At 41.3% G+C, this 1,071,301-nt stretch overlaps 1 protein-coding gene across 2 annotated transcripts; it reads left to right on the top strand.

Moving 5' to 3' along the window:
• Positions 1-96,339: 96,339 nt before the first annotated feature.
• Positions 96,340-820,440, top strand: CNTNAP5 (contactin associated protein family member 5). 2 transcript variants are annotated; one of them, XM_087819922.1, is made up of 24 exons: positions 96,340-96,449; positions 257,345-257,449; positions 277,625-277,818; positions 405,624-405,771; positions 427,077-427,280; positions 443,313-443,497; positions 453,397-453,540; positions 475,964-476,228; positions 494,745-494,894; positions 497,674-497,845; positions 532,433-532,539; positions 561,760-561,879; positions 588,551-588,751; positions 666,992-667,148; positions 683,802-683,929; positions 684,068-684,238; positions 688,144-688,362; positions 695,737-695,976; positions 709,843-710,064; positions 761,754-761,884; positions 768,984-769,071; positions 809,087-809,305; positions 810,856-810,927; positions 813,354-820,440. In XM_087819922.1, exons 1-24 carry the CDS (start codon positions 96,368-96,370, stop codon positions 813,548-813,550), a joined length of 3,921 nt encoding a protein of 1,306 aa, XP_087676048.1. In that variant the 5' UTR covers positions 96,340-96,367; the 3' UTR covers positions 813,551-820,440. The 2 variants fall into 2 exon arrangements, with proteins under 2 accessions (XP_087676048.1, XP_087676049.1); XM_087819923.1 differs by lacking the exons at positions 96,340-96,449; positions 257,345-257,449; positions 277,625-277,818; positions 405,624-405,771 and adding an exon at positions 414,358-414,490.
• The last annotated feature ends 250,861 nt before the right edge of the window (positions 820,441-1,071,301 follow it).

Here is a 1,071,301-nt window from a genome sequence, read left to right as displayed (position 1 = left end):
AAAATCTACAAGTGCTGTGAGGTCTCTAGGGCAGTTCCAGAAGTTCTGTATAAGCTGGAGGTGGTTAGCACTAGATTTCTCAGAGTAAACAATGCTGGGAACTTTGTTAGCAGTTAAGGGAGATCATTTTAAAGGAAAGTTAAGTTGAACTTGTCTTTAGATGGCAAAGTAGGAGTAGACCTGGCTGGAGTTGGGGGGTGGGGCTGGGGAAAGTCCTGGGGAAAGTTGCTTACTCAACATTGTCTAGGGGAAAGGGCACAAATGCAAAAGCTTTGGCACAGAAATGAAGTAATTTAATAAGTTGGCTACATTTAATTGAGTTGCATTTAATAAACATTTCTCACATTCCAGTCATGTGGGTGGCAATACTAGACACTGGAACTGTGAGGACGATAAACGATGGTAACAGGAGTTAAATGACATTTTTGTTTATCAGATGAGGCAGTAACTTAAAAGTAGTTAAAATTCAATAATAATAACAATGTACAATAGCAGAAATTTTTAGGAGAAAGTGAGTGCTATTAACTAAATTGACTATGAGCATTACTTCTGATATATAAAATAGAATGGTAAGATGTCTATTTTTTTTCTATTTTCTAAATGAAAATAAAGGTAAGGTTTTATTTTTTATTTTTACCATTTTTACTCTCTTAACCCTGCTTACTTTTCCTGCCACTTCCACAATTCCTCTGACCCCTCTACTGCAGCTGTTCTAAACAATAGTCTGCACTTGTGGCAAACACTTTGCTCCTGATTCCCTTATACCTACTGCAGCCAGGTTTTTGGCCCAACCTCTCTACAAAAGCTGCTTTTTCTCTCTCTTTCATCTGAACCTTCAATTGCTCCAGCAACATTTCTTGAAAAGGCCATCTTTTGTCCACTGAATTGCTTTTGTGCCTCTGTGAAATCCAATTGAGCATACTTACCTCATTGAGCATATTTGTCTTCATTGACTCACGTGTTTGTGGTTTTCCCTCTAACAGTACTATACTGTCTTATCAGACTAAATAAACATTACGTCTTCAATAAGGGTAGAGTGATTTTCCCGCTTTCGACTTTTTATTCCAAGGCTGTTTTAGTTATTCTGGTGCATTTTTCATATAAACTATAGAGTAAAATTGTGTTTGTTCCCAATAAAAACATCTTACTGAGATTTTAGTAGTTCTAATTAAATTTATAATGTTGGTGAGAACTGGTATCTTTATTATGTTGAGTCTTTCAACTCATGAATGTGAGATATCTCCATTTACTAGGTCATCTTTTATTTATTTCATTAGTAATTTCAAATAACTAGCTTACATATTCTATAAATATTTAAGTATATATCAAGCTATCCCTTTTCCTTTGTAATTATTGTAAATGGTGTTTTTAATTTTGATTTTCTTGTGTTTATTTTTTACACATTAAATATATACAATTTTTATTTGTCAATTATACCTCAATAAAGTGGGGATTAAGGGAAAGAAAAAGGTTATTTGTTAATTTAATAAATATCTATTAAATTGGGATATGCCATGCTTCAATCCAACATAGTGGTAAATAAGAAACAGTCTTTGGCTTCATGGAGCTTATAGTCTAGTGGAATATACTTGTCATCCATTAAAAAAATCAAAACCTAGGCTGCCGCATGATGGGTGGGGACTCTGGGCTCTATGCATTAGTATTCTCAGTGAACAGAAAGAAGGTGGAACACACAAAACTGAGTGGTAGAAAGGGCAGTGAGCACCAAGTATTCTCCGTGGCCACAGAACAACCTGGTCTATGTGCTTGTGTTTTATTGTCCCAGGGCTGGTTGTTGGGGTTAATGCTAAAGATACTAAGGGCTGTAAAACACCCAACTCTCACCCCTTTCTTCAATTTTGTGCCCAGTAAACACTGTCCTTCTCATAACTCAGCTTCCCAGATATGGCAGAGACAATTACCTTCCTAATACTTTTCTTTTCTCTATTTTTTTTAAGGTTTTTTGGAAAAGTCTTTTTTTTATTTCTTTTTTACTTTTTTTTTTTTAAATATATTGTTGAAAGTATTAGAGATGTTCTGTTTTTCCCCACATTGATCTCTTCCACCCCCCACCCACCCCACCCCCAGGCCTCCACCACACTATTGTCTGTGTCCATGGGCTATGCATTTATGCATATAAGTGCTTTGATTAATCTCTCCCCACCCACTCCCCCACCCCTGCCTTCCCACTGAGGTTTGTCAGTCTCTTCCATGCTTCTCTGTCTCTGGATCCACTTTGTTCTTCAGTCTATTTTGTTTATTAAATTCCACATAAGAGTGAGATCATGTGATACTTGTCTTTTTCTGACTGGCTTATTTCACTTAGCATAAAACTCTCCACTTTAATCCATTCTGTCTCAAAGGGTAAGCAATCTTTCTTTATTACAGCTGCATAGTATTCCATGATGTAAACATACCAAAACTTTTTTATCCACTCATCTATTTTTTTAAATTTATATTTATTTTTTAAAGTGTTACAGATTTCCCCCTTTCCCCCCACTGGCCCCCTCCACCCCACTTCAGCCCCCCAAGCCTCCCAAGCCTTTACCACACTATTGTCTGCGTCCATGTGTTATGCATATAAGTTCTTTGGATTTTTGCTGATACATCTCCTAGGGCAAGGGAAACAAAGGAGAAAATAATCAAATAGGACTACACCAAAATAAAAAGCTCTGCACAGCAAAAGAAACCATCAACACAATGAAAAATCATCCCATGGAATGGGAGAACATGTTTTCCAATGATACAGCTGATAAGGGGTTAATTTCCAAAATATATAAAGAACTACAACTTAACAAAAGGAAGACAAACAAACCAATTAAAAAATGGACAAAGGACCAAAGTAGACATTTCTCCAAAGAGGACATACAGATGGCGAGGAGATATATGGAAAAATGCTCAAAGTCACTAACCATCAGAGATGCAAATTAAAATGCAATGAGGTGTCACCTCACACCTGTCAGAATGGCTCCATCAACAAATCAACAAACGACACGTGCTGGCGAGGGTGTGGGGAAAGGGGAACCTGGTGCACTGCTGGTGGGAATGCAGACTGGTGCAGCCACTGTGGACAGCAGTATGGAGTTTCCTCAAAAAATTAAAAATGAAACTGCCATTTGACCCAGTGATCCCACTTCTAGGAATATATTGTAAGAATCCCTCGCATTATTTACAATAGCTAAGATCTGAAACAGCCCAAGTACTCATCAGTATTCCCATGTTTATTTTTGGTATATAGTAAAGCAACTGATTTTTGGGTGCTGATCTTGGATCCTGTGACACAGCCAACCTCACTTATTCATTCTAGGATTTTTTTGTTTCTTTTTTCTTATAGATTACCTTGGGTTTTCCATGTACACATTAATGACATCTCTTCATTTCCAATCTACATGCTTTAATTTATCTTTTATTACCTGAATGCAATGGCTAGAATTCCAGTACTATGTTGAATAAGAATGCTGAGGCAGGCATCCTCACCTTGACCCCATCCTAGAGGGAAAGCATTCAGTCTTTTGCCATTAGGTAGGGTGCTATACTTAGGACTTAGGACTTAGATATATTGGCCTACCTGGTGTGTTAGACCAATTAATATTCTCTTGCAGTCTCAGATGGCAGTTTAATTTATTTTTAAATGCATTTTTCTTTGCATATCAGTTCTCTTATTTCTTTTTCTGTTTGTTTTTGCTGTTTCCAGTCTTCTATGAAGTCATGTAAATGATTTCTTTATTTCTGATGTTTCATTTTTTTTAATTCTAGAATTTCCATTGTTCCTATTTTTAGTTTCCTTTGTGTTGCTGAAATTCCTCATCTGATCATGTATGCCACCTTTTATTCTTTTCCACTTAGTTCTTTTATATATTTATCACAGTTACTTTAAAATCCTTGATCGGGTTGCTGCATAGCACTGAGTGGTGGTCTTGGATGCTTTGGGAGTATTCTACCCAGTTCAGTTGCTTACCCCTGGGTCTGTGCCGTGCTGCTGCTCGCAGCAAATAGCCATGAGCAAGAAAATGCTGACGGTTTTAGACTCACTCTGAGGTAAGTTTCCCTGGGAACTCTCATTCCTTCACGTGATCACTAAGTTTGATCTGAAGTTAGGCTGTCTCCTTCATTCACTTTGTGATTGCTTCCCCTGGCTCTGGACCCAGTGATAAGAGCACCCATGGGTCTCTAGATTCCTGGGAACAGCCTGTTTCTTTCAGAAATTTAAATCATTTATGTTTCTTTGTTTTCTGAATAGGTATATTTTTGTTATTATAATATCAGTGGGCTAGTCTTTTGCAATTTCTTACAATTTAATTTAAAGAAGAAAAGTACAGTATAATCATTTTAAATAAACAGCTTCTCACATTATTTTTATCAGTGTCTTCTAGCTTATGGTCTCCAAGTCAAAGTCGAAATCTCTAGTACAGGCTGCCAGGCCCAGAAGACCTGGACTTCGACTACCGACCTTATCTCACCTGTCCCTGGTCTTCTCTCGACACATCCCTTGTGCTCCATTGGCCTTGCCATGTCTCTCACAAGCTGTACCCATGTCCATGCTCACTCTTCTTCTTTCTTCCTTCAGAGGTGCTCCTCTCCAAGACCAGCATGCACCACCCTTATCTCCTTCAAATCATAAAGGCGCAAAACCCAGAAACAAAGAGAACACAACAGCAATCAAAAAAAGGAAAAGAAAATAGAAGCAAACAACTTCTCGCAGTGACTTTTCCTGGCCATGCTATTTAAAATTGTACCACCGCTCTTTAAGATATATTTGCTCTTCTCCTTCCCTGCTTTCAATTTCTCCACAGCATTTATCGCCTTCATGCAGAAGGTGACGAGGTGTGTGTGAGGGGTGTATGTGTGTGTGTGTGTGTGTGTGTGTGTGTGTGTGATTTATTTATTTATCTAATCCTCACCTGAGGATATTTTTTCCATTGCTTTTCAGAGAGAGTGGAAAGGAGAGAGAGAGAGAGAGAGACATCGATGTGAGAGAGACACATCTATTGGTTGCCTCCCCCACACACCCCAGCCGGGGATCTAGCCTGCAACCAAGGCACAAGCCCATGGCTGGAATAGAACCCATGACCCATTAGTCCATGGGCCAATGCTCTAACCACTAAGCAAAACTGGCCAGGTCATATATGTTTAATTTAAACATTTATTATCTTCTCCCCAATTGAAGAATGTAAGCTTCATACAATCAGGGACTTTCACCTGTTTTCTCTGCTGTTGATTCTGCAGCACTTCAAATAATGCTTGCACATATTAAGGGAAATTCTAGGAGTACTAAGGAGATGAATGAGACAAAGTATGAAGTATATTATTTCCTCTTAAGAAAATGTGTTATGAGAATGTCTGTGCAACCTCACTTAAATAATACTTAATGGAGCCAAGTAACTAAGCCTCATATGGTCAAAGGAAGACATACAATTGATTTATGGAAGGAACTTAAACAAACCTTTTCAAAAATTGAATGAGTAGAAAAATAGAAAAACAAACAAAACAATTAGTAATTTTTCTCAAACTTCAAAACATTAAACCTGCAAGACAGCGTCAACAAATCAACAAACAACTTGTGCTGGCGAGGGTGTGGAGAAAGGGGAGCCTTGGTGCACTGCTGGTGGGAATGCAGACTGGGGCAGCCACTGTGGAAAACAGTATGGAGGTTCCTCAAAAAATTAAAAATGGAGCTGCCTTATGACTCAGTGATCCCACTTCTAGGAATGTATCCTAAGAATCCTGAAACGCTAATCAGAAAGAATATATGCACCCCTATGTTCATAGCAGCACAGTTTATAGTAGCTAAGCTCTGGAAACAGCCCAAGTGCCCCTCAGTAGATGAGTGGATACAAAAGCTGTGGGACATTCACACCATGGATACTATGCAGCTGTAAAGAAGAAGGATCTCATACCCTTTGAGGCAGCATGGAGGGACCTGGAGAGTGTTACGCTAAGTGAAATAAGCCAGTCAGTGAAAGACAAGTGTCACATGATCTCACTCATATGTGGAATAGAATGAACAAAAACCACCGATGAACAAAATAGATCCAGAGACACAGAAGCATGGATCAGACTGAGGGATCTCAGAGGGAAGGTGGGGGTGGGGGAGTGGGTGGGGAGAGATTAACCAAAGAACCTAAATGCATATGTGCGTAACCCAGGGACACAGACAATAGTGTAGTGAAGGCCTGGGGTGGGGCATGGGTATGGGGTAGAAGAGGTCCATGGGGGAAAAAGTAGATATCTGTAATACTTTCAACAATAAAGATAAATTAAAAACCCTGTAAGACAGGATGGACTGTTTAGATTCATCAGAATACATTTCTGCCCCATGTTTTGCTGCCTTTAATTTGATTGGCTCTGCCTCAGTGGCCTTGCCACCTAGCCTCTCATGTGAGAGATGGAAGCTGGGTCTGATTTTGGAGCCCATGAGAATGCAGGGTGGAGGAGTTCTGAGAGATGGGCTTCGATCTCAGTAAGTCCTGGTTTATCACCCAAGTTCCGTATGCTACTATCTGTGGAACTTTCTCAAGCCTCAGTTTCCGTATGTGAAAGTGAGATTATTGACCTCATATGACTACTGTGAGGATTAGATATAGCAGGTGTAAAGAACTGTGCACATAATAGTGACTCAGCTGATGGCAGCAATTGCTGAATTAATGTGCTTAGAAGTAGCTTCAGAACAGCCTATGCAGGCTAACCATGCAAAAACACTGGCTGCAAGTCTTCCCCAACTTTTGAAAGACCTCTGAGCCTCAGGGGCATGGTATAGGAACTTTATAGGATACAAGATACTTCAGGTATATTTGTTACAACAATGAAAATATGAAATAACAATTTGGACATGTTTATAAATACAATGATTTTAAATAAATTAATTAGAGGTAGATAATACATATTTATATAGAGAAAACTATATATTTTACATAAAATCATGTGTGTATTAACTAATTTTTGCTGAATTTTTCCAGGCTCTTCTATGTATCCAAACAAATAGGAGACATCAAAATAGCTCAGTTCTGTGTAATGCAAAGAGAAGGGCACAACTGAGGAGACTGAAAAGCTGAGAAGAGGGAAAGGAAGCTGTGCTAAGTTGGTGTGTAGGAAGTCATGTCCATATGAGAAGAGGAAACAGAGTTGGAAAGTAAAAAATCATGCATCTTTGCGTTTATGGTACTGATTTTCATCTTTGGACAAGTCACTTTACCTGTGAGTGCCTCAGGTGTTTTACCTGTAAAGTGGGTTCTAACATGTTTCTGATTCTACACTTAGTCCAGCTTATCCTAAAGCACTTATTCCCTACATATATACCCCAGTTCCTTCCAAAGACATTTAGACAACTTACCAAAAATGTGGATAAATAAGATACAATAAATTTTAAAAATTAAAGAAAAATCAAGATAAAGTATTAAAATAAAACCACAGCTAAACATAGAAGTGCATCCATGCAGCATCCACTTGCACATTCCTAAAGATGGTCTATTAGTTTAGTTCAGAGTTTCTTAGATGCTAATGCCAAAATAGAGCAACTAGAGGTTACTAGCTTTATATTGTGAAAACACATGCCTCCCTAGTGCTTAGCAGCCAAAAGGCATTGTGTGTGTGTGCGTGTTGATGTGTTGAATAAACCTGGCGTGAGCTTCCTGGGGGCTGCACACATTGTCCTGGGAACAGCTGGAATGGGGAGCGTGATCCCACATCATACCTATGTGAATAGGTCTCCAGCCTCTGTTTATTTACAATCATCATAGACATATGTGGCAGCTTTGATGCCATATGCACAACTAAGGCACTAGAAAAAGACTTCAAAATGGCTATTTCTAATAACACGGATAAAATAAGTCATCTCTTCTGAATCACTGTGATGTTTCAGAGTATCATGTCATCGGTTCAAGCAGCCTAACTCCAAGGATATTAACTTGTGTCTGTTGCTCTAAAAAATGCAGACAGCAACACCTCTACTAGCAAAATGTTTCTGATTTGGAGGAAAAGGAATGATTTGATTTTAAGCATCCTTCAGTGACTTTCCTACATTAGCATGCTCTTTATTACACAGGCTCAGCAGAAATTGTGCTTCCCCCACTCCCTGTTTTAGCAGGGCAGCTGCAGGAAAAGAATCTCCCACCTGCTGGCCTTGAAACTCTGATCTTGGCTGTCTCAGGATGCTCATCTGTAGGAGTCAGTGGTGTTTGCTGGATGATTACTGCTCCAGGCACCAACCACGTATAAAATCAGAATTGGAAAAAACATGGTAATTATCTAATGATAATGTACATAAACCTGTAAAATAGCCTTCAAATATTATGTATTGTTGTTATTGCCCATAGACGAGATTTGTGTTCTAACTACAAATGGAATACAGGGGATACTAGGACTGAGTATAAGTAAAAGTTATGGTGATTACTAATGCATTCTCTGGGCAGACTATAATTGCAACACGACTTCCTCTATGAATAAAAAATATATTTTTAAAAAGTTCTCCCTTCCTTTGAGCAGATGGAGCTTTATACCAGGGCATGCGGCTTGGGTAGGCAGCATGTGCCAGATATCAGCCCCTAGCCACCCCTTTGGCTGGGCAGCTTTGGACAGGTCCCAAAACACTGCAGAGCATGTGCAATCCTGAGTTAGTGCCACTAAATGAATGCCAGAGTAGTGAAAGATTAATTAGAAAATTACAAAGCAATATTATCCTTAAGATATTCAAAGAAGTAAAGCTCACTTTAGGCAAATTTGTTAGAAAGGCTTGAGGAAAGACAAAGGAAGAACAATTGCATTTTAAAGACAGGTAGGGTTTGCTTGGTAGAAAAAGTCATTAAGCTACTTTCAGTTGGCTGGCGGAAACAGAGTGAACGAAAGTATGAAGATGGTAGAGGGTAATTTGTGGGAACAGCTGGTAAAAGCATTTGGTTGAAACTGTCGATTTGAGAGTGAGAATTAGGATATAAGAGTATAAAGGCAGCTTGGCGTCAGATGCCAGAGGACTTCGGATATTAGAATAAATAATTTGTTTTGGAAATTAACCCCTCATCTGAGCTGTTTGTAAATATCCTCTCCCATTTGGTTGATAGACTTTTTGTTTTCTTGGCAGTTTCTTTTGCTGTGCAGAAGCTTTCAGTGTAATATAGTTGCATTCACTTACTTGTCCCTTACTTCCTTTGCTTTTGGGGTGAAATTCATAAAATGTTCTCTAAAACCAAGGTCCATAAATTTAGAGCCTATGTTTTCTTGAAATACTGCTATTTGCGACTGCATGGATGGACCTTGAGAATGTTATGCTCAGCAAAAGAAGTCAGGCAGAAAAACCTAAGAACCATATGATTTCACTCATATGTGGGATATAAACTGAAATTCATAGACACAGACGGCAGTGTGCTGGTTATCAGAGGGAAGGGAGGAGGGGTAACAAAGGGTAAAGGGAGCCAAATATATGGTGACAGAAGACAATTTGATAGTGAGTGGTGGCACACAATGCAATATACAGGTCATATGTCATAGAAATGTACGCTTGAAACCTATATGATCTTATTAACCAGTGTCACCCCAATATATTTAATAAAAAAATAGATAGGGTGGCAGAATAGATTTTTAAAAAATAAAGAAATTAAACTCTGTCTTTAGGCAAGAGAAAATCATTGAAGCATTGAAAGCTCACTATTAATTTTATGCCATTATCTTACATTTTATAGAGGAGAACCCTGAGTCACAAAGAGATTAAATGCTTTTGTTCATGGCCCCATCTACTTGTGACAGAAACAGTCTAGTAAAAAAAATCTGTGTTTTTATTCATTCTATTATATTTCACCTTCATATTAAATAAATTATGGTAAGTCTAACCAGCAGTATATTTAGAAAATAAATATTCTGTGGTCAAATAGGGTTTATACACTATATATAATGTGTATCAAAGAAAGGTAATCTATTAATGTAATGCATATTAATAGATTAGAGGAAAAATGTAATTGTATCAGTACATGGAGATAAGCCACTTGATAGAACTCACAGCTGATGTTATACTTAATGGTGAAAGGCTGGCAGTTTTCCCCTTAAAGTGAAAAATAAAACTAGGATGGCCGTTCTCACCACTCCTGCTAATATTTTACTGAAGGTTCTAGCCAAGGCAATCATGTGACAAAAACACACACAAAAAAGATATTGACATTAGAAAGGAAGAAATAAAACCATCTATATTTTCATGTAACATGATCTTATATGTAGAAAATCCTCAGAAGCATTTAGGAATCTATAAGAAAATTTAGAGCTAAAAGTTTAGTGAGATTGCAGAGTACAAGATCAATATGCATAAGTCAGTTATAATTCTACATTAACAATAAACAATCAGGGAATAAAATTTTTAAAAATTTCATTTACAATAGCAACAAAAGGAATATATTAATTAGTGATAAACTTAAAAGGAGTACAAAGCTTGTACAACAAAAACTACAAGACATCCTTTAAAAATTTAAAGAAATACTAAATTAATGTCAATATTTATGATTCATGAATTGGAAGACTTAATATTGATAAAATGGCAATCTTAGCTAAATTATTCTACTGATATAACTCAATTTCTATCAAAATAAGATGAACTTTTTTTAAAGAAATTGATTATCTAGCCCTAAAATTTATATGAAAATGCAAGAAACCCAGAATAGCCAAAATAATAATAAAAAGGGGGAAAAAAAATTAAGAGACTCACACTTCTTTACTTAATTCAATACTTACCATGAAGCTACAAAAATCAATTCTGTGTATAATTGGAATAAGAATAGACAATAGATTAATGAAAAAGAAATGAATGTTCATAAATAAAACCATGCATTTATGGGACACTGATTTTTCACTAAGGTGTCTTGAAAATTCAATCTAAGAAAAAATACTCTTTTAAATAAGTTATGCTGGGACAACTGGTACTCTCATACAAAAGAATGAAGTCGGACTTCTACCTCACAAGATATACAAAAATTAATGACAAAAGTGTCAAAACCCTGTAAGAGCTAAAATTATCAAACTTTTAAAATAAAGTATATGTGTAAATATTTGTGACCTTAAATTGCTAATTGTATCTTAGATATAACTCTTAAAGCCTAAGCATACAAAGAAAGTACAGGTAAATTAGATTTCATCAATATTAAAAACTTTTAAACATCAAAGGAAAATATCAAGAAAATGAAAACCAACTCATAGAAAGAGTGAAATATTTGCAATTTTTGTATCTGATGAATGTAGAATCCATACTATATTAAGAATTCTTACAACTCAACAACAAAGAGATAACCCAATTAAAAAATGGGCAAAGGACCTGAATAGACATTTCTCCAAAGAAGATACACAAACACATACAAACATGCTAATCACATGTCATTAGGTAAATGTTAATTAAAACCACAAGATACCACTTCATAAACATCAAGATAGCTATAATCAATGAGTCATATCATAATAATTGTAGACAAATATATGGAGAAATTGGAACTCTATTTGTTAAAATGTAAAATGATGCAACTCCTATATAAAACAATCTGACAATTCCTCAAAAACTTAAAAATAAAGTTATACAACCCAACAGTTTCACTCCTCAGTGTATACCAAAGAGAGCTGAAAATGTTCACACACAAATGTGTATATAAATGTTCATAGCAGAATTATTCATAATAGCCCCAAAATGGAAACAACCCAAATGATCATCAACTAAGAAATAGGCAAACCAATTGTGGTGTCTATACAATGGAACACTATTCAGCTTTTAAAAAATAAAATATTTATAGGTGGTATAATATATATCAATTTTTAAACATACTAAGTGAAAGAAGCCCAGATACAAAAGGCTACATATGGTATAACTTTATTTATATGAATTGTCCAGAAAAGGCAGATCTAAGATACTAAAATCAGACTAGTGGTTGGCATGGCTGGGGGAGAGAAGAATGTGGAATAGTTGCTAGTGGATGTGGAGTTTCTTTTTTGGGGTGATGTAAACATTTTGAGCATTAGTGTTGATAGTCACACAACATTGTAAAATACTAAAAATCATATACTTTAAAGAGGGTGAATATTACAGTATGAAAATTATATATCAATAAAAAAGGTGCCAAATCTAAATGTGAAGTGCAATCTTAGACTGGCTCCTGGAAAAGAAATAAAGACTGCTGAAAAGACATTATGGAGCCTTGGCCAGAGTGCCTCAGTTGGTTAGGCATCGCCCACGCATGGAAAGGTCACCGGTTTGATTTCCTGTCAAGGCACATACCCAGGTTGTGGGCCTGATCCCAGGTAGGGGATGTGCAGGAGGTAGCTAATTGATGGTTCGCTCTGACATCTTTGTTTCTCTCACTCTCCCTTCTTCTCTCTAACAATCAATTAAAAAAAAATCTTTTTTAAAAAGATGATATTGAGACAATTAGCAAAACTTGAATAAAATCTGTGCTTTAGGCAGCAGAAAATTATCAATATTAAATTTCCTTTTTGGGGATAATTTGGGAAGTTGCACTGAAACACCAGTGGGAAAGGGTTTCCGTGATTGCTGCTTGCTCTCTAATAATTCAGAAAGATAGAAAAATAAGTCAAATGTAGCAAAATGTCAGCAATTGCTGATTCTGGGTGAAGGGCATAAAGATATCCTTAGTATTTTCCTTGTCATCCTTATGTAAGTTTGAAATAAAAATGCTTGTTTCAAAATAAAAACACTTGCCATGAAGTCAAAAAAACAAGTGAACAAAGAAAACCCAATCTATCTAGCAGCACGTGGATATGGTCCTTTCTAAAAAATGGAGAAGTTTCCGGGCTGGGCATGGCTCAGTGGTTGAGCCTCGACCTAGGATCCAGGAGATCATGGTTCAATTCCAGGTCAGGGCACATGCCGGGGTTGTGGGCTCCATCCCCAGTAGGGGGCATGCAGGAGGCAGCCGATCAATGATGACTCTTCCATCATTGATGTTTCTATCTCTCTCTATCCCCGTTAAATTCAATGATTCTTCAAGGTTCCTTATCTCTCAACCTGCTAGTAAGGGTAAATGTATAAAATGCAAAAGTAACCACTGAAAAATAAAATTTCTACTATGCTGTAGGAAAAAATCAGCAACACATGGGCATTTATCTGTTGGATTTAAAAAATTATTTTACTATCCATATTTGCTTGTATGTACTTACATTAATATAGTTTATAAAACAAGCATGTGCCTAGTACAATTTGTTGAAAAGGATCTCCTATAGGGAAATTATTTTGCCTTTTTTACAAATAATTTTCACATATCTCTGTAGCTCTGTTTCTGGATTACTTATTTTTTGGAGGGTTACCTATTTTGTTTCATTGATCCATGTGTTTATTGTGCTTCCAACATAATAACCCCTTGATTACTGTAGATATTTATCAGGCCTTAACACTGGGTAGAATGATTCTCCCTACTGGAACAGTTAGACATCCATAAGCAAAATTTACAAAAGAACCTCAAACCAACTTCACACATTAACTGAAAATGGATCTCAAATTTAAATGTAAAACACAAAATGATGGTACTTCCAAAAAAACTAGAAAAATATTTCAGAATCCATAGTCTAGGCAAAGTCTTCTAAACTTAACATCAAAAGCATGATTTATAAAAGTAAATATTGATCAATTTACTTCATCAAAATTAAATACAATTGCTCTGTGAAAGATGTGCTTGAGAGGCAGAGGAAGTGAGAGAAACTACAGAATGAAATAAAATATTTGAAACTTACATATCTGACAAAGGATTTGTGTCCAAAATATATAAAGAATTTTCAAAACACTTCCTGTCAAGATGACAGCATAGGTAAAGATGGTACTCAGATCCTCCCACAACCTCAAGTAAACTACAGAGCAACCATTATTCTGAACGCCCGAAATCTAGCTGAACAGAAGTCCTATAAATGACAATGTAAAATAGAAGCCACATCAAGATTGGTAGGAAGGGTGGAGATGCTGAATGGGCTGGCGCCCCAATCATGCATGGAAGTTGAAATTTGGAGTGATCCCCTGGCCTGTGTGGCCCAGGTGGTTGGAGCATCGTCTTGTACACCAGTAGGCGGCAGGTTCAGTTCCCAGTCAGGCACATTCCTGGGCCATGGGTTCAATCCTAAGTCAGGGTGCATGGGGACAGCTGATCAATGTTTCTCTTTCTGAGGAGTACGGGGTTTGGCCCCACACCAGGCCCTCCAGTCCAGGGTTCCAGTGCCAGTAAGTTAAGTGCTCATAACTCTGGATATAAAAACCAGTTGGGGTTGCAGCTGAGTGAGACAGAGAGCAGCTGGGGACCCAGGCATTCCTCTTAAAGGGCCCCCACACGGGCCTACTTGGACTCACTCGTTCTGAGCTCCAGCGCTGAGGCAACAGCTCAAAAGGCACAAGGGAAAATGGGGAGAAACTGAAATGGACACGGGCCGGAGGGGCAGCTTCCTCTCAAACAGAATAACTGGCAGAGGTCATTGTTCCCTAGCCGAGCCATTCCCCTGCAGGGCTGGCAGAAGGGTGTCATACGTTAGTCCCCAACAGCCTGCTGACACTGTTCGCCCTGTCCTGGTGACTCCCTGAGACCCTGCCCCACCCAACTTGCAGGTCTAACCAAGGTGTCTCCAGTGGCTTTTCCATGCAAACGGTCTCTTAGGTCATGCTTCAGACTTTCCAGAACTCTTTCAAACAAGCAGCATCTGGCCCCTGAATACCCCATACCTCTTGATAAGTGGCCCCAGGCCTGGCACTAGTGGCAGCCAGCATTGGTTCCCATCTTGGCACCTCCCAGACACCTACAAGACCAGCAGAGTAGCAGCCACCTACAGATCACTTTATAGTTTGTGCCATGTCCCTGGCAGGGTATATGCAGTGGCTGACCTGGCACCTCATCGGAGCCCCAAAGCCAGTGCAGTCTGTGAACAGCTGCAGATCACCCAAATTATGACCCAACCACCTCCGACAAGGGCCATACTCAAGGGGCAAACTTGGTGAAAACCAAAGCTCCAATAAAGCAAGTGCTGCTCCCTGCGGTTGGCCACCACACATCAGCTCCACTGCTATAGTCACAGTCCTCACTACCAATCGGCATGGGTGTCAATCCGTCCGAGTGACATGCCAAAGCAATCAAGGCTGTCTACAAGGGACTCACTTCAGATCAAAAGCACACAGACTAAAAGTAAAGGATGAAAAAAGATATTTCATCAAAATGGAAACAAGCAAAAAAGCTGAGATAGCAATATTTATACCAGATAAAATAGACTTTAACAAAGGTTATAACAAGTGACAAAGTGGAACTCATTAACTCCACTTCTGAGTATTTACTGGAAAAAACACAAAACACCAAATTGAAAAGACATATTCACCCATATGTATATTGCTGCGTTATTTACAATAGTCAAGATATGGAAGCAAACTAAGTGCCCATCAATAGATGAGTGGATACAGAAGTGGTGCCTGTGTACAAGGGAATATGATTCAGCCATAAATAAGAAAAAAATATTGCCACCTGCAACAGCATGGATGGACCTAGAGGATATTATACTAAGTGAAATAACTCAGAGCCCTAGCTAGGTAGCTCAGTTGGTTGGAGCGTCATCCTGATATGCCAAGATTGTGGGTTCAATGTCCAGTCAGGGCACATACAATAGTAAACCAGCAACTACATGGATGAGTGGAATGGCAAGTAGACGTTTCTTTCTCTCTCTTTCTGTTTCTCCCTTCCTCTTTCTCTCCCTAAATTCAATTTAAAAATTAAATAAAAATAGACAGAGAAAGAAAAATGCCAGATGATTTCCCTTATATGTGGAATCTAAAAAAATAAATAAATAAATGAACAAGTGGAACAGAAACAGACTCATAGACACAGAGAACATATTGATGGTTACCAGATGGGAGAGGGGTTGGGGGGCTGGGTTAAAAAAGTGAAGGGATATAGAAGTACAGATTGGTAGTGACAGAAAAGTCATGGGGGTATAAAGTACAGGATAGGGAATATAGTTGATAATATTGTAAGAACTCTGTATGATATCAGATGGGTACTAGGTTTAACAGGGTGATCACTTCGCAAGTTATATAAATGCTAATCATGAAGTTTTACACCTGAAACTAATGTAATATTTTACATTAACTGCAATTTAAAAAGACAAAATAAAAATAAAACAAAAAATAATAAAAAAGAATTTTCAAAACTAAACAACATGGAAACAAACAATTCACTTAGAAAACTGGCAAAAAGCATGAATGGACATTTTAGCAAAGAAGATATACAAATATAAAATAAGCACAAGAAAAATATTCAACAACACTATAATCAGAAAAATGTAAATTCAAATAGCAATGAATTTCAGTACACACAACACAGAGGCTGAAATTAAAAATAATTATGGCAACACCAAATGCTGGTGAAGATGAAGAAAAACTCATCATTCACACATTGTTGGGGGGATTATGCAATGGTAAGCAGTTTGATAGTTTCTTATAAACATATAACTAGCATATAACCAAGTAACTGCACATGAGTATTTATCTCCAAGATATGAAAACTTATGTTCCATGAAAACCTGTGCTCAATTATGCATAGCAGATTTACGCATAACTGCCAAAAACTGAAAACAATACAGATGTTCTTTAATGGGTGATTAGTTAAATATCCTGGAATCAACCATCCCACAGAATACTACTCGGTAACAAACTATTGATGCACCCAACCATATAATTATTCTGAAAAAAAAACACACAAAACAAAACAAAACAAAAAACCACAGCACTAATCTCAAAAGATTACATAGTGTATGATTCATTTTCATGACATTCTTGAAATGACAGAATAAATGTAATAAAGAACAGGTTATAGTTACTAGCATTGAGGGGCCAGAGGAGAGATGCGGGAGGACAATGAGTGCAGTGCTAAAAAGCAACAGGGGAAGGCTCTGTGGTGACAGATCCACTCTGTGTCTTGACTGCATCAATGTCAGTATCCCTGTGTGATATTTTACTATAGTTTTGCAGCATGTTACCACTGGAGAAAACTGGGTGTGTTAGTTTGCTAGAACTTCCCTAACAAAATACCATGGTTGGTCTGACATTTATTTCCTCACGGTTCTGGAGGCTAGAAGTCCAAGTTCAAGGTATCTGCAGGTTTGGGTTGACCTGAGGCCTCTCCGCTTGGCTTGCAGATGGCCGCCTCTGTGTCTGCATTCTAGTGTCCTCTTCTTATAAGGACTTCAGTCAGATTGGATCAGGGCCCACTGTAATTACTTTATTTTCCCTGAATTACCTGTTTAGAGGTCCTGTCTCTAAATATAGACACATCTGAGCTACTGAGTTTTAGGACTTAGTTAAATATTTAGGGTCACAATTCAGTCATTACAAAGAAATCATTTTCTGCATTATTTATTATAAATGTATGTGAATCTATAATTATCTCAAAATAAATAGTTTAATTTTTAAAATAATATGAATCATAAATATCCCTCATTATATTAAGAAAATTGCTGACACCCAAAGTGTTGCAGTTATTTTGAAGTTGCAGGTGCTGTAAGGTAGCAACAAGCTACAATTCATTATTTCATTAAATTGAGCTTTTAATCAGTCTCTAATGAGTATCTTTTGTGTCAAGATATGTAGCTTTTTTAAATATACAGATGAGTAAGATCTAAGTTACTGTCATGGTTAATTTTATGTGTTAACTTGTCTGGACTACGTTGTGCCCAGGTATCTGGTTAAACATTATTTGGAATTGGAGGCTGTTTTTAGATGATTAACATTTAAATCACTAGAACAGTAAAGCAAGCTGCCCTCCCTGAACTGGGTGGTCTGCATCGAGTCAGTTGAAGGCTTGAATAAAAGAAAAAGGGCAACCTCTCTTGAGTGAGGGAGAATCCTTCCTCACTGCCTCCCAGCTGCCGGCTCCTGCCTTTGGACTCCGAGTAAAACATGGGCTGCTCCTGGGCATGGCCAGCCTGCACCTTCAGCCTGGAGCTGCGCCATCAGCTCTCCTGGGCCCCTACTGCTGAGCCACCTGCAGATGTTGGAACTTACCAGTCAGCCTACACAATCCTGATTGAATTCCTTATAATAAATATAATATAATAATAATAATGCATCATAAATATATACTTTATATCCTATTGATTCTGTTTCTCTGAAGAACTCTGACTAATATAGCAGCTACAAGATTCTCTTCAAACCTGAGAGCCATTTCCGCAGCCCCAGTGCTCGGGGTTTGCCCTTCTTGGTTAAGCACATCTGGGTAGCTGAGTGCTGTATGTCTCACACAGGATTTGGCTGCCAGAGGAACAGTGCTGCTGTTGAATGCCCTGGGCAGCCCAGGTGTGCCTTGCTCTTGGCCCTGATGTTATTTGGGCAAGGGTGCAGGACTGCCCTGCTGTAGGGCAATATCCTTACTATTTCCTTAGTGTCCACCTTCCTGGCTAGAATGAACATGACTGGAAACAGGTGATTCCAAGCTAACTTCTCTGCAGTTAGAGCGTGGTGTGAATGAAGCTCCCTGAGAGAATGAATATAGTGAGTATGTTTATGCTTTATTACCTATATCTAGAATAGCACATTTGGAAGCCATCAGATAGGTGATAGACAAGTGGATGGATAGATATATAGACTTTTGGAATGAATGAACAAACCTTCTCACATTGTATATGCAAATTTATATCTGAGATGCATTCATGTATGTTATTGAGTCTTGTCTGCTTGTCTAAAAGTAAATGAGTCACACACAGGCTGTGGGTAGCAGGTAAGTACTTTCTGCCACAGATTTTGTTGTCCATAGTGGGTTCTAAAAGGACTGGTTCTATGAACCAGGAGATTGTGGTTCGATTCCTGGTCAGGGCACATGCCCTGGTTGTGGGCTCGATCCCCAGTGGGAGGCATGCAGGAGACAGTTGACCAATAACTCTCTCATCATTGATATTTCTATTTCTATATCTCCACCTCCGCTTCTCCCTTCTTCTCTCTGAAATAAAAAAAAAGATATATTTAAAAAAAAAAAAAAAGACCGGCAATTGTACCCACATGCAAAGCCTTTCTTCTTTACCCATGGATATATGCTGACTATAAAAACAGGGCAATTGTTGACCTCAAATAATCTCAGTTTTATGTGCAGGACTTCCTGGACACTTCTTAGATATTATTCTCTCTTAATTAAAGTTTGTTCAAGTTAAGTTTTCTAGAGACGGGGCAGACACCGATGATGGCACAACACTGTGAAATCAAGCACTCTGGAGAGTCACAGATGCTGCACTTAAACAGCATCCTTAATCTTTCATGGTGGGCTCACAGCTTCATTTCCAGATGAGACTCGTTAATCGTGGGGCACACCTTACAGATCCATATAACATACTTAAAGAAGGGACACTGACCTGGTTGCCCGAGAGTTGTGATTGCTCTCTTTCCTATGAGTACTAAAAGCAGCGTAGTAAGATGTTTGACTGGACCAAGGGAACCTGTCTTTTTAATATACACTTAACAAGTCAAGTCAACAATCTCATTTAGGGATCTCTCAAGACAGAAATATAGACAAGCAATGATTCTTGATCTTTTCCCCTAGCAGTCAAAATTTCCATCACTCAAGGATTTCTTGAAACACAATGAGTAAATATCAATATTACTGTTGTTAGGATGTCACTGTATTATTCATAATTGTTTCCTGTGTTCAGGGGCTGGGCTAAGCATGAAATCTATGAGCTGTTCTGACAGGAACACAAAATGAGAGTGGAATGTGGACTGCCATTGATTTTGAAAGTGTGACTGTCCAGGGCTGAGTCCATGAACACTGGAGGGGTAGATTAGGGTTCAGGTGACAGGAGCTGCTGCAGCAGTAAGTGTGGGAATTATAGTAACAACTGTAACTGTGCGCAGGAGTTCCTATTGTATGCATTTTCCTAATGCCTACTTTTTATTCTATATGAGCTTTCACTTCATTTTAAAGATTTTGGCTCTGAAATGCATGCTTCTTGTTCACTGGGCCTCTCTGCACAGAATGTGCCTCCCTTCAAGTTGCTCATTTCCCCCTCCTTGGCACCTTTCCTCAAGCTCACCCTATGCTCTATTCAATAAAAAAAGCATTGTGCTGGTTGTACACCCTTGTCTTTCGACTTCAGGACTGCACTTTTATACTCTGTTGTGTGGTGCTGAAGCTGAAACTAAAAATCACATTTCCACTTTGTCAGTGGCTCTGTTTGGCTCTGTCAGTAGGGGAAGAGGAGGCGCTGACAGGCTGGAGTGGGGGAACCAGTTAGTCCTTCTAGCCCCCTTCGGTTTTGGTGAGGATCCATCAGCTTCAAGTCTTCGCTGTGTTGGCTGTAATTCACACCAGGAACAGTAATTTAATTTACTTTTCAGTTTTTCCAAAGTTTGCGGGACTGGTTTCATTGTGTTCCCTCAAAGAATCCCCTCCTCAGGGGTGACATTTCCATGGTAACATTCAGATACACCAACCCCAGGCTAACCCAGGGCCCCTGGACTAAAGGCTTCTGCATTCAGATAATCTCAGCTTTACCCACATGCTTCAGCCAGCCTTCTAGGTGGCAACTAGCTCAGTGATGCTTTAGTGCTCTCTCATCACATTTTAATTCTTTATGCTTGTTAATAATTCTTTATATCCACCTTTTTTCTTCTGCTAAAATATCCAACATGATTTGTCTCCTGCTTAAACTTTACTTGATGGAAGAACAGGTAATAGGAATAGGTCCAGCAAAAAGACCCACAGAAAACAAGATTCAGATATTGGTTTAATGAAGAGTTAGGAAAACTTTTTCTGTAAAGAGCCAGATAGTAAATATTTTTAGCCCCATGGACCATAAAATTGGTCACAAGTACTCAATTATGTTGGTACTGCATGAAAGAAGTAATATACAACATGTGGACATGTGGTTGTGGGCAGGCTTGGCCAATAGGCCATCATTAGCAATCACTGGTTAATGGACAGAGATCCAGGGTGGATTCTGAGATAGGAATCCCAGGACTGGTTGGCTGCAAAAGAGCTCTCTGTCTAAGCAGAAGTTTCATACCTGCCCCTTACCTCAGGCTCTTTATCTCAAAAAGCAGGCTTCCAGGATCAAATATCTCAGTGCTTTTCTCAGCCTCTATACTTCTATGCAACTAAGAATTGTTCATTTAACTTAATTACATATCCAAGAGCAAAATTTGGCATATAAGACAGCTGTAGCAGTGGACCTGCAGACTGACAGCTTGGGGAGCTCCACTGACCTATTCTCTAGAGAAACTGCAGGAAGTAAAAAAAAACAACCACCATTTAAGATCTCTGGATATGGTCCTGAGTATACACAGCAAACAAAGAATATGTTTAGACAAGCAAGTCTACTTCAGTAAGAACAGTCAAAATCTTTAATATTTGAGCCAAGAAATATGGGAAACTCACAAGTATGTGAAAATTGAAGATAAAAAACTAAAACATAACAAAACAAAAAAACACAATCCTATATAACCAATGATGAAACCAAAATGGAAATAAGAAAATACTTTGAGATTAAAGATGGCAGTGGACTGAGTAGAAGCTACACTGACACTTGCCAAGGACAAAAATGGAATTACAACTAAAATATAGATAAACCATCCTGAGTAATCAGCTGCAACTGAAGATGAGATGGAGAGCTCCCTCATAACCAAGGAGGAAAAGTGGAGACCACACAGGGACTGGTAGGAAGCACTGGATGTGCTCCCACAGGCATCAGTTGAAGTTCCAGGGGGAATATCTCAGCTGTGGGGGTTCCCACTGAGGACTCTGGGACCTAAACCCCAGCCTGGGCTTTCCACCCAAGAGCGCCGGAACTGAGAAACATGCCCACATAATATCTGATTGTGAAAAGAAGCTGGGTTTCTGTCTGCCAGGAAGAAATAACTGATTATGCAGGCACCCTTGTAAGGAGCCAACACACGAAGTTTCCTGTGCAGCCACTCATCTTGGGATCCAGCAGAGGGAGGCCAGAGTGGACTGGAGCTGTGTGGAGTGAATCTAGGGTTGTGAGCTCCAGAGATAGAGTTCAGAGGTCACCCCTCTGGATTCCTGTGCCAAGATATTCCCCCAAACTGCAGAAGACATCTTTCTCAGGCAGACATCTATCTTTCAAGCAGCTTTTGCCTGAATGGAAGCAAGTACCACACCCTGCTGGAAAACCTCTCACCCTACCCAGTGGAGTTTATATAACCTGAAGCTCATTAAGAGACTGATAACAATCAGCTGCCCCACTCTGTGGAGTTTCTACAGCCTGAGGCTGATTAAGAAAATCAGATTAATCAGTCTGCAGGCAGAGGCAGACCTCAGAGTACTTTGAGCCTTTGCCTCATCTGCTTCTGGACCCAGGCCTTGGAAGAGCAGACTTTGGTGTGCATCTTGGTCCTGTCTAAATGCACCCAGCCCCACAGAGGGTACCTCAAGTTGAGGGTGTTGATAGCTCCAAACAGGGTACTCAAGGCCAGTCACAAATAGCATCTGACACTGGCCTGCACCAGAGACCATCTAAAAAGACTGAGAATCCTAGCAGGTCCACCTAATACATAGAAACAAACCGAAACAGGCACCCAAAATGGGGAGACAAAAATATAAGCCCCAAATGAAAAAACAAGAGAATTCTCTAAAAAAAAAAAAAAAGCTAAATGAAATAGAGATAAGCAATCTATCAAATATAGAGTTCAGAATACTGATAGTAAGGATGCTCAACAGTATGGAAAAAGATATGGAAAGTATGAAAAATGACCAGTCAGAAATGAAGAATGACATAGCAGAAATAAATAATACATTGGAAGGAAGAAACAGCAGATTAGAGGAAGCTGAGGATAAGATCAGCGAATTAGAAGACAGGGTAGATAAAAGCACTCAATCAGAGACCCAAAAGGAAAAAAAAAACAATTAAATAATAGGAGAACAGTCTAAAGGATCTGTGGGACAACATGAAACATAACAATATTCGCATCATAGGAGTGCCAGAAGAGATCTAAAGTAAGGAAGGGTTAGAGAACCTGTTTTAAAGAAATAATGACAGAAAATTTCCCTAGCCTGGTGAAGGAAAAAGTCACACAAGTTCAGGAGGCACACAGATGCCCAAGCAAGAAGAATCCAAAGAGGCCCACATCCAGACACATCATAACTAAAATGCCAAAAATTCAAGACAAAGAGAGAATCTTAAAGGCAGCAAGAGAAAAGCAATCTGTTACCTACAAAGGAGCTCCCTTAAGACTGTCAGCTGACTTCTCATCAGAAACTCTACAGGCCAGAAGGGAATGGCATGAAGTATTCAAGGTAATGCAAAACAAGGATCTGAAACCAAGCCTGCTCTATCCGGCAAGACTATCATTCAAAATAGATGGTGAAATAAAGAGCTTCCCAGGCAAAAAAAGACTAAATTAGTTTATCTCCACCAAACCAGCATTCAGGAAATGTTAAAGGGACTTCTGTAATTAGAAATAGAAATAGAAACATTGCAAGAAATGTTAAAGGGACTGATGTAATAATAATAAGAAATAGAGAGAGAGCCATAGGCATAAAGAATTAAAATGACACTAAATAAGAACCTATCAATAATAACCTTAAGGACTTTAAGGGAGAGATCAACACCAATACAGTCATAGTAATGGGCTTTAACACCCCACCCCACTAATTTCACTGGATAGATATTCCAGACAAAAATTCAACACAGACACAGTGACTAAATTGCACACAAGGTCAGATGAATTTAATTGATATTTACAGAACATTTCACCCTAACGCTGCATAATATACATTCTTCTCAAGTGCACATGGATCATTCTCAAAGATAGATCACATGTTAGGACACAAAACAAGTCTATACAAGTTCAAGAACTTTGAAATTATGTCAAGCATCTTCTCAGATCACAATTGCATGAAATTAGAAATCAACTACAGTAAAAACACTAAAAAACATTCAAACACTTGGAGGCTAAATAGAATGTTATTAAATAATGAATGGGTTACCAAAGAGATCAAGAAAGAAATAAAAAACTTCATGGAAATAAATGAAAATGAACACACTATTCAAGATCTATGGACACAGCAAAAGCAGTCCTGAGAGGGAAGTTCATAGCACTATAGGCCTACCTCAAAAAGCAAGAACCATTTTTAGTGAACTATCTAACTCTACAAGTTAAAGAATTAGAAAGCTCCTGGAAAGCCATCTGGACCAGGGCTTTTGTTTGCTGGGTGTTTTTTTATCGCTGCTTCGATTTCATTGGTTGTTATTGGCCTATGTAGGTTTTCTGATTCTACCTGATTCAATTTTACATGATCTCACTCACATGTGGAATATAATAAACAAAATAGACTGAGGAACAAAATATATCCAGAGACACAGAAGCATGGAACAGACTGAGGGATCTCAGTGGAAAGGCAGGGGTGGGGGTGGTGGGTGGGGAGAGATTAATCAAAGAACTTATATGCATATGTGCATAACCCATGGACACAGACAATAGTGTGGTAAAGGCCTGGAGTGGGGGCAGATTTGGGGCATATGTGGGGGGGGATCAATGGGGAATAAAAGGAAGGTATTTGTAATACTTTCAACAATAAAGATAAATTTTAAGAAAAAGAAAATACTTTGAGATGAATGAAATTGAAGATAAAACATCTTAAAACCTGTAAGATGAATATAAATCATTGCATAGAGAACAATTTATAGCTGCAACTCTCTGTGGTATAAAGAAAAAATATTTCAAATTGATAACCTAACATTCCAGCTTTAAACACTGGAAAATAGAAGAAAAGACTTACCTAAAACAAGGAGGAGAAACAATAAAAATTAGAACAAAAAATAATGAAACGGAGCCCAGCCGGGCATGGCTCAGCGGTTCAGCGTCCACCTAGGATCCAGGACATCGGAGTTTGATTCCCGGTCAGGGCACATGCCCGGGTTGTGCGCTTGATCAATGACTCTCTCATCATTTATATTTCCATCTCTCTCCCTCCCTCTCCTTTCCTCTCTCTGAAATCAATAAAGATATATTTAAAAAAATAATAATAATGAAATGGAGAATAGACAAACAAAGAAATAACAAACAAAAACTGGTTCTTTAAAAAGATAAAAACAGCTAAAAAATTTTTAGCTATATTGACTTAGAAAAAAGTAGAGAAAACTCAAGTAAGTAGAAACAGAAATGAAAGTTGGTGCCTTAGTAATGATCTTAGAGAAATATAAAGAATTCTAATGGAACACTCTATACAAGTGTATGCCTACAATTCAGATAATTTAAATGAAATGACAAAGTCCTAGAAATACATAAGCTACTGAAACTGAGTTAGATAAAATTAGAAAATCTGAATAGAACAATTTAAAAAGTGGTTGATAAGTAATAAACATATAAAGAAGACTTAATACCAATTTCTCACAATCTTTTCAAAAAATAGAAGAGCAGCAAACACTTTTTATCATTCTATTAGTCTAGTAGTATCTTGACCCTAAAACCAGATAAAGTTATTACAAGAAAACAATAGACCGCTATTGCTTATAAGTTTGGATGCAAAATTCTCAACAAAATATTGGCAAGCCAAATCTACTAGCATATAAAAAGAATTATACCCCACAACTAAGTAGAAATGCAAGATTGCTTGAACATCTAAAATCAATTATTATAATAAACCATGTGAATAGAATAGAAAACAGAAGACATGATTATTTCAGTAGATACAGAAAAGCCATTTGACAAAATCTAATACCTTTTTATCAATTTAAAACATCTCAAAAACTAAAAGGAAATTGCCATAACATAGTAAAGGGTATATAGAAAAGAAATTCACAGTAAAAACTATACTTAATTTTGCAAGACTGGCTTTCGCCCATGAATTTAGAAACAAGACAAGAATGTTTGCTTTCACCATTTATATACTGCTTTTTTAGTCAAGTAAATTAGACAACAAAAGGATAAAAAGACACCCAGATTGGCTAAAAGAAGTAATATTATCTCTATCTGCAGATGATAGAATCTTATGTGCAGGAAATCCTAAGGCAGTCAGTAAAATACTGTGAGAACTAACAAATGAGTTTAGTAAGGTTACAGGAGGCAGAATCAATACACAAATATCAACTGTATGAGCAATCTGAAAGAAAAATTTTAAAAATATTTTATTTACAATACTATTAAAGATAATAAAACAATTAAAAATGAATTTTACAAGAAAAATGCACAACTAATACCTTATAAAAATTATAAAACTTTGAAGATATTTTTAAATATCTGAATAAAAGAAACAAATATGCCATGTTCATGGATCAGAAGACTTTAAGCTGTTTAAGATGGTAATGTTTTTCAACTGCCTTCTTTGTAGAAATTGGAAAGCTGATTCTAAAATTAATATAGCTTGGCTGGGCATGGCTCAGCGGTTGAGCGTCGGCCTAGGATCCAGGCAATCGGGGTTCGATTCCCAGTCAGGGCACATGCCCGGGTTTTGGGCGCAATCCCCAGTTGGAGACGTGCAGGAGGCAGCTGATCAGTGACTTTCTCATCATGGATGTTTCCGTCTCTCTCTCTCCCTCTCCTTTCCTCTCTCTGAAATCAATAAAGATATATTTAAATAAATAAATAAATAAATAAATAAATAAATAAATAAATAAATAAATAAAATAAGATTAATATAGAGCCTGGCTGGGTGTGGTTCAGCAGTTGAGCATTGACCTAAGATCCAGGCGATCGGGGTTTGATTCCTGGTCAGGGCACATGCCCGGGTTGTGGGTCTGATCCCCAGTCAGGAGCGTGCAGGAGGCAGCTGATCAATTACTCTCTCATCATTGATGTTTCTATCTCTCTCTCTCCCTCTCCTTTCCTCTCTCTGCAATCAATAAAGGTTTATTTTTAAAAAATTAATTAATTAAATTAAATTAATATAGAATTAAAAGGGACATAGAATAGCCAAAACTATATTGAAAAGAAAAGAATCACGTTTTTATGACTCACACATCTAATTTTAAAACTTATTATAACACCACAGTAATCAGAAAAGTATGAGACTGCCATAATAATAGACATACAGAGAAACTGAATAGAATTGAGAACCCAATTCTAATTCTTATATCTATGATCAACCTATTTTGACTAGTGGTCCAAGATCTTTCAATGGGAATAGAATAGTTATTACAACAATATGATACTGAGACAACTGGATAACCACATGCAAAATAATAAAATTGGACCATTACTTCACAGCATATTAAAAAATAAGTTAGATGGATCAAAGGCCAAAATGTAAGAGCTAAAGTTAGAAAACTCCTAAAAGAAAACATAGAAGTTACTCATCATGACCTTGGATTGAGCAATGGGTTCTTACATATAACTCCCAAAGCAAGAGCAACAGGAGGAAAAATAAATAAATGGAACTTCATTGAAATTAAAAACTTTTGTGTTTCAAAGAACACTGTCAAGAAAGTGAAAAGAAAATTGCGGAAAGGAAAAATAATTACAAATCATACAGCCAATAAGAGACTTTTATCTGAATACGTGAAGAGCTCATACAGCCTCACATTAAAAAAGACAGTACAGTTTTTGAAAAATAGGCAAAAGACCTAAATAGATATTTCTCCAAAAATAACTCACAAATGGCCAGAAAGCATATGAAAAGATGTTCAGTATTATTCGTCATCAAGGAAGAGCAAATAAAAACCGCAATAAAACAACACTCACTAGGAGGACCAGAATTAAAAAGGCAGATAGTAACAAGAGTTGGTGAGTTATTAATTTGTAGTATGCAAGGATGGAAAAAACCCTTGGCATAAGGTGGCTGTATGAATTAGAGGGTTGAGCACCAAGTCAAAACCCTTGCTTGGTGCTGGGGAAACTGAAATAATGCACCTACTTTTGCAAGTAGTTGGCAGTTCTCAAATAATAAAACATAGAGTTACCATACGACTCAAAAATTTTACTTCTGGAGAACTCTTTTCCCAAAAGAAATGAAATATGCCTACATGGAAACTTCTACAGAAATTATTATAGCAGCATTATGAATAATACCCCAAAGTTGGAAACAACCCAAATGTCTGCTAACTATGGTTTAGCATAGTTAGCTAATGAATTTTTAAAAATGTGGTGTATTCACATTAAGGAATATTATTCGATCATAAAAAGGAATGAGGTACTGATATACATTGATGAACCTTGAAAACATTATGCTGAGAGAAACCAGTCATGAAAAACCACATGATATACAATTCCATTTGTATGAAATGCCTGGAATAGACAACTCTATAGATAAAGTACATTAATGGGTATTTAGGGCTAGGCTGGGATGAGGTAAGGGTGTTGATAGCTAAAGTGTATCAGATTCCTTTTTGAGGTGATGAAAAAGTTTAAAAATTGACTGTGGATTGCATACCTGAGGGCATTCTAAAAATCAATCCATCAATAAATAAATGTGTTGATCATTTTTTTACTAAAATTATTTTTGTAATGAAAAGACATGTGTTTTGTCTTAAATGTGTCCAAACTAAGAATATAGCCTATGGGTGAACTGGACATGAGTTGTGTGTCTTTTTTCCCCCTACCAAATAAATTAGTATAAATGAGAATTTGAAAAAGTAATATATTGAGTAAATTCTAAAATTTTAGATGTTATTTATGACTATGAATCCAAACTCTCAATCTATTTTCTTATCTCTAATGTAGGGAGGGTGATTAACATTATCACTTCTAAGATCTGGCCTTCCAGGTCTTATGACTTTATGTAATAGGGTTCTGTATAGTGGTATTCAATGGTAAAGTGTGCCAACTCTGGAGTTAGACACATTTTGAGTGGAGTTCGGGATCAACTATTTACTACCTGAGGGGACCTGAGAAGGTAACTAACTTTTATGGATCTCAGTAGCTTAATTTGTAATATGCTAGCATGGAAAGAACCCTTGGTATAAGGTGGTTGTATGAATTAAAGAGAGAACCAATGTACAGCACTTAGCAGGACCCCTGGCACATGTAAAGCATTCATTAAACATCAACTGTCGTTACCATTCCTTGGGAAATGTCAAAAGGGTCTTCTACTCAGTGCATAAAATATTCACACAACTACTATAGACCGTGAGAGGTGGCGCCATAAGAGAGTACTTTGCCTGATCACTCTTATTTTGGTTTTAAATACTAATTTAAATATAAAATATATTTGTTTCTCTTTAAATAAGTTGCTTAATGTAAAAATGCACACAAGTATGTAAATACAAATTTAAAAAACAGAATCCCACAGCATGAAGATTATCACTATTAACATTTTGTTATATAACTCCTTTCAACCTCTTTTGTGTGTGTATATTTTATAGCTTCATTTTGTTGTTTTGTTTTAATTTAATACAATTTTTTTTTCAGATCAGTTTTAAGTTCAGAACAAAATTGAAAGAAAATCAAAGAGATTTCTCATGTATTTTTTGTTCTCACACATGCATAGCCTTCCCCATTATCAACATCACTCATCACGGTGGCACATCTGTTACAGCGATGAACCGGCATTGACACATCATCGTCATCCAAGGCCCACAGTTCACATCATGGCCCACTGCTAATGTATAATGCATAATGGCATGTAAGCATACATAGCACCACTAATAGTCGTTACAATATGATTGCCTATATTTCCTATGCTGCACTTTACAGCCTCATGACTATTTTGTAACTACCAATCTGCTTCTCAATCCCTTCACCTTTTCCAACCATTCTCCCCCCTTCATTCTGGGAGGCTTGTTTTCTGTATGTATGCATATCTAATGATATGTATCCATCACTTTATCATATCGAGTACTTATTTTCTCTGCTCCAAATATATGCTCTGTTCTCTGCCCAGTCATCGCTCCCCATCCCACTCCAATCCCCAGCGACCACTCACCCTTTTACTGTCTCCATTGGTTTACCTTTTACAGAATCTCATACAGTTGGAATTCATATAGCATGTAGCCTTTTTTTTTTTTTTTTTAATATATCTTTATTGATTTCAGAGAGAGGAAAGGAGAGGGAGAGAGATAGAAACATCAATGATGAGAGAGTCATTGGAGATCGAGCCCTCAACCCGGGCATGTGCCCTGACCGGGAATTGAACCTCGGTCTCCTGGATCCTAGGTTGACACTCAACCTCTGAGCCACACCAGGCCGGGCGCATGTAGCCTTTTCAAGTTAACTTTTTTCACTTAGAAATATTTTTAAAGGTCTTTTCATGTCATTTCATGACTTATTAGCTTATTTCTTCTTAGCACTGAGTAATATCCCATTGTTTGGATGAACCACAGTTTATTTATCCATTCAACTACAGAAGGACATTTTGGTCTCCTCCGAGTTATGGCGAATATTAATAAAGCTGCTATAAACATCCATTTACAGGTTTTTGTGTGTATATAAATGTTCAAGTCCAGTGGGTAAATACCAAGGACTGGGATTGCTTTGTTTTGTAAGACACCACCAAGCTTTTTCCAAAGTGGCTGTACCATTTCACATTCCCCAAGCAATGAATGAGAGTCCTTGCCATTCCACATTCTTGCCAATATTTGCTCTTGCCCGTGTTCTGAATTCCAACCATTCTAAATAAATATGTAATATCATTTCACTGTTGGTGGTGGTGGTGGTGATGGTGGTGGTATTATTTCCTACAGTTCACATTCAATATTATTTTGCATTATTTTTAGGTGTACAGCATAGTGGTTAGACGATGGTATGCTTTACAAAGTGTTCCCCCTGATATTTCCAGTACCCACCTGGAACCATACATAGTTATTATTGATTGCATTTCCTATGCTGTACTTATATCCCCATGACTACTTTGTAACAACAAATCTATACTTCTGAAGCCCTTCACTTTGTTTACTGAGTCTTCCAAACCTCCTCCCCAGCTGGCAACCATCACTATGCTCTCTGTATCTATGAATCTGTTTATTTTTTGTTTGCTTATTTATATTGTTCTTTAGATTCCACATATAAGTGAAATCATATGATATTTGTTATTGTTGTTTTAACTTGCATTTTAAGGATGACACGATGTTGATGTTTTATAGTATACATGTATATGAAAAACTTGGTAGGAAAATATTTTATATATCCTCTATTCTATATTCTACATAACATACTTTTTTTTTTCCTGCTATGCTTTTCGCTTAATTTCCCAGAAATTTTGCAAACAAATTTTTTTGTTTTGTTTGTCAGAACAGCTTGTGATTACAATGGCTGGGAGACTGTAAAGCACTGTGATTGATTAAGGATGCTGATTTTATAATCAGGCAAACCTGATGTCCAATCCTGGCTCTGAAACTTTCTATGAATGAAGAGTTGTTCCTGGTGCCTCTTTGAAGTTATGTCTTCTCAGAGTAAACTGTGGATAGTACATAATTTTAAATTTGTAATATTTGTAGGAAATTTAAAAGCAATAGTGGATTTAAGCATTTAGCACAATTCAAGATTCATAGGATTTTTCCAATAAATAGCAGTCATTATAGTTATTTCCACAATTTTAATGACTAAACCAAGCCTCATGCGTCTATTGCCTCCTCTCCTTCCAGGACCTTTGCATTTTTTAATTAACAACATGATGGGTACCTTTGCCCATGAGGACTTTTTACAATTAAGACTTTTTATTTTAAGGACACAAAATTTTTCCAAAATTTGAATTCACAATGTGTATGAGTTAGGCTGTCATTTTACTTTTGAGGTGGCCCAAAACAGATAAGTAGGTGTTTGTACTCTCAGTGTCACACAGAACTGACAAGGTGAGGTCCAGTACCTGGGCCTCTTGGCTTCCATTTCTTAGCTTATTTCAACATGCTCCCTCTGTATGCCCCTTGCAGGAGGGAAGATGTTTCTCACACCTTTCTGTATGACTCATAGCAACCAAAGTAATTCAATTTGGAGAACATTTATTCACACACACACCCAAATATCTCACACACATCAGTGAGTGATAAATGTAAACACTTGTCAACTCTATTCAGAGTAAAACACCTTAACTGCTGACATTCTAGTGGAAATGTATTACTCCTAATGGTCAGCCACCATTCCTATCTTGGTCAGTAGGATATGTTTTGTTTTGTTTTCTTATAGGGTCAAAAATAGCAGAGAACAATGGTTTATATTAAGTCAGCGAGGAAAGGAGGATTTGTGGTGAAAGAGGTGAGAGAAGAGAAAAAGAACTAAGTCTAAGAATCCAACCCATTCATTGAGTTTTTATATTTCCAAACAACTGTTCAACTTAGTAAAAGAATATGTCAGTTAATCAAGATTTACAACTAAAATAAATTATTGTTGTTTGCTTAGCTGTCAGATTACTGAGATATAAAAAAAATAAAAAAGTCCTCAAAGAAGCCAATACATCCCGAGGGCCAGAAAGATAGTCAAGACACAACCTAGAGGGAGACAGGCCAGCATCAGACATTGCCCAACAATTCTCAATGATGAAGATTCCTGCAAAGGCCACAGGGTGACTAGGTGGTTATTTTCTTCTGGAACAGAAGCCAACTCGGATGATCAAAGTAAAATTCAATGACTACAGAGGAAAGGTACTTGAGCGGGAAACCCCAGTATTTACTAATGTCCATTCATCTCAAGCTTAATTTTTTCTACCAATATATAATTTTTCTACTTACTGCTGTTCAATTGAATTTAATAATTAATTTAGTTTAAAGTGTAATTCTTATCAGAATTGTGGATCTCACAGCTTTAGTCTGTACTGGTCATGCAGTGGGATAGAGAGGTCATGGACTATGATATCTGACAAAACTATTTGGCTTCACACTGAATAAACATAAGTTTTGTCAAACTCTACAAGAAAAACACAATTTCCCTGCTCACAAGAAGGCAGCAAAAGCTAAGTAAAATTTAATATATACACATTCTTGATATACTGTACAAAAAGTGCCAAGAAAACACCTTCGGGGAAATAAAAAAAATATTTTTCAAAATCCTAAAAGAAATTGATTTTTCACTGAAGAAAAATTGATTTCATTTAAATCTACAATAATCACAACAACAACAATAATAATATAATGAACAGATGTTTGAATACATCTTAGAAACTAGGAATTGCTTTACATGAATTACCTGTACTAACACAATGTTCACAATAACCCAAAAACCCTACGAGGCAGGTGTTATGCTCATCTTCACTTTTCAGATGAGAAAGTCTTAATACATATATAGATTAACATCACGCAGTGCTTGGTGGCAGACTCAGGATTATGACTCAGGTAGTCAGCCTTTAGAGTGCATCCTCTGCCCACCTTGCCGTATGTGTAAGTCAGGACAGATAAAGTCATGCTCCAATAACCATTAGTCTCTAAATCTCAGTAAATTAAAGCAAAAGATATTACTCCCCACTCATTCATGTCTATGTCTACACATAAGGTGTCTAATCCACAATTGCCTCACACAAGGCCTCCACCATCTTGAGCTGACTGCCATGAAAGTGAGAAAAAAATGAAATAACTATACTAATGGCAAAAGAAGTAACAAATATTGAGTCAATTTACATTTCACTGGCCGAATCATGTCATATGGTCTTGCTCCACTTACTGGCAGTGGCAAATGCAAATTACCAATGCGGTTACCATGAGAATGACTAGAATACTGGTGAAGAGCCTGGCTGAATTCAAGGCTAGCCATCTAAAAACACACATACACAAACATACTTGCAGTCACATGTATGTATGTACTCAAACCCATTGAAAAGCAGGGTATATATTATGTCAACATATAAAAGCAGACTAAACATTTCAGTCCACTATATTTTTCTTTCTTTTTTTGTAACAAATGTATCTTTATTAAAGATTAATTTGTGTTAATTACTCTGAGGACTATATGATAAACTAATGATGCACAATGTCTATATTTTAAAAATATGAATTTGGACATGCAGCATGTCAAATACTTACAGTCTGAAGTGGAGTGACTCTAACATCAAACTCTGATATTTTAATTAATCTGTGACCTGGTAGGTACATCTTACTAAGATGTATTATAAATTAACTTTTTTTTTACTTGCCATCAAAATAGCAGAGTAAATAAACGCAATACTCACTCTTTCCCAAAATCACATCGAAATTACAGCTAAATTATAGAGCAATCATAACTGAAAAGCACTTGAAGACCAGCTGAACAGAAGTTTTATAACTAAAGCTATAAAGAAGAAGCAATGTGGAGATTTGTAGAAGGGGTAGTGATGTAAAATGAGCAGGTCCCACACCTATGGGTAGAAATTAAGAATCAGGAGGGATATCTCAACTGTGGAGGTAACTCCCTGACGAGCAAAAAATCACAGCCCCACACTCAGCTTCCCTGCCTGGAACACCAGTGTCAAAAAGAAGAATCCCCATAACATTTGGGTGTGAACCCAAGTGGGGGCTTGTATACGAGAGAGAGGAAGGGTGGCTGTAGTCCCTGGTGTTCTTCTTCAGGCTCTGTGCATGGACTAGCTCACTCACAGACTCACTTGCTCTGGCCTTCAGTATGGGGGAGACAACTCAAAGTACCAGGAACATATCGGGGAACATGAATTGACTGGCTTCAGGGTGAGAGCTGAAGGCGTAGGGGTCAGGGCAGTTCTATTTGGGGTAGAAGTGCAAGTGCTATTTTGTGTTTGATCCCGCCTTCCACTCAGGTGGCAGGTGAAGGCAGGTGCCAAATCTGAGCTTTCCATTAACCTGTCTAACGCCTTTCACACTGCCACTGTGATTCCCTGAGACTCTGCTCCACCCAACTTATGTGCCTAGATTGAGCTGCTTTCAACAGTTTTCCCACACAACTGGCTTGTCTCATTTTGCACTGCCTACTTTACTAAAAATCTCTCAAAGGTCCACAAACCTCAAACAAGCAGTAGCTGACCTTGGCATGCCGTGAACCCCTCTTAAACAGCCCCAAGCCAGCCCTAACAGCTATCAGTCTCAACTTGAATTGTAACTCTTATCAGGTGGTCTCAACGTGGCATAAACTGCAGCCATGCTGGCCTGGAATGCAAATTCAACTAAGCTGACACAAACCCAGCACAAGAGGGAGCATAACTTAACTCACATTGTGGTGCCCAGAAAAGGATTGCAAACCAACTACTGGAGGCAGCCAGCCTAGCTTAGTAGCACAGATTCTCTCAAGTGTCTCCAAGCTCAGTCAAGTGACAACCAACCACATATTTCTTTGTAGCTCCCACAAGGTAACACAAAGCTGGGCACAAATGGTGGTTAATCATGGTCTGCACCAAGATCCTCCAGAACCAACATACTCAGTAACCAGTTTCAGACTACACCAGAGCACCACACAACAAGCTCCCAAAATGACACACCAGAAGAGGGGATTTAGCAGATAACACCCACTTTGTGGGGTCAACTCTTGCACAACAACTTGTCTGTTGAATTCACAGCTAGTCCTCACAGCCAGTCATGCTGAGGGTCAATCCTATGCACTGATTTGCCAACAACAATCATGGCTTAACCACTATAGGAGCATATGCTCAACCCACACAAAGGAACCCCTGGAACACTTGGTTCACGTAGATAGGTACACTATATCTCTGGGCCTTATAAGACAACTGAATACATAATGCAATTCTGCCAGGGCTGGAAGACAGCAGTTCTACTTAATACACAGAAACAAATACAAGGAGTCAACCAAAATGAGGAGATAAAGAAACATGTCCCAAGGAAAAGAGCAGGACAAAACTCCAAGGAAAAAACACAACCAAATAAAATGAGACAAGTAATCTACCAGATACAGAGTTCAAAACACTGGTTACAAGGATTCTCAATAAACTTAAGGGAAGAATAGATAAACTCAGTGAGAGCTTACACAAAAAAAATAGGTACCCTAAAAATGAACTAATGGGAAATGAAGGATACAGTAACTAAAATGAATACTACATTAGAGGGACTCAAAGGCAGATTAGATGGAGCAGAGGACTGCACAAGCAATCTGGGAGACACAGTTACAGAAAACACCTATTTAAAAAAGAAAAAAATAATATTAAATAGATAATAAAGTTTAAGGGACGTCTAAGACAACATTAAGTATAACAACATTCATATCATGGGGGGGGGGGAAGAGAGAGATCAAGACATTGAGAATTAACTTAAAAAAATAATGGCTGAAAGCTTCCCAAACTTGAAGGGAACAAATCAAATAGTCCAGAAAAGTCAGAGAATTCCAAGTAAGATGAACCCAAAGACGGCCAAGGCATATCATAATTAAAAGGCCAAAGAATAAAGATAAAGAAAAAATCTTAAAAGTAGCAAGGGAAAAGTAGTTAGTTATGTACAGGGCTGTTCACATAACACTGTCAGTCAAATTTTCAATAGAATCTTTGCAAGCAGAAAGGAGTGATATGAAATATTCAAAGTGATAAAAAAGCAAGACCTACAACTAAGACTAGTCTACCCAGCAAGGCTATTATTTAGAATCAAAAAATAAATAAAGACAAGAGAAAGCTAAAAAAGTTCATCACCAGTAAACCAATATTAAGAGAAATGTTAAAGTGACTTCTTTAAGTAGAAAAGATCAAAAACGTAAGAAAATATAGAAAAAATATATATGACAAAGGCAAACACTTAGTAAAAATAATGGATCAACCAATTCTAAAGCTATTACAAATGTTAAAAGGCAAAAATAGGAAGATTGTGTGTAATTTTAACAACAAAGTAAGGGATGCACACAAACTAACACACACAAAAATAAAAACATAATGACAAAAGTACACACATGGAAGAGGTGAGTGAAAACAGTAGTGATTTTAGAATTTGGTTAAACTTAAGTCACAATAAACTTAAAATAGACTACTTTAGACATATATTGGGGTACATGAAACAGATGGTAATAACAAACAAAAAAATTACAGGATATAAAAATTAAAAAGAGAAACACATTCAAATTTGATACCATAGGATCTCATCAACATACAAAAGGAGATAACTAAGATAAGAAAGAAAAAGAAAATAACTAGGAAAATAAAAAACCTTAACCACATATCTATTAATATGTAATTTAAATGTAAATGGCTTAAATTCTCCCATCAAAAGACATACAATTGATGAATGGATAAATAAACATGTCCCATGCATGTGCTGCTTACAAGAGACTCACATCAGATCAAAAGACAGAAACAGAATTAAAGCAAATAGATGGAAAAAGATATTTCATGTGAATGGAAATTTAAAAAATCACTTGGGGTAGTAATAAATATATATGACAAAATAGACTTTAAACAAGAACTGTAACAAGAAACAACAAAGGGCATTTTATAATGATAAAGGAATCAAACAAGAGTATGTAACAATTATAAAATCTACACACCCAGTGTAGGAACACTAAAAATTTAAAGCAAATGTTGACAGACATACAGGGAGAATTTAACAGTAATAAAGTAATAGTAGGAGAATTTAAGAACCCATTGACATCAATGGATAGATCATCGAGACAGAAAATCAATACAAAAATAGTGGTCTAAATAACACATTAGATTAGATGCACTTAATTGATATGTATAGATCATTTTACCTGAAAGCAGCAGAATATACATTCTTTTCAATGGCACATAAGACATTTTCCAGGAGAGACCACATGTTAGGCCAAAAAACAACTTAATAAATTTAAGAAGATTGAAATCATATCAAGCATCTTCTCAAACCATAATGGTATAAAACAATAAACTAACTATAGGAATAAATTGAAAACTGGAAAACACACAGATGTGTGGAGACTAAAGAATATGATACTAAACAGTGAATGGGTTAACAATGAGATTAAGGTAAAAGTCAAAAGATACCTAGAGACAAATAAAATAAAAACACAAAGACCCCAAATCTATGAGACACAGCCAAAGCAATTCTATAAGGAAAATTTATAGCAATATAACAGTACAGACATGCCTTATTAAAAATAAATATAAATAAATAAATAAATAAATAAATAAATAAATAAATAAATAAATAAAATAACCTTCACCTAAAGGAACCAGTAAAAGAAGAACTAACAAAACCTAAAGTGAGAAAAAATAAGGAAAAAATAGATATCAGTGCAGAAATAAACATAATAGTCCAAATTAGCAATAGAATAGATCGATAAAACAAAAAGTTGGTAATTTGAAAATAAAAAATAAAATTGATATACTTTTAGCCAGACTCATCAAGGAAGAAAGAGAGAGGGCCCAAATAAATAGAATTAGAAAACAAAGAGAAAATTGGCTATGGACACTACAAAAGTACAAAGACTTAGAAATACTATGAATAATTAAGGTGAACAACCTAAAAGAAATAAAAAAATCCTAGAAATACAACATCTTCCAAGACAAATCAGAAAGAAGAGGAAAATCTGAACAAATAACTACTGATGAAATTAAATCAGTAATAATAAAAAACCACAACAATAAATAAAAACCTTGGCTGGATGGTTTCACAAGGAAATTTTACCAAACTTTCAAAGAAAAAATAATACCTGTTTTTCTCAAACTACTCAAAAAAATTGAAGAGGAAGGAAAACTCCCAAAATTAATTTATAATGCCAGCATTCCACTGATATCAAAACCAGACAAAAACACTACAATAAAGCAGAAAATTATAGGCCCGTATCTCTCACAATGATAGATGCAATAATCCTCAACAAAATCTTAGCAAACTGAATTCAGCAATATGTTAAAAAGATCATAGACTGTGACCAAGGCTGGTTCAATATCCACCAAACAATTAATATAATATACCACTGAAACAAAATGAAGGCTAAAAATCATATGGTCAGCTGAACTGGCGTGGCTCAGAGGTTGAGCATCAACCTATGATTCAGGAGATCTTGGTTCAATTCCTGGTCAGAGTACATGCCCGGGTTGCAGACTCCATCTCCAGTAGGGGTAGTGCAGTAGGCAGCCAATCAATGACTCATCATTGATGTTTTTATTTCTCTCTCTTCCTCTCCCTTCCTCTCTCTGAAATCAATACAAAAACATTTTTTTTAAATCATATGGTCATATCAATAGATGCACAAACAGCATTTGAAAAAGTCAACATTAATTTATAATAAAAATTATCAGCAAACTGGGGATAGAGTGAACATGCCTCAACATGATAAAGGCCATTTATGTCAAACCCACAGATAACATCATATTCAACAGTAAAAAGCTCAAAGTTTTTTCTTTAGGCTGACGGATAAGGGGAGATTGTCCACTTTCACCATTTTTATTCAACATAGTACTGGAAGTTCTTGCAGCTTGTACAAATCTTTTCTTCTGAGTTGGTTCTTTTGTAGATAGCATATACATATAACTATAGTTTGCATGACAGGGTTGGGTTGAGCCTCACAGTCCGCCAGCCTGAGAGTCAAGCCCATTCATGAACTGGACAATAGTAATCAAGACACCATTACAAAAGAAGGGCTCACATAAAGCACACATGGGACATTTTTAGAGCACTCAGCTCAGGATATCAAGGAGACTGCACTACTGGGTCCCATAAGACACCTACTACAGAAGCAAATGCAAGAATGGAGGCAAAATGGGGAAACAAAGAAAAAGGCCCCAAATGAGAGAACAGGAGAATTCTCCAGAGAAACAGCTAAAGGAATAGAGGCAACAATTTATCAGAAACAGACTTCAAAGCAATGATTATAAGGATACTGAACAGCGTGAAAAAGGACATAGAAACTAAGAACAGTAACCAGTAAGAAATGAAGAATAATAGATCTGAAATAAGGAATACATTGGAAGGAACAAACAGTAGGTTGGATGAAGCAGCAGATTCAATAATCAAATTAGAAGATAAGGCATAAACATCACTCAATCAGAGGCAAAAAGAAAAAGAAAAAGAAAAAGTAAAAAGCATGAGGATCATTTAAGGGAACTTTGGGACAACATGAAATGTAACAACATCTGCATCATAAGGTTAACCAAAAGAAGAAGAAAGTGATCAAGAGATAGAGAACCTGTTTGAAGAAATAATAACAGGAAATGTCCCTAATCTGGTGAAGAAAAAAGTCACACATATTCAGGAATCACAGACAGCCCCAAGCACGAATCCAAGGGCACCCACACTAAGACACATCACAATTAAAATGGCCAAAGGTAAAGGCAAAGAGAGAATATTAATGGCAGCAAGAGACACAATTAATTACCTTCAAAGGAACGCCCATAGATGTCAGCTGATTTATCACCAGAAACACTATAGCTAGAAGGGAATGGAATGAAGTATTCAAAAAACCAAGGCCACTCTCTCTAGCAAGGCTATCATTTAGAATTGAAGGTGAAACAAAACAGTTAACATATTTATTACCACCAAAGCAACATTGCAAAACATGTTAAAGAAGCTGCTGTAAGAAGAAGAAGAAATATATAGAGAGAGGAACATAGACATAAAGAATAAAACTGGCAATAAATAAGTACCTATCATAATAACCTTAAATGTAAATGGATTAAGTGATTCAAATAAAAGGTATAGGATAGATAAATGTATAAAAAATCATGACACATGTATATGCTATCTACAAGAAAACCAACAAAGAACAAAATATTTGCACAGGCTGAAAATGAAGGGGTGGAAAATAAATGTTCCATGCAAATGGAAACAGACAAACAAAAAAAGCTGTGGTAGCAATACTTATATATGACAAAATAGACTTCCAAAAAAAGGCCACAAAGGAGACAAAGAAGGACACTACAAAATTCTAAAGAGATCAAACCAACACGAAGATTTAATCCTACTAAACATATATGCAGGTAATATAGGAGCACCCAAAAATATATGTATTAAAAGAACTATTGGTAGACATTAATGGAGAGATTGACAGTAAAACAGTCATAGTAAGAGAATTTAACTGGTTAGATCTTCCAGACAAAAACATCAACAAGGAAATAGTGACCTTAAATGACACATTCAATCACATGAATTTAATTGATATTTACAGAACATTTCATTCCGAAGCTGTAGAATATACATTCTTCTCAAGTGCACATAGAACATCCTCAATGATAGACCACATGTTAGTACACAAAATAAATCCTAATAAATTCAGGAAGATTAAAATCATATCAAGCATCTTCTTGGATCACAATGGAATGAAGTTAGAAATCAACTTCAAAAAAAAAATCAGTAGACACGTGGATAAAAAAGCTGTGGTACATTTACATAGTGGAATATTATACAGCTGTAAAAAATGATACCTTACCCTTTGAACTGCATGGATAGACATAGAGATCATTGTGCTAAGTGAAATAAACCAGTCAGAGAAAGACAAATATCACATGATCTCACTTATATGTGGAATTTAACGAATAAAATAAAATGATGAACAAAATAGGCCCAAAGGCATGGATGCATAAAACAGATGATAAATCTCAGGGAGGAGGGGGAGGGATGGGAAAATAAGTTATGCAAATAACTTATATGCATATATACATAGCCTGAGGGCATAGACGATAGTGTGTTGAAGGCCTGGGATGGGACAGTGGCTGGGTGGAGGAGGGGAAGTGGAGTGAAAATAGAGGACATCTGTAATAATGTCAACAATAAAAATAAACTTAAAAAAACAGCAAAAACATTCAAAAATGTGGAGGCTAAATAGCATGTAACTAGACAATGAATGGGTTACAAATAAGATCAACAAAAAAATGTAAAAATTACCTGGAAACAAATGAAAATGAAAAGTCAACAACCCAAAATCCATGGGACATAGCTAAGTAGTTCTGTGAGAGAAGTTCATATCATTATAGGCCTACCTCAAGAAGCAAGGAAAATCTCAAATAAACAATCTAATCCTACATCCAAAAGAACTAGAAAAAGATTAACAAGAAAAGCCCAGTGTAAGTAGAAGGAAGAAAATAATAAATATCAGAATAGAAATAAAAATGTAAAGAGTAAAACAAAGAACAATAACAAAAAAGAAACAATACAAATGATCCATGCAACCAAGAGCTGATTCTTCAAAAAGATAAACAATATTAATTAAACTTTAGCCAGACTCATCAAGGAACAGAGAGACAGCACACAAACAAATAAAATCAGAAATGAAAGAAGAGTACTAACAACTAACTCTACAGAAATATAAAGAATTTTAAGAAAAAAATATCAACAACTATATGCCAAAAAATTGGACAATCTGGGAAAAATGGACAAATTCTTAGAAATATACAATCTTCCAAAACTGAATCAGGAAGAATCAGAAAACATGAAAAGATCAATAACAACTAATGAAATTGAGGTGAAATAAATAAATAATAAATAAATAAACAAACAAACCAAAACAAAAACACAAAACTTCTAACAAACAAAAGTCCTAGATTGGATGGCTTCACAGGCAAATTTTACTAAACATTAGAAGAACTAACATCTATTCAAAAAACTATTCAAAACTTCAAAAAAATCAAGAGTGGGGAAGACCTTCAAGCTCTTTTTAAACGGTCAGCATTGTCCTAATTCCAAAATCAGATAAAATCACTACAAAGAAATAAAATTATAGGTCAATATACTGATGAATATAGATGCTAAAATCCTCAACAAAATACTAGAAAATTGAATCCAGCAATACATTGAAAGGATTATACACCACAACCAAGTGGAATTTATTCTGAGGATGCAAGGCTGGCACAATATTCACAAATCAATAAATGTGATATATCACATTAACAAAATGAAGGACAAAAATCCCATGATCATATCAATAGATGCAGGGACATCATTCGATAATATACAGCAACCATCTATGATAAATCTCTCAGCAAAGTGGTAATAGAAGAATCATAACTCAATATAACAAAGGCCATGTAAGAAAAACCTACAGACAATATTATACCTAATGGGCAAAATCTAAAAGCATTTCCATTAAGATCATGAACAAGACAGGAATTTCAACTCTCATCACTTTTATTCAACATGGTACTGGAAGTCCTAGCAGTAGCGATCAGACAAGAAGAAAAAAGAAGGCATCATAATTGGAAAGAAATAAGTAAAACTGTCATTATTCATAGATGACATGATACTGAACATAGGAGACACTAAAGACTCCACCAAAAAACTACTAGATTTAATAAATGAATTTGTCAAAGTTGCAGGATACAAAATTAATATCCAGAAATTGGTCGCACTTTTATACAACAAGAATAAACTCAAAATGGATAAAATACTTAAATGTAACACATGAAACCATCAAAATCCTAGAAGAAAACATAGGCAGTAAAATCCCAGGCATCTCTCATAGCAATATGTTTGCTGACACATCTTCTAGGGCAAGGAAAACAAAGAAAATAAACAAATGGGACTACATCAAAATAAAGCTTCTGCATAGCAAAAGAAACCATCAACAAAATGAAGAGGGGGCCCGCTGTATGGGAGAACATATTTGACAATGACACAGCTGATAAAGAGTTAACTTCCAAAAAATTTAAAGAACTCATACAACTTAACACCAGAAAGACAAAAAATCCAATTAAAACTGGGCAAAGGACCTGAATAGACACTTCTCCAAAGAGGACATACCAATGCCCAATAGACACATGAAAGAATGCTCAATGTCACTAATCATCAGAGATGCAAATTAAAACCACAATGAGGTATCACCTCACACCTGTCAGAATGGCTCCATCAATAAATCAACAAACAAATGTTGGCGAGAATGTGGAGAAAAGGGGAGCCCTAGTACACTGCTGGTGGGAATGCAGACTGGTGCAGCACTTTGGAAAACACTATGGAGTTTCCTGAAATATTAAAAATGGAACTGCTGTTTGACCCAGGGATCCCACTTCTGGAAATATATCTTAAAATCCCTAAACAACAATCAGAAAGAATACGTGCACCCCCATGTTCATGGCAGAGTTACTTAAAATAGCCAATATTTGGAAACAGCTCAAGTGCCCATCAGTAAATGAGTGGATAAAAAGAATGGTAGAATTACACAATGGAATACTACCCGACTTTAAAAAAGAAGGAACTCTTACCCTTTGTGACAACATGAATGGGCCTGGAGATTATTATGCTAATAAAAATAAGCCAGTCAGGGAAAGACAAATACCACATGATCTCACTTGTATGTGGAATCTAATAAACAGAATAAAGTGATGATAAAATAAGACCAGAGGTATAGATAAATACATGGGACAGAGTCACAGATATCAGAGGGGACAGATGTTGGGGAGATTGGAAGAGATTGTATGCATATATACATAGACCATGGACAGAGAAAACAATGTCGTGAAGGCCAGGGGTTAGGGGCATATGTAATAATGTCGACAATAAAAAAAATGGGCTACATCAATCTAAAGAGTTTTCACACAGTGAAAGAATCCATGAACAAAATAAAAAGACAATGTACTAAATGGGAGAAGATATTTACCTGTGATACATCTGATAAGAGGTTAATATCCAAAATATATAGAAACTCATAAAACTTAACACCAAAAACAAAGACCAAATATTTTATTAAAAATTGTCATATGACTGGAATAGACGTTTCTACAAAGAGGAGATACAGATGGTAAAGAGACACATGGAAAGATGTTCATCGTGAGAAATAATCAGGGGAATGAAATTACAACCACAATGAGAGATACCACCTCACACCTGACAGAATGGTTATTATCAATAAATCAACAAACAAGTGTTGGTGAGAATCTGGAGCAAAGGGATCCCTCATGCACTGTTGGTGGGATTTGCAAATTGGTAGAGCCACTTTGGAAAAAAGTTTGGAGGTTTCTCAGAAAAATAAAAGTAGATCTACCATATGACCCAGTAAATCCAGTTGTGGATGTTTTTCTGAAGAAATATTGAACACCAATTCAGAAAGATACTTGCAGTCCTGTGTTTATTGCAGCATTATTTACAGTAGCTGATATGTGGGAGCAACCTATCGGTCACATAGATTTTAAATAGTTAAATGGTGATTGGAGATAAAACAAATGAAGTTTAGGGCACTGTTTCAAAAACAAAATTGAGAAACTCAGAAACAAAAAGGAATATATCATATTGCTTAGAAATACAATAGCACTTTAGTCTGGGTAACAGAGACAGTGGCAGCTTAAGCTACTGGATGGCCATGGGGAAGAAAGAGAGTCAAGACATACAGTCATGAGCCCCTGTAAGATGGGGATATATTCTGAGAAATGGGTCATTGGCAATTTTGTCCTTGTGAAAACATTATAGAATGCACTTACACAAACCTAGGTGGTACAGGCGGCTCCACAACTAGGCTACGTGGTAAAGCCCATCGCTCCTAGGCTATCACATGTACAGCATGTTACTACACAGAAGAACACAAGATTAAATCAAGGACAAGAGAAGTCATGCCAGCAAGAGGCACTGTAAACACAATTGTATGAGGCCACTGCCTGTGTTACACAGCATACTGTTTCACAGCAAACATTTTTTATAAGTAGAAAGAGTCCACTCTAAAATAAGGATGAAAAGTTCAGCATAGTATAGTAAATACAAAAATCTGTAACATAGTCATTTATTATAGAAATCAAGTATTATGCACTGTACGTAACTGTATGTGTTATACTTTTATACACCTGGCAACACAGGTTTGTTTACACCAGCATCACAACAAACTCGAGTAATGAATGTGTTGCGCTATGACATCATTATGGCGATAGCATCACTAGGTGATAGGAATTGTTCAGCCCCATTATAATCTATGAGACTGCTGTCATATATGGGGTCATATGTATTGTTTGGCATTGACTGAAACATTAAATTGTGGTGCACAACTACTTTAGAGGAAAAATGAGAAGAACTCAGCCTTCTGTGTAATTCAACAACAACACTTAACCACATTCTCTGTCTCTCTCTGCCAAAGACTCTGACTTCTTTGTATGCAGGAATAATATTTCACTAATCTGTGATTCCTTGGAGCCAACCATCATATCTGATAAATTCTCAATACGTATTTGATAACTATCTGTTAATTAGGTAGTAAAGATGCAGCTATCTCTGGGTGGATAAGCTACCTGTTCTGTGTTGTCTTACCTAGTAAGGCTAAAAGCCAGAAAGTACTATGCTGAAAAAGATAACACCACCCCAATAAATCCTCTAGAGCAAGACTAAGTATGGGACCAGGACCACTGTGTGGAGCATGTGTAGATTCTAACTAAAGGCTATGTTGCTTCTGTGGAGCTTAGATAATCCAATCCATTGCTGCTAAAATAGCAGGAGAGCTAGTATAGTGTAGCGATTAAAAGAGTGTACTTGAGTCCTGGCTAGTGTGGCTCGGTTGATTGTAGCATTGTGTGATGCACCAAAAGCTGGCAGGTTTGATCCCAAGTCAGTGCATGTGCAGGAGGCAGCTGTCAGTGTTTCTCTCTCACATCAGTGTGGTTTTCTTGTTTGTTTTCTTTTTCTCTCTCTCCCCTCCTTTCTCTAAATTCAATAAAATCAATCAATCAATAAAAAATAATGTACTTTAGTGTCAGGTTTAAATCCTACCCCTGACCCTTCCCAGCTATGTGACTTTGTGCAAATTACTTAACACCTCTGCTTTACCACCTGTAAAATGGGTAGTAATAGTAATACATACTGTAGTAGGCAGATTAATGGTCCCCCAAATATGTCCACATTCTAACCCCTGGCACCTGTAAATATGTTATTTTCCATGGCCTGGGGGAATTAAGGTTGCTAATCAGCTGACCTAAAAATAGGGAGATTGTCCGGATTATGTGGGTGTGCCCTAAGCAATCCTCAGAGTCCTTAAATTTAGGAAACACTGGTAAAAGGGTGATTCTCCATTCATGTAGCATTAAAAAATGGCTCTACTGACTGCTGGCTTTGAAGGTGAGAGAAGGCCATAAGACAAGGCATGTGGGCATGTGGGTTACTCTAGACTCTGGCAAAGGCAAATAAGTGGATTCTCACTTAGAACCACCAGAAGAAAGCTGACCTCCCAACACCATCATTTTTAACCTAGGGAGACCCATTTTGTCCTTCTGACCTCCAGAACTGTAAAATAATAAATGTGTGTTGGTTTAAAAACATAGTTTAATTCTTAAAACATATGTTGAGTTCTGTTATTTTTTTATTCAATTGCATAACTTGTTGTAAATATTAAGTTGATTTTACAATCATTAACAGGTTGTGACCTAAAGTTTGGGAAACACTGGATTAAAGAGGTTAAATTAATTAACCAAAATATAAGAGCTACTCAGTGTTTGCCTGGCCGGGCGTGGTTTAGCCGTTGAGCATCGACCTAGGATCCAGGCGATCAGGTTTCGATTCCCGGTCAGGGCACATGCCCGGACTGCAGGCTCCATCCCCAGTTGGGGGCGTGCAGGAGGCAGCCTATCAATGACTCATCATTGATGTTTCTATCTCTCTCTCCCTCTCCTTTCCTCTCTCTGAAATCAATAAAGATATATTTAAAAAAAAAAAAAAAAAAAAAAGAGCTACTCAGTGTTAGAGACAGAATTCCAGTCCCAGATTTCCCAATTGAAAGCTTAGACAAAGTGCTGCTATAGACATGAAATTTTGTTTCTCCAGGGGATGAACAACATATTTATGAATTTGCAGGAGTTTTCATTGGAAACAGCTCACAGAGAAACACAGAAGGAGCTTCCACCTTTCACCCAGAACTGCTCATGTGTGCTTGTGAAGGTTGCCTGTTACCTTAGGTAGCCCTCAGTCAAAGCGTGCTCCTGAATGGTTACTTTGGAAGGCCAGGCGAGGTGGGGGCTGTGCAGAGGACATGGGTCACTGGGGTCCAGGAGTACCCAGTGGACTCCAACTAGTTCCACCAGATGTGTGGGCACCATGTACAGTGTGGGGAGGCAAGCTGATGGCTCCAGCATCTCTAGGCTTTCTGATGGTGGGTCTTGTACCCCCCACACACAGCACAACGATCCTCATACAGTACCCAGTCAGGGAGGCCCAGGGAGTCTCCCACATTGGCCAAGATGTCACACGGTGAGGTTCTTACACCCAGCACCAAAAACTGAATGGATAGGGCCTAGCACACCCAAAGCTAGAAAGAGGAATGAACAAGGCCCAAGTGTACTGAAAGCTAGCAACATAATTGGATTGGAAAAAATGCCCTCCGGACACTATCCCTATAAGAACTGAAGGCTTGAGTAGGGCCTGGGGGTGGCCTTTGAGATGGGAGACCACCCTTCTCCCAGGTCAGGCACCTGAATAAAACCTCTTTCTTTTTGCACCAGCACCTGTCTCAGGAGTTTGGCTTTAATCGCAGCAGGCAGCAGAGCCTGTGTTTTTTGTTACAGCTAGATTGTCCTTGAATGGGGAATGCAGATCCATTAGGCAGTTAACTTTGAAGATGTTTTGCACAACTGCTGTTTTAAGTGTTTTTATAAAACTCAACACTGTCATTAGAGCTGTGAACTCTGCACAGTGGTGATATTGTAGCTCATTAGGTCTGTGCGAATTTTAATAAAAAGGAGAAAAGTTACATGATATACTTAATGCAGCAAGTTTAATGCTATAATAAGTACATAGCATAGATTTTTTTTTTCTTTTTCTCTATTAGAACTGTATCAATCTTGGATCAAGTACACACACATTCATACACACACACACACACACACACACACACACAAGAAACTACCTCACAGTCACTGAAATATAAACATATTTTATCCCAAATGTCCAAAGCCAAGTGGGAAATGTAACAAAAATTCAACAATAGTAGGAAGGAACAAGGCATAGTAGATTAGGGACAAAATGGATTGGAGGAAAATAGGAAATAGAAATAACTCTTGTGCTTTGTCCATTCTCCTAAGCAGAGAGCTGCAGCCAGGCCTGCTCCCACACTGGCAGGAAGCACTCACCTGTGGAGGTGAACAAAGAGAGGACTCCAGCTTTGCTCATATGTCTCCCACTGCCCCATCACTGGAGTATGAGGGGCCGCCTAGAGTGACTTCCTCACTTGGGTGAGACATTGTCTGACCTGGAAATGAGATGGTGCTCAAGTCCCACTGGGTGGTCCCCCTTGAACAGTGTACTCAAGGCAGCCTGAGCATCACTTGGCAAGAATGAGGTAACAGAAGGCATAGTAGGAGGAAATTAAAAAATACATACATATTTCATAATTTTTCAAACATTAAGAATAGGTTCTTCTATTTTTTTACTGTCTTCATGATCAAACAAGAGAGATTCAAGGGGTCATCTCATATAAGTCCTAAAATGGGGTTTAAACTTATTCTACATCATCCCAAACCAACAATCAAACTATATGTGGTGAAGGACCCCCCACTGCTAAATTTTTTCAATTATTGTGTAATGGTGCATATGTAAAATATAAAACAACCTGCATGATGTATTAATTTCAACTTCTACAAAATTTCCAAACCTTTTATTTACTTTGTCTACTTATCCCATTTTGGACTGGCAATAAAAACTGTTAGCAATGTTCTATCCTGTTTTAGTACCTCCAGCATAACTATGCTGATCATTCAATTGTATATCACTGTTACTGCATTTTCTGCACTCAGAGAGAGTGGAAACAGAGCTGGGGGATGGAAAAACAAAGATGATCCAACCCCATGTGTGAAGGGACTCTCAGTCCAGCCAGAAACATGAAGGTTTGATGACAATTTCCAGAAGGGAGTGTCCAGAGAATGTGAATGAGTACTCGGAAAACTATAAGCAGTGTGGTGTACGGGAACTTAGAGCTCTCTCCCTCCCACCCTCATGAGCTGGTCTTTCCATCTGATGAAAGGCCATGCTAGTTTCTCCTTAATTTCTTCTCATTGGTTCTGGTTATACCTGTGAGGCTCAATATCTATTAGGGACTTTATCATCACTAATGAGAGCGAGAGAGAGAGAGTAAGGTGAGAGGGGGAAAAAGAAAAGAAGGAAGGAAGGAAGGAAGGAAGGAAGGAAGGAAGGAAGGAAGGAAGGAAGGAAGGAAGGAAGGAAGGAAGGAAGGGAGGGAGGGAGGGAGGGAGGGAGGGAGGGAGGGAGGGAGGGAGGGAGGGGAGGGAGGGGGAAGGGAGGGGAGGGGAAGGAGGGAAGGAGGAAGGGATCTCAAATTAAATTAGCTCTAAAAAAAAGTAAAGAGAATTATTTCAAATCTCACAGAAAAGGCCCCATTTTCTGTTCCCAGAATCTCCAGCCCATTTCTCATTGGTTTCCTTGGCACCTTCCCCTAATCCTGTCCTGATGCCAGAGTGCTGTGGAATATGCACATTGTCAGAGCCTCTCACATTCTACTCCTAGAGCTGTTTGCTGTTTCTCCACCTAAAATTACATGACTGATGATTAGGAAAGAGTGAATTCTCTGAACAAAGATTAGGAAACACTCTGGAAAGAAGGAGAATGCACATGGAGGAGAAAGGTCAGGGCCAAAGAGGTCCTGGCTGGCAGCACAGCTTGCTCCATTCCTCTTACACAGCAGGGCTGGAAACATCGGGTGCAGTCTCTGAGTGCTCCTTAAAGTTAAACAAGCCACTTTCTTTCAATGTGCCCCACATTTCTGGTTCACTCAATATATTGGTCTTCATATTTAGGAACAGAAATATACCAAAATATCCCATTTGAAAAATGAGATATGAAAACTTTTCAGTGACTTGCCAGTGGCTCTTAGAAACAAATTTAAAAAGCTTTAATGTGACCCAAAAGACCCCACATAACCAGCCTCTGCCCCCACATCCAGAGGCTCCTCTGCCCCTCCGCTCAGGGTATTCCCACCAAGCTAACTCCCTCTCCCACCGGGTGTCTAAGGAAAACCCCTAGCACCCTGGGTCATTGCTGTGTTTTTCTCTGCTGAGAGCATTCCTTGCCCCACCACCTGCCTAGTCCGCCTCTGATCACCCACCTGCCGTCGAGGTCTCAGATCCAGTGTCTGAGTTAGGGGGAGGCCTCCCTCTTCAGTGCAGGCTGTCCTTCAAGCACACTGAACACAGAGCTCTTTTTGCCTCCCTCCTTCCTAAGGCACAGAGGAAAACTGTGATTCTACAGGAGTCGTGATGTCTGACTTCCCCACTAGAATGAAAGCTCTATGAGGATAGGGAACTTGTCTGTTTAGTCTCTCTAGGCTTAGTAAAGCAATTCACATATTAGGCATTTAATAAATATTTGCAAATGAGCACATGAAGCCTTCAGCTTCTATTAATATTAGGTAAAACAGCTGCAAATCTGCCTAACTCCACAGAGCAGACGCTAGGCCAGATTTGCTTAATCTGTTTTACTCTTTTTAATTTTTAATCAATTATCATGGAAGAGAGTGACCCTTGGTTCTGCCAAACACAGCTGAGTGTAAATATGTGGAGGTACAATTTTGAAACGTTCTCTTACCTGCAGGAAATCTAATTTTCCTGAGAAAAGCAGACGGCTATGTTTGGGGAGACACCCCGATGCACTGTTTGTGGAGGAGGGGAGAAGGCTGGAGTGTGGATGAGGCAGGAAGCAGACAGCACATGCTGAGAGCCCTGCTCCCAAAGCCAGCAGCCTTGGTTTGGGCCCCTCTAGGGAGAAGCCAGAGAGCGGGAGGCTGAGCGAGAAGGCCCTGCGTGGTGGTGAGAACAACAGGGACTGGAAGCTGGGCAGTCGGCCGGGAGAGGCCAGCGGGGACAGCCGGTGGAGGCTGGCCCGGGGACATCTGAACCAGGGGATGTTTCCCCTTCAATTGCAGGGTGCTGTGCAGCTGTGAGGTGCCCTCGGCTCCCTCCTCCACTCCAGACAACCTCAGCTCTAACTCACAGACGCTTTGTGATTTTGTTTTATCTTTCCTGAAGTATGGAAAGCGGCGGTGGCCTGCCTGGTGTGAGGGGGCGCAGGGCAGAAACCGAACTTAGGGGCAAACAAGCTCTGAAGATATTTAATTAGCAGAAAGCAGGAAACCGGAGGCTCATGAGGCCATAATATGATATCAACTAGAATTCCAAACAGTCTGGAGGAGAATTTGGACTTCCTCAGGCTCAGAACCAGTCCACCTGATTTTATTTAGATCCCAAAGCACTGGGTCGCCCCAAAGGACCTCTGCCCGAAATGGAGGAGGTGATGACCGAGTTGTGCATGTTTGCGTTTACCTGTCCTGCTTGCCCGACTGGGCAGCAACCTGGGACCCTCCACGCGGGGTTCTCGTGGCCTGGAGACTATGCACTTTGACGCACACGTGAAATGCTGATGGCAGCAAAACCCTGTTGAAAATAAAAGCGCCCAGTTCAGCATCCTCTGTTGCCATGCTGATTATTGGTGACTATTTTGGACATACACATGGCATTTTTATCTCTGTCTTCTCTGCTCATAATTTATTAGCTAAAGTAAGCCTTAAAATAGAGTGTCTTTGTATAAATGAGACCCAAATTATGTTACTTCTTAAGAACCGCCAGCTGGTATTTACGGTGCACTTCCTGCTCCCCGGCGCTGGGCTGGTCCCTTCCCACCCACAGGATCGAAGTCTCAGGGCAGAGCTGCTTCTCGGGCGCTGAGTGCCCGGCTCAGGGCGGCACAGCCAGAGGGCAGACAAATCTCACACTCAAGCGTGTCTGTCCAAACTCTATTTAGTATTTACTAACTACGTCTCAAGAAAATGTAAAAGTGAATTTGAAAAATAATGAAAACTTAAAAGCACAACTTGAATCACTCACCTTGGAGAGAAAGGAGCCCACTGACCTTCACCAGCGAGGCGGATCGGGCCGGGCCGGGTGGCTTCTCCAGATGCCCAAGGGGCTGGGCTTGCTCAGCAACATAATTCAAAGCTAAACAGTGAGAAAGGAGAGCAACCTGGAAATCATTTCTTTTTAGCAGTAGGGAAGTTAGGAAATATACCCATTTTAACTTATTTTTACTCATCTCTACCTTCCATCCTCTTGGCCAACTTGACAAAAGTTTGTATTTGGCTGTTTGCATCCTTGAAAGTAGTATGTTGCTTTGTAGTAGCATGGGCTTGAGACAGCATATTTCAGTAGTGATCGGAGGGAGGAGGGAGGAGGGAGGGAGGGAAGGAGGGAGGGAAGGAGGGAGGGAGAGAGGGAGGGAGAGAGGGAGGAGGGAGAGAGGGAGAGAGGGAGGAGGGAGGGAGGGACGAGGGAGGGAGGGAGGAAGGAGGGAGGAAGGAGGGAGGGAGGGAGGGAGGGAGGGAGGGAGGGAGGGAGGGAGGGAGGGAGGGAAGGAGGAGGGAGGGAGGGAAGGAGGGAGGAAGGAGGGAGGGAGGGAGGGAGGGAGGGAGGGAGGGAGGGAGGGAGGGAAGGAGGGAGGGAGGGAAGGAGGGAGGGAGGAGGGAGGGAGGGAGGGAGGAGAGAGGGAGGGAGGGAGGGAAGGAGGGAGGAGGGAAGAAAGGAGAATGCAAGGGGTAGAAAAGTAATATCACAGGCAACAAGTTCTTCTGATTTTAGAGGAATTAGCAGAGAATGTGTTATGCTGCTACCTTCTACCTATAAAATGTACAGATCCCTGAAAATGTAATCAGAACATCAATGTCTGAAACCTTTCATTTACTTTACCAGTGTAAATGCTGAGCACATCTGCTTGCACACGTGTTCATATGCACATGCAATGCATGCATATGGGTTAAACTAACAGTATGTGACACCATCACGATGTTCTAAAATACTTCTTTATAGAATTGTATGGTTAGCACAGCTATTCTGAAGCTCTCACAAAGAACAGCAATAGATCTTTCCGACCCACAGGTTTAGCGTTCACGCTCACATCCTTACCTTCCAGAACTGGCGGTGCCAGGAGGACGGCTGCGGCCCCCCTGCGGGCAGCAGGACTGCTGTGGCGTCCGGCGGCCGCCTTCCTCAGCCTGAAGAGCCTCAGGGCAAGAAGTGCTTCCCTGAGGTTCTTCCTAAAATTTCACCCCCGGATTTTGGCCCCAGAGAAACAAAGGAAGTCTGTCAGTCTGTCTTTTTTTTTTTTTTTTTAAATAAGGTTCCTTGTGCATTTTCTTCTTTGGTTTAAAGTAACAGCATCTCTGTTTCTTCTCCCTTGTCTCAGTAGGAACCTTAAACATTTTCAATATTCTACATGGATCAGAATCTCAGTTACTATAAAATTATTTTTAAGTCCCTGAGATGAGAGACACCAAAGGAAGAGCCTGAGTCTGAAATGGAGACCAAGGGTGAGGGAAACGAGGAAAATCTCCAGGTTTTCCTTGTAGCCAGTTAACAACACAGTCCCAACCTGTAATTTAGCTCAACTCATCATCTACACTCTGTCTTATTGCAAAGTCCTTTGTTGCCTGAATGTATAAATAAGACATGCTTCTTAAAGAAGGATTTGAACATGTTGATAAGAAACAATGAAAAAAGTATTTCATTAATAAAGAAAGGATGTATTGATGTTTCGGGGTATAGCTCTTGTGTTCTCTCTCTACATGGTTATGTTTGTTTGACAAAGCTGGATCGCATGCACTGTTTTCAAACCCTTTGGAAAGATCCTTTCGCCTCCGAGGCCCTACTGCAGGGCATGCTGCTGACCCTGTGCGGGCGCCTTGCCGGGCCTCCGGGGTCCACGCGGGACAGTGTGCAGGCTGAGCTGGGGAAGCCACGTGCAGGCCTTGGTGAGTGGATTGCGACCCTCTTTCCCCCGATTACAATGCTTTTATAATCTTTTCACACGTGATCTCTCTCCTCTCCCGCCTCTCTCTCTCTATTTTTCTCTCCTTTTTACATTTAAATTTCAAATAGTTCACTCACTAAAGTCTTTTTTTTTTTTTTTTTTTTGTGGATTGTTGTGTTAATTTGATTTAAAAATTTGTTCTTTTAAGGAACTTTGAAAGCACTTAAAACTTATAAATGTTCAAGTGAAAAGTTGTTTAAGAACCCCAGGCTGTTTCAGTTGGGTTATATCTGCCTCAAATTCAGTCTTTGGAAAATGCATTGGATTCTTCTACACCTTTTCCTAGCTGTGGAAAAACAAATCATGCAGTCAAATTCTCATAATTTTTAGGATGGTTTATTTTCACTTTAGCAAGCTTTTCCCCAAAGATCAATCTTTCTGAGGTGAAGGGAGCAGTGTCTAACTGAAAAGAGAGATAATACACAAAATAAATCAGTACATTATATAGCACATTAGGAGATAAAAGTGCTAAGGAGAGAGGTAACAAAACTATCAGGAGAATACAGATTAGTCTTCCAGCAGAGAGGTAGTTTGCAAACATAAAGAGTGGTCAGAGAAAGTGATTTTGAGAAAGTAATGTTTGAGCAGAGACTTGAATATTGAGAAAGCCAGTTTTGTGAATACTGGGGAAGAATATTCTAGGTAGAAGAAAACATGTGGAAAGACCTTGGTGCATTAGCAAGCTTGGCCCGCCCTCCCTGGAGCCTGCAGGGAGCTGAGTGTGGCTCAGGAGGCGCGAGCCAGCGGGAGGGAACAGCAGAGGCCTTCAGGGTATTTCGGGACACCGGACACTGCAGAACCTTGGAGGTCAGGGTAAGGCAATTGGTTCTGCTCTTCATGACAGAGGGACTCTTTCAGCATTTTGACAGAAGAGAGACACTATCTAATTCCTCTTTTCAAAGGCTCTGCCTCTGTGTTAAAAAGCAGCGAGGACGGAAAAGCTGGTTTCAATCAAGAAGCTTCGTAACAGTTCAGGGGAGAGCTGATAGAGCCCAAATAAGAGGGTAGCAACAGCCGGTGCAAAGGGGTGCAGTCTGGACGACCTCTGAAGAGAGAGTCAGCAGGGCATCTGATGGATTGTCCTTGGAGATGAAGGAAAGGGTATGTGGACTGGGCAGCGTGGACGGGCCCGGACTGGGCCTCCTGAGCTCAGCTCCTCTCTCCTTGTGCGTGTGGGAGCCTTACCTTCTGTTAACTGAGGAGCCAAGGTTTAAGATCTAACACAAAGCAAGTCATCACAGAACATCAAAAACAGAGTGGAGCATAGAAATTGTGTGTGCCCCTTTATTTTACAGGTGTGAAAAGTAAAGCCCACAGAGGAGAACACAGTTCCTCTGAGTCCTTTATGCTCCTTTCCCTCCGTTTGTGTAAAGTAAACCTGCAGTAAGCAGAACATGGCACAGCAACATCCACGGATCATGCCCCAGCTCGGCGATGTCAGCCGCGCTCCTGCTCAGGTCACCGCCCGGATCAAGAATATCCCAGCACCTCAGGAGGCCCCTCTCCTGCCTCCCAGCGGCTGTATGTCCTCCACAGTGATAACCACTCCCTCGAGTCTTAAACCGTAGGTTTTGCCTGCTTTGGAACTTAAAAATAATCATATGGCACACCTCTTTATTCAACATTATTTTCATGAGGTCCATGTGCTGCAAAGTGTGATTGTAATTTATTTTCATTGTAATGAGCTGCTCGTAAATATAAAGTAAACTGACCCAGCTTGCTGTCCTCAGACTTTTGAGCTGTTTTTTTCTCTCTTGCCTGTTATGATCAGTATTGCTATGAATATTTTAGTATATGTTTGGTGAACTGTTTATTTCTTACCTGAAGTTATACAACATTATAAATTAAAGCTTCACCTCTCTTCAGATAGCCCAGTGGCTTCACAAATATACTATTATTGGATGATTTGGCTTCATCCAATGTGATTCCCCAGAAAATTTGTTATCAGTTACACTTCACAAAAACAAAAATTTGTATGCCTCTCAAAGATGTGATTTCTGTCAACTCACTTGTTCCTACAGATTCTCTAGGAGGTGGCAGGACGCTGTTCTTGCAAAAGGATACTTGAAGCAAGAGAGCATTAAGGAGGGGGTGAGTCCCACAGGGTGTGATTATTCGTCCAAGCCTGGCCACACACGGCATGGGAGAGTGAGTGCTACTATCCAAACGAAGACGTTGGTTAGAAATACCAGGAATAATAATAATAATAATATAATAATAATAATAATAATACAAGTTCTAAATTATTAAGGTAGGTGGAACAGTAATGCAGTAAATAGAATGGAATCTGGACCTGAACTGCTTGGTTAGACTCTCAGTCTGCCACTTTCCAGCTATACAAACTTGTTTGCCTCAAAGTTATCATCTGTCGGATATGAAAAATAATACTACTGACTTCAGAAGGTGCTGATTTAATGAGGTGACTTGTAAAGGACCAGGAGCTCTGTTTAAAATACAGTAAGCATTGCACATATATTGAGTTACTATTTTAATCATTTTTTAGCATGTAGCTACATTATTTCTAGTTTTTTATAACCTCTCAAAATATCTATAACTATTTCTAAACATATATAAAGTATCCTTTTATGTTTTTATATTTAATTTTCTAGTCTTATGTGCTTAATATGGTTTCTTTCTAAAAATAATGTATTTTCTATGATACATCATTAATTTTTTTTCTAACTGTTTCAATGAATCAAGGACAAATCTAGGTGGACTTTTCTTATAGCCTATTTTACAGATTTAGTTTTGGAGACCCATATAAGTTAATAACTTACTCAAGGCTTTGCAGTTTATTAAGTAACCAAATTGATATCTGGTATTCTGCACACCCAGTGGTCTTTTGCTATTTCTTGCTGCCCCCTGTGGCTTAATGGAAAAATTGAGTCTTCAGTGGGTTTAACTGTAAAGAGCTAGTTTTAACACCTGTGTTAACTGGATACTGCTGTTGTAAGTCTCCATTTTTGGGCTGCAGGAAGGACAAGCTTGCCTACATTGTCAGACCAAATTTTGGTTTCTCATTTTGATTATTTTGAAAGGCCGTAAAGTAGAGAAAAAACCAAAAACAAAGCAATCCATAAAATAGCATGACTATTTCTGTTATTTCTTTGCAGCACTTTTAAGCTCTATTGAAGCTCATTTCTGTTGTAATTTTAAAATAATTAATAGTAAATAAGAAGGTTCAAGTGAGAGGCTATTGTGTTTTCCATTAGCTGCAACTAAAAACCCAACAGATGCACCGAGAAGCTGAGGACTCTGAGAAGGAACTGGTAGAAGGGGCGCGGTACAAAATATGATATTTGTGCCACAACTAAACTGACAGTGAGATTCCCCATCCTTTCTTTTTTAAAATTCTTTTTTTTCCTAGACCAGATCCAGTGATAGCACACTACTTAAAAATATGCAGCAAATGTGGACAGAAAGCGCTTGAAAAGAATCTCTGTTTCTGGTACAAGTAGTGGGAAAGGGAACATTCACGGGGCAGATGTGATCAGATAAAGCCCACTAGTTTTTTAATTGTCATTGCTGTTCTCCCTAGCCTGCCACCCCGCAATCTCAAGTAGCACAGATGCAATGCCAAGTGAGAAAACACCTAAAATTCCAGGGGAGGGTCATCTGTGGTCTCAAAAGCTTGAGCAATCCCCACTGATTTTCTTTTTCTTCTCCTGATTTCTTATCTCTTGTCCCCAGAGACAGACGACACACATAGTCACAAAAAGTTCCCTACAAAACAAGAAGAGGAAGTCCTGGTTTTGTTGTCTGAGGATTTTCAGAATGAAAGCTTCAGGGAGATCATAGAGGGGAAAGATCTCAAGAAATTATCCCATAACGTTGTGTGTGAACTTCTGAGCTCGCCCCGAATCTGTGCATGTTCAACCTACAGACCGAATACGTTAGGAACAGAGCCCATGACCACTACCAGGTCCCAGGTGGCCGCTGAGTGCTGCCGAGGAAAGGGGCTGAGCTGAGCTGCAGGGGCTGTGGAAACCGGCCTGACCGGGGAGCCCGCAGGCTGCAGGCCCTGGCTCCTGACCACGACGCCTGCTGGGAGGCAGAGTGCAATGTTTCTAATAGGACTTTGACACTCATTACGTCCTATCCAAATGCATAAATATAGGCCTTAACTTCTGACACGTGAAGGAGCAGGGAATCGTGGCATCTTGCAAAAAACGCCGACTGATGTTAACTCTGAGGTGACAGAGATGCTGAAATTATCAAATAAACATTTTAAAGTAGCTCATGATCCAAGAAGGTTGAAGACTTTTGAAACAAATGAAAAGATAGAAAAGCACATAAGAAAAGATAAAAGATATAAAAATATATAAAATATATTTTAAATATATTTTTAAAATATAAAATATAAATATAAAAAAGAACAAAACAGAAAATTTACAAATCAAAACATAACTTTTTTAAAATTACTGGATGGGTTAAATAAAAATTGAAGATAATAGGGAAAATAATTAATAAATTTGAAGCTGCATCAATAAAAATGATATAATCTGAAAAATTAAGGAATAAAATAACAACAGAAAAACAAGGACTTGTAAAAACATAACAGAGCCTCAAAGACCTGTGAGATCAAACCACAGATCTAAAATTTATGTTATCAGAGTCCAGGAGGGAGAGGAGAAAACATGGCACAGAAAAATTACATATATATATATAAAATAAAGAAACAATAGCTGAAAAAGTTGGCAACATTTATAAATTAAAAGATACAAAATTTCAGTGAACCCAAGCAGGATAAGTTCAAAGATGCCCATGCTCAAATGCATTATAATGAAACAGCTGAAAACTTAAGAAAAAAAGATTAGAAATATATTGAAAGGAATGAAAGAAAAACAAGTAATTACTTATAGGGGAACAGTAATTCAAATGGTGAAATTCTAAGAAAACACAAAACAACCAAGGAGGGCAGGAAAGAGTGAAGCACCATTGATTGTGAAAGTGATGAAAGGGAAGAATTGTGAACTCAGAATCTCCATCCATCAAAAATCCTTAAGGAATAAAAGTATAATGAAGAAATTCTTAGAGGATAAAAACTGATAACATTTGCCAGCAGCTCTAAGAACTTGCTCAAGGAAGCTATTCAGAGAGGAGGGCACTTGCACCACGTGGCACTCTGAACCTGCCGCCTGAAAGAAGAACAACAGAAATTTAAACAAGTGGTTATGTATAGTAAACTATGGCAAACTAGAGCTCTCCTCTTACGTGTTTAAAAATACGTGTGGCCCAGCAGGCGTGGCTCAGCTGTTGAGCATCGACCTAGGATCCAGGAGCTCAGGGTTCGATTCCTGATCAGGGTGCATGCCTGGTTCGTGGGCTCGATCCCCAGCAGGGGGCGTGCAGGAGGCAGCCGATCAATGACTCTCATCATTGATGTTTCTCTCTCTCCCTCTCTCTGAGATCAATAAAAATATATTTAAAAAATATGTGTGTGGCAGTAAAAGCAAAAATTCTAAGGTTGCCTGGTGAAGATTTAATATGTAGACATCATATAAATGACAAGTACAACATACAGGGATGGTACAAACTGCCTGCGATGGGAAGGCTTGCACATTCCACTGGAAGTGATAAAACTGTAGGTAAAACTGTGGGACTCCACAGCAAATAGAAAGAGAATCGATTTATTTTTTTTTTGTACATACATTTAAAAGTTTGTAATGAAAAGGTTAACGAACACAAAAGGTTAAAAACACTAAGTTGTTGCATATAAAGAGGCATAAATATGCCCCTTACTGATGAATTTATTTTCAGCTGACAGTCGTATTATATTGTGTGGCGTTCTGAGTCTCTTTGGAGCAGAGTATAAAGATGTCAAGCCAGTGGGCATTGCCAAGAGAGCGGCTCCTCTGGTGCGGGGATCTGTGTTAGCCAGTGGCAGTAAGAGGGCCTGAGGCCTGATGTAAATTGAAAATGGCAAAGCTAATCATAAATTGAATACACTCATGAAAGCTCCATAATTCTCACTGCAGACATTCTCAGTTTGTAAAATAATAAGAATGAAGGTTCTAGAGAAGACAGACTGTGCTGCTCCTAGCTTATGATCCTGCCCATAAAATCTGCTGAGCCTTTGCTTCTTTATTTTAAAAGGGGTCTGATAGGAACAACTGGGCTGGAGGAGTCTGTACAGTGCCTGGGACACGGTAACAACTCAGCACAGGTTAGCGGCTATGGGAGTCCGTTCAACATGTCCACGCTCTAGTCTCCAGCACCTATGAATATGTTAGCAGGAGGGGCTTCGCAGATGTGATGAAGTTAAGGACCTTGAGGTTGACATGAATTATCTGGACGTGCCCAATGCAATGACAAGGGTCCCTCCATCGGAGTGAGAGGGAGCGGTGAGAGCCGGTCAGAGCCTGTCTGAAGATGCTTTCATTGGCGCTGAGGATGACGGAAGAAGCCATAGCGAAGAACTGCAGCTGGTCCTGGAAGCTGGAAAAGGCAAGGGAATAGAATTTCCCCTGGAACCCAGAAGGAGCCAACTCTCCTGAAACCTTAACTCAGCCTGGTGGGACCCATTGCAGCAGCCTGAGTGTCTGAGCTGTAAAATAACACGCTGGTGGTGTTTTAGGCCACTGTAGTGGTAATTTGTTGCAGTATCAATAGAAAGCTTGCAATTATTTTAAGCAAATAATTTCTTTCTGGTTTTATTCAATTTATAAAACTGCTATTCTACCACTTTTGAAACGTTTTTCAAATTCTGTACTATTTTTCTTATAGAAAGTGGGTGTTTAGAGACCACCCATGAGTGGTTTCTGTAAAGTGGATAGAACTCAGACCTAGAAGCTGGGCACAGCTGGACTGGAACCCAGACTCCAGCATTCAGCAGCCCTGCGACCTGGACATGCTGTTCCCTGACTTCTTGTGCTTGTTCCCCCATAACGGATACAGAGACTCAACGGTTGCTGCCTGCAGGGTTGCTGTAAAAAGTGAGCTATTGTCACAAATCATGTAGCACAGAAAATGACTCTGGTAGTGGCCATCAAATGAGAATTATTGAGATCTGTGTTTACCCAATATCCCCACTCTACAAAGGAGAAAACTGAGGCACAGAGAAGGCAGGAGGCTTGGCCGAGTCACATCGCCGATTCCGAGGATGCGCAGGACTGAACACACATCTTCCTGCTCTAAGGCAACTGCAAGATCATCATGGAGTTGCTGTTTGTGAGTATCTTGACTTTCCTTTTTCTCTAGGAAACTTTGAGGAGTAAGCAGAGGCTTACACGCGAAGACTGTGGGTTCTGCATGTCTCCTTGTAGAAATTACTGCTCTGGGCTCACAGTGAAAAGCCACATTTCCCTTTTCCAATCTCCTTTATCACGTGATGAAGCATTCTTTTCAAAGGAGCCTTTTTCAAATTCCAGTTAAAATCAGCTTCGAGTAAAGCTGCCTCCTTTATCCTTGCAAAAATAAAGACCTCCGGTTTTCTCCCCTCCAGCCATCTTCCTCAGAAGTAAAAGCAGTCAGAGGTGGAAGGACAGCACAGCGATCCCCGATCCCCGGCCGGCTCTGCCCCCCTGGCCCTTGCTCCCTGAAGCAGCCGGGAGCAGGGCGCAGCCGGGCGGGGACGGCTCGCGGCTGCTCGCCACCTGGTGGGCACTTTCACTCACAGGGAAGTGTTTGCAAATCTAGTTTAAAAGCATCTTCGGTTGTGTTTTCTGCAGTGAGTAGACCCACTGACAGGAGGACGCTTATTAGCCTGACTGAAAGAAAAACGACCTGTGTTATTTAGCAATCAGTTGTCTAGCAGTTACTAACCATGTGTTAGGTGTTCTCAGGGAGACCTTAAGCACCCCCAGTGGGGCCTGCAGCTCTCACGGCTTTAGTGGAAACGCACATTGATTACTTTCTTCGCAAACTGTTTCATATCCTCCTTCAGTGTTGCCGTGAACTTTAGGGTCTATATATGTCAATTTTCTTGTTTCTGTTTAAATTAAATTCATCAGGGTGACACTGGTGAATAGGATCAGATAGATTTCAAACGTACATTTCTAGGAGACATGACCTGTATTGGCCCACCGCCCGGAGTCGAGTCTCCTCCTGTCACCGTGTATTTGGCCCCCTTTACCTTCAGCTGCCCCCCGCCTTCCCTCTGGTGACCGCCACACTGTTGTCTGTGTCTGAGTCTCGGTTTCATATCCCACGTAGGAGTGGGATCAAATGGTTCTTAGCTTTCCCTGTCTGGCTTATTTCACTTAGTGTGATTTTCTCAAGGTCCATCCCTGTGGTCACAAATGGCAGCGCTGCATCTTCCTTACGGCTGAGCGGTGTCCACTGCGCACATGCCCCACATCCTCTGTCCAGCTCTCTGCTGAAGGACACTTCGGCTGTTTCCATGTTTTAGCCACGTGAATAATGCTGCAGTGAACACGGGTGCATTTATCTTTGTGATACGTGTTTTTGAGGTTTTTTGGGTCGATACCCAGGAGAGGGATGGCTGGGTCATATGGCAGCTCTATTCTTAATTTTTTGAGGAGCTGCCGGACTGCTTTCCACAGCGGCTGAACCGGTCTACATTTCCACCAGCAGCGAGTGACCGTTCCCTTCTCTCCACAGCCTCTCAACACTTGTTATTACTTGTTTTGTTGATAACAGTCATTTTTACAGGTGTGAGGTGGCATCTCCTTGAAGTTTTGATTTGCATTTCCCTAGTAGCTAGTGAAGCTGAGCATCTTTTCATATATCTGTTGGCTGTTTGTATATCTTCTTGAGAGAAGTGTCTGTTCAGGTCCCCTGCCCAGTTTTTAATTAGGTTGTTTGGTGTTGAGTTGTATGAGTTCTTTATAATTTTGGAAATTATCCCTTGTTGAATCTGTTGGTTGCAAATGTCATCTTCCATTAGGTTGGCTGCCTTTTTGTTTTCTTGTCAGTTTCCTTCCTGTGCAGAAGTGATTAGTTTGATACAGTCCCATTCATTTATTTTTGCCTTTGCCTCCCTTGCCTTTGGGGTGGAATTTATAAAATCTTCTTTAAGACCAAGGTTCATGAGTTTAGTACCTGTATTTTCTTCTGTGTAATTTATTGTTTCAAATCTTATATTTAGGTCTTTGATCCATTCCAAATTAATTTTTATACACGGGGACAAATTGTAATCTAGTTTTATTCTTTTGCATGTGACTTTCTAATTTTCCCAGAACGATTTATTGAAGAGGCTTTCTTTTCTCCATTGTGCTTTTGGCTCCTTTGTAAAAAATTATTTGCCCGTATACATGTCAGTTTAATTCTGGGCTCTCAATTCTATTCCATTGATCTGTGTGTCTGTTTTTCTGCCAATCTCATGCTGTTTTGATTGTCGTTGCTCCATAGTGTAATTTGAAGTCAGGTAGTGTGATACCTCCAGCTTCATTCTCTTATCTCAGGATTGCTTTGGCTGTCTGGGATCATTTGTGGTTCTACACAAATCTGATGAATTTTGTACTATTTCTTTAAAAAATGTCATTAGTATTTTGATGGGGATGCATTAATTCTGTATGTTGCTTTGGGTAATATGGCCATTTTAACTATTTTGATTCTTCCAATCCAAGAACACAGGATATTTTTTCATTTTGTTATGTCTTTTAAAATCTTTTAAAATAATGCTTTGTAGATTTTAGTATATAGGTCCTTCACATCCTTTGTTAAGTTTATTTGTAGGTATTTTATTCATTTTGCTGCAAATGTGAAATGAATTGTGTGTTTTTTATTTCTTTCTCTGAAGTTTCATTGTTAGTATATAGGAATGCAGTGGATTTTTATACATTGATTTTTGTATCCTACAACTATACTCTATTTGTTTATTGTTTCCAACAGTTTTTGTGTGGAATCTTTAGGGTTTTCTCTATTTAGAATCATGTCATGTGCAGAATGTGACCCTTTTACTTCTTCATTCCATTTGGATCTCTTTTATTACTTTCTAAAGAAGTCTTCTTAAAGAGACACGACCAAGCCTCTTTGGCCTGGCTCCTCTTTACACCTGCATCCCCATCTTTGATCATTTCGTAATATTCCACTACACTCATCCTTCGCTAGTCAGACTATACAAATGTAATTACCTGCCATGGACTGAATGTCTGTGTACTCCTCAAGTTCATGTGTTGAAATCTAATTCCTAATGTAATGGTATTTGGAAACAGGGACTCTGGGAGGTGATTAGATTATGAGAGGTGAGCCCTCATTGTGGGATTAATGACCTTACAAAGGAGATACCTGAGAGAGCTCGCGTCCTCGCCTCTGCTCTCCACCAGGTGAGGATGCAGCCAGGTGTCCACCTGCAAACCCAAAAGAACTCTCAGCAGGAACTGCGTCAGCACCCGGGTCTTGGACTTCACAAGCTCCTGGACTATGAGAAATAAATTTCTGCTATTTAAGCCACCTGTTCTATTGTATCCTGTCACAGCAGCCCACATGGACTAAAATAACATCTGTATGTGCCACACTCTCAGCTCCCTTTCCTGTGCACCTGTAATTTTCACTTCATGGAATGACCTTTCTCCTAGTTTTTTAATGTCGTATTTTAGTTAACGCAATATATCCTTCAACATATAATTAATATGTTTAATGATATTAAATGTTTAATGATATATTTTGCATTTGCTTTTAAGACTACATTTTAGCCCTGGCTGGTGTGCTCACTTGTTTGGGTGTCGTCCCACACGCGGAAGGGTTGCCTCTGGACTCCTGAGTTGCGGGCTGGATCCCCAGTAGGGGGCCTGCGGGCAGCAGCCGATCAAAGTTTCTCTATCACATCCATGTTTCTATCTCCCTCTCCCTTCCCCTCTCTAAAAATCAATAAAAAATCTTTAAAAAAGACTAGGTTTTCAAGATTTAATAATGTTTGACACTCACAGGACATTTCAATTCAATTAAAAATTTAGTCCAGAGTCCTCTGGCCCATATTTTAAATGCTTAATAGCTACATATGAGTAGAGGCCACCACACTGGACATTGCAACTCTACAGGGTCCTGGGCAGATCACCTTGACATAGTCATGACTGAAAAACAAAAATGGTGGGATTGTCATAAAGAAACTGGCAATACTGGCTGCAGTATCAAAAGAATGATTAAGTATTGACTGGGCACCTTGAGAAAGTGAGAGTTGAAATGCTATCTTTTTCCTCTTTAAATTCCTTGCTTTCATGTCTGGCTGTTTTCCATGAATTTTTCCACTTAGCTCCAACCTTGCATTTTTTGGGGAAGGAGAGCAGCCCCCGGCCTTCCAGCCCTCATGCCTCCACGACCCCCTGTGTTAACACTCGATTCACTGACCTGAGCTGAGATGGCAGATTGCTCGGCAGCCTCTCACATTAGATGGGCTCCTTGAGGGTGCAAACTAGATGTTCCTTCTCCCCCATGCCATGGTCACTCATGGCACAGACAAGTGACAATTACTGTTTGCTCAGGAAATGGACATCAGTCTTTTTTCATAAGCCTTAATTAATCATTCACCTGAATGTGACCTGAGGAAAATCACAGGGTCGAATACACCTGCCTTGTCGCCACAGAAAAGCTGTCTGACTCCATTTATCACATATATTGAGAATAAACTTTTGGACCTTTATTCTATAATATGTCTTTAGAGCATTTTGCTACATCTCATTAGAATTCCAACCTCTTTGGGGTGGGAGTCTTTTCAGGACACTATTAGATATTGCTAAATGTGCTTATTGACCGTGACAGCTCCTGAAGGTAAGGTCTTTTGGGAGCAAAGCAACATGGGAAAGAGGGATTCAAATATCATGGAGCAAACAGGACATGCAAAAGATGGGAAAATGGTAAAAACAGGCATTTCTAATTTCACATCTTTGCCGATCAATAAATCTACATTCTGCTCAAAGACCTAAAGTGGGTATGTCATTAAAGTTCAGAGATTGATTCAGTCAGATCTGCATTTGAATCCAACTTCTTTTATTTCTCAGCTCCGTGACTGGGCAGGTTCTCATGCTTCTTCAGCTGCGTCTTTCATAACGGAGAAGGGGGCACACAATGTGTGTCTTGCGGGGGCACTTAGGGGTATGATACACGCCTGTTGAACACCTTATGTGATATTGGAGTCACAGCAGGAGCTCAATAATGTCACCACATAAATCCTTTTGCCCTGTTCTGGAGAACATCCATGATCTGTGAGCAATCTGATATGTTGCCCGACTACTTGCCTGCAATAGGCACCACCATCTGTTTGCTGTGTGGGCTCCATGCCCTTGGCCTCTGTCATTTCCATGTGCCTTTTCTGTGTCGGAGTGTTGAGCAGATTTCTCCCAACTTCAGAAGTAAACAGGTTCATGGGTGAGTTTTAGGGAAAGCATGTCGGTTGGGGTGTTCATTGTGTTTGGGGGTGAATAAAGAGGAACATTTCCTTATTACTTGGATTTTGTGAACTATTTACTTTGCCAGCTAAAATGTCTGCCTAGAAGGTTTAATATAGTCTATGTTTATTGGTGTCTTTTGTGTACTAGCCTTAGAGCTGCTTTGTTCATCATCTGTATCATTACAGAGGGCATTTAAAAGTTAAAAACTATACTTTGTTTTTCTACAGTACTTTTCAATCTTACCTGATATGAGCTCTGAATGCACTTAAACAGCATGCACAGCCTCAGCACAGGATACCTTTATTGCCCCAAAGAGGGAGGCTGCATTCCACGGACTCACATCAGCTCAGGAAGAAAACCTCTCAGAGGTCAAATCACAACTGCCGGGCGTGAGGCTCAATCACAGAGACCCTGCAGGGCCTGCCTGGTTTAGGAGAAATCTGCTGATGCAGTTGGGTTTGGCTGAGCTTGAGCTCAGAGCTCATAATATCCTGTTCCACCTCAAAATCAAATACAAGTCAATCAAAAATTATTTTGGGCTGTACTGGGGAGGAATGATGGAGATGCAGTTAAGCCTAATAATGTGTCTGCCAAGCTTCCTCCGTTTCCACAGCACAATTAAAAACGGCAGCTCCAGGCATAACATCTATCTGGCCCCATCTGGGGTATTTACCTCCTCAGGGTTGTCTACTACAGTCATCATCCTAAGAGGGCAGCTGTCAGTAATGCAGGCTCAGTCTTTTCCATCATCAGTCATACTAATTAAATCAATAGTCCACTAGCAAAACTTGTTTCCTAAATTCTATAGGATTTGGCAATCATGGCCCCTGGGGAAAATACATTTTTAGATTTACTAAAAGAACATTCTAGTTTCTGAGTCAATCTTTTGATGAGTTTAAAAATACTGTAAAAAGAGACAAATAAAACAGCTGAGGAAACTGTCAATTAGAGCTCCATAACCTCTCTCTCTCCCAAAATGTACTGAGTTCATCCACAAATATTTAAAAATCTATTTCCCAAACTTGTACACATAATGTATGTATACGCACACATACACAAGCACATACTTACACATTCCCATAGAAATGTATGTGAACTCCTATATGCGGTACATGATGACAACATTGGATTCACCTTTAGAACTCAAGCTGAGTCCCGGGGGTGGGCTGGGTATTTCTATTCTAGTGCTTCCCTAGTGCCTTCTATCAAAAGCAAGACAATGTAGCTAAATTATTATTATTTTAGTGTAAATCTGTAAAGACTTACTTTTTGAGAACATAATTGTATTTTATTTAGCTGAAGTCTCCTTCAGCAAATCACACAGGGATTAGTATATAGGCAGTGCTCAAGAAATATAAGTAAAAGCGTAAATATAAAATACATTCAAATTAGAGTAAACATTAGAGACTAATTGCTCACACAGTTTTGAGGACACGGTAATCAGTGGGTTATGATGTTGGGAAGGTCATAAGAAGGTGAAAATAGGTTACTAGTAAGTGTTTGCACGGAATTTATATTTATCCATTTTAATTTTAAATGGCATTTTGAGTTTCATTTTTAATCCTAATTCACCCATTCACTCAAACATATAGTATATTAAGTTGCTTTTTTGAATCACATGGTATAGTAAATCCCAGGTTGTCACGATAGACCTTGAGGACAGTAGTGTGTTCTCAAGGAACGTGCACTCTAACGGCTTCACCTCTGAGACAATGACAGATTGCTTTAAACAATTCCTATTTTGAAAACTGAAGAAGGAAAAATATCTTTAGTTGTAGGTGATAACACTAAAGCTCAGGCCATTTAAGTAACACACCCTACGTTGTCTACAAGGGGTTGGTGTAGTTTTCAAACCCAAGATGTCCCACCTAGAAGCTCTTCACTTTTTCTCTGCCCCATAGAGCCTTCAATAGACAAGAGCTTGCAGGTAGGTGCAGGGCCTGGTCTGTGTGATGGTGAGGAACAGGCCCTTTCTAAAATAAGGTGCTTAACAGCCGCACAGACTTGGTTTCAGGTGTGATACATGAGGGAGCCACTTACTGACTGCTCTGTGCAGCTCCTTCTCTGAGCAGCATTTAGGCACCAAGGAGTGAAGGTTGGTTCTCTAGACCTTTTCCGCCGCTCTAGCTCCAGGAGCTGACCACATCACCTTGCCTCACCCCAGCCCCAAATTAGTTTTCAATAAAAAGTATTTTGGCTACCAGCCATTTTTAGAACCATGGAAGCTGACTTTAGATCCAGCCTGAGCATGATTCCAAAAACAACACCATAAAGAGAATCTGTGGCCTGGAGAGCTTGGGCCGGATGGACAGAGGCTATCTGAGAGCAGCATCCAGTTCATTAGCTATTAATAACAAGGAGCCTGCCTTCCTGGGCCTGCTCCAGCCTGCTAATAGGTGCTCCCTGGGGGTGGCCTCCTCCCTCCTCGGCTGAGCGGAGCCACTGCTGAGGCCGCTATGGACTGGAATTATTGTTTCTAAGAGCAGGACCTTGCAGAGTTCTAACCTCTGAATGACTTCTGGGTTCACATGGAAGAATTCTGGCTTCCTGGCCCTCTAGCCCCCAGACCCCTCATGCATTGGGGGCATTTGGCATGTCATCTTCCTCTTCTGTTTCCATGTAAACACCCCCTTTAATAAAGGCACAGGCAATTGATTTAGTCAAAGGTTAACACCAGAGCAATCTAATCTTGCTCCCTACCCTTCTCATTTGGTTCAGCAGATATGAGAAATCACAGCGGAGGGAGGAGGGGAAATCACAAGCCAGCTTTATAACAGGATAAATCAGAGAGCAGCTGGGCAGGGCTTGGAGTAGGGACTAGAAACCTGCCTTTTCAACTGAGGTGTTTGGGTTTTTAGGTTAGCAAGATTCTCATCACTAGGTTTTTTGGGCAAGACACTTCCTTTTTCAAGGGCTCAGTGTTCTGATCTATTAAATGACTAGGGTTTTTAAAACTTGCCTAATTATGAGAATAACAGGAGATACTCATCAAAATACAGATTTCCAGTACCCAGCTCAGATCAATCAAATGTGAATGTTCAGAGAAGAAGAGGGCTCCTCGGTGTTGCTGGTGGCTGGAAGAGCTCAGGCACGTTGGGTCAACCGGCCCTGGGCTCTGGTCCAGCTCTGACATTTGGTCCATGTCTGATGTGATCCTAAGGCACCATTACATTTGGATTATAGATAAAAACAAAATCAAGGCTCAGGATTTTTTTCAAAACTTCTTTGAAAGTGGTAAAATAAAAGTCAGAATGTGAGAAAGTCATGATAAGCCACAGAAAAATTCAAAAGGCAAATAAACTTATTTTGTATCTTCCCAAACTCCCCTTTAGAGGTTCCTGCTCTCTTGCTCTCCCTCCTTTCTCCAGCTCTTTGGTCCAATGCTGAGCTCTGACTTATACAGACTGCACATCATGTCCACCTAAAGCCCTAGCACCCCATCCTGTCATCAACTCTGTCTCCTTAGACAGTATCTGAGAACAAATTAACATTAATGTGTTAATAACTAGTTTGGGCATAAATGTATTTCCTCAGGAAAGTATTTGCATTTTAACTAGAGCTATCACCTACATTTAAAGAATGGTTCTCTGTTGGCGTTTTGAATAGCATGCACTGTCTAGTGAGGAGATTGTGGGGCCAGTGGGTTGCTTCTCATACACTAAATCACATCAGACCGTCATAGAAGAAAGTGTATTAGTGGGGCTTTACTTTTTAACACTAGGCTAAAAATCTTTCTTTTTCATAGACATGAAAAAGAATTTTGCAAATTTAATCAAAAACCCACTTAGCCTTTTCTGATGTTACCAACCAGGTTATTATCTTCCCCCATTAGGAGCCTCCCTGCCTCTCAGCTCCTGCCGACACTGACGCCTGGTTCTCCAATGCAAATGTAAGGATCAACTAGAAGCGTATGAAATATGTGCACCTTTGAAAGGTTTAGAAAGGAATTATGATGGTGTCAAAACCACACATTACTGCATTTGAAAATAATGTAGTCTACTTTTTTCTGTGAAGCTAAATGGACACATTTGATTTTCTAAATGTTTGCAGCATTAATACCAAACACTTGAAGATGTTTCTATGTGCAGATCAGACAACAATTGGAGGATGATGTTATAGGAAAAGACATAATTTAAAGAAAAATATCTTCACTAATATTCATCTTACCGAGTTCACATAGCCCTGAATAGGTAGGCCAAATACAGATTTTTGGTTTTATAGAGAAACACACAGTGGCTCCGTGCCGAGGTTCCCCACACAGACTTCTTGGGCAGCAGTGGGGGCCCTACCCTCTTTAAACTGAGTTCTCAGGCAAGTGAATGAATTCCCTATACTTTAGATCTCTTATCTAGAAAGTGAGTATTAAAATACTATGCACACAGTAGAGTTTCTGTGAAGAATACATGAGGTAATGCACCCACGAAGCTTAACATGGTGCACTAGCACCCAGTTACCACCTAATGTTAATCATAAGCATTATTGTTACCCAATTGTCTTCTTACCCAGAGGGATAAGTTGCTGAGGGCAATCTTTGCAAATCCAGCTCTTAATTACAGTCTGTCACTTTGGTCCAACTCATGACCAACTTCCTTACAACATGCTGAATTAAAAGGAAGTCCCAAGGATCCACTTCTCCTTGAGAATTATACCTGGCAGTGTTGTCCCAAGGCACCTGCTCCAGGCTTCCTCCCTGTCAGCCACTTTCCAGGCTGGCGGGACCCTTTCTGACCTTTCCTTAGCAGTGCCTCCTGCAGGTGGGAGGACAAGCTCTAGGAGAAGAGCAAGAAAACACTCTCTCCTTGCTCACTACAGGATCCACCAATAAAAACAATGGACAGACATAGTCATTGAAAATTCAATTGTAACTTGTTCTACATGTGTCCATTTTAATATACTCACTAATGATTTCAATGTCAGTGAAACAGGTGACCCTTGATGAATTCAATAAATATTTATTGAGAGCCAACATTGTGGTGTGGCAAGTGCCATTCTAGGGACAAAAGATATAGTGATGAAAAAGACAAATAAGTTTTCACTCACATGACAATATAATAAAGATCATGATAGATGACAGATAGATAGATGATAGATAGATATAGATAGGTATAACAAATGACTCAATATAATTATCATATGTGTCATAAAAGAAAAGTAAAGAAGGTCTAATATACTCAAAGATTGGGGGAAAATAATATATGATAATTGGACAGGTGAAAAACAGATTGCAGTTAAATGAATAAATAAGGGGAAAAGGTGTTCTATTCCAAAGAGAAGAATACACAAGAAGGTCATGTAAAGGAGGGCATAGCAAGGAAAAGCATGGTGCATAAAAGGAATTGCAGACGGAGCAAAAAAGTAGCGGAGAAAGAAGCAAGGCCAACTCATTCATGGCCTGAGATGCAGTATTAAAGACTTAAATTTTTATGACAGCCGTAGAAAATCATTGGAATATTGTTACTAGAAAAATTAAGAGTTTAGGATTATTTTGAAGAGGTCACTCTGGTTGCAATATAGATAAACAGAACTTGTAAAAACATATGGTGGGTATAAGAAGAGATGAAAAATATTTGATAGGGGAGGTAGCAGAAATTCTAGATTGAAAAATTTAGTAAAAAGGTATTGTTTCCTACAGTGGGCAACACCAGAGTAAGATCGCCGGGGCATGCTGAGTCTGAAGGCTCTCTAGGGCACCTAAGTGGAGATACTTGGGAGAAAGCTGGATGTGTGCATGTGGAGGTCAGGAGAGTGACCTTGCTTAGCACATAATGTCCAGCTTTGAAGCTGTGGGAGTACAAGGATTACCAAGGTAAAGAGTATATAGCAAAAAATAAAACAACCTAAACTGAACCTTGAGTAACTCCTAACTTTAAAGACTCAATATAATAAAATAAACTTTATAATGGAGCTTTCAGTGAAACAGGTGTTCAGCTAAAAGTAAAATGCTTTTCAAAGTGAGAGGCAGCAAGCAGTTATTTGAAATCAGAGAATAGTTATTCAGGAAGCACTGATTCAGGCAGAAACCAAACTAAAGTTCTGATTAGGAGACAAGGGCAATGGGTATTTATCGGAGAGGGAAGAGGAACAGTTACATGGATAAAAGGGAGGCATTTCTACTGATGCAGATGAGGGACCATAGTGACACTAATTCTATCCAATGTTTTTAATTTTCCGTCAATAGTCACGGTCTTGTAAAAATAATATCGGCTCTCTTGTTATCCTTGCAAACAGGTCTTTAAGATGGAATGTGGCTTTAGGCCCAGTCCACAGGTTATTCTGTGACATGCAAAGCAGTTCCTCTGGCAAGGCAGCTCTGACTCCATTTTAAAGTGGTTTTGTTTATATGATTTTTTACACAGGAGACAGTGAATGATTCACAGCAGCCAAGACGGAAGAGTGTGTCAAACAGGAGAATGGTAGAGTGTGGAGTGCTCCCAGGAGGCCAAGTGTGCTGAGGAGCAGCAGGACCAATGGTTCTACCATCATGGGGTCACTGGTCATCACACCTGGAGTCCTTCTGATGACTTGACATAGTTGGTTTGTGACTGGGAAGGAAAGAAACCGAGAGAGTAAATTTGGATAATGTTTTATGTTTGCCATGAAAGAAAGGAGAAAGCTTATAAAAGTTTGACAGAGACTTGAGGTTGAGGCAATTCAAGTATAAGACTGTAAAGCAGTGACCATATTTAAAAACTGAAGGATAAGATCTTTATACTAGATCTTATCCTTCAGTTTTTAAATAAGTTAAAATTTAAAATTTAACTTATTTAAATTTATTAAACTTTTAAATTTAAATAAGTTTAAAAATAAGTTAATCTATATCTCAATTCCTGAGAAAGTAAAATGAGCCAGAGAAGAAATGAAAATATGGGTTTTAAATTGGGAAGAAACATCCTAAATTGTTTTCTGGTTATTAGGAAATGATAATATATGAACACATGAAAGTTCTAGTAAATGTTTAAATCATTCCTTCCAGGTTTTCCACTCCTGGTTCCAGTGCTGGAGTTTAAGTAAGTGTGACTCACATGACTAGTCTTCCTTTTTCAGTGGCCTTTCGACCAGGACAGCCTAAGTTTAGAACCAATGTAAAGACAAGTGCATGTCACCTTGAAATCCAGTTTGACCTTGATGCCCTGGCTGGACATATTCTGAATTGTTTCACTTAATTGGAAAAAAAAAAAAAAAAGATTGAGTGTGTTCTCTTTTAGAAAATAGCAGCAAGGGAAAGCATTTCTGAAAATAACACTGTCTATTTTTTTCCACTGTGCAACCCATTCCATGCCTGCAGCCAGCAGGTAGAGGCCAGCAACGGTTCTAGGCCACGGTGTGCCCTGGCTGGCGTGGGGCGCTGTGGACACCCAGGCAGACCACCGGCCACGCACCCAGACCTAGGCCTGGCACGCTCTGTTTCTCAACCCTCATCCAGGTAATCTCTGTAATAATCAGAATACGGTAGGGTTATGTTACAAAAATAATCCGAAAAGTTTATTTCTTGCTTTTCTCCCATGCCTATTTCAGTTTTAAGGGGAAAAGGAGTTCAGACGACTGAATGATCCACTATCCCCTAAACATCAAAGCCCACAGCCTCCAGTCTATGGAGCAGGAGAGAGAGGAAGCTGGAAAGTTGAATGTCAGCTTTTGTGCCTCAGTCCAGAGGGAAGCCTGTTATTTCCTCCCACAGTCGCGGTGGTCAGAACAAGTCACTGGGCCCTGCCTGGCTATAGGGGGCCTGGGGGCTGGGGTGTAATTCATGTGAGTCTGGGAGACACCACTGTTTGGCCACAACCCACTCTTCTGGTCACAGAGCATTTCTTCATTCTTACCCCCCAACACACACACACATAACACATTCAACTCTTCAACAAGTGAAACAACCCGTCATCTCACTCATCCAGGACATTAAGCTCAAAGCCTGGGATCTCTGGGTGATGTTCTATGGTTTCATTCCATGGTTCCAAACAAAACTTGTCTTAGACTAGAGGTCTGTTAACCAAACAGAAAAATCATCTACGTGATCTGTACTGCACTGATAACACGGAATAGAGACAAAGTGACCACAATAAGGCCCTGATCCCATTCAGAAAGGGATGGATCCCCAGAAACAGGAATCCGCATCGGGTGAACATTGTCCAAGCCCCCTGCTCTGGGCCAGAGAACACTTTTTGGCTAAACTTAGTTCTGGTCCCAAGAGCTGGAGGCCTTCATTCTGCCGTCTGCAGTGCTCGCTTTCCCTTTGTCCTTCTGGGGTGTATCTTGCTAGTGTTGAGACTCCCCTTTCTCTTGGGAGCTATACAACTCTCGGAGAAAATGGAAAGGCCTAAGAGCTCTTTTGATTCTCAAATAATTTATAATTTAGCTTAAGCTTCCAATTTCTTAACAATTCAATTTTCTAAAATAAATTTAGTAGGTTTCTTGTTTATTTAATAACAATTTAAAGTCAATGTTTATACTCAGGTTCTCATCCTCAATTCCCCTTTTCATTTCAAAGGGCTGCTTGAGGCTTAAGATGGTTCATTGAAACTTAATAGCTGCAGTGACACCCACCTGTGTCAGTTCATTTGGTGGAAAGATTTCACTAGAAGCAGGTCCTTAACCTTCCTGTTGCCCTGTGGCTTCCTTTTTACTTGAGAAGTTTTAGCAATAGGTGTGAATACCACACCTCTCTGATATTTGTCAAGAAGCTGAGTTTAAATTGATCTCTGTCTCTCAAAGATCGCTCAATATTATTTCCTAGACTTTAGGATCTCGAAGATATCTGCTCTCTCAATATCACAAGGCTGGGTCTCTGCAATCACTCTGTTCTATTTATTTCTGCTTGACACCTGACCAGTTTGTTCCTCAGTTGGAAGCTTTCCGGTGATGACTTCCCAAGTGCGCTCTGCAAATACTAGTCCCCCCTGGTATTTATTAGCTCATATACGGACCATTGTAAATGCCTCCTCACCTCTCTCCCAGCAAGTTGCCTCTGCTCTTGTAATGCAGCTTCCGTTTTCCACCAGATTAAGATGATGAAAGCACAATTCTGATCCAATTATCTTCCTGTATAGCCAGGGGAGCATTTATGTGTTGAGTACCTATTCTGTGCCAGATGTGGCTTCATGGGTTATCTTATGTAATCCTTACAGCAACGTGGTAGATAATTGGCCCACTCATTCACCCATGTCTCAGGCACAGGGAGGTGGAGCGACTTTTCCACCTTAAAGAGCGTTACTGGCACAGCTAGTTGGGGACATGACTGCCTCGATTCCAAACCACTAACTCTCATTTCCTCCCGTTCTCGCCTATGAAGGAGTTAAAAGAATGGGTGCAAACTATAACCTCTAAGCTATTAAGCCAGCGTGAGTCCGGGGGATGGTTTAGATTTTGCACATTGCAGATAAGGTTTGTCTGAATTAAAATGTCTGAGTCCCAGGTACCTTGGTGTCCTTAAAAAGTCACTGCAATTTAGCACATCTCCTTGATATATTTAGAATGTCAGTTGTAGACTTTTTTGATAGGTTTCTTTCACTTTCTACTTTATAGAAATCTGGCAAGGGCTAGTGTGGGTGAAATGAGGGAAGCCTCCTTCAAGTGTAAAGTGACAAGGACACTTCAAACTGCAACCTGGTGACCACATTGTCAAAATACTTAATTTAAGGAACTGATAGAAATAGCACTTGGATTTTTTTAAATGCAGCAATTTTGTCTCACTCCTTTTCTCATTTCTTTATTCATACTGTGGTACTTTTAGATTTTCTTTTTAACAGAAAATGCTGCTGTTTGGAATTTTCAGTTCACATGCTCTCTTTTCCAGTTCTTCCACACTCCCAGAAAAACATTGCTTAAAGCTGCCATTGTATGTCTTGGAACTGAATGTACTCCATCTTTTCTTCTGAATATTAATCTTGTCATGGCTATTTTTGTTAAAAAGACATAGCCCAAAATAAAAGTAAAAAATAATGTTTGTCCACAGTGTGTTAAATATAGTAGCCCCATGCAATGTTTATAAATGGCCCAAGAAAGTGATATGAATTAGTTTTCTCAGTGATCATGCTATCCCATCACTCAGCCTTTATTTTTTGCAACTAGTGACAAGCAATCACTTCAGATTTTTTTTAAAAATATTTTTCAGTTATAAAACAATACATAATTTTAAATAATGTAAAAGTTTAATAAACTAGAATAACACCATCACAAAAAGACAAATAGTTTAAGATTTTATGCTCATACATTTTACAGACTGTTCACATATACTGTGTATATAACATCTCTTGATTTTTCTTAGAAAACAGAGGCATGCCTGATATCTCTGAAAGTATTGGTAATGACTACCATATTCTAATCCATCACACCTCCATTAGTTAATCCATCTACTACATTTACTTCATCTGCCTTTCAAATTTTTGGAGAGTAGGGGTGCTGGAGTAAATATAAGGTTGCCATGGATAGCCTTTTAGCGTTATTTCCTTAGAATTGATCCTCCAAATTGAGATTGCTGGATCAAAGTTTAGTGATGTTTTCAAGCCTCTGAATACATATTGTGAGATTGTTTTCCAAAATGGTCATACAATTTTAGTGTTTTTACAGTGACTGGTAGTCCTCTTACTCTAGCCAATGCTGAGACTGACTAGAGAAAATACCATCTTTTTTTGATAACTAGTTTATGTTAAGCATCTGTTGTGTATTTAGCACTACAGTAACTGCTGAGGTTTTTGAAAGTCCTTGAAGTCACAATATTTCATTTAGGAAGCTTTGCAAACAGGTGCATTGCTAGACAGTTTACAAGTGGAGCATTTGAGGCCAATGACAGTCCAATAATTTGTCTCCAGCCATTCAGTGGAAGAGCTGCGATTGTAGGTCATATCCTGCACCCCTCAGGTGGTCCCTCTCCCTCTTTTCCATCTGGTCTCATCTGGGTGACCAGCGTGGGTGCATTCATGCAGATAGAGTCACCCTCCACCCACACAGCACAAAGACAGGCCCATGGCCTCAGGGTAGCCACTTTTTTTTTTCTTTTTTCTGTTGAACACATCCCCTCTGATGGATCCCACTAAATCCTTTTAAAATTGGTTTGGACCCATACTGATATAAAATTCTGCTAAGAGCTGAGATAGACGTTTAACTTATCGGGACAATTCTTTTATTTCACAGGAGGAGGAATCCGAGGAAAGGAGATGGGACAGATTCATGATGGCCCAGTGAGGTGAAGTGTTCATCACTGGCAGTAAATGTAGGGTCCGTGGAGGAGGTGTAGTACAGACCCATGCCTGCGCCCCGCACACGGCAGGGGGCCAGTCGCATCTTCTGTTTTCCTCCCTCCCATTCTGTCTTCCTCAGCCACACATTGTTACGAGATTCTTCATTGGAAACATGCAGTGAAATCTCACATCTATCTCTCGCTTCTCACAAGGTTATCTGATTGTAGGTTGACTTTATATCGTTAACCAGCAGTAATTAGAATGCTAACAGATAGATTAATTTAGTCATCATCAGTGGCGTGCTTTCTTCCCTCCGTAATGTCCATTGCTTTGTTGTGAAATTATCTTTTTAGATCATTAATGGACATGCAAAACTAAAGAAAAATTACTAACAGGAAAATTCCACAGTGTTTTTATTCTAGCGCATCTGTCTACATGTCTGCTTATTCCATTATGTTATTAGTTTATATATATTTAGAATTGCATATTCTTATTAAATTTTGACTTCATATTGTATGTTAATTTTCCCTTAGTATATAATGCAATTTTTGGGTCTACATTTTCTCCATAATTATGATCTGAAAAGTTGTTTAAGTTTTCATTTTATGTATGCATAACACTTATTTACTTAACATCATATCAAATAGAAAGACTATTTATATATTTTTACTCTTCGTAAGAAAGCTGGAATAAATGTTCTTATGCATTTTCATGTTTTATCTTGAGAAAACCTTTTCTATGATGAGTTCTATACTTAGAAGGACTTACCTGTGGCCGTTCCAGGAGAGTTCCATCTCAGGATGAGAAAGTATGGGCCTTTTGGCAATTCTCAATGTATACATTCTAATTCCCTTCCTAGTGTATGATGCTATTTCCATCGATTCTTACAAACATGTCTAAAGTTGTGCAACCATGGCTAACCCATTTTATTATAGATTTTAAAGTTGTAACCTTTCTAGCATAATAAGGAAAGTTGATTGGGATATGTACTAGTGGAATACACACCTCTGTGCTGGGATTTAGTTTGGGAAAAATAGGACAACATATGATTCCTCAGCATGTATAATAATTACAAGTGATTAAATAATTGAAAGTTCAGACATTTTTAAATTGCTTTTTCTATTTCTGTAAAAAATGTCATTGGAATTCTGATGAGGATTAATTTAAATCTATGGATTATTAGTATGGACATTTTAATAATATTAAGTCTGCTAATTCATAAAAATGAAATAACATTATATGTTTTAATTATTTTTATCAGTCTTTTGTCAATTTCAGTAGATAAGTATTTCACATATTTAGTTAAGTTTATATCTAATTATTTTATTCTTTTTTGGTGCTGTTGTAAATGGGATTGTTTTCCTAATTTTTTTTCAAATAATTATTAGTGTGTAGAAAGGCAATTGATTTTTGTATATTGATTTTTGTATTTTGTAACATTACTGAGTTTGTGCATGAATTCTAATAGCTGTGTGTGTGTATGTGAGTGTGTGTGTATGTGTGCGTGTGTGTGTGGAGTCTTCAGGGTTTTCTATATAAGACCTTTTATCTGCAAACAGGGACAATGCTACTTCTTCCTTTTTAATTTGGATGCTTCTCTTTGCTTGTCTTGTTTAATTGCTCTGGCTGGGGTTTCCAGTACTAAGTTAAACAGAAGTGGTGAGGGCGAGCTCCAGATCTGAGAAAAAGCTTTCAGTTTTTCATGGTCGAGTATGATATGTGAGGGACAGGGATGTGTCCCTTCATTTCTTAGTTCTTCCGGCTAGCCTAAGACTTAAATTGATATGAGACAGATTAACGGTAGGAAATGACCAAATTTAATTACAAATGTACATACTGAGGTTTCATAAGAATATGGGGCCCAAGGACAAATCCAGAGTTAAGGTTTATTTGCCATTTTGAGCCAAGGAGAAAGGGGAGAAAGGTAGTTGTCTAGGACTTCAAAGGGGAGAAAGGCAATTCACATAGAGATGGAAAAGCAAATGTTTCGTACACCAATATTTTCTGGTTCATCTTTAACAATGGGACACAGAGAGAATTTTGATCAAGTGAGCCTTGATCTCTGTCTGTCACATAATTCATAGCAAACTAAAGTTTTCTATGATGATGGCTTCTTGGAGCAGGTCCTTTATCTAAATTTTTTTGCACAGTTATGAGGAAGGTGAAAGGTTCTTTCTGAATCTTTTGTTTCTTAAAAATAACCAGCTTAAAATAATCAATAGACCACAAAAGGACATATTTTTAAAGGGGAAAACTCTGCTCCCCCTCAGATGTTAGCTGTGGGCTTTCACATGTGGCCTTTTGTATGTTGAGGAAATCCCTTCAATTCTCAGTTTGTTGAGAATGTTATCATAGAAGGATGTTTAATTTTGCCACATATTTTCTTTAATCTATTTAGGTGATTATATAAGTTTAACCTTTATTTTATTAATGTAATGTATCACACAAATTGTTTTTTGTATATTGAATCATTTTCATCCCAGCGATAAACACTACTTGGTCATGGTGTATGATCCTTTTAATGTGCTTTTAAATTTAGTTTGCTAATGTTTTGTTGAAGAGGTTTTTTGGTTTTTTGTTTTTAAATCTATATTTATTAGGGATATTGACCTATAGTTTTCTTGTAATGTCTTTGTTTGGCTTCAGTATCAGTGTAACACTGGCCCCACAAAATGAGTTTAGAAGTGTTTGGTGCTCTTAAAATTCCTGAAAGAATTTGAGAAGAATTGGTGTTAATCATTTGAATATTTGGTAGAATTCACCATTAAAGCCATCTAGTCCTGGATTTTTCTTTATAGAGAGATTGTTGATTACAGATTCAGTCTCCTTACTAATTATAGGTTTGTATAAACTCTTTGTGGCTATATGATTTGATTTTCTTAGGTTGTATATTTCTAGAAATTTATTAATTCCTTTCAGGTTATCCAGTTGGTATATATTTTTATGACAATCTCTTATGATTTTTTTTAACTTTTGTGGCATTAGATTTAATGCCTTCTCTCTTGTTTCTGACTGTGTTTGAGTAGTCACTCTTATTTTTCTCAGTTTAACTAAAGGTTTGTCAAGTTTCTTTTCAAAAATCCAACTCTTACTTTTCCTGATTTTTTCTATTGTGTACTATTTTTAGTTCTTCTATAATTTTTATTATTTCCTTCCTTCTAAAATTCTAAAATTCAGATGGAACCCAAAGAACCCTGAATTGCTAAATTAACTTGATAAAGAACAAAACTGAATGCATCACTCCTCCTGGTTTCAAAATATATTATAAAACGATAGTAATTAAGACAGTAAGATCCTGGCATAATGGCAGACATGTAGTCCAATGGTACAGAGCTGAGGGCCCAGAAACGAATCTATGCATACATGATCAGCACGTCTTCTAGAGGGTTCCAAGAGTACACAAGGGGGAAAAGATAGTCTCTTCAACAAATACTGTTGAGAAAACTGGATATCCCCAGGCAAAGAACTATATTGAACCCTTATTTCACACTGTACACAAAAAATCAACTCAAAATAAATTAAAGACATAAATGTTATACTCATAGGGGGAAAAATCACTCTAAAACTTCTGACAGAAAACATACGGGAATAGCTTCATGACGTTGCCTTGGAAATGATTTTATGAATATGACAGAAAAACGCAGTCAAAAAAAGCAAAAATAGGCAAGTGGAGTTTAATCAAATTGAGAACTTTTGCATAGCTAAGGAAATAATCGAAGAAGTTTTAAGGCTACCTATAGAATGGACGAAAATATTTGTAAGCTGTACATCTGATAAGGCTTGGGGTGGAGAGTGGGTGCAAGGCGGAAGGGGTCAATAGAGAAAAAAGGGGAGATCTGTAATATTTTCAACAATAAAGATTTTAAAAATGAGTAGTTCCTCTAAGTATTCAAGATGTTCCTAGATTCCAAATACAGATGTTTGTTATCATTTAAAAAAAAAGAGTCCATTTCCAAAATATATAAAGATCTCTTACAACTTAATTACAAAACAAATCTAATAACTCAATTTAAAAAGTAGGCTAAAGACTTGAATAGACAGTTCTCTAAAGAAAACAAAGAAATGAACAACAGATATATAAAAAGATGTTCAATGTCATCAATCATCAGAAAAATTCAGATCAAAACCACAATGATATCACCTCATATTAGTTAGGATACCTATTATTTAAAAATAATAATTGCTGGTAAGGATAAAGAGAAATTGGAAGCATTATACAATGTTAGTTGAAATGTAAAGTGGTGCAGCCGTTTGTGAAAACAGTGTAGAGATTTCTCCAGAAACTAAACATAGAACTACCATGTGATCTAACAATCAAACTTCTGGGTTTTTATGTAAAGGAATGTAAATCAGAATTATAAAACAATGTTAACACACCTGTGTTCATTGTGGTACTATTCACAATAGTCAAGATGTGGAAATAACCTAAAAGTGCATCAGTAGATATATGGACAAAGAAAATGACATATATACAGGCAATAAAATATTATTCTTTAGACTTAAAAAATGGAAAATTTGTAGTGTGTGACAAATGCATAATCTTTGAAGACATCATCCTAAGTAAAATAAATTCATCACAGAAAGACACAACTTTATAACCCCACTCTCATGAAGTACCTAGAATAGTAAAACTCATACATCCAAACAGTGGAATGGTGGGCACCAGGAGCTTGGAGGAGGGAGGATGGAGAGCTGTTAACCAGCAAGCATAGGTTTTAGTTATATGAGGTCAATAAGTTCTAGATCTGCTGTACAACATTGTGCCTACTGTTAACAATACTGTGTTGTACACTTAAAAGTTTAAGATGGTAAATCTCATGTTCAGCGTTCCTACCACACAAATACAAAATAAAATTCAATACATTTAAAATCATTGTCATATCGTATAGCTCTACACCATGATAGTAATATCTATAGCCTTTTCTAAGCCTAAACATGAAAATGGCCTTACTTCAGATGATTAATATTTTGCTTTCTGTACTCAAATCTCCTTTCTTACTAACCTAAAATACAGACAACATTGACCCACTCACTCCATCTTCTCACTGTCTGTATGCATCCCGGGCACACGGCAACCACTGTAGACTGCTGGAAAGGTCCACTTTTTACTCAGCACATGGTACACAGACTCATGGCTTTGAGCCTTTGCCTCCTCGAGAATCCCCTCCTTTATGTCCATAACAGATGAACTCTACCTCATCGATTCCAGGTTCAAAATTCTTAGTCCTGCTGAGTTCCAGATAGGCAGGCTCAATTTATTTCTGTTCTAGCTTCTCTTAATTAAGTTATCATTTATTATATATTTAGTGGATTTGTTGTCCACCTCGCCATCTGCATGTGGGAACATTTTAAGGACAAGGGACATGTGTTTTTTTGTTGTTTGTTTTTTGTCATGGTAAGACAGCTAGTGCAACTGTCATGGGACCTGGTACCTGGTAGGTCTTCAAACGTTTGCTGAATATATAAATTCCACATTGTTTGACTTCTCTAATCCACATACTAAATTCTAAAGCAAAAGTTTTAGAACTACATCAGTAATAAAGTCCCCAAGCTTTTGATTCTACATCAAGAGCATCAAATATGTCTATGGAAATTGCTCCCAAAGATAATATGCATGATGCTTTTATCAACATCCCCACCATTCAGGGCTGTGCAGAATTAACCCACACGGGGGAAAAGTGCAATTGCATGCCCTGTCTGCAGCTCCTGATAATCAGAGCCAAATAACCTGCAACCCTAAATCAGTCCAAGCAGGGAAATGTGATCTTTCATGAATTAAACCACATGTACCAAAGTCTTTAATTTTCTTCTCAGTTACAATACATTATTAAGTGACATTACCATCTTCCCCCGTTTCCCTCAAAGCACATCTGGTCTGGGCTTGCTTTGTTTTATGTTTGATAGCAGAACAAACGTCATTATGGAGTTATGCAAATCATTCAAAAATGGTAAGCTGAAATAATTAAAATCGCCCCTATGAAAAGCCTGATCAAGATTAAATTGGATATATACTTTATTCATACACACTCTTCCCCCAAATCTAATTGAATTCCATCCAATCCTGTAAATCTAAGATTGCACACTGGCAATTCATACACTCACGCTGAATCTAGTTCTCATTTTCATCCAATAAAACACTGCTAGAACACCAAGATCTGGATTTTGAAATCCATTAATCTGGTTTTCTGACAAATAAGAAAAAAATTGAAAATGCCATTTTATATAGAATGTCAGTAATATAGCAAGGACATTTCTAAAGAAACATCTGAAGTTTCTCCATTCTCAGTGCTGTTATAGGCAAATGTTTCCCAGAGTTATACACGAGGGATGGCTCCTTCTTAAACCAGGAAATAACACTGAACCAAAGGAGAACTGTGCACTGGGGTGGGGTCACAGTGGGTAAATTCTGAGCAATGAGATTTCCTGGAGAAGTATTTGTCTAGTAAAGTTTGCACCTAACTTTTGAATTTCATCATCCAAAAATCTGATCTTCCTCAATCTCTAATCATTCTGACAGAGCTTACTGAGCTACAACTTTTTGTTTTTACTCCAAAGACCTCTTTAAATAAATTACTTTTCATCTCTTTTTTCCTGTTATAAATTTTTTAGTCAGGCTTTATTACGGCTATTTCTTTTGGCTGTGTGGGAAACAAACTCTGAAACTTGCTATTAATTCTTCATGAAAATAAGTTATTGTCCACCAGAAACAAATTGCCAGACAAATGTCAAACACTTAAAAAAATTGCATTGCCACTTTCTAAACGTCTTGTTTTTCCAAGAGAATGTAATTATATTTGATAATGACAATAACTGTGATCTTGTTACATCTGTGGAGCTTTGCTATATGAAAAGCATTAAATAGTACCAACCAGGAGATGCTGGAAGTAAAACTATTATGCTTAATGACACTAAAATATGAATAACAGTGACCATTTAATGAGCACTCAAGCACCAAGCACTGCATTTCACTTACTTCATCTCTGATCCGCACACATCCTTACTATTGAAGATATCCTGCTTCACAGAGAAAAATAATTTAAATAATTTTCCCTCTGTATCATATGCCTAAATTGAGATGAAAACTTAATATATGCCCAATACTCAGAACACCAAACCTCGAATCCATCGGCTGCCATTTCTTAGGGTAAAGTGTTAGAGATACGTGAAATGAAAGCACGTTGAGTGGAGGAGCCACTTATTATCTCATTGTAGCTCCTAATGCATCTGTAAGCAATGACCTGCCTCACATCAGGACAAAGAACTATAAACTGTGAAACAATTAGTCGCTCCCCTCCTTAATCAGTAAGTTTAAAATCCCTACAATAACTTTTACTTTCTCCCCAAATAAATATTAAGCCTTTAACAAATTTTGTAGTCTGACACTCAGGTAAATCCCCTTTCCATTTGGAGGCCACCAGTGATTCTAGTTGTCTTCCTTCTGGCTATTCTGCTTCCAACCCCAAGTTTCTTAAGTTACCATCTCCTTTTCGCCTCTGTCTGCTCATAAGTTACTTTCCCAGGAACTTTTCCTGGCCTCAGGATAACGTCAGATCCTTTTTCCAGGTGTGAGTTCTCACTGCCTTGGAGCTGGCCTCTCTAGCATGTAATGCAGTTGTAATCAGTTGTTGGACACGGACTATATACACTAAATTGTGAATACTTATAAACATAAACTTTCACAGCAGTTCTCCTTGTCTGCTTGTGGGCTTCCTGGACCACTCCTTGTGCTGATCCAGGTGTTGAGTGAGTCAAAGAAATAGAGGACCTGTAGAAAACTATAGCCACAGAAACAGAAAGGAGAGAGGGGGGAGGGGAAGTGTGTGGGTGTGTGGGAAGGAGGGGGAGGGGAAGAAAGGGAGAGACAATTAAGCAAATAATTTGTAATTAGTTTTTAAGAATGCTGAAAGTAAAATCTGTATGAGAGTTCTCTATATTATCTTGACTTTTTTTTCTTGCAAGTTTGAAAGTATGCAAGATACATACTAAAATGTAAGTATGCATGGAAACATGGAGTTAATACTTCATGACGAGTTTATTGAAAGGTCATGAAAGTTGTTCAATAATCTCCAAAGATCACAGGAATGAGAACATTTCAATGACATATTATACTTGTAGTGAATGTGAAATGGGAAATAAAGTGAAGATTCTAACCCAACTCATTCAGCAGAAATGGTTTTAATCCTTTCTGATTAACACCCACAATTCTACATATTCAGTTTACATTTTCCAAGATTTGAGAGATCATTTTGTTAAATAACTTATTGCATGGTCTCTGATAAACAAAGGCTCTTGAAAAGCAATTCTGAGTGGATGAATGAAACACCTCGGGTCTTGTGTAGTACGCAGTATGTACCTTGTATTCTGCTCTAGTGTTGCACTTAGATTATATCAGGGCTCAGTAAAGAGCTATCTAGTAAGTAATCTTGGCTCAGTCATATAGTTTCTATAAAAACTTCTCAACTTCTCAATTATAATGAAAGGGCAGCCATAGATAACAGCAAACAAATTAGTATGGCTTTAAAAAAAACTTTATTAATAGACACTAAAATTTAAATTTCATGTTATTTGCATGTGTCACAAAATGCTCTTTGATTGATTCTACCCAATCATTTAAAAATGCAAAAAAACATTTGTAGTCTGTGGGCTGTTTAAAAGCAAGCATCAGGCCAGGCTGGACATATGGGACAAGGTTTCTGAACCACTATATTTGTACAGTGTCCCAAAAAATGTATACACACTTTAACAGCTGGTAGCTCAATGTTGAAAATAAATATATTTTAATAAACGCTGCCTTTATAATCATTCAAAGTGTATGTATACATTCTTTGGGACACCCTATATATTTGCTTTTTATTTCTTTTTCTTTCCTGATCATTGTGGCTAGAACTTTTAGTGCTATGTTGAATAAGAGTGGTGAAAGCAGACATCCCTGTCTTGTTCCTGATCTCAAGGGAAACACATTTACAAAACAAGGACAGGCTCACAGATAGAGAGGGGGCAGACAGCTCTGGTATGTGTGGGGTGGTTGTGGCTGAGGGTGGAGGGATTGAGCAAAAAGGGGAAGAAAGAGAGAACTCATGGACATGGACAACGTGTGGTGCTTGCAGAGGCCAGGAGGGTGGGACAAGGTGAGAGAGGGCATAGAGGGATAACTGGTGATGGGAAAATAAAGTGAAATAAACTATAATAATAAGAGAAATAAGAGTTGTTGCCCACTGAGTGTGATGTTGGCTGTAGGTTTGTCATATACGGCCTTTATTTTGTTGAGGTATGATCCCTTTATTCCCACTTTGCTGAGAGTTTTTACCATAAACAAAATAGAAACAGAGCCACGGACACATGGTACAGTCTGACAGATGTCAGAGGGGTGGTGAGGAAGCGGGGGCAGGATGAAAGCAAGTGAAGAGAATATCCAAAGAATATGCATAACCCACGGACACATACAACAGTGTGCTTAGGGTGGAAGGAGGGGAGGGCAGTGTCTGCGTGGAGGAGGCAGGGGGCCAGGGGATGGGGACATCTGTAGTAATATCAACAATAAAAATACAAATAAAGGAAGAAATGTTTGCCCTCAAGTGGGCAGGGTAGGGCAGGGTAAATGAGTGTAGAGATATAGATGGTATAGATGATAGATGATAGATAGATGATAGGTAGATGATAGATAGATAGATGATAGATGATAGATAGATATAGATGATGATAGATGATAGATGATAGATAGATGATAGATAGATAGATAGATAGATAGATAGATAGATGATAGATAGATAGATAGATAGATAGATAGATAGATAGATAGATAGATAGATGATAGATAGATGATAGATAGATAGATAGATAGATAGATAGATAGATAGATAGATAGATAGATAGATAGATGGATGATAGGTAGATGATAGATTAGATAGATGATAGATGATGATAGATGATAGACAGATGATGATAGATGATAGACAGATGATAGATAGATGATGATAGATAGATAGATAGATGATAGATGATAGATAGATAGATAGATAGATAGATAGATAGATAGATAGATGATAGATAGATGATAGATAGATAGATGATAGATAGATAGATAGATATAGATAGATAGATAGATAGATAGATAGATAGATAGATGATAGATAGATAGACAGATAGATAGATGATAGATAGATGATAGATATAGATGATAGATAGATGATAGATGATAGATAGATGATAGATAGATAGATGATAGATAGATAGATAGATGATAGATAGATAGATGATAGATGATAGATAGATAGATAGATAGATGATAGATAGATAGATAGATAGATAGATAGATAGATAGATAGATAGATAGATAGATGATAGATAGAGATAGATGATAGATAGATAGATAGATAGATAGATAGATAGATAGATAGATAGATAGATAGATAGATAGACAGATAGATAGATGATAGATAGATGATAGATATAGATGATAGATAGATGATAGATGATAGATAGATGATAGATAGATAGATAGATGATAGATGATAGATGATAGATAGATAGATAGATAGATAGATAGATAGATAGATAGATAGATAGATAGATAGATAGATATAGATAGATAGACAGATAGATAGATGATAGATAGATGATAGATATAGATGATAGATAGATGATAGATGATAGATAGATGATAGATAGATAGATGATAGATTGATAGATAGATAGATAGATAGATAGATAGATAGATAGATAGATAGATAGATGATAGATAGATAGATAGATGATAGATGATAGATAGATAGATAGATGATAGATAGATAGATAGATAGATAGATAGATAGATAGATAGATAGATAGATGATAGATAGATAGATAGATAGATAGATGATAGATAGATAGATAGATAGATAGATAGATAGATAGATAGATAGATGATAGATAGATAGAGGATCTATTGGATATATGTTACTTCTGAGCATTTACGACGCTGAGTAATAGCACGATTAACCAAGATGATGCAATCAGAACCTGTGCACTTCTCCCTTAACAGCTTTGTGCTTTGGACAATGTTACTTAAATTTCATGAGTCTCAGTATTCTTATCTGCCCAATGTAGCTAATAATATATCCTCTAGAATTGTGCCATGAGTTCTAAAAGAAAAAACAAGGTCAAAATTCCTATCGTAGTTTGGTAGTTAATAAACATTGTTCTACTTTCTTCTAGAGAACTTAACTAGTAGTGGCTTAAACAGTACACACACTCATTGTTCTGGAGCAGAAGTAACCCTATTGCAACTAAGACCCACACAATGTCTCTCTTTGCTTTTTGCCCTCTCATTATCCAGGCCATCTCCTCATGTTTCCAAGTTGGCTACTATAAATACAAACCTCCTGCACTCACGAGATATTGTCCATGCTCTGGGGACAACTGCAGGGACAATAGATTTTTATTCACACTCTTCTCCCTGTTCCAAGAGAAGAAAATTTCCTTTCCCCTTGTTGGTCAGAACTGGGCCACACGGCACATACCAGAGAGTCACTCTCTAAGGGGGAAGTAATTTCTCAGGTAGGCTGGTCAAACCCTGATTCCTTCTCCAGCCTGTCTGCAACCAAGGTAGAGGTTGGAAATGGCTGTTGATTAAAAAAGCAGTAATGGCTGTCACTTTGATGGACTTGAAAAACTCAGCATTTGGCTGTTTCTCATGTATAAGCATTTATTATTTATGTTTATATGACCGCCCCATTAGAAATTGTGGGGCACGTAAGAATCACAAAGACAGGACAGAGCATCTCATCTATGGCACTTATTTAACCAAAAGTAAATGATACCTGTGGAGGGACGTCAGTGTTGCTCAATAAATTAATGCTGGCTTATGGAATTATCGTGGTGCCTTTGACTAATAAATTATGCATATTTCCCATAGAATGGGTAATTTTTTTAGGTACATGCATATATTTTTACTCTAAGGATGAATTGACGAATGAAATGCATGAAAAATCCAGTGGTTTGGGGCTGAATAAATTATCTTTCTTGAGTTAAGACATAATCTTTATAACTCGTGACTGTATAAGAAAAATATTTTTACATGTGTTACTCTATTCACTACGCAAAAGTACCTAAGCCAGGAATTATCACAACTGACAATTTACAGGTGTAGAAAGAGAATCTCAAAGAGACCAATTTATATACTCAAGGTCTCATACCTCCTCAGCTGCAAAGCCAAGGCTAATACTCAGGGTTCTGATTCTAAGCTCAGAACTCTTTTCATTAAAGCACTGCAGACAGGTTTCTCCTGAAACATGATATATATCACAAATGTCTTCTCAGTGACTGTAGGCAGGACTTCCTTCAGAGAGCCAGAAATAAGTGAAGAAGAGAGGTTTTTTTTATACATATGTTTCTGAATGTGGCATGGCTGGGTTTGTACAAATGCAGCTATATATACTTTAGAGGGTGACATCCTCCCCCAAAATAAATCTAAGAATTTGAAAAATACACAGCTAGGAGGAGTTATCAAGATATTATCCTAAACTGCATTCCTATTGATTATTCATTAATTTAACATCCTGATTTCTAAGGTAAATAAGGAGTCTCTGAATCTGCTGCTGGAAACAGAATAGACTGGTAAAAAATCTGGTAAAAAGCCTGGAAGGTTGACAAAACCATTTTATATCTAACATCATTCATTCATCATGAAATTCTTGAAAGCCTACTATGCGTGCTAAAGACTCAAAGTTGAATGCTAAGTGATAACTACTCAGAGTTAGACAAATATGTGAACAGCACCATGACCATAATCAATAAAGACCTCAAGAAGGAAGTCTTAACTAAATTTGGACTTGAATGCTGAATGCTAATTAGCCAGTTAGAAAGGAGAGATCCCTAGAAGAAAGAGTAGTGCTCTCACACCGCAAGGCAGGCTACCGACTAAGGAACATGCATTCCAAGCGAAGGCATTTAAAACGTTGTTCTATTTGCAAGAGACAGGTGATGGACATACGTAGTTTTGATGCCCAGGATGAGTGCTGTGGGGACAAGGCTGTGCTTAAGGTAGACCAGGAGAAAGAAGTACTGCTGAGAGGCTCAAATGAATTCTTCTCAACATTTGGCTGAGGCCCATTTGCCTTAATAGAAAAGCCCACTCTTCTGCAAAGCAGACTTTGCCTTCATCACCCTTAGACTTGACTTTCCTATAAAGGCAAGTGACCTGGCTTAGCCTGACTTGAATAACAGGTGACTGAAATCTCTTTACCCCCACAGAGACAAAGAAGCGCTTCATTATGCCAGTTCCAAGTTTTCCTCCCCAGAGAAAACAATCTGCCAACTTATAAGCTCCGATAGCCCTTATTATCTGAACCAAGTGTCACTTAATCACATACCAACTGTTGCCTTAACTTTTTAATGTATTTACATGATGTTTTCCCAAATCATTTTTGGTTCCATAACAGCAGAAAACTTTTTCCCACTTCTTATACCTGTAGGTTTTGTATATTACTGGCTACACATACTATAAAAAGGAAAAATAAGACAAGAACAAAATTAAAACATTAGAAAAAGAAAGAATAAAAGAAAAATAATTAAATTAACTTTCGCTACATCATTTTTTAAAACTTTATTTTGAAGATATGGGTGGCACCAGAAGTCATTGTTCAATCCTTACAACGTATTATATGTAAGGTTGAAAAAATCCAAAACTTCTGCTACTGGAAACAGAATAGACTCTGCGTTGTAGACTCTGCTCCCATGCAGAGCGTGCACTCACATGTCACAGTGACTTCCAACTACCTGCTTTCTAAACATAAAGGAAGCAGAATGGGGAGTTTCCATTTTCAAGTGCTGTATGGCTGAGGCCATTTCTTCTGGATGATGTTTAACATGTCAGTCTGCTTGCTCTTAGGATCCCATCTATAAATTGGGATTCTATATGTTTTACAGAAATGCTGTATGTCTTACAGGAGGATCACAAAATCAATGAGACAAACCAGCTGCTGAATATTTGAAGGCTAAGATTCCAGCTCATGAGTGGTTCTTTCCCTTCTCCTCTTTCAGGGAGAAAGAAACGGGAGCTCTCAAGGGAAAATAGAAGGGAATGAAAGTTTCCCATTCCCTATTAGGCCATCAACCTGCTCGATCGAAGCAGGGCTTTAAGCCTCTTCAAAACAAGGTGCTTGGAAGTATGACTTTCTCTCCTACAGCTATCATCATGAGGGGAAAGGGGAGATTATTCTGCTTCTACTCCACTTTTCAAAAGGAATGTTTATCAGACTAAAAGGCTTAGAAAAGAATGTCAATAGGTAAATATCAATCTGGCTGAAAACCCTTTTAAAAGCATTAATATTCCACAGCTACTAAAATCTTGCTGGCAGAAGATGGAATTGTTTAGTGTTGTGTGAGAGGAGCGGCTGCCGGCCCCTCGCCACACGGAGTGGCCGTATCCTCACTGAAATGCTAGCAGATCTCAGACGAATGTCTGCTGTTCAAGGCTCAGGGCTGCTCTGAGAACAGGTGTGCTTGAGAGACAGGGAAAAGCTACAACTGTAAACAGAACTTCAGTTTCGGTGCAAGGTGTGTGCTATTCACTAGGTCTGCATACGGACTTCAGTAAGGCAGAGTTCCAACGTCTGCTAATCACCCGAAGGTCACCACAGTTTGGGAGCTCATGTAACAAATGTCCCTGTCTGCCTTTTAATATATAATCCAAGCACATTTATTGTCAGAGATTCATTTTAAGTCATTCTGTCAGAAAATAAAGACACCACCTTCCATAACTTTTGAAATAGTTCATTTAAACGATTTTGAGAGGCGTGGAAAGTGGGGTGATATAGTGGAACACTAGCCTCAGTAACTAAAGGCTGGTGTTTTCTGGGTACCATGTTCCCATTTGTCATCAGAGAGGGCCTGGAGCGTGGGCTGGTGTGTGAAGCAAGGGCCGAGGGGCTGTGAACGGCCACCACCGTCTTCCAGAGGAACTGTCAATACCTGCTAGCGCTGAAGGTAAGCGTTTCCTGGTATCAAAGTGTTTACTCCCAAGTACATACTTGAGGAAAACCAAGAGATAGTACAAGATCATATAGTGTATATTGAGAAAAAAAGACAGCAGAATTAATCTGTAGGTTAATAAAGAGAAGAATTAATGAATATGTTGTGGTGTACAAGTAAAATGAAATATAATACAGCAGTTAAAATGAAAGAATTCAGACCACATGTGTCCAAATGCAAACGTTCCAGAAACAGAATGTAGATAAAATTGCAAGGTGAAAAAGAAACAGTGGGATCCACTTACATATTGGTCAAAGGCGATCGAAGCCGTGCTGTACGTTGCTGAGGAATGAAGATGCGCGTGGTAAATGCACAAACACATGATCTATAGGGATAAGAAACAAACCCACAAGTGTTTACTTCTAGGCGTGATGGGAGGTGGATGGGCGCAGGCAAGGATGCAAAAGGGACTTAAATTACATGTGAAGTATGTTATTTCTTTCAAAATGTCTAAGGGTTAAAAACATACAAAGCTAGATAAGGGTTCATAGTTTCTCTTCTAGTCTCTCTAGTATGATAAAACTGGCCGTACAGTGATTTTAAACCTGGGGTCCTCCAAGGCCAGGCTAGGGCTGCAGCGCCTGGGGGCCTTCAGGAGAGAAGCCCCAGCCTCCTGCTCCTGCTCCCTGGGCTCCTGCTCCCCAGGCCGGGCTCAGCCCCGGGCTCCTGCTCCCCAGGCCGGGCTCAGCCCCGGGCTCCTGCTCCCCAGGCCGGGCTCCTGCTCCCCGGGCTCCTGCTCCCCAGGCTCCTGCTCCCCAGGCCCGGGCTCAGCCCCGGGCTCCTGCTCCCCAGGCCGGGCTCCTGCTCCCCGGGCTCCTGCTCCCCAGGCCGGGCTCCTGCTCCCCGGGCTCCTGCTCCCCAGGCTCCTGCTCCCCAGGCCCGGGCTCAGCCCCGGGCTCCTGCTCCCCAGGCCGGGCTCCTGCTCCCCGGGCTCCTGCTCCCCAGGCCGGGCTCAGCCCCGGGCTCCTGCTCTCCGGGCTCCTGCTCCCCAGGCCCGGGCTCAGCCCCGGGCTCCTGCTCCCCGGGCTCCTGCTCCCCGGGCTCCTGCTCCCCAGGCTCCTGCTCCCTAGGCTCCTGCTCCCCAGGCCGGGCTCAGCCCCGGGCTCCTGCTCCCCAGGCTCCTGCTCCCCAGGCCGGGCTCAGCCCCAGGCTCCTGCTCCCCAGGCTCCTGCTCCCCAGGCCGGGCTCAGCCCCGGGCTCCTGCTCCCCAGGCTCCTGCTCCCCAGGCCGGGCTCAGCCCCAGGCTCCTGCTCCCCAGGCTCCTGCTCCCCAGGCCGGGCTCAGCCCTGGGCTCCTGCTCCCCAGGCTCCTGCTCCCCAGGCCGGGCTCAGCCCCGGGCTCCTGCTCCCCAGGCTCCTGCTCCCCAGGCCGGGCTCAGCCCCGGGCTCCTGCTCCCCAGGCTCCTGCTCCCCAGGCCAGGCTCAGCCCCAGGCTCCTGCTCCCCAGGCTCCTGCTCCCCAGGCCGGGCTCCTGCTCCCCAGGCTCCTGCTCCCCAGGCCAGGCTCAGCCCCAGGCTCCTGCTCCCCAGGCTCCTGCTCCCCAGGCCAGGCTCAGCCCCAGGCTCCTGCTCTCCGGGCTCCTGCTCCCCAGGCCGGGCTCCTGCTCCCCAGGCCGGGCTCAGCCCCAGGCTCCTGCTCCCCAGGCCGGGCTCCTGCTCCCCAGGCCGGGCTCCTGCTCCCCGGGCTCCTGCTCCCCAGGCCGGGCTCAGCCCCAGGTCCCTCCTCCCCAGCCCGGGCAGCAGGGCCGGAGAAGCCGCCTGGGCTTTGAGGTTCGCGGTTCCGGCCCCGGGGCGGGCAGGGCCTTCCCCCCGCAGCCAGAGCGGGGGCGAGGGGAGCCCCGCGCCCGAGCACCGCGGAACCGGCGGCTCGCTCTCCGGCCGGGGCTCGGAGGGAAGAGGGTCTGCACTCCACCGGCTGGAGGCCCTCAGGGTTCTTCCTCCCGAGCGCGCGGCCGCTAGGGTCCCGCGGGCGCCGGCCCCGCTCCGGCCAAAGCCGCGGGCGGACTCGGGTCCTGGCGCGGAGGCCCCTCAGCGCGCCCGGCAGCGGGACCCGGGTCCGAGGCCGTCGGGGGAGCCCCTGCGGCTGCGGGCGCGCCGGGGCACGTGCCCCCCTCCAGGCTGCCCCCGGGACTGCGGCCCCTCACTTTGCTCGCGTCTGCGGGCGCCCGACGGCTTCCGGGGCAGTCAGGGGGCTCACGGCGAAGCAGGAGCGCGGCCGGGGAAAGCCGCGCGCCAGCGGCGGGCTCGGGCCGGGGGAGCCCAAGCTGCCCGCTCCCTCTCTTAACTCAAACCCCTCGGGCGGAGCCCTCGGACCGGAGCCCCACGAGCAGTGCGCGCCCCAGCCCCTCCCCCTCCGCACACCCCGCTCCGCCCGTCTCGCGGGCACGGCCGCCCGGCCCCCGCACCTGCGCTCACGCACCGCGCGGGGCAGCACCGGCCCCAGGGGCCGCGGGGCCGGGGGGCGGGGCGGGGCGAGGGGCGCGGGGCGGGGCGCACGTGCGGGTACAGCCGCCAGTCCTGCTCTCAGCGCCCTCGCCCCGCAGCCTCCACACTGGGGAGCACGCAGGGGAATCGTGTCGCCTTATCCGCCCCCCCCCCAAAACAACAGCAGCAGAAACAAGAGCCTCTCCTTAGTTCTTTGCAGACCTTTCCACGGGATGTTACTCTCGCTGATGCGTTTCTTCCCGCTCCTCTTAGTGTCCCTTCAGCAGCGCCTTCCAAAGCCTGGCTTAAATTTCAGTGCCTTTACCCAGCCCCAAATTTGGGGGGCAGGGAGGGAAGAGACACAGGGTCCCCTTCCCCTTCCCCGCCCCGGGTCCCCCTTCCCCGTCCCGGGTCCCCCTCCACCTTCCCCGCCCCGGACCCCTTCCCCGCCCCCGCCCCGGGTCCCCCTTCCCCGCCCCGGGTCCCCCTTCCCCGCCCCGGGTCCCCCTTCCCCGCCCCGGGTCCCCCTTCCCCGTCCCGGGTCCCCCTCCACCTTCCCCGCCCCGCCCCCAGCGCTCCGCAGCGCGGGGGCAGCGCGGGGGCAGCAGCGGGGCCGGCGGGCGCGCCCAGCCGCGGCGGGCGCGAAACGCGGGGCGCGGGGCGGGGCGGGAGCGGGGAGCGGGGCGCGGGGCGGGCCGGGCGCGGGGCGGGCCGGGCGCGGGGCGGGGGCGGGGGCGGGCCGCGCGGCGGCGCCTATAAGGAGCGGTCCGGGCCGTGCCGACTGCGGCTCGCTCTCCCCGCGCGGCCCCCGCGGCTGCAGCCGGCTGGCGCGGCGTCTCCAGGCTGCGGGCGCGCAGGACGCGGCGGGGCGGCGGCACCGCGGGCGGCCCGGCCCTGAAGCCCGGCTCAGCTCGCGAGGCCGGCGCGGCGGCGGAGCGCGGGGCGCGGGATGGAGTGAGGCCCGCGCCGCTCCGAGGGCTGGGGGAGGGCGCGCGGCGCGGAGGAGGCGCGGCGAGGAGCGCGGCGGGCCGGGACCGGGACCGGGACCCGGCTGGGAGCGCGCGCTCGGGGCGATGGATCCGGCGCGGCCGCTGATCGGCGTCGTCACTTTGCTGCTGTCCGGCGTGTGGCACCCGGGATCCGCGGCGACCAACTGTAAGTGTGAGCCGGGCGGCGGCGGGACGGGAGCGCCGGGTCTGGGAAGGCGAGCGTTCCGTGGTGCCTGGTCCGAGCAGAAGAAAGGGGAACGCTCGCCGGGGCGGTTCCCCCGCTCTCGCCATCCCGAAAGTTAGCGGAGCTCGCACGACCCGGCCCCGCCGGGTTTCCTGCGCCCCCTCCCCATTGCAAAGTTCAGGGCGGAGGGAGGGTCCGCCCGGCGCCCCCGCGCCCCGCGCCCCCGCGCGGTCCCGGCCGGGCTGCCCCGGAGGGCCTGGGCCAGGCTGCCGCGCCGCCGGGCGAGCCGGGGACGCAGGGGCCCGGCCGCCGCACCGGGACCGCGGCCGTCCCCAGGGCAGCCGCCCGGGCTCGCGGTGCGCCCGGCGCCGCGCCAGACGCGGGCCTCGGCTCTGCGCTGGCGGGAGCTCCAGCTGGGCGGCCGTGCAGCCGATGGGCGCCGGTTTAACGGGGCTGGGAGTTTTGGCCCAAGAGTCGTGGCCCGGTGTAGTCGAGCCACAGATCGATGGCTGTCTCTGTTACAGGAGGACAGCGTTGATGCCCCCCCCAATCTTTGTGCCCAAGAACACGTAACGAGTGTGCACTAAATGTACACACTGTTCTCCAAGCTGTAACCTCTGCAAGTGCGGAGCATTTAATTTAATAGGCAGGAAGGCAGGACACCTGGGGATCCGCCACCTGCACTGTGTATTTAAAGAACTCAGTTTGTCAAACTTGAATAAATCTCCAGAACCATCAGAGGTTTAAGCTCAATTGCTCAGCTGCCTCTCTAGGCAGAGAAGGGGAAGTTTTCCAGCTCTGGAAACTCCTAAATGAGAAAGAATGCAATTAAGCCATCTGTGTTTTCCCAAAGATGGTTTACCAAGGTTCCTCAGTTTTCTGGGCTTGCTCCTCTGTCTGCTAACCCCTCTGGAGGCTCAGGAATGTTTAATCATATTGGTACATTTTAATACTATTGCTTGTAAATCTGAACCATCTCTGCAAGTAAGACAGCTCGCTGCTCTGAGTCCCTCTTCAGTCCCAGCTCCTCAGGTCTGAGAAGGCCTCCAGTAAGATGCTCAGCCCAGACATACCTCAAGGGAGAGAATTAGACAATTGTTATTCCCCCAAAAACCACCCAAAGCAGAGAGTGTTTCTGTCTGTGATTCAGAATTGTAGATTCAGAATCTGTAGTTAGTGCAGATGGCTTCTGAAGGTTTTATTAAAGTTTGAATTCTAAAGCAGTGCTGAAGAGGTCAGCCTCTCTGGAAGGGAGGTCCTAAGGGCCTTGGATTAGAAATTATTTCAGGGAACAGGTAGGGACAGGTTATAATCTAATTTTCTTTCCCTCCTGCCCCACCTCCTCCTGCTTCCCTTCTGTCGTCTTCGTCTGTTAAGCAAAATTGTTCCCAAGGCGCTTTAGAAATACATCCGAGCCCTTTAGCAAGAGGTGAGGCCGGTGCGGAGTGGTGCGGGCACCTGCCGGAACGCTAGAGGTCAGTGTTGTCCTGATGATGCGAAGGTGTGGCGGGGAAGCCGCCTTCCCGGGGCAGTTACCTATCTGAAAGGGAAAATTCTGAAGACACACAAGATGGAGTGGGGAGTGCCGGCGAAGTAGACAGAACATACTCTATAGGAATATGATTCGGGCTTTCTTATGTAGTACATTTTCTTAGGAGCAAAGAAAACTATAAAATGTTGAGTGGCATTTTCTGTAAATTAATTGAATTATGGTTAAAATGTTATACTAAGGCTTATAAAACCTCTATGGTATGGGTTTAAGGCTCATGCTGATCATTACTAATGCAGCAATAAAGATGACTCTGAAATTTAAAATAAAACTGTGATAACAAGCTTTAATATTTCATCACTGACAGTTTAATTTCCTTATTTCCAATCACCATTTCAATGGAATGCACTCTGCTTGCTAAATATTTTGGAGCCAGTGTCCTTAAAGAGTATTGATAAATGCTTTTATTATGCTGAACAAAATGTATTAATTAAGTGAACGGTAGGCTAGCTGCAGAAAATTACTTCTGAACTCAGTAGGTCTTGGTAGTCTCCAGAACCTGAAATGCAGAACCTCCAAGGAAAAATAAAAAAGGAACATTCTACAGTTCTCCAGACATTGATTGTCCACACTCTTCGTCCATTAAACACAGGGCTTTGATCTTCCATCAATTCCAATCCATTAATATTCATATGCTTATTTTGAGGAACAGTCCATTTGTGGAAGTTTGTAAATTATTTGAAGAAACTATTTTTTTCAAGTTTATTCTTTCCATATTTTGAAATAATATTTCATGTTATTTGTGAGAGTAGCTTTGAAAATGGGTAGTTATCCAAGATGCTCCGTGGTATCTGTGTGCCTGTGAACTTTGTTCAAGTAAAACCAACTTTTGCTTTCATTCTTCTAATAATAATTTGTTGTTGCTAGTGTTGTGTGTGTGTGTGTGTGTTTAATTTTCTCATAATCTTATCAAATTTGGACATTTATCTGCAGGGGGAAAATGAATGCTTACCCACTTATAGATTTTATACATTTCTAATTAAACAAAATTAAAATAAAGTCAGGTTGGAAGGCCAGCTACAGTATAGATATTATGAATTTGTGCAGAGAGTGTAATTACCAACCAGTAATAAAAACTCTGCAAATTTCCCCATTCCAGATTTTCAGGATATTAAATAGCTACAACACATTCTTTGGATTTACCCTGAGGGAATTAGTTAATTTCAAATGTAGATATGATAGGCCAGTGTTAAATGAAAAACCCTTTTATATATAACATCAACTCCTTTGACACAAGAAGAAATGATGCAACTTGATATTTAATTGAAGTGAAACCAGGATTTTGAAATGCCATGGAGTTCTAGCCCCAATTATGCTTCAGCTAAGATGCCAGATGCTCCTCAGGTTAAGCCGGTGGTCACAGGCTTGGCTATAAAATAGCAACTGAGATGTATATCTACTCCCCTCAGAACAGCTGCTTAATATTTCACTGAGGAAATTCTTCAAATATTAGATATGTTGAAAGAACATTATGATGGAAGAACTTGTATTCAGAAGATAAGAGGAATGCATAGGACACTAATAGGGTCACTATTCACTTTATTTTTAAACCATAATCAGATATTATGTGACTATAAAGAGCCTTAATTTTCACCAGTAAGTTACTTCAGATGATCTCCAAGCATCTTATCTGTTTGTTGTTATATATGAGGTTCACACAGATAATAGCCTTGAGAGGGAAAAGCTCTTCGTTCTAGCCCTTCATCGCAGAACTTCATCTAAAATATACGAGGATGCCAGTCACATTCATAGATATCTTCAAATAAAGGGATGCACTACAGCTTCAGTCATCTGAACCTTATGCACAAGCCTAGTTGAGAGGTAATATTATGAACAGACAAAGGTTAGGCTGATTTCTTTTGAGAGGAAAGTATTTGCGGTATATTTCTGTGGCATTTATAGTCAGCAGACGTGAAGGAAGTATGTAATGCTCATTTGGAAGAGTCCTAAAGATGTCCCCATGGTTGAATGGGCTTGGTTTTGACAATCCATTTGAATCCGCTTTCCTTTCTCTTCACATAGCCCCCATCTCCAAACCAGATTCCTGCTTCCACTATTGGAAAACGTAAAGAAAAATCTAGACTAGCAGTTTTCACACAAAGGCACAGAATTATGAGAAAATTTATTTCCATAGGAATAGGCCTCTCCCTCTCTTATTCTCAATCTGATGAATGAATGTTCTCTAAATTGCAATTTTTCATTTTCCCCCATTCCCCTTACCCTTTTTTCTTTATTGGGATCCAGTTTTCCTTTGTTACAAAACAAAGTTATGTGATATATTCTTTGAAATGTTTCTAAAAACCTTTAGTAGGTGATCAAAGCCCTTTAGTTTATATGTCAGAAATCTGCTGAAATATGGCTTTTATACATGAACTAATTATCCTTGTCATATAAGAAAGTAGGGGGAGGGTCTAGTTACCTGAAAGACCAAAATAGTCATTCACTCAGTAGGACTTTATATTGAAGCTTCTGTGTATTCATTTGGAGCCAACAATGACATTTTTAATTCATAAGAGAAGCTGTCTTCATTCATCAGAGCTCTGACACTGTCTGGCTGGTGTCCTTGTAAAGGTTATGGACTTATCCTAATGTTCTCGGTGTATTAAATAAAGGAGTTAGATCAAATTATTATTAAGGACCTATCTCATCATAATGTATTTTTGTCTTTAACTACTGATGTTGCCTACTGATCATTTCATTTGGATACTTCTGGGGTGATTGTACTCAAAATTGTTAAGCAGTTTTATTTATAAGAACAACATAATAGGCTTTTAATTTCTAATTAACTGCTATGCACTTTGTTTCCCTCACTTCAGTATGCTAAGTCCACAAAATTTGGCCAGGTAACCCTACTAAGTAGACTTTATTAAATTCACCTTACCAATGAGTACGTTTAAGGTTAATAGAAGTTAATAAATTTCCCAGGATCATAAAGCTAATTGATGAAAAAGATCAGGATCTGGAACTATATCTACCTATCTCCAAAGACCACATTCTTTGCAATATATGAAATTAATTCCTGTGAACTTAGGGCCTGTGTGAGCATCTGTGGAAAGTTGCTTTGGAACTCCTATGGTTAGTCTCTGTAGCTCTGTCCTCAGAAAAAGATATGAGGTCACAGTTTCCACCAGAGCCAACTCTTAAGTTATAACTTAAAGCAACAACCAAACATTTACATTATATCTGATACAAGAGGCCAGACATTACCATGGTCAAAAATAAGATGCTTCACATCTGACATGCACCAGAAGCTTTACTTTTCTTATGAGTTTCCATAAAAACTTGATAAGGAAAGGACATACACTTGATGAAGACTTGTGACCACACACACACACACACACACACACACCAATACCTGAAAGGCACTGCTATTGATGTCATATCAGTTTATAGATGTCAGACCAAATATAGCACTGCCAAGAACTGAACTTCATCTTGACCGCTCCCCATCCTCTAACTTCTAATTTTATGGAACTTCTCACTCCACAAACAAACCATGCTGTCTCACATTGCCTCCTCCTATCATTTATTTGCTATTTTGTCTGCTTAGTTTAGAAGGCCCTTTCTCATTTTTATCTTCTCTCACTTCCTCCCAATACCACATGCACGCACACACACACATGCACACACACACACACATTTTCACCAGGCTGGGTCAAGTGCCCTTATATATTACTATTATATTTTTATAATCTTTGTCTCCTGATTAAATGGCAAGTTTCCTGATTATCATATTTTATTTGAATGTCTATATTCAATAACTAAAACATTGTACAAATGAATGGATGAGATAATAAATGAATGGTTTCCAACTAAGAATTTTTATTTCACAATTAAAATACTTATATGGTTCTGTAGCTAGAACTTTGAAATTTATTTGTTTTACATTTCTTTTTTAAAATAACAAGTATTGCTTATTGCTTTGGAGATGCCAAGAAGTAATTAGCATGTGGGGCTGTTAGTGAAAGAGCAGACTCTCAGATCACTGTACTGGACGTGTGAGCTGGGGAAGGCCCTGCACTCACGCAGGCCTGAGGTTTCCATGATTTCATTCAGACATGATTCTACTTATGTGTCAAGTGGCCTTTGGTTCCTAAATGAGAAACCCTCTGTGTCCATCTGAGCTCAGTGCAAAGCTTGAGCTAATTTTATTAACTTGCTTTTGCAATTTTAATGAGTGTTTCCCACATAGTCTATAGATTTACAAATATATAAGAACTCTTCATAGTGCAGGGTTCAGTATAAAAAAGAAAAATGTGGGCTCTATTTAATTGGGTTTTAGCAGTAAATCACTGTAAGGATTTTTTTTATTGCAAACCTACAACAGTACCCTAATAACATTATTCTGAGTCTCCAATGTCGTCTCATCAAATTGTGGTGGGGGGAGACTAAAGTGTTAATGGTCAGTGTGATATTCATTTGAAAAATTTATTGAAGAAATGAGTCCCAACTAAAGGTTTTCTTTCCAAAACTCAAGGTTATTGTTTTTTAAAATCACTCTGGAGAAATAAAGATGACTAAGAAGCCCATGACCTCAAGGAACCCTGAACATGGGCAGCCAGAGAAATACATTTTTAAACGTGTCAAAGTGATAAATGCTGTAACAAAGGTAAACACAAGATGTAACGTCAGGCACAAGGGAATTTCGGAGTGCTGGGGCATCCAGGCAAGCTCTCAGGGGAATGAAAGTAACTCAGACAAAGTCAGACTTCCCTGGCTGAGAAATGCAGAGAGACTCTTCCAGGCTTTCTGAGTGAAAGCCTGGGAGTGGGGTGTGTTGAAGTGGCTCTGAGGGTAGAAAAGAAACTATGGGCAAGCGTGGGGCTCCTACATTTTCACTGGTAAGCTGTGGAGAGCCAGTGAAAGATTTGTACATGCAATTAGATATACATATTTAGATCTGTTTGTAAAACAATTATTGTGAAGAATAGACTAGAGTGAACCGAGGCTAATAGTGAGGAAAGCAGTGAAGAGATCAGTGCAGGGACTCAGATGATGATTCATAAGGGCCTGAAGAAGAAGCGGCAGAATCCACAAGGTTACACAGAATCAGAAGGAAAACAATGGCCAAGTAAATTCCAAACAGGGAAATCTCTGAGCTCGCGCCCCCGCAGAAGGCACAGGGTGTGGTTGAATGCCTTCTACAGCTGCTCCCGTGGTTTTTGACAATGAGAGCTCTGGGTGCTGGAAGGGGTGCTCTGTTCTCTGAATGAACCTCTTCCTGGGAGTACCCGGTGGCCAGATTCTCCGCGGTGTGTTTCCTGTGTGCGTGACACCGTATAGCGTATGCTCTCTGCGCCCGTCATCCCGACGCATCTTCTACTCGGTACATTATGCCGGCTTTGTCAGCAGAGTGAGAACTAGTCGTTAAAGATCATGTAATTAAACCTCCGCATCCCCCCCCCCCCCTGGGGTGAGCGGGATCATTACCACCCCGGGTTGCTCCAGGGAAACAGGAGCAAGGGGCACTGGATGTGCCACATTGATTTGCTATCATTGGTGGTTGATTTGCTGGCATGAATTCTGTGTCTCTACTTTTCTAATTTCTTTTGTGCATATTCTTGGGGGTTGATTAATGCCATCTGTTCACTGGATCAGCTAGATTGAGTTTTAAAGGAAATGTTGAAGATAGAAAGGAAGTGAAGGGAACGCCACGACACCACTCATGATGTGTATTATTTTTAACTAGCCACCTTCGGAAGCAGAGACGTTCCTCTGAAGACAGTCTAAAGAAAGTTGCCTAACAGACGGATGATTGTAGGTGTTAGTCTAGGTTGCTGTTTACTTAATGTACGTGTTCCCTCCCCCTTTCCCGCTCCTCTCTGCCACGTGGCCATGCCTTTGGGGGTTACAGCTGGCTTTTCTCTGAGCTCCTGATTGTGATAAAGTGTGAGAGGAGGGGAGAAGTCTGTGGATCCAGGGCTGTCTCTTGAAACTCTGTGGGCATAATCACCAACCGTGAAACCTCCCAACAAAGCCTGATCTGAGGGCAGCCCTGGCAGGGCTCTGCCACCCTGGCACTGGGAGAGCCCACCTGAAAACAACACCCCCACTCATCTGTCCCCAGACAACTCTCTCTAACTCCATTAGCCTCCTGAAGCTGCAAATATGGGGGGAAGCCATTCAATTCATAGAGATAAGCATTACCACACAGACCCCACTGGAGGGGAACACATAAGAAGGTAAATTGATACTGAACTACACCTGACTCAGAGAAACACCTTTTGCCAAACGAAAGTTTATTGGGTATCTGAAGAGGGGAGAGAATGTTCTGAGTTGGGGGCAAAGAATTGAATGTTCAGGGTGGCAGGAGGAGTGTGTCAGCTTCTGGCTTTGCCAGGCTCAGCCTCCCAGTTCCTTACGAGGCTGAGAGAGCAGCAGGTGGGCAAGGGGAGGTGGTAAAGGATGGTGAGCAGGGCACACGTCACACAGCTCAGGTGTATCTGCTTCCCATCTGGGAATATTTCCTGTGTATACTATCACGGACCTTGGAGAGTCGGTGTAAGTATAATACGGGTCACTCTGTATAAAATGCACAGGATGTGGGCATTCAATGATCACTGTAATAATAATTATAATTACTGATGAACCTCAACAGGGGTTCTCTCAAGATCAGTTATAATGCTAATTAGGGCAAAGACAACTACATTTCCATTTCCACAAAGATAGAAAGGCCCACCATCTTTCCTCCCGGAAATCAGAGCCGAGTGACTGCCACAGCAAACAGAAGCTTGTTCTCATTGCGCTCCTATGTCAGAGGGACGCTGGCAGAATCTGTCTCCACCTGATCAAGGTAGACGATCATTTGGATTTCTCACGTGATTCCTCAGCTTTGTCGTGATATGATCACAGCTTCTGGGCCTTGGCCAGTGGACTTGCTGGTTGAAAAACTCACACAGGGAGCCTCATAAGAGAGTGGGGAATAGAGCTTCATCTATAAAAATAAGCAGCACTCACCTTCTGAACACTGAGCAGGTCCTTGCAGAAGATGTGGGGAAGTGTCTTTGAACAGACTTTGAGAGCTTTAGAGGCCCCAAACAGGAGAGTGGGTGACGTGTTCCCAGTACCCTAGGCCTTCCATGTGTAGGAAACTTGGGCAGATGGAGGTAAAATCTGAAGGTTGGGACACCTGTGTTTCCTCTGCGTGTACTGCTGAATCATGCTTTGTGTGAATAAATACTAGGAGTGTTAATGTAGGGCTAAATCGGGCTGGTGCAATGACTGAGGAATTGTACATACTCAGACCACCTTTACGTGCTCATTCATTCATTCATTCATTCACTCACTCAGACATGTCTATGTGATGCAGACACTTCCCTGTCTACCCACAAAAGCCTTTGTTCATTGCAGATCAGTTGACGAGGGAGGATTAGGATTGCTGACCACAGAGCTCCAGGAACAAAAGACAGTGCTACCCCTTCAAAGCAAAGCTGTGGCACTGTGGCCTCTGCACTGTATTCTTACTAGTCCGTGAAGCGCCTGCCCCCTCCCCTAACTTCACCTGCCCTCCTCTGCCGAGGGCCTTCTCCCCAGCTCCCTCCCTCCCCCCTTGTTTCCTCCTTCCCCACCCCAAGGTGTCCTTCCTTCTTCCCCATCTCTATCTCGACTTTCTACCTTCCTTCCCTCACTCTGTTTCAGTTAACATTTACCGGATGACTTGTTTTTATGTTTTAGAGTCAAAACTAATGCTTTTCAAACTTTGCCAGAAGAAAAGAGGGCATGGGAACCAGGGACTCGGAGCTCAGCTTCAGTGGCCACTGACGCATTAATTTCCTGAACTTGATCTTAAACGCTGAGGCAAGCTTGAATTCTCCTCCGTAATATACTCATGTTTATGTTAAGATAAAAATATACTTTCCCAAAATGTCCATTAAAAGTTGATGAGCAGAGTTGATTCACTGAACCTGCGGCAGACGACCCCTGGGCCCAGCGGCACAAGCCTGGGCTTCTGGGTCCTTCTCATGGTTCATGCCTCCCCCAAGCGAGGAGACGACGGGCCCCGGCTGTCCTCTCACGTGGGAGGAGTGGGTAGCTCCCATTCCATTCCCGGTGGCCGGGTGTGAGCTGCAGATTCTGATCAACCAGTAAGGGGAGATGAGGAGCTCTCCTCCGTGCACAGGAGGAAGGAAGCCCACAGGCCTGCGTGGGGAACAGCAGTGGAGCTCTTGGGAGGCGCTGTGCACAGGAGTTCGCACAGACCCTCTTCAGTCTGCCCTGCACCCACTGCGGTCCCCTAGCCCTGTGCTGTCACATCACAAGGTTCACCTCTGAGTGGACGAGCTCTGCCAGGCGACAGGATCTGGGTCGAACAGGGCAGATTCTTTCAGATTGGAAGCAAGCTGAGCTCACCGGGATATTAAAGGAGATTAATGCCTCTCATGGTACAACAATCAGGAACGTTTTGACACAATCAAAAGGAGTGAAGCCTGCGGATTGTAATTTTGGGACAGGGGAGATTAGACATTAGGTTAAGAAATGTGTCTCTTCCCTGGCAGGGTTTCCAAGCCCACACCGGTGGTGGGTGGTACCTGATGTGGTTCACTTTGTTCCTCTGCTTAGCTGCTGGGCAATGGCTCTTGCCTCACTCTGATGGCTTCAGTTAACATTTACTACATGACTTGTTTTTATGCTTTTTTGGTAGAAGCTAAGGCTCTTCAAATTTTTCCATTGAAGTGCCACTCACCAGCAGAAAAGTGCATTAAGATCCCAGGGGATTTGATATTTAAAGTATTCTGGAGCGAGAATGTGCTGGCTTGGATGGTGAGGTGATTAACCAACATCGAGTAGGTCGAAGGTCACACTGGGACTATAATACAGGTCCTCTGACTCCAAAATCCATACTTTTTTAACTCGGACTGTTGTTTCCTTAAACCTGAATCTAAGGCTGAGCTATTGGTAAACTCGGGGCTGTTCTCAGCTCTTCAGAGCCAGTCTTCTCTGATCCCTGGTGAGAAGACCTTTGTCTAGACCACAGACTCCTCCAGTGTGGGGGCCATTTCATTCTAGCCTTGCAGGCGTCCTTCACCCCCATCCTGTCCCCATGGCAGACAGTTTCTGCAGGTCTAACCATTTGCAAAAGTCGATGGTGTTACTCATTAAAGCTTTGCAATCAACTCTTTATGGCCAAGCTCTGTGCCTATGGCTAGTGGCCTTGGATTCCACACTCAGCACCCACCTTTAACATGCCTGTTCCTGTCCCACGCTCCCCACAGACCTTCCTCACTAAATGTATTTTCATCACTACGTCATACCCAATAGTCCAAGAATTTGTTAGATGGATGTTCTGATTTTTTAAGTGATGATAATGAGAAAAACCCTATTAGTGATATTTAGATCACAGTTCAAATAAGTCAAGGAATAAGTGGCATTTGGTTCTGTTCTCTGTCTTCGGCTGCAGAGTTCATCCAGCCCTAGCCCATAACCCCCTTTCACCCATGGGAATGGGTGGGGAGGGGTTAACAAGTCCATACCCAATACCATTTCTCTTCATCACACTCTGCTGCTTGGTTGAAGCGGACCAGCCTGGGTGTGGACTCCATTCACCGTGGCTGCAGGGACATTCTTGGCTTTATTCTCAGCTCTCCTGCGCTTGTCCCTTTGACCTGCACTGATGCTTGGCCTTGTAAGGTCTGCCTTTGTGCCTGTGCCCCCCTTTTCAGCTATCCTCTTGTCTTAGTTTCACAGAGGCTGAGGAATTTGTCCACCCAGTATCCTCACAGTCTTCACTCTCCCTCTATCAACAGCTGCCCTGGGAAAGGACATAGGGAGTCCTAACGTGGCTCACACTGCCGCAATTAGTACACGCTGGGTTCCTGCTCTCCAGAAGAATTAGCTCCAAGGAATAAGGCCTTAGTATTTAAACTTATTTTAGGAGCAGAACTTTTTGATTTCCAAGATGAAATCATGCACAGAATTTCAGCATGTGAATTACTAAGATTTCTGCTTCTGGGCAGAGGTGGCGAGGAGCTGCAGAATCCCAGCACTTGCCTCCTCTCCTATCTGGTTTTCACAGAAGGACCGTGAGGACGTCTGCCTTGTCCTCAGTGCAAGAATCTCTAAGTACATTGTCTCATTCACAAACGATAGGGCACATGGAGTTTCCAGTAAGGTGGACTGGCATCCTCAATGATCACCAGCACTTGGCTACTGGGCTTCCCACTTAACTCTCTGCATCAGTCTGTTGAGATTGTTAATATATATATTTTAATTTATCTTTATTGTTGAAAGTATTACAGATGTCCCCTTTTCTCCCCCATTGAGCTCCTCCATCTGGCATCTGCCCCCCCAGGCCTTCACCACACTATTGTCTGTGTCCATGGGTTATTCACATATGCATATAAGTTCTTTGATCAATCTCTCCCCCCCCTCCCCCAACTTCCCTCCAGTGCCTTCCCTCTGAGATCCCTCTGCCTGTTCTATGCTTCTCTGTCTCTGGATCCACTTTGTTCCTCAGTTTATTTTGTGTATTAGATTCCACATGTGACCGAGACCATGTAAAACTGAATCAGGAAGAATCAGAAAACCTGACTAGACCAATAACAACTGATAAAATCAAAGCAGCAATAAAAAAAAACTCCCAGCAAACAAAAGCCCTGATCCAGATGGCTTCACAGGGGAGCTTTCTAATTCTTTAAGTTGTAGGGTTAGAAAGTTTACTAAAAATGTTTCTTGCTTTTTGAGGTAGGCCTGCAGTGCTATGAGCTTCCCTCTCAGGACTGCTTTTGCTGGGCCCCTTAGATTTTGGGTTGCTGTGTGTTCATTTCATTTGTTTCCAGGAAGTTTTTGATTTCTTTCTTGATAATATTTTAAATGTTACCTCTGCTTGCCTAGCTGGGCATGGCTCAGTGGTTGCACGTCAACCAGGAACCAAGCGGTCAGTGTTCCACTCCCAGTCAGGGTGCATGCCTGGGTTTCAGGGTCCATCCCCAGCAGGGGTGTGCAGGGGGCAGCTGATCGATGTTTCTCTCCCACTGATGTTTCCATCTCGCTCTCCTTTTCCTTTCCTCTCTCTCTAAAAAGCAATAAACACATATTTTAAAATACATATTACTTCTGCCAAGGTGCCTGTTTTTAACCCTTTGGAAATCTGTTTTTTCTTGTTGCTATTTTATACAAATTTCAGGACAAAAGACTCTTATGGGCATTTTGCTGATTTGAAAAGATTGTAGCTAGTCAAAGGAATGACTCCTCATTTTGACCTCCTTAGTTAATTAATAGTCAATAACTAAACTTATCTTTAAAGAAAAGTTATCTTGTGAAGACCTTTAATTATCTACTCCCATCTCAGATATCCCCTTGGGACCTCCTCAAAAGAAGGGATTTCATGTTATACATCCAGTAAATGGCAAACTAATCACTTGATAAACTGAATTAAAGCTAGACAGGTTAAGGTAAACCCAAGTGGAGACAGCAAGCCTGGATTCGGGGCAGTCCAGGGGCAACCTCTGAATATGGGCACATATGTCAATGCTCCCTCAAAAAACTCATGCCTCTAACTCCCTACTTTTGTGAGAGAAATGGAACTTGGCCTCCATCACTAAGGCCCTCTCAGAGACCCATAATGATAATTAATGGACTAGAAGTGGGAAGATTACAAATTAAATAAAATTGCTGCATGTCTGAATTCAATCTCGATTTCAGATTTTAGAACATGTTAATTACAATCACATGCTTGAGTGTGTTCTTAGAGAACCATCCATTAATAACCCCATTGCATGTAGATCTACACAGCACTCACATGCGAAAACAAACCTCAAGTGAATGCCAGCTGTCCTCACTCTGCATAACTAACAAATTTAATATAATAAATAATGTAAGACAGTGTGTGTATATATATAGTATATGTGTGTACTACACACACACACACACACACACACACACGCACATAACATACATAAATACACTTGAGCTACTTTAGCTTTCTTTCATGGTTAACATACCAGGTAGAATTTCACATAGGCATACATTCCACATGAACTGGTTATTTTGGTAAATGTCAAAATTTATTATTCCTCAAGGTCAGTATTGACTTGGGTGTCACCTTTGTGATTATTTACCTCTCTAGATAATAGATTGAAGTGGGCATCTGGATGAGAATGAATATTTATTTATTGGATGAGTCTTTCCACGAAGATAGATAAATGCTGTTGGGAGGTGGACGGCATGTTCCATGCAGCTGCTCAGTTTTAGGTGGCCTTCAGCAGGCAGCCTTTGCATTTAGGTTTACTCTGGGTTTTTTTTACAAAATTTTTTCCCACGTGGTTTTCTTATCTAGTGGACCTAATGCAAAACTTCAAATATGTTCAGCTTGACATTTTAGTAACATAATCAGGAGATAATGATACTTGAGCATTTGGATAATAAGGCTACATGAGATTAATGAGCACCTTCTTTGGAATTTATTTACGCCCAGATAGTGTTACTTGAGAAACACAAAGCTCCCCCCCACAAAGATCTAATTAAAGAGGAACACAGGAAGAGACATAACATTACAAAGTGGTTCCTTAGGTTCTGACGTATCAAGTTGATATTTTGAAATAACCTTGTTATGCATTTTGGAGATTTGTGTGTGCCCATGTGTGTATTTGTAATGGTGCATCCTTCTTATTAACAAAAGTTAGTACCACATGTTAGGCACCTTTCAACACATCAAACCAAGTTGAAATTCTTTCCAAAATTGTGAGTCTGCAATAGAAATAGTTCATGTTCTTGTCATGTCTCTTTTACTAATTTTGCGTACTTATTAGCCATATGTGTGTGTGTGTGTGTGTGTGTGTGTGTGTGTATGTATATATACTCATATTTTGGCTTAGAAAGAACTGGCAAAGCATTCCAATAAAAGCATGATTATGCCAGGTTCTGTGTGATGTTCATGATGTTCTGTGCACATGGAATGTACGTGTGCTTTGCTCTGTGAATGTTCACAAACATTGCATTCTTGGCTGTGTCCTTTATAAACGAGATGGAATTGTTTAGCTTTCATATTGACAAATCTTTTCTGGTCGTCAGTGGCCTGATAAAGACCTGCACTTAAGAAGGAATGTCACAATTACGCACAGGCTGTGACTTAGTAGTCAAGGGAATAAACCACTAGGAAAATTCATTAGTAAAGTTAGTCCAAGAAACATCTGAGCAAGTGAAACAAAATCAATTCAAGGGAAGACTGTAGAACTCTATTGACATTCCCACCCTTGTTCATACATTGTTTGGGGTAAAGATCGCTATCTTTTCTGTGTAAATATTATTTTTGTTGGAAAATTCAATTTGACTTATTGGATTTCTATAGCTAAGTGTTTTGTAACTTCATTGAGGAAATAATATAATTTTGTATATGATGAAATAAAAATTCCTCACTTGGCCAATAAAAGTCTCATGTTACACACAGTCCAACTCTCATCGCAGACTAGAAACTAAAGCCAAGAGAGCACCTCAGCGTGTGTGTGTGTGTGTGTGTGTGTGTGTGTGCATGTGCACGTGTCTGCTAGGAGAGTTTGATTCTTAGAAGAAGCCAAAGACACTGGAGAGTTCTCTGTCCATGACTTACATGTGTATGCACACATATGCACCCACCATCGATTACTTAATGTTTCTCTCATAACAGAAGTTAATCCTGCTAATATTAGGTCAATAATTATCAGTTAGAAGCAATTTTTCCCCAGGGGGCATTATACAATATCTGGAGACACTTTCAGTTGTCACAAGTGGGAGCTTGTACTGGCATGTAGTGGGTAGAGGCCAGGGATGTTAGTCAGCATCCAGCAATGCACAGGATTGTGACCCACAACCGGTAATTTTCTACCCTGAAATGCCAAGGTAGACAAAGCCTGAGAAACTCTGCTTAGATCTGTCATTCATGGATATTCACATGTTAATTGAAAAAAACACACAACAATATCCCATCCAAAAAATCATTTCTCATCAAGTCCAGTCCTATATGAAGACTCTTAAACTACAAGAAGAAATAAGTCCCGGTCCTGATTGACCACTTACTGGCTGTGTGACTTTGTGCCTGTTATTACACATTTTCCCCAAATAAGGATGCTACCTGCCCTGAGTAGCTGCTCCCGTGACTAACACATGAGATAAAGTGTCTTTGAGAAGCTGTGCACACATACTCCTTTTAATTTGTATTATTTAGAGAAGCAATGACCTGGGTGTAATGCCCCCCAGTCTGTCACAAACAAGGACAGCAGGGGTGATGCGGACGCAGTGTGAGCAGGCTCAGCGGGACACGTCCTGCACTGGGAACTGCAAAGTCAACTTCAGACCACTTTCCAGTTTTTCTAGTTACCTTTTGGTTTAGCTTTCTGTCTCATCTTGGAAACCATCTGTTCCGCCACCTTTGGCAGAGTTCCGTGCAAGAGCTGAAGTTCATTTTATGGTACAGTGTTTTCTAACTATTTGTCACTCATTTTCTTTCTATAGGCTCCCTTGGCACACCTATGTATTTGAGAATTTCTGGGATGAAACTAAAGGTACCAACAGTGCCTATGCAATTGCTTCCAAGTGACATAGGAACACTGCCCAGGAAAGGCCATAAATCAATTAATTCAGATGACATTTTCTACCTTATTTAGCAGCTCAAAGATCAGTCAGATAAGGATGCTAGCTTCTATCTCTTATCTGCTCTAATCCAATCTTCAATTTTAAAAATCAATTAAAGGAGACACGCAGTCTTTGATTTGCTTTCCCAATGGAAATGTGATGGTTGGCCTTGGCCTCTACTCTTTTGAAAAGGCAGGTTACAAATTCAGAGGCTGAAGCACTGGGACATGCAGGCCTTCAGAGTTAGAGTAGGCGAGCCATGACCTGCATAAACCTATGTGGATGTCCACATTCCCGAAAGCATTCCAGAAAGGTGGCTGCTTCATCTTACTTTTTCTTACAAGCACACACAGAAAATGACTTCATTGGATAGCTCATGTTCCTGCCCCACAAAAACTCTAACTCCAGGGTATCCTTCCTTCCAGTGTACCCAATCCACCTCCAGGTAGCACCAAAACACTTCTCTGAGCTCTGTTCGCTGGAACTTCTCAAACCACAGCTTCTCCATTTTTATCATATTTTTTCTATAAATACCTAAGGACAGTGGCCCCATTTCTCTTGGTCTTCTTATGTCTTCTTTTACTTTTTTAGAAATATATTTTTTGATTTTTAGAGGGAGATGGAGAGAGAGAAACATTGACGTGAGAGAGAAACATCGATTGGCGCTTCCTACACACCCACTACTGGGGATCAAGCCCAAAACCAGGGCATGTGCTGTGCCTAGGGATCAAACCCATGACAGTGTTGTGCGTGAGACAATGCTTGACCAACTGAACCACACCGGCAAGAGCTGTCTTTTTTTTCTGTATCTTTCCTGAGACATGACTCTTCCTCTTTGTACTTCCCATTGTCAGGTTCTCTTATTTTGTACATATTATTTTGTGTCAGTGTTCTTTTCAAAATATAGTGTCCCGAATAGAATACACTCGTTCCTTCAGTTTAGCTCTGACTGACTGGGTGTCACAGTGTGATGGCCATTGGAGACCAGGACTGCAGAGAAGATTCAATTATGTTTTGCAACAACATAGGCCTTCAGGTCTAAAGTGAACAAAGCTAGAAAGCAATAAGAGCTTATTATCCACAGGCCACTGTTGCCTCTCTTTTCTCCCCCCTATTTCTTTCTCTTAATTAGTCCTCAAATGATATAAATGGCTCTCCTCACTTTGCTTAAGAATATCTTAATATTATCTTGAAGGATTCTCCTAAATTGTGTGAATTGTAAACTCTCACTTTAGCTCTATCTGTACAGATCTCTTCCAGGATCCATTCCAGCTTCCAAGTCTATCTGTACAGATCTTTTCCAGGATCCATTCCAGCCTCCAAGTCTTCAGGCTTAATTAATTTTGCCATCCGGTAAACTCCGAAAACCTATACAATATACTTTACATCTTTAAGCTCTTAATTATGTACTGCCTTTATGGGTCTCCATTTTTCTTTTCATTAGTAATTTGTCCAATTACACTTCAGTGTGTGGAATTACATTTTATACAATCTCCCTTTGTAGTAATAGTAGCTACCATTATTGACTGCCTACTGTGTGCCAGACATTGTCATTAGTATCCATTACTACTTATCTATTAGCCCCGCAACCTTGTACACTTAATATTGCTTAAGAAACTTCAGTTTAGAGAGGCTAAATAATTTACCCAAATATACACACTTATTGTGCAGTTTATGCACTTGACCTGAGATCCAGCCCTGGTCTCTGATTCTAAAGCTTTATATTTTTTCCACTGAGGAAAATATTTGAGAGCCTGGCTAGCAGCTGAGCTTCTAATATCATTCTGCTGATCGGAGGAAATCAAATTCATTTCACAAATATTTTTCGAGTTCCTGTTTCAAACCAGGAACTAATTTTAACTTTTCATGAAGAAATACATTCACCTTCTCAATACAAGCCATGGCTACTTTCATAGTGGAAGACAGAGTCCCACCAGCCTGAGGTTCCAGGTGACAGAGCTTATATTGGCTCCTAGCTAGGAGACCCCATCTGCATTTTTACCATTGCCCACATCTTTTGAAAAGCCCTGTGGTTGCTCTTATATCTTCAGCAGTCAGGATGTAGGTGCTATGAAATAATTGTATCACTCAGGGTGGCATTATCTCTGAACCCAAGCTTTGCAAATGTAGCTTTAGCACCACCAACCACAGAAAGAAGCACTGATAATGAGGAAACACACACAGAGACATACATACGTGTGCACACAGACACACACACCACACACACACACACATCAAAAGAAGAGCCCATCTTTCTGGAGCACCAGTATCCTTCAAAACCTAAGAGATGCACCTCACTTTAATATTAAAGAACACACACAACTAATTTCTATATATTAGTTTTGTATCCTGCTACTTTATTGAATTCACTTATTAATTGTATTAATTTGGTCGATTCTTTAAGGTTTTCTATATATAGTTTCGTGCCACCTGCCAATACTGACAGTTTTAATTTTTATTTCCAATTTGGATAAGTTTTATTTTTTTCTTGTTTGATTGCTGTGGCTAGAATTTCCAATACTATATTGAAAAATAGTGGTGAGGACATCTCCCTCGTGTTGCTGATCTTAGAGGAAAGGCTTTTACATTTTTTTCCATTGAGTATATAAAATTAGCTGTGGGCTTCTAGTATATAAACTTTATTATGTTGAGGTATGTTCCTTCTATACCCACTTTGCAGAGTTTTTATCATGGATGTGGAATTTTGACAAATGCTTTTTCTGCATCTATTGAGATGATCATATGATTTTTATCTTTGGTTTTGCTGATGTGATGAGTCACATTACGGTAACTGTTTTGTGGATGTTGATGGACCTTGCAGTCCCTGAATAAATCCCACTTGATGGTGGTGTGTACTCTTTTTAATGTTTTGTTGAATTTGTTTTCCTAGTATTTTGTTGATAATTTTTGCCTCTATGTTCACCTGGGACATTGAACCATAATTCTCTCTGCCTCTCTCTCTCTCTGTTATTTTTTTATTGTCTTTGTCTGGTTTTGATGTTCAGGATATTCTGGCCTCATACAATGAGTTTGGAAGAGCCCCTTCCTCTTAAATTTTTTGGAATAATTTGAGAAGAATAGGTGTTAACTCTTCTTTAAATGTTTGGCAGAATTTCCCTGTGAAGTCATCTGGTTCTAGGTTTTTCTGTGTAGGCAGTTTTTTTGATTATGGCTTCAGTTTTGCTGCTAGTAATCAGCCTGTTTGTAATCTCTGTTTCTTCTTGGTTTATTTTGGAAGATTTTATGTTTATAGAAATTTATGCATTTTTTCTTGATTGGCCTATTAGTGTTCATAGTATTCTTTAATGACCTTTTGTACGTCTGTGCTGTGGGTTGTAATCTCCTCTCTTTCATTTCGGATTTTCTTTATTTGGGTTCTCTCTTTTATTTTCTTGATGAGTCTTGCTAAAGGTTTGTTAATTTTATTTATCCTTTTAAATAATCAACTCTTGTCTGGCAAGGCTTGGCTCAGTGGTTGAGTGTTGATCTAGGATCCAGGTGATCGGGGTTCGATTTCCGGTCAGGGCACATGCCCGGGCTGTGGGCCCAATCCCCAGTGGGGGACGTGCAGGAGGCAGCCAATCAATGACTCTCTCATCATTGATGTTTCTGTCTCTCTCTCCCTCTCCCTTCCTCTCTCTGAAATCAATAAAGATATATTTTAAAAAATAAAGAAAGAAAGAATTAACTCTTAGTATCATCTTTTCTACTGTTTTACTAGAAAATACAGATATGTTCCAGGGTAGAATATAAAATCTTATAAAATTTTCAAATAAAATATGACATTTCAAGCATTTCTCTGGCTTTAAGGTTAGTGGGTTTACTCGTCTCTGATTTAGAGCCTTCTCAGTACAAATCTTTGTGAAATGTACCCCTGAGTCAATCTCTATGGGCTTATTAGTTTTTCAGCTTGGCTTCCATTGAAAATGTCTTTCTCTAATTTTTTTTTAAATACTCTCCAGAGGATTTTAGTGATTTTTTTAGAGAGAGAGAGAAAGGGAGAGAGAGAAAAACATTGATCACCTGCCTCCCATACGCACCACAATCAGGGGTAGAACTCACAACCTAGGTGTGTGCCCTGACTGGGAATCAAACCCACAACCTTTTGTTGTACAGGATGATGCAACCAACCAAGACACCCAGCGAGGTCTGATTTTTTTTTTTTAAGATAGAGTTACTAGATTGTATATATAGAATATTATAGTTGTGTGTATCTTATCTCTCAGTACCTCTGATACAAAGCTCTATGTAGGCAGTGACAGTAATAATATTCACTTTCTGTTTATTCTAATACCGACTGTAGACGTATCTCCACTGCCAGCTTTCTGTGCTGGGAAAGTGGAATGCAATGATATTGACGGAAGGGCCATTCCCCACCTCAGCCCCATCTGCCCCAGCCTTCTCACAGTCTTGCAAGGACTCTATTAGGACTCTTGAGGATTGCATTTTGTGTTCAAGAATTGTTGTGAAATCCCTTAAACTGCATAAGTCACTGTGTGTGTGTGCATCTGTGCATTGTTCTTGAAATAAAGGTCCTATGTTTTACGTGGTTTGCAAAACGTGACCATGACCCAGAAAAAAATGAAGAGGAAAAATCTTTGAGAGCCTCATTACCCTGCACAGCCTCGGGAGGTGAGCGGAGGACCTTGCTCTAAATGCTGAGACAGTGCCTCTCACCTCCATGTGCATGAAGCTTGTTCTCCCCAGCTCCTGACTGCGTGGATGTGAGCGCAGGGAGACTGGGGGGCGTAAGAAAGAGCCCTCAAAGAAGAGAAATTGTCTAGAATGTAAAAGACAAGGACAGGAGAGGGAAATTGAAGATTTCACAATTTCCCAATGCCAAATGTGCACATCACAAACAAGCTGGAATTAACATGGATTAACATCTTTATTACAAAAAACAGAGATTCAAAATGAATATTCAGAGCCCGCCCCATTGTCCTTTGCGCTGCCTCCCCTGGCGTCCCTTCGTCCCTTCTCCACAGAGAGAAGGAGGGATGGCAGCAGCTTAATCTCTAGCATTTGCAAGTCTCTGAACAGCCACCTGAAAACAGGAGCCCCCAACTGAGAAACCATTGAACTTGAACATTTTTATTGCATCAGAATTAAGATGGCTGACAGATCCATTTTTTCCTTCAAATGTCAGGTGCCCACAGCAGTAAACAAATCCCACTTCTACTAGGTCAGGTTACAGGATGACGCACATTTCACAGAAGGAGACTTTCTGGAGAGGGAGGCGAAAAAACTTCGCCAGAGACAAAGGCTGAGCTGGAGGGCACCGGGGTCCCCCGCGTAATGCTGGGCCAGGTGAAGACGAAGCTTGGAAGTGAGCTGAGGTGGAGCTGGAGAGGGGAACTTGTCCTGGGCACACATTTTTTATTAGGTTAATACTGACATGGCCTCTAAAACCTCCAATGTAATACTTTTCTTTTATACCAAAACCTCAAAAATCCCTGAGACTGAGCTTGAGAGGGCAGCATGCTCAAATCCCCTTTGCTCAGTGTCCACCGTGGTCTAAGAAGTGGCCGCCTGCCACGTGGCAGGAGTAAGTACAAGAAAATAACAAGAAAGGCCTGACATTTATGGAACACACTGCAGAGAGGGACGGTCCTGCTGTTACTCTCACTGGCACATAGAATCCTCCTAATAGCCCCGCGTGGTCATTGTATGTTGAACCCTCGCTTACAGACAAGGAAACAGAGGGAGGGTGTCGCTTGCCTAAGGTAACAGAGCTGTCAACTCAGGCCATCTGGCCTCAGGCCACTCAGTCTTCAGGTCAGAGGTTGACATGTGATCCTCATTTGACAAAGGAGAAACTGCTGGGTCAGGTGAAGACATTTGCGTAAGGCTGGTCACGGCTGCACACAGAGCTTGGCTTTTCCCCAGGCCTGTCCGACTGTGCCTGCCTTTTCCAGGGCAGCGTCTCTCCGCGTAATCTGCGTCCTGCACATCATTATATTGGAATTTGGCTCTGTAAGGGATACAGGCCCTTAACTCTAGTGCCTGCATCGAATTAGTTAGAAGGGTGAAGCTCAGCTGGCCTTCATGAAGCCTTTCACTCCAGAACACTGCTCGCCTGATGCCACTGCCCTGGACACACTGCCGTCCAGCTTCTCCTGGGTGCCTGGTACATTCAAGGCCACCCCATGACTTGGTTATTACAGGGATGAGCCATAGGCTTCTACTCAGAATGTGAAGTTTGCCACAAGCCGGCTTCTCTCCCTTTTCAGTCATAGCTTCCCATGCACTCAGTATGCATTTACCAAGTGCCTGTTCTGTGCAGTTTGTATGCAATGGTGGTAAAGAGCCCGTCTTTGCCTCATGACACTGCATGTACCTGTCTAGGTTCTTGGCTGAAACACCCCTGTAGTAACAGATAGATTAACAAGAGAAAAACCATCAGAACTTTAATAACATGTATATCTCTTATATACATGAGGGACCCAGTAAAAATGAACTTCTCCTGCAAATGACCCAAGCCTTCCTTCAGCTAAAGACAAGAGAGAAATGTCCAGGGGGGTGACCAATTATGGGAGGTGAGCAGGACAAGCACAGTAAAGAGGTAAATTAGTTGTGCAAATTTAAGTCTTAGCCTTCTCCATTGATAAGAGTTTTTAGAGATTGTCTTCTACTTGGGGAGAGAGAGAGACACTAGCACAAGCAGAAATATTCCTGATAAGTGTAAATGCTTCTTATAAGAGGGTAGCTACTTGGTTTTCAGGGCTTCTCCTGTGTCTGCTCTTTCTCAAAAACAACCAACTGAGGATAACCCTGTACCAAAGAGGCATATTTTAGGGTGGTGTGTTGTGCCCTCCTTTACACTGGGAAGCCAGGCTCAGAGCCCCCTCCCCACCAGCACTGTGTCCGGTGCCACCACTGTTTTCATACTATTCCCTGGTCCTGCTGTTCACATGCTCGCATGGAAACAAGTCCCCTTAGCTGATCTGTCACAGCCCTTCCCAAGCCTATGCAGTTTTCCTGGGTTACAGGTGCTTTCTTCGTTCTATATTATCAGTCTCCCTATCATTACGATTTCTACTCCTCTCCAGTAGATTGTTTCTTTAAGTGAGAGTCACTTCCTCTTACCTATCTCTGTAGTAGCAGCAACTGTTCCATTAAACACACAGTTGTGTGGTGAGTCATGCTTCAGAGTCACCCAGAGCTGGGTCCAATCCTAGCTCTGCCCCAGAAACACAACCTGCGGGCCTCTGACCAGCTTTCCCTCTCAGGAAATTGAGAATTATTTCCCCCCGTGATTTTGAGCACATTTCTGCCAGGCACAATACTCACATGTGGTTTAGTGGATGCCATTCCTTTTTCTCTGCACCCAGTAGGCGCTCAGTAAAAGTTTCATTGGCCCATCCTGAGGTATTAACTGAGAATTAAAGTTATGGTACTCGGACACACTGGCGGGGAAATGAGCAGCTCATGCACCTGGCTCCTTTCCGATTTCAGGGTGCAGCTCTACACTGTGATAGAGAATACTTTCGACTGAATTTCAATTTCTCTAAAATATCAAGCTCACAAACTGTCTGCAGCTTTGGTTACACTTGGCATACTCTGCTCAGGGCACTGAAATAGAATTTATAGTAGAAACCAGCTCGGAAAACAAGCACTCTTCAAAGTGTGTTGTTTTGAATGAAATAGGCGCTGGGAGAACATCAATGATACTTAATCGTCCTTGGGTGGAGAGTTCTCCAGGCTGCAGCAGGCGAAATGTCCATGGTTAGCCCTGAAAGAGTCTTGCACATGATCCTCCAGTGGGCCCAGCGTTACAGGTGGCCGAAGTGGGACAGGAACTGACATGATGACGAGGGACACTATGTTTCTGGTGATATTACATCCTATGGATACATTGTCATTTGAGGCCTTATCAATTATAAAACCTCATTTTCTTCTCACCTCTTCTCTCTTCTGAAAACACACACTCAGAATTCTTACAGATAAACATGAAGTGTCCTGTTAGACACAAAGAGGTGGTCTGAGGTTTGTTTCTGGGTGAAGATCTGGTGCAAAGCCCTCCCGAGTAGGAGCCCTGGCCTGCTTATGAGAGGCCTGCACTTGCTCCTCTAGAGGGCGTGGTGCTTATTGCCTTATACTCTGAGGCAGAGCAAGTGTTAATGGGGGGAGGTACCAATTATTTAGACTATCGAAAATCAACGCTGCCTCTAGTGTTGCACGATGGTGTATGGACGTTTGAAATGGTTTATGATATGGACCCCAATCTTAAGGCACTTTCTATCTCTTGAAGAAGCTCAGCCTAATTTTAGCAATAAATTATATGGTTTGTAACAGGAGAGCAGGGGCATTAAAAAGGGTATTGATTTGAAGCTTACATAGATTTGAGTTTGAATTCCCACCCACATAATCTGAATAAATGGTCCTAGTTCCTGTGGTTTTGTTTTTTTAATTTGTAGAATGGCTGTAATAGAGTCCATGTCACAGAGCCTTGGTAAGGATCAAGTGAGACAGTGAGATGTCCAGTTTACCTGCCTGACACGTGGTCCCCACTCAGGAGTATTACTACCATATGCTTTCTTTTCTTCCTTAGGATATTCTTTTCAATGCAAAGCAGAATAAGACTTCCCCAACTGTTTGTGAGGAAGAGCCAGCCCCTCCCACACTCCTCTCTGGCCCCAACTGTCACAGGCTAACACTTTTGTAAAACACAACAAAACAAGCTACTGGAAAAGTAGAAGTAACGAAGTTGTGGGAAACGCAGGCAGCACTTGACTGTTATGTTCCACATAGTGAAACATGCAGCTAGCCTGCTTTAGGCTTCTCCAGGCCTAGGCTGACGTCCGTGCCTCCTCCTCCTGGATGGTGACAATGGTCCGGGGGCCTGAGCTGCTCTGCACCTCACACTGAGGAGCTACCTGAAAGACGGTGCTAAGGTCCTTAAATGTAATCTGATTAAGAGTAGAAATTACTGAGTTAATCTGTTGGAGCCTTTACTTCATTGCCAATATGCACAGAAAGACCAGCCTTCATTTGCAAGTGATAATTAAAACTGACCCAGGGAAGTAATCCTGGGTACAGGGACATCAAGGCCAGGAGGAGGGAAAGGCTCAGAGGAAAGTAATCGACACACCGCAGGAGATGGCAGTGTTCGAGGCAGCCAGGCATTCCTCTCGACAAGGGTCTCAGTGTCTCCCGCACAGAGGCAGGGGAAATTAGTGCATGCATTTTGCAGTGCAGAACTTTTACTCATATATAGATTTCCTTTCTAGTTTCCAACCAGTAGTAATTAATAATCATTTTGCTTCCTTGTGAGTGTGGAAATCATGGGCCCTGTAGTGTGAGCGTCCACTTTCTACCTCTTTCACTGCAGCTTACACTTTAACTCACATAAATATACGTGAAATCTCTATAAAATGACAGCTGTCTGTGTCACTGCCCTCCATGCTGCTAGGAGACCTCCTTGTCCTGGCTCTGCCCACCTCTGGACTCGGCGCTCCTCCCCAGCCTGCAGTGAGCTTTGCATGTGATGTTCTGGTTGTTCTGAACTGCTCACACTTAGCTTTCCATTCCTTTGCACCTTCCTGTGCTCATGCATGTTCCTCTGCTTAGCCCAGCACCAGCCCCTCCTTGCCCGGCTGACTTCTAATTATCCTTCAAGATTTACTTTCCATGTCCTCCAGAAAGTCTCCCCGACTGCCACCCCTGTCCAGGCTTGATTGTCCCTGCTCTATGTGCCATACCTTCCTCTGCAAACCTCGACTATGGAACCAGCCACATTAATCTGAAACCATCTGTTTTTCCTCATTTCTTATTCATCAGCAAATGCCCAAGAAATGTCTGAGGACTGGCTGTAACTGAGGTAGCTGTCATGGCCCTGATGAGAGGCACTCAAGAGTAGTCCTACATACTGATAAGCCAGAAAACACAATTTATTGCACAAATTGGGCTGAGACAAAGCGGAACCAAAGATTGTCAGATTCACCCACTAGTTAAACAAGAAAGACTCGATCAAGGCAATCTGCAGCTCCACCCCTGGGTACTCTGGTTCTTTGATATAAACTAAATACATGTACATACATTTCAAGTCTAGTCAATTGTTCATCATCAGCTACCAGGGCAAGTCTCCATATCTGGGTAGCACAGACCCGAAGAAATATGAGGCCTGGTTTAGAGTGATGGGTAGAGCACTGGATTTTGATTGAAATTTTGGCTTTGCTTCTTACACGCTCAACAGGCTTTTGAACTTTCTGAGTGTTTGTTTCCTGGACTGAAAGAGCGTGGTAATAACCTGTATCATAAGATTAGTTTGCGGGTTAAGTGACATGATTTACATAAACACCTGGTACAGTGTCAGGCATAATAAATGGTGGCTATTATGATTTGAGGCAACTATTTTTATTCTATTTAAAAGCTTGCTTTATGGAACTCTGCTGTGTAATTTCTCATAGCCTAATGTTGCATCACCAGGAAATAAATTTGGGGGGGGAATAAGCTGAAGGCACATCACAGCATGCCTTTACTCATCTCAAAGCATTCTTAAAGAATTATAATAAACACCTGATCTAAAGAGTTGTTTCTTAGCCTTTCCCGTATGACAAGATGTTGGAAAATTTGAGTTTTTCCAAACTGTGGAGCCCATACTAAAGAGCTAGGATAAAAAATCATGAAGGCAGGGGGAGATGTCAAAATGATTTACTGGATGAAAATACTTCATGTTGGCATTAAAGAGCGGAGTAGATTATACAGTGTGGTAACAGATACAGATATAGATCCTTAGCTAGCCTAATGGACCAGTAAAGAAGCAGAACAGAGGGCCAAAGAAATGCCTCCATTGAAGCGTAAAAATAGACTCTGCCCTTTGCCATCTCTTGAGAAATACGTGCTCTTGGCTTTTTGTCCAGATGTTTCCTTTTTAATCTGGGTGAGGGAGGATATGGGAATTTGGGCAGTGGGAAAAGGCTTTTGGTTTTCTCAGGAATGTGATGGAGAAAGATATTAAGCATTAAAAATGTTAAAGAACATATTATAGTTAATGCATTAGGACCCTTGGGCTCCTGCCCCTGACAAAGGTGAACCTAGATCATGCTTAAAAAGGAGCAAGGAGCAAGGTTACCTGTCCACTTAGAGCAGCTGGCAACACCATCACCCACCTTCAGTAGCTTGGCTGAAGTTGTTTAAGACAAGACTAATGAAAAAATAAGAGGTCAGAAAGCATGAGGAAGGAGGGATGTAAGATTGAAGTTTAAGTTCCTTGGGGTCTTATTGCAGCTCTAAAATCATATTTACTGCAGCAGACTATGGCCACCAGCACCAGGGTAGCTACTCTTCTCATAGCTCCCCAGGCTCTGGAAAACATATAACACACAGCACTCAAGCACTTTCCTTTTGTTCCTTAGCAAAACTGCCTTCTTTCATCTGCCCTTTCTGAAAAATAGCACTTGACTTTTCCATTTTCCTCCTTACAACAGCTCCAGAACTTATCCCTTGGCTTCCAAACCTCATTTTTGCCATTAGGACAAAGAGAAGAGCCCTTCTTGTTGTACACAGCAGGGCTCTCATTAGAAAGTGCTTGCTGATATATTCCCACTAATTATGTACCTACCAGAGGTCATGGACTGGAACCAAATAGGTAGGAGTATGAAGTCCGAACCCTGTGCTTCCTACCTTGTGTGACCTTGACCAGAGTGGGCATGAGCTGAACTGATGTGAAGGTTAGACATATTGTATGTGAAGTCTCTCTAACACACAGAAAGAGCAAACCAATTTTTGTTTCCCTCTCTTGACATAGTGAGATAGCTGAATATGAGCACCTGTAAGTCTAAAATAGATGCTTCCTGAAGACAATGGTGCTTTTCTGCCTTGAAAACCTTTGACAAAGGATGAAGTTCAACTTTTCATATCTTTCCTGACACAGACTCATCTAACTCACTTTCTAACAGCCCCCAATAACAGCCGCCTTCAAGCCCTCATCTCCTTCAACACTCCCATGTTAATTTACAGCCTTCAGATAGCTCTTTTCTGCATTTCTGGCTGCTCATTCCTCTTGCAATATCCTTTCTCCCACCTCTCCATAGTCCATGCCCTGTCCAACTTTCACAGGTCACCTCAGCCCTCACATTATTCATGACTTGTCCCAGAAGGTTCTGATGCAGCCATTCCTAACCCGTGGTGGCGATCATTCTGGTGGAACACAGAAGTTGTGTAAGGTGGACACCAGGCTTTTCCACAATTCCTTAGTTACCTGATCATCACAATCAAGAGCCTGCCAAGTCTGTGTCCCCACACTGAGCTGCCAGGCCAAGTTTCCACATGTTCTTGGTCACCCACTACTCCATGTCCTCTAAGGGGTTATTCCCATTTTGACTTCATTTTATTTAAGACCCTATCTTTTACTATCAGACACCATTATTTTTAGCTAATATCTCCTAAGTCATCAAGAACTTAGAAAAATGGAAGCCGTCTATTTGGCAAGAAATGACGAAACTCTTTATCTCCCCACCTAACAGCATGCTTATTTTTATGCCTGAGTCATTTTCCTTAAACATTCCCATACCCACGGCCATGGCTGTAGATTTGGCTTCCCTGAGACTGTAAAGATAAAACTCCTATGCCTGTCTCACCTGGGCATCTAAGCTCACCTTCTTCCTCTCTGCTGAATCTTTCCCCTTTGAATTAAAACATGTCTTCCCCCTCTCAACTTAGCATAGCTTCATCTCCTGTTACTTTTGCTTTGTTTTCAGAGACAAAGTTTTAGAAATAATCATTGACATGAAATGTGTCTAATGTATCACCTGTCATTCACCATCTACTGACCAGATGTGAGTTCCCTGAAATTCCTCTCACTCACATTTCCAGGAGGCAGCAGGTGACGGGGGAAAAGGCCCAGGCTCCAAGCTGGGCAGATGTGGGCCGAAACTGAGCTTCTCCTGTCACGTCCCATCTAAACTTGAGCAATTTGACAAATTTCTTTTTAGTCTCATCATCTCCTTCTGTAAAATTAGAGTAACTTTTCCTGCCATGTAGTTGGGGTGTGAACACAAAATGACCACATACGTCAAGCGGGATATACAGGATGGTGGGTACATTGAGCCTTTACTAATCTGACATCCCAACAAGAATTCCTCATGATAGACAATCCCCCTCTCTCTCTTGGAATCTGCTTTACTTTTCCTTCAGTTGTAGCCCTCTCTCCTAGCCTTCTTCCTGTCTGTTTCTGGTTATTCCTCCTCATTTATTTATTTTTTTACAAATTTTTATCTTCTACCAAATGCTGTGTTCTCCAAAATTCTACATTTGTCTTTGCTTCCTTTGATATCACTAATAGCTTGAAAATTACTAAATCCTCATGTCCAATGCTGATTTCCTGAGCTCTATTACATGAACTGACTTCATAATCTGGAAGGATCACAGGCAAAAGAATGCCCATTCTGAGCTCATCTCTTTCCCCAGTCAAGCCCCTGCATTTCCTCACTGTACAGCAGCAGTTTTCAGAAGTCACCCTTGATTCTTTCCTCTACCTTGTCTCCCCTGTATCTGATAAATTAACAAGTGCAGCCTCAATTCATGCGTGCTGCAATTTTTACCTGGATCATAGCAAATAACTATTGAGTCACTCTGCCTCCATTTCTTGAGCTTCCAGTTCATTCTACAGATGAACACATGTGGCCAACTCTCCCAGTCAAAACACTTTGGCAGTTATTGCAGAACAGCGTCTTTTAGAATTGTGACCCTAGAGGTACCAGAAATACCAGAAGCATCAGAATAGGCTAGAGAGACTGTTCAGCGTGCCGATTCCTAGAGTAACTCAGACTTCAATCAAAATTTCATGCCTGGGTGATGCTTATGCACAATAAAGTTTGGCTTTTGACTGTCATTGTCAGCATTCTGCCACATGATTTACATGTCCATCACATGGTTTAATCCTTCCTACCACAATGATTGCATAATGCCAGATTCCTGCACTCCTGGTTCACCTACCATGTTGTCCATTCTTCTAAGACTAGCTCACATCACTCATCTCTCCTTTTAGTAGGGTTTTCCAAACGTCAGTCGTTTGTGCTTCCATACATCCAAGAGCACACAGGGAAGTTGCGCACTCTTTCTCCCTGTACTGTCTGAAAGTTAAAGGTATTGTACATCTCACTGCTTTAATTGTTCATTTATTTATCAGTCTTCCTCACCAACCTAGAAGCTTCCCAGTACTTATATATGGCGCATGGCATGTATTAAGTGCTAAAAAATATTTGTTAATTGAAAAATTATCTCTCTTTAAATCCTTATGTCTGCCAGTTGTCTATTACCAGTCCAGTGGGCTAAATCTATGACTTTCTAAAATTCAAGTATTAACCTTGTGTGGAAGGACTCATATTCCTGTCCAATCCTGTTACTTCAGGATAAATGCTTTTGCAAGCTGCCCCCTGCAGATCAAATCTGCCAGGAATACTTACTTGCCCTTGTGTCTGTCTTCCTGCTATTCTGTTAGGTAAATTATTGTCCCACCTACGCTAGTGATATAATTCCTTATCTTGCAGAGTTTTCTTTAAAGTTATTGAAGTAAAATCAGGATCAATGATGTTGCCAAAATGTTACTGAAGTTTTAGCTACTAATGTATTTATTGTTCATTTTTAGAAGTAATAGAAATAAAGTGCATTTTCAACAGCACTAGTGCATTTTTTACTTATTGCATTTATTCTTTACTCTTACCTTAAGCAGTACAGTTTTCCTTAGCAGTGTTATTAAAACGAATGGACCCGTTAGATTTATTTGCTTGTATCTAAAGCCTTAACTATGAAATGGACTCATTGTCTGTTGAACTGCCATCTATACATCACATAACTGTAAGCAAATAGTAAAATAACAGATCATAACAAATTTCTTCAGAAAACTGTGCTTTGGCCCCTACTCCCTAAAGGGAAACTGTGGGCTCTACTGGAACAGACACAGCTTTTCCAGTCCCACCTGCAGGGTTGGCTCCTGGCTCTGGAAGCCATTAGCTATGGGGCCATGCACAAGGAGTCATCCCTGACCCCAGGGCTTCCTTCTGTAAACCGGAGATAGGGGATGGGGGCAGAGGTAAGAATAACCCAGAGTGCCTAGTGAGATACCTGGCACATAGTAGGCACTCAGTAAATCCATTTCCTGTCATTTTATGTTTTCTGTTGTGGTAGGAAGCAGATTTGATTTTCATAGAGCCATTAAGGAGAAAGTGAGAAGCCAATGTTTTCACTGCTCCAGCCTTTGGTTTTTGTCAGCTTTGACTACCTTCTGTCTGATGTTTCAGTAAATTATCTGATGTAAGTTTGACTGTAGTCTTTCCATGAGACTCCAAGTTCCTCCAGGACAAGAGCCTATGAATGTCAACATAGAGTGAGTGCTCAGTAAATAAAATATCTGATGGATACACTACTAAAAAGCAGGAATACCATTATGTGAGAGAAGCAATATACTTGAAATAATTCTCCTTTCTGCAAACATGGATTCCTTACAATGAAACATTAAATCTAATAGTCTATGTTTGTAAGACTTTTTCTGTGGTTGGCTAATGTCCACATGTTTACATCTCCACACATAAGAGAAGCATAAAGAGACTTTTATTTCACTGTGTATAAGGTGGTCCCTGTACCTTCCCTGATCTGAGCACACAGTGGAATTCAAGGCTGAGAGATGCCTGTATCCACTTGTACCAGAAACCCAGCAGGATGAAGACATCTGTCATGATTAATCAGGCTGAGCAGCTCTCAAGAAGAAAAGCATGAGTGAGTTTGTTTTGCTGTAAAGGCCTGATCACATTAACGTGTGAGAAGGAGGTGACAGTTTACCAGGGAAAATCAGATTGGGGGACCTGTGACACTATTCAGATGCGCACGGAAGACTCCTGTAATCCACAGGAGAGCCCATACCTACCTCTGAGAAACAGTTCAGAAAAGTGCAGCCTTAGGTAGCCAAAAGCATCAACTGCAGGTAGGCCATTTATGGGACACCTGTGTGCACCTCTGCTTTAAGGGCCCACACAGGTATGGCAGTGCCTGTGGTGTGCAGGACAAGAACATGGAATTGGGCATTAGGCAGGCTTTAGTGTGGATCTTGGCTCTGCCACTCCCTGGCTGTGTGAGCTTCTGCATGCCATGTAATTTTGGTATCTACACCTGTAAGACAGAAACTAGAAGACGTTCTCACAGAGTTATCGTAAGGATTAAATAAGACCAAGTTCTTTCACATGTAGTTGTTAAAAAAAAAAGTCCTCACCCTACCCCATCTATTTCTAGGTAACTAGGTAATATGATTTAATAAACATTTAAAAGCCCTTTATAAAATTCTCTCTCCCATAGTCTTGCAAAGTGCCAGAAATTTTCCTCATAGTCATTTTGTTCCTGTGGTTAAAGCAAGGAAATTCCTTGTTAAAATGCAGTACTCCCTTCAGGAGAGAGATGGCATACCATTGTGAACATTAAATTCAGGTGAACATTTTGGAGGCACCTACTATGTGTCAGGCACTGAGTCTCTGTAGATAGATACACAGATACCTGATTTGGGATCCTCAAAAGCTTCACTAAGAGAAAAGAAAGCCTGGAAATAGAAGTAGGGACACATTAGTAGCTTAGGGGATTCTCAGGGTGCTGCCTCCCAAACCCAGACCCCAAATCCAGAGAGATTCCCCACCCAGGGCAGTGGTGGTAATGAGCCTGTCTCTGTCCCGTCAGAACCCTTGCTGGTGTGTATGTCCTGTGCAGCTCCATGTGAATCCAGATTGTGATTTCATGGAGAATATAAAACATTTCCCCTTCCTCCTTGAATTCCAGTGCCTCAGAGAGGGTCCAACACAGAACATATTTTCAGTATTTGTTAAATTATGTCAAAATGAAACTGTAGAGAAGATCCAAGCAGAAATACCAGGTCCTTTATTTACTCCAGAAAGTAAAAGTGGCTTAGGGCCGTATTCTTGAGACTGCAGCCACAAGTCCTCATGGAAACTCATGGATTGTGTTTTTTTACCCTTGTGTAGTCTGTTTTTATTTTTTCTGATATTTTTGTCATAGATGTGTTCCAATTTCATTGTTTTAAGGTTGAAATTTTTCTTTTTTGAACTGAAAGTCTTTTATATCCACCTCCCTCCTCCTCAGTCAACTCTCCTGCCAGACTTCCTTCAGCCGCCCTGCTGTCCTGTCTGCCTTGCTCTCATGTTCCCTCACAACAGTCCCCTGACAAAGGTAACCGTATTACTCCCATTTGGCAGATTAAAAAAAAGAGACAAAGTGAGGTTATGTAATTGATCCAGTTTCACACCTGACTTCGGACCAGTGCAGGCTGTCCCTTGACTGCAACTGGATGGATGAGTGTCCCCGTGAATAAGTGAGGAGATGGAAGAAGTACATGACCGCATAGAAGGCATTTTGTTTGCTAAGTGGCCTGTCCCCAAAGTACTAGCCCTGCCTTCCTGGAATGAGCGTGATCGAGACCAACCCTGAGCATTTCCAAGCATATCTGTATTATAGGTAAAACAGGCATTTCTTTTTTTTTTTAATGATTTCTTCTTGTATAATTTTTTTTTTAAGTATATCTTTATTGATTTCAGAGAGAGGAAAGGAAAGGGAGAGAGACAGAAACATCAATGATGAGAGAGTCATTGATCGAGCCCGCAACCCAGGCATGTGCCCTGACCGGGAATCGAACCCCAATCGCCTGAATCCTAGGTCCACACTCAACCACTGAGCCCCGCCCCGCCGGGCAAAACAGGCATTTCTTACAGAAGAAAAGTCCATACCTGAAATTTAAAAAATTCACAATATAAAATGGGACTTTCCAATCAAACTCTCTCAAATGACTGGGGAGCTATGATTTCTCACCTGAAGACTTTGGCATCATTCAAACTAAGTTAGCCACCTAGTTGAATTTTTCAGGGTGTTTGTGGATTGGGAATCCAATGCCAGAAAAATCACACAGATGGCAGTGACTCAACAGTGGATAGGCTCAGCTGACATCAGTTCAAGCCTTGTCTGAGGGGCCCCACGAGTGGCCTGTTTTGCTTTTTTCACCAGGATCTGGGTACATTTCCTTTTCAGTTTTCTTTGGACATTATGTGCTGTCTCCACTGAAAACGCATGTTCTTAAGGGCCAGGGAAGCCTGAAGTGGAGTAGTGTCCACTGTGCTTCATCCTAAAATCCGTACTCACTGCGCCCTATTGAATAAAGCTTCACTATTTGTTTTATTATTGTATTTCTCTTCCAAAGATGAAAAACTGTTCTAAAGCAGAGGAATTTAACTATTGTCTTTAATCCATCATCTTATGTACATTTTGCCTGTACAAATCAATTAAAATTTGATTTTGTATTTGTGCAAATGGTCAATAATCCTTTTAGCTTATATTTGATCTCTCTCTTCTGATATTCATCATTTTATTCTTTCTGATAGAAGCTACTCTGACCCTAAATCTATGAACAAAGGAAAATAAGGAAGACCTGGGTTTTAGAAAGGCTTGTAAATCCCATATCTGTGAGGCATCTCTCTGGTCGCTTTATGCAAAAAGACCCTGGAGGAGGGTGTTCTGGGTATTGTCCTCTTTTTCCATTTGGAACCAGCATTCACATTTCTATCCCCACATGGACAGAATGGTCTCTGGGAGGAGTATATCATATCTATTCATTTGTGATTCATCTCGTTAATTACTAGAAAGTGCTCTAATCTTAGTGATAAGAGATGCAGATTATTATTGAATTTCTTGCTATGTGTTTGTTTCTTTTTCTGGTTTCTATGATTTTCTCTTGATGGTTGTCTTATAGTAGCAAAAATATCAAGAAGAACTTGGGACAAGTAATATCTTTCTTTAAAAAAATCCCTAAAGGACCTGAAATATGATATAGACAAATTGTGAGCTCAGAAGTACTAGTTTATAAACTGGTAGAAACCCACAACACAGAGCAAAGTTCATTTAACACTGAATTTGAACTTAAAAGATCAAGTTATATTTTTAAGCTCTGTCACATCCAGTCATGTCATCTTAGGATAATTAACATGCACCTCCAAGTATAACTTTCCCTTTTATAAAGTGGAATATTGATTTTGATAATTTCCTAGATTCCTTACAACTTTAATATTTTATGATTCTAAATTCTACACTTTCAATTTAAGTGATTCCAAAGGTATCTCCTGAAATCTTTATTCTTAGCAAAACCAGCCATAAAATAAGAAGGTCTGGTCCTTGATTTTACTAAGTTAAAAGAATTTTAAAGTACAAGAAACATTAAATGATAGTTATAAAAGCACTTAGTCTGACATATAGAATTCAGCACACACTCAACATACTCTTTCTGAGTCTTTCTATTTGCCATGCAGTACAATAAGTGCCTGAAATACAAGGGGGGGGAGGAAGCAAACTCTTTTCCTAGAGTCTAGTAAGGCTAATAGTTATTTATTCAATTAATTGCTAATTCCAATTTAAGCTATTTAAATATGTGATATTCAAATCATTATAAGACAAGGTTGTCTCTGTTGTGTGATGGGACATCTTCTCTTCAAGAAGATGAACTGATAATTGTAAAAATAACAATTTATGCTTATATTTCATTGGCTGAAACTTAGTCTTATGCTCACTTATAGCTAGAAGGAAGTATGGGGAATGCAGACTTTAGCCATGTGCCCAGATGAAACTTAGTGGAAACCTATTAGACGTCTAGGGAGTAAAGTATCTGGCTCTTACACAAATGGTCTTAGCTTGGAGTTCCCATGGTGATTAAAGCAGCCGGTAAACCTGGCAGCTCTTGCAGGATTCACTGGCTAAGTACCCTAGGAAGCAGAGGTGGGAGATGGGCAGAGAAGTGGGTCTGAAGACAGCAATCCAGTTAAGGAGCTGCAAAAATCTTCTAGCCAAGGGATGAAGGCTTTTGTTATTATGAAAACCATTTGAATGAGTATACCTGTGTCCATTTGGGCCAATGAGATGCGCACCAAAATATGCTTCATTTTCTGGGAAAGAGAAGCCAGGCCTTTTTTTCCATTTCTTTTTTTTTTCTGGAAATCATAAGAAAACATGTTGCTCTCACCGCTACAGAAAAAAACTATTTGTTGAAAAACTACAAAATGAGACTTAGAATGAAGCAGATGTTTATAGGAAGAAGAGAGCTATGGAAAGCAAAAACACACCTGCCGATATAATGGAGCAGCTAAGTCAGTGAACCCTAAGACTGTTATCCCTGTGGACTTCTGGGTAACTAAGATAAAGTCATTCCACAATAAGTACATCTGACTTGGGGTTTCTGCTACTTAGGTCAGAAACAATATAACGTATACTGTGAATGAGCCCCAAATCAGTATTAAAGTCCAGGAATTAAGAGCACTATTTGATGGTGTGTATAGTGGTGGGGTTACTGTGATTGTTTTTCAGGCACAGTAGAAACTATTTAAAATACAGGCCTTCCTTTGCTCACTCAACATACTTAGTCAGTCACAAATCTTGTCAATCCTATGACCTTCATATGCCCTACATGCTTTGTTTCACTTCTGATGACATCACTCCGTCCATGTTGACATCTTGTGCAGCGGGACCGCTGCTGCCCCGCATCCATGCACTACCAGCCCTCTATTTTATTCAGTGCCATACAAATCTGATATTATCATTTCCTGGCTTAAAAAAAAAAACCCACAAAAAACATTTTCAACAGTAGCTCATTGATCTTTGATAAAGTCAAAACTCCTTAAAAAGCTTATAAAGATGTCAATATTCATGATTCTGTCTACTCTTCCCACATCATTACTCACTAATCATCTACGCTCTCACGGCCAGACCTGGCCTCAACCATTCTGAACCTCTTTGAAATCCTACAAATGCATCCATATGCTTGTACTTCAATTGCCCCCCTACGTGTTTTTCACATTGATGGGAGGGTTGTTCCCTCCTTTATGACAGTCTCATTTCTATCACACTTCAGGTTTGGGCTTCAATGCTCTTCCTTGTGAAAGTTCTCTTCTGACTAAACACTCCAACAATCCTCTGTACTCACTTTTTCTCCTTCTAGGATGACCGTTTGTTCATGTCTCTTCCTTCTTGCAGGTTCTACTCTGTCCTATTCACTGTTGTAATCCATAGTGTCCACCTAGAGTGGGAACTCCTTACTAATTGGAGAGAGGGGTCAGATGAGCACAAGGGTAATGGGGCAGACAGTTCATAGCAGGACAGACACACTGGTGATTAGTAAAAGTGGTTACAATTATGGAAAAAGAACAGCAATGAACTACTCAGTGCTCTATCCTAAGATCAAGCTAATGACTGTCATTCAAAAGCATACACATACCACACTGATGAGGTCCCTGACTCAGACCCCGGCCATTTCATTCCCCCCGGCCAGTTCCATTCCAAGTTGTCCAGCCTGTTTTCTATGTGCTGCACAGGTGACTATTCAGCCTAATGATGTGCATACAGAGAACAGGCGATGTGCCGGCAGCCACAGGTGAGCCAGTGTCAGTGCAGACATCAGTGCGTCACAGAGCAGGGTCAGAGCTCAGCTGGACTGACTTCAAGCCCCCTCATTTGGTCTTGTTTCTCAATCCCCCGAGTGTCTGTTTCCACATCTTGAAAGTGGAACTAATATTAATCCTGTAAAGAACTGTACAAATGTAGCCTTTGTATGCATAACAGCAACTATATGCTTGGGAAAATGAAACTTGTCATTATAATAACACAAAGGATCCAAGTTTAGGACACAAGAGGGGTGGCAGCCGTGACCAGCAGACCCAGGAATTCGAGTGCTGAGCAGCAGCCCCTTCCTCTCGTTGTTGTGTGCTCAGCGTAAGTGGCCAAGCTGTAATTCACAAACTAGATGATTCATAATCAAAGCAGAAGAAATCCAATTTAGTTCACAGTGTTGATACTAATGTTAGTCTCCATCTGGAGATTTATCAGCTTCACGTCCGTCTGCTTTATAAAGCTAAAAGAGGACTATGTGTTCACAGTCTGATTTCAGTTTCAAATTGAGAAATACTTTCCGAAGCTATTAACAGTAAGTGGGTATGCTCTCGAGGTAGAATATCAAAGCAGCCTACAGTCAGAGGAATGTCTCCTTGCAGCTGCCTCAGTGCTGAGATGCAAAAATCTCCGCTCAGCTACCCGGGGAATTGTCCTGACAGCATTTGTGAAACAGAATTGGGGACACAGGAAGGGGAGGGCCAGTGAGCGCAGGCTGGGTGGGGAGAGGGTGCTTGGCAGGGGTGCGGCATTCTTTTTTTCTATACCTTGTAGAGGGTTATGGACAGTGGACCCTCACAATAATCCTCTGGGATGCTTCAGTTTAATCCAAATGATTTCACTTTAGCCTTGAGCAGAGAATAAGCCCAGGTTACATTTTGAAATTATTACATTTCCTGAAATCTAAGATAGACTCTATTTCATTATAATATTTGGAGATTAGGTTATGCATATTTAAGTAGTGATGAGTATTTTTCTCTCTGAAAGTCTTATTAAATTAGTGACCTATGGCATCTGAGCATTGGATAAGCATGGCATATTTGCTCCTAGGTGTCTCAGACCCATGTCATTAGAAGATGTAATTCTATTATTGAGCTTGGAACCTGCGATGAAGAGGCATGTCACCTAGTCAGTGTTCTCAGGTCCCTCAGCTGCATTATGACATTGTCCTGATAGTGCTTCTAACTGGCACTGAACCCAGACAGTTCTTAATACTAAATACTTGTATTGTTTCCTCATTATTAAAAATCAGGACATTGGAAAACACAAATCAAAAAGAAGGTAAAGATAATCATGATAAACCCACCAGCCGTAGAAAACTAGGGGTCGTGCTTTGGACCATATGCTTCAGAACATTTTTAATGCACTGTCAAAATGATTTAATGGTGCTGTCTTTTCAATATATCAATACATGTGCACATATTTCTCTGCCAATACATTTGTTTACAACCTCATTTTAAATGGCCAAATAGTATTCCGCTATGCAGGTGTTACTATTTTTAACCGTTTCAGAATTTGAGTGATTACACTATAATGTAAGGTACACATCTGTTCACCTGTTTGTTTAGACTACAAGAGTCTATAAAACAGGAGCTCTGTTTTGTTTAAATCTGTATGGCAGATGCCTTTCACTTGGTAGGTACTCATTAAATATGTTTGTGGATTTGAATTAACTCTATAAACAAAAAAGCACTTGGAATAATATGCAAAGCCTAGGAAGATCCTATATTAGTTTCCTGTGGCTGCTGAAACAAATTACAACCAACTTGATTTCTTACAACAAAAGAAATGTATGCTTTCACAGTTTGGGAGTCCAGAAGTCTGAAATAACTATAACTGGGCCCAAAATGAGATGTCGACAGGTCAAGCTCCTGTTGGAGGCTCGGGGGGGGGGGGGGGGGGGGGGGCATCTTCCCTTTGCCTCCTCCAGCTTCAGGTGGCTGCCGTCCTTCCTCACCTGCTGACTCATCCCTCCAGTCTCTGCCTCCGAGGTCACATCGCCTCCCCCTCTTCAGGTGTATAATCTCCCTCTGCCTAGCTCCTAAAGGGATAAATGTGGTTGCATTTATCGGCCATACAGATAATCCAGGATAATCTCTCCCTCTCAATGTCATTAATTAATCACATCAGTAAAGACAGTGAGTTTATTTTTGTCATATAAAAAAAATTATGAGCTCTTGAAATGAGGACATTGGATATCTTTCCTCTCTTGAGGAGGGGATGTGCTTTGGCGCACCAATAATAGTGCATAAATTCAGCCACAGCTTTTCATCTTAGTGCTTTTCAGAAATACTAAGGGCGAGAAGAGTGTGCAGGAGGATTAGATGATCTTGTTCAAAATATCCTTTTCTTGAAAGATTTGGTGTTTGGTGAAACGAGGGCCATTATTTTCTATTGATGTAAAAGGCCCAGTGAGTCACTATTATTCAGTAGCATTATTTGAAACAAAAACCTTACTTTTACTTTTATTTCTAAATAAACTTGGTGGGTATAGCCAAATAGTCTTATGTTATGTAAATGGAGAAAGTAAGAGAAATAAGTAACAAAACCAAACAAAAAGAATCGAGGGAGAGCAAGGAGAAGAGAGCTGAGGCAAAGCCTGCTACACAGAGAGTACAGTGCAGACAGGGTGGGGCCAACAGAAACCTCTAATTTGGTCATTTCTTTCAGCCTGGGATCCCTGGGTCTTTCGTTTAATTAAATTTGCTGTGACATTGGTTAATAAAATCATGCAGGGTTTCTGGTGCACACTTTTATAATACATAGTCTGTACCCTGCTTTGTTTGTCTACCATCTCAAGTCAAGTCTCTTTCTGTTACCATATATTTGACCCCCTTTACCGTTTACTCCTCCCTTCCACCCCACTTCCCTCTGATAACCATCATGCTGTTATTTGTGTCTGAGTGTTTGTCAATTTGTCTTGTTTGTTCATTGGTTGCTTTCAGTTTTATATCCCATAGATGACAGAAATCATATAGTTCTTGACTTTTTCTGTCTGACTTATTTCACTTAGCATAATATTCTCAACATCCATCCATGTTGTTGCAAATGGCAGCATTCCATCATTCCTAATGGCTGAGTAGTATCCATTGTGTATATGTGCCACATCTTCTTTATCCAGTCATCTAGCCAAGAACACTTCAATTGTTTCCATGTCTTCGCCACCATGGATAATGCTGCAATGAACATAAGGGTGCATATATCGTTTCCAATAAATTTTGGGGGTAGACAGTCAGAATAGGGATTGCTGGGTCATACGGTCTCTATTCTTAATTTTTTGAGGAAACTCCATACTGTTTTCCATAGTGACTGTACCAGTCTGCATTCCCACCAGCAATGAATGAGGGTTCCTTTTCCTCCACAACCCCTCCAGCACTTATTATTACGATTGATATTCTGAGTAGAGAGTGAAGTGAGGGGCAGATGGGTAAAGCAGGAGCTATTAATTTCATCTTATGTCTCCTGTCTTCAACAGTTACCTTAGCATCAGATCTGTCAATAATAATAATTGCTCCCGGCAAGGTGTGGCTCAGGGGTTGGGCGTCAATCCATGAACCAAAAGGTCACTGGTTCAATTCATGGTCAGGGCACGTGCCTGGGTTGCCGGCTCTCTAACCACTGAGCAACCAGCTAGGGCTGTCCTGTGACTTTCAAAAAAACTACTTTCAAACATTATAAACCTTATTATGGTTGGTTTTAAATGTATAGGAATAAGAAAATAGTAAAACCAGTATTTATTTAGTGCATACTAATTTGAAATATTAGAAACAGTGAGAACTAAAAATTTCTTTGCAGAAACCCTCACCGAGAACCTTTGAGCAGTGCCAGGCTTCTTCTCACTGCACTGCTCTCTCCGTTCAGACCAGCTCCTAACATTTTTTCTTTTGCAGTCTCCCTGTCACGAAGTATCTCTGAGGGTGTCTTGAGTGTGGAGTTTTTGTCATTGTCACTTCCTCGGAGACATCTTCATCGTATTCGTCACAACCGCTTTCCTCACTTACACTGACAGGTTTGCCTACACTGAGTCACTCTGGCGTCACATCTGGCCTCCTGCAGGGCAGCCGTGTCAGCGTCTCCAAGACCCGCTGGTGGTTCTCTGCCTCCATTCGCGTTCGGTTTCAGCCTTATCTGCAGCGTTATCACTTTGCACTTCTTCATGGCACACTCATTGCTGCTGTTCAGTTCCCTTTCTCAGTCATCTCCGTCTGGAAAATGCCGCATTCGTATCCCTGGGAACAAGGAGGCAACAGGACTGCGCACTTTGCTCTTTGTGAGTGGGCTGAGCGCCAGATGCAAAGCGGCCTATCGCAGCAGACCCCGAGGGAAGCGATGCAGCTGGCCACTGACCATGACGGTCATCATTATGTATAGCCTTGCTCGTGGACTAAAGAGCTAGCAGCCAACTTTGTATTTTGTGCAATTACTCACAGTAAATGCTCCCTGACAACTAATATTTGAACCATGACATTGAAGAACTTTGTTATTTAACGACACTGGTGAGTAAAGGGGTGCATGTCAGAAGTGTGCCGAGTGAGGACTGCCTGCACCATGAGGTAGGGACTATTATTTCTCCCCATTTTATAGAAAAGAAAATTGAGGCTAAGTAAGATTAAATTATTTGCTCAAGATATTCGTTGGTGAACCCAGAATTAAAACTCAGGCAGCCTCACTACGTATAACAACAGAGCTTCATAGTCTTTGGCCTCCGCCTGGGTCTTATATCTACAACCCCATCAACAGTGAGTAAACGCTCACTGCTGTTCTCAGGCAGCTCTGCTCCTTGGGGAAGACGCCTGATTCTACCGCAGCTCTAGTTCAGACGGGATCCTTTCCTCTGCAAACAGCAGAGCCCCCAGCTTCTCCATATCCGTGACTACGGGGGAGACTTTGGAGGAATTAACTGTAGAGCATGTATGGCAGTGCTCACATGTGATGTTTGCTGTGCTCACAGTGTCCTCTACCCCTGATTATGTCCACTTGGTGAGAACTCCCAGCTTGCCCTTTCTTTTCCTGTGTCAGTGTGACATATTGGACCCTCTCCCAACTTGCCTTTCCTCTTCTTTGGTTTTCCCACAAACACCTTTTTGGTGCATTTTAAATTTTCCCTCACCCATTTCTCCCAGCATAAAAAAACTATACGCAATTCTCTTTTCTTCCCAGGTAGTTCCTTAGCATTTCTTTCATTTTCAGGAGAATGTACAAACTCTCATTCTCTAACTGAGATGAAATAAGCCCAAGTATTTGGGGTTGAAGGTATTGAATTGGAGGGCATGATTGTTGGGAAGACCGAAGGGGGTGACGTTCTCTTCTGTCCACTTAGCAAGCATCTACTATTTGTATAAGGCCAAAGGGACCACTGTAGTCTTTGCTTTCATTGTCATTGTCCAGAAAGAATAATAAGTTTAAACATTAGGGCTTAGAAAGAAATGATTAATTGTCCCAAAATGGTGGTGCTAAAGTTGGAGCCACTATAATCCTATAAAGAAACCGTTCTAGGTATGGACCCGTAACCTGCCTGTGGAGAACAGCCCTATCACCCACCTGTCATGTTTGTAACTTAGGGAGAGAATGGACATTTCAGAACCTCAACGACCTTGTCTATAAAGTAAAGAAGCTCAAGCTCTCATTATTAGTATCAGGAAGGATTTAAAGACAGATCCATTCAAATCAAGCTTGTTTTTGGTACTTGCAAGAGAGGGGACTGTGGCGTGTATAGTTATATGCAGTTTTATTCATTCATTTATGCTTTTATAGGATCCCTTGATATCTTTGTTCTAATCATTATAGTTAGTGAGGCCATGCACCAGTTTATTAAAGGCATCTTGGGTAGCATGCTTCCAGATGAGTCTCAATACAATACCTCAGTGTGACAGGTGTCGTCAGAGAATTGAAATCAAAATTGTAAATTTTGTTTGGGAACAGATCAGTGGCATAGATTGTCCTTCCAAGATTAACTGTATGATAAATCCAAATTCACACTTCAGCTTTAGTTTCCGCACATTTGTGCTGTCAGACATTATTAGGAGGTTTTGCTTGAAAATTCCCCATGTACTGTGACCAAATGACAGTGTCTGATGAACTGAGCACATGGGCAAGGGCATGTTGACATCATCTCAGCTCCTAACAACCTTCATTATAGGAAACCTGATCTTTTGTCACACAGGGTCAGACTTCAGGGCCCTTCTCTTATCATCAGCTTTGTACCTGTTCCTAGTGCTCTCTCAGGATCATTGTGCCTTTGGTTTGAACTGGTCTTCACTCTTTGTCTTTGATTAAACAGATGGATACATGAGATTAAGTCTCTGATACCAACTTTAGAGAAAGTAGGTAGAATCAGGAAAATTCTTTTTGGCGTGTAATACAGCCTGACTTGAGTTAACTTTGGGGAGTTAGGGGGTTGGCCACTGGTGTAAAAAGATTTGAGATGTGAGCCATTCCTTCAGGCTGCTTTGCTGTAAGCACCACAGCACACAGTGAGGGCATTTGGACATGGTTCCCCGATGCTGCACAGTACCTTCCTCAGGACTGCATAGTAACACTGAAGGGACAACGGCAATAGAGTCTAATGTATTAGAAGCTGAATTAACTCAAGCAATGTATGTTGGCTTCAAAATAAAATAACAGCATGTATAGACAAACGATAAAGGAAATGTCAAACAAAATTTAGAAGTCTACTTTTGAAAGGGCCACTACTCTTTAAATTGTAGTATATAGGCATTGAATCTTTTTTTCTTGTGATTATATGTACATGTATTCCTATAGATAATGAGTTCACAAATAGGACCATGGTTGAGATATTGAAATGCATCCTGCTGTTTTTATTCAACAACATGTTCTGGCCATCTTTCTACATCTCTAAACATGTTTTTATGGGTCTGCAACAATTCATTTTATATAGTCATGACAATTTCCTTTGTACACATTCTTAAGTATACCCTTTAGGTAAACTCTTAGAAAAAGAATCCTCAGTTAAATTCTATAAAAACACTCTAAACTGCAGATAGCTATGAAGTGGCCTGGGTTCAAATTTCTGTCTCCCTGCTTACTAGCAATATGATGTTAGTTCTTAATTTCAAATTACTTTTCGGCCCAAACATAATGGTTTTCCCTCCCAAGGATTATTTTTAATACTGTGGTAGAGTCTTCAGCTAGAAACAATTTAGAGTTTTTGATCCTTTGTCATGAACTAGGTATTCCACTAGAGATAGAACCTACTTCTGCCATTTAATCTCAGGACCACAATTTAATCAGCTTAACTTCTTGTAATTTGTGTTACTTTGATGGTAGAGACTGAGACAAGGACTTGGGTGGAGGTAGGTTCCTGGTGAGGTGATTCCAGGTAGAATAAGTAAGAGGGTGGGACAGTAATAGAGAAAAATGGAAGTCACTAAAAAGGGCACTGGTCTGGTAACCTCTGTAGGCAATGGAGACTCAATTCTGTGGGATTTCCCAAAAGAGAACAGTTTCCAATTTGTCTGCCCCAAGGACAGGAAGTTGGGGGTTTAATCACTGGTTGATGATTTCTTCTTGGGCATCAGTTCCTCTGAATGTGTGTAGTTGGATTTAGGAGATGCAAAAGCTCTGGAAAAGACACAGGGCTGGACCTAGAAATGAGACTTCATCATTATGAGTCTGAGCTTAGCTAAAACGGTGCACTAAAGTTGCAGATGAAATCATAACTAGGACAAGGGTATGTGATTTTCAACAGCAAAAACATTTGCTACATATTTCCAGCATAATAGGCACAAAATCTGATCCCAGAGAGATTAATTTTTATTACTGCCTGCAAACACTAGGACAGCAGTGGCAGATCCAGGCTTCACACTCTAGTTTTTTGGCCCCAACACACATAGTCTTTGCATCACACCAACTGCCTCCAAAAAGCAGAAGCCCTTAATGTTTGTGTGGAGGACCCAGGCTCCCTGGTCTCTTTCATGGCTGCTTGGGCGGAACATGAGGCTTACCTTGTGCACCACTCATCACCCTCCAAATGTCCTGTAACCTCAGGACTTGGACATAGAGTCTGCATCTGTTTTCTTCTGCAATCCCCAATTCCCCAAGTTACAAAGATAGTGCACATGTACATTGTATCTCAAACAGTGGGTTGCATATATTGATAGGTTGTGGAATTAATTTAGTAGGTCTTGACTAGAATTTTAAAAATAAAATGATGAGAAAAATATCAAAAGTACATGGCTCGTATCATTTAAAAAACTTTGTTTTCATGATGCGTGTGTGTGTGTGTGTGTGTGTGTGCGCGCACGCAGTGTGTGTGAGGTTGATGAATATCTATGAAGAAGTTATGATATAATTGGTCCTGGATAAGAATCTTGAAAGTCACTTACTTGTAGATGTTCAATCCTGTTCAGAAGGCATGGGACAAAATCCCAGCTCCCCCACTCATTGGCTGGATGTGCTTTCGTCTTCCTATCAATAAATGTTCCTAACCTCAAGGGCTGTGAAGAAGAGTGAGTGGATGGTGACATATGGGACGCTGAGAACAAGGTATGACATTAAGATCCCTATGTGAGTGTTGCTTGTTATTATTGCAAATGTGTAATCAGTCAACGAAGCATAGAGTTTATGGGTAATCTTTGTTCAAGATGAAACAACAAGGTTGAAAATCACCAACATGTTCAAGTATTTGGAAAGGTGCATTATTAGGATTGAATTAAAATAAAATTTTCCTTCAATTTCCCTGCAAAATGCTCCTCACTACCTTGCTCTAGATACACATTGTTGCTCTACATACACATATATATTTTAAAAATTAAACCATGAATTACTTAGGATAATTAATGTAAATCTTTTACATTGGTAAGCTAATCTCCATTCAAAAATATGCATTTTGTCCAGTATCCTGGAGAATAAATCATCTGTATATCATGGTCCATGCCATATATAGTCTTGCAGTCTAAACAAATGACTCTCAAAATACCATACATAAAAGCAGAATTATACTTTCTAAGTCAGGAAAACACAGTACCCTGCACTTCCCAACCCTGGCAGTGACCTGGAAACACTGGATGAGTGTGCTGTGTTCTATTTCCTACCCAGGGCAGTCATTTCTGAGTGTAGTGCACACCAAATTCATCTGGGAGATATTGAAGGTAGTTTTCCAGTCACATTGGACCAATTTTCTGAGAAATTCTGCTGCCCCCAGAGCCATTCTGAGGAAAGTGTTCCTGGGAGGTGACAGTGGATCTAAAGAAAAACAATTTTGAGAGTAAGCGATCTAGAATTGCTGACTGCTCTTTCATGGTTTGAAATCATGTCATGATAATTATTTTTGTAAATATGCAACAATTATACAGTAAGTTGATTTTCACCATTCTTCCAAAACCAACCTCAGAAAATCACAAACACTAAGACTCTAACATGTCAGGAAGAATCTAAGAGATAACTTTTTTCAGAATGTTGGCCGTGATAAGAACCCATTTCCCAGCATCTTTAATGTATTTTGTTATATCTGAGACTTCCAGTGATAAATAGGCTCTGCCTCTGGTGAAAACCCTCAGCTGCATCCATAATCAGCGTTCCGAATCATTGTAGTCGTGAACCACCTCTACTGCTACTTATAGTTTTGCTTTTTAAATCACCTTTTAAATATTAGATGTATTTTTAATAGACAATGTGCATATTCTGAGTGAAAATTTTGTATATGTTAGTTTTATTTTGTTAGTGTACATTTCAATGAGAACATAACAACATGAAATATGTTAGTTCTTACACCACTGAAAATCATCCATATGGACCACCCTTTAGGAAATGTTCCTTATGAGTGTGAGCAATAACATCCCACTTATGGCACCTAACAGCCCTCAAATTCATGTACCTGCTAACATTTCTCCTCTCCAGGCTAAGCTTCCATAACTTTTAACTACCCTCATCTGAAATGATTTCCTGATTGCTCTCCATCCTAGATACCTTTATTTAGATGCTCTCTGGTTTGTCAAAGTAGCTTTTAAAATGTGGAATTTTCTTTAAGGTGTATTGACTTGTCTCTAGAAAATGTTAGTGACAAAAATTCCACTATACCTTTCTCTCCTGAATCACAGACATAAGGGCCTTTCTTCCAGAAAGTGTAAATTAATCAACTATAGGATGAAGGATTTCTTATGGTGCATTTTAAGTTCCCTTTTTGTTTCTTTGATTAGGGACTGGGTAGTGAGAGTTTGCCTCTGTACAAGAACATGCACAAAATATCACACATGATTTTTCCCAAGGGGGATTAGTGTAAGGCAAATGTGCCACCCAAAACTTTTTACTTTGAGTTATTTATAGATTCAAATGCAGTTGTAAAAGATAATTAGAAGGAGGCCTAAATTTCTTTTACCAAGTTCCCCCAATGGTTAACATCTTGTAAAATGATACTATAATATCAAAACCAGGAAAATGACATTAATACAGTCAAAATACAGAACATTTCTGTTGCCACCAGGATCCGCATATCTCCCTGTTAGAGTCAGTTATTTGTATGAACATAAATTTTCATTACCTGAGATAAATACCCAGAAGAATAATTACTGGCATATATGGAAGTGACATTTTTACTTTTTAAAAATCCTGCCAAATTGTATTCCAGGTGACTCTACCATGTTAGATTCCTTCTAGCAATGTGTGAGTGACCCCGTTTCTCCACACCCTGGACAGCCTTTGGTGTTGTCTCCATTTTTTAATTTTAGGTACTCTGATAGCTTCCGAATCATATCTCACTGTGGTTTAATCTGCATTTCTCTACTTCCTAATGGTGTTGACCATCTTTCATGTGCTTATTTGCCATATGAATATCTTGTTAGTGAAATTTATCTTTGTCTTTTGCCCAAGTGTTATTGAATTGTTTACCTACTGTTGAGTTTTCCAAGTTCATTATATATTTTATATACTACTCCTTTGTCTAATATGTAGTTTGAACATATTTTCTTCTACTCAGTAACTTGGAACTCAATGCCACAAATAGGGAACTTTTAGCACAGAAATCATTTTTCTAAATTACGCTTTTGATGTCAAGCCTAAGAACACTTGCTTTTAGATACCAATGGTTTGTTGCTATTTTTTCTAAAAATGTACAGTTTTATGTTTACATTTAATTTTATTTATGATTCATTTTAAACTCCTTTTTGTATAAGATAGAATTTTGTTAATGTGTTTTAGATGCTCTCTATTAAGTTGAAAAATGTCCACTCTTTATTTTCTGAGAGTTTTTATCATGAATGAGTGTTGAATTTTATCAAATACTTTTACTGCATTAATTACCATTAGCATATGATTTTTCTTGTTTAGTCTGCTACTATGGTAGTTTCCCTTGAGTCCCTTGATTGACTTTAAAACATTTAACCAGGTTAGGATCCCTGCTGGGGTGAGGGGGTGGAGGGAAGAAACTCACTGGTAATAGTATATAATTGGTTATATATATTGCTGAACTCTACTTGCAAATATTTTCTTAAAGATTTCTGCACCTGTATTCATGAGGAAATATTCCTATATACATACTGTATATAGGGAGTTCTATACATATGTAGGTGTATAATGCAGATACATTGAAGAGTTTTCCTTCCCCTCTGTTTTCCAGAGGAGATTATTTAGAATTGATGCTAATTCCATGGTAGAATTCTCCTATAAACTCATCTGGGTTTATAGATTTCTTCTTTAGGGGAGTTACACAAATTCTTAATTTAAGCTTCTTAAGAGTTATAGGGCTATACAAATGATATATTTCATGTTGGTTGAATTGTGGTAGTTTTTTAAGAAATTGACTGTTTCATAAAATTTCCAAGTTTATGATAGAGTTTTCTGTAGGCCTCTTATATTTTTGATGTTTGCAGTGATTCCACAGGCTTTACTCCTGATACAGGTTGTTCTCTCTTTTGTCAGTTATGCTAGTTTTCTCAATTTTATTGATCCTTTCAAAGAAACAGCATTTTGCTTCATTGACTTGCCATTCTTTTTTCAGTTTTATTGATTTCTGCTCTTTATTTTTCTTATTCCGCTTTCTTTGCTCCTCTTGTTCTAAGTTCTTGTGTTTGGAGCTTATATTATTGATTTAACTCTTATCTTATGCATGTAGTTAGTCCTATGAACTTCCCTCAGCACTCACTACTTTGGTATAAGTTTTTATATGTTGTATTTCAATTTTCATTCAATCAGAAGTATTTTTCATTAAACTGCCTCTTTGACTGAGTGGCTTACTGTTGTTTAGTTTCCAAGTGTTTTAGGATTTCTCTGGTTTTTTTGTGTTTTTGTTTTGTTGCTACTGGCAACCAATTTTATTCCATTGTGGTCAGAGTACTCACACTATTTGATTTCAAATTTTAAAAGTATTTTGAGGTCTATTTTATAGCTCATATATAGTCTATATAGTCTGTATTGGTGGAACTTTAAATTGGTGTCTATTTGGCTTCTGTTCGTTGATGGAGCTGAGTTCTTCTGTAACATTGCTGATATGAGGTTCTGTCTAGTTGTTTTATCAGTTACTTAGGAAAACTGTTAAAATTCCCAACTATAATTTTGAATTTGTCTATTTTCCCTTTTGATTCTAGTAGTATTTGCTTCACATATTTTGCAGTTCTGTAGTTTGGTGCGAAAACATTTATGATGCTATGTCTTCTTGGTGTATTAAACCTTTTATCATTACATACTGCCCCTTTCTAGTTGTGATTTTCTTTGTTCTGAAGTGTGTACTTTATCTGATATTAATATAGTCACTTCTGTTTTCCTTTGATTAATGTTTCATGGTATATCTTGTTACCTCTTCTTACTTTCAGGCTGCCTATACTGTTATAGTTATGAGAAGATATTTATAAACAGCATAAATTTGGCTCTGGTTTATAACCCACCCTGCTAATATGTTTATTTAATTGGTGTATTTAGATTATTTATGTTTGATATATTAGAGATCAACATTTAATATTTTGTTTTTTATTTATTAGCTCTGTTTTTGCTTCTCTGCTTTATTTTTCTTGTCTTCCTGTGAATTACTTAAAAAAATTTTAAATTCCATTTTGATTTATGTGGGGTGCTTGTGAGTATTTCTATATATAGCTGTTTAGTGGTCGGCTTAGGTATTACATTATATATAAGTTATTTATCAGAGTCTGCTGGTGTCATCATTTTATCAGTGTAAGTGAAGGATAGAAAGCTTAATTCCTTTTAAGTTCCTTCCCCCTCACCCCTTTATAGCATCTCTGTCTAAAATATTTCCTCTGCGTACATTTGGAACCACATTAGGTGTGTGATGATTGTTGCCTCAACTGTCAACCATAGCTTAGAAAACCGAAGGTGAGGAGAAAAGCTGACGTGATCAGCCCATGCGTGTGCTGTGCCCTCTTTTCTTTCCTGATGTTCCAAGGTCACTTTTTGTTCACGTTCTTTGTTTAAATGAGGTGCTCTCCCCATTCTTTTAGGGCAGGTCTGGTGATGACACATTTTCTTAGGTTTGTTTTTTAATTTTATTTCCTCTTCGTTCTGTTTCCTCTCATCCCTGAAGGGTGTTTTTGCTGAGATTGTGGCTGACAGTCCTTTTCTTGAGCAGGTGAAGCTGTATGCACGTGTTTTCCAGCCTCCGTGGTTTTGAAGAGAAAGCCGCTCTCATTCGAGTTGTTTTCTGGTTTATGGATAGGGCGCTATTTTTCTTGGGCTGCTTCTAAGAATTTTTCCTTGCCTTTAGTTTGAAAAAGTTTAACTATGATACGTCTTGATATGGGTTTCTTTGCTTTTATTCTGCCTGAGGTTTACCCACCTTCTTCAATCCTATAGGCATACATCGTGTTAACTTCGGGGGGTTTTCATCCATCACTCCCCCGGGTTCTCCCTCAGCTCCACCCACTCTCTCCTCTTCAGGAAAACTGGCGACACAAACTTTGAATGTTTCCTTTTTATGGACTAAGCCGCTGAAGCTCTGATCTTTTCTCTTTTTTTAAAGTTTATTTTTGTCTGTTTTCCAGATTGGGTCATTTTTACTGTTCTATCTTCCAATATTCTTATTCTTTTCTGAGTCTCTCCCTTTTTGCTATTGAACTTATTCACTTAAGCTATTACCTCAGTTATTGTATTTCTTAGTTTTAATATTTTCATTTGTTTTTATGTCTTCTATTTATTGCTGATACTGTTCTTTTGTCGAGGTTTCTAATGTTCCATTTGTCTTGTGTGCTCATAATTGATCGCTGAGATATTTTTCAGCACTGCTTTAAATCCTTGTCAGATATATACCTCATCTTGGTGCTGGCAACTATGGGTTGGTTTCTCATTGAGTTCAAGAGCTTGTTGGTATGATGATTGATTTCCAATTCGAACTTAGATGTTTTCATATTTTGTTATGAGAATCTGGATCTTAATTAAATTTTTTGTTTTACTAGCTCTTTTGGACACTGTTCTGACAGCCAGAGGGGAGAGCACCACCCATGAGTGCCGTGCATGCAGCCATCAGGTACCTCACTGCCCATTGGCGCCTACTATGGGGCACCTCCTGGTGGCAGGGCAGGGTGTAGCAGCCTGGCTCCCACTGGGGTCTGCATTGGAGCTGTGGGTGGGTCTGTTTACTGCCAGTGGAAGCAAGTGCTTGTTCCTGCTTGGTTCCTTGAAACCCCCCAGCACCTCAACTGCAGCCTCAGGAGGGGCGAGTGTAGGCTCCTCAATTCAGCCTTTACTCAGGAGAGATGGGGTCACAGATGGGGTCACTGGTGTTTGCCTGAAGCAAAACAGTTACTGGCTGTAAGCTTTCTGACTTACCAGGTTGCTCTCTTTCCGCTCCTTTGCCGAGGAAACAGCTTGTGTCTGGATGTTATTTTGTCTTCTGCCCTTGGTGTTTGCAGGTTGCCAGCTTCATCAACTCCGTGCTTGAGATGTGAGGTAGAAAGAAACCCAAGGGCACTCGCTTCTATGGCACTTCCCAAGACCCACGTTTTCTAACCAGCCTGCCTTTTTCGCTCCAAATTTCAGAGTCCTTTTATGCTTGTTTTTACAGTAATGTCTGTAATTTTCAGTTGTTCATAGTGGGAGGAATAGGAAGAAGTCTATCTACACTCTCTTTTCAGAAGGTGAAGACTCCAGTCCTTTTTCTTTTAAGTTCAAGAGGACAGCACAAAGATTGTCTTGGATTACTATGCACCAGACACACAGCCTGCACCATCTCCTTCACCATTTCCCTCCTCTCCCCAACTTTGCATATGAAGTAGTTAGGTTTCAGAAAGCTTAAGAAACTTGCCCAAGGTGGCAAAGATGAAAGACGAAATTGAAGGAATTTTGGTTCCTCGTGGGGTTAACTTCCCAGCCCATGCTGCACCTGCTCTGCCGCGGCCCCCTTCAGTCTTCTCTAATATGTTCAGAGTAGGGAAAGCTTTGCAAAGAAATTTAACAAAAATCCTTCTCAAGTATTATAACAACGGTGTGAAATCAGTTACAGTAGTAATTCCTTTAAAAATTACGGAATTTAAGAATAAAGAAACCTAAGAGTTCATTTTACTTACCCCAAAGCGTAAATGTTTGGGTTGAAAATATGTTTCCTAACCCAGCTCTCCTCGCCCCCCACAGCACCTTCTGCTACAATGAAGTGGCCGCCAATTAACCGGCTTATCGCTGAGCTGAATGCATCTTACTGGAGAGCAGCTCCTTGTGAATGTTCACAAGGGCACTGGGTGGCTGGAATACCCCGTCACCTCCACTCTCCCAGTGGTCCCGGCCCTCCTTCAGCGGTGCCCCTTGGGCTGCAAGGCATTCCCAGGCCTGACTGCACAGGTGTCCTCAGCACAGTCACCTCACCTCGTGCCACTGTGGCTTTTCTGCAGCCTGTCTTTCCTCCTGACAGTGGGGTCAGTGAGAAACAGAGCTCAGTGTTTTCATTTTTACAATTCTAGCGCTGTCTTGGTGATTACATGTTAGCACCTCAGGAAACAATGTCGAGTGGATAAATGGAAAAGGAAAAGAAAGTATAATCACCCCCCAAATGCATCTTATCTTTGTGAGAAGGGATGTCCTATTTGAACAGGTCTTTATTTAACAAAAACCATACTATCTACATTGAAAGAGAATCAGGGATGGTTATAAAATTATACAAACTATCAGTCCCATCATCCTCTAAATCATATCAGACCTTAAGAAAAAACCTTTTGAGGAGAATGTTTGTTTTCCTCCAATAAAAATATGAGCAAGGAAACTTACAAAGACCTGCCTGAGGGTAAACTTTCCCATGGGATCGTATTGATTACTTTAGCTGGGGATGAAGGCAAAGCCATCGATTTTCCCCCATTCTCTATGAGATTGTAACTAATCAATATCAAATATTTATTGATTAGTCCTTATATGTTCAACAATAACCTAATGGCTAAAGTAACTAAAGAAGAAGCATAATGCATGCTCTTATCTTTTATGTTATTCACAGTGTCATTGAAATGCATGGTGTCTATAGAAGAAATAATGAGTGAACTATTCAAGACAATGGAAGCAGAGCCCTGGTTCATGTCAGAATTTTATATAAACATGGTGGTAGCTTTAAAAGGAAGGGAAATATGCACTAATTGTCTACTATGTGTCACCTATTACACAAGATACAATTATACAGAAAAATCTTTCAAAATATATTAATCTTATTTTCTACAAGTGGGAAATGTGAGGCTGTGGGAGGCTGAATGCTTGCTTAGTGCTGCCTATTAACTTAAGAGGAGGACTCTCAAGTTCAAACAAAGTCTCTGCTCTGTGATGCATCAGGTCTATGGAGCTGCATAACCAGTGATGATTTACTAATGGCATGTGCTTTGGGAATGAGGGAGAGAAGTATAAGAATGGGAGGGAAGGGAAGTGTGCGTGGAGGAGGCGTGGAGATTAAAGATGTGTGGGGCTTGGGTGCCTGGAGAAGGGCAGACATGGGGATGGCCAGATGAGAAAAGATTCCTCCAAACTGAAGAGCAGACCAGTCAGATAGAGACACTTCTGGGAAGTAAAGTAGTGAATAGAGGAAAGTAAATTGCACTCCATGGGAGGAATTGAAATGACATCAGAAGCTTTTGACCAGAGGAGTGTAATCGGAGCATGAGTCAGAGACTGGCCTTGTAGCGGGACTGAACTGATCAGAATAAAGACTTAGTTTCAGTGAGGATGAGCAACTAGGGACTCAGCAGTTTTCCCAGGCCTGGATTTGATACGACAGAGGTAGTGAGAAAAGAGAGACTGAGGCCAGAAGGAACTGCTCCCCAGTTCTGGGGGTGGACTGCATGTGAGGGAAGGAGAGGAATGCCTTGTGCAGCCCAAATCTTCATGTTGTTAGAGCATGGGAGGCAACCGGGAGAGAAGGGGCTGAAACTGTGACTCATGACGTCTGCTTGCATACTCAGAAATGTGACCTTACTACTCTGAAACTCAGGTCTTTTTAAATAAGTTTTTCATTTTTATGTTGGAAATGTAAGACCCTCTCCACAGAGTTGCTAGGAAAATTAAATGAAATAAAATTTGTAAAGCACCTGGCCTGTAACAGGCTCCAGAGACCACTGTGAGGTTATACCCGTGGATGAATGGCAATGCCTTCTTGGGAGAAGAAAGCCCAAGAAGTAGGAAGAAGGTGTGTTTGACTTGGAAGCTCTCTCATGTGTTGTGCTGGGACCCCACACGTATTTGGAGGAAGATACTTGACCTGGACCCTAAAGAAGATGAGGAGTCCCCAGGTCACGAGGTCAGGTAACAACCTCTGTGCACTAAGATTCTGAGGTGAAAACAGCTCAGAGCTGTCTGTGGCTACTCCAGTTGGCTTCTGTTGAGAACTCAAAGTAGACCAAGTACAGGGCCTGCAATTCCTGGGGAACGTGGAGCCTTCTGCTTTGCATAGGGCATGTCCTTGGCTTGTGTGCCATCTTTGGGACAGTCTGCGTCAGTGCCCTTTTGAATTTAGATGGATAACATTCTCTACATCACTTCTGATGCCCCTTTATATTTTTATCATAATATGCCTTCTGAAAAATGCCTCTTTTCAATTCCACAATCTTTTCCCGTGCTTTGCAATTGTACTGCAACAATGTTAAGTTATATTATACCTATTATGTAGGGATACAAACGAAGATACAGGATGGTAAAGGAATCCATTTGGGTCAGCAGCCCCAAATTAGGGCCTATTACAGTAAAGCTAGAGTTATGGAGCTATGGGGAAAGAGAAGGCTTGAAGAGATTCTGACCATCAACTGCTCTCTGTGTTGGCCAACCTTGGAAAGGGCCAGATAATACACATTTTAGGCTTTGTAGCCTGCATTTCCATCTCTGCTGCCTGCCTGTCTCTCCCTCTTCCTTTTTTATTATTTAATAATTCTTTAAAAAGTTAAAAATCATCCCTGCTGGCATGGCTTAGTGGTTGAGCATTGACCCATGAACCAAGAGGTCATGTTTCGATTCTCGGTCAGGGCACATGTCCAGGTTGTGGGCTTGATGCCCAATAAGGGACGTGCAGGAGGCAGCCAATCAATAACTTTCTCATCATTGATGTTTCTCTCTCTCTCTCCCCCTCTCCCTTCCTCTCTCTGAAATCAATAAAGATGTATTTTTTAAAAAGTTAAAAATCATTTTTATCTTAAAGCTGTACAAACAGATCACAAGCAAAATTTGTCCCAAAAGCCATAGTTTACTAATTTCAAATTAGTTCAGTCCTTTCATTTTATAGATGAGGTTCAGTGAGATCCCAGGTGTCACCCTGCTAGAAGCCTCAGATCTCCTCACTTGCATTTTCCTTCTCACTGTAGTTTAGTATCTTTAATAGTTTCCAGTTGTGGAGATGGAAGCAGTTACTTACCTATTTAAGTCCAAGTAGAGCCATTTGAAGGGCCATGGAGATTGGGGCATCAGGCCTTGCCTCTCCCCATCTATGTCTCTCCTCATCACTTACTTTTTAACATAATTACTTATTACTTGGTCCACAGAGTGCTTGAGGTCATGTACAAATGTACAAAATTCCACAGTGATTCAATAAATAAGGCAGTTTCATGAGGCACATATGAAATAGGGAAATAATAATGCCAAGAAAAACATAGCAGTAAATAGTAAAGCTTGCCTTGGACTTCCAAGTTCCCAATGCAGAGAGAGATTCTTAGTCACAAATCCAGTGACCCAAGCTGGATATGATAGCAAGAATAAGGGGGGGTCATTCAGATTCTGGGAGCCCTAGATTTTTGTCTCCATGATGTGGGAGTGGGAATCCTCACACTTTGACAAACATTTTAAGAGTAATGGTTTTTCAGTGCTCTTACCAGTTATCAATATCGGACATAACTCCTAAGTCTGACAACTGTGAGGAAGAGAACTCCCTGCCCTCTGACCTCTGGCCTCACTGTGGCTCTCAGGTTTCAGAGAATGAAGGCAGCTCTGGGGCAGGTGGCAGCAGCAGGAGCACATGCCTACCCTTAGGGCAGTGTGACCCATGTCTGCCCCACTACCCCACTGGCCTGAAGGCTTGAGGAGCCAGACCTGGCCAATCCAGCTTCAAAGGAGAATATAAATCATGGGCCAGGCAAAGGCCTTCAACACTGAAACAACTCTTTCAGCACCAGGGGCGTCACTAACACTCACCCTTTTCATTAAAATACCAAAGACTCTGCACACAGTAGGTACACAAAGCTATAAGACTTCCTGTCCTCTCTGCTGTAATGTCTGCCCTTTTCCAATGCACCCAAGGGTTTCCAAATTTTCAGGACAAAATGTACTGAAGTTTCCACTTCTGGCTGGTTGGTGGTTCATCATTTTGCTGCCTGATAAAACGGTGGCTAGTCTTCAAGTTGACAGGGCCCAAGATGCACAACATCTAATCCTTCCTGATCTGGGCTCCACCCTCACATACACAGTCTCCCCCTCTGTCCCTGGCCTGGTCCTTCCTTAGGAAGGATTAATTTGCCCGTTGCTTCTTTGTTTTGCTTTCTCAAGCAAGGCCCATGCATGCACTTGTTGGTCCCTGTCCTAGCACATGACATCATTCCTGTAGAGCCTGCTTGCCATCTCTGCCCCCACTTTCTAGAAACCACCTTCTCATTCCACCTGCTCCTTCTCAGACCATAGTCCTGATCCTGTTTCCACCCTCTGGATATCTTTCTGTGTAAATAGGCTGGGGTGGTGATGCAGTCACCCCACATTAGGAGCTCTGGTAATAAAGTCAAACCAGACAGCAACTGGCAGTTGTCTTCTAATCGTAGAGCACACTGTCCACCAAAGTCTTCCCAAGCTTAGACATTTAATTACCCACCTACCAAATACTGAAGCAGTGGGAATGTGACTTTTACCTGCCATTTCAACAGCCTGCACTCACTCCTTAGCTAGTTAGCATTCCTCTATGGCCACTGAATACTTAGTCTTCTAACCGTCTTTCATTATATTTCAGGGATATGCATAGTATCCCTTTATTTCCACAGACATTTCCACATGTCTTCCCAAAGTAATATTTAAGAAGTGGGCATAGGATTATGAAAGGATGGGTTTCAGCAGAAATCTATCTCTTGAAATGGCTAGATTTTACAAGATCTTCATGTCATTCATGTTTTTGTTTCATAATTATTGTGATCTAAGAGGCTGAATTTTTTTTTTTTTTTTTTTGGCCAAACCATGGCCTGTGGATCTAGGCAAACTTTTGTTGGAATCTTAACCTAGTATATTCTTACTATTCTTACTATGTGGTTTGTCAAGTATGCTGGCTTTTCTTCTCCTTCCTGTCTTACCTGGGAAATGAGCATGGCTATCTGAGGACCGGCGGTCAGGAATAGTGAATACATTTGAAGCTTCTAGCTGAGGTTAGCATGTGATCAGTGTTCAATAAATGATACCTATTGTCATAACTCACTGTAGATTTCTGACTTGCATTTTGAAGGAGTGAAAATATTTAAGCTGATTTAGCATCATATAAATGCTGGCTGATTCTCTGTAAATGCCTGACTATGAATGATTACTGAGATACTAGGTGTTTCAGGTTAGTATAGGAGATGGAGGAATCTTTTCCTTTTTAGAGGAACGTGCAACCCATAGTCACATTAAAATTTAAAGGATGTTTGACATTGTAAAGGTAAAGCACAACAAAGCAGCAGTTGATATTTCATCTTGCAAATCTCTAGTTTGCGCTTGTTTTCACACTCTCTTTAATCTCCATACTCTGGTACAAGATAGGGAAAATAGCTCATGGAACACAGGCTGCAATAATGATAGCATTGCATTTGCATGCTAGCTTGATGCGGGTGAAAATAAAAATACTTATTTCAACTCAGTATTATCTTGCATGATTTGTGTTACTGATATCACAGCCTCCACGATCAAGAGCAAGCTTGGAAACTTGCAGATAGGACTAAATTATGGGAACGACAAATAATGAGGTGCAATGCATTCTGATGGAGGAGAAATTTGCTCATTTGTGAACTTCAGACTAATAGAGAGCTAATGGATAGTAAATACAGTTGGGTGTAGATAAATGTTGAGTAATGAGTTTTGTAACACAGACTAAAAGAAGGAATGCCTAATGAACTGGAAATGCTTCAGCACCATGAATCAGAGAAGGTTGGTGAGTTATTAGAGGAAATGATATAACTGTGAAGACTCGAAGTATTTCTCCTTTGCAGAGAGAGGCAGATGGGGCCACCAGAAGGAACTCTGGGTAATCAACATCTCATCAACAGAAAGAGCAGGAACTTCGGGGTTAAGCCTACATGAGTTTAATGTCTGATCTGTCATTTTCCAAAGTCATTTGATTGGACAATTCTATTCACTTAGGTGAGCCCTATTCTTTTCATATGAAAATAGGAACAGTAATGTATGGCAGGGTTGTGAATATGGTGTTGTCAGTTGCAGTGATCCCTCAGCTGAACTGACACTGCTCACATTGGAGGCAAGATTTATTTCAACAATGTTGTTGCAGATGGCCTCAAAGCTTTGTTTTGTTTCGTTTTTCTAAATCAAAAAATTACAAAGCATTTCTAATATATGGAGGCAAAGAATGTTGAGAAGGGATGATTTCTCCCTAAATTGTCAAAGACACTATAGGAACTGGTGGAGACCCCAAGATTGCATGGCTCCTGTGCCTAGAACACAGGAGGTGCACAGTGAGGGGCCAATTTGGGGGTAAGGTGTGGGCACAAGATCTTATGGTAACTCCCTCAGGACCAGCAATGCCCACCCATAAGGTGATGGCTTCACCAGCGTTCAGTGTGAGGCTGTGGAATATTACAGGATAAATTAGTCAATCAAAGGCTGCCGTGTGGATACTGCCCTCCTCTTTCTACAAAATCCCAGATTTAAAATGCTGCAGCAAAATTGTCAATTTACCTTTCTGGCTTTTTCCTTGGAGTTTTAGCTCCTTACCAGTATAAGAGCAGACCTTAATGTCTAGTTTCCACAGGAAAGTGCCTGAGGATTTGCTTCTGAGGGAGTCAAGAATGAGTCTGTTCTGCTGCTTCCATTGAGGACTATGCCATCCATTGAGGACAATGTCAGATTTCTGGGATTAGTTCTTTTAACTCGTCATTGTTTTCTACTTTTTTATTTCTTTTGTTTTCTTCCTTCTTTACATTTAGTTTTTTCAGTCAAAATGTATTGAGTATACAATGTGTTGCAATCATTGAGGTAAACTTTTCAGTCTTTTTATTTAGTCTTTAAAACATCCTTATGAGACAAACACCATCATTCCCATTCTCTGGATAAAGAAACTGAGACTCAGGAAACCAGTAACTGCCCAAGGTTGCACAGTTGACAGATATTGGAATGGAGATTCAAAGTGAAATTTACCTTTCCTGTTTTCATTAATATATTCATGCTTGAACTATTTGTATGCATTTGTTTCTATTCTGTTATATAATTCGCAAAGAAATTCAGTGTCCTGTAAGTCAACTTTCACTAATTATCTTCAGTTTCCATTTGTGTTTAGATGAATAACTTACCCAATTGCCCTAAATTCTGTCCCATTGTATATCTACCCATCAAAACTCATTCAAGTAGACCAAATGGGGCCCTGCTAAAAGAATTAAAGGGAAATCCTTTTGGACAAGAGTTACACATGGTTTCACACTCTCTAATGCAAAAAATTCCAATGCCCTTTCTTGCTGATTTAATCAATCTCACCGCTTGCAAGTTAAGACTCCTTCCTTCAGGGATCTAGACACCTTTTTCTAAGCATATTTCTCTTAGGCTTCTTGCACAGCCCTCACATGTCTGTCTCCCTAATTATCCTATATACTCTTCAAGGGTAGACAAGCCCTATTCATACAAATGAAATCTAGTGAAACAGTTTGAGCAAATTGTTTTTCTCTCTGTGCCCCAAATAAGTCAAATCTTTTCACTTGTCTCCACTATTTCTCTGGCTGGACTATTGTTACAGTTCTCTGCCATCCAAACATAGCCCATTTCTAATAATAACTAGGATTTGGGTGTTCTTTTAGAGCCCATGAAGCTTGTTCATGTATATTACCTCATCAACTTTTTTCAGTTTCTCTATGAGGAAAATATTAAGCCTTCTTTTCAGATGAGACATGTAGAGGTTGGGTGACCTGCCCAGAAGATGTCAATGAAGGCTGTTGTTGCTGGTAGTCTAACAACGCATCCCGACTCTAAGTCCACTTTTAAAAATTCTATCATGCTGCTTCACCCAGGCTTTATCTCCACCATGATACCTGTGCTTTTTAATCAACCCTCCTCTCAACTTTTATACACTTTGATGGCAAAGAGAGGTGAATTCTACAGTCCTCCATTGTTGTCATATCAGCAACCAAATAAACACACAAAGTAAAACAGTACTCAGGTTAAGCAAACACAGATTACAAATGCTATTCCTAGTATCCCATCTCCTCCTGCCCTCACCTGTTAATCAACTTTACAGACTTTAATCACCATTACAGGCTTCCTGGCACCACCAGAGCCTGTGTTGTCTGACTGTGCCAGTGGCACTTCATACTGTGTTAGAGTGATCTTGTCTTTCATCATTGTTTTCCCTGAAAAATGGTGGAGACAACCTCTGAAGCACATATACAGAGATGGGGCAGTGGGAGGAACCCACACAAGTTAAAGCATTAACAGAAGTTAAATTTACTGACTACTACATGCTACAGATGGTTCTAATGACGTTATGTGTATTGAGTCATTTAACTTTCAAAAGAATCCTAGGAGGTGATGTACTATTCTTATCCCCATTTTACAGATGAAGTAACTGATACACAAATAAAAAAATTTGTTCTGAGACAAAGCTAGTAGGTGCTCAATTTGAGATATATATCAAGACAATTCTACCCAGAGTCTGTGCTACATGCCACTATCTACATGTCACTAACAACAGCTTTTATTGACATCTGAGCAGGTCATCCAACCTCTACATGTCTCATCTGAAAAGAAGGCTTAATATTTTTCTCATAGAAAAATTGAAAAAAAGTTGATGAGGTAATATACATGAACAAGCTTCATGGGCTCTAAAAGAACACCCAAATCCTAGTTATTATTAGAAATGGGCCATGTTTGGATGGCAGAGAGCTGTAACAATAGTCCAGTCAGAGAAATAGTCTAGTTTAAGACAAGTTAGAGTTGGAAAAAAATGGCTTGAAGAATGGTCTGGAGCCTGAGACAAATCGACTTTATTCTTCTGGGAAAAGTGAACTGAGGGTAGAAGGTGTCAGAAGTTCTACTACAGCCATATTACACATACGAAATAATCATGCTTCTGTCAGCAACATCAGTTATCAGTCTCAGGACACTCTCCACCAGTTGTTACCGTCTCCCTTTTATTGACTAATTTGCATATGTTTCAATATGTCTCCCTATTATCTATTAAGTAGCCTCAACTACTTTGCCCAGAAGTTAAGAACCTCCACAATTTAGTTTTGCTTTCTCTTCTAATTCATCTCCCATTACATCCCTCCTCACACTGTAAGTTCTGATAATAACAGGGCTCTATAGCTCCCCCTACACCCTCGAGTTTGAGGGCTTTGCTCATGTTCTTCTGTCTAGTGTCTTTCATGTTCTCTGTAGTGAAGCAATTCTTTCAGCCTCAATTCATCTATTTCCAAATCCAGGAAGTCTCCTCTCAGCACACAACTTTGATGATATACCTGTCCTCTGGCCTCCAGAGCACCAAGTACTTACATATATCTGGATATTTACTTAATATAATGACTGACAACCTTCGTTTGTATATCTATAATTCACCACAAGATCCTTGAAGTAAACATTGTCTTGCTCACTTTTGTGTCCTAACATCTAACACATGCTAAGAGTCAAAAGAGGATTGGATTATTTATCAGACTCTGGTTTGACACTTTGAATCCAGCTCTGATGTCCCCTTAATCTCATGAGTTTGACCATTACTAAGCCTACTTTATAGATGAAGAAACTTAACCTCAGAGAAATAAAGTAACATATTCAAAATTGCATATAATAAGCAATAAGTATAATGAGTGATTGATTTAGGAGAGATTCAAATCTAGCAATGTTCAGAGTTTGGCACTGGTTCCCTGGTCTGTACACTGTAACACATTGACTTTCTCCCAAGAAGTGAAATGACAAGAATCATGAGACTCACTGGAGCTAGAAAACAGAATGAGAAGGCGTTTTTGAAACACCCTAACATTCTTTTCTTATCCCCCATAGTTTAGCAAGAAAGGGGCAGGACCCATAGAACTTGGCCAACCCTAGATCACAGGGGTTAGAAAGGTAAGAGATTCTTGGGATAAGTCCAATAACAGTGTAGCTCATAATAAAAGTAGTTGTAGCTAACGTTTTTGATCACTTACTATGAGACATCAATGATTTGAACTGTTTTACATTTTTACATTATGTTTTCTTATAAAACAGGTATTATCCTTATTTATTAAATGAAAAAAATAAGAGAAGTTAAGTAATTTATTCTAATTTACACTAAGTGGAAAAAAAAAAAAAAAAGACTCCATAACTCAAACTCAGGTTGTCTGATCTCAGGTTATACACCTGAAACAAGAATATCACACGGCCTCAATAGGGTTGGTCTCCAGTGATGTGCGGACTCCGAGTATGTCAGAACTGTACGGGAGCAATAGAATCCCAGGCAGGTGGACAAGGGATGGTACAACAACACAAGGAAGGATGGATGGGAGGGGACTTAACAATCTGCCCTGGGAATCCCAAACAATTATCACAACCTCCTTTTAACACAGGACTTGGCCCATGTGTAGGAGCTAAATTGCAAATCTAGATACGGGGTCTCCAATTATAGAATAGATTCTACTTAAGCCTGTTTTCCCTGTGTCTCACAGATTTGTGGTTGTGTTCTAATTTTAATTTGTTTTAAGGTATCTTTTGATTTCTTCCTTGATCTCATAGTTAACCCATTCATTATTTAGTAGCATATTATTTAGCTTCCATGTCTTTGTATGATTTTCAGGCTTTTTTCTTGTGATTGATTTCCAGTTTCATATCACTATGGTTGGAGAAGATCCTTGATATGATTTTCAATCTTCCTAATTTTATTGAAACTTGTTTTGTGTTCTAACATGTGGCCCATCTTAGAAAATGCTGCATGTGCACTTGAAAATAGTGTATATTATGCTGCTTTGGGGTGAAATGCTCAAAAGATATAAATTAAATCCACCTGATCTAATGTATCATTTAAGGCTATTGTTTCCTTGTTGATTTTCTTTCTGGAAGATCTATCCATTGATGTCAACAGGGTGTTGACATCAAAGGCCCCTACTATGACTATATTCCTGTCAATCTCTCACATTAGGTCCATCAAGATTCGCTTTATAAATTTAGGTGCTCCTAAGTTGGGTGCATAAGTTTGTAAAGGTTATATTCTCTTGTTGGACTGATCATTTTATCATTAGGTAGTGTCCTTCTTTGTTTCTTACCATATCTTTTGTTTTATTTTTTTTATTTTTAAAATATTTTTAATTGATTGTAGAGAGGGATGTAAGAAGAGGGAGAGAAAAGCATGGATTAGAGAGAGAAACATCAATCGGTTGCCTTCTGTACATGCCCCAACTGGGAATTGAACTCACAACCCAGATATATTACCTGACTGGGAATCAAACCAGCAGCCTTTCACAGAACAAGATGATGCCCAACCAATTAAGCCACTCCTTTGGGACTCTACCCTTTGTTTTAAAGTCTGTTTTGTCAGATATAAATATTGCTACCCCAGCTTTTTTTCCCTTCCCATTTGCATTAAATATATGTTTTCATCCCTTTTCTTTTAGTCTGTGTGTATCTTTTGTTCTGAGGTGAGTTTCTCTAGATATCATATATCTGAGTCTTATTTTCTTATAAATTCAGTTACTACATGACTTTTGATTGAAACATTTAAGCCAATTACATTTAAGTGAATATTGATAACTATATAATTATTGCCATTTTAATCTTTTAGCTATGTTCCTCTGTTTGTTTGTTTTTTCTTTCTATCATCTTTTTCTTAAAGAAGGCACTTTAACTTCTCTTGTACTACTGGTTTTTGGTGACAAACTTCTTTTGGTTTTTCTTGCCTGGAAAGTTCTTCATTTCTCTGACAAGTTAAAATGATGGCCTTGCTGGGTAAAGTAGTCTTGGTTGTAGGTCCTTGATTTTCATCATGCCGGTCCCTTCTGGCCAGAAATATTTCCATTGAGAAATCAGCTGTCAGCCTTATGAGGGCTCCCTTGTAGGTAACTGTCTTTCTCTTGCTGCTTTTATGATTATCTCTTTGACTTTAACCTTTAACATTGTAATTGTGAAAAGTCTTGATATGGGCCTTTTTGGGTTCATCTTGTTTGGGTCTCTTGCACTTCCTGAACTTGTGTGACATTTTCCTTCACCAGCTTAAGGAAGTTTTTGGTTGCTATTTCTTGAAATAAGTTCTTGACCCATTGTTCTCTCTTCTCTTCCTAGCATGCCTATAATGCAGATGTCATTATACTTAATGTGGTCGCAAAGGCCCATTAAACTATTCTCATTTTTTAAAATTCTTTTTTCTTTTTGTTTCTCTGATTGGCTATTTTTTAATATTTTGTCTTCTAAATTGTTAATTTAATCCTCTGCTTCCAACCTACTGTTTGTTCCTTCAAGTGTATTCTTTATTTTAGATATTGTATTTTTCACTTCTGACTGGTTCTTTTTATGATTTCTATGTCTTTTTTCATGCAGTTGTAGTTCTCTCTAAGTTTCTTGTAGTTCACACTAAATCCCTTTAGAACACTTATAACCCTCTTTTTTTTTACTCTATATCTCATAAATTGCTTGCCTCTGTTTCATTTAGCTATTTTTCTGTGGGTTTCTCCTATTCTTTCATTTTGGGCATTTTTCTTTATCTCCCCATTTTGTCTGCCTATTTGTGATTGTTTTTGTGTATTAGGTAGATCTGCTATTACTCCCAGTCTTGGTAGGGTGGCCTTATGTAACAGATGCCTTGTGGAACCCAATAGCAATCTCCTTGATCACCTGGGATAGGTGTTTTAGAAATATCTATTGTGTGGGTTATGTGGGTCCTCTGGTTGTAATCGAGACTTGCTTGTTATTGGCCTACTTGTGAATGAGGTCAACCCTCAGGCTTGCTGACTGTGAGAATCGACCTCTATCACAGTGTATGAGCTGCTGTGCACATGCTGAGCACATGAAGGGTAATTAGTATTGCAAGGTCTGGCATCTGTTAAGATCTCCCTTTGTATATGTTGCTTGTGGAACTAACTGGATCTTGCAGTCTTAAGGGGGAAATTCATAGTATTACAGGCCTATCTCAAGAAACAAGATAAATCTCAAATAATCAAACTTTACTCTTAGAGGAACTTGAAAAAGAACAACTATCAAAACCCAAAGGGAAGAGATGAAAGTAAATAATAAAAATCAGAGCAGAAATTAACAAAATAGACTCTGAAAAAAAAATACAAAAGATGAGTGAAACCAAGAGCTGGTTCTTTGAAAGGATAAACAAGACTGGCAAAACTTTAACCCAGGGTGGAAAACCATTTTTCTGTGGGCCATTTGGATATTTATAACATCATTCACAGGCTATACAAAACTATCAACTTAAAATCAGCCTGCTATATTTGGTCAAACATTTAATTAACTCACCCCTAATGTGATGGATGGAACTGCTCCTCTTTGGTGAGGCCTGGGCAGGGACAGACCAAATAATTTTGCAGGCTGTATATAGCCTGCAGGCCAGATGTTTCTCTACCCTTGCTTTAACCATACTCATCAAGATAAAAAGAAAGAAGGTCCAAGTAAATAAATTCAGAAATAAAACAGAAGTAACAGCTAACACCAAAGAAATATAGAGGATTGTAAGAAAATATCATGAGCAATTATGTGCCAAAAATTGGACAATATAGAAGAAATGGATAAATCTCCAGAATCATAAAATCTAAAACTAAATCAGGAAGAATCAGACAATCTGAATAGACCGATTACAACTAGTGAAACTGAAGCAGTAATAAAAAACTCCTAACAAAGAAAAGTCATGGGCGGATGGTTTCAGAAGGGAATTTTACCAAACATTCAAAGAAGAACTAACACCTATCCTCCTCAAACTATTCCAAAAAATTCAAGAGGAGGAAAGGCATTTAACCTCATTTTATGAGGTCAAAGTTATCCTAAGTTCAAAACCAGATAAAGACACTACAAAGAAAGAAAAATATAGGTCAATATCCTGATAAACATAGATGCTAAATTCCTCAACAGAATATTAGCACACTGGATCCAGCAATACATTTAAATGGTTAAACGCCATGATCAAGTGGGATTTATTCCAGGGAGCAACATTGGTACAATATCTACAAATCAATAAGTCTGACACTCTGCATAAACAACATGAAGGATATAAAAACCATAATAATATCGATAGATGCAGAAATAGTATTTGATAAAATCCAGCACCCTTTTATAATAAAAAAAAAACTCTCAGAAAAGTTGGAATAGAGGGAATATACCTCAATATAAAATAAATGATAAAGCCAATGTCATACTCAATGGGCAAAATTACAGCATTTCCATTAAGATCAAGAACAAGACAGAGCCCGGCCGGGCATGGCTCAGTGGTTGAGCATCGACCCAGGATTCAGGCGATTGGGGTTCGATTCCTGGTCAGGGCACATGCCCGGTTGCAGGCTTGATCAATGACTCTGCCATCATTGATGTTTCTATCTCTGGCTCCCTCTCCTTTCCTCTCTCTGAAATCAATAAAGATATATTAAAAAAAAAAAATAAATAACAAGACAGGGATGTTAGCACTCACGCTCTTATTCAAACATAGTATTAGAAGTCCTAGCCACAGCAATCAGATAAGAAAAAATAAATCAAAGGCATCCAAATTGGAAAGGAAGAAGTAAAACTGTCATTACTTGCAGATGACATGATACTGTATAGAGAGAGCCCTAAAGACTTCACCAAAAAAATACTAGAACTGATAAATGAATTAAGTATAGTATCAGGATAAAAATAAATATATCAGTTCCAATTTTATACACCAATAATGAACTATCAAAAAGGGAAATTAATACCTGGCCAGCATGGCTCAGTGGTTAAGCATCGACCTATGAACCAGGAGGTCACAGTTTGATTCCCAGTCAAGGCACATGACCAGGGTTAGGGCTTTATCCCTGTGGGGAGCTTGCACAAAGCAGCTGATCAATGACTCTCTCTCACCAATGATGTTTCTATCTTTTTCTTTCTCCTTTTCTCTCTCTGAAATCAATGAACATATTTTTAAAAGGGAAATTAACAAAACAATCCCATTTAAAATTATAGAAAAAAACTAAAATATCTAGAAATGAATTTAACCAAGGATATAAAAAATCTGTACTTGGAAAATTATAAGACACCGAAGAAAGAAACTGAAGGAGATACAAACAAATAGAAGCATGTTCCATGTTCAGAAGAATTAGCATCATTAAAATGTCCACACTACCCAAAGCAATCTATAGATTCAATGCGACACCAATGGTGTATTTTACAGTAGAACAAATATTTCAGAAATTTATACGGAACCGTAAAAGACCTCAAGTAGCCATAGTAATCTTGAGAAAGAAGAACAAAGTTGGGGGTATCATGTTACTTGATATCAAACTATACTACAAGGCCATAGTAATAAAAACAGCATGGTACTGGCATAAAAACAGACATAGAGATCAATGGAACAGAATAGAGAGTCAAGAAATAAACCCACATCTTTATGGTCAATTAATATTTCAAAAGGAGGTAAGCACATACAATGGGGTAAAGTTAGTTTATTCAGTAAATGGTGTTATGATAGATGGACACCTAAGAGCAAAAAAATAAAATAAACTAGACCACCAACTTACACCAGTCACAAGAATAAACTCAAATAGATGAAATATTTAAATGTTAGACCCAAAGTCATTAAAACTCTAGAAGAAAACATCACAGACATGTCATGTAGCATTTTTTAAAATACATCTCCTTGAAAAGGATAACAAAAAATAAATAAACAAATGGGACTACATCAAAACAAAAAGGTTTTGCACAGCAAGGGAACCATCAACAAATTGAAAAAGGAACCACTGAAAGGGAGAACATATTTGCCAATGATACATGTGATAAAGAGTTAATATTCAAAGTTTATTAAGAACTTATACAATTCAACACCAGAAAAACAAACAATCCAATTAAAAAATAGGCAAAGTACCTGAATCAAAACTTCTCCACGGAGGACATATGGATGGCCAAAAAATATATGAAAATATGCTCAACATCACTAATCATCAAATAAATGCAAATTAAAACCATGAGATATCACCTCACACCTGTCAGAATGGCTACAACCATCAAATCAACAAACAAGTGTTGGCGAGGGTGTGGAGAAAGGGGAACCGTCCTGCACTTTTGATGGTAATGCAAATTATATAGCCACTGTGGAAAGCAGTATGGAATTACCTAAAACAATTAAAAGTGGAACTGCCTTATGATTCAGCAACTTCACTTCTGTGAATTTATCCAAAGAAATCTGAAACTCTAATTTGAAAGAATATATACACTTCTGTGTTCATTGCAGTGTTATTTACAATAGCCCCATAGCCAAGATTTGGGAGCAGCCCAAGTGCCCATAAGTAGACTAGTGGATAAAAAAGGTATAGTACATTTACACAATGAATACTATTTGGGTATAAAAAAGAAGTAAATCTTACCTTTTGTGGCTACATGGATAGACTTGGAGAGTATTATGCTTAGTGAAATAAGCCAGTCAGAGCAAAATAAATACCATCATTTCACTCATATGAGGAATCTAATGAATAAAATAAACAAAATAGAAATAGGCTCATAGATACAGAGGACAGACTGACAGCTGTCAGAGGGGAGGGAATTGGATGAAAAAAAACTTCATAGATACAAACAACAGTATGCTGATTACCAGAGGGAAAGGGGTATGGGGGAAGATAGAAGGGGGTAAAGGAAGGATAAATGGTGATGGAAGGAGACATGACTTGGGGTGGTGAACACACAATACTATATACAGGTGATGTATTATGGAACTGTATGCCTAAAACCTATATAATTCTATTAACCAATGTTGCCCTAATAGATTCAATTTAAAAAACAAATAGGTCTTAGAATTTAGTTTGAAAGCTTATTTAATCCACTGGCTCACCAAGTGCAGTGCTAATAAATCTCTGGGCCAGAATGTATGAAGGATGTACAATGGAGCCAGTATCCTCCTGACGTTTGGACTAACAGAAACAAGTCAGTGTATCAACACAGACCACTTATTTCTGGTCTTTTTCCAAATCCAATGGGGCAGATTTTGTTAGACATATCCTCTTTTTAAAATGGATTAGTAGTTCTCTCTCAAACCAACCATAGATTACTTATTCTTACCTATCTCAGATGCTGATGGGGTCCCTCACAACATTTCACTATTGGGCCACTGCCAGCTCTGAAAACACTTGCTTATGACTTTTCTAAGACCCACAGTAGATGCTAAAGACAACCATGATCTCCCATAGATTGAACTAAATCCTGAGGCTTCCATCCCCTTCACCTTCACCTTCACCTGAACCAGAATTAAATATAAAAGAATCAAAATGCATCGTGACCTTTGAGTATTTTTGTACAAATATTAAAAGCAATGCCACAGGCACAGAAACTAATCCAAGTCCCTTGGGCCACTTAAAAGAAAGTAAATCTCTACACAAAACAAATGAAGAAACTGTGAGGTAAAATTGCTAAATAATAAAGTAAATCATCCCTAGGGAATAATATATCCTGGACTCTGGTTGACTATGCATATTTGAAGAGCACAGGGCAAGAAGTGGGGTGATCAGTCTTCTGTCCATTTGTTGGCTTTGTGATCGCACCTCAGGCAGACCACTTAATCTCTTTGGGGTTCGGTTACTCCTGCTACAGAGAAATGATAACCCCAGTAGAAGTCACAGGGGTGGATATGAAAGCAGTTGGAGAGCTGGCCATTCTGTCTTTCTCTCTGCTCTCATTACAATAATTCAATGAGAACCAAGCTCCTCTCTCCACTTCCAAGAAAGGAGCCTTCTTGTGAAAGCTGATCTCTCCATCTGTGCTCTGGAAACTGCCTCCCAGTCCCCCTGGGAAATGTAGCCTGCAAAAATCACTTAACTTCTCTAAGCTCCAGACTAATTATCTATGAATTTGGATTAAAAGTATTACCTACTTTCTAAGACTGCTGTAATGATAAATGAGATAAATCAAGTAAAACACTTAAGACAGTGCCGGGTACATTCAAAGTACACAATAAATGTCAGCCCTTATTGGTTTTGACTTTCATTTCCCTACATATAAGACATTTCCAAGTGTCTATCATCTTAAATATGTATGTATAATGTAAACATAGCACATTGTATATAATCTAGCCATTCTATATAATATTATTAAAATATATTTAATATGTGAGTTTTTTTAGATTCCACGTATAAGTGAGACCATGAGTGTTTGTGTTTCTCTGTCTGACTTATTTTACTTAGTACAACTTGTGGCAATCAATTCACAATGTATGTATGCCAAGTCATTATGTTGTTCACTGTAAGTTTATACAGCCCTATATGTCAATTATGTCTCAATAAAACTGAATAAAACTATAGTTAATCATAACAATAAATATAAAGTGTATATATCTTAACCACCGTCACCTGCAGGGGGCAGATGAGAACAGGAAGGAAGCCAGCAATGGGGAGGAAGTGGCGCTCCTCTGAGCTTTGACCTTTGGAACTATGCCAATATTTTATGCATTCTACCTCATTTCTCACATTCCCTGTCCATCCAAACTTTTGGACCAAGTGGCTAACATTTACAATCTTCATTTTTTTTTTCTTTTCTTTTTTTTTTTAAAGAAAAAATAAAAATATAATGAATCCCATGTAACTGCCACTCGGCTTCATCAATCATCCACTCATGTTTCATCTATGACAGTAACATTATGTCTTCCACATTATTTTGAAGCAAATTACTGGCACACTATAACTTGTTCATAGATGTCAGTATGTGCCATTGAGAGGATTTTTGACTATATTTTGAATTTCCACTCGGTCCTTAACAAGGGAACATTACCCATGTGAGAGAGAGAGTTTTGGTAGACAGGTTGGCGGTTCTTCCTTATTTCTCTGAGAAGTACTACATGGCCTACCTTGCTCACAAGTGTGACTTAACCATTACATCTCAATAACTCCCACTTTATTAAATGTTTTTTTGTTTGTTTACTTGTTTGGTTTGGCCAGATTAGGCAATGATGAACACATTATCTAATTCACTGGACATTTTTAAGTCCTATTTGTACTTGATTTTCTGAGGCCTTTTCATACTTTACAGTGAGACAGATTTAAACTAACATTAACCTCTGAGATAATTACCTAACCTTGTTAACTTTTTAAACTCTTTAAAATAAAATAAAAAAGTTATATTGTAAGGCATGTAACATAATTCTTGGCATAAATGGTTATAATATGAATGAGTGTTATTAATATTACTTAATTTCTCATTTGGTTCTATGATACTTAACTCTCTTTGTTTACTTTCTACCCATCATAATTTTAAGTCACTTTTGGCAGCCACAGGTTTGTTAAGGTGGATGTCTTCAGGTACTTGGGCCTGGGCCTCCTTTCTGGCGCTCTTTATAATTGTCATGGGGGAGCACAGGTGTGGTCATTGTTTCAACTTTCATGTCCTTGGGGATGGCCCCGTCCTCCTTCTTACACTTCCTGCAGATATTTCCATTTGGGTCATCTCACAAGCTCCCAAATTGCACATGCTTGAACTGAATGAAATTTGTCACCTTCAGTCCCAAGCTTTTCCTCTATGAATTATCTCAGCTGTCCCAGTAGCTGTGGCAAATGACACTGATGAGACACACATGGAGCACTGTTTTCTGTTAGTTAGCAGTAGAGCCAGCCGCACTGGGAATGGGGGTGAGAACAATTATCACCATGGCTTTCGTGCTAACAGGTCTCTCAGAGGCAAGCAGGGGAGGTATTTCTACTCTGTATTTAATCCCTCATATGGAATCGCTCAAGGTCAGTTGTCACTGTACTTGTCCAACGCCTCCCATAGATTCCAGGTTTAGCCCCCAGTAACCTCAGTGTCCAGCACCTTGCCTGGCTCCCAGTTGTAAATTAATGCCCAAATTAGATTTTATGTATATCGTTGTCTGAAGTTGAGACCACTTATCGGGACACAATGGCAAAATCCTGTTTTCATTTCTTTTATAGCTGCAGAAAGCACTTGCCAATGCCTGGGTTAATTACACTTTCAAGTTAAAAGTAAACAGTACAGGGATATATGTATTTCATTTGTTTTTAAAAAAGAATAACTGTAATTTACTATCATTATCATCAACCTGAGATGAAAAAGAAGTGTGCATATATTCATTTGCTCCTTTATTCTATCAAAAATTTATTAAATTGCCTAGGTTCAACTCATTAAATTGCACACATTAGATATATACAGGTCGTTGTGTATCAATTACACCTCAATACAGCTATTTTAAAAATAAATAAGTAAAAGAAAAACTGAGAGGGAGAAAACTCCACTTTGTACTTGGAAAATCCATTAATTGCTGTGAAAAATGTTACTGAAATTTTCTCCTGTCCCAGAGAGATTTTAAAACTGGACAGAGAAATTAGGTTGGCCTATAAATGTCTGAAAAGTGCCCTCAGTTGTGTGAGAGGAGTTTTCGAGGAGTAGGTGAGCTATCGGATGTAGAAATGTGGGGCGCTCGCCTGGTAGGAGGGGTGGCGGCGGGCGGGACCGGGGGAGGTCCGGCTGTGAGACTACGGGCGTGGGCCACGGAAAGGGCGGGTAGAGTCGCCACGCAGCGTGTGTGTTTGCTAAGAAGTGGGTGTCCCGTGTAGTTAGAGTGCAGCACCCGCGTGGAATGTGGTCAGCCCGAGGCCAGGCGCAGAGGTTGCCCGGCTGCACCTGGCCTGAAGGACTGCAGAAGGTGCATGAGATACCGGCATCCTGTTTGGGCAGAAGGGGGACTGATGTGATGGAGGAACCTTGGGCACCTGTTCGTATGTGTATAAATGTACAAAATCAATGGTGGCGTGTAGCTTTAGGAGAGGTATCTGTATGCATGTGCGCGTAGGTAGCCCCGTCCGTGGCAATGCGCAGCAGAATCCTGTGCTTCTGCCCTGCCCCTCCCACCCCATCCCACCGCAGGCAGCGCGCACTCCCCGCGTGGGTTCTGATGGTTGATAAAGGTAAGAGAGGCTTTAGGAGTTATATTAGTACCTCTGGTACTAATTCTAGTCTGTTGCTTTCTCAGTTAAAAAAGAGCTTAGCTGCTGGTCATATTGATAGCTTTGCTTTGTGGGGGTAAGGTTTCTGCTGTCCGTATGTTAATTATTTTGGAAAACTTAATACAATCGCATTTGCAGGGTTAGAAGTGTGCATAAAGATATGCAGGTAATGTGTTCGGACACACCTCTCCCCTAGAAAACCAGGTGCTCTCCCCTGGAACAAGCATTTTTAACCTACTGTGTGTCATCAGGCATTCTGCTGGTATACAGGCATATACAGACACGTCTCCCTTTCAACACACAGATACTGGCAAACAAACGAACTGCTCTGTATCTTGCTTTTTTTTCAATTAACATATCTCATGATCCCTTCAGATCAGTGCCTAAAGAACTTGCTAGTTCTTTAAGATGTATATAATTACTAAATGTGGGTGTGCCAGAATTTCTTTAACCCATTTCCAGTATTGGACATTTAGGTTGTAGCTAACCAACCAGTGCCATTAAAAACAATGCTGCTGTAAATAACTTCGTGCACTAGACAGTCTGCATGTTTGTGTACATATGTAAGAAATTTCTAGAAAAGGGATGACTGAGTCAAAACCTATGAACACTTGTTATTTTTAGAGATAGTGAGAAAATGTCCACTACAGAATTTCTTCCCATATACGGTCCAATCAGCAATTGTAAGAGTGGCTTCTTCCAAACATTCTCATGAAAATTGTTTTATTACTTTTTCTGATCTATTCAAATTTAATTAATTATAAATGGTATCTTGTTTTATTTAATTAGCATTTTCTGTCAGCTTTGCTTCATCTGGATTCTGTAAATTTTAACATTTTTTATGTTCGTTGTCATTTTCTGGACAGTTTGTATTTTTAAGTATTTATCCTTTACTCATTAGCCCAGGAGTTGTTTTATCATGAAATTGGTGGCTTTGCTCTTGTTGTCCTTATTTAATTTCCCAGTGACAGAGTCCGCTGATGTTCTGGCTTTTATACTGATTCTGGTTTTGCTGCGTGTGGGTCCGATGACCTTGTCTGAGTATTTCTGTGTGAGAACGTAGCCGTACTTTCCTGGGGGGCATTCGTTTAGAGTGTTCTGTGGATCTTCGGGAAAGTATTCGCTCCAGTTATCAGGCTACAGAGTTTAAAATGGATCGATTTCACTTACTTTTAAAATTATATTCCTTAGGGTATCTATACACTTTTTTTCGCTCCGCTTTGTTTTTCGTGAGATGTTCCTATGTATTTTTTCACCCTGCTCTTCTTTTTTTTATACATCTGACTGTGATAGGAATTACGGCCACAGCAACCTGGGAGGCGCCAGGGAAGCGAAGGTCTGGAGGTAGGAGTGGGCCTGCCAGGCCAGACGGTGCCCTCACGAATCAGCCCCCTGAACACCAGTGGGTTGGCCATCACATTCCTGAGAAGCCAGCAAGTTTAGCCGCTAAATTGGGGCTGTGAAATGGGAGCTCGTGGAAAAGGGAAGCAGGCGTCCCAGTGTCATGGGCGCCTCTGTGGGTCCATAGCCAGCCTCTGGTGTGGGCTTAGGACCTCTCAGTGTGCGCAGGGCCTATGGGGGGAAGCCCTGAGTCTGGATTGGGGGACAGCCAGGGCAGCTGGAGCCCAGAACACCTGTCTGTCTTTTAGTCTGACCATGAAGACCTACCAAGGGAGTGCAGGCTGTCTCCTAAATCTGACTCTAGTGATCCTCTGTCGCTGAAGGCCATGCAGGAAAGAGAAATCTGGAAAATATATTTCCTGCTTAACAAAGTTCACTCAACACAACCCAGCTCGCCTTTGCTCACGATCGGTTTCCACTCTGAATTATTTCTTATAGACGAGTGTGTCTCATATAAAATACAGAGCTGGGGTTTGCTTCATCCAGTCTTGGAATGTTTTCTTTTTTTAACAAATGAGTTTAGCTATATAGATTTTATTCCATGGTAAAATATTTTTTCCTTAGCTCTTCAAATATTTTCTGTTAATTTTGTCTCTTGTGGCTGCATAAACCTATTCTCCAAATAGTCTATATTTTCTTGGCGTTTTTGAATAATTTAGAAAGCTAAGATTTTTATAATAGTGGTTAACTTGAGCTATACTTTGTATACTATCCCTAATTCTCTTTCATTAAAGAAAGACTTCTGATTGTAACCCCTGATTATGAACGATAATTAAACAAGTCTTTCCTCTAACTTGCACTTGCCTGTCACCACCTGTCCTTTGTGATTACTCCTGTGAGTAATGTCAGTGTTCAATCGCCATCTGTGAAAGATGAGAGGCTCAGAAGATGCCTTCCTCCTGTCTTCTAACCCCTTTCCTCTCCCAGCCTTTCTCTCATGCACCATCTCTGCATTGTTAGCATGTAACACAGTTTGTGTTGCTGATATTGTTGCTCCTGACGCATTTATGTCATTCCACACCAGGGCACCTCAGGCAGGCGGCACAGTGGATGCAAGTGCCTTGCCCACTCTGAGTACAGACACCACACAGGTGCTGGGACAGGGCTGTCACCCCTAGGAGTCGCCCCTTCTCTGTGTGAGGGGTGCAGGCCTATGGGGAGAGGACACTGACTTCCCCCTGGAGCCTAGGCCTGGTGTGTAGGGCCTGGCTGTAGGGCCACTGGCGGGCCCCTCGGTTCTCTTGCTGAGTCATAGGGAGGGGTGTGCACCCCTGGGAGTCTACACTCAGTTGGAAAGTATCCCCTTGCCTGTCAAAGTGTAACATAAAATAAAAAACATGGGAGCAGGTCAAAGACACCAGAGAAAAGGAAAAGAGAGATATATGCATTTTAGCAATTTCAATGACACTTTGTTTTTAAAGAAGGGACCCAGATTTTATTTGTCACTGCCTTCCTGAAATCATGTTCTCAGTCCTACAGATAACTTAGGTACAAGATGACCTTAGTTAATGGCTCTTTTAGTGTAAATTGCATGAAATTATGATAAGTGCTCAAAGGATTATTGCAGGTTATGCTCAGTAAACCGAAAGTGTGGAGAGCACAGGAATCACCTTCCCTTGTCTTTTACTTGCTCACTGGGTCCAGCGTTTGCAGCATTTCATTCCAGGTTTTGGTTGTTTGCTGTCAGCTCAGTGGAAGTGTCTGTGTCCCTGTGGGTGCCATCTTCCCATGAAAGCCGCACCATGCACAGACTGGCCCCCTCATACTGAGCCCAAGGCTTCCTGTGTAGGAGTGGGGAATATGCAGAGGTAGGACATGCACCACTTACAGGTTCCACTTTTAAAGCCATATGTACATACAGGCATGGATTTGACACTATGGCTGGCCCTGGGAGGAGAGGAGGTTAGGACAATAAATAACTTAATCGTCTCTCCAGAACTCAGAATGGAATTGGCAGCCAAGCACATATGCACATTAAAGAGAAACAAATGATAATAATGGTCATCGCGATGCTGTAAAATGCAACACAGAGCCCTAGGGAAAGAGAGGACTCTTTATTGAACCTGCCATGGGCGAGGCACGCAGCTAGCATTTTACTCCTGTGATCTCCTTTCCTCTTTTCACCCCTCCTGAGGGATGACGGCTTTTGGTACCTTAGTTTTACAGGCAATGAAACTGAGTCTCAGGTAGCTGAGGTTGCTCCTCAGGGCCCCACAGCGGGTTGGCATTCAAAGGCAAATCTACGTGCCCCCAGAGCATTCTGCTTTGAGAGAGTACCTCCCAAGGACAGCCATCTCTGTTTATTCAGTACATTTACCATTCAAAAACCTTTCACATCTCTTACCTTATTTGATCTTTACAAAGGCCCTTGAAAGAGAACTCACCACCAGAAAGGGGAGCCGAGGACACAGAGAGGGTGAGGAGCCCAAATTCATTATCCATTCGCAAGTGTGGCTTCTCTGATCTCCCGTGATCTCTGTCTGGTAAATGAATGGACTGAAAAATGACTGTATAATCAAAGTGCAATTTGTTCTGGGTGGTACTGTATGAATAATTTATGCAGCATAAATACTGCTAGATGAAGCACTTAACTAAACCCTTGATCAGATGCCTGCTATTATCTGGCTGGCGGACAGTCAAAAGTATGAAATGAAATTTGGGCAAATTCCATACACACTTATTTGGGAAAGGCCCCTGAGGCCAAAGGGGGGACACAGGAAAGAGGGGGAACTATGGAGAGTGTGGAGAGAGTTTGGATTTCCGAGACTTTGGGAAGTCCGTATGAAAACAGGCTCAAGCACAGCTCCCTGGCAGAGCGAACCCCGCGCAGGGACTGAGTGCAGACGGCCTGGGGTCTCCTTCCCGGCCGTGACTGGGGCGGGGTGTTTCATGCAGGTTCAGCCTGCAGTGACCCAATCCCACATGGTGAGGGGTGTCTGTCACGTGCACTGATGAACGTGGGTCTGCCACAGTGTGCGTTTGCCACTGCATGGGACGTGAGGCTGCCGGTGTCCCCCAGCAGGTGAGACCACAGTGCCTTGCCCTGTGCTGCAAGTGGAGTGGGAAGCGGAAAGCTGCCCTCGGGCACAGACTGCAGGATGACTGGGGCCAAAGCCGAAGGGCAGCCATGGCGGAGACGCTGAGCACACAGGGCTGAGGCCCTAAGCAGACGACACATGGGGTTTCATAGTGTTCTATAACTCCATGTTTTCTCTCCCGCCTTCTTCGCACTGATCGCAGAGGGTGGCTCCCCTCCAAACCACAGCGCCCACTTCTGACCTCAGTTTCTCCAAACCCCAAACCCTGAGCCTCCAGACTGTGACCCTTCAGGGTCTTCCTCGCTCCACAGTTCAACACAGCCGCTGTGCAGGTCCCTCCACCTCTGTCCTGCCCCAGGGACAGCACTGCTGAGTTTATCCCTCTCTTCCCTGGCAGCACCGCCTGCGGAGTCTGCTGGGACCCTGCGATGCTCTGGATGTAATGGGGATAGTCGGTGTGCCTTCTGAGGAAAATGCAAACTTCCTGAAGGCTAACAGAATATTTATCTTCCTTTCAGGCCATTGTGCATTAACCTGGCTTGTGGGGCTGTCCCACTAAGGAAACAAAGCACACCCGTCACTGGCTGGCTTGTGAACCCTCGCAGGGTGGCCTTCCAGCTGTTCATGTGGGTTGGTCACTGCTTCACATCATGGTCTTCCGTCTCAGAGACATTTCTTTCCCACTCACGCCCTGGCAGCCTGCCTCGGATTTCCTTGAGTTGACCATTTGAACGTGGATGTCCAGCTTGGACCCAGCGCTCTATCCCCAACATAGAACATTATTTCCCCTTTGACCAGAAACCGCAAAACGTTATGTAAGAGGTGCTCTGGCCAGCTGCCTCTCAGGGCTGAGCCGGCAGAGCCCCGAGGCTGTTCACCTGCCACTTCTCCAGCACAGGCGCCGTCCTCCTCCGGCATCGGCTGAGCTCATGCGTAGAGGCTTTGTTTCTCTTTTTAATTTTTGATTAAAAATGTGCTCTTAAAGATAAGTTTACACAAGAAAACTTCTTCTCTTAATGATGTATTACAAAGTGGCTCCCCATGTAGGCACCATTTGTGTAAAACTAAACAAATAAATAAACATTACCAGCACCCAGAAGCCCCTGGCTGGGCCCCAGTAACCACCTCTCCCTCCCACTAAAGATAACTACCTCCCCTGCTGCAGTAACCATGTGCCCGCTTTCTTTATAGTTTACCTCTGCAGCAAGCATCCCTAACCGCCATATATTTTAACTGTACAAATAGAATTATTTTCTTGTGTTCCGTTTCTCTTGCTTAGTATTATGTTCCTTTGAGAATTTTTCAAGTTATTATTTGTAACTATAGTTATTAATTTCCATCAGTCATTTTGAAAATACAAAATAAACAATAATATTTCATACTCATCTGACAAAATGTTTAAAATTACAAAACATTGACAATATCAAGAGCAATAATATCAAGTGTTAGCAAAGAGCTGATATCCCTGTGGTAGGAATGTAAAGACATACAGACACTTTGGAAACCGGTTTTCTACTACTGAATACATTTTAAGCACCATATCCTGTGACTTTACAATTCCATTCTTGGATGTACATCCCCCTGAAATGCATGCCTAAGTTATACCAAGAGTCACATACAACAATTATCCACAGTACCTAAAAACTTGTCACTCTAATTAAGTATCAGCAATCAAAGGATAAATTATTATATTCATGCAATGAATTATAATATGTGAAAAATCTTTGAGCTTTAAGCTTTTTATGCACTTTTTTGTACACTCGTTCCATTTCTGGCTCAAAATAAAAAGGTTAAAAATAACCTTTATTTAAACAATTTAAATAGAATGAGTACTCTGTACCTCCATGCTGGGTAAATAAAATAATAGATTGGTTAAAATAGCTTGCCCATTTTCTGTGGGGTTATGTAATGCATTATTTGTAGGGATTCATTTTTGTATTCTGGATTGGGGCCCTTGGTTTATCACACATTGCAAGTACCTCCTTCCAGGCCATTGTTAATTTGTTCACCCTCTTACGGTCACACAGAAGTTCTTAATTTAAATTACTTAATTGTTTAATGTGTTTCTTTATATCATTGTGCATCTTGTTTAAGAAATAGTAAGATAGTTTACCAAGTGAAATGTTATTATTTTACCTTTCACATTTTTATTTATAACTCCTTTTGGAATTTAGTTTTATGGATGGTATGAAGGTCACATTTTATTTATTTTTTTTCAACTGTCGCGACATTATTGAAAAGATCGCCATGTTCCCACTGCTTCACAGTGTCACCTTTGCTATAAATCAAGGGTCTGTATATATGGATCTGTGTCTAGGCATTCCAGGCTTTCCCACTGGCCTATTTGGCCTTGAGTCAATATCACATGGCCCTAATTACCGTAGTTACAGTCGCTTCTGATAGATGAGAGAACAAATCCTCCCACCCTATTCAGTAGCACCAGTAGCTTTTTTTGTCTTTTGTTTTAATTTTCCACATACATTTTAAAGCCAACTTGTCAAGTTCCAGAACCGAATATGTCTGGATATCGGTCAGGATTGTGTGGAATCAATGGATCAGGGCTGCGTGACATCTTTACAGCCTTAAGTCATGAGTTCATGAACCTTCTCTCTCTCTCTTAATTTATTAGTCCTATTGTATATTTTTCTCAATACTATTTTAAAATTTTCCGCAGAGAAGACTGTATTTTTTTGTTATATTTTATTCTTAAGTATCTTATATTTTTGAAGCTATGATGAATTCTGTCTAACTTTCAAATATAATCTTATAATTGTTTGTTGCCAGTACACGAAAGGAAATTTAAGTTAGAAAGCTGACCTTGAATTCACCAGCCATGCTAGACTCATTATTTTAATAATTTATCTATGGATTATTTCATATTTTCTATGTATAGAATTATATCATTCATGATTAATGACAGTTATTTATTTTCTTTTCTAGTCCTAATATTTAAATCATTCTTTGGCCTGACAGTGGATAGGTCCTTCAGTACACCATTGTGGATGTAAGGATAATATACAATCCACCCTTCCCTGATCTCTAAATAATATCTTTCAAAATTTTATCAATAAATATTGTATCTGTTTAGACATGTTTGTAGATGCCTTTTATTAGATAAAGAATTTCATTTAATATATGTGATATTTTCTTTCTTCCTCTTTATATATAGATGTGTGTGTGTGTAATTGTCAATTGTTTTTACTGCATCTAAGACAATATTATTTTTATTTTGTTAATAGAATTAATTTCAATGATTAATTGTAAATGTTAAATCAATCTTGTATCTTAAAATAAGCCTAAATTATTCATAAAAATATACATTTAAATAATGGAATAGAAATATATTTTGATAATGGTTTATGATTATCATGGTATTATTATGTCATGATATGTAAAATCAAAGATTCTGTATATCTTCTTTATATATGATAGATTCAGTTTATTAGTATATATGATACAATCCTTTTATATCTATATTTTATTTAATTCATTATTAATATATTTTAACTTTTTAGTGAAGCATGAAAAACATAAAGAAAATGCAAAAATCATAGCCATACAGCTCAGTGAATAGTCCCAGAATGGACACTCTCAGGTAACTAATTTGGCCAGTAATGTGCTTTGGGTTTTCTAGGTCTGTGGACATAGAACAGTGTCCTAGACCACGCACCTAGTAAGAGTTATATAATTTTCAGAAATCACCACACCTAGGAATCTGAGACTTAAAGCCAGCAGGTTAGGAGTAACTGGCATAAGGATGATTTATATCCTAACTAAGAGCTAGAAACAAAGTGGAGTGAGGCACTGCAGCGTCACTGTGATCCCGAGGTAGGAACAGAGGAGGGGTCCTGAGGTGAAACTGGCCTGGCCTCCCTGTGACCCTGATACTACTGACTGGCTGCTGCCCTGGACACCCTACCTATCTCCTCTATAGCTCAGCTTCCTCGTGTGTAAAAGGAATCATTACCTTCTGTAGAAAAGTCTGCAGAGAAGAGAACGTGCTAGTTTGTAAAACACAATGCATGGCATTCAGTAGATGCTCAATAAATGTTTGTTTTTTTCGTTATATCTGCCTTCAATTAATACAAACCCATAACAATAAAGAAAAAAACATTCAGTGATTTAAAGGTCCAGGGTTTTGTTTGTTTGTTTGTTTGTTTTTAGGTGTAAAGAAAGATCTAACAAGAAGAAAACCATGGCAGCAATTACTCCTGAGGGATAGCCCCAGTCAGACATTACCCCAGGGTATGGGTGCCCCTCTGCACCCGGCACGGGGATGAAGTGGGTGTCCCTCTGCACTCGCCACAGGGATGAAGGGGGTGCCAGGTGTTCAGACTAGAAAAGCTGGGACAGGAGGCTCTGCTGTGCGGGCTGAATCCCCCACCTCAGTCCCCACAGCAGGAGTGGAGGACCTGATACCCTCCCGGGGAATGGAGCAGGATCCTGGGTGGTCATTTTCCGCCAAATTATAGGCACAGAGGAATCAAAGAGACAGGAAGGGTGACAGGGACCCTGTCAGCAGCTGGACACTGGCTTATTTGTTTCCATGCAGTCCGTCCCTGAGCTGAGCTCTGTAGTTTCTGGTCACCTTGGTGGTTCACACTGGCTCACTGTCCTGCAGGAGCCCCAAATACGAATTATCCTGTGATTGGGCTCTTCCTAGATGAACCATCCCTTTCTTACACAAATTTAAACATAACCCAGAGCTCCTAGACAGTCTGTCTTAAAATACAAAAACAAACAAACAAAACCCCATTATTTTATCTTAAAATCATTATTTTTCAGTCCTGAGATAAGATGAAAAATGGATTGTATTCCTGCATCAAATAATTTAAAACCTCTCTCTTTCATAAAATAACTTGAATGTCAGCTATAATTGAAAAATAAAAATAAATTAATATTTTTTTTAAAAAAAAGAAAGGAAAGCCCAGCCGGGTGTGGCTCAGCGGTTGAGCATCAACCTAGGATCCAGGAGACCGAGGTTCGATTCCCGGTCAGGGCACATGCCCGGGTTGAGGGCTCGATCTCCAATGACTCTCTCATCATTGGAGATCTCCCTCTCTCCCTCTTCCCTGTCTCTGAAATCAATAAAGATATATATTAAAAAAAAAAAAGAAAGAAACGTTTCTCTCCATGTGTGTATAAAATGTGTGAATATGGTATGTATATGCATGTGCACATATTATATATGCACACATAACCATTTAAAAGCCAAATGTATATTCCTCAGTGTTTGAGAGCTGAAGAGCCGTAACAGCCGCAATACCTGGCCAAGATGGTCATTTCTGTAAGCTTCATGTCTTGCATTCAACTTTGAGAAGATGGCAAGTCATTCTCAGACCTGCTCCTTCTAGAGGACACTTCTGTCCCTGGGCTGATGGCAGGTGTAATGAGAGGGTCTAACATCACTAGCCTCATTTCCCAGCAAGGAGGTGACAGGACCGTAAGCCAGTCCTCTTGCTGAACCACCATGACCCAGTCAGCTCGCACAAATTCTGCGCCTTAGAGAGCACATGGCAAGAGCACTGTGAAGGCATAAGTGCAGGGGAAGGTCAAGGGGAAACGGCTCTGAGGGCAGGCCGTGGGTCCTCACCCAAGCCCCCTGCCTCGTGACCTGGGCAGGCCTGGCACGTGATACACAGGTGAGGTAAGGGAGAGGAGGGCAATGCCGTGTGTTAAGTGTCACTAAGGATGGGTGTCTGCACCAACTCATTCTCTCTTCACAATAGTTCACCAGCTGAAATTACATCTCCATCGTAGAGAAGGAAGCTGAGGTTCAGAGGCCGGGTAGTTTGTCCAGGATTATGTAGGTAGTAGTGGGGTTAAAAAGTTCGGCACAGGTGAAACTGGCCTCAGACACTCTATTGTGCACACACTGCTTCTTAGGAACTGGACGGGTGAAAAGTGCCAGAAGCACTTCCAGCTCACCTGCGGACACTGCAGTCACACGGGTGTTCTTTCTGTGTGTGGACAGGCCAACCTGTTTATGGCCTTTGCACCTGCTGTCCCTCTGCTCAGGTCTCTGTGAGGCTGGCCTCCTGCTCCCCTGTGACCCAGCCAGTCTCTCCTGACCACCGAGTGAAGCAGGGTCTCAGTCGTGCCCACGATATCCCCTGTGCATTGTTTTCCTGGCACATGCTACCTGATGTTTTTAAGGACTCATTATTGTCTCTGCTTTCCCATTAAAGTGAACATTCCCTGTGAGCAGTGTTTTCTCTCCTGGCCGCTGTTGTACGCCTGATCCTTAGAACAACCCGTGGCACACAATAAACACCCAGTATACACTGTATATTTTAATGGCGTGGAATGAATAAATGCTGTTACCAACAGTAGACACAAAACACTTCATTTTAAGAATTCTTAGGAATTATGAGACTGAATGACTGATAGGACAAAAGGTTACCAGTCAGATTCTGTGTGGGTGGTGCCATGGTATACGCAAAAATAATCCAAGATAGACCATAAAATAGCATATTATTTAATAGGATCAGATCACAAAGTGTTTGGGCAAAAGTGCAGTGGATGAAAAGGGAGTGAAGAAACCACTACTGGGGGTTTTATCCGACATTAATTTATTAACCAATATCCCTAAGTACGTTAGTGTTAGACACTCTAAGACAGTGTCTTTCACACTTGGAAATGCCTGAGGGGCTTATGATACTCATAGTCGGGCTCGCCCCACCGTTTCTGATTTCACTGTCCTGAGGAGTGAGCTGGGTGTTGAGATGTTGGAGGCCCCCAGGTCACTCTGCTATGCAGACTTCGGCTGAGAACCTCTGCTCTGGGGGTGCCCAGCCTTTCGGGTGTCAGAGTCTGCTGAAAGCGACAGATACGCAATTACTGGAGAGAGCAACAAGCTACCCATGGTAATAATGGTGACTGGGGTGCTGTGGGCCCTCAGAGCAGGTGCCACTCAGCCAGGCTGATCCTCACCTCCCAGGGCCTAAGCAGAACCACATGGAACAGAGAGGCCACGAGGGAGAGAGGATATTTGGGGGGAGACACAAGAAGCATCAACCGGGAAGGAACAAGGTAAACTAGGAAAACTGACTTGGCCCCTTGGAGCCAAAGGAAGTAGCCGGTGAGGGAAAGAAAAGCTAGGTTGGCACAGGTACCTCTGAAGGACACAGTACAGCCACTATATTTTCAAGATCATACAATGTGAGTGGGTTTAGATAAGAGCCATTAGTCTTAGGGATAGAGTTATATAGAGTCTAGGAATTATCTGATCTAAGGAGATGATTTGATAGGTGAGGGAACTAAGGTGCAGAAGTGTTGCTGAACTTGGCCCAAACCAGCAGCCACACTGTGCGCGGGAGAGCCTGGTTGTCATACAGGCCGGGTGCTGCCACAAGCTTCAACCCCTGCAGCGCCCTCAGGAGAAAGGACATGCATGAGACAGAATGAGCCTGTGTGTCTGAAAGAGTGAGAATACAGATTGGCATCAAGGAAAAGTGGATACCAGCTGGACGGAGACAAGTGTGCTGGTTGTCTTGCTGTAGGACCCCAGAGAAGTCCTGGGCATGTCATCACCCACACTCCAGTCTTGGTTCCCAAGAGGCTCTGTGGGAATCTGCTCACTGTGTCTCTGCTGTGGGGCTGGAGGGTAGATTTGGGAGCGAGACAGATGGGAGAACTAATCATAGTGTCACAGTTGGTTTGGGTTGCCCAGGCTTCCGGTGTGTTCCCAGCCTTGGCCCCTTCCAGTTTATTGGCGGCACTTCTTTATCTTGAAAGGATGGAAGCTTTTGGTATTAGTGCCACACGTTTGCACACTCTCACACACACATGCACAGAGTCGTGCACACACCGATGACCTTTGCTTGGGTAAGCATGGTTAAAACCATCACAAGCCGCCGGCGATAGTCTTAGCTTAGCCTGCACTAGGCGCAGCCTGACTGAAGCCCATCTCATTAATGCAAACCTGGGTGAAAAGACCCAACCCTTCCCATCCATCTGGCCTTCTAGCGCATGTGTTTACATTTCTCTTCCCTGATTTCCAAACTTACTTTCATCTCTAAATATATCTGAGGCTTTCTCCTTCCTTAGTATTTTGCTCTCATTGAAGTCAACACGGTCGCCACTCAGGTCTGGCTCCCAGGATTTTATCATCACTGAGGAGAGACGTGAACCTGAAAACACATGCCTTTGTGGTCAAGTGCTGAGTCAGGCTTTAAAGAGCTACAGTTGGAAAGCTTTTGAAGCATTTTGAATCTGAGAATCACCATAAGAAATGAGCTAAGAAACGCTTTGCCCCATCCCCTGCGGTCCCGAATTATCCAGTGCACCCAGAGTTTCCAGCCCACATCCAGCCCCGCAGCGCTTATCACTGCCACCCACGCTGACCTTCCCCTTCCAGGAGCATCAGCTGAGCTTTATAGTGTGTACCAAACAACTGAGCACTTAGCTCTAATTAAACGAGGTTACGTAGAATCACTTCTGTAGAAGTGCCTGCTGTGAACTGTGTGAAGCAGATGCGTGGTACTATTACCCCCATTAATTAGATTAATTGGCTTTGTGTTTCATTTTTCCACCTCAGCTCTTTGGTAAGCTTTCTACTGGAGGTTCCATGTCAGCTGATACATGATGGGAAGAGAGGAGATGCTAAATAGCTGTGGATTTATTGAAGGTGAAATCACTTGGTGGTATGATTCGTGGCTCCTTATACACAGTGGTCTCATTTCTTCCTTGAAAAGTCTCACTCATCCCTGCAGAGGGACAGAGGGACAGTGCCAGAACTCTACCATGCTATATTTAGACAGCCAGAGATGAAATTACTACAACGTGATTGATAACCTGAAGTCCAGGGAAATGATATTGCTAATTAAATCCTGAAACATTAGGCAGGATGTCAAGCACAGATATATTTAACATTGTAATAACTCTTGCTTATTTTACAAAAGTGTTTGCATGTTGAATGATTCTGGTAAAATTGTTTCTATTTGTCAGACCAGGTGTAAAGTGCTCATTTCCATGGTTTCTGCAGACATAGCCTGCGACCTCAGATAAATCCAGGCCCAGAGAGCAATTTCTCTCTCACCTCACATTCCCCCTTCTCTTCAGTCTTTCACTCAGTCTTGAAGTAAGCAAATTCCAAACTTTTCAACATTTGGAAACTAAAGTGTGTGGTGAAGTAGCAGGAAAAATAGAAGTAACAAAGCTATAATTGCTGCATACCTATTTTGTGCCAGGTTTATCCACGGTTTACTAACCTTAACAGCCCCATTTCACAGATGAAAGCAAAACAGAGATTTGAAAAGACAAACAGAAAGACCCCTCCCTCCCTCAGTGGGGATGGCCAGGCTGAGGAAGGCGCGTTAGGCTGTGAACAGAAAGCTCTCCGCTGCCAATGTCACTGCTCCTCCAACGAGGCCAACTGCACATCCTCTGGGTTTCCCCTACCCCGGGCTCTCCACATATATTAAAACCTTAAGTTCAATGATAAGGAAGGCTAAGAAAAAATTATCTCACTCTAAGGAGCAGATGGAGGTGAAATTCTTCTCCAGAGATGGTCAGTTTGAAGGGATGCATCTTTAAAGCCAATGAAGAGTGAAAGCAAGCCCATGAGCCTTGGGTCAAGCGGATCTTTTGTCCCATTGGCAGGTCAGACCGAAAACTGCATGACTGTTGACACCTCTGATCCAGGGGACCCTGGTTCTATTTGTGGTCAGGGCACAAGCCCAGGTTTCGGGCTCATTCTCCAGTCTGAAATATATATATATATATATATAAAAAAAATAGAGATAATTTAAGATACCTACCAGAGGACAAGGGAGGGCGAGAGGAGGACTTCCCAACATTTCCAAAATTGTGTTCATGTGTTTGCTTCGTCTCTGTTTTAAGACAGCCTCAAATATTGCATGTTATGCAGATTTGGACAAGGGTAGCAGGCACAGGCTGCTCCAGTGCAAGGCATTACATTAAGCATGGTAAAGCTGCAGAGTAAGAAGAAAGTCCTGGAAGCATGTTAAATAGGGTAAGGAAGCCTTAATTGAAGCTCGAGAATGATTGCTTTAAAATCTCTTTATCTAGGTTCCTTATTTTCTTATCTGATCGTGGAAGGAAAGATACCCCCAGCTGACCTATCTTACATTCTAACAGGCTTTCTGTCACCGTCGCCAATGAATAAACTGATACTGTCCCTAATCCTGAGGGTCCGGCACAATCACAGTAAATTACATGCACAGAGGCAGAGAAAAGTCTCTGGTATTAAATCCCTAGGACCTCATCTGCATTCCACACAGATTGTCAGCTTGCCCAATTCAAGGCTGCAATCTATTGTTGTAATTAGGCTTTGGGAACCTTTTCCTGATTTCTCTTTTTCTGAGATGAGGATTTGCTATTAAAAGTATAAATTGCGAATACATTTCAGGGTGTGTATCTTTCATTTTCTCTTAATCTCCAAGAAATTGCCTTTGTTTTTAGTGCTGAATCTGGGTGGCTTTAAAGTGCTAACTCTGGAAGGAGTGACCAGGAGAGGGAAAAATAAGGCTCTTCCATCCTTGAGCATCAGGGTCCTTCCCAAGCTTGAAACTGCGTCTTCAAATCCTTGTCCCACCCGACTCAGCCTCAGCTCCCTCACCCCAGCTACCTGTCCCTCTTTCCTTCCTGGCTGAACCTTTCTGTGAACTGTCTGTCCTTCGGGCTGTCCACGGAGTGAACCTATCATTTTGAGAGTGAAATGAATGTAATTAATCACCATGCCTGGGAAAACATGCATTCATTGAGCCTCCTCTGGCCAGCGGGGACACCTGGTCACCTCTCCTGTGCAAACCTACCCTCCAGCACTCCCCACTCTCCTCCAGCACTGCTTGTGAGCCACAGAATCTTTCTGACATTGAATCCTTTTATTTTGATATTATTTTCTTTTCACATACTTTGAATATATGCTTCATCTCACCAACGGGGTTTCTAAGCTCAACACTGAGACTTTCTTTATGGTTAGAGTAAACACTCAAGCAGTGAATTAAAACAGAATATGCATTAATTAACACGGTTTGGTTAGTTTTCTCCTTTTTATAAACTGAAAAGAAGAAAGATGATATTGTTATAGTAGTAGCAATCCCATAGACATTAGCAACAGCAGCCTCTTCAAGGTTTGATTTCTTTAAAAAGAGCTGTAAAGTAGGGTATCGGAGTAAACCTATTATCCATCAATGAGAGTGGCTGTGTTTCTGTGGCTGGAGCGCTGGCCTAAGAACATTACCTGACTTGTGTTATACTCCTGACCCTCCTGGAATAGCTGTGTGATCCTAGATGCGTTATTTCCAGGTAACGGGTCCCTCTTTTTGACCTGAATATTGGGTTAGCAAAGCAAATTGTTCTAACTCACAGTCATACTCTGATGATACACTGGAAGCCTCCACTCCATTCAGATAACGCTCTGCATGGGGGATGCTGTGTTGTTCACCGCATGGAAGTGTCTGGAATGCCCTAGACAGGAGAAGTAGGTTCTCTAGACAATCTAGTGTCCTAAGTGCACCAATTCCACTGGCAGACAAAGGCATGGAGGTGAAGAAGCATTAATTAAGTTGACCACATTGGTAACTATAGACCTGGGATTGGATCTCTGGTTTATCTGACCCTGTAATCAGGAGTTGGATTGTGTCATTGCCTCAGCAAATCCAAACGTTTCCTGTGGGTAAATGATTGGGATATGAGACAGGCTGGGGACTGATCTAGGATTCATTCTGTTTTGGTGGCTCCTTGCAGATTCAGTTCACATCTGTTTTGGTGGTGAAGCTGCAAGACACTGATTTTATTTCTCCATTAACCAAAGGGGGTGGTGTTGTTTTGTTTTGCTTTTTTTTTTTTCTTTTTGCATGAGCTAAATAAAAGCATAGGATATAAAGTCCCAAGGTTATATGTTTACATGCTCCTTTCCAATACGTAAGTTGTAGAAAGAAATAGACTCCTTTCCTTACAAACCCCCACCCCATTTAGATGGTGCTTCCTTTAGCCTGCCATCTTGGCACTGCACCTCATGCATAAGCATGACCTGGCTGTGTGCAGAGAATGGATGGAAACCAAGGACCCTGCAGTTCCAGGTAAGCCCATCAAAGAGCCATGAGCTGAGGTATATTAATAAATATATGCTAAGTCCATTGAATGTGTTCCATTCATTGAGAGAAAAGAGGCGTCCTGTTCTTCCTGGCAGGACAAAGGGGACCACATGAGCGTGCTGCACACACAGTGCCATAGGGTGACAGGAAGCCAATCTTAGGATCAGCCCTGAGCTGAAAGATGTCTGCACACTGAAAGGGCATTCAGACACCTCCCATGCTTGTCCTCAGGAGAAGCTGCCCCAGAGCTTGGGACTCGAAGAACACAAAAACAGGAAGGTGAAGCTAGAAAGACGCAGATCAGCAGCAGTTCTTCCCAGGGTCGGCCAAGAAAAACTATCAGTGACCAACCATCAAGACCTGAAGAGAGAGGCAGGCGTGCTAACCTGAAAGAGAAGGCAGACTGACCCTCAAATGTGCCGTTCAGCAGTTATTTTGTTTCTTGATGGAAGGAACTGGGGATATGAGCAGAGCAGAGCGTTGCTTTTCCTTTGCAGTTTGCTAACTCTGCAAACCCACGACATTGCAGGCAGAGCTCACTAGAGTGAAGGGGCATGGTCATTCTCACATTTCCTCTGATGGCTTCAGGAAAGCAGAGTTTATGGCTTGTATTGCTATAGTTAGATATTTGAGTATAATGAACTATGTTCAACTCTTAGAGTTAACATTTTCCTGCACAGATAACCATATATTTCCCATGAAATATGGTATAATGGTGACTTGAATTTATCTGACCATATTATATAATATACTTACAAGTGGGTCATCTGACTTTGCCATTACAGCAATTCTGTGAGGCAAATAGAATCAACTTTATTTTATAAAATCAACCTCATTTTATAGATCAGGAATTTGGTTAATTAGTATTGCTCCTGGTACTATCCAAATATCCAAGCTCTATAAGCACCACGTAACTGTGATAAAGTAGTAACAATGCTAATATAAAAATAGTACCAATATCCAATACCTAATGAGCACTCACTATGTGTTGGGCACTCAGTGAACAATTATTTCAATTATTAACCTGTAGAGTAGATATATAAGTATTGTCCTATGAACGCCTGGGTTTGTTGAAGAGTTAGATATAGTATGCATGGTAGAGGGCTTCAACATGTTAAATACTATTCAACAGTAACCGTTCATTTATCATCTTAGCAACTGTATAAATAACTTTATCTCTCCAGCTCACTGAACCACATACATCTGGCACTCCTGTCTGTTCTACTTTTCTCAGGCACCCTACCAATATTTCTCTCTTTAATTTCTTAATTACAATAACAGCAAAATAATAAGAACAATAATAATAGTTCATTCTTTCCACTGTAGAAGGCTCTCTGGCTCGCAAAGCAGTTTATATATTTGATCTACAAATACCCTGTGAAGAGGACCAATCAGATATCATAATTCCCAGTTTCCAGAAGAGTAGATAAGAATCAGACCCACAGGTTTTTAACTAATCCCAAGAGCAAAGTGCAACTCACACCCACAGTTGTATCATTTCCTCCATAGGAACCTCATGTGTGTCCCTCTCCCTTCCAAGCCCTCCTGCCTAGAAGAGTCCCAAGGCCTTTCTCAAACTCCTTACAGTAAGAGTGTCTGCAGTGCTACTTGCTTCCCTGGTGATCTGAGCTCCTGTGCAGTCAGAGGAGGTTCTCCTACAAGGACTATCTCTGGTTCCATTCTCTGTGGAGGACCTGGTCACTCTCATGGGGGTGGAGGGATCGTGCAGCTCTCTCTGTAGGAAATACTCTTCTGCTTATCTCGCTGGAGTATTAAGAGGTTCAACTCCAGTGTCTCTTCTCTTGTGAAATGTCCACCAGCACCCCATCCTCAAGCATTGCTCTCTGTGTCTCTCCTGCACCCGGCAATCACAATCCCTGAAGCGGGGGCAGTGCTTTCCTTCCCCACAGAGTCACAGTTCTGTCCCACAAGCAGTCTGTGGGATCCATGAGAGCCAGAACCACACCTGGGGGACATTTGGGTGTCCACGTTCCATCACAGTAGGTGGAAAAGCTTCAGTTAATGTTTGAGTAGATACATAGATGATGATAGATAGATGATGATGATAGATAGATGATAGATAATGATACATAGATAGATAATAGATCGATGATAGATGATAGGTAGATGATAGGTAGGTGATAGATGATGATAGATGATAGATAGATGATAGATTAGGTAGATGATAGATGATAGATGATGATAGATGATAGATGATAGATAGATGATAGATAGATAGATGATAGATGATAGATAGATAGATAGATGATAGATGATAGATAGATGATAGATAGATAGATAGATAGATGATAGACAGATAGATAGATGATGATAGATAGATAGATAGATAGATAGATAGATAGATAGATAGATAGATAGATAGATAGATAGATAGATGATAGATAGATGATAGATAGATGATAGATAGATGATAGATAGATAGATAGATAGATAGATAGATAGATAGATGATAGATAGATAGATGATAGATAGATAGATAGATAGATAGATAGATAGATAGATAGATGATAGATAGATGATTGATAGATAGATAGATAGATAGATAGATAGATAGATGATAGATAGATAGATAGATAGATAGATAGATAGATAGATAGATAGATGATAGATAGAAAGATAATAGATGGATAGAAGGATGGATGGATGGATGGATGGATGGATGGATGGATGGATGGATGGATGGATGGAAAGATGATAGGTCCCATTGCCTCTGTGAAAAGCAGCTTGTCCATCACTGCTATAAAACAACTGTGCTCTAATGGAAGCTGACATGGCCAAAGCAGTTGCCTCTTTTTCGAGGTTCCTTAATTGATGTTCTTTCCTGCAACATTACCAGTGTAATGTGCTATTTCTTTGTACATGTCTCCCGAACACATTTTCAAATGCACGTGGAGCCTCGATCTTGTTCCATTCACTTGAAAAGGCCAGTGTTGAGGTCTTGAAAAGTCTCACCTCCACGAACCAGTGCGTCTCTTTGGGGTTCGTTCTATGGGGTCATTAGTTACCTAATGTCATTCTCATTTTCTTCCTGGAATGAAAGGGAAAGTTCTGAGAGGACAATGGCTGTCTCCATTAGCAGAAGAAGGAGTGAGACAACTCGAAAACTCCCAGAACGATTAGCCATGGAAAATTAATGAACTCAGATTTCAGACAGAATTTATGGGCTCTAATAATAAAAATTAGTTTGGGAACAATATCACACTGGGTTCTTTTATATGCCAGTCTCATCTTCAGAAAGCTTGCTGTTAGTAAAATGCTCCCAGCAAGGGGTCTAGCACAAAGCTATTTCTATCTCATAAAATCCATATTGTCCACTTCTAGTCAATAAAATACACTTTCTAATAAAACTTAATTGTGTATGGTCCTGGGGCCTGGAAATCATGTGGATAATTGAAATAAAAGGCACAGACATACAAATAATTGGCTACAGTCAGTAGTCCTAATGATCACCCCACCTGGCTTTTTGGGAATTTCTACATTTATCAACACTCTTTCCCAGGCTCATCAGCCGCTATTCCGGATACTGCTCCTCACCCAACCTCAGCCCAGAACTCCGTGCTCCCAGGAGAAACACTAAGATCGAAAGGTCACTGAGCTAATATTCAGAGCAGCTCGGCTTCACATTGCAAATGCTTCTTCCTGGCTGTGTGACATGGGATTTTATGCCAGTGTTTCCATTTCCTCATTCCTATAGTTGAAATAAAAGTATCTAGTACAGAGATTGTTGGGAGAGTTAGTCAAAGGAACAGGGTATCCCCACATGACTAGCAGGGCTTCATGCGAACTCCTATCCCTTAAGGAGCACGGGGCCCTCCACAGAAAGGCGAGGCAAGCAAGAAGAGCCTAAAAACTCAAAAACTATAAAACCATTCTCTGCATAAGCTAACGAATGGGCAAGGTTTTACCTTTATGAAGCCTGGTAATTGCAACATTTATGAGCATCCCTATGTGCGAAAGCATAAGATGCTTCCCCAGGCAGCTCTAGTTGAGAGCCACATGCGTATCCAAAACGCAACATGAGCTGTGGAGACTGACAGCTCCACTCCCCAACAAGGCTCGCCATGGGAAGTGGACGAGCCCTGGGGGGCCTGATGGCTTTCTGGGCCTCCTACCTCTGCAAGGAGGGTGTAAGCTTGATTGCCTCACTTCCTCTGTGTTTCTATTGCACTCGTCGGCACGGGTTAGTAAGGATGACTGTGAAGAGAGGCAAGGAAAGAATAGGCAGCTAACTCAAAGGGTCATAAGGAGAACTTGCCTTTACCACCGGAGTGTTGCTTCCCTCTGAAGCTGCAAACACCTTTCCCCTTGTGGCGACTCAGAGCTCACCTCGCCGTCTAGCTATGTCCATGCCTATTCCTTCGTCTACACCTGCTATACGCCAACATTTGCATCGCCGCCTCTGCCTACACCCACATCCACATCACCACTTTTCCACCAAAACTTAGGAGTGGAGACCTAGATTTTCGTTTGTTTATTTGTTTTATTGTTTTATTTCTAGAGTGTTTATACAGCCCCTAATTCTTGTCTGTGTCCTGTAATTCATGCTGCTCTTTGCCATAAGCTAAACAAGCACAGCCTCCTTCATGAATGATGTCTTATCAATGGCCTTGCTCTCCATTCATCAAGCTGTGCCCTGAACTCCTGCATAATGTATTGTTGTGATGATAATAAGCCCTAAATCTAGAGGAACTGTCTAACATTAAAGGAGGAACATTAAAATCATGCCGTCTAGATTGTCAAGGGCATGTGGTCTTTATATTTAAAGATTATGCTGCCAAATTTTCAATTAAATAGGGTTCCATTTTTTTCCCCTAAGAGTATATAATCTTGTTTTATAATCATCTGAGGCTCTCACGATAGGGGCTGTGACTGTTTTGCCATATGTAGCCCTATAGCTGCAGCTGAATCAGAGAAGCCTGAAAAATGGCCCCAAGCCTTCATGTTTTGAGCTTTCCCATTGCTACAGCCATAGGGTGACTAGAATAAGAGCAGAAACTAACAATAGGGGGAAAAAAGTGGGACAACTAATGTTAACCATAAGACGTGTGTGTGACATGTAAACTCAAGTTTACACTGGAACTAGCTGCTGGCTGGGAGTGGTGAACATCTTCGATGCACATTGTTCAGATTACTTGTCACATTCTCTAGGAAATGACTCCATCAGAGAAGCTCCGGTCATTGTAAACAACATGCTCTTCTTTGAGCATGCTCTATGATTTTTTTTTTGCCCTTTTATAGGCTATTTAGTCCTTTAGGGACATCCTGTCCCAACTTTGTTAGGGAATTAGACATAACACTCTCTAGGAGGGGTGACCCCTTTTACAGGCTGGATGAAATGTCCCTTCCTGGGTTATCCTATCTCTCACTTTCTACTTTAGCATAATTCATATTTTGTTGTGTTCTGTCCACACATGTTCTGTCCATCAGCTTCTCCAAGACACACATTCTTCAAGGGCTAGATGGCCTTTCCATCTCCAGGTCCCACTGCTTACACCAGGCTCTGATTCAGCATTGGTGGTCTGTGTGTATTTTATGAATGTGTCAATGAATAAATAAATATATGAATAAATAAAGCTGCATATGACCCTTATGATGTCTTTTTAATTTAATTGTTAAAGTTTCTCTTCATATTAATTTTAATCATATTGCATGCGTATATAAATTAAAAAGAGAGAGAAGGCTCAATTTCAGTTGGTTCCACCCAGGGTTTGGTGTAGAGATAATTCCAATGAATTCTTCTGACCTTGAATGGTAATCTAACAAACTCTGAAACCATTCACGAATTATAGAGATTCAATAGCATAGAACTCAATTACCTGAGAGAAGTCCAGTTCTAGAGAAAGTTTTCATTCATTAGTGCTCATACATTGAGCACACACAAGACAGTGCTCTTTGGGTGCTTTAAGAGAATAAAGGATAGGATCAAAACCAGCCTCTAACTTTAAGGAGCTTGCATTCCAGTGAGGAGTGTGTGGCAGGTATTTCTCTAAATCCTGTTGCCAGGTACGCAAGCAGTGTCAGAAATGCAGCAATGGGATGACATTGTGTTGCCATTGATGAGACAGTGGCCAGACTGGAACATATGGAGAAGTCGGTGGTGGTTCTGAGAGACAGCAATGGCAGGACCATGGTAGCCAGGGGATTCTGAGCCTTGAGACTAACATCTTGCTGAAGTAAACAGCATGCGGAGAAGGGTACTGGGTTATAAGCCAGAAAGCAGGCCAAGAGGATACCCTGCCAACACTGTCTCTACCCTGTTTGATCCATAGTTGAGAGCAATTAAATTTTGCTGGATTTCATAAAAAAGTTCAGCAGTCATCACAGATTTTCTCAATGAAAAAGAACTGAAAAATATCACATCAAAGAGGAAAGTTAGAGGAAAGTTACAGATGAGCAGGCTGAAGGGAAATAGTTGGTGGAATAGAGGTCAAAGCCCAGAGTCTGCGATCATTTGGATACAACCCAGGTACTGAGAGACACCGAGTGTCTCTGAGCTCCCCTTTCCTTTGCCTCCCCAGGGGTCCTCCCCTATAAAGCAACAAGCAACAAGAGGGGAGGGACATGCATATGCCAACACCTACTGCTTCCTAAACGCATTTGTGTCATGATTTTATACAGAGCAGTTATCGATATCTTGTTTTCATTCAGAGAATGCAAAAGAATTCAGCACCACTGTCCTAGGGGATCTTACATGGAGCAGTATTGAAAATAGTTTGATAGGAAGTCTAACTCACAAATGTCAGAGACTGTGACTTTTAGGAATAAGTATGCTGACTTTTCATGAAGACCCTCAGCCTCTGCTCTCTCACTCAGGTTTCTCTAAGTTGAACATTTCCCCCCTCAGCTGCCACCCAGGAGGCTGCTCCTGCCCTGGCACTGTCCGAGCAGCGGGGAAGCGGTGCTCTCCTCCCAAACCAAATGCAAGGATTAGGCCCCAGGGTTCAAAGAAAAATTGCTTAATTTTATTATTGACAAAGGAATAAGTGGCTCTATCTCTTTCTACTTAATCTCCTTATATGGCATACAAGAACCAATGGCTTGAATCTCTCTTCAGTGCCCCTCACACGCACGCCACACACGCACAGAGTTCCAATTGCTGGAAAAAACCTCAGAATGCTTTCTGATCACTTTCCTGCCTTTGAACAAAGAATTATTCCCATTTGAAAGACACTAAAGATAATGAAAGTGAAAGAAACCTGCCTAAAGTAGGTCCCGCCCATGAAAAGCAGCGGGCAGTTGGCACTGCGAAGCTGCCTCTCTTGGGCAGCCATTTGCCAACTACCTTCACCTCCGCGGGGGGTGGGGGAGACAGAGCCTAAGTGCTGACGCCCAGAGATGGTGCACCTGGCACAGGAGGGAGACTCCTGTGTGCTTGGGTGCGGGGTTCTCCCGAGAATAGCAAAGGGGACCCTGCTTTGTAATCACCTGTTCCCTCTGCTTTCTCATTAGCAGGCGCTGCTGCTGAACACAGATGTCTAGTTTTGAGAACTTGTGCCCAATAATGTTATTAATTATAGGGAGGATTTGATGTCTGAAAGTACATGTAGTGGGATTTTGAGCTTTGCATTTCACGGGAAGGATTGAAGTTTGATGCATTTTGATAGCGACTATAAACAGTACACAGCTGACAAACACGCCTCTTGCCAGTGTGTTCAGCTGACAGCATCTTGCCGCTGTACAGCAACGTTTCCTTTTGAAAGGACTCTCGTGAGCAGTACTTAGTTTTATATTCAGAGCAACTCATGTAAAGCAGACAGGGCAGAGGCCACCATGACTATTAACGAAGAAAAGAGGCTGGAGGTGCAGAGAGAACAGATAGGCCTTTGAAGCCAGGAAGCTGGTGCCAGCTCTCTTGACACCTGCACAGGTGTGCTTCCCACTGGAAACTGCACTTCCGATTGGCTCCTAGTTGCTAAATGTCTAGATGCCAACGTGCCAAAATCACTCGTACCGCTAATCTGTGTTCCAACACGCATGCACACCCTCCTCTCCTGGTGTTCCCAGGAGAGCAGGACGGGAATGTTGGAATATTTTCAAGTCAAATTTGATTTCCCTCAATACTAAGGATCTTAATTCCCCCCTTTCACCTAGGAGTTTCCCTTCTAAAAATTTACTAAATAAAGCAAAGAGAAATGTACACAAACTTTGATGTTCATCTCAGAACGATGAAAACACATGTTTGAAAATGGACTTCAGCATTAGTAGAATACTTAAGTAATTTATGTTATGTCCATCTGCTGGAATCTTATGAAGTTGTTAAACGTCATACTTACAAAGAATATTTCACAAGATACTCTTGTGACTTAACCTTAAATAAATTAAGAATAAATAAGAATAAAGTATATATCAAATTACTATTAGTCGGTATCTTATATTATAGACTTAAAATTTTTATTTCTCCTCTTTTGTTTTAGTTGTAAAATTTTATTACACTCATTTCAGTAATAAAAACATTTTAACTTTTTTTGTAAAAACAATGAGCTAAAGGAATGTATTCTTTCATTCTGTGTGGTTCATTGAGCTCCTCTTACGTCTGCTCTTTCCTGTGGCTGGACTGCAGCAGGCCCTGCCTGTGGGACTCCAAGTTAGGGGCTGGGGAGTTGGGGGCGTGCGCGACAGACAACAGCGAAAACACACACCAAATGAATAATGTAGCATTTCATTTTTTAACAAACACTTTATAATGCCCCCTGCCTGTGGCAGGTGCCACTTACATAATGAGAAAGTGACCTAGGAAGGAGAGAAAGCATTGTAGAGGATCCAGAGCCTGCAGGGCCAGGGAGAGCTGCAGTTTTCAATGCGGTGGTCAGAGAAGGGCTCGTCATCAAGAAGGTAGCATTTGAACAAATTCATGAAGAAAATGAGAGCTATAGCCAAAACACAACCCATTTTTTGAAATCTTGTGACCAGGTTCGTTTTCAGAATTTTCCAAAATTTAGGAACGTAATTCAATGCATGTACTGTATGTTAACTAACACTCCAGTAAGGTCTGAGACAGTGCCTTAATCAAACACTTTCATATTTCCGCAGGGAAACATGAGTAATCCCAAAAATGTAACAAAGTGTATGTCGGCTTGTATTAGTTCAGGTTAGCTTTCTTCATCAAATGAGCTATGGGAAACGCTGCTTAACTCCAGATCTTTTTGGATCTCTGAACTGCAGATGAAGGTTGTAGAACTGTGATAGACCAAGTTTTAGTGAGGCTCACAATCTGAAATAACCTTCGAGAGGACCCATTGTACTCCAGATGTCTTCCTGACAGCCCTGCAGCCCCCCCGGGGCGGGGGCATGCGCGAGAGTTCAGATGTTTGCAGAGGAGTGAGCTCCTTGCTGCTGTGCTGGGGGCTCCCTATCACCAGAGGACCACTGGCTTAGGCTTTGCACTGCAGGGGATCCCTGCTCTGCAAGGGAGCTTGGGTAGCCCACCCCTAAGTGTTCTCTCACTCTAAGAGAAGGAGCCCATACAGCCATAACTATACTGATAATCTCCCAGTGGAGTTGAGAGTTGCTGAGTAGAACCAGCCCTTTACATTTGTGAACATGGTATTGGTACCTCTGAGCGATTTGACAACTATGAGCTGAAGGGATGTTTGAGTCAAGGAGGACACCTTGCTGCATGCTCCCCAACAGGGCTACTCAGGCCTTGCCCACCCCAGGTCTCCCAGGTGACCTTTCCCTGGGGTCAAGGGTTATAAGCTACTCTACTAAATTATTTTTTTTAAACCAAATTACATTGGTAAACATACTTTCTAAAATTTCCAGGCTGTTGCATGATTTTAAATATTCTCATTTGGTTTGGTTTTATATATCCTTAAAGCTAATTTGGAAAATATTTTACCTTGGAGATGTCAGATTGCAATGGGGCAGGGGCTTGTGCTGTTTTTGTTCCCTGCTATACCCTAAGATCCTTAAACAACTATATAAAGTGATATTTATACATGATTATATGTGCATGCATATGTATATATGTATAAATACACAGAGCAAGCACATATACATGGAATGAATTAATATTATCAACAGTTTTCCTTGAACATAGTGAATTCCTACAAAATCGAGGGCAAATGTGCCTCTTTAGTTTTTGTACCCAGGTTAGTCGCACATGTTCCACGTTTCTTTGGCTCTTTCAAGGCTGTGAGTGTTTTAAATTCGTTTTTACTTCCCATCAGGCCATGCAGACCCTCCAGTCAGTCTGCTCATGTCTCCCACTCCACCCTCACCATTCTTCCAGTCATTACATCATTTGAGTTCTTATAGAAACCACTTAATTTTGATAAATGAGAGAGGAGAGGATGTGGCTTCTTCAGACGTTAGATTGTCAGGCTTGTCATGGCCAAGAAAAATTAGATACAGGAAGGGGAGGAAATAGGAGTTTGCTACCATGTGACCCAGGGCCCTGGCTATCACAGAGGAAATGAGCTGAAAAAGCTCAGCTCCACTCCAATGGCAGTGAAAATAGACGTTAATATCACACAGAGGCCAGCTTTACCGTGGCATTATCTGGATTCAGAACTCCCTTTAAGATGTGTAAGTAGGGCTAACAGCATGATTTTCTGCATTACCAATCCTAGGCTAAGCATTTTTATCAAGCAGAAGGAAAAAAGAAAGAAACAAACAAAAAGCCTAACCCCTCTTTAAGGGCCGTCACCAGTTGGGACAGCAGACCTGGAATGAGCAGAGAGGATCCCAGAGAGAAAAGAGTGCTGCCAGGCCCCCGGCACTTCCTCTCCCTGACTCTGACCACCAAGATACCACTCCAGAGCTGAACGGGGACAGCAACACTGGACGACTCACATCTGCCAGGTTAAGGGTGTGTCTTTTGTTGCCCAGTCACCCCACTGGCATCTGTGAGCAGTGCAGGGGCAAATTCTTCTTTAATTCTCACCCAAGGGTTTTTCCCATTGATTATACAGAGTGAGGAAGGGAGAGGGAGGAAGAAACATCGCTCAACATTGATCCATTGATCGGCTGCCTCCGGTATGTGCCCCGACCTGGGGTCAAGCCCACACCCTGACTGGAAATCGAACCCAAGACCCTTTGGTGCAAGGAACAACACACCACTCACTGAACCACACTGGCCGGTGAGGAAGAGCAACTTGACCTTCCCAGGCCCATCCTGCCAGCAACAAGAGGGCCCTGGCATTTGACGTTGGGCAGATGTTTCTCCTGTTCTGTAATCTGTCCCAACAGTTGAAATCTGAGCTCCCAAAACCTGTGATAGCTCTGTATCAACACAAAACTCTTGGGATCAGTGGAATAAAGAAGAAATCCTTAATTCTGTCTACATTTTGAAAAGTATTATGGAAAGTAAAGCACTTAACCCTCAATCAAAATATATATATTTTTCTACAAAAGCCTATAAAAACTTATTCCTCATTAAAGAAACCTAGAAAGTTTATGTTTGCTGTTTTATCAAAATATTTACATTTTTTGGCATCTACTACAGTTAGGCCAGTGTGTTAGGAAAGGAAGATTTGAAATGCAGGGACACGTAGTTCTCAATGTGCCCAAGATGTGAGTATTTCAGCTTCGGTATCTTAATTCTATACACTCATTTACTCACACAACGGAAGTTATAGCTACAAGTCAGGGTCTCTGCTAGTAATTTACCAATTAGCTATAGGTATACACAACTGGAGCAAATAATCTAGAGATATTAGATAATGAATTTTTGGTAGTTATTACTCAGAACCCCTTTTCCACCTTCTGAAAAGCTCTCTGTCCTTCTCTTGACATGAAAGTGTATGCAGGCATTTAATGCCTATTTAACACCTACTGCGTGCCTAGGGGCATGTATAAGAACTGGAGATGCACACATAAGGGCAGCACATGGGGACTATACGTAGAGGACCAACATGCCTGGGATGTGATGTCCACGCCAAGGCTGCTGAGTGGGGCAGAGAAAGGACGTTTCTAGGAAGTAGGGAGAGCACATGTCAAGACACCGTGGGAGAGAGACCCTGCCATTGAAAGACTCTAGGGTAATGGATCATTGAATACATTGGGAAGCAGCCCATGATATAGGGAGAACTGGTCTGGGTCTCACAGTGGAGGCCTGTGGTGGGTGTCGGAAATCTGGGCTATAACCTAAGGGCAATGCCAGGGCATGGAAGGTTTCTAAACAGAGTGACAGAAACATACTCCCTCTCCCGTGGTGACTTCCCTTCTCTGACCATCCTCCTGAGCCTTCTTTCAGGGCTTGATCAGTGCTGCTGATCTTGTCCAGAGTTGGAACAGTAATGAACCAGGTTTAAAAATTAGTTCTGTCAATTACTAGTTCTGTTATTTTAGACATTGCAGCGCTAAGATACTCTTCCTTAATCGGACCTCCTAATGAGCTCCTAAATAAGTCTATGTTTTACTACTTTAAAGATGTTCTCCTCTGTTGTCTTGTGAATTTCAATTAAATATCTTAACTAGCTGGCCTTATTCCCTAAGTGGATTGCCAAGATGGATTCATTAAAAAAATAAATATGTATTTATAGAACTCTGTGTCTGAGCGATAACACACGATTTAGCCCCATGAAGTTGTCTCATGTGCCCCCATCTCCTCATCCTGAATAATCCCTCTGTTTCTTTCTGCCTGTGTGGGAAAACACCTCAGACCCGGGAGTCAGTAACAGCTTCTGTTAGTTTAGCTGGGCGTGCACTGCATGTGTACGTGGGTCCTCAGCTGTATAGCAACGTATTGATCATCTGTGAGCACCAGACACCATTAAGAAAACTATGTCTTCAAAGGTGGTGAGATGATAAGTGGAACAAGGGAAATACATTATTGGGCATCCACTAAAACACAATGGCAAGTGCTTTCCCTTTGGTGACTCATTAAATTAACTTGACTGAAACTCTTGAAGTAGATCGTGGCCAATGAATTGTATGGATAGGGAGGTGGAGCCTGAGAGAGGCAGGAGACCTGCTGTGTGTGCTCTAGCTCACCCATCCCAAGGCACACTAGGGGAGCTATGAAATGCCGGTCCGCTGGTCCCATCCTTGCTCCTGCTGTGCATGTTCCCCAGCAAAGTGACAACAATAAAAGTGAGCAACGATTTAGCTATTATTCACTGAATACATACTGTGCGCTCGGCATTGTGCTAAGCACACTATATCCGTTATTTCATTGATCTCTTCCATAAATGTGTATGGTAAGATTTACTATTATCCAGATTTGGTAGATGAAAGACCTGAGCCTCTGGAAGCTGAAGCAAATAGCCCAGGGCTGAGAGGTAAAAAGGAGCGGAGCTGGAATCACAGCTCTGCCTTTTGCCAATGCCTTTGTTATTAGCCCTTCCGCTATGTACAATATTATAGCCATTATATACATCTTACGAAATTGGAGTTGATATGTCATTATGATTTGAGGTTGGGTAATGAGGATTGCAGATTTGCTGGAGAGAGAGCAACAGATAGCAGATGTGGGACTAGTGGCTGGAGAGAGTCCAGAAAGGTGGGGAGAGAAATGGAGGGCATTCCAAATAAGGTGACATCACGAGCAAGTCAGCATTTTGGAGAGGGACATGACAGGTCTGAGGACCATGAAAGGAACAGACAAGCCAGAATCTAAACTTCAATTTTGAAGAAAATAGCTGATAATCTTTTTCTATTATAACATACACCCCTCTGCTTGGTAATCATATTTCTCTTCTAGTTTCCTATTAAAAGAGAGTTGTAACTCAGAGACTGGCAAATGAAAACCATCCTCATTCATTAACTCTGGTTGCTATGGGAACAGTTGGTGAGGTTCCATACAGCATCCTGGATCCAAGGTCATCTAGACCATCCCTGGGGTTAGTGTCGCTTACAATAGTCCAGGAGGAATTAGCGAACCTAAAACAGCCCTGAGACTAAGGCTGACGTCAAGGTCAGGATAACTGAGGGTAGATTTATAAAACTGTAACCCTTCATAGCATAATGATGTGATTTAAATAATTCATATCACCCATTGATTTTCTGAAGAAAGGAGAAAAGAGAATGACTTTGATAAAAAAAATAGACAAAAACAGCAAACTAGAAAAATATATAGAGATAAAATGTGGCGAGGTCATGTCCAATAAATGCTGCTCGATGGATATTTAAAATTACCATCGCTATCATTTCAAGAGGACAGAGAACGCTGGTGCAGAGATGAACTTCTGGCAGCACCATGCTGGACGCAGACCCTGGTTTGGCTGCCTGAGAACTGAGTGCAATGAGGATGGGGCAGATGCCTGACTTCGTAACCTTTGATCTCATCATGTTTGGAATATGGTCTTCTTACTTACAAATTTTGCTCACTTGTTGAATACCTCAATCCTTGCCTTGCTTTCCTTGCTATAGAGGCAGCCCCCCAAGCCTGGATGTGCCTCGTTATTTTTTATCTGCTTAGTTTAGATTTCCCCAGGCCAGACCATGGTGCAAGTATTCAGCTGCCAGGAGTTTCAGAGGTAAAGAGAACAACAGTAGGGGGCCAGGAAGTGAGACAAGGAATAGAAAGAGGGTATTCCAAAGTGGGCGTCATCATCTAATGGAGGAGAGGAGAGGTGTGGTTGGAGCTAATTCCACTGGAGAACCTCTGAGGGTCAGTGTAGAATGCACAGCTCATATTTACGCCCCCGGGGTGAGTGAGTTTTCATCAACCCTGGGTTGAAGGGTGCTTTCAAGGAGCAATAACTCTCCCGCACTTCTGTGCTGCCATGTGATGGGAAAAGAGGCCTCCTGTGGGAATAAACAGTCTTCAGATGAAGAAAAACAGGTGCTTCAGTGTGAAGCCTGGTGTGTTGAAGTGTTAGGGACGAGGGGATGGGGTGAGCTCAGCTAGCATCTGCTCTAGCCTCCCCAGCTCAGAGTACTGGCCTCCAGTGTTTGCTCCATAATTATCTTTACAGCGAATGGCAGGAGAAACGCATCCTCCAGCCCGGTGCTGCTTTATCTTGCTGCACATTCAGCCCATACAGGGAGCTTTTAAATAACCTGATGTCCAGGCTCCAGTGCGGAGCAATTAATTCAGGATCTCTGGGGTGGGGCCCGAGTATCCGGATTTTAATAGCCAGGGCTGAGAACCACTGTTCTTGTTCAACTAATGAGTACATTCTTTCTACAAAATCCCTGACAGATGGCCACACAAGCCTCTTTTTGAAACAGTTCATGGGGAGGGACTTTGCTATTCTCAGAAGCAAACCGTTTCCTTTTTTGACAACACTAATTGTTCCAATTCTTTTTTTTTTGTCCTTATATTGAGCCAGAACTTGCTTCTGTACCTTTGATCAGTCATCCTAGCTCTGCACTTTAGAACAATGGAAAATGAGTCTACTGCGTTTTCTACATGGCTACCCTTTAGATATTCAAAGGCGGTGATAGTGCCCCAGCCTGACCTTCACTGTTACACTCTAAACACTCTTAGCTCTTTAAACTGCTATTCAACCTCCTCTAGCCATCTTTGAGTTTGCCAATAACATTTTTATCCTGTGGAACTGTCTACTGGACCCATGATCTACATCTGCACATGAAAACAGAAAGAGAACCATGTGTCAAAGTGTGTGTGTGTGTGTGTGTGTGTGTGTGTGTGTGTGTGTGTGTGTGAAAGTCTGTTAGTGACTGGCCCACATAAAGATATTTGCTTTATTAGCTCATTAGGAAAAGTTGAATTTTTGTTCTTTCTTTTCCGTCTCCCAGAATTCGCCTTTTCTTATCATGTTTTTTTGTTTGTTTTTTGTTTGTTTGTTTTTTGTCTCTTGGTGAACTTGGTTGAGTCCCTCAATTCTTGCATTACTTGTCAAGGCAATGCAGATATATATTTTAACAGGCATAATGTAGAAGGAAAGAGGGGAGGGTTCCACTGAGGTTTGCCACCTGCCTTTTTAACAAGTACTGAGCCCCAGGATTCATGCAGCCAAAAACAAAACAGTAAACTTCCTCTGAGGAGGAGGTACTAAACTGCTGTGGTTCTCCAGGGAAACCAATTCTTCACCCAGTGACTAGGTCTTTGGAGCTGGGCCCTTTCTGGAAAGTGCAACAGGACAAGCCTTTTCCACACCAGAGACAGCGAGCATGCCCTGCCCCCACGCACTCACAAAGCAGGACTCCGGAGGGCCCTGGAAAGTGCTTCTGAAAGAAGGTTTGAGGAGAAGGTAGGTTTATGCCAGTTAATGTAATATGATCTCAGAAACTCTGACAAATAAAATTGGCAGATGCTTGTAACCAGCAATCTTGATCTGGAAATAGAATAAGACTTTGAGACTCTTATGGTCACTTCTGAAGAACCATAAGGAGACTGTCAGGTATTCTGACATGGCCCAGGGTAGGGTGGTAGAGGAGCAGTAATGATGGCTTGAGGAAAAGAGAGAGACTTGATTCAGAGATTCACCACTGATCATCTTAACGACCTTCCGAAAGTGGTCTTTGCTCCCCGAGCCTTGTTTCGTGAATCTGTGAAGTGAAGGAGAAGCGTGACCATCATGCCCATGCCAACCGCAGCCCAGTATCCGCTGCGGGCATGACCTGGACTAACATCTGTGCCAGGAAGAGTGTGGACCCAGTGATGTGAGCATTTTGCCTAACAGCAAGAGTTAGAAGAGTTAGAAGGTCTTGGTCATCCCTAGCCCCTGCAGGAGCCCAGTAATGTGATCCCTTCCCATCTCTGTGCCTCAGCTACCTCTTTTGTAAAATGAAATAATAAGAATACCTACCTTCTGGGTTATTGAGAACTGAATGATCAGATACACATGCAAAGCTCCTGGAGCAGAACCTGGCACATTGTAAGCCTGCAAAGGAGTTGGGTTGTATTTAAGAATCCACCCATAAGGGTTCCCATTAGTTCCAGAGCCTTTGAGCCTCAGTTTTTTGGTGTAAGACAGAGGGGGAACTCTAGAGTCTTGTTTTTGGTGATTCTGTATTTACTGCAGCGTTGAGGAGTTGCACTGGGTCTGGCTGCCTGTCTCCCTCGCAGCTGCCTCCTCGTAGCCTGGGCATTAGCTTTCCAGCACCTGGCCCTTAAACTGCATTCAGTAAATGTGAACGGATGAGTGAAGTACTGCATGTAAATCCACTCGCACCTCTCCCTGTGCCTTGAGGTTTGCCCCTTTACTGCTCTGTGAAGAGGCAGCTAAGTCAGGCTCTTCGAGTCAGAAAAGCATGAGGCAAGTTCCAACGCCTGTGTCCTGGCTTCCTACCTTGTTTTCCTCTCAGTGATTCTATCTTTATGGTCTCTTTACGGAACTTTCCCTCCTCACCTCCTTTTTATCGTGTTATACTGCATGTAAAATTCTAATCTATTGCAATTCCTTTTTGAAGAAAGAAAGGGGTAAATACCAAAAGGTAGAAGTAAAATACTGGTTTCAAGTAAGTTATGTAACTTCTCTGAGCTCATTACCCATTTGCTAAATGAGATTTATAGGAGGCGATGTTACTAATCCCTCCAAAAATCCCTGTTGTCCATTCTTCCTGCCTAAACTCTAGTATGGTTTAAGCACTCACCTCTTCCACCCAGCTGTGTGCCAATGAGGAGACAAACCTCCTGCTATCCCCCAGCCCTGAAGTCTCAGACAGTCAGGGACGGCTGATATCTCCGCCAAGACTCTCTCTGGCAGGCCTATGTGACACAGGTTTAGTAGAGCAAAGGACTGCTTTGCTCTGAAAGAAGGTTCTTGGGGAGAAACAGCTAATTTTTCTTTCATTAGATGTCAGAACTGTGTTAGTTTTGACAATCTTGAAAATAAGGATGACATGCTAAAGGTGGGTAAAAGAAAATACAGAAAGAACATGGTTCTGGTTAACATTGTTGGGCCACCGAATTAAACAATCTTGGAGCCACTGTCCCTTTTCTTGTTAATAAGGTGATGGATCTCCCTGTTGATTAAATCCAGTTAGCCTGGCTCGCTCTGTTGCTGACTACCCAAGGCTCCCGCTTAGAGCTTTACTCCTGCCAGTGAGCTGCTGAGGACCCGGTGAGATAATGTTTACACATGTGTGCCAGGCATGCTGACACGTTCAAAAGTGTTGGTGTCTTTGTGACAGCCCCCCGCCCCCCCACTCTGAAAGGACACTTCACCTATCTCTGGCTTACCTCATAGTTACGTGTCTGCTTAAAATCTAGGTTGCTGGATTTAGCCATCCGATAGCTAAATGTAATTCATCTTACCACGGAAGCCCACCGGGGTGGGCACCTGACTGCTTTTTTCTGTTGTTCGGGTCAACCTGAGTAGCCCCTCACAGGTGTAGAGCAGCTGTACTTGAGGTGTGTGCTGGTGGCCAGTAACTGCCTGCATGTTGGTGAATGAACCAGTGAACTGCCTTCAGTGCTCAAGAATCCTACAGTTCACTCCCAAGTCTCCTTAAATTGGTGCTCTCCATGAGCGTCGCGACCTGGGGAGCAAGGGTACGGGTGTGACTTTAAGAGACACTCACGCTTCACGGGGCCCAGCACTTTGCTCTTCAGTCATGTCCCCTACCAGAAACAACTCTTTAACGCTGAAGTTGCATTTGTGACAATGTGTGTCTCTTAGGCTGTAAAACTCAAGGGTAAAAATGTCAAATAGTGTTGGTCTGTTGGTTTTTACACTCAGATAAGAAATGATTTAGGTGGCGACTCTCTTCATGAGTTGGAATTTTGTAACTATTCTTAATCAGGGCCCACAAACGTCCTCCAGAGTGCACAGTGAGAATGCATCACAGGCCAGATGGCCTCTGTCACAGCTCTCCGCTGGCTGTTGTGGCAGGAAATACATAGACGATATGTAGATGAACAGAAAGTGACTGCATTGCAATAGAATTCTATTTACAAACGCATGTGGCGGGCCAGAGTTGGCCTGTGGTCACAGTTTGCTGAGCCCTCTAATTAATCACTGAAAAGCTCAGTTTGAACACTCCGTCTCAGTTTTGTCACTAACACACTGTAAGGCCATCTCGAAGTCATTTAACCTCTCGGCCCCGTTTTGCTCATCTGGACAATGAAAGCCCTGGGCGAGGTGATCGTCACATTCTTCTACAGCAAATATATGACTTTCTGCGATTCCAGTGTCCCAGCAAAGAGGCAGAGAAGAGCTAAGCAGGAAGGAAAAGAAGTTCTGGTCTTTGGAAAGCAAACACTCACCTCTGAGCTCACTATCAAATAACAGAGAGCGTGTCCACCTCTATAAAAGAATTGAGGTTTCTAGGGAAACTACAAGAACAAAAGCAGATCATCCAGGTTTTAAAGAACTCAGGGGATGTTTATCTTGAGGGATGGATACAACTGAAGGAGGAAGACAAGCGAGAAAGATATTGCACAGTGAGCTCCACAAACACTGTGCGATATTCTTACGCCCCACAGATGTTTATTCTTAAAAATAGCCTATGCAGTTGATATTTGAATTCTTATCTGAGGAAGCTGAGATTATGAGCAGTTAAGAAATTGTCTCAAGATCAAACACCAAGTAAATAGCAGAGCTTTAAACCCACATCTACTAACTCCCACAGCCACTCTGTTTCAACCACCTTGGACCCTCCTAAGCTAATGAAGACGACGCACTTCCCGCCATGGGAATGAATACACAGAGCTACAGCTGGAAGAAGCTTGTCAATATTACAGTGACCAAATTAACAGTCTAGATCCCTCTTGTGCCCCAACAGTAAACCTCGAAGGAAGACACCACATATTTCAGTCCTTTCCCCAGGTGTTTGCTATCTTTGCTATTTTTTTGTTGTTGTTGTTAGGTTGAGGCAATTGACCATGGTACATGAGCAACAAACTATAAACACTGACCATGCAGGTGTAGAGAATTGTGGCATAATCAATTTAAACTTACAACAGAGTTAATTTGACACACACCTAATGATATACATAATTGAATTTTGAAGCATAATAATTAGGTATAAATGGTAAGCTATTGACATAAATGGCTGAAATTAGCATTGCCTTTGCATGGGCAGGCCATGTGTTAAATTTACATTTCTCACTTTGCTAGTTCCTTGGGATTTATAAATTATCAAATTGTTGACAGGTTTTTTTAACTGGGGAATGCAAGGCTTTGGAAATTTGGGACCAAAAGGCTATATTTATTTATGTTGTTTGTTATATTATTTCTTTATACTATACCTTACCGGTTTCACAAAGGCCTTGGAATTATCTGCAATAACGATATACAATGCAATAGGAAAATACACATGCAGCGGGGAAATATGTAATCAATGAGGAATTGATGTTCAGACCATAAAAGAAGCTAGAAGTTTTCTGTCTCTTGGAGCAATGGTGAGCTGATAATCACTTTCCTGAACTGAGTGCATAGTACATCAATTTATTTCTAATTATCTAACAGCCCTGCAAAGTACACAGTCTAATTCCCATTTCATACATAGGTCAGAGAGACACACCTCTGTTTACTAAGTTCACTGAGCTAGTAAATGAACAGAGCTGAGATGAAAACTCAGTCTGCATGACTTCAAATCATAGTCTACCATGCTGGCTAAGAGAGGACTTGAGGTGACATAGGTGAGGGTGGTGACGGGCTGGGAATTAGAAAAATAAAGTCTACATCTGGGCATCTAGAATAGTGAGGCAGACAGAGAGGACAGAAGTTGGCAGCCTTCCCTGGCCCAGGCAAACATACACACTAATGGGGACCACAGAAGAACCCTCTGGAGACCACTAGCACTTCGCAAGCACTCAGTATTTCTTTAATGATTTACTAACAAGAGATGTCAATAAATTCACAAAGATGTTAGTCATGTGGGTGTCAGTACACTGGTATTGTAGTATGTTCATTTTACTTTGAGCATTTTCCTTACTTAAAAGGGACTTCTATGCTGAAAAGAACAAAAATATCTTGAAAGGTGTGCTCATTTTGCATGTACAGGGAAATACAAAAACAAATGGTAATTGCCCTAGCTCAAAAGAGCTAATAATGTACTGACCTATGACCACCCTTAAATTAAAATATAAGAAAAATTAAATTAATAGTATAATTAAATTTGGGAAATTTTGTGAAAATTTATCTTTAGATTCAACAGATGATTGTGATTGGAAATTATCTCATGATAAGGAACATATCCTTAATTATGTCTTATGATTTCAAGAATAGTGAAAAGTAAAGTGAACAAAGGGAAATGATAAAAGTGTAGCAGATGTACACAGCAAGTATGGACAGTGTGGCCACGAAGCTCTCTCTGGCCAGGCTGGATTCCTGTGCCATTCATCTCAATAGCCTTGGGCAGGTTTTTTACTTTCTCTGCACATATTCCATTTTGCAAAAATCCCACAAGGTAAAGGTTAAATCACACAGTGCACTTAAGTTCATGGCACCAAGCTTGGTACATAATAAGTGCTCAATAAAAGTTAAATATTTTTATTATAATAGTGAATGAAGTGAGCACATGTTTACATGGGTAGTAAGAGGCGAGACATGGCAACATGTGCTTTAAAAAGGAATTTTGTAGTTTAAATTTAGTTACTCTTGATTCCCCTCCGTACATAGGATGATTTTTGAATAACATCAAAAAGGCTTAACCCTACATTAGGCGTAGTTAGTCCACACGGCGTATTTAATGTGTGCCGGGCATTGCTCCAAGTACCTTATTGACAGTATTTCATTGAATCTTTAAAATCAAATTAGGAAGTAGGCCTTCTTATCGTATGCATTTGAGAGACAGTAAATCTAGACACAGAGATGTAAAGTGCGTGCCAGGCGCTGCCCAGGTGGCGGTGCGGGTGGGCTGGCACACACGCAGGCCAGGTGGCCTGTTGAATGCCGGAGAGCTTCGCTCCAGTGTCCCACCTGGGCAGGTGAACCCCTCATGGCTGATTTGGGAATGTTGGCCCTGTTACCAAAGAGGAAACAGGATTCCCTGTCTGTGTTACCACCCTACCCTCATCCGTAGCTTGAAATAAAGAGGGAAAAGTAAAAATCAAAATAAGAGTAAGACAAATTTTACTAGAATTTCATTTAATTTTTTTAAAAGAATAACACTAATAGTTCTCATTTTGGAAACTAAGGAATTATGTAGTTACTGTAAGGCTATGTGACTGAGTAACTATAATAATCATAACATTAAATATATCGCAGAATATATTTCAGAGCCTGTTTCCTATGCATCTCCTCACATTCCTAAATATCACTAACCAAGGAGAAATCCTAAATATAGGCAGAGCATTTAACACCAAAGTTCCTCTAAAATAAATATTAGCTTTCAAAGTTTAAATAAAAGGGATACCTCGAGTTGCTAAGTAATAATGTGTCTCTAAAATATTATTTAACTGGTAATTCTCCACTACTCCTATGACCATTATAAATTTAGAATTATTGGATTTTAAATCTGGAAGCAGACCATGGAGTTTACTTGGTCTCATCCATCCTTTCATTTCAGAAATGGGGAAAATGAAGCCTAGAAATGAGAGCAGGAGGGACTGATGGCAGAGCTGACGTACCCTGACCTCACGTTTGCTATTCTGACCACACCATACTCACACCCCCAGGGTGCAGGGGAAAGAAGAAGCTTCTTCCAGACGTAGGAAGCAGGGCTATGGAAGTAGTTGCTTAGTTTATATCGTTATTGTCTTAAGAAGCCCTTAGAAAGAAACCGTCTTATCTCTTTACCCAAACAGAGTTTTCATTTACTGCAAAGGCCTAGAAGGGATCCCACGCCTGGGGGTCAGACACGGTTCCGAATCTGATCACCATGAAGACCCTTCGGCACTGAAATGCTGGCTGTCAGGGACCATCATGCTACATGAAGTTAAACACACTCTGTTCACCTTTCTCACTTACGGTCACTAAAAGCAACGCTGACTTTGCTTGAAGCTCCCATTTAGAAGGCTGTACGCTTCCCCCTTACATCTGCGCTGCAGCAAGCCGTGACCGCCTGGGACAGCCTTCAAGGCTGCTAGCCTCCCGGCCTCATCCCAGTAGCTCCTCTGTCTGGCATCTTATTTTCCACCTTAAGAAACGGAGAAAAGGAAGTAACATTTGCTTTTCTCCCACAAAGAACAAGTCATTTAACTTGGAGCTACTGTCTCTGCCTGCATTTTTAAAGAATTAAAATCCCTCCTAACATTCACAGCTTAATCATGTGTTTCACTGCTCCAAGGTTTATCACTCTTCTTTCTTCACTTACTTGGCTGGAGCGTAACCAGACATTCCCTTTCTTACATTTGTATTTAGCCGTAGTGCTTGTTTTCAGCGGATTTCAAAATACAACTGTTCTCCTATGTTGGCTGTGAAAACATTAAAATGCATGCCAAATAAGAGAGAACGTACCTGCATCCACGAAGTCACTCAGCCTTTCGTGCAGAGATGCATTCAGCGCAGACTGGTCCAGGCCTTGTCCTAAGCAGTGGGCCTGCCCCGTGGACCTGGCATCGCAGGAGGGATATATCCAGGCCTTCGCGGTGACACTAGTATGACATAACTTCAGGCCCTTTGGGCCATAGAAAGAGATAAACCGCAGCTAGTGCAGGAGCTCTATTTCAGAGCATGTTTTTAAATAACGTCTGTTTGAGGAAATAATACTTGAACAAATACCTGAATAAGTAAGGGAGGGGGAGAATTCTCAGTGAAGGGGCCGTCCCTGGGACCAAGACACCACTGGTTTCCTGGGAGAACAAGGGCGCTAAGGGGGCTGTGTTAGCGTTAGTGTAAGTAGTTAGGTAGTTAATAAAGGAAGGGAGGAAGGGGAACCAGACATTACGCATATGAGCTTGGAAGCTGAGTGAGACGTTAACCCTAATCTAGAGAGCGGAACAGGACAGCAAGCTCGCTCCACCGGGAAGCACAGCATCCACAGACAGCCCCGAGACCGCTGCGGCCTCTGCCCTGGGACGTAATCCTGGGCAATCCCTGAGCAGTTCCGGAGTGGGCAGGCGGGGCCTCCAGGGAACTGCCAGCTGGTACTGATTATGAGGGGTAGGGGACAGTAAGAGGGACAATTCCTTTGCTAGGTCCAGTGCAGTAGAGCCCAGAGGAGGCAGCAGAACTGTGGGACATGCGCAGTAGGCGCCGAGATGGCAGGTAAAGGGGGGAGCCTGGCCTGGGCAAAGGGTCAAGCAGGATGAGGGCTGGAACCTGGGGAGGTCTAGGAAAGACGTCGGTTAGAGGAAGGACACTGCAGAAGCTGGGGGGGAGGGGTGAAATAGATTGGGTAATGTGAAAGAGCTCATTGTCCCTGAAAACCAAGAAAATATATGGAAGATTATCAGCAACCTGGGAGAAGCTGCCACTAGAGCCTGCCCACCCTCTCCATCGCCGAGGGTGTGTTATTTCCCTTCACCCAAACAATCTTACCACTGCCTTTAAACTTCTCCCAGCACTTGCCTTTGAAATCCTTTCTCAGGACACAGCAAAGGAAGCCATTTTCACAGGCAACTCACAGGCCAGGGTTTGAATCTCAGTTTAAGAATCAGAGCGTATGATTTTGTGCACTAGGTGAGCCCTGCGCATTCCTTCCCCACCTCTGAAAAATGTGTAGGGTAACATCCATCACACAGGGCTGTTTTGGGAATTAACGCCAAGTGGAAGCGCCTCGCTCAGATACAGTGGCTGTAACTTAGGAGCTGCATGGTTTTGAACTACTTCCCTAATCAGCCTTTGCCATAGTTTCTTCTATAGATGGAAACACCTGAACTGTTTGTGACGATAGAATAAGAAAACAACTTATAGCTTTTACCAGAATGTCTGGTATACGGTTCACGTTACAAAGACATGAGACGATGTCATATTTATCATCTTCAGCACCTTCCTTCCACCTCCCTGCTGCAGGCATGGAAACAAGTGTTCACACTAAAGACCCAGTTTAGGAAGGCTTGAGGCGCACGGCCCAGGGGTGTCTGCAGCCCCATTTCTCGCCTTTGCATCACTAAAGCCTGCAGTGGTGGCACATGAGAAGGTCAGAGGCATTAGACAGAACCTGTGATGACCTTGTCTGCCTGTCACTAGCTACCTGCCCAGGGACAAGCGCCTTTCACTCTCAGCACCATCACACTCTGGCTGGTATCTTCCTTTATTCCACACACATTCAGAGGCCTATTCTGTCTCAGGGCACCAGGCACCAAAAAAATATACAAAAGTTAAGGATATATAACATTTACTTTGGAAATATAGACAGTCAGACGAGAAGTCCCAAACGGATAGCCCATGGGCCATTCTTGGGTGGTCCATGTGTAAAAAATAATTAACTAACTAAATAAATAGATAAATAATGTTTCAACTTAATACCAGAATTTTTTTATATTAACAGTCCTAGATTATTAACTGTTGTCTGTAAAAGTATGAATATTTTACCACAATTAGACGGAGCAGCACAGCAGCTGGCTCATGTACCTTCATTTCGACATAAGCCCTCTGCTCCCGGCAACTCGCTTTCACCCCCAAGCCGCTCATCCATCCATATCACCTGCGGTGTGGGCAGAGATTATGTGCGAAGCCTTGGTTGACTGCAAGAAGGAATGTGGTTTAGACGTGGAGACTCTCCAAATATCCAGGCCACAGAACGCATTGTTCTGGATAAAACATGAATGCTAATAACCTAAACAAAACTCTCAAAACAGCCAACTGTTTAAGCTGCGATTTGCCTACTTTGCTTCATCATTTATCGCTCATATGGCTTCACATCTGTGAGTCTGTAAACAGGACATGGACTGAATTACACAGACTGTTGTTTTGTTTAAAACTGATGTGCCATAATCCTGATTAAAACATCCTGTTTGGAAATTTATCAAGATATTTATATGCAGTTCTCATTTGAGCCAGTAGGAGCCTGATCACAGTTACTAACCTAAAGCTTAGAACTAGTTACGCTTGCTTACCGCAGGATTTACGTACGGGGAGCCCAGTGCGAAGACGGGCGCTGCGGCCCTGCACACTTGGTCCGCTCTCCAACAAGCTGGTAGGCTCGAACCGGCGAGGATCGCAGCCTTACCTGCTTGACCACAGCCAGCTGCGGTCAGTCTCCTCTTTTACCTTCATCTCTTTTCCACTTGACGTGGTGGCAGGATGCTCCTTCCACTCCCTTTTCCTCTTGTGTTTATGAAGGTAAAATAGCTTCACTTTTCTCCTTTTCTATTGCCTTTTGCCCCACAACCTTCCCTAAATTCTCCAATTCAACGTTCCATTTTGTAAGCTGAGCCTCATATATCTTTCTCTTTCAAAATAAAACATTTCTGCTAAAACTCAGGAATACCCGCTCAGTTTTTTCTCCCCCTGAAATCTTCACTTTCAAGTGAAGTTCTACAGTTTCTAGAAGCCATGCTTTTTTTTTTTTTAATGTTGCGTTTGCTCTTCAAAAAAACATTAAAGAGGCAGTCCTTGTTTAACGTATTTCCAAACGTGACTGCAGAGTCAAGATCATAAGAGATTGAAACTTTCTCTCACACTCCAGAGTCCACTTTTACTTGAAAATTTTAACTTGACTCACCATTTAAAGTTAGCAAGTTAAAAAAATATATTTTTTAAAAGGTTCTCACTTTTTTCAACATTTTACAAACTCCTGGTGGGTGGGGAATGGATGGAGGAAAAAGATAAACAAAACAAACACTTCTCTTTTAAAGCATGAGTCCAGGGAAGCAGGTTTTATGTAGAGAAACAGATTTGGTTCCCATGTAGTCTCAGACGCTGAGAACAGTCCCAGGTCACTGAGAACAGATGGCCTCTGTCCATCTCCTGGTGCAGGTTGCACAGGGCCGTCTAGACAGGGACCAAGGACAGCTGAGCGCTTCCCTGCAGGGCCCGGTCATCCGCAGTGCAGGACCAGCCCTGGATGATTTCAAGAGTCAGGAAAGGTCATGCACAGGGAACTGCCTTTCCCTCTTTTGGGCTAATAAGTGACCCCTGAAATTTGCTGGAAAAGAAAAGAAAAATCCCTAGTGGTGTAAAACCAAGCAGGGAGTGCAAACTTCTGAATGGCAAGAAAAATGAAAGGGAGGGAACAAGGGAGATGGGAGGAGATGTCCGATGTTGAGCAGAAGAGACGAGGGAGACCCAGGAAGGGGAGGGCATTAGAAACAGCTAATGCTCCTCAGCCTTCCTGGGGGCTGACCTGGGGAGGTTGGGGCCAGGCTGAGACAGAGCAGAACTTACTGGCCTCCAGGGCTGATGAGAGGGTGAACAAGTCCTGCCCCATGGTGCACATTTCTACGTGAGCTAAGACATGATCCCTGGTTTTCTTTGCCTCTCCCTGCAGAAGAGCCTCACTGTGAATTATTAATCACATCAGGGCCCAGAAAGCAGGGCTCTCGATTTAAGGGCACAGTGTGGTGTAGATGAGACCGATCATTTTCTAAAAGTCTATCAGGAGAGTGTCAGGGAAGAAAGTGCGCACAGACCTGGGGCTCTGGGGAGCAGAGGGGAAGCTCTAGACGCAAGGCTGAAACAGTTCCAACTTCCAGGATTTTCTTAGTGTAGCTTCTGTTTGTTTTGTAGCAGTTGTGACGGACATTAGCCTATTCTTCCTGCCCATACATGGCTCTGTTTATTGGGCAGAAAGTCACTTTTCTATTCAATTTTCAAATAAGGGTTGAAAGAGGTCTTGGAGCAATTCTGCCCCGAGGTGGTTGGATGGAAAGGGTAAGTGAGGAAAGGTTCTCTTGATTTTAAATATATCTACAAGAATGTCATGTCAGGTCAGGCTTGGTCTGAACAGAGGAGAGCAAGAAAGGAAGAAGCAGCTGGATCTGCTCAGCATCATCTGCGTTGGGGGGACAGTGACAGGGAGCCCGGCTGCCGCCAGTCCTCCATCTGGAAAGATGGGGTATAAAACGCACAAACGCAGAGCTGTCCTCACGTCCGCGGGCCGCCTGTCTCTCACCAAACCCAAGCTCCAGGCCCCTGTCTGTTTGGCGATACAAGCTCTCCTGCTTTGAAGTTGCTGCAAACTTAAATAGCTCCCTCCGCGGGACCATCCACACCCAGATGACACACCAACGGCCCCGGCTCCTCGGGCGGGGCCGGCGCCCACTGTGGGCCCAGGCGCACTTGTCTGTTCTCGGCCTGCCTCCCAGCCCCTTTCCTCCTGGCTCTCCCTGCTGTTTGCTTTGCCTTCATGTTTCCTTTCCTAGCAGACTGTAAGCCCCTCGAGGGCACAGGCTGGCCGTGCTGTGTTGATCCTTTCCTGCGAAACCCCTATTCCCTGCGTGCAGGTGATGGGCAGAGTGAGGGAACAGGAGGAGCTGCCGGCCGCCCTCACCGCCGCCGAGGGTCCCGGCTGGGCCGGTGGGCTGAGGCCGGCGCGGGGCGACGGAGAGGAAGGCAGGGCGATGCCCGCAGCAGCCACTGGCCCCAGCACGGCCATGTCCGAAGAGAAGCATCGGTTCATGTACAAGGGGAAGTTAATTGTGGGGATGATGGAAAAACACAATAAAGAAAGGGCACTTTGAAAATAAAATAAAAATTTAAAAAAAGGGCACTTTGAAAGAAAGGTTCAACGTGGACAAATTGTCTGTAAAAATCCTTGAATTAGGGATAGAAATTGTAAAGAGTTGACATTTGTTGTAAATTTTCACAGAATGCTGCACAAAATATAGTAATTAGTTTTTAGGAAAATAGTAACTGGCGATGAAATGGTACAGTCCCAGAAAAATGAAATTTCTAAGAGCTAAGGACCCTGCCCATTAGAATGACAGTGTTCCAATAATTTAAATGCAATGCTCAGTTATTAATTCCTGATTTTTTTAAGGTGCACAGGAAAATGGCCATGTATTCAGAGCCCTTACTCACGCGTAGGCTCAGGGTGAGCCACGGGAAGCCAGCTGTCTCCAGTGTCAGGGTAAGGTGGACAGGGGTCCGTCACCCGCCCCGTGACATCAGTCTGTCTTGCTCTTTTCCTCACGTGGGGAAAGATGGTGGACAGACTCCTGGTCAGACACATGTAAAACCTGACCATAGCCACGGCCAAGCTAGCACACTGTCCCCTGCAGGGAGCTGGGTGTGAATCCCCCCTGGGAAGGGAGACGGGGCAGGGAGACAGAGAGGCAGGACAGCCCAAGGACGGGGACCCTCCAGGGGCCGCAGGGTCTGGGGTCAGCAATGGAGAGAGTACGGGAAGGCAGGCAGCACATGGGGACTTTTATGAAGAAATCCACTTTAAGTCTTTATATGTCTTAATTTTTTTCGCCTGAAAGGGCACTGGGCGGACTTTTGTTTCAGTCACTGACATAACCTTTACTTTGCTCTCCGAGAGTTACCTTGGGAGCCCTGTGCAGATCTGACTCGTTCATTGGGCATGATTTAGTACCTGAGTTAGCTTTTCAGAAGTCTTGCCAATATTAGCATTGTGTGCAGACGCTTCTCAAATGAATGGCGCCCTGGGACACGAGTGGAGATGGTGCTATTAAATCACACAGCAGTGTCCTCTGCCACTCTCTGGAAGGAGGGCAGCGGAGCCAGAGCGGTGGCTTCCGGGTGCCACCCTGTGGGTAAAATACCAAGTCTGTTCCAGTCATGTCTGGAGGAGCCTTCCAGCAGGCTGCTGGGTGAGAGTGGAGCAGAGTCACAGCCAGGGTGCCTTCCCGGGGCCAGACTGAGCTATGTCAGCCTCTCCCCTCACTTGGCAAAGGGTAACCGCAGGCCCAAGTAGACAAAGGATCGGTAGGAAGAGCAGGTAAAAGGGCAAGAAGAGCCCACTGGGACGGATCCTCGTGGACAAGCATGCAGGCAGGCAGAGTGGAAAGACCGTGCTCACAGACCCCACGGCCTGTCCCTTCCCTTTAGTGACCTTGAGTCAGTCACCTTGACTTCACTGAGCGTTGGTCTCGTAGCTCTTAAATAAGAAACGCAGCAGGCTCTTGTGGCCGTGTTCTGATCCATTAGCCATTTGAGAAACCCCTGCTTCCTTTCCACCTCCTCCACCCCACCATGTGGGCTGATTTTTCCATTTCTAAGTTGCTGAGAACTGTAGTAACGGCCCATATGTCTGTCACTCAGATAGAAGGAAGGTTATTGCTTTTTCAAAACAGGATAGAGTTACAGCAGGGATATGAAATGTCGGCTTCCACCGAGTCATTTCAGAACCCTATGGGCTCTTCTGCCCTCCGCAAATGCTCTCCTCTTTAGCTCACTGGCCTGAAGCTACCTCTTCTTCTCAGCAAGGTCAGATGAAGACATTGAAGTTTAATTTACGTTATTTATTGAACACACAAATCATGGTGCCCAATATGCCAGCTGCAAAACACCCTTTATAGTTTTTGATCACTGGGAAAGTAGCACAAGACCATCACAAACCTTCAGCACCCAGCTAATCTGAGATTTCTCCAGACATGACATAGTGAATGACTTGTGATGACAGCTCGTGGCTGTGCACCTGGAGTCGCTGGGAGCAAGAATGATGGCGTAGGCAGTTGACCTTAGTCGGGGCTCAGCAAAGATCTGGGGATGGCAGTGCTGGCCGGAGACGCCCTTGAAGGCCCTATTATGCGTACAGTTTCTGCGTTTAGCTCAGACTCTTGACCTTCTCCTATTCCTGGTGCTGGGAATTCACTGTTTCCCTGGAGTCGAGGCCCATCTACCAGAGTGAAAGCAAGGTGTCCTCACCGCACTGGGTATTCGGTGAACTAAACAGCACGCTTTTCTGATACACGTGGTACAGGCTGGATCAAGACTTTCAGAGGAACAGCTCAGAAAGGCTTTCTGTCAGCCAATCTTGGTGGCGGTTCATGTCCTTTACCAGAAAGAGTGACATGGTGACCCTCCTCCTGGCACAGCTGTAGTTCATGTTGGCCAACTTTCCAGCCCAGCACTATGCTCGTCTGCTACTGTATGCTCAGCGCTGGCCACAGAACCCACCATGAGCAACACCAAGACGGTGAAGAGTTCTATCTACTTTTCTCTATCAGAATTTAATTAACTATAGTTTACTGTTTTTAAGGCCTCAAAGTTTCTATATCTCAAGTGCTTATAATAAAAAAAAATTATGTAGAGAAAGGCTTGATTTTTCTCTCCCAAAATAGCAGCGAAAGTGACAGGAATTCTTCAGAAGAGTGATAAATATATGCACATTAAGATAATAATTAATTATTAATTTTAGAGAGGTCATTGCTAAATAACTACTAAAATGTTTATATATTTTAATTAAAATGTCTATAAATTAAATAAATATGAAATATGAAACAGCTGTCACTGAATCACTGAGTAATGACTTTTAACATTTTGAAATCGTGGCCTTTTATTTTGCCATTTTTAAATGCTCTCTCCATATATATATATAATTACTATATAATATACATACAGTATATATAATATATGTGCAGTAATTATTTTATATATAATTAGTTAAGTATATAGTAATTTAGTTCCTATTTGTATAATGCATATACATGTACATGTTTATATGCTAACAATTACTATATATATGTACATATGTGTGTGTGTGTATATGAATATATATATATATAATAATGTCTGGAGGAGCCTTCCAGCAGGCTGCTGGGTGAAAGTGAAGACAGAGCAGAGAAGAGAAAGGCTTGATTTTTTAAAAATATATAATAATTTATATATATAGTAATTGTTAGCATATAAATATATACATGTATATGCATTACACAAATGGGAACTAAATATACACATGTGTACTTTGTGTGTGTATTGAAAGTTGCTTATTTAAAACTTAGTATCCTGTGAGTAGGTAAAAAACCTGTGGTATATTTACAACATGGAGTACTATGCAGGTATAAAAAAAAGGACCTCATACCCTTTGGGACAGCATGGATGGAATTGGAGAGTATTATGCTAAGTGAAATAAACCAGTCAGAGAAAGACAAGTGTCACATGGTCTCACTCATATGTGGAATATAATGAACAAAATAAACTGATGAATAAAATAGACCCAGAAACATAGAAGCATGGAACAGACTGAGGGATCTCATAGAGAAGACTAGAGTGGGGAAGTGGGAGGGGAGAAAGTAATCAAAGAACTTACATGCAAAAATGCATAAGCCTTGGATACAAACAATGGTATGGGGAAGGCCTGGGGGTAGATTGGATTTGGGGCAAAGGGGATCAATGGGGGGAAAAATGAGACATAAAGATAAATTAAAAATAATAAAAAATAAATTTAGTATTCTGAATTTTTTATACTTCTTATATTGTGATCATATTCATGTCATTAAATGATTTTTAAGATAAGATTTTAAGTTATTTTTATTAATTTTATATTAAAATATAGTTGACATAATATTGTATTAGTTTTAGGGTAGAACACAGCGATCTGACATCTATATACCTTATCAGGTGATCACCAATGTAAGCTTAGTAACCATTTCTCACCATAGAAAATTACTGCAATATTAGTGAGTATATTCCCTGTACTATATACATTACATCTCCGTAACTTATTTATTTTATAAATGGAAGTTTGTGATTTGAAAATATTTTAAATTAATATTGAAAACTCACACACTAACGTGACAGTCCTTGGGGCTAAAACCACAGTGTGCGTTGGTGGGTTTGCTGCGTCCTCCCTGCTTCGTTCCCGGACCTCTCTCCTCTTTCGTCCTCCTGAAGTGCCCAGGCCTCGGTCAGAGAGAGTGGCTGTGCCTGCCAGCAGGCAGCCCCGTGGGCTGCAGGTTCCCCAAGCACAGCAATGGATCAGCCAACACGGGGCGAGACCCTCGTTCACGCCTCTCGCCTGGGAGGCATGGATTCATTTGTTTGGCTGAATAAGGGAAAGGAAACACCACTTACTGAGCTTAATGATGAAATAAGTCAAAGTAGAAAGCTCAGAGCTCTGAAAATGCCTTCCTCCTCGGGGTTTTGCGGCTCCTCGGCCAGGCGGCACTCACGTTTAAGGAGACACAGGCAATCCGTTTTCCTCTGGAAGGCCTGCCGAGCTCTCTGTCCGGAGGGAGAGGGTGACGAGGACCCAGAGGCTGCGGAGTCGGGGCTCTGGACCCAGGCCTGCCTCTTCACCTGAAACGGGCGCACCTCTGAATTATCTCTTCCTTTGCTACGTGCAATTTTTCTTTTATGTACGAGAGTGGAAAACTCACATTTATTTTGATGTTTGTGAGGAATAGTTACATGAAGGTCTGCACAGCGCCGGACATGCCCGCGCGTGGACTCCTGTGCGCGCCCAGGCGCGCCCGTGGACACACACTGCCCGCAGGAGCTCCCAGCAAGGCCGCGGCTCGGTGAGCGCTGGAACGCCCCTCCAGGGATTGGACTAAAGTCCCTGCTACATTCTCTCAGCCTTTTGATTTTAATGATTTACCTTTCCCTTCTCAGCATCCACTCCTGTCACACCTGGGTTATTGGAGATGCTGAGCAACTAACTTTACTTAAGTTTTTTTTCTGAGCAAACCCAGTATATGTGTAAAAATCAACACTTTCAAACACCCCGGGCATTGCTTTGGCTGTAAAATAAATTCCTTATTATTTCTTAGTATCTAATTTTTTATTTACCCTTTATATACGAGTACTGCTCTGCACTCGACTTTATCCATGTTCTCGATAGTATCATTCAATTTCTGAAACTAAAACCTGGACTGACACTCTAATTATAGCCTGACTAACCTGACAAAAAATGGGTATTGCTTAGCATTTCCCATCTACTGAGATATCCTGTAGTTATTCTAACGTCTTATTTAATGTTACTGTTCTCTTATGCCCTTGTATAGTGCTATTTAGCTTGTGTTCCACTAAGGCCACCACTCCACTTTGTCTCAGTCCCTTAGGGGCACCACTCATTCTGCCCTTTAAGCTTAAAATGTTGTTGTGGCTACGATGGTGGTGGTGGTGGTGGTTTGCTTGTGTGTGGTTTTGTTTTTTTAACTCATGAGATTAGGGCAGGCTTTTAGGGTTCCCACAGTTTTTTTAGACTTTTGGTAGTTCGCCCATTATTATAGGGTTGATATAACTTGTAAATAGATATCAGAAGCGGTAGTTTGAATAAGAACTCTGTATGAAATAGATCTCTGAATTTTAGGGTTCTTTCAAGAAATACTTGTCAAAACTCGTTCCTCATTCGCCCACCCCCGCTCCCTCCCACCCCCACCTGCCCCGGCCTTGCACAGACATGCACTTCTGCTCACTCTACCTTTAATCAGATACGGGTCCTGGATACTCCACAAGGTCAGCTTTACTTAGGGCAATGTGTGCACATTTTTTTTATCCTTTTAAAAAATCACAAAAAATGACAGTATTTTGTAAGGTGATCACGTTATTATCAGGAGCTGCAGTCTACGAGACCAGGAGTGATCAACATTCGAGCTACAGATGCTCCCTTCAGTTATAGGAAATATAAGTCTGAAAGTTACATGGAAAGAAAGGGAGAGTTTTATTCCAATCCAGTCAAAGACAAATGTCCTTAAAACTTCCAACTGCGAAAATCCAAACTCGTGGATTTAGCACAATTGATAGGCCTCCAATGCACATGGGCTGGTTCTGACTTTCAGATTTCAGCGGTTGGCGCTGTGCCTGCCTGAGGCTGCTGCTCACCTGCTCGTGTCCGCTCCCGGAGGACAGGGCTATTTTAGAATACACATTTATTTCCCTCAAAACAGGGACGGTGTCAGAAAGTAAACATCTGGTGCTTTTCCCCCATCAGTGTAATTTGGGTGATTCTGCAGCAAATGAAAGAGAAGAATGTATGTGACCTGAGAAACATTGGGACTGTGAATATGGATGGAAATGTTTGGTTTCTGGTGTCTCACCCAACAATTAATTTCGGGAAAGAGAATTCTGATAATTTAAAAACAACTGAGTGAGAATGAACAGTGGTCTTTGACAGGACTTCGAAGAGCCTGCAGACTGAGACAATTCCCATCACAGAAAATCAATTTCCTGTAACTGGTGTAGAAGCAAAGATTTTAGGCCAACATCAGAGGTGGTTCTCAAGTGTCTGTTTTCCGCTCGTTTTCTGGAAGACCTCAATGGGGATTTGAAATAGATATTTTGTACCATTATTTACTTTATCTTCTTTTCATCAGCTTGGTGACATTATGCTTAATATTTTATGTATATTTTCAGACCCAGTTTTCTTCCACAATTAGAAAAATAAATATTGGGTGTGCCCTGTTTGCAATGGAACCTTGATGCCAGTGAGAGCTGAAGAAAAGATGAGCATTCAGTAATAAGTCCAGTTACTGCCCTCCAGTCCTCTCCTTGGCAGGATCCTGAAGCCTGACACTGTGCAAGCTGACAATAAAATGGGAGGCTTAGAAATTTTTATATAATTTTCTTGTAAATTTAAAATGAGTTTTATTATGATTCATTGTAACAAATTCCAACAATTAATAATAATGATTTAAGAATTACCATACTTATTAAACAAAAACTATCAGGGTGGAAAGTTTTTCTGAAAGAAAAGGGGTGGAGGCTGGGTTAAGGGAGTAAAGGGGAGTAGTGGGGGACAACTGTACTGTCAACAATAAATAAAAATAAAAATAGATTAAAAGTTTTATTGAGCCAAATGCCAGAAAAAAAACCAAACACACACACACACAAAAAACAACCCCAACCAGGAGTGTTTCTGTGTGCGGCTGCCTGGCGCGGCCTGGGAGCCCGCCCCACACCAGGGTGGGCGCCCTCTTCCCGCGCGGCCCAGGGCGGCAGGCTCCTGCCCTGGTCCCTCCCTGCCTGGCCCACTGTAACTTACTCTAGGAAGCCTGGGATATGTTTCCTGTTATATGCTTGGTAATTTGTTACATGAAGACTCATAGTTAGGAAATGTTTCCATTTCTTCACCTCTGGATTTCAGGAAATGCGCACCATGCCCCTGCTGCTCCAGCGCTGCTGCGGGACGCCCTCTGCAGCGCCCCCTCCTGCTGTCCTCGGAGCCGGCCTGGTTCCCTTGTGGCCCCTCTGCATCCACACGGGGCCTGGGGAAGACGGTCACGGGAAGGACAGGCAGGGCCCAGAGGACGGCCACGCTCATCCGGCAGGTCTCCTTACGTAGACGGAGACAGCCCGGAAAACAAAAGCAGGTCACCTTTTAAACATAAAGCAACTTTGCCCTGGCCGGTGGCTCAGTGGTTAGAGCTTTGCCCAGGGAAGGCTGTCTCCCTCCCTCTCCCTGAAAAGCAGTGGAAAAAATATCCTTGAGTGAGGATTAAACAAAATAACAAACATAAATAATGTAATTTTATGTTTAATTTTATTTACATATTAATTTCATATCCATATTACATTTTATATATAATATTATTTCTTCTATAAAACCCTTAGGTGTTTCTTTGAGTAGCTATAGCAATTAGTACACTACCTCGCTTTGGGGGTTTATTGAGTAATTATAGAATGAATAAAAGTAAAGTGTATAAGAATTTATGTGATACTGTATGATTGTTTCTAGGTCAAAATTATATTATGTAGGGCCCGGCTGGTGTGGCTCAGCAGTTGAGCATCGACCTAGGATCCAGGAGATCATGGTCCGATTCGGGGGCAGGGCGCAGGCCCGGGTTGCGGGTTCGATCTCCAGTGTGGAGCGTGCAGGAGGCAGGCGATCAATGACTCTCTCCATTGATGTTTCTCTCTATTTCCCTCTCTCTTCCTCTCTCTGAAATCAATATATATTTAAAATATATATATATGTTGTATAGGAATGCCTTCCTTTTACATAATCAAGCTTTGGAATATAGAATTCAATTTAGTATGTTAGGCATCATGAAGAGATGCTAAGTGTGTGTGTCAGCTATATGCCTATCGCCAGGTTTACCTTTTCCTTCCTTCATTCTTTTGCTTTGTTTCTAGCTAATACCTATCTCCTAATGTATTTTGATTCCAGAAGTAATGCAGCTCTTTGATCGAGAAAGCAGGTCAGGGAGGGAAAGGCGCCCAGAGGAAGGAGGAGGGCCTTAGTTCCAGTCCCCGCTCTGATCTTCACATTCTGCAGCTCTGGACGTTGCTCCCTCCTGTGTGAACTAGTGAAAGCCACATATCTCTTGCCTGTTTCACAAGTTTGTGTTAAAGATAAAATAAGATTAGTAATGGATTCTAAGATATAGAAAATGTTGTATATTCATAAAATGATATTAGTTATACACTGGTAGTATTAGTTATTAACTGACTATGTGTTAACTGATAGTGTTAGTTAATAGTGGTAAACCTATGCTTAGTAAATAGCATGCGATTCTCTCTTCTACCCTTTCCATTTTGATTTAATCAGTAGCTATTCTTTGCTTTATGGTGTTTAGAGATTCAAAATTGGCTATGGGACAGAAAGGTATATCATGATTATAAAATAGGTTGACAAGAAAGTCACTCAAAGATATGTTTAGTTTTAACTTGACTTACATAGATAAAATTATCTATATTTTTACAGAGCATAGATTTAAGGGTAAGCCTTTATAAATAAGATTTCTTCCCCAAAGAATTAGACTTGGGAGGACACTTTTAGTCATCGCATTAATCTAATTCTTCTACTGTTATACAAAAATAGCTATGGTTTGGTCCCTATCTGCCAATGTAGTGTTTATTTATGGGGTTGTTGTTTATCCCCACTGGAAATCACCCTCCTGTTCTCTTCAAATGAAATACAGAAAGGCAGGGATCCTAACCACAGCTCTGTGCTCCTCCTTAAATGTAACGGTAGGTGAAGTTACGGACAGCATCTCATCACGTTCTTGGAAAGTTTAAAACTTTTTTTCAGTTACAGTTGACGTACAATATTATATTAGTTTCCAATATAAAACATAGTGATTAGACATTTATATACCTTACAAGGTGGTCATCCCGATAATTCTAGTACCCATTTGACACTGTACACGGTTATTACAATATTCCTGACTGTATCCCTCTGCTGCACTTTACATCCCCGTGACTATTTTTATAACTGAAAATTTGTACCTCTTAGTCTCTTCACCTTTTTTACCCATCCTCTTATTCCCCTCCCATCTGGTGACTATCAGTTTTTTCTCTGTATCTATGAGATTCTTTCTGTTATGTTAGTTCATTTATTTTGTAGTTTTAGATTCCATCTAAGTGAAATCATATGGTATTTTTCTTTCTCTGTCTGACTTATTTCACTTGGCGTCATACCCTTCAAGTCCATGCACGTTGTTGTAAATGACAAGATTTCATTCTTTTGTGGCTGAGTAATACCCCATCGTTTATATGCACCACCTCTTCTTTACCCATTTCCCTACTGGTGGTCACTTGGGCTGCTCCCATACCTTGGCTATTGTAAATAATGCTGCAATGAACACAGAAATGCATATATCTTTTTGAATTAGTGTTTTTGACTTCTTTTAATAAATACCCAGAAGTCGAATCACTGGGCTATATAGTTCTATTTTTAATTTTTTGAGGAATCTCCATACTGTTTTCCACAGTGGCTGCATCAGTCTGCATTCCCACCAGCAGTGCAAGAGGGTTCCCTTTTCCCCACACCCTCACCAGCACTTGTCATTTGTTGATTTATTTATTTATTTTTAAATTTATCTTTACTGTTGAAAGCATTACAGATGTTCGTTCCCCTTTTTCCCCATGGACCCTTTCTACCTGCACCCACTCCCCGCCCCAGGCCGTCACCACACTATGCCTGTGTCCATGGCTTGTGCACATATGCATATAAGTTCTTTGGTTAATCTCTCCCCACCCACCACCCCCACCCCGCCTTCCCTCTGAGATCCCTCAGTCTGCTCCATGCTTCTATGCCTCAGAATCTATTTTGCTCATCAGTTTATTAAGTTCTTTAGATTCCACATATGAGTGAGATCATGTGATGTTTGTCTTTCTCTGCCTGGCTCATTTCACTTAGCATCATACTCTCCAGGTCCGTCCACGCTGACCCAAAGGGTACGAGACCCTTCTTCTTTACAGCTGTGGTACTGATGATAGCTATTCTGACAGTGTGAGGCGATGCCTCATTGTCGTTTAATGTGCATTTTCCTGTTGATTGGTGATGCTGAGCAGCTTTTCATGTCAGTTGGACATCTGTATGTCCACTTTGCTTAAATGTTTCTTCAGGTTCTCTGCCCATTTTTGCATTTCATTTTATTCTCAAAGCATTTCTAAAGGGGGTTGATTGCCAGTTTTCCTTGATGATGAGAGACTGTGGCTCAGGAAGGTGAGATAACTTACTGACACTCACACAGATGTCAGGAAAGTCACGTTTCACCCCAGATTTCCTTGACTGCAGAACCCAGGGGTCTCTGCTTCTATTATCTCTAGAAAAAGTGAAGCTTGTATCAATCAGGTAAAGAACATTGACTTTGGCACCACAAATTCTGGAAATTACTGCATCGCTGACAGATCCAGGAATTAATACTTGGGTCTCATCACTCCTGTTCCTTAGGCATGCGTTTTTACTCACGTAGATGTCACTGACTCAAAAGCTCTCTAATGTTTTCACAAGTACCGGAGCCTGGCAGGCGGCGTCCCCGCCGTGCTCTTGCCCAGAGCCGGTTTTTGCTTCCAGGGCATTTCCCTTGTCCCGGTGCGCCCTGCCTGTGCCTGCAGCGCCTACCAGGGCCCGGCTGTGCGCCGCTCCCGGGGCTCCCCCGCCTCGCCGCAGGCCAGCGGCTCAGCGCACTTCACCCTCCCGCCTGCCACCCGCCGCTCTGCTTCCGTCCTGGAAACATCTGCACCTTGGATACAGAATCTTTGTTGTTGGTTCTCATTAGCAGGAAAGATGTAGCAAATAAACCCCTCAGTGCTGAAGAACTCCCTTCCGCATTTGGCTCCTCACGTTGTGATGGGTACACGTCCTTCCATATTTGGCTTAGACGTCACTTCCACCGTAAAGCCCACAGGTTACCTCCGTATGGTTTAGATTCTTCTTTGCTGTGATCACCTAGCCCTGAATACCTACCACTGCATGTGCTGCTGGCATCTCAGAAACACCCATTCATGAAAAAATAAGTCAAAATTTTAGTGGGTGAATAAAATATATGTTTATAAATCAGAGATTGCTTTAAAATTCTTTATTTCTCTGATCCAATTTATAATGTCAGATCTTAAAAGATACATTATCTGCTAATTATTTTATGCTAACCTTGAAAACCATCTCTAAATTATTTTCAATAAATAGTAAAAATTTCTATCTTCTTTTGAAATACGTTCAAGTCTTATGAACAATTGAAAGTGAAATACACATTCAATGTGCTGTGATCCAGTGGAATCAATTGATATTGAATTTATGTAACTGTGCTCTGCTGGGTTGAATGGCTTCCCCTCAGAAGCTATCATCTATTGCATTAATCAATCTAATCAAATAGTAAATCATAGTCATTCCTTTCTCTCTTGGCAAATGTATAACACACAGTTAATGTACTTTATTGCAACTCCATTATGGTCTTTTTCTAATTTTTTTTAATGGAAGGCTATAATTAGGTTGACTTAATTTATTCATACATTCATTCAAACCCATTTTTTTAGTATAATTTACAGAGAACTTCTCAAAGTCTGTGTGGAAAGAGATAAAAGATAACATCGTGCTTCAGATGTTCTCTTTCAAGGTGGGAAGGTAGAAATGTAGATAATTATAACAGATCACATTATTAGGTCTAATACATACAGATATCTAGGATTTTATGACAAAGAGCAGAAGGGAGAACCACTCAGATCTGGAACTCAGATGATTCCAGACAAGGTATGCATTTGCTAATGGAAAAAGAGATGCCAGGAGGGTAGCTGGGGAGGAGGCTGAGGGACCTCTGAGGGAGGGAGCAGCAGGAGCGACGGGGAAGAGACAGAGTGACAGAGATGGTTATGGGCTGAAATACGCTGGCTGATGATAGGAATGTTGGATTTGCATATCTCTGAAGAGATACAGCTGGAAATACAGGCAGGAACTACTTCTGTAAGGACGGCATGTTATGCCCTCCCGGGTTTTATTTTCTTGGGTTGAGTTAACCAGAGGAGCAGTGTGATCAGATTAACACTGGGAAAGCACTTTGGTATAGAGTTGTCAGGCAAAATACAGCTACATTTCAGATAAGTGATGAATATGTTTTTACTATGAGCTCATCCCAGTGCCCTGTGAGATGTACAATAACACGAAGTTACTCATTGCAGACTTAAAATTCAACTTCACCTGCATTGGTGTGCTAAATCTGTGCTAAGTCTTAGCACCTGCATTGGTGTGCTAAATCTGTGCTAAGTCTTAGCACCTGCATTGGTGTGCTAAGTCTGTGCTAAATCTTAGCACCTGCATTGGTGTGCTAAGTCTGAGCACCTCACTCTGCTGGCAGTGTGGAGAAGGAATGGGCAGTGGAAAGAGCAGGCAGAGAGGGCAATTTGGGGGACAAGTCATTAAAATCTGGATTCAGCCTTTGAGCCTCAGGGGCAGTGGGGTACACTGTGCTGGATTTCAGAATGCAGACTGCCTGGTTCTGGGTGCTGAGTCAGAGAGGCCCAGCCTGTCTTTAGACCTTTAAGTTTCATTCAAAAGTCAGGGGGTGTTTTGGACCAAGAAGATGATTTTGCTGTGCAGTGTTACATATGCTAAATTGGGGAGAGTGTGGTGCATAATTATGTGTGCCCCGAGGCAGTGGGGCGCCTCAGAGGCTGTAGTGATAAACCCTAGGGATACAAAGACCCAATTAGCTATCTTGGCCCCAGGGAGGCCTTCCCAGACTTGTGCCATATTGTATATATTATGCTTTGAACTTTGTAAACTCCTCTCCCACTCATTATCTCACATTCTCACCCAGTGGTCCCCTGCCAGTCATTATTAACCCACATTGACAGACAAGGAAATCTTATCTGCAGGTATGGAAGTACTTCACTTTAGCTCCCCTGTTAAACCACTTTTTGCTCTTCAAATCTCAGTTGAAACCTTACATTTCCCACCAAAATGTTTACTGCTCACAATTTACTTCCTTGACACTTGTGATGCTAGTATTATTCAATCCAGCACAAGCCTGCTCTCTGGGACCTTATTTGATTTCATCTCATGCAAATTGGTAGAGGGGTAAGCTGCCAACAGGTGATGGCAAGTTTTTGCATCTTTCTGGAAACTTCCACAGCATCTTAGTGAGTGTTGACATGTAAAAGGCTCTTAATAAGAGTTTTATTATCAAACTGTAAGCAGCAGAGTCAGAAGTAAATGTAAGTTTCTTGGTATGAAGACCTGTCCTGCTCCTTCGGGTTATCCCCAGACCCCCTTTTTATTCTCTCTTGTTTAGCCAAGCAGAGGTCTGTTGGGGAGCAGGACACACAAAGAAACTATAGGCCTATGCACTGCTCAGAAGGTGCCTCGTTCACCCTGTGCTTAGTGCAGGCCTGGACCTAAGCTACACTGGAGAGACAGTGTCTGCATAAACTGTGCTGGGCCACAGTTTAACAGTGTGGCAGAGGGAGGGCTCAGTGCCTGCTCCTCACTTTCCCTCCTGAGAAGCCTCGATCCACTTCCTGGCTGCTGTCCCCCGACGCTGGGGGTGAAAGGGGGGTCCTCGGTGCTGCCTGGGCCCAGAAGTGCTGGGCTGGGGGAGTATGAGCAGGGTCCCTTCTGCGTGCCCCTAAGTAATGGCAGCTGCTTTATATTTATGAATATATTAAAATATTCATCTTACTTACTTGTTAGCACAAGAGCATATGTTCCTTTAAATACATGCAAAGTACACGTCTATATATTTTATAGGACAGTCATTGTCATTCTGAAGTGTAAAATCAGAGCCCCTGAAGGACTGGTGCAAACACAACTTTCTGGGGCTCAAGGCTTCTGACTCAGCTAGTCAGGGTGGGGTCTGGAATGTGCAGTTTTAGCCTGTTCCCCTCGATGCTGACAGCACTAATACTGACCACACTCTGAGATCTGGGAACCCAGGATGTATTGCCTCATATTTGCCTGTGTACGCACCATGCGCATATTGGTTTATATTTGCATCTGTTCTATAGTGTGTATTATTTTTGGAGACATATTATGCACATGCTGATCTGTATATTTAATACACACATATACATGTATACAAATAATGTCCATATTTATGAAAGCTGTTTATATGTGCCTGTAAGTATATATAAGTGCATATGAAAAGTTATAAACCTAAATATATATTGTATGATCACACACATGCACACATATGCATGTTTTTGTATAGAAATGTAGTTATAAGTAAGTTTATAGGTGATGCTTATGCTATATATGTACATGTGTATATTATTAATGTGTTCCTTCCATTTACAAAAAAACCTCTTATTAAGTGACACCTTGAACTCCATCATTATGTTACTGCTTGATGCTGAGCAGTGTTGAGTTTCTAGCCTGCATGCCCACGTCTCAGACTTCTTCGGTGGGATGATCTGCCCACCTTCTCTGGAGTCTCTTCCATACTCGCCACATTTCACACATGGAAGGGCCCAGTTAAATAAGTGGCATGTTCTTTTGGAAATACAAGAGCTTCCTACAAAGTCAAATCTCAGTCATTCCATGTCTTTGTCTTTTTCACAATAGATATTTTGATCTTTCTGTCATTAAACTGGCAAAATTAATGAGAATGCAGCACAAACTCAATGTGCTGTGTGCTCTGAGTCATAGCTCCTCCCCTGCTGAGAGTATGTGTTTTCATTAAAGGCAAACATTGTCTTTGGAGGAGAGGAAATGAGAACCATGAGATTAAAGTTTGACACCTACAAGAGCAGAGGTATCAAAAAAAATTAAAGGACCAGAGCTACCAGATTTCATGGGACACTCAATATAGCAACAACTTCTCTCCTTCTTCTAACTGTCCTCCCCTTCTGAAGTCCTTCGCACACAGTGAGTCATCTGGAGTAACAAAGAGGCAGAAGAACATGTTGGTCTCGTATTGCTAGCTACTGTGTTTCCCGGGTGTGATCATGGTTTCTGTATATCTCTTGGCAACACACTACAATGAACCTTATCCTTAATACATAGCTATAGTGATGATATAAGGTCTTTCAGTAGCATGCTCTAGGGTTCTTAGTAAAAGGGAAGGGCCAGAAGACACATAAAGATAGATCTGCTTCCAAAGTTTAGATGCAGACATTGAGATCACTGTTTCCCTAAAACGGCCAGCAAAAGACAGTCAGATAGTAGCTGTATGAAAATCCTTTGGGATTTGTCTGAGTACACATGTCCGGTTGGAGATGTGAGGAACCCTGGGGAAACTGCCCATTTTGAAGCAGTGAAATAGATGTGTTATATTAGGGATGAGAGGCGAGGTGTATGTGGTGTTCTGTCAACATCAGAATTTACCAAGTACAGGGCACTGAATTGCCCAGCCAGAAATATTCTTGGTTTAAAACCTGAGTTTTGCGTATTTTTATATCCATAGCTTTTATCAAGGTGTTCAGCCTGTGGCAGTTCACAACAAACATTCATTGAATTAATTGCCTGATTCAAGCTGTTCCTGCTAAAAGTTAGTCTCCCCTCCCAGCTGTCTGTTTGCAATTCTTTAGCAAGAATTAAGATTTTCTTTCATACAATGAGATAAGGTTAAACGGTAATAATGCAGACAGAGAGGAAACATTGACTCGGTACCTGCAGGTAGACATAATCAATGGCTGGCCACCTTCTGAGATTACAGCTCATTAGAAAGCTGAAAAAGGTCACAGAATATCTGATAGGGGCTGCAGATAAACACAGAGATGAGAGACCTCACTAGTTTCCTGATGTCTGATCTTTTGAGCCCACTTGCAGCAGAGGAAGGTGAGGGGTGAGGGGAACTTTGGAGTCGGGAGACTTGATGCACAGAAGCTTTCCCGGCAGCTTCTCTCCCCAGGGACGTTGCTCTTAGACTTTTCGCTTGAGCAGAAAAGATATTGTTAACCCAGTGTAGAAAACAGGAGATCCTGATGGTAAAAAGTCAGAAATGGTAAAGAGGTTTATGAGTTAGCTTAATCAGTGTTTTAATGATTTGGGGGAAGGTTGGAAATCAAATCCTCTTAACAAAATGCAGAGAGAGAATATTTCCACAGTATCCAGAAGTGAAGAGCACTACCTGTCATGCTTTGGACGTTCTCCTGTCATAGAGTGAGATTAATCAGGGCTTCATGGCCTGGGGGATTTTACACCTGGATGTCTCAAGTCTGGTCCAGGCTATTGAACTCAGAACCACACAGAATGGGATTTTAGTATTTGAAGACTAAGGCTTTCCCGAGCTCTTCCATGTTTCCTTCCATCAAACAGTTAAACAGAAATTAAGCAAAATATTTAGGAAAGGTGTATTCTAATCATGTGCATCCTCTAACTAATTAGAAATTGTCACTTTAAATTTTATTTCTCGTTTTTCATACAGAAAATATTTGTTGAGCAGCTGCTCCAGGTTCTCTTTTAGGTGCTGCAGGTAACAGTAAATAACACAGAAATCTCTAACTTCATGGAACTTATATACCAGTGGAGGTAAACAAGCAAAATAAATTGTGAAAGCATGTAACATGCTGAACATTTTACATTGGTGGACACCTTCATAAAGTCTTCTCCTAAGCCTATGAGTCAGGGTGAGTCCAGGAGCCACTGCTGACCCTGTGAGGAGTGGAGGACATGCAACTGGAGGGGTCCTCACACATCCGCTCCCCAACTTCTTAGTCCCTTGACCCCGCACAGGTTTCTGCACCACTCTTAGCCTCAATGACTTCAGCTCTAGTGTGTGGTCTTCATAGTTCCCTTGAAAGTTTTGAGTTTATTGGAGATCACAGATGTGAAAGAGCATGGAGGTGACCAGTGAGGAGGAGAGCCTGGGGAGTCCTCACACTCTAACATACTTTTATCAACAAAACTTAGATTAATCGAGGAAAAGGATCCCTTTTTCTAAAGAGGTGTTTTTGTTTTGTTTTGTCTTGTTTGTATTTAATACACTGAAAAGAGCTCTACATTTAAGAATTGGCAGGACATTTGTCATTTGGTTGCTGATAAACTCCAAAACACCTTGTAGGTCACGGTGGCTCTTCTAAGTGTATGAGATGAGCTCACTAGAGGACACAGCAGACCCTCAGCAAATGCTGTGGAAGTTATGCCACAGAGCCGAGCTGGCACCACTCCGTGCCAGGCTTTCCAACTGTCTCCATTGTAGGCTGTGAATGTCTTTTAACTTCACTGAATTGTTTTTTGCACCTGAAAAATTAGGGGGAAAATCATCTTGGCTTACTATTTGTGGGGCCTTACAGTTGAGGCCTTGCTCCAAAGAAAAAAGAAAACAAAAAGCCTTCATGCTTGAATTAAAAATTACAATATTCATATGTTTTGCTAAACACTTTTCTTAAGGACCCTTAAGGGTGAAATTTCTCTCTCTTTGTTCCATAATGTGTATGTTATTTAAAGAATTTATTGCTTTGGTGGTCTAAGCAGGGATGTGATATAAGCCACTATTAAGTTAGCCATTGGTAGCAATGATCTTTATGAGCAAACTTCAAGGGTAGCTGTAGAAGTCATCTAACAATAACAGTTTTATCAGTTAAACACAATGGTGGGTGGTAACCAACAAGAAAACGTCTCTTAAGGAAGAGAGGATGAGTGTAGCTTGAAATAATGCACTTTCCCCATGTGTGAGCTGAAAACTCCACTGACAGATTTTACCACACTGGCCCCATGGAGCACTTATTGAATCAATTACCTTAATCTTAAAATCAGAAATACACAGCCTTGCAAATAACCGCTTCCTAGTATATCAATTAATAAAAAATGTATGTAGCATGGATGGACCTAGAGGGTATTACGCTAAGTATAAAGTCAAAGAAAGAAAAATACCATATGCTTTCATTTATATGTAAAATCTTAAAAATGAACAAATGAACAAACAAAATAAAATCAAACTCATAAAAACAGAGATTAAAATGAGGGTTGCCGTAGGGTAGAGGGTGGGACATGGGGGTGAGAAGGTGAAGGGAATTATAGTTAATAGTATGGTGATAAGTTTGCATGGTTACAGATGATGACTAGAATTAGTAGGGCAATAATACTGTAAGTTAAACAAATGTTGAATCACTATTCTTTACAATAGAAACTAACATAGCTAATGTAATAATGTAAACCAACTATGTTTAAATTTTTTAAAAATGTATGTAGCAAGAGATAAAAAGCTCAATCAAGGTACTTGGCAATGGCAATTTTTTACACGATATCCACTTCTCTGAATCTGCCTCTACCTCATTAAAACAAGAATAAGGGTGAGATAACAGATGTCCCCTCCACTAATAATATCATATGATATCTAGTAATACAGTTGGTAATAGCATTGTATATCAATATTAAATATCTAAATAAAATGATACATAATTTACATATATATGTAAACTCAGTATCTGCAAGACTTTAAGCATTTTCTCCAACTTCCCTCATTTATAAAAATGATTGATTGTGAGTAATTTTTCTTGGCATCAATTTTTCAGCCTTTCTGATGCTCTGGGAGGACACCACTCAAGGTGCTTATTTTTTATCTTGCAAAGGTAGATTGATGGCTTTTCAGCTATTGAATACTAATGATACAAGCCTGACTTTTCAACATATTTTATGGGAGTCCAAAAGGTTAAATACATACTTATACTTTTTGTTTTTGTTGGTGTCTTTGAAGAAACAGTGTTCAAGAGAAAACAGTAAAATGCACCTGAGGCCTCTGGGTTTTCTGACTAAAAGCCTAGGGAAGACTCTATGGGACCACTCCATTTCACCCCTTTCCTCAGGTCAACACTATGTGTGAGGCAGATCTATATGATCCACACATGTATAACCAGATCTGTCTCACACTTATGTTATATACACACACAGTTTCATAACTAGCTACATACCTTCTTGGTACGTGGGGAAGACCTCAGAGGATGTGTTTTGATGAACTGCCTTTGCTGTGCATTTCAGGGTGAGCTCCCCCTCTGGGTTTTTGAACTTTTGTGTTTCCATATATGCTACTTCCATTTAAGAAATTTTACTTGCTTGTTTGGCATCTAGTCCTTGAACTTTTAAAAAATCATCTAATTTGTGATCAGTTACAGGTCCCATGGCTTAGCATCGATCAATATATTAACAAGGAGTAGAATGTTTTCATCTGGTATCAGCAATCCCAAACCAAGACCGTCTCTACCTTTTTCCTTTACCTTCACCCCATCATCTCAGCCCAAAACACACACACAGGACCCTGGCTTTGGTCTACCCCACTATGGCCTATACCCTTGTAATGCCCAGGAAGCCTAGTTCATGTCATTATTCTTCCATTGGGGATAATTGAGTTCACACTAAATTTACCTTTATGTTTAGTCTTTTTTTCAATTTTAAAACAAAAGACCACAGATTCATAACCCAAATATTGTTTCACCAACAGAAATATAGTAGAGAGGAAGATACTAGGGCTGGTACCATGAGGCTTGTTATAAGCAAAGCAAGGAATACAACTCAGGTCTTTTTTTAATGCATACTAATAACTTATTCTATATTCCAGTCCCTTTTCCCTAAAAGAGGTGAATCCTCCAAAGAAAAGTTTTATCACTGTACTATTTATGAAAGCCACATTTATTGGCAAATTTTGATGTTTACTGAAATAGATGTCTTGGGGAAAATATGGCATAAGCTAGTGATCGGCAAGTGTAATTATTACCATGAGTGATAATTGTATTCAGCTTGAAGAGCACATGCTCTTTCTTTGGTAAGAAGCACCCTGATGTTATTAAATCTAGAAGTTAGTCATTATTGAGAAACTGGAGTTTCTGGACTTATTGAAATCTGAATAATTTCAGGTATATTCTTAATGTTAACCACAACTCTGAAAAGTAGGTGTTTTCCTATTAGTTTTTCAAGTGGTAATGGTAATGAACATAGATTGCATGGTTAATTTAAAAGGGATTAATCAAATTTATGAAGGTAAAAAAAATCAGTATTCTTTTTCTTTTATTTCATAAAAAAATGGCATCTCTGATATTTTTCTTGAAGCAAAATAAAGAAAATAGTATCTTTTAGTACTTATAAATCAATAGCATTAGCTCATATCTTTTATTCAGAATAAAATGTTTTGATGTAATCAGATGCATAATATAAGGTCATGTTTACCGTTAAATCGATATATTTTTATAGAGTCAGAATGAGACACAAAACTTGTCCTAGTTCTTAACCTCCTAATTCCTGGAATATTCACAAAGAATAATCGGGAGTCTCCACAAATACAATTATCCAAGTCACATTGCATGTTTGAACCACCGTTGTTAAATGTAAAGACTTTACTTTTAGGCATTAAGGTGTGCATTTCTCTTACTTTACTACATTGGGCCAGGAAGAACTTTGGATTACAGATAAAAATTAATTACTATGAAATTAGCAGGATAAATGTGTCATTCTATGTTCAGACAGTAAAACCTCCCAACTGGAGTAAAACCCTCACATTTATATCAAGAATAAAAAAACAAAAGAAAAGAAAACTTGTGCCAGCATTGCATAGCTTCTTGGGTGCCGAGATACGTGAGGAAATATTGTTTGAACATATTCTGTGTGGCATTACCAGGAAGAGAGGAGGCTGAGGCGCTTTCCATTTTCCAAGCTCAGAACACATAAGATGATGGAACTACGTGCTCTGAAGGGAACTGAAAGGTGAACTAGATGAAAGGCATAAGGATGCAGGCTCAAGCTTCATACGTCCACTCAACAAAGAGGCCCTGGTGCTCAGGGTGCAGGGAATCTGTTCTGGAGGACCAGATGGAGATGGGGGTGCTGCTCCAATTAACTTATAGTCAAAACGAAGTGATAGACAAACGCATTCCCAAATACGACCTTGTAGTAGGTCAGGTATGCAGGCAAGCCTAGACTAGAAGAGGACCACAGAGAAAGCACAGGTGTGCGGCCCGGCCTGCCGCGGAGGGTTTGCACCTTTCCTTGGTGGGGGTTAGGTGAAGAGAAGGGGAGAGACCCCAAGCTTGGGGAGCTCGGCTTTGCCAGCTTCCTCTGGGTCGCGGGTCTCCAATGAACTTGCACTGGTGCCCCCTCCTCGCTTTTCCCTGCTTTCCTCAAGGTAGTGATCATAATGAGAAGTCTCTGAAAAACAGTACTTATTGGGATACCTAGAAGATAGATATTCAGGGGCAGGGGGCTGCAGGGGCTTTTAGGAAGATAGAACAGCATTCCAAGGCCGGTGCAAAAGAAAGAACTGGCCCATTCTGATCCTGTAAAGTTTGATGTGACTGGTGAAAAGGGGGGAAGACAAAGATCAGGCCACAGAGGTAAGCAGGGCCACAGTTAATATGCTAATAATTTGAATATTATTTTTTTAAGCTATGAGGAGCCACTGATGAAGTTTAACATGAGTTGCATGAAAAAACACAAGAATAAGCTGCTTTGTCACAGAGATGACAAAACCCCTTTCCTTTGATGATTTAAGGAGCTGCAGTCTGAGTGGCTTCAGTTTTGGACCTTCCTGGGATTGGGTAGGCTAACTATGACGCAGAATCTGGGATCTTCTTTCATCACCATACAAAGGCATTGAGTGGGCCACTTTCTGGGGGCCCTACAGATCCCCTCTCCACCCTTCCCCTGCTCTGGACTTGGGAACTGGGACTTCAGTAGCTGATTCACTTTCTCTCTGCGCTGCTGGGGTCTGCCCATGGTAGGCGTGAGGTGCACACACAGGGCGGGGGAGCATGAAATCAGAATGTTTGCTCCGTGCCCAGCCGGACGTGGCTCAGCGGTTGAGCATCGACCTAGGATCCAGAAGATCATGGTTCAATTCCCAGTCAGGGCACATGCCCGGGTTGTGGGCTCCATCCCCAGTGGGGGGCATGCAGGAGGCAGCTGACCAATGACTCTCTCATCATTGATGTTTCTCTCTCTCTCCCTCTCCCTTGCTCTCTGAAATCAATAAAGGTATATTAAAAAAAAGAAAAAAAGGAAAGGATTCTTGCTCCTCATGCCATCCTGCCCCTCTCCTTCACCTCCAGCTGCCCTTTGCAGCCCTGGCTCCTCACCTGTCCCTGTGCACTGTGGATGGCCAGGGACTCCGCTGTCCTGTGTGGGTTTCCCTTTACCCACACTCACCTCGAGGACACTGCCTCTTCCACATTCTCCCAGGTGCCTGAGAGTGCCTCCTGCCTCCTGCTGGACCCCAGCCGAGTGCTGACGTCTGATAGTCAGGTCAGGCATCTATATGGTCAAAAGCAAACTCCACAACACTCTACCTGGAAGCGTCTGGTCTGCATCATCTCAGCTGTGGTAACTCCGCCCTGCCAGTTGTCAAGCTGAGATTCTCCCACCCCGCTCCCCCTGACTATCCTCTTTCCTCGTGAGGCACACACTCTGTTAGGAAGTCACATTGGCTCCTCCTTCAAAATGCATCCAGACACCCACCTCTTCTCTCCAGCCCGCTGGCTGCCGCGCAGGGCCAAGCCGTCACCACACCTTTGCAGGTTAGTGCAGGATTTCCTTCTATGTTCCCCTTGCTGCTATACTTCCTTATAGCCTGTGCCCAATATAGCAGTTGTACAACTGCATTAAATATAAAATAGATTATGTTACCCCTTAAAACTGCCAACCATCATCTCCTCCTATTTTCTCAAAGTAAAGTCCCAGGCCCTCGTGACCTGTCCCAGCTTCACAGGCCACTTCCCTCTCCCTCACTCTAGGTCAGCCCCATCGGCCCCAAGCTGCTGGCCCTCGGCCCACCACTTCCTGTGCCTGCATATCTGTCCCTTAGGTGTCCTCTGGGCCGCCACCCTCAACTCCTGGGAGATGTTATGGTCCCAAGGAGCCTTACCCTGACCAACCTGCTTAGTGTTGCACCTCATCTCTTGCTTCCCCCAACACGCTCCTCCTCCTGGTCTTGCCGTAGTTTGCTTTGTTTTGTGGTATTTATCATTTCTGAGCATGCACGGCGCATGTGTTTCCTAAGGCTGCCATAACAAATTATCCAAAACTGGGTGGCTTAAAGCAACAGAAATGTATTGTCTCACAGTTCTGGAGGTTAAATATTTGAAACTAAGGTTTAAGCAGTCCTTGCTTTCTCTGAGGTCTCCAGGGGAGAATGCTTCTTGCCTTGTCCTAGCTTCAGACAGCTGCAGGCCTTCCTTGGCTCAGGGGAGCATAACTCAGTCTGTGCCTCAGTCTTCACATGATGTCTTGTCTCTGTGTCAGCACATGGCATTTTTATGTGTATCTGTGTCAGTGTCCAAATTTCCCTCTGTTTAGAAGGACCCGGGTCATATTGGATTGAGATCCACCCTTTCCAATGACCTCATCTTAACCTAATTAAATAAAATCTGCAAAGACCCAGATTTCCAAACAAGTCTACATGCTCAGGTACTGCAGGTTAGGACTTAAACATTTTTGTTGCAGGGACACAATTCCACCCATAACTCATGGTAACTTTACATTATGCATAATGTCCCTGTGTGTGGTCTTTCTCCACTGGGGTTGGGATTGTCCAGGGCAGGGATCTGTGCCTCTTCCAATCACAGATGCTCATATGAGCCTGGGCTATGCGGGTACACAAGAGAGATTTGTGGAGTGAAGGAAATGTCTCAAGAACAGGTTGTTTTAAGTATGAATGTAAATGGAATTTTATTTGACATGAAAAAAGAAATGTCTCTGAAGTTTTAGTTTGGCAACCTTAGTTTTGAAAAGCAAACACTGTGTTAAGATTTAGAAAAACACCAAGCTACTCCCCTTTCCCTTGGAAAACAACGCCTCACTGGACATGTGGGATCCCCATTTTACACTGATGATTTTTTTTTTCCTGTTCAACTGCCCATTCATCAAAGTTGAGACACTTATTTTTAAACCAACCCTTGTTAAACCCTCTGGATCTCAGACCTGAGCTTTGGCTGTTCAGCGGATGGTTGATATGTACCTTGGGAGAGAAGGGAGGGTGTGGAAGGAGGAGATGAAGGGGAAGGACAGTTTGGGCGGCCACACCTCAGCCCCGGCAATCAGGAGAAGAGAGGCCAGCAGGAGACAGGGAGGGGGTGGCCCTCATGCTGTCTCCAGTTCCAGGGCTTGTCCTCAGCTCTCATCTCTCTGGCCATAGCCTGTGCCCATTCAGTGCTGATGGCCCCGCCTCTTACTCACCCCAAGCCTGCAAGGAAGTCCAGATCCCTTTATGACTTCCAGGACACAGCTGCTGTAGCATCTCTTCATTCAAATGGCCTCCTGGCCGCTCTAGTTTTGTTCTCTGTGCTATAGAGCCTTGCCAACACTTGGCACGTGCTCACTCTTCACACTGTCCCCGATGGTGCAGCCAGCTCCAGAGGCGCACAAGCAGGAGCAGCCAGCTGTCAGAGATGTAATGAAGCCCAAGCTGCACATATTACAGGTATGAGCAAGTCCCTCACACACTGCTGTGTCTAGTCAGTTCTGTGGTTGCGAACATGCAATCTTTTGAAAAGTATGCATCCACTGGCCTCTGTGTGCTTCATTCAGAAGCTGTTGAGTGATCTCAAGTATGTAAAGGTAGTTTACATCCAAGTATTAAGCTAGTAAAGTAGCTATATTATCTGAAAATACAAGCATATCTCTGAAAAGATTTACTTAGAATCATTTTTGGTATAACTTTATCACAATAATATAAAAAAATGATATAGATTATATAAATATATAACATATATTATATACATAATATAATACAAGTAATGCAATTATATATGATTATATATAACATATAATATAATCATACTATAAAAATAATATACCTCCATTAATTCAGCATCCATTCTCCTAAAAGGATTTCTTTTCACATCGGACACAGCATAGCAGAAGTTATCTGAAGTGTCCCAATTCAGTAAGAGATTGTTGCTATAATATCTAAAGATCTTACACCAAAAATACTGACTAAAGGGACAACTGCCTCAATGGAAATAGGCCAAATATAAATCATTTCCACTCTCAGAAGAAATAATTCAGGAACATAAAAGTATCTGGAGAGAAGCTGAATGTGTTTAAAAGTTAGTCATGCCCGTGTGATCATGAACTGTGGCCTATCGACAGTCCTGTGGGAAGCACACACTGAGTGAGGCCCAGAGGTGGGCTGGAGGAGTGGGGACAGTGCTGGCTGGTGACTCTGAGGGGGAGCTGCTGACTGCACATGGGAACACTCACTCTGCTGTGACCTTCACTCTTGTCTTGTGCCTGTGTCCTGGAGGGAGTCTCGCAGGAGTCCCTGGAGCGATGCTCCTAAAAATTCTCACTTTAGTGTTTCCAAGTTAGGAACTTGGGAGAGACTCGCGCTCCTCCCTGGGAGAACAGATGTACAAAACCTGGCCAGTGAGTGCCTCAGGGCAGCGGTTTGCAGACCTGTTTGTAAGGGCTTGAGAGGAAGCAAGGCTGGCTTTGTGAGCCAGAGGGCCCTCTCTCCACTGCCCTGCTCTCCCTTTGCAGCAGGAAGCTGTCCCATGGGCATGGCCCCGATGGATGGCTGTGCCTGCAAACCAATAAAATGCCAGTTATAAACACAGGCATTTGTCTGGGTTTGGCCTGAGATAGTTTGTCCATTCTATATAATAAAATTCCATGACAAGGAACTTTAAAAAATATACACACATAGTGTGCACCTAGCAGGACTACACAGAAAAACCACCTAGCAGGACTACAAAGAAAAGTGTGCATATTATCACATATGAATATTGCTGTAAGGAAAGGAGAAGAGAGTGAGGTTTTACAAAAGCGAATACAAGGTGGGAGAGGGGAGAAGAAATTGACGAATATGGAACTAGAAATAAGGAACATCATTAGCTCAAGACTCTGTACTTAAGTCCAATTTCTTTTTTCTAAACAAGGGCACACGAGCTACGGTCTTGAATAAGAGACCTCAGTGTGCTCACGACTTCTCAGGAGTGAGGTACAGTGCAGCCAACCGCCGGCTGCGAGTTAGCAGGGAATGCGGGCCTCTGGTTGGCGGATCCACACTTGTGGCAGGGAGTCAAGGAATTCGTGCTAAGTGATTTCTGCTGCCCTTCTTTTGAAAAATAAATGACACTAGATAAAAATAGCAGCATTTTTTTCTTCTTGATCAGGAAATAATGATTTTAAAAAGGCCCAAAGGGAGAAGACAGTTGTCAAGCAACACAGCTTACATTGTACAAGATTTTAGCTCTGATAAAAAGAAATGGAGCTCTGTCTTACAAGAAAAAGTGTTGGAAGAAAAAGCATGTTGCACTTATTAAAAGCAAGGGACTGGAGTGGGTTTGGGATTCATGTCTTGGATGTCCCACATGGTAGGCAAATTACTTAAACTTTGCCAGCCTAAAGTTCTTCATCGTACAATAAAGATATCTTGATAGGTTATTTTGAGGGTGAGAAGCTTAATTTAAAAAAAATAGGATGGGTACACAGTAGAACTCTTTTTTAAAAAAATTACTTTATTTTATTTTTCCATGACCATTTAAGTATTATTAATAGTTTGTATGAGGAGCAGTTCCTCATTCATATCGTTCTCCATATTTCCACTCAAAGATGATGTACTCACTAACCCATACTTATGGGCGGAGACGCCTGTTGCCACAGGATTATAGCATATTTTATGGAAGTACTAACAAGGTGTTGTCTTGAACCCCAAAGCACCTAGGTTAGCATTACTGTTCCTACAATAAAATACTCACAAAATGCTCTGCTCAAGTGGCTCAGTGGTGGAGCATCAACCTAGGATCCAGGAGATCAAGGTTTGATTCCTGGTCAAGGCACATGGCCTGATTGCCAGCTCGATCCCCAATGCGGAGCATTCAAGAGGCAGCCAATCAATGATTCTCTCATCATTGATGTTTCAACTCTCTCTCTCCCTCTCCTTTCCTCTCTCTGAAGTCAATAAAGACTTAAAAAAATACTCACAAAATATATTATAGAGATTAATTAAAAGAAATTATAATGTTAATAAATTAAGTAATTAATTAAAAAATTTGTAAAATGCCAAAGAAGCACACCATGATGGTTGAGGGTCACACAAGGTTATCCATAATGCCTTGGTCTCAAAAGTCATATAAAATCTGCAGACTTTCATCTGCTTTTGCCCTTCCCCTGCCCCATGCCTTGGGGACAATGTTGACTTTTCTTAAAGATTCAGCTTCAACCCTTTTCCCAACATCACTCGGCCATGGGACAAGCAGTGTTCACACACCTCAGAGATGGTAAGCGGTCTGGATAAATGGCATGTACACAGTGTCTCTTGTTCCTAAATCAGTTCCAAATAATTCATATGTTTTCATTCACACACTATATATTTTCTTTTCCCTTCTAAAATAATTTTTATTAAATTGAGAGTGTATAAAATAACATTTATCAATTATGTGGAAGACATGAATAATAAAAATGAATCTATATGCTCTCCACCTCAATTTAGGAAAAATAACATTGTCAGCATGTGAGAATCTGCCTGTGGGCCCCTCTCCAATCCTACTCAACCCCAGTCCAACGAGGAGGAAGACTTACATCTCCAGTTTCACAGGAGAAAAAAAGTCCCCATTTCAGGAAGGTGAAACCAATGCGTTGCAACCTTAGGATCATAGGCAGGGAAGTGGACCTCACCCTAAGCCAGAGATCTTCCTTGAACCTCCCGTGCGTCACATGGCGCTGTAGATCTTGGAGATAGGCTCCTGTGTGCATTCGGGATAATTCCAAATTCCAGTAATAAAATCCCCAAAAAGGGTTTGGATGGAGTTTCCTTTGGAATTTCAATGGTGGACATTTAGCCCTTGCTTGGTAACTTAAAGTTTGATTTGGCTAAACCTTGATATATATTGTAATAGTGATCGGCAGAGTGTAGGTAGAAATCACTTGTATTTTTTCTAAATTTTCCAAGATTATAAGATGGGTCAAGAGACTGAGAGCAAATTAATAAAATGGACTGAAGTGAACTAGGTCACTTCTGCAGAATGGTGATAAGGTAGAAAAGCTAGTAGGCATTGGACAGATCTAGTGCCACACCCAGCTCCATGACCTTGGCCCGATTCCTTAAAAGCCCCTTATAAAACCAGGGTTATAATACTTGACTCATAATTAGTATTAGGGAGAGCCTATGAGTTAATTTATGTAAGTCATTCATCCCAGTGGTCCTTCCTCAAAGTTCAGTAGATGCTGTGCTATTGTAATGATAGCAGTTATAGCAAATGAAAGGGAATACACTGGCCTACACTGCAATACACTGTGTTATAGGAAGGGAAGCTCTGTCCATAGAATGGCCTCACTGATTACCTCCCTTGTCATTGCCTGTCATCACTTTTTTCTCTGCCCTGGGGCTGGGACAGCTTTGTCAGTCTCCAGCTGTGTGCTCCCTCTAAGGCTATTTAAGGCCCCAGAGGTCTGTGTTGGGCCAGTAGGGGCAGTTACATGAAATAGTAAATGGAGAGAAAGCTAGAAGAGAAAGGCCCAGTGTTGCAAGGATTTGCTGATGCAAGTGTGGCTCACTGACTACAGAACAGGAGACTTGGGAGCTGGACCCTGAATAAGACTCTGCACTCGATCAAGACGCCCCTGTGATTCACCCTCTCCATAAGGTTAAGAGGAACTATTCCAGGGCGTACCCCAGGATATCAAAAGCGGGTACCTGGCCATCCTCAGCGGCAGAAGACACAAGGGTCTAGAATGGGGTGAAGTAGAGCAGGGAAATGATCAGAGGAGGAATTCCACCAGGTTCACCTCTTGTAAGGCACACACACAGCAGGAAAAAAATACTACCTTGGCAAATATCAATAGATATCAAACATGAGCGAATGACTACATATTTTCAACTTCTCAGTACTCATGTAGGCTCAGTCTAAGTCTCCCTGACAAATGTAATATTTAGTATCTGATAGCATGCATTCCCATTTTCCTAGTACACTTAGGAATGCCTTCCTCACACATTATCTGAAGAGCTAGACTCTGTGACCCGCTCACCAAAATTCTGTTTGAAGCTCTCAAACCAATGCTATGCATTAAAGGATTTATTTCTTCATTCTGTCTTCTCTTCCAAGGCTTGACTCCTAACCACTGGAGGTGGAACTAAAGCTGACAGCGAATTGAAAATCCTCTGCCTTCTTGCCCGGAGGAAATGCTTGGCAGGAGATTTCCAGGCTGTGCTGCCATCAAAGCTAAACTTAACCTTGTTCAGGAAAAGAACCCTTTGCTTTCAAACCAACTCCTTGTCAGGCCCGTTCAACTTGCAAAGTACAATGTTAGGGGGGAATGAAGAAAAATAGCAATGAATGCATTTCAGTTGGAGGTTATGGAGACTTGAAATGATGACTTCTCCTGTTTTACAATGACATTAAATTTAAATATCTTGGTTCACGCGCAGTTACCACTCCCTTCATCTCCATTAATCTTTGCTCACAGTTTTGAAATATACCACTTCTGTCTTCAGCAATGAAATGAAATTTCCCCGAGGTAATAATTGCTTTCCAGTATGTCTTTCCTCATGTTATTTGATTGTTAAAGATTTCCTCCAAAATGGGAGATATTTAGCGAACACAGTACAATGTATTTCCCTGCTATGTTTAATCTGTTCTTGCATAATTTGAAGGGTTGGGTATGGGAAAAATAGGAATTGAACCCATCTGACCATGACGGATTTGCAAACTCTGAATACAACTCAAGCTTTATTGATGCTTTTAAATTATGGCACCAAATACCTGGACATGTCCATATAACATTTATAGCATTTTATGTCTTCATAGCCACAGCTAGCGTTTGCTTAAGAATCACAGTTAAATTCAGGATGAGCAAAAAGAGCATTTTACAGTGAAAGTAGAACATGCTGAAGCATTTTGCCTGGAACAGACTTTTATTTTTAGCCTGTCCCCAAAAAATCATTATCTGGAGGCCTGAAATGTCTCAAAAAATCATTACATTTGAGTGCTGCTAGGTCATTTTATAGAGTCCCGTGGGAACACACTTGCTGTCAGACAGGGAAGCTCTCTGGACACACAAACAATGGGTGGTGTGGACAGTCTGCCAGAGGCCAGCCCTCCCTTGTGCTTCAGAGAGACATCCTCTCGTGTACAGAGCTATAACAAACGGCAACCACAGCTTCACCCAGTAAATTATACCCAGGATTTTTTTTTATGAGTTATATAAAAGGTAGCATTTCCATACCTGAAATTCGATGATGTGAAGATCTCAGAATAGTTAATAATATTTATAAATATTATTTTATAAATAATTATAAAATAATCAATAATATTTATCTGCATGCAATAAGCTTAGGTCTTTTTTCTAGTGACATTTTTGGATAAATTTACATGAGTAATAGCATACAAAAGAATGCCAGAAACAAAGGGTAGGATTTGGGATTTGGCCCTGCACTCTCCCTGATCCACTCCCTTCAGTGAGAACAGTCTTTTTAGAAGAGACTAAATGCATAAGGCAGAACCATCCATCATCCATTAAAGGGAACCAGCTGGTTATGGGGACCACCCAGGCCAGTTTATGGGCCACCCCTGCCTAGTTCCCCTTCCAAAACACAGAAAGACAGGCCCAGAGAGGCCTCATGAAATATTAAGGGGGTTGATCATTAAGGGATCATTAAAAATTAAGGGAGCTGAATTCGTTTCACTTGACAAGGTTAGGATTCAAATTTATGCACTCTCTAAACATCATTTCCTTACTCAAAAATCTTTACAGAGGCCTGTTGGATAATCGCAATGCTGTAGTTACCATTAACTGAGCCCATTCTGTGTGCCAAGCACCATTCTCTCTGCTGGTGGTTCATAACAATCTTCATTTGTCACTGTCCCCTGTAGAGAACAGGCACCATCAGCCCCATTTTCCAGGATGGAAACTGCAGCACAGAGAAGGGAATGGATTTGCCCAAATTTGCCAAGTCAGCCAACAGAACAACCGAATGTCCAAACAGTGACGGCGCCGCCGCTGTGGCCTTCCCATTCCACCTGCGCGGTCACCGTCCTTGGCCTTACAGCCAGGCTGCCCTCATGCTCCCAGGCTTGCCCTCAGCCCCCTCAGAGCCGCGTTTCTTTACCCGCAGAGGGGGGGCGCCTGAGGCTGGAACAGTCCTGGAGGGCAGGTGCCTTTGCCTCTCAGGCCGCGCTCGGGGACATCGATCACTGTGTCCTTGTCATCTCAGACACCATGGCTGCCCTACCTGCCTGAGAGGCTTTTTCTAAAGATCAGTAAAGAAGGTATTTAGATAAAACACATGTGTAAAAACAGTGATTATCTCATCAAAGCTGTCTCCAAATGCTCCGTCTTGATTTCACTCCCTTCTGTGACTAGGGGCGAACGGGCCTCCTTGCAGCGGCCGACATCTCGGAGTCGGGAAGCCGCCCGACCCTCCCAGGGGTCTAACGCCAGCTGAGGCCTGTCCCCCGTCTTCCTAGAGTTCTACTCAGACCATTATTGAGCGGCTGCTCTGTGATCGCCGCTGTGAGGGGCAGTAACAATCCGAAGTGCGATGTGGTCCCCAGCTCTGGGAGAGCTAGAGGTCCAGGGTGCGCCACAGCACCCAGGCCAGACCCTCCCCGGGCGGGCCTCCTGGGAGGGGGAGCAGAAAAGCCCCCTGGGGAGGCCCGGCGGCCTCGGCAGCCCTGCACGGCGCCCAAGAGTCGGCGGGTGGGCAGGAGGACCCGAGGCGGGGGCACTCGCATGCGGGCAAAGGCGATGGCACAGAGGGGATGCAGCAGGCCCGGAAGGCCGCGACTAATGGGCTGGTCTGAGCACAGACGGGGAAATGAGGAGCGTCAGCAGGGAAGAAATAACCGAAAAACAACCACGGAGGAGTATGCAGAAGTGAGGAACTAGAATTTCCTTCGGAGGCACGAGGGGCTCCCTACTCCGGGCCCTGTGACGTTGCTTTATTCCTGAATATAGCGCCTGTGGCCGTGCTATGTATGAACACCCACCGCTCTCTGGGCAGGTGCGGCTGGGTCCCTTCGCAGCTGCATGGGCTTGCCGTCTTCCACGCGCCCGTGCACAGAGCTCAGTCCCGTGACAACACTCACAGTACCTAAAAGGGGCGCCAGGAGGTAGCTATAACTCAGAAATCACTGTCATGTGGGGCCTTCATCACCTCTGTTTTGCTTGACTTTAATTTTTCAATTTAGAAAAATGATGTGAAGCTTCTCCAGGCTCTAGCATAACATAATAGAGAGTCTTTCAAACCAGACAGCTGAGGGTGTTCTCCGTTCTTACCTCCCTTTCCATTCACCCGGCAATGATGATTCTTATATAACTAGATCTCCTCACCTTCTCTCCATCCCAAATGCCATCCTTTGGTCCCAGCCTTTTTGTTTTTTTCTTTTACTCTTTCTAAAGGCCTTGATTGGGTAGACCTTCCACTAACTTTCACCCTCACTACCCAACCTCCACCTTCCCACAGACGTTTACCACACACACGCCTGCCCCTTTCTCCACAATGAAATCAGACAAAGCCCTAAAATACAAATTGGTGTGACTTTCTCACCCAGAGCAGCGTTTCTCAACATTTTAAGGTTAAAATCTAAAAACACAACCATGGCAGGCCCTATTTTAATATGTCAGTATTCTTTAAGTAAATCAAATATAAGTCTAGACAAAGCTCCAAGCAGCCTCACCCCTTGCCATGTGCGTCTGTCCCCCTTCAGACAGCCCGTCCGTCTGTGCAGCAGACCAGCCTGATGCCTGGAACACTGTGCTCCAGAACTGTTTACTGAATACAAGAAAAACTGTGATAAAACGGAGAAAGTGTGCTGTGCTTGGTCTTGGAGCTTGTTATGCGCAAGCAGAACAGCTCTGGGTACAGAATTATCCTATGAACGCTGAAGAGCTGATAAAGAAGCTGTTTACACCATGTGGAGGGCAAAGTCTAAAAGGCACAGCAGAAGACACCAGAAATGTCACTTTCCAAAGGCATCAGCTAGAACTAGAGGTGATGAGCTTGAATCTGAGAAGAAAGAATGACAGAAAACAGGAAAATTAACATATGTCCAGTTATGTGCCAATCATCAGGTTAAATGTTTTAAATGTATTGTCTTTTTATTCTCATAACCAGCCTATAATTAGTTATTATCCCTATTACACATAGAGAAGGCTGAGATTAAATAACTTTCAAAAGACATATGATTAGTAAGCTGCAGATTCACGATCTGAATTCACACTGGGCTCAAACCCAAAGTGTGGGCTCTTTCCAAATATACTATAGCCTTCATCTGGTCCAGAAACACACACACACAGCCAGATTAGAATACTGAAAGACTACTGTTTCTGTCTTTGGGTTGGCTTTAGTTTTTCATCTATAAATACCAATAAAGGCTGGTATTTGTTCAAATTATCAGCATATGTTTGTCTCATCCCTCATAAATGGTTGGTGTTCACCTCAATGGGCTGTGCTATCAGCCAGTCCCCAATTCATAGTTATCTTTTTAATTAGGCTTTTTTTTTTTTCTAAATTCCAATGAGCAGATTGATGACACCCAGAGATTGTAGTGTTTCCTTTGGGAACTTTACACCTAGACCTATGAAAGAGGAAGTGGGTTTATGGATACATGTGGACTGACTGAGCTGCACTTTAAGAGCATAGCTTTTTGAGTGATCAGGGTTTTCTGTGTAATTTAGCTCCACTCAATGCAGGGCCATGGTTAGCTGTTGGAAGTTCAGCTCCAGTGTGTTAAAAAGAATAAATAGATACCTGCTGAGGAAGACAAGGCTCTGGAAAAGATTCTCAACTCAGATGAGCGCTGAGATGACAGAAGCTATTTTTACAATTATTCACTTGTCTCCTTTCCTACATTTCAATATTCCATTCATAATTATTTAAGCAATATGCTTTTTTAAAATTTATCTTTATTGCTGAAAGTATTACAGATACCCCCTTTTTCCCCCCTTTGATCCCTTCCACCCGGCATCAGCCCCCAGCCCCAGGCCTTCACCACAATGTCTGTGTCCATGGGCTATGCATATATGCATATAAGGTCTTTGGTTAATCTCTCCCCTTCCCTTCCCTTTCCTCTGAGATTCTTCAGTCTGTTTCATGCTTCTATGTTTCTGGATCTATTTTGTTTGATAGTGACAGTTTATTTTATTCAGTAGATTCCACATATGAGTGAGATCATGTGACACTTGTCTTTCTCTGACTGGTTTATTTCACTTAGCATAATACTCTCCAGGAATTTCTTAAAGTAAAAGAGTCATCTCTACTTTTAACTTTCAAAAACTTTATCTTATTTCATATTTTCCAAATCTTAACATTCTGTACATCCATTTCTTCCATTTATTTAGCTTTGCTCAAAAAGCAAGTAAATCCTAAAACTGACTTAACATTGTGCTTTTTAATTATGTTGATGGATGGGGATGGGAAGAGGGACACCAGGGTGCATAAAAAAAATGTTAAATTTAGCGAAAATTTTTAAATAGGTAAAATTTTATTTTTTCAAACATTTAATTTTTTCTTATCAGTTTCTTCTAACACCATCCAAAGTAACTTAGCCACCACTCTCACCTGCTCATATTCCAGAAATTTCAAATTATTTTTATTTATTGACTCTTACCTTTTCTACCATGAAAAATTTCTTGTCTTCTAGCTAATCCAGTTAAGCTATGAAGGCATGTTCATAATCCTAAAGGTTTAGTAGCTTTAGCATATTTGTGTTCAGACACTGTCTGAGTGGTGTTTTTTCTGGGGGTGAGCATGCTCCTAGCCTCTGATTGAAGTTGATTCTAACAACAGGCCCCTCATTTCTGACCTCTGCTTGTTGGACCTCACTCTGACTGACAAGCCTGTTATCCTATCAATGACACCCTGGCCTTAAGCTCTGCTTGGATGTGTTGTATGCTAATAAGTCACATTGTTCTTTTAGCTTCATGATGGCACCTCTGGAAGTCTAATGTAGGGCTGACGTCCCTAGTAAGTTTTTGGGAAAGAAACATCTGAAAAGCAGGGGGTTAGAAAGGACGGTCTAATGAGAGTAAAGCTCAGTGGTAAACTGAAGGCATATGATATTCGAAAAGCCTGAACTAAGATCAGGTAGTGAGGGTGAAAAAAAAGTAAGTGTAAATCTGAGAGACGGTTCTAAACAACACTCCAAGGTAGGACTTATATCTTTTACCCTTTAATTTGAAAAAAATATTTATTGAACATACACATAGTCCTAGATACTAACTACAAGAGTAAAAAAATCCTTAATCAACATGATGATTTATATTCCCCAGATAATTAGCACATTGTATACTTCACTTAAAAGAAGTTTAAGAAACATTCATTAAATTAGATTGTCATTGATGAATTAGATTTAAATAGAAAAATAAATAAATATTTCTAGCCTGAGAATTTTAAAAAAAGTATCACCAGAGGCAGGATGGGGAGACAGGCTGTGGGATGGGGTGGTTAATCTGAGAGAAAAGTAATTTAGGAGTGTGTTTGGAGCCATTGAGTCTGGGCTTTTTGTGTCACATCCATGGTCAGGTGTTCTTGAAAATCGAAGAAAGAAAGAACTAAACTCACAATGGTAGTCAAACAGGAGACTGACCCTGCCATCATTCCAGGGATTTGAAGCAGATTTTCAGACAGAGGATGTACAAATAGTTACAGGGACTTTGGTTAAAAGCCCTGTGTAGACCCTGACTGGAGTGGAAAGTGGAAAAGGAACTTTTATTTTCCTGCTCCATATAATACAGGTGATGGGCTCCCCCTGCCCTGCTGCAGTGACCGCTGAGAGCTAGACAGGGCTCTGCACCACTACTGGACTTATCCGGTCCAATTATGATGCCACTAGAAGCACAGGTCATTTCTGCCACATCAAATCTTTCCTAAAATCTCACATAAGATTGTTTAAAAGGCCTGGAAATATTCCCACAGCCCTAATCCTTAGGCAGAACCAACTCAGCTTTTGGGCGCTGCACCCCCTCTGTCCATCCCCTGTCAGTGGGTGGAGGGCATTGGGGGGCGGGGTGTCCATCTCCACTATGTTTGAGAAATTTGCCACAATTGCTTCCATTATCTTTAAAACCTGATAGAAGTCCTGACACCTAGAATGTGCTCAGTTAAAGACTGTTGGCTGAATAAATGAACAATAACCCCTGGCATGTCCAACTGAGGAATCTGAAACACAGATGAAGGGAGAAGGAGCTGGGACCCCTGCACCCCAAGTCACAGGGTTTTTATTCACAACTGTTCATAAACATAAAGTGCTTTTAAAAATATCTGGGTTAACTTTACCCCAAAGTCGACACTAGGCTTCTAGAGCTCAGAGGTTGCATCTGTGACTTTAATTCCACTTAATAAAAGCCTAGTGTGCCGCCTGAATTTGGAGATGACCTCGGGATTGAGAAGATTTAACCTTCTTTTCATGTCTCATTGAGAGAGCCGTATTTCTTACTCTGCTCAAGAGAATGTAATTTATCTTTTAGGATTTCATGGTGGAAAACGGGGACAGGGTCATATTCAAGAGTCATATTAAAGCATTTGTTTTTGTAGTTTGCTAAGTGAAATTATAAGTAACACGAGGACAAAAAATAAGTGAAGCTAAAAGCATGAGTTGTCACTTCTAACACTGTTGCAGGCACTACACAAAATGCATGTTTTATGTCCTTTGTGAAAAGTGGACCATTACACTTGCAATGCTAAGAGTAACTTTATTTCTCCTATAAATACAAGTCAGTCTTTTAGGCTCTAAATCCCCATATACAGATAATCTATTGTGGCAATGAAGTCCATGTTTGCAATTTAACTTCAGGACCATGTGTAGATCTACTAGTATTTTAATAATAATTAAAAAAATAGATGTTGGCAACAAAAATGTTACTTTAAGTATAATCATTTTAAAGAGTCAATGATAATTTTTAAGAAGCTGTGTAAATATCCTATTTACTCAGAATTTTTTTTGTGCTTTAATTTTTAATTAATGTGATAGAAGGCCTTAGTATTTAACTGTACATTAGAGTAGAACAAATTATTCCTAGTTATTTAGATTGAAAATATCAAATATCATGCTTGATTTGAATATCCATATAAATATTAGGAAGAAAACAATAAGTTACTTTTCTTTTTCTCTTTTTACTTTTTTTTTCTTTTTTTTTTTTAAAAAAAACATATCTTTATTGATTTCAGAGAGAGGAAAGGAGAGGGAGAGAGGAAGATAGAAACATCAATGATGAGAGAGTCATTGATGAAGCCCGCAACCTGGGCATGTGCCCTGACCAGGAATTGAACCCCGATCTCCTGGATCCTAAGTCGATGCTCAACCACTGAGCCACGCCCAGCTGGGCTACTTTTTTTCCTTTCTTCCTTCCTTTAGTTATTTGTTTTTGTTTGTTTGGTCAGTTGGGTTTTTGGTGGGTAAGAGAGAGTTAAAAGAAGAGATCAGCAAAGCAAGAAAAATAGAGAAGAATTTCAAATTCTTTTGAAAACTATACACTGTTTTGTTATCCCCAAAATAAGACTTTATCTTTCTTTTGCAGAAAAAAATAGTCAAACCGTTAAAACAAACCTTGTGAAGAAGGCATAACTAATGGCTACCAAGCTTATGCACAGGCGGCAGGCAGCTCTGAGCCAGTGGTCACCACCTGGAGGGAGGAAACCAGAATTTTGGTCCATGCTAGTCCACTAATCAACTGGATAATCCTGGGCAGTCCTTCTATCTCTCTAAACTCTGAGATTCTCATTCGCAATGTGAAGGGCTTGAATTCCACAATTTCAGAGGTTCCTTCTCGTAATTTTTTAAAATTATTATTCATTAATGGACAGCTGACATATTAGTTTCAGGTATACAACATTGTAATTTGACATTTGTATCCATTACTCTGTGCTCATCACATTAAGTCTAGTACCATCTGCTGGTATCCTCTTAGTCTATGAACCTAAGGCTAAGGCATTTTCAAATAGGACTGGGCTTGTCCAAAAGCTACAGAATGGGAGTAGATGAGGTGCTCCCATCACACCCAAAGGCCTGGATCTTTATCTGCCTGGGGGCAGGTGGGGCAGGAGGTGGCCTTTGTTATCAAGGAAACCAGCAAAGATGGCAGGAAAGTTGTGAATTGGGTTAGCATTCTTTAAATAGCCTTGTAACTTCATCTGCTTTTGCAACAAATCTTTTAGAAAAAAGGTCCATGAATGGGCTTTTTAAAAGCATAGTTTGAAAATATTCTCCTATGCTAATGCATTATGTATTTGTGAAGTGTGGTTCATTTTTGGAAAATGATCCTTGGGAAAATCGTTATGGTCTGTCTCAGGTTATGCGTTGAATTGGAAACCGAAGTTTTAGTCCCTAGGTATTTTTTTCCTGAACTTCAATCATCTCTCTCCCTACCCAAATTTCCTCACCCTTTCCCTCCCCTCACATAAATACAGATAAACATCCAGGCACACTTTTAGAGGAGCTGACTGATGAACTTAGCTTTGTGCAGACACACTGTCAGAGGCTGAGGTGGGAGTGGAGACTAAAATGTGATGACAACCTGGAATTGATTATTTAAAGCCTGCAGGTGGAGCAGATGGGGCTTTGATTCCCTGCTTCCCAGCCATGTGTTTGGTGCGATGTTGGCCCAGGCTCCCCAGGGCTGCCAATCACGGAGGGGGAAGTGGTAGCTTTTGATTGCAGCAGATTTACAGACGGTTCATACGCTGCCTCCTGTTCTCATTCTGTGCTTTTTTCTTAAAGGGGGGTGGGGGGTGGGTCCTATCTGTTCTCTTTCCACTGTAAAATGATTCTACGGCCGCGTGCGGGAGAGACGACTCCCTGCGAGAATGGAGATAGTGCTTGGTGCATTTGAGTGTTACCTGGAGTCACCAAGACAACGGAATAATCAGCCTAGAAGGGGCATCTTCTACTTCGGGCCCTCCTGAGGCTTTCCACTACCCACACTGTCCCATCATGAATTAAGAACAAAGTGAAAACGACAAACAAATCATCGTTCTCATTTAAGCTAGCCCATCTCTTTTCTGCTTTAAGAATAAGATGTCTAAAAATAATGGGCGCTTTGGGATTTAGAATGGTGATATGGACACTTTATTAATTCCCAATGACTATGGGTAATTTAATTAGAGGGCTGGCCTATTCTCAGTTTAGGTGACATCAAGTGTGTGTAAGTGACGTGGAGTTGACAGAGGGAACTGCCTGTTGGCTGGAACCAGGAGACCTTTCTCCTGATCTGAAATTTCCCCACTCTTATCCATTTTAGGAATAAGAGAGCGAATTATCAGACCTGGTCTCCGACAGCCACTGCTCCGATGCACGGGGCCCATGAGGAAAGGTGTCCTGAGGGACCTGCTCTGGATCCTTCCCTTAGCACAGGTTGTTTCAAAGGATTTACTGGCTTCCAAAGGGGAAATATTGATGCCACAAACTTAGATCTGGGTAAGGGTGTTTCAGAGGAAGAAATGGGCAGTGGGCAGTGGCAGCTGGTGTTGGAAACTCCCCCTGTGCCAGCGCCTTGTGAACGAGGGGGCTGCCCAGGGCTCGAGGAGGCAGAAGAGAGCTGGTTGTCTGGATAGTGAGGTGCCTGTTTCACCGGCTTGGGCTTGGATGTGACTTTGTTGAAACTCTCCTAAACTTTCTCATCAGTTTATTTACTTCTCTACATCTCTATATTTCTCAATAGTCTAGGAACTTCTTGAGTTATGACACTTCATTTTACTCAGATCTATTCTCAATCCCTAACCAAGTTCAAACATAAAGTAAGCTCTTATAAGTGCTTGTTGGACTGAATTACATTGAAATGATTGGATCACTTCTAGTTCTACTTAGGGGAAAATAGGGTAAGGATCATAATACTAAAAAATGTTAACAGTGACACATAAGAGATGCTAAGAACGTAATGAAAAAGCTAGAGCAGTTTTATACATGTTATATGCTTAAAGAAACATAGAAATGCTATAATAAATATGATATTTTACCTTCAAAAGGTCTTGAGTTTGCTTGTGGGAGTATTGTGAAGGGTTGTCAGTTATGGGCAGGTGGTGGGAGCAGTGCTATTTGAAGTCAGAGGGTAACTGTGGCTACACATGGGAATGGGACACTTCATGGTGTCTGTCATGTGTGCTGGTGTGCGCGTGTGCATGGAGCTTTCCTGGGGCTCAGTTCCAATTCTCTGCATTCACGTACTGTTTTCTGATGGCAAAACAGGTGTACGCAAATACAAGATTTGCATTATGTTTAAGTTGTTTCCCAATGTATAAATAGTGTAAAAGATTTGCTTCTCCAAACAAGTGCCTTGGGGGTGGGGGGCTTCCCTCAGCTGCCTTTAGGCCCAGAGAGAAGTGCCCGGCTTCCCTCTCTGTTCAGGAATGGCCCTGTCTGCTGAGGCCCTTGTTGTGGTTTCCCCCTCTCTCCTTGGTGAGGATCTGGCTCTGTCTTGTGTTTGTCAAAGACCTCAAAATATTTTTCAAATATTTGTGTTGGGGAAAAACTCCAAATATGCTTTGCCAGTTGATTTTTTAAACACATTTAACAAACAGACAAATTAATCCTTATGTTTCTCACTAATTTTCCTGCAATTAGATGAAATACCACTCCCTCAGAATTTTCTGGACAATCAGCCTCATAATGCTATGTGCCTTTTATTTAAAAATGCCAAATCAATTCTTTATGAGAGCCTTTAATGCCATGAAATTTACCTTTAAACTGAATAACACATTTCGAATTTGTTTTGGCTAAAGTATGTCTAGATTTCAGGAAGGAAGTTTTGCACTGTTATGTGAGTGCTTTTCTTCCTTCACTCACCATATCATTCTTTCAGTAAGACTTTATGAAAAGCCTATGTGTACCAGATACTTTGCTAAGGCTCCACAAAGAGCAAGCCACTTGTTGGAAGATATGCACAAGTGGATAAAAAACTACTTAACTTTAGATGACCAGTATGCTATGTAGAGCAGCATTCTCTACATGAGTGGGTGGTCAGGGCATAAGAGTCAATCTGGCAGAACACAGCTGTGTTGTCAAGAACACACCTTCCCATTGTGGCTGCATCAAAGACACTGTAGAAAGCATACTTACCAAAATTAGAGGAGGCTGGAAGGGTGCTTACTGAAATGGATATCACATTAAAGATTGTATAGGACCAGGACCATTCTCTATTACTTTGTGCAACAGAAATAAATTATTAAAACTAGAAACTCAATTTTCAAAGACTTTCACACAACTGGGAGTGAGATATTCTTAATTATTCTGTCCCTCTAGATACAATTATTACAAGGGGCTTTAGGGCCTGAATATCGAGAGTAGCTCGACAATGTTTCTTCCTTTAATATTCTTCCTTCTTATGGAATAAGCTCAATAGCTGCAACTTGAGGCTTTGCTCAAGCAGTGATTCAAGGAATGGGTGGAGAGTTTGGCTTTTCAGTGAGGCAAATCTGGGTGAGCATTCTGGCCACGCTGTTTTCTAGCCTTGTGATCTTGGACAAAATAACATCTCTGAACTTCAGTTTCCCTGCCTGTTAAGGAAATCCATGAATGTTCCTCAAGGTTGTTGTGAGGAGAAGGTGAAATAGCACATGGAAACAAGGAGTGTTGGCCTTGTTCAGAGCAGGTGTTAGTAAGTGATGAGCAATGCCATCTCGCTAATAGCAGTTGCTCTTTCTCTCCTGTTGTTTCAGACAACTGTGATGACCCACTAGCTTCCCTGCTTTCTCCAATGGCATTTTCCAGTTCCTCAGACCTCACTGGAACGCACAGCCCAGCTCAGCTCAACCGGAGAGTTGGTGAGTAGGGTGACTGATTTTCTAAAGCACAGTGCTCAGCAAGCATGCCCTGGGTACATGGAGGAAAGCACACCTCCATGCAGAGATCCTGGACAAGAGCAGTGCTCAGCGGGAGAGGGGCCACAGTGGGATGAAGCACGTCTCCCAGCACAAAATGGATATTCCAGTTATGCTGATTCTTGTTCCCCCAACCCACATATTCCTCCTTGATTATCATGAGAGGCCTTTGAGAAAGTATTAAAAAACCTTGCTTTATTTTTAATGTTTCCATGTGTGTTACACAAATAGCTACCAAAATATATTATTATTACTATAGCATGCTTATAATAAATATGAATGAAATCAACCAAGACTTTCTTATGATTAGTTTAATTTTTACAATAAAAATAATGTTGTTTTTTAAAAAATGTTAAATGCTATTGAGTAAAAGTAAGAATATATATATACACACACACACATATATATGTACACACACACACACACACACACACACACACACACACATATATATATATATATATATATATATATATATATATATATATATATAAAATCCTACCAGCTAGAGATACCCACAGTTAAATGCTGAGTGTGTACCTACAATGTGTGACAAAAATAAGAGCAGACACCCCTTAACTAGTCTCTTATGTGAAATTTCTTTTAAAAATATGATGTTAGATGTAAAACACACATATTTTAAATCAGATTTTGATATTGGCTTTTACTTTTACATATATATATAATTATATAGTTGATTTTTTAAATTTTTAATTTTTTAATATTTCACATTTGTATATTTAAGGAATGTTATAAACTCATTGCTGTGTTGAGAAATAATTTTGTATGCAATTTCAGTAGGTGCACTGATCTATTAGAAGTTATACTAATTACTCTTAGCTATATTTTGACATGATAAATGAGGCTGATCACATTAGTAAGTTTTCCAATGTTGAACTATCTTTGCATTCTGGTATAATTTCTAATTGGTTATTCCATTATTGACATTGCTTTTGTAGAGTGTAGAATGATTTAAACTGCTAACATTTTAATTGATAACTTAGAATCTTTATCAATTGTGATATTGATTTGCATTTTTTAATTTTTATATTTGTTGTTTGTTTCATACCATGTTTCATAGGTTTTTTATTTAATGGGATCAATAATTTAGAAGTTAGCAAGTTTATGGCTTTGTTGAGGCAGGAATTTAAGAATATTATTTTAAAGAAAAAAGACTGGCCAATTATAGACCCAGCAGAAAAGTATTAATAATGATCTTTTCCTAACACTGTCTTTTGCTGAATACTCTGTACAAAACCCTTATAAGGTGTTTTATCTGTGTTAAGGCACACAGTCTTCACAAAGACACAATAAGTAAACATTATTACTTTTTACCTTCAGGCAGAGTTCTTGATCTCAGAGAAATTTCATAACTTGCCTAAAATCAGAGTTAAGAGAGGGAAATGCTTGGATTCAAATCTTAGTTATCTGCATAAGAGGTTTTGCTCCTTACAACCACATCAGCAAACTAATTCACTAACTCAGGTAAAAATAAATAAAATAAAAAATGAAGAGGCCTGGAAACTATCAGCCAGGGTTCCAGTGCTGGCTGCATGCCCCTTCCTGCTCCCCACTTCAGGTCTCAATCTGTAAAGTGGACCAATGGGTCCTGCCTTGCAGTATTATGTATAGAATGAGACCAGACTTGCGTTTAGAAAAAGTTCCATCTCTGCAGGGTCAAGAATTTCTCTGGAACAGGGAATTCCACTTGTCATTTCAGGAAAAACCACTGGTTGGCAGATTTTTTAAAAACGTTTTATTTATTGATTGATTTGAGAGAGAGAGGGAGAGGGAAAGTGAGAGAAAGAGAGAGAGATATGTCATTCCACTTATTTATGCATTCATTGGTTGATTCTTGTATGTACACTGACCAGGGATTGAACCCATAACCTTGGTGTACTTTAACCAACTGAGCACCCCTGCCAGGGCTCATGTTGGTAGATTTTGATGCCATCTCCAACAGGGCATCTAGAGCCAGAATTTGTCTCATCCCACCCAAATGTGTAGTGTTAGAACATTATCACCGCCTTGTAGTTCCTCAGCAGGTTCTGGGGAATCTGCGAGCCTGATCATAGCCCAGCTCCTCCCATAATAAACAAATATTAACAGGCACAAGTGTCTCTGATCCAGTTTATTACAATTGTCCTGATGACAGGAGAGTCTGGGGGCCTGAGCCCAAGGTCGTCACAGTGTATGCAGAGCTTCTCTTTCTTCTCCCAACCAGAGTCTAAACTAGGAAGGCCCTGCAGGAGACACGGTCATAGAGTTTGGATGCATTGGCCTACAGCTCATGTCTTAGCATAGCTCCCAGGAATGACAGCCTCCCCTCCATTCACCAGGCCCAGGCATGGCTCTCAGTAAGAAATAAGCACAGACGCTAGGAGATATCAGATAACAATTTCTCATCCAAGCCTCGTGCGTTTGAGTCACTCAGACAGCTTCACCAGTGGCAGTGCCTGAGCCCATCTCCCAGCTATTCTGAATTAATTGTCTGGAATGGGACCCAAACACAGATACAGGTAAAGTAAATAAATACAAGCTTTCCAGATGATTTCAAAATGCAACAAGGCTTGCAAACCACTAGATCGAATGCATTTATGAATAACAAATCCTTCTATAAATATTTATTGAGCACTTGTTATGTGTCAGACACTGTGCTAGAACAGGACCCATAGTTGAGAAAAACAGGAGCAAATCCTATGCACCAATGGTGTTTTTTGCAGAACTAAAACAAATAATCCAAAAATTTATGTGGAACCACAAAAGGCACAGAATAGCCACAGCAGTCTTGAGAAAGAAGAACAAAGTTGGAGGAACCACCCTAACTGTAAAACAGTATACTACAAGGCTAAAATAATCAAAACAGCAAGTTTCTAGCCCAAAATCAGTCACAGAAATCAGTGGAATAGAATAGAGAGCCCAGATATAAACCCATGCCTATATGGTCAATTAATACTGGGGTGGCAAACGTAGTTTTACAGTTGTTAGTATGCAAAACACAGTTTATTCTTGTATTATTATTTATTAATTATTGTATTATTTATTTGTATTACAACTGTAAACTTACTTTTGCCCAGCCCTGTATATGACAAAGGAGGGAACAACATACAATGGGTAAAGATAATCTATTCAATAAATGGTGTTGAGAAAATTGGACAGTATGTGCAAAAAAATAAAGCTAGAACACCTTCTTACAACATATACAAGAATAAACTCAGAATGGATTAAAGACTTAAATGTAAGACTCAAAATCCTAAAACTCTTAAAAGAAAACATAGGCAGTAAAATCTCTCATATTTCTCTCTTAACAGTATTTTTTTCTAATATATATTGTCTGGCAAGGGAAACAAAAGGAAAAAATAAACAAATGGGATTACATCAAATTAAAAAGTTTTACACAGCAAAAGGAAACATCAATAAAACAAAAAGACAACCTACTAAATGGAAGAAAATATTGGCCAATAATATATTCGATAAGGGGTTAATATCCAAACTTTATCAAGAACTCATGCAACTCAATACCAAAAAGAAAAAATAAAATTAAAAAATGGGCAGAGGACAGAGAACCTGAATAGACACTTACCCAAAGAGTACATACAGCTGGCCCAAAAATGTATGAAAATATTACTAATCATCAGGGAAATGTAAATTAAAACCACAATCAGATATAATGGAGGGTCCTCCAAAATTAAAAATTAAAAGGCCTATGGCCCAGAAATTTCACCTCTGGGTATATATTCGGAGAAATATGTACTAATTTGGAAGGACATATGTACCCTTATGTTTATTGCAGTGTTATTTACAATAGCCAAGATCTGGAAGAAACTCAAGTGCCATCAATAGACAAGTGGTTAAAAAAGCAGTTGTGCATGTATACAATGAAATATTACTTAGCCATAAAAAAGAATGGAATCTTACCATTTACAACAGCATGAATGAAGCTAGAGGGTATTACGCTAAGTGAAATAAGTCAGGGGAAAAAGACCAATACCATATGATTTCACTTATATGTGGAATCTAAAGATAAACAAACAAACAAACCAGCATAATAGAAACAGACTCATAGATACAGTCTGTTAGAGTAGATTGAAGTTTACCAGAGGGGAGGGAGCTTGGGGGGCTGGGTGAAAGAGGAGAAGGGATTAGGAAGTACAGATTAGTAGTTACAAAATGACCACAGGAATGTAAGGTAAAGCATAAGAAATATAGTCGATGAAATTGTAATAACAATGTATGGTGCCCGGGGGGTACTTCAAATATCAGGGGAACACTTTGCAAAGTATGTGATTGCCTGACCACTATGCTGTACACCTGAAACTAATACAGAATAATACTGATGTAAACTGAAATTAAAAAATAAGGTGAAAAAATCATTTACATGTATAATGTAAATTACTATGCAATTAATAACTAACTTAGTAGTAGTAATAGTGACCTTAGTATTTTGTTATATACATAAATATAAATGATGTGCATGTGTATATATACATACAGTAGGTTATATAGAGTAAGTTAAATATATATATATATGTGGTTAGATATATACAGAGTCAGAATTCTATATAGAAAAAGGTGCATATATACAGGGTTGAAAATTCATATACATCCATATGTAATAGAATGTGTATATGCATAAATATATGTATATATGTATATATGAATGCATATAATAATATATATACTTATGCACACATAATACATATATAGAATATATGCATATATAGTATATATTATAATAAAATAATTATGTAAATGTTATTAAGAACAGATTGATTCTAGGGGTTTTCTAAATATAAAAATCAGAAATTTAGGAAAAAATGAAAACTTTTTATTCATTTTTCTCCTAAAAACAGACATGTTCTGTCTCCTCTGAAATGGCTGAGAGGTAATAGTAGTCCCATCTAATGAATATTCCTGTTCTACATGACTTCCTTGAAAACTTCCTCTTTATTTTAAAGACAAAAGACATGAAACATACCTCAAAGTGCAAACTATTACACATAGTTTGAAATCTAGGATACTCTCAGACATATGGGGAGATTTAAAAGAACATCATGCTTTTGATTTGAATTCCCCATATAGTTTTTTAAACAAAATTCACAGTAGGTGCTAAAGAAACCCTACTCTGTGCTGTCACGGCCAGGTTTAGCTTTTCCCTGAATGGTTGGATGGTGTGCCCAGCTGCTTATACTTCTGTTATCAGCTTTTGCCTAGCAGCATACAACAAATAATGCACTGCTGACCCCAAGAAAAAATATATTTATGGAGGGACCTAGAGAGTATTATGCTAAGTGGAATAAGCCAGTCAGAGAAAGACAATTATCACACGATCTCACTCATATGTGGAATATAATGAACAAAATAAACCAATGAACAAAATAGATCCAGAGACATAGAAGCACAGAACAGACTAATGAATCTCAGAAGGAAGGTGGGGGTGGGTCAGTGATTGGGAAGAGATCAACCAAAGAACTTATATGAGTATATCCATAACTCATGGACACAGACAATAGTGGGGGGAAGGCCTGGAGGGAAGGGGTGAGAGGGCAGGTACAAGGTAGAAGGGGTCAATGGGGAAAAAAAGAGGACATGTGTAATACTGTCAACAATAACGATAAATTAACAAAACAAAAAAAAACACAAAAAAGAAAGGCTCCTGATGTCCAACTGGGCTCCAGTTTGCAAACGGGGCCTAAGAGCCACTGATAACCAGGGGCCGCTCACACAAGCTGTGCTTCAGGGAGAAGCCTGCCCTGAAGCGCCCGCCTGCACAGCGTCCCTGCTGCCTGAGTCCGCCCTTCCAAAAGAGCTCCTGGAATCCTGTTTCAACCAACAGAAGTGAGGCTTTCCCCATACAATTGAAGTTGTACAGCTATATCCCCATTAGCATCTTCATTGACCAATCAGGGTGGCCCCACTCTGATGAATCAGGACAGTGCTTTTGGGACCAAAGTAGAAGAATTTGGAGTCCTTATTTGCATGAGGAGAAACCAATAGGGGACTGGGGCTGGGGCTTCTCCCTCTGCAAGTCAGCTCCCTCTAGTTCCAGAAGTTCACTTTCCCTTTGCAGTGAAGACTATATTTCCCAGCTGGAGTTGAAACATCAAAGATGTCTTGATGGAGTGAACAGGAGCAGAGCTCTCTAAAGGAAGAGGGGTGTCACTGAAGAATGCCTGGAGGCCACCTCCCAGCCCTGCTCGCCTGTAGCCTTCCATAGCCGTGCTGAGTCAAAATTGAGCTGTAACACTCTTGAGCTGTCTCACAATTGTGCTGTGCAGCCATGCTTATCACAATTGAGCTGTGTGCACTGAATAAAGTTTCCTTCCTCACAACACCCCAGGTTGGAGATCTCTGTTGGTATTGCATTGGCACAATGACTATTGGTTGATATTACTTAGCACTATGATAAGCCCACTCTGTTCTAGGACCTTAAGATATATCATCTCCATCCTCACAACTACCCCCATGCAGATGTCATTGCTACCTGTGTCATAGGTAAAAAATGCCATTGCACAGAGAGGAAAATGACAAATATTAGAATAATAATTCTAGGTAGACATAAAGCTAGTTAATGTCTTACAAGATAATGAAATCTGGGGATTATGTCTTTTCTATTGCACAAACATAAGTTAACATGTAACTTCACAGTATTGACCAGTGAGAAGCACAACCAGATGACAAATACGTTCTTGTAGAGACTTAATAATCATTGAGTGAACTTGTTACAAGTTGCCCAGGATAACATTGAAAGTTCACACAGTACCCTCTTTTCATTTCCAAGTTTTAGATAGTTTTCTCTTAATAATCCATTCATACATTCACCTGGTTTATGAATGCCTTCTCTCTGTCACCCAGCCTCTGCACACTTGTCAAGGAACATCCAGGTATCCCACCCAGGATGAATTGTAAAACCCTTGGCTTCCATAACACCAAGTCCCCTTGATTGAGCTGAGTGTGCTCAGCTCATCACTGCTGAGCTATTTCACAAAGATGAACTTCCCTGCAGGTCCTCTGACACCACTTATAGTTAAAGTCTCTGAATCCCCTGGGAATCATAAGCAGGTTTCCCTCACCATCTGAAAGCAGAGTGGTCCTATGAAACCTTTCACAAGCCACAATGGTGTAAAGCAAAGAAGCAATTACCATTAATGGTGTAAAGCAAAATTCCTCTTGGAATTTATTTCCATTGTCAAGTACTCATGTAGCTCTTTTGTAAAATCAAAGTGGTATAATGCAAACTTTCAAAAAGCTAGGGGTACCTACAGGCCTTTGACACACTGTGAACGCGGGTGATTAAGGACGGCTTCACTGTCAGTGTGTGCTCACAGCTCAAGCACACACATCCTCTGACCTCTTCCCAGGAAGAAGTGTGCACAGCTGTTGAGTATGTCCTGTCAAAAGCAGGGATCAATCAGAAGTCGAAAAGAATATAGGAAGGGTGTGCTGATGGGCACCCTCAGAGCCTGAGTGGAGCAAGTCTAATAAGCTCTGTCAGGGACAAACTCATCTTTCTGAGAGAGAAAGCACTCATGGCAGCAGCCTCTGAGCTTAGGCACTGCTGTGGGCACAGGTCTGGGCAACCCACCCACGGAGGGTGTTGGATGGGAAGCCCCCGTAACAGCCTCTGCATGGCCGTCTCATCTAAGGAAGGGATTTGCCAAGTGGAATTTCTGTTCTCCCACCTCCACACACCTCTCAGCCCCCATCTCAACCACTCACAAAGAAATGAAAAGCAACAAAGAAAACTAATTACCTTTGGGAAAAAACTACAAAATAAATGAAACTGGATGTCAGATCGCCATTCACTTAGCTTGCCAAGTCCATCTATATAGCTGCGGCTTAGCAGGGATCTGACTTTGTCAAATGTGATTTGTTTTGTGGCAAGAAAGCTTTTGATCTGGGCATTAAAGTCAGCTGGGCTGCAAGAAGCACTTTCTGTCAGCAGGAAGCCGCGGGGCTGTGGGTTAGACCTGCTCAAAGTGAGGGGAAGGTTTTAAGTTACTTTATATGATTAAAAGCAAATAGGAAGAGTCATCTCTGGCCCCGGGAGAGGAGAGGTTTGTACTTTTTCCCCCATCTCCCTCAAATATAGTTTTGCAAACAGTTATATTTACCTTTTGTTCCTTGAAATGCTGATTATTCTTCTACACTCAATATATTTTGGAGGTGCCTGCTTGTGTAAGGTGAGAATTCGGTTGCCATGGAGAATTTGATTTTTTATGTCAAGGCATTTTGAGCTTTCTGGGCTCATGGGCTAGTGAGGAGGCTTAAAGCTCCCACCTCCCTCGAGTACAGCGTCCACACCTTTTCCTCCCTTGGCAGGGAGGTGACACGTAGCCAAGGACACAGGAAGGTCTGCCCTTGCTCCCCAGTCTGGCATATTCAGTCCCTGTGTGAAGAGTGTAGATTGAGACAGGGCGGGAATCAGGGTTCTCACAATTAGCATGATACCAGTTGTCTAGGGACTTGTTCCAGATACCTGGGTGACAGTCCTGAGGATCCAATTTCACAGGCAGCACTCCAACACCCACTTGCAAAAAATAGAGCAAGTCTCCCATCTGGATTGATTGAGCCAGACATGATATGGATAGAATCTAATCTGTTTAAAAGGCAGGGAGGTGCACAGAAAGCTGTCACTGGATTCCCTCCTCTCCCCTTGAAAGGCCCTTTCCTGTTTTTCAGCACCTTTTCATGCACACTCTCCCTGGCTCCCGGAAGCATGGACCCTGAGTGGGAACATGGGTGTCACCTGGGAGCTTGTTAGGTATGTAGAACTTGACCTTCATCCAAATCTGCTGGATCAGAACCTGAGTTTCAGCAGCTCCTGCATTTGCAAACTCAAATTTGAAATGCACAGTTCTAGAGCATCCCTGAATCTTCTGCCCCTTCGTTCTTACCCATATATCTCTTTTACTCTGGAATCTTGGGGGATGGAAGTGTTAACCTAAATATAAAAGGTCTTTCAAATTGAGAGGCAACAAGCATTGATTTGAGATGAAAAATAGCTATCAGTGAAGCACTGATTGAGGCAGAAACCCAAAGAGAGTTCCCTTAGGAGACTAAGGCAAAGGTTTTTCTGGGAAAGGGGGAACCACTGCATCAGTAGAAGGGAGGCCTTTCTGTTGGTGCAGAAAAGTGAAAATTGTGATGCCAATTCTAAATGTTTTTAATTTTCAGTCCACTAGTCATAATTGCTTTCTTACTGTGGGGAAAGTGAAAACACTTAGGCTTTCTTGCCACCTTCTCTTGGCGAAGGCCCCAGTTATATAAACATGATATAGCACAGTCGTAAAAGACGTCATGCTAGTTAACTAATGTCTGACCCATCCTTGGCTGAGAGCCACTATTGTTGTGGCCCCTATAAAACTGCCCTGGGACTTTCAGAGGTGTGGTTTTGTCCTCGGGGTGTGGTTTGCCTCCCATGTATGCCCAGCTGGCCGCCATCAGGAAGAAGGGTGTGGATTTGTCTATCCTGTACATTCGGTTGGCTGCAACCGAATAAAGAAATGTCTCACCTTCCTTTGGCTCCACAATCTTTTGTGGGACTGTCTGGTTCTAGTGTGAACCTCCCAGGCTTTGATTGTCAGCATTACACTTATTATCTTTGCAAACAGCTCTTTGGGGCACAATGTTACTTTACGTGCAGTTTAAAGGTATTTTGCCATTTCAACATTCCAAAGGTTTGAGACCTAATACGTGCAAGGCAGTTCCTCTGGGATGGCAGCTCTGGCTCCATTTTAAAGTGGCTTCATTTTTATAACTGCTACAGAAGGAAAGCAAAGATGGATAAGTTATTATGAAGAAGGATCGGTGCTAGAAACTAGAAAGTTAAGCCCGATTTTTATCATTATGTTAATACTAAAATAGTTGGTGCTATTCACATTTTTAAAGATGAGAAAAAAGATTCAGGGAGGTTAAGTCACTGCCCTAAAGATACACAACTAATTATCGGTAGGATTCGGATCTGAATTTAATTCTGTCTACTCCATATGAACAAATATCTTTATTCGTGTTGACCTGAGTATAAATGCTGTTGGCATCATCGCCACCCTTTCAGGTAATAGTCACCCCTCTCAGGCAATAGCCACCCCTTTCATTTCAAGCATTGCCAGTGTTTTAACAGCAAAGGCTGGACTTTCAGGCATCAAAGGAGAAAGAAAGATGTGCCTTCCATGCCTCTTCAGTGCTCCTAAAGTCACATTGTGGCCTAATATGCTTATGGGCAAAATTGTTCTTGACCTAGATATTTAAACAATGCCCTGGGCCTCTCTCTTACTAAGACAGCTATAGAGCATTGGGAGATGTACATGAGATATGTGTGAGAGAGATGCAGAATAGAATCTGTGATTGGACATGGGCCTTGAGATCCTGTCTCAAATGCGGTTAAATCCAATGTGATGACCTTTTCTGTTCAGACAGAGTGATTGCAAAGCAAAATGATATTAGGATCATAGGAATACTTTTGCTCACTAAAAATATAATGCTTCAAAATTCTAAATACCCACATTTGGCCAACAAAAGTTATAGATAAGGCTTTGTAAGCCAATCCTTACATTTTTTCCTGATAGCCAGTCACTTCCTTTGACAGGCCAAGCTGACAATTTTTTCTATGTGGTGCTCTTCAGAATGCTTGCTCAGTGAATCACCATTGACATCGCTAATATTTTGCAGAGACAAGATCTTATTTGGAGATTGAGAGGTGTCCATATTTCTATTCCTTGAACAGTGTGGTGGTTATAAGGTCATTCACCTTGTAATAATTAATTATTTGTTGGTGAGAATTTTTTGCCTATGTTTTATTTCACATTTAAAAAAAGAATTAGAAATAAACTTTTTAATGAGGACAAGCTGCAGAGCTGTGCATTGGGTTCAACAATGCCATCCTCAGTGTCATCTTCATTCTGGAGCTAGCATGGCCGCCCAGGATCTCTGCCAAATGCAATGTCCTGGGAAAGGAAGAGCTCTTGGCATTGGCCTCTTGAGGCTTCTTTTCAAGCCACCAATTGTGATTCCTCAGAACAACTGTAAGATGAACATCACCCAGGAATGTGTTAGAAAACGCAGATTGTCTGGGCTTACCTTAGACTACCTGAATCAGAAAGTCTAGTCAAATAACCCAGAAACCCCTGTTTGTCCAGGCTCCCCAAATAATTCTGATGCAGTACAGTGGGAAAACCCATGCTTAGAGCAATGGCACTTTCCTAGGACTCAGGGGTCAGGATCCGGGACCCAGACCACCCAGTTCCTCCACTCCCACATCAGCAGCAGTCCCCTCAGGTCCACTGAGCCATCACTTGGTCATGTGTCCACCCCTGGATGCCATCACCATCAAGGGGAGGAGGGGTTACTGCTGACCGGATATGGGGAGGAGGGTAACCAACCAGGCCGCTTCCTCTCTTCCTCAAGCTGTGCCTCCTGCCTTTTGTCTGGTCTCATTACACATCTTCCAGTCCAAAGAGTAACTTCTTGATGGAGGTTTGAACAGATACCAGGGTTTTCCTCATGGATAAAAATACATGGTGAAGCTTTTGGGGGTAAAACAATTAAATACGCTTCTCTTTAACCAGTTTGTGCCCATAGTCAAAAACCATATGAGCTGTCATATATTATCTTATGTGATCCTTGATAAAGTAGACTCTAACTATATAATTTTTTTAGAAGTAGAGAAATGACTGTAACAAGGTCACAGAGTAGAAAGTAAATCCCAGATGTAGACCAGGCTCCAGCTTTCCCACAGCATTGCCCCAGGAAAGCAGGACAGATGCAGGTGCTCAGCTGTGCTCACAAGAGGAAAGCTCTAAGTGGCAATACCACAGTGTGAGACTTGCAGTTTTATATGACTTCCAATTCACTTCTACACTTTCCCTTCAGAGATCTTGGGAGAGTCTTTTTTATTTTCCTATATGACTAAAAATAGGAAGAGTGTCTTATCTTGCTGCTGAATCTCTTACACAGCTTTACTCGTGGATGGAATTCAATAATTATATATCCATTAAATCAGGAATAAATTACCCACTAAAATCCCCTGAGCCTGAGCAGCGGATGGGTAGAGTTAGACAGGATTGATTTGAGGAGTTAAAACAGAGTTATGCTTCCCCACTCTGAGAGGAGTTCTGGAGCAAGGTTAGGCATAGAAAGTCCTACAGGGCTGGGAATGTTCCCTGGCTGTGCTGTCTGACAGGCTCACCTCCAGCTACACATGGCTATTGAAATATGGCTACAGCTTCTAAGTTTATAAAAATGCCTTGGTGTTTTTATGCAAGGGGCATAAATTTGAGATGTCATCGTTGGGACTGAAGTCTCCATTTTTTTACACCCGCATGCACTCCTCATCACCTCCCTTGCTTCTTGTGTAACTTCTTCACTGTGTCAGGCGCAGCTGGATATTCTTTCTGATCCATGAGAACCTTAGCAACCCCACTCTCCACCAAGAAGATTCTTGTTGTAGGCCATCCCAACAGAACTATCGGAGCAATGAGCACCAGAACCCTTCAGCTCTCTTCTATAGACACAGAGACGCAGGGGTGTGTGGCCAAATCTGTGCACTGTCACAGGGCTCTTGGTGTCTATATCCCTGACTTCATTTTAGCACAAGGCCATCTTAGAGGCTAAGTCCAGATGGGACCTCTGTTCAAAATATCTGTGGGATTGTGATCTCTGGAGACAGGCTGTGAGGGAAGGATGTGGGGAAAGCTACCAAGAAATGTGGTCTCAGCTAAAGTCTACCTTCCTTCAGATTCCAGAAGAAAATTCTGGACCACAAGTTGCACCATAAATATTAGTCAGGCCTTGAGATGACTGGCTGAGGTAGGGACATCGAGAGTGGTAGCTTCCCAAGCAGGAAGGCTTCTGTTTGTCCCAGAGCAAACCCCTGGAGGAAGGGTGACGAGTTCTGTCAGCACCCACAGCTGGGGAATAAAGCCGCCCTCTAAAGAGGATCTGAGTGGAGCCTGAAGACATCTCCAACAGGACTACTTCCAACCCCAATAGCTCTCTCTTCCCTCACCTGCCCAAGGGTTTTCTCTCTGTGCTGCAAACACTGCCCTGCCCTCCAGCAATCTTTAATCCCTGCCTAAGAGAGTTGTACAAAATCCTTAGCTGCCTGCTGCTCTGGTATAACCCTAAAGTGCATCCTACACTGTAGGATTATACTCACCGGTGGGAATGGCTGGCTAGGGGATGCGCCTTGGATGGACTCTCTTTTATCCCAGTCTCATCTCCATGGCCTTCACCTCACTCCCTGGTGTCAATTCCCAAATTAACTACTTACACTCAAATTCGTGTCTCCTCGCTGACTTCTGGGAATCCCAACTCAGTCTCACCCAGAGAGCCCCTCCCCTTTCTTGTTCGGGAGTCAGCCTGTTAGAAACCTGGGTCTGACTCAGATCCACACCTTTCCCTTCCTTAAAGAAATTTCCCCTTTGAGCTCCTTGGTTCTTTCCTGCCACCTGGCCTCCTGCAGGGCCACTCCATGTTTTCCAATGGGTTTTTGCCTTTTCTGAAACTCACTGGCATTTGGTCACATTCCCATTCTCCTTTTCCGCAGGGGCTGGTTAGTCCCTAAGTGTGCAGATAAAAGGGAGGGAGCCCCGATCAGGACCAGTATGCCATTCCCAGGTCCAATTGCACCTGCCCCGCAGCAGAAGGATGGTGCCCAGTGTGCCAGCCATCAGCCTTCCAGACTCAGGAGTTTTCGCCCGGCCACAGGGACTCTCACAAATGAACCAGTGTTCTGAGGAAGTGCAGGAAGCCCTCCTGAGCACTCCAAGCAGGCTTGTGCTGTTATCACTCTTTCCCGTCCTCTACAATGTTAAATATTTATGGGGAGCCTCTCATTAACATCACTAGGTAGTTTGTGCCTGAAACATTTCAAACCTTTGCTCACAGAGGCACTGGCTGTTTAATAATTAAAGATGCAGCTTGTAATTCAACTCAGCATCCCAGTCACTTGTGAGAGTGTCTTGTCACATTTAGGGCCTGTGTAAAACGGGAAGGCACAGGACTGGGAAACCTATTCCCTACAGTGTTCATTTCAGGGTTTTCAAAAGTGGCCAGGCTGTGTGCTTTGGACAGGTCAGGTATGAAAATGTTATCTGAGACTCTTAGCTTCTGCTGGTCTTGTACCAAATGGACTCTGGTTTTGAAAGATAGTTGTAAAATATTGCCTAGCGGAGACCTGCTAATTCATCTTGTGCCCATTTCCAGTGTGTGACATTAGTCAATTCTCATCTCCCTTCCTGAGTTAGAAGAGGAAATAAGTGTAGAAAGGGAATTTCTGCATTTTTGACCAGTTATTTTGTTTCATGCTTAGAGGCTCCCCTAGCATGTGAAGTTGGGAATGAGCACTGTGGTGTAGAGGGCGGAACAGAGAACTGAGCATCAGAAACCTGGGTCTCATGTTCTTTAAACTTTTCTTAGAATTCTCCATGTGAGCCATTTTCTGTTTGCTTAAGACACTGGTTCCTGATTAAAACTTCAGGCAGAGACAAGAGATTAGAACTGGGCTGGAAACTAGTCTCTCACCATATAACCTGGATGGGCTAGTTGGTTCCTTGTGGCTGCTAGATTCTCTGGTGAATAAAAATTAAAAATACTATTGCTGATTGCTATGAGAATCAAGGGAGACAGTACAAAGTCTGCAGTGTGCATTGTGATTCTCGTGAGAATTGTAAGAAGAGAGCAGAGGAGGGGCAGCAAGAAAGTGCCTGTCCTTGCTGCCCAGAGGTGTGCAGATGAATGGTTAGGAGCTTGGGTTCCTGGCTCCTGGTTTTCTGTGTTTGAATCCCCCCTACTCCACCACTTACTAGTTGTGTGATCTTAGAAAACCTGCCCAATCACTCTGGCCTCAGTTTCCTCACCTGTGAAATGGGATAATAATACCCATCAGACAGAGCTACTGGGATGCTGCCCAGGAGCTAAGGCAGTGCCGAGCACTGAGCAAAGACTGTTAGCTGATGGGGGACAGGAGTGGACTCTCCCAGGGCGTGTGGAAGGGAGGTGGTGAGAAGGAGCCAAGGGCTAACTGGGAGTGAAAAGAACTGCCTAAGCAGGAGGAAAGATGGGTATTTCTGAATTCATGAATTTTCAGGTGTCCTTGGCAATTATAATTCTGACATTAATTAACCATCCATGTTGAGTTTGGGGGTTAGGAATCAAACTGGAGCAGAGTGTCCATCTTTAGATCCAGAAGAAATTTCATATTGTTATTTTTGCTTGTTTTTAATAATCAAAACTAGTATTTTGTATTGAATTAATTTGGATCTTTAAATATATAAATAATGAAGCTCTTATCAGTCAAATACTGGAACTGAAACCTCAGAAGCCATCTCATCCTGTATTTCCCAATTTCCCAAGCCACTTGGCATGTCTTGTGCACCTTTCTAAAAATACAGGTTCCCAAATTAGGCTCCTGAACCATATATCAAGGGTTAGGTCAAGGAGTTTGCTCGTGTGCCCTTCGCGAGCTCTCCAGGTGTTTCTGATGTTGAGCACATTTGAGAATCTCTCATCTCATCTACTGGCTGGGGTATAGCTGGGTCTGGAACCAGGTCTCATTTTCAGTTCATCCCCCTCCATCTTTTCCCCTGAAGTCCAATCATGTAGTTCCAGAGTATGAGGCTTGGGGCGAGCTAGCAATGTCCTAGATAGGACCTCCACATCATTCAGCATCCCACGCTTGAGAACTAAGGAAAAGCTCTGATGCTGCTGACATCTAAGGTGAGGTTATTTTTTCTTTCAAAATTAAAATGATTCTTGAAATTTCCACTAAATTCCTCTAAGTTTAAGCCATGGGATTTATGGAAATTGCAGTTAATAATCACTGATACCACAGCCACAATTACCATCAGCACTGTCTTAGTTAGCACCTGTAACTTGCCAGACACAGGTATCTGTGTCCTGCACCTCCAATTTAGACAATGGTTCAGACAGAAAGCGAGCATGGGTACAGGGTGTCTTTAGAGGAACTGCAAATAGTATCTTCAGGCTACTCTCATCACTTGGGAACACGTTTTTTGTTCTGTAGAAAGAACAAAATGTTTGCCATAGCAACCACGGCTACCCTGGGTACCCAGCCCATTGCCTAGGTGCAGGGAGCTCCTTCGAGGCAGGGAGGGTCCCTGGCAGTTGTCACCGAGAGCTTTCCTCCTCTCAATAGCTAGGGCTGAGGCTCCTGGGCTGGGATCATCCTTGATGTGCTAATGAGTACTAACAGCAACACTTCCATCTGCTTAATTTCAGGGGATTAATAAATTAAGGTTTTTACTGCGGGCAAAAGGGAGATGTCATTTTTTTTTTCTCTAGACAAATTTGAAGAACTCTTTGTTTTAGCATTAATTCCCCCTCTGTTTGTTTGCCTTTGGTCAGTCTTTTGTGATTTTATACTTTCAAGGTAATGGGGTGAATTCCTTGTCATTTTTTTTGTTTCATACTCAACATAATTCTTATCATATGTGCATATGAGGAGAATAATGAGAATAAATCAGGGAAAAACTCTAAACCATGACGTGGATTCCTGGGGGTAAAAGAGAAATAGTTAAAGTTTGAGGAGTCTTACAAAAAGTCACAGTCGTGTATCATACCACCAGCTGTCAAGTTGCTATACACATTCTGTGCAATAAACCATATAAATATGACTAATGAGATCTCAGTTTATGAAAGAAGGACCAGCTGATCATAGAGAATAGTTCAGTGCGAAACGCATAGAAGTCACTTAGAAGGAGCACCCTTCCGCTCAGAACTCACCACTCAGGTTTCTCTCTAGCAAGCTTTAATACTGTTGCTATCGTGGAGTTCATACAACTTGGGTTTTTTTCTCTTAAGAAGAAAGAGGCCTCTTGGAATGGAAAGATGAAGTGGAAATAAAGAGGAGGTGCAGGGTGATTTTACATTTCTTGCAAATGTAAAATCTTCTTTTTGAACATTCCTGCCAGTTTTGAGGACTTGGGGTGTGAAGGTGATACCCTGCTCACCTAGGTGAAGACGGAGCTCAGTGATAAATACGCATGTGCACATGGGGGTGAGGAGAGCTCAGTGATAAGCATGTATGTGCACATGGGGGTGAGGAGAGCTCAGTGATAAGCATGTATGTGCACATGGGGGTGAGGAGAGCTCAGTGATAAGCATGTATGTGCACACAGAGGTGAGGAGAGCTCAGTGATAAGCATGTATGTGCACACGGAGGTGAGGAGAGCTCAGTGATAAGCATGTATGTGCACACAGAGGTGAGGAGAGCTCAGTGATAAGCATGTATGTGCACACGGAGGTGAGGAGAGCTCAGTGATAAGCATGTATGTGCACACAGAGGTGAGGAGAGCTCAGTGATAAGCATGTATGTGCACACGGAGGTGAGGAGAGCTCAGTGATAAGCATGTATGTGCACATGGAGGTGAGGAGAGCTCAGTGATAAGCATGTATGTGCACATGGAGGTGAGGAGAGCTCAGTGATAAGCATGTATGTGCACACAGAGGTGAGGAGAGCTCAGTGATAAGCATGTATGTGCACACAGAGGTGAGGAGAGCTCAGTGATAAGCATGTATGTGCACACGGAGGTGAGGAGAGCTCAGTGATAAGCATGTATGTGCACACAGAGGTGAGGAGAGCTCAGTGATAAGCATGTATGTGCACACGGAGGTGAGGAGAGCTCAGTGATAAGCATGTATGTGCACACAGAGGTGAGGAGAGCTCAGTGATAAGCATGTATGTGCACACGGAGGTGAGGAGAGCTCAGTGATAAGCATGTATGTGCACACAGAGGTGAGGAGAGCTCAGTGATAAGCATGTATGTGCACACGGAGGTGAGGAGAGCTCAGTGATAAGCATGTATGTGCACATGGAGGTGAGGAGAGCTCAGTGATAAGCATGTATGTGCACATGGAGGTGAGGAGAGCTCAGTGATAAGCATGTATGTGCACACAGAGGTGAGGAGAGCTCAGTGATAAGCATGTATGTGCACACAGAGGTGAGGACAGAGCTCACTGATAAACTTGTACCTGTGGATCTCGTTCCTCAAAAGCCTCCTCCCATCGCCTCTCCGCCTTATTCATTTCCTAGGTTTTCAGAACTTTTTTCCTCCTGTCGCACATGGCCTTGAATAGCTCTGCTTGAAGCCTGAGCACCAGGTGTTCTAAGCGCCCTGGACCTCAGGTTCCTCAGCTACACTGCGGGAAGTGGCTGCTGCGTCACGGGGCGTTGTGTGTGCTAAGGTAGCTACCCTGCAGTGTCTCAGGCCCCAGTGTGCAGCGGCCTAAACACAAGGGCCACCGAGGGCTCATCCATATGACGGGTGTTACAGGTGAGGGCAGGTGTTCGGGTAGACAGGTTTTCCTCCGGCGCCGGGGCAGGGGCTCAGGGTGTTTCCTGCTGTGGCTCTTCCACAGCTCGGACCCTGTTGCAGGCTGTTCATCAGCAGTGGGTGGGAGAGGGGATAGGAAAGAGGCCCAAAGGCCAGCACAGAGCACACCTTTCTTCCACTCACATTTTTTCTTTTCTTTTTAATCCTCTCGAGGATATGTTTTTGTTGATTTTAGAGAGAAAGGAAGGGAAAGAAAGAAAAAATAATCATTGATGTGAGAGAGAAACATTGGTTGCTTCCCAGGCGCACCCTGACCAGGAATTGAGCCTGCAGACTTTTGGTGCCTGGGATGGCACTCAACCAGCTGAGCCGCCCGGCCAGGGCTCCCCTCACATTTTTCAGAGAGGACTTGTCTGTGTGGCCATGTCTCTAGTAGCGGGAGAGCTGAAACCTGCGATTACCCAGGCACGCTCAGTGTTACTGCTGCAGAGGGGGAGAGCACAGCTTAGCAAGCACCGGCTCCATCTGCCCCTGCACTCGTGTCCTGCAGGACATTTAAAACTACAGGCCACAGCAGGTGCTGCGCACAGTCTTTGTTTCTTTCCTGCATCTGAATCTTCTCAGGGAAGTGGAAAACATTTCATCAAACCAAAGCTTCAGAGCAGGAGCTGTTTACTGAGAGAACCCCGCCGTGCACTAGCAGGATGGGCCTGGGCCAGGGCAGGCCTGCCGCGTGCTGTCCATCCCTCTGTCCACATGTCCACTCCCACATGACCAGAGGCTCTCTCTGCAGTGGGGGCTGGGCTCAGGCTTCTCAGTTACCAAGGAGAAGTCCAATCGATTTGTCCAAAGATAGCAAGAAAGTAGACTCTGGAATCACTAAAATTATTTTCAGTGACATAGGTTGAAACAAAATTCCCTCTAAATAAAAATTCAATTACCTCCCAGACCCAATGCCTTGAGCAAGGTGCTGGAAGTTGGGGGCCAAGGCTTTGGTTCCATGTTGGGATGACCCTGTACGTCCAGCACACTGGCAGGTCCAGGAGAGTGGCGCCCTCCTGCTCCTCTGAGGTGTGCACGGCTGGCCCCTTGGCCCTGGCTGATCTCTCCAGCGCTTCCTCACCCCGCCTCCCTGCCTGGACAGTAGCCCCACCTGTTTCGGCTGCAGCTCCACACACTGTCTTTAGGCTTCCTGATCACCTGCCCCTTCGGTCTGTCTCTGGTCCTACTGCACCTGCGCTTACCTCTTGTGACACTTCCTTACACATTCCTTTGCACACTTTTCTTTGCACATGTCCTTCCTCAGCACCCAGCGTGTCCCTGGTGCTCAGTGAACATCTGCTGGATGAACGAGCAGGAACCTCTCAAAGGCAGAGCCAGTGATTTTTCCTCTCTGTATCCACAGCAAAACGCTGATGCCCAACAAGAAGTGTTTGGAGAGAGAGAAGCAGGGAAAGGGGAAGGAGGGATGAAGGACAAAGAAAACAAGGGGGAGGGAAGGAGATATTAGTGAGGCAGGGGATGTAAAACATGTTAACAGTGAAGGCTGTAAACAAATTCCACTAAGCATGCAGAAGATGGAAGCTGTGATGATGGGACAGAGAGAGGGAGTCCTGGAGGAAGCAGCGTTTGGGGTGGATCTTAAACCAGGAAAGCAAACTCGGTGGAGGGGAGGCCGGCGGTTGGACCAGGAACTTATCGGGGGCTTAGGCGCAGAGCCAGGGCAGAGCGGGGCACAGAGCCCCTGGCTGAGCCCGCGTCCGTCCTCTGGGCATCACCTGGTGGCCGTGTGCGATGTTACCACCCCTGTCTGATCCCCCTCTAGGAGCCGGCGGTTGGTCCCCGGAAGACTCCAACGCTCAGCAGTGGCTGCAGATGGACCTGGGGGGCAGAGTGGAGATTACGGCCGTGGCCACGCAGGGGAGATACGGGAGCTCCGACTGGGTGACCAGCTACAGCCTCATGTTCAGCGACACAGGACACAACTGGAAACAGTACCAGCAAGAAGACAGCATCTGGGTAGGATGTCTTTCCTCTTCAGATAAGTGAAACTGAGATGTGACGATGGCAACTAGTATCTTTTCTGCTGCTTTCTGCTCCCGGGCTGCGGGTAGCTTACCAGCTGTTGAGTGCTCATTGGGACATGATTAGACTACGTCTAAGCCCATCTGCAGCGTGGCTCTGGTTCCTGGACCATTGAGATGTCTCCTGCAAGTTCAGGGTTTTCCTGCTGTTCTGGGAACAGGGTAATCCACTGACAGTCTCACTTCTTTCATCTATAAAAACAGAAATACACCACCAGAGTCAGTTGTGAGTGAGAATGTGAGCCCGTTAGCTCAGTGATGCAGCTGGACCAGCGCTGCCCAGTTTGTGACTCTTGGCATGAGACCCTGCAGTCTCATCTCACGTTGGAGCCACTGTGCCCAATGGCGTTTATCTAAGGCTAGAAAACAATGGAAAGGGTTAAAAATGCAAAACAAATATAAAATTTAAAATCATTCTGTCTTTATAAATAATCTTCAGCTTGGAATTAAAGAACAGGCCCAAACAGGGGCCCCGCACTGTAAGTCCCCAACCTTGAGGCGAGGAGGGGTGCGGAGGCCTCAGACACCCACACACTGAGCAAAACACTGCTTTAGTTTAGAGCATCCCCAAGTGTGAGTTTTTCCCTAAATATACATGAATTGTGAAGATTTGGCGATTGATGGTATTATCTTCCCTTTCTTAACCCCCTAGTTCCTTCCCCGCTCATCCCTGCCAAGCGCGATTCCTAACTGCTGCGGCTTTCCACGTGGGTTTTCTTGTGCCATCCCCACTTTCATGGGGAAAACCTGCTCTTTATTCTTTGTTATTTCTTGGTTGCCCACCCATCACTATTTCTAACTGAAAATAATGGTAAGTTGAGGACTAGGATTAGTCATGGCAGACTGAATTTGAGAGTATTATCACCATCTTTATTCAGTTACTAGTAACATTAGGTTTTAATACTCATGGAGAGCATGGATTTCTTCATTAAAAAAATAAACTTTTGGAAACTATTCTACTGTTTTCTCAATTTTGAAGCCCCCATACATTTTTACAGCTTTTGTTTTGTTTTGGGTTTGAAATAAAAATTAAACACACCATCCATTTTAAGGAACAATTTTACGGATTTATGTTGACTTTAGAGGGACAAGTAGATATGGGACTGTTTATTTCCTTTGGAGTTTTCAGTCAGAACGAACTGTTTTTCAGATTCAGTTGCATTTTTGAGATAGTTTGCCTTAATTTTTTAAAAACCCATGAGCTTCGTATTCTTTAGAACCAGTAGTCTGCTTTCATAGCGTCCTCTGAATGGGGGTGCGGCTCAGGCTCCTGAACTGCTGGCTTGAGGCCGGTTCACTTCTTTGCCCTGTGGGTCTACCTGCATTTCCAAGTGGCTCCAAGCACTTTAGAGACAGGGGCCTGTCCTACGGGCCCTGGCAGCCACCATGCTTATCTTTGCTGGACACAAAGCAAGGGCGAATTTTGGGATGGTTATTTAAAGTGCTGCAGAATTACTAGGGCTTCTAGAACTGAGGGGAGGAGGCTATTTCCATCCCTACCTCCCCTCAAAATGACCTCAGCCTCCACATTTCTGGGGAAACAGCATATGCTGGGTGGGCAGAGAGGAAGGGACAGGGACCAGGCGTGCAGCAAGGAGGTGATTCCAGTGCTGGCTTCCCCAGACACTTAGGGGCCTGCAGAGCCCTGGGGAGGCAGCAGCTTCAGGGTCAGCTGGTAGGCGCAAGCAGTGGGGGGAGAAAAGACTTGGGGAGGGATCATCACAATTCCAGTTGAAAGAGCCGAATACAGTGACATTGGGCATGAACACCATGATAAGTTACGCTCAGAATCAAATTTGGAAAAATGTGCATCTACTCATACCAATATTGAGGAAACTAGCAGCTACTGAACACCAACTGCACATCACATTTGTAAGCGCGCGCGCACACACAGTTGCCTTGCATTCTATAAACTCTGGAGTTTCTATGTTAACATCTCCATGAACCAGAGGCTTGACACTCACCTCGGCCTACCCAGGCTCACATAACTAGAAACCGGTGGTGCCAGAGCACAAACTAGGATTTAGTCCTAAATATACTTGATCGTAAAACTGTACTTTCTATTTCTCCTTCACTACACCTGACTTTTTTATTTTATTTTACTGAATCACTTTACTTTTCTCATCTTAAACGTACACTTTGTCAGAACCCCTCTGTAAGAAGAATATTAAACCCCAGCGCATGGCAGAGCAGTGACACTCGCCACATGCCTTTGTTCCTCTACGATGTAAATAGTGCTCAAACCCTCAGAAGTGGTTCAGGCATCAGGAAGGCCCCGCAGAGATTCAGGCTACCTAATCATGTGCTTCATAGACACGTGTAAAATCAGAACTGTGGTTAATAATCATTGTTATTTCTACCAGATTGTTGTTGGATAAATTTTCTTGAGGGTTTTTCTCTTTTAATTTTCTTTCAAATTTAAAATTAGAAGTAAGAATGACTTTGTCAGAGTTAAGCCTGATAAAAAAGATGCGAACAATAGTCAAATGACAGGTTTTTTTATAAATCTCTCTAAGCTGTTCTGTTTAACTTTTCAGAAAAATGTCAATATCTAAAAATATCAATGTCAAATATTGACTGACTTAAGGATGGTGTATCAAAGACGGAGAGAATCTTCCGAAGGAGACTCTCACGTGGCCTTTTAAAGATCCCCCATTGTTAGATGATATGGAGTTTGGGATGCTTTCTAAAATTGATTTACCAACCAAGCCACTGCAGTGCACGCTGTGGATGGGATATCAATTTACCAGGACTTGAGAGATGTATTTTATTTTACAAAGTTCACTTCGGAACAAGAATTCTGAACATATATCTGTTCAATGTACAGTAGCAAATATTCATGCCCTAGAAATCCAATTTGTAGTGTTTCTGCTCTGGCCGGCACTGAAAGCGATGTTCGTGAGTGAGGCCACCAAGCAGCGGCTTAGCGATGCGTCGTGATTTATGGACAAGCCGCAGCCCTCACTTTGCTAAATGCTCAGGCGTGAAGGTGTCTCAGTGACAAACTTAGCAACAATTTTAGAATCTTAGCAGATCTAAAATATCTTCCTCGTTGATTTTGTAGATAGTACAAATATTAAGACTCTAACTCTGAGCAGCACCGTTAGCTGATGTTTCATAAAATGGATGAATTTATTTGGAACAAAGGAACCTCTAATTCTCTAATTAAATCCACCCAGACCAGGGTCCTCTGTCATTTTGAAAGATATGCCAGGAGAAACACTTACTATCTCTTGTATTCATGAATTATCTTATGTCTTGAGTCCTTGTGAGAGTCTGCAAAGCCTTCATTGATCCATCTTTTTTTTATATACAACTTCTACGTATTCTAAAATTGCATTTTTCTCTATGTGTATTGGCACTCTCCTCTATTTTCTAGTATTTATCACTCTGGATTTTCAAAGACATGTGCTTGTGTTTTAATATATAGTGCCCTTTTTTAAAATCATCTTACCCACATTGCTCATGGTCATGCACAAGTCATTCAGGATCCTTTCCCCCTTCTCCTATTAGACTAAATATCTCCTTTTCAATCAATAGTAAGATTTCAGTGATAATTTTAGTTGTATTTCTCTTGAGCAATCTCCCCTCCCCAATCTTTCTGGGAAAATCAATAATGCCAAGTATTCTAGGTATGGACACAAAAGCCTTATATAAGGATACAAGTAAGTTATTTGTTTTGTGTCCAATGTCCTCCTTGGTGGCAAGTTTTACATCCATTTTGGCTACAATAGCATAGTCAGTGAACTCCCAAGAATTTAATAATTTATGACTGGGCAAGAAACAACTACAAGGATTTTCAACCCACAAGATAAACTCTACCAGATATTAAAGTGTATTTCACTCATCTCAAAGGTAATTTCTAACGTCACAGACCCGGAGTCCCATCACCTTTTGCCTTGTTTCTTGGATGTGTAAGATGAATGCATCTCAATTCTCTTAACCTCTTATAACAAGAACTTCACCACAGAACCCCATTGTGCAAAAACCAAGGAGGAGCCTTCCCTAAGTCCCCAACATCATGTCACAAGTGATGAACAGATCGAATCACATTCCCAAATGATTTTAGTTTTTAGGACTTTATTGAGCACATTGGATAAATATTTGCCTTTCTTGAGCACTTTTATACATATGTAAAAGCATTCAAACCAACTTTTTGATATCTAATTCCAAGTGTTTCTGACTTGGAGACTTTAATGTCACCTAAAAACCTTAATGATTTTCATAGTCCTCCTTCTGCATTTTATTTATAAAGATAAGAGAATGTAATAATTAGAAGCCATCTGTAAGGATCCTGGATTTTTCAATTTCTCTTTTCAGAAATAATTTACCTTTTTAAATGCCATCTTCGTATAATCAATGGTAAAGCCATATCCATCTTTGTGGGATACTTGTTTGACTTGTCCTTTGAAAAAGTTTTCTAATGAACCCCTCTCCACTACTGGTTTCAGACAAGTATATGCTGTTGGTAAATACTTCAATATTGAGCACGAAGAATTAGTGGCCTGATTTACCTATATGTTCACTCATTTCTTCCATGTTCCCATTTATTTAAGCATTCACAATCAGCCTCTGTAATGGTACCATATATTATTCCTGATGCCATAACATAAGAAGGCTCACTCATGAGGGATGCCAGGACCACAGTGATATGGACTTTTGTGAGGGGGAAAAAATCTTAAAGAGTTGAAGTCATTGATTAAAACAAGGAATTTTACAAGGCTGGCATCTATGAATGAAATCAGAACAGTTTAGAGTATAGTATCCAATGGGTCATAGAGAATCCAGTTCATTTCTCTGGTGTCTATATCCCTGGATGCTCAATTCAGTGTGTCAGTTACTCATAAACTGGGCATTCATTATGAGTAGGCACTTTGTAAAATTAACAAATATATCATTTAATATCTTCTAAATAATTCTAATGACTCATTTCTATTGTATGGAAGAAGACATCGAGGCTTAAAAAGGCCCAGGAACTTAGCCCATGTCACGCAAGTAGTGCTGTGGGTCCATAAAGTCTGAGCACCTACACAAACAGATAATGCCTTAGCCCTGGGTGACAGGATGGGAGTTCACACCCAGTATTCTCAGAGTGCTGTGCAACCTGGGCTGGGATTCAGGACACTCTGTGCTACAGCAGGGAAATAACCAGATCAGCCAAAACAAAGTGGAAATTCAAGTTCCACCTGCATGGTACACCTCCTGGGAAAAAGCAAAACAAAACTGGGTGGGCATGAAGACTCCCAGAATGCATCCCAAACACAGTGTATTCTTTTCTGCTAGTGATTCTACTGTTAGTGGTGTGCTCATAACTGTTTCAGAAGAAAGGTTGGGATTAGCTCTTTGACCTAAATCTTCATGTGATTATTACGTAAAACAGATCATCAGGGCTGATGTTGGGAGAGACTGATGTTCATGAAGCTTAATCTCTCTCCCTCCACTGGTTACACATTGAACCCCAGCGTTTGCTCCTTCGACATGGACATGAAAATGTCTCCCTCCTCCTGCACAGGATGGCCTTTCATATCTTCCAACAACTGTGGGCTTTGATCCCATTTAGTCACTGGCACAATCCCTCATCCTCACTGAGCCCAGTACCTTCACACACTCAACTACCTTCACAAGGTTGACGCACGCACCCTCACTAGTCCACCACTCCCCTCTAAATATACTGTATATAATTATTTTATATTTATTAATATTTAGTTTACAGTTTTCTCTTATAAAAATTATGCTTCCTCTTCCCAAACACATCAGTCCTTCACTATAGTCTTCTTCAGCTGGTATAACAGGAAGGTCTAGGTTTCCTGAGCTCTGGAGTCTTTTCTAATGTGAAGGGCTTGTGTGTTACCCAGCACTGTTCTCATGGGGTCAATTGAAAGAATGGATTACACATTTAGTCATGAGTTCTCCAATTTCATCCCCAAATGACTTCCAATCTCTCTGGGAGATGCCCTGATCTTCATGATTTATACACATTTATTCTGCCAATTTGGCTTAGAACATCCTGAGTATTGATCGCTGTTTGATATAATTTGTTCAGCTTACCAATTTTAGAAAACAATTGATTACCATAAACATATATCTTTTAAACTCTCATTATGTGACAAACACTGTGCTGTATGTTGGGCAGAAAAAGGGGCACATGATGTGATTGATCCCTTCTGAGATGTGCAGGACCATTAAGGAGACAAAGGATGACCCTGCAGGACAGCAGGCGCGGGTGAGCAGCACTGACAGCAAGGCAGATGCATGGGGCTGTGGAGAAGGTGGGCTGGGGTTGAATGCCCAGGAAGGACTTCGATGGGTCAGAAGACAGTGATTGTGTTTGTTACCTTGGCTTCCCAACAACTGCAAAGCGCTGAGTGCCTAACAAAATCTCCACAAATACAGGAAGGATAGAAGAGAAAATGATGGAAGGGGGAAGTGTTTACAGCAGGAGAAATGCCATAAGCAAGATCTTCAAGCAAGATGTGTCAGATACATATTGAGACACACTGAATTAATCAATTAGGTACAAGATTTCCCTTGTCACTTATGGAAGGTAAATGTGGAGAGGGGGCTGGTCAGAGATGTAGGTGCTAGCACCCCCTGTCTTCTTTACTTACAGACCAAAGAAAGTAATTCATTATTGCTAATTGGTTTTATGCTGATGCTTTTGTGTTAAATAACAAAGATCACTTACTAGAAAATGCTATAAAATACAGTGTTCAAAATTTTGTTGATAGTTTCTCCTTTGCTCTTCCACAGGTACATACATATGAGCTTTTAATATAGATATTCATTTCATACTTGGTCATTATTAGAAACTCAGATAAGAACAGAGCATGCTTAGAATCTTGCCCCTGATTCAATGAAGACCAGCAAGGCCAAAGCAAGTTTTCACCATGCACCAGACCCACGGAAATGAGGCATGATGGGAAATGCAGGGGCTGTGATTGGGGTCAGAATCCGCTGCACCACCGGTTGCTTGCATGGCATTGAAAATGTCACTAAACCTCACTGTGCAGATCATTCTCCCGTCCTGGCAGACACACACCTACAATCTTCTAGGCCCTCTGCATGCTCTCCTCCACACTTCCCTGCTCCACTCCTTGGGGTATGGGCTGCCCTGAATGACAGAGTGAGAAATGCATAGGGGGGGAAAAAACCCTTCATGGTGGATCCAGCTCAGAACAGAGAAGAAAAGGCCCTCAAAACCTAATATACCCTCCGAATCGTCCCCATCATTCTATCCTAAGCACTTACTGACCTTAGAGTCTCTTATCGCTGGATGGGGCTCTGCAGAAAAGGGAAACATTGTGGATGCCACGGCTGGTCCTCAAGCCATAATCTGCAGGCTTCCCCTGGCCCTCTTATTTCACCCCGAGTCCTTGGAAGCTCCTCTCTGATGCCCACTTGCTTTCCTTTCTCAGACCTAGAATGTGCTGAGGTGTCTCAGAGAACTTCCAACAGGGGTCTAGCCTCTGAGGAGTTCATACTGCCACTCGCTTATATATGTGTCATTTAAGCATCTCACATGAGCAGGGAATCAATGTGGAGTTGTAGTATTAATATTCATACGGGCACCTTCTAGGGGAGAGCAGAGGCTGACAGTCTCCTACAAACCAGGTGCATTTGTAATGGGATAGGATCTAAAAGCTGATATCAAAGCTGAGGATCAGCTTAAAATTAATTCTCCCAAATTCACTGCTATTAAATTAATCTGATCGTTAAGGTACTTAGTGGTTCACAGGAAACTTGACTTAAAATCATATTATTAATATGTATAAACCAGTTAGATTTTGGAGATACTTACCTTAGATTAGGAGTAATTGTAAGTAATATCTGAAATTTAACATGTAACAAAGCATTAGATGTTTTATGTAACTATATTGAATTGATATTTGCTAGGTACAATGACTGAGAGGAAGAAATCTTATTAACCCCCTATTTGTTTAGTCTTTAATATATACATTTATTAATATTTAGTTTATTAATATATATTTATCTATGACTTTGATAAATGACTAAAACTCTAGAAGGCTCAGTTATCTCCTCTGGAAAGTGGGTACAGTGAGTGTACTCACCTCAAGTGATCTGTAGAGGGGAGACTCTCAAAATTGTATGTTCATCCAATGTCTGACAAGGCTCCATAAGACATGGATTGCTGTGTCCCCCTGCAGAGCTTCTGATCCAGTAGGTCTGGGGAGAGCTGAGAATATGTACTTATAACAAAACCCTGGGAAATGCTGGTGCTACTTGTTGGGAGCTCACTTTGAGAACCACTGTGTAAACTAGAAATGGGTTAATGCATGTAAGCTTTACACAGTGCTTAATAAATAAGGGTTCTCATCACTCTCGTCACTACTAAAGGTAGGTGCATGTGATATACCTATTGAAGACACCCAGAGGACACTCACCCTTACTGGTTTTTCTTTGGGCTTTGTATACAAAATGGAAAGGAAACTTAATAAGTCAGCATTTTGTGTGTGTGTGCGTCTGCGTGTGTCTCTGTGTGTAATAAAATAAATGCCCAGTGGAGAAGGTAAGATCTCCCTGTGGTTACAGGCAAAGCTAATTACCCAGCCAGGCTCATTACAGACAATTAGCTGAGAGTCCTGATAGCCGACAGAAGAGCTAGTGAGAGAGTCTGGGGAGCCACTGACACCTAAAGAAAAGGATTCTTGGCCAAAGTCTGAAGCTCTAGTGTCTACTTGGCTCTAGCCAGACAGAAAAATCACAGGTCTGGCAGGAACCTCAAGGAGGGAAGAGTCCCTCAAGTGTTTAAAATCAAAGTGTGAAGGAAGCAGGCTTCATTAAGTTTATCGTCACAATGATAGCAGTTGATAATATGGAGAAAAACATAACTTGGTAGCAGCATCTTTCTATTCCTATTGGGTATGAGTTCCAGTTGCATAAGGAGAGAGCCCAGCAAAATAAGAGCAGAGCAAGAGCTCACCATGGGCTCACACCTGCTACGACGGCCAGTGTTCAGGGCGAGCACCCTTCCCCTGCTGCAGGGGCCCTGTCCACTGTGACTCAGGGAGAAGCTGAGGGATCTCACTGCACTGTCTCAGCTCTAGCTTTGACAACATTCTCTAACTCAGTGACTCAAGAATTATTTGGAAATTGCTTCACAAGTCCATAGAAAAGGGAATAGTGTTATTTTTTGTTTGTTTTGTTCACTTCAGTGTGTCAGTATGGAAAGTAAAGTAAAGGAGTCATAAATACTGGACTGGAATTATTTTGGCTTGAACTTCATGGGTGTTTTGTTGTATAGGAAGAAAGATGTGCTGCAAAAGAATCTCTACCAGCCCAGCCGGGAGTGGCTCAGTGGTTGAGCATCGGCCCATGAACCTGGAGATAGAGGTTCGATCCCCTGTCGGGGCACATGCCCCAGTAGGAGGAGAGCAGGAGGCAGCCAATCAATGACTATCTCACCATCGATGTTTCTATCTCTCTCTCCCTCTCCCTTCCTCTTTGAAGCTCAATAAAAACATATTTGAAGAAAGAATCTCTACCAGAGAATCCTGGGCCCCTAAGATCCTGTCTTACCTAATTATAATTTAGGATATCTGGCATACGTTAGGCACAGTCCGCATGCAATAAATCCAGGCAACTTCAAGAGTAGAAATCCACATCCCTGGTCAGAAGTAAGATGAATGCGTGGAAAGGTACACAGTGAGTGGATATGCACAAATGGGCAGCTGACGAGAGCATGAAGGTCCTGACTTGTCAGTAGGATACTTATCGATTTCCCCCCAGTGGCTTTTTTGATCCTGCACTGGGTAATCTACAGATTTGATCAATCTGACCCCGTTTATGACACACTGTAATGACTGAGGGCCAGGGTCTATAATGGACCTGGAAAGAAGGTAGGGGGGACTGCTGAGGACCGAGTGGATACCCGCGAGCCCGCTAGCGCGGTGTCCTGAGCAGCTCAGCTGCGCGGTGGTGGCTGTGAGCCGAAGGAGCCGGCGGGTGCGAGGCGGGCGGCGCTGTGCAGGAGAGGTGTGTGCACAGCCCGTGTGTGCACAGCCCGCGGCCGCAGCGGCGGCCTCCTGCTTGGCCGTCTGTGCCGGGCCTCCCCCGGCCCCGCGCATATTTCTGCGAGGTGTGTTTCAGGCATCGTGTTACTGTTAACGCTGCAAGCATGTGAGAATGCAAGCGTGTATGTGTGCGAGAGGCAGCACCAAGCCCGGCTTGGGGGGGGCAGCCTGAGCCACTGCAGTTCACACGCACTGAGGGGGGCCCTGTGCTTGCCGCGGAGTCCTGCTCGCGGCCTCACCCTCAGTCCCATCCCGAGCTGGCCGCTGCTACACCTCGCACCCAGAGGTGCCTCGGCGGCCACCCCTGCCCGTGTGCCATCTGCAGATGCACGGCAGGCGGTTCCCGGGTGATGCCCACCGCCCTGCCCAGCTGCGCCTGGACCCTCTCTCCGACACAGCTCGGGGAGGCACCTGCTCAAGGCGCCCCGAGTCCTGCTTCTCCATCTTTGGTGGCATTTGGTGAAACTGCTGCTTTTAGGATGCAATACTATCATTTAAGCTCAATAAATTAAATTAATTTAATATAAATTAAATTAATACAGGGGTGGGCAAAAATAGGTTCACAGTTGTATGGAATATAATATAATAATTAATACATAAGAATACAAAATTAAACCGTTTTGCATACTCACGACTGAAAGCCTACTTTTATCAATCCTTGTGTATATGTACACACAATATCTTTAATATTAATATTAAAAATACATATGTAGATAGTTATAGATTTAAATATGAATCTAGATTTATAGATTTAAATACATGTGTGTATATCTTTAAATAAATTTAAATATATATATGGTATATGTATGTGTCTTACATACATGCATATACCTTACATTTTAGCATGTGTCATCTTTATTTCCTTTTAATTATGAAATTTTACCTTTCTTATAGCTATTAGGGGATTTAGAAGATTTTTGCTCTGAATATTTTATAATAAATTTTTGATATTGAAATTACACATAACAATAGTAACACATAAATCAGACCAAGTTATTGTAAGGTTTGGTTACTAATTGCCAAAGTCTTATTGAAAGGCAGAAAGCAAGGGGAGAAAACATAAGACTTTAATGATATCACAATCAAGCTGGACTCCAACCTTTTACAATAGAGGTTGCCTTTGAGTGAGAGGCACCGTTTGACGGGATTGCAGACTTTTCTTTTGCCTGAGTTCACCTTTCAAGCATGTTAGAAGCAATGGTATTTGAAACACATATTGAGTGTCCACCATGAGCAGCATTCGTGCTGAATGCCTTATAAACCCAGCAAAGGCGAGATTATCCCGCTCGAAAACAAGACAACGGGCTTGCGGAGAGAACTGTAAGCGCTGCTCCCTGGGCATAGCAGGGCTGGGACGTAAAGGGGCGCCTGAGCCAAAGCCGCCCTTCCCCGGCACAGGCCCCCGCGGCCGCAGCACACCCTGCTGCCAGGCAGGTGTGCCAGCTGCCTCACTCCCAGGCGTACTCTAGGTCACAATGTTTTGACACCGTCATTATTTCTTGCTTTCTGTAAGCAGGATGACTCCGGGTGAAGGGACACGCTGAGGATGTTTTAAGTGTTGCTCCATTGTTCAATGACTTGTGTGAATTTCTTACATAAACGAGAAAAATAAGCCAAAGAAAATAATTAATGCATTTTGAAAATAATTGGGCACCACTGGCAGAGTTCTGCATACTGAACACTAATAAAGAGAGTAGAGTCAGAATTAATTGTTTTCCAGTTTAACTTACTTTTGCTTACCCAACAATAAATACAAGGCTGCCAGTAACCCAATATGTACTCCATGGATTTAGATAAGAAGATGGACAAGGAGGATTTGGGGTTCAGACTGCATCAGGATTATATTGCTTCACTTGAGTCTCTTTAATTTAAGAGTATTTAATAAACTCTCTTTTATGAATGAATTTGGAGCATGAATGTTGGATTTTGGCAAACCTTAGTTTGAATTCGGATGACTTCCTAACAGTCCTCCCAAGAGGCCCTTTCCCTCTCTGAGCCTTGGAGTTCATGCCTGTAAAGGTTTGTAACACGCACCTCAGACTGCTGCAAGGGTTCACGGGGAACTCAGTCTAGGTAGGCGCCCCCTGATGTCCCTGGCATATTAGAGGTCCTCAAATCAGCATCTTGAATTCTTATTTGAAGCAAGTTTGAATGTTACCAAGACTCTGTGAAAATTCCAAAGCACAGCTTTCTTCTCTTAAATGCAAGATGGTGAAAAGGGGCCATCGTAATACTTTCAACAATAAAGATGAATTAATAAATAAGTAACAGCCCTGTTACTGCTCCCTAGTACATTTTCAGGGCCAGGAGCAATTTTAAATTCCAGAGGCCATGACATACTCGGTGCCTGCTGGTGAGAGAGAGAGGGGCCCCTGGGGCTTCTGAGCAGGTGAGCATTTCTCCTATTGGGATGCTGCTGCTCAAGGTGCTCCCACGATAGATGAAATACCTGCCATTCTTGTGGGTATATCATAGTTACTAAGTAACAGGACAGAAAGGGAAGTGGGACTGGAAACAGTCAGCCACCTGGGGGGCCAGGCATTTACCAGGGAGCAGATTTGTAGCCACTGATGTTCTGTTTAAATTAGTTCTGAGAAAATCATGTGAGTTTCACTTATAATAAAAGCCAATGCCTTGGTTGAAGATAGATCCTGATGTCAGAAATCTTGCTGCAGGCCAGGAACTTCAGGACCCACTCACCCTGCAGTGCTAGGCAATAACAGCACTGCTGTGCATTTCTGAATGGTTGACTGGCCAGCAAAACAAGCCAGCCAAAATTCTGACTTCTTACTTACTTCTAAAAACATAGCTTGTTTTTCAGTTTGTTTTACTATTGACACAAATTCCTTAACCTCCTTACACTCAATAAAGACATTGTTTAACAAAGATTTTTGTGTGAGCAAACATGGTGTTATTAAAGTCTTAAGTAGCAGCTGGCCCTGGACAGAAATGTGGAAATAAGACCTAAAGCAGGGGCCAGGGGGACATCAGGGCAATGGCGACTCTGCCTGCAGACGGAGACAAGGATAAGTGCTCAGGAAAGGTCGGCGAGGTGTTTACAGAGCCACGTTCAGAATCACGCTTACGTGGTGAGACTTAAAGTACCTTTTGAGAGAGAGAACAAATAGAATTAATGCACGGTTTAGAATTAAACCATCTGTGTCCCAGTCCTGACTCTGCCTGTAAGTATTGTGTGTGTCTTCAGGACCACCAGCCCTCCCTGAGCCTCTAAGGATGTGTCTTATTCAAATGCATTACTCTGTCCAGGCGCATAGTAGGTATTCATTAAATGCTGGCTGTGAAGAAGTGAATGTTTTATCATTTTCAACAAACACTAGCTGAGGGTATATTGTAAAGAGTCACAAGATTGAGCTTTGGGAAACAATACCTATAACATCTTTTACCTGCCCAGAAAGTAACAGAAATGCCATCTGTTTGTCTGAAACATAGGACTTGTGCTGGGAACACAGAGGATAAGTCTGGACAAGCGTATTGGCTGATGTATCTTCTGCGTTTGTGTAGGCAAATTTCTTGTTTACACATGTTTTTCCAGTGTAATTTTTAATTGAGTCACTTTCACTCTCAAAAATTGTCTCGGGTGATAAATTATACGGTCAGTGTACTTCTAGGGCCCATTAATTCAGAGTATGCAAATTCTAATTAGCTCAGCAGAAACAAAGACAGAAGAGATGTAGCATCTTTTGAGCCAGTGTGACTGGACGATGGGTAATGACGTTAATTGATGTTGGACGATCCTTGCCCTGTGTTCATCCAGAAGATGGCCAACAATATTTTTAAGAGTTTAAATTGAAGCATGAAGAAAGGGCTGCTAATGGGGACCACTCTAGTTGTAAGCCTCTGGTGGATTTGACAAGTTGAAGGTCTTACGTCAGAGCAAGCAATAACGCAGTAAGTTTGAAAAAGCCAGTTCCTAAGGAGTTCCTACAGGAGGCTCGTGAAGACGAACAAGAAGGGGCTCACCTTCCTCAATTTTTATTAAAGAGAAATCCATTTATTTGGGAAAAGGAGCCCCATAGAATTTGGGTGAGAAAATAAGAGAAGGGTGTACTTGGCCTCAAAGCTTCAGAAGAGCCCAGGGTCCCCTCTACTAAACTGAAGTGTGTGGAGGGGCTGCGAGATTAACCACGTTCTTTCCGTCACTTTCTGCTGGTGCGGAAGGCGACCTGCTGTGGAAGGGCGACTGCTGATGCTCAGCCCAGTTCATGGCCCCCTGGACGCTCAGAATGTTGCCTTTTTTGGAAAAAAGGTCTTTGAGAATGTAGTAGTTAAGGATTTTGAGGTGAGATGATCTTGAAATTAAGGAGAACTCCAAACCCAATGACGGGTGCCCTCATAGAAAGAGGAGAGGACACTGAGAAACATGGGAAAGGTCCTGTAAAGTTGGAGGGAGACGCTGGAGTGAGTCGCTACAAGACAAGAAACACCAGCGATGCCAGGAGCTACCAGAAACCAGGCAGAGGTGAGGGAGGAAGCTTCTCGAGAGTTTGAGGAGGAGCATCATCCTACAGACACTTTGATTTTGAACTTCTTATCTTTAGAATGATGACGAAATAACTTTGGTTTGGTTTGGTTTGGTTTAAGCCACTCAGTTTGTGATAATCTGGATGGCAGCCCTAGGAAAATTCACTTATGACTTTGTGGAATGTGCTGATTCCACACGTGTAGCTCTGAGCTCCTCTCTCAGGGGTGGGCATGTTGACTACAGCCCTTGTGTGACACCTTTTAAATTCCTCCTCAGCACCCAGCTCAATGCTACCACTGGCTCAATACAGCCCAAACTCGCTGTGCATCTCAATGCTTTCCCATCCTGGAGCCTTTACTCATAGTAATACCTGGATTTCTCCTTCTGCCCCCCACGTCTCCTCAACACACACATCTCCATTCCAGAAATTCTCTCTCATCTTTAAGATCAGGTTCAATCTAACCCCAGGCCCACAGTGACACTTCTGACTCAACCCTTGGAGAAGTGATTTCCTGCACACCCGCGCTCCCTGCACACCTTGTTGGGCCATCTCTTGGGACTTGTAACAGTTCTTCCTATACTTTGTTATAATCCCTCCAAATGTTGCTCCCTGTAAGTTTGTCTTGCCCAAGAAACCAAATGGGGTGATTTAGGAAGATGGAGCCCATTCTGATTTGTATCCCCATCTGTCTACTTTGCTTTGCACAAAGTAAATGTTCAGTAGCAATGTGCAACCATTGCCCCGGCTTTCTCTTTCCACAGTGATAAAACTAAAATGTTCTCCAAAATTTCTTTTTCATTATTATAAATGAGACTTGAAAGCCATGCCATTGATACATTTGCTAGGGGTTATTTTTTGCCCATAATTCATTAAAGCTGTCCTCATATAGAACACATATTTATAGGAACAGCGAAACCTTAACCCCAAGCCAAAAATGACCCACGCAAATGGGCTGCGTGAGGAAAACAGGCAGAGCCCTGCAGGGCAGGTCATGGCCCTGCTTGTTCGGAGGCCTGGGATGTGGGCAGTGAGTGAGCTGACGAGGAGAAGGCAGCAGAGCTGCCAAGGGAGAGAAAAAGAAACAACAGTCCATTAATTTGTTCCGAGGAAAGTTTTCAAGGATCGGCCATGTAATGATGCTCCTAGAATGTTTTTTGTAAATGCTCAAAGATGATATGATGGGCATTCCAAAACAATGACACCGCTGCGGGAAAGGGCTCATTATACCTAATTTTGAAGATTGCGAATCTGTTGCACAGATGGGTTACAGGGTGGCATTTAGTCAAAAGGGCAGGGCACGTGAAAAATGACATTACAGTGCCCCAGTGGATGCCTCCGATTCACCACACCTCCTCTCACCCTTCATTATCTGAAGAGCATGAAACAATACTGTATGTTTATAATACGAGTCTAATTCCAGCTGTGTGCTGTGCTTCAGAAGAAACTGAGGGATAGAAGAGGCTGTGGCTGTGCTATTACAGTGCTTCAGTTAAAGGGAGTCCATTGGACAAAAGCACTAACATGGCAAAGAGAAGGTTATGGCGCTTGCCTTAGAAGACTGGTATCTCTTGGTAATAATGCAAATATCCATCAGTGGTCAGTTGACATTCAACAATGTGAGATGATTTGAAATACGTATAGTGATATTTAGTAATACTCAAAGCAGGCGTAGCTTATTTTTTTCCATAAAACAAAACATTTTGATGAGACAATATATTCTCAGATCCAAAATTCATAAGGAACATCTAAAACTTAACACCTGCCCTGGCTGGTGTGGCTCAGTTGCTTGGGTGTTGTCCATACACAGAAAGGTCCCTGGTTCGATTCCAGGTCAGGGCACATGCCTGAGTTTTGGGCTCAGTCCCTGGTAGAGGGCAGGCAGGAGGCAGCCTATCCATGTTCCACTCTCACATCAATGTTTCTCTCTCCTTCTCCTTTCCTTTCTCTCTAAAAATCAATTAAAAAAAAAATCTTAAAAAAAATTAAAACACACACAAAACAAATAATCCAATTAAGAAATGGGAAAATGGCCTGAATAGACACTTCTCCAAAGAGGACATACAGATGGCCAAGAGACATATGAAAAGATCACTAAGCAACACCACTAATCATCAGGGAGATGCAAATTAAAACCACAATGAGGCATCACCTCACATTTGCCAGAATGGCTCCATTAACAAGCCAACAAACATCAAGTGTAGGTGAGGTTGTGGAGAAAAGTGCACTGTTGGTGGGAATGCAGATTGGTGCAGCCACTGTGTAAAACAGTGTGAGGTCCCTCAAGGAATTGAAAAAATGGAGCTGCTTTATGACCCAGCAATTCCACCTCTGGGAATATATCCAATGAAACCCAAATCACTAATTAGAAAGAACACGTGCACCCTATGTTCATTGTAACATTATTTACAATAGCCAAGTGCCCATCAGTAGATGAGTGGATAAAAAAAGCTGTGGTACGTTTACACAATGGAGTACTACTCAGCCATGAAAATGAAGGAACTCTCCCCTTTTGCCACAGCGTGGAGAACCTGGAGAGTATTATTCTAAGTGAAACAAACCAGTCAGAGAAAGATGGGCACCCTGTGACTTCACTTATATGTGGAATCTAATGAACAAAATAAACTAACAAACAGGATAAAACAGACTCACAGATGCAGGGAACAGAGTGACAGCTGTCAGAGGAGAAACTGGTGGGAGGCTGGGTGAAAAAGGTCAAGGGATTAAACAAAAGGAAAAAATAACAACATCTCATGGACATAGACAAGAGTATGGTGATTACCAGAGAGAAGAGAGACAGGGGGAGACAGAACAGGATGGAGGGAAGATTAATGGTAATTGAGGGAGCTTCGACTTGGGGTGGTGGACACACAATACAATAATACACAGATGATGTATTTTAGAATTGTATACCTGAAGTCTATATAATTTTATTGACCAATGTCGCCCCAATAAATTCAATAAAACATACATAAAATAAATAAAAGTAAATGTTCATTCATGCATGAATAGAGAAAGAGCTATAAATTTAATTTAAATAAATTAAAACACCATGCAATGTAAAATCCATAGCATTCCTCACCTGCAAATCTGATTCCAGGTAATTATAATACACATCACACACACATAGAAGTGGAGTACACTTTTCACACCTTAATTAATTTTGACAAATTACTAAATTTACTGAAGAATCATCCCTTTCACAATGTTTCTCAGAGATCTGTGCAGGGAGAGTGCGCCTCCCGGGAGATGACCCACCTGCCTGCTGCCTGCAGTGTTTGCCTTGTAACCAGGCCACCCTATACTTGGAACTGCAAGCGAGATACTATTTCTATGCTGACATTTTCTTCCCTCTTGGCTGCCAGATGCAGAGACTGTTCAGGTACCAGTCCTCATGATCTTGAATAAGAAAAATTGCTATATATGTAGTTGGAGAGGTACAGGTTCAACCCACCAGGATTTTTTAGCTGAAAAGGTCAAGGGAGAAAGGAAAGATTAGATAAGCACAAGTCTCAGCTTTATTGTGATTATTGTAGCAGCTTATTAGTTATTTACAATCCACCCATTCTAAGCAGGAGTAAAGTGGCTTGTGATGAGGTGAACCATAGGAAAATATCAAAGAAATCACTGAGGGAATCATGGAAAAGAAGACGTAATGGTACAAAGAGAACATAAAGACAGCATAAGGCTAGTGCCACACATTAGGCCAAGTACACAGCAGGATTCTACAGCAAGCACTGTCTTTGCTCACATTGCTATTGCGTATGAAATACAAATGTCACTCTAAAATTAAAGATATTAAGATAGAAATAACAGCAATTTATCCCCCATTCCCCTTTTACTTCTGTGAAACCAACACGACACTTTACAGTCCCTGAAAGAGACCAGGACTTTTTGATGGAAGATAGCATAATACTTACCCAAAAGCCTTCCGGGAAGCAGCAACACCCGGGAGGCTTCATCCATCAGTGAGTGGCCTAGAGTGCCATGCTGGGGGTGGGTCAGGAGATGGAGGGGCCTGGGGACAGCAGCAGGCCATGTGAGACAATGCTCTCCTTCCAGAAATTCCACTTGGATAGAGCCCTTGTTTTAAAATATATAGAACAGTAACCACCTGCTCCAGGATCCCTAGGTAAATTCCAAGGACGATTTCCTCTCCCTCCTCCTGCCAAAAAATTAATTGGCTTCATGACCAGACTGTCTTGCTTATCCTGGCTAATTTTTCAAACATCATATGTGATTTAGAGGCTCATTCTTCTTCACTGACACTCTTGTTTAATAAAGTTCCCAAAGTCCAACCAAAGGATACATGGGGATGCCAGGGAGAAGCTGGGTCGTAAATCCACAAGGCCTGGTTTTGACTCTTAAGCCAGCTCCATCATCACCAACTTTCCTGAGCCTGTAACCAATTACCTCACTTCTTGCCTACCCAATTTCCTTTTCCACAGAATGCAAACAGCATCATCTCCCATGTCCGAGTATTCGAGAATTAGTGGGAATTAATATAAAGCATCCTAAAGGTGATGAAATATGGTTGGCATTATTAGCCCCGTTTCTTTTATGCTAACCCATTTTACCAAGGTCTGCTCCCACCCAGGCACAGAAGGGAAAGGAAACCCTTTAACCTCTAGATGTCAGAGTAAAAGCAGTCAGCCTGCCCTTGGGAAGACCAAGATACTCAAACCACGAGCACTGATAAGGGACTTTGGAGTTGAGTAACAAAGTGAGTTCATTTCAGCCATGAAAATATTTGAAATTATTTTTGTAGGTAATTGCCTAAATTGGGCTCTTCCTATAAAACAATACAGAAATGATCCTCTGTCTGATTATCTTTGAGTAAACTAAGTATTGCTCAATTCTACACACACAAACACACACAGACACACACCAATCACCATGGCCAGTAATCAATATGGGGATTAGATCCCACTGCACCAACACTAGGACTACTGATTCCTCCTGTGTCAACAGGAATGAGGCGAGCCGGAGGGCTAGCTCCCCTCTTCAAAGTTCCTTGAGGAAACCATAGAATCAGATGTCTATGAGAGGCAGGTTCAACAGCAAGGACCAAAGGCCAGGAGCAAGTCTGAACTTAGGTTGTCGAATGGAGATATCAGATTCATGGAAGGTGGAGAGAAGCCAAAGCAGATCTGGTCCAAGGTGGGGTCCCAAATGATCCTCTCTACTCTCTGGTGGCTTTGTGGACTTACTCAAAGACCAGAGACAGTTCACACAATTAGGGAGCCAAAAGCTGCCCCAGACATTCTTGCTATTTTGTTTTCATGCTTCCCTGGAATCTCTTTACAATACGTGTGTGTGTGCGTGCCCATGCATAGGTAAGTGTCCTTGAATGTTTGAGTTTATGTCTGTGTGTCTGGATATATTTTTCAGAAGATGACAATTTTTTTTCATGAAAGAGTCCACTTTGTGTGAAGGCCACATGCAGTGTTAGTAACACAGACCTCTGAAGAGATCCCAGCATCACAGTTGACACCCATAAACCGTGTTGCTAGAGGATCTAGGGAGCCGCCTGCTCAAGGTGCTTAGGTTGGTAACATTCATTGTTTGGGGAATGCAGGTTTTCGGACAAGGACCATGAAAAGCACTCCCAGCCTCTCTGGTAGGTGTGCTGTTTGTTATGCAGATGTCTGCCCCCACCTTGGCACAGAATGAAGCTCCCACTTTGCGTGCTCTGTCCACGGGGATCCATAAGTGAGAACTGTCACTCCCACACTGCTCATCAATGCGGGCCTGCCTCAGCCCTTAGGGTCAGCTTCACTTTCTGCATCCAATAAGGTCCAACTGGAAGTCGAGCACCTCTGCACACTCCTGCAGGCTAATCACAGCTGGTTGGCTACAGTATCGGGGTCATCGTCTCCTCTTGTTCGTGAGGTACTAATAGTCACTTGAATATCCATCACTTCTGTGTTAATCAATCACTGCCTTTCATACCAGCTGCTCTTAAACTCTAAGAAATTTGTACCTAAAAAGGAGGCCTTGAGCCTGTGCCTCCTGAAGGCATCAGAGCATGAGGGTGTGAGGGCAATATGCCTGAGAGAGATTACAGCAAGTTAGAGAAGGGAGGAGGCCCTCTGGCAAGGTTTTCATGCAACCAGTAAACTAATTCATGAGCAAAGGATCGAGACATGAAATTGGGCTGGTGCAGTGTGTGTGCAGTCAGCTTATCCAGGTGACAGAGGGCTGGTCTGGGAGCCCGGGACCTATCTTCTGCTCCAGCAGCACGGCTGGACTACACAAAATTAATGGGCCTTCACATTTCCATTTGCAGCCTGAGAATGGTCAAATGAATGGAGTCAGTCAGTCAGGATTCAGGTCAGTGCAAAGTCAAGCATCCACAGATGATCCACAGGAAGCCACCAGAAGACAAATCACAAATTGAAGAGGCTGGAAGAATCTATCATGGTCCTGTCTGAATACTCACAGCCACAGGAAGACGAATCACAAAGTCTCAAACGTGCCTGGTGCCCACAGCTCTCCCTGCCCCCACTGCATTACCCTTGCCTGCTGAGTGAGGCTCGGGGCCTCCAACTCTGATCAGCTGGGCGACTTTGAGCAAGTTGCTTAATCTCCCCCAGCCATAGTCTCCTCATCTATAAAAAGAAATGAAAAAAGTTGCTGAGTCCATAAGATTGATGTGATTATTAAGTCCTATCTCCTGAGCCTTGCATGTGCTAACGGCTCAGCCAATGGCTATCTATAGGACTTTTATCTACAGAATTGGATGAAAGTTTGAAGTACCTTATGCTTCGATAGCCCAGCATCACCACACCTGCTAATCAGTTGGAATTTTCTTGTCTACATGACTAGAAATGACCATTTAAAAAAACTGAATTGACATGTTATTGAGCTGGATGAAATCAACCCCTCAACAATATGGACACAATATCGGTTTCTTTGCAGACTTTGGAAACTGATTTGACTCTGTTTGTTTCTGGGAGAGCGTTACATTTCACCTTCCAAAAAAAGCTGGGCAGCCCTAGGAATGATTTATGAACAGGTCTCTGATGCATAAAATCTCATTTTCTTCAGTGCATTTGTCAAAAGCTTTTCTGATGTGTGTCTTGCATAGGACTTGGTGAGTGTAAACCCCTCGGCCTCCCATGCAAGATGCGTATTTTTGCCGAAACTTTTTCTTGACAGGTCTTGGGAGGATCAGGTTTAACTGATGTGCTGAGGTTCTTCCTTTAACTCCTGCACTGTGAGTTTTACATCCTGTTTTGCTTCCCTGCGTATTAATGCTCCCATCTTCCTGTACGGAGAAAGAGAGGTCATAAAACTCAGCCCTTCCATCAATTAGGCTTTGACTGGCAAGTCACACTCTGCCTTTTGCGAGCTAACCCAGGACGGTGAGCAGACAGCACCTTCTCAGCCTTTCCAAAACGCCCCCATAGAACAGAAATCAAGTGCGCTTTTGGCTGGTTTGAGCATAATGTGGACTCATTGAGTGGAAAGACAGATGAGGGATTTTTTAACATTCTGTGAAGGCTTTAAAATTATTTACTATCCTCATTATCATTAGGAAGTAGGCATTGTTGTGTCTATCTCTCCAGTTTTTCATGGAGAAACTCGATCTTAAGATCCATCATTCTTACGCATCACCTGCTCCTGCACTGAAGGCGCACGCTCAAGGGAAGAGGGATGGCTGACCGGTGTCCGGTGTCCAGGGGCCTTCACAAAACATAGTTGAAAAGTTGTGAACATGTTTTCTATCAGGATGTGAAAGCTGAGTTCTCAACAAAGGGGATGCTGCTTAGAAGACGATTTGGGAAGAAATGGCTGATGAATTTATGTAGCGTGAACATTTAAAGTAAAAATTCAAATCCTCACCTTTGGGGTCATGGTGATTAATTTTCATTCCAAATGTAACTCTTTTTATAGGCGAGAAATCCAGTAACTATTCCCCTGTGACCAAGAACCCTGCGAGCCGCTGGCAGAATTAATAAAGCTGTCAGGGCTTCTTTGGAATGGTGCACATCTCTCTGTACGTCACTTAACTGTGAGGTGTAAATATGCATATGCACATCAAGAGGCTAAATATATTAGTCTTCTGGGCTTCAGTGCCTGTTTCTGTTCTCGTTTATCAATTTTTATTAAATTAGGGGAGAGTGTTTTGATACAAAAATAAATAAAAGTTATGTAATTTTCCAGGAGAGTGACTTGCATTTTTTATTCTCCCTGACAAGGGACAATATGTATGTATATTCCTAATATATGGCTTTGGATAATGTAACATGTTCTGTATATAAGATTATGTTCACAGCCTGGGAGAATTTGGGGAAATGTTCCTGGCAGGCAAACCAGTTTTAAGAAGAAAAAGTAGAAAATCCGGAAGCAAAGGGAAACAATGCATCTCCGTCCCCGTGCCTTTGCTATATGCAGCTTCTCACTGGCAGCCCAAGGGAGGCGTCTCTCCGAAGATCCCGGGACAGGGTAGAGGGACATGTGGTCTGCAGGAGACAGCTTCTGCTTATGTCAAGATCAAGTTTAATTCTTCAAAGTAGTGCTGTCATACAAACAAATCGCACTGAGAAGGGGAATGGCCTATGTTTACTGGGTGAACATGGGCCCAGGGCCCAGCTGGAGGCCCTGCCCTAGTTGAGCCCTGTCTTCGAGTGGGTAGAGATTGGCCGGCACAGGAATGTCAGGGCTCTGTGGCCACCAGTACTCTTTCTGCTTTGAAACAGTCAAGAAGGAGGACTGCCGCTTAAAAAGAGTAACAAGGAATTCATAAATGGTTTTAATCGAACCAAGTATTGAAGATTTAGTTTAGTTTTTTGTTTTGTTTTCTTCTCCCCTTAGTTTAAGGTAAAAGATTTAAAAAAATTTATTTACTGACTGGTTAGTATATGTTCTATGTTGTTACAAATAATATAAAATTAAGGTCAAGCAAAGGAGAGGTATCATTGTCCCATTTTATAAATGAAAGAATTGTGGTTCGTAAAGATTAATAAATTTACTTCAACTCATAAGTGAGACAATATTCTCCCTAGCAATGGTGGGGCTTGGGGCAAATTATAAATTGATATCATATTGTACTGCATGCCTGCAGATGTAAAAGCCATAAATCACATCAACTATTAAGTAAATTGTGTTCTCTCCTCCTTTGTTAACAAATATACACTCATAATGAAGTGGAAGTATAGGTTCTCATAGGAATGTACAATGCCCACTGTGCTCTGCTTTCCAACGCTGACCTCCTGGCACCTTGCAAGGAGCAGAGCTCACCTTTCCACACTGCCCATCAGCTGATGTTCGGCCATGCTTTGACCCCAAGGTCGCCCACAATAATCCTATGGTCTGGCCCATCTTCTCTGAGAAAGATGAACCTGGGAGAGATCTGCACAGGCCAAGGAAGTGAGCTCAGGGCCACTTGGTCATGGAATTCTGAGGTCTGAGTGTCTGACAGAATCATGGTCCAACCTGGAATGGCTGGGGAGGGAGAGCACAGGTTTCATGAGGGCTCATCTTCTGCCAGGCCTCACAAAGGCCTCATCTGCAAGGAGAAAGTCAAGAAAAAAAGGGCCATGAAGGGGCTCCTCCCACCCTGGTGGAAAGAAAATGCTACACCCTGGATGTAGTGACCAAAATGAATGGATTCAAACCGACACCATGTGACTCAATAGTTGGTGTTTTATCTATCTACCCTACCTTTGTACTTCCTGGTGCTTTAAAATAAATAGAAATGAATGAATGAATGAGCAAACTAACTAACAAATATATAAAATGTGAATCAACTAACTTACCATTTCAGGAATCCTTACATGAACAAAATAAAAGGTTTAAAATGTCGGCCTCAGTGCAGAACCTCTTTTGAGGCTCTGGACCCACATCAGGACCTTCATGATGCTGAGCTAGGTGTCCTTCTTTGGTCTTCTTCAATAGGGCCTTAGGAGCACCCAGGACCTCTTCTTTTCGGGTTGAGCCTCTGATGAGATATTTGCAGCCCTGCAGATTCCCCAGCTGTTTTTCTACTGAGTCATAGCACCTCTGGGCTTCTGAGTGTCTGTTGTAGCTGGGAAGGAGAGGCTCTATGCATTAAAAAGGTAGTTTTCAAGTTGAGAAATTTATCTTATCTTTGTTTTTGGCTTTACTTGTGTGCCTGTGAATTAAACTCCCCATTTGAGACTTTGCTATAGAGAACTAATACCAAAAATTAAGCAGGGAATGAGCTTACTTCTAAGATATTTTTAGTTTTCCCAATTTTTGATCTGGACTTTCAGTTTTCTTTTCCTTAGTTTAGCTAAGATGGATTGCTTTGGATTATGGTGTAGAAACTTTCCCTAACAATAGACTTTACTTTTAAATATATCATGGAAATGGATGGAAATGGTCTTTAACAGAAACTAGCTGTAGAGTATACACAGCAGATGTTTGTATAAGACGTGCTTTCAGAAAGAATCTGAAGCCTGAAAACTTTCCAAAAACCATGCTCTGCAACTTACCTCTTGAGAGGAAGACAAAAAGAGAAAGAGAGACATGGTAAATCATGAAATTTTTTGAGTGAAATAATATAGATGTAGCTCTATCATTACACAGAAGAAAAGCAGAAGGGGTGGGTGAATTAAATTTTAATACAATGTCTTTGCTACTTCCTATTTGTGTTGATGATTAAATTGCATTGGTTAGAGAACCAATTTTTTTGTTTGTTTGTTTTTTTAAATATACGTTCATTGATTTCAGAGAGAGGAAAGGAGAGGGAGAGAGAGAGAGATAGAAGCATCAATGATGAGATAGTCGTTGCTCTAGCCCACAACCCGGGCATGTGCCCTGACCAGTAATCGAACCCCGATCGCCTGGATCCTAGGTCGATGCTCAACCGCTGAGCCACGCCCGGCCGGGCTAGAGAACCAATTTTGTAAAGAGCCTATTTTCAACTCTGTAATATTGGATAATAGTATCTACCTTGCAAGAATGTTGAAATGACTAAATGGCAAAGCATATGCAAAATACTCTTCAAGAAGCAAGTGTTCAATAAATCATATTCATGCACTATTATTTTATTAATATTATTTTTAGAAATACAAATTTGGAACATGAAAAGAAAGATTCTTTTTTTTTTTTTGCTTTTATCAAATGACTTTTATTTATTTATTTATTTATTTATTTTTATTTTTAATTTATCTTTATTGTTGAGAGTATTACAGGTGTCCCATTATTCCCCCCAACTGACCCCTTCCACTTCACTCCCACCCCCTCCCCAGGTTTTCATCCCATTATTAACTGTGTCCATGGGTTGTGCATATATGCATATAACTTCTTTGGTTAATCTCTTACCACCCTCCACCCCCTTTCTTTCTTTCCTCTGAAATATGATCATCTGTTGCATGTGTCAATGTCTCTGGATCTATTTAGTTCATCAGATTCTTTTGTTCATTAGCTTCTTCCTAAAGAAGACCCTTCAACTTTTCCTGTAGTGCTGGTCTGGTGGTTATGAACTCCTTTAGCTTCTTCTTATCTGTGAACCTTTTTATCTGACCTTCAATTCTAAATGATAGCTTTGCTGGGTAGAGCAATCTTGGTTGTAGTTCCATGTTTTTCATCACTCCCTTCTGGCCTGCAAGGTTTCTGTTGAGAAATCAGCTGACAGTCATATGGGTGCTCCCTTATAGGTAACTAGCTACTTTTCTATTGCTGCTTTTACGATTCTCTCTTTGTCTTTAACCTTCGGCATTTTAATTATGATGTGTCTTGCTGTGGGCCTCTTTAGGTTCCTCTTGTTTGGGACCCTCTGTGCTTCCTGGACTTGTAAGTCTATTTCTTTCCCCAGGTAGAGGAAGTTTTCTGTAATTATTTTTTCAAATACGTTTTCAATTTCTTAGTCTCTTTCTTCCCCTTCTGGCATCCCAAAAATACGAATGTTGGGCCTCTTGAACTTGTCCCAGAGGCTCCTTATAGTATCTTCATATTTCTGGATTCTTTTTTCTTTTTGCTCTTCTGGTTGGGTGTTTTTTCTTTCCTCGTGTTCCAAATTGCTGATTTGATTCTCAGTGTCCTCTACTCTACTGTTGATCTCCTGTAAATTATTCTTCATTTCAGTTGGTGTAGACTTCATTTCAAATTGGTCCTTTATTATGTCATCAATTTTCTCAATTATTTCCCTAACAGTCTGCTTAAACATCCTTATAAACAAAATTCTGAACTCTGTATCTGTTAGCTTGCTTGGATCTATTTCATTTAGTTCCTCTTCTAGAGATTTCTTCTGTTTTTTCCTTTGTGACATGTTTCTTTGCCTCCACATTTCGGCTGCTTCCAGGTGTTTGTTTCTATGTATGAGGTAGAGCTGCTATGTCTCCTGCAATTTGTAGAGTGGCTGTGTAGTAGGTGTCCTGTAGGGTCCAGTGGCTCAGCCTCCCCAGTCACCTGAGCTGGGCCTTCTAGGTGCTTCCCTGTGTGGGCTGTGTGCACTGTCCTGTTGTAGCTGAGCCTTGGTTGTTGTTGGCCTCACTGGGAGGAACTGACCCCCAGGCCAATCAGCTGTAAGGAGCAGCTGCAACTACAGCCAGAGAGCTGCTGTGCTGGGGACACCCCTATGGAGCAGGATTTACTTCAGTGGAGCTTTGGTGTTCACCAAGTGTGCCCCTTGACTGTCCCTCTTGGATGTGGTAGGGTTGTAATCCAGCGTGGTGGAGTCTGACCACCAGGTGCACTGTCTCTGGGGCCTCCCGGGAGGTATGAAGTCAGCCTGGATCAGTGCCTTGCCCAGGGCCACCCAGCATGAGCTACAGCAAACCGTAGTTCGCTGCTACTTGTGCTGGGCTTGGCGGTGTCCAGGAGAGGCCAAGCTATGAGCCAATGCAGCTGTTGCTAGTGCCAGGCCTGCGGCCAAGACGTATGGGGCATGCTGCTTGTTTGAGAGATTTTAGGAAAGTCCTAAGCATGAGGCTCCAGAGGCCCCTTTCACAGAAGCCCCTGGAAACGGCCTGGATGAACTGCAGGTGGGGAGGGGCGGGGCCTCCGGGAATCACGGGGCGGGGCCAAAGGCGTGAGTCAGGTGCCGGCCACTCAAACATGGCGCCCGCCTGCCGGCTGTGCGGGGAGGACTCGCCACAGGAGCCATGGCCTCCGCCTACCCTTCCGCCTGGGAGGAAGCCGCCCTCTGCCTCTCGCCCGGATTTCAAGCAGGTTAGTTCCTCCCCGAGTGTCCCAGGTCCTTTCAGGCTGCCGCCCGGCCCTGGGCTCACAGGGGCATCTGAGTGAGTCCGTGCTGGGCCCTTTAGAGGAGCTGCTGGGGCTCCCGCAGCCTCCGCGACCCTCAGGGACAGTCCCTGCTGGTTTCACAGCCTGGAGTTGCGGGGACGTCTCTTCCCGGCCCTAGAGCCCTGGGCTGGGGGCCTGCTGTGGGGCTCGGACCCCTCCCCCCTCTGGGAAACCCCCACCGAGATTCCCTCCCAGGTTTCAACCAGGGCACCGGGGGTGGGCCCGGGGCCTCGTCTCTGGGATTCAGCCCCATCCCCCCGCGTCTCCGCCCCTCCTCCCAGTCTCGGTGTTGCTTCAGCTCCCTGGCTGTGGGGCTTCTGTGCAGCCAGGTCTCAGGAGGCTCTGAGGGACGGTGGTTCTGGGTTTTAGTTGTGATTTTGATGTGGTTGCTGGAGGCGGCGGGGGCATCTGCTACCTACGCCGCCATCTTGTTTCTCCGACAAAAAAGATTCTTATTTTTAGTTTGTAGAAGTAAGGAATTCAACACATGAATTTCCCAAGGGCTGTCTCTAAGCATATGGTGAGTAAGTGGATGATTCTGTGGGTCATCTCCTCACATACCTCAGTTCTTGATCTTCTTCATCAAAGGAGGGGGTACAACATAGAGGCGGTGGGGACAGCCTTACTCCTGATACTTGTAGCTCTATGGCCTTAAGAAGGTCATTAAATTGTTCAGCTAAGACGTTTGTGGTTATTAAATATGATGCAGGTGGCAACATACCAAGTATAACGCCTCCCACATATTGAGTGTTCTATGAGCATTTGTTTTCTGTTCCCAGCGCCTCATCTCTAACATTAAAATGCTACCACTTTCTGCTTTTCTCATGCTGCTTTTAAAGCAGTTAGTTACCTACAAGGCAGCTACCTTAAGACTGTCAGCTGATCTCTCAACAGAAACTTTGCAGGTCAGAAGGGAGTGGCAAGAAATATTCAGTGATGAAAAGCAAGGACCCTCAACCAAGATTACTCTGCCCAGCAAAGCTATCATTTAGAATCAAAGGACAGGTAAAGAGTTTCCCAGGCAAGGAAAAGCTGAAAAAGCTCATCACCACCAAGCCAGTACTACATGAAATGTTGAAGGGTCTTCTTTAAGAAGAAAGAGAAAAAAATATATTAAAAATATAAAAATATGAACAATAAAATGGCAATAATACATATCTATCACAGCTTAACCTAAAAAAATAAAACAAAATAAATGAACAAACAGAACAGAAAGTGACTCATAGATACAGAGAATGTTTTGGCAGTTGCCAGATGGGAGTGGGGTTGGGGAATGGGTATAAAAAGGTGAAGGGATTAAGAAGTACAAGTTGGCAGTTACAGAACAGTCAAATAGTTAAAGCACAGCATAGGAGATATAATCTACAGTCTGTGGTCTCTCCAGAGAGCCCCGCAGAGAGATGAGTAGGTGCCACTGGTAAACCTGAATTTACAATGAAAGCCTGTGCCTTCGTAGTTCACTTCTTACCCTCACATTAGCTCTGAAACATACATTAATTATAGCAATAATATGTGTGTAAACACTGAAGCTTAAGACGTGTCAGAAGAACTGGTGTATGTGCACAGACCCACGTGACTCCAAAGTGTATGCACAGAGCTTCCCAAAATAAATGAAAAGCAAGCTGCATGTGTAATTTTTCACTTTCCAGTAGCCTCATTAAAAAATCAAAAGACTAGCGCCTTGACCAGGTAGCTCAGTTGTTTAGAGTGTTGTCCAGATACGCCAAGTTTGCGGGTTCCATCCCTGACCAGGGCACATACAAGGATCAACCAATGAATTCATAAATAAGTAGAACAACAAATCGATGTTTTTCTCTCTCTCTTTCTTGACATTATTTTAATAATATATTTTATTTAATCCAATATACCCAAAATATTATTTAAATATATAGAAAGTAAAATTATTAATCAGCTATTTTGCTTTTTTTGTACTAAATCTCTAAAATAGAATGTTAACTACTTTTTTGAGGTATGATTGACATACAAAATTTGTACATATTTAATGTGTACAAATTGATGAGTTTGCAAATAAGTGTATATTCATAAAGCTATCACCACAATCTCTGACATAAACATGTCCATCACCTCTAAAACTTTTCTCCTACCTTGTTTATTTATTATTATTTTGGAAGGGATAAGAACACACTATAAGATCTATTCTCTTAACAAATTTTAATGTTACAATACAGCAGCATTAACTAAAGACACTGTGCTGTACCTTAGATTTCTCAGGCTTATTCATCTTGCATAAGTGAAACTTTTTCTGGCAACCACTATTTTTCTCTCTGCTTCTATAATTATACTGTTTTAGCTGCCTCATATAAGTAGTGTTATGTAGTATTTGTTGTTCTGTGTCACTCAGAATATTGTCCTCCAAGTGAGTTTATGTTGTCACAAATGACAAAATTTTCTTCTTTTCTAAGGCTTGGTGATATTGCACTGTGTGTATACACCACACTTTCTTTGTACAGTTGTCTGGCAGTAGCCATTTAGGTTGCTTCCTTGTCTTGGTTATTGTAAATAATGCTGAAATAAACTTGGGAGTGCTATTATCTCTTCAAGATCCTGGTTTCAATTCTTTTGGATATATATCCAGAAATGGGAATACTGGGTTAAATGGTAGTTCTATTTTTAATATTTTGAGGAGCCTCCATACGGTTTTACATAGTCGCTACACCAATTTACATTCCAACCAACACTGTACAAAAGTTCCAATTTCTTCACATCCTCACCAACAATATATTTTGTTTTTGTTTTGTTTTTAATGTGTTTGTAATTGACGAGAGAGAGAGAGAGAGAGAGAGAGAGAGAAAGAAAGAAACATTATCGGTCAGCTGCCTCCTGCACAACCCCCACTGGGGATTAAGCCCACAACCTGGGCATGTGCCCTGACCGAGAATTGAACCAGTGACCTTTTGGTGCATGGGACAATACTCAGTCAACTGAGCCATAGTGGCTAGGGCTATATTTTGTGGTTTTGGTAATAGCCATCCTAACCAGTGGGAGGTGGTATCTCGTTTGCATTTCTCCAGTAATTAGTGATGTTCAGCACCTTTTCATACTCCTGTTGGCAGTTTGTCGTGTTTAGGAAAATGTTTCTTTGGGTCTTTTGCCCATTTTTAATGGGTTATAGAAATTCTCTGAATATTTTGGATATTAATCCTTTATTAGATATATAGTTTGAAAATATTTTCTCCTACTCTATATAGATTGCCTTTCATTTTTATTGTTTCCTTTGTTGTGCAGAAGCTTTTTAGTTTGATGAAGTCCCACTTTTCTGTTCCTTCTCTTTTGTTGCCTGTGCTCTGATGTCGTATCTGAGAAACTATTGCCAAGACCAATATCAAGAAGCTTCTCTTCTTCGGTTTTTCTAAGAGGCTTATGGTTTTAAGTCTTACATTTAAACCTTTAATCCATTTGCGTAAAAGTGATTGATGTACCCAATGTAATCCTTATCAAAATTCCAATTACATTTTTTATAGAAATAGAAAAGTCCTTATTTTCACATGAAACCATAACAGACCCTGATTAGACAAAGCAGGTTTTAGAGAGAACAAAACTAGAGTCAACACAATTCCTGATTTCAAAATATATTATAAAGTTTCAGTAGTCAAAATAGTATGGTAATAGAACAGATGGAACAGAATAGTTATACCAGAAATAATTCCACACATATAGTCAACTAATCTTGAACAAAGGTGCCAAGAATACACAATGGGGAAAAGATAGTATCTTCAAAAAATGGTGTTGGAAAAACTTGATATTCACATGATAAAAATTGAAATTGGACTCTTACATCGTATTCAAAGAAGGATATCTTAATTTAACTAGTAATATGTCGTTGCTCACTAGCCACATATGGAACAGCCAGACAGATCTTTTCACTATATTGTGCTACCTCTCGAGCCATGGCTCCTCTTTTAGCACATTCTGCGTATACTTTAATTTTGTGATGCTTGTGTAAGATTGAAGGGAACAAAAGTGAAAGAAAAAATCATCCTTTACACATCTTTTGTGTATTTTGCCCAATATTGAGTTTCAAAAATCATTGTCAAAATATGCATTCTTCTACCATTATCTTACATGCTTTTGTCCACTCAGTTAAAGTGACATACCTGCTTATGAACCACAGATCCCAGATTGCTCACCTTTGACCTGAGCTCCCACTTTCAAATACAGGATACACAGATCTCAAACATGGGCCCAGATCCTGCCTCATTTTTTTTATGGCTTCACCACCTCCTGGTTGTTGATGTCTTGTATTGACATAGTTTTGTCTATTCCAATGTCTAACCCATTGTTTTATGTAAATCCTACCTCACTTTGCAATTCATAATCCCTCCATCTGTGATTACCTTGATTCCTGACCCTTGGCTCCCCTATCTTCTTAACATGATTTTTCTAACACGGCATCAGACAACTTGCGTGACCCATGGGTCTCCTCTTTCGTCTTGCCCATCAGTGCTAGTATTCTCAGCAAGGATTACTTTCTCACTGAGCTTCGGACCGCCTCACCCTGAATTACCTGATGTCATGAGATGCCTTTCCCAGTGGACCACCGGGCACTCCAGTCCTGCATTTGATGTCAGGCTTTCTGCTCACTGGAATCCTTATGTGACTCTTAGTTGTCTTGCCAACCTTTGCTACCAATGGAACTGTCTGGTGTCTGCCAATGGAACAATTTTTATTTTTATTCCTTAATTTTAAGTTCTGTGAGGTTTCTCAGAAATAAGCCTCACATTCTCGTTCAGAAAACTTCACAATGAACATTCCTCACTCCTGGGAGATATTTTAAGAGACACAAAACAAAAGGCATGTAGAACAACTTCTTAAACAAGAGTTTCCCCGTGGATTTAGATTTGCCATGTGCGATAGAATGCAGTTCTGAAGTTAATGAGTACAGGAAACTAGAAAATAAAACGGAAGAAAAACTAATACTGCACACCTCAGAGCAAGCTGGGCATGCTTCGGAAATAAAATGAATTAAAGTAAAAGACCTTAACAGGCAAGGTTTTATTTCTGATTTTACTTTAAAGGAAGGTTTGACTGATCCAATTAAATTCTAATTAAGAAAAAAAATGGATCAACTTATCTCCCAGTTGTCATTTATGAAAATATACCCCTTAATTTATTTAAACTTTATCTACACCTAGTGAACGGCAAAGTATGGATCCATCAAAATCTGTATGTGAGCAGATAGTGAGTCCAATACAAGGGAGAGCATTCAGGCCCAAATTTCCAGCATTCCAAGTTTGGTCTTACTGAAAACTTCTTTGTCATTCAGGTAATTCAGTGACTTTAACAAAGCCCAAAGCTGATGTTAGTAAACATATGACATGCTCTTTCCCCCTCAAATTCATCCATGAGAACTTTAGTACTTTTCTTCTCTAGGCTGATCATGAAAAAAAATCTTAATTTGGAGTTATTTTGGGGTGTTACACATTTAAAGATTAACGCAGACAAAGGCTGTGCACCAGGTTAAAGACCAGGACAGTAAGCAGTAAGCACATTCAAACTGAGTCAGATGAAAAACACGAAAAATATTACAGATGTCCAGTCTAAATATTTTGGCAGTATTGGGAATAAATGATATGTGACTCCCATGATAAGAACAAGAAGCCCCAAAGAAAGCGGGGTACTGGAACATCATTCAGCTGACCACCTCCTACAGGCGATGGTGCTGGCCTAAGATGGGGAAATTAACTTAGTGGCCTTGAAGGGCATCTTTGACCTTGAGATTCAATCATAAAATATCCTTCTTCCACGGCCACGTGTGAAATATGTGTTCCTTTATGAATCACAGCAAGAGCAGGCTCCTTTTAACCATGTCAGGAAAGGGGACACTTGTTAATTAGGAGTGGATACTTTGACCTGGGACTTGTTTTTCCGTAAATAATCAACAATAGACATTGCCACACAAGGCAGGGCTGGCCTCAGCTCATTAGATGGAGGGTGGGAACCCAGGCCCTCTTTGGCCCTGGGCAACGACATTTTATTGATCATACTTGTCCTCAACCATCTGTAACCAAGAAGAGAAACCATAGAAGTCTGATAAACTACAAGCTCTGCCATTACACTTCCCATGTTTTCAAAACGAATGCCATATACAGGAGCTATCCTGAAACCTAAACAATCTATGTATACTTATATCTGTCTCCAGGAAACCCCATTAGGCATTTTCATCTCTGTGATTGGGTGAAACCACTCCTCATTAATCTTCAGCTCCAAAAGATTTACTATATCCTACTATTAAAATAAATAAATTGCATTAAAATGAATATTGAGCCAATCAGCAGTTTTTTAAATTATTATTATTAGTAGCAGTATCATCAACAACTCCCTTAGCATATCAGTTAGGATAGGTTTGTGTGCTAGCAAGAACAGTTTTAATTAGGAACTGAGGGAGTGGACAGGGAAAGATAGAGTGAAAGTATGTGTGTGTATTTGCTTTTTGCAATCAGAAATCCCGTGACAGGCACTTATGGGCTGCTGGAGCCAATGTGAAGTAACTGTCAGTGCAGGAGTAGAATTTGAATCCAGTTTTTCTGAGGTCAGGGCCCATGCATTTGCAATCATCACCATGTTAACATAGAGAAGGAGGCAGTGCCAGCCTCCGGAACAGGTCCTCTTATCACTGACTGCGTCAGCTTCCTGCCCGGTGTCCCCCTGTTTGACTGCGATGTGCTCGCTGTGTTAGGCTGTCAGAGCCAGTTCATCCTCCAGTGGATACTGGGGCCTCTTCACTGCGTGTGATTAATGCTAAGACAGCTGAAGGGAGTGTCAGGGCTCAAATGACATCTTTCACAAAAACAGATGTAACCAGTCCTTAAGTTAGAAATTAGATGGGAAAACAGGACCATGGGACTTGCTCAAGATACACAAGTTCATCAGGCCTAATGGAGCTAATGTCATATTCAAGAGGAGACTGAAAATAACAAGATTATAATAAGGTATAAGCAGATTCTACTTGTTTAATGAATTTCCACCAAGGGAATCACAAATTACTATCAAAAGAAGAAAATACTTGAAAAGTAATAAAAATGTAATGCATTTGCTTCTACAGACAAGTAATCCAGACTTTAGAAAACATTTACCTTTCCCTAATTATTCATTATAGTCAACTTTGTATGGAAATAAGCAAATCTTAATACACCAGATAGCCAATCAAGTGTTCGCTTACCCATCCACAGTCAAAACAGAGCCCAAGCAAGTCCTGACTTCAACATTTTCTGCAAATTAGAAGGCACTTTTAACAAACAGGCTTCAGGAAGGCGGTACTACACCTCTCCTGGGTGATCAGAAATTTAAGAAGATGAAGGTGGTTTCAAGAGACCCAGGCATGCCACTCCAGGATGAGTTCTGACTAAAGAACCGTGACTCTGACAAAGAGCACAGACTGCAGGAGGGCTACATCCCCGTACAGAATTGCAGGTGGTCTCCATCCCTTGATCGTACCGAAGCTTTAAGTGAATCTTTCTTCTCTCCATCTTTCAATCCTCTTATTCTTTCCCCTGTTTTCCAGTTTTAATCATATCCTAAGTTCTGTGTGAGGAAGCATATACTTTCTTATGTAATGCTTCTACCATAATTTACCATGGGCCTTGTTTATGCCTCAGGTCATAATGTGTTTATAGTTTGTTTCTATTTATTCTCTCACTGTGTATTTAATTTTTCCTGAACACTTGCTAAGTGTCAGTGGTTTGGGGTCATTTACTCTGTAGAACTAAAAGACAAAACTTTCAAAATCACCCCTGTTTTCTGCCCCAAAGAACTGATAGAGCTCAATCTTCTGTTGACTATAAGCCAGTGTTGCCTGGACAGTCCTGACTTATGCTTATGGTCTGACATAACTATTTATAGTGAGGTTTTTCATCTTCAAGTGTTCTAGCTTGAGGGATACATTATACGCTCATCCTAGTTAGAACCAAAGGAACTGTGTGTCTAAAATTGGTGACCATGTCAGCCTGCCTTCCCTGTATAGTCTACAATAGATCAGAAACCTCGGATCATGTGAATTGACAAGGTAGTGCCCTTGGTGCATAAGAAATTAAGCTCCAGAGCCTCTCAGAAAACAGAGTCGCCCCCTAGAGTGCTCTGTGCAGCATTAGCTTATACAGTAAAAGCAATGCTAGCTAACTAACATTTGATGACTATATACTCCTACTCATACTATGCTGTGCTGAGGGCCCTCAAGAACCATCTCGCCCTCAGCAACAACCCTTTGGAAGGGCATGTTTTTATCCATTTTCTTGTTGAGGACACAGAGGTTCTGATAAGTGAAGTGAGATGCCCAGGGGACTTCACTGTAACCTCACTGACACTGAACTTGGGTGATGTATATGGATTTAATTCATCTTGGATGATGTATTAAAACAGTTCTACTCACAAATTCCAGACTCTGTTCTTGCTTGGCTGTTGACACAGTGGTACAATGAGCTGGACAGAGAGATGAGATAGGAGTCCCACCATTGCACTCAATGAGTTTGTGTGATTGCCCACCTTCTGGTGAAATCTGTTAGATTCAGGAACTCATCCTGTCATTCTCCCCTACCCCCCCCATGTTAATCTCCTTACTGCCACCCTACCATATATATATATAAACATTTTTTAACAAAAAACAATGTGCATTTAACCTTTGACCCATGGCTTTCAGCCTTCTAGCATTATCTTTCATTAGATACTTATATGGCTTAAACATCTATTTGCTTAAAGAAAATTCAGTATTTCCCACCTTTCCTTAAACTCCCACTCTCTTTTTAAAGCTTCTTTTTTTCGATCTGTGCTTATTGACATGCAACATAATGTAAGTTTAAGGTATAAAATGGTTTAATTGATAACAGTTACGTATTATAAAATAATTACTACCATAGCTTTAGCTGGAACCTTCATCATATCACATAATTATCATTTCTTGTTTGTGGTGAGAACATTTAAAATCTATTCTCTTGATGACATTCAAGTCGCACCTCTTTTAAATGTCCAGCCACCTTCTCTGTGGTCACTGCTTACTACGAGTTCCCTACAACACCACTTGAACAGGCTTCTTATGATATGCAGTGGACTTTTGTTGAAACTCTGGTAACAATGAAGAGTGATCATAACACCAAAGAAGACAATGAGACATTGGAGACTGACTGTCACTTCCCCTGCACTCATCCACTATTCCCCAGCTCTGGAGCATGAACTGGCCTCTCCTTTCATAGACCCCAATTCCCCCCTCAAACACCACATCTTCAAATCAAGCCCCTTTTCTTATTCTATCTTTTTACGTAGCCCCAGGCCCCAGAAAAATAAAAATAGATTTTGATTTTACCTACAATTCTTTAAAAATTTTAAAAATAACAAACAAACAAAAGTCCCTCTACCTGAGAACAACCACTTCATCCTAAGAAGGAGGTGTCCTTTTCCTGTGACTACTGCACTCTGCCATGTAGTACCTTTGTCTAGACCTCCCCACACCAAGATATTTATTGGGCTGTTTCCATAAACAGAGGAGCAAGCCCTCTCTCTTCTCCACCTCCCTAGAACAAAAACATGTGGACATCAGCTTTTAAACTAGCAATTGTCTTCTAGTGATAGAAATAAAATTTATTTAATCACTAAAAACACATTATGAAGCACTTACAATGCTGCAAGGGTGTGAGGAAGATCACAGGCTATCCAGCAGCATCACATTGATCCTCAAGGACCTTGCAGGTCAGGCAAGAGAACGAATCCATGAAGAACAGATGAGAAAGACAAGGAAGGTGGAAACGCCAGGTGGGCCTCCCAACCCCCTCCCCTACCCAGTTACACAAAACTGGTTTGAAGATGAAAAGGAAAGAAAGCATCTTTGGAAATAAATATTCTCTTTAAACTTTAGTAAATTCATTAAAATTAATTCAATGCTTATTTATTTTCCAAACCTGTCCTTTGAGTGAGCGATGGCACCCAGGGACTTGAAGAGTCCTTTAGAATGACATTTGGTGAAATATGCTATTGAGCACTGTGGAAGTAGACAACATAGGCTAATAAAAACACTCTACCATAGAAAGTTCAAGCTGAATAATTTCTTCTCAAGACGAGATATTGCTTTGTTTTTGCACATGGAGGAATTCACAAGACTACCATCTCTATAAGGCTCATGAAGGTCAACCCCAAGGAAAAGCCAGATAATTGAGGAAACTTGGCAAGTGTGGCTTCTCCTGGGACCAATTAGACAAGAATAAGCCAAACAAGTTTTTGCTTTCTTTCCTCAGTGGCTGTTTTGCAGACCCACTGCAGGAGTGCTGCTGACGGGTTCAAAAGCTGGGTGGGACATTTTAAGCAAGAAAGTAAAATGCATCTTGTACGACTTTACTTCCCCATGCTCAAACCAAACAGCTGGCTTTTTAGTAACTCACCCAGGCACTTTCCTCACCCTAGAGTGTAGTCCCTCCCAGGAACCCAGATGGCATTTGTCTGTAGGCAGGTTGTACTTTCTGTCTCATTCACAACTCTGTCCTGACCTGTCATCTTTTCCCAGAATGAATTAGCCCTTTACCATGTTTGAGATGCAAGGATTCAAGGCAGTGTGGCTCTTAGGCTTTCAACAGAGAGATGTCGTAAAGTCTAAATCCATCACTGAAGTAGAGGTTCTAAGCAGTGGTCAAGGGCAAAACATATCAGTGGCAAAACAGAGGGCTTTGAAATTAGAAACTAGCTCAGTAATTTGAGTCTAATGATTAGCTACAAAGAGCCTCAGTATACTTACTTCTAAAATGAGAATAATAATAAGTTCTGAGGCTTAGAACTGAAGGGTATTAAAAGTCAGATGCTCAATAGGCTTTGGCCTGTGGTTTAAATAACTGATGTAGCAACCTGGAGCAGCTCTCCCAGCATGTGCCACTGGAACTGTCTGTGGTGCCAGTGTGTGCCCTGGACCTGAGTCAGCCTCAGAGACAGCCCTTGTCAACAGTTCAGATCTCTCCTGCACTTACATGCATCAGGTTCCTCTCCTCAGTGTTTCACAGCTGAGATTTTCCATTTATTTCTGTATAGAGTTGAAATATATCTCCTATTGGCTGTAAAGACCTTCAGGACAAGTACTCTTTTGTTGTTGTTGTAGTTTGCATTTTGCATTGGCAGGAGCACCCCCAGGGCACACAAAGATGCCCAGCTCAAGATTAGTACACATTGAATATTGACTGAATTTTAAATCCTTGCAAAAATATTTCCCACTTTCACAGGTGAGAAAGCTGAAGACCTGAAAGAACAATTTTTCTAAATTAACATGAGTAGCACACAGATCGCCAGAGATTCAAACCTAAAAGTGACTCTCTGGAGTCCATACAGCTTCTACTAAGATAGACAATATCTCATTACTATCTTTTATGTTTTATTTTATTTTTTTAAATATATACTTATTGATTTCAAAGGGAGGAAGGGAGAGGGAGAGAGAGGGATAGAAACGTCAATGAGAGAGTCATTGATCAGCTGCAGCCCACAACCCAGGCATGTGCCCTAACCGGGATTCAAACCTCGATCTGAATCTTAGGTCGACGCTCCACCGCTGAGCCATGCGCAGCTGGGCTATGTTTTATTTTACAGATGAATAAAAAGAAGCTTAGGGGATGGTAAATAACTCACCCAGGCAGGTGCCTGAAGAGCTAGGGCTCAAACCCAGGCCTCCTCATTAGCTGTCTAGAGCTCCTTCCCTCTCACCTGTCTTCTTTTCACCTTGAAAAACATTCTCAGGATGGGCCTAGAGCCTTACCTGTCCTCCCTGCTGGCTGCCTGGGATGTGCTTGCCCAGGCAGGAGCAATGATTGTTGCCCACAGGGACCTGAAGGAGTCAGTCACCCCCGAGTCCTGGGTTGGCATTGCTTGGGAGATCGGCTTTAGTTACTACCTGCATGTTTGTTCTAGTTTTCACTGGAGAGCATTTTCTCTGAATATTTCTGACAAGCAGCCAGGCCTTTTTATTATATGGAATTGTGTCTCTGTTCTAGGAGTGCAGGAGTGTAATGCTGTTGAGAGATTAAGTAAAAGCGGTGGAGATTGAGCAGCTCAGGAGCACGGGGTGAGCCATCTGCCCTAGGATCAGCTGAGGCACCAGGTGAGTCCAGGTCAGGAGAGATCCTGGCAGGCAGGCCTCTGGAGCCCAGCCCTGGACTCTGTGAGTCGTGCTCTTATAAGCCAGCAGGCCTGCAGGCTTCTCTCCTTTACACCGGATGTAACTTTTCAGCCTGCCGGGTGAAATAAACTCAGGAGACAACAGGACACCTACTCTGTCTTGGCAATGTTATTTTTTGCTAAGAACCTTTGCTTAGTCTGCTGAGACTAAAAGAGTCCTTTTCCTGTAGGCTAGCCCAGTATCTGCCCTTAACCTCTGTGCAAGCCTGGGGTGCACCAGAGTAGCTGAACCAGTGGAAATACCCAACTATGTTCTGGCCAATTGATAAAATGTCCAAGCTGTCCAAACGTCTTTGTGGCCACCTGGCTCGCACCCAGGAGCATCAGTCATGTCTGATCTAGCATTTAGAAGGTGCAGCTGGGGCTGCCATGACCCTTTCTGAAACTGGTTCTCATACTATGGTTCCAGAACCCCGGTGGGCAAAGACTTATTAACTGTCCTCAGTTCCTCTCTGCTTCTGAAGTTGCTTCGACTTCCCTGCTTTCTCTGTTAGGCTATGAACTTCCTGAAGGTAGACTGTGCTTCATGTGCTCTTTTAGCCCTAACCCTTAGCACAGAGTTGGGAACATCCTGTGGTCCCAAGAAATTGGAAGACACAGAGCAGCTTCTTTGTACAGTTTGCTGTCTGCGCACAGGTCAGCGGCTGAAGTGTGAGCACGCATTCAGTGCTGAGGACTGTCTTTCCCCAGGACCAGGACTCTGTTCAGTGTGTGAGGTCACAGGCAGTTTCTCTTCATTTCCCATTGCTACCTGGGTTCTTCTCTCACACCAGAGTCCTGCAGTTCCACAAGCGTCCCCAGATCATAGTCTTGTGAGCGGTGGCCACCTGGGCAGCCTCCCCTAGCCTGACACTCCTCGTGACACCTGGGCACAGGATGTCTCTCTTGCAGGTCCTCTTATGTAAATGAACGATTCAGTATATAATATATATTAAGCAGTAGGAGACTAGATCACATAGAGATTTAAGACCTGGGGGGAGGACACCGGGGGGACACTGGGTAGAGGGGACCAATGTGGGGGAAGGGTGGCATCTGTAATTCTTTCAACAGTAAAAAAGTTGCTGGCCAACCTCTGAAAGCTGCTTTCTCTCTCACCCACGGTTTTGGACATTTGTGTTCTCCACGTACTCATGGATAGAGCACTGCTGGTTAAAACGGAAATGCTCAAATCTTCCAGCTCTTGGCTATTGTAAATAACGCTGCAAGAACATGGGGGTGCATGTATTCTTTCAAATCAGTGTTTCAGGTTTCTTCAGATAAATTCCCAGAAGTTGAATTGCTGGGTCATAAGTTAGTTCCGTTGTTATTTTTTCTACCAGAGGGCAGGCTGACAGCTGTGTGTGTGTGTGTGTGTGTGTGTGTTGTGGGGGTTTTAGGGGCTGCGGTGGGGGTGGAGGGCAAAAAGAAGAGAGAAAAAAACTCATGGACACCTACAACAGTGTGGTGATTGCCTGCCGGGGGAGGGCGGGCGGAAGGAGGTGAGGGAGGCCATAGGGGAGGTAAGTGGTGATGGAGGGAGACTTGGCTTAGGGTGGTGAACACACAATACAGTGTACAGATGTTGTGCTGTGGAATCGTATACCTGAAACCTGTATAATTTTTTAAGTAGTGTCACCCCAATAAATTCAATAAAAAAGGAAGAAAAATGGAAATGTTCACATTTCCCCTAGAACATCATTAAATGCAGGGAGTTTGGTCATCAAGGTGCCTTTCATCTGGAATAATATGGTTAGAAATCATATATTTATTTAGTCAATACTCAGTATTTATTGACCTCCCACCATGTGGCAGATGCTTTAAATACATTGCTTTTGCTTTTGTTCACAACACTCAAAACTGAGTATTCTCGTATTAACTACGGGAAACCCAAAAGCCAGAGAAGTGGAATAATTGGTGGCGTTGGGGCTCACTTGGGTCCACCTGGTTCCGGCTCCGGCTCTGGCTCCGGCTCCGAAGCCTTCCCCCCGGTGGTGCCATGTCTGTCCCTCCCCGCAGACTCTGGCTCTCAGGAAGGGCCTGCCCATCCACCGGCAAACAGACAACTTGGAAGCAGGCTCGCCATCCTCACAGTTACAGTTTGGAGCAGTGGTTAAAAATTCCAAAATTACTTGGAGAGCTGCAAAGATTACAGACATCTAGGTCCCTCTTGCAGAAATCCTGCTGTCATTGGTCTGGAGAGGGCAGTTCAGATGTGCACAGTTAGAAATGCGCCTGCAGAGCAGCATCCCGCATTCAGTGTGAGCGTGAATCCCTGGGGATTTGTGAGAAGACCCATGCTCTGTAGAACGGGGGTTGGGGCTGAGGTCCTACTTTGCCCCAAAGCCTGTTGTTGCTGGTCCCCAGACAAACATGTTGCCAGCCAGGCCCCGAAACTCACGCCTTCTCCTCCCCGAGACCAGTCTCCTGTCCTGCAGCTGCTGTGCTCCTGGGGGAGGTTTCCAGCCCGGGCTCCGCGCTCTGCCCTCAGCTGCTCTCCCCCTGCAGGCTCAGCAAGTCCTGTGAAAGTTCCGGCTTTGACGAAAATATCCTGTTAATGAGTAGAATAAAGGGTAGTGTGCAATGAAGTCCGGTCATAAGCTCAGTGCCTGAGTTGAATGCACACAGGGATCACTTAGCTTGTGTCCCCTCCCAGCTGGTCTCCAGGTAACCATGGCGCAGGTGTGCCCGCTGGCCCTGAGGGTGCTGCTCCTCTCATTCACAGGTACTCACCAGAAAAGCCGCCCGTGTCTGCTTCCCACTCACAAGGAGGTGAACAGCATCGTTTTGATAGGAGATAAACTTTCAACAGTGTCAGCATGCTGTAGGCCCCGTGCTCCACACCTTAAAAGCTTCACAGTTCTATGAGGTCGACCATCCGCATTTGCAGAGGAGGAGCCTGGGCTCCGCTTTAAGCCCAGGACAGCACACAGCTGTCACCAGCCCGCGGTACAGGAACTTGGGCCTGTGTGCTACCTGCTAAGAGCAGAAATTAAGAATAGTAGATGATTTGCAGCCTTTTAGGGCTGGAAACTTAAAAATACATATTTCTAAGCCCTCTCTTACTTCTTGATTCTCTGTATTGCTCCCTCAATAGTCTCCTTCTGTAAAAACAGTGAATTGCTGTGTTTTTATAGAAGCGTGAATCAGACTGTCCCTCTATTAAAAACAAAACACTGGATCAACTATGGAATATTGGGAGTATGTTAGCTACACCCAAAATGAGCAGCACATGTGTCTACAGATTTAACCACCACAACAAGGGCCTGGGTCTTCAGATGTACCATCTTAGACCCCACGGATTGTCATCTGTTTACAAGTAGCTTAGGAAATTCTCCATTCACCTTTAGGTTTGGATATGATGTAGGGGTTTCCATATGGCTAGTGGTGTTGGCTTTATTTCCATAGTTAAGGAAATACTAATTTGGATATAAATGTTTTATTTTTTAAGCAAAAAAATCAAGAGAAAGCTACATCTATTTTGGTTTAGTGTTCAGAAATATAAAATTTTGAAATATAGTGTGAATTTGAACACTAAAAAATTGGGGGAACTTTTGATTTCAGTAAGGTCGTTATTTCATTTTTTAAAGTATATCTTTATTGATTTCAGAGAGAGGAAGGGAGAGGAAAAGAGAGTTGAAACATCAATGATGAGAGAGTCATCATTGATGGGCTGCCTCCTGCATGACCCTGACTTGGGATCAAGCCCAGAACTGATTTCAGTAAGGTTTAAAGACTGCATAATTAAGCCAAACTGCTAAAAAAATTAAGTATCATCCAACATGGCTCCTGGGAGATGCTCCCCATTCGCTTGCTTTCCCTGTTCGGGTTATCAACATACACTCACTCTAAGTCACGTCAGTCAACCAGTCAACGCATGTTTATCAGCAGCTCTGGACACTGGACCTCTCTTCAGCCCTGGGAACTGAAGCACTGAGACTAAGGCCTGCCCACATTGAGGTTTCATCAGTCATCTAAATGGAAATGTTTTCTTTTCCTTATTTTCTTCCTTTTATTGATCTTAGAGAGGGAGGAATGGGGGAGGCATCTATGTGAGAGAGATATATCCATTGGTTGCCTCTCTCCTGGACGTCCAGCTGGGGATCAAACCCACAACCTAGGCACGTGCCCTGTCTGGCCTTGAGCCTGAGACCTCTTGGTGCATGAGTCAACACTACAACCACCTGAGGCACACAGGTCAGGTGTCTTTTCCTTATTTTTGAACTAAATATTTGTTTGCTATTCTGACAGTATTTTATCTTGCTCTAATGGAAGACCTCTAAATTCTGATAAATACTTTGCTTTGAAGTTAGTGTTCTTCAAGGTGCTTCATGTGATGGTAAAAAGAACTCTCGGATTCCTGCCATTTTAACTAAAACACCTCCCAAATCTCCCTGTCCAAACTGATTCTCCAACTCTTCCTCCTGCCTTATTTCCCGATTGGCATTTTATACTCTGTAAAATTATTTATTTATGCCTTCACACATCCTGCCCACCTTTCCTGCATTAGATACAAGCTCTATGGCCAGAGAGGTTTTTGTTAAGTTTGACAGTATGTCATAAAAACCAAGAACTGGACCTAGGAAACAGGAGGCACTCAACAAATATCCCTTGGAGGAATGAGTGAGTGAATGAATGAATTTTAGCATGGATTGGGTAGAAGGGAAATCTGTGCTGGATGGGAGGTTAAACAGAGATAGCATTTTAGGCTTCTCTACCTAACCACAGGTTTAAGGTTTACAATTCAGCTTCCTGGTCCCCATTAATAATCATAATTAGTTACTGTTAATAATGTATTGAGCCTGCAGTGTACGATCAGTGTGATTTTGTGGCATGCGATCCAAGGGCACTGCACTTCTGTGGAAACAGCACTCGGTGTCGGCACATGTCTATGGTGTTGTGCTGCTTCATTCTCCAAAAATCTCTCGTACAAAACATTTTTTCCTTTTGCACCTTCTGGAGACCATTTCACTAATTATAGACACCTTTGATTTTTGCCAGGGATTCAAAGTTAACATTCCCTAAATTGCTTTAATAAAGATTGTTTTTAATGAAGTCAGCGACCAGAGGATTGCTAACAACAAACTAGAGGAAAGAACGTATGGTGTTTCCACCTATCTTAGTTGGTATAAAATGGGTTTTACAGGACTTACATTTATGGCCATTTAAAGAAGTATGTTTAAAGATTTTAAAAAAGGTATGAGTTTGTGTATACAACCTTGTCATCAGTCCCCATAATATCACAACAGTATAACACTTGAAGCATAAGAAAATTGGTTTAGTTTTACAAACAAAATAAAATAAAATCTATGCATTTTTTTTCAGCCATTACCAAATGTCACACCTGCAATTCAGTCAACAGAAATTCTCTGACTGCTGTTGGCTGTGGTGGTGCTGGGGGAGGTGTGTTCTCACAGCAAGGTCGTCTAGGTCACGAGGTGGGCCCGCCCTCTGGCTCCACTGTTACCTGCTCCAGCTTCTGGTGAGCCCCTGGGCCTCTTGAAGCCTCTGTTCCCTATTCTTAAAATACAGATGATTATATCCATACGTCAGAGCTGTTTTGGATAGAAAATCAAATAAGCTTTGTAGAGAAACTGGTGCAATATCAGTAACAGAGTAAGTTCTGGCAGGATAGTAGATGCAACTATCTAAAGATACAGATACAAACTATTTTGAATGTTGCTTCTTATGTTTACATTTTATTTTTGTTGATTGATATGATAATAATTACATTAATTTATGTTTGTATGTATACATATGTTCATTATTGAAAAATTAGGAGAAAAAATGGAACTAGGATCCCTAATTCTATCACTACTCCCTACTACCATTTTAAATTACTGATAACATTTTGGTGATTTTCTTTTTCATTTTTATTAATTCTGTGAGCATTTTCATAAACGTCATACATATTTATACAAGGTTTATGATACCTTTATCATTCAGTAGTAACCTATGTACTTAATTTTGCTATTACCAATACTGGACATTTTAATTAAATTTTCATTATGAAGTAATTGTGCACATTTTTAAAATTTAAAGATTATAGAAAATAAGATTAAAAATTACACTCACTTGTAACTCCACTGGCCAGAGATAGCCACTGCTAACATTTTAAAATATTTCTTCTGGTGTTTTTTATATGCAGATATCTAAGATTTGATCCACGGTAGCAGTCATTGTAGGACCTACCAGTATTTCTTTAAAAGGAAAAAAAGATGCTACCAAATATACATTGAACACAATGCTTTCTTATCACTTCGAAGTTTTACTTTGTATGTTTTGAAATGACCCTCTTAAATTACACAGGGAAAGGTTTGAATCATGGTATTAGTATTATTATGCATACATAAAAAGAAAAAATAATATAGAAGACAAACACAACTGTAAAGATATTTCCAAAACTCTTCCACATTTGGAGCTTCTGTCCTGAACCACCTTTGACAGGCCCATGACTGTCCACCACCATGTCCATCCCTGTGGTCTTCCACCTGGGACTGTATTTTCAACACTGAATCGCAGTATAATGTTAACACAATCTTAAAGAGCAGTTACACTCAACCCTTGTAGGACTAACCATGTATATAGCTAGTATAGTAACAAAGATCTGCCTTAGCTCTGCCCAAGTCCACACAGTTTTCATGTGGCCACAGTCTCCTGACGGCTAACCATGAGCCATTCTAGGGACTGGCTGATCTCAGGCACATACAGCTTAGAACTTGTGAAAAAGAAACATTTCACATATTTTTTACATGAGCTTTATTTAGTTTTATCTATTCTTAAATTTCCATTTAATATTAAACTGGGAACACTTCCAGTATCTTCAAGACTCTAAAATATCACTTATTTCAAAGTATTCAACAAATAAAGAGCCAAAATTCCTTAGCTTTGGAGGCTTTCAGAAAATTACCATTATTGAGAACAAAACTTGCAAACAGAAATATATTGAAGACGCTATAATTGCATGTTGCAATATCTTGACATCTGGGAAAAACGTTTTGATGGAGCGTCTATTTTTAATTAGATAAATTCATATTCTATATCAGAAAGAAATGAAATTGAGAAAGCTGTGACTCCATCTAACTCTAAATCTGATAAAACGTACAAGAGAATCATAGAAGCAATTTATTTGACAAGTTTTGTTGTGTGAAAATATCTATCAGGGAAAAATGCTGTGAAAGAAGACAAAATTGCATATATAAAATATTTGGGCTGGATATATAAACATGTCTGTACCAAAAAAAATAGGATTGAGAATGTCCTCCATTTAGCAAGTTTGCTCTGAATGTACCAGAGATCTAAGTGAATTTTCACAATTACAGATAGTGCGGTGTATTGAAGTCAGCAATTTTCTATATAAAAACTATAATTATGGGGGGAAAAAACTATAAGCAATTTTATTTTAAAAAATAATATAATGTTACCATATTGACAAAATAAATTTTCAATTTCAAAATAAATTTAGCCAGTGCCTTAGCACAAACAGATTGTACTAAGGCACTGGCTAAAGTGCATGAGTAAGTGGAAAAATTATTTTGCTTAATACTTTTAATATTCAGATTTTCCATATAGTTTTTAACAAATTATTTAAATGTACTGTGAAATGGTTATATTTATTTTTGGAAATAATTATATTAGCAAAAATAGTTTTTTTAATTTTAAAAAGATCATTATTATATATTATATTTTATATACTATATTATATATAATTATACATTAACTTGTTACCGAGTACATAAACATTTTAATAATTCATTTTAGTAAATATATACAATATATTACATATGAATAAATAATATATATTAAAATAGACTTCATAAATACTAAATAATAATATTTAAAGTATTTTTTGAAAAATTTTACATGAGAAAACAATCTCTCATGTGATGTGCAACAAGATGTTTCAGCCTGAACACTCTACATTTTGGATGTTGTGTTTTGCCCTATGTGCTGATTATTACACATATTGAATGGATAGCTCTCTGTTTGCAATCCTGATCCTTTTGTTAGGATAGATTCCAAGTAGTAAATTTTTGTGTCTTGTAATAGAAACATTTTAAAATTAAATTGCATCAAAGTCTTTTGAAAGATTTTATATGTTCTTTGACTATCAGGAAAAAAAAATATTTTTTTAAATATACCTTTATTGATTTCAGAGAGAGGAAGGGAGGGGGAGAGAGAGTTGAAACATCAATGATGAGAGAGTGACTGACCAGCTGGTCACTTTTCTTCATGTGTATTATTATTTTAGAAATGAGTTAATTTTCCTTCTGAGTGTCCTTATGTCAGCGGATTTTACCATTTTGTCTGTGATTTTCCTGCAGCCACTTTCCAGGAAGTAAGCATCTTTTCTGAGGAAATTGCAAGAAAGGAGTAATTAAAGGAATCTTGTAGGTGATTAAAAAGTAACAACAATGTGTGGGTAATCCTCTCCTAAGTAGTAGATCATGTTTGTATATTCAAAATAGAAAGTCTTGGAGAGCAATTATACACATTTCTATCACACCTTTTCCTTCTGTTAGTATTTCGGGCTATTCTCTTTCTGTCTCTGCCCTGTGTGTGTTTTATATACGTTGGTTCCTATCATAGGGCCACTGCTCGCTTGGCTATAATGTTAGGGGCAGAGAGCGGTCTGGTCACAGAGCAGAGGGCAGAGCAGGCAAGGGGGGAAGGAGCACCGTCCTGGGGGCAACGGAGAGGGTCAGCAGGGCCGCCGGCTGACCACCGAGGAGGCAGCAGTGGCCGGGAAGCTGGCCTGCCTCAGAACAAAAGGCCCGGTCGGCAGAGTTGTCCCGAGGACGGAGGGTTTAAGCAACCTGCTGCCAGGAATGGCCCATGGCTCATCTCCCCCCATACGCAGCCCGCTGCGAGGGCTCGGGAGCACTTCTGGCTGAGGGCACAGCGCTTTCAGGACTCAGGCCTCCAGCTGCCTCTGCAGAGGTACTCGGGGCCAAAGGCTTGACCGGTCCTGGAAAAGCTGGGTGATGTGCTCACCCATGGGATGGAGTTACAGGAACTCCAGAATCCAGGCACCTTATTCAGAAGGGACTTCTGTTTTGGACACAAAGCTTCCTTCCCTTAGCTTTGTACGCAGTGCGATGGTGAAAAGTGAAAACTGCGGCATCATTTTAAACAGCGGGAGCTCCCCGAGGCTGCGCTGTCTAGGGGCACCTGTTTCCTCGCCGCCTTGGGGCGCAGTGATTGCGTGACCAGCCGCTCACTGCGAGCTCCCCAGGACGTGGTCTGTGATTGCCGCACCCACTAACCTTTGCTTTGGCGATGTGCTCTGTGATACTTGCAGTTAATAGTCTCTGAGTCTTTATTTTCTTTTCAGAGCAGTGTGTAATCTCCAAAAACTGGCCAGGGGTGCTCGCTAAATAAAGTGCAGTATCGATCACCCTCTTAGACTATTATGCCATTTGCAGTTTGTGAACTAACAGTGCCTTGATCCTGTTTCCTTAACATCACATTTGAGTCTTGTCTCTGTCTCCCCCTGCACTTGCGAAGGGGAATCGTGCATGAAGGGTTCATGCATAGGGTCCTCCTGTTGGCTCTCCTACAGTTAATTTTTGTTCATCTTATTTTGAGAAATGTCCTTTCATTTATTGCATGTATTGTCTTATTAGATTATACTGCTCGGCGTGGCTCACTCCCTCTCATTCCGCCAGACACTTTCTGCACAGCGAGCACACTCAGGACACCACTCCCATCCCCTCCACTGTGGGCTCCTGCAGGCTCGGTCCGCTCTGCCCTGCCCTGGCTCCGGCGTCATGGGCCCTGTGAGCATCCTCTGATGCGTCTGGGGACTGGTCTGCGGGTTACCGTAAACACTCCCCCACTTCAGATCACTTGTGTGAGCATGCCGCCCAGCTGAGGAAAACCTCACTGAAGCAGACTACTTGTTTTAAGGAAGATGGCGATAAGAAAGGCAGTCCCTCTACCTCTCTGCCTTTGAGTGCCTGCTCTCTCGCTCTGTGCATTAGGCTCCTCGCCTCGCCAGAGCAGCTCTGAGCCTGAGGACGCTGAGTGCGTGAGGGATATTAGATCAGGAGGCGGTTGACTCTGACTCACTGTGTGGTTCCCTTTTTGCCTTCTGTGGAATGTGCCTGGTCTGCTGATCTCTGGCCTCAGAGCCTTGGCCTGGTAGTTGAACCCTTTGCTGCTTTCTTTTTCTTGCATTCTGACTACATGTATTTGATCTTTGATTATATAATGGTGGTGCCCTCCTCAGTGAATCTCTTTCTGTACTTGACTACAGCTCACCATGGACTGTTTTCTCCCTGCTTTCCCTGTGTTGCCGAAACACCCTCAGTCCCTCTCAGGAACACTTAGGAGGTCCACGGGGTCATGTAGCTTAAGGCATGTCCTTTGCCAGGTGCGGGGAAGAGGGAGGCGGAAACCTGACATCACTTCCTGGAGCAACTAAAATGAGCAAGTACCATGCGGACACACAGCCGGAAGACATGAAACACGTATGTACACCTGTGCATTCCGTCACGGCACACTTTCTAAGCAGTGATTTTTAAAAGTAGCTGGTTCCCCCTTACGAGCCCGCGTGCAGATGTTTGCGGCAGCTGCTCACCCCCACACAGCCACGGGGATGCCTGACCCTCCTCCGAGGCTAAAGGCAGCTGTTGATGTGCTAACAACAATCAAGACAGGTGTTCAATTTGGAAACAACAATTGCCAAAAATGCGATTTCTGCCTGTTTCTATAAAACACCAGCACATTAAAGTGGGTTATGGCTTTCAGCTATTTACTAACTGAATACACAGATTGTCTGACAGAACTGCAGGGCATCGTGATTGGGTCCATTATTTGGACACTGTGAGGCCTAACCTGACTCACCTCCCTCGTCATGGTGTTTATCATCTTCGTAGTCAGCCTCTTTGTGCTGGGAGCTCTGCTGCCTGCTGGGAACAATGGTAAACAAGAGGACTAAGGCATAGTTTTACAAGTTGCATGTTCCAGCAACAGGGGGAATTACAGAAATAATTAAGCAAATGATTAGAAACACAAGTAATTTTAACTGTGTTAAGAGGAAATACTTTGTGCAGTGAGAATTTATAATTTGAGCATTTAACTTCAGCTAAAGGACCAACGCAGGCCTCCCTGAAGTAGTGACATGGAAGAAAAATCTGACATATAGGAGGGAAAACAGAAGGGTAGACCCACAGGGGGAGCAGGCTGTGGGAAAGCCCTGAACCAGGGCAGCTCATGAAAGATGCAGCCATGAGAGGAGCCTCCTAGGTCCAGGCCAGGCCCTTCAGGCTCCAGATGGCAGTGACATGAAATCATCACTCAGACCAGGCAGCTGTCAAAGGATCTTATATGCGGAGTGGTATGATCTGATCCCCCTTTAAAAATAACATTCTGGCTACAGTATGGAGAATAAATTGGGGGGAGGCAAAAGCAGTCAGGAAAGAATCAGGGACGGAACTGTTGTCAGTCAAGAAGTGAGAGTGGCACCTCCCAGCCCAGGCCTCTAGGTGAGACTTCCGGAGACTTCCTAATGTGCTCTCTGTATTTCCCAAAGTAGTCACGATCCCAGATGTTTCTTTAGAGATGACCTCAGTCATGTATTCACTCACTGAACTCTTTCATAGTGCACTGGCCCTGTGTGAGGAACGGGGGTTCAGGGAAGGAATTGTGGCCCAGGCCCAGGAGCACTCTGGAAGAGCAAGGCATGTGAGGCCGTCACAGGAGGAGGCGGGAGGACCACAGTTATGCTGGAAAAGGTGCTGCCCAGGCCCTGATCCAGAGCAGTCAGGCTGTAGTTGCAGGGACCTGGAGGAACAACATCTAGCCAGATGTCTCTGATGGGTACTGACATTTTTGTTATTAGTTTGAGACTTAGGAGAATTGGAGATAAAACTCCCAAACACTATTTTTTAAAATTAAATCATCATTGGGGTATTAAGAAGAAAAGCTATTATGTTTTTATCTGTGCTCCTTATTGCTCACCATATGAATTTCCTACACATGCTCTCCCCAAATCCTGTTTTGTCCGGGCCTCATTTTTTCTATACAAATTCACTTCCCACTCCTCTTCAGCCATCCTTTCTTGCATTTAGCATTGTCTCCTAAATACCTATCAGTCAGAGATCATAAGATTGCATTTGACAGATTCTCCATTCATTTTGCTTAAGAAAAGAAAATGATTGGTTTATCTAGCTCATAATTCAGGATTGCACCAGTTCCATGTATCTCTGGATAAAAAAACAAACTATGTTCTGGTCTTGGCTGGTGTGTCTCAGTTGATAAGAATGTCCATCTCCCCGTGCACCGCAGGGCCTGGGTTTAATTCCCAGTCAGGGCACAGGCGGGGTTCCAGCTTTGATCCCCTGCCCCAGTCGGAGTGCATGTGGCAGGCAACTGATGGATGTTTCTCTTTCACATCGATGTTTCTCTCTCTCTCATTTTCTCTGTGTCCCTTCCTCTCTCTTTAAAAATCAATGAAAATGTCCTTGGTAAGGATTAAAAGTAATAATAATAATAAACGTATATCCTGGATACTTGGTCTCTCTCACTCTCTCTATTGCTCCCTCCCTCTCTTCCTCTTTCTCCCTTTCCCTGTCTCTGTCTCTGTATCTGTCTGTATCTCTCTCTCTCCCCACCAGTTTTTATAAGTCTCTCCCACCCACCTCTGCCAATCAATTTCTCTAGCTCCCACTTCTGGTTCACTACCAGGAGACCTTTCCACATGGAAGCAAGTTAGCCACAAGCAGTCCCAGGATCACAGTATGTCAAATGCAGGAGAAGGTAGTCTTCTCTATCTAGTGGTTTGGCTGAAGTCCAAAACCAAGCCCCACCTGGCTCCATCCTGGTGAAGGTATTAATAGTGGACACCAGGAATATGACTTATGATGGATCTATGAGCATCCCTGAAGGGGGAGAACTGTGAGTGGCATCTGTTCCAGGCAGATCGAGTGGCAGCCAATGGATCTGCTGCTTCTCCAGGACAGTGCCGAGTGTCAAAACCGGAACAGGGACTGAGAGAGGACAGTGTCAGGAGCACTTCTCCCAGGGCCCACCTCCTGTTTCTGCGAACTTGGTTTCTCTTCTAAACCTTTCATTCCAACACAGGTGGGAATGAAGAATTGCCCACAAAACCACCTGCATCTGTTGCATCCAGAACACGTTTGTTGGGCATTGATTCCACCTTTGATTTTATCCTGGAAGAGAAATTTGAAGATTCAAGAACATTAAGCTTTGCCCCAGCCTTATTTTCCTACCGGTTGTGTTTTGAGTGCATTATGGGGTGTTCCGATCATCTGTGGGCCTTTGGGATTATTCTCGGAAGAATAGCTCCATGCACCAGAAATTAGGGACTCAGAGGTAGGAGGTCAAGGACTTGCTTTCTTGGGCTGAAACGACAAAGACTGAAGATGATGAGATGTTTTCTAAGGTACACTGTATGCTCCACGGGAATCTCTGGAGATCTGGAGAAAAGAAGGATGCTTCAGCAGGCAGATCTCACGGTTTCTCCAGGTGCACTGCCTGCCCTCCCCTCTGTCCTCAGAGCTTTAGCACAGTCTCATCTAACACCTTGCTAGAGGTTGGTTAGAGATGCAGAATCCACCCGCCATCCCAGGCCCACTGAATCAGAACCTGCAACGTATACAAGCCTGTCAGGTGATTTGCGACCTCTTTTTGGTTAGATGAATCTCACTCTGAAAGTTTCAGTCTCAAGCACCGTTCACTTTATGGGGAAAGATTCAAGACTCTACATTTGACCATAATGTTAATGGGGCATAAGTTGTTACCAAACTCTCCCACAAGCACAGAGAATTTTAAGGGAGAAATCTTGGAACTCTCCATATATCTTTTCCTTACATAAAAACTCTCCCTTGATTGCAATATTGGAAGACATTTTTTTAAGATTAGAAAATCATATTTCCTCATATACAGATGAATGCTAGTTGTGACCTCCAAAGCCAGTCTTAGCTGCTTCTCCACAGTTCTCGCTCTGCTCCCCAACCCTTTCCTCCGCCTCCAGCCTGGTTCCTAGCATCACTATTTACCTGCTGCTCAGCTAGTGACTGAACCATTTGGTTTCCATTTCCTTTGGCACAGGTAACCAATCCCAATGTTGCTAACTAATATCAAACCAGATGTGCTAAGAATTTTATTGACTATTTTGTGTAACAACTTGAATTACAAAAAGACTCAAACCAAATTCATGGAAAATTAATGCACAGAAGATTAAAGCCAGAAACTATTTAAACAGGCTTAAAAGGTTAGCAAAGAGGAATAACAGGATCAGATTGTTTGAGTGATAACATAAGAATTTAAGCTGAATCGGGGAGAGAAAACCTGCCTCTTGACCTAAAGATTTATCTCCTAAATGAAGTATCAGCTGTTTTACTGTTTTCGAATTTTAAAAATGAACTAATATATAAATGTAAAAGCACTGCATTGGCAAATTTCCCACATATGGTCCTAAAAAATCATTTTGTAGATTTATAGAATTTGGAAACAGATACTGTAAATGGGGAAAGAGCATGTGTCTGTGGACAAGACTGAGCTGGCTTCCAGTCCCCAGGGCAATGTACTGGGTCGAGTTCCTTAAACTCTGAGTTGGGTTCCATATCTATAAAATGAAAAAGACCTGTTGTACAGATTAAGTGACATTATTTATTAAGCCCAATGTATACTACAGATATTCAGTAATATTAGGACAGAAAGTTGAAAGGTAAATAATGGCAGGAATGAGACTCTATGATGCTAGGGAAACTTTGTCAAGCTAATCACATTTAAAAAATCACCTTTATTTCCATATTGAGCCTCACAGACAGTCTTTGGAGTAAGGAAGATGAAAATTTTTCTAATTTAATAGACAGATGGACATAAGAAGCAATGAAGTCATGTGACTGACAAGACTCCCAGCCAGTCTGTGGCAGAGCCAGGGCCACACTCCAGCTGCCAGATAGTGACAGTCTGGGGCCTTTAACCAGAGCTGTGCTTCCCCTAGGCACCAACTACTCTTCATGTGGTGTCTGTCCACTGAGGTTGTGCCCCCATGGTCCCTGCTCCCTGCCAACCAAGCTTCCCACCAAGATAGTTAAGAGGTGGGAGAGAAAAAGAGCTCTGTACACAATCAACAGAATGCTGGCTCCGCAAAGTAGATGTACCCCAGGTACCTGGGACAGTGTTTCCCACATAGTAGGTACTGGCCATATCTGGTAGGTTAAACATTAAGTACCTGTTTTTATATTACAACAGGTAATTGTAATATTGGGAGGCCACATAGCCTGCTCTAGGCAATTTTCTCTTGTAAGGGATTGGAATCTGTTACTTTTCATGAGGCTAAGTGGGGATGGATGAGTAATTCTATTAGTTTATAAAGAAGAATCCTTTGGGGTACTTGTCAAAACTGTAGATTTATGTTCCCACCATCACTCAGAGTCACCTGAGCAAGGTGGTTTCAGGACTGTGTTGGTATTTTGTATGCGACCTACACCCTGGGACACCTGAGTTAGATTCTAGAGGAAGGGGTTGGGGGGGGCATGTGTGCACTTGTAACTGTTGGGTGGGAAAGAAGGGAGAAGGAAGGTACCAAATAAGAAAGGAAACATACAAATGTATGGACCATCCTACTTTGTGGATTGGTAAATTCTTTCTCTTCTATTAATAATCACATTTTTCTTTACATTTCTACATTAGGAGAAGTCAAGGTTGGTTAGGCTCATAATTTACCATTATAGTTTAATTCCCTTTCTTCCTCCACCGTCCCCTGTGCTGTATCCAACCCTTCCCAAGAGCCCTTGTGTTGGGGGAAAGCCCCAAAAGTCTAAATTCAGGATTGATTCTGAACAGCCTACACATGGCCTTACTTAAATTCATAATGGCTTTAATAGGTGAAACTTATATCCACAGGCAAAGCAGCTGCTCCCAGTGGTGGTGGCTGGGAAGAATCCACACCCTCCCTGGACAGGATCCCTTTTTATAGGGCGTTAATAGTGAAACTATATAGTGTGTAGTCCTGTAGACCACCAGAAAGAACAATGCATTTCTAGGTTAACAGATAACCTCAGGCAGTTATCACACACTACACATTCTTTATTTTTACTATTTATTTATATTTAAATATATCTTTATTGATTTCAGAGAGAGGAAAGGAGAGGAAGAGAGAGACAGACAGAAACATCAATGATGAAAGAGTCATTGGGGATCGAGCCCATAGCCCGGGCACGTGCCCTGACCGGGAATCGAACCTCGATCGCCTGGATCCTAGGTCAATGCTCAATCTCTGAGCCATGCTGGCCAGGCCACACTACACATTCTTTAACCTCCTTCCTGGGCCTGATGATGAACTTTGGGGGGCATTCTGGTTTCCTGGGTACTCAGCCAAACCTCAGGCTACAGAGTGTTAAATAGTCACAGAAGATTAGAGAGTCCAACGTTTCCCAGATGCCTTTACTGCTGGAGACATACTGCATCTAAAGTGAGTTCCCCTACACCTTGGAAAGAGTGAGAAAACAGGGCTCATCAATTTCCATACTGTCTCTTTCAAACAGCCTTTATTTTTTTTTACTTTTCATTTTTAGATCTGTTCAAACGTTTCTATTAGAGAGTTGTCAAAGGCCCCACGGGATTTATGAAAACTTTCATTAAGAAACGTAGGCAACGATTTCAAGGGTAGTGTCAAGTGTCATAGGAGGAGCTGCTCTTCAAAAGTCTGGATGAGGGGCACAGTTTCAAGCAGGGAACCAGATCCACGTGGGAGCTTGAGGCTGGCAGGAGCGTGGGGCCTGAGAGCAGCTTCAGTTACAGCTCACTCGCCAGTGGCCTTATGCAGGTGCAGAAGTAGCCTGAAGACAAATCAATCTCCATGACAGTTTCTTCACTATTTATTAAATGGTTTTTGATTAAGCTGCGACAGTGTCTATAAATAAAACTCATATATGTCTTTTGTAGTTAAAAATGCATCCAACAACCATTGAGCCCTTCATGCTGATACTGTTTGAGAATTTCAAGTCCTGTTATTTTATGTCTCCTTAAAGCCTCTTCAGAAGAGCTTCCCTTTCTTACTGTATCTAATAAACTGTCATTTTTCTTTATTCCTTCTGTTAATCAACTGGCTGCTCTTACAAAGTACCCCAGACTGGGTGGCTTAAACCAGGGCATTTATCTCTCACAATTCTGGAGGCTGGGAAGACCCGTGCCAAGGTGCCAGCCAGTCAGTTCCAGTGAAGGCCCACTTGCTGGCCTACGGGTGCCATTTTCCATTTAATGCCTGCCCACATGCCTTTCTTCTGTGCATGTGGGTGGAGAGAGCTCTCTCTCCTCCTCCTCTTATAAATCTATCAGTCCTGTCAGATTAAGGCCCACCCTATGAACTCTTCTAACCTCAGTTACCTCCTAAAAGCTCTATCTCTAAATAGAGTCACATTGGGGTTTATATGACTTTAAGGTATGTATTTTTTGGGGGGTCACAATTCATCAACCATAGTCCTTATGTTCTCCAAGTTCTAATGCCCCCATAGGAAGAAGGCAACCATGTATGCAAGCCTCCTGATAGCCGAATGTGTATTCATTCAATAAAACTGTGTTAATAACCTACTAATCTAGGTTGGGCCCTATATTAAGATCTGGGATTACCAGACACTTAAGTAATATGGGGGAATTGGTTATTACTGACATGATCATAGAAATAGGTTCATCATACTGTGGGGTATGAAAGAGGGAGCCCTTACTTCAGGCTATAAATGAAAATTACATGATTCTTGAAATATTAGTAGAAAGAGATGTTGAGAGAAAATGGAAGACAAGAAACAGCTTGGTGCAGGGAAGGCAATGGAACCACAGGAGACGATTAGAATAGCTAGGAGCTGAGTTGGGCATGGCCACTCAGTGAGGCCTAAAGGCAGCATTTCAGACTGGAACTGGTTTATAGTAGACTTTGTGTGTCTTGTTGAAGAGTGACTTCTTTGTCCTTGAAGGCATTAAGTATATTTTAACAATGGAGTACAGTGCTTAAAATAAGAATTGGGTTGGAAATGTGTGGGGCAAGGGCAAGAGTGGGTTTGGCAATTGAGTAAGAATTTAGAATTGCTAGTGATGAGCCCTTTCACCAGAAAACTATTGAATGACTAGTACCCAATTCTCTGAATGGGTTGGAAATTACAGTGTATTCAGTTGTAGAACACTCCTCATTGTTTCTCAATTAACCCAGTGCCATCACAGATATTTCAGAGTTACTCTAGCTTGCATGTAAAATTCATACCAAAAATAGTCTGTGAAATAAGTTATCTCAATGATTATATGATTAATCATCTGTCAGGAATAGTTGGGAAAAAATATGTAAGTTACTTTTAAAAATCTGATCATTAACTATATTTATAACAGAAAATGCAAAAGGCCTACATTCTCCCTTATTATGATAGGAATTTGTTCAAGATGTGGTCACTAGTTTTAATATCACTGAAATTCACTGACATAGTCAACCCCTAGTCCTGACACTGGTCTGGTACCTCGGGTCAGAACCCCACCAGAGAAAGATATTAGCAGCATCCCAAAGAAAATAAAGCTACAGGGACTCTATTTCTATTCATAGAATTGCCTAGAAACCCCAAATTTAGTTTCTGCTCCCAAGCCTCTTTCTTTCTCTACCGTAATACACATATTTTGTCTTATGACTTAAAGACAAAGAAACAAATGAAAATTCTGGCTCTGTCCTCAAACCCCTTCAGCCCTTGGAACTTGTCAAGCAATTGGGTGTGTGCTGTTTTCTGGATAATCCCACTCCTGTCCATGTGGCAAGGTATGCTACGGAGATGCCAGGCAATCTGGCACTATAGGAATAACGTGGCATTCACCAGACGAGGGGGTGGGCAGAGGGGGTGGGCGGTGGTGATTTGGGCCTGAGAGCAGATACCAAAAATATTAAATCCAGATCACTCCTGTTCTCCATTCATTGGCAACAGTTTGCCTAAGATGCCAAATTTGTCCTTGCAGATGAACTTGGTGGCTTCCTTCATTTTACCATCTTCAGTGATAGAGCTAAATCACAGACTTCAGTTGCTTTTCTTAATAACAAAAAAATAATGTACTATATGATATTCTTGGTCTTTCAAAGTATCCTTTGATTTGTTAGCCAAATGGATCTTTTCAGAAATACTATAGATTATTAATTTGTAAAGAAAACTAAGATTATTAATATTTTTCGAGTAGTGAATTCACAAATAATGTGATAATGATGCCCTGTTTTCTCCAGTTTTCAGATGCTTATGCCTGGTGCTGGCAACTTGCAATCTCTGACTACTTTATCTGAATTACTTAAATTACAGAATGTCTGTCTGCATTCCATTACTGATTTTCCAGTTTTACAACCTGTAGTTTTCCAGTCTTCAGGAGCTAAGGAAACATAACTCAAATTAGAAAGCGCCTTGCCAAAGCCTGTAAGAAAAGCCATTTCTCCCTGATCTGCAGTGCCGTGTTTGAATATCCATAGTGGGACCTAAGAGACCCATATTTTGTCTTTGGAAGCAGGTACAACACAGAGTAGATTCATGATCTTAGCTAAGGGGACACAATGAGGCACCAACTGACTGAATTACTTTCATGTGGATAATGGACTTAGGGGCCTCCAATTGGTCATATCCAGCTTCCCCCAATCTGAGCTCAGAATTCCTATTTTCACTTTATAAATTAATAATAACCGTAGGTTTGTTTTTCCATTTATAAAAGTAATACATGCTCATTTTATAAATACTATATATTAAGAAGAAGAAATATCTCTTGTAATCTCACCATTATTTTGGTGTTTTAAAGACCAACCATATATGTATTTAAACACCAGCCAGCCAGCCAGCCAGCCAGCGGGCCATGCACTTGTGTGTACCCTTCTTTGTTTAAGGTCGTGTTTGAGACAATCTACTTTATATTATTAAAAATCTATAAAATTATTATTAAAATAAACATTAAAAGCATGGCTTTTCATGTTTGACAATTTTCACCTTGACAAAAAAATAAAAGAAAATGTATTGGAATGTGCCTGTGGTATAGGTTTGTATGTCACATGGTAAATCCAGCGGTGCATACTATAGGCAAACGCATCTTTCTGTTTGATTGGCTGGTTTCGTGTGCTACTTTGCCTGTGCTATCCTTCCTCCAATTGGAGGACAGTTAATTATGGGGGTATATTTTTGAGGTTGAAAGGGAGCCAAGACCATCTGCCCTGCGGTTTTCAAATCTCAAGGGTTCCAAGAAGGTGCCACAGAGGTTGCCTTGGGCAGTAGGGCTCCCTGTTGTATTGCTAGAGCTGCCTCACTTCCCTGTTTTTGAAATAGTGTTGTTTCTCAAGAGGATTTATTTAATTTGTGTGTGTGTAAAGGTTTATACTGCCTTGAAAGCTGCTGGTCTTGTCCAATTTCTTACTCCAGGGGGTGGTCCCTCCTCCAACAGGCGTACTGGGGACTGTTCAGATGGTATTTATCTCCCAGTGAATATCAGCTAAGTGTGCAAGTACACACCCCTCTTTCCCAGGTAAGGGCCTGAATGACTTCAAAACAACAACCCCCTCATGCCAGCGATTGCTATTTTAGAAATCCAGGTGAAAGTCCCTGTGGATCAAGTGCACAAACAGCATGAGAAGAATGCTGCTGGGAGCTTCTGAGAAAGAAGGCTTCTTTTTCTTGAGAAAAGTACAAAACAAACAGAAAAGGTGGGTCCTCTTGCCACCCATTGATGGAGGCCTGCGGCACCTTCCATAGCCCCACCGTCAGCCTGAGGATGGGCCAGGTGGAGGAGGGCAGAGCTAAGAGAAGCAGAGATGTGGAAATACGCCTCCAGGTGAATCTCTTCTGTCTGCCGCCCTTCCCTACCTCTCTCTCCACTCCTTTTTGTTTTAGGGCCATAGAGTTAGGCTGGGAGGGACTTCAGTGATGTAAAATGCTATCCTCACCATGCCTGCAGGCCAGACATTCTGGGACAAGCTTAGCAGCACATTGGGTACTGGAGAAAAACCAAGCCTGGGCTGGAGTCGAAGGTCTTCAATATCATTTCAAGTAAGATCAGCTAGTTTTTCTTCCTGGGAAAGTTGCCTGCCTCTCTTATGTCTCAATGATCACAATAGTAAGTCGATGGTCACCATCTATATAGCACTTAGGTAGAGAACCGCTGGAAGGGTCTCTTAGAGCCTGCAATGACTGTGATGTGAGTGGGAGAGAGCGTCCTCGTGTCTGTGAGAGTGGAAGTGTGCCAATGACAGTCAACACTTAGGAAGACTCTGCCAAGTTCCAGGCTCTAAAGTGAAATATTTCACATTCATGGTCACTAAAAACGTATGAGGTAGGTGTAGGTCCTCATTTTATATGACCATTTACATTAAATAGCTTCAATTAAGACTTCACATCCTTTCAGGACAGACTTTACCTTCAACTTAAATAAGTTCAGGTCTGAGGTTGCAGCCAAATGAGTTAATAATTTTCTTTTAATCCTCACCAGAGGGTATTATTTTTATTGATTTTAAAGAGAGAGGAAGGGAGAAAGAGAAACATCAATGTGAGAGAGAAATGTCGATTGGTTGCCTCCTATACATGCCTCCACTGGGGATGGACCCCCAAACCTAGGTATGTGCCCCGACTGGGAATCAAGCCAGCTGGCCACTAGCCAGCACATGAGTCAATAATTTTAATACTAATGATAGTCATGATAATAATTTTCAAATATTTTTGGAAATCAATTATAGATTGTGGTGAACTTATTTCATTTTATAGATAAAAACTAAGCCATTCAAAGGTTAAGCAAATGTCATCACATCTCACAGCTTTTAAGTGAAGAAGCTGATTGAATTCAGGTTATCCTCAGAGGGAGCCCAGCTCTGAACCTCTCTGCTAACCATTGTTTACACTCTGCCCAGACAGGCTCCCTCCCCAGCCTCAGTTAATACAGTGATCCAGGTTATCTTCTTAAGAGGATTTTTAGAACATCAAAACTATGTTAAACAAATCTTTCGAACAGAAGAATCAGCAATTTTTTTAAGTTTTTGCTTCCATAATTTCTGTACATATTCCTGGTCTTAAGAGCAATCAGACACTTATTATCAAAGTCTAAGAGAGAGTGTAAGCACAGATACAAGCACAGTTCAATCAACTATAACGATTTATTATTGAAATCATTAGTTTAAAACAAACAGCCTGTATTAAATTCACACATATACATACATATGTTTATATTTATAGGGTGTGACTGAGTGCTACCTACTGTACACCAGCACCTGCGCCAGAGACGGGGAACTGGCAGGAGGGCAGGAGATAAGCACCGGCAGCACTCACACATTTTTGAAATTGCAATAGATGTGGTGAGTTCTGGAGTGTAGCCTGTGCAAGGCTTCATGGCTGAAATGAAAACACGAGCTTCCCGTGAGTGCTTCCTGGAGACGCAGCTTTGCAGAGGACTGGGAGACAGAGCTGAGGCTGCTCTGGAGAAGGAAAGCGGGGGGCAGGGGCCGCAGTCAGCGGGAGCAGCAGACACACGTCCCACCCGGTTTTGCTGGGCCACCAGCTGCAGGATGGGGCTGTTGACAGGGAGAAGCAAGCAGGGCCAAGTCCTAAAGGCCTTCTTTGTCTTGAAGAAAAGCTGATATGCCTATGTTAAAGATAATATCTAATTATTAAATGTTAAGCTAGAAATCACTGTTATAATATTCCTTCAGTTCAAACAGGATGTTCGTTTAGACCAGCGAGCCCTGTGCTAGAAGCATGGCCATGCAGTCGGAGACTCCTGGAGGTGTGGGTGGAGGTCTCAGCTCCAGGCTCAGTGCACAGGCTGATCAGGAGACAAGGAGAGAACCATGTGACTTTGTTTATTATTTTTTCTTTTTTTCTTTATTTTTGTTGAAAGTATTACAGATGTCCCCTTTTATATTCCACAGTCAGTCTTGATCATTTTTAAAGAACGTCTACACTTCTATTAAATTTAATCATTGTGATTGTTAATAAACCACAGGAAGAGTTTGGAAAACAGCACTTTCAGCTTTATTTTCATGGTTCAGATCATGTCTGAGAATAGATAAAGGATGTTTATAAAATCCTGGGCCAGAGTATTTCTGTCATATTTCAGCTTATTCCAATGTTGATAGCTGGCCATGCAAACATCTGTTCCGTCAGCCAGAAGCCCACGCAGCCAGGCACACCCTTCACCCTCTGTCTTCACCCAACTCCCCATGAATCTTTCTAACCATCTCCTCCACCTGGGTGGTCCTGACCACTCACACCTGAATATCCCAGACAGTTTTGGGGCTGTTTTTTTACTACATGTCTGTCTCCCCTCCTGTATTCTGTATGACCTGCCTTTGGAGAGCAGAAACGGCATCACATTCATCTTTTTATCCTTGAACGTGGCCCATGGTGCACTCCCAACCTTCTACACGATTGGCCAGCACTGGTTGAGTGAGCAACAAGACATCTATCAGTGCTTTCCTGTCCCATAAGTCTATTCCTTAGTCTTTGTAGGTGGTTTTTCATATTCATTTACATGCTCGTTAATACTTAAGGCCAAAGCCCGTGCAATTCTTGCTCTTGGGTTTTCTGGGCATTGATAGGTAAATAGAGAAAAAGTGTACAAACAACTGATTTCAACATGATGCTAAGGAAATGAGGTCTCCTATTTTCCCTGTGCAGTGTCTGAACTTTTTCTGCCAGGATTCTGGCTCCTGGTTTCTTAAAGAGAAGGTGAACTCTAAACAGGAACAGGCCCAGACAGGTTCACTATCTCATACTTCAGTTTTGACTTGCACATACCAGATTCTCATATTCACCTTGGTAAAGTTGTGTTTGTTTTCGTGTGTGTGTGTGTGTGTGTGCATGCTCACGCCCGAGTATGTGTTGGCCTAGACTCCTATACATATATTATTTTGTTTTTCACTCTCCTTATGCCCCTCTCATGTTCTCCTCCTCCTTCCTTCTTTGTTCTCCAGGTCAGCATTTCTCACCCTGGGCACAATTGGCTTTTTGAGCCAGATCAGTCCTTGTCTTGGGGGATGGACTGTGCATTGTGCCATGTTTAGCAGCAGCACCCTGGGCCTCTACTCACTAGATGCTGGTGGCGCCCTCACCAAGCTCTGACACCAAAACTGTCCCCAGATATTAGCAAGTGCCCCCTAGGAAGGTGGAGAATAAAACACCTACACCAGGCAAGCAGTGGCTGGAATCTGATGGACATGCTTTCATAACCAATTGCATAATTTATAACATATATTAAAAGGCAATCATAGAATATTTAGTTATCCCTTGTTTATTAATCCAGATCCTATTATACCCCCACTCTGCTTCCTCCAAGCCAATAGATAAGGCCCCACCTTGCTCTTTTCCCATATCCACACACCCTCCACACTGCAGGTGGGTTAACCTCTTCTCAGCTATCGTGTTCTTTTGAACAATCTCTCTGCTTCTGTTTGGGTCCAAATGTACAGCACTGCAATGAGTACCTTTGCAGTTTGATCTATGCATGCTGCCACTTTTATTCCTTGGTCTGCCTCTCTGGAGTGAGCTTTCCACACTGCAGAGTATGTATATGTTTACTGGAAATGGATGTCAATAGATTTATTTCCTAAAAGACTAAAACAATACACATTTTCTTCAATAATGGATGAGAGGACACACCCTTCTTCCTGCCTACACCCCAATCAGCACTAGCTGCCAAGGCTCCACTATTTTCCAATCCAATAAGGCTGAAGTGCATCCCATTGTCACCATAATTACATTTCCATCGCTAGCAGTGATGTTGAAGAGCTGGTTTAACGGAGCATCTAACTGGAATAGCCTCTCATCAGACACTTACAGGTCAAGTGGTTACTCCTTCCCACCTTTAACTTCTGGAGCAGCTTCCCTGGACATGTCAGTGCAGATACAGGCTCACCTCACCTCATGAGCATCAATATGACTTCCTGGACCTTAAGGTTTCATTTACCTCTTTCATCAAATAAGCTTTTCCTCCATCAGAAAAATACATAAGGGTTTGGCTATCTTTTAAATTGATTTTTAGAGAGAGGGAAAGAGAAAGGAAGAGAGAGAGAGAGAAATATCAATGTGAGAGCACAGCGTTGATCGGCTGCCTCCTGCACACTCCCTACCCCAGGGGGAGCCCACAATGCTGGCGTGTGCACTGGCCAGGAATCCAACCAGCAACCCTTTGGTGCACGAGACAACATACAGCCAACTGAGCCACACCCATCAGGGCTATTTTTAAATTTTATTTTAACTTTTGTTAATTTTTAAAGAGATGGGAATAGATATATTTTTCAGCATTATTCAGGGAGAAAAAAGATTTTATTCATAATTGAATTGTTCTTTAGTGTTCTCACACTTTATATTTGTATTATTTGCATGTTGAGTGTGTATTTTCCCCTCAAACAGAAAATCAGAGACCTTCACAATGGCGGGCTCTGCATTTCTGCCCCCCACGTTCGGTGTTCCCAGTGTTGAGGGATGCACCCCTGGGAAACGGGATCAGCTGTGGAAGGGTGGCTGCTGGTTTTAGCTTATGGGGAAACGGAGAGTTCTGTGGGGGGAAGCCATACATCAGGTCCAGGTGAGCAGCCATTCTGGGGCTCCTGCAGCGCCGTTTAAAGCAGTTACCTCAGTGCAGCCCTGCAGGGGACTGGCTGGAGGAGAGAGGTTACAACGTCGGGAAGGAGGCGGCCGGAAGTATGTGTTGGGGCTCAAAGTAAGGGAAAGAAGTAGCACTTTTTTACCTTGTACTTTTATCATCGAGCAAAAGGGGGAAAACATTGATTCCACTTTGAATTTTTGAAAATATTTATTCTATTACAAGAGAACATACATTCATTAGAATGAATTTGAAAAGATAACTTTTAATAGACATCTAGCAGTGGTGGTCTAGAAATTATGTTTTTCAACCAAGTATGATTGAAAGTTATTGGAAATACCTCCCAGATTCTGGTCATGGGGTGATTCCAGTCTCAATAGTATGAATTTTGGCATATTCTGGACATTTTAAAACATAAGAAAAAACAAAAAAACAAACCAGAAAGTTGGGACAGATTATATTAGAGCCTCATAAATTGGGAGCAATAAATTTAAATCTAAAATTTCTATATTGCTGTTATAAGCTATTTTCATATTTATTCACTTTAAAAAACAAATCTCTAAAGATAATAATTCTTAGCTAATATGATGACAAACTCAGAACTTACCAGGGCCACGTCCATACTCTACAGGTTGATTGTCTTCATTTCTGGTTCTCTCAGGAGTCAAGTGAGTAATTTCACTAGTTAGATTTAACCCGTTATAACTTGAGAGCTTACCATCTGTAGTTAGCAGGTTAACCCAAGAAATGTGACTGACAAGACCTGAAGGTGAGATAAAGGGGTAAATGGGCAGAGATTTTGACAGCCTGCATTAAGACAAAGTTAATCATAATCATGATCAAGCCAACCAGGGAAATAAGTGTGTGTGTAAAATGGTTACTTAATAGAGCTAGTTAGATCCTGTTTGGGGAGTCTCAGCTGAAAAACGAATTGATAGATAACATTTTATTAACTGCTTCGTGATGACCTCTCTGTGCAGTGGGAATGCTCCATGTAGTAGCTGTTCACAGAGCAGGTCCCCAGATAATAAAAGCCCCACTTCCTTGATCACACAGCTTTGTGTGCTGGACCTTCAGTCTGCTAGCACCCTGGTTCTGCTCCTCTAAACTTCCAGGCACCCAAAAGTACTCTTTTATTAACATAAATTGGGTCTAATGTGTGACTAGTACTGCATAGGGGGAGACTTCGCTTCTTCTGTGGAGGAGACCATGATTTTATGAGTAAATATCTCATAAGTTGGTGTCAATGTGGAAGTCAATGCACAAGGCACAGAGGAGAGAGTTAACAGATATGCCTAGATGGGCCATAGACTCCTTCCCAGGAAAGGCACATGATCTGGGCACAAGTTCTCATAGAAGTCAAGAATTTACAAAACAGACATCTCAGGTCCATACTTCTTAACAACTTTAGCTGCTGGGCTTGATCCTAAGGCTTTAGAGAAGCCCCCAAACAGAATTCCATAGATTCAAGTCAGCAGCTAGCCTTATAAACAACTGTGAATAATTCTTGGTACAAGTATGAGAACCCTAAGTGTCAGTACCCTTCAGCAGCACCTCTTGCATCAACTAAACTATCCAAGGGAATCAGGAGGAGCAAGGGAGCCGGAGGCAGGGGTACCATCTGTGTGTGGATGTCACTCAATGCCCATAGCACCCTTACATCACAAGCAAAGGTCACACTAAGGTAGGCAGTCACCTTGGAGCCAGGAACTTCTGCGCCCTCCACCTCTGGCACTCGTTGACATAATTAAAGACACTGATGAAGTCTCTCCTGCCTAGGCCTCCATTTCTCCATCTTTAAGATGAGAAAGTGAGGTGAGGCTTTTCCAAGCCTCCTCCCTACTGAATCTTTATATTTTAACTATTCACATATTAAAATAAGGATAACTAGGAATCTGGCTGCCTTATCTCCAATTTATTTAGAGGAATAGGAAAAAAATGACTATAAACCTCCACTATAAACCTGCACTGAGAGGGCGAGGACCCTGCCTGACCCTGTTGTGTCCACACCCTCTAGAAGTGGGGGCAGTTCAGGGCTATGTACCCGGAGACAGAGCATGACTGCACGGCCAGAGGGTAAAGGGTTAAGCACAGCTCTACAGGCTCCAACCCTGAAAACACAAAATGAGCACAGGAAGGATAAATGCAGGTAACAAGTAATAAATAGGATTGAATGTTTGCAGAGTGCAGCAGAGTGCAGTGCAGTCATGGGGAGGGCCACGAGAACCTTAGGTTTAGGAACAAGATGGGGCAGTGTCTAGAACAAGGTTTCTTTGCAGGAGGCTCATCTCAAAGAATTCATTCCCAGGGAGCCTGTTCACGGGTTTAAAATTCCCGGTAATCTATGTGTAAAGCATGCACAAACTGCACTTCTGTCCTAAAAGCATGCTTTAATTGTGAAGTTTTCCAAATGATTTTTAAAGCACTAAATTTGCCTTTCAGCCCAGAACTAGTGCGGGGTGTGTGTGTGTGCGTGTGTGTGTGTGTGCGCGCACACCCAAGCGCATATATGTGATGGGCATCGGCAGCCGCCGCCCGGAATCGATTAGCCTGTGACCCAGCGCATGTTATTTCATATTATGTCTCTGCCTCGCTTTCCTCATCCGTAAGACATAAAAACACCTCTTGCATACGGTTGTTGTGAGAATTAAACGAAAATCTCATGCTTAAATAAATAAGTGCATAAAAATTAGAGCAGACCTAAGTTTACGCTCGAAGCTGAAAGCTGCGTGGAGGCCGCTTTGCGGTTACACAGACGGGGGGTTACCGGGAGAGCGGTGGCACTGGCTTCAGCCATGCTGACTTCAGGTCCCACATGACACGAGACATATTTTGAAAGATAAGTATTGCTCTCATTTTTTATATCGTACCTAAGGTGAGCGAGGTCTAAGAATTACTCTTTTTGGAGTAGAAATTCCACAGAGAAATGACAGTTTCTAAATTGCAGACTTTATGCTGTTCCTCTGTGTTCTGCCTCATTCCCTGGCTCCCAGCAAGGCTGGCCCCTGGGGCGAGGCGCTCACCTGGCTCGCAGCACACACTCCGCTTCTGTGCCCTGCCTCCAGGTCAGCGTCCTGGGAGCTCCTCTATCCTTGGGCCTGTTCTAGAGCTTCGTCCACAGCGTCCCCTTTCTTCCCGAAATTAGCGCCCTCCCTCTCGTCATGCTCCAGGAGGCTGATGAGAAATCCCTTATAGTTTATCACTCCCTTTATTGCATTTATTTTTTAAAGTATAGTTGGCATACAATATTTTATTACTTTTAGGTATAAAACATTATTAGATATTTATATATGTTAGAATCTGATTGCCACACTAAGCCTAGTAACCATCTGTCACTGTGCTAAGTTATCCCACTATTATTAACTATAGCCCCTTCACTTTTTTCACACATCCCTCCACCCTCTCCCTTCTGGCAACCATCTGTCTGTTCTTTGTTTCTGTGAGTCATTTTTAGTTTTTTTTTGTTTTGATGGTTTTTGGTTTGTTTTTTTAATTTCCACATGTAAGTGAAACTGTGTGGTATTTTTATTTTTCTGACTGACTTATTTTACTTAACATCACCCTCTAGATCCACCCATGTTGTCTCAAATGGCAGTATTTCATTTTTTTATTGCTGAGTAATTATCCATATTTTAAAAATCCGTTCATCTATCCATGCACACCTAGGTTGCTTCCGTATCTACACTATAGTAAATAATGCAGCAATGAGCATAAGGGTGCTTATATCTTTTTAAATTAGTGCTTTTGTTTTCTTTGGATAAATACCCAGAAGTGGAATTGCTGGGTTGTATGACAGTTGTAATTTTAGTTTTTTGTGTAATCTACATACTGTTTTCCATAGTGGCTGCACCATTCTGAAGCCTAGAACAGTGCACGAGAGCTCCCTTTTCTCCACATCCTTGCCAGCACTTGTTATTTGCTGTTTTTATAATATCTATTCTGACTGGTGTGAGGTGGTATCTAATTGTGGTTTTGATTTGCATTTCCCTGATGATCAGTGATGTTGAACATTTTTTCACATGTCTGTTTGCAATCTTTATGTCTTTTTTGGAGAAGTGTCTTTATGTCCTCTCATCTTTTATGATCAGATTATTTATTTTTTGCTATTGAATTACATGAGTTCATTATATATATTGGATATCAACCCTTATAGCATATATATCCTTTGCAAATGTCTTCACTCATTCAGAAGGTTGTCTTCTGTTTTGTCGGTGGTTTCTTTGCTGTAGAGAAGCTTGTTAGTTTGCTAAAGTTTCATTTGTTTACTTTTGCTTTTGTTTCCCTTGCTCTATGAGACATAGCTAAACAGATATTATTCAGACGGATGTCAAATAGTGTATTACCTATGTGTTCCTCTAAGAGTTGTATAGTTCCAGATCTTACATTTAAGTCTTTAACCCATTTTGAGCTGGGTTTTTTGGATATGGTGTAGAGTTGTCCCATTTCAATTTTTGCATGTATCTGTCCAGTTTCCCCAACACCGCTTATTGAAAAACCTGTTGGTTCTTCATTGTATATTCTTGCCTCCTTCGTCATCAATGAATTGACCGTATCAACAAGGGTGTATTTCTGGGCTCTCTGTTCTGTACCATGGATCTATATGTCCGTTTTTGTGCCTGCACCATATTTTCTATTGTTAAAGCTTTGTAGTATAATTTGAAACCAGAGAGCATTATACATCCAACTTTGTTATTTTTCCTCAAGATTGCTTTGGCTATTTATAGCTTTTTGTGGTTTCATATGAATTTTAGAATTATTTGTTCCAATTCTGAGAAGAATGCTGTTGGTATTTTAATAGTATTTGAATTGAATCTGTAGATTTTGGGGGTAATATGGACATTTTAATGATGTTAATCTTTCTAGTCCATGAGTACTGTATATTCTTTCATTTATTTAAGTTGTCTTCAATTTCTTTCTTTAATATCTTAGCGTTTTCAGAGTATAGTTCTTTCAACTCCATGGTTAAATTTATTCCTAGGTATTTCATTGTTTTAGATAAAATTTTAAATGTGATTGTTTTCTTCATTTCCCTTCTGATCATTGTTTTTAGTGTATAGAAATGAGACATGTCTACATATTAATTTTTTATATTACAGAATCATTTATTATTCTACTAATTTTGGGTGCATTATTTAGAGTGTTCTATATATAATACTATGTGATCTGCAAATAGTGACAACTTTATGTCTTCCTTTCTAAATTATTTTGCATGTTTTCAGATTATTAACTGATTTTTAAAACTTCTTTTCTTTTTTAAAATTAAAAAGAGGAAATATTAATTCACGTGTGCCAGCATCATTTGTTGCAAAAACTATTCTTTCTCAATCGAATTGATATCTTTGTCAAAATCAGTGTTTTCATTACAATGCACTTAATTTTATTCCATTTTTCCACGTTTTTATCTTCATTCCTGGTCCATGTTCATTTATATGCGATAGCTTTGGAATAGTTTTAAAATGAAGAAGTTTGGATTCTTGGAACTTATGTTAATTTTTCAGTATTGTTTTGCCTATTTTGGATTCTGGGTCTCTTGAATTTTCATATGAATTTTAAAACCAGCTTATAAATTTCTTCAGACAGAAAATGTTGAAACTTGATAGGGATTTTTTAATTTAATCTTTTGATCAATTGAGAGTTTTGCCATCGTAATAGTATTGTCTTCCAAACCATGAACACATTATGTCTTTCTATTTATTTAAATCTTTAATCTTTTCAACAATGTTTTCTCATTGTCATTGTACAAGTTGTACAGTTTTGTTCTTGCATATTTTTTCTAATTATTTACATTCTTCATGACTACCTAGTTTTGTTTACTTTGTTTTCAGAAATTTCATTGCGTTTTTAAACTTCTTTTTTTAATTTAAATTAAAAATAATTTTAGTTACATTCAATATTATTTTGTATTAGTTTCACATTACACATGATATGGTTAGACAATCATATACTTTACAAAGTTTTAATTACTAAGTATAAAACTAAAATTGAATTTTTGTAAAATGATCTTGGCTACTGCAGCCTTGCTGAACTCAGTTTCTCTCCCCAATGTGTGTGTGTGTTCTTCATGGTTTTCTACATATGCATTCATGTCATCTGCAAATAAAGATAGTCTTCTTCTTACTTTCCAGCCTGGAAACATTTTATTTCATTTTCTTGCCTAATTGCTCTGACTTCAACCAATACATCATTACATAGAATTGATGAACGTGACATCCTTGCTTCCTTCCTAAATGTAAGAGGAAAGTTTTCCATCTTTCACTGTTAAATATAATGTTAGTTATGTGGTTTTTAAAAATGTTTTTAAAATCCTCACTCTTAGATATATTTATTGATTTTGAGAGAGAGAAAGGGAGAAAGGAATAAAAATAGGTAGACATCAATATGAGAGAGAAATATCGATCAGTTGACTCCTATAAGCAGCCCAACCAGGGATTGAACCCACAACTAGGTATGTGCCCTGACCTAGAAGGGACCCTACAGCCTTTCTGGTGCACAGGAGGATGCTCCAACCAACTTAGCCACTTGAACAGTGCTATTTACGTGTTGTTGTTTTTTGTAGATACCCCTTATCAATTTGAGGAAATTTGAAACAAAATTAAAGAGACTTTCTAATAATAAATTCTTATTTTTCTAATGATAAAAAATGCATAAATATTATATTAAATTTAGAAACTACCTAAACAAAACCATTACTAATAACCAATGTAGTATATACCAAGAGGAAAATATTAGATGTTAAGGTTTATTCTCTAGTTTTCACTTTTGTAGTTAATGTTGTGATTAATATATTTGTGTAAATAAATATATTTACACAAATTGTGTAAATCTATAAATGGTAATCAAACAGCATAGACATTATGTGTGTATCTCAAGCTCTCTCTTATCTATCATCTATTTTTATCCACCTATCATTTTTGTCTGTATCTATCTGCATATATATTTTTTCTCCATATATCTGCATGTAATATTAACAAAACAAAATTTGCCTAAGTAAATTTGAAAATCTAATTGGCTTTATTAAATGACTCATGAATCTGGCAGCATGCTATGTAATAGAGAGGAGTTCCCAGGGCTACAGAAAGGGGCAGCATTAAGGCAGACAAGGACTTCGTAAACAACAGAGACAAAAAATTATTTCAGGCACGTTAACTTCCTTTTGGGGGACAAAGGGTCTATTAGGAGGGTTATCCCATCTTTCTTTGTTGATGAAAAGCCCACGTGGCAGATGAGCTCATTAGTGGTGACCAGAATCTCCCAGATTGACCAGTGAAGACTCTATTCCTGGGAGAAGCCGTGGCTACAATCAAGCCAGCACTACATTGTTGTTTGGTGTTGTAGGCTTAGCCCCAGCGGCTCAATTTTGGGCCTGCTGCAGCTTTTTAACAGTAAATACATAAACAAAATCATGAATTTTTGTTTCAGTCTACTCCTTCCAAGAGTATGTATTTTTATTCTTTGGTATCTTGCCAAATTTTAGTATTATTTTGTTATTTTAAAAATATTTACAAATTTATTAAATATTTATTGCATAAAATTGTTACTTTGATTAGACATTTCTTTTTTTTTTTAATATATCTTTATTGATTTCAGAGAGAGGAAAGGAGATGGAGAGAGAGAGATAGAAACATCAATGATGAGAGTCATTGATTGGCTGCAGCCCGCAACCAGGGCTTGTGTGCTGACAGGGAATCGAACCCTGATCGCCTGGATCCCAGGTCGACGCTCAACCTCTGAGCCACGCCTGGCTGGGCTGATTAAAAATTACTTTGCACTACATATTTTTCCATTTGTGTGAGAAGTTTGATTTTCTTCCCTTGTGAATGTCCTTCACAAGTCTACATACTATATTGTTGGCACATTCTCTTAAATTGTCTGAGCACTTATGTAGTAAAAGCATTAATCTTTTGTCTATCTCACCTATATGAAGACTGAGGCTTTTTAACGCATTAGAAATTATACTTCTAATTAAGTACTGTTTCCTTCAAAATAGTCCTAATGGTAAATTACACTTATTTCAGTGATGGTTCCACTTATTATAACACCATGAAATATCTGTACTATGAAATGGTTTCAAGATATAAACCATAAAATTAACCCTACCTTCTTTCATCATTGTGAACCCAACTCAGTGTAACTAGCTTGATTACTCACTTATTCCCTAAACTTGAATTTTGAAATGACTTCTGGCTATTCCCAAACTAAAATCCACCTTGAGAGGATGGTATCAAAATCCATCTTGTTTTGGATGGTATCCAAAGGGTGAGATATTAATTCTAAAATAAATGTGTTGGAAAGTAAAAGAATTATAAACATTTTAGGCAAAATTAAGATTGTCACAAAACGTAATCGCCCTCCAAATATGACTACTTTGAATGCTAAGATATCTATTATAGTTTCTGATTCATTTAAATAGGTACGTACAAGTATGTAGAGTAATTTATTGGAATACAAATGGCTTATTGCTTTTTCACATTGTCTTTTTCTTTATGACGAATTCTCGCACCTCCACACTTATAAAATGCTATTTTTTTATATTTCTTCAACAAATTTACAGGAAGTTATTGACCTTTTTTACAAATCGTGGAATAATAACTTTACTATCTAGACTTTGTGAGGAGATATCGCTTTAGTAACTTTAAAAGAAAATGAGGTGTGATTTTTTTTGTTAGCTTAATTTACCTACCATTTCTAAACCATATTAACATCACATTATTTAGTATATATTATGTGTAATATTCTATGATTCCTAACCAGATACAGATAATTAAGAGTAAAATTCTTGGGCTCCAAAGCACACATAAGGGAGTCTTTGTGCATTCTAAGAGATAGATGGAACTGATTTCCTCATGGCCTTCCCTTTCAAGGCCTTTTTGGTACCGTACCTGATATTTAAAAATACAGATAACCCAGGCTTTTGTGTGTCTTCCTAAAGATGCTACTGCCTTCAACATCATTAGAAATGTTTTCCTTTAAAGTTTCCATTTTTCCAAAGTATTCGACTTACACTGGCTGACACTCTTCTCTGATGTCCCCAGACATCACCTTATCTGTACAGGACAGATGGTGTCTTTGATAGTTACATTCATCTGGAGACAAGAACAGGTTTCAAACATCAAACCAAGAAACTCCTTCCTTTTGGGGAAGTACTAGCAGAAATGTTACAGAGAAGATGCTTCCGAAGCACTGCAGGGTCTCTGAGAGCGTCCTGGTTTCGGGATGAGCCCTTTCAGAGAAATTTCTTTCTTTCACCCCAATGCTAAGGTTAAAGTCAAGACAGACAAGGTACGGGGGCAGCTCTTTCCGTCCTGTGACTCTACAGTCAGCCTCTCCTGGCTGTCCCCATTTGTCTACTTTCTCTGGTGAGCAGGCCAGCCCACCTGGCAGGCACTCTGGCTGGTGTGGTAGAGCTCTCATGGCCTAACCTCGAACTTGGGCCATAGACAGGGATAGCCAACGGGCGGTGCAAAGAGTGCGTTCAAGTGGGCATATTAAGGCAGTTCGTCTGAGTAGGTTTTCAAAGCAAAATGTTGAGGGTCAACAGACAGAAGGAGATAAGAGAATGAAGAAACTGAGGCAGAGAGAGTAAGAAGAGCAGGTCAGTCATAGAATAGGAGAAAGAAGTGTTTCCCTACATTTATCAAATAACCTGGCCAGGTTAAAGGATCTGAAGCAAATTGTATAACAATTCGTGGTGCCAAAGAGCATTTTACTTTGAAATTAATGGAGACTGACAGACATTCATCCACAAAATGTCTATTACATCATTTATAATTTAAGTTAGATGCTTACAATACTGAAATGGAAACAATAAATACACTGCTCTAAGAGCTGATATTTGCATGAAAGATTAATCAGGCACATTTAAGTGACTGCAATGACAGACGATGAAGAAGCACAGGAAGGCACTGAGCATAGACTTGGGAGGGGGAGGACTCTTAGAGGGGCAGCGACTGTGCTAGAGCAGCAGGGCGCTCTGAAGAAGGCCTCTCCAGAAGGCCAGTGCACGTTCGCCTTTTGATGGATACAAACAGGAAAACCATACAAACGTATCTGCTACAATGGTCTTACCTCATTTCACCAAATCCGTCTGAAATAAACATTGTTAAGATGATTCACTTTCCGATGACACTTGAAGTGGTACTGGTCACCATCTCAAGGAGAGAACTGAGAAGGAAGACAAGGGGAGTTAATATTGTGCTTACAGTGTGTCCAGGATTGCCTTACTCATAGGGTGACTCAATCACAAGACCCTTCTCTACATAAACGTGCACGTTTTACACATGAGACATTGAGCCTTACCTCAGTTAAGAGCTTAACCGGGGAGCATATAGAAGGCGCAGGATGGAGCTCTCAGTGCTTCCAGGGTCTGAGAAGCTGAGAAATGCTCTGTCTGGCAGAAAAACTCTGGTCCTCCAGCCACTGGCTGGGGCATCGGTTTTACACATTAAGGAGGCCACTTGATTCCTCTGGTTTATGCGGCCGCCTTGTAAAGCAGTGATATCAAGCCAAAGGTGCGTGAATGTGGGGGTGTGCAGAATGTTATTTTTTAACATCTGTAATAAAAACTGTGACTTAATAACCACATTTCTGGGTAAAAGTGTATGCTCTAGGGCTGAATATAGATAAAATTGCTCTGCCTATGAGACAAGAAAAAATAATTTGGTGTTCCTTCAGAGTGTAAATAGAGCAAGTAGTATAATTGAAAATAGGAAATCAATGAATAGATCCCTCCTTCCAATTCCACAAATCTTTGATAAAGTTATTAAAGTCATAAAATTCTTGAGTAAAGATGTTTTGATTTGTGTGTGTGTGTGTTTTAAATGTCCTGACCAGGAATCCAACTGGTGACCTCTTGGTTCCTAGGTTCACACTCAACCACTGAGCCACACCAGCAGGTTGTTTTGTTTTTAACAGCAGGGAATTATAACGTGGCCTGACCTTAGGCCTGGACCAAGGGCAGAGTTGAAGCAGGATGTGCAGGCATGTGACTTAAACAGGGGGATTAGCATGAGGAAGGCCCACAGAGCTGGGTTCAGACCACACTGAGGTGCGTCTCTTTGGAAAGGAGAGACCCAGCTGATATTTTGCAAAAAGCCACAAAAAATTCATTAGGAAACAGAAGAAGCACATTTTTAGTAGAGGGTAATTAATGAGATTGTGGTGCTTGGCCTCCCTACGAGGGGTTCAGGGTGTTGATGTGAATTGAAGTCTTTGATTCTTTTTCTACTTCTCACAAAACAGCAACAGAGAGGAAACAATGCAGCCACAGTGATACCATAGGAAGAGAGTGTAACACTGAGCCAATGCTCTGAACCTGGGATATTTCTGCAGATTAGGGGTCCAGTGCAGATGGATAATGAAGTGCAACCACAAGCAGCTACCTATCTGCCTAAGAAGCATGTTCTAGAGTGAGAGATGCAAAGTGTGTTTCAAATAGAAATGTAGCTGTGTCGTTGCAGGCCTGCTTTGGGTCAGTACAGGGGTGCACCATCTTCCCCTCCATCTCCCTGCACATGATGCTCAAATTATTATATGAATTTTCTATTCTTACAACACTGCAGGACAGAAGTAGTAATAGCTGTGCAAGCATGAGAGGAGACAAAAATTCTAATGGAAAAAGTAGATCAAGGCATGGTAATTTATGAGAATCAAAACTATTATCTATGGCTGCCGACAGAATACTCATAGTAGCTCTTTCTGAGGACTACGGTTTTTCTTGGGCTTCATCCCATCTCAGTGTATCACAGTCATAGGGAGCAAGGACAGGATGGGACACATTTCAGTTAAAGAGAGATGCATTTGATAAAATGGTTGTAGACTGCAGAAGATTGTCTAAGAAATGCAAATGGCATTATGCCTTCCATCAGGCAGATGGAAATCATTTACTATTTGAATAAGAATATTTTATAAAAACTCAACAGGAATCAAGAGGGCAGAATCACAATGAAGCAAGAGCATGTGTATATAAGGAAAATATAGGGATGAAGCAGAACAAAGAGACAGCACTGTGCATGGAAATAAAAATGGATTAAATTAAACAATTAAAGGAAATAACAATTTTTAGGTAGAGTTTATTTTCTTTTTTCCTGGAGGTAGTAAAGAATATAAATAATCCTGTACATATTAAAAATAAAGGTGAGAAAAAAAACTCCAATGGATCTGGAAACAGAGTGGCTTTGGTTCCTTTGTAATGTTTACCACAACTGCAAAGACAACCATGAAACACGTTAAAGCAAAATGTCTGAGGCCTCCTACTGTCTTGAGGGAAAGCCTCGATTTGTTGTGGGCTAAGTAGTGTTTCAGGGAACGAAAGGCAGAGGAGCATATTTTTAGGAGCCAAGGATCTGGGCTGCATTATTTGAAGGCTGGTCTTCCAACATGGGGAAGTAGTTGGGACTGAGCAGAGTTTACACCCAACACCTTTGGGCTGGTGGGCACAGAGACTCAGGAACCTTAAAGTGAGTGTTAATAAGCAAATTGTTAGCCTTGATCATTTAGCTATTTTAGTTGGTTCACAGTTTTATCTTAAGGAAAAGTATTTTCCAAAGCAAAGAATAAATCATTTTTGTTTATTGTCAATATTATTGAATACAAAGACAGGACATTTAGTTGGTTTTAGTTCTCAAAAATTTGATATTTATTTCTGGCTAGATATTCCCTTCTTCTCTTTTTTAAAAAACTGACCAGCCCAGTTGGCATGGCCCAGCGGTTGAGCTAGGATCCAGGAGACCAAGGTTTGATTCCTGGTCAGGCCACATGCTGAGGTTGTGGGCTGGATCCCCATTGGGGATGTGTAGGAGGGAGCTGATCAATAATTCTCTCATCATTGATGTTTCTATCTCTCGTTCCCTCTCCCTTCTTCTCTCTGAAATCAATAAAAATATATATTAAAAAAATGTGACCAGATTTCTCCTTACATGAATGTTTGGTCATTAATTTTTCATGAATGTGGTTCCCTTTCTTTTTTATTGAAGTATAAGTGTCAAACAATATCCTATTAGTTTCAGGTGTATATCATCATGGTTCAGTATTTACATGCATTATAAAATAGTCACCACATGCCCGGCTGGGTGTGGCTCAGTGGTTGAGCATCCATCTAGGATCCAGGCAATCGGGGTTCGAGTCCCAGTCAGGGCACATGCCCAGGTTGCGGGCTCGATCCCCAGTTAGGGGCGTGCAGGAGGCAGCGGATCAATGACTCTCTCATCGTTGATGTTTCTCTCTCTCTCTCTCCCCCTCTCCTTTCCTCTCTCTGAAATCAATAAAGATATATTTAAAATAAATAAATAAATAAAAATAAATAAAATAGTCACCACAATAAGCCTAGTTATTATGTGTGACCATACACAGTTATTATAATGTTATTGGCTATATTTCCTCTTCCGTACATCGTAGCTTCATGACTTACTTTACAACTGGGCCTTTGTACCTCTTATTCCCTTTTACCTATTTCTCCAACTCCAACCCCATCACCCTCCTGGTAACTACCAGTTTGTATCCTATACATACAAATCTGTTTCTATTTTGTTTTATTTGTTTTTGTTTTTGTTTTTTAGATTTCACGTATAATTGAAATCACAGAGTATTAATATTTCTCTATCTGACTTAATTCACTTAGCATAATACCCTTTAGGTCCATGCATATTGTCACAACTGGCAAGATTTCATTTTTATGGATAAGCAATATTCTATTGTGTATATATATATTTATATATACATATGTTGTAATATTCCAATATGTAATAATATTATATATGATATCCATTCAACTATTATCCCTTCAACTCTTGATGGACACTTGCTTCCATATCTTGCTTCTGTATCTTAGCTATTCGAAATAGTGCTGGAATAAACATAGAGGCACATATATCTTTTCCAATTACTATTTTATTTTATTTGGATAGATACCCAGAAGTGGAGTTGCTGGATTATGTGGTAAGTCTATTTTTAAGTTTTTGAAGAGACTCCATACATTTTTCCATAGTGGCTACACTAATTTACATTCCTATATTCCCACCAACAGTGTACAAGAGTCCCTTTCTCCACACCCTCACCAACACTTGCTGTGTGTGTGTGTGTGTGTGTGTGTGTGTGTGTGTTGTCGTTTTGAAGATAGCCATTATGAAATGTGTGAGGTGATATCAATTGGGGCTCTTATTTGCATTTATTTGATGATTGGAGACTGGAGAGGTTGAACATCTTTTCCTGTACCTATTGGCTATCTGTGTGTCTTCTTCATAAAATGTGTATTCAATTCCTCTGCCCATTTTTTTAAAATTGATTTGTCTGTTGTTTTTTTGATAGTAAGTTGTATAAGTTCTTTATAAATTGTAGATATTAACGCCTTATCAAATGTATAACTTTCAAATAAATTCTCCCTATTTATTAGATTTTATTTTCATTGTGCTAATGATTTTCTTTGCTGTGAAAAAGCTTTTTAGTTTTTTGTTTGTTTTTTGCTTTCATTGCCCTTGCCAGAGGAGACTGGTCCAAGAAAAAGTTGTTGACTGATGTCAAAGAGCTTACTATGTTTTCTTCTAGGATTTATGGTTTCAAGTCTTACATTTAGGTTTTCAATACATTTTTAATTTATTTTTGGATATGTTTTAAAATAGTGGTACGGTCATTTTTCTTGCATGTAGCTCTGCAGGTTTTCTAAACACAATTTTTTAAAAATACTCTCTTTTTCCCATTGTATATTCTATAATTCTAGTCTCTTTTGTTTTAGATTAATTAACTACATATTCATGGGTTAATTGCTAGGCTCTCCGTTCTACTCCACTGATATGTGTCTGTTTTTGTGCCAGTACCATACTGCTTACTAGAGCTTTGTAGTATAGTTTGAAATCAGGGAGTGTGATGCCTCCAGCTTTGTTCTTCTTTCTTATGATGACTTTGGCTATTTGGGGCCCTTTGTGATTTTATACAAAATTTAGGATTCTTTGTTCTATTTCTCTGAAAACTGCCATTGGCGTTTTGACAGGGATCACAATCTGTATATTGCTTTGTGTAGTATGGATGTATTAACAATATCAATGCTTCTGTTTCATGAGCATGGTACATCTTTCCATTTATTTCTGTTGTCTTCAATTACTTTCATCATCGTCTTATGATTTCAGGGTTAAAGATTTTTCAGCTCCTTGGCTATATTTACTCCTAGGTATTTTTTTTGTTTTTGTAATGCAATTGGAAATAAGATTTTTTAAAATTTCTCTTTCAGATAGCTTATTACTTGTTTATAGAAATGCTGCCAATTTCTTTATACTAATTTTGTATCCTGCTACTTTATTGAATGCGCTCATTCTAATAGTTTTTTGTTTGTTTGTTTGTTTTATGGAGTCTCTAGGATTTCCTATTTATAATATCATGTCATCTGCAAATAGTGATAGTTTAACCTCATTCTTTCTAATTTGGATGGCTTTTATTTATTTTTCTTACCTAATTTCTGTGCCTATGACTTCCAATTCTATATTGAAAAATGTGGTGAGAACAGGCATCCTTGTCTTATTCCTGATCGTAGTGAAAAAGTTTTCAGCTAGTCACTGGTGAGTATGATGTTAGCTGTGGGCTTGTCACATATGACCCTTTTTATGTTGAGGTATATTCCCTCAGCTCCACTTTGTTGAAAGTTTCTATCATAAAGGAATTTTGAATTTTGTCATATGCTCTTTCTCCATCTATTGAGAGGATCATGTTATTTTATCCTTTGTTTTGTTAATGTGATGTGTTATGTTGATTGATTTGTGAATATTGAAACATCCTTTTATTGCTGGAAGTAATGCTGCTTGTTGATGGTGTATCATCATTTTAACTTACTGCTGGATTCAGTTTGCTAATATTTTGTTGAATATTTTTGCATCTATGTTCATCACTATAATTGTTTGTGGTGTCTTTGGATGACTCTGGTATCAGGATAATTCTAGCTTTGTAAAATGAGTTTGGAAGCATTCCTTCTTCATTTTGTGGAAAAAAAATGAGAAGAATGGGTATTAACTATTTTTTAAATGTTTGGTAGAATTTACCTCTGAGGCTGCCTGGTTTTGGACCTTTGTTTTTTGGTAGTTTTCTAATTACTGATTCCATTTAATTAATGCAGGTAATTGTGTCAGGAGTGGGGTTGCCTGCAATTCCATGTGTCTGTCTGTCCTAACAGTTTCTGTGTGGATCCTCTGTCATTTGTTGGGTCGAAGCTGTTCAATTGGCCCTCGGTATTTCAAGAGAAGCTGCCGTCTGTGTAGATGCAGATTTGGCATGTCCAAGGACAGAAGTGAGTTCAGGGCCTTTGCTACACTGCCATCCTGGACTTCCCTGTATTCCTTCATGTTTATAACCACAGTAAGATCTATCATAAATTTAAGAAGCACCCTTCCATTGTGTTTCAGAGATAACTATTTTCCCATGCAAGAATTATTTTTTTTTCTTTTGAAACAGTTCTCCTTAAAGTAGGTTCATATTATTTGTTCTCCATACCTTTAGTCTTTCTTCTCATTACTTTTCTATTTTCTACACAACTTACATTTTCTACAAGTGAATAATACTCTCAAAAGTAAAAAATAGATATTTAAATGCGTGTATTAAAAAGGATTAGATAATAAATGCTCCAAAGTCTTTTTGAAGTATTTTTCTCTGATAAAAATGTTCCAAGTAGGTGAATTTTTAAAATAAATTTTTATTTTCCCTATCACTTCTTGAAATAGGTATAATTTTTGGCATAGGTGATAACCTCATTTTAATTTTATTAAATAAGACAAGACATATGGAAAGTCTCAGGCTCTCCTTCCCTACCTTTAGCCTTCCCATGTGTCCAGGGAGAGTGTGGGGAAGTACTGGTGGAAGGGAGCAGAACTGGTTACTGTGACTACAAACAGCCCTGCAGCAGCCACTCACTGAACCCGGATCCATTTCATTGAGCCCTGTATCAGTCTCACTGAACCAGCTCTTCCTCACCTCCCTGTCTGCTGCATGGGCCATCATTTGTAGGAAACTTAGAAGAGCAGAGTGCCTTTTCTGTAGTCAGTTTCACAGGTGACTGCAGAGTTTCTATCTCAGTCACCCTCTTGGGAAGTGACATACTCTTGCTTTCACTTTCAAGAGTGAGTCCAATGTCATGGAAGACAAAATGCTTACATAAGATTTTGGGTTTTACAGCCATTTTTATTTTTCCAATTTAAGAAATCTAAACATACAAGTGAAACTTTGACACTTTAATTAACATTTCCTGGATGCGATAAAAAACCATGGACATTGAAGAGGAAGGAGTGTGTTTCCATGATTGGAAAGACTATTTTGTGAGCTTTTGTTAGCATTTGTCACATCCAGTGTCAACCAGGCCAAGTGTAATGTTAGAATCGCACATCTGCACATGAACTGGAAGTGACTACCTCTGTAACTCTGTGGGTGTTTAGAGCGGGTGATGGACAATCCCTGTGGATGAAACAAAACTTCCCTCTTGCTGAGCCGTGGCAGCATGGATAAGTATATTACGATCAAATGAAAGCGTTAAACTGGACCATTATCTTCAGTAAAATGATAATAAAAACATGATAAAATCAGCAAGTTCTTTAGAAGATGTAAAAACTAAACATAATGGGTTGCTCCCATTAATACATGTTCATGCTCAATGATTTTAGCATTTCTCTTTAGAAATATGCTTTGAGAGAGATTGATCCATAAAATCCCAACCTGAAATATCATGAATAAGAAATAGCTAAGCACTGCTGGGAGCCGTTACGTGATGTCTCGACTCAATACTGTTGGTTTTTCACATCTTAGCTCACCATTTGGTGTCTCATCATAAACGTGACCATGTGGCTTATGTTTATATAACGCACCATCATTCCAAAATCTAGGCTGCCATTCGTATTCTTTAACCATTGTTTACTTAGTGACTTGGGGCTTATCTTTCAGCTTCTCTACCATGGGTGACTGCATTCGTTTAGAGGACGGAAACTGTTGTTGGCTGGGCTTGAGGGAATGAACATGATAGCACTGTGGCTGGTGTCTCAGCCTGTACTTTGTTGTCAAGTGTGATAGCTTTCAGCCATCTAAGTCTAGCCCTCTATTTGACCTTATTGCAAATGCATTCTGTACCTTCTCAGCCTAGCTCTCTTCGCTGTCTACACCCCAATTCTTAGCAATAGATTTTATGTCAAGTGAACACATACTGCCCTGTCAATAATTGACTACACTTGACTTTTCTGTACATATTCAGTCACTTCAAAAACAGCTGTGAGCCTACCTACTGTATGTCAGTCAGTTTTGTCTAGGAACTCAAGATACACCAGAAAATAATAATAAAAAAAGTGTCTTAGATATGGTGGAGAAGACAGAAAATAAACAAGTAATAAACAAATAAGTTTTACTCCTTATGATTTTGGTAAGTAATATAAAGGCACTATGATTGTTCCTAATATCTCATGTTAATTGCCTGTGCTGGCTAGTAATCAAGACATCTGTTACCATAATTCTACTTTTGAGTACTTCTTTCTTCAGTGGCTTCCTGGACACATCATCATTTGGGATTTCTTCTGATATGTGGTGCAGCCTTGTCAGATTGTCCATAGGATTACTTTCTTTTTTTTAACTTGATATCATTTATTCTCATGTTTCCAAATGTTTATCTCCAAGTACTTCTCCATCCTGAACCCTAGACCTAGATCCACCTGTCTACTCAATAGTTCCTTTGCACCAATTGAACATGCCCAAAATAAAATTACTTTCTCCTCAAACTTGCCCAGCCCTCAGTCTTTGAAATCTTAGTGGATGACAACTCAGTCCTTCCAATAGCCCCCAAACCTTAATATATCACTGCAACATTTCTTCCTCTCACACCTCATAACAATCCTGCAAATATATGTATATACAGAATCCCAAGACTTTTCAGTCCCTCATCACTGCTCCTTGCTCCAAACTACTATCACCCTGCCCCTGAGACTATTCCTACTTCTGCCCCTTATCTTGATGGAATCTATTCTCAACACTGAAGTCAGAGGCATTCTTTTAAAGCTTAAATCAGTTTATTCCTCTCCTGTACTCAATCCCACCTGGTGGCTCCCTATTGAACTCAGAAAAGGTACTTAGAGCACCCTACAAAGTCATGTGACACACTCTACTCCCTGCACCTCTGATCTCACTGTTCTTTACTCACCCAGCTGCACTGGCTGCTTTGCTCTTCTTGAACACGCCAGGACCTTGGTCTAGCTGCGTCCTAATTTTAGGTCTCTCCTCCAGTATCTACATGGTTCACTCTCTACTCCTTTAGGTCTTTGTTGAGATATCACCTTTTCAAGAAACGCTTGTATGATGAGCTTCTTTAATGCTACAAACTGCCGCACAACTTTCCCCTCTGCACTCCAGCTGTTCTGACCCAACTCACCTTTTCCTGGTGTCCGTAGCTCCCATGCCTTTCTGTCATACACAGCATTTACTTGCTGCCTCTCCTGCCAGAGTAAAGCTCCATGAGGGCATGAATGTGTTTTCCATTTAGTTCATTGATACTCCAAGTGCCATGAAGAATGTCTAGCAGGGTGGGTGTTCAGAACCTTCAGTGAATAAAAAGGGAATGAAAGAGTGCATGTAGTGATTCTTTATTTCTAAAGGAGGAAAGACATGCCATGATGGCAGTTTGTTTCCAGAGCTGGGATCCTTTACTTTAAAAAAATTATTGAATTTTAGGATTAACATAGTTAACAAAATTATATAAGTTTCAGGTGTACAATTCTACAACACATCATCTGTATACCCTATTGTGTGTTCACCCCCTAAGTCAAGTCTCCTTCCATCACCATTTACCCCTCTACCCTCTTCTCCCCCCCACCCCCTTCCCTCTGGAAATCACCACACTGTAGTCTGTGTCCCTGGGGGTTTTATTTGTCCCTTTTTTTAAAAAAATATATATATCTTTATTGATTTCAGAGAGAGGAAATGAGAGGGAGAGAGAGAGATAGAAACATCAATTATGAGAAAGTCATTGATCGAGCCGGCAACCCGGGCATGTGCCCTGACCAGGAATCGAACCCCGATCGCCTGGATCCTAGGTCAACGCTCAACCGCTGAGCCACGCCCGGCCAGGCCCTGGGGGTTTTATTTGATTGTTTGTTTACTTGTTTTTGCTTAATCCCTTTACCTTTTTCACCCAGCCCCTCACCCCCCTCCTGTATAAATACCTGTCAGTCTGTTTTCTGTATCTATAAGTCTGCTTCTATTTTGTTTGTTTGTTAGAATTTTTTATAATCTTCTGGATTCAGAATGTGACTGCACTAGGAAGAATACCAGAAAAAATTAATGTAGTACATGAGGAAAGAAAGAAAATTAATAGAAGGTAATACAGTAGAACTTTAATTCTAAGAGTTGCAAGACACAGCTGTTGTCTTCCTGAACTATTTCTCATTGACCTTCCTTCTCACATTTTACATAGCGTGTGTTAGGCACACTGTGTTTGCCGAACTAAGCAAATTCCAGAAGAGCAATGAATTACCAACTATCTATTGGCCACAAAGTTGATGTGGCTGTAATTAGTGGTTCTTGAATAGATTATTTTTTTCAAAAAAATTTTAGAAATACTAATAGATTATTCATAAAACAGGAGGGTTGTTAATGAGGAGTCTGGGAAAACTAATTTGGGAAATCTTTGCCTACTTTGCTACTACTCTGAGATGCACAATTCACATGAATATGTAAAAGTTTAGAAATCTATTTCTTTTCCACAATAAAGCACCTAATTTAGCAAAATTGGGCTGAGTAATTTCCAGATACCCCCCAGAACATTGGTGCTGCAGAGGGCACAGTGTAGGAAGCACTGGAATGGGTGGTCCTGAAGGTCCCTTACACTAGTAACATGGAAGGGAAGCAGAAGAAAGGTGGGCTTTCCGGCCGAAGACCGGAATTTGAGCTCTGACTTTGTCACTTCTTAGTGCAGTTTCCTTGAGTAAGCCCTACCTTGAGGGGCTCACCTTATTCATCTATAGCATGAGGCTGACGGTAAACTGCTTCACCACTGGCCGTATGTGCCAACCAATAGTCCTTCTCTTCCTCTTAGTCCTTAAGCAGTTATTTCCTTAAACAGTTAGTTAAATATATCAGATTTAAAAATTTATCAAGTACAATCACACTCAATTCTGATATACATTGAAATTCCTTGGCCAAGACTCACCCTTCCGTAAGGAAAGAAATGTGGGTGAGTGTCCTTTATACCAGCATCTGTGTCTTTGGGAAAAGAAAATCAACCCTGGGCTGAAGCTGTGGCTCTGGAGGACCTTTCTCTAAAGTGAAGTAGCAGCCAGCCTGAGATTTGCCCAATCCTGCTTCTCAGGGTGTCATTCTAAAGACAAGCAGCAGCAATCATTCATTACCAGCCGTGTTTCCTCTAGGACACAAGGATATACTCCAATCACAACAATAGAAGGGGTGCATTTATAATTATTGATGAAATATTTTAGTTAGGGTAATTGATTTAAAGCCATTCATTTTGTGGACACTCCGGGACACTCTCTAATCCTCTGTGTTTACAAACTTGGTAAGGTAGATAGCATCGCCCCACTTTCTAAATGCAGACATGGAGGCTCAAAGAGGACTCATGAACTAGTCTCAGGTCACACTGCTGGTAGGTGACTGAGCCGGGGTTTGATGCTGTCTCATTCTGCTTCCAAAATTCATACTCTTTAAATCCTTAATTATAGTCAATGGCACATATGACATGAACCTCCTTAAAATTTATTAGCTCCCACCATGACCAATGTGAGACCCAGAGCAAAACTGAAGAGCAGCTGGGATAAAACAAAATACGATATTGAAACCTCTGTGTCTGCAGAGAACAGATTCCTCATGATATCATTAAATTAAAAACATATATTGTATGCTCGAGGTGTCTCTTGCATCGCCAAGAGGCTGCATGCATCTCTCACTGTATCAATCAATAATAAGGGAATAGGATGCCTCTGGTGTTGGATTCTCACTATGATTTATTCTGAAACTATCACAATGCTGGCAGAAGGGATGGGTGTAATATGCGGTATGGTAATTGCTGTACCTGGTGCATATATACAACAGAGAAATACAGAGAAGTTTTTCTGGGATTTCAGGAAACAAGGCACAGTCACTACTGAAGAGCCATGATGAGGTGCTCATTATATTTCTTCTTTGCCAGACAGAACGTGTCCATCTTGAGGCGTGGGATATTTTACTTGACATTTTGGCTTTCGTTAATCCCTTTGCTCTCAGTACCTACTCAGTACACTGCACTATAGGTTTTTAAGAAATACTTGATGATGAATGGGCCAATTCTTGTGATCAGCAAGTGAATGCACATAGTGGGAACCGGGGCCCCAAAGTAGACCAGAGCACTGGACGCTGGCATGTTGTCTGTGAACCAGGCTCTGGGACGGAGATTAGCGGCGGGAGGATTACTGGGAGGTGCTGAAAGTCAGCAACAATTGAAAGGAAGAGAAGGTAGCGTCGCTAAGCAAGGGGGGAGGCTGGGGCTATGATGCAATCAGAACCGAAACCTCAGCCAGTGTCACACGAAGCCCGGAGTTGGAGAGTTCATCAGAGTTGTCCAAATAGTGCAGAGAGCCTAAGCCTCGTTCCAGACTCCCCCCCCCCCCCCCAAAGCAGCCTTAGGGCACAGGTCCCAGGGGAAGACATTACCTTGGACAGGAAAGTTCTCTTCAACCAGGAGAATGTCCAGAAAGGGACTCGGTTGAAGACTGTCAGGGACCACTGTCCCCATCAGCTGAGCCGGTGAGAGGCTGGGTCTTGAGGGTTGGTCTGAGACTCAAACTGGCTCCCATCACAGATGTTCCTCTAAACTAAGTCAATGGCATGTCAAGGTTCACACCTGGTGCACATTCAGAGGAAAGGACACAGTGATTAGAAGTTCAGAAGGGCCATTCAGGATAACTGTCAACTTCAGTGTCGGGCTCTGGCTTCAGGAATGGAGGAACCTGAATTTGACTGGTGAAAGCGAGAGGAGTAAGAGAGGCCTGTATGCAGAGGACTGGAGGCCCGGCTTCTGACTCCAGTGGCCCCACGGAGCCATGCTGTGCACACTGATCACCCTGATCACTCACATCTCACATCTGAAAGCTATACGTTTGCATATTGATTTCCAAGCGCTTGGGTGTTAGTTGTATTCATGGTAAAGGAAAGGATTAGGCTCTCTGATGAGATGGGAAATGATAAAAATTCACAAAACCTTCTAAAATGCTAATTCACTATTATGGCCTTTTAATGACCTTCATTCAAAGAACAGTTACTTAGGGAAAGAAATGAATTCCTGATAGGGGCCGAGCAGACAGCTTCTGGAGCACCCCTGTTGGGCTCTGTGGATTGGAGGTGTTTCCTTCCCGACCAGTTTGTTCCGTGCCTGGTGCAGGCACAGGGCCCTGCTCCGCACCGCATGCTTTCAGACGTGCGCTATCATTCTGCTTTATGGAGCAAGAGTCCATGTTTTCATATAAAAATGTTGTAAACACTGGCTAGGCTCCCTGGATAACCCATATATTAGCCTTTTAAGTTTATGTTGAAACAATTGTGATAATAAATAGCAAGTTTGACTAATACAATGCTGTGAATTAATATAAAAGAAATACAGAAAATATAGCCTTAAAAATTAGCTTGTAAAACTTGATCATAATAAGAAGCATGCAAAATAACAAAACAAACAAACAAACAAAACACACATGCTGCTTTAGCTGGTCTGGCAGACATGCAGACGAAAGAGGTTATAGGGCACAGTGCTTATGAGGATCCGAGGAAACGAGAAAAGCCACATTCTCAGGTGTGCAGGTCAGAGTGACGCAGCCTATAAAGAAACCATGTTTACATTATCGAGGTTAACAAATGTGCATACTGTGACTCAGCAATTTAATGTCTAGATATTTATCTCAGAAGCATACTTCACATGGGCGAACTAATGAAACAAATTAGTTTAGAGTCCTGTCTGTAATAAAAAATAAAAGGATTGGAAACAACCCCATCAGTAGAAGAGTGAGCTATGATTAAATATACACAGAAATGAAAAAGAGAGAGTAAGCACCTTGCATGTATTTACTGACATAGAGAAATATCCAAACTATGTTATTCAGTGGAAAAAGCAAGATATAAAACAGTGGATATACCCATTCATGTGAAAAAGGAAAATAACCCTTCTCTTCATACTCCTGCACTGCTGTTAGGATGGGATATCTCTGGAAAGATACAGAGAAAGCCTGCCATGGTCAGTTCTAGAGAGAGCAGCTGAAGGGCTGGGAAGACAGGGCTGGGAGGGAAATCTTTCCTCAATGACCATTCAATTTGTCATATAAAATTACTGTCTGTTTAAAATAAATAAAAATTTCTGAATCACCTGAAAGCTGGCAGTTTGAAGAAAAGCTGATTTAGGTAGAGGAGGGAAAGAGAGAGAGAAGAAATAAACTTGTGAGAAACTGTGAGGTGACTCCCTGGGTGGCCCCTGTGGTCTCACCAGCGCTCAGGCTTTGGCAGAGCACCGAGGAATGTGAGGAGGGGAGGTGATTCATGGGGAAAGGGAACAGAAAGCTGTATCCACCATCCAACCATTTCAGTAGAGTCAGGGATGCGTAGTCACCATCTCGTTAAAGGACTTTGTATATTTGCACAGAAAAAAATCTTGGAGGCCCCTGACACTAAGAGAAAGATAACTTCTGTGGGAATCAGGAAACTCTATATCTAAATGCACACAGTCAATTATATTACATTGATTATATCATTTAATCTCATGATTCTTTTTTTTTTTCTTTTTTTTTAATATATCGTTATTGATTTCAGAGAGAAAGGGAGAGGGAGAGGGAGAGATAGAAATATCAATGATGAGAGAGTCATTGATCGGCTGCAGCCCGCAACCCGGGCATGTGCCCTGACAGGGAATCGAACCCTGATCGCCTGGATCCTAGGTCGACGCTCAACCGCTGAGCCCTGCCCGGCCGGGCTAATCTCATGATTCTTAACCCTTCCTATGGACTAGATGTAAATGGGGAGCTTTTTAAAATATATACTATGTCAGGGTCCTCACCTCTGACCAATAAGAACAGAATCTCTAAAGGAGGAACATAAGCAGTGATGTGTTTACCTGCTTCAGGTGATTCTTAATGGAGGCAGAGTTAAAAACCTTTATTTATTGATTTATTTTTTACTTTTTTGCTTCAGTTTTAGAACTTGTCAAATTTTGATTTATAAGTATCAAATGGCATTAAAAATGGTTAATGACACGTTTTTACCCTATAGTGTTCTAAGAATAAAGATAAGCTTTTAAAGAGCTTCTTGCAGTTTTTAGCACACAGGAAAATATTCAACAAATGGTGTGCATATACATATCATATATGTGTTTTAAAAATCTCAGTGACAAGTGTAAGAAGGTCCTAATTACAGCCATCATGATTGTGCTACCTGCACATCAAATTTAAAAAGGCAGCTCCACAGGCATGTATATATGCATCTAAGTTCTTGATTACTGCCCCCTCCCCACTCCCCACGCCCTTCCCTCTGAAATGTGTCCATCTGCTCCATGGTTCTGTATCTCTGTGTTAATCTTGTTCATTGGTTTATACACCTGACTTACAGACACAGACGGCAGTGGAGATAAGACCTGGGGGCCTGGGGTGGATGCCGGGTGGAGGGGATCAACAGGGGAAAAAGAGGGACATTTGTAATGCTTTCAACAATAATAAAAAATAAAGTAAATAAATAAAAATAAAACAAAGCAGTTTGGAAAAATAAATATATTTTTAAAAATAAAATAAAAATTAAAAAGGCAGTTCTCTTGGCTTAGTAGAAAGTGCATCAGATGAAAATAGAGCCATCTCAGCTCCGTTTCACTAGTACCTGCTGTGGGTCATGGGCACGGCTTAGTTCACCTTCGGTTTCTCTCATAAAAAGTGCCCATAACAATACTTACCTTGCAAGGTTATTGGGGGAAAAATAGAGACAATACCGTCACTCCTAGATTTTTAAATAATTGGTACAATAATTAAAGCAACTCAATATGTAATGGGTATTTAATAATCCTAGAAAGGTCAAAATAAAAAACAACAAACAAAAAAAACCTAAGGAAAAAATATATGTGAATAATTGAGGAAAAATGGATTCAAACCATTTTCAAGTGAGAAAATACTCCAACTCCATAAAGAAAAAGAAACTGCACACTAAAGCTACATATGTGAAAGGCATGTTTTTAGAGGCCAAATGTAGACCCTGCATAGACTTTGTGCTCTGTGGAAACCTGGGGACAAGCATAGACCCTCTGCTGTAGACTTTGTGTTTTGTGGAGAACTGGGGCAGCTCAGCATTAACAAGAGAGGAGGTTGTAATGGCTGAAGGAAAAGTAAATGAGCCGTGGTGGGTAGTGTGAAGCCCTGAGAATGGGCAGTCATACAGCTTGGATATTCAGGTCATGTGCACTGGAGGCTTGCTTCTCGGGTCTCTAACAGATGGTGACTGCCAGGCTCTTCTGGGTCACAGGGATGGCATAAAGGAAGGGGGAAGGTACCTGGACAGAAACTCTTGAGATCTAAATGTCCTTAAAAGAAAACTGAACTCGGAGATTTGGGACATTTCCATTCCCTACTTCCCATTCCAACTCAAGGAAGAGAAAATTAGGGAAATACAGTTGAATAAGGAATACAAATTGCTGGTTATGGACTTGACATTTGACAACACGATTTTAATTTTCTAATCACGGTTAGCATGGCCATATCACTGGCCCTTGGCTGTGAATTGCGTGTACCTCACCTGGTATGGGGAAAATTTATCTGCTCTGATTTCTGGAATCTTATAAGAAGTGTATTAATCTACCAAAGTATGTGATGGAGGTTAAAATGTAAAATTAAAATAACTACTGCATGCAATAGAGAAGCTTTTCCCACAGTGTCCTCTTGTAGCATCATCGCCATACCTTCAAGGACCCGATAGATACGCAACTGGAAAGTTCCAGGATTGAGTTTGGGAAATGCTGGTTTAAATATGTTAAATAGGACTTTTATTTTTAATAACAAGGCTCCTCATAGACTTTAGAATTATACATTATGACTCCCCTCTGACAGATATGATACACGGATTTCATAAAATTGTGGGACTCATGGGACCCAAATAACTTTTTTCAGAAATATTCCAGTAATTGGTAGGAATAAAGTTGAGTAATAGCAAATGTAGGGGAAGATATGAAGGACATAGGGGATGATTTATCTGATCTTAACTTATTGTATATAAATGCTCCAACTATGAGTAATGAGGAAATAGATGGCATGAGTCTATAGCAACTCCAATTTCAGGGATGGATTTAAAAGTAAAGACACTGTGACACTCGGGAAGGGGGGCGAATTTTCAAATAAGACTGCAAAGGAAGACTTGCATTTTACTGTTAGAGGAATATTATTTTTTCCTACTGAAGAGACCTAGGACACAAGTTTCCTGGGAACATCTCACAATGCAGTAAACCAATCTCAGGATGAAGCTGGAGGTGTGCGCAGTAGCAGCAGGGGCGGTTCTACAGAACTTAAGTTCCTGATGATATCACACAAGTAGTCAACCCCTAAGCTTTCCCTACTTCTGGGCTTGCTAATGGATGAAATATTGAATTCTCTTTTATTTAAACCAATTTGAATCATGGTTTGTGCTATTGCAGATAAAACTGTGCTAACTGGCACATCCATAAATAATTAATAATATGACATCAATTGACAAAGAGTGGAAGAGTAACTATGTCCAAAATAATCATATTTTTTAAATAAGAAAGATGAAATATAATATGTATGTGAGCAAAATATGCTACTGCCTAGAATTTCTTAAACCTGTGGCTGAAATACATTTGAGAAATTTTGCAAACATGCCAAAGACAAAGGCAACAGAAATTATATCCTTGAGGGAATATACTACTACTAGAATTAAGGACAAGGATGTGGTAAGCAAAAGGCCGGTAACAGAAGAGTCACAGTGAAAGGTATCATTGTGTGAGAGGAGCATCACTGTCCTTGACATTAACTTGGAGTCTCTGCCTAAAGAGGAACATTGGATAGATTTTTAATTTGCCTCACTGACAACATTAACTCTTAGAGGGCATAAAAAAATAAAGAGAACTATTACTTCTTATCCACAAGGATATGTTGCTTTATAAATTAGAAACAACAGAAGACCCAGGAAGACACTGAATCTCTTGCATGTAAAGGATACTAAGACATTCATTCAGTGGTAAACACAATCATTCTCAGAAGGGGAATTGTAAAAGAAATGTGTCATGAAAATTGGGAGAAAGTCCAACATGAAATTGTGATAAAAAATGTTTAGCAATGACCATGACAAATAAATTGACAAGAAATAACTAAAATATTTGAAATGATTGCATGAGGAGTTCCCTGGTAAATTTAGATTTTAGCTAAATGCCTACAAATTATGTAAAGACATGTCATTAATCATAAGTACAAAAGCACTGTAGGATTATAAAGCCCAGAACAATTGAAGCTTTCAAAAAAGTGCAAAGAAAAACTTTTAATTATATTAAATACATTTTCAGTTATATTAGAAGCAATGCGATTTTATTTCTAAGGATCTCTCTTAAATGGTAATTATAAATGTGGACAAAGATTTATGTACAAAAATTTTTAACTCAGTGTTACTTACAATGATACCATATTGAAAGCACTCTAAAGACCTAAAAATAAAGATTTAGTTAATAATGATGGACACATAAAATTATCAACTAATCTATTTATTCTATCTCTGAAATTATAATTATGAATAATTTTGAGGCAAATCAAAAATTTATCAAATGTTCCTCTTTAGGCTGAAATTCCAACAGAAATTACTCTCATGACACTGTTTTAGATAAAAATAGAAGGATACAGTGATATATGTGTACTATAACCACCCTTTTGTGTGTATGTGTATGCATGTGTATATGTGTACATGGTCAGTACAACGTATATCACTGATGGTGACATTATGAAAATTTTTGTTGTACAGTGACTTTATATTAAAGGGATGTGATATTATTTTTAAATAAAGGTAAATTCTTAAACTTTAAGTTTAAAGTTAGATATTTTTAGAAATAACTATATTAAGGAAAATAATGTTATATAAGAAGGAAGAATATGTTTTGATAACCAAACAGAAAGTGAAAGTTTTGGAATTTATATCAAATATCATTTTCTTCAGATTGGAAATAAGTGAACCAACATGGTCAGTAGGAAATGGAACTCCCAGTAGTGAAGGGACCATAGCAGAGAATCTAGTGGCTCTAAATGAGTTCATGTTGCCTAGATCCTGTTCCTCCAACTTGTTATATGTTTGGGCACTAAGTGCATTTACAGAAAGACTCAATATTATTTCTTTCAGGAATTATGAAGAGCAGATGTGCTGGATTACTGAGTCCCAATTTTCAGGAAAGTAAAAATAATAGAGACCATAAAATATGTGCTAATGAATGAAATATTTATCTTAGGAAAAATTATAGAATGACTGAGTTAATAAATAATGTGTGAGTGCCAGCAAATGCAATGTTTGTCATTACAAACTTGTTAGAGGTCATCAAGAATAAGTCAGACCTACTCCAAAGGAATGAACGCATCTAGCTGCAACATCTTGGTTTCTAAACACCATCCCTCAATAAGCATACCCAAGGATACTTAGAAAAGTGAATAATGCCAGAGCTGGGTCACTGAGAATACAAGATGGGCATAAGGCAACATCATACAAAAAGGTTAGAAAGTATTGGAGAATGGGTGGGGGCTGGTTTTGAGGACACAGAAGGAAACCTAAAAGACCTCCCAAAGCTGGGAGAATTTGAAAAAGACAAATCATGACCTTATTAAACAATAACCCATAGATTAAACTGTCATCTTGATATAAATAAATAATACATAAATAAGAAGTGAGAAAAGGGACACATTTTCCTTACAAAGAATTCTAATTAACTAAAGTAGAATGAGTAAGAAAAATATAATATCACCATGAGAATGTAATAATAATAAGCAAATAAGAATTATCCATGGATGCTCAAATTAATGGGGGAAGGTATAAAGAGAGACAAGACATCTGCATAGTCTCAAAATATCTCTCCAAAGATATTTACTAATTACAAAGAGAAAATACTAAATTTATAATAAAGAAGTATACAGACTCCACTATAACTGAATGATCAAGATTAACATCACCAGTAATAGAGCATATCTATGTGACCTCCCCATAATCTGATGCACTGGCAAGGGCAGGCACAATGTCACTTCTGTGGCATTCTTGCCAAAAATACATAACCTTAATACCATAATTAAAAACCACCCATGAGACCAAATTGAGGGGCATTCTACAAAATAACTGACCAATAAATACTCTGCAAGTCTGAGGGTAATGAAACACAAGAAAAGGCAGAGCTACTGTCACAGATTAAAAGACACTACAGAGATATGACCACTAAATGTCATGTGGGATCCTGGAAAAGGACAGTAGTATAAGAAATGAAAAAAATGGAAGTAAATACTGCAGGAAAGGTAATAGGATTACCCTAACATAACTTCCTGGCTTTGGTAATTGTACTGTGCTGTGATTATGCCAAGTTGTTCACAGTAGGTGAATTTGGCCGAGTAGTATACAGGTACTCTGAGTTATTTTTGCAATCCTTTGTAATTCTAAAGTTATTTCAAAATAAGAAGTTTAGGAAAAAAGATCAATCCAGATTAACATGTTCTTATATGTCCACATATATGAAATAAAAAATATATATATTAAATAATAATACTGATGAATTAAAACTTTTGGCCACAAAGTGCTGCAAATGCTTTGGTTAGAGCATCATCCTGAAAAATGTCCTCAAGAATGAATCACAAGGTCATTTTAGAATTTGGTCTGCTCCTCTTTTGTACTCAGGTTGGGATGAGTAACAAACTTGTAAGATTTTCCTAAGATATGAAACTGGAAAGAAGAAAGAATATAATAGATAGGAAGAAGATGGAGGTTGAATGGGCAGGCCTTTCTTGTACCTCTTCCCAGGGCCAGACGGAAATAAAACTAAGATGGGAAACATTCACCTGGGGTTACCAATGAGGTCCAGTTGAGGAGGAGACTGATATCAAGGAAGGACAGAAAACACTTAGAGACTGCACCTGCACAACAGCTCAAACAAGGTGGTTGGAGATGAGCTTCACCATCAACCAGTCTGGGAGGAGATTTCACCCATGACTAGCACAATGACATTCAAGACCAAATTACACTAGGAGAACCCAAATAACTTACACAAGGGATGTTGCTAGAGTATTCAGCTCAGGAGATCAAAGAGAATACACCACTGGGTCCCACAAGAACTACATAAGGCCACTCCACAAACACTGGGAGGCATAGGAGTTTGATCAATGAATAGAAGCAAATACAAAGGGACAGCAAAAATGGGAACACAAAGAACCCCCAAATGAAAGAAAAAGAGAAAACCCCAGAAAGAGAGCTAAAAAATGGAGACAAGCAATTTATCAGATATAGGGGTCAAAGTAATGGTTATAGAGATGCTCAAGGAACTTAGTGAAAATTTCAAGGAATTCAGTGGGAAATATAATAGCATGAAACAAGAAATGGAAACCATAAATAAGAATAAGTTGTTAATGAAGAATAACATATCTGACATCAAGAATATGCTGGAAGGAATAAAAAATAGATTAAATGAGGCATAAGATTGAAGCAGTGACTTCAAAGACAAGGTAGAAGAAACAGCCAATTAGAGCAGCAAAAAGAAAAAAAGAATTAAAAAGGAGGAGGATTGTTTAAGAGAACTTTGGGACAACATGTAAAACAACATCGTCTTCATCATAGGGGTGCCAGAAGGAGAAGAGAGTGAGCAAGGAATAGAGAATCTGCTGAAAGCAATGATGACAGAAAACTTCCCTAACCTGGTGAAGGAAAAATCACACAAGTTCAGGAAGTACATAGAATTCCAATTAAGATGAAACCAAAGAGTCTCACTCCAAGGCAAATCATAATCAAAATGACAAACATTAAAGGCAAAGAAAGAAACTTAAAGGCAACAAGAGAGAGACAGAAAGTTACATACAAGGGAGTACCCATTAGAATGTCAGCTGATTTCTGAACAGAAACACTTCAGGCCAGAAGGGAGTGGCATGAAGTATCCAAAGTAATGAAAAGCAAGGACCTGAACCCAAGACGACTCTATCCAGCAAGGCTATCATTTTAAAATGAAGGGGAAATAAAGAGGTTGCCAGACCCAAAAAAAGGCTAAAGGAGTTTATTACCACCAAAAACATGGCAGGAACTGCTACAGGGAGTGATTTTAGAAGAAGAAATCAAGAGAAAGAAGAACATAGATATAAAGGGAAAAAATGGCAGTAAATAAGTACCAATCAATAATAACCTTTGATGTAAATGGATTAAATGCTCCAAATAAATTCCAGGAGAAACCGTAGGCAGCAAATCTCAGGCAACTCTAGTAGAAATATTTGCCGATACATCTCCTAGGGCAAGGGAAACAAAGAAGAAAATAAACAAATGGAACTACATCAAAATAAAGAGCTTCTGCACAGCAAAAGAAACCATCATCAAAATGAAAAGGGATCCCACTGTATGGGATAATATATTTGCCAAGGACACATCTGATAAAGGGGTAATATCTAAAATATATAAGGAACTTATACACCTCAACACCAGGAAGACCAACAATCCAATTAAAAAATGGTCAAAGGGCCTAAATAAACACTTCTCCAAGGAGAACATACAGATGGCCAAAAGTATATGAAAAAATGCTCAGTCACTAATCATTAGAGAGATACAAATTAAAATGACAAGGTACCACCTCACACCTGTCAAAAAGTTTACCAGCAATAAATCGACAAACAACATGTGCTGGCGAGGGTGTGGAGAAAGAGGAGCCCTAGTACACTGCTGGTGGGAATATAGACTGGTGCAGCCACCTGGAAAACAGTATGGAGTTTCCTTAAAAAATTAAAAACAGAACTGCCATTTGACCCAGCAATCCCACTTCCAGGACAATATCTTAAGAATCCCAAAACACCAATAAGACAATATATGTATCCCTATGTTCATAGCTTTACTTACAATAGTAAAGATCTGGAAATAGTACCAATGGTCCATCAGTATATGAGTGGACAAAAAACCTGTGGTACATTTACACCACAGATACTGTGCAGCTGTAAAAATGAAAGATCTCTCTTAGACAGCATAGAGAGACCTAGAGAGTATTATGTTAAGCCAAATAAGCTAGTCAGAGAAAAATAAATATCACATGATCTCACTCATATGTGGAATCCAATGAACAAAATAAACCGATTAACAAATAAGATCCAGAGACACAGAAGCATGGAACAGACTGATGAATCTCGGGGGGGAAGGCAGGGTGAGTGGGTGGATGGGAAGAGATTAACCAAAGAACTTTTATGCATATGTGTATAACTCGTGGACACAGACAATAGTGTGGTGAAGGCTTGTGGCATGGATGGGTGTGGGTTAGAAGGGGGTCAACGGAAAAAAAGGGAACATCTGTAATACTTTCAACAATAAAGATAATTAAAAAAAAGACATAGAGTGGCTGAATGGATAAGAAAACATGACCCATATATATGCTGTCTACAAGAGACCCATCTTGGAACAAAAGATACACACAGACTGAAAGTGAAGGGATGGAAAAGTATATTCCATGCAAATGGAAATGAAAAACAAAAACAAAAAAACTGGAGTAGCATTATACATATATGATGAAATAGACTTCAAATAAAGACCATAACAAGAGACAAAAAAGGCCACTACATAATACTAAAGGGATCATTCCAACAAGAGGAAATAGCCCTGGTAAAAAATATATATATTCACCCAATACAGGAACACCTAAATATATAACAAAATTCTTGGAAGACTTTAAGGGAGACATCAATAGTAATACAGTCATAGTAGGGGACTTTAAGACCCACACACATCAATGGATAGATCTTCTAGACAAAAAAATCACCAAGGAAATAGTGGCATTAAATGACACACTCGATCAGATGGATTTAATTGATATTTACTGAACATTTCATCCCAAAGGGGTAGAATACACTTTTTTTGCAAGTATAAATGGATCATTCTCAAAGATAAACCACATATTAGGATACAAAATAAATCCTAATAGAGGGAACATACCTCAATGTAATAAAGGCCGTATATGACAAAACTACAGCCAACATCATGCTCAACGGGCAAAAAATAAAGCAGTTCCCTTAAGATCAGGAACAGACAGAATGTCCGCTTTCACCACACTTATGCAGCATAGTACTGGAAGTCCAGGCCACAGTGATCAGACAAGAAGAAGAAATAAAAGGCATTCAGATTGGAAAAGAGGAAGTGACACTGTCATTATTCGCAGATAAGATGATACTGTACATAGAAAAAGCTAAATACTTCACCAAAATCTGCTAGATTTAATAAATAAATTTGGAAAAGTAGCAGGATATAAAATTAATAACCAAAATCAATGGCATACTTATACAACAATGATGCACCCTCAGAAAGAAAAACTAAAAAACAATCCAATTTACCATTGCAACAACAACAGAAAGATACCTGGGAATAAACTTAATGAAGAATGTAAAAGATCTGTACTCAGGAAACTACAGGGCATTAAAAAAAGGAAATAGAAGGAGACACAAAAATGTGGAAGAGTATACCATGTTCGTGGATTGGAAGAATTAACATCATTAAAATGTCCATGCTACCCAGAGCATTCTACAGATTCAATGAAATCCCTATTGAAATACTGAAGACATATTTCACAGATCTACATCAAATATTTCAAAAATTTATATGGAACCAAAACAGACCCTGAATAGCCACAGAAATTTTGAGAAAGAAGAACAAAGTTGGAGGGATTACAATATTGGCTATGAAACTATATATGCCACACAGCCATTGTAATAAAAACAGCTTGGTACTGGCACAAGAACAGGCATATAGATCAATGGAACAGAACAGAGGCCCCAGAAATTGACCCATGCTAATATAGCCATTTAATATTTGACAAAGATGGTAAGAACTTACAATAGTGGTAAAGACAGTCTCTTCAATAAATGGTGTTGAGCAGGTACATGCAAAAAAATTAAACTAGACCATCAATTTATACCATAATAAACCTTCAACTTACACAAGTATGAACTCAAAATGGGTAAAAGACTTAAATGCAAGTCATGAGACCATAAAGATCCTAGAAGAAAACATAGGCAGTAAAAGTCTCAGACATATCACTTAGCAGTATTTTCACTGATACATGTCCTAGGTTAAGGGAAACAAGGGAAAAAATTTAAAAATAGGACAACATCAAACTAGAAGGCTTCTGCACAGCAAAAGAAATCAACCTCAAAATGTAAAGGGAACCTAGTGGGGGGAGAATATATTCACCAATGATACATCTCATAAGGGTTTAATTGCCAAAATATACCAAGAATTCATGTATCTCAACACCAGGAAGACAAACAATCCAATTAAAAAATGGGCAAAGGACCTGAATGGACACTTCTCCAAAGAGAACATACATATGGCCAAAAGGCATATGAAAAAATGCTCAAAGTCACTAATCATCAGAGATGCAAATTAAAATGACAATGAGGTACCACCTCACACCTGTCAGAATGGCTCCATCAACAAATCAATAAACCAGTGCTGGCGAGGGTGTGGGAAACAGGGAACCCTAGTGCACCACTGGTAATGGCAGTGCCACCTTGGAAAACAGTAAGAAGATTCCTGGAAAAATTAAAAAATTAGTTTGCCATTTGACCCAGCAATCCTACTTCCTAAGAATTCCAAAACACCAATCAGAAAGAATATATGCACCCCTATTTTCATAACAGCTTTATTTACAATACCTAAGATTTGGAAACAGCCCAAGTGCCCATCAGTAGATGAGTGGATAAAAGGCTGTGGGACATTCACACCATGGAATACTATGCAGCTGTAAAAAAGAAGGCCCCCTTACCCTTTGGGACAGCATGGATGGACCTAGAGAGTATTATGCTAAGCAAAATAGGGCCAGAGGTGCTCGTGCATGGAACAGAGTAACAGACCTCAGTGAGGGGGGGTGGTAGGAGATTAACCGAAGAACATATATGCACTTATGCATGACCCCTCGACACAAACAGTAGCATGGGGAAGACGGGGCTGGGCAGAGGTTGGGTGGAGGAGGGACAAAAGGGAGAACATGGGAGACATCTGTAATACTGTCAACAGATGACAGTAAAAAAATTAGAAAGTAAAAAATAAAGAATGCAGTAGGTAATAAAATCTAGGTCCCAATATTAAATGGAAGAATTGGGCTGACAAATTATCTTAAGAGGAATAAATAGAAAATACTGCCCTTAATTTCGAAATAGCCATTCATACCAGTATACAAATGGAAGCATGGTGTCCACCCTGAACTCAGGTGAGGTCTAATGTGTGGGTGACAGCTGCCATGCATTTTACAAAATTGAGCATTTTGATCAAAAGTATATAATCTAGAATATAAAGGGATTTTTATGTTTGTTTTTACAAATAGTATCCTTAAATGCAGGGGTAGGAATGTTACTGGGAAACCCCGGTGGGGCTTGGGGCTGCCTGTCACTGCGTCCAATTCAACAGAGGCAGGGTGGAATTATATAAGGCGTTTATTGAGAAGGCCGGACAACCAAGAAGACGGGAGGCATACGAGCATCCAAAACCTGTCTTAAGGAGTGGCCTGAGGGATAAGGTTACATAGGGAAATGGGGTAAACTGAGGCTGGGAACGGAATGCAGCTGTTGTGTAGCCCTGGAGGTCCACAGGCATCAGCTATCGTTCTTGGTCATCTGGCGATGTCTGGATAAGGTGATATCTTGACCCCTGGTTGGGTCGGCCTGACCATGCTGTTCACAGATACATTGTCTGTTGCTGCGTCACCTCCTTAATTGCTTTGTTTGGTGTCAAGGGGAGTATACGGGGGTAAAGGCCTAGGAAAAAGAAACTTAAGGAAAAAGAAGCTTAAACTCCTGTTCACATGAGTATAGGTGTTCTATAATTTATAAGTGATATAATTATATTTCAGTTTAATTCAGGTGCTAAATCTTTGGTCATTATAAGTGCCCCTTTCAGGAATAATAATAAAATTTAGTGGGAAGTAAAAGCTGGTTCAGAATCAGGAAAAGCCTTGCAGTGGTTATTTATGAAGCCTTGGGTCCCAGGTCAATGGAGGTGTTCAGGAAGAGAGGGATGGTCAGTTTGGAGCTGAAGGGGCCATGATTCTCTATACTAGAATAAATGACTTTCATAATCCTGAAGAGTTTGTCTAAACTAAAATGCTACGATACTGAAAGGTGGTATGTTCAATTCCTGTTAAGAGTACATACCTAGGTTGTGGGTTCGATCTCAGGTCATGGGATGTGCATTTGTGGGAGGCAACCAATCAGTGTGTCTGGTTCACATCAATTTTTCTCTCTCTCTTTCCTCTCTCTCTCCCTTCTTCTTTCTAAATATCAATAAAAAATAAAAAAATTAAAATGTAAAATGCCAGGATGCTCTAACAGTAGAGTATGAACATGGTTTTGTGTTTGTGTTGTATTTGTCTGTGTTTGTGTGTGTAATAAGAAGTTGAATGTGCAATCAATATTATTATAAAGTTTCGCATTTCATAGATGCATAAATGAGCACACCAGTCCATGTTAATACGCACTTTCTCCTATTTTTAAGAAGATCTTTACTTTGATGTGAGCTCCCACAGGGGGTCCAGATGACCAACCCTTTTTCTTTCCTTTTAAGCTTAATAAAGTAATAGAAATAAGAGAATTATTCTATGAATCAGGCTCCATACCTCCAGAGAAGTGCTAGGGAAGGCATTATTGATCTATTTCCTTCAACTCATTTCCTGTATTTAAATGGAACTATTGATACCTGTCAACAGGTTTCTCCTGAGATGTGGGGGATGTTAGGCTGTGTCTTGTATTTGAATCAAAATAAGATTAAGATTTTATAGCATTGAAGTAGGAAATGTGAGGAAGTAAAATAAAGAAGTTTAGGAAAATCTTTCCCAATTACTGTCAGAGGCAGTAATTACCAGGTTTCAAAGAGAGTGTGGCAGAAAAAACTGGAGCTCACCAAGCAGGTAACTAAGGAGGGGGTTATTTACATCACGAACCCATTCTTCCACTATAGGTATAATAGAAGGATTTAATCCCCAAAAATGGTCTGTCTCTTTCCATGTATTTAAAGGTTTAGCATATGAGTCACTCTACTTGAGAGAGAATGAGGTAAGTGTAGAGTCTGAAGAATTGCAAAACGATCATATCAGGAGCTGCCAATAATTTCTGCAAACAAAATTTGGAATAATGCATCTTATGAATAACAATGTAAGTCATGGCTGGAAAAAAAGAAATTTATTTTGGAAAACTTTATGGTAACCAGAGAATGTAGTACCTACAGATTAAACTTAAAAAAAAAAAATCATGGAAGCTTCTGAGCTAAATATGTGGATAATGCTGGAAGAAAAGCTTTATTATTCACCTTACATGGAAATCCTAAATACCATCTTGATTCAAGTGAGGCTCTTGGCTGGGTCACTAGACAGGCAGCCTTTGGAGCCACAATTCTTATTACTCCTGGCAATTCTAGGAGCCAGTGCGAATTCCTGGGAATGCTGGTTTATGGTTTCTTGTTGCTTTGTACCCATCTGAACATCATCACATTCAATATGCTCGCAGAATTTTGTAAATGGACCCCAATGCTTACTCAAAATCTTTATCAGATGACCTGAGAGGACTGGAATGGTCCAGGTAAGCATATTTACTCTGTTAATTAAGGGCTTCATGAAGACAACAAAAGACCGAGAAGGGCTGAACTCATTCTATGAAACGAACCATAGGTGATATATTTATATAAAACGCATATAATGTAATTATATGTAACATTATATATTACATATATATATAATTGAGGTGGCCATTTTTAGTATTTTTGCCTGTGTTTTTCTAGATATTTCTCTAAATATACAAGCATAAGTGTATACATATAAATGTAAAATAATACACATTTTAAAAGGATTTCCTATCATCACATGCGTATTTACCTGATTTTTTTCAATAGCTCTTAATATTCCATTATATGATCTTACCACTATTTCGTTTTTGGACAATCAGGTTGACGTAAATCAAGTTTTCATGTTTCAGAACCTTGCAGACACATTTCTTGTAAATTTGTCTTGTCAGATTGTGTGAGAACAGCCACCTGGCCACTTCCTAGGGTGAAACTGCTAAGGTCCAGGGCATGTGAATTTACATATCTATTCTCGTTGGATGCTGTTTTTTTGACCTCACTTATTGTTCTGCAGGCATTTGTTAGTCTCTGTTTATGTTTTTATAGAAGGAAACAATGTTCTATCTCAGAATGCCAGCATGCAAGCTCACTTTGCACACTAATTATCTTGCATAGGAGACACACTTCCTCCAATGTCCTATGAAAAAATGTCCCCAGGAGGTCTGGCAGCACATAGGTGCTGACTTCCCTGAGAACTCTGCCCTCAAGACTGCCTGAGTCCAGTCCTGGGGCTCTGCTCCTGTAGGTAGAAAAGGTGTGCTCCTGAATGAAGTGGATCCTGAAATAGACCCATGGATGGCTGAACCATGATGGATTAGCATAAAGACTCTCAGGGACAGCAGATGGTCAAGGGCGTTAGAGTTTAAACACATTGTTCCTGAGACCTTGCTTCTGGAAAGCCCTTCCCTTAATTCTATGCTGAAATCCAAATTGGAATTAGCACCTGGGGTGACATAGTTGTTTGTCTTGTTTTGTTTCATTGTTTTTGTTAAGATAGGAATACAGTTCATTTGTTCACTATATCCAGAGCTCTTTTTCTATTTGTTGAATTATTATTAGAATTAATGCAGATTTTGTATACATTTTAATATTTAAAGATGTCATTCCAGATATTAATAGCTGTAGTTCACTGAGACTAACAGATACCATTGTAACAATCTTTTTATTATTTAACAGAATAGGAGTAAAGGGACAACTAGATAATAGAGGCATGCCATTTATGCAGCTTTGCTAATTTAACACTCTCCACTGATCACTGGAGGAAGGGACTGGACAAAGGTAGTTTAGGCACATGCCCACTAAGGTCTGAGTGATGTGGGAAGGTGCCTACCTGCCTGTCAGTCACACCTGGGAACAAATTAGTGGCCAGGATGGGCTTGGCCACGGCAAGCACCCAAAGCCTGAATATCTAAACTCCTAAACAAGGAGCACGCTCTCTTGCCTGTTTGCCTGCATGCCGGCTCTCCTACGACTCCTGTTGTGGAAGGATGCACTCCTCTGCTCACGGCCATGTGGGACCCACGCAATGGACTAAGGGACTGTAATCAGCCTCAGTGCTGAACTAGACTCAGGTGCCACATGGAAGAGACGCTCTGGACACTTGCTTTGCTTTGGGTTCTACTGGAGCCCCAGCTGCACCTCTCTCAGGCCTGGTTTGAGGGGCCCAAGGCTTTGGGGCCTGAGGAACCAACCAGGCAAGTGAAGCCCCTTCCACATCCCATCCCCCCCGTGCAGGCTCCTGAAAGCGCTCTTTTCAGGGTCACCCCATGAGCCCTACTCCCACTTGTATCTGAGGAATCTGTCCCATTAGTTCCTCCAGGAACATAACCATGGAGAAAGAACTGCATTTTACACACAGAGTCCATCTCTTTTCATCTTAAGAACAATGTTGTAAGTTAATATGTATGCGGGAAACGTATTTATACATTTTACGTTGACTGGTAGTAGAGCGAGTGATAAAAACTACCCGCAAACAATGTGTTAAGAAAACTGAGTATTGAGGAAGTCAGGACAATTGCCAGAGGTGGTGACTGGCTGCTCGAGGAGACACACCCAGCTGCTGCTTCACCTTACTGACCAATCTGTGTGGAATTTGCCGTTGGGGGTAAAGGGGAGTCAATATTCCCACACTAGGGTGAGGGGGAGACAGATCATCACTGCAAGTCTTTGAAATCTCAGGACCCAACACTTAGGTCTGTCTCTATCTTCACAAAGGCCTTTCCTTACAGGACCTGCCGAACGCAGCATGCCTTTTGACAGTTAATTACATATTTTGTATTGCTCATACAGTTTCTTCCATAGGATTATATTATCCCTTTCCAAATTTGCAATAAAACTGTATTTAATAAATCTTTTTTTCTGCTCTCTGAAGCTATTTTTAAGATGACAGCCAGTCAGTGACAGGCAAGTTCTTTGGGAATCTACCCAGTGCAGGGAACTGATGTCCACTCTGGTGACAGAGCGAGAGTCAGACAGAATCCATGCCTTCGTGAAGTTCATATTCTGCTGGGAAGGAAAGAGAAAACAAGGACACTAAGAATAAATAAATAATTCTAGGTAATTATATGTTCCATACAGAAATGCAAAGTACCGATCAATGTGACACAAAATGACTTAGAAAATGGAAGGCGCACATTTCACTGGGGAGGGGATGCTGGGATTTCTGAAAAGGTGGAACTTGAGCTGATACTTAACTGTTCAAAACCGGCAGCCTTGGGGTACGGGCAGATCTCGGGGAACTGAGTTCAACCCGGAGGCAACAGGTAGTGCAGAGAAGCTGACGTGGGAGCCAGTGGGGTTTGTTTTCATAGATGTGGCTGGCTGGCTGGAGGAAGGGAGCACCTCAGGGAAAATGGTAGAGAGGAAGGCAGGCATCCATCAAGCAGGCACTTGTCGAACTTGGTAAAAGTTTGCAGTCTTCATTCAAATTGGAACAGGCTAACAACGTCGTGTTTTACATGAAGGAGTGATTTGTTTTACCTGTTAAAACAATTACACAGAGTTTGGGAAAACAGACAGCAGGCAGAAAGAGTGACAAAAGTGAGACCCAGCAGGAAGCCATTGCTTAGTTCAAGAAAACGATGCCTATGGATGGGCAGAATGTCGCAGCAAGGAGTTAGAAAGTGACGGGACTTGGATGCAGCCCACAGGGGCGGCTGATGGGTTACCTCTGGTGTGTGAGGCAAAGATGGGAGTAGCATGCCTCCTAAGACCGGACAGCTGGGGGATCTTCACAGGGTGTTGCCTTCACTGAGACGTGCACATGGTGAGCAAGGGGGCAGTGTGAGGGGATGGGTGGGACGGAGGCTTTGCTCAGCTCTACAAAGTCTGAGCTGCCTGTAGCCACACCAGGAGATGTGGCGCAAAACCTGCGAGTCGATTAGGCATACAAATGTGGGGGTCCCTGAGCCTGTCAGTGGTAGTCACAGCCCTGGGAGTGAGTGAGATCATCTAGGAAACATCTTCCTCGGGGTGATGAAGATAATGGGACACAGGATGAAGGGCCTTCAACAATTATAAGAGGAATGGCAGGGCCAGGGTGCAAAACTGAGCAAGAGAGATGGGAGAGAGGTTGACGTGAGGAAGAGGGGGCATCGAGGGTGCAATGAAGGAAAGCAGAAAAACAGACACGAAGAGGTGGCAACAGAGGACATGGGACCTAGGTCAACTCTCTTATTTGCTTGCTTTTTGTCTATTATTTGTTTTGTAAATGAGGGTTATTAAGGCATATTTGCATGTCCAGGTGAATGACCCAAGAGTACGAGAAAACTGATGTTAAAAGGGGTAACTTCAGAGGGAAGGCTGGGCAGGAGAATTAAGAAATCCATAAAAGCCCTTAGGTTGGCCCTGTGTGCTAGGGTGGACACTTGGCTCGGCTGACTGCACTGCAGGGGAGGTAGTGTATTGTGTGGGTTCCGGCAGGGCAGTGGTTTGGGGATGGGGAGATGAGCTTGTTCTAGTCTATTTCTGTTGTGGTCCAAAAACATGAGGGAGTTATCTCTGTGGGAGTGAGAAGGGACGATTGGAGATTTGAAAGAAGCTAGAAGATTGCCTGCAATCAAATTCTTGGACAGTAAAGAGTGAATTTACCTAGCGAAGCATACCTGAGTGGTTTTAGAGGTCTGCATTATAGAAGTAAGTCTACATTTATTTCCTTCCCGAGCTTCATGAGCTTGTAAAAATTTCTTAAATCCTTGAACCCAGTTTCTCCAACGATACAATTAAAGTAATAATTACGGAGGATTTGCATAACAGCCATGAGATATATCAGGCTTCCTAGAAAACAAAGCCTGAGATCAAAGCTATTTGGAGAAATGCAATTTCAGGAAAGTGGGGGTGAAGGAAAAAGGGAGAGAGAAGAGGTAAGAGAGAATACTCTTATACAAGAGGGAGATTCCAAGCCACCAGATCTCAAGTTTTCATAGTAGCCTTAAGAAGCTCCTGCACTTTGTAGCAGTGTGTGCCAGGGATGGAGAGTCGTAATTTCCTCTGTTGGCTGCATCAGTCATTGAGCAGTTAGCGCTCTCCATGTGTTAACTCTTCCCCTCATTTCCAGTTGCCTATTGGCGAGGACAGACTCTGTTCCAAGAAACATGCCTCTGATGCAGAAGGAAGAGATGTCTGGGTTGCTCTGAGCCACTGGGCTGTCAGGTGGTGGCTGGGCGGGCTGGGGCTGGGAGAGCAGCTGCTTTAGGTGGTCTTGCTCCAGGGTGGCAGCAGCCGTGCCCAGCAACCAGGACCATTAGAGCATGCAAAGCCCTGCCGGCCACCCCAGCATAGGGAGTGCTCGGCGCTGCTGCAGGGACCTCGGAATGGGGTGCAACACCCCGTAAGTGGGTAATGTCCTTCCCATGGTTAACAAAAACCTGGGCTCTTAGGAAGTGTGGGGAGCCAGCCTCACTCAGGCCTCAGCACCCTGGGAGGCAGCCCCTGAGCCTGGAGCCTGCGTTCTAGGCCAGATGCCAGGAGCACCTGCTCCCGGAGCCTGTGCATGCTCCCTCTCCTTGTCCTCCATAATCGTGTATTCGTTTGTGCGTCTAGTAGGTTAATGTGTGTTCAAGGCCTGACTTCATGCTCCATCCACAGGGCTCAGTTTTGTTCTCACTGTTTTCCCGTTGCCTTCCCAAGGCCAGGACACACAGGGGCAGTCGCTCATACGCAAGGCAAAGCTGCTGAGCTGTGCCGACTGCGCCTGAGAGACTGGTGGACCCGTGTTTCTCCCACATCTTCCTTTCCCAGAAACCTTGATTCAGTAGAGCTAAACTCGATGTGGGCAAATTAAAAATAAAAAAATTAAAAAGTTGGGGAAAAGATTTTCCTGTGCAGTAAATGTTTAGTATAGACAAGAAGTACAAACAGGAAGTTTGAAAATATCATAAAATACTTTGATTAAAAATATACATCACTACAATTTGGGGGAAAAGAGTGTCTCCTAGAAATAGTAATATGACTCACTGTTTTCCTTTCCAAATCCCACTCAAAAATGAAATTCTGGAAGTCCGTTTTTCTTTTTAATTGTTGAGTATTTACCAGTAATAAGATCATAACTGCCTTTTAAACACATTTGACACTATTCGCATAGTCTCTGGTATAGTTAATTAGCCCATAGGGTATATTCTTGCCTTTTAAAATATGTTTTTACATTTAAGTTTATCACACCAGGGCTGGTTTGTTTTTGACAGGCAAAAGGCGCACATATAACAAATGAATTAATTATCTCCAGAATGAAGATCCTGGGAACAGTTGCACTGGGACAACAAAGAAGGAATTCCTGAGTTTCACATAGAGGAGAGAGACAAACAGACAGAAGGAAGGGTCAGGGTAACTTTGACAAAGAATCTAAACAGCAGCAACAACAAGGAAGACTGGCAGGTCACAGGTGTAAAGGTCAGCCCCAGATTCTCTTCCAGAGAAACAATTCCAAGGATGAGTGTCCCCAGAGCATGGCTAAACAGCAAAGGGGAGGTGAATTCGGTTCCATCTCACTATTAACAAACCATGTGCTAGTCCTTGCCCGTGGCCCCAGGTAACCCGCCCCTGACCAAGGGCACTCCTAGGCCCTTCTCTGCTTTCCCCTTTTCACCATTTACTTATTTATTTTGGTGGGTTTAGCTCCTCCTTTGGACCCTCTAGTTCACCTCTCCCCTGAGTACTTCCCAGCTTGGCTGATAACCTCAGGGAGTGACTTCTGACTTCCAAACTGGGATTACTTCTATTCCCACAATGGAGAAAAGTTTACCCCCAGTGCAGGCGTCTGTACGGAAAAGCCAGCTGGCACCCTGGTTTCTGCTTCCTTCCCGGCCGCACCCACTGGCCGGGTCGGCTTAGGAGAAGGGAGACAAAGCAACCGGGGTGAGCACCTAAAAGATGCAGAAGCGGGGCAGAGCTGGGAGCTAGCCGAGCACCTAACACGCCTGGAAAAGACTCATCTTTCTAGCAGCTAAGGAAAAATGGCAGCATGTTGGGTTTCCTGCTCTCCCCCAAACCAGTAGAAAATACGCAGTGCCCGGCCAGGCATGGCTCAGCGGTTGAGCGTCGACCTGGGATCCAGGTGATCGGGGTTCGATTCCCGGTCAGGGCACATGCCCAGGTTGGGTGCTCGATCCCCAGTCAGGGCGTGCAGGAAGCAGCTGATCAATGACTCTCTTGATGTTTCTATCTCTCCCTCTCCTTTCCTCTCTCTGAAATCAATATAGATATATTTAAAAGAAAAAAAAATACACAGTGACAGTTTTGTGGTAAATTAACTATATTCCTTATGATTAAACTCACGAAGGAATTATTTGGTCAGACCCATAAACAAGACACTGAATGTTTTTATGGGCAGTTTATTAAACAGTAGTTGTCCATGAGGTGAAGGAACAGGGGGCCAGAGCGCAGCTCAGCAACACTTCTGTGTAAGATCAGGAAACACATCCTCTCCCTGAGGGCAGAGGGCTGGGGCTGGGACAGCTTGGTAAAGGCATCTCCAAATGGGTGTGAACAAGTGTCGTTGCCAGACGTCAGCTCACAGAGCCGCAGGCTCTCACGTCGTTCTGCGCTGTCCAGTAGAAATGTGAAGTTCTGATGCTGAACCACATGAGTTTAAACCCTGATTCTGCAAATCGCCGGAGACTCGCCATGACCAAGGCCTCTGAATTCTGTGGGTCTGTGTCTATCTAGAGATGCGTATTAGAAAATCTGTCTCACAGAGATTGTTTAGGGAATCAACTAAAATAAATTTCTAGAGTGTGAAAAATATTACATAAAATGCACAATATTTGTTAAGAAGAATGTATACGTGGTTAAAAACTTTAGACAGTTAAAATACTTTAAATTATAAGATATCAATATACTTAGATATGTCAATGAGAACAGAAAATATAGAAAATTTAAATTGAAAGTAGACATAGTTTGATCAGAAAAGTGGATGGAATTGGTAAAGTCCCTTTGGCGAGCTCAGCTGTTACCTGTTCACACTGCTTTGTACCTGGGGTACCCCCGGGGAAAGCAGCCTCCTTCCCCCGCGGCCAGAAGGAAATTGCACTTGCACCGGAAGATGGATATTTGCAATGCACCCCTTGCTTTTCTTTGTGATCTCTTGAGTCTTCTGTCTTAGCTCTCCTGTGGAAAACCCGAACAGGACTTCCTTCTCACCACAGGAGGCGGTGAGGCGAGGCACCAGGAGCAGCGGGCACAGCGGGGAAGGGCAAGGACAGGGAATGAGGCCTGGCTCCCAGTGAGAGTGGGGAGGGGGCAGGAGCCTGGGCGAAGGGCGCAGAGCAAAGCGACTTCTCTCCTCTCTGCTTTGCGCCCAGGAAATATCTCTGTTGCACAAAGATATTTATCAAGGAAACCTTTTAAAGGGCCAATTAGCACTTACTATACACCAATATTACTTACTGTGAAGAAATTTTAGCAGGAATGAAGAAATATAAAAGCTGTGGAGGAAAAGGTCAGATAACCTAAATGGGATAAAATGGCATAATCTCAGTGATTACCTTCCATGGTGGAAAGAAATGGCTTTGATTGCCTTGAAAAGGAAAACAGTTGAGAGAATGCTAATCCTTTCAACCAGTTGTCTTTACAAGTCTGGAGGAATGAGTGAATTAGGTGAAACCTCTGATGGCGCAGTGAGTCCACAAAACCAGGCTTTGTAATGAAGACAGAGCTTTGGTGCATTTTGACAGCCACGCTGGAAATTAAGACTAAATTGCATCATAAAGCAGCAGAGCCTTGTTTTTCAGGTTTGTTTCCTAAATATAATATTTGAATAACACTGATTTTTATTTATAGTTTGTTGTTCTTGCCAAAAGAAAAAAATAGAAGGACGGAAAGAAAGGAGGGAGAGAGGAAACAAACTAAATTCTGCCTTGATCTTTTTGTTTTTTCAGTTGGCTTTGGGGTCAACTGAGGAATTATGAAGAAGCACTGCTGGTTTAACACTTTTTGGAACTCTTTTTAAACATGCTTAGGCATGTACAGACCATTGAGGCTAATCTAGACTGACCGCAGGACATGCCAGAAAGTTGGGCAGCTTTTTAGTTTGCTTCGTAACCAATTCCCAAATATTAGCTTATTTATTTTTGTTAGGCTTTTAATTTTTATTTATTTTTATTTTTTTAAATATATCTTTATTGATTTTAGAGAGAGGAAAGGAGAGGGAGAGAGAGAAAGAGAAACATCAATGATGAGAGAGTCATTGAGCCCACAACCCGGGCATGTGCCCTGACCGGGAATCAAACCCTGATCGCCTGGATCCCAGGTCGACGCTCAAACACTGAGCCACGCCTGGCCGGGCTATTTTTTTTATCTAATCAATTAACCTACGTATAGGAATAGAGACCTTGAGTGAGCATAGTTTTTGTTTCATTTGCATCTGTGCCTATGTACTGTTGTATTATTTACTATAAGGTGTAGGACCTGTGTCAGGTGTCACAGTTACTTCCAAATGACGTTGGCCCAGCCTTTGTTTCCCTGGCTGTGCCGGCCTTCCCGTATTTCTGAGACAGGAAGGAATGCTGCATGTCCTTCCAATCCACCTTGGCTGTTACTCTGCAGCTTAGCCAGGATGCACGGCCTTTATTACTGAAATCAAGGTTGATTTCTCCAGGCTCTCCAGGTAAAGACACAATTTCCTCTAGTGATTTCCTAAAGGCCAGGTAAAACTAAATTGTAGGGTTTGAAGATAAGAGGAAAGCTTGGGAATATAAGTAAAAAACAAAAGAAATTACAACAGAAAATCTTCAACTTTATGGTGATATACTAAAGACGCAAGACCCATGTGTGGCCTGGCACCTCCTGGCAGGGACCCCCTGGGCGCCTCTCTCCTTCACCAGCACATCACTCAGATGCAGAGACTCACGACTGCTCCTTTAGGACACCTTTGCTGAGGCCTCCTGTACTTCAAAGCCAGGGATGCAGACGTCCCCCAACTGACTCCAGGGTCCTGTGAGAGGGGCAGGGTGCACTTTCCCTCAGCCCAGGCTCCAGGTTGCCCTGGGCACAGTCTCTGTGCAGGACAACTACTCATGCTATCTTCTCAGGTTCTCAGCACAGCGGGCTTCTGGATCCACATGGGTAAGACCAAGGGGCCCACTGAAGCAGAGCCTTGACTTTTCACAAAGCAGACATGCAGTTTCTCTCTCTGTGAATAAATAATGCAGTCATCATTGAAGTAGCAGTCTGTCCAGCCTTCTAGCCACCATGGTTTGAAAAGTTTAGATTAAGCCAGAGAACCCTCTTGTGAGGACTCAGCCATATTTTAAACATTTCTAATACTTAGCTGCTGCAGCCATCATGTGCTCTCTCTAACCATTAATAAAAAGAGATAAAGAGCATGCAAATAGTGGAGACAGAAAGGATGCCTCACTGTGCCTGCAGAGAGTGATTTAGACCCCATAGATAACTTGAGCCCATCCTGACCCCATTCTGACAGGTGACCTGCACACAAGGAGAAGGGAAAGATGACCAGTGAGCCTGCAATAAGCATGCACTGCATGCAGGCTCGCCAAGTATTTTACACATACTATCGCCTCCCACCCTCATCACAGCCCCTGAGATCCCCACTTCACAGAGGAGGGGACAAGGCACAGAGAGGAAGAGTAATTCACCAGGCCCCACGGTAATGGAGACAGGATCACAGCCCATGTTGTAGAATCTCACCCTCCCTTTGACTGCACTGCCTCCAGGGATTCATGCATCCCCCGCACTCCACAGGAGTCTCTGCAGGCTCAAATTAGGCTCAGTACTCCATTAAAGTGCGATCTCATGTCATGGCAGTCCTTTATTTAAAATACTTCTTATTAAGTCAACAAAATATCTATTAAAATACATTGTGTCTTACTCTATGGTAAATGCTGGGGTGAAAAAATCTTACAAAAATTAAATGTATTTAAGAAATACAGAATCTTATAGAAGAAAGCAAACATATTCATTGATAAAACAAAGGAATGATCACAGAGGAAAGAGGGAGAGCTGGCTCTGAGCTGTAACAGTCAGGTTTTAAGCATGTGTTTAATGCGTAATCCTAGAGAAGTGTGGGGGTTATCAGATATATATATCTGCAGATCAGGTGTGCGTACAGAACAGGAAAATATAAATGAGAAAGTATTCAGTGTCAAAATAGGGTTAGAAATAATGCACAATGGCCATTCAGTGAAGAGGTAGAGTATGGCTCCTGTTAAGAGACAACACTGAGCAGAGAATGGACATTTGAACAGAGACACAGGCCTGGGTTCAAATTCCAGCCCCACTGGGGGTAGCTTGCTAGATTCTAGGTCTCAGTTTCCTCACTTCTGAAAAGCCCAGATACAACATATGATGTGACAAGGACTGAAGTGAGAACATGTACCTGGACTATAATCTCCTTCCAATAAATATTTGTTCCCTTCCTTCCTTTGCATGGGAATTATAATTTGTTTAATGAAACAGTCAACATTTAACACAAGTTTAAATAATTATGAATTATTTAAACTTATGAAGTTTGAATAATTATAGTTTAAGGAAACATGGGGAACTAACGATAGTATTAATTAACACTTATGCAGGTCATATATTAAGCCCGAACTTTGCATTTCATGCAGGAGCCAGTCCAAACATATCCAAGCAATGTGTCTAAATGCATGTAAGACATGCAGTGTGAGCCCTCACACACATACACACACACACACCCCCCTCTGAACAATCCCCTCAGGAATGACCTCTTATCTGCATTTTAAAGTTGGGAAAATTTTTGAACAGGAATGTTCAATATTGCACCCGTTCTCACATTTTGTAGGTGGTAGAGCATGGTTTGCGCCTCAGCGCATGTACCAGAGTCCATCCTCTTAGCTCCTCATGGAGATGCTGTAAAGTAGCACAAAGGTGTGGAAAAAACATTGCATGTGTCTGTGGCCAGTGACAGTGAATCACCTAGTCCTTGTAGTCTGCAGTCCATGCAGGGATTGTGAGAAATAAGACTCATAAAACGGAATGGGACCAGCTTAGCAGGCCTTGAATGTCAAGCTAAGGATCTCAGAACGCCTGTTTGACTCAGTTCAAATGCTGTCAATACTGAAGTCGGGCCAAGTGTGGAATTATCAAGCTGGAGAGTGTGAACGTCATTACTTAAATCTGGGAATGAAGCACAGTATGAACAGAGCCTGCGTGTCCCTGCACGAGTGAGGTACAAGCGCGTTTATCCAGCCTTGATCCCCGGGGCCCGAGGCGGAGCACGCAGGGCTTCCTGCTTTTATGCACAGAGCGGCGGGAAGGATGATGAACTCCAGCACTGGGAGACACTGCTGCAAACTGCTGGACAAGAGCTAATTAACTTGCAGTTCTAGGGGATTTTATTGGATAAAAGAAGCTTTAATATAAAATTGTTTTCATATGAATTATTATCTCAATTTAATAGATAAAGAAGCCAAGATTCTGGAAGATAATATAAATGGCCTCTGCTACACGTAAAATAATGATGGGAGGTGATTTTCAAGGGTACCCCCTCCAAAGCCCAACAACTGCACACTGAACCATGCAGCCAAGGCCCCAGCACCACTTCGCAATGGGGGAGGGGAAACAAGTGAAATGAAGAATGAAAGTGCCATGTGTTTGCCACTTTCTCTGTGCTGCAACCTCGGCCAGGTGCTAGAGACACAGAATTATTCAGGGCAGAGCCTCAAGGTGACTGCTGTCTAGAGGAGACCACATAAATTCTAGCCTTTCATGTGTTGCTATGACAGACTGGACAATAGGGACAAACAAGGAGAGTGTCACCAGCTTAAACAAAGGTTGGGAAGAGCCCACTGGAGAAGATGCTTAAAGAAGGGTTTGCTTGCTTGCTTGAGGGAAAGTTTACCTTTGTTTTTAACCTTTTTTAGACAAAAAATATGTTTTTATGCATTTCAGAGAAAGGGAGTGAGAGGGAGAGGCGGAAACATCAGTGATGAGAGTTATTGATCAGCTGCCTCCTGCACGCCCCCTGCCGGGGATCGAGCCCACAGCTTGGGCATGTGCCCTGACCAGGAATCGAACTGTGACCTCCAGGTCCATGGGTCAAAGCTCAACCACTGAGCCACGCCCACCAGGCTAGTCATTTGACATGGTAGAAAGAAGTCATGGTGAGGAGAGAAGAAACAGGAGATGGTTTGGAAAACAGAGTTTTATAAATTATACTAAGAAATTTGTCCTTAATCTTAAAGGTAATGAATGAACTCTCTTGTCAGATTAATTAGATGGGAGTAACACTGAGAGAGAAAGATTATCCAGAGGCTATTGTGTTTATTCGGGGAAGAGGTGATGAAGGTGGTGGTGGGGATGGAGGGAGGTAAACCGTACACCAGACACTTACCTCTGTTTTCATTCACTCCTGGGCCAGACCTCAGAGCTTGCAGCAAATATCCAGATATTTTATCTTGGTTTATTAGCCAAATTTGCATTATAAATTATTTATTTTAGTATGTAAAATTCTTCATTCCTTCTTTTCCTCTCCCCTCCCTCCCTCCCTCCCTCCCTCACTCACTCCCTCCCTCCCTCCCTCCCTCCCTCCCTCCCTCCCTCCCTCCCTCCCTCCTTCCTCCCTTTGTGCTTCAAATGTTCCCTTTCAAAAATTAAATGCATATTTTCCCTAGGAAGGGCCATTGCTCCAGTTCTTAACAATTTAAAAGAAAAAAGTTGAAAGTCAGACAAGAGCAGAAATGGAACAAAGGAGCAAGGGAGAAGAGAGGGAGATCAGGATAACCTGAGCCTACTCTATAGTTTTGCCAAAGGCTCACCCTGAGCTTACGTCAGAGTGAGAGTTTGAGATTCAAATCTCAGGAAATGAAAATTTTAAAAAGGACACGTTGTTTTTCGTGTTTCTGTCTCCAGTAAGACTCTATTATTTCTCAGGGCAGTTAAATTATCTTCAGAGAAATCAGTTACTTCCATGACAGTGAACTGAGGCTTGTGTGCAGGTGTAGACATTGATATTTGGAAATGAGCTCAGAAAGCTCTGTCTAGGAAATAATGATAAAAGAATTCTAGAACCTTTTACTCATCCCTTGGCCCTCACTGAATGAGCACCAGGCTTATCCTACTCTCTGCCCAATTAAATGTGAGAGCCACAGTCTGCAGTAGCTTCTGGGGTCAACCCCTGGGTCCTCACAGGCACCGGCTGCCACTGAGGAAGGAGCGTGGGCCACATCTGCTGCCCGCGGCTCCTGATACCTCTCCCGCAGGCAGTTCCTGGCAGCCTGGATGGCCTAGGGCTTCCCCATTATCCACTTTGAAACTTGGCCACGGTTTGCCTGTGAAGGGCTCTAGTTTAGAATTAAGACATTAAAGTCAGCTGGCTGTAGAAGGAATTCTAATACCTAATATTGTTTCAGTCTTCTAATATCTAATATTGTTTCAATCCCCTCTTCAGTGAGCCGTATTTCATTGAGAAGATGTCTTAAAACTCCTATCTTTGGTTTGTCCACCAAAAGCTGTGAGCATGAAGTCCTCTCATTATGACTTTGTGTTCATGTTTCTATGGAGCATGATTTCTCTAAGATACTCCAAGAAAAAAATTACAAAGTTCCTTAATGAACACCAATTAGGAGAACAGATGCTGCATATCTTACCTTCACTCATTCCAAAATCTGTGTGGAGGCCCCCTCGCTTGCCATTCTAGGGGAAGACCTTTCTCTCATGGAGCACGCACTGCTGTGGAGAGAGACAAGCATGCAAAGTGTGATGAGTTTAGAAAGAAAAATACAGCAAGATAGGAGGGAGAGTTGTGCTGGGCAGGGGCGAAGGAGTTGGCAAGATCACCGACTAAAGCCATCACATTGTACATATAGGGGCTGCCAAGCCTGGTGGTCTTTCCATCTTGGATCTTGCTTTCTTCCCCTTTGCCCCATGGCTTCACCCTGGACACAGAAGTCAGACTCTCTGGCTCCAGGCACAGCCTCTGATGCCACATCTGTCCTAACTCTAGGTCCTTGAATGCAGGGCAGGCCTCCTGTCAACGCCCAGGCTGAGTCCCCACTCCGAGGAGGAAGTTCAGAGAGCGCCCACTCCTTTTCAGAAAGAGGAGACAGCAGGGGGATTGTGTTTTTTCTGCTGCAGTGATGTGTGAAAGTCTGATTTTGCTAAGTGGGTATTTCAGCTTTTCCAGTCGTGGACCATATGGTCCAGCTGCCATATGTGCTGGTGTTACAGCTCTCAGAGCAGAGTTGGAAACAAATATATGACACTGTTGTCAACACTTGCTTCATTACCCTTCATGCTTACAACAGAAATCTCACAAACTCAGAGCCTCGAACAAACACAGCGATGGCATTGGCAAAGCTGGGTGTCCTGTGCCTGAGCTTGCTCATAGAGGAATGTGTCTTCACATGTAGTGTCCTGGTGAATTAGCAGAGCCTGGCTCACCCAGCCACGCTTCCGCTTAGCTGTGGGGTGATACACATGGCTTCCACATTATTAGCTGGTCATATCTTATTTTCTGGTAAAAATTGACCCAGACATTTTAATTGTCATAGGGAAGCTGATGGCCTGATTGTACATACAAGGTTTCCACTGTTCTGGGGAGAGTACTGAGCAACTTTATCCAGAAACTTCTTTAATACAAAGATGCTTATTTGAGAAGAGGCTGATGGTGATTTGAGAAGCCTTCAACTTCTACTTTAAAATAGCTTTACCGATGTCATTTCTTAGTGCTTAAAATTCCCGACATTTAGTAAACCCTACTTATGCTTGAATTATTGATGGATCAGTTTTAATTCACAAAGGAACACGCTGGTTCTTCTGAGAATGATGAGGAAAAGCGAGAGTTAATCAGCTTGGATGAGGGAATTGGAGGTAGAGGCCCGGATGCTCATGGACAAGGGCCGCCGCACCTGTGAGAAGCCAGGATGCCTGCCTGAGGCCCGGTGCTGGCCGTGGGCAGCACTGCAGCCTCGGATGGAGGGCAGTACCTGCAGTCTTTTGTCAGCTGCCCAGTAGCCTCTGCCATGAAGCTGACTCTACCCCTCCGCCGGGAATGAGCAGGAACACCTGAGCTGTGTAAGGAACAGGTTTTGGTAGCGTGTTGGGAGACTTTGTATCTCATGAGATTTGTACCACAAATAATTTGATATGGACAAGTGAATAATAAAGAGGCCGATATCGTGATTTCAGGTAGGATTCCATTTTCTGAAACAGCCACATAGAAACCACATTTCAGGAGGATGACTGACAGCTAAGGTCAGGACAGCGAGACAAGAATCAAAAGGACAAGTTGGGCACAAGGACGCGTGTATAATAAAGGTTTAGTAGGGGCTGGGATGCGAAGGAAGAAGCGTTATACCCACTGAGGGGCCCCTCTGCTGGCAGAGACGGGCAAGTCAGCGAGTGCTTCTGCAGTGATATTGTCCTGCGAATGGACGAGTCAGAGCACACAGCTCTTCAGGGAAGGGGCAGGACATCCGCGCGATTCCTGCGAGCACAGCTCCACCTGACTGCTGGCTCCACCTGTGACCAACATCCAGAGGGAAGGAGAGGTTTTCCCTAGTGCTGCCTGAATCCTCCAGCTTTCCTCCACTCTGAAGGTCATACCAGGCAAAGCAGGCAAGGCAGGGGGTGGCCTGGATCACTTACGCTCTTTGCACACTATCGGGATCAAGCCAGAGAGGTGGGACCATTGATGCACAGCTATCCAGTTCTGGGTGGTCTTCTAAGCTGAGCTTAGCTGGGGAATCACAGGTACATATGCATACACTGCACTGATAGTAAGGTAGTAGGCACTGCATGAAAAGCTTAGAGAAAAAGGTACTCAGTAGATTAATCCTGCCTTTAACACCTTCAAATCTATCACTTTACAGTTTCTGCCCACCACCATCAGTGGCCAGTGCCAACACCTGCCTCTCCGGTTTCCTCTTCCACCAGCAACTGTCTGGAACCCATCTCCGCACACACCCCTGTGCAAGCCCTTCGGAACCCTGAAGCCAAGTGGGTTTATCAATTTTAGTTTTAACTCTATAGTGTCATGTTAATCACCCTCCACCTTATTAAATATGTCTTATTAAATAAGACAAGTGCACTTCTAATTAGCTCTGGGCTGCTGGTCCATTTTTAGCTCTAGTTTGCACTCTTATTTGGGCAGACCCCTTCAATGTCTTTCAGAAAATTTAAGTATGATTGACAACTAAATGCCTTGCATGGGCCTTGAGGATATTAATGTCACTGCTTCAGAATATTGCTACATAAAGGTATTTTTACACGAAAATAGGCAGTGGGCTCTCCCTCGCCTGTATTGGTGGGAATGTCTATGTACAATCTCTTTTGCATATAACATTTAATATAAGATTTACAATTGCCCTCGAGAATTTATTTTCACCATTTTCCTGATGAGAAAACCAAGATTCAGAAAAATTATGTTCCTTTGCTTATTCACTCAATCAGTAGGCAACTCTTGAATGACAGTGCGAGCAGCTTTAAGATGCTATTTGTAACTCATTGGTTTTCAAACCACCTCACAGATGGGGCTGGCGTCACTGGGTGCCATCTCAGCATACCTTGAGAAGGACCAGGCTTCAGGCACCGGGCTAGATGCTCCGGTCTGCAATACATGCAAGCCTTATCCCCAAGGGAACTGCAATGCCTGGGGGATGACTGAGCAAATCGGCAGGCGGTCAGGGCTGGCACTGGTGCTCATCTTCTTTCCATCACGCTCAACTCCTTTGCTTCCAACAGCTCCTCAGGCAGCATGGTTTGTGCGCAGAACACCAGACTTGAAATAGGAGTCTCCCCGAGAACTGCTAATATTTCCTGTTTGGTTACTGAGGCAAAAGTTGATTGTTGCACCTGTTGTTTCTTATTCAAACTACAATTAGGCAAATTGATAATATCTTCCCCGTGGCACCTGGATCCCTGCAACTTCACTGCCAGTCAAAGTCATCAGTGTGGGTTGTCTCCATATGGTATATTGACTGAATCCAATGAGTTGTTCTGGTGACAGCTCACCAGTCCGCTCTCCAGTGATAAGTGCCAGCAGTGCTCCTGTCGTAGCCTCACAATTTCTGCCCTATTACCTGCTTAATAACGTGGGAGGAAAAATATTGGCAACTTCATTACGACTGCAGGTTCTTCCATTCATAAACCTCCATGTTGTTTAATACCAAGGACTGAGTGACCAAGAGGAAGGAGCTGAGTGTTGATTCGGGGACCCTCCTTTCGTTCACTGTGTGTCCCCTGCAGGCTTAGGATGGGGACGCTCCCCGAGAAGCCCCGCCCACCACTCCTTCACTTTCACAGGCACATGGAACTCTGATCTGCAAGATTCGTAAACTAAACAGGAAGAACTGGGGAAAGAAAGACTGGCTCCTGCACCTTATTCCTGCATAGCGATGAAATCAATGAACAGCTTTGTCAAGAGCCATATCCATGACCTTTAAAAATAATAACAACATTGACCTCATGACAACAGTGCAAATTCAATATAACAGGGCTTGAGGTAGCGTGAGGGGAAAAACCAGAGTCCTGAGAACTAGTGTATGTGATATGGTTCAGAATTAACCTCTGAGATTCCCAGAGTCTCTTGGTGAGTGGAGAACACTGAGTTCACTGACCACACAGTTGTGGGGTGTATTGCGAATTCAGAAAGGTTCAACGCGGGTGTGCGGTGGGAGGGGGGTGCTCCCTTAGTGAGAAGTGAGCTGGAACCTTCCTGACGACAAGTGGAGTGCAGTGAACTAAAATGGGCCAGGGCCCACCGAGCGTCTGGTATGGACGAGACCCTCAAAAATGGTAGCTAGTATTGTGCCTCAAAAATCACTGGGGTGGTTTCAGAAACCTGGCATATGGGGGAGATAATGGGAATAAAATAAGAAGGCCACTAGACTTTAATCAGAATCTCTATAATCCAGTACCAATTTGATAACTTATTGATTTATGACTTATAACCTAATTTAAGCTCTCCAAAACTAAGTTCTTTTATCTCTAAAATAAAGATAATACAGATTTTTCCATCTTACAAGGATATTATGCTCGAATAAATTGGTGAACATTCTTTGCAGTCATTGTCTGCCTCCCATCATCAAAAAATTACTGATCTGATTTCTACATGAGTTTGTTGTTCCCTTTCTGAACACATGTGCAGAATCACACCACGTGTGCTCATTTTGGCCAGCTTCTTTTGCACAGCATAATGTTTTGTTGCAGTAGTTTGTTATTATTTATCGTTGAGTATTGACTAGTATTCCAATCTGCTAATATTCTATTCTGAGTTCCATTTACACTTTTTCAATCATCTTGATGTGTAAGCTTAGATTTTTAATTTTTACCTTTCTTCCCATGTAAAACACAAACAAACAAACAAACAAGAAAAACATTTGAAGGAATACATTTTCTACTAAGGACTGCTTTGGGTGTGTTCTATGCATTTTGGTACAGTGCTTTTATCACCATTTAATTCAAGCTTTTTTTTTTTTTTTTTAATGTATCTCGATCTCTTAGATCTTAGGTTGATGCCCAACAGCTGAGCCATGCCGGCTGGGCAAGCTATTTTTTAATTTCCATTGTGATTTCTTCTTCGACCTATGGGTTATTTAGAAGAGTGTTGGTTAACATCCAAATATCTGAGGCTATTCTAAGTAATATATTATTATCAGTTCCTGATGTAATTTAATTGTGGTTAGAAAACAAGCTGTATGGTTTGTCTAAGACTACATCATGTAGAACGTGCTCTCTTAGTGATGCTCTCTGGGGAAAATGTGAAATCTGCGGTTGTGCATGGACATTCATTAGGCTAATTTCACTGATAGTGTTGTTTGAATCTTCTATACCCTTGATGATTTCTTCCACTTACTCAGTCAATTATTGGAAAATGTTTAAACACAACAAAAATTGAAGATTTTCTCCTTTTGTTTCTATCATTTTTTGCTCCCTGTGCTTTGAATCTCTGATGTACCTCCATACACATTTAGGGTTTTTTATGGCTTCATGATAAATTTACCCTTTATAATTTTGAAATGTTTCTTGTCTCCTGTAATATAGCCTACTTTGCCTAATATTAATAGAGGAATTAATAGTGGTTTATTATGCCTACTATTTTCATGCAATATATTTTCCCATCCTTTTACTTTCAACCCGTCAATTTCTTTATCATTAAAATATGAGTATTGCATTAAAAAGCCCATAGGTGGGCCTTTTAAAAAGTCTAGACTTACAATTTCTGTCATTTAACTAGAGTTTTACTTAATTTCTTAATGAGATTATCAATTGGGTAAGCTCAAGTATGCTATTATAAAATTTCTTTTTATTTTTTTCTAATTTTTCCTTTTCTTCTCATTTTCCTGTCTTATTTTGTATTAAAGCAAGACTGCTGTTGCTTTTTGTTTTATTTTTTAACATTCTATCCTTTCTTTTTTATTGCTTTTGTGGCTATATCTTTTATTTTATTTTTATGCATCCTGAAAGTATTGTAGTTTACCTCAAAATGACATCATATCATTTTATATATAATGCTAGACCCTTCAATAGTATAATTCTATTTATCCTATATTCCATCCTTCATGGTTTCTTTGACATGTGTTTACTTCTACATATATTGTAAACACCACAATACATTATTTTTATTTTTATTTCAACTGTGTATTGACTTCTAAAATGTTAAAGAAAAGAAAAGAAAACTAGTCTTTCATATTAACCCACATATTTACTACTTTGAGTGTTTTTTACTCCTTTCTGTACAATGAAAGTTCTATCTGGCATCAATTTCTTAAGATTGTAGAGCTTATTTAACAATTCTTAGTGGTGGTCTGTAGGTAATAAACTATCTCACCTTTTTTTTATTAAAAAAAAACTGTTATAGCCTGGCTGTCATAGCTCAGCAGTTGAGCATTGACCTAGGAGCCAGAAGATCACCATTCGATTCCCGGTCAGGGCACTTGCCCGGGTTGTAGGCTCAATTCCCAGTGGGGGGTGTGCAGGAGTTGGCCGATCAATAACTCTCATCATTATGTTTCTAGCTTTCTCTCCCTCTCCCTTCCTCTCTCTGGCATCAATAAAGATATATTTTTAAAAAACAGAGCAAAACAAAAGAAAAAAACCCGTTTTATATATTTTTTTTAGATTTTAAAGTTATTTTTGCTGGATATAGAATATTTTGGCAGTTTCCTACTTTTTAAAAAATATGTTTTTATTGATTTTAGAAAGAGAGGAAGGGAGAGGAAGAGAGAGATAGAAGCATCAATGATGAGAGAGTCATTGATTGGCTGTCTCCTGCTTGCCCCCCACTGGGGATGGAGCCCCCAACTTGGGCATGTGCCCTGACCGGGAATCGAACCTGTGACCTTATTGTTCATGGGTTGATGCTCTACCACTGAGCAACACGACCTGGGTGATTGTTTCTCAACTGTCATTCTTATTGTTGTTAAATCATCGCCAGCCATTCAGCTGGTTTGGGTGACAGTCCAAGCCAGTGAACTTCAATTCCAAGCAAGTGGAATTCAAGCTTCAGGAGAGTAAGGAGACCTTTCCTTATTTTTCAGCTCCACATACAACTTCCTTTGCTGCTATGTGGTGATTGTCTTTGATCTTGCCAGAAGAACTTGGTGAGAGTTTAGTTGTAGCTTCCTCTAGACTCTATCTGCCACTGCCTTTAATGTTTCTGAGCTGATAGTAGGCTGCTAGCTCCAGGAGGGCTTTGAATCCATACACTGCACACTTTGAGATCTCAAAACTGTGAGACCTTGGGTCTGCTTGCACATGAAACTGCGGAGCTATGAGATTGCACATGATAAGACCCTGGGAAAGTGGGACTTTGGGACTGCAAGAATCTGTGATTACAAGACTGAAAGACAGTGAGATTCAGAGGATTAAGTTGCTTGCCCAATGTTACATAATCATGCCAGGATGTTGCTCACTTTGATGGGAATTCAGGATCCCCTCATTGGAGCACACAATAAACGAGCTAAGGATCCTATAATGGACTCCATACTAACAAAATAAGCCTTTTGTCTGCAAATATGCAACCAGGATTTCAATATCAGTGTAAGATGTACTCAGTCTATGAATTACATAGAACCCAGAGAGAGCACCCTGTCGCCTTCAGTGTAAGATCCTGTTGAAAGTTCAGTTGGATAAAAGATGCTTCAGGCCCTGGGACTTGATGTGCCTGAGGATGAGCTGTAGCACACATGATTAAGAGGGAGTCCAAAGGAATGAAAGGCTGCCCAATTAGACCATAGGAAAACATGACATGCCTTCACTCTGTCCAAAACATGTCCTGCTGGTGTGGCTCAGTGGTTGAGCATCGACCTATAATCCAGGAGATGGAGGTTTGATCCCTGGCCAGGACAGATGCCTGGGTTGCTGGCTCCATCCCCAGTGTGTGTGTGTGTGGGGGGGGGGGGGCTATGCAGGAGGCAGCCCATCAATGACTCTCTCTCATCATTGATGTTTCTATCTCTCTCTCCCTCTCCCTCTCCCTTACTGTCTCTGAAAACAATAAAGACATATTTTTTAAATGCAAAGCCACAGAATCATCACACCCCCCCTCAAAAAAATGCATATTAAAGTATCAGCTCAAGTGAATTTTAAAAAGAACTATACTTCACCAGAAAGAGTCAGTCCTAAATGAGCAAGGGATTGAGGAAATGTTATACCTGTGCCAGTTGCTAAAGTTGGGAGAAGACATATGGAAGGACCAGCCTGCCAGATAAAGATATTCTTTTTTGGATAAAGAGAAATTGAGCAAAACTGAGAAATCTGTGGAATGTTGTGTTTGAATCTTAAGAAATTTCTCTCCACCAGCTTATTCTCTTACACAGGGTTTTGTTGCAGATATAGCTGAAAAGTAGGAAGTGGCTTCTTCATAAGCCATTTTGTGATTTTAATGGTGATTAAATCAATAGTTCAATGTGACAGTTATTAGCCAGTGTGTGTTTTCTGTGCACCAGAATGTCAGATTATTCAAGGTATTTTAGATCCAAGAGTGTGTTAAGGATACACCAAGGTTGAGTTTTGTGTCTTTGAAAATGAATTTCATTAAATAGATAAATCATTTAGTTGGTGTTCACTTTGGCCATTTGAGAAAACAATGGATCTTTCACTTATTGGCTGACATTGAAGGACATTAGCCAGCAGGCTTTATCTATGAATACTTGAGTCAGAAAAGAAGGCAGAGGGTGACTCATAAGGAAGCAAACAAATCAGTGTGCTAGCTGATATGTACAATGGGATTGATGAAAATGTTCTGTGGATACATAGTGGTGCTTGATGGTTGAACAACAATGTGAATATCCTTCATGTCACTGAAGTATAGACTTTAAAATGGTTAAAATGGTAAATTTTACATTATATGTATTTTACTCCAATGGGAAAAGAAAAATTTTGACTCTAGAAATTATTTATCCAAATGAACGCCAGGAGGCATAATTTTAGCTCCCATGTTACCTGTTCCTTTGCTTAAATTTCACAAGGAAATGGGAAAATGAATTACATAAAAATTGGATCTTCCTTTTACCTGTCTTGTAACAATCAACAATGGAATCTTGAAGAGTATGAGGCTTAGAAAATCCACAGGCTTTGGAACAGGAAAAACTTGGAACCGAGTCTCAGACCAACTACTAACCAGCTGGATAACTGGAAGAATTTTTCTTCCCCTTTTTATTTCTTTCTAGGCTTCAGTGTTTTGTTTATATTTGCAAAATGGTAATAATGGAAAGTGCTTAGCATAGTGGCTGACTCAATTAGTAACAATTACTGCAAACAAGCCTTTCCTTCTAGCAGGGGCTGTCAGCTATCTCCCATAGCACAGGGATGGTGAGAATTAGGAAGAGCAGAACTTCATTACATTATTACTTCTAAAGCTCTTAGGTGTCGCATCTTATGACTTGCTAGGTTTGACTTATTGATGAAACTGAGGGGGCAGATTAAAGAGTAATGTACAGTGTTTCCAAAAAATATAACATATAATGCAGAGTTCATTTGAAATATCTGAGGAATGAGAATTTTCCCTGAAAAGCTCTGTAGAGTAACGTGTGGTTTTCCTTGCATTCTGGCATGCGAAGGAGATGCCATGAGCGACAGGCCTCACTGGGCTCCTCTTGTCTCTGCAGACCTTTGCGGGAAACACGAATGCCGATGGCGTGATGCACCACCGGCTGCTGCACCCAGTGAGAGCCCGCTTTGTGCGCTTCGTGCCCCTGGAGTGGAACCCAAGTGGGAAGATTGGCATGCGCGTGGAGGTCTACGGGTGCTCCTATAGTAAGTACCGGGGGGCACTAGCCACACAGTACCGTGTTTTTTTTAATGGGCTTTAATAACTTAAAAACATTTGGAAATGTGAAATTCAACCCAGGGAAGAGAGAAAAAAATCTATTTAGGAATGAAAGCGCTCGGTTGGAAGTAACAGATAATAATAGCTTAAAAATAAAGTTCAACATTAAGAGCTTTTGACGTTTGAGTTGCCATTTGTCCTTGCAATAAAATAATAATGTGAGCTCAGCGCTTTCCGAGCAGGGGGTGAATACTCTAAAGCTCTCCCCTCTCTCAGAGGCAGGAGGGGCGACAACACGTCTCCTGCCCCGTGTTCTAGACAAGGAGAGGGGACATTTTAGCCCAGTGTAGCCCACGGACGGCTCTCTCCTGGGCTGATGCCAACTCTTCTTTCCTCTGGGAGTCGTTTGTACTGAACTTAAAAGCAGAGCCTATCTTGTGTGAAGAGAAGGTTGTAAACATGGGGAGAACTGGCAACCGCTCTAAAATAAGGTCAAAATTATACAACAAAGGTTTTCATCCCTATAATTCTCCCCCTTCAGGTTTTATATTTAAATATAAAATTGCATAAAAATAGTTTTTCTGCCTTAGCAGTGACATTTCCTGCTTATATGCTATGGTCCCTAATAAATAAACTCTTTTGATCACTACCACTTTAGTATAAATTAGTTGAATAGATTCCTGGTTTGAGTTACAGTAGGGCCTAATTAATGGGTTACACGCTTGCACTCTCTTCCACTGTATGATCAACTAAAAGTCTGAAGAATCATCTGGAGAGCTTCTTAAAAATGCGTTTCCTTAGCCCTGTCTTGTTCATACTGGACCATGACTTCTGGAGAGAGGGATTCAGAAAACTGAGTGTTAACAAGCTCCCCAGGGAAGCTAGAGACATAGAGTGTTTACTAAAAATAAAGTCCTGCACAGAGGAGATTTACTTGCAAAATGACTTTATCTTGACCAAGGCCTTTCAGGAAGGATGCGCTTTACAACAGATGTGTTGACAAACCCTTATGCCAAGGAGAGGCTGCCTTCCACTCCATCCTCACAGCACAAAACCCAGGACATCTGCAAGGCATATGCTTTCTATCCCAGCATCCTAGGACATCCAATTCTCTTATTACCTCTTTTCTTTGTTTTGAAAATTAATCAATTAATTTTTTATTTAATTATATTTAACATACAATATTATATTGGTTATATTAGTTTCAGGAGTATAATATAGAGATTTGATATTTTTACACCTTAAGATGTGATCACCACACTAATTCTAATACTCATCTGTCACTATGTAAACTTACCACAGTATTATTGTCCACATTCCCCATCATCTCTTTCACCCACTGCCCTATCCTCGGTAACCATACCTTGGATCCTTGTTTCTGAGTCTGATTTTGCCTTGTTTTATTTGTTTATATCCCCATGGATAAGTGAAATCTCATGGTATTCGTCTTTCTCTGTCTGACATATTTCTCTTAGCATAATACCCTCTAGGTCCACCCATGTTGTCACAAATGGCTAGATTTTATTCTTTTTTTATTGCTATGTAATATTCCATTGTAATTGTAAAGCCTGAAAACATAAAACTTCTAGAAGAGCACATAGGTAGTAAACTATTTGACATCAATCTGAGTAATATCTTTTTGGATATGTTCCCTTGAGCAAAGAAAACAAAAGCAAAAATAAACAAATGAGACTCCATCAAACTAAATTGCTCTGCGTAGCTAAAGGAACCAGCAACAAAACAAAGGACAACCTACTGGATGGGAGAACACACTTCCAAATTACATATCAGATAAGGGTTTGATATCCAAAATATACAAGGACTGCATACAATTCAGTAGCAAGAAATAAACCGAATAAAAAATGGGCAGAAGACATGAAAAGACATTTTTCCAAAGATGACAAACACATGGACAACAGACATATGAAAAGATACTCAACATCAGAAATCAGTAGGTTAATGAAAACCAGAACCGCAATGAGATATCAACTCACACCTGTGAGAATGGCTTTCATCAGTAAATCTACAAACAACACGTGTTGGTGAGGGTGTGGAGAAAGGGGACCCCTTAAGCACTGTTGGTGGGATTTAAATTGGTGCAGCCACCATGGAAAACAGTATGGAGAGTCCTCAAAAACCTAAAAAAATTAGATCTACCATAAGCCCAGCAACTCTACTTCTGAGTAAAGAAAATGAAAACACTAATTCAAAAAGATGTATGCACCCCTGTGTTCACTGCAGCATTATTTATAATAGCCAAGATATGGAAGCAACCTAGGTGTGCATTGATGGATGAGTGCTAAAGATGTGGTACATGTGCTGTTACATCTTCTCTTGATGGCAGTTGATATTACTAAAAGGTTGATTTTTAAGTACAACATGAAGCTTTCATGTTGAACTAAAAGGGTTATTTATGTTATTACTTCAGCCATCTATTTTGGTTTAATAATCACATTACTCATTAACATGTCCTCATATTTTTGTTTTCTCTCAGTCCAGTCAGCTGTCCTTGTTTTTGATGGAATTGTTCTTGCTGCAAGAAATACTCATAGCATCACTTTAAATAAAAGACTGCAGGGTTGAACGAGGCCTTTGAGGAGCACATTTAACTTCTTCTGGGGATGGTTCCTTTGAGAATCTGTCGGCAGCAAGGGATTCTCTCTTGATGATAGTGCCTACAGTGACATGCAAATTGTCCTACAGTATTAAGAGGCTCATCAATCTGCTAAGTGCTTCTGACTTTGAAGTAGCTCAGTCTTATGTGGACTCCTCTTCTTCTAAGGGGATAAACTACCCCCAGGACAATAGCCCTAGGGACAGGAAGTCAGCCCCTTCAGGGGCTGTTGGCACAGAACGTTCCCCCTGGGATGACTGACCCTTAAGCGGGCGCTTGGTAGTGTTTGGTCACTGGTCCTGTGCTTTGGTGCTTTTTCCGTTCAGATAAAAATAAAATGTCTCACAGTTTCTACTCAAACTCACACACCAGCATGTCCTCTGAGTCCAGAACTCCCCTTCAACACCACCTTATCCCCCCTTTTACTGGGTAATTCCAATAAACGTAACATTTTTCTGTCTGGGCTATCAAACAAAACAAGAACAGCAAAAGCCCTGTGGCCCTATTTGGCAGCTCACTCTTGCCCCGTCTCCACGGAATAGCTTCTCCCCAAACCTTGTCTTTGTGACCATCGCACCTGCTCACCTCTCTTCACACTGCATCTGATTTCAGTTGGTCTTTAGACACATGGTGGTCCATTTAATGTGTCAACTTGGCAAAGCAACAGTCCCCCAGTATTCAACCAAACACAAATCTAGGCGTGATTAATGTCTGCAATCATTTGACCTTAAGGAAAGGAGATTAGGCTCCATTTTCTGGGTGGGGCTGTCAGTCTGTGGGAAGGTTTTAAGGTCCGAGCTGAGGTTTCCTGAGGATGAAGAAATCCTCCCTATGGCCTGCAGTGGCTGCTCCTGCCCGAGAGCCCGGCCTGCCCAGGCATAGGGACCTGGTTCTGTTTCTCCCGACTAAAGCAGGATGCTCAGCAGAAACTACTTCAGTCAAGACCTCCAGAGGCCTCCACGTAGCCAACCCAGTGTCACCTCACTGTTCTCACTTTACCCAGCCCTCAGTTGTACTTGGTTCAATTAGCTATCTCTAATTTTCAACCCACTTCCCCTTGTCTCTCACTTGTGACTGCTACCCCCTCACAGGGCTCAGTCTTGGGTTTCCACTCTCCATCTGCCACACCCCCATCCAGCTGAACTCACAGCGTTTCAAACATCAACGTGCTGATTGCCTCCACCTCTGGCTCCTGGCCTCACCTCTGGCATTACGCATGCCTTGCACTTCATATGTCCACCTGGAAGTCTCAATATCTAAAGGAACAAAAACAGAGCCCTTGGTTACCCTTTTCTCAGACTCTGCTCACTCACATCTGCCCCACCTCAGCAACTGGGTCCACAGTAAATCCACCTCTAGGCAAAAACACAGGAGGGAGCCTGGATTCCCCTTTCCCCATAACTTCTACTCCTGTGCAGTTTATCTACAGTTCATAGAGGCTCTATCAGTTCTTTCCTCCAAATCATATCCTAAATCCATGCACGTCTCCTGCCTTCCTGAGCAGCAGCCTCTGCCAGCACCACCTGGAGTATTTAAATAGAATCCTACCTGAGCTCCTGCTCCAGGACACAATCTCCCCAAACCCATTTTTCCTGCAATAGCCAAAGTGATCTTTATAAATAAGAAATAAAATCACACCATCCCCCTACCTACTTCACTTAAAAGTGAAGTCCTTGCCAGCAAGTAAAATTCTTTACTGAGTGTCCCATGCCCACCTCTTTAATTTCCTTCTACTTCTCTCCATCCATACTACCTTCTTGCTATGTCTTCATCATGCCAGGCTTTTTCTACCTCAGGGCCTTTGCACTTTCTGTTCCTCAGGTATAGAACAATGCTTCCCAGAATTCATATGTTTAGCTCTTTTGGTCTATGTGATTCCCAATTATAATGTCACATCTTCAGAGAAGTGCTATTTTATTGTCCCTCTAAGTGACCTGCCCTACTTTCTGAGCACCCAGCATTAACCCATAGCTATATGCTGTGTTTTTGTTTTCTTCCTGGGGCCACCCACAAACCAGAATAGTGTTTGCTTTGGCTCACTTGCTTATTGTTTGCCCCCTCAAGTCCTTCTGCCAGAATGAAATGGACCTGCCCTGAGAGCAAGCACCTCGATTATTAAGTGCCAGGGCCTAATAGGCACAGATAGGAATTCAGTATTTGTGAAGTGGCTGGGAACACACATCAGTTCAGTCTGGCTGACCCAGCATGGACAGCCCAGTTAATCAGCAATTACTTGCTTCTAATACAACCATTCTAAAGAACTATGTTTTCCCTATGTACGTATAAATATTTTTCTAAAAATTACATTTGAGTATATTGCTAAAGACTGGTAGAAATCTTATAGTTGTATAATTTCTTAAGTCTTAAACTTTTCCCATTTTGGAAATTGCTGCATAATGATTCACTCGCTCGCTCACTCACTCACTTGGCAACTTTCATTCAACACTTACGACGTGCCAACCGGGATATAAAGCTTTAGAGATATAAATAATAATAAAAAATTATACTTTTATAAGTCCGATATTTTTCCTTTAAAGCATTATTATGATTGCATTTTATTAGTAATTGTGTGACTGTTTTGTTGACAACTATCTGCCCCAACTCAACTCTAAGCCTAGACAAGAGGGGTCCTGTCAGGTAGCCCCGTGCTCTGCCTGTCAGAGTTGAGTACACAGCATCTTTTCAGTAGGTGCTGTGGAATGATTGACATTGCGGATAACCAAAGACGCGATAACAGGCATGTAAATAAAAGCCTGCAATAGGGATTGTATGTGCCTGATAGAAATCTGCAAAGGAGGCAGGGGGGGATGTAAGCAAGTGCCACTGCTGGAGTCCGAGGAGGGGACATCGTCCCCTTGCTTTCCCCCGAATCTCAGGAGTCCAGTAGTCAGGTCCTGCAGAGAGGGGCCCAGGAAGCAGGAGGGGCCCGCAGGAGGGAAGCGGGGGAGCTGCAGGGTTGGTGATGCTTAGTGCACAGGAGACCGGCGATGAGAAAATGTGAAATGAGGTTAGGTCTTTCTGCGCCTGCATTTCCCACGAGGCCTGGTCTGCACCTTCTTTCCTGTAGCTTAAAATAGAACTCATCTGGCCTGCAGGAGCCCAGCCTTTAGTGAGAGTCCTTCCCCTGAGCCCCAGCCCCTTGCAGATGCCTACCCTTTCAGTTTAAACAGCATTCTCCGCATTGGGAACTGAGGAGTTTCCTGTCTTTCAGTTGCGTGTCAACACTAAGATTCTGCCCCAGAGGAAGGCTTGTGCTTTGTTTCGCTTTGTCTGCCCTTCCCTCCCCAAGCCCGGCTAACAGCTCCCTGCCCGCGGATGTCCTTTAAGCACAGCCTCTGGACGCTGTGCCTTCTCCTTCCTGTGGGCCCCCAGGCCTGTCCCGCCCGTTCTGCACCCAGCCCTGCAGGAGCTGCTCCCATGGGCCCTGCTGCCAGCACTAGGGGCCCTGAGCACCAGCTTGTCCCCTTCAAGGCTCCTCACAGCCCCGGGCAGAGTGGCACTTGTTCCCAGCCCCTTCCGTCTGCAGCGCCCCCTTGGTCACCTTCCTCCAAGTACACAGACTGCGAGTCTCTCCTGACGCCACGTGGTCGTAACTGCTGCTGCTTTTTTTCCAAAATATCCTTATACCCCTTCATCAGGACGCCCCCTGCTTGCCATTCACGGCCCAGATCAAATAACACCTACTTGTAAAGCCTTTCTGACTCCCAGACCTTGTCACTTGGCCCCTTTTAGGCTGTGAGCTTCAATTCTGCTTCTTGTCTTGTTAAATTGAAGTTGGCTGGCGTGCCTGCCTGCTCCCTGCCTCCTCTGTGAGGCTGGAGCTCTCCTTCCTGTTTGCTCCCCAGGACCTCCTTCAGTGTCTGAAAACTGCAGTGAGTTGCACCAAGATTTAATGTGTATTTAATTTTTTACTCAGAGGCCTTACTCATTTTTGGAACTTTTTATTGTATTTTTCAAATGTAAGTACTGTTTCTAATGGGGGCCTTCTTTCTCTTGTATGTACATATACATTTTATAGATAATCAAAATTATGAGCTTATTAGAACCTTCCTTATACGTGGGTTTCTCTAATACTTCACACTTTTTCTCATTGAATAATTGAAAGCATACATGATTATAATTCCAAAATGAAGGCTTTTAGAGCCTTATGAACCTATTCTGGTATATTCCTTATTTAAACTTCTAAAAGTAAAGCATGTCCCATTTCCCCTAAGTATTTATGTTTTTAAATCATTTCTCTTGGAAGGCCTTCATTTTCTTTTATAAAGGCCAGGGAGACTGTCCCACTTACTGAGGTTGCCGCTGCCTTGTGCTGCCAGGGTCAGCTTTTCGCCCTGGTCACAGTGAAACGGGGAGCAAGAGATGCCTTTGTGCGTGTTCAGACATAAGCAGTGAACGAACAGTCTGCTCTTAAAAAGACGCGTCTCCAGCGAACACTCTTGACTTATCTGAGCCTGTCTCCCCACCTCCTAATGAGAGCGGTAATTACTTCAAAAACCATATCATTTTTGGTTATGATGTATAAAGCGTAGAGCAGGGTCTAGCAAGTAGCTTGTGCTTAGTAAGTGAGCCTAGTGCTACTGTAAGTGAACGTCCGCAGAGGGGACCCCGGCATCGCACCGCATGTTGCTTTGGGGCAGCATTGACCGTACCTCCCGCCGGGCAAGGGCCCTCGCGCAGAGGCACATCCGTGGCTGTGGCTGTTCTGACTTCCACTGTTACAGGCGCAGGGATCTCATTTCACTGCCCCCTCCAGGTTCCCTCTCTAGGCCCGAGAGTAGAATCAAATGTGGTCTCCTAATGCGTTCTACAAGGTCTTCTCCTATTATGATTACCATTGCTACATAATTACACAGAGTGAATAATTCCATGCTAAACCAAGAAAATTATTTTAACCTTCTGAAAGATAATTATTCTGAACGAGCTATATTCTCTTCTGGCTTTTTGTCAAGTTCATCTTGGCTAAGAGACATCTTGCATGCACAGATATCTGGCAGCCAAGCTCGCTGCATTATGTACTCATAAGAATTATTGAATATCTATTTCAGCACCATTTTCTCCCAGTGTCACCTCTGTTGTCTAGTGGGGTATCTGGTTTTTAAGTTTTCTCCCTCTGATCAATTCATCAGTCTTTGGCCGAACATGTTCAGGCTGATGAACCAAGTAAATGCAGGACATGGCCATGCTATATCACCAAGTTGGTGACGTAAAGATACACACTTAAAGATGACAGTATAGAATTGTGTAAAATAATTGATCTCTTGTAAAGAAGACAAAAGAAAAGCAGATGAGGAAGTCAGGAGACTCATCATGAGTTATAATTGGTGACAACTCTTTTCTTGGAGACAGAGCCAGTATCTTTCCTCTTAGTGGCAACTTCCCCATCATTAAATGTGCAATCACCATTAGAAGTGCCACACCACCATCATGAGTATCTCTTCCCCTACTCTCATTTGTATGCACAGTCTGGTACAACATACTCCAAAACTCTTAACAGTCTTCCAAGATAAGGATCACTACTTGTATGTACTATAGAAGAGGAAACTGACATTTATAAGGGTGAAGTGACTTTTAAATAAATTAAGTAATTTCACCCTGAGGCAAATATTTCTTCTGAGCTCTGAAAATATTTTTTCATTTGCCTCATTGATATGGCAATCTGGTTGTGTCATAAATAGCTCCAATTTGACATATCTTTCCGGAACTCTTAGTCAGCTTGTACCTTCCAGCCACACTCAGTATCTTCTTGTGATATTTATTTATTTATTTATTTATTTATTTATTTATTTATTTATTTATTTATTTATTTATAACATTTATTCCATAGAGATCAGAGTTTTATAATTGTTCTTAATCTGTATGTAGTAGATAGAATACTTCCTAGGTCTTTTTTTCCTTTTTATTTAAATTATTGGGGTGACATTAACAAAATTATATAGGTTTCAGGTGCACAGTTCTACAACACATCATCTGTATGCTGTGCTGTGTGTTCACCACCAGAAGTCAAGCCTCAGCTCATCCCCATTTATCCCCCTATACCTTCTTCCGCCTCCCCCCTGTCCGTGGCAATCACCACACTGCTGGGGCTGTAGGTGAGTTTTTTCCCTTTTTTTTTTCTTTGATCAATCCCTCCACCCCCCAACCCACCCCTAACATCTGTCAGTCTGTTCTCCGTATCTATGAGTTTGTCTCTATTTTGCTTGTGAGTTCATTTTGTTCCTTAGATTCCACATATGAGTGAAGTCATATGGCACTTGTCTTTCTCTGACTGGCTTACTTCACTCAGTATAAATACTGCCAGTTGTCCAAACTTAACATGAGAATCTCTCTTGAAAATTTTTCTCTCCCTTATTTCACACGGTAGATCAATGACCAAGTACTACCACCATTACTTCCATGAAGCATCAAAAATATACGTCTATTTTTTTTTATCTTCCGTCACCAACCTAATTCAGTTACCTCTTCTATCGCCTGAATGTTTTAGCTCAGCAACCACTTTCACTCTTTCCTTTAGTCCATTATCTCTGCTGCAGTCAACAGGATCATCGTTAAATGCAGAGCTGAGCCACTTCCTGCTGAAAACCTTTCCATGGCTCTGCCTGCCCTTAAGAGCAAAACTAAAGCCCGTGTGTGAAGAACAGGCCCGGTGGGATATATAGAGAGAGGGGCAGAGGGAGAGAGGTGAGATAGATAATAAATAGATATATTGATAGATAGATAGATACGCATCTAATAGTGATTTATATGTTTATTTAATCTTGAACTGTCTCACCTTCCAGTTTATGAGCTCCATAAGGTCAAAGACCACATCAACCTAGATGTCCAGTTTTCAGCTCAGAGAAAGGCCAATTTCTATCAACAGCAATTAAATTCATTGAATGAACAAATCTCCCCAAATGGCACACCTGGTAGGTTTCTGAGGCAGGATTTGAACCCAGTTCTGTGTTGTTCCCATACTCTTGGGCTTTCCACTATGCATCTGAAAGTACACATGGGGAAATTGTATTACAGGGAAGACATTATACTCAACCTTCTAATGCCCATATTATTGTTTTATTCACAAGATCAAAGTGAGCAAACTACCTTTCCTGAGCATATGTAGCTGGTATGCCCAGGGACAAAATCTAGTTATTGACTAGGCCAGAAGCTGCTGGGCTAACCCACTTCTCCTTCATTATCTCTCATCTGTGCTCTCCAGCCTAACTCCGCATGAGATCACCTGATATATATCTTTAATACCTACTCTGGCCATACTCCAACTAAATCATAATCACTGTGTAAGGGCCCTGGCATAAGTGTTTTTTGTTGTTGTTCCTAGGTGATTGCTATATGAATTTAAAGCTATTTTCTCACCTGGCCAGTATGGCTCAGTGGTTGTCAACCCATGAACTAGGTCACGATTTGATTCCTGGTCAGGGTGCATGCCGGGGTTACAGGCTAGATCCCCAGTAGGGGGCATGCAGGAGGCAGCCAATCAATGAGTCCCTCTTATCATTGATGTTTCTATCTCTCTCCCTCTCCCTTCCTCTCTCTGAAATCAATAAAAACATTAAAAAAAAACAAAGCTATTCTCTCAAAGTGCTCTTCTAACTCTGAGAGTACATTCTAAGTCTAAATTGTTACTTTCATGTCTCTGATTGCTAATCTTAAGAATTTTCAGTGAAACATAAAAACACTTTTAAAGGCAGTATACAGTATACTAAACGCATGGGATGTACAATCAAACCAGAGATGCAAACCTATTTTATCATCTAATAGTTGTGTAATCTTTGACAATCTTGTGTCCACTGTAGACACAGGGTTCTTTGTTTGCTTTTTCTATGAAAGAACAGGTAATAATAATGCTCATTTTGTACATGCAAATTGCTTGAAATAGGTCTTAGCATGTGATGATAAACATTCAAAAAGTATTAGCTACCAGACTGAGGAATCTCAGAGGGAAGGCAGGGGTGGGGAGAGATTGACAGAAGAAGTTAAAGGCTGGTATGCATAACCCAGGGAAACAGGCAATAGTGTGGTGAAGGCCTTAGGGGGGTGCAGGGTGGAGGGATCAATGGGGAGAAAAGGGGGTCATTTGTAATACTTTCAACAATAAAGATAAATTAAAACATAAAAAATAAGTGAGAGAAAAGCATTAGCTATGATTACCACTACCTTCAGCGGATATTTAGGGGGTCACCCCAGAAAGCTCTCCTTGCCACCCCAGCTTCAGCCGCCCTCTTTGTGGTTGTCTGGTCCTCCCCGGCCACTACGACGCACGGCGGAGGCCGCAAGGAGTCGCCTTCCTCTTTGTCTCGCTAAGCTCCAGGTGGCCGCAGCACAGAGAACCTCGGAAGGCCACGTCTGCAAACACTGGAGAGGAGGGTCGGAGGGCAGCCATCAGACCTGGGGCTGGGACACCCCAACGTAGCTTTGAATTGTATTCAGGACATCAGAGCATTTTATAACCAGAAAAGGAACCAAGGTCATTCACGGTCATTACTTCATTTTATTGATGAAGAAATAGAGGCCCAGAAATCTGTTTAAATTGAGTTAGTGGAAGAATGGAGCCTGTCTACTCTTCTTTCTCTTAGCTCATATAGAAATATCTAAAAAACTGTTCCAGTGGGAGACACATATACAAATAGATGTGCAGTAAAACACATTAAGTGAAAACCATGTTTTGGTTAGTTGAGGACCTAGAAATTTTTCCACAGTCAGCATCACTCAGCAGCCCCTTCCCGCTAGGATCGGGAGACGCAGCAACAACTGAAAGAAGCCCTGCTCCCTAGGACTCAGAGATTGCGAGTGGGGAGGGAAGCAGACAATTCCTGCCCTGGAGGTGAGGAAACCCGGCTGCGTGAGGCTAGCGAGGAGGGGAATCCACGGCTCACACTTTCCCGATGGGTTAGTGTGTGTGATTTTTCTGACCGTATGTCTTGATTGCCATGACCCACAGGCAAAATAGTGGTGATTTTCATGGAAACCTTAAAGGGAAAATGACAAGTGCAGCAGAGGTTTTCCACACAAGGGCAAGGCCTTGCCTCCTGCCGTTTGTTTTACAATCACTCTGTTGAAATGGTCACTGAGTAACTTACTGTTGTTCCTCCCTCTGGCCTCTAGCACTAGGTTCTGTAGATTGTTCTCAAGTAGAGTCATTAACAAAGAATGTTCAATTTTCCTCAAACATATCCCCCCCCCCAAATATAGTAACTAGTCATGGGGGGGGGGGTTGCAGTTCTCTTCTCGAGTTTTGACACAGCTATTTAAATGTCTCCTGTGTGCAAACGCCCTGCCAGGGACCAAGTGTGTGCTGTGGCTGAGGGCCACTGAGGGCCGCCTGAGGCGGGCAGTTCGCCTCTGCGTTCTGCTTTCCCAGGGGCTGCTGCTCAGTGCCAGCCTTTGCCTTGACCATCCTTTCCGTGAACTGCCGAGTAGATCTGTGAAACCCCATCTCCTTCATGAGAGCTTCTGTTAGCCTGTCTGCGCCTCGGAAGGGGTGACCAGCCATGTCTCACACTGCTCTTTTCTCTTGGGGTGACCATATGCCCCAGTTTGCTTCCTGTGGACCTAGCCCATGCTATTGTCCCAGTTTAATTGTCCAGAGCTCCCTGCTCAATCTCACAAGTCCCTCTTTGGGTAGTAAACTGTGGGGACTGTAATTACGCCTTCCTTTATTATATTCTACTGCACTAAAGCGGTTCACCTTCTGTGTTACTGTTACTGTGTCTGAGCCCCTGAATGGAATGACCTGTGTCTTGGTCATCTTTGCATCTCACAGCTCAGCACAGTGACTGAAAAGCGTACAGAATATGCCCAATATCTGCCAGTGAACTTGGGAATAAATACATGAAAGAATTTCAACTGCTTTGGAAGTTCCCTAAGATGAATGGACTATTTTGGCCTAATCTTTGTAATTACTGAACAGTCCAGTTGAGTTACAAAATTTGAAGTGTGCTCCGGTGTCTATAAGGCTATGGCATCTGCAGGCAGGCCTCACTATAGGAGCTCAAACGACTGCTGAAGCTAGGCCTGGAACTCAGAGTTCTGATCTTTTAATACTAGGACTGTTCATCTGTGTTCTCTCCCTGACACCTACCCTGTTTTTGCCTGTTGTCATACATAGAAATGTGAGAAATTCTGTAAGAAAAGCTATTCTTAGGAGTTCTCACAGTTAGACTTAAAAACTTACATAGTTTTCATAGTTTATCTGAGGTTATAAGCTTCTGGTGAGGTCTGGAAATCTCTCAGAGCTGGTGGAGGATCTGTGCATATCTGAACTGACTGTGGGAACGCATGTGGTTCATGGATCGCTAGCCAAAGACCTGGAGTAATCAGTGCAAATGCGGTCTGAGTATCATCGTTTTTCTAATGTAGTGTTATGAGAGCAGCTTCCACTGTAGTTGTATTAAAACCATGTTACTCTGAATAGCTGAAGGTGTGAGGGGGATGGCCGTCTCAGTGTGCATCACCAGCTCCTCCTGGCAAGGCTGAGCCTCGGCGTTTGCCCCCCTGAGAAAGCGGATCCGTGTCACTGGCCCTCACGGAGCCCTTCCCAGCTCACCTGGGATTCAAGCTTGGAATCTTTTATTTAGTGGAGCCTTTTTTTCACAGGTTTGTTGACAAGCTACTAACATCCATCAAATGTGTCAGAATATGCCTCCAGAACTCTGTCTTTCTCAGAAAACAAGCTATGACAGCTAGGTCAGCAATTATGGGCTCAGTGGGAGTCAGCCAGCCAGCACCGCTGGAGTTTCTTAGTGCTCAGGATGCAGGGGAGTGCGCTCCATTTACCCTGACCTGAAAGGGGAGGCTTGGGAGTTGCAGGACTCCCTTCTAAAGACGTCTTCCGTCCACAGCTAGCCCATCTCTCATGTTTTAGAAAGTCTGCCAATGTATGACCACTTTAACAAGCCACAAATTGAATTGAATTGAGTTTACAATAATCCATTTATAAAGGGGGAGAACTTGTCCGCTCCAGGCTGTAAATCCCTAAGACCCGGTCTGGGTGGCACAGTTATGAGTAAGGAGGGATGATGTCAGGAAGAGGAAAACAACGAAATACCAACAGAGCCATGTAAGGCTTCACCCCCTTGTCAGGAGACAGAGAAAGAAACTGGAACCAGCTAATTCCACTGAGAAGGGACCGGATGAGTAGCCAGGAGTGGAATGTGGGACAATCAAACAGTAACAGATAAACTTTCCACAAACCAGAGAGTTCTTTCTACAAACCAAACCTGACCATATGCTTTCCCTACTTCACATTGATAATTATTTCTCTAATGACCTCAAGGTCACCCTGAAACCCACATTATTTTATTTTTAAAGGACCCTACATCATAAAACCCCTCACTCTGTCCCCAACCCCTAGACTCCCTCTGCCCGGGGATCCTATGCTGCAGGATTATCTAGAGGGCACAAGCACACAGACGACTGGGACCCAAGTCCGGTTTTTCTGTCCTATAGGTCTGCCATGAGGCCCAAATCCTGTCCTTCTAGGCTCCCTGGAGATGCCGAGTGTGCCAGGCCAGAGAGCGCACCGCTAGGGCCTCCGCTGTGGCAGGTCTGATCCTTCTGGGTTGAGATGGACCCTGAGCTGTGTCCTGCGTGCGGGGAACAGGTGGCTTCTTCCCTCTGCTGGCCGGGTGCATAATTGTGAGGGGTCCTTGTCTCCACCTCAGCCCTGTGGGGCAGGGAACTGCACTGAGTTAATTAGGGTCGACCTGTGCTGAGCATGGACTCTGCCATATTAAGGGGCTTCAATAAAGGTTCAGATGCAAAAGCGTGTGAGTGAAGTGAGACCACAGAATCACCCAGGATGGAGGTTCCAGCTCAGCGGATGGTGAGGGTGTGGAGGGCATTGCCTGTCTACCCACAGAGAGCCCCTCAGGCATGTGTGGGGTTTCCATGCCCCTTCCAGGAGGAGTCACTTTTCTAAGTGAACTTGCTCTCTGAAGAGCAGAAAGCACAGGGTAATTCATACCAGCTTTTAAGAAAAAGAAAACTTCCTGTTCAACTTATCTTCCTTTAAAATTGCCATCTCCGTTCCTACACAAAGGCACACACACACTCACACATGCACACTCACACACACATAAACACAGAGGCGCACACACAGGCACATTCATGCATACACACACAGACACACACACACGAGCATATACAGGTGCACACACACACACATACACACTCACACAGACACACAGGCACACACACACAAACACACAGGCACATTCACACATACACACACAGACACACAGACACACACACTAGCATATACAGGTGCACATACACACACATACACACTCACACAGACACACAGGCACACACACACAAACACACAGACACATTCACACATACACATACAGGCACACACACACTAGCATATACAGACACACACACGTGCACACTAACACACAGGCATACTCACACACACACTCACAGACTCACACATGCACACTTACCCACACAAGCACACACATACTAACATATGCACACTCACACACACACGTACACTCTCACACACTCACACACACGTGCACACACTCACACATGCACACTCACGCATGCTCACACATGCACTCACACACACACACGCACACTCTCACACACTTACACATCCACACGCTTACACACACACATGCACACTCTCCAGCACATGCTCAGTCTCACTGTATGAAGCCAGGGACAGTCTCACAGTACTTAAGATATAATTCTTACCAATCCTCATTTCTTTAATGACAGAACAGGTATCGCTTAATGTCAAACAACTCATTGCTGTGTGTATGTCTTTGGGCAAGAACATAATCTTCCTGTGCTTTGGTTTCCCCATTTCATATATGGGGCAAACATGGACATTGCAAGGCTGTTAAGAATTAAATTAGGCAAATATGCTAATCAGTTCTTTTTGTCATAGAAAACCTATTACTAAATTCAGAGTAAGAAATCTCTGAGTTGCTTAGAGAAGCTTTGTAAGGGGGATAAAAAAGAAATATTTAATTTTCTGTTATTTTCTTTGTGCCCTCAGAACTATTCTGAGGCGATCACACACCACCCTGTCTGACGATAGGAGCCTTCCAGCAGCATTTCCTTCCTTCCTTCTTCCTTCCTTCCTTCCTTCCTTCCTTCCTTCCTTCCTTCCTTCCTTCCTTCCTTCCTTCCTCCCTCCCTCCCTCCCTCCCTCCCTCCCTCCCTCCCTTCCCCCCTCCCTCCCTCCCTCCCTCCCTTCCCCCTCCCTCCCTCCCTTCCTTCCTTCCTCCTTCCCTTCCTTCCTTCCTTCCTTCCTTCCTTCCTCCCTCCCTCCCTCCCTCCCTCCCTTCCCCCTCCCTCCCTCCCTCCCTCCCTCCCTTCCCCCTCCCTCCCTCCCTCCCTCCCTTCCCCCTCCCTCCCTCCCTCCCTCCCTCCCTCCCTCCCTTCCTTCCTCCCTCCCTCCCTCCCTCCCTCCCTCCCTCCCTCCCTCCCTCCCTTCCTTCCTCCCTCCCTTCCTTCCTCCCTCCCTCCCTCCCTCCCTCCCTTCCTTCCTTCCTTCCTTCCTTCCTTCCTTCCTTCCTTCCTCCCTCCCTCCCTCCCTCCCTCCCTCCCTCCCTCCCTTCCCCCTCCCTCCCTTCCTCCCTCCCTTCCTCCCTCCCTTCCTTCCTTCCTCCCTTCCTTCCTTCCTTCCTTCCTCCCTCCCTCCCTCCCTCCCTCCCTCCCTTCCTCCCTCCCTTCCTCCCTCCCTTCCTTCCTTCCTCCCTTCCTTCCTTCCTTCCTTCCTTCCTCCCTCCCTCCCTCCCTCCCTCCCTCCCTCCCTCCCTCCCTCCCTCCCTTCCCCCTCCCTCCCTTCCTCCCTCCCTTCCTTCCTTCCTTCCTTCCTTCCTCCCTCCCTCCCTTCCCCCTCCCTCCCTTCCTTCCTTCCTCCCTCCCTCCCTCTCCCCTCCTCCCTCCCTCCCTCCCTCCCTCCCTCCCTCCCTCCCTCCCTCCCTCCCTTTCTTCCTTCCTTCCTTCCTTCCTTCCTTCCTTCCTTCCTTCCTTCCTTCCTTCCTTCCTTCCTTCCTTCCTTCCTTCCTCTCTTCCTTCTTTCTCTCTCTCTCTCTTTCTTTCTCTCTCTTCTTTCTTTCTTTCTCTCTCTCTCTCTTTCTTCTTTCTTTCTTCTTCTTTTTTGTGTTGTTAAAGAGAATCCTCTTCCAAGATGCTTGTTACTTGTCAATGGAGACGCTGATGTCCATAACAAAATCATTCCCCAAATTAGGTACCAAACCAGAGGATCAGGGCCAACTGTTATAATAATATCTAATGTGAAAAACCAGCATAAAGTAGAATTGTTTTTCTTAAGAGCAACACTATACACATATGGTCCTTTATTATTATCATTTTAAACCTGTTTTATCCAAGTAAAGCTGGGAATGCTGACTACTTCACATGCTCCAGTGCCTGGGGGATATTAAGTGTTCAGTTGGGGAAAACTTTAATTCTTCTTAAAAAGTTATTTTTTTTACTCTCTATTTTTCCATTTGTGAAACAACTTGTGTGTGGCTCAATTATGAATTAATTAATATTGCACAGGTCCAGGGTGTTTGCTGAGTTCTCTTAGATTGGCAGCATGTCTCTCATTAGCCGTCCGTGGTGTCAGGAGGGCAGCCTCCACTCTCCCAGGCTGATTCTGTGATTCTGTGCTCTCCGGGGCCTCTCGCCTCTACCCTCCACACTCCTGCACGTGTGAGCAATGCAGGTGTCACCCCCCAAGGGGCTGTGCCCAGGGAAGGGAAGGGAGCCCTCCTAGTGTGAGTGGGGGCCACGTGCTTGCAGAGTAGGGACAGAGTGCACACTCACAGAGTGCACACTCACCCACAGGCACACACACACTCACACGTGCACCCTCACACACACACTCACATGCACTTGCACACTCCTGCTTGGAGGGGAGTCAGGGCTGGGGAGACAGTAGCAGAGGAGGTGGGAAAGGAGTACAGAGCCAGATCCTGGTGGATTTCGGAGATCTGATTTAATTTCAATGCAAGGGGCGTTTAGTGAAGGGCTTCAGCTAAGGCGATGTGTAATGTTGCTTAGGTTTTATGAGAAGGAGAGACTGAATCAGAGGAAGGTGAGGGAAAGTGAATCAGGAAGGGGGGAAGAGGTTGCTTTAAGAATATGGAAGGTGACAAGGGCTTGAGCACAGTGTGATGCGAAGGGTCCTGAGCCCCAGACTCAAACAGGATTTCTCCGCCCTGTTCTTCTCATTGTCCCTGTTGCCTGAGTCAAGCCTCTGTCGCTGCAGCAATTCCTTTGGATTAATGACGAAACGAAGGAGTGGGATGCTATTCGGTGTCTACTCATTTCCAGGTGTGAGTTTTAGGTAATTCTCACTGTGACTTTTCAAGTTAGGTTTCTCTTAGCTCTATTTTACAGATAAGAACACTTAGGCTCAGAGAAGCAAGACAGGTGCCTCGAGGTTACCTGCCAGTCGGTAGCAAAACCAGAATTGAAGCCCAAGTCTGTTAGACATCGACAATATTTTCTTTTGTCCCCATTATATCGATTGGCTAAGTTTTCTTAAGATCTCATAGCAACTCAGAGATGTGTTTTCTTACAGATAACCTATGTCATCTAAACTTATGCCATCAACTTTGTCACTAGATTAGCTAGAGAGCGAGGAGATGGAATTGGATCATAAATTGTGATGAATTGGAGGAGAGGGGAATCATGCATCGGGGCGGAGGGCTCAGGAGTCGGGGCACAGCAGACCGAGGCGCATGGCACACGTGTGCCTTTTAAGCAGCAACAATTTCGACCCCTATCCTTGGAAGCCCTCGCCCCCTCCCATGCGGTGCGTGAACTCGTGTTTCCCGCCGCACGAGGTGCACCTCTGTTTCATCACCTGCCACGTTGGCATCACTGCCGCACTTGCACACATCGTGTGCACTCACTCCCACTGCAGCCCCTAAGGGCCTGTTCCGGACCCAGAGTCTGAAGCGGCGGAATTGGGGAGCCATGAGAAGCGAGCCTGCGGACACTCCCCACACACCGTGTGCAGATGAGGAGTTTCGACTAGAGCTGAGAAGCTAACGCGTGGCGGAACGGGAAACTCAAGGCCAACTCCGCATCCCCTGGGCAGTAAATCGGAAAAGAAATAGAGTCGTAGAGGAGGTAGAGCCTGAACTAGAATGCACTGGACAGGAACTCAGTCGCCCTAGTCACAGCAATTGCTATTCATGCTCCTACTACTATTGATTTAACACAAATAATGTGCCAGACAGGATGGCGTCAATTTATACGTATTATCACTTTATATGCATTTGCACATTAATTCTCACAGCAGCCTTCTATGAAGGACATAAATTACCCCACTTTATAAAATCAAGTCTTAGGTAGAGTTTCCCAAGGCGACCGGCCTGCCAAGCCATGGCCACTGTCCTTTAGGAGGCCCGGCCTCTGCGCACGCCCGGCCTCCTGACTGAGGACAGCTTGCCGCCCATAGTCTCATGTGCCTTCCGGAGAGTCTGGTTCAGCGGACAGACGTAGGGCACCGATGGGGTGGGAGGAGGGTCTGGAAGTAACGGGGTGCTTGTGAAATCTTTCTCTATCTAGACCAGTTATTTTTAAGGTCTTGTCAGCCATCAGCAAACTTTTGGTTAAAACCAATTTACTTGTAAGGCATAAATTATAAACTTGTGTTTTAAAACTAATTACAATAAAATATGATTTCATTTTTATTTTCATTTCAGAACTTCAATTTTACAAACAATATTTCTAGGTCATTGGTCAAAAAAATCTTAATGTATCATTGTGTATGCTCAAGCTGTGAATTTTAATTTTGGTGCATAATGAAAAATTGAGTTTTTTTAGTACTTTATTTCAAATAAGACTAAACCCACCCCCTCTGAGCAGACATTTGTCACCATCTCACCCACATAAGACATTATATAATGAATCTGTTTCAAGTTATAATTAGCTTTATTTTTCTATTATAAAAGTAATAAAAGTTCATTATGAAGTTTTTATAATTAAAAAATAATGTGAAAATAACTTATAACAACACATCCCAAATAGAGTCCCTAATAACTTATTTTTAAAGACTTATTTCCAAAGCAGTTTTAGATTCACACCAAAATTTACAGTTTTTTTATACGCCACTGACCCCAAACATGCACAGCCTCACCTGTTATCAGCAACCCAAGGAAAACGGTGCATTATTACAACCGGTGAACCTAACTGATACATCATAGTCAATCACAACCTATCGTTTGCTTTCCTGCTCATACATGGTACTGTGCATTCTGTGGGTTTGGAGAAATGTAATGACATATATAGACCATTAGGTTATCATGCAGGGTATTTTCACTGTCCAAAATATCAACTATGCTTTGCCTTTTCATACTTCCTCTCCAAACCGTGGCCACCAGGATCTTTTTGCTGTCCCCATAATTTTGCCTTTCTCAGAATGTCATTTAGTTGGAATCATACAGCAGGTAGTCTTTTCAGACTGGCTCCTTTCACTTTGTTATAAACATTTAATTTTCCTCCATGTCTTCTTATAGCCTGGTAGTTCATTTCTTTTTAGGGGTAAGTAATATTCCATTGTCTGAACATACCACGGTTTAATTATCTACTCACCTACTGAAGGACTTCTTGGTTGCTTCCAAATTTTGGAAATTATGAATAAAGCTGCTTTAAACATTTGCTTGCAGGTTTTTGTATAGACATAGTTTTTACTCCTTTCAATAAATACTGAGGAGTGTGATTGTTGGATAGTGTGATAAGAGTATATTTTGCTCTGTAAGAAACTGCCAACCTGCTGCTCCACATTCTCACTAAGTTTTGGTGTTGTCAGTGTTCCAGATATAGGCCGTTTTAGAAGGTGCGCAGTGCTATCTCATTGTTGATTTAATTTGCTTCTCCCTGATGACATACGATGTGGAGCATCATTTCATATACTTATTTGCCATCTGTATATATTCCTTAATGAGGTAAAAATCCCTATTAACTTTCTGGCATACAAATTTTAGATATGTTTATACACATCCACTACTGAAGTGTGTCTAAATTATAATTACTTGATCTCCTTTTGTTTTAACAATAGTAAATAAACATTCTTGTATATAAAGACTAGCATGATAACTATCACCAGCACAAGATAAAGGCAGGGATGGTAAGGACGCAATATATTTCCCTGTTTTCAAATAGCAAGTCTTCCTTACTGCATATTCTGTTCTACGGAACCCAGAGAAAAATCTCAGAATCCTTCTCAGCACAGGGTTCTTAGAATACAGTACTTTTCAGTCAGAATTGAATACTACACTATGTTTTCACCTCCAACCTTGAGCCTGAGAGGAGGGGATCAAGCAGCTCCTACTATCAAGCTAAATAACAAGGAAGACAAATCATGAGATACTGTTACGACCTGGCATCTGACACAGGATGTCCTGCCATAGGCACTTGTCCTATTCTCAGCCTGTTCCCTCAACAAAACTGATATATTACTAATGAGAGGTTTTGCTTCTAGACTGATGATCAGTTCATTTAACTCAGTGTGTGGTGGTTGCTTGTACCTGAATTATTCCCCCGAGTCTAATTAGGATGGGTCTAGCAGATATACTTCCCCTCAGAACAACAGGTCCTTCCAGGTGTCCAAAACATGCCCCTGAAATGGACAACTGAGCTGGGAAGCAGGACTGGCAGTTGGGGGACATGCACTGATTTTCCTCTCCTCTATTTTGTGCCCAGAATCCGATGTTGCTGACTTCGACGGCAGAAGCTCCCTTCTGTACAGGTTCAATCAGAAGCTGCTGAGCACCCTCAAAGATGTGATCTCGCTGAAGTTCAAGAGCATCCAAGGAGATGGGGTTCTGTTCCATGGAGAGGGTCAGCGTGGAGACTACATCACCCTGGAGCTCCAGAAAGGGAGGCTGGCCCTGCACCTCAACCTGGGTAAGGTCAGGCTGTGGGCAGCTCCCTTTTGTAGCAGATCACACTTCCCTGTCCTCCTAGTGTATTGGCTGGAAGTCCTTAGAGCACAGGCCAAGTGATGTATTTCTCTTATCCATGTTGGAGAAAAAAAATACACATTTTGAAATGGTGAAGCCATATATAGTATTATTTAAAATGAGACTATATTGGTAGGTAAGAAGAGATACAAGCTAATTGCTGGGGTTTAGTTTGCTGGTTATTTATTTAATTATTATCTATCTACCTTTTAATCTGTTAATGTCTTTTTAAAGTAATTGAGCAAGTTTAAAATCACACACTGACCCATGCGCACAGTATAATGAGGCATGCACACAGTCCATTCCATTCAGTATGTTTATGAAAGTTAAGCTCCAGGAGTGAAAAAAAATAGAGAGGAACATTTTAATTCTTTATTGCTTTTTAGAGGGGAGAAGGGTGTCCTGTGTATGAGGAAAGTCTAAGTTGCTGGCCATTCCTGTGTCTTGCTGAGGGACACACAGCTTTATTTGGGTGTCTCGGCTGTGCCAGGGTGAGCTGTAGGCTTGCCAAATGCCAGCTGCTTTCGTACAGCACACCCCACCTTCTGCACGTTTAGGAGGAGGGCTTCTCACCAGGGGTGGGCTTCTGTCACGGCCTGCCTCACCTCCGGCAGATCTACATTCCACTGCAGCCAACCTCCTGTCCCAGAGGAAGAGGCTCACCCTCCTGTATATGGTCAAAGGCACTTTGAAAGGAAGGGTGTGCCAATTGCAGAAGGCAGGGAGCAGAGTTCCAGAAGATGCAAAGGCAAGTCAAAAAGAAATCAGATGAAGAGCCAGGTGGAAGAAAAAGGAAGTGACCATTTTGTAGGAGAACGACTCCCTGCCTCCCATGAGATAATTGTTTGTATTAAGGAAAGGGGTGGGCATTATACCTGTGAAAGGGGATTATCAGCAAGTATGCACTCTCAGATAGTAAAGGAGGAAGTCATAGCAGAATTTAGTATGTAAGTTCAAGTTGCACGGAAGACGAAAAAAATCACAGATAAATACATTTTAGCAATTAGCAGGAGAGACATGGGAACAAAGATTAGTTCGGACTCACCCAAAAGCCAAACAGTGTAGGTCTTTATCATGAAGGATTTCTGAGTATCTTCTTAGCCTTATGAATATTGGCAGGGGTACCAAGGAGAACATCAACAATCCTCAATGTAACTCATAAAATTGCCACCTAATGCATTAGATTAACTATACACCAAAGACATTTCTACAAGCAGAGTCTTAGAAGAATGTAGCAAGAGGATTTGGTGGTAACGTAATTGCTTGTAGTTCAGCAATTTATCGATGAATTACCTGAAGGGCCGACATACTAATATTCAGCAGAAATGCATTGGTTCATTAACTGGCCCTCAATTTCCAGGGAAGAAGTATGAGCAAATGAAGTGGAGCCCCCCTCCCCCAAGTACACGTGGCTTAGAGAGCACTGTGGGCTGTGGGTGAAGTTACTATCACTTGCCAATATAGCAGGTATCTTCTACTGGGAATATTAAGTCTACCAATTACTGCTATTCAGATTCCCAGTTCCTATAAGCCATTCATTCTCTACAGCTTTGTTTTCTCAGCGTAGCATGATGGAAAGGAATAGGTGTGGTCATGCAGCAGATTTCATTGTAACTGCAGACGTGTTGGCTATATATTATGGGGAAAGTTGCATAACCTACTAGTCTTTTTTACTTATTTTTAATCTGGGCTAATAATAACTATCTTGCAGAGCATGGACATAAAAACCCAAAAATACTATAGATGAATAATTTATGTCAGCAAGTAAACATAGGGCAGTGTCAAGAACAGAAGTTCCTAATATTCATCTATTCAATAAATATTTGAATGCCCCACGCCCTGTGCTACACCAGTTTTCCTGAAAAGAAATGGGTATATTAAGGCAAATAGGACCTGCTCCTTGTGGTGATCCATAGGAGACAAAGGAAGTCTTTTTTCCCTCCAGATTCCATCTTCCCTACATCTCTAGCCATGGTGGTGACAATGTAAAACCTCATTTAGTAAATGATTCAGTAGTAAGAACAAATTCTGTATGTATTTTTCATAGTTTGGGAATGCCTTCATCTTTTTATCTGCCCATGGATTCCCCCATTTCCATCAGCCTCCATGGCTGAGTGTTTCCTGTACTTATGAGGTTAGGCAGTCACCTAGGATAGTGGTTTAGTAGCTCCTTCTCTAGAGAGACAGGGCCGTATGTCAGTACTTTACCTCTTCACGTCTCAGTTTTAGCCAGTAGATCCCTGAGAGCATTAACTTAGAGGAAATTGCTTTGAATTGTCCTTAATAAAAATTCTGTAATGCAGGTTCCAGGAAGGCAATATAACACTTTGTTTATTGCCGCAGCTCCAGAACCTAGAGGGCACCTACCTGAGATAGGTACATGAGGCAAATGGAGTCCATTGGAAAAAGGGGTTTTCATTTCAAACATCAGGACCTGACACAAATACACACTGTTCCCACTGGACTTGCTCACCGCCAAGTCTATGCTCCTAACTTCCTCCGGAGCTATTCTCTCCCTACAACTCTCCCTGATGTTGCAGAACATCCACAGTGTGCTGGAATCCTAACCAATCCTCAGAGCAGTCCTCATAGTAAGTAAACATTAGCCTCAGTTCACTCATGTGGAATATTGCGCTCAAAGAGGATAAATAACTAGTTTATTTTGCACAGTTAGTTATTAGGTTAAACTACTATTAATATCGAGTTATATCTAACCAGGTTTTCTTTACTATTATTTTAAGATTATAAAATATGCCAATGGTACATCTGATAAGGAGTTAATATCCAAAATTTTTACAACTCAACACCAAAAAACTCAAAAAAATCCAATTAAAAAATGGGCAGAAGATCTGAATAGACACACTTCTCCAAAGAGGACATACAGATGTCCAAGAGACATAAAAAGATGCTCAACATCAATAATCATCAGAGAGATGCAAATTAAAACTATAATGAGATATCATTTCGCACCTTCCAGAATGGCTGCCATCAATAAATCAACAAACAACACCTGGAGAAAACACCCTTGTGCACTGTTGGTGGGAATGCAGACTGACGCAATCACTATGGGAAAGAGTATGAAGGGTCCTCAAAAAATGCTGCCTTATGACCCAGCATTTCCATGTCTGTGTATATTTCCAAGGAAACCCAAAACATTGCTTTAAAAAATATATGCACCCCTATGTTCATTGCAGCATAATTTACAGCAGCCAAGAAACAGAAGCAACCCAAGAGCTCATTAATAGACAAGTGGATAAAAAAGCCTTGGTACATAAAAGAGAATGAAGTCTTACCATTGGTGACAGCATGAATGGACCTAGAAGGTATTATACTTACTGAAATAAGTTGGTCAGAAAAGGACAAATACCATGTGATTTCACGTATGTGTGGAACCTAAAGAACACAATAAGTTAACCAACAAAATTGGAACAGACTCATAGAGACAGAGACCAGACTGAACTTTGCAAGAGATGGTGTTTGGGAGACTAGGTAAGAAAGTTTAAGGAATTAAGGAATAGAAATTGGTAGTTACAAAATAGTACAGCATAGGGAACATGGTCAATAATATTGTAATAACTACTTATGATGCCAGGTGGGTACTGGAAATATTGGAGGGAACACTTTGTAATGTATATGATTAAAAAAAGATTATAAAATACGTGTCAGTTTTAGAAAAACTAAAGAAGAAAAATCAATTATAACAAAGTGAAGAAAAAAATCACTTGAAATCCTATCACCCAGTCATGTCACCTATTAAAACTTGGGTATAGATTCAAGTGTGTTTCTTAGTTATTTACATGATTTTAAAAAACATATTAGGTAATATTTATGTTCCTTTCAAAGTGGGAATAATTCATAGCATCCATAATCATATTTATGTATTTATTTTTTGAGAACTGAAGAGAGGGGGGCGTAGGGGAGAGGGTAGGAAAGAGAAGGAGGGAGGAAGGAAGAATCCAGGTGGACCGGCTGCAGAATCACACTGGGCCAACGGGGAGGGTGGTTTTCCCTCCAGCTCATGTGGACGCTCCAGCAGAGTTTCCTTTAGTGACAAGTCTCCAGAGTGAGTTCCTTATCTAGCCTCTGTCTTTATAATTTAGACATTGGATACGGTGGAGGGTTTGGTACCATTACAGGATGCTGAGGGTGGTCCTTGAGGACAGATAGGCTGTGGTTCTCTCCTTGTGACTCCTTTGCCCACCATCTGACTCATGTTACCTACTTACCACTACCATGACTGACTTGGATGGGTCAGTTCTGTGGTAAAATTGAGCTAGGTGGACCCCCTCTGATTACTTTCTAGGGAAGAAAAGTGATTTTTCTATAGCTATGAATAAGCAGGAGATTTCTTCTCTCAGTCCGTAAGGAGATTATAGAGATTCCTCTCCTCAGTTTGTGTGCATCACTCAGGTCACCTGTGGCAATGCACCCTCCTTACATTCATGGCAGCACAAACGCTCACGTACAGGAGGGGATCAAAGAGCAGCAGCATTACCTGACCGGGAACTGCTGTAAGAACTGAGCAAAACATCAATAGAACATGCGGGTCACTCATCCTTACTAGAGCTCGGTGCCTTTGAGCTGAAGCAGAGGTCTGCGGATCTGCAGGAGGTACAGGGGAAGCAAAGTGAGAATCCTGGAATAGCAGAAACAAGCACATGCAATCAGGGTGTCTGGGGCCAACCATGGGATTTACAGGTGAAAGCCCCTGAATGCATGACAACCCATTAAGATATCTTGAGGTATCAGTGAAGGCTCTGAACATTCTCCAAAGAGTCAAATGGACATTTACTTTACCTCTTTTAAAATTCAGGCATTTTAATATGCCAACCGCGTGTACTTATACAATAAGTATATTAAGTACTCTGGAATAATTTTTAAAAGGTGCTGGTTTTTGCCCAGCCAGGCATGGCCCACTGGTTGAACATCAACCTAGGATCCAGGAGATCCATGTTTGATTTCTGGTCAGGGTACATGCTCAGGTTGCAGGCTTGATCCTCAGTCTGAGTGTGCTGGAGGCAGCTCATCAATGATGACTCTCTCATCATTGATGCTTCAACTGTCTCTTTCTCTCTTCCTTCCTCTCTCTGAAATCAATAAAGATATATTAAAAAAAAAAAAAAATGTTTTTTTTGAGAACCAGCACTTAGGCACAACACTAGACATTTAAAATACATATTTAATTTATATCATGTGGGCATTGTACAAACTATATGTAACCCCATTTTACAGATGAAGGAACTGATGGTCAGTGTTGCCCAGTCAGTTTTTCAAAGTCATATATTTGCATAACTGTAGACCTGGAGTTAGAGGCATCTTTAATCCTACACCAATATGCTGACATTAATGATTAAAATTCGTACACCTTCATAAAACAATTGCATATTAAATATCAGCAAGCCTATATGCATGTGTTAAAATGTGAGAATGGAGAGAGATGGGTGGGAGAGAGGAATCCAGAAAGGCTTTATGAATTAACTTTGAGTTATCTGGAGATTTTATTATTAAAAAAGAGGAAGACAGGCATTTTAGCCAAAGTGTCACTGCATTTTTCATAAATTTTCTCATTCGTGTAATAAGAACTTGTTGAAAAAATACATTAAGTCAGGCACACAGCTAGGCACAAGGGTTTCAAATTTAGATTTAGCAGTCCCAGTTTTCAAGGAGCTCCCAGCCTGATGGAACGACTATTTCTATTTACTCTAACTCTGTAATATTAATTAAAAATATGTAATTATGTATCATCAAAACCATAGCCTTTTCAAAGATAATAAAGTCACAGAAAATAGATACAAATGAGGGACAAAATCTGAGTAATAAACCTTAAATCTGGAGAGTGTTTTATTGAAACAAGAAAGCTCCTGGGATTCTTAGATGGTGGCAGATTGAGTGGAGGCTCCACTGGCATTCTCCCAGGAACAAACTGGAATTACAACTAAAATACGGAAAAAACACCTTAAAACACCAACTGAAGACAGGCTGGAGATCACCCTCACAACCAAGGACCTAAAGTGGAGACTTCACAGTGGCTGGTAGGATGTGCCAAGGTGCAATAGGGCCGGCCAGGCTCCCACAGGCAGCAGCTGAAGGTCCAGAGGGAGATCTCAGCCATGGAGGTTCCCATTGGGAGCTCTGGGGCCTAAACCCCAAGCTGGGCTTCCCAGCCCAGGGCTGAGAAAAGTGCCCACATAAGACCCAGCTGTGAAAAGCATCAGGGTTTCTGTCTGCCAGGGAGAAATGCCTGCAAATTCAGGCACCTCTTAAAGGACCAATGCACAAAACTTTATGTGCAGCCACTCACCTTGGGCTCTGGCGGAGGGAGGGCAGAGTGGACTAGAGTTGTATGAGGAGAATCTAGGGATGCTAGCTCAGGGGATAGAGCTCAGAGGGCAACCATCTGGATTCATGTGCTGAGTCATTCCCTCATACTGCAGAGGACATCTTTCTCAGGCAGACCTTTGCCAGCCAGGCAGCTGTTGTCTGGGGGGAAATAATTGCCCCATCTTTTGGAAAACCTCTCGCCCCACCCTGTGGTGTTTACGCCTTGCTGTGGTATACAACCTGAGGCTCATTAAGAGACTAAGAATAGCCCAGCAGGGTATGGCTCAGAGGTTGAGCATCCACCTAGGATCTAGGAGATCGAGGTTCAATTCCTGGTAGGGGCACATACCCGGGTTTTGGGCTCAGTCCCAAGTCAGGGGTGTGAGGAAGGCAGCCGATCAATGACTCTCTCATCAATGATGTTTCTATCTCTCTCTCTCCCTTTCCCTTCCTCTCTCTGGGGTCAATGGAGATATATTTAAAGAGAGAGAGAGAGAGAGGGAGAGGGAGAGAGAGACTAAGAGTAACAATCAGCCTAGAGGCAGAGGCAGACTTCTGGGTGTTTTGATTCTTTGCATGATCTGTTTCTGGACCCCGGGGGTTGAAAAAGTAGACATTGGTGCACATCTTGGTCCTTTCCAAATGCACTCAGCCCCAGCAAAGGGAGCCAAATGCTTTAGATTGCTGATAACTACCAAGAGGGTACCCAAGTCCAGTCACAAACAGGATCTGAGATTAGCCTGCACCAGAGACCCTCCAAAAAACTCTGGGAATCCTAAAAGATCTACCTTATACATAGAAACAAACCCAAACAGGCAGTCAAAATGAAGAGACACACGCAAAAAAAACACAACAACAATAAGCTGCAAGTGAACGAACAAGAGAATTCAGAAGAACAGCTAAATGAAATGGAGATAAGAAATCTATAAGATATAGATTTCAGAATATTGATCATAAGGACACTCAACAGCATGAGAAAAGAAATGGAAACTATGAAGGAAATTAAGAATGATATAGTAGAAATAATAATAATAATAAAAAAAACATTGGGAGGAATAAATAGCAGATTAGGGGAAACTGAAGATTGGATCAGCGAATTAGAAGACAAGGTAGAAAAAATAACTCAATCAGAGAACCAAAAAGAATAAACTATTAAAAAAACAGGAGGACAGTCTAAGGGAGCTGTGGGACAACATGAAATGTAACAATATTCATATCATCGGAATACCAATAGGAGAAGAAAGTGACCAAGGGATAGAGAACCTGTTTGTGGAAATAATGGCAGAAAACGTCCCTAACCTGCTGAAGGAAAAAGTCACACAAGTTCAGGAGGCACAGAGAGTCCTAAGCAAGAACCCAAAGAGGCCCATGCACAGACACATCATAAACAAAATGCCAAAAATTCAAGCCAATCTTTTTTTTAAAAAATATATCTTTATTGATTTCAGTGAGAGGAATGGAAAAGGAGAGAGAGATAGAAACATCAATGATGAGAAAGTCATTGATCAGCTCCCTCCTGCATGTCCCCCACTGGGAATCGAGCCTGCAACCTGGACATGTGCCCTGACAGGGAATCAAACCTCAGTCTCCTGGATTCTAGGTCAGTGCTCAACCACTTTGCCATTCCTGGCTGGGCAAGACAGAGAGAATCTTAAATGCAGCAAGAGAAAAGCAATCTGTTACCTACAAAGGAGCTCCCATAAGGCTGTCAGATGATTTCTCATCAGAAACTCTACAGACCAGAATGGCATGAAGTATTCAAGGAAATCAAAAGCAAGGATCTGAAACCAAGACTACTCTTTCCAACAAGGCTATCATTCAAAATGGTGCAATAAAAGAGCTTCACAGTCAAAAAAAAAAAAAAAAAAAAAAAGGCTAAAGGAATTTGTCACCACCAAACCAGCACTGAAAGAAATTTATAGGGACTGCTATAATTAGAAGTAGAATGTTTGGTAAAGCTCCCTTGCGAATCTGTCAGGACCAGGGCTTTTGTTTGCTGGGGGTTTTCTTCATTACTGCTTTGATTTCATCAGTTGTTGTCCTTTTCAAGTTTTTTTTATTCTTCCTGATTCAGTTTTACACGGTCTCACTCATATGTGAAATCTAATGAACAAAATAATATGATGAACAAAATAGATCCAGAGACATAGAAGCACAGGCTGAGGGATCTCAGATGGAAGGTGGGGGTGGGGGAGAGGGTGGGGAGAGATTAATCAACGTATATGTTTGTATGCTTAACCTATGGACACAGACATTAGTGTGGTGAAGGCCTGGGGGTGGGGAAAACACGTGGGGTGGAGGGGATCAATGGTGGAAGAAGGGTACATCTGTAATACTTTCAACAATAAAGATAAATTTAAAATAAAATAAGGTTCCTAACAACTCAAGATATGTTTTTCATTGCTGTAGTGAAACATGAGGATTTGCTCTAATTTGAGAGCTAAGCTCTCTGTAATCATATGACCTCCTGTTAGTGTCCTTTTCTTCAGGTCTCCCTTGAGTACTTCAGAGAGTATTCATTAGCTCTGCATATATTAAAACGGAATTTTTATGATACTGAATATTCTACAGAGGTGAAATTTGTCTTTTCATTCTACATCATCTCTTTCCCCCTTAGTGCTGCCCCCATTTGTTTTCCACCAAGCTCTCCCATTTGATCCATGATATTATTTCCCAAGGTCCTCTATTCCTCTACATAGCTTATGTATGAGTGGTGGATTCAGATGGTCAGAACTTAAGAAACAAGGCAAAAGAGTATCATATTTTTTTCCAGTGGGGGTGGTGTGAGACTTTTAGCTTTGGGGTCAGATAGAGCTGACTTGTAACCCTGATTCTTTGCCTCCTTGCATAAATCATGTGGCTTCTTTGAGACAGAGCTGCTTGCAGGGTTGTCTTCAGAAGCAGTCAAAATAACATACATAAAGTCTTTACCTAATGTGAAAAGTTCAATAAATACCAGTAAATACCAGTATTTATAATCTGAAAAATTAAAGGTGGGACGGTGAGTTCTAAAGACCCAAGAGAGGCAGGCATCAGGTACATCCACATGAATGGCTATTTCAACAGGGAATTGAGCCTCTCTAAGAGTGAGTTTTTGCTGAAATAGAATTTTAAACAAGAGAGCTTCCAACCCTTTTGCTCAGAGTATGTGAAATTCACAGATTATGAAAGTTACAGTGGCATGCATTTTTTAACAAAGATAAGATTTTTTAAAATTATCTTGTTAGCCTAAAAGTTAGCCACTACACATTTTTATTGTTTTTTTTACCTCCACAACTGTGCAGGAAATTTTTATCTTGCCTTAATCAATTGCAAACTAGTGAAAGCTAGTATTTGGACCTCAGTTGTCACTAAAATAAAACTTGCAATATATAGTCCAGGACAAAGAGTTTTATAATCTTTTGAAAATTGTTTTATTGTTCTCTCTGTAATGACATTTCTAGGCAAGTTGAGGTGTTCCCTGGGATGAGCACCGTTTTTTGTTCTCATAACACCTGTCATGGGTATACAATCCAAAGCCCTACTTGATGGACTGCAAAAATTCCATTTCTGTAATTGCTTAAACAAACCAACTTTCCCTCAGTTTGTTTTAACACATGGCTTCTGAGTATCAGCATAGAATAGGTAAAATGAAGAGCTGAGTCAAATTTATTCATATCTGTCTTTTATTAGTTAACTTAAAAGTAAGTTGATTTGAAAGAATATATGCACCCTTATGTTCATTGCAGAATTATTTACAATAGCCAAGCTATGGAAGCAACTGAAGTGCTTATCAACAGACAAGTGGATAAAAAAGCTGTGGTACATGTACACAATGAAATATCACTCAGTCATAAAATAAGAACGAAATCTTAACATTTGTGAATTAAGAAGTACAAATCAGCAGATACAAAATAGTCATGGGGGTGTAAATTACAGCATAGGGAATATAGTCATTCATATTGTAATAACTGTGTATCATGCCAGGTGGGTTCTAGAAATCCTAGGGGAAACACTTTGTAAAGTATGATTGTCTAACAACTATGCTGTACACTTGAAACTAATACAAACTAATATTCCATGTAAATTATAATTGAAACAATTAAAAAAACTATTGAAAAAGCAAAAAAAGTAACAATGAAAGAGAGATTCAATAATTTACACATCACTCATATTGAGTTCAATGAGTCAGCTATCCAGGAAAAAGATTATGGTTTTAAAAAGTTTCTTTTTCTCATTATAAAAAAATCATTACACTCACTCTAAAATATAGACCAAAAAATAGAAAATTAAAACCTCTGTGAATATTTTAGTAAATGCTTTCTTGAGTTTTATATTCTTATCTATTTTTTCTATAATTGTAATTTAGTCTATGTTTATATTTTCAATTTATTTTTATATATTTTAAATCAATAAGATGTAAATTATTGGATATCCCCTTTAGTCAATGTTATTTTTTATCTTAAGATAATATAAGTACTTCTTAAATATTATTCAGATTTAGATGCCTTCATAATATGCCATCTGGTGATTCTAAGTTTATACAAAATTCTTTTTCTCTCTTTCCAAATTATGGAATCTTATCTCCAATTTTTAAATTATTGGACATTAAAAAATATTTCATTATATTTTAGATTGCTTACTTAGGGTAGATTTCCAAAATGTAATTTAGGTAAAAAGTTATGAAAACTTTTTACATTCTTCAATATTTATTGACATAGGTGTTTTTGTCTGTGTGTGTTTGTCTGTTTTTTTAAGTTTGGTGGATTTCATTTTGCTTTATCTGTGGGCAATGAAAAAGAATTGACTAAGTAAATAAGTAAACAAAGAGCAATATTAATTCAGTTTTGAGGAAAGGTCAACAAATTGCTTTAAATATTTATGAAAATGTCATGAGGTATTTTACATGAAAAGGAAAATGTGTTGACTAAGATTTTTGCTTTCACTAAGTGCAGTAAAGAGAAGTATCTGAATTTTACTTAAGATGGTGTACACTTTTAATCCTTCGAAGGCTTAAGTTTATGAGTGAAATTATTGGATGAAATGATAATAACAAACTTTGTGGCCCGGCCGGGAGTGGCTCAGCGGTTGAGCATCAACCTAGGATCCAGGCGATCCGGGTTCGATTCCCGGTCAGGGCACATGCCCGGGTTGCGGGCTCGATCAATGACTTTCTCACCATTGATGTTTCTACCTCTCTCTCTCCCTCTCCTGTCCTCTCTCTGAAATCAATAAAGATATATTTTAAAAATAAAAACTAAAAAAAAATAACAAACTTTGTGGACCAAGGTTAGAACACAGGGTAGGAGGCAACCCCTGCCTCCTGCTGCTCGGGTGACCTGACCCACACGACGGTGGTGATGTGGTGGCATCAGCTGAAGGGGATCGGGGCTGTAGCAACCAACTTGGAATTTTACTAGTCGAAGTTGGGACTTGAAGATCCCAATCGACATGCTAAGAGAACTGTGATCTAGTCATTGTGACAAATCAATTCATTCACTTTAGTTGTATTTCTCAAGACATTTAAAAGCTATACACCTGATGTACTTAAAAAAGATCATTCAGTTATATTTTAAAATTAGGACTTGGGATAAGTAGGTAGCCATTGACTAATATAAAATAAAGGTATAACTGTATCTCATATCATATGCCAGAATAAATTCCACACAGAAAATGGGAGAGCTCTTTAATAATCTCAGAATAGGGAAGACCTTTAAAACTATAACACGAATCCAACAAGAAAAAGAAAACACAAAAATATCTCAGTGGTAAAAAGAAACAAAAACCAGAAAAAGAAAATCAAAAGTCAATAAATAATAGCAAAAAAAAAAAAAAAAATAGTACGAAAATTAATATATTATAGACAACAAACTAAATATAAATTGATAAAAAATGGTAGAAAAATAGGCAAGAGGTGTGAGGAGATAGTTCCCAAAAAGATAAATAGAAATAAAAATATTTTAAATCTTATTTATATTAAGAGAAGTGTATACTAAAACTACTCAGAAATATAGTGCTTTTACATCTCAGACAGGCAAATTCCAAAAGCATGAACGTATTTGGTTGACAAGCCTTTGCAGAAGAGGCAGTCTCATAAATTGCTGGTAGAAGCTTAAATAAGCATAACTTTTATAGAGGATGATTTGGCAGTGCTTACTTATCAAAATTGCAGCCATGAAAACCTCTGACCACCAATTTCTCATCTAAAAATGCATACTACAGAAATTCTTGCACACATAAAAATGACCTCTACATATAAAGTGTTTTAGAGTTTTATGTGTCAGGTATAGACAGGAAGCCCAAAGATATATCAGTAGGAAGCTGGTTAAAAATATGTCATATAAATTATTTGGTTAATCTCTCCCCCCCACCCCCCCACCCACTCACCCCCATTTCCCCTCTGAGATGCCTCAGTCTGCTCCATGCTTCTGAGTCACTGAATCTATTTTGTTCATCGGTTTATTATATTCTTTAGATTCCACATGTAAGTGAGAGGATGTGATACTTTACTTGTCTTTCTCTGACTGGCTTATTTCACACAATAAAGATAAATTAAAAAAAATAAAAACAAAAACAAAATACAACAAAGTACTTTGTAGGAAAAAGAATGCCATATATAATTTAATGGAATGCTATAGAGCTATAAAAATGAGAAAGTTTTGTTTTGTTTTTTACTTTTTGATATTTTAAATTATGCTGATATAAGAAACTACCAGGAGATATTAAATGAAAATGAAAAGGTACAGAAAAATGAACATTGCATTTCATCATTAGGGTAAAATTTAATGAGAGGAATAAAGAATACATATCTTTGCTTGCTTACATTTGCTTAAAATTTTCTTGATGGAGAAACATGACATTAGTAACCTTAATTACCTACAGGGGACATGGGCCGTACACAGGTGGAGGCAGGGATGAGAGGAAGATTCATTACTGTATCTAAAAAGACAAATAAGAAATAGTATCATTCTTACCTATTCATAATTAAATTTGTCTTTTGAAGCAGGAGTTATAGTGTAAAATATATTAAAATCCTTTCTATTAACCATTATTATTGGCTCTATTAAAGAACTCAGTACATCACTAAACCCCACCCAACGGCACATAGAACAGATAGCTGGATTAAAATTGTGTGATTCCTGTGCCCTTTTCTTGCTTGTTGTGATTTACAGTGGCTTCGAATCTTTGTTTTGGACTTATTACTAAGAAATCATGTTAAATGTCCTTTTCCTTTTTAAGAAAAAGCAATGAGGTACATATCAAATTCAAATTGAAAACTCTAATATTAACTTTATTAACCAGAACCAACAATTTATATAAGGCATACTCTTTCCCTCAACCAATTATTAGCTCCTTTTTCCTAAAATTTGTCTTCTTTTTGTTGCAAATATTTTTATTCTTTTTTATTGAGGTTTAATGGACATTCAATAAAATGCTAACATTTAAATTATACTGTTATGTGTTAACCTATATGCATACCCAGGAAATTGTCACACTAGTCAATATGCCTCTCCTTCCAGCACCTCACATATCCCCACTTAGTAATTTCAGCATTTTTGGAAGATTCCATAAGATTTCCTACAGTTCTGCTTCCTCCTTTCTCGTCTGGACAGCTCTTCTTCTTTGTCTGATTGCACCGGCTAGAACTTGCTGTACAGGTCGAGTAGACGTGGCAAGAGCAGTCATCTCTGACTTGCCCCTGGTCTTAGCAAGGAAACATTCATTTTTTTCACCATTAAGTGTGATGAAAGCTGTAGGTTTTTGTAGATGATCTTTATCAGGTTCAGCAAGTTTTTATTTTGTTTTGTTTTTTAATTAGGAGTTTGCTGATACACAATATCAGGAATCAATATTGAATTTCTGTTCAATGTTTTTTCTTGCTCTGTTGAGACAATTGTGTTTTATTGTTGCTCTTGACCAATCATTAGCTCTTGGATAAGTTTTACTTTTAAATAAAAGGGGTATGTGAGTATGTGTGCATGTGTGTGTGCGTGTGTGTTTGGGGGGGTTGTTTTTTGTTCTTATTTCTTAACTGCTGCAACTTTTCATTTACCTTCTCAGAAACCCTAGAACTCACCCAAGTCTTTCCATTATTACCCCATCTCCAATACCCAAGTGACATGGAGGCTACCCCGTCCTCCCTGTGCCCTGTGTGCCTAAGCCCCTTTGTCCTCGAGTACATGTAGGCCAATATTACTGCCAGTTTCCCTCTAATCAAATTTCATAGAGCAGCCAAGGTAACCTTTGCTAAATGTTAATCAGAGTTAGTAACCTATGATTAGTAATTCACCTAAGGCTCCCATTCCTCCAAGGTACAATAGGAGCTGTAAACTCCCACACACTAGGACAGTAGTCCTGAGTGATAAAACCAGACCTGTGTGATCATGACACTGGGCCATACGGGATCCCTTTGCCATGTTCCCAAAGCCTCCTCCAGCCCTGGCACCTGCTTCTCCTGACTGTGTAACCGTGTTCCTTGTCTGGTCTAACAAATCTCAGACCTGTCACTGCTCCATGAGGAGGCCTTCACAGCTCCCTACCCTGCATTGCCTTGGCTCCCTGCACTGACTTCTGTGCACCACAGGCACACTTTCTGTGGGTTTACTTATTGAAAGTCTCTGTAGTAGACCTTCCCAGAGGGCAGTGTGCCTTTTAATTCTGTGTCCCCTTCATTCCCTTCATGGGTTTATTTCAATACCACCTTACAGAAGGAAGGAAGAAGAAAGGGAGGAAGGGAGGAAGGGAGGGAGGGAGGGAGGAAGGCAGGAAGGCAGGAAGGCAGGAGGGAAGGAAGTCAGGAAGGAAGTTAGGAAGTTAGTTAGGAAGTTAGTAAGAAGGAAGGAAGGAAGGAAGGAAGGAAGGAAGGAAGGAAGGAAGGAAGGAAGGAAGGAAGGAAGGAAGGAAGGAAGAGAGGGAGGGAGGGAGGGAGGGAGGGAGGGAGGGAGGGAGGGAGGGAGGGAGGGAGGGAGGGAGGGAGGGAGGAAAATATGACAAATTTCTATGGCATGGCAAGGTGGAAAGGGCCAAATGGACCTGGACTGGATCCCTGGATGCACCTCTGGGGCATGCAAGCTTAACCTCACTGAGCCTCAGATTCCTCTTTTGTGAAATGCAGATAATAATTTTGCCTTAGAGGATTAAAAATGGAGGTTATAAAATTTCTACTTAAGTGCTGTTCATAGAGCAGGCAATTGAAAATAACAGCTAAATGATTAGTTCCTTTCCTATGGCTTTGCCTGCAGACTTACCTAGCTCACTGTGAGCTTATCCAGGTCACTCTCCTCTGAAGCACAAGACAAGGTTCACTTTCTCTAGTCAACAGCCATTCAAACAGAGAGAATGAGCATTATTTCTACATACCATGACCTCTATTTTCAGTATCATTCATGTAACCATTAGGATGAAGTTCCTTTATTATTGAATTGTTCAGGTCCTGAAAATATGTCATTTCGTGCCTAGGAAGGGGCAGGGTGTCTATCAATTGACCTAGAATTTGTTCCTGGAATTTGTGGGCAAAGTTTGTAATTCCTTCACAAGCCCAGCCGAGTTCTGGGCCTGCAGAGAGAGAACCATCTTTGCCTTTACAATAGAGAAAGCAGCCTTGCTTGTGGGCACTCTTGTGCTAAAGGCTGCCCTCAGGCACAGGTGCCATCCTGTCTTCCTCTCCCCTTCACAGATGACAGCAAAGCCCGGCCCAGCGGCGGCCCCCCGTCAGCCTCCCTGGGCAGCCTCCTGGACGACAGGCACTGGCACTCAGTCCTCATCGAGAGGGTGGGCAAGCTCGTGAACTTCACTGTGGATAAGTACACGCAGCACTTCCGGTCCAAGGGAGAGGCCGATGCCTTGGACATCGACTATGAGGTGAGTTGATATTCCCTACAGACCCCAGGTGCCTTGCTCAGGATCAGTATGAAAATCAGTAAACAGAAGAGCAAGAGAGAAAAATCATACCCTGGGGCTTATCTCCCCTTCCGCTGAAGCCCAGGCAGCCTACAGTGGAGAAGTCCTGGAGAGAGCATGGAGAAAAGGCCCTGGAAATAATGGCGGTAACCCACAGGCATCAGCTAATTGTGTGAAATTTCAAATCAGCAAGTCTCATTTGTACTTCTTTTTTCTTTTTTTTCCCCTGCTTGTAGCACCGTTTAACACTATTTAGTCTCTTGGTTAATTCAGTCACTCTTTTCAAAAATTAAATTCAATTAGCTGTGGTTACATATCAATTATACCTCAATAAAATAGAAATTATAAATACTCAAAGCAATCTAAAATATGCACTGTTGGCACTTGTCTTTACCATTCCTAAGCAAACTTTTGAGTAATACCCATGAACAGTTCTTTCTTTCTTATAGAAGAGGCACAATGCATCAATGCTACAAAACAAAGAAGGTTGTGCAAAGTTCTGCAAAATGGAAGCCAAAAATTAACCATCTTTGCCGTAGTTCAACTCAAAAAATATGTGTCGTGCCTCTACTGTATACCAGGCTCTGCTCTAGGCAATAAAATTAGAGATTACTGAGGCAGAGTTCAGTTGGAGAAGCTTACAGTCTAACAACCAGCAGACCTGGAATAGCTGGTGCAGAGCAAGGAGGTGAAAGCTATGGTGGAGAGCATTATTGCTCACTGTGGTTGGTGATTCCTGGGGAGAGGGCACTTAGCTCAAATTAAAAAGATGGCCACGGGCTTCCAGCAGGAGACACTGCTAAATCTCAAATGAAGTGTAGGTTTGGCACGATGAAGAAGGTTAGAAAGGTAGGTCAGGCCAGAGACCCCACTGCAGAGCACAGGGCATAGCTGTCACAGTCCATTCTTTATAGGGTTTTAAACAGTTGTGTTGGTGCCAGCTGCTACTGACTCATATGGGCGAACTGGAATTTCAGGAATTTTGTAAGCTGGCTGGTAAGCACAGCCATTATTAAAAATTAAGTTATATAAACTTAGAATTAAATGGAGTATTTTAAAAGGTAATACATTCATTGTTTCTTATTTTACTATATTACATCTATTTGTATCTTTCTACCACTCCATCTATCTATATGTACTCAAGGCTGTAACTGTGTGGTGGGAATGCATTCTATTGGGCTGTTACAGTACATTTCTTCCCAATCCCATGTTCAGTAACATTCCTATGACAGCTTGAAATCCACCATGGTGGAGATATTTTCACCAGGGATATTGGAAAATATTATAAATCACGTTTTGATTTGTTTTATTGATTGTCTAAACCACTAATGGACTAACTACAACCTGTAGGCCAAGTGTGACTTAAAGCCTGTCATCCTCCAACCTGTATGTTAAGAAAAAATTGTAAAGGGCTGTCAAATAAATTAAGAAATAAAAAAAGAATATGTGAAATAGACTGTATATGATTACAGATAAAAAAAGTTCAGTGAAAATTCAACAAAAGTATTCTATAATAAGTAATTGGTTATATGAAATTTACAATAAAAATTATTGTATATTATTTTTTTGTAAATTATGATTATACATTGTTTATAGCAGTAAAATAATCATATGTCTATTTACATGCACATAAGCACACACACATACATGTCTATGTGTTGGGGGAAGAACAGTGAATAGCCAGATATTAAATATCATTATCAACACACCACTTGAGGCAGGGGATAGAGTGAGATAAAACAAGAGTGAGGAAATAACCCAGATGATGAGTTATGTGAGCCATGTTAAGGAACTTAAACTATGGGGAGTGAGTGAATGCAGAAACTAAACCCAAGTTCAGTTTCCTGACACAACAAAAGTCCAACTCATGAATGAGACAGGTGCTGGTGAGAATGAAAGTGGTTTATTCAAGTGCCAGCAACTTGACAGCATGGGGAATCCTATCCTAAAGCCCATCCTAACAGCTCTGGTCAAGCCAGATAATTAATAGGGTAAAAGGGAAATGGGAGTTGGGTTGTGGGGAGCAGCAGGGGATTTTTCTGCAGACATGCAGCTTGACTTGGCTGGTCATCCTGTTCCTGATACTAATCTTGCTCTGCTATGGTTGGCTGGCGAGTCTGCACACCTGGTCGTTACTGAAAACAGGAACACTGTGCCCTGCCAAGAGACTTGAGCAAAGCTGTGTGATTTCACAAGTATATAAATTTCTACTTTATTGTTAGTTAACTTTTGCTAAGATTTCAAGGTTAGCTAGCTCTATGGTAGCATGAGGAGCCACAAAAGGATTTTTTTGCAGGATGGTGACATGACCAGTTTTATGTTTTAGAACAGTAATTCTGAATGTATGTTTCAGGAGCCAGCCCAATTAGCATCCCATGGAAATTAGTTAAAAATGAAAATACTTAGGCTCCACTTAAACTTACTGAATCAGAAACTCTAACAGAGGGGCTCAGAATCTGTTTTTAAAATCCTCCACGTGACTCTGATGCACCCTAACATTTGAGAACCGCTATTTTAGAGCAGTTACTCTGAAGCAGTTTTTCTGTAACTTAAACTTCTGGGTAGGTGGAAGGAGGGGGTTGCCGGACAGATGGTTGAAAACCCTGTTATGAGACAACTTCAATAATTAGTGGGATACAGAATAGAAGAGTAGGGGTGGAGATGAATAATTAAAAAAATAAAATCTGATGTATTTTTTTATTCAATCACTATCATGAGCTAAAAAAAGGTTTTCTCTTTTGATACTAATCTTAATTTAGAATATTGTGGATAAGATGTGACATTAATTAACTTCAAAAGAGAATTTGTCATTCTGACTCAGAATTCAAGATACTCAGTACATTTTTTTTAGTTGCTTATAACTAGAAGTCTATGGATATCAATCATTCTTATTTTTCAACTTTTTTCAGTGATTGAAAAAAAAGAATATGCACAATATTGAAATTATCTTAAAGCAAAAAGACATCTTTGATGAACCTGAGTACAATAAAAAACATAAAATTATTTCTAAGTCTCACTATTTCCCCATATACCTTACCCCTAATGGCATAAGATGATTGTAAAGTTCAGCTTGTTGCCTTCTTTCACATCTATTTTAAGATTATGCCTATCTGTCTGTGGTCTCCCATGCAGAGAATCTGTGAAATCACAGCAGAATGGCATTAAAGAGAATGTCAGCATTTAGGGAAAGAAATCCAATGAAGTCACTCAACTTATGAAATTGGAAGAGATTTGTTTTAGGAAATGCCTAAACTTCTTGGTACTTCATAAAACAGGGTTTCCTAGTAAAAAACATATCTCGCACTGTTCCTATGAAACAATTTCTGCTTCAAAAAATGAAAGCCCCTTCCAGAGTGTGCAGCCAGCTTACTCCAATAGTCCTGGAAGGAGACAGATCGACTGGAATGGCAACGTTGGGATGCAGGAGACTTGTATCAGGAGATATCAGGAAAACTCTGTAAAACTGGAGCTCTCCAGTTTGTGAAGTTCCACCACAAAGGCCATTGAAGAGGAAGAGCACAGGGCACAGAAGGCTGTGCTCTAATCACTTTACCATTAACTAGTTGTATAAATCTGGAAAATGAAAACTCTTAGCTTCTGTTACTCAGAAGGAATATTAGCACTCTTATTGGAAGGTATAGAACTGGCTAATATTTAAGTCTAAAGTCTATTTTTTAACAGTATTGCTCATTAATCAGAATCTTAGTGATTTATTTGATTTTTGCTATGGTCTCATATGTGCACATCTGAGCCCTGGACTCCATCAGCTGTAAGGCACACAAACAAGGGCTCAAAGAGTCTTTTGTCAAAAAAAAAAAAAAAAAAGAAAAGCAGAAACAATGTATCCCTTTGCTTCTCACTGGAATGTCATCCAGGTGAATCACTCAGCCACGCGGCTTTCTCCAGTGCTTCAGGAAGACTCCAGCAATTTGCTTCACTTCCAGCCTGGAGCAGAGGGCTTCAGAAAAGAGAGATTTTAGGGTTGTAGAGACTCAATTTCTCTGAGGTCCTCATAATCCCTAAGGTCTTTTCTTGTCAAGATTACTGTGATCCTATTTTGCATATCTGTCCTACAAGAAACAAAACTATTGAAAAATATTTTTTAAATATATGATTTATCTGTTCTATACTAAAAAGGCATTTTACAAAATAAAAAATAACATATTTTAATAAGACTTATTAGTAAAAAAAACCCCTAGATTAAATCAAACCATCTAAATATTTAAAAATTACATATGTGTGTATATATAATCTTCAAAAATGTTTTAAAGAAAATGTGAGATTTTTTTTTTGTTTTTCGTTTTTCACTGAAAATATTTTATTGGCCTTTTGGATAGAAATGAGAATTTATTTGCCAGGAAGGATGATCCCGTTATACTTCTGCTGGAACCAGATTTTGGCCTCCTCTTTGCTGATTCTGTATTTGTCCCTAATGCAGCCTGTCTTGCATTTCTTGTCTGCAATGCTGAAACCTGGCCTACCCAGCACCACATAGAAGTCCAGGCCATAGATACCAAGGCTTGGGTCATATTTGATCCCCAGATTAATGTGTTCCTAGATCCCAAAACCAAAGTTTCCAGTATCTGAGAAGTTATTTTTTTGTAATTCATACTCTTGAACCTTTAGACCTCTCTCCAAGATTTCTTCTGCCTTGGCCCCACAGACTATGCAGTGGACGGCAATTTTTTCATTTCTCCTGATGCCAAAGGATCTGACAGTGTATCTGGCTTTGGAGAACACATCTGTATCTCATCATGGCACAGGATCAAGGTGAAAAGGAGAGCCCCATGAGGGAACTCCACACCCACAAGCTCTGCCTCAACATCTCTGTGGGGGAAAGTGGAGACAAACTGACCGGGGAAGCCAAGGTCCTGGAGATAGAGTTTTTATAATTGAATATCATGGGAAGTCCTTCTAAGTATGATGTAAATTTCAAAAACCTGGAAATACTGTATATGAATAATTTTGTCCAAATAAAAATGCAAAAAATATATATTCACCTGACCTTTCACAAAAAAATGCATATATAATGATATCACCTCCAAAATAACTTGAAAACATACTTCAAATTTTAATTAATAAATAAAAACTTCTATAAATTATTTTTAAAAAGGTAATTGAACGGGTAAATAGGTAAAGGATATGAATATATTAAAAATACAAATTATTCTCAAATATATGAAAAGATGCTCAACCTCACTCAAAAAGAGAAGTACAAATTAATGGTACAATAATACTTTTAATTTGGATTACAAAGACCAAAAGCTTTAGAACTTTGACCTGGAAATGAAGAAACAGAAGTATTTCATACATTGTTTGTGGGACTGTAATTAATACAATATCAAACAGAGGGCGATAGCTTTTAAAATTTGAAATATGCTCATTTCAACTCAACAATTCTGTTTCTAGGAATTTATCCTACAAGTATATGCAAGTGAATGCAATGGGCAATATTTTATGAATAATAGAAAATTAGAAATTCCCCAAAAGTCCACCAAAAGGGGGTTAATAAAAACTTATGGTAAGTCCATAGGGAAACAGGCCCTCCAGGGTGCCAAGTGAGCTCTGCTACCCACAGCAGCTGTGCAGCCGAGGCCCTGCCCGACAGTTGGGCTGGGTCTGGCAGGACACCTGGAGGTTGTCCTGGAACACAGGGAGAGGAGGCTGCAAGGAGCGGCCCCCAGTTCACCCCGGCAGGGCCCTGTTCCCGCCCCATGTGGGGCTGTCGTTGCAGTTTCTCATCGCCTCCTAGGTACCAATGAGGCCTTTCACCCTGTCCTCGGAGCCTGGAGGTGCACCACATAGAGCCGCTCACCTGTCTAGGCTCAGATGCCCAGAAGCCAAGGCTGCCGGAACTAGCGCTGTAGTCATATGATCTGTTTTGTTTTAGTTCTGTCTTGGTGTGTGGGGCAGGGCCATGGGCAGCTGCAATGCTTGGCCCCTCTTCCTTTGCTGTCTGTGTGAATCCAATCGACCTGAGCTGAAAAGCAGTTCCTTCTCCTTTACCCTCACCAGCCCATCAGACAGGCCTTGGACCTGGGCTCGCCTGTGCCCTGCGTGTGCTTGAAAACCCACGAGGAAGTATTACGCACCCGTGAAAAGCATGAGGCAATCCTACATGTTCTGATATGAACCATCTCCAATAGAAATTATTCAATGCAAAGAAACGTCAGGGTGCAGTGCATTGTAAACACCACCTGTGCTTCAAACACAGAAAAGGCTGTCTAGACTTGAGAGCACAGGGGCAGAAAAAAATATCTGGGGGGTGTAAAGAGATGGGGAAGGCGGATAGTGAGAGTGGGACCCACAGAGAAGTAAGCTAGACATTTGCATTTTATTGCTTTTTAACTTTTTGAATTTTGTATGACATGCAAAATAAAAGCATTTCAAGAAGAAACCAAGTCAAATAGAATATATGACTTAAAAGTTATTTCTTCTAACTTCCTAAAATTGCATCGTCTGATTTTTATTTAGTCTTTTCCAAAAGCACATCACTTTATGTTATTAATTCCTTATTTTTGATCATCTCCCTCATCATCTTTGCCCCAGATATAGGATTTAAGATAATAATAAGGGTGGAGATGTCCTTTTTTACTTTCACTTATTTCTATAAGATTGTGTCTAGTACAGAATAGACAATAAATATTTGTTAAGTAAATGAAGAAAGCTGCTTTTTGTGAATTATGAAAGGTAACAACTCATGCGTTGCTTCCCATAAGAAGCTCCTAACAGGTCTCAGGTGCTCAGAGGTCGCCCCTGGCTGCCACTCTTGCTTTAGTTGATGCCGCCTCTCCGAGAGCTCAGACACGACTGAAGGACTGACCAGACACAATGCAACCCTTTATTTGGTGTTTGAAACAACTACCGATCACTAGAGAAACTGTTTTCCAAATCATGTGGTAGTATAGTTATTGACCCTTTTTTTCTTTGGAAAATATGTTGCAAAGCTAAGTAAAAGACCTACACAGAAGACAATAAATAGAAGAAAATAAAGTAAGGAATAAAATGAGCAGATTCAAAGTGGGAGTAATGAGAAAAAAATAAGAGAAAAAGTGTTCTTATTTTGAGTGGCACTTTATGATTTTGTTTAATCCCTTACACAGTCATGTGAGGGACTTTATTATGCTCTATATCACATGCATAAAACCAAGACCAGAGAGACTGATGAATCCCCATCCCTGTTCCCCAACAGCCAGAGTAACAACCACAGGTCCCTGTAGCCATTGGACCGGAGGTCTTTCTAGTCACCAGGCTTTTCTCTGAAGGAGAGTTAATCCTGTAAGATATCACTGACCCGCAGCCGGGCCCCTCCTCCGGCCCCCGCTGGCCAGTCCCCCGCAGGCTCGGCTCTGAGACAGGGCGCCCTGAAGGCAGCTCCGCTGGGGGAACAGGGGCCTGCTGGGGGCCAGGGGGTGAGAGCCCCAAACCCTGGGCCCCACCCCAGGCACGTCAGGGTTAATTATATATTTCACAGGTTTTTTTAAAATAATGTTTTCATTACAAAAGGAATTTGTAGCAATCCACTAATGTAATTCACCGCGCCAGCAGACTGAACGTGGACTACCCGCTGCTCTGGCGCACGGACTTCTGGAAAGGCAACGGATAAGACTAAGCATTTAATTCTAATTTCAAACTGACAATAGCTTAGCAAATAAATGATTTATGTGTAAATGGTGGTAGGAGACCTATTTAATGTGATGTGCAGTTAGAGTCAGTATTATATGTTCTTGGAAACTATATAAAAATAAACTCCATTTTGAAAGTTATATACATTGATTTTTATTTAATATTGCTTAAAAATTTTAACTAGATTTTAGAAAGTTTTGACGAAGTCAAGGAAATAAACAAAAATGTATAAAAGTTGAGAATACAAAGTAAAATGTTTTAAATATGTCATATGATAATCTCAAAAATTCAACGGAATTAGCTAAAAGTATTTAATATAAAAGTAGATAAACCAATAAAATTGGAAATTCATAAAATTATATGATAAAATGTTTAATGAATTAAAAAATTCACAATGAAAATTTTCTAAAGAATAAAATTCACAAGAATTAATTTAATGATAAATATGTGAAGTAGGGAAAGAAAATGTTAACTGTAGGTACAGGGCCTTACCAAAATATTTTGAAAATAGAAAACACACTGGGTTCTTGGAGAGGAATATGAAACATATTTAAAATACCCATTAATCTCCAAGTAAGTGTGTTGATGAATATAATAAATTTTCAATCAAAATTTCAACAGTCTATTTAAATAAAACTATCCTGAAATGAGACTTTAAAATAAAATGAGTAAGTATATCAAATAATTATCTTAACAGAGTAAAGCAATTTTAATTAAAAATGAGCAGGAGATAAATAACCCTTATTATATATTTCATGTATAAAGAAACAATCTTTTAAAAAATAATGTGGAGCTTATGGGGAAAATAGACGTCTAGCAGTAGCCTTTGGTATATCAGTTAGCTATTCAGCTAAAGAGAGGCAACCTGATTGGAAAATGCACCCTCCCGAAACACACCCAAGCATTAGGTAGTTTAAATACATGATGAAGTCACATGTCAAATCAATGAGGAAAAATGGGTTTCTCATCAAATGGTGCAAAGAGAAATGTAATTATAGAAATTAACGTGATTTTTTTGCATAACAGGAAGCATATTCATAAGAGGTCAGGTTTGGTTTTTTTTGTTGTTTTTTTAATGGATTTTATTTATAACTGTATAAAGCACTTTTAAAAAAAAATAGATAAAATTTAGTAAGAACATTATAAAGATGTCCCCGTTAGCTCACAGGTTTTTTAAAAATAATATTTTCATTACAAAAGGAATTTGTAGCAATTTTTGCTGGAAAGGAAAGTGGCAAAGAACACTAGTGTCCCATATCCTTTCCAGAGAAAATTACTATTAAGTTTCTGTGTTTCCTCCAATTCGTATTGTAAGAACAGTTTCTTATTGTTGACCTCATACCTTACATCTGTGACTCTTGCATTTTTAAATAAACATTAGTCTCACTTCCCATTTTAGCACATGTTTAATACTATTGGCAACTAAGTGGGATTCCATTATATTGATTCTTATTGACTTTCTTTAAAAAGCTGCATGGGTGCCCGGCCAGGCATGGCTCAGCGGTTGAGCATCTACCTGGGATCCAGGAGAACATGGTTCGGTTCCTGGTCAGGGCAGGTCCCGGGTTGTGGGCTTGATCCCAGGTGGGGGCCTGCAGGAGGCAGCCAGTCAATGATTCTCTCATCATTGATGTTTCTATCTCTCTCTCCCTCTCCTTTCCTCTTTCTGAAATCAATAAAGATATGTTTGAGAGGGGAGAAAAAGAAGAAGGAAAAAAAAAACTTTGTATGGGCTATTTGAGATGTCCTGATTTTCATCTTTACAGAACATAATTTGTGAACAGTTGTGCACATAAGGTTTTTGGTATAAATGCAGGCTTAACACTAGGTCTCTCTCTAGCTGAATGGAGGACTATTTGGTTGGTCCCTTGGCTTCAGTTTGGCCACATTCTCTGAGAAGTTTGCATCAGAGAGAAATATAAAATTGTTGATTTTCTTTCATTTTTTCCCTCCTTCCCTAAATTGCTGTTTTATTTAGTATTAAAAAAGGTAGAGAAAGGAAGTAAATTGTTTTGTAAAGTGAGCTCTTTAAAAGCAATCAATTATAGTTATTTTTATGTGGACTGATCAGTATCCTTTAAAATGTAATCAAGTGGCAGCTGTAATTACCTAAGCCACTTGGCTCAAGCAGACAGCTAAATCTACTGAAACTCACTTTCCTTTCCTGTTCCTTCAGAGCTTGTAAGTAAGGTGTTCTCTTTTGTTTTCTTTTGTGTTTTTTTCTCCTCATAAAGCTTAGTTTTGGAGGAATTCCAGTTCCAGGCAAACCTGGGACCTTTTTAAGGAAAAACTTCCAGGGATGCATGGAAAACCTCTACTACAACGGAATCAACATAATTGACCTGGCTAAGAGGCGAAAGCACCAGATTTACACCGTGGTAAGTCGGCATCCTTTCAGCTTGCTGGTTTCTAACCCTTTACACCCTCGGCACCTCTCCATCATAGGCTTATAGTTCCCTTTCGGGGGTCCCACCCGCCTCCCATGGAGACCAGGGAGGGTGCAGGGACTGGGTCAGTGTGAATTGTGTTATTGGGAGAAACAAATGCATTAGAGGCGCCTGGAGAATTTCCTGTTCCTGGCTGAGGGCTGGGTGGCAGCTGTGGGTAAGCTTCACACTCCACACGGGGCTAACATGATTCTCTTTATTACCTCTGGGAAATGAAACAATAGAAGGAGAGATTCTATTAAATTCTTATTGTTGATACTTAAAATAGGGCATTTTGAATGAGAGGTTAAACTTTTGGTGTTTTTGAGATTCCCATTCAGCATTCATCATGCTGGCAAGTGAAACAATTTTTAATTACTGAATATTTGTCTTCTCCAATAGATGTGAGTTTCACAAGGGCCAAGGCTGTTGTTTTCTTTGTCACTAGCGCATTCACAATGCCCAGCAGGGTGTCTTGCACATGATCTGTGCTCACTAATGCCATTTCCAGTTCTAACTGTGGATTTGTCTATCTCTCCTTCCAGGTCCGTCGGTTTTTGGGTCATATATTTTAGAGCTCTGTGGTGTGGTACATGCACAGTAAAGATTGTGTCTTCCTATGGAATGGCCATTTTATCAGTACATAATGTTATTTTCTGTCTATGAAAGCTTTCTTTCCTTATTATCACTGGACTGTAGCAAAAGTCCTGTATCTCTGCAAAGTCACCTCCAGTACCATCCCCACAGGGAGTGGGTGGGTTCCTCATTACTGCCAAGTTGGGTAGAAGTCCAGGCTCCAGGCTCCACGGGATGTGTGGTCGCCACTGAAACTACAGGGAGAGGCTTCCCACGTTCTGGCAAAGATTAAAATCCAGGCTCCCTACTTAGTCTTCTCTGGCACCTGGCTGGGAGCTTTGGGCACCTTGTCACAACATGGCTGGACAGCAGCGGGCCACAGCTGTTGCCATGGAGCTTGGCTGGCTTAGAGCAGTTACTGTGTGGAGGTGTTCTGATTTACTGTGCTTCCTTTACTGGTCCTTTGATTACACAGAACAGATTTCTCATGCGCATTTTTTTCTGCACCAATTGGTCTCTCTTGGTGCTAGCTTCTTCAGCAGCAAGTTTAGACTATATAAGGCCAAATGAAAATCTAGGGAACTCACCACTGCTGTTCTTTGGGTCTCAAAATCCTTATACATGCTGTTCTTTTTCTCTCCACCATTCTGATTCTTATTAGGTTTATTTTACACATAATCTTTAGGGCTTTTAAGTTGTACTTTGTGGTAGAAATAAAGAAAATCACACTATTTCATCTTCCCAGAAGCAGAATTCCCTAAAACAGACATGCATTTAAAACCCATGACAAGACTGGGCCATCCTATCATGGACAGGAAAACCCTGATTCTCTTTGCAATCTGGCCACTGGCAGTCTGATCAAACTAAGATTTAAATGACCTGTATGTTTATTTTGTCTATTGATAAGTATAAACTATAATGGATATTTTCTATTTGGGGGTTTCATAATTTAGCACATTTTTAAAGTGGCCCAGTGGATTCCAGGGTGTGAGGCAGGGTTGCTCAAGGGAACTCACACTTGGGTTAAAGTTCGTCAGCATTTTAGAAGGTTTGTGCTAAATGTCTGACTGTTAGTTCTGAAGAGTAGCAATGATGCTGAGAGGGTTTAGTTGCCTGACTGTGGCTCTAGGGGATACACTGACTGGCTCATCCCTTGACTCATGACAACTCTCCCACCACATGTGCTTAGGTGCCCATCTCCTGATCAAGCTAAGAGCTAGCTTGGTAATGACACTTCTCTTCAGTCTAAGTCAGGAAACTGGGCCACGCAGAGCAGGCCCATCCATTCCCCAGTGTTATTCCTAGGAGATATTTCATAATGTACCAGTTTCATGGACTTTCACCTGCCGATGCAGTGGATCACTCACGGCTAGGAGTGCAGCTTAGATTAACGTCATGACCATCAGCGCCCTGGAGAGGCCAGGCAGTGCTGCTGGCCACTGTGCTAGGAGGTGGCAAAGCAATTGGGAAAACAAGGCGCTGAGCAAACATCGCTCACTTTCACTGCTTTCACTGGGCTCCTCCTCAAAAGCATGAGAGCCTGAGCCTCAGATTTAAATCAGATCCTACGGCAACGTTCAGGACAGAAATCTCATGCATATCATGCGTTAGGAAATATTTTAATGATGAGATATAGTAGATAAGTCGCTGAGTGTGCAATGCAGAAAAGGGGAAATAAGGGAAGACAAGGGAAAACATAAATTTCTAAATATTGGCAGACTCATCATCTCCTTTTCTGAGAGAACCATTAATTAAAAATGTAATAAATGTTTTGTTGAGTTTAAACTACTGTAGCACTTGCCGAGTTTCCTGAAACTTTGCCAGCACGCTTTATTCCTCAGGGCCTAATTGGCCGCATTGTTAACATGAAGCACGAAGAACCCATTTAGCACTAATGTACTTGGAAAAAAATCCCAAGAAAATTGTTTCACTTTATAGGTAGACAACCTTTTGTTTTAACCTTGACAATTTAAAGGGAAAAAAAACATTATTTTTCTTACAAATTGCTTTCATCACCTTGCTTAAGTGAGAATTCATATCACACACACACACACACACACACACACACACACACACACACACACACATATATACCCAGTCTTTTTTCCCCCTTTAGAATTCCATGGAGGAAGGAACGGTTTTCACTCTTAATTACAATTACAAAGTCTTTTATTCCCCTAGTCTGGCATAAAGCTTCCCCAAGACATAGTATCAGCCACCAAGACAGCTTCGCTGCCAGTCACGAAGTCGCTCTTTGCTAAGTGAGGGCCTTTAAAAGGGTGCTGCCAGGGCCCTTTTCCAGTGCTCACAGACTCTCTCCCAGTTACCGAGTCCTGGGGTTTCAGAGTTTAACGGAGGACTCGAGAGCCAACAGATCAGGCTGTGAGTGTATGGTAATGCCCATAAATTACAAAATATGATTTGAGGCTCAAGGGAGCATGGCCTGGGCTTGGTCCAGCACCAGCTTCTCCAGCAGGCTGCACTCAGCAGCATCCCCACAGCAATTTGTCATTCCTTTCTTGTGGGACCTGCCCACTCCCTGGAGACTGAACAGCTGCTCTATGGGGATAATTGGATTTAGTCTTTATAGCTTTATTTGACTATAAGATGATCCTCCGCATCCGGAAATGCAGTAAAACTAACAGCTTAAAATAGACATAAAAATACCCCACTGTTCTTCCTGAAATCTTTCATCCTATGCTAATACACCACAATATAATAAACACTCAGGAAGTGAATGGCCCATTGAAGTGTGTGTACAGTACCTGTAATGTGTATTATTATATAAATAGGAAATAGATTGCCCTGCTAGTTTCCTGAAAATGATTAATTTCATACCTTCCACTTCATACTAAGTGATCCTTTCTCTGAGCTCTCCTTTCTGATTGTTGCTCACCTGTCCTAGAGGCAAAGAGAGTAATATGATTGTCTAGGAGTTGCTGGGGTCTCACCAATTTATTTTACTGTAAAATGATTTTTTTATTTAAAAGAAGAGCATAATAAAAGTACTCATGTTAATGTATTTTGTCTTCAATAAAAGGGAAGAAAAAATAAAATAGTTAATAGCAGGACTATGGCTACAAATTGGCTTTGGAGCTAACTGATCCTGTCAATTCACTTCTGTGCCTTTGTCTCCAAATAGTGGAAATCAGGAACCTGGATGGGCCATGGCCAATACTGAGCATTTACAGATACCCACATCATTATGGCCAAAATTGCTAAATAGTTGCAAAATGAGTTTCCACTCAGTTAGGGGGAAGCCGCATAGTCTCCTCAACCCACTGCTCCCGGCGGCACCGGTGCAGCAGGATGGTGGGTGAACAGCTTAGGTTCCTAGTCCCCAATCCAGGCTCTCTCAGTGATGGAGCCTCTGGCACGTTACCAAACTTCAGTGCCCTCATATGTAACCTGGGAACATCTTAATATCCACTTCAAAGTGTTATTGTGAGGATTACATATCTTAAGTTATATAAAATAAAATTAAATACGTAAGCGGAGACAGTTATAATATCAAACTCAAAGTGCTATTGTCAAGAGTAACTGTGTATTTTGCACAATACAAGGTCCACAGTAAGCACTCAGAAAGTTGGAGCTATTATTAAGTAAAATTTATACTCGTCATTTGACTTAAGTTGCCATGCAAACTAGTATTTATTTGTCATCTTAGATAGATAATTAATGGATCACATACAGTGTTTGCATTCTATGATCCTAACAATAATAAAAGTAGATCAAAGAGAGCTCCTGCTCTACCTCCTGAGTGTGAAGATGAGTTTACTCCAAAACTGTATGAATTATGAAGTGGGCTTTGGATAAAGATATTACAGACTTATCCATCTCATTCATTTGAGGAAATTAATGGCCAGTTCTAGACTAGATTTGGTTAAGTGATGTACCCCTTTAAAACAAAGCCTTTAGAAAAGCTGTGGGCGGGTATAACAGGCATTCTGAGAAACAGTGTGTGCGGGAAGGGGCGAAGTTTATCATCTTCTGTCTACATCTGGCTGTCATTCACCTCACTGGAGCATGGTTGTTTATTTCTTGTAGCTTTGAAGCCAAGAAAATGCACCCAGAGATAAGTATAAGTCTACAAATGACATCAGACACACATTCATATCTGAATTCACACACACGCACACACACACGCACGCACACACAGTGGCCTGGCAATCTTTGTCTTATCTTCCTGTGACCCAGAAGCTCATGAACGTTGCTCAGAGAAAACTCCCTGGTGTCTAGTGAAGCCTGTAATCTCTTCTGCTTGTCCCTGGGATCATGTTTCATCCCGCTAGTGGCTCTGTGATAGATTACACTTTGCTTGATGGGAGACATCATCTGAAAAAGCACTGACACATCAGGTCTTTTCCTAACACTCCCACTGCCTTCCACTGCCATTGGCCAGCCTGACATTCACATCACCTGCTTCTGGATCTTATGCTCCTCACACCTGGAAATATTACTTCCAAGTTATTAGCATCCAGAGAAGTGACTTCCTTCCTTTCTTTGAGGAAATTGAAATCGTTTCAAGGTCATATGAGAAATAATGTGACTGAAAATTTAAAAAATAAAATAACTGATTTAAATGGTCATCCTCTGTGAAAATTCTCCTACCTTAAATCAGTGCTATGACTTTCTTTTTGAAGGTGACCAGTTTCATTAGCTCATATAAGGAAATCATTACTTGAAGTTATTAGAAACCTAGTTTAGAATGTTGAATATATATATATATATATATATATATATATATATATATTTTTTTTTTTTCCTTGATTAAAAATTTGGACTATACAGAATGCCCAACCAGCCAGAGAGGAAAACACTGTTCTCGTGTATATGTATTTTATTTTCATATTTTAAATATTTATTTTATATAGCATGGACATATTTTATTGACAACTTTATATCTTGCTTTTCATGTTTATTTTACTTAAATATTATATGTCTTCAATTTTTTTACTAAAATTATTTAATATCTTTATAAGCATCAAAACATCATTTAAATGTTAAAGAAATTCATTATAGTTTATTTAAGATTCTACCATGTTAAAATTTAGGTTGTTTGAATTTTTACTGCCAAAAATAATAGTGAGATTACAAATGTAATGCAAATATAAATTTGTGACTCAATCCATATTGTTGAAAGTCTTTACCAATTTCCATATCCACTCACAGTGTACAGAGGAGCAAGACTCTCCTGCCAGTTTCACCTCATGCTTTCTGGCTCCTTGAATATTCAAATCATTTTTAAAAGTATGGGGCTAAATGAAAGTTGAAATCAACTCAGTTTCTTTTATGCAAAACTTTCAGCTAATGAGCTGAGCATGTTCTTTTTATGTGTTTGTCCCCCCCCACCCTCCAATAGTAATAGCAATGATAGTCCCTTCATTTGGAGACACCTTGTTTCAGAGAATGGTCTTAAAGACAATGTCAGTGTTAATGCCACAGGGCATGAGAGGGATGACAGATGGACCTGCGTTTGTATTAGTTCTTCTGACCCTGAAACATCTGTGAGAAGCAGACAGGAGCAGGCATTATCATCTACGCTTTACACTAATGGTACTAATGCTCAGGAGTAGGCAAAGTCAGCAATACAGAGTCAACTACTGTGTCATTCACAGCCTTCTCCCTCGTCTTCTGGAAAGCACTATCAGCTGTTATTCATTTTTACTATCCATCTCTTCTTCCCAGGGCCCTAAATGACTTTCATGTCAAAGTGAAGAAAAAATATAGGGCTGGACAGATCATGAATAGTGCCTCTTACCTGGGATTTGAAGACCAATGAGGTGTTGCAGAAATTGGCCCTACGTAGTTTATTAATTGTCAAATAATTTTCTCTTGGGTGTCTCTGCAATGTAAGAGATTAGGGGCAAAATCCTTGCCTTTGGCAAGAGAAAGAAAGGTGGCAGGGGAGGGTGGAGTGTCTGGAGAGAGCCAAATCCCCTTGTACCTAGATGGCTGTGACCTTGGCAGGAGCTCCTAACTGGTCCCATAGCCCTCAGTATGTCCAGCCCCCAGCACCTGGCTGCCAGGCTCTTCCTTCTAGGTTTAAGGAGATGGATGGGAGTCTTGCATAGGGATTAAGGGCTTCCTCAGAAACTCAGCCATCTGTCACCAATGGCTCTTGTATTTCTATAAGGTGAATAGAAACTTTTGTGCTTGGGTTTTGAATCCATCATCCGTTCTTCCAATATATAAAAGTTTATTTTCCACAGTTTCTCATCAGTGCTGCTTCTTTTCCAGCCAGACAGAGACTTGTCACTCTTCCTGGAACTCACTAAATGCAAATCCTCCTCGAGGCCTCTTATCCTGTGCTCCTCCCATACTAGTTAGGATGCCTTTCTCCATCTTTTTCCATGATGCAGCCCCAAACTAGCCATCCCTCTTGAGGATGACAAGTACGGTTAGCACCCTATACTCAAAATACTTATCTGATTCTCAGAGGTAGAGTAGGGCTCTGGAGCCCCCGAGCTGTGTCAACCATGGAACCTTGAGTTTTGCCCTGTGGGGAGGCTCAGGGGGTAACTGCAAGCCAGGCAGGCAAACCTAGGTTTCAGCGAGCTACATAGGGGCTTTGGGACAGTGGCTATATAGCAAACAATTGGGAAGTTTCAAAATTATAAAAATGGAACCAAGGTTAGGGTGTACTAGTGTGAACCTTCCACTTTCTACCTTTAGTGTGTCAACTCCATTGGGTTGTCTGTGCTAAGAAGAGGCATGGGGCCAAGTGCAGGATGGATAAATGTAAGCACTACGATCCAGGAGCAGAACCCACCATAGGCTTGGGAAAGTAGAGGTGTCCAGGGGCTACATTGCTGGCCGTGCCTAATGCCTCTCAGATGTGCCTTCTCCTCAGAACCTCCCTCAAGCTCTCAGATCCGTTATGCGTTCCTTGCTGTGTACCTCACACACAGTATGATGCAACTTAGTGCTTGATTCTTTACCGTCATCATCATCATCATCATCATCATTGAAATATAGCTTTTGAGTGCCTACTGTGGTCACAGCTAATTATCCTTGCCTCTAATGAGTGGGGAATGTTACACCTCTCTCTGCTCCAGCATCCACACGCCATTTCAAAATTCAGAGTTCAACGCTGATGCTCTTACCTTGGCCATCTCCTTGCACTTGCTTTCTGCTCCCCTGCCCATCAAACATTTGATGGCCACCCCTCTTCTCATCTCACTCGCCTCTATGGTTAGGCATTCACTTTTTGCTTGCTTCACCACCTTAATTACTCTCAACAAATAACTCTGTTTTTCCATTTGGTGTTCCAACTTTCTGCTTCCTTGCTCTGACTACACCTCATGTCCTCCAGCCCATAAGGCTAACAGTGCTTCCAAATATCACACACCAACCAATGCTCACTGTTGCCAAAATTCAAAGACAGCTTACAAGAGATTATAAGGAGAAATCACAGGGCTAGTAGTCAAGAAAGACCTAATGAAAGTGTAGGAACTTGACATGAACATTGAAAAGTGACATCTTTTAGATGCCTTCAAGGTGATAGGAGTACAGTCCAAGTAGGGGAATGGTCTATGCAAAAGCCCAAGTTGGGGACCTAAGTATTTCCGGGAAACAGTATGTTTTATTCTAGTCTAGTTGTTTGCAAGTGTTTTTCCTATCATTCTTAGTATTTTGTAGGCTTCGCAAAATAAACAGTTTTCTTTGTCACTCAGAGTTGAATATGTGACAGGAGCTTTATAGATAAAGGCACTACATGTTGAGAAAAAGTATGACCTTCGAAGCCAGTAAGATTAAATCTCAGAACTACTGCATAATAACTATAGAATCTGGATATTATAGTCACTCCTGAGATATTATAGGCATTGAATCATTAATAGTTAATAATAGTGTCACAGTTATATTTATTGCCCCACTTTGCTCATTTCTTATTGTATGTTCCCCACAAAGAGATAGTTCTATGATTGTGTCCATCCTGTTCTGTAAATAGCCTCTACAAGTACTATGCTAAAGACTTGAGATCAGTGATTATTAATATGTTAAGGGACACCTACCCCTATAAGAATATAATGAAAACTATGAGCTCATTGTATTTTGAATAGCACTTCGGGAGCACAGAGATGCCCTGAAGCCTATCCATGCACAACAGTCAAGAGCTCCAAGTTAAATTTTAAATTAAGAGAATGGTAGATAATATTAAAGCTTTTCTCCAGTTCTACAAATCCCTAATCATCTTATATAAGTGTTCCTTGTTCAATCACCAGGGATCTGAATAAGTAGGGACTTCACCCTGGATCAGTCCCATGTGGGATTGCTGGGATAGCTTCTCAGAAATTCTCATCTTCTTTCACAAGATTAGAAGATATCTCTATCTGCCAAGGTCCAGGTTATTTGAAAAGGAAAATTTTAATATAAAAATTGTTAGCTAGTAGAAGATGGTTAACTACTAAAATGTTGTTTAAGAGGGAAATAGCAATTACAAAAAGTTAGATACTTCCTCTAGGCTACGAGGGAGTGGATAGTGAAGAAACAAGGGGCTAAGAGAGCTCTCCCTGCCCACCTCCCAGGCTGAGATTCGGGGGAGCCATGAGGTTGCCAGGGGAATCATGCAGCCCGCAGAGAGCAGAGATCCTTGCCAGCAAGCGTGGGTCTGAGCTGCCTGTGGAAGCTCACAAATGGGGAGTGCGGGCTGAGTCCACAGCTGGAGCTCAACTGTGCAGAGCCACTGGGCTCCCACTGACAAACAATCATGGAGGAAAAGAACCGGGAGGGAAGTGTCTTCCAAAGGCTATTCCCCGGGGTGCCCCTCTAGTGCCTTCTACTTTCAGAGCCTAACTTTTGGCAAGGGAACAAAAGATAAATGTTTAAGGGGTCCAACTCCCGTAGCAACAGCAGGACGGAGAGAGTGGCATTGGAGCTGAGACTTGGAAATGGGTAATTGGGACATTAGTTTTTTCCTTTTAAAAATACAGATTAAAAATTAGATGCCCTGGACATCTACAAAAGAGGTTGGGAAGACAACAGGAGGCACACGCATGTTCATGACTTACTGTCGCCTGCCATAGCCTTGGACAATAATGGCATGTCTCACAAGTGTGTGGACACAGAATCTCACACACAGGTCCGGGCTCATGTGAGGGGTAAAATATCAATTATTTAGCTTGGTCATTACATATATGCTTAATAGTGACACTACATTCACTTTCTTTTATGGATCCATGTAATTTGTTACATGAGAAAGAATTTCTCATCCTCAAAAAGATTAGGGCCTCTGTAGGTAGACATGCATTAGAAGTACCCACACAGTTTACCACGCTACATAAATTGTGCCAAATGTACATATGCCACAGTTCCCACAAAGCTTCTCAGATTGTACCAAAAGATTTTCTCATTCCACTTACTCTACTTACTCTCCCTCCTTTGAAATTGTTTTAATTTCCGGCTATATCTTTTTCATTTTCTCTAGTACCTTAGTTTAGCTCATCACTCCCTGCCTGTCATTCCTCAGGGTTGCCCACTCTTTCCCACGGTGACGGGAAGACCTGAAATTCCCCTACCTTCAGGCAAGAAAGTAAGCCCTTTGAAAGGCATTCATATCAGCCCTCATTGAATCAATGCAATCAATGTCTCATCTATTTAAAAGTAATGATAATTTAAAAATGCAAATGAAAAGATTGACTATGCCTTTGAGAAAGTAGCTGTGAGATCAGAGCGAGGCCGACAGGCCACATTCAGTCTCTGTTACATTTGGTGTGTCTGGTACACACCCCATGTTTGAACCGGTCTGGGGTGATGGAACACCTTAACCCCCAGATCTGCTGCAGGTCTGTGCCGCGTGGGGAAAGCCTGTAAGCACAGAGGCTGCGGGGCCCGTCCCAGACTGTGGGTCGTTCAGTGCCCACTTCCCCAGGTGAAGGGGCACAGACATCCCAGCAGACGCCCTCAGCTTCCGAGGCTGGCTTTGGTGTGTGTTCTCGCCCCACATGCGTGGACAAATAGAATCTTCATGCTGGAAACATATTAAACCCCTCTCCACATGCTGTTGGTAAACTGGGAAGCCTGTGGGTTATCAGACTTAATTCAGTGTGTGACCACGGAAAGAAGCAAGGCCAGCTAAGGAACATCTCTGCATGGTTTTGCCCATAAGATTAAGCACTGATGACCAGGGGTTGGTGACCTATGCTGTGAGTCAGGGTCCAGTGGCCATGACACAGGGTCCCTGCAGCCCTCACACCCTCCGCAGGCAGCAGGGGTCCCGGGTTCATAGAGTCCTGAGGTGACCAGGGCACACACTGTTCCCAGAAAGCACAGGAGTCCCAGCCCTCTCACCAGTGTAACAAAATAACAACCTAGAAGCCAATAAGTATTTTGAAAATAATACATAATTCCCATTTCCGTTAAAAATTGATGGTTACAGGTTACAGGGAATTTGGAAAATACAGAAAAGTAGGGGGAAAAATGACATGCATTCTCACAATATTATAAAAATGTATATTTTCTAGTCTTTACTTTTTTAAAGGAATAGTCTTCAAATTTTGTGTGGCCAACTTTTCTCTTCTTATCTGGACACCAGTCAGATGGTTTGGAAGGCCCACTCCAATGACCGAATTCTGTCTTACCTCTTCAATGTCCCATCTCCACAAACGGCCTGGGTCCTAGATCCCAGGGGCTCCACAGAACCCAGGGAAATGCAGTTCAGCCCACAATACTCGCTAAGGTCTGGTTGTCTGGAGGCCACTTCGCTTGCTTGTATCAGCTCTTCATTGCACATATGCAAACATAATTTTCCTCCAGCTTTTCTAAGATTTTTGGATGGGCTGACTACCAAACTGAGAGAAAAATGTCCAACATTAATTAGGGACGTACACTCGAGGGAGCCAGGAGAAGATGAGACCCGGAGCACACGGCAGGAGGCGCATATGCTCCTCCGACTAAGAGGGAGGGCAGGGCTCTGGGGCTTCGCGGGAAAGCAGGCGTCTCCGGGTGGATGGGAAAGAGCACCCCTGTGCTGAACAATCTCGCTGGCCGCCCAGGGACCATGGGACACAGACGGGGTCCGGCACACAGGCTGTGCAGGTTCCTCCCTGCCTGCCGCCCTTGATTCACCCTGCTGAGGGGGGTGCGCTGAGAGGGGGTGCTGAGGGGGTGCTGAGGGGGTGCTGAGGGGGGTGCTGAGGGGGGTGCTGAGGGGGGGTGCTGAGGGAGATGTGCTGAGGAGGGGTGGTGAGGGGGATGCTCTAAGGTTTCCTTCCTGAAGCAGGTTTTTCTATCTGAATTTCTTTAGGCAGATAAAGGGGGGAAGGTCAAAGGTTCTTTCTGAGTCTATTGCTAATTAATAACCAGCTTAAAATTAATATCCAAAAAGGCATATTTTGAGGTACCGAAGCTCTACTCCCCTTGAGACTCGCCTTTAAACTTTCAATAAGAAGTTTCAGGATCTAGAAGCTCAGTTGGTAGGTTGCTCCATATTTCATTGACCTAATCACTCAGTCCTGAGAATAAGGTTTTTCTGTTTCACCTTGTGTCTCATTTCAGGAGGGAATGAGGAGAATGGGCTCCCAAATTAGGCCTGTATTATGTAAGTAAGCAATCAGGTGTTTTATAAGAGGCGTTTCTATGGAAACGAGATGAAAACAAAGGCTAATGTTTAGAGCAGGTTATAAACAGTCTTTGAGCCTGAGTGGCTGACAGGTCAGAAGATTTCTAGCAGCCGGGCTCTCAGCTTCTGCGGTGCGAGGGCCGGCAGTGACAACACCCGGGATTTCCCTGCTTTGCCACTTCAGCGACTCTCCTAATGTCATCGGGGGGTCAGGCAAGCTTTTTGTTTGTTTTTTTACATTCCAAAAGACGTGAAGCATCTAAACATGAGCATTTCCGTTTCTCTGAGGTTCATATGAAGTCAACTGGGTGCGGTTTGCAGGCTTCAGGAAAAAGGGCCGTTTTATTCTCAGTGACTAAGTCAGAGGATGGGAGAAAATTGAAAATGTTGGATCAGAAATTTGCAACCAAGTATTTGAGAAAACTCGAAGAATACAGCATCCAGTCCAGGTTAAAGCTAAATAACAAAAACCTCAAATAAGTTAATAAGACTAGAATTTAATATCCATAAGAGTGTGTGTAATAGTTTTTACTGAAACACACATTTTCTCTCTAAAATCACCCTCATGTTTCTAACCACAGATAGCCCAATTAAACTGATTTATTTGCAAGTAAGTGTAGTTTCAATAAATTTGCCCTTTTTTTTGCATAAATACAAAACAACAATCGATCATATAAGCTCTTTTAAACCTGCTTTGCTGGAATTTTTCATAAGAAATCTTCAGGTTGAACTTGAAACAGACTTTTGAGTCCAAGAGTCCAAAACAAATACAAAGTCCCTCAGACTATGCCTGCAGGACCTTCAGATTTGGGTCCACTTTCCTCCTCTCAAGTTCCCCCAAATATTCTGCTGTTTGTGCACCTGCCAGAAATTGTCCTTCTTTTTTCACCTGGTAAGCCTGCTCTGGTTTTCCAAGGGTTTCACTGGCTCTCACCATCAGTCCTGTTTCTCCAGGCTGTCTGATCACATCTGAGTCCACGAAGGTCTCTCAAACATGACAGCTGAGCAAAAGCCTTGCTAATATCACCAGTCTCCAGTTGTGTCATGTTGCAAAGTGACTAGATTATTATTAAACTTATGCAAATGACCAGATTGCTATGAAAATAATACTCACTGAGTTTTTAAATTCTGGAGGGATGAAGTAGGGAGAAAATGATAAATGTTTTAATTCTGCTTACAAAGGTATAATTTACCCAACTGCTCTAGGTCATGTGTAATTTAAGACAAACAAGTTTCCCTATATCAGGAAAATAAAGTATTAAAAAAAAGTCAACAATATTTTAAACAGAAAGTCATAAAATTATAATCATCTTCATTAATTCAGTCTCATGTAATTAATTATTGTTTATCTTCATCTTTTGTTACTAGTTTTATGAATCCAGTTTTTCTTAGAGTGTGGCAAATCGTCCCCTTTAAAGGTATGATCTGAAAGTTCATCAGAAACCTGTATTTTAGAGTAAGTCAGAATTCTCTCAATGGCTTTCTAAAGATGAAACATATTTGTAAAAACAGTAAAGTGAAACAAGAACTGTCTATAAATGACAAAAAAATAAAAGAAAAAACACACACCTTAAAATGACATGGTTAAAGTTCTAAAAACAATGCAATTGAAAAATAAATTTGCTTTTCTTTATAACACACAACATTTTGAGATAGCTATAATTCCAACTGAAAATATTGTATCAGGACATATCAGAATTTTAGAAATTTCAAACAATTTTTTACCCATATAATACACCTTAGAGGTTTTTCATCATTTATTTTACAATGCTCCCCATGCAACTTAATGTACCAAAAACTAAATTTTGTGAGGTATTCCAGGTCAAGGAAAGACTCTATTTAAACCTTGAATTTTGAGAAGTTTGTCAAACACATGAAAAGGTTTTGACATTTGACTAACAAGATCACAGATCATTATGAAACAATACTTAATTATCCACTTAACTAAAGTGACAATAAAAGATTTAAAGACAAATACAAAAGATTACATAATTGTTAGAAAACTTTAGTTCTTACTATAGAGGGGATTCAGTTTTCCTAAGTGGTCAAGGACCTGATTAACACAACAAAAAGCTCAGACAATTATTTTGGTAAAACACAGAATCTTGGCTTCCCAGGCAGAAAACATTATATAATCTTATTAGGGATAAACCAGTCAGCAGTGGGAAACTGCCTTTTTAATAGAGAAAGAAAACCAAACTAATTTTTCCTGACCTTACTTTTGGTATTTAAATTCACTTAATTAAGTTCATTCCAATTTCATTCATCTCATCACACATGGAATTTTCTTTCTCAAGATTCCATTTCATAAACGTCTTACAACTTTCATTGTAATTCTCTCAAAAAATGCATCTCCATAATTTATACCTTCTTTTACCCAAAACCATGCATTAATTTCCTTTCATCTTAATTAGAATTCTTTTTATTTTTATTTTTAAAATATATCTTTATTGATCTCAGAGAGAGGAAAAGAGAGGGAGAGAGAGAGAGAAATACCAATGATGAGAGAGTCATTGATCGAGCCCACAACCCAGGCATGTGCCCCGACTGGGAATCGAACCCAGATTGCCTGGATCCTAGGTTGATACTCAACCGCTGAGCCACGCCCGGCAGGGCTTAATTAGAATTCTTAACCATTAGAAACTTTAATTTCTAATAAAAAACTAAAAGTAAGAAGCTAGCTTTCTTTAGATTGGCAAATTTATAAATATATTTTGTAACCTCTAGAAATATAGGTTCTTTTCTTTTATTTATTTATTTTTTGTTAATCCTGAACTGAGGATATTGTGTCATGAAAGTTACAAATAAAAACTTGGAAAACTATTTCTCTAACCTTCTTCCTTGTAGATAAATAAGAAATAGAAAAAAAATTAATTATGTGAATCAAAATCAACATATTCCACCACCCAGAGAGAGCTAGTATTTTGCACATTAGTCTGTTCTATGCCTACCTACTTCTACAGGTCTACTTTATCTGATTTATATGTGCACATTTGTATTATGTTTCCTTTATTTGGTACTATATTATGAACAATTTTATGTTTACCATAAACATTGCTATTAGTGACAAGAAAAGAGTATGTCATGTGGATATACCATAATTTACCTATTCCTTTAATTTTAGACCCAGGTTTGTATTATTATAAATAATGCTGCTTATTGTATAAGTCTTAGTCCAATGTCAAATTATTTCCTGAAAATAGATTTCTAGAAGTGAAAGCAAAGTACCAAAAAGGACTATTAATATTTTTTAAACTTCTTGATTCATATTTTTAAATAGCTTTGCACAATATTTAGTGCAAGCAAAGAGTGTTTAGAATAGAGTTAGAGCTTTACTCTGTGCCTTGAAACTAACTAAGAGCTTATAGGTTCAGTCATGGGTCTGCTTTTCATGACTTTCCACTTCCCACCCCCAAGGATATCCTCTGGATTTTGCTTCTGGGTAAAAGGCACTGCTCTTTGCAAACTCCAGGAACTCAGGTGGCAGCGGTCATCTCTGAGGCAAAGGGAGTAAGCGCAAAACAAGGTCAGAAACTGGGGGGCACACAGGCAGGAGCGGGGGAACTGGGAGCTGTAGGCCAGGGACAGGCAAGGGCAGGGGAGGGTCTCTGAGGCCAAGGGCAGTATGTGGCTCTCATGGGACCTCTGTTTACTGAGGGGTGTAAGCAGCCCCTCATGGGAGGCCAGAGGAGAGAGCCACGTGGGGAACCACCCGCCAACCTACCTCACTCTTTGGCCGTCAGTTGGGTGCTTCCTCCAATTTAAAGATGCTTCTCTCCTGCGTGTCCCTCAAATGAAAAGCCAAGAAAAATTATCTCTATCCTTGAGGTCTCCTTTGGCAGAAACAAAATGCCGCATTGTGTAGATTAATGCCAAGCACCTAGTCTACTTTAAATTAAAAAAATGCCTTTTTTTGGTCTTCTCACACTTTAATCCAAACCTATCCCCAACCCCACTCCTTTCTACTTATCGCCCCAAGTGCAGATCAGAAAGGCTTTCATGCACTCCTGTTGCACCTGCTCCAGCAACACAGACGGCTCTGATGCACGTAACTACGGCTGTGATGATGGCCCATGTCCCCATCCCGACGCAGCACAAGCTCCAGGGGGACGAGGGCTGAGCCTGCCTTTCTCCTGGGCTGCGTCCTTCCCAGCAGGACCAAGCCCGGCCCCTATGAACTACTTAATCCATATCTGCTGAGTAAATCAACTCAAGAATGCAGGAGTCTATCTCCACACATAAAACATAAAAAAAAAAAAGTTTTAAATTGCTCTCCTGCTTTTCCAGAGCTTGTGAATTGGGAAGATAGCTTTAGCTCACAGGGCACCCTTCCCCTTCCATATGCTGAGAGCATGCTAGTCAGTCCTGGTTGTTTTCAGACAAATCAAATTAGAAATGGTTGTACTCATTTGGAAAATCAAGAATGGCTTTGAAATCTTTCCCCGCAAATTAGATTGAATCAAGATCATTTTCCCCAGCTCAGAGATGCTTGATTGTCTTTGTTTGGTGCCTCATAATTGAAACCCAGCTCTGCACTGCTAACTTTCTTTTTTTCCCTGTTCACCAGGGTGTTGTCATGTCTGGAAGATGATTAAAAACAAAACAAACACCCTCGATGAAAATACTTTGTAAATAACAGCTTAGCACAGTGATATTACCCTTGGAAATATCATATTTAGAAAACTCTAAAACCAGTCAAGGCAAGCAGAACTTCAAGCTGGGTCCTATGCATTCCCTCCAGGCCTTAAAATTTGTTTTCTGTTCTGCCGTATTGGACATGTCACCTCCACTCAGGACCAAAGGAAGGGATGCACCAGACTTGGCTGTGTAGCCTTCTAGGTAGACACCCATCCTTCACTTACCCGTCCCACCTACGCAGTCCCTTGCTCTCGCTGCTGCCTTGAACCCCAGACTTCATTCAAACTAATTCTACCCTGGGTCAAAGCCTATTCCCAAACTATTCTTAGAGTTAAACAAACTCAAAAAGAGTCTGAATACTTTGCTACAAATCAATGATAAAGATTTATTCAAGGGTCTTAGGGTTTGCAAACTGAAAACACTATCAGGCAATACCCCGAGTGTTCCAAAGAGGAAAGAAACGATGAGGGTTCTTAGAATAATAACTGTTTTCTTGAGTGGAGTCAGGCCAGCACGCTCAGCCTCCGGGTTGGTCTGCGATGGTGATCCTCCAGAGGACCTGCGGTCTGGATAATGGATGTCAGGTCGTCTTGATAATTCATGACAGGTGGACAGTAAACATTCTTTGTTTAGTCCTTCAGGAGGTAATTAGGGTGTTATCTGGAGATTTCACATATATTTAGGCATTAAATCAGGACTGAAAATGTCCAACCCTTGACCTCCCAGGCTAGTTAAAATAAGACTAGAATTGTCTCCTCAGCCTCAACCTATTTGATTTTTGTAATTTAGCATCTTACTACTGTGAATTCATTTTAATTCGTCACTCTTTCCTCACTACCTATGACCTCAAGTCCTTTTTCCACAGAGTGGCCCACTCTTTAAACCTCTCCCCTTTTACCTCTTTTTCTATGGGGCATATCTGGCAGTGAGACTCCTATGCCCGGGTGCTAAAGCCCCTGGGTCCCAGACCTGTCCGATGGATTTCTGGTCTAGGTACCCTTCCATCTGATGCCAAACCCTCCCACACACACATCAGAGGCACGAGGAGGGTTTTTGTCCTGATGGGCATACAGGGGAACAACGACCAGCAAGTGCAGCAAACACTTTATGTGATTGTAGTGAGGTTGTGGCTGCCAGAGCCCCGGGACTGATGCAGCTCCTGGGGAGCCAGGCCCATGTCTGAGGCTGCAGCATCCCAATCACGTCAGGTCCCCTGCAGCATCCCAATCATGTCAGGTCCCCTGCACATCCTGGGACCTCTGACCTTGCATTCTCCTCACATGCCTTTTGTCTACAGCTTCTCTATTTTCAAGTTATCGATTTAAAGCAGAGCTGAGAATAGCTTTCTGGTGTCTTCCACAAAATAACTAAGTGGCCTTTATTACTATAACAGGCAGTAGGTGGGTTTGGGTAGTGAAACGAATCCAAAGGAATGCACTTGCCAAATCGAGATAACTAGAGAAAGATGGTAGCTATCATCACTGCCCAAAGTTTGATTGAAAAAAGTGCCCACAAGTGAAACATCTATAAGCATGTCTTCATCGAAGGGCCCATTAGCCATAGCCTATGGCCTGTGCAGCCAACACGAGATCAGCAAGTAAGTAGAAATCTTAAAAGGGAGTGGACCCCTAGCAGAGAGATAAGGCAACACCTAGGTGAGAAATTCTGTCACAGTTAGCTTTTGCTGCTAAGGGCTAAAGTTTTTCATGCACATTCATGACCTCAACTGAAATAAGCAAGCACATGCGTTCAGTCAGAGAACACAGTACAGCCATCTGTGAGTGCCTTTCTCCTCACTTCTGCAGGTCCCTGTTCTAGTTGAGTCAACCATGGTATTTTCTTCCACGCTGAGGCCTGGCTAGCAACCCCATGGCCCATGAACAAGTGGTAATGGGCTCCATGTTTAGGAATGTTTGAAAAACACTGTTTAACACAATTCAGCCTGTCCCATCTCTCTTGCACTCACATCCAGACCATGAAGGCAGTTCCCATATTGTGTCCTGTGTCCTCAGGCAGAGCAGCATCTTCTGAAGCGGGCCCCTGGGTACCACAGAGAAGCTGCTCTGACAGTTAATCTGATTGGCTCTGGGGTCACATGCAAAGACTTAATAGATTCGAGTTCTCTCTGTTAGGTGCTCCTTGCCCATCTAACTGTGATATCTCCCTTTTGAGCCCCTCCATCATGGAGGAGGCTTTTTTTGGGGGGAGGTATTGAATGTCAGTCAGCATTTGACTTTGGATTTGGTGGAAGCCTGTCAAGGATGTGTTTGGAAGGAGGGCGCCACTCAGAACCTGAGTCTCTCTCACTGCTTTCTTCGCATTTCCCTGGCACAGCCCTTGGGCCAGCTCCCAGCTCAGCGGGTTGCCCATCATTTCTCTCACTGCTTCATCTCCAAGAGAGCCGTAGCCCCTGCAGCTCCTGGCCATGTTAGCGTTGACCTAGCATCCGCGTTGTAAAGTATTTTAGGACCCTTTTTCTGAAAAGGGGAGAGGAGAATGCATAGGCAATGGGTTGGTTGTTAGATCCTATTTTTACAAATTCAGCTTTGTTTTTAAAACTATGCAATAGTATCATCTTCTCTGCTTCCTACTTTTACATCTTTATTTATAGAAACTCTCGCTCTGTTCCCTGAAGCTAGAAAGAATGGGTAGGGGAAAGGCCTGGGTTTCCTTCCTTATGCCCCGAAATATTGTAAAGCGAGGGCTTTTTAAATGTAAATACTTGGTTACAATTCTCCTGAGAGCAACAGAAATGATTCAGAGATGCCTCTTCCTGCCCAAAGTGAACAAAGGTGGTAAGGATAAGAGTGTTCAGCGTCAGGTACCCAAAGAAAGAGGCAACCGGTGCGAACCCTAGAGCCTTAGAATCCAGTTCAACAGCCTCAGGTTGCAAAAGAGGAGGCTAAGCCTGCAGAAGTGACCCCAGGAGAGCTGAGCTGGGATCACTCACGTCCCGGGAGAGCTGGGCCAGACGGGGCATGGAAGGCATGTCCCACCCACCCCCTCTCCTCCCGCTTGCCCTGGGCTCAGCGCTGGGGGGACACGGCAGGGGCGCACTCTAGAAACAGAGCTCAGGACATCTTGGGCATGAGGGCGGGGACAACAGGTGCAATATAAAGGGGGCGTGGGGAAAGGCGTGGGGGAAGTGGCCTGCAGTGGGCCCAGGACACCATCTAAAGGCAGCACACACCCCGATGCTTTTTCAAGTTTCCTGCTCCCCGGGCAGCAGAGCGCGGGGCACTGCACAGCCTCCCCTTCACCTGTGAGGCCCCCTGAGACATGTATTTGGAGCCCTTGACGCCAGAATCTAGCCAGGGACATTTGAGTGTCCCTCAAGAATGTCTGTGTCCCCAGGCCTGTTTCACAAGTGCTTGGGGCCCAGTAGACGCTCAGTGGAGTGGCGGGAGTCAGAAAGGGAGCTCCAAGGCCGCCTGTCAGGTGGGAGTGAGCGGATCAAATAGGGGAAATCTCAACTCCTCTGGACCCCAAATGTCCTGAGGCCCCCCTTCCATGGCTGCCGATCCAGAGGCCACTGGGACAATAGCTAGGGTTGAGCTAAACACTGGATTTTACATCAGTAGGATGTGGGGTCCCGAGTGAGTCTCCCTGGGATGCGGCACCTGGCCCTTGGGTTACGTCAAACCGAAATCAGGTGAAACCAAGGAACTTGCCTTCTCTCAGCCCCTTTTGCTCATTCTTTAAACAAGTGACAAGTGGGGTGTAACTATGCAGAGCGCCCGGGGTCTGCAAGGAGGTGCCCAGCCTCCTGCTGGACAGTATAAATGCTGGGCGTTTTTTTGATAAATAGCAGGAGCTTTACCCTTTGACACATTAATTACCTTCTGGGATCTAACCTCCAGGGAAGAAAACATCTAGGCGATGAGTGCAAATGATAAATGCAAGAGTATGCTCATGGCCTCCCTTGATGAGTGAACCACAGGAGGCTGCTCTTGGTGGAAGTTTGTTTGGAGACGGCTGAGTGTTTTCACAAATACAAGACAATCATACACAAGCTTGGGACCTAGGCAGGTTTTGCAGACTATGACGTGTTTGGGGCTGAGGAGTTAACCTGCTCTAGAGCGCAGAGCTGCACTATGTAGCCCACTCTGCTACCAGGCACCTTAGCGGGGAGTTGAATTCAGGCCGCCCGTCCAGCCAGATGCTCTCCTTTCATAATTCCTGACTCTTTTTTTGCATAAGTGGCCCTGGCTGTGTGGTGAACATCAGGAAAAGGCAACCGTCAGGCCGTGGAGAGATTTACGTGGAACTTGATGTGACCATGGCTGTTTAGATGAGAACATTGTGTCACGCTCACCTGAATAAGTTTGCTGCATTGTGATAGAGATTTGTTTGGTGTCTAAAACTGATGAATGACAGGGTGGGAAACAGCCTGCGGTCGGCTACGGGGTTTGAGAAACAGTTCCAAATGGTTTTCATAATGTAACACCCATTCACAATTCGCAAGGCACCCCTGCCTTCCCCTCATGCGGGTGAACTGACTCGGCCGCGTGACTCGGGTGGGCACAGGCACCGCCCTTACCCCCCGAAACTCCCTCGCACCCCAGGCAAGCGTGGCCCTGTCCTCGCTGTGCAGAGCATGGTGCTCTTCCTCTCCTTCCTGTTCTTGGTGGGGCCCACTTAATACCCCACCCTCCGCTCCCAGGGTTTCTGAGAAGATAGTAATGCATTAAAAAGCTGGCCTGCCCGGCCGGGCGTGGCTCAGCGGTTGAGCGTCGACCTGGGATCCAGGAGATCGGGGTTCGATTCCTGGTCAGGGCACATGCCCTGGTTGCGGGCTCGATCAATGACTCTCTCATCATTGATGTTTCTGACTCTCTCTCTCCCTCTCCTTTCCTCTCTCTGAAATCAAGAAAGATACATTTAAAAAAAAAAAAAAAAAACAGCCGGCCAAAATCCCCTGCTGCTTCTAAGTTGGAGTGATAACATCAGCGAGCACACCACCTCATGGTCCCGGGCCCTCCCTGCCCCGCTCAGTGATCAGTGATCAGAAACGTCAGCTTCCCTGTAATCAGGCCCCAGGAATGCCATCTTGCTAGTTTCTCCAGAGCGTCACACCCTCCTGCAGGCCGAAGAGGTTAGCTGGGCACCCTCCGCCCTCCTGCCCCACTCCGCCCGGGGAGCATGCTCCTGCAGTTATTTCCTCCAACACTCCCCTGGGAGCCGCTGCCTCCCTCCTTCAGCACATTCCACACTGCAACAGAGGTTCCTCCCGTATCTCTTTAAAAGGCATCCCTGTGCTTGGCTCATCGGTGATTTACAACACAGATTTATTCCGTGAATGGATGTAACTATGTTTACATCTGGTTCTTTAAAAAATATCGATGCCCCCGCCACCCCCACCCCGACTGCTCCAGGTCTCCGAGGGCCTCTGCAGGCAGTGTGGTGATCCCTGGCACAGGAGCCGAAAACAACCTGGTGGGTGTCTATGAGCAAAGCTGACGCACTTTCTCCTTTAAAATCTTGCAGCTGAATGTGGGATGATCCTGAAATTAAGGTCAGCTCCAGGTGGTTGTTTATATCAGCTGCCAGGCTGCAGAATAAAAAATGGCTTTTACATGTTTGATTTTTATTGTTTTCCAGGGCAATGTCACTTTTTCCTGCTCCGAACCACAAATTGTTCCCATCACATTTGTCAACTCCAGCAGCAGCTACCTGCTGCTGCCCGGCACCCCCAGAATCGATGGGCTCTCGGTGGGCTTCCAGTTTCGAACGTGGAACGCGGACGGTCTGCTGCTGGCCACAGAGCTGTCTGAGGGCTCCGGGACCCTGCAGCTGAGCCTGGAGGGCGGGGCCCTGAGGCTGCTCATTCAGAGAACGGCGGAACGGGCGGCCGAAATCCTCACAGGTACATCTGCTCGCAACCTCGCGCTCGCTTTCTAACTCACCCAAACCAACAAATGCTTTGAGGTTCTGTTTATGCAGAATCCGCTCCCAGGGATGGGGATGACCCAGTGTTCACAATTAACTCGCAGCGGAGGGGGCAGCAGCTTTAGCTACGCGGGCTTTGGCGAGTCCCTCGGTGTCCTGATCCTCAGCACTCTCATCTGAGAAGCAGAAATAAGATTTCCTAAATTTTTTTCAGTTTAATACCATTGAGCATATTGGAGACCATTTGCAGAGCACTTTGCTCCATCTCCCTCCACAGACATGGCCCTTGTCCTGTGGAATCTCCACCACGCTCGTCCAGGGAAGGTAGTCCTCCCATTTTATAGGTGAGGAAAGGACGGGTCTCGGAGGCTAGACATCTTCCAAGCTCACTCCGCAGGGAGCGAGGGTGCCAGTTTCATCCTGACTTTGTCCGACTTCACAGTCCATAGCTCCCTTGTGAGCCACACTGCTGTCGACACTTATAGCCACCAAATTCCAGTTCAAGCAAAATTTGTGTTTTATTTTTTTTATTTAATTTTTTAAAAATATGTCTTTATTGATTTCAGAGAGAGGAAAGGGAGGGAGAGAGAGAGATAGAAATATCAATGATGGGAGAGTCATTGATCGGCTGCCTCCTGCACGCTCCCGGCTAGGGATTGAGCCCGCAGGCTGGGCATGTGCCCTGACTGGCAATGAACCCCGGATCACCTGGATCCTAGGTCGATGCTCAACCACTGAGCCACACCTGGCCGGGCAAAATTTGTGAGTTTTAAAAATATTCTAAACATACATTTTTAAGTTATTAAGTAAGTTCTGCTACATATGGCATCTGGCAATGACAAGGTTTTTAAAATTGTCCGCAAGTAGTTGAGGCTTAAGAGCACTCACTTGCATAGCAACACAGTATGACTCTAATGTACAGCAATATGGAGCAGATCTAAGACAAGTCCCATTTTACGTGACTCTGACTCTGCTGTTTCTTCAACAGAACAGTGACCCCCCATGTGTCATCTCGCTGATGCCTCTGTCCCCCCAGCAGCAGTGTGCTGACTTAGCTGACATGTGCTCACTGAGGTCAGACCACCTGCCAGGCTCTGAGCAGGGCTTAGACTTGCTGCTGGGCCAACATTCCTTCCATCAGCCTCCTGGGTACACAGTGTGAGTCAGACCCCCTCCTCTGTGTACCCTGGGCCAGCATCCATCCCGGATTACACCACATGGCATTTTAATTCTATTTAAATGTTTTCCTTTCCACACTGTACTTTGAGTTTTGTTATCCAAATTAATTAGACAAATTTAAGTTAAATTGTAAAGGACATCACTTAATATTTGAGGTTAGGTCAGAGTATGGGACAACCTCAAGGGCCAATAAGTGTACAAAAAGGTCCCTCAGCCCCCTGGGAATAGAAATGCCTGGGTCTGGGCATCAGACAAGTAGGTTCAAAAGGCACCTCTTCTCACTACTCTTAGGCCCTGGATAAGCTTCTTAACGTTGTCTTATACACAGGTGAGTGTGTTAGTTATCTAAGCTGCAGGACAAATTACAGCAAAGTTTAGTGGTTGTGAATATCTGTGGTGCCTCAGTGTCTAGGATTCAAGCCTCCAGGGAACCTTGAGGTGTGAGACTGGCTGAAATCAAGTTGCTGGCAGGGGCTGCAGTTGTCTCAAGGTTCAGCTGGGGGTGGGTCTGCTTCCAAGCTCGCTCAGGAGCTGCTGGCAGGCCTCAGAAGATCCGCTGGCATGCTCATCCTGGTGGCCCCTGCAGAAGGCTGCCTGGTGATCACAGCCCCTCCCCCAGAGGGAGGTCCCCAGGCAGAGAGAAGCGGCAGGGGAGACAAAGCCAAGGTCGTCCTGTGACCAGCCCTGGGAGTGGCCTCCGTTCATTAAGAACAAGTCAGTAAGTCTAGTCCTTCCCAGAGCCGAGAGAATCATGCAGGGCGCGGACAGCAGAAGCCATGGACCCTCTGAGAGCCCACCTGGAATATAAGATAAAGCCAATTCTTACATCGCAGGACTGTGATAGCAACTGAGTAGCATAGTGTGTCTAGACTCCCTAGCACCTTTAGGAAGCTAGTTAGCATTTTTTCTTTCTTTCCCTACTGACTCAAGACCTACAGCTAGAAAGGGCCTCACCCCACAGAGTCACAAAAGCCAGGTGAATTCATGCAGTCACAGGACTTTTATAAAATTTTTAAGATTTCCTGTAATGGAGGTGAGTTAATAACTTAGAAACATACTATTTTTCACGTGCAGAGATAAACGTTAAACCTCAATTCTCCTTATTTGAGGAAGAAAAATGTAAGCTGGCAATTTCTGTCTAATTGGCGAGGTGTTTGAGTACAGAGACTTGTTGGCCTCAGGTCAAAAATGCAGTTTTAATACAGTGGCGGCTCTGGGGCGCTTGGCTCTGAAGCGTCCAGGCATGGCCTGTGTACCAAGCACGTGCCAGCCATTAACCTTGTTGGTGGGTGAGGGTGGCTGGGCAGGGCTGCCAGCGACATGCTGCAGGAGGGGAATCATCAGCGCTGCAGAGCCTCTCAAAAAACCAGTGAGAGGAGCTTTTACAGTGCGCTGACCGAGTTCCTGAAGTTTGTCTCAGGAGTCTCCTGCTTGTGTCTTTTTCCCGTTTTGGCAAAGGTGAACTTCTTTAATTTTTCTTTGAAATGGATTACGGTTTTGTGTCTGCTGGCATTTTTCTACACGGGGGGTAAAAGACAGAGAAAAACAACCAAAGGAAACCAGCTTTCCTCTCCCTTACAGTGTTGAGAACACTTGTTTCCCAGGCTCCTAAGATAATCTTGGCTCATGAAAACTGGAAAGTAAAGACGATTGTCCAAATACTTTTTTAGAGGCAATGGGGCTACCTTGACACATGGTACATCACTGAAAACAGAAAATAGCACCACACTGTATTCACTGTATTAATTGGACAGGGAATCGAGCTATTTCAAGACTGTTTTTCAAAATAGCTCGGGTGTTCCTGACACCTAGGTGAAAACGAGAAGGTGATGCCTGGCTCGTGCACTCCTGCCCCGGAGCTCTGTGCCCTGTGCTCGGCTTTGCGGGTATTTTGGGCTTTCTGCACTGGAGACCAAGGAGAGGAATGCACGCTAAATGCATCCTCACAATAGAAGGGAACTGAATGTAGCTGTTCTGGGAGAGGATGTTCCAAAAAGCAAAGAACAACAGCGCAGTTGTATTTTTCTTTGTTTTTTATTTTTGTCACCTCCTTTCTTCAGAGCCTTATACATGTGCACATGAGGACAAGGCAAGGACACCATGTCATCAGGGTGACGTGGGAGTAGAACCAACTATGCTGTGGGGCTCTTAGGGCCAGACCGTGAGCCAGAACTTGCCATGGAATGAAAAAATACAGCCCTAACACTCATGAAGGAGGGAGTGGCTTGCCAACATGCACAGCAGCAAACTGGGAATCAGAATTAAGCTAAAATGGCCAAGACGGTGTTCAACCTCAGGCCCCTCCTTTGGATTCCCACCTTCACGGTCTTAACGACGCATCTTGCTGCGGCCCACGTTCATGTTTTCATATTGCCAGTTGCTTAAATAATTCAAATGCAGAGCAATCCGGCTTTAGATGAGAGATTTACAGACAAATGTTCAATAGGCTATTAATGAAAATAGGCTATTTTTGGTGAAAAACTGAGTTTTCCCAAAACAGCTCTGTTACTTGGTGATCCCCTCATTGTCGGATTCCTGCGTGAATCGGGGCCGGCCCCGGCGGAGAGCTCGTGGTCTGAGAGGCTGCGGTCGCCTTTAGCTCAGGCTGCTGTGCACTGCTGTGAAGCAAGTCGTACATATCTGCTTATCAGCACACACTTTGCACACACACACACACACACCATTTATTTAGTGCATGGGACATACTTTCTAAAGACCTTTTTAAAGGCTCAGTGTTGATTCCATGGTAAGAGTGTCACGTAAGCACTAAGGGAACTAAGTGACGTGAGGAACTGGGGAGAGCCTACCTGCTTCCAAAGCTTTGGCCGCTGTGGCGCGGCCTTTCCCACTCTGTGGCCCCTGTGCCCTAACCCCGCGTGGAAGGCGGGGCCCCACAGGAGCAGGGAGAAAGCCTGCAAGGACTCCGAGCCTGGCGAGCCTTGGCATCCCCTTCAGGCCTCAGAACAGGCAAGCCTTCAGTTAATGAGCCAACACCTGGTCTCCGGACTGCATGCATTTCTAATCTCAGTCCTCCAGTGCGTCTCCCCAGGTACTGTGTGCCTTGGGGCTCTACCTCTCAAGTCCGCACCTGTTCATTGAACAACAGGTACCATGTCCTATTTCTTAATAAAGGAAATGGCTGCTGTTTTAAAGACTCTTTAAAAGATGCTTAGAATGGAGTCTGGTATTTTCCAAACCAACCTGAATTACTAAAAAAAGAGAAATTCTCTAAAGGTAAAGGAGACCACCTGCTTGGTTTCTTTAGAGAATCAGGACAAAGTGTTTTTAATTTTGTGTAAAACACTGTGAGCTAAAGAAAAAGCTGGCACTACTATAATTATTTTGCAAGTGATCTACATTTAAAGTTATTTTTACTTTTCTGATGGGAAAATGCTAGGGAATGAGACTAGGATGAAAGAGGTTTCAGTACTTTAAACCTGAAGTCTGCTTTTTCTACTGCAGCACTTCTCATAATGCAAACTTCCCACTGAGGGCAAGTCTGGGCCTGGAGCTTGCACTCCAGCAGCTGGCGGAGGCAGGGTGCAGAGCGGCTGAGGAGCTGTGCTCGGCACAGACACAGAATCCAAGTTCTGTTCTGTTCGACCTCATCACAAAAGGAGTGGGTCTGGAATGGCTGAAGCTCCCTTAGACGTCCACATAAGTTCTTAAAGAGAAATCTTGGGTCACCTTGTTTGTTATCTTCAAGGAAATCATTAACCCTAGAGTCTTCTTTTGAAAACCATGTAAGTGATCTAGATTAGGGTATTCATGGCCAAGCCCCTTGCCAAAGGCCATATTTTTCCACTTCCTAAATTGTGACCCATACAGAGTTAGGTGGCAAAGATTCAGATCTGACTTTTTTGTGTAACCTTCTTTAAATCACACTAAAATTGCCTCTCTCTCCCCGCCTCGTGTGTGTGTGTGTGTGTGTGTGTGTGTGTGTGTGTGTTGGTAAGGGGTTATCAGAATATGTAAGGCACTCAAGCTATATTAGCAGAAGTACTAGAGCTATTTTGTGTGGAGAGAAAACAAGACAGAGACATGATAAGGGTCCTTAAACATGGTACAAGCTTCCTCACAGATGAGGGTTTTTATGTGTCTATGTCACTGCAGGGCATGGAACAAGCACAATAAGACCAAACAGCAGAGAAACCGCTTTTGGTTTTTATTAGAGAGAATTCCATTCAGAGCTCCCCAGCCTCAGACATGCTGCTCTGCTATCACTGGGGCGTCAGTCCCAGGGCGGAGTTTTCAGCACTTAGGAATGAGTCTTGGAACAACTTAGTACGCCCAGGAGATGGAAGAGGCGGTCTCCACACGGAGACCTCCCACCAGGCAGCTGATTATACCACGGCGAGAGCCAATCGCCAGGCACAGAACAGAATTCCTGGGCAAAAGGGAACACGACTGGCAAAGATCCAGAAACCCACCAGGTGCCATGGAAATTTTTTCAGTTGAAGCAAATGGCTTATTGAAGAGGCCATCTCAGCTCAGCCCATTTAATTCTAGGAGGAATGAGCAATCCTACCCATCATGTGTCTTCAACCTCATTATAATCTCTCAGTATCACTGTAGTTCCCTGAGTGGTGAGCGTTAGAGAGCAGGCTCTCCGAAGATGACAATTAAGCAGTCCATTCGAATCCATTGTTGATTCCCCATGCTTAGTAGACTGCTATGTCCAACTCGCTCTTTCTCTAGCTGGAGAGGTGAGGAAATTCTAACAACATTGCTTGATCAGCAGCCATAAAGGATATTTATGTGATGATCATTGTGTTTCAATTAAATAAGTCATTCTACAGCTATTGTCAACACTATCCCACTTATCATTTAGAATTTATCTCAATTGGTATTCTCTCAAGAAGCCTTCCCATAGCAGGTGAGATACCCTGTTGTCCAGTCTTCTAAATATTTTTCTTTGTAGCATTGAAACGAAGTATGTGTATATAGTTATGTATTAGTTTGCTAAGACCGGCATGACAAAATACTACAGATTAGGTGACTTAGAGATCTGTTTTCTCAGTTTTTGAGCATAGAATTCCAAGATCAAGGTGTCAGTAGGGTTGATTTCTTTTGAGGGCCTCTCTCTTAGCTTACCATCTTCCCTTGGTTCCTAATGTCCCCTTCTTGTAAGGACACTGAGCATATTGGATATGGGCCCACTCATATGACCTCATTTAACCTTAATTGCCTCTTAAAGGTCCTGTCTCCAAATACAGGTACATTCTCTGCCTAGGTATTAATACGTCAGCATATGAGTTTAGAGGGAGCACAATTTGGCCCATAACAACGAATATTAATCGCATGTCTATCCATCTCCTCTCACCACTAGGTTGTACAGATCTGTGGGAAAAGGGACACTGCCTGCCTTGCTGACCGCTCTGCCCAGGGCCTCATGCAGATCCTCACTTATAGCAGGCCTTCAATAGCTGTTTACCACATGAGTTAGCAACTGTCTGAAGGAATTAACTAGTAGAATTGACCTCCAAAACATTTCTAAAAGATAGCATTTTAACGGTGAAAAAAGAATTAATGGTGATTTTTAACAAACATTCCTATTCCAACAATTATATGATGCAGAATGTGTCAAACCCAGGAATGTGCTCTATCCCAGGGAGGTATTCATTAGAGGCAGGCCAGCGGAGCTCGCGGAGCTGGGGAGGGCTGGGACGGCTGCGTGGTGAAGGACAGAAGTGCTCACACTGATTAATACTAGTGGCTAGATGGTTTTAGTCTAAAACCCTGCAGTTAACAGAGCTGCTCCCCAAATATTGCCCTTTTCATATAAGCCTTTTGTGTCTAGTCAGCACCTGCACATCAAGTAAACAACGATGACTTCCTGAACTTCATCTCTGTCTCAGTTATGTTCTCACCCATGTCTCTGTGCTTTAGCTAAGACGATGTTGATGAGAAAATCCCATTAGTGAGGCTAAAAACTAGGTAGCCATGAGGCTGTGACTGTCACCACAAACTGTCCAGCCCAGCAGAGTCTGACTTTCAGAAGACCCAATATACGAGGCATTCCACGTTATGGGAAGCTGAGAAATGCCATTGCCTGGGCTCCAAGATATCAAGCAAGGACGGGGCAGGTTTGCCAAAGTAGTGGTACCCTGGGCATCTTTAGCTTTTTCAGGTCTGAGTCATGACCAAAAATCATTTTATTTAACTTACTCTTTGTTCTTCACTCACTGAATAGAACAACAGAGGTATCTAGGTTTTTATTATTAAGTCAGAATAATCCAGTAGTCAAATCTGCTATTGCCTCCTTTGGACTTTCACAGTTTCTACTTTAGGAATTCTTTCCTATGGTTCATCTGCCTCCATTTGATTCAGGAGGCCATGGAAGTTCTCCTCAGTGCTGGCGCTACACTCAAACCTGGGGATGGAGGTGTTGCCCCCCAGGAGCTCACACAGACTGCTTGGAGGGAGACAGGGGGCCTTGGTAATGCAATAGGGCTGTGCTCAGGATACTGGGGGAGCTCAGAGGGGAGGCACCAAGATGGGTGAGAAAGGGAAGTCTTCTCAGGGGTGAGAAAAACATCCTGGTTTTCAAAAATGAGTGTAATTTGGCCAACCAGAGAACAGACAGGTGCTCCCCAATTAGAGGAGAGAAATGGGAGGAGTTCTGGAAGGGTAAGACTCCACAGATGGCTAAGGATGCCTGGCTCGCAGACAGGAAGGCGAGCAGGCAAAAGACGCAGCAGAATTTTGGTCAAGGACACTGAATTTGGGCTGTGTCCTGAAGGTTATAGAGAACTACCTGTCTCTGGGGTTGAGCAACGTTTCTGTCATGTAGATGTTTGAGCTGAGTGTTCACATCACCATCACTACCAACACAGACCTGTCTCATTTCCTGCCTGACCCTAGTGGACAGTAACCTCAGCTGTTTTGCTTTCATATGCTGAGCATAGGTTTTGAGGGTCCAGGTAACCTTGAGGTGTGAGCCTGGCTTTTACAGCTAGGAAAGGTTTACCTGTGATTTATGGTCCATACCCCAGAGAGGGCTCTGCTGCTGACACCTGGCCCTGGAATTCCGCTGGGGTGATGCTCTGATCAATCAGTGAGCATGTGGAGAGGCAGAACGTGTCCTGTGGATGCTCTGGCGGGACACAAAACGTGCCTCAGACTATGACCCCAGGAACCTGCAATGGTACTGGGGAGATAAGACTTACAGGGATGAACTGTTAATTAATAGTCCAGGGCAGTAAATAATAGGAACTAAGTGTATATATCAAACAACAGATATTACAAGAATTTTGAAGGAGGAATCTGGGCTGGTCAAGGAAAATCCGCTTCATTCATTTTAGGTTTGTTAAGTTATTCATTCCACATTTCAGCACTTTCTACATGCCCTTTACTGTGCTAGGTGACCATGACGAAGTCCAGAAATATATACTCCTGTTTCTATAGTTTAAGAAAGGAAGCATTAGGACCAAGGCTGGGCATTGGAGGACAGGGAGAGGAGTTCAGACAGTGGAAGAACTGGGAGGGCCACATAAAGGGGAGAGAGGCTGGGAGTGGAAGCAGCAATTAGTTAAGTGCATTGAACTGGAGAATATTGAATACAGAAGCCTCACCAAGTAGAGAATTCGTGTAGGAATATCGGGAAATAAGATTGAGAGTACAGGCGGAGACTTGATTACAGAAGGCTAGATTGTCACGATAAGCAGTGTGAGTTTCCTTCCCCAGGCTCCATGACCCACTGGAGGGATATTGGCTGTGAAGTCGACAATAGCTGCTCTTTAGATAGTTCAATCTAACAAGGTCCCTGAAGCAGAAAGAGGTCAGAGGCTGGAAAGAGGAGCCCATCACAATAATTCATAGCTACACCAATAAAGGGTAGAATAAAAGTTGGAGAGGGAATTCAAGAAATGGTGTGAATTCAATCTCATGTATGTAGGAAAGGGTATATATATATATATATATATATATATATATATATATATATATATATATATATATTAATTGATGGACAAATGGTTTCCAAGAGAAACAGGACTCAGGATCTATATTATAGCATAATGGTACTAATAACTGATATGTTCTTTTATGATATAATTGACATTTTAAGACTGCCTTATTCAATTATTTATATAACCTCCACTTAGCTCTCTCAAAAATTGAAACTACCTTTGAACTATGAAATAAAGGTAGTCATGACAGGATATGGGGAAAAACAGCTGCGCTGGGTTTTCTGTGGAAGATAAAACCTAGAAACTTTCAAGTGAAGCTAGGCAGTCCTGTCTCTATTTTACAGATGAGAAAGCAGGTATAGAGAGGTTAAGAAATTTGTCTAAATTGCTAGCAATTATAAGTGGCAGGGCCTTGAGTCAGAGGCAACAGGTGAATAAAGGCGTCAAAGAAAGGTGTCCCAGGGTATGTCCAGGGTTGGACGGAGAGTCAGGCCTAGGCCGCAGCTTTGCGTGCCCACGTGTCCTGTGACAACTGATGCTGAGACGTCCTGGGACAGCCACTCACTTCTCCAGGTTTTGTCTTCCAGCCAAAAAGAGAGACACTGAACTAAGATGAAGGTTAAAATGAAAAAACCTGTTAGGAATGTGACTGAAAAAGAGAGAAGAAGAGAGAAAGAGAACAAGTGCCAACGCTCTGTAACCCCAGATTTATTCTTTTAATCCGCTGGTCCCAAACCAAGGGGAGTTCTCCACTCCTACCCATCCCAGCCTCCCATTGCCCACCCCCCAGGGAACTTTTGGTAATGTCTGGTGGCATTTTTGGTGCTGGGGACGGGGACCCATTATTAGCACATAGTGAGTCAAGGATTCCGCTAAACAATCTATGCCTCTTGGGATGCCCCACCACCCACAAATAGTCATCCGGCCCAAAGCATCCAGCGCCAGTGTTAAGAAACTCTGCTCTCAGGGAGAACCTTACTCCCAGAAGAGAGTTTAGGGCTTTAGAATATTACTTAACCACTCTGAGTCTCAGTTTCATCAAATGAGAAATGTAAATTGTTGTAAAGACCTCATCACAAAAAGAATTAAAAGGACAAATGTTCAATAGTATTATTTATCTAGCAAAATGAAATCAAAATAATAATTAGCTAGGATTCCAACATCAGTCCCAAGCAGGCATTCTGAGAAACAAATTTGAATAATGCCTAAATTTTTATTAGAATCTGGAAGGTCCACAAAAGGACAGGAACAGAGTTTGAAGGCAGCATTGCCAAAAGAAAGTTGCCTTATGAGACTGTAAACTGGGGCAACCACTTTGGAGACCCCTGGCAGTCCCTTGAAAGATTAAGGATGGAGTAAACATCTGACTCCGCAATTCCTCTCCCAGGTGCACCCTTAAGAGAGCTGGAAAGGTAGGGCCGCGCAGAGGTGTGTACATAAAGGCTCATAGCAGCATTGTTCATAGTGCCTCCAAAGGGGAAACAGCTGGTGTCCATCAACCGGCCGGTGCACAGTGGAACCTGGTATATCCATGCACTGGGACATCACTCAGCCGTAAGAGTGTTCTCGCGCTCTACAACATGGATGGGCTTTGAAAATGTTATGCAAAGCAAAGGAAGCCAGTCACAAAAGGAAACTAAGTGAAATGTCCAAAATAGGCAGATCCATGGAGACAAAGTGGATTATTGATTAACTAAGGCTGGAGGTGGAGGAAGGATAGCTGCATGTTACAGCATTTCTCTTGGGGGTTATGAAATGTTTAAAAATTAGTTGTTGTGATGGTTTCCTAACTCTGACTACATTAAAAATCATTACATTGCACATCTAAAATAATGGATTGTGTGGTGTGTGAATTTTATCTCCATAAAGCGGTTCCAAAAATAAGAAGGGAGGGAGGGAGGAAGAGAGAGAGAGAAAGAAAAAATGAATTCAAGGACAGAAGACAGAACTCTGCAGAGATATTTGCACATCAAAGTGATTCCCAGGGCGGCAGGGCTGACTTTGGAAGTGTGCAGAGAAGGAGCTCAGCCTGGGGGCCTGATATCTCCCCTCTAAATTTTGACTCAGCTTCCAAGTAGACATATGACCCTGGGCAGCTTCTCGGACTTTCTGCTTTAGCTTCTCCAACATGAGGACAATAAATTTGGTCTCCAGGACTACTGGGAGAATTAGGAATTATGTATTTAAAGTGCTTGGCACATTGTAGGTATTTAGTACTGATCCTGTGTACTATTAGCTCTTTTTTACCATTGGACTGTGTTTCTAAAGGTCATTTGCAAGTGCAGTTGCAACAATGAAACTGTCTTTTTTTTGGTCTTGGTTTTTCCCTGAGTAGGTGCAGAGCAGCCCACTCATCTAGGCTGGAAGCACCTTTTATACAAATTGCCTGGGATGAATCCTGGGCCTGGGAGCTTCTGCTTTATACAGTGAGAGCAAGAAGTGGAAAATAATGAAAACTTATTTCTTACTCTTATCTCAGCTTAAACAGTTAGCTAGTTTAAAAATAATAATTATAAAAGTTGTACATTTTCTTTTTAGAAACTTTGAAAATTCCAGTAATCTGTATAAGGAAAAACAATAATCTGTGATTCTCTCATTCAATATCATTCCAGAATTTCTCTTTGTAGTAATTTTAACAAAATGAGATTTATACTACCTATGTTAATTAGCCAGGATATCACTAGCATTCTTGGACAATGATTTTTAATGACTACATTATATTCCATAGTATAATATTTGATTTAAGTAATGTGTTATTATTATTGAAAGTATTGGTAGCTGTGAAATTTTGCTATTATAAATAATGGTGTCATCAACTGTCTTCACCATAAATCTTGGCTGTGGCTCTGTTACTATTTTAGGATTAATTCTTCAGAATAAAATTCATGGGAAATGATGAATGACATTTTTTGGGACTTTGACACTTATTGGTATATTCCTTCCAGAAATAATGTACAAACTTACGCTACCACCAGCAAAGTAACAAGTTGCCCGCTTTCCTATTTGTCCACTAACTGGGAGTATAACTGGTTTTTATTATTTGCCTATCTGGGAGACGGCAAGGAATATTTACCATCACTTTAAACCTTAGAAGTTTTATGTTTGTCACCATCCAGCAGTCTTTCCAGAACCCAAGTCCTACCTTTGAAGCCCCAACTCCTAAGTCATGTAAGTGCTTAGCTCCACAACTACCCATCTCTTCTACCCCTGGAGGCTTTGCCCCTCTTCTCCTCAAAAACTTCTATTTTTTCAGAGCTATTCATTTCAGAGAGGTTTGGGGAGAAAAGCTATCTGATAGAATTGATTTTCCCTAATTTGTGAACAATAAATAGCACTTAAACCTGTACCTTCAAAAGAGTGTTCTCACAAGCTAAACCCTGAGAACCTCCAGGGGTGCTATTTGGGGGCATTAACAGAACAAAGTGGACAGGAGTGCCAGGGAAAGGTGGGGTTTCAGAGGAAATACGCAGCGTGTTCCCTGTCAGCTCCTCTAAGCTAGTTTTGTTTTTTTCTAACTTCTTCTCTTCCTCTCCTGAAACCTCTAATACAGTAGTTCTCAACCGTGGCGGCACAATTGAATCTCTGGGGATCTTTGAAATGTGTTGAGGCCCGAGGCCACCCCAGCAGCCTGCATCAATTAGCCTGCCATGGGACCAGGGGCCTCTCTTTTCAGAAGCTGCCCATGTGATCCCTTTGTGTGGTCAGCATCAAGAACTGTTCTAATAATTCTCCTCTAAAGAGCTAAGATTTCCCACAGACTCCCCCTGCAGGGACTATGCACCATGTAGCACAGAGCAAGAGATCGTATCAGATGGAAAAGCACACCAAAAAGATAAAAAAAAGAAAAGAAAAAAAAGCAGCAAAGCAAGCCCTCATTAAATGAGGATTTTAAAGATAAATCTGGAGGGCGAGGGAATTCTGATCAAGATGGGGGGGGAGTAGGTAAATGCAGTACTTGAATCCTCCCCCAGCCATATCAAAACTACAACTAAGCTACAGAACAACCATCATTCAGAACCACCTGGAATCTAGCTGAACAGAAGTCCTATAACTAAGGATATAAAGAAAAAGCCACCTTGAGACTGGTAGGAGGGGTGGAATCTAGGAACAGGCTGGGCCCATACCCAGCTGTGGTGGTTAAAAATGAGGGATATCTCGGATGCAGGGGGTTAACCCCTCAAGTAGTGAGGGGTCCCAGCCCCACACCAGGCCTCCCAGCCCAGGGTTCCAGAGCCAGGAAGGGAAGTCCCCACAACTTCTGGCTGTAAAACCAGCAGGGATTGTGGCTGAGTGAGACAGAGGCTTCTGGGGTCCCAGGCAGTTCCTCTCAAAGGGCCTGAGCACTGACTTACTAGGACTCACTCCATCTGAGCTCCAGCTCAGGGGAAGCACCTTGAAAGACACCAGAGACATACAAGGAAGAACTGAATTTACTGCATCAGGTTGAGAGCTGGCAGGACAGCTTTCTCCTAGACAGAGTGCTGGCCAATTTTTTCTGAGCCTTCCCCTGACAGAGCCTGCAGGCACCGTATCTGAGTCTCCATAAACCTGGCTAGCATTGTGCCACCTACCCTGGTGACTTCCTAGGCCTCAACCCACCCGACATAAGGGCTCACCCAAGCTATTTCCAGTGGCTTTACCATATGAATAGGCTTGAGCATTTTCCAAAAATCTTTCAAACAAGCAGCATCTAGCCTCGGTGTGTATCTTGCCTCTTGCTAAGTGGCCCCAGGGCTGGCAGTAGTGGTAGCTGGTCCTGGTTTGCAACTTGGATTCTCCTGGGAACCTCCAAACCCAGCACAAATAGTAGCCATCTGCAAATTGCTCTTTAGCTCATTCTGGGTGGCCTCAGGCAGAACACAGACAGTGGCTGACCTTGGACTGTACCTCCCTGGAGGCCCCAGAGCCAGTGTACATGGTGGATAGCTTCAGACCACATGGAAACACCACCCAACAACCTCAACAGTGACACACTCAATGGGCACTGTAGCTCCACTGAAGTAAGTCCTGCTCAGTGGGGTGATATTCCGCAATGCTCAATGCCAGTCCTTGCAGCCATTCAGCCTGGGGGTAAATCCCTCTCACTGATGTGCCAACATCAGTCAAGGCTCAACTACAAGACAGTATACACAACCCACTGTGTGGGGGAGGCACCTGGAGCACTCAGCTGGGGTGATCAGGGAGGCTGCGGTGCCAGGCCCTGCAGAACATCTACTACATAAGGCCACTGCAGGAGGCGTAGCAGCTCTACTTAATACATAGAAACAAACACAGTGTGGCTTCCAAAATGAGGAGACAAAGAAAAATGTCCCAAATTAAAAAAAAAAAAAAAAAAAACAGAACAAAATTCTACAAAGAGAACTAAACGGAATGGAGACAAGCGATTTACTGGATGCAGAGTTCAAAACACTAGCATTAAGGATGCTCAGTGAGCTTAGGGGACAGAGGGACGGATTTAGTGAGAACGTTAACAAAGACATAGGTAATGAGAAAAGGAACTAGAACACATAAAAAAGAACCAGTCAAAAATGAATAATACATTAACTGAAATGAAAAATACATTACAGGTATCAACAGTGGAGTAGGTGAAGCACAGGATCAAACCAGATATTTAGAAGATAAGGAAGCAGAAAACTGCCAGTTAGAACAGCAACAAAGAAAAGAATCCAGAAAAATGAAGATCATTAAGGAGCTTCTGGAACCTTCAAGTGTGCCAACATTCATATCAAGAGGGTGCCAGAAAAAGAGAGGGAGCATAGAATTGAAAACCTATTTGAACAATAATGACAAAAACTTCCCTAACCTGGTGAAGGAACTGGACATGCAAGCCCAGGAAGCACAGAGAGTCCCAAAAAAGGTGAACCCAAATAGGCCCACACCAAGACACATGCCAGAGATTACAGATAAAGAGAGGATTTTACAAGCAGCAAGAGAAAAGCAATTAGTTACCTACCAGGGAGCTCCCATAAGACTGTAGCTGATTTTTCAACAGAAACATTTTGGGCCAGAAGGCACTGACAAGAAATATTCAGAGTGATGAAAAACAGGGACCTAGAACCAGCAAAGCTGTCATTTAGAATTGAAAGACATATAAAGAACTTTCCAGGCAAGAACAGGCTAAAGGAGTTCATCACCACCAAACCAGTATTACATGAAATGTTCAAGGATCTTCTTTAAGAAGAGGAAGATAAAATGAAAACAAGGATAATAAAATGATAAATACACATCTATCAACAATTTAATCTATACAAATGAAATAAATGAACAAGCTGAGCAGACACAGACTCATAGATACAGAGAACGCTTTGATAGTTGTCAGATAAGAGGGGGGCTGGGGGGACCTGTGAGAAAGTGACAGGATTAGGAAGTACAAATTGCTAGTTTTAGAATAGTCTCAGGGATGTAAAGGGCAGCATAGGGACTATAATCAAAAATGTTGTAATAACAATGTATGGTGTCAGATAGATATTAGTTTTATAGAGATGATCACTTGGTAAGTTATATAACTGTCTAATCACTGGGTTGTATACCCAAAACTAATATAATATTGTATGTCATCTGTAACTGAAAAATTAAAAAAAATATATTTAAAGTAAACAAATAAGAAAAAAAACAGAACTGGATAGTGATGTGGGAAGGGAAAGAGCCAGAATCGGAAGGCAAGGTATTGCTCTGGCCCTGCCCGCTCACTGAGCAGACTCTGCCCTTCGGCCTGGTCCATCTGTAAGGTAATTAGAGAACGCATCTGTAATTAGACGGACACTTCCTGTGGCCTCTGTGTGTACTTTCTTCCCTGCTGAACCTGATGCCAGCAGGGTGCTGGGCCCTTGGGGCCTATTTACACCCTATTTGTTGAACTCCTTCCTGACCTCCAGCCCAAACAGTCTATAGACTGTCTGAAAATGCAGCCTCATGTGTTATGCAGATGTATTTAAAGTACTATGCAAATGAAGTTAAAAAGTGAAGACCTGCAGCTGGCTATGTCCGCCATACCCCTGACGGAATTCAAATGTTCAACCCCAGGAAACACCTGACAGAGCCTCTACCTCATTAGTGGAATCCCTGTGGTTAGTGTCCAAACCCTGGCCTTGGGAGACGGTAGAGTGGCCAGGATGAGTAGCCTCTGGGTTCTCCCCTTTACCCCACAGGTGTTCAGGGCTTCAGGAAAGACTGCCAGGGAGCTGGCTGCAAACTCAGGAGGGGCCCTCCATCTGGGCTGTTCTGAGCAGATGGGGTGCACTGCCCATTGCCATGGAGCCGGGCCTGCAGCCTTGTGCTGTGCTCTCCCTGGGCTACTTCCGCAGAGATCGGAGGGCTCGGGCACAAGTGAGTTGGTAGGTGCTCTGAGGAGCCCTGCAGACCTCTGCTCTCATTTTGAATGCATCATCCCCAGCTGGTTTCTCAGGGATGCTCCAGGAGGCTCTACCAAGTCTCATCTCTTCTACCTCCAGGAATTGCTCCTAATCCACCCCTTCCTGTCCATGTGCACTGTTGCTGCTCTGGCTGAGACCTCATCATTCTGCCCCTGTGGCTCTGTAAGCAACAGGTCCCGCCAGTCCTGCCCCCAGCCTTACCTCCTCTCAGCTCTTATCGTCTGCAGCCAGAGTTTTTGAATGTGCACCTTCAGCCAGGTCACTCCCATGTTAAAGACCCCTCATGGACTCCCACTACCTAAAGCAGTGATTGTCATTCCTGGCTGCCCATTAGAATCACCTGGCGGGTAGGGGGAGCTTTTTGAAAATGCAAATACCTAGGCTCCATCCTCAGAGATTCTGATAGAATTGTCCTGGGTAAAGCACCTTCCAGAATCACGCGTCAAAGGACTTTGTTGAGACCGGGTCCTTAGCCCGACGTGCGAGGCCCTGGGTGAGTGGATCCTCCCACCTGCCTTCTGACTGTTCTGCCCTGCTCCTCACTCCAAGCCTCCAAGTCTTCGTACAGGCTCTCTCTCCTGGAACTCTAGCTTATTTTTCAAAGCTTTCCTAAACTCTTACCCCCTCTTTCACGATGCCTCCGAGGATCCTCACATGGGGTTGGTTAGGTCTCCCTTCTCTCTTCTCTGCCCCACATTAACTGTGCCCCCAGAATTGCAAGTGTTGCTGTTTGTCAGCTTCCCTGTCTATGCTCCTTGCCGGACAGACTCAAAGGAGAGGGCTGTTATCCACCTTGCATGTGTCTCCTCACTTAACTGTGGCCTACCGCAGGATGGAGACCATGTGATGTCAATGTCCACACTCGCCAGTACAGGGACCGTCCTGTAGTTGCTGTTTTGTCCATTTGGCTTAACAAACACTGTATTCTTAGGATGTTATAAACACTGTTCTGCATGCTGCTCTGTGAACTGGTATAATTCTCACAACAGCCTGTAAGTGTAACCATTGTCCTCATTGTATAGGAGAGGAAACTGAGACAGAGTGAAGGAAGGCAACTTAGCACATAGCAGGGCAGAATATGTCTGAGTGTAGAAATGTGTGATTCTCTGCTCTTGTCATAGACAGACCTTTGCTACTGGCCTGCTTATGGGACTGTTTTCTTCAGCAGGCCCTTTGCACCTCAGAGCCTTCACAGAGGACAAACTTTCAGAGGAAATAATTGACACCCTCATGACCAGTTTCCAACACAGTCTCCTCAGTCAGGTTGGCCAGCCATGCAGTGGGCACCAAATATATCTGGGCTGAGAGATCACGGAACAAATGAACTTTTAATAAACACACCTATGCCACCAACTGCCTGAGGCACTGGCTGGCCGATCACATCTGGTCCCCTTATCATTGACACAGAGCAGAGTATGACTTTGCAGGTGATAAAACCAAAGCTCAGGGAAGGCAGGTGACTTAGCCAGTGTCACATCAGAAGTCAGGGGAGATGGGAGCTCGCTTGTCTGCCCCTCTCTCCAACAGGTCATGGCCTCTGCCTGGCACACCATCGAACTCTAGCTTTCCTCTTCTACTTCTGCCTAGAAAAATACTTTATTTTTACTGAAATAGATATAAGCTACTAGTAGAAAAACATAAGAAAACAAAAATTGTCTATAATCTGACCACCCAAAAATAAAACCACCAGGAACATTCTGAGAGTCTTTTCTTTTCAGCATTTTGCTCTGTGTTTATATCTCAAGGGATCAATTAATGTGCTAGTGCCTTTGGTTGTTGTCTACATACAAATCTGTGTTTCCCCTTTTGTTGGTAAAGCAAGCAGCTGAAGTTCAGCCACCTAAAATAATAGAATTAAGTGGTAAAAGGAGAAAGAAAAATCACTCGTGAAGCAGCTGAGGGTTTGGCGTGAGCCAAATGCTGAGTGGGGACCCCTCTGGGGAGGCACCGGTAGCACAGCGGGAGGAGCGGGAGCCCCGCCTTCCAGCTCCTGGTCCTTCATCAGCGCCACTCTTCCTGCTTCTCTTGCAGGCAGCGGCCTGAATGATGGCCTGTGGCACTCAGTCAGCATCAATGCCAGACGGAGCCGCATCAGTCTCACCCTGGATAACGATGCAGCCTCCCCCGCTCAGGACGACACCTGGATACAGATTTATTCTGGAAAAAGCTACTACTTTGGAGGTAAATTACTCAGCCTTGAGGTTGAACATAAAGGAGGGAGGGAGAATGCAGTGAGCAATTATTTTACTATGATAATTCTTTCTTTGTCAATTAGAACATTATTCCAACACATACACACAGCCACCTCCTCCCCAAACACACACAGTGGCACCAGCACCCACCCCCAAACCCAAAATGATGGGAAGCAAACTCTCTCACAGCTGTGCAGATATAATTTATCTAGGTCAATGCTGAGGAAAAAAGAACTCTAGCTATAAGAGCTGCTGTTACATAACACATCCAAAGGAGATTTTTATAGCCGTGCAAGCTCTGTGATCACTTTCAAAAGGGGAAACTCAGCTGAAAGCTTGGAGAAAGTACCAAGGCTCAGCAGTGCCTGAAAGAGGAAATATTCAGGTGGGAAGGAGTAGCCTGCATGTTCACCCACCTAGGCCACTCCTCCCGCACTTGGCTATGTCAGTCCCCACATCCCTGGTGGCCATGCCCACGGGTGGGGCAACTAAAAACGGGGAAGACCTGAAGGCCCATGAATGTGCAGTTCCCCATGGAGCAGCCTGAAACCCACCCTCTCCAATGCTGCTGAATCCTGGGAGCGTTTCCTATGACGAAAACACAGGGCAAACTGGTAGAGACAGAAAACATATAATTAGGCACCTACTGCATTTTCATAGATGCATATATATATATATATTTTCTTTAGTTTTTTTCAAAGAATTTTCTTCATTAAGAAAAATAATACTTAATTTCCTGGTCATGTGTTTATATTTTAGAAACAGTCTCTAAAGAGTAATTAATATGTGTCTGACCACGAGCAAGACACTTATGGCCCCTGAACTCCAGTATCTGGGCCATGGGGAGATAAAGCAGAATTGTGGGACAGTTCCTCGTGTCCAGGTTTATATGCATAGCACAGGGCTCCCTGACTGGCAAGGAAAGGACAGACTGGCTTCAACCCTGGTAAATACAGGCATTGACTGAGGCTGACCTGTAGCCTCCAATCCTTTCTCCATTGGGAAACTGAAGAGAAATTGTGTGTAAAACCATAAAGTGCAGTCTCTAATAGCATTTACAAATCATTTCTTTCGGACCAGTGGCGTGTGGGTTAGCTTTCACATACAAGAGGAACGTTGCACAGAGACAGTAGGCGCATTGGGGTGGGAGGGAAGCAGCGTGCAGGCATCGGCCATCAGTGGTTTGAGCTGAGGGCCTCAGGAAGTGCTCTGTCCTACACTCTACCTCTCCTCCGCGTGTGCATGCAGCACATCCCTTAAGAGAACACTTACGTTCTCTGCAGATGCCTTAGTTCATTTAATTCATGCAAGAACTTTGCCCCATTTCACAGAAGGTAAGAGTGGTGTTTGCTGAAATGAAATAATTTGTGTGAGCAGTAGAACCAGGATTCACCCCCAGGCCTGTGTTCTCCACAGCCCACCAGTGACAGCAAAGGGATGCCAACCCATGTAGCACCAAAGCTGTGGAAGCAGGGTCTTGGGGCCCCAAACATATATCCCAGAGACTAGTAATTTTGCATCACATGCTTGCTTCTAAAAGAAGTGCAAAGCAACCTTGTATTTATTTCTATGGAAAGTAATGAGCAATGATTATGCTATGTGAGCACCTGAATGCCTCAAAGTAAAAAGGCCCCTCCCCCATTGAAGACAAGCCCTTTGAGGTGGCTCTTAAGGGCACTGGGCTCAGAATTCTGGAGAAGATGTATCTGTGATTTGAGCAGCACTTAAAGAAATGCCCCACACGTAGACTGTAAGCTTAAGGAAGGTGAAAAATGAGTTTGAGTAATAATAGTCAACTTACATAAATTCTCTCTACAGCTTCAATTAGAAGTCGTAACATTTCTCTTCATTTTATGGTGTGTGTGCTTGTGAGCTGTTAGCCAGCTGCCAGCTGCAGCCCAGCAGTGACTGTCTATTAGAGATGGCTGAAATAATTCCCCGTTATTTATGGGTTATTGCCCTGTTTTCAAGCTTGCATTTCCATATGGTAGGAACCTATTAAAACAATTAGGATGGAGTTTATAAAGAGCTCAAGCACTGAAATACCTATTTGCTTTCTACCTGTCTTACTGAGGAGTACATATGCCCATGTTGCAGCTGTGCTAAAGCTGGATGATGCATTGTTTTTGAAAGGACACCCTTTTAAAGAGGTATGGTGTTAACCTTTCGCACCTGCTATTACAGCCTGACAACTGGGTGTTTAAACCCTTAGCATCTGCAGTGTCTGGATTTGGTTTGCACAGCACTTCAAAACTCCAGTTACTTTTCTACATGTACCTTTCTCAGGAACTAAGCCTGTTGATGCTGACAATTAGCCAGATAATTACTCTGCCACCATCCTTACCCAACACATAATTTCCTTTGAAAGCTAATTCAGGACTGAATTGTGCATTTAGAAGTGTGTTTCAGAACAGAATGGACATCCCCAAGTAGTGACGATGTGTTGTGTTGTTGGGATGCGTGATGTGTACCAGGCAGAGGAATGCCAAGCAGCTCACCAGGAGAAAGCGTGAGGAACACAGCACACACTGTGGCACCAGTGTTCCCTTCAACACAGTTGGTTTTGTTCTGTCCACTGACTGTGGGTGCTCTCTTTTGAACCAATTCTGTCCCCTCTCTGAAAATGCCAGGATTTACAACTAAACTGTGTGCACTGCTGTGAATGAGAAAGCATCACAATAATTAGACCTCAAGGTCTTGTGTCAATAGGTCGCCTAAGCAATGACTGATCATTTCAGCGCTCTTCTGCATTTCTTTCTGTCCCACAGGGTGCCCTGACCATCTCACCGCTCCCCGGCGCTTAAATCCTATTAAGGCTTTCCAAGGCTGCATGAGGCTCATCTTTATTGATAACCAGCCCAAGGACCTCATTTCAGTTCAGCAAGGTTCCCTGGGGAATTTTAGTGATTTACACATTGATCTGTGTAGCATCAAAGACAGGTAATTATTGTCTCCTCCCCCATCCTCCCACCCTCTCTTCCCATTCTCACTGTTCTAAATATGTGTTTCTTTAAGCAAAATTCTAATCCACTGACATTAGCTACATTAGACATAATTGAGTTGCCTAATGGAAAATATTTCTGAAAGGATTTCAGACCCAGAGAAAAATGGTTTAAATTAGTTGAGTCTCTCTTCATGTTGACTTGCAGTAAATGGGATATGCAAATTAAATCAAACTACAAATTTGTGAAAGGATTAAAGTTTTGTGCATAAACACCATTTGATTACTTTGAAGTTAAGAGTAAAGGGGAAAGGAGGGAGGAATCACTTTCCCCTAAACCGTTTCATTCTTCAGTGCAGTGGGTGTCCTCCCTGGCGCAATGAGCCGCAGGCCTTCTGGGAGCCCTGGAGCAGAGGTCTGGGCGGGGTCCTGCTGTACACAGGCGCCCCTGCCTGCCTGGCCTACCCCTGAGCCATTTCTTCTTTGGCCCAGAAGAGACCAGACCCTGGACAGGGAGAATCAGTTCATTCACTCTGCAACCCTTAAATCTGGGAAAAGCTCAGTTTCTTTGTTTTTCCTGGATCTGGATCTGTCTCCTCTTATATGGGAAGTTTCTAGATTCAGAGACACACTGCAGAAAGCTAAAAACAATGGTTCTGAATTTTCAGCAAGTTTTTCATGTCCTCCATGTTTCTTCTCTAGTGCTTGCCTCCTCCATATCGCCCACTCTCCTCACCTGGTTAAAATACCATCTATTAAATGGTTGAATGACAAGGGTTAGGTGCCAGCCTGTGTTGGTGAAATAGAGTCTTTACTCAGTTTTCATCAGGGAATAAATTAGCCATTACAGTAAAGCGCAGTAATGACCAAGAAGTGCACCCTTACTTGAAGGACACCTGGCAGCAGCAGCTTAGCCTGGCCCGGGGAGCACTGTGTCAGGGAGGTTTTCAGGAAGCGGTGCTGAGCTGAATCCTACAGGACAGAGAGGCCTGCAAAGGGGGAGTGTGTAGGATGAGTTGACAGGATGCAGCATGTGAAATGGCATAGAAATAGGAAGGGTCATGCTTGCAGGCAGTTCATCAGTTCAAAGACACTTATCTTTCATTTTAAAATCTGTAATATTTGGGTATATTTTAGAGTCGATGGTAATGGCTTAATTGGCAACATTTACTCATCTTATTGGCATATACCATCGTGGAATGTCTTACAAGTAATGGTGTCTTAGATAAAACAAATACAGCTCCATGAGGATGGAATGGCACTGTTGTGGAGCACATGGTAAGACTGTGCTTAGAGATATGGGTCAGTATTAACATGAAGGAATTTTGAGTGCCTGTGGGATTTGTCTTCATGTTCTAGACAAAAATCAGAAAGGAAGGCAGTCAGATCTGCCTATTGAAAGAATACTCAGGAAAGAGTAAGGAAGCTGGATTGAAGGAGAGCCATCCCAGAGCTTGAGGTAACTGCCCCCGTCCAGGGGAGCAATAAGAGTCATAGGTCCCTCTAGTGAGCAGCCCAGAATCAGCTGTGCAGACCACAGTCTCCTCTGATGCTCAGATTTTGCGGATCTTTATGAGCATGTTTCTCTGTTAAAACCACAACACACAAGATGGTCATCAAATCGCACAGACTTCCTGGCTCTTCTACTTATCTTTTTTCTATTTGACCAGCTGGACATCCGGGTAATAAAATGTGTGCCTCACTAGAATTTCCTAGTTTAGAGCCCTGAGAATAAAAGATAATACAGAGTGGTTTCTGCCCCTCTAGTCGTTATTGATGATGAGGGTGAAGCATCCGACTCCATCAGCCAGGGCAGCCTTTGCAAAGCGTAGATCAATAGAGGAAACATTTTTCAACAGGGCTCTCCTACCACACTTTCATTTCCAATCAAGGAAGCCCTCGCTTCCACTGACATGAAAGTCATCGCCATCCACCCTGCATCATTACTTTTGTGTAATTGTAGTCTGTGTAATTGTATTACATACAATTGTGTTTTGGTTAATTGTATAATAGTAAGGGATTGTGCTGAGTTTTGTGGGTAAATGGTATGTTTTTCTTCATTTACCAGACAGGGTCTCTAACAGAAGAAAAAGCCATGGTTAAAAGGCTGTGCTTAATTAATTATCTCGAACTTACATTGAACATTTGTTGGAAAAGGGCAGAGGTTACAAAAGCAGGTGGCTTCTGAGTGTTGTGTTTTACTTTCAATGTGTTAATTAATGTAAACCTGCCTTAAGGGCAAGTTCAGCCTTAGACTTCAAGGAGCTTGCCACTTGAGGAAGGGGTCAGGTGTGGTGGGAGAGAGGGGGTGGAGAAGAGCCTACTGTGTTTTTTCTCACCTGTGTTCCTATCTGAAAAGTTCGTGGAGGGGCAGCCTTTGATCTGACTTAAGCATCTATTCCCTCCCACACCAGTCTCCTCTCTGCCCCTTACTCATGGGTATGTATGGAGACCCAGGCCTCCTTCCTGGCCTCACAGTGGCTGTCCTGCCCCAGGGCTCCCTCTGCTCCCTCAGAGTAATCTGGCCCAGCTGTGCAGAGGAATCCAGACCTGCCAACCCTTCCATGCTGCCCTCTTACCCAGGTAAAGGCTCCAGGTGCTAGTCACTGTGGGAAACCAGGTAGCATTCAGAGAGGAGGCACACAGGTTTTGAAACCTTAAGTGCGTTGTCTGGTGGGGGTCCTTTAAGCATGTTTCCTTTGAGATGGTGCAATCTTGCCTAGTTCCACTATCCAGCCTGTGCAAGTTCACAAACCATCCTTGGGACAATGCTTTGAGTAAAAGCTGGGAGGGTCTCTTCCCAGGGACCAAGGACTTAAACTAACAATTTGCATCTTAAAGATTGGCAAATTCCAAATCTTCCAGCCTCAGGAAGAAGGGGCTTGGCATAACTGACCTGGCCACAGTTCCTGTAGCCAGGAAAGTGCTTGCTTTAGGAAAACTGCAAAACTGCCAGGTGTCTGACAGTCCAAGGACAGGTTGAAGAAAGGGGACAGGGTGCCCCTGGAGGAACTGCGATTGGGGCTAGAGTGGAGCACTCCCAACATGCACTTGTACTAGTTTTTCTAAACCTCTGGGATGCAATGAGAGCCACTCTCCCTCCTCTGCAACCAGGATCTCCAGTCTCATGTTCTTCACAGCCCAAGCCCCTGTCCTCCAGGAGCTACTCATCTCTTGCTCCCCCTTGGACTTGAGATTGACAAGACATAATAGTCTAAACCATAAAACGGCCAAGTCACCCTTGATACATGCTTTATTCCTCCACACTCTTTACCACACCCTCAGTTATTCAGCCTTACAGATAGGCACTGAATGAATGAGTGCGGCAGTTCTAATGTTTGCCCTGGAGTAGGATAAAGTGTGATGAGAGGTCTAAAAGCCATGGCAATACAGGGCATTAATATTCCCAGGTTTTAAAGGGAGTAAACTAAGACCTGGAGACATATGTGGACGTTTTCATTGTCAAGACTGAAGTTGAAGTTCAGAGCCAAACAATGCCAGTGACTTCTCTCTTGTATCATCTACTCAAAAGGCACCAACTTGGCAATTTAGTCATTGTGTGTCTGTGGTTCTAAATGTGTAAGCTCATGTGTGCCCAACCCAGAAAGGTTTTTAGGGGTATGCAATATATTCAGTTCATTGTAAACCTGAGGTGCCTCTAATGAGATTCCATTTTTAAGAAAGAACATTCAAAGTGATGTGTGATGTCAGGCAGGGTCTGAAAAAAGTAAGGGTGGCTCAGTCCCAGTGGCTCAGGTCAAGAGTACCTTTTGCTAGGACTTTACTTGCCAGGTGCGACCAGTCAACTCCAGGAGCCGTGTCCAGTCCTGCAGGGTTCAAAGTCCAGGGCAGAAGCACCAAATCACCAAATGCTGTCTAAGAATTTGAGGAGGAGACAGGATCCCAGCTGTGAAGGCATAAAGAGATGCTGATGAGCTGGCTGTCTGACATGAGAGGAAGTGGAAGTCACAGCTGAGGAACCCCAGGGTGGCTGGCAACAAATTTGAGAGGTCATAAGCCTGTTGAATTCTCAGTCCACTACTCATCAGCTTGAGATATGACACTTATTCTTTAACCATTTAAGCTATGTTTTCTTTTACAAAACCAAGATCATAAAGCTTACATTTGCACTGAGCATGAGCATGTAAGAATCAGGGGCTAGGTGGCATGTCTAATAAGCAGACACACAGTGAATGTTGCCATGTCAATTCCCATGAGCAAATGTTTGCAAGATCTACTTTCCATGGGGAGAGGCGAAGCCCGGGTCTCCCTCTGAAGGTTCTCCGACACCCATCCTGGCCAAAATATCCCCAGTAGTTTCTGGGGTGGATTCCTATAGATATACCTCACATGTGCTCTCCAATCTGTCTGCTGTGACTCCCTTGGACTTTGATTTCCACTTGGCCAGAGGAGCTGCACCTCTGGAAGACCAATCACCACCCATCAGGAAAGTGCCCATCAGTTTGGTGCCCAGGCTGGCTGTGATCATTAGATTCTCCTAAAACTCTGGTGCCCAGTATAGATAGGGTGAAGCCAGCATGTGATATGCTAGGGCACACAATTTAAGGTGGTCCCTCTGTCCAGATTCATGCATGTGCAGACTGAATTTATATGAATGAACCTGGGAGTGGATGCCTCCTTAAATGTTGTAGGTGAATTCCAACATATCTGCATGAGAATCACTAGAAAGGCTTGTTAAAATTCCAGTTCCTTGGTACCACCCCTAGAGTTCCTGATATTACTGTGGGGTCCAAGAAAGTCTGCATTTATATCAAGGTTTCAGGATGCTGCTGGTGCTGTTGTGCTGGTCTTGGGACTAGATTTTAAGAACCACTGCCCCAAAGCTTCTAATTCTGGAGGTCCTGGGATTACATGGATTCTCTACAAAAGGGGTACAGGTATAGGGGGATGGTTTTGCCTCCAGCTGAGCCCCCAAGCAGTTCTCTTCCTGATCAGGGTCTCACAGGTCTCTGAGAAGTCCCAGCAGCTCTGTCTCAATGCCCCTTTCCCAAGACATGTTGAGTTCAGTCTAAGGGACACTGGGGAGTCAACTGAATTCCACCTCTCTCCTGAATTCATCTCCCTGGTCTTTGTCACTGATATCCTCCCTTGCTGCCCACAACAAAGCAAGTTTTCATGAATATAAATAACAAAGATCCTCAGAGGTGCCTGAGTAAAGGGATATTTTGGTTGGAAGGGAATGTGGTCTTAGAATAGCTGCAGCTGCCAGCAAACGTGAGTCATCTTTTTTTTTTTTAATTTATCTTTATTGTTGAGTATTACAGGTATCCCATCCCCCCCCCCACCATTGACCCTCTCCCAAGGCCTTCAGCCCATTATTGTCTGTGTCCATGGGTTATGCTTATATGCATATAACTTCTTTGGTTAATCTCTTCCCTCTTGCCACCCCCTATCCCTCTTTCCTCTGAGATACTACAGTCTGTTGCCTGCCTCAATACCTCTGGGTCTATTTTGTTTGTCAGATTATTTTGTTTATTAGCTTCTCCTTAAAGAAGGCCCTTCAACATTTCATGTAGTACTGGTTTGGTGGTGATGAACTCCTTTAGCTTTTCCTTTTCTTTTCTTTCCTTTTCTTTTCTTTTTTTTTTTTTTATAAGTACATCTATTGATTTCAGAGAGAGAAAGGGAGAGGTAGAGAGAGAGACAGAAACGTCAATGATGAGAGAATCATTGATAGGCTTCCTCCTGCATACCCCCACTGGGAATTAAGCCCCAAACCTGGGCATGTGCCCTGATGGGAATCCAACCTCAACCTCCTGGATCCTAGGCCAACGCTCAACTGCTGAGCTTTCGTTTCTGATTGGTACTTTATTATGTCATCTATTTTCTCAATTATTTTTGTCATACTCTTACTAATATCCTTGAGCATCCTTATAACCATTATTCTGAACTCTGTATCTGTTAGCTTGCTTTGCTCCATTTCATGTAGTTCCTTTTCTAGAGATTTCTTCTGTTCTTTCCTTTGTGACATATTTCTTTGCCTCCACATTTCGGCTGCTTCCAGGTGTTTGTTTCTATGTATTAGGTAGAGCTGCTATGTCTCCTGGAATTTGTAGAGTGGCTTTGTGTAGTAGGTTTCCTGTAGGGCCCAGTTGCTCAGCCTCCCCAGTCACCTGAGCTGGGCCTTCTAGGTGCTTCCCTGTGTGGGCTGTGTGCACTGTCCTGTTGTAGCTGAGCCTTGGTTGCTGTTGGCATCATTGGGAGGAATTGACCTCCCGCTCAATCAGCTGTGAGGAGCAGCTGCAACTACAGCCAGAGAGTTGCTGTGCTGGAGACACTCCTATGGGGCAGGACTTACTTCAGTGGGGTTTTGGTGTTCACCAAGTGCGCCCCTTGAGTGTGTCACTCGTGGATGTGGTAGGGTTGTAATCCAGCGTGGTCGAGTCTGAGCACCAAGTGCACTGTCTTTGGGCCCTCCAGGGAGGTATAAAGTCAGCCTGGATCAGTGCCTTGCCCAGGGCCACCCAGCATGAGCTACACAGCAAACCGTAGCTGGCTGCTACTTGTGCTGGGCTTGGAGGTGCCCAGGAGAGGCCAAGCTATGAGCCAATGCAGCTGCCGCTAATGCCAGGCCTGGGCCACTTACCAAGCTGTATGGGACCTGCTGCTGCTTGTTTGAGAGATTTTAGGAAAGTCCTAAGCATGGGGCTCGAGAGGCCACTTGCACAGAAAAGCCCCTGGAAATGGCCTGGATGAGCTGCAGGTGGGGAGGGGCGGGGCCTCCGGGAATCACGGGGCGGGGCCAAAGGTGCGAGTCAGCTGCTGGTGCTGGCGATTCAAACATGGCGCCTGCCTGCCGGCTGTGCAGGGAGGACTCGCCAAAGGAGCCACGGCCTCCGCCAGCCCTTCTGCCTGGGAGGAAGCCGCCCTCCGCCTCTCACCCGGATCTCAGGCAGGTTAGTTCCTCCCCGAGTGTCCTGGGTCCTTTCAGGCTGCTGCCCGGCTGCTGGGCTCAGAGGGCGCGTCCGAGTGAGTCCGCGCCGGGCCCTTTAGAGGAGCTGCTGGGCCTCCCGCAGCCTCCGCGACCCTCAGGGACAGTCCCCGCTGGTTTCACAGCTGAAGGTGTGGGGACGTCTCTTCCCGGCCTGGAGCCCTGGGCTGGGGCCTGCTGTGGGGCTCGGACCCCTCGCGATGCTCCCTCAGCTCCCTGGCTGTGGGGCTTCTGTGCAGCCAGATCTCAGGGGGCTCTGAGTGACAGTGGTTCTGTGTTTTGACGTGGTTGCGGGAGGCGGCGGGGACTGTAGTTGCCTGCGCCGCCATCTTGTTGTCCACCTGTAACTAGTCCTTTTGTTATTTTGAGGGCACTTGACTTGCCGGCCCCACTGGAAGTCCAGCCTGAGCTTTCCTTCTAGACAGGCCCAGACTCTGTGTGGAGGGCGGTGCCGTCATAATTCCAGTGGCTCTACTTGCAGTAGTGCTCCAAACCTTCATAAAGACCCAGAGAGGCCCACTCCCTCTGGTTTTCTGGCACCAGCAATGGGTTGCTGTGACCACCTGTCTCATTTATTTGTCCTTCATCAGAGGAGTGACACTGGGAAGGTCTTGGGAGGTCACCAGGTCTGGTTTTGCCTGGAAGGAAAGGGAAGCCGGGCAGTGTCCAAGGCCAGGCGGGGAGCAGGGGCCCTGCTCAAGGACTTTAGCCGCTGCATTCTGCGCCGGACTTTTTGCTCTAATCCTTTCTAAAATTAAACAATTCACTTGTCCCAGTTGAGTGAATGACGTGAACTCCTGCATTAGATTCTCTGCAGCCAATAAGTTATGGTATGTAGCATTTCACTCCATAATCACTCCCGTTTCCTGCAACACTCATTCCCTTGAGAAAAGCACTGGCTCATCTCTCTGGTCAAGATTCTGACCTTCTTGGTTTGGACTCAGGGTGCTGTGAACACTGAGGGAGAAAACATTCTACAGTAGGACCTCACATAAGCAGACTCATGCTAAAATCTCACCCTGTGTGTGGGAGTTCGTTAAAAACAGTACTTTATATAAAGAGATTACATTTCAGGGCAGTGCATATGTTTTAGTTATTCCCTGAAATTGAAAACCATTACATTGGGTGCCAGCAAAGTTATTGTAGGGGCGATGCCCACACAATCTGAGCTTCCAGCTCTAGAGTGAGAAACGCTGCAATGTGGTGTTCTCTGAACTCATGGGACAGTGCCAGAATCAAAACTGAAGCGCTTCTGCTGTTATATTTATTATTTTTAGTCTACTTCATGCAGGAAAGGAAAGGTTATATTTTATATAACAGTTACTGAGCAAACAATCTCTCAATATTATTTTATTTAATTCTCTCCATAGTCCTGCAAGATCCTCAACATGGTTCTCAGAGCCTGGCTCTCAGCCCATCAGCCCAGCATCACCTGGCAACTTGTTAGAAATGATGGTCTCAGGCCCATTCTGTACCTCCGGGGTCTGAACTTGCAGACAGAGCCATCTGAGTTTTAACAAGTTCCCGGGTGGTTCTGAAGGACACTCAACTTGAAAGCCATGCTTTGCTCCATTATTATTACTTTGCAGATAAGACCAGTGATGTTCATGGAAGCTCAGGAAGCTCCTAAGGGTGCATAGTTAGTATTTGGTGGTGTCAGATATGTCCAGAATTTGCAGATTCTTCTATTCACATAAATGAGGATGACCTCTTGACTAAAGGCCAGAGAGAGGGGAGAGGTGGCTTTGGTAGCCAAACAGGTAGGGTGTGTCACTGAGGAAGTGAATTGAAGAGGAACTGGAAGGCTGGACTGAGTTAGGGAGGTCAAGCAGGGTCTTCCAGGTGGGTAGATCATGGGGCTGGAACTGAGAAAGCGGGGTACTGTACATCTGTGGCCTGAGCAGAAAAGCCTACATTCCCAGCAGAGGGTAAAAGAAAACTTAAAGCTGAGGCTGCAGTGAATTTGGCATCACACAGCATTTTAAAATCTGAAGAACACACCATATTGATAGCCAACCCTTAACTACTGCTTACTGTGTACCATACCATTGTGTGTGTGTATGTGTGTGTGAGATATATGCTCACAGCAACTGTGTGAAGTAGGGAATGCTATTAACTCCATTTTGCAGAATGAGATGATTAAAGCACAGAGGCCCTAAGTAACCTGCCCAAGGTCACACAGTGAGTATGTAGCTGAGCTTGGGCACAGCCGTAGAGTCTGGTTGAAGATATTATGCCTGTCTTTGCACTGTGCTATCTCTAACTTTGACGTTCCGAGACATCCTACATGGTTCAGCAGGATTGAAGCAGAAAACGATGTGCCTTCATCTTGTGTTCAAATCATAAAGCAGGTTTTATTAACAGGGAAGAGAAGGGATATGGGCTATAGTCCGTGGAATGGCACAGATGCCAGAAGGGTTGTCATCCATGCAGCTCATTGTCACAACCTTGTGACAAGTCCACTGAGAGAGACTCAGAGAGACCTAAAGGCTCCTCCAAGAGATTCACCTTTATTATTTCTTTGGGCTGATTAGGGAACAGAGGAGTCTGGGAATTAGCTTGGAAGGACTATCTTGATGAGGGAGATTCTGAGTGGAATTCGTAAGGACCTTCCATCTGGAATTGCCCAGAAAAAGTTCTGATTTATTTGTCTGCCCCCCACCACCTGCTTCCTACCTCTTCAAATGTCAGTAGGGATAGGATCTTTGGAGGAGGTTGCAACCTGGATTTGGTCTAAGTAAGTGACCTTAAATAAGTGTGTAGGTATTCTGTCACCAGCCTCACTCCTCACCGCTGTGAAACAGTACTTCTCTGCCTGTGCATAAGGAAGGATACCAAGATACCTTTGACTCATGGAAAACACAGGGCATCCACGAAGCCAAGGGTGGCACCTCACTCTGCCCTGTGAGAAGACAGCAGGGCTCTTCCCCAGCAACTGGTAACCTCAAGTACTGATGCTGAACGCAGAGCCAGAACAGTGAGCTGGGTGAACAATTGCAAGCCCTTCAGATGATGAGGGATTGATTCCAAGAGCCATAGTTTTGACGCTGAGCTAAGATGTGCATGCTCAGATGGAGTAAGAAAATGTGTGCCCAATCAGTACTGCTTGGACATCTCCCCTGAGAAACACTAGCTATGAAGTTAGGATGGTGTTTATGACATGGAAGCTAAGGAAATCTTTTGATCTGGATTGAAACATGAGAAAGGTTCTTTTAGATCCTCAAGGCACTTCTCTGAACTTCCAGACACATACCTTGACTCATGTTTTACTCTGTAGATAACATTTATAAATTAATAATCAGAAGAAAGAGGTTCTTCTTTGCTGTTCCCTTCACACAGTCAATATCTCAATGAAGCTTCATCCAACATCCTGATAGAGTCCTTCCAGCTGTTCCTCACATTCTCCAAACGTCTTCCCTCCCACGTGGCCAATGTCACAGCTGGTTCCTCCTCATCTGCACTGGTGGCCACTGATTGGGCTGATGAGGAAAGCATCTGTGGCCTTTGCACATTGTTTTTGCTCTAGTGCAAATAAATTCATTATGGCCCATGGGTAAGCACCACTTATAGACACAGCTGGCAGAGAAAAAGTGCTGAATATGTTTTGAGTTGGGGAAAAAAGTAAGACTGACCTGTGATAAAACGTCCTCACCTATTTTGGCAGTGAAACCTAAATTTTAAATGAGCTCTTTGTTATTTTTACCCCGAGTCAAGGTATGTGTCTGGAAGTTCACAGAACAGGAATGTGGCCTCCTGGGTTTTCCTGTGACTGGACTTCTGAATGCTCAGTTAGACCCCACTGCTCCCTTCATGAGGTGTGTGGTCTGCAAAATAGTATACCATTCACTTCAACTCTCAGATACCCAAAGGGAATATTGGCTTCCCTGTTGGCAGATGCGGAAACAGACTATAACATGAGTTTAATAATTTACCTCAAAACAGAATCAAACTCGGGATTTTGAGATGGTAAAGCCCCTTCTGGTTATATTTCAGCACAACTTTGGACACAAGTAGTCACTGGACCCATCATATCTCAGCTCCCCCAGTTGTCAAACAGGTACACAGTGCACATGTCATTGCAGAGTGTATTGAACAAGCATAAAGCTCTGTCATTGCTCCTTCTCTTGGGTTGTGGCAGGACTGAAAGAGTGGGAAGGCAAGAGTTCTGAAAGTGAGAAGCATGGGGGACAGAAATGGGGCTCTATGGGCCTCAGCTGGCCACACTGGAGAAAACCAGACATAGGCAGGAAAGGGTGATGCTTTCTGAGTAATTTACTCACGTGCATCACCTATTTTACTTTCTGGACAAGTGATTAATGTTTCACTTGGCTTAGGTTACAGACTTAAAAATTTCCCTCCAGGTGTAGCTTCATCTTAAAAAGATCACTTCAACATGACTTTCCAGGTCGACTGTAGGGCCTTTCTCTCCTAAAACCAAGATATACCTGGGACCAAGCAGGGGATGTCTCAACACCTGGAAAGGGCCAAGAGAGACAGACAGAGGCCACTGTAACATGCCAAACTTATGGTCTATGAATAATGCATCCAAAATACTACTAACTCTGTGATGACTGACTGATGTTAGCATCACCTTGCTACTGCTTCACCCATGCTGGAAAACATTTAATATTATTTTATTTTTCAACGGCAGTTTGTGTTCAGTATTATATTACTTTCAGGTCTATACCCCAGTGAGTAGACATCTATATAACTTACAAAGGATCACTCTGATAAATCTATACCTACCTGTCACCATACAGTTATATAATATAACTGATTATATTCCCTATGCGGCACTTTATATCCCCTTAACTATTCTGAAACTGCCAATTTGTGCTTCTTAATACCTTCACCTTGTTCTCCCATCTCCCCTAACCTCCCTCCCCTCTGGCAACCATCACAATGTTCCCTATACCTATGAGTCTGCTTCTGTTTTGTTTATTTTGTTCTTTCGATTCCACATGTAAGTGAAATCATATGGCATGTGTCTTTCTCTGTCTGGCTTATTCAATAAAAAAACACAGGGTGGTTGCCCTGCCAGGTGACCCAGTTGGTTGGAGCATCATCCTGTACACAGGAAGGTCACAGGTTCTATTCCAGGTCAGGGAACATATCTTGGCTGTGGGTTTTGATCTCTGATTCAGGCACGTATGGGAGGCAACCGATCAATTTTTCTCTCTCACATCGATGTTCTCTCTCTCTCTCCCTTCCTCTCTCTTTAAAAAAAATCAATAAAAACATATGCTCAGATGAGAATTAAAAAACACAGGGTGCATGAATGGGTGCAAAAACAAGACCATTGCATATGTTGCCTAAGAGACTCACTTCAAGTTGAAAGACACACAGACTGAAAATAAAGAGATGGAAAAAGATATTTCATAAAAATTGAAACAAAAAAAGCTGAGATAGCAATATGTATACCAGACAAAATAGATTTTAAAACAAAGGCTATAACAGGAGACAAAGAGGGATCCAACAATTCCACTTCTGGGTATTTATCTGATGAAACCCAAAACACTAATTAAAAAAGACATACTCACCCCTGTGTTCATTGTAGTATTATTTACAACAGTCAAGATATGGGCCCTGCCGGGCGTGGCTCAGTGGTTGAGCATCGACCTGGGATCCAGGCGATCAGGGTTCGATTCCCGGTCAGGGCACATGCCCAAGTTGCGGGCTAGACAATCAATGACTCTCTCATCATTGATGTTTCTACCTCTCTTTCTCCCTCTCCTTTCCCCTCTCTGAGAGCAATAAAGATATATTAAAAAAAAAAAAAACGATATGGGAGCAACACAAGTACCTTCGATCGATGGGTGGGTAAGGAAAAGCATTATTTTCACTGTAATAATTATGTAGGGGGCTACCCCTGCTTTAAATATGAAACTATTGCCAGATGTGATTCTTAAACAACTAGAGGTTTATATATTAAACCAAGTAAATTTGAGAATTACAGAAGCTCAGACCCTGAAATGAGACTTTTATGCCTCCATGTCAGTGTGTTTGGACACAGGTGTTTAGATACACGCACAACACCCGTGACATCCAGGTCCTGGTGCGCTTCTGTTCCTCTTGCTGACACAGCCTGTGCTGCTTATCTTCACGTGACTCAGCGGCCCCTTCGGCAGCTCTCAGCTGTGTACCCTTGTCGTGGGTCCCAGGAGAGAGCGACACAGAAGAGCTGCTGGTTTTCCCGTGCTCTGTGCTCTCATCTTTCTGCTGTTCTTGGATCTGGAGGCTGTTTTACACTATTATGGGCCTTCCATTCCCTTATTCACTTCTTCACTCATTCATTCATTCATTCATTCATTCATTCATTCATTCATTCATTCATTCGTCTGCTTCTTGTATTTGGAACTTCTGCACTAGGTGCTGGGTAGGAGCTGAGGATATAGTTGAGCGCTGAACACAGTAGACTATCTCTGACTTCAGAGCTCCATGGAGAGACACAGATTTTGACCAAATAATGATGAAAATAAGCATATATGTTCCCAAATACCGGCATGAGGAAAATGAAGAGTGCCAGGAGAAAACCTGAGAGGAAGGCTGGTTTATATGGAGTTGCAGCAGCGTGCCAAGCAAGGGAGACATGGCCTCATTCTCCACAAATGGGAGGGTCCTGTGGCCACTGCCCATCTTGATCAGGGAATTTCTCAGGAGTCTTCACTCTCCAGGGCCTCCTGCACACCTCTGGCTGGGGATGCTGATCTCAGCCTCCTATCTGTATGTCCTCTGCTTATTTCATTGCTGTGGGGTTCAGGGGAGAAGACAGAAAAATCCTGCTTTCTTCAGTGGTAAGAGGCTTTCTAACTGGGGTTTTAGCCAAAAAACAAATTTCCTACATTTTCCCAAAATACTGTGCTAGGAATTCTGCCTTGCTTTAATAACACCCCCTTACTGAGCCCCCCCCCCCCCATGACCCTGGCTCCAGTGGAAAAGGGTTTTCTGCTGGTCATGAATTCTAATATTATGCAGGCTGCACTTACATACACCTAGCCAAATAGGAAAAAGGCCCTGTCTTTCCACCCAAAGTAAACACCGGTGTAAAGGGGGATGGGAGTTCAGCTGGCAGCGCTGTAAGTCGGGAGAATCAGAGGGAGGAGCACTGGCCATGTCAAAGGTCACCCTCGGCACTGCCCTCGCTCTTGTTAAGCAGCTGCCCCCTGGAGCTTCCTTGAGAAGACAGCTCGTGGGGAATGAGAACACGTCGGTGGGGACTCGAGCAGCAGTGACGAAAATGATGTAAATTACTGTTGTTTCCAGTGACAGGAAATAATTTTGCAACATGCTGGATACAAAGGAGTGTAGGAAAGCCAGCCTTGATCGCCAGCAGGCACAGCCTCACAGCCCTAAAAGCCGGGGTCCTCTGGCGGATTCTCTTCAAACCCACACGCTCCACCGTCCCACAGGGGCCCGTAGGAAGAGGCCCCAGCAATGAGCTCCTGGCTGCGTTACAGCGTTCATTTGCAGCCACTGTGCTCCACATCATAGTGAGTTCATAACATAATGTTCTTGATAGAATCATCCTAAATGTAAAGCGCTTTTTGATAGGGAAATAAAATATTCTCTTAGTGACGATTTCCCTCATACCTCTCTCTCACTTCCCTAAGTATATATTTTATTGCAACTCTAGCTACGGTGAGATTCAGATTCTGGACATGCATTTCACATGCCCTCCCGAACATGATGGAGACTGAGGCATCAATGTGAGGACCTCATCCCCCAGCCTGCCTTTTGGGGTCTCCTACGCCCTTGCCTCTTCCTTCCTATCCACCTTCATTACCTACCTTTGCCTCCTACTGTACTAATTCATTGTTCTGTCCCTGCATTTGCTGAGCACCTGCTATGTCCCAAATACACACACACACATGTATATGTACACACATATGTGTGTACATATATGTGGCTATGTATACACACGTGTGTAGGTATGTATACACATACATGCCTATGTATACGCGTATACGTGTGTGTATACACACACATATATGTATATTCCCTGTCTTCAATAAGCTCAAGAGCGGGTGAGCCAGACCATTAGCCAGACATTGAGCAGAAAGAAGTTCATGGCACTAGGGGCATGAGCTACACCTGAACTGCATGTTGGGTGGCAAACAGAAATGGGCATAGGGGTGGGAAGTCACTCCCCACATGGCCCAGGGCCACGCCATAGCTGCCAGCTTCATTGCAGACTTCAGGCACTCGCTGCTACCTCACTGAGTTCCCTTTCCAGTTCTTTTTTGCTCAAATTCTGCCCATCTTTCAAAGGCTGGTTCAAATTTTACCTACTCTGTGAAGCCTCCTGACTGCCCCTGATGTTCACAATTATCTTCCTTAGTTAAATGTCTCTGGCACTTTCCTTCTCTGTTTCATTTTGCTCCAAATCACAACTGTTACCTGCTTTGTATCTGTATTTCACCTTCCTAGAGAAAGTCCTTGATGCACTCATTTGAGAGCAAGTGTTTTGCAATTATTTGTTAAATAATTTGAACCTTCGCAGCATTTGATCTTAGTAGCTGGGGATGAACTACATGTGAAGCTTATTAAACTCAATATACTTCTAGGAGTTGAATACAGTGCTGCCTCAAGACATGGAACGAACTTAATATCTTTAACACTTCTGCACATTCCAAACTCTGTTGACTGCTGTCCAAGATTCAGGAATTAAAGCCCTTCATCTCCTTCTCATCTTGAAAACCTCCCCATGTGGTTCACACCACAGGGCTCTCTATTTGAATGGCAAGAGTGCCCAAGACAAGCAGCTGGTGCCAGCTGTCGTCACTCACAGGGTGCTAAGTGCTCCTTTTGCAAGCGCTCGCCAGCAAGAGTATTTTCGTTTAGCAAGGCCATCATAAAATTAGACATGCGAACCATAGCAATGTATTTGAGCAATGAAGCCTATAAATATTGCAGTGGAAGGAAACATGCCAACACATTATTCTTGTTATAATATTGTGCTTTAAGAAATGATGGGATAGCTCTGCAGAAGGTGAGTCTGAAGAGAAGGCCACTTTAGAGAAGCTTACAGATCTCTTTGGTGACTGTCAGAGGGTATCACCAGTCTCCTGGTAATAGATCTGGATGTGCCCCCTGTGGACTCAGTGAGCTCTAAGCAGCCCTGGAGACTAAGCTGGGAAAACTCATGACATTGTGATTCTTTACCTATTAGAAGTGGAACAAAAAATGTTATTGACGGGTGGCAATGTGTCCGTTGTTTATCAGAAAGTGAAGTCATTGAATAGGAATAAACTTTCCCCATGAGCCCTAAGAGTGGGAAGAGCAGGATTGGAATCACATACCATCCATACTCTGTCACTGCCTTTATATTTCTTTTTCAAAGTGCCTGGCAGAAACTTACACAGCATTTGGCCATGTCACATTCTCTCGTGTCTTCTACCTTAGTGAACACAGAGAGCTAACTTCAACTTTTCCCAATTACCATCTAAATCATTTTGTAAAAAAAAAAAAAGGGATACAGAAGATGACTGTTTTTGTCTGCTAGGTTTTCTCTCATTGTTTCTACATTTAGTAGAATTCAGCCACGACCCAGGGGCCATCCTGGGCTTTATCTGTACTAATTCAGATCTATGGAGAGCAATATTAAAATGTTTAAAATGACCTGCCTCCATTTACAAACGAGGGAACTGAGGTGTGTGGGTGTTAAATGAGTGTTCCAATAGTATATAGTTAGCAAGTATTTTTATGAAGAGTTAATGGGATCTCAAACAACTTGGAAATAAAAGAAATAATGTTGCTCTCTGAAAGTTAAACTCAACATCTAGTAAATCTCAATGGACTACAGTGAAGACGCACCTTGTGTCTAGGCCAGGTGGGATGGTGTCAGATTAAAGCCAGCACTCCAAAGGAATGTGTCCAAAAAAAAGTAGGTTGTAAGAAAAATAATAAATAATGAAATCAAATAGCTAAGGCTAATTGTAGCTGAAGAACTGAATTAAGAACTCTTTAACCTCAGGCACTTAAACAATAAAGTCCATTTCTCCAGTGCAACGTCGCAGGGGAGAGATGGAAATGGCATCACATACACCCCCTGCATTTCTTACTCTCCATGGCAGAGGGAGGGCCACTGTTGGCCCCAATAGTTCTCGCTCTGTTTCACTGAGTCAAACCCTAATTGGGCCAGGCCAGCCCTGTCCAATAGAGCACTGTGTGATGATGGAAATGACTCCTTTTATGCTGTCCAGTACCTAGTCACTAGCAGCTATTGAGAATTTGAAATGAGAATCTTATGACCGCGAATGTGAAATTTTAATTTAATATTAATACATTTAGACTTAGATAGCCATGTGACACTCTTGACTACCCTACTAGTTAATTCAGGGCTAGACACTGTGCATGGGCCCGCCCTTGTGGAGCTGGTGGTTCCCTCCCAAACAGCATGGGCTGCATCTGGGGTGATTCTGAAGATTGGGCTGGGTCTCATAACCGTGACCTGGTGACTGAATACAGTGCCACCCCAGCAGCCGGAGCTGAGCATGGCCATGGTCTACCTTTTATAGTGCACCTTCCGCAAAGACATTTACATTGGAAGAGAAAGGCTTATCACTGTTTGTCTTAATTTCTCCAAGGATCCTGGCAGACAAGTGGTTCAACTGGTATTAGCTCAAAATGTCAGAGGCTTCATATTACTTAACAAGATAACTTTATTAATTCCAAGTATTCCTTTGCTATATCTGTTGACCACTCCAAAATGACCTTCTTCATATGGGCATATTTTGAGCAAATGCGTACTTATAATCTAATTATAGAGCATCAATAAGGTTTTGGTTTCTAAATTCTTAAGAAACTGATCTTTAGGGGTTTTTTTTTTATACCAAATATCATAGTACATGCTAAAGTTATTGGCAGGCCTCTAAAAATTGCTACCCAATCCAAGGAGCTTGGAGTAAAAAGGTCCCCTGTTGGGCCAACAAACCCTGTGAGAGTTCACTCACCAGTGTACATTTGGATCAGTCAGTCAGGAAGTAGTGGTGTTAGATCTGAACTCCTGGAAGCATCCGGTTCTGATCTCAAGTTTAACTGGCAGCCTTCCAATATTTTGCAACCTCATGCAGCTTGCCTGAAGGGAGAAGACATTTATGTCAATCTCGTGGAAACGTTGAGCCCTTTGTAAGTCATAGCCCTCAATGTAAGTTTATGAATTGGAATCCAGTAACCCTAGCCTCTTGTGAGGTTTGCCTGTGTGAGCCACAGTCCTGGTAACTAGTGGTCCTAGGAATTTGTCAACACTGGATTTCAGTGCTCACCATGTCAAGGGCCCAACCCTTAGATGCGGTGATTTCAAGGTAAAGGCCACTGAATGGATCTCTGTAGCAGAGAGTTGACTTCATCAGAGTGTGCAGAGGCACAGATGGTCTCAGATAGACACACACCAGACTGCAGATATTAACCCACAACAATTTCAATGCTATCAGTGGGTTAAAAGTAATCTTAAGATTTGGCCCAGTGCTGGCTCCATTGGTTGGAGCATCTTCCTGTACACCAAAAGGTTGCAGGTTCGATTCCTGGTCCAGGTGTGTACAGGAGGCAACCAATTGATGTTTCTCTCTCACATTGATGTTTCTCTCTCTTTTCCTTCTCTCTCCCCCTCTCCCTTCCTCTCTCTAAAATCAATTTTAAAAAAAGGGTTGACCCCAACCTTATTAGATAGTAGTTTCTGATTTTGGAAGTCATGAAAATGACTTAGAAAGGTCCTTTAGAATGCACATTTCTAGACCCTACAAGTCGTCAGAGTCTGATTGAGTCTGATGTGGAGATTTTGAATTTGCATATTATCAAACACCAGCAAATCTGTGGATCAGTCTTTCACAAATATTGTGTCAGCAGATTTAAACAAAGAAATTTCCAATTGAGCTCATTATGATATAGCCTCATACAGATTTTCTCTACACAGTGGGGGAGGAGACTCCTAGTTCTGCCTGATGTTAGTGGTATTTTGTGTAAAATGATTCCTTTGTTCATGTAAGTAACATTAAAGGGGTTTCTATACTGCAGGATTATTCTCGTGTGGGTGTGCAGGTATGTGCAGATGTACCCATAACCTGATGACCTGTGCAAGAGGGGAATTAATTAGAAGGTCACAATTTCATAAATATATGTAACCATGAACCCTTTCTTTCTACAAACTACTCATCCATATGACATACTTTTAGAAATGCTACCCTGGAGTGTAAGAAATCAGAGTAATCACCAGGAGCTGATCGGTAGTTGAGACAAAGTGGTTTCGAAAGCTGGCGTGGGAAAGAACTGGGGGTCATAAGTAACGTTAGCTTTTGCTCTCCTCCTTCTCACAAAACAAACATTTACCCAGCAAGGTCATTCTTGTGCCTTTTTTCCTTATAGCTCTAGTGCCCAAGATTCCTGATTTTGATTTGCATACACCCAGATTTACAGTTGCCTTTTAAAGCTCTGTGATCTTACAGGAGCTGTTTAGCCTGTGGTTCTTACTTTTGTTAATTGCTCTCTTACGGGCTCTTTTAATGATGAGCTGAAATAATCATTGTAACGGCCTGACACAAAGTCCAGCACATTAAGTGTAGCATTCAATACATGGTAGATAGGTCAACATTACTTCACATTTATAAATATTTTGGGGAAATTCAAGAAGAAGAAAAAAAAAAGCACCACAATGGATGGTTCACTTTCTAAACCTGAGAGATGGCAGATGGGCTGTGACTTCTGGACTCACTGTGATGCCTGCAGTGCTGGTTCAGACAGTGTTCCAGGGGACCCCATGAAGTTTGGCTTCCAGGAGAAAATCTGTGGAGAATCACTAGCCGTGCCTGCCATAGATGTAGAGGAAGAAGAGCAGGATGAGTAGCAACTTTTTTCTTAGCCACATAGGAAAATTAAAGTGAAAAATGAAAGGCCCTTGGTCCCCTAAGAGTGATCATCAATGTGCCATTCGATTCCAGTTAATAAAAACCCAATGATGAGCAGTTCAGGGCTCAACTTTGTGGTGTGGATTAACTGTGAGAAGAGACAGACTAGTGTTGGCCTGGACCAAGCATTCAGTTCTGGGCTAGAACTTAAGCTGTCCCTGAATGCCAGGGAGGTTTTCATGCAGAGATGAGACAGTGAGGGCAGGTGTGCATGTTCGTGTGTGACAGTGGGACATGGAGAGTCCTTCAGGAGCCAGCTGTGATCTTGTCTCCCTAAGATCTTGCCTGCTGTCATTATCTGGGCTTGCTCTTCCCCCTCCCCTTTCCCACCTCCTGGTTCTGTGAAACTTTTTCACTTATATGTGACTCCTTTCTGTGGCCAGGAGGACTGCTCCATCAGGAAGGGCCAAGCTGGCTCTTCCAGGGAGACCCACACTGAGGTTAGAGAGGAAGTTGATTTTCTAATAGGGGAAGCCTAAGATTCCAGAATTTAGAAATTGGCAGCCACAATCCTTGCACAGGGAGGAAGAGGGGTGCAGACAGAGTGCATGAAGTCAGTGCCCAAAGAAAGCAGAGGCCTGGCCCGGGGGGAGCAGCTCCTGTCATATGCAAGTGCCCAGGCTCTGCTCCTCCAGGGCCCCTTCTCCCTGCTGGTTAGAGCTCTTAGCTCTTACTTGCATTCTGTGAGCCTATGGCTCCTCCTTGACCCAAGATGACTTACATTTTGAGCATTTCAAAGTTTTCATTAATATAAATCTTTTTAGACTTCATTTTACATACATTTAAGTTTAATAATGAAAAACCTAAACAAGTAGAAAGAGAAATATGATTAGTAAGGCAAAATTTTGTATTTTTCTTCCCCTTGGATGGTATGGTGTTCTCCATACCATCCATATGCCAGGGTCTGAGCACATTAGCTCAAATCAGATTCATACCCATCCCTAGGATAGATGCAAAGTTAGGGCCAGGGGAGGTGCTGGCTGGCTGACCTGGTGTTACCAGTAACACAGGTGCCCATCAGTGGTTCTGTCACGAGGCTGTGTGAGGCCACTGGGTTTGTTCCAGTCTCTGCCACCACACCTCTAGGGCCCCAGGTGCAGATCTTAACTGAAACAGAGGGATAGCTGCAGAGTTTCATCCGGGAAGCTGGGTGGGCTGCTCAGGTGGACAGGACACTGATGGAACTCAAATGAATAAAAATGAAGTGTGACATTTCTTAGCAGCTCCTGAGGTTAGCAACACAGAGAGCAAATACCAGATCTGCCTCCATGGCTGAGCAGCAGGCTGAGGCTACCACTTGCAGATCGAACCTCTCTCATCCCAAAGAGGGAAAAACATATCTATTATGAAATAGAAAAAAACACATTCTGTGTCTGTGTCAGAAACCACCTGCAAGATACATGAAAATAATAAAAGTGTACACTTATTCACGTTTTACAAGACTTTATGCAATTCTCCAAATTGTTTGGAGGTTGTCTTGATTTTATTAAAAAGAAAACTGAAGTAGAAGTCAAAAGGCTTACTTCACTTCAGATGTCATGCAAGTGGAAAGTGACAAACCTGGGATTTGAAGTCGGTCTCCCTAACCTGAAGCCTAGGTTGCTTGCATGCACCCTGTCACCTCTGTGAAGAAACCCACACTATACCTCAATTGGGACACAGGAGATGGTGCCAGCCTAGCCTCACTCTGACATCGCAGAGTCTCTGTGCTCAGAAAGGAGAGCCTCGGGTTCAGCCCCTGTCTCCCTGGTTCTCAAACACCAGCTTAAGTTTAATTGTATAGCATGACCTTGAAAGTGAAAAATGAAATACCCTTTCACACATGCCCAAATGGACCAGCATCTGGGAAACACAGACCCTGCTGGGGTCATGTTCTTTCACGCTTTTATGGGACCTGGTGGCCCCGGAAGTGCCAACAGCTGCCAGGGCCAGACACTAGTCTCCATGGAAAATAAACCTTGGAAGGAACCTGGGTAATAAAACCTGGAAGGAGTTTGGTAAACCCAATCGTAACTTGCCCTTGGATTGCGTTATATAATGGGTATTTGGGGGGGGGGGGGGTTGTAGTGAAATATTTTTATCCCACTAAGTAAAATCATAGGACTATGATAAAAGCAGTATTTGAAAATCAAATTTAGTACTTCTAAACTTGATCTGCGGGAGCAATGACCGGCACTGACCCAAGGGTCACAGGCTGCAGACCTGCTTTAGCCTCAGCATCAATTTCATGGGACTGTCCTTTTTGCTAAAGACTTAGAGAACCCTTGTTCACAGAGATATGTAGCTGCCAACTCATAAAGCTTTGAATACTTTATCTTGCAATAGCACGTATTTTAATAAGATTTATCCAGAAACATTAAAAAGTAAGTGTAACTTTTTAATTTCAAATTTGAGAACTGTGTTTATTCCTTATGAGTAAGAAAGCCAGATGAACGATAGCTAGCGCTGCCACCTTCTATAACATGATGTGATTTAGGCGTCCTGTTTACCCATTTACCTGTTCTTGCCGCGTTCTCCCGCAGTCGCAAGGACACAGGGCAAGCAGACGCTCCTGAGCGTGGCTGGGTTAAGGAGCTTTACGTGGGCTTAGGTGTAGCAGTGCCCTCCCCAATGCTACTTCACCTGCAGGCGCCTGAGCTGACCTGATGACACCTGGCTGATGAAGCATGACATCCTTCCCCATCGATACCATTAGTACATTCTTGTGTCCATAGAATTGTCCTTATTTATAGTGGGATGTGAATGATGCCCTAAAATTTAAGAATAAGACCACTCTGATAACCTGGAGAGCTCCACTGTCCGCATTTCCTAATTAGTCATTGCATTTCGAGGCACATAAAAGCTTTTACCTACCTGATATAACGTAGAGAAACCAGGCCAGGTTTTCTCTCTAAAAGCCAGAGCCCATCAGTACATGGCACTGTGTTTTCACACCTATGAAGCTCTTCTAGGCCCCTGAGACAAATGGACTGATTGGGGAAATCTGATTCTATTTTATTTAGTCACAATGATAGAGAGGTCTCTTCCCCCGTGATTTAAAAAATAAAGTATTTTATTATTTGGAAAAAGACAGTAGTACCTTTGCTTCTTAAATCACCAGGTAGCAATGATTTGCTCTTGGATCCATGACCTCACGCTGCTTCTCATGTTTACAGCATTGGGATGGGTATCACTGAGAAATTCTTCTTGATTCAAAACATTCTCTGCTTTGAAGAGACGGCCTTTGAAGAGCAGTGGGCATCTGATGGTCATAAGCTTTAGGTTTGTAGAAGAGTAGAGAGAGGAGCTTTCCATTTTCCTGTTCATTGGCCTCCAAGCTAGTGCAGGCAGGGTGGCACCCTGTGGTGCCCGGGTCTGTCCTGGACCCCAGCAGTCCTACGGAAATCAAGGAAGGGCCCTGAAAACTCACTGGACCATCTTTACTTTTTCCATTACCTGGGCATCTTCTCAGTAACAACTGACAATTCACTCCCAGCTATGGGCTAGACCCTGGAAAGTTTAGGAGCTGGCTTCTAACACTTTTATTCACTTAATTCCTTAGTGTCTGTGTGTGCTGTAATTACAACAAATTTCAATTATAGTGAAAGTCCAACTGTGGGGTAAATGGGATTATGGTAATTGTTAGAATGGAGAGGCAGGGAAAGAGGTTCCAAAGCTTTGAGAAAACCTATCTGATCAAGACAGGATCAGTGCAGTCAGCTGCTAATTAAAGCAAACAGACAAAGGAAGGCAACCTGGCTGACTTTTAATGTAGGAGCTTCACCAACAGGCTTACACTACTCAGCTGGCATTTTGAAGACTGTTGAAATGTTTTGTTCTTTTGTCTCTAAGGGAAGAATAGAGAAACGGAAACTGACCTTCAACTCTATAAAAATGGGATGTAGACTCTTAAAAAAGGAAATAACTTTTTATAGAACAGGTATAATTGAAATTTGGAGCATAAATACATTCAGACTCACTTGTAGATAACCATTTACCTGGACATTTGGAAATTTCAAAGGCCTATCAATAGATGTCCTATTTATTCCAATCTGTTACAGGAACTGGAGAAGAGGGAAATATTTCTATAAATGTTCATATAAATACACTGAGTATTTTTTTAGGCTGATTTATGTTTTAACCTTTGACTTCCTCTAGGTGAGTTCAAGTTGGGGGCTTGGGGTATACATGTGTCTAAACCATGCATACGTCCATATAGCCACCAAAAAGACAGACAGAACAAAACATTTCAGGCACACACAGTTAACCACTGTGCTTTTTTCTTAGACAAAAGATACTTTTCTTTTAATTTTTACATGTGACTTTTAAAATGTCCATGTCTGGATAGAGAGTCATAATGAAAGGTGATCGTTAGGCCTGTACCATTAGGTGGGCTTAGTTCCAAATAGGAAGCGCTACCCACTGGGTTTTGTTTGCAGAGTTTAATAAGGGAGTTGGATGGTGGTCAGTTAGACCTGGGTTGAATGTCCGCTCTTCTCTGGCTGGTGACTGGGGAGCTAACTGAGCCTCAATAGCTTTATGCATCAAACAAGGCTCATTCTCTGAGGCCTCATCTCTTGTCCAGCTGGTCCAGGCCCTCACTGAGAAAGTTTGGGACATCATGACTGTCTCTTGTTAGAGACCGTTTCCTAAGTGTACTGAGTTCCTTTTTGCTGTTTAATAGCAAAATAAAATATGAATATAAGCCCATGTACATATTAAAGTTTCATTGTAAAAACCGTGACTGACCTGGAAATATATAGCGACTGAAATGATTCCCACAGTTACCTCCTATTACTAGATTATCGATTTGCTCTGCACCTTCACAGACCTTATTCTGTAGAACAACAAGGACACTGAGAGTGGACACTACCCACGTTACTCTGCGATGTGCTTTAGCCTTCACAGTGCACTGCACATGGAGAGCTTTCCCATACTCATGTGCATATTCGCTTCAGTGGCCTCTCAGCATTCTGTAGTATGCATGTACCATCCTTTATTAACCATTTCCAAAGGGATAAACGTTTTTCTTTTTTAAATCTGTTAATAATGATAATAATTTTATATGTACCTTTGTATGTAAAAAGGTATTTCTGGGGCATTATTTTAAAAAATAGAATTTCTAGGTCAAAGCGGATACATGATTTTAAGTTTTGCAAATGCCATCCACTGTGTCAGTGACAACAGCCTTCGCTCATAGCACGAGCAGACAAAAACATAACAGGGAAACAATGGAAAAGACCATTGGGACAGTGTGTAAAACAAGGGAAAACCATCAGAAAACATCAAAATAAAGACACAACAACTATCCAATAATTTAAAAAAAATAATGCAAATAAAATGAGATGATACTTTTCCTTAATACTTGCAAATTAAGAAAAAAAAATAAAGTTCAAGGTTGGCTAAATTGGAATAAACAGTTACCTAAATACTTTTTAGGAAAGTTTAGGGTATTTTAGAGAATTTGGATAATAGATTAAACCTAAAAATCTGTTATTTTCACCAAAAAGTACCCACTGAGGTGACAATGAGACCCACAGAAGCAGGAAGTGGTGGCAACATTCCCTGCTTTAGGCTCTGTAGACGGAAGGCACCCCCAGGGTGAAGCTGGGGCTTGTGCAGAGCTCGGCTGGAGGGCAGGGTGCTCCCCCAGAAAGGGCTGGGGAAGTGGGACCTCAGAGGGGAATCAGGAGCCAAACAGGTGCTGATGGAAATGGGGTGCCCACAAAGGATGGTTTTTGTATTCAGGTAAAATGGTTTACAAGGTTTATTTTTAGTTTCAAAGAGTGATATTAAATTTTTTAAAATTACAAATTAAAAAAAATAATAAAATAAAATTACAAATTAAAAATACTGCTTTGTAACAAGATTTCTTTCTTATTTTTACCTTAATTCAGTTTATACTATTCCATTTGTAAGTCTAGCAAGTATTGGCAATCAGGTCTAAGGGACTTTGAATAATGCCTAATCCCATTTATGAATGTAATTATTTAAATGCCTTCAAATGTTTTAAACTATGTTTATATGTTTTATTTACTTTTGAGGTAGTTTAATTCACTGTATTAAAAAAAAGAATGCCACAAATATTTATAAATTTTATATATTCAGAAAATGAACATTTAACTTTGGTGAACTTACTTTATCTGAGACATTCTATTAGAGAGAATTTTTTGAAATTGATATTTGCAAGGCTTTTACTCAGATAGGTCAAATTCCCTTAAAAATTACAAATACCAAAGAACTATTGAATTTTTTTTTTCAAAGTTTTGTTACAGTCTTGCTACAAGGAAAAAGATCTATCTCAGGCCAATTCAAAGATCTATTTTGGGCATGTGTGCTTTTTAAAGTACGGCTGATAGACAATACCATGTTTGTTTCAGATGTACAAGATAAAGATTCAACGTCCATGTACCTAATGATCAGATCACCTCCGTAAGTCTAGGAAGCATCTGTCACTGCAGAAAGTCATTATGATGTTACTGACTATATTCCTTGTGCTGTACATTAAAACCCCAGGACTTATTTATTTTATAAGTGAGAGTCTGCACCGGCTACTCCCCTTCACTTTTTTCACCATCTTCCTACCCTCCACTGTTCTACAACCAAAAATTTGTTCTCTTTACCTATGAGTTCGTTTCTGTTTTGTTTGTTTTTTCAGATTCCACATATAAGTGAAATCATACATTATTTCTCTTTCTCTGTCTGACTTATTTCACTTAGCATAATACCCTCTAGGTCCAACCATACTGGCGCAAATGGTAAGATTCCGTTATTTTTTACTGCTGAGTAACATGTCATTTTTCAAGAAAAATTAGAGATTCCATGTTAGAATAAAGAATAAATAAATTAAAAAGTCACTTAATGATTTTTAGACTCCTTGACTTGAGGCAAGACTGTTTAATGCCCCAAATAAGGTTCCTTTTAAGGTTGACAATCATCTGACGTTGATCTTAATTCTATTAAAATCCATTATAAATATCTTTAAGCATTTTTTCAAAGTCAAGAAAGCTAGTTGATTCCCAGAAAGGTACAAGTTATGATCTACAGATGCTCCGGCTTAGGTCAGCTTTGGGCCAGTTTTCTTTTTCAGTACCATATTCCTTCACTCAGAAATGTTAAGACGAAAATTTTGATTATCTTAACTTTATTTATTTATTTATTTATTTATTTATTTATTTATTTATTTATTTATTTATTTTAAAAAATATATCTTCTTTGACTTCCGGGAGAGGAAGGGAGAGGGAGAGAGAGAGATAGAAACATCAGTGATGAGAGAGTCATTGATCAGCTGCCTCCTACACGCCCCCGACTGGGGACTGAGCCCGCAACCTGGGCATGTGCCCTGACCAGGAATTCAACCAAGATCTACTGGATCCTAGGTAGATGCTCAACCGCTGAGCCATGCCCAGCCGGGCTATCTTAACTTTTTAATACTGAATTCAGAAATTTCTGGGATTAAAAATATCATGCTTAGAAGCCATATTCTATGCTAAATGATGAAGACACAGGCAGGGTCCTTGGTGATGCTCCTGGAGTACCTTGGCCACTATGTGCAGGTGCTCAGTCAAGGGCTCCATTACATCCGTGCTTCAAAATCCAATGATAGATCCTGAATGCATTTTCCATTTTGCTTAATAGTCCTTGAAGGGCTTCAGGATTTTTCTATATTTATAGGATTACACATTACTTAAGTTTATTTTAAATAAGATGCCATCAATCTTTAAATAGGTAAAATGGCTTCATCTTACTTGCAATAATAACTTATAAGGACCTTCTACCAAAAGGAAGAAGAGTCTAGAAGCAAATTACATTAACTCAGGCTTAGGAAATGTAGAAAATATCTCTATTATCTGAAAAAGTGAAATTAAAATAAAAGCAGAGTGGAGGCGGGACTATCTTCTTAGCTACTTATTTTAAGCCTTTCACAAATTAGTAGTGAAGAGAGACTGAAAATGCTTTCCTCACCCTTCATCACTTTAGAGAATTTATAGAATGATTTATATATTATGCTACTTACTTATTCCCAATTAACTGATTTATCAATGTCATTAGGACTTCTTTTCCCACAAAAATGTTTTTAAGAACTAAACTGGGACCTCCAAGTTTGCTAAGGAATTTCTGAAGTCCATGGGCAGCTATGTGAAGCCCCCTTCCCCCATCCTTTGAGGAAGCAATGCCCTAAGATGCACAATTAGGTTCACTTTTAAGGAGCAGGTGGAGCACAGTCTTGAGGACGCAGACTCAGGGGCCGGTAGCAGGCTCACTTCTGGCTCTGTGGCTTCAACTTGGACAAGGAGTTTACACTCATTTTGTAATGATCTTCATATATACAATAAAGGAAATATATTTTTAAAGGAACATCTCAGATGTGATTGTGAGGGCATGTCAAAGTATATTTCAAGCTTGTGGCTATGGGACAGTATTTTAGAAAGCCAAAACTAGATTGCCTCATGGTGGTGATATTTCGTTAGAACCTAGCCAGGAAATGAATGTTTAGTTAAATATTATTAGGGTAATCACAAAGGTCAACACACATTTGTTTTATCTGTTAAAAGTAAGAGGAATCAATGTCACCTAGATAGGTAATTTAAATTTCTCAAACATACCTTTTATCTCATTAAAACCTATCCAAAATTAAACACAGACTTATCAGAGATGCTAGATAGTTCCTTAAAGAGCTCTAAGTTGCAGCATTAAAAAGTGTTCAGCTTCTGATCAATTTGGAGACAGTTACTTTAGGAAATAAAGTTAGTGCCCAGTTATACAGCCCTGACAGCCACAGGAATCTCAAAAGGAGCTGTGTTATTTCCTCGCATCCTTAAAGGACGCTACAGAGGATCCCAGTGATGGTGTTCACCTGCTCCACCACCTCACCTGGCTTTCTCTCCCCTCTCTAAACTGATCCTCACTTGCTGCACAGAAGTTCTTTTTGTTTGTCTCACTACTACTTCACCAAAAATGTGAGGCCCTTTCGTCTATTCCCTCCCCACCGAGTTCTTATTGTGCTGGTCAGTGGCAGGCAGGTCATTGTAAGCTAGTGAAGGCCAGATAGACTGTGGTTACCTGGAGAGCCTTGGCTGAGAGAAAGCAGCTCCGGTGGCTGTTGCACCCCAGAAACATTTCCATTCATTCATCGATCCATTCATTCATTCATTCAACAGTCATTACTGGGTGCCTACCTTTCTAGCACTTTGGTATCCTGGGAACCAAGCAGACAACCACCAGTGCCTTTATGGAGCTTACATTCTTTTGTGAAGAGACAGGTAACAAAGAAGCCATGAACTTGATTTTTAATCAGTACACCTGTGTGAGCAGATAGTGAGTGCTAGGATGAGAAAGGGAGCCTGGGAAAGGGGACCGGAGGTGCAGAGTGGGGAGAGTTGCCACCTAAAGTTGCATGCTGTGGAAGGCCTCCTTGAGAAGGTGCCATTGGGCAGAGACAAGGTGAGTAGTGGGTCATGTGGGCAAGAGCCTTCTGGGCTGAGGGAACTTGAGTGCAAAGACCCTGGCAAGGAGCATGCCTGCTGTTCTTTAGGGACAGCGAGGAGGCCAACGTGGCTGGAGCAGATGAAGAGAAAGAAGAAGAATAGGGCGGATTCAGAGAATTAAAGGGGGTGCAGGTCAGCAGGCACTGGTAGGTCATTTGAGGATGTTGCCTTTCCCCTGAATAAAGAAGGAAGCCACTGGAGGTTTACTATGATTTGCCTTAAGTGTTACAGGATCTCCCTTGCTCTCATTGGGAACTCACTGAAGGGAGTTAGCGTGAAGGCTGGAAGACCAGTTTGCTGATAATTACAGTTGTTCAGGCAAAAAGTGCTGGTGACTCAAACCCAATGGTATCAGTAGAGCTGATAAGAATAGTCAAATGCAGGAGAGATTCTGAAGGCAGAGCCGGAGGGATGTGCTCCTGCCCCAGATGTGGGCTGTGAGGGAATGAAGGACCTTCAAGTTACAGGGTCAAGACAGTGGTAAGCATAAAGTCGCTGTCATCTGATGGGGAAGGAAGGAGATGGGTGGAAAATGTGGGTCAGGAGGTGAGGTAGGAGGTGAAATTTAGGTTTGGACATGCAAATTGTGAAATATTCGTTAGACGCCTAAGTGGAGTTGGAAGCAAGCAGCTGAGTCTATGAGTTTGTAATTCAGGAGAGAAGACCAAACTCAAAGTATAAACTCTGCATATAAAGTCATGGGAATTGCTGTGATTGATTGTTGCTCTGTAATCTGATTTTTGCTTAAAAGCCAAAAGTTCCTATTTCTTATATGAAACTTTCTACATTATAAGAGAATTGACAGACTGCGTTTTCCAGAAGTGTCTTGGATCCCACTGCTTTCCCAATGCCTTTCCCAGGACCTGCCCGCTCCAGCTGGAAACTCGTGCTATGTCTCAGTTCCAGCTAACTGAGCAAAATAATCACTCTGCTCTTCCCCCAGGGAAACTGCAGAAGCCTTTCGGTTCCCCCCGATGCGATGGAGAGAACTGTGCTTGCCCTGGTGCCTGAAACTGGACTCGGGTTTAAATTCTTAGAAGAGTTGGCCCCTAGTCTTTCGACAGCTTGTAAACCATTTTCCATCTTTGAAGAGCGTCTCTGCTGTCATCCCTGCTGTGCTTCAGCCTTTAAGGGAAACTTTTGTCTCTTCATATTTCCTTGTGAATTACCCAGCACATCACAACCCAGCAGTGACGGCAGAACCATGTACCAGTGCAGGCTGGATGGCAGGCAGGGATGATGGCAGGGACCCTGTGAACACTCTTCTTGCCACTCCCCCTCTCACCTGGGCTGTCCACGGCCTCAGCTAGCCATGGTCCTTCTCTTTTGGAACAACGCTGATTTGCGGGAGGGGTATCAATTCTTACGTAAAATGTATATATAAGTTTTGTCTCCATCGTATTGTTTTTTCTCCTTCCATCCCCAACTTTTGTCTGCCTTTGCGTCAGCTCTTTCCTTCACCTCCCTCGGTCCCACATGCTGCTGCTATATGGAGGCTGGCAGCTCCCAGTGCCTGTGCCTCCCCCTTCCCGCCCCGGGCTTCCCGGACGCACTTTACAGCTCCTGCGCTCCTAAGGAGGGTGAAGGGAGCTTTCTTTGTTAGACGTTGCACACCAAGAGATGGCACATCCACTCAGACCCAGTTATGTAGGAAATAATTTTAGGACTTTAGAGGACAGGGGCTCAGATTGATTATCTCCAAGCAGTTTGAGTTAAGCACCCTGCGTGCGAGACTGTGACTGCCCCCCTCAGTGCAGGCTTCTCACGTTGGTGGCTCTGCACTGCTCTCTTTCTGGGTTCCTGTCTTAAGTGCTCAGTTTATACCAAGTAGAGAGAAAAAGAAAACACCAGCTAAAATGAACTGCGTAAGGAATATGGAAATTATACCCATAAACCTGCCCTTTTCAATAAGCAAATTTGGGTTGTGCGTTTTTTATGCTGAGTGGCTAGCTCACAGATGAGCTCTTCTAATGACAGTGTGTACTGAGCCAGAGTGAACCCAGCCCGAGGCAGCCCTGGAAGCATCCGTTCAGTTTTTTGTCACTTTAGGAATATTAGGTTTTCTCATAAACAAGTATTCATTTTCCCTACTGGAATACAATGTTGGTTCTTTTGAGTGACTATAAAGATATGAATTTCTAGCCTACATTTTCATTGATAAACTGAGTTTATTAACACTTCAACGTAAAGGTCTGTGGGAGGCTTATTAAGGATGTACTCAAAGTGCCCAAATATTTCCATACTTCCCCGAGTCCTCCCCGTGCACACCCAAGGGATTTGGCAATCGTGAGTTTTAAAATCCTCTAGAGCATGGGTTATACGGAAAATTTGTTTTTATTTCTTTCTGGGTTTATAGAATGCTGATTTATAAAATGTTAAGACTCTGCTAGGTGAAAGTAGCAGAATTCCAACTTGAGCTGGCCTGGGAAGATCTTGGGGTATCTCTCAGAATAGAATATAGAGTAAATAACCAGCCATCAGAATGTTCAGGGTGCAACCAAATCTTGGTAACAGCAGCAACCAACCACACAAATACTGTCAGACCTCTCTCCATCGCTTGTTCCTCCTGCAGGCTACACCCGGGTGCACTCTCTCTCCCTCCCTCTCTCTATCCCTATCTCTGCCTCTGTCCCTATCATTTCTACCTCTATCTCTATCTCTATCTCTGTCTCTATCTCTACCTCTACCTCTCTCTCTGTCTCTATCTCTATCTCTATCTCTATCTCTATCTCTATCTCTATCTCTATCTCTATCTCTATCTCTATCTCTATCTCTCTCTCTCTCTCTCTCTCTCTCTCTGTCTCTGTCTCTGTCTCTGTCTCTATCTCTATCTCTATCTCTATCTCTATCTCTATCTCTATCTCTATCTATCTCTATCTCTATCTCTATCTCTATCTCTATCTCTATCTCTATCTCTATCTCTATCTCTATCTCTATCTCTATCTCTATCTCTATCTCTGTCTCTATCATCCCTGTCTCTAATCTCTATCATCTCTATCTATCTCTATTTCTCTCTCTTTCACTGAAGATAAGTTTTCTTCCCATGGTTGAAACTTTGCCACTGAGAACTTCTGAGTTTTCTATTTTACAGCATCAGTTACCAAAAAGAGACTCATCTGAACTTTCTTGGTGACAAAAAGCAAAAGAATTATAAGATAGGAACCTATGGATCTGGCTTTGCTCAGCTTCCCATTTTTAAATCTCTGTGCATGTGTGTGTGTGTGTGTGTGTGTGTGTGTGTGTGTGTGTGTGTTTGGGGTGGAGGAGTGAGAGGGATGGGGTGGGACAGGGTTTAGAGAGGGCATATGAAATCTTGACAGCTTTAGAGGAGAAACTATAGAGAAAAAAACTTCAAGAGAAGCAATATGTAGGAGGTGGGGGACATAAAAGGGCAAAGGCGTGGGGCAGGTGGTCATTCTTGGAGAGCTGCCAGGCGCCCCATCAGGGTGCACACAGAGGCAGTGGCCCTTGCTGGATTTTGTAGAGGACACTGATGCTTCACGTTTATGTAACTTCCCACAGCACAAGGTTAGTGGGGGTGGGGACTGCAGTTCATCTGAGTGACAAGCTTGATTTCCTTTCCACCAAGACCAGGAGCTGGAGTAAAACACACAAAGGGTAGCATTCGGAGTAGGAAAGACACCACTTTTTTGGTTTATTTATTTATTGGTTGGATTTGTGAACATGTTCTGTAGCAAAATTACTAGGTCTTATTTTTATTCTTGTTCTTTAAGCCGTAGTTGGGTACCAAGGACTTACCAATAAGCCCTTCCCAAACATAAGCCCTGTCAGCACAATTGAATGTTTGCTGTGCTGAGCAGAAAATTTCTAATAATATGGCTGAACATATGCAGGACTATTAGTTTCTGGGCTTTGAAACAGTCATTGCTGGAGGGTTTCCTACCTATATAGGACATTTAAGGTAATCACACTCTCAGTGGCTGCACAATAAATGCTTTTACTCTATTATACCACTTCTGTTACTTCACTGCTCACACCCTCTCCTTTTAAATTCATGGGATTTTTTTTCCCCTGTAAAGATGGTTTTTAAGATTTCAGTGTTTACCATTGCTTTTACTCTTAATTTGATTCATTGCAAATATTGAGCACTTGCCAGCTTACCTCTTAGTAGTAGCACAGTGTTCAGTATTGAGATATTAATCCATGTATGTAAAAGGCAAAGAGAATTACCCACAGGCCCCCTGTAGCAAACGTCTGAGCTGGGATTCAAACTCAGTATGTGTGACCCTAAAGTCCATGATCTCTGTCTAAAAAAAAGGAAAATTGCCTTCACTCCCATTAGCCCAAGAGACACATTTGTTTCCCTATCATTTTGGTAATGCAAAGTGTTTATTTTTTATTATTTTTATTTTGTTGCGGCCATGCTCTATAGCTTGAATTTCCACCGAATCCAGTCCCAGGCCATTATAACCCCATTTGCTAACATCCTCTGTACTAGCTTTATGATAGCATGTTAATTTTATGTACTGCAACTTCCCTAAGGAATTTTCTAATTTTGAACACTTATCTTGATTCATCATGACATAAATGTGAATAATGATAATTAGCATGCGTGATTCCCACATTTTAAATATATCCTAAAGATAGAGCTCTTTAAGTGTGATTGCTGGGTCAAATTATGTGAACGTTTCAGAGAGTTTTTAACGTGTATGGTGAAAATATTTTTTAGAAGAGTTACAGTGTTTTCAGTATAACTAGTAAAAGCATTGTATTAAAGGTGATTTTTTTTTTTTTGCATGTTAAATGAGCAGGTACGTCTTTTCAAATTTAATGTTGCCCTTTAAAAATAGTTTAAAATAGATTTGTAGCCAATCCCAAATGGAGAAATATGGGGACAATGACCACAATTATCTGTACCTTTCCCCTTTTCTTTAAAAATGCAAAACCTTTCCAACATGTAAAATTACAAACTGTGCACATTTTGTTCTGTGGAAAATGAAGAGCCTTACAGATTCTGAGTACTGTGTAGTAACGTCAAGTCAATGAGGTTTTGCCCCTGTGTTGAAATCCTTAACTTAGTTGCCTAAATCAGCTTGATACCTTCATTGCCCAATAATTCGACCCATCTCTTGTGGTAAACCATAGTATCATTTTGACAGATTGAAGACTATTTTAGGTAGAGGAGTATAGCAGGCCAGCTAACCCTATCAATTCATGCAGTTAGATATGACGTCTTTGTTTTTCTCTCTATTTTAACTATCATCTGAATTTGATTTATTTTGATTGCTTTGCTTTATTTCCTATTAGGTGTTTGCCAAACTACTGTGAACATGGAGGAAGCTGTTCTCAGTCCTGGACTACCTTCTATTGTAACTGCAGTGACACCGGTTACATTGGCCCCACCTGCCATCACTGTGAGTAATTCATGGTTTATCCACAGTAGAATGGGAAAACATCCAGGAATACCATTATTACCTTCAGGATGTTGTCAGCATGGGGCAGGCACTTTTTACTCTTTCAGTCAACATGTGTTTCTTGAGATAATACAAATGCCGAACATTGTGGTGGTCATGGAGGGCACCTGGATGTAAGCCATATTCTCATGGAGTATATGGTCTACCAGGAAGATGGACTGGAAATGGGAAATGTTGAGGTAGAGGCGAGGCAAGGTGCTACAGGTGCACAGAGGGGAGGTATTAAGTCAACTGTGTTGTCTTTGTGGGCTTAGTTATACTGTGATAAGCAACCCAGCATCTCAGTGGCCTAAGTAGCCAGCAGTTGTGCCATGCTCACCACACATAGACAGAGGGCCCTCTTTCACATTGTCTTCATTCTGGGGTGTTGACAGAGGCTCCATCATCTGAAAGTTTGCCATGGCATGAAGAAGGAAACACAGGGAAACATGTGCCAGTTTTAAAAATCTACCTCTAAGAGGCAAACATTATTTCCACTCACATTCACATGGGCACACCTAAATTCAAGAGGGAAGGAGAGCTACCTTTTCATGAGATCTGACAGCAGAACCAACATATTGGTGATAACATATGACCACATGTCAGTGTTTGGGCAGCTTTAAATAGAAAGAGTGAGCTGAACTTGCAGTGGGACTATGTTAGGGAAAAAAGCAAAGAAGAAACTGACTATGCAAGTAGTTTTGTTGCTGAAGGACGGGGTAGGTGGAATTTCTCCATCACTACTGGGAGTGAGGTTCTTGCGATATCTTGAGAAAAGGACTTTTCTAAGACTCACACTGAGAATGAGTGGTTTTTTTTTGCGTGGAATTATATTTCTCAGTTTCCAAAGTCCCATTGTCTTTTAACGGGTCCTAGAAAATATGTAGCTGGGGGCTCATTAGATCTGAAATCACTGCTGGTGTCCAAAGTTTCTGTTCCATGGTGGAGTTGAGTCTGATGTAGCATCGGGCTATATTCAGTCCATCAGTACATTGTGTGGGTTGCACACGGTCATGAGTCATGTGGGCAGTGCAGCAGAGCATGACCCCTGCAACAGGAGTCCCAAGAGAGCAAGAGAGCTAAGAGCACAAGAGCAAAGAGAGAGAACTTTCTTTGTTCAGGAGTTATGTATCTCAGATTTTCTGCCCTTGCAGTGGCCACACCTATTTTGGCCACCGATCTGCTCCCAGGTGTGACTGATAGAAAAGCATCTTTCCACATCACCCAGACCTTACTAGGCATGAATCTATTGTCCAGTCCCTTCCCCCAGTGATCTGCAGGGAACAGACTTGGAGAATGTTATCTGCGGCTTCCTGGCAAAGCTGTATAAATGGCATGCCTGTATTATCTAGTCTCTCCCTTTCATTCCAGTTAAATAATAACCATGTTAGTGTAATGATATCAGTTTCACATGGCTGGAGAGTGCTGACAGTGAGGAGAAGCCTAGGACAGGAAGCAGGGAATGAGACAGGCTAGTACACACTAAGAATAAGGGGTGAAGGTGAAATGTCAGTGCATAGAATGAGCCTTGATTTCTATAGTTTTATAGTCTTCTTGGGGTCATCAAACAAAAATGCATGATGACATAGAGAAGGCTTGTCATTTAGAGAATTGTATGCCAAACTATGTGAAATAAACTCTAAGTGCAGTTGAGAAATACATAATCAGAAGGTGCTGGCATTAGTTGTGGGGAATTTTATGGAAAATGTGAAATTTAAAAATGATATAAAAGTTAGAGGAATGGGAAAAGGACCCTATAGAAAGATGTAAGAGCCATTCAAAGGCCGGAGCTGTCCAGAGGACTACAGCGAGACAATCCCTGAGGCAGCTCTCGCCAGTTTTCCATAAGTCTCTTCTCCTGCTGGAATGGCCCTCAGGAGTGCAGAGGGGGATAGTAGATGAGAGCTAGGCTGAAGTAAGACTCTGATGTAGAATGAGCGCTATCAAAGTTCTCATCCCTGAAGACCCCTCAGCCATTCTGTGCCTTCTTCTGTGCCTGGTAATGTGGCATTAGCCAATGATGCCCACAGAGAAGTTTAATCACATCTGAGAACAAATAGCCCAATGGCCACCATGGGATGGTTTTATTATTGCTGTTAGTTGTCTGGGGAAACAGTAAATACCGTCTTGCTCTATAATAAAATATCTTATTTAAAATTTTTATTAGAAATGTGGAACAGTGTAAAGAACAGTAGACTGAGATTGGATTTAAACTTTGCCTAGTTTTTGTACTTGAACAAGTACATGATTTCATTTCTCCAGAGCTACATTTCTTCACAGATCCTATGAAAAAAAAAACTGAAAAAAATTTTATGCTAAAATTACATATTTTATTTAAGGTTCCCAATAAATACTAATCTATAAGTGTTGAGTCTGTTTTAAGAAATTTTATTTCTAAATAGCCAAAAATAACATATACAAAAAAACATTGTAGAGCCTACAGGGTTTGGCAAAAGTAGATTTACAGTCATGAGTATGTGAAGCACAATTTATTCTTGTATTATTATTTAGTAATTATTGTACTACTTCCCATAGGAACAACTGTAAACCTACTTTTGCACCACCCTGTGTATGGGATGATCCAGATTGTAATGCCAATGCTCTTGTAAGAAGCACAGAGGCAACCAGAATGGCCTTTAATTTAATAGTGAGACAAGCCCAGTCGGGCGTGGCTCAGTGGTTGAGTGTCAACCTAGGATACAGGTGATTGGGGTTTGATTCCCGGTGAGGGCACATGCCCGGGTTTCAGGCAGCAGCCAATCAATGACTCCCTCATCATTGATGTTTCTATCTCTCTCTCTCCCTCTCCTTTCCTCTCTCTGAAATAAATAAAGATTTTTTGGGGGGAAAAAAAAGTAATAATAGACAAGAGAACCCTGAAGATCATTTAATTGGAAACTACCTAATTTTTGGCCAAATCTCATGCCATCATTTCTATGAGCTTTAGAGCTTATTCTATTCACTTTTTCTAAAGCAATTTAACAATATTTTAAGGAGTTAATCTCTATGAATTTGTTTCTTTTTTAATATTCTCCATCCATCAGGTTAAAAATAGAATATTTTTAGCTTTAAGAAAACAAAATTGATGGAACACTGTCAAGCTGATGAGCTGAACAGTCAACAGACCAAGCTTATCAGTAACATGCTTTCTCACCGCCTCTAATTCCCCTTCCTGTGAAACTGCTCAGTGCTCACAATGTGAGCAGCAGCAACAATAACCCCCCGTCTCCTTCTGGAGACCCAGCCAGGACAAAGCAGGAACACTGGTGTGATTAAGAGGTTTGACAAGCACACTTTGGATACCTGTGCAATTTAGGAATCTGTCTTTCCTCTAACTCCCTGCCCCACCCCCCACCCCCAATTGGGTAAGGATTATTGTTTTGAGTCACTTGGTAAGCCAAGTGAATGAGACTGTGCTTTCATGCTTTTAGCAAGCACATGTCCCACATGTGGGACATCAGAGATGCAAGCGGTCAAAATGAAGAAGGCAACTCACGGGACACCCTCCTATGAAAACAAGTCAAGCAAGTTCAAGATTCTGCTCTTGCGGAAATGGCAGTGTCCTTGGTTTGTTGGGGCATATTTTCTTTGATCAATCATTTACAATCAGAACAGTAAGTGTAAGGTCTTCAGAATTTTTAAATTGATAATTTATTGAGTGTTCTCTTAGTCTTTTGTCCTTTCAAGCTCTTCAGGGTTAGTTTTATTGTTTCATTATTGGTTCTTTCCAGTGAATGTGAACCAATAAGGCTGACTTACAACAGATAGAATAAACTTATTTAGCCCTGTGCATCTGGGTGAGCTGAAGAAGTGTCCCATGGACTCTCTGAGAAGTTACAAAACCAGTTATGAGTATTTAGACACAGCAGGCTATTGTTGAAAGTAGATATATCATCAGTCCATTTCAATTTTCTTTCCCCCTTACCTGATGACACATAAAAAACTTGGGTATGCAAGTTAGGTTACTTTTCAAATACACCTTGTTCAAAACCACCTATTTTATGGAAAAGATGGTGAATGTGTGGGCAATTCTTATTCAGTCTGTGGCAGCTTCCCCATTTGAGGAGAAAACATGAGATTACTGCTTACCCCATGAGCTTCCTTTGAACACTATTATATTATGACTGCCCATTGCTTTTGGCTAGAAATTTTTTTGTCTAAGTTGTATCCTGTCCTCCAGAATAGTAGCCAAAGGTAAAACAACATTAGCAGCTCAAGTCAAGCCCTGGCCACCTAAGGAACATTCAAGGCCTTTAGACCACAAGACACAGTTACCACGGGTTTTAGTTTTATACAGTGTGCAAGTTTAGAAGTTGTGTATTTAAAGCCAAACTTCTAAGTACTCGGGGTATGTTTTGGTCCTGGTATATCGTGTCTACCTTATTAGAAATCCAAGTTAAGATTGAAAGGTGTTTTTATTATGGGAGCTTACTGTACAGATCAATCTATAACATCCTGGTAAACTGAGATGGGTGTCATTACCATCTTTATTTTATGGATGAGCACATTGAGGCCCAGAAAGAATATATAACTTCCTCCAGATCACAGGGCTAGTAAGTGCTGGAGCTGGTACTCTGATGGAGTGAATCAGGAGGCAGATGTCAGATGCTTAGGCCCTATATCTGATTTCCTTCCTCAAACAAATAAGACATTTGTAAACCACTGTGTATGAACTTAGTGACGGGGCGTTCATGACATTCTTCATATTGTTATAGACACACTATGATATTGTGATGCCCTAAATGAGCATGCAGTTCTAGAAGACAGTTATGAGAAAGATTTGTGTCCTAGGATAATCATCACATTATCATTAAAGTAAGTAGATGCATTAGGGTTTGAAGAACAGCTAACAGGACAGACATAAGGACTAGGAAAGCCTACTGAGAACAGAGAGACTGGCCAGAGCCAAGACCTGATGGTAGGAATATATATGCTATGTTTTGGCACAATGCAGATGTTTGCCTGGCTCAAGAGAGGAGCGATGGATAGATTTATTCATTCCTGAAGCCCAAATGGGATCCCTATAAATCATTTTTCCCTAAGGGAAATCTGAGTACACTTTCCATTCTGACCAGAGCTTTTCACATTATACAACTGCCTATAAATACCACCTTAATGATTAAGTCATGAATAGTCCGTTAAATCACACTTTTGTTTTTATTTAACCATTTTAACATTTTCCTTTTTTGAGAGGAGGGACTCTGTGTTTTTCCCAAGTATATGTTATTATAACCAACCTTTTCAGTGAGCATCTTCGTGTTATTATTTTTAACCCCACATGTCCTATTGTTTTCTTGAACTAGCCTTGGAAATGGCATCACTGAGTCAAAGATTATGAATAGTTTTAAGGATCCTGATTCATATTGCCAACTTGCTTTCTTAAAACCTTGCTACAATTTATACTCTGATCAATATTTTCTGACATCTTGCCTTACCTTCTCTGTTCGACATGTACTTTTACTAAAACATTTGCATATCAAAGTGGAAATTATAATTGACCGTCATGGTGAGTTCCAGGTGAAGCAGGGTTTTGATTTTCAGAAGACGTGTACAATAGGAAGAAGATTGTTTCCACAGAATTTTATTTTATCAAACTATAAGTACCTTCTGAAAGCATATGTGGCATCAGTAACTATGTACTTGATTATTACTTTCACAGTGAGTGCAATACATGATACAAGTACTTATTTATTACCCATATGTCTCCTATTGAGTGGGACGTCCCTTGATCTTCTCACTAGCTCTGTGTGGTGACATTCACATGTGCCCTCTTCAGGGCCTCATCACCATTCCTCAGCTTTGCTAATCCCTTCCACAGTGCCGCCTCTCTGACATCCTGATAATGCCTTTCAGCTCACTTTTCAGCTTGGCAAGAGGATGTCAACTTTCTTTCTCTCCTAAGCCTGATATAGTGCTTCTCCCATTGGGCGGTCAATATCCAGGTATTGATTGGAAGCATATCAAGTCATCTGGCTATCACACCCTACAGCAGTCATCACAGAGGGATCACACTTTTGCTATTTCAATAGTAGGTAAATGGACCTCTAACTGCATGGCATTTTAGGGTTGGAACAAAAGGTTGAAGGGGGGGGAATTTCACTAATAAGTGGGTTTATTTGAAAGCATCACTCATATCCCTTAGCTTGGGTCAACTCATATTCTAAAATTATTCTATGGGTTTCCTGTTAAGATGTAAATAGATGTATCTTCATTCTTAACTCTGAATGTCATCAGCAGATGTTCCCAGCTGCAAGTAGACACCTAAAAAGAACAGAAAAGTCAGTAATGAATTGTTGAGGCCATACCCTGGTTCATTTTATGACACTAACTGCAGATTTTTGTGTCACCATTATTTTTATTCATGTTAACCCTTTATTGTGACTATAAACTCTTTTAGGGAAGGGCCTATGTCTTATTTATATTTTTACTAACTGTTTCCAAAGGTTGATGACATAGAGGCCATGTCACATATTTGGTGAGACAGATAATTAAACGGAAAGAAGTATTTTGGTGTGTTAGACGGGGACTACATATGGACAGGGTGACGTTGGAATCGTCCCTGTGCCTCCAGCCCCTGTCTAATCCCTGGCACAGAGTAGAAACGGGCTGTTTGCTATGCACACACATAGGTAAATGAGATATATGTACACAGTTATGTCAGGTTAATGGGGTAAGTGCACTGTCAATTTCTGGGGAAGGTGAGGAAGTTTCTAGAATAATTGACCTTTGAACAGAGACATGAAAGATGAGAAAGAAAAAGAGCAAGGAGAGGGGAGAGTGAGCAGCAGGCACAAAGGCAGACGGGCGTGAGGGTCCTGCAGCAAAGACGTAGCTTTGAGATGCCCAGCAGAGCTGGAGGAGACCTGACGGGGAAATGGAGGGAGGCGCAGAGGCAGAGAAGGAGGCCAGACTAGACATAAGCTGAGAGGCGCTTGCTTCTTGGCTGGGCATCTAGAAGCAGCCGCAGTTTGTTCATTTAATTTTAATGCTGGAATTGACTTGCTGATATTTATTTTGTTGTTTGCTTTTTTGTTTATCGGTTTCCTTTTAGGGCTATAACTGTGATGTTATTGTTGAGCATGCACTAAGTTGGAAGGTGTGGATGCAAGAGAGAGATACTGGATGCTATTTGCAATTGTGTGGGTAGCAAATAATGAGAATCAGAGCAAGTTAGAAAGATGGGCTATGACTTGAAAGACATATCTAAAATTGGATTAACTCTTGAAGACAAATCAAGCACAGCAGAGAGAAGGATGCCTGTTAGGTTTTAGCTTGGAAAAGTTCCTGACTGAAGGATGTGGTGACTAAGTTCTGAGCTCCGTCTGGGCCTGGTGGTCAAATGTCAAATCTAGGCCAACAATTTACAAGACTTATAACCTAGGGAGGGTTATATGAGCTCTATGTACTTTACTTTCCTCATTTGTGATATAGGCTAATAATAGCATTGACCTAGCAGGAGTATCATGAGCATTTAATAAAATAATCCCTGTAAAGTATTTAGCTGGTGCCTGTCAAGTGCTGTAGTCAGTTCAGTTTGGGGCATGGAGTTTGCATGGAGAGACAGAGGTGCCCACTGTGCAGAAGCAGCTGGAAAGCCCCAGCACAGGTCCAGGTGAAGGTCAGAGTCCCTGGGTATATGGTTGCTGAAGCCTTTTGAGTCGATGAAGTCAATGAGACATGGTAGGCCAAGGCTGGAACCTGCAATGCCACATTTTAAGGGGTTCAAGAAGATACAACTGAGACCCAGCTAACAAGGAATGGCAAGGGAGGCAATTAGAACCAAAACAAAGCTGAAACCTAAAAGCAGAAGGAAGAGTTTCAGGAACAGATTATTAACAGAAATGTCCAAATGGCATCCCCAAATGACACATAAAGACGAGTCCATCAGTGTGGTTGGTAATTGTTGAATGACTAGACAGGTATTTAAAAAAGAAACTGGAGGAAAAACCAATAAGGGAAAGAAAGAGACCATTTTCTTATACAGGTGACCCATGACTGTGGCAGTATTGGGATGTATTGGAAGTTTCTGCTCCAAGAGAATTTGCTAACTGGTGATTATCATAGCTGTTGTCAGGGTGAAGTGATTCAAAACTATTACCTGCCTTGATATGAGTGAACTCCCCTTCAGGAGAAAAGACCAATTCCCATTAGTAAACAAGCAATGCAAGGCAGTGTGTGTTTGCATGCATGCTACTGGCTGCAAGGTGGTGGTTACTCATTGAGGGGAGAAGTCAGGGCAGGCCAAGCTGAGTGTGAAAGATCCTCAAAGGACTGATCAGGACTGAACACAGGGCACAGAAGTCTCAGGAGAAAATCAGTAAAGGAGTTAGGTAAGAATGAGCACAGAGTGTTTGAGTTTCACTCAAGGTGCTTGCCTGAGAAGGGAATGAACATTCTTTGAGCTCCTTTCAGTGCGATTCACTGTACTCAGGGGTTTAGATAAATCATCTCAGTTTCTGAGACTCCCTTACATTCTTTGCTGTCATCTTATTTCACTATGGCAATTCTTCAAACACCGGGTCTTCACATACACAAATCTCTTGACCAGAAAGAATCCTTATCACTTTCATGGCCTGAGTCACTCTGTCAACTGGGAGGAGCCTGACCCAGGCCTTTGCTCAACATGGCTTGCCCCTGCTCCTGCAGCATCCGCTCACAGAGGACTCATATGCCACAGTAGAGTTGAATGTTTGGTTCTTGGTTTCCTTTCAGAACTGCAAAATTTTTGTGCATTCCTTTCTGTATATCTGGCATCTACAAACACATAGTAGATCAATAAACACTCCTTTATAGCCAAAATGCTTAAAACCACAGAGCTGTGGAAGGGGGATTTGAACTCAGTTCTAGATGGCTAGAAAGCTTCCTCATCACATTACCACATCTCTAAGTGGAAGAACAAATACTTTAAAATATATTATGGAGCTTGGTGGGATTTAAAAACAAAACTGATGCAAAAGCTTATTATCAGAGAGAGGAAAGAATGAAAGGTATATTCTCACCTCTGATTGGTTTTCTTCCTTTTGAACATATCTCAACCATTTAAGAGTTTCACACAGTTGTTTCCTACATGTTAATTTGTTGTATTTGTTCTTTCCTTCCTTCTTCTCAAACCCCTTTTCCCTCTTTAATTGAAACTACGGTAAAGCTAACTTCAAATGCATTGCATTGACAGAGTGCAAGAAACATAATCACAAGCTCTGGCTTTATTCCAAGTCCTTAGATGCAACAAAAAAATCCCCAAATATGAGAGAATATCATTAACTGGAGATGATTTAATTGTTGATGTTGCCTTCCTTTAGAGAATCATTGATATTTACTTTGAACACCGAGCAGAAACAATGAGCATTTATTTCTACTTTCAATCAACAGAAGACTAATTACCACAGAAATACAAAGCTCCAGTGTGTCTCTGAGTTAGAAGTAATCTAGGCTGGATACATACATATTAAACTCAATACATGAACACACGTCTTCCATCTGTGCCTCAGCTGTGGATTCAGAATGATCTATGTTATATTTATAGCTTTCTGGTCTTAGACAAATAACTTTTTTCAGCCTCGGTTACTTGATCTCTAAAATAATAACTCATTGAAATAGTTACTGTGTGGATTGGAGGAACGAAATGGAAAATATCTAGCATAATATTTGGGATTTGGCATTTCTATGTTAAATGGTATCTCTTATATATTTAAAATTATGTTTTTGAAAGTTTAGGGACATTTTTCATGTAAGAGATGTTTGATAATTTATCTTCCTATACTACCAAATCATTTAGATCTAGGAACACTTTTTATACTGTAGATTATAGAATTAATATTAGGAATTGCCATCAGAGGAAGAGCTGAGAGGAACTATGTCACGGGAAGAGGGCCAGACAGGGCTCAGGAGTTCTGGGTCAGATCTGGCTCTGCCACAGTGACCTCAGCAAGGCACGTGGTTCCTGTAACTCATGTTCTTCAGGGGACAATGCAGGTTAGACATAGACTATACGTGGTCCCTAAGGAAGATGACTTTGATATGCTCTGGAGGAATGAATCAGAATGAGCATGTTGGTTCACTGGGGTGTGTTATAATCACACTGCATGGTTCCCCCTTTTCCTCTGTGCTGTTTTCTAATGTTCTAGCTCAGAATAATATTTACATCTACCACTTAGCCCAAGTCTTGTCTAAGGCTTAGAAAACAAGCAGTGCTCTTTCTCACTATTACCTCAAATAACCTTTAAAAGTAAACATTTTAGAACATCAGAGGAGCTTTGTAAGGATCACCAATGTGTACAGCTCTTGCATCTTGCCCTTGCAACATTGGGTTAAGTTAAATCACTGTGGTTTTCATTTGGAATAATCAAGTCAAAGCGTAATAAGCAACAGAGAAAGAAGGTGATTTCTCAGTATAACTTATCAGTTTTGTTTAAATAATAGAATGAGATTTTGTCTAAATTTTCATAAAATGAAGGGAATTCTCAGTACGCTCAGTTTGAAGTTTGCCAAAAATACTTTGATTATGTAATTGAGAGACAGAATTCATAAATTGTTTCTTCATTCATTAAAATTCTATAACACAATAACACTCTGACCTATGGCAAGTAATTTCACCAATTTGAGTCTCACTGTGTCATATACCCAGAGAATATAATAGGATCTGTCCCTCATTGCTGCTGGGATACATTCATGAATCAGTGGGCGTGAAAACTCTTTGACAAGTTCCATTCTAACCTTTCCTTATAGATTCCTTCCTCTTACATATTTACATCATTTTGTTCTCACTGTAACCTTGGTGAGGGACAAGGAAAGTGTTTAAAGAAAGGGTCCAAGATTCAGAGCAGTTGAGAATGGAGAGTCCAAGGACATTTGGTTACAAGACCTGAGAAGGGCTAACCCCCAGGTATTCTTGTCGTCCGACTTTGTCAGTGTGAATGTCCTACAAAAGTTTCTTCGGCTATATCATGCTCTACCTGTTGTTAGTGAAACTCTGATGTAATTTTAAAATTTAGTTTTTGTCACTGTTCTCTAAAAGAAATTCTGAGTAATCATTTCTCAGCTTTAAGTGTTGATATGAGCCTGCTTCTCAGCTCCGAAAGTGGCTCTTTATCTGGAGCCTGCCTGAATCACAAACAGTTCCCATTTGTGGCCCCGTGAGCATCCATGTTATAGCAGCTCTGATCCACTTTTCACTTTTTAAACACATCAACATCTTTCCATCACACCATTCTTTAGCCCTGGATGCTCTTCCTAACTTTTCCTCCAGATAATTCTGAATTTTACCTCAACACTCTGCTTGAGCATCTCCTTCGTGGGCACAAGTGGCTGCAATGCCCGGCCTTTTGCTCTTTCTTTGGCTGAGTTTCAGCTTGGTGAGGTCAGGCACTTTGGTTTTTCACACACATATCTGGGTGCGGAGCATGTTGAGGACATTGCACATGCAGAGTGAGTGCTGTAGGGATGGAATATCGATTCTGAGCTCGTCAGCGCATCAGGAGCTGTGTTTGTGTGTCTTCTCATTGAAAGAAGGTAAAAGACAACAGATCATGTGATGTCCCACAGATCTGTTAGCCTTTCTTTCTGACCATGAAGAGAAATAGCCTATTTTTAATTTGATGAAAAAAAACGGGGTTACTGCTTTGAATTTAAAGCCTAAGTTCTTAGAGATCTCCACATCGAGGCCCCTGTGACTCCGAAACTGGCCTGCAGATCATCTGTCAGTTGGCAGAGCTGACGTGTGTGATTTCCAGACACTGGCATAAGTAGGACTTTGCGTAAGTAAATAGATGTCGAAAATATGAAAAGGAGATGAAGCTGTCCATCATCATGGCAGGACATGTAACTGAGTTGATTATTCTGTCAAGGAGAAGATGTCAAAGTCAATTTTCTGCAGCACAGACTTCCTGCTGGCAGCTGATGTGGTGATGAAGGCCTTGGCAATCACCCCTCACTCTCGTCCCCCTGATCCTGTGGACGTGGTGGCTGGAAGGGGAAGTCAGTGAATCCGTCTGCCAACACATTTTTTAACTTATGCATGTTGATGAAATGGTCATTCAGTGGAATGACCATTATATAACTTGCAGGCTGAAGAGGCCTGGAGCTCACACGCCTTCTGAGTAAGGACCTATGTCCTCTAGCTTCTCTTTAAGATGGCCTGTGGCCCAATGACATGATTAGGGGATTGTCAAAAGATGCAGAAAATAAATGTGTGGGTTTTTTTTATTTTGTCTTTTTTTATGGAGATGAAGCATGAAAATAAGACTTGTGATTTTTTTTAATTCGGTTGCCCGTGTTCAATTCCAAGCTCTGGCAATTACTAATTAACCTGGGAAACATTACCCAACTTCTCTGTACCATGGTGTTGTGATCTGTAATGGAGGAATGATATGTCTGTCAGGATCTTTGATGATTATGTGAGATACCCAGAGCAGCAGTTACAGGAGGCCCTTGTTTTCTTACTCTGCCTCATGGACACTTCACACTTCCACCTTTTCTTGTCTTCTGTGGGTAACACCTAGGCTAGTAACAAATGCTGGCTTCTAGGTGTGGAAAGGATCTTTGACTCTAGGCATGGTATTTGCATCCTACCTCAAGTCAGTGCTGTAGAAACACCCCAATCAATACCTCTTACTATCATTGTGCTTCTCTGGTGTCTGGAAGGTCGGTTGCTCTTAGAAGCTGACTGTCTCTGGCTAGATGTTGTTATGTCCTCATTGAGATGACTATGGAAACCTACCACGCAAGCCCTCTTTGCCGAGTTTTGAGGAGTTCCCAGAGAATGGGACATGCCATCATTTTCTCCCACCACTATTCACACCTCAGTTGCTTAGAATGAAATACCGTGTTACTGGGCACCCTAATTCTTGAAATCACTGGATTCAGAATTAGGTAATAGTAATCAGGATGAGACTTTGAAGGCTAGCAGTAGGTGAGAACCCGTGAGAGGGAAGGGGGGTTTGCCTGAAATAACTTTTTCCATCCAGGTTGCTGCCTTTTTGTTCACCCAGTAGTACTCCACAGAATGCATCATAGTTTGTGTTTCTAGATAAAGCAGCTGATTCTCAGGATCCCTGGGTGAGGCTGCTGGCTTCTGTGACAGGATCTGTCCTGTAGGTGCCACCTGGCACCCCCAGTGTCTCTTGATGGCAGAGGTGAGTTTCAGCCCAGGGGTGAAGGAGAGCTCTTCTCCTAGCACCTACTGATAGTGGAGTTCCCAATGAGTCCCCCTCACTGGTACTGCCAGGTCCACCTGGTATGGTTAGAGGTGGTCCCTTTAGATTCAGCGGGATGGGCACTGGGGGAGAATGTTCCTACCTGCTGCCTTCTGTTGCTACATTAGAGTTTAGAGTCAGAAAACTCTAGACTTGGGTCCCCTTTCTGGGCCAGGGCAAGGGTGGAGAAGCACTGATGATGTGTTGTCTCTTCAGTCCTGAGGTCTCAACTAGGTCACCTTCCTTTTTCGACATTTGAGAGTTCTCCTTGGTTCCTTTTGCACTAAGGAGCAGGGTGATAGCTCTAATTAGCAATCAGGATCAGGGAGAAACAGGCTAAACCATCCTGTCTGAACTAGAAGCTCCCCAATAGGCTGCAGAGTGCGATTTTTAAATATACACAAACAACACGTGACTTTTAAATTTAAATTTTAAATAGGTAAATTGTTCACGGGAATCACAAACCAATCCCAATGAAAAGATGTGCAGGAAAACTCTGATTTTCATTCCTATCTTCTATCTGCTAGGCCTATCCCCAGACTATAATAGGTCACTTGTGTCTTCTACCTGAGTTTCCTTATAGAAATACAAGTAATACAAATGCATATTCTATACACTGCTTTGCACTTTGCTGGTTTGAAATCATGATCTATCTTAGGGCTCATCTCCTCACAGCAGCGCGGAGGGTTCCATCATGCTGTTCTCATTCGCTGGGAATTCGGTTGTAGAGTTGAGCCACAATTTATTTTATAAGGCAAGTTGATAGGCTTTTAAAGATTTTTTTTCTAATCTCGTACAAATACAGCCACAATGAACTTGAACATAAGCCATTTCTCACACTTGTAGGTATATCTGTATATATTCCCAGAGAGGGATTTCTAGGTCAAGGGATGTATGTTATTTTGCCACATGTTATCAAATTGCCTCCACAGGCATTGAGCCAATTTTCACTGCTGCTAACAATGCATGAGCTGCCAGGCTCCCCACATCCTCACTGACAAAGAGTGTTGTCAAAAGTCTGGATTTTTGCCAGCTTGATAATTATTTCTTGAGAAAATAGAAATAGCTTCTTTAAGGCAGTGGTGCTTAGCAAACGATAGCAGAGCTCTGTGAGTGTCGGGTCCTCCTCACAGCCATAGTTACACTGTTCATGACACTAGAAAGGACCCAGTCTATATCCGTAGTTATGTATTTCTATCTATATTTGTACGTAGTCCTATGTGGATACATCTGAATTAAGAGAAATATGTTTATATATACATATACACATACAAGTTATATATGTTATAGTTACATAGAAGTATATACTTAGAAAACTATGAGACTGTATATATATATGTGTGTGTGTGTGTATATCTACATATCTGTCATCTATCTATCTATTTATCTATCTATCATCTATCATCTATCTATCATCTATCATCTATCATCTATCTATCATCTATCATCTATCAATCTATCTATCTATCATCTATCTATCTATCTATCTATCTATCTATCTATCTATCTATCTATCATCTATCTATCATCTATCTATCTATCTATCTATCTATCTATCTATCTATCTATCTATCATCTATCTATATCATCTATCATCTATTTATCATCTATCTATCATCATCTATCTATTATCTATCATCTATCTATCTATCTATCATCTATCATCTATCTATATCATCTATCATCTATTTATCATCTATCTATCATCATCTATCTATTATCTATCATCTATCTATCTATCTATCTATCTATCATCTATCATCTATCTATATCATCTATCATCTATCATCTATCTATCATCATCTATCTATTATCTATCATCTATCTATCTATCTATTTATCTATCTATCTATCTATCATCAATCATCTATCATCTATCTATATCATCTATCATCTATTTATCATCTATCTATCATCATCTATCTATTATCTATCTATCTATCTATCTATCTATCTATCTATCTATCTATCATCTATCATCTATCATCTATCTATATCATCTATCATCTATTTATCATCTATCTATCATCATCTATCTATTATCTATCTATCTATCTATCTATCTATCTATCTATCATCTATCTATCTATCTATCTATCTATCTATCTATCTATCTATCTATCATCTATCATCATCTATCTATCATCATCTATCATCTATCTATCTATCATCTATTTATTCTGCCTTAAAGGAGTTCAGAGGACAGCGCTCTATGTATCTGAAGGGATTTACAAGGCAGCAGGAATGAATGCCTTGGGGCCAACAGGAGCTCAGGTTGACAGGCGGACTGCAGAGGGAAGGCGGTGGACAACCCCGCTGGGCGTCACAAGTAATCTGGGGCAAGGATACGCTTTTTTAACTTTCTAATTCTTCAAATATTTTCTCTGAACAGCATGGGTCCTTTTACTTCTGTATTAGTAGAGATCATTTCAAGTTGCTTAATTATAAATTGAAATCATGTTAAGGTAGGAATAAAGTGAAGGGGGAGAAGACGTGACGGTTGAGAGGCTCTCTGTGATGGTCTTCTCTGCTCCCTCGTCTTCCGGCTTGAAAAGTCCAATCCTCTAATTAGAAGAAGAACATAAAAGTGAGTGCCCAGCTCCCCATGTGATTTCTTTAGGAAATCAAAGCACTCCCGTTTTCAATTTTCTAGCGTGACAACATAAAACGATCTCATTAAGGACCTGGTGAAATATTGGTAAATTTAGGCAAAGTTCAGACTGCAGTGAATTAAAAAAGTGTTTGAGAGTTTGTACAAAAATTGGATAACTTCAGATTTAAGTTTTCGGGAAGCTGAAACTGAACAAAAAGGAAAGCTCACAGGTAATGATCAGTCCAGAGGCAAGCTCCCCATCCCGCAGGCTGAGCAGGGGCCCAGCGGCGAACTGACGCCGGAGACGCTGCTCAGTGGGCAGAGCCGCGCGGTCTGCACGTGGAGGGCCCAGCCTGCTGGGGAAGGGGCTTCAGCTATATGTGCACACAGTGGGTCTCCAATGAGCAGAGCCGTCTTCCCCAGGTGATAGCTGTGTCCGAGTGCAAATAGGGAACTGACTCTGGAACCCAGAGGAGGTGCCTTCTTAAACTGGGCTCTTTCACAAACAAGGGTCTGGGGTTTAGAGTAGCTTTTAAATTACTCAGTAAAACAGATGGTGAAATCTCTCTCTGCCCTAAATTGGCCACAAAATGAATCTTGCAAGATTAAAATGTGAGTGATCTGGAAACACTATAAATTGAAGCTTCCGTATACATCTGATGACATTTTCCATTTCAAGGAGTTTCCTGTCATCCAGAATGAGTTGTTTCCTTTGGGTAGGAGGGTCGGTGGCTGCCCCTGGTCTGTGGGTGTGCAGGCACGTGGTTAGGGAACAGATAGCTCCTGTGTCTGGCAAGCAGCTACATCAGCCCAGCAGCATCCACCCAGCCGCACCAGCCCAGCATTTGGCGGGGGGGTTGCTGCTGGCCTGGCTTTGCCTCTCTGGGAATTAGAGTTTGACGCTAAGAGGTGGCATAGTTTCCCCGTCGAGCTTTCATTTACAACAATCTCCCATCAGGAGCTTTAACTCAACAAATGTGACCAGGACAACAGGGTGAGTGAAGACTCACCCAGTTTGGAAAGGGGCTGAAGTTCAGTGTGATATGTCTATTCATAGAAATGAAAACAGATTCCGTGAATGAGGAGAGCCCGCTCCAGGACCCCTTCGCAGGGTGCTGCCTGCGCCGCTCAACAAAGTGAGTGTTCCTCTTGGGGCTTCTCCTGGTGGGTACCAATCACATGGAAAATATTTTTTTCAGCTTCACATTTTATTTTTGGTAATGTCAATAAACTTCCAAAATATCCATTACTTTTTTACTTCAATGTAAAACAATGTGAGAATAGAACTTAAAAAATTAAAATACATGTTCCATTTTCTTATCTGGTTACCTAATAAACAAGACTTAATATAATGGGAGTTAAATATTAATATTTTGTTAGTATCCCTAGTACCAAATATATCTATTTTTAGGAATATATTCAGCAAGCATTCAAACTCACTTTGTTTTTAATGCCCCCTCCAGTTTTTAGTAAGGTAAAATACACGTAATTTAAAATTTGCCACCTTAGCCATTTTTAGGTGTACAGTTTAGTGGTATTAAATGCATTCATTATGTGCTACCATGGCCACCACCCATCTCCAGAACTTTTTCATCTTGGAAATCTGAGACTCTATTAAATAATTAAATGATACATTAAATAATACTCTCTATGCCATGTAAACGTTTATCAATGTGGTTGAAACTGGGGGAAAATTCCTGCAAGTTGGTAAACCACAAGTAAGATTTAGAAGAATTCCCCAGAGATAACGTTCGGCTGCTACGGTCAGAGGTGCCTCTCTCCACGCCGCGCGCAGGTCCGGCGCTGGGCGCGGCGGTGGCGCCCCCCCGCGGGCTGGCGGCTGGCAGCAGGAGGCCCCGTCCGGATGGGCGGCGGCGCCCCCCGCGGGCTGGCGGCTGGCAGCAGGAGGCCGCGTCCGGGCGCGGGGGCGGGGGGCAGCGGCCAGGCCGCGCGGGGCGCGGAGACTGAGTGCGCACCGCAGCGCCCGCCCCCCCCCCCCGCCCCCCAGGCGCCCGCGGCGGCTGCAGCGCCCGGGCGTGAGAAGCAGGACCCTGGGGAGGTGGGAGAAAGGCAGCCCCGCTGACCGCGTGCCGTTAAATATTTTATTTTAGCCTATTGTCATTAAATGTCTTACTTTTACAAAGTTGGCAGCTTTGTAACATGTCAGCTTGGTTTGGCTAAACTGTATTCACCCAAATTTTCTTTCCTAGCTCTTTGTACTTGGGGAAACCACAAGAGAGACCCCGTGGGCCTGCGAGGTGGCGGGAGCAGCGCCGCGCCCGCCTCGCGCCCACTGGCCGGTCTGCGCCCACGCGCAGGCGGGGCGGCGCCCACCCCACACCCAGGCCGCTCCCGGGTTTCAGTTGGTCCTCCTGGGCTCTGGGCATGAACGGGCCTTGCTCGTGTCTTTCTCCCTCACCTCGCACCCAGCCCGCCTGCCCTCTGGACTGGGCGGCGCGCTCCAGCTCCCAGGCAAAGACGACAGCCTTACAGGCGGCCCGCAGGCCCTGTAGCAGACCCTCCGACAGACCCACGTCTGTCTCCTGAGCGCTGCTCCTGACAACCCCGCGGATACGCAGGCTTACAGGACCACGTAACCATGCAAACACATGCCCAGGTTACCTTAGGGCTTTGCGAGGGGCCGGGAGCTTTAGCTTCTGCAGCTTTGCAATAAATTTATCTCTGGCCCAAAGACTGTGCCTGCGTTTCCTCTTTGGTGGTCATGTTGTTTCACAACAATCAGTATTCTGTGAACCCTGGGATGGTGAGAAAGATTTGTGAGTGTAATCTGGTCGGAAATATCACAGCACTTTGTGTATAAACTGGATGGAAATGCGCATCTCACGCATGGGTTCCCTGGGTAACAAAGTTAAACGTCCTCTCAGCAGCAGTAGTGCCGGGCATTTTGTTTATCTCAGTGTCAAGTATATGTGGATGGCTCATAGTAAAGATACACTTTTATCACTGTTAAGTTTCCTTTTTACAGCTTGAAAATAGGCATTCAACAATTCATACAGCAAGATGCATTCTCTATGCTGTGCAATTGCAAACTAGTAGCTTATTTTAGCAGCCCGGCCTCTGGGCCCAGGGTCCTGGGCTCGCTAGCAGTGATGGTAACAAAGACAAATACACACCGTAATTGTCCTCAAGGATGCCTTCAAGGTACCTTCACTAGGACTTCCTTATTTCTCTTCCCTTTTGAGACCAGTTTTAGAAACCTATGAGCCCAGTATAAGTATTTTATGAGTTTTTATTTGTTTTCTGCAGGTAGAGGTGAGAACAAGGAGTTTAGAGTGGGAACCAGTGTCGGTTCCCAGATCCACCCCTTCCCAGCTGGAATGGTTTTGGGTGCAGCTCCCAGGTGCCAACAGCTCATTTGCATTATTTATAAGTAGAAGTGCTTGTTTCCAGCTTGGCACTCGGAAATCTCCCAGCCGCTGAGCTACAGCTCAGGGAGCAAGGGGAAGGCAGGCTGGCTAAAGGTGGTAAACAATCCTCAAAGCTCCGTGGCTTAGCAGAATGAGTTTCTTTTTGGCTGAAGTCGCGCTGTCCTGTGGTTGACCTGTGCCGTCACCTGGAGACTCAGTCTGCATCTGTCTTACAGCTTCACTTCCTTCTAGGAGCTTGGGGGTCTCTGTTTGCTGGTGGGAGAGACGAGATGTGAGAGTTACACATGAGAAGCCTCTGGGCTACATGCACGGGGCACCCGTGTCTGCACCTCACTTCCTCTGGAGCAGCTCTAACCTCGGAGCCCACACGCAACACGCTGTCCTGCCTCTGACTCTTACAGGTGCTGTGACCTGCGCTGCGGAGGCTGCAGGACGGCTCGTCAGCCTGGGACACTCCTATCAGCTGTTCAGGCCCAACCAAAGTGCCATCAAACTAACGCCTTTAGCAAGCCCAGCTGGTCGTTTAGCCAAACGTAAACTAGACTTTGTGCATTTCCTCACCGTACCATGTTACATGCAAGTGGTGACAGGTCCATTTCTTCATTGTTCTGTTGAGGAACAGGAATTGATTTTTCTTCTATGGTAATTGCAGAGCAGAAGTTATGTGCAGAACGCACACCCGATGGTGTGGGAAGGGCACTGGTCCGTCAGGGAGCTGCCCACCGGCCAGGCTGCTGGTGCGAACGTGGACTGGCCGTGTCTGCTGGGCACCGAGTGTCCTCCGTCCACAGTGGAGGCACGTGTCGGGCGGGCTGTGCTGTGGAGCAGGCGCAAGGAGAGGGGCAGGAGCTGACTACTGCGCGCCAACTCCGTGTGTGTTTGGAAGTTTATCATAAATCTTCTGAGGGTCTATTAGCAGCACTCTTTATGTTAAAGAAAACAGAAACTCAGGCCAGTAATGAGGCTATGTTTCTAAATCCCATAAGCAGCAAAGCTAGCATCTGAGTGCAAAACCCCTTGGATTAAAAACCTGGCTCTTCCATACGCTCCGTGAACTCTGCTCTCCAGGAAGTTGCCCGGTGGTTGTGAGGTCAAGTCTGACTCTCTTGAAACAAGCAAGGAACCACTCCATGGGGTGGGAATCCACTGCCCAATGTGTGGCCGCAGCCAGGGGCAGCAGGTTAGGGGGATGCGCTGGATGCAGGCCGGGCAGACAGGGGGCGGCAGGACTCCCAGGACTAGCTTCTGACTGGAGAGAAAAGGTTGGGGATCCTCACTTGGAAGCCCCACTCACCAGATGTCACTGCGAGGCACCATCTCCAGGTGCTGGGTCCACCCCCCCTGCAATGTTATGCTTCTTCATCTGTGGTAGCCTGACCTATATTGAATCTGTGCAATTTGAATATATTTAGGATTAAAATGACAGATATAGTTAAGGCTTAAATCTGAACATTGTATTCAATCAACTTGTAAACAATTTTTTTTTTCCATCAGAAAATAATATTTCTATTTCTCTTTGATTGACGCCTAATTGATTCTTGTTAAGTGCGATGCCCAGATAGATGGAGTCATGGATAAGCTATGGAATCATTGTCTCCAGGTTGGGACATGCACAGACCTGTCCCTGGGCCATGCTTAAGCTCTTTTAAGAAGACCCACATTGCCCTGTCTTGCTCAGTCCTTCATTCTTGCTCATGGGATGGTCGCTATGGTCTCCTCACTGATTTCTGCCCCCAGCCTCTCTAGTCTCTCAGAAGAGCACATCCACTAAGGACATGTGTGGCCTTCAAAGTCCCCTCAGGGACCTGTGCATTCAGATATTTCTAAGTTCACCATCAGTCATTTATTGAATACATACTGAGGACGTGGCTACCCCTGAAAATACAGAAATATTCAAGATCCATTTACAAAAAAAGTCATCATATTAATGAAGAATATGACTTAACCTCCTCCCATAGCGGACTTAACATTTAAGAGCAGGGACAATACCTTATTGGTCTATGTATCCCCAGTGCCTGACTCTATGCTAACACATGGTTGGGATATGGTACACATTTGGTAAATTCCCTGAAGGACCATGTAAATGTACTCAGTTCTTTTTTGTTTTAATTGCTTTATTATAATTATAAGTGACAATAGTTAGCTCCCATTTATTGAATGCCAGCTGTGAGCAAAACACTGTGGCAGCCCCCTTCCGTCCTTTACCTCATCTAATTCTCATAAAAACTTGCAAGGAAAATAAAACTCAAGGGATTAAGCAACTTGCCAACTATTTGTAAATCACAGGTAGAGTTTGGATTCAGAGCTATTAGCTTCCGAAGAATTTCTAGATCAACACTGAGGGTCATCGAATTAGTAAATTAGTAATCTCTCTTGATTTACACAGATACATGATAAATATTACCCTCCAACAGAAGTACAGTATCATATGGCAAAACAAAAGGGGAGGGAAAGATATACAGAGACTTAGTCTGGGCAAAGGTTGACATTCTCTGGGCTGTGGGTATGTCGATACTTGTCAGAAACTTGAGTTTTCAGCAACTGGGACAAAACTGTAAAAAGCTCATGATATATGTCACTATTTAATAAGTGTGTCTTTCAAAGTTTATTTAGAACAAGGCATCTTAGATTTTAACTTGCAAAGGAATCACCCAGAGATTTGTTAAAACACAGTTAACACAACCTTAAGCGCAGAGGTTCTGACTGAGTCCATGAGTCCAGATGTGTAGTGATCTGGGGGACGCCAGTGGCTGCTGGCTTTAGGAGCACAGAGGAGAACCTCTGCTTTGAGGTCACTCCTGTAGACACCGCATGTCCTCCGAGGGTCACGCCTCTTCATGCCTCCAGAGTTCCACCTCTTCGCTCCCACGCGCCTGAGGAGCTGGACTTAATTCGCAGGTGGATTGCAAGGAAGAGTTATATTAAGCACATGTGCATATTTCTATTTTAAATACAACACATTATTAAGGATAGTTACTGTGCACTATAGATTCACTTACTGCATCACAGAGGGTATATAAGAGGCACATTAGAGACAAGGTTTTCAATTTGCGTTTAGCAACTATTGCTTCATTGTATCATCCTTTCAGTGAATGTGTTGTTTCTAAAGGAGAAAATGAAATATTGGTGTAGTTTGAGGTGGAGGAAGATGGAGGCAGGCATCTACTTTGCCCTTGGAACCTACCAGAGGCATCAGACATGCCTGTTGCTCTGTTTGAACACCTTGGGCCAAGGGGCAGGACTCCCGGGCTCTGGGGCACTGTGTCCTGGAGGAACCTAGAGCTCCTCCTGGGACATGTCCCGTGACCTAATAATACCCTGCCCCTCGGCTTTGTTCAGGTTTATGGAAATATAATTTTACATCATAAAGTTCACCTATTTAAAGTGTACAAGTTCATTGTTTTAGTCTGTTCACACAGTTGGGCAGTCGTCGTCACTACCTAATTTCAACACCCCAGAAAGAAACCCCATACTCCTTAGCAGCAATCCCTCATTCCTGATGCTAACCCCTACCCCCAGCCCTGGGAGCCACTAGCACTCTCTGTCTGATAGACTTATTTCGTACGGACATTGCAAGGCTTCTTTCCCCTAACTTGATGCTTTCAGGGTTCAGGACCCCGCCCTGCCGCAGCGTGCCTCAGCACCGCACTCCCGCTGCCTAACCACGCTCCCTGTGTGCAAGCAGCACGCTCCTTTACCACTCACCCCTTGATGGGCATTTGGGGGGTGCCCATTTTGGGGTAGAATTAGGCTCCTATGAACATTCATGCACAGAGTTCACTGGGGACACGTCTTTATTTCTGTAGAGTAGCTCTCTAGGAGTCGAATTGTTGACTCATTTTCTTTTTACAAAGTTTTTATTTTGAAATAATTCCCTGTAAATTGAAAAAAAGTGTACCAGGAGGTCCTCTGTGCCCCTTACCCTGTTTTCCCAATGGTGACATCTCACATAACTGTGGTAGGTCATCAAAACCAGGAGAGAGGGGTTGGTACAATACACAAAGCTTATTGGGATTGCCCATTTTCATATGCACTCCTGCGGGGGAGGGTGTGTGTAGGGGTGTGTGTGGCTCTGCAATTTTATCACATGTATACTTTTGTGTAATCACCATGTTAATCAAGAGGCAGAATAGTTTGATCACAGAAACTTCCCAGGATGTCCTTTTATAGCCACACCCCCCTCAGCTCCACCCCAGACTTTACCAACCACCGATACGCTTCCGTCTCCACTCACCTCCCCTTACCTGGTGAAAATGTTACAGAACCATGTCTATTTTTAGCCCATGCCAACCACGTGCAGACTGGGACCTCAAAGATCCGCCTTCCAGTTCAATCCCCTGACACATTTTTTGAGCTAATTTCAGAAATCTCTTCAGTTTTAACATTTTTTTTTTCTTTTTCTCACTGAAACCAGGCCAAGGCAAAGTCCCACAGACCTACTGCACAAGGAGTTTGATAAACTGAATTAAATAAATAGTCAAATGCAAAATGCTTCACAAGCATTTATTTGATAGGATTAATTTGGTTTTATTTATGGCTGTAGATCTAAAACTAAATATGCAGTCATGTGGTAAATATTCCATTTCTGGGAACATAAGGAGCAAGGAAGGAAATAGGACTGGAACATTTTTAAAGCCTTGAAAATACTATGTACTTGTACTGTAAGTTTTATGTCTATTCCTATATTTTTACAATAAGAACATAAATGGTGGCACAAAAAAGCTGTAGCTCTGCCCTTGGAACTTGAAAAGGTGAGATCTAAATAAAACTATTTGCTGTCTGAATACTATCATTATCTCTAATGAGAATGGGCTTCACAAGGACACTTCAGATTGTACCTCAGGCAATAAATTAGCTGCCAGGACTAGATTCAGACTATTTTCTTTAAATATGAAAACACTGATTTAACTGCTCTGTCCAGCTACATTTTATATCTGCTCATATTAATTTAAAAGTCTACTCTAAAGAGTCTTAATATGCCCGTCGATGTCCTTTTCATCGATGGCACAGGTCTTTGTGTGCCCGTGACGTCAGACCTTCCCAGGGAGCGCCAGCATTCACCGTTGCCCATGGAGACAAACCTTGCCCCTGACAAAGCTGCTTCTACCTTCCTTCATGCCCCGCTTGTCTTCCCAGCAGGGAATTTGATGGTTGCCCTATGGTGGCCTCCAATAGCAATTTAGAACTTGTAGAAGACATATTGCCTTTTTAAATGAGTGGAGATGATTGTTTAATTTTTCCCTTTGTCCCTATTATTGTTGTAATATATGTACATACATATATATACACACACACATATACATAAACCAAACATAGGTATATATACTAATAATTTTCTAATATTGAGCCACTCCTGCATTTGTGGATTAAGCTTCCAGTTGGCTACTATGTCTTTTTAAAATACACTATTGGGTTCTGCTTGCTGATATTTTATGTAAGTTTTTAATTACATTCATAAGTGAATCTGAAATTTTCTTTTTTGGTGTGGTCTTTGTTAGACTTAGGGATCACTTTTATACTTACTATTGGGAAATGGCACCATAATGCTAGGCCTCGGTCCTTGAGTTCAACTGAGAAAAGAATTCAGAGTTAAAAAATCCAATACAAGTGAAAATTTATTTAGAAAGTCACAGGGGTAGAAAAAGTGAGCCAGGGAAGAAGTGAGCCAGCTGGGCTGTGTGGGCTCAGGAAACAAGTTACAGAGGCAAAGGAAGGGCCCTTGGAGCTTAGGAGAAAGGCAAAGACAAAGGGCCTAGAGGAAAGAGAGGGGGAAAGGTGCTGGCATGCTTGAAAGAGAGAGAGAGAGACGGAACATGTACTAGGTTCTTCATCTTCAGGAGTTTTATCTCTTTTCTAAAGGCAGGACTTTATAGAGGAGGATCTCAATAGAATATTTATCAGCTTTTTAAGTGTGTCCTTTCAGGGTTGTGGTCTCTACTAATTGTTCTGTGTGAGGGTAGAGAAATCATTGCATCTGGCCTTGAGGTGAGCCATGGCATTGTTCCCTCTGATTTTACTGATTCTCTAGGCCTGGATCTGAAACACTACTGAGGCCTAGATGTTATCCCTAGTTTGACCAAAACTCTGTCTCTGTGGTCAACAGACCTGAGGCTCTGCTTCCAAGATTATTTGATGTGTATCAGACCTCATTGTCTCCAGGCCTTAATGCTTAATGGTGTGATTGTGCAGGCGCTTGTATGGGAGTCAGATGATGCTATTCTCCAGCCCTCGTTCCTCCTCTAAGAGGGTCTACCACATGACTAGAGACCTTCCAGGAGAGGAAATGTCAGGGGGTCTGAACCACATGACCAGGGACATGCTAGAGGAGGAAAGGTCACCATGGGGCAAGGTCCCTCCTTACAATTATCCATTGCTAGGCACCCGGGGCTTTGTGCCTGGGTGACCTTCAGTGTCACACCTCTTGCTCCTATTGTGCTCACGTCTGCCTAAGTGCCTACTAAATCACTTACCTTGTGTAACAATTTGAAATAGTTGTTTTTCCCTGTGCTTTGGAGAAGTATAAGTGGCACTGTAATAATCTACACTTTAAAAGATACCATATGACTCTATTGTCTTGTTCTGGGAGAGATCTTTAAATAACTTTTTTGTTTCTTTTATAAGAATAGATCTTTTAATCGTTTTCTATTTGTATTGGGATTAATTTTGGTAATTTTAAGACTGTGAATTACCTGAGATCTAGAACCTGTCTTTTTTGTTTAGTGCTCTGAGAGCCTGGGCTAGAATTACTGAAAAGTTGGTAGGTTGTCCATAAATGTGCATGTGCCTCCTGCCATGCGTTATGTTTGGCCCTCCAGGTGGGGCAACGCATTAAACAAGTAGCAGGTTTGTACTTGAAGCACTGGTGGATTGAACATATGTGTTTACCTTCACTTCTTCACAAAGCTTCACATAAACAATAGTAAATGATATAAATTTTCTTAAATTGCCTAGTCTACAGCTAATCAGAGAAACACTCTGAGTCTTAACCACCACCAGACTTTCAGCTTTAGTGATGGGGTCATCATAGAGATTTAAACATGTACCTGGCCAAGAGTTAGGGAAGCTGGGGGGAGAGATGGCCATCTGGAGCAGCAGCCGGCATGCTCGGCCAACCCGCATTCACAACTGCAGTCTGAAGTTAGTGAAAACAAGTGTAACTACAATGGCACCTCACGCCTTGCCCTGACTTTACAAGAGTAAAATGAATGTGCTCTGTCACTTCCATCTTCCCCACTCCATGTAACATACCCCTCTCATTTACAGACCCAACATCACCAGGAGAAAGTATCTAAAGACACTAACATGGGGGTTTCCCAAGAAATGGTCCAGCCGGGCTACACTGCAGTGAAGTCCTTGGAGGGCACCACACATATCTGCTTAGAGCAATGAGTATTTTAGAGACTAATGTTAAATAGGAGAGGACCTCCAAAGACTACCTGACATTGCAGAGGAGGTAACATGAAAGATACACGCACACAGTTGGGGGAACTATGTTTAAAGAGACGGAAGTGTCAAAGAAACTGTGTCATAATTAATATTTTCACAGATATTAGGGATATATTGCATCAATGAATCAAAAATTGCATGGTATTAAAAAAATATTCATAGGGAAAAGTAAACACTCTATGGAATTTAAAAATGTTACAAGTAAAATAGCCCAAAACTGAAAATCACTCAAATGAAGTAAGAACGAAAAGCCACCATTTCTGCACAGATGGGAGCTGAAGCCTGTAGGTTCTTCAGAATGAGCCTTGGGATTCATGGTCTAAAAATCACCAGGCTCCTTATCACTAAAAAATGTCAAGTAAAAAAACCTGACAAAAAAGAAGAGTCAGCATTGCATGAAACAATGCAATACCCACATCATCATCATGTTCGAGTTTATCACACACCTCCTCTGCGCCAGGCGCTGTGCTCGGGCTGCCTGTGGGTTATCTCTCGGATCCTCGGGAAGTGGCGTGAGGCAGGTGTGTTTATACCTATATCCACACGAGAGAATCAGTGCTTTGAGAGTTCATTAGCTGCCTGTTGCTGCGCAATGAACCCCAGCAAACGTAACATCTGGAAGCAGCAGACGTGACCACTCTGTGGTTTCTCTGGTCCTTGAGCAACTTAAATGGAGTGGTTCTGTCTGGGCCTCTCCTAGGGCTGCAGTTACAGCGTCAGCGAGGGCTGTGGCCACTACAGTGTTTGACTGTGGTGCTCTGCCCCAGAGCCCGCTCCCATGACATGTTTCAGGAGCCTCCACAATCACTCCTGTGGGCCTTCCCTCAGGGCTGCCTCTGGCCATGGCAGTGGGCTTCCCCAGAGTGACTGATCCAGGATTACCCAAGGTGGGGGCCACTGTCTTTCTATAATCCTCTTGGTAATGACATTAATAAATTTTGCCATATTCTGTTAGAAGCATGTCTGTAAGTCCAGCCCACACCCTAGGGATGGGCATGAATTCATGAGCAAGATGTGAACACCAGGAGGTGAGGATCCGATGAGTTAGCTTCATGGAGGTTGCCTACCATGACTTGGCTTATCCAAGCTCTCATAGGTGTAAGTGGTAGCCTTGTGATGCAAAACCACTCAGTTTGACTCCTGGGCTCATGTTCTTAACCACTATGTGACCTCCCCAAAATGCTGCTTGGGTGGACAGCAGCACCCTTGCACGTGGTTATTATATTGAGAGTGTAAGAGTGGCTGGGAAGAGCCACCACACCTAGAGGTAACTTCCATGTGTGTGATACGCTATCAAATGCGTTATTGGTTTGGCAAAGAGAACAAGCTATGTATCACGGTTAGTATGTAGGGTGCACTATAAGCCTCTCATTTACATCCACCTTCAGAAAATGCACATGGCTGTGAGAGCAGCCCATGAATACAAGGATCACCTTGAATTCACTCTGATTTATACAAATGCAAACCCTCTCAAGGCGTAGAACTTTATCGGTAATGAATTATTTGAGGCACCCCTCATACTTGATCATGACAAACTGCAGCTTCATTTTCCTGGGATGGGGCATTTGTCACAGGGACACGTGGCGAAGGTGAGGAGTTGGTGCTCTGTCTTTAAAGCTGTTGGAGCCACTGAAGTCTTTTAAGCGTGGGAAGATGACACACTTGGATATATCCCTGCTGCTCTGAGTTAGATCATTTTGTCCGTAACATCAGGCAACATCCTGCATTCTCATGCGAGAGACGGCAGGCGCCTCCTTCACATCTTACAGGGATTCATTTGTGGAACTGTGATGAGCTCTCTGTATTTCCCATATCTGCAGGTTGGTCCAGGTTCCCTATCTCAGGACACCTGTCTTCCTCTCTTTGAACGTAGAAAGACCTGTGTGGCTGCAGGCAGGCTGTGAGCTTCATAAGGCACAGACTGGTCACTTCCTTTATGTTCTGTAGTCTGGTGGCAGAAGCATTGTTGACATATCTTAAGGACTCAGTAAATGCTCCTTAAGTCAAAATAAACTTGATTGGCCACCTACTTATATTAGTTACCATGCTGAGCTCTGGATTGATATAAATAAGATAGTGTCATTTTACTTTATTAGTAAAAAGTCATGGCTGTATAAGCTCACTCAGTTTTTCATTCACTCGTCGGGCCCCTGCTGTGAAGGCGGCCCCTGCCTGCCGATGCTGGACAGGCACCAGCAGCACGTGGCTGCCATTCTTACAGGCCTGCCGCTGCTGGGGAGGCAGAGCAGCGCGGGGAGCCTAGCTCGGCACCCTGTGCAGGCACCCGGGAGGGACACACGCAGAGAAGGGCCGTAGCAGAGGGAAGGGGGGCCTTTTGAAGGATGTGACCTCTGAGCTGGTGAGAAGAACGACTTTGGTGAATGGAACATGTGACTCTATCAAGTACTGGGATGCTGGTTTGCTAAGACTTGGGGAGAAAGTCAAGGTTATAGAGGAAGGGAAGGAAAGTAACATTGACAGTCAGTAGAAGCAGAAGTCACTGATGCATCCAAGGGATGTGAACAACCATGCAGTTTCCTCCTGCTGCTTTGTGTCTCCCCAGCCCTCTACGAGCGATCCTGCGAGGCATACAGGCACCGCGGGGACACCGCTGGCTTCTTCTACATCGACCCAGATGGCAGCGGGCCGCTGGGACCTCTCCAGGTGTACTGCAACGTCACAGGTGAGGGGCTGAGGGTGCAGACTCCCACTCACGCTCTCTCTAGTTATGGGATGGTACACAACCGAGGGGAATCCCGGGACGGGGGCACTCCTGCAAATAAAAGGCCAAGTTCTGGGGGGAATGGTATTTTAGTAAATAATAAAATTAGCAGCTGGGTTGTTTTCATGAGAGAAGAAAACTTGTAACAGCCTTCACGTTCCACAAAAACCAAGAATTTATTACCAAGCGTTTTCTGGAGAACTTGTTAAAGATATTTTTTTTCTCTTAGAACTCAAAAACCACAAAGCAAATGAAAACAACCAAACAGAAAACAAAACTCAAACTGAATAGGAAAGCTTGACCCAGGTAATGGGAAAGCTTGATTCATGCCGGGCCTGAGGGCTGTGAATCCCACATTCTCTCTGAGCTTCAGTTGTATGTCAGTGATGTGGGAGTAGTAGTTTCTACCCCCTAGAGGTGTGAGAATTAGACACACTTGTGGGTAGTACAGCCACTAGTCAGACCAGTTATCCAGTAGATGCCTAACAAAAAGGGAAAGTGAGCTTTTTTGTTTTTTTCCGACAATTTTAGTTATCTTGCCAGTTCATTCTAAAGTGCAGAAGGACCTCATCAGAGCCAGTTGTCACATGGCTTTAGACACAGCATATGAACACTGATTTATTTTGAGAAATAATTCCACAAAAACAAAATGTGATGTAACAGTTTTCTAAACATACAGCATTGTGAGAGCGCTCTCTCCACTGCAAGTGTCGATAAGGGGCGCATCTACGTTTGTGGGCCCAGCACTGACTCTTGGAGAGGCCGGCAGAATCCTGTATTGAAGCAGGAAAGGAGAGGACTGTTTGGGTTCATTGAGGCTTCTCTGCAACAAGGCAACCCCTCTATGGAGCTCTTTCTGCAACCAGACACTGTCCTGGGCACTGAGGCTATGCAGAAAATTGAGACTAAGCCACTGTCCTTCACGAGGCAGTAAAATTGGAGATAATAGCATGCAATATCACAGGAAGAAAGGCAAGCAAACCTTTGCAAAAATGGTGATTAAGGACACTTAGCAATTTGCACATCTGAAAACAAAGGGCCACTGTTTTTTTCCTGCAGAAAATGCTAGTTACATAGAATTGAATGCCATTTCCTTGCATTTCCATAATCCTTTATCTGCAAAATGCATAATGCTCGCTGCTTCTCCACAGCTTTATAACACAAAATAGGAATTGTGCTGCTGTGTCTTTCATGGTTGTGGTAACTACAGTGTTCAACAACCTGGTCAAGTACTAGGTACGGTTCTCTGTGGACCTTGGTTATTTCAAAATGTAATTAACATATAGATCTCTGGGGGTTCTTGCTAGGAATATAGACTTCCCAGCCCCAGAAATTCTAAATCAGTAAATGCTCCATTACTGAGCTCTCCAAGTGACCCTGGTGCAAACTGCCCCTGGTCCACACCACCAAAACCAAGGAGTGGACTGACCGCAGCATAAGGCAAAGGAGATCGATGCCTGCAGGGGAGAGATGGAGCCCAGCAGCTTCGAGAATGTTTACAAACATCATTAATTAAATCCTCAGCACAGAAATAGGAGGGAGATAGTTTCATCTCTATCTTACACAGAAGGAAGGAGAGTATGAGGCTGTCATGAGGTAATAAATCTGGAGCTAACAGTCAAGACTCAGGAGTCAGGCAAATGCTTCTGGCTCAGTAATAACTGTATCACTAAACATTAATTAGATGCTGTGTATTGCTTATGTTCTGCTTTAAACAGTGCTTTTATTTTTGTCATAAAAGAAATCAATATTAATTATAAATTTTTAAGAAAAAGTATGAAGAAAATGCTAAAATCACCTATAAACCACAATGAAAATTGCCATTGTTATTTTGTTAGAATTTTCTTGTGACTTTTTTCTATAAATGCATATATGTTTTTTCTGTAAATGTATGTTTTTTAAAACATATATATATTGAAAGTATGAATTTAATAAGCTAGCATAGACTTGTTCTTATATCAATGAAATATATTTTGAAATTAAAATATGTACATTAAATATAGTGTAAATTTTTGAACTCTAAAATAATGTAAGTTCAGTGACCCAGAGGGTATGGTTGATCCATCGGTCTCATTTAGGTGGAGTCTCTGCCTGTCTTTGGGAGGACTTCTCTCAGGGTTTATGCTGGTATTGTGCCCAGGGATGGCTCAAGATAAATGTCTGCTTGCATTTAAATGTACCTGCCTCACTGATGTGACCCCAGAGGAGTCAAGACCTCTGCTTTCTGTCCCAGATGGGCAAGACTTCATCATGTGTGGTTGGATATTTCTTTAAATATGGGTTTTGGTCACATGCTATTGGAAAATACACAGGTTTTTGGCTTGGTTTTTTGTTTTGTTGTTTTCCTAAAACAAATCTCTGTGTAGCTGAATTATGTAATTCTCATGGTTAACTCATTGTATTTAGTATGTAAATATAATGATAATTGAAAGGTTAAAGTTGGTAGTGCACTGGCAGGCTAAAAAGCTGCCTCCAATGGTGATAAGAATTGAATTTATTTAAGGAAAAGGGGTGGGGGATGGGGTGTCCAAAAGGAAGGCTACAGGGCACCAGGGCACTGAGTCAAAGGGTACTGGGCACATGATGGCAGCAAAAATATATTCAGGACAGTGAGACAAGGAAGGGCACAGACGAAGAAATGTGAGAGCCCAGCTGGGCTGCTCTGGGCACTGAGACGTCAGCAAGAAGGGGCCTTGGAGACAGGATCAGGGGGTAAGCCCAGGACAAGCTGCTGCTGCCCAGTGCTCCCTGGGTTGCAAGTCTCGTGGGGCCCCTCGGAGGGGGAAGGAGATGGCACTGGCGTGCTCCCCTGGGGGAGAGGGCAGGATGGATCCTCTGTCCTGAGTGTATTTACCTCTTTCTTGCTGGTGGAAATCCTAGGGGAGGTCTCAGGGGAAGGTCTCAATAGAATATTCATCCGCTTTCCAGGTGTGCTCTTTCAGGGTCATGGTCTCCACTGATTGTTCAGCACCAGGGCTGGGGGTCATTAGTCAGTGTAGCTGGTCCTGAGGTGGCCACTGAGCCACTTGTCTGATTTTGCTGCTTTTCTGGGCCTGGAGCTGAAATACAACTGAGGCCTAGATGCTGTCTTTAGGGAGGAAACACTCAGGGGTCTAAACCACATGACCAGTGATATGCTGGGGGAGGAAGGTTACCCTGGGGACAAAATTCTTTTTCCCCCAGTTTTGCCCCTTGCTAGGCACCTGGGGCCTCCTGCCCTGGTGAGTCTCTGTGCCTGGCCCATGGTCCTTGCTCTGCTCATGTCTGTTTAATAATAATCAGGTCCGTATTTTTCTATTTGTAAAATGTTAAATGTTCTTGAATACAAGTAACATGATACTAGCAAAAGTGTGGCGGGAAGTGTTCAGGGAAGAGAGGGAGGGACAGAGAACGGAACTGGGGTGGAGCAGGAAAAAGAGGACTTGGTCTGTGTTAAATTCCCATTGGAGAAAACTCAAAGCTGCTGCTCTCTGCCTTGTCTGTAGCAGTACTGAGTAGCAACAGGGGTTGTGACCAGCCCTGGCTGACTGGGGCCTGGGCTCTCTTCCTGCACCTGAGCCAGCAGCTGGGTGCTCCTGGCCCCTTCACAGGTTTCTAAATAAGGACCTGGGCCAGGCGGTCGCACAGGCGTCTTCACTCAGAATTCCCTGAGAGATTGTGAGGCTCAACAGTGAAGGGAACTGTCTCCTGAGAGGCCTGCAGGTGTTTGCAAATACAGGTCCTGTGGGTGAAGACGGATGGTTTTAGTTGTGGAAAACAGTTAATTTGAATCCCAAAAGCATCTCTTTAAAATGCACCCCTAGGGAACATTAGCTCTCTGTTTCTGCCCTCATGGTGGCACCTCACCCTCCTGGAGGTTTCAATCTGTGCTTCTGCTACCAGAGAGGAGATCCCTCAAACTCAAGCAGCAACTGTCTCCCTGATGTAAGCCAACAAAACCTGTGCAAGGGAAGGGAGGCCAGTTTGGGGAATAGCCTGAGGGCTGACCAGGGTCCAGGGTTGTTGATGAAGTGGACTGAATCTAGGTCGCTACACATTTTGTGTGCACTCAGACTGCGTCACCTAGCCTTTGGAATCAGTGGGTGGGAGACAGGGCAGGCCCTGAGTTTGGAGGGAGGGCAGACTGAAGTGGGTGGGGAAGATAAAGAATAATTTTCTGCAGGAGTACATATACCTTTGGCCTACTCGCCACATCTAACTGATTTACAATTCATGTCAGCTCAAAAAAATGTGCAGGTTCCAGGCACTGTGCAAACTGCTAATCTTGCTAATACCAAATTGTGTCTGCTTTAGTTTCTCCAGGCTTCTACAATAAAACTCCACAAATTGAGTGGCTTAAAACCAAAAACAAACAAACAAAAAACAGAAGTACATTGTTTCACAGCTCAGGAGACTAGAGGTCTAAAACCAAGGAGCCCCCAGGGCCCTCTCCCCTGGAACCCGGAGGGGAATCCTCCTTGCTCTTCTGGCTCCTGGCATTTGGCCTAATCCCTGGGCATCCTTAGACTTGTAGAGGTTGTCACCCTGCCTCCATGGGACATAATCACAGGTGACCATCTCCTCTCATGTGACTGTGTGTCTCTTCTCTTCCTATAAGGACATTGGTGATACTGGGTTAGGGCTCACCTTCATGCAGTCTGGTTTCATCTTCATTTGCTTGCATTTGCAAATAACCTATTTTTGATTAAGGTCACATTCACAGGTACTGGGGGTTAGGACTTTACATATATTTGGGGGAAATAGTTCTAATCATAACACTATCATTTCAGGAACAGTCTGTATCATAGGTGTCAACATGAGAAACTTCCATACTGGTAGAAATTGTTGTGAGTTTATTAGAGCCAAATTGATGACAATTGCCAGGTAGCGAAATCTCAATGGATTGAGAGAATGCTCCAGAGAATGGAAGTTTTGTACCTTATTTTATACATTACAATCAAAAGAGGAGATGTAAGTGGGTTACATGAAATCCATTGGTGATAGATTAGGGAGCTGGGAGAAAGCAAAGCGGGGAAACCTCTGGGATTGGACAGAAAGTAAAATTATAGACACACTTCTTTTACTTAGATGGGTGCAATAGAGTTAACAGTCAACAACTAACTCCATAACAGTGAAGGAACTGGCGGTCTCTGCAGAGTGGCGCCTGTGCTCTGAGGGGTCCAGGAAAAGGGAAATTACTCAGGCATTCTGAAGATATGTTATTGTAGTTGTGAAAAGACAATAGATGGGCTCAATTAAGGTAAAATTGACCTTTGTCAAGGAAGATTCTAGCCTAGGACCCACCACAAACTGCTTTTAGTTAATAAGTTTTCATTTCAGACCATCCTTTGTGGTTACTTTAGGTCTCTGAGTTTGCAAGGCCGACATGTAGGCCTCCTCTGAGCTTGTCAGGTCTAGTATATGGCCCCTTTTTGTCCACAGAGTAATCATGGAAACAGCACAACAACAATTAAAATATAAGGACGATGCCAGGGCATGTGTAGTGTGTGTTGGGAGCATGTGGGAGGCCCTCACCCGGGCTCTTGTGCAGTGGGAGGGCCAGTGGGCAGGAGGGCGATGTCTCTGAGACCTGGACAGGGAGGCAGATGCCAAGAGAAGAGGCACAAAAACATTTCCAGGAAGAGCAAACACATGTCAAAAACAAAGTTACAGGGTTGGTTGGACCTGCAAAGTGTGGGAGCCACCACACTCACGAAGATGTGTCGTTAGTTTAGAACACCGAAAAACGCAGGAGCTGAATGAACAGAGGGAACAAAAGGAGCAAACTGACCTGAGGAGGTGCGAGCAGAAGCCGTTGAAGGTCCACAGTCTGAACTGGTTTCCCAGCAAGGAAATCTGCTGTCCCAATTCCAGGAAAAAGAAGGAATGGCTTTATTATAAAGAATTATTTTTAATTGAATTAATTGAGGTGACATTGGTTAATAAAATCATACAGCTTTCAGGCGTACAACCCTCTAACACACCATGTGTACATTGTATGGTGTTCACCACCCTGTCGAGTCTCCACAGTCACCACTGACCCCCATACCCTCTCCCACCTCCCCCAGCTCCTTTCCCTCTAGGAATCACCACATTGTTGTCTATGTCCATGAATCTTTCTTTTATTTTCTTTGCCTAGTCCAAGAATCCGTAAGCATGCAGGGCTATTTACTTGTCCTGAATGAAGGATGAACAAGTTTCTGAACACCAGCCACAAGGCACTGTCCTCACACCATACACAGCCTTTAGCACTGCTCCTCTATCTTGAGGACGGTGGCTATTCAAGTGGCTTGCTCATATGAGGATGTTTACAAAGGTAAGGGCATACAGGAAGAAATCGTGGGAAACGGGTCATACTATAGAGCTAGTAAGAGAAGGGCGGTCCCCATCTCCAGACTCACAGACATGAGAGGAGATTGTTGCCAGAGTAGGAAGGATGGAGCTATGCCCTCCTGTGTGAAAACCACCAGCAAGACCTCAGTCCCTCCTGGTTCTCTCCAGTCTCCTTCCCATGTCTCCATTGAGCAAATGCTGCTAGAACTCAGGAGGTATCGGCATTTATTGATGCAATGCTTTTGGTCAGTCTTCTGTAGCTCAGAGAAAGCTACAGAAAGGTAGAAAGTGCGTCTGGTGGGGCAAATGGAAAATATCCATGTAAGCCTGTTTAATGAACTGTCCAAAGAAGTCTGGAGAAAAGAGATTAGAATTCGTCAAGAATCAAAGATGGTGGTGAGGCTAAACTCAGAAGCCTTGCAAATATATAAAGCATGGACTTAATCAATAGACTTCACCCTGAAGTGGAAAAGACCCCCTTTGCGGGTTAAATGGGAATGAGGTTAGGAGGAATTTCAGAAACACATGCTGACTTAGAGAACTGACTGACTCTCAAAGCCAATGCCACTCAATTGATGAATAACTGAAGGACAAGTAGACAACTAGGAGAAACTGACACACTAAAATGACATGTCTTGTTAAAAGGGACATCTGGGTCCTGTGCTATTTCCTGGGGCTAAAAGTATCCTGGCCTGGATGTGGACAACTTCCACCAATGATGTAGAGTTTGTGGTCATTCTGAGCGACCAACCTAATAGGGCAAGTAGGAAGGGTGGTATTTAACCAAGAAGAAATCCAATGAGGACTTCAAATTCTGCTGCTGGGTGAAAATGCATGTAAGGCGGGCCTGCAGGACAGGTTAGATGGCCTCGGGAAGTGAGGGGATTCTGGGCACTGGGATCAGTGCAAAGAAAAAGGTCAGAGTGAAGGGAGAACAGAGCCTAGCATGTAACAGTGACATGAGTGAAGGCCTGAGGTACTGCTCAGTTGTTTACTGCTTTCCTTGGTGCAATGGTTAATTTTATGTTTCAACTTGGCTGAGCCATGTAGCTCAGGTATTTGGTCAAACATTATCATTAATGTCCCTGTGAAGGTGTTTTCAAGATGTAATTAACATTTTTATTAGTGGACTTTGAGTCAAGCAGATTGCCCTTCAACATGTGAGTGGGCCATGCACAATTATTTCAAGGCCTTAACAGTACAGACTGACTTCTCCTGAGCAAGCAGACATTCTGCCAGCAGATGTCCTTCAAACTCAAACTGCAACTCTTTTCTGGGTCTCCAGGCTGTTGGCCTACCCTGGACAACCCTGCTTAATAACCTCAGGGTCCTGGCAGTCTGGGTGCTTCTACTCTCTGCTCTCCTCCCATGTTCTGTAAGTTTCCACCATGGCACTGACCAACTGTATTGTAACCACCAATGTTTACTTGCATGTCCCTACTGGGCTCTGAGCTCCTTGGTGGAAAGTGAGAGACAGGATGTGAAGAATCTCTGGATCTACTTCACATTTACTCATGAGTCTCAGTGTAAACAAAACTCTGAGAAATCACTGTCAAATTAAAGATTGATTTCTACATTTCTTCTTACCCCTTCCTATAACTTGTCTTAGACTAAGGCCCTGTTCCATTTAACCAATACTTTGGTACTGTGGATTCTATCTCGATGTCTAATCTTACCTGGGCTCGATCATTCCTACACTCTTTGCAACCTTTTCTGCAAATTCAAGAGTAAAAGTGTTCAACTGCTCCTCATTACACCCAAACCCTTTCATTGGTACCCATCCTTCCCCAAAGGCCTTCTTTTCTGCAAATATAGTAATGACCAGCGGGAGTGGCACAAACTTTGTAATCACATTGAAGTTTAAATTTCAGTGCCTGCATATCCCAGCTGTGTGGCGTTGGACAAGTGATTTAGCATTTCCGGGCCTTGGTTTCCTATGAAATGGAGATGATAGAAATGGTTTCCTTTCAAGATGACTGTGAGGTTAGAATAAAGCCAAAGTTCCTAGACCCCCAAAGTAGGTGGTTATAAAATAGGGAAACTCAGTATTTACTCTGCTCTCTCTCACGCTCACTGCTGTCCTGGTGTGGATGGTATCTTTACAGACACCATAGCGGTAGAAGAGAGGGGTCTCCTCCTCCCAGCAATAAGGCAATTACTCCTTCAGGAGTCCTGAGATTTCTGAGGCTCTAGCAGCTTGGAGGGAGCATTTTTGCGGGGAAGCTTCCAGTATCAATAAAGAAGAAATAGAGGAATAAGGCACCCTGACAAGATTTTCCTTAGAACCTGACATTTAAACTTATTCTACTCAGTTTACATTTTACCATTTTTAATGTTAACAAGACATCTTGTCAAAGTGTTAACAAATGTTTCCCAGCCACACACTGTCTTTCCTCTGTAGAGTACAGATGTATACTGATATGCAAAATTGTTCATCTAAAACCAGTAACAAAAACACATTTATTTCTTATCTTGATGAATGCAATGCCAATTTCATGCCTCCATACCTGTACGGAAATCATGAGGCATTGCGGGGAGTTTGCTAGGAATGTTTAGTCAAATCTCTAAAGTAAAACTTGTTTCCATTCTCAAGCAGCTCATAATCAAAACACCTTACAAGCCTCCATATCTTATCACTGTCGCTGTTATGACGCTGTTTGTCACTGCGTTGGCAGCAGGCTCTGTTTTCACTAAAACTCATCAAAGAATGCATAATGGAGTAGGTAGAGAAGCCACAACTGAAATCTCTCTAATATGCCTGCACCTAATAGTGCAATGTGATTGCAGGTAATAGATTATCACCCAGTCTATTGACAGAAATAAATAAATATGTCCATTCAATTAGTTCTAACAGCTGTCAGCTTTGGTTCCCAAAGTTAGACCTGTCAGTGAGTTTACAGGTATGAATGGGCTGCACAGGATCTGGCCGTGTAGAAGAAACAAGAGTTACCCAGGGAAGAGAATGGAGATACCTGTTGGCACATGTATGTCTCACTCAGCTTCTTAACATGTTGTTTTATTTTGGTAGCTGTATTTTACACCAAAGAAACCTATAATTCACTAGTTGGTGTTATGTCAACCTGTAATGAAGTCCTGTTCTTGTACCTTCTATTGGCATCTTCCTGATGATTTCTACCATAAACACTTCACGTCCAACACACACACACACACACACACACATGCACACACACAGCAAGAAGGAAGTGTTAACTTCCATTGCACTGATGAAGTCTCCTACAGGAATAAACTGGACTCATATCCTCGAGGAGTTTGTTTTTATCATAAGTTGGACAGCCATCATTGCAGAAGACTCTTGACAGAAAGTTGTCACTTGGTTACAGACTGCAAAAAATGTGCTGAATATCTACTGGGCACTGGCCTAGTTCAACTTTTATCACTGTGAAACAGTTGTAATAATTTTTGTTTTATAAATGTGCTGATGAGGCTAATAAGTTATAAAGAAAAGATTCCTTACAGCCATCAGATCTAAAGCTTTTGCCCCATTTGATGTGCGCAGTGCTTCTCATAAAAGGGCCCTCAAGTGTGGGAGGCAACCCTTCTCCTATCAATACAAGTCAATATACATTGGTCTTCTTCTGTTAGGCCAGGCTCTGATGAGGCATTAGAGATACAGAAATGATTACGATGTAGTCCCCCAACTCCACAGAGACTATAATCTCATGTCCTGGTGGCAAAAACACCCAAGTCCTCAGCCTTCCCACTCTGACTCATAATTCATGCAATAGCAAGGATGATGTTTTAAAAACAGATATCTTGGCTCCCGACCCTCCTTTCTTCTATCTGTGCATTTATGGATTACAATTTTTGAAGGGCATGGTTGTGCAGATATGCGAGCTCAAAGTCAAATGCGTTAAAAAGCAGTCTTAGAACAATGCCTGTACTTATTGCACCCTCCAAATAACTATAATTAGAACTTATTATAATTATTGTCTGTGAGACCAGGAGCAAGGCCCTTGATTGTTGCATCTCAGTTACTCTGTCTGTAAATGGAGGGTGATGATAACAGCTTTTTATTATCTCTTTGTAGTCAACTATATGAGTTAACATTTCAACAGTGCTAGAGAGGGGCTGACACCGAGCAGGTGGTATGGAAACCCTAAGTCTTTCTCTCCTTTTCTTCTTTCCCCCTCCCTTGGAAACACAAAGGCTGTCTTAATGGGCCACAGGCTCAGCTCTCCTGGGAAGGAGCCCACAGGCCGCATCCCTGGGACTCACCCATGGGTGACTCCTGCTGTGGCTCACTAGCAATTTACTCAGCTGGAATAACACGTGTCCTGTCACTGGCATTTCAGAGGGACACATTGTTTTCAGTGAACGAAGTGTTGTCCAGAGGACTTTTTTTTTTTTCTTTTAAATAAATAAGAAGATAACAGCTGAGAGGAAGGAAGTTCTTTTTAAGTGTATTTCTCCTTGTTCAATGCCTCGTGTTGTTGGCCAAGGCATGGCGACCACCTAGGGGTTCCAGAAGGCTGGCCTCTGAGGCAAAGCTGGGATCTGCCTGTGTGAAAGTCCTGAGCTTTAAAGTGGTCTCTCTGGGCTAACGGGCGGCATAATCTCCTGCTAAATTGGACCATTAAATAAAACGACTAGGTCATAAAGATGTAGCATTAGCCTGAAATTAAAGCACCATCACCTTTGAGTTGCCAAGAATTTCACCAGGCACTCAGAGAGATTCTGTTCACACATTCGTTCAGGGCAGCCAGTTGACTCCAAACACAGGGATGGGAAGAGAGGGCTCAGGACCAAGAAGGAAGGTGGGTGCAGTGTGATCCCCACCCATTTACTTGCTTTTTCATGCACTCAGCCCCCTTACTAACTCACTCCCTGATGCCTTGCATTCCTTTATTAGTCTCCCACTCATTTACTTCCACATTTATTTTTTATGTGTTGAGTTACTTATATATTATTCATTCATTGAGTCAGTCACTCAGTTATTCAGCTGCTCATTTGGAAATTGTAATTCAAATAAACTTTTGAGCAAGGTCTGGGCGAGGCACCAAGGTTACCAAATGAATGTCTGTCCTTGTCCTAAAGGATCTCTCAGTTTAGAAAGCGAACAGACATTGTAAACAGATATTTCATACAAAATGTGGAAAATAAAATAGAAGCCAAAAGATGCTACAGAAATAGTACAAAGGAGGCCATGGTTGAATCATGGGGAGAACGGAGACTGGGAACAGTGGTCCAGGAAGCTGTCGTGGAAGGGCTGCCCTCTGAGCTGCATTTTCTAGTATAAACAGCTAATAATTAATTAAGCATCTACTAGTATGAGGCCCCATGCCAGGTATTTTATTCTCATGTCATTCAGTTTCCCAGCAATCCTGTGTGGAAGATACCATACTTTTCATCTACATAGGGGTCACTGGAATCTTGAGGCTGACTCGTACAAGGTCTCATGAATGGACATATGTTGCCTAGAAAGTGGAGCTAAGTCTGTGATTCCCATTCCTGGAGTCCTAGGCCTGGGGAAATAGAGGCTCTGAAGCAAAGAAACACCCATGTGTCTAAACAAAGTAGACCCTTCCCCTGGCCTGTGCACCCCCATCTGTTAGTCAGTACCCCCAAGGAAGGCCCTGGAGGGAGTGAGCCTGAAGGAATGAGTCCCCATTACACCCACCTCACTGCATGATCATCAGCTTCCTCACCTGTCAGCTGGGGGTAATCTTGCCCACCTTGCAAGGCTTTTCTGAGTATCAGATGAGGATTATAAAGCCCAAAGATTCTTAAATTTTATTTCTTCAAAGGATGACCTCAGATGAATATTTAACATTCCATTTTCTAGGCTGTTCCCAGCAATGTTTCCTCAGTAGGTTGAAGACAGTGTTAATAGCATTTTTCACAAACATCTGAAGACATCAGACTTTGGGAAATATCCATATAAGTTGATTAGCACGTTGCTTAACACTGAAGTCCCCTTCCTTCATCATATCCCCACTGCTCAGTGACTGCAGCGTTGCTCCTCTGAACACCTGCGCATAGGGCTTATGCTGATGCCTTCCTAATGGGTATTGGGCAGCACGTATTTATTGCAGATACTGGCGAACCTTTCCTTCTGTGCTGTGGGAGCAGGGCACAGTCCAGTCAACCGGTGTTCACAGCTCAGGGCTCTAGGAGCTACTGTGAACCACCATGGACCTCGACACCCAAGGACCTCATATGTAGCGTCCAGCCTTAAAGGACTTTCATCCAGGCCATTCTGTGGAATTCATACAGCTATCCTGGAGGTACTCGACAGCCATGGAACCTGAGGAGAGTTAGCTTCTAAAAGACTCAGTCACTCATCTGTGCAATAGAGACAATCAGTTACTCTTAATTCAGTGGTTTGGTGTGCTGATGAAATATAATTGAATGAGCCGCGCACCTAATCCACTCAGTGCAATCGCTGGCATTCTCTAAGAGCTTCTGAAACGGAAGTTGTCATCATCACCTTCCTAAGAGGACCTAGATGCTGAAGGAATTTGGAGGAGAGCGTGATCAACAAGCCTTCCTAGGAGACACAGGGCTCGATAACTAGCTGTGATCTTGATAAGTAGGTGTTGCAGGGCTGGGCAGAGAGAAGAACAGAGGAAACCCAATCCTGGTGAACTCAGTGGGGTCGCAGATGTGGAGAAGCAGTGAGCAGGTGCCCAGGGCCTTCCCCTTGCTGGAGGGCTCCTGGCTTGCTCCTGTATCTGATGCAGAGCTACTGTTGGCTGAACGCTGCTTGTTCAGAAGAGTGAAATAACAAGTGGAAGTCAAAGGTGTCTCCAGAAAGCTTGCTTGCTGCTGCTCCTTTTGCTGTGAGTCCAGAATGCCAGGGAGACATGATGAATGAGAGTCTGTCTAGATGTCCCAAAGAATAAAAGAGCCAAGGTGGGCAAGTAACTTACGATGCCATGTTCTGTGAAGTAAGGGGAGCAGGAAAGCCTGTCACCTCAGAGCCTTTTTCTATCACTCCTCTGCTCATGCGGACACACCTCACAAGTGCACTTATTGGCCTTGCAGTCTGTGTACCCAAGGGTTTGAATATGTGATGTTTATGTCTATTTGTAAGGAGATGGTGGTTAGAGATGCTGGCTGGTTAGCCAGGTTCCACAGGGTTTTCCAGTGCGAGCCGTGACTAATCTGGGCAGCACTCCCGCATCATGTCTACTTTGGCTCTTCTGGAATATCATCCATGCAGCTCCTGCTTTAGACCAAGCTCTCATTCTTTTATTCTGCTAAGCTTATTTTCCTCTCATAGTTATTTTTTTTTAATTAAATTTATTGGGGTGACATTGGTTAATATGAACATATAGTTCCAGGTGTAGGTTTCTATGTTACAAGATCTGTATATTGCCCTGTGTGCCAACAACCCAAAGTCTTATCTTCTCCCGTCACCATATATTAGGACCCCCTTCACACACATCCTCCCACCCCCTTCCCTCTGGCAACCACCACACTCCTTTCTGTGTCTATGAGCTTCAGTTTTATATCCCACATATGAGTGAAGTCATATGGTTCTTAGCTTTTTTTGTCTGGCTTATTTCACTTAGCATAATACTCTCAAGATCCATCCATGTTGTTGCAAATGGCAGTGTTGCATCCTTTCTTATGGCTGAGTAGTATCCACTGTGTACATGTCCCACATCTTCTTTGCCCAGTCCTCTATTGAAGGACACTTCAGTTATTTCCATGTCTTGGCCGCCATGAATAATGCTCCAGTGAACACAGGGGTGCATATATCTTTGTGAATACATGTTTCTGCATTTTTTGAGTATATACTCAGGAGAGGGATGGCTGGGCCATATGGTAGCTCTATTCTTAATATTTTGAGGAATTACCAGACTGCTTTCCATAGTGGTTGTACCAGTCTACATTCCCACTAGCAGTGAGTGAGGGTTCCCTTTTCTCCACAACCTCTCAACACTTGTTGTTGCTCGTCTTGTTGATAATAGTCATTCCAACAGGTGTGAGGTGGTATCTTATTTTAGTTTTGATTTTCATTTCCCTAATGGCTAGTGAGGTTGCCAAAAGAATAAAATACCTAGGAATAAACTTAGCAAAGTACATGAAAGACCTATATATTGAAAACTACAAAGCATTATTAAAAGAGATTTAAAAAGACATAGCAAAATGGAAAATATCCCCTGTTCATGGATTGGAAGAATCAACATAGTTAAAATGGCCATAATGCAAAAGCAATATACAGATTTAATGCAATCCCTATAAAAATGTCAATGTCATTTTATTAAAGAAATAGAGCAAGAAATCATTAGATTTGTACAGAACCACAAAAGACCCCAGATAGCCAAAGCAGTACTGGGTAAAGAGAACAAAGCTGGAGGTATCACCCTACCTGACTTCAAATTACACTACAGAGCTACGGTAATCAAACCAGCATGGGACTGGCACAGAAATAGGTCAGTGGGACAGAATAGAGAGCCCAGATATAAAACCACATGTATATGGGCAGGTACTTTTCAACAAAGGAGCCAGAAACACACACTGGAGTAAAGAAAATTTCTTCAATAAATTGTGCTGGGAAAACTGGAAAGCGACATGCAAAAGAATGAAACTGGATTACAGTTTGTCCCCATGTACAAAAATGAACTCAAGATGGATCAAAGACCTAAATGTAAGTCCCAAAACAGTAAGTTACAGCGAGGAAAACATTGATACTACACTTACGGACCTTGGTCATAGAGGACATTTTATGAACTTGACCCTAAAGGCCAGGGAAATGAAAGCAAAAATAAATGAATGGGGCTATATCAAAAAGCTCCCATGCAGCAAAAGAAACTGACAACAAAACCAATAGGCAGCCAGCCAGGTGGGAGATGATATTTTCAAACAGTAGCTCCGACAAAGTTTCAATTTCCAAAATATATAAATGACTCGTTAAACTCAACAACAAACAAAACAAACAACTCAATCAAAAAAGTGGGCAGAGGACCTGAACAAACACATCTCCTTAGAAGACATATGAACAGACAATAGACATATGAAAAGATATTCATCCTGTCACAGTTCTTATGAATTTCTCTTTAATTTCCTTAATCAACAAGCATCCAACAAATCCAGCAAAGTCTGCAAGATCTTGGGCTTGGTTTGCCTCCCAATGCTGACACTTCGTAGTCTTGTCAAGTGTGATGTAGGCGACCTATTTATTTTTTTTAAATGTATCTTTATTGATTTCAGAGAGAGGAAAGGAGAGGAAGAGAGAGAGATAGAAATGTCAATGATGAGAGAGTCATTGATCCGCTGCCTAGCCCGCAACCCGGGCATGTGGCCTGACCGGGAATCGAACCCCGATCACCTGGATCCTGGGTCGATGCTCAACCGCTGAGCCACGCCCGGCCAGACTAGGTGACTTATTTGATCTCCCTGTTCCTCAGTTTTCTCCACTGTAATTAATAATAAAACTTTTTAACGTTGTTGGGTTCATATTAAATAATTGATGTACCCCTAACAAAAAGTGTTTAGCATTATGTACACAACACATGGTAGCTATTATTTATTGTTCTTATCACTCTGTCCCCAGAAATCCTGACTCTGGTTTCTGGAGATGCAGTAATTAAAATAAAAGCAATCGCTTTCATGAGAGCACAATGCCTGAAATAGTCCACGAATATCAATTTGTTACTAATCAATACTACCCTTGAACATGAATGTGCATCATGGTGTCAGCAGTTGAATTGGATAATAACTTTTGCTGTTTGATAATTGTTTGGCCACTTAGTCCTTAGCTGTGTGGGTTTGCGTGTCTGTGTGTGTCTGTGTGTGTCTGTGTGTGTCTGTGTGTCTGTGTGTTTGTTTCTGTATATATGTCTGTTAGTCTGTGGTCTGCTTGTTAATGTGTGTGTCTCTGTGTGTGTGTGTTAGTGTATGTGTCTGTGTTTGTGAGTGTGTGTGGGTGTGTCTGTATGTCTATGTGTGTGTCTGTGTGTGTGTGTTTCTGTGTGTGTGTCTGTATGTTTCTGTGTTTCTCTTTGTGTGTTTCTGTGCGTGTGTCTGTGTGTGTGTGCGTTTCTGTGTGTATGTGTGTTGTGTGTATCTGTGTGTGTGTCTCTGTGTATGTGTGTGTTTTTGTGTGTGTGTCTGTGTGTGTGTGTGTGTTTCTGTATATATGTCTGTTAGTCTGTGTGTCTGCTTGTTAATGTGTGTGTCTCTGTGTGTGTGTTAGTGTATGTGTCTGTGTGAGTGTGTGTGGGTGTGTCTGTATGTCTGTCTATGTGTGTGTCTGTGTGTGTGTGTTTCTGTGTGTGTCTGTGTGTGTGTCTGTGTGTTTCTGTGTTTCTATTTCTGTGTGTTTCTGTGTGTATCTGTGTGTGTGTGTGTGTGTGTGTGTGTGTGCGTGCGTCTGTGTGTGTGTATAAGAGCTCAGACACGTGGACTTGCTGGAACACAGTGGAAAAGTTTGAGCACTTTTGCCTGTGAAGCACTGCGCAAAGCGCTATCGTGTTTTCACCAAAGTTTCTGAAGTGTCCAAACCTACAGACAAGTTGAAAAAATACTAAAATAAGCCTCCATCCAAGTTTCACCTGAATTCTGTTAACCTTTTGCCGCATTCGCCCACTTGTGCTGCCTCTCTCTCATTCTCTCTCCTCCCTCCCTCTTCCTCACGAATTACCTTTTTCTTCCAGAACAATTCAAAAATAAGTTGTAGTCACAGTGATATTTAAGGCTAAAAACTTTAGCTTGTAGCTCTTAGAACAAAAGTATTTTTCTATATACCCACAATACCGAAACCAGACATAAAAATGAACGTTCATTAAATCAGCCCCAATAGAATCCCTCCTGCCTCTACCGTGTGCCTTATGGCAGAGTCTGGTTTTACAGTTTTATTTAGGACGAAGCACCTTCCGTGCCACGGGTTTGATGGTCACGTCCTTCTAGGCCCTTTTACCTAGAAGGCCCTTCCCCTAACTCATATCATTCTGTTTGCTTTTCGTGACATTAATTTTTTGAAGAGCAGTGCAAGGCAGCTCTTAAGCAAAATGTTCCATGTTTTGGCTTTTTAAAGTTATTCGTGTTAGAATACTTTGGACAGATGACCTGAGGGGCCATGTGTGGTCTGCTCAGTGTGTCCCATCGGGAGGGACACGGTCCCTCTGCGCACGGGGTGCTCAGCTCCCTCCCTGGCTAAGGCAGGTCTGCTATATCTCTGCATCCTGAGGGTAACATAATCAGTAAGTTGTCCGTGCCGCTCTGTGGGAATGTCCTGTTCCCCAACATTTCCTCTAAACCTGTTAGGGATCCGGACCCATCTCATTTATTACACCGGGATTTGCCAGGTGTTGTTTTCTAATTCCGTACCTTTTCTACACGTGTAGCTGTCATTCTGCACCCTTCTCTACCGAAGAGCTTTTATACCTCTCGCCCACCTCCACCTGCCTTTGTGTCACCATAAACTCATAAATTATCCCACTTTGAAACGTTGTTACTATTATTATATTTTTATGTTAAAACTGTCCCGCTGTAACTAGCCATGTTCCCTTCAATTCTGCTCCGTTGCCTTGTCTGCCTCCACTAGTCTTGGAGCACCTCCTCGCTTTGCTTTCTAGCACAAGGTGTTCCAACCTGCCTAGACCCAGACTCAGCTATTTTCCAAAGGAATCTAGTTCACTTTTGTAGCAAATTGCTTTTGGAAGCTAAGATCTAGGTGTTAGGTTTGCTTATTGTTTCTAGAGCAATAAATCCGGACTCCACGTGAAGCAAATTTAGTGACACCGAGAACATGCATGTGCGCCCCAGAGCAGATGTGTCCGCTGAAAGGAACATAGATCATTCCACTCACCTCTCCTCTTCGAGCTTTCTTTTCTAGAGCCTCCAGAACCAGAGCATAAAGTCACTAAGCGGAGGAAGTGGACGCTGACATTCACAGAAGGCGCGCCTCCTCTGCGAGCCGATAACGGGAGAGGGGAGTAGGCCTTGGCTCGCTCTCCTCGGGACTGAGGCCAGTGCACTGCCTTAGCGAGGCCCCTGAGCTCCATCTCAGCTGCTTAGGTCTAAACAAAGAGAAGGCGCTGCTGTAGTGAGCCGGTGGCCCGGGCGCTGGGTTATACTGTCTTGGAGTTGATCTCATTTATTCACACGATAAATTGGGAGGTAGAAATTTTGTCTCGTGCATTCTGAGGAAATGTAGGTTCAGAGAGAGCATGACCAGCATGACTCAGATGTGGAGACTGAATCAGGTCCATGTAAGTACCCCGCTTTTTCTTGAGAAGCACCCAGTAGTCCTGCCACAAAGACACCCCTAAACACCTCATAAAACGTCTAACATCACCAAAGCCCTGTCCACCGCCTCACAGCCCTCTTCCCATCAGGCAATTTTTATTCTGAGGCCCCTTTCTCCCTTCTGCTCAGAGGCTGGGGCCCTGACCTGGGCCAAGCTCCCTCTCGCCCCTCAGCTGCTGTCAGGCTTTCTCAGAATCAGGTGTGGATGCCCTAGGAGGTCAGTGTCACTCAGCCTGTAGCCCTCACCCTGCCACATTCTCAGTCCCTAATCTAGTGTTCTGCACACACTAGGTGTTTAATAAATTTTCCTTGAAAAAACCAGCAAACAGTAAACAAACAAGTAGGACACAGCGTGCATGGGGCCCATTCAAAAACACACCCTCCAAGACCATGACCCTGATTTCCCAGGTCTCTTAGATCTTGGTACCTGCTTTAAAGCAAGCAAAGAGAAAAATAATGTCCCAAATGGTACATAAAAAATAAAGGCGGGAGTGCAGCAGGGGGATAAATCACAGTCAAGTCTGCTGCATGGAGGCTGTAAAGCGTGGCCCACGCAGGCGGGCGGAGGAGCTGGCTCCTGGCCTGGCGCTAGGGGGTCGGCTCCAGCTAATGCACAGAGCAGGTGGGCACACCAGGGCCCCAGGGCCCTGATGCTGGCACTCAAAGCCCAGAAGCCAGGAAGCAGCATGTCTGCAGAGGGTGCAGCAGGGCGGGCGTCGATTCTCCAGGGCGGCTGGGCTGGTGCACAGGGGAGGGAACACAGTTCCGGGGGGACGTCTGATGCTTTCTAAAGGAGCTCAACTTTGTTTCACACTCACTGTCTCTCTTCCCTTTAAAAGTTGAGAGGGAGGTGGCATTGAGCCCTCTGCACAGGTCCCATAACTGTCTAATACTGAGACGGTCCCTTCTGATCCTTTCTGGATCAGACTGCTTGCAGCGGTTCAGCTCTGATTCCGGGTCAGTCTGTGCGCTGAGCCAGGGACTGTGCTCAGCTCACCCCCGTGCGGTTTGTTAATTTCTCACATTTCCGAACCTGGATTATATCCAGACTACAGGTGAGGAGACTGAGGCGCGGGCGGGTGTCTGACACGCTCAGGAACCTAGTCGGGGCAGAGGCGCCGTGGCCCGCAGAGGGCCCCGAGCCCAGCCGTGCTCTGCTCCGCAGCGTCCGCCTCCTTGCCCACAGAGGGCCCTTCCATGCGACACCTACCCAGCCGTCACTGCTCGTGATTTAAACAGGGAGATAAGACAGAAACATATGAAAAATTAAATAACTTCAATGCAAAACAACAAGAGATGTCAGTAGGCTGCAGATGTGTAGATGGTAAATGAGTGGTAGGACAGTGTTTTGAGGATTATTTAAGCTGTCCTTACCCTTGGCATAGAAAATTCACTTTGTCAACACAGATAACTTACCAGAAGTGACCCCAGGGACCTTAATATAGACTTGCTTTATTACAGTGGGCGGATAAGTGAATTCGCACATTTTTCAAAGGACTCTAAGCAGCTCCCCACAGTGATTTAAGTTCAATTAAGCTGGGTATTGACAATCTGTAGAGTCCCTTCTAAGTATTGTGATAGAAAAATAGCCCTTTTTTTTTCTGGCTCTGCAAAGAGACAAATATGTGTGTAGAATGAGGTCTTATTAATCAGAGGTGTTTTTTTCCTCTCTTTCCTTCTTCACTTTTGTTTATTATTTTTTTCTGAAGAATGTTCTCCATGGTAACAGATGAAACATGCAGCATCTATAATTATTATTATTAATAATAATGATTATCACAATAATAATAGCAATCAGATAGAATGGCAGGGAGAAAAACATGAAGAAATTAAATTGGCTCTGTATGTAAGCAGCTGTAGCTCCTGAAATGAGAACAAACAGAATCAGGCTGGTCACCTGGAGACCAGGAAGGGGGGTCACACAGGGCTCTTTGGGTGATGACTTGGAAAGATTTCATAACATTATAAATGTTGCAGAAAATTCCAGCATGACTGCTCTGCTGGGACTTGGTACATACTCTCTTCTCCTCTCTTGTTGATGTTGTTGGGTGCATGTGCGTATTGATCTTGTAACTTGACGTTTCTCTTCTTAAATTTGGACCATCACATAACAGATGCAAGAAGAGCTGCTTTGGAAATGCTGGAAGAAGAAAACCAGCAGAATACAAGTGGTAGAGATTGAATAACCTCGTCACTTGACAAAGATTTCTTGACGGCCTCCCAGGCGCCCAGCGCTGACCTAGGCTCGCTGGGCAGAAGATAAAGACTCCTGTCAATCGGTTGTCCATTTTCAAGTAAAAAGAGGGCACAGTGTCCACCAGACAGGCTTCTCTAACAGCCCCCTCCCTGCCCCCAGCAGATCTCTAGGCAGCCTCATCACTCAGAAGCTCAAGAGTATTTATAACGGTGTGAGATGTTTGTCATTCTTGTGTAAACAACTGTTTCCCCAAATCAACGGCAAGCTTCTGAAGGGGCAGGCAGTACATATGGTCCTGTGTATGCACACTCGTGGCAAGCACAGAACTAACTGAGCACGCATTTGAACACAAGAATGAATGAGACCTTTTACATCTTGGGAGACCTAATAGCTTTATGGAAAAAGAATTGAAAGCTAAATTCACAGAGCAATTAGAAAATGCTTCACTAATCTACATAACAAGGTGTCCTTATGTGTTTGAAATGGTGCTTTGGAACTCTATCTCATGTGCTATTTGAGAGCCAATGGCCTGTAGTTCCTTTATGTGCACAGGGCACGGTGGGTGGTGTGGCTCAAGGTCATGAGGTCATTCACATTTATGCCAGTTAATGATCATCATGGCTAAAGGGTGCTTTTAAAAACAAATATTTTATTTATTTGAAAAAACACATTTATTGGGATATTATGACATATGACACTGTTTAAGTTTAAGGTGTGCAATGTGTTGATTTCGTACATCTACATATGGCGGAGTGTTAGCTCACAGCTCCGTCACATGACATGCGTATCCACCTTTTTTGTGGTGAGAACAAGATCTAGCCTCTTAGCAACCTTGACATTTATCAGACAAAGTGTTGACTGCAAGCACTAAGCTGTGCATTAGATCTCCAGAGTGTATCTATCTACAAGCCTGTAGCCTTAAACAACATCTTTCCATTTCCCCAAAACTATAGTTATTAAAACAGCATGGCCCTGGCATAAAATAGACTCAGAGACCATGGGACAGAATAGAGAGCCCAGAAATAAGCCCTTGTATTTCAGTCACTCCTATTTAACAGGATGTGAAGGACTCCAATGGAGAAAAGATTGTTTCTTCAATAAATGGTGATCGGAAGAGTGGGTGCCACACGCAGAAGAATGAAATTAGAGCCCTGTCAGCACCACTAACAAAAAGTAACCCAAAATGAAGTAGAGACTTAAACATGAGACCAGCTGCCAGGAAACTCCTAAGAAAAAACATTGGGAGAAGCCCCTTGCCATCAGTGTTCCTGAAGACTTTCTGGATATGACATCGAAAACACAAGCAACCAAAGCAAGTCAACAAGCGGGGACACATCAAACAAAAATGCTTCTGCACAGCAAAGAAACAATCAACATAATTAAAAGAGACCCTATGAAATGGGAGAAAATACTTGCAAACCACATATTGGAGAAAAAAGCAAATATTTTAAAAATATAATAACTATTACTTTCAACTAACTGAGGTGCTTGCTGAATTGAACAGATTCCTGCCAGTTCAAAGTTTCCAAATGTGTTCACCTGAGCAGAAAATGTGTCCTGGCTCCCTCGGCGCCTGTGTTCCCCGGGCAGGAGGGGAGCTGGGGCTGTCCTCACCGTGGGCTTGAGCAGAATGAACACTGGGGAATAAATGAGAACAAAAGGCAGTATCAGTGCTTTTTGCAGGTTTCTGGTTCATGAAAATTAAACAACATACTCTGCTGATAAATTTCAGGAAATGTACAGGACACAGATAAATATAGAGAGACACGAGGCAATTTCAGAGTGAAAAGATAATTGAACAGCATGGTAATAATTTATCACCTAGGGCAGCAGCCCCAGTACAGGGGACGGCGCTCCATCCTGCCTTTTAAGCCCACTTGCCGGATGAGATCCCCGCCCCGGCTCTCTAAGGAGTGGAGCTGAGGTCCTCATTCTAATGTTAGAAAAAAAATTCTAATGTGTAAATTATTTTGCATGCTGGGCAACTTATTATGTGTCCATGTAAAATACATAATTACCATGTAAGTCATTATAGTACTATCATCATAAAAATGGTATTAAAATCCCTGCTTTCCAATGAGGGAACTTCAGCGGTGGTTATGTAACTTGCCCAAAGCCTCCAGCACAGGGCCTGACTGAATGGGCTTGTCCTGGCCCAGGCTGTCTCAAGACACCTTGCAGCCTGCTCGCTCCCCCAGGGGCAGGGCATGGGCCTTGCGGCGGGCGCCTGGCGCTGGAGTTGGACGACTTAATGATGCTTTTCCAGTCTTAGCATTTAGATGATTCTCTCTCATTCCCTGCGTGAAACGGGACCTTCTTGAGCTATAGGGCAACCTCTGTGGTTTTCTTGTGTGTGAATCCAAGTTCACAAAACTTCAAAAAGAAAGCAATTACTGTTCTGCGTTTTTTCCTCATGGATTTTGGTGGATTTGGGGAGAAAAGGCTGGGCTGAGTTTGTCTTATCTCCCCTTAAGGTGCCTTTTACTTTATGCTTAGGAAAGAACCTACAAGCTCTTATGAGGACTGCCTGAGGCCGCTGGCAGCTTCTTCCCCTGGGCACTGTTGTTAATAATAGCAGCATCTGACACCAGCGAGGTCCTGATGACTTTATATACAATGGGCAACACCTATTTCTGTGGAAGGCTTAGTAATTTTGTTAATAATGGACCTTCTCAAATAAATCCCCTCACTTACTCTTCACCACCACCTGCGTGGATGGCATCATTGCTGCTTTTCACGTTTTACCAATGAGGAACTGAACTTTAGAATGAGACCATTTGACCAAGGTTGCTTAGCCAGCAAGCACCAAGCTGGCAGCCAGTCCAGATCCGACTCCAGAGCTGGCTGCACACACTAATCTCCACCAACCCACTGACTAAATAGCCGTCTTGAATATTTAGCTCCAGGGGCCATGTTTTAGTACAAGCATGTGAGGGGTCACGAGTGCATCGCCTGCATCTACCTAGCGAACTGTTCGGGGCAAATCCTAGTTGTTTGAAAATCCTTCAGAGCTGACTTCACATGGACCTGCCCTGGTGCAACCGCAGTGCCACCTGGGGCAGGCGGCGGGAGCCTCAGCCCTTGGCGACCACCCTGAGGGGCGTGGACCTCCGGCCTTCACTACCGAGCCAGGGTCAGGGCTAATGGGCACTGCTGCCAATGAAGCTGGGCGGAGGGTAATCCCATTTACCCCCTTGCTTTCAGTCTTTACCCTGCCGCCTCCCAGGAGAAAAATAATCAGAGGACAGAAGTATCATTGAGAGGAAACCCAACAGAGACCGAGGTTTCGAGTAATCAGCTCTCCCCCGTCACTCATGCTGCGTTCGCAGGGAGGGCTCGTGAGGGCTGAGTGAACTGTGGGGAGCGCTTTGGAGCTCTTAGCATCCCTTTGTATCTTCTGTATACGGCATTTATCAGTAAGTGCCAACAGGTGATTATTAAAAGTTCAGTTTCCCTCAGGGCCCAGAGGCAGGGTTGGCAACGCGATGGCTTTAAGATGGCTCGCACAGTTTTCTTTTCACCTTGTCGAAGACAGAATTTGATCTTGGCACCGAGTCAATGACTAAATTTATGAATGTGTGAGCAGGTAGGCACATGACTATACAGATAGGAAACCTTTGTTCACTGGGAGGGAAATCCAAATTCTCGTGATGTGATGACACTGTGTGGGTCACTTTTGAAATCGGACAGATGGGCACAGTGGGATTGGGGACACATTCACTTCTCTCTCCGAGGGTTCGTATATCTACACACCTGCATCTGTGTACCCGCATAGACACAGACGCCAGTTACAGACATGTGGGCGTCTACCACGGCCGCTTCGTGGGCGGGCTGTCAGGCGTCCTGGTAAGAGGGGGGCGCGGTGCTTCTCCTAGGCTGGGGCGTCCTTCTCTGCCTCGGAGCGCCGCGGGCGTCTCAAGCTGTCCGCCCTCGCTTGTCCGTCGGCATCGCGGCCTTATTGAGCGATTGCCTTTCTTTAGTTAGTTTGTCAGCACTTGTCTATAGCGGCACCAGCAGTTTTGAAGTTTTTTGTGTTAATTGTGTAACATTATCATTTTTACCAATATGAATCGTGTCCTGTTTTTACTTTCGAAATCCAGTACCCGTCATGCTGATCTGTTTTTTAGACTTTGTAGAAAGGGCAATCCCGCCTCAGGTGCACACGGGGGACGGGGGCCGTTAGTGGGCTGGCTTTAGGAACATCCTCAGGACGCATCGGGATGCTTCCGCCGCTTAATTAAAAGCACACAAGGCCCAGCCGGGAGCGGCTCAGCGGTTGAGCATCGACCTGGGATCCAGGCAATCGGGGTTCGATTCCCAGTCAGGGCACAGGCCCAGGTAGCGGGCTTGGGCTCGATCAGTGACTCTCTCATCACTGATGTTTCTATCTGCCTCCCCCTCTCCTTTCCTCTCTCTGAAATCAATAAAGATATATATATATATTTTTTAAAAAAAAGCCCAGAAGGATGTGTCCTTTTAGAGTTGGCTGATACGGTAGAGGCCCCTGAAACCAAGCGCTTTTCCCCTTTCCTGCTTCTACTGGCTGACCTGCAGGGAAGGCAGTAACGTCGCTTATCCAAGCCTCGGTCCTCTTCTCAGCGGTTCCAGTCAGTAGGGGCTACGTCCGGCGCCACGCTCCTGTTCGTGTCTGACATGCCTTGGGCTGTTTCTTCAGTTCTTGACCTTGGTCTTCTCACCTGTTAGGCTGAGGAGGGAGGGCAGAGGGAGCCGTGTGGTGTCTATGCCGAGTCCCCTTTCAGCCCCAAGAACCTAAAAGAGGGGTGATGCTCTTATGTGGTAAAGATGCTCAGGTGACAGCAGCTTGTCAAGACGTCTTGTTTCCCGCTTTGCGTCATCTGTAAGCATGTTCAGGATTAAATTCTGTGCCAACGGCAGCAAATGGCTCAGCCTAAGTTATCGTTACAGAACGTCGGATGCCTCCCAGATGGTGGCTTAGGTTTTTGGCTGCTTTTCCATCGTAACAGACCCGCCACAGTGTAGCTGTTTTGCTGTCCTTTCATTTTTATTTTCTTACTGATGATAAAACTGAGCCCCCGAATCTGAGGTGACTTGTCCAAGTCTGTTTTTAGCAGAAAGGGGTTTCGCATGTAGGGCTCTCAGCTTCTAAACTTTGAATCCCCCCGCCCTCCTCGCCTCCAGTCTCGCCCGTCCTAGGCAAGCCTGCTCTCCCTCCCTGACTTCAGGCCTTCGTCTCCGCGTGCTCTTTCCTGTAAGCCCCCCAAGTGCCTTTGGCAGACAGGGGTGGCATGGAGGTGGAATATGAGAACAGCAATGAGATGCCTTGGAGGTCGGTATGGATTGCCCGATTCTGTTCTTGTTAACTGGGTGCATTTTCCAGAGACTCCTGTGCAGCTCTCATTTTCTCCTGGACCTTGTGGTTTTCTGGGGTAATCATGGGCGCTGGTGTTTCTCGGGTGAAGGAGGGTGTGTGGGTAGGTGAAGGAGGACTTTGGAAGACTGAGGGCTCCGTTCTTGCTCAGTCACTTACTAACTGCGTGACCCAGAGTGAGCTGCCTGTCTCCTCACCTGCGTTTCCCCCACTTCTGGCACGGCGGATTGGCTCCCTTCTGATTTTAATAGTGTGGATTTTAATGAGATAATGGGCATTAAATGCTTAGCACACAGCCTGTGGAGTAAGGGCTCCAAATCTTTAGCTCCCAAGATTGCTAACCTCCATTCTCTCCCCGAGTGGAGCTCTGTGAGGAGCAAAAATCCTCTGGTCAGATCGCTGGTGCGAGTAGAGCGCCCAGGTGGTGCGTCATGGCTGCAAGGCGAGGCTCCCATCATGCTGCTTGCAAGAGCCTCTGTTTTTTCGTTTTTTCAGTGTGACCCTCTTTTGAACTCTCTTCTAACCCTTCCTCCTCGGGTTGTGTTTCTGGGCAGAGGACAAGATCTGGACATCTGTGCAGCACAACAACACAGAGCTGACCCACGTGCAGGGCGCCAGCCCCCAGCAGCCCTACTCCATGGCCCTGGCCTACGGGGGCAGCCTGGAGCAGCTGGAGGCCGTGATCGACAGCTCGGAGCACTGCGAGCAGGAGGTGGCCTACTACTGCCGGCGGTCGCGCCTGCTCAACACGCCAGGTGAGGCTCGCGGCCCTGCCACCCTGCCTGGCCCGCGGGGTGACCGCAGGGCTCCTTAAACCAAGGCGATGGTGTTTGCCCGCAGGGGGCTGCGGTTACTGTGCTGCCCTGAGCGGTGGGGGGCAGGCTGCTGGGGGAGGGCTGGGAAGGGGCAGGTGCCGATCCAATGCCCAGGGTGGGCCAGGAGGCAGTCCCGTGGCCTCTAGGGCTTCTCCTCGTCTTCAAAGGGGATTATGATAACGGCCACCCTGCAGCAGGTGTGGCGATGGGACGTGCCTTGAGAGCAATGGCATTTGAAGACACACTTGGACTAGGCATAAAACAGGCGGAGGTGGGAGCTTTCTGGCGGCTGGAACAGCATGTGAGGAAGAGACAGGATTTCTGCGCATTCGCAGAGCGTGATGAGTTCCGTGTGGGGCAGAGGACACGGGGAGCCGTGAGGCCAGCAGGGTGGCAGGGGCCGCCCATGTGCTTACAGCACTAGTTACCGGAAACCTGGAGGCCTCCATGGAAACTCTTAGGGTAACCTTATTTTTAAGTCTTTTCCTGTGGTTATTTTTTTAGAGTAAAGTGTTGATTTAATTATTAACATATCTGTAAGAACAAAAAACCAAACCAAACAAACAGAAACCTTCTAGGACTGCTTAAAAACCACTCAGGGATTTTGTAAAATGTCAGGTGGGCTTGGTCGCCAGTTATGCATGCCCTGAGAATCAGTCATTTTTTGTAAATATCAGTTCATCGTTTGTTTCATGTGGAAAAAAGGCTGCCCACTGCAGGGATGTGGGGTGTCCAGGAAAGGTCAGGATCTCAGCATCACGTAACTTACAGTCCAGTGCTTGGAAGTTAGGAGCGGTGCGCGGCCTGAGGGAACCAGACAATGAAATGCAAAGAGGAGAAGGCGCAGACGCCTCACCATATAGCCCACAGCTTCCCAGACCTAGAATCTTTAGGGAGACCTCGTTCCGCATAAGTGAATTTTCCAGATAATTGTCACTTATTCCTTTAAGCGGCAAAACTCTTTTGAAAGAATTTCTAACTATTTGAAATGAAAATCTTTCTCAAATAGATTACACGCTTCCTTGCCTTCTTAAACAGATAATTCTGAATATAAAATGTAACCTTTTCTTGATGACTCAGTATCACCATTGTGAAAATTAGTTACTGTGCCGGCCGTGGCTCTGAGGCAAGCCTTGGGGGCCCTCAGAGGTGCTCCCCGGAGAGATTCAATGCTTCTGTTTGTTCCCGTTTCTCCCTCTTCTGGCTGTTAAGCCTTCATGACACTCTCGGCACTATTTGCAAAATGCCTGGGTCTCGAAAGCAAGCTCCCGTCTTTATGCTGTGTTGTTGCTAGTGTTCTCGGGATTGGGTCTGGTGGGATTTAGGGAAGGTGTGAGCGTGTGCATTGTGACGACGGGGTTTCCCTCGGCATCTGCACCCTGTGAGGTCAGTTTGGCTACACACTGCCATTGCACATGTTTTATTTTTTTTAATTTTTAATGTTTTCGTAATACTCACCTGACAATTTTTTTTCCCATTGCTTTTCAGAGAGTGGAAGGGAGACAGGGAGGGAGGGAAAGAGAGAAAGAGGGGGAGAGAGAGGCATAGGCGTGAGAGGGCCCGTGGACTGGTTGCCTCCCACACGCCCCGCCCGGCGTGTACACTTGACCATGGATCAAACCTGCGCCCTGTGGCGCACAGGCCGACTCTAACCACTGCCCACAGCAGCCAGGGCTCCACGTGCTTTATTTTTCTAACGTTACTGCCTTTGATGTTATAAGGATATTCGAGGGGGAGGGCCATGGGTTTGGGAGCCACCACAGTGAGAGCGAGGCCTTGACTCTCCCTGCCTCTTACTAGTCATGTGACATTAAGTTCCACAAGTTACCCGTCTTCCCCAATTTCCCCACCAAACATTTACATGAGAGTCCTGAGCCACGGAGGCTCACAGAAGACTGAACGAAGCTTAGCCTGTGCTCGGCACTGGGCCTGGCGCACACGGGGGAGTCCAGCAGACACGGCTGCCCCGTTTCTTTCTTCACTCACGGCTCCCAGCCTGCAGGGAGGGTCCCAGACTTGTGCGTTGCTGGGAAACAAGTTCATGGAGCACGTTATTTCTATTTTAGATGTGTGAATAGAATAACTATAATGATCATAACTCATGTGAGAAAATAATTTCACCCCCCACAGAAGAGGATGTTGCATTTGGGGGTGTCCTTCCAGATGCTCCACCGCATGGGTGTTCACAGAGGCCCCGTGTAACACACTGCACGCAGGTTGGGGTTTGCGGGCACCCACTACTCCTCCTTCCCCCGGGTCTGAGTCAGAGCAGGGGGAGGAAGGAGCAATGGGCATGCTCACACGGTGTCCCCTTTCTCCTGGTGGACCGGAGCCTGAGGGGACCCCTCGCCTCCACCTGCAGTGGTTGTGGCACTGGGTGGGGTGGAGCTGCTGGCAGAGCCCCTCCTAGAGACGTGGCCCAGCCTCAGGCCCCCAGGGCAGAGATAGAGCCCCTAAGCCCCAACCCAGGTGTGCCCCCCTCATGGGCATGCGGGAGGGGGACAGTAATGTGCCCAGGGCACTGTCCTAGTCAGGGCTTCTATAACTAAACACCGCAGCCTGGCTGGTTCATAAAAACTGAAATTCATTCCTCACTCGTCTGGAGAAGTCCATGCTCAGGGTGCCAGCGTGGTTGGGTTCCTGTCAGGGACCTCTCCAGGTCACACACAGCCCACTCATGTCCTCAGGTGGCAGAGAGAAGGGGAGAGCACCTGCACTAATCCCACTCATGAGGGCCCCACCACCTCCCAAAGACCCCCAGCTCCTACTACCATCACCCGCGGGTAAGGCTTCAACCCTGTGATTGGATTTTGGAGGGACACAAACACAGTTCCTAACAGGCACATACATGCAGGAACATTTTCCTAATCTTCCTAATTGTGAAGGCAGCCACTTCTCCACGGGAAGACCAGGGGCGAGGGGAGAAGGGAGAGACCCACCTCTGCTTACCGGGCTGTCAGCCTGGAGAGCTGAGCACGCGTCCCCTCATCTGCGAAGCGCGGACCCTGTGATATTGTTTCACTCTCTGTATTTCTCCCTCTCTCTCCCTCCCTCTCTTCCTCTTTGTCTCTCCCCCCCACACACACACACACTGTACAAATACCATTCCACATCAGTAAATGTGACTTTATGCCAAGTGGTCATTAACAAGAGTCTTTCACTATATGGCTGTGCCATGATGCACATACAAAATTAATAAACCTCCTATAGTTTGGACATTTAGATTATTCCCATTATTTTAATGTTACAAATGCTGCATGAATATATTTACTCGTAGCTTTTTGTGAACAAACCTGACTATATCCTTAAATAAATGTTTTGGATTGCTGTTGCCAGGACAGAGAGTGTGCATGTTTTTAAGGTTTTGCCATGTTGACTTCTACAACGTAACCGGGTTATACCAACCACCCTGCCGGCGCTGTGGGAGTGAGAGCCATTTCCCAGCAATCTGATAAATGCAGAGGGGCTCACGGACAATGATAAATATTGCTGTTAATTAAACACATGGGTAGGCTGACGCCCATAGCTTACTGGAGGTAGATACTACTGGTAGCCAGGGTCAGTAGAAGCTATGAACTGTTACAATTGTGGCTATGGTGGGCTCAGATTACTGAGAGCATGTGGAGGCTGACTGATTCCTGTAGAGTGTCCACACTGGACACACTGGACACTAGAGCAAGGAATGAAAGACGGCGGGATGAGAGAAAGTAAGGTTAGTGGCCACCAGCAACTGAGTGCCACTAGTGCTTGAGGATACGGGGTACTGTGCAGCATCACCTCGAATTCCACACAGTGAGGGCTGCTGTCCTCACCTGGCACTGCAGGAAGCTGAACCTCGGGGAAAATAAGACCCTTAGTTAACAGCACACGGCTGGGAAGGGCCGGCCTGGTTCCTGAACCCAGCTCTGCCCAAAGCCGAAGCAAGATTGCTGTGCCTGATACACTGGGAAAGGTCGAGCCAAACGTTAGAAGGAAATGGAGCAGTCGGAGGAGACGTGAGTATATATGATTTTTCTTATTTTGTAGGAAAATGTGGGTGAAGAGAGGCGAGCAGCCAGGGCCGCCTCTCCTAGACGGCGCCCCTGCCCGGTGCAGCACCTTCCCTCACTCACGCCCCTTCCCGCAGCGGCTGCCGGTCCCTATAACTGTCCCCTGAGCTGGTTCCCTCTGTTCCCTTGGGGCCATTCCTCCAGTAGCCGAAAGGGAGGTGCAGACAGAAGTCAGGCTGGATAGAGGCCCGATAGGCTCAGACCTCGATCTCCACTGTATCTTTTCATTTAGTTAGTGATTGAACCACGGCACTGCCGTTTTCTACTGTTTCCTCTGATAGTCTTCCCAGACCTGCTGGTCAGTGCCGGCCAATGCAATGTGTCATCTGCCTCGGTAAATAAAGGTTTATACTAGTAACTCTTGGAAGGGACAGAATCCGAAGGCATCAGAGTCCCATGGAGAAGGGCCTTTGCTGCTCCTGCGCCCTGTAGTTGTCCGCACTGCCTGGCTACTTGCTACCCTGAGCTGCATGCGGGTCTGTGGCCCGACTTCAGGGCAGTTTTCATGTCAGTGTCATCAGCCCACAAGTGCTCAGAGGCACCTGTCAGCAGGGAAGCAGGTGGTTACTCGTCCCCAAGGACAAGGGCTTCCCTGGCTGAGCCCGGGCTTTTCCTCACTGTCACACCTGTGTAGGAATTTTGCCCAAAGTGGAGTTCCTGATGGTTACAGACTATGAGCATAGAAATAGAGCAGAGCCCAGGTTAGGAAACACCAACAGAGGACAGAGGAAGACGCATGGAGCCCCAGCCTGGAAGAGGCGTTAATCGCATGGCCAATTAGCTCCACGACCCACTGTCCCTGCTGGAAGGAAGAGAGATGAAAAGGGGAAAGGAAGGCAATTGCCTGGGGGAGCCAGGGGCTGGGTCCCTGCTGGGAGTGGGCATCGAAGCCCTGTCTACCCCAGTTCTCTCCAGTAGCCTCCATGGCGCCTGGTATCCCCTTTGAGACCACTTGCTGGGTGTATTGAGTGTGTGCATCTCTCTTCATTCACATGTTGTGTAGTGGAAACCTGTTTGGGACGGTTTCCACCACACAGATCTGAACTTCCTCAGGAGAGGGAAGAGGCCAATGCTAACACACGGGAAACACTGGACATGTAGATGCCTGAACTTGCAACCTATAGCGGATGGAGAGCCAGCCAGAGTTTGCTTTGGTTCCAAACAGAAAGCATTCGCCCAGCAAATGAGTCATGCAAACATGTTTGCCACCTGGGTTGTTCAAGGTCCTCAGTAGAAATAAGGATTCAGTGCCCTTCCAGCCCCCATCTCCCCACTGCCCAAAGTCACCCCTGTTCACTTCTTAATGTAACAGGTGAGTGGTTTCCACCTGGAGCCAACTGCTTCACCTGGTCACATAGAAAGAAAGAAAATCCTATTTCTTTTAATCTATTCTATAATTATTAATTTTCCGCTTCACTTTGATGATAGTTTAAGTGAGCAAATAGCTAATTGGCTATTGGTATATATGTTGATGTGCAGCATGTGATTTATACTCTAAATAAATATATGCTGTAGTAGGTATGAATATGTATATACCACATTACATACTGCAGAGCCTATGCTACATGTCATGTACTGGCATATGCACTCATCACACACTCTTTGTATTCCCAAGTAGATATATAAATGCACTGTGTGTATAAACCTTCAGGTCTACTTGTAATATTTAATGTCGGATGTGCACAAAACTAATAATTCTGTTTAGAAATCTGAGTAAGGATTGTGATACATAACAGTCAAATTACTGATAAAAAAGAAGAAACGAAGGGTTTCTGGGGTTCCTGAACTTAAAACACTTTGTCCCCAACAATTGATCAATTAACACATGTTTACATTTTATTTCATACCATAAGCATTTATAGATTCTTCATTATGTGCCACACACTTTTCTGGCTGGGTGGAATAAAACATTCAAAAAAGAGATCCTGCACACATGCTTGTAGTAGAGACAACAGAAACAACCAAACCCACATGTATATGTACTCACACACAAGCATGCACACACATCACATGTCCACATAGTCATACACATTCATATGCATGTACACACACACCACATATTCACACAGAGATGCATGTACACACATATATACACATGCAGATACCACATATTCACACACACATGCACACACACAAGCATGCATGCCACTTATTCACACTCACATGCACACAGATGCACACACCACATATTCACATGCATGCATTCACACATATATATGCATGCACATTCTACATATTCACATGAACATACACAGGCACACACAGATATACACATGCACACAAGCATGCACACCACATATTCACACACACACACATGCACACACATGTACACATACACAAGCATGCACACAACACATATTCACACACATACACACATATGCATGCACACAAACATACACACATACCACATATTTGCACACACATTCATGCACACATATATATGCATATGCACACGACACATTTATAAACACATACACACAAGCATGCACACAACATATATTCACACACATATACACACATATACACATACACACAAGCATGCACACACACCACATATTCATGTGCACATACATGCACACACATATACACATGCACACAGTACATAGTCACATGTACACACATGCACACACATATTCACATGCATGTACACACATACATATGTCCATGCACACAATAATTTCATGGAAAATGTGAGGCAGAAAAGTGAAGAAAGATCAGGGTCACACCTGAGAGTGACCCTCATGGGGGTTCTCTTGCACACAGGCTTGTAGGAAAGGCCCTCATGGCTGCTAGGGGTCCTGCCACTGCCCCCAGAGTCTTGCTGAAATCCAGATGGAGGACTCCAGGCTGAGCAACGGCAGAGGCCAGTGAGGCTAGTGGGAGGGAAAAGGGAACAGGGGTAACCGGGAAACGAGATTGGGATATCCGGAGGCTGAGACCAGACCACGCAAGGCTGAGGACTGAGTTTTATTGTGCACAGGGAACTCACTAGAACAAGAGATTTCTCTTTCTTTTCCATTTCAAATCCCAAAGCTAATGTCTGTTTTCTTTTACGTCAGGCTAAACCAGGTATTTGTAATTTGCTAAGCACTTGGACATTTTAGCTCACTGCCTCTCCCTGGTGGGCTGGAAAGAGCTCAGAGCTCCCTGGGAGCAGAAGCCGTTTCTTACACAGCCCTGATCCCTACAGTCCAGCTCGGTGTTGCCCTCAAATCCTTAGAGCCCACTTGCACGGCCTGATTCACGGCCTCACTTATGTTCTCACTGCCCCAGTGGAACTGGATTGAGGGCACTTTGGCAGCCTCACCCCCCATGTTACTACTCCAGACCCACAGCCACACCCCCACCCACACATCTTAGAGGTCCCTTGGAAAGCAGGGGCCTTGTTCCTTGCAGCACACACCTCTCACCTATCTATGTGTACTTTCCCCCCAGCCGCTCCGTCCCTTCTTCCCCCTCTCCCTTCCCTCCCCCTCCCTTTCTAATCTCCCTCTCTCCGTCCTTCCACAGACACATAGGCACAGACACAGAATGTACAGGTGGAACTGGAACTGACCCTGAGTCCATGGTCCCTCCAGCACACCAGCCGTCACCATGCTACTGAAGACAGTTTTTGTCACAGGAGCAGCATAGTCAAAGCACAACTGTGTGGGTGACACCCGGACAACAAACACTGGGCAGTGGGTGAAATACTTTAACTAAAGGGCGTTTCCACTTCACCTGCTTTAAACCCCATAAAGGAGCAAGTAGTTCCTGTGAGGCCTACCTTTCGATTCCCGCCTCTGCTAACCATGCTGGCTCCCAGCGACGGAGCGCCTGCCTCCTCTCTGCCCAGCATTTCCAACACTGTTGTGTTTAACCCGCTCGATGACCTTATGCCGTTTGTATTTTCATTCTCATTTTATCGATGGAAGGGGAGGAGATAAGGAATTAGGTGTTTCACCCAAGGTCTCAGCCACTAAGTGCTAGAGGCCACTTTCAAATAATCGCCTGGGCTTTAGCCTCTGTCTGCAGTCCTAAGCAGTGTGCAGAAAGAGAAAGGGGGTGTCTCAGAGAGAAGGGGGACAGCAAGCAGAGGGTGCAGGTGCCCAAAGAAAGATGTTATCTTCATCCTGGCCGTGGACTAGTATGTAACACGGTGCCTTTAAATGCAGTGGTTTACGACAGGCACCTTGGAACAGACTGACCGCTGTCGGAGGGAGGGTCTGGGGGACCGGATGAAAGAAGGTGAAGGGATTAACATCAAACCTGTGTGCATCACCCGTAGACACGGACCACAGTGTGGCCATGGCCAGAGGGAAGAGGGGTGAGAGGAGGTGGGCAAAGGGGGACAGAAGGAGGCTTTGCTTGGGGTTAGGGGCGCAGGATGCAGTGTGCAGGTGATGTTTTGTTGAGGTGCACACTTGAAACCTATATGGTTTTGTGAACCAATATCACCCAATAAATTCAATAAAAATCAGTCAGCATTCATTTTGCCCACAACTCTGCTGCTTGGACATTGACCAGCAGGACGCGGGCACCTCTCCTTCACTCCGCATCACCAGGGCTGGGCTGAGCCACCCGAAGCCCTGCTCACCCACGGGGTGCTGGCTGTGGGCCCCTGTCCTCTGTGAGGCATGTGGCTGGGATCTTGTTGTACATGTAAAGTTTCTGTGTGGCTGCTTGACTTTGTCATAATGCTGTAGCGAGGTGTCAGGGACAAAGGCCCCCTGAGCGGGAGAGCGAGGTAGGAGCTGTGCTGAGTTGTACGGCCTCCTCAGGGGGCACCACTTCTGCCGCAGTTCAGTTACTAGGACACAGTCTCTCAGATTGGCCCACAGTCAAAGGGAGGGCACTGGAGTCCATATTGTAACGAGGTGACTGTACAGACATGTTTTAAAACGGCCTTGGCCTCTTCAAAAGGTTGCAGGAATAGTCACCTAGCCTGAGAAAATGCAGCCAATCCAGGGCAGTGTCAGGAGCCAAACCAGGTCAGAGCTGATTCATGTTCGGCTCTCCATTTTTACCTCTCAGGGACTTCTGTCATTCTCAATGTGGCGAAAATCTGTTTATAAGAGTTTAGCAAAGGTCTTAAAAATACAGAGACACCATCACACAGATCAAGTCGGCTCGTCTGCTGGACATGACCCACCCTTTCTAATGTCCCCATAGCTGTCTCTGGCTGCTTCACTGTGAGCATAAAGTCAAGTCAGAGGTGGTGGATTTTATAAAGGAGACGTTTACCCTAATGGAGCTGCAGAGGTGGGTGTGTGTCTGAGGAAAACCAAAATTATCCCACCAAATTTATGACATGATAGGTGTCTCACTGTGAATGAATTGCTGTTCAGACCATTAGTTACTTAAATAATCAGCATGGGTTGCCCAGAAATCAACATTCAGGTCCTGTAGAAGATAATTTTTTAAGTTTTCTCACCACTGTATGAAAGACCATGTTCACTTACTTTATCTCAAATGTACTTTATCTCAAATGTGCTTATGAGAAGAATCCTATTTCCTGATTTTAACCTGTAGTACAGAGGAAACAACATGGAAAGAACATGAATTTGGATTCATTAAACCTGATCTTAAATGTTACTTTTTTTACTAATTAGCTGTAAAATCCTAACAAGTTACATGCATCTTCTGAGCCTCAGGTTCCTTATCTGTAAAATATAATGAGATCAATGCCATGCGTTGCATGTAGGAGACATTCAAGGTCCAGCTGTTGTTTTAGTCAGTATTTTATTGCACTTTCCACAGAACAAGGAGGGATATGTCTCCCCCAGCCACCAGGAGATGGTCTCAGAATCCCATGATATGTCTAGTGAAAGAGTTCGATTTGGGGATTTGCCTCTTGTTGGCCGGAGGGCAGACTTACTTTCTACACCACAGTTCTCTTATTTATAAATGTGCGATTTACCCACCTCATAGTGCAGGCGAGAGTGTTAGAGTTAAATCCATGTCCCTTCCCCACCTCTAACCCACTCATCTCTCTTCTCGTTGCAATAACTGGTATCATCAACTGTCTAGTTTCTTAGGTGAACATGCTGGACTCATTTCCTCCTGACCATCTCAGTTCCCATTCAGTACACAGACAGATGCCCAAACCCGTCCACCACCACCTACTTTGACCCCAGCCTCTTCTGTTTAGTTTCACTACTTCTACCTAAATTCACAGCTCGTCACCTCCAGACTGGACAAGAGCATCAGGTCTCTGTTTCCTCTCGTCTTCCAACCCTTACCCCACCTCCCTACAGTTTACAGCTCACACAACAGACAAAGTGATGATCTTTCCAAAATGAGATTCTATAACCTGGCCTCAAACCCTGCCCACTACTCTTGGAGTGGACTCCGGATGCCTGCTGTGGCCCACAGAGCTCCGGAGGCCCCTCCTCCACCGCTCACTGACCTGGCCCTGCCCCTGTATCCTGTTCCTTGCCAAGCTCCCCCCACCTCTTGGTGTTGCACTAGCTGTACTCTCTACTCAGAAGTTTCATCCCTCTTCCCATGCTTGTCTCTCAACTTAAAATTTATCTACAACCCAAGTCTCCACTCCATCACGCTTTGTCGCTTCATCCCATTTTAATATTCTGCAAGGAGGTTATTACTACCTGGTGTTTCCTTGCCATTTGTTTGCTTGTTTACTGTCCACCCCCATGAATAGATTGTGAGCTCCATGAAAGAGGAACTTCTTTGTCTTGTTCAGCATTTTATATCCAAATGCCTAGGATAGTACCTGACTTCTAGCAAGCATTTAGTTCGTAGTTGTTGAGTGCACGAGGATCCCTCCTCAATTAATAGCAAGTGTCACTCATGTTCATATGCTGGAGGGCCCCTGATGAAACAAGCACATTGGGCTGATTCTGCTGCAGGGGCTCTTGCCAGCAGCAAGCAGCCCCTCAGAGCGGGGATGGGAGTGGGGAGCTGCCTTCCACTTCTGGATCATCAGCCATGGGTTCTCTGTGACCTTGAGAAAGTCAGCTTGGGGGCTTCACGTTTCTCATCTTTAATCCCAGCAGGTTATACTTGCTGTTCTCCAAGGGTTCTTTCTTCCCTGCCTGGCTTTCCATGGCTCTGCGCTAACCAACGCAGGGCGAGATAAAATGCATGTCACAGTTTTTACTATCTCCTCACAGTAAAAAACTAGAGGGCTTGGTTTAAAGGGGGGGGGGAGGGGGAGACTTTTGTCACACTTAAGGCCATGAAATATGATAATTTATTTATATAGTAGGTGATATTTTTTGACACCTCTGTGCACCTGATCTTCTCAGAATACACATTCCATATGGCGATGCGAATTGTGCAGAGGAAGTACGAATCTTCCCCAAGGTCAAAGCCAGCCCAGGATCATAAGAATAACAAATTCTTTCCTGAGAGTATTTATGAATCTATTACAGTATTTACTTTATGAACACATTCGGCGGGTTGTGAGTCAGACATGGAAATACAGCTCATTTCTCCGTTAGGCCAGATATTCCTCATGGGTTGGCTGGGGCTCTGCTCCAAGTCCTCTCCCCCAGGACCCAGAGTGATGAGCCACTCTTGTGTCCCACACAGCTGCACAGGTGAGGCCTTCCGTCTACTGAGCTGAGGAAGCTCCTCGTGGTTTGTTACTGGGAGTCAGGGCTGAAGCTGGGCTTCCTCCCACCTGAGCCCTCACTGTAACCAGGCCAAAGGGAAAGCAGCAGGTGCCAGGAGGAGCCCAGGGCATCGCGTCACTTGCCTTGGTTCGAGCACTTGGTCTATGACACATCAGCTGGTGATCTCACGTAAGGCACTCAACATCTCTAAGCCTCAGTTTCCCCATCTCTAAGAATGAGGTGACAAAAATAACATTAGTGATATCCACAAGAACAAAAATGTTCAGGAGCTTCCACTCTCTAAAATTCAACTTCTCAATTTGTCTAATTTTTTTTGAAATGACGGAAGTGATTTTGTAAACCAGACTTTCACTGTGCTCTTCGTTGCTGAGAGGCAGCAGTGGGTGAATTTACTGCTGTGTGCATTCCTCCACGCGCGCATGTGTGTGTCCGGGTAGCCTAAGTGAAAATACCAAGCAGCGTTCTAGGTGTTATAGAGATTGCTAAGCCGTCACCTCAGTGCGGCACAGCAGAAATGTTTTAGACTCTGACGCAAAAACAGCTGAATTCCCTGTTCTGCCACTTATTTGCTGAGTAGCCATTGTCAGGTCATCACTTGAGCCTGTGAGTCACATTTTCTCATCTGCAAAATTGTCACCACCTTTACAGGCTTTCCCAGGGATTGCAATGCGTGTGTAAATGGGGCTGACCATAGTGGCTACTGTCATTTATGTATTCTGCCTACGAGGGGCGTATGTCCTCGTAAGCAGAATGAGAGACAACGCTTACATGCTAGTGAGGCGCAACAAGCTGGGGAAAGGAGGGTGCTTTTACTTGGGTCCATTCCATAGATCTCCTACAGAAAGACACAGATGGAAAGAAGTGAGTCACTGTGGTGGGAAAAGACATGGAGGGGGCCGTGCGATTCACCCTCAGAGGATGTGGAGAAGGCAGATTTAGGAGCGGAACAGGTTAGGTGGCTGCTGCTGCTTCCAGAGGAGGAGGCAGAGGCGGTGGGAGAAAGGGGGCAGGAAGGAGGGGCCCCTCGACTCAGGCCGGGCAGGCCTCTGCGGATTAGCGCGCTCTCCCAGGTGGAGAGGACGGCTCCCCCGAAGGGGGGTCCGATAGACAGGAGGGTCAACCAGGTGGCGGCAGGGAGAGAACTGCGGGGTCGAGGGGACGACAAGCGGAACGATTAGGGCTCTCTCGGTGGTAACGGAGAGAGGAAGGAAATGTGAGGTCATCAGACTGAAAGGGAAATAAGAGAGTGATTGGTTATGATAAAAAGCAGGCTCTAAAACAATTTTATTCAGTGGAAATCTGATGTGATCTCCATGGGGGTCTTAAAATTTTCTGAAAGCTGCATTGTAAAGGTAAAAAGAAAGATATCATTCAGAAATGCTATATAATTTCCCCAATCTCTGAATAAGACATTATCATTTCTGCTTTGTAAACGAGGACATGGAGAGGGAAGGAAAAGTAAATTACACCAGGTCTTAGAGGAGTGAATCCGGGGAGACTTAACTTTAGAGCCTGTGCTGTTAGACATCAGGGGCAGGTGTCGGGATGAAGGCAAAGCAGCCAGGAGCCGAGTTCAGAGACCTGCTCGGTGTGACGGTTCTGCCACGTGAGGGAGACGTGTTCACTGACAGAGCGTTTATATATGACACACGGAGCCGGTTGCAGCATCGTCTCTGTGTACATACGTCTAACAGGTACTTAAAGTAGGGGGAAAGAAAAAGGAAATGTATTAGCATTAAGCCCAGCTTTTGGATCAAATTCTGCAATGTGCCAGGCTTCTTAAATAGGTATTTTCAGTTCCTAGCACAGATGAATCCGAAACCACCTCACTTAATCCCTGCAGTCTCTTGAGGTGTAGGTCAGTACTAATGAACAAACTGAGCTTGAAAGAGGTTAAGTACAGTAAGAGCCACAGGACCCTGTCCACGTCTAAAGGAATGCACACCCATCTAGTAAAACCAGCTACAATTAAATTCTGCTTTGTGGACAAGCGAAAACAAGCTTTACTTAAGTCTGCCTGTCACCAGCTACCCCGATGCCAGTTACACAAAATTCCCTTAGACTGAATCAGACTGAGAATGGGTTTTGCCTAGTAAGCCAGCATTATATAGAAACAGTCAGGCTTCACTCCAAAACCCACCTGGCTAATCATTTCATAAGATGCCTGTGAGAATAGAAAACTGCTTCTCTCTGGGAACACAGCCCTGACACCGAAAAGGAGTCAGGTAAGGAGAAATCGGAAAGGAAGTTGCTGACACCAGCAATCCACGTCCACACTCAGCAGAAGGTTTTGATTGAGTTTAGGAAAGATGTCAGGATGCTGGAGTCTCTATCGAAACCACGCTGAGCGGATTAAGAGGGAGGGAGGGAGGGAAGGAAGGAGAGAGAGAGGCGGGGAGGGAAAGACAAACAGCCTTTGGGGGAATTATCTCTGAATCAGGATCCTGTATTTTGTCTCATTTTGTATCTTTAATGTAAAAAAAGATGCTCAGCATGGAGACATGACTTTAGAAAATTACCCTGTGTGGTCTTCTCAAGGCCTCAGGTCATGATGTTGATAAACAAGAGCCCTGCCCTGGCCGGCGCGGCTCGGTGGTTAGAGTGTCGGCCCAGGCACCGGAGGGTCCTGGGTTCTGTTCAGGTCAAGGGCACATACCTGAGACGAAGGTCCCAGCCCTGGCCCCGGTCAGGGTGCATGTGGGAGACAACCAATTGATGTGTCTCTCTCACATCGGTGTTTCCCTCTCTCCTCTCTCTCTCTCTCTCTAAAAGAAAAGGGAAAAAAAAATCAATGGAAAACATCCTCTCTCCCTCAGGTGAATATTTAAAAATAAAAAGTAATTAAAAAGCCAAGAGTCCATTGCAGTGGGCACATACTTCTAACAGTGCCACCCACGGGGAGCTTCTTTGGCTGAGGCGGGGACACAGTGGCAGCAGGAGCCTGGGGTGGTAATTCGTTGTCAGCTAAGAGGCCCAGAGGACAAGCGTTTCCTCAGTGGTAACACAGAAATTAAAATTCTTTCCAAGTGAGACTTCTCTCACTCTGAATTCTTCAAAATAACCACTGGGTCTTGGCCATTCTGAATACCTAGAGCCTTGCTCGGCACCTCGTACAAAGTAGGTCCTCAAAAAACCTTTGCATGTAAAATGCATGGGAACACCGTCAGCATTCCTGCGTCAGACACCTCAGGCTAAGTCACGCCGCACTAACGACGAAGAGGCAGCAGGCCTTAAGGACTAAAATACAAGGCTCCGCTTCTCCCGTGGCCTGGGCGTTCCTCGAGGGTCGGCCAGGCCTCGCTCTGTCTTCTCCCTGAGACCACAGTGGTGGGGTCCCTCTTGTCTCAATTGTCACCTCAGAAGAGGGACAGTGCCCCCGACCTGCTTCAGTCTGGGAGTGACACACGTCTCTTCTGCTCATATCTCATGGCCCAGAATAAAATACATATGGGAAGAAAAATAATGTCCCTCCAACTTCTGAGTTCTTGGCTGAGACCCTGGGAAAAAGGAGGAACAAGAGAAAAAGGAACAGAAGCTGATCAGCATGTGTGCGTCCTGCACACGGGGGAGACACCCAGGGACAAGGCGAGCCATCGACGACGGGGCTGAGAGCTCCAGCTGGGGGGCATCGCTAGCAAGGCCAGTGCGTTGTGCAGAAATGACGGGACGGGAAGGCAGCCTCGGCTCCCAGGGGTGGAGGGACAGGCTGATTGCCAGGTTAGTTATTCCTATCCCTCTGCGGCCAGCTCCCGGCCGAGGTCCTGAGGTGGCCTCCGGTGGTTAAACTTTATTCTCCTGGGAGAGGAGCAACCTTTCAAAATGTGTGTCCTGCTTTTAGGAAAATAGGGGGCAGGGGAGGGACTTTCTAAGTCTTTGCTTCTCAACTGCCCTCAGCTAGAAAAGGTCCTCATGCAAATGGGCATATAGGGGGTGGCGTGACTGCTACCCTTCGGACACCTACCTCCCGAAAGGGACCAGGAGTGTCCACCTTCCACGTGCCTGGAAGGTGAAGAAACAGTAATGGGCGCCCGCCACACCGCGGGGAGATAGAAAAAAGGCAGACCCAGGTAAGAACTGAGCAAGGGGCAAGCCCGCAGTGTTGCTCCTCAGCTGCTGTGCCGTGACCTTTTTTACTATTGTGGACACACCAAAGAAAACTGTGTCAGACCTCTAAAGTACTCCAGGCTAGTTTTAAAGTTATGCTCCTCATGTAAGCATAAATACGGATAGCCTGAATTTTAGTTTTACCAAAATCAAGTATTTGATTCATATTAAACTTATCTCTACTGTTTAGTTAAAATTAGAGTTTCAGTAATAGTTCATGCGACTGTGGAGACATGATACCTTGAAAGGGTTGTTTTATTCTCTGGCATGTGGATAAAACTGTCTCTGCATGCATGTGTTGGTGTGAGCTGGAAAGCATTAAATATATTTGATTCAGACAAACATCCCACGTCCTGCTGCTTTCTGTGTCCGCGGCCTCTGAAATGCTGCCTGTTTGCATACGTGTGCACACGTATAAACCGTGCCTCCGCCCGCTGCCGACACACTTTCCCACGCGCCGGACGCTGGCCCGCTCTCCCTGAACGCCGGCGAGCTGGCCAGCGGGGGGAGCTGGGCGCTCGGGGCCGGGGGCCGGTGCCACCCTGCGGGAGCCCGCTCAGGGCCATCTGGCCCGTGTGCCCCAGGAGCTCAGGCTGTTCCCGCAGGGGCTCCTCTGTGCTTCCAGAGTCGCAGGTGGGGAGTTGTTTCGATCCTTTGAGACTTTCACTGGTCTTCAGGCATCGGTGTGTAAACCACAGCCGAAGGCCAAAGTGAGATCAATACTCTGGATATTAAAATAGTGCCTTTTACGGCAGCTGGAGGCGCCTTCTGGAACAGCTGTTGGGAATGTTAGAATGACTGGGCAGTTGTTAAAATGACTGGGAAGTTAGAGATTGGCCCAATCCTCTAATAGTGTGAAGGTCTTTACACAGCCTGGCAGCTAGAGGAGGTTAACTGGTAAGTGAAGGACGGGGAGGAAAGATGGCCTGAGGTGGTCCAGGCCACAGGCAGTTTGTGTCTGAGGGCCTGCTGAGAGCATTGCTGGGCTGACCCTGCACGCCAGGGAAGCGATTCCTCCCCCTGCCGAGTGCAGGCGGAGGGACCCAGGCTCTACGCCATCTCAAGATCCTTTAACCTACAGGCCTGTGTTCTGGGTGCCACGGGGTCTACGTCGTTGACCTGACAGCTCCGAGGCACTGGGCACCCGCGTGCTCGTGCCCGGGAACATCCACCCGCCCCGTGGTGCCCGTTCGGTCAGGATGAGCGTGAGGCCCCCCAGCACCCTCGGTGCCCGGTCTTTGGGGGCTGTGTTCTCTGCTGCCTCAGGGAAGCAGCAGTTTCATTTCTCACCCCCATCGTGCCTGAACACACAGTTTACCTAAAGGTTAAGAATTATGTGTCTAATTAAGAGGATGGAGCAGTTCGACTACATTAACATTAATAGTGCGTGGAAAGCACTCCCCGTGGCAGCATTTTTTAAGCAGTAGCTATCTCCACGTCTATTCTCTTTCCAATTTTTTCCTCCCGCACCACTAAATGAAAACGTAATGGGAGCGGTGCGCTGTGCTGATGGAGGAGGGAAGGCGGTAATTGCTCCTGCTGGCCTCTTTCTCATTTCCCCCTCGGCCAGGCAGCCTTCTCCAGGCGGCTTAGCCTTGCTTACAAAGCCAGGGCCTGGGAAGGGGAGCGTCAGGAAGGCTCGGCAGCCGTCATCCTGCGAAAAAATGTGAACTGTCATTCCCCCTGGAATCGGAAGGTCATCAGAGTAGAGAGTGAGTTTTATAAAGGTTGAAGTAAGTGACGAAGGGCGACACATCCTGGAACCCTCAGCCGTGGGGTGCTGCTGTGTCGGGCTCTCCTGCCCTGTGCCCCTTTACCCCTTTACCCCATCACGGGCCTGCAGCCCGTCGGTGGAAGCAGGCATCGCCTTACCCACAAAGTCTTCCACATCAAGAGCATCCGGGATAAACGCGCGTGCGAGTCCCACTCAGAGGCTCTGCTGAGATCTTTAGCACTAATGAGAAGTTGAGGTGCCACAGTTCAGCACACACTGAATCTTTACCAGAGAGACCCGAATCGCCCAGGAAACTGGACGAGATAGAGTGAGATCTTCAACAGCAGTGTCTGTACCAAGGCCTGGCAGCGTCCGGTTCCTCTTCCTTCCACGGGCACCTTATTTCCTATTTCATTAATTATTTCTCATTTGTTATCCTTATGTATCATTTATTAAATAATTTATCATTATTTAAATATTTCTTCTGGCCAGGCAGCTCAGTTGGTTAGAGTGTGGTCTCCATGCGCTAGGGTTGCAGGTCCGATCCTGGGTCAGGGCACATGTTTCTCTCTAGCTCTCAAATCAATCAATCAATCAATCAATCATCAATATTTCTTATTTATCATCTTATTTCCCTCCCTGAGTCTTTTCTGATCCTGTGTGTTTGAGCTCAGGGATTTTCAAGGTGTGAAACACAAAAAAGTTTTATGTGACTTAAAAAATTATTTGCATGTTTAAAAATAGGTTTATTATATATATACATTCATATATATATTTTATTTACACAAACACAAATTAGTGCATCGACCATGTGATTGCAAATGTCTTGCTGCTAAGAGAGTAGTGTATGTTAAAAATAAGTTAGTAAATTTAAGGTTAATTAAATTCTTAAGAAAGATGTGAATTAAGTAATCTTGCAGGAAGAAATGATAAGGAACTCAGAGCTGGTTCTGTAAGAGGAAGAAATGTTTAAATAATGAGGTACTTTCCTTCTCCAGATACATAGGATCTTCACACCTCCCCATACTCACAACTGGCCCCACTTCCACAGGCGCTTCCCTGCTGGTAAAACGCTTTTTCTTTCCTCCAGCCCCAGGCCTGCCTCCCTGTGAATCCCACTCTGACTCATGGGGGCTGGGTTAGCCTCTGTCTCTTCTATTCCCTTTTTACCTGGCTCATATTTTCACTGTATTAAGTATCCACATTTGTTATAACTAGTTGCATAGCTAAAGTTGATGTGCAAATAATATTCATTTTTGAATGATCAGAGCCTCGAAGTGCATTTAGAAAAGACTAAGTAAGTAATCAGCTTCAAATGCAGTTTCTCCAGAACTGCTCTTAGGAGACTCACCATGACCTCTGTGGTTGCCCAACCCGTGGATCCTGGGGAAGCATCTCTTGAATTAGCAGCATTTTGACAATGGTGTCCTTGCTTGTACAGAGGAGTGGGTTTTTGGGGTCCCTGCTCCACCCTTGGGGAAGTGCTTCCTGCAGCAGTGGCTCTGACTCAGTGTGAACTTGATGCTGAGTCTTGTGAAATGTCATCCCCTGTGGTGGAGCTGCCTGGCCCACCGAGGACTCCCAATGTGATGGCAGAAAGTAAAAACTAAAAACTAGAGCACAGCGAAGACTCTTCTGAGCACAGGCCAGGCCAGGAGGGGACACACCAGTCAGGTCACAGTTTCCTCTCCTGCCTGCTCAGGCTGGATATTGGCTTCTCCGGGTCCCTTTCATGCTCATCCCTCTTTACTCCAACTCTGATGACCCCAAAACTTAACTGTTCCTTCTCTGTCCCTTCACCAGGAAATGAGCTCCCTCAGGGAGGAGCCCTGTCTGACTGTCTTGCACGCCCATGGCTTAGCTCAGTGCTTAAGACATGGGAGGCGCTCAGTTAATGTTTATAAAATAAAGTGAACTGCATACACATGTCATTTCAGAATTTCAATCATATGACAGGCAGGACATGTTAAATCCGCCAAAACACGCTTAAGGAAAGAAAGCAAAGAAAGGAGAACTGCATGCAACACCCACACCCTCCTTAACTGGAGGCTGTAGGCAGAGCCACCGCCACTGGGCAGGCGTGGGAAGGGCACAGCAGGATGCATCGCCCTCTGGCTCTGGAGGCACCTCTGTGGTAAACAAGAAAATAAACCTGGCGAGTGACAGATCTCCTCAGGGAGCTGGGCTAATGAGTGGCCCTACCTGCTGGTTCACACACTGGGAAGAGCGATGTCTGTGACCAGAGTCTCATCCTTCCTTACCAAGGTCTTGCCCTGCCACCTGAGTCTATCGCCACTGAAAATAATCACTACCAGTTACCAGCTCCTCTCTTTTCAATCGAAAGCCCCTCAAAGTTTACAAAACAGTCATCTATGATGATCCTCATATTACCTGCTGAGGGAGAGGGAGAGGGGGCAGGTATTTTTTAATCTTTATTTCATAGGTGAGGAAAGTGACAGAGCTCAGCCTAGAACCCACATTCTGGCTAAAAGTTCCATTTCTTTTATTGTTTATCTTCAGTTCAAATCAAAGTGCATTTCTTTTTTTTTTTTAATTTTTAAATAAATTTTTAGAGAGAGAGGAAAGGATAGGGAGAGAGAGAAACATCAATGTGAGAGCAGAACATAGATCTGCTGCCTCCTCCACATGCCCTACTGGGGATTGAGCCCACGACCCAGACATATCCCCTGACCTGCCCCTTGGTGCAGGGGGTGACCCCCAGCCAACTGAGCCACACCTGCCAGGGCAAAATGCATTTCTCTGCGAATGCCTTTGGGTGCCTGGCTTTTTACAAGCTCACGTGGTTCAATATCAACCCATCTCTATATCCACTCTCCATTGTCTCTGTAATCTGCGGACACACTAGTTTCTACAGTTTTCTAAATTTAAAGTAATGGAAATTTTATCTTATCCTTAAGTGGGCTTTTAACCTGATTTCCTAGGGGCTACACCTAAGTCAGTATAATTTAGTGGTCAACAGATATTAATCAGAAGATCTCTTTAAATACCTTGCCTACATGCTGCTCCCTGACAGGGCCTGGGTGGAGAGGCATGCCTTCGGGCTTCAGGCATCTTGCAAGACAGGCTTGACCATTCCCTTCTGCTTAGGCAGGGTCTCAAGGTCAGCCAGGCTCAGAGACCGGTGCCTCTCCTTTCCCAGGTCTTTCCTGGTACGTGCACATCCTTGCCTGTGAGATCACCAAGGACATGCAGGAGCTATTTAAAGTCTCTAACATTTCCTGGTTCTCCCAGATTTCCCATTAAATCCCATGTAAGCTGTGGTTTGTTCTAGCCGAAATCACAGACTTAAGCAGCCGAGATGCTGCCAGCACTCTGTGGTTTTGCTGATGGCTTGGAGTTGACCCCTTCCCTCCTACCCCGCTGAGCTCCCAGTTCAATTAAATAGTACTCCAGCTGTGAAAGGAGAAAGGAGAGATTTCCCAGGGAAATGCCAGTTTGGACTAACTGTGGACTGTGCTCCGATGATGGGGCTTTTAATGGAGCGCCAGGTCCCCCACTGTCTGCAAGATCAGAAGCTGGGGGTTCCTTGGCCTCTGAGATGAGCAGGGAGAGAAACCAGACCTCACATACCCTCTCTTCCAAGCTTGAGTAGCTTCATCCAGATAAGCAATTTCCATTTGGTTCTGCTGCTCAGGTTACGAATCCTGGAATGGTTGCCTTTAGTTGTTTTGCTTGTATTGTTGTTTTAGACAGAAAGGAAGTTCACCAAGGTCCTCACTTGTGCTGTTACAGAAAAGGTGCTGATTTTATCATTTGGAACTTGTGAGAGTGTGAGCTGGGCTTGGAATGAATGACAACTTGCTACCAGCTTCAGGAAAGGATCTTGGCTAATTAGAGTTATATGAAACAGGTTACAAGTGATTTAAGTATTTAACAAAACAAATTGTTTAATCAGTCTGTAAATATTTACTTATAAACTATAGTAATCAGCATACATTTTCTCATCTATTTAAAGTGGTTTTGCAGGTTTTCTCTGTGGCAATGGTGCTGGTTGTAGTGGTGGCCTGTGTGCATATGAATGTGTGTATGTTTGGGGGTTTTGTTTTAACTTGAGAACACTCTATTGGGGTAAAATCTACTGTTTTCCAAAACCAAGAGCAGCAATATGGGTGTTTCTTCCAATTAATCTAAATAATTGAGGAGTGTCTATAAGCAGAGTGTGGCTGAGTTATTAACGTTAGCTATTGGGGGACCAGTGTGCCTCCACTTTTCCCCAGACATGAGTTAGGTGGCACTGTAGAAGGCTTGCTCAGCCCCTCATAGGCCCTTTAAACAGAGAAGTGTGCAAAACATCTTCTAATAATATGACTATGTTTCTTTTTCTATTTCAGAAAATCTCCAGAAATAAGGGAGATGGCTTTGTTCAGCTTAAACTTTGCCTCCCATTGAATTCTGACCACACTAGATTATACATGTACTATATTTGTTTTTCCACCATTTTCATGGTATAAGAGAAAAAAATAGTCCTCTAGTCAATCCTCCAAACTATTAGGCAACTAACATGTATTGATTCACAAATCCCCTTACTCTTTTGAGCAATCATTTTATCTACACTGTGCCACTGAGGAGGCAGTAAGTTGTGAAAAACCACCTAGGACAATTCACTTCATCTGTTTGCACAGGCCTGGGATCCTTCTAGCTAGATATCACTGAAGAATGTCATGTTTCCAAATGATAAGGTTTATCTTCCCTGAGACAGACCATTTGCAATATTAATAGGTAAATTAGCAAAGTGTAACAGCCCATTAGACCCACTGTCATAGTTTAGAGTCTGGGTGGGGAAGGAAGCGCAGGCTGTGTGTCAACAGAAGCTCTCTGAAATGACAGGGACCCTCTGTCTGCAGTGGGGAGTGGTGGCCGCTCAAAGGAAGCCCCGAACTGCTATTAACAAGTGCCCCTCCCCTCAGTGTTTCAAGGCACACTCAGCAGAGGATACTCTGGGGCTTTCAGAGGAGAGCTCTGGATCTCCGTTACTAAGTGTGTGCTCACATCATTGTATTACAGCACAACTGCCTGAGCCAATTTCTACCAACCCTTTTCTCATTTATTCAAGAGGCATCTATTGAACACTTGCAGTGCTGAAATTCTAGTACCCCTACCAAGGTCTCCCTCTACCAAGGTCTGGGTGTAGACACTGTTTTCTACTTGAGAGCTAATATAATTCTCTTATAGTCACTGGAATCTACTACCTTTCTACTCAAAAGACTTTTTATTTTATTTTTAACCCTAACCTGTGGATATATTTTTATTGATTTAGAGAGAGAGAAAGAGAAGAACATCGATGTGAGAGAAACATCGATTGGTTACCTCCTGTGTGCACCCCAGCCTGGAATCAAACCCGCAGCCTGCATATGTGCCCTGAAGGGGAATTGAATCCGCCACCTTTCGGTGTATGGGATGACCCTTCAACGGGCTGAGCTACCTGGCCAGGGCTCTACTAAGAAACTTTTGACCATACTGGCTTAAAAGCATCGGCTTTGCAAATAGACTGATTGCTGTGCATCCTTACGTATTTTTTTTTTTTTTTGGTCTCTTCTTTGAGGCTAAATTCATTGGATGTAAAGTGAGGATACTATCAACTTGTGGGATAGTTTTAGTTGCAGTGATTAAACGAAAGCATTCCTGCCAATAATAATCATAGGTGACTCTTATTGAACACTTAGTTTGTGCCAGGGAGTATGTTAAGGGATTTACATACATGACATCATTTAATTCTCACAACAAACATGTGTGGGGGAACCATTATTATGTACATCTTATATTTGGAAAGACAGGTGTGAGAAGTAAAACAACTTGTCCAAGTTCACTCAGCAACTACATGGTAGAGGTTGACTTGGGACCTATGCTGTCGAGCCCCAGCCCTGACCCCCCTCCTGTGAACCCCAGGCCCATCAATCACTGCGCTGGGAACCTCATCCAAATCCAAGTCACCTCCTTCGCTCTTACGGCCAGTTCCCCCTTCACGTCTGCTGTAGGAATTAAAACTCTATTTGAGTACTTTTCTACCTAATCTCTGAGGCACACAATCTTCAAAGTTGGTTAATAAAGCTTCTTGTTCTTCAAAACGTAAATTAATTGAAAGTGGGGTACATTTGGGTGGAAATCCCGCTGGATGCTGCTTTTAATTCCAACCGCCAAAGTGCGAGGAGTTCATTTCCCTCCTGCTTCTCATATAAATTAAAGAAGACACATTATTTCCGTTTTCCAGTCTGAGATCTCATCTACTTCACTATTTTGGAGGCTGTGCAGAATAAATACTATAAAATGGCTCATTTCTGCTTACACTTTATTTCTTAGTACCCACATAGATCATCTCAATCACCTATAGAAATATTTGTGTCAAAGGCTAAGGCAGCTGATAAATTCTTTTCCTTGGAGGTTATGAATCTGAGTATCCCAGCACCTCCGCATTGAAAGAAAAATAGTTACATTTGGTGTTTGTGATGACTTGAGGTAGTGAAAATATTTTTACTGCCAACAAAAGCAGTTTTATGGTGTTCAATCCTGAATCACTAAAATCTGGATTTTCAGGAAAGCAAATTGCTCTGCTTACACCTGAGATTTTTAGAAACAAGTGCAATTCATTATCTGGGCGGTCTTCATTGACAATTTTGTTTGTATAGGAAATGCCTTTGGAGAGTCTAGAGACTCTGGACACCTAAAATAAGTGAGTGTGCATTTGTGTGCCTGTGTGTGCACACCCGCGCTTTGAGTGGTCCTATGAGAAAGAGGGAATGGCACATAGTGGAAATGCTGAGCTGGTGAGCACTATAAGGTCCAGAAGCCTCATGTGAGAATTCCTCTTAGAGTTCTCATTTTTGCTGTCGTTTCCTTTACTGTTGTTTACTTCTTACTCTATAATTAACTTTTCATAGACTGAAGTCAGCTCCAGAATCACATTATGAAAACCTTACAGTTGTTTTGGAAACAATATGGTGTGGTGGGGTATTGGATCTGGGATTTAAGCCTTGATCCATCTAACTCTAAAGTTTATTGTCCTATAGCCCTGCATAGAAATTGATGGACATTGATAGCGACTCCCCTGCTTTGGAATGGAGAGAGTGATGCCTGATATGGGAGTGGAGGGTAGAATCGATTCAATGTGTTGCTTAGTAACGGCTCACTTTGTGGACAGACTCAGCTAAGTGGGGCAGCCGGTGAGAGGCACAGGCACTCAGGCACTCTGGACCGATCCCTGAGTGATATGTTAGTGGAGTGAGGTAGAGAAGGGGGCATGAACTCAAGGAGGCTTTAAAGGACGACTTGACAGTCTAGGGGAGACAAGAAGGGTGGAGGCAGAGCACTCTGGAAACCTGTAGGACTGTGCACTGAAGTGGTGGGGCACTCATGAAGGACTGTGATTTAGTGGATGTGCCCAGTGTTCTCTAAAGACGGCCCACCTACAGAGAGAGGGGACCGAGGAAGATAGAGCAGGAGGGAGGGAGGGAGAGAGAGGGGGGCCCCGCTTGCTCCCCGAGCTCAGCCTTTCCCACTGCCCGGGATGCCAGTCATGAAGGTAAAGTGAGCAACACCAACGTCAGCCATGGGGGTGAGGTCACCTTGGACATTCCAAATTCCAACTTCAGCTGCCATCTCAGCACAGGTCTGAGCAACTCTGAGTGCGACTAGACGAAGATTGTTCAGCTGAGACCTAGTCACCCCACAGAATTGTAAGAAGTAAAATGCTTATTTAAAGTCACTCATTTATGGGTGGCTGGCTATGCATCAGTGGGTAGATGAAACAGTGGGACTTGGAAGCTTAGAGAAAATATGTATAAATAGACAGTCATTATAAGCACCAGAAGATATGAGAAGTTATTTGAAATTTTTATTTATTTATTATTAATTATTTATTAAATTGTTAAAGATTCTAAATAAATATTCCAAATGAGCACGGGCCAATAGAACTCGCTGCCATGGGAGAAATGTCCTGTGGCTACACTGTCATCTGGTGGCCACTCCCCAAGCTTGGCTATGGAGCACTTGTGGAGATTGTAAACAAGGAATGACATTTTTAATTTTGTTTAATTTATTTAAATTTAAACCTAAGTAAATAACCTCCTGCAGCTACTGTGTTATTAAATCTAGTTGTACAGTTTAGGACCTGGACAAATGGGAGTGGGAGTAAAATGACCCTTGACTTTGCAGAAGCTGAGTTGATGGGATGGGAATTAGCTGACTTGGAGGCGATGTTCCTTTCAGGTTTGGTATGTGACTATTGGGTGACTGGGGCTGAGGCAGCATTGGAGGGGAGTAGTAAAGTTTCCAAGCCTTTTCTTATTATATCTCCAACTGTGGTACATAATGCCGCAGTGCTCATCACAGTGGCCATCCAGAGCTTCTGCGTTAAGAGCCTGCACTGCGTTAGAGGGAGACCCTGGGTGGTGTGGGGCCCCTGCAGTTTCTGAACACAACTCTCTCTCAGGGATCATTGTTTACCCAGATGTCTGTGTTTAACATTCTCCAGTGCCCTTTAAATATTATCATAAATATTATATATATATAAACAATGCACTGCTCTGGGAGTTTCATTATAGTTCATGGGTTTCCTTTTTAACCAGAATTGCATTCTTCTTAAGTTCCTCTCTCAAGTGCTTAGAGAATATTGATGTGAGAATGTGGCCGGTAATCACAGGAAGCAATTTCCCATCACAAAGAAAGCTACTTCCTGTGCCTGGAAACTGCCAAGGAACCTGTGAGTGACAGACAGGAAAATCCAAGTGAGTTACACAAAGTGTTATGAAAAATAGCTATTTTCCTTTAAGAGCATATATTTTCTTCTGCAAATGTACTTCTGATTTTAATGAACTCAGAGAATCACGAATAGTTACTAGTAGTCGTATACATACAATTACCTATTACAATGTTAGAAAGTCCTATGTCTCCTTAGTAAGTTCATTTTCCCCCATTTGCTTACACTGAATTAGACATTTACTTATCAAAATGTGTACTCAAAAACTGAGCAATTTGTTCAAGTACATTTTACAAGCGCTAATTCAGAATAACGGGGCCAAGTGTGTGGAACTGCTATATTCCTGCAGAGCATGCTGGGTCCCCAGTCACATGCACTCTAGGCCTTAGTTTGCCTTGTATACATGGAAAGAAACATCGCTCCCTGTAAGGTACTCACTGCTGAGATCTATCAATATGTTTCAAATCCCATATTATAACTAGACTCTGTAGCAGCTGCCAACAAAACAAAATTCTCTAACTGGTGTTTGCTTTGTTGAAATGCAATAATCAACAAGGCTGTTGGCAATGATAGTTTGGAATCGGTGGCTTATTTATTGATTGTGTTTATTTAATCAAGAAGAATCCTGAGGGCTTTGGGGAGGTCTCGCATGGCCCATGCAGCCATGTGACACGGTCTGGCTTCTGTTTTAGAATTCTCAGCCCGATGGATCTGAGGAAAGGGGCTGAGGAGGGGAGCTGGGTAGGAGCCGGCCCTGCCATGCAAGCCTGAGGTGCCGAGATCCTACCTAGGGCACTGTCAGCAGCTGAGATAGAGGATGAGGCCAATTTCAGGAAATAAGTCAGTAAGCCTGATGGCTTTAAAAAAGAAGGGAGTGCAGGGAAGTTAGGCAAATAGAATGATCTGGAATTCTAGGATAAGTTGCAGAAACTGGGCTTCCTGAAAGAGGTAAATAATAATGCAATTAATTCAACGTGGGGGGCGGGGGATTCTTTGGTGTGATTAGAAAAGGCTAAGTTTATTTTGGGACATGCAGTTAGCTAGCAAATGTTGTATGTTGGGGGAAATTAAAAGCAAAGGTGTGAACTTGAGTTAGATGGACCTATTAAACAGTAATGTATTACCAAGCTGATGAAAAGTCATTGCCTTTAAATAATGGCCCACATCTGAGATTTAATTATTACAGGGCGAGCTTATTGGTGCCTCATGAAGAGAAGGTCAATTATCTTACACCCAGTTAAAATGTAATATGAATCATTCACTGGTAAAAGTTGTCTGTGAAACATGTTAAAAAATAAAAAGTGGGGAAAACACTGAATTCAGTGGCAAGGTATTTTAATAATAGCAGGCAGATAATTGCATATGAATAATGTTCTTACTCAGGATATAAGGGATTACTCATGAGGTTGGTCGTCCTAAATGAACACATCAATCCTTGCCACTGTCCTGTTCTGAGACCATCACATAGTTCTTATAGCACCACTAGTCCCCCTTAGCCTCCTGCCACACCCAGCTTGGCAGACACCACGCCTTCGCCTTCGCCTTCGCCTTCGCCTGGCCTGCCTTAACTCCCAGGTCTATTATGGCGAGTAAGGCAAGGCCACTGTTCCTAGGGAGCTCACAGTCCAATGGAAGAGATAAATCAGTAAACACGTTAAACAGAGTCATCATTGTTGGTGTAGGTTATTCACAGAGACCTGGCCCTGGGATTGGGTTCTGGAGCGAGATGAGGTCTAAGCGAATCTTGAAGGACAAGCGAGAATTAGGAACCTGTGATGAGCACACAGGATGTATGTGGACTGGGAGTGAAGCTGGCCCATTTGCAGAGGCTCTGCAATTCAAAACTACATTGTGTGTATATGTGTGTGTATGTGTGTGTTGTGTGTGGTTTTGTGTGACTGGGGAGAGTGTTGGGACCAGAGGTAGCTGATTTTCTCTAGAATATAGATCAAAAGGCATTTCAGCTCCAATTTACAATCTCCACTATGGTTCTATTGTTAGTTCAATTGGTTTTGCTCTGAACACTATATGAGAGAATTCTATAAGAGATAAAATTAACATTATTATCTCTTTCTCTTCCATTTTACCTACTGTGCCCATTGCAGGACAAGGAATGTTCACCCTTGGCACTGGCGAAGGAGGAAATGTAAGGGAGGCTAACGGGGGATGTTCTATTCTGCCTTTACACACTCTTTGTTACCACTCCTTTGTCTTTATTCACTGGAGACACTATAATTAATGGATCTACATTACTTCTATAACTTGAGAAGAAACAGGAGATTAATTTTTTAGTAGCTCTTTTTTTAAATGCTTTAATTTATCTTTATTGTTGTATTACAAATGTCCCCTTTTCCCCCTCACTGATCCCCTCCACCTGACATGCCCCCTTCAGACCTTTATCACACTATTGTCTGTGTCCATGGGTTATGCATATAAGCATGTAAGTTCTTAGGTTAACCTCTCCCCACCCACTCCACCACCCCTGCCTTCCCTGAGATCCCTCAGTCTGTTCCATGCTTCCATGTCTCTGGGCCTATTTTTTCATCAGTTTATTTTGTTCATTAGATTCCACTTATGAGTGAGATCATGTGGCAGTTGTCTTTCTCTGACTGGCTTATTTCACTTAGCATCATACTTCCGGGTCCCACCATGCTGTCTCCAAGGGTAAAGGATCCTTTTTTTTTTTTTTTACAGCTGCATAGTATTAAAAGGTGTAAAAGTCTGAGAAGATGATTTATATGATTTCAATCTTCTTCAACTTGTGGAAACTTGTTTTGTCTCCTAATATATATGGTGTGTCTTTGAGAATGTCCCAGGAGCACTTGAGGAGAATGTATATTCTGCAGCTTTGGGGTGAAATGTTCTGTAAATGTCAATTAAATACACCTGATCTAGTGTGTCATTTAGAGTCACGGTTTCCTTGTTGCTTTTTTGTCTGAAGGATCTATACAGTAATGTTAGTGAGGTGCTAAAGTCTCCTAGTATGACTGTATTGCTGTCATTTTCTCCATTAAAGTCGAATACAAGTTTTGTGTTTTTTTTCAGCCTATGTGGGTCTTTTGTTCTGAGGTGGGTCTCTTGTAGACAGCATATATTTGGGTCTTGTTTTCTTATCCCTTCAACTACCCTATATCATTTGGTTGGAGCATTTAATTCATTTATATTTAAGGTTATTATTGATAGGTACTTATCTATTGCCATTTTATTTCTTTATGCTTATGTTTCTCTTTCTGTATATTTATACTTCTAATTATGGCAGTCCCTTTAACATTTCTTGCAATGCTGGTTTGGTGGTGATAAACTCCTTTAGTTTTTTTTTTCCCCACCCCTGTCTGGGAAGCTCTTTATTTCACCATCTATTTTGAATGGTAGCCTTGCTGGATAGCGTATTCTTGGTTTCAATCCTTGCTATTCATTACCTTCAATACTTCATGCCATTCCCTTCTGGCCTGTAGAGTTTCTGATGAGAAATCAGCTGACAGCCTTATGGGAGCTCCTTTGTAGGTAACAGATTGCTTTTCTCTTGCTGCCTTTAAAATTCTCTTGTCTTAAAATTTTGGCATTTTAATTATGATGTGTCTGGGCATGGGCTTCTTTGGGTTCTTTTATTTGGGGCTTGTATTTTTGTCTCCGCACTTTGACTGCCTGTTTGGATTTGTTTCTATGCATTAGGTAGATCTGCTAGGACTCCCAGTCTTTCAGATGGTCTCTGGTGCAGGACAATCAATTTTATATATCTTTTAAATTCCATGATTAATTCAATTGCTTCCAGAGTTACTGAGAAGGGCCCTTATTCTTCCTGGACTTTTGTTGTCTTCTCAGGAGATGCATTTAAAACATATTTAAAAACCTTCTATTCAGCACTAGTATTAATTCTTGATTCAAGTTTAAAAAAAGAGTAGCCTTTATTTGTTAAAAATGTCTGGTCAGTCTAAGTTTCATTATGATAGGTAAAATGATTTAATTATTGAGGTCCCAGTTAATTCTTTGGATTCCTTCAGAATGCAGTTTTATTCAAGGATCTTATACAAGAAGACACATTTTGTGTTTGCTGTCTCCTCACCCACTCCACCTCACCACTGTTAGCCTCTAAGCCAGTCTCCTGAAGCAGATTCCTTTCACTGAGCAGCATAAACAAACAAAAATGTTCAAATGAGTTTTTTTCTCAAGTTGTCATCAATTCTTGCCTGTAATACTGTAAAAGCATTTTAACAGATACCCCAATTTCCTGTTTCTTGTTTCAGCAGTTTCTGTTCTACACTGTTGTTTAAAATTCTGAAATCCTGCCTCAGATCACTTTTGCCTTTGGGGTGAGTACAGGACATGTTCACATGTTGCTCAAGGCCTCTGTGACTCTGTTCCCATCTGGACTCTGCAGCCCCTTCCCTAACATTCATCTCTAGTTCCCCTGGGCAGCTGAGCTCTTCTAGCCTCCTTACTTTTCTGCACTGGCCCTTCTATCTAAAACAACCCTATGTCCCTTATTTATTTTTTTAAATTTTAATTTATTTTTTAGCAGCTTAAAACAGGAAATATTTATTAGATTACTTAGTTTCCGAGGGTTAGGATTCAGGAGCAGTTGAGCTGGGTGGTTGTGGTTCTGGCTCTCCTGATGTACTTACGTGTCAGCTGGGGCTGTGTCATCTGAAAGCTTAACTGGGGCTCGAGGGAATCTTCTTTTAAAGCACCCAGTTGGAATAGTTTACTAAGCAGTCATAGATCACTGAAATGCATGTAGTCAGATAGCAGCTGACCCTGGAGTTGTGAGAGGTAAAGAAAGATGTCACAGGTGATATGATTTAGAGGTAAGGCCTTGAAGTATAAGTGTTGGTACAAAAAAAAAAAAAAAATTAAATCAATACTTTTTTTGTTTTAGGTATTTGTATTTTCCTTTTCTTACTAACATTGGAAAATGTAATAGCACAGATTAAGAGAAATTAAGGAAAAAGCATTCCACAATTGTGTGCAGGTAAGGAGATTAAAGTTGTTTAAGGTTTTATCTTCTGACACTACTAAAGGAAACCCAAGAATAAACTGTAGAGAAGCCAGGGGGTTGGCTCTATGGTCTCTGAGATGTGTCCTGGCTGATGAATAGACCTCTTCTCAGTTTAGCTTCTTTTACTTGCTCTCAGCCTGTCCTGGTGATTCCCCAAAGGGGACATCCATCCATCTGTTCTTTTGAAATAGGATAGAGAATTTTATTTCTAGGACACATAAATCTCTTTGCAGAATTTTGAAATTCTTCACAGACAAATGCTTAGTATGGGAAGAAGGCAACATGTCACAGCAGCAAGGGCATGTTTTTTGGACTTTCGTGGTTACAGGTTCAAATCCTGACCTCACTGTTAACTTGCAATTTGCACCTGGACAACAAACTTTAACCTTTATGAACATTACTTTTCTATAAAGTAGAGACAAAATTGAAATATAGTTGGCACATAATAAATGCATATTTGTTCTTTTTATATTAAAAATATATATTTTATTATGTTCAGAAATGATCTCATTCAATGTTATAAAAAATTTGAGGTATATTGCTGCTTCCCAGAGCAGTTTAACAGTGATAATCATTTGTTGAGAAAATAGTGTGTCCAAGAATTTGTGCCAGCTCTGAAATTACAAAGGTAAATATTATGTGACACTATCCTCTTCAGTATGAGGAATTGTAAGTGATAACTGCTGGATCTACAGGGACACAGGGCTAGGCCGCACTTTACTCTGTATTTTCTGAAGTAAGGATGCAAATACCTGACTACTATCTGGTGTTGACCACGTGCCAAATCCTAAGCACATTCCATACATCTTGAAGTTCTCTCTGATGTCCTGTGGAGTCCCAGGGCTGTGACTTAGATGTCCCACAGTGCCTGACTTGCCCCCCTGAGAATCAGGTCCCTGCAGTCACACCACAGGCTTAGGCAGGCCTGTTCTCAGTAGAATTAAACCATTTTCCTTTCTAGATGTTTTAAAATATTTGAATCTAATATATAATTTTAAATGATGTTATATGACAAATAAAACAGGAAAACAAAACCAAGAAACTTATCTGTTGCATTTCACCTCAGCTGACTCTAACCAGCTGATGTCCAGAGCTGTCAACGAGCTTTGCCCTAGTTAATGGCCCTAGTAGAGATCCTTGACCATGAACAATGGGACTTCTTATAACCAACTGGGTACAGACATATGGGCACATTCCGTTCTGTCTGAGTGCTGGTTTTCATGGTTGAATTGACATAACTCCACAACCGTCCCTTCCCAGCCTTAGAAAAAAATCCCAACTTTCTCCTTCACAAATGAGTGTTCCCCAGCCTAGCAAATAAACAGACTCAGCAATGTGATTTTTAATAATTATTGTCCTATTTTATTTTTAAGCTACAGTAGTTGTTGTCTCATTCATTGATGAGGCCCTAAGTAAGTAATTTGTCTGCAGACACTAGCTCAGAAGGGCAGGGCTAGGGCTGGAGATCTAAGAAGCCTGGCCCTAGAATGCACGCCCTTGTCATCTCACCTTCATACAGTCAAACATGAACACTAGCGTCCTTTCTACTGTGAATACCAGTCACTTAGACACCATTTGGGATAATCTCATAGTTGTATGGTTTGGAGAAACATGGTAAAGACCTCAAATATGAAAAGATATGGATCATTCACTATATGCATGTAAACAACATATAGAACACTTTTTGTAGTGCCCATGCTAAATGTTTAACATTAGTTTTCCAGTGAAGTAAGTATATGGATTTGTATATATGTTTATTATAAATTTACTAATATAAAGAATGCATAGCATACAATTTATAAATAATAGTAAAAATATCTATGAATCTTATTATAAATTTTGTGTAGCTACGTGACTCTCAGAGAATGTCTCTGTTGATTATTGCCAATTCTGTCATTCATAGCCAACCTATGGTTATAATTTTTGAAAGAGTGTAGCTCCCACATGAATATCAGCTGATATTTTCATCTATGTTAATAAGTAACGTGAAAGTGAGCAAGAGGCAGATGCTGGGGCCTCACTCGTTTGTCAATGATGTGAGCGGTTTTTTTGATGAATTAGATAATAATTTTTTGAAACTAATAAAGTTTTTTCTCAACTTCTATGTTATGTAAATGTAAGGGCTGAAACATGACACATTTTAATATGCATCATTGTATTTTCTCCAACACTTTGGAAGTCTAGACAATCAGTGAAACAATGAGCCACCCTGATCTTTGGTGCTTGCCAGTTTTTGTGATGTGAATACGTGACCATGGCTGATTTCATGCCTCTGATGTGATGTCAGGGAAGGTGAGGCTGGGGAGAGACTAACGGGAGCCCAGTGTTCTGTGGAATTCCAGTCACACAGTTAGAATAGATACAAATAACCCCTAGAACATAGATACTTGTGAATTGCAGGAAAACAATTGAAAAATAATTATGAGTATTCTCTCTTTTTTTTAAGTAATATGGTTTAGTAATTGTAAGCTTATATAATTTTATTTTTAATAATGATCATGTTTTACAGCCAGATCACAAAATTTCTGAATACTTACCAAACCGCTCTCTTGAGCCTGCACATGCTGACCTCAGCAGGACACCTCTGGGAATATCTGAAGAATATGGATAGAGGAACTATATAAACTCAATTTTGAATTAGACTTTAAAATATGCACCTGGATTCTTAGACAATTTAAAATCATCTAAAAGAGACCAAGCATCCCCCACACCCAGTGAGATATGAAGCATATCTGAAGAAAAATGTATTAATAACAGGGAGCTGACCAGCCTGGGAACTAGGAACTCAGAGCAGGTCCAGATAGGGGGAGCCTGGCCCAGCAGCCTGCTGATGCTCACGTCCCATCCCAGGACTGCCCTAGAGAGTTGCAGGCAAAAGCTCACCCTCTCAGCTCTTTTCTGGGGAAGCCTCGATAGAGTGGATTGGAGGACACCATTGCAGGGGACTAGAGACCACTCAGTACTGTGGTGGGTCCTTTGTGTAGGTTTTTGCTTTTGATGGGTAAAGCAAATTTTCTAGACAAAAGTATTTAAAACTATGGAACTGAAGCTGAAGAAAGGTAAAGTGATTTGCTTTATATTACTTACCTGTTGAGAGGTAGAGTCGAATGTGAACCTGGAGAGGGACTCCAAAGCCGTCACTCTTGATCCTGAAGATTTAGACCTACACTGAGTGATCCTGGGTGGTAAACCTGTCTGCCATCAGTAGGGACTGCTCAGCTGGTCAAGAGACAGATGGCCAGCATGGTTCCGATTAAAAGTGAGATGATATCTCAGTGGGAAGTCTGGTGTATTTGGGAGCAATTGCTTTTGAGATTCTGGTTGTGGAAGACTTTTCAAAGCTTTCTTTTGCCTTTGCCCCCAACAAGGGCTCATTTGCACATTAGTCAAAATAGCAGGAAATTATGAATTAATACCACTGATCTCACCCCTTTGTCTTGTACTTTTGACTTAGAATTTCAATTCAAATTAAATAAAAAGGCTTGAAATCTTTTCTCCCCAGAGAAATAACTCCTTTAACTTTTCTTCTCATTTTAAGTTCACTTTATCTTTTATTTTCTTTCTCCTCTCAGTGAAAAGTGTACTTCAAATGACCAGTAAAAAGAAAATTCTTCCCTCCTTGTCTAAATCATTGTCTGGTATGCTATCTAAGGGGAGCTAGGAAGCTGAGTTTATTTAACAATTCCCTAAAATATCCCCTTCATCCATACACCAGTGAACTGAAGACAACCATGAACAGGCCACTTGCAGTCAGTTGTGGGGGTTTTTTTGCTTTTTTTTGAAGCATCTAAAATGAGTGAGTCAATGAGTAAGTGGCATTCTTTAATTCTCAAGCCTACTGCCATCCAGACAGCATCACCTCATTAAACTCACATGCATACACATACATAGACAAACACACACAAAGTGCATATTTACAAGTACATTTTACTTTTAATTTTCAGATTAAGATTTGGTTAAACAAAATGGTGTTTGATAGCAGCTAGTTCACTCAATTTTTTAATTGAGTCTTCTTTCTCTATTAAAGTTAATAGACTTTTAGAACTTTGTGAGAAAGTGAAATATTTTCCTTCCAACCACCTCATTGTGTAAGGAAAGAAATCTCGGAAAGGTTAACTCAATCCAAGCCACAAAGTTCTGCATCTATTCTTGGCTGGGTCCATTTATACAACTCAGAAGTTCTGATTTTTATAAAAGACTTTTATTAGCAGCTTTAGATTCACAGCAAAATTAGGATGAAGATACAGAATTTTTGTATATGCATCCTGTCCCCAAACAAGCATAACCCTCTTACGATCCACATCTCCCAGCAGAGTGGAACGTTTGTTCCAACCGAATCTACATCGATGCCTGATAATCACCCAAAGGCCAAACTTTAAATTAGGGTCAGTCTTGGTGTTGTGCATCCTATGGGTCTGGACAAATGTGTAATAGCATGTATCCATCATCACAGTATTCAGGGCATTTTCACTGCTCTAAAGATCCTCTGTAGCCCCGGCCAGTTTGGCTCAGTGGTTAGAGCTTTGGCCCGTGGACTGAAGGGTCCCAGGTTTGATTGCGGCTAAGGGCATGTACCTCGGTTGCAGGCCCGATTCCCAGCCCTGGTTGGGGTGCATGTGAGAAGCAACCAATCCATGTGTCTCTCTCACATCTATGTTTCTCTCTCCCCTTTCCATGCTCTCTGAAAAGCAATGGAAAAAATATCCTTGGCTGAGGATTTAAAAAAAAAAAAAATGAAAGAGCCTTTGTAGCCTGACTATTTATGCTTCCCTCACCCTATCCTTGCAAAACACTGGCCATTTTTCTCTATTTTCTAAATTTGACTTTATTGGGGTGACATTAATTAATAAAATTATACGGGTTTCAAGTGTAAAATTCTATGATACATCATCTGTTTATCGTATTGTGTGCCCACCACCCAAAGTCAAATCTCTTTTATCACTGTTCTCTCAACCCTCTCTACACTTCATACCCACCCAGCCCCATTTGCCTTCGTCCCTGGTAACCACCCGTCCACAAACGGTTGCCTTTGTCTGTGTGTTTTTGTTTGTCTTGTTCTTGCTTTGGTTGCTTTTAGTTTTATATCCCACATGTGAGTGAAATCATATGGTTCTTGACTTTTCTGACTGACTTATTTCACTTAGCATGATATTCTCAAGGTCCATGCATGTTGTTGCAAATGACGGTATTGCATCCTTCCTTACAGCTGAGTAGTGTCCACTGTGTACATGCCCCACATCTTCTTTGTCCAGTCCTCTATACCAGGACACTTTGGCCCAGTCAGGTGTGGCTCAGCAGTTGATCATCAGCCTATGATCTAGGAAATCGAGGTTCGATTCCTGGTCAGGGCACAGGCCTGGGTTGTGGGCTCGATCCCCAGCAGGGGGCATGCAGGAGGCAGCCAATCAGTGACTCTCATCACTGATGTTTCTCTCTGTCTCTCCCTCTCCTTTCCTCTCTCTGAAATCAATAAAGATATATTAAAAAAAAATTTAAAAAAAGACACTTTGGTCGTTTCCATGTCCTGACCACTGTGGATAACACTGCAGGGAACATGAGGGTGCATATATCTTTGTCAATAAATGCTTTTAAAATTTTCACGTAGAAACCCAGGATAGGGATGGCTGGGTCATATGGTAACCCCATTCTTAAATTTTGAGAAACCTCCACACTGTTTTCCACAGTGGCTGTGCCAGTTTACATTCCCGCCAGCAGTGAAGGAGGGTTCCTATTTCTCCCCAATATCCTCAGCTCTTGTTATTGCTTGTCTTGCTGATAACAGCCATTCTAACAGGTATGAGGTGGTATCTCACTGCAGTTTTGATTTGTGTTTCCCTGATAGCGAGTGAAGTTGAGCATCTTTTCATATATCTGTTGACCATTTGTATGTCTTCTTGGGAGGAGTATCTGCTCAGGTCCTCTGAGACTGGCCTGTTTACTGGCCTCATAGTTTTGCCGTTTTCAGAATGTCATATAGTTGGAATTATACAGTATGTAGGCTTTTCAGATTGGCTTCCTTCAGTTAGTAATATTCACTTAAGATTCCTCCATATTTTTTCATGGCTTGGTAGCTCATTTATTTTAATGTGCTATCAAATGAATAATATTCCATTTGATAAATGTATCACATTTGTTTATCCACTCATTGACTGAAGGACTGCTTGGCTGCTTCCAAGGTTTGGCAATTACAAATACCTGAGATTTTAATAGCCTATGTTTTTTAGAAGAGCTTTAGATTTACAGAAGAATTGAGAGGATTAAAACAGAAAATACCCATATATCCTGTGCCCAATCTCTCTTCTTACATTAGTATAGTACATTGCTATAATTAATGTTGACACATTATAATTGTCAAAAGTCTACAGTTAATTCAATTTCCTTGAATTGTGTCTTTTTCTGTTCCATTAAGAAAGAAAAGAAGGAAGGAAAGGAGGGAGGGAGGGAGGGAGGGAGGGAGGGAGGGAGGGAGGGAGGGAGGGAGGGAGGGAGGGAAGAGTAAGGAGAAAGCAAAGCCACCTCCTTCTGGGAGGTTAGCATGAGGCCTGCACATCCCCCGAGGGGGCTCAGGAGCAGGTGTTTCAGAAGCAGAGGAAGCTGAGTAGCCGCCTGTTAACAATGATGCATAATTACTTGGAACTTTTTAATCTCCCTACTGCACACCAGGCGCTATTCTATGCACTTGTGTTAGTTCATCACACAAAACCCTATGAGAAAGGTCCTATTAGCGCCCTCCTATTCTTAAGGAAACTGAGGCACCTGACATGCACCGCGACCCAGAGGAGAGGTGGACCCTCGGAGGGTGCAGGGCTTCTGGAGGCGTGAGGCCTGGGGGGGAGCCGTGAGCGCTGGGAGCCCAGGCTGTGCAGGCCCGCGCCCTGAAGACCCGCTGCGGTTGTGCGAAGGCTGTGGGTTTCGCCTGAGGACGTGGGGAGTCACGGAAAGGGCAAAGAAGCGGCATGTGCTCAGGTCGGTTGTTCGGGTAGCTACGTCTCCTGCAGTGTGCGCTGCGGGTTGAGGTGGGCGAGGCTGGGGCGGGGAGGGGGAGGCAGCGGGTGCGAGAGATGCTGGCCGGCATGAAGGCGGCACAGCGGGAGCACCTCTGCCCCCGAGAAAGTCTGCTCTGAGCAGGCCGCGCTCACCCTCATTCTTTACCGGTGCTCTTGGACTTGCAGCTGGAAAACTCATAGATTTAACGTTCCTAAGAATGTTACATATGTGTACATGCACCTGTACATATATACATATGCACGTGTGTGTGTATGCATGTATGTGTGTGTATAAAGTTATACATTATAGACCATTTAATTGGTAGCAAGTGTTAACTTTTTTATAAACTTTAATCAGCAAAATTAGAAATTTTTTGTATTTTATTTATTGCAAACTGAAACCACCTGAGCTGGTCAGACCCGAATGCAGTTTTGGTGATTACTAGGTGAGCTCTTCTGGGCGTGAGAAGTTAAGGAGCTCACACAGCACTTCATAAAGGAAGGCGGGCTCCCAAGTTCCTCTTTATAATACTCACCACTAGCCCCTTGTCCAAGAGAGTGGTTCATTCCATGCTGATTTCTGTGCCATGTGGGCCAAAATCTGTGTATTTGCTGGAAGTGCTGATCCCAGGGTCTGGCCAACGTACGTCCCCAAGAGCCTGTCTGTCTGAAGACGTCCTGCTTCCCAGGCCACCATTTAGCCAGCATGTGAGACCCACTCTGACCACCTCCTGTGGACAGACAGCTCTTTTCCTTCCGTAACTGTGTCTGTTCCTCCGGAGTGGCTGCAGCCAGTGTGTCTAACGGCACAGCCTGTGGTGGCAGAAACGTCCCACTCCACACTGTCAACTCTGCAGCCACTGGCCATACGTGGCCCTTGATCCCTCAGAACATGCCTAATGCCAGTGAGGAACTGAATATCTAATAGTAATTAATTTTAATTGAAGTTGAAATAGATTCACATGTCTATTAGCTACAATATTAGAGAATTTAAGACAAGAAAATCCAAGAAAGGGGTTGCTTATGCATCTTGTGCTTGCTGCCTTGTCATGCAAGTCACCCCAAAGCCTGGGAGCAAGGAAGCCTGGTGGCCTTCTCCGAAAAAGGGGGAAACACACAGGTTGTAACCACGACGTCATCCCGACGCAGGCACACCCTCCTTTACTCTTACGTGGCTCGGATGCGGTGCCTGTCTATAGGTTGGGTGGAGGAGCTCAGCTTAATAACTGAAGATTTCTTTCTCTATGAATTTGCCTTTTCAGATATTTCATTGAAATAAAAACATTCACTATACTGCCCTTTGTTTCTGGCTTCTTTCGTCTATAACTTTTTCATGGCTCATTAATGTCGTGGCATCTATCAGCACTTCATTCCTCTTTACAGCTGAACAATATCCTATTGCATGCACTCACCATATTTTGTTTATCTGTTCACCACTCAATAAACATCTGGATTAGTTCCACTTTTTGGCTATTCGGATTGAATAGCATGGCTGTGAACACCGTATACAAGTTTTGACATGAGCATGGGTTTTTAGTTCTTGTGGGTGTATCCCTAGGCCTGGAATGGCTGGACCCTGTGGTGATTCTGTGTTTAACTCTGAGGAACCACTAAAATGTTTTCTACAGATGCTGCCCCATTTTTCATTCTCTAAGCGGCATTTGAGGGGACCAACTTCTTCACATTCTTGCTGTCACTTTTAAGCATTTATCTTTTTATTTCAGTCATCATCATGGGTGGGAAATGGTATCTCATTGTGCTTTTGATTTGCTTTTTTTTTTAATATCCAAGTATGTTGAAAAACTTTTAATGGCAGAGATTTGCTATTTTTAATTGGGTTAGTTTTGTTTGTATTGTTGAGTTGTAAGAATTCTTTATGTATTTTAGCTACTAGACCCTTGCCAGATATATGATCTGAAAATATTTTCTCCCATTCCATGAGTTGTCAATTCAATCAATACAATCAGTTGTACAATTAACTTAAGGGGAGTTTTTGATCCTATTTTTTTCAACATTTTATTGTAAAATTTTCTTATATGTATAATAAATATAGTGAGTACTCATATACTTGTAACCTTGATTGTACAGTAATATTTTGCATTTTTTGCTTTACCACATATCTATAACCTGCTGGTGTTACTTATTTTCCTCCAGCCATTCTCAGCATTCCTGGTTCGACCCTTCTTCAACTTCCTAAAGTTTAATACTTTTTTTCTCAACAGAGAAACAACAACAACAAAAAACCAAATTAATCTGTGCAAAATGGGGATATCTCTGTTGAAGATCTGATTTTAAGGGGTGCAATCAGTTGTTATAAGGATTTCACTTTTCCGAGCAGTTATGTCCTTCAGACCATGTGGGATGGAGCCCGACGAGGTCCTCCTGTGGGCGGATTTGCAGGGAGGGGCTCTCAGAGGAAAAGACCCGTAAGGCCACCTGGGCACTGTGTGTGCTCCAGCAGCAGAGGTAATTGCTTAAGGATGTGGACTCTTTGAGGTCCTGTGAGTGGGAAGTTATCTCCCCTAGCGCCGTATTTTATGTCCCTGGATTTAATAGTGCCAATTCCACGGCTGTTGAGTTTACCTGCTTTATTTGCTCTAAAGAGAAAGTTCAGCAGAATTTTAGAAGGGGCTGGAGAGCTGCTTGTCAAGCAAGGTCTGCCCTGTATCAATTTTGCACAGCACTGGGGAGAGGAAGAGAAATGGAATTTCTCGTTACATGAAAGCAGCTATTAGTAAGATGCAGCTGAATTTAAGATGATTGGCAAAGAAATGGGATACAGCCTTACGGGGATCTGGGGGCACAGTCAAAGGGCTGGTCTGCCCCTTCTCCCCATTCTCTCTTCCAGATTTGTCATTTACTTCAGGGATATCAAAAAACACTGCTTCACAACCAATCTGAATTTTTGAACATTACCACTGATGCTCTTATTTTGAAACATAAACATGAACAGATGTTTACATTATAACCTTAAATGTGCCAGCTGCTCCTGTGTCAGAGTAAGCATCTATGCATTTTATTTAAAAGTGAAACAAAGCTTTCAAACCTCTTTGCTCTCAAACATCCACATAAATTACACATTTATTCCTCACTTCTTCCCTTCCTTCCTTTCTTATTTCCTTATGAAAAAAAAAATCAAGGTTTCTTGAACAGTTTCTTCCTTTCTGGATGTACCACAGAAGATCACTCTCAGTGGCAGCAGCCCCATCTGTGAATGCCACACTCTTTTTGCCCACAGGATGAAATCTAGTTGAAGGAATTTTCCCAGATTTGGTTTGAGTTTCTGAGGTTCTATCCACAGCTGTGAAAGGATGGTTATACCTCTGTAGGCAAATGTGCATGAATCCTGATGGCTGTCACTGTTTGAATAGCATTGCCTTTCAAAATGTGTGGTTTTTCGTGTGTTTTTGTTCCTGATTGTGGTATACAAACTAAGAGAGCAAAGATTACTCCTATTAAATCTCTTTAGTTTTGTATTTTTTATTAAGATAGTAACATGAAGGATTTCTCTGTCCACTCGTAATGCACTGGAGATACCTCGATTTTCAGGGGCAGAACTGGTGGCTCCAGATCTAGCTCAGTGGTTGCAAGTGCAGGTATTCCAGCAGGGGGCGCTCTGGGGCTCTCCTGGAAAACTAGATATGCTTTGAAAAGATCATTAATGCCCAAATTAAGGATTTGCATTATTTGTCCTGACTGTCTCAAAGCCCTAAAAGAACCTAACAAGGGCGTGCTTGGACAAAAAGTATGAAACTCTTTATATCATTATTCCAGGAATCTGCCAGGGGTTAAATCTGTTCTCTAAAGCCTGTCCATTGGAAGGATACACAGAAAGTTGTACAGTCCTTAAATGTATACAAAGTATTTTATATCATGAAATAATTTTAAAGTATCACTAATTGATGGATCAGAGTACCTCTTGTATATTTAATGTTTTATCAAATAGTTTAAAAGGTCTGTCTGAGTGTAAATATAGACAAAAAGTCAGAAGGAAAAGTACCACAATGTTTACAGTAATCTTCAGGTTAAAGTGCTCTTGGCAGGGGCCTAAAAATACTGGGCTGCCTCCCAGCTCCCACTCCCCTCCTCCTCAGCCTCGCGCCCCAGCTAAACCGGAATCTCCTTATTCCTCCGGCTCTCAGGGCAGCAGCTTCGCGCAGGCTGGTCCCACTGCCTCAGGCCCTTTCCCTGCACACTCCTGCTTCATGTACCCTTTCCTGTTCAAGTGTGACTCAAATGCCACTTGGCTCTTACTGAATACTTGCTCCCACTCCTCAAATTCGTGTTGAAGCCCAAATTCCTAATATGATGGTGTTAGGAAACAGGGCCTTTTGGAGGTGATTAGGGCACGAGAATGGGGCCCTCAGGAAGGAGAAGAGACAGAGCGATGATCTCTCCCCAGCAAATCAGAGGATAGCCAGGCACCATCTCTCTGGCTCCTTGCTTTTGGACTTTCCAGTCCCCAGAACTTTGAAAAATATGTTTGTTATTTAAGCCACAAACAACATGGTGTCTTTGTTATAGTGGTCTGAGCTGAAAACATACTTTTTCCAGGAGGTCTATCCCCTGGAGACAATCCTGTTAACCTCTGCCGATCTCCCCATGTCCAGCCCCCTCAGTGTCTTCTACTTCTGCTTATTTAGCACTTTCCACTTGATTCTACATTATGTTATATCTGTCTTTATACATCATAGACATATTTTATAGAGTGATTTGTGTGACTCCCCTTTCCATAAAGTGAATTCCATGAGGGCAGGCATGTTTGTTCTACTTAAACTTAGTGATGTACCTCATGTGTATAGAGCAGTGCTTGAACATAGTAGGCACTCTCTAAATAGTTGGTGAATGAATGGGGGTTGGGAATATGAATAATTTATAATAAGAATAGAGGAATACAAATTTGATAAAATAATGATTAATTAAAAATGGAGAGGATAGCCCAGTCAGTGTGGCTCAGTGGTTGAGCAACGACCTAGAATCCGGGAGAGTGTGGGGTTCGATTCCGTCGGGGCGCATGCCTGGGTTGCGGGCTCAATCCCCAGCAGGGGGCGTGCAGGAGGCAGCTGATCAATGACACTAATCATTGATGTTTCCATCTCCCTCTCTCCCTTCCTCTGTCTGAAATCAATAGGCATATATATAAATATATATTTTTAAATGGAGAGGATATTCTGTACAATAAAATGAGTGGTGTAAAAATTAGAGCAAAACTTCAAGCTGTTTGAAAGCCTAGAAATGAACTGGCTTTGTAATTAATAAAGTCACTATCAGCAAACATGCTTTACAGCCCTGTCACCTCTCAAGATATATTTTAGTTTGAGAACACTGTGGGCTTTCCTTATGGCCCTTTCCGAGGGGAAGGAAATATCAAACAGATCTTTCTGCCCAGGTCTGTATAGCAGGCACAAGGCCAAGAGGAGAATAGGAGTCTTTGTAGGTTTGGCCTTGAGACCAGAGAGTTGTGAAATGGCAGCTCTAATTCTAGGTCACGGTTTCACCTCATCAGAGATTTCATCACTGGTAGCTAAGGGAATCACTGATATGGCAAATGTCCCCTTTTCAAATGTTAGAAATAATTGGTTTTATGTGACTCAGGGTCATTGTCCATCATTTATAAAGAAAAGATTGAACTTGAAGTTTTATGTAGTTTCAACTCTTTTGTTCCTCTTAGCCACAACTAAAACACAACGCTACTGACTAATTTCGGGTCAGTTTTATTTTGAGATAATTTACATTTGTATGAAAATATGATAATATGTGCATTTTCTCCCAAGCACTGTTTGTTAGTCCCTTGCTTATTTGTTATGATTTTAGTGTCCCTCATGGTACCTGGGCTAGAAGAATCTCACAGCCCTTCATTGACACTGAGGAGACAGGGCAAGTCTCCTCAGTAGTGATGACAGCAGGTCACCTGAGACGGGACAAGAGAGCAGAGGGCCTTTACTCCCTCCAAAAATCTCTCTCAACATTTGAAATAGTTTCTTATTTTTAGAGAGAGAGGAGGGTGGGGGAGAGAGAGAAAGAGAGAGAGAGAAACATTGATTGCTTGCCTCTCCTGCATGCCCTGACCTGAGTCAAGCCCAGCACCTGGCTGTGTGCCCTTACCGGGAGTTGAATCCCCAAACTTTTGGTGCTCAGGATGTTGCTCCAACCAACTGAGCCACACCTGCCAGGGCTAAAGTTACATTTTTGATATGGACAAATACCATTTTCTCAAGTAAGTGGGGATACAAATATATCTAAGACGGATTGATAATTTATTAAGCTGCATCACATAAGATATCATATTATCTAAATCAACCCAAGGTGAAATAAATTTAAGTAAAATTTGAAAAAAATCTCTAACTTCCTCTACCTACCCCATCATCGTTATGTCTTAATAATTTGGAAGACTGATGATCCAGACGTAATACTCACCTTTAGACCATGGCCAGGGTTCGCTGGCATTTTCAGGGATGGGAAAGGCAGTGCAGATGCGAGAGCTGGACTCCAGTTTCAGCTCTGCAGTCCCTTCCACCGAGGCTCCTAGCACACCTCCCTCAGTCTCACTTTCTATTTCTGGATTTTTAAAAATTCAGCTATGCAACAAAGGGTGCTCTCATCAGCTTCCAGTATTTTAAATTTTCTTTTCATGTCAACAAGATTACATAAAATTATTATCCAAATTTTATTATCTTAAATTGTAACTGATGAGGAATAACTTTTCATATACTATCCAATGCTGGCAAGATAAAATTCAAAATAAAAATTATATCAATAATGATGTAAATTGAGACTACTCAGCTGAATGAGGGGAATTTGTATGTCAAGTAATTAGCTTGGCCCGTATGGTGTTTTGGCTATTGTTGTTACTGTTTTCTAAATCACTTAAACATTTACAATTGAGCTTAAATGTTTTTTGAGTTTATAGTTAATAAATTAGAAAATTAAGTAGATTTTTTTTACTCACATTTATTGCTGTATGAACTAGACTTCAACTCAGAGAGTTAAAACGAAGAGGCTTTGGAGATACCAACGCCCCAAGTGAAGGCACCCAGACACTAGCAAACAGGAAAGCTGTCACTACCCAGGGGACTGAGGAGGGAATGGAGGTGAAGTAGTGGGAGAGGCTGACAGGTAAGAGCCAGGTTCCTTTAAGAAGTTCAACCATTGGTATTTCCACCAGAGAGGAAGCCAAAAGGAAACAGCCTGACCTGCCTCTGCTCAGCTTCCTGCCGGTGCTCCGTTGCCCAGTCTGCAGGGGCAGCTTCTAAGGGCACAGGGAAGGGCGAGCAGAGGCAGGGAGTGGCCCTGGGGGCTGGAGGGACAAGGGGGCTCCTAGCACAGGAGGGATGTGAATCACTTGCTGTTTGTTATTGTGTCAGACACTGGTGTTTGTCTTCCCTGGAACCGCACTTGCAAAATAGCTTCCTGGGATTGCACAGAGGAACGATGCTACAAATAGTTTCCTTGTGTAGGAGATTTAAAAAAAGTAATGCTTTTTCTTTCACCTTTTAAGTTCTAGCTAGGCTAATAACCAAGTTAACAGAGACAGATTAACAAGAGACAGGTTTTTAAAACATGTGCATAGGGAATTTTTAAAAGCATGAAAATTCCAAAGACAGCGAGGTAATATTGGGTATATGTGACATTTTTGGACAAAGGAGAGGGAGGATCGGGAATTAGATTTTAGAAGTAAGAATGAGAGATTTACAGGGGATTGAGAAGAGAGAAACATCCATGGCAGAAAAATTCTCACCAGGTAACTCAGAAACAATGGGACCCAGGGGAATGTAGGTGACAGGCCTGGAGTCCTAGGTGATTAAGCCACGGCTCCCCTCCTAAAGCAGATTTCTCTGTCTGAACCCATTGGGCAGGGAAGGGGGCAGGGTCAAAAGTTTCTCCTGAGTCTTGTTTCCTAACAACTTAAAAATGATATCTCAAAAGTCAGCTTTATGGTGGCAGAAGTTTGGAAGACCTGCTACCACCTTATTAAGAATGTGTGTGACTCTTGTTTATGGTGGCACCAGGCTCCCACACCATGGCTTAGTGATCATATTGCTGGTGTTATTGTTGACTTCTCTTAAGTGGAAATTGCTCAACAATCGACAACTGTGGCGAATCAGTAATTATTTACACGCAGCTTCTCTTTAATGTTTTCTGACCTAACTACAGAGAAGCTTCAGAAATGGGTTACTTTTGCTCTGCACCCTGGGCAGGGAGCTTGGCCTGTGGCACCCTTTTCTGAACACTGGGTTATAACTACAACTCTCTCACCAGGGGTTGTGTTCAGCTCAACAGCGTGTAGAGCAGAGTCTCTCCCTCCGGGGCACAGCTGTGAAGTGGTGATATCTAGCATCATTTTATTTGATGTTTCTCCTGCCCCTGGCCTTTGTAAAAGCAGAAGCAAGTTTCCCTGGGGAATCCCTGTTGCAGTCGTGCACACTGAAGTGCAGCTTCATGGGTGTGCCTGTATCTTAACAGAGATCACAAATGACAACGCCTATGAATGCTCACCAGCTAACATAAATGAAGACATTATTTCTAGACCCACGTTGTGTAAACAATAAATATTTGGGAAAAGTTTTGTCAAATTACAACTTCATTAAGTTAAAAGCATGACTTGCATACAGATAGAAAGTGAACACAGTGAAGATTCACGAGTCATTAATGAGGGAGCCAGCAGAGATAAAGGCAGGTCAAAGGCCACTTGAAGTACCCAGAATTACAGTTAGTCAGGAAAACCTACTAAAATACGTTCTTTTTATTAGAGACAAAACTGCTTAATGTTTATAGAGCAATAAAGCCATTACTTTTGGAGTTAGAAGTCATTTTTTATCTCTACTGGACAAACATCTACAAGTTAACATGCGCTGTGGCCCTAATCAATAGTAAAGAGAAACTCAAACAAAGATAAGTCCCTTAAAGAAATAATTAATCCCATAGATAATTAAATAATCTTTCAGAGATTTAAATTAAGTATTGGATAGGCCTGTGAAACGATGCTTCAGTGCGACCTTGAGAGGGTACAGTCATACTCTTGTCTTATTTCCAAGTTGCAAAAACCTTTCCTTAACAAAGGACTATGCTGCCCCTTTTTTCTTAAGCCACACAACTACCCTGGTTTGTTTGGTTTCCCAATTTTAATAGATGTAAAAGTAAAAGAAATAGTTACTTCCCTTTTAGTTCTTCTATAAATTTCAAAAACCACAACAACAACAACAATTAAGTAGATCTAGATACAACTTTTGTTTTTTCACCCGTGGTGAATGCACAGATGGCAGCTGACACTGGACCTCAGGCCTGAAGACCATGGTGGGCTGGAGACGATGGGAACAGGAATATCCTGTGTGGAGGAGGAACTGGTTTGTGGGAGTGTGGACCCAGTACTACCAGATCCTCTGATTTTCCAAGTGAGTCCAGAAATCCAGACTTTTTATGTTAAACCTCTTGGTTTTTAAATGTTGACAAAATAATTTCTAAAGTTAGGAACACTGTATGGGTCAAAAGTGTAGGCTGCCTCTGCTCATGGAGGTTCTATCATGCAACTTTTTTCTTAAATTAAATAAAACAAGCTTTGGTAGGGAATTTTGAGTTTATTAGATACATTTGTACATGAGCTGTGCTAGAAAACCAGTGGATTTGCCCTATAGGAATTTAGACCTGTCAGCCTAGAATTCTTAAGTATTCTAAGTTCAATAAAAGGACTTAATGTCCATTGTTTGCCCATCTGTCTTTTCATCCATTCAGCAGGTGCCTATTGTGTACAGATGATGTGCCAAGTTCTGTGCTGAACATTCAAAGATGGAAATTATTCCATCTTTCTTTGAACCTTGGCAGCCAGATTTTCTAGCCTCAAACTTTTGACCCCAGCTGCCTCCCTAATCATGGCAGAATGACTGCTCCTTTTAGCACGTTTCTGAAGCTATTCTTCTCAGAGTATTTGGGACCAAGTCATTGTTAAATAGAGCAAATAGCTCTTGGTTACTATTCAACCTGAGTTTTCGGTGTCCTCTGAGCTTGTTCTAATTTCTTTTCAAATCTTTCTTTTGGAATCCAAGAAAGCTTTGTCTAAGGGTGGGGAACCTCTTCTGCCAAGGGCCATTTGGACAGTTACAACATCATTTGCAGCCATACAAAATTATCAACTTAAAAATTAGCTATGAAAAAAGCTAGATTTATTGAATTTTGAGTCCTGCTGGTCCAATGTTCCCCACCCCTGAAAGAAACCCAAAACACTTTATCAGAGCACATAGTCCCATCACGGCCAGACTCCCTCTCTCTCCAACTTAGTTCAAAAAAATTTCTCCCTTGTCCTCTGTGCTTAACACCCACTGATCAATTACAGCTGGAGATCACAGGGCCTCTTCTCCCACCCCCTTGACTTGCATATTCTCCCTCCCCCCCTTCCCCCTCCCCTCCCCCATTCCCTCCCTCCCTCTCCCCCTCCCCCTCCCTCTCCCTCTCCCCCATCCCCTCCCCCCCCCCCCTCCTTATCTCTCCTTCTCTCTGGAAGAAGTGTCCCAGACTCTTCAATCTTCTTTGTCAAAATTAATGTCACTTTCCTCATATTTCTATTCTGAGTTTGATGAGCCTCGTTTTTCCTCCCATAGCAGTGCAGGTATTCTGACATACTTTGTCTCACCCTGTGTCCCTCTCTTCTAGGGCAGTGTGCATAATTTGAGGGTAATCGCTGTGCCCTAGGCACTTCTATATCCACAGTGCTCCTTGGTGCACAGGGCTCATCAAGGAGCTCAGAAATCAGTGAGACAAGGCAGGTATTTGAATTAGTTATTTACATTGTAGGGAACATGTTATAATGGACCATTTGCTCAAAAACAGAACCCCATCAAGTTGAATACAATCACCTAATTTCACTCTAACAATCTCGTGCATCCCTTGGAGAGGTGCCGCCTGCTGCTCGGAAACATGAGGGCTCCGCATGGAATGGGAGAGGAGACGGGTAGGTTTTTTTCTCCATTTTATTCAGTGGTTCACACCTGACCATACTTCATGGACTAGGCACTTGAGACAGGGACATTAGAAAACAAAACAAAATCCCCAAGGGACTGGAATCTTTCTTGTGATTTACTCTGTCCAGGTGCCGAGAAATAAACAACTAAGTAGTAAAAGTCGCTGTGATCCATTCTGTGAGCAACATGAATACAGGTGTTTCAGGAGCCAGAGGCAGGGTCTCCAACCATCTGGGGAAGGAAGGAAGGCTTATGATGCTGGAAAAGCCAGGCTTAAGAGTGCAGTGTGTCACTGAGTTAGCCTTCAAGAAGGGCCTTCTAGGCAGAGGGTTATGGTGTGTGTCAGGATGCCGCCCTTTACTTGACCACTTCCATCTCCTGTGTTCTCATGGATGCTCTTAGCCTTCTGCTAATAAACTGCTCTTCTCTAGTTGCTTTTAACTATTGTCGCTCTGAGAGGCCCACATGCCCTTTGGATACTGTCAGTTTCTGCAACCACATTGAATGAACATCCCACAAAGATTTTATACTGAGTGGTCTATGGATTACGGCCCTTAGTGCTTCAGTATTTCATTATCTGAGGATATTTCAGAAAGTATTTTGAAATACTTGAGCTTTGATTCTTGCAAGGAGTACAGACCAGTTTCATGATAAATGGGATCCAGGACATACTGACAAATGCATGCTAATGACTGACAACATAGATTTTATATCCGTGAGCTATACCGAGCAGACATGGGCTACGCCAGTTATGTATGTGTGGCCAGCACTGGTGGGAAAGGAAATTCTTGGGTCAAAATTAGTAGTCCTGTGCATTCACCTACCCCTTTCAATGCCTGAGATAGGTCCTTATTTGGTTTGTAGAGTTATTTCCCACTGGGGGTGGGAGACCAGGTGTTTGTCTTTCATTTTCTCTCAATTTCCTGCAATTTTGAGTTAAGAATAACAGTTATGATGTGATGTCTTTTTGATGCTTTAGAACATTGTTTTTATCCTAGAAATAACTATTGAAATTTATTTTTGGTTTGAGTAATTGATGTTCAGTATATTGCTGTTAAATAGACTTTAACAACAGTTCTTTATGCTTATAAGTTTATGTGAGACTCATTCCTTTTGTAAGTCTAAAAGATTTTAACAATCACACTTTGAATAAAATCACTCTTTGAATAAAACTTGGCTTTCCTTACAAACCTCATTAAGCACCTTAAATGTTTCAATATGCATTATGGTTCTAATCGACCCAGTTTCTTTGTAAGTAGAGTGAAACCTGGTAACACAAATTTTGATGTGAAGCCACCAGTAATTGGCACATGTTCCCAGACCAGCCCTCAGTTCTCAAAGGCTGTGGAGGGAGGCGTGTCAGGAAGAGCCCAGCGGTATTCACCCCTCTGCCGCCTCCTTTTGCCCTCGAGGGCAACCGGGAGTGCCTCTCCTGTGCCCTGGACGCCTGTGCTGATTCTTTCACTCATTTCAGTCCAGGTAGAACAAGGACTGTCTACATGTAGAGGGCAAAACAGAAATCTTTTGGAAAATATAGTCTAAGGAAAGCTCCGACTGCTGTAGTGAGAGTCGCAGCTTCAGCCCTGAGCTGTAGGTGAGGTCAAGTTTCAGACAGGGCTTTACTTTAAAGAAAAAGATGTTAGCTCTGAGTTGTCACTCAGGAGTCACTATTATTAGATATTCATAAAAGGCATCTGCTTCTTCAAAGTCAGCCCAGAGTAGAGACCCATCTAGGAAATTTTGAATATAATATTGCTTGTGAGTTTAAGAAATATATGCATTTTGTATATAATATATAATAACATAATATATGATAGATATATATAATTATATATAATATATAATAGAATTTGTAATGTGTACATTATACTATGTATTCTGTAATAATTAAATATATGGTTATATATGTATTTGGGGCCATCTATACATTAAATATACAATTATAATTTACTAGAACTACATATACATACAATTTTAACTCTCTAAATGTAACTAAAAATCCAGAGACAATCTGGTAAAATCTCTGCTCTATAAAGATTCATAAAGGCATGTCCTTGACTTGTAGAAAATACCCATTGACTTTTAGGCATAGCTACAGCAAAAATTGCTTATTAACTTTTAAGGCAAATTAAAAATGTAATTTCCCACAGGAGATAAAGAAAGACAAGGGTACTAGAAATAAGATGACAGGAAGTAGGGGACTGTAATGACAGGCAAAGTGCTCTTAGTGGCCCTAGGAATGAAGAGTGCACTCAGTGCCTGGCCAGGCACACATGGCAGCTGAGCTTAGTGGGCACTTCACTGAGGAGGGTGCCCCCTCAGCACCGAGCACTCTGCCTCCACCATTCAAGCACTGACTATGCGTCGGGCATTGGGCTGGACCCATGCAGGATACAAAACAAGTGATGTCAGACGTCATCTTATGACATTTGGATCCTGTTACTTAGAAAACACACTTGACTGCCGAAAGGCAGGGTAAAAATAGCAATGTCTTGAGCAGAGATATGCTTATGTCCCTCAGAGAATGATCCCTTGTTTTCATGGCTCTGCCATCCCCAAGAAGCTAGACTTGTCTGCAGGATCCAGGGCATCTCAACACCGTGTTCCCATAGAAACTGCAGCACAGAGAAAGCAACGGGGCTCCTGCCTTTAAAAGACACGCATCACTTATGCTTACATCCCACTGACCAGAACCTGTCACATGGCTTTCCCTTTCTGCAAAGGGGGACTGGAAATGCAGTCTTTATCTGGGTGCCTCTGCTCCCCTAAAAATGCCTTTGCTATAAAGAGGAAGAATCTGTGAAAGGAACAAGCACTGGCCTGTGCCGCCCGGGCTAGTGGACAGACGGTCATGTGGATAAATGAGCACAAATGACTTCAAATCCCCTTCTGCCAGGACAAATTCTGCCGGCTTCAGTGTACCCCAGATAAACCCCCATTAAAATATGCCAGCGCCTATTAAAAATGCAGGTCTGTGTCTCATCTGAAACCAATCCTTCTGAGTCTCGTGAGCAGTTACAGTTTTAAGCTCAGGTGTACTTTCGACTTTGTTCCTCTTTTATTTTTTAACTTTTTAAGTTTGTTCTGAAAAATAAAATAATCTTCACTCTTACATTTATCCCCCACCCTCATGGATAGTTCTTTTATATATATATATTTTTATTGATTTCAGAGAGAGGAAGGGAGAGGGAGAGAGAGAGAAACATCAATGATGAGAGTCACTGATGGGCCGCCTCCTGCACGCCCCCTGCTGGGCATCGAGCTGCAACCCGGGCCTGCGCCCTGACCGGGGATCGAACCCCGATCGCCTGGATCCTAGGTCGATGCTCAACCCCTGGGCCACACCCAGCCGGGCTGGATGATTCTTTGTTTAAACTCTCCTCATATCCCTGCCAAGTCCCCTACATGACCACCAGGAAGAGGCAAACGATAAAAATGTGAAAAACCTTGTATTTCTCTGCACTGCCTCCGTGCTGTACTGGCAACCGGGTGCCTGCTGAGTGGGGAGACCCGCGCTAGGTATTGAGATGGCTAGCAAACAGAAAAAACAGAATCACTTTTTTCAATGGGCAATTACTAGATGAAGAGTAAATAGGTATTGATTACCTGATAGATTTCTCTGGCATGGCACCTAGTTAGGATGAGAGGAAATACAATTAGGCTCTTGGTCTCTGCAGTTTCCAACAACCTGTGGATAAATATTCATCTCTTGGGAAATTATCCTGGTCTGCAGTAGGGCTGGGCTGGCAAAACGTCTGTGGCGCCCAGCGACGGGGTCCTCTGCCTGGTCCCCCACCACTCGTGCCCACCCCCGCCCGCTCAACAGCCTGGGCGCTCCTGCTCTTCAACAAGGGCCTGCATCACCAGAGAGCGTCCCCCACACTTTATTTTCATTTGGCCAAGCTCCCGCTATGTAATTATTTTAATCAGGAGCACCATCTTCTATAACCAGGATAGCAAACGATGCCATTTACAGAGCAGGGAGGAAAATTAAAATGGTTAGATTCCAATTTGATTTGCTGTGAAATGGAGATTCGGAGGGCATGGGGGAGGAGGGGTGTTCTGTCAGCCCCGGTGCGGCTCAGGGCCGCCTGCTGCGAGATTGGCATCATTTCTGTGAGAGGTTTTTATTTCAGAAACAAATTGTGTCTGACTTACTTTGTTTTAGCATGATATCCTCAAGAGCCAAGTCAGACAGAAAAAGGCAAGAACCATATCATTTCACTCACATGTGGAATATGGAACCGAAAGCTACAAAGGACCAAACAAGGAAAACAAACAAACAAAAACCCAAAGACATTCAAGAGTGAGGTGATTACCAGAGGAAAGGGGGGTACGGCGAGGTGGGAGAGGGTACAGGGGATAAATGGTGACAGAAGACCTGACTTTGGGTGCTGGGCACACGGTGCAATACAATCGTGCACTGGAAGCTGGTCTAACTTTATTAGCCAATGTCGCTCCAGTAAATTTAACTTAAAAAGAAAGGAAAGAGAAAAAAGAAAGAAAAGAGGGAGAGAGAGAGAAGGAAGGAAGGAAGGAAGGAAGGAAAGAAGGAAGGAAGGAAGGAAGGAAGGAAGGAAGGAAGGAAGGAAGGAAGGAAGGAAGGAAGGAAGGAAGGAAGGGAGGGAGGGAGGGAGGGAGGGAGGGAGGGAGGGAAGGAGGGAGGGAGGGAGGGAGGAGGGAGGAATGAAATGAATGAATAACTGTGGAATTTGTACCATTTTAACGTTTAGCGGATGTGTGAGTAGCGTTGACTGTTGCGTGTTAGTGTGTAGAGTAGCAGCGCTTGCCTAGGGGCACTCAATAAATCCTGGTTTAAGCTGAGATAACAGACGATGGGAAGTAAAACACGGCCTGGACACAGGGTCTCGCACACACGGTGCGCAGAGTCATCTGGGGGCCAAGCTGAAAGGCTGATATCTAGTCCTAGCCCCCAATTCTGCTGCAGCCAGTGTGGTGCAAGGCCCTGAAACCTGCGAGCTGAGTAGCTGAAGGACACACTCGGCTCCACTCTGTTGCACCTCGTGCATAGATGTCAGCCTGGGAAGGACATTGGGAAGCTGATGTCAAAGCGTAAGCCATGCTGGTTACCTTAACTGTGAAACTTAGGAGGGAGCGAGGGGCACGTTTTTACAGGTCACTCTTACCTTCAGCAGGAGTATTGGTTTGTTTCTCTTTAAAATCTTATTTGATTGACTGATGTATGTAAATACAAATACGTTACTACAAGGTTTTACAGATGTAAATAAGCATGGAATGTTCCGTAGTAAAACTTAGATATTCCTTATGGCTGGGGATGCCCGAAGTTTTAAGTATCTTGCCAACTCCTGAAAACAGAATTAAAGTTTGGATACAGATGTATCCATATGTATGCCACAGGTTGTGTTTAAAGTCTATCCCCACAGGTTGTATCACACCTTTGTATCAAATCAGTAAGAGTGACAGGTGCAAAAAGGACAATGGTTTGATCTCACCCAAATGCCCACATTTCCAATCCTACCTCACTCAGACCAAATGACATGCATAACATAAAATTTTAAATTAAAAACATATAAAAGCTCAAAAATATTATTATTTATTAAGCTCCTCCTAGTGCCTGAGAAAGCTGTCCTACCTGGGTCTGACAATGGGAAAGACGATTTTTCTATTTTTACTCCATGAGCCCACCATTCTACATCAAAAAAAAAAGTGTAAAAATTGATCCAACAAATGCCTTATTTTTCAGTAGGAACCACAGTCTATTAATTTCCCTGACCCTTGTTTTTCCTGTTTGTCTTTTGGGACATTTTCCAATTATGTCCTCATGTGTTAGAGTATAAACTATGGAGGGGGAAGCAAAGGAGCTCAGAAAAGCAGAGGCCCTTCCGTTGCCTTAAACAGGCTGCTGAGCGCAGTCCTCACGGATGGGACGGGTTTTCGTGCTCCGTTTCCTTTGGGACCTAATATTTTCATTTTATAGACCTGGAAACATTAAGGCAGCCAGTGAGGTCAGCGCTGTGCGGTCCGTGACTTAAAGGAACAACCTGGATTCGTTAAAGGCCAAGCCTGGCTCTGCGAACACCAGGTGCCGTGCGCCCCCAGGAGAGGGGCAGCCCTGCTGTGGGCGAGCCGTCGGCGGGCGCTGGCGAGGCCGCCGCACATTCGGGGTCCTCTCCGCACACCGGGGGAAATCGTTCAAGCTCCCTGAGTTTCAGCCTCTCCATCTATAACACAGCTATAATAAAACTCCCTTTAAGGATATTAATACTATTACGTAGAATGATCTAAACCACCTCATACAATTACTAGGAAATAATACATGTTTAAGAAATGTTTAACTTCTCGTTACCTCCTGTGCTGTGTATGAGCCACAGGGAATACACAGCTTTTTAGTACCGTGCTTGACACGAAGAATGCTTGGAGAGTGACTTAAATGAAAGTTCCCGTCTCTGAGTGCGTACGATCTGTAAGAAAATGACTGGAGCACCATCAAGAGTGGCTGACCAGGTAGTAAGCTCACCGTGGGATTGGCAATGGAAGGAACATAATTCGTTATGATATCTGGTCATTAAAAATTATTTTTAAATGACATTTGCTTTTAATTTTCTTTCCAAATGGCAATCTCACGATAGAAATTTGGAACACTTTTTGCATGAGGCTATTTTCAGTGGCTGCAATAATAGCTCCTCATGCAATTCTGTGATGATCCATTTAATTATTTCTCTATTGAAGGACCTTAGATTATATCTATTTTTTATTCAATAATGCCGAAGATTCTTATCAAGAAGTTTTTAAAAAGATTGTTAGAAGTGGATTTGTAAATCTTTAAAAAATATTGCCAGTGGTCCTCTACAAAGTATGCCTTAGTTGACATTTCTGCCTAGAATTTAGGTGAGGGTGTGGCTAAGATTTCCACAGGAAAAGGGGAAAAAATGAGCTTGGTCTTTGAATCAAAGGCCTAGTGATGCGAATGTTGGTGGGGGACTGTTTTAGTTTTCTTTGCCTGGAACAGATGATTTCTTTGGGGAGAGTTGTGCAGAAAGATGGAAGGATGGATTCTGAGCCAGGTGAGGTTCTTTCATGAAGCCGTGAAGGGCCATGGGCGACCAAGTCAGCAGTGGTGGTGCTTCCATCCTCCTGTGAGGAGTTTCCTGCTGCCTGATGCCTTGTGTTGACTAATTTATTAGTTGTTTCCGGAGCGTGCATCCAAAGCATCTTAGCTGCTAAATATTGTCACGAAAACTGTTGAAAAACCTAGTCTCCTCTTTTGAATATTTTCTGAAAACATGTGTTCCATTTCCCCAGTTGAAGCTGGAGTCACATCTGGTTGTTCCTCCCAATTCTCTTCTGCTCTGATGGGAATAGACGGCACCATTGATGAAAACAGAAATGACTTAACGGCTGATGGTATTTCAGGAAAAAACTATTTTTTGCAATCCCAAATTTTTAAATGACTCAGAAAATAAGTTTCTTTAAAATTTATTTTACTTTATTTTATTTGGTTTCCTTTTTACTGAATTTATTGGGGTGACATATTTTAAATTTTCAGATGACTTTATAATTTTTAGAGCAACTTTTAGTAGAGACTAGATCATGGGAACTGGAGAGAAAAAGGTAGAGCCAGGAATTTTATTTTCCCTTCACAAGCCTGTTGGAGCCTTAAAATACAAACACAGCAATATTCAAGAATTAAAACATTAATGTGGCATAGCAATTTGCTATTTGTTTCATTTTTTCTTTTCCTGTGGAAAAGTATATCATTTTTGTGCCTATATGCCTTTAGCTATAAAATTAGAATGCTAAACTTTTGAAGGCTAATGGTAAGTTTACATTTTACTGAATCATACTGAAAATATAATTTCTGAATCCCCCTTTTTCCTTCTTTGGTATATGTCTAAGGTGGCAAAAGGTGTTTTTTGCGGGAGCAACCTAAATTAAGCTGTTGCACGCGCTGTGGAGCATGTGTGCGTTTCCACTGCCGTCCTCTCCCAAGGCCACCAGGACCCCCGCGTGTGAAGGTGGCCCCCGCCTACAGACACAGAAGGGAGAGCGCCCCACACTCAGCTCGGCCTCTGCCCCCTCACGCCGGGTGGGAGCCGAGCCCGGGGCTCGGGATGGCCAGGCAGCTTTCCACTTGGCTTATCTGTGAAAAGCAAACAGTGTTAGAAGCAAACACCAATCAAAAGCATCAACAAAAGTCACAGACGACAATTATGAAGACAGGCGGGCAAACTGAATTCATGTTGCCCTGTTCCCTTTCGCAAATACCAGGCCCCTTTTAATAATTAGGGGCCGTTACAGTTTTCATTGGCTGTGTTAGGAATTTTTAAATTCAAAGCTCTCAAAAATTAGGGAAGATACTAAATGTTACCGATTTGTATTGTCAGGGTTGCTGTGACAAAACACAGATTGGGTGACTCAGACACAGAACATTTTTCTCTCACAGTTCTTAAGACAAGAAGTCCAAGGTGGAGGTGCAGACGGGTGGTTTTCATCGCGAGGCGCCTCCCGTCAGCTTGCAGACACCCCCTCCTTCCGCGCCCCCTCCTCTGGGCCTGCATGCCCGCTGTCTCGTCCAGGGAGAGACCTTATAAGAAGCAGTTCTGCTGGGTTAGGGCAGAAGCCTGACAGCCCCGTATTCGCTTAATCACCTCCCTGAAGACCTCATCTCCAAATAGCAAGACCACCTGGGGTGCCTGGACTGGGTACTTCAACATATAAATCTGGGGGGGAAGCAGTTCAGCCCATAACAGGTAACAAGAGATCACACATTTCATCAATCAGCTAACAATATTTTCTGAGAGCTCGTTGTGTTCAGATCTGCCCAGATCACCGGAAGAGCGATGTGTGTGGGACGCAGAGCAGGGACGGACAGCTGGAGGTCCAGCCTCTCTCGCCCTCGCCTCTCCGCTTGAACACACAGGTGGACGGTGCCTTCATTGTCTCATCTGTTCTCTGAGGCGTTCGGGTCCAATCTAAAGCAGCAGCAAGTATCAGGGGCCCTGATCTGAGAGTATATTCTCAGCGTTTTCTCTCAAGCATTTACACCAAGTCCAGCTCAGAGGAGCAGGACTGGGGAAGGAGAGGGTCATGGGAAGGCCACGCGGTCAACCTTTTTCTCAATTTCACTCTTAGGAACAAGCCAGCAAATTTAAAGGCTAACCTTTACTGCAATAAATTTCCTTATCAGCGTTAGTCGTTCTTTCCTAAGGACCTCCACGAAGTTCCTCCATGCAAAGTCCTCCAAGAAAGCCTTCCAGGTGACATCCCGTGGTTTCCTTTGTGGTGGCATGCTACTGAGGACATTTTCCAGGGGACGTTTCTGTGTACTCCTACATAAGTTCTCATGCGAAAACTTACTTTCAGTGTTAAAAATCTTTTCAGTGTTAAAAAATATTTTACCTTGCTTAAGAAATGATAAAAGAACATAATGACCTGATGAGCAAAATAGATCCAGAGACATAGAAGCATAGAGCAGACTGAGAAATCTCAGAGGGAAGGTGGGGTGGGTGGGTGGGTGGGGAGAGATTAATCAAATAACTTATATGCATATGTACACAACCCATGGACACAGGCATAGTGTGGTGACGGCCTGGGGCGGGGGGTGAGTGTAGGGTGGAAGGGGTCAATGGGGATAAAAGGGGAATATCTGTAATACTTTCAAGAGTAAAGATAAATTAAATATATATATATATATCTCAGAGGTGGAAATTAAAAAAAAAGAAATGACAAGATTTCTTCTTTTTGTGAGAAATGTATAGCCCATGATATATTCCTTTCCCCTTTACTTTCCAAATAGAAATTACAAAAATAATGATTTATTTCAAAAATTTTATGTTCTGTCATTAGGAAATTATGATCTATACTTTACCATGAATTTATTGACCATACTCTTTTTGAAAGTCTGAAATCAAAGAAGTCAATCAATACAAATAATAGCATTTTTTCCCTCAAGGAATTTAAATCATATTTAGAATACAGAATTTTATTACATATACAATCTTTTATTCCACAAAACTTTTAAAAGAGTGGTAGGTAAGGTCAGAGTAACTTCATGGGTGAGATAATGTCTGTAGCGAAATTTGAGGAATAGAGATGTTGGGTTGCAAACTTTAAGAGGATTCCAAGTCCTTTTGAATCTTCTGAGTTATCCTTTTGGAAATTTGTACCTCCACAGAGAGAGAGTTGAATGGCTCTTTAAAGTCCAATTTTGAAACTAAACTAAATCATGATTTATACCCAACTTGATAAGCTGAGGTGTTTCCTGTTACCCTGCATCAAATTCCGAATAGAAAGGCTTCCTCTCGCCCTGGGTGGCCTCCTCCCTTCTGTGGCCTGCCAGAGGGGCGTCCTAGGCTGCCAAGTTATAATCAGCAAGGGTCTCTCGTGAAGCCAAGGTCCAGGGACCCGCGACATGGCCTGGTCGGACTTGGCCACAGTCGCCCGCTGCTGCTTCCGTCTGGCTTCACCGGCTGAGGCAGGCACTGGCCCACCGAGAGGTAGAGGAAGAGCGGCTTAGAGAATCTGGGGTCTCTTTTGCAGTCGCTACACTAGCCTTCAATTACTTTTCTAAAAGGCCTGTATCAAGTGCCTAATTTAAGCTAAGGCGTGGTTGCTGTCCACAGGAACTGTCAGAACCTTGATGAACCTGCTGTTATGTTTCTGTTATCATTCCGTATCCCCGTTACCTGTACAACAAACTAAAAACAAGCGCTAGGCGATCTTCCCGGCTAGGCGAAAGCAGCATTGACTGCAGATGGAGTGGGTCCCGGGAAGCTGGGCTATATATGTGTAAAAGTCATAGAAACCAATGTTTTATTTCCATGTTTTGTATTTCTGAGTGTGGAAGGAAGCGAACGATCAACAGTGCATTTAAGTTGAACGAGTAGCAGTTTTTCTTTCTCAGTGGCATGTAAAATAACGGCAGAACTTACGATTTTGGCAACTAACGTTTCATAAAGTATCATAGTTTTTATTCACAATTCCAGAATAACCAGGGACACGTAGGATATAATCATACACTTTATTCTGAGAGCTCTTCCAGGTGACCAGAATTGAGTCTTAGGGCTTGCTTCAGTCGCACTGTTCTGCACACCTGCTGACTCTCAGAGCGCCCCCTTTGGTAATGTGCTCGTTTCTCTAACGGGATTGCAGGCTTCTAAGATGACCCAACACCGCATTTGCTGTCTGTTAACGGAAAGCCGCCTTAATTGACATGTTATTGACTGATCCTAGTGGCCTCTGAGAACGGTGGCTCCTGCTGGGAGACAGGAGCAGGCTTGCCCTCGGGGCTGAGAGCTGGGTGAGCGCATCCCGTTAGCCAGCCGCCCGGCGTGTCCTCCTGGCAGCAGCAGCCTGGCTCCTGGAGGATGAGGCCTCCATCATGCTGACGGGCCCAATGTGCACCTAGGCGTCAGCGGTACAGCTACACGCTTCTCCATAACGATCTTGTCTCAGATATTAGGTGAAATAATTCATCTTTGGAGAAATTGTATTGGAATTTTCTTTGAGTGTTTGTACTGCATATCTTTTAAATAGGAGAGTGGGTTATGTTGTGCACTGTACATTGCGTATGTACAGATATATACATACATGTGTGTATGTTTATACATATGTGTGTATATATGTATATAAATACATATATTAACTTCAATTATTATTTAAAGAGTTACTAATTATCTAATATCTGCACTAGACATGTGTGTATATAGATATATAATATCTACAAATGCATATATTTATTATTCAATTGTTATTTAAAGAATCACTGAGTGTCTGATGTGTGCTGGGTATATTATGGTCACTAATCCTCCCTGCCCTTAGGTACATCACTGCCCACTTCTTGTATGCTCACTTCTTGCTCTCCGGAGGCCTGTCGTGATACGGACACATAATCACTGGTACGTTTCAGTCCTGAGTAAACTCTTGCCAGTGTTTTCACTTCATTTGGAAAATTACTTTGTATTGACACACACAGTGAATCAATTTTCTCAACTGATCATGTGATCTATTTTTAAAAAATAAAGTACTCTTTTAAATGGCACAATCCTACTCAGGAACCAAAATTAACACTTTCATATATTTTCTGATTGTAGACTATCTTTCAGAAAAATTAAATGGCCTCTCTGGGCTCTCAAGGAACAGAAAATCCTTGAAGGCAGGGAACTCATAGTCTTGGTTTCATTTTTTTGTTTTTCACTTTTTGGGGTGTGTACCCTGCAAGTAACCATAAAAAGTGGAGGGATTGATAAGCATTCCTCATATTTGGGGATGTGACATAGCGGACGCTGTCATGGAGTCCTGTGTTCATTTCCATCATGACACTGGTGATTCTTTGGCCACTCCTCTCTTCTCCGTGTAACTGCCAAGTTCTTCATATTTTGCTCATCAGAGGAGCTGCTCTGTGCTCGTTCTTCCCGGGTTGCCGGCTTGTGCTGCTCCCGGTGCTCCCGGCGTGAGGTGTGTGGGCTTCACCCCCTTTCTCTCTGGGCCGTGCTCAGACTTCTAATGAGAGTCAGACTTACGGCCCTCGGTGATGTATCGGGAACAGAACTAAATGAAGAGGGCAGTTTTGTTTGTTTATTAGCACTAGGAAATGCAAACTCACTTTGTCTCCTTCAAGCTCCCTTTCATGAATTTGCTCACCTGGTATAAATTTGAAAGAAAACTTGATTCTCATAGGTATGTAAAGAAAGGATTTCAGATAGGTCTCTCTGTCTCTCTCTTTGTCTCTGTCTCTCCTTTTTCCTTTCTTAACCACGAGCAGGTAAAGTCTGTCAGTGATAGAATTTTGTACACAGAACCGTGATCATCTCTCCTTGCATCTGTGATGGCACCTATGTGTTTAAAAGTAAGAATTTAAGAGTTATCATTTCAGGTGGATCCAAAAAAGGGATGGAGAAGAGAAGAAGGGAGAAGAAAAGTAACAATTTTGGGAAGGGAAGGGAGGGCCCAGGGAGGGGAGGAAGGACTAGGGGATAGGGAACGAGAGGGAAAGTGAAAGAGCAGAGAGGGAGCAATATGAAGGGAGGGCCCCCTGAGGAAGTTAAAGAGAGCCTCAGGCGAGAAAGGGCTGGAGGGGGGTGTTTCTAACTTTCTGCAGTTTGCATTGAATGTTATCAGCTGATTAAAGGAGACGCAGTAATGGGTGCATCTTTTCAACACAGGCGGCCCCGCACAGTGCAGCGCGGAGGAAAGGCGCCTGCTGTAAGCTGCCATGGGTTAGTTATTGTCTCGATAAGTAGTAACAGGGACTTCGATGTGGGCCTATTAGCCTGATTGATCACAGTGGCATTTTGATTAACAATGCGGCCTTTGCTCCTTTCCCACTTGGCTCACAGTTATGGACTTATTGAGTGTCTCATATAATACGAGTCGGAGTGTTGGAGACCCCTGAGTGTGTACTTTATACACACGCACACAAGGTGATGAGTAGTAAGCGTCCACACTTCAGAGGAGGCACAGGAGAGTGCTCAGGGGGCCGTCACATCCACGTCAGGCTCGGGAAGGGTGCGGGCGGGGCGTCCAGACGCCTTCAGCGTTTGTGTGTGAGTGACAGACGGCGGTCTCCAGAGGACAGGGGAACGGCAAGGTCGCCGAGGGCCAGCCCCGGAGGCTGTGGGCGGGGAGGTGCTGGGGAGGACGGCCGAGTGGGCGGATGTGCGGGCCCAGGAGAGGGCAGGTGGGGGCCAGAAGCAGCGGCACGTTCTCACGTCCCCACGAGGACAAGGGAAGACGGAGCACCAGGAGCCCCCTGACACTGCAAGTGGGAGGCCGCAACTGGGTTTGTCTGTTTCTTTCTCTTTTCTTTTCTTTTTTGAGTCAGAGTGGGAAACAGTGACGAGAACTGGGCCTCCCAAATACCTTTAATGTATATGACACAGATTTTGCTAAAATATATAAATTTCTAATCACTGTGTTGTACCCCTAAAACTAATTTAACATTGTATGTCAGTTGTAGTTAAAAAATTTAAAAATTATTTTTAAAAAATAAAATAAACTACAGTGGAATGAGGGTGGGGGCTAGGGAAGGATAACAGTAGAGCTATTTTTCTGGGGAAACTTTTAGGGAATCATGAGAAGATTGGCAGCATCAAAAGCACACTGATTGGCCCTGGCCGGGGGCTCAGCTGCTGGAGCACCAGCCATGCACCAAAGAGGTGCCGGTTCGCGTCCCGTCAGGGCACATGCCGAGGTTTCAGGTTTGATCCCCGATCCGGGGTCGTAAGAGAAGCGAAGGATCGATGTTTCCCTCTCACATTGGTGATTCTCTCTCTCTCCCCCTTTGTCTCTCTCTAAAAACGTTAAAAAAACATATCCTCAGGCGAGGATGGAAAAAATTTAAAAAGAGCACACTAACTGGATTTTTGTTACACCAAGACAAAAGAGAAGAAATTAGTTAATATACATTTCAGTTGGTTTTTCCCCCGTACCATTTAAACTTAATTTCCATTATATATTTTATTCATCTTCTCTTACAATTATATATATATTTTTAACAGGCACTAATATAACCAAGTAGATGTTTTGATAACGGAATGAAAGGTAAAACTAAGTAGCTCATTAGTACTTAGCAATTTGTAAGTGCCATTAAACAAGAGTTTTTAAAAATTATAAAGGGGGATATTTGAACATTTTGCATAAGTTCAAACCTTGTAACCAGTTCAAACCTTGCAAAATTCCAAAATTTGAATGTGTAAAATTTCAGCATCAATTATTTAGTGTAATAAAAATGGGGAGTCTTGGGCTCCACTCCGAGTATCTGGGAAAACTCTGTGAACCCTAGTTTTTATGAGCACACCAGGTTATGTTGATTAAAATCAGAAAGTACATTTTGAGAAACACTAATCTCAGGTTCCTAGAGAGAAAATTAAATTCATTTCTGTCTGCATGTTTAATGTGCCACTCCCTTAGGCAGACCTTGAGCAAAGTTAGAGGAGTTCAGGCACATTGGCCTTTTATAGAAACAATAATAATTATTAGAACATTTATTTTTGCAGGTATTTGTTTGTTTGATTGATTGCTAGTTAAATACATCAATCAATAGAACAAGATAGCTGGGGAGACAATAAAGTTTGGAATATCCCGAAGAGAGTTGGAAATGTATGCTCAATAGAGCCGTGCAGTTTATCAATAAAATAATTATTTAATGTATACACTTTGAAGACCTATGACACCCTTTCATTTTTATCTATCATAGGATTAGGTTTTATAGGTCCCATACATATAGTTAAATCATTATTGGGATTTGGAACCAAGAGATCTAAACTAAAGTCTTCCTGCCTGTGTGATATTGGGAAACTTACTAATCCTTTATTAGCTTAAAGTTATCCATAAAATTAGAATGGCTGTCTTCACAGAGTGGCTGGGAGCGTAGAATGACACACGTTATAGGAAACTTGTTTTGAATGCTACGAGTATAGAAATCCAATTTTATTTCACTGGTTAAAAAATAAAAATGGCAGATGTATTCAAAATAAGAATAACTTCAGGTTTTCCCTGGAACTATACGCTTCTCAACACATCAGCCATTACTTCCTCTTTAATTTCTACATGTTGCTTAAAAGTCAACTTCAAATTTATTTCATTCTAGCTTGTATTAAGGGTCATGTTTATCCATTTTTTCTCACCTGCCACATTGTGAAGGACCCAGTGGCAGGGCTCATATCTGTTTTATATTTTTATACTCAAACCAGACAAGCATCATGTCCACTGTAGGTGTTTTATGTGACTTTGCTGCGTGCATGAATGAACTGGTGTGAGCACCTATCTGTACGCTGATCTTGCGATGCCACAGTGAGAGCAAAGTGATTCAAACACAAATATGTGTCCTTCTCCGGGCCCATCACAAAGATGACAAAACTGCATGTTGTCTTAAATTATGGCATAAAATGCCAAAGATGAATGGACCTACATAAAGATTAAAAGCATTGCAGTCATATTTATTTCTGCAGCAAGTTCTTTTTTTTAGTGGCATCTGTGGGAAATGCTGCTGTGTGGATGTTTCTTTTCTTTGGCATTTAGTCATTTGTTTATTTAGCAAATATCTATTTACTTCCTAGGTCAAGTCAGGCACATTCTACACCTGGGTACACAGTCATGAACCAGACTTCAAAAGCCCTTGCTTTAACTCTAATGAGGGATAACATGCCAGGAACGTGTTACACAAACGAAAGACATTTTAAAAATCACTGCTTCAAGTAATAGTAAATACTGCTAAGAAAGTAATGGAGTGACTTTGGATCCCTTTCAATAGGGTCAGTGCAGGAGAGGGGAGATTTAATTTTAGGGTCCAATGATACAACAGAGTCAGCCACTGTAAAAACCCATGGGAAGGTGGATCTGGGCCGAAGGCGGCACGCGTCGAAGAGTGTGTGCGACGGCCTGTGGGAGGCCAGTGCCGCCGGAGTGGGCTGGAGCAGGGCATGAACCGGGCTGAGGCTGCAGGAACCAGGCTTGGGGTCTTAGGGGCCAAGGGGAAGAGCCTGGATTGGATTTCTGTGATGGGGTTATCCTGGAGGATTTTAATCAAAGAGATAAATCATCCGATACAGACTTTAGAAGTCCCCCCGGCTGCTGTCAAAATAACTTTTGGGGGGTGGGAAAATAGTGGAGGCAGAAATGTTCCCCTGGAGTCTGTTGTAATCACCTACAAGAGCTTGCTGTCGCTTTGGCTAGGTTCTGTCCCTTACCGGCCGAGGAACCTTTCACAAGTAAGGTATCTTCTGTCCAGTACCTCTGTTTTCTCATCTGTAAAAGGTATGGAAGCATTTTCCTTAGGGTCCTTGTGGAGATTGAGTGAACTCGGATATAAAAATACATAAAACTTCCTGGAATACTTCAAAGGCTCAATAAACGCTAGACTTTTAAAATTCAGGATTATCAGCGCAAACAGACACATTAGCTCTACCCAGACTTACTGCTATCCTGCACTTCTAGCCTGTGCATGCATCAGGTGCCTGACTTCTCTAACTGCCTCTTCCTCATTGCTTTCTCACGGCATTAATCAGTGTGGTTCAGCTATGCGATGGTAATAGCTACACCCCACCCCAGGTTTCTGAGGCTTAACACGGGGAAGGGTTTCTTCTCGCATTACGATTTTTCCCAGTACGATTTGATGTGGATATGGGAAGCTCCCTCCATTCTTTTCTCTCCCAGGCTGGAAACTCCCGCTTTCAAGTTTATCATATCAGAGGAACTCTGCAGTAAACTAAAGATTATTCCAATGCTCTGGGGGTCACGTATTACCAGTTTCCACAAATGTATGGTCACTGATCATGTTCCTGACTGGTTATTTTCACCTGTAAGGCTCACATTACCTCCATATGCTTTTAGCACATTAGAAAGTAAAAAAGCCTGTGAGCCACTGTGCAGGCAGGTTTCTAGGACACAAGCCATGCAGTGGTAACCTAGGGGTCCAGACCCCTGAGCCCAGCTTTGCCTCAGCTACCTTGTGACTTTGAACATATCATATAACATTGCTAGGATTTTTCATTTCGACTCTTCGGTTAAAATATCCTACCAAAATGCAAAGTGTTAGTATATTGTCCCATGAAAACTCAAACAATGCAGATAGAATCATTTAACTTAATCATTTTGTCTTTGCCTAACCATGAAGGGTCTGTATGGTACATTCTGGAGAGTTTTGTTTACTTCAGCTTTCAATGACCCCATCAAAGTCACTTTTATCATTTGGTTCAAGAGGCATATCGTTAATCTTTTCTTCCCTCCCCCCTTTATGAGCTCACTTCAGTTAAATAAGCAGGGAGAAGAGAATACTGAAAAAACATTATAAAATATTGATTTCTAATGTCATTGATGAACTCTTAATCACACTGTTATACTCATGTTTTTATTTCATGATCCTGACCAGAAGAAATGAGACCAAGATACTTTGATGAACGTGTACACTCTTCTCTGAGATGGATGAGGCTGTTTTTCTTTCTGACTAAACATTTCCTTAGAAATGATATTCTATTTAGAAAGAAAGAATGTACTTTCTTTAGTAGCCAGACTCTCCTTTCCTAAACCCATGTTTTGATGGCTTGTATTTTGACCCTGCAACGAGACATTGAGGTGCAGTCACCTCTAATTATTGTGGGTTTGTATTTTGATCATGCAAGGAGACATTTTGGTGCGATCATCTATAATTGTTTGGCCTTATAGCTTTGATGGTATCTTTCTCTGCTGTTATTTTAAGCCCACATGCTTAACTTCAGCTTGTGGGGTTGGGATATCTTTAGTATGAGTGAAATCTCATTATTTCAAGCAGTTGCTTCCTAATAATGCCTGAGTGAAAATCAGATCCTTTCTCCTCTTGCGACACAACTCCTCCTGTGGCCACCATGGCTGAAATACTCCTTAAACCAAGGGTCTAATCAAATATCACCATTTCCATGAAATTAAACCATTTCCATGAAATCTTTCTCAGGACTTCTGAACAAAATTCATACTTTCTTGTTCTGGGCTTCCCTAACATTTGATTAACTGCTCTATTTTGGCCCCAATCTTATTCTGACTTGCATTTCTTTTATCTGTGTACACATACTAGTTTCCCTAAATGTATCAGCTGCTTTCGGGCAATACAGTCTATTAAAATTTATATCACTGGAATATCACATCATGACTACCACACTCATATATATGCAGCATATATACATATGTATGCATATAAAATTATGTATATCATTATATTTAATTACATTTTCATATAAATAAAATATGTAGTTATCATTTATATTTATGTAAACCTTTAAACTTTGTGTCACCCTATGGGTGGAAGTTGTGACAGGTGACTGTGAAGTCATCAGCCATGGGAATAGTTTCTCAAAAGTTCTATGCAGACTTTCTGACTGAATACATTGGTGGGAGGCATCGAGCCTAGTGCAGATGAGCCCCAACTACCACCACTGGGAGAAACTGCTGTCTGAATTACAGGAAAGTCCAAGCACCATGTATGAAGTGGGCATGAGAGTCAGGGTTACACTGCAAGTAACTGGAATTGAGTTGAGTTCGGCTGAGAGTGAACTCAGATTGGGTTCAAGTGAGGACTATGTGTGTGGAGGGGAGAGGGCAACCAGAGAAGTGCTCTAGGAGTGACCTGCTGAGCAAATGCTAAAGTGCCTGCTGTAACTGCTCCCACTGACAGGCCAAAAGTGAGGTAAGCAGTGAGGTCCAAACAGAGTCGCTGCTTCCTTTCATTCTCTTTACCCACTGTGTGTCTCTTTATTTAACTTTCTAACAAAATTGTAAATACCCGGTAAGCAGGACCACATTAATCATTTTCCTAACTTCCTTATAATCCCTACAGAACATTTTATGTGGTTAATGTCTGATTTGTATTTTATCAGTTATTTTCAACATAATGCTATACATCTAGTTGCAGAAGCTCCATGGCATACAGCATTCAGTACCGATTCTCTGCTCACATGTCTGCATTGGGGGGAACAGTGTGCTTCATGTGATGTGCTGAGCCCTACACTGGAGAGGATGACTCTGTCTGGGACTTGTTCTCCTGGTCATGTCAGAGAAGCTCCCTGGGGGCAAGTAGAAACCTGCATGTCCCTTAAGGTTTAAGCTCTAAACTTCTGGACTGTCATTTCTGTTCTCCTTCCAAGAGGCCAAACAAGTAGCAAGATGATGCCTAACATCAGTGAGGCAGAAGCGTTTATTTCGGCCATCAGCCACTGTGCCATAGATTTAGTAATCAGCGCAGGCTGAAGCTGCAACAATGCTCTTCCTGTTGGCAGACTGAATTTACCAGGATCTAAGGCTATATGCACACAATTTCTAAACTCAGAAATAAAATAAAGCAAATCAATGACAATGAGATTTCAACACAGTAGTATTGTCTCTACATATTTACAGAATGTTCCAGCTCCTGTCTGTTTTGTTTGGAATTAAACTTGTGCTGTTTATAGTGATGGGGACAGGCTGTACCTATAGTTATCTCTGAGGGTCCACCGTGCTTAGTGTTCCTCAGGTCATCAAGACTTTAAATAGTGCAAGATTCAAGATGGGTCTCTAATTTGAATGCTGTTTAACATCTCATAGTGATTAAGCCATAAAATTATACAGCAAACTTGCTTCATGATTTCTCCTAAATTTCTTACATTGGGAAAATTGTAACTTGAATTAAGCATATGTAGCCTGGGTTTATGATTGGGTGTTCTATAAACCTTATTGTGATTTATCTCTCCTTGAACTATTTCCCTGTACATTCTCTGTATATATCACATAAATGTTTCACTGGAGGAAAAGTTAGGGTCAGGATATTGTGCTTATTTACTCATTAACAAAACTCCTACATTTGACCTCTGTAATGTCTTAAATTCAGATAAATATTTTTCTAAAACTGTTCATATAGGAATTAACATGAGCTCATTTTATGAGACCTACATAACCTTGATACCAAAATATGGCAAGGATAACACAAAAGAAGAAGACTATAGTCAAATAACACTGAAGAATATAGATGCAAAAATCCTAAACAAATTACTACTAAATTGAATACAACAATCTGTAATACTTTGAACAAAAAGATAAATTACACACACACACACACACACATATGTGTGTGTGTGTGTGTGTGTGTGTGTGTATAATCACAATCAAATATGGGTCATTTCATTCTGGGGGCAGAAGAATGGTTCAACATATGCAAATTGATCAATGTAATGCACCACATTAAAAAAAACAAAGGATAATCCTGGCCAGTGTGTCTCAGTTGGTAGGGCATCATCCCATGCACTGAAAGGTTGCAGGTACAATTCCTGGTAAGGGCACATGCCCTGTTTGTGGGTTGATCTCCAGTAGGGGGTGTGCAGGAGGCAGCTGATTGATGTATCACTCACATCAATATTTCTGTGTGTATCTCTCTCCCTTCCTCTCTCTGTAAAAATCAATAAAAAGTCTTTAAAATACCCACAAAGGATAAAAGTGATCTTATCAATAGATTCAGCAAAAACATTTGATAAGATACAACATCCATTTATGATTAAAAGACTCAATAAAATAGGTATAGGAGAAAAGTACCTCAACATAATAAAGGCTATATGTGATAAACCATCAGCTAATATCATACCCAATAGTGAAAAACTGAAAACTTGCCTCTAAAATTAGGAACAGGACAAGGATCCCCACTCTTACCACTCTTATTCAACATAGTTCTGGAAGCCTTAGAGCAATCAGGCAAGAGAAAAACAAAAGGCATCAAAATTGGGAAAGAAGAAGTAAAAGTGCCATTTTTTGCAGATGAAATAATTCTGTATATACAAAACTCTAAAGACTCCACTGAAAAACTATGTGACAATAAACAAAGTGAAGTTGCAAGATACAAAATCAATGTACAAAAATTAACTGCTTTCCTATATACTAGCAATGGAATTTCAGTAAGAGAAGTGAAAAAACAAAAACCAATTCCTTTTGTAATTGAAACCAAAAGAATAAAGTATCTAGAAATAAATTTAATAAAGGATGTGAATGATTAATGTACTGAAAACAACAAAGCATTATTAAAAGAGATTGAAAAGACACAATGAAATGGAAAGATATTCCATGTTCATGGATTGGAAGAACCAATGTAGTTAAAATGACCATATTACCCAAAGCAATATACAGATTTAATTAAATCCCCATCAAAATGACAATGATGTTTTTTAAAGAAATAGAACAAGAAATCATCAGATTTGTATGGAACTACATAAGTTCCCAAAAAGCCAAAACAATCCTTGGAAAAAATGAAGCTGGAGGTATCACACTACCTAACTTCAAATTATAATACAGAGCTATGATAATCAAAACAGCAGGGTATTAGCAGAAAAACAGACATATTGACCAATGGAACAGAACTGAAGACCCAAAAATAAAACTACAGATACATGGACTAGCAATTTTTGACAAAGGAATGGAAGACACACAATGGAGAAAAGAAAGCCTCTTCAATATATGATTCTGAGAGAATTGGAAAGCCACATGCAAAAAAAAATAAAACCCAGATTACAATTTATCTTCTCGTACAAAAATTAATTCAAAATAGATCAAATACCTAAAAATAAGATCTGAAACAATAAAGTATATAGAAGGAAACACAAGTACTAAACTTATGGACCTTGGTCATAGAGAAGATGTTATGAATTTGACCCCAAAGGCAAGGGGAGTAAAGGCAAAAATAAATAAATGATACTATATCAAACTAAAAAATTCTGCACAGCAAAATAAACCAACAACAAAATAAAAATGCAACCAACCAAATGGAAGCTGTGTAAACAACAGCTTCAACAAAGACTTAATTTCCAAAATGTGTAAGAATTCATACAACTCAACAACAAAAACAAACAATCTTATTAAAAATAGACAGAGGGCCTAAACAGAAAACCCTTCCAAGGAGACATGCAAAAAGCCAACAGATGCATGAAAAGATGTTCAACTTCACTAGGTATTAGGAAAATGCAAATAAAAACAAATATGTGATACCATCTTAAAACTGTTAGAATGTGTATGTTCAAGAAGATAGGTAATAACAAGTGTTGGAGAGGTCTTGAATTAAAAGGAATCCTCCTTCACAACCACTAGGGAAAACAGTATAGCGGTTCCTTAAAAAACTAAGAATAGAGATACTATAGGACCCAGCAATTCCTTTTCTGGATATCTACTCGAAAAACTAAAAAATACTTATTTTCAAAAATATATTCACCCTTATGTTCATTGGCAGCATTATTTATGGTGGCCAAGGCATGGAGACAATCAAATTGTCTTTAGATAGAGGATTGGATAAAGAAGATGTGCTACATATATACAATGAAATACTACTCAGTCATGAGAAAGGATGAAATATTGCCATTTGTGACCACATGGATGGACCTTGAGGATATTTTGCTGAGCAAAATAAGGCATTCATAAAAAGCTAAGAGCCATATGATTCCACTCACATGTGAGACAAAAAACTGAAACTCAGAGACAGACAAACAACATTATGAAGGTAACCAAAAGGAAGGAATGGGGTTAATAAAGTGTAAAGAGGACCAAGTATATGGTGATGGAAGATGATTTGACTTTGGGTAGAGGGAACACAATGCAGTACATAGATCATGTGTCCTGGTGATGTACACTTGAAACCTGTATGACTCTGCTGACTAATGTCACTTCAGTACATTAAATTAAAAAAGATTTATTTACTCTTATATTCATTGCAGCACTATTTATAATAGCAAAAACATGGAAACAACCTAAGTGCCCAGCAATTAATGGTTAGATAAAAAAGATGTAGTACATATATACAATGAAATATTAGCCATAAAAGATAAAATATTGCCATTTGTCTTTGTCACAATGATCATACAAGAAGAAAAGATAAAAGACATCTAAATTGGAAAAGAAGAAGTAAAATTGTCATTATTCAAAGATGACATGATATTGTACATAGAAAACCCTAAAGACTCCACCAAAGTACTATTAGATTTGATAAATGAACTCAGCAAGGTAGTAGGATACAAAATTAACATTCAAAAATTGATGGCTTTTTTATACACCAATGAACTCTCAGAGAGAGAAACTAAAGAACAATAACATTTTAAAAAGTAAGACATCTAGGAATAAATTTAATCAAGGATGTAAAAGACCTGTACTTGGAAAACTATAAGACACTGAAAAAAGAAATAGAGGAAGATATAAGCAAGTGGAAGAATATACCATGTTCATGGATTGGAAGAATTAATATTATTACAATATCCATACTACTCAAAGCAATCTATAGATTCAGCACAGTTCCTATTGGACCTTGAGGATATTAACAGAACTAGAACAAATATTTCAAAAATTTATATGGAACCAAAAAAGATCTCTAATAGCCACAGCAATCTTGAAAAAGAAGAACAGAGTTGGAGGGATTGCTATACCAGATATCAAGCTATACTACAAAGCTATTGTAATTAAAACAGCCTGGTACTGACACAAGAATAGGCATACAGATCAATGGAACAGAACAGAAACCCCAGAAATCGACCCACGACATTATGGTCAATTAATATTTGACAAAGGAGGCAAGAACATACAATGGAGTAAAGACAGTCTCTTCAATAAATGATGTTTGAAAAATAGGTCAGATACATGCAAATATATGAAACTAGACCACCAACTTACACCATACACAATAATAAATTCAAAATGGATAAAAGACTTAAATGTAAGTTGTGAAACCATAAAAATTCTAGAAGAAAACGTAGGGAGCAAAATCTCAGATCTCAGACATTTCTTGTAGCAATATGTTTGCCAATACATCTTCTAGGGCAAGAGAAACTAAGGAGAAAATAAACAGATGGGACTGCATCAAAATAAAAAGCTTCTGCACAGCAAAAGAAACCACTCTCAAAATGCATGGTTTGGGAGATCATATTTGCCAACCATACATCTCATAAGGGGTTAATTTCCAAAATATACAAAGAACTTATACAACTGAAAAAGAGGAAGAGAAAAATCTAATTAAAAAATGGGCAAAGGACATGAGTAAACATTTCTCCAAAGAGGACATACAGATGGTCAACAGACATATGAAAAAATGCTCAAGGTCACTAGTCAACAGAGAGATGAACATTAAACCACAATGAGGTGTCACTTCACACCCTTCAGAATGGCTCCATCAACAAATCAACATATGACAGGTGCTGGCGAGGGTGTGGAGAAAGGGGAACCTGGTGCACTGCCGGTGGGAATGCACACTGGTGCAGCCACTGTGGAATGCAGTATGGAAGTTTCTTAAAAAACTTAAAATGGAGCTGCCTTTTGACCCAGTGATTTCACTTCTGGGAATATATCCCAAGAATCCGGAAACACCAACCAGAGAGAACATATGCACCCTTATGTTCACAGCAATGCAATTTAAAATAGTTAAGATCTGGAAATAGCCCAAGTGCCCATCAGTAGATGAGTGGATAAAAAAAGCTGTGCGACATTTACACTATGGAATATTATGCAGCTGTAAAGAGGAAGGATCTCTTACCCTTTGGGACAGCATGGGTGGAGCTGGAGAGTATTATGGTAGGTGAAGTAAGCCAGTCTGAGAAAGACAAATGATCTCACTTAAATGTGGAATCTAAGGAACAAAATAAATTGACAAAGATAGAACTACAGACATGGATCATGAAACAGACTGACAGATCTCAGGGGGAAGGAGGGAAGAAGGGTGAGAAGAGATTGACCAAAGAACTTATAAGCATATATGCACAGCCCATGGACACAGACAGTAGACAGGGGAAGAAGTATGGAGGGGAGGGGTGGGAGATGGGGGGCAAGGGGTAAAGGGGAGAAAATGAGGGACATCTGTAATACTTTCAACAATAAAATAAATTAAAAAAAAAACAAAAATACATTACCAACTGACAATGGGAAATGAAATAAAATAATCCAAAAGAAAGTAAGTAACAATAAACATGGATTATTGACATTACAGTACATGCTAGACATTTTAATTAAGGGAGTCATTTCATGCAGTAAGGAAAATTATGTGGTCAAGCAAATTTTGTGCAAATTTCCATGCGCCATGTGAAGCCTTTAATTAACCTGTCTTGAAAGTCCGGGAACCTTTAAAAACTTCACATATACTGCATTGGGAGAATATGACATTTACGCCTTTACACCATTTTGACTTTTTTCAATTATTGCCAAGACAAAAATGTATTGAGCAAATGTCACTTCAAAAGAAACGATGACCTAGTAGTGACCATTCCTCCTGGTGGCTGGTATTGACTGCTAAAAAAGAGCAATATAAAGAAAAGGCCTGTAGTTCCATAAAGGGACTTTTAACATCCAGAAATGGTATCCTGATCTTGTTAATTGAGTAGCTTAGAAACATACACAACAAACCCGAAAGAAAAAGCCAGCTTGGTCATTTGTGAAAATCTGAGAATTATTTTTTGTCTTTGAATTCTCTAAAGCAACAGAATTATTTTAATCAATTAAAGACCAAATATACTATATATATATATATATATATATATATATATAAGTGACAGCCATTGGTGACAGCGTGGATGAATCCTGAGAGTATTATGTTAAATAAGTCAGATGAAGAAACAAAAAGCATATGGCCAGGGTGGGTGTGGCTCAAGTGGTTGAGCATAGACCTATGATCCGGAAGGTCACGGTTCAATTCCTGGTCAGGGCACATGCCCAGGTTGTGGACTTGATCCAGGCGGGGGCTTGCAGGTGGCAGCCGATCAATGACTCTCTCATCATTGATGTCTCTCTCTCTCTCTCTCCCTTCCTCTCTCTGAAATCAGTAAAGATATATTAAAAAAAAAAAGCATATGATTTCATTTATATGTAGAATATAAAACAAAAACTAACAAAGACTCTAACAAAACAAACAACCAAACTCATATGTACAGAATGGTGGTTACCAGAAGGGAAAGAAGGTGGGGGAAGGTGGGAGAGAATAAAGGGAGATGAATCAGTGGTAATAGAAGAAAATCAGACTTTCGATGGGGGCGTGCAATAGCGTACACAAATGTCAAATTACAAGCTTGTACTCCTGGAAATTATATAATGTTATTAACCATTGTTACTCCTATAAATTTAATTTTTAAAAAAACCTGGTGGTAGATTTTAAGAATTGCCTGACTTGCTCTTTGACCTTTACTTTGACCATTTACTCTTCTCCAGGTAGCCAGCCAGTTGGAACGTGCCCCTGCCTTCAAGTTTTGCTCAGTGTATGCTTTCATTCAATTCTGCCCTGACCATTCTAAAATTGTGGCACAGCCTTCTTTCCACACACCTCCCTCTTTCTTGGCCTCATGTATTGTTTCCATACCCTACCCCTTTCTAATTACTAAATTATTTATTTATCATTGTTGTCTACTTTTCATAATTACAATATACTCTTTTGAGAGCAGGTTTTTTTGTGTGTATTTATTTTGGTTTATTTAAATGATTTAACGCAAGTGCCTAGAATAGTTCCTGTAATATTATGGATCTTCAGTAAATATTTTTGTAGGAATATATGTAATGTGTATGTAAAATTATAGTATATATTATGGATATATTCAAGATAGATATGTTACATATGTATAAATTATGCCTTATATTCCTGTCTACGTCTGTTGAGTCTTGAATGAAGGCACATGTAATCTCCAGTTTTTGTGTTTTGTGCTCCATCTAGTACTTCGCAGGGAAGGAAATACAAAGACAAGACAGCTGGGAAGAAAATTTAGCCGTCACCCCCCTGCTCTCATATACGTGTGTGCGCATTTGTTTCTCTTCTCTCCCCTTTCTTCTTGCTCATCAACAATCAGCTTAAACAATTTGCCCCCTTTATTCTAACTTCCAGACATGAGGAAGGGACCCCAAGCCTTAGTGGCACAGGACCCCGATGGGTTCACGGCAACACTAAGCCTGTGCTGGTGATGGACTTCTCCAGGGGCTCAGAATACCATCAAGATTTGGTAAAACTCCTGGGAGGGAGCATATGCTCCAGAAGCTGTGCACAAATTGTTCTTTCAGAACTCGTGCCATTTATAACGATGTTAATATAATTAAAACCTTGGTTTAGGTTTTGTACAAAACAGTCCATGATGACATTGAACTTTGCTGTGTGATTTGGATTCTAGATTACGGGGACAGTCCTGAGCAGAGCTAGAGGGAGGGAGAGGCAGAGAAAGCCCTTCCATTTCTTGGACGCAAAGACAGCAAATGCAAAACGTTTTCCCCCTGTGCTGCTTGGACTCACCACTGGGAAGATTCACCTGAGCTTTCCCCAGGCCTAAAAGAGCTTTATGCTCTAAAGAAACCAAGCAGCCCCCTCGGCCACCTGAGGGCGGCTTATCTGGGCTAAGAATTAGAAAGAAGCAGTACAGTGTTCAATGATTTAGAGCTGTTTGAAACAAAGAAAAATAGTTCAGCATTTAGAATATTTGTTTACAGACATTTATAACTGTAACTCTAGCTTTCAAGAAAATAGAAGGGCTTGAAACATTTTAGGCTAAAAGAAGAGTGAAATGCTGGGGTGAGTGTGGCCCTGCAGGCTGCCTGCCCTGGCTGCACACCCCGAGAGACTTCTGCCTTTCATGGCACCTTCCTCACCTGTTTCTCATGACCTAAGGATTTGGGGAGAGCCCCAGGTTGCCACTGCTTTTCCTATTTGCCTCAGTGATCTTGGAACTTGAGTAGTGAGAACGATCCACAGAAAGTTGCTGCTCTTTGTGTACATAAATAATCTGTTCAATATATGTTCATAAATCAACGGTTGCATAAAAATTAAATCCCGCCTAGGCAAAATTTAATTTCAATGTTGTAGCATTCTCAGGCAATAATATTATTCTACTTTAAAGTGGTAAATCATTAACAATTGACCCTAATATTTTTTTCATCTTTAAAATTAAACACACATTAAGTGCCTGTTTTATGCTCAACAGGACCAAAATAGCAATTATGGAAGGGAAGGGAGACCTAACCCCATTCAGCCTAAAACTGTATTTATTAAATACCTCCACCTCTGCCTAGAATTGTGGTTTTCATACATTATCATCTCATGAATAATAATTTTAATTTACAGAAGTATTTCAAATCATAAAAAAAATATCCAACAAATTTTACTAAACTAAACTTTACAAAGGAAAAACTTAACAAGGACAAGGTTATGCACTAGCTTTTATGGGTTAAGTATGATGCTCAGAAGGATTGCTTTCCATTGACAGGTTTAAAGAAAAATTAACTTTTGTACCTATATATTAATTTTTTTAGTCTTAAATACGACTCAGTTTATTTACTCAGTTGTGATACCTTCTTGATTTGTAAGCATTTAAGTTCGTGAACCTGCCTCTGAACATTGTGATTAATCAATATCCTACTATATACATACACACACACATGAACTTATTGGTTATAAGTACAAACATATGTAGATATAGATATCTATCCATATACATATACATGAGTATAAGAGAGAGAGAGAAACTGGGGGAGAAGAAAAGGAAGGAGGAGTATATATGTGTGTGTGTGTGTGTGTGTGTGTGTGTGTGTGTATGTATTCTTCTCGGCGTTTCTCCCTCAGGGTCTGTGACAGCTGCTGTGCTGTTCCAGGCTTGCCCCTCTAACTGTGAAATGCCTTGTCTTTCAGATGGAGTTCCCTTTACCTGGTGGATGGGCCGGTCAAAGGAGAGGCACCCGTACTGGGGAGGTGCTCCTCCCGGAGTCCAGCAATGTGAATGTGGCCTGGATGAGCTTTGCCTGGACGTTCGGCACTTTTGCAACTGTGATGCTGACAAGGATGAATGGTAATTGGATCATAACCTTTCTGCAGGTGTGGAGGAAGCACATTAATTCATGCATAACATTTCCCCCAAGAGAAAAAGATATGGATGAGAAATCCAGTATACACTAGGGCTTCCTAATGATTGTGATAGTCCTTAACTTTGAAAATTGCTAGTTCTAATACTTTTAGGGCTATGACTGAGGTTTGTGCTATAAAGCATATTGTCCTACCATCACCTCCTTATATTCTGAGCATTCCCTTAAAAAATAATAAAATGTAGTATTTAGTTTTGTGATGTAGTCAGTGTTTCTAAAATGTGTGGAACATAAGTTTGGGAAGGACGAGTGGAAGCAGATAAGGATTTGTAACTACCAGACTGTGTTTTAGCTCTCTCATTTCCCCACTGTTTTAGTCACCAGCCAAACCTATTACTGCCAATAAAAATACCACAAAGAAAATTGATGCTTATTGAGCATCTATTTAACCCATTAACAACCTATTAATTCCTTATAATTCTCTCATTTTTGCATCTTAAGGTTGAGGAATGTGGGTTGCAGAGAAGTTAAACAATGTTCCCAAGGTCATACACACTACTAAGGGAGATGCAGAATTTGCACTCTGGTATAGCTAGCTGGTGCCAGGGTCCCTCTTACTGTCTCACACCAAATTACCTTTGCCAGATACAGGTTAGTCTTTTGTTCCCATGTCCATGATATCAACCTTCCCTCTGTTCTTTGGGTGCACTGCTTGTTTTTCATTGTAATGATTATGAAAAGTGTACAGAACACTTCCAAATCTACTTTGCTTTGAGTGAACTTAGGCATTCTTTGGTTTTGGCTTTAAATTTCACATGTTCATCAAATGCTGCTCAGTATTATCAGGGATTCCTAGGTCAAGCTGCTTTCAACTCAGTTGAAATTTATTTAAGCACTTTCCCTTCACTGTTAAACAATAGGGACTGTTTCAAATGAAATTTAAGGTTGAGTTAAAACCTCAGTTCTGGGAGGAGAGGACCAAAGGTTTGGCTCCATCATTTTCTGCTGGATAAACCAACCACCTCTTCAGGGTATGCTGGGGCTGCCAGGGCCCCAAGACCAGGTGCCTGGGGGCCTTCTGTACTCCTGGCACCCTGACACGAGCTAATTCAGGTGAAGTTGACTGGAGGAAGGATGGTCTGCTTCATTCTTTGGGGTCCAACTTTACCCTGTAGTGACTTCTATCACAGCATCATGGATCCTGCAAATCAACTATAACTCATGTCTCTGTTAATACTTTGTCCCTCAAGACTCACTCCTGTGCAGTAAAACTCAGTGGCAGTTAGCTAAATAGATGAATTTAGAAGACCTCTGCAGATAAATTATTACTAAATGGCATCTACAAGCATGAGAGCTATTTGTGAAAGGGTTGGATGGTTGTGTTGCCAAGAAAACATGTTCAAAATTCTCTGTAACCAGAAACTTAAAATCACTCATTGTTTATTCTTTAATTCCCATTCAGTATTGATAACATTAGAGATGTATAGATTTATAATCTTGAATGGAAGCATCTTTATTTCATTTTTCATCATCAGAGAAGTTGATATGGAGGTAGAATATAAAGAATTATTGAGTGGGGAAGTGTTCTAATTACCTTCAACCCTCACTCTATTTTTGGCTGAATTCTTGATCGTTTCTCACTGTTTCATTTCCTATGTTGTGTAGCCTTTTCACACTGATACAGCCTTTTCAATAGTGCCTTTGTGCCTTCCCTTCCCAAGGAACAAGTGACCAGGAATGGGCTTAATTTACTCAACGCTGGGAGGCAGTGTGAAGAATGATACCACATCACCTGAAAGCGGTAGATAAGACCATTATGTGGAAATGCCTCTACTCTCTCTTCTCCAGGACTTTCCACCAATCATCTCTTGTACTCAGATTTGAGGTCCTCTTTGGACTTGCTCACTAGTTTGCTACCCTTTGGACCTCTCATCTGTTGACTTAATTCTGTCACCTTGGCTATGCTCAGAACTCTTCAAAATGCCTTTTCACTAAACTCTGGGTCTGTCAATACCTCTGGTAACTCAGAGGTTGTAGCATATTTCATAACCCTTTCCATTTTCTTTAGAGCCAGGACACAGCCCATCTTCTGTCTCTTTCTGTGGCAAACAATCTCTGGTAGAGCATCAGCATTTAATTTTCGCTGCAGGATTTGATCAACAACCAACCTACCAAGGATCAAGAAAATGATCTGAACTCCCATTTGTGAAGATGCAGTCAAGCAATTCTCTGTACAGAGAAAGCAAGAGCATGATAGTCTCTACCCTTGAGGAACGTGTCACACAGTAGAAAATAAAAAGCCAGTTAGTTAGCAATAAATGGACAAGCATGATGAATTTCCTAATAAAAACAGGCACAGTTGTGCCAATACCTGGGGTAGATATGGGCTTGGATAATTAGATTTCAAGGAAAAGTGGTAGCTACAGTTTGAAGGACCAGAAGTTAGTTAAGTTAGTTTAATACAGGTAGGTGGAACTTCCATGTGTTCAGGCAGGGAAATGTGAAATCATATAAAAAGTACTACTACTTCCCCAAACACTGGTATATTGGTGTGGTTTTTTGCACAGCTTTCATTTGGGGAACTTGCAAAGTGCAAAAACTAACCCAACTGTAAAACAGTTAATCATGTTACTTAACATTTTTCAGCCTCATTCTTGGAGGACCTGGTCAAGCTGGCTTTCCGCTTGTTCTTCATTTTTGTTTCAGACAGTCATGCCCCTTTAAGTATCACTAGTCTTCTGCATGTTCCTAAGACACCTCAAATATATTCACATTATAAAATCTTCTCAAGATCCTGCTCTTGGTAAAGTTAATCAGAAAACTGATTTGGGTTGCTATAGCATCTAGTAGATAGCAGTTTAATATGTTACAACTCCTAGAGAGTGTTGTCACTTAAAAATGTTCCCTATCGTATACTGAAGTGTTGTTATTTAACCTAATATATCTCATGTCTCATATAATAACACCCCAAATTCTTGAGGTTTATTATTTTCTTTCCCCAGAAAAGGACCCTGAGGCTCTGAGACAGTGGCTTGGTTAAGGTCACATGACTGAAAGGGCAGAGTTGGGCTCCAGCTGAATTCAGTGATCTGCTGACTGACAGCAGGCAAGGAGCTGCCGAGTCAGGATTTTGAGTCGTGGCCAGCAAGGCTGTGAGAGAGGCCTTTCCTGGGCCTCTCCAGTCAGGCCACGCAGCCTGACTCTTTCTTTCTGCTGTGCCAGGCTGTTCAGGGAGCCCCCCCTATCTTCCAAGCCTCTCATAATTGAGCATACTTTATTCTGCTTTAATAAACCTCTGTAACTGGATAAATAACTGGCTCCATATATTTCAGTGACAGCCAAGTCAATGCGGAAAATGAGTGTGTTGTGAGTATGGGTGAAAGTGTGGCAGCTCGTAGGATGGAGATGGGTAAAGGGAGAGAAATTAAGTCGCTCAGTGAGCACCAAAAGCACACTCTTTCTCTTAGGGTAAAGGGAAACCCTAGCTAGACATCCAAATCAGGAGTACCAAGCAGTCGCTTCTCCAGAAGCTTATATCCGGGCCAAAGAGTTAAGCAGGGAGAAAAAAAGAGAAAACTTGTAATGAGTAACAATTTCATAATCAGTGATTGTTCCAAAGGGACTTCTCTTCAATTTATTGATTCAACCTATAGTAATTCTCCATATCAGATGATTTGTGATACAGCTACTTCAGTCCAATGGGCTGCTTGCAGTAGGAAAGAAAAGTGGTGACAAATTCAGCCTAGAAATAGTACAGGCCAGTGTTGGACTGTGTGGAAATGGAAAATCAGACATCCACATAGAGGGGTACAGTGGATGACTGTAGGTGGATATGAAAGATGACAGGACAGGGACACAGGGGGTGGATGTACAGGGACACAGGGGGTGGATGTACAGGGACACAGGGGGTGGATGTACAGGGACACAGGGGGTGGATGTACAGGGACAGGGGGTGGATGTACAGGGACACAGGGGGTGGATGTACAGGGACAGGGGGTGGATGTACAGGGACACAGGGGGTGGATGTACAGGGACAGGGGGTGGATGTACAGGGACACAGGGGGTGGATGTACAGGGACACAGAGGGTGGATGTACAGGGACACAGGGGGTGGATGTACAGGGATACGGGGGTGGATGTACAGGGACACAGGGGGTGGATGTACAGGGACACAGGGGGTGGATGTACAGGGACACAGAGGGTGGATGTACAGGGACACAGGGGGTGGATGTACAGGGACACAGGGGGTGGATGTACAGGGACAGGGGGTGGATGTACAGGGATATGGGGGTGGATGTACAGGGACACAGGGGGTGGATGTACAGGGATACAGGGGGTGGATGTACAGGGACACAGAGGATGGATGTACAGGGACACGGGGTGGATGTACAGGGACACAGGGGGTGGATGTACAGGGACACAGGGGGTGGATGTACAGGGACACAGAGGATGGATGTACAGGGACACGGGGTGGATGTACAGGGACACAGGGGGTGGATGTACAGGGACACAGGGGGTGGATGTACAGGGACACAGGGGGTGGATGTACAGGGACACAGAGGATGGATGTACAGGGACACGGGGTGGATGTACAGGGGCACAGGGGGTGGATGTACAGGGACACGGGGTGGATGTACAGGGGCACAGGGGGTGGATGTACAGGGACACGGGGTGGATGTACAGGGACACAGGGGGTGGATGTACAGGGACACGGGGTGGATGTACAGGGACACAGGGGGTGGATGTACAGGGACACAGAGGATGGATGTACAGGGACACGGGGTGGATGTACAGGGACACAGGGGGTGGATGTACAGGGACACAGGGGGTGGATGTACAGGGACACAGGGGGTGGATGTACAGGGACACAGGGGGTGGATGTACAGAGATACGGGGGTGGATGTACAGGGACACAGGGGGTGGATGTACAGGGACAGGGGGTGGATGTACAGGGACACAGGGGGTGGATGTACAGGGACAGGGGGTGGATGTACAGGGACACAGGGGGTGGATGTACAGGGACAGGGGGTGGATGTACAGGGGCACAGGGGGTGGATGTACAGGGACACAGAGGGTGGATGTACAGGGACACAGGGGGTGGATGTACAGGGATACGGGGGTGGATGTACAGGGACACAGGGGGTGGATGTACAGGGACACAGGGGGTGGATGTACAGGGACACAGAGGGTGGATGTACAGGGACACAGGGGGTGGATGTACAGGGACACAGGGGGTGGATGTACAGGGATATGGGGGTGGATGTACAGGGACACAGGGGGTGGATGTACAGGGATACAGGGGGTGGATGTACAGGGACACAGAGGATGGATGTACAGGGACACGGGGTGGATGTACAGGGACACAGGGGGTGGATGTACAGGGACACAGGGGGTGGATGTACAGGGACACAGAGGATGGATGTACAGGGACACAGGGGGTGGATGTACAGGGACACAGGGGGTGGATGTACAGGGACACAGGGGGTGGATGTACAGGGACACAGGGGGTGGATGTACAGGGACACAGGGGGTGGATGTACAGGGACACAGGGGGTGGATGTACAGAGATACGGGGGTGGATGTACAGGGACACAGGGGGTGGATGTACAGGGACACAGGGGGTGGATGTACAGGGACACAGAGGATGGATGTACAGGGATACAGAGGATTTAAAGAGGATGTTTGGGGTGACAAGTTGGAGGGCACTGGTACATAGTCCAAGGCATGCCTCTTGGTGATGGCACATGGGCCAAATAGGAAGTTTTTTTGTCCCAACCACCAGGTAGTACTAAAGTGAAGCTCTCTTAACAGCCAAACCTTATTTATTTATAAGAATACACAGAAATGTTTATTTGAACCTCACTAACTTAGTTTGTTGCCTTTCACTTTTTCTGCACCCTTGGATAAAGTGATATGGTTCAAAACAGGAAGATAAATGGCACAAGGTTTAGATTCTGGTATAGGGTTTAAATATTTTGCTACAGATTGCTTTTCTCCTGGCTATCAGAGAGTATTAGAAGCGACTGCTCTTCTCCAAAAGTTTCCTTTCTGTACATTTGCCTTCCGCATTTGTCATTGCTAAATACATGTCTAATCCAGTCCCAGGACCTTGGCCTCCAGGAAAGCCCTTTATTCCCTTCCCGTGAGATTTAATGAGCCAGTGCCTTTAGGAGGATGTCACTGGATGTATCCAAGGGGGTTAGGGCTTTGCTGTTTCCTCACAAGGCTCTTACTGATCTCTCAGCCCTCATTTGATTTCCTGGAGCCCGAGACCGCCACCCCTGAGATTTGCTGACTCAGTGCAGTGAAGGTGCCTCTACTTGGTAATATCCTGGATGGGGTGGGAATCCTGAATCCAGAGAGAGAGGGAAGGATTACCTCAGGACACGCTAAGGCTCTATCTCATTAAAAAATAATATTATACAATCTCTGCTTGTTGAATTTTATTATACTAAACCTGTTTATGAGCTATTCCACTGTTTATTGAGTTTTGGAAGTGCCTTTGCCCCAAGCATGCAGAAATCATGAAGAGTTTATCTGGGCTTTTTCTCACTTAGTCCCTGGATTTCTTCATGCACCCAGCAGAATGTTTAGGGCCAGCGCCTTGTGTTGGAGAAAAGTATGCTTGGCATATAGGAGGCCCTTCGTGCTTTAACTGTTGAACGAATTAATGAAAAAATAATAAATGGGGTTATTTCCTTTCTCCCCACCCTCTCCTCCTGGCCAAATGCCCCCTCCACTTGGAAGTTACAGTCTGCTTTTTATTCATTAACTTTTCACTTGAAGGATGTATCCGGAGGCAATGTGGCACTGGCTTGTTTACACTAATGATCCCTGACTGCATTTCAGATTGTTCTCAGAATGTCTGTGGTGTGTCTGATTAGATAGAATAAAGGGCATCCTACACTCGAGAAAAAGAGAAACGGAGCAAAAATAGGGAATAGGAGCTGGACCATTCAGCACCAACACGTACATCATTATCTTATAGAGTTCTAGATGGATTGAATGGTTGCTATTTTGCCAAGAGTAACATTAAGGAGTTTCCTTGTTTATATTTAATGATGCCACCATTCTATCATCTATTAGAAAAATAACTAAGATAAGCAATTTTAGACCCATTGTTCCTAGAAACAAAACATAGCTATGAAATACTCCTTTTTATACTTATAGGAAATTATCAAATATGTAAACTGAGGCTGCTATTACGTCCATTATCTGTCAAGCTGTACAGTAGCACTTTCTCTAAATTACCCGGGAAGCCACGTTACTTGGGTAATTACAAAATTGTGAATATCAGAAATAGAACTCAAAAGACAATATTAAGATTAAGAGTTTGCATTTATATAGTATATTTATATAACATTTTGGTTTGCACTATTATCACATACCAAAATATTATAATTCAACTTAAAAATAAAATAAGACTTTGGTTTCTAGTTTAATCCTCATGCTGACTACTAAGTGTATGCCATTACTCACCTGACGACAGCAAACCTCTACAAGTGTGCTTACAATTGTCAGTTTTGATCCAACCAATTTAGGTGTATATATTTCACCATGCCTAAGGGGAATATTTTTCTGTTTTTTTAATTTTGTTTATTTTATTTTTTTTTATTATAGGAGCCTTTTTATTAACAGAGATATATTCTATATAGTATATCCTTATTGTGAAATTTAAATATTTTAGATTATTTAATTTAAAAAGTTGCCCTGGCCAGGGAGCTCAGTTGGTTAGAGCATCATCCCAATACACCATGATTAAGGTTTGATCCCTGGTCAGGGTGCATACAAGACAGAACCAATGAATGCACAATAAGTGGAACAATAAATCAGCGTAGACGCTCACCCTCATAGCCACTTAGAATCCTCTCACTTCTGCCCCACATGTTAAATCTTACATGTGAAAATAATAATTGGGCAGGTAGGGCTCTTCTACATATAAATATCTTCTTATGCATATACCATATTTATCAACAAGTCAGTTTGTTCATTTTTTACCAAATGTGAGATTATATTACATATGATATTCCACAACTTGTTTTTCCCATACAAGACATCTTGGGGAGCTTTTACTTGGCATCATTAAATAAGCATGCAAATGAGCGCATCCAGTTTATTCCAGTGGCTAAAGGGTACCCCATGGTATAGTTGCATCATTGCTTAGTTTACCATTCCTCTATGATAAACCTTTTAGTTATGATTTTTCACAATTAAAAAAACAGTCAATGAACATTTTAAATCTTAATTTATACTTTTTTTCCACTTTTAAAATTGTTATTTCTATTGCATGGACTCCTTGTTTAGAACTGTTATGTTCTCCGCTTTTGTTCTTGGATAGACATGTCCAAATTGCTGAAGGGAGCCAGGACTTTATGCAGACCCAGGGCAGTCAGTTCAGGGCGGGCTGCCGGACTCGGGTGAAGTGATCTTCTCCCACAGAGACAGGCAGACTCACTGGAGGCAAAACAGGCCACAAAGGATGACACTATTCCACCCTCTTTTGCTCAGAACTCGCTGGGCCCTCAGCAGACGGGGGCGGGCCTGGCAGAGCCCTGGCGACGGCGAGTTCCACAGTCTCTCTCTCTGGTCTGTCTTTCCTACCCCGCCGGCGCTGCTCCCAGGCAACACTCGGCTCACTGCACACCCCAGGGGCTCCGCTTCTTTCAGAGCCCAGAGCCTCTGCCCCTGAGAGGAAAGAGCAGGAAGAGCAGCAAGCGCAGCAGGAAAGGGGGAAGCGGTTCTGTCTTCTTTGCGAATATGCCCTGTAGGTTTTTAGTGAAAACATTATGTCCCAAAACACGTAATACATTTAGAACTCACACAGTTGAACTCACACTTAGAACTCACAGCCTGATTTGCTGGCAGCGCCCTCAGTTTCTGTGTGGAAGGTGCAATTTATCCCCAAGCAACACTGTATTGTATAACGGGATGGTCACATCCTGGATTTGTCACTTATTAACTACAGATTCTAAGTCACTCAGCCACTCTGAGCTCCAGGTTCCTATTTTATGAAAAAAGAAATAAAATAAATTATCTCTCGGGGATAGTGGCTGAGTTAGCAATAATTTGTGCTTCTAGCAGATATACCATGTATTTGGTTCTCAAAAATGTGTTAGTCATCATTTCTATTAATTTTTCTATTTTTACAGTATCTTAAATAAACTGTAAAAGGCCACATTTATTTATAGAAGTTAAACTAATTTCTATGAAATGTATATACACATATATAGAGTAATGTAAAATAATTAAAAGAGCATGCCAGAACAGTTAAAGATATCACTCAGCAAATAAACTGTAGGTGAAATGACAAAAGAACACTGAAGGCCCCCCTCCCCAAAACAAGGCTGCCCTCTGAGCATTCACTAGTAAAATCATCATGTAATGGATGGGTCGGCCTGTGATAGAAAAAAGCTGGGAGATTGCTTGTAACTGTAACCAAAGGGTTTGTGGACTCCTGGAACTTCTGTCAAGGTGACCCTGTGTAATGTCAGGGGACACGGGCCTGGGACATGACTGCAGATTAGTAAACTGAAACCTAGTCAGTTGAATTGTTTCTTGTGTGAAGGAAGCTTGTGCGAGTGGAATGGGCATGGTCAGCCTGAGGCCAGGACAGCTCAAGGGCTCAGGACCTGGGCCCTTGCCCTGGGAAGGTGTAGACTAAAGGTGGAAAATGACAGCTTTCGCTCCAACTCAAGGGTGAGCTGCTCTCTGTGGAAGCCAGACCAGGCCAGGAGAAGAAGAGGGCTCAGTGGTTTCAGCAAAGGCTTTGCCATCCAATTCTGGCCCCTTCACTTGCAAATGATGCACCCTGAGAAGTATGATCACCTCTCTTAATCTCAGTTCCCCCTCCTGTACAAGGCAGGTAATAACTATAATATCATCATAGGGTTGTTCTGAGTATTAACTGAGAAAAGGTGTAAAACTCTATTTTGATGTTCACGTGGCCAGGAAAAAGCAACAGGCAGCTCCTATGTTCAGCTCCAGTGATATGAGGTGCTTGGCTGAATCCCAAAGCCATTAGTAGTTTCTAAAAATAGAGGCCCCAAACTCGGGCAGTGCCTCCAACTTATGGATCATTTTCTTTAGAAAGAACTTCTCTCTGTAAAAGGCAATTGTGGTTTTAAGTAGTATTTTATTGTTCACTCTATTACATTAAGTATTTTGGAATTTGGACCCTGACTGTAAGAAACAGAGACCTCTTCAAAGGTTACATGCTATCAAGAATGAATTGTGGTTTACCTTTGTATATATGTTTCTGGAAGCAGTGTGGAGAGGATTAAGATTAGGGATTAAAAGCAGGGAGCCAGGTTAGGTAATCAGACCAAGGCCCAGGATGAGACTCTAAGGCTCCCAAATAAAACTGAGGCCAGGGGTTAACATCCAAAATTTATAAAGAACACAAACAACTCAATATCAGAAAAACAAACAATCCAGTTAAACAATGGGCAAAGGATCTGAATAGACACTTTTCCAAAGAGGACACACAGATGGCCAAGAGACATAAGAAAAGATGCTCAACATCAGTAATTACCAGAGAGATGCAAGTTAAAACCACAATGAGATATAAACTCACACCTGTCAGAATGGCTCCATCAACAAATCAACATACATCAAATGCTGGCGAGGGTGTGGAGAAAGGGGAGCCCTTGTGTACTGCTGGTGGGAATGCAGACTGGTGCAGCCACTGTGGAAAAGTGTGGAAGTTCCTCAAAAAATTAACAATGGAACTGTCTTATGACACAGCAATTCCACTTCTGGGAATATATCCGAAGAAACCTGAAACACTGATTCGAAAAAATATATGTTCATTGAAGCTCTATTTACATTAGCCAAGATTTGGAAGCAGCCCAATTGCCCACCAGTAGGTAAGTGGATAAGAAAGCTGTGGGACATTTATACCAAGGAATACTGTTCAGCCATAAAAAAATAAGGAAATTTTACCTCTTGCAATATCATGGATGGAACTAGAGGGTATTATGCTATGAAATAAACCAGTCAAAGAAAGACAAGTACCATATGATTTCACTTATACGTGGAATCTAATGAACAAAATAACAAAACAGAATAGAAACAGACTCATAGATACAGAGAACAGACCGACAGCTGTCAGAGGGGAGGTTGCTGCGGAACTGGGTGAAAACAGTGAAGGGATGAAGCAAAACAAACAAACTCACAGACACAGACATAGTGTGGTGATCACCAGAAAGAAAGGGAGGGAGGGAAAAGAGTTCACTGGGTATTAATGGTGATGGAGGAGACTAAGCTTTGGATGGTGAACACATAATACAATATACACATTATGTATTATAGAATTATACACCTTGGCTGGGTAGTTCAGTGGTTAGAGTGTTGACCCCCCTAGGCCAAGGTTGTGGGTTTACTCCCCAGTCAGGACACATACATGAATCAACTGATGACGCTACGTAATTGGAGAAACAAACCAATCACTCTCTCTCTGTCCCTTCCTCTCTAAAATCAGTAAGTAAAATGTTTAAAAAAGAATTGTACATATGAAACCTATATATTTCTATTAACCAATCTAAATCAAATAAATTCAATTAAACAATAAAAATAAATAAAAAAGCTGAGGCCAGTGGATGAAGATAGGGCAGTTGAGCTGAGAGACGTAAAGAAGGTGGGATGGGTAGAAGCTGGTTGAGCAAGAATAAGTGAGGAACCCGCCCTGTGGCTCAGTTGGTTGCAGGTTTGATTCCCCGTTAGAGCACATACCTAGGTTGCTGATTCAAATGCTGGTCAGGGTGCATACGGGAGGCAACTGATGGATCTCTCTCTCTCTCTCTCTCTCTCTCTCTCAAATCAATAAAGTAAGTGGAAAAATATAAGAGATAGAGACCTGTATGGGTATGGACTGAGCAACTGGGGGCACAGGGCTAGGTCATCCACAGAACTGAGTAGCACAGACAAGTAGGATAAGCAATCCTGGGAAAAGTGGTAAGTGGAGGAGGTTTGGGGATATTAGTTGAAGATGACTTCCATTGACATCCAAGGGAGAAGCTTAGGAGGCAGTTTTCCATATTCATGGAGAACACATTTGTGTGTAACAGGAAAGATGGAAACGCTGCAAAATGCTGTAACGAAGTGGAGTAAGTTAGAGGCTGACATATCCCATGGAAATTAGCAATTCCGTGAGAGAAGTTTCCTTGGAGTGAAGGGAGAGAAGGCTGACTAGGGTGTGTGCTTTGAGGAGGGAAAGGGAGAGGAGCCCATGAGCTGGGAGAGAAAATGTGGACAGTCCATGAAGACGTTTATAGCACATCTGAATGCTTCTTTCTTTCATATTCTGAACAAGTAAATCAATTATGTCTCCTAAATTTTCATCTGTGGTAGTCTTTTTTAATCCATTAATACTAATAAAATCTTGAGGGCCATTTTAATTTATTTTTTCTTCCATTTGTTTTATTGTTGAAAGTGTTACAGATGTCCCTGTTTTTTCCCCACATGGAACCCCTCCAGCAGGTATCCGCCCTGCCCCCCACCCCCGCAGGTCTTCTCCACACTATTGTTTGTGTCCATAGGTCATGTATATATGCATCTAAGTTCTTTGATTAATCTCTCCCCATCAATCCCTACCCCCCACCTTCTTTCTGAAATCTGTCCAACTGCTCCATGCTTCTATATCCCTGTATCTATTTTGTTCATTGGATTATTTTGTTCATTAGATTCCATATATAAGTAAGATCATGTGGTACTTGTCTTTCTCTGACTGGCTTATTTCACTTAGCATAATCTTCTCCATCTCCATGAATACTGTCCCAAAGGGTACGAGATCCTTCTTTATTACAGCTGCATAGTATTCCACAGTGTAAATATACCACAGCTTTTTTATCCACTCCTAATGAAGTATCACTGGGTAAACTTGGGCTGTATTTATATAATAAGACCTAATTTTGCATTCTCACATCTACTTAGATGAGCCCTTCAGTTTCAAGTTTCTAGAGTATTTATACAAGAAATATAGTTTCTGAAAATTTTAAATTTCTGCCACAACCTCCTTGTTTTGCTAGGAACTGGAAACAAGACTCTATCTCTGGTGTGGCCAGTGTGGGGCACGGGGAACAGATATCACCTTCAGGTGTGGACTTTATATGGGACCACAGTAAATGCTTTCCTTGTGTTTTTGGACAGCCGAGTGGCCCTGTAACTCATTTGAGCTTCATGTCATTTAATCCCCTAGTGCTCTTTTATCTGGAAATCCCTAGAAGGAAGACAAAGGGAAATAACTGCCTTAACTAAAGTTAAGATAGAATTATTAGCAGGCATCAGCCCGGTCCTTCAGACTCGCAGAGTTGCTTATGGGCATCTTACTGCCTGTTCTGCCTTTGAAGCCACAGGCAGTGGGGGCTTTGTGTTACCCACTCAAGAGAAGTGTGTCCCTGGCCGGTCGAGGCTCAGTGGTTGAGCACCGACTTAGGATCCAGGCGAGTGGGGTTCGATTATTGGTCATGGCACATGCCCGGTGTGTGGGCTTGATCCCCAGTTGGGGGCATGCAGGAGGCAACCCATCAATGACTCTCTCATCATTGATGTTTCTCTCTCTCTCTCTCCCTCTCTACTCTCTCTGAAATCAATAAAGGTATATTTAAAAAAAAAAAGAGAGAGAGAGAGAGAGAGAGAGGTGCAAACTGTCTTGAGACTAATCTACTCAGATTCACACAGGGGCTTCAAAGGGAGTTGAAGTCTGGGGTCCTTTGCATAAATTTCTATGTTTCTCTATCCTATGCATAATGTTTTATTTGTTACTTTGGAGTGACTGAGAGAAGGTATAAAAAGGAAAAACCAAACCAAAACACAACAAAACTCTTTATAGACTCAGTCACCCAAATGACTCTCCTGAAAGAAGCTTACAGAGCAGCAGGTCACTAACACTGTTCGGTAAAAAAAGCAAACAAGAACATGTGACGTTTCACCACCATTAACCATACACTAAGGACATCAGAGGCCCTTGTGCTCCACAGTCGTGAATTTGTAAAATCTCAAGATGCAGATACTAAACTGAGAACACACTGACTAATTCCGTGCCATACGTTTGCTCCCGAGAATGTGTTTTCAATTCTTTTTCTTAATGTATAGGTTTTTATTAGGTCATGTGTGTTTCTTGAGATCCACATTCCTTGGTCCACTGATTCCGCCCATGCCAGTCTAATTCAAAAGGCAATGATTTTCCACTATGACACAACCACTCCGTACTTATAAAGTGTGTAAGTCAGTGCCCTGTCCACTTAGGGAGAGCCTCCTGTATTCCAAACAAAGACAAAGTCTGTAAAGTGTTCAAACAAAAGAGAAAGAAAAACACAAGTTAATTGGTAGAAAGTCAACCCTTCAGCTGTAGATCCCCTTCCTAGCAATAGATACCATCAAAATTTGTCTCATTTTCTTACAGTAAAATCCACCAACACTACCCACCCTCCAGATATTCTGCCCATTAATGCTTTCAAAGGTTTGAATTGTATGTACCACTCACAAATTGAATTAAATCCGATCTTATCTTCACTGTGACTCTAAGAGCAGGAATAAATATTCAAAGTCTCCCTGCTGCCTTGGTTGCCCGTCAGCTGAACATATTTCTCACAGGCATTATATTGGCCAGTGCAGTGTTGGGTCTCACCACACTTTTTTTTTTTTTTATTTTAAATTCATTGTCAAGGTTTAAAAATTGAGAATTTTTGCATTAATATTCCAGGCTAGCCCACTGGCCTTATGTTCATGAGTAGCATAATTACCGCTTTACTAATGGCTGTCACTGCCTCCTTTGGACAGGACACCTACTCCCCACCAGTCTTCCTGCCTCTCTCCCTCTCTCTTCTTCCCCTGACAGTGAAGCTGTGTGTCAGGTTCCATTTAGCATCTAACACACAGCCAACTTCATGCATTTTTATTCCCTTTCTGGTCCCTGTAGACATTTGACTTTGTATCTGTTTCTATTTCATTAAACAACTTTGGAGAGCAGTTTCATTTCTTTAGATATTTGTTTTAGTTTTCAGATAAAAAATATTTTTGGTAATGGGATTGCATCATCAAACTTAATATGAATGTTTTCTTCTCTTTTATTTGGAAAATATTTCTATTCTTAGAGTGCTTTTTGGCTATCCCAACACTTTGACATACAGGCATCAAAGAGACATAGACAAGAGGACAGTGTGTAAGGGAGGCAGTGGTTAGTTTTGATGGGCAAACTTCAGAACTGACCATTTCACCTAGGAACTAAAATGGAGAGAAACGAATCCTAGAGAAACACTGCTTTGAGAGAGGATGGGGATTTTGTCTATTCTACTCAGACTGCTCGCACTCTAATTTGAAATCTCTTCCTGAGAAAATATCCGAATGTGAAGACACAAAATTTGTTCTATGTCCAAGGAACATTCAGAGATGTACTTTCAAATAGAAACAAAGCCTTAGTTCATATGAGAATTAAAGGAGTGTCCATACGCCCATTTTCAGCATTCCCCATAGGTTGGACACCATGCTAAGTGGCTATGTAATCTCATTTAACCCTCTCTATAACTCTGTGGTACAGAGTATATGTCCATTTTAAAGCTGAGGACACTGGGGAGACGCAGAAATGGAGTGGTCTGCCCAAGCTAGCACAGCTGGGAGCAGGGGACTGAGATTCCAGGACAAATCTACCTGTTTCTAAAGCTACGTCCTCAAAGCACTTTGTCACACTACTGGGTCCTTGCCATGTTTCCCTGATTAATAATCTGGATTATTATTTTTATTGTCTCTAAACTCAGAGCTATAAGTGATAATGAAATAGGTTGTTTCTTACTGTTTTGTTTACTTCCTTGTGACTACAGAGAGAAAACCAATATGAATCTGCTCCTTCATGCTCTTGTTATCAAGTTGCTGCATCACAAACTTTGTCCTGAATATTGTTCTGTCTTCAAAATATCTATTAAGTCAATATCAGTTTCTTACCTGAATTTTTGTTTTGTTTCAGTTAATGGTATGCTCTTATCTGTAGTCCAAAAACACAACTTACAAAGAGAAAAAAAATCAATAGTTTAACTGTATTATTTAAAAAAAATTTTTTTTCACAAGCTGACGAGTCAGTTTCCTACTTGCATAATTAATGAAGACAAAGCCAAGTCCTTAACTACCAAGATCCTTGAAACACAGAACAAACTGAAAAGCAACAAACCGGGAGCTGTAACGACTGGCTCGTCCCTAGAGTGAAAGGTGACGAGAAGCATCTTGGGCTGACTGGGCACTGTTGGCAGGTGGCTAACACAGCTCCTTGGAGTGACTGGCGCAGGATTCGTGATGCCCGTTTCCAGTAGCTCCTGAGACAGCCGCCTCCTTATGGAGAGGCCCTGCTCGGGGTTACCAGCCCTGGCTGGGCGGGCAGCTCAGCTACAGCAGGCGGAAGCCACCTGCAAACTCTGTGTTTCTGGAGGGACCGAGGGGTGATGTGCGATCCGCTTGGTTTGGAAGCTGGCCGTGGGTTTTGCAGTGGGCGTGCTAGACTCACACGCATTTGGGAGATGAAAGGCCCTCGGTGCCCTCCTCCCGGCACCACCCTGCTGCGACTGCCCAACCAGCTGTGAAAAAGAGGAGTCTGGGTAGAGAGTCCCTAGATTATCCACATTTTCTCCTCTCTTTTCTTAAATTTATGTCTTGCAGGACAAATGATACCGGCTTTCTTTCCTTCAAAGACCACTTGCCTGTCACTCAGATAGTTATCACAGATACCAACAGGTCGAACTCAGAAGCTGCTTGGAGAATTGGGCCCTTGCGCTGCTACGGCGACCGTGAGTACTAAGGAAGGGGCTCTTTCTGCCCCGCGTGGGCCCGGGTGTCCTGTCCCCTCACCCCGTCCCTGCACTTCCCTGCCGCGAGCCTTACGGGCCGCGGCGGCCCACCATGCTCAAGGGGCCTCTTCTTCGCAGGACACTTCTGGAACGCCGTCTCCTTTTACACAGAAGCCTCCTACCTCCACTTCCCTACCTTCCACGCGGAGTTCAGCGCTGATATTTCCTTCTTTTTTAAAACCACGGCTCTCTCTGGAGTTTTCCTAGAAAACCTTGGCATTACGGACTTCATCCGACTTGAAATAAGCTGTAAGTTCCTCGTTGATGAATGACTCTTGTAGTTGGTCAACAGAAGCGGCTTCAGCCTTATCTTTGCCACCAAGTGCCTGTTTGTACCACAAAACTAATCTCGCTGGACATCCGTAAAATCAGCAATGGCAATTTCTAGTTCTTTCTAATGCTTTTTGCATTATTGTTACCTGTCAGTATTTAATCAGTCATTCTCTCACCAAAATAATGCATTTCCCAAATTCCGGTGGAGACCGATGGCAGTGTTCTTGGTCTGATCCATGGGTATTTCTTACCTATGGCTTTAAGCAACCATACCGCAGATGTGTTCATTGCATTTCCACGGAAAGCTAATGTGTTATTTTCATGCATCCTTTTCTTATTGGGGCCCACTTTTTTGTTATATTTTGCTCTGAAAGTAATTTCCTCACTTATGTCACCCCATTAGGAGTGTGTCACCACCCAGCAAGAGTTCCCACTGTTTCTCTCCCTCTTCCCATGAACTCGGGTGTATTTAGTGCATTGGACGGCAGGCTGGATCATTTTTAACACCCTATCTCCTAATTACATGTTATATAAAAAGGGAAAAGTCCTTACATATTGGTTTTTCTATTAACAATAATAACATTAACATTTCTGTTCCTTAAACTTCTACAAATTTATGAATGACTTCAAAATTGATTTTCTCTGCATGTCCTTGTTTAAAAGACCATAATCAGATTTGCCCACCTAACTTCTCTCATATTTATCAAAGGATATATTTTTTTTCATATTGAGCAATAGAAGTATAAATTTAAAGAAATGTTTTAAACATAGGGATAAGTTTGGTACAGATTCATAAAAATTCCATTCTATAATAAATTCAAAAAAATTGCAATACTTTATATGTAAATTTTTCAGAATCAAATCTAACATCTTTCAAATATCTCTGCAATAAAAAATAATCCACGAAAATGTTTTTATCAGAAAGTTCATCATATATCGCTGTTCTATTTGGCAAAGATCTAAGAGTTTCTGAGGATTTGAAACCGCTTGAGCTCTCTGTGTGAAGTTTGTATCCCCACCTCGATGGTACCATACATGTGTTTCGACAGGTGTGAATTCAGCAGTAATATCTCAGTGATAACAAAAGTGAAAAATCAGAACTTGAGGTCTTACTCTTAAAAATAAATACATACAGGGTGAGGCAAAAGTAGGTTTACAGTTGTGAGCACGGGAAACAGTTCCTGTATTATTATTATTTATTAATCATCGTATTATTTGTCAACTGACAGCTGTAAACCTCCTTTTGCCTGCCCTGTGTATTTGAATCTGCTGTGTTCAGGAGCCAGTAGTAGATCTGCAGTTCTCTGCATTAATTTCGCTCTTGAATATAACATTTTCTAAATGGTAAGTAATAATAAGCACTCTTTGAGACTTACATTATTAAAAATTAAAACTAATATTAGCATTGGTTAGGACTTAGACCAAAAACATTCTTTTTTTGTTGGAGGACTGTTTTATCACTGATGCTTCGAATCGCTGGCACATGGCAATCGTGAAACATCTGCTTTCAGCTGTGTGCGCTAGTTTTCCGACTTGCTACACTCAGGGGACCCCCTAATTCCTCCTGCACAGGTGGGCTGTTCGCACTGTCCTGCCTTTGTTATACCCATAACCATGGAGACTCATGTTTGTCATTAGGAGTCTCGTTTATCTGTGTCTAAATGGATGTTTTCTATAGTTTGACTGAGGCAATTGACCATATTACAATAATGTGACCTCATCATAGTCCCTTGAAAGCAAAAGTAATGTCTAACCCACAGAAACTTGGAACCTAAGAGCTCTAGCAAAAGAGCACAATAGTGTGGTGAAGGCCTGAGGTGGGGGGTGGGCGAGCCAGGTAGAAGGGGCCAATGGGGAATAAAACAGGACGTCTGTAATTCTTTCAACAATAAAAATAAATTAAAATAAAAACAACAAAAGAGCACACAGCCCTGTCAGGAGGAGACAGAAGCAGCATCTGAGCACTTCTGCAGACCTGCCCGCAGCCCAGTGCTCCTTCTGCAAATGCACACGATTCACAGGAGGGAAGGGATTCTTTAAGTGGAAGCGTTGACCTCCTTTTACTCCAACAATTGAGACTGTCACTGGGAGGAAACTCCTGGCTTTAGTGTGAAATAAGGTCCCTGGTACCTAACGGCCTGGAACTGAAACGTGGAGTTGAGTGCCAACAATTTCATAATACGAATATAATAACCGCAACTAAATTTAATAAAAATTAGGCCCCAAGGCCATTTGATTCATTCCAGCAGCAGCTAATGTCACGGCTTATCATGGAAGGGTAATGAGTGATGATTTAGTGTTAATTACTTTGCAATGTCCAATTTGTACTTTCTGGTACCGTATTTTGACTTTTGGGTTGTATAAAAATGTTTTAAATGCAACTGGTCTTACATTTGATGAAAATGTTAATTTCATGAGGATTAATTGATAAACAACCTGACAATTAGGTGCTATTTTTATTCCTATTTACAAATAAAAAAACTGAACTGGAACAAGGCAGAAAACTGGCTTTAGGCCTGGGTGGCTCTAGAATTCAACCTCTCAAATTTTACTTTTAAAGCCTCTACCTTATTGCTTTCCTCCAGGTCAGGGCTCACATTTCCTAGTTACATAAATTCCTGCAGATTGGGGCTTCTCATACCAGGACTGGCCTTCTGCTAGGGTTTAAAGCTGAGGAGGGAGTGGTGGAGGCTGGGGTTGACCTTTGGTGATTCAGATCTTGCAGTGGATGATTTTGTCAAATAAATCCCCGGGTTCTGTCTTAGGGTAAAGGACAGGGGCCATCTTGAGGTGCTCAGAAGGAAGGGAGGGTCTGATGAGTGAAGGTTCCAGCCACTGAAGGGATTGTCTTCTCCTCCACCCCAGTGTATCATTTACCTCTCCACTTCCTTCAGATTTAAAACATTTTTATATAGTAATAGAAAATACAATAGCATATACACAACTGAGAAAAAACGGGTGAACAAGTCTACTTTTAGAGTCAGATTCTACTTGCTATTTGAAAAACTCTGAAAAAATTATTCACACGTCTAAGAACTTTGATTTTTTTTTTTTACTCATAAAAAGGAAATAAAAGTAATGCATTTCTCATAGGGCTGTTTTGAGGATTAAAATTATATAATCTATGGTCAGTGCTAAGTACAGGGCCTGGCAGAGCTCACGGTACCACTGTGCTGTGGCTACCCCTCTGTCTCTCTATCACCACCACTGCTGCGGCCACCACCACCACCATCTTCACCCTGTTATAGGGACTTTACCCCTGACTGGCCCCCTGGCTTGAATGACATGCAGGCTGGTATAGAAGGGCAGAGTCAGGAAGGAGCCCAGGGTGGGGAGGGGGCTTGTGAAAACCAGGAACCACCACTGGCAACTGTATTTCCTTGGACAAGACACTTCAACTTTCCGAGCCTTTTTTTTTTTTCATCCTAGTAAAAGTGTGAACACTTATATCACATGTATTAATAAAATAACGTGGAGAAAAGCACTATATAGTCCAGGTGGTGGGTCTTCTCCTCACAGGAGTGGAACTGCCTAGTTAACCCAGAATCTATGGATGTCCAGGAGAACACAGTAGGAGCCAGATAAACTCAGAAAACCCAGAACCTGGGCACAAATGCATGTTTATCAGATTAACATCGCTGCCCCAGGTCCCTGTGCTATTACCTGAATTCTCACAGTCAGGATGGACTGGCCAAATAAGAGCTGGAGGCTTGGTGTTTGATAGATATAACTGTTAGTGGTAATTTTAATCCTGAAGGGCTTTCACCCGAAGTCTTTACCTGGCTACTGAGGATTGTTTGTTCCCTTCATTCACGGTACACTCTGCCCTCAACGCACTGACAGCTCCTTTCACCTCCTACCTGTTCCCTTCTCGGTTTCAGCTCCTTCTGAGATCACTTTTGCCATTGATGTTGGGAGCGGCCCCGTAGAGCTCGTAGTCCAGTCTCCTTCTCCTCTGAACGACAACCAATGGCATTATGTTCGGGCAGAGAGGAACCTCAAGGTGACCTCGCTTCAGGTGGACAGCCTCCCAAGGACAAGCATGGAGACTTCAGAGGAGGGACATTTCCGACTACAGCTCAACAGCCAGCTGTTTGTAGGTAGGGGACATTTTAAGGCATCCTTGCGCTGAAAATCCTACAAAACCACTCTTTGACCAGGTCAAGAAAAACCGCTTTTACTTTAGACCAGGTCAAGAAAAACTGCTTTTACTTTAGACCAGGTCAAGAAAAACTGCTTTTACTTTAGACTGAGAAATGATTCAAATGTGTCCTAAAACATTTACAATGGTAAATTTTATTATTCAAAGTCTTTCTTGCTCCATTAGCCACAGCAATAAGAGAACATGACGCCTCACAGCAAATTTTGAGGTGATCTCAGACTCTTTTTGTATCTTTTCTCCTTGTAGGTATGACCTTCATTCAGATATCCCAGGGCCCCTATTATTTTTCATCCTTATAATCATATTATACCCTTAGAAAAAGAATAGATCAGCTATTTACACCTTAGTGATGCTGGCTCCAAGTCAGTGGGCCACACTCCCCCCTTTTGGCGGATACCTAACTCCTAAGAATTATCAATAACAGTGTAATAAAATATGCTGCAGATTTCAGTCATCAGTAATATGATGGAGGTTTAAACTAGGAGTTTCTTTGATACTCCCTGAAATCCCATCCCTTGGGTGGCCGTCTTACTCTTGCACAGAAAAGCAGTCCTGACCCCCAAGCAAATGACTCTCCTCTGCTCATTCCCTCTTTGAGTCTCAGAACCAGGGTTAAGACAAGTCGTTCATCTGAACTTGCTGCCAGAGGTGCTCATGAGAGCTGGAAAGGCTCAGGCATCATTCACTGAGTCATACATTCATTCATTTCACAGTTACTGAGCACAGAAAACAAGTCAGCTGGATAGACGAGCTGTGCAATGACACTGCTCTCAGTGCACAGTCATGTGTGTGTGTGTATGTGTGTGAGAGAGAGGGAGAGAGAGAGAGAGGGAGAGACAGAGACAGAGAAAGAGACAGAGACAGAGGCAGAGAGAGAGAGGGAGTGAGAAAGTTTAGCTACATTAGTCCAGGTAGAAGAGGTCAGTCTAATAGCCATAATTTAGAAAGGACTTTTTATAAAAATGTTGAGCAGGGCACGTAAAGCTTTAAAGTACAAATAGAGCCATAAATGTTAGAGATACGGTAATGTTATCAAGACCAGAAGCTGCTCTTCTATAAAACTTGAAGTTCAGATGCTTAGAGCCATAATGTAAATAGGTTCCAAATGTGTCCAGTCTCCCAGATTTAGTTTTATTCCACTCTTCTTGTTTATCCAACTCTACGGCGCCTTCCTGTTGGTAACAAAACACCATCAGCAATCAATGGGTGTTTTTCTTGCTTCCTTTAAATTTGGGTTTGTAAAATTTTTAACTCTGAGGAAAGTAGTCACTAAAAGCACAGGAACTAAAAGAAAAATACCAGAATATGTAATATTTTCTTTTCTCAACAGGAACCATTCTTTCTTCACCTGCCATGTTTTTCATATCTGGCAGAAGCTAAGATATAAGTGATTGAAATTGTTATGGTTATAAGGCATTTACTTAGTCAATAACCTACTTAAATGATATAATTTACTATTAAACTATTTTTAAAATTTATATGGCTGTTTTAATTCTATTTAAACATCACATTTTATTGCTCTGAAGAAGTTTGTTAGTCATCAAGATTTAATGTGTTTTTGGTGTGAAATCAATTCAAGTAGTTTGCAATTTTCATAAATTATATTCATGCCAAAGTTTAATTTATCTTCAGGCAGTATTTATGAATCTTTCAGGCTAGAATGTGTATATAAAGATGGAATAATTTTTGATGCTCTCATGCAAATTTCATGGTGCTATGAAATTATCATATGTTCTGAATATGTGATAACTTTCTGCGAGTCAACAGGGAAAAGGGGCAGCTGTGCTTCATGGCAGGTTTTTCCTCCAGACGTTCCAACTAGATTGATCGCAAAGACAGTGAGTCGTGAGTGAGTGGATGGGTCTGGAGGAGGTATCTTGCTCAAGGTAGAGCCAAGGTCAGCTGTGGTGAGAGCGCTTGCTTCTGTGTTTCTCTCCAATAAATTCCAGCTCAGCTGTTACTCAGGTTTATTGAATTTGTCCTAATGTACTTGAAGAAGAAAAATGCTGTTGGGGGTCATTTTAGTTTGTTGGTTTGAATTTTGTTGTTTAGTGTTCAGTGATATGTCCATTTAGAAATATCAGGAGGCTGAAAATGCTGAAGTTGAGTATTTCTATTTTTATAATTTAGTGATTTAAAAAAAAAAGAGCAAAATCAAAACAGAGCATCATTCAGCACTGTAACCCCTGGTGGTGTGCTGTGCTCGTGAATACTTCCTGAGCACAGAAATGGGCTGAATTTTATAAAATAAGATGCACTTCTTAGCACTGTCCCTACTATGGGAATGTGACAAGTTGAGTGCTGACACAGTAGTCAATACGTTCAGGATTGCCAGAAATAATATTTTAAGTTATAGGCTTTTATCCCCATGACAGTTACATTTCCAACCATGCTGTTTAGTGGCCACGTGTCTTTAACAGAGTAGGAGGAACTTTATAGCATGTGGCTTCTGAAGTGCCTGCTGCATGCATGGACTTCCCGTCTTTGATACACTGGAGGCCTCATCCATCTGCTTTGCTGTTGCTACTAATGTCCAGTCCTTATGAGGATGGGGCAAGAGGAGTCCAAGAGCTGGCACCCCAGGCACTGTGAAATGAGGATACTTGGGTATGGATTCCAGGTGACCTGCCATAGCCATGGGCCTTGGTAGGAAAACAACTAGCCCAAGTGTACTCATCACCCTTACCTGCAGAGTGAAAATGAAGAGCCTGGGGACTAGTTTTTCACTCCTTGAGGGTCGGCTATCTCCATGTACATACTGGGAATGGTGGCTTTATCCTCATGCCCATGGGTATGTAGCTGCAAGAAAAGTCTCCCTCTCTCTAAATCCAATGCCACATTTTCCAGGTGTATTGAAATTATAGAGTGGGCATTTAGTAAAGGTGTTGGCCTGTGAGTCTCACTTGTTTGTGGCTTTGCTTTCTTCTTGCTTTTTGGTCTTTCATGGAATTTTTTTTTTTCTTTTTTGTGTCAAAATACACCAAAGTTACTCTCAACTTATAACTCCTTGGGGAAAATACTACAGTGACTACAGTGACTTGATAAATTATAAAGCTTCAGAGATCCCAATACATGACTCTTCATCCCCACTGGATGGGAATTAACATTCCCATGTTCAGGTGCTTCATGTTAAAGGTGATGAGGGCACACACACGAGAAGTAGAGGGTCCTGTACTCACACTCAAGGAAGGCAAGAGGAACTGAGCTGCTTCCCTGGAGGCATGAGCACTTGTCCAAATGACACATGGAGGTTTCTTAAGACAGGCTGAAAATGATGATAGTCATGATTTTAAGAGTTGATTCATACTTAGTCCAAGGAAGCAACATCACAATGGACACGCTTGATACCAAGGGTGTTCATTCAAAAGTACTTCTGGGAAGGCCAGCTAACTAATGGTGTAAGTTGTCAGGAAGAGTGATATGAAAGTCAAGAGGCTAAATACACATGTGTATGTTACTTGATAGGAGAAACTATGTAAGACACCATTGGAAGGTGGTGAAAATCACTTAGTTGCAGTACTGACCCAAGCTGTCTAATTAAATAGTTCATTTTAGGATTTCAAGGGGGTGAAAGTATATAGGCTTTGAAGGTTAAGGGATCTTAGTTTAACTCTTGGCCCTGCTACATAAAAAACATTTGATTCTTGACTCTGGCCAAAGCAATGTCTGTGACACTAAGTTTTCTCAACTATGTAACATAAATAATATGGACAATACCTTTCCCCCATTGAGTATTCAATGAGCTCATTATAAAGATTTTAGCATATAGCAAATATGTTTGATTTTTTTTTTTATAATTAGAGGCATTGTTCTGATTCTCAAACATCTTATAGATTAAGTATGAGCCTCAATTAAATGACTTTCAGCAGCTTTAGTGATAACACTGCATTTTTTTGATGTTCTTTCAACCGTCTCTAGACAAGATGTAGACAAGCAAATAAAAGTATGTAAGAGCAAGTGAAAGATCAAATCCGGGTAAGGACCAGGAAGACCATGGGAATGAATGAAAGGATCCTGGTGGGGAATGTGGCCAAGTGGCAAGTGCACCCGTGTCCTCTCTTAGTGCAGCTGAGGCTTGTCCTACAGGAAAGCAAATTCATTGTCAACAGACCTCCTGATTCTTCAGTGGAAGACATACTAGGATTTTTAAAATATTTTTTGTTTCAAAAAAATTTAGAAAAAGTTAAAATAAATACTGGGTGGACAAGACATATTTGAACTAAGGAATATATAGGAGTGTAGGTGTGTGTTTTTGTGATGGTATGGATGAAGAAGGGGAACCATGGAGGGTATGGGGGAAGATGCCAGACGACATAAATTCAAGGTATATGAGGAAGTCCAAAGTCAAGACAAAACACTGGGGAACCATTAGCAACTCAGATGCATGGTGCCCTGAAGTCCCAGCAGGAAGATGGAGAGATAAGTGGAGATGAGATCTTTCATGGTAGATCAGCTGTGCTAAAGATACAAGTTTGATTTTCTGCAATAATTGCTCTCTGAAGGGTATCAAATAGGGGTGGCAGAGTTAAATTTTCACATGTGGTTGACCTCTCCGATTGCAAAGTGGCGAGTGGATCAAAAGAGTCAGGGCTGAGAGTTGGGAGACCAGTTGCTGGGATTCAAGCAGGGTGTGCTCTGGGTGTGGATGGAAGCAGGTGTGTGCATAGGTATCTGGGAAAGCTGGTACACAGGGCTGGGCGGGGAGAGGGCTGTGAGAGAGGAGGAGGGGGAAGGCTGTGGCTGCATTTTGCACAGTACTCAAGTTGCACAGGGAGTCACAGCGCCAACACTACTGTACACAGTAGGTGATGTCAGAAATGGAGGCGCTGACAGCCTGACAGGGTGTGAGTGTGTGGGCAGGGGACATATTTTTAGAATTATTTTATACTGAGTCTATGTACAGGGGTGGGTAAAATTATTTTTGCAATTGTGAAGACACGAAACAGAGTTTATTCTTATATTATTATTAATTTATTGTATTATTTTCCATACAAACAACGGTAAACCTACTTTTCCAACCTCTGTATTACTTCTCCATAACGAATAAAGGAGTCTGACCTCTAGTGTTTTAATCCCTTGCAAAGAATAAAAAAGCAGTCAGGTAAAAACCGAAATTTAATTTATTTGCCATTTAGTTCAGAGTCCCTTGTGTCATTGTGTTTTGTCAGCATCTGGGTTGGGCTGATCCCCTTGTTCTGGGTCATTCTCATCATGTTCTCTGTGTCTCAGACGTCGAGGCATGTGTCTGTCAGAGGAACCCCCCAGCCAGCTTTCCATTTATAAGCTTGTCGACTGAACCATGTGCAAAAACATGTGCCCTAGATGCTGCGTTATCCACCTTGGCCAGAAGAAAAGTGCCACTAACGAGACACACGAAGAGTTATTTAAATCTACCACAGGGAGTGACTACAAAATGAGGAAAAATAAGCCAAACATTTGACTACATAAGTCCTGTCCTCTCTGTTCTACACAATCTCCTGGGAAGAAATTACGAACCTTCCTCTATGATCTGCTTTATTTACAATCGATTTATCTTGTGGTTAAAGGACGCTCACTCACTAAAATTGAGACAGACAGGAGAATGCAATTTGGGTTTGACCTCCTGGCCAGCTTGGGTATCACTTACCAGAACTGAAAATAAAATGGAGTTTTATCATTACTTCAAGACAAGAGACTGGGTTAATCCTTCGGGAACATTCTGTCTTTAGATGCCGTTAGTGACTGTCATACATATATTTACAGGTCTCATGACCTGGACTGATGCAGGGAAGGCAGGATTGTCTCTACTCCCACCCTATATTGCCACCATCCCCATTTCCAATATTTGTTTGTCCACCCTGCCAGACTAACAGATGCCAGAAAAATTTTACGTTACATATTCATTTCTTTAACTTTCAGCTCTGTTTCTTGTTGAACATCTATATTCCTAGTCTGAGACAGCATATTTGGAATTCATCTCTGTATCCATCCTAGTGGAAATGTATTTTTATCCAGTTATCTGCCAGACCAAGATTTAATAAAGTTACAATAGGAAGAACTATAAATAATGAGGCACACAAAGCAGAGATGACTTACACAGCAAATCAGTGGCAGCCAGTCCTTGTTCTTTTCCAACACACTTCTCCCCTCCATTAGTACTCCAGGTAGACCTGGAGGACCTGAGTGTCCTCCATGCCCTGTGCATGGATTTGAGCCCAAAGCATTGAGTTTAGAATAGAACTTAAGTTCTTTCATGCTGGACATGTGTCTTCTCTGAGACCATCTAGATGATAGGATTTAGCTAATTTCTTGGCATGCTGTCACTTAATACACACTTTTCTGATATTAGAGGTTTAGGCCAGTAGAGTCCTGGATTTCCAAAAGTAACAAAACATTCTGTATCTTTGAGTCTCATCTGTTGCAGATGTCTCTGAAACCTTCAAGATATAGCCTCCTCAGAAAGTTCGTTGCAATCTTTTTTCTGTATTTCAGAAGAAGAAATTTGTCTTCCAAATAATAATTTGAGGGTAATCTCTGGTATATATATATATATATATATATATATATATATATATATATATATACACACACACACACACACACACACACACACACACATATATACACACATACATACGTACATATCATGTGAGGGTTCAAGAGAAGGGATAGCAAGAAAAGTGATTAAGGGTGTTTTACTTCTGAACTAAGATTTACTGTAAACACATGAAATAAACTTATTCTTATTTGACAGATCAAGTAACTGGTGCTCAGGTGAGTCAGTGGTCGTTATGGCTAATCATCTAGTAGCATGGATCTTGACTCCATGTCTGTACTGTCTAAAGTCTAGCCTCTTTCTAGTCCACTGCACTGCCCCGGATAAGCATTGCAATACTCCTTGCAGTTTCTCACTCCCTGAGCCTAACAGCTACTTCTAACTTTGCCAGAGGCACAATTTCCCTCTCTGTACTCCACTTCACAGAAATGTCTGCTGTGGACCAAAAACACACTTTATTTCATCTGCAAGGAGCATGACAAGTTCTTATCTTAATGTTTTACCTTAAGTATGTAAAATACAAGATTCCACATGAATTACAATCTTTAAAAAATTTTTTTGAGTGGATCTGTATGGGGGGGGGGGGAAGGTGGCATTTGTCCCAGTTTGAAAAGGAATGCATTTTTCATAGGCCCTTTAAATTTCTAATTCTCCATGGAAACTTTAATGTAAAAACCCACCACAGCATCACAGCAGAACAAGAGTTAACTGTTGGAAATACCAATACAAACCCTATGATACATTATTTATTTTTTCCTTTTGTTTTTCACCACTTAGGAGGAACATCATCAAAACAGAAAGGCTTTCTAGGATGCATACGCTCCTTACACTTGAATGGGCAGAAACTGGACCTGGAGGAGAGGGCCAAGGTCACATCTGGAGTCCGGCCAGGATGCCCTGGACATTGCAGCAGTTACGGCAGCATCTGCCACAATGGGGGCAAGTGTGTGGAGAAGCGCAGTGGGTACTTCTGCGACTGCACCAATTCACCATATGAAGGACCCTTTTGCAAAAAAGGTACAATAGGCATTTTTGTTTTCCCATTTGCTGTGTTGTGGTACCTACATCCCATGACCCAGTCATATTATTCTGTCACCTTAGAGAGTCCTCAAATTATCATTTAGTCTTCCTCAGTTTATCTGTGTTAAGAGACTCTGCATATCTCCTCAACATAATTGCATATAGTCATTATCACTATATGTGGACACTGGCAGCAAAATTGTACTAAATGGACAGTAAGAGAGCAACAGGCTCTCCATGGCCAAGGGTCAATTTAGCACTGGGAAAGGTGGACTCTCACTTACATTGGGCCACCTGGATCATGAAGGGTGCACTGACCTTTCCAGTTCTGATTCCTCAGTCCATAAATGTAATCAAAGTATCATAGACTCTAGCCTGGAGGAACCTTAGATACCCTTAAGCAATTAAATCATTTTTACAATAGGGATAGTGGAGGTAAGCCAGTAAAAGCAGTATCATGCCTTTAGTAAAATCTCCCTATTCTACAGATGACATAATTGTGGTTTGAGGCTTTAAAAGTCCTCCCCAGACACTTACATTTAGTTCACCAGGGGGCTGAAAATAAAACAGAAGAGTCAAAATTCTGTCCCTGCTGCCTTTCTACATCCCCTCAAATCTTATTAATTAACTGCATTGACAAAAGCTAACCATGATGGATGTGCACCTTAGACAAAGAATGACAGTCATGATGTAAATTACCTAGATGAATTCAAGGTAACTCTACAAAATGTAAAATCTCATTTTTCATTGTAAACAGTATTTTTAAATAGAATGATGAAAGATTTGGTCTACTCTCTGTCTTTGCAGAATGCTTAAGTTTATTTTATTGATAAGATGTTTTTTAAGTAAATAAACAAAATATTTAAAGAGCAACATTTAGAGAGACCCAAGGTGGCGGTGGACTAGGTGGAAGCTACACTCACCTACTCCCAGGACCAAACTGGAATTACAACTAAATTATAGAACAATCAACCTGAATAACCAGCTTAAGACTAGTTGAACAGAAGTCTAAAACCAAGGATTTACAGAAGAAGCCATGTCAAGACTGATAGGAAGGGAAGGGACATGAAAAGGGCTGACCCTACTCCCACAGGAGGCAGCTGAATCTGGAGGGATATCTCAGCTGCAAAGGTTCCCCTAAGGAACTTAGGGTCTCAACCCCACACCAGGCTTCCCAGCCCAGAGAATCAGAGCCAGGAAGAGGCAGCCACATAACATCTGGTTGTGAAAAGAAGCAGGGTTTTTGTCTGCCAGGGAGAGACAGATAGAGACCCAGGCGCCCTCTTTAAGGGACAGCACAGAAAACCTCATTTGCAGCCACTCACCCAGACTCTGGAAGAAGGGAGGCAGAGCAGACTAAAGTTGTGTGAAGAAAGACTGGGGTTTGTGGCTCCAGGGAGAGAGCTGAAGGGATAGCTGCCAGGGTCCTGTGCTGAGCCCCTTGCCCAAACCACAGATCCCATCGTTCTTGAATGAAGCACTCCACTGCATATGACATCAGCCTGCGGGAAGGTGATAGCCTCACCCTCTAGATTACCTATCACTCCAGCCTATGGAGCTCACACCCTGCTGAGGAGTCAGCTGTCTGGACCCTGGGTATAGAAGGCTGGTAGGACTCAGAAAGTGTCAGTGATTGCTTTGTGTGGCTCTAGGATGGGGGCTATATTTCCTTCGCACACAAAATTGGTGCAGAGTCCTTACTTCACATGGCCAAATCTTGGTCTCTTTGGGCCTGATAAACATTACTGGTCTCACCTTGCTAACTCCCTGAGACCTTGACACACCACAAAGTCCTTTAGTTACCTTATGGGAGACAGCTAGCCTCGGTGTATCCTTGGAATTTTACTCAGTGGTCTCAAACCCAACACTGGCACTGAGATTGAATCTATATCAATCTGGTGAACACCTGGTGACTCACTGAGAATCAACCTCTTGCAACTCCAGTACCATCAGAGGTTTTCTCAGTTACTGAGCCTAATAGGCAGCCAGCAGGCAGAGGCAAGTGGAGACAGATCTTAGGATGACCTGGCTCTAGGCCTGATGCTGGAAAAATCTAGCCTTGATGCACAACTAGGTCCTCCCCACTCAGGCCCAGCAGAGGTAGCCACAAACTATGGATCGATTTATAATTTCAAACAGGTAGGCTAGAGACAGTCATAAGAGTATCTAACATTGACCTGCACCAGAATCCCTCCCAAGAGCCCCAAGAAACAACAAACCTAGTTGCAAGCTTCAGACAACATCCCAGCAAGATCCAATAAGCTACACAAGAGGTGCAACCAAAGAAATATCTCGGGAGGCACCAGATCCTGCTGAAGTAAACTCGGATTCATGTGATCAGCACATGCACAACAGGTTGTACACTTTGGTTAGAGTCAATCCTCACAGTCATCCATGAGGGTTGACCTGACACATTAATGGGCTATTAGCAATGAAGATTCAGCTACAACTGGAGAGCTCACATAACCCACACAAGGGACATTCCTGAAGCACCACACTCAGGTGATTAAGAGGATTGCACCTCTGGGTCCCAAAACATACCTACTACATTAGTCCACTCTAAGAATACTGGGAGACATAGCAAATCCACCTAATAACAGAAACAAATATGAAGAGGCAGCCAAATGGAGAGACAAATAAACATGCACCAAATGAAAGAACAGGAGAAATCTACAGAAAAAGAGCTAAATGAAATGGAGGTAAGCAATCTACCAGATAGAACTTTAAAATGGATATAAAGATGCTCAAGAAACTTAGTGAGAACTTTAACAGTGTGAAAAACAACATAGAAAGCATCAAAAGAACCAGTCAGAAACGAAGAATACATTACCTAGAATGAACAATACAATAAAAAGAATAAACATTAGATCAGATGAATTAGAAGGTAAAATCAGTGATTTGGCGAACAAGGTAGTATAAAACACCCAGTCAGAGCCAAAAAAAATGATTTTAAAAGTGAAGATAGTTTAAATGACCTTTGGGAGAACATGGAGTACAACAACATCTGCATCATAGGGGTCACAGGAGGAGAAGAGAGACAGCAAGTGACTGAGAACCTATTTGAAAAAATAATGGCTGAAAATGCCCCTAACCTGGTGAAACAAAACTAAACAAAACAAAAACACATGTCCAGGAAGTGCAAAGAGTCCCAAACAAGATGCAGAGAGGCACACACCAAAACATGTTGTAATTAAAATGTTAAAGTTTAAAGACAAAGAGAGAATCTTAAAAGTAACAAGAAAAAGGCAATCACTTACCTACAAGGGAGCTCGCATTAGACTGCCAGATGATTTCCCAACAAAGGCATTTCAGGCCAGAAGAAATGGCATGAACTATTCAAAGTGAAAAGCAAGGACCTACCAACCAAGATTATTTTATCCGTCAAGGCTATCATTTAATATGGAAGAAGAATTAAAGAGCTTACCAAACAAGAAAAAGCTATGAGTTTATTATCACCAAACCAATATTACAAGAAATGTTAAATGTCTTCTTTAAGGAGAAAAATAAAAAAGAATAATAGAGGAACATAGTTATAAAGAATAAAATAGAAATAAATACAATCACTTTAAATGTAAACTGTTTAAATGTCCCAATCAAAGGCATAGGGTAGCTAAGTGAATAAGAAAAACAAGATCCGTATATAATGCTATCTGCAAGAGACCCACCTCAGAATGAAAGACACACACAGACTAAAATTAAAGGGTTGGAAAAATATATTTTATGCAGATAGAAATGAATAAAAATCTGGTATAGCAACTCTTATATCACACAAAATAGATATTTAAAAAAAGTTATAGGAAGAGACAAAAGCTATAGGAAGGACACTACATAAAGATAAAGGGAGCAATGCAACAAGAAGATACACCCCTTATGAACATATATACACCCTACATAGGAACGCCTAAATATATAAAACATATCTTGATGGACATAAAGAAACAGAGATTGACAATAATATAGTTATAATAAGGGATTTTAAACCCCACTAACATTAATGAATAGCTCTTACAGACTAAAAATCAACAAGAAAACCATGACCTTAAATGGCACACTAAATCAAATTAATTGAATTTATATATTCAGAGCATTTTACCCCAAAGAAATAGAATATACATTCTTTACAATTGCATGTGGAACATTTTCTAGCATAGACCACATGTTAGGAGACAAAAAAATCTCTAAATTTAAGAAGACTGAAATCATATTAAGCATCTTTCCTGACCATAATGGTATGAAACTAGAAATTAATCACAAGCAAAAAAACTCTAAAAAACACACAAAGACATGGAAGCTAAGTAACATGTTACTAAACAATTAATAGGTTAACAGTGAGATCAAGTAAAAAATTAAAAGATACCTTGAACCGAATGAAAATGAGAACACAGCAACCAAATATCTGTGGGACACAAGGTAAGCAATCCTAAGCAGAAGTTCATAGCATTACAGGCCTATCTCAAGAAGCAAGTCAAATCTCAAATAAGCAATTTAACAGTACAATTAAAGGAACTAGAAAAGGAAAAACAAACAAAACCTTAAGTGAGCTGAAGAAAGGAAATAATAAAGACCAGAGCAGAAATAAACAAAATAGAGTCTTAAAAACAATACAAGCTCGGCTGGCATGGCTCAGCGGTAGAACATCTACCTAGGATCCAGGAGATCATGGATCCTGGTCAGGACACATGCTCAGATTGCTGGTTCGATCCCCAGCAGGAGACAGCTGATCAATGACTCTCTCTCATCATTGATATTTCTATCTCTCGCTCTTCTCCTCTCTCTCTGAAATCAATGAAATGTGTATATGTACAAGTAATACAAAAGATCAATAAAACCAAGAGCTGGTTTTTTGAAAAGATAGACAAGATTGACAAACCTTTAGCCAGATACATCAAGGTAAAAAGAGAGGGCACCTAAATAAATAAAATCAGAAATGAAAGAGAAGTAACAACTGACAACCCAACAATAACAAATTGTAAGAAAATATTACAAACAACTATATGGCAAGAAATTGGACAATATGGACAAAATAGATAAATTTCTAGAAACCACAGTCTTCTAAAACTGAATCAGGAAGAATCAGAAAATCTGAATAGACTGATTACAACTAATAAAATTGAAGCAGTAATAAAAATTGCTTCACAAGCAAATTTTACCAAACATTCAAAGAACTAACACCTATCCTCTTCTAACTATTCCAAAATATTCAAAAGGAGGGAAGACTTCCAAGCTCTTTTTATGAGGCCAGCACTATCCTAATTCCAAACCACATAAAGGCACTACAAAGAAAGAAAAGTATAGGCCAATACCCCTGCTGAAATCCTCAACAAAATATTAGCAAACCAGATCCAACAATACATTAAAAAGATACTACAACATGATCAAATGGGATTTATTCCTAGGATGCAAGGTTGGTACAATATCCACAACCGATTTAACATGATACACTAAGTAAACAAAATGACAGATAAATATCATATGATCTTATAAACTGATGCAGAGAAATAATTTGATAAAATCCTGTACCTATTTTTTTTATGAAAACTCTTAGCAAACTGAGAATAGAGGGAATGTACCTCAACATAATAAATAAAAGCAATATTTGACAAACACACAGCCAACATCATACTTAATGGCAAAAAAAAACAACAGCATTTCTTTCTCATGATCTGGAACAAGATAGAGCTGTCCACTCTCACTACTCTTATTCAACATAGTACTGGAAGTTCTAGCCACAGCAATCAAACAAGAATAAGAAATAAAAGGCATCCAAATTAGAAACTGTCCTTAGAAAACTGTCATCATTTGCAGATGACAGGATACTATACAGAGAGAACCCTAAAGATTCCATAAAAAAATTCTGGAACTAACAAAGAAATTCAGTAAGTTAGCAGGATGAAAAATAAATCCCTGGAAATTCATTGCTATTTTATACACCAATTATGAACTATCAGAAAAAGAAAAAGAAAATAATCCCATTTATAATTGCATCAAAAATAAATACATAAGATAACTATGAATAAATTTAACCAAGGATGTAAAATACCTGTATTCAGAAAATTATGGGACAGTGAAGAAAGGAATTGAAGACAATACAAAGAAATGAAAGCATATACCATGTTCATGGATAGGAAGAGTTGACATTGTTAAAATGTCCTTGCTACCCAAAGCAATTTACAGATTTAATGCAATTCCTATCAAAATACCAGTGGCATATTTCACAGAACTAGACCACATAATCCAAAAATTTATATGGAGCCACAAAAGGCCCTGAATAGCCACAGCAAACTTGAGAAAGAAGAACAAAGTTAGAGAAACCATGCTACCTTATATCAAACTATATGACAATGCCATAGTAATAAAAACAACATGATACTTGCATAAAAACACGCATATAGATCAATGGAACAGGTTAGAAAGCACAGAAATACACCAACACCTTTATAGTCAATTCATATTTGACACAGCAAGCAAAAACATAATGGGGTAAAAATAGTCTATTCAGTAACTGGTGTTGGGAAAATTGAACAGATATGTGCAAAAAAATGAAACTAGACCACCTTCTTACATCATACACAAGAATAAACTCAAAACGGATTAAAGACTAGGCAGTAAAACCTCAAACATTCCTCTTAGTGATATTTTTATCCGATATACCTTTCAGGCAAGGGAAACAGGAAAAGTAAACAAATGGAACTACATCAAACTAAAAAGTTTTTGCACAACAAAGGAAACCATCAACAAGGCAGCCCACTGAATAGGAGAACATATTTGCCCATGATACATCTGATAAAGAATTAATATCCAAAATTTATAAAGAACTCATACAACTTGCCATGGAGGGTGTGACTCAGTTCATTGGAGTGTAGTCCCATGTACCAGAGGATTTCAGTTTCATTCCCAATTAGGGCACATACCCCAGTTACAGGTTCAGTCCCAATCAGGGTGCATGCAAGAGGCAATTGATCAATGTTTCTTTCTCACATTGACATTTCTCTCTTCCTGTCCCCTTCCTTTCTTTTCTCTCTAAAATCAATTTTTTTTAAAAAAAGTCTCAAGACAAAGGATCCACACTGTGCTCTCCCTAGAACATCCATGCCTTGAAAATAACGACAACTCATAGAATTCAACACCAAAAACAAAACAAAACTTCAATTTAAAAAAAGGACATGAATAGACACTTCTCTAAGGAGGACATATGAATGGCCAATGGACATATGAAAAATGCTCAAAGTCACTAAGCATCAGAGAAATGCAAATTAACACCAAATAACATATTACCTCACACCTGTCAGAATGGCTACCATCAATAAATCAACAAACAAGTGTTGGCCAGAATGTGGAGAAAAGGGAACTTTCATACGCTGTTGATGGGAATGCAGGTTGTTGCGGCCACTGTGGAAAACAGTATGGAGGTTCCTTATGACCCACCAATTCCACTTCTGGGTATATATCCCAAGGAACCAAAAGCACTAATTCAAAAGTATATATGCACCCCTATGTTCATTACAGCATTATTTACAGTAGCCAGGGTATGGAAGCAACCCAATTGCCCATCAATAGGCAAGTGCAGAAGAAAGCTGTGATACCTATATATACAAGGGAATATTACTTGGCCATTAAAAAGAACAAAATCCTACCATTTGCAACAGCATGAATGGACCTAGAAGGCATAATGCTAAATGAAACTATTCAGTCAGAGAAAGAAAAAGACCATGATTTCACTTATACATGGAATCCAAACAAACGCTCTCATAGATACAGAGAACAGACTAATGATTACCAGGTGGAAAAGGAGTTGTGGATTGGGTGAAAAGGTAAAAGATTAAGAAGTACAGGTTGGCAGTTAGAGAACAGTCATGTGGATATAAAGTACAGCATAGGAAATATAGTCAATAATATTTTAATAACTATGCATGGTGCCTGTTGGGTACTGGAAATATTAGAGGGAACATGTTGTAAATTGTATGGTTGGCTAACCACTATGCCATACATCTGAAACTAATAAAAATTAATATTGAATGTAAACTTTCATTTAAAATTTTAAAAAATTAAAAAATAAATTTAAAAAGAACAGCATTTAAATTATTAAAATAAAGTGCTTTTAATCACCATTTTAAATACTATTTATATACAAACACTGGTAACAGTTATAAAAAGACTTGTCAATTTATTAAAGCACATTTCCCAAACCCCTATTCCAAGCAATGCTTTATTTAATCCAATTTCCTGTTGGAACCTAAAAGCAGAAATGAAAGAAGCACTCTGTATGGTCTTTGAGGGACCTGAAATCCATGCTCTTCATCAAATTTCACCAGCCTTCTCCCAGTCAGTATGAGTTACTTGCTTGTCAGTGCTGGAGAGCATTGTGCACCCTAGGAGAAAATTAATGGTACAAATTCTAGAACCCACAGAGTGTTGTGCCCTGCGTTGGAGCTTGAACTAAAGCAGGGCCTGTCCAGAGAGGCTCCTAATGTAGCTAAGACAAGCAAAGTGCTTCTGGGAGGTCTGAACTTCTTCCCTGAAAAATTTGAATGCCGCCCTTAGACTGGTTCCACATGCTAGAAGAAGCAAATACAGAATACACACTGCCGAGGACTGCAATGAAGTGTCCTGGCTGTGTTTTACAGGATTTATAGCCAAAGCTTCTGTTTGAGGGGGGGAAAATAACAGTCGACCTCTCTGCATTTTTCCAGGGTCATTGTTCAAATACCTCATAAATCATATTGTTCTGAATTTAGCGTAATTTTTCAATGGCTCCTTTCTCTGAAAGAGCTCTTATGAATTATCTGCTGTCCATGCCACTGTATCATTTGACCGAATTTGTTGGAATATCCTCTGTGCTTGCTCTCCACTTTTTATTTTGATCTATAAGCAAAATGGACAAATATATGTTTAGCCTTTCAGCTTGTTTCATATTTCACTGTTTCCAAACTCTACCTGCCCCCCCGTCTCATAAATCTAAGGAAGTACTTCTCTTTATATTCAGCAGTTCCCAAGTCTATAAGATGGACCTTTTTACCAAGTTTATCAGCCATGCCAATTGCCTTTGGGGAACATAGCTTGGGACTGAAATGGAGCCATTAACTACAAGATGGTCCTGGACAAAGTTGTTTTCTGCTGGGGCAGTCTTCTGTGCTAATGTACTATGGAATATATATTTCAGGCTCTGCAAATACTGGAAATATCTGGGGTAGAATTAGGGAGATTTATCCATTAGCTCTGCCTGGGCTAGAACCATGGTCCATTGACCCACTTTCTGTTTCTGATTATAGTGCAAAGAAATAATAATTATATTCACTTGTAATTATTGACTGAAACATTTATTCTTTATCCCCAACCTAGTAAGGAGGATGGTAATATCTGCATTTAACTTTTGAAAACATTGAAGGTCATGTAGGTTTAGTGACTTGCAAATAAATGTTGGAGCTGGAGGTCAACCAGCATCTTTTTGGTTCCTTTTACCCCTATATGACCCTAATTTCATTCTTTATAGGAATGAATTAATACGGTTCAAATAGGCAGTTTTCTGTGTGTTTTTTTTTAAAAGAGATCATTTACATACCATAATATTGAACTTTTAAAATTGCACAATTCATAGGGTTTCAGCATATTCACAAAGTTGTGCAACCATTACCGCTATCTAATTTCAGACTATTTGTATCATTTCCCCCAAAGAAATGATAAAAATCTCATATCCATTAGCAGAAACTCCCCAATCACCTCTGCCTCCAGTTCCTAGAAACCATTAATCTACTTTCAGTCACTATGGATTTGCCTATTCTGAATATTTCTTATAAATAAAATCATACAACATATGGCCTTTTGGGGTCTGGTTTCTCTCACTTAGCATGTTTTCAAAGTTCATCTGTGTTGTAGAATTTTTCAGTACTTTATTCCCTTTTGTTTCCCAAAGAATATTTCAGAGCCTGGAGGCACCACATTTCATTTATCCATTTATCAGTTGATGGTCTGGGATGTCCCTGTGTGTGTGTTATGAATAATGCTGCTGGTAACATTCCTGTACATGTTTTAGTATGAACTTATGTTTTCTATGCCCTTGCATAGGAACCTAGAGGTGGGATAGCTGGGTCATGCCATAACTATATGTTTAAGTTTTTAAGGAACTGCCAAACTGGTTTTCAAAGTGGGTGCTCCATTTTACATTCTCACAGGCAAAATATGAGGATTCGAATTTCTCCACAACCTCACCATACTGGCTATTGTCTCCCTTTCTGATGATAGACATTCAATAGAGCTAAGATGTTTGTATAGTACATTTTATATCCTGAATTTTGTATTTCATTTTGTAGACATACTTATATAATTTGTCAGTTTTAATGATTGCAGAGTAGTCCATCTGGTGGAATTGTTTCTGTGTATTTAAGCCCTCCTACCACCAGAGCATTTTAGCTTAGCAATAATGGGGCTCTGTTCCCAGATCTGCTTGTGTTCGGATTCTGGCACATCTACAATCTACAGGTGGGACTATAGTTGTGTAACTCAACCCTATGATTTCTGGTTTTCTCATCTATAGATGTAAAAAATGTGGAAAATTCAGGAATCCCTCACAAAGGGTTGTTGTGAATGTGCAATGAGCACTTCACAAAGCACTTGGGATGATGCCTCACATAGAGTTTCACTAAATACTTGATCTTATATTGTTAAATTTTAGATTATCCCAATTTTTGCATGTAGATAATTCTGTGATAAATACATTAATCAATTATTTCCTTAGTAATAGGATTTGAGTGAAAAAATAATATGTATATTTAGGTACACTTTACTGGTTGCAAAAAACCTACTGAAAAATTCTCTAATATTTACCTTCTTGACAACTTATTTTTGTTTTACTTTTTATTACAGAGAAATTCAATTATATACTCTAGTAGAGAGAAGCGTTTTTGAACCTCATGCACCCATTATTTAGCTTCAACAATTATCAGCTCATGACCATTTTTTTTTAATCTAAATGCTCACATCCACTTTTCTTCTTTTATTATTTTGAAGCAAATGCCAGATAACATATCACTCTATAAGTGTTGCAATATGTATTGCTAAACAATAAGGACATAAAAGCACATATTCATAGGATCATTATCATAAAGTATTTTAAGAACTTTTTTTAAATATTATGCAAATAGTTTCATTTATTTTTAGTTTGTTTGATGTTTTCCTAAATTCATTACAACCTAACTGATTTCTAGGTCACCACTAGCTTACTCATTACCCAGGATTGTCTTCATGCTTGTTCTAATTTTTAATTTAATTATATCACTGTTATTAAGACCATCTATCGTTTATTGAGTTCCTACTATGTGCCCTGACTTTACATAATTACTTCAAATCTTTCTACCCACCACAAGCCTGAATTCATCCCTGTTTATGTTTGAATAACCTGAGGCTAAGTGGGAGCCCGTGAGAACTAGAGAATGGCACACCAGCTTCCAAGTCAGTCAGACTGCGTGGCTGACTCAGACACGCAGCTTCTGCAGCAGCCCCGGTCTCCGGGCTACTTCTCTTAGTTCGTTCCACAGGTGAAGGCCTGATCAGCCTTGAGCTCCTCTTTCAGATCTTCCCAGGCTACTCTGGCCCCTGGAGACATTCAACTCTGGGAATGATTTACTGTCGCTCACACATCATACACCAGGCTACCTTCAATCAGTGTTTCATTTGTTTGTTTGTGTGTTTGTTTAATGTGTGTCTTACCTGTTCAGAATATAATCAGCATAGTTCCTTCCACCAGGTAGGTGCTCAAGAGATGTGCTAATATTGGGATTGTGGTCTGGAAGTAGTGTGATGGTCATTGATAGAGACTTTCAAAGTTAAGATTTGTCTTCTATTTATCTTGATGATTTTGGATGTTCAGACAAATCAATCAGAGAGCTTAAGTAAACTCTTAACTTATAAACTATAAGAAACTGAGAGAATAATAGAATCCAGGGGTTTTGCTGAACTTCCTTTACATTGAAACTGATAATACCTAACCAATAAAAATAGGGGAGGAGGGATGAGAGAAATTTGGTAGGACATTTCTAGTTAAAAAATTTTCATTTTAATTAAAATTTTAATTTTAATTTTCTGTCTTAAGTATAAAGAAAAAATGCACTATATGTGTCCATATTTAATATGCTACATAACAGAATGCTCTGAATTATACTTACTTTTGAACACACACACAAACCAAACATCAAATAAAAAACATTTTTCTGTTAACTAAGAGGTAGTAGCTCACAAGGCAGGCAATATGTCCCCAAGGAACTTAGTTCACTCAAGGAAAGTACTTGAATCAAGCTGATAATTAACCTGAATCCTCCCTGCCACAAGTCTCCACCGCACATCTTTGCAATCAGGAGGAATGACGTGACCTGTGTGGCAAGTGTGATGTCTTTCTCTGAGCCTTTAGCAAAAGTAAACTGGTATCCCCAACCTGCTAACAATATGCATAAATAGGCAACCTTCATTTTTTGTTGGTACAGTTGCAGGCTGTTATAGAGTTTTCACAAAAGTAGAACAAATTTGCAATAGAATTAGAAAGCAAAAGCCAGGTTTGATTATGTCCTAGTTACCACCAATTCAGTGAGAGAATTTCACGGGGAACTAGGAACATACCACATGTCCGTTGGAAAGAGAAATCTATTATGCCAATACGGCTCACGTTCCCTGTGCTACTTCCATGACAGGGTTTTGCTGCCAGATCTAAGCTATGCTGTTCTAGGAAGAAACCTTGCTGTACAGACAAAACTGAAAGTGAACTTCAGAGTAGCCTCAATTAGAAGAAGAGAATATCTCAGCCTCGGTATAGATGCACAGACAATAAACAGGTTTTATAAGTAAAGAAAATTGGAATGAGTTCTGGCTGAATTATCTTCTGATCTGGGAGTCTGAGAGCAAACGGGTGGGAAACCCTCGAGTGCTTTCCACACATCATCTTATTATCCCCAGGAACGTCGGGGTAGGATTCATGCTTCCCATTTCCCAATGAGAAAACAGTCTTCACAGCTCCCACCTTCCTGCCTGGGGCTGGCCCAGCGAGGCTTCCGATCCAGTGCTGGAGCCAAATCCCGTGCTGGCTCCGTGAAGCTGCAGTGGGGCGAGGACTGCCCAGGAAGGCCCTGGGATTGGCCTGCTCCTGCCCCTGGAGTGCCATCGGCGTGAGCTGCCTCCTTTCCTCGCGGCGGGGGCAGAACGCTATGCGATGTGGCACCGAGGCCTATTTGTCCCAGGCTTTTCTCTTTGGAGGATTGGATACCAATCCCTAGACATCTAAAAAGCCAAGTCTGGTTGTAGGACGCCTATGCCTTTCTTACTGTTTCCATGGATCCCTCTCTTCTGTTTCCATGGGGCCTCTCACTTCCCCCAACACCATGGAGCACTGCTGGTGTCTTGCACAGTGTCCGACTCTCACTAATCTAAAGCCCACTTAAGACCCTCCTGATGCACAGAAAACACAAACCAGAATTGTTTGCATCTCCGTTTTAAAAGTAAAATGGTCCCAGTGAAATTTCTCTATACTATGCTGGAGGCAGGGACATTTTATCTTTGCTTCTTGAAAAATGAGCCTGACACTTGGTAGTTATTCCGCAAATATATATTAAACTGGACCTAGATTTCACAATGCAAACCCCAGCTTGCTCCTTTAGCTGTGCAATCTGCTCAAGGTTCTTAACCTCTGTAAGCCTCAGATTCTCATTTGTAAATGAGATTAATGACTTCTGCCACTTGAGAGTTATTGTGGAAAGCATATCATATAATTAATGTACAAACCCTCACACAGTGCCTGATGCATAGGATCAATAAACAAGCTATTATTGTTCACTGAATAGTAAATTCATATTTTAATGTGTTTTCTCCTCTTATATTTTGCAGAAGTTTCTGCTGTTTTTGAGGCTGGTACTTCAGTTACTTATGTGTTTCAAGAACCCTACCCAGTGACCAAGAACCTAAGCCAGTCATCCTCAGCCATCTATGCAGAGTCAGCTGCATCCAAGGAAAACATCACACTTAGCTTCATGACAGCTTGGGCACCCAGCCTCTTGCTCTATATCAATTTTTCTCAGGACTTCCTGGCTGTCCTGCTCTGCAAGAATGGTGAGTACTGATGGCAGGAAGCCTGACAAAGAGTCATGCTGGGATAGAGGAAAGTGTATGCTCTGCAGAACTCTGCAAAATTTCAACCTAAATTTGGTCTCACCTGAGCAGCTTATTTCCAGACCTCCAGGCAAACCCTTGATTATGAGTTACACTTAGTATTCCAGGCCAGGTTCCATTCATCCCTGAAGTCTCGAATGCATTGACTTTAATTTACCTCAGCTGTGCAGCAGTAATTCTTTATTATTTGGTCTGTGCTAGAATCCATCAAATGTAAAAGAGAAGATCATAAGTGTATCTGAATTTCAGAAGGACACTTGTCACATATATCCTGTCATCTGTAGTGCGGTCTCCTTTACTGAGACTATTACAGCAAGGGGCATACATGCAGGCTGTATTCATAGGAGTGAGTTGTCTGCGTTTTGAAGAGAAGGGGTGTATGTGAGTCATAACCCTGTGGGATATGGCTCTGAGTCCTGAGAATGAGATTCTGAAAAAGAATGTGAAAAATTATGGACTATGTGAAGATTAGAGGGAGAAAGGAGTTGGAACCCACTTTATATGGGGAAGAGGAAGGGTGCCAGTCTTGATAGCTGTTAGGAAAAGTCAGGTTTTCTGCCCTCAGGACTTAATTCCAAGCTGCCATAATAAGGACCATCGACACAGTCATGGCAAGGACACTATGAGGTCAAATTCTAGAGGAGCAAACAATTATTAGGATAGGCAGAGAGGGCAAAGATGTCGACATCCCTGTAGTCAGGTCTCAAAAAACACTTTTCTGTCATCAAGAATATGCCTTTTCTCTTCTTGCGATTTGCTGATGTTATGAGATGCACCTGGGCTTCAGAACCACCCCCACAGGGTGGGGCATTGAAGGAAAGAGCCTGAGATGCGCAGCTCAGCTTGCATTGTGCCCCTCCAGACCTCAGACAGAATTTTAGCTATTTCTCTTGCTCTACTTTTCCTTGTTTTTCTTTTTCTTGTTTTCTTTGTTTCATCTTGCTTTAACTATTTACAGCATTGAAAATGGAGACTGATGTATGCGCCTAAAACAAGGATCAAAACTAGAAGGCCTCTGAGTTGAATCAGGCCTGAAGCACATAATAACAAAGTACAACTAGAAATAACAGGATTCATTCATTCTAAGAACAACATGACGGAAACAAAAAGGAGAGAGGGAGAGAGAGACGAGAATGACAACTGGTAACTACAGGACTATTTGGTCTTGAGGAGCCTTCAAAAGAGTAAAGAAACAGCATGGGCTTTAGACCCCTTGTCAGCAGACATTTGCATGATTAGAACCATTAGTTCCTAGTCTTTCACTCCATCTTGCCCTGTGAGGTTGACCAGGCGGGTGGAGGACACTGAGGCTTGGGTTAACTGATTAACAAGGCCAGCCAGCTAATTCATGGCATAGCTGAGACTAGAAACCATATCTCCTGATAATCAGTCCAACAACCTTTCCTTTAAACTGATGACCCTGCCTTGATGTGGTTGAATTACAAGTAAGATAGTTCCAGAGCGTGGAGATGCAAGGTTTTGCCCAAGGCAACTCTTGTGTGCAGTCCCCTAAGCACATCGAACCTGCCAGGCTGTTCCTATGGACATAGACAATGCACACCAGAGATCACTATATCAGACTAAACACATTCCTCCATGCACTCTATTATAACATATACTCTCTGCTGGGCTCTCTTCTAATTAATGTGCACATTAATTCTCACAACAGCCCTGTGTGATTGGTGGTGTTAATATACCCAGCACTGTATAGTTATAGAAACTAAGACATAAACATTTAATATCTTGATTAAAATTCTACAGCAAGTAAAGAGAAGAGCTGGGATCCTAGCCTCTCTCCCAAGTCTGGCAACATGTTCTGTACACTTCGCTGCAACAGCTAAACTAAGAGTGTGATTTATTTTTGAAACACATCGTGTTTTGAAAAAATTTGAATTTATTTAATTGGGAAGGCATTCTTGAATTTTGCCTCATTTCCTATTTTCTTATACTCTAAAGCCTCATGTCACTGAAAGATGTACTTGACCCAGTGGATACTTGCATTTTTAAAACCCTGGCTACACGGGGGAAGCAAAGAGACACTTGTGCCTTGCTCACTTGTTTGTGTGAAGCTTAGATCTCAGTGCAAATGTAACAGTGTAGGCCTTGCAGCTCCGTCTCATAGGACATAGGTGTCCAAGTGTGGTTAACAATGGGGTGCACCCCTCGCTTTACTCAACTGCAGATGATCACCTCCCAAACCCCCAGCCCCACTCCCCCACCAATGGTTTAGAGAACTACTATTGCAGTAGACAGTGATGGGTGACTCAGAGAGTTAGGATCCTGGACATATCCTGCCATCTCTGTTCACGGCAGAGGCATGACTAAGATATGTGCTCATTCCTGTATCCTTTCACTGACTCTCTAGCCCCAATGCACAGTATCAGGGACTCTAAAGACCAACAAAGATAAGCACGATAGGCTGTTTTCTGAACAATAAAAAAGAGAGAGAGACTCAAAAACTTCCTTAAACTTCCCGGAAGACAATCTAGATATACAAGGAAGCCAAGTAGCTCATATGTCTCAAGCAATCCAACTAGAAGTTAGATTTTGCCTAACTTTAAGGATGAATCTCCTAGGAACGCAGGGGTTATAATAATAAAGTAAAATACCTGGAGTGATAGTGGATTCCTTGTATTGGAGGTCATCAGAGAATAACTAAATGATGATTTATTGGGGATAGAATTCCAGCAGTGAATGACACAGCATAACAACCTCCGAGTATCTTTCCAAGTCTGAGGTTTTGTGATTCTGTATTGCTTTCCTGTGTAGTGGGACATTTATATTTCTCTCTGCTAGGGCTTCACTTGCGGTCTTTAAATGCTTCAATGAGGAATTAATGATTGGCACCCTTACAGCTTGTTCCCAGTATGTTAATAGTGTTAGGCCACTGGTACGATGCCAGTGAATAATATTGGTCTCACTGTACTATACAGGGGCAGGAATACTTTAATGTGACTTGGATACACTTTTGTGAAAAATATGCCTCTGAAAATACTAATAGAAGTTAAGAATATTTACAGGTTGAAAAAAGAGATTAGGAGAGCAAATCTGGTAAAGGGCTCACTGGGAAAAGTCTTTCTCTGGAAGGTTTTATAAGACTGATTCACACCTTTCTGAGACGGAGCTGAGAGTCTTCTGTTAGTACAGGTTGCTTAACCTTTCTTTGATTTAAGGTGCCTTTGGGGATTTGTTGGAAATTAGGATGAGAGAGTCACTCTTCAAAGCGGTTCTTTTTGTCTCTCAGGAGGAAGAAAATGCCCACAGCATGTCAGATGAAATGGCTCCCGTCGCGCACTCTGGGTCAGGAAGCCAGGGGTGAGCACGGGTGGGTGACCTGTGCAAATACTGGACAAAATTCTTGGCTTGCAGATTCATTTATAAAAAGGTGCCGAGGCCGAAAAAGAGGAGCAATGTGACTCAAAGTCATGTTTGCAAGCCTCTCCCTGGCAGAGGCTGGATTTGGCAGGTTCAGAATTCTTTGCCCTTTATCTTTTTCTTGAAATTTCTCCCACTGGAGACTTACTTAGGTTAAGCTGCCCTCTTATCTTTTCAAATGAAAACAGGTCCTTCTTCTTAAAGGAAATATCATTTTAATTCCTGGGAAGAAAGAATAGTGGCAGAAGAGAGGCATTTCTGAGTCAGAGTCTCGGGAGAAAGGAGCCCTTGTGGCTTCACAGCCGGGGCTTTGGGCCACCGGCAGCGCCTCAGAAACCTGGGCACTGGTGGAGAGGGGCCCGTGGAGGAGGGAGAGGGCGTGGAGACAGACGAGGGTGTTCTAAAGATCCGCTACACTTTCACAGCGCTGCACTGAGTGATGGCTCGGCCTCTCCATGGTTCCATGGCGCTCTCTCCCCAAATCTCTACATTTAACAAAGACTCACCGAGAGTGCACCGTGTGGCAGGCGCTATTTCATGTACCAGAGAGACCAAGGTAGAGAGGGTCCTGTCCTGCCTTTAAGGATCTATTCTGGGAAGAGAGACATAACACATACTAAGGTGACAATATGACCTGAAAGCTAGGATAGCATCTATTAGAGGTCCAGTAAGGCAAAGAAGAAAAGGGTGAGTGGGGGGGTCAGAAAGCTACGGAGACAGTGTCCCTTGTGTTGGGCCATGAAACATAAGTAAGTTTCTCCAGGCAGACACTATATTTTAAAAATAAAATAAGATGCTTCTTTATTCTTCATTTTCTTGATTTTAATACCATTGTGCATGAAATTATATGTGTGTGTGTGTGTGTGTGTGTGTGTGTGTGTGTGGTGTCCCAAAATATGTATACACACACTTTGATTATAAAAGCAATGTTTATTAAAAATACATTTAATTTTCAATATTAAGCTACCAGCTGTATACATTTTTGGGGAACACCCTGTATATATTTCCCCAATCAATCCCCTATTCTACTCTTTTATCATCTGTCCCTCTTAGCTCCCTGATAGTAGAAATAAAAAATAAAATATAATCTATGACCCTGGCCCAGGAGCTCAGTTGGTTGGAGCCTCATTCTGTGCACCAAAAGGTTGCGGGTTTGATTGATGGTCAGAGCACATACCTAGGTTGCAGGTTTGATTCCCAATTAGTGTGCATATGGGAGGCAACTGATTGATATTTCTCTCTTACATTGAGCTCTCTCTTTCTCTCTCTCCCTTCCTTTCTCTAAACATACCCTGGAGTGAGGATTAAAAAATATATGTGTTTATATAAAATATGTGTTAATTCTAAGGCCATCAGTCTGTAGTCAGGTCATTTTGGTGCAGTCTAAACAGGACTCCTGTTCACCATCCCCTGGTGGCTACCCAGTGCCTTCCAGCTCTGAATCATTCCTCTGACTCCTTTTAATTAATTTATTTATTATATGTCTTTATTGATTTCAGAGAGAGGAAAGGAAAGGGAGAGAGAGAGAGAGAAACATCAATGATGAGAGAGTCATTGATCAAGCCTGCACTGGGCATGTCCCCTGACCAGGAATCGAACCCTGATCGCCTGGATCCTAGGTCGACGCTCATCCGCTGAGTCACGCCAGGCTGGGCATTCCCCTGACTTTCCTTCACTATTTCCTTTTTAAAAATTTATTTTCAGTGTTGAAAGTTTTACAGATGTCCCCTTTTTCCTCCATTGACCCCTCTATCCTTCCCCTCACCCCAGGCTTTACCACACTACTGTCTGCGTCCATGAGTTATGCGTATAAATCTCCCCCTGCCCTTTCCCTCTGCTATGTGTTGGTCTCTTTCATGCTTCAATGTCTCTGAGTCTATTTGTTCAACAGTTTATTTTGTTCATTAGAATCCACATAAAAGTGAGATCATGTGATATTTGTCTTTCTCTGCCTGGCAATAGCTAAGATCTGGAAACAGGCCAGGTGCCCATCATTTCCTTTTCATCGATCTTTTTTAACATGTACATTCATGAGATGTGCTGTCTGTGCATGTGACTGTACACGCCTCGGAGGGAACGATAGACCCACATGCTTTACATTTCCAGCAGCCTGAACCTGGGGGGCTCCAGAGAGGGAGTGTCTTCAGCGCCAAACTCAACAACTGCTCCCTGGGCTGAGCAGACCTAGGACAGTCCCACCAATGCCTCTTTCTCAGGGAGACCTTCAAAATTTGGTCCTGCCACCCCTCCCTGGCGCCAGCATACAGCTATGTGCTCGTCTTCCTCAGAGCATCAGGAGCTGGGATACACAGCCTGAGAAGAGCGTGCCGCAGACGCCTGTTTCCTGGCCTTACTGCGCCCTGACCACTCAGGCCTCTGGGTTTGTGTCAAGCAAACTTTGCTGCTTTTGAACTTTAATTTCCCAAAGGCCTGTTGATATCTCCTGGACTCTTTTTAGATTTGTTCATTTCCTTCATTTCTGGGCATTCAGATAATCTTTTCCTGGGAAATCCCAGGTCCTGCTGGCTGGTCCATTCTCTGTCTCACAGTAATGTGGATGTGACGCTGTGACCCTAAGAGATCGATCAAGAGTCCTTCCTTCCCACCTCCTCCAGTGGGAGCACAGTGACATGGGCAGGGATAAATGGCACTTCAGTGTCCTGCCTTCAATCCATGTGCAAGGGTGGACCTGAGGAGAAACGGGGCGTAATGAGAAAACTGTGTCCTGTAAATCCTGGCATCTTTCTTGCCCCTTGTCTCTGCTGCAGGGATTTTTATTTTTTAATGCTGTGGTGTGTTCAAACAGTAAAGCCCTGACTCCTGTGTCTATATTTAGGTTGAGGAAGTAATTAATGTTAAATGAGATCATAAGGGGAGAGCCCAGACCTGAAAGGTTTAGTGAGCTCATAAGAGGAGACACCAGAGCCTCTCTCTCTCCCTTCTCCACCTCTCTCTCTCTCTCCAACTCTCTCTCTCTCTCTTTCTCTCCATCTCTCTCTCTCTCTCTTTCTCTCCATCTCTCTCTCTCTCTTTTTCTCCATCTCTCTCTCTCTCTCTCTCTCTCTTTCTCTCCATCTCTCTCTTTTTCTCCATCTCTCTCTCTCTCTTTCTCTCCATATTTCTCTCTCTCTCTGACATGTGAGGACTCAGTAAACAGGTAAATATCTGCAGGCCAACAGGAAAGTCCTCACCGGAGACAGAATTGGCTGTTGCCTTGAAATTACTGGCTCCCAAACCTGTAAGAAAAGTAGTTCCTATTGTCTGGGCCACCCAGTCTGCAGTATTTTGTCATAGGGGCTCAATGAAGCTGAGACAAAGGTCAGATGAGGCCACAGAAGTAGATGTAAAGTATATAGCCTGTAAAGTGCAAAATACATTCTATTTTTCTCATTGATTATAACAGTATAGGAGAGACCAGGTCCTCCTGGCAAGCCTGTCTTTCGGTGTATCTTCTTCTCAGAAAGAGCAAACGCATGCTTGAGTTATCAGAGCATGACAGTGAAAGCCAGGATTCAAGATAGTTGGGATTAAATTTTAATGCAAAGAGGACATGGAAGTTGCCCACCATAGAGGCAGAGCACCTAAGGGGAGGCGTTGCCCCGAGGAAGGAAAATATGAGGCACATTGTGCCCACCTTGCACCGCAGCTACTGCTGCTAGGCACCGGCAGCAGCTTTTTCTGTACAAAAGCATGAAAACAAAGACAAAAATGTAGCAACACCTTTCCCTGCCACCCTCTGAGCCAGGCCTTTGGGGAACTTGTGGTATGTCTCTAGAAGAAAGAGAGACATATATGGAGAAAAATATATGTTAAAAAATCTGAAGAGCAGGGTATATGTGCAGAACTAATGAAGAGCTCTGCTCAGCGCAAGGCTGAGCCCAAGGAGACACAGCTGGGGAGATAGGCAAGCACTTGGGAAACCCCACCTCAGCCCACCGCTCCGGCTGTGCGGCTGGCTGGGTGGCACCAGACCGGGGGCCAGGGCAGCTGCCGAGCCAGGCATGTGAGGCCCTGGGTGAAGAACAGTGACCAAGCACTAGTGTGGAAATAAGGCTAAGAAAAACGACAAAATACAATGAGCTCTACAGACATCTTTGTAGCATCTACCCCATGCACCTGCTAGGCCTATCATGCCAAAATACCACAGACCTGGTGTCTTAATGTACAAAATTTATTTCTCATAGTTCTGGAGATGGGAAGTCTGAGACCAGTGGGCCAGCAGGTGTTTGGTGAGAGCTCTCCCCTTGGGTTACAGAGAGCTACTTGCCCTCTATGTGCTCACATGGCCTTTCCCCAGCAAGTGTGGGGAGAGAGAGGGAGAGAGGGAGGGAGGGAGAAGGAGAGGGAGAGAGAGAGAGGGAGAGAAAGAGATAAAGAGAGAGAAAGAGAGAGAGAAAAGTGAGAAGTAAGAACCTAAACCCACTCTCTGAGGTCTCTTCTGAAAAGGACACTCATTGCATTGGATCACAGCTCTACCCTTATAACCTCATTTGACTATAATTACCTCTTAGGGGCCCTACCCCAAATAGAACTACATTGGAGGTAGGCTTCATCTTATGAATTCAGTCTGTAATGCTTGCCATGTGCCAGATGCTGCCGGTGTGCTCATAACAGAAGAATGAGTGTGCTATAGTTGGCTCCCGCAAGATTACTGAGGTCAGTGTCCACGGGCCATTCACCTTTGTAATGTCAGCATCTAGCTGAGGACCTAGTACATGGTGAGCCTCAGTATCCTTGGATGCAAATAGGAATTTTCAATCTCTTAGGAATGGAAGGTGCATACCTAGCAAGTGTGAGAATAGCTCACAGAAACCAGGAGAAAACCTTGTAGGGTTACAGCGGGGCCAGGTGGGGCAGGGAGGGCAGCTCCTCGGTGCACCACGAAAGGCCCCTTCATGCAGATGGGCGTGAATACACACGTATGAATGACTACTGATGGTGTTTGCTTGTCTGTTTTGTTGTTGTTAATTCTCACCCCAGGATGTTTCTTCCATTGATTTTTAGAGAGTGGAAAGGAGAGGGGAGGGGGGAGTGAAATGTCTATGTGAGAGACATATCAATTGTTTGCCTCCTGCATGTGCCCCAAACAGGCCAGAGATCAAACCTGCCGTCCAGGCCCGTGCTCTTGACCAGGAATCAAAGCAACCCTTCTGTGTACAGGCTGATGCTCCAGACACTGAGCCACACGGGCCAGGGCAGAGTTGACGTCCTCAACACTGCGCTTCCTGAGGTCTCACTCCATCACTTGTAGTGTGTGTGTGAGAGGCAGGGTTGTTGGGCAGCAGGGCTCTCTGGGGCCTACATTCTTTCATATTATTTTGAGGACCTCTGGGGTCTTCTCACTTTGTACATTCCCAGTTTAGACACCTCTTCAAAAATTTTCCAAGAATTGAGCAACACTCTGTTTTCACAACAAGGCTGAATACTTACAATGTAGTGTGAGAATCAACAGAATTGTTATCTGCTCTTATGTGTCATTGTAAGAAGAGAAAGGGCCTTGGTTTCTTCCTCCGTGAAGTTGGGAGAATTGGTCAAGAGTCTGGCAGTGTCCTTGGGTTTAATGAGATTCTGTTTGTAAAGGGTTTGAGGAACTCAGATAAAAGATGTGAGAGAAACACAAAAAGGGGTTATTACAGAGCAGACCAAAGAGCATGCTGCTTACTGAGCTACCTTCATTTCTTATTTTTTAAGCCAGAGTGGAGAGACGGGGTGCTGGATGCTTAGCTTTTGAACTAAGCCTCTAATGAGAGGCTTAAGGATTTTAAAAGTAGTTAAGTCTGTGTGACAAAAGCTTTTATCAGAGAAAAGATCCGTTTTCACTCTACTTATACCACCCGGCCTATAACGCCCACGTCGTGAAATGTGAAACAAACGCAGCATGAAGCCCGGGTTCCAGATCCCTTGCTTCTCCGTGCAGTTAGTCTGGCTTGGGGCAGCAAAAAGGCCTTGAATTCTCACTGTTTCTCTTGATTTAGTTATTGAAGACATGCTTCCTCCCTAATAAGTAGCTTGGCCTCTCCGTGTTTGGAAAGGAGGGCTCTGGAAGTGGACTCCCCTGTCTCAGAGCTGAAGTGGGAGACAGTGACGTGTTCAAACTCCTAATTCTGCCTACACAAAACTGGGTCAACCAGCAGGACACAGTCCTTGGCAGCTGAGAAGTACAAGGGGCTTTGTGTGTGGGGAAAGGCAGCCTCTCGGCTGTATACATCACTCGATTCGTGCTCACAGTGGTGGCATGGAGTCACTCCTGACACCTCCCACCTCACAGATGAGGGGCCTTAGGCATAGACAGATTAAAGGACTCTTCCCAGGAGACACAGCAAGGAACCAGTTGGGCTGAACATCAACCCTACCAGTCTCACTCTAACGTGTGGATATTCTGCTCCATTCCCTGACCCTGCCTCTCACGTGTGTGCTGTCCTCTGGGAAGGGGCCCTTTTCTCTCTGGGGTTTGTTAGCTTTTGTGCAGGTTGGTCGCTCTGTCAAGAATGTTATGCTCACTTCCTGTGGTCCCCTACATGGCCTTGTTTACAAAACTCTGGTTAAAAGATGACTCAGACAGAAATGATACTAGTGCCCAAACCCTGCTGAGATATTTAAACTATATTGCCAATCAAGGAGGTGCCGGACATCTCCTTATATTGGCAGACTGCACTCTGCTGCACACCGGAGCACACGGGACTGATGACCACGTGAGAACTGTTACATTTCCTGTGATGCCAAATTCTGTGCTGCAGGCTGCAAGGTGTAGCTGGAGTCCCAGCTCTGAGACTTGCTAGCTAATTTGACAGTAACTGTCAATGGACATTTTGAAGTGAAGTAGCATATGGGGTATGCTTCTTTTCTGAAACCGTGATTTGGATGTTATTATAGGGCCAGGCAGAATGTTTTTGGTTTAGAAAAACCACATGTAATACTTGCCTGTTTTTATTTAAACATAAGGGATGAATGCACAACTTCACGATAACATAAAGAAACATAAAGAAATTTAAAAATGGAAAAAGGTAGGAAGTCAAAAAGACAACCAGAGCAGAGCTTAGGATGGGTGAGAAGTGTCACCACATTTTGGAGATCAGACAGCATGTGGAGGAGGGAGGCAGCTCAGCTCCAGACTCTGCGAGGCCTGGGAAGGGGGAGACATCTGGGCGAGGCTCAGCCCTGGGGTTCTGTGCCTCATGGCGGCCACTCGAGGCATGATGTCAGGGGAACAGGGGAAATTATTTAGGGAGCTGATGACCCTAGACACAGGTTTGCCTGTCCAGGCAGATAAGCAGGTTTCTTTCTGCCTCCATCTCAGAGGTCCAGAGGTATAGTCTGTAGCTCACAGAAAATAGATCAGAGTTTTCAGAGCCAAAGGCCAGACTGAGTTACAGGGCTGGAGCCAAACATGAAGTGACATCTGTCCACAGGGCTGTGGAACCCTGGCCTTATTTTTTTCCTTCTTCCAAGAACTCTTATAATCTGGCTTTTCATTCTCCTGCAAGACATCAGGTGGTTTTCAATAGAAGAACTTTATAGCCCCATGAACTACAGAGATGCCCCATTGAAAAAATAGCTTACCCATATGGTCACCTGCCAGTGAACCCCACCTGCTGACACTCAGCCCTGCACATGGAAAGTTCAACCCCGTGTACAGAGCCTCAGCCACAGTGTGAGCAGATAACCAGGGCCAGCCGATACCGCCAAGGTGGAAGATGGAGAACTTTTATCTTTTAAATTTTTTTAGGTACTTCACAATTTTTAGAGAAATCGGTTTCAAACTAGAAATCTATGCTTATTCACATTATCGGTTATGTGGGACGGATGGAGAAATAAAAACATTTTCATACACAAAATGGCAGAGGTACCTCATGCCACTGTCTGAGGCTTCGTAATTCCCTTTACTGAGAGGCTACTTGATATGCATGTTAGTTATTTGATGCTGTGTAAAAAATTAGCCCAACACTTAGCACCTTAAAACAGCAAGCATTAATCACCTCACACAGGGCCCTGAGAGGTCAGGAATGCGGGGTTGGTTTAGCTGGAGGGTTCTTGCTCATGGTCTCTCATGAGGTCAAACTCTGGGCGGCCTCAGTTAACTGAAAGGACTGGACAGTCTGCTTCTGAGACATCCTGTGGCTGCTGACTGGAGCTCTCAGTTATTTGTTCTTTGGTTGTTCCATAGGGCTGAACAGATGCCCCTTGGCCTCCCCTAGAGAAAGTAGTGAAAGGAGAGAGGGCAGGAGGGACAGAAGGTGGAAGAGATGAAGAGAGAGGGAAAGAGAGAGAGACCCAAGAGGATAATACCTAAGACAGAACTTGAAATCTTTTAGTCTAAATTCAATAGTGACACCTGGTACAATGTGAGGTTGCAGAGGGAGGTTACATAAAGGTGTGAATACCAGGAGACAGGCATCACTGAAGGCCTTGTTAGAGGCCACAGTGTGCTGTACCCAAAGAAGAAGTATATAACAAGAAAGCTGTGGGCTCTGGGAAACAGGTTACCCACCTCAGAACAGGCAAGGTGATTTTAGGGTAACTGCCTTGCAGAGCCCTAATTAGCAGCCTGTCTAAGCTAACGGTTCTCAACTGGGCATGGTTTTGTCCCCCAGGTAACACTTGGTAAAGTCTGTGGGCATTTTTAGTTATTAAGGTGAGAAGCAATACTGATATTTAATGGACAGAAGGTAGGGATGCTGCTATACTTTTTAAAGACCCAGGATAGTCCACCCACCGACCCACCTACACACACAAACCTGCACACACACACGCGCACACATACGTGCATGCAAATAAGTATCTGGCCCAGATGTCAGTAGCTGTGAGGTTGAGAAACCTGGTCTGGAATGAGACACAGGACAGAGGGCTTTTGGAGGGAGGCTCTTAGAAAAAATATGTAAGTCATAGCTCTCAGCAAAGGGTGATATTTACATCAGGCAAACAACATGGACTTTGAAATTCAACCCAACCAAGATTGCTGCACACCTGTACTGGGGGTCAGGGGAGGACAGGCCCATGTGTGCCTGGGTCCAGGAAAGGTAATTCCTCACCTATCATAATGAAAAGACAAAACATAATGTCTAAATTTGATAAGAAATAGCAATACATTTGATAAAATTGAAGGAAGATAACAAGACCACTGATAGAATAAAGGTAATTGCATATGAGGAGGGGCACCTGGGAGTAGGAAGGAGTGAGGCAGGGATTGCTTCCTCATAGTAAATCTTTCTATACTGTGTAACTTTTTAAATGCAGTATTTTTATAATCAGTATTTACATGCATAAAATAAATCTATTGCTTAAATATCAAGAATGAGGTATACAGTTTAGTTAATAGACAACTACTTCTTTTTCCCACCAATAAATGCATATAATTATGTAAAGGATGTTGGTTGAAGGCATCTGTGATGACTGTGTGCACAGGTGCACACATACCTGGTTTCAAATTTTTCTCTTAGTGAATTGAGTCCTTCCACAAATGAAAGGAAGAATAAATGAATGAAATAATTTAATTGGAAACATTCAATATGACAGGTGATTCCACTTCTTATTTAGATGGTCCATTGCGAGACCACTAAGAAGTGTCCTCATTGTCAGACCTATCTCAGGCCTTCACCTCCTGAGCTGCTAGAGCAGGACTCCTTCTTCTCAACCTTCTGCATGTATGTACCGCATCCAAACGCAGGCCTGTAAATTAGCTGCCCTTTAAATATTGGCTTTATTAGGGTGGTTCTGGCTTCTTTTGAAGGAAGAATATGCCCTAGCTGAGAGATGTCATCCATTCCCATGAATTCAGTTAGTGAGTATGTAGACCTTTGTAGCTTTAAGAGAATTCAGGGGCAACTTCATCCCACTGACTGTCCCACAGAACCCTCCAACTCCACACGTTGTAAATTGACCCCAAGCTTAGGCCCGCCTCCCAACACACACACACACACACACACACAGAGCTAGATCTTCTCTTGCTTGAGTTTGCCCTTCTCAGAAAAATGTTCTGCATTCAACTCAAATACCCAAGTCAGAAACCTGCTTTACTGATGCCTCAATCTTCTTCACCATCCCCAGAACCCATCAATCACATTTTATTCAATTTCTTTGCATTTATTACTTCTTCAGTCTCATTTATATCTACCCAACTTTTTATGCTCCCACTAGGATTATCTTTGTTCTGGCCACCTTAATCTCAGAATCAAAGTATTGCAACAGCGTTCAAATACTTCCCCAACCTCTAGGCCTGTGCCCTTTTAATTCTTTCTGACCAGGGTGATCTTTTTAAAATTCAAATATATTCATGTCATTCATTTTTCGACAACTTCCCATTGCCCTTGAGCTAATTTCCAAACTCTCCTCAATCCTAGATTTTTGCTTTCCTGTGAAACTTTAATTCTCATCATTCTCACACCCGCTGTATGCTCTCCACACATTGAATTATGTTTAGATCACTGAGGGCATCGTGCTCTGTGACACCTCAGCTTATTACACACTTTGTCACCTTTGCTTGCAACAGCCTTTCCTCTCCCAGCTCCACCCCTTCTTTGCCGGCAAACTCCTAGATTTTCAAGTCTAAGTTCAATGTCACTTCTGGGAAGCATTTCCAGTTCGCTCCCAAAGGTGGTGGAAGGCGACTCCCTGATGACTTCTGCAGCAACCTGTATACAAATGTTCATGATCTCTGTGAACTCGTGGGGTCCATCATCATAACACTAAGTGAAGGAATCAGCACTAGTCTAGTGCCATTCAAGGACCAGGTTCTATACACGACGATTATGCCCCCAGTATACACATTTTCTAGTGAAACTGCTTAAGAGCTTTTGATGACCACAGGGCACATTTTGTGTTTGTGTTTGTGCAAAAGAGCTATTTTAGAAGCTTATTCTTGTGGCTCAATCTTTAAAAGATTTCACTGTCATATCTTCCTGGTGCACTACAGCACAGCTAAGAATCAGAGAGAATAAATTAAAATAGATAACAACTTTACTTAAAAATATGAAGCTAAGGTGAGAAGAAAGCCTCACGAAGTAGAAGGTACTAAAAATAGATTATTCATATCCACTTATTTCTAATCTTGATAGTTTGATAGGTATTTTCCTTTGAAAGTATGTTAAAGGTCTGAGAAAAAATATATTCAAAGAGAAGCAATGTGAAACAGATAAAATTTTGCATTTAGAAAACATAGAAAAGTAAATGCGACCAAGCGTCAGTTCGTGAGGTAATACTGTTGTGTTTCAGTTGTTTGTGTTGCCATCCTTAGATGGGACCTTCAAAAAGATAAATGCGATTTAAAGATAAAATTCCTGGTGGTTCAAATGAAAGCACAGCAATAAAAATCAAAGAAACAGCTCACATAAATCCCCCTTGAAGGTCCTGATTTCCAGCTCTCTGTAGCAATAACCAAGGAAGCCTGGGTGTCCTGTAACTTAGGCTACTGACATTTGTCAGACTTTTCAATAAAATGGCAATGCAAGACTAAATCTATGCAGGGTGGGAGATAAATTAGCACACAGCCAAAAGTACTGGAGAAATGAGCGCTGTTTTTTTAGCTGAAATATTTTTTTGATAAAGTAATAATGCCCTGTAATCTCTCTGCAGCTTTAAATAACAGCCGGTCTTCACGCCAGCAGCTTAATTTTGTTGGCTGTCCTTGCCTTACAAATATATTTAGTGGAGTTTGGAATATCATTTTGTACTGAAAGCTGAAGTCTTTGTAGGGCCGAAGCTGGAAAAGGGCAATAAATCAAAAATAAAGTGAAAAGGAATAGAAACGGGCGATCGGAACCATTTCCCTGGAGCAGGCAAGAGGGCTCTTCTACTGCGGGCAGGTGCCTTGCATCCGTCATGTCTCCCTGTTAAGTGCCTGTGTTGTAATGATATTGACTTATATCTACATTGCACCCTGGTTGGCGTTGCTCCAAAAGTGCTTAAGATGCATCTATGGGAAACACACGCTGAAAATAGCATCATGAAAATATACAGCCTCGTTTTTTCCCTCCTAAGTTTATTCTTCCCAGGAAATTGTCCTGAGATGTCCAACCGTAGCTTTTCCCACTTCTTTTCATTTGTGTCTGACTTCTTGAAGTACAGCACCACTATAAACTTAAAATTATTAAACCAGTACTAATATAGTCCATGATTTACATTTGCCAGATTGGTTACTGCTGAAAATGGATTGCAAAGAGAGAACGTTGCCTTTTGCAGGGTTTTGTTTTGGCAGTAAAAGGAATAGCTATGACTATGCTAGAAAGCCAGGGAGGTAGGCTGTTGCATTAGTGTTTCATTGCTAAGTAACATCTTCCAAAGACTAAGTGGCTTAAAAGAGCTCCCATTTCTTATCTCACAAGTCCCTTGGGTCTGGAGTCCAGGCAGTTTATCAGGGTCTTCTGCTCAGGGGATCCTGGGCTGCAGTCAAGATGTCACATGCGCTGTGGTCTCATCAGAGTCTCCACCAGGGAACAATCTGCTTCTAAGCTTCCTTGGGTTGCTGGCAAAACTTAGTTCCTTGAGGATTTAGAATTGGGGTCCTGGATTCTTGCTGGCTGTTGAGCAGACATTGCTCTCAGCCTACAGTTCCTGGCCACTAGGTATTCTCCACAGGCCTCCACAGCTTACTTCCTCAAACCAGGAAGGGAGCACCAGCATCTGCACAGATGGATAAGCCCAGAAGTGTTGTTGCAGGGGGGGGCCTCTGCTAAGGTTCTGTTTGTTAGATGCAAGTGACAGGTCTCACCTACATACAAAGGTGGGTCATATGTAGGGTGCAGACCCAAGGCCTACTTTAGAGGCTGCCTACCACATTTCCAGTGCTGTTTGGTCATTAAAACTTGGAACTTTCCTATATTCACTCAAAGAGATAGGAACAAGTGACTTATATATGCATAAAACAAAATTCATAAATTTCAAAAACTTAATGTTAGAAGAAACCAAACATAAAAATGTGCGTTCTCTATAATTACAATGTTTTTATAAATTTCAAAAACACTCAAAATTAACCTAAACTATTAGAAATCATAATAGTGGTTATCCTTGGGGGAGAGTGACAATAAGGAGAAGTGAGGGGGCCTTTGGGGTGCTGGATTGTTGTCTCCTGAACTCAGTGCATTCCATTGGAGCATCATGTGCCCTTTCCTAAACGTAGTATCATTATACATTATACTTCAATAAAAATTAAAACAAAACTTAACAGCCCTGGCCAGATTGGTTGGAGCATCATTCTGTACATCAAAAAAAATTTTTAAAAAAAGGTTGCGCTTTGTTTTCAGCGAGAGTGCACGACTGGGTTTTGGGCTTCATCACTGATCTCGGTTTATAGGGGAGACAACCAACCAGTCAACCAATGAATGTTTCTCTCTCTCTCTTGCTTCCTCTCTCTCAAACATATCCTTGGGTGAGAATTAAAAATAAAAGGATAAAAAAATAAATTAAAATAAAATAAAAACTAAACTAAAACCCCAGGTAATGTGAGACTACTCACTTTATTTCTATGAGTCTCAATTTTCTAATCCTTAACGTGAGGTTGGCCTTGATGATTTTTAAGACCTTTCTAACACCATGTGGTTAAAATTGCATGAAATATTGAGGGAGCTATAATTCCTCATTGGATGGTTGTGAAGTGCCCAGAATTTGTACTGTCTCTAAGGAGAACATCATTCATTCTCCACATACTTCCACTTAGAAAACATTGGCCTTGGGAAATCAAATTAATCTCAATGAATGCATGTCTTTTTAAAGTTTCTTTCAGCTCAGAAAATATCTATGACCTATTGATTTGGCAATTTCTTCAGACCAGGCACCAGTGGCATAGCAAGGGTGGAGGCCAGCCGCAGGCGGGGTCTGACCTAGGGGCAGGTGAAAGGGAGTGCATTGCAGAGAATTTAAAACAGTAATAAAGCTAAATAAAAATTGGTCTCCTCTGTTATCACCGTGCACCTGCCCCTCGAGGTGACACCCTTGCTCTAACACTCCTGCCCACCCCTACAGCTCCACCACTGTCCCTAACTGGGCAGGCCACTGCCAGGGGATTCGTTAAGCACTGGGCTGAAGGAATAGTTAAGCCATGAGCCTCTGTGCTGGACAGTGTGACGCTGAAGCTGAGGAGATGGATGTGCACCTGCTAAATAAGGTCTATTCTAAAGACCCCCACTTAGCCCAGCCAGGTGGCTCAGTTGGTTGAGAATTGTTCCATACACCAAAAAGTTTGTGGGTTCAATTGCCAGTTAGGTTGAGTACCGGAGGCAACTGATTGATGTTTCTCTCGCACATCAATGTTTCTCTCTTTTTCTTCTTTTTCCCTTCTTCTCTCTCTAAAGTGAACCAAAATATCCTTGGGTGAGAATTAAATAAATAAATGCATACATACATACATAAATAAAGTGAAATAAAGACCCCCTCACAGCAGGGCTTGGATTCTCAATCAAGGCAGGACACTTAATGTGCTGTAGCCTCGTTTGTCTATCAGCTGCCTCCAACCCCAAGGAAGCTGATGGCCGCCCCTCTGTCTTCCTCTCCTTTCCCACCTGCTGTCCCAGGCCTAGCCCACGCCTCCTGACACTGCTGTAACAGCCCCGCAGGCTGGTACTGGGCTCTGCACTACCCTTCCCTCTGCCTGCAGCTCTTTCACTAGATGCCCCTTGTTCATTTTCATCTAGGCCCCTGTGAGCATGACCTTGTCTGAGCCCTTCCCTGCCCACAGGCTGCAGCGAGAGGACCCCACAGATGGGGTCCTGCAGGGGGCCCCACCCTCTCTCTCCACCTTCCACTCTGCTTGCTGTTTCCTCATTAACTTATTACCTGACATCATACAGGGTGGGGCAGAGTAGGTTTACTGTGCTCCTATGGAAAATAATACAATGATTAATAAATAATAACACAAAAGTCAGTTTTGTTTCCTGCACTCACAACTGTAAACTTATTTTTGCCCACCTTGTATTCTATGTTTGTTTGTTGCCTGTCATGCAAGCTCTGGAGGCTCAGACTTGACCTTTTACTGCCAGACCTAGACTGGAGCTCAGCACACTGTAAACATCCACTCAATTGTTAGTTGACTGAATGATTGAAAGTTCAGTGTAACTGCTGTGCTCATTGGTAATATCAGATCCCTACCATCACCACCTGGTTCCTGTTTCCTAGTGGTAAATTTTTTCTAACTAATACAATGAGGTTTGTTAGAAATTTTAATCATCTATCACACTAGAATTTCATCATTGTTTTATTTAAAAAACAACAACAAACAATTGGTGATGCTGTTAATGGAGCGTGTCCATTAAAATCAGTGTCCAGCCCATTGTAGAATTAAAATTACCTTTAAAGTAAAAGTTGGTCCTGGATCTGATGGCCTGAGATTCATTTGAATGATTTATTCCTTTACCTTCAGGGGTAAATTTAAGGACCAGGCTAGACAATACAGTTAAGAGAAGGAAATAAGAGTGGAAGTAAAAGTAAGCCGGAACAGAGTTGGGAGGAAAGAAGAAAAGCAGGGGAATAATCCAGGCCACCTGTCTCCTGTTCCACAGGTTTCCTGTCAGGACTAACTCCCTGGTACAGCCACCCACTTACCAGGGGTCCTTGTCCTGAAATTCTCCCCCTGCTTGCCCTGCCTTTCCCTGGAGGCTGCAGCTTACCTACCAGGCCTCATTGTGCAGAGAGCCTAGCCTGGGGCTGCAACTGTATGTCACCCGAAGGCCTTAGAGCAACATGACTGTAATTTGTAAGCTATCTGCTTGACTTTCATGGGTTTTTTTTGTTCCATTTATTTATTTAGTTAGTTAGTTCGTTAGTTAGTTTATTTTTGTTTAAAATATTATAGACGCCCCTTTTTCTCTCCAATGACCCATTCCACCCTGTTCCACACCCCTCCCCAGTCCCTCTCCCCACCATTTTCCTGTCCTTGGGTTGTGCATATATGTGTATGAGTTCTTTGGTTACTCTCTCCCCCTCCACCCACCCGCCCTCCTCCCTCCCTCTGACCTTCGTTAGTCTCATCTATGCTTCCATCTCATTGAATCTATTCTGTTCATCAGTTTAGATTCCACAAATAAGTGAGATCATGTGATGTTTGTCTTTCTCTGCCTGGCTTATTTCGCTTAGCATAATTTTCTCCAAGTCTAATTTTACCCCTGGATGATCCTTGGTTCTATGCTCAGGAACCTCAGGTTCATCACTTCTCATCGTCCCACCTAATGTGGGTTCTCAGAACCTTAGCTGAGAGGCAGGCGTGGGGAGGCTGAGACGGGTGTTCTGCAGTAGGAGCCTCCGAGTCTCCTGATGTGTACTTTTCCATCCTGATTCTTCACTTTCCTTCATCACAACAGTATCCTATTTAAATCTTTTCCTCACCCTTTGGGACCAGTATTAGGGACAATTTTGACCAATCTATTAAACAGATCATTGTAGTCATACTGTTGTGTGATTATGGAGCACAGATCATCGGAAGAGCCATTCTGGATGCCTCTGAGTGAATTTTTTGTGGGAAAACATTATGCGAATGGCAGCCCCTTTCTAACTATGTGTATTATGGCTATTTCTGAAAAGTGTTTATGTATCTAGAAGTTATTTAGTTGTTTCTTTAAATCAAATTTAAAAAAAGAAGAAGAAAAACAAAACTTCAGTCAATGAAATCGAAGAAACAGATCAGCATTTCAAATGACGCGTAGGCAAACTGAGGCATTTCCCTCCGAGGCTGGGATATGTGTACAGACACCGTCTCACCCCACAGCACTGTGGGGTGCCTGTGTGGAGAGCGTTTTGGGGGTGCCGTGTTAGACTGTGCCTGTTTTACCTGCTGAGAGAAATTTTTTTTGAAAATCCTAAATTTTTGGCAGAACTTGAGGTATGTGCATGTTAGCCACAAACGTCTGGAAGATGTGGTTACTGAGCCCCAGCTGGACCTGTGTGTGCTGAGCTTCGTACAGAAAGGTGGGGACCCTGCCTGTTCTCAAAGAGCTCACGGTCTTACAGAATAAAAATAACACAGGAAAAACATTCAATATTGTCATAAATGTTATGATAATTTATCACCAGTGCAAAATAACTTCTAGCAGTAAAAGGGGGTGCTAATTCTGATTTTACCCTCACAGCTGGTATAATTGGGCACTTTTCCTGACCCACCAGTCACATGGTAACTTCAGCTACAGTTGACAAGCACAGTATAGAGAATATTCTGGGAGAGGAAAAGACCAAGTGCTGAAGGAACTCACTACTTCATTGCCATATTGAACTTTAGAGGACACTGATATTTCTGAGCGAGTGTGCTGAGTGTCAAGATCACCTTCTATAGCTGATCCATCATCAAATGCTTAATCTCCCTGACCACCAGCAACCCCTCTTCCTGCAATGCCCCTCCCCACCCTCACACACTCCACCCTGGCAAAGAAACTGTACCACACTGGTCCCATGTCCCATAGTTTCCATGCAAAACGATTTACAGAGCAAGGTTACAAACATTTAGGTTTTAACCTTGAATTTATTGCACACTAGCCATACAGTTTTGCAAATCAGTAAACTTCTCCATCCTCAAGAAGGAAAAATCACCGCTGCTCACATTGTTCCTTGGTGCCCCCGTCAGACTGAAGTGTGGTATAGTAGCTACAAATAGACAGGCATGAACTTCAGCTCTGACTCCTACTAGCTGGTGACCTTGGATAAGTCCCTGAACATGTCTGAACCAGTCTCTCTATGTGTAGCAACTACAGGACCACAAAGGGCGGTGATAAGACTAACAGCAATGACTGGCATAGTACATGAGGTTCCTAGCACAGTGCCCACCACAAAATATTCATCAACAGCATGGTGAGGAGCTGCCGTCGTTACTGTGACTGCTGTAGCTGCTGATGGCATCACAGGCTGGCAATGAGCAGCAGCTCAATGTTCTTTTAGACAGGGGACTGTGCCCTTTCCCAGAACCACCAGGGAGTAGTTATTCCTTTTTCCATCTTGCGTGTTATTTTCAATTTTCTTGATAAAATGCCAGAAACAGATTGCTGCTCATTCCCTTGCTGCATTCCCAAACAGGAAGTCGCATGCTTGCTGGCAGGTGTGGGCTTTGGGACGGGGGGAATAAACAAGAAGCTATGATGACACAGTTTGCAAGAGTGGTTTATCCATTGTGTGCAAGGAAGGGGATTATTGGTTACCAGCTCACTCTGAAGGGCACCCAGGACCGCAGTCAGGACAGCATCGCTCAGCATTGGCACCTGGTGCGCGATGGCGTAAGAAAGCCTGTGTCACGGGTGCTCCCAGTCCCTGAAGTAATTGCCTGCCCACAGGACTATCAGACAAGCAAAAGATCTTATGCTTTATGAATTAACATTCATTTCCAGGCATTCTTGTATTTCTGGATCTAATGTATTTTTCCAAGATCTGAGAGATAAAACAAAGATTAATTTACATTAATGTTGTTTTCCCCCACCCACCCACATTTTTTTCCTTGCAAGCAATAGAGTTCTATTCATGCAAATATCACAACTATTCATATATTCTTAACCATTGTAAAAATGGCAGAATGACCAAGTAAGAAAACAATGGCAAGAGTTGAGAATTATTAGATAAATAAAGACAATTATTTAAGCCATGTATATTTAGAGTTCTTGTAAAAATATCATGTTCTGCTAAGGTCTACCTATCATGTACTTGGGATACATTTATATTCTTAAAGTACCTGGAAAACTAATTTATTTGCCTACAATAGAAGTTATTTACTATATTGATTTCATCTCCAACAAATACTCATTTGTGGCTATGTCAGCCTTGAAAATTATTTCATATAATTGTTGATCTAAAATCCCACTTAAACCTCCATTTCCTTGGGAAAGGCCTTTCCAGGTGACAGGGCACAGCCATGAGAATCCACTCCAGACATTTGATGTTGACTGTAGAGCAGCCCCATGCTCTGTGGGCAGAGCAGAGAGAGTTGAGGACATTACGAGACAAAGCCGAACCTTCGGGGAGAAGTGAATGTATCATAAAGACTCCTGCTCCAACGTGGACCCCTTTTCATTCAGAACAGCTTTTGAGAGGCAAACACTTGGCTGGTATAATTTAGGGCCTGGGATGATGACTGATCACTCACCTTTTCTTCTGGAGCCTGGGAGGAAGGGAGGAATCATGCTTCCTGCAGCAAACCTGCTGTCTTGTCTGCACCAGGTGTCCTTGCAATGGGGCCATAGTGACAGCTCCTCCAGCACACCCAGGAACCACTGGAGCTAGATCCATGGGCGGCATGTGGGATAATTCTGTGGGCAGAATACAGAGCTTTTACAAGAACTTCAAAAGGGCCTTTAACTAGAGAATAATAAGAAGGCTCAGGAGTCTTTCTACCACATTGTTTTATTTAATAAAGGAGGGAGAATTTAAATACTTAAATCTCTATTTTGGGAACTCTTGCATTTTAGTATGCTTTGCTATTTTTATATAACCGAAATACTTGTATATTATATCAATCTAATATTTTATTTTCAAATTCTATTTTTTAAATCTGAATCATTGGATTTATGACTGCGTTAACTTTTAAAACTGCAAACGGCACCTTATTTTAAGAAATTTTATAATCACTTCTCCACCCCTTTTAAAAACCTTACCAAAGCATTTACTCTCGTTAATCTCCATCTCCTGAGTTACTAGTAAAGCTAAATATCTTAATTTAGTTGCATGGCTGTTTTATTTTTCAGTCAGTCTTGGCCCCATGTATGGTCAGATGTTGATGGATGAGGCTTAGAATTGGGAGCAGGAAACCAAGAGAGGTGGAAGTGGGAGGTACACAGAGAAAGCGGGGAGACTAGGTGGTGAGGGAGGCTTCCAGGCTCAAATCCCAGCTCCACCCCAGACAGCAGCCCGAGCCTCCCTGTTCTCCCCTCCTCTGTTTCGCTCCAGGACTGAGAAGTTCTCAAAGTGTGGTCTCAGGCCCTACAGCATCAGCGTCACTTGGTCATTTGTTGTAAATGCACATCAGATGCCGCAACCCTGACCTGCAGAACTGGAAACTCTGGGGTGGGGCACAACGGTCTATGCTTTGAAAAGCCTGCAGGTGAATGTGACCCAGGCTCCGGCTTGAGAATCTCAACCGTACCCAGATAATATTTCCAAAACTTCCCTGCAACAGGACTCACCTGGGAGGATAGTTCACTGTCTTCCAGTTCTATTCCTGAAGATTTGACAGGGGGTTTGTGATGAGGCCGCAGGAATGCTGCTTGTTAGTGTCTAAGTGGGCTGATTCTTCATCAGGAAACTACACACCTGCAAACTTCTTTGCATGTCCCCTGGCACCCTGTGTGCTGATGATGGGCCTCAAAGGTTCTCAGCACCAAGTCCCCTCAGCCCCACAGTGTCAGGCACACCTGGGTGGCTCACCTCCCTGGCCTGGCCATTTCTGAGCAGCCAAGGTAGCAGGTCACTGCAGCATCTCTTCAGATATGCTGATGCCAAGGTTGTGAGGCCTTCTAGACCTAACCCCTTGTCCCCAAGATAGCCTACAGGAACCCAGACTGTCTTCCCCATCAGGTTTCTGGGAGAACTCAAGCCATATGGACAGTAGCTCCTCAGTTTGGGACCCTGGGCCTCTCGTAAGCAGAGCAATACCTGAGGTCAAGGGGAGGGAGTCATGGTGGCCATAAGCTCACATAACCCTAATTTGATTTTAAAATAAAACACCGCTATTTCACTAATTATTTTGTGTAACATATTTGCTTCTTTATTTCAATTATCAAATAAATGTGTTGTATTCTTTCGTAAGCAGCTCTGCGTCTGGATAATTAATGCGGCGCTCCCTGCATGCTGGGGCGTAATGGCGCAGGCGGCCGTGTTCCCGCAGGTGCTTTCTCCAGCGGCCCTGCTGCCTCCGTTGCTGTCAGCTGTCTTAGATCGGGCGTCGCGGTGTACAGGGGGCCCCTAACTGCCGTCTGCCGTCATCGCTGGCCTGGGTGAACTGGCCCCTGGGTTGGGAGTGGACGGAGGGTTGGAGGAAGCCAGCCGCGGGGTCAGCACCAAGCTGCTGTTCCTCAGAGCTGCCCAGCAGGTGGAGGGCTGGATGGGCCGGCTGGAGAGCAGGGGTGCTGCAGGCGACCAGCACCACGCGGGCACTGAGGCCGCCACGACCGAGGCCTCGCGAGGGCAACTGAACCTCTCAGGGCTGTTCCGTGCCATGAAGTTTGATAATGATGCCCACTTCTCATTATTTGAAAATGTGTTATGAAAAAAGGACATGTTAAATACCTAAAACCATACGTGCCACATAGTAGGTTTTCAAAAACTGTAAGTTCTCTTTTCCCCTTAGTTGCTTCTCAGCTGTGTTGGTGTTGATTTGCCTGAGAAATGGCTTCTCTGTGAGTATAACCTATTTGCTTAACAGATACTTGCCAAAGACTCACTATGAGGCTGGCACACAACCCAAGAGATAAAAGCAGATTGAAAGGGAGCAAACCTCTGAAACACTTACTGCAAACCAGGCACGGCGAGGAGTGTAATTCTATGCAGTAGATGCTATTAGTGTCGTCCCCAGACACAGCTAAGGACACAGGCGGAGCAGGTTTAAATACGCTGCAGATAAAGAAGCAGATCCCAGATTTACACCTCATACAGAAGATCCTCGAATAATCTCCTTTCCTTATAACACTGATGAGATAGGTAGGAAGTAATTCTTGTTATATCAATTAGCCTGTGGTGAAAGTGCTTCTGCTTTAAGTTATATCTTTTTGCTTAAAGACCGAGAACCCATTGACAACATTGAGGACTTGGTATATTCTGCTTCCAAACTGATGTTCTTGACCATTATGGCCCAGACTTTAGCTCTGAGTGCTTCTCAGTCTAGAGCCTAAAGGCAAGTGTTTTTACATGAAAAGAAAAAAATGTGCCCCCTCTACACACACAGACATTCACAACTGATGTTTCTCTTAAAAAACAAAATTGTTTTACCTCACCAGCTGTACTTTGTTCTGAAGAGTGAGTTCACTGAGCACAGATCCCCAGCGAGAACTGGCTAGTTAAGGTGCAGGTTTCCTAGCGTCTGTTCACAGTCGGAGAGGTGGCGTCTGTTTAGATACTCAGGCTGTAAAGTGTGGTTCTCTGCAGACAGCCTCTGTGCGCTGGTGGCAGGGATTGCTTGCTGAACGGCACTGGAAACAGGTACTGGCACAGGTGACCTGTAAGGAACAGGACAGCAAGTGCCACTGAATCATGTCTAGGAAGCTCTGGGCTTCCTAGTACCCATGGGCTCGACTGGTAGATGGCATTAAAGGTGCCATTCAGCAGGTACCTCCTCAACACCTTCCAGCCTTTACCATATTTGCTTTCCAGATACCGTTAGAATGACTCACAACTCAGGCCTGGTCTGAAGGGTGATTGAGAGGGTTCAACCATACAGCACAGGAAAAACACTCAGCATAGTGCCTAGCCAGAGGGCATAGGTAATAATGACCTTTACTATCTACCTGTTGCTATTTAGATACAAGTATAAATGGGCTATGCATACTATTTTAGAATTATTTCATTTTATTAATTTTTATTGTTCAAAATATTACAGATGTCTCTTTTTCTCCCCATTGACTCATTCCATTGTGCCCCACCCCCCTCCCCAGTCCCTCACCACACCATTGTCTGTGTCCTTGGGTTATGCATATATGCATATAAGTTCTTTGGTTAATCTCTCCCCCTCCACGGACCTGCCCTCCTCCATCCCTCTGAGATTCATCATTCTGACCTATGCTTCCATGTCATTGAGTCATTTCTGTCCATCAGTTTAATAAGTTCTTTAGATTCCACATATAAGTGAGATCGTGTGATGTTTGTCTTTCTCTGCCTGGCTTATTTCACTTAGCATAATACTCTCCAGGTCCATCCATACTGCCCTAAAGGGTACGAGATCCTTCTTCTTTAAAGCTGCGTAGTATCCATGGTGTAAATGTCCCACAGCTTTTTATCCACTCACCTACTGATGGGCACTTGGGCTGTTTCCAGATCTTAGCTATTGTAAACTGTGCTGCTATGAACATAGGGGTGCATATATTCTTTCTGATTAGTGTTTCAGGTTTCTTAGGATATATTCCTACAAGCGGGACTACTGGGTCAAATTTTTAATTTTTTGAGGAAACTCCACACTGCTTTCCATAGTGGCTGCCCCAGTCTGCATTCCCACCAGCAGTGCACTAGGCTCCCCTTTCTCCACACCCTCGCCAGCACAGGTCTTTCATTGATTTGTTGATGGAGCCATTCTGACAGGTGTGAAGTGACACCTCATTGTGGTTTTAATTTGCATCTCTCTGATGATTAGTAACATTGACTACTTTTTCATATGTCTCTTGGCCATCTATGTGTCCTCTTTGGAGAAGTGGCTATTCAGGTCCTTTGCCCATTTTTTAATTGGATTGTATGTTTTCCTCTTGTTGAGTTGTATGACTTCTTTGTACACTTTGGAGATTAGCCCCTTTTCAGATACATCTTTGGCAAATATGTTCTCCTATACCGTGGGTTTCCTTTGTATTTTGAGACTAATTTCTTTTGCTATTCAGAAGCTTTTTAGTTTGATGTAGTCCCGTATGTTTATTTTTTCTTTTGTTTCTCTTGCCCTAGAAGATGTATCAGTGAAAATTCCACTATGTGGGATGTCTGTGACTTTACTGCCCATGTTTTCTTCCGGGACTTTTGTGGTTTCTCTACTTATCTTACATTTAAGTCTTTTATCCATTTTGAGTTTATTTTTGTGTATGGTGAAAGTTGGTGGTCTAGTTTCATTTTTTTGCATGTGTCTGTCCAATTTTCCCAACACCACTTACTGAAGAGATTGTCTTTACTCCACTGTATGCTCTTGCCTCCTTTGTCAAATATTAACTGACTATAATTGTGTGAGTCTATTTCTGAGATCTCTGTTCTGTTCCATTGATCTATATGTCTGTTGTTGTACCAATACCAGGTCATTTTGATTACAGTGGCTTTGTAATATAGTTTGATATCCAGTAAGGTGATCCCTCCCAATCTGTTCTTCTTTCTCAAGACGGCTGCTGCTATTAGGGGTCTTTTTTGGTTCCATATAAATTTTTGGAATATTTGTTCTAGCTCTGTGAAATATGCTGTTAGTATTTTAATAAGGATTGCATTGAATTTATAAATTGCTTTGGGTAGTATGGACATTTTAATGATGTTAATTCTTCCAATTCATGAACATGGTATATTCTTCCACTTGTTTATATCTTCCTCTATTTCTTTTTTCAGTGACCTATAATTTTCAGAGTACAGGTCTTTTTCATTGGTCCAAAGGTTGTGGGTTATTGTTAAGCTGATTAACATTGTAGAATTATTTTAATTTCATATTACCTTGTGAAATTTTTTCATACTGTTATATAAGAGCAACTAAATAGTATTAGGTTATATAATTTGTTTACATCTCCCCTATTATTAGTATTTGTTCATTTTTTATCTTTTGCTATTGTATGTTTATTTTTTTTTTTAATTTATGATGAATTACTTATCACTATATCTTTGGGACCTTCTTTGTTACCCTGGGTGATTCCTAGAGGTGAAATTGCTAGATCTGCAAGTACACACATTTTTCAGGCCTTAGATATACCATTGCCAATGAGCCAGTTTGGTGCAGAAGGTCCCACATGGCACCTCTGGTGAAGCTTCTAGAAGGCAGCAGATTTTGCCTGGTGTTGAGCGTCTTCCAGAGTTGCCACATCCAGTGGCCTGGTATTAATGAGGTCTGAGTCATAAAATCAAACCCTGGCATGGCATGCAGCCCTACCCTGACCCAGGTTTCTGGACAATTTGTATTTGTTGAGTGTTTCTTATGTGCTTTGCAAGGCTGGAACATACCTTTTTTTTTTTTTCCAAAATCTAACACAACATCTGTGAAATAGATATGAATATTCTTATTTTGCTCTAGGGGACAGAGAGGTAGGTGACTTGTCAACACTCACACAATAGAAAATGGCTTCCTAAAGTTTTCTATCCCAACTGACGGAGGAGCAAGACCTCCTGCCCCAGATCACCCATACTGTTATCAATTAGGAGGACACCAGGGTCATAAAACACACCACCTCGTGTGATTTGCAGTTAGAGGAATGACACTGTCTTCCTTCCTCTGAGCTAGACTGAGAGAACAACCATCAGAGAGAGAAAAGGGAGCGCTAACACTCAGGCCGGTCATCACCATAAAAAACTTGAACTTTATTCTCTGGTGTACCAGAGAAAGATTTAAAGACAGGAAGGATAGAAAGGAAAATGAAGAGACATTGGATAAAATATAAGATTTCTCAAGGGATTACTACTTTTAAAAATGGGGTAGCTAGAAGCTGATTGAGGACGGCTACTTACCACAGAACTTGCAAGAAGTGTTCGGGCATCAGTGGATGGTGAGCAGAGCACTGGGTAGGTGCAGAGCTGCACACCAATATGGCTGTATATCGTTAGTGTTACTCAGAAGTTAGTATGGTAGGCCAGATATTTTATTAAATATCATCTAAGATTAAAAGTGGCCTTGCCCTGTTCCATGTGGTCCAGTTAGTTGAGCATAGTCTCTTGTACCAAAAGGGCACATGTTTGATTTATGATCAGGGCACATGCCCAGGTTGTGGGACTCGACCTCCAGTAGGGGGCAGGCAGGAGGCAGCCGATTAATGTTTCTCTCATATCGGTCTCATTCTCTCTCAAATTAATAAAAACATATTTTAAAGAATAAAAAAAAAATTAAATTAAAAGTGGCCTCTAAAATGAAATTATTTGTGCCACAGACAGCTCACCACTTAGCCAATTTTCAGGTCAACATGTATGCCCATCTGTGTATTGTTTATGGAAGGGAGACTTGATTATAGTGATCTGCTTTCTCTCTGGATGTGTGAGTCTTCAGGAGGGGATTCTTGGCACGTTTAGACTTAATGACTGTCACTACTTCTTCCTGCCAGTCCTCAAGAAAGGCTAGTGGAGCCATTTCCCATGGGCACCCAAGCACTGGTCTCCTGGGATGAGAGCTGATGAATGAGACTGTGTCTGTGATAGCTTCCATCCATGCTCTTGAAATTCTGCAAATAAATTCTTCCTACATCGAGGGGGAATAGACCTTGGATTGTTTTGAAATTGCTGGACTATCCTTCATGAGTGTCAATGTATAAATGTGCTTCTTACTCGAGTAGACCATAATCCTTATTGAAGAGTTATTAATTACACACGCACCTAGTGTTTGCATTTCAGCTTTCCTTGGGGAGCTCAGGGCACTTTGCAAATAGAATTGCAAACAATAAATGATGCCTTTGATTTCTAAGAAACCAGCCTCTAAGGGTTTAAGTTTAAGTCTCTCATCATTCTTATAGAAGTGAAGCCCTGGCAACCCAAGGGCAGGAGTAACCACCTCTCACCTCCTGTAAGAAATAATCGGAGACTATTAATCAACTCTTAATGTACCACAGTGGCACCTGCACATGTGAGGGAATGACTTTGTAAACTTTGTAACGAGGCTTTAAAAACCAGGTAGATGACATTTAGTGGCTTTTTGAAGAAAAAACATGGGTTTATCCTAACTTTGTACCATCAGAAATTTTCATTAATCAAAAATGAAGACAAGGGGAGGGGGAGTGAACAGAGCATGGGCTACAGTTTCACAACTCTGAGTTAATTATTGGCTTTGAAGCACCTTGGGGTCTAAATTTCATCTTTGGCTGAAATAGCTCATTTCTTTTCCAACTGAAGGGAGTTATCTAGATGGAATGTATGTAAATGGGGGGACTTATTTGTTTCACGGCTTGCTCTATCCTCTGTCCCTTGCCCAGGGAAAACAGAGGAAGGATTATTTGAGCCATTTTTTGGTTTAGCACAGAATTCAACTACAATTGAATTAGTACATAGCAAATGTGATATTTTATTCACACTTTTGTTTACAAAACAGTACGTAAATAATAAACACTTGTTACTTTTTATACAAACCTACTTCTCCTAGGAAATCATCTGTTCTAAAATTTCTCTTTCACGAGGCAGAAATTTAAACTTGAGATGAAGATTAGGTCTTTCAAAATTCTTTGAGGCTGCTGCCCACCTAGCAAATTGTGCATACTCAATTGATATCAATTGGCAATGAGACCAGCTCTCTAGGCGGCTGTTTCTGTGTTCAACACCACACTTGCTTCTTTCCAGTTCCCTGTCGGGTAAATTGAGCTCTTAAGTAGAGCTCTTTTCAGAATCATTTTAACAGCAACAGAAATGATGATACAGACGATCGAGCCCAGAACAACTAGTGATGGTGATGATGGTGATGAAGATGCATTCCATCCTGATTCCATATGGAATTTCTACAAATGTAGCTTCAGAGAGCTTGAACAGAAATCAAAATAATAATCATGAGAATAGCTAACATTTATGAATGTCATGCGCCAGATCCTCTTAAAGTACTTAATATAGCTCTAATCCTCACAATTTTATGAAGGACATACTATGATTATACCTGCCTTGCACACAGAGGAAGTGAGGTATTGGAGTCCATTTGATTTTCCAGGGCCTCACTGTTCCCTCGGAGAGAAGCAGACTGACTCACTCTAACTCTTAATCTGTCTTGTCTGCAGAAAACATGTTGACACACAGGCAGGCTTCACCATGCATGGGACTGCACAACAGTTCTGGCATCGGAAGGGGCATGGGGCATCTTACGAAAGAACGTGGATTTTATTCGTATACATTATAACCAGCCTTTGAGCTGGGAAGCTGGGGAGAACTAACCTGAAGGCAACAATGCTAACTTACTAAGAAGCAATGTGTTATTACACATGGCTGACTGTGAGCGTAACAGGGCTGCCGTCTACACCACCTCCTGCCAGTGGCTCTTAGATCTCCATGTCCAGCCTCCACTTCTCTCCAAAATTCTTTCTATATAAATTGGCTTCTCCTAGGAAATCATCCGTCCCTACATTTCTTGCTGTTTTTTGCCATGTTTACTTTTATATTTATATTATAACTTTAATGCCTCATGTAGTAGTTTAGTAGTTAAAAGCTATTTTTGTCCTATTTTAAAACTTGTCTTTTTATTCCTATATTGCCTGTCTCATCTACAGCTATTAATTAATTTTCCCCCATTCATCAGATGACTATTAACGCCTGTATGTCAGATGCCTTTGATAAGTACCGAAGATGCGGAGATAAGTGGCACAGACAGGATCTCTGTCCTGGTGGCCCTTGCTTTCTCTGGGAAGAGCCACATATGAAAATAACCAGGCTAATAGAAATATACTTACACACTGTGAACAGCTTCGTGTGAGAAAATACAGAGTGCATGAGAGCTTATAGCAATGCTGGGGGAGGGCTTCCCTGAGGGGGCGAGCTTTGTGCTGAAAAGGGAGGGCTGGGGAGTCTGGCAGGGGCGGGTTGATTCAGTAGGGCAGACAGCGTGCGTGCAGCAGCTATCTTAGGACAGGATGGTGCCTGGAGGAACCGAAAGGCTCAGCTGGCCACAGAGCATGGGGGTGAGTGTTGCGAAAGGGGTTAGAGAGTCAGCTGGGCTCCATCACCCCAGGCCGGGATCCACAGGTCAGGGTTCCCCTCTTTGCCTTAATATACCCAGCCTCCCACCACATGCACTGCCCTTGATGTCTGTCCCTCTCTCAGATTACCTGCACTCTCCTCTTAGCTGAGCTTGCCTTCACTGCACACATGGGGTGTTATTTATTTATTTATTATTTAATTTATTGGAGTGGCAGTTTTAATATGATCATATAGGCTTCAGGTGTGGGTTTCTATGTTACATGATCTGCATACTGCACTGTGTGCTCACCACCCAAAGTCAAATCTTCTCTCATGGTGGTTTCCAGAGGGAAGGGGGTGGGGCTGAAGGGGGCCATAGGCCTTTAAACGGTTTGCCCGTCTCTCCTTCTCACCACCCCTTCACTGAGGCCTGGCATTTTCCTCTGAATTTTTCTAGATTACATCTTACAATATTCTCTCCATTAGAACCTTCACAGACTCTTCAACCTCTGCAGCATAAAGCCAAACTCAGTGGGACAGAGCCCTGCAACAAATGAGCTAGCCTAGTTTTACATAGAAAACCAAGCTTCCTGTCAGTTTCCCACTTTAACCCCTTTTCTCTGAACTAGAATGTGCTGTCAGTTATGAAGGTGTTACTGCACTAAAGGGGGTCCATTTGTCTGAGTGCATCAAATGGACACAACAAATGGACACAACAGGACACAAACAGGAGCTTGCAGCAAACAAAGTAAGGAGTTGTTAGTTAAGGAAGTGACCCAGCCCAGAGACACAGGAAAGCTACCTCTCAAAGACCTGGCTCCCCGATGATTTCCAAAGGGTTGGTTATATAAGGGAAAATTCACTACTCATGGTGACTGAGAGAGTTAGGGCCATGGTCAGTAGAGACCAATCAGTCTCTACTGACTGTTCGGTGCTAGGGTGGGGTAGTTGATCAGTGCATCTGGTCCTGATGTCAGCCATGGTGTCCCTTCATCTGGTTTCACTGATTTCCTGGGGCTGGAGCTGAAACACAACTGAGGCTGAGATGTCATCTCTAGTTCGATGAAACTCTCTCTCTGTAGTCAGCAGACATGAGGCTTACTCCCTAACATTATTTGATGCTGATCAGAACCTCACTGTCTGAAGGGCTTAGTGATAATGGGAGGAGGCAGTGAGTCAGGGTGCTGGAGGAGGCCAGGATGAATCAAAAGAAAGAAAGGAGAGCATGTCATATTAAAAAATGAAGTTTTTACAAGGAGACAAAGGGCTGCTTGAGGAACTCTGGAGACCTCTGCTAAATGTTGGGGAAACACAAATGTAATCACTTTATTTTTCTTTCAAGAAAAACATACTTGCCTCTTTCTTAACTTTCCCATAAGTGAAAATAAATTTGACATAGCAAAAGGTACCATGAGTCCTGTTTCTGTGCGCAGGTTTCCTGAAGTGCACTTACTTACTCAGTTGGCAGCACTTACTAAATGAAAGGCTCAGTAGAGGAAAAATAATAAGGCTTGCAGGGACATGAGCCTCTTTGGGCCAGAGAAAAGGACATTAGGAGAGGACCTGTGGAGATATGGTTAGTGGGCAGGCTAAGGTAAGTGTAGAGAATATAGGCAGGTGTTGGGTTTTGTTATGTTGATAGGTAGACAGTTCCCTTCATGGTTGGAGAAAGGGTGCTCAGTGGTAGGGCAGGGACTGGCTCAGGTGTTGGAGAATATCGGGGGGAATCTCTTAAATGCAGGGGTCCCTGTCTCCCTGTGATATGCTCCCATGGAGCCTGTGACATTTCCTCCAGGTCATGGCATTTGTTTTACTTGTAGATGTGGGTTTACTTCCTGATATCACTAGGAGGTGGGAACTCCATGAGAGCAGAAACCTTGGCTCTGTAGTCCGAGGGCTCAACAAAAGAAAGGCGCATAGTAGGCACTCAATAAGCACTTGCTGACTGACTGACTAATGGATGCCATCATCATATCACACTTTATTTTTGTGGTTTGTAAAAGCAGCTCTTTTTTAATCTGTAAAAACATGAGGGATTAATTGCATGCCCTCTGATCCCTGCCCACCCCACCTAAGGACCCCTATTGTTTGCTCTTTTTCCTTCCCTGTATTCTCACTACATGACATTCACCATCTCAGTAAAGAACAAGGTTATGTCACTTCTCTTTATTGCATATGCAACGTTTAACTATGTTTTGAGAGGTTAAACTAAATGGTTAGGCGAGGACATGCTGTGTGTAAGCGTGTAGCTATGCAGGTGGGGGAGTGTGAGTGTGTTAGTGGCTGCAGGGCGGATGTTGCTCTCTATTGTTATTTCAATTCCAATGTACCCCACGTTCAAGAAGGAAGAACTGGGGACAAAATGAGAAAGTGTAGGAAGTATCCGGGCTATTACTGTCGCCCCCTCTCTCTGCTCTGTCTCAGCTCAGCAGGTGGAGACCATCCCCCAGCTTCTTATCTTCCTCATGTGGTTGTTTAGCGGGAGTAGCATAGGCCTGGGGTTCAGAGCCTCACCTAACCACCGAGATTTCAGTAAGTTTTTAACTTCCTAAGTTTTATTTTTCTCATACCTAACAGAAAATAATAACTATTAGAAACCCTTGTCATGTCATTGCCTTTGAGGCAGAGAAATGACTGGGTCCTCTTAGGAACAAGGGCAATGGGAAAGGGCCTGCAGGCTCTGACTGCATCCTGGGATGTCCCCAAACGCCACTGTATTCCCTCAAGTGAAACGTGATATTTAAGCTGTCAAAGGCTTAGCAAGGGGCAGGCGCTCAGCAACCCTCACTCCAACCTCTCCTGTTAGAGCATCATTCAGATGCAAATCAACATCTTGTTTCTTAGGCCAATGTTGGAAAGGGAAAGGGGGATCCAGAATGGACAGCATCCTAGACAGGGCCCTCCCTCCTGGACAGGTGGGCTCCACCAGCAGAACTTGGACGAGCCTCACCACTCAGGAAAGTGCCCCAGCCGAAGGTCTTCCTGCCTTTATACAGGATCCTGTGGTTACCTATGGATGGCTTTGCATTGAGAAAAGTGCCTCAAGATATTTTCGAGCTAGTCACACTATTTGATAATGATCTGAGAAAATGGTTTGGGAAATCATCTCTAATTGAGATGATTGAGATGATTTTCCTTGATGGACGGTCCTGAAGCAGCTTTGACCACTCTGCCCGCTCTGCACTTGGCAGTCTGCATGGGACGGATGGGCATCGGGAAGGGCAGGAGAGTGGTGCATCCTGACCATGCTGTATTTTTCACGTTTAAACTTTAAAATAATATATTATCCTAGGTTGACTAGACACGCTTGTTTTTGAATGTTACTTCGTTGGCGCTGTGTTAAGTGGAGCACACAGTACAGACCCCGAGCACAACCTTCTGGCCTGCTTCCTACAGGCAGGGTGGCCTCGCTCCCCGGGGTAAGGACGCATTTGTGCTGTGGGCCAAACTGCCACTCACCCCGCTCCCTGGAATGAAATAAGTAGAACACGTATCAGAGCTGTCATCCAGAGTAGGTGATCTGAAGCTATCTTTTAAGTAACATTTAGAAAAAATAAAATAAAGTTGGAAAAGATGGTGGCTCAGTAGACGCAATGTCGTCCTGAAGGGACACGTCTTGGGTGACGTCCAGGGTTTCAGTGGTTACTGCCCCCACGTATGCCCCTGAGCACGCCTACCTCCCACCCACCACAGGCCTGCGCCTCAACTGCTTTCCCTTCTCCTGCCTTTGACCCATGATTCCCCCGGTAAAACCCGCTTTTTCTGCCTTGTCACATGGCTAATGTTCATGGGTCCTTGGGGACTCCCACCGGGATTGATCGCCTGGGCAAGCCTTCCCCGAGTGTCCAGTTGTGTTACCTGGACATGTCTTTCTCCGGCACTTCTCTACCCATATTTAATAGTCTTCTTATTGTCCGAGGTTCTTCACTAGACTGCACGTGTCTTGAGAGAGAGCCTGTGTCTTTCTCCTCTAAGCCAGGGTTTAAACACCTTGCCTGGCACATCATGGGCGCGGACTTCTTTCCTGCAGGTTGGTGTGGGTCCTGTCCTGGTGAGCTCTGCACTGGGCTTCATGGGAGATGTAAGGCCACGTGCAGGAGCTCCCTGTTAGGAGAGGTAGTGGTTCTCAGTAACATTTTAGCCAATCAGGTAACAAATCACAAATCATGACCCAATATTTCTGTGAATTTATTTTGCTTTATACTGTTAATATATGTGGTCATTTTTTTTTAAATGTTCAAAACACACACATACAATGACCATTAGTTCCAAATATTGTACCATTTTAAGCGCCACAATCAAAAGCATTTATATTTAAAAACAAATGGGTAGTAAAAAGTGAACATAAAAATAACAAAGTCACCTCATCCTGAATACTTTAAAGACTAATTATTATGTTGAGTCCTAATGAGTACTGACTATCTTTCCATCCCATAAATCATATACAAATAAAAGGAGAGAGTTTCTAAATGGAAGTGAACTCTAATTGGGTCTCGGAAGAAAGCAAAGCAGACCTTTAGAAGCTCAAAGGATTCTCTAGGCACATAGAGAGAGCATCACCTGCTGCCCCCATGGGGTTCTGTGGGCTGTGCTTTGTATACACACACATTGTAAAGACTGAATTCAGGACACCAGCCTGAAGCAGAGGACTCTGCTTAGTTTCATTCATACATAGCAACTAAAATATCAAAATCAAAGAAACCCCTAGTTTTATAATTTAATGCATTTTTCTTTTGTTGAAAAATATCTGCTCTTCCATGATACAGACAGCAGAGGAATGGGTCTGGACAGGATGTCATGGAAAAGGGGCATTAAGTCTGCATTTATTACCAGTAATGGGACTATTTTCTATGCAAATGGCTTTTGAGTTAAAGGTAAAACAGGTTGTAGAATATTTTCTGCAAACGTAAACGGAAGCACTGAAATAGAAGGTAATCTTTGCTTATTAAGGTGCTTAAAATAAGACTGAATGAAGTAAACCAGAACCCATCACCAAACAGGCCAGAGGATTTGGTACCTGTTTATTGCTTCCTCTGAGAGTTTTCAAGGTTGTTTTTGAATAAGAAATGAATCGAGCCCCAGAAAACCATCAGAGCTGAGTGTATCTGGGAGTGCTCAGCACATTGCAGCTACTGACTCATGAGAAATTCTGAGGAGCTGAGAATGTTTTCTTTAGGGTGGCCAATTCTTTTTCATACTAATCTCTTCTCACCTTGCCCAAGATAGAAACTGGGGAGAACAACCTGAATGCTTAACTTTGCCATGAAAATTGACTTTATCTTCCATGGAGCTTGAAATTCTTTTCAGTCTAAACTCTCTCTTCCAAGAAGCTTAACAATATAAGATTTTCTTTTCTTTTTTTTTAATTTGAAGACATCTCATTAAATTTAGCATTTAAATGCGCATGCAATGAATTGAGGACGAGCTCTGGACAAGTGAGTCTGGCTTCAGAATGACCACAAAGTGGGTTTTAGTGCTTCCTCTATGACTCACTCAGTGGAATCATCACTCAGACGCACACCTTCCTGCCCAGGACTTTTACGAAACACTGTGTCTTCATGTGGCAGGTGCCGAGGAAGGGACACAAACATGGCTGTGCCCTTTGGGAAACATGGCTCACAGGGAGGGGAAGTTCTGTGTTCATGACTGATACGCAATGTCCAACCAGGCCAGAAGACCTGGGCTTTCTCCTTATGCAGAATTAGTGTAACATAATAAGGACCATAACGTATTTTTGCAGGTCCAAAGATGAAATATAAGAAAAATACTGTATTTAAGATAATCTCTAGAACAAAATGGGCAACCAATACTATTTTAATAGCACCGATTATAACCCTGACAATGCTAACATTTGTAGCCATAACAATAATAGTTATTAAAATTATTATCAACTATTAATTGTTGGCATTATGTATGTTTAAGCAGAGGTGAGATAAAATATACTTCATATATTGCTGAAACTACCTGCTACTTATTCATTCTATCAAAAATATTCATTAAACATTTATTGAGCCCCCAATATATGCCAGACATTTTTCTTGACAGTAAAGTCACCCCATAAAAAACATGGGCAAAGTTCTCTGATAATGTAGCTTGAAATTAAATGGCGATGCCCGGCCAGGCGTGGCTCAGCAGTTGAGCCGCTACCTAGGATCCAGGCGATCAGGGTTCGATGCCCGGTCAGGGCACATGCCCAAGTTACGGGCTGCAGCTGATCAATGACTCTCTCATCATTGATGTTTCTATCTCTCTCTCTCCCTCTCCCTTCCTCTCTCTGAAATCAATAAAGATATATTAAAAAAAAAAAAAAAAAAGAAATTAAATGGGGATGAAAATCACTAAGCAAGTTTAAAAATATACAAATTAAGAACTGAGCAGATTGGTGGTAAGTACAATCAAAACTTTTTTTTTGAAAGACCGGACCTTTCTAATGATGGCTGACTGAGACCTACACTAAGGTGGTCTTACTGACCCAGCCCGGGTTTGTGGGGATTTGTACAGATGAAGCAATATTTTCCCTAAGTATGGGGAGTCATACTCTGTTCTAAGCCCATCCATTTTATTAAATACCTGCTCCTATAAAATTTGCATTTTAGTAATGGCAGATGGGCAATAAATAGTAAATGCAGCAATTAGTGAAATGCTGCAAAATGATAAGCTCTATCGGGAAAGAAAGAGGATCAGGGATATGATGCCTGGAGTGGGAATCTTGCAGTTTGTAACATGATCACCAGAGAAGAACGCCTTAAACAGGTGATATTTAAGCAAAGACTTGAGGAAGTTGAGGGGGGAGGAGCCTTATGCATATCTACTGATGACAGTTCCAGACAGAAAACAGAAAATGCAAAGTCCTGCCCAAGACAGATATTATTGCTGTGTGCTTTTGTCTGGTAAGGAGAGCAGTGGCTGGTCCCCAGAAATAAGGGGGGTGTCGTAGATGAGGAGGGGGAAGGACAGTGGATGACTTAGAACTTTGTAATCACAACAGAAATACCGCATTTACTCTGGGGAAGATGGGGAGCTATTGAGGGCTTGGAGCAGAGGAGTGACTGACCCGATTTACACTTTAATGAGACTGTTCTAGATGCTCTGGTGAAAATAGTCGGTAAGAAATAAACAGAAAAAGAGTTGTTCAGAGGTTATTGAAATATAGGTTGACTGGATAAAGGTAGTGAAAATGACATTGGTGGGGACTGAAAGAAGCAGTGAGATTCCAGATTTATTTTGTGGAGGACATAAAAGTATGTCCTATTTTCCTGTACAAAGGGTATGAGAGAAAGAGACATCGAGGACTATTCCAAGCTTTTAGGCTGAGACCTGGGAGAACAGGATCACTAATGCTTGAGATGGGAAAAGTCATGGAAGGAACACACATCTGCACAGAAGATCATGATTTCCGTCTGGGGCATTTTAAATTTTAGGTTAGTAGGCATCCAAATAGAGATGTCAAGAAGGTAACTGAAGAGAGGAGTGTGGAGCTGAGGAGTAAAGACCAGCTTGGAGATATACATTTGGAGATTGGTTTGTGTTTAGATAATTTACAACCCTAATTTACAACCACACAGAACCTTAGAATGTGACCTTATTTGGAAATAAGGACCATAGCAGATGTACTTGGTAATGCTTCAGGAGTTGTATTGTAGGCCAGAAGAAGGCAGGTCAATGTGGTGGCGTCTATGGTTGGGAGAGCTAGAGAGGTTTCCTTTACTGTTCCTGTAACATAGGAAACATGTGGATATGAATAATGCAGTAGAGAAGATGACTTTTTTTAAAATGCAAAGGAAGGGGGATGTTGTCTTCAGATAGGTGGAGAGGATGGCAATGAATGAATAAACTAATATTAGATAAGAGCATGGGCCGTTCTTCTAAGGTAATAGGGCTGTAAAACATATGGGTTCAGAAATTGATAAGCTAGTGAAGGAGCTTATAGAAGTTCTCTTCTGGTTGCTCATATTGTTAGAGAAGCAGTAGGCAAAGTCATTGAGCGTGAGGGAAAAAAAAAGAGGTAGAGATCTGAGAAAAGAGAGAAGACATTAAATAGCTGTCTGAGCCTGTAAGTGAATGTACTTAGGAAATATTTAGGAAATACCCTGAAATTGGGAGGATACAAGAAAGGCCCTCTAGGACTTGGTGGTGATAAATTTAAAGTTGCTTATGAGCAGTCCACGTGGTTTGCATTTTTTTCTCCCACCTAAACTGTACAAAAGTATGGTAAGTGTAGGTTGGCTTTTAGTAGTTATGGTCCTGCCAAGCACATGTCTTCACTTAATGAAGTAAGAGAGGAGCGACTTAAGTAACACTGTATATGAGAGATGGGCATAGTGATGGGCGGGGCAGGAGAGCAGAGGGGACGCAGGCGTTGAGGAGCACTGCATATCAGTGAGATTAATCCTATGCTAAGGGTTGTGGAAGTCTGGGCATTCGAAGAAGGGATCCAGAAAGGGAGGAGCCTGTAGTCAGAGAGCGGGATGCTTGTACTTGGAATTATGGAGGGGCTGTATGTGTTAATAATAACAAACGCTGAATTCTGATATTGGTTCCACCATGCACTAATCAATAATGAATAGTAGTTAGGAAAATATTGTTAGATGGAGGTACCCAGGGAGCGGTGCATGGTACCGGAGGCATCACTGTGTGGATCGCACCTGATCCATGAATGAAGAGAGGCCTTCTAGCAAAATTCTCTAAGAGGTGCATTCCAGGTGAAGAGCCGAAAAAAGCAGGTGTGAAGACCCTGAGGCAGGAATGACCGCAGCACAATAGGGGAACATAAAAGAGGTCAATGATGGTTGGGGCTTAGTGAGTAAGGGCAGATGTGGAAAGAAATTATGCCAAGAGGTACAGGAGGAGATCATATAGGGTTTTACAAGCCATGGCAAAAAATTGGATTTAATTCTCAGTGCATTGGGAAGCCGAGTCATTTTAATAAGCATTTTAGACAGTGGCATTGAGTTTACACTTAAAAAGCTTATTTTGACTGCCCCGTAAATAATGGATAGATGTAGGGGGAAACAAGGTAAGACATGGGAAGGGAGGTAAGTTTAGATACATTGCAATGGTCCAGGTGAGAGATGGTGATGAACTGGATGAGTCTGTATGGTTGAGCTAGAAAGAGGTGCAGAAATGCAGGATTCACTTTGTAATGGGCTCCTGCTTGCAATGATGGCCCAACACCAACATCCTTTTTCCATTTGATGTTGTGAGACCAGGTGGTGCTTTATGTCTTCCCCTAGGTCTTTATGAAAGAGAAACATCCATAAGTTGCCTCCCCATACAAGTTCTGACCAGGGATCAAACCCTCAGCCTAGGTATGTATCCTTCCTGGCAATTGAACCCGCAACCTTTTGGTGTACAGAATGACTCTCCAACCAAGTGAGCCTCCCTGCCAGGGCCCCAGGCCAATTTTTCAAAATTGTCTCCCTATGTGTAGATCAGCCCAGTCCCACAGGCGTTTAAGGCCCTTTAGGGGATCCTTTTTTACAAGAAAATGTGCAGATTCTTTGTCATTTTAGTACAAACCTTCTCCATGTGACAGTCCACTCTCTTCCAAATCCCCCTCGCTTTGCAGGGTCTTAGTTTTTTCCATCTTTCAAAATGAGGAGGTTGGTGGGTGTAAGTCTGCTAACATCTTGCCGGGACTGCAGGCCCCGGCGTTGCTTTGAGCCTGGTGAAAGCCAGCCCATCTTTTGCTTCTTGCTCCATGGCTGCAGAAGCACAGCACTTTTTGTTCTTGTTTTGCCCAGCTATCCTCCCTTCCTTCAATAAAGCTTGTCTCTGAACACACTCTCTTAGTGCTTCGGCCCTGGTATCCGCTCATTTCAAACCCACAATGTATCTTCTCATTGTCTATCAAATCACCCACAGTCCCTCTGCTTGGCACCTACTCAGTCATGTACCTGACCACACCTCTCTTTGGAGGAAGCATGGTATAGTGGAAGGAGCACATACTTTAAATTTCTGTGTTCCTGGCTTTAAATCCTATTTCATTATGAATATTATTATCACTATTATTATTATTATTATTGGGGAGCTTTTTACCTCTCTGAAATTTCATTACCTAATCTAAAGACTTTATAAAAATATGTCTTGTACCAATTTAAGTGCCTAATACCTGGTAAGCATATATTAGCAGACAAGTATGGCCGTTACTTTGTCTCCTTCAACTAGGTTATAACTCCTTAAAGATATTACTACAGCACCAAATGGAGCAGCTTGCCAGGCAGATAAGGAGGCAGAGGGTTGTTTCCAGCTGAGGGGGGAAAAAATCAAACAGGCACAGAGCAATAAAGAACATCATTTGAGGGTATGCTGAGTGTTCAGCTGTAATTAATATATGAACAATATGGGTGTGATAAAGTTCAAAAGGTAAGAAGACAGCCTTGCGTGTCAATCTAAGAGGTTGGAATGTAGCATGTAGAATTAGAAAGCCTCGGAATTTTTTAAGTCCCAGAGTCATATGGCCAAATACGTGTAAAAATACACTAATGGTGGTGCACAAGACAGATTAAAGCAGAAATGTTAAGAAAGTGGGCCCAAGTAAAACAGAACAAAACAAAATGATGTTCTTGAACAACTGAGATGCACAAATTTTTACCATACGAACCACCTTAAGATACTAGGTAATAACTGACCTTTTCAATCCTGAGATTATTTTCAATAATTTTCCCATTCTCATGAGGAGGTGATTGACAAGCAAGATGTAAACAGTAAAATCTATTGCTAAGAGGTACATGGCTATTCTTTATTTAGTATTAGAGCATCTTTGAAAATAGGTCCAACAGAGACACACAGGGAAAAGGCCATATGAGGACAAAGGAGGACATTGGAAAGGTGCATCCAGAAGCCAACTATGCCAAGGATTTCAGACCAGAAGCTATGAAGAGGCAGGAAAGGATACTAGCCTGGAGCCTTCCAGAGAACATTTTGAATGTCTGGCCCCCAGAACTTAAGGAGATAAATTCCTGTCATTAAAAAAAATAGGTAAAAATAGTTCTGACTTCTCTCAAGAAAGCATGACTTTTCTTTATCCTGAAGCCAGTTAGATCTACATAGATGTATACAGATTCTAGCACTGGTCAACTGGAAGCCTAGACAAATCCAATAATAAGCCTATCATTTTTCACCTCCAGACATTTGGAGTATGGATGCCCAAGGGTCAGGACTGCAGAGAGGAACTGCTCTATGGGCCATGGTCATATATCCAAGAAATTGTCTAGTTGCCCATGTGACCAAATTTGAATAGTCTGAGTTGTCCCTTTGAAGGGGCAAGAATTTATGCTCTGCTGCTGGGAGAGCAACAAATTCTGTTGGACAGCATGAGCTTGTGAGGTGGAGAGAGCACAGGGGACAATGGCACTGGCAGCCTAGAGTTCCTCGCTCCTACTTCAACTCGAGCAGCTCCACGTTTTTCTGTTTTCTCTAATAGCCATCACTGTATATTTTATTTGAATAAAGTGATCTAAATTGAAAACAGCTTGAGAACCATTGGGGTAGGTATATACAGAAAATCCAGATGCACGGAAAAGAGATGGAACCCTAAACATTAGCAAGAAGCAGAAGGTTCAAGGTAGTGTGAAGGATTGAAAACCTGAATAAATTCCCTGAGACATCATGGCCTTAGATGCAGGTAGGGAGGAGGGCAAACCAGTGTAGACACCACTCAATTCCAGGTGGGGCCTCCAGGACTTATCCAGGTGTTTGGCATGTCACTTGGGATTTTCCAAACAGGTGTTGCTCCAAGTCCAGGTCAATAAACTCCAGGGTGAAACAATATCTATGAATAAGCCCTTGGTCTCAGGACATACTGAGAATAAGTAGCACCTGGCTGGGTAGTTCGGTTCCTTAGAGCATCGTCCAGATACGCCAAGGTTGCAGTTTGATCCCAGGTCAGGGCACATACAAGTATCAACCAATGATGCCTAAATAAGTGGAAAACACATCAAGTGTTTCTCTCTCTCTCCCTTCCTCTCTCTCTCAAATCAAGAAAACAAAAATTAATAAAAGAGAATAAGGATCACCTTTATTAATACTATTTCAAAGAAGTTATTTTTTTAGAATTAAATTTTTTCTAAATTCCACTGAATATTTTTGGATCTCCCTTTCTTCCTCCCTCCCTTCTTTTCTCCTTCCTTCCTTCCTTCCTTCCTTCCTTCCTTCCTTCCTTCCTTCCTTCCTTCCTTCCTTCCTTCCTTCCTTCCTTCCTTCCTTCCTTCCTTCTTTCCTTCCTCCCTTCCTCCCTTCCTTCCATGCCTCCCTCCTTTTCTCTCCTTCTCCTTTCCTTCCTTATTTCCTCCCTTTCAATTTTACCGAATATTTATGATGGACCAGGCACTGGAAATCTACAGATAAATGAGGTATGTACAGATTCCCAAGGAGTTAACAGATTGTGTGAGGGACAGGCAAGTAAATAGACAATATGACCCAGTACATGCTTGGATAGGGGCGAGCACAGTGCCTATAGGAGCAGAAGAGGGCACCTTGGAGAAGCCAGGAAAGGCTTCCTGGAAGAGGTGACCTTACAATGAACTTTGGAGAGTGGGCAGAAGGAAGTTTGATTAGAAAGTTTAGAGTGGAAGAGCATTGTAGGCTGAACTGATCATGTGGGGTCATTGTGGTCCATGGGAAATCCATGTTTCTTGGAGACAGGTAGATTTAGTTTCTAAATGAGTCCACCACTCACTATGAATACTGAAAAATTATCTCCCTGCACCTATGTTTATTAACTTGTAAAACACAGGAAATGAAAACAAATATATTCTAATGAAGTGGAGTCATAGCAGAAACTCAAGCATGATGTCAGCCACAAGATTGTAACTTTGTCCATAAAAAGTTTAGCAGAATATGACTCCCCCATGTTTGATTTAAAATAGATTCATCATTGGTTTAAATATTTTTTATAATAATAATAATAAATTCCCTTCCCACTTTAAAAAGTGACATTGAAATTACCTATGATCTAATTCTAAAAAGTAAAACATGCATAGATTTTGCCTGAAGACCTAAAAAACGTTAAGCCTGATACCACTAGAGTGCTCCAATCTTAATCAGATCTGTTAACATTTTTACAGAGTATTTGCTGGTGACAAAAAGTCATTCCATTACATCTATGTTTATTCTAGAATAATGTTTGGAAAAGCCCTAAGTGGGGCTCAAATCAATTTCATTTCTAATCTCCACATTGTGAACATTTTACCTCAGTCTATCTGTACACACACAAAGAGATATGCTCTCTCTAATACATACTAACATAAAAAAAGAATTGAGGCCACATAGGAGAGGATGCATGATAGTGCCTTGGATAAACTGTAGTGAACTCCTGGTCAGAACTGCCTATATTTTGGTTTATTAGATTCATAGACAGTGCCTTCTCTCAGTCAATTGTCTATGGGACTATAAACTTGCGATATTTACCATTTTGTTAAACACATAAGGAAAGATGGGGACAGGAAACTCTAAGGGAAAATTGAAGCATGCAGAGAAAGCTTATAGCGGGGGCAGAGCAAGGCCTGACAGCAGGGGGAGGCAGGGGACCCTGAGGCCAGCAGACATGACAGCGTCCTCCAAGAACTTGATGGCATCACCAGAGGACGCCCTGGAAGGAGAGAATTGGCCCTTACTTCACTGACTAAGCAGATGAAGAAGATGCCTGGGAAGGGTGGCTAATTAGCCTCTGTCCTGGACCCCACACTATATCTCAGCCCAGTGCTTCATAGCAGACTGAATTTTTAGTGGTGTCAAACTTAATGTTTTTGTTGTTAATCTTCGCCCAAAAATATTTTTCCACTGATTTTTAGAGAGTTGCAAAGAAGGAGGGAGGGGAGGAGAGAGAGAGAGAAACTTAGATGTGAGACAGACACATCAATTGGTTGCCTCCCACTTGAGCCCTGACCAGAGCCAGGGATCAAACCTGCAACCCTGTTACATGCTCTTCACCAGGAATTGACAACCCTTCAGTGCACAGCCAAAGCTTTGACCACTGAGCAAAAACACCCAGGGCTCAAACTTATTTTTCAAAGTTATGCGTTGGGTTTTTCATTCCTATGAGTTATATGAGAATGGGTTAGGGAAATGTTTCAGGATATCACATTGGGGAATTCTAGGAGGCATTATTGCATAAAACATCTAAGAAAATGAGATAAATATTTGTTGGTCTGTAAAATAACTGGTTGGGATGTTTTATATTTTAATTAATTTATTTTTAATTATAGTTGACAAATTATTATATCAGCTTCAGGTGTACAACATAGTGATTCAACATTTTTGTACTTTACAAAGTGATCGCTGCAGAGTCTAATAACCATCTGTCACCATAGTTCTTATGATGTCATTGACTCTATTTTCTGTGCTGAATGTTACATCCCAACGACTGACTTTGTACCTGGAAGCTTGTACTTCTTTATGCTTTTCCTCCTTCCTGACCCACTCCTGCCCCTTCCTCTCTGGCAACCATCAATTTGTTCTATGAGTTTGTCTCTGTTTAATTTTGATTTTTTCATTTGTTTTGTTTTTAGATTTCACATATAAGTGAAATCATACATTCTTTGCCTTTCTCTGTCCAACTCATTTCACTTAACATAATACTCTCCAGGTCATCCCTGCTATTGCAAATGGCAAGAATCCATTCTATTTTAGGGCTGAGTCATATTCCATCCTTTGTATAAACCACATTTTTATCTGTTCATCTACAATGGATATCTAGGTTGATTTCATATCTTGGCTTCTGTAAATAACACTTCAGTGAACACAGGGGTGCATATATTTTTTCAAATTATTATTTTTGTTTTCTTAGGATAAATACCCAGAAGTGGAATTGCTGGGATGTATGGTAACTCTATTTTTAATTTTTTTGAGGAAACACCACACTCTTTCCCATAGTGGCTGCACTGATTTGCAATCCCCCAACAGTGCAGTAGGGTTCCCTTTTCTCCACATCAGTGACATTTGTTATTTTTTTCTTTGTGATAATAGCCATTCTATCAGGTGTGGAATATCCCATGGTTCTGATTTGCATGTCCCTTATAATTAGTAATGTTGAATATTTTTTCATGCGTCTGTTGGCCGCCTCTATATCTTGTTTGGAGAGATGTCTATTCAGGTCCTCTGCTTATTTTTTAAATGGATTGTTTGTTTTTTGACATTGAGTTGTATGAGTCCTTTATATATTTTGTAACGTAACTTCTTACCAGATATATAATTTGCAAATGTTCTATTCCCAGTCTGTAAGTGACCTTTACATTTTATTGACGGTTTTCTTCACTGTGCAAAAGGTTTTTTTTAGTTTGTTGTAGTTCCACTTGTTTTTGCTTTTGTTGCCTTTGCCCAAGGAGACATATTAAAAAGTAAATATTGCTAAGAAGGATGTCAGGAGTTTACTGCCTTGGTTTTCTTCTAGGAGTTGTATAGTTTCAGCTACTGCATTTAAGTCTTTCATTTGTTTTGAGTTTATTTTTGTATATGGTATAAGAAAATGGTCTAGTTTCACTTTTTTACATATATCTGTCTAGTTTTCACAACCTCATTTATTGAAGAGACTGTCTTGTCTATTATTGCCTTCTTTGTCGTAGATTAGTTAACCATATAATCTTAGGCTTATTTCTGGGGTGTCTATTCAGCTCCACTGATCTATATGTCTGTTTTTGTGCCCATACTATACTAATTTGATTTCTATAGTTTTGTAATGTAGTTTGAAATCAGGGAGTCTGATACATCCAACTTTGTTCTTTTTTCCCAAGATTTCTTTGGCTATCCTGGGTCTTTAGTGGAAAATGTCATTGGTATTTTAATAGGTATTGTGTTGAATTGGTAGGTTGCTTTGAGTAGCATGGACAATTTAACAATGTGAATTCTTTGAGTACATGAGCACAGTATAGCTTTTCATTCATTTGTGTCTTGTTAACTTTCTTTCATTACTGTCTTATAGTTGCAGAGCACAAGTCTTTAGCTTCTTTGATTTATTTCTAGGTATTTTACTGTTTTTTATTCAATTGTAAATGGGGTTGTTTTCTTATTTTTTCTTACTGATAACTCATTATTTTTGTATAGAAAACAATAGAAATCTGAATGTTAATTTAGTATCCTGTAACTTTATTTTATTCAGTTATTAGTTCTAATAATTGTTATTGGGATGTTTAGGGTTTTCAATATATAGTTTCATTTCATCGGCAAATAGTGAGACTTTTATTCCCTTTATTTCCTATTTAAATCATTTTATTTCTTTTTCTTGTCTGATTGTCTCGGCTCTGACTTCCAATATTATGTTGAATAAGGGTAATGAGAGTACACATGCTTATCTTATTCCTGATCTTAGAGAAAAAGCTTTCAGCTTTTTGCCATTGAGTATTATGTTAGTTGTGGGTTTGTCATATATGGGCTTTCCTATGTCCCTTCTATATCCACTTTGTTGAGTATTTTATAATAAAAAAGAATGTTGAATTTTGGCAAATGCTTTTCTGAATCTTTTAAGATGGTCATGATTTTTCCCCTTTATGTTGTTTGTATGGTATATCACATTGATTAATTTATGGATATTGAAGCATCTGTAATTCCTAGAATAAATCACACTTGACTATGTTGCAGCCTCTTTAATGTATTGCTCTATTTGTGTTGCTAATATTTTGTTCAGAATTTTTGCTTCTATCTCTATTAGAAATATTGGCATATAATATTCTAATTTAGTGGGATCTTTGTCTGGTTTGGTATCAGGGTAACATTGGAATCATAGAATGAGTTTGAAAGCCTTTCTTATTTGTTTTTGTTTTTTTGTCTTTTTTACTTTGTTATGTCTGTTATGCTTCTTTTTTATTTTTAAATTTATTTATCTTTATTGTTGAAAATATTACAGATGCCCCCTTTTTACCCCTATTGATCCCCTCCACCCCACATCCACCCCACTCCAGCCTTTCCCCATACCAATGTCTGTGTCCATGGGTTATGCTTAGAAATATATAAGTTCTTTGATTAACCTCTCCCCAGCCAGTCCCCCCTCCCCACCTTCCCTCTGAGATCCCTCAGTCTGTTCCATGCTTCTATGTCTCTGGATCCATTTTGTTCATGAGTTTATTTTGTTTATTATATTCCACATATAAGTGAGATCATGTGATATTTGTCTTTCTCTGATTGGCTTATTTCACTTAGCATAATACTTTCTAGTTCCCTCCATACTGTGCCAAAGGATAAAAGTCTTTCTTTTTTACAGCTGCATAGTATTCCATGGTATAAACATGCCACGACTTTTTTATCCACTCATCTATTGATGGGCACTTAGGCTGTTTCCTTCCAGATCTTAGCTATTGTAAATTGGGCTGCTATAAACATAGGGGTGCATAAGTTCTTTATAATTGGTGTTTCGGGTTCTTTAGGATATATTCCTAGAAGTGGGATCACTGGGTCAAATAGCAAGTCAATTTTTAATCTTTGGAGGAAACTCCATACTGGCTGCCCCAGTCTGCATTCCCACCAGCAGTGTACTAGGGTGCCCTTTTCTCCACACCCTCTCCAGCACATGTCGTTTGTTGATTTGCTGATGGAGCCATTCTGACAGGTGTGAAGTGCTACCTCATTGTGGTTTTAATTTGCATCTCTTATTTGTTTTTTTTTAATAATTTGAGGAGGCTAGCAATTAACTGTTTTTTGAATGTTTTGTTGAATTCACCTGTGAAGCTGTCTGGTCCTAGACTTCAGTTTGTTGAATGTTTTTGATTTTTTTGATTACTGATTCATTTTTCTTTTTATAGTAATAGGTTGGATCAGGTTTTCTGTTTCTTACTGATTCAGTCTTAGAAGATTACATGTTTTTAGGATATTATTCATTTTTTCTTGTCCAATTTGTTGATGTATACTTGTGCATAATATTCTTTTACAATACTTTGTATTTCTGTGTTGTTAGTTATTACTTCTCATTCATTTCTGATTTTATTTGGGCCCTCTCTCTCTTTTATTTCCTTATAAGACTGGCTAAAGTTTTATCCATTTGTTTATCTTTTCAACAAACTAGCTCTTAGGTTTTTTATCTTTTCTATTGATTTTTTATCCCTATTTTATTTATTTATGCCCTGATCTTTATTTCCTTCCTTCTACTCACTTTGGACTTTGTCAGTTCTTCATTTTCTAGTTACTTTATGTGTAAAGGTTAGATTATTTATTTGAGAGTTTTCTTGTTTCTTGATGTAGGCCTATAGCACTATGAATTTCCTTCTTTTAACTGCTTTTGCTGTGTCCCAAAGATTTTGGATCACTGTTTTTCTATTTTCATTTGTCTTAAAATATTTTTTGTTTCTGCTTGATTACTTTATTAACCCATTGATGTTTAATAATATGTTGTTTGGCTTCCTTGTGTTTGTGGTGTTTTTCAATTTTATTATTATAATTGATTTATGGGGTGTTTTTTTACCATCAATAATGAAGAAGATGTATGATATGATTTCAATATTCTTAAAATTATTGGCACTTGTTTTCTGGCCTACCATGTGGTATATTCTGGAAAATGTTGCAGATACACTTGAAAAGAATGTACATTCTGCTGATTTAGGGTATAATATTCTGTAGATATGTGTTAAGTCCATCAGTTCTAATGTGTTGCTAAGGCCACTGTTTCCTTGTTGCTATTCTGCCTGGATGATCTATTCATTGATGTGAGTGGGGTTTTAAAAGACCTTACAATTATTGTGTTATTGTCAATATCTCCCTTTATGCCTGTTAATATTTGATTTATGTATTTATTTGCTTGACTGAGGTGTTTTTGACATAAATTGAGATGTTAAGGAAGCTTCAGAATTCTTTAACAGGGTCCCTGTTGAGATTACTGACATCTAAAATGAATGGTTGTGAGGCAGGTATTAGAAAGATATGTATAAAATGGAAGTGATTTCTAAAATGGACAAATAAATACAGAATATGAATGTGTGTACTCATGAGCCAAAGTGTGGGATCATAAAAGACTCCAAATTCCCTCAAGGAATGTGATACTTATAATTATGTCTCATATATAATTATCATATGCTAATTAAGTTTATTTGATTGAATTAAATATTAAAACACCCATATTCTTAAAATTAAAAGAAGCCTGAGGAGCATGCCACCCAACCACAACTAGCGCACAAGATAGGTCCTTAAGTTTTCTTTAGGGTAGGCAGCCAGGGTCCCTTTGCCAAATGTCTACACATCTGCACACCCGCCCCCCCGCCCAACTCCTATTAGTACCAAATATGCTAATGATAGAGAGCTATTATTAATTATTTAAATGATAAAATAACCAAAATATTAATATTTGGACATTTCTGATGGACATTTCTGATGGTTTGTTCTCTCAAAAGGAGAGAACAAACAGGAAAGCCAGGATTGACTGTAGGAAGCTTCTCCTCTTATCTGGCTGTTAGGTAATGGCCTTATAACCCAAAATTATATTTTCTTCTGCCTTAGGTTACTTCACATTATATTTTCTGAAATTTCATGAAGACAATTAGAAAGATAAGGAGTTATAGGATATGGTAGGAATTAAAGAAAGAGTGGAACAATGTTTTATCGTATTAAAGTTTTCACAATCCAATTACAAAATAGACTGTGGTTGTTTTATTTTACAAACTGATATTTTGGTTTCTGATAACATCCCTCCCTAGACACACACACACACTTTAATTTTGCAGCTATACTAAGAGATTTCTTTATGGGCCCAAATGCTACAATAATAACATATCTTTTAAAATTTAAATGATAAAAGAATTAAAACATGGATTCCTTTGATTTAATTTAAATTTTCAATTTAATTGAATAGCAATGATCAATTAAAATACAATTTAATCATGCTTTTACACTTTATGGGTCTTATTTTTAATTCTAATTTTTAACATTTACTTTTCAAGGAAGCTTACAAGTTCACTATCAGCTGAGTAAGGAGGAAACCCATGTGTTCACCATTGAAGTAGAGAACTTTGCCAATAGAAGGATGCACCACTTGAAGATTAACCGAGAGGGAAGAGAGCTTGCCATTCAGGTAAATTATTTTCCTTTTTTCATTCAGCCAGACATGCCCTGGATGCTCAATAACACTTTTTTGAGCTACTATCCCGAGCTAAGTGTGGAACCAAGTTCTGGAGATAGAAATGAACCGCATTTGGCCCCAGTCTTTGAAAATATTGCATAGTGGTTCTCAAAGTGTGCGACTCCCTTTCCACCAACATCAGCATTACCTGGGGCCTTGTTAGAAAAGCAAATTCGTGGGCCCCACAACAGATCAACTTAATCAGAAACTTCTTTGCAAGGAAGTCAGCAGGTGATTCTGATGCCTGCTTAAGTTTATAACTCCTGAACTGTAGTATAATGAATGGGAAGACATATGGGTAAAGAGGAAATCGTGAGAGACTGGCAAGGGCTAAGACAGAAATGTGCCCAGGTAAAATGAGAGCATGGAGGCAGGCACTGGGCATCAGTACCAAATTTCTGGGTGAAGTTAGGACTAAATGGAGTCTTGAAGGTGATTATGAATTGCTAGGTGGAGAAGAGAGAGCAAAGTGCTCAGGCAGGTGATCCATGTGAGCATTTGCAAAGCTGTTTAGGAGAGTATAGTATGTGGCAGGCACTCCATAGAATTCCAGTGCAAAATTCTTTGTGTAAAGAGGAGGCAGGAGATGATGGCACATCACAATAGACAACTGGCAGAGTCCACATAATCTTTTTTAGAATCATGACCTGAAGTTAGCCCTTAAATCTTACCAGCAGTCACCCCTTATTTTTTTTAATCCATCCACTTTCTTGATCCCCTAGGTGATAATTTTAAGGCTCCACATTTATCCTTATACCACCAACAATCTTAACTGCATATTTACTCTCAGCAGATGACTTTTTTCTTCTTTCTTGTGAGAAAATTTAGTGTTCAGAAGACAATATCCACATATTCTCACCACCACATTTACTCACCTACCTGCATCTGTGTCTTTGTGCTCATTCTGTGTCCTGTTGTTGAATATAAAGATGAATGGCCCTAGCTAAGGCCTGACCCACCACTCGTGGGCCAAATTTCATACTTACTCAAAAACATTCTTCCAGCATTATCCCTTTCCCTTCTCTTTTCAACATTTTCCAGTTCTATTGGATGGCTTCCCAAAGCATAAAATAATGTAAATATTACATAAATAATAAACAACAAAAACAACAAAACACTAAAAATCTTCCTCTGGGGCTGGGAAGGAAAGTGTCTATCCTCTTATCTGACTTTATATACTGCCTCATTTTCTCTTGTAGTTTATTGCTCAAATCCATGGAGATATTGTTTATATGCTTGGTCTCTGAATTTCCCTTTCCTATTTCCTAAACCCACACAAATGATTTTTCTCCCTGTGCTACAGCAAAATAATATTTCTCAAGACACCAATGGCCTTATCTTGCAAAATCCACTGGTCTTTCCTTATTCATCTTCTCATCAGCATTTGATACAGCACCTGTTGTCTGCTCTTGGGATGTTTTTCATCAGGCTTGGAGGCCAGGCTTTCACCTGGTGTTTTCTCCTGTCTCTAATTTCTTTGGTGGGTCCCCCTTTAACTTCTAAATTCTAACCATTGGAAGCTCCCAGGACTCCATCTTCAGAGTCCCCTCTTTCTTATCTGGACTCATTCTGTAGCTAATTTCACCTACCTGATCTCATATATTTAAATGCTATGTGTGCGCTGATGAATTAATCCCAAATGTATCTCTACACCAGTCCTTTCCCTGAATTCCGGACCTATATATCCAACTGCCTCCTTGACATATCTACGTGGATTCACTTAGATATCTTGAATGTAACCTATTAAAACTGAGTTGCTAAGAATCTTCCTCCAAATACCCACCACTCTCCATGACCTCTCCCATCTCAATTAAGGCTACTCCACTCTTGCAGTTGCTCAATGTTAAATTGTGGTTTCATCTCTGATTCCTCTCATTTTCTCACATGCGACATCCTGTTGATCAACAGCTTCTACTCTGCTCCAAGCCACTCTCATCCTTTCCTTGATTATTATAGGTTATAGGTGCCCTTTAACGGAAGGACCCCTGCTTCTTTATTTTTGTTTGTTTCTCTGAAGTTTATTCTCAACACAATAGCCAGAGTGATTCTGTTAAAGATTGGACACATTGTGGTACTCTTCTGTCCAAAGCCAAAGACCTTGCAGTGGCCTAAGAGGCTCTCCATGACCCAGCACCCTTGCTACCTCACCTGTTACAATTTTTGCCCTAACTCCTTGTACCCACTCAGGCCTCCTTTTACTTCCAGAGTCCATGAAAGGCTTCTGTCCTTCCAAGGCCATGGGTGTGTGGACATGGGCCATGAGTGAAGTCTAGGTGGACTGTTGGTTTTCTTGATTGGGTGGAAGTTCAGGATGAATTGTCAAATATATAATACAAATAACAATCCCTGAGTGATTATAACTTAATGTGCTTACCTCTAACATTTACTCTTTAAATAAGAGGGAAAATCTTAGGAGGAAATTTGAGTCTAGGCCAGGTTGAAGGAGGAGAGGGGTGGGAATGATGAGTTCCTGTTTGAAGATGTTTTGACTAAGGTCCTGAGGGGCATCTGGGATGGGTCCTGGTGCGCATTTGTATACAAGACGCCTTTTTCCTCCTCTGTATGTTTCCTGACTTCTTTTCCACAAATGAAAGACACAAACAGGGCATTGAGAAAATAATAAAAGGTGTTTCCTCTTCTCCTCCCTCTAAAGCATTCCCACCAGTGAATTAATAAGGTGACAATAAGCACACGGTGGTTTAGGACAGACAATTTCCAAAGCACTGAAGGGAGCAGAGAGAATTGTTTGTTAACCCAGTAACATAACACACTTGCCCCCCTGGCCCCCTCCTTTCTCGCTCAACCTCCTCTCCTTCCTCCCCACTTAGAAAAAGCTGTTCAGTTAAAACAGAAAGGACAGCCTCGCCTGCTCCTCCATTCCCCAGGCCCGTGGAGCGGGTCTCCGGCAGCACTCAGAGCCTGTGAGTGAGAGGGGCAGGCAACCCTCACTCTGTGCAGCCAGCTGGGGGCACCAGCACTCAGAGCAGATTCTCCCATCCCCAGGCCCGGAGTCCGGAGTCGCCCCTCCCCTCTTTTCTCTCTGATGATAAGAAGAAGACCTTGGGGCTGGGTCTGTAGCCAGAAGCAAGAACTCCTGGTAATGATCTGAGAATTGTCATGGGGTTAGTGTTTTTTAAGACACAGGTGCCTGGAAAAATGCCTTGGTTGGGAAGGTGAACTTGAATGCCCCTATTTAAACTGCACTTATGAGTACAATCAAACTTCTGAAAACTAATAACAAAGAAAAAAATCTTAAACACAGCAAGAGAGAAATGAAAACCTCATCTATAAGGGAGAAGCAATTCTAATAACAGCAGATGCCTCATTAGAAATCAAGGAGGCCATGATTTAAGTGCTTAAAGGAAAAAAAAACCAAAACTGTCAATCCCAGATTCTATATCTGGCAAAATTATGCTTCAGAAATTAATAGGAAATAAAGTATTTTGCCAAACAAAGAAAATTGAAGGGAATTTGTCACCAGCAGATCTATACTAAAAGAATGACTAGAGGAAGTTTCTGAAACAGAAATGATAAAAAAGAATCTTGGAAACCCAGGAAGAAAGAACAAAACTATGGGTAGATACACTTACCTTTTCTTGAGTTTTGGTCAGCACTTGAAGTAAGAAAAATGTCCAAAAAATAAAAAAATAAAATATAAATAAATAAATAAATAAATAAATAAATAAATAATAAATAAAATGAACTTATGACATTAAACAGATTAAGCCCATTTGCAAAATGCCAGAACAATGAAAAACTGAATAAAGGAAGTGTCAAACATTTTTTGAAACCAAGTAGCTAATTACTTCCTTTGAGAGATGAAGATCTCAGGGTCAAGAGAGGCATCCCCAGGGTGCAACAGGCCTGGGTGTGAATCCATGCTCCCTTACTTACACATGTGTCTTGGGCCAGCTACTCACCTTTCTGAGCCTCAGCATACTTACCTGTCCAAAAAAGGGGGGGTTGCAAATGGAACTGAGCTCAGTCTGTTCTCGTAAAGATCATATGAAAGAGCAGAGCTAGGGAACCAAGCATAAGGCCTGGAATCTGGGGTGTTTTCCTCCCTTCCCCATCTCAACTAGTGACTGGATCCCAGATTCTGAGATTAGTCATGCTTCTCGGACTGTTGACAGCCTTCAGCCATCCAAAGGCCTGAAGGACAGTGGTTCTTCACTGTCACTGCCTCACTAGTTGTAATTAATAATAAGAAAATAGTAAACCATAAAGTAAAACTTAAAAAGCCTAACATAGTGATGTACCTCCCACTGAATACTACAATGATGGCCTAGCCCATGTCACACATACACAAGGTATCCCCCAAAATGTATGCACACTACTAACAATTAATTCCAATGAGTTAAATTTGAAAGGAAAGAAACATCCATTAACCTATCAGCTTTTAGTAGTGTATACTTCTCGGGGGACAGCCTGTAGAAGTCCTAGGAATAAATATATTCACTGGCCAGTGTGGTCCTGTTGGTTGGAGCACCACCCCCTACACCAAAGGTGACTGGTCCCATTCCTGGTCAGGGCACATACTCAGGTTGCCTGTTCTGTCCTTGGTCGGGGCGTGTGCTGGAGACAACCAGTCAATGTTGATGTTTCTCTCTCACACCCATGTTTCTCTCTCTCTCTTTCCTTCTCTTCCTCTGTCTCTAAAAAAATCAATCAATCAATCAATGCCAAAAAATAAAATATTTGTGGCACTCCCCCTTTTTTACTGCTTTTGCCTTATGCATTTGCTAAAATTTTCAAACTGGTAACTCAGTACCTGAACCAGTGCTGAGGTGCCACCATCCCATGTTACGTCCGGACCATCTCCCAGCTATCTGTACTCCATCAGTAGCCTCAAGTCTCCTTTGAGGCATCCTTCCTTCCTCTCCAAACACCTACAGGTCCTTATTTTTCTAAAAACCCTTTAATTGCCACTTACTCCCTCTCTCCGTCCTTAGTCACCTGGTAAGTTCCCACAAGCAGAGCAGCAGGACAGGAATGACTGTGTATTTGGACAGTTAGCTCTTCCATGTGTCACATTTGAGCAGGGCCTGTCAATGCCCAGGGGATTGTCTCCACAGGAAGCTGGCCTTGTGGAGCCTGGGGAGGGGGCGAGGGCAGAAGCCAGAGGAATCTCAGCTAAACCTTTATTTTTCTGAATTCTTCTGCTTTCCACTCAGCAGGAAATTCCCACTCACTTTAGCCTCCCCCCAACCTGTACAACAAATCACCCCTGTACCCGGCTGGAAGGGCAGTTTCAGAGGGCAGGCAAGGCCGGCAGGGCTCTGAGGGAGCGCAGGGAGGAAACTCCTGCCGGGCAGCCTGAATCCCTGAGTGTTAAACATCCTGGGAGTGGGACCTCCGGGGCAGCCGAGGCATCCTGGGGGTGGCAAACTCTGTCTTCATAGCCCACAAGACAGAAAGGGAATCAATACAGGGTGTTTCTTTAACCACTCAGCAAACCTGTCCTAGGAATTCTTTTGCCTGTTTTTTGTAGTAAGCCATTTAGAAAACATGTGTTGATGAGATATCCATATTCTTATAAAGCCAATAGTTTAGTGGGGAAGGGAGAAGAGAGAGAGAGGAGAGAGGTGGATCATTATGATGCAGCATAATGCAAGGTTAGAGCAGAAAAAGGCACCATTAGACAAAAGAGGAACAATTCAACTAAGCGAGGTATCAAGGAAAGCTTCCTGGAGGGGGTGGACTCTGGGAGCACTTAAAACAGTGTCTGGCACACAGGAGGTACTCAAATATTTGTTAACTAATATTGTAGAAATTTAGAAATAAAAACTCACAGTGAATGTCTAAAAGTTGCTCAAATGCCTAGAGAGGTGTGGAGGGTAAAGCAAATCCACAGTGCGTGCGGGCGGCCACGTGACCGGGGCCTGCTCCATGACACTGTTGATCTCCGGATGGTATCCATTCCCAGTCTGTGAAACAGGGATGATACTGCTTATTTCATAATGTTCTAAAAAAGAATGCATTTTGAAAGATGCCTTAGCACTGTGTCTCTTATAACGAGTGTTCAATAAATAACAAATATAACTACAGCCTAATTCCATAAACGGGAGTGTAATAAAGCATATAACAACACACACAAGTCACAGCCCGTGACTTTCTCACTGCGTGGAAAGCTGGTGCAGAGGGAAAGTCGTGGCAGTGGGAGCTGCAAAAATGGTTATTAGTCTGATCAGCCACTGCCCCAGGGGAGCCAGGGCCAGGCACCCAGAGAAAAGCATCTTAGAATTTCCTTCTTACAGGTAAAATTTAAGATACTGAGAATCCTTTCCAGGGATAACATCATATATTTAGAGTCTGAAGGAAACTGGTAGGGTTTGACTAGACTGAAAAAGGTGAAACAGATGGGGGGATGCCGCCTTAGAAAGAGGAGGAGGGTAACGAGATGGAACTGAGTTAGCAGTGGCTGAGTTGGGGAGGGTTTCCTAAAAATGATCCTAGCAACAAAGTCCTGAAGAATCCCAGGAGCGACTTTTGCTTACACCTCTGAGGAAGGGTTCATATAGGTAGCAACCATCCAACTAGCCTCTCTTCCTCAGGATCAGACTTTTGTCAAACTGAGATATTTGCTCAAGAAAATGCGCCAGTGTCCACACCTGAATGAGACAAGGTCAGAATTAATGTAGTAAAGGGAACAGTGATGGCTCTCAGGACAAAGCGGGGAGGAGGGGGGAAATGGGGAGTGAGTGCCTGTTTTCCCTTCTATGCTAACCCTGCACAGCATGCGCCTAGCTTCTAAGGAGGCTTTATTTGCTTGATTGTTTGCAGCAAAGAATTTGTTGAGAAAATCTCAGTGGGTAGATAAATACCTGTAAAAGCTGTACATAATTTCCCAGGGAGAAGACTTGTGTGACAGCCAAGAAGAAAGAAAGGGGTGTTTTGCGCGCATTGTGGGAGAATTAATGAGGCATTTCTCATCTCCCCAGGGGAAGCCCAGAGAGGGCTGTGCTCTGTGTGTTCTGGGCTATTTTCAGAGGAGGCGTCTCATGCCTTTGCGTGCACTTTGTTGATGTGCCTTGTTTCTGTTTCCCTGCAGGTGGATGAGCAGCTCCGGCTCAGCTATAACTTCTCCCCAGAAGTGGAGTTCAGGGCTGTAAGGTCACTCACCTTGGGCAAAGTCACAGGTTTGTAGTCCAGCCCACACCTTTCCAGTGGGCTTTGTTAAACTAAATGAATGAATAAAATGTTTTCATCGGGGTATTAAGTGATTCACATCTGGAGCTTCTTGCACCCATAATATCCAAGACCTAGAACTAAGATTTCTGGTACAGGAGAAGCTAAGATGTGTGTGTTGGGGTTGGAAACTGGCACTTGCATCTACATTATAAGAGCTTGAATAAGGTAAATTAACAAAAAAACTATGTAATTTTTAACTCAATTTCTAATTTACTTATTAATTTAAAAGGCTTACTTAAATTTTTACTTAAATTTACTTAATTTTTACCTAAAGACATTAAGGATTAGAAAACCCCAATTATTGGAGTGCTCAAACTCTTATTCTCCTTACTAATTCATTGACAATTGAAAGAGGGGAGAAATCTCCTTCTATAATAGTGGATTTCTTTTTCTACTGGAAGTTCTCTATATTTTCATTTTATACCTGATGAAGGCATTTATTAACTGCAGGGAAGACTGAAACTTTATTGATGAATTTAACAGAATTTTTATTACTGGTGTTATTTTTAAACTTTAATTTCTCTTTGTGTTCTTTGAGTAATTTCTACTTTGTCTGATTAATACAGCAATTCAGTTTCACTTTAGTTAGTATTTACCTGGTCTATTTTTGCCATATATTTTCTTTTAATATTTATTTTCTATGTCTCATGTCTGATCTTATGAAAACACAGATTGAATTTTGCAATATATCCAATTTAACCAACTGTTTTATAAATTGGCAAAAATGCCCTGGCTAGTTTGTCCCAGTGTTTAGAGCGTTGGACAGCGGACTGAAGGGTCCTGGGTTCAATTTCAGCCAAGGGCACGTACCTCAATTGCAGGCTCCATCCCTGCCCTGGTCAGGGCGTGTGCGGGAGGCAACCTAATCGATGTGTCTGTCTGACATCGATGTTTCTCTCCCTCCCTTCCACTCTTTCTGAAAAAGCAATGGAAAAAATATCCTTGGGTGAGAATTAAAAAAAAAAAAAAATTGGCAAATGTAACTCCCTTTACTTTTTTGGGTTACTTACTAAGGTTGAGTTTGTTTCTGCCTTCTTTTCTATTTGTTCAACTTTTCCTGTGATTCCGTCTCCTTTCTTACTCTTTCAATCACAGTACATTGGAGAAAACAATAACCGGGGGCATTTTAAGGAAGGATGACTTCAACACAGGAAACTGGTTGCTTACAAAGCTGTGGCAGCACTTAGGGTGTGGACTCCGGTTAGTCTTCCAGAATGACTCCCCAGAAAGTTTTTGAATTGATTAATGGGGAGCTGTCACCTATGAGGACACCACTGATGCCAGCCCGGGGTCCGAGGGCGCTGGGACCCAGTACTGCATGTGGTTCCCAAGTCTCTGGAAAACGGTGGCAGGGACACTTCATGTCACCAGGGCTTGCTGGGCAGTGGAAAAGGCTGAGAAAGCAGGACAATGACCCCGACCTCACTGCAGCCTCTCAGACCCATAAATTAGACGCTTGGACTTTCAGAGCATAATGTGCATCTAGAAACCTGCCTGCAGTCAGGTCCAAACCGTGTCCATTTTAGTCCAAAATGCAGATGAATGAGCCAATTAGGTGACCAACCTCAAGGTTACGTTTCGTGTTTGCTTCTTGCTCCATTCCCTCTTTCTGCTGACAAGTAGGTAAGGCACGCGCTGCTGATTTTGGTTTGCCCGTGTAGTCACTAGTCTTCTCCTGCCCCATTCCTTCCTGTTTCCCAGCCTTCTACTTACCAGGTTTTTTTCTTTTCTTTTTTTCCCCAATTACAGATGAAACTCAATATTATATTAGTTTCTGGCATACAGCATAGTAGTTACACATTTATATAACTTATGAAGTGATCCCTCCCATAAATCTAGTGCCCACCTGGCACCACACATAATTGTTACAATATCATGGACTCTTTTCCTGAACTGCCCATCCCTGTGGCTACTTTGAAATTGCCAATCTGTCCTTCTTAATTCCTTTATCTTGTTTACCCAGCCCCTTCACCCTCCTGCAATCTGGCATCTCTCAGTTTGGTGTCCGTGTCTACGAGTCTGTTTCCATTTTGTTTGTGCATTTATTTTGTTTTTAGATTCCACATATAAGTGAAATCTTACAGTATTTGTCTTTCTCTGTCTGGCTTATTTCACTCAGCACAATACCCTCTAGGTCCATCCATGTTTTCATAAACGGTAAGATTTCATTCTTTTCTTATGTCCCAGTAATATTCCATGGTATTTATGCTGCGCATCATCTTTTTTTTTTTTTTTTTTAATATATCTTTATTGATTTCAGAGACAGGAAAGGAGAGGGAGAGAGATAGAAACATCAATGATGAGAGAGTCATTGATCAGCTGCCTCCTGCACACCCCCAACTGGGGATTGAGCCCGCAACCCGGGCATGTGCCCTGACCGGGAATTGAACCCCCATCGCCTGGGTCCCAGGTTGACGCTCAACTGCTGAGCCACTCCCAGCCGGGCTATCCAGTCATTTAATGACTGACATTTATTTTGCATTCATATCGTAGATATTGTAAATAATATTGCAATGAACATAGAGATAAATACTCAGAAGTGGAATTGCTGGGTCATAAGATAGTTGTCTTTTTAAATTTTTTTGAGGAATCTCTGTAATGATTTTCATAGTGGCTACATGAATTTGCAATCCCACCAGCAGTTGGTGAGGGTGTGGAGAAAAGCTAACCCTTATCGCCACACCCTCACCAAAACATGTTTGTTGATTTATTGATGGAGCCATTCAGACAGCTGTGAGGTGATGTCTCCTTGTGGTTTAATTTGCATCTCTGATGACTAGTGACATTGAGCCTTTTTTCATATTGCTACTGGCCAACCGTATGTCCTCTTTGGAAAAGTGTCTATTCAGATCCTCTGTCCATTTTTTAATTGGATTATTCATTTGTTTTGTTAACTTGTATGAGTTACAGTATTTATAAATTTTGGATATTAACCCCTTATGAGGTGTGTATCTTCACACATTCAGTAGGTTGTTTGTTCTACCATTTGATGGTTTTTCTTTGCTGTACAAAAACTTTGTAGTTTGATGTAGTCCCATTTGTTTATTCTTTCTTTTGTTTTCCTGGTCAATGAGATATATCAGAAAAAAATATATATTACTAAGAACAATGTCAAAGCGTCTGCTACCTGAATAATCTTCTAGGAGTTTTATGGTTTTGGTTTTCATATTTGTCTTTAATCCGTTTTGAGTTTATTCATGTACATGGTGAAAGACTGTGACACAATTTTAATTTTTTTGCATATGTTTGTACAGTTTTCCTAAAACCATTTATTAAATAGACTGTCTTCATTCCATTGTATATTCTTGCCTTCTTTGGCACAGATGCCTTAATCATATAGGCATATATTTTTTTCTGGAGTTTTTTTTTGTTTGTTTTATTGACTTATGTGTCTGTTTTCCTGCCAGCACCATGCTGTTTTTATTACTATAGCCTTGTACTATCGTTTGATATCAGGTAGCATGATAACTCCAACTTATTTTCTTCTTCAAGATTTCTTGGGCAATCCATGGTGTTTTGTGGTTTCATGTAAATTTTAGTATTATTTATTCTAGTTCTGTAAAAGATGCCATTGACACTATAGATTGCATTGGGTAGTATGGACATTTTAATGATATTAATTCTTCCTATGCATGAGCATAATATGTGCTTCCATTTATTTGTATCTTTCTTAATTTCTTTCTTTACTGTTTTATAATTTTTTTTCAATATAGTCCCTTTACCACCTTGATTAAATTTATTCTTAGGCTTGTTTGTTTTTTATGTAATTATAAATGGGATTGTTTTCTTAATTTCTCTGATAGTTTATTATTGGTGTATACAGATGCAAACAATTTCTGAATATTAGTGTTATATCCTGCTACTTTACTCCATTCATTTATTAGTTCTAATATTTTGTGTGTGTACGTGGAATCTTTAGGATTCTCTCTATATATAGTATCATGACATCTGCAAGAAATGACAGTTTTGCTTCCTTTCTGGTGTGAGTGTCTTTAATTTTTCCTGTCTAATTTTTATAGCCAGCACTTACAGTCCGATGTTGAACATGAGTGTAAAAGTGTACATTCTTGTCATGTTTCTGATCTTTTAGTATTTCCCCCAGTTGATTATGAAGTTAGCTGTGGGTTTGTCATATATGTATTTTTTTATGTTGAGGTGTTTCCTCTATTCCTACTTTGTTGAGAGTTTTTATCATAAATGGGTGCTGGATATTGTCAGGTTCTTTTCCTGCATCAATTAAATAATCATATTATTTTTATATTTCATTTTGTTTATGTGGTGTATCACTTTAATTGATTTGCAGATATTGAACCAATCTTGCATCCCAGGAATAAATCCCACTTGATTATGCTGTACAGCCAAAATCATTGACTAGCATTTTATTTATGATTTTTGCATCTATGTTCATCAGAAATATTAGCCTATAATTATTTTTTATAATGCCCTTAGTTTTGGAATCAGGGTAATGCTAGCTTCATAAATTGAGCTTTGGAGCCTTCACTCCTCATGACTTTTTTGGCATAGTTTAAAGATAAGCATTAACTCTTCTTTGAATGTTTGGTAAAATTAAAGTGTGAAGCCATCTAGGACTAACCTCTAACCCCTCTTCCATATTGCAACCATCAAAATGGTTCTGTAACTATGTTCAAGATGCTCTGTCACTATAAGTTTCTTTCTGTTCTGTTCATTTATTTTGTTCTATAGATTCCATATATGAATAAATCATATGTTATTTGTCTTTCTCTGTCTAACTTATTTCACTTAGCATAATACTCCTGAGGTCCTTCCATGTTGTTGCAGATGGAGGGACTTCATTCATTTTTATGGCTGAGTCACATTCCATTGTGTATATACACTATCTTTTCTTTATCCATTTGTCTATTGATGGACACTTAGGTTGCTTCCATATCTTGGCTTTTGTAAATAATGCTGCAATGTAGGGATGCATATGTCTTTGCAAATTGAAGTTTTGAGTATCTTCAGACAAATAACTTAAATTAGGGTTTTGAGTACACTTCAGATAAATTGCTGGCTCCCTCTTTGTGTCTTGTTATAGCTTTGTTTTAAAGTCTATTTTGTCTTATATAAGTCCTGTTTCCCGAGCTTTTTTTTCTTTTCCATTTTCATGAAATATCTTTTCTTTTAATCCCTTTTCTTTTAGTTTGTGTTTTGGGGTCTGAAATGGGTCTCTTGTAGACAGCATTTGTATAGGTGTTATTTTCTTATTAATTCTGCCACACTATGTTTTTTGATTGAAGAATTTGTTTCATCAATAAATTTAAAGTAATTGATTATAGGTATATAGTTATTGCCATTTGATGGATATTTTGTATCTTTTCTTTCTTCTTAAAGAAGTTTTTTTTCATTTCTTATAAGACTAGTTTTGAGGTGATTAATTTCATTAATTTTTCATTTCTGGGAAGCTCTTTATCTCGCCTTTAAGTTTCAATTGTAGCTTTACTGGGCAGAGTAGTCTTGGTTATAGGTCAATGCATTTAATCACTTTAAATATTGTGTGCAAATCCTTTCTGGTCTGCAAACATTCTGGTTAGAAATCAGCAGACAGTCTTATGGAAGCTTTCTTGTAAGTGACTAATTGCCTTACTCTTGCTGCTTTTAACATTCTCTCTTTCTTTCACCTTTGTCATTTTAATTATTATGTACCTTCGTGTGGGCCTCTTTGGGTTCACCTTTGTGACACTGTGTGCTTCCTGGATTTGTATTTCTGTCTTTGCCAGCTTAGAGAAGCTTTTGGTCGTTATTTATTCAAATATGTTTTCAATCTCTTGTTCTCTCTCTTCTCTTTCTGTTAATCCCATGATGTAAATGTTGTTACACTTGCTTTTGTCCCATAAGTGCTTAAATTATCCTAACTTTTAAAAAATTCTTTTTCCTTTTTGCTGTTTTGATTAGCTGTTTTCTGCTGCCTTATCTTCCAAATCAGTGATTCTATCCTCTACTTCTTCTAGTCTGCTGATACTTCTTTCTAGTGTATTTTTTTTTTTTATTTCAGTAATTGTATTCTTTATTTTAACTGTTTTTATGTTGCTATCTCTTTGTTGAAATGCTTCCCCTCAGTTCACTGAACATTCTTATAACCACTGTTTTGAACTCTATATCTGGTAGACTGCTTCCCTTTATTTTAATTAGTTTTTGCTGTTGTTTTACTGAGTTTTTTTGGATATGTTTCTTTGTCTCATTTTGGCTTCCCCTCTGTGTACTGTTTCTGTGTGCTAGGTAGATCTGCTACATCTCTCAGCCTTAACAGGGTGGGCTTATATAATATGTGTCCTCTTGAAATTGAGCATTGATTGCTGTTGGTACATCAGTCAGTAGTATTGACCTTCTGGCTGACTCGCTATGAGATTTGGCCATGACCACAGCATACAAGCTATTGTACAGGGGCTAATCCCACAGTGCAGGATTCACTCCAGGAAGGAGCAGCTACTGAGACCACCTTTTGAGTTTGTGACTCATGAAGCAAGTAAGGTGGTGCTCCGTTGTGGTGTGAAGACCAGGTGTGTTGGTTCTAGATCCTCTTGGTAATGGCTTCAGGTCTGGCCAATTTCAGCCACTGTCTGTGACTGGCCCAGGGCCATCTGGTAGGAACTACAAAACAACCAGCAGTTGGTAGCTGCCTGGGATGAGCCTATAGGTGCATGATAGAGGCTAAGCTGTGAACTTAGGTGGGCTTAGGTGGGCTTCTACCCATGTCATACCTGGGGCCACTCATTCAAAGGTACAGGGCACGTTGGGGCCTGTTGCCACTTGCCGGCTGCTAGTAGGGTGCAACTGCTGAAAGAACCCACCTATGGTACATGAGATGGTTGGTGTGGGGTTTCAGGAAGTTATCAGGGTGGGGCAAATGGTGTTTGCCAAGTTAAAACAAATTTAGATTTGGCACCTACCTTCAGGCTGTGTGGGGGGAGGGTTCAACACAAGAATAATGGCAGTTGCCCCTTCGGCCCTTGCCCTGAAGCCACACAACTCAGTTTCTCTCCATGTGCCTCTGGTGCCTTTCTATCTGCTGTCCATTTGCTGGAGTTTAGGGTGAGTGCCTGTGAGTAAATGACTCTGTATACAGGCCCTTTAAGAGAACTCTGAGTTTCCAGCAGCCTTCCATGTCACCCAGATAGATGGAATCATCATTGATTGTCACAGCAAGATGCTTTGGTGCTCCGCATGCTAGCACTGTTGCCCCAGTTTGGGTGCCTAGTGTGGGGATGAGACCAGTGACTCTTCAGGGGTGTATTCTGTAGCTGAGATATCCATCCACATTCTCAACTGCCACATGTGTGAGGGGGACCAGCCTTTTTCAGGTCTTCACCCCTTCTATTAATCTTGACTTGTCTTTATATTCTCAGTGGTAGGGCTTCTGTTCAGTTAGTTTTCAGATATTTCTCCCAGTTGACTGTTCTGTAGTTTAGTTGTAATTTTGATGTGTTATGGGAGGAGGAGGCACAGCATTTACCTACTCTGTCATCTTGACTGGAACTATTTACCAGGTTTAATTTCCTTCTTTCTGTAGCAAACCCTTTTGATTTTTTTTTTTTTTTTTGTCAGGCATCCTTTACTTAAAATTTGTCTTTATTTTACCTTGTTCTTGGAAAATGATTTTTTTAGACATATCTTTGAATATTGAAGGTTATTTTCCCTGAGATTTAGGAAGAACTATTCAGGTGTGTGATGGGGTGAACTCACTCTGGCTCATAAAAACCTATGATCACATCTCTGCCCAATTCTGCATTCAGTGATGTTACAATGGCAATTTGAAAGTATCTATGCTAAGGATGATGTTAGTCAGAAATGCTACAAGGCAGGGCTCACCTCACTGCTGCTGGAGAGCCAGTTTTGAACCCTCTCTAGAACATTACTGTTCTCTTCTTCCCCTTTTCTGTTGTAGCTGCTGACAAGCTGCTGTCAATCTTTCCTGACTTTGAAAGTTCTGTGACCACCCCCACCCCACTCCCACATGCTACTTTTAAGGTCATCTAATTTGGTGTTTTGCAGTTTTATTTCCAATTGTGTGGTTGTAGATTTCTTTTTATGGTCTGATTTGATATTTTATGTTTTCTATATTATTCATTAGTTCTTTGTATCTAGTTCATATATGTTTTTATATCTATCTACTCATTTATTCTCAAAAATTCTCAGTATAGTAAGGAAGAATTCATTTGCCTATTCTTTCTATTCAATTGTTTTAGACCTGCAATCAATAAATATTAGACTTTATAACTTTATTTCCATGTCTCTTAGTATAGTTTTATAGTAGGTTGTACTCTTTGTCTTACTGTCTTTCATTCTGGGCAATTTATTGAGTTTTATCTCTAAATTTATGCATTTTTTCTTTATGTCTAATAGTCCAATGAATCTATTCAATGAGTAATTCATTTTTATTGATTTTCTAATTTCAAACATATGTTGTTTTTTTCTCAAACATGTTTGTTAAGATAATCTGTCTTTCTCTCACTTTTTTGTTGTCTTTTTGTCTCTAAGTTAATATTTATTGAACATGAACATTTTATCTCTGATAATCCCAATATCAAAGGTCTATAAGGATCTAAATCTGTTATTTTCTGTTTTCTAAATTTTTCTTATAGTAGCTTGTTTTCTTATGCTGTGTGTGTATATGTGTGTGCCCAAAATCTCATATTTGGTTGAAATTAATTTGAAACACTTGGTGATCTGAAATTGGGAAACTTTCTTCCAGGCAAGATTTGTGTTTACTTCTACCAGGTGCAGGAAGGTACTACCAATTTAGGATTATTCCACTTTCTCACTTTGAACTTTTTCTGAACAGACAATGAGTATAAATCTGAGCTCCAGGCCTGTATGCAAGCATGCCCCTGGTTGAAGTCTCAGTACAAATACCGCTACTATTAATCCATATATGTCATTTTTTAAATATGTTTTTATTGATTTCAGAGAGGGGAAGGGAGAAAGAGAGAGAGAGATAGAAACATCAATGATGAGAGAGTCATTGATCAGCTGCCTCCTGCACACCCCACACTAGGCATCGAGCCTGCAATCCGGGCATGTGCCCTGACCTGATCTCCTGGTGCATGGGTTGACACTCAAGACCACTGAGCCATGCCTGTGTGGCTAATACCATACCATGCCATTTTATTATTTTTTTTGTTCCTTTTTTCCAATTAGAGCCACATTAGAGGTGGGCAGGTTTTGTGCTTACCCCTTTACTGTTATGTTGTGTTTTTATAACATACTTTTCACTAAAGCTTCATGTGGGAGGCTTAGGTTCAACATCGTCAATTAGCAAGGGTTCAAGGCTTGGATCCCTCTTCTTCAAATGGTCCAGGGATTTTCCCCTGATAACATTATAATGTTGATACATGGCCAGTGCTTTGGATTCATTGTCTGCCCCCCACCCCCCAGTTTCCCAAAATTTAGGATTCCTCTTTGTTTCCTGAAGCTTAGCAAGACCTTAAAATGTTAGTGGTTTCAATAAAGCAGAATTACTTTTTTTGGGTATATAGTCTATTACATGTCCTCTGCTACTTAAGTAGTATACCTTGAGTCATTTAATTCTCATTTCAACCAAATCAGAAGAATGTTGGGAGGAGAGATAATTAGGGCTATATGACCTCAACATCCAGGCTTTTCTCCTGGCATCCACTTTGTGCAGTGAAAGCTCTAGAAACATCATCCTGTTTAAATTTTTTCTCCATTAATCTTGCCACTGTATAGGGCTTTCCTGGGGCTCTTCTGTCTTTTGAATTAAATCCATAATACATGAGACCAAAAAGATAAAACTTTAAAAGAAGGTACTAAATTATGAGGGGAATCTTGTCATTTTTTTTTTAATTATTTGTGAGGAAATAGAAGAAGAACTTGATTAAAGTTGTGGAGAAGCACCCAATAAAATATCTTCATCATGCTGAGGGTAGGAGACTCCTGCTTGCTGGCCTGTCTTCCCATCCAAACTCTTGTTGAACTGACAGGAGGGTAAGGACTCACCATTAACCTTGACACTTCTGGTCTATGAAAGGTCTCTGGCTAGAGGTGAGGAAAGGTGATGCATCGGCATCATTTGTATGGAGGAGCCATCGTGCTGGGGAGCATTAGGAAATAAGCCTCATTCATCAGAAAGATTGTGGGTAGGGATGAAGGATATGAGAAAACTTGTGCAGAGATGAATAAGTAGTATTAATGACCAATGCAGCACTATTCCACAGTTTTACAAACGTCTCTGACTCTGTTGGACATTTTCACTCTAAAGCAAGGATTTGCATGCATTTTTTATAGTAGATACCAAGGGCAAACAACTGTGTTCAATTTATTGTCCCACTTTTTTTTTTTTACCACTAATAAAATTCCACTGTAAAGCAAGTTATTCATTTTTCTTTCCAATGCAATCCAGCATTTTAGATGACAGTAATTTAGTACCAATGATGGTTGTACATGTATGTGCTACAAACATAGCAGGGTGAATAAAGCTCTCTTTCCTAAGAACTCCTATGATGCAGAGAAGAGTCCACAGAAGAAGCCGACGTAATCATTGATACTGCGTTGTGGGTGTTCTCCTTCAGTAAATCCTGGGATGTTGCTAGGTTTATTCCTGTGTTTACTGACATTCCTGGACTTTCAAAAAAGATTTCTTGTTTTGGTCTATTGCATCAATGGGTTTAAGAGAAATTAACATTAAAAAGAAAAAAAGAGAATGCATATTTAGAGGAGTCATCCTGTTAGACAAGATCACCTGTTTCTGGAAAATTACTTAATTTTTTAGAAGATATACAAATGCATTCTTTAAACTCAAACAGGGTGACTTCTCTGTGTGTTTCTAAGTCTCTGTCTAACTTGTCCCTGGTACAAGATCATACACTTTCAGCTAGATTTAGAAATTTAAAAAGCTTGAAACTTCTAAAAGAAGCTAAAGAAACTGTACCTTTCTTATTTTACTTTTATCTTTTCTGGTTTTAGTTTTCCCTAATTTACTGGGCCAGAATATATCATTAAATTTGATTGTAAAATAAAAACCAAACCAACAATTTTTGGTGCAACTTAGAATGAAAGAATTTAATATTGTTTTCATCTTGAGAGGAAACTTCCTACTCTACTGCTGATTTAGAGATTAGTTACTTTTTAAAATACAGAAACATGTTAAAGGTTAGGTGGGAAGTGAATGTAGTGCTGCTTTAGCTACCAGATTCTGAATGGATATTAAAATGAGAATCTGCTCCTGGCCTGCTTACAGGAGTATTTGTTTATGCAGCCAGCATTTACTAATTCCTGGCCTACTTGCCAGTTTGATAGGCCAAAGCTCACACCTGGCAGAGACATTCTTCTCAGATGGCTGTTTCTGCTCTCATGTAGCTTCAAAGTTCATGTGGCCCTGTGAAGCCATAGCCATTGGGAACAATTCCTTCTGGCCTGCATAACACCCAGCTAATCTGGAAATTGCAGGGCTGGCTGTGAGTGCTTCTCTCCGCCTGTTAGAATGAAGTGAGCTCTGATTGCCTCTATAAAACAGGGATCTTTAATTCTCCCAAATCCCTCCGTTTTGAACTTGAATCCTACTGTGTGTTCTGCCACATCAGAGTATTGTTGAATAAATTCCCTGATTGTTTTCATGTTAAACCATTTTCCAAACATCTTGTAGAAGGTGAGTTATGGCTGCCATTTTTACAAAGCGCAGCAGGATTCATGCATGTCAATGAAAGGTGGGTACTTCAAAGTGCTCATTTGGAAAGACTGTTGCTCTGATTTTTTTTTTACACACAGTTGAGCACTTATGATTCAAATCTGGTGCAGGCAGTTGATATTAAACTGGAAGCAAATTTACAGAGAAAGATGCAGCTTTTTATAGGCAAACTAACTCTTATTTGGCTCTCTCTCCTGTAATTACTGTTGTGTGGTCATGGTGAGGTTTTTTAACCTATAGCACCTGGTTGGTAAACGGAGGAAGCTGACACTTAATTCAGTTAATTCATAGGGCCGTGTAAGGAGTCCATGAGGTATTCTATGCAAAGTATTTAGTATTTAACTCTCAGCCAATAAATATTAAACTGTTTTTGACTTTTAAAGGTTGTGGGAACATAACCGGGAGCTGATGTTTTACTGAGCCTGGAAAGGTGACCCTGCGGTAGCCTCAAAGAGGCACTGAGATATGCCCCAAATGGGCAGTTGTGACCCCGGCGCCTTAAGGCCTGTGTGAGGCACTCTCAGTCAAGGCCCTGTCAGGGAAGGGTCAGGCTCGCACCAGCTTAAGCAGAGAGGACAGCAGAGGACATAACAGCCTCTGGAGGTGGGAGGCTCAGAGTGCAGGTTTTGCTTCGGGCACAGTTGGGATGAAGTTCAAATATGACTGTGATTCAGTCTTTGTGACTGTCTCTTGCTCCACTCTGACTCTTCTTACCTCCCTGTAGGAATTCCTTCTCAGGCAGAATTTCCCCGAGAGCAGAGTAGAATCAGCCATTTCATGCTTAAATATTTGCATTTCAGCAACCCTCTTGGGAGGAAAGACTCTCATTTCTAACATTTTTAGAAGAAGTGCTAGAATGTGCCTCAAAGTACCAGTTTGTGTCAAGTGACAACCCCCGATGGTGACAATGTTGAAGAGACTGGAATACACCGACTCGCCATGACTGGGCTACACGCCCAGCCCTGGCTCTGGAGGGGGAAGGGACTGCTCTATATTAACCACATGTTTTGAGAACTGGAAAATGTTATTTCCAAAAGGAAGCAGACCCTTCTTACCAGAGAGTGAGATGGGCTGTGAGGAGGAAGACTACAAGAATCCAAAACACGACCCCCTTTTCTGGCTCACACTGCTGTCCCTTTCAGGCAGGAGAGACCAGGGTGAAGTTACGGGGCAGCCTGGGAATGTGCATATTTGCGGGCTGTGTGGCGCTCAGGTACATCTACAGTCCACGTGTATTGCAACTGAAAAGATAATAGTTGCAAGACACTTTTAGGAAATGGGTGTTACCTTCTTTGGGACAGGCGAATGGCTTCCTGAGAGGCGCCTCTGAAGAATTGCTCCATTGCAAATGCGTAGATTTCTCAGTGCCTCTCCTTGTCTATAGTAATTTTTAGATCTTTAATAAATAACATTTCCAAACCACAATCCTTTTCTGACTCAAATCTAACAGTGTGGGTAATTATCTCATATGCTGTCCAGGAGTTTCTTGGTGAAACTATTTCTCTAAGTGATAAAATATTTTGGATTCATTAATGTAATCTGACCTCCCCTTGAACAACGTGGGTAGAGAATTCTGAAATATTAGTCTCAGAATCATAGCTTTCTAAATGCACACATCTTGTACTTTCTACTTTGAAAATAAGCAACGTTGAATTGCACTCAGTTATATGGGATCCTTTACTGTTTCTTTTAAAAATAATGGACTGCATTTTTTCCCATGGAGAAATTCAGTAGGTGGTTTAGTGCCATCTCATGACCAGGAATACGTGTTGTTTTCTAATATAAAAAGCAACATTATTTTATATTTTAAATGAGCCTCTTCATGATAAGAGCCAGGCCTACTCCGTGCTTTCACTTTTCGTAAAAGTCAAGAAAAGCCCCCTTGGCCAGCATGCCCCTGAGGCCCTTGTGCAGCGTAACCACTTCCCGCTCTGCCCATGTGGGCGTGTGATCGGTGAGTGAGGCGAAGGCAGCTCTGGGACGCTGTTTCCGACTCCAGGCAGTCCTCAGTGGCGAGGCGCTGTGGTCACTAATCTACTCCAAAGAGGGGCCTTCAGGGAAGCGCCGGCTTCATATGCCCGCCTGGCTGTGCGAGCCCAGGGTGTCTCATGTGGTCCCGCAGAAGCCAGGACACAGCTGGTACGGATGAAGTGCTCAGATTAGTCCTCATCACACAAAAATGACTGAGCATCGCTGCGGACCGTGCGGCGTGCTAAGCCATAGAGATTCCAAAACAGACAAGCGAGCCAGGGGACTGTCCCTGTCTAAAGATCCTGCTTGCATGAAAATGCACTTCTTTGACATGAAAATTATCAGGGCGAGGTCAGGAGTATTAAAATTTTATTAAGGTTTTGGAGTATCTCTTTTAGGTTATGCTAAATACTAGGTTTCCTCACTAATCAAATAATAATAATAATAGGATAACATTTATAGCATATTAATAATATAGTATAACAATAAGTGGCTGTTATTTTTACTATTATTATTTAATAACAAACGGCTCTGTGCTATTTCTAAGTTCTTTTTAAAGAAATATTTCTTAATTTTTATTTTTATATTTATTTTATTAAAATTACATTATATTATATTAGTTTTGGGTGTACAACGTAGTGGCAGGACAATTATATAACTTATGAAGTTATCCCCACAAAAAGTCTAGTACCCACCTAGCACCATGCATAGTTGTTACAATATTATTTACTGTATTCCCTTTGCTGTACTTTCCATCCCTGTGACTTTTTGTAACTTCCAATCTGCACTTCTTAATCCCATCTCCTTCTTCAACCAGTCCCCCAATCATCCACCCATCGGGCAATCCCCAGTTTCTAAGTCCTTATGTTAACTCATTTTTTTCTCTTTCCAACTCAGGAAAGTAGTTTCTATTATTATTCCTGTTTTATAGATGAGGAAACACAGTCACAGAATTAAGTGACTTCCCCAATGTCACAAGGCCAACAAGTGGTAGATGTAGTGCTTAGAACTAGGAACTGAGCCTGGATTCCACTCCAGTAGTGCTGCCACAGAAGAACATGACGTATTTCGGATAATGCTCACTCTTGTTTCTGAGGCTCCTGAATAAAGCCTGTTGTCCTCAGCTGTGGTGTACTTCACGTAGATGTAGGGCCAGACTTTAATTATTGATGACAAATAGCCTATTTATTATAACTTGGGCTTTAGACCCAGCAACCCTGGGCTCCAATCCATAACCCAGCCCTGTTTAATTGACCTGGAAGAATTACTTCATTCACTGAGCTTCACTTTCCTGAATTGGAATATAGGTTATAGTATTGTAAAGCCTGTTATTATTTATATGATTATGTGATACTAAAATGAAAGCATCTAGTATAAACACTAACATGTAATAAAGGCCCAATAACTGTTTGTAATAGGAGCAACAATAATAACATAAGAAGCCACCCAATCCAACCCAACTTCTGCATTTGACAATGACATTGGACTCTAACTGTCTCCCAGATATGCTGTAATGGTTGGCAAGAAAAAGAAATGGGAGTTGCCCACTCCTTGCATAACCACTCCTGCATTTAACTCGTCCTTTCTGCTGTGGGGCCGGGACTGAGGGGTAAGTCACTGTGGAGCCCTGACTCCAGCTGCCGCTTGGTAAATAGGGAGTGTGTAGATGTGGTCGGTTCTTAGTTTCTGATGAATCACCTTCAGAGAGATAAAGCAGGCCAAACCCGCCTGACATTATTAAATGTATGCTCTCAGGCATCAAGCTGCCGCGGATGGGTTGCGTCCATGGTTTGCAATACCCGGTGGATCAACTACACTTAAAAGCATGGCCTGATTGTTAAAGACATGGACCAGCACCTCCATCCCTTCCCATCCTCAGCCTGGGGTGTTCGTGGGGTTCCAAAGGCAGGACCTGGGTCTTATTTATGGTTTTACCTCCTTACTACCTAACATACTGGCAGGCACACATCAAGTTCTTTATAACGTTGTTTTTTAAAGAAAATATACATACTATGTAAACGTTACAGCCGAAGGAATGAAAGGCAGTTACACTTACATTAATGTGCTGAACCTCGTATAATTAGATACAGCTGGACCTTGGATGAGGGTCCCCAGCTCTTACACTGTGTCTTTCCTCTCAGTGGTGCCTGGCAATAAGTGGAAAATGAATGGGCTTGGAATCAGGCATTTTAGAGCTCAAATCCTATAATGGTCACTTACCAGCTATGTCGCTACCAGTTCACCTCTGAGCCCTGGTTTTCTCCTTTATAAAGTAGGAGTCCTGACGATTGCTTTAATGATTTATTTGGAAATAAGTGGTACTGTGTGTCACATAACGGTATTTGAGAATAGCAGCTATTGTTAATCTGATCATACAGCCACACTACCTCTAATTCCCTTTGGCTGATACCCCTTTTCCTTGCCAACAGCCCTGCTATCAGTTTATTTCCCCTTTGTCTGGGGGATCTGAGGCAGTGCTGTAAGTGTCAGTGTTGACGAGGTAATGAAGTAAAGAGGATCCAAGCTAACAGCATGAACTCTCTGCAGCAGTCTCTTAGTTACCTCTCCTGAGCTTGGTGAGAGTGAATGCACCTAGCTGGTCAGAAGCTGAAAGGAAATGTTTGCAACTAGGAATACTTCCCTAGCATTATATGTGGATAATTCATTCAAGGTATACCTTTTGAGTATCTATCTTGTACAAGGCAAGATATTAATTGAAACTTAGAACATTTTAAAGAAGTAGAGCCTAGGGTCCTTGTTCATAAACGAATGAAGCACATATCTATGGAGCTAAGATATTTAGTCATCACAATATGAATAGTTTTGTTAAGTGTTATGCAGATCAAGAGTGCTTAGAATTCATAAGAGGGAGAGCCCAGTTCCAGCTGAGATGATCCTGAGTCGTGTCATGAAGGGGACTCCTCCAAGTCTAGTTTTGAAGCACAGCTTTGGTCTGAATAGATGGAGTGCTCTCTGGGAGGGGAGGCTGGTGTGAACAAATACGACAGTAGGAAAGCAAAGTGTGTGCTGGGAACAGTCAATAGTCCGTCTTCAGCTGGTCTCCTTCAGGCAGGGGCATAGAGAGGAATGAAGAAATTCAGCTGGCAGCACATTACAGATGACCCAGAGTGTTCTCAAAGGAGTGCAGACATCACTGTGAAGGTGGGAAAGGCCACTGACAGGAACACTCGTGGTCACAGCTGCTGTTGTCTCTTAGGTGGGTAACAGGTAGGAGAGAGAGACTGGTGTGGAAGCCACGGCACTGCCTGTCTTTCAGGTAGGAAAGGCCAGGTGTCTCAATAGTAATGGAACCAGGGACAGGTGCAGGGGAAGGCTCTGCAATAGGAACTGAAAATGTGGGTAAATCACCGCGTAGGTGAGTGGAAGCGTAAGGTGGATGGGAGAGGGGAGCACAGGAGAAGAGAGGAAAAGCTGTAGCTGAGGGCAGTCATTACAAAGGGTAACCCAACAATCCTGGTCAGGCCTGAGCCATGCTTACTAACTTGGGGCCTGCTTTACAGTGGATTACAAAGCTGATACTTTACACTCCTTCTTCAAACCACACTCCAGCCTGCTCCTCGGCGTGTGAGACCCCTGTCTCCTAAGACAGGTGGAAGAGCCACAGACCAGGTCGTGCTGAGGAGCCCATCGTGGACCCTTCACAGTGGCGATCTCCACATCAGTCTGCCGCTGACGGGGTGTCTCTCTCCCATCCCATGGTTCTCACTTTCCCTGGCTTCATTTCTTATCTGTATATGAAGCTGTTTCCCTGGGGATGACTGGTCTCTGAAGGCGGGACCTTTTGTCACCCACATTCCTACTACCCCGCCGTGCAGCACGGGCCTTTGCACTCTGTCTGTTCTCCATCTGTATTTACAGAGAGTTGCTTTGATTAGTGTATTACAGATAGAGTGCCTGTTTTCAGTTCAGAAGGAAAATTCCTGATTTTATGATCCATAGTAGGGTGAACACCATCCTGGCCTGCCATGGACCGAGGGATTCCCAGGAATGTGGGATTATCAGTGCTAAAGCTGAAACAATTCTGGACAGTACTGGACAGTCACTCTATGCCACACGTAGTTTAGGGGGTTCGAATAAGTTAATGGAAGTGGACTCAGAGGTTGAGTACAGGATACTTGAGCAATTGGGTATCAGTTTTTCACAGTCACATCTGAACCCATCTGCCACCTTCCTAGCAAATGTGCTATAGGTTGACCCAGGTGAGGCTGAGAAAGAAAGAAAATGGACCAATTGGCCTACTAATTAACACTTACTGAGCCCCTGCTGGGGTGCAGTTCATAGCAGCTACATGTCTTGAGATGACTGGAGAAGGGGGTGAGGTTGTTTCTGCCCTGAAACTCCAGTGGACTTTGTGGGGACACAAGCAGTGATGAACAATTAATCTCAAATTCATGGAAATTAGATTCTAAGGGAATTAAGAAGACAGAGACAAAGGAAATCAAAAGTAAAACCATCTATAACCAGGATGCTGTTCCCCTGTGGGTCCTGAATGGATGGTCAGACCCTGGTTCACAAGCCCATCATTCCACCTGTACTTAGCAGAGGTGTCTTTCCATTAGAGAGGCATCATGAAAACACTGGGGTGTCCAGTGCCCCTCATACCAGCTGCTCTGGAGCTCTGAACAGCAAGTCTCATGAGTATTCTCTATGCCAGCAATAGCTCACATTATCCTGGGACCTGTGGAGGTGACCATGCCACGTGTGGGAGCAGAAACATGGCTGTGTGTGTTGGTAGAGTGATTCTTCTGAGACATGAATGGCCTTTTTCATACATGAGAGCCAGCTTAGCTTTTCAAGATTACTGTGGGGTTCCAAGATTGAATTATCTTTTCTTATCACTCTGAGAGTATTCATGGTCTGCATGTGTGTGTCCCTGTGTTTTGCTTATTTCTGCATAGTTGTTTTCCCCAAAGTGCCTTCTCTCTGTTATGTCATTTGATCTCTCTTGTTCCTATTAGGTGATTTTATCACACTTCTAATGACCCTGGGTTTTTCCCCACATACAAGAATGGTGGCTAGAATGCATTGATGGGGAGCTACACTGAAGGATATGGCTAGGCCTTTAATTAGACAAATACCTGCTTTATCTTTAGGCTGTTCTTCTTGGAACATGCATATTTCCTAGGAAAGTATTTTCTAATCCCCTCTTTGGAGAGTGAGAGTTTCTGAAGGTCATGCTGAGAAAGAAAGTTGGTAGGTAGCATTATTTGCTGAAGAAACATCTTTTTTATTTTATTTTATTTATTTTATTTTATTTCATTTTTCTCAGTGAGCATCCTTGGCTCACCCTTGGACATTTCTCTCACCAACCTGCCATAATCCCTCAGTATCATCATAACTATTTATCAATTTCTTCAAATGCGGTGGGTAATTGAACTTACAAAGTGCAAAATTGGAACTATTCTCTTTTTTTCCAGGATTTCTGACTTTGTGAGGGAATTGATGCAGAATTAGCTCAGGAAAAAAACACACAAAACACTTTCAGTTCCAAATATAAAACCCACTTATGTCAGTCAGGGTTCAACCCATGACGCCTAACTAGTAGAAGATAATAGATGTGATTTATTGCAAAAAATTGGTTGACGTGATTACGCAGCCTGGGCTTGATGTCTAAAATTTATCCGCTGGCCATTATGAACTACTGGAACCCCCAGTCACCAGACTGTGAGGCTGGGACCCTCCGTCACATGACTGTGAAGATGGCACTCTCTGGCATGGGCTGTCCCCAGGTGGACTTTCCTCTTCAGAGGAGCCTGAAGAGCTGCTCTGAGCCTACATTCTTGCAGCTGATCGAACCATACCCACGCAGATTACCGAGCATAACCAGTTAACTGATTCCAGATTTTGGTCATATCCACAAATCAAATTTGCAGGAATAACTCGGTTAGTGTTTTAAAAACAAGGGTCTAGAGCCTGGCCACATTGTCATAACAATAGACCCTAATGTTCCCTTGTCTTTATTTCCCTATTTTATTGAAGAAAAATTTACATAATATGAAATAAACAATTTAATATGTATAATTAAGTGATACTTAGTACATGTATAATGTTGTGCAACCATTATTTCTATCTAGTCCCAAATATCCACAAAGCACACCTTATATCCAATTAGCAGTCCTGCCCCATTCCTCCTTGCTCTTGGAAAACACCAACCTGTTTCTGTTCCTATTGATTTACCTATTTGTGATACTTCATGTATGTGGAATACTGCATCGTGACCCTCTATACCTGGCTTTTCCCACTTAACCTAATTCTGAGGTTCAGCAACACTGTAAGAGCTTCACTCCTTCTTATGACTGAGCATGATTCCATTGTAGGGATGCACCACATCTGCTCATCTATTCATCCACTAATGCCACTGGGGCTGTGTCCCCTTTTTGTCTATTGTGAATAGTGTTCTGTGAACAGGTTTTCATTTGCATACCCTTTTCCAGTTCTCTGAGGTATATGTCTAGGAGGGAAACAAGTCCCTGGAAAGTCATCACAACCAAGGCTTGGCCCTGTGGAGCCACTCAGGAAACCCTGCTCTGTGACCTGTGCTCCTCACTGCCCCCTCCTGCCACACAGAGACCTCTATGCAGCATGCCTGGGGCATTGACTCTCTTGAAGACCCTCCCTGTGCACATCCCTGAGCAGGCAAACTCATGGCCGGACGGACTTGACCCTCCTAAGCCTTAAATATCACATAATTAGATGAGAACTGTCTCTGGGTACATTGCAATGTTCCTGTAATATGAGGTTCAAAGAGATTTTTACAGAAACCAGACGTGGAACAAGAAGTAGGATCGTAGGCAGGAGTGTCTGTACATACAGGATCTGTGACTGAGCAGCTGCTTACACTCTCTGGGTACAAATTCACTCTCTGAAATGCCAGGGTCTGTCTCTGAAATGCCAGGGTCTGCCTCATCTTGGAAGTGTATGCTAATGTTGAGCATCGTATCAGTTTGCCATATATAAAATTTTACTAACTTTGACTTTGAAAATTCTAATTCCAAAGCAGATCCTAATGTCATTTTTTAATACTATTAACAAAACAAAACAAAACAAGGGAGACAGGAAGCCAGTTATGGTGACCTAAATTAATGGATTGTTGGGCTGTAAGTAAAAATATTTTTCAGTATCTGAAAAAAAGAAATTGAGCTTCATGATGTTGTGAGGTGAAATATTAACTCATATTCAATAATTACATTTCAGCCAAAGTTTGGATATTTTAAAATATTTTACATTAACCTATGGAACTTCAGTCTTTCCCTCCCTGACCCCGGGGAAGCTGGTTCTTATCTGGGTACCTGGCACCTGTGCCTGTCACTGACTGCAGCTGCACGCACTGCCTGGCACTGAGCTGTCGGTTAGTGCACCTGTTCGCGTGAAATAGAGCGTGGCTTCTGCACGTGGCTGTGGCCGTTCAGGCCACTCCTGAGCTTTTTGCTTTTTCTCTGCATAGGGAGAAGGACACGGGGTTTGGAGCCACATGCTGCCCACTTCCACTGTGGTCTGGATTCTCCAGTGTAATCCTTTTGAGAATCCTTAAAACTCCTCGATAAAAATACAAATTCATGGCAATTTAGGGATAAGTCACATAAAGCTTTTAGCTTCACTTCAGGGAAGTGGATTGGAGAAATTTGGGACTCAAGGTGCTGGACATGCCATGGGCTTTAAAAAGGAATGAAGAAGGATTTCTAAGATCTGAGGCAATAAAACTCGGAAGCTCCAAGCAGGGCGTCTGGATCCCCCGTGCTCTGTGGTAAAATCTGGGTCACAGCTGCGCGGGATTCATCCCTTCTGATCCTATGAGAGCATGACTTGGTACCTTTTCTCCCACCAGAAAGCTTTTCTGTGTGTCACTCGTATCTACCCGTCTGGCATCCTTGTAATCAGCTCTTTCTGAGGCTTTATTAGCTTCAATGAGACAGTGATCTTGTGTGAGGCTGGGGAAAGGAAATTTCAATCAAGGGCAGCTGCAAAATGTACAAAGTGGGTGTGATGATTAATTTTGTGTCAGCTCAACCTGTTCACGAAGTGCCCAGGCATTTGCTCAAACAGTACTCCATGTGTGTGTATGTGAGGGAGACTGTTCGAGGCTAACATTTGAATGAGTAGACTGAGCAAAGCAAATTGCAATCTCTAAGGTGGGTGGGCCTCATCCAGCCCCTTAGAGGCCTGAATGGAACAAACAAGTGAGCAGAAGGCAGCTCCTCCTGCCCGCCTCCCCAGGGGCTGGAGCCTAGATCTTCCTGGCCTTCCATGGGGACTGGAACCTCAGCTCTCCCGGGTCTGCAGCCTCCTGGCTTGGGACTGTCAAGGCCCCATTGGCTCTCCTGGGCCTCCTGCCTGCTGCCTGCAGCTCTTGGGGCATTTCAGCCCACATAATCATGTGAACCAATTATGCATCATGAATCTTTTGCTATGTATGTGTGTCTTCTCTGGGCTCTGTTTCTCTGGAGAGCCATGGCCAGTGCAGGGGGTTCCAGTTCCAATACTGCCCCTAGTCACCTGGATGTCACTGAGAACAATGGTCTCCCACAGTTATCAATGAGACCTGAAACACATGTCTCTCTGGGGTCATCTCCTGGGAGTGCTGGAATTCAATGAGTCACATCTAAGTTACTAGCCAGTGCAGTTGCATTGCAACGTGTCAGTAATCTCGGAAGCACTGGATTCAGATCTCACTATTGTCCTTCAACTCCTGGACAGTGCCATGTGGTCATAGCCACTTGAGGACCCTTTCCATCCAGGACTTCCCCAGACAGCGAGGGAGGCGTTTCACCTACTTTTATATCTTAGCTAGCAGTCTCGCCTCCCCAAATAGTGTCACCAAATGTATGCCTGTCATTTGGGAGAGAGCCCCTGCTTGTTTATTAACCATCCTCAGGGGCTCCTCTGAGCCACAGGCCGAGTGAAACGTGCACGGGTTACCAAGGACAAGGAGAGCCCATGAGCCCCAGCACCTGTGGACTGAGCCTGGAGCTTGGCTCAGCCGCCACTTGGCAAAGACCCATTTTCCTCATCTTCAGGGGTCCTGGTTTTCTTGTCTGTCAGACAGGAATAATCATTACTACCCACCAGGATTGTTGGGTGACTAAGTAATTGTGTGTGTGAGAGTATGTATAGTACATTTGTGTACACACGGTGTAGTGCAGTCAGTGGCTATTTAGAAGCCACGTGGAGGCATAGTTACAGAAGGGGCATCTCAGAATGCAAACGGTAGAAAGAATTCCTCCAAGATTCAGACCAGAAAGGAAACTTGGCAGATGAGGAGCTCCTTCTAGCTCTCTCTGTGCTGCAATATCTTCACTCTCTGCCCCACATCCTGTGTAAAGGCTTCATTCTGCAGAGCCAGGAGCTAAGGCAGGGTGTGGGGGTAGAGGGTGAGAAAAACAGGTAGGCCCTGGTCTTCAAAAGTCACAATCGTTCTTTCATTTGTTTTACTTTACCTGTAAGATGATGGTTTTAAACGGGAAGAGGTAAAATACTTAAACATACATTTTTTGTCTTTTTTATCTAGAAAGCTGTTTTCCAAGGTGTGGCATTGTCTTTTTTTTTTTTTAATTGTCACCTGAGGATATTTTTTTCCATTGCTTTTCAGAGAGAGTGCAAGGGGGAGAGATAAAGAGAGGTAGAGGGGAGAGAGAAATATTGATGTGAGAGAGACACATTGGTTGATTGCCTTCCTCATGCCCCCCCATGGGGATCAAGCCTGCAACCAAGGACCGTGCCCTTGGCTGGTATCAAACCCAGGAGCCTTCAGTCCATGGGCTGATGCTCTAACCACTGAGCCAAACTAGCTAGGGTGTGGCATTCTCTTGTAGACCCCTGTGTGCAGTGTTTTTGTTTTGTCTCTGTTTTTGTTTTTTAAATATATCTTTATTGATTTCAGAGAGAAGAAGGGAGAGGGAGAGAGAGAAATAGAAACATAAATGATGAGAGAGTCCTTGATCGGCTGCCTCCTGCACACCCCTGACTGGTAATCGAACCGCAGTCTCCTGGATCATAGGTCAATGCTCAACTGCTGAGCCACTCCCGGCCGGGCTTCTGTAGTCATAGATGCAAGTGCTCCCCTGTGATACACCTGGTGTTTGTTGATAAAATTAAAATACAAGCACTCTTCTCACCTGTCACTGCTGATGCCACAGTTCCTGGGATAAGCAAGCACAGCAGCAGTTGCTCTGCTACTATCATTAGTTCACATCAGGTTTTCCTCTTGCCCAGTATATTCTTTTTGCTTTTATTAATTTGAGTGATTTAAGTTAAGATAGCATTATCTCCACTGTTATCTCTGCTGTTTCTAGGATGATGGGAATAAATATTTTAAAGAGAGTTGTTATTTTTAATCGAATGACTGAGTTTCAGTCAACTATCATCCATTGTCCCAGCTACTTCCCCAAAATTATTCTATGGTATCTATGATTCCACAGAGGCAGGGCTTTTGGAGAATTAGAAATAATCTACATAGAACTCAGGATAATCATGCATTGGAGTAGTTATTTTTATCCTAATGTGAGAGGTAGGAAAATTAACTTTCAGTACCATGCCCAAGGTTACTCTGGCAGCTGAGGTTAGTACTCCATCCTGTCCCCTTGCCTGTACCTCTCCAATGCCAGCTCGTTTACAACTTGCAGCACCTGAAATCATTTTGCTGAACCCTTTCTTTGGCCACTGATGCTTGATTTCCTGTCCACACGGAGCCAGGAGTGTCAGGGATTCAATGACTGCGGGAGCAACCCTCAGTCAATGATAATTTGAGCTACTGTACACGTGCCCCAGCTCCTTGCCATCAGTGGGCATGCGCCTGATAGGGTTTTTCAAGTAGGATTTGGTTCTTTTGCTTTCAGCAGTGGCTGGTTCGATAATGCCCTTCACTAGTTATTTTCCATCATTATCTTCTCTACCACACCATGTTTCCTTCACTTCCCAAATACTCCACCTGCACGCCAAAGCCTGCCTTAGCATCAGCTTCTGGTGGCGATCGGGTTATAACACTCATCTCTTCTCTCTTAACTGGCTGGCCTGCTATGCAAAGGCAGACTGGCCTGACTCCAGAGATCACTTTTATTTTACTGTGTAAAAGAGTCCTTAATAAAAGGCTTATAAGGCACAGACCCCGTTTGACAGCTTAAAATCTTAGAGAGATGAGTTTGGTGCAGGAAGAATGAAGGGGAAATCAAATGGTTGAGTCACAGTAAAATATTAGCTTAAAGTCTAATTGGAAGACTTAGTTCTGGGTGGTGAGTACATGTTAAAGACCTAAGGTGAATGGCCCACAGACAGGTGTATGGAGTCCTGGAAGATAATATACAAGCTAATGTTGTTGAGTATTTACCACGTCCAGGCCATAAGTTAAGAACTTTCCCTTCATTATTACAATTGATCCTCACAACAAACATATGAGGTTGAATCTAAAGTACCTACTGCTGTGTCTAAAACTACCCCATAACTTAATATTTAAACCCAACATCTATCTTCAAATTCATGATTTGTCGATGAGGGATTTTGGCAGAGTTTGCCTTGTTGGAGTCTCTTGTAAGTATCCAGTTAGTAGCTGGGCCAGTCGGAGGATCTAAGACAGATTTACTCACACGTGTGGAGCTCTGGAAGGGACATCTGTAAGGCTGGGCCCTGCCTGGCCCTTCTCTCTCCGTTTAGTCTCAAGTTCTCTCCATATGGTCTCTCTATCAGGACAGCAGGGCTTCTTACATGGTAGCTTGGGCCCCAAACCCTCAAGGCAGAAGGTGCCAGCCCTTTTGAAGGCTAGTGTTGGAACTGGCACAGAGCCGTGTGCAATGCATTCTGTTCATCAAAGGAGTCACAACTTAACTCATATTCAGAGGGAAAGGAAATTGACCGACCGCTCCAGGGAGAGTGTCAGAGACTGCTCCCTCCTAACTTACCACTACACTCATCCCCATGATATAGATGAGGGCACAGTCCAAGAGACATCCTGTAAGTGTCCTAGGGGTACAGTGTTAATAAGTAGAAGTGTTGAATGTTGAATCAGGGAATTTGAGTCATGGGTCATGATACCTGTATCTAGAGGGAAAGCTGCATAGTGGAATAATTGAAAGAAAGTACAGAGAAAAGAACACCTTGCGAGCAAGGTGTTAAACCAGAGACTGTTAGCAGCCTATTTAATATTCAATATTCATTCTCCTCTTCTTAATTGAACACAGGGGTGGCTTTTGTTTTTATTTTTGTTTTGAGGGAGAGATGTTCCAAGTTACAAACACTATATACTCAGCCTGCTTCTTGAGATGAGAATGCTCCTATGATACTGACCTGGACAATAGGCTCCAAGAATCACTAGGGGTCACAAAAGGCCTAACTTAGCAAGTATGTGCCCTTTTACCCTTTGCCCTCCTTACCCTTCTGCCGGGGACATGGTGGTGGTAGATGGAGCTCCTAAAGTCATCTAATGGGAAAGAAGATAAAACCTGTGGTCTGTGGAAAGGAATGTGTTAGTCTAGAAAATAATTCTGTGTCCCTACCGATGTCTGCAGCCAAAACATCAACTCTAGACTGGTTAGTGTCAGGCTTCTTATTAACCGGAAATAAACTATGACTTTATTTGAGCTACATTCTCTCTCTCTCTCTCTCTCTCTCCCGATACATGCAGTCAAAAGCAAATTATAACTAACAGGGATAATTTGTGGTTTTATATTTTCTGAATCAGATCAAGAAAGAGTAAAGGAAATGCTACTATTTCTGCCAAATCTTAAAGCTCCAACGGAGGAACAAGGAGACAAATTACCAAGGCTTGATGACTGGGGCTGAGCCAGCTCCTTAGGGTCCTCGCCCTACAGGGAAGTCACCAGATGAGTAGTTTGCTCAGATCTGGGTCATTGAAACTGGTTTCCTCTCCTTTATGCTGAAAGCCACCTGGTGTGTATCAAAGAAAACAGTTCAAGGGATAAAACAAGGAAGTGTGCGCTTAAGACTGAAACAAAAGCTGTAGGTGATGAGTTCTGTGGTCTGCAGTGGAGGGAACACTCTTGAAATTGGCATGGTTGGGGGCTGCCTGGAGGAGGAGGTTTCTGGGCTGGGCCATTCCCCAGAGAGTGGGTCCTGCACTGTAACTGGGGTGTGTGTGCCTGTGCTACAAGCCAAGAGTTTCAGCCTTCACACAGACCACACGGCCAATGCTTTGTGCACAGTTCATCCTGAATTTTATTTTTACTGAATTAAATGTGTGGTGTGATTTGAAGCAAACTGAAAAACACACTGGGTCCAAATTGCCTCTTGTATGAAATCCCATAAATAGTTTTCCATGAAGCTATTCCAGATCCACTACAATATAAACTGCTGCCCTGAAGAGGAGCGTCAGAAGCCTTCATCAAACTCCCTTACCTTGCTCAGTTGCCCTCAGTTAACAATTTTCATCAGGAAGGAAGAGAGTTTGGCTCTTGGAAAAGAGTAGTCTTTGCTGAAGACAGTGAATAAGTTTATGGGGAAAATATTTACCAAGGTTCAAGAAAGAATTTTTAGAGTAGAATTTAAAAGTTTAATCTCTGAAACATTTATTCAACAAAATAAAATGCTTTGCTGCCATTGACACACCTGGACTCTGTCTGGAGTCAGGCTGTATCATGTGAGACCTTGGACAAGTTAACCTTCACTCCTAAACCTTAACTTCTTTCGTCTGAGGCATGGAGATTAACATACTTCCTATTTTGTGATGATGTGATCATCACAACCTGGCTGCTTATTTCACTTGAGCAGTGCAAAGCTGGTACATAACTGATGTCCCAGGAGTGTCAGTGGTTATAAGAGGAAGCCAGGGTGTGACCTGCAGGCCAGAGTTGAGCTCACACAGAAGGGTTCACACCTCAGCTCTATCACTTACTGGCTGTTACTTTGGACATATTTTCCACCTCCTTTGTCTTCATTTCTTTACCTGTAAAATGGGCATTATCAGACCAAAGATGTCGGTGCCTGAGGCGTGGGGAGCGGCCCGGGGCGTGTATTAGAGATCTTCTTGGCGGGTATTGTGCAGGCAGGCCTTGTGCACAGCACTGCGGGACAGCAAAGTCAACACTCGGGCTGACCTGGGAAGAACATCTTACTCATCTGTCAGGGAACAATGGTCTGCAGATTTCTACGACCCTTACAAAATTTTGTCAATTAAAAACTCTCTTTGGGAAATGAAAGAATAATCTAACTAATATTTGTTAATACTGGAAACATTGAGAGTTAGAGTTTCATTTGTAAAAAGCTTATTAAGAGAGGTTTTAACTGTGCTTGCCTTCCAGTTGTGCAACAGAACACAGAGGGGGCATCTTCCCATGTCTTGCTGGGTGGGCTGTCCTCCCCCTTCCTAAAGGCAGGGCAGGGCAGCTTCCAACATTCTGCCCTTTGTGTTTCCAGTCTCAGGAATGTCTTGGAACGTTACTTGAATGTGAACTTCCCTTTTTTTTCTGGGACACTGACATCCTTTTTGTCATGAGCCATTTCCATCATCAGCATCCATTCACATCCCCTTCACTAGTTTCCTGGGGCTGCAGACCTAGTGTCTCTTCCTCAGCACCAGGGTCTGCATTCCCATATTCAGCTCTTTCTTCTATAAATCCACTTAGATTTTAATTTCCTGTGTTGCCACTTTCTGTTTCTTTACTCTAATTTTATCTTTGCTGACCAATTCCTTGTTTAGGTTATCTATTTTTGTAATGTCACATGGGTTTATGACTGAGAGACCTAGAAGAGACACAACTATGTTCTTTAATGTCTGTGTGTGAGCTGAGGAAAGGACAGCACAGGGACAAATCACCAGTAGCCTTGGGAAGAAATGATGAGACTGGCCCCTAACCATGACTTATGTCTGTTATTTGCATATTAATTTGTGGAACAAAGAGCTAACAGCAGAGTTTGTACTTTATGTAATTATGTTTATTCCACAGTCACTGAAACTTGATCCATGTCATTGCAGGACCAGTATTATTTAAATGGTGGTATTGAAATCTGTGCATATTAGAATCAAAATTAAGTGGATATGTGGGCAACTGTCAACTTTATTTAATAGAGATATTTAAACAAGAAAATGATCATTGACTTATAGCTAATTAGATATTCCCATCTGGGCCTGTTTTAAATTTGGAAACTTAGCCCCACTTTAGCATTCACAAGGAGTGTTCCTATGTGCGCTGCTTTCCCATGGCTGCTGTGTCAAACTACCACAAACTTGGAGGTTCAAAATGTTGGCCTAACATTAACATTGACTAGATGCTTCAGCACCAAATGGATTTATTCAGGGAAGAAAAAGGGATGCAACTCATCACATTCAGACATGGCAAGCCCCCTGTACACTCGGCCTATGAGCCAAGATGGGGAGGTGGGGAGGCGTCCAACCAAGGGAAGCGGGAGTGAAGGGAAGGGGAAGCGAGAGCCACCCAGCTCTGCTACAGCATAGAGTTCTTCCTGTGGAGCTGTGTACTCTCGAGATTGCCTGCAAGACCTCCACAAGCCCCAGCTCTTTCCATAGACCCCCAAGCAGAGTGTGTTTCCTTAAAATTTCAGTTAGTCTTTATCAAAACAACAAATTTATCTCCCAGTTCTGGAGGTTGGCGTGTTAAGTGAGCCTCTGAGCTGCAATTACGGCATCAGGAGAGCTGAGTGCCTTGTGGAGGCTCAGGGAGACTGTTCTCTCTCCTTTTCCCACTTGCAAGTCTTGGCTTGTAGCCCTTTCCTGGATTTGCTGGAGCCTCTTGCTCCTGTCATCACATTTCCTACTTCTGCCTTTGAACCCTGGATACCTTATATGGATCCTTGTGATGATCGAGTTTACTACATAACCCAGGACAATCTTTGCCTCTACAGAGCCTTAACTTAATCACAGGAAAAAAGTCCCCTATGCCATATCCAGTGACCTGTTCACAGGTTCTGGGGATTAGGATGTGAATGTCTTTGGGGGGAGAGCATTATTTATTCTCTGCTACACCATGCATCTTGGAAACCAAACCTCAAGGTGTATTCTATAATCAGCTCAACTTTACCTATAAAATATCCGAGGCTTAGAGGTGAAGTGTCTTCTTTATGGTCACCATGTTAGAAATATTATCTTAGTGAGTTACTGTCATTTAATATAAAAATTACCTATCATATATTGGGTGATAATCTAGACCTACAAAGATAAATATGTCTTCCCTCCCCCCTCCCTCCCTCTCTCCCTCAGACCCTGGGAGCAGCACACATCCTGTCAGTTTCCCAGGAAGGTCAGCTGGCAGATCCCGGGGCTGCTCTGACCCAGCCACGCCTGGACAGGTGGCTACTGGGACACAGCTTCCAGGCTTCCCTGGCCTCTGTACCTAATGTGCTTTGCACCAGGCCTTGTCCCAGGGGACCTGAGAAGGCTCCTTCTTAAAGAGGTTTTCTGTAGCCTCACCATACACACAGTTCATTTATATTTACTAGTTGACTGTCTAAAATTACAAGATGGGCCATTTGTAAAGCCAGAAAAGTGCTGGGGGTTTGGTGTTAAGCTCTGGTCTGTGGGTTGAAGGAAATTCCACATAAGAATAGAAGCACAATGGAAGAGCTAAGAATTCTAGCTATAGTGTTTTTGAATCCCTATAATTTTTTCCACCCCATCTGCAGAGTGAGTATAATGCAAACTCCTCCATCTTTTCCAAGTCTTAGAGCTAAGGCGTGCCATTTGTATGATGCTTTATGACATAATTTGATAGGTGCTCAGTGATTAGTATCACCTAGTATTATTATGGAGCAGTACTTCAAAAGTCATCCTGAGTGACACATAATATTGACTAGTGGTTTGTGGCAGGTGGATACAAATAAGCAGCAGAACACACACATACACACACACACACAATGAAGCAGCACTAAATATAATTATAACCAATGGGGCAATTTTACCCATGGCTAGTATCCATTCAGGGCCTAAAGAATAGCTCTACTCTTTCCTTATTTAGAACAGCCAAATTTAGGTTCTTCGACCTAGACATCAAGCTCTTTATAAAGGTCAATATATGACTCACCCAAAATAATTGCCCTTTAAACAGAATGTGTGTGTATATATCCCTCCTAGATGTATATATATATATCTCGTGCTTCCAGAGTTTGGTTTGCATGCAACTGACATTGCTTGTTGTCTACCCAATATTAATTTTGAATTTCTCCCCTTCCTAACAGAATTCCAATTTTATTCAAGCATCCATGCTCCTTCATGAAGCCACGTGCTCCTGGAGGTGTTTTCTTCATCTGTAATCCCCAAGGGTTCCTCCTAATTCATCTGAGCCTGTGGTTCTCAAGGCTTTGTGCAGGGGCCTTTGGAAGGGGAGAAACTACAAGGTCACAACTATCTTCATTTTACAGTTGGCATTATTTATCTTTACACTCCTCTTTATCACACATGTAGAGTGGAGCTGTTCAGAGGCTACACAATGTGTGATGATACCAGCACCTGGACAGCTAAATAGAATGTGTTCCGTAGGTTCTTTTAAAATTTTCTCAGTTTTAATTTTGAATATCGTGGATGTTGATAGATATAAAATAGGTACCGATATCTGAAATCTCTTCAGGGTTTTTAAGAGTGAAAATAGGTCTGGAGAACTGCTCCTCCATTGCCAGTGGCGGCACATAAACATGTGGTGCACCTTGGCCCGTTAGAGGAGTTCTGAGGGTGTCTGCCTGTGCGTGGTACTCAGAAAGGGTTCTTCTTTCTTAAAAAGAGACGTAGGATGAGGCGGTGTGTTTTCCCCCCTGGACTTTGTTGCATGTGATGCCTGGAACTCCACCGCCACTATACCCCAGCCTGAAGATGAGACAGTCACAGAGAGGCAGCCCTCAGGCTTCAGCCCCAGAGCTCTCGTCTCTAACACCTTGTTTTGAGATCAGGCATCCCTGTCTCATTCACATCTCTGCAAATTAAATCATGTGTTACTTGCAGTAGAAAGCCTCCTAAGGAAATCTGCATTATGCCTACATCTGTAAACAAAAAAGAAATAACATCAAATCACTGAGGGTGCTCAGTGTGGCGCTACTCTTTTTGGTGCTTTTAAACCCACAGCTAGCAATTCTGTATCAGAGTGAAAGATATTTCTATAGCTTATTTTTGGACTCTGTTAAAAGATTCCCTGTTGGGACATGCAGGACACTAGTTCTACTCATTTCCTTTAACAGAATAAAAAATATTGGTATAAATCAATACACATGAGTTGTCTGGGTCTGACTGCATATCAAATAAATAATCAATACACCAGGAAAAATTATTACTATTTTTTAACTTGAAAGAATTGAATCTGTAACATCAGCCTGCAAATCCTAGTCTTAACTTCAGGAAAGTGAAAAATAAGCAGAATTGGCATCGAGAGTATATTATCTAGAATTTTTAAATTTGGATATATTGCTAAGGTTTTACTGAATAAGTCGTCACTGCCCTGTATCCATAAACCCAATTAAAAAATGCAACATAGGGTCCAGCTCATGGGTTCAGTTGAAATAATAAGTTCTCAAATGGTAGAACTTTTGTTTCCCTAGCTGACTTGGTTGTTTCTTAGGCTTCCTGTACTATATCATTAGTATCTAGCTATCTATCATCTATCTACCAATTTACCTTTCTATCTGTCTGTATGTATTTTTACTTACAGAAGAGTTATAGAGGATCTACCATGTGCAGGCCTTGTACAATGCAGGCTCATTCAATCTCCAAAAATATTTAACAATTTTTGTGTCCAAGATACTGAGTTAGGAAAGAGGCAGTTAGTGGTAAGTAAATACGCACACTTTCATCGTGAAGCTGATGGCTGGGGCTGATGCAAAAAAAGTGAACCAATAATTACAACAAACAGGCACACACACTCAGTTACAAAGTTTGCAGAAATACATTGGAAAGGAAATCAGTTAGTGTCAGTGCTAGAGAATTCGACTGGGGGAGCAGGATGTGCTCCAGAGTAGAGTGTCCAAGGAGATCCCCGCTGAGGAGGGATCCTCAGCCTAAGCCCCAAGGGAAGGAGCCTGCCGGGCAGCACTGGGGCACCTCCTGGCAGTGTGGAGGCTCTGGCTCTCAGAGCCTATGGAGTCACTACCTGCATAATAGACACTGCCACCTGTAGCAGAAAAGCTTGCAAGGTGACTCAGATTCCTTCTAAACAGCTCAGTTAGCTTTAGCTAACACGATACTGGGAACGATTAAGATAACTATTCCAGAGCACTCTCGGCAGAACTGCAAGACATATCAGCCTCATCCCCATCGGGATCTGGCCTCATCAGGGAGAGTTTCTCATAACCCACCAAGAGTGTGAATATGGAGGCAGAGAAACTGTTTGCTTGGAAATGGCCAGAAGGAAGAAGTTTGAGATGTATCTAAATATTCCCGACTGGCTGCATTGCTGATGACATTGAGAAACATTATTTTCCGTTCATTAATTCCTTTACCATTTACTAAACACTTACTCTGTGTGCTGGGCACTGTGTCCCAGCTACTGTGGTTGGAAATCTGAAAAGGACAGTTTTCCTGAAAGCAACAAATTTCAGTCTAGTTGGGGGACAGACCTTTCAACATTACCATGAAATAAAACAATACAGTGGAGGTCAGTGTGCAAAACGCCTTGAGGAGATGGAAGGTCGTCCTTCACTCTACCTGGCCCAGGCTCTTCTTTCCAAAATCATTTTTGGCCTTATTTTAAGGCAGGGTTAACTTGATATTTTGGTGTTTTGAAATGTGAAGGGCTTTCTCCCTCTCAGCCTCTTACAGGCTTTGCTTTGTGTCTGAAACATTCTTCCTGCCCTCTCATTGTTTATTTTTCACTTAAGCATCTATTGAAATACATTTATTCCAAGGCACCTTTCCTGCACCAGTGTTTCCTCAAGTATATATATATATATATATATATATATATATATATATATATATATATATAGTTTATGAATTACTCATATCATAATTGTCTAAGAATGCAAATTTTGGGGCACCTCCACACTGGGTGAGTAGAAATCCAGAAATAGGCATTTTCATACATTCCTCTAGAAAATTTTGGCATACCCAATTTGATCACCACTTTCTTAGATTGTGTCAAGGGTGCCCCCACAGCCACAAGGATCTCCCCCAATCATAAGCCTTATTACCTGAAATCATTGCTAGTCTATTAAATTCATCCTCTGTATGAGGAATGTCTGCTTGCTAGCCATTGTCGGTTCACTGTCCCACACTGAGCATGGTTGTCATAGAGACCCAAGTAATAAATGTAGGGTTTACAGAGGAGAAGCAGATGTTACCCAGGTGGCTATGGGACAGAAAGGCCTTCCCAGGCAGAGAACAGCATTTACCTACCTGGGCACTGGGAGCAGTCAGGCTGCGTGTAGCGCAGATGGGGCTGCAGGGGTGGGTGGAGTTAGAGAGTAAATGGCTGTAAGTCACGCTATGGAGCTGACATTTCTCTTCACCCTATCAGTAACCAGCACTACATAGTACCCTCCAGATCCATCCATGCTGGACCTGGAGGGTACTGGGCTCAGTGAAATAAATGAGACAAAGACAAATGTAGTATAATTTCACTTATATGTGGAAACTTATGAGCAAAATAAAGGGACAAACAAAATAGAAACAATAGAAACAGACTCATAGATACAGAGATCAGACTGATGGTTGCCAGAGGGGAAAGGGGTTAGGGAATTGAGTGGAAAGGTGAAGGGATTGAGAAGTACAAATTGGTAGTTACAAAATAGCCGTGGGGATGTAGAGTACAGCATAGGGAATATAGTCAACAATATTGTAATAACTATGTGTGGTGCCAGGTGGGTACCTGAAATATCGGGAGGAACACTTTGTAAAGTATATAATTGTCTAACTACTATGATGTACAACTGAAACTACAAAATAATATTAAATACAAATTGTAATTGAAAAATAACTTTAAAAAAATGAAAATACTCTAGAGAAGTGTGAAGCATGGCATAATAGAGAAAAAGGAAGATACATTCAAGAGACCTCGGCAGGAGGCCTGGGCTGGCCATGGACTGGTTACTTGCTTTAGATAAGTACTTGATCTATGCCTTAGTTTTCCTAACGGGTAACTGGTAACTGAGCACGACTATGTCAGCCTTTCTCATTTCACAAGGATGGCAATTTACATGGAAGGACAGATGAGCAGACCATGAAAAGCATAAAAGCATTATGTGATGCCAGATATTTTTGTTTAATACAATTGACATCCCCTTTCAGGATTAAAAGCTTTATCTGAGGGACATGGTTCTTAGACTGTGGATGCTCCTGGCAGTTAAGTCTTCAGACTGCTGATCTCTTACCTGAAAGTCACAGTAGACTCTAGGGAAGACTCTTTACTTTTATACACTGCTCACACCTTCCATTAACTTTGGTTTCCTTTATTTATATTTTAAAGGAACAATGTTTTACTCTTAAAGCTCAGGTTGTGTCGATCTATATGGCTTATAGTTGGACACTCAGTATTCAAATGTCATAGGTGGCCTTTGATTTATAGTAAATATCCTTACATCCTAGAGCAATGTCTGTTTTTAGCAAATTGCTGATGTTTTTTCTATTTTTAATAACCATGAAAAAAAAATGTCCTCATTGGCTCTGTCACTCTTTAGTGTCAAATAATTGTGAGAATGGGAACTGTTACATGTTCTGGGGTTAAAATTGATTGTGGGCTATTTTTTGTGGCAGCACAGAATCCACTTGGTTTAATAGAGGGACATAACTTTGCTTTGAGGAAGTGAACATTTGCAAATTAACGTAGAAAGTAGAGTTTTAAAATGCTTGAGAAAGGTAGTCTGTGATAACTTAAGCAACGGAGTCATTCAAAGTTTCAGTACGAGGTTTATTCGGTTGTGCCCTTGGCAGGTGGGAATTCGGTGGGGAGTCCCCGCCGCAGGCACGTCAGCATTGGCATCTGCATTCTCCCGCCCAGACGCGGTATGGCCACGCGGAGGGCCACGCAGAGGGCCACTGCGTCTAGCCAAGGAGTCTCCAACTCCTTGGGTGAGAATTAGGACGAATAATAACAATTAATAATAATAATAATAAGTGCACTATGGGCACTAAGCTAAGAATCATACTTCTTTGATTATATGTATTTCCACCACAATTCATGTGGTTGACACTATTAATCACCATTTTACGGTGATCACAACCGAAGCTCAGAAATGAGAACATGCAAGTCACACATGCCTGTTTCATCAGCTCAGGCCCAGCTCACTTCGAATGTGCTTTTCCCGGCACACCAATCTATCCATCAGGATCCGAGGACAGGGGGTGGGGGGAGGCTAGTGAAAATCAGAAGCCATATATCACTGATTTTTAAAAATATTTTTATGAATTTGCTGGGGTTACATTGTTAATAAAATTACATAGGCTTCAAGCATACAATTCTATAATACATCATCCGTACACTACACTGTATGTTCACCAACCAAAGCTGTCTCCTTCTGTCACCATAGATCCCCCTTTTACCTCCTCTACCTGCTTCCACCCCCCTTTCCCTCTGGTAGACACCACACTGCTGTCTGTATCTATGTTTTTGTTTTTGTTTTTGATTTTCTTAATAATTTTTAAAGTGTGGTGAGAGAGAGAAATTTTGTCATTTTCAAATAAGAAGCTCCACAGGCTGTTGTTTTCTGTAAGATACTTGTGGTCTCTCACTGTGGTGGTACATATTATAAAGCGAAACCTTGCAATCCTCCTTGATTGGCTGCAACGTCTATATGCTAGCAGAAAGTCTTGGAGAGAGTGAGAAACGGAACAGAGGCGATTTCCAGGGATGGGGCCTTGGTCACATCTTCATTCCACTACTTCTGAGCCGTCACATTCCCCGTCAAGTCTGTCTTCCACATTCACTCTTTAGCTCAGTACACACAATGGTCCCCTCACCTAGTTCCTTATGAACCTAATGCAACTGTAACCTAAAAACTGAATAAAATTAATTAGAAAATGCATTATATCTTTAATATAATAGAGTTTACTGGATTTGGGGAAGCATTCTACCAAAACTGTCCTTTTATTACTTTTTTGCAAATTATTTCTCAACTAATTTATGTAAAAATATTTATGTAAAAATGTGTTTTTGAGAGATTTTTAAGGGGGCAGCGTTGCTTAGATAAGGATTTTGGCATTTCGAGTCATAGAGACTTTGGTTTAAATCTCAGCTTTGCCAAATGACCTGCTGTACATTTTATAACTTGTATGTCAGTGTCTCCATCTGTAAATTTTGGATGGGGGTGATAATAGAATTTAAATGAAAGAAGTTTTGAGGGGAAGAGAAATGATATTTCTAAAATAATTAATGAATAGTTATAGGTAGGTATTCAATAGATGGTGAATATTGAGTGTTGAAAGCTTTTAATTATATTAGCAAACAGTTTCCCCCTACCATATGTTAGTTAACAATATTTTAAAAAGCAAAAATAATTTAGAACCATCCTAACATTTTTTTTTTGGCCTCTCTAGCTCTGTAATAATCTGAGAAATCATATGGAGCCTCATACTGAGATACTTTCTCCTATTAGGAATTCATGTTTTCCTCATTTCTGTTCAGAAACATCCCAAAGTTTCCATCCTTATTATACATCTAGAATAAATACACTGCCTTAGAAATAAGACTTTATTTAAAACAGTTCTTTCTTTAAGGCGAGAATGTCATTCCTGGCATTTCCCCTGATTCCTCCATGTGCCTATTCTTGTACCTGGAGCTTGTATTCATGGGAGTCACCATAGTGATGACCTTCAAAGACCTTGGCAGCATCCTGAGCCTCTTTCTCACTGAGTTCTGGGAATGAGACCCGGCCCTTTTAACGTACACCCTCAAGGCAGAGCTACAATGACATGTCACTTCCCACTGCTTCCAAATCCTGCAATGCAAACCCTTCATGCCATTTCATACTTTCCGGGGCCTCTTCCTCTAAATATGTCTGCTCTGTAGCTCTATCCCTTGATTACTGTCAACCAGAAGCTAACGAGCATTCTGGTTACAGCTGGTTACATTGATTTCTGGTGCCGCTCAGCAAATAGCACCCAGTCTTAAAGCTTCTTGACCTGGAAAACTGTTGCATAACACTGTCCAAGAAGTCTCTTATGAGGTGAAGATTTCTTAATCTATAATGAGAAATAAACCTATGTGATTCTTCCATTAGTCAGTAACGAATATGCGCCAACCCTGTAGGAAACCTGGAGAGTTCTGAGAGAATTGCAGACCTAGAGGGGTGGGAAGAACTATGAGCCGCAAAGACATCCAGGTCCTACTTCCATTGCCTGTGAATGTGTTAGGTAAGCATTTAAGGGGAGTTAAGTTTGCAAACAAAATTAATGTTGCTAATCAGTTGGCCTTAAAATGGGAAAATCATCCCAGAATATCTGGGTGGTCCCAGTGTAATCTCAAGGGTCCTTAAAAATGAAAAAGGGGACCAAAGAAGAGAATTAGAAGTAGGTGTGATGGAAAAAATGCACAAAAAACGCAACGTTTCTGGCTCTGAAGGTAGAGGAAGGTGGCTATAAACCAAGAAATGTGAGTGGCTTTTAGGAGCCAGAAAAGACAAAGAAATGGATTCTCTCCTGAGACTTCGAGAAGCAACACAACCCTGTAGCACCTTGGTTTTAGTCCCATGAGACCCATGTTCAAGACTTCTACAGGATATAAGATGGTGAATGTGTGTTGCTTTATGTGGTTTAGTTTAAGTTTGTGGTAGTTTGTTACATGGCCATGCAAAATTAATGCACTTGGCTTTTTTTCCCTTTTCCTGTAAGAAGAATGACAAGTGAGTGAGGTTTGCATGGGTGTTGAAGGGAGAGAGTATAATGAGGGCAATATTAGAAAATACATTATTAAACGATGTCAAGTTCTCATTTTCTTCCATATTCTCATTGCATCTTTTTCTAAATGCTGGAAACAAAGGCTTCCTTGGAGATCCATGGACACACCCTTTGGCAGTTTATGAATGGAAATAAGTTATACTCTACAGTGGTAGAGAGGAAAGTCCCTGACCTCTTCCAGAAAATAAACAAAATATCATAATAAAATAACTATTTGAACCATCTGTGAGTGTCCAAACTATTATACATCAAGAAAAAAAAGTCGCCCAGCCAGGCGTAGCTCAGCGGTTGAACGTCGGCCTAGAATCCAGGAGATCACAGTTCGATTCCTGGTCAGGGCACAAGCCCAGGTTGTGGGCTCATCCCCAGTCAGGGGCTTGCAGGAGGCAGCCAATCAATGACTCTCTCATCACTGATGTTTCTCTCTCTCTCCCTCTTCCTTCCTCTCTCTGAAATCAATAAAGATATATTTTAAAAAAGAAAAGAAAGTCCCCTGTGTATTACATTTTTATGTAATTTCATCATAGCAATTTGTTCAAATGATTCCTGTTAGAAGGAAGAAATGGGCCACTGAGTAATCTTACTACAAATCTTGAAGAAAATGAGACTTTTGGTCTTGCTATGAATCATAAATAACTGCTTCTTCATCTTTTATAAAGACTCAAAGATACTTTGAGAGATTGAATGCTGTCATAGAAAACCCATGCTCTGCAATGAGTACCATGGACAGGTGAAAATCTTGAATGGAAGGTCCATCTACATAGGCCACTTAGTACTTAGAATGTGCTAAACTTCTGGGAGGACCACTTTGGCTTATTATCTCTTGGTCTGCCTCTTTTCACTTACTTCCTTCTATATATTTGAACTAAATGTGTAATAAGCACTGTAGTATGTTTGAACTAATCACCAGCATTCATTGATAAATGGTGATGGACATAATTATACATTCTGTAAAACATCTAGAGTGTAGAAGAGATTTATTGTCTGTGTTACAGCTCATAAAATATGTGAAAAAAAATTAAAATTTGGAAGCATTGTCTCAAAGCAGAGATGGCCCTAGCAGGTTTTTAATGACCTGTGGTTGATCTATTGATGGTTGTAGTGGAAAGAGAGTTTGGGAAGAAGAGATGAAAACAGATAGTGGATGATTTCCCTAATTCAAAAACAAGGTGATTTCTGTAATTTTGGGCATTATTTAAAAGATATGATGGCTACCAGAGGGGTGAGGGTTAGGGGACTAGGTAAAATAGATGAAGGGATTAAGAACAAATTGTTAGTCACAAAGTAATTTGGGGATGTAAAATAGAGCATAGGGAACATAGTCAACAATATTATAATAACTATATAAGGTGCCAGGTGGGTCCTGCAAATACTTGGGAGATCACTTTGTAAAGTATATGACTGTTTAACCACTATATTGTACACCTGAAGTTGAAACAAAATAATATTGAATGTAAAATGTAATTAAAAATTAAAATTAAAAAAAGAAGATATGAATCATAGTTTGAAAATGAAAGGTGATTGATTGTCTTTCATGTTGCAGAGAATGCTGTACTAGATCCTGAAGTCGCTAAAGCAAACAGCCTGGGCTTTGTCGGATGCCTGTCTTCAGTCCAGTACAACCACATCGCACCCCTGAAGGCAGCTCTGCGCCATGCCACCATCGCACCTGTGACCGTCCGAGGGACCTTGACAGAGTCCAGCTGTGGCTCTGGGATGGACTCAGATGTGAATGCAGTGACCACAGTGCATTCTTCCTCAGGTATACAAGAGAATGTCCAATGGAACTTACTTCAGTAGCACTATTTCAATGCCTTCAAGAAGCTTCCAGGTTAAAGACTAGTTCCTTGTATGAATGCAGATGGTTAAGAATTATGACTGATTTCTCATGGGTGATTTTCATATTTAGTTAGTATAGTCTAACTTTTAATACAATGAGTAGTTAAAGCTAAGTGCACATTTGTGCATATTACTGTGTAGACACACAGGGTGTCACAAAAATGAATACACACTTTAACAGCTAATAGCTTGATTTATGTTTCTTTCTTTTCAGATTTAACCCATTGGAATTAATAATGGCAGCTAAAATGTGTATACATTTTTGGGGGGACACCTGCATATAGTCTACTGTTTAAGTGGCTACGTCTCTAAGGATTGAAGAGTTTAGGGCTCAGAAAGGCAAGTTGCTTGTTGACTAAAACAAGTCATGTGACTAAAAGCCACCTTTCTTGACACAGGAAAGCCCAACAGACTTCCATCTATAGTCTTCTGTTTTGCACTCCATAAAGTAGCTTTTTTATCTTGTCTTAGTCACGATCATCCTGGGTGTCTTGAAGTGTTCCTGGGATTTGTTTTAATCAGGTGTGGTAATCAATCGCCAAATAACTTATTGACTATGAGCGCAGAACGGAGACTGAGTCTCGCTGCCTGCTCATCTCCGATCCCTCTCTGCCTTCTCCCGCAGCAATGAGGTGCCACAGAAAGAGCCTGAATGTCACAGTTGGCCAGACTTCACTTAATTCCAGGTCTGCCATGAATGAACTCTAGAGCTTTGGACAAGTTATTTATTGGCTTCAATGTAATGTCCTTATCTGTGAAACAGGAAAAATAATACTTGTGCTGTAGTTTTTTCCTGAGGATTAAATGATACAACTATCATATTGACAGGAGCTACAGGTCCTGAAAATTCCATGTGCACTCTCTGCCCGTGCAGGGGTGCCATGACCACCTATCAGTGCGCTTGCAGATTATTTAAACGTGTATCAAACTCGATGTCACCAGACCAAGTGGCAGAGCAACGACTCAAACCCATATCTATGTGCTCTTAAGTGGGATACACTAGTCCTTACCCCATGTATGCTAATGTACATAAAGTAAAACACCTCTCCCCTTAGTGAGGGTTTTGGGGAGTGGCTTCTTCAGCTTGTCCTTCTCTGTCAATGGACTCAGTGTCCTCTTGCAGAGAAGCAGAGGGCCTGTGCTCTGAGGTGAGGAGCCATCACCGTGCATAGGGACTGTCCAGCGAAGCACAGCAGGCAGGGCAGCAGGGGCGCTGTGGGCCACAGCGGGCATGGGCAGGGCACGACTGTCCTCTGTCCCAGCCCCTGACCCGACACCTTACACAGGAGCTAACGGGGTCATGCAGCTATGGGCTGTAAGCGGTGTGCTTCAAATGCTTTTTTATGAACGTTTGCTTGGTTTTATTCCATAACCTGGCCTAATCCTCAGGTGTGTCATCCCAACTCCACACGGTAGCCCTCTTCCCAGGACTCTCAGGGAGAAGTGAAGTTTCCTGTCTCTTATTTCTTTCAGACCCATTTGGGAAGAGAGATGAGAGGGAGCCTCTCACCAATGCAGTTCGCAGTGACTCGGCTGTCATTGGAGGTAAACTATTGTTTGTTGATGAAAGCAGACTTTTCTGTCCAAGAGTAATTCTGTCCTTTGGCAAAGTGTATTTGCATCCTTCCGTAGTGATGGCCACCCAGCACCAGGACCCCACGGTACCTGCAAGTCCATGAGCCTTTTCAGCAATAGCCCTGTGTGCCGTGTGATGAAAACACCCTCCCCCTCCCCCTCCCCCTCGGCAGCAGCCCCGTGGATGCACCCGGCCCTGGTGCATCAGGCAGCTGAACACTGAATCAACAGCTGGATAATTGGCTTGGAGACAGGCAGTGTGCACTGTGTTCCTCTCATCCAGGTGTCGGTTTTTCTAAAGCACAAGCAAAGCAAACTGATAAAACTGCATATGGGAAAGGGCCACACCGGGGCAGACAGATGGGTGAGCTGCCTCCTGTTGGGTTTTCTCCATAAGGGGTTTGTGCTGTGCCTAATGAGCTGGGTGAAGCCCCAGCCTGCAGTTTCAAACCCAGCAGCACCGGTACGGATGCAGATCTCCTCCACTCTGCTGTGAGCTCAGCTCCCTGCCTCCCTTGCTTTCCCACTGTTCACGGCCTGAGGCCTCACAGCCCCTCCGATTCCCCAGCTTGCTGCAGTCTCCCCTTGGCAGCCTTGATTTTTCTATCTGGGCCTTGCAACACAGAATGCCTCCCAAACCTTGCTTAATGTCAGATGCCAGTGGGATAGTAAATTTGTTTCCATTGGAGGACCCCAGTCCTGCCTTCTGGCAGGTAGGCGGAGTTCTCCTCTTAAAAGTCAGCAGTAGCCACTTCGTTAACTTCTATTTAATGAGCCCCAGCTTTTCGCCAGACCTTGTGCTCAATATAGAAACATGAGGGTGAAAGAAATGGGCCCTGCTCTCAAAGAACTCCTGGTCTGGTGGGGGGCAGGCCAGAAAACAGACGGCACAGAGGCCGGAGCAGTGCTCGGAGGGGGCGCACAAACAGCTGTGGGAGCTGCATCCAGTGAGACTCGGGGGAAGGAAAACCCGTCCTCAAACGTCTGACGTTAATTTCTCCTTCAGGGAAGAGTCCAACCTTTGCTTTCAGTGTGGCATCAAGGGACATAGGAGAGAATTTGGCGCCTGTTTCTCTTCCCGTAATTTCTCATTTGACAAGTGGAGAGAAGACCTTTGTGACTGCTCACTTTTTCCCACCCATGTACATACTTTTTTAAAAAAGTTATCTTTATTGCTGGAACTATTACAGATGTCCCCTTTCTCCCCATTGACCCTTTCTTCCGCATACATACTTTTGTAAGTACAGTTAAGAGCAGGGAAGTCATCCAGCCCCAGGGGAACCCTCAGGAAGCTTGCAGAGCCTCCAATGCTGAGGACTCCAGGTGCCGAAGGAGAAGCAATCGGTTCTGCATTTCACAAATCACAACACAGGGTGTTCAGAAATAACTGTAAAATTAGCGTTTTTATCAATATCCATTCTACTTAGAGAAAAACAGCAGAATATATACTAATATTTTATAATATTACTAATAATAGTATTAATATAACATTCATAACAACAAATCTTAGAATATAAGATAGTTTCAAGCATGTTAGTGCTGAGACACCCACATTCTCGGGTAGGCGTGCCCTCCCTTTTAGAAGGGGCAGTGTCCACATTTTTAACACCCCTTTGCTGACTTTGCTCTTCATACCCCAAGAGCCTTCCTGGCAAAGGTAGAAATAAGACCTCAGGGGTCAGCAAGGGCAACTTGCCAAGTAGGTCCAGTAAAACCATACACAAGCAAAGTAGGAGCAATCGAACACAACTGGACAGAAACTTGCATTTTAGCTGGCTCTGCGTTTCCAGGGGACGAAGGAGCACCGTCTCTGAGCTGGCCTGCGTCAAGAGCGCGCAGAGCACTGCAGGCACGCCCGAAGTGTTTGGGAAGCATTTGGTTATTAATAAAATGTTTTAGCAAAGCAAACATATGTCATCAACACTTTTGCATCAGGAGAGCATTATTGTGATGCGAGATAGTTAAATATTATTTCTAGGATGCAAAAGCAGTTCTAAAATGCTTATTTGCAAGGTTAAAAATGTGCTAATTGCAAATGATACTGACATTCTTTAGAGCAGGTCTTGAAGAAATGTACTAAAACACATTTTGCTAGCCTGATTGCATATTTATTTGATGGCATCCTTAGTCCATTAAATACAGCCTCTGACTGAAACTGGCTTTCTCCCTGTCCTGGAAGAGAGGCTTTTGTAACTGAAGACCACAGGCATTTCAGCTGGTCTTTGTTTCTGGGCATGTGGCAGAGTTTCTGGTTTATTTTGTTCTGTTTTATTTTGGTTTGGTTTGGTTTGGTTTGGTTTTTCTGCGTAAGTGGCTTCAGTGTCTAGACTGATCCTCTCTCTGAAGTGGATGATCTGTGACATTACCTTTCTCTCGTTGGCCACCTTTCCCAACAGGCGTAATCGCAGTGGTGATCTTCATCATCTTCTCCATCATCGGCATCATGACACGGTTCCTGTACCAGCAGAAGCAGTCACACCGCACTAACCAGATAAAGGAGAAGGCATACCCAGCAGACTTGGACAATTCCTTCAGAAACGACATTGACTTGCAGAATTCAGTGAGCGAGTGCAAGCGGGAATATTTCATTTGAAAACCTACAGGGTCAACTAATACTCCTTTGTTGTTAGGTTTTTCCTCCTTTGCATCTATCTCCTGTCTCTTAATTCTGGTCATTTTCTTTCTCTTATTTGTTCCCCATTTGATTTTGGAACATACCTGCATCGACCACAGCATTTACCCCCTTGACCCAGCCCAGGAGACCAGGCAGCTATGGCCACTGTCTTCCTCTTTGACCTATTGTGCTGGCAGTGATCACGCGAGAGGCTGACGTTGCCACTGTAGACAAGGAGGCGACTCGCGTGTGCACATGTGCGCGTTCAGTCCTGCACTCCTGTTTCTCAGATGCACCTCAGTGCCGCTGCCATCAGTCGGCAGGCTCACTTGAGCCCGAGCCCTGTGGCTAAGCCATTATCAGTCGACTATGAGATCCTCCCCATCTCAAGTCCACTCCTACCAGGGAGCTCAGGGTAGGAAAGAAGATGCTGGCCTGGTTTCCTTCAGCGGCACTTTAAAAGGAAGAGTTGGTTCATTTTTCTTACCATAGACATCCCATTGACCTAACTCATAACCTTTTTTCCTTCTGACTCTTATCCCCTGACCATTTGCAAATACAGGATTCCTGATTGTAGTGAGCTGTTGTGCTCCCGACCTACCACCCTCTCCAGGCCAGCACCCTGGAACAGCGCACTGCACCCTAAGCATGGAATAGTAGCCTACAGCTAGGAGGGAAGAGCGCAGCTAGGAAGTAGATGTTCTATAACTGCAGAAATGCCTCTGCCAATTTCTTAAGGAAAGTTAGCCAGGTCGTTCCTGGGTTATTACGCTAAGGTATATATACATGAGTATCTGAAGCATAAAAAATTCAAATAACAGTCTGAAATAGTACCTCATTCCATGAGCTTAAGCCATCTAGATTCAGTTTAAAACAAAACAAAAAGACCACATGGAAGAATAGAAATACCAAACAGAATCCTTCCCTTCCATCCACTCACTACAGATCTGGTGAAGAGAGTGATGAAGGTGCCATATTTCAGAGCAAGCGTAATGCCCCACCTCTGTCCACGGAGCCATCCCCGGGGCGGTTGAGGATTCACCGACATATGAGGCATGGTGGGCTACAGCGAACACTCACTGCTTAACTTTGGAGGAGCCCATAGGCTCCAGAGCACATCACATCTTCAAATCTGCCTCATCTGTGTATATAAAGGCACATGTGTGCACACACACATGCACGCACACACATGTCTTGTGGGCACAGACTGCTAGACAAGGTGGTGACAGATTTCCTAGTCTCTGCCCCTTTGATGACAAAGCATCAAGGAAACACAACCATTCCTTCAAGAAGGCATCCCGAGCTCACTCCCCAGGTGGAGGTAGCAATTTTGCTGCAGCAATATGCCTCACTCTCTGCCTCTGGGCCGTCTTGGAGAAAAACATAAGGGGAAACCATACAAATCCTCCAGGATGCTGGGAAAGCCAATATAATGATCCACGGATGTGGAGGGTTCTTGCTGCTTCTCCTTATGAGACAAATTGTACTGGGGAAACAATTACCCCCTCTGTGTTCTCCAGCCTGGACAGTCAGTATTCCATCTTGTCCGCAGGGTGTGTCGCCTCTAGGTATTAACATGGTCCTGCAAGAGAAGGCCCCCAATGAGGAATCCATGGGCTGCATAGATTTCAGGTCCGTGCCAGGCTTTGCTTTCAGAGAGCGTGGTGTAAGGACTCAGTTTGTAGTCACATCTCTCAACTTGAAAATTCTCTAACTGCACAGGCTCTCCTTGGAATAGTCCCTGAATTGTTACTTAATCGTTCCATCATTTCCATTATACATTTCCCTAGTAAATTTATCTTAATGTGATTCTAACAAAGGCACCATTTTTTCTTCTAGCTTTAATAAGATGAATGATCTATTAATAGGAGGGAAGATCTTTAAATCCTGCTTTCTCCTGTCCTGTCCTCTCCTATTTCCACTTTCACTTTAGAGTTTTCTATTTCTATAAAAAGTCTGTATAAATCAGCCATTTGCTTGGCTATGCAGTCCTTTGTCCCCTGAGAGAAAAGTCTCTGTGAAATGTAGTGGGTTTAGCCCGAAGCCTCTGCGATAATGAAATGGAGAGGAAAAGGAAGGTGTGAGTAATAAAGCTGGAAAAACAAGGACTCTATTTTGCTGATGCTGTGCTGACAGAAGAAATGGAGGACTAGAAAGACCCACCTAGAGTGTTTGCTTTTCTCATCTACATACACATGCTCACAGCAGCTCTGTAGGTGAAGAATTTGAGGTGCACCATCCCTGCCGCATCTGCCCTGGAGAGCCTGCCAGCATCCCTCGCTGCATGTAGGGACTCTGCACACAGCACACTATGGACCACAGACCTAAAGACAGATGACCAGACAGCGCATCTGCATGCCACTCCTAGCAGAGAGTCTCAGGGCTATACTAGAATTACTTTTACAGGGTGGGGTTATTTCATCAACTCAGCAAATACTCTTTCACTGGGTTTTATATGAGAGCAAGCAAGCTGCTTCCTCCAAAGAAAACACTATTTGCAGATAGAAACAAGAGCTCACTCTGCCTGTCTTTCCTTCAGTGGTACCACAACCCATGTAGCTTTGTGCATTTTTTAAATTGTCTGAGTTTTTCGATCCTTGAACAATTATACTATAAGAAAATTTTTGAAAGCCTTCTAACCCCTCCTTCACCACGGATTCTGCTTCAGTAATCATGTTTTCTGAACTCCTGCTCTGACCAACAGGACCACCAAGTCTCCACTTGAACTCTCAGTCTTTGTCAAGTGCTGTTTACACAAAAAAATAATGAAATGTGGTCACTGTACAGTAAACCAAAAATACCTGTGCAATTTCACATTCTAAGGGGGCTATTTCATTGATATCCTTCCACCGAATAAATCTACTTATGCAAGCAATAGTGCATCCCTTTACCATATAACATATCTAACACCCACTCATCATCCGTTGTATCAATAAGTTAGATTGCCATGGTTTCTATGGGAATTCATCTGGAGAATTCAAGATTTCTCACTATTCTAGATATATTTTTTATGAATAGCTTAGCCTCTTCTATTCACTCTCAACTGCATATGAGAGATTTATCTTAAGGATCCTAGGGCTGACTTTTTAAAAACAAGTATCATTCCCTTTAGTATTAACAGACATGGTAATAACCCGACTTCCCCCTTTTGTCTGACGCATGCCCAGCATAAGGTAGTAATAGGAGCAGGACCAGAACAAAAGAAATAGATTGCTCTCTCTTTCTTTCTTCATTCATGAAATATTTATTGAATGCCCGGGAACCCAGGGACTTGGCCAGACATTGAGTGTACAGATATAAATTACACCTCAGCCTAGCCCTTGGGTAGTGCGAAGTCAAACACATGTTGTAATGGGCACGTGTTGTTATGGCAGGGCATGCATAGAGTGCTATCGGTGGATAGCAAAGGTCCTGCACAATTATTTTTGTAAAGCCCTTGCTAGAGACTTAAAAAACAGGCAAATTTCTGGAAAATATTTGTAATTTTTTCTTGGTTATTACTTTCACCTTTAATAAGCTGCTCTTGTCTCCTCCTCGAAGCAAATGCACATTAATGCAGGTATGTTTCTGCAGAGGGAGAGAGCTTGAATCTTTAGGGACAGCAAGAATAAATGTCCCTGTCTCTCACATATATCTGGGAGGCTGAATGATACTTATTCACTTCTGGTTGGGGGACTCTGGAAAAAAACTCTTCCCATCAATCAGTCCTAAGTGTCAAACAATTTAGGGACCCTCTTCTCCACTTCTGCTCCCCTCCTCTTTTCTCAGTTCTAACATCTGGTTGGGACCTATGCATGCCATTGCTCTTCCAGTCCTTCCTAAGTGGTCTTTGTTGTACTCCAGCTCCTCCTACAACCCTCTTTTGTCCTAATGAGCTATTTGACTCTCTGAGAACTAGATGAAGTGTATCTTTGAGCAAATAACTGACTAAATGTTGTTGTCCATTTAAGTGAGGTCTCAGCTCTGTGCTCCGGCTGAATTTTTTCAATCCTGAAAGTCACACGTGTCTCTTCTCTTCAGGAAGCTCATTCAGTTAGAGGAGCAGATCTGGGGGCTGTAGGCAGAATCTTCTCCAAGATGGTCAGAGAGGTAGGAATCAGGCCATTTGAATTATTTCTTATAAAAAGGCTCCACAACTTGTTCACCAACACCTTGGCTTCCTTCCAGTTCTCCCATAGCTACAATCTAACAAAACCACCTGGTAACACCAGCCTGCACAGGAGAATTCCAGACATTTTCCCTTGACCTAAATAACTGGACGCCTTTAGTCTTCAGTTGTCCTAAAGGTCACAAGTTGACCCAATAAATAAAGAGGGCCCTTTGTTCCCGCAGATGCAAAGGTGATTAATGGAAGAAGTTGAAGAGAAACTCAAAACTTTCAGAATATTTCGAGCATAGCTGACTGCTATTTCATGTCTCTCATGCAGTTTGAAAGTGTTTTCTCTAAAGGACACACAGTGTAATTGGATTACTTCCTTGCACTGTCCTGGCGTTGTCCTTAAACCGCTCCTCCTGTCCCCTCACCCACACACTTGTTAAGCCATCTAGATTTTATATATTGGTTGTCCATAACTTTTATCACTCTTTCATAAATTCCATATAGTTGAACCTCCTAGAAAGAATTAAAATGCAAGAACACAATATACAAACACTTCGTAACAATAGGGCTGCTCTCCAAGCTTTCTGCAGGACATTCTGTGCACGTCTGATTAGTAGGGAGACACACACATTCCCTTTGAGTTGTCATTTATTTTAAACCATCGTTTAAGTTTTTAATATTTCACTCTTTGGCTATTTTAAGTAATTTTTCTCTTATTTTGCACTAAGGTACTCTGAGAAAGAACAAAAAAGCACATTTTTTAGTGAAATATTGTCCTTTGTAAGCTAGTTGTCTGTCTTTTGTAGTGTTTATAGTTCACAAAGTGGCTGAGCAGACATGAGCAAGGCTTAAGACAAAAGCTGTTTTTGGTGCCCCGAGCATACCTGCTGGGGCACGTTGAGGAGGAATGTGTGGCAAAAATCGGTTGTTGACCCAGGTGAGGAGGGCCACTGACTCCACCATGGACCAGTGGCAACAGCTCTTCCCACTCTCCTGGCTCCTAACTCAGGAGTCTCTTTAGTGCGTTTTGATCATAGTCTCAAACGTTAGGGAAAAAGGCAACATCATGGGCTTTGCATTAAGAATTCTTTACTGCGCTTTGTATGGCATTTTTGACCCTTCCCAGCTCTACTCCAACCACATCTTTTTTTTTTTTCAAGATTTTAATTTCATCAGAAATTTTCCAGGATCTTTAGAGCTATCACCATAATCATCTAACATGCCCAGGTTGAGCACCTACATACATCTTTAAAGAAAAGAAATGGCCAGAAAGCCCCTAGTCCACTCTCTTGAACTATCCTGATTGGAAAGCCCATTGGTGGAACCCCTGAGGTCCCGAAGTCCATAGGCATGTCATAATGAAAAAAAGTATGGCACTCTGCATTCCTGGAAGGGACTGTTCCAGGTACCTGCCATCTAACACTGCCCGGGAATACTGTCCTCCTCAGTCCTCCCTGGTGACACAGAAAAATTCTTGCAAATAATGGTAAAAAATGAGAAGAGTAGTCCCAGGCCATGACCAAAAGCGAAGCTGATTGCTTTAGTGACTAAATTGCATCTTATTTTAATTAGCATCATATGCTTCAGTCTCAGGTGCCAGAATAATCTCAGAGCACATGCAAAGGTACTGTGCATGCAAAAGAAGTATCTTATTACCCTGTAGAGTCTTTGGGAGACCCACAAAAAGGAACTTTCAGTGGAATGTTAGGGGATAATATTAACAGGCATCTACCTAGTCATACATTTCCATACGGTCAACCCCATCCCACAGGTTTACATGAACTATTAACACAGTTCCTTCTCCCTGAATGTCAGTGTCAACCTGTGTAATCTTATCCTGCCTAAATACTCACACAAAAATACCAAACCTTGCTTAAAACAGCCTAGTTACATTGTGAGAGGGACTTTGTGTTTCATGAGGTCCAACACCAAGCATTTTTCCTCCTGAATATGGTCGTTTCCTGGCTTTCTGACATCCTGCGCTGTCTCAGGCTGTCACTTTCATCAGTCAACTGGCAGAGGCAAAAGGGTGCACAGCGGCCACAGGGAGCAGGAGTGCTGGCTGAGGGGAACCAGGGCTCTGCCCCGTGAATGGTAGGTGAGGAGTCAGCCAGGTTTTTCTGTGGAGGTCCAGATAGTGAATATTTTAGGCTTTGTAGTACAGACAGTCTCTGTTGCAACTGCTCAGCTCTGCTGTTATAGCGGGAAGGTGGCCATACACAGACACATGGGCATGGCTACTTCCAGTAAATCTTCATTTGTGAAAACAGGCGATAGGTAGATTTCATCCCCAGCTTGCAGCTTGCTGGTCTCCTTGACAGAGCATTGAAGGGTCATTTTCAGATGGGAGATCCCTGTCACCCTGGCCTGAAGTCCTTTCTGAGGAACGAGAAGGAATAGGGAGATTAATGTTAACAATTAAACAATAAAATGCAAAACACTTTCCCCAAAAAATGTACACATCAGAGTCTTTATTATGGCAAAAGATCCCAGCAGGTCGCCTCTCTTCCTGGGTCTGCCGGAGACTAGCTTTTACCTTTGACCTCCTGACTTCTGTCTTCAAAACAGAATCCCCAGTGATGTTGCCTCTTTCCCCCAGTTTTGTAGACCATGTAACATGTCTTAATACACTGTATGGGGAGAACTGAAAGTTAGCCTTAGATTTCTTTGTTTTCTATGGTTACTGTTGTACAGAAGAAAGATTTAAACTGTAAATAATGTATATTTAATAAAGAGAGAATTTTGTATGATTTTCTGTGGAAGAAAACAATGTGCCCTCCGTGTTTCCTTGAGTCTGTGAAGAACCAAGAAACTCCGCGCTCGGCTCCCAACCACCTTCCTTCGGCCGGGCGGGGGGCTGGAGGAGCCTGGGTCCCCCGCTCCCCAGCTTTACGGATCCCAGCAGGCCTGCAGGTGCTGCCCTGAGCTTTCTTATTGCTCAGCTGAGCTACACTGGCCTGCACGGCTGCCTTCCCTGTGTAGACGAGCAAGCTATTGACTTGACCAAGTCACACTCAGGGCCCGGGAGCCATCGTGCTTAGCTGCCCACGGGACGCGCAGGGCGGCCTCTTAGCCCTCCCCTGGGCCCGCTCACAGCAGCCCCACTTCTTACTGCACCTCGCCTTCCTCTCTGACCTCGTCTAACCCAGCAGGGGGTTGGTGTGTTTGAGCACCAAGCCTGCATCATCATGAAACAGAACTCACACCCTACGGCCTTACAAGACTTCTGTGTACGAGGTGGTCAGTCAACACAGTAATCAAAAATTAACACGGTTTTCAACAGAAAAGTGACACTATCAGTTTTACCTTTTAAAAAACATCAAATTGCTACATGGAAAGTAGACCCTAGAAAAATCAAGGGAGGAGAGAGCCAGTAGCCGAGAGCGCTGACGATGGCTCGGGCGAGGGCTGTTGTATCGGAACTGGAACAGTAGCTGGTCCAGACAGAAGCAGGGGGTTGCTGCTGGGCGGGGAGGAGCGGAGAGGGGTAGGAAGGGGCCAAGAGAGAGCAGCTTCTACTGAAGCAGCTGAAGCTGAACAAATGCATGTGAATAGTATTGTTTTGAGGATGTGCCTGTGAAGCGAGAAGGGTGGGTCATGAGTTCAGTTTGAGCTTTCTGTTAAGTTTGAGATCTCAGAGAGGCAATGAGTGTAGATGTGGAGCAGGTGTCTGGTACATGCCCGCAGCAGAGGTGTGCCGTTTGGTCTGGAGAGGCAGCTGAGGATGTACGTACATGTACATGTGTATGCGTGCATGAGTATATACTGTATACATGTGTGCGTGTGTGTGTGTGTGAGCAGGGGGGTTGGGATCATGTAGAGTGTGAGTACAACTAGAAAACAGAGCCTGGAACAGTGATCTGTCAGAGGAGATGAGCCAAACATTGAGGAAGGAGGAGAGTAGGTAAGCGGGAGCCCAGGAAATAAGGTGCTTATTTAGAAAAAGGCGGGCTGTCCTTCAATGCTATGAGAGACTCAGATGAGACTAGATGAGCAGCATCGGATTTAGCAAAATGAAGAGTGGGGAGGAAATACCATTTGGAGTGAGCTGAAGGGAGGGGGAGCCAGGCACAGCATGCAGGGAGGCTCAAAGCAGTGCATATGGTCCAGGTTCATGCATATCGGAGCCAGGCGAGCCGGGCTCCAATCTCATAAAATCCCATTCTCCAGGTTTGTGTTTACTTAAAATCAACTGTCCACCATCATTCTCAGTTTTGGCAGATGTAAATTCGGAAGCAAAAAACAGAAGCAAAAAGCTTCCGAGGTTCTGGGTACTAAGTGAAACAATATATGCAAACCAGTTAGCTGAGTACGTGGTCAGCGAGCGCGCCCAGCACTACCTGTCGTCGAGTCCTCACCACTTACTAATGTACAGAAAGCAGCGGCGGGTCCCACACGGCCCGACCCAGGGACATGGGGAGCAGGCCCGCTGCTCAGCAAGGGGCGCCTCTGCCTGTGAGCGAGTTGGAGTCAGAAGAGGTCGTCGGGTCTGGTTCTGGGCTGAGCCTTTGAGATGCCCTCCCCTGAAAAAGGAATCGTGATTATAAATAATGAAACCAGCCGGTTACCTTGGAAGAAAGTTGTGCAGTAATTTGTGATAGAGAAGCTGACCTCTGGCGAGGTCGGGTCCGAGCCTCAATGCCAGCTCTCTAGTCAGTAACCCAGTGAGTCCTTTCTCACCTGTGTTCTGCCTCTTCACTTGATAGATTTTTTTTTTAAATATGTATTAAGCAGATATCACTTTCTCCACCCTCTTTTTCACGAGCTCCTTTCTTGTCACAGATAGAATCAGAAAATAAAATGAGGAGTCACGGAGGACTGAATCTCCGCCTCCGTTGCATAGCTGTATTTGGTTTGAGCCTATGAAATAAAAGGGCCGAAAAAGATGGCTCTTAGTCCAGACAGACATGTAACATGTGAAGAAAAAATTCATGGAAATTAATACTATTTTTAAACTGTATATTAATTGATTTTACTTTCAGTGGTGGTTCACAAAGAGCACATTTCCAGCAGCCCGAAGTTGAGCAGGTGAACAGCCTCCTGGCCTCTGCACGCCTGAGTCTGGCTGGAAGCACCCTGAGTGTCCCTGGGCTGTGGCTGACACATCCTGTCACCAGCACAGGTGGCCGAAAGCAGGGTCTGGAATGTGACGCCTCCCTGGGAGGAGCGTGAGCGTTCATGACCGTGCTGGCTGGTGGAGAGGGCGAGCCCCACTCAGCCGAGCCCTCGAAGTGCTCCAAGTGTGTGAACAGCCCTGAGAGGGCCACAGCCTGCTTGGGCACCCCTCCCGTCACTGACTGGGAGGGAAGCGCCATCCGGGGGGACGGCAGGAGGATGCTTCTGAAAGGGCTCTTGGCTGACACTGGTTTGTAGAGGGTGACAGCTTGTCCTGCTTCCCGAGGGCCCTTGTTGTGTGGGAAGCTCTCATGTAAGAGATAAAGGTTTTCTGAAGAGAATCAGCATGCGTCCAATATTCTCACACAACAATACTGCAATAATAATGCAATTACCAATTGCTGTGGACCCACTGTGTGTCGAGTGCTTTACACCCGTTATCACTTACGGTCACAATAAAACTATCAGACAGGTGTTGTTTTTCTCATTTTGCAGGGAGAGTATCTTGCGTAAGAAAATTGCTTTGCTGAGAGAATGGCATAGTCTTCAATGCCACTTACTTTTGTATTTAATGTCCACTCTGTAGCTTTAGGCAAGGTTTTTACTCTATCTGTGACTCAGTCTCTCATCTGAAAAATAGGATATTAACACCTATTTTCCAGTAAAGATTTAACCCTTTTCAGCCTCAAACAACACTCAGCTCCACCCAGGTGCTGCTAGAACTAATTCAAATAACAAATTTTGGCCATGGTGCAGTTTTTGCTGTTCCTACTACTCAATAAAACTAGAAGAAACTCTCCATCTAAAAAGGTAAACAGGTGCTAAAAAGAGCTGCTAAAGGCCACAAATACCAAAATGACACTTTCTAGACCTCTAACCAGTTACTTTGAACCAACATTAAAACTGAGATGCCAGTGGAGTGTGACTTGGGAGTAGGAGACGTCTTATGTCTGCAGGAGGCCCTCTGTGGTAGACCTGCTCTCAGGGCCGCCTTGTCAGCAGAGAGTGTACCTCATGTTTTTCTGGTAGATGTCCAAAGAGGCAGAGTCTCTCCTTGAAGGAAAGAAAACTATTCAGTGCTCACTTAAAACTAGAGCCAATGGGAAACATTTTCAGCACATCAATGTATAAGTGAGTAAAAATCCGGTGCTCCTTCCCAATAAACAGGTGGAACTCTTCCACACCCCGGCTGGGCCTTGGAACAGCATTTGTGCACTAAGCAGTGGTGGACTCCAGTCCTGTGGGTCTTCCCTCGGTGAGCTTATTAAGCAATCTTTATGATGCGACATTAATTGGGAGCCTGCAGTGTGCTAGATACTGAACTTACCATTGAACCTTTCACTATCTACATTTTAAAAGGCAAGCAAATTTACACATCAAACTACCAGAAATCAAATAGACAGGGATCAACTTAATGTGTGTACATATAGGTCCTTTAGCATTTTATCCTACATGAAAATACATATTTTTAACTTGCCACCCTTTAAGATTTGTAAGGTAACTTCATAGTCTTACTATTACACTTTATAATACCACCTCTATTGAATATTACCTGAGAGTAACCATTAATTTTCTGACAAACATTAGTCATTCAACAAACATTAGTCAGCTCTTTTGATGTATATTCTGACTGAGGTATTGGGAATAGTCACATAATAAGACATAACATCTGCTAGCAAAGGGCCCATGGTCCAGGTGGGGAGGCCAGTAGGTAAACAACAAGCCTATGTAGTCCTCGCTGGAGAGAATGCACCTGAGTTCGAGTTAGCACAAACAAGCAGAGAGCAGACACTTGAAGGGAAGAGATGCTGTGTATGGAAGGTCTGGAAAATGATGAGAAGTTAGGTTAAAAATGGCACTTAAGAGGAAAAAAACAGCATCTGAAAGAAGGCAGAGAGACAAGAACGAGTGTGGCAGTTCAGGAAACTCTAGAAAGCTCACTGTGACTTAGAATAACATTAGAAAGTTATTAAAAAATAACAGGCAGCATAGCCAAGATGTGAGAATGAACTTTTACATGAAAGTTTGGGCGTTGGGATAAGACAAGCAAAGATGACAAATAGAGGACATGCTAAGGGTGAAATGGAATCACATTTGGGTTCTATCACGTCCAAGCACACATTGCATGGGATTTGATGTCAGAGGATTGCTATCCTGTCTGACTTTCTCCTTCCTGTGTATACTAACAATAGCTGAATCACCTGAGTTTTGGGTGTTTAATTTTAGAATGAGTTTAAAAATATTTACTTTATGAAGTTTTAATGAGTAATTAATAAAATAAGAAATATGAAAGATTTTTTAAACTCTAGAGAAAAATGCAAATATTTGTTACTGTTATCACACTTGCCAGCCTGGAGAGAAAGAAATATTTATCAATTACAGCAGGACTGGATGGCAAATGTTTCAGACTCTCAGGGCCAGTCTCTGCCGTGACGTCTCAATGCTGCCTTAGCTGTGAGAGCAGCCATGGACATGGGGAGGCAAGCCAGCATGCTGTGCTCCACCAAACTTCACGATGGAAAATGAAATTTAAATTTCCCACAACTTTCATGTGTCATAAATATTATTCCTCTTTAGATGTTTTTAATCATTTAAAAAATCTGTTGAAAAAGCATGCAAAGTTTGCAGGTGGCACTGAAGCAGACAGCTGGCCAGACTTGACTCACAGACCATAGTTGCTAACCCCTTAATTAGACAAATATTTATTGAATTGGATGTCTAGCCTTTCTCAGTGTGAATGGAGATATAAAATTTATGCTCTTTCTTTCTTGGAAAATTATACCATTAAAATTTTCAGACAAATATAGAAAATAAGGCTGACACTGCCCAGCACTCTCTGAGAAGTGCAGAATTCAAAAGAGGTCTCGCCCCGGATGGGTTCTCAGCTGGTTGGAGCATTGTCCCCATTCACCAGCATTGCAGGTTCGATCCCTGGTCAGGGCACATACAAGAATCAACCAAAGGCTGCATCAATAAGTGGAATGACAAATTGATCTCTCTCTCTCTCTCTCTCCCTCCCTCTATTTCTCTCTAAAAAAAAATCAGTAAAAAGAAATCAAGGCTTCACTGGGAAGATGGAAAGCCCAGGGGCCACTTGGGCCAGGGCTTGACAGACATGAGCTGGATGACCTCAGTGTCTGCTCATCTCAGAGAGTTGCCATGGAAATAAAAAACAGAAGAGGTCGTGACTACATAAACACTTGTTATCCATAAAGCATATATAAACAGAATTTATGCCAGAGATAAACTCTGTTGTAATCTTGCTTGTTTGGTTTGGGAGACCCAAAGGAAGTTATAAAATTGTGCAGAAGCCATAGGGTATGACTATATCATAGATTTAACAGAGTGATCAAGTTAATTAGGTTGAGTCAATTTAAAGAAAAATACACATTATAGTGGAAGAAGAAAGCTTTGTTTCTCAGAAGAGTTGGTGTCAATAGAGAGGAAGATCAGTAGGACAATTCTAAACCCCCAAGCCTGTGTTGCACATGGGTGACGGGTATGTCTTAGGATATCGGTCCCGAAGCCCTCAGTGAGGACTGGCAGGCATTTGGGTGGATGCTCCTGAAACGATGGCCAGTTCAGAAGGAACATCTCAGGAACAGTGTGTTCCTGGTCTTCATGTTGGTGTTGGGATAAACAATGCAAACTAGGTAGCTAAGCAGAAAGCAAAAAGAAAGGCTATTTAAATCAAATTTAGGAAGACTACATCTAACAAGACAATGATAAGCAAAGGAAACATAAAAAGAAAAAAATGAAAATTTGCATAAGACAATTGCTTAAAAAGTTTTGTGGTGTTCTAGAAAAAAAGTGCTCTTCACAAAAAGCCATATGAACTCTGAGAGTTTGTATGACTATTTCACTTCTTGCTTTTAACAAAGCTGATGTGAATTTTGGAGTTGAATAACTGTCATTTGGTTGCAAGGTCAAATCTAAATGTTGAAAGGCAAGGAAGAGCCAGCAGCAGTGTCATATTTAAGTCAGAAGAATGGAATGCCAGCCCTTCAGGCATTCAATGGGCTTGGCCATGGTTCCTGGCATTGACCATGTCCTCCAGAGGGGAGAGGCAACATTCTGAAAGGCAATAGGTCGGCCAGAAAAGAAAAGAGAAATCCTTAAGAGCCACCAGATAAGCCATCGGGATAACCTAAAACGGCATTAGATGTTATGGTGTTTCACACAGATTCTGAGGAGAACAAATATTTCTAGAATAATTTAATTTATTTCAACCAAAAGGTACAAGAATATGGAAACAATATCAGCCATCTATTTTTAAGAAGGCTTTGATTAATTCTATCTCAAAAGGAATTTTTCTTAATAAATGATGAAGACTTTAGTACAATGTTTAGCAGGAAACAACTGACTTTAAGAGTGATTATTTATTAGTCTTAACTAGAACCATAAATATTATTTAGCAATAATTAGTCCTAGAATAAGATATATTTCACAACTTAGGATAACTCCTCTTAAAAAATTGAGAGTCCACTTATCAAATATGTAGGTAACTTCGCTAGCAGAACTATTACTATAAAAGAAAAATATATATTTCAAGATAATATTATACAGTGGCCCAGGTATGCAATAGGGAAAAAAGATGACAATATTTTATGTAAACAAGGAAATGTAACAAACCCAGATAATCAGAAAGGGAAACGATTTCTACAGAAGAAAATAAACTGAGGTCAAAGAAGATCATACTTCTAATGTAAACAGAGGTCAGAATGAAGGAAGGGCCCCCTCTGCATCGTGCATTGCTCATCTCTGCCACGACCTCCACCCCCAGGCCGCCCCGTGGCAGCCCGTGTTCCCTCGGTGATGAGGACTTCTGCATGCATTTTGTCTCCGCAATGCCTGCTCATCTCTGCGGGTCCTGAGGGCAGCGGCGAAGCCTTAGAAGCTTCCTTCACTCACTCCTGAAAACACAGAAGGCTTTGGTTTGGGGATGACTTATTACTATTCTGAATGGATCAATGGTGAAATGTGAGACTAAACTTCCATGGTAACTTTAGTGATAAATGTGGGACAGAGAGGCCTGTGATGACTGTTCAGAAGATAATATCAAGTAGTTGAAAATATATCTCACAAAATATTCATGATCTGATAAAGACAAAAATGAAGTAGAGCATAAATCCCCAAAAACCTTGGACAAAAGTGTAAAATTTATTCATCTCAAAAAACATAGCTGTTTTCCCTAGTTTCTCGTGATAAAATTTTATTGAATTTTCTATATTGAGTTTCATAAATGTCCTTTAAATATTAACCTCATGTTAAGTGTTTTTAAAAGTTTCCATTTTTTATTTCTCACTGATAGACGTAAAAGACTTCAGCCAATTTATTAAAATACATCCCAATAGTAGCATAGTAACTGTTACAGGAATATCAACTCCCATTTAGTTTCAGTTATTGGGCTAACTGTTCTTTGGCATTATTTTCATTATGATAAAAATTAAAAATAAGCAATAGCCCGGCCGGGCGTGGCTCAGCGGTTGAGCATCAACCTAGGATCCAGGCGATCAGGGTTCGAGTCCAGGCCAGGGCACATGCCCGGACTGTGGGCTAGGCAGCCGATCAATGATCCTTTCACCATTGACGTTTCTATCTCTCTCTCTCCCTCTCCTTTCCTCTCTCTGAGATCAATAAAAATATATTTAAAATAAATAAATAAATATAAGCAATAATATTCAAAACTCACATAATACCACCCACATGCCAGGTTTTAATGGGCTCAGAGATACAGGACCACTGATGCTGGTCCTTTGATGGAAGGCATTACAATCAGGCTGAGCTAAGGTCATGGGTGGTCAGTGCAGCACCATTTAAACTGGGCTCCACAAAAGAGCTCCGACAATTGTGCATATATGTTCTATGGAATATTAAAGTACCACAAACATAAAATATTTATGTGAATAAATAATATTTGAGGAGTCAGCATCTCTTCCTAACCTGGAACTGCAAAGGATGTGGACAAATTGCAAGAATCTCTGCAGTAAAGAGAGGATGAATCTTGTTTGTCCCACATAAACCTAGAGGCCTGCAAGCCTCTGTAGCTCTCAGCTGGGTGACTCTAGCAAGGATCTCAGCAAAGAGGGCCCTGTTCCTTCCATTTTGATTTTCACCATTAGTCTATACCAACCCCAAAACACATAATAATATTAAGGAAACATGAGAGTGAGGTTGACAAAATTAGTCACCTCTTTGGGAAAAAAATAACACAGGCTAAAAAGCAATAAGAATTGTAAAACTGTGCCATGAATGTGATCAAGGATTGAAAGGCGGGTGGGTCCGAAGGGGTGAGCAGGAAAATACAAGAGCGAGCGCATCGCTTGCCTTCCTCAAGCTTTGTCTTCCTTTGTTAGGTGCAGAGTTAAGAAGTGGTCTTAGTTACCTTCATCGCCTCTCCTGTCCTGATTTTTTTTGGCTCTTTCCATCATCACAAATGGACTTTAAAGACACCTCGTTGTCTTAGCCTTTCTTCACACTCTTTTGTCATAAAGAAATTCCCCACCGAGTCCATTTGAATAGATTAAATCCCCTTAGACCCTGAGAGCCTCCCCCTGGGGGCGAGCACAGGGAGGAGGCTGAAGAGAGAATGGACAAGCAAAGCAGACCCCAAAGGGAAATGAGGACAATTGTCATTCAGATGAAAATCCAGACGTGCTGGGGAGTGGCGGGACGCGTTCCAGTTTCTGAAATTAGAACAGGAAAGCACCGGTCTGGTGGGAGCCAGGCTGTCGGTTTTGAGGAGCACGTTTCTGAGCTGCTCTGTGGAAGCTGAAAAGCTCCCAGGCATGAGCGAGCACTGTCCCCAAAGCTCATTTCACACAAGTGAGAGGTGGCAGCTGAAACGGTCAGGATGCGTCTCCGCACAGGTAAGAGGGCCCAGGTGCCGTGCTCAGGCTGGGCCAGCAAGGCAGGAGCAAGGACGGCAGGGCTGTGCTTTGTCAGCGTTTGCGCAAATACATCAACACTCGCCAGTGGTGAAGAGGGTCCCAAACGCACAATACAGTGGCTGTGGAGCCCCTGCAGGGACCCGAGGGTGAACACTGCTCCTTGGCTGCGGAACCCGTCCCGCCGGCAGACTTCTCCTAGGCAGCTGTGCGGGTCTAGGCCAGGCCTTTGCCATCTGGGCTTCAGTTTTTCTTCTTAAAATGAATGGAATAGACCAGATGTGTTCTGAGCTTCCTTCCCACCAAATGTATCATTTTACAATCATATGATGAAAAAGGTAAAAGTCCATTGAGAGTTCATAAATATTTTCAGAAGATTTGAGGGACAATCATAGAAAACAATTTAAACAATCCCCTCATTAAAAAAAAAAAAAAGAAGAGGAAGAAAAAAACATGAAAAGAAATCTTGGTTTCTGCCATTGTTACCAGACTAAAGGGGTCCATTTTCCTGTGTACATCAGCGTCCAAAAAGTCACAAGGGGGAATTTGCAGCCAAGAAAGTAAGAGTTTATTTTTAGGAAGTAACCCAGCCCATAAACAGGTGAGCTAACGCTCAGTGACCTGGCTCCCTGATGGCTTCCAGGGAATGGGTTATACGGGGGGAAATCATTAATCATGGTGACTGAGGAAATTAAGGTCATGGTCAGGGTCCTGGTCTCTACAGATTGGCTCGTGCTAGGGTAGGGCGTGCTTGGTCAGTGCACCTAGTTGCTATGTCAGCTATGGTGTCCCTTTGTCCGGTTTCACAGCTCCTCTGGGCCTGGAGCTAAAATACAACTGAGGTTTAGACAGTATCTCTAGTTTGATTGAAAGCCTGTTTTTGTGGTCAACAGACCCAAGGTTTTGTTCTGAAATTATTGTATGTCGACCAGAACCTCATTGTCCTGAGAGCTTAATGAGGGAGGGAGGTCAGGGTGTTGGATGAGAAAACTTCGTATTTAAAAAATGACAGTTCCAGCCCTAGTCAGCTTGCTTCAGTGGTTAGAGTGTCGGCCCTTGGACTGAAGGGTCCCAGGTTTGATTCCGGCCAGGGGCACATACTCCAACAGCAGGCTTGATCCAGCCTAGGTCTGGGAGCGTGCAGGAGGCAACCAATCGATGTGTCTCTCACATCAATGTCTCTCTCTCTCTCTCTTTCCCTCCCACACTCTCTGAAAAGCAATGGAAAAAATATCCTCCGGTGAGGATTAAAATAAATTAATTAATTAAAAATGACATTTCCAGGCAGTTACGCCGTGATCAAATCCTGAAGTGAAAATAGTGATGAAAATTTTTCTTCTAGCTGGCACCTTCTACCAAGCTCCCCTGCCAAGTCCCACACACTATGCATCTTCTCTAATTCCCACAGCACCTCTCAAAGCCAGTCCCAGCATTCCCAGCTCGCTGAGGAGAAAACTCAGTCTCCAAAAGATCACATAACCGCTAAATTACCTCTCTTCTAGGCACTGTTGGAAAAGGGACAGCCGGGGTACTGGATGAAGTGATCCCAAGTGCCTTGTTTGTCAGCATAATCAACACCACCACATTCACTGCCTTGTGTGATCTCAAAAGGAGTGTCCTGAGGGAAGAACCAAATCAAGGGATGACACTTTGGAATGTGATACAAAGTAGCTGGTAAATACGCTATGTAGTGCTTGATTCCTCCAAGAGTGGTCCTAAAACAACCCATGAGTTGATTGGGGGAGGACTGAAATACTCATCAAGTCACCTGAAAAAGTTAAAACATTTAAAACCAAGCTGAGTAGAAAACAATATTTGACATTTGTTGAAATCATTTTTTTAATTTTTATTATTATTTTGAGAGAGAGAGAGAAATATTTATTGTTCCACTTATTTAAGCATTCATTGGTTGATTCCTGTATGTGCCCTAACCAAGGGTCAAACCCACAATCTTGGCATATCTGGAAAATGCCCCACAGCTACCCGGTCAGGGTCAACAGTTGTTGAAATCACAAAATGTTAGGTATAATGCTACAAACATGACATTGTGATTTCCTTTAATAAAACAGCCCTGTGAAATAGGCAGTGTTTTTTTCTTTCCTTCTTGACTTTCAGATAATGAAGCAGTCTTAGAGAGTTTAAGCACCAAGGCCTTGCAGCAAGGACTCAAGGACAGGTCTTGAATCCAAACCGATCCTTTCAGCCACTGTGTTCTGCATCTATGCAGCAGCCTATAAACCATGTCTGCAGTGAGGAAGCCTGGGCTGAGGCCTGGGGACGTCAGGGTTAGTTTCTCATACTAGGCAAGCACATGCAGACTCATGTACCCCAGTATCTTAGGTGCATACACTCGAGGCTGGTGTTTCAAGAAGTGATTAAATGCTTTTTTCTGGGTCAAGCATCCAGCCAAAATACTCAACTCAATTAGCACACAAGTTAAAGGCTCTAGGACCTATAAATTGGGCTGCTTTCCAAACCTAAAAGTCACTGACCTAGAAGCTAGGCTATAGCCACCTTTCAACTGTGATGGAGAGGACCTGTGGTCATAAGAGCAAACTAGCTGGAGAATTACTATATTTGTGGATATTGGGTGCCTCACCACCACCCACTTTTTGTTGTATTTTCATTCATTTTTAACCTGGATAGAGATAGATACTATTATGTAAATTGTAAAAATAAGACATAAATATGCTGGGTGCCCCAAGGAAAATCAGAATTGGGGATTACAAGACCCAATAATAGGCCACAGAAGAAATCCTGAACTTCCCTTAGTCTAATATACTTCATTTTCAGATGAGAAAACTACAAACAATTGTGCAACTTGCTCATTCACCTCCAACTTGTTACTTAAAATGTGTGCAAGTTCGGGGAAGATACCTTGTCTAGATCCTCAGGGGCTCCCTCTGTAATGGAGGGATAATGGTAGTGAAGAGCACTGCGCGGGCCGCACCAAGAATTAGAAGAAAGACTGAATAGAAATCATCAAGGACATCACCCGACAAGAGCAGTAAATGCTGACAAATTTCAGTCCACGTCCAGCATTTCCTTCTGAGGCCTGTTGGAGCATCACCTCCTCTGTGAAGCTCCCATGCCTACAGGGGGTGGCCCGCGATGGCCACCTGCTACCCCAGAAAATGAACTATTTTATTATACATCTGTAAGCAGTTCATGCACCAGACTTCAGCTCTAATCCCAGGTCCTCTGAAGAACATATCCTGAGGTTTCTCCAGTGTTTCCATACCCCCCACACGCCCATCCCAATTCTTCAGTCATGGTAGGTATCCACAGTTAACTTTTAACTGAATAATTAACTTTTAAAATTATTTAATCAACATAAAACACACACTTATTTTGAAAAATGCAATCGTTTGAGAAGTCATAATTAAAATAACAATTTTCTGCCTCCCCTACCTTGTCCCTTGATTTTAACTCCCCAGAGAAAAGACTTTAATCTATTTTAATTGTTCCTTCTGGTACCAATGTCTATTTTTTGAAATAATTTGTTTATGCTGCTAACTTTTGACTTTTTGATTTTAGATATCACTGTGCTTTTCTTTCTGTGAAAAATGAGGATTTAGCTTTCTTATACACCCTCTACCACTCACCCAGGAGAATTAGTGCACAACTGCTGGTCACATCGATCAGGGTGACACACAGATGTGCCAACCTAAGTCAGTGCACAAGAAGTGCATTTGTTCTCTTGTAAATCTTTATGTTTCTGTGTCTTCACCTGCTTGACTGGCTATGTGATTTTCACAAGCTTATCATTAAACTGTCTAAGTGTGAATCTTTTTTCAGTATAAAACACGCCGGGGATGAGGTTCCATTTCTGCTGCCCTCCTGCAACCCTCGATCTGCCTGCTCCAGTCAGGCCCTCTCACCTCCAGGCCCCTCACTAAGCTGTGCCCCTGGACTTCCTTCACTGTCTTCTCGGAAATACACTGTGCTTTGTTTTCATTTATCCCTTTTCCCTGCTCTTTTGTTCTCTCCCTCTTTTGGGAGAGTGTATCCTGAGAAAAACATCAGAGAAAATAAAAATTTTAAAAACTTGCTCACCTGTGAAGTCCCAGATTTTTTTCCAGACTAGATGACTAGCTATATGAGGTTCAGAAGTTTGGGCTTGAAAATATGCTCCCTTAGAGTTTGGAAGGCACGGCTCCTCTGCACTGTCAGCTTCTGATAGGGTGACTAAGAAGCTGACCCCTACCCGTCCCCCTTGGTTATATGATGACTGCTTAATTACACTTTGCAAAACATTTCAGGACTTTCCCTTTGCAGCTGTTCTAAAACTCCCTAATTACAGCACAGGCCCAAGTGCTCTTCCATGCATTGTGCTCTGCTCACAGCAAGCCCCTCTGGGCTAGTCTGAGAACCTCTAGCCGGCTTTGATAAATTCCTCCATTCTCCTTTATTTGTGTTCGTGGAACAGAATGATTTGAGGGACCTGGGTCTGACTCTCTCTTTCTTTTTTCTCTCTCTTCATCATCTTACTCTTCTTTCTGAGAACTTTCCCTAAAGTTATCTACTCTGTTCTTAAGCTTTGAATTTTTACTACTCTAATTTTGCTTTCCAGGAGTCTTCATATATTGTCTTACTGGTTCCTTTATTATAATATCTTATGCTTTTAGTTCACTTCATTTTTACCTTTTATCAAAATTAACTGCATTACAAATATGAGTTTGAGCCAATCTACGCTACAAGTTTGAGTGAATGTAGCAGTTTTGCTCAAATTCACTTTGTAAAATAGACATGAGGAAAACTCATGGGTGAAACTTGCCTTCTGACAGACTGCACTGATTAAACTTGATTTGCTCAAACATGCATTTGTGATATGGGTGTGAGGACTGCACCTGCCCAGAGTATTAGTGAGGAGCAGTAGGGCTGTGGGTGAGGAGAGCGGACCAGCCACCTCCCTCCGTGCCTGGGCCTGGTTCACTGTCTGTCCTGCCGGGAGCTGGCAGCCACAGGTGACCCCAGCCCATGAGCTGGTGCTCTCCTGGCACACGCTGTTAAAACAAATGCGGCATTCAGGAATACTTGCCAGCTGGTTTTCCCTCTACCAAGGTTATTTTATTAACTGAATTGTGTCACCCCCACCCCAAATTCATATGTTGACGCCCAGTCCTACAATGTGACTGCATTTGGAGATAGGGCCTTCGAAGGAGTAATTCAGGATTTTCATATGAGGTCATAAAAGTAGGTTCCCTAACCCGGTAGGACCAAGCAGACACCAGGGGGCGCTCTCCCTCTCTGCGCACAGGGAAAAGGTGATGTGGGGACTCAGGGGGAAGGTGCAGGCCAGCTGCAGGCCAGGAAGAGAGCACTCCCCTGGACGTCATGCTCCAGAACTGCGAGGAAATGAACGTGCATTGTTTAAGCCACCCAATCAATTCAAACTTTTTCTAATTACTTCATGGCCATTCCATACTGAGTCTTGTGGAGAAAATCCAATCACTAATTTCTGGAAAGAAAGAACCTCCGTTCTCCACTCCTGGTATAAAACTTTGCCTCTATGACTTTCAGGTGGCCTTAGAAAACTGAATTCTAGAGTTACTTTAGATCTCAAAGAGAGTCTCATTCAATAATTTTAAATGTCCTGAGTCAGTAATTAGAACTTCACTACACATAAGCATAAAACTCCTCTCGTTCCCAAGGAGGGGCCACTGCTGCAGGCTAGAGGGCTGCTTACAGTGAGGGGTGGGAGGTTGTGATTTTCTTGCTCAAATACCCCATCCTTGAAGCACTCCACTCACAAGCTGATGTTTCCAATTCCACTGGAAAAAGGCAGAAGGGGGGAAAATGCATTGCTGGACTCACTGCACAGGTTCACTTGAAGAGCAAGTTGCGATGGGTTGGGATCGCTCAAGCTTGTTTCTGGTGCTATGTCTGAAGGCGGGTGGTGAGATTCCTGCCCGAAAAACATAGAGAGAAACATGAGCAAACACACACAACTTCAGGTGCTTCAGTGGGGCCAACTGTCATTTTTATTCAGTTAAACATCTTTCCAGGTTTATTGAGATATAATTGGGAAATAAAAATTGTACCTTCCAGTGTACTACATAATTTAATATACATATACAATGTAAAATGATTGTCACAATCAAATTAATTCATACACTTATCAAAAAGTGGGACTGGGAGGTATATTCTTGTTTCATAAGTACAAAACTTAATTCATACATGAAATGTTATTTGTATGTGAATAATATCCCTAGAATATAGATTTACCCTGTAATTGGCTTGCCTTTTTTGTACTGTAATGTTCACTTAATTTTACTTTTTTTTAATTTTTTTATTTCTTATTGGTATGTTTATATAGACAAAGTTCATTAAAAAACATGTTTGCTTTCCATATTTCCTTTCTTTGCCAGTGATATTATTAGTTTTATTGATTATTAATACAGATAAAAATGGCTAGCTGAGGTTACGGAATAAGCTATTTGTGGCCCTGGCTGGCAGTGTCTGCAGGCTTGCCCTGGGCTGAGCATCTGACCCAGATGTGTCTGTGGCAGAGAAGCTTAGGAAGGTGTCCTGCCTTCCCTCCTCTTCGAGGACCGGCCTTGCCCCTCCTGGGCCGGAATCTCTCCCAGAAACTAGTTACAACCATGACGTTTCTACAGCAGGTCCCCTCAGGCCCCCATACCAATGGCCACGTGCTTTTGTAACTAGAATTCTGTTCCCATGAGCAACCCCTGTGCACTCGTACGGGGTGAGAGATGGTCCTGTCTTCTTCATGAACCCTCACTTGTCACTGCTCCAGAGCATAGTTCAGCCCCTTATCTGAGCCTCACTGCACTCCATAAGGACGTCTCCACTGCCGTGTATATGACCTGCCCACTTATTGTGGCATATTTCAAATATAAATAAAAATACAGAAAAAAATAAATTCTCCTGCACCAACCAACCAGATTTAACAAATGGTAACACTGCCATTTTGAGTTCAGATCTTTCATTACTAATTGTTTACAATATTATTATTGAAGACATAAAATATAATGTATACCACTGAAGGCAGTTTTCTTCTCATTCGGATTCCTGTCCATTCATTGGTGAAGGTAACCAGTATTCTGAAGTTGATACATGTTTTTCTGAATGAAAATAAACTTTTTTCCATATACTAACTCTATATCTGTGTGGCCATCAAAATATATCATCTATATAAATAATTAATTTACATAAACATATACATATTAGATAAATGCATAGTATTTATGTACATTGTTAAATTTCTTTTCTACTTTTTAAAATTTTTTAATTAAAATACATGGCATCGTAGTACTCATATCCTCATAGCTGTTTATTTCCACTCAGCGTTAGATTTTCAGGTTTTATCGGTTTGGGTCTGATCGTCCCTGAGGGCAGTTGTTTAGAACCTTCTGTGGCATATGCCACTGTTTACCCACTCATCTAATGATGGGCATCTCCAAAGCCAGCCTGCTCTCGCCTCCAGAGCATACAGTGTCTGCTTCTCTACATTTTTGTCAACTCTTAGAATCTGTGGTCTCTTAAATACTTGTGACTTAATGGGTGTGAAATGATATCTCAGTGTTTTAATTTGCTCTCTTTCTAATTACTGGTAAAGTTAATGTGTTGAGCATCTGCTCTGTGCCCATCACTGCTCTCACTTCCTGGACAAATGACAGAAAGATGCCCACTCCTATAGAACTGATAGCTGGTGACGGCGGGGGCAACAGCCGATAAGCAATAGCAATAACACACAAGTAAATTAACAAGGACATAAAGCCTTCAAAGTACATTACACACTTATTCTATTTACAAAACTTAAAACATACTATTCAAAATATAGAGTAAAAAAGGCACGGAAGCATAGAACAGACAGAAGAATCTCAGAGGGAAGGGGGAAGGTGGGGGCCTGGAGGAGATTAATCAGAGAACACGCATGCATATATGCATAAGCCGTGGACACAGACACTAATGCAGTGAAGGCCTGGGGTGGAGAGGGAGCAAGGCGGAGGGAGCAAGGGGGGAAATAAGGGGACATATGTAATACTTTCAACAATAAAAATAAATTTTAAAAAAAAGAGTTAATTGTATATGCCACTTGTTATTTTCTACCCAGAACAATTAAGATACAGCTTTTCCTGCCCACTCAATTGCTTTCATAGCAGGCAAAACAACCCATATCGATGCAAAAAATATCATATCATAACTTTGGTTGGCCTCAACACTTTGGGATTATTACCTTAAATTAACTGCAAAGAGCATTGCTTTTTTCCTGATGAACATTCAGCTACCTATTGCTGCATAACAATTCACTCCAAATCAGTAGCTTAAAAGATTAGCAATAACCTATTTTGCTCAACAATTTAGAGGCTGACAGAGTTAGCTAAGCAGTTCTTATTTGGGATTTTTCATGCTATTGCAGTCAGCTGGTGGCCGAGGGTGGAGTCAGGGCTGGAGCCTCCAGGGCATGCATCTCTAGGATACTCTCCAATTTGTCTGCCCTTAGAGCTGTCCCAGGCAGGAGAACATCTTACCTGTTGGCTCAGGGCGGCTCTTGGAATGAATGTCGTAAGAGAAAGGAGCATCATTCCTTTTTAAACCAGCTGTGGAAGTAAGGTCATGACATTTTTGCAACTTTCTGTACACAGACGCAGTCTCAAAGATGCATCCAAGTTCATGGAGACAAAATGTAGGCTGTATTTTGGTGGGAAGTGTGTCAAATAATTTGCAAATATTTTGTAAAACAACTACAACAGCAAATCATCATCATATGTCAAAACAAGCCATATTTCTGCTTAAAGCTACTCATTTTTTAAATACCTAAAAAATCAAGCTCAGTAGATTTAGCAGGTATATATACAATGAACGTAAATAATTTTGTTGAAAATCCTTTTCTAAGACTGTTCTCAAAAAGAGAACCTGCCCACCCTAAAATAATCCCCATGGACAGCAAATTTTCCCATGCTGAATGATTTTACTGTCAGAATTTTATCTCAATAGGAAAAAAAAAAGGGGGAGGGAAAGAAATAGCTGTGTTAAACAGACTGCTGCAGTCAGCACGGCTAGATTTCCATGGACAAGGGTCCTTGACAAAATTACCGGGGACAAAACAATTTTATAAAAGACAAGAAATCCATCAAAAACGTGATACATATTTAACTAAACAGATATGTCTCTACCAGCGTACACTATTTCATGCTCGAGAGTTTCCGCTGCACAAGCCTCCCGCAGCGGATAACAGCAACTGGGGACATTAGATCAAAACTGACTCAATGTTTTTGATTTTCAAGGCATTTTGATAGATGCTAAGAATAAAATAAAACAAAACAGAGCAAAAAAAACACTTTGGCTAGATTTTCTGTCCTCTAAAAGTTTCGGAAGTGTAAATATATATGCTTAAAAATAACCAACTGTAGCAATTAAATAAGGACAATTCCGCTCTGCCCTCTGGAACGCTCCTGGATGCCTGATCAGTTCTGAGCATGCTGCTCACGACAAGTCTTTATTCCTGGTTAGGTTATGATGTTCTCAGATTCCATTCATTTTTTAGATAAGAAAAATTAAGGGTGAAAGACGTCATCACTGAACAAACTTTTATTGAACACTTTTAGTCCCTGTGCTCAACTATGGATCACATTCACTGCCAAGATGTACATTACATGGGAAACACAATGCCCGGAAAGGACCTAAATATTACATCTCAGTTCAGAGATGGGGAGCATGGCCTTCATCTTGGGGTGGTTGGAAAGTACTTATGGAAAGTCACAGCTGGCTCTTGGAAATGATGAGGTGGAACTCAGATAATCAATAAAGGTGTAAGAAACAAATAGCTTTAGCAACAGGAACAGTTTTAAGTTTTTATGGTAAGATGGAGAAAACCATTAAAAAAGTGATTTTCTATCTAATATATCATCTAGCTGAAAGATAAACTGGAGAGAAAAGTAATAAAACATTTCTCTAGTATTGTATATATAGAATGCTGAGGGGAAAATGTCATTATATATGTCATTCAAATAAGAGTTTGTAGACCCTTTGTGGATTCTTTATGAATTTTTGAATTTATTCTTTGTGTATTAAACGGAAAGTGATAGTTTTCATGACACAAAGTCTTTGGCACATAAGAAGGGAACATATTCAAGTTACAGCAATCAGGTTAACTCTGGGAACTGTGCCATGGATGCAGGGAAAGTGCTCTTCCCTTTTCCCCACTTGTTCAGAGCCTGGGAGGACGTCCCCTGAGGGCTGCAGGCAGTCACCCCGGGACCTCAAGGGAGAGCCTGACAGTGACTAATACAGAAATGTGGTGGAGTAGGACAGAGAAGAGCAGAGACATAAAAGAGAGTAATTTACATTTGTCTCAGAATACGTACCTATAAAGCCAGTCTTATCGCTGAAATTTTCACTATGTGAATTTTTTGCTTAAGTCAACCTGGGCTGTTTTTTTTTTTCTTTTCTTTTTTATTGTCAACTAAAAGATTCCTAAGTAACATATCATCTTAAGATGTAGCATCAGATAATACAAAAAATCAAACTATAAACACAAACAAATTAACCAACAATATCCAATTTTTAATTCATCAGTTATTTATCAAGTAGTTATTTTTAGTTTTACCTTATAAATATATCTCTTACCTCACTGAAATATAGAGGAAAAATTATTTGTTCACTTGTCTTAAAGGGTTCATGACCCATTAGGAAGTTCTCTATGCAAATGGTTCTAATATAGTGTGATAAAAGGTATAATGCAATAAGAAAATGTTAAGATAAATGTTACTTAGACCTGGAACATCTAGATCTGTTTTGCAAAAAAGGAAGGCTCCAGCTGGGAAACATGGCCTACAGTGAGGTTTAAAGCATCCTCACCATAATTCTTACTCTCTACTTTGCGATATTTGCATCACAGGGCATTACTTTTTGAGGGGACATATAGTTCTATTTTTCTTTCCGATTCCTTTTCACTGCAATAGTATTTGAACTAACTTCAGTGAAATAGCATGTTTGGAAACCCTTGGTAGTAATAAAACACCAAAACTCCAGGTATCCAGCTCAAGGTATTGACCTAATCACAGGAAGTATGGCTGTTCATGAACAATTTCCCAGGGAAGGAAGTGGACCAGAGTCCCTGGAAGTCACCAGCACGTTCTGTGGTCTTGGAAGGAGGTTCACATCTTTGACATTTAAATGTAACTTTCTTGGAAAATATGCATTTCTTTGTATTCCTCAAAGACAAGGAGAACACTAATGTGCCTGTGTTTTGGCAAAATTATCTCTGAGCTAAAGTGATATTTGGAGAGTCAGGTAGGTCTGTACAGGGTCATATTCAGATGACGGCATGGCCGGTGGCTGTGGAAGAGAGGAATGGAGACTGTAACCCTGCACATCTGTCTTTTTGCCTTGGCTTCTTGAAAATTGAAAGCTAGGAAGTGCAACTAGAGCAACAAACACACCTTAGGTGCCTGAAAATCTGTAATCTTTCATTCTTTTGTTTTTATTCTCATTTTCTTTTTTCCAAAATTTTGTTATGAAAATTCTCCGTAATAGAGATTTATGGGTGGGTCCTAGCGCAGTTGTGGTGCGCCAGGCTGGGCCGGCCTTGCCGTGAGGGCAGTGGTCCCCCCTGGAGCCCGGATGGGGCCCCTGCCGGGCGGCAGCAGGGTGGGCACTGGGTGCAGGCACTGCCGTCTCAGGAAGGGACTTTCAGCTTTGGAGCCCCAGGAGGAACTGCAAGACACAGTCAGCCAGTAGCACCAGGCAGAAGTCAAGGATCAGGACCTGGGCCATGACCAACTTGAACCCCACAGGGAAGCCCACAAGGTCAAACGGGCTGTTAAAGGCAGGCGAGGAGCAGAGGAGCAGGAGAGACACGGGCTCCACAAAAGAGGCCGGTTCTCGGGCAGGCTTTTCATGAAGGGCAGCCCTTGCAGTGGGTGGCTAATGTGATATCAGCTGTGCAGTTGATACCACAGTTAATTTATCCATTTCTATATACGAGGCTGTTTCTATATCTATTCCCACCACAAGGCTGTTTCAATATGTTGGTTACCATGAATAAAACTTTATGAAAATATTCTTTAATTAATACATATTTTTATTTATCTTGAGTAAATACATAGTTTTAAGATTGCTGGAGCAGTGTGTGTTCACTTCCATTTATCTACTTATTTACTTATTTATTTATTTTAATTTTTGTTTAAAATATTACAGATGTCCCTTTTCTCCCCAGTGACCCATTCCACCCAATCCCACCCTCCCTCCCCAGTCCCTCTCTACACCATTGTCTGTGTCTTTGGGTTGTGCATATATGCATATAGGTTCTTTGGTTAATCTGTCCCCCTCCACCCACGAGCCCTCCTCCATCCCTCTGAGATTCCTCAGTCTGATCCATGCTTCCATGTCACTGAATCATTTCTTTTCATCAGCTTGTTAAGTTCTTTAGATTCCACATATAAGTGAGATCATGTGATGTTTCCTTTCTCTGCCTGGCTTATTTCGCTTAGCATAATATTTTCCAGATCTTTTCATATGGTCCCAAATGGTACGAGATCCTTGATGTAAATGTCCCACAGCTTTTTTATCCGCTCATCTACTGGTGGGCACTTGGGCTGTTTCCAGATCTGAGCTATTGTAAACTGTGCTGCTATGAACATAGGGGAGCATATATTCTTTCTGATTAGTCTTTCAGGATTCTTAGGATATATTCCTAGGAGTGGAATCACTGGGTCAAAAGGCAGCTCCATTTTTAAGTTTTTGAGGAACCTCCACACTGTTTTCCACAGTGGCTGCCCCAGTCTGCATTCCCACCAGCAGTGCACCAGGCTCCCCTTTCCCCACACCCTCGCCAGCACTTGTTTGTTGATTTGTTGATGGAGCCATTCTGACAGGTGTGAGGTGACACCTCATTGTAGTTTTAATTTGCATCTCTAATGATTAGAGACGTTGAGCATTTTCTCCTGTGTCTCTTGGCCATCCGTATGTCCTCTTTGGAGAAGTGTCTATTCAAGTCCTTTACCCATTTCTTAATTGGGTTGTTTGCCTTCCTCTTGCTGAGCACTATGAGTTCTTTGTACACTTTGGAAATTAGCCCCTTATCAGATACATGCTTGGAAAATATGTTTTCCCAGACCTTGGGATTCCTTTGTATTTTGAGGCTGTTTTCTTTTGCTGTGCAGAAGCTTTTTAGTTTGATGTAGTCCCATATGTTTATTTTTTCTTTTGTTTCTCTTGTCCTAGGAGATGTATCAGTGAAAATTCCACTACGTGGGACGTCTGTGACTTTACTGCCTATGTATTCTTCCAAGATTTTTATAGTTTCAAGATTTGCATTTATGTCTTTTATCTATTTTGAGTTTATTTTTGTGTCTGGTGAAAATTGGTGGTATAGTTTCATTCTTTTGCATGTACCTGTTCAATTTTCCCAGCACCACTTATTGAAGAGACTGTCTTTACTCCATTGGATGCTCTTGCCTCCTTTGTCAAATATTAACTGACCTTAATGGCGTGGGGCTATTTCTGGGGTCTCTGTTCTGTTCCATTGATCTATATGCCTGTTGTTGTACCAATACCAGGCCGTTTTGATTACAGTGGCTTTGTAATACAGTTTGAAGTCTGGTAAAGTGATCCCTCCCACTCTGTTCTTTTTTCTCAAGATCGCTGCAGCTATTCGGGGTCCTTTTTGGTTCCATATAAATTTTCGAAATGTTTGTTCTAGGTCTGTGAAATATGCTATTGATATTTTAATAGGAATTGCATTGAATCTATAGATTGCTTTGGGTAGTATGGACATTTTAATGATATTAATTCTTCCAATCCATGAGTGTGGTATATTCTTCCACTTGTTTAAATCTTCCTCTCTTTCTTTTCTGAGCACATGTCTTTTACAACCTTGGTTAAGTTTATTCCTAAGTATCTTATTTATTAGTTGCATTGGTAAATGGTATTTTTTTTTAGTTTCTCTCTCTGAAAGTTCATTGTTGCTGTATAAGAATGCCACTGATTTACGGAAGGTTGATTTTGTATCCATCTACCTTGCCAAATTTGTTTATCACACCTAGCAGTACTCTGATGGAATCTTTAGGGTTTTCTATGTACAGTATCATGTCATCTGCAAATAATGAGTTTTACTTCCTCCTTTCCAATTTGGATACCTTTTATGTTTTCTTCCTGTCTGATGGCTGTGGCGAGGACTTCCAGTACTATGTTGAATAAGAGTGATGAAAGTGGACATCCCTGTCTTGTTCTTGTTTTTAAGAAAAATGGTTTTAGTTTTTGCCCATTGAGTATGATGTTGGCTGTAGGTCTGTCATATATGGCCTTTATTATGTTGAGGTATGATCCCTCTATTCCCACTTTGCTGAGAGTTTTTATCAGAAATGGGTGCTGGATTTTGTCGAATGCTTTTTCTGCATCTATTGATAAGATCATATGATTTTTGTCCTTCATTTTGTTTATGTGATGGATCACCTTTATTGATTTGCAGATGTTATACGAGCCTTGCCCTGAAATAACCCCACTTGGTTGTGGTATGTGATCTTTTTAATGTATTGCTGGATCCAGTTTGCAGTATTTTAGTGAGGATTTCAGCATCTATGTTTATGAGGGATATTGGCCTGTAATTTTTCTTTCTTTGTAGTGTCTTTATCTGGTTTTTGGATTAAGACGATGCTGGCCTCATAAAAAGAGTTTAGGAGTTTTCTCTCCTCTTGAATTTTCTGAAATAGTTTAAATAGGATAGGTGTTAACTCTTCTTTGAATGTTTAGTAAAACTCGCCTGTAAATCTATCTGGCCCAGAACTTTTATTTGCTGGGAGTTTTTTGATTACTGCTTCAATTTCATTAGTTGTTATCAGCCTACTCAGGTTTTGTGCCTCTTCCTGATTCAGCTTTGGAAGGTTGTATGCTTCTGGGAATTTGTCCATTTCACCCATGTTGCCCAGTTTATTGGCATATAGTTGCTCATAGTATTTTCTTACAATCCGTTGTATTTCCATTGGGTCACTTGTTATATCGCCTATTTCATTTCTGATTTTATTTACTTGGGTTCTCTCTGTTTCTTAGTGAGTCTGACTAAAGGTGCATCAATTTTATTTATCTTCTCAAAGAACCAGCTCTTGCTTTCATTGATTTTTTGTAGTGTTTTTTTAGTCTCTATGTCATTAATTTCTCCTCTGATCTTTATTATGTTCTTCCTTCTACTTCCTCAGGGCTTTTCTTGCTGTTCTCATTCTAGTTCTTTTAGTTGTTTTGTTAGATGGTTCATTAGAGCTTTTCTTTGTTTCTTGAGATAGGCTGGCAATGCTATGAATTTTCCTCTGAGGACTGCTTTTGCTGTGTCCCATAGATTTTGGATTGTTCTCTGTTCATTTTTGTTTTTTTTCATGATTTCTTCTTTGATCTCATTGGTAACCTATTCATAATTTAATAACATGCAATTTAGCCTCCATGTGTTTGAATATTTTTGAGTTTTTTTATAGTGGTAGGTTTCTAGTTTCATGCCATTGTGATCTGAGAAGATGTTTGATATGATTTCAGTCTTCTTGTATTTGTAGAGACTTGCCTTTTGCCCTAACATGTGGTCTATTTTTGAGAATGCTCCATGTGCACTTGAGAAGAATGTGTATTCTGCTTCTTTGGGGTAAAATGTTCTGTAAATGTCAATTAAATCCATTACATCTAGTGAGTCATTTAATGTCTGTGTTTCCCTGTTGATTTTTTGTTTTGATGATCTGTCCAGTGCTTACAGTGGGGTGTTAAAGTCCCCCACTAAGATTGTGTTGCTGTAAATCTCTCCCTAAAGTTCCTCAAGAAATTTTTTATATATTTAGGTGGTGCTCCTATATTGTATGCATAAATGTTTATAAGGGTTATTTCCTCCTGTTGGATTGATCCCTTTAGTATTATGTATTGATCATCTTTTTCTCTTTTTATGGTCTTTATTTTGAAGTCTGTTTTGTCAGAAATAAGTATTGCTACTCCAGCTTTTTTTTTCTTTCCATTTGCAAGGAATATTTTATTATTCCATTCCTTCACATTTAGGCTCTGTGAATCTTTTGCTCTCAGGTGGGTCTCTTGTAGACAGTATATATTTGGGTCCTGTTTTCTTATTCATTCAGCTACTCTATGTCTTTTGATTGGACCATTTATTCTGTTTACATTTAAGTTTACTATTGATATATATTTTTTTAATGCCATTTCCCCCCTTTATACTAATGTACCTTTCTCTCACTATTCTTTCTTTTTCTTAGAGCAGCCCTTTTAACATTTCTTGCAATGCTGGTTTGGTGGTACTGAACTCCTTTAGCATTTTTTTTTTGTCTGGGAAGCTCTTTATTTCACCTTTAATTTTAAATGATAGCCTTGCTGGATAAAGCAGTCTTGGTTGCATGTTCTTGCATTTCATTATTTTGAGAACTTTATGCCACTCTCTTTTGGCCTGGAGAGTTTCTGTTGAGAGATCGGATGTCAGCCTTATGGGGTTCCCTTGTAAGTCACTGCTTGTTTCTCTCTTGCAGCCTCTCTTTGCCTTTGACATTTGCCATTTTAATTATGATGTGTCTTGGAGTGGGTCTCTTTGGGTCCCTCTTGCTTGGAACCCTCTGTGCTTCCTGAACTTGTGTGGCTTTCTTGTCGCCCGCATGGAGAAGTTTTCTGTCATTATTTTCTCCACCAAGTTCTCTATCCCTTGCTCTCTTTCCTCCCCCTCTGGACTCTTATAATGAGAATGTTGTTTCACTTCATTGCGTCCCAAAGCTCCCTTAGACTGCCCTTATGCTTTTTAAGTGTTTTTTCTTTTTGCTGCTCTGATTGAGTGATTTTTTTCTACCTTGTCTTCTAAGTCACTTATTCTATCCTCTGCTTTATTGAGCCTGCTTTTAATTCCTCCCAGTGTATTCTTGATATCAGATACAGCATTCTTAATTTCTGTCTGATTTTTGTTCATGTTATGTAGCCCTTTCTTTATGTTTTCACTAAGTTCCTTGACCTTACCATCTGTTGCCTTGTTTTTCTCATTAATTTCCTTGAGCATCTTTATAACCATTACTCTGAACTCTGATTGTGATAACTCACTTAACTCCATCTCATCGAAGTCTTTTTCTGGTGGTTTTTCCTTTTCTTTAATTTGGGGGTTGTTTCTTTGTCTCCCCATTTTGGTGGCTCTTAGTGTTTGTATCTATATATTATATATATTTGCTGTCTCCCAGTCTTATGAGGAGGGATTTTGTATTGTGAGTCCAGTGGAGCCCAGAGGTGTGTTTTTCTTATACTTCTGAGCTCTTTGCTCTAGGTGTGTCCCTTTTGTGGGTGTCCCTTTAGTTGGTTCTTTGGGATCTAGATTGTTGTTGGTTCTAGATTGTTGTTGACCAGTCCTTGGGAGGACTCTCCTCTCAGGTTGGCTAACTGTGTGTCTCAGCCCCAGCTTCATCCTGTGAGCTGTTGTACTGGTGCTGGCAAGGCTGGAAAATACAAAACTAAACTTTCAGGAAACAAGGAGTATCTTACAAAATATCTTGACAATCACAATGAAAACAATCCAAGTGAAAATAGAACTGGGAGAGTGAAGGGAGAACATAAATTCAGACCCTAGGATGTTTCTTCAATGCTCTCTACTTGCAATATGTCTACTCAAGTATGTTTCTCTAGTTTTTCCAAGCTGGTTACATAGCATTTTAGGAATAAATCGAGTCCATGCCTGGGAGGAGGGGCGCTCTGTTGCTTCTCACAGTGCTGTCATCTTCCCTCCCCCTCCATTTATTGTTATCCCAACACTGTAATGGAGTTGCTATCACATACACCTCTACACATTGGTTGTTAGTGGTGTTGAATTTTGACCATCCTAGTGGAGACAGTTGTTGCTCACTGTAGTTTCATAGTTCTTCTGTCGCTTAAAATTGTAAGCAATATTTCATGTACTTCTGGGCCATGTTTATGTCTTCTTTTACAAGATGTCTTAAAGTAATTAGTTCACTTTTTCTTATATTGTATTTTTATTATTAAAGTGTAGCAATTTTAAAAAATAAAACCTGAATACCAGTTCTTTGTGAAATATGTTTTCTTTTTTATTCAAATGTATTCTCACTGTTTGTGACTTATTCATTTCCTTAATGATGTACTTAATCAGTAAAACTTTCTACTTTGACAAAAGTCCATTTGTTTATTTTTTCTATTATTCTGTTTTTTATTATTAATAGTTGTTTATAGTTTGCTTAGTCCTGAAAACTACCTTAGTCCCTTTTGAAATACAAACCTAAAGACAAGAAGTAAAAGGGTTTGGAGTAGACATGTGTTTTCTATGACAAAATTTTTCCACTTATTCATCTTTTTGTTTTTTTAAGTTATCTTCATGTACCAGGGACTTTGCAGAAATACTATGGTGAACAAAACAAAAGGATCTCTGGCCTCCTAGAGGACTGAGAGGAAGCAAATGAGGTGGGGGAGGGGCCAATGAGAGGAGGGGATATTACTTTAGGTAAAACCGGCAGTAAGTGAAAATGGATGAATTACTATTTAGATAAGGGCCATCTTAATAACAAAAGTCATACAGCATATTTGAGGGACCTTATGATGAGCCAGAAAGGCAGTCTGGCTTCACAAGTATTATCAATTAATTTTTTTACTACTTTATTAAATGACTATTAGAGCAGAGATAAAATAAAACTGGAAACACAATAGAATCAATAAAACCAATGGTTAGTTCTTTGAAAAGATCAACAAAATTGACAAATCTTTAGTTAGACTTACAAAGAAAAGTAGAAAGAAGACAGAAATAACTGAAATAAATAATAAAATGCAACATTTCTACTGGCCTTACATAAATATAAAAAGAAATTTAAAAGAGTACCATGAACAATTGTACAAATAGATAACTTAGTTTATAGTAACAAATTTCTTGTAAACATGCAAGTTCCCTAAACCAACTCAAAATAAAATAAAAATTTCATCAGACCAATAATAAGTAAAAATATTGAATCGATAATTAACACCATCCTCCCCCCCAAGAAATAAAGACTCAGGGCCAGATGGCTTAACTGTAGAATCATATCAAATATTTAAAGCATAATTAAAACAGCCTTCACCTGGTACCAAAGCCAGATAAACACATTATAAGAAAAGAAAATGGCAAACCAATATTCTTTTTGAATATAAATGTAGAAGTTCTCAGTATGACACAAACAAACTAAATCCAATGGCATATTAAAAGGATTATAAACAATCTGTTAAAATTCACCCAAGAAAAATTAAATGATCTGAATACACCTGTGTCTATTAAGAAATTTAAAGCTTTGCCCGGCTGGCATGGCTCAGCAGTTGAGCATCTACCTAGGATCCAGGAGGTCAAGGATCGATTCCCAGTCAGGGCACATACCTGGGTTATGGGTTTGATCCCCAGTAGGGGGCATGCAGGAGGCAGCCAGTCAATGGCTCTCTGTCATCATTGATGTTCCTTTCTCTCTCTCCCCTTCTTCCTTCCTCTCTCTGAAATCAATAAATACATTAAAAAAAAAAAAAATGTAAAAGCTTCTACAACAGAAAATTCCAGGCCAAGTTTGGTTTACTGGTGAAGTCCACCATACACTTAAGAAATAAATTGTACAAATGCTCTACAATCTGAGAAGACAGAACATAGAGAATATTTCTAACTCATTCTATGAGGACAGCATCACCCTAATACCAAAACCAGACAAAGACACTGAAAGAAATAAAAACAAAAACAAAACAACAACAAAAACTACAGATCAATAACTCTTATGAACATAGATACAAAGCCTTCAACAAAATATTATTGAATGAAATCCAATGATATAAAACATTTCTACATTATAATCAAGTGGGATTTATTTCAGGTATTCAAGGCTGGTTCAAAATTTGAAAATCAATTAATGTAATCTATGACATCAACAGGTGTGATTAAAAGAATCCAAAACCATATCAATAGATGAGGGAATTCATTTAACAAAATCTCACACCTATTCCTGATAAAAACTCACAGGAAACTGGGAATAAATGGGGAACTTTCTCAACTTGATTAAGGGCATCTACAAAAATCTTACAGATAACAACATACTTAATCGTGAAAATCTAGAAACTTTCCCATTAATGTCAGGGATAAGACAAGAATGTTTCCTCTCAACACTCCTTTTCAACACCATACTGAAAGTTCTAGCTAAAGTAACAAGACTAAAAACAAACAAACAACAGTTATACAGATTAGGAGGAAAGGGTTAAAATTGTGTTTGTTCACAAATAACATGATTGTCTGTATAGAAAATCGAAAGCATCAATATGAACAACAGAATTCTTGGAAGAGTGATCTTAGTACAGATGCAGAGCACAGGGTTCCTATACAGCAATCAGTCTTTTCTATATACAAAAATAAAATTTTAAATATAAAAAAGGTACCATTTACATTAGCATCCACTAAAATGAAATATTTGGGTAGAAATCTAAAAAACCTATGAGGAAATCTACCTCTGATGTAAGTAATCAAAGAATTAGATAACTGAAGAGATACCCCATGTTGGTGACTAGGAAGACTCAATACTGTGAAAATGTCAGTTTTTTCCAAAATGATTGATAGACTCAATGCAATCCCAATCATAGTTAAAGCAAGTTATTTTGTGAATATTTACAGACTGATTCCAAACCTGGTATGGAGATCCAAAAGGCCCAGATTAACCAACACGATGTTGAAGAAAAGAACAACATCAAAGGACTAACACTGTCTGACTTCAAGACACACTTTAAAGCTGCAGTATTTAAGACAGTGTGGAACTAGGGAAAGAAGAAAGAAACATCGATGGAACAGAGTAGAGAGCTCAGAAATAGACCCGGGCAAATACCGTCAACCTATTTTTGACAGATGAACAAAGGCAACTCCCTTGATTCCTCTCGGCTCGCTTGTGCTCTTGGCTTCCTTGCATTCACTTGTTTCCTCAGCAGCCATGTGGCCCCGTGGATCCCACCTGCAATGGGCTGCTGGACTGCATGGTAAACACAAACCTCGCTGGCCTGATGCTGGGCAGGACTGTGCAGACATCGAAAGGGAAACCCGGATGCTGGCTCTGATTTTAGCTCTACTAAAGCCCCAGCTACACTTCTCTGACTGGACAAAGGGAGATGGGACTTTGGAAATCCAGGGATATACTTCTATGCAAATTAAAGTCACTCATTCTCCTGTGCAAGTCTCAGAAGACTCTTCTCAGGATAACACAAGAAATCCACCCCCACAATACAATTTAAAATTATTCAAAAGATGAAAGAGGTATTAATTTTACAAAACATGCACAGGATTTTATGCTGAAAACTGCACACCACTTGAAATCTATCAAAGGTGATCTAAATTAATGGAAGGACATATCAGGTCCAGGAATTGGAAGACACTACAAAATATGTTAATTCTCCCCAAATTAATATGTAGTCTTTCTTAGCACAAGTCCTATCAATATTCTAATAGGATCTTTTTGAGGATATAAACAAGATTATTCTAAATTGTATAGGCAAAGATAAAGAAACTAGAATAACTAAAACAATTTTGAAAACAGAATAAATTTAAAGGTTAAGTTCTACCAAGTTTCAGAACTTATCATATAGCTACAGTAATCAAGATTAAAAATTAAATTAAAAAATTTGCTCTATGGAAGTTTCTGTTAATAGAACAAAAATACGCTCCTGAATGGGAGAAAATATTTGCAAATATGTATGTGACAAAAGACTAGAGTATAAAACATATAAAGAATTTTTAAAACTCAAGAGTAAACTAATAAACAATCCATTTAAAACATGGACAGATGACACGGAAGATGTACACATGTAAAGACGCACACGGTTAGATATTGTACATAATTAACCATTGAAGAAATGCAAAGTAAAGCCACAATGAGCTGTCTTGCACATTTGGCTGATTAATATTCCAGTGTGTGTGTGTAACAATTTCTTTATCCATTTATCTATTGATGAACATTTAGGCTGTATCCATATCTTGACTACTATAAATTGTGCTGCAATGAAGGTGGAATGCATGAATCTTTCTAAGGCAGTGTTTTGTTTTCTTTTAATAAATAATCTGACTGGGATTGCTAATCATATGGTAATTCCATTTTTAATTTTTTGAGGAACCTCCTTACTGTTTTCTATAGTAGCTGCATCAATTTACATTCCCATCAAGTGTCCAACGTTCCCTTTTCTTTACCTCCTTACCAACAGTTGTTACCTTCTGTCTTTTTTTATAATAGCCATTGTAACGGGTATGACCTCATTTTTGACCTGTATTTCCCTGGTGATTAATGATATTAAACATCTCTTCATGTACCTGTTGGACATTTGTATGTCTTTTTTGGAAAACTGTCTCTTTAGAACTTTTACCCATTTTTTAAAGCAGATTGTTTGTTTGTTTTGCTATTGAGTTGTAGGAGTTCTTTATTTATTCTGCATATTAACCCCTCATCAGATAAATGATTTGCAAATATTTTTCTTTATTTAATAGGTTGCTTTTTTATTTTGTTGGTGGACAAGCTTTTGAGCTTGATGAATTCCCACTTGTTTATTTTTGCTTCTGTTGCATTGACTTTTGGTGTCATATTTTTAAAAATTCATAGCCAAGGCAAATTAGTTTTTCCATTAAACTTATCAAATTTATTTTATTCCTTTGTTCTTCTTTCCTTTGGTTTGGAAGCCTTTCTTTCATTTGCACTATTTTTATGGCTTGCATTAAAATGTAACACATACCCTCAAAAAGTTTACAGTTTATACCACCACCCTCCTTTCCAACAACAGAGGAAATGTATAATATTTATTTGTCTACTGTGTTCTAGAATTTTAGTTCTGCCTTGCTTTAAAATTTAAAAGTATTCATTATTTTTATTTTCTTTTTCAATAGATTCCTTATTATTTTTTGATTACATTTATAAATTTATATGCTCATAATTGCACCTTGTGTCCCCTCCTTTTTGTTTTAATACCCGTTTTTCCTGAGCTTGTTTCTATGAGAATCTGTGAACTACAAACTACTTTTGGCTGAAAATACCTTGAATTTATTCACCTTCTTGAGTGACAGGTTGCTGTGCAGAGAATTCTAGGTTGACAGTTATTTTCCATCAGCACAGCGAGAATAATATTATTCCAGCTTTTCACTCTTGTCCCCAAGACTTGGTGTTGTATTTATGTCACCTCCATTTCTGAGTAAGGAGTTAATTTTATCTGCCTTGCTCAGGACGCGGCGTGCTTCGGGCCCCAAGGAGCCCGTGCCTTTCCTTGGACCGAGAGAACTCTCAGCCCCTTCTCTTCATTTGCGTTCTTTCCCATCTCGTCCTCGCTCACTCCATCCCTGCTGCTGGCGCGGGGCGGCCTTTGCTGTTTCATCTCCATCTGTAAAGCGTTCGCCCACAGCTCTCAGCTCAGCCATCCAGTCCCGGGTAAACTCACCTGTTACAATTTTAATTGAAGCTCTCTAGTTACATTATGATAGCTGCCCCATTTTAGTTTTATATTGTATTTTTAAAATTTTGATTTCTAGTCCTGTTTTTATCCCATTAATAATTTGAAACTTATTTTTAGTATCTCTTGGGACTATTTATCTCTCTAATGTTTTCTTTGCTTTTCCCTCATGACCTGTGGGGTTTGCATGTTTTCTTTGTGGGCCCAACTAATAAACTTAAAGATTACCTCTCCTAAAATACTATTTTAGTCTTGCTTTATGGAGGTATCATCAGTGAGCGAAGTGCATTGCTCACAGACCAGGTTTTGCGTTAAAATCTCTTTGCAGGTTCGTGTTTGTATGTGGCATGTAAACTTGGCCTCTGCAGGTGTGGGTCTCATATCTCACATAAGTGCTCATTTTTATTTCACATTTCCTTTAAATCTAAAAACAAAAAACCAAAAACAAAAACAAAAAAAAAACATCTATTTTAGAGTTTCCTTTATTCAAAGTCCTTAGTTCCAAGCTCCTCTCTCTATAGCTCATGTCTCTTGCCCTAAAACAATGTTAGGAATGCATCTCCTGACTGAAAGCCCATATCCTCATAGAAACCGCTCCTGGCTGCAGCATCAGCAGCTTAATGTGTTTAAAAAACCCAGTCCCTTCAAAAGGCAGGACTGCAAGCTTTCAGTTTGCAGCTGGTGCAGGATGCAAAAAAAGACTGGTCAGTCTTGATTCCAATGTGAGAGACTCCTGAATATGTTCTCCCCTGTCAGTCAGGGGCTTTGCCTTATTATTAGCATAACTGTTAAAGAGAATACCTATTGCGAAATCTTCGATGGCTTCTGTTGGCTGATGGACACCAAGTGCTGCGTAGTTATCTTGAAAATTTATACTTACTCCTTAGCATTTTTTAAACGATATGCACCCAGATTTTAAACAGCAAGCTCTGTTCTGTTGGTGTTTTCACCCAAGCTCATTTATGACTCATTTACAGTTGTTTTTTTTAAGTAAAAGAAAATACTCAAGTTTGGAAATTTTCTATTTTAATTTCTACTTGCTCTTCCCAGGTTTTTAAAGTGATATCTCCCTTTATAATTTTGAAAACTGAGCCACAGTTTACATAGCTTGGAGATAAACAGAATAAATTTTAACATCAAGGTCGTGGCATCAAACCTCTGAGGTTCATTTCAACAGTTCTGGTCATTTGAGGAGGGTATTGTGCAGGTGATGTCAGATAAGGCATTGAATCTTCTTAATTAATTAAAATTATTAGAAATATATGTTTCAAGAATAAGACAGTTAGATGACAATCATCAATAGCCTTGGTCAAGGTAAAAAATTAAAACTACTTATCTAGTAACATTAGAAAAATAAGATATTTTCTTATCTTTCATTGGATAAAAAGGAAGGTACCACATTACAGTTCTGATAAATAGCATTAATCTGCATAGAACATTTCCCCCAAAACCTGTATTTAATTTTATGATTCTGTGTGTTCAACTCTTAGAGAGGGAGATGGACTCTAAAATCTCCTTCTATGGCATGTGAGGAGATGCAGTCAGAAAGACCTGAGATCCCAAAGTCCCACCCTGGCTGGCAGAAGAGGTGAGGCTGCTGAAAACAGGCCCGGCAAGGGGAGTGACCAGAGCACTGTGCAAGGCCCTGTAGTATCCCCAGTACAGGTCTTTTACCTCCTTGGTTAAATTTGATCCTAGATATTTTATTTTTTTGTCGCAATAGTAAATGGGATTGTTCTTAGTTTCTCTTTCTGAGTTTATTATTGGTGTATAAAAATGCCACATCTGGGAATATATCCTAAGAATCCTGAAACACGAATCAGAAAGAATGTGTGGACCCCTATGTTTATAGCAGCTCAATTTACAATGGCTAAGATCTGGAAACAGTTAGAGTGCCCATCAGTAGATAAGTGGATAAAAAGCTGTGGGACATTTACACCATGGAATACTACGCAGCTGTAAAAAAGAAGGATCTCTTATCCTTCGGGACAGTATGGAGGGACTTGAGAATTTTTGTGCTAAGTGAAGTAAGCCTGTCAGAGAAAGACAAATAACAAATGATCACACTTGTATGTGGAATCTAATGAACAAAATAAACTGATGAACAGAAGAGAATCAGAAGCATGGATACCAGGAACAGACTCACAGCTGTCAGAGGGGAATGGGGTTGAGGGACTGGGTGAAGGAAGGGGAAGGGATTAGCCAAAGAACATACATGCGTAACCCATAGACACAGACAACAGGGTGGTGATGGACAGACGGAAGGGGGGCAGGGGCTGGCTGGAGGTGGGCAAAGGAGGGGAAATGGGGGCATCTGTAATAGTGTCAGCAATGAAAATAAAGTAAAAAAAAAAAGAATGCTGTGCAGGCAGGAGTTATGCTTTCAGTAGCAGCACTGGAGGGAAAACCACAAGGACTGGTAAATCGTTTTCTGTGCTAAATCAGCTTTCCAGATACTAGGTAAGACGTACAAGGTCAGAAATAGAAGAAAAACTTCAAACTCAGGGCACTGGCCTTTTTAGCATTTGAGTTTCCTTTGCGTCCCAGAGATGCTAGGATGCGCTGAGGACAGTAAGGACAACACTAGCAGCGAGGTAGATGGCATGGCTTGTTTAACCTTTCTAGAACCCCACAGGTCTGTAGTAACACTTGTTCATGTGCAGAGAAACGGAGGCTTACAGGGTAAATAACTTTCCCGAGACCACAAAGTGAGAAGTGAACACGAACTGTCCATGCACTTCTAGAACCCTTTGGTCAGTGGTTTTTCAGGGTATGGACGTCAAACAATAGAAGATGGTTTTGTTTGAAATTAAAAACAAAAAAGATAACAGAGATAACATAGGGATTAGAGAAGGCACCGCAGAGAGGCAGGGAAACATTTCACGTACCCTGACAGATTCAACTTGCTAAAGCAGAATTTGTAAACACCACAGATGGCTTGGTTTTCTCACTCCGGGGAGCAGAGCATTTCCCCTGGCGTCGGAGGTGCCCACTAGGCCCAGGCGCCCATCTCCAGCAGGAGCAGACAGCTCAGGGTCTCAGCGAGGCACCGCGGTCTTAGGGGACTGTCCCAGGTCCTCAGAATACGTTATGCGCACATATCTTTATGAGGCACGGTTCTGATATCCACGTTAGTGGGTACTTCTCACTTAACAAAAAGGGCAAGTGATCACGTAAATCTCTGGGTTCTGGTCTTCCTTATGACCTTTTTAAGATTTATTTTGCCACACTTTAGTCTCACAAGGGTTGCCGATACATTTCTTCACTCTCTTGGATTAAGTCTTATGATTGGCTGATCACCCTTGTTTTTTGAGTGAATTTCTAAGAGAAGTTGTTTCTGCCAATAAGATGTCCTGTGACATTGGTTTAGTCCAATGTAGGCATTCCTTCTGTGCGGTGTCCCTCCTGGCTGGTTGTAGCCAAAGAGGCTTTTCCACTCTTTCAGGCGCAAGCGCTATCGGCTCAGGTCAGTCTGAAAACGAATTTCCAGGTGGGTAGCTCTGTGGAGACCACAGCCTTCCCTCTGCCCCCGTGGGACCTCCAGGCGCCCCTGCAGCCCAGCTTTCCACCGCAGCTCTGCAAGTGACACGCCTGTTTCAAGTTAAGGGTCACATGAAGTTTAAACTACAATTCCAAGTAAAGAACATTAGTCTCCAAAATGTTAGGATGGAAGTCTAATATAGTGAGTGTTTAAAGGGCGCTCAACACCACTTATAAGCAGAACACAGAGGCTTTACCCTTACTTCTTCTGGAAGGAAAGAAGAAAGGGCCTCAAAGTTGACTTATCGAGCTGGAACAAAGTGGAGCCACTGCTTCATGTAAGTGAGGTTGTAGCACCATGTGTGTGTGTGTGTGTGTGTGTGTGTGTGTGTGTGCATGTGGGGGGGAGAGGGAGAGGGAGAGGGAGAGGGAGAGGGAGAGGGAGAGGGAGAGGGAGAGGGAGAGGGAGAGGGAGAGGGAGAGGGAGAGGGAGAGGGAGAGGGAGAGGGAGAGGGAAAGGGAGAGGGAGAGGGAGAGGGAGAGGGGCTTGGTAATGACAGTCAACACCCAGAGCAATGTTGGGTGGTAGGATTTTATTCTTCATTATGATGCCAAGATTTTTATGAAATACAGTATATAAGTCACTATATTTCAGCTCTGCCTCTCTCTATTTTAATCTCATTGAATCAGACTTTTAATTGCTCTGAAATTGAAGAGAAATAAGCCTTAAAAAACTAGCAATTTATCCCCTACCCACGGAGTAATTTAAGATAGCTCTTTTGTGTCACCCTGTGTAAAATACTACAGTTGATATTTTATTTATGGAAATGTAAGTGTACTAGTAATTTTCTTTGCTTAAAACAGATGTGTTTTGAGGGAAATACATATTTCCCATGTACCCATTTATAGATATATGGTTTCTCTTAAGAGCTGAAAATATTTCTACATTTTTTCTCTCAAATCCCCTTGGAGTTAATTATCTGCTTATGGTTTTAATTTTATTTTATAACAAAATGGAAGTTTAATTTCATTTTTAAAACAAATGTGATTCAGGTCACTAACTCAATTAAGGCACTTGGCTTCCAACTAGAATCTTGTTTCTAGTAAAGTCAGGTTTCTACCCCTTACTGTTTATCTTCCGATAAAACAGTGTCTCAGAGTAGAATTCAGCTTCTTTTATATATCAGAATTGAAACTATGTGTGTCTATTTTAATCCTGTATACATGCATCATTTATGCATGTGCAATAAGATAAACTACATGCATGCATTAAAATAGATGGCAGTTTCTTCTTTTGTCTTAAAAGTGTCCCATGATTTTTGAAAAAGTTTGGTTATCTCTCCAGTCCAAGTTGGTGAAGGCAGGAGAGGAGGGTGAGCATGATGGGTGCATTGATTTTCCCCTTGGAATGTCACCCCCCGTTTCATCAGACACCACAGGACGCTGTGCACCTTCTCCCAGGAGGTGCTCACAGCAGCGGCTGCCCTCGCCCTCCCCACCCCAGCCCTCACGCCCTTCCAAGACTAACCATGCTTGAGAATGGGTTTGCATCTGAGGGTGAAGGACCTGGAGCCCTCTCGGGGGAGAGAGGCTGAGCCTGCAGTTACTCCCACCTGGTACTAACTGCCTTGATTTCTGGCTGAGACGGAACTCAGATTTCCCATTTACATCAGGTTATGCAAGGTCTGTGCTGGCTTCCCTGCCTCCTTCCTCCCTCCTTCCTTTCCCTTCCTTTCTCTCGTTTCTCTTCCTCTTTCTCTCCTCTCTCCCAAAAATATGTGCTTCACGTAAAACCATCACATACCACCCCCTCAGACCCTTTTCCTCTCCAGTTGCTTTGGACACCCAAAGAGATGGCAGAAAGTCTTCCATCACAGGAGAATAGTGTGTTTCCTCTCATGGTTTCAGAACGCAGTCCCTTTTAATCCCCCACCAGAGGCGGGCTGCTCTGTTCCCAGGTCCTGTGGGAAGAAGCCTTAAATCAGGTGAGGGAAACTGGTGTAGAGACTTAAGGCCCTGCTGGGGAAATGGGAGTGCAGGGCTTTTGTTTTTCCATTCTTTATCTTGAGAAATATTCATTTCATTCTACAGAAATCTTTAGAAATGTCAGTTCTACCCAGACCTGAATTACCACAAAGCTGGCATTCTGCGGAGATAGATCCTAAATAATGTGCTCTGGGAAATCACTATTCAATCCTGTTTATATGGCTCCCTTCCCCTCAGGACGCTCTGACCTCGCATCTGCATTCAGCTTAGGCCGGAGACAAAAGCCTTCGTTTCCTTGTGGTGGCCGGTTTATGGAAAACAGCATCGTATTGTCTCAAGGGGGATGCACAGGCAGGGCCCACGCATTGAAGTGAGTCCTGGGTGGGCTGACGCTCCCTCCCCGGGCACCCCAGAGAGCCAGGTTTCCACCGCTGCAGGGCTCTGACGCCCAGAGGAGCACGTGCTGCCACTCCGCTCAGTCTCGGGTGTGTGGGACTGTCCGCCTCGGGCACTGCACTGAGCCAAGCCCACCTCCTCGGCCTGCCAGCCGCACTCAGCTCATTGGCCCTCTTCCTCCCCACAGAGGCTCCTTTCACATGAGTCATGCATGTGCATCTCCTTCTACCTTTTAGATCCTTTCTGTCAGCTCCACTCTGTCTACACCCAAAGGAACATTCACTATTTGCAGGCTGAGGCTCCTGGAGTGGGCAGGAAGGAGAAAGTCCTAGAATATGCATGACCTCAGCGCTGGGTTTTGAGACAGGCTACCTCCACTGCTGACAACAACCTTGACGGAAAGGTGAACGGTTCTTGCTCAGGCATCTTCCAGGCAGGAACCTACATTTTAATTAAGCACAACCTCTGCCTGGGCAAGTGGAGGGCCCACCTCTAAGGACTGAAAGCTGCAGCAGTCTGTTCGCTGTCTTTTTATCCTGCCAGCCCCACACTGGAGTTTTAAAATGCCAGTGCCCAGCAATGACATCAGAGTGTCTAGGATGAACTCCAGGTCTAAATATTTTTAAAGCTCCTTAGTCGATTCCACCACACAGGCGCATTTGAGAAGTATTGTGTTAAATCGTCCCGACCTTTGCAATTAGGTGCTTCTTTTATATATCATAATTGACACTCTGTGTGTCTATCTTAATCCTGTATACATGCATTATGGATGCATTGCGAGGGGACATGGAAAACTTGCTGAAGGAGTTAAACTTACAGCACTTTAACAACTGTTTACCACAGTTATAATAAAGCCTTATCGCTGCCAAGCTTGAAGCTACCGCCTTGTGAAATTCTCCACAATTCACATTTCCCCCTTTTCCTTGCTAGACAAGAAAATTGGGCTTGTAAATACCTAGAGAAAGTAGAACTGATATATTAGTTTATTAATATATTATTAGTATGTAATTAGCTTTTTTATTGACAAAGATCTTGTCTTCTATTCTAAGGCTGGAAAAGTATGAAATTATACCATAGAGAAAGGGATAATTTTCTGAGAACTTCCATCTGAGAGATTGTGAGGCTCAATATTCCAGTGTTGTCTTACCTAAAAGGAAGTGTCTTAAAAAGTCAAAGTTGCTTATGACTATTGGCCTATCTCTTTCTTTTGAGACATCAGAATACAATTGCCAGAGTTGCCTATGGCGAGCAGGCCCTTTATTAGCTCCTTGCTCTCATCACTTTGTAGAGACTTTTCCACACAGTCTGTCTTGGGGCAAGTGCATGACCGATCATCACAGCCTCCTGGGCTTGGGTGGCAAGCTGACCACACAGGAGCTAATCAGATAATCAGACTACATTTCTAGGGATCTGGAATTTGGACAGTGAAGGACATATAATCAGTGAGATTATATATAATGGTTTTTTGCTAGAGTCAGTGACCATGGAGGCAGTCACTGGAGCAGAGAAGGCACAAGCAAGCAGAGAAAGTGATGGAATAAACTCACTGTGCAGAGACACACAGACCTGCAATGACATACAAGCTGGGGAATGATGGGCAATAAGTCTAGATCCCTGGGTTTCCCTTCTTTGTCTGCAGAAGTATTCTCTGGATCCTAGAAGTCCAAAACCCATGGTGTTGGCTGAGCCACACTCCCTACGTAGCTCTAGAAAGGAGCTAGCCTCCTCTAGCTCCTGCCGGAATCCCCGGGGTTCCTTAACTCGTAGACATGTTGCTCCCAACTCTGTCGCCATCTTCACATGCTGTCCTCTACGTTTTTGTGGGTTTCTGTTTTTCCTTCTGGCAAGTAATTGTATTAGGGTTCATCCTAATTCACTATGACCTCATTTTAACGTAACTAATTAATCCTCAAAGAATACGTTCAAATAAGTTTACATTCTGAGGTTCCTGGTGCAAGTGAATTTTGGGGGGGAAACTATTTAACCTGGTATAATGATTAATTTATGAAACTGCTTTGCCTTGGACCTGGGCAAATTCTATTTCAAGTAAGCTTCACACGGGGTGCCCATTGTGTAGAATTAAGTGATTTCAAGGCACGTTTTTCACATCACTGTGGTAAGTTGGAAAGAGGCAACTGAGAATGAAGCATAGTTGTTAGTTTCTCTTGTGGCCAAGAGCATAGATCTACTAGACCCTGGATAGTAAAGATCACAAAAAAGAACATAAACTTGGGAGAATCTTCTCAGAGGTTATAAAAGGTAAAACTATAGTATAAATTTAAAAAACTGCAATGAATTTTCTGTGACGAAACAGAATTTAATCAGATAGTGGTGCATTGTGCAGAAACATCTTCTCCCTCATTGCCTTTTTCTTTCAATATTTAACATCTTTCACCTGGATGTGTCACTGTTCATAGACTGTCCTGACAATAGAGGGCCTGGGGTAAGCTTCTACCTTCAGTATTTAGACAAGGCATCCATACTGTCCTAAGCATTATGATATATCCCATTGTAGGTAGCCTCTGGCCATTTCTGTGTGAATCCCCTTCTGTCCCTCATCTACTTAAATTTAAAGCATCAGGGAGACCACTGTTAGAAAATCTAAGCAAAATCAAATATTCCTTTGGGGTTCATTCCTCTATAAAACCTGTACCCTTGCCCTGGCCCACATTGCTCAGTGGTTAGAGCTCTGGCCCATGCACGGAGGGGTTCGCTTCCTGCCCCCAGGTCAGGGTGCCTGCGAGGGTCAACCAGCCATGTGTCTCTCTCACATCGATGTTGTTCTCTCACTCTCTCGCTCGCTCTCTCTCCCTTTCCTCCTCCCTCCCCCTCTTAAAGCAATGGAAAAATATCCTCAAGTGAGGATTTAAAAAAACAAAAACCTGTATCCTTAACTTACATTGATATTTGGGCCACAATTTGATGATGATATGTTCTTTTGTGTCATTGATGCTTTTATATATGACTTGTTGATTGACAAACAAAAAAGAATATCCTATAGGTCACTAAACCCAGGGAACTTGATCAGATCATTGAATGTCCCCACATCCTTGCTCTGTGCAGGAGAAAAGGCACCAGTAAGTAAACAGCACAGGAAGTGATTTCCGAGAGTCTTCTACCAGACCATGTTACTTGGAGCAAATAAACTAACATTTTGACTTAGGTTGCTTTATTTGTAACATTTCTGAAATAAAGCACAGTGAAACATACAGTAACATACAGAAACATACAGAAAAATACAGTAACTGATCTACTGAAGAATAGTAAAATCTCCCTGGTATTGAAGATTACTTTATTAATTTTTTTTAAATAGAAGGGCCTTATGATAGGCAAGTTTCCTCAACATATTTCAATTGATTTTCATATAAATCTTTAGGTTCTGTGTTTTAATCAACAATCTGAAGATGGTAAAACTGGGATTTGTGTAAATTGATTGATTCGTCCAAAGCAAACAGAGTGGTGAGCAGCACACCGGGGATTCAGATGAGGTCCGCTCCCCGGTAAAGAAGCTCCTTGGTTTGCAGGGCTGTCTGTGCAGAGCCTGGTCCGGATGATCTCTTGAGGTCATCTGTAATCACAGTGACTATATGGATGCAGCACCTCCCTACACTTCTCTCCTGTCCCACTGTCCTCCTGCTGCTCCTGCAACATAAAATTTATTCTCGGTCTCTGTTACCTGAACCCGTCTCCACCCTTTGCCCCATTCCCACAAGTATAAAAACAACAGCTCTCACTTAGCAGTTGGCCAGTGTCCGTATTGTCTAGAAAAGTCAGACAAATAATACATTTTATGTGGTGTCTTATGGAGTAAAGGGAATAATGCACATCAGGGCCAGCTCATCAGGTATTCTGCTACAGTCATTTCATACATATTCTCACTTAAATTACATCACAAAGGGAGGAGCTGGTGATGCAAACATCATTTCACAAGCCTGCAGAGAGAGTCAGAGACAGGAGAGGAACAGCCACAAAGATTGCTTCTGTGAATTTGTCCCCACCCACAGATCTCTACAGTGCCCTTTCCAGAGGGAAGCACTGAGTCCAGATAATTTAAATATTTAACCCAAGATCAAACTGCTTGACTTTGAGCCTGGGTCCAAAAGGACATTTTCTGGGTCCAATCTAACCACACCGTCTCCACTCTTCCTTCTAACTCTCCAGTCTAACCACACTGTCTCCACTCTTCCCATCCTTCTGCTCTAGTTCAGTCTGGAAGGTGTTCACTCTATGTCTCTGTGTCTCTGTGTCTCTGTGTCAGAGCCTGTTCCAGATGTTAAAATAGAGCCTAGAACCTGGTCCCTGATCTCACTGAGCTCATACCTAATTAGAGAGTGACTGACAATAAACCAGGAAATTAGCAGGTAATGGAAGGGACCTTTGGGAGTGTTATGTGTTATAAACAATATAACTTCAGTATGTATATTAGAAAGTACTGGGGTGGAGGGTGCTATTTAGATGAGGTGGAAGAGAAGGTGACTGAGAGAAGGCCCAGGGAGGCCAGGATGGCATTGGCATAGGAGGACCTGAACGCACCCACTCCATGAGCAAACTCAAATAAACGTGTCTACAGAGAGCAGTTACTCTTGTGGGACAACTGAGGCCAAATAAGCAGCTTCTGAACAACAAGAGGAAAGACTAAACAGAGAAGGCTGGGAACATGGGAGCCCCCCAGAAGCTGCTAGAGGAGCTGGGCAGTGCCATCATTTACATTCCCCTTGATTTTGATGAGGAGCGAGTGAGCTCTACTTGGGTGCTTTGACCTGACTGGAAGACCAACACAATGCATTTTCAGGTACATTGCCCAGGGCATTTATCTTTGAACACAGGGAGCAAGCAGGAACTGTAGGACATCACCTGGTCTCCTTTCCCAGAGCTTTTTAGCCCATCAAGTTAGGGCCTCAGGTGCTATAAGCACTTGTCCAGCTCCAACTGTCTTCTTAAAACTGCACAGCACATAAAGCTTACACAGAGGTTCATTCTTCACAAGATCACATTCTATACAATAAAGGAGAGAGAATGTATAGAGAAGTCCAGGAGTTGTGGGAGTTCACCAGGGACTGCAGGAATTCTCCAGGGTCAAAGAATCCAGTGACCACCACTGTTTTCATTCTAAGTCTCCTCCATAAGGTCTCTGGGGTTGGGGGGTTCTAGCCAGGTGTTCTGGCCTACTTGCAAGGTCACTGCAGCATATGCTAAGACACAATGCCAGAGCACATTTTGGCCCCCAAAAAAGAAAGCAAGTGGGACCAACAAGATATTTCTACACACATCTCACCTCCCTACCTAGAGCTGTTTGGGCAAGGCACGCCAGTGTCCCAGACACCTCAGGCATCCACTCAGCTCCTAATGGTCTGCCAAAGCCACCTGGCACAAATAGCTGACACAGAAGCTGCTCTACACAGAGTGGCTGCTTTTTCAAGGCTGGGAGATATAGATATTTTGTTTGAATTATATAAACAAACAAACATAGAAAGTCAAACACAGTGAAAAGACAAAAGAATACCTTAAAAATAAAGAGATAAGAAAAATCCCCAAGGGTGGGGGACCTAAGGAAATGGAAACAAGTAATTTGCCTGATAAAGAATTCCAAGAAATATTCACAGGGATGTTCACCAAAGCTGGGAGCAGAATAGAAAAACTGAGAGAGAATTCAACAAAATGTTAGAAAGTAAACTGAAGAACCAAGCAGACCTGAAGAATATAACTGAAATGAAACATACATTAGAAGGAATTGACAGAAGATTAGCTTACATAGAAGAATGTATCAGTGACCTGGTAGATAGACTAGTGCAAATTAACCAATCAGAACACAACAACAACAAAATTTAAAGAGAAGATAATTTAAGGATCTATGGAATAACACCAAGCACTCAAACATTCACATTATATGGATCCTAGAAGGAAAAGAGAGAAAGAAACCAAAAATTTATTTGAAGAAATAGTGGCTGAAAACTTCCCTAACTTGAGAAAGGAAACAGATATCCAGGTCTATGAAGCACAAAGAATTCGAAGCAAGATGATCCTAAAAAGACCTACACCAAGGCATTTTAAAAATGTGTATTTAGAATGGCAAAAGTTAAGATACAATCTTGAGGAACACAAGAGAAAATGAGTTACATACAAAAAAAATCACATAAAGCCATCAAATGATTTTTTAGTAGCAATTTTGCAGGCCAGAGGGCATGGTAGGACATCATTAACGTGCTAAAAGAAGTAAAACTACAACCTAGAATAACTTAACCAGCAAAATTATCATTCAGAATTGAAAGAGTGATAAACAGTCCCCCAGACAAGCAAAAACTAAAAGCAGTTATCACCATTTAATCAGCTTTACAAGAAATCTTGAAAGTTTCCTTTAAGCAGAAAAGGAAAGGCCATAATCAGAAATAAGAAAATATGAGAAAAGAAAATATCTCACATGCAAAGCCAAACATTTAATAAATACAATGAATCAGGCATTTAAGTAGCTACTAAGAAGGTCAAAAGAGAAAGTATCAAACTCAACTCAAACTACAATAAGTAGTTAGGAGAGACACTACACAACAAGTTCTAAACTCTGACATCAATAATATAAAGGCGTGAGAGAAGTAAAAATGTAGTACTTACAGTATATATTCAAATTTAAATGCTTATCAGCTTAAAATAGACTACTACCATATAAAAATTATACATAAACTTCATGGTAACCACAAACTAAAACATACTAAAGACGTACAAGGAACAAAGTGAAAGGAAACCTAAAAACAGCAATATACAAGGAAAAAGATCATGAGAAGAAAGAAAAGAAAGGGAACTATAAGAACAACCAAAAAACAATTAACAAAGTAGCAATAAGTACATACTTATTAATAATCACTTTAAATGTAAATGGGTTAAATGCTCCAATACAAAAAGAGAGTGGTTAAATGGATTAAAAGTAAGTTCCATCTATATGTTGCTTATAAGAGACTCCAAATGGAAAGGTAAGTACAGACTGAAAGTGAAGAGATGGAAAAAGGTATTTCATGCAAATAAAAACAAAAAGAAAGCTCAAGTCCCAATACTCATATCAGACAAAGTAGACTTTAAAACAAAAATGTAAAAAAAAAAAAAAAAAAAAAAGGACAGAAAAGGCCATTACATAATTATAAAAAGGTCAATACAAGACCTAGATATAATAATCATAAGTATGTATGTACTGACACAGGAAAGCTAAATATAAAAAGCATTTATTAATGTACATAAAGAGACAAATCTAAATAGTGCAATAAGAGTAGGGGATTTTAATACCCACTCACATCAATGGATAGATCATCCAGACGGGAAAATAATATGAAAATAATGGCCATAATGTCATATTAGACCAGGTTTAATAGAAATTTGTAGCATGTATCATCCAAAAACTGCAGAATACACATTTTTTTAAAAAATGCACATGGATAGATTACACTTTAGGACACAAAACGGGCCTCAATAAATTCAAAATGATGGAAATCGAATCAAGTATCTTTTCTGACCACAATGGCATAAAACTAGAAATTAACTACAGAAAGAAAATTGAAAAAAAAAAATGTAAATATGTGGAAGCTAAACAACATGCTACTGAACAACCAATGGATCAAAACAGAAATAAAATAGGAAATCAAAAACTATCTTGAAAGAAATGAAAACAAAAATACAGTTTTTAATAATTTATGAAATGAAACAAAAGCAGTTCTAAGAGAAACATTTATAGCTCTACAGGCTACCCCTGGAAACAAGAAAAAATCCATATAAACAATCTAACTCTACACCCAAAGGAACTACAAAAAGAACAAACAAAACCCAAAGCAAAGGGAAGGGTTGAAATAAGATCAGAATGAAAATAAATGAAATAGGAATTACAAAACAATAGAAAAGATCAGCATTCTTTTATGATAAAAACTTTCAACAAAGTGTGTAGAGAGGAATATATCTCAACATAAAAAAGCTATATATACCAAAAGCACTGACACTACCGCACTCAACGGTGAAAAGCTGAAAGCTTTTTCTCTAAGATCGGGAACAGGACAGGGATACATACCATTACCACCTCTAATCAGCATAATACCAGAAGTCTAGCCACAGCAATCAGACAATAAAAATAAATAAAAAGTGTACAAATAGAAAATGAAGAAGAAAAACTCTCAGTATATGCAGATGACATTATAATATATATAGAAAACCCTGAAGACTCCACCAAAAAACTATTAAAACTAATATAGCAGTTCAGTAAAGTTGCAGGATACAGAATAAATATAGAGAAGTCTGCTGTGTTTCTAAACATCAATAATGAACAATCACAAGAAGAAAATACTCCCATTTACAATTTCATCAAAAAGCATAAAATACCTAGGAATGAATTCAACCAGAGGTGAAACATCTGTACTTTTAAAACTATGACATTGAAAAAAACACACAAAAAAAACTGAAGCAGATACAAATAAACAGAAGGATATGACATGTTCATGAATTGAAGAAATTAATGTTGTTAAAATGATCTTACCACTTAAGGTAATATACAGATTTAATGCAATCCCTTTTAAAATATCAATGACATTATTCTCAGAACTAGAACAACTAATCCTAAAATGTATATGCAACTGCAAAAAAACACTGAAAAGCCAAAAATTTCTAGAGAAAGAACAAAGTGGGAAGTTTCACACTCCCTAATATCAAACTATGCTACCAAGCTACAATAATTAAAATAATATGGTACTGGCATTAAAGCAGACATATAGATCAATGTAATAGAATACAAAGCCCAGAAATAAGCCCACACTTATGTGGTCAGTTCATCTATGACAAAGATGGAAAAGATATAATGGGGTATAAACAGTCTCTTTTACAAATGGTGTTGAAAAACTGGACAGATACATGCAAAAAACTTTCTTATACCATATACAAAAATAAATTCAAAATTGATTAAAGACTTAGAGGTAAGACCTGAAACCATAAAACTCCTAGAAGAAAACATAGATAGCAAACGTTTTGACACTGCTCTTAGCAATATCTTTTGGACATTGCTCCTTGAGCAAGAGCAACAACAGCAAAAAAAGGTGACTACATCAAACTGGGAAGAATTTCTACAGCCAAAAAGCCATTAACAAGGTGAAAAGGCAACCTACTGAATAGGAGAAGATATTTGCAAATGATACATCCAATAACGGGTTAGTATCCAAAAATATAGGGAACCCATACAACTTAACACCGAAAAGCATACAATCCAATTAAAAAATGGGCAGATGACCTAAAAAGACATTTCTCCACAGAGGACATACAGATGGGCAATAGACATATGAAAAGATGCTCATATCACTAGTCACCAGGGAAATTAAAATTAAGGCCACAATAACAGATCACCTCACACCTGTCAGAATGGCTACCACCAACAAATCAAACAGCAAGTGCTGGCAAGGACGCAAAGAAAAGGGAGCCCTCGGGCCCTGTTGGTGGGTTGTAAATTGGTGCAGCCATTATGGAAAAATGTTTGGAGAGTCTTCAAAAATTAAAAATAGAGCTGCTGTAAGATCCAACAATTCCACTGCTGTGTATTTATCCAAAGAAAACAAAAACAGTAATTGGAAAATATATGTATCTCTACGTTCATTGCAGCATTACTAGCAATAGCGGAAGACCTGGAAGCAGCCTAGGTGTCCACTGATACAGAAGAAGTGGTGCACACCTACGATAAAATAATACTGGGCAATAAAAATGATTAAATTTCTACCATTGGCAACAACATGGATGGACCTAGAATGCCAAGTGAAGTAAGTCAGAGAAAGACAAGTATCGCATGATTTCACTTATATGTGGAATCTAAAAAACAAAACAAATAAATGAATGAACAAAACAAAATAATAAAAGACTCATACATACAGAGAGCAGGTTGCTGGTTGCCAAAATGCAGTGGTGGGGAGATGGGAAAAACATAAAAATATCCTTTATTGGACTGACATATAGTGATTAAAATTAGGAAAAACACATTGCCCAGTCTGATTAGCCAATACTAAATAAATTCAATAAAAGTATTAAAAGTAAAATAAATAAAACGAAAGGAGGCCAGCATGCAAGAAAGAAGCAGATATACATGGCCTGGAGGAAAGGAAGAGCAAGTCCTGAGGCCCTGATGCAGGACTGAGCTGCAAGCTCACATTATAGAGAGAGGGTGTGTTCCTGGAGCGTGGAGATCTCTCCTGTCCACTCATCACAAATGAGAGCTGTTGTTGCTTAGGCCAGAGGGAAGCTTGTGCCCTGGACAAGCAGGACACAGTTCCATCAGGAGTCAGGAGGCCATGCATCACTGCGGGAGGTGGCCGCCTGCTCTCTGCTGGGAAAGTCCCTCCTGCAAGCCCGGACCAGCCCAGGCCCTCTCTCCCTGTGGGATCCATAGAACCCAAACAGCAGCTTGGTTTTGTTCAAATTACAGAAGTGGTCTTTCAATGCATAGATTCTAGGCAAAATTCATGAAATTGCTGGAGAGTGATTGCCACAGCAACTTGCAGAATTTTCCAAGGGGGACTACAAATAAACAAAAGGGCGGCGGGAGTAAAAGAACAAGGCATTTCGATTGATGTTAAGCTGACTTTTCTTTATTTCCATAAGGTCACATTTAAAACTTTCTGCCTCTGGAGGCTTAGAGCGGTTGGGTGTTTGTTATGGAAAAATGGACAACTTTTCTGCTTCTCTTCCAGGTAAGTCAGTGCAATTGATGACATTAAGGGAGACAGATGCAGAACCATCGGAGGCCCTGCTCCAGGTAAAGCGCAGGGTCTCATAAAGGGCACTAAACAGAAAGCACGGAGGGTGTCCTCTCAGTCCCATGAAGTGGCTGGCTCCTTCCCTCGCCCTTGTCTCTGCCGCACCTGCCACTAAATGATATGTTGATATTCAAGGCAACAGAATCCAGTGCTTCAGGTTAACTTTACTCCCGGGAGAGCCATTCTTTGCGTCTTTAAGTCTGAAAATGCTGATCAGATCTAAAGGGGAGTTGATGGTGCTGCAGTTGCCAGTGGTGTTGTGTTCTTGTTTTTTGTTTCCTCGTGTTTTTCCTGCTTAGGAAGTTGTGGGTACAATATCTGGTGTACACAATACTGTTAGAAACGCCCCACCAGCCAGCCACTCGGGAAAGTGGGGTGTCTCATGTACAGTGACCCGTTTACTGAGCTCTCACTATTAAAAAGTACTATGTTTTCTTGTAGGAACATTCACTCTTACCCTAATATTTGGCTGCAAGGGTCTGGGGCAATATATGGAAACAAGGGAGTGAAGCCAGCTTCTCACCTGGTTCGTACCAAAGAGCAGCCCCTGCAGGCCAACCTGAGCCCATCCATGGGCGGGGGGAGCAACAAGGAATCGCTCAAGGCTCATGGTCCTCATCTTTTGCCAAAAAAAGGTCACACTTTTTGTCATTTTGTGTACACAATCAATCATGTAACACTTTCCAGTCTGACTGTCTAAAACATTTCAGCTCGCACTGGCTTTCCGACGGCTCCCACTGCCTGCTCAGGGCCGGGCGCAGAGGCGGCCAGGAGCCTTGCTGCCCCGGCCTCACAGGCTCCTTAACAAACAAACCGGCCACGCGGCAGGGCGCGGGGTGGCGGGGGCGTCCTGCTGCCTGGTGGGCACTGAGTGGCCTGTAATGGGTACAAAATAAGACTCGAAGCTACTATGACCCACACGCTTCTAAGGTGAACAATCACATTCTGTTAGACTCAAAGGGTGAGAAAAGCTAAGCAAATGAGAGAGTTCGGATATTGAGGGAACCCTGAAAAATGTGAGAGGAAGTGCAAGACTGGAAGAAAGAGGGCACGTTCGGCGGATGCCTGAACAGCCCCTGAAGCGGATGAGGAGGAGGAAGTCAGGCTAACAGGACACCGAAGCCAGCTGCACAGGGGAACCACCACCAGGCAACTTCAGCAGCTGTCCACACCCTGCGGCGGTGCAGGCTGGCTCTCCCGGGGCCTCGGGCAGGGCCAGGCAGCGGCCGCATCCAGGCGTGCCGACGCGCAGTGGGGCTGAGAGCCTGGGCCTGGGGGTCACAGGGTGGACTAGCCCACCCAGCTGTTGCTGCCACTCAGCCGGCCTGGCTTCCTGCTTTCTTGCCCCAAGACCCAGGGCTCTGGCAGATTTCCCCTTCCCAAAGAAGTTGCCTGTCTACTCTAACTTGGGAATGCCTTCTCCCTTCCAAACTTGAATTTTTTCTTTGGTTCTCTTAAAGCACATCAACCCTTTAATTATACAGGGTAGATGACAAACAGGAAGTCACAACGGGAAGTTAACAAGTTTACACATGCTGCAAGGTTTGAGGATCCAGAGACTTGGCTCTGTTGGTGGCGGCAGGACTGGCACAAGGTGTTAGACCAGTGGGGTCAGACCGGATCAGGGTTCAGCAACCTCAGGGCTTGAGTTCTGGCTAGGAAAGAATTCAGAGCCAGGACCCAAACTATAAAAGAACATTTATTTATGAAATTACAGAGGTAGGAGAAGTGATTCATAGAAGAAATGGGCTTAGAAAACAAGTTATAGAGGCAAAGGAAGGGCCCTTGGAGTTTAGGAGTGAGGAAGGTAATGGTAATACGCCTGGGGGGAGTGGGTAGGGGCAGAGAAAGGGACAGGGAAAGGCATGGGTGTGCTCCCTGTAGGGAGAGCACACTGGATCCTCGGTCCTAAGGGTTTTAAGGGCGGCGATTTTAGGGGAGGTCCCAGAGGAAGACCTTACTAGAATATTGAGCGGCTTTCCAGGTGTGTCCTTTCAGGGTCCATGTCTCCACTGATTGACTGGCTGCCACCAGGGCAGGGGGTCATTACCCAATGCAGCTGGTCCTGAGGTCAGCCATGGCATCGCTTGCCTGGTTTTGCTGCTTTTCTGGGCCTGGAGCTGAAATACAACTGAGGTCTAGATGCTATCTCTAGGGACAAAAGGTCAGGGGGTCCAACTGCATGATCAGTGATATGCTAGGGGAGGAAAGTCACCCTGGGGGAGAGGTCCCACCCTACAATTGTCCTTTGCTAGGCATCCAGGATTTTCCTCCTTGATGAACTTCTGGACATTTCCCATCTTCCTCTCTCTGCTCATGTCTGTCTAACTGCCCACCACAGCTTCAGGTCTGTCTCAAGTGCTTTCCCTGAATAATTTCACTGAATCCTCACCACCATTCCATGAAGTAAAAAACTGTTAATTCCTTCTTACTGGTGGGAAAACAGAAGCTTAGGAAAGTTAAGTAACTGATCATTTGGTGCATCTGTGGTAAAGATTGGGCATTAGCCCAGGTATGTGTGATTAGAGCCCTGACCTTAACTACAGTATTATAACCACAGAACCTGGCCTTATCCTGTTTCTAACAAGACCTGGATCCAAGGTTTATAACTTGGATACACCACTTACCAGCAACACTTGTGAACACTTAACTGCTAACCCTTGAAACCCTGCCCCAAATCCTAGATCAGGAGTGGCATCTCTGAGCCTGGCCTACTGTCTCCTTGCCAGTCAACTCGCAAATAAACTTCCTTTCTTCTCTCAAAAGCTGGTGTTGTGTTTCTGTGTGCATCAGGCAGCAAACCTTTGTTTGGTAACAATATGACATGGTCATGTGGCAATATCAGGTAAGAGGCAAACCCTGCCCATGGCTGTGTTTTTAACTTTGGGGCTCAAGCCCCAAGTCCACACAAACTCCTGACACCAACTCTAGGAAGGCCTCATGGTCCTTCTACCCCTCATCCAGCTGGATCATATCTTTGGGGCTGAAGACTGAATCAGACAGAGCAAGGCTAGCATAAGGCAGTGTGGGTTTGGGAATGAGAGTCCTCCAAATTTAAATGTGTGACCTTGAGTGAGTTACTTCTTTATCTCACTGAGCTTTACTGCTCACATATACAATGAGATTTTTTTAAAGCATTGTAAATGGGGACTGAAGGAGGAAGCATATAAAATACCTATTAAAATGCAAATGTATAACAGAGGCCTAATAGCCGGTGGTGCTCAGGGGGAGTGGATGATTTGCATTTCTGAGAGGCTGCGCACCCAGGACGCTCCAGACACACAACTCCACCCTGCTGACCTGCTGCTTCTGGACGCTTCCTCCCATGGGACTGAAATTAAATCTCGTAGAAGCCTCAGTTCTGGCCCAAAGAAGGAACTTGTCCGCAGAGCCTTCTTTCCAGTCAGTGAGGCCAACCCCACTCTGTGCCATTTCTTACCTTTGCCATGGTGGCTGCCTCTGGCCTTGCTCTCCCCTGCTCCCTCCACTCATGCCAGCTCCACTACTCCCTAACTTGCTGTTAAAACAAAATTGCCAAGTATGTAAGAACTGTTTTTAAGGACTAATTGCTCCTGAATGAATACTGGGGATTCACACCAGGGTGGAGAGTGGAGCTTCAGTGCAGGAACTCCTCAGCTGTCCCTTTGATTTCTCAAAGGTCTGCAAGCTGCAGAAGAGGCCACTGTATTTCATAGGCCCAGGAGGCAACAGGCAGACATGGCTGGGCTTCACATGCTCAAAGCTTGATGAGAAAACAACAGGCTTATTCTTATTTAAAATAAACTCACACTTAGACACCTACACCTCCCCCCACCCCCCCACCCCCGACTAAACCTGGTGCTTGCCTCCTCCCACAACCACATCAAAATTACAGCTAAACTACAGAACAACATCATTCAGCACCAACTGAAATCTAGCTGAATGGAAGTCCTACAACTAGGCAATTAAAGACACATGAGACTGGTAGCGGCAGAGATGCAGAACAGGCTGGTCCAAAACCTACTTGTGATGGTTAAAAATCATGAGGGATATCTCAGCTGTGGAAGTCCCCTCTGAGGAGTGAGTGGTCCTAGCCCCAAACCAGGCTCACCCGCCCAGAGATCCAGAGTGAAGAAGAGAAGTTCCCATAACTTCTGGCTATAAAAACCTGCAGAGATTGTGGCTGAGGGAGACGGAAGCTGCTGGAGTTCCCAGGCAGTTCCTCTGTAAGGGCCCATACATGGACTTACTCAGACTCACTCTCTCTGAGCTCCAGTGCAGGATCAGCAGCTTGAAAGAAACCAGGGACAGATGGGGAGGAACTAAAGTGTGGGGCCTTAGGATAAGTGCTAGGGGGACAGCTTTCTCCCAGACAGAAGTGCTGACAAGGACCATTGTTCAGCTTCTCAGACTTCCCCCCACATAGCCAGCAGGAGGACACTGTATCTGAGTCTCTATCAACCTTACTGATACTGTTTGCCCCACCACCCTGTGATTTCCTGAGACCCTGCCCCACCCAACTTTGAGACCCCCCGCCCCCCAAGCTGTTTCCAGAAGCTTTTCTATAGGAATAGGCTGTCTTGGCTCAGCTTCAGATTTTCCTAAAATCTCTCAGACAAACAGCATCTGGCCTCAGGTGCTGCATACCTCTCCCTAAGTGTTCCCAGGCCAGGCAACAGCAGCAGTTGGCCTTGGTTTTCAGCGAGGCTTCTTCTGGGCATAGCCAAGTCCAGCACAAGTAGCAGCCATCTGCAGATTGCTTTGTAGCTCATGCTGGGTGGCTTTCAGCAGAACGCAAGTGGTAGCTAACCTTGGCCTGCTCCTCCAGGAAAGCCCCAGAGCCAGTGCACCCAGTGGAAAGCTTCAGGCCACATGGAAGCACCACCCACATCCTCCACAAGCAACTCACACAAGGGGCAGGCTCACCAGACCCCAGAGCCCCACTGAAGTAAGTCCTGCTCTGTGGGATAGACCCCTGCACAGCTGATCCTCCAATTTGGCCAAAGCCAGCCCTTGTTGCCAATAGGCCTGGGGGTCATTTCCTCCCATTGATGGGCCAACAGCAATCAAGGCTCAACTACAACAGGAGGGGTGCACAGCCCACAGGCGGAGCACACCAGGACTGCCCAGCTCGGGTGGCTGCGGAGGCTGTGCCACTGGGCCCTGCAGCACAGCTACTACATAAAGCTAATTAAGAAATATTCAAAGTGATGGAAAGCAAAGACCTACAACTAAGAGTACTCTACCCAAAGCTATCATTTAAAATCAAAGGATAGATAAAGAGCTTCCCTGACAAGAAAAAGCAAAAGGAATTTATCACCACCAACCCAGGATTACAGGAAATGTTTTAGGGTCTTCTTTTAAGAAGAAGAAGAAGAAAAAAGAATAAATAGTATGAATAATAAATGGTAATAAATACATATTAACAACTGAGTCTAAAAATAAATAAATAAATTAATTAATTAATATACAAGCAGAACAGAAACAGACTTATAAATACAGAGAAATTTTTGAGGGTTGCCAGATGGGAGGTGGGTTGGTGGGGTGGGTAAAAAAGATGAAGGGAATATGAAGTACAAATTGGTAATTGCAGAAATGTAGTGGAGATGTAAAGTACATCACGGAGAATATAGTCAATAATATTGTAATAACTCTATATGACATCAGATGGGTACTAGATTTATCGGGATGATCTCTTAGTAAGTTGTAGAATGTCTAATCTCTGGGAACACCTAAAACTAATATAATATTGTATATTAACTGTAAATGAAAAAGAAAACAAATTGTAAAAAACAAACAAAAAAAAAATGATTAGACGAGAACATCTGAGCAGCCTTGGGAGAGCTCTATAGAGGCAGAGGCCCAGTGGGCAGGGGAAGAAATCTATGAGCACAACTCAAGTCCCAGCTGTGCTACCAGAGAGCTATATGAACATCAGCTTTTATACCTGTTACAGGAATGTGGTGTGGTTGTTTTGTTTGCTTTACAGCTCTCCATCCAATATTTGCAGCTTTCCTGCTTTGTTCCAGGTTCCAGAAGGCTTACTATTGGAAAACACGCCCTGGGAGGCCGTGCAGTGTAGCTCAGGTCAGGAGAAAAGGGACATTGAGAGTATTGCCTCTCTCTCCTGCCTTCCTGAGGAGTGCTGGCAGTGGCTACCTTTCTCCATGGCCTTAACTTCTGCTGGGGAGTCCCCTTCCCATTTGTAAGCCCTTGTTGGATTCCAGAAACACTGTCCCTCTATCCTGTGTCCCTTCATGCGAGGAGTGAGTACGTCTGAGGCTAGACCCAGGACCTGGTAAAGCTTCACCTTCACTCAGGGGCCCCCTTGGCCTGGTCCACCCCTTCTGCATACCCCCCTCATAAAGCTCTTCTTGGTTTCACACATACTGAGCTGTCACATTCCTGCCCTACCTTGACTAGCAACATTAATACCTAAAAGGGCTGGATTGTGAGGTTATGAATACATGTGCAATGCTTGTGAGTTTAATAAGCCTTACATATGTGGTAGCTATTGTAATAGTCCTTATTTACTTCTGGGTAAGGGACAAGTCCCCAGCACATTCTCTGCTGACCATCACAGTTGCTAACATGGCCACATTGCCACAGGGATTTGGCACCCAAAGGGCTGTCCCTGTCCTGCACAGGAGAAGCACGTGTGACAGCACATCTATGTGGCTGTCCCTTACCCGAGCTTCCTCACCTCATGATTTGTGGACCATCATTTCATAACCCAGCTGCATCCCCTCCCTCAGCTCCACACCCCTAACTGTCTGTTATGGAGGCAGCAGCTGGCAGAGGTCTTACTGGGCTAGGAATAAATGTCAGAAGAGGGAAGCAGCTTGACCGAGACTTCCCAGAACCTGGGACCAAAGCCAAAACCCCACACCACAAAGACATCAGTAGCGAGAACCGACCAACCCAAAGACCAGAGCCTGTCTGAAACTACTAATGATGGATGCTAATTAAGCTTCTGTGAATCTTTCTGTCCTGCTGGTTAAAGATGTATATATTTCATAAATTTCATGTTCTAATTAATGATTTTATGTTCTATATATTACCTTGGCTTATAAATTCAAATGGGGTTCTGGACGTTCTTCCAGTAGGAAATGTATTCCATAAATGTATGATTGCTATTAATCTTGATTTTTAATATTTAATTTTAAAATGAATAATTAGCCCCATTCTAATTCCATATTTTTATGGTATATCTGGAATTCTTACTTTCATTCATGTACAAGCCAGAGCATCTCCCTCTTCTGGGCTGTCATTTGCTTTGAAATGTCAAGATTTGTGTCACCTTTGCATTCAGTCTTTGCCTTAGTGAGGGCTCCTGTTAGCAAGTCAGACATATTGGGGCTGAAATGAGCAAAAGTGGAAATTACTAAACAGATGTCAGGTAGTGACAGAATAGTGAGGGATGGAAAACCTGGCTGGTAAATGGACAGGAGCCAAGGCAGTCCACAAGCAGAATCTCAGCACTGAGTGAGGGACACCACTGCCCTTGTCACTGGATTCAGGCCACCAAAGTCACAGCCAAGACTTCTGCACTGGACATGGCTCAGCCCCTGCTATTGAGCCCAGAGACTAGACAGAACCCCCACGCCCCTCCTCAGGCACAGAGAGTCCTGCCCTGGAGCTGCCCTTGGCCTGATGCAGTGGCCCGAGTGCCTTTCTCACTTAGGCCCAGTCACACGTGCAATTCTCATGCAAAAGGCTGAAAGAAAAGCTCTGAGCCACCCAGATGTCCAGCAGGACTGCATTCCCAGTCTATAGACATTTCAGCTCCTGGGACTTGAAAAGGACCAAGCCCACCCGGCATCATTTCTTGTGGCTTTGACCATGCTGTAGACTAGTGGAGCCCCAGAGCCCAGCCTGCAGTATCCTTACAATTAGTGAGGCAGTTCCTGCTGGTGTGTGAGTGGCACATTCCTTTTCTCTGTTAAAGAATTTTCCCCCTTTCCTCCTTTGTTTTGGAATCAATATTTAGTAACTTCCCCAAATTTCCCTTACTTTGACTGTGATTAACAGTCTGGGCTTTAGTGGCAGAATGCCCCTCACTTCCCATGAGTATTTTCAGGGCTTCAGACCGGTCTTTCCCTTTACCAGCTGTATTTATCTCAATCACCTTGAGCCTCACATTCCTCCTCTGAAAATAAAACAAGGGTAGTTTGTGAGAACTCCTAGGTGTTTGTGAGAACTCACTGTTTTGGTACAATGCTGCTCAGAGTGTGGTCTGAGGATAAGAGTAGCTACATAGCTTGCAGGGCCCAGAGCAATATGAAAATGAAGGGCTCCCTGTTCAACAATCATCAAGAATTTCAAGTTCGTGAAAACAGAGCAGAAAACTAAGTGTTAGGCCCTTTGGAGCATGTGTCCTATGAAACTCATACCATTGTAATTAGCTAGTTATTAATAATAGGAAGGAGCAAAGGGGAGGCCAGACATTGTAAGCATGTCATTTGGGCAGCTTCACCGGGAAGCTGCAATTTCACACTCCTCTGGAAACCATTGGCCCATTCCCCACAGATTACTGTGCAGTGAAATTGGGGTAAGTCTGGAAGATGCCTGTCAGTCAAAACTTGGGGCAGAGATCACTAGCCAAAATGTGTGGGACCACTGCAACCCCGAGAAAATTTGGGAATATATAATCCCTCAAACAAAGGAGCTCACACTCTTGTTGCTCTTGGCTCTCTTGCATTTGTCTATTGTGAGGACTCCACGTGCAATGGACTGATGGGCTGTGTTAGAGAACACAAGCTAAGCTAGCCTGATGCTGGACTGGACCATGCCCTAACATGGAAAGGAAACTCTGGACACTGGCTCTGATTTTAACATTGATGAAGGCAAAATGAGAATTCTTCCTTGGCAAGATGGTGGGAGAGAGGACCTTGGAAACTCTGGGATTTAATTCCACACAAATAAAAATCACTTGTCCTCCATGTGACTCTCAGGAAATTCTTTTTTTGGGATAACTCAAGAATTCCATGCCCACAAGCCACAGGTGGATTGAGGACCTCTGCCCACCAGGAACAAAACTGCACAGGTCACATGTCTGTGGAACATTATTAGTTACTGGTCCAGAAAAAGCACAAAAATTAAGAGGAAGCAAGAGGAGATTAAAGATGGTGGCAGACTGAATGGAAGCTACAGTGACATTCTCCCTGGCACAAATTGGAATTACAACTAAACTATAGAAAAAATGTCCTGAATAATCAACTGCAACTGAAGACCAGCTGGAGATCACCCTCCTAACCAAGGAGGAAAAGTGGAGGCTGCATAGAGACTGGTAGGAAGTGCAGAGGCACAAGAGGGCTGGCTGGGCTCCCACAGGCAGCAGCTAAAGGTCCAGAGGGATCTCTCAGCTGTGGGGGGTTCCCGCTGAGAACTCTGGGGCCTAAACCCCAGGCTGGGCTTCCCAGCCCAGAGCATCAGAACCGAAAAAGGTGCCTACATAACATCTGGCTGTGAAAAGCAGCCGGGTTTCTGTCTTCCAGCAAAACAACAGCTGGAAATGCAGGCACCCTCTTAAAGAAGCAAAGCACAAAGTTTCGTGTGCAGTTACTCACTTTGGGCTCCAGCAAAGGGAGGGCAGAGTCGACTAGAGCTGTGTGAGGAGAATCTAGGGTTGTAGGCTCTGGAATACAACTCAGAGGGCACCCCTCTGGATTCCTATGCCAAGCCATTTCCCCATACAGTAGAGGCAGACATTTACCTACCACATAGCTTTTGCCTGAGGAGGAATCAATTGCTCTACCCTGCTCAAAAACCTCCTGCCCTAGCCCATAGAGTTTCTACAGCCTGAGGCTCATTAAGAGAATCAGATTAATCAGCCTGTAGGCAGAGGCAGACCTCAGAGTGCTTTGAGTCTTTGCCTGATCTGTTTCTGGACCTGGATATTGGAAAAGCAGACTTTGGTGTGTACCTTGGTCCTGTTCAAATGCACCCACCAACAGAGGGGACCTCAAGCCCTGGGTTGTTGATAGCTCCAAACAGGGTACTCAAGGCCAGTCACAAATAGCATCTGACATTGGCCTGCACCAGAGACCCTCCAAAAAGACTGAGTCTTAGCAGGCCTACCTAATACATAGAAACAAACCCAAATAGGCAGCCAAAATGGGTATACAAAAAAAGAAAAAAGACCCAAATGAAAGAACAAAAGAAGTCTCCAGAAAAAGAGCTAAACGAAATGCAGCTAAGAAATCTATCAGATATAGAGTTCAGAATGCTGATTGTAAGGATGCTCAACCACATAAAAAAAGACATGGGAAATATGAAAAATGACCAGTAAGAAATGAAAAATGACATAGCAGAAATAAAGAATACAATGGAAGGAATAAACAGCAGATTAGAGGAAGCTGAGTATTGCGTCAGCAAATTAGAAGACATGGTAAAAAAAATCACTCAGTCAGAGACCCAAAAAGAAAAAATAATTTAAAAACAGGAGGACAGTCTAAGGGAGCTGTGGGACAGCATGAAACATAACAATATTTGCGTCACAGGAGTGGCAGAAGAGATTGAAAATAAGCAAGAGTTAGAGAACTTGTTTGAAGAAATAATGGCAGAAAACTTCCCTAATCTGGTGATGGAAAAAGTCACACAAGTTCATGAGGCACAAAGAGTCCCAATCAAGAAGAATCCAAAGAGGCACAAGCCTAGACACATCATAATTAAAATGCCAAAAATTCAAGACAAAGAGAGAATCTTAAAGGCAGAAAGAGAAAAGCAATCTGTTACCTACAAAGGAGTTCCCATAAGGCTGTCAGCAGACCTCTCATCAGAAACTCTACAGGCCAGAAGGGAATGGCATGAAGTATTCAAGGTAATGCAAAACAAGGATCTGAAGCCAAGACTACTCTATCCAGCAAGGCTATCATTCAAAATAGGTGGTGAAATAAAGGGCTTCCCAGATAAAAAAAAAAAGAAAGAAAAAAAGGCTAAAGGAGTTTATCACCACCAAACCAGCACTGTAAGAAATGTTAAAGGGACTGCTGTAATTAGAAGCAGAAATAGAAGCATTGTAAGAAATGTTAAAGGGACTGCTATAATAGGAAGAAGAAGAAAGAGAGAGAGAAACATAAGCATAAAGAATTAAAATGGCAATAAGTAAGGAACTATCAATAATAACCTTAAGAACTTTAAGTTAGAAATCAACAGCAATATAGCCGTAGTCATGGACTTTAACACTCACTGACTTCACTGGATAGATCTTGCAGACAAAAAGCCAACACAGAAATGGTGACTAAGTGGCACACTAGCTAAAATGGATTTAATTGATATTTACAGAACATTTTATCCCAAAGCTGCAGAACATGCATTCCTCTCAAGTGCACATGTGTCATGCTCAAAGATAGACCACATGTTAGGATGCAAAACAAGTCTTTACAAGTTCAAGATGACTGAAATCATATCAGGCATCTCAGATCACAAGGGCATGAAATTAGAAATCAACTACAGTAAAAACATTCAAAAACATTCAAACACATGAAGGCTAAATAGCATGTTATTAAACAATGAATGAGTTACCAATAAGATCAAGAAAGAAATCAAAAACTTCCTGTAAACAAATGAAAATGAACACACAACAACTGAAAAATCTATGGGACACAGTGAAATCAGTCCTAGAGAGAAGTGCATAGCACTGCAGGCCTACCTCAGAAAGCAAGAAAAATTTTTAGTAAACTCTCTAATCCTACAGTTTAAAGAATTAGAAAGGTCCCTTGTGAAGCCATTGGGACCAGGGCTTTTGTTTGCTGGGAGTTTTTTTATTACTGCTTCAATTTCATCAGTTGTTATTAGACTATTCAGGTTTTCTGATTCTTCCTGATTCAGTTTTACATAATCTCACTCATAAGTGGAATCTAATAAACCAAATAGACTGAGGAACAAAATAGATTCACAGACATAGAAGCATGGAACAGGCTGATGACTCTCAGTAGGAAGGTGGGGGTGGGGTTGTGGGCAGGGGAGAGATTAATCAAAGAACTTATATGTATATATGCATAACCCATGGACACAGACAATAGTGTGGTGAAGGCCTGGGAGGGGGTGAATACAGGGTGGAGGGGATCAATAGGGGGAAAAAGTGTATATCTGCAATACTTTCGACAATAAAGATAAATTTCAATTTAAAAAATTAAGAAGCAGCAGCTAAACATTTTATAGTAATTGTGCATTGTCTTGAAATCTAAGTTTGTCAGGGTCAGTGTATGTGTCTGTTGAATGCTGAGTTGCATGTGGGGTGAACATTGCATTAGTCATGCCCAGTACGATCATTAGTCGATTGAGTTGATTAAAAATGAAAAAAATAAATAATGGTTCCTTGTGACCATTTGTCTAAGAAGCACTAAGCTAATAAATGCAATAAGCGTCTGACTGCACCTGACACATGATTATACATTCAATAAAAGTTACCTGCTGTTCCTGTGATTATTCTCAGCATGGGTTCTTTTGTCGTGGGGCATGTCGGCCTGAGTTTCCTTTTCAGACTATTTCTGTTTAGACCTTTACTTCTCCCCCTGAATATCCCTTCAGGATCGTCCACCCCCTGCTCAGGGCATCCCAGCCCCCACACTGTAGTGGGATCAGTCGCCCCTCATCTGTGCCCCTCATGTCCCAGGAGTATTTTCAGGGCTAACACATTTTACTGCATTAATCTCCTTTGCTCGAACTGTTTTCCCGGTCACACTTCCCACTGTCCTCAGGAGACCTTGAGGTTGAAGACAGCATTTTCTCCTTACTTTGATCTTCTGCAAAGCAGCCCATTGGAGTTTTCTCCTAGAAAATTAATGCTGACTCATTTCCATTGGTCAGAGTCAAACTCTTACCTCAGACCCTGCCGATGTGAGGCGTCTCCTCTGGCTGATTTATACTGATATCCTTTCACTGTACTAAACTGTAGCTATGAGCACGACAGCTTCCAGGGAGTTCTGTGAGTCCTTCCAGTGACTCACTAAACATGGGAGTAGTTTTGGCCTTCAAAACACCAACAACCAAGTGTACAGGGCACAGGTTCCTCCCAAAGACAGCCCTGGTTCCTGGCAAGAGCTGCTCTGCTCTGCCTTTGTCTGAAGGTCACTCTCCATGGGGACTCCTAATTAAATTGATTGACCAACAAGGGTTGTTTCCCAGGAAAGCCTATCTGTGCCAAAGGAAAACCCATGGAAACACTTCACTCTTAACAAAGGAATGCTGCTTGTTTCTGTTTTCTATTTTGTATTTATTTTTTGTTCTAAGAATCTTTCCTAATCCTACAATACAAAATAACAATTATTTATTACAAATGGTTATTAAACAACTGTTTAAAATACAGAATATCTTGAAACCATTCAAATTTTCAGCATTAAGATAAATGATTAAATAAATTATAGTGCAAACTTCTAATAGAATATTATGCAGCCATTATTGAGACTGGTTAGTAAGAATTTTTATTTATTTATTTATTTATGTATTTATTCATTTATTATTTATTAATATATCTTTATTGATTTCAGAAAGAGGAAGGGAGAGGGAGAGAGATAGAAACATCAATGACCAGAGAGTCATTGATTGGCTGCTTCCTGCACACCCCCGACTGTGGATCGAGCCCGCAACCCAGGCATGTGCCCTGACGGGGAATCAAACCCTGATCGCCTGGATCCTAGGTGGACGCTCAACCACTGAGCCATGCCTGGCCAGGCAGAATTTTTAGGTACATCTGAAAATTCTCATGAGATAGTGGTAAATAGAAAAAGCAGGGTATAAAATTTTATTTGCCATATGATCTTAACTCTGATATTTTACTGCATTTTCTAAATTGCAAGTAACTAGAGTGTATATTTTTGTAATAAAAATAAATAAATTTTACTGTAGTAGGAGATTTGGCTTTGTAGAGTTACACTGAGCTTGGGGAACCAGGGATGGACCATGTTTCTCTAACTTTTCTATATATTACTTAAGAGGGGTCTCAGGATAAAACGTAAAGTAGTTTGAAAAACACTTGAAATACTATATTAAGATTTTTATTCTATTATAATTATATGTGTGAAATATTTCAATTTATTCAATAATGTATTGATGTTAATAAAAATTGATTACTTACCTTCAGGAAAATAATTACAACAGAAAAGACCATGAACATTATTTTCCAATTATGTATTGCACATACAGGTTTTCTACTCTTTTAGACTTCATAAAATCCACGATATTCATCAACATGAAAATTCTATCCCCTTAGGTGGTGCATGAGCTGCAGAAACTTTTTAGAATTTAAAATTAAAAGAATGTTAACCCAAGGTTCAATTCCCAGGAGAGTATTACTCTGGAAACATTGCCCCTTGTGTTCATCCTATGGCTTGTGCCCTTTGCCACACCTAGACGTCCCACAGCCTTTCCCCCAGGGTGGGCAGTACACCTGGTAGGACAGCCTTTGGTTCTACCAGGTACTCAGACACGTTTGCTCTCTCTGCTGCGTGAGCCAAGCAGCACTCCTCTGGTTTCTGTCACCCACTTCACCTTGACGCGCCCTTTCAAACACCTGTCTTCTACTCCAACCTGCAACTCATTAAGATAATTGACTTTTTAAAACATTTACTTTAGCTAAGCATGAGTTTTACTCCTTTAAATAATGTGATGACCTGACTGGTTTTAAACAATGTTAAGGTGAGTGTAATGACAAGTGCCCTCACTAGGAGATGACATGGGATTAATGGTGGGGAGTAGCAAGTTCCATTTCAGTGAACAAGATGGAATGGATTTACCCTGAGGGAGTGACTAGCAGAGACACCCCCAGGCACCATCTGACAGCAAGGGGTGAGGGACACAAGGGAGCTTGGCAGAGAGAAGGTCAGGGAATGTAATTCCTGAGCAACACCAAATTCCCAATAATTCACAGCAAGTGAAGAAAGTGATGTTTCCGGGGGTCATCAGAACAAAGTGTGTGTTCTGGCTGTCACCCTGCTTGTTGTGTGAAATTAAGCAAGGCTGGGAAGTGGAGCGCAGGCTTTGGTGGTGACAAGTGGAGGGGTGTGAGGATGGAAATGTGTTTGCTTACAGCATATAATGCTAAATCATGAAGAACTCTGAGTTAAAATAAAATTTTAATTTTAATGACAAAATTTGGTCAGAAGTGCCAGAGAATATGCAAGATGACTTAGAAAAAAACTTGGGAAGTAACTTAGGTTAGCCCAATAGCCTGGGTGCTGGAATAAGACAGTAACAGTGACAGGAGCAAGGAGACAGATGCAAGGACTAATAAAGAAAATCAATTAGATTAGTCGTTTAGGACAAGATTGACTCCCTGTCTTCTGGGTTAGCAACTGGTGGTGCCAAACGTAACATTAAAAAGGATCAGTTTATATGGAATATAAAAAGAATTTTCTTGAGATCATTTGGCTCAAGGGACTGATGTATCACACAGGTGGAAATGACCTGCAGGTGGTTGTATTTGGATCTAGAATTCAACTGCAGACAGCAATTAGGAGTCATCCCTTATCCAAGAATGTAGCTCTGCCTTTAGATATTGACTGTGGATGCTTCGGGTGAGATGCTGTTAAGGACAAGAGGCCACTGATGATTATCATGGTGACTAATATTTCAATGCTACCCTTCAGAATGTACCTTTTTAATATACATTTTATTCATTCCATCACAATAAGTAATATATGAATGATTAACATCATCTGCATTTTTCTAAGTGTAACAGAAAGTTCGGGAAGTTATATATTTTCACATTAAAAATTCAGCATAAAGTAATAGATCTAGGGACTCTCTGCTACCCTGATCTTGAGTTGTCCAACCACAAAAGATAGCAGACCCTAGAGTGAGTTATGAGAAATCTGCAAAGCCAGAGTACTGTCAATTATGGTTCCATTTCTCTCTTGTCACTCATGCTTGAGATCCTCTGGCTATTGGCTTCTTGAATTTAAAGTATACTCAGTCACCATTAAAATATGTTTTTATTGAGCCTATATTATAAATATTTGTTTCCTTAACATGTGGCAATAATTATTACCATGAATTGGCCCTTGGGCGGAATCCATTCACCAGATTTTATCTAGCTTTGTAGGAAACTCCAATGCTTTATCTCTCAAAAAAAAAAAAAATCTACTTTTTTCTAATGTGCTATGATAAATTTGAAAAGACTCCAGTTACTGGAGTGACTGACTCCATCAACTGGAAGAGCCAACAAAGTCTCTTTTTTAAGAGGTAAAAACTGGATCAAGTGAAAGATATCAGGCTTGGAACATGGAAGTTTAGTGATGGTAGGGAACCATATTTCTGTCTTGTGAACAGGAGGTAAATATGAAAGTTCTAAAACCAAGCCTCCTGGCCATCTGACTGGCCCAGCCTCAGTCCCATGGCTCAAATGCAGTCACAATTAAGTTTTACAAGCAGTTTTCCAGGTGCCCCTAAATCTAACAAATGAATGGGAAGGAGCTTCTGTTCTTGTGAATTCAGTGCATGGCATGTATGTTTAACCTCTGTTGTGTGTCTATTACAAAGGCAAACTTTTCCAATATCATCTCTGTCAGGAAGGAAAACAAGTTAGCATTATAAAACTAAGCAAGATTTTTGTTTGTTTGTTTTTAATTTCAGGAAACTATTCAATTTAAGGAACAGTTTTAGGGTACAGCCTACCGTGTGCTACAAATAGCACTCAGCACCTCCTCCCTGCTAAATCCCTTGGGAAACCATGGTGATACAAATGTCAACAAGAAGCAGCATTGGTCAAAGCCTTACAGTCCAAGTGAGGAGAGACGGTGTGGAATGTCAGAGATAACTATCATTAACCTGTCTATTTAAATTCCTTCTAGCCCTGGAACATCTTTCAAATTGGGCTCCTTTTTGGAGGGTAGGAAAAATCTTTGAGACTATAGGAATCCAGAGTCAATAATAAATTAATAATAATAATAATAAAAACAGGGAACACAACACACATCAAAAGGATAAAGCAACAGGCCTATGGAAGGTGCTTCAAGAAGTAAATATTCAGAGGATCAGGAGCTTCCCCCTGGGATGGTGAGGAGAAGACACACTGTTGACAGTCATGGCCCTCTTTGATTTTTATTACATCTTTTCCTCCAAATTCCATACCAAAATCTCTGGTATTTCAAATTACAGCTTTATCTTCATTTCCCCTGGGATGCATTGTTTTATAGTAAACTTAACTTTTTAAATAGTGTGACACAATGCTTTTCCTACTATGTGAGTTACTATATCAGTTTTGTATGCCTCTTCTAAGAACCAACTCTGCTTTCTATATTGTAAATGTAGAACCTGTCTCACATCTGGGGCAGGGTCCTTGGAAAACTTCTGTGACTGGAACTTTATCCATGTCTGGTAATTATAGGATGGCTCCCAGCCCTCATGGAGGAGGCACCAGCCCTTTTCACTTATTTTAGATGTTCTTAGTGCTCTATAAGCTGATCTTTTATTTCAGAACATGATAAAAGGACAAGAGAAAGATTAAAACTGAGTTTGCCCAACTACATTCCAAGAAAAGAAGAGGGGCCCCCACCCCCCTATAAGCAATCAATGTTGGAAAATATACTACAGGATGAATGAGGATTATGGAAGCCAGTTGACAGGTGACCAACTCATCAAGACTCATTAAGTCATTAAGTGTTGGGAACTGAGGCTACAGGTAATACGTTTTGGGTTTTTTTCTCAATTCACAGTTCATTAATCTTTTCCATTTCTAAAACACTGCAGTATTTATTGTCTGGACTCTGAATCAGCCACTTAACATAAAGTTAACTGTGGGAGTCTGGGCACAAGTCTTTCTTTAATTGGCTATGACCTTCTGGAAGGCAGAGCCAAGCCTTGGCCTCCGCTTGCTCACCCACAGGGCCCAGCTTACCGCCTGGCCCCTGTGCTCAGGAAGCCAGTTCAGCATGAATGCATGCACTTGCCTGAAGCTACCAGGCTCCTGAAATATTTCATTGGTTTTCAGCTATTCCAGAGATAATTTTCAACTTCCAAAACATCTACTAATATGGCATGCTTTGCACAACCAGCCAGTGGAAATTGCTACTATTGTGATTCCACAACAGATGGGAAGATTTTGTAGTTGGAAAGGCATGAATAAATTAGCCCCACGTTAGGACAGACTCCACTTTGTTTTCGTTTTAATTGCCATGAAGAAACATCTTTTAAGACCAGTGGGATACTAGGCTTTCAAGGTAGAATGGGGGCGATATTTGGGAGATAGGAGTGGTCCTTAGAAAGCCATAAGGGGGGAAGTTGTATAGATAAGATGACTAGAAAGGGGTCTACTTGTCTTTATTCCTGGAGGGCAAACGGAAGCTGGGTGAAGCCGCCGGCCTGGGCCTGGGCCCAGATTCCCGCCAGGAGCGCAGCAGAGCGGCAGCAGTCAGAGGCGGGCTGCAGACGGTGCCCCCCCACGCGCACTCTCAGGCGAGCCCCCTTAGGGGGCCAAGTCACAGCCGCAAAGAGAAAGAGGAGGTTTTCCAGCTCTGTGCAGCCGCTGCAATGTCCTGAAAGCATGCACTTGGGTGCTTAAGCGTGTTCCTTTTAATCCGTGACAGCAGTGCACGCGAGGAGTTTGTTTCAAATATCGCCCTCACCTGGATCTCCAAAACAGCATTTCCCATATGCAGGACACACCGGACTACGCCGTTACTAGCCCATTTTCTTTAATAGTGGTTTAAAACAACTAGACAGAGATGTTTAAAAGGATGTATGGTTTTACTTGCCCAATACCGGTTTTTCTCAGCCAGTGGGGAGGAAACACCCCCAAAGGAGATCAGCGTTGCAGGGGTGAAACGGTAGTAAGGCGGTGTCAAACGGCATATTCAATAGTTGGCTATGACCTTATATTTGAAAAATAAATATGTATTGTTTTCATACTGCAAACTGTGGACATTCATTTTCTTAAAATCTTCTTGATTGGAGAAACGAGGGATGTGAATAGTAGAGAAGCGCTAACGTAGACCGTGAGTCTGCTGTGTGCAGAGCACAGGTCTCCTGGCTGTTCTCTCTCCTCTCCAGATCCCTCAGGCCCATGGGCCCTGCACAGGGGACTCTCTGTGGCTGTGCCTTATCACATGCGGGCTCCCTCTTGCTTCCTTCCGAGGCTCTAGGCAAGACTTTGAGGACACAAAGGTAACTAATGAGAAGCCTCTGGCCTCAAGATGCTCCCACTCTCGTGCAGAAGACAGTCAAATAAACAGGGGGTTGAAACAATGTAGGAGATTCAACCGCAGGGTGCTGAGCAAGGGTAAGAGAACAGACAGTAACCCAGCACTTGAGTTAAACAGGCAAATAAAATAGCTGATAAAATACCTTTACAAATACTCAGCAAGACCATTTCTTCACAAACATAGATCAGTAAAGACCACCTATCCTCAGGGTTACAGGGGCTTAAAATTATGTTTACATGCTGTCTTTCTTCTTTCCATGGAAAAAAACACTTTGTTCTCAAGCCATATATTAGCTTCAATAGAATTTATTGCTGGAAATTCAGCAAAATAATTTCTGGGTGTGTTATTTTCAAGTATTTGATTGGAAAAAGTGCCCCTTCTACCTTCATTACATAGAGCATGGGGCATTATTTAGAACCTTTTCAGGGAAAAATATTTCTAAATCCAATTACGTTAGTGCAGTGACTTTTTTCTTTCGCATGTATAAATATCTCAGCTGAGATGTTGAAAACTATTTAGGTCCCTATTTATCTCTGCTTTACAAACGGGTCCTCGCTTCTCCTCTCAGTGTGAGGCCGAGAGCAGTGGTGAGTGACTGGGCTGCCCCACTGGCAGAGAGGAGGCTGAAGGCCCAGTTTCTTTCCTACCTCCTCAGTGTTGCCGATGGTCCCAGGAACCAGGGAACTGGGCTATGGTGAAAAACAGTAGTGTTCCATCAGAAAGTGACTCCCATGAGCCGTTTTTCTTTGCTTCCTTAAGTGATTTAGGCTCACTGACCACACAGGGCAGGGGGCATAGTGGCCAGGTCTGTCCAGGACTAAGACTGCTTCCCCATTATGACCATCAGGACTGCAAACTTGTTACCTGGCTTCTCTGAACCTCTCCTCCTCTGTGGAATATTAGCCATGGCACACCTCCCACGTGGGATGCCATGAGGACTGAATGGTGGAAACTTGGTGCTGAGAACAGGGCCTGGCCCACACCCTATGGATTTTGACTAGTTCTCTCAGCTCCATGGGCAGACCAATAGCTGTAAAATAAACATAATAATGCTACTTATTTGAAAATATTGTTGCAGTTGGATAAGTTCATATATACAAAGAACTAAAGCAGTGTCTACATATCAAAGGCATTAGATAAATGGTTTTGTTTTACTGAACAAATGTTAGGCTATTAAATTTATTATATTTTTTGAATTACTTGTGTGGCCAGACATTTGTTAACCTCCTTTAGTTTTTATTTTCACAACGACCTGGTGAAGTATTAGTGTTTGTTTTACAGATGCCCACACTGAGGCTGAAGCTCAGGGGAATTGTGTTCCATAGCATCACTCAGTGATTGAGACAAAATTTATATTGAGTTGACTAACACAGAGGTTGTTCTTTTTTTATGTTGATTTTATATAAGAATGTATGAATTCATATACATATTTTCTTCTTTTGTAGGGCTTATAATTACTTTTTTTAAAAATTTATCTTTATTGTTGAAAGTATTACAGATGTCTCCTTTTTTTCCCCATTGATCCCCTCCACCGGGCATCCACCCCACCCCCAGGCCTTCCCCATAACAATGTCTGTGTCTGCAGGTTATGCTTATAAACATATAAGTTCTTTGATTAATCTCTCCGCACCCAGGCTCCCACCCCCGCCTTCCCTCTGGAACCCCTCAGTCTGTTCCATGCTTCAATGTCTCTGGATCTATTTTTTCATCAGTTTATTTTGTTCATTATATTCCACATATGAGTGAGATCCTGTGACACTTGTCTTTCTCTGTCTGGCTTCTTTTGCTTAGCATAATACTCTCCAGGTCCTTCCATGCTGTCCCAAAGGGTAAGAAATCCTTTTTTACAGCTGCATAGTATTCCATGGTGTAAATGTATCACAACTTTTTAACACCAAGAGGAATGACTCCAGAAAATTTTATTTTCACTAATTAAAAAAATAAAACTCAGCCATTGCTTGGAAAGCATTTCTTTAAGTTAAACAAGTCCAATCAAGTATTTTTTTTTTCCTCACTTAAACATGATATGGCTGATGCAAATGAGTCAGCCAAGACCGACTGAGAAGAACTGGGGGCCTTTAGCCAACAAAAGCAGTGGATTCACTCATTCAGTAGCCACAAGGGTGGTTGGCTTGAGTGGTTTTTCAGAATAATTCACTTTTTTTTCAGAATCCTGGGACCTTCCATACATTTTTAAATGATCTTTATGTGTGCTGGAAGACTGGTGTATATGTGTGAGCACATGAGCTTGGTTTTTATGTGGTGCATTATAAACAGGACCTCGAGGCTAAACCATTATGGCTGCATTTAGTGAGTAGTGAATAATAAATGGAGGAGGAAAATATTGAAAGGAAAAAAATTAAAAATCTATGTAAACAGAGCTATAACCTGGGATACAGATAGAGGTGCAACCTAAACTGTGTCCCCCTGAGATAAAGGGGAGGCCACCTTTTATAGTGAAATTTTCTGCCCAGGCTCTCAATTAGTTCTGTTTTATGTAAATGATGTACCCAAATTAGATAGTTCTGATTGGACAGACCAGGTCTCAGTCCATTGGTAGAAAGATGAAACTGAGTTTCCCTGCAGTGGTTGCAAGCAAATGGAGCACAGTGCAAGAAGCCTGTGGTTCTGAGGTTCTTCCAGGTGTAGAGTAATGAGAAGTCCCTGTCAGCAAATAGCCACTAGGCTCTTATTATTTATAAAATGTGGGTCCTCTGTGGACCAAGGGGTGTCCATCTTAGTGGGTAAATTGCTTCTCAGGCTCACAACAAATGAATCTTTCTTCTCTGGGTCCACAGACCCATGGGTTTATGCAAAACTGTGCTGCTATGAGATTTCATCGCTCACTACCACAGAATAATTGTTAAGAACACATATATTATAAATAGCTCTATGTTTGAATATTATCCTTAGGGGAGTCCCCTTTTGCAAACTATTTAAATTGTTGTAAATTTCCTTAAGCTCTGAGTTGAAGAAAATGATATATCACGTCCCATAAGGAGCTTTTGATGATTAGTGAGTTCTCTGGTCGTACTTCCTACATTCTCTTTTTCCAACTTCTCCATGCACCTGGCTCAGCTCCCACACTCCCTTTTAATGCTGTTGGCCACACTTTTTTTCTGCTGTTTTGCTCAAGCTGTCTCTATCTGGATCACTCTTACTCCAGATCTCATAATGGCTTATTTAGTTGCCTTTTTCATGTATCAGTTCAATTGTCAGCTTCTCAGTGAGGCCCTTAAGGACTTCACCCAGGACAAGTGCCTTGCAAGTTGGTGCAGTTCCTCTAGATTCTCCTCCATTGTGCCCTATCATCCATCTCCAGGCTGGTTAGCAGGGCCCAGCTCAGCATTAGGGCAAATAAGGACATAGGCTAGTGTCCAGAAGGAAATAAATGTCAACATAAAGCATCAGAACTTACATAATAAGACACCAGGAGCAATCAGGAGGAGATGAATGGAAACAGACTGAGGGGTTGGAGGCAGGTGGGGAATTGAACTATGCATTTAGATAGGCAAGAATTCATTGATGTTGGAGTAGTGACCTACACCTAAGGTTTAGTATTCTCAAAAGGTCAACTAGAAGTAACCTCAGTGTGCTGTGGGTATGGCTCCTTAAAGCTCCAAAATGATGGTTAACAGTAAATGCCACAGAGATGGCAAGACTGCAGTGCCACAGTACTGAGGCAAGGGTCACGAGGTCTAAGGAAGTGAGAGTGGATTTGTTATGTAAAACCTGAGAAAACATCCCTTGACTATGTGCTCTAGGTAGGCCAATAGGACACTCCTTTACCCAAGATAAGGAGGTATGTAGTGGAGAGGATCTGACAGCATTGGTGCTGGCTCTGCTCTGCAGGCTGGATATGTTAGCTAGAGATGCCGCCATGGACCTGGGCTTCCTGGAAACAATGCAGCTGTAGGGCAGGGACTACTGAGAAGGGGATTCTGCAGTGGCAGAGGCAAAGCAATGACATTCAACAGTCAGAGGCAAGCCTTGGACAGGGACACTCAATTGGCAGTGAGAATGTCATATTCCCTTGAATCTGTGGGGATGGATAATAGAGCATGACATTTAATGAGGCAAGATAGTCAATCCCCTTTGAAAGAGAGTAAGGAGGTTCATAGGCCCAGAACCCATCCACTGAAGCAGGATTTTGCAATGCTACCACAAGTATTTATGTTAAATATTACCTAGATAATTTCTGAAAGATACCTGCAGTAATATATAGGGTGGAGCAAAAGTACATTTATAGTTTTGATTATTTGAAACACAATGTCTATTCTTGTATTATTTATTAATTATTGTACTATTTTCTATATGAACAACTGTAAACTTACTTTTGCCTCCCCCTGTATTGGACTGAATTTGTACCGGAGAAAAAGGATATTCAGCCTTTACAAGGGATCTTGGCCGTGAGCTGTGATATATCACTGGTGCCAGAGAAACCGAAACACCCTCAGAATCTTCCATCTAGTAAGAGCCCTATTGAGGCCACTTATAAGTGGAATTCTAGGCCAAGTCATTTCTCAATTGATTCAGTCTTTCTTCAGACCTTCCCTGCCATCACTGCCCTAGTCTCCAAGTGTATAATTAGAATAGATATATTTAGAGCCTGGCAGAACCTCATTTTGGCTCCGTGATTTATGGACTAAGAGCCATGCTAATCGTAAGAAGTAAGTCAAGTCCTTGTGACACTGTCCACCTCAACAATGGTAGTTAAGAGACGTGATCACGCGTTCTACAGGATTTGCGGAGATCAAAGCCATCATTAAAAATTTAAAGCTTTCTGGGATGCTATGGTGGTGCTTCCCCTCATAGTCATATTAATTAGTTTGGGCCCTGCAAACAAAGGTGACTCTTGGAAGATGACAGGGGTCTACTGTAAACTTAGCCAAAGGATAGCCATGGTTGCACTGCATATATAATGTGACATTTCTACTAAAACAGATTAACACAGATTTTCGCACTTACTATTGGTCTGTTAATCTAGTTAGCAGACTCTTCTTAAAACAGGAACAAAAGAAGCCCCCTCCAGGTTTATTGACATATAATTGACATACAACATTATAATTTTAAAGTGTACAATGTGATGATTTGCTGCACATATACATTGTGTATGATTAACTGCAATAAGATTAGTTAACACACGCTTCATCTCACATGATTACCATCTGGTTATTGTTATGATGAAAACATTCAAGTTCTACTGAAAGAAACATTGGCATATAAAATCCAGTATCGTTACCTGTACTGTAGTGACCATGCTGCACCTAAGTGCCCAGAACTTACTCATCTCATAACGGAGAGGTCCTGCTCTTTGAACACTGCCCCCTATTTTCCCCTCTCCTTACCTCCTGGCAACCACCGTTCTCTCTTTTCCTGAGTTGAGTATTTTTAGATTCCACATATACTTGAGAACGCATAGTATCTGTCTTTTTTCTGCCTGACTTACTTCATTTAGCATAATATACTGAAGGTCCCTCCATGCTGTCAAAAATGGCAGGACTTGTTTCTTTATTCTGGCTGAATAGTAATTCACTGTGCATATACAGCACATTTTCTTTATACATTTATCCATCAACGGGCACTTAGGTTGTTTCATGTCTTAGTTATTGTTGCAACAAACATGGAAGTATAAATATCTCTTTGAAATCATGATTGTATTACATATATATGGAATTGCAGGGTCATAAAGTTCTTTCTTTCTCTCTCTCTCTCTCTTTCTTTCTTCCTTTCTTCCTTCTTCCTTCCTTCCTTCCTTCCTTCCTTCCTTCCTTCCTTCCTTCCTTCCTTCCTTCCTTCCTTCCTTCCTTCCTTCCTTCCTTCCTTCCTTCCTTTCTTTCTTTCTTTCTTTCTTTCTTTCTTTCTTTCTTTTTCTTCTTTCTTCTTTCATCTTAGAGAGAGGAAGGGTGAGAGAGAGAGAGAGAAACATCTGTATGAGAAAGAAACAATGATTGGTTGCCTCTCACATGCATCCCGACTGGAACTGAACCCGCAGCCTGACGGGGAATCGAACCCAACCCCTTTTGGAATACTGGATGGAGGTCCAGCCAACTGAGCCATACCATCCAGGGCAAGCAGTCCTATTTTTAATTTTTTGAGGAAGCTCCTCCATGCTATTTCCCGTGGTGGTTGTACTAATTTATATTCCCACCAACAGTGAACCAGGGTTTCCTTTCCTCCACATCTTAACCCCACTTGTTTTCTCTTGTCTTTTTGATGACAACCTTTCAAACAGTGTGAAGTGTTGACTCATTGTCATTTTGAGTTACGTTTACATGATGTTTAGTAATATTAAGGACATTTTTATTATAATTGTTGGCCATTTTTATATCTTCTTTGGAAAATATCTATTTAGTTCCTCTGCCCATTTTTAAGTGAGATCGTTAGTTTTCTTACTAATGAGTTGTATGTGTTTCTTTTTTATGTTTAAATTTATCTTTATTGTTGAAATTACAAATGTCCCCCCCCCCCATTGGTCTCCTCCCCTACCCTGCAACTTTGCTCCAGGCCTTCACCACACTATTGTCTGTGTCCATGGGTTATGCATGTATGCATATAAGTTCATAAATTAATCTCTTCCCACCCACCCACCTGCTCACTTCTGCCTTCCCTCTGAGACTTGTCAGTCTGTTCCATGCTTCTATGTCTCTGGGTCTATTTTGTTCATCTGTTTATTTTGTTCATTAGATTCCACATGTGAGTAAGATCATGTGACACTTGTCTTTCTCTGCCTGGCTTATTTTGCTTAACATAATACTTTTCAGGTCCCACCATACTGTCTCAAAGGGTAAGGGATCCCTCTTTTTTACAGCTGCATAGTATTCCATAGTATGAATGTATGAGGAGATGCTCGATATGATTTCAGTCTTCTTGAACTTGTAGAGACTTGTTTTTTGTCCTAACATGTGGTCTATCTTTGAGAATGTCCCATGTGCACTTGAGGAGAATGCATATTCTGCAGCTTTTGGGTGAAATATTCTGTAAATGTCAATCAAATCCCATCATCAAATATATGGTATGCAAAGATTTATTTTTACCATTTCATAGATTGCTTTTTAAATTTTGATTGTTTCTTCTTTTGTGCAGAAGTTTTTTATTTTGATGTATTTTCACATGTTGACTTGTCCTTTTGTTGGTGGTGCTTTTAGTATCATGTCCAAAAATTATTGTCAAGACCAATGTCAAGAAGCATTTTACCTATTTTTTTCTAGGATATTATGGCTTTAGATCTCATATTTAAGTCTTCAATCAATTTAAAGTTAATTTTTGTTAGTAGTATAAGATAGGGCTATTTGGGTTGTTGTTTTTTGTGGTCTTTTATGAATTTGTTAATTGCTATTTCTATATTTGTGAAAAATGCCACTGGAATTTTAAGAGGAATTTCTTTGAATCTATAGGTAATTTTAAATACTATGAATATTTTAATATTAGCTCTTTCAATCCATAAACAGATATTTTTCTATTTATGTTTATCTTTTTCAATTTCTTCAATCAATATCTCATTGCTTTCAGCATAAAGATCTTTCACTTACTTCGTTAAATTTATTATTAAGTATTTTCTGGTTTGATGATATTACAAATGTGATTGTTTACTTTCTGTTTTTGATAGTTTATTGTTATTGTACAGAAATGCAATTGTTTTAATTAATTTTGTATCCTGCAACTTTATGGAATCTGTTTATTAGCTCTAACAAGTTTTGGGAGGAGTCTGTAGGATTTTTTTACCAACAGAGATAATCTGTCCCAAGTGGGAATTGTGAGTTTGGGCATGCCGTCTTGTTCCTGAGTCAGAGGAAAAGTTTTCAGTCTCTCACACTTGAGTATAATGTTTACAGTGGGTTTGTCAAATATGGCCTTCGTTATGCTGAGGCATATTCCTTCTACACTCAATATCTTGAGAGTTATTATCATGAAAGAATATTGGTTTTGTAAAAAGCTTTTTCTGCATCTATTTAAATGATCATATAATTTTGTCTTTTATTCTATTAATGTGATGTATGCCACTTTATTGATTTTCAGGTATTGAACCACCCTTGCATCTCAGGAATAAATTCCATTTCATCATTGTGTATGATTCTTTTAATGTGCTGTTCAATTCCTTTCTTAAAAAATCCTCACCCAAGGATATGAGTTTATTGATTTTAGAGAGAGAGGAAGGGAGAGGGAGAGAGAGAGTAAGATTGATGTGAGAGAGAAACATTGATCCGTTACCTCCCATATGTACCACAGCCAAGGACTGAACCCACAACCCAGGCATGTTCCCTGACCTGGAATCAAGCCCACAAACTTTTGGTGCATGGATGACTTTCCAACCAACTGGGCCACACTGGCCAAAGCTGTGCTCTTCTATTCTGTTTTGTTCACTAGTATTTTGTTGATGATCTCTGCATCTATGTTTATCAGGAAAATTGGCCTCTAGTTTTTGTTGTAGTATATTTATCTGACTTTGTAATTAGGGTAATGCTAACCTCAAAACATGAATTAGAGTGTGTTTCCTCTTCTGCAAATTTTTGAAAATTTTGAGAAGGGTTGACATTAATTGCTTTTTAAATGTTTGTAGAATCCACCTGTAAGGCTATCTGGCCCTCATCTTTTCATCACTGAGAGATTTTGGATTACCAATACTATCTTTTTACTTCTGATTGGTTTGCTTTGATTTATATTTCCTCATGGTTTGGACATGGTAGGTTATATGTTTCCAGGAATTTAACCATTTTTCTAGGATGTTCACCTTGTTGGTGTATAATGGTACATAGTATTCTCTTATGACCCTTTGTGTTTATGTGGTATCAGTTTCAATATCTCTTCTTTCATTTATAATTTTACTTATGTGGGTCTTCTCTTTTCTTGGTTAATCAAATGCTATCAGATCTAGAGGGATTAATAAACAACAATACAGTAATACTGGGGAATTCAATACCTCACTTTTAGCAATTGGTAGACATTCAAACAGAAATCATCCAGACACAAAATCAATAAGGAAATGTTAGACCTGAACTATATCTAAACTAAATGCACCTAACACACACATCCAGAGCATTTCACTCAGCGGCAGTAGGATACATGTTTTTCTCAAGGGCACCTGGAAGATTCTCTAGGCCACATGTTAGGTCACAAAACAAGCCTCAGGGAACTTTATAAAGATTAAAATTATAGTAAGTATCTTTTCTGACCACAATGGTATGAAACTAGAACAGTAGCTGGAGAGAAACTGGGAAATTCACGAGTATGTGGGAGTTAAACAACACACTCCTAAGCAATCAATGAGTCCAAGAAGAAATCACAAGAGTGATCAAAAATGTACTGAGACAAATGGAGATGGAAGGACAGCAGGCCAAATCCTGTGGAACGCAGCCAAGGCCCTGCCGAGAGAAACTGCTGATGATAAATGTCTACTTCTAAAAAGAATCTCAAATAAACAACTTGTCTTTATACCTCAAGGAACTATAAAAAGAAAAACAATCTAAGTTCAAAGTGAGTAGAATGAATGAGAAAACAAAGATCAGAGCAGCAGTAAATAAAACAGAGAATAGAAAAACAGTAGAAAAGCTCAACACAACTAAAGCTTGATTTTTTAAAAGAATGAACCAAACAGACAAAAAAAGCATTAATTTATGTGGGCAGGGCATCCATTTTCACTGCCCCTGGACACGGTTCATTCTACTCTCTTTTATAATGTGAACCTAAGGGACCCCACTCATGTCCACTCTGTCTAGAACAACTTGATAACCTAGGATGCTGATGACATCATGTTAATAGGGTCGGATGAGTAGGGTAACAGGCACATTAAATACCTTAATAAGACACTAACGTTCCAGAATGAAGGAGGGTCTCATCAAGGATTGGGGGGGTGCCACAGAAATGAATGTTTGGGCATTCAATGGTTTGAGGCATGGGGAACCTTGGGTCTAAGGTAAAAGGCAAGCCGTTGCTGCACATACCTGCTATCTTTAAGAAAGAGGCAGGGCACTGGGTTGGCCTTATTGGGTTTTGCAGACAGCATGTACTGTATTTGGAAATACTCCTCTAACTTACTAAACTAGTGACTTGGAAGTCTGGCAGTTTTGAGTAGTGTCCAAAACTAGGGAGGCTCTATACTAAGTCTAGGTATGGTACAAGTTGCCATGTCACTAGAGAGATATGATCTGGCAAATGTAGCATAGCTACAAATATACAGAATATATAAGGACGCTGTGTGAAGTTGGCATGCCCAATGGAATATTTACACACACACCTTTGTGTTTCTAGAACAAGGCCATGCCTAATGATGGCAGGGGACTACTTGTTGTTTGAAAAGCAGCTCTTGTTAATATGAACCTTAGTACAGACTGAGCTCTTGTCAATGATATATCCAGCTACTATCTAACTGGAAGTATTGATATTTTGGATAAGAGATGACTAATAGTCTCAGATAAGGTGCCAGCCCAAGGAGAGTATTATTTAGCATTGTAGAACTATCTTCCAAGAGTTTGTGCTGAGTCAATAGCTAAGATAGGGTGTTATGTTCCCAAAAGGTCGACTTTAGAGCCTGAAACAGGAGATAGAAATAAAATGCCCCTGTCACCATCACTCGCAGTGACGTGCTTATGAAACTTTTTCTCCTTTCCCCCCACAAACTTAGGCTCTGCTGCAGTAGAGAGTCCTACTTCTGTGGCCGAGGTAAGGAAATACTAATAATCGGGACAGAGATAAAGTATTCCACAGAACTCAAAGTACAGTGATCATGTGGTCATGTTAGGCCCTTGTGCCAGTGGGCCAGAATGCAAAGAGCGGGCTACTTACTGCAAGGGTAATGAACTGTGATGGTCATCTTGCCGAGTTCCTGTTTCACAGTCAGGGGGATGCACTAGAGGGACGCCTGATGCTCCCATGGAGGTGGTGAGAGTGAAGGGGCTATATTAACACCCTCAGACCAACAGAGGTGGGACACCAGAGGGTAAGGGACGTGTCTGCTATTTGCCATTCAGTTGGAATCAACTCCAGGTCCCCCTACGAATGATCTAGATGTTCTGTCCTCAACAGCCCTGCTCAACTTCTGCAGACTCATAGCTGTGGCCTCTTTTATGGAGTCAATCCATCACGTAATGACCTTCCTCTTTTCCCGCTGCCTTCATTTTCCCCAGCATTACTGTCTTTTCCAAAGAATCCCGCCTTCTCATGTGCTGAAGTAGGAGAGCTTCAGTTTTGACATTTTTGCCTCCAGCGATGTTTCAGGCCTAATTTGCTCTAGGACCCACTCATTCATCTTTCTGGTGGTCCAGTGTCTCTGTAGAGCTCTCCTCCAGCACCATGTATCAAACGCATGCTTTTCCTCATATCAGTCCTTTTCACTGTCCAACTTTTACATCTGTACATAGTAATTGATCATATAAGGGTGTGATTACCTTAGCTGGGTCTCTTATGATACACCTTTGCTCTATGTGATCTTTCCTAATCCTTCCATTGCCGCCCTTCTTGATTTCTTGGCAACAGTCTCCATTTGAACTGATGACTGAACCAAGGTAAGCAAAATCTTTTACATTGTTAACATCTTCAGTGTCTAGGTTAAAATTGTGTACTTCTGCAGTCATAATTTTTGTCTTTTTGATGTTTCAATGAAGTCCTGCTTTGGCACTTTCGTCTTTTGCTTTCATCAGAAGTTGTTTCAAATCACTGTTATTTTTTTACAGTAAGATGGTGTCTTCTGCATATCATAAGTTTTTGATATTTCTTCCACCAACTTTCATGCCTCCTTCCTCTGAGTCCAGCCCAGTTTTTCATATATTTTTCATACAAATTAAACAGGTAGTTAACATGTCCCCTTGAGTGACATCTTTGACTGTAGGAAACCACCCCATCTCTCCATATTTTGTTTTGGCAGTGGCTTTCTGTCCACAACACAGGTTCCACAGCAGGACAATCTAGTCTAAGACACACCCATTCTTTCAGAGCAACCCATAGCTTTTCATAATTGACAGGGTCAAAGGCTTTACTGTGTGCAGTCTGAAAACTAACCTTCTTATGCAATTCTTTGGAGCATCCCAGTGTCCATCAAAAGTTCTCAGTCACATCTCAAGTGCCTCTTGTTTTTTTGAATCCATCTTGAACACCAAGCTTTCTTGCAGCATTCACCTTGAGCATCACTTTATTTGTGTGGGAAATCGCAGCACTGGTCCTCTAGTGACTGCACTCCTTGGCATCTCTTTACTTGAAAATTGAGATGTACACTGAATGTTTCCAGTCTGTAGACCATTGTTTTGTTTCATGTTTCTTGGCACATTTTTGTTAACATTTTTGACAGATTTAGCCTCTTTGCCTTGAAATTATTCTATCGATATCCCATCTACCCTGGCGATTTATTTCTTCTCAATACTTTCACGGAAGATTTCACTTCACTTTCTAGAATAACTTTTTAGAATAACTTTATTTTCTCCTGGTCAGATAATGTGCTTCCCTGTTGGTCATTCGGCATTGTGAGTCTAGCATTAGACTTCCCTTTTATGCCTTGATGCTTCTCATAGGGATCTCTTTCTTTATGTTCTATTTTTTCTCTTTACATTTATTATTGTAAAGTTATTTTTATCTCCATTGATAGTGGTTAAAAGACTATATCCAGGATTCTAACACTGCTTTTGTAACCTTTTACTTTCTCCTCTCACCTGTCTTTAATTATTTGAGTTTCTCTTGTCACCCTTTTGACTTGTATTTCCTGTTTACTCCTGGCATGGTCCCATCGCAGTCTCCCCTAATAACATTTCTAATTTCAGTCTGTGGTTCTTCTGACGCTGCGTCTATTCATTTTAAGGGGGCACATCTGTGGACTTTCAATTCACCAGGAATGTTATTTACATTACACATTGACACTGAATCTTCTAGTGCTTCGTCTTCAGCGTTACTCTAACGTTTGGTAGAACAGTTCGTGGTCAGTACCACCGTCAGCTCCTGGTCTTGTTTCAGCAGAGGGAACACAGCTTCTCCATCTCCTGCTTCCAACAGCTTAGTCGATTTGATTTCTCTGCTGGCCGCTGGTGAAGCCCATGTGCACAGCCATCTGTTCTGCTGTTTGAAGCATGTGTTTGTGATGGACAAGTTGTTGGCTTTGCACAAACTCACAGGCCAATCTTTTGCTTCATTTCTGATCCCTAGTCCTAATTCTTTGATGATATTTGATTCTAATTTATTTTCTACTTCTGTGTTCCAGTCACTTGTAGTTATCGGTGTTTCTAGTTTTGGTATGAGTTCAAATTCTTCTTGATACTAGCATATAAGCTTTCGATTTTATCTTCATTACCCTGTAATTGGAGAACAGACTTGAATGATAGCTAATAGTTTTTTCTAGAAGTCTGATTGATGTTATTTGCTCAGACCTTGCATTGCAGCCCCCAATTACATCTTGTCTCAATATTAAAGCTGGTTGGTTTCTTCTGAGCTTGTTATGTCCAGAGCAGAACACTGCAGTGGCCGGACTCTAAATGTCCCATCCTCATGCACTTCAGTCCTCTAAGACCGAGCCCTGCAATGTTCAGCATTCCACCCACGATTTCCAACTTCCAGTTTTCTCTGGTTCGTGTTTCTTTCGTTCCATGTTCCGACTGAACGTTGTGCAGCATCGCACTTTCCTTCCCTTTTGTACCCATCTGCTGCTGGACCCCCTCTGAGCTTTGTTCGAATTGCAACGTTAGCGACAATGCAACCCCTGCAGGCCCTCTGCTCTTCTCCAGAGACTGAGTGCTTCCCAACTTGGGAGTCTCTTCCTTCAGCAATAATTCATATTTTATTTTGGACTTTCTCAGCACAGGGTCTTCCAGGTTAAAGGGAGGAGGAGGGGAAAGGAAACAGCCATGGCTCACCACTGCTTTCAGCTGCACAGCACATGGGCCCTAGCCACGTGCGCTCAGGTGTGTGGTGTCCTAATCACCACGTGCCTACAAAGTGTAAGTGCCCCTGTGGGAAGGACACAGAACACCTGGGCCTAGCAGTCCGGGTGATGCCACCAGGCACACAAATGCGCATAACTGAAGCGAAGGGTTCTAAAATGTTGGGTAGAAGAGAAAAGTAATAAAATACGTTGTGCCTCAAGTCCCGCTGCAGCAGTCACCACCCATAACCCTTCGCATTTAGCCTTTGTAGAGACTGTGGTTAGTCACCTGCTTGAAAGACACACTGCCACACAGCGGACGTAATGTAGGGTAAACATGGGTCTGAGCCATACAAGGAGTAAGCAGGCTTGCTCTTCTTGGGAACCATTACCTGTTTCCTAAGCCCACCTGTGATCCCAAGCACGCCTGCTGTGACCGGCTATGCGCAGGCGCTATTAATTCACGCAGGTGCAACCTGCGAGCGCGTCACCTTGGGCCTTACTGCATCGGCCTCTCCTTTCTCACCCTGGAGCTTCTCTGGCTCTGTAGCATATGCTCACAGGAATCTGCTTGTCACTCACTATGTGCAACCCAGAAATAAGCCAAAGTTAACACTCGTATGATCACCTTGCCCACCCGAGAGAAGTGGGAAAGTGCCTCTCCCCTGGTCCTCCCAAGCAAGCGATTCTGGAAAGCATTCCACAGGCCTGTCAGAGGGCGCTGGTGATGGACACACCACTAATGCAGTTTTCCTTTTTTTATTCTTCACCTGTTTGCTCCCCTGTCCTTCACACTTACTACCCGTGATCACATTTTCAAATAAAAACCTTTGTCTCAAGCTCTGTGTTCAAGGAACCAAGGCTAAGGCATTTCAGAATTTGTGTGTTCAGTCCGCGTTTTGAAACTTTCATTGAGAACCATTAAGACTCGAATGTAAAAGAATGTCATATTTCAATAAGTTAGCTTGATTCTCTCAGGAGAAATGTATTTTTTTATATATTGCTGAGCATGTGGGTCATATACAATATGAAAAGTCCCTGCAAATAGTTGTGTGTTTGTCTGTCTGCCTGTATTCTCCCTGCTTGGGCACTGTGTGTGCAATAAGGTGAAGAGATCCCCTTCTGGGTCCCTGAGGGGGAGCCCACCAGAGTTGGTTCAGGGTAAGGTGAAAACTCAAAGCAAATTATCAGAGAAAATAATTTAGGGAATGAATTAAACTAATTAGCTGGCACATAAAACTAATCAACACCTGCACATAAAGCCGGTAGCAGGGAGTAGGAATAGGTGTGTAGTTCTGGAGGGCCTGCCGAGATCCGCACTGGTGACTGCTCCCTATGGGGATAGGACAGTGCCCACAGTGTGAGAAGCGGGGGGAGTGTCTGGGGGCATCAAACATCAACCTCAGAGGTCAAGTTCTTCTCTACTTCCATGGCTTCATGATAAGCGTGATGTCCAGGGACCAACGGTTACAGCATAGATACTGCTCTTCCGTCTTCCCCCCGACACAACCGTCCTACACAACCAGGCAAGAGTGTAGATGGGCTTCAGTCATTCCCCACGCCATGCAGTGGGAGCCACACACGTGCAGGGGGCAAAACCCTGCATCAGTTTGAAGAATCATCACTTAGTGTGGTGAAGAATATAACAGATACTATGGCTGTTTATAAGAAAACAAATACAAGAAAAATACAGTATCTGCCCTAGTTCCGTATTGTTAATAGATGCTATAAAGTCAGGTAAAAAGAGATTTGAGAAAATAAAAAGTTTGAAGGCTCTCTTTCCGTCACAAGCTCTGGGCTGGTAAGCAGAGGTTATTGAACTGTGGGCGGAAAGTAGGAGATGTTAATAGAAAATCTGTGCCAGTCATTGAGCTAAATGTCTGTGTACCTTTAAACAAGCCTAGGAATTAGAAATGACTGCATCTAATCAAAAAGTAAGAAAATTAAAACAGAAGAGGTTAAATAACTTGCTGCAGGTTCAAGTTCAGGTAAAGGAAGGCCAAGGATTCAACCATGTGCAGGACACTTTATCTATAAGGGAGAAACTAACAGAGAGATGAGAAAGTTTATAACACAGGATTTATTATTTTTTCTTCAATTATATTTGCAGTTCAGTTTTGCAAAAGATATACCATTTATTCAATAAGCAACTATTAATAGCTCTATCCAGCAATGGAGTTATGAACACAAGTATCTTCACTCTTTCCTCTGGGAAATGAGTCTCACTACACAGGGGAAAATAGTTATATGACTTGGTAGTTGCTATAATTTGAACAGTTTTATAATATCAGTTGCTTTAAAAACCAAACATGGTGTCCTGGAAATAGCAGGACTTTGGAACTAGATGATGTGGATTTGAATTCACCCTCCACCTATTATTAACCATGTAACTACTGACCAATTACTGAATGTCTCTGAGCCCAGGTGTTCTAACTATTAAAGGGTACAATAGTAACTAAGAAAAATAACTATTTTTTTAAAGCTTTTTATATCCTGAAGATTTTAAATATAGTATTGTATCTAATATAATAATATCAAGCTTCTTATAGTTAAGGAAACATGCTCAGAAAGTTGTAGCAGGTTTCTCAGATCACAGTAATATTTAGCATTAGACTCAGGATTTGAACCCTCAACTACATGACCTCCAAGTTCATGCCTTTCCCCGATATGTACTCTTTGCCTCTAGTTGTAAAAATTTATTTGGGAATTCCAAAATATAATATATAAAAATGAACAAACAAACCGTCAGCTTAGCTGAGTCCCTGACACGTAAGAGGGGCTGAGCAAATGCTGGCTCTTGAGCCAGTGTGTCCCAGACCAAACTCAGGAGCTTGAGCTGAGTATACAATGTGAGAATTAATGACTGCCCAGTGTGGAGTGACATAAGAAAAGGAATTCATTAGAAAAATGAATCTGTATGTTCTCAGAGGGCAGGAAATGTATATGATTATTTCTGTGTCCCCAATTCTGTCCCAGTGCCTTGTGAAATTAAAAATAAAATGACTGGGGAAAGGATAACCACGCCCACACACACGATTCCAGGTTAATATGCACCACAGCCGAATAAAGAAAGAATTTTTTCACTTCTATTTCTAAGCCTGGTTCCTGATGGTGAAGGGACTTCCAGTGCTGAGCCTCAGGCGCACTCAGAATGCGGGTCCTCAGGAAAACGGCGCTGTTGTCACCGTGATTTTCCAGATTAGAAGCCAAAGGCCTGCGAGTAACAAAGGCAGGTTTTCCTTCTTGCAGGAAAAATGAACCGAGTACAGTGAGCGATGTTAACGAAAGCACCACTTGTGATCCGATTGACTGAGGAGCTTAATAACAGCACACATTGGAGGGTCGACCAAGAAAATTTCACAAAAAACTTGTGGCCTTAAGTCATACTTTCTCAGTAATATTTCAATTTTGTGAATGTGAGCTTCTAAACAGCTAAAGAGTTATCTTAAGGCACTTTTAAGTTCAGGGTGGAAAGCAGCTGACAGCTGAAACATTGATAATCTGACATGGTCCTCCATGGCTGCTTCTTCAGAAAGCATCGTGGGGCGCTAGAGCTTCTAGGCACTGCATCCAGAAGCCTCAGTGTTCACCTCTAGACCTAGTGGTGGCCTGAACAAGCAGGGTTCCTAAGAGGGTGGGCAATATAAAGGGCACTGGCCCTGGGAGTTGCAGGCCTGGGTCCTTGCTGTGGCTTTATGGATGCTGAGATATGGTCCTTGTAGGACTCAATCTCTGAATCCTCCTAGTTCCCATCGTTCAAATTAAGTCCTTGGGTTTCTCTCTGAGACAACTTCAGAGAGGTTTGCATGGGAGGAATTACTCTGCATAAACACAGGTCTTTCCAAAAATTGGAATAAGTTCAGAAGGAAAAGCAAAACGTTGTCATAGTGATGTTACATTTTATGTGTGTCCCGGTGAAAGAGAGGAAGACATCATGGCACTTCTTAGAGATCCCCGGTGGATTTGGTGTGTTTGTCACCACAGCCCATTGATGAATCACCTGAACCCAGACTGATATTCATGATTCTAAGATCTACTCACTGTTCCTGTTATTTTACCAGAGTGTCTGTGCTTGGGGAAGTCATACATTTAATCATTACAGGGAACCAGCAATTATCCATATTCTCGAAGTCTTTCCAACTAAACTATTACAATTTTAAATACAAATCTTAAAATGGATTTTTTTTTCTTTTTGGATATACTGAAAGAGTTGCATAAGTTAGAGAGTGCGAGTCCTCCCACGGGCACTGTCCATCGCTACATGTTTGGTTTCGACCCTTGACCCCTCAATCTGCCCCCTGGTCTCTTCTCTGCTTTCCCCATCTCTCTTACTCACCTCTTCCCCTTCTACCTGTTTCTATTTGTTTCTCATTACTTCTATTTTCAAAATCAAGTGTCAGGATCATTGTACCTACCCCACATGACTGGAAGATAAAGATCCAACTCAATACCGTATATAAAACCTGGAACAGGGAGTGTCTTAGTCTTAGCTGGTATTTTGTTATACCAACCTGAGCAGACTAAGTGGCTTAAACAACAGAAATTTATTTGTCATATTTCTGGAGGCTGGGAAGTCCAAGATCAAGGTGCTGGCCAATTTGATTCCTGGCGAGGTCCCTCCTGCCGGCGTTCAAAGGGCCATCTCGTCCCTATGTCTTCACCTGGCCCCCAGAGACAGAGCAGTCTCCTGTGCCTCTTCTTAGAAGGACACCAGTCCCATCCCAAGGCTTCACTGTATGACCCACTTGCTTTCAAAGGCTCTACCTCCAAACACCATCACATTAGAGGCTTGGGATCCAACAAGAGTTTTTCAGGGACACAGCACTCATTCCATTAAAGGAAGTGAGGACCTTCTCTGTAAAGAACCGGGAAAACACTGGCAAAACAATTGTCAAAACCAAGTTATTCAGAACCATGGAAATTAACCCAAAGCCTTGCAACAGTAGGAGGAGTACTTATTTAATAAAGAAAGTGCTAAACCTTGGTAAGAACAGAACACTTGGTGTTTTTTCACTTGCCCATGTCCCAGTCCCTTCTTTCCGGCTCTGCAGCAGCCTTAAAAACCAACAGCTTCACAGTTACTGGAGGAGAAATACCAGTTTTGGAGACTGGAGTTAGCTCTCTTCTGTTTCTTTATGAAGCACTTTCTATGTGCACTTACCTTCTAAGACCTAGGAAGAAGTGAAGGGTTTTTAGTCATTTCAATGACAGATCAAATGCCCAGGAAAAGGTGGGCTGAATAGGGGGCTAGCTCTGTGTAAAACACAGCCTATTCAGGAGGCCTGTCTGCAGTGGCACAGAGTTTAAAGCAGACTATCCAGGGGTAGGGGCAGGAATCATGAAAACATTTTTCAAGGGATGGAAATCCCAGGTAGTGCTGGCATCCTGGCTGTGTGTAGATAAAGACAGAGTCACAGGAAAGGGAAACAGGGAGATGGAGTTTGGGGACTAAAAGAAGTCCAGTTGGGTTTGTGATTTCTTGATGAATTTTTTAAACTTTATACACTTTAGGCTTCTTTACATTTTGCTGTTTGATCCTGCTTTTATTAAATGTGTTAACATTTATCAATTCTTCAGGCACTTTTAAAAATTTTTATTTATTGTTTTAATTAATTTTTATTGACTTCAGAGAGAGGGAGAGGGAAAGAGAGAGACAGAAACATCACTGATGAGAGTCATTGATCGGCTGCCTCCTGCACGCCCCCTGCTGGGGATCCCTGCAACCCGGGCCTGTGCCCTGACTGGGAACCTTGATCTCCTGGATTATAGGCTGATGCTCAACAGCCGAGCCACGCTGGCTGGGCCAGGCACTTTTGAGTAGTTTCTTAGTTAATGTGGGTATTTACCACATCTCTAGAGATGAAAGTTTAATTACTATTTTATGTATTCCCTTCACTATGCTGTGATAGAGGTTGACATCTCCTGCTTTAAACCCATACAGAGCCCAGTCAAAATTACTTTCCTTAACTAATTTGTGTATTCTGTCTTAATTCACAGGAACAAACTCAGGGACAAAAATTTCATTGTAAAATACATACTTTCATTTTTTTTCCAAAAAACTCCCTCATCACAATGAACTCTGTATTTTCTCACACTGTATTAATGAAAGCCCTAACATTTCCAGGCCTAATGGGTACTGTAAGCTTTCTCCTCACATGGATTCATTGTTTATGGCTCTTGTTCTGGTCAACTCCTTTGTGGTTATTATTACTGCTACGGCTAATTACATCCATTGTGCAATTTATTTATTTTATTATTTATTTATTTTTTATTTTTGGTAACAGCATTCTTCTGTTTGGATAAGGTCATTTTTGACAGAGGCAGAAAACTTGGTAATAGTGTTATCTTACTCCAAAAAGAACTTGACTGTCAAGTGTCCATACCATTTATGAGCATCACATTTCTGGTATAACTGGCTAAGAAATTTTCTGTGGTTCAAAGTACAGACTCAAGACCGAAATGGTACAACAGCAGCATCCCTCATGGATTTCCTCAGGACGCCGCGTCAGCAGAGCCCCTGCCAGAGGCGACCGCCAGACCAGCCTTCCTGCCGGCCGCCTGCCCCGTTCTGAGTCACCCCCCTATTATGGCGAGACCGATGACTGCCTAAAATATTTCCTCTGATCCATTTTCTTTCATGAAAATAAACTGATACATTTTCTAATTTATTCCACAGTGGGTGGAGAACATAATTTATATTATTTCTACACTTCCATATTTATAAATGTTTTGTTTATGATGACCTAGGACATGAGTTACCCTTGAGAACTGTTCATGTGCACTTGAGAGGTGTGTGTTTTGTTGTAGTTGGGCGGAGTGTTCTTTAGATGCCTATTAGGACTCAGTGATCTGCAGTCTTATTCAAAAGTTCTACTCCTTGTTGATCTTCTGTCTATTTGTTCTATCTGTTATTGCCATGGGATGTCAAACTTTCCAGTTATTTTATTGAATATTTTATCCCTCCCTTCATTTATGTTAGTTTCACTTTTTGCATTTTGGCTTAGGTGCAGGTATGTTTACAATTACTATCTTTCCCTAATGGATCCGTCTTTTATTATTATAATAGGTCCTTCTTTAGAATGTTCTAAAATGTTTTAAACTTTATTTTAAATTCTATTTTTAAACCATTTCTTGTTTTAAACTCTGCTATGTTTAATATCAGTATAGCCACTACAACTTTTCTGTTGTTTGTATGGTATTTGCTCTTCTAATTTTTTATTCTTACTCTATGTGTTTTTTAATCTAAAGTGTGTCTTCTATGCACAACATATAGTTGGGCTGTGTTTTACCCAATCTAACAATCTCTGACTTTTTGTTTTTAATATATCTTTATTGATTTCAGAGAGAGGAAAGGAGAGGGAGAGAGAGAGACAGAAACATCAATGATGAGAGAGTCATTGATCGGCTGCAGCCCACAACCCGGGCATGTGCCCTGACCGGGAATCGAACCCCGATCTCCTGGATCCTAGGTCGATGCTCAACCGCTGAGCCACTCCTGACCGGGCACAATCTCTGACTTTTAATTAGATTGTTTAATCCAGTCATGTTTAATGTTATTATTGATATAGTTCAACTTATGTATGCTATTAAAATTTTGGTTTTCTGTATATGTCACATCTTTTGGGGGTTTTTTCCTTCCTCCTTTACTACTTTCTTCTACATTAAGTTAACATATTATATTGTGGCATTTTAATTTCATTGATAATTATTTTACTATATTTTTGAGATTTTTTATTGGTTGCTGCAGGTTTTACTGTATACATCTAAACTTATTAGAGTCAATTTCAAGTTTATACTAACTTGATTCCAGTAACATATAGAAATAGCATTCCTATACAGTCTGTTCCTTTTTCACTTTTGTGACATTGTTGTATATATTGTATCCATTAATGTTATGAACCCAATAATAAATTCTTAAAATTATTACTTTAGCATCTGTCATCATACCCTTAGCACATTACAGCTTTGCTTTCACCCACCTCCTTTGTGTTATTTTGGCAAATATATTACACGTATACTACATTTCTAAATATCGTTTCATCAACACATTATATACATATTATTTTATACAATTGATATTAGGTCAATTAACAAAAGAAACGAGAAAATATGCATTTGCAGGCTCTTTATAGCGAAATAACTTCAGAATTTCTATTGGTTGTTTTTAATAATGTTTGTTCCTTAGTCATAGTCCCTATTTGATGTGATATTTTCCTTTGCTTTCCATTACTTCTTTCACTGCGGTGAACTTCTTTATTATGACGATGTTGAAATATTTTGTTGTTAAATCCAAAATGTAATTGCTCTCACAGGTCACCTGTCATCACCATCTCTTCCCAAAGCATGGGTTATGATTTCCTTTTTCTTTGCATATCTCATGTTGGAAAATGGACATTTTAGATAACTTATTATAGCAACTCTGGGTACTGTCCCCTGCCCCTCTGAGGTGTGTTATTGGTATCTGCTGGCTTATTTCTTTAGTGACTGCCTGGATTACTTTAGCCACGTCAGCACATCACCCACCCACTCTCATAAACCACACTAAGCCTCTAATGTTGCTCCTGAGGGAGACACTTCTTCTGATGTGCCCAGAGTCACTGTAGGATGACAGTAAACAGGAAAGCCCCTCCTCTCTTCTTTTCCTGACCATGTCCAATTGTGATGTTCTCCTAATCCCCAGCAATCTCTCTACTGTTTTCAACAATATGTTGGGAAAGAAGTTTCTCTCTGAACTAATCTAATCATACAATGGCTGTGTGAACAAAATGTTTCCTGAGATTGGAGTTTCACATTTATTCTAATTGAAGTATGGCTTCTCCAAACTTCCTTATTCTCTGGTTCCCTTCTGCAATCTATTCTCTATAAGATTTAGGAGATACTATTACTTTCACCTCAACCTACCCATTCTTGAGAGTGTCCTCATGCTTGAAACTTATCCCACTCTGCTGTAAAGGAAGTACGTCCCTTTGAGGCTACATTAGGAGCTTTCTGATGTACGGCCTTCTTCCTAGTCCCAGGCAAAAACCTGTGAGCCAGGGCTCTCATGCTGGGGTGGGGCAAATGGACATCTTGTCTGGGTCACACCCCTGCTCCAGGAGCTGAGAGCTCAGCGGAGGGGGAGATAGCAGCCTCCCGGCTTGAATCTCCTGAGTTGTAACTACAGGTCATGAGCTGGAGGAAGGGCTCTCGGGGCTCAGTATGCTCAGCATGCCATGCCAGGTAGAGCTTCTGTTTCACTGATGTGTGATGAACATAAAAGGGACACACTCACTCCTTAATTACATCCATCCAGGACTTGGCCTCAGCAACAGTCAGCTGGCAGTATAAGAAACACTGAAGCCCTCTTCTTTCCAGACTCAGTGAGATCCAGCCCTCTCCAAACTTTCTCTGGGACAACAGGAGACAGAATTTCTTTCTCCATTAGACCCTTTCTCCCCAAGCAGGTATCTAGATTCTTTTGCTTCCAAACCACAAAAGAGAGTTTAACCCCCAAAGGGCTGATACCTCTCAGAGCTATAGCACAAAGCAGCGTACAAGTGACTACTGATCCCAGATCTTTAAACCTAACTAAGGGTTCCATTGATAATCTTCTTCCTGGGAACATTCCCAGAGGAGAAGAGGGCAGGTATAGGACCTGTTTTCAGAAATCTCACCAATTGCTCTCTTTTACCTTATCTTTAACTTTCCCTTCCATCCACTGGCCTAACAACTTTATATCTTTCTGGGTTGTAAGCATTAATTCTAGAGGTATTATTTTACAAATATTTCAAGGCTTACACTTTGGATTTTGCTATTCAAATGTGAAAGTCAAATATTAGAGGTCTCTCTTCTCTGATTCCTTAGTGACGATACTCCTTGGACTTAGCCTGGATTTGGATATGAAAGCTATAATGGGAATATAGATCAGGAGTGAATATGCCCATTGCTTAAAGCTTCGAAAAAATCTGGACATGTGTTACAGAACAAAAAGGGGTTGTCCACTTGGTGCTAGCAGAGCTAGGCACTGAGAATTTCAGAGAAGTACTGGCTATGATATTGATGAATGGAACCATCCAGGAGAACAGGAAGCTAATGCACAAAAGCCTGAACTCCTCCATGGGCCAAATCACAAGAGAGCACGGGTGAGGAGCTCAGGCTCTTTCTGGAAGCTGATTGGCCAAAAGTGAGGTGTGGATAAGGAATCATCTTCAGGTCCTAAAGACAGCTCTGAGAATTGTCTGGCTTCCCTCTGCCCAGTCTCAAGGGAAAGTTTCATCTTTGGGAGGATCAGGAGCTGAAACAACTTAGGTTAAGATGTGATCTTTATCTTGTCAGAGGTCTGGAACCTGTGACCATTAGTCAGGTCTGAAATATTGTCTTCTGCTGCCTTGTGATTGCTGATTATCTGGGGGAAAGGCAAGGTCTCTAAGGGGTAGAGAGAGAGAGATGACAGAGAGAGACAGAGAGAGACAGTGAGAAATAGTGTATATGGACCTTCCTCTTCCTGGGTCACTTTCTCTACTTTATTAGCAAACTCTTAGTCATCCTATAAGATCCAAACCTCTGATACTTTAATTTCCTACTGATACCATTGTAATGAGCTAGTTGTTAATAATAGGAAAGGAACAAGAGGAAAGCCAGACATTATAGGCATGTCCTGTTGGCAGCTTCACCAGGAAGCTGTGACTTAACACTCCCCAGGGAACCACCGACCCGTTCCCTGCAGATCACTGGAGGAAGGGACTGGAGAAAAGAGAGCATGGCCATATTTGCAATGAGTTGGGGTGACACAGGGAAATTGCCTGTCAGTCAAGGCTGGGAACCATGGACTGGCTAGAGTAGGCAGGGCTGTTGCAAGCCCGTCAGAATTTGGGAATACACAATCCTGCAGACAAAGGATCACTCTCCCTTGGCTCTTGGCTCCTGGCTCTCAGCATTGGCTCTCTTACATTCGCCCATGTGGCCCACAGCCATGTGGACCCCGCATCCAATGGGATAATGGTGCGGCTGGGAACACAACCTACGCTAGCGTAATGCTGGGTTAAACTGTGTCCCAACATGGATTGGAAACCCTGGACACTGGCTTTGATTTTAGCTCTACTGAGGGCTAAATGGAACAAAGGAAATGGGACCTTGGAAACTTAGGCGTTTGAGTCCACAGAAATAAAGCTCTCTACAATACCTCACTCTCCCGTGCCAGTCTCATAAAATTCCTTTTTTTGGGATAGTGCAAGAAGCCCACTCCCACCAGCACCAGGGCGGACGGTGAGCTCTCCCCACCGATAAACGCTACCACAGAAGGTTATTTTTTATGCCACTTTGTGTGCTTATAATTATTTTTTATTTATTATTCTATATCAATATTGTTTGTGTTATTGTCATTGTTTGACTTCTCTGCCTCCCATTTTAGACTATGAGCACCGTTAAGTTGTTGGTTTTGAAGCTCTGTTACCATATAATACACCTTTATGAGTGGATCAAGGGATAAATAATGAAGGAAGGAATGCCGTACTGGAAGAACAGAAATCAGGACAGTGGCACTAGCTATGGATCTACAGCACAATTTGTATTAAAATTTTCCCATAATGAAAACATTTCCAGAACTTCTGATTTCTGGGAGTTATAAGTGGTTTATAGGAAGTTAGTGTTATTCCTGGGCACAGGAATTGTTTAGGTCAGTAGAGTGGATGTGGGAGTGTTGGAGGTCAGGAGACAGGATTCTAGTTTTCATTTTGCCAACGTGCTCTGTACACAGACCTCAGGTTCTCTTATGTTAAAAGGAAAATTAGGAAGGTTCTATTGTATAGTGAAGGTTACAACTGGCTTAAGATATCAAGTGATACGACTTTCACGGATCCAACATTCTAAAGTACAAAGTGAGGCATGACTCTCTAACTCATTACCTCCTGTCTTGATTCCTGAAGATACAGAGCAAGTTTTCCCTTTTCACCTATTAATTAAGGACTGCAGGGGAAGTAATTCACATCACAGGGGCATGTCTACAGGTTTTTGGGGGTAGATAATCTTAATTGCTTTCCAGCTAACTTTACAGGCAATCTATGAGAAATGCTTTTCTGAGCATGCAAGGAATCTGAGAAGGCCAAGGGGATGTAGGTGCCTGTCATAGACCAAATTAAATAATCTAAAAGATTTCGACAATAGCTGATTATGCACATCTCTTCTCAACTCAGTGTCTAGTGGTGTCACTGAAATTGTTCACGGTGAACACATTTATAAATATTTAAATCATAGAAATCAATAAAGCTACAAATTCCTCCTATTTAATCCTACCCCTATAGTATTTTACAACATTACTTGGGACAAAGAGAATCATGTTATCTATGATAAAGAAATGCAAGTACTTCTCAGCAGCAATCAAACGGCACTTTTCATCTTAGGGTATTATAGTTTGCTGGCCTTGGATTCAGGACCTAAGTTCTTATTTTGGATTTGTTATCTCTGCCACCTGATAGCCATACCATTGTAATTAGCCTAGCTATTAATAACAGGAAAGGAGCAAAGGGGAGGCCAAATATTATAGGCATGTCATTTGGGCAGCTTCCCCAGGAAGCTACAACTTTACACTCCTCAGGGTCCAATGGAAGGGAGATAGACCCATGACCAATAAAGCAGGGGGTGACATAGGGAAGGTAGTTGCTTGTCAGTCACACCTCGGAACAGGTCATTGGCCAGAATGGGCATGGTCACTGTAAGGGATCAAAACATAGGAGATTGCTCTCTTGGGCCCTTGTTGCTCTTGGCGCTCTTGGACCTCTTGGGACTTAGGGCACACTCTCCTAGCTTCCCAGCATTTGCCCACATGGCCCACAGCCATGTAGATCCCCACATAATGGACTAATGGACTGCAATTAGCCTGATGCTGAACTGGGCCTGGCTGCAATGTGGAGCGGAAACTCTGGACACTGGCTTTGCTTCTAGCTCTGTACTTCTTCTGTAACTAGGCTAAGGAAAACAAGACTTTGGAAACCAGGGATATAATTCCATGCAAATAAAAATCACTCATCCTCCCATGTGAGTCTCAGAAAATTCCATTTCTCAAAATATCATAAGGACTCCACTCTAGCACTCAGAGAGGAAAGAGATACTCTAATTTCCCTAAAAACAATATAAACCACTTTATTTTCTTGGATTCTATATTATTAGTTTTAAAATGAAAGGATTGAACTAAAGATTCTGGAGTCCTAGAAAATCTTCCATTCCTACTGATTTTGACCTCAGGCAGAAGAAATATATGCTGGAGGCTGCTTGCCTGACAAAGAATGCAAAATTATTTAATAGAAGAAAAAAATGAAAAAAGCCTGGTTAATGTCTCTTAAGAGAACAGATATCAGCCTATATTGGCAGAAAGACATTCCTTTTAGCAGACCTCTTCTCATCTGTACAGGTGAGAAGAGGTTTTCCCCCTGGTTTTTTACACCAACCTTTTATCTAAATGTGTCCTGACGCCTTTGAAATCATTTTGGTATTCATGCCCTTCTCCTTTCTTCACAGGCTCCATCAGCAGGTGGCCTGAATTAATCCTGATCTGCATTTAAAATAATGAATACTCACTCTCAAATGATCATTATATCAATTTTATTATCATTCCTAATTTCTTTTTCTTTTTCCCCCATTTTTGCTTTTGGGTGAAGAATTTGCAGAAAATTATAGGCAATTTATCCATTTATTTTTGTTGAATTACTGATGCTAAAAAATGTCCTCTTCATTTTGAATGGGCAAGAAGGCTGGTCGTAGGCAACATTACAGAGCAGGTGAAGCTTGTCTTTATCATTCTCTCTGTTTTCTGTTTCTGAAAAGAATCTTACTGAAAACAATAGGAAACAATGATAAATAGCCACCATTCATTGAGTTCTCACTATTTCAAGGCACTGTCTCCTGGGGGGATAGCACTGATCCCTTTCTCAGCCCAGTCTGCCCCCTTGCTATTACCCCATCCAGGGAATGGCCACGTTCCTGACCTTGCTACTCCTTTGAGGTCTTTGTTATTTCACAGCTTTCTAGCCCCTCAAATAACCTCTCTCTCCTATCCTAGCCCTTCAATGCCCTAATCTCATCTGCCTCTCACATAGAAATCATCTGATATATTCATGGATAAATGTCGTGAATGAAAGTTTAAATCATTATAAAAAGGGGTTTTATACACTATGGGAGATTGAATAAAAGAGGGGGGAAAATACCAAATAGCAGCAGATATTTTCCTACATGGCATTCTATAGCTAAAAGTCTGCCTAGCACGCATGGTCCTGCTACAGCTGAACTCTCCAGAAGCACGCCTGACACCGTGCGAAGTGTGAGGTGTGCGTAGGCATCAACAGCTGAGGAATCAAGTCACATTGCGGTGCAGGCCCGCACTTCGCAGCCACATCAGTGGGACTCTGGCATAAACATTGGCTGAGGGAGTGGTCTCAAGTTGGGTCAGAGGGCTGGGATTAGACACCCCGACTTGCTCAGTTACCACATGGGAGCTACTGCAAAAGGCGTATCTACGGCTGAGGCTAGTCCCTGCAGCTGGAGCACACTCTAGAGTGCCTGACAGCTGGGTGCTGTCTGCTGAGGGCACCCCTCTGCCACTGGGCAGGGGGTGCTTCTTTAAGTGGAGGTCAGGCCGTGTATCTTCATGCTGACCACACCTCATGCACAGCTTTTATTGTCAATCCCTGGTCAGATGACAGAAAAATTAAAGTTGAGTATATTATTGAAACCAGACATAATGGTCCCTGGACTGTCTGTCACTACTTCAAACAATTAAGCAGAGACAAGGCTGAATCATTTGAGCATTCATTCCACTTTTGCCTGCAAGTGGGAGAGCAGTGGGATCCATCCACATAAAATGGGCTCTGCTCTTCCCTTATTACATGGCTGGTTATACAGGGCTGCACAGAAAGGAGAAGGGGGTTGGTTGGATGGCTGCAGGGTCTGTGGTCCATGTGTCTCCTTCCAGGATCTTGAAGTCTGATAACAAGGTAGTTAATTTTCAGTGGTGTTAAAACACAGTTCTGCCAGGTCCTAGGATCTGTGAATGGTCAGCATTCCTGGGGGGATGTCAGGCTCCAGGCACAGCAACCAAATCAAAAAGCATCTTGTCCTTTGTCTGTTCCCAAAATGCATTTTATTTTCTGAGCAATGGATCCATCCACGCCCCAAGGTGTCTCTTCTGTTTACAGCTCTGTTTATCTTCCTGCAGCACATCCTCCAGTTTCCCGGGGTCTGTAGGAAATCTTCTTATCTATAGTCAGTAAGGCGAATAATCATTAGACATCCATGGCCCTGTCCCTGTTAGGTACCCTCCCCCCTTTCACAGAGCAAGATCAACATCTCTGCCCCCAACAGTATGATCCAATTCATCTTCAGAAAAGTGATAAATTTAAAGTTTATAATTTTCCAATATGTTGCCTTTTTATATCTCTGAGTTTTTAGAATGCTTGTTCTCTCTTTCTGGAATTTTTTAAGTAACCCAACATCCACCTCCTTCAAACCAAGTATAGAAGCATGGTCCCTGGGTACTTGCTTGATGTTGGGACAGTTGTTGACATTCCACTGTAGAACTCCAAAGTGGGCTTTCTTCTAATTTAGCTCTTCTGAGATACACAGTCAGTCATTTGTGTATCAATCCTCCTACTAGGTCATGAGCCCCTAGTCTGAGGCTGCGCTGAAATAGAGGCATGTCACAGGTATCTGCAAGATTGAATGGGTAGCAGCCAACAGAAACACACAGAGAAATCCCAAATGCTTTGTTTAGCGAACCTCAGTAATACTCTTTCACGTTTTCTAATTTTCTGCAGATGGATGGTATTGACATCTCTTTCTGCATCCCAGGTCTTCATGGACTCCTCCCAAGCACAACAGTTGGTAGCATTAGAAGGTGTCAGGTGGTGCTGGGAAAGCCATCATAACCTGAAGAAAGTCACACCATGAGATCCAGGGCACCAAATGTGTTCTGAATTGTCCTGATATATGAGCTACGGGCAGGCAGCCCGCCATGTGGCGTGAAGTACATGGTTTCTCCTCCAGAAAGATCTTTCACTGCTGCCAACAAAGTAAATTAGGTTGCCAGGCGCATTGGCACAGGGATGAGAAAATATTGCTGACAGTAGTCTGGTGGAAAACAGTTATAGTACCTTGCACTTGGTAGGCTCCTTTGAACAGTTCCAATTACTTTGACATCTCACTTTTTTGAGTGTCTCTGGAATCATGAGCACTGTAAAGGCACAAGGTGTAGCACACATTTCAGAGGCGCGAGGTGGGGACCTGGAGTATTTCAGTGCTTAGCCCCAGCCATTGCCCGTTACATTACTCTGCTTGACCTCAGCAGAGGTGGAGAATCACCCCTCTCCATGCAGTGTGAAGGAATCTGCTCGGTGCAACAAAAGCAGCATGGTTCTTGTTTATTTTTAAGGCCAAACCTACTATGCCAAAACTCACCTCCTCTTATCCACTTCACGACTTTATTCCTGTAATTACCCCCTTCTTTCATATAGTGTTTTGCCCTCCACCCTTTAGGGCAGTATAATTACCTTTAAACAGGACATAAGATCTTCCATCTTAAAACAAAATGCCTCTCTTGACACACGCTCGTTTGTGTGTTTTTACCACCCTTCTTTAAAGCCTTCTCGAAGGGCTCATCTTCTGTGACTCTGCTTCACCTATTGTTTTCTCTGAGACACTCCCAGTAGGCTTTGTCTCTGCCTCCCCATGGAGCTGTGCATGTTCTCCTCAACATCACCGATTTCTCACATTCTGCCAAGTTCAATGGTCAGTTCTCAGTTTCTATCTTATCTGAGCTTTCAGCAACATCTAATCCACTTGATCATCTCATCCTTCAGCACATACTTTCTCTGGCTTCTAAGATACTGGTTTCTTCATTATTGAAAAAAATCTAATTGATGACTCTTTTTTTGGTTTTCTTTGCTGAGTCCACCCTCTCTCTATGACTTCTACATGATGGCATGCCAGAGGGCTAAGGTTTAGACTTATTGCCGTGGTGCCATGGGGTATCTCTTCCAGTCCTAGGGCTTAAAATGTTATTTATATGCTGAAAGGCTCAAATATTTCTGGTAGCAATCAGAAAGACATTTATATAGCAAAGGGCTGACACTGCACAGTACATAACTGAAGTCATAACAATATGAACAGCTGTGACTAAGTTTGCCCAATGTCAGAAAATGACAGCTACATCACTTCTACCACCTGACTACCAGTGATTGAAGGAGCATCAGTTGTGTGAGGGATTTCTGTTTTACAGAGATGCTAAAGTGTAAAAGAAAAATGAGCACTGGAATCCACAAAAATGGCATATTTCTCTGCCTCGTCCATACCCTTGCCACATGACTGAGACAATGCAGACTTCCCATGCCCCAAACAGAATTCTTCCCTCACAAAACCCCCAAATCTACTCCTTCCACCTTTTTCTCCAGGTCCTTTGTTAGGTAAACCATTTACCGAGTTTCTCAGGCAAAACAAAGAGAAAAACTGAAGTAGGAATGAGCTAGTTTTGGCTTCACCACATCTTTCCAATCACAAGTTGAACTACTGCATGGATTTGTTGGATCTTTAGACGTGTGAATGTGTGCTTCCCTCTCCTCACCACGGCTGCGTTGCTCCAGCAGCATTATCTCTTCTAGAGAGCCTCCCAACGTCTCTCCTTGTTTCTACTCCTGAACTGTATTTTTAAATCTCTAATATAATTAAATTCCTCCAGAGTTCACAACCTTCCATTGGTTTATCCCACAGTTTAAATGAAAGAGTAAGTCCTTACCTTGACATTTAAAACCCCACCTTGTCTCAGCTTGACTTGTAAGCCTCCTCTCCCACCTCCTGTTCCACCCCCTGCCCAGCTTTCCTGCTCCGCTCCAAGGTGACAGGCTAAGTGCTTCTCCAGGCTCCAGGGCCTCTGCTAAAGCGTCACTTAGACAAGGCTCACTTCTCTTTCATTCAAGTACCTGCATAAATGTCTCCTCAACTGGAGAAGTTTTAATTGGCCACTTTACACAATGTAGTGCCTCAGCTCCCAGTCAGTTTCTGTCTTCTTTCCCTGCTTTAGTTTCTAGCAAAACACCCCAAACACCTCTTTTCACTGAAGATTACACTACAAATTTCAGCTTTTATTTGTTATTGACCTCCATGAATATGAGCTTCCCAAGTGGAGTCAAGAATTAGGTGTCTTGCTCATGTCCTTGTCTCTGCTTTTATGAATTTATTTAAAAATATTTTCAGCTGTATTGAGGTCAAATTCATAAAAAACTTGTATGTCTATAAAGTGTACAATGTGATGATTTGACATATGTATACTTTGTGAAAGGTTAATTAACACATTTATCCCCTCACATACATAGTCTTTTTTTCTTTCTTTTTTAATTTTTTTGGTGATGAGAATGTTTAAGGTCTACTCTCTGAGCAAATTTCAAGTACCCAGCACTGTGTTGCTAACTGGACTCACCAGGCTGCACATTCGAGCTCCAGAGCTCATTCATCTTATAACTGAAGGCTTGTTACCTTTGAGCAGTATCTCTCCATCTCCCCTACTTTGAAAACCCTGCTAACCTCAACTCTTTCTGTTTCTATGAATTCAACATTTTATTTTTTTTTTAGTTTCTACATATAAGTGGCATCATACAGTATACATTTTTCTCTTTCTACCAAATTTCACTTGGCATAATGTCCTCTAGGGTCACCCATGCTGTTTCAAATGGCAAGATTTTCATCTTTCTCATAACCAAAAAAATTCAATGAATTTTTTAAATTTCCTTTGGATATATAACTAGAAATATAATTTCTGGATCATATTTAGTTCTATATGAAATTTACATTCCCACCAGCAGTGCACAAGGATCTCCTTTTCTCCACATCTTTGCCAGCATTTGTTGTCTTTTGTCTTTGTAATAATAACCACTACAGCAGGTGCGAGTTTATATCTTACTGTAGTTTTCACTTGCATTACTCTCATGATTGGCAATATTGAGCACCTTCTCATGTACGTGTTGGCCTTTTGTATGTGTTCTTTAGAAAAATGTTTATTCAGGACTTTTTAATGTTTTTCAATCATTTGTTTTTGCTATTGAGTTGTATAAATTCCTTATTTTTTATATTAACCCTTTATCAGGTATATAATTTGCAATTTTTTGTCATTCCATATATTTTTTGGGTTTTCAAGTGATATCATTAAGAAAATGAAAAGACAACCAGCAGATGTGAGAAAATATTTGGAAATCATATATGTGATAAGGAACTAGTACCTAGAATATAAAATAACTCTTTAATATAAAAATTTTAAAAAATAACCCAATTAAAATGTGTAAAAGATTTGAGTAGATATTTAAAAATATATATATGGAGTGGCCAATAAGAACATCAAAAGATATTCAACATCATTAACTATTAAGAAAATGCAAATCAAAACTGTGAGATGCCACTTTATATCTATTAATATAACTATAATCAAAGTATGGGAAGAAACTGGTGGGAATGTACATGGAAATGGTATGGTCACTTTGAAAAACTGTCTGGGGGTTACTCAAAAGGTTAAATAATGCAAGTAACATATAACTCAGGAATTCCACTCAAGCATATACACAAGAGAAAAGAGAGTGTGCCCTCCACTATTTTTAAGCACATTTTTGTTTTTTAAATGAACTCATTAAATATTTTCTTTATCTTAATCTGTTTGTACCATGGTAGATTATGAACTTTTTAAGAGCAAAGACTCTTTCTTATTTATTTCTGATTCTCTAGAAATAAGTAGTAATATTAAGTAGGCATACTATTTGTGTAACGTATAAAGTAAGCATTTGCAACACCTGGCATAAAGGTACAAAGGAGATATCTCATATAAGGTAAGTAATGCCTTTGCCCAGAGGAGTTTCATAAAGCTCTGTCAGTTAAGACTTTACTGATAATTAGTTTAAGATTATTTTATACTTCTATGGGTGAACTTTGAGTTAAAGAGGTAGTCTTAGGAAGATTAGGGAAAAGAGAAGTAAGAAAGCCTAAAGGATTTTAGCTTCTCAATTTTCCTAGAATCCAGTTAAGATTTCCACAGTAAATTTTATGGGTGTCATCAGCTACTCATTTGTCATGTGAGACTGCCTAAATTTCATGAATACCTATTAAAATTTGAATTTTCAAATGTCTTCTGGTCTATAAAATACTTCCAGATGTCTAGTTTTCTCTACCCAGCTCTGTGACCTAAAGCTCCCAAATACATAATTTTACAAAAGATATGTGTGTGTAATTGAATATAACTGGTTGAATTAGCTCAGGCCAGGAGTCTCAGTTGGTTGGAGCATCACCCCACACACTGGAGGGTGGTGGGTTCAATTCCTAGTCAGGGCACACACCTAGGTTTCAGGTTCGATCCCCTGTCTGGCCAGGTATGGAAGACAACCAACCGATGTTTCTCTCTCACATCGATGTCTCTCTCCTTCCCTCTCTCTCTAAAAATCAATAAAACCATATTCTCGGGTGAGTATTAAAAAATGAAATGAAAAGCATTGGCTAAATTAGAAGCTGGGAGGGCAAAGGTAACAGAGAAGAACATTTAGGAAAAGAAGCAACTGGAGGGATGCTTAACATGCTGACACTGGAGTGCAAGTCATGCCACAAGCCATTCGATGTTGGGTCCAGTGTCTCAGGAGATGATTCACAATGAAAACAGTGTTGGTCTATAGAGGCCAGAAGAGAGGCTAACTCTGTTTACAACCACTTCGTGATATGGAAAAGCAGTGTTAGCATAGGTAGCTAGGTATTAATAAAGGAAGGGAGCAAAGGAACTGGGCCTTAGTAAGCCTAATAAACTAGGAGATGAATAGGATAATAAGCCTACTACATTAGGAAGCTACAGCTTCACACACTCCCCAGGGGACCACGGCATCCTCCCCAAAACAGGCAGGAAGGACCCTTAGTGATCATCACCAAAGGGAGAATAAAAAGCAGGGGGGATTTCTCTGCTGGGGTTCATGCCCAGTAGAAGTCAAGATGGCCCAGGGAAAGGTGCTTCTACTTTGTCATGTACAGTGGACACTAAAATGGTGATCATAAGGGGTGGGGCCTAGCCTGGGGAAAGAATCAGATTGGATAAGGGACAGAGAACCCTGGACAATCTAGGAAATAGATTGGTTAGGAGGAGGGCTGATCATAAGCCCCTGAAAGATTGGAAAGTTGATTGGTTTTTGTCTTCCTATCCAAAGATCTGACTTTTGGGTTCAATAAGAAATTCTTCCCCTTTGGGTGTAGTACTGCTAGACATTGGTGTTCAGTGCCTGAATATGATACCTCATACCACAAAAATGAACACAGTTCAACAGCCATGTTTCTGCTTTATAAGATTTATGAGTCCATTGCCCCTCAACTGCAAAGGTGAGCTGCATCTGAGCATATGGACCAAGGTATAACCCTTGTCACTGTAGTTCTGTGATGAAAGTCCCAAAGATATCTTTAACTACATACAGACTTGGTTGAATCTCAGGAACTTACTGAATATTGATATCTCTGTAAAATTCCTTACTGAGTGAGTTGAGAGTGAGCTCTGCCAAAGGATAGCTGGAGATCATTGACATGTACAAAGAACTTAGTATTCATTTAAAAACTAAAATCGTGGTAAGGACTTGGACTTCAGCAGGAGTTGAGCAGGACTGGGAGTTTTCTACTTAATTTACTTTATCAGTTAAAGGTAAATTTTAAAAATACCTTAAAAAATAATGTGTTTCCCTGTGATTAGACAATTTCAAGAATCCCATGGGCATCTAGAGTAAATTCCAAAGTGTTTTTGGATGTGGCCTTCCAGGGTAAGGACGGAAACAAGCTTTGCCTTTGTGAGTATTGAGTCTCCAGAGCCCAGCATGGTTCCTGAATTAGCTGGTCTTTTTGTTGTTGCTCTGCCTTGTCCTCTACAACATTTTTTTCCATAAAGTTATACATTCCCTGCTCTGAAGTCTAAGCAGTTATATCAGAGAAAACTAAGCATAAAAGTAAAACAGAAATTTTTCATTAAAAGTACATGCCACAAGTGACTGTTTTTCATGTTCTAAGTCTGACTTTGCCTCCTAGAATTCAAGGTCTTATGGGCAAAGTATGAGCTCTTTTTGAGCATCATCATTGTTTTAATAAAGTCAAATCAGCCTGGGGAATTTGTTTTCACTAATGACCCAGATAAAGATCTTCACCCACAAATTTACAATACAATGCTTAGATTTATTCATGGTTTTGTGAACTTATGTTGTTAGCTCTCTTAGCATTTGACTAGGGAACATTTCTTACTGCCAAACAATAGCAAAGTTTCTCTTTAATCCTAGTAATCACTTGGATTCTCTCAACGGAATTCCTTTTTTATCTTTCATTATCTGTTTTCTCTTCTTTTTCTTTGACCTGAAGCCATTTTCAGGAAAATTAGTTGATAGTCACTTGAATTGAGTAAAATCAATTCATTGTTTTTATACTGGGATTTGTAGTTACCCCTTAAAAACAGAATCTCATACTTTAATCAAAGCAATGGTAGAAAAATTGAGGGTGAATGCCTCTAAAAATCCAACATGAGTATACCATTTCTTTGCTTAATTATGATTGTTGGTATGATCCTTCTCACAAGTCTAAGGATATCTTCAAATATCAAACATATCAGAGCTCTCCTGTGTGGAGCTGATAAGCATAAATCAGCAAACAAATTCAGAAGAGAGAAGTAGGAATACTTTTCTTTATGAGACCTTATGCTTGATTTTCAGTAGGCACATAGCCTGAGGACTTTTAAATTTATGGTACATGGAATATGATTTACTCTTAAGCTTGAGACAAACAGTACATGAAAATTTCTATTTTTTCTTCTGTTTGAAGTGTGTGTTTTCACAGTGAACCTTGGGTTAATTTGTTTAACTGTCAAAATCTCAATTTAATTCCAAGCTTTAGTGGGAACAAGCAATGACCAATTACAAAAACAAACAAAATAACAATAAAACACTTTTTAAAAAATATATTCTTTTACTGATTTCAGAGTGAGGAAGGGAAAGGGAGAGAAAGAGAGAAACAGAAACATCAATGATGAGTCATTGATCGGCTGCCTCCTACTGGGGATTGAGCCTGCAGCCCAGGCATGTGTCCTGACTGGTAATGGAACAGTGATCTCCTGGATCATAGGTCAATGCTCAACCACTGAGCCACACCGTCCAGTCAACAATAAAACACTTTTAAAATAGCTTGCTTTCTTCTCTATTGTCTATGTTAGTAATTTTTCTCTGAAATATGATGAAAGTTGGCTAATGCTGAGCTTCCTTTTTAGATTAAAGACATTGTGGTACTAGTTCTTGGACTTGTGCTAGTTCTTGGACTTGTGTTCAGATACACCCTTCACATCTATTTCCTGCAGTCTGCGCTCTGCCATGAGTTTAGTGATTGTGGGCTTCACAACACCATGCACTGACAGAATGATGTATGGGATTTTCCTGTGAGCAGCACAACATCTGCATCAAATGTCCCATCTGCCCATATTCATAGTGATTCTGACACAGATATCTCTTTCTTTTTGCTGGACTCTTTCCTTTGTGAAGACTCAAGTTGTTTGTTTTAGGTAAGCCCTATATCAATAAGGGCTTAAATTCTTTGAAAAAAGAAAACAAAACAAAATACCAGGGGTTTATTGAAAAGAAAGCTGGCCTCCTAAAGTTAATCCACTTAAGAAGCACAAATATTCAGTCTTGGTATGGGAATCAGTTGAGGCAATGGGTAAAGTTATTAGGTCTGATAGTTGTTGGGGAGACTGTAATAGCTATCATTTATAAAGCAAGTATTGTGGGTTTAGCTTTTTACCAGGAGCCTTACATGTAATATAGATCACCCTTGTTATCAGTGCCACGTACTAAAAGCCTCCTCTGTGTGTGATCCTGACCAGGCACCACTCGCCTCTCCATCTGTGTAAAGGCAGCCTTTAATTTATCCATAGCACACCATGCAGCTACGTGCACTCAGCGCCAGCTGCGTCTGTGTTATTCCATCTGATAGTATATACCGAATGCAAAGAGAAAATAGTAACTATGATACTAGACACTATTTGTTAAATAGTATTTATGTGTGAAGCACTATGCTACATGGTGATATTGGTCACTATATGATATAGATATAATGGATCATCATAATGTTGGCCGCTATATGATAAACACCTCTACTTGTTAGACAAGGTGCCAACATTATTCAAAGGGATACAATAAAAGTACACAAGCTTTACAGGCAAGGCAACTGAGGGTTAGAGACATTAAATGCTTCACCCCTGGTCACACAGCTAAGCAAGACAAAGGCTCTGAATTGAGCCTGGGTTAGGCTGATCCTGCAGCATGATCTCATTCCACTTTGCTACACAACGTATGTGTGTGAGTGTGAGTGTCTGCTTGTGTTTGTGTGTGTGAGTGTGTGCATGTGCAGGTGTGTGGGTGGTGTGTACGTGAACACAATGAAGGCATTCATTTTATGCTCCCTACAAATCTGCAATAAAGGCTCTCAACGGAAGATTTATAACTCACCACTGGTCTTTTTAAAGAACTAACTGAAATGACACATTATTTAGAGCAAAAAGAGTCCTTAAAAACTAAATCTGATTTATTTATTCATACCATGATTAAGGTAATGAATTTGATTTGCACTTTAATATATATATATATTTAAATTCCCCTCATTCAAAAAAGAGTATTTTCTTACCTACTTCATTTATGGGATATATGATCCATAATTTAGCAGCCAAGAATATAGCAGCCAGTAATCATATCTATTTGTAGAAAAAAAAAAAATCTAACAATAAAACTAAACTGAGTGCTCTACAGCAGGCATCTAAACTGGGATCACCATTATCTATAGTCAGAATTAAAACAAAACAAGCAAAAGGCCACACACAGTTGTGGCTGCTTCAGGCCTTGATTCACCAATCACTGCCCTTCTGTTTAGGAGCTCAGACCTAACTAGCAGCTTCATTACTTATGGTTCACAAGGCTGGGACAATCATGGTGGTAGCATGTAACCCAGCCACACAGGTTACCACATTCCAGGTATTTCTAGCTCATGACAGAAATGTCTTTCCAGTAAAAAGATAAGAGATTGAACTAGTACATTTCTTTGGTCACGGCCAACATATGGTATATTTAAAAGGGTATTAGTTTTCTTTTTTAATGTGTCTGGACCCTTGGAGAATCTCACAAGGAGCCCATCATCCATTGGCAATGAAGTCTGGATCCTTCATTTCACACTAGCTTCTGCCTCCTGGCTCATCCCTTGATCCCCACAGCTATAGGCAAATGCCCTGACACGCTTCTTGTGCCTTGACACTTATTTTTCTTCCAGTAATTAATAAAATATATTTCTCTTAAGTCTTTCTTCCTCTTCAAATCAGTTCTCTCTCTCTCTCTCCATCTTTTTTTTTTTTTTTTTTTTTTTTAGCTTGGATTACCCTTGTGCATCAGTTAGGTGTGGGTCTAGTTCACACTAGCAGATAAATGTTCCAGATATTTTGGGGGAACTTCCTAAAGAAAATGAAGAGATCCCCTTTCCTCTTCACCACCATTTCACTTGCTCTGTAGCTTTTCCATTTCGGAAAGTATGCAGAAGCATCCTTTCTGAGCTGATCTTCTTGAGGAGATCAGTGACCCATACCTTCACCTTAGCACGATCTTAGTTAGCACAGTCTTTCCATTTTTTTCCTACACTTCTTGGACACTCAGCTCTCAAAGAGAAAAGATATTTGAGAAATTACTCAGAAGGAATCAAGACACAATGACGGTGAGCTGGAGGGGATGCTTGCAGGTAAAACTACTTTTATTTTCCCTGAAACAACAATTCATGGACATCCATTTATTCCTAGGCCAGGGTTCGAATTAAGAGTATTCAGAGTTATTAAAGAATTGTCTGTAGACTTAAAATGTTCATGAGTGATATCTTAGTTGTTAGAGAAGAAGAGGACCTTATTGTACATAAACGTGCTCACCAATAATTTAGTACATTGTTTATTTAATTCTCATTTTAAACTGTTGAAGTAAGTGTTTGAATTACTGAAATTAAGTCTTAGATAAACTTGTAATTACTTTAAGTTCAGATAACAAGTAGGTGAAAAAGCATGAATTCAAGGCCAGGTCTACTTACCTTCAAAAATGACATTTCTATTTCATTGCACATTTCTTAGGAATGATTTTAGAAAAAACATGTAAATTAGCAAAGTGCGTTTTTTGTTACAGATGTATATTCTTCTAGCCTCCATTTTTTCTCTATACAAACTCACCCTTTACTTTATTAGGTTCTTCATTCACTTGACAATAATCTAATAATAACTATCTATGCATTTAATATTTGATTTTAAATCATTGTATGCCCTCCACAAAGAAACTGTGGGATGATGATAAATTCCATTTCTGCTTAAACATTTTTGAGGCACCAATGATCTCTGAATGAGAAACAAAGTAGTTTGAGTGGAGAAGGGACATGAAGCTTCCCCAGTAGGGAAGCAATCATCAATAAGCATACATCATGAGTCAACAGAGGTTCCTGACAGCTAGAATCCTCCACTGTTCTCTTTGGAACTGGAATAGATGCAGTGTTCAGCACTCGATGGTGAGGTTACAACTCTGCTTCATGCTAACTGCATTGATACTAGAGGAGTAATGCATTAAATACTGAATAAAACTATTTAAAATAACCAAGATAAACTGGAAATGAAAAGATAGGGAGAGGCCCAGAAAGTGATGAGAATGGAATTGAGGGCATATCAAGAGAAAAGCTGAAAACAAAACAAAACAAAACATGGGTTTAGCATGTGGCAAAGACTTAAGTTGACATCTTTTCAAATATTTAGAATGAATTAGAAGAAATTCTTGGGGTTCTATTTTGTAGCCATAGAAAAAAGAGCTAAGATTTACAAGTAGAAATTATTAGGAGCTAGATTTGAGCTTAATGGAAGAGAGGACTTTTAGATAATTAGAGTTGTCCTGAAATGGAATGAACTGCCTGGTGAGGCAGTGAATTCCGGTCTCTGAAAGTGTGCAATAAAAGGCTACATGATCACTTATTTGGAATTTATGCATCTATTTAGAGGGTTAATACAGATGACCTAATCTCACTTTCCATTCTGAGAGCCTATGATTCGATACTTGGCTGTGTCTGCTCCGAGACTGTTTTAACTTGATTACTATAGCCTGAGCTAACATAGTTTGGTGGATCTATGACCAACTCGACAGCCTCTTGATTTTCTTTTCTAGTATTTTGTTATCTGTTATATACCTTTTTGAAGTCTATTACAGTTAGAGTCAATAAATTGTCTCTCTTAAATTGATTGGTAACCATAGCCCCAGCCAGCTCCTTCTTCCACAGAGAGAGAAAGAGGACAATCAGCCATAATGTGTACTGAGGTGAGGGCCAATAACTATTTTGAAAAATCTTTTTTTCTTCATAAATTTCCTATGTTTTTTTTTTTGTTGTTCATTTTTTCTATTTTCTCCTTTACTATTCAGTTTGTGACATCCTGAAAATTGTTGTATAAACCAAAGAGTTGAAAATTAGGATCACATAGAAGTCATTTCTGAAATGAGTTTAAAGCATTGTAAGATTTTGAATTTGTGGGAAGTTACCATACATGCATACACAGTAACTCTCAATTGATTTAGTCAAGAACACAGAACTAAATAAGAGTGGGTCTCTACAGAGTAAGAGTCAATGTAACATATTTCAGTAGGCACTTTACTCACCCCTCCTGTCCACAGGAGACACACTGCTACCCCTGACACTCCTACACTGGGACAATCCCCAAAAAAGTCAAAGAAGTTGAGTTCTTGCTAAGTCCCTGTCATTTTTACTTTAGTTTATATCACATTTCCAGTAGATTGTACATTAATAATCTATATATTTCCATTTAAAGAAACATTCACAATGAACATGAGTACATTGATGTGACATGACAAGCAGATGAAGTTCAACACAGGAGTAGTAAATGTGGTATCAAGATCCCTGCTACCTGAACAAAGGAAACATATGATTTACTCTGGGCCATTCAAGTCAATTATTTTAACTTGATGTTTTCATTTTTCTAATTTAAGTATCTTATTTGTTTTTATGTACATTTTGTTATTTTCTGGTTCAAACAGTGCTTTGTTATCTCTCGAACGCATTATGGATTTCCAACTTGCTTCAGGCCCCATGATTGTATTGCAGAGGCATGCAACTCTTTCTAATCTTCAACTGCCTGCTCATTTAATTTATCTGTTGTTTATCTCTGTTGCAAATCATTAATAACAATGACAAATTAAATGCAACTAACTCTCATGCCCATGGCACCTCGCAGGAAAACCTCCTGGCTGAATAAGCTTCTATTTATCATCTAGCTTTAGATTTAGCCTGTTGGCCATTTTTCAATCCATTAGACGATACTTCAGATATAAACCAAGTTCAATCCATAGTTTCTAATTATCTTATAGAATTCAAACATTTTTGAATATTTTTTCCTCCGTGATCTGTAGCAATGTGCATCTCTTTATCATAAATACATTATGTTCTTCGAGCAAATACAGTTGATTTTTGTTGTAGTTAATATGTCTAATGATTGATATTAAAGATTACAGATGATGGTGAGTATCAGATGTTATTTCTACAGCTTGAAAGCAGATTCCCCAGTCAACTTTCCATGATGTCTTTTTATTGTTTTTCAAATTAAAGACATTGTGCATGCAAATCACAGTGGCGTAAGGAATGCGTCAGTCACAACCTTTTAAGATATTCAGTCATCTGTCCCTTGTCCAGCACCCTGGGGAAGGTTTATATGAAATTTATCAATATATTTAGTTACAGAGACTTAATTACAAGATGTCCAATACTTAAGGAAAAAAGTTTCTTTTGAAAAATCTTAGTGCTTTTTTTGAGACAACAATTTGCAAAATTATTAATTTTCTCTTTGTTGACAAATCACAATGAGAATCTTCCATGGCAGATCTTTCTCTTTCCAAAATCCTTTTAAAATGCTTCCTAGGATTCAAAGATTACTTACCAAATTAACTTTTAAATTGATGTTTTTCTATTGTCAATTAGACAAAATTAAGATTGACTTAGAGACAGTCTTCTTTGATTACTGCCCTTGATTATAATATCAAAATTCAGAAGACCATATAGCTCATGATACATAATTTTGTAATGTTACAAGATGCCTAGAAAATGGATAGAAGGCATTAATAAATTCAGCATCATTTGTTCATAATTTACAACTAAACTGGATGTTAAAGAGGAAACTTGTTTGAGTCTTATGAAATACTGGAATATAGTAACATGAAAGTTAAGAAAAATGCATGCAATAAATGTAAGTCATTTTATTAATAAATAGTTTTATGTAAAAACTGGCCAGAAAATAAGACCATGCTTTCTGTAATTTTTTAAAGGGTTCTATGATTATGTGGTCTAGTGTCTGATGTCCTTATTCTCATAGAATATAAGAATAATATTCTTTTATATGACATGCTTTAGGAAAGAAAATGTTTTGTTTTCTACAGGGAAGCAAGTAAACTGTCTAGTGTAGTCTAAGATTATTAGCAACTTCCATGTTATTTAGAACCTGGAGTGGGCCTGGTGTTATTCTGCATATCTAAGATTTCCATATAACCAAGTATTTTTTATCTTCACCCAAGGGTATGTTTTACTGATTTTAGAGAGAAAGGGAGGGGGAGAGAGAGACAGAGAGAAACGTGAATTTAAGAGAGACATCGACTGGGTTGCCTCCTATAATGCGCCCCAACTGGAGATCAACCCGAAACCCAGTCATGCACCCTGATGGGAATCGATGCTCCAACAGACTGAGCCAGAACAGCCAAGGCACTATTTTTTTTGTTAAATGATAATCATTTGGCTTGGCCGGGCATGGCTCAATGGTTGAGCATTGACCTAGGATACAGGCGATCGGGGTTCGATTCCCGGTCAGGGCACATGCCCGGGTTGCGGGCTCGATCCCCTGCGGGGGGTGTGCAGGAGGCGGCCGATCAATGACTCTCTCATCATTGATGTTTCTATCGCTCTCTCTCCCTCTCCTTCCCTCTGTCTGAAATCAATAAAGATATATTTAAAAAAAGATAATCATTTGTTTAGTTTATTACTAATCTTTATGCTTTTATTTTTCTTTAATATTATGTAATAATGAGCAGTGTCCAATAATAATATTTATACACTAAATTTAGCCAAGTTGAAAAGTGAAAGATGAAAGAGAGTTATACCTGTCAGAAGAAATTGTACAGTGTAAAAAAGCACATGTTTAAATGACTAATTTGGTTTTATGGTACATTCAGATGATCATCTACTTGGGAAAATGTGCGATGTCTATTAGTGGAAAATGAGATCAGCTAAGTTAATCAAGCTTGCAGTGCAGAAAGCCTTGACAGCAAGGGGGAGATGTGCAGAGTGTTGTACTAGGAAGGAGGGAACCCTGGCTGACTTTTGACCAGAGAAGCATGGATAAAGGAGAGTTCAGAACAATAAGCCAGCCTGAAAGAATTTGGGTGTAAGTGAGGCAGAATAGCCTGACATGTTTTTATTTTTACTTTTTGAGTGGGGTCCGTGATACTGCTCAGACTTGGTGAAATACACATAAAAGCTATTTATCATCAGGATTTCATCAAATATCTGACAGCCAAAATAACAGATGTGCCCACCTGTCCTCACACAGGATAATCCTGCTGCCTGACATGACCATTTCTGCTTTGTCTCTCTGCTGCGTCTCAGCACAACTCTCCAAATGGACCTCTTCTCTCTACCTTGCTCTTAGAAACCCTCCCAACACTCCCAGTTCCCGACTCTTCCTCCAGTTCCTCCCAGCCACTCACAGCCAGTCTCCTCTCTTGTGCAGCCCAGCCCACTTATCTATCTTTACCCCACTCTCCCTTCATGTTATCTCCTAAACCAACTTTCTCTCAATTCCTCTACTACTACCACCCATAAACCAATCCGCGATTCTTTTAAAGGGCTGTCATTAGTTTTACCTTCTTAATATCCTAACTCGTTCCTTGTCTGCATGGTCTGTTTAGTTAGTCAGCATCATCTTCTTACCATCTCTAGCCCAAATCAGTTCATTCCAACCTAATTACACTGACCTATTTGTTCCCCACAGCTGAAAGCTCACATTTCTCTTCCTGGGGAGCTAAATGTTACTTTTAAAAAATGTATTTACTGATTCTAGTGATAGAAAGAAAGGGAGAGAGGGAGAGAGAAAGAGAAAAAGAAAGAGAGAAAGATGGATTTGTTGTTCTACTTAGATATGCATTTATTGGTTACTTCGTTTATGTGCCTTGACTGGGGATCAAACCTGCAAACTTGGTATATCAAATATTACTTGTTTTCAACGATACAAGAAAAATTCCATCTTTTTCATAAAATACGTGTTTCTCGAATACATTAGCCTTATAAAAATGCTACATTTAAGAGATTTGGTAATCAGAGTATTGATTACAAAAAAACAAAACCTGATGTGATGATAAAGTGCCTTAGATCTCTGCGCACAGTGTGTGCTTACTGTATGCGTATATAAGTGTGTGCACACACTGTCCCACACATCTTCTCCTTTTTCTGCTCTTTAGATTGAAAGTAGTTTGAGATTAGGGCTCAAGAAAACCACTCAAGGTTGTACTTCCCAGCATTCTCTTAACTGATCTTCCAGTTTCCCTTGAGTCCACCGTGTTTTTTCTCTCTATCCCCTTGCCTTGGATCTATTATTGCTTTTACCCTGTATTATTACAATCATCTTTTAGTTTGCCCTGATGCTTCCAATCTGCAGAGTCTCCCTCAACTCAGACTTCTTACTTCCTTGCCCCAATCCTTCTGGGCCACTATGTTGTCCAGAATTTAGTACCAACTATTTAACCAGCAGCCCAGAGCCCTGGTGTCGTGGCTGAGGCCCCCATCTCCTGGCCCTTCTTCGTGTATGTGATCACCATCTCAACTGCGCTGACTTCCCAAATCAAGTCGAACACTGTATTTGTGTGTTTTTTAATGTGTTCTTTTTCTCTGGAATAATCACCTTCTCTTTATCTTCCTGATGAGCTTCTGTTTTTCCTTCAATATGCAGCTTAATCTCGTAGAAATATTTTTGTGGCTCTTAGGTACCCTTTCTGGGCTCTCTGATGTTATGTTACTGGTTTTTTGATACTAGCATAATGTTGTGATGATCAATTTCTAGGCTGTAAATGGTTGCCAGCTGGAAACATGCATTTCATTCTTAAAAATGCAGGAGGAGGAAAAAGTGTTTGCGGAAGGAAGGAAGGAAAAAAGGAAGGAAGGAAGGAAGGAAGGAAGGAAGGAAGGAAGGAAGGAAGGAAGGAAGGAAGGAAGGAAGGAAGGAAGGAAGGGAGGGAGGGAGGGAGGGAGGGAGGGAGGGAGGGAGGGAGGGAAGGAAGGAAGGAAGGAAGGAAGGAAGGAAGGAAGGAAGGAAGGAAGGAAGGAAGGAAGGAAGGAGGGAAGGAAGGAAGGAAGGAAGGAGGGAAGGAAACTCATTCTTTCCATTCTTAGATGTTCCCACCTCAGGTAAGGCATCAGCATTGTAAGCTTCCTCCGGTGCACTATGCTGTGAGAGTGAGGCTGAGGAACATTTACAGGTATCTCCTTATGTCAGTGCCTTCAGTTGAGCAAGTTTCCAAGCAGAACTCAACCGTCTCATTAATGCATTAGTCAGCTTCTCTATATACTATTTTTTATTAATCTCTCTCTTTCTCCCTGTCTCATAGTCTATATTCTGTCATTACTTTTCAATGACAAGACTGCGTTGAATTTATTTTTTGACTCAGAAAACTCTTACGTTGGTTGCCCGGCTTTCCGAACATTGCATATGAACTATTCTCCTCCCATTTCTATTTGAATCAGTGAATCTTAGAAAGTAAAAGATGGAAGTATCTTCAGCAACCATTGAGTCCTACTCTCATTTTCTGAAATGAGTAAATGAACCATTGAAGGAAGAAAAGGCGGGAAAATACTGTCTGACCCTCCAATCCACTGTGGTGGGTGTTTGTCACTTGTTTTGGTGGCCTACTATCTGGAACCCTTTCCTATATTTCAGAAATGATCCACTTCAGAGACAGAGTTTGCCTCACATTTTAGAACTGAAACCCCACCTACATTTATAGCCTTCCTGTTTGCTAGGAAGGCCAAGGCTCTGCCATCAGATGCACCCACCTTGGACATTAAGTAGAAAGCTATCTATGCAACTGAAGTGGGCCTCTCCAAATTTCTTAGCAGAGGGGAACATGTTATGACTTTCCCAAAAGGGGGTGAAGGGATTTCCAGGACTGTCCAATGACAAAGGAGTGAGAGAAGCACGCAGCATCCAGGGTGACTTTCCTGATTTGTGCAATTAACAGCTCTGCGGCCTGAGTTTGTCTTTTTTCTTGTCTGTGGAGTCACAAAAGCCTAGTTTCCAGCCTTCTCTGAGTTTCTAGGAATAAATTTGTTCTCTGTTGAAAAGTCAGTTTTGTTTCTTATAACTCTTTAATTCTTTAACTTAATTATTATTTTACTATTTAACTGCTACTTAAATTATATCTCATTTGCTAATTTCTTCAATGTCTATTTTCTCACAAAAATCTAAGTTCCATGAGGAAGAGACCTTATCTGTCTTGCTTGCTACAGTATATCTTCTCTGCTACAACAGTGCCTGGGCCACTGTTGGTGCCTGGTAAAGATTTGTTCTTATTAATAAATTAATAAATGAATGCAAATTTTTTCTCCTAATTATTTTAAGTTCTCTTTTCCCCTCAGATACATACTTTATTTTTTGGTGTATGCCTTTTTCTTCATATTTTTTTGTTTGTTATTGTTACATTAGTTTTTCTCAAATGTGTGGGGTCGCTAGATATTTACCTATAGTTATGAATAAAAGTCAACTAATAGCACAGGAAGATGCCTTGAGCTCTCTCTGTGCTTGAGTAGCTTGGGTCATCTGTCAATTTCTGGGTCCAAAAGAGATGGGGGAGGGGCTAACTATAAGCCTGTGCCTGGTTAAGGGCTGTTTTGAATAAAACACTTTATTATACGTGCTTAAAAATAGAGGGGATGGGAAATTGCCCACCTCACTTTCACACCACAGTTCAAACACTGTTTTTACTAGGAGGAAAACTAGTGATGCCTCTGCCCAGGCAGAAGGTAAAATCCCACTGTAGGGGCCTCTCAATTGGCCTCACTCTACAGTGTCTGTGTCTCTACATGGGTAGAGTGGGAAAGAGGTAACCTAATACTACTAACCAGTTAATTTCTCTGATCTCTGCCTTCTTCCTGCTCTGGCTCGTTGTGCCCACCAATATCAACCCTCAGCTGCTCCCCTAGAGGACAGTCACAGCCCCAAACCCCTTCAACTCCTGTGAGCTGAGTTCTCACCACTGTTATAAGGTCCTGCTCTCTTTCTGTCTTCCTGAATACCATCAGCATCCCTGGTGTCCCTCGTCTTCCCATCCTGTTACCTATTTACTTCCTTTGTGTAGTTTTTCTAATATTTCGCTGAACTTTGGGGAGAGTGGTAGGCAAATGTGGTAAATCAGTTTGCATCTTCAGCAAAAATGTCAAAAGAGGGTGTTAAAAGTACGTATCTCTAGATTTTGCCCTAGTCATTTTAAGTATAGTTTTAAAGTAATTTCTATTGAGGTCTTGGTTGTGTTCAGCTGGTCTAGGTCTGTGGGTCAGCATTCAGGATGACCTGCCTTAGCCTGGATCTGGGCAAAGCTGTTGCTCAATGCTGTGTAGATGCTGAGAAGAAATATTCATCCAACGTGGACTCCAAGAAGGAATTTATCTGCCGAGATGGACTCCTCATGGTCAACCAAGGGCTCATATTTTTAAAAAAATTAAATCCTACTGGCCACTTGTTGACAGGGACTCCTCATGTACTCCATTTACTGGGAGAACCTCAAACTGAATCCTTAGTTTCTCACACTGTGCCCCACTTGTTTATGGCCATCTGGTCAACTACTAAAGGGAAACCTTGGTTTCATCTTTCTACCAATGAAATGAGACTTGTCCTATCCAATCAGAACTGCACAATATGGACACCTCATTTACATAATGGATCTAATTGGGAACCTGGGTGAAAACTTTTGCTATAACAGACAGCTTCCCCTTTGTCTCAGTAGAACACAGTTTAAGTTACTACCTGAATCAGTATCTCCCAGGCTGCAGCCCCTTTTTGCTCAAATAAATGCTTTTTAGTCTTTATCACAGTCTAAATTAATTTTGGTTGCAGCTGCCCCCTTCTATAGCACCTCTGAATAGAAATCTAGTATCTACTATACAACTTCTAATTGATTCACCTGTAAATTATAAATAAACACGTATTATGGGGGGAACAAGGAGAAAAAGAGGGAAAGAAAGAGCAGAAGTTCTTTCATTATTAAGTTTGAGTGTAAGTTGTGTGTCGAGTATGGTATAGGTTCTGGGGCCATAGCAGATTTCATAGCTATACAGGTAAACTTTCTGATTTCATTTGCCTTAGCAATAAAAATAATACGATGAGGTTCACATCTAAGAGGCTCCTGATTTTCAGCTTCCTACAGACATACTAAATCTACAGCTATATGCAAAGCAATTCCATCTCAAAGAAATCCAAAAACTGGCTGAGTAACTCCTACACATTACACAAATGAGAAAATGTCTGCATCAAAATGAGAAGGAAACACTGAGACACACTCTCACCATAAACCCCTGACACAGCAACATAAAAATGGGATGAAACTCACAACGCCTATCTTTTCCTTAAGGAGCAAAGTGTTTGAACCCAACATTAGCACCCAAATTTTAAGACTTAAACTGAGTGACAGATCCATAAAATCCTAAGCAGGACTTGCACCCACTAGGCCCACAAGACTATGCTAAATGAAGAAATGGTTCCTAACTGCTTAGGAACTCCCTGGGGCTCTCCCCCAAGGACTCCCCGGGGCTCTCCCCCAGGGCTCAGCACAAAGGGAGCGGACAGAATTGTGGATCCCCCAGTCTTACCCTGAAAGAGACTATGTGTATACTTTAAAAGATACTGTTGGAATGACTGATCTGTAACTGAGCTCACATCACACAGCCAACTGCAGTTCTTCCTGGAGACTAGGGTTACTAATGGGAACTATCTTCACCACCTCCCACTGACCTGCTCCAGGTCAACAATGCCTCCCCGGAAGGAGTTTGTGCATATGTCTGGCAACCCTGGATTTTGTGGCTGCTACCCAGGAACACACCCCTCAATTACCTGGCACTGGCAGCCAGTAGGGTTTGCATTCACAGATCTCACAAGACTAAAAAAACAAAACATTCTTAACTGGCTATCTCCCCAAAGCTCAGTAACAGGAATCAGAAAAAAATGCCTGACTCCCAGTCATTCCCTAAAAATGTCTGAATACTTTAAAAGATGCTGCATGAGATTCTGGCTTTCAATCAGCTTACAATTAGTTATCCTTAATCTTCCTATGTCTCTCCCTTCAGGACACTAACGGGTCTTGGCTCACCCTCAGCTCCTGGGAGCCACTAAGAACAAAGAAGTTGACATGGACAATCACAAAGGTGTGAGAGACAACCTAGAACTCAGGCCCAGGTAAATGATAAGGTTCACTATCTACAAGAAACCACCCACCAAGGTTGAGGGAGGTGTGTTTTATCTAATATGCAGAAGACACACAGAGAGTCAAAGAAAAAAAAAATTAAGGGATTATGCCCCCTCTCTTAAATATAAATAAATAAATAAATAAATAAATAAATAAATATAAATAAATAAATAAATAAATAAATAAATAAATAATAAATAAATAATCTCCAGAAACAGTACTGAATGAAATAGAGAGAAGTGACTTACCTGATAAAAAGTTCAAAATAATGCTCTCAAAGATTCTCACTCAAGTCAGGAGAAAAATGCATGAACAGAATTTCAACAAAAAGACAGATAATATAAAAATATACCAAATAGAGATCACAGTGACTGGACCGAAAAAAAATAAGGAAGGAATTCAGTAGTATACTAGATCCAGCTCCACTCCCCCCAGAGCCCAAATCTGCAAATTCAAAGATAGGTCAGTGGAATTCATTCAATCAAGAAAAATAGTTTTTTTTAAAAATATAAAGAGTAAAGGTGCTTATGGGCCTTGGGGAACACTATGAACAGGTTAATGTATGCATTACAGGGGTCCCAGAAAGAGAAAGGGGGCAGAAGGAGAATCAGAGTCTAGAGAGAAGGAGGAAAGTGTTTATTCAAAGACATAATGACTGAAAGCTTCTATAATTTGAGAAAAAAAAAAACACAAATCCAGGAAGCCCAGAGATTTTCTTAATGAGATAAATCCAAAGAGATTCATCCAATACACATTACAAAAAAATTGTCAAAAATTAAAGACAAAGCAAAAACAAAAGTAAATATACAAAAAAATAAGGAGAGCAGAATCCTGGCATACCACCCAAGAAAACCACAAAGAGAGAGAACAAGAGAACAGTAAGCATATCAAGCATCTTTTCTACCAAAATTGCATGAAACTAGAAATCAATTGCAGAAGAAATCTGGAAAATTTAGAAATATGTAGAATTTAAATAACTTACACCTAAACAAACATTGGGACAATGAAGTAATCAAGAGGAAAATTTAAGAAAACAGCAACCATGAGACAAACGTAAATGAAAACACAACATTCCCAAACCTCTGTCATGCTGCAAAGTCAGTTTTAAGACGGAAGTTCAAAGTTCACAGCAATAGATATTACGTTAAGACCAAGAAAGACCTCAAAGAAAAAACAAATAAACTTACAGCTTAAAAAACTAGAAAAAGAAGAAAAACATAAGCCAACATTGAGTAGAAGAAAGGAAATAAAAAAGATCAGAGGGAATAAATGAAAAACAAAAAGGCTATGTAGAAGACCAATAAAGCTAAGAACTGCTTTTATAAATAAACAAACCTTTAGCTAGCATAACCAAGATAAAGAGAGGAATCATGTAATTACACTTTAAAAAATGGATGAATTCCTAGAAACATACTACCTACCAAGTTTAAATTATAAAGAAATATAAAACCTGAACAGAATAACGACTAGCACTAAAATTCAATCGGTAATCAAAAAGTTTCAAGTAAAAAATGTCCAGGATCATATGATTTCACTGGTGAGTTCCACCAAACATTAAAAAATAATAATAAATAAAAAATTAATAGCTGTGCTTCCAAATTCTTCCAAAAAGTAGAAGAAGGAATACTTTTAAACTTATTTTCTGGGGCCAGCATTAACCTGGTACTAAAACCACATAACAACACTACAAAAAAATAAAACTATAGGCAAATGTTCCTGAAGGCTATGGATGCAAAAATTCTCAAAAAATTAGCAAACTAAACTTACCACGCATTCAAAGGACCATACATCATGACCAAGAAGGATTCAGCCAGCGATGCAAGAATCGACATCTGCAAAACAACCAACATGATACACCACATTAAAAAATGAAAGACAAAAATCATGACTGTCAGAATAGATGCAGAAAAAACATTTTACAAAATTCAACAGCAATTCATGATTAAACACCCAGTAAGATAGATATAGAGAGAGCATACCTTGACATAATAAAGATCATATATAAAAACCTACAACTGACATTATACTCAATAATCAAAAGTCAAAAGCTTCCCTCTTATCATTTTTATTTAACATATTAGTAAAAGCAAGTATACAAGGAAAAATAAAGACATCCAAATTAAAAAGCAAAACGTCTTTACTTGCAAGGGACATGATTTTTTTTATAGGAAACACTAAAGACTCCACCAATAAAAACTTTTTAAAATTAATAAATGAAGCTCAGGCGGCATGGCTCAGTGGTTGAGCACTAACCTAAGATCCAGGAGATCGAAGTTCGATTCCTGGTCAGGGCACATGCCCTGGTTGCGGGCTCCATCCCCAGTCTGGGGCATGCAGGAGGCAGTTGATCAATGGCTCTCTCATCATTGATGTTTCTATCTCTTTCTCCTTCTCCTTTCCTCTCTCTCTAAAAAAATAAAAAATAAATTAATAAATGAATTCAGTAAAGTTTCTTGATAAACAAAAAATATACACTATAAATTGTATTTCCATAAACCAACAATACAAAATAAGAAAGAGAAATTAAAATGAAACAATCCCACTTGCCATTGCATCAGGAAGAATAAAATGCCTTAGGAAAATTTAACCATTGAAGTGAAAGATCTATACACTGAAAACTATAAAACATTAGTGAAAGAAATGGAAGAAAACATGAATAAGTAAAATAGATATTCCATACTTATAGGTTGAAAGAATTAACATTGTTAAAATGTTCATACTACCTAAAGCAATCTATCAATGCAGTCTATCAAAGTTGTAGTGATACTTTCACAGAAATAAAATAATAATAATAATAATAAACCTAAAATCTGTATACCACCACAAAAGATCCTGAACAGCCAAAGCAATATGTTGAAAGAACATAGCTGGAGACATCACATTACCTGATTTCAAACTTTATTACAAGCTACTCCAATCAAAACAATATGTATTGATATAAAAAGTCATATACATCAATGGAACAAAACAGGAAGCCCAGAAATAAACATATGTATATATGTTCAATGAATTCATTACAGTGGATCCAAAAATACAGAATGGGAAAGAATAGTTTCTTTAATAAATGAGGTCGGCACAACTGGATGTACACATGCAAAAAAATGAAACTGGATGTCTTAACTCACACACAAAAACAATTTAAAATATATCAAAGACCTAAATATAAGAAGGAAACCACAGAACCCCTAGAGAAAACTCATTATTCAACTACTTGATAATGGCCTTGGCAATATATATGTATATATATTTAATATGACACCAAAAGCAAATGCTACAAAAGTAAAAATAAGTGGGGCTATATAAAACAAAAAAATTTCTGCACAGCAAAGGAAACCTTCAGCAAAAAGAAAAGGCAGCCTATGGAATGGAAGAAAATATGTGTAAATCATTTATCTAGTAAGGGTTGATGTCCAAATATATAATGAACTCATAAAACTCAATAGCAAGAAAACACAAAATCTGATTAAAATTTAAGAGGAGAACCCTGGCTGCTTGGCTCAGTCGTTTGGAGCGTAGCCCCTTACACCAAAAGGCGGCGGGTTCAATCAGAGGTCAGGGCACATGCCCTGGTTTCATATTCGATCTCTTGTTGAGGTGGGTGCAGGGGGCAACCAATCAACGTTTCTCTCACATTGATGTTTCTATCTCTCTCCCTTCCTCTCTCTAAAAAAAAAAAAAAAAATCAATTGAAAAAAGGTATACAAATTGGGAAGAGGAACTGAATAGAATGCTTCTAAAGATAACTTAGACATGGCCCACTGGTACATAAAAAGGGGTTCCTCTCATTACTCATAAGGAAATGCAAATTAAAAGCATCAGTAGATGTCACTTCACACCTGTTAGGACGGCTGTTACCAAAAGAACAAGTGATAAATGCTGATGAACATGTGTAGTAAATGGACACTTGTACAGTCTTTGTGGGAATGTAAACTGGTGCAGCCACTGTGAAAACAGTGTGGACATTTCTAAAGAAACTGAATATGGAACAACCATATACATTGCCCAGCGAGCGCACATCTGGGTGTGTGTCCAAAGGAAAGGAAACCAGAATACTGAAAAAATATACTCGCTCCCAGGTTTATTGTGCCATTATTCACAGTAGCCAAGGTACAAACCCAGAGTACATAAATTAATAAAGAAATGCAGTGTAAATATACAATGGAATATTACTCAGTCATGAGTACAAAACAAAAATTTGCCTTTTGCCACAGCATGGATGGTCCTTCAGGGCATTATACTAACTAAAGTGAGCCAAACAGAGAAACACAAATAGTCTATCAACTCATTTATTTGCAGAACATGTGCATATATATGTATGTGTGTGTAGATATATACACACACATATATACACATATATATGTAGAATATAAACTTATATACAAACATATTTAACATATACATTTGAACATGTACATGTATGTAAACACATGGGGTGTTGGGGAAATAAGGTGAGGTTGGCAAAGGGTTTAAACTTTCAGCTATAAGATGAATAATCTCTGGTCACAAGGTGAGAAGACTGTCTTATATAATTGAAATGGTAAATGTTAAGTAGCTAAATGGGAGAATTATTTCACTATGTATATGCATATGAATTATGTCAAATAACCATGATATACACTTTAGATATTTTACACTTTTGTCTTATATATCAATAAAGCTGAAAATTTTAAATTAATAAAGTAAACTAAATAAGATGATGCTATGTAATTTCTGGGGTTTCTTTCAGCTCCTTTTCTTATGAAGTAAATAAATAATTTGTTTTCTTAAGCTGGAAAGATTTTGCAACTCATGACACTTATGAAAGTTAATTTGAAGAGTAATTGTCCCTGCTAAGATGAATTGTAATACTTTCACTTTGAATATTGAGATCCAAAAGGATGCTAAATGTCTCGAAATCAACAGAATCAAAGGCAATCAGTGTCACTGCAGCAAATATCAAATGCAGCCCCAGAAAATATGAGATCATGAGTCATAAAGATCCCTTCTGAGCCATGAATTATATTTAGCGGAGACAGTACACACTGTTCACTTTTGAGTTTTATATCTTCAGCTCACTCATTTTCTCAGGTGTTAACAGGACAAGATGTAAATAGTCCAGGAACTACTTTTTGAAACACAAGCTATAAAATTAATGGCCTTTGCAGAAGATTTTCATATTTCTCATCACGATAAACAAATTGGACATAAAACAGCCTAGCAGGATGGGCCTTTGCTGGGAGAGGAGTGTATATGGAGGGGAGTATTAGGTATTGGGTAGTCATTTGACCTTTAGTTAGAAAGGGGGAGAGGAGGGAAAGTGTTTTTAATTATATTGGTCTGAAATGACAGGTGTTCATTAGAATAATTAAAAAGCACAAGGCAAGACAGTCAAACTCTGGGTTTCATTGAAAGGCAAATGTCTGAGGATTTAGTTTAAAAACACAATTATTGGGGAGGTTAAGGGAAGCCAAACATAAGAGGTGAGGCTCTGAGCTTGTTGCTTGGAGCCAGTTGCTCACTGAAGTGGGACCTCTTCAGGGTAGACCCCTTTATAATTTCTCTCCTGTGTAAGCCACCACTCGTGCAGAATGACAGAGTGCACAGGACTGCTTGACCTTAATGGGGGAAAAGTCAGCAACCAGAGTCCTTTACAAGAAGACATAGTAGAGAAAATATGTCAGAACATTAAAACATAAATTATCACTTTCCTTCCTGTAAAAAAATAAAAGATATATGTTACATAGACAAGACGAATTTTCCAACATTTATTGTATTAGGGTGGGATGTACACAAAGATAGTGTGTATACAAAGGTAGTCTTTTAATGCATATAAATAATAGTTGGAGATAAGATTCCCATTTTCCCAGGGCATTCAATTCAGTCTGTGTTTGTTTACACAAATGTCTATCACTTATTTTAGGAAAGCCATCTACAAAATAGACAAGGCCTGTCATACACTTATGGGGAACTGAATCTTGGCCATTATATATGCATGTGAATTTTCCTGTGATACTAAATACAGTGGAAGATAAGGGGAATGGGAGACCTCTGTAATTCAACAAGAAAAAACAAAATAAATAAATAAACGAGTGAATATATACACATATGTCAGAAAGCTCCCTCAGTAACAAACCGCACCTGCATGAATTGTATTTTTTTAAGCCTCATTCTAAAATATTTTTTCCATTGATTTTTAGAGAGAGAGAGTGGAAGGGAGGGAGAGGGAGAGAGAGAGAGAGACATTCATGTGAGAGAGAAACATTGATTGGTTGCTGCCCTCACGGGCCCTGACCTGGGCCGGGAAGCGAACCTGCAACCCAGGTGCATGCCCTTGACCAGGAATGAAGCCCAAGGCCCTTCTGTGTGAGGGCCAGGAAGCCACTGAGCCAAACTGGCCAGGGCCACCTGCATGAATATTGGTTACTTGATGGGAATTTATAAGCTGATATTTACATCCAATGGATCATAATATCCAACCTCTATTTAGTGATTATCACACACCAAAATTGATCCCAAGCGTCTTTCACAAATTAGCTTCTGAGAATTAAGTATGATTATTATTATTCCTGTTTTGTAGGTGGTCCCACTGTAGAAGAGAGGTTAAATAATTGTCCCAAAGTCCTTTAGCTGCCAAGAAGTAGAGGCAGCTTTTGAATCAAAACAATCTGGTTGCTGGTCCTGAGCTATGGTAGGAAGTAATCAGCAAATGCTCAATGCATGGTGATTATGCACGGAGGAGTGCAGACCAAATGGGAGCCCAGCCTGTGAAGGACCCCCTCCCCCCCTTAAAAATACTGAATAACTGCCAGGCGATCACCAAGGAGTGAGCCTAGTGAAAGAAGGTGTGTGAGTAAACAGGACTGCTCTTTTTGCAAGATTAAATCTTGAAAAAAAGACTTAAGGTAGATTTTATCCAATAGATGAGTTTCTCATAGATGGAGAAGAGATTAAGATTATTCCAACTGATGAAGTTGTGGTAAGAGGCCAACAGCTATGAAGCATCTACCTGGTCCCAGGAGGGGGCGCTATCCTTGTGAAAGCCTAAGTGATGGTCCTCATTTAACAGGCAAGGACATTTCATTTCTGAGAGGTCAAACAACTTGAATGAAATCATGAATATCAACAGAAAAGAACCCAGATTTGAATTAGAATCAATAAAATCCTAATTCTACTTTCTCCCCTTAAAAAAATGCTGTTACCGCTGGCTAGCTGTCCCAGTGAATAGAACCAGCCTGTGTGGCACAGTTTGCATGTGGCCTGATCTGAGCCACGGCCAGGGTGCAGGAGGGCACTCGGCCATTCCTTCCGGGCGTCTGCTGCTGCTCAGCTTAGACTCCCTCCTTGTAGGGTGGGGAGCTCTGTGGGTGCGCTTGTGTAGGGAGCATGCTGGGAGTGAGAAAGACGGGGTGAGGATAGCTGGCTTCTTCTGTTTCCTACCTTGTATGCTCTCTCCGCTCTGCACTGGGCACCACAAGGACCGTCAGAACAAAGAAAGTCCCATATCACTGCTCAGGCTGTTCGGGGCACCTTTGTCTCAGGCGCATCCTTAATCCGTCTCCTGTGCTCTAAAGCCCGGGGCAGAAGGCACTTGTTGGCAGCATGTCCAGCAAGGGTCTGATGTCTGGAAGGGCTCGACCAATGGAAGGCCCTGAAATAAGAGTGAGACCAACAGGAAGGGGAAGCCATGCTGTTCTTTTTCTTTTTCTATTTGTCTCAGGTGACATTCCTTCTGTGGCTCCATTTCCTGTTTAATTGGGCCACAAGGTTTCAGCCTCTGCAAGGTGACCAGGTCTTGGGCTCAATATTCCTGCCGCCTCCCATTGTCCCTTGAAGTGTTAATGGCTTGTTAACCTGAGTTCCTCCCTGTCGCTGGCATAGATCCTAGGATCTCCGTGTCCCTTTTGGTCTGTCTCCTGGTTGGCTGCAGGCAGTACAGTTGGAACAGATGTGATCTGCTGGGCAGACTGAATTCTGAAGGTGGATACTCGGCCTCCTGGCTGCCGGAGCCCCTGAGGGGCGCATCTTCTTCACCTCTTCTCTGATGGCCATTAGGGTACCCCCAAAGCCCTCATGCTGGCAAGCCTGCTGCATCAGTTTCTGCCGAGTTTAACTCTCAAAAGGGCTCATTTCATAATGACCCAGTCAAGCTTCTATCCAGAGGATCCTCAGCCATCCTACCGCAAAACATGTACCTTTGGGGTAGTTAGAAGTGCTACTTGGTCTCTTCAGCCCCCTACAGAAGCTGAGCTGGCCTCTCAAAAACACTTCACACTTCAAAACTCCCAGGGGCAAAGGTGGAGCTCTGTGAGGTTTCTCTTGAAACTCCCCACATGTTCATCAAGGTGAAGGGACATCACCCCTCCTGTTCCTCAAGCGGGGACGTGGGGAGGAGTAGCCACGATATGTCAATAACTCTTGGAACAATACCTAACACCTAATATCTGCCAGACTTCCAGAAAATACAAAGTCAACGCAAATGAAAACCTGGGGAAACTTTGCAATAAATAGTACAAATAAGTAGTAACAACTTTAATAAACAGTCATAAAATTAATGTAACTTCTTCATCAGTGTTCTAGCACTGTGCTTTGCACTATGGGAATATTTGGCAACTATTGTTTTGTTATTTGTCTGTTAAATGTAATAAAAAATGGGAGACAGTCTCATTCTGGCATCCAACGTGAATATTGTTTAATTAGCTTATTGAGTAATTCATACACGAACATGTTATAACACTGATACTATTCAAATTAGTACATAGTGAAAATTATATACTAATGTACCATGTTCTTTGACTGGCCCCACCTGCCCCTCCCAGCAAGGTAGCCCTGCTGTTGGTCTCCTGTGTCCACCCAGAAATACTTTATGCACAGAATATGAAGTATACTTAAATCAATGCTGCATATTTTACAAATTGCTCTGTCTGGTGTTTTATTTTTAGTTTGTGTTCTACACCTCAGAGATTCTTGCACATCGGTACATAGATTTCTCATTTTTTTCCACAGCAGTAAGACATTCAGTTACATATATTTACCACACGATCTTTAAACAGTGATCTATTGATGAACATTTAGTTATTTTTCATCTTTTGCTAATACCCACACATACTCAATATGCAATGTGTACATTTCTTTGTCAGCAGGAAATCTCAGTGCCATGCCAGGTGTACCTGCATTTTAAATCTGGATGAAAGTTGCTAAATTGTCCCAGCACAGAGATGCTGTTTTTCTCTCCATTCTGGGAAGTTAAAGGGGGTGTGCTTCTCTATCAAACCATGAAGTGGACTATAGACTTGTTTGCAATTTACTACTTAAGCAAAACTGATATCCAATTATAATTTTAATCTTAACATTTCTAACTTTGAGTGGAATTGTGCATCCTTACAGCCACCTGAAGCCATTTGGATTTCATTCTCTGAGTTGTTTGTCCACATCTTTTGCAGCTGTTTTAAGGGGCTCATTAAATTTTCTGATAACTCTTGTTGCTGTTTTTATTAAAGATGTTATCTACCTGCCTATAACATATATTTCAAAGGTGTTTCTCAACTTGTAATTTGTCTTTTGACTGAGATATTAACATGCAAAGAGAGAGAGAGATGTAAATTTGTTCCACTTATTGATGATCATTGGCTGATTCTTTTATGTGCCCTGAGCAGGGATTGAACTCCACTCCTTGGTGTATCAGGAAGACACTCTAACCAGCTGAGCTACCTCATCAGGGCTCATTGCATTGTTTTAACACTATGTCAAAATTCATTTGACTACAATTGTAAGGGTTTAATTTTTTTTAATCTGTCTTCTTTTTTTCAATCCTTGCCCAAGGATATGGTTATCGATTTTAGAGAGAGAGGAAGGGAGGGACGGAAGGAGGGAGAGAGAGAGAGAGAGAGAAATATTAATATGGGAGAGAAATATCTATGGGTTGCCTCTCGCACACACACTGACCAGGGCTGTAAGGGTTTAATTCTGACTTTTAATTCCTCCCATTGATGTATCTGCCTAACTTATACCAAGACCATATTGTTTTGAAACACTGATTTGTTTAATGTCTTAAAATCATTCAGAATAGTTTCTTACTAGTTTATTTTACTTAAAAAAAAACAGTTTGACTTTTTTAGGTGACTTATACTACCTCATACATTTTTAGGATCAATTTCCCACATTTTTGCAAAATAGCTTGCTATAATTTTGATATAGAGTGCATTGAATTTGTAGATTGTTTTGTAGAGAATTGATAATTAAGAAATTTTTAGTCTTTTAATCCGTTAATGTAAAATAAAATATTTTTATTTGCTTAGACATTATTTTAGCTTTCTCTAAGTAAATTTTTTAAAAACATGTCTTTATTGATTTCAGAGAGAGGAAGGGAGAGAGAGGAAGAGAGAGAAATAGAAACATCAATGATGAGAGAGTCATTGATCAGCTGTCTCCTGCACACCCCCCACTGGGGATCGAGCCCGCACCCCGGGCATGTGCCCTGACCAGGACTCTAACGGAGATCTCCTGGATCCTAGGTCAATGCTCAACCACTGAGCCATGCCAGCTGGGTATCTCAGTAATGTTCTGTAATATTCAAATTACAAAACTTATATTTCTTTTCTAAAATTTATTATCAAGTATTTTATTTTTCTTGGAAGCTACTGTGAATGGAATTGTTTCCTTCTTTTATTTTTGGATTGATTGTTTCTTGATAGTGTGTAGAAATAAAATTTATTAATATTTTTGTATATTGATCCTATATCCTACCAGGATGGTAAAAATTATTTTTCTAGCTCTTTTTTCCCTTTTTGGTATATTTCTTATTGTTTTCTACATACAGAATTATGTACTCTGTAAATATGTTTTTATTTTTCTTTCCCATGTTGATGACCTTCCTTCCTTCCTTCCTCCACCCCTCTCTCCTCTCCCTCCTTCCCTTCCTTTCTTCCTCCTTCCTTCTATTTTATTTCACTGCCTAGAATCTCCAGCACAATGCTGATTAAAAGTAACAAGAGCAAGCATCCTTAGCTTCTTGCTATTTCAAGGAAAAAACAATAAATTGTTACCATATGTAAGATGTTAGCCATGGGATTTTCATAGATAGTCTCCAGCATGTAAAGAACTTCCCTTATATTCCCAATTTGTTAAGAGTTTTATCATACATTTGAATAAACAATTGTTAAGTTTTATGCATCAACTGAGGTATTCATTTTTTCTAATTATTATATTAACTTTATGTATTTTATTAATTGATTTTCAATTGTTAAAACAACTTTGCATTCCTAGGATAAACCCTCCTTGGCCATGGTGTGCTTCTATGTGTTGCTTAGATTCAGTTTGGCATATTTTGTTAAGGATTTTTACATTTATGTTTATGAGTGATATTAATCTGTAGTTTCCTTTTACCTGGTTGCCTTTGTCTGGCTTTAGTATCAGGATAATACTGGGCTCATAAAATAAGTTGAGAAATGTTCCCCCATTGTCTCTTAACTGAAAGTATGAATAATTGGTATTTATTTTTTAAACAGTTGGCAGAATTTATCATTGAAGCAATCTGAGTCTAAGCTTTTCTTAGGGGAAATATTTCTAATCATCAATCCAATTTGCTTATTTATTTTCTATTTATTATTTTATTTTATTTTTTTATAGTCTTCAGTCAGTTTTGGTAATTTTTGTCTTCCAAGAATTCCTCGATTTTATGTAAATTGTCTAACTTGTTGCATATAATTTTTCTATTTTTTTTTAAATATTCTGAAGGGTTGGTAATTATGTTACCTTTTTCATCCTTAATTCTGACAATTTGTGTTTTTTATTACCTTGTTCTGTTTGTACGAGGGATTGGCATTCTTCTTCTGTAAAGAACTAGATTGTAAATGTTTTAAGTTTTACAGGCTATACAGTCTCTATTGCAGCTAACTAACCCTGTACATTCGTATGAAAGCAGCCATTAGACAATACATAAGTGAATGGGCACTGTTGTGCTCTAATTAAACTATTTTGTAATACACAGTCTACAAGGCCATGGTTTGCTGATCCTTGATATAGATAAAGGCTTACCGATTTTGTTGATCTTTTAAAAAAAACAATTTTTGTTTTCACTTACTTCCTTTATTGTTTTGTTTTTTAATTGATTTTAGCTCTATTTTTTATTATTTCCTTTGAATTCAGTATTCTTCTGTTTTTCTTTCTCCTTATGGCAGCTTAGCTAACTGATTTAAGTCTTTTCTTTTTTTTCTGACATAGGCATTTAAAATATATATAGTTTTAAGCCCAAAGTATTTTCTAACTTCCCTTTGAACTTTTTCTTGACCCATGAGTTATTTAGAAGTGGGTAATTTAATTTCTAAATATTTGATAATCTCTCATATTTCTTTTAGTTGTTGATTTCTAATTTAACTTTGTCATAGTTAAAGATTTTTTGTATGACTTCAGTACTTCTAAATATATTTGTTCTGTTGTCTGATATATGGTCTGCCCTGTATGCTTGAAAATGAAATATATTCTTTCTTAGTTGGATCAATTGTTCCATATATGTTAGGGCAAGTTAATTGTAGCATTGTTCAACTCTACCTATTTTCTGTGTAGTCATTTTATTAATTATTGATTGTAATGTGCTGAAATTTCTGAGTAACCTAAAAAAATTCCTTTATTTTTTATTATATGGGAGGTATGCTAGCAATTATTTCTATTCAGCTTTTTTTTTTTTTAACTTGAGGATGTCTTTATTTTACCTTCGTTTTTGAACAATAATTTTATGTATAAAGGATTATTGGTTGACAGCCCTAATTTCACACCCAAATCCCTGTGCATGTTTTTCCACTGCCTTCTATCCTCCATTGTTAAAGATGAGATGTCAGTTGTTAATTTTATCTGTGCCTTCTTGAATATGATGATTTTTCTCTAGCTGATTTCATGGTTTTCTCTTTGTTATTGGATTTTCTATTTGTGAATCTTTTAGTATTTATGCTACATAAGATATTGGCCTATGTGTGAACACAAGAAAATAATAGAAATACATGGTTCAATATATTATATTAGTATGATATTTTGCTTTATTTTCACATGTAATTAGTATGGCTCTGCTCTTCCCTTAATTATCAACATTTCTTTAAAAAAAATTATATCTTCTCTTATTTACAGTGTGTATCTATAGCTGGTTAACTTTGTGGCCTAATTAGTCTTTCTTTTTAATCAAGGGTCAGCAAATTATGGCTTCTCGGACATATCTGATTGTATCCATTCATTTATGTATTGTCTATGGCTTTTATATACTGAGATGGCAGACTTAAGAAGTAGCAACTGACAGCATATGATTTTTAACTCCCATAATATTTAATGTATGACTTTTTTTATTTTATTGATTTTAGGGAGGGAGGAAGAGAGAAACATCAATTTTGTTGTTCCACTTACTTATGCATTCATTGGTTGATTCTTGTATGTACACTGACCAGAGATGGAACCTGCAACCTTGGCATACTGGGAAAATGCTCAAACCAATTTAGCTACCCTGCCAGGGCTACTGTATAACTCTTTACAGGGAAAAGTTTGATGACTTAAGTATTTAATAGCTTTGAATGCTTCTGATTTTATCTTATTGTCTCATTAATTTTATTTATTTATTTATTTATTATTTATTTATTTATTTATATTTTTATTGATTTCAGAGAGAGGAAAGGAGAGGGAGAGAAAGAGACAGAAACATCAATGATGAGAGAGTCATTGATCGAGCCCACAACCCGGGCATGTGCCCTGACCGGGAATCGAACCCTGATCGCCTGGATCCTAGGTCGACGCTCAACCGCTGAGCCACGCCCGGCCGGGCTGTTTCATTAATTTTAAAATATTTATGTGTAGTCCCCATTTTTGTCTGCTTCGTAGCCTTTTTTCTTTCTTTTTAGGGAGTGTTCTTCTCTTCTCTTCATTATACTGTCCCTAACATTCTATTCTCTTTCAGTACTTACTATCATGAGTAGTATTTTTGTACATTGTGTTGTTACCTTTTTAAATTATTTCTCTGAATAAAATTTATTTTCTCTACTATTTGCAGATTGATAGGGAAGTATCCTAAGCCAGAGAAATTCTGTCTAGATCAAAGTAAAGCTCATTAAGACATATAATTATCTTGACCATGCTGATTTGTTTTTAACTTCTTTTTAGTTAATAGAGATCAGCAGCTGCATGACTGCACCAAATGAACAATTCTCTTTGACGGCATGCTCCACAGACAGACGCCTTTCTACTAAAATGACCTCTGGGTGTTTCCTCGCTTAGGTCTGACTGCTCTGTTCCCTCATCATGTGAAAGTGTATTGAAGAAAGGCTGCGCAACTGGAGTCAACACTCCCTTTCATGCTTCAAAAAATAATATTAGTTTGCCCTTTCAAGACAGTCTCCTGCTCTAGAGAATTGTGTTCAGGAAGGATCCACATCTTTCTGAGCTGTTCAGCTGTAGAGGTGGTTTCATGTGTCTTCTCTCGTATGTAATTTTCAGTGCATGGGGTAGCTCCTCCTTGAACATTATAAAGGCATTATGTGTAATTTCTAGTTTTATTAAAATTCCAACTTGAGTTTCATTTTTATCATTGTTTTCAGAATGTTTCTTTTTGTTCTCTTTTCTTATTTCTTTAATTTGGAGAATGTGGCAGAAATGCCTTTACATATAATCTTAAATATGAAATTATAATTAATATATAACATTTAATGCACATACTATGTTCTAGACATTGTTTCAAGTGCTACAACTCTATTAAGTTATTTAAGTGTAAGTCCTAGAATATTTAATATGTTATTCATTTGTTTTTATGCATTTTCATGATGAGCAGAGCATTGAATGTTTTTAGCAGACTTTAAAAAATATATGACTACAAAATGCTTTTAAAATACTGATTTTTAAAGTAATATAATTAACAAATTACAATGTCTTGAATGTAATCATGCTAGACCTGTGGATTCTAAAACCTCAAGAACCAGGAAAGTGTGGAAATAAATCTACAATTCCAGATTGGTACACACCAATATTGGTACACACCAATATGTGTAATATTATATAACATATCATATACTTATTAACTATTGTTTCCTTGTCTTTAATTTATGCAAAGCACCTGTGATGAAAACAATGCAAATTTATATTACCATTTGGTCAGTACATGTTTCCTCGATCAATAATAATTGTTAACTTTTACTGATTCTTTAAAATGTTTGTGACTTTAAAATGTATTTTTATGTTTCATTCAACTTCTTAATACCACTTTATGACATAGGTTCTATTATGATTACTACCCTGTTTTGATATTAAGAGATGCGGTATAAGGAACTTAAGTCTCTTGACAGAGAACATATAACTAATAAATGGTGGACTAAGATTTGAACCCAGGCTGTCGATTTTTAGGACTTTACTCTGAACTATTACATGGAAACAACTCTCAGTATGCCCTCAAAGTCATTCCTTCACATCTGAGATCTGGGAAGCTTTTGTTCGTTCATATGTTTAAAATATTATAACAATTCTCATTACATAAAAATACTAGGAATTCTAGGTGACACTGAGTTTAAACTTTTCTGATAATTAGTCATCTTTAGGAGTTTATTTTTACCATAAGCTGTAGTAAAGTTGTGTTCAGAAAATTAACCTGTTTGTTGTAAAGAGAGACCAGCCAGGGAAGACTTGGTGACCTCTCTGCTAACATGGGGCTGATCTAGAGGAGCAGGATAGGCTGTACAATGCTAAGGGATTCTGACAAGTTTCTAAGCAGAACAAATGCAGCATGTTTGGGATTCTGTCCTGTCGGGAGAGCAGGGTCCAGGCAGGCTCCCAGCTGTGTGGTTGGGTTTGAACCCAGCTTAGGTTGTCAGTGTCTTTCTTCCTCTCCAGCCACCTTTCTCTCCATCGCTGTTATCTGTTGGCTCCCTGTCCCCTCAGTACGCCCTGTTTGTCCTGTCTAGGCACTAGCTGTCTCTTTATGGCTCCAGTCTACTTTTCAGACACACCACATGTTCTTTCTTTCCTAGATCTAATCTTGCTTTCACTGTCCACCAGAGACCTGCCCCAGCAGGCCCGCCTACCAGCATGGCCTGGGCTCTCTGATCATCCCTCAGCTCTGGCACCTGAAACAGGAAATTAGCAAGGAGTGGGTATATCTGGTATTGAATGTACTGAGAAAAATGAGTATGGAAATCATATGTAAACAGACGATTTAAGGCTTATTTAAAGAATCCACAGTTTTTATACATTTTCTTATCCTCACCAAACTTTTTCGTTTTCTTTCATAATTGGCCTGAGTTCTATCTACCTATGTCTCAGTAGCAGCTTTAAATGGCATGGCACAGATGAGCAGTCCTATGAAGTACTGTGATTATAAAGTCCAAGCAAATCACAACTGAATTTGAAGTTCAATTATAAGTGAGAAGGTTGAATGTCACATCTATAATACTTTCCTGTTTTGACATTATCGGATTCTGTTTCTACTATGTTTTATCCTTAACAAGTTTAATGTAGTTGCTTGATTTATTTTTATGGAGTTTCTGGGTGAGAAATTGTTCCAGGAAAAATGCTGTCTCTAATCTTTGTAAGGACTGTGCAAAGTAGATATTATTATCCCCACTCTAAAGATGAGAAGATAAGGGTCTAGAAGGTAACTGGACGCTTTCTTTGTTATGTTGGTAGATTAAGCATAGTGCTCTATCACCAGATCTCATGAGAATTATATTAAAGATGCATTTATAAGCATAGGTATATAATGAAAAAGAAGCAGAAACAACTATACTTTTTTGGAAGCTGTCAATCAGACAGATGCCTGGAAACTGATTTAACAGACCAGAGAGGGCTATTGCCTTAGCAGTCAGTATATAACACAAGAAAGAAGAGAGGAAGGAAGGGAGGAAGGAAGTGGGGGGAAGGGAAAGGAAGAAAACCCAGAATGCCTGTAACCTGGTACTTCCAGGTACTAATGATTATAAGAATGAAGGCAGGGCTAAGAACATTATAATTCATTTACACCAAATACATTTATTCCTGTCCCACTCTCCCTAGTTGGACAAATGATTCACAGGAAAAAGAGGAAATATTTATTCTTTAGAGAAGATAAAACAGAAGCTTTCGGGCTTTGGGGACACCAGACATAAGTCAAGGTAATGATGTTGAAGTGGACATTTAAATGAAAAATTATAAATATGAAATTAAATTAAAAATTGTAAAAACTCTGAATACTCTGGAAAAAAAATTCTACAAGCTTCCTTGAGAAACACACACAAAGCCTCACAAAAGTCAGGCTTAGAAAGGGAATAGAAAGGAATCTGATCCTCCACAGCAACTCTGGATGGAAAAAGACAATGAATGTCAATATGAAACTAAAGTTTAAGCTTAGAAACAATGCCTCCTAATCTGGATTCATACATAACCAGTTTATCCATTTATTTTGAGAGCACATTATGCAGGAGAAGTTCTATAAAATTTTACATTTCATCACTTTTTCTCAAAAAGATACCCTCTATCTACCAAAACATGAGAAAAAGAGAGTGGAACAGAGGGCTATAAGCCAAAGAGAGAAAGTAAAATATCCAAGTTAATTTTAAAGTGTCATCAAGATGCTAGCAATTAGCCACACATGGCTATTGACCAAATTCAGATGTGGTCTAGTCAAGGGTTGGTAGACTTTTCTCTAAAGGCCTAGGTAGTAAATATTTTAGGATTTGCAGGCCAGACAACTCTGAACCTTTCATTCACAATAAATAACAAATGGTGGAGGCTTTATTTCAATAAAACTTTATTTACAAATCAAGTGGCAGGTAGAGTTTGGACAATGTGTTTGTTGATCTCTACTCTTAGTATAAAATGCACTATAGATTTCAAAATTTAGTACAAACAAAGAAATATATAAATACCTCAAATCTATGTAGTGACATACTAAAATGATGATTACATTTTTGTTGTTGATACTATTACAGATGTCTCCCATTTCCTCCCTGACTTTGCCCACCTCCACCCAGCCCTCCCTTGCCCTGGCCTTGAACACATTGTTTCCTGGGTCCATGTGCTATGCATATATGTTCTTTGACTAATCTCTTCACCTTCTTTTGTCCAGTTGTTCCCACTCCCCTACCATCACACACTTGCCAGCCTGTTCCATGTATCCATGCCTCTGGTCCTATTTTGTTCATTAGATTCTACATATAAGGGAGATCATATGATATTTGTCTTTCTCTGACTGCCTCATTAAACTTAGCATAACATTCTCCAGGTCCATTCATACTGTCTCCAAAGGGTAAAATTTTCTACCTTTTTACAGCCATATAGTACTCCATGGTGTGAATGTCCCACAGCTTTTTCATCCACTCACCTACTGATGGACACTTGGGCAGTTTTCAGATCTTAGCTATTGTAAATAATGCTGTTATGAACATAAGGGTGTTTTGGGATTTTTAAGATATATTCTCAGAAGGGGGATCTCTGGGTCATAAGTCAGATCTAATTTTAATTTTTTGAGGAATCTCCATACTGTTCTCTACAGTGGCTGCCCCAGTCTGCATCCCCACCAATTGCACACAAGGGTTCCCTTTTCTCCACACCCTCACCAACACTTGTTTGTTGATTTATTGATGGTAGCCATTATGGCAGGTATGAGGTGATATTTCATTTTGTTTTTAATTTGTATTTCTCTGATAAGTAGTAATGTTGAGCATTTTTTTATATGTCTCTTGGCCATCTGTATGTCCTCTTTGGATATTTCTATTCAGATCCTTTGCCCACTTTTAAAAATTGGGTTGTCTCCTTGGTGTTGAGTTATATAATTTCTTTATACATTTTGGAAAATAATTCCTTATCAGATGTATCATTGGCAAATATGTTCTCCTTTACAGTGGGCCCCCTTTTAATTTTGTTGATAGTTTCTTTTGTTGTGCAGAAACTTTTAGTTTAATGTAGTCCCATTTGTTTATTTTCTCATTTGTTTTCCTTGCCCTAGGAGGATGTGTTGGCAAAAATATTGTGATGAGAGATGTCTGAGATTTACTGCCTATGTTTTCCTCTAGGATTTTTATGGTTTTGTGACTTACATTTAAGTCTTTTATCCATTTTGTGTTTTCTCTTGTGTAAGTTGGTGATCTAGCTTCATTTTTTTGCATGTACCTGACCAATTTTCCCAGCACCATTTATTGATGAGACTGTTTTTACTCCACTTATGTTCGTGCCTCTTTTGTCAAATATTAATTGATTATATTTTTTTAATTTATCAGTTTACATAGTAAATATTATTAAAAATAAATTAGCCTGTTTGGTGTTTACTTTTGTATCTAGTGGCTAAAAGTTTACACTTACACATGCAGCTCTTCTCTATTCTGTTGGACAGTGTTGTCTAGGATGGTGGCTATGCCTCCAGCAGAGGGCTTCCCATCTGAACTGGAGTAGATCAGAGGCTCCAGGAGTCATTCATTCAAGAAGGTACAAGTCATAGAATTGTAAATATTACTAAATAAATATGACAAGAGAATCATGTGGGAGCAAAATGGTTCAGGGTTGAACTAATTATGTTTATAGATAACTAGCAAACAAAATATAGAAAGCAATAATAATAAACCTCAACCCCAACAAAACTAAAACATATACATAAAAGGAAAAGATGCCATAATATGTGCATCAACTATGAATAGCAGCTGTCAAACGTTCATAAAAATATAAACACTGAATTTTGATTCAATTATGATTCCTCTGTGTTGGGAGGATGGAGGGGATAGAACATTAACAAGTGTGTGTGGGGGGGAAGGGGTAGAGTTAGAGGGCGAAATGAAATAAAGAGAAATTTTCATATTTCATGAAGGAATGCTGCTAGAAAAAAATTAAAATTAACAGTAATAAATATCAGTGAAGTGTTTAGAAATGGATAGCAAAAGAGTCAGCCAAAAAACCTAATACCTCGCTTGATGTAATTGGAATTGGGTTAGAAAAGTGGGGACAAGCTAGTTTTTGTAAAAATTTTATGGAATCAATTTTTTATATATGTGTGTAACTGATAAAATAAACTCAGTTATATAAATGAATGCATTTGCGTATAATTTTCACTATGGATGAATAGAAGAAAGAGAAGGAGAGTGGTAAGTAAGTAGGGTGTAGAATTTGCTCAGTGTAACATGGCTGGTGATTGGTCTCAATAATCTGAAGTAGATCTATCTGACTTTATTACATAATGTTGCCTGACAACAGAAGTAATTGAACATGATCAATGGCATGACAAATTAAACGCCAGCTTGCTACACAGGCATTAGCAGGAGATTCATGACCTCATCTCACTCACATCTTTGTGTCCTTTAATTCCAAGAAAGGTCTCTGCTCCAATCCTCATGCACTCCAATTCAAAGTTGCTGACTTCCCAAAGACTCCTTCTGAACTGCAAACCAATGTTTCTTCCTGGCTGAGACACTTATTGACTCCCTTCAGCACAGGAGAGAATGGGGATGCGATCTTTTGGATCTAGCCCCTGCCTTTCTTACCTGATTTTTTGTAAAAATTCTACCCGTAAAGGCAGCTCCAGAAGCTGGCTTTGGATAGAAGTGTAGACCATCTTCTCCTGCATACATGATCTCCATCAGAACCAAAGCTACTCAGTAATTATTAAAGATGTGGTTGTTAAGCAAATGCAGTTTCCAGAACATTCCTCTCATTGCTTCTTCCTCATATTGCTGCTCCTTTTTCCTTTTTCTAATCACAGACTAATATTCTCTGAGCTTTGCATGTTCTGAAATGCTTGCAATTTCCCCAACACATCTTAGCCTGTCACAGTCTAGACCTTTGGGCTCTCTGTTCCAGTTCCCAGAGGCTCACTCACCTTAACCCACCTGACTGACTAACCTATTTCCACACCCCATTCATGGATCTCCTTGCCTGTTGAAAGTGCCCCTGATTCCTTGCCCCCTCCCCACTGTGTACACCTCCTATAGTGCCGTCCCTGCGGTGAGCTACCTGAGAGCAGGAAGCATTTCCCTTCCCTCCTTTTATCCGTGGACCATAATACAAGTCCTGCAGAGAGAAAGCCTCCCAAGTCTTCCTCCAACGTGTCGTAGTGAAGACAATTTGGCAGAAAACAGCTCGGAGTGGTGAACGATTTCAAGTTAACTAACAGCTCTTGCAGTCTCTTTTCAACTTGTCAGAAGTGGGAGCAGAAATGAAATTTCTCAATACTTACAGTAAAAATGTGTAATGAAGTAGAGCCTGATTAATTTAAGGCTGTGCCTTAGGAACACGTTGAATAACAAAGTGTGTAATTTTAAGCTTTTTTTTTTAAATCCTCACCTTAGGATATTTTTTCCACTGCTTTTCAGAGAGACTGGAAAGGAGAAGGGGAGAGAGAGAAACATGGATGTGAGAGAGACACACAGAGTGGTTGCCTCCCGCACACGCCCTGGCTGGGGCTGAGGATCGAGCCTGCAGCCCAGGGACGTGCCCTTGGCCAGAATGGAACCCCAGACCTTTCAGTCCATGGGCCGATGCTCTAACCACTGAGCCAAACCGGCTAGGGAGAAATTTTTACGTTACAATAAAATTAAAAGAACTATGACTATACATGCACAAACAACATTGTATTGTTTCACTTCATTAACAGAGCACCGGATGAACAAGTGGGCAGTGCCCACAGTTCCAGCTCCCCTGGGGAGGGAAGCCAGGCAGCTATCAGAATACGGCACCTTCCTCAGCTGAAACCAGCTGCGGGATCTGGGGAGGCAGGATGCACTGCGGCGAGCTAGGCCCAGGCAGGGTTGCGGCCGGCATTCTTAATGCCAGTCTTCATGATGACGTGTAAACCATAAGTAAAATAAAGGGCTTCAGAGGAAACAGCTAAAGCATCTTGTTTGAGAGCCAGTAGGTAGGTTGTTCCTGTCATTTTGCTTTTCCCAGCAAATCAAGTAAAGATGTCCCACACAACTTGATGTTTCAGCAGCTATGGTTAACAAACAGTCTTGGCTGAGAAAAGTTGGTCTCTTGAAAAAATATGGCAAAACTCTCAAGAGTAACAAAAAGCCAGAGTAGAAAGTGCGCTGAGAACATGCCGCCTGTTTCTCCTCGAGGGACCCTGGCTGTAAGCACAGCGGCATTACTGATTCCTGCGATGTGCTTCTGTTCATGATTTTGATATTTAGAGAACATGGTTTAACTTTTTTTCCTTTGTAGGTAGATATATATATAATTTCTTGTAAAAGGCAAGCTTTATGGGACTTGAGCTCCTTTTAGCCGTTGAAGCAGAAACCATTCACTTAGGAATGTAATCAAGTTCTAACCCGCAGGTATATATCGAGAGTTTGCCTAATTTTTTTAATTGATATTTTTCTTCCCTTTTTTCATTTATGCTATACATCTAGATCTGTCTTACCTCCTAAAAATATTTACCTAAACTTTATTCTATCTCAGGATAACATTCCATTTCTTCATCTTTCTTACTCCAGCAAAATGTTGACAGCACTCATGTTATGCAGCTATAGAATCACCCATCACCCATAACGCAGGTCTATCTAATTTCTGCCTCTAACACTATTTAGTGAGTGACTTATATCTTTTATTCACACAAATATTTTGATCTCCTCTTAGTTTTTGTGATCTTTAACTCCCCATAATATTAAAATTAATTTTACCATTTTTGAAAGAACTTTCCACTAATACCTAATCCTCTTTTTTCCTATGGAAGGCTTTACCTATGTCATCCTATTTTCTTCCTTAATTTTTCCATCTGACCTTCTCCCCATAGAAATCATATCACTTCAGCCAGTGCCTCTGTACATTGAGTCTTCAAAGTTGCTCTCCCTCCACCTAAGACCACTTCCAAGTCATCATAAGCTTACTGCACATTTCTTCTCTCCATCACATAAGGACATTCAACTCATTCTTACATAGAGATGGGAGGAAAGAAATTACAACAAACTAACAATATCTGGCTCCAACAGTAAAAGTAATGGGAGTAAAAAGTATTCACTGCCAACCTAAAAAAAATTTAAAAATAAAAATAAATAAATAGCCCAGCTGGAGGTGGCTCAGCGGTTGAGCATCAACCAAGGATCCAGGCGATTGGGGTTGGATTCCCAGTCAGGGGCGTGCAGGAGGCAGCTGATCAATGACTCTCATCATTAATGTTTCTATCTCTCTCTCTCCCTCTCCCTTCCTCTCTCTGAAATCAATAAAGATATATTAAATAAATAAAATAAGTGAATAAATAAATAAATAAATAAATAAATAATACATAAGTAAATAAAAATCTAGAATCTAGTTTAAGAGGCAGAGTGTTTATTTGGGGTAAAACTTGCAATTCAGGCAGCACAGATTCAGACAGAGACCCAAAACCTACCCTGATTACAAGGTTAAAGTAAAGAGTTTTATGACAAAAAGAAAAGGGTTAATTACAAAAAAAGCCCTGCTGGTGCTGACAAGCTGAGCTGCAGTTAGCTGTGCAGGACTGGTTACTGATTCTACCTTCCTGTAGAAGGCCTGCGCCCATCGGTCTTTGCGATCAGGGTGCCTGCCTTCCTGCTGCCTTCAGGAACCTGCCCGAAGACTAAGGAAAAAGGCAAGCTACGCAGCGCCTCTGGAGTGACTGCTCCAGCTCCGGTTACAGTGGCCTCATTCATGGCATTTTTCAGGTCCTATACGAACTAGATCATTGAAACGACCAACATGTTCCTCCTTGCTTCTCCAGCTCAGCCTTTATTCTGCTGACTCTGGTTTCCCTAAGCCCTCCCTTCTCACCATCCCCTGGTTCTCATGTGCCCTCTGCCCTCATTCAGTTCTGCACATTATTGTGACTCAACCCCCACACTGGTCATTCCCACTTGAGATACAGTCTGCATAGCATCCCCACAATAACTTCCATACAGTAAAGTTCTCCTTAATCAAAAGCCTTCGGTTAGTCCAGTGCTACTCAACCAGGGACATTAACATACCCCTCACCCCACCCCATGGGGACATTTGATAATGTCTAGAGAGACTTTTCGTTGGTACAATTAAGGTTGGAGTTGTTCCTGGCATCTGGTGAGTGGAGGCCAAGGATGGTGCTAACCATTCTACAATGTACAGAACAGACTCCACAGCAAATAATTATTTCATTGCTGATTCAAGTGCCACAGGTGTCAAGGTTGAGGAACCTTGCTATAATAAATAGGCGTGCCCTCTGAATTTGGTTTGATGATACTTTACCACTGTAGCATCCATTGCTTCCTAATATCAGCACTACACTCTTAATCTTTCCATCACCCTCAAAACATGCCTGAACTATTCTGGTCTTCTTTCCATACAGCAGTTCCCTTTCTCTACCTTCAGATATTTTTTAAAAATATTTTAAATTTTCTTCTTTACTAAACTTTAATATGGCCTCCATGTTAAAAAGTGATCCCCTTTGTCCTATACCATCAGGAATACAAAACCATGCTGGAGGACCTGGTCCCCTGGGGCAAGTCAGAACCAAAAGCCTGTCATACCCCCAGAAAATGTCCAGGTAAGAAACATCCAAACCTGTAGAGAATTTTTATTAGTTTATTTGATCCAAACTGATGACACATGCTGGGAGCAAGATCTCGAGTGCTCTTGAGAATGACAGTTTTGTAGCTTATTTTATACATTAGAATCAAAGGAAAAGATATAAGGCAGGTGGGTGGAATTCATTGGTGGCTTGTTAAGGAGGTGAAAGCAGGCAAAATTGGGAAAGCTCCAGGACTGGGTAAAAGGCAAAATGGAAAAATCCATTTTTGGTCCTTTACCTTGGTGGATGTGTAGCCTAACCTATGTATCCTTACAAGTGACCCAGCATAGACCAGCTTTCATTTAAAATTCATGACTTTGCTTAGATCAACCTGCAACCCATTTAGATCACCCTAGATGTTATAGGTTTGTGTAACCAGATCCCGTAATTTGCTGGGTTTAACAGAAGGGCTGAGACTTAATTGGTTGACTCCCTTCCATACCGATGCCCTCCCTGACACTGAGGACTGCCAGACCTGTCTTTCAAGGACAAGCCCAGGATGACTTGCAGGACCGGGTGCTGGTCCTGCTCTACCTTCCGGGACCTGGCCAAAGCAGCCCGGAGGACTCTTTACTGACCTCTGCATAAACTATTCTCGTGATACCCTCATTAGAATACTGAATTATAATTCCTGGTGGAAATTGTCTTCCATTTGTGAACATGCAGGGTGTGTCATGGTATGTTTCCTAACTGCGCCTGCTCAGGAATGTCCCCAGCTACACCTGCGATGATGAAGCTCACCTCAGTGTTTAGGAAATCTTTCCCTGAATAAAGATGAATTGGATCCTTTTTGTTCAGGGACACACTACTTCGGCGATGTGACCCTACTTCCACCCTCCAGGAAAGTTTTTGCTACCAGCAGGCAGTAAAGTACCTTCCTTCTCATAAAATATTCTCAGAGTTGCTTTTTGTCTGGAAACGAGTAACTGGACCTGGTTCAGTCCAATGACAGGTACAAGATAGTTATTAATTAACATTTGCAGCACATAGCATAGGGATGGATGCAGGGAACAAAATAACAATAAATGATTCTGTGGTCTGGTTATCTGGTGCTGGCCATTGTGCCTTCAAGAGGCAGGAAAAGAAAATCCATATGATATTTCAAAAGTATATTATCCTATGTGCATAAGAATATCAACATAAGAAACATCCAAACAAGTAAGAATTTTAATGAGTTTATTTCAGACAGACTGAAAATTGCTGGGAAGCAAAATCTTAAATGATTGAGCAAATGCTCTGGAAAATGGCAGTTTTACCACTTACTTTATACATCAGAATCAAAGGGGAAAACATAAGGGGGTTATAAGAAATTCACTGGTGATGGGTTAGGGAGGTGGGAGAAAGAAAAGGGGCAGGACTTCTGGGATTGGATTAAAGGTAAAACAGATAGACAGGTGCTTCTTTTACATAGGTGGGTATAGGATAGTTAGCATAGTTAACAGTTAACAATTAACATGATAACAATAACAATGAGGGGCTCTATGGTCTCCTGTTCTGGTGGGAGATTGTGCCTTGAGGGGTCTGCAAAAAGAAAATTACCCTGGCATTTCAAAGGTATGTCATTGTAGATGCAAAAAGACAATAGACAGGCTCACTTAAGGTAAAAACTGACCTTTGTCAAGGAAGATTCCAGCCTATGACATGACTACTCACCATGACTCACTTTTAGTTTAAAAGTTTTGATTTTAGCCCTGGCCAGCTCAGTTGGTTGGAGTGTTGTACTGTACACTAAACAGTTGCATGTTCAGTTCCTATTCAGGGCATACAGGAGGGAATCAATTGATGTTTCTCCCTCACATCAATGTTTCTCTCTCTCTCTCCTCCTTCCTCTCTCTCTAAGAAAAGCCAAAAGATATCCCAAGGTAAGGATTAATAAAAAAAGCATTAGCCTGGCTGGGCATGGCTCAGCAGTTGAACATCGACCTAGGATCCAGGAGATCTTGGTTCGATTTCCGGTCAGGGCACATGCCAGAGTTGCATGTGCACATGCCCCCAGTAGGGGGCATGCAGGAGGCAGGAGATCAGTGACTCGCATCATTGATGTTTCTATCTCTCTCTCCCTCTCCCTTTCTCCCTCTGAAATCAATAAAATCATATTAAGAAAAAAAGAGAATCAGACATTGTTGAACCTAATTGGCTGGGGAGCTAAATCAGACACTGAGCAGTTTTGCTTCACTAGGAAGCTACCACTTCACACTCCAGGGGATCACAGCATTGCCTTGCCAGGAATAACACCCCCCCTTCCCTACTCTGGTACTGGATTGTTGGGTGGGGTGGGGAAGAGCAGGGGAAGGTAAGCACATGGCACAGTAAAAGTAAAAATGGCACAGGGGGAGGTGTTTGACCATAAAGGCCTGTCAGTCTAACTGGGAAAGAGATCAACTGGCTAAAGTGTGAACCCATCAGAAATCCTTGAAAGTTTGGGAAGTTGATTGGTTATTTTGAAAAAGCTCTTGATCTTTCCCAAGCCCCAGATAATATAACCCCAGGAAAATAAAGAAGAGCTTTATCTCTCCTTGGTGACTAGCGCTTGCCCTGTTCGTTCAGGTGTTCCCTCTCCATAGGCATGTGGCCTGGGCAGCCAGGTATCAGATGGCTGTGTGGACTCCAAATGCTGATTGCTGTCAGGGGCCTGATACCACAGCACAAACTTGGATTGCAGCTGGGAACACAAGCTAAGCTAGCAGTATGGTGAGAAAGGCTGGACTGGACTGAGCTTGAATATTGTTGTGTGCAGTGGGAACAGCACTGGGTGTTAGTCCAGTGGGGTCACATTGGACCTGGGTTCAGCAACCTTGGTACTTGGGTTCTGGCTAGGAAAGAATTCAGAGCCAAGACCTGAACTATAAAAGAGCATTTATTTGGAAAATCACAGAGGTGGAAAAAATAATTTCTAGAACAAATAGGCTTAGGAAACAAGTTATAGAGGCAATAGAAGGGCCGTAGGAGCTTGGGAGTGAGGAAGCTAATGGTAATGTGCCTGGAGGGGGGGAGGAAAAGAGAAAGGGAAAGTGTTAGTGCTGGGTCATCCATCCTAATGGTTTTAAGTGTGGAGATCTTAGGGGAGGTCTCAGGTGAAAATCTCATTATAATATTTAGCAGTTTTCCAGGTGTGTCCTTTTAGGGTTGTGGTCTCCACTGATTGATTATTTGGCACCAAGGCAGGGGCCATCATTCAATGCAGCTGGTTCTGAGGTCACCATGGCATGGCTTGTCTGGTTTTGCTGCTTTTCTGGGCCCGGTGTTGGAATACAACTGAGGCCTAGATGTTATTTTTAGGGAGGAAAGGTCAGGGGGTCCAAACAACATGACCAGTGATATGCTAGGGAAGGAAAGGCCAACCTGGGGGCAAGCTCCCACCCTACGATTGTCCTTTGCTAGACATCCAGGACTTTCCACCCTGATGACCTTCTGTACCTGGCCCACCATCTTTTCTCTGCTCATATCTAACTGCCTATCACAATATGGCACAAGAACTCTGGACATTGGCCCTATTTCTGGCCCTGAGATTTTCATGGTTGGATGGACAGAGATGGGACACTGGGGACCTATGAGGGGCAGCCTTCTCTTTTCACCCAAATAGATCTTATCACCAGACCTCATCCTCCCTTGCTGGCCCTGAAAATGCTTTTTCTTGTGACACTACAAGGACCCCACTTCTACTGGCAACAAAAAATCTATTCGAGCTTTTTCTTTAAACTCTTAAAAACACTCTATAAAGCCTTATGGTCCATTCTCATCTCCTTTGTTTCCCTGAAAGAAGTCTTCAAAGTGGAGGCTGGCATGCTAACTTTCAGTAGTTCTCAGAAAAGAACTGCCTGGAGGCCTTCTCTTTGGATCTCAGGTATGATGCAGACTTTAGTGATCAGAGCACAGAGAAAAGCCTTCTTGTTCCACTTAACATGTAGGGTTCCTGTGAATTCAGACTTTGGATGCCAGAAATTGGAATAGGCTTCTGATGAAACAGTTAGACCTAATGACTAGCAATCATAACCCTGAGCGAATGGGGAATTCGCTCCCCATTTTCTAATCAGAGTTTTTGTTCAGTGTTCCCGCATTTTTAAAGTAATTGATTTAGGGGATTGAGTGATGCGGTACAGAGCTCCTAAGAAATTTTCAAAGAAAAAAATAGGTAAAAAGTGGCTGCTTGGAAGAATGAAATGAACTAAGTAAATTTAGAGATGCTAAATACTGTATTTCCCATGTGGTGGCTCATATAGCCCACTGGCATGCAGTCACAGACTTTGTGGTACCTTGGATTATGATAAAACGACTGCAACAAAGTTAAAATTATTTCTAGTGCTTTTAGCGCTAGAAAGCAGAATGAGCACATAAGATTACCACCCTTCACAGGATGCAGGCTGGACAAGAGGAAGAATGTTTTTCTGGGTCTTGAGAAGAGAGGGGAAGAGATAAAAGGGAGAAGGAAGATGCCCTGGCCCAACCAGAAAGGACCAGTAACAGGGAAGGACTGAAACGCAGTTAGGCCCAGCTGTGGCTGGAGGATCTTATGACCAAAATTAAATGGGAATTAAGATAATAAACAAAAGGTGGTAAAGTAATAAGCCTAATCTGAACGGCGTACTGCTACTCAGTTAAGAAAGGGGCTAATTGAGACAATATGGAAACTGGGGATTAGCAATAGCTATATATTCAAAACACAAAGGTTTTTTTAAAACATATGGATGCTCAAAATTCTTATTCAATCAACTAGATCTGAATCCTGCGGGTGGGAACTACGCAATTGCATTTAAAAAAATAGTTTCCTTGATAACTGTAGTGTGTCAGGGTTTTGAATCACCATGTTAAGTTCATGAAATTAAGATCTTGAAGAGGCTTAGACAGCACAGTGAAAATAATGAAGTATGGTGCCTGGAACCAGAGGTTGTGGGAGGAAGTGAGATATTTGTACTTGATATTTAATTAGCGGGACAGCTTAATGTTATTGAAATGAGCTAACACACCACCTGTATGGCAGGGAGAGGGAGTGCAATTTCAGATTTTCACTGGAATTGGGCTATGACCCATAGAACAAAGTGTACATAAAAAGTTTAATAATTTCAAAGGCACTGGGGCATAGAACAACGAGCATTAATTTTCATAAGGTTTCCTGGCAGTGGTAACGTAGTCCAGCACTTACAGAGGGGTTTGTAAAGATAACAGGTGGTGTTTATTGACCAGAGAAATGGGTTTTGGAGAATGTGGTTGAAAAGGTACCTGCCACCATACCTGGTTGCTGTATGGGGTACCTAAATTTTGAGGCATCAAACACACTAGGACAAACATGAGAATGTTTGAGACACTGTTGTTGATGAGCTGGCATTCTCCGTAATACTATATAACTTTAGGTAAATTATTTAATCTCTCAATGCCTCAGTAATTTTGTAACTGAATAAAATGCTTCCTTTCTCTGCTGGCCTTCAGGCTAATAGCGCTTACTATAGATATGCTAATTAACTAGAGAAATTCTGCTTTAGGCTTAAACAGCCCCCTGGTCAGCAAAGAGGTGGGAAAATATGCACAAAATAAGGGCTGACTTTCAAAGATTCATAATTGAATCTCCATAACTGAATTCAGATCAATCAATGGAATAACCAAGAACAAAGGGATTGAGAAATTGTAACTGAGTAGAAACTATATTTTTTAACATGACCTTTTTTCATTTCTTTCCGTTTGTTTCAAACTGGTCCCTTCAGCATCCTGACTAAACTGCCTCTTTCTCCCTTGCATGACCACCCCCTTAATCTTTAGGCCTTCGAGACAATGAGGTTCTGATCAGCTTGAAATAATTTTAAGGAACAAAGTCTCAGGCCTGATGACCTCAGAGACAGAGGTTTTGGTCAAACTAGAGATAACATGTAGGCTTTGGTTGTGTTGAGCTGTAGGCCCAGAAAAGCTGCAAAACAAGATGAAGGGCTGATATCAGGACCAAGAGCACTGGTCAACAATCCCCTACCTGTTATAGAAATAGATGTGTGTATGTATTAGAGTCAGGAAGATAAGTTTGATGTGTGTATTAGACTTGACATAAGTAACTCCATTCTGTGTGGCTGAGTGTCACCCTGACACCTGTGTGCCCCGATAAGATGAACACTCTGCAGCCCCGGCCTCCAAGCAGGCCCGCGCTCTGTGGGACCCCGATGAGACACACTGAAGACGCGCCACACCTTCAGCTGAACTGTTAAAAGCAGCGGCTTCTCGGCCACATCCTCGGACGCTTGTCTGCCCCCCACAGGCTTCGTCCCCAGCTCCGGGAAGGCTGCCCCCGCCTCGCTCTGCCCGCATCCCTCTGCGAGGGCTTCCAGGGGGCTGCGGTGACCGACGCCGTCGGGCCGCACCCCGGACCTCGCGTGTGTCTTTCAGCGGGTCCTCTGGGTGGCCTGCTGGTGCCGAGAACCACCGGGAACTGGAAAATAAACCCTGTGAGATTTGCTTTATGTTCGCCTCTGTCTCCCTTCTTGAACTTGAGTTATTGGCTCGGTCTCATTGAACCAGAGTGTCTCTCGCCCCTCACGGTGGTAGAGCCACGTATTGGGAGTTAGACCACCTGCGTTTACGTCTCCAGAGAAACTGGGACACTACCCTAACCCCAACCAGTCAGTAGAGACCATGACCCTGACTACAACCCAACTCCCTTAGTCACCATGGTTAATAATTTGTCCCCTGGAAGCCATTGGGGAGCCAGTTCTTTGGGCACACCTGTTTCTGGATGTGGGCCACTTCCTAAAACTAAACTTTACTTTCTTTGCTGCAAGCTTCTGTTCTTGTCTTATTGGGCTTTGATGTGTGCAGGCAAATAAACCCTTTTTAGCCCTGAAACAAAATTTCACACTCTTCCTTGGATCCCTTTTGATGCCTACCTGTCTTTTGCCAGAACCCGCCATTAGCATCTCCCCTCCTCCTTTCCTTTAATAATACTAGATGTCTGAATTTCAGTCTTTCTTAAGGACACAAAATTTGAGATACATTAGCTCCTAAACAAAAGATATTCTCTCTCTTGGTTCTCTTGGCCCTTTGGTGCTCCTGGCTTGTGAGGCTCACATGCTCTGCACTTGCCCATATGGCCAACAGCATGTGGATTCCACACAATGGAACAATGGGCTACCACTAGCCTGATGTTCTGTTGGACTCAATTCCACCATTGTAAAAGAAACTCTGGATATTGGCTTTGCTTCTAGTTTTATTAAAGCTGCAACTACATGTTTCCAGGACTGGCTTAAAGGAAATAGAACTTTGAAAACCAAGGGATATAATTTCACACAAATAAAAACCACTCATTCTCCAATGTGAGATTTAGGAGATTATTTTTTCCAAGATATTGCAATAACCACACTCCCACTGGCAATGGATGAATTTAACCTGTCCAATCTTCTGGTAACAAAACTAGGGATATGAGTCCAACAATAAACCTGCTTCACTAAGAAGCTGCAGCATTCAGAGGCTGCCCAGGAGACTGTTGCATTCTCCATCCTTCGGACCTAATCCTGGGAGTAGGAAAAAAGAATCCTTACAGGTCATTAGCCATGATTACCAAGGAGAAGGGAACATTTCTCTGCTGGGCCTGGGCCCAGTAGGAGCCAAAATGGTGTTGGGGGAAGGTCCTTCCACTTTCAGGCATGTGCAGTAGGAACTAAGATGTTGACCATAAAGGCCTGTCTGTCTAGCCTGGGAAAAGATCAGATTAGGTAAGAAACACAGAACCCTGGAAGATCTAGGATGTGGATTGGTTAGGGGGTGGGCCCCAAACCATCCCAGGAAGGAAACTGATTGGTTAGTTTAAAAGAGCTCCTAGTCCTTCCCAAGCCTGAGATACAGTAACCCTCAATTTTGCAGACCTTGACTTAAGAGACTTTGGATTTCACAGACAAAATTTTTGGTCCATATTTCATATGTATAAATTACCACCTTGTTAATTTTAAAATGCTTTTAACCAAGATTTGCTTATAATTAAGTTAACAGTTTATATTTTGCTATTAATTGTTATTTTTAACAAATTTTAATGAATAGACTGTGTGTTAAAAAAACGCTGTAGTAATTTCACTGACATAAATATTACATATGTACAAGTATAGTCTACATACTTAAATCCAAGAGTCACCACTTCTAAAGAACGTTAGGTGAATGATTAGCATGTGATCACACCATGTAGAAATTGGCTCTGTTGTTGCAAGGCTGACGTTCCTAAGTGCGCTAAGCCAAGTTCCTGCCGTGTGCATTTGTTTACTCACGGTGACTGGTGAATGCACACACTTACTAGACCTATTCAGTTAAATTTAAAATTACAGTAATACATACACAAAACTTTTCTGTGAAATTAAACTTTTCATACATACTTAATTTTAATTATGCAAATGTGTCTACATAAGTAAAATCTGGTAAACTCACTAATTTTTCAATTTTTTAATATACACATTCAGAAAATCTACTTCATTATATAACAGATTTTCAGCTTTAAGGGATATGCCCTCACCCAAATTAGCCTGTTACATTGAGGTTTTACTGTAATATAATAGAGCCTAACAAATCTTTTTCTCTCTCTCTCTCCCACAGGGCAACACACTCACCAGTCTGTTCACACTTTCTCTCTCCGTAGCAGCCGCGTGGGCCTGGCAGCCACCCGGGGCCCGGCTGCCACACAGCTCCAAGTGCGAACTCCAAACATGGGCCCAAACACCAGCCTAGGCGCCAGGCAGAGAGCGGGGGAACAGAGGCTACGCTAGCTGTACAGGGACAGGAGCTGAACTGGACTAAGCTTCCACATGGACTGGCCAATGGCACAGAATTTGTGAACACTGCCTTTCTTCTGGGCTTGATGCAGAGCTGGGATTTTTCACGCTGGAACAGGTGGAGATGAGGCACCCGGAACCTGGGGGCAGCCCTCTATTTCTATTCCAATAAACCTACCACTGCAACCGCTACACCTCATCCCCCCATGAACGGTTCCTCTGAAATGCTTCCCTCTTGACTCAAAGGGCCCCATTTTCACTGTCAACACACCCATCTTCTCAACTAGTCCTTCTTGGTCAATAAACCTTCCCTTGCTCCAAAGTTTGATCTACTGAGTACTGGCCTTTCTTTTGAAGCATTGGGTGTAGGAACCTTGGACCTGTAACAATTTCCTTTTTTACAATTTGTCTTGTATTGTTGGCAGTATTACAGATGTCCCCCCACCCCCATTTCCCCCCTTTCCTCCCTCCATGTACCCCTACCCCTACCCCAGCCCCCACCACACTATTATCTGTATCCATGGACGATGTACATGTGCATATAAGTTCTCTGTTTAACCTCTCCCCTTCCCCTCACCCCCTTCCCTCTGAGGCCTGCCAGTCTGTTCCATGCTTCCTTCCATGGCACTGGACCTATTTTGTTCACCAGTTTTTTTGTTCATTAGATTCCACCTATAAGTGAGATCCTGTGGTCTTTGTCTTTCTCTGACTGGCTCATTTCACTTAGCCTAATAATCTCCAGGTCCATCCATGATGTCACAAAGGGTAAGAGATCTTTCTTTTTTACAGCCATGTGGTATTCCATGGTGTAAATATACCTCAGCTTTTTTACCCACTCATCTACTGATGGGCACTTGGGCTGTTTCCAGATGTTAGCTATTGTAAACTGTGCTGCTGTGAACATAGGAGTGGGTATATTCTTTCTGATAGTTGTTGCAGGATTCTTAGGATATGTTCCCAGAAGTGGGATCACTGAGGCAATGTCACTAATCATCAGGGAGATGCAAATGAAAAGCATAATGAGTTATCATCTCACGCCTGCCAGAATGGCTCCCATCAACAAGCAACACTGCTGGTGGGAATGCAGACTAGTGCAGCCACTGAAAAATAATATGGAGCTTTCTCAAAAAATTAAAACTAGACCTGTAACAATTTCATCTATAAGATGGAGATAATTTTAATAAGACCCAACTCATAAGGCTTGGGGAAAGTAATTGGACAAACCTTAAAATAATTTCCGGAACACTGTAAGCTGAATACATATTATGAATTTTTATTGAAAATACATTATATAACCATATCATGAACCATATATGAGCACAAGTATAAAGTTTTATGTTAAATATGTTTAAATACTAATCTCGTCTATGGCTTGCCTATGAGATAGACTCCAAGATTGTGTTCCATAACTGAGGAAACAGATGCCAGCATCACAGCCAGTCAAAGATCATGGTGGAAATGAATCATGGGACTATCCAACTCTAAGCCCATGACCTGCTGGTGCTCCAGGTTGCTTCTGCATCTAATTCTCTAATAGCTGGGGAACACTAAGGAAGTACGAGTGTTTTTGTGACTGCGGGTTTATGTGTGGTTGCGTGCACCTCTTTGTATATATGTGTGTTCGTGTGTTGTAAGAAATAAAGTTTGTATCCTCTAGAAATAATGTAAAACTGATACCCAGTATTCTATAGCCCCCAAATAATTTTCATGACCAGCTCTACACTCTTGCCAAACAAAGTATCGATTATAATGAGCAAAACTCATTTCAGAATTGATTGTGCAGAATGATAATGAAATACCTGTGAAACAAAATTCAATTAAGCCTAAATAATATAATTTAAAAATAAAAATAAGAAGTAAAAACTCCTGAGGAAACTAATTTAGTCAACTATGGATAGTGTTCCTTCAAAGGGAAATCTGAAGGGCTTCAGTGTTAATATTCCAAGCATTCTATGATAATTTAAGTAAACAGAGCAGTTCTAACAATCTTTGAACATGGCACATTGCTATAAAAATGTAAGAGCACTTTGAGCTTTTAGATTACCCAAGGGGGATTACGAATTTGCTCCTACAGACTTTGTAAATGGACAAGAAAAGTGCAAAAATGATGTGTAGACATCTCTCTGTCTCACATACACACAGGTACACACAGTATTCTGGCTTTAAACATATTTTCTAAAAACCCATTTATCATGTTATTTCATTTTTCCCTCCCTGATCTCTTTTAGTTATGTGCCCATTCTTAATCCCTTTTCTGAACAGTTTAAGCCTAATCCCTGTAGCAATATGAGGTGGCGAACTATGTGCTATGAATTGGATTAGATGCCAAGAGGAGATACCTGAAAGCACCTCCTCAGGGACAGAGCAGCTGGGCTCCTCCCCACCTAACCCTGTGTGACGAACAAATATTATTCTGTAAAGAAGCCTTGATGTGAAGACATGGTGAAGGCTCATGTATCCCTACCAACCCAAAGTTTCCGCTCCTCATCCCCGCCCTTTGTTGTCATTTTAGCAATGCTGACGGAACACCACATCTCATAATTTGAGCAGTGATTCAAAGTTTGTGTGGCCGTGGGTTACAGTGTGACAGCTCATTAAAATAGAGCCATGGCTAAACCAGCTAAGCTTGAGTTCAGGGAAGCGGACGTTACTGGACTCGACTAAAGGGGTCTGTTGCCTGTGTGCCTCAGAGCCCAGTAAGACACAAACAGGAGTCTGAAGCAAAGAAAGTAAGGGCTTATTTTAGGACATGGCCCAGCCAGAGACAGGTGAGCTAATGCTCAAAGACCTGGCTCACCGATGATTTCCAGGGTATAAATATTATTGGGAAAAAAATCATTAATCATGGTGACTAAGAGAATTAGGGTCCTGGTCAGGGTCATGGTTTCTACTGACTGTTCGGTGCTAGGGTGGGGCAGTTGGTCTGTGCACCTGGTCTTGATGTCAGCCATGGTGTCCCTTCATCTGGTTTCCTGGCTTTCTGGGCCTTCAGGTGAAACACAGCTGAAGCTGAGATGTATCTCTAGTTTGACAAACACTGTCCCAAGGCTTTGTTCCTAAGATTACTTGATGCTGATCAGTACCTCATGGCTCTGGGCTTAATGATGAAGGGAGTCACCCCAGGGAGAGAAGGCCGTTGAATCAGGATGAGGCTGGTCTGAATCAAGAGGAAAGAAAGGAGAAAAGGTCGTATTAAAGAAATAGTTTCTATGCGGTTACAATTCCTCAGTCCATTTGTTCCAGGTTGACCCCTGCTGGTCTGAGTTCAGTTATGGAGACTCCTGCGAATCTCAAAAACAGTCATTATTGTGAGAATTATCCCCAGCCCTTTGCTGACAAGGGGGCTGCTCAAACCTAAAATGGAATTTATCTAGTTAATTAACATATTCCAAGAGGTTACAAGTTCAGAAAATTATATCCACTAAAGTTTCCCAGATCACCATCCATCCCTTGTCTCTCCAACAGTCCCCACCTTGAATTCTCATGTGTTGAATTGTCATCATTGTTTTGCCATTCATGTTTGTTTTTTAATAAGCATATTTATGTCTTTAATTGTACCAAATTTTTTGCTTTGTTTTGTTTAAATTATCATTCTATGTTTGTTGGGTACAAAATTATATATTTGTACTTTTTAAAACATATCTTTATTGATTTCAGAGAGAGGAAGGGACAGGGAGAGAAAGAGAGAGATAGAAACATCAATGATGAGAAAGTCGTCATTGATCCATTGCCTCCTGCACACCCCAGCTGGGGATGGAGCCTGCAACCCAGGCATGTGCCCTGACCAGGAATTGAACCCCGATCTCCTGGGTCCTAGGCTGATGTTCAGCTGCTGAGCCATGTCTTATTGGGAGATATATTTGCACATTTAATTACTATTAGGTACTTTACCTGTTTTTATTTTATTGATAATTTTTAATGTTTATAATCAAATTGCACATTTGATTTATAGATTTTTATTTCATTAGTATATGTGTTGCCAAAGTGGGCATGTAGATTTTTAACTTATCTACTTTTATTTTTATTAATTTGCACTTTTTAATTTTAACGGATAAAGGAAAGTTTATATATAGGTATAGAAATCGCCCAGCAGGGTGTGGCTCAGCTATTGAGCGTCTACCTAGGATCCAGGTGATGTGGGCTTGATCAATGACTTTCTCATCATTGATGTTTCTGTCTCTGTCTCTCTCTCTCTCCCTCTCCTTTCCTCTCTCTGAAATCAATAAAGATATATTTAAAAAAAAAAAAAGAAATGTAGGTGACTGCTCTATATTCATGGCTAATTGCACAATTTATAAATAAGTAAAAATATATATTTTATTTTTATGTGTTAAAGGAATTTTTTAACAAAATAATTACAGACATATGTATTTAGTCTACATTTTTATTCAATTACTTATTTTTTTCTTTAGGTCTTCTATGTGCTTATTAGAGGCCTTTTTCCTTTCTCCCAGCATCCACTTCCATACATAACATGGGGATAATGCCAGAACCTTCAGAGATTTGAGAGGAATTTCCCATAATAAGTTCCATGTAAAAATACCTAGTGACTCCTACAGTCACACTCAACAGGTGTCAGTTTCTTACCTGAATTTTCACTATTTTGTACAAATGTACTACTCTCTACAGACAAGGTTGTAATTCTTCAAAGGGTGGGGATCATTGCACATATTTTTGTAAACCCTGTAACATCTAATAGAGGACATATTCTTAAAAAGAGGTAGTTGGACAAGGGCATTGTGTAGGAAGAGAGCATTCCCCAAAGTGGCTAGCGGTGCTGAATTCCCACCGCTCCAGATGAGAGGCTGCTTCTCTCCAGCCCCCCGACAGGTTCCGGTAAAAATGACTCCTTTCCATTTTGCCCTCCTGTTCATTAGCTCTTTCCTCTAAGTAATTATTTTAATGTTTATTAGGATGTTTTCTAAGTAACTGAAAAGAAGGTAAATCTGACTTCTAATCTCTACACCTTCTCGCTTGGGGGAAGTGTAAAGCGCATGGGGAAGGAGCGCGGGAGGAGATGGTTTTTGTCACTTGCCTGATGAGGGTTGTCCTGCCAGTGGGGCTCTAAACCAGAATACTTGCAGGATAAATGTCAGAAAGCGGAGATCATGTGGCTCTTTCTGGAACTCTCTGTAATAGCTAAAATATTTGGTTTTCAATACCAGACAAGGTGTTCCCAACCGCTTTTAATTCATAATTGTTCCCCATTATGAATTTATTCGTTATGCAGTAGGAAGCCAAGAGTTAGCACAGGCTTCAGCATCGGCTGGAAGCGCAGGCTTTCCCGCTGCTCTGTTCTGCCTTCTGCAGCGCTGGCTACTCTACAGGCCATGTCTTCTTTTGCTCATAACTTATGTTAACAATGTTGCATATTTCTTCCTTGAAATCATGATGGAACTAAAGCCTGTGTTCGTTTAATCTTTCCTTAGCCTAAGAAAAATGTTTCCTCAAATCCGCAGCACCCCGGCCTTGCATCTCACCTGCTGGCCTTTAGTCACGTGCTTATTCCTGAAACAACTGCAGCCAATAGCATGGCCTTGAGACAACGGGCTCTTTTTCGAGCTGTTTCCCAACGGGCACCGTTGCTGCTTCCTGAGGCTTACCCATGATGCCCACTGAACTCATAATGATGTCTCATTATTACTGCTCTGATTCATTTTCTTACATTTAATTTGAATGCCCTTATTTTTGTTCTTTCTTAGATGTACAACATACATTTAAAATAGTAGTTAATTAAGCTTCAGAAAGCTGAGGGAGTTTTTAGATGCTTGCTAATCTGAAATTCTTAAAAAATCCATGAGTGCAGATATAAACATTTTGATTAAAAATGTAAATGTTGTGCAATTTCAAAGATCTCTTTTTACTAGTATTACCACTTCAAATATTCAGTAGATGTAGACCCTTCTATTATGATCAACGCTATCTATCATACAGTGTCTAGTTTTAGGCAATTAATTTTTTAATTAATTTTTTTCAATATAGTTTACATTCAATACTATTTTGTATTAGTTTCAGGTGTACAGCATCATGATCAGACAATTATATACTTTACAAAGTGTCCCCTCTGATATTTTGAGTTCCCACATGGCATCATACATAGTTATTACACTGTTATTGACTATATTTTCTAGGCTGTACCTTACTAGGCAATAAATTCTTAACAGTCAATCTCTACTCTCCTATGAAATGAAAAAATTAAATATCATTATACCATATTGCTATTCAGTTCCTGAGTATTTTTGGAAGAAGAGAACTGTGTTCCATCATAGCCATGTAAGCACTGGAATATATCTTGGGTTATCTGAGGTGGAGAAATGTTAAGATCTTTTGGGATTTGGTGCTTCATAATGGTTTATCCAACACATCCATTAGTCTCTTGGGATTCTAAAAGATACAGTGCAGTACACAATACAAGAAGTTTCCAAGTTTCTCTAATCCTCAGACTTATACAGTTCTTAATATTTCTTTCCAGAAGTAAAATTTAATGTTTTCTGTTAGTTTTCAATAAGAAAGTTATGTGTTTTTAATGGCTTTTATTTTTAATTATACAATTTATTCACTCCACAATCTATCTTGGAGAGAAATTGTGTAATGAATTATATGAAACTTCCTAAAAGAATAGGTATAATTGAATATACATTCCTCTTTAGTATGCCACTATTTTTTTTTTTTTAAGTTTAGTACATTACAGTCCACATGTATTGAGTTTCTACTTTGAAGCTATTGGACTACTTACTATTCATTTCCCAGCATAGGCCAGTATTGTTCTGGGCACTGAAAGTTTTGGATAAATGAGACTCTGTGTCTTCCCTAAAGGAGGTTGTAAATTACAGATGGAGAAAACATTAATAGAAACATGCATTATAAAAATTTAAAAAATGTCCTAGTACAACAGGGAGAGGGTTGAGCGTAGGCCGTATACCTGGCTGTGGACTTGCGCTCAGAAAAGTTAACATTACTTCATGGTCAAAAAACGGAGCAGAAAAAAAAAATCTTAAATGCACTAAGGTATCTATTAATTGTAGAAAATAAGAAATTTCAAATAGGCTTTCAACTCAAGAAGTTAGAAAATACTATGAGAAGCCTATTATAAATATGACAGAAATGTAATTATACAGATAAAAGTAAACAATAGAAGAGAAAATTAATAAAATCACTTAACAGAATCAAGTAGAATTCCTTGATATCAATCTGCTGCTAGTTATTCTGGGCTCATTTATATTCTAAAAATGTTCCAAACACATCCCTTCCTCAGTGTCTACATGGTTAAGATCATTAATTTTGGAACCAAACTCCAGGCTAGAAACTTAGCTTTACTTCATCTCTAAAAGAGAGGTATTTAAAGTACTAAAGTCCTGTAATATAGTGAGAATGAAATTGGTTAATATAGATTGAGCACCTAGAGCTATGTTTGGCATAGTGACACTGAACAAGTGCTAGCAGGGTGGAGCTGGCAGTGTGATATTCTGGTTAAGACTGTATTTCCTGGCCCAGATTGCCTGCGCTCAAATGCCACCCTCGTGAGGCAAGGATACATATGTCTCTGGAGCTCAGCTTCCTTACCTGTAAAACTGGAATACATAATGGTACCTACCACAAGAGTCTGTTGTCTGAACCAAATCAGACAGCACATGTAAAATATTAAGAACAATGAATAATACATATTAAGTACTCAATATATTTTACTTAATATTGTTACTGTTGTAACCAGTATCGATATTGAAGTAAATAAAATAATCTGTGGCAATTGCAGTAAAAAATAGCAATAAAGAGGGAAAATATGGCACATAAAAACTTTTATATAAATTATGATTTTGTTGCCTCCAGGCTGTATATTCTTGTAAACTCATTCTGAGCTTTCTCATCTCTAAAATGGAGATGTTAATATCTACCTCATCAGCCTACTCTTTAAATTAATATGAGGTAATGCAGTTAACACACTAATTATTAAAAACAGAATTTCTTTCTCCTCTGCTTAAAATAGATACAAAATTTTTACCAGCCTTAGGAGCTTAGGTGTAGGTTGTGTGGCTTCATTCAGCATTAATTCCCTTTAATGAGAGTTCTGAGTGTTCACAAACTAATCAAAGGTTAGGGCCTGTTACCCTCTTTAAGTGTCTTTCATCTTCTCTTTCATAGGAGAGAACACAGATTGGAAGAAGCTCTCTCAGCCTTTCAGTTTCCACAGCTGTCTCTTTTCAGAGCAAACATTCAGGCTGGGATTTTGCTGTTATTGCTGTTGGCTGTTTCACTGTTGGTTCATAATTTTCCACTAAAGTTAGATTATCTTCTTTCTGAAGAGAAAAGAAACACAATTTTGTACTGATATATGAAAAGAAAATAGAACTATAAAGAAAAAATGAACTATTTCATTGTTTCACTCACCAAGTTGACAATACTTGACCTGATTATATGGATATTTCCCAGAAATAAAATTTCTCTGCATATATTAGAAATAGTTACACATGTATGCCCACATGTGTGTAAGCAGGTATGCATACATGTATATATTTTCCTCCTTTATTTGCCTTCTCTCTTGGTCAGTATTAAATACACCTTGATATTTAATATAGATATTATGACTTGGTTTTTCATTCACAGAGTTGTGGATCTAGGTACAAGCAATCAATAAACTTACTGCCGTTCTTTCCACATTATTCCATGAAGTTGATGTTTGCGATCAGGAGCCGTGGGAGGTGAAGCAGCTTGCCCCAGATACAAGACACCTGGCAAGCGGTGGACTCTAGAGGCAAACAGTCTCTCCCCAGCCTCTGCTCTTAACTGCAACGCTCTACTTCCACTAACATATGATAATTCAGAAGGGTTTTCAAAGGGAATCAGTAAATAAGTCTTTAGTTTCACCTTTATTGTTTGTTAAGAAAATTTTCCATATTAAATGTATACTTTGTAAAGATACATGACTACAGTCATACCATTAGCTTTATTTTTTTTCTCTTTAGCTATTGATGAAAAATAAAAACATAAACAACAACAAAAGCCTGGCCAGGCATGGCTCAGTGGTTGAGCATCGACCTAGGATCCAGGAGGTTCCCGGTCAGGGCACATGCCCCGGCTGCGGCTCAATCTCCACTCGGGGGCGTGCGGGAGGCAGCTGGTCAGTGACGACTCTCATCATTGACGTTTCTCTCTCTTCCTCTCCTTCCTTTCTCTGAAATCAATAAAGATAAAAACACACACACACAAAAGAAACAACAAAAACAAACAAACAAAAAAACCAACCATATTTTCCAGGATAACTGTGTTTTGCTAAAGACTGAGAGCATTAATGTTGCTTTGATAAGCTATTTAATTTTAATAGTATTATATGTCAGATAAGTGCCCAGGCTAACAAATATAAAAATATAAAACACCATTTTAAAAATTCTGTGTGATTTAAAAGACAAATGCATGAAAAGTACAAATTTATATTATTAGGTGCACAATGTATAAAGATTTAATCTGTATTATACTAAAAGGAAAGGAGAGAAGGTCTATAAATGTCAGAATTTTCTGTGTGGACATGGTAATTTTGTGTCTGTTCATATTAGATTGTTATATCCTTACGATATTGTATGTAATCCCCATGGTAACCACATATACATGGACATACACACAAACTCTATAGCCTATACAAAAAAGGAAATGAGAACTGAATCAAAATATAGTCCCTATGGAAATTAGCTAAACACAAAAGAAAGCACCTATGGTGAAAAATAAGGGACCAAGAAGCTATAAGGCACACAGAAAACAAACAGAAACTGATAGGAATAAGTTATTTATTTGAGTTACTTTAAACTTAAATGAATTAAACTCTCTGTTTAAGAGGCAGAGATTTACATAATCAATTAAAAAATGGACCAAATGTATGCTCTCTTTAGATCACATTAGATCTAAAGACACAAATAGGTTGAAAGCAAAAGACTAGAAAATGATATTCAATGAAAAGAGTTACCAAAATAAAGTCGGAATAGATAGACTAATAGGAGACAAAATAGAGATTAATAAAATTGACTTTTTGCATATAGGAAGAAAACTGACAGCACTGAAGGAAGAAATAGCTCTAAAATAATAGTTGAAGGATGAAATATCCTACTTTCTACACTGGATAAATCACCCAGACAGAGGTCAATAAGGAAATAGGGGACTTGAACAACACCAGAGACCTATTAAATCTAGCAGACATGTATAGAGCAATCTAAACAACATCATCGGATGACATCTTTTTCTCAAGTTTCCATGGAACATTTTCCAGTGCAAACAATATGTGAGGTCACAAAACACTCTTAATGAATTTTAAAAGACTGAAATCATATGAAGCATTCTTTCTGATAATAAGAAAATAAAACTAAAAATAAATAAAATTAAAACTGAAAAATTACAAATATACTTGGAAATTAAACAACAAATACCTAAACAACCAATAGATCAAAAAAAATTACAAGGACATTTAGAAAATACCTTGAGAAAAATAAAAATGATAACTCAACATACCAAAATTTAAAAGAGTCAGCAAAAGTAGTGCTAAGAAAGAGATTTATAACTATTATGTATAAGAATATGTTAAAAAAGAAGAAATATCTCAAATCAGCAACTTAAGTTACTAAAGAAAGAAAAGCAATCTAAATCCAAAGCTGGAAGAAGAAAAGGAACAATAAAGTTTAAAGTACAAATAGAAAAGAGAAAAACAAGAGAGAAATTCAAGAAACCCAGAAGGTGGTTCCTTTAAAAGATAGCAAAATTGACTAACTTTTGTCTACTTGGATTAAGGGGAGGGGGGAGAGAGAAATCTCAAATTACTAAAAACATAAAGAAAATCGAGACATTGTTAAATGAGAAAAATATGAGAAAAATATGAGTGAGAAAATACTATGAACAGCTGTATGTCAGCAGAATGGGTATCTTAGGTGAAATGGACATGTTCCTATAAACGCACCATGTACCAAAACTGATTCAAGAAGAAATAGAAAATTTGAATTAATCTATATTAGGGAGGAGATAGAATTAATAATCACAAACCTCTAAACAAAAATAGTTGAGGACCAGATAATTTTACTGGTGAATTCTACCAAACATTTATAAAATGAACACTAATCCTTCTGAAAATATTGAAGAGGAGAGAGTACTTTCAGGCCAGCATTACCTGATACCAGAGCCAGACAAAGACACTACAAGAAAAGCAAATTATAAACCAAAACTCCATACGAACATAGATATCAAAATCTTCAACAAAAAATGAGCAAATCTATTTCAGCAGCATATTAAAAAGATTATACACCAGGACCAACTGGGATTCATTCTCAAATTGAAGGGTGGTTTGACATAAAAAAACCCATATTTTACATTAATAAAATAAAGGAAAATACTATATATTATTTATATATATAATAATAAAATATATAAATAAAATGAAGGGATAAAGAACAGTTGACCATCTCCATTGATGCAAAAACTTATTTGACTACATTCCATGTTCTTTCACGATAAAAGCACTCAATCAACCGTGAATAGAAGGAAATGTCCTCAACATAGTGAATATCATACACAAAACACACACACACACAGCTAACTTCATGCTCGGTGGTAAAAGAATAAAATATTTCTCCTATCAGCAGGAATAAGACAGGTATGACCACTTTCATAATTTTTATTCACTGCAGCGTTGGGAGTTTTAGCAAAAACAATTAGCCAAGCAAAAGAAAAAGGTTCCATGTTTTTAATTCAGTAATATGAGCCAGAGTATCTTGCAGTGAATCTATTGTTCGTTAAGATTAAAATAACAGCCCGGCCGGGCGTGGCTCAGCGGTTAAGTGTCGACCTAGGATCCAGGCGATCATTGATGTTTCTGTCTCTCTCTCCCTCTCCTTTCCTCTCTCTGAAATCAATAAAGATATATTTTAAAAAAAAGATTAAAATAACAATATAAATAAATATTATAAAATAGAATATAAGACTACTAAGAAAACTTGTTGAAAAATATTATTTAAAAATATATTCATATGCATATGTGTGTGCATATACATACATACATAGTTATAGATTGTTATGTATATACTGATGCACTAATGAGAGTGTGAAGAGATGGCCATATTAATGCATTATTTTTTTAATATTATAGATCTTCAAAGTAATTTGGCAATATATACCAAGGAAATTTAAAACTATTCCTTTCTTTAATTAGTTAAACATTTGGGATCCTTAAACAATAATCCAACATATGAGGGCTTTAAATATACTTTAAGTCGGTAGTCAGCAAACTTCTGATGTGGCTTCTCTCAGGTCAAATCTGACCTGCAGCTTTTGTTTTTTTTTTTTTAAATATATCTGTATTGATGTCAGAGAGAGGAAGGGAGAGGGAGAGAGAGAGATACAAAACCAATAATGGGAGAGAGTCATTGATCAGCTGCCTCCTGCATGCTCCCCTCGCCCCACATTGGGCATCCAGACCTCAACACAGACATGTGCTCTGACCTGGAATTGAACTGCAGTCTCCTGGATCCTAGGTTGATGCTCAACCACTGAGCCATGCCAGCCGGATCCCACTGTCTTTTTAAAAATAATATTTTATGGAAAGACATAAATGTCTTTGTGTGTTGTCTATAGCGATTTTTGTGCTGCAACTACAGAGTTGAAGATTTGTGAGAGAGACCATATGGCCAATAAAACCTAAAATATTTAATATCTGATCCTTGACCAAAGGGGTTTGCAGACCCCCTATTTATTATTTTACACTAAAAATTAAAACAGCTATTTTAGAGGATATTTAGGTTTACACTAAAATTGAAGGAGAGGTACAAAAAGTTCAAATCCTCTTTTCAAATCATTATTTATTAGAGAAAAAAGTTGGGAACAAATTATATATCTAAAATGCTACTAGTTCGGTAAATTATAGTTTTAAGACATTTAATGTTACTATAAAATTTAGGTTTAATAGAGGTTTTATTGTATTTATTACTGCTGCTTAGTGGTATCTCTTTTACTTTGTGCTGTCCTGCTTCTATGTATTTGTCATAAAACTGTTAAGTGTCTGTTCAAAAGCAGTCATAGGAGAAGATTCTGGGATTCCAAAGATAAAAGGGCAGATCTAAATAATTCAGAAACAGGGAAGAGTCAGGGAAATCCAGAAGTTAATTCCCAGTGGCAAGGGCTGAGAGGAAAGCCTCGACATTTCGGAAATAGTTATACTGACATAAATTTCAGTGGTTGTCAGTTTTCAAAGCGTGTGGACTCAAATGATTTTGATAGGCCCTCGGTGCTCTTGGCATTTGAACAGGACTACTTTTGACCTTCTCTTCAACCCGCCGCTCTGATACTAGTCAGTTTTGATGTAAAAACAAGTACCAGAAGCTTTCTTCTCACTCTGCTGGTCAGCTTGCATCTCCAAACAAGTCTCTGTCCTGTGGTGTAGGGAAGAGAAACGAAAACAGCTCAGGGTGAAAGAGTCCAAACTAGGCTTTGAGGGGAATACTAGTTTGTGTTCTAGATTCTGCATAGTAGAATATCCGGGGCTCAAAGAAGCTTTATTAACCTTACCCCTAATTCAATCTGATGGTGGGGTGGCAGAAGCAGGACAGCTAATGTCAGTGGGTTCACGTTAGTGAGTAAATTCATTTGTTTTTACTCTCTGCACCAGTGTGCACATGCAATGAGGGGGAAATAAAATGAGGGGGGAAAGTTCAAGAGTAAGAAAGTTTTTAAAAACAATTTCAAGCCTTAGGAGATGTATCCTTTGACTGAAACTATGAACTTCAGACATTGCACCTGTTTGATTTGCACAACGTTGTGTAGGTCGAAGCCCTGGAAAGCTTGTGCTTCAGGTTTTTCTATAAGATCCATCTCTTTAGATCATCTGGAGTCTTAGAAATCCCTGCCTCTACCTCTCTCAACCTCCACCATTAACTTCCTTTTATCCAACCCTATGGTTTTCTTGCTTTGCCCTTGCCACTGGCCACTGTTACCTCATTTCTGTTTTAAAAAATCAAGGCTTTTCCCTCAGGAATCTTTGCATCTCCTTCTGCATGCAGCAGCCCATCCAGGGACTGTTCTGGTTCCCTTTCTCACTATTTCTGTTCTCCACGCAAACGTTCCTTCTTAAGGGAGGAAATGCTGTGCATTTATCCGAGCCCCTGACTTCACCTCGGCTTTGCTGACTCCATTTCCAATTCCATCACCTCGAGTTTAGCAATTATCCATACATAAAATCATCTGTACATTTGTCTCAATGTGTATTTACTTATTTCCTAAGTCCTTGTTTTGTCTCACTGCGCTCTAAGTGCCATTAGATAGAAGTCTTGTCAATGTTGTTAGCTGCATCTTCGGGACCTGAAACAGCACCCTGCACATGACAAACTCCCAGTGTTAATTTGTTTGTGCAGGAAAGATCTTTAAGCTTATCTGTGACAACTTCTTTTTTATGTATAGATGAAGAAAGAGTGTCTCTTGAACTATTGACCCTTACTTGCAGTTTTCCCAATCATCTCTAGTGATGGTTTCCAGTTTTCTAATTAACTTTTTTCTCTTGAAGATCAGGTTCAGCAGTTTCACTTCATGACCTACGGCCAAATTTATTGTGATATTACTTTTAAGCAGCACATCTTCATGGTTTACTTGTATTTGTAGAAGAACCATAGGGTTTACCATCCTGCCCTCTGCTTCCTACCCTATGCCATTGTTCCCCTTTCAGCTTACTCATCTACTGTTTTTTCTTCTGGGTATAAGTCCTCTTAATGCACTGCCTGCTATTAGGCTCTTCTTTCATTAAAGTGCTCACATTGCAACCAGACTACGTTCTACAACACACCAATAAGCACGGAACCGCAATACTTATTTAAGAGAAGCAGCAATCTATGGTCTCTTTAAATAAAGGTAATAAAAACCAAACTCCTCTGTGGCATTTAAAGTCATCCTCAAAAGCTCCCCAACCTCAATTTCTAGTTTGTTTCCTATCCTGCCTCCTTTACACCATGTTCCCAGTGTTTGAGTCACAGTCCATTGCCAATCAGGTCACTGCCCAGCCTATCTACCCACTTTGGACACCCCTGCTCTATTGGATGAGTCACTTCTTGAGGCTTACCCAGTTCCAATATAATAAACTCTGAGAAACTTTCCTTAATTTCTCATTTTTACTACTAATTCATCTTTTATTACTGAATGTATTCTTTTGAAAAAGAAATATATTTTTATGCTAATCAGAAGGAACTCATTATATAAGTGGTTCTAAGTGAAGACACCTCTCTGTGTACTAGAGCCTTCAAGGCCATCGCACCCCAATGATTCTTGACTCCTAACCACTGGTTATGACCACTCCTTCCTTTGAAAACCCAGAGCATCTGATTACTGCATTAAGACTTTCCTCATATAGCCTTTCCTAATATTTTTTTTCCCTTTAATCTGTCCTGGCTTGTGAGTATTTTGATTAACAGGATAAGGCTGAGGTTATATGCAGATCACTCTGAGCTCAGCCACAAAAACCCACTGCAGGTATTTCTGGGCTTAGCCATAAAAGCCTACTGCTTCAATCCTGAGCTCTTTTAATCTCCACCTACCAAGTGAAAAGATTTTTGCCATGCTGGGGAGACAGCATGGAGATGGAGAGAGGTACTGCTGAGTCCAGCCATCCAGCTGTAACAATCGAGGCCACAAGCCTGAGGGAAGTCCTTTTCCATGCTCCAGACTGGCCTGGCTGCCAGCTGCCATCCACTTATTCTGTTCAGTGGATGCCATGGGAGGGAGAAGAACTGCCTCTCACCTCCCCCACGCAGCACACACACCTGAGTTCTACCCATATTATAGACACATAGAATCATGACATATATTAATACTAATAATTTTTTAAATCTCTTAGTTATTAGGTATTTTTATTATACATTTCCCAGAACAATTCCCATTTTATAGTAAATAAAGTAGATGTTAAAGCTTTGAGTAATTTCCTAAGGCTATCCAACTAACTGGTGGCCAAATAGGCTTCTAGCTTTGTCTTTTGTTTCCAAATTCTGTGCACTCTCTGTACTTGGCTGCATCCACAATAACTTTTGTTTAAATTTACTTCAATTATAACAAATAGTGGAAATAGAGAGGCATTCTAGCCAAAAGTTTAGATAGGGTTGTCAGACTGAGCCAATGTAAACACAAGGTGTCCACTTAAATTTGAGTTTCAGAGAAACAAAAATAAATTTAGTATAAGTATGTTTCATGAAATATTTGGTACTTTCTTATACTAAAAAAAATGGTTATTTTTCTGATTCAAACATAAATGTGTGGTCTGAATTTCATCTAGCAGACTTAAAGACAGAGAAAATACTTATTATGACTTTAGAAAGGATCTCTGAAATTCAGTTATCTAATCTCTAAAATGAGGGCAACAAAGTTTCCCACACAGGAGAAGTAAGGAGATAAAGTGAGTGAGGCAGTACTCAGAAGAATTCTTAACTTTATGTCTGCTTACTTTAGATGCTCAGGAAATGTTTGCTCAACTTTAAATAGCCTCAGTCTGATTCTGTATCTCAACCTCTTTTATGCATATTAAAGCCACACAAATCTGCTTTACCTTCTTTTTTTATTCCATGATTATCCCATTCAGAAATAAATAATTTTATGTATTAAGAGCTTTCTAAAAGTCTGTACTGTGTTGTGTAAAATTATATTTAGTTATTCATATATATGAATAATTCATATATATACACACACACAGACAGGGAGGCAAAAGTAGGTTTACTCTTGTCCGTGTGGAAACTAATACAATAAATGAGTAACAGCACAAGAACAAACTCTGATTTTTGTACTCACAACTGTAAACCTACTTTTGCCTCACCCTTTATACATATGTGCCCTCGATTCCTTGTCATACTGTTCAGCCTGAATCCTTTGAACTATGTCTTGGCATTATCAACCTTTTGATATGAGAAAACAGAGGCTTGTTGACGCTAAGCTGCCTGATAAGAACGTATGGGTAGTAAACACTCTTTGAGGAAGGAATGAAAGAAAAAGAGGATCTCCTGAAACCTCTGCAGAACTCAACTAGATAACAAATGCCCATCTCACATTGCTGCTTTCTATTTGGAAAAATCACCTTTTTTTCTGTAGAACTCCTTTGAGTGCACAACTTTCAAATATTTGTTAGCAAAGGAAGTATTTTTCAATTGCATTCTATTCTCTGAGACATAATAGGTGAAAAGTCACACATTCATAATGTCACCTCAAATGCTTTGTCTCATGTAGATAAAACAGGATGAAACATTTCATGATATTTTTCAATGAGAAAACCAACCTTTTGAACCACATATGTTTCTCGGCCACATAGACTTTTGGACAATAAAAATATTTTTAGGGCATAAGTCAGGTCCTTCTTTGCTCACCCAGAATGACAGCTAGTATATCTCACTTAATCATGGGCTTTTGAAGATCCATCTACCAGCATTTAATAAACAGCCAACAGGAGATATATTGTACAATTCAACAATACATAAAATCAGAGCTGTAGACTTGACAGGAACTGAAAATATTATCTAGTTCAGGCCTTCATTCTATAGATAATAAAACTGAAGTTCATAGATGTTAAATAAACCAAGGTCACACAGCTTATTAGTGCCAAAGCAAATCACTTTAATGAGTATTTATCAATAATTGCTACATAATTAATTCAATGTTGGTGAAGATTCTGGGTAGTCGGGTTTTCTCTTACCTTTTTTTTTTTAAGAAGCTTATATCTGCTCAAATGATACAGTAAAGTGTTATATAAAATGAGAATGTTAGCATTTGATTATAAGCCTGAGGGATAGTTTCTCATAGTATCTATTTACTAGTGCCTTCAAAATTGATAACTCCAGAGCACCCTTATGAGTTTCTGACCCTTAAATCCTACTCTGAATTTGACGTTTCCACTTTAATGTGACACAGGTATTTCAAATATAAGTAGCCTTGACATTCAACTCTAATCCCACCCTGGTCTTTAGCTTTTCTACTACAAACACACATTTGTGAGTTTCCTTTGCCTTCTTTTCCCTGAGCACTTGGACACAAAATTAATTTGGTTTAACTAAGTCAGCGTTTTTGACCTGGGTACATGCTGATTTTTGTTTGTTTGTTTGAAGCCTCAGCTTACCTAGTAATGAGTAATTTTAGAGGGAACAGCACTGCTTTCCTCTTAGTATATTCTTTTTTTCCTGTTTTCAGTAAATCCTAATGCCTGCCAGTTTGATCCTCCTAAGAGCAATTAGAAGCAGAGTCACAGTCCCAGAGAAGGGAGGGAAAGCAGAGGAGAAAGGTCTAAGGACACCAAAGAAGGATTGGGGAATCCCACTGAATCAGGTGCCAGCTGTTTGCCTTGTTTCTGTAGATTTTTTAGTTGCCTTTTCTCAGTTTAATATTTGCCTCATTCCAGTGTCTCCCTCCCAGGCACTATAAGGAAAACAGGCTTCTCATTAGGAAAAAAACCATACACACACACAACAAAAAGCCCTTAAAACATGCCACTGCTCTGAGTTGCCAATGTGCTTGCAATTGCTATAGATGAGGATCATCACCCACATGTACCCAATGAGCAAAATAAACAAACAAACAAACAAACAAACAAATAAATAAAAATGGTGCCTCCTAACTGTTTTTCTAACAAAGTAGTCATGTTACTTTGGAGGAAAATAAGGAAGGAGTTCAGGTGCTCCTTTGGGGAAATTGGTATCTCAGCCTGGTATAGTACCAAAAAAATATGTATTATTTATTGAATTCCTGATGTTTGCCTCATACTTTACATAGGCTTTACATTCAATTCACTCTCATATCCCCTGTGTGAGAGGAAGATGTTACCGGCCCCTTAGATAAGGAAATGGAGATGGAGTGAATGACCCATAATCACCTTGCCAGCAAACTGCAGTCAGGAATCTAATCCACCTTTGTCTTTTCTCAAGGCTACTATTGACAAGGGCCTCACTAAAAAGGTAGAAGTGTTATGTTCCTAGGGTTGTGAGTAAATAGATACCAACCTCAGGTGAGCTCATGACCTTTACTGCAAAGTCTAAATCGGTAAAAGTGTAAAGCTAGATGCAAGGGGAAGGGTTTTTAAGGTAAATACAGTCAGTAAAATATGGTCTTGCAAACCCAGAAGCCAGGAGCTGCATGTGGGGGAGCACACCTGGAGAGTGCACTGCTTTGAAGAACTCTTATGGAAAAAGGGTACCCCTTTTACTCTGGAAATTCCACGCCCATAGAATCTGCTCTAAAAACCATTCCTCTTGGGATTAAAACGTCAGAAACTGTCTAAAGGAACTATTATTTATAGTACATTCGATTTCATCAACATAAAAACATATATTTGTTGATAAAGTTACTTCTTGTGGCCACATATGAGCTAAACTGAAAGACTTATAATTATACAATCTTACAATCAGGAGATAAATTACATGTGCATGCAAACTTTGATACACCATAGGGATTCCCACTACAATATTTGTCATCAGGTGACTCCTAGTCTGAGCTAACACATGTGGGGTGAAGGCCTGGGGAAGGGGTGGGACAAGATTGGAGTAGGTCAATGGGGGAAAAATTGGGACACCTGTAATACTTTCAACAATAAAGATTAAAAAAACACAACACTTTGTGTTAGGGAGATTTGCCGAGGGAAAGACATATGAGGCTTGTTGAGAGTTAAAGCAGATTTATTGAAAACCACCTGGGTGCAGGTGGGGTGAGGCTCAATGGGCAGTCACCACCCTGAGGAGGAAGAGACTGATTTTTATAGGACTTAGTTGGAGGGGAGCGGGAGCTGGAGTGCGGAGTTGGATACATGATCAGTCTTGTTTGTTCTTTCCGTGTTCTTTCTGTCAGTCCTGGAGTCAGGTACAGGTGTTCTCACTGGTCCTTTGTGGTTTGGCAGGGGTTTGTGGTCACTTTGTGGTTTGTAGGTTGCTAACCTCCTGCTTCAGTGACCACTCCTACCAAGAGGGGAGTTTTGGACTCAGGTAGCCAGGGACCTTATACTTTTGACACTGGTGTACTCAGTAACTCAAAAAGAAGCCCTTTCTGTTAGGAGACAGTTGAATTTCCAGAATACATTTCTGTATTAAGTTATATCTATTTACTCATTACCATTTTCCATTGTTTCAAGAGTTTCCTTCAGATGCTCCACAGATAGTCACAGTTTTTAAACTGACTACTTAGTAAAAGTCTACTGGTCTTAGCTTGAAAAATACTAAATGAGTCATGTCAGGAATGTGCAGTTAAAAAAAAGTCATAGGTGATTCTGGGACCAAGCTGGTTTAAGGCACGAGTTTTGATTCTGTTTCTCTGCTCCACTCAGTCTCTGTGAAATTTACATTCCCCTGGATTCAATCTTCTATGCCACTGAGCCAGAGGGGTTATTCTGCTGGTGGGTGCTGAACCTAACTATTAATGAAAAAATTGGTTTTGTTTTTCCCTATAAAGGAAGGGAGAATTGTAGATACTGTTTCCATATTCTATAGTGAAGATGGAAGGAACCTATAGCATTAACTAAATGCAGGCCCACTAAGGACTCAGCCATTTAAGTTAAAAGTTTATATAAATCTACCAGGTAAATAATCCCATTCAGTTGTGTACTGGTTGGAGACAAGAACGACATGAAATGAATAGTGGGAAAATAAGTAATACAACTATATTCTCATTTATACATAAATATATGTATGTGCATATATGTGTGTGTGTGTATATATATATCTTTATAAATAATTTTTCCACTCAGTTTACAAATATTGTCTATAAGGAGCATTAATGGTACTTAAAATTGAAATTTAGTTCATAGGTATTCAGACCAAAATGAATCCTGGTCTTATCAAAAGTGCAGAACTAGTTAACCATCACTTACTTTGAGCTATAACTAAAAAATGTACTAGAATTAATTCAGCCTATGGACTATGTTTTCTGGTTGTCCAGAGAATCTCAAAACTTGAGCATAGTTTAAAATGATCCTTGACATGAGGATATTATTTTTAAATATAATGTCCAGCCTGGCCGGGTATGGCTCAGTGGTTGAGCATTGACTTAGGATCCGGGAGATCGAGGTTCAATTCCCAGTTAGGGCACATGCCCGGGTTGCAGGCTCAATCCTCAGTCTGGGGCGTGCCGATCAATGACGACTTTCATCATTGATGTTTCTATCTTTCACTCCCTCTCCCTTCTCTCTCTGAAATCAATAAAGATATATTTAAAAATAAATAAATAAGTAAATAAATAAATATAACGTCCAACACACAGGTGTACCCACACACACACACACACACACACACACAGATAGGATTTCATAAGCAAGACCTAGAAGGAATAATAGGCAACTGAAGCAGATCCACTGGATTCCAGATATTAGAAATATTAATATAAAACATTTTATTTCTGTTAAAAATAAGACAATAGGCCCCAAATGGGGTTACTTATGCTAATCCCCTCATCACAAAATGGAGACTTAATTACTGATTTGCTCTCCCAGAAATGGAATCTTAGCCAGGCAATCAGGAATCACCTGATCAGCAATAGTTAGACACTTGCCATCCCCTAAAAAGAAGTTACCTTGCAGTAACCAACCTGCTTTTTCTGCCTAGAATCGCATCCTTATTTCCACTTCCTTTGTTCTTTCATTTTGTACAAATCTTTAGATCGCCTTTATCTCTGCTAGGTTAGAGGTTGCCCTATTTAAGTCAGTTTTTGCTCAAATAAACTCTAACAATTTTTTAAAAATATTTTATTGATTTCAGAGAGGGGAAAGGAGAGGGAGAGAGAGATAGAAACATCAATGATGAGAGTCATTGATCGGCTGCCTCCTGCACACCTCCCACTGGGGATTGAGCCCACAACCCGGGCATGTGCCCTCAGTGGGAATCAGACTGCAATCTCCTTGATCCTAGGTCAATGCTCAACCATTGAGCCATGCCCAGCCAGGCTCTAACAATTTTTCATATGCATTAGTTTATCTTTTAAAACTCCATTTAACATGATAAAGTCAAGTTTGAAAGTTTTGGAAAGAAATGTAAACTAAAAATTTGACATCAGATTTTTTTTTAAGTAAACATATCTTATGTTTTTAAAAAAGTTCTATTTCTTCATACATTTTTAAAATTTTTATTGATTTGAGAGAGAGAAAGAGATGCAGGTTTTAAGGTTTGGCTGGTGACACCTACTGTGAAAGAATACACAACTGAGAGAAGCGATAGATGCAGCGAGAAAATTTATTTTACTTTCCAAGGGAGGAAAGGGCCCATGTATCACTAGTAAATAAAAGGCAGGGAAGAAAAGTGGCTTGCATTTTTAAAGAGCAAGAAGTTGCTCTAGCTAAGTGACAAGGAAGATAGGGGGGTTGTGTTGAAGTTGACCAGATACCAAGGGTTGTCTTGAAAAGTTACAGTTTGTTTTCTTTCCAGGAGGTAGTCTGGCGGATGTCCTAGGGAGATGTCTTATCGGTATTTTTCCCAAGCCTATAAACAAGCTTAGAACAAAAGTTATGAAGAGTTCTAAAGAGGCCTGTTTGAAAAGGAGGGAAAGGGAACTTCCTGCTAACTAGAGACACCTTGGTGAGAATTACCCCTGAGTTGTTAAAACAGCAGGGAGCAGGGTGATGCAAGAATGTAGCCTTGAGAGTATAGTTTTATCTCATCCTGCTGTTGGAATAAGGAAGCCAGCAATCTCCAGGTTTACTTATCAGGTGTTTCTGGTACATTGTGGAAGGCCACAGCAAGGAAAGGGAGAGGCCTTTCTCTGTCCTTACAGAAGGGAGATAGAGAGAGGGGTAGATTGATTTGTTGATTCATTTATTTATGCATTCCTTGGTTGATTCTTGCATGTGCCTTGACTGAGAATTGAACCTGCAACTTTGACATGTGGGTTTGACACTCTAACTAACTGAGTTAAGTGGCCAGGGCTCTTCCATGCTTTCAATCTCAGTTATAATGTATAATAGTACAAAGGTAAACTGAAGAGAAAATTATGGCCTAGAAGATAGGTCAGGAGATAGTTTCTAGAATAAGCCATAAAATCAAAATAATAAAAAATATAGAAATTAGCATAAGTAGCATAAATAATTTGGTGTTAAAGGGTAACAATGAGATAATTGGAGTTTTAGAGGGAAAAAGAAAGAGATGGAAAACAGAATGTTTTAACAGCAACAGCAAAAATAACTGAGAAATTTAAAGAACTGATGAAGACATTAATTTACAGATTCAAGAAGCCCCCAAAATCTCAAGGAGATTAAGAAAAAAGGGATGCCTAAACATATAACTGGGAAAGTGCAAAAACATCCAAGACAAAAATAAATAGCTAGAGCATTTTCTATCTTAAGGAAAAGGAGAGATGAAAGGAAACACAGGCTTACGCTAACTTCTCAACAGCAGAATGGAAGTCACAGTAGTGAAATGATGCCATTGACGTGGGGGTGCAAAACCTTCCAAAAGCAGAGCTACATCACAACTAAAATTTTAAAAATCTTTCAAGAATGAATGTGAAAAAAAGACTCTATCTAGCAACTGGAACTGAGAGAGTTTGATGCCTGAAGAATAACACACTGTAATTCTTTAGGCAAAAGGATAACAAAACCAGAAGGAAGGGCAGAGTTATAAGAGGGAATTAAAATGAAACAAGCATGTGGTTATATTTAAGTGAAGTTTGACTGTATAAAGCAATAACAATATAATATTAGCTTTAAAAATTCAGCAAAATAGAATTAAAATATGATATAACTATAAGTCATAAGGGGCTAAATGCAGTTAGAGTAATCTAAGATCCTGCATTTTCAGTGAGAAGGGTAGATATATAATTTCTAATATATTCACTAAAATACTTGAAAAGTAAACTACATTTACAGTAAGACAGGGAAAAATAATATAAGATACATCCAAAAATATGATGAAAGAAGTGAGAGAGGCCCACAGAATAAGAAAGCCAAGGAAACCTCAAACTTATCAGTAATTAAATAAACTGTAAATGAATAAGCTGCTCCAGTGAGAAAGATAAGCCGTGGTGACTGCATGAAAATCAAATCCTAATATAAAAGACTAGTGTGCAATATACTAGTTGTAAAAAGTAAAACTAAAAATAATAGACCAAAGCATGGAAGTTTACCTACAGAACATAAGACAAAGTCAACTTTCAGGAAAAAAGCAATACTAAAAATGATGATGATTTTATAATGGTAGCTGGCTCTGTTCACCAGGATGAAGTGTTTAAATGTATATATATATATATATATATATATATATATATATATATATATATATATATGTGTGTGTGTGTGTGTGTGTGTATATATATACATATATATATAATTTATATGTATAGTATGCATATAATTTCACAATATCAAAAATATTAAGCAAATGTTGATGGATATTCAATGACAAATAGATATATCCACAATAGTAATGGAAAATATTAACATATTTCTGTGAGTTATTAGTAGGACACGCAGAGAATACTGTCTGTAAGAATAGAGAAGTAACAGTATTAAAACATATGAACAAATATATGAAAATTAGAACTTAAAAACTGGATTAAAATTATGACAGTTTCTCTGACGATAATGCATGAATGATGGAAACAATAACAGAGATGTAAAGATTAAGTTTACATTATGTGTAAGTATTATAATATACAAGTAAACCATGAAATAAACACAATTATAATACAATGGAAAAATATTTGATGATTAATCAGTTAATGATTAATAATTAAAAACTGCAAATCAAAAGTATAGCTAATGGTATATTTAGAGGAAAACATATGGCCTTAAGTGCATATGTTAGAAACAATGAAGGTCAGTAAGAATACTAACAAAAAATACTTGTCTTGCTAAATTACAAAAATTAGCTAAATACCCAAAATCACGAAGGAGGATATTATAAAGATAACAGCAAATGTGATATTTTGAGGGAATCTATAATATAAAAGTTAATTCCTCAACATATTGACATAATTGATAAGTCTAAAACCTGATTGATCAGACTAGAAAGGAAGATGAAAGAGGGAGAAACAGTGAGTGAAGGGAAAGGAGAGAAAGAAGAAAAACAAGTAAAAATTAATATCAAGTACAAAAACTCTTATACCACTCCAGCTTCTTCAGAATTAAAATCATCATAGGAGGATATTATGAATAAATCTATGATGAAAGTATATAAATATTTATGAAATATATAAATTGTTAGAAAAACATCACTTGATAAAATTGACACAAAAAGATAAAGAAATCCTGAATGGTCACTTAATAATTAAAGTTATTGATTTTAAAATAAAAATATTCCCATAAGCATTTTTCAGGCCTAGATGACTTTACTAGTGAAACCATCAACCCCTAAAGTGATAAATTGTTCTAATCTTTAATTATTGTAAGAATAAAAAAATAAAATGAACCCTTTAAGTGATTTTATGAAGCTAATAACTCATTAAATAGGACAAAGTCATCATGTAAAAGAGAAATTTATGGGCCAATCTCATTCTTGAAAACACATTTTAAAATTCTGTGCAAAATATTAGCAAATTAGATACATTAATATACAACAAAAGGCTATGATTATCTTCCTAAATTGATTTTATATCAATAATTCAAAATATGTTAGAAATATAGTAGATAATTTTTTCTTTATTAACATATCAAGAACTTTTTATGAATATTAGAATAGATAAAGCTCTTTGATAAAATTAAACATCTATTTATGACTTAAAAAAACAAACTCAGAAATTCAGAAGCCTAGAGGAGATTTATCTATATGATAAGAGTATGTAAAAATGCACGGCAAACATCACACTTCATGATGAAATGATGAAGTCAGGCTCTTTGAGATTGCAATAAGACCAGGGTGCCTGCTGTGGCCAATGCTCTTTCACACTGTATTAGAGATTACAGCCAGTGCAGGAGGCAAAAGAAAAAGAAAAAAATTATTATTATTCATAAACAATTTGAGTTTATAAACACTAAAAAGGAAGACAAAATAAATTGGTGAGTTGAACATTGCATCCACAGACAATATATGAAAAATCAAATACTATTCTTAAAGACAACAGTTACCAAAACATCAACAATATTACATACATAGAAATAAATCTAAGGATGTATTTTATATTTATCTATCTTTAACATATTGACTTACGAATTTAAACAATCCCCATAAAAATTCTAGTGTAACTATAGACCACATCCCCTTCCCCTCAACACATGATGAGTATAAATGTAATTGAGAAATACAAGCTGTGGTTCTTTGTTACTACAGAAAACTAATCCCTCCTGATTTTACAATGTGGTATCATTGTGTACGGAGAAGGGATGTGGATCTTGTCAGTAGTTTAACTTTTAAAAAATCTGGACTATGTGCCATATGCTAAGCACTGTGCTTTAAATTTTGCATTTCTTCTGGGTGTGATTTAGGATAAAATCACTTAATTTATCTGAATTTCTGTCATTTCAAATATTGGCTTGCTTGCATGCTTGTGAAAAAATGCAGATAAAAGATGTTTATCACATAATTAACTGACTCAAATGGCATGCTTTTGAAAATGACAGTAAGTACACACTATACAACCCACTGGTATAACAGGCACAATTACTGTTCCTAACTAGAGAAAATGAGTATAAAGTACTTGGCACTGGAGTAGGTATTTGAGCCCCTTTCCCACCCACTCACGTGACTTAGGAAGCAGCCTAGATGGTGACCCCCAGTTCTTCCCTTAGTTATATGGGATGCGTGAAACTACAGGGTTCATCTCTTGGGCTGTTGCTTTGTTTATGCAAAAAGCACTGAAAGGGCCTTTCAAAGACAGTCTTCGTTCTAACCATTAATAAAATGAATATGTATATAAAAAGATCACTAAAAAAAGCCTTGTAGCCCAGTCAGTGCGGTTCAGTGGTTGAGCATCGACCCGTGAACAGGAGGTCACGGTTTGACTCCCAGTCAGGGCACCTGCCTGTGGTTAAGGCTTGATCTCCAGTGGCCGCAGGAGGCAGCCAATCCATGACTCTCATCATTGATGTTTCTCTCTCTCCCTCTCCTTTCCTCTCTCTGAAATCAATAAAAAGATACTTAAAAAGAAAAAAAAGTCTTGTAGAAGTGGAGCACAGAAGGAAGAACGTGTAGTGGGTAAGTAGGAGGAAAAGTGGGAAGGCCGAAGGGTTCAGAGAGTGGGTCAACATAATATGTCATATGAATGCTAGTTCTGGCCTTGGTGTTGGATGTTTGGATGTGGTGTCCAAGGGTTCATATTACATAGTTAATGATATTAACATCGGTCGAACACTTACTCTCTAAGTTGCAGTGTGTGGTGCTTTATATACATTAATTAAATCCTCAAAGTGACACTGGCTCTTCATATTTCACAAGTGAGGGTACCACATTTAGGAAAGATCTTCCGACATGTCCCAGAGCATACAGTTTAGTAGCTAGCAGAACTAGGAATTCAAACCAGACCTTTGTGTTTGCAAGGATGTGCTCATAGGTCTGCCTGACAAGCTGGGAACACCTGGTGTCACGAGCACTCTGGCTGTGAGTATAGTCTTTCCTATAAGTCACTCAATGTCCTGACCCCCAGATAATATCAGGGGTGCCTGGTTGAGGCCAGGACCCTAGGTGGTCACTTGGCCCTCTAGGTTCCCAACACCAAGTAACAACAGTGAGCTAACACAGGTGACTATGCTAAGTTAGCTTTTATTACTTGAAGGTTTAATCCAAATTGTGAACATATCAGAACACACACAAACACATACACACACACACACACACACAAGAATTTGGGGTTAAAGAACTGAAAGTCCAAGGATTTCAAATGTCCTCTGGTCCAGGCTATTCAGAGAGCAGTGGTCACTGGTCACTCAGAGTCAGAATCCAGGGTGTTCATGTCTTGCACGGAAGCCTGCTGGACTAGCGCAAAACAGCAAGGCCCCAGATAATCAAAGGCCACCAAGCCAGACACGTTAGCTGTCAGCCCAGCTCATTCACAGGGAAGGTGAACTGTTGTTAGTTTCACTTTTACCCTTCTCATGGAGGCGTCTCCCTTCATCTGCACTTGTTAGATTAGCTTGTGGTCCCCTGAGATTAGCTTGTGGTCTGAGTTCCAAATCAGAATATCTGGCAGTGCCTGGGAGGTGCTTAGTCGTTGTTATCACATGGGCTCCTGGGTCGCCTCCCTCTGACTGGCAGCCCAGCACCTGGCTGTTGGCCCAGGCCTGTGTGTGCCCGGATGATAAGGCCCAGGCTTACGATGGAGTTGGTGATGCTAACTCTGCGCTCCCACCTGGCACGACAGAGAAGGCCCCTGGGCCGGACGGGGAGCCTCTCTGTGCGGCCACCACGGCTGCTCTGCTGAGTGATGAGTTAGATTTCAATCCACATTTTCTCAGTTGCGATAATGGGACCACTGTCTACAGTGTTCTTTTAAATCCCAGAAATTATTATTCAAACAATTTGGCAACTCAATACAGATTAATTCTGAAGAAAGACTCAGACAAGTGTGTGTTAACTAACTGGACAATAACAAAATAGCATTTGCTTATCTCCTATTCTTACCTCAACTCCTATCTTAATTATGTAACCCTGCAGGAAGGCAGAACGGCTCACTTCTGAATATTAAATTTGCTTGCTTGCTCGACTTCTAGCACCTGCTTGGACAGCGAGACTTCTTGACAGATAAACTGCTAAATTACCGGAGGTTGCTGAAGGTCAGCAGCTTCTACCTAGCAGGAAATAAATCTTAAAAGGAAAATACCTTCTGCCACCCTTTGGCATCTGCTCTCCTGTAAAATCCTGTCTGTCTCCAACTTCTTCTCCATCAAAATATTTTATGTCTGCCCTAGACACCTGAGTTTTCATTCCTCTGAACTCAAGCACAGTGGGTGAGTTCTTTCAGATACTCCAGTTAGAGAAAATTCTGCACATTTATGGAGAATTGGGTTAAAAGGCAACAGAAAAAACACTTTTTGTTCATCTTCTGTGTAGAGACGGTCTGTCTCCAGAGCACCAATGTTGTCCCTACTCGTTGTAGAATATAGGTCAGTGAGCCGTAGGACCCATGGTCTTTTTTTTAATGGATCTTTGTCACTATAAATGTCACATAATAACGTCACCCATTATTTTATAGAGTTCTGAAAATTACTAAGATATTTTATTATTTTAGAAATTACTTATTCTGAACAACTTCCTGAAGCCACTAATTGCCACACATGCACACAACCTTTCTAAACTATATGTTGTTTATTTTGAACCTGTTGTGTGTGTATTTGTGTGATCATATGTCGGTATCTGCTAGTTTGCCAGGCCCATGAGGATGATTGTTTTCTACCCTAACACATAGTAGGTGGTGTGTTCAGCACTAAATAAATGAATACGTGGGTAATAAGATGTCTAAATGCAGCGCTGCCCTACAGAATTCCCCTCAATGTAAAGACCTAGGGACACTCTCAAAGCTCATTTTGTCATGGGTAGCCTTTGTAGTAACAACAAGGAAGAATAAATATGAAAAGAATACTTAATGGCTAGGGGAACAACAATAGCCTTGCAATTAGCTGTTTATATGTTGTTGTTTTTCTCATAGAAAATTTTATTATGCATGAAATTAAGGATTCCTGCAGTTTAGAGCTCAGGAACTTAAATTTTGTGAATAGCTGGGCTTTAATTTACTTTTCTTATTTCCTCCAGTGTTAATATTATTTAACTTTTGAATAGGCAATAAATTCACAGTGTTCAAAATTAAAAAATATAAAATGGTATTACTGAGTGAAAAATTTCTCTCTCACATTCACGTCCTCTAGCCTTATTTCCCTTCCCCATGAAATAGAGAACAAAGTTTCTTTGTATATTTCTGGAGATATTTTAAGATATATAAGGCTATTTAAAATTTTTCAATATATTTTTAAAGGATATTTAAGATATATAATGATACACACACACACATACTTTTTTATTTCTCACTTCCCTTCTATTTACTGCTTTGTCTGCTGAACAGCATATGTTGGAACTGTTTTCTGCTGAACAGCGTATGTTGGAGCTGTTTTCTTATCAGTTTTCAAAGGGAGGATCTTTTACCTTGTGCTGTTTACACTCCATTTTCTTGGCCTGAATGCGCTGTTTTGGAATTTAAGCGTCATTTGACCTTCTCTTGGCCCATCCAGCTTTATGGCATCTTGTCATCCTCAGATATATCTACAATCGCCCCCTTCAATGACTTGGGCATTCAAACATTTCATCAGCATTCCACACAGCTTCAGTTAGCACAGGATATGGTTCGCCCCGTCCGTACCCGACGGAATCAACACTGCTCTCTCGGGACGGCATCGGATGTGGTTCCTTGCCTTGCTTGTCTTTCTCCATTACTTTTTCTTTCTCTCTCGCCCTCTCCCTCTCCCTCTCCTTCTCTGTCTCTCTCTTCTTCTCTTCTTTCTTCTTTCTTCCTTCCTTTCTTTCTTTCTTCCTTCCTTCCTTTCCTTCTTCCTTCCTTCCTTCCTTCCTTCCTTCCTTCCTTCCTTCCTTCCTTCCTTCCTTCTTCCTTCCTTCCTTCCTTCTCCTTCTTCCTCTCCTTCCTCTCTCTCTTCTCTCTCTCTCTTCTCTTCTCTCTCTTCTCTCTTTCTCTCTTTCTCTCTTCTCTCTCTCTCTCTCTCTCTCTCTCTCTCTCTCTCTCTCTTTCTCTCTCTCTTCTCTCTTCTCTCTCTTCTCTCTCTCTTTCTCTCTTTCTTTTCCCTTTCCCTCCCTCCCTCTCCTCCCTTCCTGGTATAATTGACATTATTGTGTCCATTTCAGATGTACAAAGTGATGATTCAATACATTCATATACTGCTGTACGATTACCACCATAGGATTGAATAGCACATCAATCACCTCACATAATTATCATTTCTTCTCTGTGGTGAAAACAATTAAGATCTAGTCTCTTAGCAACTCTGAAGTATATAACACAATGTTGTTGGCTATAATCACAATGTCGTGCCCCGAGATCTCCAGAATATGGTCATCACCTAAGAACACATTTGTACACTTTGACCAACATTTCTTCAGTCCCTGGAATCACCATTCTACCCTCTCTTTCCACATTATCGGCTGTTCTAGATTTTGTATATAAGTGATATCATACAGTATTAATCTTTCTCTGTCTCTCATGGCTGAATAATGTTTCATCACACACACACACATATACACACACACATATATGTGAACACACACATATACCTGAACAATATTCTTTCTTATGGCTGAATAATATTCCATTATACACACAGGCACCACATGCACACACATGTATACACACATGCACAAACACATATACATACATATACATATATATATCTCATATTGTCTATATCCATTCATCTATTGATGAACACTTAGGTTGTTTTTATAGCTTGTCTATTATGAAGAATGTTGCAATAATCATGAGGTGCCGAATATTTTTGATGTCTTTTTTATATTTCCTTTGCACATATACCAGGAACTGGAGCTACTATATCTTATGGCATTTCTGTTTTTAAGATTTTGAAGAACCTCCATGCCATTTCCACAGTGGCTGCAGCAGGTTACATTCCCACAGGCAGTGCACAAGGTTGCCTTCCCTCCACATCCTTGTCAACACTGTCATTTTTGTCTTTTTTTTAGAGTAGCCATTCTAACAATTGTGAGGTGATATTTCATTGTAGTTTTCATTTACATTTCCCTGATATCAGTGTTGTTTCTTTTTATGTACCTGTTGGTTATTTGCATATCATCTTTGAAAAATGTACTCAGATCTTCTTCCATTTTTAATAAAATTGTTTGTTTTGATATTGAGTGTAGGAGTTATTTATATATTTTAAATATTAATTCCTTATCAGATATATGATTTAAAAATATTTTTTCTCCCATTCCATAGATTGCCTTTCCATTTTTTGATGGTTTCCTCTGCTTTACAGACACTTTGTTTTATGTAGTCCCACTTGCTTGTTTTTGCCTTTATGCCTTTGCTTTTTATATCAAATCCACAAAATAATTGCCAAGACTGAGGTCAAGGAGATCACTATCTATATTTTCTTTTAGTTTTATGGTTTCACATCTTACATTCAGGTCAATCCATTTTGAGCTGATTTTTGCATAGGGTCAAAGATTTTGGTCTAGATTCATTCTTTTGCTGTGGCTGTTTGCTCAACACTGCTCATTGAAGAGAGAATGTGTTCCCCATTGAGCATTTCTGACTCCTTTGTCAAACATTAGCTGATCACCTATGTGAGGGGTTATTCCCAGGCTCTCTATTCTGTTTCACTGGTTAATGTGCCTATTTTTATTCCAGTACTATACGTTTTTAATTACTGTGGCTTTGTAGAATAGATTAAAGTCATTCAATGTAATGTTTACAGCTTTGTTCTTTCTCAGGATTGCTTTGGCTCTTTAGTGTCTTTTGCGATTTGGTACACAAATTTTAGGATTCTTCTTTCTATTTCTGCAAAAAAGAAAGTCCATGGGATTTTGACAGGGATTCCATCGAATCTATAGATAGCTGTGAGTAATACAGATATTTTAAACAATGTTAATTAGTTTAATTCATAAACATGGGATATCATTCCATTTTTGTGTTTTTCACTTTCTTCATCAAAACCTTGTAATTTTCATTATATACATCTGTCACTTTCTTGTGAAAATTTTTCCCATGTATTTTATGCTACTGTAAATGGGTTGCTTTCTTTGTCAGGTATTTCATTGTTATTGTATGAAAGTCAACTTATTTCTGTGTTGATTTTGCATCTTGCCTCTTTACTGAATTTGTTGATTTGCCCCAACAGATGTAGGATTCTCTCTACATAAGATCATACCATCATCAAACAGCAATTTTATTTCTTCTCTTCCAAGTTGTATGTCTTTTATATTTTACTTGCCTAATTGCTCTAGCAAAGATATTCAGTACTATGTTGAATAAGAATGATAAGAGTGGGCACCCCTGGCTTGTCCTTGATCTAAGAGGAAAAGCTTTCAAACTCTCATTGTTGTATATGACCTTACTTGTGGTTATGCAGTACGGCCTTTATTATGTTAAAGCATCTTCCTTCTATCCCCAATCTGTTGATCGTTTTATCATAAATAATGTTGATTTTGTCAAATGATTTTTCTGAATCTGAGATGATAATATGGATTGTATTTCACCCTATAATGTGTTATATCATGTTTATTAACTTGAATATCTCAGGAATAAATTTCATTTGATCACGGTGTATGATCATTTTAATTTTCTTTTGAAAAATCAGATATTTCTATATCTTCATGATTCAGTTTGGTAGGTTATGTTTCTAAGAATCATCCATTTCTTCCAGGTTATCATGTTTCTGGCATCCAGTTGTTCATAATATTCTCTTATGATCCTAGGTATTTTGTGGTATCAGTCATATTTTTCCCTCTTTAGTCACAGATTTTATTTATTTGAGTGTTCTCTTTATTTTTTTCTGTTAGTCTAGCTAAAGGGTTGAGAGTTTTATTTTTTTTTAAATCAGTTCTTCATATTATTGATCTTTCCTATTGTTTTTCTTGTCTCTATTTCATTCATTTTCCTTTTGATCTGTTACTTTCTCCTTTCCGCTACATTTGGCTTAATAATTCGTTCTTTTTTCTCTAGTTCCTTGAAGTGTGAAGTGTGGAGCATGTGTGTATGTTGCTTTTAATTTGACACCTTTTTTATTGCTGTAAATTTCTAAGAACTACTTTTGTACTATCTCATAGGTTTTGTGTCTGTTTATATTTTGATTCGTTTCTGGGGTTATTTTTTATTTCTCTTTTGATTTCTCCTCTGTGCCATTGGTTGCTCAGGGGTGTTGTTTATTTTTCAGTTCTGGTGATTTTCTAGGTTTTCTCTTGTTAATTTCTTGCTTCTTACCACTCATGGTCTGAACAGACACTTGGTATGATTTTAATCTGTTTAAATTTGGTTAAAATTTGTTTCGTTGCCTATTATGTGATCAATCTTGGAAAAGGTTCTGTGTGCACTTGAGAAGAATGTGTTCCCTGCTGCTGTGGGATGACACGTTTTAAAATATATCTGTTAAGGGCCACTTGATACAAAGTACAGTGTAAGTCCAATGTTTTCTTTCTGAATTCCATCTGAATTATCTATTTATTGCTGAAAGTATGCTATTGAATTTTTTACTGCTGCCATGTTGTCCTCTACTCGCCTTTCACATCCCTTAGTATTTGCTAAACTTAGTTCCCTGTTCCAGCGTCAGGTGAGTATATATTTGCAATTGTTACATCTTCTGAGGCCTTGATGCCATTATAATGATAATGATAATTTTCTTTTTACCATTTTCGACTGAAAGTCTCTTTGTCCGATATAAGTACAGTTTCCCCACTTTCTTTTGTGTTCCAGTTAAACATATATTATTTCCTGTCCCTTCAGTAAAGACCTTCAAGCTAAAGTGAATCTCCCGTGGAAAGCACATGTAGTTTGGTCTTCCTTTAATCTTTTTTAATTCACTCAGCCACTCTGGGACTTTGCCCTGGAGAATTTAGTTCCTTTATTTTTACAGTAATTGTTGATAGGTATGTAATTGCTAATAGTATCTTATTAACTGATTTCTGGCTGTTTTGTAATTCCTTTTTTATTTATTTATTCTTTCGCTGTCTCCCTTTGTGACTTGGAGTTATTCCTTGGTTGTGTGATTTGCTTCCCATCTCGCTTTGTGCTCACTGTGAGGCTTATAAAAATCAACTTAGTTATAATAGTCCATTTTAGGCAATAACAATTTTGATCACATGGAAATATTTTACCTTTATTTTCCCCTCATCGTTTTATCTTTTTGATTTCACAATTTACATCTTCTTATACATCCAGCAATAAATTATTGTAGCTATAATTATTTTTAATACTTCTGACTTTGTATCTTCATTACGAAGTTCATCACACCACCAAGTACGGCCCTAGAGTGTCTTGAATTTGACTATATACTTACCTTACTGCTGTGTTTTAGATTTTCATGGTCCATGTTACTACTTAGTGTCCTCCCACTTCAGCTTGAGAACTCCTTTCAGAATTTGTTTTCAGTTCGCCCAGCCGCGCGGTGCCTTCGGTCGGAGAGCTCGCTTCGGTTTGGAGCAGGCGGTGGGAAGGGTCTTCCCGATGTCCCCCGCGGCCGCTTTCCGCCGCGCCCCTCCCCGTGCCTGCCTCTGCGGCGCGGCCGCCCGTGGCGGCAGGTCCTGATCCGCTTCTCCTTGTCTTCTTAAATAAACTACATTTTTGCTTAGTGGTTGCATGTGGTTACATAAAACATCTTATAAATATAGCAGTCTTTGTTCTGCGGCAACATAACTTTGATTGCATAAAAGTTCTTCCCTCTTTTACTTTTCCCTCTCACGTTTCTGATGTCACAATTCAGTTATTTTAATATCGTTTCGTAACAAATCACAGTCGTGCCGACCAAGGGCTGCCGGGCCCGTTCCACGCCAAGAGGCAGCCAGCGTGGGGCGTGGCGGAGGGACGTCCACTCTCGCAGGACATCCCGGGTGCGGGGGGCACGGCCGCGGCCCAGCGGGGCGCCGGCTGCGAGGCCCGGGCGCTGCTCTCCGCGGCCCCGGTGTGGGCGCAGCTGCCCGGCCCGCGCTGCGCCGCGGTCTCGGCGGAAAGATGCGGGCTCGGGCGGGGAGAAGCGGGCTCATCGAGGGGCGGGTCCCCCCCTTCCTGCCTGGTCCCCCTCATGCGGGCTCATCGAGGGGCGGGTCCCCCCCTTCCTGCCTGGTCCCCCTCATGCAAATAAGGACTCACGTCCTCGGCTGGATTGGCCTAAAGGCACTGCCCTGATTGGTCAAAACAGAGCCACTCCGGTGGGCTGGAGCTGTGAAGCTCCTATTGGAGGAGGAGCGCGTCAGTCAGTGCGCTGGCCAAATAGGATTCCAGGGGCTCCTCCATAGACCGGCTCAGGGCCAGGCCCGCGGGGCGGCCCCAGCGAACTGCTGCTGGGTCCCGCTGTAGGCAGTCGGCCCGGAGCCCGCGACAGGCGGCGTCCTCTTCCTCGGGCTCGCGGGAGCCACAGCCGGTTATCGTTTGCTTTTCCTTTCACCTTTACATTCTAGTTACGTGGTTAACACATTATTATATTATGGGATTGGCGTTTCCTAAATCCGACTGTATGTTTCAACAGTGCGTCATGTATTTTCATGTTACCGCGTCTTTTTATTCCAGCTTAAGTAAATCTTCCCTGCGTTCCTCGTCAGGCCAGCTTTGTTCCCCAGGTGAAAACCTTTTCTATTTTTTACCATCGACACTATCATAGATGCCCCGTCCCCCCCTCCCCCACTCCCCCTTCCTTCCTCCCCTCTCCCCTCCCCTTCCCTCTTTCGTCCTCCCCTCCTCCCCCTCCCCCTCCCCCTCCTCCCCTCCCCCTCCCCCCTCCTCCCCTCCCCCTCCTTCCCCCATCCTCCCCCCTCCTCCCCCCTCCCTCCTCCCCCATCATCCCCTCCTCCCCATCCTCCCCTCCCCCTCCTCCCCCTCCTCCCCTCCCCCTCCTCCCCCTCCTCCCCATCCTTCCCCATCCTCCCCTCCCCCTCCTCCCTCTCCTTCCCCCATCCTCCCCTCCTCCCTCCTTCCCCCATCCTCCCCTCCTCCCTCCTTCCCCCATCCTCCCCTCCTCCCTCCCCCCTCCTCCCCTCCCCCTCCCCCCTCCTCCCCTCCTCCCCCTCCTCCCTCCCCCCTCCTCCCCCTCCTCCCCCTCCTCCCCCTCCTCCCCCTCCTCCCTTCCCCCTCCTCCCTTCCCCCTCCTCCCCCTCCTCCCCCATCCTCCCCTCCTTCCCCATCCTCCCCCTCCTTCCCCATCCTCCCCCTCCTTCCCCCATCCTCCCCTCCCCCTCCTTCCCCCATCCTCCTTCCCCCTCCTCCCCTCCCCCTCCCCCCCTCCTCCCCATCCTCCTCTCCCCCTCCTTCCCCATCCTCCCCTCCACCCCCTCCTTCCCTCCCCCTCCTCCCCGTCCTTCCCTCCTCCCTCCTTCCCCCTCCTTCCACCCCCCAGCCCCCATCCCTCCCTCCGGCCCCCTCCAGGCCGCAGTCTGAGTCCGTGGACCACGCCTGTGTGCCCTCGGGCTGGCCTCCAGCTCCCCCCAGCCCCCCGGTGCGTGGCCTGCTCCCCGGCCCTGCGCCGGTCTCTGTGTCCCCCTTCAAGCCCGGGGGCCCCCGCCGGGTTAGAGGGCGCCCGGCCCAGGGGTTCGCGGGCAGCCCTGAGCACTGCGCCCCGCGTCTCCTGCCTGGAAGGTCTCTGCCGAAAAGACCTGCTGATGGGCCAGTGGGAGCTCCTTTGTGGGTTAAAACACTACTTTCTTGCTGTTTTTAGGGTTTTTTTTCCCTTGCCTTTGATTTCCGACTTTCACATAACGGTCTTGAAGAAGATGGTTTTGGACTGAAACAATGACATGTGAACTCTGCTCGGCTCTCCCCTGACGTGGGAACTTCTCAGCCACTATTGTCTTAAATAAATTCTCTGCCATTTTCTTTTCTTGTCTTCTAAAACTCTAATGATTTTGATATTTTTTCTTTTGAGGGTGTCCTATAGATTATGTAGACTTTCTTCACTTTTTAAAAAAATAGATATCTTTTCTTTGCTTTCTCCTTACTGGGTTAATTCAAAATTTCTGCCCTATAACTCAGTGACTCGATCTTCTTTTTTGTCTATTCTGTTGCTGATTCTCTCTATCGTATTTTTATTTAATTCACTGAATTCTTCAGCTTCAGAATTTCTGTTTGGTTCTTTTCTATGATTTCTATCTCTTTGCTAAATATCTCATTTTGTTTGTGTATTTTTTCAGACTTCATTAAATTATTTTTCTGTTTTCTTGTAGCTCATTGAGTTTCCTCAAGACAGCTATTTTGAATGATGTTTTTTCCTCGAGTAAGTTTCAGAGTCCTGTGTATCTGTGTTTGGTTATGGGAGTATTATTTTGATCTTTTGCTGATACCATGCTTCCTTGGTTCTTCATGTTCTTTGGAGACTCGTATTGCTGTTTTCACATTTGCAGTAGCTTGACCTCTTCCCGTCTTCACTCCTTGCCTTCAGGCGAGTGAGAGATACTCATTGTTGCTTTTATCTGAGGCTTTCTCTGACCTGTCGGGACTCTTCTGCTCCATGCTCTTGTTCTTTCTTGAGGCAGAATTCTCCTCTCAGAAAGCTCACCAGGTCAGCTGCTTGAAATCTCTGTTTTGTTTTCCATAAGGTGGTGCTGCATCTTGAGAGTATGGTTTATTTGTCAACTATAGACAAGAAACAATATATGACCTATTTTTGGGTGTATTTTCTTCCTAGTGGAGCCTGCTCTCACTGTTTTCTTTGAAAGACCAGACAAGGTGCTGGCAGGATAGTGAGGGTAAGTAGGGTTTGGTGCTTGAGGTGTTGGGGGTACCTGCGGGACAGTTGAAAGTGTTAGGTGAGGTTATCCCTGTTCCTCGTGGGTGGGCTTCCTGCTGGAGTCCTAAACACAGCCAGCAGAAATCATATCCCTTTCTTTTCTTTTCGTGTTCTTATCTGCCTCTGCCCCAGTCTTCTTCCTCCCCACCAGTTGTGAAGGTCTTGACTCAGTACTCTGGATGCATGAAGAAATGGTTTCTCTAGCATCTGCAAGACTCTCCCTTTCCCCTACAGCAGAGGTCATTTCAGGCTAGGCTCAGCCCCACATATGCCTTATTTATTTATTTATTTAAATATATCTATTGATTTTAGAGAGAGGAAGGGAAAGGGAGAGAGAAAGAGAGACAGCAATGATGAGAGTCATTGATTGGCTGCCCCCTGCACATCCCCTACTGGGGATCAAACCTGAAACCCAGGCATGTGCCCTGACCAGGAATTGCATTGCAATTTTCTGGATCATAGGTTGATGCTCAACTGCTGAGCCATGCCAGCTGGGCACGCTGTGCCATCTTGAAGAAATAATGGTACTAGCAAAATTCTTACCTTGTCCAATGCATCCAAACTAGTATTTTATTTTATTATTATTATTATTATTGTTTACTCCAACAGAGTACTGAAATATCTTTTCTGGAAACTTGGATTTCTAGAAAGGCTGTCTCATCTGTGGGTGTCAGCTCAAGTCAGCATTCTCCAGGTAGCCCCTGGCCACAGATGAGAGAGGTTGAAGCTGGTTCATAGGCTCCTGCTGACTCCACAGCTTGCTCCATGGCCTGTCTATCACTCAATGCAAGGGGGGCAAGATTCCTTTCGGTCTCTGGATGTATAGTGCTGGGTCCTATACAACTCCCCCAGAGACAATTTTTGTTTATGGATGTATGCTGAATTTTAGTCATTAAAAGAGGTGACAAAAAAGAGGGACAACATATGCAGCCATGATTCTAACCTTGATTTTCAATTTGACTGTTTTTCTATTTGTTATATTTAGCCCTGATTAAAATTTATTCAACTATCATAATTGTGTGCTTACTCTAAAATTAATTTAAACATATTATTAAATATATTATTTATAGTTCTATATGTTGTTCTTTGATCACATTAGACTGGGTATTTCAAGACATGATTGCCCAGCAAGACCTGTAGCAATAGCAGATGGATGCAGTGACTCCTGCACTGACTAGAGGGCAGTTGGAGATTTGGATACACTTGGGGAATGGTTGGGCTCTTGGAAAGAATGCATAAGACAGAGAATTAGATCACACATTTCTTAAATCCCCACTACATGTAGTATATGCTATATTCCTAATTAGTCTGAGGTTCTAAAAAATGTATAAATTATTTTAACTTTAGCAAAGACATGAAGAATAAAAACAAAACTGCTGTCTCACTATCATAATTGTAAATAGAAAATTATATTACTAACCTAGCTGTGGTACCTGTTGCGTCAACTGCAGTTGCTTCCCTTTTTGGTGATTACCAATATCCCGAATTTGATTTTTATTACAACCATGCACATGTACATACTCTTCTCATAAATATACACATAGATAACACTATATGTGTAATCATGTTATATGTACTGTTTGGTATGTTTATCTAAGTGGTTAAGTACTGTATGTAGTTTTGTCAGCTCTTTCAATCAATAGATTTGTTAAATTCTCAATGTTGATATTTATTACCCCAGTGTTTCTAGTTTCATTGATTTGTAGTGTTCTGTTGTACCAGTAAACCACAACTAATGTACCCGTTTGTCTGCTGATGGACAGAGGAGTGTCTGTGCATGTGTACATGAGCACACACATATGTGCCATGGATATTTCTAAAATACTTGTACAGTTATAAAAATTAAGATATGTGTCTCCTTTATAAATATATGAGAAATTCTCTAAGGCATATATTTATGAGTGAAATTGCTACATGGCAGAATATGTGAATCATCAACTTTAATATAAAAAACAAATTGCTATTCAAAAAAATTGTAGGATATTGACGTCTGTAATCATGCAAAAGAGATAATTAAGAAGGCATTTCTATTGATCTGCATATTCATCAAGACCAGGTAATGCCTGGCCGGCGTGGCCCAGTGGCTGAGCGTCCACCTAGGATGCAGGAGATCGGGATTCAATTCCTGCTCAGGGCACATGCCCAGGTTGTGGGCTCGATCCCCAGTAGGGGGTGTGCGGGAGGCAGCCGATCAGTGACTCTCTCATCACTGATGTTTCTCTCTCTCCCTCTCCCTTCTTCTCTCTGAAATCAATAAAGGCATATTGTTAAAAAATAAAATTAAAAGTAAAAAAGACCAGGTATCATCTACTATTCATCCTCCTTGTACTTTGGAAAAAAAAAGAGGAATGTAAAACAAGTTTCATTGTGGTTTTAAATTATTTAATCTCTGTGAGAATAAGCAAATTTTCATAAGTTTATTGTTAGTTAGAATTTAATTTTCTGTTAATTAACTTCATAATCTTTTTCTATCAGAATGTTTATCTTATTCCAAGTTATTTGCAGTTAATTTATTTTGGATACTGAATTTTCATGTAACATATTTGTTGCCAATAACAATTGGTGATGTATCCTATCAACTTTGGTACTTTTTGATGTACAGGAATTTAAACTTGCTAATAGATAAATTTATTCTTTTCTTGTATGGCTTCTGATTTCTATTTGTTTATTAATTTGATAATCCCTTCCCTATGTTAAGATAATAAACATTTTTTTAAAAATATATCTTTATTGATTTCAGAGAGAGGAAAGGAGAGGGAGAGAGAGAGATAGAAACATCAATGATGAGAGAGTCATTGATCAAGCCCACAACCCGGGCATGTGCCCTGACCGGGAATCGAACCCCGATCGCCTGGATCCCAGGTCGACGCTCAACCGCTGAGCCAAGCCCAGCTGGGCAAGATAACAAACATATTTTAATATATTTTCTCTAAAGGCCTTACAATTTTGCTTCCCCCTCTCATTTTTATTTGTCTTTAATCTATTTTTATATCATATAATAGATTCAATTTTACTTATTCAAGAATCATTTTACGAATGTTTCATTTTTTCTCAGTTATTTAGAAAGCCATTTTAAGTCACTTAAATGTTCATGAATGCATTTGTCCATCACTAGCCTCTATTGTTTTGTTTTTTTCTTTCTTTTTGAGGGGGAAGGTGGTTTGCCAATCAATGTCAAAGGTATGCTATCATAATGATTGTTCTTCTGCAAAAGTGAAGTAGCTTATTTTACTACAAGATCTTCATGAGATATAATTTTCATACTGTACATTTCACCAATTTTAAGTGTAAAATTAAATGTTTTTAGCAGACTCACATAATTGTACAGCCTTCACCACAATCTAAATTTAGAACATTTCCATCACTCCATGAAGAAACCTTTTACCCCATGACAGTCACTTTCCATTTCCCACCCTTCCCATAGCCATAGGCAAACACCGATCTACTTTCTGTCCCTAAAGTCTTGCCTATTCCAGACATTTCATGAAAGTGGAATTGTACAATATTTGTTCTTCTGCGACTAGGTTCTTTCATTTAGCATAAGTTTTCAAAGTTAATCCCTATTGTAGTATCGATTCTTCAGTACTTTTACTGCCACATAATAGTCTGTTTTTAGGATTTATGTCACGTAGCCATTCATCACTTGTTGATGGACATGTGGATGGTTTTCACATTTTGGCTATTCAGCATAATGCTGCAGCCTTAGCTTATAATAATTTATTTCTTTTTAAATACCATTCAGAAGCTGTTAAGTTCCATGACGTATCCTGAATTTTAAAAGTTAAATCCATGTGTAGAGATATTTGAGAATAATTCACATACCTACAATACTGTGTCTTTCATAAAGAAAAATATATACAAACATATATGTGTGTATGTACAAGATTTCCTCTTCAATTTGGCTCATGCACAGATTTTACTAAATTTACACACAGAGTCTTTTATTTCATGACTACTATACATGTGTGATTTTTTAAAAATTGATTTTAAAAAATAGAAGGAGAGAGAGAGAGAAACATCAATGTGAGAGAAATACAATGATTGGTTGCCTCCCATTGGTTACCTGATCAGGCAATGAACCTGCAACCCAGGTATGTGCCCTGACCAGGAATCCAACCCGAGACCTTGTGGTGCACAAAACGATGCTCTAACCAACTGAGCCAAGGTGGCCAGGGCTACATGTATAATTCTCAAAAGTCTATGTTGTACAAATTGATAAAAATTATTTAATTAATTTTTATATCGACCATAGCTAGCATACTTGCTGAACTTTGTACTTTATATCTGTCTTTATAACACCTGTATTTATTTGTGGGGAATCATATTATATTCAATTAATGACAGATTTGCTTCTTCCTTCCAAAGTTTCTGCCTGTTATTTGTTAATACTGCTGGTTTGGTAAGAGCCTCTATTTATTTCTCTATTAATAGAAGCAATAATAATTAACACATTCTTCTCATATCTGAAATGAAAATAACAAGTTTTAATGTTCTACAATTAGGCATGGTATATAATTTGCAGACAATCTTTATAGTGTAGAAAAGTTTCCTACTGTTTCTAGCTTTCTAAGAGTTTTAAAGCAAATAGAGGCTAAAATTGATTAAATACCTTTTTTACATTTATTCTGAAAATTTTAAGTATTTTCCCTTAAATTTATAATGTGGTAAAGAATGTTGACACACTTTTTAATGTTACATAATTATTACATACCTGAGAACTTAGTTTTATCATATTATTTTGCACATTACTGGATTTTGTTCGCTAAGAGTTTAGAAACATTGGCATCTATATTAATGAGTGAAAATGTTATGCAAATATAGTACTTAGCAGGTTTGGTCTAAAGATTATACTAACTGTAGAAGAAGATTTTGGGAGAATGCCCTCTCTTTTATCTTGTGGCCCTATGGGTCTAGTAATATTGTCATTACTGGGCATTTAAAACTCACCAATAAAATACTATTTTCTATTTACATTGTTTTCCATTTAACAAGTTTTGCTGACTACATGTTTTTAGGAAATTGCCTCTTTTAAGAGTTTTCAAATGTATTGTTATATTTTTGAGATTAAATGTGTATTGTTAGTTATTTTAAATATTTAGTGTAGTTAAATGTGTATCTCTTGTTTATAAGTAACATTGAGTGTATGCCTTTGTGTGTATGTTTTGTTTCTTTGCCTCTAACTCTCAATAGTGTCAGACATTTGCTATTTTATTAGTCTTTTCAAAGAAATATAGAAATGTATGGCTTTGTTATTTTCATTTTATAATTATTTTCTGAAAGTTATACAAGGAAGCATCAAGTGGAGACTCCTGAAACTGCCCCTGTCTAACATAGAAACTCACCCTGGCTGGTGTGGCTCAGTGGCTGAGCATCTTCAGCCCATGATCCAAGAGGTCAGGGTTTGACACGCCCAGGTTTCTCGGCTGGATCCCCAGCAGGGGGAGTGCAGGAGGCAGCCGATCAATGACTCTCCCATTGACGTTTCTATCCCTCTCTCCCTCTTCCTTCTTCTCTCTGAAATCAATAAAAAGATATTTGAAAAAATTCAAAAGCAGTGTTTTATCACAGAAGTAATTTCATCAATTAGAACCATCATCAAATTCTTAAAAGTGCAGTGGTTTCCATCAAAACTGGAATCTGTTTCCTTTTATTGACTTTAAAAACTACAACTTGTTTCTACACATTGCAAGTTTTGACACTAATAGCCTGGGACGATGTATCTGCATAACATCTGGCTTTTGGTATATAACCACCAACATGGTAACTACATTTTATTTTCCATCTCTATCATTAAAGGTATTTAGAGCAGCTTACATTTATGTAAGAAGGATGACAGCACATAGGCTTTTCTTGCTCCAGGGCAATATCAACGGTCTTCCTCTCTGTCACAATATTGTCCACAAGAATATGACAGGCAATTGATTATCAGGGGTTATCAAAATGAACATTGAAGACATCAAATCAGCCCTGGCCGGTGTGCCCAGTGGTTAGAGCGTCAGCTAGTGCACTGAAGGCTCATGGTGGGTTCTATTCCAGGTTAGGGCACATACCTGGGTTGCAGGTTTGATCCCCAACTGAGGTTGGGGTGCATAGAGGAGGCAACCATTTGATGTCTCTCTCTTCCCTTCCCCCCCTCTCTTCTACTATCTCTAAAAAAAATCAATGAAAAAATATCCTCAGGTGAAGATTAAAAAAACAAAACAAAAAAGTCAAAATGATAATTGAAAATCAAATTAACTATAGTTAATATAATTTTTATACATTAAATTGAGAGTTTAGATAGATTACAGCAGTGACTTTCAACCTTTTTCATCTCATGGCACCACAAATAAATTTTTACTAAAATTCTGTGGCACACCAAAAATTATGTAAGATTTTTTGCCAATCTGAGCAAAAAAATAGGTATAATTTTTTACCAGATGGCTATTGTTGTGTTGGCTGTCATTTTTGTATTCAACAATCTAGGGAAAAGAGGTCATGCCCCTGACTAAATAGTTAGGTATTGCTTGTTAAAAATTCTTGTGGCACACCAGTGTGCCAGAGCATACCAGTGGAAAATCCCTAGATTACAGGATTGTTTATCATATTGTTACTCTTATCCATTACTTGTGAAAATTACAATTGTCTCAATGTTTTGGGAATTAGCTTGCAGTACCCCAAAAGTAATAATAGTAATATTAATTATAATACTAAAGACAAACTTTGAAATGGCAATCCTGTATGTGTGAACCAACTTTAAATAAATAAAAGATCTGTGGTATGTAAGAATGTATGTGCAGCCCTGGCCGGTGCAGCTCAGTTGTTTGAGCACCGTGCCATGCACCTAGAGGTCCCTGGTTTGATTCCTGGTCAGGGCACATGCCCTGGTTGCGGCCCTATGCCCAGTAGAAGGCAAGCAGGAGGCAGCCAATGGACATTTCTCTCTCTCTCCCTTCCTCGCTCTCTAAAATCAATAAAAACATATTTTTTTATGAAAGAATGTATGTGCAGTTATTTTTATTGTAGAATTGATTGATTGCCAAAAACAAAGAGCAAAAACCTAAAAATATTCCTAACATCTAGATATACATAATGTGTTTTAGCTAATAAAGTTGAAGTCTAGCTATAGCTATTTACCTTGTAGAATTTTCCCTGGTGTATCATTAGGCAAAACAGTTAAGCGGTGTAATGCAGACCTACATTAGAAAAGTAAAAACAAACGGAAACAAAATCTTACTTATATTTATGTTCGCATGAGCTTAGGCAAATACTCCAAATGATTGATTGCTGGCTGAAGAGTATAACTGTTGGTGTTTTATACATCCATGTGTTTAGAATTTCTTTTAAAATTTTGATTTTTTTTATTTAACAATTTTAAAAAAACATTGGATTTGCAAAGTAATACTGTACCAAATGTGCACTCAAACTGGGTGTAACTGAGTCCAGATGTCCTAACACTTAGTTCACTGCCATTTTCCTGGATATTCACTTTTTCCATTCTAAGTAATTGTTATATGTAATTATATTTAGAATTTCTACCTCAAGGGGAATATTTAATGACTATGTCTTTTAATATTTTGATAACCTCTATAATTTCTGGTAGCTAGTGTTTAGCAGTCAATAATTTATGAACCCATCAGAGTAACACTTTATTAATCTGTAAACCATCTAGAACACAATTTGGAGACTATCAGTGAGCAAACAAAACCTCGGAGGACCTAGAAAGTATGTCTTTGTGATCATTTTCTCAATCATGTGCATTCTATCTCTAACAGAATTCTTGAACTACTTCCTAAAACTAAATATTTATGATTGGCTCATGGCATTAATCAAATAAGTTAGATTTATAATAATGGCTGTTAAGGTAGAGCTGTGATGTCTAGTTAAAAAGTGAAACTTATCTTGAACAAGGCAGAGAAGACTGAAAAATAAACTGACAAAAGAAGAACTGGAAAGGTAAACTAAATAAGTAATAGCCATTTGCAGATAATGTATATAAGTAGAAATATGGGCATAGGTTAAGGGGAAACTTAAGTTGAATCTCCAGTTTCTGCTCTCAATATCCCTGCTCCAGTTAACACAGAAAAGCATGGTGTTGTTCAATAAATGGGACTACCACACACACACACACACACACACACACACACACACCCCTGTGTAATTCAGGGTGACCATGTGTCAAATAAAGCATAATGTATTCATACCTAGAATTCTTTCCTTGTGCTCTCTCCTCGTGTTAAGGGAGACTGCAACACAATAAAAGCAACATAAGAAGTGAGTTCATGGCTACTTGAGGCAGACTCACAAATAACAATAAATTCAGGAAAAGGGCAGTAAAATACTTTCTAAAAAAAGAAACAAATACTGCAAAAGGAACGAGGCTTAGAAATATTTAGAATAAAGAAATGTTCAAAATCAGAAATCAATGTTACACATCACATTAGCAGATTGAAAAAACAAGACTCTACATCATTTTAACAGGTAGAGAAAAAGATATTTATAAAATCAAAAATCATTCAGCATTACAGTGTTTAGGAAATAATAAATACATCTAGGCCCTCTTCATACTTGATGTAATATATCTCTAAGATGTCTATAGAAATCATCACACTTAGCCTTGACACATTACAACAGTTCTATAATGTCAGGAACATGGCCAGAATCACTATGGCTTCTACTCACCATTGTTCAGAGCGAGTTGACTAATCAAATACAGAGGGAAGAAAGAAAAAGTAGAGAAAGACAGAGGGAAGAAAGTAAATAGTATAAACTCAGTAGTAATTTAACAATCATTAACACTTGTTCATGAATAATATAATTTTCTACAAAAAAATTCAGAAGGTGTAATCAAAGTTATCAAAGTTTAGTGTTAAAAATCCATCCAACAGAAATCACTATCATCCTCTTTTTTATTGAATTTATTGGGGTGACATTGGTTAATAAAACCATACAGGTTTCACGTGTATAATTCAATATAACATTATCTGCTTACTGCATCGTACTCTCACGGTTACAGAAGACAGTCAATGGGAGCACTGGGAAGACTCCCTTCTCAGCAAAGACGGCCTTGGGAGAGGTTCTTACACTGAGCAAGTCAAAAGCTAGAAAGAGGAGTGGACAGGGCCTGAGTGCACCAAAAAGCTAGCAAGGTAATTCGGTAGGGGGGAAACAGCCCTTTCCTCCCTATCCCTATTAGAACAGCTGGCTTGAGCAGGAAGAAAGATGGTCTTTGAGATGGAGAGAGAGGATCTTTGAGGTGGAGGGAGATGATATTGATCTTCGAGATGGGTTTCTGCCATTCTCCCAGGTCCTATGGCTCCTGAATGAAAACACTTTCCTTTTGCACCAGCACCTTCCTCACAAGTTTGGCTTTCATTGAGGCATTGAGGCGGGCAACAAAACCTTTGTGGTTTTTTTGTTCAGTTACATCACCACTCAAAGTAAAGTCTCTTTTTGTTCCCATGTATCCTCCCTTTCCTTCTGGCTATCACCATGCTGTTCTCTGTCTTTATGTGTCATATATATGTTTTCCCCTTAATCACTCAAACTCATTTCCATCTCACAGCTGTCTTTGTGTTCTATGTATCTCTGATTCTGTTTCTATTTTGTTTGTTAAATTATTTTGTTCATTAGGTTCCACATATAAGTGAAGTCATATAGTATTTGTTTTTCTCTGACTGGCTTATATCACTTAGCATAATTATCTTCATGTCCATCTATGCTGTCCTAAAGGGTAAGATTTCCTTCTTTTTTACACCTGTATAGTATTTAATTGTGCAAATGTACCACAGCTTTTTTATACACTCATCTACTTGGATTGGGCACTTGGGTTGGGTACTTGGATAGTTTTCAGATCTTGGCATTGTAAACAATGCTACTATGAACATAGGGGTGAATATATATTTTGGAATTGGTGTTTCAAGATTCTTAGGATATATTCTTGGAAGTGGGATCACTGGGCAGTTCCATTTTTAATTTTTTGAGGAAACTCCTTTACTGTTTTCTTCAGTGACTGCACCTGTCTACATTCCCACCAGCAGTGCACTAGGGTTCTGTTTTCTCCACACCCTCACCAGCACTTGTTTGTTGATTTATCGATGGTAGCTATTCTGTCAGGTGTGAAGAGATATCTCACTGTGTTTTAATTTGCATCTTTCTGATGATTAGTGACTTTGAGCATTTTTTTCATATGTCTATTGGCCATCTGAATGTCCTCTTTGGAGAAGTGACTATTCAGATCCTTCCCCCAAGTTATTGTGTTTTTTTAATTTTTTTAAATCTTCACTTAAGGATATGTTTTATTAGTTGACTTTTCAGAGAGAGAGAGGATGAGAGAGAGAGAGAGAGAGAGAAACATTGATGTGAGAAACTGATAGGTTGCTTCTTGGACTCGACCATACCTGGGATCAAACTTGCAACCTAGGTATGTGCCCTGACCAGAAATGAAACCTGCAATCTTTTGGTTTATGGGACAATGCTCCAACCAACTGAGCAACCCAGCCAGGGCTCCCCCCCTACTTTTTTCGCCCAATTTTTTTGTCTTCCTGGTGTTGAATTGTATAAGTTCTTTATATATTTTGGAAATTAACCCCTTATCAGATGTATCTTTGGTGAATAACTTCTCCCATTCAATGAGGTTCTTTTATCTTGTTGATGGTTTCCTTTGCTGTGCAAGGCCTTTTTAATTTGATGTAGTCCAATTTGTTTATTTTGTCTTTGTTTCTTTTGCCTGAGAAGATATATTGGCAAAAATATTGCTATGAGAGATGTCTGAGATTTTACTGCCTGTTTTCTCCTAAGTGTTTTATGGGTTTACAACTTACATTAAAGCCTTTTTTTCCCATTTTGAGTTTCTGTTTTTGTATAGTATAAGTTGGTGGTCTAGTTTCATTGTTTTGTATGTATGTGTCCCAATTCTCCAAGCACTATTTATTTAAGATACTGTCTTTACTCCATTTTATGTTCTTGCCTCCTTTGTCAAATATTAATTGACCATAAAGGTGTAGGTTTATTTCTGGGGTCTCTTAACTGTTCCATATGCCTGGTCTTGTGCCAGTACAAGGCTGTTTTGATTAAAATGGCCTTAAAGTATAGTTTAATAGCAATTAGTGTGATACCTTCAAATATTTATGGTATTTTGTGTTCCTATATAAATTTTTGGAATATTTGTTTTAGTTCGTGAAATTTGCCATTGATATTTTAATAGGAATTGTGTGAATCTATAGGTTGCTTTGTGTAGTATGGGCATTTAAAAAATGTTATTACTTCCAACCCATGAGCACAGTATATACTTCCACTTACTTGTATCTTCCTCAATTCCATTCTTCAGTTTCCTATAATTTTTTGAGTACACATTTTTCACATCTTTGGTTAAATTTATTCTTGGGAACAGTACTTTTTTTTTTACTTTTTTTTAGTGCAATAGTAAATGAGATTGTTTTCTTAATTTCTCTTCCTTATAGTTTATTTTTGGTATATAAAAATGCCATCTATTTCTGTATATTAATTGTGCATCCTGTTATTTTACTGAATTTATTTATCAGTTCTAGTAGGTTTTTTTTAGTGGAATCTTTAGGGTTTTCTATGTACAGTATCATGTCACCTGCAAATAATGACAGTTTTACTGCCTCCTTTCCAATTTGGATGCCTTTTATGTTTTCTTCCTGTCTGATGGCTGTGGCTAGGACTTCCAGTGCTATGTTGAATAAGAGTGGTGAAAGTGGACATCCCTGTATTGCTCCTGACATTAAGGAAAATGCTTTTAGTGTTTGCCCATGGAGTGTGATATAGCCTTTATTATAATGACATATGGTGCCTCTTTTCCCACTTTGCTGAGAGTTTTTAACATAAATGGGTTCTGGCTTTTGTTGAATGCTTTTTCTGCATCTATTGATAAGATCATGTGTCTTTTATCCCTCATTTTGTTTATGTTATTTATCACATTTATTGATTTGCAAATATTATACCTATCTTGCATTGCCAGAATAAATCTCACTTGATCATAGTGTATGATCTTTTTAATGTATTGCTGGATCTGGTTTGCTAATATTTTGTTGAAGATTCATTGTCTATATTTATCAGGGATATTGGCTTATAACTTTCTTTCTTTGTAGTGTCTTTTTGGGTTTTGGAATTAAGATAATGCTGGCCTCATAAAATGAGCTTGGGAGTCTTCACTCTTCTTGGATTTTTTGAAATAGTTTGAGAAGTATAGGTGTTATTTCTTCTTTGAGTGTTTGCTAACATTTGCCTGTGAAGCCATGTGTTCCCCAACTTTTGTTTACTGGGAGTTTTTTTGTTCGTGCTATGATTTTATTAATTGTAATTGGGTTATTCAGATTTTCTGATTCTTCCTTATTCAGTTTTGGAAGATTGTATATTTCTAGCAATTTATCCAATTTGTAGAGATTTTTTAACTCATTGGTATATAGTTGTTCATAATACTTTCTTCAAATCCTTTGTATTTCTGTGGTGTCAGTTGTTACTTTTTTTTTTTTTTATAAAGAATTCTTACAACTTAGTAATTAAATTTTTTTTTGAATATATCTTTATTGATTTCAGAGAGAGGAAAGGAGAGGGAGAGAGAGATAGAATCATCAATGATGAGAGAGTCATTGGTTGAGCCCGCAACCCGGGCATGTGCCCTGACTGGGAATTGAACCCCAATCGCCTGGATCCTAGGTCGATGCTCAACGGCTGAGCCATGCCCGGCCGGGCAGTTACTTCTTTTTTATGTGTGATTTTACTTATTTAGGCTCTCTCTATTCCTTTTTTTCATGAGTCTGGTTAAAGGTTTGTGAATCTTTATCTTTTCAAAGAATTATCTCTTGGCTTCATTGATTTTTGTGTTGTTTTTTAAGTCTCTTTCTAATTTATTTCCACTCTAATATTTATTATTATTATTTTACTTATTCTATGCTTTGTTTGCTGTTCTTTTTCTAGTTCTTTTAGATGTTGGGTGAGATTGTTTATTGATATATTTCTTGATTCTTAAGGCAAGCCTGTTGGCTTTGAATTTTCTGCTCAGGACTGCTTTTGCTATGTCCCATAGATTTGGGGTTGTTGTGCATTTATTTTTCATTTGTTTCCAGTTTGCCTATGGTTTTTTCCTTGATCTCATTGTTAACACATTTATTATTTAATAACATGTTATTTAGCCTCCATGTATTTGAGTATTCTTCAGTTTTTTCCCCCTTGTGGTTGATTTCTATTTTTATAGCATTATTGTCAGAGGTGTTTGATATGATTTTAATCTCCTTATATTTATTGAACCTTCTTTTGTATCCCAACATGTGGTCTATCCTAGAAAATGTCCCATGTACACTTGAAAAGAATGTATGGTTTGCTGCTTTGGGGTGAAATGCTCTAATGATATCAATTAAATCCTCTGATCTAATGTGTCATTTAAGGCCACTGTTTCCTTGTTGATTTTACGCTTTTAAGATCTAGCCATTGATGTCAATGGAGTATGAAAATATTCTATAATGACTGTATTACTGTAAATCTCTTCCTTTATGTCCATCAGGATTTGCTTTATATATTTAGATGCTCCTATGTTGGGTACATAAATGTTTTCAATGGCTATATGCTGTTTTCAGTTGATCCCTGTATGTTTACGCAGTGTCCATCTTTATCTCTTATTATAACCATTGTTTTTAAGTCTATTTTATCTGATATAGGTAGTGCTACCACTACTTTTGTTTGTTTGTTTATTTTCGTTTGCATGAAATATTTTTTCCATACCTTCACTTTCATTCTGTGTGCATCTTTTGTTCTGAGGAGGATCTCTTGTAGACAGCATAGGGTCATGTTTTCTTATTTATTCAGCTACTCCATGTCTTTTGATTGGAGAATTTAATACATTTACATTTAAAGTTATAACTGATAGCTACTTACTTATTGCCATTTTATTCTTTATACCTATGTTTCTTTCTCTTTCTATTTCTCATTTTCTTTCTTCTTCTTCAAGTGAGCCCTTTAACAATTTTTTGCAATACTTGTATAGTGGTAATGTATTTCTTTAGCTTTTTTTTTGTCTGAAAAGCTCTTTTTTGTCTTTCTCATTTAACATTTTAAATGATTGCTTTTCTAGATATAGAGTAGTTTTCATTTTAGTTCCTTGCTTTTCATCGCTTTGAATATTTCATGTCAATCCCTTCTGACCTGAAGTGTTTCCTTTTATTTGTTTTATTTATTTTATTTCATTTTATTTTACTGTAGTATTTATTTTTTTCTGAATTTCTTAACCTGTTTTTCTGTTTGAGAAAATCCTTTTGTTTTCTTTTCTTTTTAAATTTATCTTTATTGTTGAAGGTATTACAGGCGTCCCATTCCACCCCCCCCAGTTGACCACCTCCACCTGGCTCCCATCCCCTCCCCAGGCCTTCACCCAGTTATTGACTGTGTCCATGGGTTATGCATATATGCATATAATTCCTTTGGTTAATCTCTTCCCACCCTCCACCCCCCTTCCCTCTTTTCTCTGAAATATGATCACCTGTTGCATGCCTCAGTGTCTCTGGCTCTATCTAGTTCATCAGATTCTTTTGTTCATTAGCTTCTTCTTAAAGAAGACCCTTCAACATTTACTGTAGTGCTGGTCTGGTGGTGATGAACTCCTTTAGCTTTTCTTTGTCTGTGAAGCACTTTATATGACCTTCAGTTCTAAATGATAGCTTTGCTGGGTAGAGCAGTCTTGGTTGTAGTTCCATTCCTTGTTTTTCATCACTTTGAATATTTCTTGCCACTCCCTTCTGGCCTGAAAAGTTTCAATTGAGAAATCAGCTGACTGTCGTATGGGTGCTCCCTTGTAGGTAACTAATTGCTTTTTTCTTGCTGCTTTTAAGATTCTTTCTTAGTCTTTAACCTTTGGCATTTTAATTATGATGTGTCTTGCTGTGGGCCTCTTTGGGCTCCTCTTGTTTGGGACCCTCTGTGCCTCCTGGACTTGTAAGTCTATTTCTTTCCCCAGGTAGGGAAAGTTTTCTGTAATTATTTTTTCAAATAGGTTTTCAATTTCTTGCTTTCTTCTCCTCTGGTACACCAATAATATGAGTGTTGGGATGCTTGAAGTTGTCCTAGAGTCTCCTTGGACTATCTACATATTTCTGGATTCTTTTTTCTTTTTGCTCTCCTGGTTGGGTGTTTTTTGTTTCCTCATGTTCCAAATTGCTGATTTGATTCTCAGCATCCTCTACTCTACTGTTGACTCCCTGTAAATTATTCATTTCAGTTCGTGTAGCCTTCATTTCAAATTGGTACTTTATTATGTCATCAATGGTCTCAGTTTTTTTCATAATACTCTTACTAATTTCCTTCAGCATCCTTATAAACAAAATTCTGAACTCTGTATCTGTTAGCTTGCTTGGTTCTATTTCATTTAGCTCCTTTTCTGGAGATTCCTTCTGTTCTTTCCTTTGTGACAGGTTTCTTTGCCTCCACATTTTGGCTGCTTCCAGGTGTTTGTTTCTATGTATGAGGTAGAGCTGCTATGTCTCCTGAAATTTGTAGGGTGGCTTTGTGTAGTAGGTCTCCTGTAGGATCCAGTGGCTCAGCCTCCCCAGTCATCAGAGCTCGGCCTTCTAGGTGCTCCCCTGTGTGGGCTGTGTGCACTGTCCTGTTGTAGTTGGGCTTTGGTTGCTGTTGGCATCACTGGGAGGAATTGACCCCCAGGCCAATCAGCTGTGAACACCAGCTGCAACTACAGCCAAAGAGCTGATATGCTGAAGAACCCCCCCATGGAGCAGGATTTACTTCAGTGGAGTGTTGGTGTTCACCAGTGCGCCCCTTGAATGTGTCACTCGTGGGTGTGGTAGGGTTCTAATCCAGCATGGTCAAGTCTGACCACCAGGTGCACTGTCTCTGGGGCCTTTCAGGAGGTGCAAAGTCAGCCTGTGCCAGTGCCTTGTCCAGGGCCACCCAGCATGAGCTACACAGCAAACCATAGTTGGCTGCTACTTGTGCTGGACTTGGCGTTGTCCAGGAGAGGCCAACCTATGAACCAATGCAGGTTGCCACTAGTGCCAGGCTTGGGGCCACTTATCAATACTTATAGAAAACACTGCTGCTTGTTTGAGAGATTTCAGAAAAGACCTAAGTATAAGGCTTGAGAGGCCACTTGCAAAGAAAAGCCACTGGAAATGGTTTGGATGAGCCTGCAAGTAGGGAGGGACAGGGTCTCCAAGAATCACCGAGGCAGGGAAAAAGGTGTGAGTCAGGTGCTGGTGATTCAGAGGAGGCTTTTGCCTGCCAGCTCTGGGGGAGGTGGAGGGCTCGCCAAAGGAGTCATGGGCTCTACCAGTTCTTCTGTCTGGGAGAAAGCTGCTCCTCCATATCTCGCCCCAATTTCAGGCAGGTTAGTTCCTCCCCAGATGTCCCAGGTTCCTTTCAAGCTGCAGCCCTGCGCTGGGGCTCAGAGGGAGTGTGTCTGAGTGAGTCCATGCACTGTCCCTTTAAGAGGAAAGTCTGGGACTCCAGCAGCCTCCATGGCCCTCAGCAGTCCTCACTGAGTTTCACAGGCCGAAGTTGTGGAGATTTCTCTTCCCAGCTCTGGAGCCTTGGGGTGGGGGCCTGCTGTGGTGCTCAACCCCTCACTCCTCTGGGAAACCTCCACTGCTGAGATGTCCCTCCTGGGTTTAAACCACAGCACCGGGTGTGGGCCAGTGGCCATGTCTGCCCATTTCAGCCCCAATTCACCAGTGTCTCCACCCCTCCTACAGGTCTTGATGCTCCTTCAGTTTCCATTTTGTATGGCTCCTGTTCAACTAGATTTCAGGACGTTCTGAGTGATGATTGTTCTGTATTTTAGTTGTAATTTTGATGTGGTTGGGGGAGGCGGCAGGTACAGCTGTTATTTACACTGCCATCTTGTTTCCTCCTGAAGAGTTTCTTTTTAAAAATCAGCTACAAGCTTTTGGGAGCTCCCTTGTAGGTAACTAACTGTCTCTCTTCACCTGCTTCTAAAATATCTCTTTATAATTAACCTTTGCCATTTTAATTATGATGTGTGTTCTGTGAGTCTCTTTGAGGTCACCTTGATTGGGACTCTGTAGCTTCCTGAGCATGTGTGTCCCTTTCCTTCACTAGAATAGGGAAGTTCTCAGCCATTATTTCTTCAAACAGGTTCATGATCACTTGCTCATTCTCTTCTTCTTCTGACACCCCTATGATGCAGATGGTATTAACCTTGATGCTGTTCCAGGGGTCCCTTAGACTTTCCTCATTTTAAAATTCTCTTTTCTTTTTTTGCTCTGCTTGGGTGCTTACTATTGTCTTCTCCTCTAAATCACTGTCTTGAATCTCTTCTTCATCTACCCTGTCATTGAATTGTTCTATTGTATTCTTCATTTCAAATAGTGTATTCTTCATTTCTGCCTAGTTGTATTTTATGGTTTCTATGTCCTTTTTTATATTTTCTATTTCTTTAAATTCACACTGAGGTCATCCACTCTTCCCCTAAGGTCTTTGCACATTTTTATAACTATTCTTTTAAACTCTGCATCTGGTATTTTGCTTACTGATATTTCTTTAAATTCTTTTTCTGGCGATTTCTCCTGTTCTTTAATTTCGGGCATATTTCTTTGTTTCCCAATTTTGTCTGAGTTTTTTGTTGTTTGTCTCTGTGTATTAGGTAGATTTGCTATGACTCAGGCTTATTATGAGGCTTTCTGATATATGTGTTTTGTTTTTTGTGTGTTTTTTTGTGTGTGTGTCAGTTCTACAATCTTCTAGATTGTCTGAATTAGATGCTCCAGGTTGATTCCTGTGGGTTACGTGCCATTTCTTGTTGTAGTGGAATCTTGAATGCTGTTGGCCTGTTTGTGGGTAGATTTAACCTTCAGGCTGGCTGATTATAAAGATGGACCTCATTCACTGTGTATGGATTGTTGTTCAGGGGCTGTTCCCCTAAGGCAAATTTGTTCTTAGCATGATATGGAGCTTCTTTTTAGCTGTGCCATTTGTGTAGCTAGTTAGGTTGTACTCTGGTGTGGTTTGAAGCCCAGCAATAGTTGTATTGTTTCTGGGCCAACTTGACTGGTGTTCTGGTGCAAGTTAGTGTCAGAAGTTGTATGTACCCAACCTTAGGCCACCCATCTGGCACTACCAAACTATTCACAGTTTATGGCTGTCTCTGTTGAGCCTGGGTGTGTGCGGGAGGGACATGCTGTGTACAAGGATTGACTACTTGCAACTCTGAGTTGTAGGAAGATCAATAAAAGTCCAAGGATCCCTGAGTTTGGCATCCACTTCTCCGCTACTCCAAACCCCCACCTAAAGGTTGCCTGGAGTAGTCTTCCCTCTACCAGAGCACAGGGTGAGTGCCGGAGAGCTAGATCTTGTGTATTGGCCCTTTAGGAGAGAACCTGGGATTCTAGACGACTTCCTCTTCTACCAGAAGGACAGAGTCCCCTCTCTGATTTTCACTGCCTGATACTATGCAGGCTCCTCTTCCCAGCTCTGGTGCTCTGGTTTTCGAGTGTTGGCATGGGGTTAAGACCTGAAGCCGCTCCCAGGGGTTGACTTCTGCAGCCAAGATATCCCTCTGGCTTCTCGGCCGCCACACCTGAATGCAGGAGCTAGCCTTCTCCACATCTCCACCCTACTTACCAGTCTCTGTGTAGCTTCTTCTATGAATCCTTGGATATAATATTCCTGTTCAGCTGTCTTTCAGTTGGTTATTCATGTTGGTTGCTCTATAATTTAGCTGTAAATCTGGTTTGGCTCCAGGAGGAAGTGAGTGTAACCTTCACCTGCTTTGCATCTAACTTGGATCTCCACTACCATTTTCACTGTAAGTGATACAGGGCCAGTTGTCTTTGTGCCACCGTGTTCTGGGGTAGATTTCTAAATCTTAAACTGGTTTCCCACATGATTATAAAATATGTTATTCCAGGTAGGGAGACAGAAAATATTTTATTTAACAGTTTATTTTATAAAAATTTAATTTACAACTTTCAAATATCTAGACATAGGGTGTGTGGATTTTTGTTTGTATGATTGCCATGGGTCCTACAATTGTTAGATCTGAGCCTATCCGCACATTTTTCTACATCAACTAATTAAAAAAAATAAACAGGACAAACAATATATTTGGAATGAACTATCTGCAATCCATATGACAAATAAAAGGATACGTACGTTTTAATTTCAAAAATATTTCTAAAAATCTATGAGAAAAAGGTAAATTACACACAACAATTGGCAGAGTTTGGGAGCAAGCAATGCATAACGGAAAAAATCCAAATTGGCAGAGTTTGGGAGCAGGCAATGCATAACGGAAAAAATCCAAATTATCAGCAGTTAATAAGCCCTGTCAAGGATTCAGAAAAGTGTGTGTGTGTGTGTGTGTGTGTGTGTGTGTGTGTGTAGTAGGGTGATAGTTTTTTATAGTACTTTTGAAAAGAAATTTGTCAACATCTATTAAAATGTAAATACATATAGCCTTTGACCCAGTAATGTCTTGTGTGAATAATAGTAGAAATATCAACTGTTAAATTCCTTTTAGAGACTACTTTAAAAAGACATTTTAGAGCAATGAATATTTACATACATCTTCATCTCCACTTCTGGGAATTTATCCAAAGTAAATAAATTTAAAAAGATTTATGCCCATACAAGTTGTTTATTGAAGATACTCTACAATAACAGAAAGATAAAATAGCCTGGGAGGAGGGTTAACAAATCCAGCTGGGGAGGAATGATTAAGGGCACCACACTGGAGTCATCACCCACTGACAGTGTGAAGCCATGAAATACAGTAATAATACAAGATTATAAGATGATATAAAAGTATATGAGTTTAAACATGGCCTCAAATCAAACATAATATGAAATTATGTTTATATTGTAATTAAAATGAAGACCAATCTGTAACACTGTGTTTAGCAATTAGAAGAATATGTGGAGGAATGGAAACATGTTCTTCTATTTTATTTTCACTTTGACTTTAAGACACCCAACAGGTTTTTTTGATTGCCTGCTCTGTAACACATTTTGTTGAAAATATAGTGATGAAAATGGCATATATGGACTGTGTTCTTGAAGAGCTTATAGAGATAGAGCCTGGTGTCAAACAAATTGTTAGACATACTGTATGAATATAAACTTAAAATTGATATAGGGCAGTTCCATTTTTAACTTTTTCGAGGTAACTCCATACTGCTTTTCATGGTGGCTGCACCAGTTTGCATTTCCACCAACAGTGCATGAGAGTTCTCTTTTCTCTACTTCCTCACCAACACTTGTTGTTTGTTGATGTATTGAAGGCAACCATTCTGACCAAGGTGTGGTGATACCTCATTGTGGTTTGAATTTGCATCTCTGATGATTTGTGATGATTATCATCTTTTCATATGTCTATTGCCCATCTGTATGTCCTCTTGTGACCCAGCAATTCCACTTCTGGGAATATATCCAAAGAAATCTGAAAAACTAATTTGAAAGAATATATGCACCCATGGATTCATTGCAGCATTATTTACAATAGCCAATGTTTGGAAGCAGCCCAGGTGTCCATCAGTTTATGGGTGGATAAAACAGCTGTGGTACATTTACACAGTGGAATACTCCTCAGTCATAAGAAATAAGAAAATCTTACCGTTTGGGGCAGAATGGATGGACCTAGAGAGTATTATGCTAAGTGAAATAAGCCAGTCAGAGGAAGACAAGTACCATATAATTTCACTCATATGTGCAAACTAATAAACAAAATAAACTAACAAAGTGGAGAAAAACTCATGGATACAAAGAACATGAGGGTGTTAAAAGGAATAAAAGGGTAAAGAGATTAAGCAAAGAAAGAAAGAAAGACTTGTGGACACTGATAACAGTATGGTGATTGCCAGAGGGAGTGGGGGGGTAGAAAGAGGTAGAAGAAGGTGAAGTTGAGATAAATATTGATGGGAGGAGACTTGACTTGGGGTTGTGAACACACAATACAGTATACAGATGATGTATTGTAGAATTGTCCATCTAATACCTGCATACTTTTATTAACCAATGTCACCCCAATAAATTCAATTAAATAATAAACACTGCAAACTAAAATAAAATCAGGCTAAATTTTCTTATTAAAGAAAATCGTAGGGTCTATGAAAGGAACAACTCTCAGAAGAAGTGCCAAAGCCTGAACGATCAGGCAGGTTTCTCACATATTGGGCCAGATTTGAGTGGTGGAGTTACATTAATACAAGGGACATAGTCCAGGCAGATTATACAAAGCCATTGGAGACAGAGACAGATAGACAGAGAGAGAGAAAGAGAGACAGAGAAAGACAAAGAATATTAATAACACTGTAGCTGTGTCACCAAGGGAGTCTTCAATCTGTTATATCTTTTCTGTTTAGGAGAGTAAGGGATACTACCATATTATAGCTTATTCTGGAGAGATTTTTCTTTAGTTTGGTAGCAGTCTCTCAGGAGAGCCAGGTGAGATGGTAAAATGCCTTGGTTGTAGTCAAGGGTACATGTTGTTTTGCTCTATGATGTTGGCTAAGTTAAGTGGTTACAGGAATGAACACATATGCAAACAATATACGTCCTTGTTCTAAAAAAACAAAACCCAAGCCAAATACTTCCAGATGTCTTGTTCCTCTCTAAGGGAATGCTTGCAAGGTAGAGTCAACTACCTTTCTCTACTAATAATCAGACGTCACTGGGAGACAATCCAGTGCTGGATGTGCATTGACCTCCCCTCCCAACCACCTGAGTTGGTTCTGCCCCTGCAGTGCACAGACTCACAGAGAATAAGACATGCAAAGGACCAAGGCCATGCTGCAGTGTTTCCATAATTATCTCATCACTACAGCTACCACCAGCTTACTCTAGGTAATGGAATAGATAGAGAGTGAGATGTTTGAAGTGACTGGAAGCTGCTTTGGAATGTAAGGGGACTGAACTTTGTCATTGTGTCAATAGAAAAAAGCCCTTGGTGGCTTAAATAAGAGTTGAAGGTAGAGATCACACTATCATCTTGAGGTGTCAAAATTCCAAGAAATAGGAGAGTTTTTAAAATTCTCCTGTAGAGAAGCAGCACAAGACATGTAGTATGTTGGAAAAGATTAGGGGCTTCATAGGGCTGCTTGGAGGGAAAATTTCAAGGCCTTTGAGAGCATCAGTATCCTTACTTGGGAAAAAGAAGCAATGTTGTCTGCTAGGGTTACAGCAGTCACCGCCCATGCCCTGCACATACTCCTTTGGCCTGCTTTCAGGTGAGCTCCACAGCTCCTAAGTGCTCATGTGGCATCCTTGGTTTCTCTGGGGGATATTCTTTAACCTGGAGACTGTGCCAGGAGCAAGACAGAAGAGCAGAGTCAGATGTTAACCCCCAAGGAGCAAACATCAATGAATAAAGAATGGAAGTTGGAGAGTATGGTGAACAATTACACTGCCTTCCTTGTTCTTTACTGGACAGAACGGAGGGACAAGGCACACAGTTGCTCAGAGGTCCCATTGGAAAGAGGTCTCGATTGCCCACAGTGGTAAATTATTGGCATTTACATCCTCTCTGCTTCACTTCCCTGTGCCCTCATAATGCTTTCTGGGATCATTTTCCAAAGGAAATACCTGCACCTATATTCCTACTCAGAGTCTATTTCAGAGTCAACTCAAACTGAGATATTTTGGAATGAACATTACATAATAAAAGTAGAGCAAAAAATGCTTCTCCATTTGCTAACCGCACAGACTATGCAAGTGTGCTTAGCAGCACGGCATCCTGAAACTCAAAAAAAATTTAGCAAGGATCAAAGAAAAGAAACAATCACATAAACCTTGAATAGAGCCTCCAAATGCTGCTGGAAATATAATTGCCAACTATAGATACTATTTTCCTCAGCTTCATCTCAGCTAGGTGCCCCATATGATTACCAATAAGATATGTGGGCACTCGTGTTCTTGAATAAAAAGAATTGTGTCTTCTCCTTGTACCCTTCTCTTTCTCTTAAGGGAACGTGGAAGCAATGGAGAGTTGCTCTCGGCCAGGCAGGTAGGGAAACACTGTAGGGATGTGGAAGCAACATGACAGTAAGAGCTTGGCTCACTGACACTGGAACTGCCACACCAGCCTCGGGCTGCTCTGCCTGCCCTTTCAGTCTCGGCTATTTTGAGTTTTAGTTACAACAGATTAACCCATAACCTAACTAATATTCACCAAAACCTAAGATTAAAGACATTTAACATGTCCAAGCTAACATCTATGAGAAGCCCTCACATCTTGAATGGATGGAGTAGATGAACTTGAACCAACACAGCTGGAGAAGTACACATCCTATGAAATTCTATCATAAAATATGGCATGTTTTATGTGCATTTGCTTTTTTTCTATGAAACAGTTGCTCACTTTGGGATTAAAGAGTTTTAAACAAAGTTGTGATTATAGCTCCAGGTTATATTGATCTTTCTTAACGCTTATATTGTAAATTGTATATTTGCAAACTTAAAATAGTATGTAAACTCCATTTCTGATATTATCGTGCACCTTCCAACTCAAAAGCAAACAGCAGCAACAACAAACAACAACAAAACTAGATCATACGTAAAAGATAGTTTTTAAAGTGTTTGAGGTAAGGAAACTCTATTGACTCTCAGAACAAGCATATCAAAACAAATAAATTATGAAATCCGGAACTCGCCCGGCCGGGCGTGGCTCAGTGGTTGAACGTTGACCTAGGATCCAGGCCATCAGGGTTCGATTCCCGGTCAGGGCTCATGCCCGGGTTTCGGGCTGCAGCCGATCAATGACTCTCTTGTCGTTGATGTTTCTATCTCTCTCTCCCTCTCTTTTCCTCTCTCTGAAATCAATAAAGATATATTAAAAAAAAAAAAAAAGAAATCCGTAACTCAAAGAATGAATATCAAAGCAAAATACAAAATGTAGAGCAACACCAAAGCCCAGTTCCAACACGGGCACCTTGCCCGGTCAGGGAGCATCGGATCAGAGATGAGGGTCCTGAGCTTGAAAGGTTGGGTCCTGCGAAAGAGACCCAGTGACCTTGGGTCAGTTGCATTGACTGATTTTGAAGTGCCCGACAGTGTTCAGATCATTAATTTAGCCACTCAGGATTCTTGAAGATTAATATTAAGCAAATGAGAGATCACAATGAAATCACCAGACCTAAGGGAAACATACCACCATGAAGAGAGGTCAACAGTAGAAAGCAAAATCAGAGTCTAAGTATTCAAAAGTCTTCAGATATTGGAATTATTAGATACATTTTTAAAAATGGGTTTATGAAATTAACATGTTAGTAAGCAACACATGATTAAAATAGTAATGCTAATTCCAAAGAGAACCAACAATTGAAAAAACAATAAAGAATGAATTTATATTATCAAACTACAATAAATTGTCTAAATAGCAAATTAGATATGGCTTAATAAAAAATAAAATAAATAAGAGAACATATCAAAACTTTTAATTTTGGTAGCTAACGTGTTTGATTATATGTAAAATTTAAAATAATTCACAGACAAATTATTAAAACTTCAGCAAGGCGACTAAATAGAAAACTAACATAATAATCGGTGCTTTTATTTATTAAAAATTAAGATTTGAGATAAATCATTTATAAGGTATTAGTTATGATAACAACAAAACTATTAAGTAATAAGGAATAAATTTAATAAAATATGTCCTAAAGAAACAGAAAAACATATAACTTTACTGAACAATGTTAAATAAGCCCTAAATAATTGAGAAAGCATACTGTGTTTTTGGATAAAATCATTTAATATCATAAGGAAGTCAACTGTCTTCAAAATTACCTATAAATTTTGTACTAATAATAAGTGTTTCAAGTATTTATTTTATTATTATTATTATTATTATTATTATTATTATTATTTTAATCCTCATGTGAGGATATTTTTTCCATTGCTTTTCAGAGAGAATGGAAGGGGGCAGAGAGAGAGAGAGAGAGAGAGAGAGACATCAATTGGTTTCCTCCCACACTCGCCCTGACCAGGGCTGGGGATCAAGCCTGAAACCAAAGGTACATGCCCTTAGCTGGAATCAAACCTGGACCTTTCAGTCCAGAGGCTGATGCTTTAACCACCGAGACAAACTGGCTAGGGCTCAAGTATTATTTTTGTAAGTAAACTGATGAACTGATTCTAAAATTTATGTGGTAGAGCAAAATCCAAGAATAAGGTGTTTGAGCTTGCCTACCATATATACAGATATATATAATGCTGTACTAATTAGGCACAGAGACTGATAAATGGAACAAAAAGCAAAACTAGACTCAAACCCATAGATAACATGAAAATTTCAAGTGATGGGCATGGCTGTGTAGCTCAGTAAGGAGAAAAATGGCCATTCATAAAAGGTCCAGTTATTACATGGAAATTAATTGGGTCATAATCTTATACTCCACACAAACTAATTCCAGTGTATTAAAGAAGTAAATTTAAAGACCACGTTCTAACATTTTTAAGTTGATATAAGAAAACATCTAGTTTCTCACAGTAGAGAAGTATATCTTACACAAGATGTAGAAACTCTGATAACAAAAGGGAAGTTTGAGATTTAGGATATCAATGAGAAAAGCACCATCAGGCAATTAAAAATACAATCCCTATCCTGCAGAAAACATCTACAATAAATTGTTTTTTGGCTCAAAAATTATAAAAATGCAAATAATTCAATGACAAATAAATAAAGTGTAGACAGGTATTGCACAGAAGAGGAAATAAGAAAAGATGTTTATTCTGTTTAATAATCAGATAAATGGAAATTAAGATTATAATTTATAAGATTATAAATTTTAATATCTATCAGATTGTTAACAATTATACAACCTAGCAACACCAAGTATTAAAGAGGATACCTGTTAAAACAGGTGGTTCAGCAGTTGGGCATCAACCCATGAACCAGGACCTTAAGCTCCCTCCCGATCGGGGCACATGCTGGGGCTGCAGGCTCGATCCCCTGTAGATGGTGCGCAGAAAATCAATGACTCTCTCTCACTGATGCTTCTATCTCTCTCTCTCCCTCTCCCTCTCTGAAATCAATAAAAAATATATTAAAAAATCTCAAATTTATCACCTACTATTAATTGTGTGTTTTGATACAACCCTTTTAGAAAATGTTTGGCCTTTTCTTGCACCATTGCATAGTAACATATGTAGTGACCTAACATGTTCACTCCTAATTATACATGTTAAAGAAACTCTAATATATGGACACAGGAACAAGAAAGTCCACAGCACTTTCATGTGTAGATGCATGTGTATGTGTCTGTGTCTGTGTATGTTGTTTGTAAAATAAAAAAAATTAAAAACAATAAATGCTCATGCTAAATGAGTGGATAAAGTATTGTACATTCATTCAATGTAGAATCTTATAAAGAAATAAAAATAAACTGCAGGTATAAGAAACAGCATATAAGAAGCGTAGAAACTTAAGTCAAATTAGGCCATTATAGTAAAACTAACCAGCAATAGAAAACAGTATGTTCCTTAGGCTAGCATACATTCAGAAGTGGAAAGAAGAGCTTCTGTCTGAGAAGATGGCAACTGGGGGACAGGGACAGAGGTAGATCACACTCTTGAAACTGTCTTGCTGCTGTTCTAGACCTCAGCACACTGGTGGATTCAGGGGTTCATTTTCATATCCCCCACCCTTGATATGCACTTCACAGATTCTTCAGTACCTATGAAATGAAGACATTTAAGCCCACATGAACGAGACTGTGTAGATCACACTTAGGACAGCTAAATTTGAGGCAGGACACAGGGACATGCACTCCCCAGCTCTAGCTCAGCTTCTCCACTGGCTGGCCAGGAACCTGGGAGAAAACGTTTTAAATCCACTTCATTTCCATTATTTATAAAATGAACGTACTACATACTGATCGGAAGAAGACAATCTGTGTATGCATTAGCATGAACGTGGAAAGAGACTGTGCTCCTTGCAGCATTAGAAATGCCCTCTCATCAGCCACCTTGCATGCATTGGTGCAGTGTCTTTTGGGGTGCTGGCGTGATGAAGGGTGGTCAGAAGGGGGAGCTAAAATGGCAGAAAATTGCCATGAAAATGGACTTTCTGTTTTATTTTTTAAAGGGATTAGTTGTTTTGATGTTTTGCAAATTTAAAGTGATATCTGGACTTGTAATCCCCTGAACTGCAAGAATATACATGAGATATCTACCAAATAGAGAAGGGGACATTATTTTGATCTTCTCAGTAACCTCATTCCCTAGGAAAGTAACTGGCATCTTTTTTTCCTTAATGTAATAAACGTGTGTCAATATCTATGTATGTCTATCAACATGTTAGACATTTACCAGGCAGTTAGATATGTTTTTGAATAAATAAATGAATGTACATACTTTAGTATACAATGTAACCAATATTTGTCATTGAAACCTCAATTTAGTTTAAGTAGGGAGGTTTTATATGTTTTATATACGAATACAAAAATTTTATAGTACAAAGTTTTGGGGATTTAATTTAAAATTTATAGTGTACAACTTTTACAGTAATTTTTTCTGTAATTACAAAATCCAGTCATTTAAAATATAGCAAATGAATTAAAACTAAAAGCCAGGAAAAAAATCACATTTCAATGCCGAGAAACAATCACTTAATATTAAAGTGTTTTTATATCTTCTTATATGCATGTTTTAATTCCTTCCATTTCAATGCAGCATGCTTTGCTGGAAGGCACACTTTCTGTTAAATGAAGGAGAAGACTTCTAGAGTAAAATGAGCCAGGGTTTTAAACATTTGTGTAGAAAGATATAGTGCACTTTTTATACACCTAAAATGTTATGTTGTAAACATTCAAAATAGAATGAATTCCTCTCTGAATTTCCTGTTTTAATTTCATATCTGGTTTAGATTGGGGACATGAGCTGGTGAAATCCTTAGGTCTCTGCCTGCCTGCAGATTTTGCGATGTCCAGGGCCACAGTGTTTGTCTCAGCAAACAGACAACCAGAACCTCAGCACCCAGTGGCTACGTGATCTTAGACACATTCAGGACATTGGAGCTGGCAGGCAGTTTTTAGAGAATTTCTGTCCTGGAGTTCCAGGGCTCGTCAATCTGTTAGTGAACAGGACATTATGCCAAATTTAAGTGGATTAACAGCAATGGCTTTGGGTAATGAGAAAAAATGTTAACACCATTTTATTGTTTCCTGGAACAGAAATAAGAGACCAATGGCCACAAGAAAGATAGGAAAAAATATGATTTGAAAATGTATCCGTTGATATGTGAAGAGAAAATGCAGCCTAACAGTCTAACCCATGAAGAGGCCAGTCTCTCTTTTGAGGGCACATTTTCCATTCTCCAGATAAAGGCACATTTTGTGTGGTCTATTTTCCTCCCCCTAAAATTCTTAGTCTCTGTGATGTAGCCAAAATGCTGACTATAAAAAGGGAGGAAACAGCCACAATTCACATAATACACCAAGCTAATTTCATTTTGAGGGTGAACTGAATTGGAAAAATCTCATTTTCTTAAGAAAACTTTGTATCTCATAAAGTCTTTATGTGCTTTGGAGGAACAGCCTTTGCCCTAAGGAGATGCTGGTGCCCGGCATGGAGAGAGTGAGAGGGAGGAAGGAAATGAAGAAGGGAGCGTCTCTGCAAACAAAGCCAACGCCAGACACTTAATTCCATCGTTTCCCCACTATTTCTTGGTTGATCAACCATTTTTCCCCAAGCAAATCCTCATTTATTTGCTTTTCTTGTACCTCTGCCTATGGAAATTACAATCTGCTTTTAATTATACCCACCCACCAGCACCACCTGAAGATACTGGGGGGGAGAGAAAGAGCGTGAAGCAGCTTCAGGGAGATTTTATAGGCACTGTGATGACCTTTCACTGCGAATATTAGCAGGGAAATACAAATTTATATTTTTCATATTCTAGGGGAAGTTGTTCTTTGTTATAAGATGTCACTTGCAATCTGCAGTGACATTGGCCTAGAGGTGTAAAAATGATGTATTTTGCCATTGACAGGCCCAGTCTGATCTCTCCTCGGGGGATAAGGGCGTTTCAGGCATGTGTGACAGCTCAGTGTTCCTTCACCTGGGTCTTCTCTCTTCAGTTATTAAATATGCGGGATGTGCGTCATGCACTCAAGCCTGAATAATACAAGACTCGTGAAAGCCTGCGCGAGAGCTTTTATTTTTATTATTAACATTAATCATGTACTCTGCATTCACTCTTCTACTTTGTAAACTGAAATGTCAATAGGATAAGCAAGCCCCCGTCCCGCAGGTAAGGGCAAACAGCTTCAGCATGACAACAAATATATTACCTTAGTTTTTAAACAATAAGAGAGTGAATGATAGCTCCTCTTCACAATCTCTCCTGGTGAAAAGAACAATTTGGCAAGTGGAAAAATTAAAGTTTAAGATGTGAAAAAAAATTTTTAAAGAAACACAGGTTGAAAGTGGAAGAGATAGGATTGAAATCCAAGACTTTCTCTTTTTTTCTACCAAATTTATTGAGATATAATTGACATAAAACCCAAGACCTTCTTATTCTGAAGTCTAGAGACCTCTCGGGTACTTCATATTGCCTTGGTAGAGCTGAATAAATATCAGTGTTGTGTGAGATGCTCAATTACTGTTGCATTTGGATTATACCAGTAACCATGCTCAACCTTTACATTGCTCAGGATCAAACCATGAGGATGTCATATAACTGCAAACAATAGCTATCTCCTTTGCATAAAATGAACGTAATAACTAAGATATGAAGTAAATTCTTCAGTTTATCCATAGCCTTACATATGTTTTTACCATAGCATATCCTCTATGAGTGCATGAATAAATTAATAGAAGTTCTAATTTAATTATCAAGCTATTTGTGAGTCCATGTTGATGATGTATCTGGGTAGAATGCAATAAGAAAACTCCTTGGAATGGCAGAGAAGAGCTTTCTTTACCTAAAAACTTCTCATTTCTCTATTCTCACCTCTACATAGCCATACATTGCTTAACAATGGGGATATGTTCTAAGCAATTCGTTGTTAGGTCACTGTGCATTGTGCAAACATTACAGAACGCACTTAGGCAAACCTAGCTGGTATAGCCTACTACACACCTAGGCTGTATGGTCTAGCCTATTGCTCCTAGGCTACAAACCTGTACAGCATGTTACTGTACTGAATACCGTAGACAGCTGTAACATAGTGGTATTTGTGTATCTAAACATAGAAAAGGTACAGTAAAAGTATAGTATAAAAGATTACAAAATGGTACATACACCTGTATAGGGCATTACCATGAATAGAACTGCAGGACTGGAAGCTGCTCTGAGTCATGAGTGAGCAGAAAGAGAATGTGAAGGCCTAGGAAACACTGTACACTACTGTAGACATTCAACACTGCACACCTAGATGACACTAAATTTATTACAATATTTTATTCAATAATGAATTAAACTTAACTTACTGTAACTTTATTAATTTATAAAATTTTAAAGTATTTTTTAACTTTTCATGTCTTCTATAATGCTTAGCTTAAAATATAAACCGATTATACAACTGTACAAAAACATTTTACTTATATCTTAATTATATAAACTTTCTATTATTTATTTTTACTTTTTAAACATTATTGTTAAAAGCTAAGGCACAAAACACAACTCACCCTAGGCCTACACAGATTCGTAATCATCAATATTACTGCCTTCTACCTCTCATCGTGTGCCACTTGAGGTCTCCAGGGGCAAGTACTTGCATAAAACTGTCATCTCCTGTGACAGTTTGGAACACTTCCTGAGGGGCTGACCAGGGGATCTTCTTGAGGAGGGGTCACTGTTTTCAGAAACATGTCTATGGCATCTCATTTTTAAGCATAGATTTGCTTGAAAACAGAAAGTTCACCATAAACATTCCTTTCCATTAATGAAAAGGTTTGGTGCTGGGGTCCAGGTTTTCAAATGTTTTAGGGGCTTGTTGGGGCCTCCCATAGATTCTTCTGAACGTGCTATTGAGAATTGTCTTGGGGGATCTTCTCCTGCAGTTTCCTTTTCTCCTGCCTTCGCCTTACCCATGTGATCCCGCTCCAGTTTCAACAATTCCTCCTTAGTTAATTTCTCAGGAGGCACCTTTAGTAGTTCCTCAATGACATGCTTATCCACACCTGGTTAAAGTCATTTGCTATCTCAACCACAGCCTTGCTCATCTATGCAACCTCCTCACCCTTGGTAAATTTTTCAGATCATAGATGAACTTCTTGAGTGTCTTCTTCCAGATGCCATTTGTTCCTGGTGACATCCCCTAAGCCCAAGCAAGGTTCTTGATGTAGTGATAGCTGTAGTAATTCTTCCAGAATTGCATCAGTGTTTTCTCAGTGTCTTCAGTGTTTTCTCAGGCCTTAACGCCTGCTATGACTCCTAGATTCACTGTTTGGATCAAAGATGTGGTGTTTGGATAGAGAAACACAACTTTGATATTTGGATGAAAATTAGCAATACAAGAAGAATGTCTGGGAGCATTATGAACCATAAGCCAAATGTTGATAGGTATGTTACTCTCCAAACAGTACTCCCCCATTTCCCGGGCATAGCAACTCAGAAGAAGATCCTGGAAGAGAAGCTAGAGCATCCCTGACTCCTATTGCCTTATAAACTTATGGCAGCGCATCGGTATTGAGATGCCTCGGCCGAGGGTCTCACTGTGACAGGTCGCAGTGAATCTGAAACGGTAGCTTCACCATTGCCCCCAAGCAAGGCGGCTATCCCATCCTTAAGGGTCTCGAAACCTGGCGTTGACTCAGCCTCTTTATGAACAAAAGTTCTTTCAGGCAACTATTTCCAGGATAGTGAGGTTTTACTCATACTGGACCTTTGCTTGGTCCACGATCAGCGTCATGAAAGTTTCCAGAATTTCTCCCGCTGCCCTGAGGTCAGCACTCAGCTCATCACCGGCCCTCAGGACGGGTAACAAGTCCTGAGCTGCTTCAGCGGCGCAGGCTGGCGGCTCACTCCGTCGCGGCTGTGCCAGCCTTCCCTGGCACGCCGGGGCACACCCTTTGCCTTGGCCGTTGTTACCACGGCGCTGGCAGGGATACGTTTCACATGTTACGTATATTATTACTCTATCCCAAACATCCAGTAGATTCTGCAGTGCCTATGGATATGCAGTAAAGATTTTTGGTATAAGAAAAAGTTAAAAGTTAAATTACTTGCTCAAATATAACAAGGGTAATAAAGATAATCTCTAAATCTTTTTGACTCTAAGTCTTTCTATTTTGTGTAATGTCCTGTGATGGGAAGGTAGGATCTTTGGAATAGCACCGAGGCATTAACTTTCACTAGCACCGTGACCTAATACGCTTTGCAACTCTTAGAGTCTGCCTCCTAATCAGCCAAATGGAGATAATAAAACTACCTGATGGAGTTAATGCAAAGATGAAATGCAATAATGCATGTAAGTGTCCTGCACAGACTGCTACATACATACTGACTATTATAATCTAGTTCTTTCATCTGTCCCTTAAATCTTGACACAGTTTAGCTTCACGCCACAGTTCTCCTTCTTGATCAGCATGCACAGTGACCTTGGATAATTTTATCCATCTCATGCCTAAATGACCGTCTTCTGGTCATAGTTCCAGATTCACTTCTAAATTCCATTACTGTATATTTTATTTCTCGCTGGATGCCTTTTCTTGGCTGTCTCACAAGAAATGTAAACCTTTCAAGTTATAAAACCTAGAGGCTGAGTCTCTTTATCACAGTGTCAGTATGCATGTATGTTCCTGCCAAAAATGTTAATATATTTATTGAGGGGTGTTGTTTCAGACTATAGCAGGGGTGTGCTATAATAAATATATGCATTCTATGTACAATTGTGACAAGAATTTTGAAAATGTATCATGAAGTTAATATCTTTTTTACTTGGTTCTTTTGGGGATTTAATTGAGTTCATACATGTAAAGAAATAAGAACTATGTCTGCCACATGATGAGGAGGGAATCAATGTTAGCTTTTATTATGATATCTAAAATTGCTCTATAAATTCTATGCTTTCTGGAACTGTTTCTCACATGTTCCCTAACTCAGATTTTGAGCCCACCATCTTCTTGCTTTCTTAGGCCGTATAAGCCATCATCAAATCCTAATTCCCCCAAGACCTCACCCCTATGCAATCAATCACAGAGCCCAGACAAATTTACTTGATAAATATGTTTTCACTCAATGCTTTTATATTTAATTCCTGTGGCTGTCCTTTCTCCACCATTACTCCCATTTCTAAGTTAAGGTGACTGCAGTCATATATATATATATATTTTTTAATTTTAAATAAAAAAGTAATCACAGAAAAGTGAGAAAATGTGTTTCCCCCACCCCAGGTCTCCAGTCCACTTTCCAGAGTGCCGCTAAAGAATGACCTTGTGTTGTTCCACATGTTGTCTCACACACACACACACACACACACATGCACACGCACACGCACACACGCACACTATACCTGTTTCATTTTTTGTACAAAGCAGAACATATTCCTCAGCCCACGTCTACTTCTGGGCAATTGCATTATTTCATTCTTTTGTTTTTGCGAACAAATATATCATTTAATATTCTCTCACAAAATATTCATGCAAAGGTGAAAAATACATTTTAGATAACTTTCTAGCAGTAGAACTTTAGTATTAAAGAATATACACTGCTGGAATTTTGATAGACATTGCTAAACTTTTAAATAGATTGCAATTTAATCTGCCACAGTACATGGAGTACTTATTTTACCACCACATCCAAATTTGAAATTTAAAAAGGTTTATTTTCATCTGTCACTAATATTACATATTTTTGTATTTAAAAATATTTTGAATTTTTATTATGCATATAGTTATGTTACCAGCCATAGCTCATAGTTTTACATGATTGATTTTAATGAGTTCCTGATTTGTAATTTTCTTTTCTAAATTTTATTTTATTGATTTGAGAGAGAGAGAGAGAAAGAAGCATCAATTTGTTGTTCCACTATTTGTTGTTGCATGCATTGGTTGATTCTTGTATGTGCTAACACCAGATATTGAACACAACTTCAGCATATTGGGAAGACCTTTTAACCAACTGAATTACCTGGCCAGGGCTTAATCTAAGTTCTTCATATCTTAAAATAAATTTGTACTTTTTTGTCACATGTACTTTAATTGTCCACTAGTTTATAAGCTGTCTATCACTTTGTGTAATTTTTTAATATAGTCAAATTTATCTCTTTTTTAACCTCTATATTCTGCATATTAAAAAGTCCTTTACTTTATTTATTTATTTATTTTTGGTTGTGATTATGTAACATTTATACATAGCGTTACATTTTACATTTTCAAATTGCTTTTCAGTCATTGGCTTATTCTTCACAGCACACCTGGGGAGTACATCGGTGCTGTTATCCTCTGTTCACAACGGAGTTAACTGAGACTGAAAGAGACAAAGTGTCTTGTCCAAGAGCACAACCGGGGCAGGGTGAGAAACTGCGCGTTCATTCAGTCGGGAGCCTATTCAGCGCCTACTCTTGGCGAGGCACCATGTTCTGTGGCGCACAGAGGCGGGCTCTTACAGGTGGCCTTTGCTTTGCGGGAGCTTGCGGCCTGCTGAGGCAGTGAGTGGTTCGGTGGGTTATATCTCCAGGAGTGCTCTAGACAACGAGGACAGTGTTTAGAGCGGGAGAAGGTGAGTTCCCTGAGATTCCTGGACACAGTGGGATTTTAGGCCCTTGAGAGATGGGTAGAATTTTCGCAAATGGAAGCTGAAGGTGGTGGGAATGGCACAGACAGACATAAAGGTGGGCAAATTCAAGATGTATTACAGGATGCTTGACTACCGCAGAGCAGTTGTGGAAAAAGGACTGGACAGTGGAAAGGATCAGATTTTCTATGACCCTGAATGCCCAGCTATATATACAGATTTTAACCTGTGGGCAATGCGGACTGGACTCATCTCTGACTTCTCCCATTCACCCATTATTCTAACATGTACCAAGGTCTATGCATAGTCTCTAGGTGTTTTCCCGTACATTCGTTTCCCTAACTTTCATAGCATTCCACTCAGATACGTATTATTATCCGTCCTTGAGTGGATGAAAAAATAATGCATTTAGAGATTCAGACTTGCCCCTGATCATGTAGCTAATAACTGACAGATGTGGAATTCGAAGGAGCACTCTTGACTTCCTCATGGGTAGTTATAGGAAGAATGAGTGCAGATTCCGAACAGTGTACTCAGAATGCCCATCTAATAAATGCCCCTCACCCTCGATCAATGTCTTTCCAGAAATAGAAAGTAAATCAGAGAGAGATTAAGTTAATTTCTTAACATGGACATGATTTTATGTCTAAAGTTGTCAGCTCCAGGTCAAAAAGAAAAACAAAGGATGACTTCCCCTGTTTCCTCTTCACAATTAACAATAAATGTCTGCATTTTGATCACTTTAGCTTTGTAAGCATTGAATTTGCCCACCTTTATATCTCTGTCTGTGCCACTCCCACCACCCTATTAGCTTTGTGTAATTTTTTCATATAGTCAAGTTTATCTATTTTTTAGCCTCTATATTCTGCATATTAAAAAGTCCTTTAATTTTAATATAAATTTATTCATTTTTAATGTCTTTATAGTAATCATTTAAAAATGTAAATTATTGATTTATCTAATTTATTTGTTGTGAAAATGGAGTATATGATCCAGTTTTGTTTGTCTTTTTCCAAAATATTGTCTGATAAGTTGAGGTCCCGGCTAATTATTTTTCTTGGAAATATCTTGGCTATTGTGGCACATTTGTTTCTCAGGTGGACTTGTGAATGAGTTTGCCCCCACTCTCCATTTTTTTCCTGTAACTATTGTTAAGGTGTTTATTTAAAACCCATGGAATTTACAATAATAATTTTAGAATAATTTGGTCTTTATATGATTGAGTTTGTCTAGCCAAAACAGTAATTTTTTTCATAGTCTTATTTAAACTTCAACACCTATCATATTTTATTGCTGTGAAAACAGAATTTTTTACTGCAAATTATGGGTGCTCTTATTTGAATGTAACTGTGTTGTCAGGATAATGTATTGTGTAACTAGATGAATTAAAAATCATCTTACAGCTCAATCCTAATTGGCCTGTAGTAAAGGGCAAGGATTCAATCTAGGCAGCCAGCTTCCACTGTAGTCAAAATTATTGCACAATTTTTAGTCAAAAATGCACTTCAAGCAGCACTGAAAATTGGTCGAACAAGTATGATGCTATGTGAATCTGCAAAAACGGATTGATTTGCATTTGTTGCACCTAGACAACGGCAAATAAGATGTACAGATGGTATTCAGTGCCCATTCAATCCTTTTAGGTAATTCAATTTCTCCCCTTTGTGTTCAAATCCTTTGCATATGTCACAAATCCTTTGCACATTCCCCCAGATGTCTCTCCAGTATGGCATTAGCTAGGTCATATTTTAATCTGCTTTAAATCTGTATCTAGTTAACTTTTAGGTTTATTTTTTTTATCATAAAATGATTAGCATAAAGAGAGAGCTTTATTGCCACTGCACTGGGGAGGAAAGCCTAAAAATTTAGCCTTAGTTTAAACATAAAATGTAGTTTTTCATGATGATTCTTCAAAATAGTACCTCTCATTCTTGAAGCTGAACTAATGTAAATATTTTTCAATTCCCATGGCTCCTTCTACCTATTTTGTCTATCATGATGTATTTTCAATCAGTACACTTTTCCTAACTTATTAAAATCTCCCAGTGTATGTATTTTAATTAACATTCTAGTAACTGTTCCAAAACAGTATATCTTTCCTTTCATCAGAATTGTCCTATGAACACATTAAGTTCATAGACTTGCAACATTTTGGAATATCATCTTCACTATAAAAAAAATAAGGACATCTTTTTAATTTTATCTAATTTTTAAACATAAAAATTCAAAGTCACAGCACAACGTTGCATTATTTTTTTCTATCAGCATTTGTTTAAAATATACTCTTATTATCTTTCCTTCAATGATTCTGGCAAATTCAACAGGATTTATCTAAATCTTGTTGAACTTTATTTTTTTTTTTCTGTGACTCAGTATCCAGTATTTTATTTCTACTTTCTGTTGTAGATTTTTATTCAGTTAAAGAAAGCATCCTTATTACATATTGGATGACCTATTTTTGCATTTATATTATCTTTTCTTCTGTCATTACTCATTGAAATTATATATATTTTCCCTTGGCTCCTTCCCTGCACTTTTAAAGTCATTCTTCACACTGAACCAAGAATGATCTTTCTAAAGTATAAATATATAAGTCATATCTTGGAAACGGAGGCATCTCAAATGAACTAAAATAGGGGTATTGGAAGCTAAAAAAGAAGAAATAAAAATATTCTAACACATTTCTCAAGTGCATGTGGAATATTTTCCAGGATAGATCATATGTGTGTTAGTTCATAGAACAAGTCCTCTTAATTAATTTAAGAAGATTCAAATCATATTGTCTTTTCAAACCACATGTTATGAAACTAGAAATAAATTACAAGAAAAAAATTGCAAATATATGGAGATTAAACAACATGAACTAAACAATGAAAGGGTCAAAGATGAAATCAAAAGAGAAAAATAAAATGGGAATACAACACACCAACAGGTATGGGGTGAGGCAAAACAGTTCTAAGAAGGGAGTTCATAGAAATAAATGCCAACATTAAGAAAAAGAATCTCAAATAAATTACCTAACTTTACGCCTCAAGGAACTAGAGAAAGAAGAAAAAACAATGGCCAGATTTGGTGAAAAGAAGGAAATAACAAAGATTAAGGTGGAAATAAATAAAATAGGGACTAGCCTTGGCTCGTGTGTCCAGTGATTAGTACATTGTCCAGTGTGCTGAAGGATGGTGACTATAGTTAATAATACTGCATATTATATTTGAGAGTTGCTAAGAGAGGAGATTATAAAAGTTCTCATATTAATAAAAATGGTAACTGTGTTGTGATGAATGGTTATAGACATATAGTGGTGATCATTTCACTATATATACCAATATCAAGTAATTATGTTGTGCACCTGAAACTAATATGTTACATGTCAATTATATTTCAATTTATTTTTTAGGTTTGTGATCCATGACAGAAAAAGTATTTTAAAAGTCTTTGAATTCTGGGCCCAAATGTTTTGAATTTATGGAATGCTCATAGAAACTTTCGGGACTTTTTAAGTAGGAAGCATCTTCAAAGCAAAACTGTAGAAAAAGCAACCTGATGGCAGTGTGGAGGGGCCAAGATCCACGAGGAGAAGAAAGTGGTCAGCATAAGCAAAGACGGAGAGAAAGAATTATTTTGGAAGAGGTAAGTTAATAAAAAAAAACTGTTTTTGTGGATTTATTTTTTGAGAACAAAAGTTCCCATGGAACAGCAAAACTATAACCCAACTTGAATAAAGTACCAATGCTTATTTATTTACCTAATCCACATAATAACAAGGATCCATTTTCTATGAAAAAAATCAACAGAATGCATTCCTGAATTCAATTAACACATTCAAATGAGAATTTGAGTGGTTTTAAAATTGAAAAACCTGTATGTGAGTCCTGGCTCTCCTACTATAACCTCTAGAACCAAGCCCAATTCATTTAGGACATTGAAAAAAAAAAAACAAAAAAACTTTAAGTTATTTATCAGTATCATCAGCAGAATAGAGGTTTTATGTATGAGTCAATTTAATTACATTAAATTTAGCATAATTTGATTCAATAACACAAGATTCAATGACATAATGACAAATACACATTAATGGAAGTGTAATGGCTAAAAGGAATATAAATTGAAATAAAGAGTTGCACTCATTAGCACCAAGTTTCATGTGCTCTAGTCCAGGTAAAACAGTGAAGACCTAACCAGCTGGCTTTTAGGAGCAGCTTGTTTTTATAATATTGGAACGTGCTGGATTGCCTTAAAGTTGGGTGATAACTTAAACTTACAAAACTCACACTAAGAGTAGTCACAAGAGAAAGACTATGAATGTACCTGTCAATTGATTAATTTACTCTGACTAGTAACTAGAGAGCCAGAATCTTATGTCAACCTAATCAGAAATGTTTCCTTCTACAGGAAAATCATTTATAAAGATTAATAATGTGGAGATACTAAGTAAAAATAAATCAGAGAACCTGGACACATGTGTCTCATGCATGTAATCAAGCTTCTATCCATATGTACATGGACTAACTGGCAGCACAGATGCTAAAATGAGACAACTACTCTGAATTCTGACCAGGCCTCTGAAAAAGGTACACAATCCGAAGGAAATCCAGTGACCACTCTAAGTCAAAGGGAACTAAGTTTTCTCACCTGCAAAATAAATGTAATAAAACTTCTTCTCTTGTGCAGTTGGCAGGGTTAAATGAGACAGCGCATGTATAATGTTTGACCCAGGGTTTTGTATATTCCCGGTGAGCAATAAACTGCTCTTGAAGGTCAGAAAGGCCAGTTGGGAATTCAGCCACGCAGGGCAGTGCCAGGACCAGAAACAGACCCAGGCCGCGCCTCCAGGTGACTGCTTAATAGAGCAAATGTGCTAAAACAAGAAACGTGACGATTTTCACGAAAAATGCCAAAACTTATCACCCCAGAGACCCACAAATGGCTCAGTATTTCTTACTTTGCAAAGCATCTTGGGATTGCTTACGTTATTTCACCTGACTCAAACGCAAATGTACATTTCAAAATAAGTTTTCTTTAGTTTTAATAAGAGAAGATGCAACATCAACCTAAAAAAAATACCTCTCAAATTAAATTACAGGGGAAAACATTCCATGCCCTGACTTACAGAAATAGGTTTTGGATAATGCATGGCAAAAATTAAATTCTAGGATTAATTAAGTAAAAATGAGGGCAATCTTATCTATAAACATAGATGAAAATATTCTCATATTTTTTTTAGCAGAAATAAAATATGAAGGACAATTTTCCCCATGTAACCTGGGTGTTGTTTGGAAATCTAAGCTGAATATGATATAGGCAGGATAACAGGAAACCCATTCATCACCCTGGAGGGTGCTTCCCTTTATCTGAGTGTAATTTCCAGTGATAGAGTAGGCTGTCTCTCTCCTCAGGCTTACAACCAATGCTTCAACTGAACTAAGGCTCGTGTTTTTTATGGCAAGTTTCCCACAGCCACATTGCTATTCGTGTATTCTGGGAGGGGTAAGTTTTCAATTCATAATATAATTCTATTTTTGCCAAAAGTACATTGGATTAGCAGCACACTGTACTAGTTATTTGAACACTGTTAAAATCCAGCACCTATTTATTAGCATATAAAGTATGTTAATGCATAGAGGCTTATGAATACATACATATATACATATATATATGGATATTTTACATTGAATATTTGATAGTTGAGGCAGTGTTATCTAATATAACTTTCTGCTATAATAAAAATGTTCTGTATTTGCACCATTCAATATGGTAGCCATTAGCCAAATGTAACTCTGTGCACTGAAATGTGGCTAGTGTGATTAAAGAAATGCAATTTGAAGTTCATCTAATTAGATTAATTCTAATTTGAATAGTCATGTGACTGACCAGTGACTACTAAATTACTCAGTGAATTTCTAGAGAAAACATTAATTCAATTGACTCTAAATTAAACTTCATCTTCCTGTAGAGTTGGATATATCCTCTTATATTCTTATAAGTGATTAATGTTTTAATGCCAAAGCCAAAAGATACATTGCATACTTTACTAGGGGACATACTCATATTTAGGAAGGATCATGTCAAATTAAAGATAATTCCTGAGGTGCTAATTATTGTCCTTTTCATTGCTGATTCTCAATTTTTCAATGAAGTGATAATCTCAAAAGAACAAAAACCAAAACCAAACATACGATATTTGACTATGGAAAACTCATACTACTTTTGGAAAAGTTAATTTTTAAAAAAAATGAGGATATGACTAGTGAGATTCTATAAAGAGATATATTTTTATTCTGTTAATATACAAAAATTGTGACAGATCTGAGATTTTTAGTGTCTAATTTACACTGTTATCAGCACTCTGATGTCTTAATGACTAATATTTGTCACTTGTTTTTCTTTCAGCTTTAAACCCTTGGAAGGCTAACTAAATTACCAAATTCTCACTAAGATATCATTTCAATTATGTATAATTACAAAATGCTTATTCAGTGTTAACATTATCAACAATACTTTGAAGTTTTGTCATTCTAATGCATGTTTAATACCTAAGTATTCACTTCCAATAGAGGTAAAGATTCTAAATATATATATTTATTTACGTATTATTTCAAAAGTAAAGTCAAATGTAATAATTTGTTATAAAAACTGCTAATTCCACACAATGAAAGTTATTAACATATGTTGTAAAGTGTAGTCAGTTGAACAGTGACCCACCGATATTCACATGAACCTGGAAACTCAGGATGTGAGTTTATTTAGAAATCAGGCCTTTGTACGTGTAATTAAGATAAGGATCCAGAAGAGATTCTGCCAGGTCAAACTGAGTCCTGAATTCAATGAGAGTGTCCTTACAAAAAACAGAAAAGAGCACTCAGTAATACCCAGAAGATAGTGATGAGGCCACGGAGGCAGAGACTGAAGAGGTGTTTTCACAAGTGAAGGGACACCATGGATTTCTGGCAGCAAACAGAAGCTGGGACAGAGGCCTTGGCAGTTTCTCCTCTGGAGCCTCCAGAGTGAGTCACCACCTCTTTTGCTTGATTTTGGACTTCTGGTCTCCAGAACTGTGAGAAAACAAATGTCTGTTGTTTTGATGTTGGTTTTTTTTCGCCACTGAGTTTGTGTTCATTTGATGTGGAATCTGTGTGGGTTAATTTAATGCGTTAACTTGACTGGGCAAATAATGCTTGGATAGCTGGTAAAAGTATTTCCAGGTGTGTGGAAGGGTTTAGCATTTAAACCATAGACTGAGTAAGGAGACGACTCCTGTTGATGTTGATGAGCACCATCCAATCCTGTGAGGCATGAAAAGAACAGAGAGAAGGGCGTATTTTCTATTCCTCTTGAGCTGAGACACCCATCTCCTTCTGTCCTCAAACATCGGTGCTCCTGGTTCTTGGACTTGAAACTCAGACCTGGATTTATCCCATTGCTCCCCACCCTCCCTGATTCTCAGGTCTTTACATTCAGACTAAATCGTACCATCAGCTTTCCTGGTTCTCCAGGTTGCAGATGGCGGACTGTGAAACTTCTCAACCCCTGTAACTGTGTGTGTGTGTGTGTGTGTGTGTGTGTGTGTGTGTGTGTGTGTGTGTGTGTTCTCCTGTTGGTGCTGTTAGTTCTGCGTCTCTCTAGAACTCTGACTAATACAGACTTTGTTACTGGGGCTTGAGGTGCTGCATTGCTGTAATAAGTACACAGACATGTGGAGGTGCCTTTGGCACTGGGTAATGGCAAGAGGGTGGAAGAATTTTGAGACACATGATAGAAAAAAAGCCTAGATTGTCTTAAATAGACTGTTGGTAGAAAAATAAATGTTAAATGTAATGCTGCGGAGGTCTCTAAAGGAAGGGGCCAAGATAATAGAGAAGTTCCCTGTCATCTTAGGAAATACATATGTCATAATAAGAATATGAAATACATATGAACATTAAAAGTTTTCTGTTAAGATATTAGAAGAAAATGAGACATGTGTCACTGGTCCCCGGAGAAAGAACAAACAATGTTATAGAGTACCAGGAAGTGGGGCTGGATTGTTTTCTACTGCTGGGTGGAAAATAGAACTGGCCAGTGATGAACTTGGATCTTTAGCTGATGAGATGTCCCAGAAAAGGGACAGTCTAGGTTTCCCTTGTTCCTTACTGTAAAATGTGAGGAAAAAGATAAATTGAAAAATGAGCTATTAAGCAGCGGGGAGGAAAGAAACCAGAACTTGGTAATTTGGAAAATCTTAGCCTATCCATACTGCAAAAAATACTAGAATATGCTTTGGAAAAAGAGCCAAAATGAGGCTGAAAGACATTTTGTTGCAGAAATTAGTTATATGACAATAAATTTATCTCAGCTAAATTCAGGCATGGATACAGGGTTATCTAGGAATAATCTGTGGAGAACCTTCCTGTCTGATAGCATAAAACCATTGACATACATATGATACCCCAAGATTTTCAAGAAATTTACTCCAGCAGAAGCACTGGAAGCTTGGGCTGAAAGGGACAGTGACTGTGCAAAATAAAAGACTACCCAAATCATACAAGCAAAAAATGAATTGATGCCTTCCCAGTTAGAAGCGTGTGCTACTCTTCCAGAACAAAGAATGATACCAAGAACAGAGAGGCACATGCAGAGGCAGAAGCCAGACAGGAGGAGCCCAAAGGCTAGAGCACTGAGCCCAGATTATTTTTCTTAGGCCTTGAGACTTGATAGGATTTGCTTTGCTAGATTTCAAACGTGTCTGGCAACAGCAAGCCTTTTATTTCTTCCAGTTCCTACCTATGTCCATCCTATGCTTGTCCCACGATTGTATTTTGGAAACAAGAAGCTTGTTTCACAGTTTTACAGGATGACAGAGAGAAATTTACCTTCTGGATGGACATCCCCATGGTCCCCCCCGTACCTGAGCTAGATGATGATGAGAGTTGGGACTTTTAGAATTGCTTATACTTAGATGAAATTTTGGATTTAGAGTTGATGCTTGTATAACTTAAAACTTTTATGTATGTTAGGGTGGTGTGAAAATATTTTGTACATGAACAAATGTGAATTCGATGGGGATGCATGAAGCTAAATGTAGTGGGTTAACAGTCCCCTACTCCCCAAAAAATGTATGTCTCTCCAGAAACTCAGAATGTGACCTTATTTGAAAATTGGGTTTTTGCAGGAATAATTAAAGATAAAAATGAGATAATACTAGTTTGCCCAGCCAGTGTGGCTCAGCAGTTGAGCATCGACCTAGGATCCAGGAGATCACTGTTCGGTTCTTGGTCAGGCCACTTGCCCAGGTTGCAAACTCGATCCCCAATAGGGAGTGTGAAGGAGGCAGCAGATCAATGACCTTCTCTTCACTGATGTTTCTCTCTCTCTCTTTCTCTCTCTTCCTGTATCTGAAATCAATAAAGATATATTAAAAAAAAAACTAGTTTAGGATAGGCTCTTATCCCATTAGGAATGTCTTCAAAAGTGGAAGAAAGGCCCACGCAGAAGCAGAATAAGGCGATGTGAGGATGGAGGCGGAAATTTGAACGATGCCTCTATAACCAAGTAGTGACAATGGTTGTTCAACCACCAGAAGTTAGGAGCACAGGATAGTTGCACCTACCACATCTTTAGAATGAACCAACGCTGACTTCAATCTTCCGGCCTTGAAAACTGAGAAAGGATAAATTTCTGTTATTTTAATCCACCGCATTTGTGATAATTTATTGTATCAGCCCCAGAAAACAAACATATATGGAAAAAAATATAAAAATATTTTGAGGATTTATTTAAGTATTGCATTATTTATTTACATTGCTATAAGTATTATGTAATATTAAAAAAAATAAAATTTAATTAACAGTCAGGCAGAAAAATTGAAATTTTGATGTATTATACTTGTATTTTTGTTCGGTTGAACTCTGTGTTAGCTAATACTATGGAATTAAAGAAAGCAGGGTTAAAACTATGTTCCATTGGTAGTTATTTAATTTTACTTAGGCTTGAGTCTTTCAAAAAATATTCCTCTTTAAAAATTCTTTATATATTATAAGGATGTGTGACTATCTATATATCATAAGGATATACATAAGGAAAATAAGGAAACTGTCAATATTGGCACCTCAAACTTTCATGTGATTGAAAAAATTAGGTAAAAAATATTCACGATAAACATCTAATAAAAATAAAGATTAGAAAGAAATTAAAATATAATAGAGTATAATGGAGCTTCCACAAAATATTTTCCCATTGAACTTCACTAAGCCTTCACAGTCAGTCATGGTAGGAGCCACCTGCCTACTACAGTGGGTGCTGAGGAAGTGGAGTTTCTGGACAGAAGTAAAAGCTTAAGAAAGGTGGCTATAAAATTTATACTAATAAAATGGTTACTGTAATCACTGCCTGAAAATGTTATTTATTCATTTGGCCCATTAGTTAATTTCATGAAATTACTACTTAGCTTCAACCTTAAATTGAGTCAAATGTTAATTGAAAGTATTTTATATTTAAGTAAAATATTTATTTACTGAATTATATTATTTGTGCTATGTAAAATTTTAAAAGAACTTGAGCTTAACTCTTTTAAACAGTTGATTTAAATATTTCTTCTAAAAAGTACATTTTTTAACACCTTAAACCCAACAATATGGATCTTTTTAAAAGCATTATGCACTTTTTAGCCCTCTTTAACAAAGAATATTGCATATTAAATAAGAAAGCACATTGAATAATATTATTCAACTTTCAATTGACAGCTATTTAAATTTCACTTCATTTTTCACTGTAGAGCACAGTAACTGTACTGAGCCAGAGATATTAAAGAAAATACAGGAGTAAAGAAACATTTACTCTAGGAACAGTAAGAAATTTGTTTAAAAAATAAACATCTTTTGATGTTAGTTGAATACATATATTCTCTAAATATATTATCTTCATGTGCAATATCTATATCTATATTTAGGCTGACTCTGATATTTTTTCTCCAAGAACATTGGTAGGAGTTTATTGCTTAACATTGTAAGACTGAAGTCCACTTTAGTGATATCTCCTCCACCAAAAAAACCCATGGTTGTCGTCATCATCATCATCATAAAGTATTCCAAAGGGAAATAGGGGTTCCTGCATCTAGAACTAGAAAACTAATGGCAACTTTTAAACTGTTAGTATCCCACTTAGAAAAACTAAAAAAGTCCTACTCCTCAGGGTAATCAGTTTTATAACAAACCATAGAAATAAAAATAGAGGTAGGCAAATAAAATAACACTGTAAATATATTTTTCTTAAGGTGTCGAGAGTATCTGTGAATAGCTCATTCCAGGGCCAGTGACATGCAAAGTCCTGTTGTAGCCCATGTGTTTTGAATTTGAAGAAATAAAATAGCATTGCCTGCAGGCATTTCTTCAGGAGGGGTGTTTAATGGAGTTTCTCAGAAACTTTCAGGTTATCTGTTTTTCATTCTATGGAAAAGTCATTTAGGCTGGAAGAAAGCGGAGACTGTTCCTTTCAAAGCACTCCTTTAAAAATCCCTGAAATTGCCACAGCAGGCAGATAATTTTTATTTGTGGAGAAGAGAGGTATAAGTTTTCACATTAGAAGGGTGAGGGTGCCTGGCTGGGCGTGGCTCAGCAGTTGAGCGTCAAACCAGGACCCAGGTGATCAGGGTTCGATTACTGGTCAGGGCACATGCCAGGGTTGTGGGCTCGATCAATGACTCTCTCATCATTGATGTTTCTGTCTCTCTCTCTCTCCCTCTCCTTTCCTCTCTCTGAAATCAATAAAGATATATTTTTTTAAAAAAAAGGGTGAGGGTGCGAGGATTACAGCCACAGGTAGCATTTGCTAACATGGCAAAGGAAGCCAGAGCTTTGTAGAAATCATTTAACAGAATTTTAAGTGTCGTATTTCTATATTAAGGACACAAATTTAGTGGAACACAAGAGAGATCAATGGTTAAAATTAAATATAGAGAAACTATGTATTTTAAATATTTTACTTTTACCAAAACACAAAAATATACATGATCATTAGATTGTTCAACTTTATTACAGGGACAAGACTTTTTCTTTTTTAATATACATATTCGGTCGAGGTTGCAAATTTCCATTTTTGTTGTAAACAGAATGTATAATGCAGCTTTTGCTATTTCTGCTTTTAAAAAAGTTTTGATATTGACATTATTGCAGGTGTCCCCATTTCTCCACCCCCCTTTACTCACTTCCAGACTCACTTACCTTTCCCTTCCTTGGCCTTCACCAAAATATTGCCCCTGTCCGTGGGGTATGCACATATGTCCTTCAGTTAATCCCTTCACTTTCTTTATCCAGTCACCCCCCAAAACAGAAGCAAAGATAGCAAACTTTTCCTTAAAGATAATTGTCTCTTATTCTTTTCATTTATTGTTCAAAATATTCCAGAAGTTCCTTTTTCTCTGCATTGACCCCTTCCACCCCACACATACCCCCCTCCCCAGTCCCCTCTCCACACCATTGTCTATGTCCTTGGATTATGCATACATGCCTATAAATACTTTGATTAATCTCTCCCCACCCCCATCCCCAACTTCCCTCAGATTCCTCAGTCTGATCTATGCTTCAATGTCACTGAATCTATTCTGTTCATCAGTTTATTAAGTTCTTCAGATTCCACATATAGGTGAGATCATGAGATGTTTGTCTTTTCCTGCCTTATTTCTCTTAACATAATATTCTCTAGGCCCCTCCATACTGTCCCAAAGGGTACGAGATCCTCCTTCTTTACAGCTGCATAGTATTTCATGGTGTAAACGACCCACAGTTTTTTACCCACTCATCTACTGATGGGCACTTGGGCTGTTTCTAAATCTTAGCTATTGTAAACTGTGCTGCTATGAACATAGGGGTACACAGATTCTTTCAGATTAGTGTTTCAGGAATCTTAGGATATATTCCTAGGAGTGGGATCACTGGGTCAAAAGGAAGCTCCATTTTTAATTTTTTGAGGAACCTCCATACTGTTTTCCACAGTGGCTGCACCAGTCTGCACTCCCACAGCAGTGCACCAGGCTCCCCTTTCTCCACACCCTCACCAGCACATGTCGTTTGCTGATTTGTTGATGGAGCCATTCTGACAGGTGTGAGGTGACACCTCATTGTGGTTTTAATTTGCATCTCTCTGATGATTAGCGGACGTCGAGCATTTTCTCATATGTCTCTTGGCATCTGGATGGCCTCTTTGGAGAAGTGTCTATTCAGGTCCTTTGCAAATTTTTTAATTGGGTTGTTTGTCTTCCTCTTGCTGAGTGCTATGAGTTCTTTGTACACTTTGGAAATTAGCCTCTTATCAGATACAACCTTGGCAAATATGTTTTCCCAGACCATGGGGTTCCTTTGTATTTTGAGGCTGATTTCTTTTGCTGTGCAGAAGCTTTTTAGTTTGATGTAGTCCCATATGTTTATTTTTTCTTTTGTTTCTCTTGACCTAAGAGATGTATCAGTGAAAATTCCACTTTGTGAGATGTCTGTACTTTACTGCCTGTGTTTTATTCCAGGAATTTTATGATTTCGGGACTTACATTTAAGTCTTTTATCCATTTTGAATTTATTCTTGTGTATGGAGTAAATTGGTGGTCTAGTTTCATTTTTTTGCATGTGCCTGTCCAATTTTCCCAACACCACTTATTGAAGAGACTGTCTTTACTCCATTGGATGCTCTTGCCTCCTTTGTCAAATATTAATTGACCATAATGGACTGGGTATATTTCTGGGGTCTCTGTTCTTTTCCATGGATCTATATGTCTGTTGTTGTACCAAGACCACAATGTTTTGATTACAATTACTTTGTAATACAGTTTGATATCTGGTAATATGATCTCTCCCACTCTGTTCTTCTTTCTCAAGATGGCTACAGCTATTTGGGGTCTTTTTTGGTCCCATATAAATTTTTGGAATATTTGTTCTAGCTCTGTGAAATATGCTGTTGATATTTTAATAAGAATTGCATTGAATCTATAAATTGCTTTGGGTAGTATGGACATTTTAATGATATTAATTCTTCCACTCCATGAACATGGCATATTCTTTCACTTGTTTATAACTTCCTCTATTTCTTTTTTCAGTGTACTGTAGTTTTCTGAGTACAGGTCTTTTACATTCTTGGTTAAATTTATTCCTAGGTGTCTTATTTTTTTAGTTGCAACAGTAAATGGTATTGTTTTTTTAGTTTCTCTCTCTGAAAGTTCATCATTGGTGTATAAAAATGCCATTGATTTACTGATGTTGATTTTGTAACCAGCTACTTTGCCAAATTTGTTTATCAAATCTAGTAGCATTTTGATGGAGTCTTTAGGGTTTTCTATGTATAATATCATGTCATCTGCAAATAATGACAGTTTTACTTTCTCTTTTCCAATTTGGATACCTTTTATGTTTTCTTCCTGTCTGATGGTTGTGGCAAGGACTTCAAGTACCATGTTGAATAAGAGTGGTGAATGTGGACATCTCTGTCTTGTTTCTGTTTTTAATGGAAATGGTTTTAGTTTTTGTCATTATGAAGTTGGCTGTAGGATTGTCGTATACGGCCTTTATTATGTAGAGTTATGTTCCCTCTATTCCCACTTTACTGAGAGTTTTTATCAGAAATGGGTGCTGGATTTTGTCGAATGCTTTTTCTGCATCTATTGATATGATCATATGATATTTTTCCTTCATTTTCTTTATATGATGTATCACATTTATTGGTTTGCAGATATTATACCAGCCTTGTATCCCTGGAATAAATCCCACTTGGTCATGATGTATGATCTTTTTAATGTATTGCTGGATCCAGCTTGCTGGTATTTTATTGAGGAATTTGCATCCATGTTCATCAGGGATATTGGCCTGTAATTTTCTTTCTTTGTAGTGTCTTTATCTGGTTTTGGGATTAGGATGATGCTGGCCTCAGAAAAAGAGTTTGGGAGTTTTCCCTCCTCTTGAATTTTCTGGAATAGTTTGGGGAGAATAAGTGTTAATTCTTCTTTGAATGTTTGGTGAAACTTGCCTGTAAATCCATCTGGTCTAGGACCTTTGTTTGCTGAGAATTTTTTGATTACTGCTTCAATTTCTTTAGTTGTTATCAGCCTATTTAGATTTTCTGACTCTTCCTGATTCAGCTTTGGAAGGTTGTATGCTTCTAGGAATTTGTCCATTTCACCCATGTTGCCGAGTTTGTTGCCATATAGTTGCTCATAGTATTTTCTTATGATCCTTTGTATTTCTGTTGGGTCAGCTCTTATATCACCTCTTTCACTTCTGATTTTATTTATTTGGGTCCACTCCCTTGGTTTTTTGGTGAGTCTGGATAAAGATGCATCAGTCTTATGTACCTTTTCAAAGAACCAGCTCTTGGTTTCATTGATTTTTTTGTATTTTATTTTTAGTCTCTATGTCATGAATTTCTGCTCTGATTTTTATTATTTTCTTCCTTCTACTTCCTCAGGGCTTTTCTTGTTGTTCTCATTCTAGTTCTTTTGGTTGTTGTGTTAGATGGTTCATTAGAGCTTTTTATTATTTCTTGCGATAGGACTGTAATGCTATGAAATTTCCTCTCAGGACTGTTTTCGCTGTGCCTCATAGATCTTGGGTTGTTGCTTGTTTATTTTCAATTTTTTTCCATGAGATGTTTGATTTTTTTCCTTGATCTCATTGGTAATTCATTCATTGTTTAATAACATGCAATTTAACTTCCATGTGTTTGAATATTTTTGAGTTTTTTTAAAGTGGTTGATTTCTAGTTTCATGGATTTGTGATGCAAGAAGATGCTTGATATGATTTCAATCTTCTTGAACTTGTAGAGACTTGCCTTGTGCCCTAACATGTCGTCTATTTTTGAATGTTTTCCATGTGCATTTGAGAAGAATGTGTATTCTGCTGCTTTGGGATGAAATGTTCCATAAATATCAATCAAATCTACTAGATTTAGTGTGTCATTTAAGGTCTGTGTTTCCCTGTTGATTTTTTGTCTTGAAGATGTGCCCAGTGCTGACAGTGGGGTATTAAAATCCCCCACTATGATTGTGTTACTGTTGATTTCCCCCTTAAAGTCCACCAAGAAAATTTTTATATATTTAGGTGTTTCTATATTGGGTGCATAAATATTTATAAGGGTTATTTCCTCTTGTTGGATTGATCCTTTTAGTATTATGTAGTGACCATTTTTGTCTCTTGTTATGGTCTTTATTTTGAAGCCTATTTTTTTCAGAAATAAGTATTGCTACTCTAGTTTTTTTTACGTTTCCATTTCTATGGAATATTTTTCCATCCCTTCACTTTTAGCCTGTGTAAATCTCTTGCTCTCAGGTGGGTCTCTTGTAGACAGCATGTATTTGGATCCTGTTTTCTTATCCACTCAGCTACTTTATGTCTTGATTGGACCATTTATTCTGTTTACATTTAAGGTTACTATTGATATATATTTATTTCATGCCATTTTCCCCCTTTATACTAATGTACCTTTCTCTCACTATTCCTTCTTTTTCTTGGAGCAGTCCTTTTAACATTTCTTGCAATGCTGGTTCAGTGGTACTGAACTCCTTTAGCCTTTTTTTTTTTTGTCTGGAAAGCTGTTTATTTCACCTTCAATTTTAAATAATAGGCTTGCTGGATAAAGCAGTTTTGGTTGCAGGTTCCTCTTTTTTATTCCTTTGAGAACTTCACTGCAATCCCTTCCGACCTGAAGTGTTTGTGTTAAGAAATTTGCTGTCAGCCTTATTGGGTTCCCTTGTAAGTCACTGCTTGTCTCTCTCTTACAGCCCTTAATATTCTCTCTTTGTCCTTAACATTTGCCATTTTAACGATGATGTGTCTTCGAGTGGGTCTCTTTGCCAGCACCTGTACCACACAGCTCACACAACGTGGCTGAGGCTGAGACACACAGTTAGCCAATCTGATAGGAGAATCATCCCAAGAATGGGTTAAAAACAATCTAGACCCAATCACAACAGGACAGCCCAAAGAACCCACAAAAAGGTCACCCACAAAAGAGACATGCCTAGAATGAATAGTTCAGGAGTATAAGGAAACCACACCTCTGGGCTCCACTGGACATACACTAAAAAATCCCAATCCCTCAGATTGGGAGACAGCACATATATCTAATATTCAGATACAAACACCAAGAGTCACTAAAATGGGGAGACAAAAAAAAAAAAAAAAAAAAAAATCCTGTGCGTACATTGCCTGCCCAGCCCCCAGGAGGGGTCTGAAGGTTTTCCTTCAGTTCCCAAACAATAGCCCCTGAGTGTCTTATTCTTGTATTGTCATCCTGTGAGTTGTTCTCCCTTCCCCCTCAGAACTGTGCCCTGTGGGCATATCTGGGGCTCCAGTGAGCTGAACCAGCCCTTTTCCTATTGAGGGTAGTGCTCCTAGCCTGTGGGGGAGGTAGGCGTGCTCTGCCCCTCCTCAGGTCTCGTTGGCTAATTTCACAGGGTGCTCAGTTCAAACTCTCCACTGTGCAGACACATCCCAGGTTTCCCTCGGCTGTCTCCCCAATGCAAACCAAGAAAGTGGATGCCTATTCAACAATCAAAACCTCAAAAATGCACAAAGCAACACATAGGCAAAGAACCCGCCCTTCAAGTTCTCTTCACCCCCGTGCCTTGGTACCAAGCAAGAGGGGTCACAAAGTCCGCCCCACACAGCTCCCCTGCTGGGCTGATTTCAGTCAAGTTGGGGCAGCTCCTTGAATGCTATCCTGGCTCCCCTCAAGCTGGGTCAAAATCTCCAGTTGGCCACACTAGCATCTCTGGTGGTGAGAGGGCTCTATTCCCCTTCTCTGTGCCTCACAGGTCAAATGCTTTCTGGGGTTCTACACAGTGCCTCACAGGAAGGCAGAGGGTCCCTGTATGTGGCTGCAGTGCAGACTTCCAACCCCTTTCTATTCGGGAGCCACACACTGTGGGACAGCCTTTCTTATGGTCAGCACCTGGTGTGAAAGAGTCCTGTCCCAGCTGCCATTAGAAGCTTTGTTTCCCTGGGAAGGCATAGGTCCCTCCTCGCAGGCACACTGTTCCCCTGGGTCCCTCTGCCCTCCACTCAGGGTTCTTCTTCCCTTCTCCCCCCCTTGGGGTTTGAGATCCCAGCTTTTGGATGCCGGTCATCACTCCTAAGGGGAGGGTGCTTTGCAACCTCTAGCCCTAGGGCCTTGGAGCCCAGCACAGGCTTCAGCTTCAAGAGGGACTCCCCTTTTCTACATGCCCCCCCCCTTACCAGACTCTATGCTGTTTCTTCAGTACTTGCTAGTCAAAATATGACCACTCAGGTAGATTTCTCTGGTGTTTCCAAGTTGGTTATGCAGTATTTTAGAGGTAAATCGAGTCCATGGCTGGGAGCAAGGGCACTCTGCTTCTTGTCACAGTGCTGTCTTCTTTCCAGATCTCAATTTTCTCTTCTTCTTACCTCTTCCATACCTCAAATGACTGATGTCTGTTTTTGAATACTCTTATTTATTAATTCTTTTCAAAACATATGCTTATGTGTTAAGATATATATATAATTTTTCCATACTCATAAATTGGGTTACATGAAAATTAAATTATGTTATTGAGTTTACAAATACAATTGGAATAGTTTGAAGAACAGTCTAAGCTGACTCTTGATAAATACACAACATGAGTAATGGAAGCCTACATTTAAGAGTATTCTACACTGCATGCCGTGAGCATACATCTGTGTATTCTGCAGAAATATTGGAAGCAACTAGTTCTTTTGACCAGTGGGTAAAATGGATATCATTCAAGAGTACTTATGTCTGACTGATAATTGAAATAAAGAATAGAAGAGCTGGAAAGTGCATAACTTTCTGCCATGGACCATTGTTTGGGCACCTATAGCTTGAGGGAACTACAAGCTTCTCAGTTTCTTGGCTAATAAGAACCTTCCTTTCTGTTTAGGTTTTCTTAAAACATAGTAGGGCAATTCACATTATGGGTTATCAAAAAGCCCAGTGTTCACCTCTCCCCAAAATATGGCTTGGCTACAGGCTTAAAATAGAAGCATACAGGGAAAATAACATACAACTGTAATGTTAAGGCATTTAAAAAATACAATAAAATGTTCATATTCAAAGGCATAAAATATACCTATTTTTAATCAAATTAATAAACAAACATAATGAATTTCCAATAAAGCCCAGGATATTTTATTTTTGAAATTCACAGTTGATCCTAAGATTCATATAAAAGAATTAAAGTTATAAGTAATGTAATTTTTTTAAAAATTGAAAGATGTCCTACCACACTTCACAACTTGTATAGATCTATGAATTAAAAGAGCATGGTTTAGAGTTGGGGTGGATAAATAATTCAGTAGAATTGAATAAACCAGCAGAAGAACTTTCATAATGAACCCTCATTCAGGAAAGGAATAATGGCCCTGGCCGGTGTGGCTCGGTTGCTTGGGTGTCATCCTATGCATCGAAAGGTTGCCGGTTCTAGTCCGTCAGGTCACATGCCCAGGCTGTAGGCTCCATCCCCCTTGCCCTGGGGTGGGGTGTGCAGGAGGCAGCCAATCGATGTTGCTCTCACATCAGTGTTTCTCTCTCCCTCACCTGTTTTCTCTCTATAAAAATCAATAAAGGACCTTTTAAAAAAAAAAGAATAGCAAAACTAATTAGGGCTAACAATTCAAAAATTTATGGTAAAGTAAGAGATAATACACATAAAAGATTTTTTTTTAAATTCCAAATATCGTTACTGCACTTCCTGTCTATAGGCAAGCCTGTGAATGTGCATGCATACACACATACAAACACACACACATACACACACACACACACCCCATTTCCAAGCGAACAAAACACCTAAATGATGAACAAAAAATCTGTCAGCCCTGGCTGGTATGGCTCAGTTGGTTGACTCTTGTCTCATGCACCAAATGGTAGCCTGTATGATTCCCGGTCAGGGCTCATGCCCAGGTTGTGGGTATGGTCCCTGCTTGTGGCACATGTGGGAGGCAACCAATGGATGTTTCTCTCTCTCCCTCTCCCTTCCTCTCTCTCTAAAATTTATAAAAACATAATAAAAATAGAAAAATATTTTAAATAGTTAAAGAAAGTATAGGAGTGCATGTTTATAATATAATGTAAGGAATAGTTCTCTAAGAAAGTACATAAAACCTAATAAGTTTACTACATTAAAATTTAAAACTTTGGATCAATAAAAGTCACTATAAAGAAAAGTTAAATGACAAGCCACAACCCACAAGAGAATATTTGCACAGCATATTACTTGTAGAGGTTGAGTATCCAAAATATATAAAGAACTCATAAAAATCAGGAAAGACAAGTAGTCTAATAGAAAAATTGGCAATGACCTTAAAGAAGCAATTCAGAAAGGAGGAAACCAACATAGTCAATAAATATTTGAAAAGATGCTCACACTCAGTAGTAATCAGATAAATACTTAATAAAACCATAATGTGATACCATTTCCTGTACATTATATTGGCAAAGTCTTACAACATTAGTGGGCAGTGTAATAGTAGGCACTATTGTGGGAATATACATTTAGGCAATGATTCTGTAGAGCAATGTGGCAATATAAAGTAACATTGAATATATACACCCCCTTTACACCAACACTTCTTTAGATATAAGCTATGAAGATATTCTTGCTCACAAGCCCAAGGAAATATATAAGAAACATCTCTACAACTTGGGTATCATAGACAGAGGTGGAGAACACTTCAGCACTTATCCATAAAAAATTAATAAATACAGTATGCTGTTTTCAAATGTAGATTAATTATCATTAATGAAATAGAATATTTGGTCTCAGTGTGAATAGTCTTTTAAAATACAATTCCAAAAAAATAAAAGCAAGTTAATTAATGATAGATGATAATACCATTTATTAAAACAGTATATTGTCTAGGAAATACAAACTTTGCAAAGCAAAGTATTTTTCAGATGCATAACAGTTATCCCTCAACGTATTTTGTTATTTTTTCTTGCAATTGCAAAGGTTTTTCCCCCCTGAAATTTCACTGTTAGTATATAGGAATGCAGTGGACTTTTCTATATTGATTTTGTATCCTGGAAGTTTATTGTATTTGTTTCTTGTTTCTAATAGTTTTGTTTTGGTGGAGTCTTTAGGGTTTTCTATATAAAGGATTATGTCTTTTGCAAAAAGGGACATTTCACTTCTTCATTCCAAATTTGGATGCCTTTTATTTTTTTCTCTTGCCTGATTGCTCTGGCTAGAACCTCCAGTACTTATTCCAGTTGAATAAGAGTAGTGAGAGTGGGCATTCCTATATTGTTCCTGATTTTGGAGGTAAAGCTTTCAGTTTTTTACCATTGAGTGTGATATTGGCTGAGAGTTTGTCATATATGGCCTTTATTATATTGAGGTAGTTTCCTTTTATACCCACTTTATTGAGTGTTTTGATCATAAATATGTCAAATGGTTTTTCTGTATCTTTTGATAAGATCAAATGATTTTTATCCTATATTATGTTAATGTGGTGTATTACATTCATGGATTTGCATATGTTGAACCATCCTTGTGCCCCTAGAATCAACCCCACTTGATTGTGAAGTACTATTTTTTTTAATGTATTCTTGTACTTTGATTTGCTAGTATTTGGTTTAGGATTTTTACACCTGTATTTATTGGAGATATTGGTCTGTAGTTTTCTTTTTTTGTGTGATCCTTGCCAAGTTTTGGTATCAGGGTTATATTCCCCGGATTAAATGCGTTAGGAAGTATTGCCTCTTCTTCAATTTTTTGGAAGAGATTGAGAAGGACAGGTATCAAATATTCTTTGACTGTTTGGTAGAATTCACTGGAGAAGCCATCTGGTCCTGAATTTTTACTTTTTGGGAGGTTTTTCATGGTTGTTTCTATTTCCTTACTGTTGGTCACTCTTTTTAGATTTTCCGTTTCTTCATGTTTCAGTCTAGGAAGGTTGTATATTATAAGAACTTACCCATGTCTTATAGGTTATATGAGTTCGATGGCATATAGTCATTCATAGTATTCTACCTAGAAGTAAACCTAACAAAGGATATGAGGGACCTGTATACTGAAACCTAAAAATCATTATTAAAAGATACTGGAAAATACAAGAAAATGTAAAGATATTCTGTGTTCATGGACTGGAAGAAACAACATAGTTAAAATGTCTATATTAACCAAAGCAATATGCACATTTAATACGATACCCATTAAAATCCCAATGACATTGTTTAAAAAATAGAATTAAAAGAATATCAGATTTGTGGAACCACAAAAGACTGTGAGTGGCCGAAGCAATCCTGAGGGAAAGAACAAATCCAGAGGTATCAAATCTCTGACTTCAAACTATATCACAAAGTGATGACAACCAAAACATCATTGTATTGGCAGAAAAACAAACACAGACCAGTGGGAGGTAATTGAGGACCCAAGAATAAACCCACATGTATATGGACAAATGATTTTTGACAATGGAGCCAAAAACATACAGCGAGGAAAAGAAAGCCTCTTTAATAAATGGTACTGGGAAAATTGGAAAGTCACATGCAAAAGAAAGTTCTCATATTCAAAAAGCAATGCAAAATGGATGAAACATCTAAATATAAGATCTGAACTAATAAAGTACATAGAGGAAAACATTTGTACTAAATTTATGAACTTTGGTCTTAGAAAATATTTTCTAAATTTAACCCCAAAGGCAAGGGAAGTAAAGGCAAAAATGAATGAATGGGACTATATCAAACTAAAAAGCTTTTGTACACCAAAAACAAAAAGGCAATCAACTGAATGGGAGAAGAAATTTTCAAACAACAGCTTCATCAAAGAGTTAATATTCAAAATATATAAAGATCTCATACACCTCAACATAAAACAAATAAACAATCCAATTAAAAAATAGGTAGAGGACCTAAACTGACAATTCTCCCAAGAAGACATACCAATAGCCAACAGATATGTGAAAATAAGCTCAACTTCACCAGCTAATCAAAACTACAGAGAGATACCCCTTTACACTTGCTGGAATGGTGATTATCAACAAAACAATTAAGAACAAAAATTGGAGAGGTTGTGGAGAAAAGGAACCCTCATTCAATGCTTGTGGGAACGTAACTGGTACAGCCACTATAGAAAACAGTATGAAGGTCCCTCAAAATTAATAATAGAGTTATCATATAATCCAGCAATCCCTCTTCCTTGTATCTACCCCAAATATATGAAAACATTTACTCACAAAGACATATGCACCCCCATGTTCATTGCTGTATTATTCACGGTGGTCAAACATGGAAACAAAGTGTATTTTGATAGATGATTGGATGAAGAAGATGTGGTCCATATACACAATGGATACTATGGAGCCATAAGAACAGGTGAAATACTGCCATTTGTGACAATGTGGGTGGATCCTGAAAATATCATGTTAAGCAAAATAAGTCAGACAGAAAAAGTTAAGAACCATATGATTTCATTCATATGTAGGATATAAAACTGAAAGAACAAATGAACAAAAAGAAAAACAAACAAAATCTCATAAACACTGACAGTATGTTGGTTACCAGAGGGAATGGTGTAGTTGTATTGAAGGCTAAAGTGGATCAAATACATGGTTATGAAAGATTATTTGAATTGAGTGATGAGCACAAAATGCAATATACCTATAATATATCATAGAAATGACACTTTAAACCTGTATAATTTTAGTAAAAAATCTCACTCCAATAAATGTAAGAAAAGAAAATTTAAAAGATAATTATCAGTCAATTTAATAAATGGATACTTTGAAAATACTGGAAGATGAGTGGGCTTTGGTAATAATAAAAGGCTTCAGTCAACTCTCTAGTTTTTTAATATCAGATTTAATTTTAAATGGAAACAAAAATGAGCAAGTCTACCTCCCCACCTTCAGGGTCCAATCTCTTAACCCAAATGCAATCATCTTAATAACCCCTTGTGTATCCTTTCTAATTTGTGTGTGTGCATGTTTATATGTCTATATGTAACAGAACACTGAAACAAAAGCTTTACCACTATACCAGGCATCTCTTATATCGCACTTTCATTCTTCTTATTCTTGTTTGTATTTTTTTCCACCAAGTGCAGTGCCCTCTGCATTATTGATGAATCCAGGAGACACTCTCAGAATTAGAATAGGGTATTATTCCAAGGATTTCTGTTGGCTTAAAGATGCAGGAGTCTTTCCAGGTGCCCAGGGGTGTGCCATCAGAAAGAGAACAAACACAACGACATGGAGATCATATAAACCAGAGGTCCTGTCAAAATAGGGCTACCTAGAGAGGCAGAGGAATGAAATCAATAAATAGTTCCAAGCTAAAGAGTCATTAACAACTTCACACAGAGTGGGGCCTCTAGCTCCTGTTTTAGGCCACTACTGCACAGCTCTCACTTCCTGCCCTTCACTGTGGGTGACTTTCCTTGAGAAATCCAACTGGTGCCCTTGACTTATAGCCTTTTATTGAAGTGTTGACTGACTGGGCATGGAAGGTCCAGAAAAGCATATTATGGTCCTCAGTGGTATGGCTCAGTTGGTTGAGCATCACTCCACGCACCAAAAGGTCGCCAGTTCAATTCCCAGTAGGGGCACATACTTGGGTTGTAGGATCGATTCCCAGTGATATTTCCCTCTCTGATAGATATTTCTTTCTCTGTCTCTCTCCCTTCCACTCTGTCTAAAAAAAAATCAATAAAAACATATTTTTTATTAAAGCCTATTAGGATTATAATATATTGAGATACCATTTTCTCTCCATTATATTAGCAAGGTTTAAGAAGTCTGATAATGCCATCAGTGAGAAGGTTACAACAGTAGACACTATTGTGGGAATATACATTTATTGTTGGGGAAATATACATTCTCATCTGTTTCCACTGGATAGGGCAACTAGGAGCATGCAATGGTTGCAAACTCCACTAGGCATCTTGTATTAAATTTTCTCTCCTCTTTCCTTCCTTTTCTTCTCCTCTCTCACAAATCTAACTCTATGGAACACTTACCAATACAATAGTTGGACATACGCCTGTGTTTCAGGCTTTGCTTTCTGGAGATTAGAAGCTAATATAGAAAATAAATAAGACAAAATAGATGTGACATTTTATGGCTAAATAACCAAAGGAGAATATACAAAAAAAACCCTCCTAGAAACAGATCTTCAATTCTTGCCCCATCAACCAGATCAGGGATATGAAACATACTCAGAGTGTGGAGAGAATTTATTAAGAGATTTCTATGGAGAAAGCTGCTACCTTGATCTGTCAAGAGAAGAGCAATTGGGGAGTTTCTATCTTCTAACCTTAGGTCAAGAGACCTGAGGCCAAAACAAGTCTCCTGGGAGAAACTGTCATGGGCTTCTCTGCAGTTTTGCAACATTGTAGCCTGGGTCTAACTATTCTCCCAGAGAAATCTAGAAGAAGAAAAACCCACTGAGTGCCCTCTGCATTATTGATGAATACAAGAGAGACCCTCAGAATTAGAATACAGTTTTATTCCAAGGATTTCTGTTGGGCTAAAGATGTGGGAGTACAAACATAAGGACATGGCGATCATATAAACAATAGGCCTTGTCAAAATAGGGCTACCTAGCCCTGGCAGGTTTGGTTCAAGTGGTTAAAGAGTCAGACTGTGGAATGAAGGTCCCAATTCAATTCTTGCCAAGGACATATACCTCAGTTGTAGGCTTGATCCTCTCTCTTTCTCTCTCTCTCTCTCTCTCTTCCTCCCTTCTATTGTCTCTTAAGAACAATGGAAAAAGTATCCTCAAGTGAGGATTAAAAATAAATAAATAAATAAATAAATAAAGCTACCTAGAGAGACAGAGGAATGAAATCAATAAATAACTCTAATATAAGGAGTCATTAACAAAGGAAGGAATAAAATACAAATAAAGACACCAGGGAAGAGGAGAGGATTTCAGCTATGAACCTTTCAAAAACCTCCTTGCAGGAAAGTCTTTAAAAAAATTCTCCTACAAGCTGGCCGGCATGAATCAGTGGTTGAGCATTGACCTAGGGTCCAGGAGATCCAGGTTTGATTTCAATTTCT

The sequence above is a fragment of the Miniopterus natalensis genome, chromosome 8 (genome assembly GCF_054644295.1).
Source record: "Miniopterus natalensis isolate mMinNat1 chromosome 8, mMinNat1.hap1, whole genome shotgun sequence".
Taxonomy (NCBI): domain Eukaryota; kingdom Metazoa; phylum Chordata; class Mammalia; order Chiroptera; family Miniopteridae; genus Miniopterus; species Miniopterus natalensis.
The sequence above is the reverse complement of the archived record's forward strand: the minus strand, read 5'-3'. Positions and strand labels throughout refer to the sequence as shown.

Excerpts from the sequence above, each read along its gene's own strand:
- CNTNAP5 (XM_087819922.1), top strand. The coding sequence starts at position 96,368 with ATGGATCCGGCGCGGCCGCTGATCGGCGTCGTCACTTTGCTGCTGTCC. Across the intron at positions 96,450-257,344 it reads GGGATCCGCGGCGACCAACT|ACAACTGTGATGACCCACTA; the intron begins GTAAGTGTGAGC and ends CTGTTGTTTCAG. Across the intron at positions 561,880-588,550 it reads GGTGTACTGCAACGTCACAG|AGGACAAGATCTGGACATCT; the intron begins GTGAGGGGCTGA and ends GTTTCTGGGCAG.